This window comes from Dipodomys merriami, unplaced genomic scaffold (assembly GCF_024711535.1).
Source record: "Dipodomys merriami isolate MVZ:Mamm:240054 unplaced genomic scaffold, mDipMer1.0.p SCAF_3, whole genome shotgun sequence".
In the NCBI taxonomy this organism is placed as follows: Eukaryota; Metazoa; Chordata; class Mammalia; order Rodentia; family Heteromyidae; genus Dipodomys; species Dipodomys merriami.
In genome coordinates this window covers 51,665,778-52,819,210 of record NW_027204492.1, presented here as the reverse complement: position 1 = coordinate 52,819,210, position 1,153,433 = coordinate 51,665,778, and the positions used below count along the sequence as shown (strand labels likewise).

Here is a 1,153,433-nt window from a genome sequence, read left to right as displayed (position 1 = left end):
AACATGTGGCATGGTGCATCCTCGTGGGCCCTCACACTCAGTCCATCCTAGAAAAACAAGGAAAATTTAGAACAAACTCTGCATTCATAGCAAAGCAATCCCGGGCACCTGGTGTCTTTTAAGTGAGCCAGTTCCTTGTATGTGCCTTTAAGCGAGCACAGAGGTCCAGATGCCCTTTGAGCTTTACTGTCAGCTCCCAAAAGCTTCCAACATCTCACCCCCCATCTTTGTTTAAAGAAGTGACCTGCCTGTCTTATGTTGGGTGGATCACCTTGTCTGCCTTACCCGTCATCGGGAACTTCTTCAGAGCGAACCAGTCTTTGGTTGGTCAGACTGACACCCCCACTTACCCGTCTCTGGCTGCGATTCTTCTCAGGGGAAATTCATTCACTTGGAGCTTGATCTAATGTAACTGGCTGGCTAAGCTCATAAGAGTTTTGCAGTGCATGTAATGCAAGGAAGGCATAGAAAAACCATCAGCAAAAGCATTACCAGGCCAAGAAATGTCATTAGCAGTCCTTCAACATCAGTCAAAGATGGGGTACCAGTCTTTGCCACTTCAGAGTCCAGAGGTGGGGCTTGTTCTAATCCAGTTATTTGCCTGTAGGGTTGAAAAAGATCTAAACTGGAAGCATAACAAAAGGTGGTTGTTTAACAATAAGTATGGATTCAATAATGCCGCTATACAAGCAATTAGTAAAGGAAATAATTATTTTTCTTGCTGTTCCATTTGAAGATCAGCATTTCCTGGGCTGAAAGTTCAGTGTCTTACTTATACTTACTCATAGTAACAGAGCAGCTTCCATCAAGGTCTGCTATGCAATAAACATTCTACCTGCTTTCAATTTCCTACAGTCTTCACTTTGCCATTGAAGTATTCCAGCAAATATATAAATTCAAAAGATTCTCTTTAGTTACCTCATTTTCTTCTATGCACTAGCAGTCTCTCACTGTCTTCTGTATTTTTCAGGAAAATGTTTAGAATATCTTCAGAAAAACATTAGGAGTAAGTGCACATGGTGAGTCATTATTCTTTTTTGTTTGTGAGCTTACTAAAATTTAGGAAAGGCAGCAGGAAAGCAGAAAAGTATTTAGCAGTCACGAAATATGTATAATTCTGAAATATTTTCTAAGATTACAAACACAGTCTCTTGGAAGAAATTTCTACCAGAAAAATTGCCTTTTGTGAAATGTAAATCAACATTGAGTCTACACATCACTCCAGTTAGAATGGTCATTATTACAAAAAGAAACAAGCAATAAAAGATCCTGCCAAGGATGTTCCCAAATGCAAGCATTAATACACTCTTGGTGGGAATGTAACTAGAAAGAAAGATACTAGGGTAGAAGTAGGTAGATGACAGAAAGTTAACAGGGGATCAATAAACTTGTTCAATTCTTCTAGAGAGCAATGTGTAGGTTCCTTAAAAATTAAACACAACTCCCCTATGAATAATCAGTTCTACTCTTGGGCATTTACCAAAAAAATCATAAACCACTATACAGGAAAGAACCAAGTTTATTGCTGTACTAATCACAATAGCCAAGTCATGGAATCTGACCAAAAGCCCTCAATGGATGAATGTATCGGGACAATTATACAGAATGGAGTTTTAGGGTCCCACCAAGCTATCTGTTTCTAGAGAACCATGCCAAATAAGCTATAATTATACATATATTTACAGCAACTCAGAAACTTATAAGCAGCCTGCATAAGAAAGGCAGATTAAAGTGGTAGTGGCAGAAGTTGCCCAGGGTGCTGTGGCAAAATAATAAAAACTGCTTGGTACTGGCACAAGAATAGGACTGAGGATCAATGGAATAGGATGGAACACCCACAGACCCATAGCCAACTAATATTTGATAGTAGAGCCAAAATCACGAGATGGAAGAAGACAGATTCTTCAACAAGTGGTAACAACAGAATTGGCTATACTCGTACAGAAAACTGAACATAGGGGCAAAGGATCCATGTTTTTCCTTGAATGGAAGCTAGATGTAGGTTATAAACTTACAAGTAAATGCAGTGGTTGGTATAAAAGTGTATACAAATATATGAAATGAAATATGGTAGATTCCAGTGTGAAGTCAAATAGTGTAATTCCTTAGAAAATCAAAATCAAAGTTCAGCAAAATAAAACAACAGGAAGTAGGTATTTGAAAAGGGGTCCAGTGGGGTCCAGAAGTAGAAGAATGAAGAAGAGAGAGAGAATGCAGTCAAGAATTTATGGGGAGATGTGGGAATATGTGAGGTGGGGGAGTTGGAGATGGGAAGGGTCGGGAAGGGGAAACAAAGAGGAGGCAACAATGCCTGATAAGAAATGTACTCATTGCCTTGCCCATGTAATTATAACCCCTCTGAATGGTATTTTCACAATTAAAAATAAATAAATAAATAAATTTTTAAAAGAAAAATTAAAAAGAGTGAGAGAAAAGGTGGGTAAAGATCTGTGTGAGAATGTTGAAAATGATAACATTGATTAAAATATGTTGTATTCATAAAATGCTTTGCTAATGGCAACTCCTTTGTATAACTACATAAAAAGTAATAAAAAATGTTAAAAGGTATATCAACCTTTTGTTTCATTTTATGGATTTTTTTGTAATTTATTTTTAAATAATTTCAAATTTTGAAAAAATATTGGTAGGATTCTGTTTGCCCTTGGCTTAGATCTCCATGTGAGTACATTTGTTATATTTACTTTTTTCTCTTTTGCTTTATTCACAGATACAGACACACAGATATGCACACATTATTTCTGAACCACTGGACAGTAATTTGTAAGCATGTTGCTTCTGTGACCCTGACACATAGGCATTTGTTTCATAAGATGAAGAGATATTTCATATGAATATTATGATCCAGCAATTTTTTTAGACATTTCTAATTGTTTTAGCCTTATTACTTATGAAAAAAACTGAAGTAGTATCAGATCTACTAAACTTAGTTATATATTCCGGCAATACTTTTATCTGAGAGGAATATTAAAGCAGCAGGAGTTTATAATCTTTCTATTTTTTAATATTTCACCCTTCTTATATTGTAGAACTTTGCATTTAAATTCATTTGATGCTTCTTTTTGACTAGATTTGGGTTGTGCATTTTGGCAGTAATAAAAGATAAATTATCAGTTCTTTCCAATGTATGATACCAAAAGGCACATAAATTTTGTATTTCATAATACTGGAAACAGTTAAATTTGATCACTTTTTAAAGATATTCATTCCCTATCATGCTTTTCCCTCTATCCTAAAATTATACACCAGCTTAAAGTCAGTATTTTGGTCCAGCAGCCAAATAAAATTACACTCATATGTTTCTAATGTTGAAGTGCCAAAGTGAAAGAGACATGCTCTAAAGGCAATGGTGACTATCCAAGACATTCTAGAATTAAATAGTATGTTTAAACGATCTGGAATGACCACTGTTTTCTAATGAGACATAAATATAACATCTGATTAATTTTCTTCTCCCAATTTAGGAGAGTGAATGTTGAAACAAGAATACAAAGTATAAAGCTGATATGGTTCAACATCTCTTTCATAGTTCAAAGAATAAGCTGCAGTTTTACCAATAAGTGAATTCTACTGGCTAAATAAACAATGACCTATTACAATAGATCTATTTTCTCTTTCTTTCTTTCTTTCTTTCTTTCTTTCTTTCTTTCTTTCTTTCTTTCTTTCTTTCTTTCTTTCTTTCTTTCTTTTTTTTTCCCCGCCTGGGCGCTGTCCCTCAGCTCTTCAGCTCAGGGCAAGTCCTCTACCAACTGAGCCACAACAGCACTTCTGGTTTTCTGGTGGTTATTTGGAGATAAGGGTCTCATGGAGTTTCCTGCCTGGACTGGATCTCAGCCTCCTGAATAGTTAGGATTACAGGCATGAGCCACCGGCACCCAGAGATCTTTTTATTCTTTTTATTCATAACTATGTATTTTTAGGAGAAATGGAAGTATTAAATATTGCTTAATGTTAATTTACCTTATATATTTGTGGAGAAAAGTATGTAAATAATTCTCCTGAATTTAAGAAAAAATTTTTCATATGGCTATAAAATATAGAAAAATGGATTCATAAGTATTCATTTTATATCTATAAAATGTCAGGCATTCAGAATATATGGAATATTGAAACTTTTGCCAAAAATCATAATGAGATGATATATTAGTTACCTTGAAGCATAGCTACCATTTGATGATTTGCTCTGAGAGTAGGTATAAGTCCATTTTACATGTCTTTTTTTAATTAATTTTATTGTCAAGGTGATATACAGAAGGGTTGTAAATAATTTTGCAAGGTAGTGAGTACATTTCTTGTCAAATGTTTTACCCCCTCCCTCATTTTCATATTTCAATAAAAAATAACTCTTGATCAAGAATCAAAGTTTACCATTAGTTTGAAAAATTAAAATTATTTTATAGTTGTCCACACTTGCTCATTAACCAATAATTTCCTTATCCTTTAAATGGTTGGAATAGTAATAGAAGTACAAACATACCCTTTAAAGTTGCTATGATATTCATACTTTATTTATAAGATGCTGGGCATAAAACCAAAACTAACCACTTTTTAAACATGGATGAGAATTAATGGGCTGTATACTATGGAGATTAGCATGTGACCTATTCCTTTATGAACATTTCAGAGACTAACACAGTGATAGGCATATAATGGAACATGGCAGAGGAAGGCAGGAATTAATTTGTAATAATTTGTAATTTGTAATAAGCTGCAATAACCATTCATTAGTAGATATTCTGTGCCTGGAATCAGTACTTACTTCCCTTTCATTATATTATGTACTATTCACAACTGTCTTGAGAAGGTTGAAATAAAGATGAAAGTAACAGAGAATAAATCTGTTATTCATGAAATGAATTAACATATCTATAACTGCAACTTGCATCAAATATCTATATCTATGTGTTTGTGTGGGTTTTTTGTCACTCGTGGGACATGAACTCTGGATCTGGGTGCTGTCCCTCAGCTCTTCAGCTCAAGGAAAGTGGTCTACCACTTGAGCTACAGCACCACTTCTGGTTTTCTGGTGGTTTATTGGAGGTAAGAGTCACGGATTTTCCTGACTGGGTTGGCTTTGAACCACGATCTTCAGATCTCAGCCTCCTGAGTAGCTAGTATTACAGGCACGAGCCACCAGTGCCCATCTCAGATATATATTTGTTATTGTAAAGGTGGTGTACAGTTATATAAGTAGGATATAAGCACAATTCTGGTGGAACACTGTAGCGACCGTCTACTCGACCAGCGAGGAAAAACGACCACCACACCAGGAGTCTTCTCAGATCACGCTTTATTGGAGAGCCTTTTAGTTGTAGGAGAGCTTGGGCGCGAGAGAGCGTGCACCCGAAACATGGCCACTTATATAGGGAATTGGAACACCGGTCTTTCTATTGTTGGTCGCCTGCCTTTTACCGTCACCAGGTGTCATGGGATTGGTTGGGGACTCTACCTGGCTCACGCACGCGCACAGCCCAGGCGTCCCGCCAAGCACCGTCTGGGGTGGTTACCTCAAAGCTGCAAGGGAGTGGGCGGAGTCTCGCCTCGGCTCCCTACAGTTCCCCCTTCTTTGTTTTATGGCAACAGGTAAGAGTAGAGGTTGGGCCTCTGTCTAAAACATTAATGAGAGGACCTTGCACTGGTCTTCGCCTGAGGGGCGCGCCTTCCCCAGTGATGACCAGGCCCGTCCGATGCCTTTTTTGCAGAGGTGGGATCTTGGGCATCAACCCACTTGCAACCCAGCATGCTCTTCTTGAGGAGATGAGAACCATCTCCTCAAGTGCAGTGCACTTGCCTTGCACCCTGTCCCAAATTACAAGTTGCATACCTGTCCCGGTGCAATGGGATCCCCTGATCCCTCGGGGTGCTAAGGCTATGCAGAATGGTAAGGCTTAACTGCCTCTTAGGGCCGACAGCCAAATCTGGGGTGAGGATCCACTCTCCAAAGCGGCTAATGCTTGCGAGATAACAACCTTGTCCCTTCTGGTTTGGGCTCGAAGGCGACAGACCAACCATAGGCAGACCACGCATCCTCCCAAGCAGCAGGCTAAAAACATTCCGACTCCCACCCGCTCTTTGGAAAAGGACACCGCAGAGGCAATCCAGTCAGTAAATTGTAACAGCCCACAGCATCATTGGTTTAGCTATCACAGGGATTGCTATTAGCACTGTTGCTAACAGCAGGAAGATCAGCTGCATCTTCAATAGGGGGTTCTGTTGCAGTCTCCACCGGCCTGGTCAGTCTCGTTGGCACCCAGTGAGGTACTTCTTGACTCTGTGGAAAAACACAAACAGCTCCCCTGGATCTCGTTATTACCGGATCTGGTCCATACCATTTATTATTAATAACATCCTTCCACATAACCATGTCTCTAGTATCCATGGAGTCTCTTGTCATATGCCGATCTGTGGCAGACTGACCGTTGTCATTTAGAATTAAAAAATTAAGGGTAAAGAGCGCAAGAGAAAGTCTTTCCCTGGGGGACGCGGACTCAGCAATTCCCCCTTTTTGCTTTTGAAGCATTTCTTTTATGCTTCTATTAGCTCTTTCCACTATACCTTGTCCTTGAGGATTGTAGGGCAATCCGGTGGTGTGGGCAACCTGCATTTGTGCGCAAAAGGCGCGAAAACCATGGGAAGTATAAGCAGGGCCATTATCCGTCTTAAGTCTAAGGGGCTTTCCCCAAGCTGCCCAAGCTTCTAAGCAGTGTATTCTGACGTGAGACACCTTTTCTCCTGCCAGAGGTGTAGCATGAATGACACCAGAAAAGGTGTCCACAGACACATGTAAATATTTCAACTTACCAAATTCCATCAGATGAGTAACATCCATTTGCCATAGGGCGTTTGGTCTCAACCCCCTGGGGTTTACCCCCACATGGGGAGGATGAAGAAAGGTAACACAAGATTTACAGGCTTTAACAATATCTCTTGCCACATGCCTGGACAAATTATATCTTTTCCTAAGGGTATTAGCAGGTACATGATACAATCTATGAAAGTCTTTTGCCAATTCTACAGGATCAGCAGCGACCAGAGCCACAGCCCGAGTTGCCTGGTCCACCAAATCATTACACTTTGCCATCGGGCCCGGCAACATAGAGTGGGCACGAATATGTCCAATATAAAAAGGATGTTTTCTGTTTAAGATAAGGGATTGAATCTGTAACAAAACATTAGAAATTGTACTGGCCTGCTTAACTGAAGCAGCAACTTCAAGAGAAGCAACAGCATTTACAACATATAATGAATCAGAAAATAAGTTAAAAGGTTGATCAAATCTTTTAAAAACTTCAAGCACAATTAAACATTCAACAACCTGTGGGACATTCGGCCGAAAATTAAAGACTACCGGCTGTTTGTGTCCTTGAACAAAAAAGGCACCTTGTCCAGATTTTGATCCATCCGTAAAGATGGTTAGAGCATCAGCCAAGGGCTCCTTTGAAGTGACAACAGGAAAATACACTAAATTTTTGTTAACTATGGCAAGCAGAGGATGCTTAGGATAATGATTATCAATTACATTTGGAAATGAGCAAACAAGAATTACCCACATATCCACTGTGGCTGCTAAAATTTCAACTTGCTCACGGGTGTATGGAATAATTAATTTATCTGGAATTTTTGCAAAGTGCATTAAACAATACTTTATACCCAAAATTGCCTGTTTTTATTTTTATTTTTTCTCTTTTTTTTTTCAGACCAAAATTGCCTGTTTAGCCACTAATTTAGGAAAATATTGAACAGTTTTTGCTCCCACAGAATCATAGCATTAATAGTTAGCCTTTGAAGCAAGGCAGTGGTATAATTAGCCGTCACTCCATAAGTCCGGACTGCCTCAACTAAATCTTTTAACTGGGAGTAGGAAACCGGCTCAAAATTTCTTTCAGCAGTAATGGGATTCTCAAAGACTGGGAAAGCGGCTGCTAATCGCGACCAGGTGTTTTCTTTTATAAAGTGACTCTTCCCTGCCAGCGGGCACGGCGGGGGGGCCAACGGGTGAGGGGCAGCTCCGTTGTTGTGTCAGGGGGTCCTTCCACCTGACTTCCACTTGGGGCTTAGGGTTTAAAAACTTAAGGTTCCTGGCAGGGATCCAAATGGGAGCGGACTCCCCTATGGGGAAAACGCATCCAAATCCCCTGCCCATAGTAACTAGGGGGTCAGGTCCTCTCCATTGTTGTTTTAGACAGAGGCCCAACCTCTACTCTTACCTGTTGCCATAAAACAAAGAAGGGGGAACTGGTTCGATCCCGGTTTCGGCACCACTTGTAGCGACCGTCTACTAGACCAGCGAGGAAAAACAACCACCACACCAGGAGTCTTCTCAGATCACGCTTTATTGGAGAGCCTTTTAGTTGTAGGAGAGCTTGGGCACGAGAGAGCGTGCACCCGAAACATGTCTACTTATATAGGGAATTGGAACACGGGTCTTTCTATTGTTGGTCGCCTGCCTTTTACCGTCACCAGGTGTCATGGGATTGGTTGGGGACTCTACCTGGCTCGCGCACGCGCACAGCCCAGGCGTCCCGCCAAGCACCGTCTGGGGTGGTTACCTCAAAGCTGCAAGGGAGTGGGCGGAGTCTCGCCTTGGCTCCCTACAGAACACTGTAACCCTCTCCCTTGTTTTCTCCCACTTTCCTCCCTCCCAACATCCCTCAACCCAAAGTTATAAAGTTCATTTCCAATGTAGTGTCTTGTGAGTATCACTGTTCAAATGGTGAGACAAAGGAAAAAGGGTGAAACATTGCATCAGATATTATGTCATCATTATCAATGTGTCTTAATAGAAAAACAAAACAAAATCAAATTTCTGTGAAGGAAAGAAAACCACGTACTTGGCCCATTGGTTTCAATTTGACTTATGTATTAAAATATTATTATAGTTTTGGTGTATTTTACTAATAAGCTAATATTTGTGTATAGAAGATCAATTTCTGTAAAGTGAAAAGTACAAATTTAATAGAGCCATTGATCATTTCTTTTATTTAATTTCTGTTGTAAAGGTGATATACAGAGTAGTTACAGTTATGTAAATCAGATATTGAATGCATTTTTTAAAATAGGGTCACCCTTTGTCTCATTTTCTCGCATTTTTTTCCTCCAGAAGTCCCTCCCCCAAAGTTGTTTAGTTCATTTCCAACATACTGTCTAGTGACTATCAATGCTGAATTAGTTCACCCTTTGTCTCACCACTTTCTGCTTCCCCTTCCCCACTCCAAATCTAATGAACTTCCAAACAAGACAAAAGTTACAGAAATAAAAATTGAAAAGGGAAGTGGAGAAAAAAAGAACAACAAAAAGTAAAATTATATACCTGTTTTTTTGAAGTTCTTGCCATTTAGTAGAAAGCAACTTTTAACAAGGAGAAATTATAATATAAAAAAATCAGGTAATTTTTGTTCAGTTGGGATTTGTGCTTGCAATTTGTATACACTGCTTGTATGGTGCTACATAATGATACATTGCAAACACTATTCTATCAACAGTGTAGTGACAAAGAAGTAACAGTAGTCATTATACATCCATAATTTTCATGCTATTTTTCCAGAGAAGCAGAAAGTACTCTCCTCATTCTTCTACAATGTGTGTAACTTGCAGTTGATGTGCATGGAATGTCACAGAGCACTTTAGTCTCCTCCATCTTTGTAAATTCATTGAATATTTACTTTGAGGAATGACTCCAGTTCAAAAAGAAGTCTTATGTGCAGAAGAGGGTATGGTAAAATGCTCTCACAGAACTGTCTCACTGTGTCTGTCACAATTGTTCCCTTCAGTTACTTTATCCCTTACCCTAGTTGCCCAATGAATCCTAGTTTATACACTTAGATTATGCTTGAATTTTTATACCATAGTCTGCAAGTTGGTTTTGCCCAATCACTTTACAGTTACTTCTTGCATTATTACATTTTCTTTTCTATTCTAAAACTTACTCTTGAGGAGAGTCCAAGGTTCATATTATCTCATGCATAGTTTTCACTTCAGTCACTTTTAAATAAATGAGTGTCACTGGATGCCTTCCTGTAACAGTCATGATGTCAGTCTGTTTGGATGAGAAATTTTCATTTTATATAGTTGACCTTTTGAACCAAAAATTGTGAAGATAAGAGATAGTTTATAAAATAAGCATTTGAGTTCTTTTGAATTTTCTTGCTAGAGAGATGCAGAAAGAAGACAGCTCATGAATAAGTTTCTATCTATCCATGAGGTCTTTCAAACCTACTTTGCTTATCTGCACGTTCATCCAGATAGATGCTCAACAGCTTGCTGTCTCAATATCCAGACCTGGCCCTGGTCATTCTTTAATGACACTTTCTAAGCTCCCACAATGTATTTATTTAAAAAAATACCTCTTGCTTCTATTTCTTGGAGTTCATTTTGATAAGCATTTTATATGATGATATTCACATAGCTATTGAGCCCTTGTGATCCTTTTTCTAGTACTTTCTTTTCAGAAGAAGCTATTACTGAGCACAATATGTTCCTTGGAAAAATTATCCTGTGAGTTAAGAACATTCTGATAATATAGTTTTGATGCTACCAAAAGAATGGAATCCCTTTACACATGCCCTTCACATTTACAAACTCATCTTATTTATTTAATCATAGCTGTTATCAGTATCATTTTGCTTCTAAGCAAGTTTTGTTATCCCAGTAGGGAATATTATGTTTATCTACAATGCATGCACACAGAAATATAGTACTCATATTGAGACTCTGAGATTTGTTTCAAGCATGACAAATATTCTGTTCCTCAAAGATCTAAATAACATCATCTAATCTTAATGAAAGGAACATCTATTTTTTAAATCAGAATTTACTTATTTGTTAAGTCATTGGAATGTAGTGATAATAATTTCATAATGTATGATCAGGTAAAATTCTGTTTCATAATATGTGCAAATAAATGTATATTCTAAATTGATTTGTTTAAAAGATATTATAAACATTTCTACTTGTGTGTATGTGCTTGTGCATGTAATGGGGTTGAACTCAGGCTTATTAATTTCACTTGGCCTTTTCATTCAAGGCTGGCAGTCTACCAACTGAGTCACATAAGAATTTGATGGAAGTTGTGGAGGTGGGAGGGAAGGGATCGTAGGGGAAAAACAATGGAGGAGATAACAATGCTCAATAAGAAATGTACTCATTACCTTGCTCATGTAACTGTAACCCCTTTGTACAGTATTTCTACAATAAAAAAGTACCAAAAAATTTGATGGGTATTTTCTGCCCAGGTTATCTTTGAACTCCAGTCTTCAGATCCTAAGATTACAAGTTTGAGCCTATAGCATCTGGGCTTCCCATTGTTTTTATTTTTTTAATGAAGTTAAAATTTAACATAATTCTATTTAATGTCATTAGCTGTCTAGCAATAAAATTGAATTGGCATATATGTTATTTAAGTATAATTTTTTTTGTCAGTCATGGGGCCTGAACTCTAGGCCTGAACGCTGTCCCTCAGCTCTTCAGCTCAAGGCTAGCACTCTAGCGCTTGAGCCACTAAGGCATTTCTAGTTTTCTGAGAGGTTTATTGGAAGTAAGAGTCTCACAGCCTTTCCTGCCCGGGCTGGCTTTGAACCGTGATCCTGAAATCTCAGCCTCCTGAGTAGCTAAGATTACATGCATGAGCCACCAGCTCATGACTTTAAGTTTAATTCTTGAGTTACAACATAGAAACATAGATTTCAAAATCTGCTTTTTTTCATATATAATCATTAATTCCAGAATAGAATTTTACGGTTATATATGTAAATGAATGGAAGTACTTTAGTAGATTAATTTTGTACATTCTTAAAATTATATCTTAATATTGGACAAATCTATTTGATATCACACATGTAGCCTTACATTTAAAATTTAAACCACATTGACAAATAATCTTCATAATTTCTAAAGAACATATTTCATATAATTGAATGTATATGTAGAATTACTAAATTTGATTTTAAAATTTGTTTAAATGGCCATGTAACAGTGATGATTGTTAATAATGCCTTTAAAAATAGCATCACAATTTTTAAATTTAATTTAATTTTATTGTAAAAGTGATGTATAGAGGGGTTACAGTTACATAACTAAGGTAATGAGTATAAGTATATTTCTTGTTAAACACTGTCCCCCTCCTCCCTCATTTTTCTCCCATTTTCTCACCTCTTACTCTCCTCCCTACAAGTTGTAAAGTTTATTTATAGCATAGTGTCATGTGAGTATTGCTATTGCATTGGTTCACCATTTCCTTTGTCTCACCATTTTGTTATTCCCCTTTCTTTCCCCAAATCATATCAATGTAGATACAAGACACAGAGTACAAAAATCAAAAAGAGAGACAACAAGGGATAAACCAAAGGAAAAAGAAAAATGAAAGAAATAAGAAGTAACTTTACACAGTACAATGAAAACAAAAACAAAAAACAAAAAAAATAAAAACAAAATTACCCTCTGGTTTCTCTTCAAATCATGAAATCTTTTGCCTTTCACTAAACATTATTATCAATATAACATTTTCCATATTTGAGTCAACTTACACTAAAGTTTTAAGCTAAATAATATTTTGTTTTACATGTTAATATAGAATTTTTCTAATAAATGCTAAATTCATTCTAAATAAATTCATTCTGAAATTCTGAATAAATTCATTCTAAGTAAATTCTAAATAAATTCATTCTAAATATCTCATTTAGGATGTGTTATACTGTGTTATAATATTTAGAGATTCATTGATAATCTTATTTGCATTTTAAGAATAAGTAACAAATTAGGTAGTGGACTTATTTAAAAATGGTGCTAGAGTTTGAGCTCTGATTCCTGAGCTTTTGTAAACATTAACCATACCTCCAGCACTTTGTGGTTCTAGCTATTATTTCAGTTACAATCTCACATTTTTGCCTGGGTTGGTCTTGGACTGCTCTTGTTCTACTTGTATATCATACATATAGAAGGGAACGCAAGCACATTCCACTATGCCAAATTATTGGTTGACATGGGTGTTGTTAACACTTTTACCCTCATTGACCTCAAACCACACTTTTTTCTGATCTCTATTTCACATGTGGCGGAGGTTACAGGGATGAGCCACTACAGTCAGCCAATTTTTTTAAATTTAATGGTTTTTTTTTTGGTATTTTTGTTTATGAAATTTGATTTTAAGTATTGGTCTTTTAATATGTTGCCAAAAGTGTAAACAAGTCATTCATCAGTTCTGAATCTCTTGCCTAAATTGCAGCCTTTTATGCTATATTGTAGTAACCTGTGTTTGTTGCTGCTTTTTGTCCTACTAAAATGTAAACTCCATATGAGATTTTGGAGTATATTTATGTGTCATGATCCCTTTTTAACTTTTAAATTATCTTTTAAGTGATTATACAAAGGGCTTTTAATTTAACATGTCAGTTTATGAATGCAATGCATCTTAATTAGTGTCACCTATTTCATCATTCTCTTCCATTCTCCCAACCTCACATTTCCCCTCAATTCTAGTTTCATTTTTGTATATGTACATTGAATTTTATGACTGTATTCACCTAGCCATAAGAGTTTCAATTCAACATGTCAGTTTTAGAGTGCAATAAATCTTGATCAATATCCTCCCTTATATCAAACTAAGATTTTTTTGTTCATTGTTCCTTTGCCAGCATATAGAAAAGTGATTGGTAACCAAGTATTGCTTTTTCATTAATCCTTGTTATGTTATCAATATAGAACAATCAATGGCAACACAGTAACCACTCTAAAACCTTTTTTTAAATATTATATTTATTTTTTATTTTGAGAATACCGTACAGAGGAGTTACGATTACATGGGCAAGATAACGAGTATATTTCTTATCAAGCATTGTTTCCTCCTCTTTGTTTCTTCTTCCCATCCCTTCTCATTGTGAAAATACTGTACAGAGGGTTTACAGTTACATGAGCAAAGTAATGAGTACATTTCTTATCCAGCATTGTTGCCTCCTCCTTTGTTTTTCCCCTACCATCCCATCCCTCACACCTCCTCAACTACACCCCCCACCCCCACCTAAATGATAAAGTTCGTTTTTTGACAAAGCGTCTTGTACATCTCATTGTTGCAATGGGTCAATCTGTATCCCTATTTAAATATTTTGTTTTTTCCCTTCCCCTCCCCAAAATATACCAAAATCAAATACAGTGAAAACAAGGGTTATACCATGGAGGAAGGACATACAAAGCAACAAAAAAAATAACATGGTATTTTCTAAATACGTTAGAAACAATAGCAAGGAAGAAGAAACCACTTGTGTCCCTATCTTGGGGTTCATTTTGCTTAACATCATCTTATCTGAGCTTTTCTGCTTGACCCAGACATATTCTAGTTTCTAAAACCATTCTAAATTAGATTGTTTATGGAAAAACCTTAATTGTGATTTGATTAATACAATTTCATTTTCTATGGCTTTTCTTCTAGATTATTCTTTTTCACCTCTCTAGATTAAAGAAAGTACATTCCTTAGGGAGATCAAGCTTCCTATTTCCATTGCTCAGAAAACTCTTTTCTTATAGTCACATGACTTTCTTTCACACTTCACAAATGTTTACAGTAATGTCACCTCTCAGTAAGGAGCATGCTTACTACTTGTTGAAGCCACAATGCTCCATAGTCATATTACTCCATTTGGTATTTTTTTAAATTTAATTAATTTATTTTTTTTGTGTGAACATACTGTATAGAGGGGTTACAATTACATGGGCAAGATGATGAGTACATTTCTTATCAAGCATTGCAGCCTCCTCCTTTGTTTACCCTTCACATCCCTTCCCAGCGTTCCCCCGCCCCCCCACCCAATCTTCCCCCCACCACCAAAGTTGTAAAGTTCGTTTTCAACATGATAACTTGCACTTCTCATTGTTGCAACGAGTCCACCTGTATCCTTAAATGACTTGTTTTTCCCCATTTCCTCCACAAATTATACAGACATCAAATATAGTGAAAGCAGGGGTTATACTGTGGGGGCGGGATCCATCTGGTATTTTTGTCTATTTTCCTTGCTTCACTTTTCTTGTAGCATTCATACATGTTATAGCTATGTATCTTGAGTGATGAGATAAACAACCAAGTCTTTTTTTTTTCTCCTTCCTTAACCTCTGTATGTCTGGTATCCATAACAACACATGACCTGTTGTAGAATGTCAATAACAATCAATAAATATATGAGCACTTTACACATAAGACACTTTCTTAATTTTGTACAACCAATAGATTCATAACAATGATTGCCAAAATTAGATTTTTGGTTGGTATAAAGTTTGAAGTCACAGTTGGGCCAGTATAAATAGCAAATTTACATCATACCTGGGCACCAGTGTTTCACATCTGTAATCCTACCTTCTCATGAGCGTGAGATATGAGGATGATGGTTTGAAGTCAGCCTGGGCAGAAAAATCCATGAAACTCATCTACAACTAACTACTGAGAAAAAAGTCAGAAGTTACTGTGCCACAAGTGGTAAAGGGCTAGCCATGAATAAAAAGAAGCTAAACAACTGTCCAGGCACTGAATTTCAGCCACAGTACTGTTAAAAAAATCATTTCACAAAAATCCACACAATAAAAGAGAGACCTCACATACTCTCAAATTTACTTATCTACAAAGCATGGATAATGATAATAGGATCTACCTCAGAGGTTAACATGTGGTTACCATGTGTAAAATGCATAAAATGATTTTCATTTAACTTATCAACTATTCTTATCATTAAAAATTTTAACAAAAATTTCATATGTCAATGCAGGCCAAGTCTAACTCTGATTTCAATTGTTTTATTGTTCACCCTATATCAATTTAATTACTATCACTGTCATTGATGATGAATGGCAACCATGACTGTTTCTCTGTGATCAATAGCTCAAAGACCCAAATCTTTTATACTTTTATAGCTTGGATTCTGCCAGTAAAGTGGTCTTTCCTTTCACTGTTCCATAACTAAACCAATGCTGCAACTAACATGAAAGAGAATAAAATGGTCATCATACAGCCTTTTAAATGTACAAGTAAGATTTTATACCTAAATTAGAAAAATACCAAAAAACTAGATACAATCATTGCATAATACATATATACACATAACTAAAGCATATATTACCCATTAAGATATATATGTATTTAAGTTCTAAAAAATCTATTAAATTGTAATCTAAATTATTATTCTTGATTTTAATTTATGCTGCTGTAAAAGAAAAATTTTGACAGATATTTGTGTAGTTGGAATATGGCTCCTGTATAAATACTAACGAAATTCATACCACTTTCCCCCAAAGAATCTCATCATCAAAATATAGTCATAAATTTCATAATAGTTAAATATAAAATCATTTCTTACTTTTCTAAAAACGAAGAGAAATTCTAGTAATGATAACAAATAAAGATGACTACATTAGAAGTGATCTTCATGTTCACCTTGTTATAATATTAAATAACATTAAAGCAGAATATTTATTCACCTTCCCTTATTGCATTCTAGGAGACCAGTTAAGATCAGTTGCTTTTTTTGTCTCTGTTACCAGGAAAATGTAAGGAAGGGATTAACACAGTGCTTTGCTACTTCAAGATTCAGCAAAGTGGCATCATCCCACTGATACCATAGAGGGAGAGGGAGGTGAGTTTGATGAGCATAAACTCCTATTACATTACTAAAACTTCTAAGTCAAATTGAAAAAGGGACTAAGCTTCTCACTGAGCCTTATTATTTCCATGAGTGTAATAAATTTTATGTGAGATTTTTCTCAACTTGCATATTTGTCTTACTTCTTGTTTCTGGGTATCAGATTGAGCTCTCCACTGGAGAAGTGACATTAAAATGATGCATATAATACTTTTCCAAAATGAGATGAAAAATAAAACTCACTCAATGTGTAAAAATTTCAGAAAAAAACATTCTTTGATTTTTGTGAATAATTTTATTATCTTGAAGTAGTTATACAAATGCATTAACATTCATTGAATATGGTGCATCTTGATATATGTAACCCTTTTCAACATTCCCACCAAACTCTACCAAGCTACCCAAATTCCATTACTTACCTTAATTGTAAGTTATGAATTTATTTTTTGCCATTTAACAAAGCAGTTTGCATGTACAATGTATTTTTTTCTGCTTCTAACATTTTTTAATTTTTTGTACACTTTTTATTGTAAAAATACTGTACAGAGGGGTTACAGTTACATAAGCAAGGTAATGAGTACATTTCCTATCCAGCATTGTTTCCTCCCCTTTTGATTTTCCCTTACCATCCTTTCTCTCCACCTCCACAACTCCTCCTCCCCCTCTCCCACCGAAGTTGTAAAGTTCCTTTTCAATGTAGTGTCTTGTACATCTACTTGTTACAATGGGTCAACACCTGTATACCTATTTAAGCATTTTGTTTTTTTTTTCCTTTCCCCTCCCCAAATTGAAAATATAATGTATTGTTATTATGGAGGTGATACACAGAAGAGTTATATTTACATAAGCCAGGAAAGAAAAAACATTTCTTTTTGGATCATGTTACCCCTTCCCTTGCTCTCTCTCAGTTTTTTCCAATGCCTACCCATATGCTCAAGTTGTGTAGTTCATTTTCCACATAGTGTCTAGTGAGTTCCACTGCTGTATTTGTTCACCCTTTGTCCCACCTTTTCTGCCCCCACTTAACCTTCCCAAAAACGAATTGATGATCTTTGTCATCACTTCAGTATTTCCACCCCCTCTATCCCATCCTTTCCCTTATATCTCTCAGTTCTGTGGTATAAATAATAAATTTTTGCCTGAGTTTAAATTCTTGCCTGAGTTCTCTTCCTTTAACCCCTTTATTCTTCTATCCAGCTCCCCTTGGCCTCACCATTCTTTCTTGCACGGACTCATTTCTAGGTATTTATTTTCTTGGTCTTTGCCTTACCCTTTTAAAAGAATTATATGCTCCCCTGTCCATAAAGTCTATTGTACTTCAGTTAATTCATTTGTAACCTCTTTTTACCACCTTGGGTGTTTATGTGTAGATCTATAGTCACAGGCTAGCTACCAGAAATGAGTAAAATCATACAACCTATGTCTCTCTAGGTCTAGCTTACTTCACTTAATATAATTTTCCCCAAGTTCTTTTCATTTCCTTATGAATGACACAGTATAATTCTTTCTGAAGGAGGAATAGAATTTCATTTTGTATGTATACCACAATTTCTTCATCCATTCATCTGTTGAGGGTTCATCTGTGTTGATTCCTTATGTTCACTATGTTGAAATGAACGTAATTGTATTGGTAGTTTTAGTGCAGCCTTGTATATGTTCTGTTGGAGAAATGCATAGGATTAGAATGCTTTGTCATAGGCTTGTTCTGTGTTTAGGATTTTTTTTTGAGGAGCCTACATATTACTTTACAGACTGGTTGATCAAGCTTATATTCTCACAAACAGTGTAATAGAATTCCCTGTTGGACATCTGCACCAGAATCTGTTATTGTTATTTGTCTTACCGTTGGCCATTCTAACTGAATGAGGTGGAATCTCAGTGTCGTTTTGGTTTACATTTCCTTTATAGCCAGAAAGACTGGATAGGTGAGATTACACTAAACTTAAAAAGTTTCTTCATGGCAAGCGACATAGCTAACAAGCTAAATAAAAAGACCACAAAATGGTAGAAGATTTTTTTTAATGAACTACACATCAGACAAGGGCCTAATAACTAAAATACACTTTGTGCTCACATGATTGAACTCTCAAAAATAAACCCTGAAATATTAACTCAAATAATAAATGAGCTAATCAATTAGAGAGATCTCAGAAGAAGTAAAATGACCAACAGACACATGAAGAAACGTTCAACATCTCTGGACATGAAGGAAATGCAAATTCAAAAAGACACCCTTTTCCCTTTTTTATTATCTTTAACTGGTATTTGTACAAAGGAGTTGACATTTATTTTGATCAATGTAATCCTTTTCAACATTCTTACCCCCATCTCTTCCTTCACTGTTCTTAATTTTGTAAGATGTACATTGAATTTTTGACTGCATTCCCCCTTTCTTTTCCTCTTCATTTTTCTACCCCATTCCCTTTGACTCCTTCACACCCATTTTGAGAAACTGCTTCCTTGTGTTTATTTTGTTTTACTTTGACTTTACTCCTTTTTAAACACTTTTATTAGTATCAACTTGTTCTACAGGGGAGTTTCATTCTTCTTACATCACTCTCTTTCCTCATTCTTTCTTTACCAAACCAATTTCAAAAAATTCTTTGCTGCATATTTATATATGTACATGCTGTATTTTGACCAATTTGTTTTATTCACACTCTGCTTTCTCCTTTATACTCCCACTACTCTTCTCATCCCTGACAGGACTAGTTTTATATTCATATTGTTCATTTGTATAGTATATGCTAATAGTCAACATTATATTATTCAGCCATAAAGAAGACACAATTTACACAGTTTGAAAGAAAATGGATGGAATTGGAAAGCATCACTCAAAGAAAGCAAGCCAGAGTCAGAAGCTCAAAGGTCACATTTTTCACTTTTATAGAGATTCTATGCATAAAGGGTAAGCACATATAAAAGCATATACAGAAATATGTGTGTAGATAGAGATTGAGAAAATTTAGAATGCACATATATGTATATATAAAATGGTAATGATAATTGAGAGATACAAATTATCAAAATTGTCCTATCTTGAAAATAAAACCCAATGTTAAGTAAAACTATTTGCAATTGGAATACACTAGATAGCTAGCTCACTGAGTGGTAAATTTAATCAAATATTTAAGAAATTCATAATATCAACGTTATAAAACAGCAGATGGAGAGATAAGGGACCCTTCCCAAGCCATGTTTGAAGATAGCTTTATCATATTTCTAAAACCAAATGAAAGCATTGATAGAAAATTACAGGACCAATATCCCTTGTAAACATGAAATTAAAGCCACAACTAATTACCAATCCTCACTCAAAACAGAATGAAAGCTAAAATGTATCTAAACACTGAACAGTCAAAAGGAATTAAAAATGTGTTTTAGCATGCCATGTATCTCTATGAAGGAAAAATCAAAATATAAATATTAAAGCAAATTTATGATCTCAAAAATAGCATGCAAATGAAAGAAATGACATTGAAGTCTGCATACAGCAAAATTCCATTTAGACTCATGAGTCACTGAATTAAATGGATGCCTTATAAGAAATATGTATTTAAGAGATTTTGTCATTGTGGAAAAAAATCACAAATTATTCTTACACAAATCTAGTTGGTATAGGTCAGTCACTCAACATAGCCTCTTTAATGCAATGAAAATATATGATAAGTCTGATATACATGAAGTTCATACTAGCAAAACACTGAATATGTCCCCAATGGCAAAAATTTGTTCAGAAATAGAAGTATACTTGTAACGTAGAAATTTAAAAAGTATAGTACAGTAATTACATAAGCTAGTATCAGATATTTTAATATCATATATTATATATTCTGTAACTACAACATAGTGCAGTATAATAATGCCTTGAATTTTGTCTTTACTAAGTGGTAAAACTTTTCTCCAATTTTAGTATAAACTTATGAAGCCACTGCTTCATAATGCAAACTAGCATTGATTAAAATATAATTATGTAGGATGTCTACTCACAAATGATGAAAAAAGTAATAGTTACTATGAAAGAAATAAGATTCTGGTCAGCTTTAGGAGAAAAATATACTGTGTTGAATTCATTAATATATAAACTTACTGAAGCAAGAGGAACATTTGTATACTCAGAGTATAATAAAAATTGTCTGCTTAAATAAAATTAGAAAATTTAATAGATCCACATAAAATTAGTGAATTTTACTAATGTAAACAAGGCTTCCAAAATAGAGAAACATGACAAATAATTAACCAGTGATTAAAGAATTCATAGATTAAAGGAAAATAAAATCCAGAATGTTTATTTCTATTTATATAATAAATCTACTAAGTCATATTTCCTCTCAAATAGAATCATATTTTTGAAATTGTATTCCTTTTATGAAATCTTTGCACTACCTCTCTAAGAAAAACTGTTAATGAATCCCTGCCCACACAAATGCCCACACAGCCAGTCAGAGTTCTTTCACAATCTAAAATTGTCAAAATTAATTTGGATTTCAAATTAACAATATTAATATGACAATACATCTGCCACATAACTAAGAAAAATATTTGCAAGAATGTTCTTTCTCATGGACTTAATTTTAAGCAGTGTACCTTTAGCACATGTGTAAATAATAACTTATTAATAGGTATTTGTTAAAGCCAGAAATCCTAGGATATATCATAGGATGGAAAATTCCTAAAAGTCTGAGATCAATGGTTCACATTTGTATCGTAGTTATTCAGGAGACCAAAATCCATAGGATTTGAGTTTGAGGTCAATTGGAAAAGAAAAGTCTGAGATACTCCATCTGTTAAATGACCAACAAAATGCTGGACTGACAGTGTTGCTTAAGTGGTAGAGTGTAAGTAAGCTAGTCATGCAAGAACAAGGCCCCAGATTCAAACTCCCATACCATCAAAAGAAAAAAAAAAGAAAATAAAATACCTAGAGGAGATAGAAAAGATTATAATTCCTTATCATAGAGTCATCTTTGTAGATCTTTCCTCACAGACACAACAAACTGAAAAGCTATGCACATGCCTAGCTACCTACAAAAGAAGCAATGAAATCAGAAAGTCATAATCCTTATGTTTATTATGATAAATGAAAAAGGCATCTTGAATAAGAGAAGAAGAAAAGAGTTTCCTCTGATATACCTCTAGCCCAATTTCAAGCAGTCTAGCAAAGAGAGGCATATACTGCACTTAACATGCAAGACAGTCACATCATGGCAACTCCCCTGACCTCTTAGCAATAATATCATTGCTCAAAGGTCTGACTTCATTAACAGTGCCCCAATCATAGAAAAGTGAAGCGTAATTCTTACCACACACACTTGTAGTCCAGCTTGTGAACAGAACCTCTGGAATATCTCCAGTGTCAGTGTAACACACGTAAACTCAGTTATAAAAGTTGAATTAAAGCTGTTATAATCTCTGGCTATTTGCAGAAACAAATACAAATTAACAAAAATATAATAAATAATTGATATTTCAATGTCAAAGGGGTGTCACATAGTAACAAATTCAAACAGGTTTTAGGAAATCACATACTCATTTAGTAAGGAAAACAAGGTACTAAAACTGACCAGGCAGTATTCAATACAGAAAAAACTCAATGGGCAAACTTAAAACACCATTTTAAAGATATGTAATGCAATCAAATAATATAGAAAGAAATATTTTATTGTAATTTTTGTCAGTATTGAGGCTTGAACTCGGCCTGACCACTGTCCGTGAGCTTTATTTGCTCAGGGCTAGCACTCTACCAACTGAGCCACAGTACCACTTACACTTTATACTGTTTATGTGGTCCTGAGGAATCGAACCCAGGGATCCATGCATGCCAGGCATGCCTTCTACCCCTAAGCCACATTCACAGCCCTGATTTCATTATTTTGACACAGAAACTTAATAAACACAGGAAAGTAACTTTTTAAAAAGATGGAACAGAAATTCGAGTTGAAAACACATTCCTTGATATTACAAACCCAACTAAAGGCTATGATACCACGGTAGAACAACAACAAGAAAGAACCTGTAATTTGGAAAACAGCTTATTCAAAAATATGGAGTTGGGGTAGAAAAAAAAGTAAAAAGTGGGTGTCAAGCCAGGTGCTGGTGGCTCACGCCTGTAATCCTAGCTACTCAGGAAGCTGAGAGCTGAGGATCGCTGCTCAAAGCCAGCCTGAGAACTCTTATCTCCAAATAACCACCAGAAAACTGGAAGTGGCTTTGTGGCTCAGTGGTAGAGCTTTGAGCTGAAGAGATGAGGGACAGTGCCCAGGCTCAGAGTTGAATCCCCATGACCGACAAAAAAAAAATGTGGGTGTCAAAAACTGAAATATATGAAGCAGAATAGAAATAGAGAGTTTTCTTGAATGTTCTCATTGTTTAGCATATATTTCTGAGGCTTGGATATTTTGTTGTTTGTTTTGGTTTTGGTTTTGGTTTTGGTTTAGTCAGTCATTGGGCTTGAACTACTCAGGGCCTGGGCACTGTCACTGAGCTTTTTTGCTCAAGGCTAGCACTCTAGCAATTTGAGTCACATCACCACTTCTGCTTTCTAGATGTTAACTGCAAGTAAGAGTCTCACAAACTGTCATGCCCTGGCTGGCTTCAAACTATAATCCACAGATCTCAGCCTCTTGATAGCTGGACTTACAAGCATGAGCCACCAGTGCCTTGCTATACTTCGGTTCTTAAACTGTGACTGTGTTATCAATCTAAAGTAGCTTATTACATAAATAGTGGCAACTCCTTCATAAAATTGTTTAAATATAATAAAAGTAATTTAAATATTTGTGTAAATTTCATGAAAACCAAAAATCCTACATCTGTAAAAGACATACGAAAAACCAGTAAAGAATCAAAGGCACTACTACGGTTGTTTATTTTACCACCAGGGCAAGTTTAAGAGGCAGAGAAATAAAAAACTACAAAAATAGTAGACAGTAAGTTACATAATGACTGAACAACTTATTTAATAATAGTTACCTAAAAGTACATGAATTAAATTATCAAATAAAGGGTATAAAGTAACTTTATAGATGTAAAAATGAAATCAAGCATATATCCTAATAATGAATTCACATTCTAAGAACATTTAAACACTGAAAGTAAAAGACAAAATAAATTATTCCAAGAAAATGGAAGACCAAGAAAAAACAAGACTTTCTATACTCATGTATTCGAAAGTAGAAATTAAATCATAAGCAACAAAATAAGAAAAAGAAGATCAAGATTTAACAAATGATCACAAACAAGACCACACTAAAGCTACCAGCACAACTATGTTTATTGCAGCATTATTTACCATAGCTAAGATATGGAACCAACCCAGATTCCCCTCTGTAGATGAATGGATCAAGAAAATATGGTATATATACACAATGGAATTCTATGCCTCCATCAGAAAGAATGACATTGCCCCATTTCTTAGGAAATGGAAAAACTCGGAAAAAATTATATTAAGTGAAGTAAGCCAAGCCCAAAGAAACATAGGTCCCATGGTTTCCCTTATTTGCAATATCTAGTTTGTGTATGAGTCAAGTGGAAAAGGTCAGATAATGTGATGTTAGGAAAATGAACCCTTAGATATGTATTTTAATGTTTTTTTTTCTTTCATGCATTTGTTTCTAATACATTTATAAGATTATCTCTTTGTTGCTTTCTATGTCCCTCCCCCACAGTGTAACCCCTGCTTTCACTATATTTGTTGTCAGTATAACTTTTGGAGGAGTTGGGGAAAAACCAGTTGTTTAAGGATACAGGTGGACCTGTTGCAACAATGAGAAGTACAAGTTGTCATGTCGAAAACGAGCTTTACAATATTGTTGCGGGGGTGGGTGGAGGGGAGGGGGGAGGTTTGGGTGGGGGAGTGGGGGGGAGGCTGAGAAGGGATGTGACAGGTAAGCAAAGGAGGAGGCTGCAATACTTGATAAGAAATGTACGCATTATCCTCCCCATGTAATTGTAACTCCTCTGTACAGTGTGTTCACAAAAATAAAATAAAATAAAATAAAATTAAATTAAATTAAAAGAAAAGATGATGTTAAGCGAAATGAACCCCAAGATAGGGACACAAGTGGTTTTTATATTTCTTGCTATTGTTTTTAATATATTTATAATGTACCATGTGATTTTTTTTTGCTTCTTTGTATGTCCCACCCCTATGGTATAACCCCTGTTTTCACTGAATTTGATATCAGTGCCCTTCATCTTGTATATATACTTTACTAATTTGGAGGGAGGGGAATGGAAAAAACAGAATGCTTATATAGGGATACAGGTTGACCTATGGTAACAATGGGATGCATAAGTCACTACCTTGAAAAATGAACTTTACAATTTAGACAGTGGAGAGGAGTGTAGTAGTTGAGGTGGGAGGGAAGGGATGGTAGGGGATAAACAAAGGAAAAGTTAACAATGCTTGATAGGAAATGTACTCATTACTCTGCTCATGTAACTGTAACCCCTCTGTACAGTATTTTTACAATAAAATATAAATAAAGGGTATATTATATCATATACATACATGTACATGTCTAATTGCAAATCCCTATGCAACTAATGATGCTAATAAATAAATGGGAAAGAAAGAAACTTACTCAGTGAGAGTAGAGGGATTTATTAAATTATAAACCAAGCAACAGTACACAGTCATGAAAAGCAGACAGCAGAAACAACATTTCTGAGATATAGAAATATACACTGTTTTTAACATAACAGAACCATTAAGCTAAATTGCATACTGGCAGTGTAGGCAAGGAATGATCAAAGCATGAAACCAGAACAAACCAAATATTCATTGGCAAATGTTAAAAGGTATTGGATTTGGTGCCGCCAGGTCCTTTAAGTAGTGGAGGAAGTTCCCTGTAAAATAGGTAAATAGATTAATTAGATGAAGCAGAAATGTCCATGTTTTTATTCTCCATTTACCTTGCAACCTTTTCTCCTAAAAAATAAACAAACAAACAAAAAACTCAGTAGGACATTGTGATTTCGTTTGCTTACTTTCTTTGTTCTTTGTTTGTTATGTTTTGTTTTTTGGTTCAGTCGTGGGGCTTAAACTCTGAGCCTGAGTGCTATCCCTAAGCTCTTCATCTCAAGGTGAGTGCTCTACAACTTGAGCCACAGCACTACTTCCTGTAATTTCATTTTCTAACTAACAAGAGTAAAATACATTTTCTCAAATTGGAGAAAAAACTTCAAATAACAAAACACTGGAGATTTATACTAAAATCACAGGCAGAAACATACAGCATAAATTATATATGCTTCTTCTATCTTCCTTCATTCAATTCCTAGAAACTTGGCCTCTGGAATTATGCTATCCTTGTAGGAATTGTTCATAGTTTTCTCTAGGAACACTGATATTTTTAAGAGAAAAAATACAGAAAATACTGATAACATGAATGTTAAAAAGAAACAGTCTATCAAGATAATACTAATGTGAAAACAGCTATGAGCTATGAACAGATGTTGCTCATCTGAATATGATGTCCAAATTGATTTTTATTACTTATCTTTTAATAAGATGGCAACTACCTATCATCATATGTGTGTAAAGTGTTTAATTTAAACCCACTCAAAATGAAATGAAAAAATATATTTAGGACTCAAAGAATATGTAGGGAAAAAAGTAAACTATGAATAATATCCTAAAAGTACCAATGATATATTGCTTGTATTAGAGAAAAAAAATCCACAGTATAGTATTCAGAACAGAAACTATTTGTCTTAGTAATTCAGAAAACTTAGATTTGTATGGATCAAGTGGTGCACCAGCCTTTGTTGGTACCTGAGCACTACAGAAAGAGAGCCAGAGAGTGGGATAGAGAGAGAGAGAGAGAGAGAGAGAGAGAGAGAGAGAGAGAGAGAGAGAGAGAGAGAGAGAGAGAGAGAGAGAGAGAGAGAGAGAGAGAGAGAGAGAGAGAGACAGAGACAGAGAGAGACAGAGACAGAGACAGAGACAGAGACAGAGAGACAGAGAGACAGAGACAGACAGAGACAGAGACAGAGACAGAGACAGAGACAGAGACAGAGAGACAGAGAGACAGAGAGACAGAGAGACAGAGACAGAGAGAGAGACAGAGAGAGAGAGAGAGACAGAGACAGAGAGAGGGAGAGGGAGAGGGAGAGAGAGAGAGGGGGAGAGAGAGAGAAACAGAGAGAGAAACAGAGAGAGAGAAACAGAGAAAGAGAAACAGAGAGATAGAGAAACAGAGAGAGAGAGAGAGAAACAGAGACAGAGAGAAAAACAGAGACAGAGACAAAGACATAGGCAGAGAAAGACAGAGACAGAAGCTGAGAGGGAGAAGAAGGAAGGAATCATAATTTCTGGTCTGGAGGCATAGCTCAAGTGGAACTTACCAAGCCAGCATGAATCAATGAGTGTTAAACCTAGTACCACACAAAAGAATGGACACAAGAGGTTTTTCTTTGTTGTTGTGGTTTTAATGTACTATGGGATTTGTTGTTATTTTTCTATGTTCTTCCTCCTGCGGTATATCCCGTGTTGTCACTGCATTTTATTTGGGTATCCTGGTATTGTATATACCTTTATTTGAATTAAGGAAGGGAAGGGGAACAACAGAATGGTAAGACAAAGAACCAATGTAATATACACGAGATACATACAAGACGATATGTTGGAAATGATCTGTACAACATGGGGATGAAGAGGGTGGGGGAGGTAAAGTAGAAGAAAAATGAGGGAAATGGTAAAAAGGTTGACAAGAAATGAACTTGTTATCTTACTTAGGTAACTGTAACCCCTCTGTACATCAAAAAGAAAAAAAGAAAAAATTCACTAGGTAATTTAAAAGATTATATTTTTCACATATTAAAATGGAATAACATTGAGATAAAACTAGAATGTTAAGTTTTCAGAATACGTTTTCAGCAAACGAATTCAATTGTGCGTCTCTATACTGAGTAGCTATCTGAAAAATAATTTAGGAGAATAATCTGATTTAAGTAGTTTTTATAAAAATACCTAACTATAAACTCACCAGGGAGGAAAAATAACACTATAAGCCATTGATGAAAAAATAAAAAAACAAATAGGATACAAATAATTAGACATATAACTTTACACAGATTGGAAGAATTAATACAGTTAAAATGTTCATGCTACCCAATGCCATCTATAGTGTTAGTGTTAGTGTCCTAATTCAAATAAAAATGTCATACTTGAGAGAATTAACAAAAAAAGAAGAAGACCTAGGGTTTCTCCTATTCCATCCTGTAATGTTTTCCGGGTGTCTGGTTTGACTCCAAGGTCTTCGATCCATTTGGAGTTGATTCTGGTGCAGCGTTTTTTCTTTCTTGCTGTTTTTTCTAACAGGTTTATAATGTACCATGTGATTTTTTTGTTTCTTTGTATGTTCCTCCCCCATGGTGTAACCCATGTTTTCACTGTATTTTATGTCAGTATAATTTGGGGAGGGAAAAGGAAAAAACACAATCTGCAAATAGTAATACAGGTTGACCCATTGTAACAATGAGATGCACAAAACACTATGTTGAAAAACAAACTTTAAAATTTAGGCGGGGAGCAGGGAAGTGTAGTTGTGGAGGTAGGAGGGAAGGGGTGGTTGGGAAAAAACAAAGGAGAAGGAAACATTGCTTGATAAGAAATGTACTCATTACCTTGCTTATGTAACTGTAACCCTTCTGTACAGTATTTCCACAATAAAACAAAACATTAAAAAAGAGAAAAAGAATCTTATGTTTCTATAGAAGAAAAAAGGCACACAAAAAGCCAAAACAAGCTTTAGCATACTGAAAAGCTGGTGACATCACACTACTTGACTTCAAAGTATTTTTTGAAAAAATATACAAATCTTTTATAATATCATCCTAAAATTCATGTAAATCAAGCAAAAAGAAAAGAAAACACTGATTTTTAACAAACTGAGTTTTGATAATATGACAATAATACACTGTGACAAAGATCAATCTCTTCAATAAAATGGCCTAGGCAAGCTGTATATAGAAATAAATAAGTGTGAAATTAGACCTCTGCTCTCACAATGTGCAAATGCAATATTAAACTAGATTACCCACCTAAATGTAAAATTATAAACTATGAAATTCCTAGAATAAAAATTGCTGGAAATATTACAGGGAAATTGCCATTGCTAATATGATTTTTGGATATGATTACAACTACACAGACAAAACAAGCAAACATTTTCAACAGTATTTTATCCATCTAAAAAGTCTTCAAAGCAAAGGAAACAATTAGCAGAATGAAGAGATAATTCACAAAATTGATAATATTTCAAATTACATATCTATAAAGGGTTTATAATTCAAACAAATATGGAACACAAACAACTCAAAAGCCAAGAGCAAATAATCCAACTGAAATGGGCTATAACGAGAATATATATTATTTTAAAAGATACAGACAAACAGAAATATAAGGAATATTAAAATTGCTAGTCATCAAGAAAATTGCAAATAAAAAACACAGAGGTATTTTACCTACCCTCAGGTAGTATAGCTATTGTTAATATGATAAAAATAGAATAAGTGTTATTGAGAATGTGCAAAAATGGAAACATTATACACATTTTAGTATAGTTACTATAGAACAAAATATGAGGGTTCTTAAAACTTAAAAACAAAACTACTGAATAATCTACCAATTCCACTGTTGCTTAAATACCACCACTAAATGAACTTGCTCTACCCAAAAGGCATCAGAATACCCATATTTATTGCAGCAGTAATAGCAAGAGCAAAAAAAATGGAGGGAACCTAAATGTATATCAACTCATAAATAGATTAAAAAAAACAGTGGCACATCAAATGGAATATTTTTCTGACTTTGAAAAATGAAATTCGGACATCTAGAAGAAATAAAGATTCAAGTAAGTGAGGAGATACAGTGTTTCAAAATTATATTTAAAAATGTAATCTTGGAGATGCTTTCCTGTTATCCCACATAAGTGAAATTTTGAGGTAGGAAGAGAGTGATCTGGGGCTATACCGGGATACATGTGCAAATCTCAAAACTAAACTAGACCACAAAGGATTGGATATGTGGTTCAAGTTGTAGAGCACCTGCCTAGAAATCATAAGAGTCTGAGTTCAAACCCTAGTAATTTCCCCCTTAAAGAAATTCTGTCATGATGAGAACAGATATTCCTGAAAAATATTTTATTAGGTGATATAAGTCAAGCACACACAAACAAAAAAAATAAGAAAATGTTACAGGAGAGGGTTTAAACAGTGTCAAAGTTAACTAAGAGGAAATATTTTGTTTTTCAGGATAAATATGATTAAAAACAATGCATTGTATCTGAAAATAATTAGAAGATATCAGTTTTAATGCAATTACTATAAACAAATGGAAAATAAGACTCTCTTATCATAACTTCATATCTTCATACACATATTGCCGTTTACTTTTTAAATTTTGTTTCTGAAATTTCTCATTCACTATTCTGTGACTTTAGCTGACTGCAAGTAAAACTATGAAAAGCCAGCCCATGAATGAGCCTGGAAGGGAGGTATTATATACTTATTTTTAGCATTGGTTTTTATGCATACATCTTTATGGACTGCTGATTTAAAATATAAAAAAAAGAGCCTGGGAAGGTGGCTTAAATGATAGAGTGCTTGCCTTGCATGCATGTTGCTCTGGGTTCGATTCCTCAGAACCATATAACCAGAAAAAGCCAGAAGTGGTGCTGTGGCTAAAGTAGTAGAGCACTAGCCTTGAGCTGAAGAGCTGAGGGACAGTGCCCAGGGACACAGTTCAGGCCCCATGACCAACAAAAAAACAAACAAAAAGAAACAAACAACAAAAAAAAACTGATTAAAACACAAATAGCAAATCAAATTGACTTTTATGTAGATTGCACTTAAATATCATCAGAATTTCCGTGATGACATAACTGTTAGTGCTTTTGACATGAGTTTGTCAAGGTAATATAATCTGGTGATTTTGTATTTAAAAATATGTTGTAAATAAAATGTAAGTTGGATGCTATCAAAAATTAATTAATGAAGATGTTGGCTCTCTCACAGTTAGCCCTACTGTGGGTCTCTGACCAAAGGAAATCTAGTGGCACAGCCACACTTTACCTCAAGAGATCTACTCCAATCAAACTTTAAATACCTAAAGAGTTTTTCTACTACAAGAGAATTATCCTAGCAGGAAAATAAGGAAAGAGAAAAGAGAAACAGTGAACAGGACCCCTGTGGAGCAGCTTCACGCATCTCCATGCCATGCCATGCCATGCCATGCCAGGACCCTCTGCAGATTTTAAGCAGAGGAGCACGCAAAAACTGAAGTAAACTCTCAACACTAGACCCACGGAAAGTTAGAAGAGAATCTGCTGAAGTCATCCGAGTTGGCGAATGGCTCCCCCACCCCCCTGGTGGCTACAGCAACACCAATATTACAGTCACCAGAAATTGGCACCACCTGGTAAGCCCTCAATGTCAGCCTGTGAATGCAGCACTGGCTGGATCCCCATGGGCACCCTCCAACCCCTCACAAGGCTCCCAGGAAACCACAGCCACCACCAATCCATGCTCTACGGGCCAACCACCCTGCTGAATGGGCACTCTGCTGGGATCTATTCCATCCCTGCTGCCACCCCAGGCTCACTAAATAATGAAGCACTGAAATTTATTCAAGAAAACTACTTTCCCTTAAATCTCACACAGATCCAAAGACATTAATTATGGGAGACTTTAATACACCACTATCTCTTCTAGATAGATCAACCCTGCAAAAAGTTAACAGAGAAAACTCAGATCTTAAAATATGCATAGATCAACTAGACATAGCAGACATATACCGAATATTTCACCCAGTAGCAAAAGATTACACCTTCTTCTCAGCAGCACATGAAATATTCTCCAAAATAGACCACATTCTAGGCTACAAAGCAAATCTGTCCAAATTCAGGAACGTTGAAATTATAGCCTGCATCCTCTCAGTACACAAGGGAATAAAATTAGAATTCAACACCAAAAGCCACTAAAGGAAATCCTGTAACACATAGAGGCTGAAGAACACACTGTTGAACCACCAGTGGGTCATGGAAGAGATTAGAAAGGAAATTCAAATACGCATGATACTCAACAAAAATGATCACACAAATTACCTGCTCCTCTGGGACACAGCAAAGGTAGTACTCAGAGGCAAGTTCATAGCTCTGAGTTCCTACATCAACAAATTGGAAAGATCTGAAACCAACAATTTAATGAGACACCAGAACTTACTTGAAAATGAGCAGCAAGATAAACCCCATTCCAGTAGATGGAAAGAAAGCATTAAAATTAAATCAGAATTAAACAAATTAGGATCAAGAAAAACCATTGATATAATCAACAAAACAAAGAGTTGATTATTCAAAAAAATAAACAAAATTGACAGACCCTTAGCAAATCTTATCAGAAAAAGAAGAGAACACACCCAAATAAACTCAGAGATGAGAATGGAAACATCACCACAGAAACAACCAAGATTATGAACAATATAAGGGAATATTTCTCAAACCTTTATGCTAATAATTTTGAGAATTTGGCAGAAATGGACCTTTTCCTAGCAAATATCGACATGAGTTAAACCATCTTAACAGGCACATATCAAGCATTGCAATAGAAACAGCAATAAGAGACCTCCCATCTAAGAAAAGCCAAGGACCAGATGGTTTAACAGCGGAATTCTATAAGGCCTTCAATACAGAGTTCACACCCATACTCCTCCAACTCTTCAATGAAATTGAAAGAGAAAGTTCACTACCAAACTCATTCTATGAAGCCATCATAACCCTCACCCCAAAACCAGACAGGCACTCAACAAAAAAGAGAGCTATAGACCCATTTATTCATGAATATTGATGCAAAACTTCTCAATGAAATTTTGGCCAATCGACTTCAACAATTCATCCATAAACCACGATCAAACAGGATTCATTTCAGTGATGAAAGCTCATTCACTATACACAAATCAATTAATATAACTCAGCACATCAACAAAAGCGAGGACAAGAACCACATGGTTATCTCAATAGATGCAGAAAAAGCATTTGACAAGATCCAACACCCCTTTATGATGAAGGTCCTAGAAAAATTAGGAATCCATGGAACATTCCTCAATACAATAAAGGCTGTATATGACAAACCTACAACTAGCATTATACTTAATGTTGAAAAACTAAAGCCATTTCCTCTTAAACCAGGAATGGGACAAGGATGTCCACTCTCTCCACTTCTCTTCAATCTAGTATTAGAATGTGTAGCTATATAGATCCTTATATATCACCCTGCACCAGAATCAACTCCAAATGGATCAAAGACCTCGAAGTCAAAGCAGACACTCTGAAAACATTACAGGATGGAATAGGAGAAACCCTAGGTCTCCTTGGCGCAGGCCTAAATTTTCTTCATAGATACCCGGAAACACAGAAATCAAAGAAAGGTTAGACAAATGGGATTGCATGAAATTGCAGAGCTTCTGCATGGCAAAGCACATAGCTATCAAGATCAATAGAAAGCCCACGGATTGGGAGAAGATCTTCACTAGCCATACAACGGACAAGGGTATCTCATCTAAAATATACTTGGAACTCAAAAAATTAGATCCCCCAACAACAAATCCTCAAAGAAACAACTGCCCAATAAATAAGTGGGCTAAAGACTTAAAGAGAAACTTCTCTGAAGAAGAAAGAAGGATAGTCAATAGACACATGAAGAAATGCTCAACCTCCCTAGCCATAAAAGAAATGCAAATCAAAACAACATTGAGATACCACCTCACCCCAGTTAGAATGGCAAAAATCAAGAACTCTAACCACAACAGATGTTGGAGGAGATGTGGACAGAAGGGAACCTTAATTCATTGTTGGTGGGAGTGTAAACTTCTTAAACCACGTTGGAAAGTAGTATGGAGGTTCCACAAAAGACTTCACATAGAACTCCCCTATGACCCAGCAATCCCACTTTTGGGCATTTACCCAAATGTTTACAAACAAGACCACACTAAAGATACCAGCACACCTATGTTTATTGCAGCATTATTTACCATAGCTAAGATATGGAACCACACCAGATGCCCCTCAGTAGATGAACGGATCAAGAAAATACGGTATATATACACAATGGAATTCTAAACCTCCATCAGAAAGAATGATTTTGTCCCATTTTTTAGGAAATGGAAAGGCTTGCAAAAAATTATATTAAGTGAAGTAAGCCAAGCCCAAAGAAACATAGGTCTCATGGTTTCCCTTATTTGCAATATCTAGTATATGTATGAGTCAAGCAGAAAAGGTCAGATAATGTGATGTTAGGAAAATGAATTCTTAAATATGTGTTTAATTTTTTTTTCTTTCATGCATTTGTTTCTAACGCATTTATAATGTTATTTTTTTTTTTGCTTTGTATGTCCCTCCCCCACAGTATAACCCCTGCTTTCACTATATTTGATGTCGGTATAATTTGTGGAGGAGAAGGGGAAAAACAAGTCGTTTAAGGATACAGGTGGACAAATTGCAATTGTCATGTTGAAAACGAACATTACAACTTTGGTGGGGGGGAGGATTAGGTGGGGGAGCGGTTGGAGGCTGAGAAGGGATGTGAAGGGTAAACAAAGGAGGAGGCTGCAATGCTTGATAAGAAATGTACTCATTCTCTTACCCATGTAATTGTAACCCCTCTGTACAGTATGTTCACAAAAATAAATAAATAAAGAAAGAAAGAAAGAAAGAAAGAAAGAAAGAAAGAAAGAAAGAAAGAAAGAAAGAAAGAAAGAATGTCTAGCTATGGCAATAAGAAAAGAGGCAAACATAAAAGTGATCCAAATAGGGAAAGATGAAGTAAAACTCTCCCTCTTTGCAGATGACATGATCTTGTATTTAAAGAATCCCAGAAACTCCACTTCTAAATTACTTAAGCTGCTTCAAAACTTTGGCAAAGTAGCAGGGTACAAAATTAATGCTCAAAAATCAATGGCTTTTCTTTATGCCAACAATTAGAAAAGCTTGGCTCGAATCAAGAAAACAACTCCATTTGTAATAAGACCACAAAAATTAAATACCTATGAATTAACTTAACCACAGAAGTGAAGGACCTCTATTATGAAAACTTTAAAATCTGAAAAGGGAAATCAAAACAGAACTTAGAAAGTTGAAAAACCTCCCACGCTCCTGGATTGGAAGGATCAACATGGTGGTGAAAATGGCAATACTTCCCAAGGCTATCTACAAATTCAATTTGATACCTATCAATATTCCAACCTCATTCTTCAAGGCAATAGAAGAGTTAATCTAAAAATTCATATGGAACAATAAAAGATCCTGAATTGCAAAAATGATCCTTAACAGAAAGAGCAGTGTTGGAGAAATACCAATACGAAATTTCAAACTGTACTACAAAGCCATTTTATTCAAAACAGCTTGGTATTGGCACAAGAACAGACCTCAGGACCAATAGAATAGAATTGAAAACCCAGAAATGAACCCACAGACATATACACATTTAATTTTCAATAAGGGAGCTAAAAAAAATAGAATGGGAGAAAGACAGCAGTAAATGGTGCTGGCAAAATTGGTTAATCACTTGTAGAAAACTAAAGCTAGAACCTTATATATCTCCCTGCACCAGAATCAGCTCCAAATGCATCACAGACCTCGGAGTCAAAGCAGACATTCTGAAAACATTACAGGATGGAATAGGAGAAACCCCAGGTCTCCTTGGCACAGGTCAAAATTTTCTTAATAGAGACCCAGAAATACAACATATCAAAGAAAGGTTGGATAAATGGGATTCCATGAGATTGCAGAGCTTCTGCATGGCAAAGGACAAAGCTAGCAAGATCAATAGAAAACCCACGGATTGGGAGAAGATCTCCAATAGCCATACAATGGACAAGTGTCTCATATCTAAAATATACCTAGAACTCAAAAAATTAAGTTCCCCAACAACAAATCTTCAAATTAACAACTGCCAGATAAATAAGTGGGCTAATGACTTAACTAGAAACTTCTCTGAAGAGGAAAGAAGGATAGCCAATAGACACATGAAGAAATGCTCACCCTCTCTAGCCATAAAAGAAATGCAAATCAAAACAACATTGAGATACCACCTCACCCCAGTTAGAATGGCTATAATCAAGAACTCTAATCACAGCTGATGCTGGAGGGGATGTGGATAGAAGGGAACACTACTGCATTGTTGGTGGGAATGTAAACTTGTTCAACGACTTTGGAAAGTGGTATGGAGGTTCCTCAAAAGACTCCACATAGACCTTGCCTATGACCCAGCAATCCCATTTATGGGAATTTACCCAAATGATCACAAACAATGCCATACTAAAGCTACCAGCACATCTATGTTTATTGCAGCATTATTTATCATAGCTAAGACATGGAACCAACCCAAATGCCCCTCAGTAGATGAATGGATGAAGAAAATGTGGTATATATACACAATGGAATTCTATGTCTCCATCAGAACAAATGGCATTGCCCTATTTGTTAGGAAATGGAAAGTCTTGGAAAACGTTATATTAAGCCAGGCTTAAGGAAATATAGGTCCCATGGTTTTCCTTATTTGCAATAACTAGTATATGTCTGAGACAAGCAGAAAAGTTCAGATAAGTTGATGTTAGGTGAAATGTACCCCAAGATAAGTATTCAATTTTTTTTTCTTTTTTGCGAATGTTTCTAACATGTTTATAAGATGATTTCTTTGTTGCTTTGTATGTCCCTCCAGCACAGTATAACCCCTGCTTCATTGTATTTGATGTTGGTATAATTTGTGGAGGGTTAGGGAAAAGAAATCATTTAAATAGGGGTACAGATGGATCCATTGCAACAATGAGGTGTACAAGTCGTTATGTTGAAAAAGAAACTTTACAACTTTGGCCGGGGTGGGAGGGATGGGAAGGGATGGGAAGGGGGAACAAAGGAGGAGGCAACAATGCTTGATAAGAAATGTACTGATTACCTTGCCCATGTAATTTTAACCCCTGTGTTTGGTATTTTCACAATTTAAAAAAAGATTGCACAATTCGTTTAGTTTCTATTGACAAAGAATATCGGCACTGATTTTTCTGGACAGAGTCTTATCTCTCCAGTATTGGTTTAGGTGTGGTCTAAACATATAGTTCAGTTGACCTCTCAAGGTCACTTCCAGATTTATGAGCTTGTGAAATGCTTTAAAGCCATTTCTTTTCTGATTCTACTTGCCTTGACTGAGATGAAAAAGGTCTTTGTTCATGCTTGAAGGATAGAAGATAATTGAATACTATTTTTTAATGAAATTGAACAATTCAACATCCTTTTGATTAATGCAGAAGTGCTGAGAGCAGTCCTTTCAATGTGTTGCTATGCTATTCAACCCATGGCATATGCTACTGAAAAGTTCTTTTCTAAATGCTATAGGACAGGCTTAAACATGATAACCCCAGGTAATTCCTTCTAGAAAAATTAGGGTTCACAATGATTTTAAGAAACATAATTTTCTATTCTTATTCTGAATTATATTGGCCCAAAAGAGTAGTCTTATAAGTACAGCTCACAGACATAGACAAGTTTTCCTCTGCAAATATTTTGACAATGAGTGCTATGTCTCTGATGAATACATATATATTCTGATCAGAAAAATCAAGATCCTAGGTTTGTCATATATACCCTTCATTATATTGAGGAATGTTTCACAGCTTCCTAGCTTCTCAGAACTTTTAACATAAATGACTCTTAGATCTTCTCAAAAGGTTTGTCTGCATCTAATGAAATAATCATTTAGTTCTTGTCTTTGCTTCTGTTGAAATGTTGTGTTACATTTGTTGATATTGGTATTGATTTATTGTAATTTATATTTTTTGAGGTAGAACCAGCTTTACATCTATGGGGAGAATCCCGTTTGATCATAATGTATGATTTTTTATTACTTGTTTAATTCTGTTTGCCAGAATTTTATTGAGAAGTTTTACATCAATAATCATCAAAGAGATATGTCTACAGTTCTCTTTGATTGGTCTCTATCTGGTTTGGGGATGAGAATAACACTGGCTTTGTAGAATGAATTTAGTAGTGATCCTTTTCTTTCTATTTCACTGAAAGGTTTGAGGGGTACTGATGTAATTTCTTCTTTGAAGTCCTTATAGAATTTGGCTGTAAACCTGTTGGGCTGGGCACCTTTCTTTATGAGGATATAAATTCTGATTGATTTTTACAGTCTTTTCCTACAAGTGATATGGAATTTCATCTGAAAAAAATCATTTACCTGTTATTTATAATTAGCACTTATCTATCTCTAGAATATTTTTAATTTTAGGGAGATAAGTAGCATTATCGTAAATTACTTGAAATAAAATTGTTAATGTACTACCAATAATGAAGTTCAACATTCCATTGTTTAGGTAAAAATGTTTTTAAGGTATCTCCTTCATAAAAATATAAAATCATTGAAAGTAAAATACAACATTATGAAAATCTTTTTTGCATAATGTTTATGGCTTTAGTTTGTATCTTCTTGTCATGTGATAAGTCTTTATGGTATCAAGTGGTAATGCTTTGATACTGTAATGCAATAAATATAAACACAGGTTTGGAAGGCATACATCTTTATAGTAGTTGAACAAGCATATCTTTAAAAAGGTAATTAATTTTTAATTATTAAATATTTGTGTTTCAAAAATTATTTTTGAATTTATTTTCAAATAGTTCACTCACATAAAGAAGAACATACCTGAGTTTTTCCCCGAACAGTGTTCTCAGTTTTCCTAAAATATTTAACAACTTTGGTATCTGTTATGTAAGAGTCTATACAGTATTAGAGTATATGCTCAAATATTAATACAACAATCTGATATCTGAACTACTCAAAAATTGAAAACATCCTTATTATTAACTGTAATATAAAAATCTGATCCAAAATGCTACAAAATTCAAACTTTGACACCATCATGAGACTACAATTGGGAATTCTCATGTGATGAATTATAGTCAAAGAGCTGACACACTAGAGTTGCTATCAGGCAATGTGTATAAGGTGTATAAAATATAAATGCATTTCATTTTTGAGCTAGACTTAGATTCTATCCGCAAGTTTTATCATCAGGTATACGTATACATATCAAAATCCTAAATTACACTAAAATTCCAAACACAATTGGTCCAAAACATTTCCAGGGAACATATACCATGCATTATATTATTAATAATGTATAAATAAACAATAAAATACCATGTGTAATATATAACTAATAAAATATATATGTGTATATCAAATTTTCCATCTTTACTGCTTTTAAGTGCAGAATACAGTATCTTGGGGTTAAGTATTTTTTAATATACTTTTATGCAACCCATCTCTAAATTTCTTTCATCCTTCAAAATCAAGGCAATGTGTCACATTTTATCACTTGATTATTTTCCACTATATGAGGGAAAATCTTAACTTTTTGGTTGGTTTGTATTTTTTAAGAATTATGTTAATGATTTACATGATCTATAATTTGTAAATGTAGTATCCCCTGTAACATGACATGAGTTTACAATTTTTCCTGATTTAATCTGAAATGCCTTACTTACAAAGCGGTAGAGATTACTCCTTTTGGGGGGTTAGTCCACTGATAAAATATTTTGAGTCTATAAAATCAGTTAAACACTTTTTATGGTTCAAATAATTGTGGACATTAAAATACCTCTAGTCCTTCACATAATAGTAGATATAACCATACAGCTTATGTCACATTGCAAACAATCCATATTTTCCTATGGGTATAATTTCTCCTTGTTAACTTTGTAGCAGTCCATATTTTATCCATCAAATTCATTTTCCTTTTGCTTTAGAAACAATTAAAGTTAACAAAATAAACAACTTTTTGCTTCATCAACAATCATAGATTATTTATTATTTTGGATCCAAATTGGAATGTGTTAATATATGTTTGTACTGTCATGTTGACAGTATAATGAACAAATCATATGAATTTTTAGTTTTAGTTTTCTGAGGTAGACTAATTTCAATCTGTCTAAATCATCAATACTACTTGCTAAGGCAGTAATGAATTAAAAATGATTTAAGGTTTGTTAGGTGTTTATTGAGAAACCAAAGTGTATAGTAGAGTACATGACCCTGTCTCAGTATTATATAATATTGATTATGTAAACATACATTTAAAAATGTGTCTCAATACACAATTCCGTATACTGTAGAAGAAGCCTATATCACAAGTGCTAGACATTTAGAAACATAAAAGTTAAGAAGGACATTATATGAAAACAAAGTTCTGCACTTCATGGGCAAATATGAGAGATATATTTCTGAAAAATATATACCTTGGGGTTTATAAGAGTGATACATCATTTGACTTGAGAAAAATCTTTTACTCCTTATAATGAGGAATATGATAGATAGTTTAGTATAACCCAGAAATCTAAAAATTAAACTAAGGAATATGGTATTAATGCGATAATCCATAAAGTAAATGAGTATTTGAGACCAGCAGGGCTGATGTCATGACATCACAAAAACAGCATTTCTGTTCTCAAGGGAGCATGAAATTTTTGTATAAAATAGTTGTACTTTAATTGTTTAAATAGGGATACAGGTGGACCCATAGCAACAATGAGATGTACAAAAAGTTATGTTGAAAAAAATGAACTTTACAACTTTGGCAGTGGGGTGATGGGAGGGCAGGGATGGTAAGGGGAAACAAAGGAGGAGGCAACAATGCTTAATAAGAAATGTACACATTATATTGCCCATATAATTGTAACTCCTCTGTACAGTATTTTCACAATAAAAAAAGACACACACAAAAAAAATAAAAAATAAAAAAATGTACGCATTACCTTGCTCATGTAATTGTAACCCCTCTGTATGGTAATTTCACAATAAAAAAATTATTAACAAAAAAATAGTTGTACTTTCCTATCCAAGATATATCACAAATATTTTTTTTTTAATTCTGAGCCAGGCTCATGCCTGTATTCCTAGCTACTCAGGAGGCTGAGATCTGGGGATCACGGTTCAAAGCCAGCCCAGCAGGAAACTCTGTGAGAGTTCTCAATCAAGGTTGCTTGTGTGTTGAAAAGATGCCTACCACTTGAGGATATTCTGGCTTTATTTGGGGGGATAGTTTTACTGAAGATAAGACTCTCACAGACTTTCTTGTCCAGGCTTGCTTATATGCATGAGCCACTGGCTCTAGGTTAGAATTTTTAGACAGTCACTATGTTTAATCCTTAACAAATATTATGTAAGATGGCCCTTATAAGAACTCAATATAAGACATTGTCATTATTTTTAGCCAAAAAAGGTAAAAATAAAGGTACATGGGAATTTAGTTGAATATTTAAAGCTATAAATTCCATGGAAATTATATCTAAATCTGAAACTAAGACTACATTTTAGACCATGTGTTAAATAGTTTGTGTAATTATAATTCACATGCCATTCATTTTGTCCATCTAATTCATATAACTCAATAACTTTCAATACATTCACAGAGTGAAGGTAGTGGTAATTCAACACCACTATCCAATTTAATACTCTCACATCCTAGAAAAACTCATTTAATGATTAATATCTAAATGTTCTCTTCTCATACTTAGATCTATACAACTATTGACCAACTTGTAATCTCTATGTGTCTGTTCTAAGTATTTAAACAAATCTGACTGGTTCCTTTACTTAGTATAATGTCCTAAGGATAATCCATATGGTACTATATATAAATATTCTATTTTTTTTATCAAATGCTATTCCATTATATGCATATACCATGTTGTAGTCATCAACTGATTAGAATTAACAACATTTATTCATTTTGATTATCAATAATCCTGTTAAGAAAATTCAAGTATGAGCATTGGTGTAGATAATGTTTTAAATTATCTAGATGTATAAATATTAGTTTTTATGGAAACAACGTTTTATTCTTTGATGACCTGCCAGACTGTTGTCTATCTTTGTAGCCTCATTTTACATTCTCACCAGCAGTGTATTTAGGTTCTCAACTCTCAACACTCTTCTATACTTATTATTTTCTGTTTTTTTTATTCTAAGTATCTTAATATATTTGAATCCATATACCATTATGAGAAAAACTGTCTTTTCTATCAAAGCATACTGTTTAAAATTCCTGATTTGGCCTCTTGTTAAGGAAAAGAGGAACTGCTTTCGGATGAGAAAGGATCTGTAAAATGTAAGGGTTTGTCTCAAACTGATTTCAAAGTGGAATTGCAACACAACCTAGACTGTTCAAGAAAGAGCCGAAAGTGTGGGAATATTTTGAGATTATTTGAGAACCGCTAATCTTATTTCAAAACCACCTTATATAAATACATTTTACCTTATTCAAACAAGCCAATTGTGATGAGCAGATTGTGAACCTGAGCTCAACCAATCTGAGCAGAAGGACAGGGCCTGCTGCTTTAGGAATAAATACCAGAGCAGACTGCCTGCTCTGTGTGCCTGCTTTCCAGATTTTTTTTTTTTTTTTGGCTGATGGTGCACCCGTCTGTAGAAGTAAATTTTGTCTTGCTGAGACAATTCCTTATTTTCATGTTTATCGTTGTGACTCCAATGGTTCTTAGAATATTTATAGCAGCCATGGTTACACCTGGCCTGTAATGTTGAAAATGTTTGTCTACTTCTTATGTATTTGCATATATTATTTGCATCAGTGTGTATTCCAAGTTCTTCATAATTTTAAATAGTGGCTTAGGCTTATCCATTGTTGATATATTACAGATATCTCATATATTCTATATCCAATTCTATTTTCAAAAAATGGTTTGCAAAAATATCTTCAGGCTCTGAAGCACATTGTTTTTTGCACTTTTTTAATTTTTTTAACTTTTATTTTTTTTATTGTGAAAATACCCTACAGAGGGGTTACAATTACATGAGCGAAGTAATGAGTATATTCCTTATCAAGCATTGGTGCCTCTTCCTTTGTTTCTTCTTACCATTCCTTTCCATATCCACCCACCACCCATCTCTCCCCGAACCCTCCTACCCTCTCCCCTCCCACACCAAAATTGTAAAGTTTGTTTTTCGACATAACGTCTTGTATATCTCATTGTTGACATAAGTCCACCTGTATCCCTATTTAAACAATTTGTTTTTTCCCTACACCTCCACAAATTATACCAACATCAAATAAAGTGAAAACAGGGGTTATATTGTGGGGGAGGGACATACAAAGCAACAAAGAAATCATCTTATAAATATGTTAGAAACAATAGCAAGCAAGAAAAAAAAAACATTTGAGTCCTTATCTTGGGGTTCATTTTGCCTAACATCAACTTATCTGACCTTTTCTGCTTGTCTCAGACATATACTAGTTAGTGCAAATAAGGGAAAACATGGGATCTATGTTGCTTTGGGCCTGGCATACTTCACTTAATATAATTTTTTCCAAGACTTTCCATTTCCTAACAAATGGGGCATTGTCATTCTTTCTGATGGAGGCATAGAATTCCATTCTGTATATATACCACAGTTTCTTGATTCAATCATGTCCTGAGGGACATCTGGGTTGGTACCATATCTTAGCTATGGTAAATAATGCTGCAATGAATACAGTTGTGCTGGTAGCTTTAGTATGATTTTGTTTGTGATCATTTGGGTAAATGCCCAAAAGTGGGATTGCTGGGTCATACGGGAGCTCTATGTGGAGTCTTTTGAGGAACCTCCATACTACTTTCCAAAGTGGTGGAACAAGTTTACACTCCCACCAACAATGCAGTAGGGTTCCCTTCTGTCCACATCCCCTCCAGCATCTGCTGTTATTAGAGTTCTTGATTATAGCCATTCTAACTGAGGTGGGGTGGTATCTCAATGTTGTTTTGATTTGCATTTCTTTTATGGCTAGGGAGCTTGAGCACTTCTTCATGTGTCCATTGGCCATGCTACTTTCCTCTTCAGAGAAGTTTCTCTTTGAGTCTTTAGCCCACTTATTTATTGGGTAGTTGTTTCTTTGAGGATTTGTTGTTGGGGGATTTAAGTTTTTTAGTTCTAGGTATATTTTAGATATGAGACCCCTATCTGTTGTATGGCTAGTGAAGATCGTCTTCCAATCTGTGGGTTTTCTATTGATCTTGGTAACTATGACCTTTTCCATGCAGAAACTATGCAATTTCATGCAATCCCATTTGTCCAACCTTTCTTTGATTTCTTGTGTTTCTGGGTCTCTTTTAAGAAAATTGTGGCCTGTGCCAAGGAGACCTAGGGTTTCTCCTATTCTGTCCTGTAATGTTTTCAGAGTGTCTGCTTTGACTCCAAGGTCTTTGATCCATTTGGAGTTGATTCTGGTGCAGGGTGATTAGGATCTAGTTTTAGTTTTCTACAAGTGATTAACCAATTTTGCCAGCACCATTTACTGAAGAAGCTGTCTTTCTTCCATTCTATTTTTTTAGCTCCCTTATCAAATATTAGATGTTTATAATTCTGGGGGTTCATTTCTGGATTTTCAATTCTATCCCATGATAATGCACTTGTTTTAGTCTGTACTATGAGAATACAATAAGCCCTTAAGGTTTGTAAAGAAAGATATTTATTTTGCTCACAATTCTGAAAACGTGAAATAAGCATGACTATGATGAACTTTCCATCACTTCCTGGCTGTATTGCAGTATGGTGAATAGAGCACATGCATTGCCAAAGTAGCATCTATGCAGTAGAGAGCCTAAAACCATCTCCCTTGAGATGAACTAATCTCGTATAAGGATGGCTTCTCAGCCCAGGCTGGTAGCTCAAGCCTGTAATCCTAGCTACTCAAGGGGCTGAGATCTGTGGATCGCAGTTAAAAGCCAGCCCAGGCAGGAAAATGAGTGAGACTCTTAACTACAATAAACCACTCAGAAAACCAGAAGGGGCACTGTGGCTCAAGTGGTGGAATGCTAGCCTTGAGCCAAAGAGCTGAGGGACTTTGCCTAGGCCCAGAGTTCAAGCCCCACAACTGACCCCCTCCTCCTCAAAAAAAGATGGCATCTCTGTGAGCATATTACTTACAACTAGAATTTACCTTTTAAATGTGCATTTCTTAATATCATTAAAAACCATCTTTCTAACATATGAACCTTTGGGGAACAAAGTACACCTTATAATTTTTCTACTTTTACTTTGCTTGTTTCTGAATTCAGTTGTCATATTGAATAAATAATTTCCAAATCTAAGTTTATAAAAATATATCTTTATGTTTTTCTAAGCATATTTACATATTTTATTGACAAGTTATTTTTATGTATTAAATATCAGAATGTTTGCTTGTAAATTATTTCATCCCATTGCTTTGTCGCCACTTTATATATGATTAAGCTCCACACTAACGGCTGTAAACAACCATTTGTTTAGCAACTGTCATGGAACTACAATCTCCTTACCTAGAGCTTTAATAAAACATGTACTGAATGATATTTAGTAAGTGGTGTTAGTAATACTAAGTACTTAGTCTGCCCACAGACTCCTGATAATTAGCATTTTTTTTTCCTGTGGAGTTTCATGAATGACCCATTTTTCAAATACATAAATCTAAAATTAGAAAACCCAAGTAACTTGGGCATCAACATGCATCTAATAGTAAGTACCAGAACTAACATCTGGTACTCTCCTGATAATGTTATTCCATAAAAAGTATAGAAGTAGAGCTTTAGTCAGACAAATGTAAGTTCAGATAGAAAATCACAAGACACAATGTAGAAATAAACTTTATAACTTGAGAGGGATGGATGTTGGCAAGGAAGAAAAGTAGGATAAAACAAGATAGGGCATATCAAGCTTCACATTACCTTACTTTTGTAACTGTCACTCCTCATCACCCTTATAATAAATTTTTAAAAAAATGAAAATTACTGAAATTGCTATTTTCAACTTCCTCACTTCACCTTGTTCCAAAATACGTAATTTTATCCTATAAAATAGAATTTTTAAACAGGAAGGGAATTTATTATACATTTACTTACTATAATGTTTTAAGTGTTAAATGATTCTAATTTCATTTCCAATAGCTGTTATGAACTGCAATCTCATCATGAAAAGACTTGCACAAACATGGGAAAAGGAATCACAATAATTAATATTTAATGAGCTGTTATAGTATGCTTGACATTTTACTTAGTACTTTTCATTGACTATCTTAATTAAGATTCATGGAACTTTTCAAGATGTTATCAGTATTTATAATTTTATACAATAAAATGTATGTGAGTTTAAATGCAATGTTTATAAGAGTAAATGTATTACTAGAAGTAAATACAAAGAACAAAGAGACCATTTAAATAAAGCCTACTTGAATATAAAATAACATTAAAATTGAATTGTTTAATTATGATAAAAATCATTTCAAAATTTAAAAATCCAATATATTTGTACCATAATTTAAAGCAACTCCTTTATAACAATCTTATTCAATAATTATATAGTGCTGTAATTATTATCCCCACAAATGAGCAAATTGACCTTCATTCAGTTTGAGCATTTTGAAAGAGGTCAGATAACTTTAGTCCAAAGTTTGAATAGATCCTATGGTATATTTTAATAGTGTTATTATCTATTCTCCAGTATTATTTTCAACAACTTGCAATTATAGTTCAATATTTATAATCTACTTATCCCATGAATTACATGATGAATCTGATCACTTTTGCCTGTAGAATTCAACAGAATTTATCACTTGGAATATTACTGTTCAATTACCATTTCTAATCACTTACTTGATTGATAGGGCATCTTACCAAATAATTTGTGCCCTACAGGATAAGCCATATAAGCCAGAAACCACAGAATGAACATTTTATTGTTATTTTTATCTGTTCTTCCTCTGGGGTAAAAGCAATTACATATTATATACAACTCAATGATCTTCAACACATTCTGAAAGCTAAACACTAAAAGGATTAGTATTTATATTGATAACTGTTGAAATCTACATACTAAATGTAATCTTTTTTGGGGGAGAGGGTCTGGTTGTGGGGCCTGAACTCTGGGCCTGTCCTTCAGCTCTTCAGCTCAAGGCTAGCGCTCTTGCACTTGAGTCACAGAGTCACTTCCGGCTTTTTTTTGTTTTTGCTTATGTGGTGCTGAGGAATCAAACCCAGGGCCTCAGGCAAGCAAGGCAAGTGCTCTACCACTGAGCTACCTTCCCAGCCCCACTATATGTAATCTTTAAAAGTACGAAATAAAAGAGAATATTTTAAATGGGAAAATGAGATGTATCATATATGGAATAATGATAGAGATTTCTGGTATACTATTTTAATATGTTTTTAGCTGTTTTAAAGGTTTTAAATAGCTAATTTAACTGTTCCTGTGAGACAAACTAATGCCCTAACTATATTAGGATTTTTTAGCCTAATACTGACTCTTCTTCTTAATGTCAGGCCTCAATTTGCTAAATCAGTTCATTAAGCTTAAAAGAGATTTAATTAAAAAGGAGAAAAGTAACAATACTAATGGAAAAATCTTGCTGACTTACTGGTAAAGCATATTTAAACACATACACTCATACATTTAGACTTGAATAATATCCAAGTGAAATTTTATGAACCTAGAAAATAATAGCCACTAACTCTAAGGGTATTGTACTTACTAAATATATTCTTTAGATCAATGGTACCCTGTGTCTAGTAAATGGTCCTGACTGTTTAAATATTTGCTCATAATCTATATCATTTGTCAGTAGATCACAAAACTAATTTCCTCAGTAAAGATTTCTCAAAATAGAGTTAACTTATTTCCCACTTGGTTTAATATCTACAATGATTAAAAATCCTTAAGAGTATATAATACCATTGAAATGGAAAGCTTTAAGTGCTTCTTAGGCATCATTTCATTTATTTTCAGTTTCCAGAGAACAATGTGATTTGTGCTGAATTGAGGGTAGGAGTTTTTACATTTACTTGGTCTGCTCTTGTTTTTCAATCCTTTCGCTACACACTTGAGAGCAAGGACATGTGAACTTCATGACTACATTTTTTCATTTGTTAAATTATGATTGCATTCCTCAAATGCATATTCCATAGAAATATATGCAAGGAAACTGGATGTGGTGATGAGTGTATGCAATATCAACACTTGGAAAGTAGAGCTAGTGGGATCATGAGTTTGAATCCAGCCTGGGCCACACAATGTAATCTTGTCTGTAAAAAAAAAATGAAAAAAAGACAAGAAGGATGGAAAGAACGAAGGAAAGAAGGAAGGAAGGAAGGAAACAATTGCAACTAAGAGTGGTTGTATTCTAGATATACCAAGCACATGAATAAGAAAATATAAATGCTAATATATTGGAGGATATGTTAAGCCATAAATAAGAATTGAAACATGGAGAAACTGCAAAGTACAGCAAGAGACTTCACTTTTAACCTAGAATTTGCCAGTTGAAAAAGTATAAACTTGAGTAAGGTTTTAATCTTCACTTATTTATTCTCAATTTAAATTATGTATAAAAAGTATGAGTGTCTCTATAAACTAATTGTGAATATATCACCCAATCTTTGGCACAAGAGAGAGCATAATAAGTATACATTAGTGCAAGGAATGCATAGCATCTAGTAAATACAAACATGTTTTCAATGCATGTGTTTTGAAGCATAGTTAAGATTTTATAGCCCCTCTGTACAGTATGTTCTCAAATAAAATAAAATAATATTATAAAAAAACAATAAAAAAAAAGATTTTACCAGGTATATTTGAGAATAGTCTAGATAGGCAGTGAGGAATGTGAAATGATGTACTAGTACAAAGACAGAAGAGTTTCAGGAAACAGTTTCCCTTGAAAGAGCCTATGACTATGAATGTGAGACTAGATAAGCTGTGTTGAATAATCTGTTTGAGGTTAAATCATAGACCTTTGTTAGTTAGATGGAAATATTGAAGTTTTTGAATATAAGAATAGTGAGAACTGGGTTGGTAAAGAAGAGGGATTAAACAAGGCAGAAATGATTAGTAGGCTAATACAATATTTCAAACACAAATGATTAATGCTTTAAAGTTAACTCTGGAATATGAGAATAAAGAATGATCAAAACTAAAGATAACAATTTTGAGTCACTTCAGCCCATATTCATGGCTTATCTCATCATCATGGGAATAAAGCTAAATAAGTCCCAGCCTGCCTATCTCACCAGCTACCTTTCTTCCCCTCACTGTCTTTATTCAGGCTCCAGAAAAAAAGAAGAAAAAAAAATCTTCACTATAGCTTTGTAGATTTATAATGCTGTGCTCATCCACATCTTTTCTTCCCCTTCTGAATTCCTTTTCATTTCTTATCTAAGCCAAAATCCACATTCATTCATCCAATTTCCATTCAGTGATTAGCTTTTCTAAGTTATCCCTACTTGCCTTGAATAGTTTGTGCTTCTGTTTCATTTCTTAGTAGTTATATCTTCCCACATTCTGAATAATATTGCCTTCATAACTTCTTTTTTGATTCTTATTCTCCAGTGTCTAATGCAGTGGCTTTCACATTGTAAAACATTACTGCTATTTATGTCTTTATTTATTTTTACTTTTTATTTTTTATTGTTTAGATAATGTACAGAAGGGTTACAGTTACATAAGTAAGGTAATGAGTACATTTCTTTTTGAAGTATTTAAGACTGTTCAATACCAATAGATGAATGCCAACACATAGTCGTAAATAATTTACATACAGTGGCTTGCTTAATGTTATCTAAAACAACCCCTTTTCTAAACATTAATAATTGTCTGCATCTAAACTTTGATAAGTGATTATGAAAACTATACTCCCATTTCCTGCAAGGGAATGTTTCTTCCCTATCTCCCATTCCTCTAAAGATCTTCTAGAAATTTACCCCTAAATTATAAAATTTAATCAGAAAGCAAGTAATTAATTGTCTTACACATATAGAAATTACTTTGAGTCCTATATTCACTCTCAAGCTCTCTGAATCCAGAGTTTCTTACATAAAGTACCATGAAATCCTGTCGATCGTACATGAAATTATATAACATAGAGAAGATATGAAAGAAAAACTGGCCAAAGTCAGGCCTTGGTTAATAATTACTTTTAGAAAGCAGAAAAATAGACAATAAAGGAAAATAGATAATTACAATTTGTGGAAACATGTTTCAAAAAGAATGATCAGAGCTGGTCATGGGTGCCTCCCAACTGTAAACCTAATTACTCATGAGGATGATAACTGAGAATCATGGTTCAAAGCTCTTACAGGGATCAGGAAAGTCAATAAGATTCTTACCTTCAATTAATCTCCAAAAAGTTAGAAATGGATCTGTGGCTCAAATAACCAAATACCAAAACAGCAAAAACAAAATCAGGTTTTCAACCAGGCCCTAAGTTCAAGTTACAGTACTGGCACACAAACACACATGGTCATGGAATGATCATGATGCTCATGAGAAATAGATTTATACTGCAATAATATATTTGCTAATTTATAAAACAGACATGGAAAGAAATGGTAAAAGAGTAGGAGAGCACAAAATCCATTTTCTAAATGCAAAAGTCCTGTCATCTATCAGAAACATGGAAAAAACACTTTGATGGATAATTCATGATAATATTTTAGGAGAGTCATGCCAAAGTAACTCATGCACAAAGATATAATTGTTTCTGAAAAGTTGTAGGAATAGTTAACTGCAAAAGCAATAAACTGAACACTGCTCTATTGGGAATTTGAAGAAAATGAGTATTCAGAAAATCTCTATGGTGGAATTTTTAATGGGCATACATTTTATAATATATTGAAAGAATCATCAAAAATGTTTTAATATCCTAGTGGTAGAGAGTCTCTAAATGCTAAAGAAAGCCTAACTCAGCCAGGCACTGGTGGCTTATGCTTATAATACTAGCTACCCTGGAGACTAAATTCTGAGAAGTGATTTAAAGCTATCACCCAAAATACAAATCTACAACACTCTTATCTACAATTAACCACTAAAAAGCTGAACTTGGAACTGTGCCACACGTCTTCCTACGCTTCCTAGTTTGTCTCTTGTTTTTTAGGGTGTTTTTCCAGTACAATATAGAGAAATGAAAGAGTGAAGAAGAATGACAGTAAAAGAGAAAATAACATGAAATGAAAGAGTAATATGTCATAGTGAAGGACAAGACAATACAAAAAGTACAGAGCAGACCAAATCAATTGAAACAAATAGAAAACAGAGATTTTGAAGCTGTTTTGTTTTGCGCTTGGATTTATCCTGTTTCATTTTCCTTGCTTTTGGTAACAGTGAGATATTCAGTGACTTTCTTTCTGCAGTCGAAAGTATAGACCAGAAATAAATACTTCAAACAGTAAGCACCATCCCCATCCTTGCACATGCTTCTGTGACCTCAACTGATCAATATTTCTGCCAGTGTTTTCTGTTCTGGACACGACAAAATGCAATTTGAGAAATTGCCTTTAAACTTTTCCCTGCACCAGATCTCAAAGATCGCCAATCTGGATGACCTTCACATGTAACTATATCTGCTAATGTAAGCAAAGATGTGGAAAATGCCCAAAGACACTGACTGTGTTTGCATCAAGTGCTTCCAGGGTTCTGAATGTCTGGAAAACAGTCAGAAGAAAACAGTCTGCCTAAGAGCATTGAGTGATACTGGATGACCTGTCTGTAAAGAAGTAGGCGCTAAAAAGTGTGGCTGAAATTAGGAAAGCAACTCCATTTGTAATAGCCCCACAAAAAATAAAATACCTAGGAATTAACTTAACCAAAGAAGTGAAGGACCTCTATGATGAAAACTTTAAAATCTTGAAAAAAGAAATCAAAACAAAACTTAGAAAATGGGAAAACCTCACATGATCCTGGATTGGAAAGACTAACATCGTGAAAATGGCAAACTTCCCAAAGCTATCTACAAATTCAGTGCGATACCTATCAAAATTCCAAACTCATTCTTCAAGGAAATAGAAGAAGCAATCCAAAAATTCATATGGAACAATAAAAGACCCCGAATAGCAAAAACGCTCTTCAATGGAAAGAAAACTGCTGGTGGAATATCAATACCAAATTTCAAATTCTACTATAAAGCCATAGTAATCAAAACAGCTTGGTACTGGCACAAGAACAGACCTCAGGACCAATGGAATAGAATTCAAAACCCAGAAATGAACCTACAGACCTATAGCAATCTAATCTTCGATAAGGGAGCTAAAAAATTAGAATGGAAGAAAGACAGCCTCTTCAGTAAATGGTGCTGGCAAAATTGGTTAACTACATGTGGAAAACTAAAGCTAGATCCTTATATATCACCCTGCACCAGAATCAACTCCAAATGGATCAAAGACCTCGGAGTCAAAACAGACACTCTGAAAACATTACAGGATGGAATAGGAGAAACCCTAGGTCTCCTTGGCTCAGGCCGAAGTTTTCTTAATAGAGAACCGGAAACACAACAAATCAAAGAAAGTTTGGACAAATGGGATTGCATGAAGTTTCAGAGCTTATGCATGGCAAAGGACATAGCTAGCAAGATCAATAGAAAGCCCACAGATTGGGAGAAGATCTTCACTAGCCATACAATGGACAAGGGTCTCATATCTAAAATATACTTGGAACACAAAAAATTAAATCCCCCAACAACAAATTCTCAAAGAAACAACTGCCCAATAAATAAGTGGGCTAAAGACTTAAAGAGAAACTTCTCTGAAGAAGAAAGAAGGAAGGCCAGTAGACACATGAAGAAATGCTCAACCTCCCTAGCCATAAAAGAAATGCAAATCAAAACAACTGTGAGACACCACCTCACCCCAGTTAGAATGGCTATAATCAAGAACTCTAACAACAACGGAAGCTGGAGGGGATGTGGACAGAAGGGAACCTTACTTCATTGTTGGTGGGAATGTAAACTTGTTCAACCACTTTGGAAAGCAGTATGGTGGTTCCTAAAAAGACTTCACATAGAGCTCCCCTATGACCCAGCAATCCCACTTTTGGGCATTTACCCAAATGTTTACAAACAAAACCACACTAAAGCTACCAGCACAACTATGTTTATTGCAGCATTATGTACCATAGTTAAGATATGGAACAACCCAGATGCCCCACAGTAGATAAATGCATCAAGAAAATGTGGTATATATACACAATGGAATTCTATGTCTCCATCAGAAAGAATGACATTGCCCCATTTGTTAGGAAATGGAAAGGCTTGGAAAAAATTATATTAAGTTAAGTAAGCCAAGCCCAAAGAAACATAGGTCCCATGGTTTCCCTTATTTGCAATATCTAGTAAATGTATGAGTCAAGCAGAAAAGGTCAGATAATATGATGTTAAGGAAAATGAACCCTTAGGTATGTATTTAAATGTTTTTCTTTGTTTCATGCATTTGTTTCTAACTCATTTATAAGATTATTTCTTTGTTGCTTTGTATGTCCCTCCCCCACAGTATAACCCCCGCTTTCACTATATTTGATATCGGTATAATTTGTGGAGGAGATGGCGAAAACAATTCATTTAAGGATACAGGTGGACCCGTTGCAACTATAAGAAGTACAAGTTGTTATGTTGAAAACGAACTTAACAACTTTGGTCTGGGGGGGCAGGATTGGTGGGGGGGTGGCGGGGGGAGGCTGGGAAGGGATGTGAAGGGTAAACAAAGGAGGAGGCTGCAAATGCTTGATATGCAACGTACTCATTATGTTTCCCATGCAATTGTAACCCCTCTGTACAGTATGTTCACAAAAAATAAAAACTAAAATTAAAAATTAAAAAAAAGAAGAAGTAGGTGCTAGACTTTTGCCTTATATTCTTACAAGGCTCTCCTTCTTTCCCAGTGATTTATTGAATGGTCATGTTCTAGTTGAGGAGAGACATTGTGGGGATTCTAAATATAAAACAAAGAGGCTTCTGCTCTCCCTGGCTGGGGGACTTCACTACAAGTCCTTTCTGTAAAATGGTTCCCCAACAAAATAAGTATGAGAAGGTTAGGGATTGCAAGAGGCATTTCTCCTGTGTCTGCTTATTATACACATCACAGCTCACTCATTTTAAACTATAGTTTTTCATAGCAGAAGATCATACATCTACTTAGCTCACTGTCTTCCCTTCTCTCATTTGCTTATACTTCTGCTGTAGAGAATTCTCATTGTTCCATACTATTTTGCCTATCAGCTAATGTTAGGATATTTTTTGAACAAATACATATTTCTGTGTTTCTTCTTTTTTTTTTTAATTGTATTTTATTTGAGAACATACTGTACAGAGGGGCTACAATTACATTGCCAGGATAATGCATACATTTCTTACCAAGCATTGCAGCCTCCTCCTTTGTTTACCCTTCACTTCCCTTCCCCCCCTCCCCCCTCCCCCCACCCAATTTTACCCCCCTCCCCCCACCCAATTATGACCCCATCCCCCCCCACACCGACATTGTATAGCTGGTTTTGACATGATATTTTGTACTTCTCATTGTTGCAACAGGTCCACCTGAATCCTTAAACGACTTGTTTGTCCCCATCTCCTCCACATGTTATACTGACATCAAATATAGTGAAAGCGGGGGTTACACTGTGGGGGAGGGACATACAAAGCAACAAAGAAATAATCTTATAAATGCGTTAGAAACACATGCATGAAAGAAACGAAAACATTAAAATACATATTTAAGGGTTCATTTTCCTAACATCACATTATCTGACCTTTTCCGCTTGACTCATACCTATACTAGATATTGCAAATAAGGGAAACCATGGGACCTATGCTTCTTTGGGCCTGGCTTACTTCACTTAATATAATTTTTTCCAAACCTTTCCATTTCCTAACAAATGGGGAAATGTCATTCTTTCTGATGGAGGCATAGAATTCCATTGTGTATATATACCACATTTTCTTGATCCATTCATCTACTGAGGGGCATCTGGGTTGGTTCCATATCTTAGCTATGGTAAATAATGCTGCAATAAACATAGATGTGCTGGTAGCTTTAGTGTGGTCTTGTTTGTAAACATTTGGGTAAATGCCCAAAAGTGGGATTGCTGGATCATAGGGGAGATCTATGTGAAGTCTTTTGAGGAACCTCCATACTGCTTTCCAAAGTGGTTGAACAAGTTTACATTCCCACCAACAATGAAGTAAGGTTCCTTTCTGTCCACATCCCCTCCAGCATCTGTTGTTGTTAGAGTTCTTGATTTTTGCTGTTCTAACTGGAGTGAGGTGATATCTCAATGTTGTTTTGATTTGCATTTCTTTTATGGCTAGGGATGTTGAACATTTCTTCATGTGTCTATTGGCCATCCTTCTTTCTTCTTCAGAGAAGCTTCTCTTTAAGTCTTTCGCCCACTTATTTATTGGGCAGTTGTTTCTTTGAGGATTTGTTGTTGGGTGGTTTAATTTTTTGAGTTCCAAGTATATTTTAGATATGAGACCCTTGTCCGTTGTATGGCTAGTAAAGATCTTCTCCCAAACGGTGGGCTTTCTATTGATCTTGCCAGCTATGTCATTTGCCCTGCAGAAGCTCTGCAATCTTATGCAATCCCATTTGTCCAACCTTTCTTTGATTTGTTGTGTTTCCGGGTCTCTATTCAGAAAATTTCGACCTGAGCCAAGGAGACCTAGGGTTTCTCCTATTCCATCCTTTAATGTTTTCAGAGTGTCTGCTTTGACTTCAAGGTCTTTGATCTATTTGGAGTTGATTCTGGTGCAGGGTGATATATAAGGATCTAGCTTTAGTTTTCTACATGTAGTTAACCAATTTTGCCAGCACCATTTACTGAAGAGGCTGTCTTTCTTCCATTCTATTGTTTTAGCTCCCTTATCGAAGATTAGATGTCTATAGGTCTGTAGGTTCATTTCTGGGTTTTCAATTCTATTCCATTGGTCCTGAGGTCTGTTCTTATGCCAATACCAAGCTGTTTTGATTACTATGGCTTTATAGTAGAGTTTGAAATTTGGTATTGATATTCCTCCAGCAGTGTTCTTTCCGTTGAGGAGCGTTTTTGCTATTCGGGGTCTTTTATTGTTCCATATGAATTTTTGGATTGCTTCTTCTATTTCGTTGAAGAATGAGGTTGGGATTTTGATAGGTATTGCGTTGTATTTGTAGATAGCCTTGGGAAGTATTGCCATTTTCACGATGTTAATCTTGCCAATCCAGGAGCATGGGAGGTTTTGCCATTTTTTAAGTTCTGTGTTGATTTCCTTTTTCAAGATTTTAAAGTTTTCATCATAGAGGTCTTTCACTTCTTTGGTTAAGTTAATTCCTAGGTATTTTATTTTTTGTGGGGCTATTACAAATGGAGTTGCTTTCCTAATTTCAGCCACACTTTTCTCATTGTTGGCATATAGAAAAGCCATGGATTTTTGGGGGTTAATTTTATGACCTGCTATTTTGCGAAAGTTTTGAATCAGCTTGAGTAATTTGGGAGTGGAGTCTATGGGATTCTTTAAATACAAGATCATGTCATCTGCAAAGAGGGAAAGTTTTATTTCTTCTTTCCCTATTTGGATCCCCTTTATGTCTGCATCTTGCCTTATTGCTGTAGCTAGGCATTCTAATACTAGATTGAAGAGAAGTGGAGAGAGTGGGCATCCTTGTCTTGTTCCTGAGTTAAGAGGAAATGGCTTTAGTTTTTCACCATTGAGTATAATGCTGGCTGTAGGTTTGTCAAATACAGCCTTTATTGTATTGAGGAATGTTCCATGGATTCCTAATTTTTCCAGAACCTTCATCATAAAGGGGTGTTGGATCTTGTCAAATGCTTTTTCTGCATCTATTGAGATAACCATGTGGTTCTTATTCTTGCTCCTGTTGATGTGATGAATAATATTAATTGATTTGCGTATATTGAACCAGCTTTGCATCCCTGAAATGAATCCTGTTTGATCATGGTGTATGATTTTTTGGATGAATTGTTGAAGTCGATTGGCCAAAATTTTGTTGAGAAGTTTTGCATCAATGTTCATCAAAGAAATGGGTCTATAGTTCTCTTTCTTTGATGAGTCCCTGCCTGGTTTTGGGATGAGGGTTCTGATGGCTTCATAGAATGTGTTCGGTAGTGAGCTTTCTCTTTCAATTTCATTGAAGAGTTGGAGGAGTATTGGTGTGAGCTCTGCTTTGAAGGCCTTGTAAAATTCCGCTGTAAAACCATCTGGTCCTGGACTTTTCTTAGCTGGGAGGTCTCTTATTGCTGTTTCTATTTCAATGCTTGATATGGGCCTGTTAAGCTGGTTTAACTCATCTTGGTTTAGTTTTGGCATGTCAATATTTGCTAGGAAAAGGTCCATTTCTGTCAAGTTCTCAAACTTATTAGCATAAAGTTTTGAGAAGTATTCCCTTATAATGTTCTGAATCTTGGTTGTTTCCGTATTGATGTTTCTATTCTCATCTCTGAGTTTATTAATTTGGGTGTGTTCTCTCCTTTTTCTGATAAGGTTTGCTAAGGGTCTGTCAATTTTGTTAAGTTTTTCGAAGAACCAACTCTTTCTTTTGTTGATTCTTTCTATAGTTTTTTTGGATTCTAATTCATTTAATTCTGATTTAATTTTGATTATTTCTTTCCGTCTACTGGATTGGGGTTCATCTTGCTGCTCTTTTTCAAGGAGGTTTAGGTGTGTCATTAAATTGCTAGTTTCCGATCTCTCCAATTTGTTGATGTAGGAGCTCAGAGCTATAAACTTGCCTCTGAGTACTGCCTTTGCTGTGTCCCAGAAGAGCTGGTAATTTGTGTGTTCATTTTTGTTGAATAGCATGAACATTTGAATTTCCTTTCTAATCTCTTCTATGACCCACTCATGATTCAGCAGTGTGTTCTTCAGCCTCCATGTGATGTCGGACTTTCTTTGGTGGCTTTTGGTGTGGAGTTCTAATTTTATTCCCTTGTGGTCAGAGAGAATGCAAGGTATAACTTCAATGTTTCTGAATTTAGACAAGTTTGCTTTGTGGCCTAAAATGTGATCTATTTTAGAAAACGTTCCATGTGCTGCTGAGAAGAACGTGTATTCTGATGCTGCTGGGTGAAATGTTCGGTAAATGTCTGTTAAGTCTAGTTGATCTATGCAGCTGTTTAGATCTGCGGTTTCTCTGTTGAGTTTTTGCCGAGTTGATCTATCTAGTGGGGAGAGTGGTGTGTTAAAATCCCCAACAATTAATGTCTTTGGATCTATATGGGATTTGAGGGAAAGTAGTGTTTCTTTGATAAATTTGGGTGCTCCATTGTTTGGCGAATAGATATTTAGAATTGTAATATCCTCCTGTAGGAGAGATCCTTTAATTAGTATGTAGCGACCTTCTTTATCTCTTCTCACTAATTTTAATTTGAAGTCTATTTTATCTGATATTAGGATTGCAACTCCCGCCTGTTTATGGGGGCCGTTTGCTTGGTAGATTTTGTTCCAGCCTTTAACCTTGAAAATATGTTTGTTTTTACAGGCAAGATGTGACTCCTGCAGGCAGCAGATAGAAGGGTCTTGTTTTTTAATCCAATTAGACAGTCTATGTCGCTTAATTGGAGAGTTAAGTCCGTTAACATTAAGAGATAGGACTGAGAGGTATTTGGGAGTTCCTGCCATGTTATCCACCTTCTTGGGGGCTGTGAAAGCTGGGTTCTTCCTAAGGTTCTTGGATTCTCAGTTTGGGTGCAGTTTCTTGGCCTTTGTTGCGTTCTTGTTGGTTTTCTATGTGTAGGACATCTTTAAGAATCTTTTGTAGGGCTGGTTTGGTGGACATGTATTGTTTCAATTTTTCTTTGCTATGGAAGGTTTTTATTTGGCCTTCTGTTATGAAGGAGAGTTTAGCTGGGTACAGTATTCTTGGTTGATAGTTGTTTGATTTTAGGGCATGGCATACGTCATTCCAGGCTCTTCTTGCTTTGATTGTCTCTGCTGAGAAATCTGAGGTGATTCTAATTGGTTTCCCTTTATAGGTGATTAACCTTTTCTCCTTGACAGCTTTAAGGATCTTTTCCTTGGTCTGGGTTGATCCTTTTTGGATTATAATGTGACTGTGGGATGTCCTATTCTGGTCTGGTCTATTTGGGGTTCTAAAAGCTTCTTGTATCTGAATAGGCCTATCTTTTTGTATGTTTGTGAAGTTCTCTGCTAAGATCCTGTTAAACAAATTTCCTAGACCATTAACTTCTGTTTCTAGGTGCTCCTCTACACCCATTATCCTTAGATTGGGCCTTCTGATGGTGTCTTCCAGGTGTTGTATAGACCTGCCATATTTCTTGGACTTGTCTTGGATGGTTGTATGTTCTTTCTCTATAATATCTAGGCTGTCTTCAATCCCTGAGATTCGATCTTCTGCATGGTCTAACCTGCTGTCAAGACTCTCTACTTTGTTTTTTATCTCTTTTCCTTCTAATTGGTCAGCTTTGATGGCTTCAAGTTCTTTGTTGAAGCTCTGTTTTAGGTCTTGTATGAATTTCTTTACTTCCTTAATTTGGTGTTCAGTGTTTGTTCTCAAATTACTTAGTTGATTGGTTATGGTTTCTTTGGACTCCTATTCCTTCTGTTGGGTTCCATTCAGCATTCCCTTTGTGGTCTCCCTGACTTCCTTCAGCTCTTTGTTAATGGATTCCATGAATGCCTTTAGTGATCTTTGTGTATTCTCTACCTGGTCTCTTAATTCGTGAATTACTCTTTGATTAGTTTCCTCCCTTCTGTGGGATTCCTGCAGTTCTCTTTGAGTGTTCTCTGCCTGCTCACGCCATTCCTCCCTTTCTCTTTGAGTATTCTCAAGTTGTTCACGCAAATCCTGTATCAGTTTTTGAGAAGCTTCCTCACGCTTATGATATTCCTGTATAAACTTCTGGGATGCCTCCTCTCTCTCCCTATCACGCTCATACAGAGTCCTTTGTACATTGTCAAACTTCTCATTTATCATGTTTGCTATTAGTGTTTGTAGAGCTATTTGGGAACTCTCCTCTGGATTATTCTTTATCTGTTCTAATCCCTGATTATCAAGGTTGGGAATTGAGATACTCGAATTTGCCATTTTTCTTGTGTTTTTCCGGCTTACTCGGCCCATTTGAGATAAAGATTGCACCAGTTTTGTGCTAGAACACTATCTTAAGGCAACCATCAACCAAAGTTTGCATTTGTACCGTCAATAGACTACAGATACAATCTAATTCAACAGATACATCTAGTCAACATCAAACGACTATATGTTAAAGGACTTCGAACCGCAGAAAAGAATTTGGAAAACCAGAAATTATTAGGATTAGGGAGAGATGTGTGTAAAAAATAGGAATAGATTGGTGTGGGGAGGCACAGGGAGAGTTAACTATGTCCTAATCACAGTGCAGGAAATGGGTTGGGTAGGATGCAAGTAGAGAGAGAGAGAAAAAGAAGAGACGGAAAGGGGAATAAAGAGAGACCAGAAAAAGAATAGAAACGTAAAAATTAATGTTATTATAGAGGTTAAAAGACCGTCTATATAGAGAGGAATGTGTATATGTTCAGAGAAAGGGAGGGACATAGAGGAGATGTGAAAATCTTTAAGGATGGGAAAGGGAGAAGAAAAGATCAGAAGTTCAGTAGAGCTAGATAAAAAACAAAAAGATAATTAAGAAAGAAAGAAAAAGAGAAAGAAGACAAGAAAAGAAAGGAAAACTCTCATTCATGTATTCCTAAAATAAAAATTATAAGATGAGAAAAAAAAAGTTACTGGAAAACAATTATTTTTTCAGAAGAGGCAAAAATTAAAGATTAATAAAAGTTTTAGAAGGGAAAAAATTTTATATACATATATATATATATATATATATATATATATGGTAACAAAAAACAAAAAACAAGCAAAAAAAAAAAAGAAAAGAAGAAGAAGAAGAAGAAAAAAAAAAGAAAAAAAAGAAAAAAAAGTCTTTTGATTTTTTTTTTTTGGGGGGGAGGAGTGGGAAGAATCCTGTATCTCCCTTTTGTCTGCAACCAGTCTCTTGTTGGAGTCTCTGGTCAGCTTGAGGTCCTGTGGCTTGATTGGTTTCTTAAGTCGGATGGTTGGAAGAGGCAGAAAAATGCTGTGCTTTACCCAAGATTTTGAGATCCCCCTCCCAGGTTAGTTTTCTGGGAGGGTGGTCTGCTTTGAGAGTCACAAAAGAGGGGGATGTGGTGATGAGGCTAGGTTCTGGGTAGAGTTGAGGCCTTTCAACAAACAGTAGCTTTTCCCTGGGGCTATTTTGTGATAAGGCTCACAGCGCCCAGCCTGGAGCCACTCTCAGGGTTTCTGTTTTTCAATTGATTGTGGTGGCTGCTAGAGGGAGGGGCAGCCTCTGGCTCTGGTTACCCAGTGAGGCAAGGCACTCCGATGGCTGGCGCCTGAGCTGGGTGACTTTTCCCTGGATGGAGCTGAGTCTGGCAGGTCACTTCGCCGTTAAGTTCTTGTGACCTGCTAAATGACTCGTTTTATTCCAAGGCCTGAGCTGGAGCTAGCAGCTCCTCCGAGCTTTGTCGGTATCCAAGATGGAGATCACCGGTGCTGGGGGGGGAGGGGTGGCCTTCCCTCCTCTGCTCCCTGAGGAGTGAGGATGTCGGGCTTGGATCCTGGGTCGTCTCTGGTCTGCAAACAGCAGGATGAAGATGTTCGCTCCTTGTCGGTTCTTGTTGTTGTTGAGTAGAATCCGCTCGTCCGCTGCGTCTGGCTCCTTCGTCCCCGACTCTCTGTGTCTCAGGTATGACTCCGCGGCGGTGGTTGCCGCCGCGACCCCGCCGCTGGAGCGGCAGCTGATGCGTTTCCTTGGCTTCCCCTCTCTTGTCTAACTCTCTGTCCTGTGATGGCACACTTGGTATGATTCTCTGGCTTAGGACTGTTCACTGGAATTCTAAAACTACTTTCTATGCGAGAGCTTGTTCAGATTCCAGCTTCTCCTCCGCCATCTTCCCGGAACTCTCCTTCTGTGTTTCTTCTGGTCTTTACCCATCTACTATTTACTGTTACACTCTTGTCCATTCTTGGCCACCCATCATACCCTAGTGCTGAATATCACTAGCTGTCACCTCCTGATATCTCCTGACATTGCTTAATGCATAAAAATCTATTTTTTCTATTCAGTGTAATTAGAGTCTTGTCAATATTAGACATTCAGTCTCTGTTTTGGCTTTTAGTTTTTACAATTGTATTGACATCAAAATATTATATGGTCAGCATAAATCCATTGAGACACTTGCACCTAAAAACCCATAGATACAGAAGCTTAGGATCTATTCTACTATTAGGGTACTACAAAATAATATTCAGTAGTTATCCTTGGAATCCCATCAGTGTTTGCCGTTTACAGGGATATATTTCATTACTCCTTATACCAAAAGTCAAGATAGTAATTTCCTGCACAATGAAATAAATCTACTGACAAGTTTTCCATTAAATGTTTCCATTATTATAACTAAAATATTATTAGCACTTAATAATTTTCTTATGGATTAATTTCATAGATTGTGTACATGAACGAAATTGATTAATTTGGGCATAAAATTAGATTAAGGAATCAAATAATATTGTTGCTCTAAGTGTTTTATGTATAACTTACAGATAAAAAATATGCTAGTACACTAATTTTTCTACCATAAAAATAATAAAACATTTGGTATATACCTTAACTAAGAATGTTTTTGAATATTTTTATCTATTTCATAACGGCTGAACATTCAACTATATAATGAATCTAAACAAAGGGACAGAATAATACTCTATAACCATCACAATTAGTAAGAAAGCATAAGCTGCCAAGTTTATCTAAAAAGAATGGGATTATTTAGCCATATTCCAAACTATGTCCACTCTAAACAAACTTTAGCCAGATAAATTGGAATCCTCAAATTACTCTTCATAATAACTCTATCTCAAATGTCTTGTCCTAGATCCATTTGAGCAGAGAGACAGAATTGTTCAAGGCCTAAATAACTGTAATAACTAGTACATGTCTAGGACAAGTAGAAAAGGTCAAAAGCTATGTAATATGACCAGATAACATGAAGTTAAGTGAAATGAACCCCAAGTTAGGGACACAAGTGTTTTTTTTCTTGCTTGCTATTTTTCTAACGTATTTATGAGGTAACATGAGATATTTTTTTGTTGCTTTATACGCTCATTCCCCATGGTATAACCCGTTTTCACTGTATTTGATGTCGATGTAATTGGGGGAGGGGAAGGGAAAAAACAAAATGTTTAAATAGGGATACAGTTTGTCCCATCGTAACAATGAGATGTACAAGGCACTATGTTGAAAAACCAACTTTACAATTTAGGCCGGGGAAGGGGGCGGGGGTGTGTAGTTGTAGAGGTCGGAGGGAAGGGATGGTAGGGGAAAAACAAAGGAGGAAGCAAAAATGTTTCATAAGAAATGTACTCATTACTTTGCTCATGTAACTGTAACCCCTCTGTACAGTATTTTCACAATAAAATCTTATTAAAAATAAATAAAATACATTTTCAAGGGAGAGAAATATAGTCAAAGTACACTGCAACTATGAAAATTAAAGAAGAAAATTTGTTGAAATTGTTGAGATGGGGAAGAAGAGGAAAGGCAGAAGGTAATTGATAGGGGAATATGATTGTAATTATGTGAAGATTAAACAATGAAATCTCCCCTTGTATACCTACTGTATGCCAAAAATATTAACAATAAATGATTTAGGCTTAGGACTGAATTGTCATTGTGCTCAGACAAGGCCTTAACACAAATTTTTGATTGGTATGGTTTCTTACTAATTTACTTGAATGAAAGAATAAATGAGTAAATAAATAAAATTAATTTCATCACCTTGAGACATAGGAAAGAGATAGAGTTGTTAATGGAATAACAAATACCTTCAGAAGAAAACTTTTAAATAACTCTTCCATCATTATAAAAAATTAAAAGTTAGAGTAAAATCGGGTGCTGGTGGCTGATGCATGTAATCCTAGCTATTCAGGAGGCTGAGCCACCCGTGAGACTCTTATCTCCAGTAAGCCACCAGAAAACTGGAAGTGGTGCTATGGCTCAAGTGGTCATTGAGCTGAAGAGCTGAGGGACAGAGCCCAGGCCCAGAGTTCAAGCCCTTGACCACCAAAAAAAAAAAAAAAAAAAAAAAAAATAACATCTTTATTTGATTCCACCATTTTCGGACTTATAAAGTCAAATATCTCTTCTCATGTGTATCTTCCTATTAGTATTTCTTGTCCTATACGAAAATCAGATTTAATTACCTAATAAATTTGAAAAAAAAACTACAAGTGAGATTGTTCCATATATGGAATTAAATTGTGATTCTAGAAATTTCAGGAAAGCTCCATAATATTCCAGTTAAAGTTTTTGATGAATACAAACTTTCATTAGATTCATGGCCTTGTGAATGAATTTTTTTATCTCTAAATGCAATATTTAATTGAAGTTTATATTGAAACTTAATTCTGAATTAACTATGATAAATTTTAGCACCTCTCATACCTATATCTCCTGACTCTATCTGTATCTCCTATAATCCTTTTGTATGTAATTTTGAAAATCAATATATGAGATTCCTTTTAAAAGGTAAACAAGGTATGATATTGCTTTAGTAACATTAGCCATTGTAAAAGACAATGATTATTCTTTACAGACAAGAAAAATGATTATTAAATGTCCTTAAGTAATTAAATGCCAGCAATTACATTCAGCTTAAAACAGCAAATACACTAGCCAAAAAAACCCTCTAAAATGTTATTTTAACAGCAGGTTGCTTCTCCTGAAGAGGGGCAGGGTGGGGATGGGGGAAGGAGACAGTTGGCAGAAACTGCAGGTGGCCACTGAGGGGGAGGTATCACTTGGGAAACACATTAGGTAAACTAGTCTCCTGAGAAGGAGGTGATAGTTGGAGGTGGCAGCAGGTGTTCTCTATGAAAGAGAAGAACATCTCAAAAGTGTTATCAATGACTGCTTTTGAACACTTTCCAAGCAATAATCTAGTATTTGGCATTTTCAGTGACAGTACACCTAAAAATAATTATGAAGTCTAACTTTTCATAGGCTGAACAAATTACACAGGAATATTTTCGGCTAAAAATTGACAGTACATCTCACCAATTGATAAAATGTTTAACATATTTTTTAAAAACTACAAAGAACAATGTCTTCTATTTATAGTGGGAAGAAAAAAAATGTGAGTAAAATGATAGAAACTCCTGGTACTTTCCTTGGTGGTTAGTTCAGGCCCATTTTAGACATGCTCAAGTTCCTGCCAGGGAAGCCTGAACAAGCACCAACCATTCCTCTCCAAACAGGACTGGAGTCTTCTGTCAAAATCTTGTTCAAAAGGAGAAATGGCAATGCAATGCCAAATGCACACAGGGCACGATGTTCTCCTCAGTTTTCCTAGCTCATTCCTCCAAAATGTTCCAGAACCCCAGCCTTTCTAACTCTACAAGATCTGCACTTGGAAGTGAACTTCTTCATGTCAGCATCAAACTCTTCCTTCCATTCTCCTCTCCATGAATGTGTAACTATTCAGTGTGTGTTTTTCCTTAAGCAGTTCCTCCCTAGAACTGAAGGTTAGGCTCGGGATGACTCAGGTAAAGAAGTGGCATTATGCTAGCTAAACTTTGTTAACAATTCATGAATAATTGGGGAACTACAGACAAAAAAAGATTAAAAGAACTCAATAAAATTAGCATAAAATAACACTATTGCACGCATTTCATTTTCAAGTTGTAATGACTCACTATAGGATACTTGTAGAATAATCACAGATATTTCAGATGGCCAGAAGAAACTATTATCATTCTACTTATGTATGGCACATGTTCCTGGACAACTTTACTCTATTACAGCTGTATTCAGTTTTTCAGCTTTTGATCTACAAATAAAAGAAGCAATGACCAAACAGGAATTAGTTTAATAGCTGAAAATAACTTATCCATTACCTCTTCGCAAGCAGTATATTGCCAGCATTCAAAGATAGAGATTGAGCTTTGATGTTTTAAGTACTTATTTTATAACAACAAAATTATACCTAAGTAGCACTAAGTAGCACTTTATATAAGAATTTGTATCAAAACATGAAAATAATTATGAATTTATAGAAAATAAAAATAGTAATAAAAGGGAAAAGTGCTATGACAAAAGGAAAAGGGACAAGCAAGAAGTCAGATAATATGTTGAATATTTTTTGGTATTTCATTACTCATTATACACAAACAAACCATGGTTAAAGGAGTACTTTAATCAAAGTGAGTTTAAACAACCCTAAAACTTCAAATTATATGAAATAAAGTGCGCGTAACAAAGATGGCACTTGTTTGTAGCTATGAAGTGAATGGAAATACGATGCATTCTTGATTGTTAAAATAAGAAAGGAAAAAAAAGTATCTGTTATGAGTATAAAATTCCATTTTTCAAAAGATCTTTCAAACCTGTTTTTCTTGGAAAGAAGATGCTCACAATGAAATATGTAGACATTTCAATAGTTTTCTTTAAAAAATTAAAGATGAGTTGCAAGGAAACAAAATATATTTTTGAGTATTGCAACTGCTGGAGATTGCTTAAAGCAATAGAAAGAAATATTGTTCCTGGGTTCTATTCTCAGAAGATGAAAAGCTTTAAGTAATCTTTTCATTTGGTTTACTGCTTCTTCTCCTCAGTGTGATTAATGTTTCCACATGAGTAGAAATTCTCCTGGAAGAAGACTTTGATAAATAAGGTTTGTCAACTTATCATGTACAAACTTGAATATGTATTATATGACTTGAATTAAACATACTTATAAACATACCAATTTGCTTTCTCAATACCAAAACAAAATGCTATCTACACAAGTACAGTATATTACATTGTAAAGTAGAACTGGTAATAAAATGTGATATGTAAAAATATTTTCTAAATACAGAAATAACTCTTTCCAATTGTTGTATTTTTAGCTATCATTCTGTTATCATCCAAAGCAAATAAATTATTTGCAATGAAGTCAAGTTATTTCTCACATATTGTAATTTGCAAAGTGATTCATATTTGCCAATATGATAAACAGTTATAGGTCATCACTTTCTTGGAGTCAGTAGAAGTATAAGAGGATTGAGGATAAATAAAGTTGTTATCCTTTAAAACAAATACAATAATTTAAAAACACTGTGCTCCATATCTTACAGTGATTTTATAAATATTACCAGAGATTCACGTTTTGGAAATATGAAAGAATGAGATGCAGAGGTGTAGAATGAAAAAGGAGTTATTCCCCTTTCAAAAGTCACTTAATTTAAACTGCAAATATGGCTCTTATTTAAGATAATTATATACCATAACCTTTCCCCAAACTACTTTACCTATATATCATAACTGATTTTGTTGTGCTTAATTTTTTGCACCTCAAGTTACTTAACTGGTAAGCTGTGATAATATTAGAGTTGTCTATCATAAACTGTTGTTAGTTTTGAGTGAGATGATATGAAAAGTTTAGAGTCTATAAACAAGGCAATGTTTGATATATTTACTAATACTTTATACTGAGCAAGGTTATTGTTAAAGGTTCTATATGGGGAAAAATTGCATGCTTTCAAGTAAAATCATATTAAGTAATGGAATGATTTTGGGGTGATAAGTTGATATGCTAATATAAATGACTCTGCATTTGATTTCTAAGTAAGTGGAAATTTTGCTATAAAACAAAGTATTTGTAGGGACTGGGAAGGTGACTCAGTGGTAGAGTGCTTGTCTTGCATGCATGAGGCCCTGAGTTCAATTCCTCAGCACCACATTAGCAGAAAAAACCGGAAGTGGCAATGTGGCTTAAGTGGTAGAGCACTTGCTTTGAGCTGAATTACTGAGGGGCATCGCCCAGGCCTTGAGTTCAAGCCCCACAACTGACAAAAAACACAACAAAACAAAAAACTTAAAGTATTTGTTTTACCTATTTATTAACAAGTAATTTAATAGGAAATATTACTGCTTATTATATATGTAAATAAAATTGAATTGAAGTTAGACTTTTAGAGAGAAGACCATTAGATAAGCAACTAATTAATTTTGCTTATATATTTTACTCATTTTTACAATTTTGTTTCATTTTTTACATTGCTTAAAAACAGAGCCTTACTTGTTTTACCTCTTGAGTTATGAGCCCAAATTTTGAGATTAAGTTTCACTAATTTATCCTACATGACCTAGAACCTAAGAACCTTGAAAGTAGCTGAATATATAGGAACCCCCACTCCCTTCTGGGTGTTTAAATATTTTTGAGCTTTTACTAACAAGGTGTCTGTTCTGTAGAATATAAACTACAGAACAAAACATAATTCAATCTGAATCTGGAAACTGATTTCTTATTTCAAATCAGTGTGATTATCTATTTTAATACATGGAAGAACCAGTTGGGATCATTTTATAAACATTTTAAATCTTCAAAAATTAATTATAATCTTGAAAAGATTAAGAATAGGGAGCTATTAATCATATTTCCTTTAAAGGTTTGTGTCATATTTGAACAGAAATGTGAAATAGAGATGCTTTAAAATAGGATCACAATCTGTAGTAAGATTGAAGTCACTCTAACTAAAAGATATACTTGGTACTTACAAGCTTAGTGTTAGCATTACATCCTCAGTTAAGCAATGATGCCCAGATGTGTCTCAGTAAGAGCAAGCAAAACTGAGAAAACATGAGTTTCTTCTGATTTCTGGTCAGTTTTGACTATACTACTCCATTTCTCAATCCTATACTGCCAGGGAAGAATGTAAAAGCAGGATAACATTTCACATGTAAGCATACATTTTGAGGAAATATATATTGTGAATAATTATACTCTTAACTTTTTATATTTGCCTCAAGACATGAGATACTTATTTCCCTCATTAATGGGGATTTCCTTCCATCTGGTGATTCCCTGAATGCATAACTCAAAGAAAATTCATTCCTCTTTTCATTCAGTATTTAATTACCACAGAAAAATGCATATATGAGGAAGCTATGATTTATGAGATAAAATATTTATGACCCTCATGTAATATGTATTTAGTGTCATTCCAAATAAAGTAAAAGTGCATGACAAACTAATCTTCCCTTTATGTATACTGCCCTTATATTCCTTTCCCACTGTCTCATAAATGCTGTCTTTTAGACTGGAGAGAATAAGGAGTTACTCTACAGTTATTAAAGAAAGATGATATTGCTACAATGTAGTTTTACTTTGCCCTGTATTTGTTCTCCTTAAGGATATAAAACTTGCTATATAATATCATCAGTGAATCACATATATATTAAACAGAAAAACAATCAATCTAAGGGTATTAAGCCTTACCCATGCAGAACATCAAATATGGCTATAAAAACATATAAAATATAAAACATATTCTTCTTGGTCATTGTGTCACAGTAAGAATGTCTATGCTTATGTGGAATCAGCAGCTGTCACTCAATATAATTAGATGGATGTGAAGTTCTTTCTGTTGAATATATCTCTCATTCTAATCAGTCTGTGATAATATTTGAAATTCTTTTGCAATCGCATACAAATTGAAAAGCATTATTTCTAGAATGTATTATGTTTGTAAAATATAGATAGAAACAAGGAAGCAAGATTTCACCCTACTCATTTTTGTTGTTTAGTGATACATTGGTGGTATTTAACATGGAAAGCAGTTCTAAATGAGAGCCGAGGGTTGTGTATATTTCAATTTAGGTGAGGATAGAGAAAGAGAAATGCCCCAATTCCACAACTTGAATATGAACCAGAAAAAAAGGAGTTGGAGGATAAGGAATTTTAGATATATGTAGAAGAAAATCCAGAATCATTAATATCAGCATTCATTTCAATGTTTTCCAGATATTTTATTTCTCATCTAGTTAAACATTTTAAATAAAAATGTATGAATTTAGCAGCTACTTAACTTCTTCAGCCATTATATTTGTGAATATGATTTGGAAAATCTTAGAGTATTTTACCTCAAATTCCATTTAGGCAAGTTTCTGAGACAAGACTTTCAGCAGTAAAACAAGTTTCTTTTAATTTCTTGTAAAACAAACACACATACGCTCTCCACTGTCATATCTTAATACTCTCTTTTTATCAATAACACCTAAAGGTAACAGGCAAAAATCCTTAGAATAATATCATACTATGTAATGTTCATTTCCAACATAATGTCTCGTTGTTGCAGTGGGTCATCCTGTGTCCTTGTTTCAGTATTTTGTTATTTCCCTTCCCCTCCCCAAATTAGAAATGTATGTCAAGATGCAGGGTACCAAAATCAAATAGAATGACAAGAAGGGATGTACCATAGGGGGAAGAACATACAAAAGAAACAAAAAAAAAATCACATAGTACATTAAAAACAACAAGGACAAAGAAAAAACTCTTGTGTCCATATTTTGGGATTCAATTTGTTTAGCATCATCTTATATGGTCATATGTACATAACTTTTGAGCTATTCTGCTCATCTAATAAGATTATCCTAGAAGTATATTAATTATTGCAAATACTGGAAACCTTGGTCCCTATTTCTTTAGGTCTGGCTTATTTCACTTAATAGGATTTTTCCAAGTCTTTCCATTTCCCAACAAATAGGGCAGTGTCATTCTTTCTGATGGAAGCATAGAATTCCATTGTGTGTGGGGGGGGGGGGTGGGGGGGTGGGGGTGTGTATGTGTGTGTATCTCACACGTTTTCTTGATCCATTCATCTACTGAAGGGCATCTGGTGGGGATTGGTTCCATATCTTAACAATGGTGAATAAAAGGAGGGGGTAACAATGTTCAACAAGAAATACACACATTACCTTACTCATATAATTGTAATCCCTCTGTAAAGCATCTTTACAATAAAATAAAATGTGAAAAATATCATACTGTGTTTTCCTCCTTTATTTTCTCTACTATAGTTGATCTTATTCAGAAAAAAGTCTCATACAGAAATAAGTTTCCTGTGTCCATAGTTAATGTTCTACTGTATCATTTTTTGTAACTTCTCTTGATTTTGTCTTTATTTATATTGTATTACTCATATAAAGGTCACTGCTGAATAAGCAGTTCCTTAACCTATTTATTTGACGCTGCCTGGAATGTTTCAAAATATAATTATACTAAAGGTTATGTTTTACTAGGCACTAGTTCTATTGGAGACTGTTAATGTGTGTCCAAATACTATTACTTTAATTTTCATAATGGCATTGTGAGATAAAAATTACTCTCCTCATTTTATTTATAAAATTTGAGTGCTATAAATATGGAGTCAGAAAGTCTAGATTTGAATTCAAGATGATTGATTTCCGAACACTGCTCTTATCAACTATGTTATCATATTTCTTGGAACAGTATCTTTTCAACACCTGAATAAATTCAAGTACATGTCAAGTCTCTTCATGGCATTCCCTATATATCACTAGAAATGATCTAGCATTCATTGAGCACCAAGTCATTGTTAAGAAATGTATGTGAATTGTGTTTATATAAATTTTTCAGAAAACATGTATTACAAATGTCTTTGTGTTATCTAATTGAAACACATAATTTACACTTCACAAAAAATATGTTATGAGGTACAAGTTAATATTTGATAAATATATTATGTACATGCATTATGACATTTTCTTATGACCAAATAAAAACAATTGGAATACCCATCAGTTTATGTACTTATAAAACAAACTCTATTGTAGCTGTTTTGAAATACTAATATTGCTAACTTGTAGTCACAGCATTGTGCAATATAACCTTGCACATATTCCTCTATTTCACTAAATTTTTTAGTGTTAAACACCGTCTCATCATCCCCATTTCCTTGAATAATTCTCCAGTCACTGGTAATACTATTCTAGTTTCAACTAAGAGATCAATATTACTTTTAGATTGTATATACTGGTAAGGACATTCAGTATTTTTTTTAATTCAGTACCTGACATACATTACAACATGATGCACTCCGTGTTCACCCATGTTGTCTATAATGACAGGATTAAATGCTTTTAGGCTGGAATACTATTATGTATGTAGAAATGCCACATTTGTTTATCTGCTGTACATTTAAATCATTTTTACATGTTGGCTATTGCAATACTGTTGTAATAAACATGAGAATGTATTCTACATCTATTCTACCGGTTACCATTTTAGAAAGAGGGAGAGGTATGTGGCAATTCTTTTATTTGTTCTGTGCTAGAGGCTATCAATTAAGAGCTCTCATGCTATCAATTAAAGAGGTACAGATACTTTCTCTGTATTCTAAATACATTTGATTAATTCAAATATTAATTACTAAATTAATGTTAATTAAATATTTTAACAAAACCAGAAATAAATATGAGCATGTAGACATCTACTGATAAACTGATTTCATTTATTTTTACTATAAGTCCAGTGGTTGGATTGCAAGATGAAATGATCAGTTGTATTCTTAATTATTGTTTTCATTAAGCTCCACATTTTTCACCATGAATGTGTTATTTTATATCCCTACTTCCAGTGTGTAAATATAGTCTTTTCTCCATATCCACATCAGTACTTCTTTTTTTTTTTTTTGGTCTTTTTGAAAATCTTTCTAAGAAGAGAAATTGGGATTTCTTGTATTTTTATTGATGCTGATTATTAGCAATGTTGAATATTATAATGCCTTTTGTATGTCATCTTTGAAATATATATTCAAATATTTTGTTTATTTCTTGTCTGGGCTATTTGGCTCAATTCTTTGAATTATTTACTTGAGTTATTAAACCCTGGTGAGATTTAAAGTTTGAAAATATGTTCTCCCAATCGGAAGGTTGTATTTACACTCCTACTTTATTACCTTCAAAATTTATTACCAAAATATTTTTTAATTTCAGGTAATCTTACTGGTTTGTTTCCTATGGTTTTATATGATTTTGGGGTATTCAAAACATACCTTTTTATTCTAAAAATCTGAAATGATTCCTCTAAGTTTTCTGATTGTGGTTTTATAGTTTCAAGACTTATGTACAAATCTTTAATTCTTTATAGTGGATTATTTGTAAATATTAGGAAATACAGTTATTATTTCAGTCTTATGCATGTGAATATTAATTTTCCCACACAGCTTATTAATAAGTGAAACTTATTAAAAAGACTGTCATATCTCAATTATAGTTTCCTGGTACATTTGTTGAAAACCATTTGACTGTACGTGTGGAGATGTATTTTTTTAACTTATTGTAAAGGTGATGAATAAAGGGGTTACAATTACATATATAAGGTAATAAATACAGTTCTTTTTAAACGCTGTTACCCCTCCCTCATTTTTTTCTTGCTTACCACTCCCCACTACCCTCTTGGCCCAAATTATAAAGCTCATTTAAAACATAAGGTTTAGTGAGTATCATTGTTGCTTTAGTTCATCCTTTTTCCTACTTATTCTGTGAATCTCTTTCCCTTCTAAGGATCTGAGAAACTAATATATAAGACAAAGGGAACAGTAACCTAAAACAGAAAGAAAACAATAAATAACTGCATACAGGACATAATACAAACCTATTGTTTCCAATTTTGGAGTTCATTTTGATATGTTTCATTTTATATAATCCTATACACTTAGTGATTGGGCTATTGTGATTCTTGCTAAGAATATCATAGAAATATTCAAGTTATTAAAAATGAGGGAAGCCATGAAACCTCTATTTCTTTGGGACTGGCTTTCAATTAATATAATTTTTCCAAGTCTTTCCATTTCCTTACAAATGGAGCAATGCCATTCTTTCTAATGGAAGCATAGAACTCCATTATGTGCATATACCACATCTGCTTGATCCATTCATCTACTGATGGGCATCTTAGCTATGGTAAATAATGCTGCAATGAACATGGTTATGCTAATAGCTTAATAAGGCCTTGTCTGTGGACATTGGAGTAAATGCCAAGGAGTGGTATTGTTGGGACATAAGGGAGCTCTATGTTTAGCCTTTAAGGAACCTCCATACTGCTTTCCAGAGCTGTTGAACAAGTTTGCTTTCCTACCAACAGTGTAGTAGCAGTCCGTTTGGCCACATCTCCCCCAGTATCTGTTGTTATTAGATTTCTTGATAATGGCTATTCTTACTTGGGTAAGGTGGAAGCACAATGCTGTTTTGATTTGCATTTCTTTTATGGCTAGAGATGTTGAGCATTTCTTCATGTGGCTACTGGCCATTTTTATTTCCTCTTCAGAGAAGTATCTCTTTAAGTCTTTAGCCCACTTGTTAATGGGGTGGTTGTTTCTTTGAGGATTTGTTTTGGGGGGATATTTTTTGTGTGTATGTCGGTCATGGTGTTTGAGCTCTGGGCCTGGGTGCTTTCCCTCAGCTCTTCAGCTTAAGGCCAGCACTCTACCACTTGAGCCACAGTACCACTTCCAGTTTTCTGGTGGTTTATTGGATATAAGAGTCTCATGGACTTTCCTGCCACCGCTGGCTTTGAAGCATGATCCTCAGACCTCAGCCTCCTAAATAGCTAGTATTACAGGAGTGAGCCATCAGCACCTACCTAATTTTTTGAGCTCTAAGTATATTTCAGATATGAAGCCTTCATCTGTTGTTTGGCTATATTCTCCCAGTTTGTGGACTTTCTATTTATCCTGTTTGCTGTGTCCTTTCCCATGCAGAAATTCTGCAGTTTCATGCAATCCCATTTGTCCCACATTTGTTTGATTTGGTTCTATTTCTGGGTCTTTGTTAAAAAAGTTTCAACCCTTGCCAAGGAGCCCTAGTGCTTGTCCTATTTCTTCCTATAAAATTTTTCAGGGTATCTGCTTTTACCTCTAGATCTTTGATCCATTTGGAATCAATTCTGTTGAAGGGTGATATATACAGATCTAACTTCAGTTTTCTACATTTGTTTAGCTGATTCTGCCAGCACCATTTGTTGAAGTCTTTCTCTCTTTCATCCTGTTTTTTTGGGATCCCTATCAAAAAAGTTATTGTTCTTTCTCTATAAAATCTGTACTATCTTCAATTCCAAAGATTCTATCTTCTACATCATCTAATCTGCTGTTAAGAAATTCTTCTGGCTGGGCGCTGGTGGCTCACTCCTGTAATCCTAGCTACTCAGGAGGCTGAGATCTGAGGATAGCGGTTCAAAGCCAGCCAGGGCAGGAGAGACTGTGAGACTCCTATCTCCAATAAACCACTCAGAAAACCTGAAGTGGCGCTGTAGCTCAAGTTGTAGAGTGCTCGCCTTGAGCTGAAGAGCTGAAGGACAGTGCCCAGGCCCAGAGTTCAAGCCCAACGACCGACAAAAGAAAAAAAAAAGAAATTCTTCTGTTTCTTATTTACCTTCCTTCTAATTGATCAGTTTTTAAATATATATATATATATATATATGTAAAAATATTGTACAGAGGGGTTACAGTTACATGAGCAAGGTAATGAATCCATTTCCTATTGAGCATTGTTACCCCCTCCTTTGCTTTTCCCCTACCATCCCTTTCATCCCCACCTCCCCAGCTCCTCCCTCCTCCCATCCCTGCAAAGTTGTAAAGTTCATTATCAACCTAGAGATTTTATCTTTCTTATTGTTCTTTTTAAAGTACTTATAGTGTACTATGTGATTTTTTTTGTTTCTTTGCATGTTCTTCCCCTGTTGTCAGTGTATTTGATTCCTGTGTCCTACATCATTTATACACATCTTTCTAATTTGGGGTGGGGAAGGGAAATAACAAAATGCTGAAATAATGATACAGGATGACTCATTGTAACAATGAGATATGCAAGACACTAATTTATCATTTTTGATGGCTTCAATTTCTTTGTTGAAGCTTTGTTTTATAACTTGTATGGACTTCTTTACTCCCTTGATTTGATTTTCAGTGTTTTCTCAAATCCTTTAGCTAAGTGGTCGTTCTGTCATTGGACTCTTTCTTTCTCTTGGAATTCATTCAGCTTTCTGTTTTTGCATTACATGAATTTTTCTATTAATCTTTTGTTAGCCTCACCATGCTCATGCATAACCGTATGCAGGTTTTCAATTTATACATCCAGCATGTTTTTTATGTTTTTTTATTGTGAAAGTACTGTACAGAAGGGTAATGAGTACATTTCTTATCAAGCATTGTTTATCAGTAGTGTTTATAGAGCAGTTTGAGAACTATCCTCTAGAATTTTCATTGACTGCTCTATTGCCTGTTTATTTGGAGTGAGATTTAAGTTTTCTTGACTTCCCATTTTTCTGTTCTTTCTATGGCTTGTTCTGCCCATTTGGAAATCAAAGCAAATCCAATACCACAAGTTTCAGACAAGAACTACTTGAAGCCATATAGAATTAATAAGTTCACAATCAGTGATTGGTATTTTCACTCTCTCTCTCTCCTTTTTGGATATAAAAGCAGATCCAATACACCACATAACACAGTTTTAAGATATAAAGCAACTTTGGTGAGGGGAGGGGGAAATGAGGGGAAACAAAGGAGGAGGCAACAATGGTTGATAAGAAATGTACTCAGGAGTTCCGGGAAGATAGCAGAAGAGAAGCTGGAATCTGAACAAACTCTCACATAGAAAGCAGTTTTAGAGTTCCAGTGAACAGTCTTAAGCCAGAGAATCACACCAATTGTGCCATCACAGGACAGAGAGTTAGACAAGAGAGGGGAAGCCAAGGAAACACATCAGCTGCCACTGCGGCAGCAGGGTCGCGGCGGCAACCACCGCCGCGGTGTCATACCTGAGACACAGAGAGTCCGGGATGAAGGAGCCAGACGCAGCAGACGAGCGGATTCTACTCAACACCAACAAGAACCGACAAGGAGTGGACATCTTCATCCTGCTGTTTGCAGACCAGAGACGACCCAGGATCCAAGACTCGGCGTGAGTACAAGCCCGACGTCCTCACTCCTTCTCAGGGAGCAGAGGAGGGAAAGCCACCCCTCCCCCCCCCAGCACCGGTGATCTCCACCTTGGATACCGACAAAGCTCAGAGGAGCTGCTAGCTCCAGCTCAGGCCTTGGAATAAAACGAGTCATTTAGCAGGTCACAAGAACTTAACGGCGAAGTGACCTGCCAGACTCAGCTCCATCCAGGGAAAAGTCACCCAGCGCAGGCGCCAGCCATTGGAGTGCCTTGCCTCACAGGGTAACCAGAGCCAGAGGCTGCCCCTCCCTCTAGCAGCCACCACAATCACTTGAAAAACAGAAACCCTGAGAATGGCTCCAGACCGGGCGCTGTGAGCTTTATCACAAAATAGCACCAGGGAAAACCTACTGTTTGTTGAAAGGCCTCAACTCTACCCAGAACCTAGCCTCATCACCACATCCCCCTCTTTTGTGATTCTCAAAGCAGATCACCCTCTCAGAAAACTAACCTGGGAGGGGGATCTCAAAATCTTGGGTAAAGCAGAGCATTTTTCTGCCTCTTCCAACCAACCGACTTAAGAAACCAATCAAGCCACAGGACCTCAAGCTGACCAGAGACTCCAACAAGAGACTGGTTACAGACAAAAGGGAGATACAGGATTCTTCCCACTCCTCCCCCCCAAAAAAAATCACAAGACTTTTTTTTCTTTTTCTTTTTTTTTCTTCTTCTTCTTCTTTTCTTTTTTTTGCTTGTTTTTTGTTACCATATATATATATATATATATATATATATATATATATATACATATATATAAAATTTTTTCCCTTCTAAAACTTTTATTAATCTTTAATTTTTGCCTCTTCTGAAAAAATAATTGTTTTCCAGTAACTTTTTTTTTCTCATCTTATAATTTTTATTTTAGGAATATGTGAATAAGAGTTTTCCTTTATTTTCTTGTCTTCTTTCTCTTTTTCTTTCTTTTTTAATTATCTTTTTGTTTTTTGTCTAGCTCTACTGAACTTCTGATCTTTTCTTCTCCCTTTCCCATCCTTAAAGTTTTTCACATCTCCTCTATGTCCCTCCCCTTCTCTGAACATATTCACATTCCTCTCTAAATAGACGGTCTTTTAACCTCTATAATAACATTAATTTTTACGTTTCTATTTTTTTTATGGTCTCTCTTCATTACCCTTTCCATCTCTTCTTTTTCTATCTCTCTCTACTTGCATCCTATCCAACCCATTTCCTGCATTGTGATTAGGACATAGTTAACTCTCCCTGTGCCTCCCCACACCAATCTATTCCTATTTTTTACCCACATCTCTCCCTAATCCTAATAATTTCTGGTTTTCCAAATTCTTTTCTGCGGTTCAAAGTCTTTTAACATATAGTTGTTTGATGTTGAATAGATGTATCTGTTGAACTAGATTGTATCTGTAGACTATTGACTGTACAAATGCAAACTTTGATTGATGGTTGCCTTAAGATAGTGTTCTAGCACAAAACTGGTGCAATCTTCATCTCAAATGGGCCGAGTAAGCTGGAAAAACACAAGAAAAATGGCAAATTCGGGTAGCTCAAGTCCCAATCTTGATAATCAGGTGTCAGAACAGATAATGAATAATCCAGAGAGTTCCCAAATAGCTCTACAAACAGTGCTGGCAAACATGATAAATGAGAAGTTTGACAACTTAAAAAGATTCTGTATGAGTGTGAAAGGGAGAGAGAGGAGGCATCCCAAAAGCTTATACAGGAATATCATAAGCGTGAGGAAGCTATTCAAAATCTGATACAGGATTTGCATGAACAACTTGAGAATACTCAAAGAGAAAGGGAGGAATGGCGCGAGCAGGCTGAGAACACTCAAAGAGAACTGCAGGAATCGCACGAACGGGAGGAAAGAGAACTACAGGAATCCCACGAACGGGAGGAAGCGAATCAAAGAGTAATACAGGAATTGAGAGACCAGGTAGAAAATACACAAAGATCACTAAAGGCATTCATGGAATCCATTAACAAAGAGCTGAAGGAAGTCAGGGAGACCACAAAGGGAATGCTGAATGGAACCCAACAGAAGGAATGGGAGGCCAAAGAAACCATAACCAATCAACTAAGTGATTTGAGAACAAACACTGAACACCAAATTAAGGAAGTAAAGAAATTCATACAAGACCTAAAACAGAGCTTCAACAAAGAACTTGAAGCCATCAAAGCTGACCAATTAGAAGGAAAAGAGATAAAAAACAAAGTAGAGAGTCTTGACAGCAGGTTAGACCATGCAGAAGATCGAATCTCAGGGATTGAAGACAGCCTAGATATTATAGAGAAAGAACATACAACCATCAAAGACAAGTCCAAGAAATATGATAGATCTATCCAACACCTGGAAGACACCATCAGAAGGCCTAATCTAAGGATAATGGGTGTAGAGGAGCACCTAGAAACAGAAGTTAATGGTCTAGGAAATTTGTTTAACAGGATCCTAGCAGAGAACTACCCAAACATACAAAAGGATAGGCCTATTCAGATACAATAAGCTTTTAGAACCCGAAATAGACCAGACCAGAATAGGACATCCCACAGTCACATTATAATCCAAAAAGGATCAACTCAGACCAAGGAAAAGATCCTTAAAGCTGTCAAGGAGAAAAGGGTAATCACCTATAAAGGGAAACCAATTAGAATCACCTCAGATTTCTCAGCAGAGACAATCAAAGCAAGAAGAGCCTGGAATGATGTATGCCATGCCCTAAAAACAAACAACTATCAACCAAGAATACTGTACCCAGCTAAACTCTCCTTCATAACAGAAGGCCAAATAAAAACCTTCCATAGCAAAGAAAAATTGAAACAATACATCTCCACCAAACCAGCCCTACAAAAGATTCTTAAAGATGTCCTACACATAGAAAACCAACAAGACCGCAATAAAGGCCAAGAAACTGCACCCAAACTGAGAATCCAAGAACCATAGGAAGAACCCAGTTTTTGCAGCCCCCAAGAAGGTGGATAACATGGCAGGAACTCCCAAATACCTCTCAGTCCTATCTCTTAACGTTAATGGACTGAACTCTCCAATTAAGCGACATAGACTTCCTAGTTGGATTAAAAAACAAGACCCTTCTATCTGCTGCCTGCAGGTGTCACATCTTGCCCATAAAAACAAACACATTTTCAATGTTAAAGGCTGGAACAAAATCTACCAAGCAAACGGCCCCCATAAACAGGCGGGAGTTGCAATCCTAATATCAGATAAAGTAGACTTCAAATTAAAATTCGTGAGAAGAGATAGAGAAGGTCGCTACATACTAATTAAAGGGTCTGTCCTTCAGGAGGATATTACAGTTCTAAATATCTATTCGCCAAATAATAGAGCACCCAAATTTATCAAAGAAACACTACTTTCCCTCAAATCCCATATAGATCCAAAGACATTAATTGTTGGGGATTTTCTTTCCAATTTTAGTATATGTGCTGCCGAAGCGAACACTAATTGTTGGGGATTTTAACACACCTCTCTCCCCACTAGATAGATTAACTCGGCAAAAACTCAGTGAGAAACCTCAGATCAAAACAGCTGCATAGATCAACTAGACTTAACAGATATCTACCGAACATTTCACCCAGCAGCATCAGAATACACGTTTTTCTGAGTATTACATGGAACGTTTTCCAAAATAGATCACATTTTAGGCCACAAAGCAAACTTGTCTAAATTCAGAAACATTGAAGTTATACCTTGCATCCTTTCTGACCACAAGGGAATAAAACTAGAACTCAACACCAAAAGCCACCAAAAAAAGTCCGGCATCACATGGAGGCTGAACAACACACTGCTGAATAATGAGTGGGTCATGGAAGAGATTAGAAACGAAATTCAAATGTTCATGCTATTCAACAAAAATGAACACACAAATTACCAGCTCCTCTGGGACACGGCAAAGGCAGTACTCAGAGGCAAGTTTATAGCTCTGAGCTCCTACATCAACAAATTGGAGAGATCGGAAACTAACAATTTAATGACACATCTAAACCTCCTTGAAAAAGAGCAGCAAGATAAACCCCAATCCAGTAGACGGAAAGAAATAATCAAAATTAAATCAGAATTAAATGAATTAGTATCCAAAAAAACTATAGAAAGAATCAACAAAACAAACAGATGGTTCTTTGAAAAACTTAACAAAATTGACAGACCCTTAGCAAATCTTATCAGAAAAAGAAGAGAACACACCCAAATTAATAAACTCAGAGATGAAAATGGAAACATGACCATGGAAAGAACCAAGATTCAGAACATTATAAGGGAATACCTCTCAAAACTTTATGCTAATAAGTTTGAGAACTTGACAGAAATGGACCTTTTCCTAGCAAATATTGACATGCCAAAACTAAACCAAGATGAGTTAAACTATCATAACAGGCCCATATAAAGCACTGAAATAGAAAGAGACATAAGAGTCCTCCCAGCTAAGAAAAGTCCAGGACCAGATGGCTTTAAAGCTTAATTCTACAAGGCCTTCAAAGCAGAGCTCACACCAACAGTCCTCCAACTCTTCAATGAAATTGAAAGAGAAAGCTCACTACTGAACACATTCTATGAAGCCATCATAACCCTCATCCCAAAACCAGGCAGGGACTTATCAAAGAAAGAGAACTATACACCTATTTCTTTGATGAATATTGATGCAAAACTTCGCAACAAAATTTTGGCCAATCGACTTCAACAATTCATCCAAAAAATCATACACCACGATCAAACAGGATTCATTTCAGGGATGCAAAGCTGGTTCAATATATGCAAATCAATTAATATTATTCATCACATCAACAGGAGCAAGAATAAGAACCACATGGTTATCTCAATAGATGCAGAAAAAGCATTCGACAAGATCCAACACCCCTTCATGTTGAAGGTTTTGGAAAAATTAGGAATCCATAGAACATTCCTCAATACAATAAAGGCTGTATATGACAAACCTACAGCCAGCATTATACTCAATGGTGAAAAACTAAAGCCATTTCCTCTTAACTCAGGAATAAGGCAAGGATGCCCACTCTCTCCACTTCTCTTCAATCTAGTATTAGAATGTCTAGCTACAGCAATAAGAAAAGATGCAGACATAAAGGGGATCCAAATAGGGAAAGAAGAAATAAAAATCTGCCTCTTTGTAGATGACATGATCTTGTATTTAAAGAATCCCATAGACTCCACAACCAAATTACTCAAGCTGATTCAAAACTTTGGCAAAGTAGCAGGTTATAAAATTAACCCCCAAAAATCAATGGCTTTTCTGTATGCCAACAATGAGAAAAGTGTGGCTGAAATTAGGAAAGCAACTTCATTTGTAATAGCCCCACAAAAAATAAAATACCTAGGAATTAACTTAACTAAAGATGTGAAGGACCTCTATGATGAAAACTTTAAAATCTTGAAAAAGGAAATCAACACAGAACTAAAAAAATGGCAAAGCCTCCCATGCTCCTGGATTGGAAAGATTAACATCTTGAAAATGGCAATACTTCCCAAGGCTATCTACAAATTCAATGCAATACCTATCAAAATTCCAATCTCATTCTTAAAGAAAATAGAAGAGGCAATCCAAAAATTCATATGGAACAATAAAAAAACAAAAACGCTCCTCAACGGAAAGAACACTGCTGGAGGAATATCAATACCAAATTTCAAACTCTACTATAAAGCCATAGTAATCAAAACAGCTTGGTATTGGCATAAGAACAGACCTCAGGACCAATGGAATAGAATTCAAAACCCAGAAATGAACCTACAGAACTATTGCCATCTAATCTTCGATAAGGGAGCTAAAACAATAGAATGGAACAAAACAGCCTCTTCAGTAAATGGTGCTGGCAAAATTGGTTAACTACATGTAGAAAACTAAAGCTAGATCCTTATATATCACCCTGCACCAGAATCTACTCCAAATGGATCAAAGACCTTGAACTCAAAGCAGACACTCTGAAAACATTAAAGGATGGAATAGGAGAAACCCTAGGTCTCCTTGGCTCAGGCCAAAATTTTTTGAATAGAGACCCGGAAACACAACAAATCAAAGAAAGGTTGTAAAAATGGGATTGCATAAAGTTGCAGAGCTTTTGCAGGGCAAATGGCATAGCTCGCAAGATCAATAGAAAGCCCACGGATTGGGAGAAGATCTTTACTAGCCATACAACGGACAAGTGTCTCATATCTAAAATATACTTGGAACTCAAAAAATTAAACCCCCCAACAACAAATCCTCAAAGAAACAACTGCCCAATAAATAAGTGGGTGAAAGACTTAATGAGAAACTTCTCTAAAGAAGAAAGAAGGATGGTCAATTGACACATGAAGAAATGCTCAACCTCCCTAGCCATAAAAGAAATGCAAATCAAAACAACTTTGAGATATCAGCTCACCCCAGTTAGAACGGCAAAAATCAAGAACTCTAACAACAACAGATGCTGGAGGGGATGTGGACAGAAAGGACCCTTACTTCATTGTTGGTGGGAATGTAAACTTGTTCAACCACTTTGGAAAGCAGTATGGAGGTTCCTCAAAAGTCTTCACATAGAACTCCCCTATGACCCAGCAATCCCACTTTTGGGCATTTACCCAAATGTTTACAAACAATGCCACACTAAAGCTACCATCACACAATGTTTATTGTAGCATTATTTACCATAGCTAAGATATGGAACCAACCCAGATGCCCTCAGTAGATGAATGGATCAAGAAAATGTGGTATATATACACAATGGAATTCTATGCCTCCATCAGAAAGATTGACATTGCCCCATTTGTTAGAAAATGGAAAAACTTGGAAAAAATTATATTAAGTTAAGTAAGCCAGGCCCAAAGAAACATAGGTCCCATGGTTTCCCTTATTTGCAATATCTAGTATATGTATGAGTCAAGCGGAAAAGGTCAGATAATGTGATGTCAGGAAAATGAACCCTTAGATATGTATTTTAATGTTTTTTTTCTTTCATGCATGTGTTTCTAAAGCATTTATAAGATTATCTCTTTGTTGCTTTGTATGTCCCTCCCCCACAATATAACCCCTGTTTTCACTATATTTGATGTCAGTACAGCTTGTGGAGGAGATGGGGGAAAACCAGTTGTTTAAGGATACAGGTGGACCTGTTGCAACAATGAGAAGTACAAGTTGTCATGTCCAAAATGAGCTTTACAACGTTGGTGCGGGGGGGGGGGGTGGGTGGGGGAATGGGGGGAAGGAGAAGGATTGGGATTGGGGGGTAGGGGGGAGGCTGGGAAAGGATGTAAAGGGTAAACAAAAGGAGGAGGCTGCAATGCTTGGTAAGAAATGTACGCATTATCCTGCCCATGTAATTGTAACCCCTCTGTACAGTATGTTCACAAATAAAATTGAAAAAAAAAAGAAATGTCAAAGCAAATATAGCTGAGCTGAAGTGCAGTTCAGCCATTGGGTAGAACATAAATACTTTGAGCTATTCATCTTCATGTTGAGGATGGGATTATATTTGTTATATATATAGAATTATAAAGATTGTGGGGGAAGATTGGGTGGGGTGCCGGGGGAGAGGATGCAAGGGATGGGAAGGTGAAACAAAGGAGGAGGCTACAATGCTTGATAAGAAATGTACTCATTATCTTGCCCATGTAATTGTAACCCCTCTGTACATTATTTTCACAATAAAAAAACAAATAAAAATTTAAAAAAAGAGTCATGGTGGGGAAAATAAAAGTAATTCCATAGAAATGAAGCAGAAGGGCTTAAAACTTCATGGAGTCCATAGGTAGAGAGATTAAAAGAAGAAAAGCCCATCATTAGTGATTCCCCTAAAGTTAAGATAGGCATACTTATGTAAGCAGCTTATGAAATCTACAAAGACAGTCAAACTAAGAGACTACAGGATTCTGTAATTTCCCATACAAGCTTGACTTTGTATTGGTTTCAAGAAATAATTTGAAAAAGACTCTTAATTAGTGGTGGGATTTTATGCTGTTTTTTGCTTTGTTCTTTTTTTTTTTTTTTTTGGTGGTCCTAAAGTTTGAAGGTAAACTTGCCACATATGTGCTCTATGATTTAAGCAATGCTCCCAGTACTTTTTACTTTAGTGATCTTTAAAAATAGGTTCCTATATTCTTAACCAGGACTGTCCTTAGACCATAATCTAACATGCCTAACATGTTGAAGAAGATTTTCACCAACACATCACCAAGAATTGCTTTTAACCACTATCATGGTATAATCTCAGGATATCTGGGATTACAGATATGTGTTACATATTTTTTCATTGGAATTTCTTGTTTGATCAACATAGAAGCAGTTTGACATTTTATATTCATTTCCAGAATACTACAAGAAGGGACAGGGATACACTAGGGCTCCTTGACACAGGTCGAAACTTCCTAAATAAAGATCCAGTAACACAACAAATCAAAGAGAGGCTGGATAAATGGGATCACATTAAACTGCAGAGCTTCGGCATGGCACAGGACATGGCTAGCAATATAAATACAAAGTCCTTAGATTTGGAGAAGATATTTACTGGCTATACAACAGACAAGGGCCTTATATAAAATATATACATGGAGTTCAAAAATTAAACCCCTCAAAAACAAATGCTCCAAGAAACAAGCACCCCATTAATAAGTGGCCTAAAGAATGAAAAAGAGACATCTCTGAAGGGGAAATAATAATCAATAGACACATGAAGGAATGTTCAACATCATTGCTTCTTATAAAAGAAATGCAAATCAAAACCACTTTGAAATTCTACTTCATTCCAGTTAGAATAATTATTATCAAGAAATCTAATAACAACAAAGTGCTGACAGAGATGTGGCCAAAAGGGAATGCTACTACACTCTTGATGGTAATGTAAACTTATCCAACCATTCGGGAAACTAGTATGGAGGTTCCTCAAAAGATTAAACATAGAACTTGTCTATGATCCAACAATCCTATTCTGGGGCATTTACCAAAATGATCACTAAAGCTACCAGCACAACTACATTCATTGCAGTATTATTTACTATAGCTAAGATATGGAACCAACCCAGATGCCCCTCAGTAGATGAATGGATCAAGAAAATGTGGTATATATACGCAATGGAATTCTATGTTTCCATCAGAAAGAATGACATCACACCATTTGTAAGAAAATGGAAAGACTTGGAAAAATTCATGTTAAGTAAAGTAAGTCAGACCCAAAGAAACAAAGGCTCCAAAGTTTCCCTTCTTTGTAACAATTAATACATGTGTGGGACAGGCCTAGAAGAGAAACATAATAGCTCAATACTCTGTTCACATGACCATATAAAATGATGATAATTAAAATGAATTCCAAGATATGGAAACAATAGGTTTTTGTTGTTGTTTAATGTACTGTACGAAGCTCTTTCTTTTTCTCTTTTTCCCTTTGGTTTATCCCCTGTACTCACTTTGTTTGATTCTGGTACCCTGTGTCTTATATATACACTTACCTGATTTTGGGAAGGGAAAGTATAACAAAATGGTGGGAAAAAAAGGACAAAGGGTGAACCAATGCAACAGGGATACTCACAAAAGTTGGAAATGAACTCTACAACTGGGGAGGGGAATAGGAATAGGGGAATTGGGAGAAAAGTGAGGGAGGGGGTTACAAGGTTCAACAAGAAATGTACTCATTAATTTACTTATGTAACTGTAAACCCTATATACATCACTTTGCAACAAAATGAAATTAAATTGAAAAATTATATTCATTTGCAGGAAAGAAAAAAATATTTTCCTAATACTAATAGCAGAGAATAGCAGTTAGACAAAAAGCCAAGGAAACTTTTGTGTCATTTGTGCCCAAAAGCTCCCCTCATAAAACATACTAAAAATTAAGTAACACATTATGAAATATTTGTTATTTTATTGTCTCATATATAGCTTTAGGGAAAGGAACTTCAATACCAAACTAAGTTGTACAAAATGTTTAGTTTATATTTAGTTTTATTTACTTGTATGTTATTGCTGTATGAGATAAGTGACTATAGTTCTTCAGATACATTTAATTTTCAACAAGACAACATAATCATTTTTTATTTTTAGAAACCTGTTTTTGTAAGAAACAGACTGCAACATGGAATGTTATATAATTTCAAGGTTTTAGGTATTATTTTAAGATATTTGGTACATATTCAGTTGATTTGTGTATGGCATGAGCCATAAGGGCCTTGTGTGGGTCATTTGCATGTAGATAACCCGTTTTTCCCACACCATTTTTATAAAAAAGTTGTACTTTTCTGTTGTATGTTTTGTTGCCTTTGTTAAAAATCAGATGAATGTACTTGCTTGCTCTTATTTCTGAATCTTCTACACTATTTTATTGGTCTTTCTGTTGTACCAGTATAATTCTGTTTTTTTATGACCTACATTAGATCTGTAGTAAAATTTGAAGTCAGGTATTGTGATAACATTCACTTTGGTCTTTTTGGTTAGGCTTATTTAATTGTTTAGACTTCTCATTTCCTTATGAATTTAAAGATTTTTTTTCTATAAAAATGATACTGGAATTTTGATAAGTGTTTCATGAAATTTGTATGTCACCTTTGATTGTCTGGTCATTTTCACCATATTTATCCTGTCTTTTCATGAACATGAAAGGTCTGTCCATCTTCTACAGTTTCTTCAGTATTTTGTATTAGTCATTATAGCCATCTTAAATAGCTTTGCTTAAGCGTATATTTAAGTATTTCTTGTAGTTATTTTAAGTCTTAATGCATTCCTGACATCTTTTTTCAGTGATCCCCTAAACACTTCTTCAATGACTTTATTGCTAGTGTACAGGAAAGTTACTTTTTTGTGTTTTGATTGCTAAAAGCACATATTTGGTTGGAGAATTGAGTAGAGTTTGGGGGGTATTTTTTTAAACTATCATATTTTTAAACTGGTATATTTTTACTCATTCATTTCATATTCAACATCTCATAAAAGAGACTCTAATCAAAATATCAATATCTATCTCAACCTAGTTTGAATGCCTTTCATTAAGCTAGAAAACAGGAACAGATGCTGACAAGGATGTGGTAATGTAACCTATATTCCCAATGATCAGAGAGGTGGAGGTAAATAATACAGCTCTATGGAAATCAGCATGGGAGTTTCTCAAAAACTAAGAATATAACTAACATATGATCCAGCCATATAATTCCTGGAAATATATTTAAATGAATATTTTTTATCTACTACAAAACCTTGTACATCTGTGTTTATAGCAAGATAATTTACCATAGACAAGCTGTGTAATCATGTTAGGTAAATGAATTAAAAATGATATAAATTTATCATTATATATTATTTGTACATGTGTCTAATTATATCTTTCTATATCCTAATCTAATCTGCCTCCTATAAACTATATACAGTGGAGCATTATTCAGGTATAAAGAAGAGTAAATTTATATTATCTGTAGGAAAATTGATGGATCTGTAGAGCATTAAGTGAAATTAGCCAGGAGTCAGAAAGACAAATACTGTATGCTTTCTCTTTTTTTTGTTGAGAATTCCAGGGAAATTAAAGTCAGGAAAACAAAGAAGGTCTACTTAAAAAGGAGAAGAAATCTATGAAAAAGATAAGAAAGATAAAAAAGTTAAGTTGATGTACATTGTATGTGCACATGGAAATGGCATAATGAAATTCAGTATAATTAAGAAACAGTAGTATAATAAAAGAATATTTGAAGCAGGCAATGTCATTCGATGATCTGAGAGCTTGTCTACTTTATTAATTACCTTATTCATCACTGTAATAAATATCTGAAAACTCATGGGTACCCTGAATGCACATGATTGCCTAGGAAAGTTTTTTCATGGCATCAGCTGTAAAAGCACTGAAAAATTCATCCTAGAGGGATATGTGTCTGTTCAAATTGGTTGCAGATGGTAGCATTATCCCCAATACCATACAAAGTGCAAGTTATGAGTTTAAGGAGGCTTCTATAGCTCTCAAAAGAAAGACTTGGGGGTAGTCCCTGAAGTGGCTGTATGTGAAGCTATGAGAATCACATCAAAGCTGCAACGGAGAACCCACGATTCTAGAGATTACTGAAATGTAGAACATCTTTCACAGAAAGCCTTGGGCAACTAGTCTAGCCAGGACAGGAAAGATTCACACTGGCCTACAAAAGACATTATGTCCATGTTACAAAATAATAATCAATGTGGTAGAATGATGTTTAAAACAGTGTAGCATTAAGGCTACAGCATGATGATGTCTGGGTGCTTTTATCTATATGTATAGTGAGAATTGGGAGCAAATTTACACTACTCTTGCCAAGCATTTTATCACAGCAACAAAAATTAATTTGGTTTTATTGCCTTAAATAGCTGTGAAAAGGGGTTTCTACATGTAACTATATGTATGCAGTGTTTTTTGGTTAGTGTCTTCCTTTTACTCTATTATTTTATTTATTTATTTGTTGGTTGTGGGGCCTGAAGTCTGGCCCTGGGCCCTGTCCCTCGGCTCTTCTGCTCAAAGCTAGTGCTCTAGCACTTGAGCCACATTGCCACTTCCGGATTTTTCTGCTTATGTGGTGCTGAGGAATTGAACTAGGGACTCATGCATTGAAGGCAAGCACTCTACCACTAAGCCACCCTCCCAGCCCTAGTCTGTTATTTTAAAACTTAGCCTCACATAAAAGCCCAGGCTATACATAAACTATGGGCAAATTCTTTGATAGAATGTAACAAACAGAACCTCCAATGAATTTTTCAGCGAAGTCATTTTCACATGCAGTCTTTCCTCTCTACAATTCTTATCCACACTATAGTCTTCATACCTTCTACAACAATCCACGTTATCTCAGTTCAAGAATTATAAGCTAGTTCTAGCTTCCTTTCCTAAACTCCCAAATTCCTCCCACATACCAATTACATGGGCCTAACAATCGCAAGGTCAGGGGGGTCACAGCAATGACCTATTAATAATATCAATTTTATTATTTGTCGTTTGTTGTTGTTGTGAGAAAACTTTTCGAAATAGGCTTTACTGCTTCCAGATTTCAGTCTATAATAGTTAGCTCTGTTTATTGTGGACTCAAGGTGATGCTGAATACCACCATGGTGGAAACATGGAAGAGGAGGCTGTTCATCTCAAGACAGACAGGAAGCAGAAAGTGAGGAAAGACCAGTGGACCAGATATAACATCTAGGATTCAATGACCTATCTTCTCTCACTCCGCCTCATATCCTAAATTTTTAAAATAGGAACATCAGTTGGGGATGAAGCATTGAAAACTTGATCCAAGGCTGACATTTTATGTTAAAACATAATATACAGCATCTCTAAGGGCACAGATTTAATTTGTAAGACTACAAAAAATAGTTTACTATTTTTTAGTTCTTAAAGATTAGGTTATTAAGGCATCACATAAACCTTAACTTTTGCTTATGAATCTAAATAAGATGTTTCTAGTTACAAGAATATATTGTCAAAATACTGTCAACAATTGAAAAAAGCTTGATGGATTGCCAAAATCACATTTTGAAAGTTATTAAAAAGGTAGAAACCAGAATAAATATGTAAACTATAAATAAGAAAGAGGATTAGGTGGGGCTGGGAAGGTGGCTCAGTGGTAGAGCGCTTGCCTTGCATGCTCAAGGCCCTGGGTTCGATTCCTCAGCACCACGTAAGCAAAAAGAAAAAGCCGGAAGTGGCGCTGTGGCTCAAGTGGTAGAGCGCTAGCCTTGAGCTGAAGAGCTCAGGGACAGCGCCCAGGCCCAGAGTTCAAGGCCCACGACCGGACCCAAAAAAAAAAAAAAAAAAAAAGAAAGAGGATTAGGTTTCCTAGGCGACTTTTATCCAACACTTAACTTAGGGGTTAGGCATATTCTGTGTACTGGTAGTTGAAGAGATTTTTCTCAGATTGCACACTACCCCAGGCAGTGTGACTCTGCTGGAAGAAAAAAAATCAGTGAAACATTCAGTGGCTGTTTGTGGCTAGCTAATATGACACATTGAACAATAAAGAAAACTGGAAAACCTAGCCAGATCTCAACATAAGACATTTTCTTAAATCTAGTGCATTGCAGGCTGTTGGGAAACTAGGTAGAAAGTTTAAGGCAGGAAAACAGTTCCAATTACATATTCACTCTATTCAAGTTATTTGGTATGCACTGAAGCAATAAGAAGTAAAAGGCTATCTAAAATAAAGTACCTTAAGGGCAGGACTATAATGTCTTTTAGAGCCGAGAAAAATTCCTGTCAAGGTCCTAAATAGAAGCCTTTCTTAAAGACTGTTCCTATTTGGCAAGTGATAAAGAAGTGGTAGATTGAATTTTACAAACTCAACTAATGACAACAGTTTCAAATAGAAAATGGAAGAGCCTCTCTAATGCAAAATAAAATAAAATAAAATAAAATACAAATAAAATTCATAATATGGAGCATATATGTTTTTTTCAGGAATAATACCTGAAATACAGTAAAATCCTGAAAGAATATTCAGCCAAGAAAATATTACAGATAAGCAAGGACAAAGGAAAATAATATCAGAAGATACTGTATGTTAAAAATAAAATTAACCTATAAATGAGCAGTGATGTATCACTCGAAGAACAGCAAATATATGGGCATTAAATAACAGACCAAAGGAATCTACATATCAAGGAGAAATAAAATGAAAATTATAATTTGAAAAAAATCATAAATATACAACATATTCAAGTTAGTAAGAATCAGCTAAGGAAATGTTTGAGAAATCTTTTAAGATATTTAATGCTTAAAGTACATGTGTTAGAAAATAAAGATGACTGAACTTCAGTATTTGTTTCATCTAAAGAAATCAGGAAACCAAGGGCAAAAAAAATATCCTTAAAAAATCATGGGGGAGGGCTGGGAAGTTGTCTCAGTGGTAGAGCGCTTGCCTTGCATGCATGAAGCCCTGGGTTTGATTCCTCAGCGCCACATAAGCAAAAAGAAAAAAAAAGCCGGAAGTGGTGCTGTGGCTCAAGTGGTAGAGTGCTGGCCTTGAGCTGAAGAGCTGAGGGACAGCTCCCAGGCCCAGAGTTCAGGTCCCATGACCGGACCCCAAAAAGAAATCATGGGGGAAAAAAGCTCGGTGACAGTGGTCAATGCCTATAATCCTACCAACTCAAGAGGCAGGATCTGATGATTGTGCATCAAAGCTATCCTGGGCAGGAAAGTTGATATAACTTCATGAACTTCATAAAAGCTTGAAGTGGAACTGTGGCACAGTAATAGAGCACTAGCCTTGAGCAAAAAAGCTAAAAAAAAAATCAAGGTCAGAGCTCAAACCCTGAGTTCAAGCCCCAGAGCTAGCATACATTGAAATTAATAATAATAATAATAATAATAATAATAATAATAATAATAATAATAATAATGCACAGAAACACTGAAAATCAAATAATGAAGATTGGTACAAATGTCAATGAAACAGGAAGGAAAAGTGTAATAGAACAAATCTACTAATAATTATTTTACTAGGAAAGGATAAGAAAATCAATAACCTAGTGTGACAATACAAAATAAAAAAAAAACAGAATAACAAATGTTTTTCTTATTTGAAATGATAAAGCTGATAAAATCACAGACTCTTTGGATGTCATAAAAACAAGAAGTCATTTTAAACATTACCATAACAATTTGAATTAAATAAATTAATCAAATAGAGTAGTCCACTATCAAAGGAAGACATTTATTTATTTATCTTTAAAAATTATTTTTACTATCATTAGGTGCGTGTACAAAGGTTTTACCATTCATCAAAGCAGTTTATAAAAACAGTGCATATTAATCATGTCACTTTTTTCAACATTCACAACCATCCCTCGAAATCCACCCCTCCTCTAAAATTAAGATATCCAACTTTTAACAAAGTTCTTCTCTCAAAAAATATATCAAGCTCAGGTAACAATGTTGGTTAATTTTCTAAATGTTTAATGAATAATAATACAAACACAGCAAAACCCAGAACAGAACAGAAATGCATGATATCCTTCATAAAGCTTACTTAATGTGAGAATGAAAATCTCAAGATCAAATCCTCACTAGGACAGTTGTAAGCAAAAGTTCCAGAGCAATATGTATCCTATATATGCAAAAAGTCTTAGCAAATTTAATGCAATTATATATTATAAAAATAATGCATTACAGTCTAATAGAGTTATCACAAATAGTCAAGGTTGTTTTGGCAGTTAAAAATAATCACATGGTCAGCATCATATGATTGCCTCAGTTGAAACAAAAGGAAGTATAATAAAATCAACACATTAAAATATGAGCAAAATCAGTATCAATACATGAATACTTTTTTAAAAAATCTGGAGGTAAACAACTGAGCATGTTGGGGCATGAATATTATCCCAGTTACTCATGAAGCAGAGATAGGAGGATTAAGGTTTGAGACCAGCCTAGGTAAAAAATGAAAGTAACCAGACTATATCCCAATGAAAACAGGTATTTCAACATATAACTGTCAACCTACATAGTCAAGAAGTAGATATAGGAGGTAAAAACCTGAGACCCTGTCTAAAATTACTCTAAAAGCACTTGTTAAATCAGTATGAGACCCTGGGTTCAATCTCTAATAGCAATAAAAACAAACAAAAACTCTTTGAAAATATATAACTGAATGGCACTTAATTTCATAAAAATCAGAAAGAAATCTATTCAAAATATATACAATGAGGAAATTTGAAAACCTATGCTCTGAAATCAGGGACATAGCTCTGCCTGTGTTTATCCTGGATAATTAGAGATAAGCATCTCACTGACTCTCCTGCCCAGGCTGCCTTTGAAAGGAGACCATCAGATCTCAGACTCTTAAGAAGTTAGCATCACAAGCAAAAGCCACCGGCATTTGGCAATAATTCTTTCCTTCTTTCTTTTTTCTTTTTTCTTTTTTTCTTTTCCTTCCTTCCTTCCTTCCTTCCTTTCTCTCTCTCTCTTTCTTTCTCTCTTTCTTTCTTTCTTTCTTTCTTTCTTTCTTTCTTTCTTTCTTTCTTTCTTTCTTTCTTTTTCTTTCTTTCTTTCTTTCTTTCTTTCTTTCTTTCTTTCTTTCTTTCTTTCTTTCTTTCTTTCTTTCTTTCTTTCTCTTTCTTTCTGTCTTTCTTTCTTTCCTCCTTTCCTTCCTTCCTTCCTTCCTTCCTTCCTTCCTTCCTTCCTTCCTTCCTTCCTTCCTTTCTCCCTTCCTTCCTTTTTCTTTCCTTCTTTCTTTCCTTTTTCCCCTTTCTTTCCTTCTTTCTTTTTTTCTCTCTACCACTGCTGGAGCTTGAACTCAGGGCCTTGTGTTTTGTTTTTATTTTCTGTTTTGATTTTAATACTTTTTTATTGTAAAAATACTATACAGAGGGGCTACAGTTACATGAGCAATGTAATGAGTACATTTCCTATCAGCATTGTTGCCTCCTTTGTTTTTCCCCTACCATCCTATTTTCTTTTTATTTACTTATTTATTTTGTTAAAGGCTGGTACTCTTCCATTTGAGCCACATCTCAACTTTCAATATTTGTTTTTGGTGGTTAATGAAAGATAAATGTCTCACATATTTTCCTACATGGGCTGTCCTTGAATGGAGATCCTAAGATCTCAGCTTATTGAATAACTATGGATTTAAAGCATAAGCTATGACAAATACCTAGTTTGTAATTGATTCTAAATGCTTCACATAGTCATCTTGTTCTACACACAATGGCCTAAAGCAAATTTCTTTTTGTGTAGCTGAGAAATCTTTTAGAGATCTTCTTTGGCTCTCGGAGATATCTTAGGAGAAAGTACAAATGAGAAATAATCTGAGATTGTAAATGGAGTTTTCTCTAGCTGCTATTCTTGTTCCTAAAAATACCCAGTATTATCACATTTTCAGAAGACAGATACTGAATTCCTCAGTAACTACCTATGTGTGCTGGACAATCACTAACTCAAGCTGGTTGTGTAAATTGCAGCTATGTATGCCATTTCTGCAAATTCCTTCCTATATCCTAAGTAATAAAACAAATGCCTATGAATTTTGCATTAGCTTGTTACTAAAACATTTACCTTACTTTTTGGGAGCATGGGTACTGAATTAGAAAAGGTTACTGATTTCCTATTTAACATTGTGCATATAGTTGTTCAAAGATAAAATTGTCTCCCATGGAGCTGGGAAGGTGGCTCAGTGGTAGAGTGCTTGCCTTGCATGCATGAGGCCCTGGGTTTGATTCCCCAGCACCACATAAGCAAAAAGACAAAAGCCGGAAGTGGCGTTGTGGCTCAAGTGGTAGAGTGCTAGCCTTGAGCTGAAGAGCTGAGGAACAGCGCTCAGGCCCAGAGTTCAGGCCCCACAATCTGACCCCCCCAAAAAAATTGTCTCCCATATAAGATGAAAAAATAAGCCATACACTAGTTTGTTTGCAGTCAAATTATTGTTTCCTAATCATAATCATATGACTAAAGAAAGAAAACATGTTTCTGCATTGTTCAGTAGAAGGAACATTATGAAATTGGAGTTGTTTTGATAGAATGCAGCATCTCCATTTTCAATATTAATTCACGTTGAGAATTTTCATCCGTCAGTCTTCCAGTCAATTGATAGAATATCTGTTATCTAAAACAACAAACATTCTTCTATATACATTACAATGTTATTAAGTAGTTCAAACAGATAATAAGAACCAAAAGAAAACCTGAGTTTTTTCAAGCAGAAAAGGTCAGATAAGGTGATATTAGGGAAATAAACCCTAAGATATGTATTCAATTGTTTTTTTTTTCTTTCATGTGATTGTTTCTAACGCATTTATAAGATAATTTCTTTGTTGCTTTTTATGTCCCTCCCCCACAGTATAACCTGTGCTTTCACTGTATTTGATGTCTATATAATTTGTGGAGGGGAAGGGGAAAAACAAGTCGTTTAAATAGGGATACAGGTGGACCCATTACAACAATGAGAAGTACAAGTCGTTATGTCGAAAACAAACTTTACAACTTTGGTGGAGCGGGCGGAGAGGATTGGGTAGGGGGGCTGGGGCGGATGGGAAGGGATGGGAAGGGGAAACAAAGGAGGAGGTTACAATGCTTGATAAGAAATGCACTCATTATCTTGCCCATGTAATTGTAACCCCTCTGTACAGTATTTTCACAATAAAAAAATAAAAAATAAAAATAAAATAATAGACTAGGATCTGGGAAGGTGGCTCAGTGGTAGAGCGTTTGCCTTGCATGCATGAGGCCCTGGGTTCAATTCCCCAGCACCACATAAGCAAAAAGAAAAAAAAGATGGAAGTGGCGCTGTGCCTCAAGTGGAAGAGGGCTAGCCTTGAGCTGAAGAGCTTAGGGACAGCGCCCAGACACAGAGTTCAGGCCCCACGACCGGACCCAAAAAATATAAATAAATAAAATAATAAACTAAGAAACAAGTTTTATTTATCTATTTGCCATACTAGATTTGAATTCAAAGCTTCATGTTATCTTTGTAGTAGTTCTTGAGCTACGCATGCAGCACTGTTTTCACTGGTTAGCTTTTAGGTGGACTCTTATGTCCAGACTAATGTTGTGAATGAGCTATGATCTCTCTATTATAGGCTTTCCATCTTTTCTGAAATCATGGGAGCACCAATACATTCAGAGTCCCTCCATATAAATTGATTCTTGAGAACTTTTCTTTCCAGGCTGGTCTAGCACCGCAATCTTCCTAATGTCAGCATTTTCCATGAGGTGATGCTGAGAGACACTTATCACTGTACCCAGCTACATACTTAGAAGATATTCCAGATTTTTCTGGTCAAGCTGGCATCAAACTACCGTCCTACTGATCTTATATTCCCAAGTAGCTAACTGTGCAGATGTAGGTTACTGGTTCCTGGTTTTTCTAAACAATTTTAAAATATATTTTGTAATTCTATTTTTCTGTTATCATTCCAGGTCATAAATAATTTTGCGATTCAAAATAATAAAGGTTGAAATAGAACTCTTACAGTGACTCACTGTTGCCATCATTTGATCAATGCATAGAAAGTTCGATATGAATATTACAACTTGGGGGGGAGGGGAATAGAGAGTGGTAAGTGGGAGATAACGAGGGATGAGGTAACAATGATTAAAAACAATTGTTACTTATTTAACTGTAATTCCCCTGCTCATCACTTTTTCAATAAAATGGGAGGGAAAAAGGAAATAGTTGTCTTGTAAATCATTTTATTTACACTTATATTTTCATTAGCAACAAAATTTTTATGCAAATATGTATATAAATATTTTCCTGAATAAGTGTGTGGCTATGTGTGCAAATACATTTACCAAATTTGTGAAGAATCAGCCAATACAATTTTATTAATTTTATTAGTTTTATTTTTAATTTTCTTTAAGTAGTTGTACAAAAGAGTTGCCACTGGACAGAGCAGTTTATGAATTACAGTGCCTCTTGACCGATGTCACCATTTTTAACATTCTCACCCACACCTCCTATAACTCTTCCCTCTTTTTCTTTTTAGGTTATGTATTTTTTTGCAGTTTAAAAAAGCAATTTATGTATACAATGCATCTTGATTTGTGTCATCACTTCAATATCTTCAGCACCCTTCCACCCACCTTGCCCTCATTTTTCTCAGTTCTGTGTGATTATTGCCTGCATTTTACTTATTTCACCCATTCATTCTTCTATTCCTCTCCTCTTGATACCCTCTCTTCCCGAGAAGTCCCATTTCCTAGTACTAATTTTGTTGGACTTTGACTTAGTTTTACAAAAAATTACACTATATTCTCCATTCTCTATATTCTATTACTTCAGTTAATTAATTTTAAGCAGTTGAGTGCCACCCTGTGTGCTTAATTCTATATTTTTAAGTACATTCTAGTTCCCACTAATGAGGGAAAACATACAACCTGATTTTCTCTGGATCTGGCTTACTTCACTTAACATAATCTTCTCCAAGCCTTTTATCTCCTTATAAAAAGCTTCAATGTCATTCTTTCTGAAGGATGAATAGAATTCCATTATATATATATATATATATATATATATACATACATACATATACATACACATACATATATTGCTGTGGTGGTGGATTCAGTGTATCCTTGTTTGTGCTCTATTGCGCAGAATTTCTGGGTCTTTTGTTAGTTCTATGTTTAATATTTTGAGGCTCCTCCATACTGCTTTTCAAAATGGTTGAAAAAGGTTACAGTCCTCCAACAGTGTTATAGAGTTCCCTTTTGGCTATATCTACTCTAGAATCAGTTATTGTTCGTTTTTATTTGATAATGGCCATACATACATAATTGTAAAATGATCAAATCATGGAAATTTAAATAGTGTTAATATTCTAAGTACTAGTGGGTCATGCCTGAAATCCTAGCTATTCAGAAGGCTGATATCTAAGGATTGCAGTTCAAACCTAGCCAATGAAGGAAAGACTGTTAGACTCTTATCTCCAGTTAAACACAAAACTAAGAAATTGAGCTGTGGTTCAAGTGATAGTTGACCAGTCTTGAATGTAAATTCTGAAACATCTCCAAGGCTCTGAGTTCAAGCTTCAGTATTAGCATACCCCAAAAAACTTTTTATGATTTCTATTAATAAACATATTCAAAATATTTTCTTCTTGTTATTTTTAAATATGTAAAATATTTTGTTATTATTTACTATAATTTACCTATTTTGCATTAGAATAGTGGACTATATTCCTCCTAACTATAATTTATATCTATTGACAAATATCTCCAGATCCCCTTATTTCCACTCTACTGTCAGCAATTACTCACAATTATTTTACTCTATTCTTCTAGATCAATTGCTTCTAATTCTACAAATATGTGAGATCATTTACCATTCTGTTTCAACCATCTCAATTGATGACCATACCATGAACACAAATTGATGAAGTCTATCCAATAAATAATGTTAAGAAATTAAATGTCTACATGTAAAAGAATGTAACTAGAATATTATCTCTTCTATACACAGAAAAAATATAAAAGAGATCAAAGACTAGAACTTAAAACCACCAACTAAGAAATTACTTAAAGAATACATATAAGAAGACTTCCATGATATTGGTGTGTCCAAAGATTTTTGTGGATGAAATCTTAAAGCATAAGAAATAAACACAAATATAGAAAAATGAGACTATTTCAAACTTAAAAGCTTCTGGACAGAAAGAAAATGTGAATTAATGGTGCAAACTGACAGAATGCCAGAAAAGATTTTCAAACCATATGTGAAAAGAACAACTTTCTGTCAATGGGAAAATAAAAAAAAACAAACATCTTAATTGAAAGCTGCAAAAATTGGAATGTTAAAAAAAAGTTCATGAAAACATACTCACCATCAGTAATTATCAAGGAAATGCAAATCAAAATGACAATTAGCTATCACTTTTTAATATTAGAATAGTTATTATCAGAAAGATATGTAATAACTACTATGGATCATTGGAGAAAGGGATACTTTCATTGATAGGATTAAAACTCACTACACTCACTATGGAAAAGAGTGAAAATACCCTTCAAAAAATTGTAAAAATGGCGGCTGGGTGCCGGTGGCTCATGCTGTAATCTTAGCTACTCAGGAGGCTGAGATCTGAGGATCACGGTTCAAAGCCAGTGAGGCAGGAAAGTGCGTGAGACTCTTCTCTCCAATAATCCACTAGAAAACCAGAAGTGACACTGTGGCTCAAGAGGTAGAGCGCTTGCCTTGAGCTGAAAAGCACAGGGACAGCCCCCAAGCCCAGAGTTCAAGCCCACGACCAAAAAAAAAAAAAAAAAAAAAAAAAGGAAAAATGCAATAAACATACAACCCAGTGATTACACCATGTGTACGTATGTATAATTAGGTATGTACATATATATACATATATATATATATATCTAAAATAAAGGAAATGTCATTTGAAATGACATCTACACTGCCATCTACATTCTATCACCTATTTACAATGACCAAGATAAGAAATCAGCCTAAGAAATCAAACACATTCTATAGGCCAATAAATAGAAATTCTATAATCTGTGGCAATGTAGATGATTTTGAAATATAGTACATTAATTGAAATGTTAATGTTATTTTGACAATGAAGTGAGTCAATAATAATACAAATGACTATGCAAAGACAAAAATACAAATAAGTTATTTTGAGCCAAATCATGTCATTATGAATATAGATTAAATCCAAAGAGAAAGGAAGGACAGAATAATTTCAATCTGTATAATAATCTACTATCAATTATACTTCCAAGTACATGTTCTTCAATTTTTACATTGTTAATACTTTTAATTATTAGTCCACACTCTCAGCAATGGATTGTAGTGTAGATACATTCCTACTTACTCTATAATGTAAGGTTCCTAATTAGAAACAATTCAACTAGAAATTTTATAGTGAATGTGAAACCAAGACAGCCAAATGATTTTAATGATTAAACATGACTTTTAATATATTTTATTAACATGGAGATGTAATAATAGATAATAATCTATTGAACATTGCAAATAGGATTTGCTTCCTAATTATGCTAGTATAGAAGTATAAATACATACTAAAATCAGAATGGAATTTATTGTTAAGAATTGATTCTTTTTCTTTGTATAGTGATGAGTCAAATGAGATAATGCCTGTCAAGAAAAATCACTCTATCTGCTACAAAATTGTTCATCTCTGTTTGGATAATGACTATAAACACAAGGGTTCCTTGATAAAATCTTTTAAATTATTGAATTTTTCAATTTAAGATTAAAGAAACACCCTCAGAATTTAATACATAGGTCTAATTTTGAAGCCATGTAGTTAAAGGAAAATAGAACTGTCTTGGGAAAAAGTTTTAAATTCTGATTACAAATAGAACATTAAAGTTATTAATTTTGTTGTGTTTAGGGGATTTTTCCAAATCTCAGTTTTAAAGCTTTATAGGTTTAAAAACTTAAAAATTAATCAAAATTCTCACGAGGTAGATTTGCAACCTTTCACAAGTCAAATAATGGATATAGGGGATGAGAGGCAACAGGCTGTATTCTAAATTATTGATTTATCTTTTAATGCTTTCTATTTTGATTCACTGAGTTGTGGTTTAGATGATTTCATATTACTAGACATTTCTTCCCATTTAAGCCATGGAGAAACGGAATGTTATTGATTTTATATTGAATATAAATACTAAATGAATATAAATGAATACTAAATACTAAATGAAATACTCAGGAATGAAGTGGAAACAGTAATCTGAAAAAAATAAAAGCTTTAACAAGTTCCATATACCTACAAATGGTCAAAGTGGAAACAGCATTTCTCTTCCTAATAATACTCTCCTTGTAAAGGTGCATTACTAAGTTTTAAATCCCCAAGTCTATTTTCCCTAGTAGGAAAGAAAACTTGATTCAGAAAGTATTTTACAATTTTCAGGAAAAAACTCAGCCAACAATTTCAGAGGTACTCTTGATATTTAAATGCTACACAAATATAATTCTGACATTGTGCAAGTCTTGTGGGTTAAGTATACCAAAGAATTACGGTAACTTTAATATTTTGTGGCTGTAACAACTTCAACAGGAAAAAAGATATATCATATAACAGCATAATTTGAGAAAACCAACTTTGGGAAAAAATATGCATAATGTCCAATTGTTAACTACAAAGTTCTCCTGGTCTTTCATAAAGATAGTATTACAGTTAAATTTATTAAGAAAAAAATTGTACTGCATAAAAGTTGCAACCTAGCCTGAATATTTATTAGGATGAAATTTCTTGTAAATTGGAAGAATTTTTAACATGGATGATGAATCGTCAACCACAGAAATTACAGCAAATATTTTAACAGATATTACTTTGATTCTTACAGCTATCATATAAGAGAATTTGAGATTGTTCAGAGATAGTGTGTATTGGATACAGGTGGACCCATTGCAACAATGAGATGTACAAGTCGTTATGTCGAAAAGAGAACTTTATAACTTTGGTGGGGGGGGGGAGGTACGAGTGAGGGGGGAGGATCGGGTGGGAGGGTGGGGGGGATGGGAAGGGATGGGAGGGGGAAACAAAGGAGGAAGCAACAATGTTTGATAAGAAATGTACTCATTATCTTGCCCATGTAATTGTAACCCCTCTGTACGATATTTTCACAATAAAAAAAAATAATTTCAGTGGAAGCATCAGCTGAAACAATAATTTCTCGGCATATATTAAACCTAATTAAATAGATTGCCTTCTGAAACCTTAATTTCTCTCTGAATAATAGAAGAACGCATACCATTTATAAGGAAATTAGACAAATAACCACTCACAAATACTTCAGTTTCCTATAAAGAATAGGATTTTTGGTGCCAAAATTATTGCTACTTACTCCTTAAGAGTTACTATATTTATAAAAACAATAATTATTACTAAGATTATCAATAAAATGCTTTGTTTTAAACAATGCATTTTAAAATGTAATTAATAAGAAATTCAACTTTTAACAAATATAATTGTGTAATATTACATAGCTATTAATGCAATGATGTGTAGAAGAGCTCTAGAATTTACTGGACCTAAACTTTTATGACAAATATGTAATTTATGAGTTATTCAATAATAATACAATGTAGATCCTGTAATATCTTCATTTATACTTAAAATCTCAAATATACATAGATAAAGTTATACAACAAACAAGAACAGGAAGCAAATTAAACATCTTCATGAATTTGCCCTTTTATAAAAGCAACAGAAACGTTATCAAAACGTTCCAAAATTACATTTTTCCTATCATTGGAAAATAATCCAAAATTTGTAAAAACGTGAGAATATATTTAAAGAAAATTACTGAACATTGATAAGTTAAATAAGATTTGAAGGATTATAACTTAAGCAAAAAGAAGGAAAGCCAGCAAAATGGCACCAGTGAGTTGGAACAGGCAATGAACATATAACTACTTAGTGTGTCTTGCTGCTACTTGAATGGCATAGATTTCCTGAAGGGTTGTGTTGTATGACCTGGTTAGGAGTCTGCATACTAATACAACTTCTCTTCCAGATCATAAGTCAAAAGGAAAGAAATCAGTGGCCTAAAATATAATTGGAGCTAGATAAAAATATTAGCTTTCCCTTCATGGAGATGTAGAAAAGTTCTCACAAATTTCTGACTACCTAGAATTTTATTCACATATGCACAGCAGTTTATTGTCCAAAAATATTATCTTAATAGTCCTATATTTTTTCTTGAGGTTTACACTATAGGGAAATTAAAGGCAAAATAATAATCCTAAAAAGACCAGACACACATGTACATACACATACACACAGTGAGATAAAAAGAGGGAAAAAATAATTCTAAATAGAAGACGAACTCTTTGGTTTAAGGCATTTTAGAAAAACTATGTGCAAATCAATTGAACATTAAGCTAATCAAACAAAGACTTAAGTCTCACACATGTCATGGAAGCAGATCATATAGAATTAGTCTAGGAATGCCACTAAATCAACATTGACAACTACAGCACAGGAATAACACTTAAAAAGTACAAACAAAAAATCTTGAGAAGAAATGGCCATCAAATCTCATTTCAAGGTTTTCCAAACGACTTTTTAAATCTTCCAGGCAAATATAGGCAAAGCCACAGGAAAACAAGCAGCTAATAAAAACTGCTTCTGACATATTTTGGGAGAATTTCTGACCTAAACTTGCATAAAGGTAAAATACTGTGTGAAAAAATGTCTTCAGAATGATAAAGAAAAATCATGTACAAAAAATTCAACATATGGGAAATAAACTGTAATTCACCAACTAAATGTCAATTTAAGTATAGCGAATTTCAGTGAAGAAATTACAAAAAAGGGAAGGAAAGAAACTTTAATAGTGAAATGTATAGTAATGTAGTTAAAATATCAATAAAGGACTGAATAACAAACTTGTATTGACATAAGGATAGGAAAAGAGATTTCCTGACCCTGGAATTGAAGCAAATAAAGATTATGTGATCTGTAGATCATATGTCAAACATATGAACATGCATAAACAGAAGCTCCAGATAAATTTGAAAAAAGTAATGGACAAAAGTTTCCCAAATTTGGTGAATATATTATTGCACACATCCAAGAATCTAAAAAGGATGATGAGTTCTGATTTCCTAGATACAACAGAGAGATATCTAGACACATGAGATTTAAATGTTTAAATCTAAAAACATAGGTAAAAATATAAAAGTAAGAAAAATGGTACCATATAAAAGATATCCTAAATTAAGCTTAATGATTAACACAACACTAGAAACCATGAGATTAGAAAGTAATTAAGTGATTTATTTAGCATACTAAAAATTTGTCAATGAAGACAAATGTGCAGAGAAATCAGTGTATAAAAATTAAGCAGAAATGAAGACATCATGCAAGCAAAGACTGAAACAAATCATCACTAATAGATTTGTCAATGAACCATAAAGAGATTCCTTTATTCTAAAATAAAGAACTAGAGAATATCTCAACTCCACACAATGAAATGAAGAATAACTACAAATGTAAATATATAAGCCAAATAACATTTAGCATAAAACTTGACTCTCCTGATTTAACAAACAATTGCCAAGAGCAATATAGATAGTATTTGCTATATGTTATATGTAATTATATAATTATATATTTACATATATATAAGTACAATACATTTGACAAATACTATATATAACAAATACTACCATCTCTATTTAGTTATAGTATATATATTTGTTGCATATTGATACCTATATATATATAAAACAAATACTATATATATATATATATACAGAAATGCACACACACACAAAGTATATACTTTGTGTGGAAAAACATAGTACAAAGTAGGTAAAATGGAGTCAATACATGCTAGAGTAAAACAATACCATTGAAAGTAACTTATACTAAGCAATAAAAGACTAAGGAACCAATTATAGCAATAGTGTCAGCAAAAATGTGGACTAAAAAGACAGAAGCAGTAGGTCTGCTACAAAGAATTCAGAAGAAATGAAATAGCTATGATAATCTGTTGGAGCTCTGAAAAATAGTCAATTATGTATAACAACGTAAATGCCCAATTAAGAGAATACCATTATTCAAAGTGTTAGGAAATTTCATGGCATTTTAACTCACATTTGCCCCACCCTTTCACACACTTGGTGCATTTTTGGTATGGAGGAGTCAGCAGCCTAATTCTACTTTTCTCTGTGGAACCAGAAGAAATAGAGCAAACATTAGTTGATAAATTGTCTTAGGGCTGATGGGAAAATTAGTTTTTATTTTACTTTAATCAAACCTCAGGCAGGTAGACGAAGCAGACATTGTTCATTTAAGCTGTGAAGGGAGTAGAGACTCCCAGATGCCTGAAGTGAAAGATTTTAGGAGGAAGCACTTAATAAAAGAATTAAAGCCCTTAGGAGAAAGTGGAATAAGTTATTTTAGGGGGGAAATTAAGCCATTGAGTAGCAGGAAAGTATAGAATAGGAAAACTAAGACATGATCTCAGTCAAGAAGCATGCTTGGGAAGTTAATCATTAGGTTCAAATAATTTAGTGAAGATTATCCCAAGCACAGAGATAATTTGCAAAGGTTGAAAAATTTAACTGTGTTGTTAAATACCCAATTTTCAGCAGCATGTACATATACAGGTGTATATGTGTATATTACACAAGCATAAGTAAATGGGGAATAAGAATTGAATATTAGATACTGAGTAAAATCCTCACAGACACACCGAGTTGACAGTTATTCACAAGCTGAAGTACTTGCATAAGAGCTAAGAAAACTAAGTCAATATTCAATATTAATGGTGAAAAAGATATATTGAAGAAGGGAAATAGAGTTGCCTGCATTACCTCCCTCCTTCTAAGTTCACACAGACCAAAAATGAATGTTTACTGTCTACTTAGAAAAGAAAAAAGAAATTAATTGTACTTTTAGGCTTTAAGCCCATTATCAAGACTGCCACAGATAAATCAGTGCTGGGCAAAATCATGCAACTCCTATTGACAGCCCACAGACTTAGCTGCTGAAAGTCTGTTAAGCCAGGCAGGAAACAGATTGCATTTAACCTTTTATCCTCTACTATTACTGTGAACAATACATTTTTAGTTGTATTTAATCGAAGTGTCTCTTATCTTGGGCCAGCATTAATGAAACTGTGGCAGGCTAGTTTTTACCAGTTTACCAATAAGACTTACATAATCTGTTTTGCAAACAAGAACTTTATATGAAGAAAATAAAATTGTATTTGAAATAAACGGAGAAAGAAGATTATTATTTGGCCTTCTAAAAATGAAAAGACTTATTGAACCACAGATTAAAAAAAAAAGTAGCTGGAATTTTGGTTCAAGTGTTAAAGTGTCAGCCAAGTGAATAAACAACTTGAGCAAACAGGAGGCTATGAATTCAAACTTCTGCACTAGATAACAAAAAGTTGTATAATAAAGATGAAATGTTTGACCCATACATTCTGAAAAAACCTGACAATATATAGTACCAAAATAAATGCATAGAAATAATACTAAAGGGAATTCTTTGAAAGTCTCCTGAAAGAAATATGCAATTGTGGAAAGTAAGCTTGAACAAAAGAATTTCACACACACACACACATTAACACACACTGGCAGAATATTTGTACAAATAATAATAACAATGAGTTTTATATTTACAAATATATAGAAAGTTAAAAAGACTGACAATGGCAGCTCACTAGCTGGGAAGTGTAGTATATTGGTGAGCATTAAGGATGTAATATTGTTGAATAATGGTGAAAGCAAGGATTTCTACTTGACGACATTAAACCAAAACAGTACATTTTAATTTCAAAGAGAAGCACTGAAAAGTAATAAAAGAATAAATAGTGAACAAATTAATGCAGAAAAAGTTAAGGGACTAGTAGTAAGTAGCTCTGTGGCTCAAAATGGTAGAGAGATAGGCTTGAGCAAAAGAGCTCAGGCAGAGCACTCAGGCCTTGAGTTCAACCCCCATGATCCACAAATGAATAAGGCAGGATATTATTATGGTAAAGAATTATTATAACCTACTTAATACTCAATATTCCAGTAAAGACTAAGATTATTTTTTTTAATTTTTTTCTAATCAAAATGTCTCATCTTTGTTTGTCCAGTATCAATGAGACTATGGCGGGTAGTTTTTACCATTTTAACAAAGCAAAACAACAATTACACACATGCTTTCCATAAAATGTTTATCTTTAAGTATCAAAGACTAGATCAAAATAAAATAATAGAACTGACCAACAGGAAAACGTGTGCTATATCACAAAATGTATATTAAGATGTGACAATGTGAAGAAAACAAGGGTTTATTCCACTAGAATGATATCAAAGTCTAAAACTGAGTGCATCCAATCACGTGACCTCATAATATGTAAAACACTTATGTAACATAAATGTAAAGGACAAGTAAGAAAATCTACTATGTGAAGAGATACTAACAGTTATTTATTAGTGGTTGATAACATATATTATCAAAATACAACTAAGATTATAAAAATTATAAAGTTGCAATTTATAAGAATTTTTAGATAAATTATCTTCTACAAAGGGTTTTAATTCACTCTGAATTAATGAGTAAAAGGTATCTTGATAAATGTCACTTTTTCCATCATTTCCCCTCTCAACTATTTGTGTCAATGCTACTCATTCCCTCAAGTTACCTACTTTCATTTTCATATATTGAGATTTTATTTGTCCACCATTCCTCTTTCCATTCATCCACTGACGTCAGACACAACATATTTCAGCTTCCTAATATTCATTTGGATAAACTATCAATTACTTGTTAAAAGGAGTTACATACAGAATGGGAATCCACCTGTCATATATTCTTCAGCCAGTCTGATTAAACATACATATACTCATGAGTGCATTTGATCCTATATGTGTTTTTCTCTTTGTTTATAAAGATAAGGGTGTCTTTTTGAGAGATTAAAATACTGCCATAAAATAAAACACTGAATTCACTAGTACAATAATATACATGTGGGACATCCACCATTTAAAGAAAAATAGGTTTTATTCTAAGGTAAGTTTCAAAACTTTTACAATGAGAAGTACAAAATGTCATGTCAAAACCAACTTTACAATGTCGGTGTGGGGGGGGAGGGGGGTATAATTGGGTGGGGGGAGGGGGGAGGCTGGGAAGGGAGGTGAAGGGTAAACAAAGGAGGAGGCTGCAATGCTTGGTAAGAAATGTATACATTATCCTGCCCATGTAATTGTAGCCCCTCTGTACAGTATGTTCTCAAGTAAAATTAAAAAAAAACTTTTAAATACATTCAGTGATTCAGTGTAAGTTCTGATTGTAATAGAAATAACCTGTAGGTCTTTTAAAAAATGTACAAGACATTATGTTGAAAAAGAACTTTACAACTTCTGGGGGGAGGGGGAGGGAAAAGTAGAGGAGGAGGTGAGGGAAAGGATGGTAGGGGAAAAACAAAAGAGGAGGTAACAATGATCCATAGAAAATGTACTCATTACCTTACTCATGTAAGTGTAACCCTTCTGTACAGTATCTTTACAATAGAAATATATACAAAAATATTGTTAGAAAATACTTAAGAAGTTAGAAAGTAAGAAATAAAAGATTCCATTTTAAAAATAACCAGCAAAGGCTGGGCACCAGTGGCTCACGCCTGTAATCCATGCTACTCAGAAGGCTGAGATCTGAGGATTGCAGTTCAAAGCCAACCCAGGCAGGAAACTCTGTAAGATTCTTTTTTTCAAACAAACGTCTCAGTAAAAGCCAGAAATGGCATTGTGGGTTACATGGTAGAGTGTTAGCCTTGAACACAAAGAAGCTCAGGAAAAGTAGCCAGGACTGAGTTCAAGCCCAGGACTGACAATAACAATAATAATAATAACAATCAAAATATCAAACTGAAGCCATGCTTCATGTAGTAAATTACCAACAGTAAGCAAGAAAACCAAATTATCTTAAAGCTCTGATTTCAATCCTCAGTTACTTAGGGTAGGGGTTGGGGGAAGAAGAATTATTTTTTTAACAAAACAAAGGATGAAAGGTTATTAAACAAACCAAAAGAAAACATTTCAAATATTAAAACAAATAAAAATGGAAACAGAATATACTACAATTTGTAGGACACCACGAAAACAAAGAATTTTTATGGCCTACATGAAAAAATGCAAAAAACAATCTGGTGGTACATACTTGTTATCTCAGAAGAATATGTTGAAAAGACAATCTTTTCACCATTGTATTTTCTTTGCTTCCTTTTTAAAAATCAGCAGGCTGCCTTTGCATCCATATTCATTTGATTTCTAGTGTTTCTTTTTTATTTTACCAGTACCTGCATATACCTGTTCCTTAGTAAAAATTCAATAAACAATATGTTTATGATTTGTTTATTTTTCTGACTATATACTTACACTATTTAGAATTAATAAATAAATGAGAAAAATAAAAATGTCTGAACATATGTGCAGCAAATGTTATTGTACATTTTTTATCTAATATGAATTGATGGTAAAGACATTAATATTTCCATTGTTTTATTTCTATAACTTTGGCTTCCTTTATGAGCACCTGAAAATTTTCTTTAAATAAATGTTGGTTATGATAAATAATATTGTTGATATAAGACTGTTGATATAATTAATACTGTTGCTCCTTTTATGTGTTTACATTTTTCACAATATTCAAAAAATTACTTCTACATTGTCTCTTGTAAGTCATCTTAATTTGATATTTAATGACATATAGTAACAAATTCTAAATTATTATGATGATAATGTAATGACATGTGCATGCATGTACGTACACTAAATGAATAATTTACTCAAAAATGTTTTATAATGCTTAACATAGTTGGTGGCTATTATATTCATATTGTTTGGCAGATACGTGGAAGTTTTAGGACTGTTTCAATGCATGACATAATATTCTTTTGAAGTCAGAGTAAGCCATCAATTTAAGGAATGCTTATCAGCACAGTTTTAACCTAGAAATGTAGACTGGCAATAAAAATGAAGGCAAGGCTGCATTTATGCATATAGACAACAAAAGAGAATGTCTAATGTAAAATGCATTGGCTTGGGTTCTGATGGGATTTGGTATATCTAATCATTACACTGATTTTACATGTTTCAAACTCCTTTATCTTACAAGTTTTTGTTTTCTTCTTAAGATCTTTGCATACACTATAGGGAAAACAAAACCCACTAACAAAATTAAACAAAACATAGATAGAAATTAATGCAAGTTTTCTATTACTGTTTGCAGCAAGGGACCAGTAGATTCTATCAGAGCTTAAAAGAAATGCTCTAATCACAGTGCTACAACACTCAAAGAAAGATACTAAGTTGGACAGCCTAGCATGATTAGAATCTTTGGGGAACTATTTGTAATAGATTTGAAAGGTGAAGAATAATTGGAATAACGTAAGAAAGGACAAGGCATACATTATAGGAAAATTAAAATATTCTTAGAAAAACCAGTAGAGCATCTTGGAGGAAATAGAAATGTAATCTATCTTGAAGATGACAGACAGACAGACAGGTAGAGAGAGAGAGAGAGAGAGAGAGAGAGAGAGAGAGAGAGAGAGAGAGAGAGAGAGAGAGAGAGAGAGAGAGAGAGAGAGAGAGAGAGAGAAATAGGTAGGTAGGTAGATAGATAGATAGATAGATAGATAGATAGATAGATAGATAGATAGATAGATAGATAGATAGATAGATCGATCGATAGATAGATCAATCGATAGATAGATAGATATCTTGCATCTGGAATACTCCTGCCTCTAAAGTGATTGCACATTTACTGAAATATCTATCTAAACTTTACTATTGAGAATAAAATAAATAAGGTAACACTAAAAGCATTTTTTCTAAACTGACAAATGAAAAAGTTGTGTTTGTCTACTCTATGCGTTCTTATTTAATACAGTGCTTCAATTGTTAACCAGAGCAGCAAAGCCAAAAGTAAAGGATAAAAGGGATGCAAATAGGAAAGGAAGAAGTCAAATTGCTCAACTTTCAGATGGTATAATACTAAAATGTCAAAGACTCTAAAAGCTCCACCAGAAAATTCTTAGGTCACTTTCAGCAAAGTAGTAAGTTATAAACTCAAAATTAAAAAGCCACTAGTTTTCCTATATACCAATAATGAGCATGCTGAAAATTATATTGGGGAAACATTTTCATTTAAAAGAGTCAGAAAAAGAAAAAGAAAGAAAAGATACAAGTAAACCTAAGCAAGAAAGTAAGGGACCTCTACAAAGAAAACTATAAAAAATGAAAATATAATGAATGATGGAACCAGAAGATGGAAAGATACATAGATACATGTTCATGTATCAACAGATTTAAAAGTCATTTACAGATTCAGTATAATTTCCATCAAAATTCTGATGAGATTTTTCACAGAAATGGAATAATCAGTTCTAAAATATATATGATGTCATACAATACCCTAACTAGCTAAAACAATCCTGCACACAAAGAGAAATGATAGAGAAATCATAATGTTTAACTATTAATTACACTACAGAAACATAGTAACAAAAACATCATGGTATTTGTGTATAAGCATACATGTTTGTCAACAGAATAGAATGGAGGATTCTGAAATAGTAATAATTTCACATTTCTACATCGGTCTAATTCACTAAGTTGCCAAAAACAGATGTTGGAGAAAAGTTACCTTTTTTAGCAAGTAGTATTTGGAAAACTGGGTATCCTGTTGTAGAAGTCTAAAACTAGATCCCACTACTGTATCTTGTTCAAAAAAAAAAGATCAAAAATAAATTAAAGACCTGAATACAAGAATTAACATCTTGAAACTACTAGAGGAAATCATGTACTGTGAGAAGAGATACAGGTGTAAGAAACAATGTAATACTGTGAAGACTGACCTGGTAAATGAGATTTTTCTTTTTAATGTGAAGATAAAGTTTGTTCTTTAATAATAATCTAGGTTTTAAAACTGATTATATGACATCCAATACTAATGACAGTTTTTAAGGTTATTGGTTGCATATCATGGTTTTCTTAAACTATTAGAAACACTTTGAAAATTCTAATATTTATGAGAATTATTCATAACCTTTCCATCTTAAAGATTTTATTTTCTATGGTTCTAAACAAATCAACTTTTAGAAAAAGTTGAGCTGGATGGTGGCTCCAGTGTTACAGCAAGGAAAAAGCCCCCAAAAGTGTTACTAGTAGTATGTCCATATCTTCAAACTTCTAACATTTTCTGTTCTGTGAAACTTTAAACTCTTCTTTTCTAGTATTTTGAAAGGTAAGTTACGTTCTTTATAGCCTATAGTTACCATGATGCACCATAGAATACCAGAATTAATTCCTGACATCTATATATATTTTGGTACTTGCTGTCCAACTTCTCTATTTGACTTTTGTCTTCCCTTTCAGCATCTGGAAAACTCTGATCTAGAGATCAACTATTTTGATGTCCAAAAAATTAAGTGAAAACATACAAGATTTGTTTTTTCTGGTTTATTTGACTTACCATGATGTCTTCTTATCCTGTACCATCCACATGGCAACAAATGATGCGATTTTATTATTGTAATAGTTGAATAATATTACAATTTCTATATACATTGCACTACATGCATTCATTTAACTGTCAAAAGATTTGCCCTGCTTTCACTGTATTTGATGTCAGTATAATTTGTGGAGGGGAAGGGGAAAACCAAGTCGTTTAAATAAGGATACAGGTGGACCTGTTGCAACGATGAGAAGTACAAGTTGTCATGTCGAAAACGAACTTTACAACTTGCGGGGGGGGGGAGGTTTGGGGGGGGAGGTTTGGGTGGGGGGGCGGGGGGAGGATGGGAAGGAATGGGAAGGGTAAACAAAGAAGGACGCTACAATGCTTGATAAGAAATGTATTCACTGGGACTGGGAAGATGGCTCAGTGGTAGAGTGCTTGCCTTGCATACCTGAGGCCTTGGGTTCGATTCCTCAGCACCACATAAGCAAAAAGAAAAAAGCAGGAAGTGGCGCTGTGGCTCAAGTGGTAGAGCGCTAGCCTTGAGCTGAAGAGCTGAGGGACAGTGCCCAAACCCAGAGTTCAGGCCCCATGACCGGACCCCCCCCAAAAAAAAAGAAAGAAAGAAATGTACTCACTGTCTTGCCCATGTAATTGTAACCCCTCCTGTACAGTATTTTCACAATAACAAAAAAAGAAAAGCGAACTTTACAATTTTGGCGGGGGGTGGGGCAGGGAAGGAAGGTGGGAAGGGGGGAGGAGAGGGGAAGATGGGAAGGGATGATAAGGGGAATCAAAGGAGGAGGCAACAATGCTTGATAAAAAATGTACTCATTACCTTGCCCATGTAATTGTAACCTCTCTGTACAGTATCTTTACAATAAAAAAATATATATTTTAAAAAGTAAAAAAAAAAGATTTGGTTATTTAATTGAATTTTTATTTACCTATGTAACCTATCCTATCTCTGCCAATTTCATAGTTAAAGTTTTTACATTTAGGTCTTCGTTACATTGTACATCCACTTTTATATACAGTGTCATGTAAGGACAGAAATTTACTCTTCTGAAAACTTTTATTGTTTTGTCAACATGATTTCTTAAAGAGACTATCCTTTCTGCAATACTGTTTTTGGCACATTTTCTAGCTATCAACTGCAAAATCTATAGACTAATTTCTGTGGTCTTTATTAGGTTCCATTGGCAGCACTTAGTTATAAAATTTCTCTTATGATTTCATGTTGGGTAATACAAATTCAATTTTTCTGGATTTGCTCATAGTTGATTTGGCTGCGAAGGACCATTTTCTGTTTCAAATAAATTTTGAGATTGTTCTTCTCCTTTGAAAAACATCATTTGTATTTTGAAAGGATTTTTATTGAGTCTACAGGTTGCTTTAAGTAATATACAATATTGATGTATGTAGAATAATTTTTCTTTTATACTTCAACTTCTTTAATTAGTGTTATAATATTTTAATTGGAGATTTATTTCACTGTCTTGGTTTATTTCTATGTATCTTATTTTGCACTTTCTGTGAAAACATATTATAAAAATGCTCAATTTTTGCATGTTGACTTTGTATCCTGACATTTTTGTGAATTTTTCAGTTTAAAAAATTTTTGGAACCAACTTTAGGTTTTCACTTATAAAAATAAATAATCAAAATGTCATTTAAGCCAGAGCTGATGGCTTATGCCTGTAATCCTAGCTAATTAGGAGGCTGAGCTCTAAAGATCATGGTTCAAAACCAGTCCAAGAAGGAAACTCTGGGAGACTCCTATCTTTAATACACTACCTAAAATGCTGAAGTGGAACTGTGAGCTCCCAGGCGCTGAGTTTAAGCCCCAGGACTGGCAACAAAAAAATATTTACTTTGAGAAATTGAATAATATGGCTTTCTGTTTTGTAACTTGAATTCCTTTTTAAGAAATTTATTCTGGCCAAAGTTCCTGATGCTCTGTTGAGTAAAAGTAAAGAAAATGGGTCTTCTTATCCTCTTCTAGACCTTAGAAAAATGCTATTTTTTTCTTCAATGTGATATTGGTTATAATTTTCCCATATCTACCCTTTACATTGTAGCTGTGTGCTTATACTACATCACATATAATGATATGAAAAACAGGAAATATACAAATAAAATTATAGATAAAATGGTAACATCACATATGATTTCACAGAAATATAAAAAGTACAAACAATCAAATATTTATGAGCACTTGTATGTTAATTTGAAAATTTGAAAATTAATTTGAAAACTTTGAAACAATAAAGTCTTGGACTCATAAAACCTACAAAGCTTAAATTAAGAAAAACTCAAAAATTTAAACCTATCAAATAAGGAATAAAGAAATTGGAGAATTAAGTAAATTCTCTCATCAGACTAAAGACTAGGACATGATAACAATGCTGAAATATAAAAAGACTTTAAGAAGCTAAATCCAATTTTTCTATATTAAAACATGTGAAAATGAACTTGTTATACATTATTGCCCTGCAATTTTGTCAGGTTCTATTGTGAGTAGGAGAGAGGGGGAGTAAATAACGTGGGCAAAGGAGGGTGAATGTGATCAACATAATTTTTGTAGATTCATAAAAAAAATGAAGCCTGAAGAAAATGTTTTCAGAGGAGAAGATTGGGGGGGATAGAGACTAACTTAATCTGGGGTCATTGTATGAACACACAGAAATATAACAATGAAATGTCTCTATACAATCACTATATGCCAAAAATATTCAAAATTTGGAGAAATTATTCTGTAAAATTTATGATCATTATGACACACAGTTGAGGCTCCAGGAACCTTGACTATCAGGCGTACTTGAGATCAGCCCTGTCCTGGAAATACAGCTGCTTTAATTTATCTAGAGAATGTTGGTTCCATAGTGCATTGTAATATAACACAGGAAAACAAAATTATTACATTCCAAAACCACTCCAATAACTGATTAGAGAGTCATATAATAAAAGGAAGTACTAGCTGGGTGCCAGTGGCTCACCTCTCTAATCCTGGCTACTCATGAGGCTGAGGTTTGAGGATCACGATTCATAGCCAGCCTGGGCAGGAAGTCCATGAAACTCTTATCTCCAGTTAACTACCAAAAACCAGAATTGTTGCTGTGGCACTATCACTTGCCATGAGCTGAAGAACTGAGGGACAGAGCCAAGGCCCAGAGTTCAAGAGCTACAACTGACAAAAAAAAAAAAAAAGAAGTCCTGAATTTCCCCTCAAAATTTTATTTTCTAAGGGCACATAGCCCAATAAAACACGGAAAGAAGTACATATTGGTGAAGTTAATTCCTAGGTATTTTATTTTTTGTGGGGCTATAACGAATGGAGTTGTTTTCCTGATTTCAGCGACCCTTTACTCATTTTTGGCATACAGAAAAGCCACTGATTTTTGAGGGTTGATTTTATACCCTGCTACTTAGCTAAATATTTGAATCAGCTTGAATATTTTGGGAGTGGAGTACGTGGGATTCTTTAAATACAAAATCATTTCATCTGCAAAGAGGGAGAGTTTTACTTCATATTTCCCTATTTGGATCCCTGTTATGTTTGCATCTTGTCATATTGCTGTAGCTAGGTATTCTAATATTAGATTGAAGAGAAGTGGAGAAGTGAAGGACCTCTATGAAGAAAACTTTAAAAACCTGAAAAAGGAAATCAAAACAGAATTTAGAAAGTGAAAAACTGCCCATGCTCCTGGATTAGAAGGATCACCATCTTGAAAATTGCAACACTTCCCAAGGCTATCTACATATTCAATGCAATACCTATCAATATTCCTCATTCTTCAAGGAAAAAGAAGAGGCAATACAAAAATTCATATGGAACAATAAAGGATCCTAAATAGAAAAACGATCTTTAACAGAAAGAAAAGTGCTAGAGGAATATCAATACCAAATTTCAAACTCTACTACAAAGCCATAGTAATCAAAACAGCTTGGTATTGGCATCAGAACAGCCTCAGCACCAATGGAATAGAATTGAAAACCCAGAAACAAACTTACAGACAAATAGCCATATAATCTTCTATAAGGGAGCTAAAAAAATAGAATGTAAGAAAAGACAGCCTCTTCAGTACATGGTGCTGGCAAAATTGGTTAATCACTTGTAGAAAACTAAAGCTAGATCCTTATATATCACCCTGAACCAGAATCAACTCTAAATGGGTGAAAGACCTCCGAGTCAAAGCAGACACTCAGAGAACATTACAGTATGGAATAGGAGAAATCCTAGATCTCCTTGGCACATGCAGAAATTTTCTTAATAGAGACCCAGAAACACAACAAATCAAAGAAAGGTTGGACAAACGGGATTGCATGAAATTGCAGAGCTTCTGCATGGCAAAGGACATAGCTAGCAAGATCAATAGAAGGCCCATGGATTGGGCGAAGATCTTCTCTAGCCGTACAATGGACAAGGGTCTCATATTTAAACTATACCTGGAAATCAAAAAATTAAATCCCCCAACAACCAATCCTCAAAGAAACAACTGCCCAATAAATAAGTGGGCTAAAGACTGAAAGAGAAACTTCTCTGAAGGGGAAAGAAGGATGGCCAATAGACCCATGAAAACATGCTCAACCTCTCTAGCCATAAAAGAAATGCAAATCAAAACAACATTGAGATACCACTTCACCCCAGTTAGAATGGCTAGAATCAAGAACTCTAATAAAATAGATACTAGAGGGGATGTGGCCAGAAGGGAAGCTTACTTCATTGTTGGTGGGAGTGTAAACTTGTTCAACCACTTTGGAAAGTAGTATGGAGGTTCTTCAAAAGACTCCACATAGAGCTCCCCTATGACCCAGCAATCCCACATTTGGGCATTTACCCAAATGATCACAAACAAGACCATACTAAAGCTACCAGCACAACTATGTATATTGCAGCATTATTTACCAAAGCTAAGATATGGAACCAACCCAGATGATCCTCAGGAGATGAATGGATCAACAAAATGTATATATACACAATGGAATTCTATGCCTCCATCAGAAAGAAAGACATTGTCTCATTTGTTAGGAGATGGAAAGACTTGGAAAAAATTATATTAAGTGAAGCAAGCCATGCCCAAAGAAACATAGGTTCCATGGTTTCCCTTATTTGCAATAACTACTATATGTCTGAGACAAGCAGAAAAGGTCAAATACGTTGATGTTAGGTGAAATGAACCCCACGATAAGTACTCTAGTGTTTTTTCTTCCTTGTGGTTGTTTCTAAAATATTTATAAGATTATTTCTTTGTTGCTTTGTATGTCCCTCCCCCATGGTATAACCCCTGCTTTCATTGTATTTCATGTTGATATAATTTGTGGAGAAGGGAAAGAACAAATCATTTAAATAGGGATACAGGTGGACCCATTGCAACAATGAGATGTACAAATCATTATGTCGAAAAATGAACTTTACAACTTTGGCCGAGAGGAGAGGGGTGAGTGGGAGTTGGGAAGGGATGGGAAGGGGAAACAAAGGAGGAGGCAACAATGCTTGATAAGAAATGTACTTATTATAAGTACATATTGGCAGAGGTAATGATTATTCATTTTTATCTGCCAGTGTCACCACCATACCAGAAAAAATAAATATATGTTTATGTATATATATATATATATATATATGCACACATAACGTAATAATCATATATATAGAACTTGTAATTTGTGGTTATAAAATATATATGATATCCTTTTGTACTTTAAAATGTACATATATATATATATATATATATGTATGCACACATATATCAAATGTATGCACATGTATCTCATATATGTTTACTTTTTATATGTGTTTGGATTTTTAATTCTTTTTCTTCCTGTCCTAATTGTCAAATTTTCTTTCTTCTTTAAAAAATCAACTCCTTCGTTTTCTACCATTTTACTTGTTTGATGGAGATTTGTTTGTTTTCCTATCTTGTAACAGTCCCAGGATCCTACTTTCTCTGTATAAATGTATAGAAAACTATAGTGGAAAATACAATGCAAAATATATTTACGAGGAATCCAAATCCTAGGAAGAATGATCACTAAAAGTGTGTTTGCTGCAAGAAACACACCTACCCTCAAAGCACAGTGTTTGAAACTGAGTGAAGAGAAAAATCATATTTCCTGTTGATGGAATATGAAGCAAGTAGGAATGTATATACACTCATATCCCACAAACAGGCGTCAAGCCAAAATTAGTCAGATGAAAGAAAATATGTCCATCCATTTTTATACTGGGAATAATGCATCAAGAAGATAGAAGTTTTATAAATATGTATTCAGTGAATGTCAGTGCAGATAATTTCATAGAATCAGCGTTCTTGGACAAAAAGTTGGGATATGGACCTACATAAAATGTCAGTAGCTAGATTCAATGTTCCATTCGTGTAAGTAGGCATAACACTCAGACCAAAAAAAAACAAAAAACAAAAACTTGAACACATTCTAATTTGTTACAAGAGGAATATAAAAGAAGGAAATGGTTCAGAGTAACGAAAGATAATTTAGTTTGAATATCAAATTTAAACTTGTCTTTAGAACTCATTTAGCTATATTTATCATCCAATTTTTTCATTATTATTTTTTAAGTTTTTTTAAAAATTTTATTATTTTTTTTAATTGTGGAAATACCGTATAGAGGGGTTACAATTACATGGGCAAGGTATTTAGTGCATTTCTTATCAAGCATTGTTGCCTCCTCCTTTGTTTACCCTTCCCATCTCTCCCCCTCCCCTCCCTCCCCCCCAAAGTTATAAAGTTTGTTTTTTGACATAACGACTTGCATATCTCATTGTTGCAATGGATCTACCTATATCCCTATTTAAACAATTTGTTTTTCCCCTTCCCCTCCACAAATTATACCAACATCAAATACAGTGAAAGCAGGGGTTATACCGTGGGGGAGGGACATACAAAGCAACAAAGAAATCATCTTATAAATATGTTAGGAATCTCATGAGCATGAGGAATCTACTCAAAGATTGATACAAGAATTGCATGAGCAGGTTGAGAACACTCAAAGAGAAATAAAGGAATTGCTTGAGCAGGTTGAGAACAGTCACAGAGAACTACAGCAATTGTGTGAACGTGAGTAAGCTAATCAAAGGGTAATACAGGAATTGCAAGAGCAGGATGAGAATAGACAAAGATCAATAGAGGCATTCATGGAATCCATAAACAGACAGCTGAAACAATTCAGGGAGACTACAAAGGAATGCTGAATGGAACCTGACAGAAGGAATGGGAATCCAAGGAAACCATAACCAATCAACTAAGTGATTTGAGTATAATTTTTATTTTAAATATAGCTCTACTATTTTTCGTCTTTTATATATTGCTATTTGAGTTACATTTTATTATAAGAGAATAAATATATACATACATATTATACATGCATACATAATCCATGCTAAGATATAATATTCAGTATATACTGTCTTTATAATTTATTTCCCATTTAGTTCTATCATAGTTAATAAATACTGTCATAATAATCAGTTCAAAATTATCCATACCAAATCTAAAATATCCACACTAAAAAAAATGGTTCAAAAATTCCCTCTAAAAATTATGATAGTTTCTTTTGGAAGGCCCTTATACTTTTCAAGCAGACATTCTTAACACTTAGTTTTGCTTCAAGCCCATTCTTGCACACTATATTTTTGAGATTGAGTCTTGCTTTCCTGTCCAGGCATATATCTAGGCTTCAGTCTACTTGTTTTAGGTTTCATGTTGTGGCTAGGATTACAAGTGTGATCCACTGCCTCTAACTTTTCTATGAGAAGGGGGTCTCATGCCCAAGCTGCCTTCAAATCATTATACTTCCAAACTGAGTCTCCTTCATTAATTGACTTACAGGTGTGAACCACCAGTACCCAGCTCCAAAAGTCATTTATAAGTGCATTTGCTAATACTCCAACACCAGCTCAAATATTCTGTTTAGACTATAAAAGCCCAGATGTTTATGTGATGATTTGCAAATAAAATATCTATCAAAAAGGCTTTCTTGATCTGGGATATGGCTTAGTGGTAGAGTGCTTGCCTAGCATGTATGAAACCCTGGGTTCAATTCCTCAGTGCCATACAAATAAAAAAGCCAGAAGTGGCACTGCTCAAGTGGTATATTTCCAGCCTTGAGCAAAATAAGCTCAGGGTTGGTGCCCAGACCCTGTGTTAAAGCCCAAGGACTGGCAAAAAAAGGCTTACTTGTTGTAAGCATTATTCAGTGTAGAACTTTTAGGAAATTATTGGATCATAAAGATTCTTTTCTTATCAATGTAGTAATCCATTCACTAAGGGGAATTGTGCCATGGACCCTTCCTGTCTGAGGCTATCTACCATGCCTTTCAACCATAATATTCTCCATAAACACAGGTGTGGAAAAAATGTAGCCAACCAAAAATGAACCAAAATAATACTTCATCTCTTAAAAATTGTGACTTCTAAGTCACTGTATTGAAAAATCTATTTAACAGAAAATTGATATGAGTTATAGAATAATTTCTATGATTATCTAACCATATGGCTTAAAGGCATTGGAATTGAATTTGATAAGTTCAGAGATGCAGGTTAGAGAAATCTTAAGATACTGAAATCATAGCTTATTGAGCTTTTCTGGGCTGTGAGCTACTTGTTACCAATACATTGGAAGGAAGCATAGGCACTTCATATGTGGAAACAAAGACTATTGGGAAAAGGACTGCAAGTCATTTCTAAGATATTGTGCAAATAATTTCCCATTGTTTTGTTTGTGTCCTAAACATTGGTAAAATGCTAAATTAACATGTGAGAAACTAATTTGGCAGAGAAAATTTCAAAGTATTCCAACATTCATAGTTTTGGTTAGCTGTTCCTGGTGGTTTTATAGTGAGAATTGTTGATAAAGAAGATATACCTTCTGAATGAATTAGCACCAGTAAAAGTAAATCCACTCACTTCATATTCTGACAAGAAGAAAAATTCCTTAAGTACATTTGAAGAACTGGCCAGATGTTGCCCATCATAGTTTCAAGGGTGTAAAGGAATAAACTCATTCTTAAGACTTTCTTTGATGAGAGTTCTGGGGTACCTTCCTAACAGGGTATGTTCAGCTTTATTTAGAATGAGAATTGAGAATAAAAATCAGAAAAGGAATACTTAAACATTTCACAACTTGATGAGAAAATGAGAATGAATTGAGGTGGCCAAGGAGGACAGGAAAGTTAAGGCTTTTAAATAGAAGCCAATTTTTTCACTCTGAACAGGTAAAATGTCCTGAGGCTACTTCCAAAATCAGCAAGACTCTATTCATCACAAGATCAAAGCTATAAACTTGTACATATAGTTTAAGGAATTTCTAAGGCAGAGTTTATTGAGAAAAGAGGCCAGGGCAGCTTGCCCAGTTCAGAAGTGTCTTGGGTGTCATTTTCAGGAATTTATTGCAGACTTTATGGAACACAAAGGCCACTATAGACATTGTTCAAGCATATTTATCATATTAAAAGCAGATCTTGACAATTGCTCACAGGTTATGGTTTTTGTAGATATGCAGAATTCAAGTCCTTGGGATCTAATATTGATACTTTAAAATTATATCTTTATTATTTTAAGTAGTTGTAAAAGGGGTTACAATTCAACATGTCACTTTATGGGTACAATGCATCTTGATCTATATCACTCTTTTCATTATTATCTCCCATAGCTCCAACAAAATCCCTACCCTCAATTTTTCCAAGTTTATAGGATAAACATTGAACATTATTACTGTATTATTTCTCTTTTCATCTCTTCATTCAGTTACCCACCTGACTCTTCACATTGCAAATACCAGCTTCCTGGTGTTCATTTTGTTATTTGCTCAAAGGAGTTATTCCATTTGAATTCTCTGCTTACACCAAACTTCCACTGTGATTTTTAAATGAAAACCTGAGAGGCTAGACAATGTGTGGAAAATGCAAAGTCACTTCAAGACATCCGGAATAGGTGCTGCAAAGTAAAGCTATGAGAATAAAGGTAAACCTGCAATTGAGACCTCAGAAGTTAATGAAACAAAGAATATAGAATGTTGGCAGAGAGTACCTGTAGGCAGCCAAGGGAGACAACCATATGACTAGCCCTTTGAGTTGCATAGAGACCATAATTTGGGGGCTTCCTGGGTCACTGGAGGCTCATATTTTGCCACCATGTACCACAGAAGTTGATACTTAGGAGCTAATATTTGGCCTGCTAAGCTTTGGCTTTCTTTTTGCCTGATCATTCACTTGTATACTCGAAGTATACAAGGGAATGGACATTCAAGTTCAACTTCTCAACAATCTTGGGACAGTTAATATTTGGGCTGAATGGGTTTTATAATGGTCTTGTATGAATTTCTTTACTTCCTTAATTTGGTGTTCAGTGTTTGTTCTCAAATCACTTAGTTGATTGGTTATGGTTTCTTTGGACTCCCATTCCTTCTGTTGGGTTCCATTCAGCATTCCCTTTGTGGTCTCCCTGACTTCCTTCAGCTCTTTGTTAATGGATTCCATGGATGTCTTTAGTGATTTTTGTGTATTCTCTACCTGGTCTCTTAAGTCGTGAATTACTCTTTGATTAGTTTCCTCCCTTCTGTGGGATTCCTGCAGTTCTCTTTGAGTGTTCTCTGCCTGCTCACGCCATTCCTCCCTTTCTCTTTGAGTATTCTCAAGTTGTTCACGCAAATCCTGTATCAGTTTTTGAGAAGCTTCCTCACGCTTATGATATTCCTGTATAAACTTCTGGGATGCCTCCTCTCTCTCCCTATCACGCTCATACAGAGTCCTTTGTACATTGTCAAACTTCTCATTTATCATGTTTGCTATTAGTGTTTGTAGAGCTATTTGGGAACTCTCCTCTGGATTATTCTTTATCTGTTCTAATCCCTGATTATCAAGGTTGGGAATTGAGATACTTGAATTTGCCATTTTTCTTGTGTTTTTCCGGCTTACTCGGCCCATTTGAGATAAAGATTGCACCAGTTTTGTGCTAGAACACTATCTTAAGGCAACCATCAACCAAAGTTTGCATTTGTACAGTCAATAGTCTACAGATACAATCTAGTTCAACAGATACATCTATTCAACATCAAACGACTATATGTTAAAGGACTTCGAACCGCAGAAAAGAATTTGGAAAACCAGAAATTATTAGGATTAGTGAGAGATGTGGGTAAAAAATAGGAATAGATTGGTGTGGGGAGGCACAGGGAGAGTTAACTATGTCCTAATCACAGTGCAGGAAATGGGTTGGGTAGGATGCAAGTAGAGAGAGAGAGAAAAAGAAGAGACGGAAAGGGGAATAAAGAGAGACCAGAAAAAGAATAGAAACGTAAAAATTAATGTTATTATAGAGGTTAAAAGACCGTCTATTTAGAGAGGAATGTGAATATGTTCAGAGAAGGGGAGGGACATAGAGGAGATGTGAAAAGCTTTAAGGGAGAAGAAAAGATCAGAAGTTCAGTAGAGCTAGATAAAAAACTAAAAGATAATTAAGAAAGAAAGAAAAAGAGAAAGAAGACAAGAAAAGAAAGGAAAACTCTCATTCACGTAATTCTGAAATAAAAATTATAAGATGAGAAAAAAAAAGTTACTGGAAAACAATTATTTTTTCAGAAGAGGCAAAAATAAAAGATTAATAAAAGTTTTAGAAGGGAAAAAAATTTATATACATATATATATATATATATATATATATATATATATATATAAGGTAACAAAAAACAAGCAAAAAAAAAGAAAAGAAGAAGAAGAAGAAAAAAAAAAAAAGAAAAAAAAAGTCTTTTGATTTTTTTTTTTTGGGGGGGAGGAGTGGGAAGAATCCTGTATCTCCCTTTTGTCTGCAACCAGTCTCTTGTTGGAGTCTCTGGTCAGCTTGAGGTCCTGTGGCTTGATTGGTTTCTTAAGTCGGTTGGTTGGAAGAGGCAGAAAAATGCTCTGCTTTACCCAAGATTTTGAGATCCCCCTCCCAGGTTAGTTTTCTGGGAGGGTGGTCTGCTTTGAGAGTCACAAAAGAGGGGGATGTGGTGATGAGGCTAGGTTCTGGGTAGAGTTGAGGCCTTTCAACAAACAGTAGCTTTTCCCTGGGGCTATTTTGTGATAAAGCTCACAGCGCCCAGCCTGGAGCCATTCTCCGGGTTTCTGTTTTTCAATTGATTGTGGTGGCTGCTAGAGGGAGGGGCAGCCTCTGGCTCTGGTTACCCAGTGAGGCTAGGCTGGCGCCTGAGCTGGGTGACTTTTCCCTGGATGGAGCTGAGTCTGGCAGGTCACTTCGGCGTTAAGTTCTTGTGACCTGCTAAATGACTCATTTTATTCCAAGGCCTGAGCTGGAGCTAGCAGCAACTCCGAGCTTTGTCGGTATCCAAGATGGAGATCACCGGTGCTGGGGGGGGAGGGGTGGCCTTCCTTCCTCTGCTCCCTGAGGAGTGAGGATGTCGGGCTTGTACTCACGCCGAGTCTTGGGTCCTGGGTCGTCTCTGGTGCCGAGTCTTGGATCCTGGGTCGTTTCTGGTCTGCAAGCTGCAGGGTGAAGATGTCCGCTCTTTGTTGGTTCTTGCTGGTGTTGAGTAGAATCCGCTCGCCCGCTGCATCTGGCTCTTTCGTCCCGGACTCTCTGTGTGAGCGCTCAGGTATGGCCCCCGGCTGTGGTCTCTGCCGCTTGCGACCCTGCCGCCGCCGCCGCCGCCGTGGCGGCTGCTGGCGACCACTCGGGTGCTTCTTTTTGCCTTGGCTTCCCCTCTCTTGTCTAACTCTCTGTCCTGTGATGGCACACTTGGTGTGATTCTCTGGCTTAGGACTGTTCACTGGAACTCTAAAGCTGCTTTCTATGCGAGAGCTTGTTCAGATTCCAGCTTCTCCTCCGCCATCTTCCTGCTTTCTTCTAAGACAGCCTCTTCAGTAAATGGTGCTGGCAAAATTGGTTAACAACTTGTAGAAAACTAAAGCTAGATCCTTATATATCACCTTGCACCAGAATCAACTCCAAATGGATCAAAGACCTTGGAGTCAAAACAGACACTCTGGAAACATTAAAGGATTGAATAGGAGAAACCCTAAGTCTCCTTGCCGCAGGCCGAAATTTTCTTAATAGAAACCCAGAAACATAACAAATCAAAGAATGTTTGGACAAATGGGATTGCATGAAGTTGCAGAGCTTCTGCATGGCAAAGGACATAGCTAGAAAATGCAATTGAAATCCCACAGATTGGTAGAAGATCTTCACTAGCCATACAACGGACAAGGGTCTCGTATCTAAAATATATTTGGAACTCAAAAAATTAAATCCCCCAACAACAAATTCTCAAAGAAACAACTGTCCAATAAATAAGTGGGCAAAAGACTTAAAGAGAAACTTCTCTGAAGAGGAAAGAAGGATGACCAATACACACATGAAGAAATGCTCAACCGCCCGAGCCATAAAAGAAATGCAAATCAAAACAACATTAATATACCACCTCACCCCAGTTAGAATGGCAAAATTCAAGAACTCTAATAACAACAGATGCTGGAGGGGATGTGGACAGATGGGAACCTTACAGTATTGTTGGTGGGAATGTAAACTTGTTCAACCACTTTGGAAAGTAGTATGGAGGTCCTTCAAAAGACTCCACATAGAGCTCCCCTATGACCCAGCAATCCCACTTTGGGGCATTTACCCAAATGTTTACAAATAAGACCACACTAAAGCTACCAGCACAACCATGTTTATTGCAGCATTATTTACTATAGCTAAGATATAGAACCAGCCCAGATGCCCCTCAGTAGATGAATGCATCAAGAAAATGTAGTATATATACACAGTTTAATTCTATGCCTCCATCAGAAAGAATGACATTGACCAATTTGTTAGGAAATGGAAAGGCTTGGAAAAAATTATATTAAGTGAAGTAAGCCAAGCCCAAAGAAACATAAGTTCCATGGTTTCCCTTATTTGCAATATCTAAAATATGTCTGAATCAAGCAGAAAAGGTCAGAAAAGTTGATGTTAGGGAAATGAACCCTAAGATATGTCTTCAAATGTTTTTTTTAATGCGATTGTTTCTAATGTATTTATAAGATAATTTCTTTGTTGCTTTGTATGTCCCTCCCCCACAGTATAACCTGTGTTTTCACTGTATTTGATGTCAGTATAATTTGTGGAGGGGAAGGGGAAAAACAAGTCGTTTAAATAGGGATACAGGTGGACCCATTGCAACAATGAGAAATTCAAGTCTTTATGTCGAAAACAAACTTTACAACTTTGGTGGGGAAGGGTGGGTTGGATTGGATGAGGAGTCTGGGAGAGGATGGGAAGGGATGGCAAGGCGAAGCAAGGTAGGAGGCTACAATTCTTGATAAAAAAATATACTCATTATCTTTCCCATGTAATTGTAACCCCTCTGTACAGTATTTTCACAATAAAAAAAATAAAAATTAAAAAAGAAATAATATCAATTTGAGTAAATAATATGTTTTTTTGACAAATTGTATTATCCACAACTGGGAAAAATAATAGAAATACAGCGAAATTTTCTTTCATGAAAATAGAGAACTTCCAAATATTGGGTATTAACTTAGTCAACAAGCCTAAATTTTCAATATTTAAATGGAAATTATTATATTTTGAGAATTGGATAAATTCATTCATAGACATAAATGTTTAAGAAATTAGATAGATCTCTCAATATTCTTTTTATAATGAAGAAAAGAATATGTGATACAAGTGCATGGTGACCCACTAATGACACACATTATACCCTAAGTATTTACCTTCAATTATGAGTAGCCTGTGAGTTTTCACAAAGTAGAGATTTCAATCCCTTATTTGTATTAAATCTAAATGGTTATATAATAAATTTTACTAGATTAAATGAAACATTAATTTTTAGTTGTACAAAGGAGTTTCCATTGAACAAATCAGTTTTTGAATACATCACATTTTGGGGAATATCACCCCTTTCAACATTCTCACCCATCCCTCACAACCTACTCTTCCTTCACTGTTCTTACTTTTGTAGGATGTGTATTAAATATTTTCTGCCATTTAACAAAGTAGTTCATGAATGCAATATTTATCTGTGTCACCTTTTCAACATTTTCTCCCCGCTTTGACCTAGCTCTCTCCCCGTGGCCCCATGACCCTTCTTGCAAGTGAACATTTCCTATTGCTTATTTTGTTGCACTTTACCTTAGCCTTTCTAAAGATTATACTATGTGAGGACTTCATAGAGTCTATTATACTCCAGTTTACTTGTAAATTTATAGGAACATATCGGCTACCACACATAAAGGGAACAATGCAACTTTTCTCTCTCTGGGTCTGGCATATTTCACTTAACAAAATGTTTTTTATTTCAAGCCTTTACATTTCCTTGTAAAGGGTACAATACCTTTCTTTCAAAGGGATGAGCAAAATTCTAGTGTTTGTGTGTGTGTGTGTGTGTGTGTGTGTGTGTGTGTGTGTGTACCATATTTTCTTGATCCATTCATCTAGACTGATTCTATGTCTTGGCTATTGTAAATATTACTGCAATAAACATGATTGTACTGGTGACTTTGCTGTAGTCTTGTTTGTTGAATAAATTCCCAGAAGTAGAATTGGTGGATCATATGGTAATTCTGTAGAGTTGCCTATGTGTGTGTGTGTGTGTGTGTGTGTGTGTGTGTGTGTGTGTGTGTGTGTGTGTGTGTGTGTGTGTGTGTGTGTGTGTGTGTGTGTAGGTAACGCTAATTGGGGTGAAGTGGGATCTCATTGTTGCTTTTACTTGCATTTCCTTTATGGTCTGTCATCATGAGTCAATTGGCCATTATTACTTCTTGAGAAAAGTCAATCTTTAACTCATTAGCCCATTTATTACATTAATGTAATTCCTGGCAAGAGCAATAAAGCAAGAGGAAAATATAAAGGGTATGCAAATAGGGAAAGAAGAAGTAAAACTATCCCTTTTCACAGATGACATGATCCTGTACTTGAGGACTCCATAGACTCCTGAATGAAGCTTTAGAGCTGATCCAAAACATTGGCAAATTAGCAGAATGTAAAATGAACCCATGAAAAATAGTAGGTTTTTTTATGCCAACTGTTAACCCAGAAGCCTCTTCCCTCATAACTTAACATGCTGTTTATCTAGCAACACTAGGCCCATGTCATAAAGGCAGAAAATGATGAGCCCCTAACCCCTTTCCCTGAGAGCTCACCCTTTGGGATTGCTATGACCATATAAGGCAGCAAGATGCCCCAAATCCCAAAGGTCATAAAAGGTCACCTGAGACAATACCCAGCATTTCTTCTCACTTCCTCTCACCTGGTGAGAAGGGGTGTTGCTGGTCCCTTTACTGGCAATAAACCTTTCTTTTGTTCTTTGTACCTGGATGTCTGCATGATTTTCTGGCAGTTTATTTTACTCTAACATTGGTGCATGGTCAGGAACCAGGTTTATGTCAGTGAATTTGCTCATCTGAGCTTCCAGGGAGCCTGGTTCTCAATCGCCTGTGCTAGTGGCCCTCTCACCCTGAGAGTTGCGAACCCCCCGGGCCAGGATTTCTGCCACATTTACACAGCCACCATGTGGCCTCTCTCCTGCCACCCAGCACTCTCCCACATTCAATTCACAGGCCTTCATTCATCTGGATGGGAAGTGGACTTGGGTTTCCTAAGGTGACATTCTTTTCTTTTATTCAGACTCATAGTGCCAATTTTTCTTTAACCTACACCCAAAAAGCCCCAGTACTGGGCTGCTGGGAGGAGTCTCCAGCTGAAGGTTTATGGTCTGAGACAGAAGCCTAGGACCCAGAACTGATGCTCCAGGACACAGCGGTCAGGTGAGGACCCACCACTGTCTCCTGCCACATTCTCCCTAAGATTGAAACATTCCAAGGACACCTGGATTGTTTTGGCATTGGATCAAGTCACCAATGTGTAATTCTCAGTCTAATATCCCATCTGACTCCCCTCTGGGGTGCATATTGGCCAATATGCTCTCTCTCTCCACCTAGCTTCTGGCCTTAAGTGCTGGTACCTCATTGATCTGTACAACTGAGCATGGTTTGATTATGACCTAGGAAGCCAATCCAAATGGCCACTTAATGGCACTTTAACCCCATGATTATTAGGGATTTATGCAATTCTTGTGATTGCTCTGAAAACCTCGCACATCCAGGACTTCTCATTATTTCTTCTTCTTCTTCTTCTTCTTCTTCTTCTTCTTCTTCTTCTTCTTCTTCTTCTTCTTCTTCTTCTTCTTCTTCTTCTTCTTCTTCTTCTTCTTCTTCTTCCTCCTCCTCCTCCTCCTCCTCCTCCTCCTCCTCTCACTCTCATTCGCTCTCTAAATATCTCTAGCCAAAAAATCACTCTCTCCAAACTAAAATCATTTTAAATTCTCCCTCTCAAGGCCAAACTATCATCAAACTCTCTCCTGCCTGCCGTCCCTGCTGTTCCCATTGCCACTGCCACCATTGCCTCTAACTTCTCAAACCCTCCCCCTTCCAACTTCTTGGGGTCCCAGCTGGCACTGGTGCAGCTCCCTACTTCCACTCAAGCAGCTCACTCCTCTCACTCCAGCTCTTGTTCCTGCCCCTCTTCAGCAGCTCCTCCTATGGCTCCTCCCTTGGGTGGTCACTGTCCCAGCCTCTTCTCCCACTTCACTCCCTCCTATCTTCTAAGCAGTTCCTCCGCCCCATCAAGCTCTCAAGACCAAAGTCCTCCTCTCTCTAAAGGCTAACTCCCGATTGGCACCTCTCCTCATTCCAGGCCTCGACCACCCTTCCCCTTTCCAAACTCTCCTATACTCACTGTACTCCAACCCCCCACCCCCCACACACAAATGACCGACACTGCTCACTAAGACCCTCTCTGCTATAAATCTCCCAGCCAACTCCTCTAACTTTTCATGTTTGGTATCAGCTCTGTCTCTGTCTCTGCCTCTCTTTCTCAGTCTATGTCTTTCTGTCTCTCTCTGTCTTTGTGTCTGTCTTTGTGTCTGTCTGTCTTTGTGTCTGTCTTTGTGTCTGTCTGTCTGTCTGTCTTTGTGTCTGTCTTTGTGTCTGTCTTTGTGTCTGTCTTTGTGTCTGTCTTTGTGTCTGTCTTTGTGTCTGTCTTTGTGTCTGTCTGTCTGTCTGTCTCTCTCTCTTTCTCTCTCTCTCTCTCTCTCTCTCTCTCTCTCTCTCTCTCTCTCTCTCTCTCTCTCTCTCTCTCTCTCTCTCTCTCTCTCTCTCTCTCTCTCTCTCTCTCTCTCTCTCTCTCTCTCTCTCTCTCTCTCTCTCTCTCTCTCCACACTGGAGACTATTTCCTACTAAGTTGCTTCCACTCCCACTGACAGCCATTTGACTTGTGCCCTGAAAATGAGATGCAGACAGGTTCCCAGGGACCCTCCTCCCCTCTCTAGATTCCCTCTCAAGGGCTAGCCATCCTGGATCAGTGGTTCCTTTTGTATATTCTTCCTCTCTGTATCCAATTTGGAGTCTCTAAACTAAAACTGTTGGCCTATGACAAACTCCTGCTAATCTCCGTCCCTGCCTCCCTGCCTGCCTCTCTTGGGGCATAAATCTTACATTTCCCAACCTCCTTCTCTGGCTAACACCTTCTTCCCTTTTAGACCCTAAATAAATGGGCCTCTGCCCTATCTCTTTCATTAATCCATCACTGACAGTGGCTGACTGGCTAACACAATAAACCAGCTTCTCTCTTTTACTGCTTTTCCTTTAATTGCTCTCTTATTCTCACCCAAAAATCTCTCTAGAACTCAGACCATAATTCAATTATTTTCTCTTTCCTGAGTCCACCGACTTTAGTATCTGAATTCTTAATTTCTTCCTTAAACCAAACTCCTCTAGGAGCCTACAAAATAAATATCCCTCCCTCTCACCTCTTCCCTATCTAGATACCTCTATCCAATCAACTCCTCTCATTAAAAAGCTTCCCAGAAACCCCCTGCCCAAATGTCTTTACTGGCCTTGAAGACTGACACCTAGGAAGAGACAAAAGACATGATGGGTTTTCTACACCCTCCCCCACTCTTCCACCAATCTAAATCTTCTTCACTCATCTAGGTGTTATGAGTTCAATTTATATGCCTTGCTAACAGAATTACTGTGTCTCTTCACAGGCCAAGTAAACTGAAAGCTGACCATCTAATATATTTTGTTAGCAAAGATGCCTAAACTTATTCTATTGTCAAATTTCTAATTTTAAGTAACAGCCATCCTGGTACCTCTTGCTGGCAGGAAATTCTCCACCTAGTGCTCCGATTCTATATTAATTATCTTCCTGAATCGCCAGCCTCTAAATATACCCTATTTAGGCCTAAGACAGCTCAGGCATCAAGAAGACACCATGCCATATGTCTCCACTTTCACTTCCTGTGGCTTGTCTCCTGGCTTGCTCTTCTTGGTCACCATGGTGCCCCACTTCAGCTCTCCATTTGAGCTAAATTGGTTTGTTACTATTGTGTTTGTTCTTTCTACCCTCTCCAGCCTATTTCCTAACTGTATTAGGTGTATCAACAGGCTCCAAGAGTTGATCCATCAAAATATGGCTTCTCCTTTTTCCCACATTATTATAAAAGTTTCACCAAAATCCCGATGCCAAGCAGGCAACCAAGCCATACTGTATCTGTGAAAAACTCTGATCCCATCTATGGAGTTTTGTCATTGCAGAGTTCTGGTCAATTCTGGAAAGAGTACAGATAAGCTCTACTTGTTTCTATTATTTCCTTGTTGTTTTAATTGGAAATAATAAAGGATATTTTATGGCAAAGATTACAGTTCAAAACCAGCTGGGGCAGAAAAAGCCCTCTGAAACTCCATCTCCCAAATAACCAGCAAAGACTCAAGCTGGAAGCATGGTTCAAGAAATAACCATTCAAATGCTAAAAATGGCACTGTGACTCAAAGTGGCAGGGTGTTATCTGTGAGCAAAAAATACTTAGGAACAGTGCCCAGGCCTTCAGTTGATAGCCCATGAATGCCAACTGGTATGAGTTATCTGGCAAAGAGCAACCTCCAGGATGAGGCCAGTTCTGACAAAAAGGAACCGTGGACAAGAGTAAGAGGAGGTGATGTCACATCAACTACTTTGTGCCTGCCGTTTCAAAATTAACCAGAGCCTGGAAGTCAATGAAGTAAGTTAAGAAGCTTGTCCATCTAATGTCCATACCTGTCTACCATCTAATACTGAACAGAAATTTACAACTTGCCTTTGTTACCTGGTATTTGTATTTATAGTGAATTTTAGACTCAAGGCTGTTCATCTTGGCAGCTTCATGGGTCTCCCATACATACCCTATAATCCAGAAATCTACCAAACCTCCAGTCAAGTCCCTTAACAACCAAACCCCAGTTTCTGACTGCTGACCAGTCTAGCATGTTCTGCCTACCTACTCATCAGATGTCTGAAGTAGCTAGGGACATTCCCCACCAACTCCAGGGTTACCTGGAATGCAGGGGATAAGAACTAGCCAATCTGGCCAAGTCATCCAATCTTTAATTTCCAGCCCCAAACCCTTCATTTTGCTGTTTGTGTGCTCTATAATATTTTTATTATTGCCAAGCCCTTGCCTCATGAGATTTCTTCCAGACTTCATTCAAGGACTCACACCTACAACCAAGGGAGACCTGCTCCTAGCTGTCTTCTACCAGAGGGGACCACATCTCCGTATCTCTGCCTTTTACTCCTAATCTCAATGCCTCTTGCCAGCAGAAAGCTGTGTCCTCTTCCAAATCAAAGGGCTGGAGATGTTAAATCTACCTGGAAAGGGCCCTTCTGTAGAGGTCTGTCTGTACAGGCCTGTCTGTACAGGTCCAAGGCTGCCCTGGTACTGGGTTAATTTTGGCACATTGAGTGCCACCAGCCTAAACAACCTTCTCACTCCTGAGTCTGCCAGACTGGACAAGCCAACTTGGATCCATCCAGTTGCCCTCGTGTCACAGAAACACCACGTGCTAAGGATATCGAGGGCAGAAACAACATCATGAGCCATCCTATCTACCCCAAACAAGTAACATCTAACCCATTTCTTCTTAGGGTGGGTTTAAGAACAGCAGCCCTGACAGATTGGTCCCTGTCTCATCAGATATTGACAACCTAAAATACCAATATGGAGAATCCTTCTCCTCAGAGTCCTTGCAGGACCACATGCATTATAACATCCAGCTTTACCTGTCCCAAACTTTTGTCTGAGGCAGGAACTAGAGATGGGTCATGTACTCAGGTCCTGCCTGCTACTGGTGTGCAAACCTGCAGCAGATACAAATACTATAAATACTATCTATTCTGGCTTTTATAATTGGGGAAAACCTTCACAAGAAGGACCAGCAGATGCTCTGATGTTATGCACCCCCCAAGTTATAATGCCAGAAAATTACACCTGTGCCCAGGTTCAAAATTGCACCCTTGATTGTACAGAACTAAAGAGGGGCAATGCTGATTGTTCCAACTATGAATGGATCTTATGTACCAAGCACCACTTTCCAATGGCTGGTTTTGTTGGTGGTGGTGTTGGTGTTGGTGTTGTTGATTGTTTGTTTTAACCCATGAGAGTTATATGCAATTATTTCCCTGCCAATCTGCTTTATAACTCCCAATGCTGCCTAATCCAGCTAGCTCTTGTACCACACCACAAGGAACTCTTTCAGCCTCAACAAGTGATCTAGTGCTAAATGAGAATTCTATATTGACCTCACTTTTTCCTTGCTTGGGATGCCAGGGCTGGTGGTAGGAGCCTATAAGGGTGTTGTATATTTGTCAAGCATAGTGGCAAAAAGCATTAACTATACCTCATTTGCCATTGCACTGCTATCCTTGACAATCACTGCCTTGATTACTCTTACTTCATCACCAAGGGTGCGGGGAGAATAAAACATGTCCTGCTGTGACCTAACTGATAGCATCTATGCCATCAAGGAACAAGTCAAATATCTTAGAAAACTTTTGGAAAATATCCAACATAATGAAGGGGGATGGGATCTATTCTGATGGCTTGCTGCCTGGCTCATGCCTATATTGTGTCCCTTAATTGGAATTTTTGCCTCATACTAATTGTGCCTTGCCTATTCAGGTGAGTGAAGAACATCCTTACGGGCAAGATGAGACTTTTCACCAATCAGTCGGTCAATCAGATGCTCCTAAGAGGATACCTGGTCAAGTGTCCCCATTGACCACTTTGCCCCTTTCTCAGCAGAAGCAGCTCCAGAAGAAATGACCTTTGTCCCTGCTCTCTATCCAATGCCACTCTCATCTAGTTATTAAACCAAAGAGTGGGGGCTGTTAGCCTAGAGGCCTCCTCCCTTGTAGCTTAGCATGCTCTTTCCCTAGGCAACACTAGGCCCATGTAGTCATGGCAGCAAATGATTATCCCCTAACCACTTTCCCTGAAAGATCGCCCTTTGGGTTTGCTATGCCATATAAGGCAGCAAGATGCCCCAAAGGTTATAAAAGCTTACCTGAGACAATAGCCAGCACTTCCTTTCACTTCTTCTCACCTGGTGAGAAGGGGTGTTGCTAGCCAATTTATTGGCCATAAACCTTTCCTTTGTTCTTTATACCTGGAAGTCTGCATGTTTTTCTGGCAGAGTCTTCCCCATTTGTTATGGTCACAAAAAATTTTTTTAGGTCTTTAGAAATTAATTTAACCAAATATGTGAGGGACTTCTATAGTGAAAACTTTAAAAATTTGAAAAAGGACACTGAAAAAGGTTTAAGGAAATAGAAATACTCTTCAAGTTCCTGCATTGGAAAAATTAACATTGTGAACATGACAATAATGCCCAAAACTATTTACAGTTTCAATGCAAAATTCATCAAAATCTCAACAACATTGTTCAATTAGAGAAAGTAATTCCAAAATTCACATGGAATAACAAAAGATTCCCCAAAAGTAAAAACAGTCCTTGGCAGAAACAGCATTTTTGGAAGAATAGCAATACCAAACCTAAAACTATATTACCAAACCATAATAATGAAAACAGCTTAGTACTGGCACAAAAAATAGGCCTGAAGACCAAGGGAACAAAAAAGAACATCAAGAAATGAACCCATAGATCTATAGCCATCTAATAGTCAATAAGGGAACAAAAACATAGGCAGGAAGAAAGACAGCCTCTTCACCAAGTGGTGCTGACAAAACTGAATATTCACATGCAGAAAATTGAAACTAGGGGGCTGGGAAGGTGGCTCCGTGGTAGAGTGCTTGCCTTGCATGCCTGAGGCCCTGAGTTCGATTCCTCAGCACCACATAAGCAAAAAGAAAAAAGCTGGAAGTGGCACTGTGGCTCAAGTGGTAGAGGGCTAGCCTTGAGCTGAAGAGCTGAGGGACAGTGCCCAAGCCCAGAGTTCAGGCCGCACGACCGGACCAAAAAAAAAAAAAAAAAAAGGAAATTGAAACTAAATCTCATATTTCAACTTGTACCAGGGTCAACTCAAAAGGAGTCAAAAACAATGTAAGGCAGAAACTATGAAACAATTACAGGAAGTGGTAGGGGAAACAATATGCTTTGGGGCACAGGTCAAAACATTCTAGGTAAAGGTCCAGCAACACAACAAAGCAAAGTCTTTTGATAAATGAGATTTCATGGAACTTAAAAGTTTCTGTATAGAAAAGAACATAGTTAGCAAGCTACATAGAAAGCCCCCAGAATGGGAGAAGAATTTTACCAAGGTTATATCAAATAGTGGTCTAATATTCAAAAGCATTAAACCCTCAAATAAAAGCATTATTTCTGACCCTAAATGTATAGATAGCTTATCTAAAGGTAATGTGATATATATATAATTTTCAATTATAATTATATAAACTCTCAATAAGTCCTGATATTTTAAATTGTAATAGTTTCTAAACAATTCAAAGTATCAAAGACATCTTTTTAATATGCTGTGATTTTTGATAACATACAGTGTATGTTTCTAATATGTTTACACATATATATGTAATAACTGGGAAAAATTGTGAAGTTCATTTTTATAAACAAATACAATGTGAGCTGGAAAGAGTATTTTAAATTGTAGAAGGAAAACAACCACTACCTTAATTGCAAGTCACAATGGTAAGAAAACTTGGCAGAGCTTTATTGAGTAACTAAACAAGCAGGCCAGCAGAAAAACAAAAGGCAGACAAACACAAGGAAGGGCAGGGACACACTCTAAGAGAGTGTTGGTTGCTCTCATAGGGAGAGACACACAGCTCCTTGGACTGTTGCGACATTTATATGGTAAAGGCAGGGGGTCTGGCTTCAAAGTTATGTAAAGCTGGGTTCTTTGTCTTTTCTCTAACCACATTGGGTTTCCATATAAGAATGCATCCTGTCATAAAACAGATCCTTATCGTTGAGATAAGGAGGTGCCCTGCTGTCTGCAGATGAATTACATTTGGAAAAGCACTTTTCTCAGGAAGGCATACATAAATGCATCCCTCAGGAGTGAATGTATCCTGTTGTCTCTCTGGAGCAAATATATCATTTCTAAGTTTATAAGTTTGAATTGTCTTCAACAGGCCTCAGTTTCCTTAAGTTATCCTGTTTCATTTCCCCTAAAATGGCTTTTGTTCCCTTAATCTTAAGGGAAGTATATGAAGAATATCTCCTATATTTGCTGTAGTTGACCATTCCTCATTTTCTCTAGTCTATCTGGTTTCACTTTCCTAATATCCTTAGTGATAGAGAACCATAAGCTGTATCTTATAATCATTGTTATTTTACAAAAGTACAGTGCAATTAAATTCCTTTGTTAACCATGCACTAGTGGCTTTAAGGAAAACCTATACTGACTACTTTATTTGAAAGTTTAATTTTGAATTCTTTAGACCCCTCCCAGATAAATTTAAATAAAGATATAACAGGAAAAATAAGCTGGGCACCGGTGGCTCATGCCTCTAATCCTAGCTGCTCAGGAGGCTGAGATCTGAGAATTACCACCATTCAAAGCCAGCCTGGACAAGGTAAGTCTGTGAGACTCTTACCTCCAATAGACCACTAGAAAACCAGAAGTGGCACTGTGGCTCAAATGGTAGAGAGCTCGCCTTGAGCTGAAAAGCTGAGGGATAGCGACCAAGCCCAAAGTTCAAGCACCACGACTGACCAAAAAAACAAAAAAAAACAAAAACAAAAAAAATATACAAAGTTAAGATAGATTAATATTCAACTGATGCTGTCTATTTTATAACATCTATAAACATTTTAAACATTAATTTTTATTGTACATATAATTAATTCTTATAACCTTCCTGTACTACAATAAAGTCTCAATGAATGCTCTAAAATTTTCTCCAACATGTAAATTTTAATAGCTGTCTTTCCATTTTAAAAGAAACCTAGGGCACTGATTCAAATTAAGTAATCAATGGAAATCCAGAATCTAAAATTATAAAAATGCATTTATTAGCATATATTTTTTGTATAAGTCATTTCGGTATGACTTTTCCATACGTGTATACAATGTTACCAGATCAAACTCATCCCTTCATTCTTCCTTATTCCCTTTCTCTCCTTCTTAAAACAATTTTAACAGATTTCGTTGTCTGTTTCCATAGATGCTAATAATGTACTTCAACCATATTCAACTTCATGATCTTTTTCTGATAAGCATCCCTCTGCCTATTGACAGGATACTCATTGGGAGATAGAGGTAGTAAAAAGAGGGGCTGTCGAGGTCAAATCAGGAGGTCTCCAGGTCAAGGTGGAATGTAATTTAACAAGTAGGTCTCACCACATAAGGGGAGTGGGACAGGAAGGCATAACCAGGAAGGAATGAACAAAGGGCCGGTCATGGCTTAGGCATGTAAGAGGGTCCATTGATAGTGGCTGGGAGGAAAGGCTGTCAACTCCCATGACTGAGACCTGGGAAGGAAGGAAGGGGCCCAAGTAGGAAGGAAGGGCCCAATAGGTGGCCCCTGTATCAGCCAAAAAAGCAAATGACCTTACCTGCTACCGGGATTGTTACCCTAGGGGTGACAAGGGTGATTGGGGTCGGAGTATCCTCAGTCTTTAGTGGCCAGGCCCAGGACTGAAGACAGCAAGTCAGGGGAAGGAAGGAGTGTACCTCCATGGCTAGGCACAGAGGGGCAGTCAATCTTCCGGGGTCCCTTTTGATTGCACAACGGACATGGTTCCTGAGGAGGACGGGGTTTAGGGCATTTTCTTGCCCAGTGCCCGTCCAGACCCCACTTGAAGCAGGGTCCAGGTGGTTGGTACTTTTCTCCATAGCTGTGCATTGTAGATGGCCTTAGGAGCAGGGCTTCAGCTTGATAGGCCACCTTTTGGTGATAGCAGGCTTCCCTATCAGCCTTTTTCTGTTCCTCTCAGGCACAGAAAACTTTAAAGGCCATGTTCACCAGGTCACGGATAGGGGTTTGAGTGCCCTCCTCTAACTTTAAAGATTTTTCTTTATGTCTGGGGCTGACTGAGAAATAAAATGAGAGGCCAAAAAACTTGCCCCAGCCAGAGAGGTGGGGTCCAAGTGGGTGTGCTTAGTCAGGGCCTCAGTAAGTCTAGCTAGAAGGGCAACAGGGCTCTCATCCCAAAGTTGAGTAATTTCCTGCAGTTTGTCAAAGTTAACAACCTTATGGGGGCTGCCAAAAGGCACTGAATCATGTTATCTCTACCCAAGCAGCCATTGTGACATTCAGCTGTCTATCTGATATTGCCAATGAGGGTCCTGTCTTGGGATTGCCTCAGTTTCCACCAGCATGGTTGTATCTGTAAGGTGGATCTCATTCACATGAGCCTGGGCAGACTGATAGGCTTGCTCATGCTTCTCCATGGTAAGTACGGAGAAGAGTATAACATGGAGGTCATGCCATTGGAGTCAGATTGCAAGTAGGGCAGTGGATGTGCCACAGATGGGAAGGATAACTGAGAGTCAAGAGGGTCAGAAGAGGGAGAGAGAGGGGGAGAACTTTTTGGAAGGAGCTTGCTTCATGAGCAAGATTTGAAATAGGGGGGCAGGAGGGACAGAGGGAAGGATTGGAGCATAAGTAGAAGAATCCCTGGACATAAGGAATTTCAGCCGACTTTTACTGTATGCTCACAGAAATTGTGGAGATGGGTTAGAAATTGATAGTCCCATTTTTCAGGCCAGCATGACTGGTTATCTAGCTGGTACGTAGGCTATTCCCCATTACAGAGGAAGATTAAGGTCAGGTCTGAGGCCTAGAAGTTTGAGATTAAGCCAATAAGCAACCCAGATAAATATGTGGGTCCGGTTTGGAATTTTGGTTTCCCACGGTGCCCAGGCAGCCAGGGGTAAAACTAAGGCTAAGGAAGGCATCCCTGTCTTAGTCAAAGAGTTACCAAATTAAACGGGGGTCCCTTGGTTGTTCTCAGTACCTAGACCAAAGGCTGGAGGGACACTCAGACATGAGCTCCTGATTTTATGGAAACGGAATGAAGGAGCTGAGTTCCCGGAGAGCAATCCAGGACACCCTGGGAGGGTAGGTGGGGACTCACCCAAGCCAAATGTGGTGCATGTGTAGAAGGCTCGGCTGAGGTCCTGGTCTGATGGAGAGAGAGGCAGAAGTAGAGATAGAGGCCTCGGCTGGGTTTACACAGATAACCAATTATATCCAAACCCACTAGGTGGTCATCCATGGGATATGCACTGCTTAAGGAGGCAAAGGCCACGAGGTCATTTCAGGTGGCCGTTTAGCCCAAAGTAAGCTCAGAGGGCTCTGTGCTCACAATGGAGGAGGCCTCTGGAAGGGAGGAAGGGAGGAGAGAGGCTGAGAAGGGGCAATGCCCCTCAGTTACCCTAGAGCAAAGCGAAGCACTACCATTTTCCCGGCTCTCAGCACCAGATGTAAGGTTTTAGGTGAGGAAAGAACACACAGGAGGAGGTAAAGGTGAAGAAAGGAAAGTTTATTGGGGTACTCTCCTCGGCAAAGTCCCTAGTTGGGATCGGAGAGCTTGCAAAGGGTCTGGTTGTAGCAGGGTTTATATGGCTAGAGTCAGCAGGAACTTTTAGCAGGTAACTTGTTTTGCGAGTTTAAACAGATTTGGGCTAGTGAAGAATGATTGGGACAGGTGGTGTATATTTGGGACAGGTGGTATATAAGGAAATGGCTTTTCTCAGCTGCCTTTGACCTCCAGTGGCCAGTCACATATTATTTTATTTTCAAACTTCTCTGAGACATACTAATTGTAAAAAGTCCATTTGAATACACTTTCAATCTGTCAGAGACATCGATGCACAAGGCCCCATCTGAGCTCCTGTGTGTCAGGAGGGTACATGCTGGCATGCATTTCTCTGAGGGAAGAATGCAGGGCAAAGGTCCTTCACCTGGTGCCAGACTCAGGTCATAGTTTTCTGGAAGTGTCATTTGTGCCCCTCCTAGTTAATTGTGTAGAACTATGCCTAAAGATTCCTTTTTTTTTTAAATGGAGCCCCACCTTCACCTTTTTTCCTCTTTTATTACCTTGAACAACTCTCCCATCACCAATTACAGGTTGCTAATTATCCATATTCCCCAAGAATTGTTTAAGGTCAACTTTCTGTCTGTGATTGGTCCCTGACTACAGACTTACCTTCTATGCCCCTATGCCCTATATAAGTATATGATGTTTTAATACACTTTGTCTATTCTCGCATGGTGTGTTTCCTGGTCTCACTATCTGAACAGCAATACAATCTAGCATGTGGCCATATTGGCAACATGGTTAGATGGTAAGGTCTGACATCTTGTTCATGCTGGGGGAAGGAACTCCCCCCCATCACCTGCCTCCCCAGTAATGGGGGTTCCTGGACCCCTGGAGTCAGGGGCAGGCACTTGGCTGATAGGTAACTGAATCTGTCAGTGCCTTGGACTGGGAATTTCCTGAGCCCTGTGCAGACCTATTTAGGCCAGGACCAGCCTAGCCACCAGGACTCCATGCCATGTGTATCTCTGTGATGGTGTCCTGTGTCCTGTCTCCTGGCTCTTCTCCAGTCATCATGAGATTCCAATTCAGTTCTCCACTGGAATTGAATTGGCTTCTTGGTATTGTTTTTGTTATTTCTTTCCTCTTTAGCATGTTTCCTACTTGTGTTATGTGTATTTGCGTGCTGCAGGCCTTTGTAAAAATTGGCGGCCTGCAGCTTTTCTAACTATGGAATAAAGACTCCAATATTATATATTTTAAAATGTGGCTTCTGGGATGATTCACCTTACAACAACAGCAAATGGATAAGTATATTAGAGGCACCACATTTAATGTTTGACTCATGGTTCCCAAAGTAAGTAATCAACAATATGATATAATAGTTTTAAAAAATAGTTCTTTTTTATATGGCCATATCATTTCCCCCTCAGGTGCTATTCTAAGAAACTATAATGATTTATTATCTGGCACATAGAGACCCATTAACTATAATAATTTCTTGTTATATTTATCAACATACATTGTGTTTAAATCTGTTCTACATTTGTAAAATGTTTCTTTTCTTTTAGCACAATCTGCCTTAGTCTACATATTATTAACTGTTTTTTCAGCATGTAGTTTATTTTCCACCTTGATGTTTTCATAAAGTAGAAGTCATTTATCTTGCTACAATATTCCCTGCACAATGTAAGAGTGAGTGTGCATAGCCCAAAACATGTCTGTCTTGTTCAAAATTCTGTCATCTAAGCTCAAAATAAAGCCTTATACATAGAGAAACCTCAATAAATATATTTTATATAAGTAAAAGAATCAGGAATATATCTTAAAATGTACCTTGGTATTATATACCAAATAGCATGAAAACTGGATAAATTTTGAAACAATTATGTGAAAAAAATAAATATAAATAATAGAGAAGGGAGGAGTTGAAATAAACAAAAATTGTTGTAACCAAATTGAAACAGAATGCTCACCCAAATTGATATACAATGCATAAAAAGATTCTAAAGGTCATTTCTATATTATCACAGGTACAAATAGGCAAATAAATTAACCAAGAGAAATATTCCCTCATTACTAATGAATGATTTGTAATTCAATTATTGCATCAGTTTCAAAATTTTTTCAGCAACCAAGGTGTATTATTAAGACAAATGATTTATGAACAAAAAAATAAAGGTGTTAAAAAGTGGAACCATAATCAGAGTACTTTCGTAAACAACATCATCCCAGGACTGCTCATATCTTTTGAGTCTTTGTAATAGGTTTATCTCTTTGATTTAAATCGGAATCTAAAACAGAACTTTCAGGTGGAAATGTGTCAAGTTTAAGTACAACACCAAGGCAATGAATTATTTTATTTATAGTATAAATCAAATGGAAGCTTTACAGATTATTCTATATTGAGGAAAGTTAAAATAATAAGAATATATATTTCCATTCCAGGTCACATGTATATTTACTTTAAACCCGGGAGTTTCTGCACATTTTCACATTGTCAATTACCAGTGTTGTTATTTAGGCTCTCTGCTATTGCACAGAAATTGCTTTGAAGGAAAATAAAGAAGTAAGTGTATGCTTTTAATCAAATAGAAATATTCCTATCTTTATAAAGGTAAAGCACTTTTGTTTGACAATTCATGCTATTAACTATTGAAACTAAATCTAAAATGACAGAATCTAATCATTAACAACATAAAATAGAACCAATGGAAATCTACGTGGAAAATAAATTTATTTCATGTTGTAAATATAATGTCTATTCAATATAACCCCACAAATATTGAGGGGTTCCACAGCATGAAAGTTGCAGTAAATTTCAACACTAAATGACATGGAGAGGCAAGCAGGAGAAACTTTATGGTCCTTTAATGTCAGGGATTAAGCATTACTATATTGTTTTATATTTGTACTCTGGGGAAAAAAAAGGTTCTATCTCAATTGTCTCCTTAGTTCAGTATTTAGGTTTCATTATCTGTGGCTAGCTGTTCATCCTTTCTATTTCTGAACATACACAACATAAAGGAAAAAAAAACATTATTAAGATGTGATGATCAGTATCTGGATTACATTTTGCATTGTTTTGACATTTTTTTAAATTAGGTTTTTGTTGTGAAAGCACTGTACAGAGTGGTTACAGTTACATGAGCAAGTTAATGAGTAAAATTCTTATCAAGTATTGTTGCCTCCTCCTTTGTTTTTCCCCTACTATCCCTTCCCTCTCACCTCCTCAACTACACTCCCTCCCTCCCCACCTAAATTCTAAAGTTCGTTTTTCAACATAGCATCTTGTACATATCATTGTTGCAATGGGTCAACCTGTATCCCTATTTAAAAATTTTGTTTTTTCCCTTCCCCTCCCCAAATTATACCAATATCAAATACAGTGAAAACGGATTATACTGTGGGGGAGGAACATACAAAGCAACAGACATATGACATGGTACCTAATAAATACTTTAGAAACAATAGCAAGAAAGAAACAAAACCACTTGTGTCCCTATGTTGGAGTTCATTTCGCTTAACATTATCTTATCTGACCTTTTCTGCTTTGACATTTTTAAACCAGCAGTCTATCTTCAACTATGCATCCCTTCCAAATCCTTCCTAAGTGATTTTTTTTTTTTTTTTTTTTTTTTTTTTACTGTCGTGGGGCTTGAACTCTGGGCTTGGACGCTGTCTTTGGGCTCTTCAGCTCAAAGCAAGTGCTCTACTGCTTCAGCCACAACACCACTTCCGGTTTTCTAGTGGTTTATTGGAGATAAGAGTCTCACAGACTTTCCTGCCCCGGCTGGCTTTGAACCATGATTCTCAGATCTCAGCCTCCTGAGTAGTTAGGATTACAGGCATGAGCCACCAGCGCCCGGCCTTCCTATGTGATTCTTAATCTTGCTCTTGTAGTCTGCTTTTTCTGCTTTTTCCCACCACAACTATAAGCAGAACTAATTTAATCAGTATGTATCAAAGTAATACTAATAAATAGACTGTCCAATAACCTAAAAATTTAGCCTGGCTTGCAAAGCAAAACTGGGTGAGATTTCTCTCAGGGAAAATTTTATAAAAGGGATTCAAAGAGTTCTTCAAACTTTCAAATGCATTTTTATGGTTAGAATTTCATTGACTTTACATGGATTTTTTTTTTTTTTTGGTTCCAGTCATGGGGCCTGAACTCTGGGCCTGGGCGCTGTCCCTCAGCTCTTCAGCTCAAGGATAGTGCTTTACCACTTGAGCCACAGCACCACTTCCGGCTTTTTTTTCTTTTTGCTTATATGGTGCTGAGGAATCGAACCCAGGGCCTCAGGCATGCAAGGCAAACGCTCTACCACTGAGCCAACTTCCCAGCCCCTTACATGGATTTTTTAAAAGATTCAATAATAGTATTCAACTATAGTATCACCTGTGCATTATTTCAATAGCACAGGTACATTTATTCTGTAATTGATTCTGTGCCATGCTCTTGCACTTTTAACTTAATTTAGTAGTTCTTATTTTCTATATGTGAGTCATTTTGTGTAATATTTTATGTTTTGAAGTAGTTAAACATGCCTGGTATATACTATCACATATATGATATAACTGAAATTCACACTTCTGATAATCTTACAAATAGGAGTAGCCACATAAAGAACTTCATTGCCACACTTATGTCATGACAACAAAATCACTAAAGGCAGCATCAATAGAGAATATATTAATATATTAATAGAAATATTTGAATATTTTTGGAGTGAGGAAATATGAAAAGATTTCTAGATACAGAGATAATAGTGAAACAATTATGCGAAGATATAAAATATTACTGAAATATACATTGGTGCCAACACCCGGGAGAAGAAAGCACCAGTAGTAATTAGGTCCCCTCTGCCTACCTCCTGGCTACCTCTCACTGAGCCTGTTACCTTGTCTTTCTGAGGCCTTTCTCCATTGGGAGAACAGAGCCCTCGGAGCTTACTTTGTTCTAAACAGCCATCTGAAAGAGTTCATGGCCTTTGCTTATGCAATCAATACATGCCTCGTGGATGACCCTGGGACTCCAGGAGTCCCTCCCTTCCAGTCTGTGGGGACCCAGAGACTCCAGGAGTCTCTCTGGCAGCCTTTAATTAGGGCCTTTGGGGAATGCCCTCTCCTAATTATTGGGATCAGTCCATCCCCTACCCAAAGCACCAGGAATGACTGGAGCAGCAGGACAGACACCGTACGCAGTCCTACCAAAATTTTCCAAATTGTATCCCAGAGAAACCCCACCACCATGTGTGTGGTCTAATCTTTAAGACTCCAGGCTGACTAATTTAGTCAAAAAAACCCAAACAAACAAAAAACAAAAACAAAAAAACAACATGAATTGTTTGTCTACCAAAATTTGGCTTCACTACCATGGCCTAAATTCAGAACTTTCAGTTTTACTCTTACTGGTTTAAATAGTTCTCCAACCAAGTCTTTCCATTTCTTAACAAATGGGGCAATGTCATTAAGTGAAGTAAGCCAGGCCCAAAGAAACATAGATCCCATGGTTTCCCTTATTTTCAATAACTAGTATATGTCTGAGACGAACAGCAAAGGTCAAAAGCTACATACATATGACCAGATAAGATGATGTTAAATGAAATGAACCCCAAGATAGAAACACAAGTGGTTTTCTCTTTCTTGCTATTGTTCGAACATATTTATAATGTACCATGTGATTTTGTTGTTGCTTTGTATGTTCCTCCCCCAAGGTATAACCCCTGTTTTCACTGTATTTGATGTCAGTATAATTTGGGGAGGGGAAGGGAAAAAGCAAATAGGGATACAGGTTGACCATTGTAACAATATGATGTACAAGATACTATGTTGAAAAACGAACTTTTCAATTTAGGTGGGGGAGAGGGGTGTAGTTGTGGTGGTGGGAGTGAAGGCATGGTAGGGGAAAAACAACGGGGGAGGTAACGATTCTTGATTGGAAATGTACTCATTACTTTGCTCATGTAACTATAACCCCTCTGTACAGTATTGCATACTTTTCGAACATAGTCCTTGTAGTTTTATCATGTTGGGAAAAATTATATCACTTTACCACTGGAGTTCAAAAATATTATGGTTGATTTGCATTTTTTAAAAAGTCCTAAGTGCACCTTAAAGCTTTTGTTTCAATGTTTGTGTGTGTGTGTGTGTGTGTGTGTGTGTGTGTGTGTGTGTGTTTGAGAGAGACAGAAAGAGAGAGAGAGGAGAGAGAGAGAGAACATGTTACACATAATCACATTATAATACATAAAAACTGTTATCATGGTGTAAAAAGGTAAACTCTTCTATTTCTTGGCACTGATATTTCCTGAACTTTATGTCTGTTGACTGCAATTGTAAATTTTGTACTGAAGAAGTTAATTATCAAATGTGCTGTCTGTTTAAAGGGTAGTAGTGGGTCAGAGGAATATGGCGGAGAAGCTGGAGGCTAAACAAGCTCTCACATAGAAAACAGTTTTAGTGTTCCAGTGAACAGTCCTAGCCTAGAGAATCACACCAAGTGTACAAGTACAGAGAGTGTGGAGAGTGTGGCCAGAGAGGGAAAATCCAGGAAAGTAGACAGATCTGAGTACTTGCCAGTAGCCATAGCTGCAGAGGCCATAGCTGCCATACCTACAACAGAGAGAGTCTGGGAAAAAGGTGCCAGATGCAGCAGGTGAGTGAATTCTACTCAACCCCAGCAAGAACTGACAAGGAGCAGATATCTTCATCCTGCAGATCACAAACCAGAGACGACCCAGGAACCAAGACTCTGGTGTGAGTAGAACACTGACATCCTCACTCCTTCTCAGGGAGAAGAGGAGGGAAGGCTGCCCCTCCCCCACCACCAGAGATTTCCATCTTTGATACTGACAAAGGCTCAGCTGAGCAGCTAGCTCTAACTCAGGCCTTGGAAAAAAACAAGAGTCATTTAGCAGGTCACATAATCCTGACCTGGCCTGCCAGGCTCAGCTCCATCCAGGGAAAAGTCACCCAGCCCAGGCAGAGAAAACTCCGCCCCCAGAGGAGTGACTTTCTTCACTGGGTAAACAGAACCAGTGGCAGCCGCTCCCTACAGCAGCCTAGACAATCAATTGAAATTCAGTAAACATAAACCCTGAGAATGCCTCCAGCTGGGCTCTGTGAATGTCTCAGGACCTAGGCCCTCAGGGAAAAGCTACAGTTTGCTGAAAAGCCTCAACCCTACCCAGAACCTAGCCTCATCATAGCATCTCCAAAGTAGAGGAAACAGCCATCTCCCTCTTTTGTGATACTCAAAGCTGATCTCCCTTCCACTGAACTAGCCTGGGAGGAGGATCACAAAATCCTGGGTAAAGCAGAGCATTTTTCTGCCAGCTCAAACAAACTGACTTAAGAAAGCAATCAAGCCACAGGAAAACCAAACACCACAAGCAGACCAAAGGCTCTACCAAGAAACTGGTTACCAACACAGGGGAGGTACTGGATCTTCTCATTCTCCCCCCCAAAAAATCAAAAAACTCTTTTTGTACCATTTTTTTAATTTTTAAAAAAATGTTTCCTATTAATATTTTTTCCTCTCATAATTTTTATTTTAGGTGTATGTGTGTTTGTGTGTGTGTGTGCTTTTTCTTATCTCTTCTGCCCTTTTGGTCCTTTATTTTATTTTATTTTTATTCTTTTCATTTTCTTTCTCTTTTTTTCTTTTTGCCTGATTTAATTGCTGTTCTGCACATCCCCAGATAAATACCCATGGTCGATTATTAGACCATATCCCACATTGTGTACATACTTAATCCAGAAATGTATTACTTAATACACAAACTTTTAAGCTTACATTCTTTAAGAGCAGTATTATATCTTTGTAACTATAATTTATAAGTAACTAATTTTAAGAAATTTTAATTTTTAGTTTTTCATGTCTCCTTTCTATCCCTCTCCTCCTCTCAGCCTATCCTTTTCTTGTCTCAATATCACTTCTTTAAGGTTACAAAATTTTTAAGTGTTTCACTTTGCAAATTTAAAATTTTTGCTTTTCCACTTTTTCTTGTTTCTTTTTAATCTCTCTCCTAACATTCTGTCCAATCCATTTCCCTCTCTGAGATTAGGACTTGGTTAAATTCACTCTTCTTTTGCCTCTCCACATCACTCTAATCTTATTATTCCCGACATTTCTCCCTAAACCTAATAATTTCTGGTTTGCCAAATTGTTCTTTGCTTTCCTTAGCCCATTAATCCATAGTTGTTTGATGTTAAATAGATTGTATCTGTTGAACTAGATTGTATGTGCAGCCTTTTTGACTGTGCAACTACAGGGCTCTAGTTGATGCTTGCCTTAAAATAGTGTTCTAGTACAAAATTGGTGTTACTTTCATATCAAATGGGCAGAACAAGCCAGAAAAACACAAGAAAAATTGCAAATCCGGATATCTCAACTCCCACTCATGATAATCCTGTGACAGAACAGTTAATGAATAATCCAGAGGAGAGTTCCCAAAGACCTCTACAAACACTACTGGTAAACATGGTGAATGGAAAGATTGAAAACATGCAAGGAGTCAGCATAAGTGTGACAGGGAGAGAGAGGCAGTAAACCAAAAATTAGTAGAATCTCATGAGCATGAGGAAGCTACTCAGATTGATAGAGGACTTGTGTGAGCAGGACGAGAACAGTTAAAGAGAAATAAAGGAATTACATGAGCAAGCTGAGAACAGACAAAGAGAAAGACAGGTATTGCATGAGCAGACTGAAAACAGTCAAAGAGAATTACAGGAATTGTGAGAACGTGAGGAAGCTAATCAAAGAGTAATACAGGAATTGCGAGAGCAAGATGAGAATAGACAAAGATCAATAGAGGCATTCATGACATCCATAAACAGACAGCTTTAAGAATTCAGGGAGACCACAAAGGGAATGCTGGAGCCCAACAGAAGGAATGGAACCAATTAACTAAGAATAAGCACTGAATACCAAATTAAGGAAGTAAAGAAGATCATACAAGATCTGAAACAAAGCTCCAACATCAAAGCTGACCAAATAGAAGGAAAAGAAAGTAGAAAGTTTTGACAGTAGGTTAGACCATGCAGAAGATCAAATCTCAGGGATTGAAGACAGCCTAGATATTATAGAGAAAGAACATACAACTATCCAAGACAAATCCAAGAAATATGATATTTGGAAGACACCATCCGAAGACCTAATCTGAGGATAATGGGTGTAGAGGAGCACCCAGAGACAGAAAATTAATGATCTAGAAAATTTATTTACCAGGATCCTAGCAGAGACCTTCCCAAACATGCAAAAAGTTAGGCCTATTCATATACAAGAACCTTTTAGAACCCCAAATAGACCAGACCAGAACAGAACAGGACATCCCACCTTCACATTATAATCTGCACAGGATCAATTCAGACTTTTAAGGAAAGGATCCTTAAAGCTGTCAAAGAGAAAAGATTAATCACCTATAAAGGGAAACCAATTAGAATCACCTCAGATTTCTCAGCAGAGACAATTAAAGCAAGAAGACCCTGGAATGATGTATGCTATGCTTAAAGACAAACAATTTATCAACCAAGAATACTGTACCTAGCTAAATATTTCTTTATAACTGAAGGGCAAATAAAACTTACCATAGCAAAGAAAAACTGAAACAATGTATCTCCACCAAACCAGCCCTACAAAAGACACTTAAAGATGTCTTTCACATAGAGAACCAACAAGACCAAAATAAAGGCCAAGAAACCGTACCCAAACTGAGAATCCAAGAACCATAGGAAAAAAAAAACAAGTTGCCACAGCCCCCAATAAGGTGAATAACATGGGAGGAACTCTCAAACACCTCGCAGTCCTAACTCTCAACATCAATAGTTTTAACTCTCCAATTAAGCAACATAAACTGTCTAGTTGGATTAAAAACCAAGATCCTTCTATCTGCTGCCTTCAGGAGTCACACTTTGCCATAAAAACAAACACATTTTGAAAGTGAAATGCTGGAACAAAATCTACCAAGCAAATGGCCCCCATAAACAGGCGGGAGTTGCAATCCTAATATCAGATAAAATAGACTTCAAATTAAAATTAGTGAGAAGAAATAAAGAACGTCGCTACATACTCATTAACGGAAATTTCCTTCAGGAGGATTCTACAATTCTAAATATTTATTTGGCAAACAACACAGAGTACCCAAATTTGTCTAAGAAACACTACTTTCTCACAAATCTCACATAGATCCAAAGACAATTGTTGGGTATTTTAAAACACCATTTTCCACACTAGATAGATCAACTTGCCAAAAACTCAACAGAGAAAAAGCAGATCTAAACAACTGCATAGATCAACTAGATTTAACAGACATCTACCGAACATTTCACACAGCAGCATCAGAATACACGATTTTCTCAGCAGCACACAGAACATTTTCCAAAATAGACCGCATTTTAGGTCACAAAGGGAATGTCCAAATTCAGAAACATAGAAGTTATACCTTGCATTCTCCCAGACCACAAGGCAATAAAATTAGAACTCAGCACCAAAAGCCACCAAAGAAAGTCCTGTAACACATGGAGACTGTTGAATTTGAATCACCTGTGGGTCATGGAAGAGATTAGAAAGGAAATTCAAATGTTCATGATATTCAACAAAAATGATCACACAAAGTAACAGCTCCTCTGGGACCAACAAAGGCAGTACTGAGAGGCAAGTTTATAGCTCTGAGTTCCTACATCAACAAATTGGAGAGATCTGAAAACAACAAATTAATTAGACATCTGAGCCTCCTTGAAAAAGAGCAGCAAGCTGAACCCCAATCCAGTAGACGGAAAGATATAATTAAAATTAAATCAGAAGTAAATGAATTAGAAGCCAAAAAAAAACATAGAAAGAATCAACAAAACAAAGAGTTGGTTCTTCAAAAAAATTAACAAAATTGACAGACCCTTGGCAAATCTGATCAGAAAAGAAGAGAACACACCCAAATAAATAAACAGAGATGAGAATGGAAACATCACCACAGAAAAAAAATCAAGATTCAGAACATTATAAGGGAATACTTCTCAAACCTTTCTGTAATAAGTTTGAGAACTTGGCAGAAATGAATCTTTTCCTAGTAAATATCGACATGAGAACACTAAACCAAGATGAGTTAAACCATCTTAACAGGCCAATATCAACCATTGAAATAGAAACAGCAATAAAAGACTTCCCATCTAAGTAAAGCCCAGAACTGGATGGTTTTACAGCAGAATTCTACAAGGCCTTCAAAGCACAGCTCACACCAATACTCCTCCAAACCTTCAATGAAATTGAAAGAGAAAGTTCACTACCTAACACATTCTATGAAGCCATCATAATGCTCATCCCAAAACCAGGCAGGGACTCATCAAAGAAAGAGAACTATAGACCCATTTCTTTGATGAACATTGATGCAAACTTCTCAAAAAAATTTGGTCAATTGACTTCAACAATTCATCCAAAAAATCATGCACCATGATCAAACAGGTTTCATTTCAGGGATGCAAAGCTGATTCAATATATACAAATCAATTAATATAATTAATCATATCAACAAGAGCAAGGACAAGAACCACATGATTATCTCAATAGATGCAGAAAAAGCATTTGACAAGATCCAACACCACTTTATGACGAAGGTTTTGGAAAAATTAGGAATCCATGGAACATTCCTCAATAAAATAAAGGTTGCATATGACAAACCTACAGCCAGCATTATCCTTAATGGTGAAAAACTAAAGCCATTTCCACTTAACTCAGGAATGGGACAAGGATGTCCACTCTCTACACTTCTCTTCAGTCTAGTATTAGAATGCCTAGCTATAGCAATAAGACAAGATGCAAATATAAAAGGGATTCAAATAAGGATAGATGAAGTAAAACTCTCCCTCTTTGCAGATGATATGATCTTGTTTTGAAAGAATACCTCAGACTCCACTCCCAAATTACTCAAGCTGATTCAAAACTTTGGCAAAGTAGCAGGTCATAAAATTAACCCCCAAAAATCCATGGCTTTTCTATATGCCAACAATGAGAAAAGACTGGATGAAATCAGGAAAGCAACTCCATTCATAATAGCCCCACAAAAAAAAATACCTAGGAATTAACTTAAACAAAGAAGTGCAGGACCTCTATGATGAAAACTTTAAAAACCTGAAAAAAGGAAATCAAAACAGAACTTAAAAAGTGGCAAAAGCTCCTGGATTAGAATGATCAATATCATGAAAATGGCAATAGCTTCCAAGGCTATCTACAAATTCAATGTGATACCTATCAATATTCCAACCTCATTCGTCAAGGAAATAGAAGAGGCAATCCAAATATTCATATGGAACAACAAAAGACCCCGAATAGCAAAAATGATCCTTAACAGAAAGAACAGTGCTGGAGGAATATCAAAACCAAATTTCAAACTCTACTACAAAGCCATAGTAATCAAAACAGCTTGGTATTGACACAAGAACAGACCTCAGAATCAATGGAATAGAATAGAAACTGAGAAATGAACCTACAGATCTATATCCATCTAATCTTCAATAAAGGAGCTAAAAATTAGAATGGAAGAAAGACAACCTCTTCAGTAAACGGTGCTGGCAAAATTGGTTAACTACTTGTAGAAAACTAAAGCTAGATCCTTTTATATCACCTTGCACCAGAATCAACTTCAAATGGATCAAAGACCTCGGAGTCAAAGCACACACTCTGAAAACATTACAGGATGGAATAGGAGAAACCCTAGGTCTCCTTGGCACAGGTGGACATTTTCTTAATAGAGATCCAGAAACTCAACAAATCAAAGAAAGATTGGGCCGATGGGATTGCATGAAATTGTAGAGCTTCTGCATAGCAAAGGACATAGCTAGCAAGATCAATAGAAAGCCCACAGATTGGGAGAAGATCTTCACTAGCCATACAATGGACAAGGGTATCATATCTAAATTATACCTGAAAATCAAAAAATTAAATCCCCCAACAATAGATCTTCAAAGAAACAACTGCCCAATAAATAAGTGAGCTAAAGCCTTAAAGAGAAACTTCTCTGAAGAGGAAAGACGGATGACCAATAGACACATGAAGAAATGCTCAACCTCCCCAGCCATAAAAGGAATGCAAATCAAAACAACATTGAGATACCACCTCACCCCAGTTAGAATGGCTAGAATCAACAACTCTGATAATAACAGATGCTGGAGGGGAAATGGACAGAAGGGAACCTTACTGCATTATTGGTGGGAGTGTACACTTGTTCCACCACTTTGGAAAGTAGTATGGAGGTCCCTCAAATGACTCCACATAAGAGCTCCCCTATGATCCAGTAATCCCACATTTGGGCATTTACCCAAATGATCACAATCAAGACCATATTAAAGCTAGTAGCACAACTATGTTTATTGCAGCATTATTTACCATAGGTAAGATATGGAACCAACCCAGATGCCCCTCAGTAGATGAATGGATCAAGAAAATGTGTATATATACACAAAGGAATTGTATCCCTCTATCAGGAAGAATAACATTGCCACATTTGTTAGGAAATGGAAACATAGGTCCCATGGTTTCCCTTACTTGCAATAACTAGTATATGTCTGAGTCAAGCAGAAAAGTTCAGAGAAGTTGATGTTACGTGAAATGAACCCCAAGATAAGTATTTAAATATTTTTTCACGCAAATTTTTGTAACATAATCATAAGATTATTTCTTTGTTGCTCTGTATGTCCCTCCCCCATGTTATAAGTCCCACATTCACTGTATTTGATGTTGGTATAATTTGTGGAAGGGAAAGGGAAAAAATCGTTTAAATAGGAATACAGGTGGACCTATTGCAACAATGAGATACACAATTCATTATGTCCAAAAACGAACTTTTCAACATTGGCCGGTGGGGAGGGGGTAGGGTGTGGGTTTGGGGGTTGGGGATGGGATGGGATGGGAAAGGGAAACAAAAGAGGAGGCAACAATGCTTGATAAGGAATATGGTCATTATCTTTCTCATGTAATTGTAACCCCCTTGTAAGGTATTTTCACAATAAAATAAAAGAAAATGAGCTTATTGTTTTTCCATTGTTGTATAATTAAACTAGTGACACCAATTTTACACAAGGGTGAGAGACTTAATTTTGGGGGGATTGTGTGCCAGAACTCAATTCCTTCAGCTCAGGTGGCTGAGTTTTTTTGTTTAATGCCAGCTACCTAGTACTTCAGCTATATCTCTACCTTGAGGTTTTGGATGGTTAATTGGAGATGAGTCTGGCTTCTTGTGGTTATTTTGAGATAAGCATCTCATGGACTTTTTTTGCCCTGGCTGGCTTTAAACTGGTATTCTCAGATCATAGCCTGAGTAGGTAGCTAGGATTACTGGTATGAATCACCGGTACCCAGGTTAGATGTAGATTTTGATTCAAGCACGTATTCAAATGATTTCAGTAGCTGCTCATCTTCTCCAGATCAGAGGAATTTTAAAGAAGTATATAGCTTTCTAGATTACACTGAATATTTGAATAGTGAGATTATGTAATATGTACCAATGGCAATGACAATGTCACATCCACTTTTGTATTCTCAGAGAAAGCTATACATATATTATTGATTATACTGATAATTTAAGAATATATTCTACAATTACTAAATATGATTATCCATACAACTTCCAAATAACCAAAATATTTGTGACTATATAAAATGAACTCTGTAACAATTTCATGGTTCAATATGCTAAACGCAGTGACTAACTTATCTCAAGGTACAACCCAATTAATTCATTATCTGAATTTTCAACCATACACTGTATTCATTATTAAGAATCCTTGAACAAAAGAAAAAGATAAATGGCTGAGAGGGCAAGAATGTCTTTTTCTGATTGATGTTAAAAATAATATCTATTACATTAGTTATTTTTCAAAGAAAAGTCAAACTTGGAGACAGGCTTTCCAAAATCAAGGAAAAGAATGGGAAAAATAACTATGTTACATTAGCTGAATAGATTGTCCCCTATCACTAATGAAAACTTTGGAAGTTCAGAATTAGACATGTAAAGATAAAAAATAAAAACACTATACACTATTTTGTATAGCAACTAAATTTTCTTTACATGGATGAAAAAATTGAAAGTAGTCCCTTTAATTTATAGAAAATAACACTATTCACTTCAGTTCTTACCATTTTCTACATTGATTACAGAACTTACTTTATAAATAACTACAAATATCTGTGAGGATGACATATGTCTTCCTCATTTTAAATATCTCTACGTTATTTTCTATTTTAAAGGAATTATAAAAGTGCATGTTTCTTGTATGCTAGATAAAATATTATTATTTCAGTAATATTCTGTACTATTTTTCAATATACTTAATTTGATAATACTTTCAAATTAATTCTTTGTCTTGCAAATCTAAGTTGGTCAATATTATAGTTGTATAAAAGTCAAAATACAGATAGTTACCAGAAATTTTTCTTTCTTAAAATACTTACTATTTAAATTACATTAAACAGATGGCAGTTTTTATCCTCACTAAACATACAAAACATGTCAGCCAGAACACATCTAAATTTGTACATTTGTGCACAGACACATGTACACTGCCAAATAAACAGATCAGTATTTTGTGCAACTTTGCTGCTACCACTCACAAGATTTATCAAATTGAGATAGTTTAAACGAACTCACTTTTCCTGGAATACTAGAACAGGAATTACGTATCATCAGAATTCCCTTAAAAATGTTAAATCACTGTTAATTTAATAATAAGATTTTATTTTACATAACCTTTTCATATTTGTTTTTCTTTGAAATAAACTTAAATATTAGAGTTCAAGACAATTAGAATCCTTACTAGGATTCTAGTCCTTACTAGGACTGTTGTTACTTCATTTACCAAATGAATAGTAAGTATTTATGTACCCAGTTTGACTGCTTTCATGTTAGTACTGGATGCTTAAACTTGCTACCAGATAGCTTGGGGAAGCTATGCAACAACCCCAGGTAATTTCTGCTCAAGCAAAACTCTGGCTGGAGAAGGCACTATCCCAGCTACAGATATTCAAGACTTTCCATCATAAGTCATGTCAAACTTTAGATGACCCTGAAGTAAATTTTAAACAAACCAGAAGCGGTGCACTTTCCCTAATGACACAGAAAAAAAAAAATGCCCAAGAATGATGTAAACAAAGTCCTTTATTTGTAGCAAATTCCATCTTGATTGGCAAAAGTTCCCTTATTATACCCCTCTGTAACTGTATAAACATAGTGTGGTATTATCCTTTAACATTTTGTTTTTGCTTTTCATTGACATTTTAATCTTTTTTTCTCATTTATCATTTTTTATTGTGAAAATACTGTACAGAGGGGTTACAATCACATGGGCAAGATAATGAGTACATTTCTTATCAAGCATTGTAGCCTCCTCCTTTGTTTCCCCTTCCCAGCCCTTCCCAGTCTCCCCCACCCTTATCCTCCCACAATCCTCCCCCCCCATCAAAGTTGTGAAGTTCGTTTTCGCCATGACAACTTGTACTTCTCATTGTTGCTAAAGACAATAAAATGTGCTCTCTCAACCTTGATTTCAGACTTTCTAGTGAAGGATTAAAGTTTTGAGGCAGTGTCCACTTGTTGCTTGTTTCCCTAACACCTAGTTGGTTGTGTGCCTTTATAAGCCTTGCAAATCTTTAGCTTGGGGCTCTCCTAGGCTCTGCTGTGTCGGAGTGTGGGACAAGGCCCCAGCTGCAACCCGTCTAAATAAAACCTTAAAACAGCTGTAAAGTCTGACTCTCGGTGGTCTTCTTGGTGGGAATCCTGATACCTGGGTACAACACTAGCCTCTAGAACTTTCAACAGTAAATTTAATACATTATCCAACTGTATTATTTTATTATAATCAGTAAAACAATGTCTCTAGATAAGGTGTTGGAAAAGTAGCTTGCAGGTCAAATCTAGGCTCCAATATTACTTTTTTTTTATAGCCACAAAAGAAGTTTACAATTGAACACATTTGAAATCAATTTTATGATTGACAACCAACCTTGAACCCTACTTAAATAAAATACAAGCCCTCAAAGCAGAATTGCATTGCAGAACTTATTATTTTATTACCATTATGGTCATATTATGTTGAATTTTGGTAAATTTTAAATTTGTGGCATATGTGTATTTCTTGGTCAAATACTCTGACATATTTCCATTAGGTTGTTATAAAAATGTTCTTTGAACCGTCTTCTAGATGTTTATAAATGTTCAGAAAAATATCTCCAAGAGTTTTAAGAAAAATTTACACTTTACTCTTTACCATACCATCAACCTTGTTATAATGATTTTGATTCACTAAGTCAAAGCTGGACCAATGAAATCTCAATTTTCAAAAACATACCAAATATTGTTTTTGTACATTTTGGGTCAAATTTTGAGAAATATAGAATGCTGAATTAATTGAGTAGGTTTCAATACTGTCATTTACCTATATTCACAAACAGTCTAACAACAGGCTACATTCTTACACATGCATGATTATGATATTTTGTGGCTTTATGAACATCAAATAGTGAGTATCCATAAACTAAAACTGATCCCATTTCACTGATGGGGCCACTGTTGTAGACTCCATTGATCATTGCAGAAAGATTTTATGTTGTACTTGACTGTACATGAAAACAAGTGCTTTCCTATCAATGTAATAGTAATTTTTTGTAAATATCATCTCATTATGAAGATCTACCTGGAATACCAACACAAAGATCATATGGCTCTTTCCACTAGTCATCATTTCTCCAATCCTTAAAAGTAACATCTTTGATTTTGAATTGTGGCTATTTGAGCTCATATGATAAAAGATAAAATGTGCTTTCTGTGTTCCATAGGTTTGTTCTATTCCTTTTATATATTGTATTACACAGAATGCATGTATGAATATATTTTCTCATCAAATCATCTATTTGTCTATCTTCCCATGACATTTTCCTGAAAAACACATTTTCACTTTACCAGTAGCATGTAAATTTTGCATTTTAATGGCATCTACCTTTTGAGATAAATTCAATCATTGAATGTAGATATTTAGTGTGAATATTATTGTTAATTTAGTTACTTTATTAATGATACTTTATTAATGTTTCAAAAGGATGCCACAAGTTCATATTTTACAGACTTTGTTCACTCCATTCCCATTGTTTCTTCATTATCATTGTCCACTAGGCCTAAACTGGGGATATGCAAGATAAATATGGCTTTCCTTTCTGAATTTTCCTGAAGGATAGTTTTGATTTCTGCCATTTTGTACACAATCATCAGCTTTAAAAATTTTGTGAGAACTCTGACTCAGGGCATATTAGCTTTTTTGGTACTGATATATATTTTACATTTTCTCAACTGTAAAACATTCTTATATATATGAAAGTTGCCTGAAACTTTCTTTTCTCCTTCTAAATGATGGATTATTTTTGTTTTTGTTTTTTTAATTATCTTTAAGTAGTTGTACAAAGGGGTTGGAATTTAACAAAGCAGTTTATGAATGCAGTTTATATTGGTCAATGTGATCTCTTTCAACATCCTTACAATCCCTCCTCTACTCAATCCTTCTCTCACTCTTTAATTTTCTGGTAATACATTGGATTATTGTGTGCATTGACCCCTTCTTCTCTTAATTCATCTACCATTTCCCTTGATCCCACCCTTTTGGAGTACCCACTTCATGGTGTTTTATTTTATTGAAATTTGTCTTTTCCTTTCTGAAGAATTACACTGAGTTCTTCTTTGAATCTATTATATTTCAGTTAATGCAGTTTTGTACACTTGCATACTACCAAACTTATTTACTTATAAGTTTATAAGCTAAATTAGCTTCTACATATAAGGGAAAACTTGCATCCTTTTTCTCTTTGTGCTGACTTTTTTCACTTAATATAACTTTTCAAGGTCATTCCATTTATTTACAATTGGCAAAAAAATCATTCTTTCATGGATGAGTAAAATTACATTGTGTATATATGCCACATTTTCTTGATCTCTTAGTCCTTTGAGGGGTATTTGGGCAGATTCTATACATTGGTATGTAAAATAGTTCTGCAATAAACATAGTTGTGTTAGTGGCTTTACTGTATCCTGGTTTTTAATTGTTAAGTTCTTGATACTAATATGTCATTTAGTAAAGAGTTCTTATTTGCTCATCTTTGTAGTACATTTTCCATAATGTCTCAAATATTTACTCACATTTTCCGTTCATGTAGAAACTTGAAAGATAAATAGCCTTTGAGCCCTAAGTAAGATAAATACTTTCAGAAGACAAGGTTAGCAATATTCTAAAACTCTGTGATACAAGATCCATTAAAATAATTTGTAAAAACCCATTTCTGACCTTAGGTTAAAAAAATTAAAGAAGACAATTGCTTTTATCATAAACACAGCCTTATGTTCTTTATAATCAAAATTGCTTTAAAGTTATGATGCCCTTTTCCAGTTTTATATCACATTCAAATGAAATATATATATATGAATCATATTACATATATACATCATTCCCAACCTAAAAATAATAATAGTGAAAATACCTCAAAGTTCTTAGAAAATCATGCTGCCTAAAGTAAAATTGTGTATCCAAAAGTTCACACTTGGTATTTCTTCCTTCATGATTTGCTTCGGTTTTAACAAATGTGTCCAAAGAATGTAATTTTCCATACTTTTTTTAATTTTTTGCCTGAAAAGGTTCACATTTTGTGGTATTTATCCACAAAACAAATAGAATCTGAAAGTAGATAATTTCATTATCTACATTACTACTTCAGGAAATTTCTCTTAGCATCATATCCTCTTAGGTTAGAAATAGTCTTTCAGGTTAAACACATCATATCACATTTGTAATATTTGAAATTCTAGTTGTATTAAGTTCCAGTCTTTGTATTTATTATGAAACCACAATTCCAAACAGTTTTGTTGTTGCTCTAATTAGCATCATTGTGAAATATATATTCTTTAAGAATATCTTCATTTAAATACACTCATTCACATATAAACAATAAACAAGTTTATCTACTGTAGTTTAACATGCAAATCCTGGAACTTTGTGTTGCCAAATTTGCACATTATCACATGCATGCAAAGCTAATAGATACAAATGGATTTTTAGGTGATCTATAGCCATATCAAGTTTTGAGTATCTTCAATAATGAGGCTGAGGTTAGATGAATGGAGGTCAAAGATCAGAGAGGGGTAGATTAGCACCCGTGATTTTTTTTAAAGAAAGTTCACTTATAAAACAAATACTCTTGAGTTTTAATATCACTGTATTAGTCACATCAATGATAAGAATAACCATATAAATCAAATGTAAACTGGACATATTCTACATTAGATAAGAAAGTGGTAAGAAATTTAATTTCTTTACAGTATCCGTTTACTTTTCGAACACAAATTACTTTATACACTACAAATCTCACTGTTTTTGATTCTATAATGAGCAAGAAAAGAAACGTGTTTTTTTGTTTGTTTTAACAAGGTTTCTTGTTAGGAGCCCATTTCTTTATCTTGACTTGCATTGCTTTATTATGACCTGTCTAATGTAGTAAAGCTCTACTTTGCAAAAAGACTATAGTAAAGTATTTCATTAGTTTTGAGCATTAAATATAATAGATTGTATGATACATTAATAATTGGCAAGATCTTGGTTTTTGGAATCACTCTCCAGGAGGCAGTGGCTCGTGCATATAATGTTAGCTATTCAGACTGAGATCTGAGCATTGGGGTAAGAAGCCAAGCCTGGCAGGAAAGTCTGTGAGACTTTTATCTATAATTAACCACCAAAAAGCCAAAATTGGAGGCAAGGCTCAAGTGGTACAAGACTAACGAAGGGAGAGGATCAAGCCCTGAGTTCAATCCCTGGTAGTGGCATGCACTCACACACACACACACACACACACACACACACACACACACACACACACACACACACACACACACACACATACACACACACACACGTCAACTTTGAAGGCTCCTACTCTTGATAAATTTAACAAGAAGACTGAAATCTTCCTCCTCTCATCTAAGAACTATTAGAAACTTGATTATTACTTTTGAGAGTAAATTACTTGGTAGTAAATTTTATTACATGAGAATGATATCCCTACTACTAGTATTTTGATTAAGTAGAACCTGTGATTGTTGATAGCAAAGTTATTTCTAAAAATTGACCATGACACCCCAGAGAAAGTGGAATATATTCAGTACCTTAAGGCTCTAAGGAATCATTTGGTGGATTATATTTTATAGGTTGTAAACAACACCTTAAAATGTGTAGGAATTGAGTTCAGATGAACAAGTGCTCATATCTCAGGATTTACTATGATCATGTATTTCATTACAGGAGCAAAAGTTGGCAGAATAATATTGATCTTTAAGAAGTATGTCACTTAGCCGGGCGCTGGTGGCTCACGCCTGTAATCCTAGCTACTCAGGAGGCTGAGATCTGAGGATCGCAGTTCAAAGCCAGCCCGGGCAGGAGAGACCGCGAGACTCCTATCTCCAATAAACCACCAGAAAACCGGAAGTGGCGCTGTAGCTCAAGTGGTAGAGCGCTGGCCTTGAGCTGAAGAGCTGAGGGACAGCGCCCAGGCCCAGAGTTCAAGCCCCATGGCCGACAAAAAAAAAAAAAGAAGTATGTCACTTATACGAAGTGTTACTCTACACATACTTTTTGAAAGTTGCACCAATTATTAGAAGTTTTGTGGCATGTTGAACAATAATAAAAAATAATAATGAAAGAAAGACCATGAGAATAATAAAGACAATGTCACAACTTTCAACACCAAATAAGAATCTACGTGGTTAACAATTCATCAATTACTTAAAGTAGTTCTCACTTGTTTTTTTGTAGAATATTTAGTAAAAATAGCTTATTTTGTAATAATTTACTTATGTTGTTCAATGTTAAGAAAATAATCAGAAAGCAAACCAATGGAGAAAAATAGTTCACATAATAAAAATGCATTCACTTAACAAGTATGTGTGGATTTCTCACTATATATCTAGTATATATGTACTGGGAAGACTTGTATCATCTGTGTTCAGTCATTTTTTTGGAATATTTTAAAATATTGTCTAAAATTAAGACATTGGTTATCAAGGAAGATAATATTCTATTCATTTATAAATTTCTCATTAAAATATACTTTCTTTTTATATTTAAATATATCACTTATATAGATTTTTTTCCTTAATCATTGATACTATTAGACAGCAGTATGTGTGAAATTCCCTGTATATAGCTCGCTTCCTCAAATAACCTCAACTATAATTGTTTGCTTGTCATCACAAAGCAATATTGTAATTTTCTCTTTTCCACTGGCACATTTAAGGTTTGTAGACATAATTGCTTTAAGAATCTAAGAAAAATAAAGCAGCATTTCTATTTAGCTGTCCATTAGTAATGTGGCTAATAAAAACTCAATTTTGCTCAAGGCTAGTGCTCTACCACTTGAGCCACAGTGTCACTTCCAGATTTTTCTGTGACTAATGAGAGATAAAAGTTCTCGGACTTTCTTTCCTGGGATGGCTTCAAACAGAAAAAAAAAGTGAAAGTGGCACTGTGGTTCAAGTGGTAGAGTGCTAGCCTTGAGCTGAAGAGCTGAGGGACAGTGCCCAGGTCCAGAGTTCAAGCCCCACCACTGAAAATTAACAACAAAAAAGATCATTTCCAAAAGTTTAAATTTCAATTTGTTATTCCTCCTTGGAAGGCTCAGTTATTAGTAGTCAATAAAGTACACCTAAAAAAGACACATACAAGATTGAAAAGTACACACAGTTGTTTGTGTTAAAATATAGACCACCATTCATTTATGCATCCACCCTGATTTACAAGTGTTTTCAAGTCTTTATCAATGTCCTAAATATATATGTATTACATATACTTAGGCAAAATTCATTTCTCTTGTTCTTTCATGGCTGACTCAGCAAATAGTAATAATATAAATATAAGTGTCAGAAATGTGTATTTTATACTTGAGTTTTGATGTCTAGAATCTCCTTAGATTTATATTGAATAAAGGCATTTAAAAAATATACAGATTAACACACCAATAATTTAGGTTTATAAATGTAAATGAAAATGGTAATAAGTAAAAAGAAACAGAGTATATGCAGTGATTAACAATGTAAAATAATAAAAATTATTAAATTTATTTTGAAATTTTATAGCTTTCTTATCTTCTAATGATCACAATTTAATGGATATAGGTTTACAAAATATGAAATCATCTCTTGTGTTCAGATTTCCCTTTGTCAATATGATGCAAAATGTATAGATTTTCTGAAAATCTGGTATGTAAATACAATGTGCCTTATACTATTTTCTAGTAGATTTGAGCTTTTACATGCCATAGATATTTTTTCAAATTCAAAACTCACAAAGTTTTTGTTTTATTTTGTTTCATCAGTTATAGGGCTTGAACTCAGAGCCTGTGCACTGTCGCTGAGCTTTTGTGTTCAAGGCAAGTGCTGTATCACATAAGACACAGCTCCACTCCCAGCTTTTTTGGTTGTTTATTGGAGGTCAGAGTCTCATAGACTTTCTTGCCCAGGCTAGTTTCAAACCATGATACTCAGATCTCAGCTTCCCAAGCAGCTAAGATTACAGGCATGAGACATCAATGTCCAGCTTCACAATAGGTTTAAAAAAGTTATGTTTATCACAGTTTTGTTTAAAACATGTAAAAGATTCTGGACCCATATGAATTTTTTCAATAACAAGTGAGTTGGATAAGTTATAGTACATCTACACAATGGAATACTGTGCAGTCACTAAAATGGCATAGATATTTATTGGCATGAAAAGATGACCATGGTTCAGCTTAAAATTAAAAAATACAATACAGAACACAGAGCATATTTTTGGAAAAATGTCTGTGTATACATAGGGGAAAAAAAGGCATAGGTGAATATGCACACACCAAAATAAAATAGTAGTGGTTACCTTTTAAGTGGTTATCTTCTTTCTGCATTATGTACATTTTGTAATAAGCACGTAATATGTTTATAATCAACAAAACACTGATTTTCACTTTTGAATCTTTGATAACTAATAAACGTTAATAAATAATTAATAAATAATTATAGAGAAAAAGTCTATTTCTCATTTTATGGCTAATGAGCTAACAAAATTCTTAAAAGTTACATATTTATATTGTATTATATATGTAAATGAAGAGTTGCATATATGATAAGCAAAACCAACCGATAATAGAAAGAAAAATATTTCTTGTGATTAGACTGTAATATAGTAGATCATATATTTTCAAGGTATACAAATTTTATAATTAGATATTCCCTTTTTTATTTGGTCGGTCGTGGGGCCTGAACTCAGGGCCTGGGTGTTGTCCCTCAGCTCTTCAGCTCAATCCTAGCACTCTACCATTTGAGCCACAGCACCACTTCCAGCTTTTTCTGCTTATGTGGTGCTGAGGAATGGAACCCTGGGCCTCATGTATGCCAGGCAAGCACTCTACCACTGAGCCAACTTCCCAGCCCAAATTTGATATTTCTATACTTTCTAAATAGATTTTTTTGAGATAGCATACAGTTAAATAAATAAAATACCAAAATTAATTTTAAAATATATGTAATATGAATGGTAGACAGACAGTGTGGAATAATGTCCGGTCTTTGTCCATCCCATGAAAGACAGACTGGGTCCGAGGAAAGGTAAGTGCAGCCACTTGCCTGTTCCCCAGCCTCCTTTAGCCCCAGAGACAATCAGATGCAGCAGGGAGTCAAGTCAAGCAGGAAAACTCATTTATTAACACAGAGCAAGACCTTTTTAAAGCAAAAAAGAGCGGTGGCATGGCAGGGGAGGAAAAGGAGCCAATTACTGTAAAGGTCACACCCTATCATGCACCTAAGCTTCCAAGGGCTGGTTATGCACTGAACATAAAGCAAATTGGCCTCTGCCCACTCAAGTCCCTCTCAGCGCCATCTTTGCTGCCCATGTGCTCTACAGCAAATCGGGCTCTGCCCACTCAAGTCCCTCTCAGTGCCATCTTTGCTGCCCATGCACTCCACAGAATAAAGAAAATTGAAGGTGAAATGTGGAAATTTTTAACCAAAACTTGCAAGATACATTATATAGCTGCCATAGAAAACAGAACATATTTTCTGAATTTCCAAATTTCCAAGACCTAAACAGAACTACACTGAGATAATAGTTCTCATACAATGGAGGGTGTCACATGACTTAATCAAGAGACAACTTGTTCAGTAACTTTGAAACAGCTGTAAATGTTAGCATATGATGCCATTCAAGAAACTCCAAGAGCTAGTTAAATACAAGGTGATCTTTAAAGTAGCTTGTTTTTACCAATGATGTATAGATTATTTAATTTTTACATTGATGCTTAATAAAATTAAAAGGAAAATATTATTTATACGTAAAGTCAATTTAGTGCAATAATTCATCTTTCTTGTGTAACATAAACCAAGAAAATGTACTAAGAAGTTTAGGAAATTTGAGTGATAAGAGTGGAATGTCTTCAAACATTAAATATCTTAACAAAGATTTTCTGATACAAATCATAATATAAATAGTCACTGCTTAATGTGTTTACTAAAGTAACGATTGAGAGAACAATGTGTGAGGTTAATAACGACAACTCCACACATTCAATCACAACCACTACCAAATCTGTAGCGAACTCTCAATATACTAAAAGGGAAAAATACAAATAAATAAATAAAGGGAAGAGAAGACGCTTCATATATTTTAGAAGAACGTTCATTTGAAATAATGCAGACATGTTAACTGGATCATACACATTCCCCCCTGCCCTAGAGATCTCTCAAAATAAAAGTTGAGTTTTAACTACGAAAGATTCAGAATTAGGGACAATGTTAAGAACATTTTCACGGAAAAATAAGAAATAGCAATATTGAAATAAAGAGGTAAACATAATTGCTTCACCTTGGCTATTCAGGAAAAAAATGGGAAGGAATAAAATTTATTCTACAACATTCGTAAGGATATTATATAAAAAATAGTACAAAATGACAATTTTACACAGAAAATTACTTTTTCACTAAAATGAACAAGTTTTCTTTTAATTTCACTTTGTTTTCAAAAGAAAATATTCACTTAAAAAAGAGAAAAAAATACCTGTGACTTGGAATAAAATAATTTCTTATCACAAAGGAGCCAAAACTAAGTAGGCTCTCACTAAGGCTGAAACAATCTAAGCTTTCTGATTCTCACCACCTGCGCCTGACCTGGCCCAGAGTGACATACAGAGGCTTGGCGCCCACTACCCGGCCATTCATCTCATCCACTGCTTTGGTTGCCTCTTCAAATGAAGAGAAGCAGACGACCCCAAACCCTTTGCCTTGTCCCACTTCTACCATCACTTTGGCTCGGCTGATTGATCCAAATGAAGAAAATTCTTTCTTCAGTTTTTCATCATCTATGGTCTCATCCAGGTTCTTAATGTAGATTGGAACCCCTGGGGGCCGATTTTTTTCTTTTAACCTCAGCCTTTCAAATCTCCGCCTTAATTCAGCCAGTCGTTCAAGTTTCTTCTGTGCTCGCCCCACATAGAGGACTTTCCCATCCACTGACTTCCCATGAAGGTCCAGTACAGCCTTTTGGGCAGCCTCATGAGTCTCATATCTCACAAATCCAAACCCTTTAGATTTCCCATTGGTATCTCTTATCACCTTAACACTCTCAGTTGTTCCATATTCACTGAAAAGATCTTTCAGTTTTTCGTCATCCATGTCATCTCCAAAGTTTTTAATAAAAACGTTTGTGAAAGTTGCTTTATCTCTTGTTCTGACTTCAGCTGCTCGCTCTTCTGGGAATTTGAACCGGCCAACGTATACCTGGCGGTTGTTGAGCCGCACTCCATTCATATGCCAGATGGCCCTATTGGCAGCGGCCAGACTGTCGAAATGTACGTAGGCATAGCCCTTAGATCCATTGTCATCACATACTACTTTGCAGGAGAGAATGTTTCCAAAAGCAGAAAATAAATAAAACAGAGCTCTGTTATCTATGGATTTGTCCAGATTTTTGATGAATACATTTCCAACTCCAGACTTTCTTAAGCGGTCATCTGGCTGTGACCACATGAGACGAAATGGTTTGCCATTAATCAAGTCAAAATTCATGGTGTTCAGGGCCCATTCAGCATCTGCAGGAAAGCGGAAGTTAACATAGCCATAGCCCAGAGGACTACGGGTCACTGGGTCACGACAGATACGGGTGAACCTCAGAGGACCTGCAGGCCTGAACTTCTTATAGAGCATATCCTCAGTGACATCTGGGGCCAAGTCACCCACATAGAGGGCAGCCTTGAGGTACTTCTTTTTCTTCGCAGCAGGATTAGGCTCCCCACTCCCCATCTCTCTGAGCACAGAGAGGAGGCTCTCTTGAGATAGGGGGGAAAAAAGGCTGCTTTCTCTAATCTATAGCCCAAACAGCTGTTCACGAACAGAAAAAGCCAAGGCAGGCGAAGGGAAGCTAAAAGCAGACTCAGAATCACTGTTGAGGCTGAGGCTGAGAAAATGAAGTTCAGAAACAGCTGATCAGCAATTTCAGGACAAATGTATCAGACAAAAAAGGCACCCCAATTACAAATCTGAACTCCCTGAGGATACAATTTTTTTACCCATACAGATATAAAATTAGTTTCAAAGCCAGTAACAGAAACAAAATTTCTCTTTCCCCCATGATTTTAAGAAATCTCTAAGAAGCCTGGCTTCCCCCCTCCCCCTACCCAGCCCATCTGCCTTTGCCCATAGAGGCCTTGAGACCGGCTTTCAGCAAAAAAACAGGCCAGGAGCTCCGGTTGGTTTAAAATGGTATCAGCAAGTGCAGGAGCAGAGTGGTATTCCTCCGCCGGCTGCCTGGCCTGTTTCAGGGCGGCTCACAGCTCACTAAGGCCGCTCAGAACTCAACATCAGGGAAAAAGCACACCAGACAGTTGGTGCGCTGGGACCAGCAGACAGGCTTCAGGCAGCGGATCACACAGAGACACACAGACACACAGGCGCGCGCAGGGTACCGGAGACCGCCCAGATACCCAAGATGCCCACTGGGTACGGACCGAGTGAGGAGCGGTGATTTCAGCAGACTGAGGCTCCCGCAGGTCCGGAGGGACTGACTAGCAGAAGTGCAGTGGGTCAGCTCAAATGCGAGGCGGGTCCGGACAGATGCGGGGCGGAGTCAGCAGAAAAGGGCAGATGCTGCAGCGTGTGGGCCCAGCCAGGAAGGATGGACTGAGGTTGTTTTTGGCAGGACAGACTGACTGGGGGACCAAGAGCCTGTAGCTGTGGGAAGGAGGGGCGGGCGTGGCAAGAGGCAACCCAGAACCATGCTGAGTAACTTCCAGCTTGCTCTGTGCCAAGGAATTTTTTTATATTTAAATTATTTTTTATATTTAAAAATAGTGTCTTAGATTGCTCATTCCAAGATGACTGAAGGAGTCCATGACCAAGACGGAATGAGTACATACATAAGGTTTTTTAAAAAATAAGAATTTCTTAAGTCATTTTGCTTAGGAAAGAGGACATATGTAGCACACTTCTCTGAGTGCATTGTAAAATCAAAAGTTGAGAACTGCACCGAATTCCCGGTCCTGTGCAGAGTTAAATAGCACACAGGGTCATGCTGGTTTTGGCCTTTTACATTACTGAATTAATCTACAGCATAATAGTTGCATTATTAGCAAGTAGTTGGCAGAATCCTTCACTTTGCTCCAGCAAACTTAAGGTTTTAATAGCTATAGAGATATAAAATGTCTTTTGATGTATTTACTGCTACTAAACATTGAAGATTTTGACCTTCCTTCAGAGTCACAGTTACAAAAAACTCAAAGGTGAAAGCTACAGAATCTATTCAAAAATATAATTAATATTCACAGATGAAATAAACATGTTAAGATGAGCTCCAAACTTTAAGTCATAAGATTCAGAGATTCCTGTCTTTACAGGTATTTTGTTTTGTTTTTATTTTTAAAACTTTTATATTTCCAATTCACAGTAGACAAAGTAAATAAAGTGGCAATATTTTCGGACAAGTGGTTACTTCATGATTTTAAAATTTTTATAGACATTTTTTCCCTGGCTGAGAGTTTAGCTCAATGGTAGAGTGCTTGCTTAACATGTGGGAAGCCATAGGTTTTATCTCTCCATCCCACAAAATAAAATATAACCAAATACAAATAAATAAAAAGTATTCATTGTATTATATATGTAATAATTGAAATATGTTAAATCTGTGGTAAATTTTTCCCATTTAAAATATTTTACTGAAACATGGTATACTAAGGTAACAACATAAAGCCAAACAAAAATTTCCAGTCTCCTCACTAACAAAAATCAATATGTTCATTTGTCCATGTAACCATGTAAAAGATGTCCCAATTCAATTTTATTAGTCTATATTTTCTCCAAGATTATGCGCGCGCACACACACACACACATACACACACACACACACACACACACACACACACACACACACACACACACACACACACACACACACACATTCAAACATCTTCTATCTAGCCTTACCAGAAAAATTTGAAGTCATTGCTGTATAGGCAGCAGAAGGTATCGTGAAAAAGTAGGATCGATCCGGCTGGGCTGGGAAGGTGTTTCAGTGGTAGAGTGCTTGTCTTGCATGCATGAGGCCTTGGGTTCGATTTTTCAGCACCACATAAGCATACAAAGCTGGAAGTGGCACTGTGGCTCAAGTGGTAGAGCACTAGTCTTGGGCTGAAGAGCTGAGGGACAGCACCCAGGCCCAGAGTTCAGGCCCCACAACACACAAAAAACATAGGATCAAAGATCAGAATACTTGAAGTACTTTGCAGTAAATTAATACTATTAGAATTGTTTCAGTGGAACAGAAGTTTAACAAAGAAAAGAAAAACAATCACCCATAATTTGTTTAATAATTTTAATATTTAAATTGATACATCTCTGAAATTGAAAAAATCAGAAACAGAGTATCTGTCCTGTGATTTTACCTAAAAACAAGTTTACAAACGTAATTCTGATTTACATACTGAAATCCATGAAATACCTGAGAACTTTTTGCATGAAAAAATCATGAACAACTGACATTGTGAGTTCATTCCATCACATATTAATATATATAATTAATAATAAAGTGTCCAAATGGGAGCAGGAAGAAGGACTTGGACCCTTACATTTTCTTTTCACTATAAGACATTCAATATTTCTAGCTTGAAACATGGCTGACTGGTGCTTTATTTTAAACCTAAACTTGATATTTTCTGAAATGAAGACTGGAATACTTGAGAAAAACTGCATAAGATAAAAATATTATTATCTGGAACTCATATTTTTAGAAAAAAAGGGAAAACAATGTCTATACTTCTATCAAATAGTCACACTATATTGCTTTAATGTGTACAACTATTTCATACCCATCACAAAGCTAAAAAAGAACAAAATCTCTCTTTTTTTCTTTTGCATCATGAATTCAATACTTAGTAAATTTAAAAATCAACTATTCCCCATTTTATGATGAAAAATCTCAACAATCTAGGGATAGGTTAAAGTGCCTCAGCATAGCAAATACTATATTTGCAAATGCCACAAATAATATATTGCATAAGAAAAATTATGATTTTCCTCTAAAATAAGTATAAAACAATGATGTCCACTCTTGCTACTTCCATTCAATATAATTCTGAAAGCTCTAGCCAGAATAATTAGGCAAGGAAATATAATAAGGGCAACCACATCAAAAAAAATGAGAAATGAAACTGTTTTTGCAGATGAAAATATCGTATCTGTAGATAATGTCTACACACTCATTTGTTAGAATTAATGTATGCAGTAAATTTGCAGTATGCAAAATAACACAAAAATGGTTGTACACTAATAATGATGTAGCAAAAAAGGCAAATTAGAAAAAAATCTCATTAACAGTAGCAAGAAGTTAAAAGTTATAGGTAAGAAGTTTAAAATGATTCAGAAAAGACATAAAAAGAGACAAATAAAAGAAAGGTACCATGTTTATGGTCATGAATTACAAAAACTATATTTAAATGTTCATATAATCTATAAAGGTCTACATATTTAATGAAACCCTTAGCTTTATTGGGACTTCAATGGCATTGAAAGAAATACAAAATTCATATAGCGCCTCAAGAGAGTCTGAATACTCAATATAGTCTTGATGAAAGAAATTACTGGAAGCTTTAATCTTCCTAATTTCACAATATGTTACAATGATCATGATTACAATAGTGGCCTAAAAACAGACATTCTAGCAGAATGGAGAATCTAGAAATAAGCTGCACATATACTGATGTTAGAGACAGGTGCCAAGAACGGGAAATGTTGAAAGGATTCTCTTCATTTAAAATAAGTTGCACAAAGAACACAATACATGCTTGTTTAGCAAACAAGTATAATCAAACAGTATTTGAAAAAGTACCTTAATCGTCACTGAAGTGAAAATCAAAGCCACCTTTTAATCATGTCACAAGTATTTTTATTGTTATGATAATATGCCAAAAGGTAACATGTGTAAAGATAAAGATATCTTGGAAATCATGTACACTCTTGATGAGAATGTGGTGTTGCTACTGATATGTAAACCAGAATGGATATTCTTCAGTAATTAAAAGTATAATTACTGTATGACCTGCTAATCCCACTTTTGCTTCACATCCAAAAGAAGTAAACTCAGTACCTTCAATAAATACTTGCATTTGCATATTAATTTCATCATTATACACAATATCCAAGATAAGGAAACAACATAGATTTCCACCGATGAATTATTGCATAAAGAATAGTTAGATATAAATACAGAGGTATTCTATTTAGCTTCCAAATCTGGAAATCCTGCTACATGTGACAACCTGGATGAAGTTAGAGAACATGATAATTAGCTACTCAGACCAATCACAGGAGAAATAGTTTATGATTCTGTTTAAATGAACTATTTGTAATAGTCAGCTTATTAGAAGAGCATGGTGATGGCTGTCAGTCACTAGAGGAGGGATGAATGGGTTAATGGGACAAGTATGTATTTTGATTCCAGAGGATAAAAAAAGGTTCTATTGATCTCTTGTACAATCTTGTGCCTATAGTTAAAAAAAATATTGTGGTTATATAAGCATGTTAAATATGAATCTTATGTTAAATGTTGTTACCAAAATAAACATAACCATGCATTAACTGCAAAGAAATCTGAGTATTAAAAAATAGCAGAAATAATAAAACAGCTTTAGATACATGTCTATGTCATTAAAGTTATTTTCTATTTTAAAATATTTTACAATCAAAGACTGTATAAAGCCAGACAGAGTAGCACATATGTGTAACCCCAGCACTTAGAGGGTTAAAACAGGAGGGTTATGAATGTTAAGCCATCATGGTCTACATAGCACAACACTATCTTAAAAATAAAAACAAAGCTTGGATGTTGGTGATTCACAACTGTAATTCTAGCTACTCAGGAGGCTGATATCTGAGGATCATGATTCAAAGCCTTCCAAGGTAGGAAAGTATGTGTGACTTTTATCACCAATTTACGACCAGAAAACCAAAAGTGGCCCTATGGCTGAAAGTGGTGGAATAGTAGCCTTGAGCAAAAGAACTCAGAGACACCAGCCAGGCCCTGAATCCAAGACTCACGACCAAAAACAAAAACAACAACAAAAACAACAAAAAATCCCCCAAAAAACAACAAAAAATCCAAAATACCCAAAATATATTTTGTGGTGATTATCAGAATCATAAGAAGCATATCTTAGAATACCTTATAACAATTAAATCTATTCATTTAAATTTTTAAAAAATATGAGAATTGGAGTAATTGCTATACATTCACTATCCGGACTCTTTGGAGCCTTATATAGAATATATGATTCTGAATTAGATGTTTTCTAGTATGTATTAAAATAGGGATATCAGACTGTGAATGTGGCTCAGTGTTAGAATGCTTGCTTAGCATGCATGAAGCCTTGGTTAGATTCCTCATTACCACATAAGCATAAATACCTGGAATTGGCACTGTGACTCAAGTGGTAGAATGCTAGCCTTGAAGTGTAGAGCTTAGGGACAGCACCCAGGCTGAGTTTAAGACCCATGGCCTGCAATTAATTAATTAAGAATATTGACAATTGGGCAGATAATCTCAAACTTACTACTCTTGGGTAAGGACTACTAAATGATAACATTTCACTTGGTAAAAATACATATGTATATATATGCACATATATTAAACAAATTATCTGTACAAAAATCTTGACATTTATTTTACTTGACTTTGTAGAAGAAATTTAATTTCTAGAAGTATTAATTTTTATTTTTTAATTGTGGTAAAATGTACTTAACATAAAATTTTGGGGGCTTGGAATGTGTCTCAGTTGTAGAGTGCTTGTCTTGCATGCATGAGGCCCTGGGTTCGATTCCTCAGCACCAAATAAACAGAAAAAACAAAAGTGGCTCTGTGGCTCAAGTGGTAGAACACTAGCCTTGAGCAGAAGAGCTAAGGAATGGACAGTGCCCAGGCCCAGAGTTCAGGACCCACAACTGACCCACCCCCCAAAAAAAAATTCCTATCATAATAATTGAGAAATGTGGCCCGGTGCCAGTTGTTCATGTCTATAATCTTAGCTATTCAGGAGGCTGAGATCTTAGGATTGTGGTTCATAGCCAAGCCAGGAAGGTAAAGTCCCTGAGACTCTTATCTCCAATAAACCACTCAGAAAACCGGAAGTGGTTCTGTGTTTCAAATAGTAAAGTGCTAGCTGAAGAACTAAGGGACAGCATCCAGGGCCAGAGTTCAAGCCCCATGACTAACAAAAACAAACAAAAAATGCATGTTAGGAAATACATGTTGGGAAAATGGAGAACAGAAAAGGAATAGGCCGAACTCGATCATCCACAGATGATGACTATTTATTGAGAACTGCGAGGAGCACTGGCCTTCCTGCAAGTTTGGAGGTTGTGCCAGAGAGTTGGGACAGGAGCTGGGTTGTTATATGAAGTCTGAGCAAGGAGGCAGAAGTTAATGATAAATACACTAGGTCAAGGGTGGTGGGGGCTTTCACATGGACCCACAATGGGATGTTTACAGATGGGCTTAAGTGGTTTGCCCTGCCAGCATATCAAACAAGTTTGCACATACCTTGGATTTTGCCTGGCATCTGTATGTACCTGGACAATAGGGTGGGGGTGAATTTTTCATATTCCATTTTTAGATATATAAAATGATTGGGCCGAGAGGAGAGGCAAGTCCTTCATATAGGATCTTTGGATACATATAAAGAATTAGGCTGAGACATGAATAACATGGAGTTATGAGAACAAAGCAGATTTCCGTCGTTTGGAACCCTGAAGGAGTATAAAAAGTTGACAGATGTTGTGGTCTTTTCTAGCTACTTCCTGCTGGCATGGGGGTATCGAGGAGTCACTGGGCTGGGGTCTTTATGGTCCAGGTCTATGCTGGGTAGGGCAGTGTAGTGTAAGGAAAGCCTCTCAATGCCTTTGGTAATAGGATGACCTTCATGTGCTCCCAGGTGGTATCCTGAGTGAGGGCTGTTATCCTGATATAGAGAAACTTGAAAAAGGTGAGATTAGGCAAAAGGCTGACAAGGTGGCAGGACTAGTGCATATGAATGACAAAGGAAAACACACCCTGGGCACATGCTAAATAAGTTTCATTTGGTGCATAATCCCAGTTGTGGCCTATTACAGAGGAGGAATTTCCATATAACTGGACTATAGATGTCTGGACTATATGTTATGGATGGGAAATATAAATAGGTAACAAAGGCAAGAACGTAAGTTCTTGTCCAGGAAGAAGGTAGACCAGTATAGACATTGGATAAGACTGCTTATGAACTGTTTTCTCTTGATCTCTCAGCTTTGGTTAATTTTGAAAGGGCAGGCACAAAGTGGCTGATGTGACATCATCTCCTCTTACTCCTCTCAACTTCATTCTGGGGTCTGAGTGTTTGTTGCTGGGATAACTTGTTCCAGTTGGCATTTAAAAGCTTTGAACTCAAGCCCTGCTGCTCAAGGCTAGTGCCATAGTCACAGTGCCACTTTTAGCATTTGGATGGTTGTTTCTTGAGCCATGCTTCCAGCCTAGGTGTTTGCTGGTTGTTTGGGAGATGGAGTCTCAGAGGAATTTTTCTGCCCAGGCTGGCTTTGAACTGTAATCTTTGCCATAAAACCCTATATTATTTCCAATTAAAGCAACAATGAGATTAATGGAAACAAGTAGAGCTTATCTTCACTCTTTCCAGAATTGAACAACAAATACTTGCCAGAACTCTGAAATAACAAAACTCAATAGATGGGATGAGAGTTTTAGCATAGATATAGTATAGTGTAGCTACCTGGAAAACCTGATAACCAAAGTTCCTAAGGACTTTCCTGGCCTACACCTGTTTCAACAGCATATCAACATAGCCAGCTTTTTTGGTCAGGCTGGGTAAGGTATACAGAGAGTATCCCACAAGATTCTTAGTTTGTGTAAATCTAGTCTTTCACCAGGAATCAGCTGCATGTGGTGGAGTCAGGCAGGAGTCCAGTCCACTTTTACCATGGTGGAGGTAGTCAGGATGGTCCAAGCAGTATCTGGGCTAGACTCCATCCCTTGGGTGGATTGTCACATTTCCTACCTGGTTGCTTACGATTTATACATAGACTGGTTAAAGATACTTGACTTTAGATGGGCAAAAAGGATGACATGCTGGTGTAACATCAATATTTAAAACATAGCTAGCTTGAATACATACCATTTTTAATAAGCTTTATCTTATAAGAATGTATGGCATACTCATACCGTCTACCACCCACCTAATAGAATCTTCTGGGGTTTGTCTTAATTTCTACCTTTTCTCAAACAAACATTTAAGACAATTCTTAGTTTCCAAATATTTTCTTGTCCAAAGGTGTTTGCTCAGTTTTCCTTTCCAAGGAAGACCTTCTTTACTAGTTTTCTCCTTTGTTTATATTTCCTTATCTCCTTACTGATATTCTTCCCCACAGCTGACTAGGATCCCAGCTAGGTCTCAATCATTTTATTACTAACCTTTTTTAAAATTGTGAAAATACAGTATGGAGGGTACAATTACATGGGCAAGGTAATGAGTATATTTCTTATCAAGCATTGTTACCTCCTCTTTTGTTTCCCCTTCCCATACCTTCCCATCTCCCCTCCCCCTCCCCATCTCCCCCCTCTCGCCAAAGTTGTAAAGTTCATTTTTCCATATAACGTCCTCTTGTACATCTCATTGTTGCAATGGGTCCACCTGTATCCTTATTTAAACACTTTGCTTTTTCCCTTCCCCTCCACAAATTATACCAACATCAAATACAGTGAAAACAGGGGTTACACCATGGAGGAGGGACATACAAAACAACAATGAAATCATCTTATAAACATGTTAGAAACAATCACAGGAAAGAAAAAAAGTATTTGAATCCTTATCTTGGGGATTATTTTGCCTAACATCAACTTACATGACCTTTTCTGCTTGTCTCAGACATATACTAGTTACTTCAAATAAGGGAAACCATGGGACCTAAGTTTCTTTAGGCCTGGCTTACTTCACTTAATATATTTTTTTTCCAAGTCTTTCCATTTCCTAACAAATGGGGCAATGCCATTCTTTCTGATGGAGGCATAGAATTCCATTGTTTATATATACCACATTTTCTTGATCCATTCATCTACTGAGGGGCATCTGGGTTGGTTCCATATATTAGTTATGGTAAATAGTGCTGCAATAAACATAGTTGTGCTGGTAGCTTTAGTATGGTCTTGTTTGTGATCATTTGAGTAAATGCCCAAAAGTGGGATTACTGGGTCATAGGGGAGCTCTATGTGGAGTCTTTTGAGGGACCTCCATACTACTTCCCAAAGTGGTGGAACAAGTTTACACTCTAAAACCAACAATGCAGTAAGGTTCCCTTCTGTCCATATACCCTCCAGCATCTGTTATTATTAAAGTTCTTGATTATAGGCATTCTAACTGGGGTGAGATGGTATCTCGATGTTGTTTTGATTTACATTTCTTTTATGGCTAGGGAGGCTGAACAATTATTTCTTCATGTGTCTATTGGCCATTATAATTTCTTCTTCCGAGACATGTTTAGCTCACTTATTGATTGGGCAGTTGTTTCTTTGAGGATTGGTTGTTGGGGGATTTAATTTTTTGATTTCCATGTATAATTTAGATATGAGACCCTTGTCCATTGTATGGCTAGTGAACATCTTCTCCCAATCTGGGGGCTTTCTATTGATCTTGCCACCTACGTCCTTTGCCATGCAGAAGCTCTGCAATTTCATGCAATCCCATTTGTCCGACCTTTCTTTGATTTGTTGTGTTTCTGGGTCTCTATTAAGAAAATTTCGACCTGTGCCAGGGAGGCCTAGGGTTTCTCCTATTCTGTCCTGTAATATTTTCAGGGTGTCTGCTTTGACTCCAAGGTCTTTGATCCATTTGGAGTTGATTCTGGTACAGGGTGATATATAAGGATCTAGCTTTAGTTTTCTACATGTAGTTAACCAATTTTGCCAGCACCATTTACTGAAGAGGCTGTCTTTCTTCCATTCTATTTTTTTTAACTCCCTTATCGAAGATTAGGTGGCTATAGGTTTCTGGGTTTTCAATTCTCTTCCATTGGTCCTGAGTGTCGCTACCGCCTCGACCAGCAAGGAGACGCGACACCGGACTCTTCTCTCTGCCGTTTATTCAGGACCTTTTTGTAATCTTGTGACCCCAACCTGGGGGAGAATTCCCCACAGCCTTAAGTACCCGCTGGGTAGCCAACCCTGATACGCCACGTGGGAACCGCCAATAGGTTCAGGTGCGCGGAAGCAAGCCAGATTCTTTGCCTTAGCCATGTCAGGAGTTGTTTACCACGAGAGCACTCGCCATCGGGAAGGCGGAGGGCGGAAGCCGGCACCATCTTCCAGGTGCGGCCTCTCGCAGCTCTCTACACCTGAGGTCTGTTCTTGTGCCCATACCAAGCTGTTTTGATTACTATGGTTTTGTAGTAGAGTTTGAAATTTGGTATTGTTCTTCCTATTAAGGATTGTTTTTGCTCTTTAAGGTCTTTTATTATTCCATATGAATTTTTGGATTGCTTCTTCCATTTCTTTAAGGAATGAGGTTGGAATATTGATAGGTATCTCATTGAAATTGTAGATAGCCTTGGGAACAATTGCAATTTTTAAGATGTTGTTCCTTCCAATCCAGGAGTATGGGAGGTTTGTCCTCTTTCTAATTTCTGTTTTGATTTCTGTTTTCAAGTTTTTAAAGTTTTCATCATAGAGTTCCTTCACTTCTTTGGTTAAGTTAATTCCTAGGTATTTAATTTTTTGTGGGGTTATTATGAATATAGTCGCTTTCCTGATTTCAACGACGGTCTTCTCATTGTTGGCATATAGAAAACCTGTTGATTTTTGAGGGTTAATTTTATACCCTTCTACTTTGCCAAAGTTTTGAATGATGTCGAGTAATTTAGGAATGGAGTCCGTGGGAATTTTTAAATACAAGATCATGTCATCTGCAAAGAGGGAGAGTTTTACTTCAGCTTTCCCTATTTGGATCCCATTTATGTTTGCATATTGTCTTATTGCTGTAGCTAGGCATTCTAATACTAAATTGAAGAGAAGTGGAGAGAGTGGACATCCTTGTCTCTTTCCTTTATTTTTTCTTCTTGGGACCCTTTTTCAGAATGAATACTGTAACTCAAACTGTCTGACAGAGTGCTGTTCAGAGAACAAAAACAAATGCAAGGAATGAATCTGACAATCTGATGAGAAATATGTAAATCAGCAAGTCCAAAGTCTTTGGAAAGCCACAGAATTTCACAAGCCAGGATTTAAACTCGATATTCTCACAGTCTATATTTGTTTCATTATGTCAGACATTTAGGACTTGATTAAGAATAATTTCACCAAACACAAGTTTATTCATTAAAAAACTATTTATGGAAAAGGCATGTATATTAGATTATAAAACCATCTCATTACTATTATAGTGCAGTATTGGAAACTGTCACAAATATTAAGCAAGGGAAATTTACTGATAATACATGCATATCTTCATTTTACTTTAAAAATCTATATCTAAGTCTAACTACTCTGTATGGCAAAATGAATAAAATATATTAATTAAGAATTTCCTATTTTATTACCTCAATAAGTATTTTGATATGTAAAGTGTCCATTATAAGATTATAACATTCAAGGAGCTGGGAAGGTGGCTTAGTGGTAGAATGCTTACCTTGCGTGCCTGAGGCCCTTGGTTCGATTCCTCAGCACCACATAAGCAAAAAGAAAAAGCCAGAAGTGGTGCAGTGGCTCAAGTGGTAGAGCGCTAGCTAGCCTTGAGCTGAAATGCTGAGGGACAGTGCCCAGGCCCAGAGTTCAGGCCCCATGACCAGACCCAAAAAACAAAAACAACAACAACAGAAAGACATTCAAAATTTTAAATTGAAGAAATGTTGTATTCCTTATTAGTATTGATTCACTTTCTGAAATATTACACTTGATGATTATTTTAAGAATGTTAAGGGTACTACTTATTGCAGTTCTTCCAGATTCTCCAATTTGTTAGCCTAAAGGTTTGCAAAGTATTACCTTACACTGTTCTGGATCTGGGCTTGTTTCTGTCATGATATTCCCATTTTTGTCTTTAATTTTATTGATTTGGGTGTGTTCTCTTCTATCTTTGGTTAGACTTGTTAAGGGTTTGTCAATTATATGAATTTTAATATTATTAATATTATAGAGACCAGGTTCAGACATCAAAGCAAGGATGTAAAAACTGTACAATGAAACAACCTACCACACCTACTTTTAGATGGTAAATATATGCTAAATTATCAATTAGGTAGAGACAAAAATGAGCTATCTTCATCTTGCTTATGTTTTGAGATATAACTAAGCTGTGAACCTTATAGTAAATGAAGAGTCACAATCGGAAAGCATGTCCAATGAAGGTAAAACCTAAAATCATTTCTTGTTGCACATTATGGATAGGCCTTAATAACACCTCCCTATAAAGCCTGTAAAATCAATTGGTACATGATGGTATGCAAACAAGTATGCTTCTCCTTCCCACATCCTGTCTAACTTTGTTGGTTATTTTGTAAAACTTGCAAATGATGTTATAAATATATTCACCTAATTAGGCCAAATTCTGGAACATAAATGCACCCCAAAATTTCCTTGAAAAGAAAGGTTGCACAATGTCTATTCTTAGAACAATAGAATTGAACTAGAAATTAATAACATATATATAGCCGAAAAATGCTAGTTATTTGTTGTTCACAAAGTTTACTTCTAATTAACACATAGGGAGAAAAGTAGCACATCCTTGAAAGAAAAAAAAAATTATGAACGTAACCAAATATGTACAAGGTTAATATGAGGAAAACTATAATTATGTTGAATGATAAGAGCTAAATAAATGCAGAAATATTCCACATAAATGAATAAAAATCTCAATATCTTAGGAACTTACTACATTCCAAATTGTGCTGTGGATCTATTATCTCAATCAGAATTTTGACAGATAATTTCATGTTGACAGAATCAACCTAAGCTTCTATAGAGAAATAAAATATCCATAAAATATTGAAGATCACAGGACTACAACATCAGGACTTACTGTAAATCTATATAAAGGCAATGTGGTATTTTTTGTGAATTTTACTTTTTTGAGACAGATTTTTCACTATGTAGAATTTGATCATTGCCCAGCTCATATGAATCAAATAGGTCCTTCTGTAGATGAATTGAAAAATAAATATTTGTACATAGAGTCAAATGAATATCATTTCATTGTATTATTAAATTTAAATTATTAAATATAAAATGATTATCAGAGAGTAGGAAGGAGAAAGGATATAAATTGAGAGCAGAGAAATTATTTTAGACTAGTGAAATTATTCTGCATGATGTTACAACAATAAAAATTGTTACCTAGAATAAATAACAGTGCCAGAAATGAGAACTAATTACCAAGGACTTAGAGTCATAATCATATGTAATTGCTGGTTCATCAGTTATAACAAAGGAACACAATGGAAAGAGATATTGGTTGTTGGGATGGATGTGTGTTTGTTTGGGAACAGAGAGTGTAAGACAGATAGAACTTTCAGCACAATCATATTGTCAACTTAAAACTGTTCCAAAAATTAAGTTTATGGAATGGCATATTTTTAAAACTCTTCAGATACTTTTAAAGTTATTTATAGTCCTGAAAATATTTCCATGGATATTACAATATTTTACACATTATTATAGTGGTTGAGAACACATTTCCTGGAACCTGAATACTTGACATGTATTCTAGTTCTATTATTTATTATCTGAATAAGTTACTAGTAATTATCCTTTTGGTGCCATGAAAATTTTAATATGTAAAATAATGATAATAACAGTCCCTTGCTTTATATATTTGTTGGGAAAATTGAATCACTCCATTTAAAATTCATAGAATAGGACCTGGTTTAAACATGAAAATAGGTGCTATTATTTTATAGATTTAATTCAAAATTTCTTTCATAAAATAAAAAATATGATGTTTGCAAAGTTTGAGGAAATTCTTACACAAATATTGTCAAACTCTTTACTGCATATCAAGTTCTGTAGCAATCTTTCTGAATAAGATATAAATTCATAATGTAATTATTATCAAATATTTTAACGTAACTTCTGTTTACCACTAATTTCCCATATATCTTAATCTGCTGTGGTAAAACTCATTGTTTGTAAAACTTGTATCTTTTTCTCTTATTAGATTAGATATATTTTGCAATTATTTTGTGGGCAATTTTTTGTTATTCTTTATAGCTCTTCATTTTTAAAACTAGAATTTACAAAGAAAAGAGGAAGCACTTACACTTTCAGGAAGTTTAAGAGCATACATATATATATATATGACATATTCATATTAAAATTTAAGAGGTACTGGTTAGGACATGGAATATGCAATTAACATATAAATGCTCTCTCTCAATTAAGTTATAAATGCTAATCTCTCTCTCTCTCTCTATATATATAAGCTATGTAAATCAGAAGAGGAGAAAATAAAAATCAGAAGAAAATGCTTTTACAGAATAGGCATATCAACATGCATATATTTTACAAATATTTGAATAAATGTTTAATGGAAAACCTATTTATATATATATATATATATATATATATATATGAATGAATAAAGATATTTATCTATCGCCTATGTGGAAAAGAAATAAAACATGAACAACAAAACTATGCATTTATAAGTGATATGTGCACAAAAGATGGAATCTTGAAAATCTCAAAATGGACATCGTTGTTCACACCTAAGGCAAAAATATCAAAGGCAAACATGAAGTTGTAGTACTTTATTTATAGAGTGTATTTGATTAGAGAGTTAACAAACATACAGCTTTTCAACTTTGAGTAAACAAGCTACTTATTTTACCAGTTTCTAATTTCAAGATATCCATCTGGTCACAATGTTTTTTCTTTTCCCTTCCCAGCATTTCACTTAAATTTGAGTACAATTTGATTGAGCATGCACAAAGTGCTTGGCATGACACTCAGCAAGAAATGGTTATTTTTACAGATCACAGAGATAGCATGCTTACTGCTCAGGAGTCTAACTATGCCAGAAATAATTTCCTTGTCCAGATATCAGCTTGTGTGAAAATGGTTCAAATAATATGGGTTATCATTTGGGACACCGGGGACCCTGATCTTTTAAATAATAGATAAATTAAATTCTAATTCGTCACTCAAGAATTTTTTTTTTATTCCTAGAAAACATTTCCCTATTTAACATAAAAATAATATTCCAATTCTACAAATTGTGAGAAACATATAGAACCTTGAAAATGAGAAAAAATAAATTAATCATTAATTGATATTTAGGAAGAAGGAACAAACAACAGAGAGACAAAGCAATAAAGACCATTAAATTTTTTGTTGTTTATTTTTGTCTATGATGTGAACATAATGAGAAAAATCTCTGATTTCTAATTTATACATTCACATTTATTCAAGGGTCACCTTTCCTCTACTTTGAAATGTGCTTTAAATTTTGCTTTTCAAGCCGGTGTCTGTGGCTTATGCCTATAACCCAACCTACTCAGGATGCTGAGATCTGAGATCACGGTTCAAAGCCAGCCTGGGCAGGAAAGTCCATGAGACTCTTATCTCCAATAAATTACCAGAAAACCAGAAGTGGCACTGTGGCTCAAGTGGTAGACTGCCTGCCTTGAGCTGAAGGACTGAGGGACAGTGCCCAGGTCCAGAGTTCAAGCCTCATGACTGACAATCAACAAAAAATGCATTTCATTATTCCACAAAACTTGAAGTAATATACTATAATAACCATTATTTGTCCTGCTAGCAAATGTTTGGAAATATAAATCCTATACTACTTTTGTACTGCTCTTTTATATTAATTACAATGATCATCTCACCACCTAACTTCAGTAATTTTTATAATTTTTGAATTGTTTAAAAAAGTTTTTTATTGTGAAAATACTGTACAGAGGGGTTACAATCACATGAGCAAGGTAATGAGTACATTTGTTATCAAGCATTGTTGTCTCCTCCTTTGTTTTTCCCCTACTATCCCTTCCCTCCCATCTCCACAACTACATTCCCCCTCACCCCAGCCTAAATTGTAAAGTTCGTTTTTCGAAATAGCATCTTCTACATCTCATTGTCTGTCATATTGTATATGCTTGAAGCAAAATAGAAATTTGTATTTTTAGCCAGATTTGTGTCACATCATATGTCCTCCAATAAAGGCCATATTAAGATGACTCTTCATCTTATTTTATAGTAACTAGTGTTTTGTATTAATATGTGCTTTGCAATATACATTGCTAATATTTTATTGTCCTATCACCTAAACTGCTTGTTTTAATAGCTACAGTTATGCATTCTGGTTTTTTTTTGTATTACATGTCTTCATAATTTATTATCTGTCCAATTAGATAGCTCACATACTCATTTTTTAGTATTATTCATGTAATATCCAAAAATACACTATGCTGCACATTTGCCTCACAATTGAAAAACATTCACAAGCAGTATATAACATCTACATATTCAACCATATTCCCTGAATGAGTCTTTCAACTTCATTTATAAGAGGAACTATCATTACACAATATACCAATGCATAAGAATATAAAACCCAGAATTAAAACATGCAACTTATTTCAAATCATTTTTTGCAAAAACACACACTGGAGAAAGGACCGTCTGTTCCACGAATAATACAATAATTATAGATTGGAGTTTATTGACCTTCTAGAAGAAAATGTAAAGGAAATACTTCAGGGTATAGAGATGGGCAAAGGTTTAAGGAGATAAACCACAAAACACAGGAAATACACCATATGAAATTATAAAAAGTCAGATGTATTTCCAGAGCAAAGTAAATGATCAACAAAGTGAATAGACACCCAACTCAGGAAATGAGACAAATCTATGAATGTAGCCGTAGACTAATATCCAAAATGTATGAAGAAATAAAGTCAACAACAAATAATCTAATATAAAAAGAATCCAATGATGGGAATAGACATTTCCTCAAAATAGCCAGTAAGTGTTACCATGCCCTCCATCTTGGGTCCTCAGCCTCTCCCTCAAAACCAGTTGATTTGGCCAGGCCTAAGTGCAACTGGCCTTTAAGCCCTGGCTATTCCTCCCACTTCACTTCTCAGAGGTGTGTTTTACCCTTATCCCCAGCTGTATCAGGGAATACTGCCTAGCTGTTACTAGCAATTAGAAAACCCCACCCCAGCTATGTGCCATCTTTAGCATTCAGCTGCGCAGAGGACTTCCCTTACTTTCTGCCTCTAACCCTTGACTATATATTTGACCCTGAAAAAAGGATGGGCAGCATTTCTTAGTCTCCTGTTGTAGAAATGGCTTTGTCGGCCTCACCTGACAAACTCCTTTTCTTATACGTGACTGGGTCCAAGTGGTCTTCTAGGATGGGTGCTAACACTAAGTGTATGAAAACCTGCTTATTATTACTGACAATAAAGGAAATGCAAATCACAACCACAATAAGATATCATCTCATTCTAATTAAAATGTCAATTATAAAAAAATATGACAGGTAACAAGTTTTGGGTCCACCTTCCTGCTCTCATGAATTCTTTCTCACAATGTAATTCTTTCTTCTAAGCTAGGCCATATAAACATCACTCATAAAATGTTGACAAGGTGATACTGGATGTCCTAATCCAGAATTTTGAGAAATAAATTTATATTATTTATAACATTCTCAGTAAGACTATTGTGTTTCAGAAATCAGGCTAAGAGAAAACGTTTGCCAGTTGTAATTTTCAATGGCTAATAAATTTTTCAATCAGTCTTCAAATTATGAAATATTTTCCAGGGTGAAAGGCAAGAGGTTCTGTATTCTTAAAAAATGCCAGTTTGACCGTGAGTTCAAAATCTTAATTATCATCATCAATCAATTTTATCTTCAGAGGAAGTAATATTTCAAGAGACCAATGGGTGTCTTTTCAGTTCCAATTATTCCCACGTTTAATATCATGTCATTGGACAGCTTCCTTAATCTTTCTGCACTACAAAACACATTCATAGAATGAGATTCTCACCAATATTGCTTGTTTGACTGGATGTGTGTCTTTTGCAAATTATATGTATAATAATGGTGATTTATGCCATAAAAACAGTTATGCAAATAAAATATGTCATTAGTTCCACAAATTAGTCAGGGTCCTCCAGAGAAACAGAAGGAAAAGGAGACCTACAAATATATTTATTATATTTATTATAAGGAATTGGCCAATTCTATTATAGAACAATTCTATTATAGGACAAGTCAAATTCCATGACCTACCATTTGAAGACAGAAAAGTTGATAATGTAAATTCCAGTCTAAATCCAAATACGTTAGGCCCAGAAGAATGCATGTTGCAAATTCAAGTTGAAGGGACAGAGAAAATGGGTGTTTTAATAAATTTAGTCAGAAAAAGAGAATTCAAACTCCTCCCATCTTTCCATACTTTGGCCCCCAAATGGGTAATGTGATGCCCACCTATACTGGAAAATTCAATCTTGTGCAAAATGTTTTTCACACTCAAACTAACTAAAAAATGCCCAGCTGTCTGGGCATCCTGTATCCCAATCAACAATGACATATCACTTACTTGGAGGATAAATATTTGATATAGGAAAACTCTAGGAAGTAGCAGCCCAAATCAAAATGAAATTAGAAATAGTATACTATTGTTTGGTAGAAAAAAATCCAACTTAACTTTTGGATCCAATTTCAATTTATGTTGCATCTGAGTTCATAAAAAAAAAAAATCAAAAGTCAATCTGAAATAAGGATCTTCCCACTATACCAACCTGCATAATTTTATAATTTTTAAATGAAAATGTAGGGCAGGGAAGGTGGCTCGGTGGTAGAGCGCTTGCCTTGCATGCATGAGGCCCTGGGTTCAATTCCTCAGCACCACATAAGCAAAAAGAAAAAAGCCAGAAGTGGTGCTGTGGCTCAAGTGGTAGAGCGCTGGTCTTGAGCTGAAGAGCTAAGGGACAGCGCCCAGGCCCAGAGTTTAGGCCCCACGATCGGACCCCCCCCAAAAAAAAAAGATAAAGAAAATGTACTGGTACAGTACTCTGTTAGAGTAAATGGGGACAGCAATGATGCCTGATGTATGTATTTTATGTTCATGAATCCTGTGTTTTACTATTGCTTCCTATTCTAATACTTTACATGGATGCCATATAATCCCACTGATTACAGAAATTATCTAGAAGTTAGTTTTTCCATGAGGATGTTGCAACCACTTAGGTAATTTAATAAACCTATGGAAGAAACTCAAAAGTAACTTTTATTCTACCATTACTCTTTTGATAATTTAGACTGCACTGTTCAATATGCATGTCACACGTCATGAACAACACACACACCATCCTCTTCTCATTGCTAATTTTAGAGGAAATGATTTTAACTTTTTACCATTAAGTTTAATGCTGGCTGTAGGTTTGTCATGTACATCCTTTATTATATTGAGGAATGTTCCATGGATTCATAATTTCTCCAGAGCTTTTATCATAAAGGAGTATTGGATCTTGTCAATGGTTTTTCTGCATCTATTGAGATGATCATGTGGTTCTTGTCCTTGATCTTATTGATGTGTTGTAATACATTAATTGATTTGCATATGTTGAACCTGCTTTGCATTCCTGGGATGAATCCTGTTTGGTCATAGTATTTGATTTTTTTTATTAGATGTTGAAGCCAGTTGGCCAGAATTTTATTGTGAAGTTTTGCATCGATGTTCACAGAAATGGTTCTATAGTACTCTTTCTTTGATGTGTCCTCATCTGGTTTTGGGATGAAGGTTATGCTGGCCTCATAGAATGAGTTTGGTTGTAATGTTTCACTTTCAATTTCATTGAAGAGTTTGAGGAGTATTGGAGTTCTCCTTGGAAATCTGTACAGAATTAAGCTGTGAATCCATAGGATCCTGGGCTTTTATTGGGTGGGAGGTCTTTTATTGCCATTTATATTTCAATATTTTATATTTGTCTATTTACTTGGTTTATATCTTCTTGGTTTAGTTTGGGTATATCAATACTTGCTAGAAATTCTTCCATTTCTTCTGGATTCTCAAATATGTTAGCATAAAGTTTTGTAAAGTATTCCCTTATAATGTTCTGACTTGGTTCTTTTTGCCATGGTGTTCCCATTCTCATCTCTGATTTTATTTATTTATTTGGGTGTGTTGTTTCTTTTTTTTTCTTGGTCAGATATGCTAAGGGTCTGTCAATTTTGTCAAAGAACCAAGTGTTGGTTTTGTTGATTCTTCCTCTAATTCACTTAATTCTGATTTGATTTCAATTACTTGTTTCCATCTACTGGATTAGGATTTGGCTTATTGCTGACTTTCAAAGAGTTTCAGGTGCCTCATTAAATTGTTGGTTTCAGATCTCTCTAATTTGTTGATGTAGTAACTCAGAGCTAAATTTTTTCCTCTGAATACTGCCTTTGCTTTGTCCCAGAGGAGCAGGTGGTTTGTGTGTTCATTTTTGTTAAGTATCATGAACATTTGAATTTTCTTTCTAATCTAATCTATGACCCAATGGTGACTCAACAATGTGTCTCCATTAGTTACATAATTTTCTATGGTGGCTTTTGGAGTTGAGCTCTAATTTTATTCAATTGTGGTCTGAGAATTCAGGGAATGATTTCAATATTTCTGAATTTGTAAAGATTTGCTTTTTGTCCTAAAATGTGGCCTATTTTGGAGAATGTTCCATGTGCTGCTGACGAGAACGTACATTGTGATGCTTCTGGGTGATATATTCTGTAAATGTTAAGTCTAGTAGGTCTATGCAATTGTTTAGTTCTGAGATTTGTTCTGGTGTGGAATTGGATATAGTTTTATTGCCAAAAAAGGAGAGCGAGAGTGAAAATACCTATCTTGGATTGTTAACCTCCAAATTTGTGAAAATGCTGGGCTCTGAGTTGGTGCTTGTCTTAAAATAATGTTCTGGTGTGGAATTGGAATCTCTCACAGCACCGAAAAATTGAAACAATATAGGCCCACCAAACCAGCATTACAAAAGATACTTAAAGATGTCTTCCACATAGAAACCCAGCAAGAACATGATTAAGGCAGAGAAATGGCCCTTGAACACAGAATCAGGTAATCAGAGTAAAAATTGATGAGGCACAGTCGGTAAGAATGTGGATAACATGTCAGGAACTACCAAATGCCTCTCAATTCTAACTCTCAATATTAATTGTCTTAACTCTCCAATTAAATAAGATAGATTGGCTACTTGTATAAAAAAGCAAGAACCATCTATCTCCTTTCTTCAAGAGACCTATCTTCCCCACAAAAACAAACATATTCTCGAAGTGAAAAGCTTTAATAAAATCTGCCAAGCAAATGGCCCCCATTAACAGGCTGGAGTTGCAATACTAATAATAGACAAAATAGAAATCTAAGTAAAATTAGTGAGAAGAGATAAAGAAGGGCATTACATACTAACAAAGGGATCTCGCCTACAGGAGGATATAACCATTCTAAATATCTATATACCAAATACTGGAGCATCCAAATTTATCAAACAAACACAACTTACCCTAAAATCACACATAGACTTTTGGTGAATTTAATACACCACTCTTACCACTGGATAGATCAACCAACATAGTTTTAAAAATAACCCATTTTTAGTGTCCTTTAAATTGTAACACATTGCATTTCCATAGTAAAAGGAAACCAAAAAACCAGCAATCTCTGCTCTGATCTCATAAATGTGTGATTAAGAGATAAAATTTAGGAATAAAAATAAATATAAATTCAAGGTTTTCTCAGATTACTCAGTTAATTATTATTTGGTGAACAAATCTTTTGACTAATGTCACATATAACAGCTTGTCATTTGATATTTGTGCATGTTATAAATATCTTGATAAGACTAGTAAATACACTTGGACACTTCTTACAGTAATTAACTCATCATGCATTTATGAATAATAGTTATTGGCTTTATGATGAGATAAGAACTAGAGGTGGGGATGAGAATATATTTTCCCTCAAAGTCATTGAATATTTTATATTAAAAGGGGATAATTTCCATATAAATATTCCATGCCCTACACACTTGAAATATTTTGTTGTTCTTTGATAGTGTCATATTCATTCTTTTTTTTTGGGGGGGGTCTGGTCGTGGGGCCTGTACTCTTGGCCTGGGCACTGACCCTCAGCTCTTCAGCTCAAGGCTAGTGCTCTACCACTTGAGCCACAGTGCCACTTCTGGCTTTTTTTTTCTTTTTACTTATGTGGTGCTGGGGAATCGAACCCAGGGCCTCAGGCATGCAAGGCAAGAACTCTACCACTGAGCCACCTTCCAAGCCCCTAATATTCATCCTTTGTATCAAGCACTCAGATAGACTACAGCAGAAAGTTTAGTGTAAAGAAGTTCTAAAAAATTTCTCTTTCAGTAAAAACTTCATACTTACAAAAATAGATATATGATCTCATGCATACATATCTGCAAATGGTGAGAGTGTCTCTAATACAGTTCTATCACAAATCCCAGAGTTAAGGCTTTAAAAAGGTCTGGGTACATGTCCTTTTATCCTTAGAAATGAGACAGTTTAGAGTTTAATTTGCTTTAAAAAATCAGTTGACACTTTAAAGCAGAGAAAATACAGAATAAATGAATTAATGATTAATTTTATTCTCCACACATATTGGTAAAACAAGATTAGTGAAAGACATTAATAGGAAGTGAAGAGGAAGCATAGAAAGGGCGAAAGATGACAAGGTGGGCAGTTGAAGTGAAAAGGAAGAAGACATGGATTCGTTTTGCCCTTGTATTATTAAACGTTTCCTCAAAATTTTATTTAAAAAATAGTGAAAAAAAGAGTGATAAATCCCAAGTATTTCCAAAAGAAGTACTTCTCATTTTCTCAAGTATAATATAGATATGTGTGTGTATGTGTAATGCTAATTGTATGTATGTGTATACATATAATGCATATTGTATAACTTGTTATATTATATATAATACTTTTACAAAAAATTCACACAGGAATACAAAAAATTTCAAAATACACATTGAATTAAATGTAAATGCAGACATTACATTTTAAACTGCCTTTTATCATCATTCACTTCTCTGTTTTGACTAGCTACCTCTCTTTGCTAGCAGAAAAAAAGAATTAGAAATTGTAAGGGACTTTAGTGGTCAGGCATATAGTAATTTTTCCAAGTGTCTCCATTAAGTGGTTTTCCAATTTTTGCTTAATAATTCCAGGCATCATGAAAAAAAGTTAGTAAGAATACAAGCAGGTTTTTTGTTCATATGAATTATTTCACAAAAGTTACACATGTTGTGAAAACAATAAAAAATTGTCCTTTGTGATTGTGCCTTTGGCAATTTTAAAAGGAAAAAAATATATATTAATACTTGCAGCCTATCTTTATAAAAATGAAAATAACTTCGAAAGATAGTCTTTCTAATCCTGATTTGCATGGCTTAATACAACTAATTCTGGACAGTTACCATTTTTGTTTGTGCTGAAAATCTATTCACTAATTGAATTTTAAGTTTACTGTAAAAAACATAGTATGACCTCATCTAAATCAATAGTTTAGTGTTTTGTGCTATATCTGTAATAACAGCTATGTGGGAAGCCATAGGTAGGAGGGTTGTTTTCTGTTGCTGGTAAGTGATGAAAATAAGGTTTTCTATTTCTAAGACTAAAGCAAAAGAGGGCTTGGATTTGTGGCTCATGTAATGATGTGCTTGTTTAACAAGTTTAATGCTCTGAATTCAAACCCCAATACTGCAACAATGTGATATTTTCATTTTATTAGTGTCATTTAGGTGTGCAATGTACCTTGATCAGGCTTATCCCCTCCTTCAAATTCCTTCAGCCCTCCTTACTCTTTCCAAAGTATTTTCAACAAGACCCATTATTCTATTTTTTCTCATATGTGAGTAATTTTTTTTATAATATTCACTCCTCTATTCATGCTTTCTCTTTCCACTAGCATTCAAGGCAAAATGGCATGTTTTATATTCCCATAACTCATGTTTTTAAGTTGCATGCTAATTGCTTCTCATATGAGTGGTTCATATTTTATTCAAAATGACCCTCTCATTTTCTTTCACTTTCCCACTTCCACCATCTACATTTTCCCACTTCCACCATCTACATTTTCCTCCTATTTCTTCTAAAAAAGTATTTTAGTATATTCATATTTCAAATTTATTTCCATGAAATTATAGGCAAGAGAGTGTAGGAAATTACACTAATTTTATTCATACTGCTAAATTATATGGACTTGTTTCATTTCTTTCTATTTCTATCAAGGAAGAAATAGTGCAGCATCAGCAAGATAATAATTCAAGAAAATGCTGTCCTATATGAAACAATTAATAAAAGATGAACATGTAAAATGAAGAGCATAATTAAACATTTGGAAGCTAGAACATTTTCAATGAAACATAACTGTGGCTCTATGTGTTAATCCATCACTGACCACTGCAATATATATATATATATATATATATATATATATATATATATGAGACAAAAATGAAACATGTACTTGCTATATATAAAGTGGAAAATAACTTTAATTCTCAATATAATGCTTTGAGATTTTTGTCCCATTGTTGATGTTATTCTCAGATTATCAGTTTCTCTCTCTATTCTGACAGCCCTCTATACATAAGAAAGATCTCTAATATAATTATAGTTGAAGTGTCCTATTGGATGAAGCACTACTCTCATTTCGTTACTTAAACTCATAATTGGAATGGAATGACAAATACAATGTGGCTGCTAATAGAGTAGTGTTCTCCAACACACTTCGTATTTTATAATAGAGAATGCTATATATGAACATGAAGTAAATTTGTGCCCTAAAAGTGAGAACCAAGAAGTGCTGAGATTTTTATATCATGCCTTCAGCTTTTCAAAGATATCTTTGTAAGACATCATTAAGAAGTGCATTTTCTATTATATCACTTGCTCTTATTTCTTGTCCTGACTAGGTTTAAAAAATGTTGAGGGCATTGATTCCATTAGCTCACATACAATAAAGAGTTATAAGAAAGCTCACAAGGATAGGCTACACTTTGATTGCTCACCTAACCAGAGCTGTATTCCTTCCTTCATTTCTACATTGAAGCAGGTAGATATAATTATGCAAGTTAGAAATATTTTTACACAGCTTCTATTTGACATCGACAATTGTAATTTGTGGATCATTTTATTCATTTCAACAGATATTTATGAAATGTCCATGGTGTATGAAGTCTTTGATTTCACCAGGGGTAAGAAAAGGTAAGCGATATATGTCTTCAAGGTGTGTAAAATCTAGTAAAATCATCAAATTTGATAAGGCTGCAAAATAAAACTAAGCAAATTTTAATAAAATTAAGATGAACTCAAAATATTGTAGAAACATAAATGACATATGATACTACTTGTCTCTGGAGATCTTCAGAAAAGTAGCTATGCTGCGAAGAATGGGTCACATTTTGTTAAGGATAAATAATTCTAACCAAATAAGTTGAATAAAGGCATAGGACTAGAAAGATCATAGTCTAGTTTGACTGGAACATGAGGGAGATGCCAAAGTAGTGGGAGTAAAATCCAGAATGAAAATTTTAAATTTGATTATGCCAATTTAATCATTTTATTATTCTTGCATCATTCTTTTTATGCCATATCTAAAAATACTTAAACTAAGGCTAATTTACTGACTATTCCTTTTTTTTATCATATATTTCATAACCTTTCCCTTTTGGGTATGTGATTCTTTTCCTATATAGTGTAAGGATTGTCTAGGTAAAAATGTTTCAACTTTCTTTGTTTATGTTTGGCTGTTAAACTCTTCCAGCACCATTTATTGAAAAGATCATGCTATTCTACTGTTTTCTACATCTTTGTAAACAATTAGTAAACTATATATGAATTGAATATATTTGGAATCCTTTTTTCATTGGACAGATATGTTAATTTATCTTTTTTTCCTAATATAACACAGGCTTCATTTTGTAAGTTTCATATTGTCTTTAAATCAAATAGTTATAGGTCCTTTAGTTTTTTTCATTATTTAGGTTGCCCTAAACCTTGTGGTCATGTGTTTATTCTCTCTCTCTCTCTCTCTCTCTCTCTCTCTCTCTCTCTCTCTCTCTCTCTCTCTCTCTCTCTCTCTCTCTCTCTCTCTCTCTCTCTCTCTCTCTCTCTTTCTATTTCTCTCTCTTTTTCTTTCTCTCTCTCAGCAAATATCCCATGACACAATCTGTAAAGACAAGCCTTTCTGAATTTCCATAAGCCACAGACTTAAGCAAATTTTTGTAGAATCCTTGGATTCAAAAGAAAATATCAATAGGATTATTATCAATAAACATTCTTCAGTGATGCTTGTTACAGAAAAGAATGATTCAATGATGAAAATATGATTAATTAATTATATGGACTTTGTAAGAAGTATTATGAAATATCATACATTTGAGGTATATGGTTATGGTCTGAATAAAAAAGCCTAATAGTCATTATACACCTTAATAACAATAAGGTTTATAGAGAAAGGAGATTCAAGATGGTGGCACTCTCTCACAGATAGTCCTACTACGTGTCTCTGACCAAACTAAGATTTAGAGTCACAGCAAACATTTTACCTGAAGAGACCCACTCCAATCAACTCTATTTAAAGACCTTTCCTACTACAAAATAAATATCTCAATATCCAAATAAGAAAGGCTAAAAGTAAAACAGTGAACAGGACCCCTGCTGAGTGGCAGTACCACACAACTCCACATTGCGCCAAGACTTTCTGCAGATTTTAAGCAGAGAAGCATCCAAAAAGTGAAGAAAGTGCTCAACACCAGACCTGCGGAAAGTTAGGGGGGAATATGGTGAAGATCCCAGAGTAGGCAAGCGGAGCCCAGCTCCAACCCACCCACTTGGCCGCTATGGAGGAGTGGACTCAACAAACATTGCCATTACAACTGCCAGAGATTGGCACCATGGGGTAAGGGCCTGAAAGACTCAGCTGGAGCTAACATAAGGTCCCGTGCCAACACCAGTGAGATGCCCACCCCCCGACACATGGCCAACATTACTCCACAGCCACAGCCAACCCCTTGCCCCTCAGGCCGACTGGGCACTCTGCTGGTACCCACTCCCTCCTTGCTCTCACTGCGCGCCAACCCCAGGATACCACAGTCACCGCAGTATCACTCCATGGACTCTGTTGATCCTGCACAAGCCAGACCTATGCCTTCACCACCTCTGCCAACAGTCCAGAGCTACTGTGGATAGCAACACCCACTGAACTAAGTGGTCTTGCCTTGCTACCGCTGACAGACCCAACAGCTACAGGTAACTGCCCCACCCACCACTACTGTTGCAGCCCAGAACTACCACTGCCCACAGCAGCCAACTGTCCCAAGCTCCACCTGGTCAGTGCCTGGATTCTGAAACCCGCAGAGCAAGACACTTCAGCTGCTGCAGACACCAACACTAACACCTGGTCCAGCCAATGGCCAGACCCTCCCACTGAGAACCAACCAATACCATCCTGGCCACAACAACACATGCTTTTTGGTCGAGCACACCACCAGATACAGATCTTTTGAGTAACCGAATTGGGTCACCTCCGTGGGGGTGGCAATTCTCTGACCCAAGCCCCCACCAAAAAGGGAGGGATCACATCAGAAGTGAACACAGATCTAAGCTCTGTTCCTAAACCTCCTGTGGCTACCTGGGAAAGACTGGGGACAGCTCCATGCCTGGGATAGCAGATTACAAATCCCACACCCCAACTCCCCACCATCAGGCCTGAGAGTGGGATTCTAGGTAGCAGTTCCTTGTCAAAAGGCCATCTGGATCCAATCAAGCCACAATGAAAGAAAACAATTGCAAGTCCAAATATTTCACCAGCAACATCAGAATACACGTTCTTCTAGGAAGCACATGGAATATTCTCCAAAATAGACCAAATTCTAGGTCACAAGGCAAATTTGTCCAAATTCAGAAACATTGAAATTATGCCCTGCATTATCTCAGACAACAAGGGAATAAAATTAGGATTCAACACCAAAAGCCAATGAAGAAAGTCCTTAACACATGGAGGCTGAACAACACTGTTCAACCACCAGTGGGTCATGGAAGAGATTAGAAAGGAAATTCAAATGTTCATGAAATTCAACAAAAATGAACACACAAATGGTTCTTCTTGGACAGAGCAAAGGCAGTACTCAGGAGCAAGTTTTTAGCTCTGAGTTCCTACATCAACAAATTGGAGAGATCTGAAACCAACAATTTAACGAGGCACCTGAAGCTCCTTGAAAAAGACCAACAAGCTAAACCCCAATCCAGCAGAAGGAAAAAATAATTAAAATTAAATTAGAATTAAATGATTTAGAGTACAAAAAAAAAAACAAGAAAGAATCAACAAAACAAAGAGTTGGTTGTTTGAAAAAATTAAAAAATTTATGGACCCTTAACAAATCTTATCAGAAAAAAAGAGAACACACTCAAACACACCAAGAGATGAGAATAGAAACATCACCATAGAAACAACCAAGATTGAGAACATAATAAGGTGGCCCTTCTTAAAATTTTATGCCAATGAAGTTGAGAATCTGGAAGATAAGGATGAATTTCTAGCAAATTTTGACATGCCCAAATTAAACCAAGATGATTTAAATCAATTTAACGAACCCATATCAAACATTGAAGTAGAAGCAATTAGAACCCTCCCAACCAAAATAAGCCCAGTATTCGATAAATTTACAACTGAATTTTATAAGGCCTTCAAAGCAGAACTCACAAACATACTCCTCCAACTCTTCAAAGAAACAGAAAGTGAAAGTTCAGTACCAAACTCTTTCTATGAAACTATTGTAGCCCTCATCCCAGAAACAGGCAGAAAGGGAACTATAGACCCATTTCTTTGATGAATATTGAAGCAAACCTTCTCAATAAAATTTTGACCAATCAATTTCAACAACTCATCAAAGTCATACATTATGATCAAACAGGATTTTTCTCAGGGATGTAAAGCTGGTTCAATATACACAAATCAATTAATATAATTCATCACATCAAAAAGAGCAAGGATAAGAACTACATGCAGAATGCATGCAGGGAAAAGCATTTCACAAACTCCAACACTCCATTATGATGGAAGCTCTGGAAAAACTAGAAATCCATGGAACCTTCCACAATATAATAAAGGCAGTGTATGACAAATACACAGCCAGCATTATACTTAATGGCAAAAAGCTAAAGCCGTTTCCCTAAGTTCAGGAACTACACAAGGATATCCACTCTCTACTTCACTTTAATTTACTATTAGAATGCCTAGCTAGAGCAATAAGACAAGATGTAAACATAAGCAGATGCAAATAGATAAAAATGAAGTAAAACTCTCCCTCTTTGCACATGACATGATCTTGTATTTAAAGCAACCTGCGGACTCCATTCCCAAGTTACTTCAGCTGATTCAAAACTTTGGCAAAGTAGCAGGGTATAAAATTAACCCTCAAAAATCAATGGCTTCCCTGTATGCCAATGACGAGAAGAGCACAGTTGAAATCAGGAAAACAACTCCTTTTGTAATAACCCCACAAAAAATAACATACCTAGGAGTTAACTTAAGTAATGAAGGACCACTATGATGAAAACTTCAAAAACCTGAAAAAGGAAATTAAAGCTGAATTAAACTAGTGGAAAAACAGCCCACGCTCCTGGATTGGGAGAATTAACATCGTTAAAATGGCAATATTCACAAAAGCTATCCACAAATTCAATGCAATACCTATCAATATCCCAACTTCATTCTTTAATAAAAAAGAAGAAGCAATTCAAATATTCCTATGAAATAAGAAAAGACCCCAAATAGCAAAAACAATCCTTAGCAGAAAGAACCGTGCTGGAGGAATATCAATACCAAATTTCAAACTCTACTACAAAGCCATATCAATTAAAACAGCTTCTTACTATCACAAGGATAGACCTGAAGACCAATGGAATAGAACGGAAGACCCAGAAATGAACCCACAGACCTATAGCCTCCTAATCTTCAAAAAGGGAGCTAAAAAATAGAATGGAAGAATGACAGGCTCGTCAGTAAATGGTGCTGGCAAAATTGGTTTAACACCTGCAGAAAACTAAAACTAGATCCTTATCTATCACTCTGCACCAGAATCCAATCCAAATAAATCAAAAGACCTTGAAGTCAAAGCAGACACTCTGAAAACATTACAGGAAGGAATAGGAGAAACTATATGGCTTCTTGGCACAGGCCAAAATTTTCTTAATAGAGACCCAGAAACGCAAAAAATCAAAGGAAGTTTGGACTAATGGGATTGCATGAAACTGCAGAGCCTCTGCATGGGAAAGGATATAGCTAGCAAGATCAATAGAAATCCCACAGATTGGGAGAAGATCTTCACTAGCCATTCAACAGACAAGAGCCTCATATCTAAAATATAGTTAGAACTTAAAAAAATTAAATCTTCCAACAACAAATTCTCAAAAAGAAACAACTGCCCAAATAATATGTGGGCTAAAGTCTTAAAGAGAGACTTCTCTGAAGAGGAAATAAGAATGGTCAATACACATATGAAGAAATGCCCAACCTCTCTAGCCATAAAAGAAATGCAAATCAAAACAACATTGAGATTCCACCTCACCCCAGTTAGAATGGCTATAATCAAGAATTCTAATAGCAACAGATGCTGGTATGGGTGTGGCCAGAAGGGAACCCTATTGCATTCTTGGTGGGAGTGTAAACTTGTCCAACCACTTTAGAAAGTAGTATGGAGGTTGCTCAAAAGACTTCACATAGAACTCCCCTATGACTCAGCAATCCTACTTTTGGGCACTTAACCAAATATTCACAAACAAGACTATACTAAAGCTACCAGCAGAACTATGTTTATTGCAGCATTATTTGCCATAGCTAAGATATGGAACCAACCCAGATGTCCCTCTATATATGAATGGATCAAGAAAATGTGGTATATATACACAATGGAATTCTATGCCTCCATCAGAAAGAATGGCATTGCCCCATTTGTTAGGAAATGGAAAGACTTGGAAAAAATATATTAAGTGAAGTAAGCCAGGCGCAAAGAAACATAGGTCCCATGGTTTCCCTTATTTGCAATAATTAGTATATGTCTAGGGTAATCTTAGCAGACACTTAGAAAAGGTCAATGGCTATGCAAATATAACTGTATAAGATTGTGCTAAGTGAAATGAACCCCAACATGGTGACACAAGAGGTTTTACCTTTGTTGCTGTTGTTCTTAATGTACTTATAATATGTGTGATTTCTTTTGTTTCTTTTGTATGTTCTTCACCAATTGTATAACCCCTATTTTCACTGTATTTTATTCCAGTACCCTGAATCTTGTATGTACATTTTTCTAATTTGGGGAGGGGAAGGGAAATAACAAAATGCCGAAACACGGATACAGGTTGACCCATTGGAACAATGAGATGTACAAGAGACTATGTTCAAAATGATCTTTATAACTTGGGGTGGGGGGGGGAAGTGAGGAGTGGGGTGGAGCAAGGGAAGAGATGGCCAGGGAAAAACAAAGGATTGGGTAACAATGCTCAAGAGGAAATGTACTTATTACCTTACTCATGTAAGTGTTAAAACTCTGTACAGTATCTTTATAATAAACAATATAATAAAAATGTATCAGGTATACTTTCCCTATAGATTTTTTTTTTATAGCAAGTATTTCCAAGTTTGTGCTTTTTGTTGTTCTTTATGGATTTTTTTAATGATATGTCAAAATCACAAGCAATGTGGCAAAATCATATGTAAATCTTAATTGTTTCAACATTAGTTTTTTTTTTTTAAATAGTGAAAATACCATACAGACAGGTTACAATTACATCGGTAAGGTAATGAGTACATTTCTTATCAAGCATTGTTGCCTCCTCCTTTGTTTCCCCCTTATCATTCCTTCCCATCCCCCCTTCTGCCCCCCACTGAGCCAAAGTTGTAAAGTTCGACAAATTTTTTTGAAATTGAAAAGAATTTTAAAACAAAGTTTAAATAAAACATATAATTATTAACTCAACAAATTGGCAAATGTCAATTTCCTTAATGTATACAAAACTCTTACAAGTCTTAAGTTAACATATTGATGATAAAAATTGGCAAATCAGATTTGTTATTAGAACCCAGAAAAAAATATACCAATTACACTTAAACACAAAATTCTGAGCATGTGAATTTTGTTGTAGAGTGTTTGCCTGCCATATGCAAAGACCTCGGTTCTATCCCTTAAATCACATAATAAAAATATATACAATGGAATTTTATACCTCCATCAGAAAGAATGACATTGCCCCATTTGTTAGGAAATGGAAAGACTTGGAAAAAATTATATTTAGTGAAGTAAGCCAGGTCCAAAAAATATAGTTCCCATGGTTTCCCTTATTTTCAATAACTAGTATATGTCTGAGACGAACAGAAAATGTCACAAGTTGATGTTGGGCAAAATGAACCCCAAGATAAGGATTATAATGTTTTTTTTTTCTTTCTTGCAATTGTTTCAAAAAATTTATAAGATGATTTATTTGTTGCTTTGTATGTACCTCCCCCAGGATATAAGCCCTGCTTTCACTGTATTTGATGTTGATGTAATTTGTGGAGGGGAAGGGAAAAAACAAAGTGTTTAAATAGGGTTACAGTTGGGCCCATTACAACAATGAGATGTACAAGACGTTATGTCCAAAAATGAACTTTACAACTTTGACGGGATGGAGGGTAGTGGGTGGTAAGGGAGTGTGGAGGTGGGGGGGTGGAGAGGGGAAGGGATAGTATGGGGAAACAAAGAAGGAGGCAACAATGCTTGATGAGAAATGTACTCACTATCTTGCCCATGTAATTGTAACCCCTCTGTAAGGTATTTTCACAATAATAAAAAAAATTGCTCAAAATTCCTTGTAAAGTACTTAAAATTTAAAGTTAGTGGGACTTTTTCACCTATTAAATTAACAAGTATCTAAAACTTTGATGAAACAAAGCCTGCAAGGGAAGGACAAGTTCAAACAATTATACTCATATGAAAAATGAATTATGTTTCTGAAAAACATTGTTGTGAGATTTAATTGGAAAAACAACTGCAGCAAATTTCTGTAGATTGAATACTAGTTAACAGCATCCTTATTCGTGCAAGAATAACACTTTTTTTATGTTCATAAAGGGTACAGACACATACATTAAAGCTGGTTACATTGATAACTTCCTGAAAAAAGGAAAGTAAATGCATTTCACTGTACATTTGTTCCTCCATATCTACTGATTCTGTATCCCAATACTCAACCAAACAATAATCAAAAATACTTTATAAAGTTGTGTCTGTACTAACTATCCAAACTTGCACTAAAGTATAAGTATTTATATAGCTTTAAAATATTTTATTGGATGTTATAAATAATCTAGAGATGATTTAAAGTGTATTCATAATATGCACAGGTCATGTGTGAATATTACATCATTTTATATAAGGACCCGTTCTTTCAAAATTTGGTATCTATAGGTAATCCTATACTCTTGTTACTGAGAAATGACTATATATTTTTATTCTGCATATTTTCCAAAAACACAAATTTAAAATATTCATTTCCAAAGCAATTTATCATTTTGTTTTCCTCTCCATACTTTTTTTATTGTCAGTTGTGGGGCTTGAACTCTGGGCTTGGGTGCTACCCCTGCACTCTTCAGCTCAAGGCTAGCACTCTACCACTTGAGCCACGGCACCACTTCTGATTTTCTAGTGGTTAATTGGAGATAAGAGTCTCACGGACTTTTCTGGCTCGGGCTGGCTTTGAACCATGATCCTCAGATCTCAGCCTCCTCAATAGCTAGGATTACAGGCATGAGCTACAGTTGCCCGGCTCTCCATCCATTTTATTTTCATAAAGTTGGCCCTAAAGGTAAGTACCTAGCATGAAAATGGTACCAATAAAGTTTTGTAGGTGATGGTGTAGAGAATTTGGTGGTCTAAATTAGGATGTCAGAGCACAGGCAAACATAGCCACAGGAGGGTTTCATTAACATATTTGAAGTACTATCCAGTGAGATAATAAAAGCATCTGTGCACAGAGTTGTGTTGCTTAGTCTTGTGTATAATCAAAAATGGATTTGAGAGGGGAGACCAAGATGGCGACGGGGCAGTAGGGAAATGCCACAGCTCTCCCCAACCAAAAAGAGATTTCGAGTTCCAACGCTTAATCTCCCCAAGAGACCAACAACAACAAAAAGAGGAGCATTCAAAGAAAAACAGGAGGTGGAAAATAACAAAAAAATAAAGAGAGGAAAAGAAGAATTTCAGAACAGAGAAGAGCAAAGACGTCTCCCTCAATCTTCACTGGCCACGCGGCAATGCACCAAGCCGTGGCCAGCAGGCCCCGGCAGGGGCTGCCAGAGCCCCAGAGTCACAGGGGCTGCCTGCAGATCACCCACGCAGAAGCCGCCTGAGGTACCGGTTTGAAGACCAGCTGATCTCCATGAACAGAGAAACCTACCAGCCGGGAGTCTCCACGAAGATCCCACCCCCACCCTTCACTCTCCACCCAAGCAGAGAGGCTCCATCCCACCAAAGCTGCCCGGCACCGGCAGTGCGACAAAGGGAGCTGTCTGCAGACTACCTTCTCAGAAGCCACCTGAGGCACCAGACCCACCGATCGCTATGACGCTTTGGGGACCGCCCAGGTCCCCGAGGCACAGGGAGCTGCCTGCAGACCACCCGAGCAGAAGCCACCTGAGGCACCAGACCTACCCAATCACGACGACCCTGCGGGGGCCGCCACAATCCCAGTGGCACAGGGGGCTGCCTGCAGACCACCCGTGCAGAAGCCAACTGAGGCACCAGACCCACTGATCACTACGACCTGGCGGGGACCACCCGGGTCCCAGAAGCACAGGGGGCTGCCTGCAGATCACCCATGCAGAAGCTGCCTGAGCATGGACACTGTGGACCCGACAGCTTCGATAGAGGCAGAGATAGAAAAGAATCACACAGAGCCACCACCGCACAGCCCAGCCCGCAACCACCCCAACTGAACTCGGATTGCAACAGCAACTGACGACCTACACCACACAGAATCAACTAACTCCAGCGTGAGTACCCCACAGGGGACAGTGTATCCCTCAAGGGAGACCAGAGCTGGAGGGAATCCCCAGACCCTGACCCAGACTCCCTACCCCAACCTCCGGACCACAGGACCCACTAAAACTGGGAACTGTTCAAGAGCTCCACCAGCCCATGGAGCACACTCCGCTGGCCAGGCTAGAGCAAGAGTGCCCCTGGAAGGGAGCATAAATGCCCAAGCCAGGAACAGCACCCCTGGGTCAAGACAACCAACAGTAGAAAAATTTTGAACTGTGTACCCCAGGCTGCATAACCTAGGTGGTATACACAGCAGCACAGGCCCAACCGGCGTGCTCCAGGCAGGGGGCCAGAACCAGGCTTGGGGATCCGGTGCCTGAACAACACAAACAACTCCTCCCAACTGAAGTCAAAAGGTGAGCATATGCCTCAGCAGAGGGGAGAAGATCAGGGAATAGCACCCCTGGGAAGCACACCTGTGACAACAAAAGACCTGGAAGCCCAGGACAAGAGAAGCCCAAACCCCACCAAAACCCCACCCATATACTCTAGGCTGGGAATTGGGCCGCCAGCACCTGATAATAAGCAGGAGCTCAGGCTGATAAGGCGGCTCAGCAGTAGAGTGATAGTCTTGGATGTATGAGGCCCTGGATCTGATTCCTCAGCATCACAAAAGCAAAAAGGGTCAGAAGTGGTGCTGTGGCTCAAATGGTAGGGTGCCAGCCTTGAGCTGAAGAGCTGAGGGACAGCCCCCAAACCTAGAGTTCAAGCCCACAACCAGCCCAAAACAAACAAACAAACAAAAACACATCAGGAGCCCATAGCAGACTCTAGCATGTGGGAGAGTGCATCCAGAGCATCTGATCTTCCCAAGAGCACCCGTAGGAGCAAACACACGCAGTCTAGGCTGCTCAACCCTTCCAAAGGCGGGAATTGCCAGCGATCTACAGCAGAGAGCCGAGAATCCTAAGTAGGTCAGACCAGCAGCTGGAAATAGGCTCCCAACAGAACCCAGATCAGGCACAGACTCTCTTTACCAATACAGAATCAGCAACCAAGCAAAGACAGACACACCAAAACAAAATTGCAGATTAGTCTCCTGAACCCCCATGCGAAAATCACAGAGAAAAATTACAAGGTTTACCACCACCCAGGACAGCAAGCTATACTCAGTAGACAGCAGCCACACAGGGCAGAGCCCCAGTGGGAGCAAAGCAGGAATGGAAGACAAAAGCTACATCCAAGGGTTGCTGGAGGCAATGACTCAAGAAATAAAGCTAGAAATAGACCAGAAATTGAAAGAGCACAAGGACGAACTATCAAAAGAGATACACAATATCAAACAAGAGATGAATGCAAAAATAGAAGCTGCACAAACCTCAGTAAGAAGTGAGATAAACGCCAAATTAGAGGTAATGCATGAGAATCAACATCGAATACATAAAGGAATCCATTTCCTCCATGCAAACCACAATAGAAGCCATGGTCAACAGAGTGAATGAAATGGAAGGTAGAGTGTCAGATACAGAAGACAGAATACACCAACTGGACCAAAAAGTGACAGATATGGAAAAATCACTCAAATTAAACCAAAGGGAAATTCAAGAGCAAGCAGATAATGCCAAGAAATTTAACCTTTGTATAATTGGAGTGGATGAAGGTGAGGAATTTCAAAGCAAGGGAATGCAAGACCTATGCAACAAGATAATCGGTGAAAAATTTCCCCACCTTAAAAAGGAGCATCTTACCTACATAACAGAATTGTATAGAACACCCAACAAGCAAGAGCCCAGGAGAAACACTTCCAGACACATAATAGTAAAAATGATAGATCTGAATAATAAGGAAACAATCTTGCATGCAGCAAAAATGAAGAAGCTATACTACAATGGGAAAAAAAATTAGAATCACTGCAGATCTCTCCACACAAACAATGAACAACCAGGAACTGGGACCTGCCCCAGACAGGCATTACTCAAAGTCTAACTGAGCAAGCACAGGAGGAAAGGAAAGAAGAAAAACTTAGGAAAACGGAATGACAGAGACAACAATGCATCTCTCTATGCTTTCTCTTAATATTAATGGGCTTAATTCACCAATTAAAAGAAAACGAACTGAGGACTGGATCAGAAAACAAGGCCCATCCATCTGTTGCCTTCAGGAGACTCACCTCTCAGCCAAACATACAAACAAACTCAGAGTGAAGGGTTGGAAAAGGATCTACCAATCAAATGCCCCCAGTAAGAAAGCAAGTGTAGCTATCCTGATATCTGACAAAATAAACTTTTCATTAAAATCAGTACAGAAAGACAAGGATGGACACTACATATTAATACAGGGAACAATCCAAGAGGAGGATATTACCATCATCAACTTATATGCCCCAAATATTGGTGCACCCAGATATGTTAAACAAATCCTCTCAAACTCACAGAATAAAATAGATCCCAATACAATAATACTAGGAGACTTTAACACACCACTCTCACCAAAGGACTGGTCTACCAACCAGAGGATTGGCAAAGAAGCTACTGAATTAAGTGAGGCCATACTTCAAGCGGAATTAAGTGACATCTAACAAGTATTTCACCCTAAAACAACACAGTACACATTCTTATCAGCAGCTCATGGAACTTTCTCCAAAATAGACCATATCACAGTTCATGCAAGGAACTTAAACAAATACAAAGGGATCGACATAATCCCCTGTATCCTATCTGACCACAGTGGAATCAAGCTAGTTCTCAATAACAAAGCATACCTCAGAAATTTCTCTAATACATGGAAATTGAACAGCACACTCTTTAGCAATGCCTGGGTAACGGAAGAGATCAGAGAAGAAATAAAACATTCCCTACAACCCAATGAAAATGAAAACACCTCTCAAAGAAACTTGTGGGACACAGCAAAAGCAGTCCTGAGGGGCAAATTTATTGCCCTCAGTGCCGACATCAAGAAAATGGAGAAAGACCAAGTAAATAATATCATGTTGCAAGTAAAACAGCTAGAAAAACAAGAAAAAATGGAACCTAAAGTTACTAGACGAAGCCAGATAACCAAATTAAGAACAGAGATTAACCAATTAGAAAATCAGAAAATTATAACCAAAATAAACCAAACAAAAAGCTGGTTCTTTGAAAAAATAAACAAAATTGATGGCCCTTTGGCAAGATTAATTAAAAAAAGAATAGAGGAAACCCATATTAACAGGATTAGGGATGCCACGGGAAAAATCACAACACGTACCCAAGATATCCAAACAATTCTAACGGACTACTTTCAAAAATTATACTATACGCTCTAAAGGAAGAAAATCTGGCAGAAATGGATGCATTTTTAGAGAAATACAAGTTGCCCAAACTGAGCAAAGAAGAACTAAACCAATTAAATAAGCCAATATCCTACAATGAGATACAGGAAGCTATCAAAAGTCTTCCAACAAAACAAAGCCCAGGACCAGATGGATTCACAGCAGAATTCTATAAGATCTTTAAAGAAGAACGAATACCCATACTACTCAAGTTCTTCAGAGAAATAGAGAAGGAGAGAGCTATCCCAAACTCATTCTACGAAGCCAATATCACACTCATCCCCAAACCAGGCACAGACCCAACCAAAAAGGAGAATTACAGGCCAATTTCCTTGATGAACACAGATGCAAAGATCCTTAACAAGATTCTAGCTAACAGAATCCAGAAACACATAAAAATTTACACACTATGACCAGGTAGGCTTCATCCCAGAGACACAAGAATGGTTTAACATATGTAAGTCAATAAAGGTAATCCAACAGATCAACAGAGCCAAGGTCAAGAATCACATGATTATCGCCACAGATGCAGAAAAGGCCTTTGATAAAATTCAACATTTATTCATGCTAAAAGCTCTGGAGAAAATAGGAATAGAAGGAACATTTCTAAAAACAATAAAAGCCATTTAAGACAGACCAATAGCCTATATTATACTTAATGGGGAAAAGCTACAACCAATTCTCCTAAAATCAGGAACAAGGCAAGGATGCCCACTGTCTCCACTCCTCTTCAATATAGACCTGGAACCCTTAGCCAAGGCAATAAGGCAAGAAAAAGACATTAAAGGGATCTGCATAGGAAAGAAGAAGTTAAACTATCCCTTTTTGCAGATGACATGACACTATACCTTCACGATCCCAAAAACTCCATCCCCAAAACTCTTTGAAATCATAAATCACTTCGGCAAAATAGCAGGATACAAAATAAACCCACAAAAATCAGTTGCCTTCCTGTACACTGACAATGTACAAGAAGAGAGGGAAATAAAGAGAGCAACCCCATTCACAATAACCTCCCAAAAAATAAAATATTTAGGAATTAACCTAAGCAAAGATGTAAAAGAACTATTTAATGAAAACTATAAAAAGTTAAAGAAAGAAATTGCAGAAGACACTAGGAAATGGAAAGACCTCCCATGCTCTTGGATAGGCCGTCTTAATATAGTAAAGGTGGTAATACTTCCAAAACTAATATACAAATTCAATGCAATTCCTATTACAATCCCAATGACTTACATCTCTGAAATACAGAAAACAGTCCAAAAATTCATATGGAACAACAAAAGACCTAGAATAGCCAAAACAATTCTAGGGGATAAAGACAATATGGGAGGGCTATCCATGCCGAACTTCAAACTCTACTACAGAGCTATAATAACAAAGACAGCATGGTACTGGCACAAAAACAGACCCGAAGACCAATGGAACAGAATAGAAGATCCAGAAATAAATCCACAGGCCTACAGTCAGCTGATATTTGACAAAGGAGCCAAAGACATACAATGGAAGAAACACAGCTTCTTCAACCACTGGTGCTGGGAAAACTGGGCGGCCACATGCAGAAAACTAAAAGTGGAACCCAGCCTATCACTATGCACCAACATCAACTCAAAATGGATTAAAGACCTTAACATTAAACCTGAATCTCTGAAACTACTGCAGGACAGAGTAGGAGAGACACTTGAACTAATAGGCACAGGAAGGAACTTCCTGAACAGAGTCCCAGGGTCACAACAAGTTGGAGAGAGACTCGACAAATGGGACTACCTTAAAGTAAAAAGCTTCTGCACAGCTAAATCTATCGCAACTAAGCTAGAAAGACAACCAACTAATTGGGAAAAAATATTTACCAGCAATATATCAGACAAGGGGCAAACATCCTGTATATACAGGGAACTCAAGAAACTAATCCCTCCCAAACCTAGCAAACCAATTACTAAATGGGCTAGGGAACTAAAGAGGGACTTCTCAAAAGAAGAAATAAAAATGACAAAGAAACACATGAGGAAATGTTCATCATCCCTGGTGGTGAAGGAAATGCAAATAAAGACAACCCTGAGATACCACCTTAAGCCAAGTCAGAATGTCCCACATCCACAAATCAGCCAATGACAAATGCTGGAGGGGATGTGGAGAAAGAGGAACCCTATTACACTGCTGGTGGGAATGTACTCTTATACAACCACTTTGGAAAGCATTCTGGAGGGTCATTATAAAGCTAAAGATTGACCTCCCTTACGACCCAGTCATACCACTTCTAGCCATCTACCCTGAACAACAGGAACCAATATACAAGGACACATGCACCTCCATGTTTATTGCAGCACAGTTCACAATAGCTAGGATATGGAAACAACCTAGATGCCCTACCACAGATGAATGTATCCAAAAATTGTGGTATCTATACACAATGGAATATTATGCAGCCATTAGAAATGACAAAATAATGGCATTTGCAGGGAAATGGATGGAGCTAGAAGGAATCATGTTGAGCGAGATAAGCCAAGAGCAAAGAGACAAATGGTACATGGTCTCCCTGATAAGTGGATGCTAAATCCAAAATGTTAGGTGATACGACAAAACTAACAGGACTTAAGAAACAAAGAACTCCCACTCATCTGGTCGAACCACTACTAAATATCCCCATGCTGCTGATCACATGTACGGTGTATAACATGTGAACACCGTTATATGTTATAGACTGTGATAGACAATTTGCTCCAGGAAAGTTAGAATGAACTTGTGACTTTAAATGAGCATCATTATTCCACAATACTGTGAAATTCGGGAAATTATGTAATCACTTAATCATAATCAAAAAAAAAAAAAAAGAACCTCGGGGAAGGTAGGGAGGGAAGGGATGTCAGGGGCAAAACAATGGAGGGGGTAACAATGTTCAATAGGAAGAGTACTCATTACCTCACTCATGTAAATGTAACTCTCTGTAAGGTATCTTTACAATAAAAAATGGATTTGACTGAGAATATCTTTTTTTAAGTATTTAATTTTATTGTCAAGTTAATGTACCGAATGGTTACAGTTACATACATAAGGTAGTGAGTACGTTTCTTGTTGAACATTGTTTACCCCTCCCTCATTTTCTCCCACTTTTCCTCTCCACCAATGCCCCCCCCAAGTTGTAAAGACCATTTCTAACTTATTGCCTTGTGCATATCACTGTTGAATTGATTTACCCTATGTCCTTTGACTGAGAATATCTTTTGAGAGGTTGCCTAGCACAACAGAAGCAGAGCAGAAGCAAAACAAAAAGGGTGTTGATTGTGGAATAATTGCCTTTCTTGGGTTGGGAGAGGGTGTATGTTAAAGATACACCCTGTATGCTGTATGACAAGAATGCCCAGGGCTGAGAAGGTGGCTCAGTGGCACAGTGCTTGCCTTGCATACATGAGGCCCTGGGTTTGATTCTTCAGCATCACATAAGCAGAAAAAGCCAGAAGCGGCACCGTGGCTCAAGTGGCAGAGTGCTAGCCTGAAGCTGAAAAATGGAGGGACAGAACCCAGGCCCAGAATTCAGGCCCTGCAACTACCACCACCAACAACAACAACAAAGAATGTCCATTTGGAGAGAAGGGCCACTATACAGTGCCAGACTTAAACAGAACAAGGAGATAACAATTTGTGTAGGAGAATGGGGAAGAGTAAAATTAGGAAATCACATGTAAAAGGATTTATCCAATAAGACAATATATTAGTCGTAGCATGATCTGTTTTTGTTTTTGGTTTTGGTTTCACTTTTTTTTTTAACTTACCAGATGAAAAGAAATGGAAATCAGGCAGTGGTGGCTCAAGCCTGTTTATCTACTCAGGAGGTGAGATCTTAGAATCACAGTTCAAAGCCAACCCTGGCAGTAAAGTCCCCGTGAGACTCTTACCTACAATTAACCATTCAAAAACAGAAGTGGTTCTGTGGCTCAAGTGGTAGAATACTAGTCATGAGCACAAATAGGCTAGGGACAGCTCCCAGACCTTGAGTTCAAGCCCCATAATCACAAAACACAAAGAGGTAAAACTAGAAAAAAGTGATATAGATTGAAATTAGAAATATAAAATAAGCTCATGCTTTAAAAATATATATATATATAGATTTAAGAGGGAAGGCCTGGGAGTAGCCATTTGTTAGTTTTGTATATGCCATATGCAGTTGAATAAACTCTCATCAGGGGCTGTATTTCCAAATTTTATATATATATATATATATATATATATATATATATATATATAATTGTTATTGTAAAAGTGATGAACAGAAGGGTTATAGTTACATAAGTCAGATAATGAGTACATTTCTATTTGAAAAGTGTAACCTCTTCCCTCCTTTTCTCCCAGTTTTGCCTCTGGCCTGCACCCACAATTTGTATAGACTATTTTAAACATAGTGTCTAGTGAGTTTACTGCTGCATTTGTTCATCCTTCTTTAAAGTCACCAAAGTGGTGCTTATGCAGAGGATTGGTTAATGAGTTGGGAATGCTCCACTGTGCTGGCATAAAATGATGCAAGGGCATGAATGATTTCTTTCTAATGAATACAGAACAAACTTCATGAGATTGCACATACACACAAACACACACACACACACACACACACACACACACACACACACACACACAATATTCAGAGTCTTAAACATAATCAGAAGTGGTGAGTCCAGTCAAGCAGCCCTGCTAGTTTTGAAGGTAATTATTTTTTTTTCTATTACAATAATCCAGTAAGCTTTGTTAAAAGTTCCCATGATTTTCAAATGCTTACATTTGTTTTAGATGACTTTGAATATGATAGAAATGTTTCCTATGCAAAAAATAAAGATTAAAGCATTAGCTGGTTAAGAATGTTTGGATATTTACACAAGAAACAAATTGGTTAATTTCTGTAGTTGGCATACACTGACAAAACTAATTAACATTTTGTTGCTGCTATTAAATAACACCTGTGAGCTTCCTTGCATTTTGGAACAAAGCATTGTCACTCTCTCACTTGTACTAGAAACAGGTATTCTAAAGACTGTTTAAACAACTAACATATTCTATTATTTATTTTTTGAAAACTTTTAATTAAAATACTTTTAAGTATTTTTCAAACCCAGAATCAGTGGCTCTTACATGTTATCCTAATTGCTTAGGAGGCTGAGGTTTGAGGATTGCACTTCAAAGCCAGCCCTGGCGGGAAAGCCTGTGAGACTCTTATCTCCAATAAAGCACTCAGAAAACCAGAAGTGGCACTATGGCTTAAGTGGTAGAGCACTAGCCTTGAGTTGAAGAGCTGAGGGACAGTGCCAATGCTCAGAGTTCAAGCCCCACAACCACAAAAAAATGTTTGTTTTTTTTCAGAAATTATTGGATTTTTAAGAGAAAATATTAGTTATATTTAAATACAGTAGCCCAAAATGAATGAATTTGTATCGTTAGGACAGGCTCTATCAGTAGACATGACAAAGGGAAGAAAAAAATTTAAATTGAAAAATAACATTGATACCAGATATGATGGTACTCACATGTAATCCTAACACTTGAGATCTTGAATCAAGTGGACTGGGAGGATAAGGCCACTGTGGGCTTCACAGTGATATCAAAGTCACCTTAGTTTCTATACAGAAAATGTTTGACAAACAAGCTATAAAAAAATGATAAAATCATTATTAGAAACATGTTTTTGTCAGATTTTAGCAACAAAGTTAAAATTTGCTTTCAGAAGCTTCATTGTTTCTTTGATTTTTTTTTTTTTTTTGTCGGTCGTGGGGCTTGAACTCTGGGCCTGGTCGCTGTCCCTCAGCTCTTCAGCTCAAGGCAAGCGCTCTACCACTTGAGCTACAGCGCCACTTCCGGTTTTCTGGTGGTTTATTGGAGATAGGAGTCTCACTGTCTCTCCTTGCCCGGGCTGGCGGCTGGCTTTGAACCGCGATCCTCAGATCTCAGCCTCCTGAGTAGCTAGGATTACAGGCGTGAGCCACCAGCGCCCGGCTTGATTTATTTTTAAATTATATTTTCATTGTCGTTAAGTAGTTGTACAAAGGAATTACCATTCAAAAATTCAGTTTGTAAGTACAATACATCTTGATCAGTGGCATTCCTTTTTATCATTGTACCCCATCCCCCACAAACTACCTCGCCTCAGTTTTCTTACTTTCATAAACTATGTATTGAATATGACTGTATTATCCTCTCTCCTTCTCTTCATTTGTCTAGCCCTCTTCCTCTGACCTTTTTCACAGTATTCAAATGCCAGTTTCTTCGTATTCACTTTTTGGACAATATTTTTTTCCTAAGAAATTACACCACTTAATTTCTTCTCTGAAAATATCATACTTTGTTTAAGAGTTGTGTATATTTATAAATTAGCTCTAGATTCCACATATGTGAGAAAACATGGGTCCTTTGTCTCACTGAGCCTGACTCTTTTCACTTAACATATTTTCTAGGTCCATCCAAGTATTTGCAAATGATATAATATTCTTTCTTACAGATGAATAAAATGTGGTATATACATATATCCATATAATGGAAATTTATTCAGCTATTCATCCATTGTTGGGCATCTTGGATGTCTCTGTACCTTGGCTATGGTGAATAGTGCTGCAATAAACACAGTTGGGCAAATGGTTTTTGCTGCATCCTGATTTGAGATCTTTTGTATAAATTCCCAAGCGTGATATGGCTGGATCATAGGGCAGTTCTTTGATTAGTTTTTTTTTTTTTTGAGGAATCTCCAACTGTTTTCCAGAGTGGTTCAAAATTTGTATACTACCATCTGTGTATTTTGGTGTCTTTCATTAAGCAAAATAGAAAATCTGTTCATTTCAAAAAGGCACTTTGACTGATAGTTCATTTAGACCCAAACTTCCTGACTATGTTCAAATGGTTTCCCTATTCATCAAGAACACACAAACCTACTGTTGAAACAGTTGCACAATTGAGAATTTTAAATGCTATCATGAGGTTCATTCTCTTGCTCCCTATCCACTGGCACTATACAGACATACCTTAGGGAAATAAATTTAGAGGTTTGCACTAATAAGTCAAGCCCTACATTTGAAACATTCTGTACAATATCAGATTTTATCTTCACAGCAACCATATAAGAGAGGAATTACTTTTTCCATATGGCATATGTATAAAAGAGAGGTTTAATAACTTATAACCTTACATTAAAGCAGATCTCTAAGACTGACAAGTTGTGAAGATTATACAGATGGACTAAGATAGCAGATGGACTCATTACCTTGCTCATGTAACTGTAACCCCTCTGTACAGTATCTTTACTATATATATAAAGATACCACATACAGATGTAATGCAATTTCAGTGAATGACATTTGGTTCTAATGAAGTGCTATGCAACAGTGACTGAGAACAACTCCTAGTTTCTAGAAGTTATGAAATGTAATTTTTTGTCAAAATACATATAAAAGGTTAAGTGATTGTGTAATTGTATTTGATGAAAATAATAGATGTGGTCTACACATCTCTTTGGCAAAAGAAAACTTTCCAACTCCTTGTCCACTATATTTGGTACAGAAATCACTTGGTACCTACTCTTTCTTCACTGGGTAGCCAAACCCTAACAAAATTGTGTTTTCTTTATTTTTCGTTTGATTTCCTAGAGTTTGAATTCAGAATGTAAAACAAAATATGGTTAATAGAATGTATTCATTTATGAATTAGAGTCCTCTAAATATTCTGAGTCTTATCTTTCTGAGACATATTTAGTCAGATTTTCTTCTGAAGTTCTGACCCACCTAACAACCTTCTAGTAAAGACCTTATTTACTCAACTAAAGCAGTATCGGTGCCTATTTTCCCAGACTCTAAGCTTCCTATAACTTATTTCCAGTAATATTTTTAGAAGACATTTTTTTTCTTTTTTCTTTTTTTTTTTTTTTGGTCCGGTCGTGGGGCCTGGAATCTGGGCCTGGGCGCTGTCCCTCAGCTCTTCAGGTCAAGGCTAGTTCTCTACCACTTGAGCCACAACGCCACTTCCAGCTTTTTCTGCTTATGTGGTGCTGAGGAATCGAACCCAGGGCCTCATGCATGCAAGGCAAGCGCTCTACCACAGAGCCACCTTCCCAGCCCTAGAAGATATAATGACTTTCATTAAACCTTTAAAGGTACCATTGATAAACATGGGTCGCATGACAAATAACATTCATTGGTTGTTCTATTTGTCCACGATTAGAATACTATTTCATTGCTCAAATTAGTCTACCCTTTTTAGACATGTGTTAATTATTGTACAACTTTTATAGATGCAGAAATCATGTTGAAAGAATGATTATAAAGTGTAATAGCTAAGTAATTTATGAAAGTTTGATTTTAGACCTCATGGTCACTGGCAGGATACAGTATTTCTTGATCTGGAGCCACTTTAGGTCTAAGAAGTATATGCAAAGATCAATGGAGCTATTGAAAACACAATTATATTTCTAGAACTGATCATCTCAGATCCTTTTTTTATCACCCATGTAAAGGGAAACATGTAGCATATATTATTACATCTTAATATAACACAAATCTTAAATAATAATGACATAGGGTGAAACATTTTAAGGAACATTGCACCCCAAACAGGGCTCAATAAATATTCAATTTCTTCTACTTCATATATACTTTGAGGCATTCAATTGAATGATTGAGGGCAGGACATCATGATCTACATATTTTTTTCAATATTATAATATTATTTATGCAGCAAACTTTCTTGTCCTGTAATATTTGACTTGTCTAGTGTAAGGGAAATATATTGGTTTCTGAGCAAATGCATATCATACAATTTTATTTACTTAATGTAATATAGTGTCATGACTATAGTGGTGTCAGCCTGATAGTTCAGCTCTCATTTAGTTCACTTTGGGAAGAGACTAAAATATTACACCGTTTCATTTATTGAGATATTGGTAACAGATGAAAACTTTGTCTCCAAAGAGGAAGAGTTTATAGTCATAAATGTATTATCTTTAGTGCTATATTATAACTAAAATAACAAACTTGAGAAAATTAAAACTTTTAAGAAATATTGTGTTCTTTTGATAAATACCCTTTCTCAAACTTTATAACCCTTAAAAATAGAGATTCACATTCTTGGTAAAGGAAAACAATAAATAATTATAATGATCATATATAGTCCTTATTTTAAAATAATAGCAAAAATTATAAGTAATATCAACATATACTGTATTAAATTATGATTTAGATGGAAGAGCCAAATGATTAGTTAAATTAGTTAAATGTGATCATTTTAATTTCCAAAATAGCAATGCAGCTCTTAATATTATATATCAGCATACTTTCTTCCTAGTTTTATCTATGTCAATATTTGAATTCTAATTTTTAAGAGAAAGGTTCGTCTTAGTAATTAAACCCCAATACAGTATAGAACTATCATTTCCAAGGCTCTCATTAAACCCAAACTTCCATTTTCCAAAGTTACTTTCTTCTGTAATTAATACTATGAAAAATGCTAAACAATATTTTACTTATGTAAGCCAAACCTCATTTTTCATTCCATAAAATATTTCTGTGCTCTATAGGAATAGACCTGAGGACCAATGGAATAGGACTGAAAACCAAGAAATGAAGCCACAAACTTATAATCAATTAAACTTTGACAAGGGAGCTAAAGAAATAGAATGGAAGATAACCAGCCTGTTCAGTAAATGTTGCTGGCAAAATTAAACACTTGTAGAAAACTAAAGCTAGATCCATATATATCACACTGCACCAGAATCAACTCTAAATGGATCAAAGACTTCTAAATAAAAGCAGACTCTATGAAAACATTATACAAAGGAATAGGAGAAACTCTAGGGCTCCTTGTCATAGGCTAAAATTTCCTTAATAGAGACCCAGAAACACAAGAAATAAAAAAAGGATGGACAAATGGGATTGCATGAAACTGCAGAGCTTCTGCAAGGCAAAGCCCACCGACTGGAAGAAGATCTTCAGTAGCCATACAATGGACAAGCGTCTCATATCTAAAATAATAAAATCCCCCAACGCAAATCCTCAAAGAAACAACTGCCAGATAAATAAAAGGGCTAAAGACTTAAAGAGAGACTTCTCTGAAGAGGAAATAAGAATGGCCAACAGACACATGAAGAAATGCTCAACTTCTCTAGCCATAAAAGAAATACAAATCAAGACAAGGCTGAGATTCCACCTCACCCCACTTAGAATAGCTATAATCAAGAAATCTAGTAACAACAGATGCTGGAGGGGATGTGAGCAAAAGGGAACCCTACTGCATTGTTGATGAGAGTGTAAACTTTTTCAACCACTCTGGAAAGCAATATGGAGGTTCCTCAAAAGCTCCACATAGAGATCCCTTATGACCCAGCAATCCCACTTTTGGACATTTACCCCAAGGATCACAAACAAGGTCATACCAAAACTACCAGCACAACATTGTTTATCGCAGCATTATTTACCATAGCTAAGATATGGAACCAACCCAGATGCTCCTCAGTCGATGAATGGATCAAGAAATGTGGTATATACATCATCAAAAAGAATGACATTGCCTCATTTGTTAGGAAATGGAAACACTTGGAAAAATAGATTAAATGAAGTAAGCCAAGCCCAAAGAAACAAAGGTCCTATGGTTTCCCTTATTTGCAATAACTAGTATATGTCTGGGACAAGCAGAAAAGATCAAAAGCTATGTACATATGACCAGATAAGATGATGTTAAGTGAAATGAACCCCAGGATAGGGACACGAGTGTTTTTATTTTCTTTCTTGCTATTGTTCCTAACGTATTTATAGTGTACTATGTGATTTTTAAAATTTTTTTTTAATGTTCCTCCCCCATGGTACAACCACTGTTTTCACTGTATTTGATGTCGGGGCCCTACATCTAGTATATGCACTTCTATAACTTGGGGAAAGAAAGGGAAAAAACAAAATGCTTAAATAGGGATACAGGTTGACCCATTGTAACAATGAGATGTATAAGATACTATGTTGAAAGACGAAATTTACAATTTAGGCATGGGGGGGTGGGGAGGGGAGAGTGTAGTTGTGGTGGTAGGATGGAAGGGATGGTAGGGGAAAAATAAAGGAGGTATCAATGCTTGATAGGAAATGTACTCATTACCTTGCCCATGTAACTGTAACACCTCTGTACAGTATTTTTACAATAAAAATGTATTTTAAAAAAAGAAAAGAAAAAAAAAGATTGTGTGCTCTGAACTGTGATATTAATTCATAAAACAAAAGAAATCATAATCATTGGAATGAAGGATTTTTGAAAAGGTATAAGATATTCTCAAGAGTAAATTTTTTAACAATTACTGATGTGTTTTTAATATAACTTCATAAATTATATCATGCCTTTTTCCTGTAAATGAGGTGTTATTACCATGTTCTTGTATATGTGTGTACTTGTTGACCCACATCCAATGAGGACATGCAATGGAGTATTTTGGATTGAATTATAGAAAAGAACATTTATAGGAATGCAAGTAATAAATCTTAATAAAATCTGCGTTATGATTGTTAGTAATATGTTAATGTCAACTTATTACTTTGTAAAATACCTCATGGTCAGTGTAGATGTTGTCATTCTGGAGGTGTATCATGAGAACTTTATCATTATCAGAACTCTTCTACATAATTTATTGTTGAAAGACCAGAATGAAGAGGCAATAAACAAAAAATATCTCTCAATTTTCATTCTATACCATCAATAAATGGAAAAGAATTATGTAGAACACACTAAGATTTGTATCAAATCTTTCTGCAGTCTAGATAGCAAGCATAATATTAGGAAATAGTATAATGATCACTATGTTAGTATAAAATTTTCATTTAAAACAATCTTTTTTATACCCATATCTTTCATGAGATAGCAAAGAGTATGTCAGAAATTTATTTTGCAAGGTGCCATATCTATCTATCTATCTATCTATCTATCTATCTATCTATCTATCTATCTATCTATCTATCTATCTATCTATCTATCTATCTATCTATCTATATCAGCAGGTTTGCCATTATCATCTGCTTGGTGCCCAATACTTTCTACATTGTATTCTTTCAAAGGTTTAGAGGCAAAAGTTCCTCATTCAAATAAGTTTAGGAAAATTTTTCTTGAAATGTTAAGTTGGTTTCCTTACAGCAAGATTTCTTAAAGGCTATAATATACCAGTTATAGAGCAGGTATCCTATGAAGATATTCAATTCTTTTGACTATAGGTATTGGCATATAACACCTCATAAAGGATGTGTAGAAAACAATAAATTAGTTCTTCACTTAAATATCTTATATATACTTTTATTGGTTTATAATCATTCTTGTTGCTATTTTAAGTTTTAATATGTACTAGTGTAGATATTTGATATAGTTGAATCTTCAAAACAACACTATTAAACAAAGAGAATTTATTTGTTTAAATTAAGTTAAAATACTGTTAAAGGGCTGTCATAATAATATTATATTGACCAACCTGACTACAAAGCACACACTTTTCAGAATATGTTGAACTAATAAAATAATATTAAGTTATGGACAAAAAAACTTATTTTCAAGTGTGAATAGTTCCATATTCTATCATTTCCTAAATTTCTCTTTGGTAGAACCATCTGGAAACATTATTTTAACTCTTTTAAAACTCTAGGCTCTTCTCTAGAATACATAACCCAAGACAATAAAACTTACCGTAGAAATAATACTTATGCATTTGTTTATCTGAAATCAGTAGAACAGTTGGCCAAACAGAAGGTTGTTATTTGAAATTCCCATGCATTATTAAAGTTTCATTCCATAAAACTTCAAACATTCAGAGGTTGGAGGCATGGCTCAGTTAGCAAAAGCATCATGTACCAAGTTTGAGTCCCAGTCTTAGAGCAATGAATAAATAAATAAGTAAATTTTTCTGAAGCAAGCACACACATTCTCACATCAGAATATCAATGCATTGTAATGGATTGAAAGCTACCAGAATTCAACAAGAATTGAAGTAAAAAAAATTGTTCAGGGTGTGAAAACCCAACCTTTCTAACAGTATGTTTAATATCAAGTTCTCAATACTAATGAATTAGTAAATGATTGATAGAAGATATGTGAGTAAATGTTAATGAATTAAACTTTAAAGTCAAATTAAAAATTTCAATCTTAAATTTCTCAAAAACATACATTCAAAGTATGTAATTCTTAGATATTTTATTTGTTTGGAATGAGTGAAGAATATAAAAATGTTTGTTGTTCTAAATTAGAATTGTAGAATTGAAAGGAATCTTGAAGACGATTTTTTAATTATCTTATCACAAAAACATATTACCAAGTGACATTCTGAAGATTACTCAGAATCATTATTTCTCTTAACAACCATACTTTATGTCCTCTTATCCTGTACCCTCAAATCGGAACTAAACACCTGTCCCTTATTGTCACTATTTCTCAACACTTATTTCCAACTATTATCTTTTACAAAAATTTGTTTAATATTGGCTTTATTTACTTTATTCAAACTCTGAGAAGATGGATCACTTTGCATATTAACATATACTTATGCTTCAAAATTTCAATACATATTAATTACCTGAAAAAAATTATTGAATGGAAAAATAGGCACTAAATCTAGGTATCAATGACTATAGCTCCGACTACAACATATCCTACTACTTCTCAAAACTTTTCATAATTTATTGAAAATAAATCATTAAATTTGTGGAAAATTTCTATTGAGGTAGCAAAGTTCCCCAATATTTTACAAGAGATATGAAAAGTTATTTGAAGAATGTGTTTTTAAAATCCCAAAGACAAAGGAAGAATATTAAATTTCCAAAATATGAATATCTAATGAAAATATTAATTCTCTAGAGCTTAGGAAGGGGGGTCTAGAACATGATTATTAGTAAGTCTCTTTAAGAGCTGATCAAAGAACGTCTACAGTCAGATTATAATTGTTTCACAACTCAGTATACATACACTTTAACAAGCAAACTCGGGTATTAGAATTATATCTAAATAAAAATTTAAAAAATCCAAGTAAGGAAAAAAGGTCCAAATATAAGGAAATAGGTTAACTTAGTCAAATGACTTGAAGTCTCATGATTTAATATCAATTCATAATAAGCTTTTAAAAAGTTACATTATTCAAAATGAACAAAGAAAAGAAAGAAATTCTCTTGGAATATACCCAGTCACATGAAGGTACTGATTTAACTTTCTTGCTGTCTTATTAAGTTAGTTACCCAACTCAAAAAATATATTTTGTGTGTGTGGGGATAATAACAGTGGCCAAGTTTTGCAGCAAGCATTAAAAGAAAAATTGTATATTAAGTGATTAATGCCTCTTTTTATCCTTTTTTATGTAATAGAACTTCTGACTACATAATCTAGTGTCTCCACTCACATGATCATATTTGCTCTTCTTTGCATCATGCACAAAATGTGTATATACCATGTCCAGTCTCACAATTATTCTCAAATTTGTTCCTCTTCTCATTACTGAAGAAGGTTCTACGTGTCTTCTTTATTCTGCTTCATCTTGGGTAGATTAACAATATAAGTTCTCCAAATAAACTGACTACATTTGAATCTTTTTTTCTTTTTTCTTTTTCTTTTTTTTTTTTTTTTGTCGGTCATGGGGCTTGAACTCTGGGCCTGGGCATTGTCCCTCAACTATTCAGCTAAAGGCTAGCGCTCTACCACTTGAGCCACAACACTCCTTCCAGTTTTTTGATGGTTTATTGGAGATAAGACTCTTACGGTCTTTCTTGCCTGGGTTGGCTTTCAACTGCAATCCTCAGATCTCAGCCTCCTGTAGCTAAGATTACTGGCCTGAGCCACCACCAGCAGCCGCTTACATTTGAAAATTAATCATTGGAGCCTTGGTGTAATGAACTACTCTGGCCATAGTTTCTTTATCTGTAAAAAAGAATAATATAATTATTACTATCATATATACTAACTGGTAAATAGGAAGTTCAAAATATCATGCATTACAAAATACTGTTACACCATTCCTTTTAAATCTTCAACTTGTTTGTCCATAAGTCTGTTGTAGTTTTCACTAAAGTTTCGGTATCTTCCAGTATTATAAATATAAACTTTAATGAAAAAAAACCCTCCACAATGTGCCACAAAGATCATAAAATATTAGAGTGAATAGGTGAAGAAAGTTATTTCATTAAGGAAACAAAAGCAGAATTTCTTTTCTAATTTCAACACATGATTAAATATATGCCACATCTGTAATACTTCTTCCAATTTCTATGTGCTGTAGCAATAATGAGATCCAAAGACAATGATATTTCTAAATATTAGGCCAGTGCTTTAAATGAAAATACCACACCAACTTTTCATGCTATGTTCATAAAATATCACATAGTTTGCTCAACATATGCTCACTCTTTTCACCAATCTATTCTACTCTTTTATCCTACACTTCATCCTTATATTATTCCATGGCACCCTTTGTTCCTTCTGTATTTGTTTATGATAACTTAGTCCACCTGGCCTCTACAAAATCATATTCTATTCATTTACTATTCAATCATGAAATATCAGAAAGCTATCTCTGAGGTCATTACTGTTTATGTGCATTACATTAGTTCATACAGTTACTTATTAAGTTTTCAGGACAGAAAATTGGAGTAATCATAGAATAAAGAGAGATAACTACTGAGAGAAACATAGCAGAGGTGGGGAGAGTTATATGAGTAATGTGATTTCTAGAACATTTAAATATACTTGATTTTCAACAAAATCTAATTCAGAAACATTTCCTTTGACATGAGCCTCCTAAAGGATTAATAACTGATTTTTAAAAAGCAAAAGTCTCTTCCTTTTCTTTGGAAAATAAAAGAGGTATTCTCAGAAAGTGTTTATATAAAGTTCTGAACTCTAGTCAGATTAAGGGAATATTTTGGTTACATAGACTAAATGAAAACTGTTTGGAGAAACACAATTGCTAATTTTTTTCTGTTACTGGCAGTCATAGTAATGCCATGGGAAAACTTTAGAGGCTCAGCAGCATTACTGGTTATAATAAAGCAACATTTCCATTACATTAATGTGGCCCTTTTTCCCAACAAGTTGAATGTTTTGAAGCAGAATTAGTTTATTATGTAGATTCTTTAAAATTCATGGCTTGGATATACAGATTAAACAGTAAATTAGTGTTTGCCTTTGGAAAGTATGAATATTATATTAAGGTCCTACAGGTTTCTCTTTTTCTTCTTCATCTCAGTAGACCTTTGTTTTAAGTAGCCTAGTAGGAATCAATGTCAGGTTTACATTAGTGGTGCTATCATGAGCATTTGTGCTAATTTACTATATATATGTGAAAGTTATTCTGAACTGAGTATTAAACCTCATAAAGTGAGCTAACTGTGTAGAATTTTTCAGTGTATACCTCAATGAGTCTTAGATGCTATTGTCTCCTCAGTGCATTGATTAACTAAAAAAAGAGTGGAATATTTTATTTTACATAATATGTAGTGTTGCTGTTCACACAGTGAGACTTGGGAACTTGGTGTCTGGTAGGCAGAAAGGGACCATACCACGCGGGCATAGACAAAGTTTATTGAAACATCTCTCTCTCTCTCTCTCTCTCTCTCTCTCTCTCACACACACACACACACACACACACACACACACACACACATAGTGCATAGGGGGCACATAATGTAAAGCTATAGTCAGGGGCCAACCCCAGGATAAGAAGGTAAACAGCTCTTGGGGGATATGGGGGACTAGCAACTTTTAATCTGTGATCAAAAAGAATCATTGAGGGTAACAAGAGAGGAAGCAAGGTGAAGGTGGGGATCTATTTAGAAAAACACAAAAGGAATCTTGATGCACAGTTCTACACAATTAACTAGGAGGAGCACAAATGGCATATCCTGAAAAATATCAGCTGAGCCTGGCATTGTGTGCAGGACCTTTGCCCTACACGGAGGGGAGGAAGGGGCATCCCCCTGCCCCCTCCTGAGGAATGCATGACAGCATACACCCTCAGGGCACACAGGAACTCAGATGGGGTCTTGCAAGTCAATGTATCCAACGAGCTAGATATGTGTCTGTACAGTCAACATTAAAAATTTTAATTATAATGGATACTATTTTCCCTAGGCAGTAAATTCTATAGTATAAAATTTCCAGGTCCCATTTGATATCCAGATTTCCCAAATAGACATAAATATATGTTATACAAATTTCGATAGATATAAAACTTGCAAATATCAAATATTTCTTTCATAAAATTAGAGTTACTAAAATTTTGGAAAGCAGTAAATATATATAGAAACACAATTATGTATGTGAGTTTATAATCATCTTTTTATGTTTTTCATTCCTTCAATTTGTGTTGTGTAAATTTCTGGGAAGTTTCACAAGTAAAAAATAATCAAATCTTCTCTTATACTTTGTATATTATTTCCATTTATACATAATTGGTGCATTTTTATGCAAATTTGTCTTTGTCTAATTGGAATGTATATGAACAATAAGTGTATCTAAGAAGTCTCCACATATTTCATTCCCATTCAAACGTACAAAGATGATTTGCATTCTGATTAACAGTAAATTCTAAAAGGGCTAGGAGCATTGGGTCAAACATCATAAGTCAGCCTGGGAATAAACGAAAACTCTAACCTGAAAATGACTGATGCGAAACAGAGTTGGATATGTGGCTCAATTGATAGAGTACGTGAATGAAAATACTGAGGCCCTAAGTGTAAACCCCAGTGCTGAGGAACAAACCCACATGAACACAATGGAGTCAAATACTGGAGAATCCATAAGACTTGTATAATTATCTGTCTTTCTGATACTAATTTATAGAAATTTGTTCTCAAGTATTTTAGTCTATAACAACATTTCATGTTCCACTGCTAAATTGCATGAAAGAGATAACTGACCATAATTCACAAGGAAAATAGTGGGTCATAATTCTAGTTCAATAGGAAAAGCAGAAACATTATTCTATATTTATTTTCTTGTAGACTTTGTAACATATCAATTTTTAAGTAAGTCCCTAACCTGTGATCAAAACCAGTACCATCTTTATTTTTAATAACCATCAAGTGTCAGTGTGGTTTATATTCGTAAGGTAGGAAAATACAAATTAATTTTCTTTATTTTTTTATTTTAAAGATACTGTACAGAAGGTTTACAATTACTTAAGTAAGGAAATGAGTACATCTCCTATCAATCCTTGTTACCTCCTCCTTTGTTTTTCCGTTACTATCCCTTCTCTCCCCACCTTCCCAAATCTCCCTCCCTCCTCCCCCTGAAATTGTAAAGTTCCTTTGCAATATAGTGTCTTGTAAGTCTCATTGTTACAGTGGGTCAACCTGTAGCCTTGTTTCAGCATTTTGTTATTTCCCTTCCTCTCCCCAAATTAGAGAAACCTATATACAGGATTCAGGGCTCTGGAACAAATACAGTGAAAACAGGGGTAATACCATGGTTGGAAGAACATACAAAAGAAACAAAAAATTCACACAGTGCATTAAAAACAACAGCGACAAAGATAAAACCACTTGTGTCCCTACCTTGGGGTTCATTTTGCTTAGCATCAACTTATATGCTCATACATACATAGCTTTTGATGTTTTCTGCTTGTCTGGTAAGATAATCCTAGACATATAGTAGTTAGTGCAAATAAGGGAAAGCATGGGATCTATGTTTCTGTGGGTCTCACTTAATTTTCCTAATATATTTTTTCCAATTTTTTCATTTCCTAACAAGTGGGTGGTGTCATTTCTTTCTTATGAAAGCATGGAATTACATTTTATATATACATATATATACATAAATATACATATATATACATATATATATATCACATTTTCTTGATCCATTCATTTACTGAGAGGCATGTAGATTGGTCCATATCTTAGCTATGGTGAATAATGCTGCAATACATATAGTTGTGCTGGTAGCCTTAGTGTGGCCTTGTTTGAGATCTTTTGGTTAAATGTGCAAAAGTGGGATTGCTGGGTCATAGAGGAGCTCTATGTGCAGTCTTTTGAGGAATGCCCATACTGCTGTCCAGTGGTTGAACAAATTTACATTCCAATCAACAATATAGTAGGGTTCCCTTTTGGCCACGAACCTCCAGCATCTCTTATTAGATTTCTTTTTTTCCTCATATATTTTTATTGTAAAAATACTGTACAGAGAGGTTACAGTTACATGAGTAGGGTAATGAGTACATTTTTATCGAGCATTATTACCTCTTCCTTTGTTTGTCCCCACCATCACTGGATTCTAGCCATTCTAACTGGCATGAGGTGGAATCTCCATGTTGTTTGATTTACATTTCTTTTATGGCTAGAGTGATATGGTGGAGGACATTAAGATGGAATATGATATTTGACTTGGATTGTGTAAAATGGATAATGAATGATTTTAAGATATAAATGTAAGTGTGCTGTGGATAAGACTTCCCTGGTAACTCATTACTTTAGCTAGTAACTGTAATTGTAACTCTGTAACTCTGTAACTCTGCTTCGACTGTTTTCTGAGCAATGGGAGCCCTAACCTAGTGGACCATCACCAACCTTTGTTCCATTCCCCTGCTTCCCACAAGCAAAACCTTGGCGGGAAATTTAAACTTAAGGTGTGCATTTCTTGTAACAATCATTGGCTAAAACCAACACCCAGGCTTCCCCTTTCCCACCCTAGTCCAAAATGCTTAAAAGCCCATATGGGTTGGAATCCCAACTCCAGGTGCAATCCTGGCACGTCAGCATTTTTTTGGGGGGGGGGGTCCGGTCGTGGGGCCTGAAATCTGGGCTTGGGCGCTGTCCCTCTGCTCTTCAGCTCAAGGCTAACACTCTACCACTTGAGCCACAGCACTACTTCCAGCTTTTTTCTTTTTGCTTATATGTTACTGAGGAATCGAATCCAGGGCCTCAAGCATGCAAAGGCAAGCACTCTACCTCTGAGCCACTTTCCCAGCTTCCACGTCAGCATTTTTTGCTCAATAAAATCTTTTACATTTTCACTGGGGACTGAGTGGCCTCACTGCCCCTCCCCACTACAAGAGAAGGTGAGCATTTCTACATGTGCCTATTAGACATTCTTATTTCCTCTTCAGAGAAGTCTCTCTTTAAGTCTTTAGCCCACTTATTAATCAGGTGGTTGTTTCTTTGAGAATTTGTTGTTTGGGGATTTAGTTTTTTGAGTTCTAAGTATATTTTATATATGAGGCCCTTGTCTGTGGTACAGCTAGTGAAGATTTATTCCCAATCTATGGGCTTTCTATTGATCTTGCAAGCTATGTACTTTGCCATGCAAGAGCTCGGCAGTGTCATGCAATCCCATGTGTTCAACCTTTCTTTGATTTGTTGTGTTTCTGGATCTTTATTCAGAAAATTTTGGCCTGTGCAAAGGAGCCGTACAGTTTCTCCTATTCCTTCCTGTAATGTTTTCAGGTTGTCTGCTTTTACTTCGAGGTCTTTGATCCATTTCGAGTTGATTCTGTTGCAAGATGATATATAAGGATCTAGCTTTAGTTTTTTACAGGTGTTTAACCAATTTTGCCAACACCATTTACTGAAGAGCCTGTCTTTCTTCCATTCTATTTCTTTAGCTCCTTTATCAAAGATTAGATGGCTACAGGTCTGTGGGTTCATTTCTGGTTCTTCAGTTCTATTACATTGCTCCTCAGGTCTGTTCATGGGCTATTAAGAAGGTATTTTGATTACTATGACTTTGTATTAGAGTTTGAAATTTGGTGGTGTTATTCTTCCAGCACTGTTCTTTCTGCTAAGTATTGTTTTTGCTATTCGAGGTCTTTTTGCTATTCGAGGTCTTTTTGAATTGCTTCCTCTATTTCATTAAAGAATGTGGTTGGGATATTGATAGGTATCATATTAAATTAGTAGATAGCCTTTTTTAGTATTGCCATTTTGATGATGTTAATCCTCCCAATCCCGGAGCATGGGAGATTTTTCCACTTCCTAAGTTCTGCTTTAATTTCCTTTTACAGGTTTTTAAAGTTTTCATCACAAAGGTCCTTCACTTCTTTAGTTAACTCCTAGGTATTTGATTTTTTGTGGGGCTCTTACAAACGGAGTTGCTTTCCTGCTTTCAACCGTGCTCCTATCATTATTGGCATACAGGAAAGCCATTGATTTTTGAGGGTTAATTTTACATCCTGCTACTTTGGCAAAGTTTCAGTTCAGATCTAGTAATTTGGCAGTGTAGTCCCTGGGGTTCTTTAAATAAAAGATTATCTGCAAAGAGGGTAAGTTTTACTTCATCTTTCCCTGTTTGGATCTCCTTTATGTTTGCATTATGTCTCATTGCTCTAGCTAGGCATTCTAATACTAAATTGAAGAGGAGTGGAAAGAGTGGATATCCTTGTCTTGTTCTTGAATTTAGAGGAAATGGATTTAGATTTTTGCCATTAAGTATAATGTTGGCTATATATTTGTCATACACAACCTTGATTATATTGAGGAATGTTCCATAGATTCATAATTACTCTAGATATAAGATGACACTAAGTGAAATAAACTCCAAGATTTGGACACAATAGGTCTTTCCTTTTTGCTATTTTAAATGTACTATGTGATTTGTGTGTGTGTGTGTGTGTGTCCTTTGTATGTTCTTGGCTGCAGCTACAATCTAGTTCAACAGATACAATCTATTCAACATCAAACATATATGGCTAAGAACAGCAAGAAATCATATGGCAAACCAGAAATTATTAGGTTTAGGGAGAAATGTAGGGGAAAATAGGATTAGAGGGATGTGTGGAAGTAAAAGGAGAGTGAATTTAACCAGTTCCTAATATCAGAGAGTGAAATGGATTGGACAGAATAATATGAGACAGACAAACAAATGGAAAAACAAAAATTTAAATTTAAAAAGTGAAATATTTAAAAATTATGTAAGTGTAAAGAAATGATATTGAGAGAAGAAAAGGATAGGATGAGAGGAGGGGAGGGATAGAAAGAGACATGAACAACTAAAAAATAAAAATTCTTAAAATTAGCTACATGAAAATTATACAGGTATAAAGAGATAATTCTGTTATTAAAGAAGTTAAGCCTAAGAGGTTGTAAATTGAGTAATACGTTTCTGAGTTAATTATGTACACAATGGGAGATAAGGTCTAATAATAGATGATGGGTATATATCTGGGGATGAGCAGAACAGCAATTATGTCACACAAAAAAGAAAGAAAGAGAAAAAAATGAAAAGAATAATAATTTAAAAAGACCGAAAGGCCAAAAGAGATTAAAGAAAAAAAGTACACACACATATATAACCTAAAATAAAAATTATGATAGGAAAAAAAGATTGATAGAAAACAATTAAAATAAATATTAAAAGTAAAGTACAAAAAAGAGTTCTTTGATTTTTTTTTTGTTTGTTTAGGCGGGGGGAATGGGAAGATCCTGTATCTCCTCTGTGTCTGTAACCAGTCTCTTGGTGGAGTCTCTGGTCTACTCGTAATATTTTGTTTTCCTGTGGCTTGATTGGTTTCTTAAGACAGTTTGTTTGTGCAGGCAGAAAAATGCTCTGCATTACCCAGGATTTTGTGATCCTCCTCCCAGGTTAGTTCAGTGGGAGGGAGATCTGCTTTGAGTATCACCAAAGAGGGAGATGGCTGTTTCCTCTAGTTTGGAGATGATGTGGTGAGGCTAGGTTCTGGGTAGGGTTGAGGGCTTTCAGCAAACAGTAGGTTTTCCCTGAGGGGCTAGCTCCTGAGATACTCACGGTTCTGTGAGCCATTCTCAGGGTTTAAGTTTATTGAATTTCAATTGTTTGTCTAGACTCTGGCTCTTTTTATCCAGTGAAAAATGTCTCTCCTCCAGGGGTGGAGCTCTCCCTGCCTAGTCTGGTGAATTTCCCCTGGGTGGAGCTGAGCCTGGCAGCTCAAGTCAGGATCCTGTGACCTTGTCAATGACTTTTATTTTCTTCCATGCCTGAGTTGGAGCTAGCTGCTCAGCTGGGCCTTTGTCAGTATCAAAGATTGAAATCCCCGGTGGTGGGGGAGGGGCAGCCTCTCTCTTCTGCTCCCTGAGAAGGAGTGAGGATGTCAGGGTTCTACTCTCTCCGGGTCTTCTACTCACTCCTGTGCCATCTCTGGTCTGCAGTTTTCAGGATGAAGATATCTACTCCTTGTCAGTTCATGCTGGTGTTGAATAGAATCTGCTTGCCCACTGAGTCTGGCAACTTTGTCCTGGACTCTCTCTGTAGGTAGGAATCTCTCAGCCACCACAGCCGGGGCTAATGGCAAATGCTCAGATTTGTCTCTTTGCCTGGATTTTCCCTCTCTGGCCAAATTCTCTGTACTGTGATGGCACACTTGGTGTGATTCTCTAGCCTAGGACAGTTCACTGGAACACTAAAACTGCTTTCTATGTGAGAGATTGTTTAACCTCCAGCTTCTCCTCTGCCATCTTCCTCCAAACTCTTTCCACACTTTTTTTTGTAGTCTGTTACCTTTAAGAAATTAGCTGTTTTGTTTTTTTTTACTTAATGTACTAGCACTGTAGCATCTCTTTTTTGTTTTTTTTTAAGAAATACATCCAATGGTAATATAGCATAGAAGTCAACTTATATCCTTTGCTCATACACTTCTTATGTTCTAACTTGTGGGGATTAACATTTATAGAATCAAATATCTGACATGGCTGGTTTTACCCCAAATTAGTATGTTTTTGGTCATGTGTGATGGAGCAAGTCCAGCAATGTCTAGGCAAGGCTGTCGCATCTCCAAGCATGTATGGACTTTCACACTTCCCGTTGGTTACCTGCAAAATTCTATATATATTGGTTAAAGACCTGGGTTACACTGGATTTTGTAGTCTGTGCCACTGGTTTAGGCAGTTGTGACCACTTTATTTTGTTTTCTGGGCATCTCACATTCACAGGTCACATTGCATCTTGAGTTTCTCTGGTCCTTTGATCTTAAGGGAGTTGATTGGCAAACAGGGGAGGACACAGAGAATTAAAATGTTAGCCTTGGGCTGGGAAAGTGGTTTAGTGGTAGAGCACTTGCCTTGCATACCTGAGGCCTTGGGTTCGATTCCTAGCACCACATAAGCAAAAAGATAAAAAGCCAAAAGTGGCACTATGGCTCAAGTGGTAGAGGTGAAGAGCTGAAGAGCTGAGGGACAGCTCCCAGGCCCAGAGTTCAAGCCGCACGACCAGACCCCCCCCCCCAAAAAAAAATAAAAACCTTAGCCTTAGGTTACTAGCCATGGTCAGAAGTACAATATTTAACTCTTAGCACAGATGGACATAGGATTGACATAAATCACAGCCAACTTAATTACTAATTCCATTTACTTTGCAAAGGAAACCATCTTTTTTTTTTTTAACACCTCTCCCAAGGCCTTTGAAAACTCCATGTTTTTTCTTTGGCTTACAGTCAGATCATAAAGTTTTAAAGCAATTTAGATTAAATCACAGCTTTCATTGACAAAGACATTTTAGTACCCAGAATAGTTGTTAACCTTGAAACCATAACCATTTATATATAGACAAATAAACAGACATGTTTGTGCACATATTATAGAGTGTGATTAGATTTTGAAATCAACCATTTAAAGTTTTGGAATTTTAGAGGTATTACTTTGCCTAATTATGATGGAACCACATGGTTAGTTGAAAATATAAAACTTTTCCAACAACAAGAAACTTTTAGTAAACAGGAAACAAGACATGAACAGACACTTAGCATAATGGCACCGCTGGTCAGGCCAAAGGAGGGGTAGAGTCACAGAATCAAGTTGAGTTGGTGCAAAACAGCAGCTGAATTACCACGATGCCAAGATGGTGTATCCACCACATGCCAATACTAGAGAGAACATTTAATTTCTATGTTTAACAAGAACCGAAAATCATTTTATGTAAAGTTTTTGTTTAAAACAATATATATTTTTCTATACTTTCCAAACTTGTCAACCTTTTATTTTGGGGGAGCAGGAGTTTAAATTTAAACTCAAACTCATCCATCCTTTTATCTCAATGAGCTAAAAGCTATTGCTGTCTACATACTTCCAGGACTTCACCAAAGCAGTTAGCATATTAAATACTCGTGAGGTTGTCAGAAGCTAATTTTGGGATAGCAAGAGGCAAAGTTTAAGAGGGGGGAGAGAAGAGAGAGAGAGAGAGAGAGAGAGAGAGAGAGAGAGAGAGAGAGAGAGAGAGAGAGAGAGATTGGGGGGAGTTTTAACTACTCAAGCACTCACAGAAGTGGAGTTTTAAATTTAGGACCAAATTTGACTCTGATGGGGGCTCAGCAGCCCTCCAAGGCCCTGGTGGCCTTAATGTAAAGAAATTTAGTGTCCTGCCCTTGGTATAGTGACCAAGAGCCAAGCGCTTTCCACAAAGCATCCCTTGTAGTGCTATTTGGCTCTTAATAGTGGAGGAGAGGGGGTCCGCCAGTGAGAAACATTATCACATTTTCTCCATGGAGTCCCTTGGCCATGATAGGCCTTAGTGGTGAGATCTGGGCATTTGGCCAAGATTTCAGTCAGGCAGCAGGGATGGGGCTCAGTTTACCCATGAAGAACCTGGTGGCCTTACAGAAAGAAATACAGAAATCAGAAACTCAGAAGAACTATAGTACTGACCACTAACCTGTAGATAGGACTTAATTAGTGGTGTTGGAAGGACAGCAGGTAGAGTGGTCGGGAGAAAGTTACCTGGGTAGTCCTCTGGCAACCTGAATGTAGGATCTCAGGATAGGTACTGGGGCAGCTGGTCAGACTCCCTTCCGAAGTGGAGGGAGGGGCAAATCCACCAGGGAGCCTATCTTTGTACAGGCCATCATTATTGAAGGTTCCCACACATTCATCCCAAGGGACCATGCAGAGGCAGACAGGCACAGGAGAAAGATTATTATAAGGTTTATTAGAGGAGCCATATTTCCCCCGAGAGAACACATTGCACCTGTCCCTATCCAGGTAGCAGGAGGGTCTGAGGGCTAGAAGTGAGGGGAGCCCAGGTGTATCTGGATGGAGAAAGGGAGAGGCCAGCTGAATGCTGGGAACTCCAGGGAGGGGAGGGGCTCAGGTCTGGTTGGAGTTGAGGACCAAAGATAAGCATATTAGTAACACATACTACTCACCTCCTGATTCCAGAGAATCCAAGGTATCTTGTGGAACAGCTTTGTGTGAATGAGAATAAATTCTTGAATAAATTTCTCACAAAATCCATGTTAAAGTAATCCTCCAAAGACTCCCAATGCTCACATATGTCTTTTACATAATCTATACAATGATAGACTGAATTCATGAGACTCCACACACTTTAGTAATTGTGTCACTGGGGAATTTGCCTATTGTTTAAGAAGAAATGTATCAACCAAATGGCCCCCACAAACAGGCAGGAGTTGCAATCTTAATATCAGATAAAATAGACTTCAAATTAAAATCAATGAGAACTGATAAATACGGTCACTACATACTAATTAAGGGATCTCTCCTTCAGGAGGATATTACTATTCTAAATACCTACTTACCAAATAACGGAGCACCAAATTTATCCAAGAAACACTACTCTACCTCAAATCTCACATAGATCCAAAGACATTAATTGTTGGGGACTTTACACACCACTATCCCCACTAGATAAATCAACCCAGGAAAAACTCAACAGAGAAAACTCAGATTGCAAAATCTGCATAGATCAGCTAGAGGTAACAGACATTTACCAAATATTTCACCCAGCAGCATCAGATTACACCTTCTTCTCAGCAGCATATGAAACATTCTCCAAAATAGACCACATTCTAGGCCACAAAGCAAATCTGTCCAAATTTAGAAATATTGCTGGGCACTGGTGGCTCACGCCTGTAATCCTAGCTACTCAGGAGGCTGAGATCAGAGGATCAAAGCCAGCCCGAGCAGGAGAGACCGTGAGACTCCTATCTCCAATAAACCACCAGAAAACCGGAAGTGGCACTGTAGCTCAAGTGGTAGAGAGCTTGCCTTGAGCTGAAGAGCTGAGGGACAGTGCCCAGGCCCAGAGTTCAAGCCCCACGACCGACCAAAAAAAAAAAATTTAGAAATATTGAAATTATGCCCTGCATTCTCTCAGACCACAAGGGAATAAAATTGGAATTCAACATCAAAAGCCACCAAAGGAAATACTGTATAACAAATGGAGGCTGAACAACACACTGTTGAAACACCAGTGGGTCATGGAAGAAATTAGAAAGGAAATTGAAATGTTCATTCTATTCAACAAAAATAAACACACAAACTATCATCTCCTCTGGGACACAGCAAAGGCAGTACTAAGAGGCAAGTTTATAGCTCTGAGCTTCTACATTAACAAATTGGAAAGATCTGTAACTAACAATTTAATCAGGCACCTAAAGCTCCTTGTAAAGGAACAACAAGCTAAACCCCAATCCAGGAGATGGAAACAAATAATTAAAATTAAATGAATTTGAGTCCAAAAAAATTGAAAGGATCAACAAAACAAAGAGATGGTTCTTTAAAAAAATTAATAAAATTGACAGACTCTTAGCAAATCTTATGAGAAAAAAAGAGAATACACCCAAATAAACAAACTCAGAGATGAGAATAGAAACATCACTACAGAAAAAGCCAAGATTCAGAATATAATAAGGGGATACATCTCAAACCTTTAATAAGTTTGAAAATCTGAAAGATATGGACAAATTTCTAGCAAATATTTACATGCCCAAACTAAACCAAGATGATTTAAACCAACTTAATAGACCCATATCAAACATCAAAATAGAAGCAGGAATGAAAGACCTCCCACCCAAGAAAAGTCCAGGACCAGATGGATTTACAGTGGAATTCTACAAGGCCTTCAAAGCAGAGATCACACCAATACTCCTCCAACTCTTCAATGAAATTGAAAGAGAAAGTTCACTACCAAATTCATTCTATGAAGCCATCATAACCCTCATCCCAAAACCAGGCAGAAACTCATCAAAAAAGAGAACTATAGACCCATTTCTTTGATGAATATTGATGCAAAACTTCTCAAAAAAATCTTGGCCAATCTACTTCAACAACTAATCAAAAAAATCATACACCATGATCAAACAAGATTCATTTCAGGGATTCAAAGCTGGTTCAATATACCCAAAACAATTAATATAATTCATACATCAACACGAGCAAAGATAAGAACGACATGATTATCTCAATAGATGCAGAAAAAAGCATTTGACAAGATCCAACAGCCTTTAAGATAAAAGCTCTGGAAAAACTAGGAATCAATGGAACATTCCTCAATATAATAAAGGCTGTATATGACAAACCTACAGCCAGCATTATACTTAATGGTGAAAATCGAAAGCCATTTCATCTAAATTCAGGAATGAGACAAGGATATCCACTCTCTCCACTCCTTTTCAACCTAGTATTAGAATGCTTAGCTGGGGCAATAAGACAAGATGCAGACATAAAAGGGATCCACATAGGGAAAGATGAAGTAAAACTCTCTCTTTTTGCAGATGACATGATCTTGTATATAAAGAACCTCAGGGACTCCACTCCCAAGTTACTTGAGCTAATCGGAAACTTTGGCAAAGTAGGAGGGTATAAAATTAACCCTCAGAAATCAATGGCTTTACTCTTTGCCAATAATGAAAAGAGCACCACTGAAACTAGGAAAGCAACCCCTTTTGTAATAGCCCCAGAAACAATAAAATACCTAGGAGTTAACTTAATAAAAGTGCGGAAGGACCTGTATGACAAAAACATTAAAAACCTGAAAAAAGAAATTTAAAGAGGACTAAGCACTCGGAAAAACCTACCCTGCTCCTGGATTGGGAGGACTAACATCGTGAAAATGGCAATACTGCCGAAGACTATACAAATTCAATACGATATCATTTAATATCGCAACCTCATTTTTCAATGAAATAGAAGAAGCCATCCAAAAATTCATATGGAACAATACAAGACCCCAAATAGCAAAAACAATCATTAATAGAAAGAACAGCGCTGGAGGAATATCACTTCCAAATTTCAAACTCTACTACAACACCATAGTAATCAAAACAGCTTGGTACTGGCACAAGAACATACCTGAAGACCAATGGAATATGACTGAAGACCCAGAAATGAACCCTACAGACCTATAGCCACCTAAGCTTTGACAAGGGAACTAAAGAAATAGAATGGAAGAAAATCAGCCTTTTCAGTAAATGGTGCTGGCAAAATTGGTTAACTACCTGTAGAAAACTAAAGCTAGATCCTTATATATCACTCTGCACCAGAGTCAACACCAAATGGATCAAAGACCTCGAAACATAAGCATACTCTGTGAAAACATTGGAGGAAGGAATAAGAGAAACTCTGGGGCCCTTGGCACAGGCCAAATTTTTCTTAGTATTGACCCAGTAGCACAACAAGCAATCTTCAATTATAGGAATCTCTTTTACTATGTTAGAATTAAATAATAGCTTTCCCTAGTAGGATTTATATTTCATACATCTACTTTATCTAGAAGTCTCAAAAAAGAATGCTTGAATGTCCTCTCATATTTTAATGTCCACAAGAAGTAAAGTGATACTCTCAGTTCCTTTTACTACACAGGTGAAAATGTATGCTTCTTACTTGTGGTTATATTATGTTAATTTTTTGTCCTTTAAAGTATTTATATTATGAAGAACTATTCATTTGAAAAAACGGCAAGCCTTAAAGAAAAATATTTTTGTAGGAAGGATATAGTTATTGCTACTCTATAAAGCTTTACATAAAGAATTATCAGTTGTTTAGCAATCTAGACTTCTTTATTTTTATTTTTTTAAAGTTGTTTCAGTTCTCCTAATATATAGTTCAATAGACTCTACAGTATCTGTTCTTAAAGCATTCAGCTAGAATTATTTTACATTTGAAAATAAGAAAATAAGGTATGGCCTATAACCAATTTGTAATAAGACATTCTTGAAGAATTTAAAGGAATATTTATCAGTTGTAGGAGGGATTGAACTCAGGGCCTCATTGTTTTTGTTTTTTTATTGTGAAAATACCGTGCAGAGGGGTTACAATTACATGGGCAAGGTAATGAGTACATTTCTTATCAAGCATTGTTGCCTCCTCCTTTGTTTGCCCTTCCATCTCTTCCCATCTGCTCCCCCCACCCCCACCCCGGCCAAAGTTGTAAAGTTCGTTTTTCGACATAAATTCTTGTATATCTCATTGTTGCAATGGGTCCACCTGTATCCCTATTTAAACGATTTGTTTTTTCCCTTCTCCTCCACAAATTATACCAACATCAAATACAGTGAAAACAGGGTTTATACCGTGTGGGAGGGACATAAAGAAGCAACAAAGAAATCATCTTATAAATATGAAATCATCTTATGAATATTTTAGAAACCATCGCAAGAAAGAAAAACAAAAACACTTATTTTGTGGTTCATTTTGCCTAACATCAACTTATCTGACCGTTTTTGCAGATGCCCCTCAGTAGATGAATGGATCAAGAAAATGTGGTATATGTACACAATGGGATTCTATGTCTTCATCAGAAAGAATGACATTGTCCTATTTGTTAGGAAATGGAAAGACTTGGAAAAAATTATATTAAGTGAAGTAAGCCAGGCCCAAAGAAACATAGGTCCCATGGTTTACCTTATTTGCAATTACTAGGGCCTCGTTTTTGATAATTGGGGCTGGAGCTCCACCACTAAGGCATGCTGCAAGCCCTGGTTGTTGTTGATTGAGATAAGAGTCTTGTGGACTTTTCTTCCTGATTGGCCTGAAAGTATGATCTTCCAGGTTTCTGCTTTCTGCATAGTAGTTTTGGAGGTATGAACCACCAATACTTAGCTTACCTTTTATTTTTACATGATTAATGAGATATCTAAGAGAGAAACAATTTATTTGTAACTACTAAAGATTAAAAATCTTAGTATATTTAGAAAACAGAAATAACAGCACTATTGTGGAAATCAGGCTATTCCTTGCTCTAAGATACTTTGTACTGTACAGAACATTATCAGACCATGACTTGCTCTGAGTGATTCCATTCTATAAAATAGCTGTTCCTTCCACTTTGAGTGCAAATGCTGAGGCACAATGACTCCATAGCTTGTGGGTGCAAATAACCATTCATCATCTGTTCAGCATAAAACATGATGTATGGAGTGATACATTCCTAACACAAAGAAACTATTACCACCTACGGACATGTGGTATATAAAAATCATATTTGGAAAGCAAGAATATGATTTTTGAATCCACTAGAGCATCAAATAATATAACTATCACTTTTATATAAAAAAGTATAAATAGTTAAGATTTGAATAAAAGAACCTGTAAGTGCAGTGACCTGGTCTATTAAATAAAATTAATAGTTAGTGGGAAATTAATGTAGCTTTCAAATTTATTGTTACTCAACAAATTATGGAATTGTGCAAAGACATATTAGCCTATGTTTCTCATCACACTATAATCCATTACAAAGGTAAAAATGTATATAATAAAAGTGAATCTAGACATCCAGTTTCTGCATGAAATATACTGACATTGAACACCCTTATTCCTATCTTTAAATCAAGAAAATGACAAATAGTTGGGTAGGTTGTGGCACTCCTATAATCCAAGCATTTTGGCAGCAGACAAAAGGATTATATGTTCATGTACAGCCTAGGTTACATAGAGGAACCAAACCCAAAGACTAGAGGTGTAGCTCAGTGATAAATACTTGACTATCATTTACAAGGCCCTGGAATTTGTCAGTACCCCAGTAAAGGGGAAAAAATTCACTTGCCACACAGAAAATCCAAATTTCTTGGATTCATTAAAAAACTGAAACCACAAGGCATATTGCTCTCTTTCACCTTGAAATAAGAGGGAGAAATGGCATATTCAGATAGATAAAATATTCAAGTATTTAGTCTCCTGAACTAAGAAAGCTGCTAGAGGCCATAAATTATAGAAATACTTATTTGATTAATAACATTGTGAGGAACTGCCAAAGGCTGAGGCTCCAGCCTAGGGAAAAATTTTAAAGAATGGTTTTAGCTGAGGGCCTGTAAGTTTCATACCATCAGTAATTTTAGCTAGTGAAAACTTTGTAAGTCTAAGACTTTCTGCATTCCTACCACACAACAACCCTTTAGGAAACCCTTGAAATTACTCTTCCAGATAACCAACTTAACTATTTTTAAGTGGCTCACTTCATACTGTCAATTATTTTCTAAATCCATGATTGTTTATTTTCCTATTCCACAATTCAACATTTCATCCCTCTCACTCTTTTTTTAATTTAATTTTAATTTTAATTTTTTGTGAACATACTGTACAGAGGGGTTACAATTACATGGGCAAGATAATGAGTACATTTCTTTTTTTAATTTTATTTGTGAACATATTGTACGGAGGGGTTACAATTACATGGGCAGGATAATGCATACATTTCTTACCAAGCATTGCAGCCTCCTCCTTTGTTTACCCTTCACATCCCTTCCCAGAGTCCCCCCTCCCCCCCACAATCCTTCCCCCTCCCCCACCTCCTCACCTCTCGCATCCGATGTTGTAAAGCTCGTTTTCGACATGACAACTTGTACTTCTCATTGTAGCAACAGTTAATGTGATGTTAGGAAAATGAACCCTTAGATATGTATTTTAATGTTTTATTTTCTTTCATGCATGTGTTTCTAACTCATTTATAAGATTATTTCTTTGTTGCTTTCTATGTCCCTCCCCCACAGTATAACCCCTGCTTTCACTATATTTGATGTCAGTATAACTTGTGGAGGAGATGGGGAAAAACAAGTCATCCCTCTCACACTTGTTGACCAAAGAAATTTAACACACAGTGATACATTACTTATATATGTCAACTGTACCTTGAATTCTTTAATTGTTTGCCTTCTCAAAGATAAGTTATTCTCTCTGATTGTCTTCATCTTCATTCTTTGTTTCGAAAATCCTACCTAATTTTCAAGGCACATCAAATTCCAACTTTATGTCTTTCCTGAACTATGAGAATTCCGTTCATCTTTCTCACAAAATTTTGCATAATTTCTTGCTATGGTACTCATATTAATCTTAGACTTATAGTGATTAGAGTCTCTCTAACAGAATTGCAAATTCCTGTTTACTTTTTTTTAAACAATCCCCAAGGAATACAGTAGTGCATTTTAATAAATCTGTTTTTGTTTGTTTGTTTGTTTGTTGGTCATGGGGCTTTACCTGTGGGCCTGAGCCCTGTCCCTAAGCTCTTCAGCTCAAGGCTAGTGCTCCACCACTTAAACCACAAAACCACTTCCAGTTTTCTGGTGGTTAATTAAAGAGTCTCGCAGACATTCCTGCCCGGGCTGGCTTTGAACCACAATCCTCAGATCTCAGTCTCCTGAGTAGCTAGTATTACAGACATGAGCCACTGGAACCCGGCTAATAAATCTGTTTTTTTATAACATAAACATAAGGCTGCGTGAGGAAATAAATTACATATCAACTAGTTTAAAAAAAAGAGACTATAATTTCTTGATGAAACACTTTAAATCCTCAGGTTATTATATTTACAATCAAAGAAATATTTCATTCTGTTAATTAGTAACTCAAAAGTATATCATTTTTATGTCTTAGGAGGCTGGATTTGTTAATAAGCCTCTTTCATGTTTTCATTTTGAAAAGGATGTAGGTAGTACCTATTACTTTCAGGGTTATACTTAAAAATAATTAGTATAGGGCTGGGAAGGTGACTCAGTGGTAGAGCGCTTGCCTTGCATGCATGAGGCCCTGGGTTCAATTCCTCAGCACCACATAAGCAAAAAGAAAAAAGCCAGAAGTGGGGCAGTGGCTCAAGTGGTAGAGCGCTAGCCTTGAGCTGAAGAGCTGAGGGACAGTGCCCCACGCCCAGAATTCAGGCCCCATGACCGGAGCCCCCCCCAAAAAATAATTAGTATAGCCTCCCTCCTGCTTAAATGCATTTCTTCTTAAAATTTTCAATGAGTTGTCTACTTACACTACTTGATCATAAATATTATAAATTAATCAAAATTGTGTAAATAAAACTAGTTAAGTCCTGTAAAGCAGGAATCAAAGTTTATAGATTTAAATGAATTAAGAGTGACAATTTCACAATTAGCTAATGATATTTCATAATGGGTAACTTTGGTATGTGCATTGGGCAGATTTCTATCACTGATCTAATTAGTAATGTTTCAGATAATTGATGTCATCCCTGAGGATGCTGCCCAGGGAGGCACATCTCTCTTTCTTGCTATACATATATGTGTATAGAAAACTTTCTTTGAGGGACATATAGTGAAGCAGAGTGAGTGAGAACTTTCATATTTGGCTTGTATTTGGTGTTGGGGAATGAAAGGACTCACAGCAGAGAGGTTTGAGTAACATCTACATTTCTTCCTTCCATGTTGTATTGGGATTTGGAATTTGAATTGTTGACCTTGGTAGGCAGGCACTCTAACACTTGAGTGAAAATCCTGGCTCATTTTGTTTTGTCATTTTTCCAATAGGGCTCATATTTAGTCTGACCACAATCTTCCTATTTACAAATCATGTATAACTGCACTGTGGTAGGAATGTGCTTTGATGATCAGTTCCTTCTGTGCAGTGTCGTATCAAAAATATTTCCTTTGGCTGGATGCAAACTGCAACCCTACTACCAAAAAACTGGGATCATAGGCATGAGCTATCACTTAGTGCAGTATATAACTTTATCTATAGATGCTGATAATTTCCTATTTCAAGTGAATTATGAAATAATCATTTCCATTTAAGTTTCTACTCCACTCTTGAATATTATTGGCTTAATATGCTTAATAAAATTCATGGGAACCTATGTGTCTGTTAGTGTATGTCTATTGTCTCTATTAAACAAGAGGTTGAGGTCGAAGAAACACTTCAAACCCAGGACCAGGAGATCAGATTTGGAAACAGTAAGATCTTATCTCAAAAACAAACAGCTATCTCTCTTTTTTTCTCTCCCTCCTCACTTTCTGTGTGTGTGTGTGTAAGTACACATATATACATATATATGTCTGAGTCTATGTGTATATAAAAGGGTTATAGATAGTATATAAAAATAATAGTGCATATATAAAAGGACTACATATAATGTACATACACTAAATAGTATATAAATAGTCAATGTGTAATATAGTACATTTATATATCTGCATTTCTTTCCATTATTATATTATTCATTTTTATTTCTTTTGCTTTATGATTATTACTTTCATTGCTTCTTATTACACTTCATTTAGCCTTGAAGAATAGTTATGCTAGAGATAAAACCTTTCGTTTCTTCCATATGCTATAGTAATTCACTTTTTATTTCTCTTGTAGAGTTGAAATACAGAGGATTATACTTACAGGAATCAGATAATGAGTAATTAGTACAATTTGTTGTATACTGTATACTCTTCTGTCACTCTCCATCGGTTTTTCTCTCCTATTGACACCCATAAGATATGCAGTTCATTTTCTGCATAGAGTCTAGTGAATATCACTGTTGTATTTGTTTACCCTTGTTCCACCTTTTATGTGTCTTCCCTTACCCCTCAAATACAAACAAGCAAGGCAAAAGGAATAGAAAACAATAACTGAAACAATGGCAACTAAAATGTCTCTTGTTTCCTTTTCTTATAATTCATTTCATAAAATACTAGTTTTTATGATCATCTGCATGTAGCTATTGAACCTTTGTACACCAATCCTATATATATCCTCCTTTGGCCTCTGTATGTAACTAAGGTTCTTATATAATTTATCATGTCCCTGTGTGTGTGCATGTATACATACATACTTATATTCGTACATTCTTTATTTATTTTTAATCATTCAGTATATTTACTTTTAGATTTATACACACATTCTAGTTACCACAAATAGGGAACCATGCAGCCTTAATGTAATTTTTCCAAGTCTTTCCATTTCCTTATGGATGGAGCAATAGCATGCTTTCTGATGGATGTGTAGAATTCCATTATGTATATCTTCCACATTTTCTTGATCCATTCATCCATTGAGGGACATCTACGCTGATTCCATCTCTTGACTATAGTAAACACTATGACAATTAACATGGTTGTGCTGGTGGCTTTAGTGTGGGCCTGGTTTGTGGTCTATTGGATAAATGCTATGTAGTAGGATTGCTGGGTCAGAGGGAAGCTCTCTGTTTAATCTTTTGAGGAACCTGTACACTGCTTTCATTTAGTATAGTGTTCGTGGGAATGTAACTCACTTGTTGACTCAACTAAAAATATTTGCAACTTTCCTCAATATAATAAAGGCTGTATAGGACAACCAAGAGTCAGCATTATACTTAATGGTAAAAAGTCAAAACTGCTACCTCAAAAATCAGGAATAAGGCAAGGATGTCCACTCTCTCCACTCCTTTTCAATATATTACTGGTATTCCTAGCAAGAGCAATAAAGCAAGAGGGGATCCAAAGAGGGAAAGAAGTAAAACTATCACTGTTTGCAGATGACATGCTCCTGTCATAGATTCCTCTCCCAAGTTACTTGAGCTGATCCAAAACTTTGGTAAAGTATTGGAGTGTAAAATCCACCTACAAAATCAGATTTTCTGCATGCCAACAATGAGAAAACTGACACTAAAATCAGGAAAGCAACTCCATTTGAAATTGCCTCATACCTAGGAATTAACTAAAGATGTGAAAGACTTTAATGATGAAAACATTAACAATCTGTAAAAGAAAATTAAAGCAGATATAAGTAAATGAAAAAAAATTCCATGTTCTTGGATTGGAAGGATTAACATCGTGAAAATGATACTGCCCAAATTTATCTACAAATTCAGTGCAATACCCATCAAAATCCCAACGACATTTTTCAACAATATAGAAGAAGCTATCCAAAAATTCATATGGAATAATAGAAGACTCAGAATAGCAAGAATAATCCTTGGCAGGAAGTAAAGTGCTGGAGGAATACCAATGCAAAGTTCAAACTCTATAATAAAGCTGCAGTAATAAAAACAGCTTGGTACTGGCATAAGAATAGGCCTGAAGGTCAATGGAATAGAATAAAAGATCCAGAAATGAACTCACAGATATATAGCCACCTAATAGTTCATACGGGAGCCATCTTCGACAGAAGATGGAAGAAAGACAGCTTCTTCTACAAATGGTAATGGCAGAATTGGCTCTACTCCTGAAGAAAATGGAAGCTAGATCTTTTTTTTTTTTTTTTTTTTTTGATCAGTCATGGGGCTTGAACTCTGGGCTTGGGCGCTGTCCCTCAGCTCTTCAGCTCAAGGCGGGCGCTCTACCACTTGAGCTACAGCGCCACTTCCGGTTTTCTGGTGGTTTATTGGAGATAGGAGTCTCACGGTCTCTCTTGCCCGGGCTGGCTTTGAACCGCGATCCTCAGATCTCAGCCTCCTGAGTAGCTAGGATTACAGGCGTGAGCCACCAGCACCCGGCATGGAAGCTAGATCTTTATATCACCCTGCACCAGAATCATCTCCAAATGGATCAAAGTCCTCATTGTAAGACCAGATACCCTGAAAATATTGCAGGAAGGGATAGGGGAACACTAGGACTTCTTGGCACAGGTCGAAATTTCCTAAAATCAAGAAGCACAACAAATCAAAGACTGGATAAATGGGATTTCATAAAACTGAAGAACTTCTTTATGGCAAAGGACATAGCTAGTAAGATAAATAGAAAGCTCACTGAAAGGGAGATCTTTACTAGTATGCATTAGACAAGGGCCTCATATCTAAAATATAGTTAAAACTAAAAAAAAAAAATTACTCCTTAAGAAACAACTCCTCATAGAAACAACAACACAATTAATAAATGGGCTGAAAACTTAGAGACTTCTGAAGTTGGGCGCCGGGGGCTCACACCTGAAACCCTAGCTCTTCAGGAGGCTGAGATCTTAGAATCACGGTTCAAAGCAGCCCGGGGAGGAAAGTCCATGAGACTCTTATCTCCAGTAAACCACTAGAAAACCAGAAGTGGAGCTGTGGCTCAAGCGATAGAGCACTCGCCTTGAGCTGAAGAGTGCAGGAGTAGCTCCCAAGCTCACAGTTCAACCCCCATGACCAACCAAAAAAAAAAGAAGACTTCTCAGTGGAAGAAGAATGAACAATAGAGATGCTCAACATCTCTGGCCATAAAAGAAATGCAAATCAAAAAAACATTGAGAGTCCAACTCACCCCTGTTAGAATAGCCATTATCAAGTAAACTAACAATAACAGATGCTGGCAGGGATGGGGCTAAGTGGGAATGCTACCACACTGTTGATGGGAGTGTAAAAATGTTCAACCAATCTGGAAAGAATTATGGAGGTTCCTCAAAAGACTAAACAGAGCTCCTCTATGATCCAGAAATCCTGCTCCTAGGCATTTATCCAATTGATCACAAACCTGGCCCCACTAAAGCCACCCGAACTACTATTTTATTGTAGCACTGTTTACCATAGCTAGGAAATAGTATCAAACCAGATGCCCCTCAACGGATGAATGGATCAAGAAAATATGGTATATATACACAATGAAATTTTATGCTTCCATCAGAAAGAATGGCATTTTCCCAATTTGTAGGAAAATAAAAGACTTGGAAAAAATTATATTAAGCAAAGTAAGTCAGAGCCAAATAAATATAGGTTGCATGATTTTTCTCATTTGTAGTAATTAAAATGTGCCTATAACTCTGTAAGTAAACCCAATGGATGGTAAAGGACAAAAAAATTACACTTGGACATCATCAATTAAATAGGACTCTAAACATTCACACATTGAGACCAAAGGAGGATATTATTTTTTCCCCTGCCACCCCAAAGAAGAATACTCTTAGGAGGAGATCACAATAGCTATGTGCATATATTCATATGAAATGTTGCTCATCAAAATTAACTCCAAGAATTGGCAACTAGTTTTTTAATTTTACTTTTTTTTGTATTTTTTCTGTTTCTTTCCATTTTGTTACTATTTTTGCACCTTTTGTCTTGTGTGTAAGTTTATCTCATTTGGGGAGGGATAGGGCAAAGCAGAGAAAATGTGAGACAAAGAGTGAGCTAATTCAGTAGTGATACTAACTGGACACTATGTTGTAAATGAGTTATACAACTTAGGCTGGGGGGAAAGAAGCTTGGAGAAACTGAAGGAGGAGGTGACTCTGTTCAAAAAGAAATGTACTCAATACCTGACTTAATGTAATTGTTATCCCTCTGTACAACCCCTTTTACAATAAAAATAAAAAATTAAAATTAAAAAACCACAAGATTCATAGATCTTTTCTGTTAGAAATTCTAGATTGTTCCAACACTGCTCTTCTTAGCTCCATGATCTAAGATGGAAAAATCTATAGATTTAGTTTTCTTTTCTCTTTACAGAAATGACTCTTTTCTCTATGTAGCTTTTAAGCAGCTTTTTTGTTTCTAGGTTTTAAGTTTCTATAAGTTTAATTAGGATATGTGGTTATTTTCTGCTTATATTATTGTGGTATATTCATCTTTATGAATTTCCTAATTACTATTTCAATCAAGTTTGGGATGCTTAAGCCATTAGTTTACTCTGCAGTCAAGTAGCTCTTCTTTCTCTTTTCCTTTCAGAAGTAGAGTGACTCAGATGATTGAAATTTTAAAATACTGCTCAGAGGACAGTTAAACATCTTTAATTTTTAAGTGTTTTGTTTGGCAGTTGAGAATATTGAGTGATACTAATCCTCTCTCACAGTCCATCTAGCTATATTTTATGTTATTGTATGTTTGTACAACTAACATTTGGGTTTTTTAAATTTTATTTTATTGTAAAGATGATGTACAGACGGGTTACAGTTACATGAGTAAGGCAATGCAACATTTGGTTTTTAAATGTAATGTCTTTTTTTCATTCATTTCAGAAGAGTTTGTATGGATTCCTGAAACATTTACATAATATTTGCTTTTTAAAATCTTTGTTAGAAAATTCGTTTTGTTTTCTCTTCACAAAGAAAAACTCAAGTCCATTTTTTTAAATCCAAGACTGAGACTCGAACTCTGTATCTGCTGCTTTCACTCCTTGGATAGCACTCTACCAACTGAGCCATGCCAACCGCTCTTTCATTTTTTAAGGAAAAACTCCTGACTTTACAGAACTATGGTCAAATGCATTAACATTCTGCTTTTACTTTCTCCAGGACAAGTAAAAATTCACAAGCCAAAATAAAAGTAGCAATTTATTAAATTAAATAATGATCTCAGAATTAACATCTGAAGAAAATTGGAATGAAAACCTTTAAATTAAAATTTATCAAGTGGTTAAAAATTTGTTTAGAAACTGAAAATTTAGAAACTATTAGAAACCTTGACTGTCAGACTGTTCAGAAACTACAGAGATGGATCACTCATAGTGGTAGTAATCAGCTAAAAGGTCTTAAGAATTTGGATTCTTATAGCTACTCCATATTCCATCATCTCTGAGCAAAGTCTGCCATTGATTAGATATAGAGCTAGGCTAATGCTGGCAGCAGATCAAGTAATAACAACCTGTTTACCAGTAGATCCTTCCACTGGTTTCACAATTTTGATTTTGAAATCAAAGTCTAATTGATTTTGGTGCCTGGACATATGACTATACAGCCAAATCATTTGGAATGATGGGTTTATGAGAAGTTGTATGAGTAGATGCCTAACCCATCTAATAAACTTTCTCCTCTGGAGAGGTGACTTCAGTGCCATTGAATACAGTATTGATATGTATGGAGATAATGAGACTATTGGATTGATTGTCCATCGGTGTAGCTCAGTTAAATCTAGCTGTAGAATGCTGTTCCATCCTTGAATAGTATAGGCCTCTAAAGATGATTTCTTCAGGTCAATAGAGGCACATGGGTGGATTATTGTAGGGAAAGCTTACACACCATTACTTTTGCTGGATCATCTTTAACACTTGAAAAGATAACTAGAGAACTTAACTGCTTTGTAAGACATGCTCATGCTCTTGTGGTAGGGAGGACTAGGAGAGAGTCTCCAATATAACCATGAAGATCTATTTCATACATTCACTGATGGATTGTGGAATGCCAGCAATAGTAATGGTGTACAGTTGCCTTGGTGAGCATGCATCTGCCATCTGGACCTGAGCCATTGTATTCTCTCATATTAGCTTAATTTGTAACATCTTTTCCAGTGAAAGAGCCGTGCTAACAAGCATGGACCACCTGACTTAGGATGACTAGAAATCTATTGGCATCTGTCCTTTTGGTCCTATAGTTTGTGATATCTTCTACAAGTTTGGCACTGATTATAGCAAAGGCTTTGAGATGGAATCCATGATGTTAGCTGAAGTGATTATTCTTTTAGGACAATTACCTTCTGAAATGCACATGAATGACTCTAGCCTCTCATCTTGATTCTAGTTTCTTTAGATGTTACTTACTACTTCCTTTCTATGCATAAGTAGTCAGATGGTAAGAATGATAGTAATCTATCTTCAATCACACTAGTATCCATATTGAGCAGTGTCACAGGAAGCTAGACGTTGAGTGGTCAAGTTCTTGGTCAATGGTTGGAGGTAAAACTTGAAAACTGCAGGTACAAGGCAACTGAAGGGAAATGAGAAGGGGACCATGTAGGTGAGAAAGGAAGAAAAGAAACATGCAAGAGGAGAAGGAAAGAGATGCAAGGGCTAGTGAAGGGCAACAGAGTGTAGATAGGCATAACAGGGCACAGGCTGGCACTGTTTTAGGTGCAGCCTCTGCTAGTCTGGGCATTGTCAGAAAATTTAATAATTAATAATATCTGAGGCATCAGTTGATTAATTTTTCTTATACATGTTTTAATATTCTTCATGGCTAGCAATACAACTAATTTTTCATTATATCCTAAGTATTTCTTCTGTTAACCTGCTCTGGGCACATTTTAATCTTTAATATTATCAAGACATTATTGCATTTATATTTAACATGTAGGTCCTAGCCAACTTTTTTTTTTGTCAGTCGTGGGGTTGAACTCTGGGCCTGAGCGCTGTCCCTGAGCTCTTCATCTCAAAGCAAGTGCTCTATGCTTGAGCCACAGGGCCACTTCCTGTTTTCTGGTGGTTAACTGGAGATAAAAGTCTCACAGTTTTAGTTTTCTACACGTGATAAACCAGCACCATTTACTGAAGAGGCTGTCTTTCTTCCATTCTATTTTTTTTAGTTTCCTTATCAAAGATTAGACAGCTATAGGTCTGTGGGTTCATTTCTGGGTTTTCAATTCTATTCCATTGGTCCTGAGGTCTGTTCATGTGCCAGTACCAAGCTGTTTTGATTACTATGGCTTTGTAGTAGAGTTTGAAATTTGGTATTGATATTCCTCCAGCACTGTTCATTCTGTTAAGGATCATTTTTGCTATTAGGAGAACCAACCCCGATGCCCCTCAGTAGATGAATTGATCAAGAAAATGTGGTATATCTACACAATGGAATTTTATGCCTCCATCATAAAGAATGGCATTGCCCCATTTGTTAGGAAATGGAAAGACTTGGAAAAAATTATATTAAGTGAAGTAAACCAAGCCCAAAGAAATATAGGTCCCATGCTTTCCTTTATCTGCAATAACTAGTATATGTCTGAAACAAGCAGAACAGGTTAGATAAGTTGATGTTAGATGAAATGAACCCCAAGATAAGGACTCAGATGGTTTTTCTTTCTTGCTATTGTTTCTAACATATTTATAAGGTGATTTTTTTTGTTGCTTTGTATGTCCCTCCCCCACAGTATAACCCTTGTTTTCACTGTATTTGATGTTGGTATAATTTGGGGAGGGGAAGAAAACAAATTGTTTCAATAGGGATACAGGTGGACACATTGCAGCAATGAAATGTACAAGATTCTGTGTGGAAAAATGAACTTTACAACTTTGACAGAGGGTGGGAAGTGTACTGGTGGAGACGGGAAGGCAGGGATCGTATGGGAAAAACAAAGGAGGAGGCAACAATGCTTGATAAGAAATGTACTCATTACCTTGCTCATGTAATTGTAATCCCTCTGTATAGTATTTTCACAATAAAAACTTATTAATAAAAAAGAAAAAAATAAAACAAAACAAAATTTAAAAAAAGAGCCACAGATTTTTCTGCCTGGGCTGGCTTGAACTGTGATCCTCAGATCCCAGCCTCCCGACTAGCTAGGATTACTGGCGTGAGTCACTGGCACCAGGCATGGCCAACTTTTTGAAGCGTGGTTCCAATAACATTAATATTCAGTGTGGTTAATACAAGCTTTACTATCTATCTGATGCTACAATTATGTACAAATAGTGTAGTTTTTCTGTCCTTGTTTAGCTAGAGAAGCAACAACATCAAAAAAATGTCTTCTTGAAGGTACAAATTTTTTTTCTGTGGATGACTACCCACTATGGCTAGGTTATTTTCTCCCTCCCTCCCTCTCTCTCCCTCTCCCTCTCCCTCTCCCTCTCTCTCTCTCTCTCTCTCTCTCTCTCTCTCTCTCTCTCTCTCTCTCTCTCTCTCTCTCTCTCTCTCTCTCTGTCTCTGTCTCTGTCTCTCTCTGTATATGTATATATGTACATATATATATAATTGTAAAGGTAATGTACAGAGGGGTTATGATTACAGTTACATGAGCAAGGTAATGAGTCCATTTCCTATGGAGCATTTTTACCCCCTCCTTTGTTTTTCCCCTGCCATCCCTTTCCTCCCCACCTCCCCAGTTCCTCCCTCCCCCTCAAGTTGTAAAGTTCATTTTCAACATAGTGTCTTGTACATCTCATTGTTACAATGTGTCATCTTGTATCCTTATTTCAGCATTTTGGTATTTCCCTTCTCCTCCTCAAATTAGAAAAATGTATATACAAGATTCAGGACACCAGAATCAAATACAGTGAAAACAGGGGTTATACCATGGGGGAAGAACATACAAAAGAAACAAAAAAGTCACCTAGTACATTATAAGTACAATAAAAACAAGAAAGATAAAATCTTTTGTGTCCCTTTCTTGGTGTTCATCTCAGCTAAGCTATTCTTGTACACTGTCTGCCCCACACTTTGTCTCCTAGCAAGAGAAAGAACTATAAGTCCTTTGGCTGGGTGGTTCTTTTGGCAAGATATGCTTTGCCTGTGGGGGGATAGAGACAGTTTCCTGTTGATGTGGTCTTTCTATATACATCCCATCATATGAAATAGTTCAAATAGTTACACTCAAAAGATCAGAGTGTAGAATGGTAGATACCAGTAGTTAGAGCCCATAGAAACTAGAGAATTAGTCTTTAATACTAACAGTTTCATCTATGGAAGATGAGTAAGTTCTAAAGACCTCCTATATTACATGGGGTCTGTAAGTTAAAATACACTATTATGCCTTTACAATTACTGAGAGCATAGTCTCATGTCAAGTGTTTTTACCACACAAAGAAGGAGATAGTTTGCTGTCATCCATCTAATTTTGAACTCAAGGCCTTGTATCATTTCTTTTTGATGTGGGGAAAGCTGGATTTCCAAATATGAAAGATTGAAACTGGAGCCCTATCTCTTATATTGTACAGAAATCACTAAAGTGGATCAAAAGCCTTAATATAAGACTGGAAACTTTGAAAGTGCTAGAGGAATTCATAGGAGAAACACGTGAAGATACGCATAGGCAAGGAAAAAGAAATATATTGCATGTTTTTTTCTTATTTGTGGAAGTCATGAAGAAACAAAACAAAGATACAAGGCCATGAGTATAAAGGGGACACTAATAGGGAGTGAAGAAGGCGGAGGGAAAAGGAAAAAGGGAAGGGCAAGCAAGAATAGGAAACAACAGTAGAAGGGAAACATAATCCAAGTATACTGTCTGCAAGTATACAATAGTATATGAAATGCCTTGTATTGTACCATTTAATAAATACTAATAAAATAAATTTATAGCAATTGTCATTTCCTTTTAATAGAAAGACATCATATTAGGTTCTCTTAACATTTCTCTTCCTTAGCAAGCCCTGAAAAGATAAGCAAGCAATTTTCAAGATCTGTTTGTCAAGTCCAAATTAAAAGCAATTCAGAGAAGAGCCACATGTCTGAGGAACTGGCAAACAAAACAAGAAAGTTTGCTAATGCACAATTGATTATTCAGCCTTGATAATAAAAAGAGAAGTAGCATCATATTGGTCATCATGAGCAAATTAATAATAATCACAAGTAGAAAATGGTAAATTATTTTAACTACAATTAATATAGAAAGAAAGGTAAAGCTAGAATTATAGTATAAAGGTAAACTTCTTAGCAATCTTTCTGAAATGGACATATTTCAAGCAGTGGGGTAGTGGGGGAGGCTAAATAAGTTTTCATGAAAAGTCAATTTATGTATGTGCACACATGTGTGCATATGAGTGTATGTGTAGAAGAAAGATTTCATAAGCTAGAAGATTGTCAAAACCAACAGAGGTTGAGAGAGAGGGAGTTTTCATACATTAGATACATTGTAAAAAGCTATTGAAGAAGTTATGTTTTCTCTTTTTAGGTCAGATACAAAACCTGGTTTTATTACTTTAGGAATGGCTTTTACCTAAGACCTCACCAGAGTAATTCCTCTGTCTGATTTCAGGAAATACAATTTGACAGATGTGGATAATTGTATAATTTTAAGTCTATCCAGAGTCCATAAGCAAACTTGATTAAAGTGGAAAAAATAGGCTCACTGATTATACTTCAAATCTGTCGAAGACAAAGGAGACAAAATTATTCTGAACACTCCTGCTTAACAAGTTGCTTTACTTGTTTACAGCTATGAAATAGTTTCATTTTAAGCTTAGAAATAGAACATTTGAAATAGTTTCCCTAGTGAAAATTATTATACTCTCTAAAACATATTAATAATCCTAATATTTCCACTAAGCAGAATGAACCATGTGGTCTTTGGTGCAAGTTGAATTATGCCCTTTTTGAGGTTCTGCTCCTGGTTTGAGATACTTGAGCAAGGAGTAATCCTGAAAATAAAAAAAAAATCTGATTACTAGACTTCTTATTTAAGTAATGTCTGGTATTTTTTAATCATTTTTATGGAAATAGCCAAGAAAGAGAAAGTCATTGTAATTTTAGAAAATTAGACTTTGGGCTAAATACAGTACAGAACATTTTTGTTTATTTAAAAATGTAAGTAGATTAAAATACAAAAATGCCTAAGAATTTTAAAAAATAAAAGATTTCTTTTTGGCAGATGTTACTTAGAGCCTGGCACTTAGTCTCTGCCACTTGAACCAAGCCTTCAGTCATTTTATTTAGCTAATTTTCAGATTATATCTTGGGTTTTTGCATGGAATCAGACTCAGACTGTATTCTTCATACCTCTATCTCACATGCAGCTGAAGTTGCAGATGTGCACTATGTACAGCTGTACAGATGTGATGGTCTTAGTTATGTTTTCCCTGGGGTATCCTTGGTTCTCCTAATCTCTACCTCCCAAGTAGCTTAGATTACAGGCATGAGTTATTGCTTCCAGCCATATTATATGTTACTAATTGCCAATTTTTTATTATAAAAAGCAGTGTAAACTACAGAAATAGTACATTAAAAGGCACAACTTTTCCTTTCTAAAGTAGGAAAAATTTTTTTTTAAAAATGAAGAAATTCTTTTGCTAGAGAAATTGGCTTCAGCTCACATCTTGGAATTAATATTGAACGTTGGGCCTGTCTAAACCAAGCCAGATGTTCATATATTAACTAGTCCTTTAGAAATGTCAACCCTAGAACATAACTGGCATAGCACTGGGAAATGTGTTTGTAGGCTGAATAATTTTCCTAATCTTAAATCTCCTCTTGAAATATCAACAGACTGAACATTTCTTGACTTTTTAAATGCTTAATAAAAAGAAAAATCACTAAATAAATCCATCACTGGATCTGAGATACTTTTTCACACCAAGCTCAGAGAAACTACATTTAAGTTCACAATACATTTCAGCACCTATCACTCTGTAAAATATTATTACATGGAAGTCAGTGATAGCATTAGTTCTACAAGGAGGATTTCTGTGCTATTTTTGCATATTTCTTAATAGTAAGAAAAATTGTTGTGATGTATATTTTTGACATTTTGACAGTTTCACTGTTCAGATTTGACATTTGACATTCAAAAGCCAAGTAATTGAAGCTACAATTACCTTAACAAACAGAGTTCATGAGTGACTGTTTTGGATTTTATAGATGTTAGAGAGATGGCATTTTCATAAACTTCAGTCTCAGTCTGCTTGAAATAGTAAGACAAATTATACACTTGCTCTATCTCATAATGAATGAATTACAATACTTTCTTTAAATGTTTATAGCATAAAGTAATGTCCTGCTTGTGCCATAAATACCTACTCTTTCTTCATCAACCTTATTATAATCTCATTAAAATTTAATATCGGAATAGAATGTTCTATTTATACTTTACTACCTTAGTTTCCATCCTGTAAAATTTGTATCAAATGTATCTGTATATTTTAAAAATAAGTTTACATGAATGAATCCAATATATATATGTACATATATAATCAAATTTTCTGCTCACATATTTTGCTTAGTACCTAAGTATGCATTTGAAAAACATGATTTGGCTAACTTTGCCACATTGTTTCATTGTAGATGACATATTGTTATACAGATGTATCCTAGACACTTGAATCAGAGGCTCAAGGAATAATCTCAGAGGCCTCTATGTACCCCAAAATATTTGTTCTTTGATTCAGTAACAAATGGGAAATTTGTTCTTGCAGAAAGAATAGTGCTTAATACTCTGAATCAATCTCATTTCCCTGGATCTGTTTCCTCACAATATAATGAAAAATTAGAAATGTCATTCAATAATGTGGCATAAAGTTATTTAGACAATCTTTTAAATGTTATCAAGATTCTATGCCACAGAACATAGACAAATAAATTTCTTCTTCCTCCTCCCCCTCCCTCCTCCCATTCCCCCTCCTCCTCTTCCTTATCGTTGTCATGGGGCTTGAATTTTGAGCCTGGGTGCTGTCCCTGAGCTCTTCAGCTCAAGGTGAACACTCTACCACTTGAGCCACAACACCTCTTACGGTTTTCTGGTAGCTAATTGAAGATAAGTGTCTCACAGATGTTCCTACACAGGCTGGCTTTGAACCATCATCCTCAGAACTCAGCTTCCTGAGTAGCTAGGATTACAGGCATGAGTGACCAGCCCTCAGCAACAAATAAACTTCTAATGCGCTCCCTCCTTCACCAAGTTCTCAAATCCAGCTTGCCATTTATTTTTTTAGTTTTTTTGGAAAATGACTCATTGTTGGTGCATTTACTGTCATATTATTGCTGCAACTGCTTATCTTTTTTTCAATGCTACCAAAAATCTTTTTTTTTTTTGTCAGTCATGGGGCTTGGGCACTGTCCCTACGCTTTTCAGCTCAAGACCAGCACTCAACCACTTGAGCCCCAGCGCCACTTTTGGCTTTCTAATGGTTTATTGGAGATAAGAGTCTCATGGACTTTCCTGCCCCAGCTGGCTTTGAACTGTGATTCTCAGATCTCAGCCTCCTGAGTAACTAGGATTACAGGCATGAGCCACTGGCACCCAGCTCCAATCTCATTTTATTACCAATTAGTACAATAAAATGTATTTCTTATAGTAATATTCAAAGTTTGTATTAATTTTTGTACATAAAGTCTTTGAGACATCTTTTTAAGAAAAAATTAGTTTTATGTAAATACATATTACTACAAATTTATTTCTAAGGAAAACAACTTCAGTGTATGTCTCATGACATTAGGCAAACTGAAGGGATTTGTTTGAGAGGGATGAAGGAGAATGATGAAAGGTATGGCACCAATCAAGATACAAAGTATTTATAAACTTATTTGTTGAATGGTAAGTCCTTTGTACCACAGCTTAAAGATAATAAAAATGTAAGCAAAATAATCTGATAGGGTATGAAATGAGAGAGCACACTTCTTCACTGACTATCAATTACTATGTCCCTTTCCAATTTTATCTTTAATACTATCTATCCTTTAATTAAAGACTTTGGAAATACTGTGTAAAATGTGCATTGCAATCAGTTCTTTCTTCTCACAACAGAACTCATATAATGTTGGTGTGGTTTAAGTAGCAAAGTATTTGCCCGAGAAGAAAAAGTGCCTGCATTCAAGCCTCAGAACTCCAAAGCAAAGGGGAAAAAATATCTTAGTAGAAATTATGTAGAATTTACTCATCATATCTTTAAATCTAAACGACAATTTCAATTCATTTTTTTGTATCTGAAAGGTTATTTCCAGGTCAAGTTGAGAAAGATTTTCATACCTTTCATTTAAATTATATGGGTTCTTTTTTGCATTTATTATAGTATTATGTGTCAGAAATAATCAACTCCTTTTAAAACTTGCTTAAATACACAATTTGCTGATCTATGCACAACTCAAAATTACTTTTTTATGAAATCACCTTCTAAAATTTGTTCTTATCATTTAACTACAGCTCTTCTATGCTTATTTTCAATTGAAAAATTCTTTCTGGAAGTTTTCTAAGCTACACAGTGACATTGTTTTTGTTGGACATATTTCTGATGACCAAGATCTGTTACCATCCTGCTAATCATTTAAGGTAATATGACTATACTTTAGATTAAAGTAAATTAGAGAAAATTGTTAGCAAAAACAATATCTCTTTCAGTCAACCTGAAGTCTGACTCTTCCAGGAGTTACCACCATATATTTCCTTATTAAGTGCAGCTTTTGTGGGTTTACTTAACAAACTAGCTTCCTTTCTGCATGTTAGTTGTTTGGAATAAGTTAGCATGACCACTTACATACTTCTCTCCCTTTTTCTCTCTGTCTATCTTTCATTCATTCTCTCTCTCTCTCAAAGTACAATATAAGCATTACTTATTACTTTCCATAACATTTCAATTGCAGCACTAATATAGAAGTACTTGGGTTTTGAAAAGGCCGACTTGTGCATGTCTGTCATCTCTGTTTCTGGGGAATCAAAATTTGAGGGACCCTTGAGCCTGAAAGTTTGAGGACAGGCTGCTCGACAGTAAGATTCATTCATGGGGAGAATAAAGAAAAGAAACAATTAGATTTGAGTCTTTTGGTTTCACTTAAAAAAATTGAACACCAAAATATGATAAACTTCAAACTGCTGTCATTACACTGCAGAGAAAGGAGGAGAGGGAAATGGAAAGAGACAAAAAGAAAGCACACACCATATTTTTTTCTAAAGGTGATTCCTTAGTCTATTGTTCCAAATGTACAAGTTAAATAGAATTGGGATTTTTATTTTTCACAGAGGATACAAAAAATATTTATAGAATTGAATTTTAATTAAAAATATTTCCTGGCTATTGATTGCAGCATAGACCTTACAAAGACTTTAGGGATAAAGAAATTATGAATATATAATGTCAAGTAATAAAAATATCATATTGCCATTAGAACTATAATTATAATGTTCTATATTTTAAAACATAATATTGCTTTTTTTGGGGGGGTCCGGTTGTGGGGCCTGAATTCTGGGCCTGGGTGCTGTCCCTCAGCTCTTCAGCTCAAGGCTAGCACTCTACCACTTGAGCCTCAGCGCCACTTCCAGCTTTTTCTGCTTATGTGGTGCTGAGGAATCAAGCCCAGGGCCTCATGCATGCAAAGCAAGAACTCTACCACTGAGCCACCTTCCCAACCCCATTGCTTTATTTTTATATTTCAAAGTTTATTCAAAATCCTCAACTCTGAGCAAATACTAAGTTATATACTTAGCCACCTGACTTCTATCTGATTATAGAGTTAGTACACCTCTTTTGTGAATCATTAAAACAGTTTAAAACATGATACATGTCACTTTAGATAGGTTATTATAGGAAACATTCTATGATATAGATTAAAAATCTGGAGAACTGATAATAAAGTGACATTTATGTTTTTAGTTACGTAAACATATATCTATGTAAATATTTTCATATGTACACTCATGTATAACTTTTTATCTTTAACTTATACACAGGAACGAATACTTGCTTTATGTTGCAATACTAAAAATGCCCAATTTTGTATGTTTGTGTAATTTTTATTTAAACTATTAGAATATTTTCCATTTTTATTAATTTCCTTACTTTCTAGATTTATCAATTTATGGTTCTAAAGGAAAAGTATAAGTCAGTGACAATTCATTCCACTTATGTATAAAATGTATTTTTATCTAAATTTCATTCCCTCAGTTGCCTTGAATTTAACCGTAAAATTACCATTATAATAATGTCACTCTGAGCCAGGTGCCAGTGGCTTATGCTTGTAATACTAGCTATTCAGGAGGCTGAGAACTGAGGATGGCAGTTCCAAGCCAGCCCAGGCAGGTAAGTCTGTGAAATTCTTAGCTCCAGTAAACTAATCAGTAAAAGCTGGAAGTGGTGTTGTGGCTCAAGTGGTAGAGTGCTAGCCTTGAGCACAAAGAGGCTCTGGAACAGCACACCGTTCCAGAGTTCAAGCCTCAGGAACAGCAAAAGAATAAAATAAAAAAAAATTAATAATGTTATGGTATTTATGCCTCATTTTCTTCAATGAAGTAGAAAATATCAACACTGAAGATTCATCCAGGAAGCGAGGTGCTGGTGCAACATACTTGTAATCCTAGCTACTCAGGAGGCTGAGATCTGAGGATCTTGGTTCAAAGCGAGCCTTGAGACTCTTATCTCCAATTAACCACCAGAAAACTGGAAGTGGTGTTATGCCTCAAGTTTTAGAGTGCTGAAGAGCTGGGGACAGTGCCAAGGCCCAGAATTCAAGACCCATGACTGACAAAAAAGACTCAACCAAGAAAGTTATTACATTTTTTAATCCCAATTCCTAAGAAGGCAGGGACAGGAGCATCAAAGATTGAAGCCAACCTGGAAACTTAGCCAATCAGTGTCCTTACAAAAGGCAGATAATGCTGAGATGGGAATTTCTGGCTCACTACTATAATCCTACCTACTCAGGAGGTTAAACATTTAGGATCATGCTTCAAATCCAAAGTGGGCAAGAAAGTCACTGAAACTCTTATCTCTAATCAACAATCAAAAAAGTCAGAAGTAGAGATCTCATGTAAGTACTAGTGTGCCAGCCTCAAAGTAAAGAAGCTCAAACAAGAGAGAGTAAAACCAGGAGTTCAAGGTCTAGTACTGGTATGTTCATGTGCATGTGCACACATACACATGCACACACACTCACACACACACACCTCTGAAAGAGATCATTCACCTAATTAGCCATGTGAAGATACAACATTCAAGGGTGTGAACCCTCAACTGACAGTGAATCTCCTGATATCTTGATCTTGGAATTATATTCCAGAACATGATCAATAAAATTTTATTGTTCGTTTGATAAGCATACAAGCCAAAGAACTGTGGTTGTATTTTGAGCCATAGAGTATTTTTCTAGCATGTGGGAGGTCTTAAGTTCAAGCCTCATCACTGAAAACAAACAAAAAAAATTCCAGAATTACTCCTTTTACTGGCTATAACTGTTCTCTCAACTCAACATTTAAAAAATATTCTACTGTGACTAATGGGAATTAAAGAAATAGATCTTTGCGTCACAGAAAGCCAAAATTCAGGAGAAGACAGATTTCTTACAGCACTTTACAATCCTGTGTTCCCACATTCCTAACTTCTAAGGTTCCTGACCTAGTAGCCTGAATTAGCCTTGTTTTGGCATAGAATAGGTACAGGGAAGCCAAACAAGTTTTGAGATTTGTTCCAAAAATCTTTCAGAGCAAGCTTTCTGGCGGGAAGTTTCATTCCACTATGTAATTTAGTGTGAACAAGCTGGTAGTCTCAATCCTGTGGCTTTCAAGTGCACAAAGTACCTGAATGCTATCTAACAATATCCAAGAGGACATGAATTTTACATTTCTTAAAGAAGAAATAAGTTCTGTAACTATTTTCTTGTCATTTTGAAATGGTTCCTTTACTTTTGAAGATACATAAATATTTTTGATACTAGAAATGGGAAGAACCGGGCACTGGTAGCTCATGCCTGTAATCCTAGCTACTCAGGAGGCAGAGATCTGAGGATCGTGGTTCAAAGCTAGCCCAGGCAGGAAAGTCTGTGAGACTCTTATCTCCAATAAACCACCAGAAAACCGGAAGTGGCACTGTGGCTCATGTGGTAAAGCTCTAGCCTTGAGCTGAAGAGCTGAGGGACAGAGCCACGGCCCAGAATTCAAGCTCCATGACTGACAAAAAAAAAACAAAAACAAGAAATGGGAAGAAAAGATATCTAACGAAGCTTTTAGAAAATGTATGTTTGTTGTTGAGCATACTGACTACTGAATAAAATGCATAATTATTCTTCTACACTGCACATTCCATTGTTAATGTATGTAACACTTAATTGCCATGACTTCTAATAAGGAAAATGAAATAAAAATCACTTTTTTTGCAAGTATTCAGGCTTGTCAAAAAGAAGTATATTATACTTCAAGAGAAGAAAAGATGAGCATATCAAATAAGTAAACAGCCCCACTCATGAAAACATTATGAGCAAAACTAATGTTTAGACATTTAAGTTTTTATTAAAGCTTCAATATAATGACTGCATTTCAGAAAGCCAGACATAATGAGAACCAGGCACAGATCACTCTTGTTTGTATTCCTAACTACTTAGGAGGCTGACATCTGAAGACTATGATTTTGAAGCCAGCCCAAGCAGGAAAGTCCATGAGAGTATTATTTCAAAATAACCAGCAAAAAGTCACAGAGTGCCAGGGGCTCACTACAGTAATCCTAGCTACTGAGGATGCTTAGATTTGAGGATTGGGTTTCAATCCAGCCTGGACAGGAAAGTCTGTGAGACTAATCTCCAATTAACCACCAGAAAAGTGGAAGTGGTGCTGTGACTCAAAGTGGTAGAGCTCTAGCCTTGAGTGAAAAACGTCAGAGACAGCACCTAAGCCTTAAGTTCAAGCTCCAAGAATGCCAAAAAGAAAAAGAAAAAAAAAAGCTGAAAGTGGAGCAGTAGCTCAAATGGTAATGCACTAGCCTTGAACAAAAGAACTCAGTGACAACATCCTAGCCTTCAGTTTCAAGTCCCAAAACCTGTGCCCATGTGCAAGAGCATGCACATGTACACACACACCACACCACCACACCACACCACACAAAAAAATAGTGAGTATAATGAAGGTTTTGAAGAAGAGTAGCAATATTAATTTTGATAGTTTATCCATGTTCATTATATGTTCAACCTAAAACAGTAATTTAATAGGTACCATTATTGTATAAGAAGTCATTAATCAGGTCAAATTAACATGACCGTGCAACTCGAGAAAAAAGAAATAAGAGAAAAGATTGCTCTGGCTATCCTACAGGAAAACCTTTTATATGCCACAAAATAACTTGATTATTGATACAGTATTTCATGAAAATCCATCATCTTTTCCGTGTGTGTGTGTGTGTGTGTGTGTGTGTGTGTGTGTGTGTGTGTGTGTGTGTGTGTCTGTGTGTCTGTGTCTGTGTCTGTGTCTGTGTCTGTGTCTGTGTGTGTGAGACTCCTGGGGCTTGATTTCTGGTTCTGGGAGCTGTCCCTGAGCTCCTTTTACTCAAGATTAGCATTCTACCACTTGAGCATAGCTTTTTCTGTGATTAATTTAGACTTTTCATGCCTGGGATAGCTTCTAACAACAATCCTCAGATCTCAGCTTCCTCGGTAAAGAGGATTACAGGCATGAGCCACCTGTGCCTGACTTCATTTTTCTATTTTCTATTGTTTTTATGTAAATGATAAAAAGCTAGTTCATTGTAACATTTCTACACATGTAAAAAAGTACGGCTATCAAACTCACCCTAATTTCTTCTATAATTAATTTCATCAGAATTTGTTGTTATATTTCCATATACTACCATCTCTTGTAAGTAGAAAAACTGAAACAAAAAAGATTCCAAATAGTACAAATGAAATTTCAGTTTAAAGCTTCTAACTCCATTACTAAATTGGAAACTAGAAACTATTTTAGATATTAACTATCTGATTTTATCCAGAGAAGTTATATTTTATATCCTCCTTAGTTTCACAGATAGGAAAATGAGGCTTTATGTGTTTAAATTCCTGTCCCAGTGTGAAAATATGAATGAGAAAGAAAAAATAAGAATTAAACACAGGACTACTTACTTCTAGCCCTTGTCTTGGGCAGTGTATAAGAAAATTTAATTCAGGTACTTAGCAGCCTTGTTAATCTTTGTGTAATTTATTTCACTTTTCTGAGTCTTAATCCTAAAGATGGGATTAAGCTAGTTTAAGAGTCATGAATTCAGTCAACAAATATTAATTGAGCATCTATCATATACATATATATGTGTGTGTATATGTATATACACACATATGAAAATTTTGAGCATTGAAGTTTAGTTTTGAATGAGAATTGTATAAAATTTCATGGATTTTAAAGTGCATCAAGAAAAGACCAACAGATAAATAGATAAATAAAAAGGAAGGGGGCAAAAATTTGGTCATGGACAAATAGAAGCTAGTAGATAACAAAAATATATACTAAGGTATTTAATGGGTAGCTCTTCTAGACTGAGAAATGAAGGATGGTCTCTCTCAGGAAGTGACATTTAAAATGGAATACACATACACACATACATATATGCATACTTACAATATACAAGCACACACAGACACACTGACACACACACACACACATGAACACAAATACTCTTTGTGTCCTCAAAATAACTTCTTGTGGAATCTATGATCTCTAAAATTTCATACTTAAGGAAACAGTAACATTGAACTATCAGGACAGTTTTGAATTAAAGCAGTATAGCTCCCAAGTGTATGTTGCTTTTGATAATACCAAGATACATGACAAGAACTATCCAGCCATTCAAAAGCATAACAAAGTATATTCATGTAGAGAAAATACTCTATTTAAAACCATGTGGCAGAAATGAACTCCATGTATTTCAAGTCTAGGTTAGTCCTAGCAGAGGATCACAATAGTTCAATAGCTATGTACAGATGACCATATAAAATCATGCTAATTGAAATTAACTCCAAGATATGGAAGCAAATGATTTTGTTTGCTTTTTGTGTTTTAGTGCACTGTTTGCAGTGATTTCTTTTGTCTTTCATTCTATTCCTTTGGTTTATGCCCTGCTGTCACTGCTATTGATTTCTGTAGCCCTGATCTTGTATATAAGTTTATATGATTTGCAAAAGGGAAGGGGAATCACAGAAATGGTAAAACAAAGGACAAAGGGTGAACCAACTCATCAGTAATACAAGACACTATGTTGGAAATGAACTTTACAACTTAGAAGGGAGGAGTGTAGGGGGAAGGGAAAGCATGGGGGAAAGGGAAGGGATAACACTGTTCAGCAAGATATGTACTCATTACTTATGTAAATGTAACCCCTCTGTACATCACCCATACTATAAAAAAATTTAAAAAAAGAAAAAAGAAAACAAGGAAAGTCAATAACAAAGAAGGAAAGTTAGTAAGGAGAAAAAGAGGACATGATTGTAAAAATAACTGGTGTCAGACAGAACTTTACTGCATTGTTGGTGGGAGTGTAAACTTGTTCAACCACTCTGGAAAGTAGTATGGGGGTTCCTCAAAAGACTCCACATAGAGCTCCCCTATGACCCAGCAATCCCACTTTTGGACATTTACTCAAATGATCACAAACAAGATCATGCTAAAGCCACCAGCACAACTATGTTTATTACAGCATTATTTACCATAGCTAAGATATGGAAACAACCCAGATGCCTCTGAGTAGATGAATCGATCAAGAAAATGTGATATATATATATATATATATATATATATATATATATATATATATATATATATACACATACATATACACACTTAATGGAATTCTATTCCTCCATCAGAAAGAATGACATAGCCACATTTGTTAGGAAATGGAAAAACTTGCAAAAATTATATTAAGTGAAGTAAGCCAGGCCCAGAGAAACATAGGTACCATTGTTTACCTTATTTGCAATAACTAGTATATGTCTGGGACAAGCAGAAAAGGTTAAAAGCTATGTACATATGACCAGATAAGATGAAGTTAAGTGAAATGAACCCCCAAAGAGTGAGACAAGTGTTTTTTTTTCTTTCTTGCTATTGTTTCTAATGTATTTATAAGGTACCATGTGATTTTTTTTGTTGTTTTGTATGTTCCTCCCCCACGGTATAACCCCTGTTGTCACTGTATATGATGTTGGTATAATTTGGGGAGGGGAAGGGAAAAAAAACCAACATGTTTAAGTAGGGATACAGGTTGACCCATTGTAACAATGAGATGCAAAAGACACTATGATGAAAATTGAACTTTACAATTTAGGTGGGGGGTGGGGGGTAGGGGGAGTATAGTTGTGGAGGTGGGAGGGAAGGGATGGTAAGTGAAAAACAAAGGAGGAGGCAACAATGCTTGATAAAAAATGTACTCATTACCTTGCTCATGTAAATTATAACCCCTCTACATAGTATTTTCACAATAAAAAAAACTTAATAAAAAATAAGTGGTGTCAGAACATTTTGACTTGACATCTCAAATTGATTTATAACTGCTTAAAATCATATTTGAATTGGTTGCTTCATGAGATCTCTACATGATGTTTCTAAGTGGGTATTATCTCTTCAGTAACACCTTGAGATTAGGAAATACATGTTGTGTGCAGTGCAATGATTCATACCAGGCCACAAAACCAGCAGTGAAAGAGGTGAGGATCAAATCTATGTCTTCCTGATCTGGCATTTATAAACATAATGTACTTTATAAGATTATATTATGTACATGCAAAAGCCCCTTTTTCTGACTTAATTTTTATGGTAATTATTGAAGAAATAACTAATGTTAGATTTTAAAAAGAAATGGTAGTTGAACTCAGGTATAATTCTAGGAAAATTAACTCCAGTGTAATTGTCAGTATACACAATTCTGCTGAAACAACTGTTTTGATTTTCCTCTTAAAACTGAATAAATTCAACACAGATACTCAGTAGACACTATGTTGGAAATGAAGTTTACAACTTGGAGAGAAGAGAACCAGGAGGGGAAAAAGTGGGTGAAAATGAAGAAAAGGGTAATACTGTTAAAAAAGGAATATACTGTATATACATTTATCTGAATTCAGGAAGGGAAGGGGAACACAAACATGGTGGGACAAAGGACAAAGGGGGAACCAAAGCAACAGCCACACTCACAAGAAATATGTTGGAAATGATCTGTACAACTGGGGTGGGGGGGGTTGAGGGAGGGAAAGTGGGAGAAAAATTAGAGAAGTGGTAATAAATTCAACAAGAAATGTACTCACTATCTTACTTCTGCAAGTGCAATCCCTCTGTACATTACCTTGACAAAAAATCTAAAATTAAAAAATAAAATAATGAAAAATTAAACAAAAACATTCTGAACTTGTTTACTTCCTTTACCTCTCCCAAACTAATAAAGTAATATAGGAAGAAATTGGAACAACTCCATGATTAAAGTCAATGACAGGACATATTACATGTTTGAAAGATGCTGAATTGTCTTAAATATAAGCATAAGTTAATTCCAATAAGATAATCAAACCAGTTCCTGTTATGAGAGGGCAATGTAGAAACTTTAATTTAAAGCCAGATAATCCCTTTCAACTCTGAATTCTTATTGTTTCAGTTCATAACAGCCTACCTGAAAGATGACTAAAACTAAACACTGTAAGAAAACACAAGTATACATTTTGTGATATACAAATCAACAAATTGCAACTATTATAGTTTATGCAAAACTAATTTTATTTTGGGGAGAAGAAAAGTATAGGGATAGATAAAGATATACTGTCTAAAATTGCCTAAATGTTAGTTTTTAGATATCTGTTGCTTACAAATGAACCTAGCACCAGTGAAACAGTACATTTGAAGGGGAAAAATACCAGTCTTGGAATCAGAAAATTTGAATAATTCTCTTTAAAAGTGTTAGAAGAGCTTGGATAACCTAGCAGAAAGCACACACACACACAAAATAAGCAGTTCTCAGGCCACTGGCAGAGAAAACCGAGCGAAGCTTGGAGAGTCCACCAAAAAACCACCATGCACTCTAGCAGCATCATTTGTATGTTTCTAAGACACACTGTGTTTTCTGAACTTTGCCACTGTTACATTTTCATGTTTTTCCTTCAGTGTTGTTTTGAAAGTTTGATGTGAAATATCTAATAGCCCTTAACATAATTGATATTTAAGATGCTGCTTTACTTTTAATAAGAAAATCAAGGATGAGACTCATATTTTTATTAGAAATTTTAAGTAGCTTTTCTATTAAGCAAAGACCTGTGGATAAGCATAAATTTCAACAATGTCAGGTGACGAAGGCAAGAATATAAATTCCTGTTCAGTTAATAGGTAGACAGGTATAGACACTGGATGGGCAGGCTTCTTACTTCTACTGACCTCCTGGCTCTGGTTAATTTTGAAAGGGCAGGCACAAAGTAGCTGATGTGACATCATCTCCTCCTACTCCTGTCCATGTTCCCTTGTTCCCCAGACTGGCTGAATCTAGGTGCTCATTGCTGGGATGGCTTGTCCCAGTTGGCATTCAAGGAGGTTTGAACTCAAGGCCTGGGCACTGTCCCTGAGCACTTCTGCTCAAGGCTAGTTCTCTACCACGTTGAGTTACAATAGCACTTCCAGTGTTTGGCTGGTTAGAGATAGGAGTCTTGAGCCATGCTTCCAGCCTGGCTCTTTGCAGGTTAGTTGGGAGATGGCTCTTTCCTCTCTCTTTCCTCTCTCTTTCCCAGCTCTCTGTCTTTCCCAGGCCTTTCCTAGCCACATGGAGTGCCAACCTTGCCTGGTTCCAGCAGGTCTACTGAATAAACCTACCCCTTACCTGAATACCATGTGGGTGGTGCAGTTATTACTCGGCTACCTCTTTTTAAAAACCTAATATAAATGGTGCCGTGACTCAGATAAAGGGCTTAAAGTCAGGATAGCTGGGATTCCTCTCTTTTTTTTCCTCTTTTTTCTTTTTCTGTTTGTTTTTCCCTTTTTGCTCTGAGGAATACCCACAGCTCTGATAGCCTTTTGTGAAACCATCTGTCTGCTCCAGACACAGCACATTGATACCATTGCTGGCCTTCACATCCTCGTCCACACCACTTCTCTACTCTGGTGAGTGAAACTACTCTCTACGGCTCTGTTGCTCAGTCTCTATCCAGACGTGGTGCCACGACAGAGATCTCCTATGGCCTTTAGCTGAAAGGCCGTCACCTCTGAAGTCGAGGACATTTGCTTTTGGGGGCTTGGTCATTTCTCTCTAGAGGGCTCTGGGGCAAGTCGGGACGCTGCTTCTGCCTGGTCAGCTCTCCTTCACTCACCAGACTGATTCTCCTACTCATTTAATGGGGTGCTGCAAATCACACCTGAGCTGTAAAACCCCTTTGAAATGCCTCCTATGCTCCCTGGAAAGCCAGGGCACTTCATTTTTATGCCATTCTCAAATGTACACAGTTTTTGCTACTGCAATGGTAAATGGTCAGAAGTGTGTTTAATTTCAGGCTCTCTTTGCTCGCTCACTCTGCCATTCATGTCCAACTTTCTACCCTTTTTTTCTACAACTTTTTGGCTTGTGCCTTGAAGAGTGAGATGGAGGCTGGGTCCTGGGGACCCCCCTCTAGGTTCTCTCTCAAAGGCTAACTAATGTAGGCTTCATCTATTTGTTAAAGGTTTCTTTGCATTTTTTCAGAAATTCGCCATCTTGAGTTAGCCATTTTGGGCACATGGTGGGTTAAGGGTTTGGCCCCATCTGACCCTTAACCTTCCACCAAGCTTACTACTCCATCCATCTATTCTAAGGTGCCTTGCTAACAAGTTGCTCTTTTCACAGGCCCTGGTAACTGAGGTCCAACCATGTGATGTGCTTTGTTAGCAAAGACGTCTAAACATTGTTGTCAAAATTTTAGGTTTTGAGTTTTGCCTTTTTTGTTTTGTGTTGTATATTCTACTGACCACATGGTTCTAAAATACTGGGCATATCTGTGCTAAAATTCTCATCACATCTAATGAGTTTTGTCATTTCAGAATATTTTTGTTTTGTGTTGTATATTCTACTGACTACATGGTTCTAAAATACTGGGCATATCTGTGCTAAAATTCTCATCACATCTAATGAGTTTTGTCATTTCAGAATATTTGTTAGCAATTCTTGATAAGGACCAGGTAAGCTCTACTTATTCTATTTGATCTACTTGTTGCTTTAATTGGAAATAATAAAGGGCTTTTGTGGCAAAGATTTCAGTTCAAAGGCAACCCAGGCTGAAAAATCCCTAAGGATGAATTTATTACACAACTTGAAAGTACTCATTGTCAATTTAGCAGACATGTGACTGTAGTATGCTAGTACATTTCCAGGAAGTATGGAGACTATGTGGAGAGGAGTTGTGAAAAAGTTAAATAATTTAGATATCATGTAGGCTGGATGTGAGGAAGAGTAAAATCTCATGACTAGTAGAAATTTTGTTAATTTTCATTTATTTGTTTAATTGACTTTCATCTCAGGGCCTCCTGTCTGATAGGCACATGTTGTATTACTTGAGCAATGTCACAAGCCTATTTTAACTTTACTCATTTTTTCAAATATTGTATTACGTTTTTCCCCTTGGCCACCATGGACAATAATCCTTCTATATATTCCTCCAACATAGTTGGACTGCATCTGTGAATCACCATAGCAGATGATTGCTTAAAATAGGATCTCTCTAACTTTATGCCTGAACTCAAAATGTAATTCTTCAATCTCCACTTCCTGATCAGATGGGGAAATAAGATTACAAGAATGAGTACTATACCTGGCCACTTTCCTAATTTTATTTCTCAGTTACTAAAAGACTCCTGTACTTACATAAAATCCTACTGAAAAGTTTACGTAGAAAATAAAAATTATGCGCATTTTTCTATTTTAGTCACTAACAGAAAATCCAATACTACAAAATTCAGTAAGAAGCTAAAATATCAAACATATATATATATATATATATTTTTAATTTTATTTTATTTTATTTGAGAACATACTGTACAGAGGGGTTACAATTACATGGGCAGGATAATGCATACATTTCTTACCAAGCATTGCAGCCTCCTACTTTGTTTACGCTTCACCTCCCTTCCCAGCCTCCCCCCTCCCCCCCACCCAATCATACACTCTCCCCCCCACACCGACATTGTAAAGCTGGTTTTGACATGACATTTTGTACTTCTCATTGTTGCAACAGGTCCACCTGAATCCTTAAACGACTTGTTTGTCCCCATCTCCTCCACATGTTATACTGACATCAAATATAGTGAAAGCGGGGGTTACACTGTGGGGGAGGGACATACAAAGCAACAAAGAAATAATCTTATAAATGCGTTAGAAACACATGCATGAAAGAAATGAAAACATTAAAATACATATTAAAGGGTTCATTTTCCTAACATCACATTAACAGACCTTTTCCGCTTGACTCATACCTATACTAGATATTGCAAATAAGGGAAACCATGGGACCTATGCTTCTTTGGGCCTGGCTTACTTCACTTAATATAATTTTTTCCAAACCTTTCCATTTCCTAACAAATGGGGAAATGTCATTCTTTCTGATGGAGGGATAGAATTCCATTGTGTATATAGGCCACATTTTCTTGATCCATTCATCTACTGAGGGGCATCTGGGCTGGTTCCATATCTTAGCTATGGTAAATAATGCTGCAATAAACATAGTTGTGCTGGTAGCTTTAGTGTGGTCTTGTTTGTAAACATTTGGGTAAATGCCCAAAAGTGGGATTGCTGGGTCATAGGGGAGATCTATGTGAAGTCTTTTGAGGAACCTCCATACTGCTTTCCAAAGTGGTTGAACAAGTTTACATTCCCACCAACAATGAAGTAAGGTTCCTTTCTGTCCACATCCCCTCCAGCATCTGTTGTTGTTAGAGTTGTTGATTTTTGCTGTTCTAACTGGAGTGAGGTGATATCTCAATGTTGTTTTGATTTGCATTTCTTTTATGGCTAGGGATGTTGAACATTTCTTCATGTGTCTATTGGCCATCCTTCTTTCTTCTTCAGAGAAGCTTCTCTTTAAGTCTTTCGCCCACTTATTTATTGGGCAGTTGTTTCTTTGAGGATTTGTTGTTGGGTGTTTTAATTTTTTGAGTTCCAAATATATTTTAGATATGAGACCCTTGTCCGTTGTATGGCTAGTAAACATCTTCTCCCAATCCATGGGCTTTCTATTGATCTTGCTAGCTATGTCATTTGCCCTGCAGAAGCTCTGCAACCTTATGCAATCCCATTTGTCCAACCTTACTTTGATATGTTCTGCTTCCAGGTCTCTATTCAGAAAATTTTGGCCTGAGCCAAGCAGACCTAGAGTTTCTCCTATTCCATCCTGTAATGTTTTCAGAGTGTCTGCTTTGACTTCAAGATCTTTGATCCATTTGGAGTTGATTCTGGTGCAGCGTGATATATAAGGATCTAGCTTAAGTTTTCTACAAGTAGTTAACCAATTTTGGCAGCACCATTTACTGAAGAGGCTGTCTTTCTTCCATTCTATTGTTCTAGCTCCCTTATCGAAGAGTAGATGGCTATAGGTCTGTAGGTTCATTTCTGGGTTTTCAATTCTATTCCATTGGTCCTGAGGTCTGTTCTTATGCCAATACCAAGCTGTTTTGATTACTATGGCTTTATAGTATAGTTTGAAATTTGGTATTGATATTCCCCCAGCAGTGTTCTTTCCTTTGAGGAGTGTTTTTGCTATTCGGGGTCTTTTATTGTTCCATATGAATTTTTGGATTGCCTTTTCTATTTCCTTGAAGAATGAGGGTGGAATTTTGATAGGTATTGCGTTGAATTTGTAGATAGCCTTGGGAAGTATTGCCATTTTCACGATGTTAATCTTGCCAATCCAGGAGCATGGGAGGTTTTGCCATTTTTTAAGTTCTGTGTTGATTTCCTTTTTCAAGATTTTAAAGTTTTCATCATAGAGGTCCTTCACTTCTTTGGTTAAGTTAATTCCTAGGTATTTTATTTTTTGTGGGGCTATTACAAATGGAGTTGCTTTCCTAATTTCAGCCACACTTTTCTCATTGTTGGCATATAGAAAAGCCATTGATTTTTTTTTTTTTGACACTCAAGGTCTTTAATTGATTTAACTGTAACAGCAACCGTTGGTGAGAATTTATTTTTTTCCCTAATTCTCAAACACCTGCTGGTTTGGAAGAACAGTTAAAACAAAAACTGGTCATGGAATCACACACCAGGACTGCCTCAAGGTGCCCTCTGCCATCATGAGTGGGAGGGAGGGCTGAGGGGACAACACATGGAGAGAAGAGTAGGACCAAAGGTGCTGGCAGTTCTGCCTTCCCATTCCGTGTGACTGAAAAGGGAAGGGCTCCTTATACAAAACATTTATAAAGATGCTTAAAATGGGATCCTGAACCTGAGTGTCCCTGGGGTCCGGTCCTTCAGGTTTAGGGTGGGAGAGGGAGCCTTCCCAGTGGAGCTGGCTCTGCAGGTAAAGGAAAGGCACTGGCACAAGTATTCCTCCCCTGCTCTCCTGGGTTCCAGTAACAAGTCCTCTTGGCCTGAGCTTGGGTTTGGTTTGTTTGGATACACTGAGGCAAGAATAGATATTCTGTGCTGGATTCATGGAATTCTCTAAGTTTGAAGTGTCCAGGAATTTTGGCTTTGAGCACCAGGCAAGAGCTCCTTTTGGAAATTTCAACATGGCCAAGTGATTATCAAGCTATCAAGTATCACAGCATTTCTCTGCCAGCTTCCCAGCTTAGAAAGGTGGCAGAATAACAGAGTAAAAGTTTAAATACCCTGGGAAATGTGTTTCAGTTTGGTAATGTTTTCTACTGGGCACTCATGACATATAGTATGTTCTACCAGGTCTGCAGGCAGAAGTTAGCAGGCAAAGAGAAACCACAGGCCATCTGAACAGAAATCCAAAAGGCTTCTAATTATAAGCTTTGCTTCCAGGACTAGCCTAGAGAAAACAGTTAAAATTCCAGAGGGTGAGAAAGGTGTCATGAATGGCCAATTAGACCAATGAGTATGGATCAATCATTCTTAGTTTTCAGTTAGACATTTCTATGAGCTAGCTTCAAGGAACCACCACTACTAGGATGCAGAGTCTTGGTTACAACAGGAAATGCCCCTGGAGCAGAAGCTTTCTAAGGAACACTGACCTGCCTGCATCAAGATCTGATTTCATCTTGTAAAAAGCAGTGAGGCAGCTATGCCCCTTCAAGGTTCAGACAGAAACTGCCCTCCCAGATAGTAAGGGTAGGCAAATGATTGGGTTACGCAAATTAATAAATAGCTGCCCAGACACATGCAGTTTAGAAAGCATGCAGAGAAGGGCAATGCTGGCTGGGCAGTGTATCGCTTTCTTTCTAGAGGATGGTAAAAGGCAGAAGAGCTCAGCTTCAAGCAGCTGGCATCCAAGATTAGGGAAGGGAAGGAGATTCCTCCCTGGAACGTAATGGCCAATTTGTTAAGCCCTTTACTTGGTGCCTGTTGTGGAGGGTTAATTTTATAATGTGCTACTTTGCCAAAGCTTTGAATCAGTTTCAGTAATTTGGGAGTGGAGTCTATGGGAAACTTTAAATACAAGATCATGTCATCTACAAAGAGGGAGAGTTTTATTTCTTCTTTCCCTATTTGGATCCCCTTTATGTCTGTATCTTGTCTTATTTTGTAGCTAGGCATTTTAATATTAGATTGAAGAGAAGTGGAGAGAGTGGGCATCCTTGTCTTGTTCCTGAGTTAAGAGGAAATGGCTTTAGTTTTTCACCATTGAGTATAATGCTGGCTGTAGGTTTGTCATATACAGCCTTTATTGTATTGAGGAATGTTCCATGGATTCCTAAGTTTTTCCAAAACCTTCATCATAAAGGGGTGTTGGATCTTGTCGAATGCTTTTTCTGCATCTATTGAGATAACCATGTGCTTCTTATTCTTGCTCCTGTTGATGTGGTGAATAATATTAATTGATTTGCGTATATTGAACCAGCTTTGCATCCCTGAAATGAATCCTGTTTGATCATGGTGTATGATTTTTTGGATGAATTGTTGAAGTCGATTGGCCAAAATTTTGTTGAGAAGTTTTGCATCAATGTTCACCAAAGAAATGGGTCTATAGTTCTCTTTCTTTGATGAGTCCCTGCCTGGTTTTGGGATGAGGGTTATGATGGCTTCATAGAATGTGTTCAGTAGTGAGCTTTCTCTTTCAATTTCATTGAAGAGTTGGAGGAGTATTGGTGTGAGCTCTGCTTTGAAGGCCTTGTAAAATTTCGCTGTAAAACCATCTGGTCCTGGACTTTTCTTAGCTGGGAGGTCTCTTATTGCTGTTTCTATTTCAATGCTTGATATGGGCCTGTTAAGCTGGTTTAACTCATATTGGTTTACTTTTGGCATGTCAATATTTGATAGCAAAAGGTCCATTTCTGTCAAGTTCTCAAACTTATTAGCATAAAGTTTTGAGAAGTATTCCCTTATAATGTTCTGAATCTTGGTTGTTTCCATGATGATGTTTCCGTTCTCATCTCTGAGTTTATTAATTTTGGTGTGTTCTCTCCTTTTTCTGATAAGGTTTGCTAAGGGTCTGTCAATTTTGTTAAGTTTTTTGAAAAACCAACTCTTTGTTTTGTTGATTCTTTCTATAGTTTTTTTGGATTCTAATTCATTTAATTCTGATTTAATTTTGATTATTTCTTTCCGTCTACTGGATTGGGGTTTATCTTGCTGCTCTTTTTCAAGGAGGTTTAGATGTGTCATTAAATTGTTAGTTTCCGATCTCTCCAATTTGTTGATGTAGGAGCTCAGAGCTATAAACTTGCCTCTGAGTACTGCCTTTGCCGTGTCCCAGAGGAGCTGGTAATTTGTGTGTTCATTTTTGTTGAATAGCATGAACATTTTGATTTCTTTTCTAATCTGTTCCATGACCCACTCATGATTCAACAGTGTGTTGTTCAACCTCCATGTGATGACGGACTTTTTTTGGTGGCTTTTGGTGTTGAGTTCTAGTTTTATTCCCTTGTGGTCAGAAAGGATGCAAGGTATAACTTCAATGTTTCTGAATTTAGACAAGTTTGCTTTGTGGCCTAAAATGTGTTCTATTTTAGAAAACGTTCCATGTGCTGCTGAGAAGAACGTGTATTATGATGTTGCTGTGTGAAATGTTCGGTAAATGTCTGTTAAGTCTAGTTGAGCTATGCAGCTGTTTAGATCTGCGGTTTCTCTGTTGAGTTTTTGCCGAGTTGATCTATCTAGTGGGGAGAGTGGTGTGTCAAAATCCCCAACAATTAATGTCTTTGGATCTATATGGGATTTGAGGGAAAGTAGTGTTTCTTTGATATATTTGGGTGCTCCATTGTTTGGCGAATAGATATTTAGAATTGTAATATCCTCCTGAAGGAGAGATCCTTTAATTAGTATGTAGCGACCTTCTTTATCTCTTCTCACGAATTTTAATTTGAAATCTATTTTATCTGATATTAGGATTGCAACTCCCGCCTGTTTATGAGGGCCGTTTGCTTGGTAGATTTTCTTCCAGCCTTTAACCTTGAAAATGTGTTTGTTTTTACGGGCAAGATGTGAATCCTGCAGGCAGCAGATAGAAGGATCTTGTTTTTTAATCCAACTAGACAGTCTATGTAGCTTAAGTGGAGAGTTCAGTCCATTAACGTTAAGAGATAGGACTGAGAGGTATTTGGGAGTTCCTGCCATGTTATCCACCTTCTTGGGGGCTGCAAAAACTGGGTTCTTCCTATGGTTCTTGGATTCTCAGTTTGGGTGCAGTTTCTTGGCCTTTGTTGTGTTCTTGTTGGTTTTCTATGTGTAGGACATCTTTAAGAATCTTTTGTACTGCTGGTTTGGTGGAGATGTATTGTTTCAATTTTTCTTTGCTATGGAAGGTTTTTATTTGGCCTTCAGTTATGAAGGAGAGTTTAGCTGGGTACAGTATTCTTGGTTGATAGTTGTTTGTTTTTAGGGCATGGCATATGTCATTCCAGGCTCTTCTTGCTTTGATTGTCTCTGCTGAGAAATCTGAGGTAATTCTAATTGGTTTCCCTTTATAGGTGATTAACCTTTTCTCCTTGACAGCTTTAAGGATCTTTTCCTTGGTCTGGGTTGATCTTGTGTGGATTATAATGTGACTGTGGGATATCCTATTCTTGTCTGGTCTATTTGGGGTTCTAAAAGCTTCTTGTATCTGAATAGGCCTATCTTTTTGTATGTTTGGGAAGTTCTCTGCTAGGATCCTGTTAAACAAATTTCCTAGACCATTAACTTCTGTTTCTAGGTGCTCCTCTACACCCACTATCCTTAGATTGGGCCTTCTGATGGTGTCTTCCAGGTGTTGGATAGACCTATCATATTTCTTGGACTTGTCTTGGATGGTTGTATGTTCTTTCTCTATAATATCTAGGCTGTCTTCAATCCCTGAGATTCGATCTTCTGCATGGTCTAACCTGCTGTCAAGACTCTCTACTTTGTTTTTTTATCTCTTTTCCTTCTAATTGGTCAGCTTTGATGGCTTCAAGTTCTTTGTTGAAGCTTTGTTTTAGGGCTTGTATAAATTTCTTTACTTCCTTAATTTGGTGTTCAGTGTTTGTTCTCAAATCACTTAGTTGTTTGGTTATGGTTTCTTTGGACTCCCATTCCTTCTGTTGGGTTCCATTCAGCATTCCCTTTGTGGTCTCCCTGACTTCCTTCAGCATTTTGTTAATGGATTCCATGAATGCCTTTAGTGATCTTTGTGTATTCTCTACCTGGTCTCTCAATTCCTGAATTACTCTTTGATTAGCTTCCTCCCGTCTGTGGGATTCCTGCAGTTCTCTTTCTTCCCGATCGTGGGATTCCTGCAGTTCTCTTTGAGGGTTCTCAGCCTGCTCACGCCATTCCTCCCTTTCTCTTTCAGTATTCTCAAGTTGTTGGCGCAAATCCTGTATCAGTTTTTGAGTAGCTTCCTCATGCTTATGATATTCCTGTATAAGCTTTTGGGATGCCTCCTCTCTCTCCCTATCACGCTCATCCAGAGTTTTTTGTACATTGTCAAACTTCTCATTTATCATATTTGCTAGTAGTGATTGTAGAGCTATTTGGGAACTCTCCTCTGGATTATTCTTTATCTGTTCTAATCCCTGATTATCAAGATTGGGAATTGAGATACCCGAATTTGCCATTTTTCTTGTGTTTTTCCGGCTTACTCTGCCCATTTGAGATGAAGATAGCACCAGTTTTCTGCTAGAACACTATCTTAAGGCAACCATCAACCAAAGTTTGCGTTTGTACAGTCAATAGTCTACAGATACAATCTAGTTCAACAGATACATCTATTCAACATCAAACAACTATATGTTAAAGGACATCAAACCGCAGAAAAGAATTTGGAAAACCAGAAATTATTAGGATTAGGGAGAGATGTGTGTAAAAAATAGGAATAGATTGGTGTGGGGAGGCACAGGGAGTGTTAACTATGTCCTAATCAAAATGCAGGAAATGGGTTGGGTAGGATGCAAGTAGAGAGAGAGAGAAAAAGAAGAGACAGAAAGGGGAATGAAAAGAGACCAGAAAAAAATAGAAACGTAAAAGGTAATGTTAATATAGAGATTACAAGACCGTCTATTTAGAGAGGAATGTGAATATGTTGAGAGAAAGGGAGGGATATAGAGGAGATGTGAAAAACTTTAAGGATGGGAAAGGGAGAAGAAAAGATCAAAAGTTCAGTAGAGCTAGACAAAAAACAAAAAGATAATTAAGAAAGAAAGAAAAAGAGAAAGAAGACAAGAAAAGAAAGGAAAACGCTCATTCACATATTCCTAAAATAAAAATTATAAGAGGAGAAAAAAAAAGTTACTGGAAAACAATTATTTTTTCAGAAGAGGCAAAAATTAAAGATTAATAAAAGTTTTAGAAGAGAAAAAAATTTATATATATATATATATATATATATATATATATATATATATATATATATAAGTTAACAAAAAACCAAAAACAAACAAAAAAAGAAAAGAAGAAAAAGAAAAAAAAAAAGAAAAAAAAGTCTTTTGATTTTTTTTGGGGGGAGGGGTGGGAAGAATCCTGTATCTCCCTTTTGTCTGTAACCAGTCTCTTGTTGGAGTCTCTGGTCAGCTTGAGGTCCTGTGGCTTGATTGGTTTCTTAAGTCGGTTTGTTGGAAGAGGCAGAAAAAAGCTCTGCTTTACCCAAGATTTTGAGATCTCCCTCCCAGGTTAGTTTTCTGGGAGGGTGATCTGCTTTGAGAATCACAAAAGAGGGGGATGCGGTGATGAGGCTAGGTTCTGGGTAGAGTTGAGGCCTTTCAACAAACAATAGCTTTTCCCTGTGGCAATTTTGTGATAAAGCTCACAGCGCCCAGCCTAGAGCCATTCTCCGGGTTTCTGTTTTTCAATTGATTGTGGTGGCTGCTAGAGGGTGGGGCAGCCTCTGGCTCTGGTTACCCAGTGAGGCAAGCCACTCCAATGGCTGGCGCCTGAGCTGGGTGACTTTTCCCTGGATGGAGCTGAGTCTGGCAGGTCACTATGCCTTTAAGTTCTTGTGACCTGCTAAATGACTCGTTTTATTCCAAGGCCTGAGCTGGAGCTAGCAGCTACTCCGAGCTTTGTTGATATCCAAGATGGAGATCACGGGTGCTGGGGGGGGAGGTGTGGCCTTCCCTCCTCTGCTCCCTGAGAAGGAGTGAGGACGTCGGGCTTGTACTCACGCCGAGTCTTGGATCCTGGGTCGTCTCTGGTCTGCAAACTGCAGGATGAAGATGTCCGCTCCTTGTCGGTTCTTGTTGGTGTTGAGTAGAATCCGCTCGTCCGCTGCGTCTGGCTCCTTTGTCCCGGACTCTCTGTGTCTCAGGTATGACCCAGTGGAGGTGGTCGCCGCCGTGACCCTGCCGCCACAGCGGCAGCTGCTGGCAGGCGCTCAGATGTGTCTCCTTGGCTTCCCCTCTCTTGACTAACTCTCTGTCCTGTGATGGCACACTTGGTGTGATTCTTTGGCTTAGGACTGTTCACTGGAACTCTAAAAGTGCTTTCTATGCGAGAGCTTGTTCAGATTCCAGCTTCTCCTCCGCCATCTTCCCGGAACTCCACACATATATTTTTAAAAAATGGAATATACTGCAGAGCCAGGAGCTCCATGGGAAAACTATGCGTATTCTGTTATATCCAAAATGTATGGTTGTCCAATTAAACAGGGACATAAACATAACTAGTTGTAGCTCTGTTACACTCTTCAATTTTGGCAATCCTGATGATTAAACATTTATTTCTGAACTAATAAAATTACTAGGGCTAATATTGTAGTAAAATAACTGAGGGGATAACTGCAGTAATAGATTGTTGGTTGTCTGGGAAAAGAGCACATTAAAATGGAATAAATGTTCTGTGAGTCAGTGAAAAAGACAGATATGGAAAATAAAACAATACTTTGTTAACTGCACACAATTATAATTTTGGTTTCCTGTAGAAACATATTAAGCAACCACATGCAATTTAATTGAATTTTGTATTGCGTGCCTCCTTTAATCTTTAGTGGATAATTTACTAATTGCTTTCATTGCAGCACCCAAAGAAATGTTTGAATTTTAAATTAAAATGTTGCAAAGATCCTTACAAGATCCTAACAAGGTAAGAGTATATAACAAGAAAATTATCCAGTATTAGAAAAAGTACAATTAACTCTGCATAATTTGGTTAGTAAAGTACAAAGTAATTTCATTTTGCATTTACTAAATATCACTGCAGTCAGTGATATTACATTCTACTATTGAATGTAATACTCTATTATCACTAAGTTATAGGATACCACAATTATCACTTCCTATCTAACTGTTTCATTTAAGAAGTTATACTTCTCACAAATTTCTTTTAGCTAATCACATGTGTTGCATAAAATTAAAATGCTCTCTTTGGAAAGTATCTTCTTGTCTCTCCATTTTCTGACAGATCACTACAGTTTCCAACTCTGTTCTACTTTGAAACTTCTATTTTGGCTGGGATGGTGAGATTCAGGATTATAGTATGTTTAATAATCAAAATAAGAAAGTTTGAGAAAAGTTACAGCTATTTGAATCAACATTTTAAGTTTATGAAAGTAAACACATTAACACTCTTTTAGGGGGTAATTACTGGATTTAAAAGAAGCCAAACAACTAGAATTCATAAAACTTGTACAATAATTGGATGACATAAAATTTGTTTATAAAATAAGACCCCAAAGAACACTAGATTTATACTTAGTTTCCAAACAGTATTTTGAAAAAATATGCTATTAAATGTAAATCTATAAAATGTTTCCAACTATTTATAATGTAAAAGCAGGTGAATTCACTATTTGAAGTATCTGTATAATAGCAATTCAATATACTTTATTTTGGTTCCCGTAGCATCTTTGTAATATGAGCTAAATAGTTGCATATAATTTATTTTAAAGAAAAATTTCTAGTAAAATCATAATCAATGACTTCCTAAATAAATGACTTCCATAATCAATGACTTCCTAAACATTTGGGCATTTACCCAAATGTTTACAAACAAGACCACACTAAAGCTACCAGCACAACTATGTTTATTGCAGCATTATTTACCATAGCTAAGATATGGAACCAGCCCAGATGCCCCTCAGTAGATGAATGGATCAAGAAAATGTGGCCTATATACACAATGGAATTCTATGCCTCCATCAGAAAGAATGGCATTGCCCCATTTGTTAGGAAATGGAAAAACTTGGAAAAAATTATATTAAGTGAAGTAAGCCAGGCCCAAAGAAACATAGGTCTCATGGTTTCCCTTATTTGCAATATCTAGTATATGTATGAGTCAAGCGGAAAAGGTCAGATAATGTGATGTTAGGAAAATGAACCCTTAGATATGTATTTTAATTCTTTTTCCTTTCATGCATTTGTTTCTAATGCACTTACAAGATTATCTCTTTGTAGCTTTGTATGTCCCTCCCCCACAATATAACCCCTGATTTCACTATATTTAATGTCAGTATAACTTGTACCGGAGATGAGGAAAAACAAGTCGTTTAAGGATTCAGGTGGACCTGTTGCAACAATGAGAAGTACAAGTTGTCATGTCGAAAACGGGCATTACAATGTTGGTGCGGGGGGGGGGGGGGGGGGGGGAAGGCGGGGAGGATTGGGTGGGGGGGGAAGCTGGGAAGGGATGTGAAGGGTAAACAAAGGAGGAGGCTGCAATGCTTGATAAGAAATGTACGCATTAACCTGCCCATGTAATTGCAACCCCTCTGTACAGTGTGTTCACAAAAAATAAAAAGAAAAATAAAAAAAGAAAAATTAAAAAAAGAAAAATTTGTAGTAAAATCATAATCAATGACTTCCTAAATCATCAACTGGTATTTTCAAATGTCTCTCTTCAAAACAGATTGAGATTTATCAAAGAAGCTGAGTAGAGTTATTAAAGTGTCACATCATTTTGCTAATAGAAAAGAATCAATGCCAGTTTCTTAGTTTTGACAAATGCACCAGGGTAACACACACAAAAAGTACTGATAGAGAAAAGTGATTGATGTATTTAAACTTTTCCCCAAATTAGGAATTATTAAAATGTACTCTTATTCAAGAAAATTCTCATTTTCAAAAATCAGGAGCCCCTCTTTGCAAATTTGTAACAGTGAATTAGATAAAAATTCTATGGAAAATCATTATTATCAGAAAATTGTCTAAGTTGACTGTTGGAAAAAAATGCAAAATGGAAAGAAATAGTCACATCCATAAAAAATGCACTGAAAATATATGAAACTCACACAAATCATATATATTTGTTTTTAGAGGAGCAGTCCATAGCAGTGCAACTCACTGGGAGTTTTTAATAAAAATTCAAAGAAGGGCTGGGAAGGTGGCTCAGTGGTAGAGTGCTTGCCTCACATGCATAAGGCCCTGGGTTCAATTCCTCAGCACCACATAAGCAGAAAAAGCTGGAAGTGGCGCTGTGGTTCAAGTTGTAGAGTGCTAGCCTTGAGATGAAGACCTGAGAAACAGTGCCCAGGCATAGAGTTCAGGCTCCACAACTGCAAAAAAAAAAATCTAAGAATAAAACTTTCCTTACACTCATTAATCTATTTAAGAAACCATACCAAGGTGGTGGTTTAGGTAGCATTACATTAAGTTTGTACCTTCAACAGCTTTTGTAGGTACATAAAAGAAACAGTCTGTTATGTTTCAGTGCTAAACAACAACTTAAGGTTACTGTAGAGTTGGGTGTGTGTCTGTGTGTCTGTGGGTTCCAGTCCTGGGACTTGAACTCAGGACCTGTACATTATCCCCGAACTGTTTTTTTTTTTCATGGCTAGTGCACTACAACTTGAGCTACAGCTCCACTTCCAGCTTTTTTGGTTCTTAATTGGAGATAAGAGACTCACAGACTTTTCTGTCCAGGTTGTCTTCATACCATGATCCTCTGATCTCAGCCTCCCTAGTAGCAAGTGATACATGTGTGACCCACCTGTGTTCAACTTAACACTATAGTTTTTGAAATGGCCCTATATACTTACCTATAGAACATTGAGTCCTGTTTGTTAGATACATTTAACACAAAATTTCTTCCACTAACTCTTCACCATAAATTATCAAAGTCATAGGGTTTGCATGTTGGGAAAATTTATTTCCCTTTACTCCACAACTCATCTAATTGTGTGATTTGAAGTCTTTCTGTCTACCATTATAATTAATATTAATTCTCAGTCTTAATACATATATTTTTAGTTCATTCATAGTCAGTTGCATATAGCAAGTTACACTCTTCAAGGTAGCTACTTACTGTTTCAATTTGGTTTTTAAAAACTGGAAGAAAAATAAAATTCCCAATTATACTCAGATGAGTAAAATTTGGTTGAAAAATACATTGATATCCTAGAGATCTATCTTGATCAAGGTCAGAAATAGTCTCTGTCTCTAACGTTTTGCAACGGGCTGCCTGAAAATTTACTCAAGAAAAAGAAAAAAAATATAGGATTGCATTTTTATAAAGACTGGGTAAGGTTGAACAAGTTTACATACCTGCCAATAATCTTGTACTGTTCCCTTTTGGCCACATCCCCGCCAGTATCTATTATTGCTCATTTTCTTGATAATGGCCGTTCTAAATGGGATGAGGTAGAATCTTAGTGTTGTTTTGCTTTTCATTACTTTTATGACCAGAAATATTGAACCTCTCATCAAGTGTCTATTGTTAATTCTTACTTATTCTTCAGAGAAATCTCTCATTAAATCTTTGGCCCATTTATTAATTGGATTGTTGCGTTTTTTTTGAGGATTTGGTTTTGTGGGATTTAATTTTTTGAATTCTAAGTATATTTGACATGTGAAGCCATTTTCTGATGCATAGCTTGTAAAGATATTCTCCCATTCTGTGAGCTTTCTATTTACCTTGCTAGCTATGTACTTTACCATGCAGAAGCTCCTCAGCTTGATGGAATCACAGTTACCCAAGATTTTGGGGGTTTTTTGTTTGTTTATTTTGTGTTGTTTTGTTTTTTAGTCAGTCATGGGGCTTGAACTCTAGGCATGAGCAGTAGCTCAAGGCTAGCACTCTACCACTATAGCCACAGGATCACTTCTGGTTTTCTGGAGGTTTATATCTTTCCATTACTTGGGTTTGAAACATAAGTGTTACCCATGATTTCTTTCATGTTTCACAAAAAAAGTGTTTTCAAGCCCTGTTGGTTGTAGTATTGATACTTCTTTGCCATTCTAAATGCAAATTTTCTATGTTAGAGAAGTTTCTCATTGGATATGCTCTGGATCATTGCTTCCTACTGAATTAAACTGTGTAACATGGAAAGCATTTGGAGGAACATGAAAATTTCTACTAGGAATAAATAAAAGTGACTGGCTTTGAAGGCAACTTTTAAATACTTGAAAGACTATCAAGAGGAAATTATTTAGAATTATCCTGTGTAGTCTTTAAGAAATCCCAACCTCCACTAAGATAAAAATATCTACAGGCCCTTTGGGCATCATAATTAAGAAGCCTTTTCTAACTTTATTATTCTTTACCCATCCTGGGGCTTGAACTAATGGTCTGGGCACTGTCCCTATGCTTCCATTCTCAAGGCTAGTGTTCTACCATTTGATCTTCAGCTTCACTTACAGCTCAATTATAGTTTACTGGCAATAAGAATCTCACTAAATTTCCTGTCCAGGCTGGCTTTGAAAATTGATCCTCAGATCTCAGCCTCTTGAATAGCTACAATTATAAGCATAAGCCACCAGTGCCTCACACGTTTTCTAACATATGCCCCAGAATATAAACTCTCTGCACTTCATATGTTTGAGCTCATACTGGAATATAGATAATACCAGTTACAAAAAAGGATATATAACTGCATAGTTAATTTTTCTTCTAAGAATCTATATATTTATAAGATAATCACATTTAGAAAGCCAAACTGCTGGTAAAGATCTGTTGGTAATATGTGTGGGTGGAAAGAAGTATGTAAGAGCTTTTGTTGAAAATAAGAAATACATCCTACTGTTGAGAATAATATTTAATTTTGTTCAATACAATTCAAACTTCAGTGAATGTGGAGGCCATGAATCAATTTCTTTGAAGATACAATTGTTTGGTACCTCCTCTAAAGAAGCAATAATAAAATGATAATTCAATCTCTAGGGTCAAAATTGACCCAAAAAAGGAATAAAAACAATTTTAAGTGATTTACATTTTTCAAAGTATTTGTTGGCATGATTTCATTTGATAATCAGAGTAACATTAAAGAGAATAGGACAGATACTACTTTTGTAAGTAGAAAAAATTAAATTCCACAGCATTGTTATTATTAATATGATCTTATTAGCTAATCACAGATACTACTGAAGCCAGTTTATTTTTCTGCTAACTAATCTATATGCTTTTCAGCTATGGACATTTCTACCATGATAAGTAACAAGAAATTTGCAATATATACTAAGTGATTACAGTTCAGAAAGAACTTTCATTGCACAAGTGAGTGTCCATAGTACCTAATGAGATTTATTTCATGCATTTTTGTTTAATATCATCAGTTTACATAACTCAAGTAAAATTGGTCACATAAATATATATCATTATGCATACTTTATTAGAAGCATTTTCCTGAATCAAATTATTTCTCTGTTTCAGGAAAGTCCTCATTAAAGAGTGGCTAGTTTGGGGTCAAATAGTTGTGGTTATCTTAGAAGTTTATCTACTTAATCAATTCAGGATCAAGTAGTTCTTATTTAGTAGGAAAACAAATTCCTTCACAAATTCTTCTCTTGACAGTACATTTAGACAAAAAAAGTCAAATTTGATAATATCCTAGAAGAATAGAATTGATGTTATTAATAAACACAAAACTTAATAGAGATAACTACATTATGATTTTCAAATGTTATAAAATAACATTTGATTACTGTTTTTCCTTCATATTTCCTGGTATGCATTATTTCTGTGATTCTTATATCTTAAAAGTATGATATCCACAGTATGTTGCACATTTCAAGACTAATTATCAGGTCAAGTATTCTGTTAACATAATTAGACACAACAGTCCAACAGTTGTCCAGCTGTTAACACTGTACAGAATACTTAGTGGTCCAATGAGCCAACACCAAAATGGCAAAAGCAGTTGAGACAGCTGTAGTCATAATGCAATGGGCAGTAAAAAGGCAGCCATTTTAGCTATCATCTTTCTTAGTATCAATACAAAGGGTGCCCAGTAGTCTATGTGACAAATTAGCCTATCCTGAAAGTTTACGGTAGAATGCTTGCTGTTTTCTTCATTAAGTTTTTCACACATTTATAATCATACTCAGTTGACTTAATATGTTGTAACTTACTGGCTAAAATTTCTTTTTTGCTAACACAAATAAAATCTTGACAACTTTAATAATTCTCCTGTAACAGAACCAAAACAAATCCTGCTTATGTAAGTCTATCTTACTGTCAGAACTTTTCTTCTGTTAAAATCTTAGTGATTCATAAGCACTTGTTTACAACTGGGTATCATATATGAGAGTTTACTGAGCATTTGAGATTTATTTTTAAATGTTTTACTTTCTTTGAAAAGGTCCTTTACTTCCTTGGTCAGGTTTGTGCCTAGCTGCTCTATATATTATGCCATTAAAAACAGAAGCGTTTTCCTGATTTTTTATTTCTTCCTTATTTAGATTCCCTCTATGTGTTTTTCTTGCCTTACTCCTCTCAAGAATAATTTCAGTACTATATTGAAAAGAAGTGGAAATAGTGGACATTGTTTTTTCTGATTTTAGAGGAAATAGCTTTAGTATTTTACCATTTAGCGTGACATTAGCTGTTTGAATCATTGGCATTAGGTGATAAAAATTAAACTCTGCCCAGTATGAAAAAGAAGTTAATTTAACTGGGTTTACTTTCTATTTTCACAAAGAGTTTATTCAGAGTTTATTAGATAATCCTATACATAAGCATGTTAACTGTAAGGGAAAATTCATGAGCATAGATTATATGTAAAGTTAATATTATGATTCTCTTTTAAAATATATATTTTGTTGTAAAGAAACTGTACAAAGGGGTTACAGTATATGAGTAAGGTAATAAGTACATTTCCTATTGAGCATGGTTATCCCCTCCTTTGTTTTCCCCCTGCCAACCCTTCCCCCCTCACGTCTCCAACTCCTCTCTACCCCAAAGCTGTAAAGTTCGTTTTCAACATAGTGTCTTGTACATGTCATTGTTACAATGGGTCAATCTGTATTCTTATTTCAGCATTTTGTTATTTCCCTTCCCTCCACCAAATTGGAAAAAAATGTATTTACAAGATGCAGGGCACTGGAATAAAATACAGTGACAAAAGAGGTTATGCCATGGGGGAAGAAAAAGAAACAAAAAAAGAAAGGAAAAAAACACACAATACATTATAAGTACATTAAAAACTACACCAACAAAGATAAAACCTGTTTCCTTATCTTGGGGTTGATTTTCCTTCACATCATCTTACATGATCATATGTACATAGATCTTGAACATATACTAGACATATACTAGTTATTGCAAATAAGGGAAACCATGGGACCAATGTTTCTTTGGGACTGGCTAATTTCACTTAATGCGATTTTTTTCCATCTTTCCATTTCCTAACAAATTGGTCAGTGTCATTCTTTATGATTGAGGCATAGAATTCCATTATATATATATATATATATATATATATATATATATATATATATATATATATATATATATATATCCTATTTTCTTGATCCATTCATCTACTGAGGGGCATCTGGGTTGGTTACATATCTTAGCTATGGTGAATAATGTTGCAATGAACATAGTTGTGCTGGTAGCTTTAGTATGGCCTTGCTTGTGATCATTTGGTTAAATGCCCAAAAGTGGGATTGCTGGGTCATAGGAGAGCTCTGTGTGTAATCTTTTGAGAAACCTCCATACTGCTTTCCAAAGTGGTTGAAGAAGCTTATACTCCAACAAACAATGCAGTAGGGTTCCCTTTTGTCCAGCATCTGTTGTTATTAGATTTCTTGATTCTAGACATTCTAACTGAGGTGAGGTGGAAGCTCAATGTTGTTTTGATTTGTATTTCTTTTATGGCTAGAGAAGTTCAGCATTTCTTCATGTGTCTATTGGCCATTCTTATTTCCTCTTCTGAGAAGATTCTCTTTAAGTCTTTAGCCCACTTATTTCTTGGGCAGTTGTTTCTTTGAGGATTTGTTGTTGAGGGATTTAATTTTTTGAGTTCTAAGTATATTTTAGATATGAGACCCTTATCCGTTGTATGGCTAGTGAAGATCTTCTCCCAATCTGTGGCTTTGCTTTCTATTCATCTTGCTAGCTATGTCCTTTGCCATGCAGAAGCTCTGCAATCTTTCTTTGATTTGTTTTTTCTGCCTCTCTACTAAGAAAACTTCGGCCTGTGCCAAAGAACCCTTGAGTTTCTCCTATTCTTTCCTGTAATGTTTTCAGGGGTTCTGCTTTTACCTCAAGGTCATTGATCTATTTGGTGCAGGGTGATATATGGGGATTTAGCTTTAATTTTCTACAGGTATTTAGCCAATCTTTCCAGCACCATTTACTGAAGAGGCTGTCTTTTTCCATTCTATTTTTTTCAGCTCCTATATAGAAGATTGGGTAGCTATAGGCCTGTGGGCTTATTTCTAGTTCTTCAGTTCTATTCCATTGGTCCTCAGGTCTGTCTTGTGCTTTTAAGAAGGTGTTTTGATTATTATGGCTTTGTATTAGAGTGTGAAATTTGGTATTGATATTCCTCCAGCACTGTTCTTTATGCTAAGGATTGTTTTTGATGTTCCCAGTCTTTTATTGTTCCATATAAATTTTTGGATTGCTTCCTCTAGTTCATTAAAGAATGAGGTTGGGATATTTATAGGTATCATATTGAATTAGTAGATAGCCTTTGTCAGTATTGCCATTTTGACTATGTTAATCCTCCCAATCCAGGAGCATTGGAGGTTTTTCAACTTCCTAAATTCTGCTTTAATTTCCTTTTTCAAGTTTTTAAAGTTTTCATCATAAAAGTCCTTCACTTCTTTAGTTAACTCCTAGGTATATTATTTTTTGTGGGGCTATTTTTTTTTTTTTTTTGGTCTTGGCACTTGAGCTCTGGGCCTGGGCTCTGTCCTCAGCTCTTCAGCTCAAGGATAGCACTCTACCACTTGAGCCACAGCACACCTACAGCTTTTTCTGTTTATGTGGTGCTGAGGAATTGAACGCAGGGTTCCATGCATGCAAGGCAAGCGCTCTACCACTGAGCCACCTTCCCAGTCCCTTGTGGGGCTATTACAAAAGGAGTCCCTTCCCTGATTTTAGCCGCACTCCTCTCTTTATTGGCATATAGAAAAGCTGTTGATTTTTGAGGGATACTTTTGTACCCTGCTACTTCGCCAAAGTTTCAAATCAGTTCAAGTAACTTGGGAGTGTTATCCAATGCTTCTTTAAATACAAGATCATGTCATCTGCAAAAAGCGAGTTTTATTCATCTTTCTCTATTTGGATTCCCTTCATGTTGCATCTTGTTTTATTGCTCCAGCTAGACATTCTAATACTAAATTGAAGAGAAATGGAGAGATCAGACATCTTTGTCTCATTTCTGAGTTTAGAGGTAATGACTTTTGCTTTTCACCATTAAGTATAATGCTGGTTGTAGGTTTGTCATACACAGCCTTTAGTATATTGAGGAATGTTCCAGGGATTCCTAGTTTTTCCAAAGCTTTCATCATAAAGGGGTGTTGGTTCTTGTCAAATGCTTTTTCTGAATCTACTAAGATAATAATGTGGTTCTTACCCTTGCTCTTTTTGATGCAATGAATTATATTGTTTAATTTGTGTATATTGAATCAGCTTTGCATCCTTGAAATAAATCCTGTTTGATCAAGGTGAATGATTTTTTTGATGAGTTTTTGAAGTCCATTGGCCAAGATTTTAAGAAGTTTTGCAACAATGTTCATCCAAAAATTCAGTCTATATTTCTCTTTTATTTATGAGTCCCTGCCTGGTTTTGGGATGATGCTCTTGATGGCTTCATAGAATGAGTTTGGTAGTTATTTGATATTTACTAGAAATTTGTGCATTTCTTCCAGATTCTCAAACTTACTAGCGTAGAGTTTTAAGAAGTATTTTCTTATAATGTCTGAATCTTGGTTCTTTCTGTGGTTATGTTTCCATTCTTATCAGTATGTTTATTTGCGTGTGTTCTCTTCTTTTTCTGATTAGATTTGCTAAGGGTCTGTCAATTTTGTTAATTTTTTCGAAGAACAAACTCTGTTATGTTGAATGTTTCTATGTTTTTTTACTCTAATTCATTTAATTCTGACTTAATTTTAATTATTTGTTTCCTTCTATTGGATTGGGCTTTAGCTCTTTTTCAAGAAGTTTCAAGTGCCTCGTAAAATTGTTGGTTTCAGATCTCTCCAATTTATTAATGTAGGAACTCAGAGCTATAAACTTACCTCTTAGTACTGTCTTAGCAGTGTCCCACAGGAGCTGTTAATTTGTGTGTTCATTTTTGTTAAATATCATTAACATTTGTATTTCCTTTGTAATCTCCTCCATGACCCACTGGTGGATCAACAATTTGTTGTTCAGCCTCCATGGATTACAGGATTTTCTTTGGTGACTTTTGGTGTTGTATTCTAATTTTATTCCCTTTTGTTCTGAGACAATGCAGGGCATAATTTCAATGTTTCTGAATTTGTACAAATTTGCTTTGTAAACTAAAATCTGGTCTATTTGGAGAATGTTCCATGTGCTGCTGAGAAGAGCGTATATTCTGATGCTGCTCAGTGAAATATTCAGTAGATGTCTGTTAAGTCTTGTTGATCTATGCAGTTGTTTAGATCTGAGGTGTCTCTGTTGAGTTTTTGCTGGGTTGGTCTATCCAAAGGGGATAATGATGTGTTAAAGTCCCCAACAATTAATGTCTTTGTATCTATATGAGATTTGAGGGAAAATAGTGTTTCTTGGATAAATTTGTGTGCTCCATTGTTTGCTGAATCGACATCTAGAATTGCAATATCCTCCTGAAGGAGTGATCCCTTAATTAGTATATACTGACCTTTATCTCTTCTCATTAATTTTAATTTGAAGTCTATTTTTTCTGATATTAGGATTGTAACTCCTGTCTGTTTTGGGGGGCCGTTTACTTGGTAGATTTTATTCCAGCCATTCATTTTCAGAATATGTCCCCCCACAACCCCGTGGGCAAGGTGTGGTTCTTGAAGGCAGCAGATAGAAGGAAAAATGTGATTCTTAGGGAAAGCATTGGGTGAGGGAAGCTTTGCTGAAATGACAGGAATTTGGGTTTAAAGAATCCATATAATTTTATCAAGCAAGCAGATATAAAACTATCAGATGAGAAAAACTGAGGGTATAATATTGTAAAAGTTTCAGATTTCTAACTAAATTTAAGAAACAGTGGTCAACCAGTTTAATTAGAGTGAGTGGCATTGGATTCGCATAAAACATTTTAATAAAAGATAGGGGGCTGGGAAGGTGGCTCAGTGTTAGAGCGCTTGCCTTGCATGCCTGAGGCCCTGGGTTCAATTCCTCAGCACCACATAAGCAAAAAGAAAAAAGCCGGAAGTGGTGCTGTGGCTCAAGTGGCACAGTTCTAGCCTTGAGCTGAAGAACTGAGGGACAGCGCTCAGGCCCAGAGTTCAGGCCCCACGACCGGACCCAAAAATAAAACAACAATATAAAAGATAGGGATAAATTCTATAAACCAGCTAATATGATATTTATTCTTTTACAGTGAACCATTTGATTTTTCTAACAGCTGAAAGCCCTAGTTCAACCAGTACATTGTATGATGTGCTAACAGCAAATGTGTTGAAAATGTTGATTACTAGACTCATAAAATAATATACAATATTTAAAATGTATTCTACTCCATTTATATGAAGGAATGGGTTAATAATTAAAACATTGGTAAGGATTTGACAATTGATACTCAGGATAGAGATCATAGCTGGAAATAAAATAAGGGACTATCTATAGTCATCTAAGAGAATGGAATAAACAGTAGAATATAAATTTTAGATATTAAATTTAGTGGTATTATCTGCATGCAAGAAAAAAATAGGGAAAGTAATGATAATTAAAAAACAATTAAAGCAAGAAAAGTGGATGAATAGCAGTTATGGAAATGATTGCAATACTAATATAAACCATTAGATATACAACTTACTGGATATTAATAATGGACTACATATCATAATGGAAATTATAATTGCATGAATATTTCCTTTGTTTCAAATTCATGAGTTAGAAACTATTGGTACATTATTTTAGAAAGACATAACTGAAACCTACAGAGAAGAAGTAAGAATTGATTTCTAGAAGAACTTTGTTTTTAATCTAGGTGCTGTCATTCTGTTTTCCTACAAAGGATTTTAAGGCAATAAGTCATATGCACATCAGGCAGCATATAAAAGAGTTACATTTAGGAAAAGGCTAAAGAAAGTTAAAGAAAATGATGTAGAAAGTAAATAATAGATATTTGATTTAGAAATATGTGTAGTACTTTTTCTAAACCAAGAATAAATTAAATATTATGAAAAATCAAAATTATGATGATTAAGAGACAAGCCACCTATTATCTCTATAATACCAGACATAAATAATACATTGTAATTAAAAAAGGAAAATGTAGCATAACAGGAAAGAGGAATAAATTGGGAATGTATCTTCTAGTGTCATTCCTAATTCCTCCAAAAATAACCTCAAGGACACCTTTAATTAATGCAAGATATGTAATGGATAGATGCAACTTCATGAAGTTGCTTTATTCAGTAACAATCTATGCTTTGCAAGCACTGAGACGGAATAACTGTAGGAGTGATTCAGTCAGTCTAGGGTATTGGAAGAGAAGGCAATGAAATATTCAGTAAGCACAAATTAAAGGGTATTAAGTCACCATGAGTAGAGATTCAAATGGATAAAATATAATAGGGCTTTCTCTGATATGGATAAGTTGGCATTATCTGATTTTTCTATATTCTTCCCTGTTAAATGCAAGTATAGGAGAAGATAAGCAAAAATACTTAGAAAAGTATAACAAGAAGATGGTAACCATTGTAGGCAGAATAATTCTCCACAATGGTTTTTACACCAAAATCCTAAAGATAAAGAATGTTGTCTTATATTCCTTTTCAGATGTGATTAAATCAAAATCCCAAAGATAAAGAATGGGTATTGTATCTACTAGGCCAAAAATACCCTTAAAGGGAACAGAATCATACATAGAAGATTATATGACCATGGAAGCATGATATAGAACAATACATAATGGAATGTGGAACATTTTAGAGAATGCAAAAGGCAAGGAAATAGATTCTCTCTTAAAACCTCCATTTATGCACCATGGTAATAGAAATCTTCATTTTTGCCCAATAAACCCATTTTGTGCTTGGGATATATTTCATAGAGCTTATTCTAAGTCCTCAACAATAAAACTATTTGGTAATATTTTATAATTGCAACTTCTAAAATGATAAAAAATAAGCTTCTGTTGTAAGCTGATAAGATTTTGATTATTCGTGATAAAAGCTTAGGAAACAATAGAGTAATCTGCTAGTTTTCATCGTTGCCTATCCTAGTTACAAAAGACAACCTTGTCAGACTAATTATTTCACTTAACTAAGAATCCTGACCAAATCAGGTGTCCAGATTATGATGCTCTAACAGAAGGACACATTCTGGGTAATTAATATTGAACAAACATGTACTGAATCACAGTCTGGAGGTTGTGAAGTTCAAGGCTGAGGTGGTGACATTTGGTGACTAACTTCTTGCTGTGCTACCCATGGCAAAATGTAAGAGCAAAACACCTACTGCTATCTCATACATTCTCAAAGCAATAAGAATATAAAACAATTGGCTTAAATGAAGTAACAATCTTGCCAATTTTAACAAGAATTACACACACAATTATATAAATAAATATATATAGCTACTTGATACCACTTTTAAGTAATTTTATTCACTTATGCTCACAAACTTTGAATATTTACTCTGCATGATATACAGTATATAACAGACCGAAAACAATACTTTCCCTCATACTACTTACATTATAGAGCAGGACGTTTTATTTACAGAGGTCTAAATGATGACACAAAATGTCTCAGAACCAATGGAGGAGAAGTTGTTTATGTAATATGTTACATAAAAGAGCCTTTTTTTTAAGTTTTGGCTTTGAAGCTAACAGGTAACTGGGTTGGTTCCATATCTTATCTATGGTAAATAATGCTGCAATAAACATAGTTGTGCTGGTAGCTTTAGTATGGTCTTGTTTTTGATCATTTGGGAAAATGCCCAAAAGTGGGATTTCTGGGTCATAGGGGAGCTCTATGTAGAGTCTTTTGAGGAACCTTCATATTACTTTCTAAAGAGGTTGAACAAGTTTAAACTCCCACCAACAATGCAGTAAGGTTCCCTTCTGTCCACTTCCCCTCCAGCATCTGTTGTTATTAGTGTTCTTGATTCTAGACATTCTAACTGGGGTGAGGTGGTAACTCAATGTTGTTTTGATTTTCATTTATTTTATGGCTAGGAAGGTTGAGCATTTCTGCATGTGTCTTCTTTCCTCTTCAGAGAAGTTTCTCTTTAAGTCTTCAGCCCACTTATTTATTGGGCAGTTGTTTCTTTGAGGATTTGTTGGGGGATTTAATTTTGGAATTCTATACCTCCATTAGAAAGAATGACATTGCCCCATTTGTTAGGAAATGGAAAGACTTGGAAAACATTATACTAAATGAAGTAAGCCAGGCCCAAAGAAACTTGGGTCCCATGGTTTCCCTTATTTGCAATAACTAGTATATGTCTGAGACAAGCAGAAGTGGTCAGATAAGTTGATGTTAGGCGAAATGAACCCCAAGATAAGGATTCAAATGATTTATCTTTCTTACTATTATTTCTAACATATTTATAAGATTATTTCTTTGTTGCTTTGTATGTCCCTCTCCCACAGGTATAACCCCTGTTTTCACTGTATTTTATGTTGGTATAATTTGTGGAGGGGAAGGGAAAAAAACAAATTGTTTAAATAGGGATACAGGTGGACCCATTGCAACAATGAGATGTACAAGACATTATGTCGAAAAACGAACTTTACATCTTTTGTGTGGTGGGGGGGAAGGGGAGAGATAGGAAGGGATGGGAAGGGAAAACAAAGGGGGAGGAAACAATGCTTGATAAGAAATGTACTCATTACTTTGCCCAGGTAATTGTAACCACTCTGTACGTTATTTTCACAATTAAAAAAAAAAAAAGCTAACAGGTAAGACTTTGCAACATGTGAGAATTCTATGGCTGTGCAAATAAAGAGTACTATATCTAGTTTCTGGCTGAAAGTTTTAGTTTAGCCATTGAAAACAAGGCATGGTAATGTAGACTCTTAATCTTAGCACTGATATTGGAGTAATAATACTAGGACCTAAACTACATAGAGAGGCCTTGTCATGAAAATGCCATTAAAATGTGTTTCTAAGGTATTTATAAGATTATTTCTTTGTTGCTTTATATGTCTCTCCCCCACAGTATAACCCCCGCTTTCACTATATTTGATGTCAGTATAACTTGTGGAGGTGATGGGGAAAAACAAGTCGTTTAAGGATACAGGTGGACCTGTTGTAACAATGAGAAGTACAAGTTGTCATGTCGAAAACGAGCTTTACAATGTTGGTGCAGGGTGGGGGGAGAGGATTGGGGGGGAGTGGGGAGGTTGGGAAGGGATGTGAAGGGTAAACAAAGGAGGAGGCTGCAATGCTTGGTAAGAAATGTATGCATTATCCTGCCCATGTAATTGTAACCCCTCTGTACAATATGTTCACAAATAAAATAAAATAATAATAATAAAAAAGAAAAAAAAAAGAAAATACCATTAAATTCAGAAATGATTCACTTCAATTTCCAATACAATGTCTAGAAAAACAATGCTTAGTATTAAGAGATGTGGGACACATGGGCAGCAAAGATGGCACTGAGAGGAAGTTGAGTGGGCAGAGACTGAGTTGTTTACCTTAAAATCTGATTGGATAAAGCTTAGGCGCATGACAGGGTGTGACCTTTACAGTGATTGGTTGGTTCCTTTCTCTCCCCTTCCATGCTGCTAGGTTTTTCAATTTAAAAGGTGCTTCCTGTGTGGTAGCAAAGCAGTTCTTGCTTGAGTTGACTCCCCGCTGAGACTGATTGTCTCCAGGGAAGGGAGGCTGGGGAATGGGTGAGCAGCGCACTTACCTTTCCTTGGACCCTGTCTGTCTTCCTTGGGGAGGACGAAGACCCAACATCTGGCTCCTAACGTGGAGCTCGAAAGTATATCAGCCAAGGCTAAGTGGTTCTCAGGGTAAGTGAAACCCTTAGTATGGGTAATGCTATCTCGCAGAAGGAGGACTTGGGAAGTGAAAAGGAAAATGAATGGGTCAAATTTGATCGAGAACGCAATGATCAGACAGAAGCATGCACAGTGGAAGTCAAAATGAGGGTGAAGGTTACCCCCTGTGACTCAGGTGCCCCTGACGATCCGAGGCCCCCACCCTATTCTCTGGATTGGGGGGGGGAGGTACGGCACCCTATGCAGCCCTACAGAGGGACCTGCAAGACCTGGATCCCTATAACCGACCTTCCATGGAGGGACTAAGGGCTGGGAAAGTAACCTATGTGGAGGTCAACCCTGTAAATGAAGGACCACCCAGGAGCCTGGACCCTGGGCCACAGGATTCTCTTCCCCAAGTGTATCTTGTCAATCTAGTACCAGAAGCTAACAGACCCTTGGAATGATATCCATGGGAAGCTAAGGATCTTAAAGAGCTCCGCAAGGTGATGGCAGAGGATGGCCCAAACTCTTCTTAGGCCCAGACCCTATTAAAGGACATTAAGTATCACGCGTGTGTCCCTAAGGACTGGCTGGATGTGGCCAATGCCATCCTCACCAGTTCTCAGTTCATTAAATGGTGTGCCTTCTTTAAGGAGGAATGCAGAGTGTGGGTAGAAAATAACCGGCGGGCTCAACCTGCCATACCTATTACTTATGCCATGTTAACTGGGACAGGGGAAGAGTACTCCACTGGTGTCCAACAGGCCACAATACCTGGCCCATACTGTGACCAGGTGAGGCAGGCAGGACTTGCTGCGTGGTACAAACTATATGAAGGGCCCACTGAGTCCTCCATATCAGGAGTGAGACAAAAACCGCTTCTGGTTTGGGAAGGGATGAATGAAGACCACCACACGGCCTATGCAGGATTGAGGGATAGTTCCCTGAGCAGATGTGTGGTGGCCTCGCAGGATGTGGGAACGCAATAGCACCAGTCCCAATCACTAGTTTTAGCTTTACAGGTTCAGACATCTGCAATAACTGAGGCTATTACCCAGGCGCTGGCAGCCCAGGGCCAAGGAACCCCAAGGCCACCAGGAAAAGGGACTTGTTTTAAATGTCAGCAGGAGGGGCACTTTAAGAAGGACTGTTCACAACAATCCCCTGCCAACCGGCCTGGGGGGTCCAAAGCCCACCCTATACCTTGCCCCAGGTTCAGGAAGGTGTACCATTGGAAAAAGGATTGTCAATCCAAATTTGATTTAGATGGGAAGCCTTTGAACTAGGGGAGGGGCGTCCTCCAGCCCTGTTAACTCAAGGAGGAACATTCTCTGCTGTAAGGCCCAGGTAGCCTCATGGCAGGACAACTGTCCCCTGGTGGAAGGACTCCACCCTAAAGTGAGTATTTTCATAGGCAGGAAGTGGTTTCACAGTTTAATTGACATGGCGGCAGCTCAAATTGTACTCAGGGAGGGGGAAGTGCCCTTGGACTGGAAGCTTGCACCCAGGCCCCAGATATTGGGGGTAGGGGCAAAACAGTCCAAAGAGATGGTCACTCTTATGAAATGGACTAGCCCAGATGGAGAGCAGGGGAAGATACACCCTCTAGTGGCAAAAAAATCTCACCACCAATTTACTAGAGCAAGACATGCTAAGACAAATGGATGCCGTGGTCACTATGGATCATCGAGCATTCTATGATGATATCCTTGATGGAAAAGAAACACAAAGGCTTAAATGGGATCTAGAGGGAGTTAAGAAAAAGGATTTTTTTAACTTTCATAATTACAGAGAGGAACGTAAGGGACCCACTCAGGTGCATCCCCAATCCTAAAGGCCACTCCCCCCCTCCAGTACCTCCCATTAGGTGGAAACTGGGAAGCCCTATTTGGGTGGAACAGTGGCCATTGACCAAACCTAAACTTGTAGCCCTCCACCTTCTGTTGGAAGAACAGATAAACCTTGCACACATACCCCCATGTGCCCTTGGAACACACCCGTATTTGTTATCCATAAAGCATCCAATCATGGCACATGCTCCAAGATCTATGTAAGGTAAATGAAAGGGTAGAACTAGTAGGAATGCCCGTAAGAGGTATGCCCTGGACTCCCTCTATACCTTCAGAATATACCTTGTTTGTAATTGATATTAAAGATTGCTGTTTTTCTATTCCCCCTGCATCCAGATGACTGTGAGAAGTTTGCCTTCTCCTTCCCTTCTCTTAATTTTCCCCAGCCTGATCAGAGGTTTGGATGGATGATGCTGCCACTGGGAATTACCAATAGCCTGGCCTTTTGCCAACAATACTTGGCCACACTTGTAAGACCTGTGCTGGGTTCAGATACCTCCCTTGCCTATGCCTACATAGATATAATTGTGTGGCACAAAGACCTGGGCTGCCTGGAGAGCCTTCTGGCCCAGGCTCTCGCCATATTAAAAAGGGGGGTTTTACCATAGCCCTCAATAAAATTCAAAAGATACCTCCTTTTAAGGTGCTCGGGACCCACCTTACCTTGACTCAGGCCAGAACCCTTAAGCCTTTGCTGGATATTCCCACCTCTCTGACCCTAACCCAACTTCAAAGTCTTTTAGGGGAAATCAATTGGCTGTTGCCATGGGTTCCTGTCCCTAAAGATAGTCTTGTATCCTTATTTGCCCTACTAAAAGACAGGATGCCCCAAGAAGTTATTACAATTACAGACAACCATCGGGCAATATTTTTCCAGTTCCAAAAAGTACTGGATGACGTTTCTCTGAAGAGGTATTCTATTTTTGAGCCCATTTCCCTCTGGCTTTTTGTGGGTATCACATTGATTTCTGCAGTTTTAACTCAAAGGGGGGAGCCATTAGAGAGGTTTCACACTCCCCTGGGAGACACACCTCGGGTGTACTCTTAGGCAGACCAACTTGCTGATGCTATCGTCAAGGGAAGGACCCAAGCTCAAAGGCATTATGGCCTCGATCCTCACTCCATTGTTTTTTTCCTTTTCAGATGGCAGATGTTGAGTGGCTCACTAGAGCCAATGCTCGTCTTGTTCTCTCTCTGGAGGGGTTTCTAGGCCAAATTGACTGTTATTACAGGCCATCCAAATGGACCATCATGTTACGGAGACTTCCCCCAAAAAAGCCTTCTCTATTTTTTCCTACACCTATTCCTAGCACCCTCCATGTTTTTACTGATGGATGTAAAGCAGACTCTGTGTATGCAGCCTTTGAGGAGAAGCAAAAGACCTCAAGCCAACAAAGATTTCAACCTTGTCAAGGGTCAGGACAATACGAAGAAATGCTCGCTGTAATTATGGCCCTTCAGGACATTCAAAATCCCTTTAGTTTGTATTCTGATAGCCTATATATGATTAACTTGCTCCCTCATATTCCCCAGGCACATATTAAGCTGGATGGAAACCCTATTTCCCCCCTTATGGTTACCCTTAAAGGCTATTAGAAGGGTAGGGAGCCCCTATTCATATTCAACATTTGATAGGGCATTCAAACCTTCCTGGGTTTTTATCCATTGGAAATAATTGGGCAGACCAGTTAGCTACTGGCCCACAAGCATTAAACGTTACAAGAGGCCAACTGATTGCATGATTTAAGCCACATTAATTGGAGAGGTCTACAACATAGATTTCCTGAGATTCCTGTAAGGGACCTCAAAAGGATAGTACATACCCATAAAATGTGCCAGCCCTTCTTAAAACTACCCCCATTACAACCACCAGGGGTAAATCCCAGAGGCCTTAAACCTAATGCCCTCTAGGAAACTGATGTTACTCATTTCCCATGCTTTGGTAAGCTTAAATATATCTTTGTCTCTATAGATATCTACTCAGGAGCATGCTGGGCAACCGCACAAAAAGGAGAAAGAACTAAACGTTCACAAGCACATTTTCTTCAATGTTTTGCCACCTTGGGTCTACCAGCACAATTTAAAATTGATAATGGACCCTGTTTTGTTAGTAAAGCAATGTCAGAGTTTTTTGACAAATGGCATATTAACCGTACTACAGGAATTCCCTATAATCCTCAAGGCCAAGCAATTATAGAAAGAAATCACCAATGTCTTAAGGAACAATTATGAAAATAAAAAGGGGGAGTTAGCCACCTTATACAGTTACATATAGTTTTATTTACCATTAACATTTTAAATATTTCAAAAGGGGCAACTGAATCCAGATTTCAGAAGCACTGGGGACAATTAAACCCTAAGCCTCAAGTGAAAGTCAGGTGGAAGGACCCTTTGACACAACAATGGAGAGGACCTGACTCCCTAGTTACCATGGGCAAGAGATTTGGATGCGTTTTTCCCATACGGGAGACAGCCCCCATTTGGATCCAAGCCAGGAACCTTAAGTTTTTACCCATTTCCTCTATACTGGAGGATGCCCAAGGATAAACTAACCAATAAGGAATGAAAATGGCCATGGTGGTCAAGGCTTGTGTTTAAAAGAGGGAAAGCTAAAAAGATAACTACTAACCATCTCCAAGGGCAACCAGCCCTTGAGGAGCTCTTGTTTTCTCTAACAATTGCAGATGGTGATACTCTAGCTGTTGGCTTTCCTGACCCTCCCAGTTCCTGCAATGACCCTACGGAATCTACATCAACCTCAATGGGTAACCTGGGCAGTGATCAGCACTGGCAATGGAAAAATCATCAATAGCACTACAAGAGAAACTGTCCGTCCCTTCAACCTGGTGACCCCCTTCACCAAAGACAGTCTGAGTGTGGGGGCCCACGAGGATGCACAAGGATGTGCCTCATGTTTGGAACCCCCAATACCCAGGCTGCTCCCATGTTCTGAAAGGACAACCTTACAAGATACTGACTTTTAGGTATGCCCCATAAGTCATCGAACTGCTTTGGACATTTCTAACTGTGGTGTGGCTGACATTTATTACTGTGCCATGTGGGGATGTGAGGTTACTGGAATGGGCTCTTGAATCTTTCCCCCCCAGACTTGCCTCAAACTCCCTGTGTGGCTGATACTTTTCTTACCGATGTAATCCTGTTAAAATAACTTTTACAGAGGAGGAAAACGGATAACTAACTGGGAGGTGGGCAGGATGTGGGGGTTGCAGTTATATCAAAAAAGATAGAGCCCAAGAGATCTAACTCATGGCTTTCCTCATTCATTATGATAGGCTCAGTGCTGATGATTACCCCTTACCTTAGGCAAACCTCAGATAGAGGAGGTGCCAATTGGGTGAACCTCATAAGAGGTGCCCTGACCTGAACATCAGCAAAGAGGTGGGTCTGCCATTAAAACAAAAAACGAGGAATCTGTAGGGCACATGGGCAGCAAAGATGGCACTTAGAGGAAGTTGAGTGGGCAGAGCCCTGTTGTTTTCCTTAAAATCTGATTGGATAAATCTTAGGCCCTTGATAAGTTGTGGCCTTTACAGTGATTAGTTGGTTTCTTAACCTCCCCTTCCATGTTCCACGGTTTTTCGCTTTAAAATGTGCTTCCTGTGTGGTAGTAAAGGAGTTCCTGCTTGACTTGACTCCCCACTGCGTCTGACTGTCTCTGAGGCTAAGGGAGTCTGGGAAACGGGCAAGTGGTTCACTAACCTTCCCTCGGACCCAGTCCAGCTTCCGCAGGATGGACGAAGACCCAAAAAAGAGATAAAAATGTTACCTCTATTATTCTTCTTGTTTATAAAGTGAACTCCTAGTTCACATTTGCTCATTGTCTTCCTGAATCAGATCAATTCTACCAATCTAAGCTAAAATGTCATGTTACAGAACAAAATTTAAACCTCTGAGTCTTCCTTTGTTATTTCTGTTGTCTGGAATATCTTAACTCAGATTCCAGATCATCTTTCTCCCATTCCCAGTTTCATTCAAGTATATAGATAAAATACTTGTTACTTCATGATCTTTATATTTTTTGTGAAAGAATTCTTATATTTGACTCTACCTTACTAGTCAGGCTTCAGGAACATAAAAATATCTGGCACCACAGCTATCTGTGGAGTAAGAATGGAACCATAATCCAAACCCTCTTTTCATAAAGACAATGAACTCTCACTTGAGATTTATCATTTCTCTACCTGGTGTTTTCCCTCTAGCCATTATTTTGTGACTCTCAATTTGATCAACTTTTAAATTCAAGAATATGGGGAATTTAATTTTGAGTAGTGTTGGGTCACTAAATAGAACAGAAATTGAACCCTTCACCAGAAACATAAACTGATAGAATGATATCTTCTGAATACACTAAAAGAATCAGGAATTTAGAAACACTTTGTGTGTATTCTCTTTTTTGATTTCTTACATTATTGATCAATACCTACTCAAATTTTCATAACAGCGATCTAGAAGAGCTGGTACTAAATTCCCTCAAAAGTCAGTAACAGTTTGTAAGGACATACTTACCAAGGCAAAAATTTCTAATAAAGAGAATTATCAAAACTCCACATAGGCCAAAATGGCAAGTTTTCTTAATGAGATTCCTGCTGATGCTTACCTGCAACATTATCCTATAAGATATTAATAAATTAAGGTCTTCTATGCTAAACAGTTCATATTTCTTCCCTTTGTATTCCATCTTGACTCATTGATTTTTTTCTGTAAGTAAATAAGAAAAATCCCAAATTCATCTACATAGATTTTAATACTCCTGCTATAAATGCATGCATATAGTTTATACTATGGAGATTTAAAAACACTTGGAATGTTGAACATATTGATATACATGAATTAAAACATCTTTTGAAATAACTTCTAACTAAAAAAAATTATTGCTTTATTTAGACATGTTAGTAGTGGTATAGAGGAAAACTTCATTAGAAGGTGCAGATTTATCCAATTCAGGTTACATTTTTCCTGCCAAGTGCGGTACAGCACTTATAAATGATAAATGTGTGTCCTCGTGTCTGGAAATATTAGGTTTCATTTCAACTAAATACTCTGGAAATATTGAGTTTAATTTTAGCCAATTACTCTTTCAGGGATTTAAGTTCTAATTACTGAACTCCTTGTTCTGTAAAACAAGAAATATATTTATCTACAGTCAATAGTCAGTACACAATTCATGTACACAATTTGTGTTCATCATTGTTGCAACAGATAGAAGAAATATGATGCCAAAATTTTCCTTTTATTTCTTATGTACATAATCATTTCCTGGCCTTTGGCTCCTTCTCATCTTTGTATACGTTTGATCAAAAAGCCAAAAGATCTATTTGATTAACCATGAAAAAAACTCATTTAAGACATTGTAACTTAGAAATAAAAATAACAAAAACATAAGAATTTCTTACGTAAGAATGTAAAATTTTAAAATCAATTAATGCAAATTCACATAGAGAAAGCAAAACGTACTAAACTGGAAAAAAAGTGGGTAAGACTTGAATCTTGGACTTTATTCTTGGAATCAATTAGAATTTTTGTAGGTTTGACTTAAAAGACCAACTAGATACTTTTAGAACATGGCTGCGGTTTTCTCTTTTTGTTTCTTTTTTTTTTGGGGGGGGGGGTCCGGTCGTGGGGCTTGAACTCTAGGCCTGGGCTCTGTCCCTCAATTCTAGGTTAGTGCTCTACCACTTGAGCTACAGCGCCACTTCCGGCTTTTATCTTTTTGCTTATGTGGTGCTGAGGAATCAAACCCAGGGCCTCAGGCATGCAAGGCAAGCGCTCTACCACTGAGCCACCTTCCCAACCCCTAATATTCATTCTCAGCCCTCTTTTTGTTTCTTTTTGTTTCTTTTTGTTTCTTTTGATAGCCCAGATAAATGTTCATGAAGTAAAGGGTTCTACTTAGCAATAGGTCATAGAAACACTGATTAGAGTACAGAAAATAAGAAAAGATACAGTATATGACTGCATATTTATTTACTCAAGATAAATGAGAACTTAATTATGAGAATGTGGGGAAAGTGATATCATTTTAGGCTTTACAATTATCTTTTGATTTAATTTTGTGTGAGTCACTGTATTTTATTTTTGACAGATAATAACTCAATCACATCTCTTTTATTACCCAGGGAGGCTACTTGATTTGGAATATTAAAAATAGGTAAAGTAGAAAAATAGTCTGGTTAGCAGATATAACCCCCTAATGGTTTAGCTTCACTTTCCTCTTTTTCCTGTCTGAGACACCAAGATACAACTGTGCTGTATAATAAAAAAAATTAAATAAAAAATTAAAACATCAAGGAATCTGAATGTCTGCTCCCAGTGATACAACACTTAGTCAATATCATTTTGTTTTTCATAAAGAACATAGGTTTTGCTGCACTTTGTAATCCTCTCTCTGTTAAATTATATTTGAAATAGAGACCATATGAAGCAAACACTTGATAAAAATGATTTGTGTCTTGACACCTCTTTATCAAGCTCTATTGAATCAGATAATAAATTAAATATACACTATGCATCTTTAATCTTTAACATTCACTTCCACCTCTACATACAATTAACACTATACCATAATTTTTCAGGAAATAGAGATGTTATTATTAATAAAGGCACACAAGTTTTCAGTTACATAAAATAACATTGATGAAAAAATTTAAATGAATCTTAAATAGAATTTGTAATTTTTCCATGAGACGAAATAAAGTAACAATATTAAGATAAAACATGAATAAGAACTTTTAGACCAAAGAATGCTTGAGTGAAATTTAGATATAATGAAACTAAAGACAATCTCCAGTTACACTGTGATGGTTCATTAAACAACAAGCTAAACCTCCAAAAGAAAAGAGATACTGCTGAACATTTGGAAAAGATTAGCTTTCATCTATCTGTCTTACCTACATAACTGATTCACATTTATAAAAATGACTACAAAAATAATTTGTACCTAAAATCAACGTTTATCTATAGGAGAAAGTTTTTCTCAAAATAGCAGACATGATTTCCACTTTTAATTTCAGGATTTTTTTTTTTGGTCGGTTGTGGGGCTTGAACTCTGGGCTTGGGCACTGTCACTCAGCTCTTCAGCTCAAGGCAAGTGCTCTACCGCTTGAGCCACAGCACCACTTCCAGTTTTCTAGTGGTTTATTGGAGATAAGAGTTTCACAGACTTTCCTGCCCGGGCTGGCTTTGAGCCGAGATCCTCAGATCTCAGCCTCCTGTGTAGCTAGGTTTACAGGTGTGAGCCTCCGGTGGCTGGCTTAATTTCAGGATCTTTAGCTAGCATGTACTCACATATTTTAAGAACATCTGAAACGCTCCACAATCACTAAAATTAAGTGAAGATATAAAGCTTTACTTTTTTCTTTAGGAAGTCAATTTATCAGTCCTATTGATTAACATTGATTATTCCAATATAGCATTGTAATCATTAATAATATGTCATTATAACTGCTAGTCTCTAAAATTAAACTTGACCAGTGATACCTAATCAATTGAACTTCAAATGATGGAGAAGCATTATTTTGACATTTTCATCCTTTTTCTTTCATGTCTTAATTCTCCTTCTTTCCTTAGTTTCTTCTTTCCTCTTTTCCTCCTTCCTTTCTTCCTTACCTACTAACTACCCCCTTGAGGAGGCATTTTGAGAGAGGAAAAAGAAACAATAAAGAGCAACAGAGTATGTTTCCTATGGTTGACCTATTAGGGTAAATACAAGTAATAAAATTAAAACATCAATAATTGTAAGATTAGAAGTGTGAAAATTATTGTGAATGAAAAAAACACAGTAATATCATAGCATATAATTAGAGTGTAACCTGGCCAAGAAAATTTTCACAAGGAAATTTCATTTTAGTTCTGAACTATAAAGAGGGATTTAATTATTTGAGTTCTAAGAATATTTTAAATATGAGGCCCTTTTCTGTTGTATGGCTAGTAAAGATCTTCTTCCAATCTGTGGGCTTTCTTTTTTTTTATTGTGAAAATACTGTACAGAGGGGTTACAATTACATGGGCAAGATAATGAGTACATTTCTTATCAAGCATTGTAGCTTCCTCCTTTGTTTCCCCTTCCCATCCCTTCCCATCCTCCCCCTGCACCCCTATCCAATCCTCCCTGCTCCCTCTCTTCCCCCACCAAAGTTTTAAAGTTCCTTTTCGACATAACGACTTGTACATCTCATTGTTGCAATGGGTCCACCTGTATCCCTATTTAAACAATTTGTTTTTCCCCTTCCCCTCTACAAATTATACCGACATCAAATACAATGGAAGCAGGGGTTATACTGTGGGGGAGGGACATACAATCTTATAAATGTGTTAGAAACAATCGCATGAAAGAAAAAAAAACATTTGAATACATATCTTAGGGTTCATTTCCCTAACATCATCTTATCTGACTTTTTCTGCTTGACTCAGACATATACTATATATTGCAAATAAGGGAAAATCTGTGGGCTTTCTATTGAGCTTACTAGCTATGTCCTTTGCCATGCAGAAGCTCTACAGTTTCCTGCATTCCCATTTGTCCTAACTTTCTTTGATTGGTTGTGTTTCTGGGTCTTTATTAAGAAAATTTCAGCCTGTGCCAAGGAGCCCTAGAGTTCCTCCTATTCTTTCCTGTAATGTTTTCTTCTTTTACTTCAATGTCTTTGGATTCAATTTGAGTTGATTCTGAAACAGGGTGTTATATGAAGATCTAGCTACAGGTGTTTAACCAATTTTGCCAGCAACATTTACTGAAAAGGCTGCCTTTCTTTCATTCTATGTTTTCTAGCTCCCTTATCGAACATTAGATGGCTATAGTACATATGACTATATAATATGATACTAAACAAAATGAACCCCAAGATAGGGACACAAGATGTTTTATTTATTTTTTTTAATATTATTTTATTTTATTTGAGAACATACTGTACAGAGGGGCTACAATTACATGGGGAGGATAATGCATACATTTCTTACCAAGCATTGCAGCCTCCTCCTTTGTTTACCCTTCACCTCCCTTCCCAGCCTCCCCCCTCCCCCCACCCAATTATACCCCCCTCCCCCCCCACCGACTTTGTAAAGCTGGTTTTGACATGACATTTTGTACTTCTCATTGTTGCAACAGGTCCACCTGAATCCTTAAACGACTTGTTTGCCCCCATCTCCTCCACATGTTATACTGATATCAAATATAGTGAAAGCGGGGGTTACACTGTGGGGGAGGGACATACAAAGCAACAAAGAAATAATCTTATAAATGCATTAGAAACATATGCATGAAAGAAACGAAAACATTAAAATACATATTTAAGGGTTCATTTTCCTAACATCACATTATCTGACCTTTTCTGCTTGACTCATACCTATACTAGATATTGCAAATAAGGGAAACCATGGGACCTATGCTTCTTTGGGCCTGGCTTACTTCACTTAATATAATTTTTTCCAAGCCTTTCCATTTCCTAACAAATGGGGAAATGTCATTCTTTCTGATACTAAAGCTACCAGCACAACTATGTTTATTGCAGCATTATTTACCATAGCTAAGATATGGAACCAACCCAGATGCCCCTCAGTAGATGAACGGATCAAGAAAATGTGGTATATATACACAAGAGGTTTTATTTTTGTTGCTGTTGGTTTTAATGTACTATGTGATTTTTTGGTTATTTTGTATATTCTTCCCCCATGGTATAACTGCTGTTTTCACTGTATTTAATTCCAGTGTCCTGAATCTTGTATATATATTTTTTTCTAGTTCGGGGAGGGGAAGGGAAATAATAAAACGCTGAAACCAAGATAGAGGTTGACCCATTGTAATAATGAGATGTACAAGACACTATGTTGAGAATGAATTTTAGAACTTCATGGGGGGGGGAGGGAGGAGTTGAGGAAGTGGGGACAGAAGGGATGGTGGGGGAAAAACAAAGGAGGGTTAACAATGCTCAATAGGAAATATACTCATTACCTTACTCATGTAAATGTAAACCCTCTGTACAGTATCTTTACAATAAAAACATATATTAAAATGGTCTTATCTAATTTACTCTTGTACACAAATGCTATTGTTAGTCACTAATAAATATGAAAATTCAACTCCACATATTTCAACCTTGTAAAGCAATAATTGTATGTTGTTATTTATTATGAGACAAACTGTCAATACTTGTCAAGTAAACTTTATATTGTTTTTGTGTGTGAGTTTATTGGTACTATGACTTGACCTCAGTTCCTGCGCATTTTCCCTTAGCTTTTTCACTGAAGGCTGGCATACTGTCACTTCAGGCACACTTCCACTTCCAGATTTTTGAGATCAGAGTCAGACTGTCCTGTTCCAGTTAGCTTAAAATTCTGATCCTTAGATTTCAGCCTCCTGAATAGCTAAGGTTGCAGGCATGAATCAGTACTTTTTATTTTGCTTTCTCAAAAACATAGATAGACCAATAATTATTTATATATTTTTATTGAAATATTAATTTTATAACATCTTTGAAGAAAATAATTGTCAATATTCCTTTTTCAGTATCTTCTTAATGCAAAATAAGATTGTTTTATGATATTTGATGCTATTATCTATTTTTGTGCCAGGTTTCCCTAATAATGCATTGTATTAGGTTTATTTCTTAAACTTTTACATTTATGAGTATTTCTTTGGATATGAAAAGGAATCTGAGAGTTTCTCTATTTTCCTTGTGACTACCAATAAAGAATTAGTGATAATTATATAATAGGCTTCTAAACTTGGATTCTCTCTTTTTCTTTCTTTCTCTCCCTCTCTCTGACTTACCCAATGCTATTCCAAGAAACATATTTACTGTAACATTAATATAAAAGATTATGCAGTAACACTTTCATATCCAGGTCAGGTGATTCCTCTAGTATAAAAGTCTTATGGCCCAAATAAGCAAAGCTTAGAAGCTATTCTCTGATACAGCCAGTAAACTCAAAATTATCTCCATAATTTCATTTAGAATAATATATTCTCAGTATAGGGTATGTTTTTCATACAAATCCTCAAAGAACATGAGATTATTGAAGGTATAACTATATTTTGGATTACAATATATATTTAACTGAGTGTTTGTTGAATGGTTAAGAGAGTAATCATTCTTCCTTCTCAGTGACAGCATTATTTCTAAAGGTATGTTTTAAGTATAATTATTACAGTCTATCTCAAACCCCACTCTCATATACAATGACTACTTAGGTTAGTGAGGAAGAGGGTTACAGTTTTTAAAAGAAATGTACTCATAGGCTGGGAAATTGTCTCTGGTAGAGTGCTTGCCTTGCATGAGTGAGGTCTTGGGTTCGATTCCTCAGCAGTATAAGCAGAAAAAGCCAGAAGTGGCACTGTGGCTCAAGTGATAGAGTGCTAGCCTTGAGCTGAAGAGCTGAGAGACAGTACCTAGGCCCAGAGTTCAGGCCTCATGATTGAAAAATAAATAAATAAATAGAAGTGTACTCATTACCTTACTTAGGTAACTGCAACCCCTCTGTTGATCACTTTTAAAATAAAAAAAAAAAACATTAAAAAGAAAAAGGAAAAGGAAATTTTAAAATGTGCCAGGTAAAACCAGAAAGGAAGTGAAACTTTACAGACATCATTGATTCATAGTTAAAATCATATGTTTTAAATTCTTGATTTAAAGAAATCTACTATTTGTTATAATCTCATTTTGCACATTTTATTTAAAGTTACAGGCAATTTACTATTAAATATTCTACTGGTAAAGCTATTAAAACATAAAACCCAAAAAATCAATGATTAAGTATTTGAAATCAACTTATAATTGGAAGAATTTTTTAGGAAATTTCGCACTGTGATTTGTTCTTTTTTGTCACATGAGTAAATGTGCAAACAGAAGTTTTCCAGGCTCAAGAATATGGAGCAAGTTTGATACACACTCTGCAGCCTGTCCATATGTTGTCACTTGGTATAGAGACTGAATACAAGCTGCTCATTTCATAAAATGAAGCAGTTTTTATTGATGGATGACATAAAATTTTATCACAAATAAATTTAATTCAAATTACACTATTTTAATAATATTTGAATGTACTAATTCATATTGTTCAAATGTTCTATCCTTTCTCACAAATATATTATGCAATATTTTTAAGCAATATGACTAATACAAGGTGAAGTTTCAGAGATAAATCAAGAAGCCATTTATTTAAAATCTAGATGATGCTATTTTTCCAAAATCATATTAGTATTTTACAGGTTGTCAATGATACTTGTTAGTTTATGCTGAAGGATTTTATAAGAGCTTAGTGATTATAAAGCTTGCTTCTGTTTAAAGTGCTTATAAATTAATTTTACTGTACTTACCACTTACCAGTACCTTTCAGCTTAAGATATATTGCTAAATAAATATTGCATATAAAGTCAACAGTTGAAGTTAAAATAATAAAAATCATCGATCCAGGATCAGATCTCACAGACCTCTTTTGTTTTATAGGAGAACACTCTATTTTGTCTCCTCAACGCCAAACATACCAATAACTTCCTGGAAACTCCATTTACAATTTGAATAATCTTCAAATTTCAAACTTATGAGAGAATGTATTCTTGGGGTTGTGTTATATGTAGGAAAGGAAATGCTTCTATACACTGACATTGAGTTTCCTGTTATATTGTGCCCTACCAAAGAGCATTGAAATGCTATTGATATTTTGGATTTCAACCACACATTTGCTTATAATCTTTTCTTTCCCTTTGCAAAATTTCAGTTTGAGCTGCCATGGAAAATGCAAATCAAGTGCTTGAAGATATACATCACATTATATTTTTGGAGGGTAAAAAATAAATGAAAAGAAATGGTAGCATATATTAATTTTATTTAAACATATTACATATATTTAGCTAAGAGCAAATGAAGTTCATACAGTATCAGTGGAACAAGGTTATTTTCCTAAATGTTTATTATCCATCCTCACTCGTTTATATAACAGGCTACTTATGATTCCTTACTACAGACCTCATATTTTTATATGTACTAGACAAATACCAGTCCAGAAAGAGAAAAAATCTACGTTCAAATAGCTTGGCTGTATGTGGTGAAAAAAGTATATAAGAAAAAAGAATAAGTGAATGCTATAGTGTATTAGACAGTAATTAAGTGTCAAGAACAAAGTGAAACAACAAAGAGAAATTACGGGTGTAATTTTGTATTGTCTGATCAGTGAAAAGTTTCCTGAGGTTTTGACATCTGAACAATGATCTGGACACAATGGAGTAAAGTACATGAATAATTGGGGAAAGAGGACTTCAACTCCAAGTGAAAGTAAATACTACTGCTTGAAAGTTGCCTTGGAAAATGAGTAAAGAAGACAATATTGAGGGATTGGAGCTATCCAACAAGCTTGAGAATTGGAATTCAAGGAAGTATAAAGCCCTGCTTTGACTATTAATCTGATTGAGATGGGAATTACTGGGGGTATTTTGAGCAGATGAATAACATGATTTGACATGATACAAATAGTAGGAGTGAGATATAAAGATCTTGTTACTTAGAACCTATTTCTTTTGTTTCCCAGTCTCAGTGGGAACTTTACTTTCTTATAGTAAAATTAGCATTTCTGTTTATATCTCTGTAGGAATTGCAACTATATTTTTTGTCCTACTGCTTTTCTGTAATTATATTTTGTTTATTACCTGTGTAGACAAACAACACAAATGCATAATAATACATGATTAAAATTGTGAATTCAAGCTTTGTAATGAAGAGTAAAAGGCTCATATTACTACGAAGTTCATTAGTGTGTGGCCACAGGTTTTTAGAGAATATAACTATGTGTAGAATGGAATTCAATTTCTCTTCAAACTTTATCATAACCAATGTGGATAAGTGATACTATGAGGCATAAGGAACCATTATATTCCTGTTAAAAAGGCTAAAAGAGAAAAAAAATGCCTGACTGTTTGGAGTTCTTATGTACATGAAATAGTTTCTTATATGCTTAGGCTATACTATCACAAAAACTATTAAACAAGAAAAATACTTCCACACACCTATAATCCTAGCTAGTCAGGAAGTTGAAATCTGAGGATGGAGGTTCAAAACCAGTTCAGGCAGGAAAGTTCCTGAGACATTTGTCTCAAATTAATAACCAAAAAGACAGAAATGGAGCTGTGGGTCAAGTGATAGAACTCTAACATGGAGCAAAAAAGCATGGGGACATCACCCAGATCCGGAGTTCAAGCCCTAAGATCTGTACCAAATTAAAATAAAAGAAGGAAAGAAAGAAAAAAAGAAAGAAAGTAAAAAAAGGAGAGAAAAAATATTATTTGTAAAATATGCTTAAAATAATTATAAGGAAATATTAGAGTAAAAAAATTACTAAAAATTTTAGTTTTTACCTATTTTCCTTATTAAGGTTAATGTTTAAAGTATTCAGACTTTGATTTTCTTATAGGAATTTGACTTTTGCCATTTCTGAGATCAGAAGCAACTGGAATATTTCAAGCAAAAAATATTGAGAATTTACATTAAATTTATGTTGCACAATTGAATTTATATATGTAAAGAAAAAGAAAGCAAGACAATATCTAGGCATTATTTTACATCCGTGTGGGGGAGAAATAGCAAAATTACAATTGTAGATGGAAAGAAATATGAAGGTGTCATATTTAAACATGAATGTGGGTCTATTCCAGGAGAAAATTCTAAAAGAAAATAATTTAAAAACTAGAGACCAATTTAGTGCTAGACATAAATATTTTAGGCATATTTGATTAGGGTGCCAATGGATATTTTTGTTTAAATATCACATGCTTTTGACTCTACTTAAAATCTTAAAACAGGAAATATCCATATGCATATTAACAGAGGTTTCAATTATAAACTCAACTCTCAATGATCACTTAGTTTGGCACTCCATAATGGATAGATAGAAGTGGATGGTCAGCTAAGTCAATAAACTCAGTAGCTCCTTTAAACCAGCCTACAATCTTCCTTCAAGTGCATTTTTAATTTATTTTTAATTTTCTGTAAGTAGTTGTACAAAAGGATTACCATTCAACATGTCAGTTTATAAATACAATGCATCTTGATTGATATCATCCCTTTAATCATTGTTCCCTTTCCCTCCCAAACTTATACACACTTTCAAGTTCCCTACTTTCATAGTCCATGCATAGACTATTATTACTGCTGAATTCTCCTCCCACTTTTCTCTCTTCATTTGTTTCTTTAGAAATTTCTCCCATTTGGAGATGATTCTGGTGCAGGGTGATATATAAGGATCTAGTGAAGTAAGCCAGGCCCAAAGAAACATAGGTCCCATGGTTTCCCTTATTTGCAATAACTAGTATATGTCTGAGTCAAGCAGAAAAGGTCAGATAAGTTGATGTTAGGGAAATGAACCCTAAGATATGTATTCAGTTTTGTTTCTTTCATGCGACTGTTTAGAACACATTTACAAGCTTATTTCTTTGCTGCTTTGTGTGTCCCTCCCCCATGGTATAACCCCTTTTCACTGTATTTGATGTTGGTATAATTTGTGGAGGGGAAAGGAAAAAACAAATCATTTAAATAGGGATACAGGTGGACCCATAGCAACAATGAGATGTACAGGTCGTTATATTGAAAACGAACTTTACAACTTTGGTGAGGAGGGGTAGGATGGGGGTGGTGGGGGGAGGATGAGAAGAGATGGGAAGGGGAAACAAAGGAGGAGGCTACAATGCTTGATAAGAAATGTACTCATTATCATGCCCATGTAATTGTAACCCCTCTGTACAGTATTTTCACAATAAAAAAAGAAAAAAAAATGTCCCATACACTTTTATAGTTTTACAGTACATGTCTGACAACTAATAACATGTCTTCATTGAATGACTAGTATTCTGGAATTAATATTTTAATATGAATTTTGTGACAACCTTTAAAATGTATAAAAGATTATGTAATTTCAGAAAATTTGACAAACTATGAAGGTAATCCTGTGGAATCAGAAAGTCCCTAACTGTGCATTCAAATTCAGATCCACCCAACACAGTATGAATAATCTTAGGTGATTATGCTTTAGAGTCAAACAAATGTCAACTGGAATAGAGACTAGCAATTACTTGATGACTTTGGTCCTTTGAGTTAAACTATAATTTCATTCAACAGTATAAAAGAGGTAAAATAGTATTTATAGATTTAAAATAGTTATTATTAATGATTTTTTATTTAAAAAGTTTTGAATCTATAGGCTTGCTAAATTACATATTGTTGGGGTTTTTTTGTGTGTGTGAAAATGCCATACACAGGGGTTACAATTACATGGGCAAGGTAATGAGTACATTTCTTATCAAGCATTGTTGCCTCCTCCTTTGTTTCCCCTTCCCATCCCTTATCATCTTTCCCCCCACCTCCACTCCCCCCTTTCCCTCACTCCCGCCAAAACTGTAAAGTTATTTTTTCAACCTAATGTTTTGTACATCTCATTGTTGTAATGGGTCCACCTGTATCTGCATTTAAACAATTTGTTTTTTTCCCTTCCCCTACACAAATTATATCAACATCAAATACAGTGAAAACAGGGGTTATACCGTGTGGGGGGACATACAAAGCAACAAAAAATCATCTTATAAATATGTTAGAAACAATCACAAGAAAGAAAAAAAAACATTTGAGTACATATTTTAGGGTTCATTTTGCCTAACATCAACTTTTCTGATCATTTCTGCTTGTCTCAGACATATACTAGTAATTGCAAATAAGGGAAACCATGGGTCCTATGGTTCTTTGGGCCTCACTACCTCACTTAATATAATTTTTTCCAAGTCTTTCCATTTCCTAACAATTCGGGCAATGTCATTTTTTTCTGATGGAGACTTAGAATTCCATTGTGTATATATACCACATTTTCTTGATCCATTCATCTACTGAGGGGCATCTGGGTTGGTTCCATATCTTACCTATGGTAAATAATGCTGCAATAAACATAGTTCTGCTGGTAGCTTTAGTGTGGTCTTGTTTGTGAACATTTGGGTAAATGCCCAATAGTGGGATTGCTGGGTCATAGGGGAGCTCTATGTGGAGTCTTTTGAGGAACCTCCATAATACTTTCCAAAGTGGTTGAACAAGTTTACACTCCCACCAACAATGAAGTAAGGTTCTCTTTTGTCTGCATCCCCTCCAGCATTTGTTGTTATTAGAGTTCTTTGATTTTTGCCATTCTAACTGGGGTGAGGTAGTATCTCAATGTTGTTTTTGATTTGCATTTCTTTTATGGCTAGGGAGGTTGAGCATTTCTGCATGTGTCTATTGGCCATCCTTCTTTCCTCTTCAGAGAAGTTTCTCTTTAAGTCGTTAGCCCACTTATTTATTGGGCAGTTTTTTCTTTGAGAATTTGTTGTTGGGGGATTTAATTTTTTGAGTTCCAGGTATATTTTAGATATGAGACCTTTGTCCATTTTATGGCTAGCAAAGATCTTCTCCCAATCCATGGAGCTATGTCCTTTGTCATGCAGAAGCTCTGTAATTTCATGCAATCCCATTTGTCCAACCTTTCTTTGATTTGTTGTGTTTCTGGGTCTCTATTGGCACAGGCAGAAAATTTCTTAATAGAGACCCAGAAAAACAACATATTGGGTTCTATTCAGAGTCTATGCAATAAAGTTTTTTATAATGTTGAAATATTTCAAAAATACCTAGAACATTTTAAGTGCTACCTATAATTTAAGTGTCTGCTGGCAAGTAAGTTAAATAAAATGTCTTAGAAAGGACATATTTTGAGTTTTGAGACAATCATTAGAGAAGTCTTTTTCTTCTGTCATTACTAGATTACATCCACCTTTCGCAGTCATTGGGAGGTCTCTAGAAGATAGAGATTTGGCTTTTTGCACCTACCTTTCTTCTAAGTCTACATCTTTACCTACATCAAATCCAAATTGTTTGATTCCATATCTCTACTGCTAATACTTTCAGGATTCCTGGCATCGTAGAAAGAAATAGTATGTTTAGAAACTGAGCCATGTGAGAACTGTGAGCATTTATTTGTCTTCTCCTTTATGCCTGGAGCTGGACATCCCTTGAGAAATAACCAAAAATATGAATAAGTCAATAAAGAAGAAAATTTTCAATATTTAATAGAGAAGTGTACCTGTAGAAAAATTAATGGGTAATGGGACATTATTCAAGTGAAATTTTACATGATATACAATTCAAAAAAGTGTCATTCTGTTCCTCATTTTTCCTTTTGAAGGCACATAGAACAATGATAATATAAAACTTATTTCCTAAATAACAATACATTATCTTCTTTTGAATATTGAGATGTAATTATGAAATATGCTAATAATTATTCTAAGAAATATGCCCAATCTTCTCTTCACAGTGGCACTACTCAAGATATAAAGACAATTTGTATTTCATCAGTTACCTAGGATATATCAGTCTGTGAAACTTTCTTCTAGATTATAAAAACCTGAAGTGTGAGGGTATATCTACTTTTATTTATATTCCCAGTGTCCAGCAGAGTCCCTACCACATTTTGTTCCTCAAAAATATTTACTGAATCTACAAATTATGGCTCCTGTCAATAGTCCTAGCTACTCAGAAGGCTGACACTTGGAGAATCGCAGTTCACATGTAGTTTAGACAAAAGAGATTTTAGATATCAACTCAAAATAGCCAGACTGGAGGCAAAGGTCAAGTTGCAGAGTGTTATCCATGAACAGTAAAGCTTAGTGAGAGACCAAATCTCTGGGTTTATGTCCCAGTACTTCCAGAAAAAAAAAATATATATACATACATATTTTTACTGAATAAAAAAGAATATATAGTTTCACTAAAATATAAATCGGGATAAAAATTTTTGTAAGATTACCCAATACAATGCTAATATTGGTTAAATTATTTTCTTCTTAATAATACCATGTAAATATCTCATTTAAGATGTGTAATTAAAATATTAGCATATTTGCTTGTCATTTTTAGAACTGAAAATGAAAGCACATTTTCCATTTTCTCAGAGGTAAATAAGTATTCTCCCTTTTAACACTGTTTTCAGTTAAATGTTCATTCTTAACATTTTTGTCACTCTGTGTTTCTCTGCAACAAGTTATAAATAGTAAATATTTCATTATTTCCCCTAATAAATGAGAAATATTCCAAATTTAGGTAATTTTTTCAATCTTCAGTAGATCTTTCTAATTAACAGTTTACAAATTACCTTTAAAACACTTAAAAACCATTCAAACAAGGTTTTCCTTCTGAATATAAATCACTGGAGAGCACAATCTTATGATCTCATTTATTATACCATGGCTTTTTATGCCAAATATTTCATCAATTTTGTAAGTCAGCATTTCAAATGGGCTACTTTTTTGAGGGGAGGTGGGTCGGTCATGGGGCTTGAACTCTGGGCCTGAGCGTTGTCCCTGAGCTCCTCAGGTCAAAGCTAACACTCTACCACTTGAACCACAGTGCAGCTTCCGGTTTTCTGGTGGTTTATTGGACATAAGAGTCTCAACGGAATTTCCTGCCTGGGCTGGCTTCAAAAGGCGATCCTCAGATCTCAGCCTCCTGAGTAGCTAGGATTACAGGCATGAGCCAATGGCACCTGGCAAGTGGTCTACTTTTATGTGTTTCTGTTTCTCTTTCTTTCCTTCTTTCCTTCTTTCTCTTTCTTTCTTTCTTTCTTTCTTTCTTTCTTTCTTTCTTTCTTTCTTTCTTTCTTTCTTTCTTTCTTACTTTCTTTCTTTCTTTCTTTCTTACTTTCTTTCTTTCTTTATTTCTTTTTCTTTTTTTGGTCTTTTGTGGGGCTTGAACTTTTGGCCTGGGCACTGTCCCTGAGCTCTTCAGCTCAAGGCGAGTGCTCTACCACTTGAGATACATTTTTCTCGGGGTTAATTGTAGATAAGAGTCTCATGGACTTTCTTTCCCCAGGTGGCTTTGAACCACCATCCTGAGTTCTCAGCCTCCTGAGTAGCTAAGATTACAGGCATGAGCCACTGGTGCCAGTCTTTGTCTTCATTTTTTAATGGAAGATTCTGTCTTTATACTGTAAAATGTTCTAAGTAGTGGTTTTTATCTGATTTTAAAGTACTTTTCTACTATAGTAGAGTCAAAATTTGCAGTTCCACACCCTAAGCGTGGCTGACTTATTTCAAATGCTCGGCTACTCAGAATGCGTTTACATTTAAGTTTAATGCTCCCTACTGGAAATGACAAGTAAGGCTAATGTCCAAATCAGTCACTCAGGCTTTCACATATCTCTTACTGATGTTCATTTTGCTTGATAAAGTATACAATGATAAAGTATAAAATGCCAGAAAGCAAAAGCCCTTCTCAAAATATTTTTCTTGTATAGATTAGTTAATACAGCATACTACTACCATAATATTGCGCTTTCATCCACAATAATTACTTGTACAATGATTTTCATATAGAGAATCTTAGAGCTAAATTGCACTTAGTTCATTATTGGTCATTTCTTATGGTGATATGCTAATTCAAAAAAATGTTCAACAGAGCATGGTACTAGTCACTCATCTATTAGAAAGAATGATATTGTATCAATATGAAGACGTGGAAGGACCTGGAAAAATTATGTTAAGTAAAATAAGTGAGGTCCAGAGAGACAAAGGTTCCATGTTTTCTCATATGTAAAAGCTAGAATTAGTATATATGCACATATATATATGTATATATGTGTGGGTGTACATATTTACATGCATATATAAGTCAATAGTTTGGGATGTACATAAATATACACAAATGTATTAACAGCAATAAGGTAGATTCAAGGGAAAATTCAACATTGTAATTCCATAGAAAGGCTAAATCAAAGGTTAACCAAACAAACATTAGAAAATGGATACTTGAAATAAATGGATTGGGTTCACAGGGAAGGGTCTAGAGGACTAAAGAAAGGAGAAAAGGAAAAATGCAATCAACGATTCAATGCATATCTGCAAAACAAGTGTGACAAGAAATGTACTTATGACCTTACTTATGTAACTGTAACCCCTCTGTACATTACCTTGACAATAGAAAGAAAGAAAGAAAGAAGGAAGGAAAGAAAGGAAGAAGAAGGGAAAGAAAGAAAGAAAGAAAGAAAGAAAGAAAGAAAGAAAGAAAGAAAGAAAGAAAGAAAGAAAGAAAGAAAGAAAGAAAGAAAGAAAGTGAGGGGCTGGGAAGGTGGCTCAGTGGTAGAGTGCTTGCCTTGCATGCATGAGGCTCTGGGTTCGATTCCCCAGCACCACATAAGCAAAAAGAAAAAAACAGAAACGGCGCTGTGGCTCAAGTGGTAGAGCGCTAGCCTTGAGCTGAAAAGCTGAAGGACAGCGCCCAGGCCCAGAGTTCAGGCCCCACGACCGGACCCCCAAAAAAAAAAAGAAAGAAAGAAAGTAAGTTTGGACAAACCCTGTTGGGAAGGAGGGGTGAGAATGTGCAAAGGGTGAGATTGATCAAGATGCTTGTATTCCTATACTGTTGAATGGCACTTTCTATACACAACTCCATATAGATAATAAAAGAATATTTGAAGATGTTCAAATTTATTAACCGCATGCAGACTCAAATATTTGTTGATTGATATACTATGTAATGACTTATTCTCTAGAGTTTATTAGATATTTATAAGTATCAACTAATTTATTTGAGAAAATATCATACACCATATCAAAATTTAAAATATGTGAAGGACAACATAAGTATCACTAGTCAGTGTCTGGTAGTTTATTTGGCTGAAGGTTTATCCTATAGTTAATATCATAGAAAATAAATAATCAGGGTGCCAGCTAGTACTGAGTTCTCAGTTAAGGCCTTTGCCATATCATATAAAAATGGGATAGAAAAAAATACACTAGTTACTTAAAATGGAAGATAAACTTGAATATGATCTCTCAAGTAATGGGAAAAATCAGTTAAATATATTCGTAATTTAGGTAGTAATTTCTGAAAAATATACTGCGCATCCATTCTTCAAAATGCAGTCAGTTCTAGTATAAGATTTGTTGAAGACACTGCTTTTCTCTAATATTGCCAATATATTAGGGGAAAATTTAAACCTAAAAAGAATTTCATATTGATTATGCAGTGAAAATTTCTAGGTCAACCTGTAAAACTGTACCCAGCTCAGAAATATAAAAACTACATAAACACATGCACCTTGAAAATCTGTCAGAAACTTCAGTTTACCATGCTCGTTAATATACAAGATTGTTTTCTCATTCTTTTTTATTCTCAAATACTTTTATAGTAAAATAATGTCATCCTCTACAACATGTATAAATATTTTGGAATAAGCACATCAGAAAGTTTTAGGGCTTAAATCACTTAGTAATGCACCTGTCTAGCAGGCTGGATGTTTTAATACAAATTTTCAGAAACAAAAAAAAAAGAAAGGAAGAAAGGGAGAAGAAAGGAAATAAAAATGGATGGAAGGAAGGACAGAAGGAAAGGAAGAAGTATCAATCTATATGACATTTCAACTATTCTCTGCGAATTACCAAAATACTTGAATTAGTAATATGTTAAGAAAGACTGGTATAAATATATAAATGTAACCCTATTCTTAGCAATCAAAAAATATGCTTTGCAAAACTCATACAGAACTTTTGCTTAAGAGGCAAATGAAAAAATATTAAAATGTCATCATTATTTAGACTACAACTGTTGGTAATAATTTGAGTAGAAAATGACTCATGAGTTTCAAGTATTAGAATGTCCATTACCTCTTAAATAGTCCATTAACAGAAGACTTAATTATAAATAATAATCCCTCCCTGTTTCAGCATTTCATTATGTGTAAAATATACTGTTACAACTATGCAGTCTTAATTGAAAAGAGAAAAAAGTAATACTAATGTAAGAATTTGAAGAAAGGATAGCTGAGAAAAATCCAATGAAAGTAAACTGAAGAAAATGAAATAGCCTGGTTTTTATAGGTATTTGAATGTTAGGTACTTAATCCTATTGCCACCATGAGTTATATAGGATTTTGTACAATTTTTAAAAGTGCACATTTTGGGGTTTTGGGATAGTTTTTGGTATTGTAGGTCATGTCATAGCCAAACTGACCATACCTTAGAATCTTTCTATAGAGGAAGCTAATCAGAGAATTGTTGATAAGGCCAACACATTTTGCTTTCTCAAATAATTGTTTTCCATATATTCATCTTGGAGACAATGTGCTTAACCTACAGGGAAGAACATTGTCAGAAACTGTCCTGTGACATTTGTCATTTTACTTACTGTGAGGCTATTGTTGGCTATGGTATTCCCTACATCACACAGCATTCTCTTTGTGAAGACTTACAAAAGAAATTTCACTATAGCCTCAGTTCAAGACTTTTACAAAAGTATTTTCATGGAACTCAGTTAATACTTTTAAATGATTTTAAAATTGTTTTTCTCTTTCCACTTTTGCTATTAAAATACTGAGTTAAATTTGTGAACCTCTTACAAGGGATTAGAACACATGTACAGCACATATTTTGCTTATTTCATCTTACATTTATATGCTTATAGCTCATTCTTCTAGACTTCTTGTAGTAGTATATATGAACTTTATTTTGTCTAATATATAGATTTCTTCCAGTTAAACTCTCCTAGAAATTATCCAGTGAATAAATAAAATAAAATTATAATAGTAATGATGGGATAAGTCATGAATCTGATTTCTGAAAAAAGAATGGGAAAATTTCTATTTAAACTTTCAAAAGAAATGATAACCCTATTAATAAGTGGGCTAATGATTTAAAGAGAAACTTCTAAGAAAAAAAAAGTAAGAATGGACAATAAAAACATGGAAAAATGTTCAACATCTCTGGCCATAAATGAAACATAAGTCAAAACAACACTGCAATTACACCTCATCCCAACTGAATGGCCAATATTAAGAAAATTAACAATAGCATTTGCTATTGGTGGGGATGTGGCCAATAGGGAATTTTATTACACTGTGGGAATGCAAGCATGTTCCCACACTTTAAAAAGCAGTATTGTAGTCCCTCTAAAACTAAACATAAAGCTACCCTATGACCCAGAAATTCCACTCCTGGATATTTATTCAATAAAGCACAAGTAAGGACACTCTAAAGCTACCAGCACAACCATACACATTGCAGCATTATTATCATAGTCAAGATATGGAATCAACCCAGATGACCCTTAATGGATGAAAGGATCAAGAAAATGTGGACTTCCACTCATTCACTAGGAAGAGTGATGTTGTACCATTCATAAGAAAATGGACAGACTTAGAAAAATTATATTCAGTGAAGTAAGCCAGACCCAGGGAAACACAGGACTAACAGTTTCCCTCATTAGTCAGAACTGGGATGTGCCTATATATCTAGAATTAAGCACATTGAGTGGCACAAAACTGATTATAAATGAATTAACTGAAGTATAATAGATCTAAGGAGAATGAAGCCCAACTTCCTATGATATTTCCTAAAATGCTCATCTCACACTACAACAGGGTAGTTCACAGGAAGAAAATTATTGCTTTGCACTTATGCTTAATACAAGAAAGAACATTAAAATATTCTGAGCCCAGCTCAGAATAATTCCTTTTAACATATATTTGATCTACACCTGATCACTAGCTTAAAACTTATTTGAAAATTTGTGTAATATCTGACAGTCTAAATAAATATGACAATAACCAGCAAGTTATAAGTCTATTTAGAATTCCTATTTTCACAGATTCTTCCAGTACAGTAGAAGTCAGCTAGAGAAGATCACAGCAGCCTTCTTGAGGTATTTCTGATTTCATATTTTATTGGATTAGAGTTGCACAGATTGTGCCAAATTGACTAGGACTAAGTTATGAGAGATAGTAATTTATTTAATTCTTAATTTATCTTTTAGACCAAAGTATATAGGCTTTCAGATTATAAATGTAACAGTCATTAAAGTTACTGTCTCTATCTCCATTTTCCAACAAAATATGTGAAAAAAGCACAAATCACAGGATTTTGAAGCAAATAATTTGTTTTAATATAAAAGATGCGAGAAAACAAAGGATAATGTGGCAGTGATTTGTCTGCAAACATTAATAATAGCCTTTCTTGAATAATATCCATGACCATCAGTTTCAATACTCCAAAGATATATTCTAATATTTTGGCCACTTTCATAGATAAAAGTTCCACACTGTATTATATGGAATGTTTTACTTTGTGTACTTAGAAACTAGGTAAGATTTACTAAACTGATTTTCTCTGTGACCTTTATTGCTTTTGATTGAAAACTATTTAGTCCATTTTTAAGTCATTTGAGTCTTCAGCCTGGCCTTACTCATGACCTTTGAAATTGATAGACAACAGATAAAAGAAGATTCAATTGAAGTCATTTAAAAGAAAGAGAAAAGCAAGTCTCTCTTCCTCTTGAAAAAAAGTTGAATACTTTTATATACTTTTTAACTATTCAAAAAAACTATTTTGCTCTGTGAGATAAGAAAACCCCAGACCAAAGCCGGGCGCAGCTTGGCGCTGGTGGCTCATGCCTGTAATCCTAGCTACTCAAGAGGCTGAGATCTGAGGATCGCCGTTCAAAACCAGCCCCGGCAGGAAAGTCCGGGAGAGTCTTATCTCCAATAAACCACTAAAAAACCGGAAGTGACGATGTAGCTCAAGTGGTAGAGCGCTCGCCTTGAGCTGAAGAGCTCAAAGGCTTGGGATAGCGCCCAAGCCCAGAGTTCAAGCCCCACGACCGACAAAAAAAGAAAAAGAAAAGAAAAAAGAAAACCCCAGACCAAGTAACTGAATGAAGTATTAACAAAAGTTTCTGAAATACACTTTGGATAATTGTGGCCAAAAGGATAGTGCAATGAATTAATTGAAAATACATATAGCAACAAAAGGCTAAAGATTAATTCGTATGCTATTAGAAATATTTGTGTTCACTAAAGATGAGTATTACTAATAATGAGCATGATTCATTTGTAACTTGTAAGTCAATTGTCAAGAACAACTGAAGCTTGAAAGTATTAATGTCTTAAAGTAAACTTCCTAACCTTATGTCAATTCTATCAGAATATGGACATTGAAATAGGTTATGTAAATTGACTATATAGTAAATCAGTAGAATTTTATCAGCTATAAAATACTTAATAAGCTGTCATAGGCAGATGTTCACATTGTAATCCCTATAATCTGTATATATGTTTTGCTAAATAGAAGTGATTGCATTATGATTTCTAAGATGGGCACACTATCTTAGAAGGAAGGGGCTCAATATAATCATAATTATCTGTAAGAGTCCAACTTTAGAGACAAGAAAGCACATGTGGAAGCAAATGTGAAAGTGATATGAGACCACCAGCCAGAAAATGCATATAGCCAGTAAAGACTGGAAAGTCAAAGAAATAGATTCACCTCTAAAACCTTCAGAAGGAATGCAGTTTTACTAGTGCTTTGATTTTAGCGTAGTGAATGTTATTAAGCATTTATTCCCACTAGAACTTAACATAACAAATTTGTATTATTTAAGTTGGTAAGGTTGAAATAATTGGCTATAGCAGCAATAGAATCTAATACTCAAGCATATATATTTACCTCAAAATATTTTTGCTGTTTAAATTCCAATGTCATAGAACAGCAATTTATGGGGAAAAAATAAAGCTTAACAGCAATAATTACATGCCGCAGATCTGTGTTGAACAAGAATTCACTTAATATCATTAGAAAAAAATAACACTAAGATTTTAATGATGACACATACATATGTATGTTTATATGGATAACAGTTTTATATATGTATCTATAGATAGTATATCTATGCACACATCTCATTATATAAAGTAAGAGACAATACTGACAGAAAAGTGGATGGGAAAGAGATATGTTAGTTATATTAATCAAAAATATTAATAGTAGTCAGTACTAGTCAGTACTAGTACTAGTCAGTAATAGTAATCCTCAGGAATCTGAGATCTGAAGATCATGGCTCAAAGCCAGCCTGAACAGAAAAGTCTGTGCGTATTCTCTAATTAACCACCAAAACATGGATATGGAGCTTTGGCTCAAGTGGTATAGCGTTAAATTTGAGGAAAATAAGCTAAGGGACACTGCCCAGGACCCCAGACCACTAGCTAACAACCACAACAACAACAACAATAATAATAATAATAATACAATGATCAAATTTTGGACTTTTTTTCTATGTTGAAATCTATATTACATTATACTATTTAGTTGGTACTAGGTATTGAACTCAAAATTTTCATGTTTATTCCCTTTGCTCAATTAATTAAGCCACATCTCCAAATCAATCTCTTGCTGGTTATTATGGTGATAAAGTTTTAGGGACTTTTATGCCCATACCGCTAGATCTCAGCATCCAGAATAGCTAAAATTGTAGGCATGAGCCATGCACCCAACTCCTATGTATCTTCAATGAAGTATTAGATATTAATTTCCTCAAATATTGTTAACACCATAACATGGCAAATAATGTACCATAATTTAGTATACCTCATTCCATTTACCTCTCTCCTCATCCAGAAAACATTAGCAACAGATTTTTAAACCTATCTTTAAAAATGAGAAAAAAGTATATCAAAACAGCCGAGTTAATAAAGTTAATACTGATGTGCATGAATAATTTAAGTCAATAATTTACTACAGTGTTTTATACAAATATGACATGGGTGATAAATCATAAGACTCTTATAGGATGTCAGATTTTTTTCATATAATGGTAATGACTAGTAGTGATTAAATTGTACTTTAGGCACAAAATGCAATATTTTATTTCATAAAGATACAATTGTTACATTTTAATGACAAGGAATCCAAGAACCATTTGATAAGAACAAGATAGTGGACTCTAGATCAAATATATTTCATACCCAAGATTTTTTGTTTCTTTGTCAGTATCAGAGATTGAACTCACAACTTTATATTTTCTCAATTTGCTTGTGGTACTGGTGTTCCACCTCTTGAGACATATCTCTAGTCGAGATTTTTACTGTGGTTATTTTGCAGATGGAGTCTTGTGAACATTTCTGTTCCGGCAGGCCTCCATCCATCACCCTTTGTATTTCAGCCTCCTCAATAGCTTGGATTACAGGCATGAACCATCAGTGCCTTGGTCCAATTTTATTTTTAACTTCAGTCTTTCTTTCACAAAGAACGTTTTCACAGTTGCTAGTAACATAGAATAGTAATTTCCTTAACTATAGAGTTATACTGAAGATTTGCAATGCAACCAAAAGTACTTTTAAGTAGTTTGAAGTTTTATTCTAAATAAGAAAACTTGAAAAATGATTTTTGATATCTGTACTAATAAAAAGCCATAATTTTGAGGATGACCTTCTGAAAATGAATATTATTCAATTATGACTTTACTCTGTTAAAGGCTAGGTAAAATACGATTAGTAATAATCAATGTGGAACATTTTATGATTTAACAACTCAATTTCTTTAATCAAGACTAAACCAATTATTTTAATTAACATTCTGAATGTTACATATTTGTTGTTATCTCTCAGGATTTTCCTGATTGAATGTTGGTAAAACGGAATAAAAGTCAGAAGCTTTTACTGTGGCATTTTGGATAATTACATAAAATGTTCATCTAGTCATATGAAGAAAATAAATTAATTAATGCATTATTTATATTTACCTGAAATGCCATAATAAAATTATTAATATTGTATTTAATGCTGCTAGTATTAATATTTAAGAGTCATTGTATGCTTACTAAATTCTTGGTTGTAATGCAGTATATTCTTTATAAATTTCTTATATGTTATAGTACACTATATTGAGTGGGATATTTGCTATTGTTCTCTGGATTAGATGTATTACTTTACAAGAGTGAACATAACAACATTCATGTTATTTGTAGTACACATGTTGCATTACAATGAATGTTGTTTGCCCATTTTCTCAAGAAGAAAAAAAAAACACTGCTTCATTCTAAGACCACTGTAGAGGTATTTCTGACCTCACCATTTCAATTAAACTGCTTTCACTAATATCATCTATAAAAATCTAATTGCTAAATAAATGAATAATTCCATTTTCATTTTTCTTTTCACATAATGTCACGATAGTATATGGTACCCTAACCATCTTCTCATTCTATAATTATCTACTTCTTTAACTTCTGAGACATCACTCTATGTGTTTTCTGTATTATCTTCCTTTTCTTTTAAGTATAATTTCTAAACTTATTTGATCATACTTCCTCAAACTGATTTCCATGTAGACATAGAGATTAATGGTAGACCTTCAAAGACTATTTCTCTTCTCCACTAACTATAAGAAATCTTAAAGAAAATACTAATTGTTCTTATAAAATAATGTCATATGCTTGCATATGCTTGCATATGTTCTTATTTTGTTTTATCTTTGCTAGTTATTGAACCAGGGCCTCTTGCATGCTAGGAAAGGACTCTACCAGTGAGGCAAATCTCCAGCTTTCAAATTTTCATTCTAGGATTTAACACAATATCTGTAACAGAGTAGGTACTAAACTAGCATTTATTGAACTTATAAATAGTGAAGCACAGATATTAGGCTTTGGTAATCCATTATTAATTTGAATTCTCTACAATCTTACCTCTGATTTTAGATGACAAAATACGAAGTCAAGGACACAAATGTAAGGGTTGCTGAAAGAAGACTGCCACATGGTTCAGGCAGAAAGGAGTTTATTTGGGAGAGCTAAACTGCTGAGCCACACTTGAGAGTAGGTTGTAATGTGTAGCAACTCAACTAATGGTGGAGAGAGATTATATCCAAAAAGGTGAGGAAGAGATGTAGCCACAGCAGATGAAGAAGTGACTTCAGAGCCTTGGGTCTTTTTGCTGGCTCATAGTAAGATGAATAACAGCCAAGTGATTAGCAGTTACAGGTGATTACAGGTTTTAGGCAGATGATTTCTGGTAAGGCTGTGAGCTGTCCTTCACGAAGGGGTAGGATTGGGGGAAGGGTGCTGTTTTCCCAGGCAGACCTAACAACAACTAAAACTGTACATGAAGAACTTTTACAGTAGGAGTATATAAAACACAAATACTTCACTTAGGAAATATCAGTAACTTTTTATATGTAATTTTTTTATGATTGTGGTTGCATTTAGAGTACAAAAATTCAAATATATTCCTAAGAAGTTTGTAATATAGCTGCAGATGAACCTAATCTGATCAGTAATAAGAAATAACATAAAACTGGATAGTCACCTATGTGGTATGGACAGAAAATACTCTCAAAAGGTTTTATTTTTTATTTTATTTTATTTATTTTTGCTGGCCTTGGGACTTGAACTCAGGGCCTGGGATCTGTCTTTGGGCTTCTTTTTGCTCAAAGCTAGTGCTCTACCACTTGAGACACAGTGCCACTTCCAGATTTTTCTGAATAGTTTATTAGAGATAAGAGTCTCACAGACTGTTCTGCCTGTGCTGGCTTCAAAATGGAATCCTCAGATCTCAGTCTTCTGAGTAGCTAGGATTACAGGCATAAGCCACAGGCACCTGGCTTCTCAGAAGGTTTTAAAAAGAAAGCTACTTAAATATTTATATAGTCAAGGAATTCTCCCACAAAAATGTAAAATGTAGTTTAAGGTATGCTTTAAAGTTCAAAAATAAAGAACAATTTTTTCCTTCTTTTTTAAAATGAATTTTTAAATAGCATTTACTAGTTATACAGAGAGGGTATTGTGCTATTTCCATACATGCATGCAAAATATCTTAATCAAACACACATCATCTATGTTATTCTTCCCATCCCTTGCACCTCTCCTTAAAAAATATGTCTGTAGGTCTTCTTATATGGTGAGAAATAGAGAAACAATAGTTTGAGAGGACAAATTGGGAGTAGTAAATTGGGACCAGTAAATGCAGGCAAACTCTTGTCTCAAAGACCCGGAGTCTTGCAAATACACTTAACACTGTCAGAAAACTGAGCTTTGAGAGCAGGACAGGAAAGAAAAGCAGAAAAACAATACCAAAAAAAAAACAAATCAATTTCAATGGAAAGCTGAAGTGGACGCCGTGGTGACCAGAGAAGAACAAGGAGACAGGAGAGGAGACATGAACATAGAGGCATGTGGCATGGCATAATGGCACCTGAGCTGGTCTGCGCCTAGATAGCGTCTGGCCAGGGGGCAGGGTCACAGGGATCTTAAGAGTTCACGACCCAAGACTGGCAGGTCCAGTCACCGATTATCCAAGTCCTCACCACTGCAACTAGGAATTCAGGCACATCCATGACCTGGAAGGTGTGATTCCCTGCCTCAACCATGAAAATACTATGGCCTCACTTAAACCCAATACTCTATCATCAACCATGAGCGCAAAATGGTGCAGGTTAGATTCAGCATCCCTACTTCAGTCTCATTGTTCTAATAACATGCATGCATAAAAGTACCTAGACCACAATCGCCCTCATTCACCTTTAGGTTGTCCCACTAGCTCCTGCTGTTTGCTGTCTCCCAAACTCAGAATGTCTTTTGTTTCTGTCATTTGTTTATCTATCATTTTCATTTATATTAATTTTACAATGGTGTTTCACCAGGGTATTTCATAAAATCATAAATTATACTTTAGTCAAATTGACCAATTCTATTGCTTTCACTTTCTCCATCTTCTAAACCATTTTCATTGACATTCCTTATGATATCTAAATATATACACACATTTCTACCCTGATTATAAATTTAGCAGCTGTTATTTGTAAAACAATTTAGGGAATTTACTTTGGAGACATTTAATTGATGCCATTTATGGTAAATCCATTATTGGACAATCATTGATTCAATTAATAATACTTTTGATAATATTTCTCAATTAGTAATACTTGTCATTTTTTCAATGCCTTGAACTGTAGTTTTGATTTTGTTTGGTGCCAGTCCTAATGCCTGAACTCAGGACGTGGGTGATGTCCCTTAGCTAAGGCCCTACAACTTTGAAACAGAACCCCATTTCTGGCTTTTGTAGTAGTTAGTTGGCAATAAATCTCTTGTGAGCTCTCTTGCTGCTGCTGGCTTTGAATCACAATTCTCTGATCTCAGCTGCCTAAGTAGCTAGGATTACTGGCATGAGCCACCAGTGCCTGGATCTGAATCTGAATTGCATTTTGACTTGAAATTTATTCCATCTGGAAGGAAAACTGTTCACATGACTTAGTAATTCTAACTCAAAAGGAATTTACATCAATTATTGATTGATATTTCTAATTTTGTAGTGATATTATAATTTTTATCATTCAATTTACAAATGAGACTGAAGAAAGATATTTCTTTACTTTAAATGGGAAGAATTCACAGAACTACCTTATGGATCAATTCAATGAATTATTTATTAAGACTCTAATTAGAACTGGGCATTTGTGACTCAAAGGAGTTATGTTTATTCCTTAAAGTATAAATAAGGATTTATTTACTGATGGCACAGGTAATTTCTCAATTTTAATTTGTAAGTTTATACTATTTCATTTAATTTTAATAATATAATATTAAATATTAAATATATAATCAATTGGGAATGGCTCTGGGGAACTAAAATATTGTAACTTCATTTTCTTCTCTTTGCTTCTAATTTAACTCTGCTGGAACTTCCAAAACAATCTTTGGAAATAGGTCAGTTTTATATTCTCCTAGCATCCTGTGAAGGTTTCATGATACATTTGGAGAACTAAATAGTAGAACTAAGCACTACTTTCAGAAATTTATGCATACTTTTTAAGGGAAGGAAAAGAAGAATCAAATCAATGGAGAATCAAGAAGTCAGTGTTTGGGACTACTTAGTTAAAATCAGACTAAAAATGCAATGCACAATAAATACCATGGTAGATTTTATAGCAACTAAGCTATTGGAAACAAGTCAAACTAACACATTTTCTTCATTTGAAAACCTTTTACTGCAATGTATGCATTCCCACATGTATGTTCCCTAAACATCATATATATTCTTTTTTTTTTGTGGGGGGTGTCTGGTCGTGGGGCCTGAACTCTGGGCCGGGGCGCTGTCCCTCAGCTCTTCAGCTCAAGGCTAGCACTCTACCAAGTGAGACACAGCGCCACTTCTGGATTTTTCTTTTTGCTTATGTGGTGCTGAGGAATCAAACCCAGGGCCTCATGCATGCAAGGCAAGCATTCTACCACTGAGCCACCTTCCCAGACCACATCATATACATTCTTAAAACCATTATTATGACTTTATTTATAGATCAACCTCAAATTTTTGCCATTAACCACTTATTCTATTATAAAATCCTTGAACACAACACTAACAAAGCCACATTAAAGCTACCAGCACACTCATGTTCATTATAGCATTGTTTTCCATAGTTAAGATATGGAATAAACCCAAATACTCATCAAAGAATGAATGAATCAGGAAAATGTGTTATATTTACATATACCATGGAATTCTACTCATCCATCAGAAGGGAAATTGAAAGTCTTGGAAAAATTTATATTAAGTGAAATAAGCCAGACCAAAAGTAACATAGATTGCAAGGGTTCCCTTATTTGTGGTAACTAGAAGATGCTTATAAATCTACAAGTAAGCACACTGGATAGTATTTTTTTAAAGTAAATATATTGTGCCATAATAAATTATGCAAGTTTCTGGGCATTCACACAGAGTGAGACTAAAGGAGAATTTTCTCAGGAGAGGATCACAAAGGCTTAATATTTATATACATAAATATTATAAATATTATAAATAAATATTATAAAAGAATATAAATTATAAGAAATGGAACACGAGGGTTTATTTTTCTTTGTTGCTGTTTTTATTTTTTTCTTTTTGTCTTGTTTGTTAGTTTATCTGCTTTTGGGAATATAGGGAAGGCACAGATTGGTTGGAAAAAAAAAACAAATGCAGCAGTGATACTCACTATCTCACTATACACTATGTTGAAAATGAGGTATAAAATTTGTGGGTGAAAAACAGGGAGAGAGAGACACAGAGACAGAGACAGAGAGAGAGAGAGAGAGAGAGAGAGAGAGAATGGAAGGGATGAAAGTGTTCAAAAAGAAATGTACTTTTCATCTGACCTAAGTAACTGTAGCTCTCTACAATAACAAATAAATATGTAAACAATAAAAACCTTCAAAATATATTCAGCTAATTAACATATTATAAATTTTTGTCGGTGCTTCCAATGTTTATGAAAACAATTAAGACTGAATATTGAAATAGATGTTTCAGAAAATAATACAAGAAATTATAATATTGGATGCATGCTACAATCTTTAAACACTGGGCAGTGCTTAGGGAATTTCATTCCACTTTTTTCATTCAGGTAAATTAAGACAAGATTTCATAAACATTCTACTTTCAACCACAATTCTTATTATATTATTGTCACCAGCCTCAAGTTCTTCTTTAAAATATAGACACTAAATTCTAATTGCCATAGAGTCCTTATGAGGATCTGATAAAGCAATGAAATGTTATGCGTATTCTTTTAGAACACTATATTATTTAAATGCTAGTTATATCTACTAACTAACAACTCTAATTGTCCAGGCAGTATGATTAATGTAGCCGTAATCTCTCAAATTAAATTTAAAATGCAAAATTTATGCTTAGCTGCAACACATTGATCAGTAATATCATGTTGTATGGAAAAAATATCCATAGAAAACTAAATACAACTTATATAAAGAAAATGCTATGGAACACACTAGATTAAGGCTCATCGCTTGTCAGGGTAATTGAGAAGTAAAGAGATGTGAATTTTTATTTTGCATCTTTTTTTTTGGGGGGGGGGGGGTCCGTCGTGAAGCCTGAACTCTGGGCCTGGGCGCTGTCTCTCAGCTCTTCAGCTCAAGGCTAGCGCTCTACCACTTGAGCAACAGCGCCACTTCTGGCTTTTTTCTTTTTGCTTACGTGGGGCTGAGGAAACGAACCCAGGGCCTCCAGCATTGCAAGGCAAGCGCTCTACCACTGAGCCACCTTCCCAGCCCCTTATTTTGCATCTTTACCTGTATCTCTGACATTGAGTCTGAGTCAAGCCAGCCATAGAAACTTTCCTGAAATCTCTTTTTTAACTCTCATAGATTATCCTTTTTTTTTTTTTTTTGTTCCGTTGTGGGTCTTGAAGTCTGGGCCTGAGCACTGTCCCTCAGCTCTTAAGCACAAGGCTAGCACTCTACCACTTGAGCAACAGTGCCACTTCCGGTTTTCTGGTGGTTTATTGGAAATAAGAGTTTCAAGGACTTTCCTTCCTGGGCTGGCTTTGAACCGTGATCCTCAGATCTCAGCCTCCTGAGTAGCTAGGATTACTGGCGTGAGTCACAGGTGTCTGGCTAGATTATCATTTTTTGCACCTTCAATACTGAAAAAATCTTAAGGCTGCAATTTATTGTAAAAATAAGATCAAAGCCAATCTATTTAAACATTTTTTGCATCAATAAATTTAAAAATGTACTACATTCCAACCAAATGAGAACATGCTCTTCCCTTTGTAGTTTTTTTTGTACCAGTAGCTTAAAGTAATCATGTTATATAACATTTCACAAAGTCCTTACTTAACCAACAAAAAATTATTTCATCTTAAATTATTTATACTGTACACAAAATCATTAGTAAAAATTGAAAAATAGTAAAAACTGATTTTGATGACACATAACATTTTAGACGTTTTATAAAATCAAAAAAGTGAGAAAAATGAAAACAAAATGTTATAAGTAGCGGTGATCATGATCTCTCCAGCATCTAGGGGAAAAGTTTGTGGCTGAGCAATATCATCTGTCATCTCTCATTGTAGATACACCTTATTTAATAATTATTCTGACACCATACTTCCTGTAGAACTACTGAGGGAATTGTAGTTGTAGAAGAGTAGATTTGACTCCATCAGTATCCTGTGAGCTTGTACCTGAGCTCAGATCTGCAGATGACTCAGGAGACTCTGACATTGATAGTGACAGATATATGTGAGAGAAGCTGCAAGTAGTGGAGACTTCTGGTCTAGCTAGGCCAAGGTTATAGTTGAAACTGAAGAGGTCCAGAACTTCATCACAGACATATCCATGTAACAAAGGAAAGGATTCTGAGGAAGAAGATAGCTCTGTAACCACAGCTCCATCTAGAAAATCAGGGTTCCTGATTCTAAGCATAACCAGAATTAAAACACAGCACAATAATCTTTAGAAACCAAAGGGAGCCTATAAAGAGAACAAAATTGTGATTTGGCAAATTAGGAGATGAAGTATGATTTACTTAAGTGGCAGAAGTGGGAAATATAGTCTTGGGAGCTCTGCCCAGTCAGAAATCTGTCGAGCTTCTTGAAGTGGGGAACCAGCCTAGGAGTCAGAGCACCTAACATCTGACTGAGCTGTCTCCAAATTGTTACCATAAATAGAAAAACCAATTTAGAAAAATTTAAAGTTATCTTTGAAAGCAAAGAAGAAAACGGCAACTGCTTTGTTTTCTTTTTCCTTTTTCTTTACTTCTGTATGATTTGGGGGTATTTCTCATCTATTTCATTTCATTTTCTCATTACTATCACTTCCACCCCTTCTAGACTTATAAAACTATGTACCTTGTACTATTTACTGGCATTATCACTGGTAACTTCTCTCATTACTACTTTTATTAACTAAAAGACTTCCTAGAACAAAAAATATAATATTTGCTCTGTTATTTTTCTAAAAAGAGTTGTCTAGTGTAGTGATTGTTCCTTATTAAGTAATATGGGGCTTACAAGGCAGATGTCTTCAACTGTGGTTTGCTCTGCAGTTAAGCTTCTTTTCCCTGGGTGAAACATGGGACTTGACCCAATTTCCTGAGCACTGTGGGCAAATATTTGACCACTAAAACACAGCAGTTAGGTTTAGTGACAAGAAAATACACCAGAATCCACCCATGTCCAAGACTTACCTAAATATTTTTAATATTTCAACTGAAAGGACTTAGATTAAAACTTTCTACCACAATATTGGTGTCACATGCATACACATCAAAATAGAAACACTAGTAATATGAAAAAAATCTCCTTCAGAAGTCAACAACACTATAACACAGGGTTTGAGGTTTATTTAACTGGATGAAATTGCAATGAACTCAAAAGAAAAATAGTAGGATGAAGAAAAATAAAGAGAAAAGGCTACAGCACCATACAGCAGCAGAGTTCCAAAAGAAAGGACATGAGTTCAAATCCAAAATGCTATTAAATATATAAATGAATGACTTAGAATTGAAGGCATAGCTCACTTGATAGAGTGCTACCCAATGATTAAAAGTGTCAGGTACCGAGTTCAAGTTCCAGTCTCAGACCTAAAAAAAAAAAGAAAAAGAAAAGAAAGAAAGGAAGGAAGGAAGGAAAAAAGAAAGGAAAAAAGAAAGAAAGGAAAAAGAAAGAAGAAAAAGAATGGAAGGAAGAGAGAGGAAGGAAGGAAGGAAGGAACAGAAAGAAAGGAAAAAAGAAAGAAAGAAAGAAAGAAAGAAAGAAAGAAAGAAAGAAAGAAAGAAAGAAAGAAAGAAAGATGTTCATTTAAACCTACCAGGTGTCAGTGGTTTATATTTGAAAGCCTAGCTACTAAGCAATCTGAAACATGGAAAATTAAAGTTCAAATCCATCTGGGCAGAAAGGACTGATAAACTTAGTCTTCAATAGCTATCAAATTGCTTGAGTGAGAATTTGGATAAAATGTTAAAGCAACCAAGCTGAGTAAATTTGAGGCCTTGAGTTTAAATTACTATATAGGAACTAAAAAATAAATGGTACATGTATAAGCATCTGAATTCAAACAGATTCAAATAAACAGCTCAATCAACTCAGAATTCCAATAAACAGGAAAATGAAATCAAAAGGACAATGTAAGATACAATGAATGCAATTAACATATAGAAACTTTAAAAAGTCAAATTAAAATCCAATTACTTGCTGGGCTCATGCCTATAATCCTAGCTACTCAGGAGGCTGAGGTCTGCAGATGGTGTATCAAAGACAGCCTGGGCACAAAAGTCCACGAGACTCTTATCTCCAGTAAACCACCAGAAAACTGAAAGTGGCGCAGTGGCTCAAGTGGTAGAGCACTAGCCTTGAACTGAAGAGCTTAGTTACAGCGCCCAGGCCCAGAGTTCAAGGCCCACGACCCACAAAAAATAAACTAAACTAAAATAAAATGAAATAAATCCTATGACTCAAATTGAAAACTCAGTTGAAAGCCTTGGTAATAAAGCAGAATAAGGTGAAAAAGAGTTTTAGGAATTAAAGATAAAGTAGAGAAATAGATTAATCAGACACATATAAAAATACTAATAAAGTATGGATTGGGCATGAAAGACAATATACAAAGAGCTCAGAATTTTAAACACCAAATGAATACACAGTATAAATACTAAGTAAGGAAATAAAAATGCCATTAATTTGTGGAGGGGAAGGGGAAAAACAAATCGTTTAAATAGGGATACAGGTGGACCCATTGCAACAATGAGATATACAAATCCTTATGTTGAAAACGAACTTTACAACTTTAGTGGGGGGGGGGGAGAGGATTGGGTGAGGGGGCGGGGTGAGGATGAGAAGGGATGGGAAGGGGAAACAAAGGAGGAGGCTACAATGCTTGATAAGAAATGTATTCATTATCTTGCCCATGTAATTTTAACCCCTCTGTTGAGTATTTTCACAATAAAAAAATGCCATTCTCAGAGGTACAAATGGCTAATAGATATATGAAAGAATAATTATCTTAAAATAAATATTAAACCATATAAAGGAAATAAAATTAGATCACACTAAGATTTCCTCTCACACAAGTGAGAATGGCAATCATGAAAATAAACCAATATTTACATGTCAGTGGCTCATGTCTGTAATTCTAGCTACTGGGAAGGCTAAGAAAGACCTGAGGATGGTGGTTGTAAGCCAGCCCAAGCAGAAAGGTCTGTGAGATTCTTATCCCCAAATAACCAGCAAAAGGCTGAAAATGGAGCTGTGGATCAACTGGCAGAGTACCAATCTTGAGTAAAAAAGGCACCTCACATTGTCACCAGACCCTGAATTCATGTCCCAGTATCAAGCAAGCAAACAAAATCAACAAATTATGGGTATGAGGAAAAGAAATAATCCTTCTAATATTGTTAAAGGAGATATAATGTAGTATAGAAATCAATATGGCAGTTTAAGAAAAAATCTAAATAGATCTAATATAAGAATGTACGTCACACCAGTCTTAGGCATACTCTGAGTGAAAAATCAGCATATAATAAAGTTGGCATAATAATGGTTATTATAGCTCTGCTCACTATAGCTATGTGTTCAACAATCAGTGGATAAAGACTATATGTATATATGTATAATATATATACATACAAACGTTCATATGGATATGTATGATTATTATTCATCCATAAAGAGGAATGAAATTATGTCATTTGCAGAGAAAACAATGGAATTGAGGATCAACATGATGAGCAAAATAAGCTAAGTCCAAAAAGAAACATAATGAAACCCATCAAATAGTATTTGAAAAGGGGAAAGAACTTGGGAGATGTTAAAAAATAATAGCAGAAAGGGGATGAAGTGTTCACAGCAAAGCATATGCAAATACAGAATTATTGTAATGAAATTCTTTTCCTATTAATATATGCTAATAAAAATACACTGTTAATTATTGAGATTGCAAATAATTCTGATCAACTGAAATAAGAATAAAACTTCCATATTTGATGAAGAAAAATACTATAAAAATATCAGTGTCCTTGTGAGTTTTAAAATAAAATCTTGAACTAGTATTTTAGTATAAGCAAGCCTTATATATAATATTGTATGTTACATATTATATAAACATATTCATATGTATATCCATTACAAATATATACAATACATAATATATAAATAAACATATATTGGAGTCCTGGGAAGATGGCGGTGGAGAAGCTGGAGGCTAAGCAAGCTCTCGCATAGTAAGCAGTTTTAGTGTTCCAGTGAACAGTCCTAGCCTACAGAATCACACCAAGTGTACCATCACAGTACAGAATTTGGCCAGAGAAGTAAAATACAGGAAAGGAAGCATATCTGAGCACTTTCTGGCAGCTGCCGCTGGGGCTGGGGCAACAGCGGTGGCAGTAGCTGCCATAACTACAACACAGAGAGTCTGGGTCAAAGGCGCCAGACGCAGTTGGCAAGTGGATTCTACTCAACAGCAGCAAGAACTGACAATGAAAAGATATCTTCATCCTGCAGATCACAGACCAGAGACGACCCAGGAACCAAGACTCCTGTATGAGTAGAACCCTGACATCCTCACTCCTTCTCAAGGAGCAGAGGAGAGAAGGCCACCCATCCTCTCCCACTACCGGAGATCTCCATCTTTGATACTGACAAAGCTCGGCTGAGCAGCTAGCTCCAACTCAGGCCTTGGAAGAAAACAAAAGAGTCATTTAGCAGGTCAAATTAACCTAACTTGACCTGCCAGGCTCAGCTCCATCCAGGGAAAAGTCACCCAGCCACAGCCAAGTGAGCTCGACCAGCGCCACGAGTGGCATTCTTCACTGGGTAAACAGAGCCAGAGGCTGCCCCTCCCTACAGCAGCCTAGACAATCAATTGAAATTCAGTAAACATAAACCCTGAGAATGCCTCCAGGCCGGGCTCTGTGACTGTCTCAGAAGCTAGCCCCTCAGAGAAAAGCTATTGTTTGCTGAAAGGCCTCAACTCTACCCAGAACCTATTCTCATCACAGCATCTCCAAACTAGAGGAAACAGCCATCTCCCTCTTTTGTGATACTCAAAGCAGATCGCCCTCCCACTGAACTAGCCTGGGAGGAGGATCACACTAGCCTGGGAGGAGGATCACAAAATCCTGGGTAAACCAGACCATTTTTTCTGCCTGCTCAAACAAACTGACTTAAGAAACCAATCAAGCCACAGGAAAACCAAACACCAAAAGCAGACCAGAGACTCCACCAAGAGCCCGGTTAGGACACAAGGGAGATACAGGATCTTCCCATCCAACACCACCCTCCCCCCAAAAATTAAAGAACTCTTTTTGGAAGTTATTTTTAATTTTTAATTTTTTAATTTTTTAATTTTTTTAAAATTGTTTTCTATTAATCTTTTTTTTCCCTTGCATAACTTTTATTTTTGGTGCATATGTGTGTGTTTTTGAGTGTGCTTTTTTTATCTCATGAGTTTTTGGTCGTTTTATTTCCTTTCTTTTTTCTTTTTCTCCTCTTTTTTCTTTTTCATTCTTTTTATTTTTTATTCTCTTTCTTTTTTTTGCGTGACTTAATAGCTGTTCTGCTCATCCTCAGATATATACCTGTCATCAATTATTAGACCTTATCACCCATTGTGTACATACTTAAACCAGAAATGTATTACTTAATTCAAAACCTCTTAGGCTTAAAGTCTTTAATAGAAGTATTATCTCTTTATAAATATATAATTTGTTAAGAACTTTTATTTTTTTTTATTTTTTCAAGTCTCCTTTCTATCTCTCCCTTACCATCATCCTATCCTTCTCTCGATATTACTTCTTTAAAGTTGCATAATTTTTAAGTGTTTTATATTTTAAATTTTTGTTTTTCCATTTTTTCTTGTTTTGGTTTTAATCTCTCTCCTATCATTCTGTCCAATCCATTGCCCTCCTTGAGATTAAGACATGATTAAATTCATTCCCCTTATACCTCTCCACATCCCTCCAATCCGATTTTTCCCCACATTTCTCCCTAAACCTAATAATTTCTGGTTTGCCAAATTCTTTATTGCTATTCTTAGCCCATTAATCCATAGTTGTTTGATGATGAATAGAGTGTATCTGTTGCACTATTTTATATCTGCAGCCTTTTGACTGTGCAACTACAGGACTTTGGTTGCCTTAAAATAGTGTTCTAGAACAAAATTGATGTTATTTTCATACCACATGGGCAGAACAAGCCAGAAAAACAGAAGAAAAATGGCAAGTCTGGGTATCTCAACTCCCATTGATGATAATCATTCATGGTATCTGTCATTCCCCTTTCAATATGGTTAGTTGTCCTTTACATAGGCATTAGTGTTTATTTTTTCCCATGGCTTAGCAAGATTCCTCAGATAGCCCCTATTTCCTTTAATGTTGCACTTAATTCTAGCTTCAATCTCTCATATAACTAGAATTTTAAACTATAAGTCATTTGATAACCTGCTTATATATTTAAGTTTAAGGACATTGGAGGGGTAAGCTTAGAGTTCAAAATTATTACATAAACTGATATGAATGCAAAACTTGATTAGTTCAAAGATATGAGGTATTTATTCATTTTTTCATGAATATCTTTTTTCTTTTTATAGTTTGGTTAACATATCCAAGTATGAAGGAACTTACAGCAATCAATGTCATATATATAATAAGAAAAGTAAATTGGATTAGATAAATTTAGTAACATAATTGTTTTATTTTGCAAAATATACCTAATTTCCTAGTACAATGACTAGCATCTGCTATTACAACATGCAAATGATTCAAAATAAAAATAGCCTTGAAGCATATTATTTAAAGCAAAAAGTCTACAAACAAAAATATTTAGTATGTGTTGTCAATTCATTGCAACAAAAATTATTCAAAGATTAGTATCTGGCACTCTATTAGACCTTGTGGACAGCAAGCTAAATAATATATTTCTCTTGTGCTTCAAGAAGTAAGAAATCAAATTATCTCTTTGGTTGATGGAATAATTTTCTTTACAATAATCCATTAAATTACTGAGTTTTTATATTAGTATAAAATTGCACCAGAAGAGAGGGCCTTAACTTTCTGTATACAACCTTGGATGTAACTTCGTTTTGTTCACTGTGGTTTTTGTCTTGTATTTTATTCTTTCTGGGAAGATACAGTGTATGTTAATACAGGGACACATTTTGAGCTTTTGTTAACAAAGCCTATTAAGAAATGATAGGCTTATTATTATCCCAAATATTAAGGAGTGTCCACAGTCACAAAGAAAGCAAGTTTCAGAATTAATCTCCATTATCTCTTCACCTTGTTAGATTTTCATGTGCATTCTCGAATGTAATTTTGAAATTTGTTAAAGCCCAAAGGTTTTTTTTTTTTACTTGAAGCTAACAGAAAGTTTCCCCACCAGAAATATTCTATTCACATTGGTTTATGTTGGGAAATGATTACCTATTAAGTACACAAATAGTTATTTAGTAATGTAAGTATGATGAATTGGTGTCTGAAAATAGAGACAAATTAATAATTTTAAGTTACATACATTTAAAATAAATTATTTAATAACTCATGGACTTGTTAGCATGTTAGTCACAATTGTATTTAGAAAGAAGTGTTTGTATGCCAGAATTGGTGCTGCAATGTCTATTTCAGAATCATTTTATTTTTCCTCCTACCAGATGAATCCCACTGTTCTTGTTTGAATCTGGTACAGTTAAAAAGCCTATCTCCCCTTTCTATCTGACTGAGATCTTTCCAGGAGAGAACACAAATCTGTATCAAAACAGTAAGGAATCATATCATTCTGAGATAGGGTGAACAAACAAGCATTTAGGAAGAAACTAATCCAAGAAAGTTATTATGGATCTTTAAATGCAAGAAGAAGAGTTCATTCCCTTATAATATGCAAAATATGTGGAAGAAATTTCCATATCTTTTGAAATGCCTTATATATGCTACTATACTAGTAGTTATATACTTCTAAATACAATAACTTATTATATATATTTTTGCCCTCCTTAAGAAAAAAGCTCACAAAGATATATAAAATTGGGAAAATGAAGGTGGGAATTAAAATATCTGACTAAATTGATTATTCACTGATAATCAAGTAGTATTTAAGTGGACTAGAGTATTATAATTTCTTTTTTTGAAATGGCTAATTAAAAATTGTTTATTTCTATTGTTATTATTATAAAGGTGATGCACAAAGAGATTACAGTTGCATAAGTCAGGTAATGAATATATTTCTTTTTGAATGGTGTCACCTCTTGCCCTGTTTCCTCCCACTTTTCCCCTCTCCCCCCCACAAGTTGTATAGCTCATTTTCAACAAAGTGTGTAACGAGTATCACTACTGCATTTCTTTACCCTTTGTCCACCACTTTTGTACTCCCCCTTACCTTCCCCAAACAGATAAACTTACATGCAAGACAAAATGTACAGAATAAAAAAAAAAGTTACAAAAGAGAAACAACAACAACAAAAACAAGAAGCAACAGAAAACCTCTCATTTCCATTTCTTGGAGTTCATTTCAATAAACATCATTTTTAAATAAGTTTTTTATTGTGAAAATACTATACAGATGGGTTACCGTTACATGAGAAAGGTAATGAGTACATTTCTTATCCAGCTTGTTGCCTCCTCCTTTGATTTTCCCCTACTATCCCGTCCCTCCCACCTCCGCAACTACACCTCCCACTCCCCTCCCCCGCCTAAATTTTAAAGTTCGTTTTTTGACATAGCGTTTTGTACATCTCATTGTTGCAATGGGTCAATCTGTATCCCTACAGAACAACTACATTTATTGCAGCATTATTTACCATAACTAAGATATGGAACCAACCCAGATGCCCCTAAGTAGATGAATGGATCAAGAAAATGTGGTATATATACACAATGGAATTCTATGCCTCCATCAGAAAGAATGACATCACCCCATTTGTTAGGAAATGGAAAGACTTGGAGAAAATTATATTAAGTGAAGCAAGCTAGGCCCAAAGAAACATATGTTCCATAGTTTCCCTTATTTGCAATAAGTAGTATATGTCTGGGACAAGCAGAAAAGATCAGATAAGATGATGGAAAGCGAAATGAACCCCAAGATAGGGACACAAGTAGCTTTTTTCTTCCTTGTTATTGTTTCTAACATATTTGTAAGGTACTTTGTAATTTTTTTGTTGTTTTGTATGACTCTCCCCCATGGTTTGACCCCTGTTTCCACTGTATTTGATGTTGGTATAATTTGTGGAGGGGAAGAGTACTATAATTTCTGCTTCTCTCACCTTCCTTGAGTTGATGGTGAAAATGTCCTTGTATAAAGGCTTAAGTATATAAACCTTCATTTTTGTGAGTGATGTACTAGTTATCTAGGTTACAAAGAAACATCTTTGCCAAATTATAAAAAATATGATGTTCACAATTTTTCAAATGAATATATTATTGTGGCTCACAAGTATTTTTTTGCCAGTTGCTGTCTTACTGAAGTTCAATATTCTAACTGGATCTTGAATAATTGAAATTACAATAGAAAACTAAAAAAGGATCACTTACTTTTAGACTTCTTTGCTTGATTTGGCTAGCATTACACTCGGTGAGAGTTAAACTGTTTCATTGGTTTAATTTGCACCTATGATGACAGACACAGAAAGAAATACAGAGAGGGGGAGAGGTTAGGAGGGGACAGAAGGGGAGAGAAGAGAGAGGAGAGAGAAATGATTGCATAATAAACTACAAAATAACAAGGAACAATCTCTGTCTGCTGCCCTTATATTATTTTGCAGTGTGCTTCATTTTAAATCCTAATTATATGAATGATATGTGTTCTAAATTTGGCATTTGTTGCCAAATGACTAGAAATTTGCTCATTAAGTGTCAGGTAGAAGAAAACACTTTCTCATGTGCAGGAAGTAGAAATGCTGTGCAGTCAGTGGAGAGAAACATTCTAACCATTATACATCCTACTGCTCAAAGTCATATTAAAACAATATGTAAACTAATGCAATAGTAACGCAATAGTTCATAAATGGCAAATGAATTGGATGAACAGCTAATCTTCTAAGTTAAAAAATACTGTGTCTTTGCTTTGTTCCATGGCAGATAAAAAGCCACATCTGTTTTATTCATAACATGCATAACCAGTGTTTTGTATATGAATAACATGTTCTGTATAAACGCATAATAATATCTCATATTATATCTATCAGAAATATCTGCAAAAATTATAATGGGAAAGACTTGAGCACATTTAACACTTTTGTTTTTGTGACATTCAGATATCTGTATGTGGCCACAAACCAGACATATGAAGTTGAAAGCTATTAAAAAACTTTTAGCTCTGACTTTAAACTTCCATTACAAAACTTAAGTCTATGCCTGAAGCCTCCTTATTACTCAATATGTGCTATGTAGAGTAACAGCCCTTTAATAAACTGAGACCTTCACAGAATTGAATACCAGGTCCAATCCTTGATGAATAGAAAATGTCTGTGTTTTAACAATATCCCAGATAAGTTTGTGCCTAAAATTGATGTAGTTTAAAGAACAATAAACAGGTTGTAAGCACTCTGAGTTTTCTAAGCTTCTGTTACCTCACTTTTAAGTAGTAAGAATAATTCTCACATGTTTATTTTAGAGTTATCACATGTATGAAATTATATGAGTATGAAATGAGATATTAAGATAACGAAGTGATAGCATAGTTGACTTAGACAAAGATCCAAGAGTGGAGGAGTAAAGCAGAGAGAAAACAGTTGAGAAGGTGAGTAATGATATGAGTGCTTACAAAAAGTTAATAAATAAGAGTAAATAAAGAAAGCAATTATGTCAATAAAGAATGTTTAAGATCACAAAATGTGTACTTTTCAAGCAAATGGCACTTCCTTTTCCACTAAAAATGATAATGATTATGATAATATGTGCTAGAAACACTAAATTATTTGATGTACAATGTACAACATAAAGAACTCTAAGGGCTTCAAGCTCAGAAGGCATTGGTAAGGGAATATCAGTCAGAGTATTCTTGAACAGGTCTATCTAAAGGCTGTTGGTAGATGCGTCTCCACCTGTGGTTCCATCTGTATGCTCATCTGAAGTTTGGTAGAATCTAGGCCAAAGGAAACAAAATTTTCAAGAATAATAATCAGACAAGGGCAGAGCATGAGTATTATAATGAAGGAGAGATAAGCAGTAAAGAATCCAATCCATATATTGGAAACTGGAGGTGATAAATCAACTAGGACTAGAAACTATTTGCATTTGTAGATCAATAAGTTTACATTTTTTTAGTATTTATATATCATTCATAACAGGGATTTGACAGGGTGTCTATAAGAACCTTCAACCAGAGAGAAACATCAGTAACCTAAAACAAAATGAGATGTAAAACTATTGCATAAATAACCATTGTGGGAGTTCAGAGAAGATGGCAGAAAGATAACCGCTCTCTGAAGAAGCAAAGTCATAGGGACTCAATAGTCTTTCTACATCTAAATAGTAACACCAAGTAATCTATAATTATACAGAGATTTATACCAAAGAAGAAAATTATAAACTGCCTGCATGAGAAGACAGAAGTAAGTGTCTATCAACGCCAGCAACAGCAGTTGAGACAGTGGTTGAGACAATGTTGGTGTGCGAGCCATCAGGCTTTCCACATACCTCCAGAGTGAATTTAAAGATCAAGAACAGGAGCCACACTTGGACACGGTGACAACTTGTTAGGTCACAGATGGTCCAAACCCCAAGAGAAAGCATGAGTATCCCACAAAAGACATTCTCCCTCCTTACCAGAGAACAGAATCTGGAAGAAAACCCTTCTTTCTACCCAAGTAGAATGTCATTTTTGTAAGTGGCAAAAAGCCTGCCAGGGCACCTGGTCAGAAACACTTGACGGAGAGGTGGAGCCACTTTTGAAAAGAGAAAGGAACATGGTACCCTTGTACCAACCCTTTATGATAGAAAACACAAGGCTAGTCCAACGGAAGGCAGTCCTGCCTAGGAGGAGATAGCCCTACCCGCCAGCAGCCAGTAAGATCAAGCTCAACAAGTGCAGCTCCACTCAGGGTCAGCCAAGCACCTTGGACTTATAAAACTGAAAGTCTATAAAATCTTACTGGGAAAAAAATACTGGACAGTTCTTAAAAGCTGAGAGTGATTTCAGGCTGGGCTAAGAGGAAGGACACAGGAGCTAGCCCCTCAAGGAAAAGCCAGTGATTCCAGATAAGCCACAGTACTGCCCAAATCCAATTGTACTGCAGAGATTCTAGGTGGCAGATATCAGCCACATCATTTCTGTTCTAGCATACAAAGCATTTCCCCTTTACCACTAGGTTAGGCTGGGAGGAGGCCAGCAAAGGCTTGAAGATTGTATGGCAGAACTTTATTCTAGCCATTTAAACAAACTGATTTGAGAATTTGCCTGTTCATATTGAGTTATTCATAAGATTCAGACAGGCCTGAGGTAACAGCCACATTCCCATATCAAGAAGGCCTGTGAATCCAACTACCCCACAAGGAAATCTGCTAAACCCAAGAAAACCAAAGACTCCACTAGGAGACTGAATAGTGGACATTGGGAGACACAAGGCCCCCCAAACAAATTGGAGAACCTTTTTTAAAAATCTTCTTAGGTCTCTTTTATTCATTGATGTTCTGTTTAGTCTTAAATACACAGCTTATGGTGATTACATATTTAATTCTGGTTATATTTTTGTTCAATTTTCTATTTATTTTTCTTAGTATCTTTATTTTATTTTATATTATATATGTAGATAGATAGATAAATAGATTTTGGGTCTTAGTTTTCTTTCTTGTGTTCTTATCATTTTCTTTATTCCAATACTCATTTGCTCCTCCCTCTATTTTTTATTATATCTCCTAATATTTCTTTTAGTTTTACTTTAAGTTCTTTAATTTTTTCTCTGGTCCTTCTGCATTGATCCCTAATTGTTTGTCTGTGACTTAGAGGGTATTTGTTTCCATTTTGACTCTGTCTGATGTCTCATATGTTTGGTTTATATTGTTTTATCACTACACTTATTTGCTCACTGGCTACCACTATATAAAATCTCCTTTCCTGAACCACAATACCCCTCCCCAAACAAAGAAAAGGAGAGTTAGATAGGGGAATACTTCTCTATGATTTTGAATATCTAAAGTTTGTGCAATTACAAGGTTCTGAGTTGGCTTTCCATTTTAAATGGTGTTCTATTGTAGTTTTGGATTTGCTTTTGTTTCCAAATGGATAGAACAAACCATAGAAACACAAGGAAAATGGCAAGTCCAAGGAACCTCAACTCCCACACAAAATAATCATGAAATAGAGCATTCAATGAAAGATTTAGAAGATAGTTCTCAAAATGCTTTAAAAACACTTTGGATAAATATGTTGAATGAGCATAGAAAGCCTGCACAAGGCTAGGCATTAGCATAATGGGACTAACCAAAGATTATTAGAGAAATTCACAGAACCTTCAAAAAGAAAGCTAAATGAATTTCAAGAGAAGGAAAAGGAGTCCAACAAAAAAAATTAGTCACACAGCTAAAGGATATGAGAGAAGATATGAAAATCAAATAAAGGAAGAAGTTCATGCAAGACTTAAAGGAAAGCTTCAATACAGAGATTAAACCCATCAAAAATAATCAGCTAGATATTAAAGACAAATAATTACACCTGCACATGACTAATTAAGCAGAAGTCTAAACATTCACACAGTGAGAACAAAAGAGGATATTCTTTGGAGAAGATCCCAAGGGCTCAATAGCTATGCACATAAGATCATATAAAAAGATACTTACTGAAGTGAACTCCAAGAAATGAAAGTATGAGGATTTTTATTATTGCAGGGTTTTTTAAATTAAAAAAATATTTTCTTCTATTCCTTTTTTGGCTTATTCTTTTCTGTCATCTATTTTTATTTTCTTTCTTTTTTCTTTGTCAATCGTGGGGCTTGAACTCTGGGTGTGGGCACTGTCCCTCAGCTCTTCAGCTCAAGGCTAATGTTCTACCACTTGAGCCACAGTGCCACTTCTGGTTTTCTGAGTGGTTTATTGGAGATAAGAGTCTCATGGACTTTGCTGCCTGGGCTGGCTTTGAACTGTGAACCTCAGATCTCAGCTTCCTGCGTAGCTAGGAATAGAGGTGTGAGCCACCAGCACCCAGCTTTGTTTTTTTTTCTGTACCCTTTGTCTTGTATATAAGTTTATCTGATTTGGAGAGGGGAAGGGGAAAAATGGTGGGACAAAGGGTGAACCAATTCAGCAGTGAAACCTACTAGACATTACGTTCAAATTTAATGATACTTTGGGGATACTTAATGATACTTTGGGGATTTAATGATACTTTGGGGAGAAGGAAGTTGGGAAGGGAAAAACTGGGAGAAAAATGAGGGAGGGGTGACACTATTCCAAAGAAAATGTGCTCATTACCTGACTCATGTAACTGTAGCCCTCTGTACATCGCCTTTATAATATTTTTAAGATAACCATTGTGGTACTTAGTAAAGAATTTCCAAATCAGAAGATATTTTATTATTAATTACTGATGGAGTTGATCAGTACTGATGACTGATACCTCAGAGGGGAGGTAAATGAAGACAAAAGTTAATTGATTTCCATGTGAAATTTAATAGAGGATCCATTAGCCATTATATATTGTCTCTCATTGCAGGTGGCAGAATGAGCATACAGAAGTAGTAAACCATACACAGAGTCTTTTGCTTGCTTGCTCTTTCTCTTTCCTCCATATACCCACTTACCTTTATTAGTTTCTAAGCATTCTACTAAGGGCTATTCAAGTTCAGCAACTTGAGCACTAGTGAATATAGAAGAGGCCAACATTCCATTGTTACATCTAGAGTGACTATGATGTACCTGGCATTTAGACCCCATGTTTCATAAAGGAGCTCAAATCCTTAAAGACAATCAAACCAGGGTCCTCCAAAAGTGTTTTTTAAAATAATTTCTTGTTGTCTCACTCTGCATTACCACCTTTTTACAATTGTGCTCTATTTCCATTTTTCTCAGGGACAAAGGTAGAAGGGATCAGAGGTGGGCAAGTTTTTAATTAGATGGCTAGCCCTTCTAATACCAATGCCTGTTACTTAAGGAGATAGTTTTCTGAGAGCTATAGGCTTCCTGGAAAAGTAGTCCTTCAACATTGTGGGAAATACATCTTTAAATCCTTCACTAAATTTAAATGGGAATTATGAATGCCATAGATCCCAGAGCTTGCAAGTATATTGGGCAAACTTTTGTTACTCTACCCAATTTTTTTCAACTATCCCACAAGTTGCTGGACTATTTGTCTTGAGTTTGAATTTCTAGTGTTGCTCCTTTTCTTGGACAAATATAGAAAAAAAAAATTGCCCATCTGACAAGCCCAAGCTGGAGCATGGAGGATACATGTGTGAGGTGGGTAAATGTCTATCTGATTTCAGGGTCTCAGTCCATAAAATGAGTTCCTGATGTTTCAGTGTTTCTGGCCTGTAGGGATAATGTTTCTGGCGAGAGAAAGAATTAGGTCTTTAAGATGCGTCTGAACAGAAGTGGCTCCTAACTGCTCAACCTACCTTGCCCTGTATGATCCAAATCTCTTGATTAATATTAATCTTCATTAAGGGTAAGCAAGGAGTTTGCTCTGGTGCCATGAAGACAGTGGTTCTCTTAGCCAGTCAGAGTGTCCCTTCTTAAAATTGGAGAAAGCCTTTCTGGCATAATGAAAAAGGCATGAGGGGGAAAGCAATAATAACAGCTAGAGCTAAGTTGTTAAGGAAAACATTGGGCTGTGTGTTTTTCAGAAAAAACATTGGGTTGTGTGTTTTTCCCAGAAATCCCTTACAATCATGCTGTATGAAGATGTGGGTTGGAAAGGAGTGAAAAGGTGGTTCCATTGTAAAGAAGGAAGTATATTTTCTTTCTTTTCCTTTGGCAGTCAGGGTCAATTGGTTTTCTTGAATAAAAATGACAGCTTGGGCAAGCAGAGCCTGGTCTGGATGGAGAGACTTGATACCCATCAGTCTTCTTGTACCATCTCTAGGAGGCAGCTTTGGGTTCCTCCACCCTTGAAGACAGTTCACACTGCATAAATATACTTCACAGTTAGGACAAAATCAGAATGGCCTCTACTGTCTGTTTAAAATGTTATAGCCAGCTACAATTATAGCAAGCCATCATTGGGCGAGGGCACCAGGGATGCTGGCCTTTAAGATTAACCACTTGGAAGGTCAAACCTAAAGCAAAAGGCCAATTCTAAGGCCCTCATTTTGTCCCACCTCTTGCTGTTCAGAGCCTCTTCTGGATCTATATTATAAAATGACTAAGTGGTAACTACCTATGTCTAGCAGACTATGGGTAAAACGCAATCTCAGAGTTGGCAGATCACACTAGCGTGTGGCCTTTGCCAGAGATCTAGTGATATTACTGAGACTTTTTCTATCATCAAATGTATTTCCAAGAAAAATATGTAAAAGTGTAAGCAGACTTGAGCATAGAACTAAGCCCTGAATTCCTAAGATTACACTAGAGAGTGGTATCAGTTAGAAATCCAAAGGTATCTCCAGATTCATCGTACAGTAAAATATTGCCATGAAAAGAAATCGAATCAGAGCCATTCTCACATTCCCTCCACTAGGGGCAAAGGAGTATTAATAGCAATCAAACCAGCAAGCCCATCTCCCATGACTTAAGACCAGATGCTTCACTAGTAACTTTAACTGGTAAGCAGATTCCTAATGTTCTTACAGATTTAGCCCTAAGCAGAGTGATAAGCTTAAAGAAGGAGGAAAAGCAAAGATTGTCGGTTTACTCACCTTTCTGCATATCCTAGACAGGATAGTTTCTTGTCCTTATTTTATTTGACCTATCGCTATAGCACATAAAATTACTATTATCTACCTCTTAAGTAAAGATCTTTGTGTTCTATTAGATCACTGAATTATGCTCCTTTCTCATTTCTTCCTCAACTTTGCAGCTCTTTTTGCTGGGATTTTCTGACTTATCATGTCTTTCAGGGTCCTCATCTACTATAAATTTGGAGTAAACAGACTCCAAATAACTTACATATACTACTTAGAAGGTTGTCATGTGAATGTTGCAAATTTCCATTTCAATGACAGTTTAGAGTCTAAATAAAAATTAATATTATATATGGAAAACAATCGTGAACAATACCTGTAATTTTATCACCAATAAGAATCAAATAATCTCATATCACATTTCCAAATATCATTTAGCATCCTCATTATATTGAAATTAAACATACAAAGCTTTATTTAATGTTATTGTAAAAGAAAATATAAGGGCTGGGAAGGTGGCTCAGTGGTAGAGTGCTTGCCTTGCATGCCTGAGGCCCTGGGTTCGATTCCTCAGCACCACATAAGCAAAAAAGAAAAAAGCCGGAAATGGCACTGTGGCGCAAGTGGTAGAGCACTAGCCTTGAGCTGAAGAGCCTAGGGACAGCGCCCAGGCCCAGAGTTCAGGCCCCACGACCGGACCCAAAAAATAAATAAATAAAAGAAAAAGAAAATATACTTATTATAACAGATGTTTTAAATGCTGTGATAATTGCATTAACTTATTTTTAATTTTTTACTACTATATAATTGTATACAAAGTAATTATACAAAATGATGTGTGAATTTAGTTTTAACAGTTTTCTTTTTTTTGTCAGTTGTAGGGCCTGAACTCTGGGCCTGGGTGCTGTCCCTCAGCTCTTCAGCTCAAAGCTCTACTACTTGATCCACAACACCACTCCTGGCACTTTCCTGAAGATTGAACCCTGGGCCTTATGCATGCACAGCAAGCACTCTACCACTGAGCCACCTTCCCAGCCCATTTTTTCCAAATTTAAGTAATATTTCATTTGCAGTAACATACATATAAAATTTTAAGTTCCAATCAGTATTGATGATTCATGTCTTTATGTATCACAGTATTTTATTACTGAACTTTTACATAGTATTTTATAAATCAACTCCCATTTCATCATTTCCACTGTTCATTAATCTGTTATCAGTATATCATATAAATACATGAGATCATTTCAATAAAATATTTTTCATTGATAATTTTTATTGATATTAAAGATTTTAAGATTTTATCAGAAATAATTTAGGTTTGTTTTATCACCTTTCTGGGATAATCTTATTGTACATATCAACTTATAAGTTTTTATAGCTTCATTGGATAGTTATGGTGTTGTAGTTTTCTTTGAAGTTGTCATTTTCCTATCTCTTCCCACTGTGGTTTTGTTATCTATACTCACGTGTCTTGTTATTAACTTTTTCAAATATGAAAAAAAGGTTTTCTTGATTTACAATGTTTGAACAATTTTTACAGCTTCATCTGAGTTAGCATTTTGACATTGCTATACAGAGAGTGTAGAAATATGTACAAAGTATGTTTTAAATATGACATCTAAAAACGATTTCATTCATTCAGGTGGTTAATTGTAACTATAGTCTTTTATTTCCACTCTTACTTTTTCCTTTCTTGTTACTTCCATTCCTTCCATACATCAACAACAACTTGTGCAGGCCCATCATTTCTTATCTTTTGCTCCAGGTATGGTGGGAAAAGCCCTGGGAGGAGGACCACTCATGGTGATAGAGGGCCTAGGGGGAGTCTATTCAAGAGTCTGATAGGATGTATTCCCATTCCATAGCAGGGGCTGAGTGGCTAATCTTCATCCTATGCCTTTTCCTTACAGATGGACACTAGAAAACTGATAATAAAAATTGGTGTTTTCTCCGGGTGCCTATGGCTCACACCTGTAATTAGAGCTATGCAGGAGGCTGAGATCTGAGGATCGTGGTTCAAAGCCACCTCAGGCAGAAAAGTCCATGAGACTCTGATCTCCAATAAACCACCAGAAAAATAGAAGTGGCGCTGTGGCTCAAGTGGTAGAGCACTAGCCTTGAGCTGAAGAGCTCAGCGAGAGCGTCCAGGGTCAGAATTCAAGCCCCATGACCGACAAAAAAAAAAAAAAATGGTGTTGTGATTGGCAGTTCTAAAACTGTCTCTTAGGATGTATTAAATTGAAAAAAAAACATTTTAATGGAGAGTTTAAAAGTTTATCTGTATGATGTGATTTGATTTCTATGATATTTTCGGTTGGATGTGTTTTTAAAAAGGCATAAAGTTGCTAGTCTGGATTCTTCTTGTCACAGTGATAATATTTGTAATTTTTGCATTAAGGAAAAACTGCTGTTTGACTTCAAAGTTACCTACAGGTAACTCAGACTAGAGAAAAAAATGGCCAGTTTAAACAGTGGTCTAGATGCTCTGCCTCAAGATTTCAAAGTGTCCTTCAAGTGCAAATAAAAACTGAAGTTTAAAGTGTTAAAACAGAAGTTAGTAAAGGACTAAAAATTTTTTTTAAAATGGATTCCTGGATATAAAAATGTAAAAGTAGCCAGGCGCTGGTGGCTCACACCTGTAATCCAAGCTACACAGGAGGCTGAGATCTGAGGATCATGGTTCAAAGCCAGCCCAGGCAGGAAAGTCCCTGAGACTCTTATTTCCAATAAACCACTAGAAAACCAAAAGTGTCGCTGTAGCTCAAGCAGTTAGAGGACAGCACCCAAGCACAGACTTCAAGCCCCACGACTGACAAAAATAAATAAATAAAGTTAAAGTAAAATTGTCCTAAATGTTTGTTTCAAAGTGCAAAAGAGAAACAATTTGGAATATCAAAATAATTGTTTAATGCCTTTTCAGGGTATAGGTTTTTTTTGTAACGGTTTCCAGGAGGTTCACAGAAAAGGACAGAGGAGTCTTACAAGTTTGTCAGATGTAACTTTGGCCCTTAATAAGTTCAAAGTAAGACCATGCTTATAAAACTATTTCTAATATCCATCTTTGTTGCTTTTAATTGGAGTAAAGCGGATTTTGTAAAGACAGTTGATCAGAGAACTGTGGTCCAAAACTAGCCCCAACAGAGAAAGGTCCCTGTGAGACTGTCATCTGTAATCAGCCAGTAGAGTGCTAAAAAGCAGAGTTGTGGCTCACAGTGGTAGAGTGTTATCCTTGAGCTGGAGCACTGAGGAACAGAACTCAGGCCCTGAGTTCAAATCCAGTGACCAACCAAGGGAAATGCCAAAGGTGTATCATCTCAGCATGGAAAAAGGCACTCCAAGGACCCTGGCAATGATGGAACATCCAGAGTTACAAGCAACTGATCGGATAGAAGATGTGGTGTCCGTCCCTGTAATTACTTGTGCTTGGTCATAGAGGAATGGTTTTAAGTATGTCTTTCTAATGCCTATGTCTGTCTACTTCAGTAACTGGGCAGGAACTTGTCAGTCATCTGTGAGAGTGAATAGTAAAAAGATAAGGTTGTTAAATGTGGAGGATAGTTTAAAATCTCCCTCTCCCCCCCGCCCAGTATCTGCTCAAAGCTCTAATTGGCAGTGACTTTTAGGCTAGCACCAGCCACATAAATTCACCAGTTCAGGAAAGAATTCTGTGGACCTGAGATTGTGTCCCTATTGAGATTTTCTAAAAGCCTGAACAGGTAACTTAGGCATTGATAGGATCACTAGAGTTCAGGTTCCTCAATCATTCAGAAAAGTGCTTTTGAAAACCAGAGTGCTAAACAGGCTACACTGCCATAGCACAAGAAAAGATCTGTACAGTTGTTAAATATTAAATGTTGTATATAATTTCCAGTTTGAAGTAACATATTGTTCCTAATGACATCTAATCCTGGCAACCCCTTGGTAAAATAGTCTAAAATTATAGGTTCCTGGCTAAGTAGGTTCCATGCCCCTGAGTCAGCTTAAAGAAATTACAGAAGATGGATCTTCACCCAAAATTACATTAAGATCAAGGGACAAGAATCATTTTTAAAAATGAGGCAGAATAAAATAAAGGTAGAGGCATGGGAAACGTGTGCAAGTGTGGAGACTACACTTGTGAGAGATGGTTAAAGCCCAAGCTTTCTCTGTCTGTTTAGGAAATTCTAGTCTTATTTAAAATATCTGCTCACCAAAAAAGTTGTCACCCTGGTAAATTTATCCAGGGGCCAATGCCTAAAACTTCCTTAAACCAGTGGGACACCAACCTGAAAAAAACAGTGTACAAACAAGAAAATATTGGGAGAGTTCACTAATGTCAGGCCTTAGGTAAAGCTTCTTTAATCAGTCTATGTAGAATTTACAGAAAACCCAACAGAAGTTGTGACAATCTAGTGGAGCCACTGGGAGATGTTGCTGCTGCTGCTGCATATCCCATTTGCTTGAAGTTCCAGGACAGCCTGAGAGTCATCTGGAGGGAAATCTATATCATCATCCTGACCACCTCCACTGTGGTGAAAGTGGACTGGGCTCTTGCCTTCTCCATCACATGCAACTGATTCCTGGTGAAAGACTGCTTTGGACCTACTGCAACTAAGACTTTGGTGGTAGAACATTCTTTCTGTGGGACTTAGATTTGTAAACTTTACCCTGCATGACCAGGGGAAAGAAATTTCAAAGTCCCCTGACTATACGGTTACCAACCATATGGAGCCATCTTCAACTTCCAGAGTCCTTAAAGTACAGGAGGAAACAGCCCAGGCAAAAATTCAGCCTTCAGAGAAATAAATTATTTTATTTCATGTACACAAGAAGAAAAGGGGGGAATACAGTAAGGTGCCTGAGCCTAAATAATTTGCAGCCATTCTGGTGCCTAGGAAGGAGATGGTGGCTATCCATCCAGCTCCAAGGCCTGGAGATGAAACAAGCCATCCTTTGAAATGCAGATGCTTAGCTCAAGGCAGGCTAGGGGGGCTCTGCTTCAGAGAAATGCAGATGTTGTCTTGTTTCCTTGGTGGGGGAGGCTGATGCCCTCCAACCCCCTCTGGTGATAGGCATACCTGAATCTTTGGAGACAGGGGTGGGCACTTGGCTGTTAAGTTATTGAACTTGTCAGTCCAGAGCCTGGGACTGGAAGTGTCCTGTGACCCTGCCCCTGCCCAGACCCTATTTAGGCGTGGAACAGCATAGGCACTGGGACACTATGCCTTGTGTGTCTCTGTGATTGTGTCTTGTGTCCTGTCCCTGGCTCATCTCTAGTCATCATGGCATCCTAATTCAGCTCTCCATTGGAGCTGAATTTGTTTGTTGGTACTGGTTTTGTTCTTTCTTTCCTCTCTGGCCTGTTTCCTAACCATGTTACATGTACTTGGGGTCTTCAGGCCTTTGTAACAATGGGCTGCTCACAGACTGCTGTGTAATAAAGATTCCAATATTCTATCTTCCAAAATTAGGCATCCCTGTTAAGTTACCTTACAACAAAATGAATATTGTTATACACACAAGTGAACAAATTCACAAAATATGTTTTCCTTATGAAAGTACATTGTGTGACAAAGACATCTTTGGACATTTTATTTTTCTCTTAATAAAGTTTTGGGGAAATCCCACTAAAATAAGTATTTCTGCACATGTAATTTATTCACCAATTTCTTAATTATTAACCACTAACGCTAATATTTTATCCCTATAAAAATTTGCTTTGAAGAAAATGGCACTTTGAATATTTAGAAAATGCAAATCAGATGGACAAAATAAAATAATCAAATTGAGCTGTTGGTTATTAATTGTTCAACTGGAAGCAGAGTCCCTGAGTTTAAAAAAGCTTAAACAAATAGAAAGTCCTGTGCCTAACATTCTTTTGATATTACTCATCTGATATCACAAAAAATGTTTACCAATCCTTAGCAGGAAGAACAATGCTGGAATGATTTCAATATCAAACCTCAAACTCTATTACAAAACCATAGTACTCAAAACAATTTGGTCCTGGCACAAGAACAGGCTTGAGGACCAATGGAATAGATTCAGAGACTCAGAAATGAATCCTCAGACCTATGGCCACCTAATCTTTAACAAGGGAGCAAAAAAATAGCATAGAAGAAAGACAGCCTCTTCAATAAATGGTCCTGGCAGAACTGGCTAAACATGTAGAAAACCGAAGTTAGATCCTTATGTATCATCCTGCACCAGGATCAACTCCAAATGGATCAAAGACCTCAAGGTAAAAACAGATACCTTTAAAATATTACAAGAAGAAATAGGAGAAACACTAGTGCTCCTTGGCACAGGTCGAAACTTTCTTAATAAAGATCCAGAAACACAAGTCAAAGAAAGTCTGTATAAATGGGATTTCATTAAACTTCAGAGCTTCTGCACAGCAAAGGACATAGCTTGCAAAATATATTGAAACCCCACAGACTGGGAAAAGAGCTTCACCACCCATACAACAGACAAGGTGCTCATATCTAAAATACACCAACAGCTCAAGAAATTAAATTCCCCCAATACAAATCCCCAAAGAAACAACCACCCCATTAGAAAGTGGGCTAGAGACCTGTCTGAAGAGGAAATGCAAATGGCAAAGACACATATGAAGAATTCCTCAACAAGTCTAGCTATAAAAGAAATGCAAATCAAAACAACATTGAGATTCCCTCTTACATCAGTTAGAATGTCCATAATCAAGAAATCTAACAACAGATGCTAGAGGGGAAGCAACCAATGGGGAACACTACACATTGTTGGTGGGAGTAAAAACTTGTTCAACCACTCTGGAAAGCAGTGTGGATTTTCCTCAAGAAACTACACATAGAGCTCCCCTATGACCCAGCAATCCCTTTTCTGGGAATCTACCCAAATGTCCACAAACAAGGCCACACTAAACCTACCAGTAAGACAATGTTCATCGTAGCATTCATTATTTACCATAGCCAAGACATGGAACCAACCCAAATGCTCCTCAGTGGATAAATGGATCAAGAAAATGTGGTACAAATACACATTGGAATTCTATGGTTCCATCAGAAAGAATAACATTGTTCCATTCATAAGGAAATGGAAAGATTGGAAAAAAATATATAAAGTGAAGTAAGCCAGACCCAAAGAAAAGCAGGTCACATGATCTCCTTCATTTGTAAGAACTAGAATATGTAGAAGATACTCTTAGCAGGGGATCTCAAGAACCCAAATGCTTAATGAAAAGGACTACATAAAATGAAGCATATTAATATGAACTTCAATTAATGGAATCAAGAGGCTCTCATTAGATAGACTGTATAAAATTCATTCTTTTTCTTTATTTTTTTTCTTTCTTCATTTCTCTTAGCTTTTTGTACCTCATGGTTCTCATAATAAATAATGCAATATGTGGAAGAGAAAGGGAATCACAGAAATAGCAGAACATTGATACTTGACACTGTGTGATATGAATATTACAACTTGGGGGATAGGGAGGAGCAAATAGAAGATAAAGAGGGATGGGGTAATGATGATTAAAAACTAATGTACTTATTGTTTTACCTAGGTAACTGTAACCACAACGCATCATCTTTCAATTAAAAAATAAAATAAAATAAATAGTTTTATTTTGCTAAAGACTAACACAATGAAACTATTGCTTGAGTCCGTAGAAGAGACCAGCATGTATTTCCATCTTTGTTCCATAATCTCTGCACATTTTTCTTGGTGATTCTCCTTTGCATACTATCAATTTCAACTATAACACTAACAACTGAAAATAGATTCTAGAAACCCTAACTGAATCAATTTCTAGGCATAAGCATCAGGCACCTGTTACTATTAACCCTTAAGTAAATATATCAACATATCACCCAAGATTTTCTTAGGAAAAAACAAATTTAAGAAGACAGAAGAGGAACTAGAGCCCACAGGTCGATTAGAACCACCTAAAGATTGCTACGCATACCACAAATTACTTTGGAACTACAAAAAAATTAACTGATACCTGAAATGAGAAATGATGTTTATTGAATATTCTACTGAAGCCCAAGGAGCTATCCTACATCTCCCTTGTAGTTCAACCATATGTTATTTTGAACTGGGCTTTGTGGTCAGTGCCTGTTAAAAGCATTTTCTTTGGATAACAGATTCACCAAACTCTTTGAACTCCAAGGAAGTGACCCACATCTTCTTAAAAGCATTCATAGAAGTCACAACTGAAGCACCAATCCATGTAGAGAAACTTCTATCAGGAGTAGCTATGATCTTAATAAGGGTTCCCAGGGGAGTCCGCTGTTGTATGTCCTTCATGAGCCTTTCTGTTAGTCCAGGGAATAAAGTGCTGCCTCCTGAAAGCTTAATCTCCCCAAAGAGGTTCTTCTGGATGTCAGTTTGGCATTTTGTGATACTGTTGTAGAGCATTTGGGAGAGTCCTGGATTGGAGTCACCAATGAGGTTAGGTGAGAAAAGTATCTCAGGCAATTTGCACAGTTTTTCTCCCACGTGGATGACATTCCCATCTGGAAGTCTGTATTGTTTCAGGATCTCTTCCTGCTGTTTCTTACATATTTCCTTCTCTGGCTCCAAAGGGACAAAGCACATTTTCTCTTTCAAATTATCTGTAATGGCCTTATTGAGTATACATGGGAAGTTACAGTCTCTAGTTACCAGAAGGTGAGTGAGATGTTCGGTGATATCCCTCCCTGCCACACAGAGCCTGCTGACTGCATGAGGCAGGTAGTAACCCTCATAGACAGGAACTGTGCTAGTAATTCCATCTCCAATATCGATCACCAGGCCTGTGACACACGCAGAGGCATAGAGAGCTCCCACCGCATGGTTCAGCAGATACAATGCTGGCACAGAAAATTTCTCAAACATGATTTCCGCAATCTTCTGGCGAGTGCTTCTTGGATTTAAGGAAGGCTCAGTCATTAGTACAGGATGTTCGCTGGATTTTATACTTAATTCCCATTCAAACACATGATTCCAGAGGTTCTCCGCATCATCCCATCTTGCCACCTGCCCACGCTCAATGGGATAATGCAAAAATAGCCTATCATACTTGCGCCGGGCTTGTTCTCCTATGAAAAACCTCTTCTGATGGATTCTTAACGAAGACATGTTAAGTTTTGGGTACCCCACAACAGAGTCGATGACACAACAGGGTCCGATCTCTCCTGACAGACCTACTTTGCAGAACCCAGAGCCACAATCAAAAATCAAAGCTGGAATATCCAATGAGTGTCGACTAAACATGTTTGCCTCGATCTTCTGTACTTCACCAAAATAAAGATATTCTTGGGCCACGTTATAGAATATGGGGTAATTCCAATAGTGTCAAAGCCACAATATTCCAAAGTTCGTAACTTGTCTCCTAGGTGAAGTTGGTAAGATGTCCTTAATCCACCAGAAAACACTTATACCAACCCCATAAGTGATGACTTTCTGGTGGCCCAGTGCCTGCTGATAGTATTTCAGAGGAAGTACCCAGGTATGTAGTAATGCAGCCATGGCAACAGTGGTCCTTATTGAATCACAGATGGGTCGGGCCTCAGAACAGCCATTACCCCTTCATGGTGAGACAAGCAGCAGGTGAAGGCAAAACATATGACAGGTTAGAGTAAACAGAACCTAAAGCAGAGGCCTAGTTTAAAATAAAATCTCATTAAGGAATATATAAAAGAACCATACCTATTTTAAATACAAAATTGGTGAATATCTATATTTATATCTATATATCAGAAAACATTTCTTAATTGATATTAGAAAGAAGACTGCAGCACACATACTGAGAATTGTGAGAACTGAAATAAAATATATTCTATGGGAGAGGGACAAGTGGAGGAGGTAGGGGAGGGAAGGATAGTAGGAGAAAAACAAAGGAGAGGGTAACAATGCTCGACAATAAAGGTACTCATTACCTTACTCATGTAACTGTAACCCCTCTGTACAGCATCATTACAATAAAATAAAAAATTTAAAAATAAAATGCCACTAGAAAATTAGCAAGTATATATATATAGAAGTATGGGTGTGTGTGTGTGTGTGTGTGTGTGTGTGTGTGTGTGTGTGTGTAAAACAATCTCAATCAATAACTGGGTAGGTTAAATAGAAATGTTATGTGACTATTAGTTTATTACATATTTATGATAACTTTAATTAGTCTGAGAACACTTTTAGAGGCCTTGATTTAGAATTGAAGCTGTTAAGTAACAAGTTTGTCCCAGGTTAATGTTCTCTGTACTTGTTAAGCTGCTCTGTAATGTGAGATGGCAAAAAATACTCTTGTCTTTGTTAAGAAGAGGAGGGAATAAGCATCAGCTAGAACTTCCAGTTTAGTCGAGATATCTATATTCTATTCAAGTCACCTCTTTAAAATATATCCATTGAAATCTGTTTTCTTATTTTGAACAGTTCACTGAGGTAACTTTCAAATAATAGACACACAATTTAAAGTACCCTTTGTTTTAGCATACTTATATCCCCATAATAAAATCAATTTGAGACAATTTCTTCTAATAAAGAATACAGTATATTTTATCTATTACTGCTGACTAGACTATCCTCTTAAGTATTAGGCCGCAGGAAACTATTTTCTGTCTGTAAATTGTAATTTTTCTGCATTTTTCACATAAATGAAATCATATATTACGTAGCCTTCGATTCTGAAATCATTCAGGCCTTATATTGCCTTTTAAATTCAAACATTGCCTCGATAAAATGTTCTTTTATCATCTGAGAGACATTTAGAGTTTTAAACTCTGTTATTATGAGATACAGTTCTAGAAACAATCTCATAGTTTTTTTGTGTGGAATTAGGTTTTCATTTCCATATGGCATATATCTGAAAAGAATTGTAGGTCTCTCTCGTATCCTATGGAAATGTGGGAGAAGTTAGACAGTTTTACAGCATTGTAAAATATTATTAAGCATTGCCTAGCCAGGCACCAGTGGCTCTTATCTGTAACCCTAGGTATTGAGGAAGCTGAAACCTAAGTGTTGTAATTTGAAACCAGCCCGGGCAGGAAAATCCATGAAACTCTTTATATCTAATACTACCAAAAAGCCAAACGTATGGTACAAATAGTAGAATGGAGCAAAAAGCAGTTCAAGAACAGCACCCAGGTCATGAATCCAAAACTCAGGATCAGGATCAGTGCGTGTACATGCACACACACACACACACACACACACACACACACACACACACACACACACACACACACACACACACACACACACACACACCTGCTTATATTCATTATAACTCTTATAGCAAGCATTAGTTTTAATATGATTTTTTCCCTTCCTGATTCTCAAACCCTTCCTGTGGCCCTAACTATATTGATTAAAGGATTAGCAGTTCAAGTAACCAGGTGGATAGTGTTCACAGGAGTATAGGCTGCTTTGAAAATTTCACAGACATCCTGAGAAAGTTGCACAATGAAGCATAATTCTGTCTTCTGGAGATAATAGCCCAGCAAATAACTTGTACAGAAATTTCTGCTATTAGAAATCCTAGAGAACTTGGGGCTGGGAAGTTTGCTAAGTGGTAGAGTGCTTGCCTTGCATGCATGAGGCCCTGTGGTCGATTCCTCAGTTCCACATAAGCAGAAAAACCTGTGAGTGGCGCTGTGGCTCTAGTGGTAGAGCACTAACCATGAGCTGAAGAGCTGAAGGACAGTGCCCAGACCCAGAGTTCAATCTCCACGACTGCCATAAAAAGGGGAAAAAAAAGAAATCTTGGAGAACTCTAGATGATGCTTAATGCATTTCCACCAAGGCAATGGCCCTACAGAAGATCTATGACTTGCATAAACATGGTGTTCATGTGAACACATATTAACAATATTACTTTCCAGTTTTATTTTACTTTGTGAATATCAGAGTGTCAAACATAATATCACAACAGGTTACCATGGTAGCAACTTCTTATGATAAGCAGAACACGTATTTCAGTGGGTTTTATTATTAATAATAAGGTTTTTTATTGTGAAAATATCATACAGAGGGATTACAATTACATGAGCATGGTAATGAGTACATTTCTAATCAAGCATTGCTGCCTCATCCTTTGTTTCCCCTTACCATTCCTGCCCTCCCATCTCTCCGCCTCCCCACCAAAGTTGTAAAGTTTGTTTTTCAACATAACTTCTTGTATATATCATTGTTGCAATGGGTCCACCTATTTAAACAATAGGTCCACCTAGTTAAACAATTTGTTTTTTCCCTTCCACTCCCCAAATTATACCAACATCAAATACGGTGAAAACAGGACTTATACCCTGGGGGAGGACATACAAAGTAACAAAGAAATCATCTCATAAATATGTTAGAAACAATAGCAAGAAAGAAAAAACATTTGAGTCCTTATCTTGGGGTTCATTTCGCCTAACATCAAATTATCTGACCGTTTCTGCTTGTCTCAGGCATGTACTAGTTACTGCAAATAAGGGAAATCTTAGGACCTATGTTTCTTTGGGCCTGGCTTACTTCACTTAATATAATGTTTTCCAAGACTTTCCATTTCCCAACAAATTGGGCAATGACATTCTTTCTGATGGAGGCAGGCTAGACAAACAATTGAATAGAATTCAGTGGGTTTTGATGTCACAAATGTCTCATGACCCATTCATTATAGCCCAGAAATCTGAGATGATAAAACTTCAGAGCATCATGGTATATAAAAGTCCTGATTAGGAGTGTCAACAGAGCTGCTTCTAACTCTATCTGCAGGGCTTGGTGTTTCTAACTGCAAGCTTTAACTTTATTTTTTTTCTTTTAATTTTTTAATTTTAATTTTATTGTCATGGTGATGTACAGAGGAGTTACAGCTACATAAGTAAAGTATTGAGTACATTTCTTGTCAAATTGCTACTCCCTTCACCATTTTTCTCCATCTTTCCCTCCCTCCCACCACCCTAAGTTGTACAGATAATTTCCAACATAGTGTCTTGTAAGTATTGCTGTTACATTGGTTCCCCCTTTGTCCTTCATCTCACTATTTTTTGTTCCTCTTCCATTCCCTAATTCAAATAAATATATATACAATACTCAGGGTACCAAAATCAAATATAGTGACATCAGGGGATAAACCATACGGGAAAAACACAAAAGAAAAAAGAAATCACATAGTACATTAAAAACAACAACAACAAAGGAAAACGTCTTATGTCAGTATCTTGCTGTTCATTTCGCTTAGCATCATCCTATATGGTCGTGTGTAAAAAGCTATTGAACTATTCTGTTCATCTACTAAGATTGTCATACATATTACAGATAAGGGAATTATTTGTAATTATTACAAATAAGGGAAACCATTTACCTATGTTTCTTTGGAACTGGCTTACTTCACTTGAATATGATTTTTTCCAAGTCCTTCCATTTCCTTACAAACGGGGCAGTGTCATTCTTTCTGATGGAAGCATAGAATTCCTATTTCTATATCTATATATTCCATGAGACACACACACACACACACACACACACACACACACATATATATATATGTACCACAAAAAATTCTTGAACCTCAGTATTCATATCTGTGAAAGTTTAAATGGGTAAAGATACAATGTGAGCTCTTTCCAAATCTGAATATGCCTGATTATGAAAAGCCACTATCTATTCACAAAATCCAGTTTATTTTCTAATATGTCTTCCAGGCAGCTTAAAAGATACTTTTAGAATTAATTTATAAATATATAAGTAAACACTTTAGTTGGTATGAGTATATACAACTGTACTGAGGGAAATACAATAGATTCAGGGGAAAACTCAAATGGTATAATTCCTTGGGAAGGCTAGCTCACAGTCCAATAAAATAAACACCAGGAAACTGGTACTCCAAAAGGGGATGAAGTTAAGGAGAAAAGATAAATGAACAAAGAGAGGAAGAGAAACATAGTCATAATATTTAAATCATACCCTACAAAATTATGATAATTTTGCCAGGCGCTGGTGTCTCACAACTGTAATCCTCGCTACTTAGGAGGCTGATATCTGAGGATCGTGGTTCAAAGCCAGCCTGGACAAGAAAGTTGGTGAGACCCTCATCTCCAATTAACCACTCGAATACCAGAAGTGGCAATGTTAGTCAGGTGGCAGAGTGCTAGTCTTGAGATGAAGAGCTCAGGGACAGCGCCCAGACCCAGAGTTCAAGTCCCATAACTGACAAATAAATAAATAAATAAATAAATAAATAAATAAATAAATAAATAAATAAATAAATAAATAATGATAATCAAGGGATGGGAGAGCTAGGTAAGAATGATGAGGGCTGGGAAGGTGGTTCAATGGTAGAGCACTTGCCTTGCATGCTTGAGGCCCTGAGTTTGATTCCTCAGCAGCACATAAGCAGAAAAAAAAAGCCGGAAGTGACGCTGTGGCTCAAGTGGTAGAGTGCTAGCCTTGAGTTGAAGAGCTGAGGGACAGCGCCCAGGCCCAGAGTTCAGGCCCCATGACCGGACCCAAAGAAAAAAAAGACTGATGAAAGAGGTGATCCAGATGCATTGAATTAATAAACTGCTTTTTTGAATGAGAAGTTTTTTGTGTAGCAACTTAAATATAATAAAAATATTAAAAATAAATAATAAAGAAGGAAAACAAATGGCTGTAAAACATGATGTTTTTGTTCTCTGCTGGTGAGATATATATCATTGAATCATGGAAATAATTTACCCTATGTTACTAATCTGACTACTTAAGATTTTGTCTCCAAAGATCATGACAGTGGATGGAAACTCCTTTGAGAATATCTATATTATATCATGTGTGAGAAGAAAATTATCTCTGAAACACAAGCAAATATAGTACTGATTAGGAAGCATTACTAATTAATAATACATGACAGTTTTTAAAGACGTATTTTCCGCTGTTTATATGCTCAGCAGCCAGTCACTAATTAGGTATTGTAGTATAGAACCTAGGTTTAGAAAATCATAAGAATTTGTGCAGGGGTATATTATGGCTATCAGCAAAAAAAAAAATGCATGGTCTAAAGAAAGTGTGAGCTGAAGGTCATAATGCGCCTGCTGGCTGAAAAAGCTATTGGAGCAGTTATAAACCACACATCCAGTAAGCTGTTTTTTGGATGTTGGGTGAAAGGCTAAAGAGGATAGAATAAAAACTCCATGGAAAGACAGCCTATAAGATTTGAAAATTCCTCTTCAGGCAATATGCAAAATGATATTAAATGTCAAATTTCAACAGAATTGCAAAACAAGTTAAAGAGTAGCTTGACTACCTCCTGAGTGAAGAAGACAATAAAAAAATTAAAGGGATACAAAATTTCTTTTAGAGCTTATAGCCTTTTAATGAACATTAAGTACAAAGAAGTCAGATATGCCATAAACTCAGGAAGCATCACATTTACTAAAGATTTATTTTTAGCTCTATGAAGACTGAAGTAAATGCACTAAGATATTATCATGACAAAATATGAAGCTAAAAATGATATCATAGTTACATGCTTTATTTTTAACAAAAGACAGTTCCATTAACATTGACTAATAATGTTGCCTGGAAATATAAAATATCAGTTTCCTCTTAGTTAAAGGTGTTTTAACCAGCAGGGATATCGCCTTGAAAATTTTTTTTTTCTGTAATGCTATTAGGGAACTTGTACCTTCTAGGATGTGTTGGGGGTTAAATCCTTAATAAGAGTTCCATGGTAACTTGTAAAATTATTACCTTATTATCTTGTGATTTTCAAAATGTATTTCAAAAATATATTCTGAAAAGTTCAGGAGGTATTTCAACAATGTATTTTTAAAAATCCCAAATACATTTCAATAACATATTCTGAAATATTTTAATTTCATTATTACATTATTTGTATATTTTATGATCTCAATAGTTACAAAACTCATTCACACACACAACAAAATTCTAGTCATTAAGATGCTGCCAGAGAGCATTTCTGGATAAAGGAAAATAAAATCAAATAAAATACAGACTAGACTGGATGTTAAATCCAGCCCTTCTGGGAATGAAAAGGCCCTTAGAGATATTCAGTCACTCCTGGAACTTTTTTGAAAGGAACAGTTTTGCTTCTCTCTGAAGTCTGCTCTCTAACTTATTCCAGCTGTCCAGTTAGGAAAACCTCTGCAATCATGCAGGACACAGTAGAACAAGATGCACAATAAAAGAAGAAAATCACTGGTGAGAATACATTTCTGGAAGGAAATTCAAAATTTTCAATATGAAAATATGAATGTGATAAAGGTACTGATGAAATAGTCTTTCTGTTTTGTCCAAAACAGGACGAAGACATTGAGGATTTACAAAAACAGGCAAACCATGATTTTTCTGCAGGATTATTTATTACAATGTTAGGAAAGCTATACTTCTGAGCCATTGAATGGAAATATACTATATACTGAATAGGAATATACAATTTTAAAATGGATAAGCCAGCTAATGTAAAGGAGGACATTTATTTGATTAAGTGTCTTTCTTGTGAATTTATGACACCCACAGCGAAAACCATAGATCAAGGAATCTCCAAAACTAGGCATGTTTGACAATGTACATTTAATATTTATGTTTAATTTACGTTTAATTCTAGTCCTAGACTTTCACTCTTCTCTGTGAGACTTCTGTCTCATATTTCTACCATTTTTCATATTGCTTTTGCTCTCATTTATTAGGGTACAAATGACTGCAGGAAAAATAAAAATACATAAAATAGAAAATACCTGCTGTATTGATTGTTTTGTATCCAATACTATGGTACTTTCCTCCCCAAATGGTACCTCTTCCCCTGCTACACACATGCACAGATCAACCAAGAATTATCTTCAAGACAGAACATCCTAGAAGGCAGATATATTTCTGGGTTTTCTGCTTTGTTTTGTTTCATTTTAATTATGTGTGACATTTACTACAGGCTTATGTCTTCCATTCACAAAAAAAAAGAAGAAATGAATGTGAAAAAATATAAAACAGGTACAGTCTAAGATAGGATTACTAGTGTGATGAGAGAGAGAAATGGAAAAGGTGAAAGAGAGTTAATATGATCAATATACTTTTTATATAAATGTATGCAAATGGAAATTTAAGCATGAAATCGGTTTTAGAAATGGAGAGAGGGTGAGAGTACATTTTGTGCATATATAGACATGTCAAAATGAAACACACTTGTAAAAATAATATATGCTTATTAAAATGTGAAAAATTATAAATGACAGTATTCTAAAACAACAAATTTAATCCTTTTAATGCAATAAAAAGGAGGGCTACAGATCATAAGACTTATGAACATATCCTGGAAAATGTATATGTAAAGCATGCCTGCTGTGATCCAAAGATACTCACAAATGTTCAGATATAAAGATTAAGAAAAATAATTATCAAGTATATTTCCTTTGCAATATACATATGACACACACTGATGTTGACAAGATCTGCAAATATACATCTTAAACCAGATTTGCTTTACAATGAAGAAAAGAAACTTTTAGTGGTATTGGTATTACTAAATTACACAGATCATATCTGCAGTTTGATTAGCAAATACAATTTGTAATGCATAGCAAACTACATTTTAGTGTGTCTAGCATCTTAACCAAGTTTGGGGGGGGGGCAGGGGATGGTGGAGTACCTGCAAAAAAGGGTATAGTTGTTCTAAAGAATGATACTGAAGTCTTTCCTTTAGGAACTGAAAATCTGTTGCAATTCTGAAATGATGACATTCTCAAAAGGCAAATGAGAATGGACAAAAATGTATTTGTGTAAAATAAATTGAGTGTACATGGAGTGTGTAGAGTCAATTTCCTGTTATCCATATCAGAAAATGAGATCAATCATACAAATTCGTAATGGAGGTCGGTAATAAAATATATTTATATTTGTCTGGAGCTACACTTGGAAACAAATAAAATTTAGCATAAATTTTTAAATCTCCTTTAAAGAATCTGAATTAACACTTTTAGTGGTAATCAAGATTGGATAAGCACTTGGATTTAAATTCTGCTTTTTTTCCTTTACAGCCCATAAGGGAAATTATTACTCAGATTGATAGAGCTTAGTTTTGGAAAGCTTGCTATCGAAATTTAATTTATTTGTCAACTTTCTTACAAAAAAATTGTTTATTCTAAAAGCACTTTCTTCGAAGTTTTTCAATCTGACCAGAGAGGAAAAAATAAGTTCATAATTTGTTATGGTAAAAAAGAAAAATTGTGAAAAAAAATTCTGACTCCAAAACAACTGAAAATGCCATATATATAAATATATTCACTAATATATTTTGTTTTTTATATATAACAAAATATATTAGTGAAAAATCAGAGGAACAGTTTGTGTGATTTAAAAATATAGTTTTATAGAACTATACACATCAATTTATGGACAAATAAATTGAACGAAGAAACAAACAACTTACTACTCCAAATTTAGTCTGTGTGTCAACAGTACAAGCATCAGTTAAGATTTCTAGAAATAAAGAATTTTAAGTTTCACATAAGACACAGAAAGTCAAATTCTGCACTATAATGATATCTCTAAATTGAATGAATTCTGTGCACACTGTTTTTGAGAAGCATTTGTCAAAAATATTTCTGTAACTTACTATCATCCATTTGCTATAGACTTATTACCCAAAGGCAATAGATTTAAACAAACATATCAAGAAACTTGTTTACTTTGTATTTTGGAGAGTGATTCGCATTAAATAAGCTATTGTCCTGATCTAATTAAGTTATCTATTGAATTCTGCATTACTTTTCAGATTTTTCATATTAAATTTAGTACTGTGGTAGTACAAACAGGCATTGCCAGGGAATAATTTTTGATATTGGAAGAATCTTCTTTATTTCACAATAAAATTTAAAAGTCCTTTTCATTCACACTCAGAAGTAATTCCAATTTCATAGCTTCTTCTATTTAATTTTTACTCCAAAGAAATGATAGATTGTCAATGAGTATCTATTAAATTATTGAATGTTAAGAAATAATACAGAAGAATAATTGCCTACCAGGCAGTTACTTTATTAGATGAAAATATCTTTAAAATTAGCCAGAGGAGATAAAGAAGGCCACTACATACTAATTAAGGGATCTCTCCTTTAGTAGGATACTACAATGCTTAATATCTATTCAACAAACAACCGAGCACACAAATTTATCTAAGAAACACTGCTTTCCCTCAAACCTCACATAAATCTAAAGACATTAATTGTTGGGTACTTTAACACACCACTATCCCCTTTGGATAGATCAACCCAGCAAAAACTCAAGAGACAAACCTGATATCTAAACAACTGCATAGATCAACTAGACTTAACAGACATCTGAATATTTCACTTAGCAGCATCAGAATACACATTCTTCTCAGGAGCACATGGAACACTCTCCAAAATAGACCACATTTGAGTTCACAAAGCAAAATTGTCCAAATTCAGAGACATTGAAATTGTGCCCTGCATACTCTCAGACCATAAGGCAATAAAAGTATAACTCAACACCAAAAGCCACCAAAGAAAGTCTTGTAACACATAGAGGCTAAAGAGCACCCTGGAAGGGATTAGAAAGGAAATTCAACTGTTCATGATATTCAACAAAAATGAACACGCAAATAACCAGCAAAGGCAGTACTCAGAGTCAAGTTCATAGCTCTGAGTTCCTATATGAAAAAATTGGAGAGATCTCAAACCAGCAATTTAATGAGACATCTGAAGCTCCTTGTAAATGAGCAGCAAGGTAAACCTCAATCCAATAGACAGCAACAAATTATTAAAATTAAATCAGAATTAAACGAATTATAATACAAAAAAAACCTAGAAAGAATCAACAAAAGAAAGTGTTGGTTCTTCGAAAAAATTAACAAAACTGACAGACCCTTAGAAAATCTTATCAGAAAAAGAGAACACACCCAAATAAACAAACTCAGACATGAAAATGGAAACATCACCACAGAAACAAGCAAGATTCAGAACATTATAAGGGAAAGTTTTTCAAATCTTTATGCTAATAATTTGAGAATGTGGAAGAAATGGATGATTTTCTTGCAAATATCGACAAGGCCAAACTAAACCAAGATGATTTAATTCAACTTAACAGACCCATCTCAAGCATTGAAATAGAAACAGCAATAAGAGACCTCCCACCCAAGAAAATCCTAGGAACAGATGGATATACAGCTGAATTCTACAAGGCTTTTAAAGCAGAACTCACACCAATACTCCTTGAACTCTTCAATGAAATTGAAAGTGAAAGTTCGCTACTACACTCTATCTAGGAAGCCATCATAAAACTCATCCCCAAACCAGGCAGGGACTCATCGAAGAAAGAGAAGTATAGACCCATTTCTTTGATGAACATTGATGCAAAACTTCTCAACAAAATTTTGGCCTATAAACTTTAACAACTCATAAAAAAAAATCATAGACCACGATCAAACTTGATTCATTTCAGGGATGCAAAGCTAGTTCAATATATGCAAATCAATTAATACAATTCATCACATCAACAAGAGCAAGGATAAGAACCACATGATTATCTCAATAGATGCATGAAAAGCATTTCACAAGATCCAACACCTCTTTATGATGAAAACTGGTAAACCTAGTAATCCCTGGAACATTCTTCAATATAATAAAAGCTGTGTATAACAAACCTACAAACAACATTATACTTAATGGTGAAAAGCTAAAGCCATTTCCTCTAAACTCAGGAATGAGACAAGATGTCCATTTTCTTCACTTCTCTTCAATTTAGTACTAGAATGCATAGCTACAGGAATAAGACAAGATGCAAACAGAAAGGGGATGCAAATAGGGAAAGATGAATTATAACTCTCCATCTTTGCAGTTGGCATGATCTTGTATTTAAAGACTCCCATGGACTCCACTCCCAAATTACTCAAACTAATTCGAAACTTTGGCAAAGTCGCAGGGTATAAAATTAACCCTCAAAAATCAATGGCTTTGCCAGGAGCAAGTGGCTCACTCCTGTAATCATAGCTAACTCAGAAGTCTGAGATCTGAAGATTGTGTTTCAAAGCCAGCCTGGGCAGTAAAAGCCATGAAAATCTTATCTCCAATTAACCACAAGAAACCTGGAAGCGGCACTATGGCTCATGTAGTAGAACTCTAGCCTTGAGCTGAAAAGCTGAGGGACAGCACTCAGGCCCAGAATTCAAGCCCCACAACCAACCAAAAAAAAAACAAAAAACAAGAATCAAAAAATCAATTGCTTTTCTGTATGCCACCAATGAGAAGAGCACAGTTGAAATCAGGAAAGGAATCCTTTTGTAATAGCCCAACAAAAATGAAAATACCTCGGAGTTAACTAAAGAAGTGAAGGACATCTAAGATGAAAACTTTAAAAACCTAAAGAAGGAAATTAAAGCAGAATTAAAGAAGTGGGAAAATCTCCCATGTTCCTGGATTGGGAGGATTAACATCATGAAAATGGCAATACTGACAAAGGCTATCTACAAATTAAATGTGATACCTATCAATATCCCAACCTCATTCTTTAATGAAATTATGGAAGAAATCCAAAAATTCATATGGAGCAATAAAAGATCACAAATAGCAAAAACAATCCTCAGCAGAAAGAACAGTGCTGGAGGAATATCAATACTAAATTTCAAACTCTATATCAAAGCTATAGTAATTGAAGCAGTTTGGTATTGGCCCAAGAACAGACCTGAGGACCAATGGAATAGAGCTGAAATAAACCCACCTATTTATAGCCACATAATCTTTGATAAGGGAGCTAAGAAATAGAATGGAAGAAAAACAGCCTCTTCAGCAAACTGTGCTGGCAAAATTGGATAATCACCTGTAGAAAACAAAGCTAGATCCCCATATATCACCCTGCACCAGAATCAACTCCAAATGGATCAAAGACCTCGGAGTCAAAGAAGACACTCTGAAAACATTACAAGATGGAATTGGAGAGACCCTAGGTCTCTGTGGCACAGGCTGGAATTTTCTTAATAGAGGCCCAGCAACACAAGAAATCAAAGAAATGTTGGACAAATGCGATTGCATGAAACTGCACAGTTTCTGCATGGCAAAGGACATCGCTAGCAATTTCAGTAGAAATCCCATGGATTGGGAGAAGATCTTCACTAGCCATACAATGGACAAGGATCTCATATCTAAAATATACATAGAACTCAAAAAACTAAGTCGCCCAACAAAAAAATCCTCAAAGAAACAACTGCCTGATAAATAAGTGGACTAAAGTCTTAGAAAGAAACTTCTGAAGTGAAGGACCTCTATGATGAAAACTTTAAAAACTTTAAAAAGGAAATCAAAACAGAACTTAGAAAATGGGAAAAACTCCCATGCTCCTGGATTGGAAAGATTAACATCGTGAAAATGGCAACCCTTCCCAAGGCTATCTACAAATTCAATGCGATACCTATCAAAATTCTAACATCATTCTTCAAGGAAATAGAAGAGACAATAGGAATATTCATATGGAACAATAAAAGACCCCGAATAGCAAAAACGCTCCTCAACGGAAAGAACACTGCTGGTGGAATATCAATACCAAATTTCAAACTCTACTATGAATCCATAGTAATCAAAACAGCTTGGTACTGGCACAAGAACAGACCTCAGGACCAATGGAATAGAATTGAAAACAAAGAAATGAACCTACAGACCTATAGCCAACTAATCTTTGATAAGGGAGCTAAAAAAATAGAATGGAAGAAAGCCTCTTCAGTAAATGGTGCTAGCAAAATTGGTTAACGACTTGTAGAAAACTAAAGCTAGATCCTTATATATCACCCTGCACCAGAATCAACTCCAAGTGGACCAAAGACCTCGGAGTCAAAGCAGACACTCTGAAAACATTACAGGATGGAATAGGAGAAACCCTAAGTCTTGTTGGCAGAGGTCGAAATTTTCTTAATAGAGACCCGGAAACACAACAAACCAAGAAAGGTTGGACAAATGGGATTGCATGAAGTTGCACAGCTTCTGAATGGCAAAGGGCATAGTTAGCAAGATCAATAGAAAGCCCACGGATTGGGAGAAGATCTTCACTAGCCATACAACGGACAAGGGTCTCATATCTAAAATATACTTGGAACTCAAAAAATTAAATCCCCCAACAACAAATCCTCAAAGAAACAACTGCCCAATAAACAAGTGGGATAATGACTTAAAGAGAAACTCCTCTGAAGAAGAAAGAAGGATGGCCAATAGACACATGCAGAAATGCTCAACCTCCCTAGCCATAAAAGAAATGCAAATCAAAACAACATTGAGATACCACCTCACCCCAGTTAGAATGGCAAAAATAAAAGAACTCTAACAACAACAGATGCTGGAGGGGATGCAGACAAAAGGGAACCTTACTTCATTGTTGGTGGGAGTGTAAACTTGTTCAACCACTTTGCAAAGCAGTATGGAGGTTCCTCAAAAGACTCCACATAGAGCTCCCCTATGACCCAGCAATCCCACTTTGGGGCATTTACCCAAATGTTTACAAACAAGACCACACTAAAGCTACCAGCACAACTATGTGTATTGCAGCATTATTTACCATAGCTAAGATATGGAACCAACCCAGATGCCCCTCAGTAGATGAATGGATCAAGAAAATGTGGTATATATACACAATGGAATTCTATTCCTCCATCAGAAAGAATGACATTTCCCCTTTGTTAGGAAATGGAAAGATTTGGAAAAAAATATATTAAGTGAAGTAAGCCAAGCCCAAAGAAATATAGGTCCCATGGTTTCCCTTATTTGCAATATCTAGTATATGTATGAGTCAAGCAGAAAAAGTCAGATAAGGTGATGTTAGGAAAATGAACCCCAAGATATGCATTTAAATGTGTTTTTTTCTTTTGTGCATTTGTTTCTAATGCAATTATAAGATTATTTCTTTGTTGCTTTGTATGTCCCTCCCCCACCGTATAACCCCTGCTTTCAATGTATTTGATGTCAGTATAATTTGTGGAGGGGAAGGGGAAAACACGTCGTTTAAATAAGGGTACAGGTGGACCTGTTGCAACAATGAGAAATACAAGTTGTCATGGGGAAAACGAACTTTAAAACTTTGGTGGGGGGTTGGAGGCTTGGGGGGGGAGGAGGGAATCTGGGAAGGGATGGGAAGGGTAAACAAAGGAGGAGGCTATAATGCTTGATAAGAAATGTCCTCACTATCTTGCCCATGTAAATGTAACCCCTCTGTACAGTATTTTCACAATAAAAAAAGAAACTTCTCTGAAGAGGAAATAAGAATGGCCAACAGACATGAAGAAATGCTCAACTTCTCTAGCCATAAAAGACATATAAATCAAAACAACATTGAGATTCCACCTCACCCCACTTAGAGTGGCTAGAATTAAGAAATCTAATAATAACAGATGCTGGAGTGGATGTGGCCAAAAGAGATCCCTACTCTATTGTTTGTGGGAGTGTAACCTTATTCAACCACTTTGGAAAGCAGTAGGGAGGTTCCTCAAAAGACTACACATACAGCTCCCCTATGACCCAGCAATCTTACTTTTGGGTATTTACCCAAATGATCACAAACAAGGCTATTCTGAAGCTACCAGCACAACTATGTTTATAGCAGCATTATATACAATAGCTAATATATGGAACCAACCAGATTCCCTTCAATAGATGAGTGGATCAAGAAAATGTGGCTTATATATACAATGGAATTCTATGCCTCCATCAGAAAGAATGATATTGGACTATTTGTTAGGAAATTGAAAGACTTGGAAAAAATTATATTAAGTGAAGTCAGCCAGGCCCAAAGAAACATAGTTTCCATCATTTCCCTTATTTGTAATAACTAATATATATCTAGGACAAGAAGAAAAGGTCCAAAGGTGTGTATATATGACCATATAAGATGATGTTAAGCAAAATGAACCTCAAGACATGGACACAAGTGATTTTTTCTTTCTTGATATTGTTTTTTAACTTATTTCTAATGTACTATGTGATTTTTTTGTTTCTTTTATATGTTTTCCCCCATGGTATAACTTCTGTTTTCACTGTATTTGATTCTGTTGACCTACATCTTGCATATAAATTTTTCTAATATGGGGAGGGAAAGGGAAATAACAAAATGCTTCATTAAGGACACAGGTTGACCTATTGTAACAATGAGATGTACAAGACACTATGTTGAAAATGATTGTTACAACTTTAAGGTGGGGGAGGGAGGAGCTGGGGAGGTGGGGAGGGAAGGGATGATAGAGAGAAACGAAGAGGGTGTAACAACACTCCATAGGAAATGTATTCATTACCTTACTCATGTAACTGTACAGTATATTTTAGAATAAAAAAACATATATAGAAAAAGAAAAAAATATCTTGAGGTTAGGTTTGGGAATTGGATTACTTTAGATAATAAATGAGAAAGAATTCTGATAGATTAAAACTTGGTAAATAAGCTGATTTGGGGATTCGTCAAAAAACTAAACATAAACCTTATATATCCATTTTACTCTTGGATATCTATCCAGAGCATTACAACTCAAGATATGGTAAAGACCTTGCACATCCATGCATTGCTGCACTATTCACAATAACCAAGTTATGGAAATAGCCCAGCTGGCCTCTAACAGATGAATGGATCAAAAAATGTGGTATGTTGACACAATGGAATTTTACACATTCATTAGCTAGAATATTGTTGTCATTTGCAGGGAAATTATTAGACCTAGAACAAATCATGTCTAATGAACTAAGTCAGACTCAGACAAATAGTGTATATCTTTTTTGCCTCATATATGGAATCCAAATCTCAAATACAACATTGCAGTATTATTTAACATAGGTAAGATATGGAATCAGTTCAGATGTCCCTCAATGTACAAATGGATCAAGAAAATATAGTATGTATATACAATGCAATTCTACTCATCTATCAGAAAGAATGATGTTGTATAATTAGAAATAAAATGGAAATAATTGGGAAAAAGTACATTAAATGAATTAAGCTAGACCCAGTGAAACAAATTCCATGTTTTCCCTCATTTGTGGTAGCTAGAATATGTGTGTAAGTAAACACACTATTAGTTATGCAATTAGTTACAAATAAATTAGGTGGAATATAATATACTCTATGGAGAGCTCAAATAATATAATTCTTTAGAAAGTTTAAGTCAAAGCCCAACAAAATAAGTACAAGAAAATGGGTTCTTACAAAGGGGAGGGGTTGGGACTAATGGGAGAGGGGTAGAAATATGAAGGGAAGAAAAGGAGGAGAATCCGTCAAGAATCTGTTGTTTTTACCACAAAATTAAGAAAAGTAAAGGAAGTAGTAGATAAAAGAAGGAGGGTGAAAATGTTGAAGGGATTAAACAGATCAACATGAATTGTGTACCTAAACTTTTGGTAAATTGCAAAAAATTCAAAATATATCCTAAAAAAATAATAAAAGTGAAGGAAGGGGTGAGTTGGGAGGGGCTGATGAGAATGTTGAAATGGATGACATTAATCAAGACAAATTGTAGTCATAAACTTCTTTGTTTAATGGCAACTCTTTTGCACAACTAAAGCATAATGCAAACATTAAAAATATGACTAACTGAGAGTGTAGTTAGGGAATAAATCCAAAGGTATACCTCCTCTGAATAACTAACATAGTTATTTCCTCTGAATAACTAATATAGTTTATCAAAATGAATATTAGAAAGTGGAAACATGTTTTGAGGGAGGGACAAAGGGGGAGGACACAAGAGTTGAGGGAGGAAGGGTGACCAAACACAATCATTGAATTCAATGTATACTATGTAAAATGAACTATATAGGGGCTGGGAAGGTGGCTCAGTGGTAGAGCGCTTGCCTTGCATGCATGAGGCCCTGGGTTCGATTCCTCAGCACCACATAAGCAAAAAAGAAAAAAGCCGGAAGTGATGCTGTGGCTCAAGTGGTAGAGTGCTAGCCTTGAGCTGAAGAGCTGAGGGACAGCACCCAGGCCCAGAGTTCAGGCCCCACGACCGGACCCCCCCCCAAAAAAAAATGAACTATATAACTTGTGTGTAGGGATAAGAGGGGGGAAATGGAGGAGAATGAAGTAAGGAGTGACATTGTTCAAGAAGCTTTATACTTATAAGATGACTTATGGGGTTGCAACCTGTTTCTACAACTACTTAATAGTAACAATTAAAAAATCCTAAGTAAATGAAATGTGTAGTTATTGATATCGTGAAGACATGCTGTTTGGCATCTTTAGATATTAGAGCATTAAAAATAATATAACCCATTGCTATTTTTGTTATTATTAATCGTATGTCAGTTAAAATGGCATCAACTTTTCTACATACTGACTATTAAATTTAGACTTCATATTTGCAACTATGGTTTCTGTTTTATTGTCGGTTACTCATTTATCCTGTTTCATAAAAAATATTGACTCAATCATTAATATTGGCTCCTTATTGTTACTATTAGTACATCAATTTTATTGTTACTATTAATACTTCATTAATTCAAACTAAATAAACAAATATTAGCCAGTAAAATGTTTAAAGTAGGAACAATATTAAATGTTTTCCTTTTTCTATTAGCCAATAAACTTTTGGTAAACAAACACTTCCTAGCATTATCAAAGTATTTCAGATGAAATTTTCTTTTCTTTTCTTTTTTTGTCAGTCATGAGGCCTGAACTATGGGCCTGGGCACTGTCCCTCAGCTATTCAGCTGTAGACTAGTGCTCTACCACTTGAACCTCAGCCACACTTCCGGCTTTTTCTGCTTATGTGATGTTGAGGAATCAAACTGAGGGCCTCATGCATGCAAGGCAGGCACTCTACCACTGAATCACCTTCCCAGCCCCTAAATGAAGAAAAATGACTTTTTCTTCTTGTCCTTGTATCCTCACAAATTCTGAGAAGCTGCAACATCTTAATTTCCTGCCATTTTGACCAGGTCTTCCTTGACTGTTCTTCAACCTCACCTTCTTCCATAAACATTTACAGATTTTATTTCCATACTAAACAGTTCTTCTGTCCTTCCTATTTTTATAATTGCTGTCATAAAGCTCATCTTCACAGGAAGATGAAATCTTGGACAAATTACTTAACACCACTTTACCTTACCTTCTTCATATGCAGAATAGATAAAAAATATTTACTTCCTACAGTTATTAAAAAGCTAAAATAGTTACTATGCATGCCAGGCACATAGAAATTATATGAATATTTTCCAAATCTTCCAGGATTTTTTTTTTGTTGTTGTTGTTGTTCTTCCTGGGACTTGAACTCTGGGCATAGATGATGTTCCTGAGCTATACCACTTAAGCCACAATGCCACTTCTGGTTTTCTAGTCATTAATTGGTGAAAAGAGTCCATGGACTTTCCTGCCTGGGCTGGCTTTAAACTGTGATCCTCAGTCTCAGCCTCCTATGTGAGCCTCCTATGCCCAGTTCCAGGTTTTCTTAGGATTCTTCCAAAGAACAAACCCTTGTATCTTTTTTTTGTTAACTGAACACAACCCCATAAATTTTCCTGCTTTCTTGTTATACTCCATTGAGAGAAATCAGTATTTAACTCTCAAAAATCAAAGAATTGTTGAGTTGAAATAAAAGAGAAGTAGATTCAAAAAAGCTTTCTCTTCTGTTTGTCTAAAAGCAGGATTTAGAGTTAGGAAGTTCAAGGTAATCCAGCCCTTAGACTGCTCTAATGGAAAAGTGTTAGACAATTCAAACTAACAAAGAAAAGTACCTTTTTGTTGTTACTTCTCAAAATTTTTCCTGTTCTTGTGGAAAATTACATATAAGGTAGAACTGAAAGTTATCTCTTTAAAAACAGCTATTTCCTTGGGTGTGTTGCACAAGTATATGAAGTATTCATGTTGATAAACCTCATAATTTTTTCTCTTATCAATCTGTCCCTTTAAAATGATTCCTATTCCAAATAAAATCTGATGAGGGTATTACATTTCCCTACATTAACATAGCAGTCTTTCCTTGCAATCCTACCATCATTCCCCAACTTTTTCACTCCTGTTAATTTTAAAATCACTAACTATATCCTCCAACTAATTTTTATTAAACTTCGATTATTTATACCCTCCTATATTTGATCACTTCTTCCTAATTAACTCTTTCAGTATCCACTGTTACTATACTAATGTAGAACTTTTTCTTCTCAATGTTGAAAAGCTACAAAAATCTTCAAGGCATTCTATTTCAGTTGCTCCCACTCTGCTCTGAATATATGATGCTAATCACTACTAAATTAATCTACTAAAAAGAACTTTCATCAAATAATTCTTATACTCACATTGTTCAATAAATACAAGATTTTTCAAAAATATGTCCTGTTTCTCCTGTTCTAATTTCAAATTTGGCCTATGAAATACCATCTTGATAAGTAACACTTTATATTCACATTGTGAATTTAATGTCATTATTTCAAACTCATTTGATCATACCTCAACTGCCCATATAGAATTTTGAATTTTTGTGGATAATTATACAATAGGGTAATTTATTTTTTTAATTTAATTTTATTTTATTTGTGAACATACTGTACAGAGGGGTTACAATTACATGAGCAGGATAATGCATACATTTCTTACCAAGCATTGCAGCCTCCTCCTTTGTTTACCCTTCACATCCCTTCCCAGCCTCCTCCCTCCCCCCCAATCCCAATCCTTCTCCTTCTCCCCCTTCCCCCCACCTCCGCGCACCGACGTTGTAAAGCTCGTTTTGGACATGACAACTTGTACTTCTCATTGTTGCAACAGGTCCACCTGTATCCTTAAACAACTGGTTTTTCCCCATCTCCTCCACAAGTTATACTGACATCAAATATAGTGAAAGCAGGGGTTATACTGTGGGGGAGGGACATACAAAGCAACAAAGAGATAATCTTATAAATGCGTTAGAAACACATGCATAAAAGAAAAAAAACATTAAAATACATATCAAAGGGTTCATTTTCCTGACATCACATTATCTGACCTTTTCCGCTTGACTCATACATATACTAGATATTGCAAATAAGGGAAACCATGGGACCTATGTTTCTTTGGGCCTGGCTTACTTCACTTAATATAATTTTTTCAAAGTTTTTCCATTTCCTAACAAATGGGGCAATGTCATTCTTTCTGATGGAGGAATAGAATTCCATTGTGTATATATATCACATTCTCTTGATCCATTCATCTACTGAGGGCATCTGGGTTGGTTCCATATCTTAGCTATGGTAAATAATGCTGCAATAAACATAGTTGTGCTGGTAGATTTAGTGTGGTCTTGTTTGTAAACATTTGGGTAAATGCCCAAAAGTGGGATTGCTGGGTCATAGGGGAGTTCTATGTGAAGTCTTTTGAGGAACCTCCATACTGCTTTTCAAAGTGGTTGAACAAGTTTACATTCCCACCAACAATGAAGTAAGGTTCCTTTCTGTCCACATCCCCTCCAGCATCTGTTGTTGTTAGAGTTCTTGATTTTTGCCGTTCTAACTGGAGTGAGGTGATATCTCAATGTTGTTTTGATTTGCATTTCTTTTATGGCTAGGGATGTTGAACATTTCTTCATGTGTCTATTGGCCATCCTTCTTTCTTCTTCAGAGAAGTTTCTCTTTAAGTCTTTTGCCCAAAAATGTATAAAAAAGGAAAGTTTGGGGAAATAAGTTAAAAAGGCATTCAGTCTCTATTGATTTCATATGAAATGCAACAACAAACTTGGAAGCTAGAAACATTTATCTCACAGTTTTAAAAGTCATAAGTCCATGTGGACTCTACTTGACTGCTCAGGGTGTCAAAGGCTGAAATAAAGGTTTTAGCTAGTTTGATTTCCTTTATTGTACATTTTAGAGATAAATCAACTTTCAAGCTCATTAAAGTGTTAGCAGAATCCAGTTCCACATAGCTATAGGATTGAGGGGAGTGGATGTCAACTTGGGGCTGATTCAGTTCCTAATCACTATTTGCATTCTTCTCAACAGCTTTCCCCATCTTCAAAACTAGAAAATGAATGTTTGATCCTTTTTACTCTTCTGATCCCTCAAATTCCTGTCTGTGAGCAGCATGAGATGTTTCTCTACAATTAAAGGGGTCAAGTGATTGTGTCAGATAATCACCTGTACTTTACTATTAGCTGACTGAACATTAATTACATTGAAAAAATCTTTCCATGGTACTGTCTATATATCAATATTGGCTTGAATATCCAGAGCATAGAAATCTTGGGTAGGGTTCAAGGTTAAGAGAGCATATCTTTAAAAATGTGTTTGCCACAACAATTCCTCTAAAAGAAAAATATTCCAATTTGCATGGGTTGGATTTAAACACCCACTAGTTAATTTCTGGTGCCATGTACAATTGTACAACTATATACAACAGTTGTGATCTGTAGCTTCTAGAGGTAAACAGGCCCTGCCCATATGGTTTGGCCTCTTTCTGTCCTTAGAACATTGCATGTCCTGCTCAACCCTATTTACTATCTTTGTAAGACACCTCACATTCTCTAAATTCTAATATTCATTATTTTGTGCTTGACATTTTAATGTGTTGTGAATAATTTGTATGCAAATGTTGTGCCACAAATCTGTGCCTCGTTTATTTCGGCCAATTACGATGTGTTTTCCTCCAATGAAGTATGCCATTCAAATAGATTGCATTCAAGTGAAGAATACATACTTGTATTGTTAGAGTTATTGAAGTATATTAAATAACATAATTTATTTGTGATTATTTTTTGTGATTAAGGTTCTATAGTGAGAAGACAATTGACTAGAATGAAGCTGTCGAAGAGAACCAACTATAAAGATGATTTTAATAAATCTAGCATAAATTTAAGAAAATAATTAGAACTAAAAAAGAACTTTAAAGATGTCTTCAAAAAAGACCTTTGAAACTATTAAACCTATAAGTTAACTCAACTTTATCTAGAAAATATGGGAACTAAATCTCTTCTGAATAGAAAGGTGTACAGAATCTAGCTTTATTTATACACCCTCATAGTAATTGGTGAAGTAAACTGTAATTTCCATGCAAATGTTACATGACTGTGATCATTGCTCACACAATGAACATTCCATTCTTCTTTTGGAACATTGCAATTCATAAAAAAATTATCACACCCTTCTCAGAGGATTTGTTAATTCTACTGTTACAAAGTTTTTGGCATTCTGAGACAGAAACCAGATGATTAAAACATGAGGAAAGAACTCTGGCAAGAATATGTGTTTTCACTTCTGAGCATATGTTATAAATTAAGATACAGTGATATTTAGTAGGAAAAACACAAATTGAATTTAGGATATATGAATTTTACTTCAAGCTGTGCTGCTCAATATAGCTCTTTTATTGATATATTTATTCATTCATTCTTGAACTTACTTGAATTGAGCATCAGTTTCTTAATTAGGAATATGGGAACATAGGCCCAGATGTTTTAAAGGTCTGCTAGTTATGATTTCTATAGTGAGAGCATCATGGAATTTGGGCAATTATTTTGACAAATGAATATGACACATACGTACAGGCTGCCACACGTATAGGCTGCCACTTTCTAGGCATATTATTGATAGCATAAACAGTGATTTAGGATAAACCTCTGTAGAATCAAAAGAAAAGAGTTGTTTATCCTTATTCTACCAGTAATATGGTATAATGTTGGTGGCTTTATCTGTTTCAACATTACATCTAATTTCTAAAATAGGGCCAAGACTTTTTATAACCACTTTAAAATTCTGTTTTCTAAGGATCAAATCAAGTAACAGACAAGAAACTTCTTTGAAAAGTTCAAAATCATGTTTAAATATAAAGAATAAATAATATATGTTGACAAGTTCTTTGATGAACAATTTATTCTCCTATTCAGTAAATGGGTAAGTTTTTGAATAAGTTTTTTAAATCCACTCAGTCTCAGTTTTCTTCACTGTAAAATGAAGATGATAGCCAAGACCAGCAATTTTTAAGGTGCATTATTTTTTAGTGGCAGATCTAGGATTTCATAAAAATATTAACTGACATCTGATAAGTGTATCATCCCCAACAGCAATTGCAACTGGAGGTAGCCCAGAACTCTGCCTACCCAGGTTCCTTCTTGTTTTATATAATATCTTATGTCCTAACTCACCTCTATGAAACCACAGAGGACTGAAGGATACAGTGTGAAAAATTTGGATGTGATGATTTTGTTTCAAATGTCTATATGACAATGGAAAAGAGTAAGTGGTTTTTATTGATTGAAAAGTAAATTCACTGCTTCTCTAGCAATTTTTATTTTCTTTTTTTCAGTTTTTTGTGCTTGGCCTTTATACTTTAAAAGGCTGTAAAGTCTTCCCAATATGAAAGGAACCTTGGCAAAAATATATTTAATATTTCTACGTCAATGATTAGAAATTAAGGCAGAAAAATCAATTTGCCATTTAAAATATCTTACAAAACAACTACTTAGAGTGTTTTCATCACAGGTTACTACTAGCTCTGAAAAAGACTGTGAAATTTGGATAGCATTACTGATGAGCTCTACAATAAAAAGCTACCAAGTCAAACCAATGCAGTCCTGATTGTGGTTGAAAGTCCCAGACCCAATTATGCTTCGCCAAGTGAGATAAGGTATTTGTTTTAAAGATGATCAAAACTAAATTTGTGGCTATGCACTTACATAGTTTTGTGGAACTCTCCTAAAAAGGGTATTGCAACTAGTTTATCATAAGTGACTTAAATGCAAATATTATTTGAAAAATATGTAATGAATCAATGAGAATTCTTGGATGCTCAGCACCCCATGAGTTTCAAATCTTTTTTTTTTCTTTTTTTTTAAATTTTTTTTTAATTGTGAAAATACCGTAGAGAGGGGTTACAATTACATGGGCAAGGTAATGAGTACATTTCTTATCAAGCATTGTTGCCTCCTCTTTTGTTTCCCTTTAAGATCCCTTCCCATTTTCCCTCCCACCAACCCCCCCCACCCCAGTGCCAAAGTTGTAAAGTCCTTTTTTTTTTTTTTGACATAACGTGTTGTATATCTCATTGTTGCAATGGGTCCACCTGTATCCCTATTTAAACAATTTGTTTTTTTTTCCTTTCCCTCCACAAATTATACCAACATCAAATAGAGTGAAAACAGGGGTTATAGTGTGGGGGAGGTAGAAATAAATCATCATCTTATAAATATGTTAGAAACAATAGCAAGAAATAAAAACCATTTGAGTCCTTATCTTGGGGTTCATTTCGCCTAACATCAACCATCAGAAGAATGACATTGCCCCATTTGTTAGGAAATGGAAAGACTTGGAAAAAAATTATATTAAGTGAAGTAAGCCAGGCCCAAAGAAACATAAGTCCCATAGTTTCCCTTATTTGCAATAACTAGTATATGCATGCGTTTCAAATTCTGATGCAAGAATTGTAATTGCCTTAAAATTATGACAAAATTTACATCAGGAACCACAATGTACAGTTCCAAGGGAATATTTTGCTATCAAATTAGAAACATAAATTTATCAAGTAACAGAAAGACTTAAGCCAGGTTAATTTTAGAAAAGAATTTTCCTAATAGACTTAAACGACTGCAAATAGAAATGGCAAATTTATTTCTATCAATTCCTTCATTATTTTTCAAAAATTGCTTCAGTTAACAGAATGAAAGTATGAATGTCATTGATCTATTAAGTATATTACTTCCTGTGGAAAGTATAAAAAAGCTAAAAATAAGCATTTACTTTAAATATCTCCTGTGTTGAAAATGATTATCAATTTGGGCTCAAATAAACTGGCTTAACTATGTTAAACTGGTTTAAATACTTTGATTGTTGACAGCTAAGTTGATATTCCTTAGCATCATTATTCAGCATGCCAATAATCATTTTAGTGAAATAAATATATATCACTAACTTCATTTGTAGAACTAAATATATAGGAATATAATTTCATTCTCTTTCATGTCTGCAAATCATAATCTCTTAAAGAAATACAAAAACATTTATTATAAGCAAGTAAGATGATTTTCACTTACACTATGGCATGTGAAGAGGAGCAGAATATGCTACCCCAAAATATGTCACAAAAATTATTTTGAGTTGGAAACTATTACAAAACAAAAGACACAAAAAGTACTCTCTGTCTTCCTTCTGACAAGAAGCAGGATGCAAATTTCACTGTATTCAAGTAAATTTTTACTTGTAAAGGAAAGATCCATTTATAAAGGAACTTTTTTAATGTCACAGAAAGGGGTCTTATTATTGGAGATAGCACAACCAATATGAATCTGCTAAAAACTCCATGTAGTATTATTTCTCTCCATAGATACTCATTTTTCCAAAATCTACTCCCCTGAAAACCCATATCCACATTTTTTGTCCAGTCACTTCTCTCCAAGAAATCACAATTTTCAAAAAGGCATATAATCCCCATCATCTAACCACTTCTTTGAGTTTTCAAATTTTTTTCTTGTGAAACCTAAGTGCATATAAAACCATTAACATTAACAAAAGTTATATGCCATTCCTGTTCCAATCTGTCTTTCATCTGTTTAATTTGTAGGGTCAGTCACCTTGATACTAAGAAAATAAAGGAAAAGATTTTCTTCTACTTCAAAGTCATCTCGGTAGTACAGCTTAGCAACTAACTAACATAAAACAATACAGAAGTTAAGGGTGAGAGTGTGGTGCTGGTGGCTCAGGCCTGTAATCCTAGCTAGTTAGGAGGCTGAGATCTGAGGATCATGGTCCAAAGCCAGCCCAAGAAGGAAAGTCCACGAGACTCTTATCTCCAATAAAACACCAGAAAAACAGAAGTGGCATGGTGGCTCAAGTGGTAGAATGCTGGCCTTGAGCTGAAGAGCTCAGGGACAGCACCGAGGCTGAGAGTCAAGCCCCATGACCAAGCAAAAAAAGAAAAGTAGTTTAGGATGAGAAGCAAGGAAAATATAGCACATAATGAATAGTATAACAGAATTTTAATTAGAACAATTACAATTTACCAGAAATTGGACAGTGACCAAGATACTGATATTACTTTCCTTACATTCATTCATGATTGAAAACCTACTTGAGAAACTGTAGACCAAATGCCCAGAATTTTAAAAATAGCCTCACAAGTCTATTATTTTGATTTTTCATCATTTAAAGTATGTTGTATAATAGTAGTCTTTAAAATATAAAATGTAAAGTTTATGTAAGTGCAGAAACAATTTTAAACATAAAGAGGCCTCTATTTCTCTCTTGTTCTAGTTCTGCAAGGGAGAAGCAATTTTTGTTTATCTTTTTTCATATGTTTGTTCAGTAGAACTTAGAAGTATATTTTAAGTAAGAGTGGATTCAAAAATACAATCATAGTTGCTCCTGATAAGAAGAAAATAAGGAAGACTCCTCAGGCAATTAATTTTAGAAAATAGTTCATTAGAAAAGGTTACACATATTTATCTAATATATATCACAGTCTTCAAAACTAATATTAATTACAAATCCAATGAATGTGTTTCAGAAAACATCATATTCAATCAATGCATCACTTAGGTAATACATACTTGGCAAGGGTTTTAGGGTTGTTGAATTTATAAGGCAACTCACAAAACCAAAGTAATTGATCTGTTTCTCTCTTCTTGCAGAATTATAATCACCCAAAGATCAGTACCCCAACAATTTAAGTTTGCTGATCTCTTAATACTACATTTATTGGTCCTATATCTACTTTGATTCTGCTTCAATATCAAATGTTTCAAAACAGAAATTTTATATTTCTTTTTCTTTTCGTCAGTTGTGGGCCTGAACTCTGGGTCTAGGCACTGTCCCTCAGTTCTTCAGCTCATGGTGAGAGTTCCATCTCCTGAGTCACAGCGCCACTTCCAGCTTTTTCTGCGTATGTAGAGCTGAGGAATTGAACCCAGGGCTTCATACATGCAAGGCAAGCACTCTACCACTGAGCCACCTTGCCAGCCAGAAAATTTATATTTCTGAAATTTTCAGCTGTGTGTGTGTGTGTGTGTGTGTGTGTGTGTGTGTGTGCAAACACACATAATATTATGGCAATATTCAAAATTTCTGGTCTCCATCATCCTTATATTTTTAATTATTCCTGTGGTCTTTTACAGCTATTATTACTATCTATACTTGTCCACTACATTATAGAATGCCCATTTATGACACTATCTGCATTTATAAACAAAGTACTAGGGCAAAAAATGATCATTCTATTTTCCTATTGTCTGTGTGATTGCAGAAAGTGTTAGTAGTTTGGGCACCTTGGCTTAATAGTTTTCACCAGTCAGGCCAAGTTAAAGAAGAATCATATTTTCAAACTTAGGACTTGTCACTATTTTGAGATTCATTAGTATAATTGTCAGAGTATTGTGCTAATGAGTCCAAGGCCATGGATTTGAGTCACACACACAATCCCCTTAATTCTGTACTGAAAAAATGTTTCCACCTACACTCGGACCTTCGCCATTAACTAAGCCCCTAACAAATGTTTTCTGTTCATATATATATGTATATATATACATATACATATGAATAAAACATATCATTGCGGCTGCAAACAAGAGAAAAACACAAGAAGAGTGAGCAAGATGGAACATATGGCGCTGTGTGAATATACTTGTTCATCATTGTTAGCAATAGAGCTTTAAGCCTTATCTCTAAACACATGCTATACTTAAGGAACGATTCCTTAAGGACAAAGCCTTAAAATTTGTCCACCATTTATCTAAGACTCCACTTTTACTACTAAATTTCAAGTTCCTCGTTCTCTTAAACAATTTTTCTTTTGGGGGTCCGGTCGTGGGGCCTGAATTCTGGGCCTGAGCGCTGTCCCTCAGCTGTTCAGCTCAAGGCTAGTGCTCTACCACTTGAGCCACAGTGCCACTTCCCGGTTTTTTCTTTTTGCTTATGTGGTGCAAAGGAATCGAACCCAGGGCCTCAGGCATGCAAGGCAAGAGCTCTACCACTGAGCCCACTTCCCAGCCCCTCTCTTAAACAAGTATAAACATTTTTATTATAAAATACTATGCACACTATTATTACAAATTTTGAAATCAAGAATTTATAATTATGATTTTCTAGGATCTATTACTGTATTTTGATAAAAGAACCCCATTTATTTTAATTTAGCCTGTAAATTGATTACATTTTGTTCTCAAGACAGATTGTAAATAAAAGCACTTCAAATGAAATATGAAAAAAATTATAATTTCTCTTATCCCTTATTTAAAATAACAAAAACTGATAACTGATGTGAAGAAAATGTTTAAAATTTGACTAGTTCTCTTGTGTGAAATTAAATGTACTTCTCTATTTCAAGTGGGATAAACCAATTATCCAAAACGATTCTCCCCACAGAACTCAAAAGATTGATTATATATACATATATTATATATATTATATTATATATAACATGATATATAATATGTAATATATTATATATTATAATATATATAATATATATTTTCTTGGTCAGTCTTGGGGCTTGAACTCTGGTCTTGGGCACTGTCCCTGAACACTTCAGCTCAATGAGAGCATTCTACAGCTTGAGCCACAGCACCACTTCCGGTTTTCTGATGGTTTATTGGAGATAAGAGTCTCATGGACTTTCCTGCCTAGGCTGGCTTTGAACCGTGATCCTCAGATTTCAGCCTCCTGAGTAGTTAGGATTACAGGTGTGAGTCACTGGCACCTGGCTTGATATAATATATATTTTTTATGTTTAATACAAAATTCCATTTCAGTTGATTTCTCAGAAATTTTATAGGTCCTTTAAAGATGATGGATGACTAGTTGAGCGGGAAACTGTCTTATGACAGAAAGTCCAAAACTTGGACACATCTTCTAATTTCCACTTTGAAAAATTCCAGTTATTCTCCCTTACAGAATTCCATATGGTAACATATTGTATAATTTTGGTGCTTTAATTACAGAAATAAAAACTCTTCCACAAATATACAGAGGTGTTGTTTTAAATGCTCCCTTTATTGTTTGCTATGGCAAAGAGTAATCATGATTCATCAGACCACAGAAGCTTTTGGAATTCTTTTAGATTTAAAAGTCAAAGTTCATATCGTATGACAAAATTAATCCACTCCATAAAGAGCCCCCCAATAAAGTAAGATTGATTTTTAAAGACACTTTTTATATCCTCAGGAAAAATAAAAGTTTTATGGCATAGTTCAACAGGATTAAAAACCTGCATTTGAAACTTGATTTTTTAAATGCAACATAAAATTAATATACAAAATTTGATATAGTATTATATCTATTTACTAAGAAATCACAGCAAATCACAAGCATAAACATTAGCAAATAAATACCACAAACATTACAAACCCTAAGAAAGTATAATAGTTCATTATAAAAATTGATGAATGACATAGACTTTTCAGAATACAATAAAACAGTACATTCTTAATAGTTTGGTAATAGCTTTCTTAACATATTTGTCTGCCTATCATCTTATCTGAGGTCAATGCAAGCTTAAACTCCATTAGCTTCATATGGAATCTACATCTGTCAGTTTTCATTTAATATGTGGCTATCCAGAAGATAGGTACTATATGTAGTTTCAATATCTGCATGCCTATACATGTCTGTACTTGAACTCTGGGCCTGGGCACTATCCCTCAGCTCTTCAGCTCAAGGTGAGTGCTTTACTACTTGAGTCACAGTGCCACTTCCAGTTTTCTGAATGGTTTATTGGAGATAAGAGTCTCACAGACTTTTCTGTTCGGGATTGGCTTTGAACTACGATCCTCAAGTCTCAGCCTCCTGAATGGCTAGGATTATAGGCATGAGCCACCAATGCCCTGCACACTCATCTATTTTTGAAGAACAATTTATAATTGATAGTAGTGGAAATGTGGGTGTTAAGAGATTTAGTTGTCCTTTTCAAGAATAATAAAGATCTTTAAATAACATACTATTACTTATTGTAATGAATTGTAAGAGTTATCAATATAGCTTATCTACTTCAGAACCTTCCACAGAATAGTCTACATAAAACAGAAAATATGCCTAAATAAATTCTTTTGATATTTGCAAGATATTGCTAAGAAAGTTGTCCGAACAGGAATATAATTCTTAGGCAAGCAGGTAGTGATTCACTGACATCAAGTCTAGGGTACCCATGAAATGGAGTGATAGATTGCAGAGTACCAATGCAAAGACTCAGCAATGGTACTAGCAGTAGGTAGGTACTAGGGCATCCTTAAATTATTGAAATAAAATGGCTTATTGTAAAGAGACAATCATGTTTGGAATTAAGAGCAAAATTGAGAATTGTTTTGATTCAATACAGGAACATTGAACACTGAGTCTAAGAAGAGATTGAATACTAAAAACTAATACCAGTTCTAAGTAAATTTTAGATATGAGACCCTTGTCCATTGTATGTCTAGTGAAGACCTTCTCCCAGTCTGTGGGCTTTCTATTGATCTCCCTTGCTATGTCCTTTGCTGTGCAGAAATTCTGCAATTTCATGCAGTCCTATTTGTCCAACCTTTCTTTGATTTGTTGTGTTTCCAGGTCTTTATGAAGAAAATTTTGGCCTGCTCCAAGGAGCCCTAGAGTTTCTCCTATTCCTTCCTGTAATGTTTTCAGAGTGTCTGCTTTTATTTCCAGGTCTTTGATCCATTTGGAATTGATTCTGGTGCAGGGTGATATATCGGGATCTAGCTTTAGTTTTCTACAGGTGTTTAGCCAATTTTGCCAGCACCATTTACAGAAGAGGCTGTCTTTCTGCCCTTCTATTTTTTTTAGCTCCTTTGTTGAAGATTAGGTGGCTATAGGTCTGGTTCTTCAGTTCTATTCCATTGTCCTCAGGTCTGCTCTTGTGCCAGTAGATGAATGGATCAAGAAAATGTGGTTTATATATGTACAGTGGAATTTTATGCTTCCAACAGAAAGAATGACACTGCCCCATTTGTTAATAAATGGAAAGACTTGGAAAAAATTAACTCACCATGCAACATCTGTGTATTTCAAGCCAAAGCCTGTACTAAGGAAAGAAAGATAGAAACTATTAATAGAATTCTGATCTTTCTATTCTATAAAAGACACAATAATTTTTTCTGTTCTTGAGCTGCCATCAGAATATGAGCAAGTAATTCAAAGATGCAAAGCCTCATCTGATATAATTTGTGGCTACTCACTTGTACAAAATGGGAAATTAGTAGGACAAATGAGTTTCTTTTATAGAAAGCGGTGACCTTAAAGACATGACCACATATCACTACTCATTTAGGGAATTAATCACTATTTAGTGCATCTGAAATATTCAGCTATAATCATATGGATGTAATTCCAAGATTCTTATGAAAGTTAGTCAGCTGCAGCTTTTGTCCACTTCAAGAATCAATCTGTTTAAGCCTATAGGGGAAACATCTAATTTAATGTGATTACCAAACAATTGTCTACTACCACGTAATTAAAGAAGGTATTGGAGTAGTTAGGAATTCTTATGGAACTATTTCTTCATTTAGCAGTTTTTCCTGGATTGTATTTCTTAAACTTCTTAAATGCTACTTGAGCATTGGTAATTTTTTTCTCAGAGCAAGAATGTATTTCTTCTTTCTTTCTTTTTATCTTTTTTTTTACTCCCCCCACCTTCAATTATTTGTCCAAGCATTATAGCAAACTGCTAATATTTTATTATTTTGGTAATGTTGTAAAGCTAATCACAAGACAAAAAAAAAGCTCACAAGTCATGTCCAGGAGGAAATGGAGAACTGTTTGCTTCATTTCACAGGTATGCCCTGTCCAAATTCTTATACTCTACAGTGATGGAGAGGGGGAAGGGTTTTGGAAGAATGTATTCGAGCTTCTAAGCTTTCATTAACAGCACCCTCTTGTGTTTTCAGTTGAGCTATGCATTTAATCATCAGATACAGAAAACTGCAGTGAAACTACTGATAATATAGGGCTTTTTAATTATCAGACTCACTTCCATTTCTACATCCTTAAGATGTTAAAAATTCATTTGCATTTAGAGTACTTGTAGAAATTTAAGACATATTTTCATTTGTCTCTTAAATGCCTCAGTACTAGAAGTACCTAATAATTAATGAAAAAGTCGTCCAAATGATGGCAATAAAAATGCTTAGAATTAAAAAAAAACCTACTTTTTACTTTTCAAAGAACTTGCATAAACTTTATCATTTTTTCATATTACAATATTTTATCTTCTAACACTACCACAATATAAGTTTATTGCTGCTTTTACTGAGAGAAATAAAATGATTTCACCTGGGATAAACAGAATGAATTCTTTTTTTTTTTTTGGTCAGTCGTGGGGCTTGAACTCTGGGCTTGGGCGCTGTCCCTCAGCTCTTCAGCTCAAGGCGAGCTCTCTACTACTTGAGCTACAGCGCCACTTCCGGTTTTCTGGTGGTTTATTGGAGATAGGAGTCTCATGGTCTCTCCTGCCAGGGCTTGCTTTGAACCGCGATCCTCAGATCTCAGCCTCCTGAGTAGCTAGGATTACAGGCGTGAGCCACCAGCGCCCGGCTAAGAGAATGAATGCTTATCTAATGATTTCCCTTTAGGAAGGTTCCATCCCAGTAAGCTTTATTTTTTCTTTTTATTTTGCATAACATCTTTATTTAAAAAGTCTTAGAAACTGATAACTCTTTAACTTAACCTCAGGCACTGTACTAACAATGTAAAGTGTTTTATTTAAACATCACTAGGTTATTATCCTCATTTTTAGAGGAAAAAACTGAAGCTTTGTAAGAGGACAGATCTTCCCTCAAATTGTATAAAGCAATCCTCACTAGCTTCAAATTTTCTTGGAGCCACAATATAATAATTCTATTTAACACATAGAGTTAATGTGAATGGTACATTAATGTAACAAATTACCTAGAATATTATCATTTCAATGTATAATCTATACATAATAAAATGTTTTTTACCATATGCATGTTCATTTGTGAAATCTTCAGAATAGGAAGTTACACTTTCAGCACTTCCAATGTAGCTCAACTCAGACCACAATTCATGTGCTTAATAACCACAAGTGGCTAGTGGATAGCTTATTGTGCAACACTGGTATGGTGGTTAATTTGTTTATAGCTATCAACATAGTTAGAAAGTGGCAGAGCTGGAAACCCAATTTGGTCTAAAAGTAAAACCCTTGCTTTAATATTGAGCCTCACTGCTTCCTACTCATTGCAATTGTTGCCAGTGCTTTAATATTAGACCTCAACAAAAGAATGTATCTTATCAAGTTTTACCTAGTTGTCCTGTATTGATTATAACATGTATGGACTAAGCACAGCTCTAATTGTTATGTACAACACACACACAATCAGAATTTGGTATAAAACAAGTGTCAGATGACAAAAGAAACAGTTTATTGTCATGTATTTGTAGGGCCATGAATCTGTCACTTCACAGAGATTTCATGGGAAGGCAAAGCATAGTCAGATGGTAGATTTTTTTTTTATAAGAGATGTTTTACACACTTAATCTTAACCAAAAGGAGAAGAGATTAAGAGGTGTTTCAATATATGAACACTTTAACAAACTATTTGATTGGATACATCAATCTCATAATCAGAGGCAGTTTTCCAGATAGAAGAAAATGTGCATGGATAGTTATTGTCCATACTTTCCTTTTTATGTCTGTCTTTAGTGGAACACCATAGTAAATAATCTTCAATTAACCCCAAACTAGTTTTAATCAATTCTTACATGCTTTAAAAACATCCTTACTCCCAGAACGTGTGCAGAATTTCTCTTTGGTTGTTTATAATCATAGTAGATATATTTTCATGTTTTTAGCATGATTTTACTTTTATTATCATAGCAAAATCCTGATTGTTTTCCTAATTGGAACACAGAAAAAAATAAATAAAAATTGCAGTTCCTGTATGTTATTCTCTTGAAAAAACAAAATCCCCCAGTACCCTTTGTACTTTTTAGAGCTTTTGTTAATTATAAGAATTTTACATAAAATTCACATTCTGAAAACTTGTAAACACAGAATCAAAGGACTGTATGCCAAGGGACAGCACAATGAATCAGAAATAACATGGATTTGAATTTTCCAAGTTTATAATATTAGAAATATACCTTAAGCATATTATCTTTTTCTTCATTTGTTAAAAACAAATTGAAGGGAGTAAAGTCTACCTCACAGAGTGGGTTTTCAAGATTAATAGAACAATTTAAATACTGCAGTTTATATACATATGCATTTAGCAAAGGACAGTTCCTTCTATAGTCATAGCAGAACTTTCATCATTTCTTTTTTTAATAAGTTTTTTATTGTGAAAATACGGTACAGAAGGGTTACAGTTACATGAGCAAGGTAATGAGTACATTCCTTATCAAGTATTTTGCAGTTAAATTTCCCAGAGCCTTAGCCAGGTGCCCTGCCTTCTGGGTATTCCATTGCTCATTGGTGCCACCATCAGTCAGAACACAGAAGAAAAGAAACAGGGATTTTTTTTCATTATTTATAGATGTGTATTTCTGTCACTCTTTTCAACAAACTGAATTTCTCAAATGATTTTCTGGGTTACTTAGTTCAGATAATAGAGTCTCTTGGTCTCCAAGTAATGTTTCTTCTCCATAAAGATCATTTTTATTGGGCTGCACACATAACACTGTGCTCTATACTATAGAAAAATCCAGATGAACTGTAAGACATCTATGCAGTTGAACTGATAAGGTGTAAACTCTGAAAAGAAATCCAGAGTCTATTGTTTAGCTCGATGACCTTTTGAAAATAACATGCCAAAACTTCAGTTTTCAGATTAATAAAACAGATATAACAATATTAATCTCATAAATTTGCCATGATTATAGCTTTAAATATTTCAGAGCAGTCAAGACATAGTTCTATCCCTTTGACTCAAATTGAGATGGAAATCTTAAGAAATCAATTAATTGGTGTCTAATGTGGATTCTATGAATAATTATTAGTGCTCAGAAAGTACCCCTGTGGCATAGCTTTGCCACACTGTCCTAGATCAATCAGTGATTTTATTTTCATTGAGTTCCTGCCATACCCTATGACAGAGTGTCATCCAGCAGTGCAAACCCCACAAGTCAGAGCAGTAACCATTTGACAGCTTCTGATTTTATCTCCCAGACATTGCCTTGCTCCCAAGAGAAGGACTGTGAATGTAGTGATACTAGGAATAATGAAGATAGGAATAAAACGTAATGGTAAAGTGTCTCCTAGACTTGTGTCAATAAACACTGCTTTGTGTTTTCTTTCATGTGTAGTGCACAGAGCAGCTGCAGGTACTAATGTTCCTCCCAATCATGGCTTTGGGTGTAAAAATAAATGTATTTTTAACGAGGTCACTAATATTTGAGATGATGTTTTACTGCTTTAAAGTATCAGGAATTAGAAAGGAGGCCATTAAAAAGATGCAGAGATACAGTGGAGAATGAATTCATAAAGATTTGCCTGTCAATTGAAAAATAAACAAACTTTCACTATAGGAAAAGAGACCTAACAATAATTGCAAGATCTTTTCTTCTTGAGATTCACCATCTATGGCAGATGCTCTCTCCCTTCCATGTTTTATTCTGTAGTAAAAATAATAATGTGTACAGTGTTCTTAGTATCTGAAAACAGTACTTCGCCTCGTTTTAATTCAGGAAAGACTTTCCTCCTCTCAAACACAAAGCCCAGTGAAAGAAACAAGGTATACTACAGGTTAAGCAAAGAACATAGTTTATACTTTCCCAATTTTACATTTCTTTTTTGGAGAGAGACAGCAATTTAAAGAATTCACCTGGCTCTTCCTCCAGCCATCAAGTAACAGAGACCAACTAGGGATGCTGTTGATGCCGTTGTTACTTTTATTTAATCCAAAACCAGGGATGGGGGAATAATCTTCCTAATTGTCATGATGCATCTGAATAAGCAAGCTACACCATCCTTACACACAAAACTCCACAGCAGGGAGTCACTGAAGTAGGCAGCTGAGTACACTAGCAAACACTAGCCTTGGAGCTCTAAGGCTGATTCTTCCTCTTGCTGGCTTTCCTACCTTGGAAACATGCTGTCCAAGCTTGCGATGTTGTCTGGTCCCCAACAGCGATTCAGCCTGATCCCCATTAAAGCAGTCCGCAAGCACTTGCCTGCTTAATCTCATTCTCATGTGCTCTCCGAGGTAGCCAAATGCTGACCCTTTCACTTCCACACACGCACTCACACAGCCCCCTATTACCACAAGCGATGAATCTCGAAATGCAAGTGAAGAGTGATCCCACTCACAGTTGAGTAAGACCTAAGCTGATTCAGTCTCTTGGCTTAAACTGCTGCTTTGTGGGTTTCCTGGCCCTACTTCCACTAGTCTGCCCTCAGTATCCTTTGTATGAGAAAATGGTGCTGCTGGGTGCGAGTTCTCTAGCTGGAGTCAGGGCCGTCAGTGGGATCTGCAGAAAAACACAGAGAACAAGAAAATCAAACTTCTCTAAGAAAATGTAAAGGAGTAAACCTTAAAGCGACCGAGGAAAGCAATGCATACCCCTGGTGTGTGTGTGTGTGTGTGTGTGTGTGTGTGTGTGTGTGTGTGTGTGTGTGTGTGTGTGTGTGTGTGTTAAGCTGTAAACTTCTCTAAGAAAATGTAAAGGAGTAAACCTTAAAGCGACCGAGGAAAGCAATGCATACCCCTGGTGTGTGTGTGTGTGTGTGTGTGTGTGTGTGTGTGTGTGTGTGTGTGTGTGTGTGTGTGTGTTAAGCTGGGGAAAGCGGACCGCCCCAAAGCAGCGAGTTTTCCCAGCCGCAGGTCCAGTACACGAGTGTGCAGCCTGCATGCATTCTGCTGCTTTCTCCCAGCTGCAAGCAGAAACTTCCTGAGCTTACCTCTATCTCGCCCCCGCCAGTCTCCCCAGGTTCTCCGGTCAGCACGGGAGGGGCCCTCTCTGGAGCCTTGTGGTGTGTGTGAGGAGCAGCAAGTGGGGGCAAGAGGGGGGTACCCTGCAGTTGGTGCTGTGCCATCCCCTCCCTGTAGGCGGCTGGGGCATTGGTTCACTTCTCTCCTTCCTCCCACCCCCCACATTCCTTCCTCTAGCTCACCCGCCTTCCTTCCCCCTTCTTCCCCTCTAGTCCCTCCCCCTCGCCATTGAAAAGGACTGGCTCCGGACTGGCTGTTGCAGTGGGCGAACTGTCAGAGCGGGAGGAGCCGCGAGCCAGAGCAGCAAGCCGCTGCTGGCGCGGCAAAGCATAAGGCAAACCGAGCCGAGTGAACAAAGTGGCCGAGGCGACCTAGGCGGTACTGGGTGCACAGGCGACACCAGAGGCACAAGCGGCGCAGACGCACAGGAGGCAAAGAAGGCACAGGAAGCCCAGGCAACCGGGGCGGCCTTAACAGCCTTACAAACAGCCTCCACCAACACCAGCTGCTCCACGGACTGCGAGCTGTGGCGGCAGAGCCCGCTACAGCTATCGCAGTCTTCCTGGAGCGGGCGGAAGCCTTTTCTCCTTTTCATTCTCTTCATCATTCTACTCTAGAGGAGTCATTCACTAGGTAAGTATCCTGTTCGGGTGCGTAAACGGAATGCGGCTGGGGAAGCACGACTTGTCCCGGACTGAGTGCGCAGAGTGCTTGCTGACTGCGCCTGGGCTATTGACCGCAGGGTGGTTTTAGAGATGCTTCTATCTCTCCCCTTCCCCCCCCCCCCCACCCTTCTCTTCCTCAGAGATAAGAGGAAGAGCAAAATCTTGGAGGTAAGCACAGAGGGAATTATCTTTTGGGCATTATCACCGCCTGGTTTGGTTACTTTATGAAAACTCTGACTTTTGTCAAAAAATAAAAAGTGTCTGCACATGAATTTCCCTGACATTGGCTGTGCAAAGGAAAGAAAGAAAGGGAGAGAGAAAGGGAGAGAGAAAGAAAGAAAAAGAAAGAGAGAGAGAAAGAAAGAAAGAGAGAAGGAAAGAAAGAGAGAAAGAAAGAAAGAAAGAAAGAAAGAAAGAAAGAAAGAAAGTAAGAAAGAAAGAAAGAAAGAAAAAAGGTTTTTTTCTCTTTAACAGAAGCGGCCAGCTTCAGCAAGGCTGAATAAAACTCTTGATTGGGGAAGAGTGCAGGTGTGGGGAAGAAGATCCAACTCCAGACTCCTGGAGGAGCCTGGAGGAGCAACTGGACCAACTGGGAGGTCATTGCCAGGAGTCCAGGAATTTTTCTCTGACTTCCCGCAGCTGGTCCTACTCTGCTCTTCTCCAGAATCTTGGGTTGCAATCCTTGATGGGGAAGGATATACTTGGGGGTCCTACACAGGTTGCTGAGCAAAGGAAGTCACATACTTGCTACTGGGCTCCAACCCCAGGTGTTGTTTTTTTTTTTTTTTTTCTGGCTCTTATCTCCCTCTCCCTTCCTTCCGCCTTACTTACAGGGCTGTCAGTGCTCAGCCACCACCACATCCTGGATGTAGAATGGTAGGTTTGTAATATTCGCTCTTTCTCACTTTAAAGCAACTTCTTTCTCATAGCTGAAAGAAACAACATGTGTGTGTGTGTGGGGGGGGGGGGAATCCACGACTATTCCTAAGAGTGTAGACGAACGTGAAGGGTTCTTCTTTCTTTAAAGAAATGATTTATAATCTCTTATCTAGGAAAAATAAAAATAAAAAATCACTTATCCCATAAAAGGGACCCTAAAGACAGTGCATCGCTACAATAAACGAGGCATTCTCCTAAAAGGTATAGACATAAAACGGCTTTCTTTTGTGAAAACAAGTGCCTCTTATTAGGGGTGTCATCAGAAAAAGAGACTTTTGAAAAGCAAGTAGCTGCACATGAATTCATTTAACGAATAGAGTTACTGTTTGACCTGGGTTGGAGACACCACTTATTCACAAACTGGGTGGGGGTGGGTGTCACTATCCAAGGGTGTATACTAGGAGATGCTTTCCTGACAACCTCAAGGAAAGAATTTTCAGAGTCCAACTTGAAGATGGCACCTTGGTTTTTATCAATGATTTAGTAAGGGCTCCACCGCTTTGGCCGCTTTTGCGGATCAGGGCTCAGGGCGCTAGGGTGCGCTTGTGAAGCGCGTGTGAACAAGCGCCTGCAGACAGGCACTCGCTTCCAAGGCGGGGACCCTTCCATAATGTCTCCGGGGTGGGAATCGAAACTTGCGCCACTGCGGCACACACTTACAAAGCAAAGCCGAGAGAAGAGGGGCAGAGACGAAAGAAAAAATAAATAAATAAAATAATCCCCCAAGCAACAAACAAACGAAACCACCGTGTCTCTTCCTAACTTTCCCAAGATGGATTTATTCCAGTTTAGGAATTGTTTCCATACAAAGGATATTGTATGGGGGGGAAACATGGATGAGAATCTAGGCCAATAGGAAGGGAATCAAAAGATATAGAATGGGGAGTGATGGTGTTAAAGGAGTCGCGAGTAACCAAAGTGCAGCAACGAGGGAGGAAACAACCTGAGGCGCTTTCGGAGGACAATTCTGAATCCTGAGCTGAACACCAAGGAAGGCACTTTGTGACTTAAAGCGATCATCTTACTCGTCCATAAAGAGGGAAAAGTAAAATAGACGTGGGGGGGAGGAGAGAGAGAGAGAGAGAGAGAGAGAGAGAGAGAGAGAGAGAGAGAGAGAGAGAGAGAGAGAGAGAGAAAGGGGGAGGATACATGCAGACTCCTCCAGAACTTGGTTAAAGATTATGTGAATTTTCACTTTTAATCCAGTTTGTAACCAATTGTCACAACACACCCAGAATAGCCTTAACTATCCGTGTGTGTTGAGGGGCGGGGTATTTGAACGCAAGTAGAAGTAATAGTACATATGTATGTTGTTTCCCCTTTGTCTTTGTCTGGTTCATTGGAGTCAGGGCGGACTATGTGCAGACGGTTTTGAAGAACCAGGAGATGGACGCGCTAAGGTCTAAAGATAGCTTTCTCCCTCGGCTAAAATAAGAAATGGCTCGCCCACCTCTGCAATCTTAGTCCCAGCTGCACCTCTACAGAGCTGAGTTTGCCTTCAAGCAGCCAGAGAGAAGCCCCAACGAGAAAGGCCTGGGAAACCTATTCCCTAGTCTTCTTCGTTCGGGCAGCCCCTCCTTCTGGCTATGATGTCAGCGGCACTGAGCCTCAGCGGGCAGAGGAGGGTGAGTGGCCCTGCCCGGTTCGCTCCCAGTGCGCTCAGCCACCTTGCTTTCTTTGCAGTCCCTGACTGCGCTCTTGCTCACCCCACTCTTTCCTGCTCCCCAACTCCTCAACGTGCGCAGTTATTAGGCTGGAGACCCGCTACTGCTGGTCTTAACCGTGACTGATTTTGAACCTGGGGAATCAAACCTAGATTTAGGGTATTTCTTGCCTCTTTATTTTTTATCTCCTTGCTTCTTTACTCTTTTCACAGTGCACTTTCACAGTTCAGGGTGAATTTACTTAGTGCCGTTTTAGAGATTGGGTGAGTTTTTCCAGATGCGATAATATCTGTTATGAGTATTGAATTCTTGCTGTTTTCTACCCATGCCCCGCCCCAAAGTGTGATAAGGAAGGTGAACTGATTGCGGCTTCATTAAAATCCGCTGGCAGTCTCTCACGAATTCCACATAGCTCTCTAGACAGAGGGGAGGGATCTCCTTCCCAAAGAAATGGTGTGATGGGGGAGGGGCAAAGACTAAGCTGCTGGGTGTGGAGTCTTCTTATCTGACAAAAGGGGCTGGGAATTTGGGGGAAAAAGGTTACACCTTCAGCTGTAGCAGAGAGGCCACTGTGCTCTTCATTGTAAGGTTGCACCATCAAATCCAGAGCTAGACCTGCTAAATTGGGAAGATTCCTGAATAAGTTTTCCCAAGATAGAAGCCCGCAGTGCTTTCCCTGATGAGGTTTTCCTGGTCGCTTTACAAAGCAACCCAACACTTCCCTTAATTTGAGGCTAATTCATTTCCGCAAATACAGAAAATTCATTCTTCAGCTTTGAAACAATGGCTGCAGCACTCCATTGGAGAAGATTGCACCTAGTGAAGGGGAGTGGGGAGAGTCAGGGCCTGTGGAGGCAACTGGAGTCTGGAGCTGAGTTACCTTAAGAAAATTTAAATCCATGAGAATTGCCATGAACAACTTCACTATTGCATTCTGTGGTAGAGTCAGAAAAGAGATGTTGGGAGAAAAGGGAACACAAGCATAGAAGTTTTCCGTCCTATAAATGTAAGGGTCCTCGCTCCCCCCACCCCTTCTCTTTTTCTTTCCTTTGATAGAAAGCTTCTCTGATACAATGCTGACAACGAACTGGAACTCCATAATTCCCTAAGGTTGAAAGGACGCCCCCTCCCCCGCCTTTGTTGTTCTTATCACCTGAATGCTATTCTGATAGATGCCCAAGTAATGTAGGGTTTCCACAGCTGGAAGCCCAGGCAATAGGGATTGGAAGTTGCACATTCATTGTTCCTCTTGCTTTTCAAAACTTTGTTTTTTTTTGTTTGTTTTTTGTTTTTTTTTTTTTTTTTTTTTTTTTTTTTGCGAGATAGAAACTCCAGATAGCTTCCAGACTCCTGGTGGCAGAAAGAAATCTGGTAAGGGATTTAGAAAGCAGAATTTTCTCCTTTTCTCTATGCAAGCACACCACAAACAGCCTTCAGCCAGAATTTATAAGATCCTTAGGGGAGCAAGAAGAGGCACGAAAACAAGAAGAGTTTATATAAACCACTGGCTTTGAGCTACATTTTCTATTAGTTTGAAAGGAAATTATTCAGAAAATGAAAATTTGAATGGTAATTTTTCCCAATAATTATTCTTAACATATTTTAAATGAGATGTCATCTATTCTGGAAAGAATCCACAAACACTAGTCACCCACTGTGTCAGGCTAGGGCTCAAGGAATGTACAAAGTATGAAAAACGTGCCATAGGCCTCTTTGAGCCTGGAGACTGTGATAAATGCGCTAATCCAGCATTCATATGGGAGAAATTAATTTTCCTTAGAGGTCAGGAAGAGGTTTGTTAAAAAAAATTAAACTGTTTCTGACTTTGAAAATTATGCATTCCTAGCTAGTGGTACCCATGAAGTAACCTTGAAGGTTATACAGATGCAAACTAAGGGAAGGGGATGGTTTGGTGTGGTGGTAAGAAGAGATTGATGGCTTCCTGTATAGTTAAAAGGTGTATGTTTTGTACATATAGTCGATCTTTGAATATTTTTCAAGCGTATGTGTTAGACCAAGAACCATAAAATAGGGTAGTAATATTCTGTAGATAGGTAGCGCATAGTAGAAAGGTTTTTGTCTTTAAACAAATAATTGAACAAAGTGAAGCATTGGAATAGAGTGAAGGTTAATAAGTTAAAAAGATGCTGTAACAGTGAGAAAGCAGAACCAATGAAAAGGGCCTTAAGTAAACCAGTAGAACTATCAGAGGACTAAAAAGAATACTAACTTGGAAAAGAAAATCTACATTTAATTATCATCATCTGTCTATGTTTTTCATTTTACTCATCATACCTTCCTAACCCAATCTTCCAAAGTCCTTGTCTTCTACCCAAACAATAACCTCTTTTTTTTTGGAGGGGGGGTCCGGTCATGGGGCCTGAACTCTGGGCTTGGGCGCTGTCCCTCAGCTCTTCAGCTCAAGGCTAGCACTCTACCACTTGAGCCACAGCACCACTTCCGGCTTTTTTCTTTTTGCTTATGTGGTGCTGAGGAATCGAACCCAGGGCCTCCAGCATGCAAGGCAAGTGCTCACTGAGCCACCTTCCCAGCCCTAACCTCTTTTTGTCTTGCATATATTTATCCTTTCAAGCACTTGCCAACACAAGTATCCCCACCCTACTCCATTTTCCCTTGCCCTTACATTCAGCCACCTCAGGTTTAGAGCCAATTTATCTTGTCCCCCCACCCCAAGCACTATTAACTAGCTGTATTTTGCTTCTTTTTCCAGTCTGTCTTCCATCTTTCCTCACCCCTTGTTGCCTACATTAAATAGCTCCCTGATTTCTCCACATCAATTTGCTTTTCATATTCTCCTCCCTAGTAGCCACCTTGGACTCTTTTCTAGTGATGCAAAGAGCTTCAACCAAACCATATAAACAACCTGTATGTCAGACTTTCTTACAGATTCACCTAATTTTGTTTAGCCAAGATTTCCTGCTTTATCTTTTATTTAGGTCCTTTTGAATTTCAAATAGGATTTTTACTGCAATTAGTCTGATTTATTTTACATTTATTACAGATGCAAATATATTTATTTCCTTAAATCTGAGAATTCAAATGTTGGACTTTTCTGAGTTTCTCACTGCACATTCCTGACCCTGTTTCTGTGCATGCATTTGGTATATCCTCTTCCTTTAATTTATTCCTTTTAACTTTTCATTAGGGATGGTTTATTATTTTCATTCTATTTCCCTTGTTGCTTGTTGGAATTGTCACAATGATATGTTTAAGAAGTTATTTTGAGAAAATGTACCCTCATGACCCCTCAACATCCCCACACAGGATTTCAGGCCTTTGTCAATATGTTTTTATGTCAGTGTACACAGTTACCAAGTCATCTCAGACAACAGAACACTTTTCCCAACTTTTATACTTCATTGTCAGATACTATGTGTGTATGGAAAAAGTTGAAATATTTTATTGTTCTTTTAATTTTTTTCATTTAGTGAGGTTGACTCAATATCAGTGGGAAATGAGGAGTGTAGAAAGTGTGCCATAAAATCAGACAATATATTTGTTTCCCATTAAATACATATGGGAAAAATTTAAATACATTTAATTAGACTGATTTTATACTATAATATTCCAAATTATGTCATTGTCTGAGCAGAGTTCTAGTATTTGAAGACTTTATTGATCACTGAGTATCTAGAAGGAAGAAAACTGGATAAGATACCTTGATATTGTAGACTGGCTTGTATGTTTAATATAATTGTATTTTTACATGGTGTTATTTTTCAGTGGAATTGTATCACAAAAGCATGTTTCCAACACTGTGTTCATCTAAATATATGATCTACATGCTATGTCTTTCAAGATATGTGTCTTATTCGACATCAGTTTTAAAGCATAGAATTCTCCATAGAGGAAGTTATTTATGGGTTAAACTGTCTTTTGAGGTTCAATTCATCTTTGGAAAGATTTCATTCTCACTATCAAGTAATTTAAAAAGAGGAAAAAGTCTTTTCTTCAATTATGGTTTTGAATTAGAAATATGACTTTCCAGAAATCATACATGCTTCTATCATCTTTTGCACTCAAAAAATCCTCAATTGTTTAAGGATTAGGACAGTCCTTTCAGTTGTCTCTAATAGGTCAAGCAGTGGCTCAGTATAAATAATTTTGAATCTATGGATAGCAATAGCTATAACTGGCACTTTCAGCCCAAATCTGAAAGAATGATTTCCTATACCTAATCTACTCATCTTCAATGCTCATATTTATATAAACAAATGGAGCAAAGAAAAAGAAAAATAAACCTTGAGAGAGCATTTTCTCTGTTCCACAAAATTTGTTTCAATAATATAGCATTTTTGACAATAATAAAATTAGTTTCCTGTTTGATTTTAATTTTAAAAAGGAATTCACTCATATTTTTATAATTTTAAATGAATAGAATGCAAATTGAGAGTTGAACTGATCTTACAAATCAGTTTCTATTATATGAAATAAAAATCAAATAATGCTTTCTGCTATCTTTTGATTGATTCTGCTGGTCAAGATCTTCAGTATGTTCAGTATTCTATATTTTTATATTGTTTAGAAAACAGTTATGCCATTCATAGAAATTAGGAATACAAAGAAGATATAATTGAGCCTCTTTTATCAAGTACAGAAAATGAAGATCAGAAGGGTAAAATTTAAGTTACCTAGTTATTAAGAGGGGAAAGCCTTAGTAGAACTTCTTATCTCCAGTCTCCAAGCCAAGACTTTTCCCAACATTCTATCTTGCCTTTCTTTAGTATATTTTATTAAAATAATGAAAATATAAAGGAAAATAAAATGTCTTGGATTTAAAAGTAAAAATCAAAAAGATGAGTTTATACTTATATAATGCAATAACATTGTCAATTGACTAGTTGCATTCTATTTTCCTTCTATTTGGTATTGGTGAACCAATTGTGTAAAAATTATATCATAAAATAGTAGGACAAATTGATCTGTTAAAAGTATACTTTTTAACCAAAGGTCATGTATTCCTTCTTTTCATTTACAAGGAAATCTACAAATTATGACTTTTTTCCCATTTTTTGCAATGTCATTATTTATTTTTTTATTTTATTTTATTTGTGAACATACTGTACAGAGGGGTTACAATTACATGGGCAGGATAACGCATACATTTCTTACCAAGCATTGCAGCCTCCTCCTTTGATTACCCTTCACATCCCTTCCCAGCCTCCACCCTCCCTCACCCCAATCCCAATCCTTCTCCTCCCCCCCCACCGACATTATAAAGCTCTTTTTCCACATGACAACTTGTACTTCTCAATGTTACAACAGGTCCACCTGTATCCTTAAACGACTTGTTTTTCCCCATCTCCTCCACAAGTTATACTGACATCAAATATAGTGAAAGCAGGGGTTATACTGTAGGGGAGGGACATACAAAGCAACAAAGAAATAATCTTATAAATGCGTTAGAAACACATGAATGAAAGAAAAAAAACATTAAAATACATATCTAAGGGTTCATTTTCCTAACATCACATTATCTGACCTTTTCCGCTTGACTCATATATATACTAGATATTGCAAATAAGGGAAACCATGGGACCTATGTTTCTTTGGGCCTGGCTTACTTCACTTAATATAATTTTTTCCAAGTTTTTCCATTTCCTAACAAATGGGGCAATGTCATTCTTTCTGATGGAGGCATAGAATTCCATTGTGTATATATACCACATTTTCTTGATCCATTCATCTACTGAGGGGCATCTGGGCTGGTTCCATATCTTAGCTATGGTAAATAATGCTGCAATAAACATAGTTGTGCTGGTAGCTTTAGTGTGGTCTTGTTTGTAAACATTTGGGTAAATGCCCAAAAGTGGGATTGCTGGGTCATAGGGGAGTTCTTTTTTTTTTTTTTTTTTTTTTTTTTGCTTATGTGGTGCTGAGGAATGAAACCCAGGGCCTCATGCATGCAAGGCAAGCACTCTACCACTGAGCCACCTTTCCAGCCCCTATAGGGGAGTTCTATGCGAAGACTTTTTAGGAACCTCCATACTGCTTTGCAAAGTGGTTGAACAAGTTTACACTCCCACCAACAATGAAGTAAGGTTCCCTTCTGTCCACGTCCCCTCCAGCATCTGTTGTTGTTAGAGTTCTTGATTTTTGCCATTCTAACTGGAGTGAGGTGGTATCTCAATGTTGTTTTGATTTGCATTTCCTTTTTAGCTAGGGATGTTGAGCATTTCTTCTTGTGTCAATTAGCCATCCTTCTTTCTTCTTCATAGAAGTTTCTCTTTAATTCTTTCACCCACTTATTTATTGGGCAGTTGTTTCTTTGAGGATTTGTTGTTGGGGGATTTAATTTTTTGAGTTCCAAGCATATTTTAGATATGAGACCCTTGTCTGTTGTATAGCTAGTGAAGATCTTCTCCCAATCCGTGGGCTTTCTATTGATCTTGCTAGCTATGTCCTTTGCCATGCAGAAGCTCTGCAACTTCATGCAATCCCATTTGTCCAACCTTTCTTTGATTTGTTGTGTTTCTGGGTCTCTATTCAGAAAATTTCGGCCTGAGCCAAGGAGACCTAGGGTTTCTCCTATTCCATCCTTTAATGTTTTCAGAGTGTCTGCTTTTACTTCAAGGTCTTTGATCCATTTGGAGTTGATTCTAGTGCAGGGTGATATAGAAGTATCTAGTTTTAGTTTTCTACAAGTAGTTAACCAATTTTGCCAGCACCATTTATTGAAGAGGCTGTCTTTCTTCCATTCTATTGTTTTATCTCCGTTATCGAAGATTAGATGGGTATAGGTCTGTAGGTTCATTTCTGGGTTTTCAATTCTATTCCATTGGTCCTGAGGTCTATTCTTATGTCAATACCAAGCTGTTTTGATTACTATGGCTTTATAGTAGAGTTTGAAATTTGGTATTGATATTCCTCCAGCAGTGTTCTTTCTGTTGAGGAGCATTTTTGCTATTCGGGGTCTTTTATTGTTCCATATGAATTTTTGGATTGCCTCTTCTATTTCCTTGAAGAATGAGGTTGGAATTTTGATAGGTATCGCACTGAATTTGTAGATAGCTTTGGGAAGTATTGCTATTTTCATGATCTGTTAAAAGTATACTTTTTAACCAAAGGTCATGTATTTCTTCTTTTCATTTACAAGGAAATCTACAAATTATGACTTTTTAAAATATCAGTCCATACAGTTTGGTTTTACTTAAGGTGGCAAACATTCAGTAATTTATCTCGTTTTGTCATATTGCTTTTTGGACATTTATATTTTTGCAGTGATTTTCATTAGAAGATATTTGTCAGTGAGTTTTAAAGAGTTTTTCTTCAAACATATCATCTTTGAAGCAGTGTGACTTTGAAGATCAATTGCATGTAGGTTTGTATTGTAAAGACCAAAAGGTTACTAAGATTCCCAATATGAAAATGCATTATAAATTCCTCCTTCTTATGGTTTTAGGCATATTTAGTGAGAGCAGGTTGTTTTTTTTAATTGTAGGAGCATAAGGTATTTTATGATTTATATTTTATTAGTATATACATTATATATACTAACATATAGAGCAAGTAACTTTACTTCTTGGTAACTTCCTTAAAAGTACAATTAAGGATTTTAAAATAAAGTTTAGATTTTCATTGAGATAAGTATATTGTAATGACTTTAAAAAGATAGTGTACAAGGTAGTTTTTCCTTATCCTTTGTCAGTGCAGTGTTACTTGCTTCACTCCATTGATTCCTAAATGACTGATAACTGAAAACCGGTGGCTTACCCAACATTGATATATGTTAGATGTGGGGGCTTAAATTATGATAGAAAAGGAATAATTAAGAACCACAACATATGCATATATATGCATATACACACATATATACTGTTCATTTAATAAAATCTGAAAGTGAAAAGAAGCTGAAATATTTAGTACATACTATTCAGTTTTACAAAGAAGAAAACTAGTCCTCAGAGATGTGAAATGCATGCTCTAGGAGTTCACATAAGAGAATGGGTAATGGAAAATTAATTTACTTAACATATGCATACCAGCTTCCTATTTTCCAAGACATTTAGAATTCTAAAACATCATCATAGGTGGCTTTTTAATTACCTTTGTTCAAATAAAATAGTAGTTTTGTATTTCATCAAATAACTATGTATATCCATCATTACTAAACTAGAATTTACCTACTCTAGACTTAGATATAGAAAATTCTGTTTCACAAATTGTTTTGAATTGAAATTATTAAAAGCTCATGCATTATGAATATTAGATTAGGTTTAATACAATATATTTTATTATATTGTATTATATTATATTTATAAATATTTATACAGTATTTTAATTTTCTAAACATGTTTGCCATATTATCTCATTCCCTATATCAAGAGGGTCATGTATATGTGCTATTGAGAAGAGGTGAGCATAAAGGGAGGCAGAGAAAATATGCCAAAGAAAGCTATACTTTCCTTCCTGAATAGCTCTTAACTTGGCTTTATTTTACTGTGAAGGAGAAGGGAAGCCAGCAGAGATGAGGAAGTCAAATGGAGAAGAAAGAGAACAGCCAGAGTGTTAGGTGATATGTCCTGGATTTCAGTTTAGTGTGAAATATGCAACCTTTTTGAAACTGCCTAGACTGGCTTCTCTCTCAGACACACTTGTAATATTGCATATTTAGAATAGCTTAAGTGTTATTTGATGGCTGCTTGCTAGTTTTCTAGAATCAGAAGTCTTTTGAAACATGCATTTTATAAAAATAGAAGCTTAAGTAATAGTCACAGACACAAACATATTTAAAAAGTCAAAACTTTGACTTGAGATCTGGCTCTTTAATCATTGGGAAAGATTTGCATTGTCTTTCTCTTTAGTTCAAATAATGATATTCTTACTTTAATGCTGGATTTTGCTTTCACTGAGATGCCCACAGTTCTTACAACTCTCTTTGAAAAATTTCTAAATTTATGAACTCAGTGTTAACATTCAGGAGACAAAGTAACTATTAAAAATGCAGAATATTTTATAATGAAAATGAATATGATAAAAGGGTGGAACTGTATACATATTTAGAGTATATAAAAGTGAGTATCACAAGAGTAAACAAACATGGGAATATAAGCCCATGCTTAAAAAGATAGCTGTGTAGATATAACAGAATCAAAATTCTTAAGAAATAGAGTCAATACATAATTTCTAATCAATCACTGTCACTGCTAATGATTAGTTATTTTAAACTCCAGTTTCTAGGAAGTTATGTTCTATTCTTGGGCTTCTCAAAATTTAATGCAGACTGATTATTTGAAAATCCTGTTTAAATGCAGATTCTGATTCAGTAGCTTTTAGGTCTGGCCTGAAACTTTTACATTTCTAAGCAGCACCTTTAAATTAAACTGCATTTCTAAAGACCACTTTGGGGACATAGGGATACCAAGACATTGATCACACTTGGCAGGAGCTAAATCCTCTTTTGACCAAGTAGAATGACAAAAGCAAAGTAATTCAATTTGTATTTGTATAGGATTACATTTTAGAAAAATTACAATGATACATAGGTATTTGTATTTGAATATTAAAACTAATTTTAACCTTTGATGTAACTATATCAGTTAAATTTGTAGTTCAAAGTAAAATTACTGTGTTACTCATTTTACAGTTAATTCTTTTTCATCTACTATATGTATTACTTACCAGGTTGAGAAAATGAAAACCATTGTCCACAAGATATGAATAGTTTACCAACAGTTTTGAAAAGATGTCAAAGAAATCTAAAAGCTCTTAACATTTTTAACATTGTATAGACAACTTGGATCAAATTCAAACAAACAGTCTTGATAGCAGCTAATGAAATAATTCAAAGACAAATGTTTAAACTATGTTAAAACTTTTCTTAACTATGCTTTTTTAAGGAAGCACCATGTGGTTCTGTCAGGGTTTAATAAAATAATTGAAAAAAATCACTTCAGATGTGAAGTTCTTGTAATCAGTGTGGCATTGGCATTCAGAAGCCACAGCCTTCCCAATGAAACTAACAGTTTTCCAAGCTCTGATATTTTAATAGCAACAGCAGTGTTGTTAGGTGGCAACTGGAGATCCCAATGCACTACAGAACCAATTGGATTAACAATTTTTTTTTTTGTAAATGCTAAATGAACTTGAGTGTCTGCCAAAACGGACTTGGATTTCATTAATCTTAACATTGCTTAAAAATCCTAAACATAGACTGTTTCCATGTGCCTAAAAAGGAGTGTATAACAGCCCAAATCCCATATACACACACATATCCCAGAGAGGGGAATTTCAGGGCCTACACAAAAGAAGAGAAATAAGAAAAATAAACATAAATAATACAATATTTTAAACTATTTTCAAAGACTAGTAAAGCAAATAGATTGTATTTAAAATATAATTAGCATTTCTTTAAACAAATGCTCTTCATGTTTTTGATGAGAAACATCTGTGCTAATTTACAATGGTATTAAAACTTTAAAATAATATAAAATGGTATTCTATATAAACATTGTACTTTCTCATGGTATAACTAGAAAGATATAGAATAATTAGTAGTAATAATCTAAAATTATTAGAAATGCTGAGTACATTAAACAAATGTTATAGCAGAGCCTAGTCAAATTCAGTTACAGAAGATTTGAATTAACCCTCCTTTTTCCTGCTGCATAATCAATATGAGTATATTGTAATGGCATGAGATTTTTTCAATTATGAAAATATATTGTGAAGTTTTAAGAAACTGAATTTATTATACTCATTAAGAAAAGTAAGATAATTCAAATTTAAAATTACATTTCAAGTTAATGACTGATTGCTCAAGTAAACGAAGATTTAAAGAAAAGACACTCTGGAATTATATCATCAATAGTACATAACTTCTTAAGCACTTCACTAGTTATAACAGCTAGATCAACCAACAAAAATCTATGGCAAAAGCTCACACTACCAACTTTAAAAGAAATAAAATGAAAATAGGAAGCATATTTGCTATGAAACTTGCCATTAGATTTAAAGAAATTAAAAGTGACTGTTCTGCTTAAGGATATAGGAAAACACAGAGCTAGAACCCAACACAATATAGAGACATGTTCTACTATTTTCTCTATAAATGTGTGTATGAAAAATTGATTTATGAATTAGGCACAGTAAGTGATTAATATCAATAAGAAAAAATACCCAGCATGTGGTCTCACATCTGTAATTGTGGCTACTCAGAAGGCTAACATAACTAAGCCAGTCCCTATAGGAAAGTTTTTGAGATTCTTCCAGTGATAGAGTACTAGCCTTGAGCAAAAAACAAACAAACAAAACAAAACTCAGAAACAGCACCTAGGTCTTGATGTCTATCTAGTCCCAGAAATGGAACACACTCATGCATACACACACCAATTATAAAAATGTATTATAATGAAACTAGTTAAAATACAACTCATGAGTTGTTTTTTTTTCTCAAATTTTATTTAATATTCTTGGATTTTGCTGACCAAAGATAACTTGGAATAGCACTTCATAGTAAAAAGGGAAAAATAGTACCACCAGCTGGCTTTAACTATTTTCATGATTACATTATCATTTTAAATTGTTTTCCTTACTATGATATTACTATTTTATTCTTTCTGAATCTCAAAACAATTCTGTGAAATAGATTACATGTTTTTTTCTCTTTTGATGCAAGAGGAAACAAGTGTTTTTCATAGAAGGCCACATATACATTCTTAAATTTCTATTTTAGTATTATTTTAGAATTAGCATGAATTAAAAACGCAAAGTTTTATTGTGATAACTTCATGGTTGTATACAATTTCTTCTAGCAAGTTCACACCTCCATTATATTTCTATTCTACATTCCCCCTTCCAAGTTTTCCAAAGAGTTATTGGTAGATTGCATATGCCGTTCAATCTATCATTCATAGATGTAGCTAGATAGATAGAGCATATCAGAAGTAGGCTCCTAAGAATTTTCTAATCTGTTATTGATAAAAATATTTGAGAGAGCTGGGTGCAGGTGGCTCATGCCTGTAATCCTAGCTACTAAGGAGGCTGAGATCTGAGGATCATGGTTCAAAGCCAGCCCAGGCAGGAAAGTCCATGAGACTCTTACCTGCAATAAACCACCAGAAAACAGAAAGTGGCTTGGTGGCTCAAATGGTAGAGTGCTAGCCTTGAGCTGAAGAGCTGAGGGACAGAGCCCAGGCCCAGAGTTCAAGCCCCACGACCAAATATATATATATATATATATATATATATATATATTTCTTTTTTGAGAGAATAGGTCAGGAGAGAGAGTATTTGGGAGAAAAAAAGAAATTCTCCTACAGTTATCAATTGCTTTATAGGCAAATAAAAAATTAAGATGTACTTACCGTGTTAAGTCTTGGCAATGTTGGAAACAATCTAGAACTTTGGGGTTTCAAATTTTTCATGTTATTTGAATCATATTCCATCATTTCCACAGGATAGGTTTTGTGTTTTTTTGTTTTTTTTTATAGTTGGCCTTATGGGCTGAATAGTTCTGCCCAGTGGGAGATCATACTTTGTTTTCCCTTGGAAGAACTAGATTATTAGAAGGTATTACAAAAATACCCTTTGTTGTCAGAGAAGCAAACCCTGTTTAGTTTCTTTAATGAATCTCATGAGATAATTAGTAGATTTTAAAAATACAAATAATTACAAATTCTGCCTAAAGGTCTACAAAAAAAATACCAAAAAAAAATACTAAAGAGGGCTGGGAAGGTGGCTCAGTGGTAGAGCGCTTGCCTTGCATGCCTGAGACCTGGGTTCGATTCCTCAGCACCACATAAGCAAAAAGAAAAAAAAAAGCGGGAAGTGGCGCTGTGGCTGGAGTGGTAGAGCGCTAGCCTTGAGCTGAAGAGCTGAGAGACAGCGTCCAGGCCCAGCGTTCAGGCCCCATGACCGGACCCCAAAATATATATATATAATAAAAAGACATAGATTAGCGTTATTCTAAAGCTTCCTTATGACTACAGCACTTCATAGTACACAGATATTAATTTTGTGATTTTTTTTTTTTTTTTTTTTTTTTTGTCGATTGTAGGTCTTAAACTCTGGACCTGGGCACTGTCCCTCCCCTCTTCAGCTCAAGGTTTAGTGCTCTTCCACTTGAACCACAGCGCCACTTCCGGTTTTCTGGTGGTTAATTGTAGATAAGAATCTCATGGAGGGCTGGGAAGGTGGCTCAGTGGTAGAGTGCTTGCCTTGCATGCCTGAGGCCCTGGGTTCGATTCCTCAGCACCACATAAGCAAAAAGAAAAAAGCCGGAAGTGGCGCTGTGGCTCAAGTGGTAGAGCGCTAGCCTTGAGCTGAAGAGCTGAGGGACCAGGCCCAGAGTTCAGGCCCCACGACCGGACCCCCCCCCCCCAAAAAAAAAAAAGAATCTCATGGACTTTCCTGCCTGTCTGGCTTTGAACCGAGTTCCTCAGATCTCAGCCTTCTGAGTAACTATGAACTATGATTATAGGCATGAGCCACCAGCGCCCAGCTAATTCTGTGACTTTTGTTTTTAACACTTGACAAAACTAAGTGAGACATTTTTTTTTTCCGGACTTCCTTCTGTACTTTTCAATTTCTTCTTCCTCCTCCTCCTCCTCCTCCTCCTCCCCCTCCCCCTCCCCCTCCTCCCCCTCCTCCTCCCCCTCCTCCTCCTCCTCCTCCTCCTCCTTCTCCTTCTTCTTCTTCTTCTTTCTTCTTTCTTCTTCTTCTTCTTCCTGAATCAAAAGCCTGGTTTACATTGCCTAAATGACTTACACAGGATTCCGAAGTTACTTAGAAATTTCAGATTTGTGGAGCTTTTCAGTCTCAATATAGATGGGGTTACTATTTGTAGATAATATCCTGGGTATTATTTAGTGCTGTAAAATTATTTTAAAATGAAGAAAAACTAAGGAGATAGCTTTTAAATATAGAATTTAAGTTAGGGTTAATATTTGTCTGCAAAATAAATCTTACAAATTGTGTAGAGAAACTCAAGCTTATCTGAAATTCTTAGTATGCTGGTGATTCTTAATTTGCAGTGTTTCCATAAAAATCCTTAATATATTGAAGTGTAACATTCCATGAAAATTCTTATTCATTCAAATTATGGACTTGCCTTTTGCCTGTTTAGAGAAAATTACATATTTTCCTCTGTATTTTAAAGGTGTTTGCTGTCTTGCTAAAAATGTCTAACATGTAGGTTTTTAATAAATTAATGAAACAGAGTTGCAAACTTTGTCTCAGCAAATACACCTGCAAAAGTTGTGTTGCTTTTCAAATATGAATTAACAATTTTTAATTATATGAACAACTTAGCAATCTCATTAAAACATTTACTACTTGTTTTTGTCACAAAAACTTATTTTACATAGCTGACCTGAAGGCTAGTTTTTACCAAAAATGTCCAATAAGGTTTCCATGTCAGTTGATCAAAATTAACTAAAATTTCCTCTCTCCTTTACTTGTTTATATCTTAGTTGTCTACAGCTGTGCCTCTGTGAGTAGGAGATGTTGTAATTATTCTCATGTTATAAATATGGAAATTGGATATTTCTAAAATTAAAAAGATAGCAAATAATCATATCAAGAATCAAATTATGAATATTTTACTTCATAGTGAAGTTTATAGCCAGAATGAAAAATACTAATTTTTGTATCTACAAATTTAAACTGTACATTAATTATATTAATGATTGTGGATTAGATTAAAAAATTCTTTTTAGATAAATATTTTCTATACATCAGCCTTGTTAAACTACACTAAGGTTGAAGAACTTAGTGCTTGAGGCAATGAAAAATCACAATGGGTAAACTGAATATTAAGGATTTATTTTCTTCCTGGACATTTTAATTGCAGGAAAGAGATCCTATATATATATATATATATATATATATATATATATATATGTAATTACCTGTAAGTAGGAGAAAAACAAAGGAGGGTGTAACAATGTTCGACAGGAAATGTACTCATTACCTTACTCATGAAACTGTAACCCCTCTCTACATCATCTTTACAATAAGGTAAAATTTAAAAAACAAACGATCAAATTACACACATTTTAAAGGTCTAAATTAAAGGCTAATTCTCTTGTGATAATTTTTGTTGTAGTTTAGGCAGATTAAAATTATATGTGCTGTGCCATCTTTCTCATCAAAGATTATGATATTTTTATTTCATTTTCATTAGAAATCTGACATTTCATCTATCTACAGGATTGACTTTTAATTTATTTAAACAATTTCAAATTAAAATACTAGCTTTCATTTTTTTTTGTTCATAAATCCGGATACATAATGTTGAGAAACATACTGTCTCTAATAACATTAAATAAGAAAATAACATTTTCTTGAACCACAAAGGCAAAATTGAACTTATTTACAACCATTTGCACCCTGCTTTCACTGTATTTGATGGTATAATTTGTGGAAGGGAATGGGAAAAACAAATCACTTAAATAGGGATACAGGTGGACCCATTGCAACAATGAGATGTACAAGTCGTTATGTCGAAAAATGAACTTTACAACTTTGGTGGGGGTGTGGGGGGAGGATGGGAAGGGATGGGAAGGGGAAACAAAGGATGAGGCTATAATGCTTGATAAGAAATGTACTCATTATCTTGCCCATGTAATTGTAACCCCTCTGTACAATATTTTCACAATAAAAAAACTAACAAAATAATAAAACCATGAAAAAATAGTACATCTAGTTGAACAAATCAGTTATTTTAACTGATTTTCTTTTAAAGTAACTGTTTTATGTGGACATTAGACTGATTGTCAGAATCATAAGATATATTTCCCATTAAAACAACTCAAATGTGGAAATTCCTTATTCCTTAATCATATCCTGAGGGCTTATCAGGCCTGATAGAAAAATTGGAAGTCATACATATTGATCAAATAGCAGCCAAAATTTAAATGTCTTCTGTTGGCTTCATTTTCTTAATAATTAACCTTTTTTTAGTGGAAATAATAATGCAAATGAAGAAAAATGTAAACTGTAGGTGAACACAGATGCCTTATCATAATAAATGTAAGCAAGGAACAACAGGGTAAAATTTTACCCAACAAAAACACTCCTTCTAGTAAGTAAACACTGCATTTTTTATTTTTTTATTTTTTATTTTTTATTTTTTTAGGTCTGGTCGTGGGGCCTGAACTCTGGGCCTGGGCGCTGTCCCTCAGCTCTTCAGCTCAAGGCTAGCACTCTACCACTTGAGCCACAGCGCCACTTCCGGCTTTTCTTTCTTTTTGCTTATGTGGTGCTGAGGAATCGAACCCAGGGCCTCATGCATGCAAGACAACACTCTACCACTGGGCTACCTTCCCAGCCCCAACACTGCATATTTTAAAAACATGAAATCACTAGAATCACTTTTTGAAATTACCAGTATTTAAAATTTTTGTGATATATAATAACTTTCAAATGATGAGGTCAATTAAATGATGAGGTATTATTAATACTCAATGCTACATTGTTACTTAAAATTTCTAGTTTTCACTGAAAATTCTTTACTGTTGTAGGAATTATATTAGTTCTTGCATTACCACCAGATTACAATGATGTAAAAACTCAGTTGCTGGAAGTCATTTAACTGACAATGGATTTTATTTCTTCTTTAATACACAATATAGAAGTTTAAATTTATACAATTTACCACAAAATGTATATATTTAAAGAAGATTTTTTGAAAATAATCAGGCCTTATTTGTTGTATTTCCTTTATAACAGATCACCAATAAGTAGTTGATCTAATCCTACTTGTCTTTGCCAGTGTCCTTGGTTAATGTTTTTATTTAGCTTTCATCTGGGCTTCAACTAAGGGATTTGCACTCTCCCTATGCCTTTTCCCTCATGGCTAATGCTGTACTACTTGAGCCATGCATTCACTTTTGGCCTTTTGTTGGTTAGTTGGACATGGAGTTTCCAGACTTTTCTTTCCAGGCTGGATTCAAACCACTATTCTCCGATTTCAGCTTTCTGACATACTAGGATTAATGATGTGAGCCACTACTATCTGACTTCATTAACTTATCTTTTATTTGATACCTGTGATAGATTTTCCTAAATTTTCTTTCACAAAAGATTTTTATATCCCTTTACATTTAAATCTGAAATGTTAGAAGAATCTTTCCCAGTATTCTATAGATTTAGTCTAAATTAATAAATATTTAAAGCACGATTCATTGACATATAAAAGTTATGACCACAATAAAATTTATATTATACCTTTACTAATACAAATTATACACATATACACTATATATATACATCTCCATATGTATTGTATATTATATATATATATATATATATATACACATATATATGGAACTAAGTAAAAGATCTGATTTCCTATTTCTCTTGAGATACTGTGCTAGCCTCATAGCCAGCCTCATAAGAATGATTTTGTGAAATGATTATAAAAATACTTTCCTGAGGAGTCAAAAATAAAAATAATAATAATAATTTTGGTGTAGTGTGGTGAATGGTGTAATTGAGCCTGATAAGTTTGTTTAAAGAATCACATGAGAAGGGAAACTTCTGATCTTTTACTTAATTTATCATGAAATTTCTGTATAGTTACTTCAAGTCTACTAGCTGTGAATTGAAAATAGCAACCATTCAATTATATTTCTGAGAGTCTGTTAAATATAAGTGATGAGACAAAAATGTGTTACTCAAAATTGTAGAACTCAAAGATGAATTTTTAAATGTTATATGTTCATATTTATAAATTATAAATAATACTAGATAATATATCAGATTTTAAAATTTAAATGTGATATATAACCTATTATAAAGTCAGATGAGAGGGTACATGTTATATATTTTCCTGGAACGTTTTGCAAGTGCATTTGTAGAGCTGTAAGTATATTATACATTAGTATTTATGAGACGACATATGTACTTAAATATGCCCAGATCGTCTTAGACAAATGGCAATATGATTACACACATGTTCCTAAATAAAATCTGTAATTATCATATATACTAATCGACAAAAAAAACAACTAAATCATTTAAATTCTCATCTATATAATCCATTCACAGTATTTTTATTGCCTCAACACTAGTAGCATTTTAACCAGTGAAAATTAAGCTCTGCCATATTCCAAACCAAGGGACTGAAGACCTGAGACAATTGCCAATTTTACATATTAGGGAGATTGACTTGATATTTCACTGATGTTTTTTCATGACACCTTTCATACTTTCACTATCCTTTTCTCCTCTCCATTGAACATTTATTTTTTCTTAATGCACTGAAGTTTTTGTTTTTGTTTTTAATTGTCAAGGTGATGTACAGAGGGGTTACAGTTAGATAGGTAAGGTAATAAGTAAATTTCTTGACAAACTTGTTACCCCTTCCCTCCTTTTTCACCTACTTTTCCTCCCCCCACCTCAAGTTGTACAGATAATTTCCAACATATTGCCTTGTGTATATTGCTGTTGCATCAGTTTCCTCTTTGTCCTTTGTCTCACCATTCTGTTGTTCCCCTTCCCTTAACGTAAGTCAAATAAACGTATACATCTAGGATAATCTTAGCAGATGAGTAGAATAGCTCAACAGCTATGTACATATGACCATATAAGATGATGCTAAATGAAATGAACTCCAAGACACGGACATGAGGATTTTCGTTGTTGTTGTCGTTTCTAATTTACTATGTGATTTTTTTTTGTTTCTTTTGTATGTTCTTCCCCCCCTATGGTATATACCTTGTTGTCACTGTATTTGATTTTGGTACCCTGGTATTGCCCTGAAATTTTATTCTATAAGTGTTACTCGATCAAATACTTTACTACAAGTAACTTTGTTTTCTACATGCATTTTACATAAGTGCATTTATGCCAAGATAATCAGCTATAAAACCCCTGTTTATTATCCTATTTTTAGAAGTGTAAATTTTTCTAAAAGTAAAATAAAAATGTATGTGCTTGGGATTTTTGGATTAACTACTGGCCCCACACTTAGAATGTACCCCTTTGCTTTTTCCTGTAGATGCACAGTAAAAGGATATTTGGCCAGAAGCATAAGAATTCGAGATATATCTCAAATATATCTGATAAGTGAATAGATATACGGATAGGTTTTTTACTACAACATTGAACAAAAGTGATACTCTAAATGATTCATGATGTGTAACTTTACCATTTTTTGCTAGCATGAATCAGTAACTGCTTTATTTGAAAACAGATGTTTTGTTGCTATTACTGACTTGACAGAAGACTTAGCCTAAAACAAACTATTCTTCTAATAAATATATTTCATTTAAGGCGATCAGTAGCTTATATGTAATTTTCAATTTATTCAACTTGTATTAAAAAATTTATTGATCTTTTAATTGAACTCATTTTTAAAATACAGTAAGACTTATTTATTCAATTCAGAAGAAATGAATAGAAATAAAATATACATAGTTTTACATCATTTCCTACCATTGCTATTCAATTAAAAAGAATCACAAATTCTCCCCAGGCTTGTCTTTGTAGTATCTTTGTGATCTTTCCCTTAATTCCTCACACTAGTAAAGTATGTTAGAGTTCAGAGCAATTAAATCTGTTGACTTAAGCACATCTTTTTTATTGCCTTTTATTTTCAGCTTCTTATCACCACACCCATTTTGTATGCTTCTTTAACAGCTTTCCAATAAGTAGTAAGTATCCTACTGCTTACCCCATATGAAAGTAAGAATATCAGAAAGTTCATGTTTTGATAATGTACATTTTTATTAAATTCCATCTTTATCAAACAAGTTCTGCACACCTAGTTTGCATATTTTTCTTGCAGAGTAAACCTAATTTATATAATGATGATTTATATGGAGAAATGAATCTTTGTGGAAAGTCTGCATAAGTATATAATGTTGGATCATGTATTATTACCTTATTTTCTTTCTTTCTTTCTTTCTTTCTTTCTTTCTTTCTTTCTTTCTTTCTTTCTTTCTTTCTTTCCTTCCTTCCTTCCTTCCTTCCTTCCTTCCTTCCTTCCTTCCTTTCCTTCTTTCCTTCTTTCCTTCTTTCTTTCTTTCTTTCTTTCTTTCTTTCTTTCTTTCTTTCTTTCTTTCTTTCCTTTCTTTCCTTTCTTTCTTTCTTTCTTTCTTTCTTTCCTTTCTTTCTTTCTTTCTTTCTTTCTTTCTTTCTTTCTTTCTTTCTTTCTTTCTTTCTTTCTTTCTTTCTTTCTTTCTTTCTTTCTTTCTTTCTTTCTTTCTTTCTTTCTTTCTGTTGTTGTGTGGGTCATGGGGTTGGAACTCTGGGCTTGGGTGCTGTCCCTGAGCTCTTCAGCTCGAGGCAAGCTACCACTTGGATCATAGTACCACTTCCAGATTTTGGTGGTTAATTGGAGTTAAAAGTCTCATGGACTTTCCTGCCTGGGCTAGCTTTGAACCATGATCCTCAGATCTTAGTCTCCTCAGTAGCTAGGATTACAGGCCTGAGCCACTGGTGCCCGGATAAAAATTACTTTCATGAATTTTTCTCACATGTGCATATTTGTCAAGGCCATTTCCACAAGTCTTAAGTGAAAATTAGTGAGTTCCTTATGAATAATACATAGTTCTGAAGAAAGTGAGATTTGTAAACTGGATACTTCTGATATAATCTTAACTTCAGTTCTAGAAAATATGCAACATAGTTGTATTAAATGTCTTTAGTATGAATTTTTCATGTTTGGTCCATCAATTACAGTGAGCCGTACCATCATATGAATTTTTTTCCAATGCGTTTGCTAATTGAATAATGCATTTCTGATTAAAGATAGCATTTGGATAAAAAATAGCACTATTCTGCAATTTACTGAAATCAATAGAAACACATGGAATAAAAGTTCTATGTAATTATTTATATCAATATCAGAAAATTTATAAAATTTGCTTTTTGAGAAAAAATAAAACTATTTGCTATTTTTCCTAAACTTACATTTTCATACAAACACATCTTTACAAGGCATTGTTTTGATAGTTTCAATATAGATTTTTATCCCAAAATATTTCTTTGTTTTGTTTGCTTTTGGTGTAAGTGAACCCACTATCTGATTCAAAGTCTATGGAAGAATAAATAACTCATACTTTGGAGTCATATTTCCTTTCAAATTCTGCCTGCATTACCTACGAGACCATGACCTGAAACAAGTTACTTTAAACTCTTATGCATTTAGTGCCTTAGTTTTTTCATATGTATATGGATATTTATTTTTCTATTTGCTATTTTATAAAGCAATAATATCATGTATTTATTAAGTTCTCTGAGGGAATTCCATTTTAAAATGAATGCTATTTCATTACCTCTCAAATGATGACTCAGTGAATATGTCTACTTTTGGTTTTCATCTTTTTATGTTAGCATTATCAACGAAGACAGACTTTCAGTTGTGTGCTGATGGTTTATACACATAATCCTACTACTCAGTAAACTGAGATCTGGATGATTACCATTCAAAGCCTGCCCATGCAGAAAACAACCAGTAAAATACTGAGCTGGAAGAGTGGCTCAAGTAATAATGCTCCAGCTAGATCAAAATTATCTATGTCACTCTGTTATTCACTTTTGTGAATGCAAATCATAGTAGATTCATAATGTTTTCAACCATATCTATTTGAATTTAATTTACCTAATTATAATTTACTATTAAAATTTACATGAAGTATTTTTATAATTTTATTCCCATTAGAAAGATCCATAGATTGATAAAATAAGTTTGTATGTATGTTTAAGTACTGGGGTTTGAACTCACAGAGGTGGCACTCTATCACCTGAGCTCTACTTCTAGATTTTGCTAGTTAATTGGAGACAAAGGTCTCATGGATTTGTGTGCCTGGGGTGGCCTTTGAATCACCATCCAAGATTTCATCTTCTTGAGTTTCTAGTAATATGGATCCTGAGCCACAGGTGCCTGGCAAGAAAGGCAGACATGCTTGCCTTCACCTACTGAGTTGTTGGGATTATAGGAGTATACTATTATACTCTGGTAGAAGAGATGAATTTTTGGGAATTGAACTATTTCTCCCTAAAATGTACTTCCTCATCAGATACAAAGGCATTTCTAAAACTAATCCATAGACTTTCTTGATGTAGACATTATACATCACAAATAGTGTATATATATATATGTGTGTGTGTGTGTGTGTGTGTGTGTGTGTGTGTGTGTGTATGTTTATGTGCCCATATACATATATACTTGTATAGATGTGTGTATGTGTATATGTATACCTATACATGTATATACATATATATATATATGTATAGCATACACATGTATTTGTATGTATTTAAAAACCAATATTTGTAGTAAGACATCACAAAGGAGTTTCTATTAAGAGTTTAATAATAGAATAGGGACATTGTATTCACCAAAATAACTTTCATTGCTTACTTATGTTCAGATCAGCTTCACACTAAAATCTGGCACAGCTCAAATAAGACAGTTCATAATAAGACAGGTAAATTAAAAGGAATATTTAATCCCCCAAATAAACACAAACTATATTTTTAAAAGAATTTTATTAGTTGTAAGAGGGAGTTTCAACAAATCAGAGAATGTGAATACAATTAATCTTGATCAATCTTTAAAATGTGGTTTTGGCTAGGTAAAATACCTAGCACTTTCTTATTGAATAATTGAGCATATTGTGTGTGAATAATTAAGGAATTCCAAAGTGGGGAGATCAGCAGGACTGTCAAAATGAAAGAAGAAAAAAATATTTGCTATTTATTCAAGTTTGATATAAGTTGTTTTTGTAATGACTTGTGGTTGAACTTTTTGATTTACATATAAGGAGTTTTCTAAAGATTTACTAATTTTGTGAGGAAGTACTGACTTGGTTTTCTCATTTTGAGATATACTAAGAATGAAACTTTTTACAAGAATAAAGATAATGAAAGTGATGGAATGTCTGTTGTGTCAATTGGATGGTTTGATTTCCAGTACTAAAGATTTTAAAAAGAGAGAATGGGCAGTTGATGTTTCTCATGTTTTATGAGAAATATATCTCAAATTCTATAAGTGAATATTTTTCATAATCTCCACAATACACCTATTCAAAAATAGTGCCCAGATAATATTGAAACTATGAAAGCAATGTCTCAACAAGATAAGTAACAAGAAGTATAAATTTCAATTACCTTGTCCCTGGGAATTTTCCTAATTCTTTTCAGATAATAAGGGAACTATTTTACAGGAATTTTAATCTCACTGTAAAATGAATTATCTTATGTAAACTAAATATGCAAGTACAACTTAAGTTTAAGCTTCTTCCTAAATTGATGAGGAATGATTGGTAATGTACAATTCGGTGCTTGACCATACTTGCTAAGTGAAAAATAAGCAATATCACCAAAATATTGACTAATTTCTCTTTTTTTTTTGAGAGGATGCCAGATAAGGCAATTAAACCCAGAGCCTTGTCATGATACACAAGCACTCTACTATTGAGTCATTTTACCAACAAGAGATTTCTTTTTTTTTCCAGTCACACACCATTTAGTTTTTATTTGTTGTTGAATAAGATACCTTTTTTTTTTTCTGAGGTGACTGTAAACTCATTGTCCATCCTGAGTGCCTGAGACTGTCAATGTGTCCTGAATTTTTGTACTGGTTTAAATTCATTTTTTTTATTATTGTGAAAATACTGTACAGAGGGGTTAAAATTACATGGGCAAGATAATGGGTACATTTCTTATCAAGCATTGTAGCCTCCTCCTTTGTTTCCCCTTCCCATCCCTTCCCATCCTCTCCCTTCCCCCCACCCATTTCTCCTCCCTCCCACCAAAGTTGTAAAGTTTATTTTCAACATAACAACTTGTACATCTCATTGTTGCAATGGGTCCATCTGTATCCCTATTTAAACGATTTGTTTTTCCAACAGGATATTTCTTTACTGATGATAGAGGCCAGTGTCTATATATCTTATGGTTCACACAGTTATCTGTATCCATACTATCACACTACAAAATGTGTATAAGAATAGATGTTTAGTGTATATCTTTTGCATTATATAAATAAAAATGATTTTTTTTCTGTCCATTATGTCAAGGATGTGGTCTGATAGAACTGTTCACCTATACATTTCAAGGATCAGAGAGAAGCAATGTCTTAAGTACTTTGAAATGGAAAAAGTTGAAAAAAATTCAGCTTTTGTAGGAACATCTCAATGAACCTTATTGATATAAATTCAACAGAAAGGTCAATAATTAAGGAAGCCAATGACTGGAATTGGTAATTTCATAAAATGGAATCAACCAATGAAAATGGTTGTCTATAGAGATTGTTGAAAAAAGAATGCATTTCCATTAACTTATGTTAGTTTCTCTTCCCCGTAGTCATTTTTTCCTGTTTTTTTTTCCTGCCTATACAGATGGCAAAATCTTAAACATTTCAAACTCTTATTTGTGTAGTATGTTTGACTCTCAGTTAACGTTAATATTGTTAGAAGTACTTTTCCTTACACATGGAAATCTCTATGAATAACTTAGTCTTATTTTTTAAGGGAAGGAGAATCACAGAAATGGTGGGACAAAGGGTGATACTCACTGGACACTTTGTTGGAAATGAACTTTACAACTTGAGGGAAAGGGGGTGGGGGAGGGGGATAAAATGAGGGAGAAGGTAACACTGTTAAAAAAGAAATGCCTCAGTCTTATAACTTGTAATGTCTCAATGTTCTTACTCTCATGAATACATATTATGGAATTTTGTTATCCACATTGGTAAAAATATATTTGCCAATTAGAAGATCATATAAAAGCCAGGAGCCAGGGGCTCAGGCCTATAATCTTAGCTACTCAGAAGGCTGGGATCTGATCTCTGTTGGAGCCAGCCTGGGCAAGAAAGTCCATGAGACTTATCTCCAATTAACCAAAAAAGCCATAAGTGGAGCTGTGGCTCAAGTGTTAGAGCACCATCCTTGAGCAGCCAAATCTAAGTGACAGTGCCTAGGCTTTGAGTTCAAGCCCCAGAACTGTCACACACACACACTCACTCACAAACACACACACTCTCTCACACACACACACACACACACACACACACATTAGACTAATATTACTTTTGTGTTTGTGTTAAATTTTCAAACATCCCTTTTTAATAATGCTGTCTATTTTTTCATATACCTGACAACTTGCACTGTTACTTGCTATCTTCTATCAAATTCATATTATAGTTAATATACTAGATCAATAATTGGCATGAAATTTGTTGAAATAACCATAGGTTATGTGATTTATCAAACATCAAATGTTTCCACCACAAACATTCATAATCAAGTAATTTTAGCTTCACTTTGCAGTTGTACAAAGTACTAGTAATTATCCAGTTAACTGGGTTAAAAATGAAAGAGCTTGATGCATTAAATACTTATCAATCCAGTTTATTTAACAGGATGTATCAATAAGAAATCTATTTACTGAGATAAGGTCAAAGGTAGTTAGCTGAGTTTTGTCTGCTATTCAGATCACATGCCCTACTACTTCATCTTGAATTTCAGAAGAAATATTAAAAGACACCGATCTTAAATGTGCCATTGAATCAGCTACTAATCATTACCTTCAACATTTAGTTTGGAGTGAATTAGTCACACTGACATGTTACATTATGAAGAAGTATCAGTAACAAAAAAGGCAAAATAAATAACTAGAATATGTCTGGGACAAGCAAAAAAGCTCAGATAAGATGATGTTAAGCAAAGTATCAACCACTCCTGACCACTTCACCAAACTAAATATAAAAGTCTATAGCTTTTCACTTAAAACTTATTATAAATATTAATGGAAAACATATTTATGAATACATCAGAAAGTCATAATTGTCTTAAAAGAAATTGTACTCATCAAGCATTTCTTCTTTGAATCCAAAGGTAATGGTTTAACAAGGAAATAGCTTCAGCCTTTTATACAGCTAGGTTTTAGGAAAGACAAAGATAAAATATCAACTATTTCCCACACTTTAATGTATATTCAGACTGACGATGCATTTTCCGTAATATCTTATTTATTGTTTCAACTCTCATTTACTCAGTAATGGAAAACTGAAGTTTTCCCTGTTTGCCAGGAAATCAAAATGATTCCCTGGTCTAAGCAGCATTAATTCCTGGAGACAAAAATTGAAAAATCCTTGCAGACAATATTTTCATCAAAATTTTATAAATTAATAAACTTTAGAAAGCAATGTATGCTTGATTGAGGCTTTCACTGATTCATGACAAAAAATCTATATTATGGCACTTGACTAGGTATTTTCTCACATTGTAATTATCTCTATACCTCCTCCAAGTGTTTTGATCCTTGCTTGCAGATCCTTGTAATGGTGAAGTATTTGAAATGCTCTCTTGGGGTTATGGAATAGAGATTAAACATTATCTGATCCATGCAATTATAATTATACACAACAGTTAAGATAAAATTCACATTGCTTTGTGATTAATTATAATTTCCGATGCCATCCTAGTTTGTAATATTTTTAAAATTTATTTCTGTTCCAACCCTGCTTTCTAAAACTTGCAGCCATTTATCAAAGACACATAATGATCTACTTCTTCAATGACCCTCTTTCCAATTTCATTAACACAAATATTCTTTTTTTTAATTTAATTTAATTTTTTTGTGAACATACTGTACAGAGGGGTTACAATTACATGGGCAGGATAATGCATACATTTCTTATCAAGCATTGCAGCCTCCTCCTTTGTTTACCCTTCACATCCCTTCCCAGCCTCCACCCCCCCACACCAATGTTGTAAAGCTCGTTTTCGACATGACAACTTGTACTTCTCATTGTTGCAACAGGTCCACCTTTATCCTTAAACGACTTTCATTAACACAAATATTCTGTCTGTGGTATATTTGCATCACTTTGCTTGCCTTTGTTTCATAGCCTGTACATAACCATGACTATCTTATCAGAATTATATCTTTGTGTTTAGTCAAGACTAGTCTCATAGTAGTTTAAAGTCATTTTCCTAAATGAAGTTTCATTTTGTAATTCATGGAGATATTAAATCATCAAAATTAATACATATAATAGATATGATCCAAAATTTTTTGAATCAATTTTGGATTCACAAAGTTGATGAACATTACTTATTTTTATCTACACATAAAAAATTAATGGTTTTGTCCATTATCTTTAGAAAATCTTGTCTTATCTCTCACACAACATGTACAAAGGCCATTAGAAAGTACAGATAAACTAAATGGATAGATGCATATATGGATGTATATATGGATGGATTGGCAAGTGTTTATGTGGAAGAGGATGAAGTATCCTAGCAAAATAGTTTTTAAGTAAAATCATACATACCTCAAGACAAACACAAATTGTGAAATTTCTCTAAACTATACTGTCCAATTTGGTATACGCTAACTACATGTGTGTGTGTTTTTTATGTATTTAATAAACATTTAAGAAGTAAAATTTACTTGCTCACATGCACTAACTATATTTCCAGTACTTAAAAAGTATATATGCCTATCATATTGGCCTGTGCAGGTATAAAATATTTCTGTCATTTTTTGGATACCAATGCTCTAAATACTTTAATGCAAATTATGGAAAGACACTTCTATATAACTCTCATAATCATAAGCATAGGATAATATGATATAGGATCTAATATCTTTTATTAAAAAGTGTAATTTCTCCTTACAATATAAGACATTATCTCTCAAGAGGACCATTTATACTAGTATCATTCATGTCACTTTTTCATTTATACTGAAATATTTTACAATATTAACAATTTAACAATATAACACACATCATATTTAAACATGTAGAAATTCACAATATTTTAATGTAAGTATACTTTTAATGTTAATATACTAAATATACATTAGATGTTTTAAATTTTAGATTAGTTAGAATTAATACTACAACAGCACAGTTTTCAAAATTATAAATTTTTCTTTGCTGTTAAATCCTAGAAATAACTTTCCAATGTATCCCACCTCCAAAAGTATTATGGACTTTTGTTTTTTTTTTATATGATAGGTCCATAATATCATATTGAAAACAGAACCCTGTTTCCCGTTCTCCTTTTTAGTCTGAATTTGTGTAAAAATGTTTTTTTTTTTTAATTTGTGGAAATCACAATAAATTGGGAGACCCTGCCATAAAGGACCTCCATCATGTTTTTTTTTTGTTTTTTTTTTTTTTACTTATTGATTTTAGATTTGTGATTTCTTGAAATCCAACTCACTGTTTGAACTACCACAGGAAAATCCTTTTGTGAGTAAGAAGGATCCCACAGATCACATGCCAGAGAGGTCTTGCCTCAAGCAGCTCTCAACTTTCTAATCTTGTAAAGAAGCTGACAAGCTTGGGTGAGACAACATTTTATTATCCTTCTTACAAATTGAAAATTCCCTTCCATGCTAGCATGAACTCACATCAAGAACATTGTAGTATAACTTCATAATATAGATAATTTTCCTAACTGAAGAAATTTGCTGTTGATATATAGGTAATTAATAATTATTAGTGATATAATATGTGACTACTTTCCAGGAAGATATAACCTTTTCCTTAGGAAAAAGAAAATCAATATTATAGTTTTTAATGTCAGAAAATAAGTATTATTACCCAATGGGGCTAGTATTATACCTACTCTAGATATTTAGAAACTTCAATCCATGATTTCCACTGTTTGATAAACGTACTGCAAATTCTCAAATTCTATGTGTTAGATTTGTGTAACTATTATAATGATCCAGGGGATAAAATCCAATTAGTTGAAATGACATTTTCATTTAAGCATTCCTTAGCAGAGTAATAAGAATAGCAGAGACTTCAGTTTAAATTCATGCAGGAACCTGGATGATTTGCTGCTAAAGGCACTTTATCCATTAGGGATTACAGAATAATTGCATTCCTAAAACTAAAGAAATCTTAGAGGTCCCACCAAGGAAATCCCATATAGTGTCACATTTGAATTTTAACAACTTTATTTTTCATTTCATCTTTTATACTTATATTTCAAATGGTTACATTGTATTGGAGACAAAGACCTTTCTCTTCCTCTCCCTCTTTTTACTTCCACTCCACAGCTGTTTGCAGAGCAATATGAGGACTGTACGAAAATGGGTTTTAATTCAGATATTTCAAGGTGAGTTTTAAGTCTCACTTCCTTTTCGTGTTTCAGAAGTATTAACTTTATCTGTATTCTCAACTTTTATATTTGAACTTCTCTCTTTCTTATAATATTATGTTCAAGCTTAACATAGTAATAGAATAAATAAGAGAAAAGGACATTTGTGTTCCAATGTCCTGACTGATATCATAAAACAATAGCAAAAATTCCACACTGGCATGGATGACCACATATTTCATCAAATGATGGTCAATACCTAAGTAATTATGAGAAAAGATATAACACTAAACGATTGCACATGCTAAGCCATTACATTGTCAAGGCCCTTCTGAGTCATGTAGAGATGTCATTGGGACCATTAGTTATCCGTGATAAAATTGAGAAATGATTATTTTGAGAAAAAAATCATTGAATTATAAGCACTGTGAGTAGAGGGTTTCTTCTTATGGTTATATCAACAATTATACACCAAACTAACAAATGAGAGTATTCTTTTTTTTTTTTTTTTTTTTTTTTGGTCAGTCGTGGGGCTTGAACTCTGGGCCTGGGCGCTGTCCCTCAGCTCTTCAGCTCAAGGCGAGCGCTCTACCACTTGAGCTACAGCACCACTTCCAAATGAGAGTATTCTAATAGGAAATGATGTAGGAATTTCTTGTACTGACAAGAGCATGATAAAATAAAGTTAGTGCATTCCCTGAATCTTTATGTAAATGAATGAAATCAGTTCAGGATTTAGTTTTTTGCTTTATTTATTTACAATTATTTTTTTGGTTTTATTCTGTTTCTGATTTTTGTTTTGTTTTGTTTTAATAGTGTCTTCCTAGGTCACTAGGCTGGCCTCAAAAGCCACAATCCTACTACTGAGCATCTTGTTTGCTGGGATTATAGGGCATTTCAAGTAAAGCTAGGACTCTAATTAAACCAAATTTGAAAATTAGATTCCTATGATGAGGCATTTTTATACTTTCATAGTCATTTAAGTTTGCAGTTAGTCCTTAAATATGACATGTCAACCATGGCACAGTTTTCCTGATATAAGAGTACCATACATTTTAAAATAATATATTTTTTATCACAAATACCTATTCTTGTTTTGCTTTATCCTTGCAGTGCAAGAGTTATGTGCATGCTCCCTTAGTTTACTCAAAAACACATCCTTTAAAGATTGTAGCTGAACACTGTTGTTTCAAACCTGTAATCCTAGCTCAGATCTCATGAAGCTGAGATCTGAGGATTGAGGTTCAAAGAAACTCAGGCAGAAATATCTGTGAGTCTCTTATCTCTAGTTAAGCACACAAAAAAGTTGGAAATGGAGCTGTAATTAAAGTAGTAGAGTGCCAACCTTGAGAAAAACAAAAAAAAAATATTCATCAAGAACAAAGCCTTTGGGCCTGTGTTCAAGCCCCAGGATTGGTACAAAAATATTCTAATCAATGCTAAATTTCGTAGGCACCTCAAGCTTTACTTAGAAGCAAAAAGTTTTAAATACCCTTTTAACTTTAGCATCATCTATGCCATTATTCCCTATATTACTCATATCACTTACACCATTCTATATAAGTACTCAAACTCACACACTCAATGGAGGGTAGAGCCTGCCAGATCCAGCAAATCTCCCTACCCCTTCCTGTTCTTTTAAAACTTTCATATCTTCAATTCATGCCAAACTTTCTAAGTTCTGTTTCACCAAATGTTTTCTTTTTTTCTACTTTGAGTGTGCATAATTGCTGGAGTGTTAACTAATCCTTCTGCTTTATCTGTCATCCCAATTTTTCTAATTTAAATTTCAATTCTAGTTTGGGCTGCTGGAGATTATATGAAAATATTTTACTTCTTTATTTCCTCCCAATCTTCAGAACTATTATTTGCCTCTAATCAACCCTTGCTTTCTCTTAGTACTCAATTCTGTCCAAATTTCCTTCATAGTCCCTTCCACCCCCTATGCTCCTCCCATTTTCCCCTAGTATATCATGGTCCTTCCTATGCTTCTTACAAAAATTTATAACAGCATGTATTATGAAATTATTACATTTAGAAACTGCTTGAGTTTACCCACTGCAATTGTGAAACAGTTTTTTATAAAAGTCATTTAGGTCCAAATGATACTCTGTGCAATTTAAGGGATAAAGGAGAAATTATAGATGAATAAAAATGTACTACTTGGATACACATTATATAGGAGATATTAATAAAATCTTGTTTCTAAATGAAAGTTACAAAAATTGCATTGCTCCAAGACTTTGCTGACAGCCTTCACATCGTTGTCATATTTTAACTACAAGTCCCTTATGCACTCACATTTGTCATTACTTATACTCTTATACTTACTTTTATATTCTACATGTGATGTTAATTTAAGAAATTTTCTTAGAGGAAATACGCTTTGAATTGCTTAGAATAGGATGCTGACCATAGATGGACATAAATTTGGAAACAAATTACATGACAAGGGAATAGGTATTGACTTGATAGAAAAGGAAAGGTCATGCATTATACACTAAAGGGAATGACCTCATAGTTTAAATTCTTTGGATTTGAATAGGGAACAAACATTGCTTTCATTTTTATTTTTATTTTTTGTTTTTGATATTGTACATAATGTTTTACAAAATAATTGATATATATCTTCAAATATCAAAAACCACAATACTAGTTGGATAAATAACATATTTGGAAATGTTTTTTTTATGCTTTACGATTTCACTTTCTTTTTTCTTTTTTTTTTATTGTGAACATACTGTACAGAGGGGTTACAATTACATGGGCAAGATAATGAGTACATTTCTTATCAAGCATTGCAGCCTCCTCCTTTGTTTACCTTTCACATCCCTTCCCAGCCTCACCCCGCCCCCCCACCCAATCATATTTGGAAATGTTTTATTTAAAATAAACTTTTCTTCTGAATAAAAAAAAGAGGTTAAGAAGCTGTCCTTAGGTAAAATCTGACTCACTTTAACAGTTCCTTTCAAAAATTAGCAGCTGTAATTAGTGGAAAAATTTAACAGTACACTGTTGTAGTTGTCAGCTATAACAGGTTTTAATTATCTTTTTACTTTAAGGTGATCAATTTAGAGAAGTTGAATATTTATTATTTTTAGTACAAAATCATGATGATTTACATCACATATTTTAATTGTGAATACTGCCTCATAAATCACCTGATTTTTTAGATGTTTTCTTTATTATTATCAATACAGTGCTAGATTAAATAGATTCAAAAAGTATTTCAATCATCGAATTAACATAGTCATTCAGTTTCTTAAAAAATTCAACTATAAGTTAAAAATCAGTAAATGAGTCATTATAAGTTTCTTATTTCATCAAAAAAATATAAGCACTTGGAAACCAATTACAAAGATATTTAAACATAAATAACATTGGCATATGTCTTCCTTACAAATGTTATCAGAAGTTATAAAATTTTGAGGGGAAAGATCATTGCTAAAATATTATCAAAATTCTTTCAAAATGGAAAAAAATAATGAGTTCTTAAACAAGCTTTGCATTCCAAATTGCATTATAAAGTATTTGTTTGGATAAACAAAACATTTTGTTAGAAATAACAACAAAATCACTACCAAACACAAAGAACCTTGTTTTTAAACTTTTATTCTAATTTTTTGTTGTTGTTGTTGGTGATCTGGGGCTTGAACTTAAGGCCAGGGAGCTTTCCCTGAGATTTTTCATTCAAGGAAAGCACTCTACCACTTTGAGCAACAACTCCACTTGTTTTCTGGTGGTTAATTGGAGATGAATTTCATGGATTTTCGTGCCCAGGCTGGGTTTGAAGCACAATCTATAGAGCTCAGATTCCTGATTAGCTAGAATTGCAGGCATTAGAAAATATACAGTTGATGACAAGATATTTTTCCTTTTCATATGAAATTGTGATGAAAACCTTTTAAATTTGCAACCTTGCTTTCAATTGAAATCCATTATGAAAATGAATACACATTTATGATTAAAGTTTATTTCAATCATAAAATGCTAGAACAAGAACACATCTAGGGAACCCCCAACAAGACTACTATCCAAAGTCAGAACTATTTAAAAATATAATTAGATCTAGAATTCAAATGCAGTTATTTTCCTTCCAAAGGATTAGAATTGTCTTTGTAGGCAACATACACAAACACTTTAATTTTATTTTAAGCTGAGTAACAACAATAATTATAAGAGCTGCATACATTCCAGAAACCTTTCTAAATACTAATTTATATATGTGCTATATATTCCATATGTATATATTCCATATATGTAATGCAGCAATATATTATACATATATGGAATATATATAATATATACAATTATATATATATATATGTTACCTCATTTAGTCTTCATAGTGGCATGCAGTAGATATTAATAGCATCCTCATTTTTCACTACGAAAATTTAAATAAGTTGCATTAAATCATAGAGACATTGTGTATGGGATTAAAAACAAGGCTTAGTTCTAAAGCCTATACTAGCATAGTGTCTTTCCAGACAGCTTATTTTTAACTATGATAACATTTTATGACTTTTATTTTCAGTGCTGGAAATTAGTAATGGTCTTAAAATCTAGATCTAACACTAAAAGCAAAAGCATATCCTTACTCCAATGTATGTGAAACTCTGAAGAAAGGATTTGTATGAAGTTATCAATATAGGTCAGCATGACCATCAGCGAAATGCATCTTGATGAGGTCCTTTACTCTAAATGTGGAGAAGTTTATTTTTTAAAATAGATTTTTCAAACCAGAAGAATATTCAAATAATGCCTCTGATTAACTATCAACTGTCATCTATTTGGTAATGACTATATATGCAAAAGTAATTTAAAATTTCTGGTAACATAGCACACAATTAAAAAAGAAAAAGCTCTATGTTCTCATCTTGTTTTACCATGTTAACTGTTAGTTTTAAAGTAATTGAGATGTGATTGTACCCTGTAAAATACTATTTTGACATGTTGATATGTTAACTTATAATATGTCATCAGGAAAAGGATAAGTAATTACAAAAAAGGCCAAAAAGAACCCAAATGGCAAACGTCCATATAAATTACTTCTATGTGTAATTACGTAATTTCTTCTGAAAATAAAAACTTCAAATATTAAATTATTTGGCTATTAAACATTATATTTATTGCCTCTAATTGGTAATAACATTTCAAATAACTAAAAGAAAAATTAGAATGGAGAATAGCCATCTATCTAGAAATAGATCAACTTTTTAAAAATTTTAATTGTATTTTTAAGATAAATAGGTTAAAAGAACTGGATATTTAACATGAAAATGGAATTATTCTATTTCAATTTCAGTGCTTAATAGCTGTTAATAGTGGCTTGACTAATTTTGTCTATGTTCTTTAAATGCTTATAAACTTTGTGTTCATTGAATATTATATCCTGTCAATCATAAATTCAAACTATAGAATAATAAATTACTACCGTTCATTTAAATATATTTTATTAGTGTATATCGTAGTAAACTGAAGTTAAATAATGACAATCCAATAGAATCTTAAATGTATCTTGATTATACTTATCTTCTTCATACTCCTTTATCTTCAATACTTTCTTCAAATAATTTCAACAGGTTTTGCTTTTCAAATTTCATACAAGAATGTGAAGTACTTAATACCAGTATTCTTTTTTTCTATTTATTTATAATTTATTTCCATTTATTTTTTATTGTAAAGATGATTTACAGAGAGGTTTAATTTACCTAAGTCAGGTGTCTGGTACATTTTTATTGAACAGTGCCATACCTTCCCTCATTTTCTGCCAGTTATGTTCCCTCCCTCCCTCTTCCCCCAAATTGTATAGTTCATTTCCAGTGAATATCACTGCTGAATTAGTTCACCCTTTGGCCCAACGTTTCTTTTTTTTTTTTTTAATTTTATTTTATTTTATTTGAGAACATACTGTACAGAGGGGCTACAATTACATTGGCAGGATAATGCATACATTTCTTACCAAGCATTGCAGCCTCCTCCTTTGTTTACCCTTCACCTCCCTTCCCAGCCTCCCCCCTCCCCCCACCCAATTATACCCCCCTCCCCCCCACACACCGACATTGTAAAGTTGGTTTTGACATGACATTTTGTACTTCTCATTGTTGCAACAGGTCCACCTGAATCCTTAAATGACTTGTTTGTCCCCATCTCCTCCACATGTTATACTGACATCAAATATAGTGAAAGCGGGGGTTACACTGTGGGGGAGGGACATACAAAGCAACAAAGAAATAATCTTATAAATGCGTTAGAAACACATGCATGAAAGAAACGAAAACATTAAAATACATATTTAAGGGTTCATTTTCCTAACATCACATTATCTGACCTTTTCCGCTTGACTCATACCTATACTAGATATTGCAAATAAGGGAAACCATGGGACCTATGCTTCTTTGGGCCTGGCTTACTTCACTTAATATAATTTTTTCCAAACCTTTCCATTTCCTAACAAATGGGGAAATGTCATTCTTTCTGATGGAGGCATAGAATTCCATTGTGTATATATACCACATTTTCTTGATCCATTCATCTACTGAGGGGCATCTGGGTTGGTTCCATATCTTAGCTATGGTAAATAATGCTGCAATAAACATAGTTGTGCTGGTAGCTTTAGTGTGGTCTTGTTTGTAAACATTTGGGTAAATGCCCAAAAGTGGGATTGCTGGATCATAGGGGAGATCTATGTGAAGTCTTTTGAGGAACCTCCATACTGCTTTCCAAAGTGGTTGAACAAGTTTACATTCCCACCAACAATTTGACAAGATCCAACACCCCTTTATGATGAAGGTTCTGGAAAAATTAGGAATCCATGGATCATTCCTCAATACAATAAAGGCTGTATATGACAAACCTACAGCCAGCATTATACTCAATGGTGAAAAACTAAAGCCATTTCCTCTTAACTCAGGAACAAGACAAGGATGCCCACTCTCTCCACTTCAATCTAGTATTAGAATGCCTAGCTACAGCAATAAGACAAGATGCAGACATAAAGGGGATCCAAATAGGGAAAGAAGAAATAAAACTCTCCCTCTTTGCAGATGACATGATCTTGTATTTAAAGAATCCCATAGACTCCACTCCCAAATTACTCAAGCTGATTCAAAACTTTGGCAAAGTAGCAGGTTATAAAATTAACCCCCAAAAATCAATGGCTTTTCTATATGCCAACAATGAGAAAAGTGTGGCTGAAATTAGGAAAGCAACTCCCCACAAAAAATAAAATACCAGTATTCTTTTAGAAGTTAGTCAGCATTATGGAGAACTTGAAAGCTAAGATTGTTTCTTAACTGAGGAAATTTATAAATTTATAAATTTTAACTGCCAATGTCCATTAGTTCTCTGCCAGCAATCAAAGGAGAAAGTGGCAATATGTCCTGGGGAATATAGAGAAAAGATGAAATGAAACATGAAAAAGAAAAAAGTAGCCCGCATTGCATGTCAGTATATCATAGGTACTTACATATATATAGGATGTATTTCTGCTATTGTGTAGACAAGAGTAAAAGCCTAATAAATTACATTATCTATTAGAATATTTGCACTTCATTTTTGGTCTGAAGTTATTAAAGAATTAATGATCCTATTATGAATTATGTTCCTAATATTATTCATATGTGGATTTTGATGGTAGTGAATGAGAAAAAATTAGTGAGTATTCTCCATTGCTATCAACCCTACCCAATATACTAAAAACTATCAAGTAAGTAGTTAGTTCTACTAGCATATAACACCCTTATAATTCTAATGTTTCTGATATAGTACATTTATTTACATAGAATTTCTCAAAAGATTTACTAGGATCACATAATATTTTATGAAAGTAATTATAGTTTTATATATACCTTTCAAACATTTTTGTCAAAGGATATCAAAAAACATACTTTATAATATAAAATTACTTGCTTATTGAAATTTTATTACCAATCTTTTAAAAATACTAGTAATGTCATGGTTTAATATAATAAAATATTTGTTAAATGATCCAATTTCATTTTATACTCTTTTTTCCCTGCCAATGAAGTGATTTCAGCACAGTGGGTGTATGTATAGCTAAAGGTTACTGACCTCTTGACTTAGATCAGCACTATCCAAGAGAATTTTGTCTGTTGGACAAGAAAGGTAGCCCTTAGTCATATTTGATTATTGAACATTGTGTAATGTTTGTTCTTCAGAAAAAGGAAATTAATCCTTTAATTTAATTTTGATAGTTACACATGATAAAGGATAGTGTTTGGGATGCACAGTCTACTTCTAAATATGACTACAGAATGGATAATGTCCTTTATTTGTAGGGCAAATTCACTTTTGCTTCTTAGTTTTCATGCTGTGTCATCAGTGATATCTCTTGAACATGCAAGGAAACTTTATCATGACCAACACTGGGATTTGTCATTTTTCTGGCAGGAAGAATTAGTGCAGGACATAATTTTAGTTTCATAGAGTAAGTGCAAATTATATCAATTGTAAGATAGTTGTGCTTGTTATAATGTGTTCTTTTAGTATTTCTAATAAGAAAAATTGGGGATATATATATATATATATATATATATTTGTCAGTTACATAGAAATTAAAATTTAACTAAAATTACATCATTCCATCTTCATTTATTTGTTTATGCTGTTTTAAATTGATATTATTTCAGTTGGAAGTTGTATTTTTAAAAACAAGAAATACTTTGATTAACATAGTCTTACAAGTAATTTGGACCTCCAGTATCTTAAAAGAAGAATGACAGGTTTTCCTTTCCTTAGTGATTTTTCAAAGCTAATGTGAAATCAATTATGGAAGTTTAATTTAAGGATTTTTTCAAGTACTTACCAATGAGAAAAAGTCAAACTATTTTTTATATGCAGTACAATACCAAAGGTATGACATAGTAATGTAAATAATTAAATGAAAATATCTTTGAGCCTGTATATATTACTTGCTTGAAAATGTGTTGAACACATACTGCCTTTAGGAATAGGCTTATTATAGGAAGAACCTTGTCTAAACCACTTGCATTTTGACTATAATATGACAGTATTTCATTAACAATTTGTCAATTGTTTGTGAAGTGATAAGTCTGTGTATGTACACATATACATCCATAGGGTATACATTTACTATAAAATGCAAACTTATTTAAGGCTATAAAAAAAAAAGATCGCTTGAATAGATCACAATTAAGATATGGCTAGTGTTCCCCAAGTCAAATGATAGTACTATCTTTAGCTCTGTATAGGGAGAATTTGTATATTCTTGAGTTCCATTTAACATACAGTCAATTTGATGTTTATGTATTGTTTTATTTTTAAAAATACTAAATATCTCTTCTTTCTATATGCTAATATATTATTACATAGAAAGAAGACTTTTAATTTGTAATGAGCAATCTTGGAGTATAAGCTTTATAATTTTTAGCAAAAATATGTTTTTAAATGAATAGTGTTTGTAATTTGTCTAAAGTGAAAAACATGACAAGAAAAAATTAAATGAATCTATAATTATTATGAAAAAGTGTAACATTTTGAAACTATGATATTTACTGATAATTGGGAAATTTTCTCCTAGGAGCAGAAGGTGATATTAGTGCATAAAGGATAATCATCTGAAATATTTTATATCTTTGGGTATTCATAAACAGTGAATTCTCCAGTAGTTATAAATCATTTTTTGATTCTTGGTATCTCTTCATTGTTGTAGTAATATACACTTGGAGATAAAAAAGTAATTCAAATCAAAAGAATTGGAACCCCAAAACCCCAGCAAACATTTCTTAGTGATTGTGCCTTTGGCATAATGTTTATCTAACTCTAAATTTAATATAGTTTTGCTAGTTTTAAATTTAAATTTTCAGTTTTCTTCACAGTGAAGAATTATGTTATAAAATATGGACCAATGAAGTTGTTTCAATTTTACAAAGATTTACGGAGAGTGAATTTTATATTCAAATTACTACTTTTGAAGAAGCATAACTTTCAGATTATATTTATCTTTAGTATTTATTGACAAGATAAATACAAATTGACATATATACTCAATATCAAGATGTTAAACTGATAGCCAGACTAAAAATGTATACAAAATCTTTTACAAGTTTTTTTCAGTTTTTTTTTATAACGATCCTTTGTGGTAATAATCACTTATTTCCTATCATTCACATAACAACAGGAGAGATGTCACGGATAGCATGTAAACCTCAGTGCCCAAAGAGGACAAGAGGCAACAGCAGAACAATATGCTGAGAATAGACTCTTAAGAGCAATACAATGAAACCCAAAAACCTCACTACAAAATTGTAGCGGAGTGACAATTTGGCAAAGTTTTTTTTTTCTTTTGCTCTTTGGTCCGATGAGAAGACAGTCAGGTTTAAATGTGTAAAGTAGGGTAGGAAAAGATGAGTGTTCAGTTCATAAACAGGCTAACCTTAAGTTTGGCTGTCATTCTTTTCTTTTGGTGTCTAAGCCAAGATGACACTTCCACTCTATAACCAATTTCATCATGTGCAAAAATGAATCAATAACTCAGCTTTTGCTGTGGAGTTCTTGATTAAGTGATGAAGAAATGTTTTGTTGTGGCTTCAACCAACATGCTGTAAAACATCCTTCTCCATACTTAACACAAGACCCAAGTCTTTCTCTTCATACAACTGGCCTATACATAGTCATAAAAGGAGAGAGTAGACACACATTTTTAACAAACTTATTTTCTCTCTATTTCCTTTGCAATGTGAAGTTCATATTTAAAACTTTAGAAACACTAAAATGAAGTCTCCCCCACTTAGAAGATCATTCTGATTCTCTACCACTGTATCAGTTCATTATTATAGTACCATCCTTTGTTCAAAACATACTCGCAGAGAGGCCAAAAAATAATAAACTTATAGTTCAACAGAATATTTTCTAGACTTTGAGGAGGCAAAACTCAGCTAAAAGATGTTAACAATTGCAACACTTACACATTTGAGTAAGTATCAAATTCAATTAAATCATAGTAGGACCATTTGGGCTATGCTATTTCCCACCATCTGAAGGGTTGCATAAATGACTTAAAATTCTCCCAAACAAGATAATAAAAGTTGTATTATAAGATTGTCTAGTTTCTTTTCCCAGCATAAATATCAAGTAACTCAATGAAAGAAAAAATATTTTCTTAAAAAAATCATTCAGTTCTCAAAACAAGCCTGTATTTTGAAATTCAAACTACTAGGAAAAATGGGGCCTCTTAAATGAACTTTGCCACAAAGCAAAGTATTATGGACTTTATGGAGAGTGAATTTTATTATAAAATTGCTACTTTTTAAGGAGTAAATCTTCAGATGTCATGTAGATTCTTATATATGATAAAGAGAGTTCCCTTGATGAAACTTTTACAGTTTATTTTTGTACACGTTCAAATATGCTGGTAATAGTGAAGCAGGACCCAACATGCTTTCTCTAAAATTAAGCTTTGTCAAATTTATCAAGGTGTTTTTCAATTCCAAAATTGAAGTTTGATTAATAGTTAATTACATTTATGTATGGAATTTAAATATATTAAGAAAAAATTGAGGTAATAACTCAAATTTGAAGGATGTTATTAAATTAACAAACCATTTTCTGAAATATTAACATAGAAGACAGAGAAAGGAAAGATAAGAATGTTAACATTTATAACTTCTTTTTATGAACAAATTGTAAATTCATTAGAATTCTGTTATAAATCCTGTTTCTTCATGTAAAGCAGACTGAACCCTGTATATGTGAAGTACCCCGTTTTCAGATGCCCCTTCACAGACCACCAGAGACCACGATCAATGCCAGCAGCAAAGAGTCATTTATTGCAAGCTCGAGCTTGGTCCTCCTCGCACTTGGTAACCGGTGATGCTAAGCGGCCCTGAGCATAGAATCAGCACAGTTTTTATAGTATTGAACAAACAATTTTAAGGAACTTTTACATAAAAAATTACATGATTGGTTAACATTTAAAGCAAGCTAAACTGAGCTTTATAATCGCTTTATCCCATGACTTGACCACAAATGGTTATGAATCACACTGGGGTCAATAGTTCACAGGAGGTGTTTTGCTCTGGGTTCTAAGGAACCAGTTGGTTGGAACGTTAAGTGTTTTTCTCGAAACCAAAATGCTTGGCCCTAGGCCACTTGGTGACCAACACCTGTTTCTGACTGATGATGTTCTCGAAACCGAAACTCTTGGCCCTAGATCACTCAGGGGCCAGCACCTGTTTTTGACCAATGGCAGCCTTCTGACTCCTTACCTCTTTCATATGAACTTATTGCAGAAATAAAGATAGGCAAAAAATAATATTGTGGGCTGTGAATGCAGCTTAGTGGTAGAATGCTTGCCTAGCATGCATGAAATCCTTGGTTCAATTTCTCAGCACCATACAGAAAAAATTGGAAGTGGCATTGTGACTCAAGTGGTAGAGTGCTAGCCTTGAATAAAAGAAGCACAAGGACAATGGCCCAATCCCTGAGTCCAAGCCCTAAGACTGACAAAACAAAAGTAATGTTGTATTCTAAATGCTAAATAAATTTTTAAGGAAAAAAGAACTTTGCATCATTTTTCTTCCAAAAATTAAGTATAGCATAATTAGATGCAAATTGTCTTGCATTTTGTAACATTCATGATTGAATACTTTTTCTACTCACTTAGTATTGTTACCATTTTAAGTTTGTCATCTATTTTGTTTTGATTTTCATGAGAGATAAAACAAACTATAAAATAATATTAAAATATATAAATTAATGAGAGCTAATAAAAGGAAAAAGATTTTGCTGAACCTGTAGTCGAACACCCATTATCAAATAGTTTGTAACCAAGAAGGAACATTGATTTCTAAATTATTTCAATGTCATTTCACATAATGGTTTATAATTTGTTGCTCTCACCAATGACTATATCATCAAAAGTCATTTTATCAGGAAGATCTTCACTAATTATTGAAGTGAATACAACTATTAAATATCAAATTTTCCCTGTTGCTTAGAACAATATTTTGCTTTAATTCTATTTTGGATAACTAATATGGTATCTTAATTTGTTTTTCAGGCTATCTACTGTGATTTTTGTTTTTAAACTACATGTCCGGTCTGGGAATGTGGTTTAGTGGTAGAGTGCTTGCCTAGCATGCATGAAGCCCTGGGTTCAGTTCCTCAGTATCACATACATCAAAAAGGCCAGAAGTGACGCTGTTCCTCAAGTGGTAGAGTGCTAGTTTTGAGCAAATGAGGCTCAGAAACAGTGCTCAGGCCCTGAGGAATTCAAGCCTCAGGACTAGCCTAAACAACAACAACAAAACCCTACACATCCAAGGTTCTGGTGGCATATCTCATTTAATCTTGAGTATTGATTTGATTTCATAAGGATTTTTTTGATCAATTAGTAGCTGTCACGAATAAAAAAATATGACATACATAAGCATGCATGTTATACTTATCCTATAAAAGGCTCTGAAGAGATAATATGGTTATTAAATAGGTTTAGGGATTAAAGCGATAAATAAAAACAATATTTTGTATTTCTGTATGGATAATTTAAACATTAAAGTAACAAGTATATTACCATGTTGAGCGCTGTCCCTCAGCTCTTCAGCTAAAGGTGAGCATTCTACCACTTGAACCAGAGCACCACTTCCAGTTTCCTGGTGGTTAATAGAGGATAAGAGTCTCAAGGGCTTTTCCTGTCCAGGCTGGCTTTGAAACATGATCCTCAAATCTCACCCTCCTGATTAGCTAGGATTACAGGCGTGAGCCACTGGCCCAGCTTTGCCATCTATTTTACTGTTTTAATATTCATGGGAACCAGAATTAAATGAAAGTTATTACTCAACTTTGCATAGTTATATTCATAATGAGCTCTTCAACAAATCTCAGTGAAACCATATATTTACCCCAGAAATATATATTCTAAGGAACTATATTATGTTATCAAATAACCTCAAAGGTTATGACTGAACCTCCCATTATTAAGTAATATCTTTCTCTACTGATGATTTCTCTGGTTTTGTGGTACCTTCATCTCACATCTTAGTAATAGATGTGAAATCATTCTTGGCTTTCTGTTTCTCTGTATCACTTTTCATTTGCAAGTTATTTCATTTCACACTTGAGGGACCAGTGTATAGGGAACTCCTAAATTCTTAAGATATGGTTATCTTGAAGATATATAAATTGTGAAATTTTATAGATTTTTAGACTATTATTATATTTAATATAAAATTACTGCATATGGATATATAAGTATATGTTTATATGTACACTATGTAGTTAACATGGAGTTAAAACAACTTATTTGAAATAACTTAGGGCACTTAAAGTGCTACACCAAATACAAATTATCTTTTGAATGTGATGAATTTAGGATTATTGGTTTATTTTGAAAGTCTTGTATTTATTTACCAAGTATATAAATTATTTATTAAATATTAAAAACATCATAGATTAACCCTAATTCTACCAAAATGTATGGTAATTAATGAGTGTTATATTTTGTCATAGGAATTATATCTCATGGGGTTTTTTTGTTTGTTTGTTTTTTGTTTTTTTTTTTTTTTTGATCCTGGGACCTGAACTCTAGGCCTCGGCACTGTCCCTCAGCTTTATAAGGATAGTGCCCTATGACTTGAATGACAGTGCCACTTCTGGCTTTTTTCTGCTTATGTAGTTTTGAGGAATTGAACCCAGTGCCGCATGCATGCATAGCAAACAGTCTACAATTGAGCCAACTTCCAAGTCCCAATATATCTCATTTTTAATCTGGAAAATAATTTTTCTAATGCTTCTCAAATAATATATCAACAATATAGAAAAGTTAATACAGAAAAAAAAAATCTTTGTAATTTGTCCTGCCTAAGCATTGATTATTATTTAGGAGCAATTGTGAAGTATCAGATTAAAGAGGTAAGTGATAAACATTTTAGAAAGGTAACTAGCATTGATGGAATCCACTTCACAGGACAGTATAATGTATATGAACTTGACAACTTCAGTTGGGGGAGCGTGGGATGGGAAGGAGTGTGGGAGGTGGGAAGAGGGAAGGAATAGTCAGACAACAACAAGGGAAGGGGTAACAATGTTTGACAAGTAATGTACCCATTGCCTTACTCATGTAACTATAACCCCTTTGTACAGCATCTTTACAATAAAATAAAATTAAGAGGTAAAGAAAAAACAAAGCAATGTACATTATATCAAACTATCAAGCTTTAAATAGACAATATTTTTGTTTGTCAATTGTACAATTGATCTGGGGAAAAAAGGAAAACCAGAATAAAATCAGCAAAGACCAATAGAGGGAGGAAGTAATAATATTCAGTGTACACTCTAGGAAAATAGGAAAATTGAGGGAGAGGTTGGGTTGGATGGGATAGGGGAAAATGATGAAAGGAGTGAGATAGATCAAGATGCATTGTACTTATCAATGAATATGTTCAATGTCAACCCCTTTGTACAACTACTTAAAGATAATAAAAATATAATTTCAGAAGTAAACATGTAAGTCAAGACAATAGAATGTTGATAATGGCCAGGCACAGGTGGCTCACATCTGTAATCCTAGCTACTTAACAGGCTGAGATCTGAGGATTATTGTGATTCAAATCCAACCCACCCAGGAAAGTCCATGAGAGTCTCTGTCCAATTAACTGCCTGAAAACTGGAAGTGACTCTGTGGTTCAAGTGGTGGAGCTCTCACCTTGAGCTGAAGAGCTGAGGCCCAGAGTTCAAGCCTCTTAACTGACAAAAAAAAAAAAAGGTGATTATGTTCACCTACCTGACAAAAGAAATTTTTACAGCCAAATAGGGAATCAGAGCTATATCTATCAATTAGAGTCAAATAAATGAGCCCTGGAGAATTTTTACCTAAATCACGTGCAACAATATATAATAACGTATATTTAATTATAACTAGTTATTTAGTAAATATATTATTTAATATAAAATTTTATCCTATTTGTACACATTTTAATTGTACATATCATTTTATAGAATTTATAGTCATACTAATAGGGGCATTCGATGTTTCTGCCCTATCCTGCTGTAGACAGTTCCTTTGAAGTTACTGGTTACTCCTCTCATTGTCATTAATTTTTTAGAAAAATCTCAGTGTTTCATGTCAAACTTGTGAATTATTTTTGGTTACCCAAATTATGTGAAAATATTATCCTTTGCAAGAGAACAAAATAAAGATTACAACAAGGATTATGGATGTTGTTTGGTATTCTTAGAATTATATGAGCCAAGGGAGTTAGGATAATTCAGAATATATTGATATGTCTTAGTTTCATGTGATGCCTAAAATTATACCACCAAATTATCGTTTTATTATTGAAGGTAAACCACTTGTTCACATAAAATTCATTTAAACACACTACAAATTAAACCAGCTACATAATTAAGGAAATTGTAGCAAGAACATCAAAGATAATCATGCATTGAAATTATTCCGACAAACCATTTGAATATCTGAATGTGTTTCTGGATATGTTCAGTCCTTTTCACTTTTGACAGGAGTCTACTTATGAGTTTTAACTGAGCCCAGAAATTTAAGGCCAGTATAGACTAAGACCAAGACCTTGTTCTAAAAAAAATCGATTCTTCTTGTCTCAGACATATATTATTTATTGCAAATAAGGGAAACCCTGGGACCTATATTTCTTTGGGCTTGGCTTACTTCACTTAATATAATTTTTTCCAAGTCTTTCCATTTCCTAACAAATGGGGCAATGTCATTCTTTCTGATGGAGGCATAGAATTCTGTTTTGTATATATACCACATTTTCTTGATCCATTCATCTACTGAGGGACATCTGGATTGGTTGCATATCTTATCTATGGTAAATAATGCTGCAATAAACATAGTTGTGCTGGTAGCTTTATATGGTCTTGTTTGTGATCATTTCAGTAAATGCCCAAAAGTGGGATTGCTGGGTCATAGGGAGCTCTATGTTGAGCCTTGTGAGGAACCTCACATACTACTTTCCAAAGTGATTGAACAAGTTTACACACCCACTAACAATGCAGTAAGGTTCCATTCTGTCCACATTCCCTCCAGCATCTGTTGTTATTGTAGCCATTCTAACTGGAGTGAGGTGGTATCTCAATGTTGTTCTGATTTGCATTTCTTTTATGGCTAAAGAGTTTGAGCATTTCTTCATGTGTCTATTGCCTGAGACAAGCAGAAATGTTCAGATAAGTTGATGTTAGGCAAAATGAACCCCAACATAAGGACTCAAATGGTTTTTCTTTCTTGCTATTTTTTCTAGCATATTTATAAGATATTTCTTTGTTGCTTTGCATTTCCCTCCCCCACGGTATAACCTCTGTTTCCACTGTATTTGATGTTGGTATAATTTGTGGAGGGGAAGGGAAAAAAACAAATTATTTAAATAGGAATACAGGTGGACCATTGCAACAATGAGATGTACAAGAAGTTACGTTGAAAAACGAAATTTACAACTTTGGTGTGGGGAGGAGGGGGGAGGTAGGAGATGGGAAGGGATGGGAAGGGGAAACAAAGGAGAAGGCAACAATGCTTGATAAGAAATATACTCATTACGTTGCCCATGTAATTGTAACCCTTCTATATGGTATTTTTACAATAAAAAAAGTCGAAACGAAAGAATAGCCATTTGATGGGGCTGGGAAAGTGACTCAGTGGTAGAGCGCTTGCCTTGCATGCCTGAGGCCCTGGGTTCGAATCCTCAGCACCACATAGGCAAAAAGAAAAAAGCCAGAAGTGGCGCTGTGGCTCAAGTGGTAGAGCGCTAGCTTTGAGCTGAAGAGCTGAGGGACAGCGCCCAGGCCCAGAATTCAGGCCCCAGGACCGGAACCTCCTCCCCCCAAAAAAGAATAGCCATTTGAACATCACTTTGGTGATTCAAATGTTGTAGAATTGCATTTATTCAAATCCTATCTCAGATTCCTTACCACTTTCAAAGGAATTCCCCAGAAACTATAAAATCTGCTTTGTATTTCTTTCAAACTTTCGGGTGCATATTTTACTTTCAAATTTGCTCTCTCTGCCAAGATTTCATCTAAGTACAACTACTGTCTCTGCAACAACGATGTATTGTGGAAAAGTTGCAACACATAAATAGCACAGGTCCCACTGGAACTTGTCGAAATACTCAATTCTATATATTTTCTCTTGCATATCATATCAACGTCTAACCTAGTTTTAGTGTACCGTAGGAATGGTCTGTGAGGGAAAGGAAGGAGAAAGGAATCTAAAGTCCTTTCTTTTCAATATATCATTTCTCAGAGAGAAAAATTGTAGGCATAGTTTCCCTATATATCTCAGTTAAGGTATCCTACTCCCATAAAACTGAGCCATACCAGGTGCTGGTGGCTCACGTCTGTAATCCTAGCTACTCAAGAGGCTGAGATCTGAGGATTGTGGTTCAAAGACAGCCTGGGCAAGAAAGTCCCTGAAACACTTATCTCCAATAAACCACCAGAAAACCGGAAGTGGTTCTGTATCTTAATTGGTAGAGTGCTAGCTGAAGAGCTGAGGGACAGTGCCCAGGCCCAGAATTCAAGCCCCACGACTGACAAAATAAAACAAACAAACAAACAAACAAAAAATGAGCCATGATTGCTGATATCCACATTTAGTAGCTACATTTCTGAACTGGTCTTTAAGGTAGTAAGCTCAGAGTTTTCAGGAAATTCCTTTGAATGTTAAACATACATTTTCAAATAAGAAATTTAAGACTTGGGATCAAACTCTGGAAATTAAGGTTATTTAAATGAGAAGTTTTGCATCTTGATAGAGGTAAATTTGTTTTCATTATACAGTTATTGGGCACTGAATTTGAAACATGTAAGAATAGTTGTATTGTCAAATGCATGCTCTAGGAAGGCAATAATTTTGTCTTTTTGTTTACTAATTGGCACTCAGTAACCAGAGCAGTAATAGGCATTAAAAATGCCTATTAAATAATTTTGAATAAGAGCCTGAGCCCTCTTCCATTCATTTGAAATTAGTCACTACTGATAGGGTAAATATCTTTTTCAGGTTGACAGTATATATATATATATATATATATATATATATATATATGCACTTAAGTGGTAAGAATTACTATATTTTTCAATACAGTTTAGTAGTTCCACTTTTTAAAGCCTCTGAAAGACTTTCACACTGTTTTATTTGGTGATTGTATTAAAGGTAGAGTAATAGACATTTAGAATGAATTGGGAGGAGATGTAGAATTAGATCACTGATTTCTTTTCTTGTACGGACATATTGCAACATATGTGCAATGTTTTTAAAAATAAGTTATATTTTTCTGCCAGTTGAAATAATGTGTAATATCTAAGGGTAAGATAAAAATAGACTGGTAGTTTAATTCCAATTGTCATTGTCCCATTTTAGTTTATGTTTGCATTATATTTATAAAATCATACACATGGATACTCATTAAAAATTGATTCTTTGTGGACATGTGTACATATTATCTCATCTATCTATTGAGTACTTTTAATCTTACCCTAATTAAGTGAAGTAAGCCAGGCCCAAAGAAACATAGGCCCCATGGTTTCCTGTATTTGCAATATCTAGTATATGTGTGAGTCAAGCAGAAAAGATCAGATAAGGTGATGTTAGGGAAATGAACCCTAAGATATGTATTCAATTTTTTTTCTTTCATGTGATTGTTTCTAATACATTTATAAGATTATTTCTTTGTTGCTTTGTATGTCCCTCCCCCACGGTATAATCCCTGCTTTCACTGTATTTGATGTCGGTATAATTTGTGGAGGGGAAGGGGAAATACAAATCATTTAAATAGGGATACAGGTGGACCCATTGCAACAATGAGATATACAAGTCGTTATGTCGAAAACGAAGTTTACAACTTTGGTTGGGTTGGGGAGGATTGGGTGGGGGGGTATGGGGGGAGAATGGAAGGGGAAACAAAGGAGGAGGCTACAATGCTTGATAAGAAATGTATTCATTATCTTGCCCATGTAATTGTAATCCCTCTGTACAGTATTTTCACAATAAAAAATCTAAACTATAAAAAAAAGCTGGTAAGTCACAAGAGACCAAATCTTGAATGTTTCTCTATAATGTAATCCCAAAGCTCATCATTGAGCACATGATGCTAAAAATATAAAATAATATAGGCAAGAGACTATTTCTGATTTTTACTAGGACAGAGAATCTCTTCCCTCAATATTTCTCACTATTATGTCTCTCTGTATAAAGGGAATGATCTGTTCAACATAGGAATTGTAGTTGGACCATAAATTGAGTATAGAAAATGATAATAATGAAATGTAATTAAATTATATTAGAAGGGAACCAAAATTTTCTATTTTTATCAGAAGAATTAGAGTACTAAGATTACTTGGAATACATTAAAAACATATAAGGAGGGAAAAGGGAGTAGAGATGATTTTGACTTATTGTATCTCAACACAATATTTTTAAAAAATCTCATTCTGTTCTAAATTTGTTTTACTAATTGCCAAATGATTGTGTGTATTTAAAGGGTACAGTTATGAAGTTTTTTTAAAACAGTGTATTCTTGTAAAAAGATTTGATCAAGTTAAATAGCATGTTCATTGATAAGCTTATTAATTTGGGGCATGAATGTAGAAAATATATCCTTTTAGGAGTTTTCAACTATACAAAAATAAATTTCTTATGTTTACATTTTAGTCAAACTGTTTTTTGCAGTTGGGTAATTCCTATGTCAGTTTGTAGATGTGAAATCTCATTTTCATATGGGTTTCTTCTGACATGTATAAACATATATTCTCAGATTTGGAATGACTTGTGGTCCAAATCTTCCACTTAATACTTATATATGCTCTACTAAATCTGAAGATATAAATACAATGTGAATCTCTAAATTAATGTACCAGTTTCTATGTCTTATCAACATATGCAAAAGTCTGTGATTCACTATCCCCTGAAAGACATAATATTTACAGTATGATTGAATGTTGGTGTTGATCTGAAAGTTGCCTTCCCATAACTTACAACCATCTTGTTGATCTTATCCAAAGAAAAAAATTCAGATCTCCTCTCCACATAATAATTTTCCCTGTTTAGGCATTTGTCATATTAACCATTTTCTCAATCAGAGTAGTTCTTGTCTTTAAATCCAAATATCCAGAGTTATTTAATGTAAAAAAAATTTTTCACCTTTTTCTTCCAGATAAGATTTTACACTTTCCTGCATAGGTATGAATATATGGGATATTGTATTAAATATTCTTTGATTATAAAATAATTGCATCTGAAACCCATATTTTAACAAAGTATACTGATTTTCTAAGACTGGAAACCAATTCTTTTATTTTTCCTTAACTATTGAAAGCTATATATTAATGACTTGCATTACCTTTATCTCAGTATATTTAATTTTGTATAGTGTTTGTATAGTGTTTCTGTTGTAGATACCATTATAAATTCCCTATATCACTTTATGATCTGTATGAACAAACTTCTTTCTTTCTTTTTTGTTGGTGGTGGGGCTTGAACTCTGGGTTTGGTTGCCCGCCTTCAGCTCTTCAACTCATGGCAAGTGCTCTACCGCTTGAGCCACAGTGCCGTTTCCCCCTATATCACTTTAAATAACTATAGGTAACTTGCACCCTTTACCTTCTTTCTGTAGGAAATGCCTAATATTTGATTACAGATAAATTGTTATTGGTTTGTCAAATGATTTAATATTTTATATAATGATTTGAACTAAAAACTGAGCACTTAATTAAAATGTATGTTTGTGATTGGTTATCTAATAATTTCTTCTTTTTTTTCCTTCTTCCGTTTCATGTCTTCTCCCCCCCCTCCTCTTCCTTCTCCTCCCCTTCTCTCCTCTTTCTTTCCCTTCTCTCTGTTAGTGTTCTGTGGGTTGATACAGAGCACCATTACAATCGTGCCTGGTATGGACTTGTTGTCCGGGACGTATATATTTGCGGTCCTGTTAGCATGCGTCGTGTTTCAGTCTGGCGCCCAGGAGAAGAACTACACCATCCGAGAAGAAATGCCAGAAAACGTCCTAATAGGCGACTTGTTGAAAGACCTCAACTTGTCATTTATTCCAGACAAGTCCTTAACATCTCCTATGCAATTCAAGCTTGTGTACAAGACCGGCGATGTGCCACTGATTCGGATTGAAGAGGGTACTGGTGAGATCTTCACTACTGGTGCTCGCATTGATCGTGAGAAATTATGTGCTGGTATCATGTTGGATGCTCGTTGCTTTTACGAAGTGGAGGTTGCCGTTTTGCCAGATGAAATATTTAGACTGGTTAAGATACGCTTTCTGATAGAAGACATAAATGATAATGCACCATTATTCCCGGCAACAGTTATCAACATATCAATTCCAGAAAACTCAGCTATAAACTCTCGATATGCCCTCCCAGCAGCCATTGATCCTGACACAGGAATAAATGGGGTACAAAACTACCACCTAATTAAGGTGAGTTTTTACAGACATCTAAATGATTTTTTTTGCATTTTAAAAGATAAATAGATGAAACTTATGGTACATAAAATCTAAGATGTATGTAACAGCATTTTTTTCAGTTTATGCAAAGCACACAATACAATTCATTAATGTAGAATGACATAGAGGATATGAACTTTCAAAGAATTGTATTCATTTTCCCATATTTGTATTTCCTTTAATGATTATTGAGTTTAGTCGGGAGTCAGTGGTTTACAACTGTAATCTTAACTACTCAGGAGGCTGAGATCTGAAGATTGCCGTTCAAAGCCAGCCTGGACAGGACATTCTAAGAAAGTCTTATCTCCAATTAACCACCAAAAAGCCAGATATGGTGCTATGGCTCAAAGTATAGACACTAGCCTAGGACACAAAAGTTCAGAAACAGCATGCCAGGACCTGAGTTCATGCCCAAGGACTAGTGTCCATCAAGTCACACAAAGCACACCCCCCCCACACACACACAGAGTTTAAACTCTGCTTATTACAAGTCAATATCTTCCTCAATATTGTACCTTTAAAATGTTTCATCATGACTGTCACAAACTTGATACAAACAATCAAATGTAAGTATTCGTAATGAAATCATGCCTATTAATTTCTCTTCATGATTCTTTTAGACAGAAAGCTTTATTTTCCTATTTGCAACAATGGCAAATGCATTTATCAGAGGGATTAATAGTAAGTTTTAACATGACATTTCTGTACTAATATAGATTAATGGTAACAAGAAATTTTGTGATGAATTCAAGTTAAGGTCTTTAAGATCCTTTCAATTATTAAAGTAGGTTTAAGTTTTAGCCATTATGCTCAAAATGCTAAAAATTTTAATTTGTTACTATTCTTTGGAAACACAATATTCATCTGCTTTAAAAGCTAAGGTAAAAAAACATCCTACATAAGAAGATCTTTTTAAAGGAATAAGCCTCTTTTGACTTGATTCAGGTGTGACAAAATACAAACTAGGACTACAATTAACTATGTGAATGAGCAATTTTATAGCTACTTATAAGCTTTAAAAAATTGTAGAAAACTCAAAATTGCCTACAGGAAATAACAAATACACCTTAATGATCAGATAAGTTATATATAAAATAACAAATATACGGATTTCATTTTGATATAACCAAGGGGGTGGTATTGACATTATAACGAATATAAAATGTACTAAGAGAACACATAAATATCACATTCTGGTATATTTTATAAAAGATATGTGCTAAGAAGATGTATAGTTTTGGAAAACTATATTTGTTTATAAAGAAATTTGTTTATAAAGAAATTCAAGAGTACATATCTCTTGAATGAATGTAAGTGGGAAAATACACATGTGTTTGAGTATGTGAAGTAACATAGAAAGTAAACTGTTAGAATATATAAAAATGGAAAAGGTAGGATATATAAAAATAGAAAAGTAGATGATTCCTGATAAGCATTTTATGTGAAGTTCCTACTCCTTAGCTCATGGATTGGAAAAAAAACAACAACAACTATGCAACAGGTAGAAATTTACAGGTCAGAACTTTGTGCCAAATTTCTTGTATTAGCTTCTTGTATTAATTTTTGTATTTTAAGTTATTTGTTTGTGTTATGTGGATGATGATCTAATTATTCCAGGGGCAAAATTGGGAAGAATATAAATGAAGTATTGAGAAAATACATCTGTATGAAGTGTCTTTGGACATGTATGAAGCCTGTCACTTTAAATTATAAATTGTATTCCAGGGTAGATGCTTCTTCAAAGCAAGACTATCTAACATAACCTGTCATGGTGCAGATTGCTTATAATGGTAGCCTCTAGACACATGTGGCGATTGAGTACTCGAGATATAATCAGTTCTACTATGGGAAAGAATTCTTAATGCTAATTTTAATAGCCACAAGTATTTTACTTATATTAGTCATTTTGGGCTAAAATTCACTACTATGTAAAATGAAATTGGACTTTTTCATTAAGTTACATATATAGAATACAATCACTTATTAGGAATAGAGTCTTTGTACAACATTCTGAAAATACGTTATTTTTAAATGAAGTGTGTTTTTAAAGAAGCAATTTTTTGTCGGTCTTGGGGCTTGAACTCTGGGCCTGGGTACTGTCCCTCAGCTCTTCTGCTCAAGGTTAGTGCTCTACCACTTGTGTCGCAGTGCCACTTCTGGTTTTCTGGTAGTTTATTGGAGATAAGAGTCTCGGGGTCTTTCCTGCCTGGGCTGGCTTTTAACTGTGATCTTCAGCCTACTGAGTAGCTAGGATTACAGGCTTGAGCCACTGGATCCCTGCCAATAAAAAAAAATAATTCTGTAACTTCTCCCAAAAGGAAAGCTTAATGAACTTCAAAGAAATTTCTGATTTGCTTTGAAATGCATAATAACTTCAAATAAAACATATCTTCTGGAATAATATCAGCATTGCTAAAATGTGTTTTCATTTGATTTTTCCTTGAAAGATTGTCATTAAATGACAAAAAGCTCACTAGAGTATTTTAATTAAGTTTAAAATACAAGTGCTCTGAAATGTCTTTCAGATTTCGAATGTGTGATAATCCTAATGCAACTATATGTTGTATCTAAAGTACTGGGGTATTTGTGTGACCTCATGGACAAAGTGTTCTGAGTGCCTATTAAAAATAATGAGAATGGAATACCAAGATTATCCCTAGGTATGCAGAGGGCCATGACATGGGTGACATTAACAAAGTGCACTTTGACTTTCAGAAAGGTTCTGTCATGAATGTGGCATGTATGCTGTGTGAAAAGATAGGTAATAGAAAAAGAAAGCACAGAAACAGGCTCTGATTCATCCAAAAACTTTAGTAAATTTTAAAATTTGAAAGTAAGTAGGCGAACCATAATAATTTCTTTTAAAGTACCCTATCTTGCAGACTAGGGTGAGAATTTAATTAATATTAATTTGCTCTACTTTTGTTGAATAGACAAGAATAGCAAAATCACAGTTTATTCTAACTAGGGTAAGTATGAAATGTATATCAAAAGTTTAAATAGCAAAGGGAAAGAAGGGAGAAAAATATAGAGAATTGTTCTTGGGAAAATTAGGTCAGTTGTGAATGAATATGTTCTGCTATTATATCAGCTATCCAAAATAGCTATCCGAAATTAAATTCAATGTTGGAAAAATGTATCAATATGAAAGATCATATGTAATATGAATATGTAATATGAAAGATCATATAACATAAAGTATACTAGGTTTTAAAATTTTGATTAAGACATATAAATTTATACTTATAATTATTTTGTGATTTTAGGTATGATTTGGCAAAACAAAAATTATTATTATTCTATATTTAAAATATTTGGAAAATGAATTTCAGAGATGGTCATATGGCTAGCAAATTATATGGTTTGAAACTAGATATCAGTTTGTGATTCTTAGAATTGATTAACAGATTGACAGAAAGATAGAAGTAGAGCCTTGAGTGAAGAGGTCAGAGAAAGTTCATATGATATCAGAAGAAGAGTGAGAGGAGAAGAGAGAAGAAGAAAAGGTGCAATGAGAGAATGAGGTTCTTACTAAGTACTTTTGCTCTGTAAAATATCTACGTGAACTTAAGGTTAATTTTCAGCTTTAAAAAAGACATTATGTTCCAAAAAATGAGAGAAGGGGTCACAATGTTCAACAAGAAATGCAATCATTACCTTACATATGTAACTGTAATCCCTCTGTACATAACTTTGAAAATAAAATTAAACTAAAAAAGATATTATGATGCCTTATACTGAAGATAAATCTATAAGAGTTCTTGAAAAAATCAGGACAGGAAATATTTTATCTACTTCAGATAAAGTCATCCAAGGAATATCCTCCATCATATTTGGATATAATTTCCCCTAAATTTGGACTAGTCCAAATGCAAGACACTGTCTCAAAATTAACTTAAAAAGGGGCTGGAAGCATGATTCAAGTGCCAGTTCCTGACTTCAAATCCCATTTACCTTTTCACTTTTATGAGTACTTGATTTTATATAATTTAAAGTCCATCATGTACAGATTAACATTTTTGATCTGTGCTTAAAAACAAGAAAGAGGAAAATTAAATGCTAATGACTATTAGGTCCCTGAAAGCTAAGATTATTACAAAAGAGCACCACTAGTGGGGGGAAAATGACAACATAACATACATTGTCTTCATAAATAGATCCTTATTAATTCTGTCAAGACTAATTAGAATGAAAATGTGATACTAATAGGATTAAGTTACTTTTGGCTTCATTACAATGATCAAGAGTGCTAGTTAGTATTCACAGTCCAATAATGCCTTATGTTAAATGTACCTGTTATTAACGGTCCCACATGGAACAATAGTTGTTCAGCATTTTATATGGCTCTATTGTAGAATTTATAAACTGATACTTAGAAAAACAAATGTCTAGTCGGATGCCGGTGGCTAACTCCTTTAATCCTAGCTACTCAGGAGGCTGAGATCTGAGGATCGGGGTTCAAAGCCAGCCTGGGCAGGAAAGACCTTGAAACTCCTATCTCCAATAAACCACTAGAAAACTAGAAGAGGCACTGTAGCTCAAGCAGTAGAGCATTCGCCTTGAGCTGAAGAGCTAAGGGCAGTGTCCAATCCCAGAGTTCAAGCCCCACAACCAACAAAAGAAAAAAGAAAAACAAATGTCTTTCCAGATATGATTAGTTTATTTACATCATACCCCTATTAGTTACCAACTAATTTTTAGGTACAGATTTAGACTATTATTCTATTGCTTACCATATCTAAGTATCAGTTTGATGCTTGATTTGATGCCTGTTAAAGAAACATTTAAATACTGATAAAATATATTGGGGACATATTTGATATAAAACTGCAATTAGAACATAGAGTTGAAGCTGGGCATTGGTGACGCAGGCAGAAAAGTCCTTGAGACTCTTATCTCCAATAAACCACTAGAAAACCAGAAGTGGCACTGTGGCTCAAGCGGTAGAGTGCTTGCCTTCACCTGAAGAGCTCAGGGACAGCACAGAAGCCCAGAATTCAAGCCCCCATGACTGACCGAAAAAATAAAAAAAGAACATGGAGTTGACTTGTTCAGATTAGCTTGATTTTCTCTACTTTTTTTCTCTCTTTCTTTCTCTTTCTCTCTCTCTCTCTCTCTCTCTCTCTCTCTCTCTCTCTCTCTCTCTCTCTCTCTCTCTCTCTCACACACACACACACACACACACACACACACACACACACACACACACACTTTTTTTGTTCTGGGAGTAAGGCTTGAGTTCAGGTCCTTGAAAAGTTGCTTCACACTTTTCCTAAAGTCTGGAACTCTACCTAGCACTTGAGCCACATATCTTTTCAACTTTTTGGTGATTAATTCGCGATTAAGAGTCTCATGGACTTTTGTTGCTGGGCTTGTTCAAAATATGGTTCTCTGATCACAGCCTCCTGAGTAGCTAGGATTAATGGTCTGAGCCACCAGCCTTGAGCTCTGCTTTGTTTTTGTTTTTTTTTAAATTCTGATTGATGTTATTAATCAAGGGTACTACATGATCCAATACTGGTCATTTGCTTGTGTAAGTTGCTCCTTCTGTCTATACCACATTTGTTTTACTAACAATATACTGTACTGCAGAGACACTGTCTCACTGAACTAATTTTCAATACAGATAAAAATTTAATAGGTAAAATTTTCATATCAAAATGGTAAAATATGTTAGAAGAGTTTTCAAGTGAAAACATAAAATTCACATGAATAATAGTTTCTACTTAAATACAAACCACTAAAGAAAGGAAAATTCTCCTTTTGCATTTATTAGTTTACAGTCAACTTCCTAAATCAATTGAGAAATTCTGAATAATTAAATAATAGAGTTGAAAAGTAGAACATGTAAATTGCTTTCACTGTAATTTGAAGTTCATTATATCTTTGTCAAAAGGTCTTTAGTTCCCACCAACAGGTAGATATTACCAGAGAAAGGCAAACCAGGAGTTAAATTCAATTGAAGAACACTGAGATTAATTTTCTTAATTATTTTAAATAGTCTCCATTCATTGACCATTTACTCACAGAAATCATATCTTCACAAATCTTACTCTATAAAACATATTTAAAAGCATTTTATCCAGAATATTTTAATTATTCATTACTGGACAACTAAGGACATTAAAATCGAAAGCATAGAAACACACATTTTAGCCATTAAAATATTATAAATATAGATGTTCATATGCTATTTATTTTCTATGAAATGTAAGCAGCGAGTCTAGATGATGAATTATAAGAATTTTATTGCTTATTTTGAATAAATTGCAAAAATATTTTTGGTATCATATGTTGTTATTTGTGAACATCTCTGCATTTATAAAGAGGAAACTAATATGAGTTTATAGAATAGGAAAAGACACTAGAACTAAAGTGAACTTTAAATATGACATTTTACATTGGGTGTTATAAAGTGTTTTGTATTATCCAAGTTAATTTGCCTTATCTTTGAGAACTCACTTAATGTGAGATTTTATGCATGTTCAAAAAATTTTCTCATCCTTCTTATTTTATATTCAGAAGCCCATTATTTTAACCTTTCTAATAGAATGAAGTAAAGTAAAAATAGAAAGCTGTTCTATTTTGTTTTAAAGATAGCACTAAAAACTAGTATCTTAATCTAATTCCAAACATCTAAATTTAACACATTTATTTAGCATGAATTTAATGAGTGACCAATGTATACTGTCTTGAGGGACAAATATACTTTTGAATCTTTTCAAAATGTCCCCAAGATAGCTTAATAATAGGCATTATAGTTAGTGGGTATGTGCTTTTTTTTTTTTTTTTTTTTTTTTTTTTTGGGGTCCAGTCATGGGGCCTGAACTCTGGGCCTGGGTGCTATCCCTCAGCTCTTCAGCTCAAGGCTAGTGCTCTACCACTTGAGCCACAGTGCCACTTCCGGCTTTTTTCTTTTTGCTTATGTGATGCTGAGGAATCGAACCCAGGGCCTCAGGCCTGCAAGGCAAGTGCTCTACCACTGAACCACCTTCCCAGCCCATAGTATGGTTTTTAAAGTCATGATAACATAGAAGAAAAATATGATATGTCTTCAATTGGTCATGCTGCCTTTAAGAACATAATTATTTAATTCCTTACAGTCACAGGAAGGTTAAAATGCCTGGATCTAGCTTTTGAAGATTTTTACCAAGAACCTTCAGCAATTTATAATATTTTAATTTCTCACTAGATTTGTATTTTTATTTTTTTGGTCCCGTCATGGGGCCTGAACTCTGGGCCTGGGCTCTGTCCCTCAGCTCTTCAGCTCAAGGCTAGTGCTCTACCACTTGAGCCACAGCGCCACTTCCGGCTTTTTTTCTTTTTGCTTATGTGGTGCTGAGGAATCGAACCCAGGGCCTCAGGCATGCAAGGCAAGTGCTCTACCACTGAGCCACCTTCCCAACCCCTAGATTTGTATTTATGTCAGTGATATTTGTGACAAATTTTATCTGTAAAATTGTTTTGAAATAAGAAATAATTAAATTTTGATGACAAAGGTAGTTGTCATCAATACTAATAATGGTAATTATATGTCTCTATTGTCTGTTTTATTATGCTAATTCTCTGTTAATATTTCTGTCTCTAATTTCTGCCCTACATATTTAAGAAAATTCTAATCATCTTTAGGAAACAGGAATATTATAAGAATTAATGAAGTATGGAAAAATCAAAAAATCAATTGAGTGCTTGAGTTTTTCTGTAAATAATTTTACGCTCTATATTTTAAGGTTTTAGTCATCCCCAATTTTTCTAAACTATAATGCTTTTCACTCCTTAAAAAGTTTTTTATAACCTAAGCTTAGTTTTTCATACATATTTTATGTATATGTACAGGGAAAAATATGACAGCATCATTTCTTTCCCTCAATCAATGCCACTGGCTCCACATTTACTTCTGGAACTAGTTCAAGTTTTTAAGCCTTCTATTTGCTTTCTTTAGCTTATATCTTGAATCAAATTTTTCTTTTTCTTCATTTGTCTTTGTCTTTCCTGGCCTTCCATATGACTGTGATGCTGCTAATATGACTAGTTTCTCATATACTGCCTTTGCCATCTGGAATTGCTTTATTTACATCTCATTCTTATGCCATTTAAAAATCATATTTTCTCTCTTGTCTTTTCTTTTTTTATACTGAAAATGTTTGTCTGATCCCTTTTCTAATGAGTAACTCAGAATTTTCTTCCCCTAGTCTTTTGTAGGAGAAATGTGGAAAAATATATTTGGTTATCTGTAATCATTGTAAATTTATAGATTCTAGATTTTTTTCAAGGAAAAGCTTGCTACAACAACAAGTATTTCATTTTTAATAGCATGACTTTTTGTTTTTATGAGAAGCTCAAGATATGCTCTGAGGAGAAGTGTTTGTTTAGAAGCATCCCTTTTAAATAGCCTGGGGAAACATAACACAATCAATAACCTAAATACTAAAGACAATGGAAGGAAGAAGGAAGAATTGATGTCAGTAATGAAAATAATAAAAATAAATGGTTAGCAGAGGAACAAGTGAAGTACTAAATAATCCAAGCATGTATTAATTTTAGATAAAACAATTTAGTAGTTTATTAATAAATTGAAAAGTATAGATTACTTTTAGTTGAACCTAATATTTTTCCTTTGTTGAATAATGACAAGAATATAAGAATGTATATAGAGGGCTAGAAATATGGTTTAGTGGTAGAATGCTTGCCTAGTATTCTTGAAGCCCTGGATTCGATTCCTCTGTACCACATAAACAGAAAAAGCAGGAAGTGGTACTGTGGCTCAAGTGGTAGTATGATATCCTTGAGCAAAAGAAGCTCAGGGACAGTGCCCAGGCCATGAGTTCAAGCCCCAGGATTGGCAAAGAGAAAAGAAAAAATGTATATAGAGATCACAAACTGAAAAGCAAAATCTTGTGTAGTTAAAACCTAACAAATATTCTATTCCCAGAAATTCATCTTATTTCAATAAACATATACATAAAAGATAGCTATGATAGTTGAATACAGAATAAAATTATAAATTTCTTATGCTGATTGTTTCATTTTCTTAGTGATCTCAGACATCCATTTTTCCTGAAGACATAAGTAATATGTTTTGTGTACTTGAAGTAAACATTTAAATCTTTTAATGTTGCCACGAGGAAAGTTATTTCCAAGTAACCCATCTACAAAGAGCCATATCACCCCATCGAACAAATTATTCCTCTAAATGGAAAACCTATGAAGTTCTCAAATTGAGGGAGAAATAATGTTATCAATTCTCCCCCTTTGTTAGCTATTGTACAGACAATCTTAGGCATGGAAAAGTGAAAACACCCTTATCACATAAGATATATGGTACTATGTTGGAACATTGTTGGCTGGTTTTCATTTGAATTTAAAAAAAGTTTTTCTGCAGATTTTTAGAAATAGAATACATTTCATTTCATTTTAATTTTGAATTTTTTTAGTCTACATTAATTGTGCAAAAGAGTTATATTGTGATATTTCCATACATGTATATAATGTACCTTTTTCATATCCATTACCTTTATTACTTTATTACTGTTCTTTCTTTCTGGTACTAGGATTTACACTCAGGCCCTTCCACTTGCTTGGTTTGCTTGTTAATAACATTATTATCCATGCTATTTGAAGCTTCAGATTTTCATCCATTATATAAACATTGTTTTTAATGTTATTTGAAAAAAAAACTTAAAAAATGTTGTTAGACCTTAAATGTGTTATTGAGTTTGTCCTCTACACACGCATTGTTAAATAACCATTTATCAGTAGTAGATCAGTTTAGTGTGAGCCTAAAGGAAGGATGAGATACAAAGATGCTTAAGCATCATTCCAAATTTAGAATTGTGTAATAGATTCAAGAGCTTTGAGTAGTTTCTGTAACAGAGGTACAGTGACTTAATCTTCATAAGAATATTTTTCAAAAATCTTTTATAGAAATTTTCATTTCTCTAAGCTGAGTTTGAAAATGATTTGCTACTGTTGTGTCATCAAATTTCTGTACAATTTGTATTCTTTGTTTTCCTACTATATCAACATCACAGATGTGATATTTTATGACATAATTATTCTACAAAATATGTTTTTGTTTTCATCACGAATTTTCCTGGAATTTTGCTCAAGAATTTCACTATCATATGTACATATTAGCCTTTCACATGTTCATCTTATTCTATTAGAAGTAATCACTCTTCTAGATAGAGTTCCGGGAAGATGGCGGAGGAGAAGCTGGAATCTGAACAAGCTCTCGCATAGAAAGGAGTTTTAGAGTTCCAGTGAACAGTCCTAAGCCAGAGAATCACACCAAGTGTGTCATCACAGGACAGAGAGTTAGACAAGAGAGGGGAAGCCAAGGAAACGCAGCAGCTGCCGCTACGGCGGCGGGGCCGCGGCGGCTGCGACCACCTCCGCGGAGACATACCTGAGACACAGAGAGTTGGGGAAGAAGGAGCCAGATGCAGCGGACGAGCGGATTCTACTCAACACCAACAAGAACCGACAAGGAGCGAACATCTTCATCCTGCTGTTTGCAGACCAAAGACGACCCAGGATCCAAGACTCGGCGTGAGTACAAGCCCGACATCCTCACTCCTCAGGGAGGAGAGGAGGGAAGGCCACCCCTCCCCCCCCCAGCACCGGTGATCTCCATCTTGGATACCGACAAAGTTCGGAGGAGCTGCTAGCTCCAGCTCAGGCCTTGGAATAAAATGAGTCATTTAGCAGGTCACAAGAACTTAACGGCGAAGTGACCTGCCAGACTCAGCTCCATCCAGGGAAAAGCCACCCAGCTCAGGCGCCAGCCATCGGAGTGCCTTATTTCACTGGGTAACCAGAGCCAGAGGCTGCCCCTCCCTCTAGCAGCCTCGACAATCAATTGAAAAACAGAAACCCTGAGAATGGCTCCAGGCTGGGCGCTGTGAGCTTTATCACAAAATAGCCCCAGGGAAAAGCTACTGTTTATTGAAAGGCCTCAACTCTACCCAGAACCTAGCCTCATCACCACATCCCCCTCTTTTGTGACTCTCAAAGCAGACCACCCTCCCAGAAAACTAACCTGGGAGGGGGATCTCAAAATCTTGGGTAAAGCAGAGCATTTTTCTGCCTCTTCCAACCAACCGACTTAAGAAACCAATCAAGCCACAGGACCTCAAGCTGACCAGAGACTCCAACAAGAGACTGGTTGCAGACAAATGGGAGATACAGGATTCTTCCCACTCCTCCCCCCGCAAAAAAAAAAAATCAAAAGACTTTTTTTTCTTTTTTTCTTTTTTTTTTTTTCTTTTTCTTTTTTTTTCTTTTTTTCTTCTTCTTCTTTTCTTTTTTTTTTGCTTGTTTTTTGTTTTTTGTTACCTTATATATATATATATATATAAATTTTTTTCCCTTCTAAAACTTTTATTAATCTTTAATTTTTGCCTCTTCTGAAAAAATAATTGTTTTCCAGTAACCTTTTTTTTTCTCATCTTATAATTTTTATTTTAGGAATACGTGAATAAGAGTTTTCCTTTTTTTTCTTGTCTTCTTTCTCTTTTTCTTTCTTTCTTAATTATCTTTTTGTTTTTTATCTAGCTCTACTGAACTTCTGATCTTTTCTTCTCCCTTTCCCATCCTTAAAGCTTTTCACATCTCCTCTATGTCCCTCCCCTTCTCTGAACATATTCACATTCCACTCTAAATAGACGGTCTTTTAACCTCTATAATAACATTAATTTTTACGTTTCTATTCTTTTTCTGGTCTCTCTTTATTCCCCTTTCCGTCTCTTCTTTTTCTCTCTCTCTCTACATGCATCCTACCCAACTCATTTCCTGCACTGTGATTAGGACATAGTTAACTCTCCCTGTGCCTCCCCACACCAATCTACTCCTATTTTTTACCCACATCTCTCCCTAATCCTAATAATTTCTGGTTTTCCAAATTCTTTTCTGCGGTTCGAAGTCCTTTAACATATAGTCGTTTGATGTTGAATAGATGTATCTGTTGAACTAGATTGTATCTGTAGTCTATTGACTGTACAAATGCAAACTTTGGTTGATGGTTGCCTTAAGATAGTGTTCTAGCACAAAACTGGTGCAATCTTTATCTCAAATGGGCCGAGTAAGCCGGAAAAACACAAGAAAAATGGCAAATTCGGGTATCTCAATTCCCAACCTTGATAATCAGGGATTAGAACAGATAAAGAATAATCCAGAGGAGAGTTCCCAAATAGCTCTACAAACACTAATAGCAAACATGATAAATGAGAAGTTTGACAATGTACAAAGGACTCTGTATGAGCGTGATAGGGAGAGAGAGGAGGCATCCCAAAAGCTTATACAGGAATATCATAAGCGTGAGGAAGCTTCTCAAAAACTGATACAGGATTTGCGTGAACAACTTGAGAATACTCAAAGAGAAAGGGAGGAATGGCGTGAGCAGGCAGAGAACACTCAAAGAGAACTGCAGGAATCCCACAGAAGGGAGGAAACTAATCAAAGAGTAATTCACGAATTAAGAGACCAGGTAGAGAATACACAAAGATCACTAAAGACATTCATGGAATCCATTAACAAAGAGCTGAAGGAAGTCAGGGAGACCACAAAGGGAATGCTGAATGGAACCCAACAGAAGGAATGGGAGTCCAAAGAAACCATAACCAATCAACTAAGTGATTTGAGAACAAACACTGAACACCAAATTAAGGAAGTAAAGAAAATCATACAAGACCTAAAACAGAGCTTCAACAAAGAACTTGAAACCATCAAAGCTGACCAATTAGAAGGAAAAGAGATAAAAAACAAAGTAGAGAGTCTTGACAGCAGGTTAGACCATGCAGAAGATCGAATCTCAGGGATTGAAGACAGCCTAGATATTATAGAGAAAGAACATACAACCATCCAAGACAAGTCCAAGAAATATGATAGGTCTATCCAACACCTGGAAGACACCATCAGAAGGCCCAATCTAAGGATAATGGGTGTAGAGGAGCACCTAGAAACAGAAGTTAATGGTCTAGGAAATTTGTTTAACAGGATCCTAGCAGAGAACTTCCCAAACATACAAAAAGATAGGCCTATTCAGATACAAGAAGCTTTTAGAACCCCAAATAGACCAGACCAGAATAGGACATCCCACTGTCACATTATAATCCACACAGGATCAACCCAGACTAAGGAAAAGATCCTTAAAGCTGTCAAGGAGAAAAGGTTAATCACCTATAAAGGGAAACCAATTAGAATTACCTCAGATTTCTCAGCAGAGACAATCAAAGCAAGAAGAGCCTGGAATGATGTATGCCATGCCCTAAAAACAAACAACTATCAACCAAGAATACTGTACCCAGCTAAACTCTCCTTCATAACTGAAGGCCAAATAAAAACCTTCCATAGCAAAGAAAAATTGAAACAATACATCTCCACCAAACCAGACCTGCAAAAGATTCTTAAAGATGTCCTACACATAGAAAACCAACAAGAACACAACAAAGGCCAAGAAACTGCACCCAAACTGAGAATCCAAGAACCTTAGGAAGAACCCAGTTTTCACAGCCCCCAAGAAGGTGGATAACATGGCAGGAACCCCCAAATACCTCTCAGTCCTATCTCTTAACGTTAACGGACTGAACTCTCCAATTAAGCGACATAGACTGTCTAGTTGGATTAAAAAACAAGACCCCTCTATCTGCTGCCTGCAGGAGTCACATCTTGCCCATAAAAACAAACATATTTTCAAAGTTAAAGGCTGGAACAAAATCTACCAAGCAAATGGCCCTCATAAACAGGCGGGAGTTGCAATCCTAATATCAGATAAAATAGACTTCAAACTAAAATTCGTGAGAAGAGATAAAGAAGGTCGCTACATACTAATTAAAGGATCTCTCCTTCAGGAGGATATTACAATTCTAAATATCTATTCGCCAAACAATGGAGCACCCAAATTTATCAAAGAAACACTACTTTACCTCAAATCCCATATAGATCCAAAGACATTAATTGTTGGGGATTTTAACACACCACTCTCCCCACTAGATAGATCAACTCGGCAAAAACTCAACAGAGAAACCGCAGATCTAAACAGCTGCATAGATCAACTAGACTTAACAGACATTTACCGAACATTTCACCCAGCAGCAACAGAATACACGTTCTTCTCAGCAGCACATGGAACGTTTTATAAAATAGACCACATTTTAGGCCACAAAGCAAACTTGTCTAAATTCAGAAACATTGAAGTTATACCTTGCATTCTCTCTGACCACAAGGGAATAAAATTAGATCTCAACACCAAAAGCCACCAAAGAAAGTCCGGTATCACATGGAGGCTGAACAACACACTGCTGAATCATGAGTGGGTCATGGAAGAGATTAGAAAGGAAATTCAAATGTTCATGCTATTCAACAAAAATGAACACACAAATTACCAGCTCCTCTGGGACACAGCAAAGGCAGTACTCAGAGGAATGTTTATAGCTCTGAGCTCCTACATCAACAAATTGGAGAGATCGGAAACTAACAATTTAATGACACATCTAAACCTCCTTGAAAAAGAGCAGCAAGATAAACCCCAATCCAGTAGACGGAAAGAAATAATCAAAATTAAATCAGAATTAAATGAATTAGAATCCAAAAAAACTATAGAAAGAATCAACAAAACAAAGAGTTGGTTCTTCGAAAAAATTAACAAAATTGACAGACCCTTAGCAAACCTTATCAGAAAAAGGAGAGAACACACCCAAATTAATAAACTCAGAGATGAGAATGGAAACATCACCACGGAAACAACCAAGATTCAGAACATTATTAGGGGATACTTCTCAAAACTATATGCCAATAAGTTTGAGAACTTGACAGAAATGGACCTTTTCCTAGCAAATATTGACATGCCAAAACTAAACCAAGATGAGTTAAACCAGCTTAACAGGCCCATATCAAGCATTGAAATAGAAACAGCAATAAGAGACCTGAATAGATGCAGAAAAAGCATTTGACAAGATCCAACACCCCTTTATGATGAAGGTTCTGGAAAAATTAGGAATCCATGGAACATTCCTCAATACAATAAAGGCTGTATATGACAAACCTACAGCCAGCATTATACTCAATGGTGAAAAACTAAAGCCATTTCCTCTTAACTCAGGAACAAGACAAGGATGCCCACTCTCTCCACTTCTCTTCAATCTAGTATTAGAATGCCTAGCTACAGCAATAAGACAAGATGCAGACATAAAGGGGATCCAAATAGGGAAAGAAGAAATAAAACTCTCCCTCTTTGCAGATGACATGATCTTGTATTTAAAGAATCCCATAGACTCCACTCCCAAATTACTCAAGCTGATTCAAAACTTTGGCAAAGTAGCAGGTTATAAAATTAACACCCAAAAATCAATGGCTTTTCTATATGCCAACAATGAGAAAAGTGTGGCTGAAATTAGGAAAGCAACTCCATTTGTAATAGCCCCACAAAAACTAAAATACCTAGGAATTAACTTAACCAAAGAAGTGAAGGACCTCTATGATGAAAACTTTAAAATATTGAAAAAGGAAATCAACACAGAACTTAAAAAATGGCAAAACCTCCCATGCTCCTGGATTGGCAAGATTAACATCGTGAAAATGGCAATACTTCCCAAGGCTATCTACAAATTCAACGCGATACCTATCAAAATTCCACCCTCATTCTTCAAGGAAATAGAGGAGGCAATCCAAAAATTCATATGGAACAATAAAAGACCCCGAATAGCAAAAACGCTCCTCAACGGAAAGAACACTGCTGGAGGAATATCAATACCAAATTTCAAACTCTATTATAAAGCCATAGTAATCAAAACAGCTTGGTATTGGCATAAGAACAGACCTCAGGACCAATGGAATAGAATTGAAAACCCAGAAATGAACCTACAGACCTATAGCCATCTAATCTTCGATAAGGAAGCTAAAACAATAGAATGGAAGAAAGACAGCCTCTTCAGTAAATGGTGCTGGCAAAATTGGTTAACTACATGTAGAAAACTAAAGCTAGATCCTTATATATCACCCTGTACCAGAATCAACTCCAAATGGATCAAAGACCTTGAACTCAAAGCAGACACTCTGAAAACATTACAGGATGGAATAGGAGAAACCCTAGGTCTCCTTGGCTCAGGTCGAAATTTTCTGAATAGAGACCCGGAAGCACAACAAATCAAAGAAAGGTTGGACAAATGGGATTGCATAAGATTGCAGAGCTTCTGCAGGGCAAATGACATAGCTGGCAAGATCAATAGAAAGCCCACTGATTGGGAGAAGATCTTTACTAGCCATACAACGGACAAGGGTCTCATATCTAAAATATACTTGGAACTCAAAAAATTAAACCACCCAACAACAAATCCTCAAAGAATCAACTGCCCAATAAATAAGTGGGCGAAAGACTTAAAGAGAAGCTTCTCTGAAGAAGAAAGAAGGATGGCCAATAGACACATGAAGAAATGTTCAACATCCCTAGCCATAAAAGAAATGCAAATCAAAACAACATTGAGATATCACCTCACCCCAGTTAGAACAGCAAAAATCAAGAACTCTAACAACAACAGATGCGGGAGGGGATGTGGACAGAAAGGAACCTTACTTCATTGTTGGTGGGAATGTAAACTTGTTCAACCACTTTGGAAAGCGGTATGGAGGTTCCTCAGAAGACTTCACATAGATCTCCCCTATGATCCAGCAATCCCACTTTTGGGCATTTACCCAAATGTTTACAAACAAGACCACACTAAAGCTACCAGCACAACTATGTTTATTGCAGCATTATTTACCATAGCTGAGATATGGAACCAACCCAGATGCCCCTCAGTAGATGAATGGATCAAGAAAATGTGGTATATATACACAATGGAATTCTATGCCTCCATCAGAAGAATGACATTTCCCCATTTGTTAGGAAATGGAAAGGTTTGGAAAAAATTATATTAAGTGAAGTAAGCCAGGCCCAAAGAAGCATAGGTCCCATGGTTTCCCTTATTTGCAATATCTAGTATAGGTATGAGTCAAGCGGAAAAGGTCAGATAATGTGATGTTAGGAAAATGAACCCTTAAATATGTATTTTAATGTTTTCGTTTCTTTCATGCATGTGTTTCTAACGCATTTATAAGATTATTTCTTTGTTGCTTTGTATGTCCCTCCCCCACAGTGTAACCCCCGCTTTCACTATATTTGATGTCAGTATAACATGTGGAGGAGATGGGGACAAACAAGTCGTTTAAGGATTCAGGTGGACCTGTTGCAACAATGAGAAGTACAAAATGTCATGTCAAAACCAGCTTTACAATGTCGGTGTGGGGGGGGGGAGGGGGGTATAATTGGGTGGGGGGAGGGGGGTAAAATTGGGTGGGGGGAGGGGGGAGGCGGGGAAGGGAAGTGAAGGGTAAACAAAGGAGGAGGCTGCAATGCTTGGTAAGAAATGTATGCATTATCCTGCCCATGTAATTGTAGCCCCCCTGTACAGTATGTTCTCAAATAAAATTTAAATAAAAAAAAAAAAAGAAGTAATCACTCTTCTAAATATCAGATCAAACATCATCCAAAAATTCTGCATGCACAGTCATTGAATCAGGCATGTTGCAAACTTTTATTTTATTCTTTAACTATATTGACAGTATCTTTTATGTTTTTAAACTACATTACTTATGAGAATAAGTGATTAAATGAATTAGTAAATATTAGGTTTACTCTCAAACTTGCCTTTAATTAATTGAAATACCTTGAGGATTTAGGCTAGTCACTAATAAAAAATAAGTGAATTTGCTTCAAGAAACTAGTTAATAGATTTCAATGTAATTGCTGCAGACATAAATAATTCTGAACATAAAAGTAAAATTAAACACAAAATGTGCAAAGTTTTGTTAGCTTGATTAACAATTGAGTAGTATACATTACATTTTAGAGTAATTTTGTTATTTATAAAAGGCCATTTGCTTATTAGTAGGTTTTAAACTTTAGATTGTTCTTCAACCACCTCTTGGCAGTTAGCCAAATCCAAAACTAGATTTTGATAGAAAAATGTTTTTACCAAAAATAAAAATTGGTTTTTACTAAATGTTTGCCAGACTATCATTAATAACGCCTACCATGTTATACAGTATGTACAGTAGGGTCAATTTTTTTGATAAAGTATCATTTCACTGAATTAGATCTTAGTAATCAAAAGAAACCTTGATCTCAGCCACCTGAATATTGCTTTTTGCATATAAATATTTGGTGCATGAAAGTAATTTGGCATATTTCCACATACTCATTTATTCAAAGCCAGTTAATATTTTCTTATGAATCAAAGTTGAGTGAATCATATCCCTTCCCATTGCATGTTATTTTCCTTTAAGTCGCACTAAAAATATTTCCTAGAAATTCTCTACTTCAGGGGCTGGCAAGGTGGCTCAGTAGTAGAGTGCTTGCCTTGCATGCATGAGGCCCTGGGTTCAATTCCTCAGCACCACATAAGCAAAAAAGAAAAAAAAAAAAAAAAAAAAAAAACAGAAGTGGCGCTGTGGCTCAAGTGGTAGAGTGCAAGCCTTGAGCTGAAGAACTGAGGGACATCGTCCAGGCCCAGAGTTCAGGCCCCATGACCGGACCAAAAAGAAAAAAAAAAAGAAATTCTCTACTTCAGGAAATTTATGTCACAATTTCCCAAATGCAGATTTATTCATAGAAGTCATGGATAAACTCAAATATTCATTAGAATTGCTTTCCAAATCATTAATATTCTACCTATTTAGAAAGCCTAATGTGGGCTGGGAAGGTGGCTCAGTGGTAGAGTGCTAGCCTTGCATGCATGAGGCCCTTGGTTCGATTCCTCAGCACCACATAAGCAAAAAGAAAAAAGCCGGAAGTGGCGCTGTGGCTCAAGTGGTAGAGCACTAGCCTTGAGCTGAAGAACTGAGGGACAGCGCCCAGGCCCAGAGTTCAGGCCCCATGACCCGACCCCCCCCCAAAAAAAAGAAAACCTAATGTTATTACAGATTTTTTTTTATCCTGATTGACATTACATGTGAATTATTTTTCTTTCAAAGCATAGCATTTTCTGTTTTCTAACAGTGAAGACAAAGCAAATAGGTGTTTAGTTAAAATTTCAGGAATTTTTAAAGAGATTTTGGAATTACACTTGTTGCTATCATGAACTTTCATGTAATATACATTGAAAAAAGATGCCGTGTATCAACTACATAGTCTTTGAAATTTGCTGTGCAATCTTTCACATATTTTTGAAAACACTATTTTTTACAAATCTTGGTTACTTATTCAGGCTATAGTAACATATAGACTCTGTAGATATCTTCAGATTTAACTTGTGTTATAATTGCCAGAAGATAAATATTGTTTAAAGATATTTTATCACATTCCCCAATTGTTTAATTTTTATTATAGTTATTTATTTATACTAAAAAACATTTCATAGATATTATGCTTTAGAATATCATCTTGTGGAAATGTAATTAAAAATATTATGAAGACACTTTAATTTGCTAATGTAACACATTTTTTCTGTTATAACTAAACTTATCTTTATTTTCATCCTTTTAAACTAAGATTTTTGGCTGTACATACATTGAAATTGTAGTTGCCTATTTATGGCATTGTCAGTAATCTTTCCTCAGATCATAAAAGACACCCTTCAGAATGGAGACCTGATTCAATGTAGTTAACTAAGTTATTTTTTTTTTGCAAGCTTATTCCATTAAAGCATTTATTTTATAACCCTTGGCTGTCTAGACTTGTCAAATCTTTGACATTTACAACAGGTATTTAGTAAAATAAGGGAATGGCACTGCTATAACTGGTAAGAATGAACTAGATACACTTTCTGGTGGATTCCAAATTAGTGCTAATGTCATGTTCTTATATTGCTTGCATTGTCCACTATATTCTCTAATACTTATAAAAAATTAGGATGTATAATGAGATGTAGGACATTTTCTATATTTTGTCACATTTTCTAAATTTTGAGTACATATGCTTCAGTAAATTACTAAGTAATACATGATACTCTAAATTTATATTACAATAATATGAACATTACCTGTAAATCCAGTAATTATCAAAATATTTTCCTAGATATTTCTTTCACCTAATAAGTATTAACACTAACAGAATTTACCTTATCAAATAAGTAGTTATGTATTTATTTATATCAAACAATTAGAATAAGATTTTTTATATATGTTGAGACAGTGTCTCACTATATAGACCAAACTGGTATGGAATTGGTGATTTTCCTGTATCACACTGCCATGTGTTACAATAAAGTTGTCTGCTACCATGCCCATAATATTTTCACTTGTTTACTGTCATCTTGCTTTTAGTTTTGATTGAACATGTCTTGGAATTGGAAGCAAAGTTTGATTTAAATAATTTAGAAGAAAACCAAAGGTCAGTAGATGCAATATATATTTCTCCATTCTGAAGTGATCAATGTGTTAAGAGAACTAAGTGAGAGAAACACAAGTATCATGTATTTTCTCCCAGATGCTGAACGCAGCATAGAAAAATTAAGATGCGAAAGTAAAAGTAGGATGACTTGGAGGACGGGATTCAGAAGAAGAAGAAAGTAGCACAAGAGAGGATGATACAGTGGAAAAGGAGTAAATTATATAAAATGAAACTAAAATTTTTCACAATAAAACTCATGTATGATTAATAGATAAAAGTAAAATTGAAAAATATATATCTATATATAAACACAAAATAAGTAAAATGATTAATTGAATATTTTTAAATGTACAAAATAGTACATAGGATATAGTCTTAGATAAATTTCACCTATTATTTTTCCATTAAAATGATTTCTTTAGCTCTGTATCATTTTATTAGCTATACTGACAAAGTTTCAAGTGGTATGTTTTACATTTGAGTAGACTTTCACCACATCAGAAGTTACAATATAGATTAAAAGCTTGGAGCTTTTTTTTTTTTTTTTTTTTTTTTGCTTGTCCTGAGGCTTGAACTCAGGGCCGGTGCTCTGTCCCAGAGCCTCTTTGTGCTGGAGACAAGGACTCTATCACTTGAGCCACAGCACCATGTCTGGCTTTTTCTGTGTAGGTGATACTGAGGAATTGAACCTAGGGCTTCATGAATGCTAGGCAAGCACTCTACCACTAAACTACATTCCCAATCCAGCTTGGAGGTAATAAATAAAAACAGATTTGTTTCTATTCTGCCCTAGCATACACATAATCTAGGTCAAAAGCTTCTCTTACAAATACTTAAATAACTTAAATTTTCATAAAAGTATTACTTATTGGTGACTTCAAGTGTATACAATATTTTACTAACCACCAATTAAGAAAGTCTAAGTAAATTACATTTAATTGTAATGTGCATATTGCTCTAAACAGTTGATTTTACTGCCATTGCTTTTTATTGGTTTCACTCCATCTTTGATAATATATTAGAATGTACATTTATAGTTGTAGTTATACAGGATTAAGAATAAAATTTGTATTTCAATATTATTTATTTAGTGTTTTCCTTCTAAGTTTACAATTCTCATTTTGTTTCTCCAATGTGCCTCAACGTTGACATTATTGACATTTGGGCACGAATAACTTTCTTGTGAAATAGCATGAGCTGTCTCGTGCATTGTAGGAAGTTCACTAGTACCTCTAGCCTCACTAACTACATGCCAGAAATTTTAATTTCTGCAAACCTAACTGATTGTTTATTAACATCATATGGATAAAACTTAAGATTCTTCTGGCATGAAATTTCAGAGAAAATTTCATGTAATTAAAGTAAATCCTTACATAAACAACTTCTTAGGATTGGGAAAATAATGTTACAAAAGCTAAGGACCCACACCTGAAAACATTTTTTAAATAAAATTAAGGACAGAAAATAGATCATTGAATAATTTAAAAAACTGAAAATAATGAGTTACTGACTGAAAGTGTCACCATATTAACTGAACTGCATAATACACTCATGGGAATCTAAATTTTTGATTTTGGAAATTCTTTCTATTTTTTTTTCTTTGTCTATTCTTTACAGTACCTGGAGTTGAACTTTGAACTTCACAATTGCTAGGTAGTCATGCTACCACTTGAGCTACACTCTATTTTTTGCTTTAGTTACTATGTATATGGTCTTGCATTTTTGTCCAGGCTAACCTCAGCATATAATCCTGTACTTATGACCTCTCATGTAACTAGGGCCATAGGAACATGCTTCCACACTCAATCTGGTTTTTGAGATCTCATTAATACTTGCCCAGGCTTGCCAAGAATTGCAAAAAAAAGAAAGTAGTTTCAAGAATTGCATGCAAGATTACAAAAGAAATTCAGGTCATATAGTTGTACCAATGTATGTGGTATATGGGGCAATCTTTTTCAATGTGTATTAGATGTAGGTTCATGATAGCAACAAGTCCAGTTTCAAATTTCCTAGACTTAAGATTATCTAGGAAATGGAAAGGGATATTATAAAAAGAGCTGATTATCAGCAATTAGAAATGGTATTTCATTTGTTTAGTTTGTTTTTCAATTAAAAGAATGATTAAAATATATGCTGGAAAATATTTTCTTTAAGGGAAATACTTTTAAATAAAAATTGAAACATTAAATTTCTGGTTCAAGTCCAATTTATATATTATACATTTAAGTAGTATTGAAAATTTTTTGTCTGCCTAAACTTTGCCAGTTTTGGGAAACTGAAAAGACAGAGGAGATAAAAACAAAAGTAATACAATTGAACAAATAAGAAAGAAAGTGTAATGTTATTTATAATATTAAAAATGAAGGTTTTTCTGCACATGGGATTTGTTGAATGGATAAAACTACATCTTTTATTTTCTATATGTCATATTCCCTCAGTTTAATATTTTTCTTTTTTTGAAAGTCTCTTCTCTGTTTAAAAAACTAAGTGAAGAATCGATCCTTTAAAAAATGAAACATCATGAATGAATGTTGCAATTATTAGTCAATTCTTCTAGATATGACAACCTTGCTATCATTAATTATTTTAGCATTTAGAATTACATATTTGTAAACACTTCGAAATTGTAACTTTGATTCTATATTTTAAATAAAATAATCAAGTAGTTTGTTTATTCTCCCAGATGGAGTAAACCAAGTAATGACAGTAACATATCGCTGCCAAAAGGAATAATATTTAGTAAAAATTAATATATATATATATATATATATTTTAAATGGTGCTAGTGGATCTTGCTTGTAAGCCTACCTTCACAGGAGGATCTAAGCCAGCATGAGACTCATCTCCAATTATCCTACCAAAAGCTGGAAGTGGAGCTATGACTCAAGTCCTAGAGCATGAGCTTTAAGCAAAAAACAAACAATACTAAACTAAACAACAACAAAAATTAAGGGTAGTGCTCAGGTCCTGTCTGAGACAAGCAGAAATGGTCAGATAAGTTGATATTAGGTGAAATGAACCCCAAGGTTCATTTCAAATGTTTTTTCTTTCTTGTATTGTTTCTAATATATTTATAAGATATTACTTTGTTACTTTGTATGTCGCTACCCCATGGTATAACTCCTGTTTTCACTGTATTTGATGTTGGTATAATTTGTGAAGGGGAAAGGAAAAAACAAATTGTTTAAATGGGGATACAGGTGGACTCATTGCAACAATGAGATGTACAAGACTTTACATCAAAAAATGAACTTTACAACATTGGCGGGGGTGGGGGTGGGGGGAGGTGGGGAAGAGATGGGGGAGTGACAGAGGGGTGGAGAGGACAGTCGGGGGAGGGGTGGATGGGAAGGGGAAACAAAGGAGGAGACAATGCTTGAAAAGAAATGTACTCATTACTATGCCCATGTAGTTGTAACCCCTCTTATTGGTATTTTCACAATAATAAAAGAACAACAAATTAGAACAGAAAGAAAATATAAAGTAAGAAAATATACATAAAGAGCGCTTAGTAGAAAAACAAATTTTAAGAACCTCTCTGAAAACCTACAGTTTAGTCACAAAGGAAAACCACATTTTCTTAGTCTGAAATCTGATAAAATAGAAGAAAGAAGAATAAAAGGAATTTCTTTTATTTGTATTCACATTTGAACTAGAAGGCAAAACATATTCTGTGGATGGCATTGTTCTAATAAGTAGGATTTACTAAATCAATGAATAAATACAAAACTTTTGTGATATCTTAAACTCTGTTTATAAAAATTAACATCATGCTTATTAATATTTTAGCACCAATTCATTTCTTCCAAAGAGTTGATACTTTGTTAAACATTACTCTTCTTCTTCTAATACACTTTTTTTTTGTGCTCATGGGGCCTGAACTTTGGGCCTAGGTGCTGTCCCTCAGCTCTTCAGCTCAAGGCTAGTGCTCTACCACTTGAGCAACAACACCACTTCCAGCTTTTTCTGCTTATATGGTGCTGTGGAATTGAACCTAGCACCTCATGCATGCAAGGCAAGCACTCTACCACTGAGCCACCTTCCCAGCCCATCTTCTTCTTCTGATATACTTTTAATGTAGGGAGGGACTTGCAGACTTTAGGACTGTAGGCAAGTAAGTGACTAACAACTCAACTCAAGCCATCTTGCTTATAGTCCATTTTCCTTTTTTTTTCTTTTTCTTTTTCTTTTTTCTTTGTTGGTCATTGGGCTTGAACTCTGGGCTTGGGCACTGTCTGTGCGCTCTTCGCTCTTCAGCTCAAGGCGAGCGCTGTACCGCTTGAGCCATAGCACCACTTCTAGTTTTCAAGCCAGGCTGGCTTTGAACCGTGATCGTCAGATCTCAGCCTCCTGAGTACCACCGGAGCCCGGTTTTATAGTCCATTTTCTATTGCAATTCCCTTGACGATACTACAGACGTATGTTGAAGGAAATGTTCCAGAAATAGTGGATAAAATCTAAGTAGTATCACACTGTTGAATATATGAATAGCAGTATTTATTCTCTCTAGTAATTTTAGGCACTCTATAGCAATCCAAATTTTTTTTACTATAATGAAATTAAATTTACCATAGTGCTCATTATATTTGAATTGAGAATATTAAATATATTTCCATACTGTGTTTTGAAACAGCCATATCATTGTGGCTTTTTCCATTTCTTCCTATGTTTTGTGTCTCAAATATTCATCAGGACAAGTAAGAAAAAAATTTAAACTTAAAAATCAAATTTCTTTATGGTAAGCAGTAGCAAAAGTTCAGAAATTTTTTTTTTAGTCTTTCTCCAGAATTTCTTGATACATAGAGTAAGCAGCTTTCATTTAATCAGTTTAAAATCCAATCTCTTTGGAACTATTTTTAGTGCTTACTGGCACTCTGTATGGATTCTGGGCAACTGTACTAGATTTATAACTCTGAAAGTGCTATGTTATTTATTACCTTCCAATAGGCAATGAAGTGGTATCTTGCAGCTGCGTATGTCAAAAATGATCATGTTTACTAGTGGTTCCATTAATTACTTCCCAAAACAATAGGCAAAAAATATGGGCTTTTATATGTCACCCTTATTTAAGTTTTTTCAAAAGAAAAAGAAAAAAACAAGTAGAAAATATAAAACTTCCCTTGGGAATTTCATATCCAGCATCAATTTTCTGTTCTTTGGCTTTGCCAGCTCCCAGAAAGAATTAAGTCTCAGACAGGCTTAATATTTTGCTTATTTCAGCAGTTTGTTCCTGAATTTGCAACTCCAAAGTTCATTTTTGAATTTAGAAAGACATATTAATCAAAAGCAAAATAAATTCCTCTCCATTACATCAGATTATTAGAAAGTCTATGATTCTTTCTTGACCTGAACCTGAAATGGCACTTTTGTGTAACTGTGATCAATGCCATTTATGACAAGAGAATCAAAATCAGCATTCTTTATGTAAATGATTCTTATATTTAGCTCATGTAATATAATTTTTGTTTCTAAATTTTTGTTTCTCCATTTTTTGCGGATATATGTATTTGACAGATGCATGATTTTATGTCATAAGTTATATCCTGTTGAGATAACTAAACTCGGATTTGTCATAATTTATTATGAAAATAAAAGTTTACAACTAGATTGTAAAATTTTGCTAGCTATTAACACTTTAGTTTTTATTGCATCTTTAACAAGAAAAGTTGTTTCAGAAAATAATTTTTAAGCTGTGCTCTGTAATTTAAGGTAAAATGAAAAGATTAAGTCAGCAAGTACTGAATATCCAATGTTTACATAGAGTATAATATAAAAATAAGGATAATCAAGTGTTTCAAGTTTTATATTTTGAGAACTGGAATTAACGATTTAATTTTATTCATGTAACAAATGATACTGTTAATCAGGTGCTGCATTCTTAGATTTTAAATGCATTTTATATGTAACAATTCAAGGAATATTACCTTGTACTGACATTCTTTTTGTTGTTGTTGTTGTTGTTGGTTGTGGGGCCTGAACTCTGGGCCTGGGCACTGTCCCTCGGCTATTTAGCTCAAAGCTAGTGGTCTACCACTTGAGACACAGAGCCACTTCCGGCTTTTTCTGCTTATGTGATGCTGAGGAATCGAACCCAGGGCCTCATGCATGTGAGGCAAGCACTCTACCACTGAGCCACCTTCCCAACCCCCTGACATTCATTTTTATAAGGCCTAAGGGAATTGCATCTACATTTTGAGTCATATGTATTGTGTCAACAGAGGATTAACATATCAATGAGATATCTGGATATCTCATTCTTTTCTCAAGTAAAGTATGTCCCTATAAACATCGTTAAAAAGCATAAGTAGATTTGGAATTCTGGGTTGTACAGATCAACCTTTACAGATTTCTTTGTGCATTTTGTGAAAAAAACACATTTATGATAAAGTTAATAAGATGATTAAAACTCAAACCCCTTTTTCTTTTTACATTTTTCTCTCTAAACTTGTCATTGTCATACATAAAGCAGACAACTTCACTGTTGTTTTAATTTATCAGTTGGTTGTGTATATCAGTTGAGTCAGCTACCATGGTAGAAGCATATTATTGTGTCTATGTGTTAGTCATCCATTATTCTTCAAAGAGATGATACAGAAAATAGGCTTGCAATGGTCATTCCATGATAAAGAGCTCATATTGGCACCATATTTTGTCAAACAAATTAGAAATCTCTCCCATAGTTTGTTGAAAATTATTTGTGTTTGACATGTGGGCAACTCTTGTTCAAGTGCCATAAACAATATGAAGTTTAAGTATATGTTAGTAAGTCATTTGTAAAGATCTAAATATTTGTGGAAGGAAGCATTTTTCATACAAGCTTCTCATAGAGCACATTTTTGTTTATTGTGTGAAAGAACATATATATATATATATATATATATATATATATATATATATATACAATTTAACATTAATTGTATGTTAGAACAATGTTGCTATTGTAACCTTGTACAATAATGGAATGTGCTATGTCTTGTTCAACAGAATACCCATCTGTAGCTAAGGAGAGATTTAATTTAATAAGTGGATATTGTGTCTAAGGACTATTTCTTCAACCTTACCTAATTTTAAGAATTAAAATATTATTTTGTAAATAATTATTCAGATTGAACTAATCTGTCATAAAATGGAAAAGAGCAATTCAAACTTTATCCATTAGATGATATTGAGATTTCATTATCACCTTGAGAATTAGAAAAATCTTTTAAGATTCATTTCTTTATGATTTTACTATTTTAAGATTTATTTTGTGATTATTATTTTTTATTCTTCATGCATTTTTATTGTTTTTATAAAAAGTGATGGACAGAGGTTATATAGAAGTGTGATGCAAGCAGTGACACCGATTAAGCTGTATCATTTACTTATATTGACATGTTGAGTTGAAACCCCTCTGCATAGATTTTTAAAAATGATTTTTAAAATACTGCTATTATTTTACATAAAATAAATAAAATTTAGAGAACAAAGTTCAAACTCCATGACCAAAAAAAAGTTGAAAAAGTAAAACGTTGTAAATTTTCAAAATAGGCTTCCTTTTTCCTTCCTTCCTTCTTCCTTCCTTCCTTCCTTCCTTCCCTCCCTCTCTCTGTCTCTCTCTCCCTCTCTCCCTTCCTCCTTCCCTCCCTCTTTTTCTCTCTCTTTCTCTCTCTCTCTCTTCCTTCCTTCCTTCCTTCCTTTCTTTCTTTCTTTCTTTCTTTCTTTCTTTCTTTCTTTCTTTCTTTCTTTCTTTCTTTCTTTCTTTCTTTCTTTCTTTCTTTCTTTCCTTCCTTCTTTTTCTCACCTCCTTTTCCTTTGCATCGTTATTTTTATACCAGCTAGGAAAGTACTCTAAAACTGAGGTACCTATATCTCTAGTACTTGATAATTTTTTTGTATGCTTCTATAAGAAACAGTTATTCTGTGCATTTTATACAAATTCATATTTGGACCACAGTTATTCATCTGTCAAAATTATCAACTTAATTCAATAGATGTGATTTATTGTCATGTATGGATATTATGTATTGTTATGTTTGGTGGTGAAAAGTGTCTTAGTCAACTAAACTCAGCAGTGCATTTCTAAATTTGTTTATAATTATTATGAGCAACTCACCTATATCTTTATCTACCATGTGAAATCTAGTGACAATTACTTTTTAAAAATCTACATACTTATTCCTTTTGAGCACTCATATAAATGAGTATCATTTATTACCACATGATAATATGAATTAAACCTATCCCAAAGCATCTTTCAGCTAAACTCTCAAATTTTATAGATATCAAGAAAGATTAATCAACTTGATTATGATTACAATATTAAAAAAAGTTTAAACCAAAGATTTGTGATATCCTTTCATGACCTTATCATATTGTCATATGCCATTATGAATTTTGAAATAATTTTCATTCTTAGGTTAACTAAATAACTGATATCTCATAATTTATATTTACATTTATGGTTATATTATTTTGTATTGTTTATATTTCACTTTATATCTTCCAGGGACAAAACATTTTTGACCTTGATATCATTGAAACACCAGAAGGAGACAAAATGCCACAGCTGATTGTTCAAAAGGAATTGGATAGAGAAGAAAAAGATACCTATGTGATGAAAGTAAAGGTAGAAGATGGTGGCTTTCCTCAAAGATCTAGTACCGCTATTTTGCAAGTAAGTGTTGGTGATACAAATGATAACCGTCCAATCTTCAAGGAACAGGAAATTGAAGTCAGTATTCCAGAAAATGCTCCTGTTGGTTCTTCAGTAACACAGCTTCATGCCACAGATGCCGATATTGGTGAAAATGCCAGGATTCATTTTTATTTTAGCAATCTAGTCTCTAACCTTGCCAAGAGACTATTTCACCTTAACACCACTACGGGACTTATCACAGTCAAAGAACCACTGGATAGGGAAGAATCACAAAGCCACAAGTTACTGGTTTTGGCGAGTGATGGTGGATCAACACCAGCAAGTGCAATGGTGCTGATAAATGTTACCGATATCAATGATAATGTCCCTTCAATCGACATCAGATACATTGTCAATCCAACCAATGGCACTGTGATGCTTTCTGAAAATGCTCCGCTCAATACTAAAATTGCTCTTATAACTGTGACAGACAAGGATGCTGACCACAATGGTAGAGTGACGTGCTTCACAGATCATGAAGTTCCTTTCAGATTGAGACCAGTATTCAGTAATCAGTTCCTGTTGGAGACTGCAGCATATCTTGACTATGAGTCCACCAGAGAGTATGCCATTAAATTATTGGCTGCAGATGCTGGCAAACCTCCTTTGAATCAGTCATCCATGCTGCTCATCAAAGTGAAAGATGAAAATGACAATGCTCCGGTTTTCACACAGCCTTTCATAAGTCTTTCTATTCCTGAAAATAACTCACCTGACACACAGTTGACAAAAATAAGCGCATCAGATGCAGACAGTGGACGTAATGCTGAGATCACTTACCTGCTGGGCTCTGATGCTCCACCTGAATTCAACCTGGACCGTCATACAGGCATCCTGACTGCAGTGAAGAAACTAGACAGAGAAAAGCAGGAAAAATACTATTTCACAGTTCTGGCTATTGATAATGGTATACCACCATTAATGACCAATGCCACAGTGTTTGTGACTGTTCTTGATCAGAATGATAACAATCCAATTTTCACTCACAATGAGTACAACTTCTACGTCCCAGAAAACCTTCCAAAACATGGCACGGTTGGACTAATCACTGTAACTGATCCTGATTATGGAGAGAATTCTGCAGTTAATCTCTCTATTTTAGATGTGAATGATGAATTTACTATTGATCCACAGACTGGTGTCATCAGGCCAAATATTTCATTTGATAGAGAAAGACAAGAATCTTACATTTTCTATGTCAAGGCTGAGGATGGTGGGAGGGTATCACGCTCTTCTACTGCTAAAGTGACCATAAATGTAGTTGATGTCAATGACAATAAACCAGTTTTTGTCATTCCTCCTTCCAATTACTCCTTTGAATTGGTTCTACCTTCTACTAGTCCAGGCACAGTAGTCTTCAATGCCCTTGCAATTGACAATGACACTGGCATGAATGCAGAACTTGTTTATAGCATTACTGGGGGAAACACAAAAGGACTGTTTGTAATTGACCAAGTATCAGGCAACATCACCCTGAAGGAGAAATGTGCTGTTGCAGACCTTGGCTTACATAGACTGATAGTTAGAGCTATGGACTTGGGACAACCCGATTCACTTTTTAGTTTTATAGTTGTTAATCTGTTTGTGAATGAGACAGTGACCAATGCTACCCTCGTTCGTGAATTGGTGCGCAAAGGCTTTGAAACACCTGTGACTCAAAACATTGAAACAACTGATGCATCCTCACCAACCAGTGACTATGTCAAGATCATGGTTGCCATTGTTGCTGGCACCATAACTGTCATCCTGGTGATTTTCATCACTGCAGTAGTAAGGTGTCACCAATCACCACATCTTAAGGCTTCTCAGAAAAACAAGCAAAATTCTGAATGGGTTACTCCAAACCCAGAAAATCGGCAGATGATAATGATGAAGAAAAAGAAGAAGAAGAAGAAGAAGAAGCATGCCCCCAAAAACTTGCTGCTCAACTTCGTCACTATTGAAGAAGCAAAGGCAGATAATGCTGATAATGATGGAAACAGTGTCACACTAGACCTTCCCATTGAACTGGAAGAGCAAACCATGGGCAAATACAACTGGGGCACTACACCCACTACCTTCAAGCCTGAAAGCCCTGATTTGGCTCTGCACTACAAATCTGCCTCTCCACAGCCAGCCTTCCAGATCCAGCCTGAAACTCCTCTGAATTCAAAGCACCACATCATCCAGGAACTGCCTCTAGATAACACCTTTGTGGGCTGTGATTCCATCTCCAAGTGCTCTTCCAGCAGTTCTGATCCCTACAGTGTTTCTGAATGCAGCTATCAAGTGACAACTTTCAAGACCCCAGTGTCTGTCCATGCCAGACCGGTAGGTAACCAACTTAAGAATTCTAATTTTAGCTACATTTTGGTTATTTTCAGTTGATTGAGGTTTTACATTATTAAGGGGCTTTGAAGAAGAACTAAAGCAATATTGTATAGCATTAAAATAGACATATGAATTTATTTAAATATATAAATGTATATATACATATATTGATAGATAGATATAGATACATTTTGGGTAGAAAATCATAAGGAAACAACTGCTAAGTCTAAGAAAATTGGGAATAAAATGATGAAGTGAAAATACAATAAGAGCAATTTTGTCTGTTGAGAGTGATATGATGCTCCTTTTGTGAGAATATACTGAAAAACTACCTAGTAAGGATAATAGCTATACTCTCAGTACCTTTGTGTACATGAGCTTCAGAAACATCTGGCTATATACCTTGCAGTAAAGCTTCGTAGATTCTGACAGTCCTAATATTAATGCTTCTGAGATTCCCAGATCCACTCAGGAAAATCTGTGATTTCCCAAGTAATTAAATACCACCATTTCCCCCTCAGTACTCCACCATGCTTCCAGTTCCACAAAGAGTATCATTTTCATTCTAGTAACATACAATTACTGAATTTATCAAGTCTTTTTATTCACACAATATAGTAAGAATGGAATTACAAAAGTTAGTAGAAGTTCACTGTCATCCTCAAGCTAGACAACTAAATACATGAGAGATCTCTATTTTATATCACCAATTAAATATTTGCATATTTATGCAAGTTATTCAGAGCCCTTCAGAAGAAATTCTTAAAGATAATGACTTTTTGAAAATTAAGTATGTTTGCTTTCTCTAATGGGCACAAAGAGAACTAAGAGCATATTAAAACTCAAGAAATGTATGCACAGCAATTTAAAACCCAATACATTTATGAAAATGAGCTTTTACAGTATGTTTTTTCTTCATCTGTATTCCATGGAGAAATGAGCACAAATAATCTTGAAATTCATACCTAAGGTAAGTGATTTAAATTTGGTTATTTCTTTAATAAAGTGATAGATTTATCTGTTTTTTCTCTTAACATCATGCCACATGTTCACTTTATTATTTTGTCTTTTTCACTCTAAAAAGTATTTTCACTTTCAGTTTCAGTGACTAAAAGCTATGAAAATGTGCTCAGGCTTAATAAAATTACAAGTATGAGATCTATGATTTTCTACATTGGTGAATCTTGGGTAACAAACATACTAGATACTTAAAATCTCCTCAGGACATATTTTTCTTTAAATTTAATCATTCAAAACACACTAATTTTCTCCATCTATCATTGTTTTTCTTGAGGACATTTCTGAAGAGAAAATTGTTTAGGTCACTATATGAATGATGTACAGCATTTTTGCAATAAAAAAGTTACTAAAAACTTATTGTTGCTTAAAGAAATTAGGACAGAAAATAAATTAAATTTTTTACCGGATGACAAATATTTCAATTTATATCAAGCAAAGCAAGAAACACATTTTCAAAAGTTGGTTTAGGGTGATTCTTGCACATAGTACTTCATTACTCCTCTAATTAGAAAGATATACATGAAGAAATAAAACTAGACTAAACTACAAGGAAACATATCAGAAAATTTTCATTATGTCACAAGAAGCAAAAGGAATGAAATACTTTTTTGTGCCAGTCCTGGGGCTTTAATTCAGGGCCTGGATGTTATTCTCTAGTTTTATTGTTCAAGGCTAGTACTTTACCACTTGAGGCACTCCTCCACTTATGGTTTTTTGCTGGCAAATTGGAGATAAATGTCTTAAGTATAGACTTTTCCTCCCAGGCTGGCTTTAAATCCCTATCCTTAGATCTCATTCTTCTGAATAGATAGTATAAGAGGCATGTACCACTGACACCCAGCTTTAAATACTTTTTACAGGTTTCAGCAAGCAGATAACATTTGGTCCCTAATACTTTAGAAAATAGTAAGCATAAATATCTATTTAATATCAATTTTGTTACTTTTGATACTTTCGGTTTAGAAAAAGTGTTTTATGAGAAATATAAATTAATGTAGACCCCCTCATCTGAATATTCAAAGCAATATATTTGAAAATCAAAGAGCAAGATAAAAGTTAAGCCATCATTTTATGAAGATATGTATGTGCTATTCATTGTCTTACATATACATATGAAGTACTTAATTCCCTGTTTCAAAAAAATTGTAACAAATTCTTTCAATTTGAGTTCTGAAGTTGAACTGGTCTTTCAACTTCTGAAATGGGATGAAAAGAATCTTGAGAGGGTTATATGGTTATCATTTATGGATGAAATCATATTTTAAATGATACATTTGTACAAATGATAAACATTGTGTTAGCTTGGAATTGATAGATATTCACTATTATTAAATTCAGCAATTTTGATTCTGTGCATCAATATGGTAGTAGGTAAATTTCAGTTATGTAGCAAGCTTGGGAAATTAAGACTCCTAGAACACAGCCATCTGATTTTGATAATATGTTATTTTTATTGTCCTAGACTGATTTCAGGACATCAACTATTGAAATCACAGTGAGATATAACTTATTAGTAATAACATAATTCTGTTCCTTTCCTAGACATATTTCAGTGTTTTTGTGATTTCTAAATTTGGCCGACATCATTACTTATGTGATTTCAATTTTCTACTATAAATGCAAGCAAGGTAAAGCCCCTCCCTCTAAAAGTGATGATCCTCAATGATCCTTTTGCTCTCTTTAGCTGTAATCTAGCAATTAAAAATTCAAATTTATGGAAGTAACAGTGCATTATTATAACACAGTGCTATCATACTGTCTCTACTTACTCTTGAGTGTCAACAACTGTGATGAAATACAATGTTCTTTGTGTACACACTGATGATTAACATATCAGTTTTCAAACATAGAAGCATATGTGGTGTCTGATTGCTGAAGAGTTTAAACATCATCTCGTGGAATTTTGAAGTGAAGTTGAACTACATGGAAGTTATTCTCTGGAAAGTATCCAGGGAATGAAAATGTTTTCAAGACTACTTAGCCAATAATTAAAAAATCAAATCCATGTAGTCCAATATTTGGAAAACATTTATTACCAACATGTCAACTACAATTACCTACTAAAACAAAATTTTGTTGAGCGAAAATAAAAATTGGAACATTTTATGTTGATTGTAACGTTTTGACTAATTTAGAAATCAAATTTTTATAATTTTTATACATATAATTTTTTTCAAAAATAACCTTTGTTCATATTTTATCTACAAAAAGGGGAAGTAAAGTTCTTTATATTCCCTATTAAAGATGGCTTGGTATTGTTTATATTATGAAACATGACTGCAGTCATATGGGTCCTAAAAACAAAATCAAGGGGCTTGGAAGGTGGCTCAGTGGTATAGCGCTTGCCTTGGATCCATGAGGCCCTGGGTTCGATTCCTCAGCACCATATAAGCAAAAAGAGAAAAAGCCAGAAGTGGCTCTGTGGCTCAAGTGGTAGAGCGCTAGCTTTAAGCTGAAAAGCTGAGGAGCAACACCAAGGCCCAGGGTTCAGGCCCCACGACCAGACCTCCCCCCCCCAAAAAAAAAAACAAAAAACAAGATCAAAAGAGGGTATGACACATCTTAGAAAAATATATTCCTTTTTAGAGCTTCTTTCTAAATGGAGAGTCTCACTTTTTTCAAGGCTTTCCTTACCATTCTTTCAGTTATAAATGAATTTACTCTGCTTACCTTTAAAAAAAGAAAGAAAGAAATTACTAGGAAAATGTAAGGAACTTGAGTAACTTTTTAATAATGATATTCTTACTTTCCTGGCATCAAATTATTGAATATATTATATTTGTTAACATGTCTTTTATAGTTTACTCATTTTCAGTGTTTTACTTAATTCATTTCCTACACAAAAATGCCACATATTGGGCACACACTGTATTTTATGGAAGAGTGATATTTTCCAATTTATACTGTGTTCTTAAGCATCTGTGATTTGCTATCTCTACTAACAGAATTACAAAATAATAACACTAATAATGTCTTAGGACAAAAAGGGAGTATAAAGGATCCTTGTGGTTATGATATACATATGCTTCTTGAATCATTCATGCTTTGTATCATTTCACCTTGAGAAGTGTGAATGTTTTGTTCTGTTACATATGTACATTAAAATTTGTAATTATTGTAATTGTTCTTTGACATTAGTATATTTAGAATAGATCTATATCCTCTTCAGCATTTCAAATTAGCATGACTCTAAAATATACAATATTTACATATGGACTGAACAAGTTTCTATTAAAATATATGTTCTTATTGTCACAATACTGAAGCCTTTACACCTTCAATGATGTTACACTCCAAAAATAAATGTGCTTTCTGGCTGTCTAAACATGGTATAGTTGATTATAATAAATGAATGTTACTGCTTTAACGGGTAATGAGAACTACCTTATAAGCTACAAACCAGCATTGAAAAATACATACAGGTAAATCTTTTGTAAAAATTATTCACTTAGAGTAACTTTATTTGTTCTTGATACATATTTTAGTTTAATTCAAGTAATTCAAAAGAATGTAAAAATTAAGCTGAATTTGTACAGTCTGAAATCAATGTCCTATCAATACCAAGGGCATTCCAAAATCTATAGTCTCAATTTAATTGTAAATAAAATGATGAAGCATAAGAAATTGAAATACTGTAGTACAGTATTGTGGCTTCATGGCCTTTGTTTATGTAAATACTATAAAATATATTTGCTGATATGAGTCAATGATGATTCAGATTATATAGTATTTTAAATGGGCTATAAGCTAAAATAGATCATTTCTATTAGTTACCTTTGATCTTTTTGGAGAAGAATATATTTACAATTGATAACATAGAAAACATGAAAAGCTACAAAAGAAAAAGCACAACAATAAGTGTGCATCTGCTTATTTCTTTGTAGTTGAAAATGTGATAGTATCTTTGTCAGGTGACTTCCTGCATTTTGTGTTAGTGTTAATGGACTCCATGACTAGCTTCTATGAAATGTCTTTGATATCCAGTATGGTTCTCATTCTAATTACTGAATAGGGAAAGGTGGACAGAAATATAACAAATCTAAAGACTAACTATAAAATAGGAAATTTTATAAACATACTCTACTGAATCATAAGTAGACTGTCTCCACTGCCAGAATTCTCAGAAATATTTACTTTTGATTACACAAGTTGAAAACATAATACTGAAGTATGTTCTCTCATTTTTTTCAAGTATAAACTTTAATTTTTAAATGTAAGATAGTAAAGCAATTTTATTCTTGAAATTATCTTTCTTTTACATAAATATAAAATGTATGAAACAATTTTAAACCATTAAATAATCATTTCTTTATGTCTTCTCTCTACTCTGCTCACTACTACGTTGATATTATAAATAAAATATATACATTTTTAGAGCAATTATGAGCATTTCAATTTAGGTCAATAAACTACTATTTTGTATAATATTTACCATTCAACATGAAATGATACAGCCTCATTTTATTCTTCAGTCTCCTATATGCCTTGCTATTTCGTTAGATGCTTCACTTATGTGTCTAGCTGGGTGTATTGTGAAGCAATACAGGATGAGTATACCTTCAGAAATCTTACACACATTTCAGTCACATCTTGTAAATGCTTTCTCTAAGTGCTCTTGTGTAATAATTTTCTTAGATGTTTTTAAGCTTGGTTATTTTGGTTTATTTTATGTATTTCAATTTATATTTTCTCAGAAAAAGGTGTTGCAATAAGTTATCTGTTCTTTCATATTTAGCATGCTCTTTTAAGAAACAAGTAGGATACATTTTTTTCCATGAATTTTATACATGACATCTGTGGTTTAATTTGATACTTAAAATTAAGACCAGGGATTTTCTCACTTATCCATATGATTTTTTTAACCTGGCTGGCTTCAAATTATGATACCCATATCTCAGCCTCCTGAGTAGATAGGATTAAAGTCATCAGCCACCAGCACCTGGCTACCAGTAAGTTTTTTTTAATTATAATTTATTCAGTTTGAAAGTGCTATAACTTTTGGAAGTAGTCATTTTAAACTTAGAGAATTTTTTTATTTTATATGATAAATATATGAACTATTTTACACATATCGAAGACTGACTTCATTATACATATTGTTTATACATCTATATTTGAAGATATTCATGCACTACTATAGATTGACTAGTTGATAGTGGAATATGCTTGCATGCTATTTATATCCAATATGAGATTAAACTACCTTCAGTGAAAATAGCAAACGTTGACGAGAATTCTTTTGTGGTTAAGAAAAATGTTATCTAGGGCTGGGAAGGTGGCTCAGTGGTAGAGCGCTTGCCTTGCATGCCTAAGGCCCTGGGTTCCATTCCTCAGCACCACATAAGCAAAAATTAAAAAAAAAAACTAGAAGTGGCGCTGTGGCTCAAGTGGTAGAGCGCTAGTCTTGAGCTGAAGAGCTGAGGGACAGCGCCCAGGGCCAGAGTTCAGGCCCCACGACCGGACCAAAAAAGAAAAAAAAATGTTATCTACTTTATGCCAAAAGATAACTCAGCATGAAAAATCAAACTCCTAATATTTTTCATGAGTTCTTACAACCAACTTTTACACTTTCCAAATTCTACATATTGTGAACTGAAATTGTTTTAGTTATCCTTATAAACATATTGCATTATATTAAATTAACTACATTTACAGGTACCATGTAATTAGAATAAAACTTACTTTGTCAAATACAATAAAATCACATTTCATTAATTTTCATGTAGAGAAATTTTTATAAAATGAAAATGAAACATCTCTGGTTTATTCTGAAAATATTTACACTTTCCGTCCTTATTGTGGAGGCCTATATTTGTTAAACAAATATTTTGTTTTGTCCTTGAATGAGTTTACTGCAAATACAGTATCATTCCTTTTGTCTTGATATTGATAAAAGCAATATATAATGAAATATTATTTTGAGTAGATACACAGAGCAAAGTTTCATACTAATTTTATTCCCCTCAGTGGTAGTTAAAGCAAATACACACACAATTCTAATAAATGTTAAGAAAAAACACAAAAATGTTTTTAAAACGTGTTTTTTTTGGGGGGGGATCCGGTTGTGGGGCTTGAACTCAGGGCCTGGGCGCTGTCCCTCAGCTCTTCAGCTCAAGGCTAATGCTTTACCAATTGAGCCACAGCGCCACTTCCGGCTTTTTTCTCATGTGGTGCTGAGGAATGGAACCCAGGGCCTCAGGCATGCAAGGCAAGCGCTCTACCACTAAGCCACCTTCCCAGCCCTGAAACGTAATTTTTACTGCATATTATATCTTAGTTTCCCTAATCAATTCAAATTATCATTGCAAAAATACATTACAACAAAAGTGTATTCATAAACTCTGTCACCTTATACAAACTAGTTCTCATAATTCCCACATGAAGCTCAGAAATTGTTTGGTGTCACACTTTTATATGGTTATAAAATAAATTAACTTTTTGTCAAACAAACATAAAAATAGTCTTATATGCAGTGGAGGAATAAATCCACAAAAAGAAAATCACAAGCATCCTGATAAACTGGTTTAAATGTTTCTAAATTAGACTATATATATATATATATATATATAAATTTTTTTAATTGTGAGAATACCATACAGAGAAGTTACAATTACATGGTCAAGATAACGAGTAGATTTCTTTTTTTTTTTTTTTTTTTGGTTCCAGTCATGGGGCCTGAACTCTGGGTCTGGGCACTGTCCCTCAGCTCTTCAGCTCAAGGCTCGTGCTCTACCACTTGAGCCACAGCGCCACTTCCGGCTTTTTTTCTTATGTGGTGCTAGGGAATCGAACCAAGGGCCTCAGGCATGGAAGGCAAGCGCTCTACCACTGAGCCACCTTCCCAGCCCCAACGAGTATATTTCTTATCAAGAACTGTTGCCTCCCCTTTGTTTGCCCTTCCCATCCCTTGCCATTCTCCGCACCTCCTCCCACCCAATCCACCCCCACCCCCCACCCAAGTTGTTAAGTTCGTTTTTCAACATAACCATTTGTACATCTCACTGTCGCAATGGGTCCACCTGTATCCCTAGTAAAACGATTTGTTTTTTTTCCTTTCCCCTCCACAAATTGTAACAAGATCAAATAAAGTGAAAGTATGGGTTATACTGTGGGGGAGGGTCATACAAAGCAACATAGAAATCATCTTATGAATATGATAGAAACAATTCCATGAAAGGAAAACAAAAACAAAAAAAAACATTTGAATACTTATCTTGGGGTTCATCACCTAACGTCAACTTATCTGACCTTTCCTGCTTGACTCAGACATATACTAGTTATTGCAAATAAGGGAAACCATGGGACCTATGTTTCTTTGGGTCGGGCTTACTTCATATAATATATTTTTTTTCCAAGTCTTTCCATTTCCTAACAAATGGGGCAATGTTATTCTTTCTGATGGAGGCATAGAAGTCCATTGTGTATATATACCATATTTTCTTGATCAATGCATCTACTGAGGGGCATCTGGGTTGGTTCCTTATCTTGGATATGGTAAATAAGCTGCAATAAAAATAGTTGTGCTGATAGATTTAGTATGGTCTTGTTTATGATGATTTGGGTAAATGCCCAAAAGTGGGATTGCTGGGTCATAGGGGCGTTCTGTGTGGAGTCTTTTGAGGAACCTCCATACTGCTTGCCAAAATGGTTGGACAAGTTTACACTCCCACCAACAAGGCTGTAGGATTCCCTTCTGGCCAGTTCCCCTCCAGCATCTGTTGTTATTAGAGTTCTTGATTATATCCATTCTAACTGGGGTGAGGTGATATCTCACTGTTCTATTGATTTTCATTTCTTTTATGGCTAGAGAGGTTGAGCATTTCTTCATGTGTCTATTGGCCATCTTTCTTTCTTCTTCAGAGAAGTTTCTCTTCAATCTTTAGCCCACTTCTTTATTAGGCAGTTGTTTCTTGGAAGATTTGTTTTTCGGCTATTTAATTTTTTAAATTCCATGTATATTTTAGATATTAGACCCTTGTCCGTTGTATGGCTAGTGAAGATCTTCTCCCAATCCGTGGGCTTTCTATTGATCTTGCTAGCTATGTCATTTGCCCTGCAGAAGCTCTGCAACCTTATGCAATCCCATTTGTCCAAACTTTCTTTGGTTTGTTGTGTTTCCGGGTCTCTATTCAAAAAATTTCGGCCTGAGGCAAGGAGACCTAGGGTTTCTCCTATTCCATCCTGTAATGTTTTCAGAGTGTCTGCTTTGAGTTCAAGGTCTTTGATCCATTTGGAGTTGATTCTGGTGCAGCGTGATATATAAGGATCTAGCTTTAGTTTTCTACATGTAGTTAACCAATTTTGCCAGCACCATTTACTGAAGAGGCTGTCTTTATTCCATTCTATTGTTTTAGCTCCCTTATTGAAGATTAGATGGCTATAGGTCTGTAGGTTCATTTCTGGGTTTTCAATTCTATTCCATTGGTCCTGAGGTCTGTTCTTGTGCCAGTACCAAGCTGTTTTGATTACTATGGCTTTGTAGTACAGTTTGAAATTTGGTATTGATATTCCTCTAGCACTGTACTTTCTGTTAAGGATCGTTTTTGCTATTCAAGGTCTTTTATTGTTCCATATGAATTTTTGAATTTTTGGATTGCCTCTTCTATTTCCTTGAAGAATGAGGTTGAAATATTGATAGGTATCACATTGATTTTGTTGATATCCTTGGGAAATATTGCCATTTTCAAGATGTTCATCTTTCCAATCCAGGAGCATGGGAGTTTTTGCCATTTTCTAAGTTCTGTTTTCATTTCCTTTTTCAGGTTTTTAAAGTTTTCATCATAGAGGTCTTTCACTTCTTTGGTTAATTTCTAGGTATTTTATTTTTTGTGTGGCTATTACGAATGGAGTTGCTTTCCTGATTTCAGCCACACTTTTCTCATTGTTGGCATATAGAAAAGCCATTGATTTTTGAGGGTTAATTTTATACCCTGCTACTTTGCCAAAGTTTTGAATCACTTGAGTAATTTGGGAGCAGATTCCATGGGATTCTTTAATACAAGTTCATGTCATCTGCATAGAGGAAGAGTTTTACTTCTTCTTTCCCTATTTGGATCCCCTTTATTTTTGCATCTTGTCTTATTGCTGTTGCTAGGCATTCTAATACTAGATTGAAGAGCAATGGAGAGAGTGGACATCCTTGTCTCTTTCCTGAGTTTAGAGGAAATGGCTTTAGTTTTTCATCATTGAGTATAATACTGGCTGTAGTTTTGTCATATACAGCGTTTATTGTATTGAGGAAGGTTCCATGGATTCCTAATTTTTCCAGAACCTTCATCATAAAGGGGTGTTGGATCTTGTCAAATGCTTTTTCTGCATCTATTCAGAGAACCATGTAGTTCTTATCCTTGCTCTTGTTGATGTGTTGAATTATGTTAATTGACTTGCATATATTGAACCAGCTTTGCATCCCTGAAATGAATTCTGTTTGATCATGGTGTATGATTTTTTGATGAATTTTGAAGTTGATTGGCCAAAATTTTGTTGAGAAGTTTTGCATCAATGTTCATCAAAGATATGGGTCTATAGTTCTTTCTTTGATGAGTCCCTGCCTGGTTTTGGGATGAGGGTAATTATAGCTTCATAGAATGAATTTGGTAGTGAAATTTCTCTTTCAATTTCATTGAAGAGTTGGAGGAGTATTGGTGTGAGCTCTGCTTTGAAGGCCTTGTAGAATTCCACAGTAAAACCATCTGGTCCTGGGCTTTTCTTAAATGGCACGTCTCTTATTGCTGTTTCTATTTCGATGCTTGATATGGACCTGTTAAGATGGGTTAACTCATCTTGGTTTGGTTTCAGCATGTCGACATTTGCTAAGAAAAGGTACATTTCAGCCAAGTTCTCAAACTTATTATCATAAAGGTTTGTGAAGTTTTCCCCTATAATGTTCTGAATCTTGGTTGTTTCTGTGGTGATGTTTCCATTCTCATCTCTGAGTTTAATTATTTGGGCGTGTTCTCTTCTTTTTCTGATAAGATTTGCTAAGGATATGTCAATTGTGTTAATTTTTTGGAAGAACGAACTCTTTGTTTTATTGATTCTTTCTATGTTTTTTTTTTCGATTCTAATTCATTTAATTCTGATTTAATTTTAATCATTTCTTTCCATCTACTAGATTGGGGTTTATCTTACTGCTCTTTTTCAAAGAGGCTCACCTGTCTCATTAAATTGTTGGTTTCAGATCTCTCCAATTTATAGATGTAGGAACTCAGAGGTATAAATTTGCCTCTGAGTACTGCCTTTGCTCTGTCCCAGAGGAGCTAGTCTTTGTGTGCTCATTTTTGTTGAATTACGTGAACACTTGATTTTCTTTTCTAATCTCCTCCATGACCCACTGGTGCTTCAACTGTTTGTTGTTCAGCCTCCATGTGTTACAGGACGTTCTTTGGTGGCTTTTGGTGTTGAGTTCTAATTTGATTCCCTTGTGGTCTGAAGGAATGCAAGGTTAACTTCAATGTTTCTGAATTTGGACAAGTTTGCTTTGTGACCTAAAATGTGGTCTATTTTAGTTCCATGTACTGCTGAGAATGTATTCTGATGCTTCTCGGTGAAATATTCGGTAGGTGTCTGTTAAATCTAGTTGATCTATGCAGTTGTTTAGGTCTGTAGTTTCTCTGTTGAGTTTTTGCAGTTGATATCTAGTGGGGATAGTGGTATGTTAAATTCCCCAACAATTAATGTCTTTGGATCTATATGAGATTTGAGAGAAAGTAGTGTTTCTTGGATAAATTTGGGTGCTCCGTTGTTTGGCAAACAGAGATTTAGAATTGTAATCTCCTGAAGGAGAGATCCCTTAATTAGTACGTAGCAACCTTCTTTATCTCTTCTAAATAATTTTTATTTGAAATCTATTTTATCTGATATTAGGATTGCAACTCCTGCCTGTTTAAGGAGTCGTTTGCTTGGTAGATTTTGTTCCAGCCTTTCACATTCAAAATGTGTTCGTTTTTATGGGCAAGTTGTGACTCCTGAAGGCAACAGATAGAAGGATCTTGCTTTTTAATCCAACTAGACAGTCTAGGTCGCTTAATTAGAGAGTTAAGCCTGTTAATGATAAGGGATAGGACTGAGAGGTATTTGGGAGTTCCTGCCATTTTATCCACCTTCTTGGGGGCTGTGGCAACTGAGTTCTTCCTATGGTCCTTGGATTGTCAGTTTGGGTGTGGTTTCTTATCCTTTATTGTGGTCTTGTTAGTTATCTATGTGTAGAACATCTTTAACTATCTTTTGTAGGGCTGTTTGGTGGAGATATATTGTTTCAGTTTCTCTTTGCTATGGAAGGTTTTTATTTGACCTTCGGTTATGAAGGAGACTTTAGCTGGGTACAGCATTCTTGGTTGATAGTTGTTTGTCTTTAGGGCATGGCATAGATCATTCCAGGCTCTTCTTCCTTTAATTGTCTCTGCTGAGAAATCTGAGGTGATTCTAATTAGTTTCCCTATATAGGTGATTGATCTTTTCTTCTTGACAGCTTTAAAGATTTTTTCCCTGGTCTGAATTGATCCTGTTTGGATTATAATGTGACAGTGTGATGTCCTGTTCTGGTCTGGTCTATTTGGAGTTCTAAAAGCATCTTGTTTCTGAATAGGCCTATCTTTTTGCTTGTTTGGGAAGTTCTCTGCTAGGATCCTGTTAAACAAATTTCTTAGACCATTAACTTCTGTCTCCAGGTGTTCCTATATACACTTTATCCTCAGATTACACCTTCTGATGGTGTCTTCCAAATGTTGAATAGATCTATCATATTTCTTGGATTTGTCTTGGATCATTGTATGTTCTTTTTCTATAATATTTAGGCTGTCTTCAATCCCCGAGATTCGATCTTCTGCATGGTCTAACCTACTGTCAAGACTCTATACTTTGTTTTTTTAATTTCTTTTCATTCTAATTGGTCGGCTTAGATGGCTTCAAATTCATTGTTGGAACTTTGTTCTAGATTTTGTATGATCTTTTTTACTTCCTTAATTTGCTGTTCAGTGTTTCTTCTCAAATCACTTAGTTGATTGGTTGTGGTTTCCTTGGTCTCCCATTTCTTCTATTGGGCTCCACTAAGCGTTCCCTTTGCGGTCTCCCTGATTTCTTTCAGCTCTCTATTTATGAACTCCATGAATGCCTTCATTGATCTTTGTCTATTTTCATCCCAATCTTTCACTTCTTGTATTTTTCTTTGATTAGCATACGCACGTTCATGCATTTCTTGTAGTTCTCTTTGAGTGTTCTCAGCCTGTTCATGCCTTTCCTGACTTTCTCTTTGTCTGTTCTCAGCCAGCTCACACAATTCCTGTCTATCTCTTTGAGTGTTCTCAATCTGCACACGAAATTCCTGTATCAATCTTTGAGTAGATTTTTCATGATCATGAGACTCCTGGATTGATCTTTGGTTTGCCTCTTCTCTCTCACTATCATGCTCACACTGAGACCTTTGCAGGTTTTCACTCTTTTCATTTACCCTGTTTACCTGTAGTGTTTTTAGAGCTTTTTGGGAACTCTCATCTGGATTATTCATTATCTGTTCTGTCCCCTGATTGTCATGAGTGGGAGTTGAGATCCCCAGGCTTGCCATTTTTTTGGTGTGTTTTTCTGGCTTGTTCTGCCCATTTGGTATGAGAATAACACCAGTTTTGTTCTAGAACACTATTTTAATGTAAGCATCAACCACAGTCCGTAGTTGCATAGTCAAAAGTCTGCAGATACAATCTGGTTCAAGAGATACAATCTATTGAACATTAAACAACTATGTCTTAATGACCTAAGAACAGTAAAGGAGAATTTGGCAACCAGAATTTATTATGTTTAGGGAAAATGTGGGGAAAAACAGGATTAGAGGGATGTGGAAATGTGGAGGAGAGTGGAATTAACCATGTCCTAATCTCAAAGAGGGAAATGGATTGGATAGAATGATAGCAGAGAGAGAGAAAAAAAAGAAAAATTAAAAAAGAGAATAAGAAAAAAGAAGAAAAAGGAAAAAGATACAAGAAAAAATGGAAAAAACAAAAATTTAAATTTAAAAGTGAAACCCTTAAAAACTGCAAGTTTGAAGAAGTAGTATTCAGAGAAGAATGGGTATGGGATGCGAGGAGGGGAGGGATAGAAAGGAGACATAGAAAAATAAAAATGTTTTAAAATATTATATGGGTATAAAGAGGTAATACTGCTATTAAGGTATTTAAGTCTAAGAGGTTTTGAATTGAGTAATAAATTTCTGGATTAAGTGTGTACACAATGGAGGATAAGATCTAATATTTGATGATGGGTATATTTGAGGGTGAGCAGAACAGCAATTAAGTCACGCAGAAAAGAATGAAAGAAGAAGTGAAAAGAAGCAAAAAGAAAGGAAAAAAAAAAGGATCAAAAGGTCAGTAGAGATAAAAAAAAAGCTCACACACATATATACCTAAAATGAATATTATATGAGGAAGAAAAGAAAAAAAATATTAGAAAACAAAAATTTTAAAAATTAAAAATTAAAAACATTAAAAATAAGGTACCAAAAAATAGAAAGTTCTTTGATTTTTTTGGGGGGTGGGGGGGAATGGGAAGATTCTGTATCTCCCTTGTGTCTGTAACCAGTCTCTTGGTGGAGTCTCTGGTCTGATTGTGGTGTTTGGTTTTCCTGTGGCTTGATTGGTTACTTAAGTCAGTTTGTTTGGGAAGTAGAAAAATGCTCTTCTTTACCCAGAATTTTGTGATCCTCCTCCCAGGCTAGTTCAGTGGGAGAGAGATCTGTTTTGAGTATCACAAAAGAGGGAGATGGCTGTTTCCTCCAGTTTGTAGATGATGAGCTGAGGCTATGTTCTGGGTAGGTTGAGGCCTTTCAGCAAACAGTAGCTTTTCCCTGAGGGGCTAGGTTCTGAGACACTCACAGAGCCCAGCCTGCAGCCTTTCTCAGGGTTTATGTTTACTGAATTTCAATTGATTGTCTAAGCTGCTGTAGGGAGGGGCAGCCTCTAGCTCTGTTTACCCAGTGAAGAAAGTCACTCCTGGGGGGCAGATTTCCTCTGCCTAGGCTGGGTGACTTTATCTTGGGTGGAGTTGAGCCTGGCAAGTCTGGGCAAGTTCCTGTGACCTGCTAAATGACCTTGTTTTCTCCCAAGGGCTGAGTTGGAGCTGGCAGCTCAGCTGGGCCTTTATCGGTATCAAAGATGGAGATCTTCGGTAGTGGGGTGGGGGATGGGTGCCTTCCCTCCTCTGCTCCCTGAGAAGGAGTGAGGATGTCAGTCTTCTACTCATGCCACCCAAGTCTTGGTTCCTGGGTCATCTCTGGTCTGCAGGGTGAAGATATCTGCTCCTTGTCAGTTCTTGCTGGTGTTAAGTAGAATCTGCTTGCCTGCTGCATCTGCCCCCTTTGTCCCAGACTGTCTGTGTTGCAGGTATGGCGGCTATGGCTGCCGCTGCTGCTGCTTCCACTGTGGCTGCCGGCAAGTGCTCAGATCTGTCTCTTTGTCTGGATTTTCCCTCTCTGGCCAATCTTCCTGTACCGGATGGCATACTTGGTGTAATTCTCTGGCCTAGGATTGTTCACTGGAACACTAAAACTGCTTTCTATGCGAGAGCTTGTTTAGCCTCCAGTTTCTCCTCTGCCATCCTCCAAAATCTTCCTAAGATAATATATATAAAATATTCATATTACATTATTATTTTATATTCTTTGGTTACTTTATTGTTAAAAATCATATAGTGAGTTTATATTGCACAAAATTGTAAAATTTGTGTATTCAACTTAAATTTTTATATTTCTTACACATAAATTCCTTTACTGAAGAGAAGGCATTTAGCCCTTTTTTTTCTGGTGTGTAGGTATCTTAATTGTACCTACTTGATATTAAAACATCGGGAAGCAAATTTCACTCACTAGATCTGGAGATATTTTTGGAAACCTGAAAAAATAATTTGATTTTATTAGAGCATAAATTTTAACACTACAAAACTATTTTGGTATAGTATAATTTACGAACTGAAAAGAATTTTACATGCTAAACAGAGTTATTACTATCTGAATCTAAATTCATCAATAATATTTAACAATCTAATTAGACACCATATTACAATTCTACTTTACATATATAAGTTTTGATTGTTGATCAAATTTAGCATTCATTTATTTCAAAATGCACACAAATTATAGAAGTTACAAGGTATATACAATTAAGCAATTCTAGGTTTTAGAAATGAAAGATAAACATATCAAAATCACTTTTAGATAATAATATAATGATGTTCCCAGTAGAAACTTTATTTTAATTTGATATTTACAAAACCTCGTTTGAGGAAATTACACAAGTTTTCAAATGTTTCTTATCTTTTTTTTTTTTTTGTCAAAGTTCTAACAGATGATAACCTTTAATCTAAAGACAGCTTGTTTGTAGAGTACCCATTTAAACTCACAATTTTAGTGTATCTTTTTAGGTGGTTATGGCTCACTTCCAAACTACAATCAAATTATATAACTTACATTGTATTACATACTATTGTTCATTTAGTGAAAATTCCTCTCATATTCAATGTATTTAGAATAAGTGTACATGCATGGTTTTGTTAATTTATTTGTTTTTAGTGTACTTGAAGTAGTTCTCTTCATAAACTTTCCTGAGTCTCTGAATGTTAAAAAATCTGATGATATTAGAGTACCTATGATGATATTAAGTTGTTCTTTTTTTATCTAAGTTCTAGTATTCAGATTGTACTTCTTTTGCAAAAAAAAAAAAAAAGACAAAGAATCATTTGCCTTTATCAACATCCATCTTCTGCTCACATAGTATGTTTTAAATTTACTGATCTAAAAATTATATTAACACAAAAACATTAGAGTATACTAAACTATTACTTAATTTTAATAATAATGAAAACAAAATATTGCAAATTTACAGTTTATTTGTTAATTTAGGCTTTGACCAAGAAGTTATGATATGTATGTACCATCATGAACTCATTCATTTTTGTAACTATCTCTGTGCAGAGTGTGGATCAACATGCATAATAGAAATGTATATGAGGATAGCTCTAGTTTTCAGATTGGGTAATGTAGATAACTTCTACCATTTCTGTTTTTGAGTAAAGTTAGTACTAAGAACTATAAGTCTAACATTGTTAAAATTAAAAAAAATAAGAACTTCTAACTATTGCTTCTAGATTTTTATTTTTGCTTTATATTTTGTAGCTATAATCAAAAAAATGAATAAACAGCCTTTGTGAGAAGAATTAGAATGGATCATTTTTAAAGTGAAACACAGTAGATGCTAACACCTGGTTGTATTTTAATGTAATTTCAGTTCATAGTGTATGTTTAATCTGTACTAAGTGACACATCTATGAATAAAATTGCTTCTGCATTGTACTAACGTATCATCTGACACTTTTTGAAATATTTGTTGTCAAGAGGGTCTAACAAGTTCATTAACGTCACTAAGAATATAAAATATATTAATCTAAATAAGTCATCATATTTTTTGGCATAAAATTAACAAGAACTTTATAAGTTGTCATTTTTGTTTACAATTATTAGATAACCAATCTAAGTCCTGTATAATAACCTAGATTGTAGCAAATTTCATTTAATACAGTTTTAGTTTTACACCTTTTATTGTACTCAAATTTTTTAAACACGGGTGAAAATCACTTATTTGACATTAAAACATGCCAGATAATGGCATTTACAATGAGTTTCAATAATAGTAGTTAAGTATTTCTCACATTTTTACTGTCAGCAAACTCATATAAAAAAAGCTGTGTAGCATAGTGAAGGACATAGTAAGAGGTTTAGGTTTTTGGAACAATTGAGGTTCTGTGCTAGTTACTACTAGTTTTAAAAGCTCCTTACCAAGCCTAAGTAGTTTACTGTAAGATTTTGCATTTTTTATTTTCAGTTTTCAGTGCAAAAAAATCGTTTTCATTGTAGGCAAAACTATCACATAAAAGTGACAAAATCCATGTGGACCCATTGCAACAATGAGATGTACAAGTCATTATATCAAAGCAACTTTAGCGGGGTGGGGGGGGAGGTTTAGTGGGGGGAGGTGAGGGGAGTATTGGAAGGGATGAGAAGGGGAGAGAAAGAGGAGGCAATAATATTTGATAAGAAATGTAACTCCTCTGTACGGTATTCTCACAATAAAAAAAAGTGACAAAATCCAAAATTCTAGTTTACCACAGTCATTAGGTGTGTGTGTGTGTGACCTTGCATACATCTGTTACATCCTAGGAGGGTTATACATAATTCCATTCGGGAAACTTCCTAAAGTCTGCAGCACTCTCCTATACTCAGTCACTTCCAAACAACGATCATATCCTATAAGTCTTATCTTTAAAATATTTCCCACATTTGCCCCTTCCCCACTTTTTTTTTCAGGTATTTGTCATGAGTTAGCAGTTCCACAACTGATAGTGCCTTCCTTCCTACGTTCAAATATCAATTTGATTTTGTACTGTTCGTGCAGAATGCACCTTCTAGAAAACAGATCTGATAAATGAAGACTATGACAAAAAGTTTTTTAATGTTCTCCTCTATGGCATTATAGAAAGAAGAGTCAATTAATTTGTTTTTCATAATTTTACCCATACATAGTTGCTCATCCTACTTTACCATTCCATATATCCCATATTTTTCACATCTTGACCTTTGCTCCTCTGACCATCTCATTCAGCTTGATACTTCCATATATTTAGATACCTTATTACTATACTGAGCCCTTGAATTGCTTAGGACATTGATGTATGAACAGCCAAATTAACTAAATCATGAATAGTGAAGTAGAAATATAATTCTGGGGTTTAAAACAAGAATGAAAATAACTTTAACACCAGAAAAAAAGGTATGTATGTATGGAAGTCTGCTACCTGTAAGATTATGAAAAATAATAGCAGCCTAAATGTTATCATTTTCATCACATTTTTCTAGTTTCTTAAATTCAATGCTATATTTCTTGTAAGGTGAAAATACCTCAAAAATGAGAAGATGATATTACCTTTAAATATTTTCTAGAAACTGTACTGAGTAAATTTGTATGCCAATATTTCTTTATTCTAGAAATATTTTAAACATATAATTTATTCTGATTCTTCTTGCACTTCCTATTTATGAGTTGCACTCATAAAGCTTCACAGAAAAATAACCTCAACCCATTTGTTGATCTGGATATAGTCCATATCTAAAGGGATATGAGAACCACATGCTGTATTTAAGCATTTTATCAAAAGAAGCATCTCAGTGTGTGATTTCTTCAAAGAAAAATATTTTGAGTATACTGAAAGAAAAAGTTGTTCTTGTCCTCGATAAAGGTATATTTTCTATCATGTATCATCACAAATAACTATTGACATCTCTGGTTAGAACGTACTTACATCTACATAAATCATACCATTGAATACAGAGATGGAATGGTTACTCCAAATAGAAATCATTTATCACATCTCCTCTGTGATGAAAATCAAAGTAATCAGTTTTCTGAAAAGAAGAATAGAGAAAACCATGAGATATCATCAGTAGGTAATTTTAACTGTAACACAGTAGAATTATCTAGATAATTTTAAAGTGATGTGTATTTCTCCTCCAGATTAAGAAAATGTAGACATATAATTTAAGCAATATACTTCTTCACAGGCATGTTAAAAGCAGATAAATCTTATGTCCAATTAACTGGCAAAAAGCCAGAAATGAAGGCTTGTCTGACAATGGTACAGCTCTCTCTCTCTTTGTCTATCCCTCTCTCTCTCTCTCTCTCTCTCTCTCTCTCTCACACACACACACACACACACACACACACACACACACAAATATCAGATACATATCTGTTTTCTAGACATAGAGGAGATGAAGTTAAACAACCTCATTGAAAATTAAATTTTTTTATAAATAATCATTTTTATCATTACTTTACAATTAGATATGCTTTTGAAACTGCTCCACAATTACTGCACACATAAGGCAGTGAAAATTCTGAGTACTTGATTACAAAATATCTTATCAGTATTTCATATAAGTATTTAAAATGGCCAACCTATAATTACATAGGCAAGAATGAAAGACTTCTGTGTTCCTAAAAAACCTTCTAATTCATGAACTAAATTTATATGAAGTAATTTTTAGAATTGCTCATAAGTATTTGGAACCAAATTTCTAAAAATCATAGCTTTTGTGTGGCACTTAATTAAGGAAGCTGAGACAATTTTCCATTGCAAGTAAGGACTATTTTGGAATTAATAAAGTGACACTTCTGAAACAGAAGAGTCTGCAGGCAGCTTATGGACATGACAATAATGGTTTATGGATTACAATAATGACTGTGGACTTTAGCTGCATAAAGCTATTAAGATTACTGAGCCTTACAAGAGTCAACTGTTAAATGTCCAAAATAATGTACATTCACAGGACTATTGGTAAATTAAAGTGAGATGACTATATAACATCTATGGACTAAATCATATGACCTGTAAATGTTATTGCTACAGAAGTAGGTTTTTATTCATTCTCTCTTATTATCTCAATAAACTCACCCAACTTCACTTAGTAGGGAAGTAATATTAGTACATTCCTGTATCACAAACTAAACTGAGAAACTTAGTTTCATGGATTCAAAGATACCTTGAAAGTGAACCTGTCAGTAGTCTACCTAGAGTTTTATGAGAATTAGTCTATCAATTCTGAGTTATTTCTTGTTTTATATTCTGACATTTTTTCCTGTTTACTACTTTCCAATTTTTACATGCTCAAAATTCAAATTACTTTTTGACACTAAGTACAGGCTTTTGCTTGGTCATATTTTATTTCTAAAAGTAGGGAGAGATGATATGAATAGGATTCTAGTTTCTGAAATACTAATAAATCACAGTAGGGATAGCTTCTGTAATATAAATCAAGAATCTAGCTTAGTGTGTATTTTCTTAAAACAAGGTCTCATTGTGAAGCTCAAGTTGGCCTTGAATTCATGATCCTCCTGACCTAGCCTCCAAAGTACTTGGATTTCTGATATGTCTAGCCATGCCCAGCTAAAATTTTGTTTTAATGTTTGACACTTTACTGTATTATTATTGAAATTTAAAAGTTTATTTCATTTATGGTGGCTGCTATCTTACAAATGATACTACTAATTAAAATAAATGTCCCCACATTAACATTTTGAAATAAAATTAACTTCAGACATGGCATTGTTTAGATGCTTCAGTAATAATCAACTCTGTTTTTGTTGTTGTTGTTGTTTTTTGTTTTGTTTCTGTCATGGGGCTTGAAGTCTGGGACTGCGCACTGCGCCTCAACTCTTCAGCTCAAGGCTAGCACTCTACCCCTTGAGCAAGAGTGCCACTTCTGGTTTTCTGATAGTTTTATTGGAAATTAGAGTCTCACAGACTTTCCTGCCTGGACTGGCTTTGAACCTTGATCCTCAGATCTCAGCCTCCTAAGTTGCTAGGATTACAGGCATAAGCTACCAGAGCCCGGTTTCAACTCTAATTTTACTGATTCCATTTATACTTGGAAAATTTAATAGCCTCTCTACATTTATTCATTTGTTTGAAGTCCAAAATATGCATAATCAGCTAGATGCTGGTGGCTCATGCCTGTAATCCTAGCTAGGCAGGAGGCTGAGATCTGAGGATCATGGTTCAAAGCCAGCCTGGGCAGGAAAGCCTAAGAAACTCTTATTCTAATTAACTACCACAAAACCAAGGTCCATGACTTGAGCTTAATCAAGACTGGTTATGAAGTATATATGTATCTCAATAAAAATAGTGTTAGTTTGGATTTCATATGCTGTGGGAATAAAAGTGTAGGCATTATAATATCAGTTATCATAAGGAATCTATTATTTTTTTAATTTTTTTATTGTAAAGATACTATACAGAGGGTTACAGTTACATGAGTGAGGCAATGAGTACACTTCCACTTCCTCTTGAACATTGTTACCCCCTCCATTGTTTTCCCCCTACCATCCCCTCCCTCCCTGCCTTCCCCAAGGTTCTTTTTTTTTTTTTTTTTGATTGTGATTAAGTGATTACTTAATTTCTGGAAATTCACAGTATTGTGGAATAATGATGCTCATTTAAAGTCACAAGTTCATTCTAACTTTCCTGGAGCAAATTGTCTATCACAGTCTAATATATAACGGTGCTCATATGTTATATACCATATATGTGATCAGCAGCATGGGGATATTTAGTAGTGGTTCAACCAGATGAGTGGGAGTTCTTTGTTTCTTAAGTCCTGTTAGTTTTGTCATATCACCTAACATTTTGGATTCATCATCCACTTATCAGGGAGACCATGTACTGTTTGTCTCTTCGTTCTTGGCTTACCTCGCTCAACATGATTCCTTCTAGCTCCATCCATTTCCCTGCAAATGCCATTATTTTGTCATTTCTAATGGCTGCATAGTATTCCATTGTGTATAGATACCACAATTTTTGGATCCATTCATCTGTGGTGGGGCATCTAGGTTGTTTCCATATCCTAGCTATTGTGAACAGTGCTGCAATAAACATGGAGGTGCACGTGTCCTTGTATATTGGTCCCTCTTGTTCAGGGTAGATGCCTAGAAGTGGTATGACTGGGTCGTAAGGGAGGTCAATCTTTAGCTTTCTAAGGACCCTCCAGACTGCTTTCCAAAGTGGTTGTATGAGTGTACATTCCCACCAGCAGTGTAATAGCGTTGCTCGTTCTCCACATCCCCTCCAGCATTTGTCGTTGGCTGATTTGTGGATGTGGGACATTCTGACTGGGGTAAGGTGGTATCTCAGGGTTGTCTTTATTTGCATTTCCTTCACCACCAGGGATGATGAACATTTCCTCATGTGTTTCTTTGCCATTTTTATTTCTTCATTTGAGAAGTCCCTCTTTAGTTCCCTTGCCCATTTAGTAATTGGTTTGTTGGGTTTGGGAGGGATTAGTTTCTTGAGTTCCCTGTATATACAGGATGTTAACCCCTTGTCTGATATATTGCTGGTAAATATTTTTTCCCAATTAGTTGGTTGTCTTTCTAGCTTGGTTGCGATAGCTTTATCTGAGCAGAAGCTTTTTATTTTAAGGTAGTCCCATTTGTCGAGTCTCTCTCCAATTTGTTGTGACCCTGGGACTCTGTTCAGGAAGTTCCTTCCTGTGCCTATTAGTTCAAGTGTCTCTCCTACTCTGTCCTGCAGGAGTTTCAGAGATTCAGGTTTAATGTTAAGGTCTTTAATCCATTTTGAGTTGATGTTGGTGCATGGTGATAGGCTGGGGTCCACTTTTAGTTTTCTGCATGTGGCTGCCCAGTTTTCCCAGCACCAGCAGTTGAAGAGGCTGTGTTTCTTCCATTGTAGGTCTTTGGCTCCTTTGTCGAATATCAGCTGGCTGTAGGCCTGTGGATTTATTTCTGGATCTTCTATTCTGTTCCATTGGTCTTCGGGTCTGTTTTTGTGCCAGTACCATGCTGTCTTTGTTATTATAGCTCTGTAGTAGAGTTTGAAGTTCGGCATGGATAGCCCTCCCATATTGTCTTTATCCCCTAGAATTGTTTTGGCTATTCTAGGTCTTTTGTTGTTCCATATGAATTTTTGGACTGTTTTCTGTATTTCAGAGATGTACATCATTGGGATTTTAATAGGAATTGCGTTGAATTTGTATATTAGTTTTGGAAGTATTACCATCTTTACTATATTAAGTTGGCCTATCCAGGAGCATGGGAGGTCTTTCCATTTCCTAGTGTCTTCTGCAATTTCTTTCTTTAACTTTTTATAGTTCTCATTAAATAGTTCTTTTACATCTTTGGTTAGGTTAATTCCTAAATATTTTATTTTTCGGGAGGTTATTGTGAATGGGGTTGCTCCCTTTATTTCCCTCTCTTCCTGTACATTATCAGTGTACAGGAAGGCAACTGATTTTTGTGGGTTTATTTTGTATCCTGCTATTTTGCCGAAGTGATTTATGATTTCTAAGAGTTTGGGGATGGAGTTTTTGGGATCGTGGAGGTATAGTATCATGTCGTCTGCAAAAAGGGATAGTTTAACTTCTTCTTTCCCTATGCGGATCACTTTAATGCCTTTTTCTTGCCTTATTGCCCTGGCTAAGGGTTCTAGGACTATATTGAAGAGGAGTGGAGACAGTGGGCATCCTTGCCTAGTTCCTGATTTTAGGAGAATTGGTTGTAGCTTTTCCCCATTGAGTATAATATTGGCTATTGGTCTGTCATAAATGGCTTTTATTGTTTTTAGAAATGTTCCTTCTATTCCTATTTTCTCCAGAGCTTTTAGCATGAATGAATGTTGAATTTTGTCAAAGGCCTTGTCTGCATCTGTAGCGATAATCATGTGATTCTTGACCTTGGCTCTGTTGATATGTTGGATTGCATTTATTGACTTATGTATGTTAAACCATCCCTGTGTCTCTGGGATGAAGCCTACCTGGTCATAGTGAATTATTTTTTTTATGTGTTTCTGGATTCTGTTAGCTAGAATCTTGTTAAGGATCTTTGCATCTGTGTTCATCAAGGAGATTGGCCTGTAATTCTCCTTTTTGGTTGGGTCTTTGCCTGCATTGGGGATGAGTGTGATATTGGCTTCGTAGAATGAGTTTGGGATAGCTCCTTCCTTCTCTGTTTCTCTGATGAGCTTGAGGAGTATGGGTATTAGTTCTTGTTTAAAGGTCTTATAGAATTCTGCTGTGAATCCATCTGGTCCTGGGCTTTTCTTTGTTGGAAGACTTTTGATAGCTTCCTGTATCTCATTATAGGATATTGGCTTATTTAATTGGTTAACTTCTTCTTTGCTCAGTTTGGGCAATTTGTATTTCTCTAAAAATGCATCCATTTCTGCCCGATTTTCTTCCTTTAGAGAGTATAACTTTTGAAAGTAGTCTGTTAGAATTGTTTGGATATCTTGGGTACGTGTGGTGATGTTTCCCGTGGCATCCCTAATCCTATTAATATGGGTTTCCTCTCTTCTTTTTTTAATTAATCTAGCCAATGGGCCATCAATTTTGTTTATTTTTTCAAAGAACCAGCTTTTTGTTTGGTTTATTTTGGTTATGGTTTTCTGATTTTCTAATTGGTTAATCTCTGCTTTTAATTTGGTTATCTGGCTTCTTCTAGCAGCTTTAGGTCCCATTTTTTCCTGTTTTTCTAGCTGTTTTAATTGCAACATGAGATTATTTACTTGGTCTGTCTCCATTCTCTTGATATGGGCACTGAGGGCAATAAATTTGTCCCTCAGGACTGCTTTTGCTGTGTCCCACAAGTTTCTTTGTGAGGTGTTTTCATTTTCATTGAGTTGTAGGAAATGCTTTATTTCTTCTCTGATCTCTTCTGTTATCCAGGCATTGTTAAGGAGTGTGCTGTTCAATTTCCATGTATTGGAGAAATTTCTGCGGTATGCTTTGTTATTGAGAGCTAGCTTGATTCCACTGTGGTCAGATAGGATACAGGGGATTATGTCGATCCCTTTGTATTTGCTTAAGTTCCTTGCATGAACTATGATATGGTCTGTTTTGGAGAAAGTTCCATGAGCTGCTGAGAAGAATGTGTACTGTGCTGTTTTAGGGTGAAATACTCGGTAGATGTCAGTTAATTCTGCTTGACGTATGGCCTCTCTTAATTCGGTAGCTTCTTTGCCAATCCTCTGGTTCGTAGACCTGTCCTTTGGTGAGAGTGGTGTGTTAAAGTCTCCTAGTATTATCGTATTGGGATCTATTTTATTCTGTGAGTTTGAGAGCATTTGTTTGACATATCTGGGTGCACCAATATTTGGGGCATATAAGTTGATGATGGTTATATCCTCCTCTTGGATTGTTCCCTTTATTAATATGTAGTGTCTGTCCTTGTCTTTCTGTACTGATTTTAATGAAAAGTTTATTTTGTCAGATATCAGGATACCTACACCTGCTTTCTTACTGGGGGCGTTTGATTGGTAGATCCTTTTCCACCCCTTCACTCTGAGTTTGTTTGTATGTTTGGCTGAGAGGTGGGTCTCCTGAAGGCAACAGATGGATGGGTCTTGTTTTCTTATCCAGTCCTCAGTTTGTTTTCTTTTAATTGGCGAATTCAGCCCATTTATATTAAGAGAAAGTATAGAGAGATGCATTGTTGTCCCTGCCATTCCGTTTTCCTAAGTTTTTCTTTTTTCCTTTCCTCCTGTGCTTGCTCAGTTAGACTTTGAGTAACGCCTGTTTGGGGTAGGCCCCAGTTCCTGGCTGCTTTCTTCAGGTTGTGTCCCCCCTCTTAGAATTCTTTGTAATGCTGGCTTAATGTTTATGTATTCATTTAGTTTTTCTTTGCTATTAAAAGTTTTCAGTTCTCCATCAAATGTGAATGCTAGCTTTGCCGGGTAGATCAGTCTGGGTTGGCAGTTATTGGCTCTCAGGGCTCGTATGGTGCTTTCCCAGGCTTTTCTTGCATTCATTGTTTGTGTGGAGAGATCTGCAGTAATTCTTATTTTTTTCCCATTGTAGTATAGCTCCTTCTTCATTTTTGCTGCATGCAGGATTGTTTCCTTATTATTCAGATCTATCATTTTTACTATAATGTGTCTAGGAGTGTTTCTCCTGGGGTCTTGCTTGTTGGGTGTTCGATAAGCTTTTGTGATGTAGTTAAGATGGTCATTTTTGAGGTGGGGAAAATTTTCATTGATTATATTGTTAAGTAGGTGTTGCATTCCCTTGCTCTGGAATTCCTCACCTTCGTCCACTCCAATTATGCGAAGGTTAAATTTTTTAGCATTATCTGCTTGCTCTTGAATATCCCTTTGGTTTAATTTGAGTGATTTTTCCATATCTGTCACTTTTTGGTCCAGTTGGTGTGTTCTGTCTTCTGTATCTGACACTCTACCTTCCATTTCATTCACTCTGTTGACAGTGGCTTCTATTGTGGTTTGCATGGAGGAAATGGATCCCTTTATGGATTCAATGTTGGTTCTCAGAGTACTGATCTCACCTCTCAATGAGGTATGCATTACCTCTAATTTGGCGTTTATCTCACTTCTTACTGAGGTTTGTGCAGCTTCTATTTTTGCATGCATCTCTTGTTTGATACCCTGTATCTCTTTGGATAGTTCATCCTTGTGCTCTTTCAATTTCTGATCAATTTCTCGCTTTATTTCTTGAGTCATTGCCTCCAGCAACCCTTGGAAGTAGCCTTTGTCTTCCATTCCTGCTTTGCTCCCACTGGGGCTCTCCCCTGTGTGGCTGCTGGCTTTTGAGGTGAGCTTGCTGTCCTGGGTGGTAGTAAACCTTGTGATTTTTCTCTGTGATTTTCGCATGGAGGTTCAGGAGACTGCTCTTCAATTTTGTTTTGGTGTGTCTGTCTTTGCTTGGTTGCTGATTCTGTATTCGTGGAGAGAGTCTGTGCCTGATCTGGGTTCTGTTGGGAGCCTATTTCCAGCTGCTATTCTGACTTACTTAGGATTCTCAGCTCTCTGCTGTAGATTGCTGGCAGTTCCCGCCTTTGGAAGGGTTGAGCAGCCTAGACTGCTTGTGTTTGCTCCTACGGGTGCTCTTGTGAAGAACAGATGCTCTGGATGCACTTTCCCAAATGCTGGAGTCTGCTATGGGCTCCTGATGTGTTTTTGTTTATTTGTTTTGGGCTGGTTGTGGGCTTGAACTCTAGGTTTGGGTGCTGTCCCTCAGCTTTTCAGCTCAAGGCTGGCACCCTACCGTTTGAGCCACAGCACCACTTCTGACCCTTTTTGCTTTTGTGATGCTGAGGAATCAGATCCAGGGCCTCATACATCCAAGACTATCACTCTATTGCTGAGCCGCCTTAACAGTCTGAGCTCCTGCTTACTATCAGGTGCTGGCAGCCTGTGTTGCCCAATTCCCAGTCTAGGGTATATGGGTGGAGTTTTGGTGGGGTTTGGGCTTCTCTTGTCCTGGGCCTCCAGGTCTTTTGTTGTCACAGGCATGCTTCCCGGAGGAGTGTTGTTTCCTGGTCTTCTCCCCTCTGTTGAGGCGTATGCTCAGCTTTTTACTTCAATTGGGAGGAGTTGGTTGTGTTGTTCAGGCGCCGGATCCCCGGGCCTGGTTTCGGCCCCAGCCTGGAGCGCGCTTGTTAGGCCTGTGCTGATGTGTATACCACCTAGGTTATGAAGCCTGGAGCGCACTCGTTAGGCCTGTGCTGATGTGTATACCACCTAGGTTATACAGCCTGGGGGACACAGTTCAAATTTCTTCTACTGTTGGTAGTCTTGACCCAGGGGCGCTGTTCCTGGCTTGGGCATTTAATCTCCCTTCCAGGTGTGCTCTTGCTCTAGCCTGGCCAGCTGAGTGTGCTCCACGGGCCGGTGGAGCTCTCAAACAGTTCCCAGTTTTAGTGGGTCCTATGGTCCGGGTGCTGGGGTAGGGAGTCTAGGTCAGGGTCTGGGGATTCCCTCCAGCTCTGGTCTCCCTTGAATGATACACTTCCCCTGTGGGGTACTCACCCTGGAGCTGGTTGTTTCTGTGTGGTGTAGGTTGTCAGTTGTTGTTGCAATCCGGGCTGGGTTGGGCGGTGGTGGCTCTGTGTGATTCTTTTCTGTCTCTGCCTCTGTCGAAGCTGTCGGGTCAAGAGTGTCCACACTCAGGCAGCTTCTTCTCGGTACCTCTGGGGCCCGAGTGACCCCGCCGGGTCGTTGCGATCGTGATCGGGCGGGCAGGTGGTCTGCAGACAGGACCCTTTGCCAGCGCTGCTGGCACCGAGCGGCTTTGGCGGGATGGAACCTCTCTGCTCGGGTGGAGAGTGCTGGATCGTTGCGATCGCGATCAGGCAGGCCGGGTGGTCTGCCAACAGGTCCTTTTGTCACTCTGCTGATGCCGAGTGGGTGGAGAGTGAGGGGTGGGGGTGGGATCCTCGTGGAGACTCCCGGCTGGTAGGTTTCTCTGTTCCTGGCGATCTGCTGTTCTGCAAACCAGTACCTGATGTTCTGAAAGCGGCCCCCTGTGTCTCTGCTGTGTCTGTTGGGGCTCCCACAGCCCCCGCCGGGCCGGCTGGCCGGCGGCTTGGCGCACTGCCGCGGCTTGGCGCACTGCCGCGCGGCCAGTAAAGGTTGGGGGAGGGGTCTTCGCTTTTCTCTGTTTTGAAATTCTTCTTTTCCTCTCTTTCTTTTTTTGTTATTCTCCGCCTCTAGTTTTTCTCTGAGTGTTCGTCTTTTTGTTGTTGTCGGTCTCTTGGGGAGATTAAGCGTTGGAACTCGAACTCTCTTTTTGGTTGGAGAGAGCTGTGGCGTTTCCCTACTGCCCCGTCGCCATCTTGGTCCCCCCCTCCAGGAATCTATTATTAAATAAATTTTCAATTAAAGGCTTGAATTTTCACCTGAATTATTTTATCAAATTTCTGTATTTGTTTAAAACATCTATCACATCTGTAAGCTATTCATGTAATAGTTATAGTAAATAATATATAATTATAATATATAATATGTATAATTATATATTATATAATTATATAATATATAATTATATAATATATTATATAACATACATAATATAACTTATAATATATAATAAACTATTATATGAATAGTTTACAGATTCAATTAAGGATTTAAAATAATTTGTCTATTATACTTAATATTTCCTCTCATAAAAGTTCATTTCAGAAAATTAAATATACAATAATGGAGATAGAAATTATTTTATAATCATGCCACTTAATACTCTTTAACATTTTGAAATATATATTCTAAGTGTTTTTAAAATGTAAGTTTATATATGTGAATTTGCATATTGTCTTAAAATGTTAAAATGGCCATACTGTAATTCTATATACTATGTGTAAACTTTACATCTAAAATTAGTTAATTCAAGCGCTCATTTCAAAATTGAAACATTATTTTAATTAAACATGTTCTGGTCCTCAATGTAGGACTTGGGAAAGTAAACAAGAAAATAAAATCCACATGGGAATAATTAAATAAACTAAAATAAATATGTATTTCAAATAGTGTTTTCAGCTGCCATTGAGATAAATTTAGGTCAGATTAGAATCATATTATTCATAATTTTATGGAATCAAATAAATAACAAGCTAAAGTAGTCCTCATACTTCTTCGTGTAAAATTTTCTTATATACCCTACTTAGAACGAAAATTTACATTGACCACTTAACACTTCCTAATTTTTCATTTTGCCTTAAATCATTACATTCTAGTCTCTTTCTTGTCTTTCAACTACTCATATACTCACATTTCTCATGGGATTAGCAGAGGATTCCTACTTACTAAACACACTTTATATTGTCATACTTTTCTTTTTCACTTGACATTTCCACTAATTCACATTGAATTTCCATTTTTATAAGTGCCAAATGAAATTTCTTAGCTTCCAAATGAAATTATTTGATGGTATTTTTCACATATTCCATGAAAGTTAGGTATCAGATGAAAATCTTAGTTTCAATCTTTCCACTGCTCTACTTGACCTACTGCATTTGAATTTCATTAGTGTCAGAATAAACGCCTTTTTTTCCCTATACAAAGTTCTACATCATATGGTTTGTTTATATTTTTAGCTTTATTCTGAGTTGTCCCTGAGTTACTGTTTACGCTTCAGGAATAGCAAACTGATTGTGATGGTTTCAGTTTCTAAAATTTCATTATTTTCCTATTGGCTGCTTATGCTTTTACATTCTATTTACATAAGTTATTTCCATCAAATATTTGTGACTGGGCTGAGGACTCTTTCCCCCACCTCCTGCTTTGTGTGTGTGTGTGTGTGTGTGTGTGTGTGTGTGTGTGTGTATCAGACAGAGAGCGAGAGGGAGACAGAGACAGAGAGAGAGAGATAGAGAAGAGAGAGAGAGAATAAGGAATAGGTCTGACAAATGAAATGGAGGGAAGTTCAAAAAGAATAGAATTTCTACCAAGATTCCCAAATTTAATTTTAACCTGGCTAATAACTAATATAATTAGAAATGTAAATTCTATAGAGAAGTGGAAGTTTAGAAAATGAGCAACATATGTATTTTCTATGTAAACATGGAGAAATAAAGTCCTTTTTACCTTAAACAAGGAGAGAAAATTGTTGTGGGGATTAAATACAGAAAAATGTTAAATTTTAAGTGCATGTATGTTTAACACAAGTTTACATATGACAGGTATTCATTCAAAATTTGTCAACAGTACAAATATATAATTGTATTGTTTTCTTTAACCTTTAGTGAAGAGTCCAAGATTGGACATTTAATTTAGACAGTTTCTTTAAAATAATGTATTTTTATTCATCTTTTTAAATTTCTAGTAAAATTCATTTTTATAAAATTACAAAAATTGTAATAGACAAAATTGAAAAGAACAAAACAAAAATTGCCTACAGTCTTATCAATTTAATTTTATTAAGTGCTACTTTAGTATATACTCTTCAACAATTTTGCTAATATGTACTTATAAAAATTGCTTCCTGTGTTTTTAGCTTTTTATAGAATGCTTTTGATTAAATTATATTAAATATTGTTTTAAAAGACAATTTTGATAAAAATGCAGTGTTATAGTTAATGAATATATTATATATATATATTATATATATTTATTCCTTGTATATTGCTAAATGATTTTTAACTTTTTTATAAGTATTGATATAATGAATTTTTTAAACATAAATCTCTGCATTGAATCAACAGACAACATTGTATTTACAGAAAAGCATTGGAGGTGATTCTATTAAAGTCAGTAATAAACTAAGGTAATGATTCATTAAGATTGTTTTAGATAGTACATTCAAACCAATAGCACATGTGAATAATAAACATTGAAAAGGAAAATACAGAGCTATTAATACTTGTTGTTTCTATTGAACTTCTATTAAAAAAAAAACTCCACAAAAATCTTTTGTAGTATGAAAAGGCATATCTTTAAAATTAAGTTGTCATGACATATAAAAATAACCACTATTTTTTCTGTGCAGATAAATTAGAAAAAATTATAAGTGACTGTGATTTAATATACCTTTATCATTCCATTCTATTCTCAGTTGTTCTAAGAGAACACATATCAGCATTGGTCTTCTCAATTTTATATAGTATGTACAAAAGGAATTTTTACAGAGAAACTCAGTTACAAAGATTATGACTATAGATTATTTGAAATTAAATTTTATATCTATATTACAAGTTGTAACTAAATTGCTTTTTAAGACATTAATTTTCTTTTTGTATTATTTGTTCTCTATTCTAATTTTTTACCCAATGGAATAAAATAACCTACCAGTAATTTTCTCAAGGTCTGAAATTATGTTTCTAAAACAAAAACTTAATTATGCTTTTTCCCCATTTGTTTAACTGTACCCTGACACTCAATAAAGAAACCTCTCCCATTAAAGGTGCTTCTACTTTGTAATTTGTGTAAATCAAATATGTTTACAATTATTACTTTTTAGATATATGACTAGTTACCATTTACTTATATGCTTAAAAACTACTGATTTGGAAACTTCATATTAAAGTATGATGCAGAAAGTAGTTTTCCATGTATACAAAATATCTTTCAAGTTATTGGAGCATAAACATTATAGTAAAATATTTATTTTATGTACTAGGCATAGGTAGTTAAACTATCTCCAACTTCATGTTGGAGTCACTTCAACATCCTCCCATTTTGGTTTTACTGAGAGCTGACTTTACATTTTCTTATGAATTGAATAATGTAAGAAACAGAAACATCAGTGGCCCATTATACTAGGCACTTTAAAAAAAAGTGACCTTTCATTTGATCACTTTCTAGAAAAGTGATTCACAATACTGGATATGGATTAAAATTGTATACAGGGGCCAGAATATATAATGAGCAATTCTAAGAATGTATGTTTGATCCCAGTTATATTTAATTTTTTCAGCTTGACATGTGATGAGGCTGTGCAAGCAGGGAAGATAAGCACAGAACACAAACATACATGTGTTAGTTAATTCTTCATCCACATATTTAAACCATTGTTCATTAATAAGCTTATATTCAGTAAGATAAACATTCCAAAGGCACAGCAGTTTCTCTGTAAGCATTATACTCTTAGTAACCACCTTAGTCCTTGACATGTAGTTCCTCCTAATCACTGAGTGATTATGATCATTAGCAGTTATTATCTCAATGAAAATCAATTGGTTAGATTTACAGAGGGGAACAATGTAGTTGTGATATTATTATTTAAATATCAAACAATATAGCTTTTGGAAAAATTGTTAACTTTTACATTTTTTATAAGAAGAGTAAATCCCTTGAGGAAATGCAAAAATAATATTGTTAGAAAAGCATTTTCATGAATAAGGTGCTAATGGACAGTGTGTTCCTTGCATGAGGTTTAAACTTCAGTTAACTTTTCTACCTCAATGATACATTGGGTACTGTATAATTCTAGTTTTAAAATAAACTCAAAATTTATGGCCTGACCAGTGGAGGCTCAAAATCATGCAACATTGTGTTATTTTCCCTGCAGAGGTCTAAAACATGGGCATATATTACACTGATTTTAGTAGCTTTGTAAGTTCCTAATGTTTACATAGAGGTAAAGCAAACTTTATATTTAGTTTTGATTTATCTGTGGTTTTATAATTTCTGTTACAAAGAAAATCATTGGTACACACATCACTTCAACATACAAACACACAAAATTTTATTCATTTTTTGTAATAATTATAACACATTCAAGTTTCAATGTTCTTAAAAGCACTGATGCTTATTAGATTTTAATTTTAAAAATCAAATGTACTTTTCAATGTAAAGGAGAGCTGTATTCTCTTTATAGTTAACTCATCATTTTTTTAGTACTTTGACAAACAAGCTCACATCATTTCACAATCTAAAAGATGCTTTAAGACAGTCAGATAAAGTAGAAAATAGGACATTTGAGAGCTATTTCATTCCTTTGAGAAGAAAAAGTTTTACAGAGCTTATTAAAAACGAGGTATTCTAAATGGTTAGTTTCAAAATTCCAGTCCAAATTGAATTAGTAAAAATTTGATTGCCCTTGGCTAAAAGAGTTTACTGAGGGTTGGGAAACAAGTTTGAAATGGAAGATTTGAAAAATATTGTATTTTGAAGTTCATTTTGGACATAACATCTTGGGGGGGGCACGAAGGGGAGGGAGATGGGAAGAGATGGTAAGGGGAAACAAAGGAGGAGGCAACAATGCTTGATAAGAAATGCACTCATTACCTCGCCCATGTACGGTATTTTCACAATAAAAAAATTTAACAATAGGGGGCTGGGGAGGTGCCTCAGTGATAGAGCACTTGCTTTGCATGCCTGAGGCCCTGGGTTCTATTCCCCAGCACCACATAAGCAAAAAGAAAAAAAGCTGCAATTGGCGCTATGGCTCAAGTGGTAGAGTGCTAGCCTTGAGCTGAACAGCTGAGGGACAGCGCCCAGGCCCAGAGTTCAGGCCCCATGACCGGACCCCCCCAAAAAAATAACAATAAATAAATAAATAAATAAATAAATAAATAAATAAATAAATAAATAAATATATGTAAAAGCTATATCTTTTGATAATGGTGAGATAAATATAGCTGTGCTGGAAGCTCTAGTATGGCCTTGTTTGTGATCGTTTGGGTAAATGCACAAAAGTGCGATTGCTGGGTCATAGGGGAGTTCTATGTGTATGGAACCAACCCAGACGCCCCTCAGTAGATGAATGGATCAAGAAAATTATATATATTCATACATTATATAATACATATGTAAGACCCATTGTATCAATGATATATACAAGACACTATGTTGAAAACGAAGTTTAGAACTTCGGGTGGGGTGGGCGGGGAGAAAGGAGTTGGGGAGGTGGGGAGGGAAGGGATGGTAGGGGAAAAACAAAGGAGGTAACAATGCTAGGTAGGAAATGTATTCATTACCTTAGTCATATATGTGCAACCCCTCTGTACAGTATATTTACAATAAAAATATATACAAAACAAAAAAGAAAAACAGAAAAAAATGTGAAAATATTCCCCTGAAATACTATCAGGTTAGAAAACCTCCTTTCATTGGCTACTGCTACAACAAATGCACATTCTAATAAGCAGATCTCAGTGTGAGTTAAAGGCTGGTTATTCGAAGGCAACAAATTAAAATAGCCATCATAAAATAGGCAAGTTAATTTATTTATTTTATTTTATTTTTTGTGAACATACTGTCCAGAGGGGTTACAATTATATGGGCAAGATAATGAGTACATTTCTTATCAAGCATTGCAGCTTCCTCTTTTGTTTACCCTTCACATCCCTTCCCAGCCTCCCCCCGCCCCCCCACCCAATCCTCCCCCCACCCCACCAAAGTTGTAAAGTTCCTTTTCGACATGACAACTTGTACTTCTCATTGTTGCAATGGTCCACCTGTATCCTTAAACGACTTGTTTTTCCCCTTCTCCTCCACAAATTATAGGCAAGTTAATTTTTTGAAGATTTACTGAACAAGATAGATATAGCAAATATTAGTATATTATGCACTTGAAATTTACTAAGATATCTTTAAATCATAATACCACCACAACAACCAAGATGTGATAAATGCTCATTATTTCAATTGCTGTAATTATTGTGAAATTTTTGCATTTATCAAAGCATCATTTTGTATATCCTGCATGGAGGGATTTTCCTTTTTCCATTATACATGGAAAGTAGAAATTATACATAGTACATTGAGAGTAGAAAATCTAAGCATAGAGAATAGAAACCTGATGAAACATATCAATTCCCAAGTCTGTCTTGAACTAAGATTTATTATTCAAATATTTATTAGGAACTAATAGATGAAATATAAATTTAGAGAGGTATTAAAAATGAATGCATCAAGAAAATGCTATATATATGTATACACAATGAAATTTTATTCATATTATAGAAAGGATGATATGCTATATATATATGTGTGTGTATACACAATGAAATTTTGTTCATATGATAGGATAATATTGTATCATTTGAAAAGAAATGGAAGGATGAGGGAAAAAGTGAATTTAGACCCAGAGAGAAAAATATTGCTTGTTTTCTCTTATATATGGAAGCTTCAATTTGTTTATAAATATATACGAAAATTCTTTGGGTGGTATGAAAGTACTTGCAAATATATGTACTGAAATACAGTAGATTCTGGGAAATTTCATACAGTATAATTTCTTAGACAAGGAAAATCACAGTTCAACAAAACAAACAATCAGAAATGAGTAATTTACAAGGGTGGGATGAGGTTAAGGGTAGAGGGGTGGACGAATGAAAAGAAGAAGAGGGTAGAGTGCAGCCAAAATTCAATTTATATCCTGAAAAATTAAGAAAAATGAGGGAAGGAGTGGCTTGAGTGGTTCGGTGAGAATGTTCAAAGGGGTGACATCAATCAAGATGCAATGTTCATAATTCTGTGGTATACACAATACATTTTTTGCCTGCATTCTATGCAACAGCAATACTCAGAAGCCAATATTTTTGTATATATTTTTTATTGTAACGATAAGTCAAATTTGGCATTTTTTGATGCTTCACAGTATCTAGATTTTTTGTAGCATAGAAACATGAAATAAAGTTTGCATCTGTTTTGTATTATTGCCAATCACGTACTTTGTAAAACATCTTAGGTTACCTGAATATATACAAACATGTGTTACTCTGGTAACATTACTTTATAAAATTACATAAAACTAAATTGGATTAACAGATCTTCTTATAGATTTTTGAATACCATTTTTAGTAACTGAAACTGTAGTGTTGTATTTTCACTTTTAAAAAGTCTGCTATTATTAACTCATTTCTAATCCACTGCTATCTCAATTTTCAATGCTTCTTTCTAATTCATACTGTCATCTTGGATAATTTTATTGTATTTAAGTATTACATACAACAAGCACAAATAAATTAGAATTGTTTACAGACCTGGATCTTCCTACCACTGCCTCTCCCATAGCTGAGAATATGTGCATGTTTCACTATATCCAGCTTATTGTTCAAGTAGGGTATCACTAACAATTTTGTGATTTAGAACTGAACTCTTCCAGTCTCCACTTCTCATGAAGCTGGAATTACAGACATACCCCAACATTCTTGAGCCTAAAATGTTTTGGGACTTTCATTAAACCATTCATGATGCTAATTATGTTGAACATTTACCTAGAAGAGATTTTTAGCAAAGGAGACAGCAGAGACATAGGAGTTTAGATATTTTTTAATTTTATTCCAGGATTATAACTTTTAACTTATACTCAAATTATTAAGGAAGTATATAAACTCTGTAGTGAAATAACAACTATAGGGAATGATTTATTCAATAATAGCATTCTGTATTCATTAAACTGTGGTACTCTATACGAGGAGCTAAATCTTATGATTTAGATCAATGTGACCTTCTTTATGACATGTGTTTTATACTTTAACACATATTGTAACATATTTCTATAAGAAATTTTATTAATATGTAATCTGGAAAGGTAGCAAAAAGGTTTTGAAATAATATTCAGAAATATACATTATTTTTCCTAGAATGCCCTAAATTACTACATTTTCATCAGTAAATATACAAATTTTTGTTAGCTTACAACTGTGTTTTCTTAGCTTACAGCTGTGTTTCATATACAGAGTTAAAAACATATCGATTCTTTTTAAATAGTGTATTATAGAATTCAAGCATATAGTTTGTCCTGATGTCTTACTTTTGCTGTTACATTTCATTACCTTTAATATATTTTCAAATACATTAACATAATGAATCAAATACAATATTTGTTTCTAAACTTACTTTGTAGAAAGGAAAAGATATCTTTCAGTAATATTGAGCATAATGCCTAGGCCCAGAAACCTAGCCTTATAATAATGTCTAGATGCCTGGGCAGATAGAATGTATCTTGAGATATTTGATTAGTGACAATTATTTGACAAAGTTAAAGCTAATTTTCTTGATGTATTTTTACTGATTTGTACTTAAATACCTTTGTTAATATTTTCTTTTACTATATACTTTCACTTACCTTCTATTCTATTGTGCCATTTAGTTACTATTTCAATTATCAGCTATTTTGTCTTTTCAAGAAAATTATTACTTAGTAAATAGTCAATCTTAGTTTGTTTTAGTGTGTGTGTGTGTGTGTGTGTGTGTGTGTGTGTGTGTGTGTGTGTGTGTGTATTCAACTGTATGCACACATCTGAGATTTGAGGAGAAACGTTGAGATAAGTAATAGTTATTTTTATAATAATTACTGTATTCATTTTTGTCACTACAACAAAATACTTGAGATAACTAACTTACATAGAAAAAGTTGTATTTAGTTCAGAGTTCACGAGGTTGTAGTTCAACTAGTGGCAGAACGATTGCTTGGAGCCTCTCCTGGAGGTAAACAGTGACTAAGTGTATAGTTGTGCAAACTGATTATTTTATGGTGAAGAAGTAAAAAGAGGTAAAGGAATGGCTAAGGTCCCACAACTCCCTTCAAAGCCCGTATACATGCTACTCATACTACAACAATTTCTTTTGCTTAAAATCTCAATGTACATGGGCATCTAACTTTCCTTACATTGGATGACTGTACACAAATTAAAACAGTGAATTAACAATATTTTAAGAGTGGTTTTAGTTTTAATTCTGCTAGTTATAATAGCATTGGGAATTTAATCAAATATTTTAATCTCCTGGGTTGAGTTTCCTTTCTTTTGAAGAAAAGGGTTTTGAGTATTTCCCATAGCGTCACATTATTGTTTTAATGAGAAGAATTCAACTATACATTGTTTTGAACTTACTGAGCAATTGTCTATGTGGAATACTAACATTTAATATATATGCCCAGCTTCCAGGAAAACACTTGAGTTTATCTGGCTCCTAAATACTGTAAGACAAAAGCAGGATGACAACTAGAAAGTTATAAATAACTATCAGTTATGTGTACATCATGATGTAGTTGAGCAAGGGAAATATTAATTATTCAGAAATTTGTTTGGGAACTTTTGCCACCAAGATATATGTTCCAAAATGATTTTTCTTGTTTTGAAAACATTTTTTCTAATAGTAGATTTGCCACTTTCAATTTAAGAATATTCTCAATTACTTCAAAGAATTTTAATTTTATTAAATTCCCTGAATCAGACCTATTTCTATGGATTCATGTATGAAATTTTCTTTTAAAATTTAACATGAGCATATGGTAAATCCTTTACTCACACAGCCACAGTGACTCATTCTTTCTTTATTCTCAGACACTATAAAGAATTCTAAATCAGAATAGCATGTAGGACAATACAGACAGGAGTCTATATTGCACACAGGAAGTAATGCCAATCTGTGGCTAGGCTGAAAATAAAACTGTACAATTAAGGAATACAAAAAATGAATTACTTTTCAATTTGTCTGTAATTCTATGATGCTCAGGTGCAGGTGAAAACTACTCAGGTCACAATCAAGTTACTTCCAGTAAGAAAGGTCTATAAATAATAAGCTGCATTCTGGTGAGTCATTCACTATCAATTGCTTGTTTACAATATCAGAGCTGTCAAGGTCAGGTGGTGTTCAGATGCTTGCAGCACTGACCTTGTGTCACTTACATATAGTCTATAAATTAAATTTCAAGTCTCTAAAAAGGATTATCTTTGTTTCTACAAAGAATATTTAAATCAATATTTTGGACAAGGCAGAGATGGGTTGATATGGATTGATTCCAACTTGCCAAGTAGAAATAATTGTCCATTAAAGCATTTACATCAACACATGAATGTGGTTAGAAATCAATATCAAGGTAGAGTCAGATATTTGTAATTTTTTTCCCTTTCTCATGAAATCCTCTTTGAAGCTTTTGGAAATTGTTCGATTTTTGTAGGAAACAAAGTTATGTTTATTTTTTACACAGTTACACAATTAAATAAATAAAAACATTTAAGATTTAACCTTAGGTTCAAAAATACTCAAACACTGACCTGAGCAAACATAAACTTAAGGATGTATATTTCTAAGATTAGCCTTAGAAAGCTAATGTCTAGAAATCTTAATAGTTTAATCTATTGGGATACAAATGCTTTATCCAATGTAAATCACTATCAAATTTGCTTTAATTCATTTTTCACTTTACTGTTCAGACATCAAGAGCAGGATATTGAGAACAAGAGAACCCATGAGGAAGAGAAACAGGCATTAGAAAAAATATATAATGGAGTTTTGGCTTGATTAAAAAATTACTCTTACCTGTTGCAACAATGAGAAGTACAAGTTGTCATGTCGAAAATAAACTTTACATCTTTGGGGGGGAGGGGGGAGAACTGGGTGGGGGGGTGAGGCTGGGAAGGGATGTGAAGGGTAAACAAAGGAGGAGGCTGCAATGCTGGATAAGAAATGCACTCATTATCTTGCCCATGTAATTGTAAACCCTCTGTACAGTATGTTCACAAAAAATAAAAATAAATAAAAAATATTCTTCTATTAAGCACTTAAGGACCAAAATATATATCCTCTGAAAGAACTTGATTGTCTACTCCTTGTAACGTCTCCTAAATTAGCATTCAGGTATTTTTAAAATAGATAACTGATGGGAATTCAGCTTGTTGAAAATTTGCTTAGTTATACATTCAATGAGCAAGATGGATCATTTTGAATGTCTTCACTCTTTATAGAGCAAGTGAAAACTAATACTAATTAAAAGCTTTCCTAATGAATAAGCCATGTGCATCACCTTCCAAAATTTAGCTTCAAGGGCCCATATTAACAAAAACACATTTTATTCCCTTCACTTAATTTCATTAGTGGAGTTTTCTTTGACTTTGTGGAAACATTTAGATTTTCTCCAGAGCATGTTAGAGCACAGAACTATTAGCAGAGCATTTGAAGTAACCACAGCTCAGGTACAATGGGAATGAGCCCTATAGCACTGTGGAACCATTTATAGATGTTCTGCATAATGTTGGATAAAAATGTATTGCACTATATTGTATCAGAGGCATTTTCTTTAGAGGCTTCAATAAGTGTCTTTTATACTAAATAATTCAAACAAATATTTTGCATTCAGGAAACAATTGAAAACAAAAGTGATGAAGTTTTACAAAGGAGTTTTGCTCAACGAGTACGGTTCCTACCATTTATAAAACAAGGTGAATATGTAAAATGATTCCAAATTGCCTATTGAATTGCTAGAAAGAAAGAGTAGAAGCAGAGGAATCTGACACTCTATAAAAACATCAAATTACTTTTGTCTTTGTTACTATAATTTCCTTTGTGATGCTTCATTGACAACTGATAGTTTTTTTTATTTTATTTTATTTTATTTGTGAACATAGGGTACAGAGGGGTTACAATTACATGGGCAGGATAATGCGTATATTTCTTACCAAGCATTGCAGCCTCCTCCTTCTGTTTACCCTTCACGTCCATTCCCAGCCTCCCCCCTCCCCCCCAATCCCAATCCTTCTCCTTCCACCCCCCCCCCCCGCACCGACGTTGTAAAGCTCGTTTTGGACATGACAACTTGTACTTCTCATTGTTGCAACAGGTCCACCTGTATCCTTAAACAACTGGGTTTTCCCCATCTCCTCCACAAGTTATACTGACATCAAATATAGTGAAAGCAGGGGTTATACTGTGGGGGAGGGACATAAAGAAGCAACAAAGAGATAATCTTATAAATGCGTTAGAAACACAGGCATGAAAGAAAAAAAAAACATTAAAATACATATCTAAGGGTTCATTTTCCTGACATCACATTATCTGACATTTTCCGCTTGACTCATGCATATACTAGATATTGCAAATAAGGGAAACCACGGGACCTATGTTACTTTGGGCCTGGCTTACTTCACTTAATATAATTTTTTCCAAGTTTTTCCATTTCCAAACAAATGGGGCAATGTCATTCTTTCTGATGGAGGCATAGAATTCCATTGTGTATATATACCACATTTTCTTGATCCATTCATCTACTGAGGGGTATCTGGGTTGGTTCCATATCTTAGCTATGGTAAATAATGCTGCAATAAACATAGTTGTGCTGGTAGCTTTAGTGTGGTCTAGTTTGTAAACATTTGGGTAAATGCCCAAAAGTGGGATTGCTGGGTCATAGGGGAGTTCTATGTGAAGTCTTTTGAGGAACCTCCATACTGCTTTCCAAAGTGGTTGAACAAGTTTACATTCCCACCAACAATGAAGTAAGGTTCCTTTCTGTCCACATCCCCTCCAGCATCTGTTGTTGTTAGAGTTCTTGATTTTTGCCATTCTAACTGGGGTGAGGTGATATCTCAATGTTGTTTTGATTTGCATTTCTTTTATGGCTAGGGATGTTGAACATTTCTTCATGTGTCTATTGGCCATCCTTCTTTCTTCTTCAGAGAAGTTTCTCTTTAAGTCTTTAGCCCACTTATTTATTGGGCAGTTGTTTCTTTGAGGATTTGTTGTTGGGGGGTTTAATTTTTTGAGTTCCAAGTATATTTTAGATATGAGACCCTTGTCCGTTGTATGGCTAGTAAAGATCTTCTCCCAATCCGTGGGCTTTCTATTGATCTTGCTAGCTATGTCATTTGCCCTGCAGAAGCTCTGCAACCTTATGCAATCCCATTTGTCCAAACTTTCTTTGGTTTGTTGTGTTTCCGGGTCTCTATTCAAAAAATTTCGGCCTGAGGCAAGGAGACCTAGGGTTTCTCCTATTCCATCCTGTAATGTTTTCAGATTGTCTGCTTTGAGTTCAAGGTCTTTGATCCATTTGGAGTTGATTCTGGTGCAGGGTGATATATAAGGATCTAGCTTTAGTTTTCTACATGTAGTTAACCAATTTTGCCAGCACCATTTACTGAAGAGGCTGTCTTTCTTCCATTCTATTGTTTTAGCTCCCTTATTGAAGATTAGATGGCTGTAGGTCTGTAGGTTCATTTCTGGGTTTTCAATTCTATTCCATTGGTCCTGAGGTCTGTTCTTATGCCAATACCAAGCTGTTTTGATTACTATGGCTTTATAGTAGAGTTTGAAATTTGGTATTGATATTCCTCCAGCAGTGTTCTTTCAATTGAGGAGCGTTTTTGGTATTCAGGGTCTTTTATTGTTCCATATGAATTTTTGGATTGCCTCTTCTATTTCCTTGAAGTATGAGGTTGGAATTTTGATAGGTATTGCGTTGAATTTGTAGATAGCCTTGGGGAGTATTGCCATTTTCACGATGTTAATCTTTCCAATCGAGGAGCAAGGGAGGCTTTGCCATTTTTTAAGTTCTGTGTTGATTTCCTTTTTCAAGATTTTAAAGTTTTCATCATAGAGGTCCTTCACTTCTTTAGTTAAGTTAATTCGTAGGGATCTTATTTTTGTGGGGCTATTACAAATGGAGTTGCTTTCCTAATTTCAGCCACACTTTTCTCATTGTTGGCATACAGAAAAGCCATTGATTTTTGGGGGTTAATTTTATAACCTGCTACTTTGCCAAAGTTTTGAATCAGCTTGAGTAATTTGGGAGTGTAGTCTATGGGATTCTTTAAGTAAAAGATCATGTCATCTGCAAAGAGGGAGAGTTTTATTTCTTCTTTCCCTATTTGGATCCCCTTTATATCTGCATCTTGTCTTATTGCGGTAGCTAGGCATTCTAATACTAGATTGAGGAGAAGTGGAGAGAGTTGACATCCTTGTCTTGTTCCTGAGTTAAGAGGAAATGGCTTTAGTTTTTCACCATTGAGTATATACTGGCTGTAGGTTTGTCATATACAGCCTTTATTGTATTGAGGAATGTTCCATGGATTCCCAATTTTTCCAAAACCTTCATCATGAAGGGGTGTTGGATCTTGTCGAATGCTTTTTCTGCATCTATTGAGATAAGTACATGGTTCTAATTCTTGCTCCAGTTGATGTGATGAATAATATTAATTGATTTGCGTATATTGAACCAGCTTTGCATCCCTGAAATGAATCCTGTTTGATCATGGTGTATGATTTTTTGGATGAATTGTTGAACTCGATTGGCCAAAATTTTGTTGAGAAGTTTTGCATCAATGTTCATCAAAGAAATGGGTCTATAGTTTTCTTTCTTTGATGAGTCCCTGCCTGGTTTTGGGATGAGGGTTATGATGGCTTCATAGAATGTGTTGGGTAGTGAGCTTTCTCTTTTAATTTCATTGAAGAGGTGGAGTGGTGTGAGCTCTGCTTTGAAGGCCTTGTAAAATTCTGCTGTAAAACCATCTGGTCCTGGACTTTTCTTAGCTGGGAGGTCTCTTATTGCTGTTTCTATTTCAGTGGTTAATATGGGCCTGTTAAGATAGTTTAACTCATCTTGGTTTAGTTTTGGCATGTCAATATTTGCTAGGAAGAGGTCAATTTCTGTCAAGTTCTCAAACTTATTAGCATAAAGTTTGGAGAAGTATTCCCTTATAATGTTCTGAATTTTGGTTGTTTCTGTGGTGATGTTTCCATTCTCATCTCTGAGTTTATTAATTTGGGTGTTTTCTCTTCTTTTTCTGATAAGATTTGCTAAGGGTCTGTCAATTTTGTTAAGTTTTTCCAAGAACCAACTCTTTGTTTTGTTGATTCTTTCTATAGTTTTTTTGGATTCTAATTCTGATTTAATTTTGATTGTTTCTGTCTACTGGATTGGGGTTTATCTTGCTGCTCTTTTTCAAGGAGGTTTAGATGTGTCATTAAATTGCTAGTTTCAGATCTCTCCAATTTGTTGATGTAGGAGCTCAGAGCTATAAACTTTCTTCAGAATACTGCCTTTGCTGTGTCCCAGAGGAGCTGGCAATTTGTGTGTTTATTTTTGTTGAATAGCATGAACATTTGAATTTCCTTTCTAATCTCTTCCATGACCTACTCTTGGTTCAGCAGTGTGTTGTTCAGCCTCCATGTGATACCGGACTTTCTTTGGTGGCTTTTGGTGTTGAGTTCTAATTTTATTCCCTTGTGGTCAGAGAGAATGCAAGGTATAACTTCAATGTTTCTGAGTTTAGACACGTTTGCTTTGTTGCCTAAAATGTGGTCTATTTTATAAAACGTTCCATGTGCTGCTGAGAAAAACGTGTATTCTGATGCTGCTGGGTGAAATGTTCAGTAGATGTCTGTTAAGTCTAGCTGATCTATGCAGTTGTTTAGATCTGCAGTTTCTCTGTTGAGTTTTTGCCGAGTTGATCTATCTAGTGGGGAGAGTGGTGTGTTAAAATCCCCAACAATTACTGTCTTTGGATCTATATGGGATTTGAGGGAAGGTAGTGTTTCTTTGATAAATTTGGGTGCTCCATTGTTTGGCGAATTGATATTTGAATTGTAATATCCTCCTGAAGGAGAGATCCTTTAATTAGTATGTAGCGACCTTCTTTATCTCTTCTCACGAATTTTAATTTGAAGTCTATTTTATCTGATATTAGGATTGCAACTCCGGCCTGTTTATGGGGGCCGTTTGCTTGGTAGATTTTGTTCCAGCCTTTAACCTTGAAAATGTGTTTGTTTTTACGGGCAAGATGTGACTCCTGCAGGCAGCAGATAGAAGGGTCTTGTTGTTTAAACCAACTAGACAGTCTATGTCGCTTAATTGGTGAGTTCAGTCCGTTAACATTAAGAGATAGGACTGAGAGGTATTTGGGAGTTCCTGCCATGTTATCCACCTTCTTGGGGACTGCAAAAAATTCGTTCTTCCTATGGTTCTTGGATTCTCAGTTTGCGTGCAGTTTCTTGGCCTTTGTTGCGGTCTTGTTGGTTTTCTATGTGTAGGACATCTTTAAGAATCTTTTGTAGGGCTGGTTTGTTGGAGATGTATTGTTTCAATTTTTCTTTGCTATTGAAGGTTTTTATTTGGCCTTCAGTTATGAAGGAGAGTTTAGCTGGGTACAGTATTCTTGGTTGATAGTTGTTTGATTTTAGGGCATGGCATACATCATTCCAGGCTCTTCTTGCTTTGATTGTCTCTGCTGAGAAATCTGAGGTGATTCTAATTGGTTTCCCTTTATTTGTGATTACCCTTTTCTCCTTGACAGCTTTAAGGATCTTTTCCTTGGTCTGAGTTTTTCCTGTGTGGCTTATAATGTGACAGTGGGATGTCCTATTCTGGTCTGGTCTATTTGGGGTTCTAAAAGCTTCTTGTATCTGAATAGGCCTATCTTTTTGTATGTTTGGGAAGTTCTCTGCTAGGATCCTGTTAAACAAATTTCCTAGACCATTAACTTCTGTTTCTAGGTGATCCTCTACACCCATTATCCTTAAATTAGGCCTTCTGATGGTGTCTTCCAGGTGTTGGATAGATCTATCATATTTCTTGGACTTGTCTTGGATGGTTGTATGTTCTTTCTCTATAATATCTAGGCTGTCTTCAATCCCTGAGATTCGATCTTCTGCATGGTCTAACCTGCTGTCAAGGCTCTCTACTTTGTTTTTTATCTCTTTTCCTTCTAGTTGGTCAGCTTTGTTGGCTTCAAGTTCTTTGTTGAAGCTCTGTTTTAGGTCTTGTATGAATTTCTTTACTTCCTTTATTTGGTGTTCAGTGTTTGTTCTCAAATCACTTAGTTGATTGGTTATGGTTTCTTTGGACTCCCATTCCTTCAGTTGGGTTCCATTCAGCATTCCCTTTGTGGTCTCCCTAACTTCCTTCAGCTCTTTGTTAATGGATTCCATGAATGCCTTTAGTGATCTTTGTGTATTCTCTACCTGGTCTCTCAATTCCTGTATTACTCTTTGATTAGCTTCTTCCCGTTCATGTGATTCCTGCAGTTCTCTTTGAGTGTTCTCAGCGTGCTCATGCCATTCCTCCCTTTCTCTTTGAGTATTCTCAAGTTGTTCACACAAATCCTATATCAATTTTTGTGTAGCTTCCTCACGCTTATGATATTCCTGTATAAGCTTTTGGGATGCCTCCTCTCTCTCCTATCACGCTCATACAGAGTCCTTTGTAAGTTGTCAAACTTCTCATTTATCATGTTTGCCAGCAGTGTTTGTAGAGCTATTTGGGAACTCTCCTCTGGATTATTCATTATCTGTTCTGACCCCTGATTATCAAGATTGGGACTTGAGATATCCGGATTTGCCATTTTTCTAGTGTTTTTTCTGCTTACTCTGCCCATTTGAGATGAAAATAGCACCAGTTTTGTGCTAGAACACTATCTTAAGGCAACCATCAATCAAAGTTTGCATTTGTACCCCATTAATATATAGTTGTTTGATGTTGAATAGATGTATCTGTTGAACTAGATTGTATCTGAAGACTATTGACTGTACAAATGCAAACTTTGATTGATGGTTGCCTTAAGATAGTGTTCTAGCACAAAACTGGTGCTATTTTCATCTCAAATGGGCAGAGTAAGCAGAAAAAAACACTAGAAAAATGGCAAATCCGGATATCTCAAGTCCCAATCTTGATAATCAGGGGTCAGAACAGATAATGAATAATCCAGAGGAGAGTTCCCAAATAGCTCTACAAACACTGCTGGCAGCTCCTCCGAGCTTTGTCGGTATCCAAAATGGAGATCACCGGTGCTGGGGGGGGGAGTGGTGGCCTTCCCTCCTCTGCTCCCTGAGAAGGAGTGAGGACCTCGGGCTTCTACTCACGTCGAGTCTTGGGTCCTGGGTCGTCTCTGGTCTGTGAACTGCAGGATGAAGATGTCCGCTCCTTGTCGGTTCTTGCTGGTGTTGAGTAGAATCCACTCGCCCGCTGCGTCTGGCTCCTTCATCCCAGACTGTCTGTGTGAGCGCTCAGTTATGGCCCAGGCTGCGGACTCCACAGCGATCCTGCCGCCGCCGTGGCGGCAGCTGCTGGCAGGTGCTCAGATGTGTCTTTTTGCCTTGGCTTCCCCTCTCTTGTCTAACTCTCTGTCCTGTGATGGCACACTTGGTGTGATTCTCTGGCTTAGGACTGTTCACTGGAACTCTAAAACTGCTTTCTATGCGAGAGCTTGTTCAGATTCCAGCTTCTCCTCCGCCATCTTCCCGGAACTCCTGAGATGGTTTTATACTGTATTATTTACACCATAATTGAACAATAAGGTGAAGCAAAATATATTTGTTTAGTAAGGTCTATGAAATTAACTTGCTTTTATATTACTTTTTCCCCACTAATTCTACTGTCATATTCATAATGTGAAAAAATTCTAAGTCTTGGATAACCATATGGATTTCCTTACCTGCACTTTAGCAGACTTTTATTTTAAGTAAATCTCAGTTGTGACCTAGATTACCAGTTTTTGTAAGTAGTCTATAAATTCATAACCAGAGGGTAAGCAGAAAGTACACACAAAGAATATTATAAACCTTCAAGTGCTATTGAATCTATGGATTTGTAGGAATGATCAAAATGTCATCAAAAGAGGTAATAAAGTTTGCCCAAAATCCTATAGTGATGATCTATGGATGAATTCCTCATTTATACCAAAAGCATGCTTAGAAATACTTGATATTTCTTTCATTTTAAGTCAATTTCATTTTTAGAACACATTGAGACTTATAGCCAAATGAATGGAAGGTACAGTGATGTACCACATAGCTCCATGCATAGCCTCTCCCATATTATCAACACCCACCTGAAATATACCATAAACATACATACACACACACACACACACACACACACACACACACACATTTGTTAAAAACTTATGAACTTACATTGACACATAAGTATAACCTGAAGTACATGGTTTACTTCAGTGTTAAATCTTGGTATAAACTTTATGGGTTTGGCAAAATTATAATGTCTTTATTCATTACAGAATAGTTTTACTCTACTGTATGTCCTCTGTGTTCCACCACCTCTCCTCCAACTCTAATTTCAGAAAGATCTAGGTATTGTTTCCATAGTTTTGCCTCTATAGTACAACATAGAGTTGGAATCATACAGTTTATAACTTTATAGATGACTTCCTTCAGGTAATAATGCACATTTAATGTTCTCCAGTGCCTTTTCATGGCTAGACAACATCATTTTTACTACTAAAGGAAAAGTTCTGTGTGGATCTATTCATTATTTGTCCAGCCACCAAGTCTATTTTGGATACTTGTGAGTTTTGGAAATTCTGAATAAAGCTGATGTAAACAGCTGTGTACAAATTCATCAATGGCTGAATCCTATGGTGAATCGTGCTTTGAAACGAAAAAAAAAAGGTTACTTTTGAAATTGGTAATAGATAACTATGTAGCTATAGGAGATGTTCACACATAATTTCTCAGTCATTTTACACATCAATATTTTCTATCATAAAGGAATGCATATTAGTTAACATTCATCATTATATGTAGATACCACTAGCTTCCATATTAAAATGCATCTTTGTTAAAAATAATAATAGTCGTAAACTCAGTGAAAAATCTTACTGTTAATATTACCAATGCAATTTCATAAAATTAGACAGTTTATATGAATAGTTTCAAAATTTAGTGTAACTCTGTAGTAGTAACCAACATGTATATAACACTTAGTGTCAGGTACTCTTCTCTGAAAGGACTATCTCATTTAGGTGATATTTTGAATTCTTTATTACATGTTAAGAAACTCAAGTTGTTAAGTGATTTATTGAAGAGAACACAATTAGTACATAGTAAAAAACATACCATTTACCGTGTCCATGTTCTTATTTTTCAGACTGTAGTGTTGATTTGTTTATAAATTAAGTTTTATTACAACAGAAATACACATTGCTTTGCATATTGCTTGGATGCCTTCTCTGCAACAATAGAGTTGAATATTGTCAATAGAGACTACATAGTCTACAAAGATGTAATAATTATTATCTAGCCTCTTCCAGAGAAGTGTTGTTAACAAAGTACTAAAAATGAGCTAGAGGGTAAGGTGAATCAAGTCAGACATTTACTCAAGGGTTATATTTTAAATAGAAAATTTCCCTATTACTCCATTTCTGTCCATATGAACAGAGGCACATATACATTTATTGCCAGCTTTATTGCCTTCATTAAAGACAGTGATGATCAGTGATCATTTCAACAAGGCATGGACTGAGTTTTGGGATATCTACTTTTCTATTCTTTTATTTTCCTCTGAGTTTTTAAATTGTCATTATAAAGGTAATGTACGGAGGAATTACACTTACATAAATCAGGTAATGAGTACATTCATTTTGGACAATGTCACCCCTTCCTTCTCACTCTCTTAGTTAGATTTTTTCTTTCATCCCCACCCACAAGTCACCCACATAATATCTAGTGAGTTCTACTGGTACATTTGTTCACGTTTTGTCCCCCAATTCTGTGCCCAATTTCCCTGCCAAAGACATAAACATAAAAACAAGACAACAAGAAAAGAAAACAAAAACAGCAACAAGGAAAAACCCTCCTGTTTCCATTTCCTGAAATTCATTTCCTTAAATAATATTTTATATGATCAGATGCAGACCATGTATCTTTATGTTAGGATCCTAAGAATATCATCCTTTGGTCTCACTCTGTGTGTCTATTGCCCTGTGTAATGAATCATGTTGCAGTGTATAGTGGCCTAGTTTCCCCATATGAAAGAAAATGTGCTGTTTTTAATCCCTGAGCTTGTTACATGAGTTGTTCTAGGTCCATCCATTCCCTGCAAATGACATATTATTCTTTGTAGTGGCTATGTAAAATTCCATTGTACAGAAGTGCCACATTTTTTGAATCTACTCATCTACTGTAGGACATCTGTGCTATTTCCATAATTTGGCTATTGTGAATAATGCAGCAACAAACATGAATGTGCAAGTGTATTTATGGTATCCTGGCTTGTTATGTTCTGGATAGATGCTCAGTAGTGGCATGTAGTGTTCATTCTTAAGACAGTTTGGATGACAAAATTTTAAATGTCTTGTAATTGTCTTTGAGAACTTACAATCACTTTCATATCATATCATATATATATATATATATATATATATATATATATAGTAAAAAGCAAGTGATGTAAGGTATTGCTAGCTCACAAAGTTGCACAGGATTATAAATACACATATATTCCAATAGCAAAGAATAATTTCTAAAGACTTAAGTAAAAGTTATGTAAGTTAAATTTTATTTTTAACTTGTTTAATTAAAAATAAAAAGCAAGGAATGCAAATACATATATTTGTGTATTTTGTGTCTTAATATAAAAAGTAAATAAGTATTGTCCTACAAAGAGTAATGGCCTCCCGAAATGTTTATGCCTATATTTCTGGACGTTGTGAATGTGTTGCTTTAGATGAGAAATAAAACATAAAGATGACATTGGGATCAGAAGCCTAAAGATAGGTATGTTATCTGGAAATATCAAGAGGATGCCAACTTAGTCATGAGGTTACTTAAATTTGACTGAGGAAGACTAAGAAATCATAATAACTGGAGGTTGGCATGACTATTTATTTTTGAAGAAAGAGAGAAACTGCCTAAATGAAAGAAATATGAGTGTTCTCCAGAAAATGGAAGGAAAGTCTTTCTTAGAGCCTCTAGAAAGAAATACATACTGATACCTTGATTTTAATTCAATGAGATTCATTTCGGTGTTCTTTTTCAAGGAGGGAAATATAGATTTCTTACTGTGTTAAGCTACCAATTGTAGTAGTTCTTAATGATGTGACAAGCAACTAATTCATACACAGTTTTTGTCTCAGTTGGAAACCATATCTTAATTAATTTGAGGCATATTTGTAAGTTCTCCAATTTTCAATTTTTAATCCACTCAAACACTTTGATTCTTGCATCTATGTAGAACATACTGCTATCTTTAAAAAATATTGTAAAGGTGATGAACAGGGAAGTTACAGTTACAAATGTAAGGTAATGAATACATTTGTCTTTAAATACTGTTGCCCCCTCCCTTATTTTCTTCCACTCACCACTCCTCACCCCTCTCCCCCCCAGGTTGTAAAATTCATTTCCAACATAGTGTCTAGTGAGTATCATTGTTGCATTAGTTCATCTTCTGTCCTGTTGTATTCTGAAATTCCCTTTCTCTTCCACTGAAAAGAAACCTTATAAGCAAGACAAAGGGTACAGAAAATTAAAACAACAACAAAAAAAAGAAAATAGAAAACTGCATACAGGACATTTAGAAGAACTGCTTGTTTCTAAGCCTTCAAATTCATTTTGATACGTTTCATTATATTTAGTCCCATGCACTTAGCCATTGTGCCAGTGTGATACCCTGCTAAGAATATCATAGAAATAAACTTATTAGTTATGAGTCTAATTCTTCTGATTGCAGGGAATTAAAATGCAAATCATTTATTGCTTAGCTTATTTAAGCACTGTACTTTCTCTAAAATTTACCACTGTCTGTAAGTATGTGGTAGCCTCAGAAAACATTATACATACTACAAACATGAAGGAGCTTGTATTAGCTATAGTTTTTGAAATATTAATTTATACTCAGATATTTTTGTTTATTTCTTGACAAAATCAGGCTTTTACTTATCACCAAATGCACTGTCATTTAGTATCCTTGTTGTGTATTCTGTTTAGAGCACCACTTTTCAAAGAAAACGCAAGAAGAAAGTTGAGGAAGGTTAAAAGGCAAATAAGCACTTTTTAAGTTCTTAATGAATTTTATCCTCAGATAAGATTGGTAAGCTTCCAGAAGAGTTCATTTACAATTAATATGTTTTCTTTTAGGGAGAGAGACTCATTGGAAAAATAAAATATAACCAATGGTAGAGTGAAACTGTTCCATGTAATACAGGTGCTTGAAGATTTAAATTTAGTCTGTAAGATATCATATCCTTAATAACTTTTTCTTTAATTCAAAATATGTTGTTAGCTGGGATTACTTTCTATGATATAAAAGACAAATTCCTTCAGAGATAAGTTCCTAGTGTCTTTCATGTTGTCTTAGGTGAGAACTCTAAAAGCCTGGAGGGGAATTATATATGGATTATTCAGGATTATCCAGAGAATTGGAATCAACACAATGTTTGTATACATGCATAGAAAGATTTATTATAAGAAATTGATACAGTCTCATATGTCTGCAGCCTGAATATGGGAGAGAATTGATGATTCTGACAGTATAAATTAGTCTGCTAGAAAATGTTTCTGTCTCAGAAAAGATGGATCTTCAATTGATTGTAAAAAATCCACCCAGATTAAAGTAGTCATCTCTCTATTCCACTCCACATTCACTATTTAGACTTAAATTTTATCCAAAAATATAACTTCCAAATTGTCAAACTAACCATCACACTATACTATAGAAAATATCATATACCAACTATCGACTTATCTTTTCCCTAGTTGTTCCCTACAATATCATTGCTTTCTTTGTCCAAATTTTTTGTCCTAATTTTTAACTTTTTAAAATTTTCAAAACCTGTTTTTACATAGACTTCCCATATGATAGCAATTAAATAGAGTAACTCTCATGAATGAAGGAAAGAACTGTGTTGGCAAAACTTAGAACAGCTTAAGTACACATCTAGATAACATAGATAATGTGCTACTTAATTCACATGTATCTTCCCTATATGACCTTCCTCATTATAACAGAATATTTTTGTAAAACTCTGAGCAGAATGGTGGAATTTGTAGTAAGTATGATGTCAAGTGTCAGTCATTAGAAGTTATAGAACCCAGCAGACTAACCTTCTAAATATTAAACATGAAGTGCTCTATGTACATTCATTTAATGATCACAATTACTATGTAAAATAGTTTACAGTATCTTCCTTACTTTATAAATGATAAAAATTATGATGAAAGAGATCTGCAGGATGGCAGATCTTATGATAAAAGATCCAGGTTTTTTGCTTGCAGTATATTCTTAACCATTAACCTGTACTATACTTGAAGGAAAATAGTTATAAAAATATTCTTCTTATGTGACTGATGCTAAAGATTAATGTAAATGGTAGAAAGACTCACAAAGCTAGAAGAGCCTTCTTGTCCAATTCTTTCACATTGTGAATGATGAACCTGGGAAAATGAGATATATAAATGACTTATTTAAGTTCATGTAATAAAACTTTGTACCTTTTGAAACCTTTCTCAGATGTTCTCCCACTGCAGAATGCGGATGGCAGATAGAAAAGCAGGAAAAGTATACATACTAAAAGAAGTAAGGTAACAATGACATATTTTTCCAGGTTCTGATCTGTTAGATATTGGCTTAGACATGAGCAGGCTCAAAAATTAACATGGGATTGAAAGAGGAAAGATTGTACTATGGTCAATAGGCTACCAATAAAATATTAACAATATGTTCAGTATTAAAATCTAGACTTTACAACTTCGGCGGGGGGGGGGGGGGGGGGGGGACAGGGATGGGAGGTAGATGTAGAGGTAGGAGGGAAGGGATGGTAGGGGGAAAACAAAGGAAGAGGCAATAATGCTCAATAGGAAATTTACTCATTACCTTGCTCATGTAACTGTAACCCATCTGTACAACATTTTTATAATGAAAAACATACAAAAAATAAAATAAAAGCCGGGCACTGGTGGCTCAGGCCTGTAATCCTAGCTATTCAGGAGGCTGAGATCTGAGGATAGCGGTTCAAAGCCAGCTCGGGCAGGAAAGTCTGTGAGACTCTTATCTCCAATAAACCACTAGAAAACTGAAAGTGGCACTGTGGCTCAAGCAGTATAGTTCTCACCTTGCCTCATGACCGACAAAAAAATAAATAAAATAAAATCTAGACTTAGCCAGGCATCGGTGCCTTGTCTGTAATCCTAGCTACTCAGGAGGCTAGGAAAGATTTTACTCTGGCCCATAGGTTACCAGTAAAATATTAACAATCTGTTTAGTATTAAAATCTAGGCTCAGCCATGCCTCGGTGCCTGATGCCTGAAATCCAAGCTACTCAGGAAGCTGACATTTGAGGATCACACGTCAAAACCAGCCCAGGCAGAAAAGTCTCCTTGACACTTACCTCAAATAATCCACTCGAAAACCAGAAGTGGCGCTGTGGCTCAAGAGGTAAAATGTTACCTTTGAGCACAAAGAGGCTCAGGGACCGCTCCTGGGCCTTGAGTTCAAGCCCCACAACTGAGAAAGTAAATAAATAAATAAACAAATACAATACACTCTTAGTCTAAATTATAGTACAAATAACTTCCATATGACATTATATTCATTTCTCTGTACATACTTACCTATTCATAAAAGATGAGACCAAGAGTTACTTAGGTTAGCATTTAAGTCCCCAGGATTATTTTTGTCATTTCTCTTATTTGTACTCCACTGACAATAAACTGTGAATGTTTTTTCAGTGCTGTACTGAGTAATGCTTTTCTTGTTCTGTATGTAAAAAATATTTAACTTAGAAATTTTATAAAATGAACAATCTAATCAAACTTGGATTTTGTGATTCTCATTCCTTACAGGCACCCATAAAATATGGATATTGATATAGATATATAAAGATATATCTACATATATATGAAGCTCTATTTATCTATCTGTATGTATATATAAAGCTGTACATAATCCAGAGAAGCATCATTTATTCATATATATTATTTAAATTAGAGTTGATTTGAATGTTGAAGATAGCAAACACCTCTGATTATATTTATCTCACATGATAAAATATCTAAATATTTGGTGTAAATAAAGAAATAAACTTGCCTAAATAAACCACAAATATTATTGTAGGAATAAGGAAATGTTTTGTTTTATTTATTGAATTTAAATTTAACAAGCATTTGTCAACATAAAAAGTTCAGATATACTCAAATTTCCATTCAATGATTAGTTTTCTGATATGTGTGCTAATGTTTACAGAAGGAAAAATGGCTGGCATATCAGAGCTGTGTTGTAAATGTCACTGATAAGAGTACTTAGCTAATCATACATATGTGTCTTGAGAAAAGACACAATAGATATTTATTTGTTTTGTAGTGTTGTTATCAGATAGGATATCCTTTTAATTCACATTAGTTACCTAATTCATATTAGGTACATATTTTTGGTATATACAACTCATTGCTCTGGAATATCTTTTAATTAATACAATGGTATGCATAGAATAAAGGGAACAAATGTGTCACACAAGTGTACAAATAAAAGTGAAATAAGAGAGATGAATAAAAGCCCTAGATTTATGTACTTACATAATCTCTGGTTTTTTTTAGGGAATCCTCTCTACATAAATGCTTGGGGCTTTTTTGAAAACATTTCATGGGTTAAACTTCTTAGAAGCTATAAACTGACTCTGATTAAATGATGCCTAGCATACATGGTAATGATCACTCAGCTTCCCATATATTTAGGAAATTTGAATTTTAAAACAAAGCTATAAATAGCAATAAATTAACATTTGAATGAAATCAATCCTATTTATATTTTTCTTTCTGAAATGTGAAATTATTTTCTTCCTGTATTTAGCAAAACAAATTAAATCAGTTTAATATTGTGAATTATTTGGAGTATATTCAGCTCTGCCAAATAGATTTCATCTACAATCTTCACATATATAAAAAATCTTATGAGTTTGAAAATAAGAAATGCTTATTGCGGTTTTACTCTGTATAAATTACTAGTCCTAGCAATTGACTGTGAAAAGTGCAAGAGTTATAAAATATATTTCTTGACATAATTGGCCAGGTAAATAAATTAGAGTCAAGAAATGCTTAGAAAATTGTCCAAGCTCACCAAACTAGTGAGAAATGGATTCAAGTCCTGGCTGTCTGGCTCCAGGACTCCCATTTTAACTATTTTTATTGATTAATTTGAACATTTTGGTCAGCAAAACAGATATCATTCTTTTTTTTTTTTTTTTTTTTTTTTTTGGGTCCGGTCGTGGGCGCTGTCCCTCAGCTCTTCAGCTCAAGGCTAGAGCTCTACCTCTTGAGTCACAGCACCATTTCTGGCTTTTTTCTTTTTTCTTATGTGGTGCTGAGGAATCGAACCCAGGGCCTCAGGCATGCAAGGCAAGCACTCTACCACTGAGCCACCTTCCCAGCCCACAGATATCATTCTTACATGTACACTTATAAAAGATTTAGACATGCTATTAAAAGCAACAATTAGGGAGAAATAATGAATGTAAATTCATATCAGGAAAAATGCAGAAAAGTAACATGGAAATCATTGCAATTTATGACTTCATTGTGAAATAAATTCCAAGTCTGTATCCAACGACAAATGGTGATGATTTAATCAATTCCTGGGAAGTTGGTTACTTTTCAGCATTAATTTTCTGTAATTGTTGTGAAACATACAATATGTTTGTCATTGTGTGTTCTACTGATATTTTAGAATACCCTTTTAGAATTGCAGAAAAGTCTGGGTTGTAGTTCAGTGGCAGTTATCTGTCTAGCAAGTACAATATCCTGGATTCAACTTCCAGTACCAAAAGAAAAGATTAAACAAATATACTTTAAAAAACAAACAAACAAGAACAGCAGAATGTTTTTGTTAAAGAGAATGTCAGAAAGGACAAGAAATAGGCTGAAATCCACAAAGTAATAATATGTTGATTAATAATATATTCCCATTCATTCATAATGTCTCAGAGTAAATCCTGCAGTGTGGAAAAACAATGGAAGAAAATAAGCACTGAAGAGATTTCCTTTAACCCTCTCCACTAAAAAAGGAAACACTCTCTAATAGAGTTAAGCCCAATTGTCTTTAGAGAGATTTGAAATAGATACTGATGTGTAGAGTAAAATAATAGAACTCTTACAGAAATCTATTTTAAATGTAAAAATTTGTGGTAAATTATACAGTATATGTCTATATGTGTGTGTACATATGCAGTGTTAGTAATAGAATAAAGAAAAATCAACTCTGAAGAAACTATATAGATATAGATATTTGTGTCTACACACACACACACACACACACACACACACACAATCAACAAACAATTTCGTAGACTAACAGAGCATCTTCGAAGTAATGAGAAAAGGGAAACTTTAAGAGAAGATTGTGGTTTCTGAAAGATAGAAGTAGGGTCAGGAAGGTTTAGCTATGAAATAGAAAATGCTCTTACCTGTACCACAAAATCAAACTTATAATTTAGCTTTCTATATAAATCTCAATTCAATGAAAATTATTTCTGTTGATTGATGTAGATTTGATGACTTTATATAACCCTGGATACTGGAGCCCGAATCCAAGCAGGATAAGCTTTAAAAATCCCCTAGTGACTTATATGTTGTGGCCAATACTTTAAAAATTTCATAGTAGATATGGTGAATAGACTTGAATTCTAAGTGTAAATATGGACTTAGATAGGGATGTTTTATATGGAAACTGTTATAGTGAGCTTTAATGTATTAAAGTCTTATATAGCATTTTAAAATACAACAAATATTAGAAAGAATATTTACAAACAGTATTCAAGAAAGAAGCATACATGAATTCAGTCTTTGCAAGTTCACCATAGGTAAAGTTTTTCAACAAACATTAGTATATATGTATATATAATCATTAATTTTGTATTGTTTCAATATAAATCAACATAAAAGAAAACCTGTTAGAATATGCCCAACTTGTTCCAATTAACTTTTATATAAAAACAATTTGTATATTTTGGGTTGACAGAAAAATTATGAAGATGAATTAATTATGTTGAAAATAGTATGCTAATGTACTAGGAGTAATTAATGGTAACTTTTAAATACTATTCATAGATTTTATTTCATTAGAAGACAGGCTTTTAAAGTAAAATGTAACAAATTCTCTATTACAATAGTAAAAATTTGAACAGAAATTTCAAAAATTGTAAGTGGTCACTTATAGAAGATTTTGTTAGTTTTATATGACACTAGTACTTTATGAATTTCAAATCCAGTTGTCTATACATCTTTGTTGTTTTAGACATTTCTGGTTACAAGAGAAGCATAGCATTTCCAGTGTGGATTTTATCATTTCCTGTCAAAAAGTGGGTTCAAGTAAGCCAAACAAATATTGCAGCTATAAAGATTATATACACTGCCAGAACCTGATGGCTTATTCCTGAAAGCCAAGCTATTCAGGCAGCTGAGAACTGAGGATCAGGATTTGAAGCTAACCCCAGGCTGAAAAGTTCCTGAGATTCTTGCCCCTTCAATAAATCTGCAAAAAGCCAGAAGTGGAGCTCTGGCTCAAGTGGTAGAGTGCCAGCCATGAGTGAAAAATCTAAGGAACAGGACTGACATCTTGAGTTCAAGTCCAAGAACTGGCCCACATCCAAAAAAATTATATATGTATATAAAAATAAAGAAATGATAAAGGTTATATGAGTCTTTGTGATGTTTGTACCAAGAAATGGAAAGCAAGAGAAAAAGGAAAAGAAGGTAAGCATTAAAACAAAAGGAAATGTGTTGAAACATCAACAATATTGATGAAACCCAATTTCACCAATTAATTTAGATTAGATTTCACGTAATATACCAAAAGGATGAAAATGAAAGCCCCTCAGTAGGTGAATGGATCAAGAATATGTGGTATATTCACAATGGAATTCTATGCCTCCATCAGAAAGAATGACATTGCCCCATTTGTTAGGAAATGGAAAGACTAGGAAAAAATTATATTAAGTGAAGTAAGCAAGACCCAGAGAAATATAGTTCCCATGGTTTCCCTTATTTGCAATAAATAGTATATGTCTGAATCAAGCACAAAAGGTCAGATAGGTTGATGTTAGGTGAAATGAACCCCAAGATAAGGATTCAAATTTTTTTTTTCCCTGTGATTGTTTCTAACATGTTTATAAGATGATTTCTTTTTTGCTTTGTATGTCCCTCTCCCATGGTATAACCCCTGCTTTCACTGTATTTGATGTTGGTATAATTTGTGGAGGGGAAGGGAAAAAACAAATCGTTTAACTAGGGATACAGATGGACCCATTGCAACAATGAGATATACAAGTCGTTATGTCAAAAAATAAACTTTACAACTTTGGCCGGAGGTGGGGGGATGAGGGGGTGGTGGTGGGACTGGGGGTTGAGGGGGTAGGAGATGGGAAGGGATGGGAAGGGAGAAAAAAAGAGGGGGCAACAATGCTTGATAAGAAATGTACTCATCTTGCCCATGTAATTGTAACCCCTTTGTATGGTATTTTCACAATACAAATTAAAAAAGAAAGTACAATAGAGATGAAGTGGACTCAGTGAGAAGAGGGAAAAAGTTAGAGACAGGGAAAATTAAAAAGAGATACAAGACACTATGTTGTAAATGAGCTTTACAACTGGGGGAGGGGGAGGGGAGGGTGGGAGAAAATGAAGGCATGTGTAAGAATGTTCGACAAGACATGTACTCATTACCTTACTTATGTGATTCTAAGCCCTCTGCACAGCACCTTTACAATAAAATTTAAAAATTAAAGATAGTAAAAAGAAGAGGGAAAATACAGGGGTCATAGAAATAGAGAATCAGGTGCAAGAGAGAATGAGGAAAGACAGAACTGAGAGGATAGGGTTAAAGAGGAAGAATAGACTGAAAGAAAACTGGTGTAAAGAAATGTATTAGTGTATGTGTTTGTGAGTGGTGTGTGTGTGAGAGACAGAGAGACAGAGAGAATTCGTAGTTACGCATTGTGTGTAATACCTACTTAATCATGCAAAAAAAATCCTTGTTAATATCCTGTAATTGCTCTATGCTCATTTTATTGTTTCATTACAAATAAGAACTAGAGTGGACATCAGTTCATCAACTTTTCTATTTTTAAAATCTCCTGTACCTGATAAAATTAGGCCTATGACATGTAAAGCTGTTGTTGCTGTTTTTGTTGTTGCTACTTCTGGTTAAAGTTAATTAAAGGACATCAGTAATTGTTAAGACAGACTTCATTCACAAAAAACAAATCGAATGAGAGAAAATTACTATCTCCTCCTCTACTTGTATTTGCTATGGGAGGAGACTAGATTACACCCTGACCTGTTCATCTTCAAGAAAGAGACTTGAGCCACTTTAGTATGTATCAGATGCTGTTTTCATGTATATAATATTGCTTCATGCCAACAGTTCTAATATCTACAAGGTACTATTTCAACCTTCAAACATAATTTAGCGTAGTTATCTATGAAAATGTCTGATATGTTCACCCTTGAAGAATTTTAGAGGAAATGTCTTTTTACTAAGAAGAAAGAAGCTAGGTTATATAGGAAAGACAACATTAATATCTACTCACCTTGAAATATTCAAATGTATTTTATGAATATATACTCTTGTTTTTACGTTGATGATAAAATGAGTGCATATTTATCAACTTAGGTAGTAAGAAATTATTTATAAATTTGTCAGTAAATAAGAATTGCTGAATGGGATACTTGGTGTGAATAAGCGTTTATTTTAGGTGTCAGACATGCCTAAGCAAATCTTATTTTACTTGAAATCAGCATTACATTCTCCCTCTCAACAACTTTCAACAGAAAATATAACAATCATAAAGTGAACAAGTAACACAAATCAAACATACACTAAATTCAGCTCTCCAAGTAGACTCTTAATGGTCCTTTTTGTTTAATGTGTTTTAGAGAGCATAATTAAAGATGCCTGTCAACTGCTGTTATGTTTCTAAGTCTTAACTCTTGTAAAAGATAATCTACTCTTTTTGAGAGAATGAGATTTTTTTTCAGTGATGGGTACCTTTTGTTTCTTGAGAAAGTTGTAAATTCTTGGTATAATACTCCACTGTTAACTAGTTGGTTCTTTTTTCTCATTGGTGAGGTTTATAGATGACTGTCCTACAATCCCTTCTTTGTGTTTCTCTAAGGTACTTAACTGACTAGAAAGAATTTATCCATTATTCAAATTTGTATGAACACTATTTAAATTAGGTTTTTAAAAACATTTGGTTTAAAATTTTTATTTTAAAATACATGCACTTAATTGACCCTATCCCCAAAGTGTTGGTAAATTTGGTATTCCGTCAAATGTTTGATCTTCAAAAACTTAATATGTCAGCAGTTTTTACCTGGCCATTTTATTTTTTTATTCAATTAAAATGTGTTGTTATCATTTTTTATCAAATTAAAAAAGTCTAAGATTTTATTTTCCTAATTAACAATATTAGAGGAATAGTAGAAATTAGGTTGGAATCCTACTGTATATTTGGAATTTTTGGTGGTTGTTGTTGATTGTGGAGATTGAAATCAGGGCCTGGACATTGTCCTTGAGGTGGTTTTGTTTTGTTTTGCTTTGCTTGTTTTCCTTCTTTCTTTTTTCTTTCTTTTTAATTGTGAAAATAATGTACAGAGGGGTTACAATTACATCGGCAAGGTAATGAGTACATTTTTTATCAAACATTGTTGCCTCCTGCTTTGTTTCCCCTTCCCATCCCTTCCCATCTCTCCCCCACCTCTACTCTCCTCCCATGCCCCCTGGCAAAGTTGTAAAGTTTGTTATTCGACATAACGACTTGTACATCTCATTTTTGCAACGAGTCCACCTGTATCCCTATTTAAACAATTTGTTTTTTCCCTTCTCCTCCACTAATTATACCAACATCAAATACAGTGAAAACAGGGGTTATACTGTGGGGGAGGGACATACAAAACAACAAAGAAATCATCTTATAAATATGTTAAAAACAATCGCAAGAAAGAAAAAAAATTGAATCCTTATCTCAGGATTCATTTCTTTCTTATGGTCAAAGGCATACCTTTATCACTTTGAGCCACAGCACCACTTCCAATTTTCTGCTAGTTAATTGGAGATAAGAATTTCAAGGTGAACTTTACTGCCCAGGCTGGTTTCAAGTGATCCTCAGACTTAAGCCTCCTGAGTAGCTAGTTTTACAGGCATGAGTCACCAGTGCCTCGCTGTGGAATTCTTAAACTAAAATAAAGTAAATTAAATGTTTAAAATAAATCGCCAGAAGCTGAGGAATAAAGATTTGCCAGTTCTTTGGAAGTTAGAAGAAAAGAATATGCAACTCATTTCAAAATAACAGGATACTGAAACATGTGTTGTAGAAGTGGAGGGGAGGTGTGGGGGGGCAGATGAACGTATACGAGTAATTGAATGAATAACCAATTTACATAATGATTAAAATGGGAAAAAGTTAAATTGAGAGCATGGTTGGTGTTGGGAGAGATGGGAAAGGATGATGAAAGGGAGGGCATTAATCAAGATACACTGTATTCACAAATGACATGTTGGACTGAAGCTCCTGTGTACATCTACTTAAAGATAATAAAAAGAGAGAAAGAAAAAAAAAGATGCAACTCAGCAATCAGAAAGCTGTGTGATTTAATAGATTTTGAAGGTCAGAAATTTTAAAGAAAAACAAGAATCTTTCAATGTATACTAATTGAAGTAGAAAAGATCTCAGCAAATTTTAACATTTCAATTATCTATCAACACTAAGAAATTTGTATTTAAAAAAAGCCATTGTGTAGCTGGGCACCAGTGGTTCACACCTGTAATTGTAGCTACTCAGTAGGCTGACATGTGAGGATCACTATTCAAAGCCAACTCAAGCAGAGAAGTCCCCATGAGACACTTATTAACCACTCAAAAACTGGAAGTGTTACTGTGGCTGAAGTTGTAGAGCACTAACTTTGAGCACAGAAAAGTTCAGGGACAATGTCCAGGCCCTGAGTTCAAGTCCTGCAACCCACAAAAAAGCCATTGTTTAAAAAGGTGAAATATACAAGTGAGAAAGAATATTGGAACTTGGGTTCCTTTTGTCATGACTACTGGGATAAGAATTACATTTTACTACTGAAAATCTGATATAAATTGCTTAAGTTATCAGTATAGAATTATTTCCAAAGGAATAAATCAAATAAACATCATGAAAAGGAGTGATTGAAGAAAACTTTTCAGATGTAATAAACCTCAAGTAAGCAGTTTCCATGGATAGGTGGATTTTTTTCTCTTTTATTTTTATCTTTTATTTATAATTTTTCACTAAAATTTTGTGCAATGAAATTTTTTTCTCCTAAAAATAAACTATTCTTTTTCAGGACATTAATTATTAGATTTTCATTCTATATTGTCACTGATCTTCAGTTAACTGAATCAAATATTCTTTAATAAGAATCAAATACAGAATCAAATATTCTTTAATAAGCCAATGCTGAAAATATATACCAGGCCTCCTCATGTTTTTGTCACTACAGATTTTTTGTAAAACAAAATTTTGTCATTTCTGAATTTATATGTTCTTTAAAAGTTATATATAATGCAAGACAAAATGGAATGTTAGGGCATATTGAGATCTACTAGGGCAATATACCACGTATTAGTCAACAAAGTTCCATAAGAATTAGAAACTACTAATGATAGAGTTAAACTGTAATTGTCATTCTCCTGAGAAGAAAATTTAATTCACATGAGTACTGTTAACCTTAACATTTAGTTGATGTACACACAGATAGACACATATTTGACACCTTATAATTATCTCAAGCTTGCAAATTGTGCTTGCATTTTGATTTCAGTCTTTCTCTTCTCTGAAACATATAGTTTTGAAACCAAAACAATAACCTGCTGCTTATATATCAGTTTGAGTGACATTTGGAATCATTTCTTGCATAAAATAATTTTTGTCATTTGCCAAAACTTTGAAAGTAATGAGTAAGAGCACTTATTTTTGTTTCTTTAACATTTTAATTCGTGATTTAGTTCACCTGTGGTCTAAAATTTTTGTATAATAGCATCCTTCTTTACATGACTAGCAGTGCTTTCTACTCAAAGGGCAAAGTAAAATCTAGGTGGGGGGCTGAGGCAGGACCATCTTGAGTTTGAGGCTATCCTGGGAAATTTATCATGGCCCCTACTTATGTAAAATACAAAAAGGTTCTGGGGTTATAGGTCACCAAGTGCTTCCCTAGCCTGCATCAGACCCTGAGTTTAACCTCCACCATGGAAAAAAGATAAAATTGAAATAAAAAATAAAATAAAAATAAAAAATAAGAGAAATAAAAGTGAAATAAAAGTGAAATAAAAGTGAAAATGATCATAGTTAAATTGGCTTAATATTCTACCTTTCCTGAGTTTTAGAATATTCAGTGTGGATGCCTACTTCAGATTTTAGATCTAGTGTTAATGTTTATATAATTTTAAATTCACTATGTACTACTGTCATTCTTTAGAAGACCGTAATGAAGTTTACTTCAAAGTTACAACTACCAAAAAAAACCCAATTTTTAAAAGTTACAGTAACCTCTAAGGGTTTCGCTTGAAATGTTACAAAACTAATGATGATGATTGCTTGTTAAGATATTCTGCGTTTCTACAACTCTATACAGATCTTTGAATGGTCAGTAGTTTAGAGTTTTTGACTTTTTTTCGGGGGGGGGGGTCCAGTCATGGGGTCTGAACTCTGGGCCTGGGCACTGTCCCTCAGCTCTTCAGCTCAAAGCTAACCATCTATCACTTGAGACACAGCGCCACTTCTGGCTTTTTTCTTTTTGCTGAGGAATCGAATCCAGGGCCTCATGCATGCAAGGCAAGCACTCTACCACTGAGCCACCTTCCCAGCCCCGAGTTTTTGAAATTTTTTTTTACCTAACTGTTTATAGAATAGAATAAAGGCAATGGAATAGGTTTTTTGTTGTTGTTGTTTTTTTAACTTAGTATGTATTTTGTCTTTAAGAAACAATACATAACAGTATTGTGCTGCTTATATGAGTTTAAATTCATGTTCTTTACTGTTGCAAACAGTTGTTTTGTGCTGGGTTCTGGTAGCTCAGGCCTGTAATCCTAGCTAATAAGGAAGCTGAGATCTGAGGATTGTGGTTCAAAACCAGCCCAAATAGGAAAATCTGTTAGTCTTTTATCTCCAATTAACCACCAGAAATCCAGAAGTGGTGCTGTGGCTGTGTTAAGATGGTAACCTTGAGCAAAAAAGACCCTTGGTTCAAGCCCCAGAAATGAAAAAATATTGTTTTGCATTTTAAGAGTTCGAATTTTAAAATGACTTTTGAAACTAAAGTTGTGGCTAAAACTCTGAAACTTTAGTGTCTTAGCTATAATGAATAAATGCTAAGTATCCAAACTTATTAGGAAAAGGTGAAATACCATGTAGCTCAAATTAATACAAAATGAGAAGTTATGTCTACTGTTAGTTAAATGACGAGAAATTAAAAGAATTACTTTCATACAAATTGTTGTAAACCTAAAAAATCTAATATGAGAAAATACATTGAATAATCATATTGATCTCAATAATACTGAATTATCTAAATTCTAGTTATGATTCTGGTACGTGTTACTTTTACTGTACATATAGAACAGTGATTTATTAACTATGCCTCCTTGCCTAAGCAACTTTATGCTTTTGCTCTTTGTCTTTAGTAACTCAATATTTTATTTATGTATATTTTAATTTTAATGCATATACTTTCTGTCATTTTTCTCTTTAATTTTTTTTGAATTAAACTCAATTTTCTCATGTAGATATGTCTTTTATCTCTTAAGCAATTGAATTAAATTTTAGTTGGACCAATAAAGTCAGCATTGATTATTTGACCACTTGATGTTAACTTTTTAAATAAAAAAAATAGCTTTAAAAATTGACATAATGAACCTAGCACCATTGTCTTACATAAGTAATCCTATCTACTCAGGAGGCTGAGATCTGAAGATCACATTTCAAATACAGGTTGGGCAGGAAAGCCTGTGAAATTATCTCCAATTAAGCACCAAAAAAAAAAAAAACTAAAACATAAAAGCTAGACATAGGCCTGTGTCTCAAGTGGTAGAGTGCTAGTCTTGAACAAAGATCTGTAGGACAGCATCCCGAGTTCAAGACCCAGGACTAGCACACTCAAAAAAAATTTTGACATAATGAAAGTATGCTTTTGCTTCTTATATTTAAAAAATATATAAACTTCTATTTTGTGTACATTTTATACCAAATTCTAAAAACATGAATATAGTATTTTATCTAAAGTTGTTTCAAGTACTAATTTTCCTTTCATATATTGTAGGAGTGAAAGTAATCCCAAACTTCCAAATTGGAACTTTAATGTTTTTACAAGATACACACTTGGAAGAATACCAACAGATTTAAAAAATACATGAAAATGTGTAATTCCGTACAAGATGGAATAACAGGGACCAGATTTTTAACCTACTTCCTAAAAAAGAGGGAGAATAGAAAGAGACAGCCGGAGGTAGAGACCAAGAGACAGAGACTGGGAGAAAATACATAGAATAACATTTTCAAGATGTAAATCACAGAAAATGGAGGACAGTGATCACTGAGAAACAAGAAACAAAAGAGAAAACTTTCCATTTATTTTGCTCATCCCTACCCCTTTTAAATACCTTTAAATAGGTTTCATTATTCTATTTTCAAGCATGTGTAAGTAACACTCAAATCCTATTGATCCCTACTTCAACTTCTTTCCTCCTCCCTCCAGTTATGATGTTTTATTGTGGTTACTCTTCTCCACTACTTCAGAAAACAATGGTATTGCACTTTTTCTACACAATTAGATTTCCTCAATCATATCAAAGTAAAAGTAGGATTAAGTAATTCTCAAACAAAAGAAATTATTACTAATATACAAAATTAGTAGAAGTAATTGAATTTAATAAGTTATACAAAAAAAAAAAAAAAAAAAACAAGTGACCTAGTTTGAAATTCTAAAGACAGGTTGGGTACTATGAGAATTCAGGAACTCACATGGGGTCTTGCAAGTGGATGCCTCCGACACAAATATTACTTAAAGTGCTAGTCTCTCACTTCAAACAGTAGAAATATTCAGAAAATTATATGTAAATTTTTGTTTTAAAAATAAGACATATATTGCCAGGCACCAGCCTGTAATCCTAGCTCCTCAGGAGACTGAGATCTGAGGATCATGGTTCAAAGCCAGCCTAGGCAGGAAAGTTCATGAGACTCTTATCTCCAATAAACCATAAGAAAACTGGAAGTGGAGCTATAGCTCAAGTGGTAGAGTGCTAGCGTTGAGCTGAAGAGCTCAGGGACAGTTCCAGGCCCAGAGTTCAAGACTCACCCACAACCGACAACAACAAAAAAAGACAAATAATATTTGAGGAAAGTATTTGTTTGGATTAATCATATGATGCACTATAATTATAAAATAATCCTTTCATATTTTCTCCTTTTTCATATATTTATATGCTGGCTTAATCTGTAAAAATCAGTTGGAAAGGCAATATTCATATAGGATATAAATTAAAACAGTTCATTTGATTTTTATCCCTCAATTATATATAGTTTATATATAGGTTTGTTTTCTAAAAGAACTTACACTTGAATGAAACCATGTAATGTGAACTACAATGTTTATCATTTATTATAATGTTATCATTATTTCACAGAAAATAATCCTTTTATGGAATTATTTTTAAGAAATTTCATACAGTTAAAATAGCCTTCAAAACACAAAGCAAACACATCAATCCATTAAGTATGAACAAAATAATTAGGTCAAACCTACACATGAAGCATAGAACTATAAAATTACGCCTTAAATCCTTCTGTGAAAGTTTTTTTTATAATAGCTGTTTACAAGAGCAACTGTCTCATTTATGCTTTAACTTAAGTATTGTTGAGCATAATGGATATCTTTGCAAATGTCAGATTAATGACATTGTTTTAACATTTTAGAAATAATGTCTTAAAACGTTGCTTAAAATGTTGCTCCAATAGAAAATTCATCACTAAGGAAAATACTTTTCAAGTATAACATAAAAGCTGTGTGCAGTACCTAGTTTTATTTCCACTTTAGAGTCCATCAAGACCAATCTTTAAGGTCTGACCTTATTAGAATGCTTTATGTTAATTATTATTGCTAATTTTGATCACAGTCAGAACTGAAACACTATGATTTTATAGTGACAAGAATAAATATATACAACTATTAAATTAGTCAAACATAACTGTAAATAGTATTAAAATTGAAGAATATGTTTAGTTCAAAACACAAAATCAGTTTTGTTGCATATGTATAATTAAGTGCAAATTATTTATTGTATTAAGCTTGAAAGAAGGCAATTATTGTAATATATTTCAATTCATTATCAAATATCTATTGTAGAAAATCTTTGAGATATAAGAATATGTTTTTAATGTCTAAAAATGGAGTCAACATGGAATATTATAAAATTAAAAATTCATATGTCTACAATAATAGGAAATTTGGGGCTAAGAGTACTATCACTGACAATGAAAAATAAGGAAACTGTTTCTGTCACTTATCTTTGATGTATGTATTGTAACTCTGGCATTTAGATTGAAATTTTATTTTATTTATTTATTTTTTTTTAATTTAATTTTATTTTATTTGAGAACATACTGTACAGAGGGGCTACAATTACATGGGCAGGATAATGCATACATTTCTTACCAAGCATTGCAGCCTCCTCCTTTGTTTACCCTTCACCTCCCTTCCCAGCCTCCCCCCTCCCCCCATCCAATTATACCCCCCTCCCCCCCACACACCGACATTGTAAAGCTGGTTTTGACATGACATTTTGTACTTCTCATTGTTGCAACAGGTCCACCTGAATCCTTAAACGACTTGTTTGTCCCCATCTCCTCCACATGTTATACTGACATCAAATATAGTGAAAGCCAGGGTTACACTGTGGGGGAGGGACATACAAAGCTACAAAGAAATAATCTTATAAATGCGTTACAAACACATACATGAAAGAAACGAAAACATTAAAATACATATTTAAGGGTTCATTTTCCTAACATCACATTATCTGGCCTTTTCCGCTTGACTCATACCTATACTAGATATTGCAAATAAGGGAAACCATGGGACCTATGCTTCTTTGGGCCTGGCTTACTTCACTTAATATAATTTTTTCCAAACCTTTCCATTTCCTAACAAATGGGGAAATGTCATTCTTTCTGTTGGAGGCATAGAATTCCATTGTGTATATATACCACATTTTCTTGATCCATTCATCTACTGAGGGGCATCTGGGTTGGTTCCATATCTTAGCTATAGTAAATAATGCTTTAGGTTTGGGTGATTGTGGATTCAAACATGTTTCTTTGTTTTAATTTTACAGTTTACAATATTAAACTAAAAAGAGGCTTATGACTTTTTAAAATGAAATATAGTTTGAAACAAGATGCATTCTTAAAAATTAGTAATAATTTGCATTTTATTAATTCTAATTTTTGTTCTCTTATTTCATCTCAATTTAGATTTTTTATTTTAAATTTATTCACTGTGGCTATTCAAGATTCCACTGCATTTATGAAGATGATACATTAAGTTGTAGTTATTGGTGTTTAAATGAAAGCAGATCAGATCACAGTTCCTGAAGATAAACCTCAATAAATGTTTTATTTAGTATATATATATATATATATATATATATATATATATTTCCTTCCTGAAAACATATGCAGTTATTAATGTAAAGAGCCTATGATTTAATTCTGCAATGTACAGGTATCCCTAGAGAATGATATACTCCAAAGAGTATTTTACACAAAGATAATTCTGTTATGGTCAAAATAGGGTGCAGTTTCCATAAAAAGAGTTCTATCAAAGATTTCCCCAGGAAGTCCTATACTCCTCTTAGCAGTTAGTACAAATCTTTACCTTGTGTCAAGTGTACTTGGACTTTAGTGTGTGAACTATAGAATGTTTTGTATGTGGAAAGTTTATCGAGTCTAAAATATCTCCATAACTAATTCCTTGAGATGCTTGTTTTGACCCACATACACATTTGATGTAAATATGATATAAGGAACTGTAGATAAGGAGCAGTCTAATAATAGGAAGTACAGACATCATCCATTTCTCTGGATTTGCATTTAGGGACCATAAATACACTTTCATGGTATTTTTTCAGTAAGCACAACACATAGAATGTCATTATTTTTAAGGATATGCTTAGTAGGTATAGGGGATTTTATGTTTGACATTCTTATATTATATATAATTTAGACATAACTGACAATTTCATAACAAGTTTGATACATTTTTGCAACTTGAGATTTTAAAGTTAAGAAATCTTAGTGAGGAGGAGATTTTTATGATGTTTTTATTTTCCTTAAATTTTAATAAGTGTACTGCAGGGTGGCACTTACTGTTACCATGTCCTTTCTCAACGAATCTCCTGGAAACATCAATGATTTTGCTTACTTCACTTAATATATATTTTTCCAAGTTTCTTTTATGTTATTTTTTGCCCTATGGTTTATCCCATTATCATTGTATTTGATTTTGGTACTCTGAGTATTGTATATAGGTTTATCTGAAGTAGGGAAGGGAAGGGGAACATCAAAATGGTAAAATAAAAAACAAATTGGGGAACCAATTCAACAGCAATACTCACACGACAATATGTTGAAAATGATCTGTACAATTTTGTGGTGGGGGGGATTGGAGGAGAGAAAGAGGGAGAAAAGTGAGAGAGAGGGTAACAAGTTAAACAAGAAATGTAATCACTGCCTTACTTATGTAACTGTAACCCCTCTGTATATCATCTTGACAATAAAATTAAAATTAATAAAAGAGTGATTTTGCACTAAGCCTTGGTATAGGAAATGAACATTTGCTATAGTCATTTCCAATTTGCTGACTGGCATATTGGATTTGGCTGCCTTAAACCAAACTCTCTCTAGGCATATATTTCTAGTAACTCAGGAGGAATTCTAGTTTCCCTTTGATTGCCCAAACTTCCAGGAATAAGAAGTTAATCTTGTTTTATATGAAAACCAGACCCCATCACTAAGGATGAAAATGCCTTCTACACATTCTGTTATGACTCATTCCACTCACCCATGTTACCTTTCTAATATCTAGACACTACAACCTCAGAATCATATTAAATTTTGCTAAATAGAATCATTTGTTTGGATGTCTGGCATATCTATATCTATCTATCTATCTATCTATCTATTTATCTATCTATCTATCTATCTATCTATATAAAACACAGATCGAAGAGATATTAAGAAGATATATCCATTGGAGTTTATCTGAAGGAAGATTATTACTAAAATGATGGAAATAGAAGCTTAACAAGCACAAGAACATATAAAACAGCCAACTTATATTAAATTAGGAAAACTTTCCAAGCACTTCATTTTAGCAAGGAGAACTAGACATTTCTGTAGCTTTTTAGCTAAAAGCATTTTATGATTACATCTTAAATATTAATGATTTACTGATCTCAAGTCTTCAGGTAAAAATGGTAGGAAACCATCCATGGTATATTATACTTCTCTCAGGACATAGTGTTGAATGTGTGTGACTACATTGTGAAACAACATCTGCCACTAAAATTTGAAAGTCAGCATACTACAACTACTCTTTTTAGGCAACATTGTACAACAGTACGACTGAAATAAGTTACAACAACAGGACAAGAGTTCTAATGGTTCTAATACCAGAGTTTTTGTGGTATCATTCTGCTGGCTTAGAGAATTGTATTTCTAGTCTTCCATATGATTTTCAAGTCACAATTAAAATATAAAACGATTCATAATAGATACAGAAAGAATTTGCATAGCATCATCCTGACCAAGAGAGAGGCACATTTTCTTGGGACATAGATTAGTATCACAACAGGTTGTTCAATTTGGCCATTCTGTGTAACTCATTTCCTTTTCAAAGACTTGTTACTGGTTTTGAATCTTTCTTCCCCCAACTAATGGATCAAATATTCCACTTATCTGAAATTAATTTCAGCAAAATATAATTTTCAGTGAAATTGATGTGGCTTCTGACAACATTGTATTTTTCATAACTGTCCTCATGAAACCATCACATAATAAACACTAAATCAATTTTCATAGCCTTCCTCATTGAATTAGTAAAGTCATGGAGTATTACATTTTGCCATGATTTGCAACTAAAGATTTGATAATGTCTTACGCTTCTTTTATTACCAATGAGGAAAAGTTCTCAACTGTGGTAGAAAAGAATGCTACCAGTTCATCTGTCAGGGGTATTTGACTTTTTGTAACTACTTAAATTAAAGACTAAGCAATTATTTTTCCTTTTCTTACAGTAACTTTTAAGAGTTTTCATTGTCACCGAAATTACCATCTGTGAACTTTGAAATCTATAAAACTGCCAAAGAAGAAATAAAACTAGTATATGATTCTTTTAATATATTGTTTGTATAACCATATTGAAACAGGAAAAAAAAATGTTTGCTTTGGGCAGTAGAGAATACAATTCCAATCAAAGTGAGGCTATACATAAGGATCTTGAAAAACTATCAGACTGATATTCTAACCAAAGTAAAATGAACTGGCAGATATAGGAAGGTTATTTTATTGTTAAGCCTGAGTTGTTTCTTTCCTTTGTATTTCAAGTTGTCACAGAAGTAAAAAAAATCAGATGTACAGCATTTACTGGAATTTTTTGGATAATGTTAATTCTCATAAATGTTCTAACCACAGATTACTTTTGAAATTTAAATATTGTTTCTCCATTTGTTTTAGCTATAGTACTCATTTTTCTTTATGTCTCAAGACTCATGCATCTAGATCATTGTATATTGCTTTACTATTTTCTATAGGTTAGAACCATAGGGGTAAAAGAAAAAAAATGTCACAATTTTACTACTTGAGAATTCTGTCTAGATGTCTGGTTGCTTCTTCTGAAGTTCCAATATGTTGCTTTCATATAAAATGAGCTACATTGATTTGAGTCTGGCTTGCTTCACTTAATTTGATTTTTTTCCCAAGTCTTTCCTTTTCCTTATGATTGGGGCGATGCCATTCTTTCTAATTGAAGCATAGAATTCCATTGTGTATATATAGCATATCTTCTTGATCCATTCATATATAGAGGGGCATCTGGGTTGGTTCCATATCTTAGCTATGGTAAATAATGCTGCAATAAACATAGTTGGGCTGGTAGCTTTAGAATGGCCTTGTTTGTGGTCAATTGGTAAATGCCCCAAATTGGAATTGCTGGGTCATAGAGGACCCTTATATTTAGTCTTTTGAGGAATGTCCACACTGCTCACCAGAGTGGTTGAACAAGTTTTATACTCCCACCAACAGAGAAGTAGTGTTCCTTTTCGTCCACAACCCCTCTAACATGTATTGTCAAAAGATGTCTTGATAATTGATAAGGTGAAATCTCAATATCCCTTGGTTTTCCTCATTTGTAATAATTACTATATGTTTAGAATAGTCCCTGCAGATGAGCAGAATAGCTTGTAGTTATTTACATATGACTATATAGGATGATGCTAAGCGAAATGAACTCCAATACATGGAAACAGAGAGTTTATTTTTTGTCGGTCATGGGGACTAAACTCTGGGTCTAGGCACTGTCTCTCAGCTCTTCAGCTCAAGGCTAACATCCTACCACTTGAGCCACAGCACCACTTCCAGCTTTTGCATGCTTATGTGGTGCTGAGGAATCAAACCCAGGGCCTCATGCACGTGAGGCAAGCAGCCCCTTTGTTGTTGTTTTTTAATGTACTATGTGATTTCTTTGTGTGTGTGTGTGTGTGTGCATTTTTTTCTTATGGTTTATCCTGTGTTGTCACTGTACTTCATCTTGGTATCCGGGGTATTGTATATATGTTTATCTGGATTAGGGAAAGGAATGGGAACAAAAAATGGTGATACAAAGGACTAAGGCTGAACCAATGCTACAGTGACACTCACCAGACACTATATTGGAAATGATCTATACAACATGTGAGGGTGATGGGGGGAGGGAGAGAGGAAGAAAAATGAGAGAAATGGTAACAATTGCTACAAGAAATATACTTACTATGTTACTTTTGTAACTGTAACCCCAGTGTACATCACCTTAACAAATTAAAAATTTAAAAAGTCACAAAAGAACTTAGAGTGATATGTAACTCTCACCCCTCTGTACATCAACTTGATAATAAAATTAAATTTACAAAAAACAAAAAAAATGAGCCATGTTGGTATTTTCAGGAGCATAATATAACAGTTGTTATATTCATGAATGACAGCATTACAGTGAAACTGACAGTGTTAGAAACATCCTTTTACCTCTCAATCTGAGCAAATATTTTGGACAGAAATTCTAGCAAGATCGACCTCAGTAGAAGTTGACACTGTTCCAAGTAAACAGATCATATATTTTTACCAGCCGTTGATACCATCTATAGCTATATCATCTAATAGATATGTGACTCCTGAATTGTGTCTGTCTAAAATATTTTAGAGAAATTCAACATAGTTTTTAGTGAAAATATAAGCTCTTCACAAGATTTGGCTGGTTATGGTCTTCTTTTTTAAGGTATACTAGACATATTTGTGTATATTTCAAGTATATAACCATGCACATCTAAGTACTTATGCTCAGTCCTTAATTTAAATCAGATACAACAGGCAGCTCTTGAGAACAGAGGAATTTCAAGATCTGGGCTAAAAAATCTGCTTAAATTTAGTTAAAATAGTGGCAAATCTTGCTATCATTTGTGAGTCACTGTGTTTTTTTTTTTCTTTTACAGATATTTTACGTAACTATCAGACACTGTTTGTAATAGCTATGTTTTTAAAAATCTACAAAAAAGTAAAATGCTGTATTTACATTTATTTTCAATACATTAAAATGCATTCAAGTATTTAATAAACAGGATGGAATCCTCAAAGGAACAATAGCTCAATTAATAAATGGCTAATGACTTAAAGAGAGACTTCTTAGAAGAAATAAAAATGACCAATTGGCACATGAAAATACGTTCAATACCTCTGGCCATGAAAGAAATGAGAATCAAAATAGCATTGATATTCCACCTCACCCCAGTTAGAATGGCCAATATCAAAAAAAGTAACAATAACAAATTATGGTGGAGATGTGGCCAAAAGGGAACCCTATTGCATTGTACCTATATTGCATTGTACCTATATTGCATTATACCTATAATGATAGGTATAAATCCTACCTTTTATCTTATTGGTTGTTTTCTTTTATTGTGACTTATTTGACTATGCATGACTTATTCTCCATATACAAAAGTTGAGATATTATTATACTTCATTGAGACGTAATATGGTGTATGTACATAGCATAGTGTTTGATCTAAAAAGCTTCAAATAACTGTCAGTTTCTTTGAGATTTTTAATGGATTGTTAATTCCATGTGCAAAGGAAGATGGGAATCATTGTTAATTGTCCTGATGCAAAAATTCTGCAAGGATCTTTTATGTAATAACACACTGTTTTCAAAGCACTATACAGAAAACGAACAAAGTCTTGTTTGAGTACTAATTTTACAGTGCAATCTGGTACCAGGAAAAGTGCTTCACATGAGGATACATTCACAAATGTTACCCTTGGGCTTACAAAATATTTCTTTCCAGAGTCAACAAATGTTCATTCAATTAAGCTCCATTTTCTGAGGTGACCACATTTTAAGTAACTTTTTATACCAAGTATATTCATTTCTTTGGGAAATAATGAGAGATCAAAAATTATACAATCATGCTTATAGTATTTTAATTAAAATATGTATCACTGAATACATAAACATTCTGTAACTCCCAGGATCTACAATCATTATGCAAATACAAAGTCAACACAGAAAAAAGCATACAACTTTTCCTGTTATATTTCACTTAGAATGTTAAAATTAATTGCTGAAACTGGAGATTTCACATTTTCTAACAGACAAAATGCTAAGGCAGGCCATATTTTAGTTATAAGCTGCACCAAAATGTACGAACATTTCTCAGTACATTCAATATTGTTTTAGAATGAGGGAAGGTTAGAATAATTACATATTCCATGATATATCTTTTAATTCAATGTGAAGCAACATGAGAATAAATTCTGTCTCAGAACAAGTCATTTTTTATTTCTCATATAAATTTAATTTGAAATTTCTCCATCGTTTTTAGTAGGTTAAATATTGACTTGTATATATGTGGATAATGAAATAAAGTTTTTACAAATTCATAATGCTTACCACAGTTTAAGGGGCTCTGCCTCTTTTCCAATTTACCAGTTCTTTCTGAAAGCAAAGAGCTTACTACAAAGTATGAATCCATTTATTTCCTACATAGAATACTCACATCTTTCCAATAACAATACATAGGTATCTGAGAATGTGTAAGAATAAGAAGAAAAATACCAAGGCAAAAGTTTCCCAAGCAAAGGGAATAAAAGGGAATAAAATTAGGCTCTGGTTGGGCACTAGTGGCTCCCACTTCTCAAAAGTCTGAGATGTAAGGATCACTGAAAGGATCCATCACATCCATCCCAGGGATCCATGGGAAGTCAGGCAGACACAGGAGAAAAATTATCACAAGGTTTATTAGAGGAGCCATGATTGCTTCAGAGAGAGAGCGCATGGCAACCTCTACTATCTAGGTAGCAGCAGGTCTGGCCTTCTGGGCAGAGAGAGGGAGGGGCCAACTGTATGGGGAACTCTAGGGCAGGGAGAAGCTTAGGTATGGGTCGAGCTGAAGACCAAAGGTGGGCATAATGCTCATAATAACAGTTCAAAGCCAGCAAGGGAAGGAAAGCTCATGATAGTATTATCTCCAATTTACCAACAAAAAGTACAAAGTAGAATTGTGGCTCGAGTGTCAGAGTTCTAGCCTTGAGCAGAAAACCTCAGACAGTATCCCTCATTCAAGTCCTTGTATGGAAACCACTCAAGTGCATTCAAGGAATGTTTAGGAGGCCTGCTTGGTTAAAGCAACTTCAACTCAGAAGGGGAAGAGGTGAAGGGAGTACAAAAGAAAAGGTGATGTGGGTGTTATCTGGAAGGAACTTAAAAGAATTCATTGTTAAGAAAACTAGAGTGATATTTTCAAAGAACAAGATGTCAAATATGCAAAAGAATAGAAATGTCAGGATGACACAAATTCCTTTGGCTGTGGTAACTGGACAATGTTACTATCAACCTAGATTGGAAACAAAGAAGGTGAGGCTCATTTATAAAGGAGATCAGAAGCTGCATTTTAAACATTTTGTTTCTGAGTGGGCAATTGAATATAGAAGACTGAAATTGGGAATAGAGGCCTGAATATCCTAAGTGTTTAGATAGACACCACAGAGTATCCCAACTTTTGGAGATCTGGGAGAAGATAAAGAACTAGCCAGAGACTGAAAAATGGTTACAAAGTAAAGAGGAAACCGGCATACCATTGCAAACCAGAGGAAGTAAGGTGTCAAGGAGGAAGGAGTGATCAACTGAGTTAACAGCTGTGATAATACCAAGTAAGATGAGAAAAAACTGGTCATTGCTAAGTTTACTGATTGTGGAACGCAGCATGAATACAAATGAAAAAAGTCATTGTTAATAGATGAGTTAGGAATCATGGTTCATAATTCTATGGCCTACTGCTCACATCTGGGCAAACATGGGCTTTAAGAAGCTTCATTTAGAAAGAAATGCAAATATAAATTCTAAGGTGAGGTTAGCAGTCTACTATTCACCTCGGATCCCAACATGTCATATTTTATATTGACTATTGTCTGGTCCTTGAGGAGCTTGATGTTGGTTCCCCATCTTAATGTTAGGACCCAGTGAGCCTACATGGCTCAACCCTGGTTAAACATATATCATGTTCTTTAAAAGTTCAGGAAAAATGTGGATTGCAAGTCTCTGATAACAGAGCCTAAAGGCCAAGTGGACACATCCAATCAGTAACCACCACATATGTAACACCCTCCGCCCCCTCTCCAAGGAATGCAACCCCACACACCAAACCCGCATGCCAAAACTGACCAAAGTGGTAGGCTAGTTTAAACAACTGCTTATGTATAAGTTGTAACCTCATTGGTCACCTGTGTGTGGCCCGACATAACTGCAATTTTGTGCAAGTGTTGCAATGCTATTGGCCAGCTGCGTGTGGACAGCCTAACTCAAGGCCTGTTCCCTATAAAAGTTAGCCCATGCAGCTGCACGGGGTTCACCATCTGCCGAGGTGGCCCTGACCCTTCAGTCTGTTTCTAGATGCTTGGTGTGAAATATAGCTTTGTCTGACTTTCACTTTGTTTCAGTCTTGTTCCTTTGATCACAGACCCCAATTATTGGGGGGCACCCCAATACTTGACAGCTGTGCTTGTAGTTGCTAAGTACTAAATATATTGTTGTTTTGCGATAGGGAATATAACCAGATGCAATTTTTAAGACATAATTGTTTCCATTATTACAGATATGAAAATCTTTGATTTTCTTTGGAATAATTAAATTTTCCATCAAAACTCATGTATCTCTTCAAAGTAAGTTATATTTTTTTTCTCTTGTTATAAAGAGATTGAATGCTAGACTTTTAGTTAAGAATTCTTTGTTTGAAATTTGGCCTAGTCTGATATGTTTCATAAGGTTAAAGTATACATTTAAAGTCACACAGCAAATGAACAGCTCTGACAATATCAAGATTCTAAATTCTCAAACTGGCTACCAGTGGCTGGAATGCTAAGTACTAGCTACTCAGAAGGATGAGACTTGAGGATTCACAAAATATCAGAGGCATGGCTCAAGTGGTAGAGTATCAGTCCTGTACAAGAAAGCTGATCAAGTATTGGGTGCCCTGATTTTAAATTCTGGATGTGTATGTGTGTGTGTGTTTGCATACATACATACACACATATATACAAACACACAAAGTTTCTAAATTTTTAGGCCTTAAATTTTTAATGCACATTAATACTGGTTTTGTTACATAACAATTACTGTTCTTTCTATTATGCTATTTAATCATTTGTACAATTAACCTGTTTGTTATCACCTGGGATATAGGATATAGGATGAGCAGTATGTTTATGCAACTGGCACCTGTAAATTACAGCCACTTTTGAAACCAATAAATGGCATCAAATGATGTGCATAAATGTATGAAATTGTGTATGGTGCATTTTTATTACATGTAGGAATTTTAAAGTCATATTTATCTATATTACTTCAGGAATAATTTAAGATCAGGTTAGGGTAAGTGAAGAAAAGGCATACTAATGTTTGACTTTGGTTTTGAAATAACCACATGTATTCAATCCATTGTTATTGTTATCAAATAGAATTCCTTTTTGCCCCCAAAATATTCAAGTTTTTGTTTTTTTTTTTTTTTTTGGAATTTCTTTTTTTTTTTTTTTTTTTTTAATTGTATTTTATTTTATTTGAGAACATACTGTACAGAGGGGCAACAATTACATGGGCAGGATAATGCATACATTTCTTACCAAGCATTGCAGCCTCCTCCTTTGTTTACCCTTCACTTCCCTTCCCCGTCTCCCCCCTCCCCCCACCCAATTTTACCCCCCTCCCCCCACCCAATTATACCCCCCTCCCCCCCCACACCGAAATTGTAAAGCTGGTTTTGACATGACATTTTGTACTTCTCATTGTTGCAACAGGTCCACCTGAATCCTTAAACGACTTGTTTGTCCCCATCTCCTCCACATGTTATACTAACATCAAATATAGTGAAAGCGGGGGTTACACTGTGGGGGAGGGACATACAAAGCAACAAAGAAATAATCTTATAAATGCATTAGAAACACATGCATGAAAGAAACGAAAACATTAAAATACATATTTAAGGGTTGATTTTCCTAACATCACATTATCTGGCCTTTTCCGCTTGACTCATACCTATACTAGATATTGCAAATAAGGGAAACCATGGGACCTATGCTTCTTTGGGCCTGGCTTACTTCACTTAATATAATTTTTTCCAAACCTTTCCATTTCCTAACAAATGGGGAAATGTCATTCTTTCTGATGGAGGCATAGAATTCCATTGTGTATATATACCACATTTTCTTGATCCATTCATCTACTGAGGGGCATCTGGGTTGGTTCCATATCTTAGCTATGGTAAATAATGCTGCAATAAACATAGTTGTGCTGGTAGCTTTAGTGTGGTCTTGTTTGTAAACATTTGGGTAAATGCCCAAAAGTGGGATTGCTGGATCATAGGGGAGATCTATGTGAAGTCTTTTGAGGAACCTCCATACTGCTTTCCAAAGTGGTTGAACAAGTTTACATTCCCACCAACAATGAAGTAAGGTTCCTTTCTGTCCACATCCCCTCCAGCATCTGTTGTTGTTAGAGTTCTTGATTTTTGCTGTTCTAACTGGAGTGAGGTGATATCTCAATGTTGTTTTGATTTGCATTTCTTTTATGGCTAGGGATGTTGAACATTTCTTCATGTGTCTATTGGCCATCCTTCTTTCTTCTTCAGAGAAGCTTCTCTTTAAGTCTTTTGCCCACTTATTTATTGGGCAGTTGTTTCTTTGAGGATTTGTTGTTGGGTGGTTTAATTTTTTGAGTTCCAAGTATATTTTAGATATGAGACCCTTGTCCGTTGTATGGCTAGTAAAGATCTTCTCCCAATCGGTGGGCTTTCTATTGATCTTGCCAGCTATGTCATTTGCCCTGCAGAAGCTCTGCAACCTTATGCAATCCCATTTGTCCAACCTTTCTTTGATTTGTTGTGCTTCCGGGTCTCTATTCAGAAAATTTCGACCTGAGCCAAGGAGACCTAGGGTTTCTCCTATTCCATCCTGTAAGGTTTTCAGAGTGTCTGCTTTGAGTTCAAGGTCTTTGATCCATTTGGAGTTGATTCTGGTGCAGGGTGATATATAAGGATCTAGCTTTAGTTTTCTACATGTAGTTAACCAATTTTGCCAGCACCATTTACTGAAGAGGCTGTCTTTCTTCCATTCTATTGTTTTAGCTTCCTTATCGAAGATTAGATGGCTATAGGTCTGTAGGTTCATTTCTGGGTTTTCAATTCTATTCCATTGGTCCTGAGGTCTGTTCTTATGTTTTTGAAGCAAGTCTCTGTACTGACTCACTTATCTTTTCCTCTCTCTAACTCTAAGTAGACAATATGTCTGCAACTTTTCCTGCCATACCATGTTTACAGATAATACATCCATTTAGATTGAGCTTTCAAGAGCAAGAGGATCAATTACATAAAGTTGACAGGTAGGTTGGATATCACTTTTAATTCCATTGTCATTTTATCCTTTTACTGCTATATGTATGGTTTTGCTTACTTATTTTGCCCAGGTGTTTAATCCTTCAGCCATTTGTTTTATAAAGAACAGGAAGTTTGTAGAAAATACCAGCTCCTGACAAAGAGATATTTTTCATTATTGCTAGTGCAAAAGTGTAGTTTCATACCTCATCACCATACCTCATCCCTTTAGACTTACTGTGCTTTCCAGTCCCTTTCTTTTACTTGTGATTTTCTTTTCCTATATTCCCTTTCAATTCTTCCACCATCTGAAAAATTCCCCTCTCTTCCGAGTCTCAACTCATCTATAGAATTTCCTTTGTGAGGAGCCTTCTAAATCTCCTGGACAGGTAATTCTCTTTCAGGACTATCAATTATATTTGTAACATTTGTCACACAGTTTTTAAAAATTCATTCATCTGTTTCACTTTGCTATACAGGGAACCCTGTGATAATCAACGTTGGATCTAATTCATTTTTATATCACAAGCACCCAGCAGTATCTGGCTCATGATAGGTTCACAAGAATTTGTTCTCAAATAGATAAAAGAGTGATCTCCTTATTTGCACTTAGGTTCTTTTCTGTGAGCAACTTTTGTTCCCCAGCTGATGTCTGATCATCCATTTTTTTCTCCTGTCCTCTCTCAGATTTCTTTGTAATCCCACAGCCTCAGATGGTTGAGATGGTGATAAAGCCAGGCCAGGACTCTGTGATGGATTATGTGTGCATATTGTAGTTTGGTTTGGCACTAGGATCAGTGACAGAAGCATCATTTTTCAGGATTTCTTCCAATATCTTGGGCATGGTATAATTCTAGAGCTATATCTGATTAATTGAAGTTTATGGCATGTGTAATTCACTACTTTATACCTGTATTTATATCGGCCCTTCAATAAAGACATTTTTGTCTATTTAAGATTTAACAACAAAAGAAACACATTTAATTTTCTGTTTATATGGATGCATTGTTTTCTATCTTAATATATTCTCAGGTAAAACTTAGAAAATCTATACCAATGATAACTCTTTTATATATTTTTCCAGTTATGGTCTACTTTCTTAAACTATTTTATTATTCTTAAAAGTGTATCACTTGCTAATAAAATTAGGGAAACACTAACTTTACTATGGAGATTGTGAGTATAAGATATATTTTTCTTGATCCATTCATCTACTGAGGGGCTTCTGGGTTGGTTCCATATCTTAGCTATGGTAAATAATGCTGCAATAAACATAGTTGTGCTGGTAGCTGTAGTGTGGTCTTGTTTGTATACATTTGGGTAAATGCCCAAAAGTGCGATTGCTGGATCATAGGGGAGATCTATGTGAAGTCATTTGAGGAACCTCCATACTGCTTTCCAAAGTGGTTGAACAAGTTTACATTCCCACCAACAATGAAGTAAGGTTCCTTTCTGTCCACATCCCCTCCAGCATCTGTTGTTGTTAGAGTTGTTGATTTTTGCTGTTCTAACTGGAGTGAGGTGATATCTCAATGTTGTTTTGATTTGCATTTCTTTTATGGCTAGGGATGTTGAACATTTCTTCATGTGTCTAATGGCCATCCTTCTTTCTTCTTCAGAGAAGCTTCTCTTTAAGTCTTTCGCCCACTTATTTATTGGGCAGTTGTTTCTTTGAGGATTTGTTGTTGGGTGGTTTAATTTTTTGAGTTCCAAGTATATTTTAGATATGAGACCCTTGTCCGTTGTATGGCTAGTAAAGATCTTCTCCCAATCGGTGGGCTTTCTATTGATCTTGCTAGCTATGTCATTTGCCCTGCAGAAGCTCTGCAACCTTATGCAATCCCATTTGTCCAACCTTTCTTTGATTTGTTGTGTTTCCGGGTCTCTATTCAGAAAATTTCGGCCTGAGCCAAGGAGACCTAGGGTTTCTCCTATTCCATCCTGTAAGGTTTTCAGAGTGTCTGCTTTGAGTTCAAGGTCTTTGATCCATTTGGAGTTGATTCTGGTGCAGGGTGATATATAAGGATCTAGCTTTAGTTTTCTACATGTAGTTAACCAATTTTGCCAGCACCATTTACTGAAGAGGCTGTCTTTCTTCCATTCTATTGTTTTAGCATCCTTATCGAAGATTAGATGGCTATAGGTCTGTAGGTTCATTTCTGGGTTTTCAATTCTATTCCATTGGTCCTGAGGTCTGTTCTTATGCCAATACCAAGCTGTTTTGATTACTATGGCTTTATAGTAGAGTTTAAAATTTGGTATTGATATTCCTCCAGCAGTGTTCTTTCCGTTGAGAAGTGTTTTTGCTATTCGGGGTCTTTTATTGTTCCATATGAATTTTTGGATTGCCTCTTCTATTTCCTTGAAGAATGAGGGTGGAATTTTGATTAGTATTGCGTTGAATTTGTAGATAGCCTTGGGAAGTATTGCCATTTTCACGATGTTAATCTTGCCAATCCAGGAGCATGGGAGGTTTTGCCATTTTTAAAGTTCTGTGTTGATTTCCTTTTTCAAGATTTTAAAGTTTTCATCACAGAGGTCCTTCACTTCTTTAGTTAAGTTAATTCCTAGGTATTTTATTTTTTGTGGGGCTATTACAAATGGAGTTGCTTTCCTAATTTCAGCCACACTTTTCTCATTGTTGGCATACAGAAAAGCCATTGATTTTGGGGGGTTAATTTTATAACCTGCTACTTTGCCAAAGTTTTGAATCAGCTTGAGTAATTTGGGAGTGGAGTCTATGGGATTCTTTAAATACAAGATCATGTCATCTGCAAAGAGGGAGAGTTTTATTTCTTCTTTCCCTATTTGGATCCCCTTTATGTCTGCATCTTGTCTTATTGCTGTAGCTAGGCATTCTTGGAATTCTATGCCTCCATCAGAAGAATGACATTTCCCCATTTGTTAGGAAATGGAAAGGCTTGGAAAAAATTATATTAAGTGAAGTAAGCCAGGCCCAAAGAAACATAGGTCCCATGGTTTCCCTTATTTGCAATATCTAGTATAGGTATGAGTCAAGCGGAAAAGATCAGATAATGTGATGTTAGGAAAACGAACCCTTAAATATGTATTTTAATGCTTTCGTTTCTTTCATGCATGTGTTTCTAACGCATTTATAAGATTATTTCTTTGTTGCTTTGTATGTCCCTCCCCCACAGTGTAACCACGCTTTCACTTTATTTGATGTCAGTATAACATGTGGAGGAGAGGGGGACAAACAAGTCGTTTAAGGATTCAGGTGGACCTGTTGTAACAAGGAGAATTACAAAATGTCATGTCAAAGCAAGCTTTACAATGTCGGAGTGGGGGGGGAGGGGGGTATGATTGGGTGGGGGGGAGGGGGGAGGCTGGGAAGGGAGGTGAAGGGTAAACAAATGAGGAGGCTGCAATGCTTGGTATAAAATGTATGCATTATCCTACCAATGTAATTGTAACCCCTCTGTACAGTATGTTCTCAATTAAAATAAAATTTAAAAAAAAAGATATATTTTTGTTGTTCTGGGACTTAGGTTTGAACTCAAGGCCTCATGTTCCAATTATTGTTTTTAGAACAAGGCTGATACTCTACCATGTAAATCATGCTTCCATTTCTGGCTTTTTTCTTATTGGTAGGAGATAAGCATCTCATGGAATTTTTTCAAGGGCTGACTTTAAACTGGAATCTTCAAATCTCAGGCTTCTGAGTAGCTACCATTGCCTAGCTGAGATTAAACACATTTTCAAAAGGCAAATATCCTATTTGGTGAGCTGTAGAATATAAAACTGGTGCCAGGTACAGTGGCTATCCTGCTATCCACTTGAAATATGGCCATGAGGTTAGTAATTCAAGACTTACCTGGATTAAAATATTATTGACCCCCCATAACCAACAAGCGAGGTGTGATGAGTGCATGTCATCTTAGGTACAAGGGAGACATAGTAGGTGGATTATGGTCCAGGCTGGCTCTTCACAGAATTCCAGACCATTTTATATTGAGAAGGGTGACATTACTCCAGATATATTCAAAAATGGATTTGTTAAATGAAAACTCCTTGTTCAACTTCTCAAAGATACTTTAAAAATGAAAAATAAAATTAAAAAATACCTAAAGTAAAATAATTTGGAAGAGTGATTCAAGTGCTGGTCTTCCTACCTACCAAGAATGAAACCCTAAATTCAAACCCCAGTGGCATGGCTTTAATAAAACAAAAACAGAAAAAGATTTTAAAAGTATCAAAGTTAGACTTCTGAAATTTGAATTAACATGAAATGACTTGTTTAACAGTATTAACGACAATTTAATTATTTTTCTAAAGTTTAAGCACAAAACAAGAAAATGTGTTAGGGTGTTATTATTAAAAGTCTTTAATATATGTTGTTTATTTTTTCCTACCAATAAGATTTCATGTTATGTTCTCCTTACCCTAAGCAAAGGGCATAAATATTGAAAAAGATGGGTAATAAGTAACCAAGCTGTGACTAAATTTTGCTCCCAAAGGAACTTAACCTTACCTTATACTACTTCTCTTCATTAGAATTTTTTTCCTCAGGGTTATGAGTTGTATTATTGCAATCAAAAGAGGCTGTTTCTTTATAAAGTGATTACCAGTTGTGTAGAACTGTGGTCATCATAGTTTTTTCTACAAATGATTGAAATGAAAAACATTGAAAATGCCTTACATTCACTGCCAATGGATGTATAAACAAATGGTATTTGCCAAATAACAGCCATAGAAACTAATCTAATTCTCCTAAATTGTACCAATAGGCATTTTACAAGCAATAAGTAATATAATTTTCTAAATTCTGACTCAAACACACACAAAAATGTCAATAATCAATGGTGTGAGAATTACATTAGAAACAGGGGAGACACTGATGATTTTACCAAATAGTTTATCTTTGCCTTAATTGTCCTTGCTTAAAGTTAGGTAGAATATCCTCACTCTCTAATTTCTGAGAAGTAAAGACAAGCTGTGGCTGTTTACCCTATGTTTAGCACAAAGTTGAACTAAATGAAAGAAAGAAATGGATAAGAGATTTTAGCATATTGAAATGGCAGTTCTAACCTGAATCAGAATATTTATATTCTTAAAATAATTCTGAAAATTTAGCTCAGGGCATTTCTTCATTCTTGAGTTGTATTGATTTCTTTCTTTTCAAAGCAAAGTTAAGATTCAAAGGAGAAATATTTCCTTAGCCAATGATTTTGGTCCACCTTTGTGATTATGTATTTTGATGGATCTTTTAGGTAAATACATTAAATAAACAACAATTAGATCCTTTGCTGTTGTTTTAAGATATGTGCTAAAATTATAAAATGCATTAATATGTATTTTTTATTAAAGTAACAATTAAATTAGATTAATTTGTTAATTCAGTAAATACCTTTGAATATCAAATATTTTTGAGGCTCTGTACAAGAGTTTGGGTATATATGATGAAAAATATTGTTCACTGGCTTCAAAAGATTATACAATAGTAATAGTCTTATATTTATTAAATGTCTGACAATTAACTTTATAGTGCCATGACTGACAAGTTATTCATTTTAATTATTTTACATTAGCACACATTAGTTGCAAAAGGGAATTTTGATGTTTCATTTTTTTTGGGAGGGGGGTTCCAGTCGTGGGGCCTGAACTCTGGGCCTGGGCGCTGGTCCCTCAGCTCTTCAGCTCAAGGCTTGCACTCTACCACTTGAGCCACAGCGCTACTTCTGGCTTTTTGCTTATGTGGTGCTGAGGAATCGAACCCAGGGCCTCATGCATGCAAGGCAAGCACTCCACCACTGAGCCACCTTCCCAGCCCCTTGTTGTTTCATTTTAATATATGCATACAGTATATTTTAATCATCTCACTCCCTCAATTTTTCTTACCTCCTTTTTTAAAACAATTTACAATTTCAAAAGTTTCATTGTTAGATTTTTTGTATGCAGATAAACTACTTTGACCAGATCAAATTCATGCTAACTCACCATCACTTACCACTCATTTTTATTTTATTTTTTTATTGTGAAAATACTGTACAGAGGGGTTGCAATTACATGAGCAAGATAATGTGTACATTTCTTATCAAGAATTATTGCCTCCTCATTTGTTTCGCATTATCATCCCTTCCCACTCCCTAATCCCCCTACCCCACCCCAATCTCCCATTAAAGTTGTATAGTTCATTTTTTCACATAACCACTTGTACATCTCATTGTTGCAATGGGTCCACCTCTATCCCTATTTAAACGATTTGTTTTTTTTTCCTCCCCCCCCCAAAAAAATTATAAAAACATCAAATATAGTGAAAGCAGGGGTTATATCATGGGGGAGGGAAATACAATACAACAAAGAAATCATCTTATAAATATGTTAGAAAAATTCACATGAAAGAAAAAATATTTGAATCCTTGTCTTGGGGTTCATTTCACCTAACATCAAATTATCTGACCTTTTCTGCTTGTCTCAGACATATACTAGTTACTGGAAATAAGGGACACCATGGGACCTATGTTTTTTGGGCCTGGCATATTTCACTTAAACATAGTTGTGCTGGTAGCTTTAGTATGGTATTGTTTTTGATGATTTGGGTAAATGCCCAAAAGTGGGATTGCTGGGTCATAGGGGAGTTCTGTGTGGAGTCTTTTGAAGAACCTCCATACTGCTTCCCAAAGTGGTTGGACAAGTTTACACTCCCACCAACAATGCAGTAGTGTTCCCTTATGGCAAGATCCCCTCCAGCATCTGTTGTTATTAGAGTTCTTGATTATAGCCATTCTAACTGGGGTGAGGTGTCTCAATGTTATTTTGATTTGCATTTCTTTTATGGCTAGAGAGGTTGAGCATTTCTTCATGTGTCTATTGGCCATCCTTCTTTCCTCTTCAGAGAAGTTTCTCTTTAAGTCTTTAGCACACTTATTTACTGGGCATTGTTTCTTTGACGATTTCTTGCGGGATTTAATTTTTTAAGTTCCAGGTATATTTTAGATATAAGACCCTTGTCTATTGTATGGCTAGTGAAGATCTTCTCCCAATCCGTGGGTTTTCTATTGATCTTGCTAGCTATGTCCTTTGCCATGCAGAAGCTGTTCAATTTCATGCAATCCCATTTGTCCAACCTTTCTTTAATTTGTTGTTTTTCTGGGTCTCTATTAAGAAAATTTCAGTCTGGGCCAACAAGACCTAGGATTTCTCCTATTCCATGCTGTAATGTTTTCAGAGTGTCTGCTTTGACTCTGAGGTCTTTGATCCATTTGGAGTTGATTCTGGTGCAGGGTGATATATAAGGGCTAGCTTTAGTTTTCTAAAAGTAGTTAATCAATTTTGCCAGCCGCATTTACTGAAGAAGCTGTCTTTCTTCCATTTTATTTTTTTTAGCTCCCTCATCAAAAATTAGATGGCTATAAGTCTGTAGGTTCATTTCTGGGTTTTCAATTGTATTCCATTGGTCCTGAGGTCTGTTCTTATGCCAGTACCAAGCTGTTTTGATTACTATGGCTTTGTAGTACAGTTTGAAATTTGGTATTGATATTCCTCCAGCACTGTTTTTTCTGTTAAGGATCTTTTTTTGTATTCAGTGTCTTTTATTGTTCCATATGAATTTTTGGATTGCCTCTTCTATTTCCTTGAAGAATGAGGTTGGAATATAGCCTTGGGAAGTATTGTCATTTTCACAGTATTCATCCTTCTAATCCAAAAGCGTGGGAGATTTCACCAAAATCTAAGTTCTGTTTTGATTTCCCTTTTTGGGATTTTAAACTTTTCATCGTAGAGGTCCTTAACTTCTTTGGTTCAGATAATTCCTAGGTATATTATTTTTGTGGGGCTATTACGAAAGGAGTTTCTTTCCTGATTTAGCCACTCTTTTCTCATTGTTGGCATACAAAAAAGCTACTGATTTTTGAGGGTTAATTTTATAACCTGCTACTTTGCCAAAGTTTTGAATCACCTTGAGTAATTTGAGAATGGAGTCGGTGGGATTCTTTAAATACAAAATCATGTCATCTGCAAAGAGGGAGAGTTTAACTTTATCTTTCTCTATTTGGATACCTTTTAGGTTTGAATCTTGTCTTATTGCTGTAACTAGGCATTCTAAAACTAGATTGAAGAGAAGTGGAAAGAGTGGACATCCTTGTCTCATTCCTGATTTAAGAGGAAATGCCTTTAGTTTTTCACCATTAAGTATAATGCTGGCTGTAGGTTTGTCATATAAAGCCTTTATTGTATTGAGGAAGGTTCCATGGATTCCTAGTTTTTCCAGAACCTTCATCATAAAGGGGTTTTGGATCTTGTCAAATGCCTTTTCTGCATCTATTGAGATAACCATGTGGTTCTTGTGCTCACTTTTGTTGATGTGATAAATTATATTAATTGATTTGCATATATTGAACCAGCTTTCACCCGTGAAATGAATCCTGTTTGATCGTGGTGTATGGATGAATTGTTGAAGTCGATTGGCCAAAATTTTGTTGAGAAGTTTTGCATCAATGTTCATGAATAAATGGGTCTATAGCTCTCTTTCTTTGTTGAGTGCCTGCCTGGTTTTGGGAAGAGGCTTCAAAGAATGAGTTTGGTAGTGAACTTTCTCTTTCAATTTCATTGAAGAGTTGGAGGAGTATTGGAGTGAGCTCTGCATTGAAGGCCTTATAGAATTCTGCTGTAAAACCATCTGGTCCTGGGCTTTTCTTACATGGGAGGTCTCTTATTTCTCTTTCTATTTCAATGCTTGATATGGGCCTGTTAAGATGGTTTAACTCAAGTTGGTTTAGTTTCAGCATGTTGATATTTGCTGGGAAAAGATACAATTCTGCCAAGTTCTCAAATTTATTAGCATAAAGATTTGAGAAGTATTCCCTTATAATGTTCTGAATCTTGGTTGTTTCTGTGGTTGTTTTTCCATTCTCATCTCTGAGTTTATTTATTTGGGTGTGTTCTCTTCTTTTTCTGATAAGATTTGCTAAGAGTCTGTCAATTTTGTTAATTTTTTCGAAGCACCAGCTCTTAGTCCTGTTGATTCCTTCTATGTTTTTTTTTTGGATTCTAATTAATTTAATTCTGATTTAATTGTAATTATTTCTTTCCCTATACTGGATTGGGGTTTCTCTTTCTGCTCTTTTTCAAGGAGGCTTTTATGTCTCATTAAATTGTTTCAGATCTCCCCAATATGTTGATGTAGGAACTCAGAGGTATAAACTTGCCTCTGAGTATTGCCTTTGCTGTGTCCCAAATGAGCTGGTAATTTGTGTGTTCATTTTTTTTGAATATCATGAACATTTGAATTTTGTTTCTAATCTCTTCCAGGACCCTCTTTTGATTCAACAGTCTCCATGTTTGACAGCGCTTTCTTTGGTGCCTTTTGGTGTTAAGTTCTAATTTTATTCCCTTGTTGTTGAAGAGAATGCTGGGAATAACTTCAATGTTTCTGAATTTGAACGTTTGCTTTGTGACCTAAAATGTGGTCTGTTTTGGAAAATGTTCGATGTGCTGCTGAAAAAAAGGTGTATTCTGATGCTGCTGGGTGAAATATTCGGTAGAGGTCTTTTAAATCTAGTAGATCTATGCAATTCTTGAGATCTGAGGTTTCTCTGTTGAGTTTTTGCCAAGCTGGTCTAGAGGGGATAGTGATGTGTTAAAGTCCCCAACAGTGAATGTCTTTGGATCTATGTGAGACTTCAGGGAAGGTAGTGTTGCTTGGATAAATTTGGGTGCTATGTTATTTGGCAAATAAATATGTAGAATTGTAATACCCTCCTGAAGAAAAGATACCTTAATTAGTATGTAGTGACCTTCATTGTTTTGTTTTGTTTTTTTATTGTGAGAATACCATACAGAGGAGTTAAAATAACATGGGCAAGATAACGAGTACATTTCTTTCTTTTTTAATTTATTTTTTACTTTCTTTAAATTTACTTTTTATTTTTTAAATTATTTTAAAGTTTTAAAATTTATTTTTTATTGTGAATATACTGTACAGAGGGGTTACAATTACATGGGCAAGATAATGACTACATTTCTTATCAAGCATTGTTGCCTCCTCTTTGTTAACGCTTCCCATCCCTTCTCATAATCCCCCCTTCCCCCCATCTGATCCCTCCCACCAAAGTTATAAAGTTCGTTTTTCAACATAATGACTTGTACATCTCATTGTTGCAATGGGTCCACCTGTGTCCCTAGTTAAACGATTTGTTTTTTCTGTTCCCATCCACAAATTATAACAACATCAAATACAGGGAAAGCATGGGGTATATATACCATGAGGGAGGGACATACAAAGCAACATAGAAATCATCTTATAAATACGTAAGAAACAATTGCATGAAACAAACAAACAAACAAAAAAAACATTTGAATACTTATCTTGGCGTTCATTCCCCTAAAATCAACTTATCTAACCTTTTGTGTTTGACAAAGACATATGCTAGTTATTGCAAATAAGGGAAACAATGGGCCTATCTTTATTTTTTTTTCCAATTTTTTATTGGGAAAATACTGTACAGAGGGCTTACAATTACATGGGCAAGATAATGAGTACATTTCTTATCAAGCATTGTTGCCTCCTCTTTGTTAACCCATCCCATCCCTTCTCATACTCCTCCCTCCCCCACACACGATCCTCCCCCACCAAACTTATAAAGTTCGTTTTTCGACATAACGACTTGTATATCTCATTGTTGCAATGGGTCCACCTGTATCCATATTTAAACAGTTTGTTTTTCACCTTCCTCTCCAAAAATTATACCGACAGTGAAAGCAGGGGTTATACTGTGGGGGAGCGACATACAAAGCAACAAAGAAATAATCTTATAAATGTGTTAGAAACAATTGCATGAAAGAAAAAGAAAACATTTGAATTCATATCTTAGGGTTCATTTCCCTAACTTCACCTTATCTGAACTTTTCTGCTTGACTCAGACATATACTAGATATTGCAAATAAGGGAAACCATGGGACCTATGTTTCTGTGGGCCTGGCATACTTCACTTAATATAATTCTTTTCCAAGCCTTTCCATTTCCTAACAAATGGGGAAATGTCATTCTTTCTGATGGAGGCATAGAATTCCATTGTGCATATATACCACATTTTCTTGATCCATTCATCTATTGAGGGGCATCTGGGTTGGTTCCAGATCTTAGCTATAGTAAATAATGCTGCGATAAGCATAGTCGTGCTGGTAGCTTTAGTGTGGTCTTGTTTGTAAACATTTGGGTAAATGCCCAAAAGTGGGATTCCTGGGTCATAAGGGAGCTCTATGTGAAGTCTTTTCAGGAACCTCCATACTGCTTTCCAAAGTGGTTGAACAAGTTTACACTCCCACCAACAATGCAGTAAGGATCCCTTCTGTCCACATACCCTCCAGGATCTGTTGTTATTTGAGTTCTTGATTTTAGATATTATAACTGGGGTGAGGTGGTATCTCAGTGTTGTTTTGATTTGCATTTCTTTTATGGCTAGAGAGGTTGAGCATTTCTTCATGTGTCTATTGGCCATCCTTCTTTCCTCTTCAGAGAAGTTTCTCTTTATGTCTTTAGCCCACTTGTTTGTTATGCAGTTGTTTCTTTGAATATTTGTTGTTGGGGGATTTAATTTTTTGAGTTCAAGGTATATTTTAGATATGAGACCCTTGTCTACTGTATGGCTAGTGAAGATCTTCTCCCAATCCGTGGGTTTTCTATTGATCTTGCTAGCTATGTCCTGTGCCATGCAGAAGCTGTTCAATTTCATGCAATCCTATTTGTCCAACCTTTCTTTAATTTGTTGTGTTTCTGGGTCTCTATTAAGAAAATTTCAGTCTGGGCCAACAAGACCTAGGATTTCTCCTATTCCATGCTGTAATGTTTTCAGAGTGTCTGCTTTGACTCTGAGGTCTTTGATCCATTTGGAGTTGATTCTGGTGCAGGGTGACATATAAGGGCTAGCTTTAGTTTTCTAAAAGTAGTTAATCAATTTTGCCAGCCGCATTTACTGAAGAAGCTGTCTTTCTTCCATTTTATTTTTTTAGCTCCCTTATCAAAAATTAGATGTCTATAAGTCTGTAGGTTCATTTCTGGGTTTTCAATTGTATTCCATTGGTCCTGAGGTCTGTTCTTATGCCAGTACCAAGCTGTTTTGATTACTATGGCTTTGTAGTACAGTTTGAAATTTGGTATTGTTATTCCTCCAGCATTGTTCTTTCTTTTAAGGATGGTTTTTGCTATTCAAAGTCTTTTATTTTTCCATATGAAGTTTTGGACTGCCTCTTGTATTTCTTTGAAGAATGAGCTTGGAATATTGATAGGTATCTCATTGAATTTGTAGATAGCCTTGGAAAGTACTGCCATTTTCCCGATGCTGATCTTTCCAATCCAGGAGCATGGGAGTTTTTGCCACTTTCTAAGTTCTGTTTTGATTTCCTTTTTCAGGTTTTTAAAGTTTTCATCATAGAGTTCCTTCACTTCTTTTGTTAAGTTATTTCCTAGGTATTTTATTTTTTGTGTGGCTATTACGATTGGAGTTTCTTTCCTAATTTCAGCCACGCTATTCTCATTGTTGGCATACAGAAATGCCATTGACTTTTGAAGGCTAATTTTGTACCCTGCTCTTTTGCCAAATTTTTGAATTACCTTGAGTAATTTTGGAGCGGAGTACATGTGATTCGTTAAATACATGATCATGTCATCCGCAAAGAGGGAGAGTTTTATTTCTTCTTTCCCTATTTGGATCACCTTTATATTTGCTTCTTGTTTTATAGCTGTAACTAGGCATTCTAATACTGGATTGAAGAGCATTCGAGAGTTGGGCATCCTTGTCTCATTCATAAGTTAAGAAGAAATGGCTTTAGCTTTTCACCATTGAGTATAATGCTGGCTGTAGGTTTGTCATATACAGCCTTTATTGTACTGAGGAAGGTTCCATGGATTCCTACTTTTTCCAGAACCTTCATCATAAAGCCGTGTTAGATCTTGTCAAATGCTTTTTCTGCATCTATTGAGATAACAATGTGTTTCTTATCCTTGCTCCTTTTGATGTGATGAATTATGTTTATTGATTTCTGTATATTGAACCAGCTTTGCATCCCTGAAATGAATCCTGTTTGATAGTGGTGTATGATTTTTTGAATGAGTTGTTGAAGTTGATTGGCCAAAATTTTGTTGAGAAGTTTTGCATCAATTTTCATCAAATAAATGGGTCTATAGTTCTCTTTCTTTGATGAGTCCCTGCCTGGTTTTGGGATGAGGGTGATTATGGCTTCATAGAATGAGTTTGGTAGTGAACTTTCTTTCAATTTCATTGAAGAGTTGAAGGAGTGAGTTCTGCTGTAAATCCATCTGGTCCAGGGCTTTTCTTAGATGGGAGGTCTCTTATTGCTGTTTCTATTTCAATGCTTGATATAAGCCTGTTAAGATAGTTAAACTCATCTTGGTTTAGTTTTGACATGTCAATATTTGATAGGAAAAGGTCCATTTCTGGCAAGTTCTCAAACTTATCAGTATAAAGGTTTACAAGTATTCCCTTGTAATGTTCGGAATCTTGGTTTTTTTCTGTGGTGATGTTTCCATTCTCATCTCTGAGTTTATTTATTTGGGTGTGTTCTATTCTTTTTCTGATAAGATTTGCTAAGGGTCTGTCAATTATGTTAATTTTTTCGAAGAACCAACTCTTTGTTTTGAGGATTCTTTCTATGTTTTTTTTTTTTTTTTTGGATTCTAGTTCATTTAATTTTGATTTAATTTTAATTATTTCTTTCCATGGACTGGATTGGGGTTTATCTTGCTGCTATTTTTCAAATAGGTTCAGCTGTCTCATTTAATTGTTGGTTTCAGATCCCTCGAATTTGTTGATGTAGAAACTCAGAGGTATAAACTTGTCTCTGAGTACTGCCTTTGCTGTGTTCCAGAGGAGCTGGTAGTTTGTGTGTTCATTTTTGTTGAATATCATGATCACTTGATTTTCGTTTCTAATCTCTTCCATGACCCATTGGTGGCTCAACATTGTGTTGTTTAGCCTCCATGTGTTTCAGGATTTTCTTTGGTGGCTTTTGGTGTTGAGTTCTTATTTTATACCCTTCTGGTCTGAGAGGATGCAAGGATAACTTGAATGTTTCTGAATTTGGACAAGTTTGCTTTGTGACCTAAAATGCGGTCTATTTTGGAAAATGTTCCATGTGCTGCTGAGAAAAATGTGTATTCTGTTGCTGCTGGGTATAAATTTCGGTAGATGTCTGTTAAATCTAGTTGATCTATGCAGTTGTTTAGATCTGCAATTTCTCTGTTGAGTTTTTGCCCAGTTGATTTGTCTAGTGACAATAGTGGTGTGTTAAAGTCCCCAACAATTAATGTCATTTGGTCTATGTGAGATTTGAGAGAAAGTAGTGTTGGATAAATTTGGGTGCTCCATTGTTTGGCGAATAGAGATTTAGATTTGTAATATCCTCCTGCAGGAGAGATCCCTTAATTAGTATGTAGGAACCTTCATTATCTCTTCTAACTAATTTTAATTTGAAGTATATTTTAACTGATATTAGGATTGCAACTCCTGCCTGTTTATGGGGTCGTTTGCTTGGTATATTTTGTTCCAGCCTTTCACATTCAAAATGTATTTGTTTTTATGTGCAAGGTGTGACTCCTGAAGGCAGCAGATAGAAGGATCTTGCTTTTTAATCCAACTAGACTGTCTTGGTCACTTACTTGGAGAGTTAAGCCTGTTAATGTTAAGAGATAGGACTGGGAGGTATTTGGGAGTTCTTTCCATTTTATCCACCTTCTTGAGGGCTGCAGCAACTGGGTTCTCCCTAAGGTTCTTGCATTCTCAGTTTGGGTGTGGTTTCTTGGCTTTATTTTGGTCTTGTTGGTTATCTATGTGTAAGGAATCTTTATCTTTTGTAGGACTGGTTTGGTGGTGATAAATTGTTTCAGTTTCTCTTTGCTATTGAAGGTTTTTATTTGACCTTTGGTTATGAAGGAGCATTTAGTTGGGTACAGTATTCTTGGTAGATAGTTGTTTGTCTTTAGGGCATGGCATAAATCATTACAGGCTCTTCTTGCTTTAATTGTCTCTGCTGAGAAATCTGAGGTGATTCTAATTGGTTTCCCTTTATAGTTGATTGATATTTTCTCCTTGACAGCTTTGATGATCTTTTCCTTGGTCTGAATTGATCCTTGCAGATTATAGTGTGATGGTGGGATGTCCTGTTCTGGTCTGGTCTATTTGGGGTTCTAAAAGCTTCTTGTATTTGAATAGGCCTATCTTTTTCATGTTGGGGAAGTTCTCTACTAGGATCCTGTTAAACAAATTTCCTAGACCATTAACTTCTGCCTCTAGGTGCTCTTCTGCCCATTATCCTCAGATTAGGAATTTTGGTGATATTTTACAAGTGTTGAATAGATCTATCATATTTCTTGGATTTTTCTTCCATAGTTGTACGTTTTTACTCTATAATATCTAGGCTGTCTTCACTCCCAGAGATTCGATCTTCTGCATGATATAACCTACTGTGAAGACTTTCTACTTTGTTTTTTATTTCTTTTCCTTCTAGTTGGTTAGCTTTGATGGCTTCAAATTCATTGTTGGAACTTTGTTTATAGATCTTGTATAAACTTCTTTATTTCCTTAATTTGGTGTTCAGTGTTTATTCTCAAATCGTTTATTTGATTGGTTATGGTTTCCTTGTTTCCCAGTCCTTCTGAGGGCTCCATTCAGCATTCCCATTGTAGTCTCCCTGAATTCTTTCAGCTATCTGTTTATGGATTCCATGAATGCCTCTATTGATCTTTGTCTCTTCTCAACTCTCTCTAGCAATTCCTGTATTACTCTTTGATTAGCTTCCTCATGTTCATGCAATTCCTGTAGTTCTCTTTGACTGTTCTCAGCCAGCTCACTATTCCTCACTTTCTCTTTGTTCTCAGCCTGCTCACACAATTCCTGTGGATCTCTTTGACTGTACTCAGTCTGGTCATACAATTCCTTTATTTCTTTTTGACTCTTCTCATCCTGCCTACACCATTCCTGTATCAACCTTTGAGTAGCTTCCTCACACTCATGAGATTCCTCTATTGATTTTTTGATTTGCCTCCTCTCTCTCCCTATCATACTCACACTGAGTCCTTTGCAGGTTTTCAATCTTTCATTCACCATGTTTACCACGAGTGTTTGTAGAGCTTTTTGGGAACTCTCCTCTGGATTATTCATTATCTGTTGGGTCACCTGATTATCAAGAGTGGGAGTTGAGTACCCATACTTGCCATTTTTCTTGTGTTTTTCTGGTTTATTCTGCCCATTTGGTATGAAAGTAACACCAATTTTGTGCTAGAACACTATTTTAAGGAAAGCATCAACGAAAGTCCTGTAGTTACACAGTAGAAAGGCTACAGATACAATCTAGTTCAACAGATACAAACTATTCAAAGTTAAGCAACTATGTATCAGTGGGCTAAGAACAGCAAAGAAGAATTTGGCAAACCAGAAATGATTAGGTTTAGGGAGAAATGTGGGGGAAAATAGGATTAGAGGGCTGTGGAAAGGTAAAAGGAGGGAAATGGATTGGATAGGTTGATAGAGAGAGAAAAAAAGACAAGATAAAATGGAAAAACAAAAATTTAAATTTAAAAATTATCTAATTTTAAAGGTGAAATTGAGAGAAGAATGGGGATAGGATGAGAAGAGGGGAGAGACAGAAAGGAAACATGAAAAACTAAAAAATAAAAATTATTAAAAAATTATATATGTATAAAGAGATAGTGCTATTAAGAAATTTAAGCCTAAGAGGTTTTGAATTGAGTAATAAATTCTGGATTAAGTGTGTACACAATGGGGGATAAGGTGAAATAATCGATGACAGGTATATCTGAGGATGAGCAGAACAGCAATTAAGTCAAGCAAAAAAGAATGAAAAAGAAGAAAAAATGAAAAGAATGATATAAAAAAGGACCAAAAGGTCAGTAGATATTAAAAAACAACACACACACATAAACACCTAAAATAAAAATTACAAGAGGAAAAACATATTAGTAAAAAACAATTTTTAAATAAATTAAAATTTTTTTAAAAGTACAAAAAATTTTCTTCGATATTTTTTCTTTTTTTTTGGTGGGGGGAGTGGATGGGAAGATCCTGTATCTTACTTGTGTCCATAACCAGTCTCTTGGTGGAGTCTCTGGTCTGCTTGTGGTGTTTGGTTTTCTTGTGACTCCATTGGTTTCTTAAGTCAGTTTGTTTGAGTAGGCAGAAAAATGCTCTGCTTTACCCAGGATTTTGTGATCCTCCTCCCAGGCTAGTTCAGTGGGAGGGAAATCTGCTTTGAGTTTCACAAAAGAGGCAGATGGCTGTTTCCTCTAGTTTGGAGATCCTGTGATGAGACTAGGTTCTGGGTAGGTAGAGTTGAGGCCTTTCAGCAAACAGTAGCTTTTCCCTGAGGGGCTAGCTTCTGAGACACTGACAGAGCCCAGCCTGGAGCCATTCTCAAGGTTTATGTTTACTGAATTTCAATTGATTGTCAAGGCTGCTAAAGGGAGGGGCAGCCTCTGGCTCTGTTTACCCAGTGAAGAAAGCCACTACTCTGGGGGCGGAGTTTTCTCTGACTGGACTGGGTGACTTTCCCCCCTGGATAGAGCTGAGCCTGGCAGGTCAGGTCAGGTTCCTGTGAGCTGCTAAATGACTCTTGTTTTCTTCCATGGCCTGAGTTGGTGCTAATTGCTCAGCCAGGCCTTTGTGTCAAAGATGGGGAGGGCAGGCGGGGGAGGGGAAATGGGTGGCCTTCTCTTCTCTGCTCCCTGAGCAGGAGTGAGGATGTCAGGGTTGTACTCATACAGGAGTCTTGGTTCCAGGGTCGTCTTTGGTCTGCGATCTGCAGGATGAAGATATCTGGTCCTTGTCAGTTCTTGCTGGTGTTGAGTAGAATCCACTCACCCACTGTGTCTGGCGCCTTTGTCCCAGACTTTCTGTGTTGTAGGTATGGCAGCCATGGCCGCTGCTGCAGCCGCGGCTACTGGCAAGTGCTCAGATCTGTCTCCTTGCCTGTATTTTCCCTCTCTGGCCAAACTCTCTGAACTATGATGGCACACTTGGTGTAATTCTCTGGCCTAGGAGTGTTCACTGGAACGTTAAAACTGCTTTCTACGTGAGAGCTTGTTTAGCCTCCCAATTACCACTCTTTCTCTTCCTAAAACCTTCCTCTCCCTAAAACCTCTCTCTCCACTATACCTTGCTTTATTTTCTTGTCATTTATTTCTTATTGTATATTAATTGTACCAATGGGTTTCACCCAGTATATCACATTTTTATATATATTTTATTCAGAATAAAATTCTCCATTGCTTTCTTGTTCCTTGTCCTCCAAATAAGAAAAAAAATACATTATTTGGTTTTGTGAAGTTGGCTTTTGTCATTCAACATGAAGATTTATATTTCCATCCACTTTCATTGAAATGTTAAGATTTCATTTATCACTGTTCAATAGTCAATGGGATATATGTATTATATTTTCATTATTCAGGGAATACCTTCCTCACAAGTTAACTACTGAATGGGGAATGAAATAAGAGAAAATGGAAAGAGACGTTGGCTCCATAAGATGAGTTATAATCTTAGTTAATGTCTCATTATTTAAGAAAAACTTACTGCATGTGGAAATCAAATATTCCGTTGGGGTTTAAAAGTTGTGGTTTAAGTGGTATGGCAGTTTATAACGATGCAAGATTAAAGAAAAGAGGTTGAGTGCTTACCTGACATTTTATCTGCTTGCTGTTGTTGCAAAAATTATAAAAATAACTAAGAGCCAGAAATCATAGGTTATATTTCTGAACTTATCACATAAATTTTTATAACATTAATAAAGTCATTTTAGTAAATAGTGTACATGCATGTGGAAGAGATACCATACATATTATAAACTATAGATAAAATGTCATATAAAATTGCTCATAATATTCATATGTTAAATATCCTATTCATAAATTAAATTCTCTTAGGAGTTTTAGCATTTAAAGTTATATTTGAGGACTTTGGGTTGTTTAGGAAATCATCCCTCTTTGAGACCTTATAAGGTAATGACTTTCTTAAATCTTGGGATTATTATAGTATTACTATAAATCAGAGAAAAGTTTAAAATAAGGTGAAATTAATGTAGCATGATTGCCCTAATTTCTACTGTAATATTTTATTATATATATATTAAAATTCTAAAAATAATCTTGTGCCCTTGTGTCCAATAAAATCATATTACTTTGAAGATTTTTTTCTTTTTGAGTAAATATTATGCTATACTTTAATTTCAATATTTATATATTTATGCTTATTATTGTTGCTTTTGTTGTTCTTGTTTTTTTTTTTTTTTTTCTCTTGGTGGTGGGACATGAACTCAGAGCCTGGGCTCTGTCCCTGAGATTGTTTTGCTCAAGGCTAACACTCTACCACTTGGAGCCACAGGGCTACTTCTTGTTTTCAGATGGTTAATTGGAGATAAGAGTCTCATAGACTTACCTTCCTGAGCTGGCATGGAAGTATTATCTTTAGATCTCAGCCTCCTGGGTAACTATGATTACAGGCTTGAGCCACAGGCTCCTGGCTGCTTTTATTACTTTTGATTTCTTATGACTTGACTTTTGTGGTTATGTCCATCCTATTTTTTTTAAGGAGCAGATTGTTGATCTCTTTATTTTTATTTTGGTGAACTTGCTAGAGATCTTTTTCTTTTTTTTGGGTCTGGTCGTGGGGCCTGGAATCTGGGCCTGGGCGCTGTCCCTCAGTTCTTCAGTTCAAGGCTAGTGCTCTACCACTTGAGCCACAACGCCACTTCCAGCTTTTGTTCTTTTTGCTTATGTGGTGCTGAGGAATCGAACCCAGGGCCTCATGCATACAAGGCAAGTGCTCTACCACTGAGCCACCTTCCCAGCCCAGATCTTTTTTTAAATAAGTTTTTTATTGTGAAAATACTGTACAGAGGGGTTACGATTACATGAGCAAGGTAATGAGTACATTTCTTATCAAACATACTTGCCTCCTCCTTTGTTTTTCCCCTACCATCCCTTCTCTCACATCTCCACAACTACACTAACTACACTCCCCTCACCCCCAGCCTAAATTGCGTGAGCAGGCTGAGAACAGTCAAATTGTTTAAATAGGGACACATGTTGACTCACTGCAACAACCAGATGTACAAGACGCCATGTTTTAAAAAATTATTTTGTTATTGCTTATTTAATCATTAAAAATATTCCTTTTAGTAACCTTATAATACTTCTGAGGTAACACCAATGCAATTTACTGTGGCTGTTAATCCTTTTTTATTGAGTATTTTTACCTCTGAGGTAATCTTTGGCAATATTTTTCTGTAAGACTGGTGTTCTGATGAGACTGAATGTTCATTCTTCTAGACAAGTTTTGAATTAACCACTGATAGGCAATTTAGTAGTATTGTAGTCTGGGGGTCATTTTTATTATATCTTTTTGTTTTGAATATTTGTGGTCCATATGAGCTGCATAAATTCAGATCACAATCTATGTGTAAGGTATATTAAATAGGTAGGTTTCATTAGGTAGCCGAGGAAGAGAACACGACGTGTTATTCAGGCAGGAAAAGAAGTTTATTTACCAAACTGCTGCCCCCACCATACATGGTGGAGAGGTATGGCTGAAAAAGGAAGGGGTGACCCATCCTTGGACCAAGACTTATCTAGGTCAGGGACAGGAAGAGGTGTGTCCAGGTGGGGGAAAGGTGTGGCCACACTGGATCTGGATGTGACCTCAGGGTCTGGGGACCCTCGTAAGTTCAGATGGGAGGCATGTGACCAGAGGTGACCCCAGATGTAACCTAGCAGGAGGGGCAGGTGACTGTTTCCAGTGTGCCAGTTACCCATGTAACATACTGGCAGGAAAATTAGCCAAGAGGTAGGGAGGTGTCACTGTGCAGACCTTACACGATTAAAATGCAAATTAGTATTTATAATTTGAAGGAAACACTTTGTTACTCAGAGATTTTTTTTTATTATTATTATTGTGAAGATACCATACAGAGTGGTTACAATTACATGGAGAAGGTAATGAGTACATTTCTTATCAAGCATTGTTGCCTCCTCCTTTGTTTCCCCTTCCCAACTCCCCCCCCCAAAGTTGTAAACTTGTAAAGTTCCATTTCCTCTTAGCTGGGTGCCAGTGGCTCAAGCTTGTAAACCTAGCTACTTAGAAGGTTGAGATCTGAGGATCACAGTTTGAAGCCAATCCAGAGACTCTAATCTCCAAGTTAACACCAGAAAAACAGAAGCGGTGCTGTGAGTCAAATGGTAGAGCAGTAGCCTTGAATGACAAAGCTCAGGGATAGCCCTCAGGCCCTGAGTTCAAACTCCATGTCCGACAAGACAAATTAGTTGTATAACAATTCTTTAAAATTGGCTTTATTCAAGGATTTATTTTTTTTTATCTTCTCACCTTAAGTGAACCTAAGACTTAGTCTTATGCCTCTTTCTTTCAACTAAACCACAAGACACTTAGTTTTGAAAATCTGTAATATCTCTTCCTAAACCAGCACAGTGTTTATGTCAGATCTGTCTTTATTTATTTATTTTTCATTTGAAAGTTACTTTTATTTTCTTCTGATGTTAGTAACATGCTTGCAGGAAGGATATTTATGTTCTCTCTCTAACATTTCTGAGTTTAATATCAATAGTTTTCTTTCATATTACCAGAAATTAAATTTTACTAGGTTTTTATACTCCCCAAAGTTTCATTAGTGTTATGCATGGAAAACATATGAAAAAACACTTTCCTCTGGAATATTTGTAGTATTCACAGAATACTACCATTTTCCAAGAGAAATTTATGGATTTCTATGGGACTTTGGCCTGAACTCTGGGCCTGGGTGCTGTCCCTGAGCTCTTCAGCTCAAGGCTAGCACTCTACCACTTGAGTCACACTGCCACTTCTGGCTTTTTCTGCTTATGTGGTGCTGAGGAATCGAACCCAGGTCCTCATGCATGCAAGGCAAGCAATCTATCACTGAGCCACCTTCCCAGCCCTGGGACTTTTGTTTTACATATATCTAGATCTCACTTTAAAAATGTATTATTTTGTCGGGTGCTGGTGGCTCATTCCTGTAATCCTACTTATTCAGGAGGCTGAGATCTGAGGATTGTGGTTCAAAGCCAGTCCAGGCAGGAAAGACCATGAGACTCCTATCTCCAATAAACCACCAGAAAACCAAAAGTGGTGCTGTTGCTCAAGTGGTAGAGTGCTCACCTTAAGCTGAAGAGCTGAGGGACAGTGCCCAGTCCCATTGTTCAAGCCCCATGACCAAAAAAAAAAGTATACTTTTTGTCTTCTATCTTGTGTTCCAAGTTCACATGGTTAACATGTCAAAAGGAAAGAGAATGTTTTATGAACCTAGAAAAATCTACATTTTGCTTGAAATCTACTTTATCAGAAAATTTAAATTAATTCAGAATAAAAATAAGGTAAATGCTAAGTTAAATACTAGTATGGAAAATTATCTTTTTAAAATGCATCTTTTTGAGACCCTGAAATGTCTGGTGAGGAAGCATAATTCTTTCATGCAAGAGTTTTATGAATCACAGATGTTTTGCAGCCTCCTTCAGGGATATATACCATTGCACTGAGGACAGCAGATGCCTTTTCTCCCACTTTTGTATCTGGCTTCATTCCTTAGGAATCTATTTCTTTCTGTGATTAGTGCAAGTAAACTTATTTCAGCACAGTTATCCTCAGTCTCTTCTTAAAAATAGATCTTAGGGTGTGAGGTAAGAAAAAAATAGAGCAACTCATCTCAAAATTCTGGCAGTTAGAACTGACAGTTTTTCTTTGGTTATCATTTTATATGACATCTGCCAAAAAGTAAATACTTCACAATTCAAAGTATTTTATCCCAATCAAGGTAATATAAATTTAAATTACTTGAATTGTAAATGTACCAAGTTAAATTATATATGAATTAATCCTTTTTTTTGTTTTTTGGTTTTTTTTCGGGGGGTCCGGTCGTGGGGCCTGGGTCCTGTCCCTCAGCTCTTCAGCTCAAGGCTAGCACTCTACCACTTGAGCCACTGCACCACTTCCGGGTTTTTTATGCTTATGTGGTGCTGAGGAATCGAACCCATGGCCTCAAGCATGCAAGGCAAGCACGCTACCACTGAGCCACCTTCCCAGCCCTTAATTAACCATTTTAAGCTCATCTTCATATATATATAATATATTATATATATATATTATATATATAATATACATATATTATATATTATATATATATAATTACCATTGATATAATTATGTAATATAGAAACTGAATCATATGTGTATATGTATTAATATTCTGTTGCCATTGTAATAGGTCATCACAAATATAGTGTTTGTAATAACAAAAGTCTATTTAGTTTCAGATCTGAAAGGTAGGCATCCAACACAGTTCTCCTGGCCAAAATTATATCCCTTCTTCAATATTTAGTCTTTCCTGCTTCTAAAGGCTACCCACTCCCTTTCCCTTAAGATCAGTTTTCCATCTTCAAAGCAACATATTGCATTTCTCTTTCCTACTTCATGTCATATTTCATTTTGACTAACTTGTACATAAAATGTTTTTCTTTATAATCAACAAAGAAAAAGCTTATCAAAGAATTAAAAGAATTTAAATGTAATTTTGTCTGCACCGTCGCATAGTTACTAAAATTGGAACATTGACAGTTTAGAGAAGGGTATGCAATTGGAATCTTGCTCTTATCTGTCTAATTTCCTGTGAAAAAGACATGCAAATATTGTGATCCCATCCAGCCACTAATATCATAGTGATTAAAATTGAACTGAAATATTTCATTTAGAACCTGACTCAAAATGGAAATTCCCACAAAATGAAGGTTTTCATTAGTCTAGATTTGTAATGTATTAGACACAATGGATCCTAATAAAATAATATTAAGCTTTAGACATTTTAATATGTATGTACTGCTTATCTCTACATTACAGTAAGCAAATACCATTATGTACTTACTAATCATTTATGGAAAAATCCATGACCCTTTCAATTTGGCATATTTTCATAGCTTTATGTTCTATATAGTTTTATACATATTTAAAGTTTATATTGGTAAATTTATTTGATAAATTACCTATACCATTAAGAAAAAAATCACATTCTGTTGTAAATGAGGAAAAACTTCATAATTTGCTTGTACAATATATTACAAATTTTATTGTAAAGCACATTTACTTTTTAAGAAATAAAATACTAAGAGATATGTTAGAAAAAAACAGAAATTATTTCAAATGCACAAAATGATTCCCTTTTGCATGTCAAAAATGCATAGAATTTGTTGTAGTGGCAGTTTTATATTCTAATCTAGTAAATCATTCTATGTTCTTAATTGGAAATCAGAGGCTGAAAAAATGGTGTAGTTCTCAGTAGTTCACATGTTTTTTCATTTATATGAATTTTCATCAGCTTAGTAAGCCATGTAAAATTTACTAACTTGTATTTCAATAATTTTAAGAACGGAAGCAACTTTAAGTAATCTACGATCTATAGAAATACATTTGCACAATGAAAGAGTTAATTTCCTTTGAGAAAATCCATTTTTTCATCTTAGAAACCATCATGGTTCCTGAAGTTCATTTCGATAAATACTATTTTATATGATCAGATGCACATAGGTAGTGCATCTTTATTTTCCTCTCCTAAGAATATCCTCCTTTGGTTTCACTGTGTGTGAATGTATAGAGACCTGTATAATTGATTGTTTCCCAGTAGTTTTTTAACCAACCAGTGTTTTTACTTGTAGATTTATAGATAATATGAATATCAGGAAGTGAACATCAGGAAATGAAAGCAAGTGTTTTGTTGCTGTTTTTGTTTTCTTAAATTTTTGTCTTGTTTGTTCATTTGTCTGGGAGCATAAGGGAGGCACAGAAATGGATGTAAAAAGGTAAAAAATGAATGAGACAAAATTTAATAAAGAAACTGTTATGGTTGTGATGATGACTTTATTTAATTTGTGAGTTGTGAACATATCAAACCCAATTCTTTAGAAATTGAAACTTTAGAAGACAGAATAATATTGGGATAAAATTCTGCAATTAGCATATTTCTTTTGAATAATGATGATAAACAAGGCCATATTAAAGCTACCAGCACAAATATGTTTATCACAGAATCATTCACCATAGTAAGATATGGAGCCAAGCCCTAGAGGCCTCTAAGTAGATGAATAGATCAAGAAAATGTGATGTGTGTGTGTGTGTGTGTGTGAGTGTGTGTGTGTGTGTGTGTGTGTGTGTGTGTGTGTGTGTGTGTGTGTGTGTGTGTGTGTGTGTGTGTATAATGGAATTCTATGCTTCATCAGAAAGAATGACACGGCCCTATTTGTTAGGAAATGAAAAGAATTGGAAAAATCATATTAAGTGAGGTAAGCCAGATCCAAAGAAATATAAGTCCCATAGTTTCCCTCATTTGCAATAATTAGTATAGGTCTAGGATAATTTTATTAGATGAGCAGAGAAGTTCAAAAGCTATGTATATATGACCATATAAGGTGATGTTAAGTGAAATGAAACCCAAGATATGGATGCAAGAGGTCTTTCTTTGTTGTTGTTGTTTTTAATATACTATGTGATTTTTTTTGTTTCCTTTGTATGTTCTTCCCCCTATGGTATATTCCTGTTGTCACTGTACTTGATTTTGGTACCCTCCAACTTGTATATACATTTATCTAATTTGGGGAGGGGAAGGGGAATAACAAAATGCTGAAACAAGGACATAGGATGACTCACTGCAAAATGATACCCACAAAGCACTATATTGGAAATAAAATTTACAATTTTGGGCGGGGAGGAGTGAGGGTTGTGGGGGTGGGGAGGTATAGTGGGAGAACAACAAAGAAGAGGGAAACAATACTCTAAACAAATGTACTTATTACCTTACTCATATAACTGTAACCCTTCTGTACAGCATCTTTACAATAAAATAAAAAAGAAACAGTGCTATCATTATCATATTTTATTAATACTCCTTGTGAAGACTACTATTTATTTTCACTTTTCGTTGTTCTTCCAATCTTTTTTCCTCCCTTTTACTGTCCTCTCTTTTGATTCTCTTTGCATCTAATGTTTTCTCTTTTCCACATCTAACCTTCCCTCTTCTTATAACAAAGTCCTTCAAGATCTGCAAGTGTAACTTGCTCAGTTAATAAAACTTAAAATATATGTAATTTCAGCCTACAATGTCAATTTGTTTTCAGATTAGGTGGTTCATGAGAGATGTTTTATTCTTTTATTTCTGTAAAAATTTGCAATTCTCTCGAACAAAAAAATAAACTATTCAATGTATAGACAGTAATAACATTGGCTGTATCACCTGGAATTGAGTTTTTGTTTTAATAGGAATGATCAATAACTCTCAAATGGGCAAAAGTGTGAGCTGATTATAGGCTTAAGTGATCAGAGATTAGACAGCATTTCATTAAGGAACTGCTTAGATTTTGCAATTACTTTTGATCTGCAAATTAGAAGGTGCTTACAATAAATCTAACTTAGAATATAATATTTGTGTTTTTTTTAGTTCTTTTGTTGTAACAGTTTGGAAACTCACCCAATTCATATGATTGCATATATCTTCTACTGCCATTATTTTCAATATGAAAGTATAAATGTATAATATTTATTTAAATATTAATTGTCTAAGAGCATTTTTACATAAATAAAGTCAATATAACTTATTTTTAAACTATTTTTTTCTTTTTCAAATTAAGCAGCTATCCCTGGTGATTTTTTTGTTACTTTTTATGTAACAAGGGCATAATTTTACCATAATTTTACCAGTGATATACTATTGAAATAAGATGAGTCAAGTGTTAACTGATGTCAACTTTGATCTCAACAAAGTTTCTGAGAACTTTTAAAGGAAAATAAGGGTGCAGCAAACAAACCAAGTGGATACTCAGTAGAAATTGTTTCATATTTATAAACAATTATAATATGGGAGGATTACTATTAAAGTCATAAAGATTATAATTAGAACACTGAATTTGTTAGCATATTGGATTAAAGAAATATTCATGTGTTTGCTGTTGATGGTAGCATAATACATTAGAGTAACTGGCAGTTAAAAAATCTGGAAAATGCTTTGGGATTTAATCTTAACTTGAACATGCAGAAATATATCTAAGAATGAGTATGATATTTATTTTCTGTATTTGATATGTTCTATTGTTTTGATTTTTTCAGTGAGTACTTTATTTTGGTGACATTATTTCAATACTTGAGAGTTCATATTAAATTATTACACCTATTTTCAAGTTATTTTGTGCTAGTTGAAAATTCATTTTTCTTTAGATATCTAAAATGTTTATTTTTCTAGAGATGGTAATGTGCTTATTTTGTTAAATTTTATGAAAACTTATACAAGAATTATATCAATAATATTCTACTATTCATTCATCTATCTAATTAGATTTACAAGCGCATTTTGTTAGATCATATTAATTGTACTGGGGTATATTTTAGTATTACATCTTCATATAGGTTTACACTGTATTACAATCAATCTATTTCAGTCCCTACACAAGCTCAGCTCTTCTCTGCTACATTTGTTGTTGTTGGTGGTGGTGGTCATGGGGCTTGAACTCTGGGCCTAAGTGCTGTCCTTTAGCTCTTCAGCTCAAGGGGAGCTCTCTACCGCTTGAACCACAGTGCCACTTCCGGTTGTCTAGTGGTTTATTGGAGATAAGTGTCTCACGGAGTTTCCTGCCAGGGCTGGCTTTGAACTGCAATCCTCAAATCTCAGCCTCCTGAGTAGCTTGGATTACAGGCATGAGCCACTGGTGCCCAGCTTTCTCTCTGTTACATTATCTGGACCATATCTTCCTTTACAAAAATGTATTTATTTTTTAACAATCAAGGTGATGTAAAGAGGGGTTACAGTTACATAAGTAAGGTATTAAGTACATTTCTTGTTGAACTTGTTACCCCTTCCCTCATTTTTTTCCTACATTCCCATGCCCAACACCCCCCCACACAAGCTGTACAGATCATTTCCAACATATCATCTTGTGTATATCACTGTTGCATTGGTTCTTCCCTTGTCCTTCGTCTCACCATACTCTTATTCCCATTCCTTCGCTAATTCAAATAAATGTATATCTAATACTGGAGTACCAAAATCAAATACAGTGACAATAGGGGACATACCATAGGGGGAAGAACATAGAAAAGAAGAAATCACATAGTACGTGAAGAATAACCACAAAGATAAATCTTTTGTATCCATGTCTAGAAGTTCATTTCACTTACCATCTTCTCATGTGGTCATATGTACGTAGCTGTTGAGCTATTTTGCTCATCTGCTAAGATTATCCTATACATATACTAATTACTGCAAATAAGGGAAACCATGGGACCTATGCTTCTTTGGGACTGGCTTACTTCACTTAATATAATTTTTCTAAGTGTTCACTTTTTTTAATTATTGTAACTACACGGTAATCTCGAAACTAACACCACCATCTTCTTCCCAGACTGATCTTTAATTTCAATTACTCTATACTCAATAGATAGCTTCACATAGGTCATCTTGTTTAGGACTCACAACTTCCCTATGGGTTTAAAATATCTATATTTTAGATAAGATAGCAAAGGTGAAGTATAGGTAATGCAGATATTACCTGGTGAACATTACTTGGGTGTGTTAACATTAAGCTAAAGGCCTCTAACTATTATAGTTACTGCTCAATTACATGTTTAAATTAGTATTTTTTGAGGTTCAACTTCAAAGTAATAAAATGATTTTTCTTCATAAATGTATCCTTACATCAAAAAGTTAATAAACACTTAAAATAGGCAAGGTACAGATCTTATCCCTGAAAATTCAATAGTGAAAAAATAATGATGGATCTCTTATTATCAAGGATCAATCCAAATTAGATTTCATTGAATACATAGTTTATGCAAATGCTAATTTCAAACGTTTTGCAATCAGCTTAGACATGCTCACACTGATAAACATACTGATCAAAGAAAGCAGAATTTGTTGAAATTTAGATCTTTTCAGAATAATAACTTTGCCAAGTCTATGTTCCTTTTAATTACTTTCACGCTGCTATGTGTTAACAATAGGCTGGCTTGGATTCTATGAAAAGTAATTTTGAATACATATTACCTTCTTTTAACTCAAAAAGCAGAAAGTAGAATAGAATCTATTAGCTTTGTCTTTACCTATAAAAGCTATGATTTATTTCAAAGATTAGAGAAAAGTAACTATGACTATCACTGTTTTGAATTATCCTTTTGAAGACAGTGAGGCTGCCAGTTAAGTGAATATCATATAATTTTTATCAAGTCTTTAAACTATAAATTATCCTAAAATTGAAGTTGGAAGTTTGGGTTTCTTTCCTTTTCTAGAGAAGAAGCAGTTGAAGAATATAGTAAGGATACCATTATATGGAAGGTGGACCTCTGTGAAATTATAAATGTAGAGTTGATTAAAAATAGGCAAAACTAATTTCATCAAGATATGGATATATCCTGGAAGCTTGACAACACTCCTTGGCCAGGATGCTTCCAGGGAAATATAAGGAAATTGTTCTGTTAAGACTTCTTCCATTTTCCTTGACTGAATAAGTAATGCTCCTTTCTGGTAATTGTCCTGACTTCATTTATATTTATGTTCATTATTAATGTCCAGAATATTATTTTCTCCTGCTGTGCTTGTTCAGTATAAGTTCACCTTTTCCAAGAATTTGCCAATTATTGTACAGTGTTTCTCTTTTATTGCTTCTTGGTGAAGTGGGAAGAAAATTGAAAATTGTTACATCTCTAAATCCCTCTTTTGTTTTATTTCTTTTATCGAGTATGAATAAAAATCCCTACAAGATATACAAAGTGGTATTTTGATATGCATATACAAGTATGAAATGGTTACACAATTAAACTAATTGACATAGCAGACATCATTAATTATATCCGTTTTCTGTTTGTTAGAAAAACCGAAATCATCACTCTGAACCAACTGCAGGTGTTAATTACATTATGAGTAACTATTATCACCCATGTAATACTGGATCTCCAGCATTTATTTAATTTATAACTGAATGTTTAAAAACTGTAATCAACATCTGTGAACTATGTCTAGCCACATAAGACCAGGTAAATTATTATTGTGTAATCTGATTATGTGTTAAAAATTTTAAATTCCACATTAAGAGAGGACTTATTTTATTTTTCTTTGTATAGCTAGATTTTAAAGGAATAGTTTTCAAATGTCACAAATGTCGATATCCTACTTTTACGAGTTGAATGATAATTTATCACTTCTTTATGTATGCATATATGTTTATACACTCAAATGCTGTATTTTTGTGTAACCATTCATCCACACATGATTGACTACACAATTTAGCTTTGTGAATGCTATCAAATATTGGAGTGTAAATCATTGTTTGACAAACTGATCTATCTTTTTGCATATATACTGAAGAGAAGATTGTTAAATTTTAAGGTAGTTTTAATTTTAATTTTTACAAATCTTCCATAGTAATTTAAAGATAGATGAACTAGTTTACATTTTGACCAATAGTAGGTATGAGTTTCATTTTTCTCCCCATTTTTATTAGCATTTACTGTCCTATTTTTATTTTTGAAAATCAATAGATCTAAAATGGTATGTCACCAAATTTCAAACTCTACTATAAAGCCATAGTAATCAAAACAGCTTGGTACTGGCATAAGAACAGACCTCAAGACCAATGGAATAGAATTGAAAACCCAGAAATGAACCTACAGACCTATAGCCAACTAATCTTCGATAAGGGAGCTAAAAAAATAGAATGGAAGAAAGACAGCCTCTGCAGTAAATGGTGCTGGCAAAATTGGTTGACTACTTGTAGAAAACTAAAACTAGATACTTCTATATCACCCTGCACCAGAATCAACTCCAAATGGATCAAAGACCTCGGAGTCAAAGCAGACACTCTGAAGACATGGCGGGATGGAATGGGAGAGACCCTAGGCCTCCATGTTTCAGGCCGAAATTTTCTGAATAGAGACCCGGAAACACAACAAATCAAAGAAAGATTGGACAAATGGGATTGCATAAAGTTGCAGAGCTTCTGCAGGGCAAATGACATAGCTAACAAGATCAATAGAAAGCCCATGGATTGGGAGAAGATCTTCACTAGCCATACAATAGACAAGGGTCTCATATCTAAACTATACCTTGAACTCAAAAAATTAAATTCCCCAACAACAAATATTCAAAGAAACAACTGCATAACAAACAAGTGGGCTAAAGACATAAAGAGAAACTTCTCTGAAGAAGAAAGAAGGAAGGCCAATAGACACATGAAGAAATGCTCAACCTCCCTAGCCATAAAAGAAATGCAAATCAAAACAACATTGAGATACCACCGCACCCTAGTTAGAATGGCTATAATCAAGAACTCTAACAACAACAGATGCTGGAGGGGATGTGGACAGAAGGGAACCTTAATTCATTGTTGGTGAGAGTGTAAACTTGTTCAACCACTTTGGAAAGCAGTATGGAGGTTCCTGAAAAGACTTCACATAGAGCTCCCCTATGACCCAGCAATCCCACTTTTGGGCATTTACCCAAATGTTTACAAACAAGACCACAGTAAAGCTACCAGCACAACTATGTTTATTGCAGCATTATTTGCCATAACTAAGATATGGAACCAACCCAGTTGCCCCTCAGTAGATGAATGGATCAAGAAAATGTGGTATATATACACAATGGAATTCTATGCCTCCATCAGAAAGAATGACATTTCCCCATTTGTTAGGAAATGGAAAGGCTTGGAAAAAATTATATTAAGTGAAGTAAGCCAAGGCCAAAGAAACAAAGGTCCCATGGTTTCCCTTATTTGCAATAGCTAGTATATGTATGAGTCAAGCAGGAAAGGTCAGATAATGTGATGTTAGGAAAATGAACACTTAGATAAATATTTAATTTTTTTTCATGCATTTGTTTCCAACTCATTTATAAGAGTATTTCTTTGTAGCTTTGTATGTCCCTCCCCCACAGTATAACCCCTGCTTTCACTATATTTGATGTCGGTATAATTTGTGGAGGAGATGGGGAAAACAAGTCGTTTAAGGATACAGGTGGACCCGATGCAACTAGGAGAAGTACAAGTTGTCATGTCAAAAATGAACTTTACAACTTTGGTGCGGGGGGGGGGGGGGGGTGAGGGATGGGAGGAGGGGCGGGGAGAGGCTGGGAAGGGACGTGAAGGGTAAACAAAGGAGGAGGCTGCAATGCTTGATAAGAAATGTACTCATTCTCTTGCCCATGTAATTGTAACCCCTCTGTACAGTATGTTCACAAAAAACAAAAATTAAAATTAAAAAAATTAAATAAAATGGTATGTCATTCTTCCTTCACCAGTCATCCCAAATAGGAATTGTAATGCTTTTCCAGATGTATTCTTTATTCACTCCATATTTTCTTGTCATTCTTGGTTTTTTGTGGTTTTCAAGTCTGTGTGTGTTTGTTCTAAAGATTATATGCCTTCTTTTGAACTTACAAAACAGATATCACTGAGACTTTCTGTTACTTATTCTCAGGAAAATGCCCTGAAATGTTTTAATTTTTATGTCTTCTACCAATTGCAGTCATCAATTTGATTAATTTCCCACCTTACCATATTTCCAATCCTACTCTTCTCCTCCCCTCTTGACAAACAGGATTTTGTGGGTGCTACTTTAGGCTGTACATACACACACACACACACATTCACACACACATACACAAGCACAAACACACACACGCACAAACACTTAGATCCCCACCTCATTTCTTGTTCATTGGTTTCTCATTGGTTGTTGGAAACTCCATCTTTTTCCATATTTTCACTATTGTGAACACATATAGTAGATATAATTTCCCATTTCCTTACTCTCCTAGATAAATTAGATAGATTACTTGATGCACAAATAGGTAGAAACATAGTTTTTCCAGTTGATAAAAGCAAGAACAATACCACTCAGCTTTCAAATCAACACTAGAAAGGACCCTAAAAATAATTTAAGGGAATCTATAGTCTTACAGAGGAGACTACTGAAATTGATTGATTGGTGACTTGTCTATATTAGAAATACTTGTCATCTGTAAACCAGACTTACAATCTCAGCTTACTTCCCTACATAGTAGTTCTAAGGAATGCTTACATGTTCTGAGGGAATCTAATATCTGACATTAAATTGTTGCTATTTTTGTCAATAGCATAAAACCTGTAGATCTTGACATATGTGGCAATTACAATAATCTAATTGGTAAGTCTAGTATATATCCTGTGTACTCAAACTTTTAGAGCAATTTTAGTCTTTGCTTTATATAAAAATAATGGTAGTATATACATAAAACAGCTGTGTGTTTCTAAAGTCCATGTGTTATTTTTGTTTCTTGTAATATATAGTGCAGCTGAGTAGCTTGTCTTTGGGATATAGTAAAATGGCAACTGGTTTTTACCTTAAAAGACCTCTTATTAGGGACTCTTACTAGATAAACTCCAGCTGTGAATATAAGATACTTCCTTAAACTGGAAAAGATAAGTTATTTTATATGCAACATTTTTTCTCTACAACTGTGCTGCTTTAAGAAGCATGTTCTCTTTGTAATTGGCTTCTGTAAGAAGATTTTATTCCCTTGAATGTAATATGTAGTAATCTTAATATGTATGATTTTGAAATAATCACAAGACTTTTTAAAAGATCTATTTTATTTGTAGTTTTCTTTAAAGTATAAAGTTATAACAGAATTTGATTACAAATACATGAAATCTGTGTTGACATATACCTTATATTTAAAATTATTTGTGAATTACTAAAGGTAGATCTGTTACAAGTCCATAATACCACTGAAGAAAAGCATTTTATATTTAGTAACAATGCTTTATTGCTACTCATTGATAAAAGAGTAGATATGCATATTTTCTCAGACTTAAAATATACAAATACCATCATCATAACAAGCAGTTTAAAGTTACAATGAAGCCATTAAGTGTCTTAGTACCTAATTTGAATCTATTTATTTTGCCATAACCTTTAGTAAGTTAAAGGGCCTCATCACAGAACTGACTAAAAGGGGATATCTGAATATATGATATATTTGTTGAATCTCAAAACCAATTGATAGTAACACTTGTTCATCAATATTGTTCATAATCTAATAAAAGCTTGTGAATCTGTTTTAAGAATAATATTAATTTAATAAGAAACTTGTATGGAAATACAAATCAATGCTAAAGACTGAATAACCAAAAATTGAATTATAATTAATATTCATCACTAACTAGAGCATTATTCTATCACATTACCAAATTTAAAAGAAATCTACCAGAGTCAAAACTATTGTTTCTTTTATAATAATTGTAAATGATGAATTGGTTACAATTTTAAATCACACATTCAGGGAATTGTCCTAGTATTTATAACCTCCATAATGAGTAACAGATAGAGACAGAAAGAGAGAGAGAGAGACAGAGAGAGAGAGAGAGAAAGAGAGAGAGATGTAGGTAATACATAGAATTGAATGGCCTTTGTTTAAAAGTGAATGTTTAAATACTTTCTTAAAATTGGTTTTATGACTGTATAATCATGCTATGTACATTTATATTTGTGTTAGCCAAATTTTTGTTTCTATAACTAATATTTTAGATAAGCAATTTATAAAAAAGAAATATTTATCTTGGTTCACAGTTAAGGGTTTAACTATATGATCTTTGATCCATTTACTATGGAGTCTATTGCAAGGCAGCAATCCTTCCAGGAACTGTGTAATGATGCAAAGCTGCTCACGTCTTGGCTGGAAAGTGAAAAAGAGGAACAAGAAGATGTACTATCTATCTTTTTGAACAAGGTATTCCAAATGAGCAAAATATTTTCACTGAACCCTGTTGACTAAAGTTTAGGCCACCACCTGACAGCAATCTGGAGGATAAGCTGGCAATTCATTGGTGGTTTGAGGCTTTACAGATTCAAAATATAGAAGTATCTAATTATGCTGTTTGTTCAATTGGCAACCATACATACATATAATCTTTTTGAATGAGAAGGAAATCTTATTGTCTATTTTTTCTATGTACCTTTATTCATAATATTAAATAGGTGAACCTTATTGTAGACCATATACATTGGACAAACTTTGAGCTTAACAGATATATTTCTCCAGTGTTTAGGGAACACCAGTTATGCAGTTGTGAGAAAATATATGGACTAAAATGTAACATGAAAGATGTAGCCCAGTTTATCCACAGATTACCCTTCAAAATTTGGAGGAAAAATGTTTTTCCAACTTTATACAGTAAACCCTTGTCAGCATAGGTTTCTACATACTATGGTTTTTAGCTCAAACACTACACAGGATGAAACAGGTAGAAAAAAAAAAAAGTTAAGTTCTGATTTTGTATCTCCATTCCTCACACAGGAACATAGCTACAATTCCTGAAATATGAGGAGGGTAATACCTGACAGTCCTACACTAAGAATAAATGGTATATGTAAAGTCAAAATTGGCTACTCTGAAGAGAAAAAAAGTACTTGATGCTCACATAGGACAATTAATTCTGTTAGAATTTAGCTTATTTTCATTTGCCCTTGTTTTCCCCAGAAATATGTCTATGATGAGTTTTGGATCTATTCTATTACTATGGGTATATACCACTTGGTAGTCACAATTTAGTAATTTTCTGAGGAAAACATTTATTTTTAAATATATGTTTTTATTGTAAAGATATGGAACAGAGGCATTACAGTTACTTGAATAAAGTAATGCGAACATTTTCCCCTATCATCTATTCCCTATTCCCATCTCACCACCTCAAACGCTGGCCTGGCATAGTTAAAAAGTTCGTTTTCAACATAGTGTCTTGTACATCTCATTGTTACAATGGTTCAACTTGTATTCTTAGTTCAGCATTTTCTAATATCCCTTTCCCTCCTCAAATTAGAAAAATGTATATACAAGATGCAGTGAACTGGAATCAAATACAGTGAAAATGGGGGTATCATCATGGGAGAAGAACATACAAAAGAAACAAAAAACCCACCACATAGTACATTAAAAACAACAGCGACAAAGATGAAGCTTCTTGTGTCCCTATCTTGGGGTTCATTTTGCTTAGCATCATCTTATATGGTCATATGTACGAAGTTTTGAACTATTTTACTTGTTCTAGACATAGACTTATTATTGCAAATAAGTGAAACCATGAGAATTATGTTTCTTTGGGCCTGGCTGACTTCACCTAATATAATTTTTTCCAATTCTTTCCATTTCCTAACAAGGCAGTGTCATTCTTTCTGATGGAGGCATATTCCATTGTAAATATATACCACATTTTCTTGATCCATTCATCTACTGAGGGGAATCTGAATTTTTTCCATATCTTACCTATGGTGAATAATGCTATGATAAACATAGTTGTGCTGGTAGCTTTAGTGTGGGCTTGTTTGTGATCATTTGGGTAAATGCCCAAAAGTGGGATTGCTGGGTCATAGGGGAGCTCTATGTGTAGACTTTTGAGGAACCTCCATACTGCTTTCCAAAGTGGTTGAACAAATTTACACTTCCACCAACAGTGCAGTAGGGTTTCTTATTGGCCACATCCCCTCCAGCAACTGTTGTTATTAGATCTCTTGCTGATAGCCATTCTAACTGGAATGAGGTGGTATCTCAATGTTGTTTAGATTTCCATTTCTTTTATAGCTAGAGAAGTTCAGCATTTCTTTATTTCGATTGGCCATTCTTATTTCCTCTTCAGAGAAGTCTCTCTTGAAGTCTTTAGGCTACTTCTTAATCAGGCAGTTGTTCCTTTCAGGATCTGTTGTTGGGGGATTTATTTTTTTTTGACTTCTAAGTATATTTCAGATAAGAGGCCCTTGTCTATTGTATGGTTAGTGAAGATCTCCCAATCCATGGGCTCTCTATTGATCCTGGTAGCGATGCCTTTTGCAATGCAGAAGCTCTGCAGTTTATGCAATCCCATTTGTCCAAACTTTCTCTGATATATTGTGTTTCTGTGTCTTCATTAAGAAAATTTCAGCCTGTGCCAAGGAGCCCTAGAGTTTCTCCTATTCCTTCCTGTAATACTTTCAGGGTGTCTGTTTGACTTCGAGGTCTTTGATCTATTTACAGTTGGTTCTGGTGCAGGGTGATATATAAGGAGCTAGCTTTAGCTTTCTACAGGTGATTATTCAATTTTGCCAGCACCATTTACTGAAGATGCTCTATTTTTTAGCTCCCTTATAGAAGATTAGGTGATAATAGGTCTGTAGGTTCATTTCTGGGTCTTCAATTCTGTTCCATTGGTCCTGAGGTCTGTTCTTGTACCAGTACCAAGATGTTTTGATTACTATGGTTTTGTATTAGAGTTTGAAGTTTGGTATTGATATTCTACCAGCACTATTCTTTCTGCTAAGGATTGTTTTTGCTATTCAGGGTCTTTTATTGGTCTATATAAATTTTTGGATTGCTTCTTCTATTTCATTGAAGAATGAGGTTGGGATATAGATATGTATCACATTAAAGTTGTTGATAGCTTTTGGCAGTATTGTCAGTTTCACAATGTTAAACCTCCCAATCCAGGAGCATGGGAGATTTTTCCACTTCTTTAGTTCTGCTTTAATTTCCTTTTTTAGGGTTTTAAAGTTTTCATCATAGAGGTCCTTAACTTCTTTAGTTAACTCCTAGATATTTTATTTTTTGTGGGTCTATTACAGAAAGAGTTTCTTTCCTGATATCAGCCACACTCTTGTCTTTATTGACATACAGGAAAGCCATTGATTATTGAGGGCTAATTTTATACTCTGCTACTTTTCCAAGTTTTCAGATCAGCTCCAGTAACATGGGAGTGGAGACCATGAGGTTCTTTAAATGCAATATCATGTCATCTTCAAAGAGGTAGAGTTTTACTTCATCTTTCCTTATTTGGATCCCGTTTAAGGTTACATCTTGTCTTATTGCTCTAGCTAGGCATTCTTATACTAAATTGAATTGGAGAGAGTGGGCATCCTTGTCTCATTTTTTGGTGGCTTTTGGTGTTGAATTCTAATTTTATTTCCTTGTGGTCTGAGAGAATGTAAGGCATAATTAAAATGATTCTAAATTTTGCCAAATTTGCTTTGTGAACTAAAATGTGGTCTATTTTCAAGAATGTTCTGTGTGCTTCTGAGAAACATGTATTATGATGGTGCTGGGTGACATTTTCTGTAGATGTCTGTTAAGTCTAGTTGATCTATGTATTTGTTTAGATCCGTGGTTACTCTGTTGAGTTTTTGCCAGGTTGATCTATCCAGTGGGGATAGTGGTATGTTAAAGTCCCCAACAATTAATGTCTTTGTTTCTATGAGAGATTTGAGGGAAAATAGTGTTTCTTGGATAAATTTGTTTCCTCCGTTAATGGGTGAATAGATATTTAGAATTGTAATATCCTCCTGAAGGAGATCCCTTAATTAGTATGTATTGACCTTCTTTATGTATTCTTACTTATTTTAATTTGAAGTTTATTTTATCAGATATTAGGATTGCAACTCTCACCTGTTTATGGGGGGGTTGCTTGGTAGATTTTATTCCACCCTTTCACTTTCAGAATGTTTGTTGTTGTTGTCTTGTGTCTCTTGAAGGCAGAAGATTGAAAGATCTTGCTTTTTGATCCAACTATACAATCTATGTTGCTTAATTGGAGACTTAAGCCCATTAATTTTGATAGTTAGGACTGAGAAGTGTTTGGTAGTTCCTGCCATGTTATCCATCTTCTTGGGATCTGTGCCAACTTGGTTATTTCTATGATTCTTGGATTTTCTGTTTGGGGGCTGTTTCTTGGCTTTATTGAGTTCTTGTTGGTTTTCTATTTGTAGGATATCTTTAAGTATCTTTTTAAAAAAGGGATGGTTTGGTGGAAATGTATTGTTTCAAATTTTCTTTGCTGTGGAAGGTTTTCATTTGTACTTCTGCTATAAAGGAGAGGTTAGCTGGGTACAGTACTCGTGGTTGATAGTTTTTTGTCTTTAGGGCATGGCATACATCATTTCAGGGTTTTGTTGCTTTCATTGTCTCTGCAGAGAAATATGATGACATTCTGATTGGTTTCCCTTTATAGGTGATTGATCTTTTCTCCCTGACAGTTTAAGGGTCCTTTCCTTGGTCCTTATCGATCTTATACAGATTATAATGTGATGGTGGGATGTCCTGTTCTAGTCTGATCTATTTGGGGTCCTCTAGCTGGGAGTTGTGATTGGGCTATGTTGTGGGTAGGGTTGATTCCTGTCAGCAATCAGTACCTTTTCTCTGAGGGGCTAGCTAAGGGACACTCACCAAGCCCAGCCTGGTACCATTCTCAAGATTTATGTGTATTGAGATTCTGATTGGTTTTCTTTTACTCTCCTGCAGCTAGAATTCCTGTCTGTGCTGCCATGGGTTAGAGCAGCCTCTGTTCTGTTTACCTCATGAAGAAAGTCACTCCTCCATGGGCGGAATTTCCTCTGCTAGGAAGGGCAACACTCCCTGGGGTTGAGCTGAACCTAGCAGGTCATGTTCTTTTGACCTCTTGAATGGGTCCTATTGTCTTCTTCCAATGCCAGAGTTATGGCCTAGCTGATTTGGCCCAGGTCTTTTATTTTAATTTTAAAATATCTTTTATTAAAGGATGATCAACATATAATACACATGGATAAATTTCACAGATTGATAAGTTGTAGCAGAAGTAAACACCAATGAAAGCATTACAATCAAAGCAATGAGCACATCCAATGTCTTTGTGCAATCCTTACTTCCCACCATCCCATCCCCAGGAAACCACTCGTCTGCCTTTGTCACTATGGATTAGTTGTATATAAACCGAATCAAATGGTATTATTTGTTTGTTTGTGTGTGTGTGTGTGCGTATCCATCTTTCTGTCTCTCTCTCCTGTGTTTTTAAAGAATAGCAAGCAATCATCATTGAATAGTGTATTTGTCAGTATCAAAGATGGAGTTCTTTTCTGGTGGTGGTGGAGGGGCTATCTTCCCACCGCTGCTCTGTGAGAATGAGTGAGGATATCTTTTGGGGTACTCACACTTTTCCCTTTGTTTCCGGGCCACCCAATGTCTGCGACTCTCTGTGGTCACAGGATGAAGATTTCCACTTCTTTTCAGCTTGCAGGCCATGAGTTGAATCAGCTTGCAAACAGCTTCTGACACCTTTGTCCTGGGGACTCTCTCTGTTGATATGGTGGCCATGGCAGCAGCAGATGCTGACACTTCTGGGGACACAGTTGAGTGCTTGAATCTGTCTCCTTAACCAAGATGTTTAAATTTTTTCCTCTCTGGACAAACTCTCTGTACTATGATGGCACACTTGTTGTGACTCTCTAGACTTGGACCTTTCACTTGAACAATAAAACTTGTTTCTACTTGAGAGCTTCTTTAGCCCCAGCTTCTCCTCTGCACTCTTCCTCCAGCTTATCAAATACATTTCTTTATAATAAAGTCTTTAGGTTTTCTGAATATATACACATACAATAGATATTCAGTGCTTGTCTTCACCTAATGTGTGATAATTGTATATAGTGTTTTGCATGATTAGGGCTCAGTGATAGTCATGGCAGCAAGACAATCATTTATCAACTAATAAAATTTAGTTTTCATATTTCATTGGAGTATAATTAACATGAGGCTTGTTAATCTATATATGAAAACTCCTAAATGACACCTAAACATCCTCACACTAGGAAAGTTTTATCTTTTACCTGTACTGATGATTCCTGCCCTCCATGCCCCCCAACAAAAACCCTGAAAACCCTTAAAGCATTGAAGTCCAAAGCAATTTTCAGCAATTGCTTCTTAGATGAAGTATAGGAAATATTCAGAATAAGTTCAATAGTCCAAGGGCCATGTGTATTATGGACAAGAAAGCCAGAAATGTGACTCATAAATTAGGTTTATTGGATCTTCTATGTGGTACAGCAAGAGAAGCATGAAAGTGAGATCACATAGCTATCATTTCATTCATCTATGAATATTGAATTTGTCGATTACGCTTAGTGGTTAGTCCATGCATGAAAGAGGCATTATAAATGCACATAATTCTACAATATAGCTGAAAAAATAGTTACGTATCTGACACTCACATATCTCAACCAAACTATAATTGAGAACAATGATTTAATATTTGATATTTCAGGTAGGATATGAGATCTAAGATTCTCCTATAAATGTTTATAACAATTTTGATGTCACTGAATTGCCAATATGTTGGTGTTCTGGGGCTTGGATTCACTGCTCTTACTTGATTTTCTTGCTCTTGGATGATGCTACACCATTTATCCCTGCTGCCATCCCTACGTTTGGCTAGTTATTTAAAGATGGAGTCTCAGGGACTTTTCTGCCCAAGCTGGCTTTACATAGTGGTCCTTTTATTTATCAGTCTTCTAGATGGTTAGGATTATAAGTATGAGTCATTGTTATTTCTCTATATAATTTTTAAACAATCTGACACATATATTTAATATTCCATATTACCTTGTAAAAAATCTATATTTTCCTTGACTAATTTTTTTCTTACAATTTGTCGAACATGTGTCCCAATTGTGTCTTTTTGCTTTAAATTCCTTAATAGTTGTACCATCTCTCCCAACATCTGATCTTTGTGCATCAATCCAAGTTCCAAGTTTTCTAAACTTTTTAATTTAATTAATTGACAGTATTTTGCATGCTCCCTTTGCTGGGGTGCAACCAAAGTTTATCACCTAATTAAGAGAAACAAATTGTTAAAGATTACACAGTGTGAAAAGACTCTGCAAATACCTGAAATATCCAGAGCATATGTGTATGAAACATTGCATATAGTTATCCTGTGAGACAGTAGCAATAATGATTAAGACAGGTCTGAAAATTTGATGTTTGTTTTTAAACATTTTTTGCTAAATTGAATTCAGACCTAAAGTGTACAAACAAGTAATTTATAATTATGTTCACTGTTTTATCCTGTACACATACACCATTATTTCTCACCTGAACTGTTGTAATAGTTTCTGTATCTGCTTTATTTCCTAAACTTTATTCTGTATATAGTTGACATAGAAATTCTATTTAAAGGAAACTAGCTAAATCCTCTGTTCAAACCTCTACTATATTTCCACATTTATCACAAAACCCAACATCCTTACAATAGTATATAAGGCTCTATAACACCTTCTCCATGTTATACAAGTGTGAACAAGAACACACTTTTATTTTATCTTGTCTCCTAGTACTGCTTCACTTAAACTAGTCTCTTTGCTATTGATGATCTGTCAGTTATGATTGTTATACATTTCTTTTTACAAATACTGTGAAGCTGAAATATTCATGAACTACTTTATACTTGGTTACAATCTAAATACATTGGTAAAAAGGGAGGCCAAAATACATATGTAAAATCACAACAGCAATAGCTGTCTTTGTTCTCCAGAGTTTTATTTTCCTTAAACTACAAATTATGCCAGGTTGGAATAAAGAATCAATGAACCATTTTGAGCAACCTGCACACACTGTTGATTTTGACATTTTTTTGTGTGTTTTTGGCAGGCCAGAAGGGTACCATTAGAAATTACTGCTTTAGTGCTTGAAAGAGTTAATGTAGCTTCCAGAAATGCTTATTACACTCCCTGGGAGTAGCTTATGCACTTGGAGAACCTGGCTCAGTTAGCTGGCAAAACGTACATCTCTTACAGGACAGAAGAGGGACAACTGCTGATTAAAGGAAACTTCAATGGCTTGCCTCCTTAGGAGAACACTATCAGAGCAAGGTTACTGATTACAAAGTGCTAAAAGATTATACTCAAATCCAATGTGTCTTTTATCACCCCTCTCACAGATCATTAAGTGAATACAATTTACATTACTTTCTATGTCTTAATTCTTCCTTCATTACTCTTAGCTGTCTTTCCATCCCATTTCACTATACTAGCACCAGTCTCCATTGTCTCCACTTTGCTTCCTAGGAGTTAAGTGAAGATGAAAATTTTAAGACTTTCTAGTCAAAATCTAAAATTCCTGACATCATCAGAAGGTCTGGGACGAAATGAATCACTTAAAATAATATTAGTAGGTGAAGAATCATTCAGAATTTGTTCAAAAACCACTATATACATGATAAATTGCTATAGTTGTTACAATTTGATTACCACTACTGATACAGATAATGTATTCTTTATTATTGTACCATGTAACACTTTGCAATTTTTTTGGCAAAAGAATGGGGAAGAAGTATCAGTGTTAGAATAAAATTAGCCTATAAATCTATAAGTATAGACTTTGTGTGTTTCCAAGTGGTTACAAAATTATTAAATGAAATATGGTAGCTTCATAGTACATTTGGAAAGGCAAAGTTAAAGCCCAACAAAAGAAACACCAGGCAAGGGTAACTGCAAGACGTGTGGTTGGGCCAGAGGGAATGGGGTAGACAAATGAAGAAAAAGGGGGGAGAATACAATCAAGAATTCAAAGTATATATAAAAATTTTGAAAAAGTAAGGGAAGGGGTAGGTGGAGTGATGGGTGAGATTGTTGAAAGGGGTGACACTGAAAAAGATGCTTTCTATGTATAAACTAATTTTTCAAATGATAATTCCTTTGCACAACTACTTAAAAATAATAACTATTCCTAATGATTAGAACTTTGCAAGTTTTAGAAAATACTGTTTGAAATATTTGGTATTCTTAAAATCTTTAATAAATCTGTACATGTTAAAGGACAAATGATGCATCTTAGACCTAGTTTGGCATTATCTCTATTTGTGCTTTTATGCAATTGATAATTTGAAAAGTGAGTCAATCTGCATAATGACTTACAAATACTCAATTCTAATTAAAATTGTTTTCTTAAGTAGTCATCAAATTGTTATTTTTTGGAACGATTCCATAATAAATATTTCTGTTGTTGGGCTTATATTGTGTGTTGTAATAACAAAGTACAAACCATTACAACATGGGAGAGAATGATGTAAGTTAACACATGAATCAAAATGCATTGTACTTATAAATTAATATCTTGAAAGTACTACCTACAACTATGTAAATATAATTTAATAATTAAAAACCAAATTGATCATATAAACATTCAATATTTTGAAACCATAACTAAGGATAAATGCTTCTCCCTCAATTTTAACAGTAAAACATAGCAATGCCTATTCAAATGTCTTGGCATATCAAATAATTTTAAGTTCTATTCCTTTAAATCTTCTTAATTTTTGTTCATCACTTGTAAACTTCAAGATTGCAAAAGAATACATGAGTATCACAAATCAGTACTACAGTTTGAAAAAATGTCTACAATACTTTTGATCCCACAGTGAGATATGTGATTAGCAGTAAAGAAATGTTTGAGATAAAATAAACACTAAAGCAAATAAAGTATCATAATATAATTTATGTTTTTAATTCAAATATTATCTGATAAAATACCAGTGCATATATTTCCTATGCAATCTATTAAAATTTGATGGTCAAAATTAAACATCATTATCTGTAAATAGCCTATAAAATATTGCATTAGTACATTAAAATACACAGTGGAAGAAATGTGGAATTGTTTATAGACTGATCTAAAGACTGTCCTGAATGAATTAACCAACTAAATACATTTACATTTATTAAATAAATGAATACATTTTAGTGGCAAATTAATCTTTTAGAACTGTATTCTTAAGGATTCTGTAAATCAAATAACATGTGACTCAAATTTAAAAGACATAGCAGAACCTATAATTTCTGAGTATTAGAAATTAGAACTTTTGAAAAACTGTGTATATTTTAAAAAGCACCTAAAAGAAGTTTTTATAGTAATATACGTAAGATAATTTTTCCTCAATGATCCACATTTTCCTATTACCTGGACATTTCCAAATATACACAAACGGATATTTGAAGGAAGATTATAGCTCAGGAAAGTGTAGTTATGCTTTAGAATACATTTTCGTATACAATTTCAAATAATCCACAAATAAATATTGTTTCCCTATACATATTTTATATTATTGAAAAAAATTAAACCCATTTTCTTTTTGAAACAGTTGTGTGTGTATGTGCGTCTATGTATGTGTGTGTTGTGTATATGTGTGTGTTCTGTATGGCAAGGAGACATTTTTTCACAAATTAGGCACTATCTTTGTTGGTATAGATGTGAAAATATAAGCACTTATAAACACAAACATTTTCTTTAGTATGTTTAACTGCGCTCCACTTCTTTTCAGTTAAGTTACATCGCAGTTTCCGCAATTAGTGGTTATTGCTCATTTTCCCCCTATGTTTTTGTAGAAATTTATAGTAAGATAAAATGTAGAGGACTGAAATACAAATTACTACATCTATGTAGAGTTAGTGCTTAAAAATCTCAAGTTTGGAAGGGTCGTTGTCCCATAAGGCTTATAATTGCTAAAATATTTTCAAAGTGTTTTAGAGTAAACATTGTTGCAAAATAGATACACCAAATATTTCTTAATCTTCTATTATGGAATTAGATGATCACTGTGTTTGACACTTTTCATGGCCTATTATTCCATAGTAATGGAGTTAATACCTAGAGTTAGAAAAAAAGAAAATGAATATATACAGAAAGATAATCTCTTGACTGCTATAATTTTAACTATGAGATCACTTTATAAAAACACATCACAGAAATAGTAAGTTGTCAATTCATCAATTAAAATGACATGCAATCCTCACAGAAGTTCATTCATACAAATCCTAATATAAAATTCTAATTTGTCTTTCAATGATGTGAACTTCATTGACCAACATCAATATGGACACAATTTTTATGAGATTTAAAATAGAACCATCATTTTATGAAATATAATTTTTCATGTACAGATAAATGACAGAGTTAATGAGAAAAACCCTAATTTATTTATAATCTTGAAATGCTGAAATACTTAGAAAATTATTCGTTAAAGTTGTCAATTTAAGTAGGCTGTTTAAATTACTGAGGATATAGTCTAGTTGCCTAGTGAAATTCATTTAAAGTTCAATGAACTGGAGAAGCATGTAATTTATTTTAATCCTACATTTTATTAAGTGACTTTAATTTTAATTTTTAAGATATATTTATTTCCATTTAATGAAATAATCTTAAAAGAATTAGCAAAATCTCAGTAGTATTGTGATACACTAATTCTGGAAACTATGATGTCTATTAAAGTTTTCACGGATAGGAATCAAACTCTGAGTTTACTGTTTTTTTTTTGCGTTTTTTAAAGTTTTTTATTATGAAAATACCGTACAAAGGAGTTACACTTGCATGGGCAAGATAATGAGTACATTTCTTCTCAAGCATTGTTGCTTCCTCCTTTTTTTTCCTTTCCTATCCCTTTCCATATCCCGCCGCCCCAACCATATCTCCCCCTTCCCCCTCTTCCCCCCTCCCCCCCCCCCCCCCGCCAAAGTTGTAAAGTTCATTTTTTGACACAACGACTTTTGATACTCTTATTCAGTGGATTTGTTTGCATTTTGTTTGCCAGAAAAATACAACTTCAGAAACACGTTCCTCTCCTGATACAAAATAAGAGCATTTGTCTGCATATTGATTGGAATAATGAAGCACATGTAGAAAGTTTACAAAAGAGCTCATTTATTTCTTCATCAATAAATAAGATATGTAATAGAAGACTTAATGCTTTAAGTAATTAAATACATTGTGTGTGTGTGTGTGTGTTTGTGTGTGTGTGTGTGTGTGTGTGTGTTTGTGTGTGTGTGTGTGTGTACTGGGGCTTGAATTCTGAATCTGGGCCACTGTCCTTTACTGTTTGCATTTATGTCTGTTGCTCTGCCACTTTAGCTACAGCTCCACTTCTGGCTTTTGGCTGGTTAATTGGAGATATGTTTTATGGCCTTTCCTAATTTGGTTGGCTTTGAAACTTGATCTTCAGGTCTCAGCCTCCTGAATAGCTAGGATTACAGATGTGAATCATTGGCACCCCTCTAAACACAGATTTTTTAAAACAAAAGTACTAAGCATTGTAGAAGATGGATACATTTAGCATCTGACTTGTGGCTTTTTTCATCTACCCCATACATTTGAATTTTACAGGCTGCATTTTCATTGTCTGTAGTTACCCACCAACTCACACATTTTAATTTATGTATTCTGAGGTTTCAAACCTTAAAATCATCTTTAGCAAGATATGGTCAAGACAAAGTTCAAGAATTTTTTTATTGTGAAAATAGCATGCAGAGGGGTTACAATTGCATGGGAAAGGTAATAAGTACATTTCTTATCAAGCATTGGTGCTTCCTCCTTTATTTCCCCTTCCCATCCCTTCCCATCTTCCTCCACCTCCCTCTCTCCCCCCGGGGCCAAAGTTGTAAAGTTCGTTTTTCAAGATAACATCTTGTCCATCTCATTGTTGCAATGGGTCCACCTGTATCCCTATTTAAACAAATTGTTTTTTTCTCTTCCCCTTCCCAAATTATACCAACATCAAATACAGTGAAAACAGGGATTATACCGTGGGGGAAGGACACACAAAGCAACAAATAAATCATCTTATAAATATATTAGAAACAATCGCAAGAAAGGAAAAACATTTGGGTCCTTATCTTGGGGTTCATTTCGCCTAACATCAGCTTATCTGACCGTTTTTGCTTGTCTCATACATATACTAGTAATTGCAAATAAGGGAAACCATGGGACCTATGTTTCTTTGAGCCTGGCTTACATAATTTTTTTCCAAGTCTTTCCATTTCCTAACAAATAGGCAGAGTCATTCTTTCTGATGGAGGCATAGAATTCCATTGTTTATATATACCACATTTTCTTGATCCATTCATCTACTAAGGGGCACCTGGGTTGGTTCCATATCTTAGCTATGGTAAATAATACTGCAATAAACATAGTTGTGCTGGTAGCTTTAGGATGGTCTTGTTTTTGATCATTTGGGTAAATGCCCAAAAGTGGGATTGCTGGGTATAGGGGAGCTCTATGTGGAGACTTTTGAGGAACCTCCATACTATTTTCCAAAGTGGTTGAAGAAGTTTACACTCCCACTAACAATGCAGTAGGGTTCCCTTCTGTCCACATCCCCTCCAGCATCTGTTGTTATTAGAGTTCTTGATTATAGTCATTCTAATTGGAATGAGGTGGTACCTCCATGTTGTTTTGCTTTCCATTTCTTTTATGACTAGGGAGGTTGAGAATTTCTTCATGTCTATTGGCCATCCTTCTTTCCTCTTCAGAGTAGTTTCTCTTTAAGTCTTTAGCCCACTTATTTATTGGGCGGTTGTTTCTTTGAGAATTTGTTTTTGGGGGTTTAATTTTTTGAGTTCCAGGTAAATTTTATATATGAGACCCTTGTCCATTGTATGGCTAGTGAAGATCTTCTCCCAATCTGTGGGCTTTCTATTGATCTTGCTAGTTATGTCCTTTGCCATGCAGAAGCTGTGCAATTTCATTCAATCCCATTTGTCCAAACTTTCTTTGATTTGTTGTGTTTCTGGGTCTCTATTAAGAAAGTTTTGGCCTGTGCCAAGGAGACCTAAGGTTTCTCCTATTCCATCCTGTAATGTTTTCAGAGTGTCTGCTTTGACTCTGAGGTCTTTGATCCATTTGGAGTTGATTCTGGTGCAGGGTGATATATAAGGATCTAGCTTTAGTTTTCTACAAGTGATTAACCAATTTTTCCAGCACCATTTGCTGAAGAGGCTGTTTTTCTTCCACTCTGTTTTTTAGCTCCCTCATCGAAGATTAGGTGGCTGTAGGTCTGTGAGTTCATTTCTGGGATTTCAATTCTGTTCCATTGGTCCTGAAGTCTCTTCTTATTCAGAGAATATCCCTTAATTTTAGAGTGGTTTCTACTACATAGTTTTCTGATTAATGTATATATAGAGGAGCTAAAGTTCAAAAATAAGAATAAAATGCATTGTATGAGGAATACTTTATTCACATTTAATAATTTGCATGATACTTTATCACAATTATAAGGTTATACATACTCTGCACTCATATCCATTATTTCTTTCACTGGATTACAAAAGCAATTCCCAGGGAGAAAGCTACACTATTTCTGAATTTGTAATTACCAATTACCAGAAAAGATAAACTTTAAATTAAGCTCAATAAAATGGATAATATTCTTTCTAAGATGAACACATGAGCATATTTCTTTATAGTATTGTTCTAATAAATGAATTAGGCATAAATGTACATTTCAAGAAATTCTCAGTGCCCCCATGTCTCTATGGGGTTAAAAAAATGAATTACACCTTTTGCCTTCCCTGAGGTAATGCATAGCTAAATTAAGAGAAATAGGAACTGCAGGATAATGCTTATAAGTACCTAGGGAAATTGATTTATTCTTCTAAAGTCATACAGAGTCTGAGCATTGGGAAACCAAAGGAAGATGAGATTTATATATGGAGAAATATTTCTTAGTGCAGGGTCAAGTTTAAGTATGTGAGTACTTACAATAAAGGTGTTATAGAACAGAACTATTGGAGGCCTGAACAGAGCTAATCTCTGTTGTACAATGGTGCACATATAGACCAGATCAGTTGATTAAATATATGAAGCAGGGGTGCTGGGAAAATTGGAAAGCTAGGTGTGGATCTTATATGCCAGGTGAAAGAGCTCAATGAACATCCACAGTTTGGTGACTGAGAGTTAGAACAACATATTGGAAAGTTTATTTTGGCAGGGGGCCCTGTATAGAATCTGCTTGCAATATGTTTCACTGTATTACCAACCATTGGTACTAAATATACATGACAGTGGTGTGCTGGAGCTGAATAGTGATAGCTTGTGAGAGCCAACTGAATATAACTCCTGCCAACTGCATCCAGTGAAACCATGTTGATAGCTTTAAATAGACAATAGTGGGTAAATTCATACCACAGAAACTAACAAGGGTTAAAATGGGGTAATTTTCTGCATTTTCTGAGTTCTGATAGATTAATTTTGGACATTATACTACTAGATGGATTCAACATCTCTATATTAGTATCTATTAATTATATTTAAATATGCAAGCCTTAATTCTCATTGTAACTAACAAATAGATAAGCTTCTTAAAGAAAATGGTATTATTATCATTGTTTCTTTATTATAAAAGGGAAAGGCTAATCTACCACACACCAGTTTATAGTTTCATACCATAAGGAAGGAAATCCCTTGAGAAATTTAAACTTTAAACACCATCAATTCCTTTGAGAAAATTAGCTAAAAATACTTTGTTGTTTGTTTTACATTGCTAGTTGTAACTTTGCAGAGACTTTTTAATATGTTGCTCCAGATATTCTGTATGAGTTGATTCACACATAATAAGTATGACAGGGCCGTCAAGGGCAATAGGGATTTTTTTTTTTCTGAGAGGATCTAACAAGCAACATAAGTGTCTTGAACATTATTAAAAAGATAATGAAAATATTGAGTCAAACTATTTTAACATAACATTATATATATTAAAGATAAATCTTATAGTCAGTTTTATCACACATAATTACTGTTAGGAATACAGATTTTTTTTAAGTCTTGATCTGAGGCTCTCAACTATAGTTACCACCAATCAATTTTTGCATGGGATTCAGTGGTGTTAGCCTTGCATTTAAAATTAAGATAGCTTTTCTTTGGAGCTAGAAAAATTAAGATAGAAAAATCTCACATGGAAAATTATAAATATTCATGTGTAAATATACAATTATAAATGCAAAAATGAAATGCAAAACAGAAAACATCAAGAGTATGATTTATTTATATTTATTCTTTAGGGTATATCTTGAAGATAGTAAGTTATGTTCATAGTAATATACATTTTTGGTTTTAAAATACACTGTCTTGTTTGCATTTCTCTATTATCATGCCAACTATAAAAATATGGAAAATACTATAAAATGGTTATAGTTAAAATGCTTTGCAATCTTTGTTTGGAAATCTTTTAAATTATATTTTTATGTATTTTCTTATATTCCCTTGAAACAAAAGATTTCGTCCTCTGTCATTTCTGTGCATACCCTGTAAAAATCAACATTAGGCCCTAGTCATTTTCTTTATAGCTCATTTGATCTTATTTTGCAGATAAGACTTAAATTGCTTCCAGGGAATGATATAGACTCCAGATATTTTTGTAAATAAGTACACTTAAGATGACTATTCTTTATGCAGTTTTACTTGGCTTTGGTTTAATATTATTTTCTCTTTGGGATGTAATTCTATTGTAAGATTGTGTGTGTGTGTGTGTGTGTGTGCCAAAATGAAACCTAAACAGGCTCTGTAGAAATTATTGTACAGTTTTCTTATGCTTATTTGTTTAGTTTCTAAAACCTCAGAATAAATATTTGTCCCACATCTTGTCATCTCTCAAGCAGAAATTCAAAATCTATTGTGGTAGGAATAACACAGAGATAGGTTTTTGGAAGTCTAATTTAGGAAAATGGAACATAGTGTATTTTCAAGCAGTGAGAAGAGGTTTTAACATTCCACACACACACACACACACAAAACAAGGTAATATAAGCATGGAAGTTTTTTCCACTTCATTAGTTCTGCTTTAATTTCCTTTTTCAGGTTTTTAAAGTTTTCATCATAGAGATCCTTCACTTCTTTAGTTAACTCCTAAGTATTTTATTGCTTGTTTGGGTATTATACAAGGAGTTGTTTTCCTGATTTCATCTGTGCTCTTCTCGTTATTGGCATAGAGAAAGCCATTGACTTTGTTTAATAAGTTTTTTATTGTGAAAATACTGTACAGATGGGTTACAGTTACATGAGCAAGGTAATGAGTATATTTCTTCTCACACATTGTTGCTCCTCTTTTGTTTTTCCCCTACCATTCCTTCCCTCCCACCTCCTCAACTACACTCCCCCCTCCCCCCATACCCCCACACAACCTATATTGTAAAGTTCGTTTTTCAACACAGCGTCTTGTACATCTCATTGTTTCAATGAGTCAACCTGTTTCCCTATTTAAACAATTTGTTTTTCCCTTCCCCACTTCAAATTATACCAACTCAAATACAGTGAAGACAGGGGTTATACCGTGGAGGAGGGACATACAAAGCAACAAAAAATCACATGGTACCTTATATATAAGTTAGAAACAGTAGCAAGAAAGAAAAAAAACCACTTGTGTCCCTATCTTGGAGTTCATTTTGCTTAACATCTTCTTATCTGACCTTTTCTGCTTGTCCCAGACATATACCCGTTATTGCAAATAAGGGAAACCATGGGACCTACGTTCCTTTGGGCCTGGCTTACTTCATTTAATATAATTTTTTTCCCAAATCTTTCCATTTCATAACAAATTGGGTGATGTCATTCTTCATCCTGATACTTTGCCAAAGTTTCAGATCAGCTCGAGTAACTTGGGAGTGGAGTACATGGGGTTCTTGAAATACAAGATCATGTCATCTGCAAAGAAGGAGAGTTTTACTTCATCTTTCTCTATTTGAATCCCCTTTATGTTTGCATCATGCCTTATTGCTCTAGCTAGGCATTCTAATACTAAATTGAAGAGAAGTGGAGAGAGTGGACATGCTTATCTCATTCCTGAATTTAGAGGAAATGGCTTTAACTTTTCCCCCTTAAGTATAATGCTGGATGTAGGTTTGTCATACACAGCCTTTATTATATTGAGGAATGTTCCATGGATTCCTAGTTTTTCAAGAGCTTTCATCATAAAGGGGTGTTGGATTTTGTCAAATGCTTTTTCTGCATCTATTGAGATAATAAATATCCTTGCTCTTGTTGATGTGATGAATTATATTAATTGATTTGCATGTTTGAACCAGCTTTGCATCCCTGAAATGAATCCTGTTTAATCATGGTGTATGATTTTTTTTTATGAGTTGTTGAAGTCGATTGGCCAAAATTTTTTTGAGAACTTTTGCATCGATGTTCATCAAAGAAATGGGTTCTATACTTCGTTTTGATGAGTCCCGCCTGGTTTTGGGATGAGAGTTATGATGGCTGCATAGAAAAAGTTTGGTAGTCAACTTTTACTTTCAATTTCACTGAAGAGATGGAGGAATATTGGTGTGAATTCTGCTTTGAAGGCTTTGTAGAATTCAGCAGTAAATCTGGCCCTGGGCTTTTCTTGGGTTGGAATGATCACAAACAAGGCCATACTAAAGATATCAGCATAACTAAGAATATCTATCTTAATACCCCTTAGTAGATGAATGGATCAAGAAAATGTGATTCATATATATATATATATATATATATATATGTATATATATATATATATATATATATGAATTCTGTACTCCATCAGAAAGATTGACACTGCCCAATTTGTCAGGAAATGGAAAGACTTGGAAAAAATTATATTAAGTGAAGTAAGCGAGACCCAAAGAAACATAGGTCCCATGATTTCCCTTATCTGTAATAACTAGTATATGTCTAGGACAAGAAGAAACGTTCGAAAGCTATGTTCATATGACCATATAACCTGATGCTAAGAGAAATGAACGCCAAGATAGGGAAACAAGAGGTTTTATCTTTCTTGTTGTTCTTTGTAATATACTTATAATGTATACACTTATAATGCTGTGTTTCCTCCATATACATATCTACTTTTAAAAACAATAAATGTATTAGGGTATGTTTTAGGCTAGATTTGCTGGTATACTTGAGTTATGTGATTCTCAATACCTGCTGATTTATGTTATTTGAAAAATAGTATTTATTCATCTATTGACCATTAAGTTGAGTTTATCAAAAAGCATAATTCCTTCTGTGGAGCTGAAATCTAAATATAAATCAAGCATAGAAACAATTTGCTAAGTCATTTATTCTCTTCTTGTAGTCAGTATTTTTTCATAATGTACTTTGTAATTCTTTTCCTACCTAGTAATCAATTTCACAAGTAATGAATCATCTATTCATTTGGAAGAGCATTAAATTAAGATCAAATTATATATTTTGTATTCATATACATTTCTTTATTCATTCTTGTTTTTTTCTGAAGATTATTTTTTCACCAATAAAATAATGGGTAAATAACATGGTAGTTTTAATATTATTGTGTATTTAATTTTTCTTATCAGAAATTAAAATGTAATATATGACATTGAATGAACCCAGTGTAGCAGCTGTCCTCAATTATGTTGCTTTAAAGCATCTACTCAAAGGTTATAGGGCATATAGATAAAATTTTATATAAAAAATGAAGTGAAACCAGGTCACACAGTATATGTACTTGGAATCCTTCTGTTCTTTATAGTCATTACCAGAGAGGTGATATTCCCCTTTCTGAAATTCCAAACCTCAGATTTAAACAATTCAATTGTATAAAAAACTAAGAAAGCATTTATTTAGGTTGATAGTTTTCAAGTATTTAATATTCATTAAAATCATTGGAAACTTTGAACACATGTTGATTTAAATGTTTAACATACTCAAACAGTACTTTGCTATGTCAAAAGTGAAGTTCAGAAAATTGTATGGTCATCAAGTAATCAAGCATGTTTGGAACAGGTGACTATTGGAATTGCCTTTAGAAGCACAGATTTTGATTATGCCTATATTGAGAAATTCCTTGGTGTAGGAATTTTACTTGAAAAGCAAGATATATTTACTTCTCTGGCATATTGAAACCTAAGGTGAATGATCAGTATGTTTAATTGAAACAAAGGAATGATAAAATTTCATAAATTGACCAAGAATGGATAGATAGTAATGTTCTTCTTAGAATTTTCCTTGAAAAATATTCATTTTGATTAAAGGTGTTTTTGTTTCTTTGTTTTTTGTTTTAAAGTTCAGAGTCATTCAGTTTCTTCAAAAACTCTGCTTTGTCAGTGTGGTTCATGTCTGTAATTCTGTCTACTCATGAGGTTGAGGTCTGAGGATCACAGTTTGAAGCCAGATCTGACAGGAAAGTCATGAGAAGCTTATCTACAATTAACTACCCCAAAGCCAAAAGTGTATCTGTGACTCAAGTGGTGCTAATGCTAGTCTTGAGTAAGAAAGCTCAGGAAGAGGGCCCAGACGCTAGCATTAAGTTCAAGAAACAGCACACGTGTGTGCGAGCGCGCGTGCGCACACACACACATACACACACACACACACACACACACACACACACACACACACACACACACACACACACACACACACACACACCACTATAGCCACAACAACAAAACCTTTGTGCATACATGAAGTGGACTTGTAAGAGCTAAGTAACTTTCAGGCTTATTTTTAGCATAAAAATTTAATGAGAGTTACTATGTTTCTTATTTCACAAATATATTGCTTTATTATAAGTTTCCCCATAATGTGTATTTAGTAAAGACAAACAATTATACAAATACATCCACTTTAAACTATGACTCCCTTTCTATTTTACTAGGCCTCAGTGTAAAAAAACATGAAGGATAATAATTACTGCCTATAGAAAGAAGAGCATGATTTCTCCATAGAATAAGATGTATTATTATGAAAATGAGAGAATATTAATCCTTCAGTAAAGTTAATCAGTTGAAGCTATACTTGTACCATTTATTTTGATACCAACTTTTTGAAGAAGCAAAATAAATGTTAACAAGAAACAGTGGTTTTTTTTTTGTTGTTGTTGTTTTTTTTTTTTTTTTTGGGTCCGGTCGTGGGGCCTGAACTCTGGGCCTGGGCGCTGTCCCTCAGCTCTTCAGCTCAAGGCTAGCGCTCTACCACTTGAGCCATAGCGCCACTTCCGGCTTTTTTCTTTTTGCTTATGTGGTGCTGAGGAATCGAACCCAGGGCCTCAGGCATGCAAGGCAATCGCTCTACCACTGAGCCATCTTCCCAGCCCAAGAAACAGTGGTAAAATGATGGAGAGAAAGAATCTGTTTAAGGAAATATGTTAGCCTCTAGCCCAAACATTGTTCCAATGACAGCAGGTTTATAGTTTCTAAAAAAGTTCATGCATCATTTTACTTGAAGTTCCTTGCTAACATTTTGTCTGTCTCTGAGAGAAAATCAATGAAGAACACAGAAATTGTTAGTAATTGTCCTGATCAAATGAAAATGAGCCAAACTTAGAGATCATTTCTAAGGAAGTGAAGTGAGAAGCCAATGTTTATTACCCAGAAAAGGAAAGACAATACTTAGTTACAATTTGTTGAGGAATGTTTCTAGTAAGGCCTGTGATAAGTTAAGTGGTTTTTCTATTGGTTTTTATGGAGATCAAACATTGGTGTTCACAATGTGGAACAAATTTGTTAAAAGAGTTGGAAAAAAATCAGGATCATGAATGCAGAATTATTCCAAAGGGACCATAATTGAAATGTCATATCCTCTGTGGATCTGAAAATTCTCTCATTAAATAAATAAAACCCTCAAGTTACATTATTTCAGCAAAGCCCAAATTGAGTCATTTGTTTTCAATGGCATTTTTCGATTTTCTGCCAGCTATCACATTATTCTGAGTGGAGTATATAAATACATTAAAATTGACATCTGCCCATCTCGATTTACTCAAAGTTTCTACATTCTGTTTTTAGTTCCTTATAGAAAACATCCAGAAATCTTAGTTTGTACTTTCACATTATCTTCAGATGTTAGGCCAAATCTAGTGAACTAGAAGTATAGGTGAAAATTGGGTTGAGAATAATGCACTATTAGATAAGTAAATAATTTAATAATTGAAAATAATTTCATTAAGTTACTCTGCATCCAAAATGTTCAGGTTCAATGAAATAGGGTTACAGTCTTTAACTTCTCACCCGAATATATCTATCCCCAATTATTTTTCAATAAAACTTTAGTATCTAAAATGGGGCAATTTATTTATTTATTTATATATTTTTGTCAGTCGTGGGGCTTGAACTCTGAGCTTGGATGCTATCCCTCAGCTCTTCGGCACAAGGCAAGTGCTCTACTGCTTGAGCCACAGCTCCACTTCCGATTTTCTAGTGGTTTATTGGAGATAAGAGTCTCACACAGTTTCCTGCCAGGGCTGGCTTTGAACCGTGATCCTCAGATCTCAGCCTCCTGAGTAGCTAGGATTATAGGCGTGAGCCACAGGCACCCAGCTTAAAATGGGGCAAATTTTATACAAAGGAATAATAGTAAGCAAGCTAAAGTGTTGTTACTCCTAATCAAGTACCTAAACTACATAGACAGCTTTTCAGAGATGTCTAGGCGTTTAAACTTTCTCTTATTTTTTTTACTGTTACTTCAACAATAAAATCTGAATCCGTCTTGTGCATATATAACTGAGCACTATAGTTAGTCCTGTTTCTACAAAACTCTGATCCAACCAGGCAAATATGGTTTCACTCTAGGCAAAGCTGACCTTCCTGAACTGCCAATCTTAAGTTACCTGTTTCTTGGACAATAATTGGGCCTTTCTTCAAGTGTTTCTTTTAAAAACATGTTTTAATATAGCACAATTATTTTTTATAAATCCTGCATTGAATTTTTAGCACATCTTTTCTATGTTCTAACAGCTAAGGAGTGTTGATTAATGTGATTTTGGATTATTCAAGTAGTATTAAAATTCATATTTCATATAAGCATTCATAAACACAAATAAATGCACTTCTCAATCCTTTAAAAATTATGCATATCTTAATTTATCAGTAAATCTTTCATGCATTTGCAGTTAAGTTCTTTTTATAATGATTCTAAATCATCACCTAGGACCTTTGATGACAAAGGTATGAAGCATTCTCAAACTCATAGTTAACTTTGTAAATAATCTGCACATTTGCTGTAGCTGTCATTTGATACCTAAAATGTCATATACACAACCATTTTATACTTGCTATGTGAACAGATGTTAACACAGTGAAGTCAAAGAAACACTGAAGCAGATATGTGAAATAAGAATTCTAATTTTTAACTCTACAGTTGAATCACCACATGGAATATACAACAATTATTTCACTACATGGTCTTTAGATACCTTAATATTAAAATCAGAGTAGTTGAACTCAGGAAATATATATCCAAGTCCATCAATTTATAATCATAAGATATTAATTATACCATTTCAGAATGCATTAATGAAGGAATTTTTATTGGTCCCACATCAGGCCTTATTCTTAACAACTTATAGTAATTCCCTCAAAAAGCAAAATGAAATTAGAGGATGCTTCTTGGTAATAGAGTACTTTCCTAACATTCACAATACCCTGCTTCTATCCCCAGCACTGGAAAAGTGAAAAGAAAGGAAAGGAAAAAATAGGAAATGTCAAATGAAAACACATTCAACACCTCAGGTTAGTGAATAGGGCACAAATTCTTAAAAAGTAAGAAACATAAGAAAGTATTTACTTTGCTATTTTATTTAGATAATTTAGTCTACAGCTTTGGATCTAACTATTACCACCTTGGCAAATTCAGGAATAGCTTTATTTTTGTTAGGACTTAAGGGAATACTTTCACAATTTATCTATTATGGTAATAAAGTAGGTTGAGTTGTTATTTATTATCACATTTACATTGTCATATCTTGAGTGTCAGAAGGAAAAATGAATGCTTTGTGAATATTGTTATTATTGTTACCATTAATACTGTGATTGTTCTTGCAAACAATACACAGTATGTTTTACCGTGACTGCAAGAGATTATTAAAACATTTTTGCTCTTACCTGTATTCCTTTTGAAATGTAATATTTTCACCTAATACTTGAGCAAAAATACATAAATTACTGCATTTTCACTTGAATTTCTCTGTTTTGAAATAATTATAGTCAATTTTAAACAAATCTGTATCTTTATTTACAGAAAATCAAACTTCAGGGTATTATTCCCATTAAAAAAGATACTGAGAAACTTGGCATCTTTACAATTTTTCAGTTAAAGCATTTCAAAGAATCGGCTCACATTGCAAAATATTTACAAAATGTTTTATCTAATATAATTAAATCCCAATTGCACAGAAAACTAAGATCTTTCATTTTGTCTTTATTTTTATGTGTGCATATTATACACATCTTTTGTCGCTTTTACACTATTTCCTCTTAATTTTCAGTATTAAGTGTGTAAATATAAGTGCTGTTGATTTAGGTAAGTTTTCTTGATGCATGCAATATTTGCATGGGAAACAATCTCCAAGTTATTTAAATGTGCTAATAAGTGATTCTCAGGATTTTTGGCAGAATTAGTGGTTATAAAATGGAATAACAACAATGTGTAGCATGATACCACTCTCTAACAGTACTTTACATTAAAACTTTTGTTCAGCTGAGCAGTTGACTATGCTAATTCTTCAGAATTGTGCTAAAATTTACTCATTTTATCTAATTCTACTTGCTAGGAACAACAAGAGAAAATGAAAATTACGGGGGTCAATTTAATGAGACCACATGGTTACTTCATTTTTCCTATGAGATAATATATTCTTCAATGTTTATTTGTCAGGAGATTTAGCCTAACAGAAGCTCTTTCACAATGATGTAAACACATAAAGAATTACCATGAATATCATTTTATTAAAATATTTGTTTCATATTTGATTCCACAAATTTAAAAAACCAATGAATCTATTTCTCCAAAATATTGAACAGGGCAGGAATTTTAGAAATAGAGATGGCCTTCATTATTTGAAGATTCTCTATTGGCAAATGTTTATTTCAAAATTACTGTTCTTGGCATTTTCACAGCTACTAACAACGTGAATAGAACAGTAAAAATCTGAGAAGGGTCACTAAGAATTCCCACTGTGCAGTTGTTTCAGCTCTAATGAAGACATCACCCAAAGATAAAAAATAGGTAATGAAGTGTTGTTCAAGACATTCAAACAGAGCTTTGTGAGTAGGGCTTGAATCTCAGCTTTGTCTTATTAATGAAAAATTATCAAACCCATTTTTTGCAAGTAAATTATTATTTACTAGGCACAGTTGTTCATAAACTTTATGATGAGTATTTATAAGAGAGGTATATCTATATTGTATGGACATATCTTCTTAACACTAGTTTAGTATAGACTAATTGATTATTCATACCTACTATATAGAAAATAACATTTGAAAACAAAAATAACTAATTGCTTGATGAATAAAGGAAACAATCACTTACCCAGAGCTAATTAATATTATTCATTGAATGAACATTTTACATTAAAGGATGCCAGATATTTCTCTATGATATCCACAAATATTTTGTTGTTGGCAGAATAAAAGCCCTCTTAAGGATGGCTACATTTTATTTCTAGAAACTGAATATATAAGATTACATGAATAATAAGGATCACACTTGCAGATAAAATTGTAGGTGCATTTCATATGACCTTAATTTGGGGAGATAATTTTGGATTATTCAAACAAAAAGTCTCCTTAAATAGATAAGGGAGAAGCAGAGACATTTTGTCCAATATTTCTGGCTGTGTAGATGAAAAGATCATGATTGAGGTAAGAGGGTAACCTCTGTAAGGCATGGAATTGATAATCTTCCAGAGATTCTAGAAAGAAAGGCAGTCTTGCTGACACTGATCTTGCTCCCTTAAGATTCATTTCAGATTTCTGAATTGTAAATTTATGTTGTTTTAGATCACTAAGCTTGCCAAGATGTATTATCATACTAATAAGAAACAAGTACAGATGTCTTCAAACCATTCAGTTGTGTTTTTTTGTTGTTGTTGCTGTAGATGTTGGTTCAATCAAAATGTTAAAAAATTTTAATCTTGAACTAAGAAAGCAATGAAATTAGATCAGCATTTTAACTGAAAAAAACTTTAAAATCATTTGTAAAAATGTGGCAAAAAAGCTAGAGATGATGATACAAATTGCAAATGCTAACAGAATCAACTATTGGATACAGAAAAGAAATGATTTTGACTCTCTAATGGTGGTAAAATTATTCTACTATGCTCATAGGCCTTTCGGCTGGGCCTGCAAACTAAACCGATGTAGGATTATACAAAGGAGAAAAATACACAAATTTGGTCAATGTAAGCTTTACGTGGAACATAACCCTTCATAAGAAATTTAAGCTCTAAAGGTACAGTTGGAGTTGAATACTGACTTCTTTAATGCGCAAAAGGCTATTAAGATTTGAAAGTAGGGGTTAGCTGAGTGCAGAAACAGTTCCAAAGAAACAAAATTTGTTTGTACAGTTTTCCTTCTGACTCAAATTCTCACCTTTGATGATTGATAAGAGTATGTTACACGGGGGCTGGGAAGGTGGCTCAGTGGTAGAGTGTTTGCCTTGGGTTCGATTACTCAGCACCACATAAGCAAAAAGAAAAAAGCCAGAAGTGGCACTGTGGCTCAAGTGGTAGAGCACTAGCCTTGAGCTGAAGAGCTGAGGGACAGAGCCCAGGCCCAGAGTTCAGGCCCCATGACTGGAACCCCCCCCCCCCCGAAAAAAAGAGTATATTACACGGAAATTTCATCAGCATTTAGCAATAATACAAGGGTCAATGTGATTTGTATATGTGTTTCTTAAGTGCCTATATGTCAAAGTAAATTTTTTGCAAAAATGATATATTTGAATTTGTATGTTCTCAAATCCTTCATTTCTAATAACGAATATAATTTATTTGAATCCTTTAAGAGATTTCATATGTCTATTGAAATATTTGATTTTTAATTGCAAAATAATATTATTAAAATAGTAATTCTAAGATACTAGGAAATTCCCTAATAATATATAATTTTTAAGGCCTAAAAAATCTAAATTCATTCTTTTTTTTTTTTTTTTTGGTCAGTCGTGGAGCCTGAACTCTGGGCCTCAGTGCTGTCTCTCAGCTCTTCAGCTCAAGGCTAGCGCCCTACTACTTGAGCTACAGTGCCACTTGCAGTTTTCTCTGCTTATAGTGGTTCTGAGGAATCAAACACAGGACCTCATGCATGCAAGACAAGAACTTTACCACTGAGCCAACTTCCCAGCCCTAAATTCATTCTTGGTTGATTATATTATTGGAAAGTTTGACAAGTGAGAAGAAGAGAGAATGGGGAAGGAGAGAGACAGAGAGACAGAAAAACAGAGAGAAAAATAATAGATGATATACAGAAATATTAGCAAAATGAAACACCTGTATTGCCTGTGCAACTACAGATTTTTCTCTGAAAGATATTTCTTTTGAAGAAAGCTTATGACAATGAAGAGGGACAGAGTGAGAAGTGGAATCAAATACATAATCCATCCAGTGTTGATCACTTAAGCACTTTTTTATATGGCTAATCATTTTGGGCTATAGGAGAGAGCTATGATTCATAACAATTTCACTAATAACTTGCCGAATAATTGCACACACATTTGGTGTGATTCCCAAGCCTAGGACTATTCACTGCAACACTAAAACTACTTTCTATGTTTATTGTGATTCCCAAGCCTAGGACTATTCACTGCAACACTAAAACTATTTCTATGTTTATTGCAGCATTATTTACCATAGCTAAGATATGAAACCAACCCAAATGTAGCTCAGTAGATGAATGGATCAAGAAAATGTGATATATATATATGTATATATATATATATATATATATTATGGAATATATATAATGGAATTCTATGCCTCCATCAGAAAGAATGACATTGCTCCTTTTTTTAGGAAATGGAAAGATTGCAAAAAATTATATTAAGTGAAATAAGCCAGGCCCAAAGAAACATCGATCCTATGGTTTCCCTTATATGCAATAACTAGTATATTTCTGGGACAAGCAGAAAAGATCAAAAGCTATATACATATGACCAAATAAGGTGATCTTAAGTGAAATAAATCCCAAGATAGGGAAACGAATTTTTTTTCTTGCTTGCTATTGTTCCTAATGTATTTATAATGTACCACGTGATTTTTTTTGTTTCTTTGTATGTTCCTCCCCAGCGGTATAACCCCTGTTTTCACTGTATTTGATGTTGGTGCCCTGCATATTGTATATACACTTCTCTAGCTTGGGGAGTGGAAGGGAAAAAACAAAATGCTTAAATAGATATATAGTTGATCCATTGTAACAATGAGATGTACAAGACACAATGTAGAAAAACAAACTTTACAATTTAGGTCGGGAGGAGAGAGGGGGGAGTGTAGTTGTGGAGGTGGGAGGGAAGGGAGTGTAGGGAAAAAACAAAGAAGAAGATAACGATGCTTGATAGGAAATATACTCATTACCTTGCTCATGTAACTGTAACCCTTCTGTACAGTATTTTTACAAAAAAAGTATTTAAGAAATAAAATAAAACAAAATAGCACACAAGAGTCATCATCATTAGTATGATGTAATATATAATTAAGTACTAATAATCAAGGAGCTACAATTAGAGAATATCATAATAAGGTGCAACTTTAGCTGTGCTGTTATCACCTCCCCCTTCCCTCCCACATACACATACAAACTGAACTGAATATTGGTCTCATAGAAAAAGTAAGACCTGTATTTGGTCTCAAAGCATGGCTAATACTTAGTGGATTAAATTTTCATCCATGGTTCAAATAATGACATAATAGATGGGAAAAAAGGCTTTCTTATAAATACTAACTGGAATGGTAATTTGGGGACTATTTTTTGTCAATCTTGAACTTAGTGCCTGGCACTGAGCTCTTTTCCTCAAAGCTAAAGTTCTACCTTTTAAGCTACATCTCTATTGCTTGCTTTTGATGATTAATTGGAGATAAGATTCTCATGGACTTTTTCCTGTCCTATCTCATTTGTAACCACAATCTTCAGATCTCAGCCTCCTAACTAGCTAGAATTATAGGTGTGAGCCTCCAGCACACTGGGACAAATTGTGTTGTTGAATACCAAGTAAAGGAAATCAATTGTGTGATAGCATTTTTTACTACAACAGGGATAAAAGAATTTTCAAATATGTGAAATGAAATAGTATTAAATTGCATACTTCATAAAGCATAATACAAGGTTAGTGAGTTTGCTTCTGCTAATGAAGCAAAGAATTGTGACTCAGTGTTTATACTACCAATCTCAGGTTGAAAATAAGTAGAAGAATATACCTTGATTACAACAAGTTTCTGTTTGCTTTCCAATTTGATTTCATTTACCTTACACAAAGGAAATATTTGTTTCACAAATATTCAGATTTTAGTAACACACATGACATAACGCAAAGAAAATACACTAGGATTTTATTCAAAATTTATAACTGTGCATATGTAAAGTGTGATGAGTGATGAAATTGAACTTGCTAAATAGGTAAAGCAAGGAATTATATTGGATAATCAAAACTTTATCCATCTCTGAGAACACTACTGTTAATTTGTAAGTGAACAAACACACTGTCAATTTTTGTATGTATTTCCATACAATTGAGACTTGCTTACTTTGGAAAAAAAATATGTTCTGACAGGAATCTTGTTTGTTTACATTTGAATACATATCTTATGGTTCATTTCCCTAATATCACCTTATCTGACCTTTTCTGCTTGACTCAAACATATACTAGATATTGCAAATAAGGGAAACCATGGGACTTATGTTTCTTTGGGCTTGGATTAATGTGTTGTTTTTTTCATTCATGCGATTGTTTCTAACGCATTTATAAGATTATTTCTTTGTTGCTTTGTATGTCCCTCCCCCACAGTATAACCCCTGCTTTCACTGTATTTGATGTCGGTATAAGTTGTGGAGGGGAAGGGGAAAAACAAGTCGTTTAAATAAGGATACAGGTGGACCTGTTGCAACAATGAGAAGTTCAAGTCGTTATGTCGAAAAAGAACTTTACAACTTTGGTGTGGGGGGTGGGGGTGGGGAGGATTGGGTGGGCGGACAGAGGGAGGATGGGAAGGGATGGGAAGGGGAAACAAAGGAGGAGGCTACAATGCTTGATAAGAAATGTACTCATTATCTTGCCCATGTAATTGTAACCCCTCTGTACAATATTTTCACAATAAAAAAATAAATAAAAATTAAAGAACAAAAAACAAAAAACAAAAAAACAAAAAAAACAAAAAAGCCAAACCACTTAAAAAAAGTTATCTTGTTTGTTTTAAATAAATATATTTAAAATCAAAACTAAGTAAATAAGTAGACTAAAGTGGTTGATTAAATGCTTATTTAATGGATTTTTTCCCCTCTAAAATTCCAAGGTCTTCTACTTTATTTACATTGTCTGATATCATGTTATTGTACATTCTAAGAATACTAAAAACTACACTTGTATTTAAAAAGTTAAAGGGATACATGTATTATTAATCAGACACTTTTTTCAGATATTTACTGTACATAGAAATAAAGAAGCTAGGGGCTGGGAATGTGGCTCAGTGGTAGAGTGCTTGCCTAGCATGCATGAAGCCCTGGGGTCAATTCCTCAGTACCACATAAACAGAAAAGGCAGAAGTGGCGCTGTGGCTCAAGGGGTAGAGTCCTTCCTAGCCTTGAGCAAAAGAAACTCAGGGACAGTGCCCAGGCCCTGAGTTCAAGTCCCAGGACTGGCCACAAAAAAGAAAGAAAGAAAGAAGCTAGGAGAAATGAATGAGAGAATATTTAAATTATTTACTCCTCAAATACTATGTAGAATGATAACACTTTGTATTAATAATTTTAGAGAAATTTATATTTAAAATGTTTGTCATGTCATACCCACTGCAATGCTTAAATGACATGTCCCCATTTGGATGAAAGCCTACAATATAGTAACCCTGTGGGTGATTACTTAAAACTGTAATATTGTATGATTAGAAGTAACTATGTTGTCAGGAATAATGTATTTGTCTAGGTAATACATGGTTGAATGAAACTGTGTGAGAGTAGACAAGAGTCATTAGAGATTTGTGTACAGGATGCAATACTTTGCATTTATTTATTTCTGAATTTTATTAAATGATGATAAGATATCTCATGAAATGTGCAGCGTAAAAGTTTCTTAGCTAACTCTATTGATTATCAGAAATTTATTTCCACCGAAAATACTGTACCCCAAATTGAAATTGTATGCCCATTTTAAAACAGTGCAGAATAAACCCGAGAAATGAAGTAAATGTACTTGCAACTTGAAGACCCTCCTGGACTTAGAAAGGAGGCTAAGTAGCACATTTTTCTGCATCTTTTAGACTTCAGAAAAAATTGCATTGTTTTGTCCATTTTATATATGAGAAGGAATTTCAAGTATGCAGACATTTAAACTTTATACTAGAATAAATGCACAAATTCTAAATATATAAGCCTATAAAAATCCTCCTAGATAACATTAAAAAATTCAACTCTTTATTTACTATGGAAAATCGTGTGGTTTGTTTGATGTGAAATATGGATAGGTGTAAATATGACTGATTGATGATACGATTGACTGCAAGTCATGGTACATATTTTTTAAAAAGATGGGTGATAATGGCTCATGCATTTATTCTTAGCTACTCCTGATTCTGAGATCTGAGGATCACAGTTAAAATTCAACATAGAAAAGACCATGAGACTTGTATCTTCAATTAGCTACCCAAAAATACAGAAACGGATCTGGATTGTAGCTCTAGAGGCAGAGTGCTAGCTTTGCACAAAAATACTCAAGGACAATGTCTAGTCCCTGATTTCAAGCCCCAGAACCAGAACATGCCAAAAAAAAATTAAAAGTAATTTTTACTTTCAATGGTTGCACTGGGAAGTTATGGTTTAACATGTGAATTTATGTGTAGAATATCCTTTGTTCAGTCATTTCCTACCTTACACCACTCCCATTTACCTTTTCCCCCACCAGTCACACAAAGTTTCCCACTTACTTTTTCATGAACACACATTTAGTACTATTACTATTTTCATCTCATGTTCCTTTTCATTCATTCAATCCTTTCCCATGGGCCCCTTCTATTTAAATTATGTAAGCTTCCTGATATTTATTCAATTGTCTGTTAATTGTATAAAGGATGTTCATGGTGTTTTGCTTCTACATATACTATATTTTAGTCAGCTCAATCATGTATATACAAATATAATCCTATGTATATTTACATAGAATATAGTACTTTGGGCCTAAAATCCACATATGAGAGAAATTATACCCCCTTTGTCTTGTGACCCTGGTTTAGTTTATTCTATATTATTTTTTACAGGTCCATCAATTTCCCTGCAAATGCCATAATTTCATTTTTCCTGATGGCTGGATAAAATTCCATTATATTCATATCTACATCTACATCTGTACCTGTAGCTATATCAATATGTGTGTAAAACATATCACATTTTGAATGAGTTGTTAATTGTATGTCCTCTGTGCTTTTCAATAACTTGGTTATTGTGTTAAATAGTATCACTGTTTCTGACATGTTCATTAACAAACTAGAAGTCCTGTTGGTTTGTCTAAGCATTATTTCAGGTTGGTTAGACACTACATCATTTTAAAACTCACCATGCTTCTTTCTCAAAACACCAATTAAATTTTATTATACTTTAATGAATAATTTTAAAATCTAGCTATGTAATAATTATTTTATAAAAGACATTTTCAATGGATTGAATCATTTGTTTGGAAAGCTACCACTGGCATTACTTATTTATATAATTTAGTGGATCATTTTGACATGCTTTCCTTCTTTGATTGTAGTATTCTAGTTTTTGGAAAATTGAGAGCAGTTCAGTTAATAGAGATAAAATTAATTTGAGAAAATCTCATAGTTTTGAAATATAGTCTAATATTAGGTAATACTTTCAAGAGATAAAGAGTTTGTATTTAAATAATTGGCATACAACATTGAAAGATATTTTGTTATAGTCATAAGAAAGCTCAAGAAGTGTAGATAACATGTATTAATTACACCTCTGGAGGATCAGAACACTTGCTTGCACTACTAGATTTAGACTGTCTCCTCACCTTAGAGGGATCTTAGAAGAATGAATAGCATGCAATGTTACTTAAGCAAATATGGTTATATAATTGAGTTACAGAAATGCTCATAATTACTTAATTAATAATGCTTAGTAGAGGTTTTATTTTGATTTGCTCAATACTGGATATATAGTGATGTAGATATGATTATGTTTTCAATTTTTTTAATAGAAATAGTTATTCTTTTAAGATAATTTGCCAAAATATTTACAAAATATATTGCTCAAAATTATATGCACTTAATATTATTAATTCTATTAAATATTTCCAACTCATTATTTAACTACCAGTTCTGTACTGCTCATTATTTCCTTATTTCTACTGAATATAATAATGATAGTTTCAAATGTTCAAAAAGTCCTTAGGCTACTTTAACAGCCAATTCTTTTTTTAACCTCAGTTTCTTTATTGATATAAGATTAATATGATTTGCTACACATATCTATTATTGGTAAGAGTTATACATGTTAAAAAAAGAAACTTCAGATGTAGAGTTTATTTGAACAAAGAAGGGTTCATGAAGTAAGAATTACTCAGAACAAGAAGAGATGTTTGATACAGTATTAGCATCAAGCCTATTTGTGTAAGCTCAAACAGAAGCAAATTAGACAAGTAGCCTGAATGGCTAGAACTAGTGTTTTGTATTTTTTTAAGTATGGCCCAATCAGTTGGTTATTGTGATTGTGATTTGGGCTGGGTTTTTTTTGTAGTTGTTGCTTTTTCAAAATATTCACCTCCTTTATTCTTCTGTTTGTTCATATACAAAGTTAGATTGTGCATTTTTACATAGCAATTCAAAATAGGGAAATCTTCAGCACGTAATCAATTCTTAACTAATTTAAAATAACCAAACTTCCACTGTGCCTTGAATGTTCTGTTTAAGTCTTCCTCCCAGGCTGACTTCTCTTGTGCTTGCAATTCATTCTGGAAATGTTTGCTTAACTTGATTTTTTAAAAAAGAAAAAGTCACCCACATGCTATGAGTGTCTATGTTCTCTTACCCTGGAATTCTACCATTACTTCACAGTATGTGCTCAACTATGTTAAATTACAACTCCACCCCACACACATAGTAGAAGCAGAAAATCACAAGAAATTCTACCATCTGTCATATTGAGACTTTGAAAAGTAAAAACAGAATATTAAGTTATGGTCAAAACATTGTGTTCTTTTTCTCTATCTATGGCAAGAAAGAATATATATATATATAAACATTGCTGAGATTTTACTTGTTTAAGTCATTTTAAATCCACCTTAAGTAAAATAACCTAGTAGATATATTCTATTATTGTACTATTTAGTAGAGAGCTAAGAACCAAAGATAGTTAATGAGTATCTGAGATATGACTAGTCTGAATTCTGATGTATTGTGTGTCAAATACATACTTTTTACCATTTACTTTGAGTAAAATTTTGTGAAATTCCTCAATTTCATATTATTTCAAATTCAAATGAGAGCATTTCAGACATAATTGGTTGAAAAATATGTTATTAAAATTATAATTTTCATATATTTACATTTTTAGTGTGGCTATCAGTAATTACAGAAGTAACCCATCTTACGTTTTAGTTGAAGGCTTTTTTTCCATACCAAAATTGTAAGGAAGATTTTTCTGTGAAGTGTTCATGCTACAAACACATTTGAGTCTCTGGTTTCTTGGAGGAAATTGCATACTAAAATTTAATATGAAATTGCTCTTATAGATCACATATATGCACATATTAACTATGCTTTACAATCCAGGAAACCTAAAAGTTAAGTTGATACTATACTATTCTTCCAACTATCTTCATTGAGTTACAGAAATGCTCATAATTACTTAATTAATAATGCTTAGTAGAGGTTTTATTTTGATTATTTAAATACTATTTGAACCACAAAGGAGCAAATTAAACTAGATAAAATATGTATTTAAAAGCTCTAATAGTAACTAAAAGTCCAAAAACATCAATAGTTTTTATTTAAAGAATTGACAAATACAAAATTTAAAGGGTATTTAAATTCCAGGAACTATAAGATTATTTTTTACAGTAAATGGTACACTCATGTTATGCAGTTTTATATATTTCAAATTCAGAAGTACTTAGAGGAAAAGTATATAAGTCATTCAACTGCACACATTGTTTTATTGTGTTATGTTAACGTATTTTCTGAAATGTTTGCACTTGGTCATATTCAGTCTAATCATGATAATTATTTTAAAATGTCTGATGAACTTTATTACTTAATTTTTGAAATATGACTAAACCAACTCTCAAAAATAATTTTGCACTATATCTAACATATCATCTTACCCTCCAAATATATTCTGGAAATGGTAAATCTTTATGTTAGATGATCAATGGGTATTAAGGAATAATAATTTTTTATCACCTAATTTGAACAATTTTTAGTTGTTTAATAAGCAATTTAACTACAAAAATAAAGTCTTCATCACTTGGGCTAAGGTCCCAACGATTTGACTGTGAAAATTGTACTTTGTATTTTTGAAAATTTGAAACTATCATTATTATATTCAGTAGAAATAAGGAAATAATGAGCAGTACAGAACTGGTAGTTAAATAATGAGTTGGAAATATTTAATAGAATTAATAATATTAAGTGCATATAATTTTGAGCAATATATTTTGTAAATATTTTGGCAAATTATCTTAAAAGAATAACTATTTCTATTTAAAAAATTGAAAACATAATCATATCTACATCACTATATATCCAGTATTGAGCATTTCTCTTTTAAAGAGTTTTTTTTCAATACTTTAATTCATATCCTGGAAAATTATTAGGAACTGTCCGCATATCTTCCTTTAGTTAGTCCTTGAATTATCTATCAATTCTCATTTTAAATGTGTGAGAAATGGGTTTAAAGACAAGAAATTACTTTTGCTTGTTAGAGTTCACAAAAATATATGTGCAAAATCTAAGATACTTTCAATTTATTAGCTCATGTATGACTGGACAAGCCAATATACACCTGGGAAATATGTATTCAAATCATAATGCCAAAGTAGAGTGAAAGTAACTGTGAATTTCCCTAGTGTATTTCCTTATATAAGATAACTTGGAAATAGTCCAGCAAATTTTTGTATTATTTAATTTCTCCAATTTTATCAGAATCAGGTTTACTTTCCCTTTTTGCTTTAAGGCAATTTAATTTTTGGGCATGCCCACAAATTTTTAAGATTTTTTAAAAATATCCAACATAGTATTAACATCTTATAGTTAACAACACATTTATGTATAGTATGCTCATATTTTATCATTGTTATATTGAAGAATGAGAAAGGAAGAAATTACAAAACAAAACAAACCTGAGACAAATTGCTTTGCTGAAGTCAAGGGAAGAATGGAAAATGTAATAGCCCTTTAGGTGAAGAAATACCTGAAGATTTCTCCTATTTTGTAGGTAACAATGCTTTCAGCTCATGAGAATCATAAACATATTATTTTTTAAAAAATTACACCATGCCGTGATATAAATTCCTACATATTTTAATATGAGATAATAATATGCTTCCACGGAAAGACAATTAAGATATTCATTCCTTAAGACTGAGAATACTCAATATTTTTCAATAATTCAATAACTCAAATATTATAAAATAACTTGGCTTCTGAACAGCTTCATCTGGACAGTTGTTTAATCATTATTTCACACATAGACATACACAATCATATATTATTAGTGTTTTTAAGTTTTAAATCAATGTTTAATGGTCTCTTCAAATTAGTTTCAGGAAGATATCTGAAATAAAAGACCACATTCTACATTCATTGGATGAAATTTGTCCATAACTACCTTAAATAGATAGTTCTAAGTCTTTCCTCCTTGTTAGGGAGTGATCCTTGTTACAGCATTTGATTTAAGATGTGATTGCTGAACTGACAGACTACTAAGAGGCTGATTGAGCATTAATGTGATTGCAATAAATCTTTGAAATTTGCTCCTATTTTCTCCTCAAGATCAGAGTCTATAGTTTAATGTTAACAGCTTGACTTGACTACTTAAATAAATTACATACAGTCTCTGTTCATGAGAAAATGTTACTAAAAGACATTATTAACAGTCATAGATATTCGGAGTATCAGGATACACTACTACATGTGTAAAGAGTTGAATAGAATTAAATACTTTTAATTATGCATTCTATATACTGCCATGATAAGTTTAATAATAATATTTTTTCCTGGAAGTATTGAATAATGGTAGGGTTTTCAATAGCAATGGTAGCATGATAAAAATAGACTTAAAGTCCTAAATGTTCTTAGGGTAATCGATCCCTTAAATTTCATTTTTTTTTTCTTTTTGTAACACTGAAGATTGAAGTCTGTTCCTTGAAGTATGCTCGGAAAATGCCAAATCAGTTATAACTCCAATCCTTCCGGTTTATATTTTTTGTGGCCATCCTGGGGCTTGAACTCACAGCCTGGGAGATGTCCTTGAACTTTTGTGTTCAAAGTTAGGCCTCTACCACTTGAGCCAACTTTCTGATGTTCAATTTTTGGTAAGAGTCACACAGATTTTCTTGCCTGGCCTGTTTTTGAACCACAATTCTCAAATTTCAGTTCTTGTGGAGCTAGGATGATAGGCTTGAACCACTGGTTGGTGCCCAGCTACGTTTTGTTTTTGAGATAAGGTCTCATTATCCTTGTCTAGGAAGGGCTTGAAGTTATAATCTTCCTCCCTTTGCCTGCTAAATCTTTTGGACTACAGGTACTTAATATCATGTCTGCAATTCCTTACATTTCCAGCCTAATTAATATTGTAGATAACTTTCTACTCTTTAAAAATTCTGGGAAAAAATGTTAGATTTTATTTACCAGATTTTCATCAGCTTTATATAAAATTGAATTTGATTTTAAAATGATAAACATTCTGATATGCATTTTGTTAAAGTGATAATTGGAGAGTTACATGAATGACACAGGAAAGTAGATAGCTGGCCTCCACTTAAGGTTTATAAAAGTGGCTCAAGTGGTAAGAGCCCTCACCTTGAGCTCGAGAGCGCAGGGACAGCGCGCAAGCCCAGAGTTCAAGCCCCACAACTGACCAAAAATAAAAAATAAAAGTAAGCTTTACAGAGAAATGGAGACAGACTTGAGACAGACTTGTAAGCCTTGAAGCAGGAAATACATAACAAGTCATTTTAATTGTTAATGCGTTTGTATTAACAGGGCAATTTATGACAATTGTGCAATCAATAATTTCTGAGATATTGTTAAGAAACAGACAAAGCAACAACAGATGATATTGCCAGACAAATGAAGGTCCGGTAATTGTCTCCATGTATAATGGCTTTTGAAAGTTGAGGTTTATGAGAGTAGTTCATTATGTATTTCAAACAAAGCTCTGTTTTGCTATTGTTCTTCCATTGATGGGAGTTCTAAGCACTGCAGCAGAAATTTTGCCCAAGGGAACTCATGTCTACCAGTTGGTTAACCTTGTGACATTCCATTACAAAGCGCCAGGTTCTTTTTTCTTTTGAATACATAATTCATGAAGTTTTCTGATTGTTCAGCATTGATCAGCACTTGAAGAAATTGAGTTGTTCTCAAAAAATCATAAGTAGAATGTTTTAGTGAGGTTTTTCTTTATTTTCTATTCTGTTCTACAATTGTTGAAAAAGTTGTCCAGGGATTTCTAGTTAATTACATAGTTGAGAAGATTCAGTTATGAATACAACACTTGTAAGAGAAGGCTGTGGTGAGCATCTTACATCTGTTTGCATATTCCGTTTAAATTCCCCGATTAGGCTGCCAAGATATATTGGTTCTCAGAATTCTTGTCTTCCATGCTGTCAGATATGTCTATCTTTGCATTTTTAAAGTCCACACATAATTCTTCTTAAATATAGGAAGGTTGATGCGGTTTTGTAATTGCCCAATATGTCAGCAGGCAACAAAATGTAATTTATACCTTCTAGGGCCTGACTAGGTAATTCACTGATTACACAAGTGGATATAATAGTGATCATTTGTATATGGAGAAATATGGAGAAATTAGAACATGTTGTGGCAAGAAGGTAGATGTTCAACATCATATACTAAAAAGTGAAAAGAGAAATACAATTATTAACATTCTGATACATAGATATCATTTAACTGATTTTTAAAAATAATTTGAACACTTTAAAAAAAAATCTTATCAAGACAGAAGCATAATCCAGAGAGAAAGAGAGAGAGAGAGAGAGAGAGAGAGAGAGAGAGAGAGAGAGAGAGAGAGAGAGAGAGAGAGAGAGAGAGAGAGAGAGAGAGAGAGAGAGAGAAGCTTTATTCACATTAAGATAAATTTATTGTGATTTGAAATATGGAAGAACTTTACTGCTGGGGTGAATTATTTCATAGTTGTGATAAGAATTCCACAGGTGAATTGTTATTGTTTGGACCAACTTCCCCCGGGTAAGATGTGAATTAGCACAAATATAGTTTCATATCTAATTGCACCTCTCTCTAGAGATTCATCCAGGAACATTCAGTCCTTTCATTGACAATTCTTCCAGAATATAGATGCATGAAAATAAGTAGCCTTGGAAAATTAGCTGCACATTTGCAAACAATAATCGAAAATGTCTAGTGGTGCAGAAATAAGGCATTAGACATCCACATATTCATCAAAGAAAGTGATTTACTTTCTTGTGTTTCAGAATTTGTGGGACAAGTACTAGGAATATATAAGAAAATGAGGCTCTAAAAAGTTTTCAAAGTCATTTTGGTCCAATATGTAAAAATTCCTACATTTCTCATTTAGTTAATTACTTATCATATATAATTAAGTATACATTTACTTAAACACATGGTTCCATTTTTGTCTTGAATCAACCAGTTTTGATTAAATATAAACAATATTAATATTTTACTCATGAATATTCTTTTATTTCTACTGATTTATGTTTTTTTATATTCAAAACATGTAGCATGGATATTTGGTTAACATCCTACACATAATTTAAGTAACAGGAAAGTAGAAATATTTCCTATGAACAACATTTAGATTTTAAAATGAAGTAGGCAGATATGAATTATCAATATTAAACTTGTTTCTAATAAATATTAGAAATTAAAATGGTTTTGAATCATTATTTCTGTTAAAATCACTTTATGCCCTAAGATATACAAGTATTATTCAGATTTAATGGCTTATGTTTATCTTGGAGAGTGTAGAGTAAGAAATGACCACAATACCAGTTATTTATCTATTCCTAAAGTTACAAACAAAGAAGCAGAATGTGAAAAATTTATTATTTATCTCTTGTAACATAGGCCAATTTGAGACTCCGTTTATACTTCCATCTGCTTTATCATCTCCGTCACTAGGCTGTTTGGCAAGTGGATAATCACCCTTTCCCATTACTCTAGTTAGTAATTTAGTATTTAGAACAGTTTGATTTTTCAAATTATCCATCAGGACAATATGCTGTGCTATCATGGATATATGGCTTTTGAAGAAAAAGTATTGATTGTCTTTTATTTGTTTGAAAACCGTTTTAAAATAAATAATATATCTAGACATTAAAACAATTGAAATAGTGTTTTGATTCAATTAGGATTTATACAATGTCTCCTTTCTAACACTTTTTTTTTCTTTTTTTTTGTCAGTCGTGGGGCTTGTACTCTGGGCCTGGGCACTGTCCCTCAGCTCTTCAGCTCAAGGCTAGAGATCTACCACATGAGTCATAGCACCACTTTCCATTCTCACATTTTTTTGGGGGGTCCAGTCGTGGGCCTGAACTCTGGGCCTGGGCACTGTCCCTTATTCTCACATTTTTATGAGCAGTTAATTTACTTTATAGATTCTCAGAACAACAATATCCTTTCATTGAACTGTATGTGGTAGAGCTTTCATTCTTGCCTAATGAGCATATAGAGCATCTCATACAATGAGCAAAATTTCATCTAGTGAAAATATCTAACCTTTCACTTTATTCTCCCATTTCCTACCACAGTAACTTTTCCCCACATCTATGTTGTCATTAGCTTTTCAGTAAAAAAGAAATATATTAGAATATTCATCCTCTCACTAATTCTGACTCTCTGTATTTCATATTGTCTTTGATACTTTTCTTATTTTGTTTTTCTTCTCTGATTACTTTCATGAAAGATTTTTCTGCTTAACTTCAGCATTGTAATCCTAAGTGCAGTTATAGTCTCCATATTTCTTTTTTCTTTTTAGAATGTGGATTTTAAGAAGTACCGACTCCTGAATAAGTTATGCTTTTGAACATACAATTAATAAATTAGAAATATTTAATTTGGAAATTATTAAGGCACATTCCAGAAAGTCAAATTTGCATTTTACTCTTACTGGCTTTTTGTGGGATTTTTTTCCCCAAAAGTAAACATTGTTGGTGTTTCCATTGCTGTTTTCCTAAAGTATGTTTGTTTCCCAGATTCAAACAATGAAAAGTTTTTTTTTTAATCTGGTGATTATTTTTCAGATCCTTACATGGAAATTTGAGATAATTTGATCTATAATATCAATAATATATCATTTATAATTCCTTTCCTGTACACCAATGGTAGTGGTTTTTGCTTTCAAATAATTAAATTTGTATCCATAAGATAATTAACTGCTTATTGATATTAGCAAGACAGAAAACTTCACATTAGAAAACCTTTTAGTTTCTAGAAAAAATGTTATTTTTTTGTTTCTTTTGTATGTTCTTCTACCATGGTCTAACATCTGTTGTCACTGTATTTGATTCGGGTGCCTGCATCTTGTATATACATTTTTCTAATTTGGGGAGCGGAAGGGAAATAACAAAATGCTCAAATAAGGATACATGTTGACCCATTGTAATAATGAAATGTACAAGACACTACGTTGAAATGAACTTTACAACTTCGGGGGTGGGGGAGGGAGGAGTTGGGGAATTGGGGAGGGAGGGGAGGGAAGGGATGGTAGGGGAAAAACAAAGGAGGGGGTGACAATACTAAATAGTAAATGTATTCATTACCTTACTCGTGTAACTTTAACCCCTCTGTACAGTATCTTTACAATAAAAATATTTTAAAAAATATTTTGAACAGATAAAATAATTGACTTAGATTTATTTTGTGATATTCAATTTCTTGGACAAAAGGACCATTCCACACAACTAAGCAGTGCAACTTATTTCCAGAAAAAATGAAAAATGCAGTTTTTATATCTTTTAACAAGCTCTTGAACCCAGTATTACAATTAAAATGTGTATTAAATTTCCACCACTTTCATTAGTTATTTACATTCCTATTACAGAAGATATCAAGAGCAAAGTAATTTCCTTACATATTTTTAAAAGAAAAATTATATAAAAATGCTGTTTAATATTTTCTTTAATGTAAGTAATTTGCTAGAATATTAACCTTCATTAAAATTTAAGACAAGTAAGAATCATTCACCAATTCACAGATTGAAGAACTAGAAATCCATTTTGAAAAATAAATATAATGACAGCTGTTCACTTTTGTTAGACCATTGTAATACATAGGACATTCACTTTCTCTCATGGAGATTATATGAGAGGGCACATTGAGCAGCTCAGCTTACAGACAGTTTAAAAGGCCCTGAGGAAATGTGTGTCTGTTCACATGTATGGGTATATACGAGCCTATTCATTATATATAATAGTAGATACTACTTATGTATATGTATATTATTTATATTACTTGAAATTATGTACAGATTATTTGGGCATGTCTGTTTAACATATATGGAAACAACTGGACTTACTGTGGAAATGAATGCAATAGATCTGCCAAACACATATCTGTCTCTATTAAGCACGGATGTTTATCTTCATTTGATATCAGTGTAATTTTATTTACATCTCTCTTTCATTTTGATATTTTGTTCTCTCAGATTAAAAACTAAAACTGGAGAAATGAATTATGCTTTCATTTTATACTATACTCAAGATCTATACATTATCTTTTATGAAAAAATCCTTTGTAAACATCAACACCAACAACAATGTTGTATACTCAGGAAGAAAATTCATTATTGGGAAGAATTAATAGACGAAGATAAAGCCATAAATTATAATTTAGTAGCTAATCATTTTTATGTATTTTATATATGTGTGTTTCCATAGGCAATTACATATTGTCAGTTAAGTCAGCCTTAAAATACAGGTGTTTTAAAAAATGTAGTCAATAATCACTTCTTTAACTTAAAGAATTTTATTTTCTTTTTATTCATTAGGCATTATTTCCTAACATATAGTAACAAAAGTAATCAAAATTACATTTTATGTTGGGAGGGTATTTGATCAGAAACCAATAACATGAACAAAAAAAGTGGTTGTAATTTTTTAATCCAGTGATATATAAGTACTAAATAAATATGTTTCTAGGGTAAGGCACATAGAACTGAAGAAAATTATTGAGATACCATGTTCTTTTATTTATACTTTGAATACAATAAATATTACAGTTTCTTATTTGAAAAAAATGTGTAGCTGTCCATATACACTAGAAGGCTCAACTGAAACATCATAGTTGAGTTTACTCATTATTTTTTTCTTCCCCTAGTATGCTAACTAGACTTTTATTTGTGGTTAAAGAAGAAGCATGATTCTTGAAATATTCTTAACATTGCCAGAATCTCACTGTGCTGGCTGTACTTGTCCAACAAATCTCCAAATGCTTTCTTTAGTTTAATCATTTCAAATACATATGGAACTATGTGTCACTAAAATCATAGTGGTATACCATGTTGAACACATCATGTTTACAAAGTTCAGACTTGTAATTTAAGTCTATTTCACAAAAGCCATCTCTAAAACTGCTCTCTATCTTAGTAATTTTTTGGTTTTGGCTTTCTTTTTCATCTTAGAATTCTTCATTCAGAACTTGGCTTAAGGAATAAATATTCCTTATGTGCTTATTAATTCCATGTGTAAAGTTGTTTAGAAACTTTTTGTAACAAGTCTGTATTTGTTTGGAAATGAATCCAATTAAAAAATATAAATGTCATTTCTTTCCAACTTGGCAGAAACTTTGAGGAAGAAATTTATTTCCAAAAATTTATTGCTGTGTCTTTTCAGAATGCTTCTTTCAAACTGTGTGGCAATAAATGCTGAGGAACCTCATGTATCAAATTTATTGCAAGCTGTGAGCCAGGTGTCTTCAATTGCAGGTCATATGATGAGCTGCGTTAATCATTTTAATGTTTTGAATAAAATGATTCCAAATTAAGTAACCTTAACTTCAGTGAATCCACTTGTTAGCAACAAGTCGTGTGTGTGTGTGTGTGTGTGTGTGTGTGTGTTTAATTTCCTTTCCTCCTGCACTCTCTTAAATCTGATACTTGGAATAACAATAGGAATAGAATGGGATCTAGTTTGAGTATCTTAGAAATTAGGTAACACATTAAATAAATTTAGTGCTAGCTCCTGGAAAACAAGGTGATAGCCCAGTTCTACACCAAATCTGTTCATTAGTGTACATTCTGCTATTATTCAGCAAAATATCTCTATATTTACCTGTTAAAGAATCTGTAATGGGCTGGGAAGGTGCCTCAGTGGTAGAGTGCTTGCCTTGAATGCATGAGGCCCTGGGTTGTATTCCTGAGCACCACATAAGCAGAAAAAGCCGGAAGTGGTGCTGTGGCTCAAGTGGTAGAGTGCTAGCCTTGAGCTGAAGAGCTGAGGGACAGCACCCAGGCCCAGAGTTGAGGGCCCATGACCGACCAAAAAAAAAAAAAAAAGGATCTGTATTTACATGCTAAAACCTGTACTGTTGCTATTATCAAAACAAATTTAAAAATGTATTGTGATATGAATAAGTGGACAAAAATGGTTTTATCTTCATTTCTCTAAAAATCAACTCTAAACTTCAAACAGCCAACAAAGAATAATGGATAGCTTTAGATTAATTCTAATTATGGTTACAAAATGGGATTTAAAATTTCCATTATAATGTCACACTATAGCTTAGTTAGCATTATGTATAATGTATATCCTTTCCCTAAAATATTTATTCTTTTATGTGTAATATTTTTAATTCATATGCTGTGGTTTTGAATAGATGTTTTCAAAAGGCTTGAAAACAAAAATCATTTAAGAAGTGACACATGGAAACTCTTCAGTACTCTGCTTGTCTTCTTTATCCTTCTCTCCATATGGAATTGGTTCTTAAGCTTCTCATATTTCCAGCATTTGTTTGTGTACACTTTACCAAAGCTTGTAGTATGTGCCATAGACAAACTCAGTAGTTCAGCAGAGTCACTGGGAGCTATTTTCTTTTTTTATTAGTAAACATTAATTTATAATGCAGGGATCATTGCAGCATTTCTACGCATGCATATAATGTATCACATCAATCTCACTCCTTTATAATTCTCCCTTACTCTTATCCATTCTTAAAATAATTTTAAGAGATTTCATTGTAACACCTCATACGTGCAAATAAACTACTTTGACCAAATTCTTCCTTATTTACACTGTCCCTTCCACTTATGCTAAACCCTCAAACAGAGCCTGTTTTAATATCCTTGACACTAATTAAAAAATAGTGTGTATCAATTGTACTAAGTGTTTTCCTTTGTATTTCACACATAAATAGATTATTTTTAGTCTGCATAACACTCTGCAAGTAATAATTATTTCCATTTTAAAATTCACACTAGTAAGGTAATTAAAAACTTGAATATTTCATTTATGTATATTTCTAGAACTTATGAGTTTTAATTAAATATAGAGCAACAGGTAGCATATAGTATATTTTTATTAGATTTATGATAATCCAAATACTTTGAGATAATATATAATATACAATTATTTATTTTGTGAGGTTTAATAAATTGAGCTCTCCACTGGACATAAATATCTGTTGATTTCATTTTTACTATTTTAAGATATCTAATTAAGGAAAATAAGAGTCTTTTTTTTTTCTTTGAGTGATTTTTCTCCTTAATGTAAATTCAAATACTGAATTAGCTCCATAGTTAAGAAGATATCACTTATACTTTCTAAGCTGTTCTTGGGATTTAGCTGTGTGACACCCTTTGATCTTAATGGAATCCATTGGCTAAATCTCCATGAGCAGCTTGGAAATTTAATAAGTCTCTGAGGCAAAAATGTCACAGTTGGTGTATTTTTCAGTTTTCATTTTTCTTCAATTCACACATGCACAGAGAATGAGAGAGACAGAGACAGAGAGATAGAGAGAGAGAGAGAAATCTTAGTCATTGTTGTTTTTAAAAATTTACATCTTTAAAGTACCTTTCAAATGCTAACTCATGAAATCAGTTGTATTTTCATGCAGGTTAATTTTGGCCTTATTTTAACTAAATGCCCTTAAAATATGTTGGTTAATTAACCTACAACATTAAAAGAAAAAGGGCTATTCTTTTTCTGCACTTGTATTCATTATAAGCAGACAGCTAGTCAGAAGCTAAACGTTTAGGCAATAAAGTAGTGCAAGAATCTTGCAATAAGTTCCTACAATAACCCTGAATTATCACTTTATTTTATTTTCCCTTACTCTTATAGAACAACTCATACCCATTCTCATTTGAGAAAATACTACAAAATTTAGACTTTAAAGAGTGTATTTTCCATGTAATCAATACTATAACATGAGCCAGACCCAAAGAAACATAGGTCCTATGGTTTCCCTTAATTACAATAACTAGTATACATCTAGGATAATCTTACCAAACAAGCAGAAAAGTTCTAAAGCTATGTCCATATGTCCATATAAGATGATGCTAAGTGATATGAACCCCAAAATATGGATGCAAGGGTTTTTTCTTTGTTGCTGTTGTTTTTAATTTACTATGTAATCTTTTTGTTTCTTCTGTATGTTCTTCCCACTATGGTATAACCCCTGTTGTCGCTGTATTTGATTCTAGTGCCCTGCATCTAATTTTAGGAGGGGAAGGAAAATAGCAAAAATAACAAAATAACAACATGTTGACCTATTGAACTATGTTGAAAACGAACTTTACAATTTAGGGCAGGGAGGGAGGAGTTGGGGAGGTGGGGAGGGATAGTAGGGGAAAAAACGAAGGCAGGGGTAACAATGCTCAATATAGAAATGTACTCATTACCTTACTCATGTAACTGTAACGCCTCTGCATCTTTATAATAAAAAAGACAAAGAATGTAATCTAAATTTAGTAGTTATCATCACAGTCAAAAATGACTGCAAGGATATTATTTGGAATGTAAAAATAGTGTTAGAAGGTTTGGTAGAGAAATTGTTAAGTTATAAGCCAAATTCAATTTTTATATAGAACAAATCATGTCTTAATGTTTTAGTAAATAAATTGATAGATACATATGTAGATAGAATTGTATATTGCTAGATTCAAGGAGAATAACTTGTTGGAAATAGTAACTAGTGTCATATACGTAGAAAATTAAGAACCAGTTCATAAGTGCTACTTGATAGTTCTGAAAATATCTGTTAAAAGAAATAATGAAAACCTGGTACTATGAAGCAGAGATTTTAGCTAGCCCAAAGTGTAAATTATTTAATAATAAAACAATCTTGGATGTTATTTAGTTTATAAGCCTTGTGTTATTCAAGATGACAATATACTGGGCAAAAACACATATTTCTTCCAAATGTCTGCAGTGATAACTAAGAAAGTATACAAGTGATTGCATTGGCTGAATCCTCCTTAGTCATTAAAGTGCTTTAATGGCAATGAAGTGGCAAGTGTTGTCAGTCACCTTGGACTTCTATGTACTTGCAAGATGAACTATCTTGGAAAGACAATGTATTTAAAATCAGTGTTCTTTAAAATTTGGATAACAAGTAGAGTAATAAACAAAAAAATAATAAAAATGAAAAATCATAAAAGAAAACCTATCCTTTTGAAGTTAGTTTTTCTTCTGCATTGAGTTTATCCTTCTATATTTAATATGAATAAAAGAAAATGTACACTTAATCTAATAATTTAGATTGATGTCTATTTTGATACATATATATACACACATATGATATATACACACATATATATGTGTGTATATACATATATATGTATATATAGCAGTTTTGTTTGTCATTGTGATCTCTACCTCAGTTTTTCACAAAAGGAACCTAACATTTTGGTGTTTTTACTTTAATTACTGTAAGTAATTCCTGTGTCCAAATACACAGAAATAGTATAAAATAATAGAATAATCAGAAAAAAAAACCTTTCTGCAATATAATTTCACCTTTTACATTCTACTTTAGTAAGTTGTTTTTGTAAAAAAATTTCATGAAAATATAATTGGCTCCTCTATTAGAAACTCTATCTTAATGTAATGTCTACTAGTCTCAAAATAAATATTTAATGTAAATTAATGGAAATGCATTTTCACAAGTCACTATCAAATTCTATATATTTCTGTAATTATAAGGTAACATGTAAAAGAAACTATGCACAGGAAAAACAATAGCACACATTTAGCTGGTTTCCAGCAGTCATATATTCACTGAGTTGAAAGATTTTAGAATATGTATTCCAATGCCATCATTTTGGGAAAGGAAAATCTGAAATTCTGAAAGGTAAAGTAATTTTTCTAATTTTTATTCATACTGTTATATATTCAGTGACATTGTCAGGTCTAACATCCAGTCCTGCTCTGATATTCACTTTACTAAGCTTCACTATAGTTTGCCTGGTTAGGGGGAATGGCACCCCTATTCGAAGAGAAAATATGTAAGGTATAATCCACCCAGTAGGAAAGCTTACAATTTATAAAGACAGATAAGTACAAAATAATGTCTGCTAATAATTAGGGATGTAAAGTAAGTACCCTTGTCCAGAACAGAATTAAGTTGTGTATGATGTCTAGACTAGACTTGGAATGGGCTTAGTAAAAGGTAGTATCAATGGTAGAGTGTGGTTGTGGTAGAATGTAATACTGGTTTAGAATTTTGAAATAATTTCCAAAGGATTCATAAAAAATGAAAAGTTTAGATGAATTAAAATCTTAATTATTTTCCATAACTGTGACTATGTGAATAATGTAAATAAATATAATTTTGATAGTTAAAGATTTTCATTATGGTGTTTCCATTAGACATGTTGATATCATCATGGCATTTACTCTTAATATTTAAAAATAATCACTTCTGCCTTTTATTCCACTATGATTTGCCATCTGTGGTTTAATTATTACTAGGCTCCCAATAATGAGTTTATAATTAAGACATGTTGTTTTTAATTTGTTCCACTGTTTTTCAACTATTTTCTTGATGACATTTGAATCCTAATTATAATTGTTAAGGTTGATCATTTGGAAATTCCTTAAAGAATTACTCAAGTTGTTTTAGAGTAAAATAATTCACTAGAAATAAGACAATGATTTATATTTTGGATACTTGATGTATGAAATTAATACTAGTAATAGATTATTTTTTCTATAGTACTTATTTTTTTCCAATTTCTTTCCATAAGAATTTCTAATGACACCTTTTAGCTTGAGCCAATACATTAAAACAATTTGTAGATCTGAAATATATAAGAAAGTTCAGTGAGTGCATGTAGGTTAAGTATAGAGTATAGCATAGTATTCCTACTTCAACCACAAATGTTATATTTTACCTGTTTTCTACATTGTGGTTGTAGTTCTCTTAAATTTCCATTAGAAAAGGTGAGGATGTCTGCTACACAGTTTAAAATCTCAAAAATTTCAAAACATTTGCTGAAGGATAGAATAATGATTCAGATTGCTCTGTATCCTTATTATATTTCCCAATTTTTGTTCATTTATGCAAGTACCTTGTCTCATCTAGGCTAATATCTTGGACATTGTCTAGATTTAACTTGTACTATTGATCGTTGTTTTTGGATAGGCTTGCAGTTTTTATCTTGGGAAACTTGTTTCCTATTCTTGGCTCCCAAACCCATCTACATGTTTCCAGTTTTTTGTTTTGTTTTGTTTGTTTTCTCATAGAATCTTCTAAATTTTCTCATGAAGAAACAATCTATTAATTTTAATACTAATTATTCACTCATTCTAATGACTAATTCATATTGCACTTATGTGTGAATATGTTAAATTTTCTTTTTTTAATCTCTCAATACATGTGAAATGAAAAAAGAAATGCTGGCTTCTTGAATAATATACTTTGTAAAAGGAATAAAATGTTCTAATTGAGATTTCTTTTATGAGTTTAATTTTATTGTCAAGGTGATGTACAGAAGAGTTACAGTTTACATACTGTAGTGATTACATTACATGTTGAACTTGTTACACCCACCATTTTCCTCCCACTTTCCTTCCTCTCACCCCCCCACCACAAGTTGTATAGTTCATCTCCAACATTGTCTTATGATTATCTTTGTTGCAATGGTTTGCCCTCCCTACTTTATCTCACAATTTTGTTGTTCTCATTCCCTTCCCTAATGCAGATAAATGTATATTAGTTTAAACACAAATGACGCAATAAAAATTATATATTGAAGACAGAGATGTTTCTACTAAATACCAGTAACAATTGTGGGAGTGATTTCATAAACTCAAAGTCACAGTTTCTTTGAATGATAGTTGCCTCCTATTTATTTTACTTTATTGATTTATTTTTTTGGGTCCGGTCTTGGGGCGTGAACTCTGGGCCTGGGCGCTGTCCCTCAGCTCTTCAGTTCAAGGCTAGCACTCTACCACTTGAGCCACAACGCCACTCCCGGCATTTTTCTTTTTGCTTATACGTGGTGCTGAGGAATCGAACCCAGGGCCTCATGCACGCAAGGCAAATGCTCTACCACTGAGCCAACTTCCCAGCCCTAGTTGCTTGTAATTTAAAATTTTAAAACATATGAACAATAGTTTTATTGCCTACAATTATAATTATAGATAAAGGTGTGCTTAAGTTATCACTTAAGTCATTGGATTATTGACACCCAAAATGGTATTTTAATATATTTTAATACATCTTGAGGCTTTAATCAGAATTGCAATTAGTCCATTGAGATATAGGACTGGATTCACATATCTCCAAACTTTATTTTCCTTATTGTTTGTATCATTTGGTTTATTTCAAAATAATTTTAAATTTTAAAATTGAGTCATTATTGCATCTTGATTCAATAATTTAACTCAACACATCCTCAAAAAAACAAGACAATTTTTAAAATTTTTTTAGATTACTGGATTTAATCATTACAATTATAGCAGTGGAGACCAAACCAAATTGGTGTGTTAGCATCCATTATGAATAGATATAGGAAGCTATAAGAAAAGTAAATACTCAAGGGAAGATGGTGGAGGAGAAGCTGGAATCTGAACAAGCTCTCATATAGAAAACAGTTTTAGAGTTCCAGTGAACAGTCCTAAGCCAGAGAATCACACCAAGTGTGCCATCACAGGACAGAGAGTTAGACAAGAGAGGGGAAGCCAAGGCAAAAAGACACATCTGAGCGCCTGCCAGCAGCCGCTGCAGCAGCGGCAGCAGGGTCGCGGCAGAGAACGCAGCCAGGGCTATAACTGAGCGCTCACACAGAGAGTCAAGAATGAAGGAGCCAGATGCAGCGGGCGAGCACATTCTACTCAACACCAGCAAGAACCGACAAGGAGCAGACATCTTCATCCTGCTGTGTGCAGACCAGAGACGACCCAGGAACCAAGACTCAAGGTGAGTAGAAGCCCGACGTCCTCATTCCTTCTCAGGGAGCAGAGGAGGGAAGGCCCCCCCTCCCTCCCCCCCAGCACCGCTGATGTCCATCTTGGATACCGACAAAGCTCGGCGGAGCTGCGAGCCCCAGCTCAGGCCTTGGAATAAAATGAGTCATTTAGCAGGTCACAAGAACTTAACGGCGGCGTGACCTGCCAGCCTCAGCTCCATCCAGGGAAAAGTCACACAGCTCGGGCAACAGCCATAGGAGTGGCTCTCCAAATACCTCTGAGTCCTTTCTCTTAACGTTAATAGACTGAACTCTCCAATTAAGCGACATAGACTGTCTAGTTGGATTAAAAAACAAGACCCTTATATCTGTTGCCTGCAGGAGTCACATCTTGCCCATAAAAACAAACACATTTTCAATGTTAAAGGCTGGAACAAAATCTACCAAGCAAACGGCCCCCATAAACAGGCGGGAATTGCAATCCTAATATCAGATAAAATAGACTTTAAATTAAAATTCGTGAGAAGAGATAAAGAAGGTCGCTACATACTAATTAAAGGATCTCTCCTTCAGGAGGATATTACAATTCTAAATATCTATTCGCCAAACAATGGAGCACCCAAATTTATCAAAGAAACACTACTTTCCCTCAAATCCCATATAGATCCAAAGACATTAATTTTTGGGGATTTTAACACACCACTCTCCACACTACATAGATCAACTCGGCAAAAACTCAACAGAAAACCCGCAGATCTAAACAGCTGCATAGATCAACTAGACTTAACAGATATCTACCAAACATTTCACCCAGCAGCATCAGAATACATGTTTTTCTAAGCAGCACCTGGAACGTTTTCTAAAATAGACCACATTTTAAGCCACAAAGCAAACTTGTCTAAATTCAGAAACATTGAAGTTATACCTTGCATTCTCTCTGACCACAAGGGAATAAAATTAGAACTCAACACCAAAAGCCACCAAAGAAAGTCTGGTATCACATGGAGGCTGAACAACACACTGCTGAATCATGAGTGGGTCATGGAAGAGATTAGAAAGGAAATTCAAATGTTCATGCTATTTAACAAAAATGAACACACAAATTACCAGCTCCTCTGGGACACAGAAAAGGCAGTACTCAGAGGCAAGTTTATAGCTCTGAGCTCCTACATCAACAAATTGGAGAGATCTGAAACTAGCAATTTAATGACACATCTAAACCTCCTTAAAAAAGAGCAGCAAGATAAACCCCGATCCAGTAGATGGAAAGAAATAATCAAAATTAAATCAGATTTAAATGAATTAGAATCCAAAAAAACTATAGAAAGAATCAACAAAACAAAGAGTTGGTTCTTTGAAAAAATTAACAAAATTGACAGACCCTTAGCAAATCTTATCAGAAAAAGAAGAGAACACACCCAAATTAATAAATTCAGAGATGAGAATGGAAACATCACCATGGAAACAACCAAGGTTCAGAACATTATAAGGGAATACTTCTCAAAACTTTATGCTAATAAGTTTGAGAACTTGACAGAAATGGACCTTTTCCTAGCAAATATTGACATGCCAAAACTAAACCAAGATGAGTTAAACAAGCTTAACAGGCCCATATCAAGCATTGAAATAGAAAGAGCAATAGGAGACCTCCCAGCTAAGAAAAGTCCAGGACCAGATGGTTTTACAGCGGAATTTTACAACGCCTTCAAAGAAGAGCTCACACCAATACTCCTCCAACTCTTCAATGAAATTGAAAGAGAAAGCTCACTACCAATCACATTCTATGACGTCATCATAACCCTCATCCCAAAACCAGGCAGGGACTCATCAAAGAAAGAGAAGTAGAGACCCATTTCTTTGATGAACATTGATGCAAAACTTCTCAACAAAATTTTGGCCAATCGACTTCAACAATTCATCCAAAAAATCATATACCAGGATCAAACAGGATTCATTTCAGGGATGCAAAGCTGGTTCAATATATGCATCAATTAATATTATTCATCACATCAACTGGAGCAAGAATTAGAACCGCGTACTTATTTCAATAGATGCAGAAAAAGCATTTGACAAGATCCAACACCCCTTTATGATGAAGGTTTTGGAAAAATTAGGAATCCATGGAACATTCCTCAATACAATAAAGGCTGTATATGACAAACCTACAGCCAGTATTATACTCAATAGTGAAAAACTAAAGCCATTTCCTCTTAACTCAGGAACAAGACAAGGATGCCCACTCTCTCCACTTCTCTTCAATCTAGTATTAGAATGACTAGCTACAGCAATAAGACTAGATGCAGACATAAAGGGGATCCAGATAGGGAAAGAAGAAATAAAACTCTCCCTCTTTGCAGATGACATGATCTTGTATTTAAAGAATCCCATAGACTCCACTCCCAAATTACTCAAGCTGATTCAAAACTTTGGCAAAGTAGCAGGTTATAAAATTAACCCCCCAAAATCAATGGCTTTTCTGTATGCCAACAATGAGAAAAGTGTGGCTGAAATTAGGAAAGCCACTCCATTTGTAATAGCCCCACAAAAACTAAAATACCTAGGAATTAACTTAACCAAAGAAGTGAAGGACCTCTATGATGAAAACTTTAAAATCTTAAAAAAGGAAATCAACACAGAACTTTAAAAATGGCAAAACCTCCCATGCTCCTGGATTGGAAAGATTAACATCGTGAAAATGGCAATTCTTCCCAAGGCTATCTACAAATTCAACGCAATACCTATCAAAATTCCAACCTCATTCTTCAAGGAAATAGAAGAGGCAATCCAAAAATTCATATGGAACAATAAAAGACCCCGAATACCAAAAACGCTCCTCAATGGAAAGAACACTGCTGGAGGAATATCAATACCAAACTTCAAACTCTACTATAAAGCCATAGTAATCAAAACAGCTTGGTATTGGCATAAGAACAGACCTCAGGACCAATGGAATAGAATTGAAAACCCAGAAATGAACCTACAGACCTATCGCCATCTAATCTTCTTTAAGGGAGCTAAAACAATAGAATGGAAGAAAGACAACCTCTTCAGTAAATGGTGCTGGCAAAATTGGTTAACTACTTGTAGAAAACTTAAGCTAGATCCTTATATATCACGCTGCACCAGAATCAACTCCAAATGGATCAAAGACCTTGAACTCAAAGCAGACACTCTGAAAATATTACAGGATGGATTAGGAGAAACCCTAGGTCTCCTTGGCTCAGGCCGAAATTTTCTGAATAGAGACCGGAAACACAACAAATCAAAGAAAGGTTGGACAAATGGGATTGCCTAAAGTTGCTGAGCTTCTGCAGGGCAAATGACATAGCTAGCAAGATCAATAGAAAACCCAGGGATTGGGAGAAGAACTTTACTAGCCATACAACGGACAAGGGTCTCATATCTAAAATATACTTGGAACTCAAAAACTTAAATCTCCCAACAACAAATCCTCAAAGAAACAACTGCCCAATAAATAAGTGGGCGAAAGACTTAAAGAGAAACTTCTCTGAAGAAGAAAGAAGGATGGCAAATAGACACATGAAGAAATGCTCAACATCCCTAGCCAAAAAGGAAATGCAAATCAAAACAACATTGAGATATCACCTCACTCCAGTTAGAACAGCAAAAATCAAGAACTCTAACAACAACAGATGCTGGAGGGGATGTGGACAGAAAGGAACTTTACTTCATTGTTGGTGGGAATGTAAACTTGTTCAACCACTTTGGAAAGCAGTATGGAGGTTCCTCAAAAGACTTCACATAGAACTCCCCTATGACCCAGCAATCCCACTTTTGGGCATTTACCCAAATATTTACAAACAAGACCACACTAAAGCTACCAGCACAACTATGTTTATTGCAGCATTATTTACCATAGCTAAGATATGGAACCAACCCAGATGCCCCTCAGTAGATGAATGGATAAAGAAAATGTGGTATATATACACAATGGAATTCTATCCCTCCATCAGAAAGAATGACATTGCCCCATTTATTAGGAAATGGAAAAACTTGGAAAAAATTATATTAAGTGAAGTAAGCCAGGCCCAAAGAAACATAGGTCCCATGGTTTCCCTTATTTGTAATATCTAGTATATGTATGAGTCAAGCGGAAAAGGTCAGATAATGTGATGTCAGGAAAATGAACCCTTAGATGTGTATTTTAATGTTTTTTTCTTTCATGCATGAGTTTCTAACGCATTTATAAGATTATCTCTTTGTTCCTTTTTATGTCCCTCCCCCACAGTATAACCCCTGCTTTCACTATATTTGATGTCAGTATAACTTGTGGAGGACATGGGGAAAAACCAGTTGTTTAAGGATACAGGTGGACCTGTTGCAACAATGAGAAGTACAAGTTGTTATGTCCAAAACGAGCTTTACATCGTTGGTGGGGGGGGGGGGGCTGGGGGAATGGGGGGAAGGAGAAGGATTGGGATGGAGGAGAGGGCGGAGGCTGGGAAGGGATGTGAAGGGTCAACAAAGGAGGAGGCTGCAATGCTTGGTAAGAAATGTACGCATTATCCTGCCCATGTAATTGTAACTCCTCTGTACAGTATGTTCACAAATAAAATTAAATTAAATTAAAAAAAAGAAAAGTAAATACTCATTATACATTGTATAGTGTACTATTTTGAGGATTACAAATGTAGAGTGGGAATTGGCTGCAAATAAGACTTTAAATTTTACATACACTTGAATTTCTCTATAAAGTCAAAGCATGGAACTTGGTGATTTCTAAAATTTCCTTCTGTTCAACCATCTCATGTATTTTTCTTAACACATAATGTCTGTACATCTTTATGGAGCACCTTATTGTAATTTAAGACATGTAGATTCATGGAAGATAGAAAGCTACTCAGAAAGCTGAGATCTGAGGAATGCAGTACAAAGCTAGCCTGTGCAGAAAAGTCCATGAGACTCTTCTCTCCAATAAACTTCCAGAAGTGGAGCTGTGGTTGCTCAAGTGGTAGAACTGTATCCTTGAGAAAAACAAGATAACAAGACAAAAGGAAAAACAGCTCAAGAACAGTGCTCAGTGCATCACTTCATGCCACAAGACCGCATACATACAAGACCTCCACAGTATTATGCATATAAATATGTGCTACAGAATCTCAATTAAGACAAAAATCTGCGTATGCTAATGGAAATATTTCTTTGAAATTCACTTTTATTTCTTAACACAATACATAGAAAATGTGATAGATTAACTTTTTGCCAAACGAAGAAAATGAAAATAAGTCTAAATCTACAGGTCTATTTCAGTGACAATTGTTATCTTCCCATGTATTAGACAGATGAAAAAAAATCAGAAACGTGAATTTTAAGGCACTAAAAACAATTTTACAGGAAAGATTCAACATACCTTGCAACTCTTGTGTCCCCTCAATATAGTGCTCTAATTTATACATTGAAGTGAGAAGAAGCTTTCTAAACCATAAGCCTGAGGAATAAACTCAATGTTTCTATTGAAATGTAATTCAGCAGTTACACAGTCCATGAAATACTCATTAACAAACTCAGATGATATGCGCCAAGTATACATGTTTACTTTTGCATATTAATGAGTAATGTATAATGGCATTTATGGTTCTTGCTGTTCCACATGCAGAGAATATTGAGATTAGAGCTGGGCTATATATATGTCAAATGGATTTATGAGCATTCATACTGCTGTTTTTAAAACACTGGTCTCTTAACAGCCACAAATGTCCCATTTATATGCAGGTAGTTGGCACCTACCTTATTTCTTGAGCCAGAGATTACTTTTGCTATAGCTTTTGAGCCTAGAGCACAGAAATACCACCAACAGTTTTATGAAGCCATATGCCTTGCAGAAATAATGCAATTTTAGATTTCCTCCTATAATAATGTGCATTATTCTACTGTTTCATAAAAATGTTTCATTTAAATGTTGTAAACTAACATGACAGAAGAAATCCAGCTAACATGTAACTAAACAAGATTCTAAGCACCATGTGTCTGTGGCTCATGCCTGTAATTCTAGATACACAGGAAGCTGAGATCTAAGGATCCCGGTTCAAAGTCAGCCCGAGCAGGAAACTCCGTGAGATTCTTCATCTTTTTTTTTTGGGGGGGGGGTCGGTCGTGGGGCTTGAACTCTGGGCCTGGGCACTGTCCCTCAGCTCTTCAGCTCAAGGCAAGCGCCCTACCACTTGAGCTACAGCGCCACTTCCTCCGTGAGACTCTTAATCTCCAATAAATCACTCAGAAAACCGGAAGTGGTTACTGTGGCTCAAGTGGTAGACTGCTCACCTTGAGCTGAATAGCTCACGTCCAGAGTTCAAGCCCCAGGACAGACCAAAAAAAAAAAAAAAAGACTCTCGGTCCTGAATCAAAAATGTTTTTCTGCTTTACTAGCAGTATGAGATGTCAACAATTAGAGAAGAAAATGAGATATACACTTTCATTAATTTCAAAGCATCCCTAAAGGTGTTAAAGCCTTAAGAAAGTATGAATATATCAGATATTTCCCCACTTCCTTGCAAATATTTTATGACCAGCATATCCTAGCACCTTTGCTTCAGAATATGAATTATTCATCTATCTTTCCAAATTAATAGTTCTATGAAATTTTAAATATGACACATTCAAAAATTCAATGCACTTTTATATGCAAATCATGTATTCATATTTATTGTATCTGTTGTAATGCATCCTTGAGATAATCTGATGAATTATTTAAAAAGTGAATGTGATTTGGAATAGGAAGGTCTTATCAACAGTAAACTACCATTGTTCATAAATTATTGGAGTATAATATTGGGTGTAGCTATTTCACAATACAAAAAGAGTACTTGGCTGAAGTAGAAAATTCAGAAAATGGAAGTGGAATTGCATTAGGCCCTATGAAATCCAAGAATTTATGAAAGCAAAATTAACATATTAGTAGGAAAGTCTGTTTTCCATTATTATTTCCATTATTTTATTATTTTTATTACTTCCAAAGAAATGTATTTACACAATATACATTTTGGATGCAAAATGAATAGTTAACACATTGTTAGGGTGGTAGTGTGTGCTTTTAAATTTATTTAATAGCTGATATGTTTGTGCATTTTCCATTTTAATTTTAGAGGCCTGTTTTTTTTTTTTTTTGGGGGGGGGTGCAGTCCTGGGCCTGAACTCTGGGCCTGAGCGCTGTCCCTCAACTCTTCAGCTCAAGGCTAACACTCTACCACTTGAGCCACAGCACCACTTCCGGCTTTTTTTTTCTGCTTATGTGTGCTGAGGAATTGAACCCAGGGCCTCATGCATGCAAGGCAAGTGCTCTACCACTGAGCCACTTTCCCAGCCCTACAGGCCTATTTTTTAATTGTGTAAGATAATATTTCTAAGGTTTTGTAAAATTAAACAGGCCTTTTTTTTGGTGTGAGTCTTGGGCCTTGAACACAGGGCCTAGTTATTCTTCCTGAGCTTTTGTGCTCAAGGCTAGCACTCTATCACATTGAGCCACAGTGCCATTTCTGGCTTTTTGGTAGTTAAGAGACTCAGGGGCTTTCCTGCCCCTGATGAATTTGAACTGTGATACTCAGATAATTTCCTATGCTATAACCTTGATACAATTCAGTGGTTATATACTAAAGTGTTATTAATCCAAAGCAGATTTTAAAAGGGACCATCTGTAGTGTGTAACCAGGATTGCAAATCACGTGAATAAAAACTGGAAATATTATTTACCCTCAGGCCATTTGCAAGCAGGAATTTTGGAAATATTCCAAGATTTTCGGCACAAAAGAATTGGAAATTCATGAAAATATCTCGTATTTTCCTTGTAATGAAGCAGTGTTCTTAAGATGCTGTGTAGACCATACAAAACATATTCACTGGACATACCTGGATCTAGACCATTATTTTGACTTCTGTTTCATTTATGCATTTGTTTCTGTTTGTTTCCTGTCTTACATACCAGGTGTGAGCTCCTTGATGGTCTGAGAACATGTCTGTGCTTTTTATTATGCATCTACATGCCCTAATATGTATCTGGCACATAGTATGAACCCAACAAATATTTATTGCATTATGGGAGAGTTGATATAGTTTTATGTGCAAAAGGTTTAATTGTGCTTTCTGAGTGAATAAAATGGAAATTAAATTACTCAAAATCACTGCAATAGGGGTCAGGAACCTTTAGTTTTATGGCATATTATGGAAAATCCAATAAAATATGCAAATATAATGATATAATAATGTTTATAAATGTGATTTTCAACAGAAACTGCATTTTTTTCCTTTAAATTTAACCAATGGAGGAAGTAAATTCACAATAGTAATATGCATACAAAAAAGCTATTTGTATTGGATTTATGTGTTTTACATGTCTGTGTAAGTCTGAAAAAATTGACATTGCCACAGGCATCCTGTTCTTTACCAGAACACAGAACAAGAGGTCTGTTTTTCATAACCGTAAAACTTAAATAAATGTATTGAGACTACCTTTGATGGACTTTTTGAAACCCATCTCATTGTTTCACATAAGAGTAGACAGAAATGAGTATGTTGGCATGGAGGTTTTTGGAAATGAAATATTATTAATTTAAAATCAAATACTTGCACCTTACAAATAATTCTACAATTAACTAATGTTTATAGGACATTTACCACTTATTTCATGTAAGCTTAGTTATAAGTTGAACTTTCTGGTTAAATCAATAAGAAACCAAACTAATTTGTAACAATTCAAGAAAAATATAGTTTTCTAGGAAAACATTTTATTCTTGAATTTATTTAAAATTATATTTTATTGAATTCAACATGGTACCACAGTTATTTAATTAGACATTGAAAATGCAAATATTCACTTGTTTTGAATTGAAATAGAATATTTATCAATTTGAAGCTACATGTATTTGTATACATATATGTATGTGCATGTGCTTGTGACATGCCAGTTGGATAATTTAAAAGGGAGACATTGAAAGTACAGTTAATCTTACAAAAAATATTTTAAAATATATTAGAGAAGGAATATTCATATTTTTATTGGAATATATTTTAAAATTGTATATTTAATGATGTATGTCAAGAAAGAAAGTTGAGCCGTCAAGTAACACATGTTAATTAAACATATCTTTAGGTGTCAGTGTAATCTAAGATCTTTTCTCTTTTAATTTTAATCTTCTTGGATGGGAATCATTCATGCTGAATTGTAATAAATATTTAAAATCTAATCCTATGGAAAAATTGCAAATATTTTGAAGATGGTGTGAAATAGTGTGATAATGTAGCATAATTATGACTACTAATAAACATGTTATTTCTAGTGTATGAATTACCAAGGCTACATATATATTGTTAAAAGGCTCATATTTTAATATGAAAACCAATGATGTTGCTTTACAAGATAGCTTTGTACCATAACAATATGATCTGTTAATTGAAAATAATTTATTTGTGCATATATATACACAGACATGTACATACAGAAAATTTTAAAATTGAATTTTCAAAAGTATCATTTTAGTCTATATTTTTCTAGTTAATACATAATAAATTATAAATACTATCATAAAATTTATTCTTGTTTCTATTTTTGAAATATAGAAATTGATGCTGAATGACATATATTGGATGTGAAAATTTGAATTTCTTAATTTTAGTTTCTATTTGTTTATTTTTGTTGTCATATTAGATGAAATATCATTATAATATTTGATTAAACCTATTCTGAAATGGTATCTTGCCAATGGAAAAACTTGGTCTTAAATCTTTTTTTCACATAATGTAGGATATAAAATACTTTTTCAAATATTACCTAAACAATAGCCTGATTAAAGTCTTAATTCTTTTCTGAAACTCATGTAACTACCCAAATATAAAATGTCAAGTGAAAACAGAGCTGTTTGGTGATGTTACTGTAACGATTATGAAATAAGTCAGACTTAGAATTAAATGTAGAGACCATTATTAGAAAAGGGAAAATAGCAGGCGCAGTGAAGTATACCTGTATGCCCAGCTATTCCTAACCAAGCAAGATGATTTGAACTATAGCATAAAAAACTAAGGCTAGGTAATATTGCTGGGACCATATCAGAGAAAAGAGCCAAATGGAAATAGTGGAAAGATTAATTTTGTCTTAGACATGGTTAGAACAAGTTGATTATTTCATTGTGAAAATTTGTGGTACTAAAATAATCCCCACTCTACTAGGTCAATTGTTATAATTATGATGAATGTAGGAGCAATTTAAGATACAATTAAATGCCATAGAAATGTGAAACATTATTCTAGTGGGAGTATGAGCTAAGTAGTATCTACTGAAATAAAAAAGAAATAATTGATTTGACATCTCTGAATTCATTCTCCTGGGGCTTCAGTCATTCATTAACAGATGAAGAAATAGGTTCTGGGACTTGTGGGGACAGAGAAAGAAACTACAGTTAAATAAAAATAAGGCCTTTAACTACAATCTCTCATTATTTGATTTATATCTTGATTATTAGTTAATCAGAAACTATTTTTCACAAATTAGATGAAAAGTTAAATAGAAGGAAGTTTATGTACCAAATTAATTCATTTATATTTCTATTATAATCATTTATCATTAATTGAACAAATTTTGCAGATGATATAACTATTATTAAAAGAGCCCAGTGTTACAATCCCACTGTTGCAACCTATGTGTTCCGTATATGCCTAGAAACTAAGTAAATAAAATAACGAGCGAGATTTTTTTTTTACATTTGTATTAGCACGTGTTAACTGTACATAAGGGATGTGGTATTTTCATACATGTATACAATGTACTTTATAAAACCTGTCCACTATCACCTTTATTTTTGCTACAACGATACTCTACCAATTGTGCCATATTTCCAACCCTGAGTTTTGCAGATTGTTTTCAATATAGAGTTTCACAAAATTTTCTGTCTGAGTTGGTTGAGAAAGTATCCAAAGTAGATAATAATATTTTTGAATCACTCACACCCAGCTCCTACTTACTTCTTAAAACAATTTAAACGGGTATCATTTGTCTATTTTGATACATGCATATCATGTATATCCATCATATTCATTCTCATTAACCTTCTCTATTCATTGTCCCATTTCTGGCTGACAACCTCTCCCAAACAAAATCTGTTTTGTATTCTTACCATTCATTTTACGTACTGTGACATCCAATTCCATCAGACTTCCTCCAAAAGAAATGACAGTCTTCTGCTTTGCGGCTGAATAACCTTACCTTGAGTGTGTACTATATTGATTTTAATCCATTCATTGGTTGGTTGTGTACTTAAGCTGATTTTATATTTTGATTGCTGTGAATAGTGCAACTGTTATGAAATTAATAAAATATAAAAACACTTAAGAGCTGGGGCATTGGTGACTCACACTGGTAATCCTAGCTGCTCAGGAGGTTGAGATATAAGAATTGTGGTTCAAAGCTGGCTGGGGCAGAAAAGTCCCCATGAAACTATTATGTCCAATTCGACATAAAAAACTGGGAGTGGTACTGTGGCTCAACTGGTAGAGCCCTAGCATGGAGCATAAAGAGGCTCAAGACAGCCCACAGGCTCTGAGTTCAAACCACACAGCCAACACACACACACACACACATGCGTTCATGTATACATGTATATAAATGCGTGTGTATGTGAAAGTTATAAAATTATCTTAAAAGTTGACCTTTATAGTTCCTAAATCAATTTTAATAAAATATTTTTATTTTATTTTTTTAATTTAATTTTTTTGTGAATACACTGTACAGAGAGGTTAAAATTACATGGGCAGGATAATGTGTACATTTCTTATCAAGCATTGCAGCCTCCTCCTTTGTTTACCCTTCACATCCCTTCCCAGCCTCCCCCCCACCCCTCCACCTGATCCTCCCTTTCCCACCAACGTTGTAAAGCTCGTTTTCGACATGACAACTTGTACTTCTCATTGTTGCAACATGTCCACCAGTATCCTTAAATGACTTGTTTTTCCCCATCTCCTCCACAAGTTATACTGACATCAAATATAGTGAAAGCAGGGGTTATACTGTGGGGGAGGGACATACAAAGCAACAAAGAGATCATCTTATAAATGCGCTAGAAACAAATGCATGAAAGAAGAAAACATTAAAATACATATCTAAGGGTTCATTTTCCTAACATCACATTACCTGACCTTTTCTGCTTGACTCATACATATACTAGATATTGCAAATAAGGGAAACCATGGGACCTATGTTTCTTTGGGCCTGGCTTACTTCACTTAATAAATTTTTTCCAAGTTTTTCCATTTCCTAACAAATGGGGCAATGTCATTCTTTCTGATGGAGGGATAGAATTCCATTGTGTATATATACCACATTTTCTTTATCCATTCTTCTACTGAGGGGCATCTGGGTTGGTTCCATATCTTAGCTATGGTAAACAGTGCTGCAATAAACATAGTTGTACTGGTAGCTTTAGTGTGGTCTTATTTGTAAACATTTGGGTAAATGCCCCAAAGTGGGATTGCTGGGTCATAGGGGAGCTCTATGTGAATTCTTTTCAGGAACCTCCATACTGCTTTCCAAAGTGGTTGAACAAGTTTACATTCCCACCAACAATAAATGTATACATTTCCAATTATTGAATCAATTCTAATATTATTAAAGAAAACTGCCTTAAAATATTTTGCAATTTTTAGTTTCATACCTGCCTCATATAGAATGTCCAGAAAATAGCTATCAGTATTTTTGCCTGTTTGTTTCTGTTTTGTACTTTGTAATTTTGAACTCAGGGTCTCATGTTTGCTTGTCTTGTTTTCTGAGCTTGTGCTTTACCATCTGAGTCCTATCTCCAGGGTGGCTTTTTCCTTGCTATTTTGGATTTATGGTTTTACAAGGCTTTTCTGTCCAGACTAGCTTTGAGATTGGATCAAATTCACCCCATCCATATTGCTGATGAACTCATTCTGTCCTATAAAATGTAAATAAATAAACTTTGTTACTTTACAAGAAATCTATTATGATAGCAAGTATGCCTACTTTGTTCACTCCTAAATTTGTAAATACATTCAGAGTTCCTCGTACCCAATACTCATTTCCTAAAGATTTCTTGCATAAAAGACTGTAGTGTTTCTATGGTCATATGGTAAAATAAGTCTTGGTTTAAAAAGCATAGAATGATGCATATGTTAAACTAGAAGCAGGTTTTGCACAAGGTAAACTAAATTTTAAATTTATTTTACAGCAAAATCAATCATAATAAATTATTGAAGTAGCAAGTTTAAATATTTTTTATACATTTGTGAAATTTTTGTATGTTGTTTATTGTAAAATGCTGTACAAAGTGATTACAGTTACATGAGCAAGGTAATGAGCACGTTTCCTATCGAGTATTAAATTTTGAAGAAATTTCCGTTATGGTACAACTTAAAGGAATATACTCATAGAAGAGAATAAAAAGTATAATCATAATATATACTTGAATTAAATTTACTGAAATATTGGTAGGATAAGAGTATTTTCTAATGTTTTAAGTCACACTATTCCAAAATGAATACCTTTATACTATTATGCATATTTATGATTAATATTTATTAAAAATAAAGAAAAATATAGTGCTAATTTTACTTTTCCATATCTTAAGATCAAGCAAAAATTCAATGTGTTTGAATATTAAATCTAGAATAAAAAGCAAATTTATAGGTTAAATGAGATCTATGAAAAACAGTAATTGTTATAAATCTCCTTTTCATCTGGTAAGTGAAAGACAAACAGTATGATATGGAATATTTGTTATTTAATTTCCATCTTCCTTTATAAATGGCTCTAGAGAATTAGTGGTAGAAAACCAAATTCCTTTGCATTATCAATAACATATTACTTAATATTTCTTTTTTTTTTTTTTTTTTGGGTCCGGTCATGGGGCCTGAACTCTCGGCCTGGGTGCTGTCCCTCAGCTCTTCAGCTCAAGGCTAGCACTCTACCAATAGAGCCACAGCGCCACTTCCAGCTTTTTTCTTTTTGCTTATGTGGTGCTGAGGAATCGAACCCAGGGCCTCAGGCATGCAAGGCAAGCACTCTACCACTGAGCCACCTTCCCAGCCCCTACTTAATAATTCTTAAATCGAACTGTGTGTGTGTGTGTGTGTGTGTGTGTGTGTGTGTGTGTGTGTGTGTGTGTGTGTGTGTGTGTGTGTGTGTGCTAATCCTGGGCTTGAACTCAGGGCCTGCATACTGTCCCTAAGCTGTTTCACTTTATCTCTTTTCTCAAGGCTAGTACTATACAACTTTAGTCACAACTCCATTTCCATATTATTTGGTGGTTAATTAGAATTAAGAATCTTAGAGACTGTATTTTCATGCTCACTTCCAACTGCCATTCTCAGATCTCAGTCTGCTGCATAGATAGTATTACAGGTATGAGTCTGTAATTCAGGTATATTAGCAAAATTATTTCGTTAATAAATGCAGAAATCAGACATCTTAAAATACAAGAAATGATGAACCATACTGATACACAGATTGTTTTAAAAGAAATTAGATTACACATTTTGAAAATGCCTGACAATTTTTAGAATGAAACTACTGTTCTTATAATGATTTTTTTAATATTATTTTATTTTATTTGAGAACATACTGTACAGAGGGGCTACAATTAAATGGGCAGGATAATGCATACATTTCTTTTTTTTAATATTATTTTATTATATTTGAGAACATACTGTACAGAGGGGCTACAATTACATGGGCAGGATAATGCATACATTTCTTACCAAGCATTGCAGCCTCCTCCTTTATTTACCCTTCACCTCCCTTCCCAGCCTCCCCCCTCCCCCCACCCAATTATACCCCCCCCCCACCGACATTGTAAAGCTGGTTTTGACATGACATTTTGTACTTCTCATTGTTGCAACAGGTCCACCTGAATCCATAAACGACTTGTTTGCCCCCATCTCCTCCACATATTATACTGACATCAAATATAGTGAAAGTGGGGGTTACACTGTGGGGGAGGGACATACAAAGCAACAAAGAAATAATCTTATAAATGCGTTAGAAACATATGCATGAAAGAAACGAAAACATTAAAATACATACTTAAGGGTTCATTTTCCTAACATCACATTATCTGACCTTTTCTGCTTGACTCATACCTATACTAGATATTGCAAATAAGGGAAACCATGGGACCTATGCTTCTTTGGGCCTGGCTTACTTCACTTAATATAATTTTTTCCAAGCCTTTCCATTTCCTAACAAACGGGGAAATGTCATTCTTTCTGATGGAGGCATAGAATTCATTGTGTATATATACCACATTTTCTTGATCCATTCATTTACTGAGGGGCATCTGGGTTGGTTCCATATCTTAGCTATGGTAAATAATGCTGCAATAAACATAGTTGTGCTGGTAGCTTTAGTGTGGTCTTGTTTGTAAACATTTGGGTAAATGCCCAAAAGTGGGATTGCTGGATCATAGGGGAGATCTATGTGAAGTCTTTTGAGGAACCTCCATACTGCTTTCCAAAGTGGTTGAACAAGTTTACATTCCCACCAACAATGAAGTAAGGTTCCTTTCTGTCCACATCCCCTCCAGCATTTGTTGTTGTTAGAGTTCTTGATTTTTTTTGTTCTAACTGGAGTGAGGTGATATCTCAATGTTGTTTTGATCTGCATTTCTTTTATGGCTAGAGATGTTGAACATTTCTTCATGTGTCTATTAGCCATCCTTCTTTCTTCTTCAGAGAAGCTTCTCTTTAAGTCTTTCGCCCACTTATTTATTGGGCAGTTGTTTCTTTGAGGATTTGTTGTTGGGTGGTTTAATTTTTTGAGTTCCAAGTATATTTTAGATATGAGACCCTTGTCCGTTGTATGGCTAGTAAAGATCTTCTCCCAATCGGTGGGCTTTCTATTGATCTTGCTAGCTATGTCATTTGCCCTGCAGAAGCTCTGCAACCTTATGCAATCCCATTTGTCCAATTTTTCTTTGATTTGTTGTGCTTCCGGGTCTCTATTCAGAAAATTTCGGCCTGAGCCAAGGAGACCTAAGGTTTCTCCTATTCCATCCTGTAATGTTTTCAGATTGTCTGCTTTGAGTTCAAGGTCTTTGATCCATTTGGAGTTGATTCTGGTGCAGGGTGATATATAAGGATCTAGCTTTAGTTTTCTACATGTAATTAACCAATTTTGCCAGCACAATTTACTGAAGAGGCTGTCTTTCTTCCATTCTATTGTTTTAGCTTCCTTATCGAAGATTAGATGGCTATAGGTCTGTAGGTTCATTTCTGGGTTTTCAATTCTATTCCATTGGTCCTGAGGTCTGTTCTTATGCCAATACCAAGCTATTTTGATTACTATGGCTTTATAGTAGAGTTTGAAATTTGGTATTGATATTCCTCCAGCAGTGTTCTTTCCGTTGAGGAGCGTTTTTGCTATTCGGGGTCTTTTATTGTTCCATATGAATTTTTGGATTGCCTCTTCTATTTCCTTGAAGAATGAGGGTGGAATTTTGATAGGTATCGCGTTGAATTTGTAGATAACCTTGGGAAGTATTTCCATTTTCACGATGTTAATCTTGCCAATCCAGGAGCATGGGAGGTTTTGCCATTTTTTATGTTCTGTGTTGATTTCCTTTTTCAAGATTTTAAAGTTTTCATCATAGAGGTCCTTCACTTCTTTGGTTAAGTTAATTCCTAGGTATTTTAGTTTTTGTGGGGCTATTACAAATGTAGTTGCTTTTCTAATTTCAGCCACACTTTTCTCATTGTTGGCATATAGAAAAGCCATTGATTTTCGGGGGTTAATTTTATAACCTGCTACTTTGCCAAAGTTTTGGATCAGCTTGTGTAATTTGGGAGTGGAGTCCATGGGATTCTTTAAATACAAGATCATATCATCTGCAAAGAGGGAGAGTTTTATTTCTTCTTTCCCTATCTGGATCCCCTTTATGTCTGCATCTTGTCTTATTGCTGTAGCTAGGCATTCTAATACTAGATTGAAGAGAAGTGGGGAGAGTGGGCATCCTTGTCTCGTTCCTGAGTTAAGAGGAAATGGCTTTAGTTTTTCACCATTGAGTATAATGCTGGCTGTAGGTTTGTCATATACAGCCTTTATTGTATTGAGGAATGTTCCATGGATTCCTAATTTTTCCAGAACCTTCATCATAAAGGGGTGTTGGATCTTGTCAAATGCTTTTTCTGCATCTATTGAGATAACCATGTGGTTCTTATTCTTGCTCCTGTTGATGTGATGAATAATATTAATTGATTTGCATATATTGACCCAGCTTTGCATCCCTGAAATGAATCCTGTTTGATCATGGTGTATGGATTTTGGATGAATTGTTGAAGTCGATTGGCGAAAATTTTGTTGAGAAGTTTTGCATCAATGCTCATCAAAGAATTGGGTCTGTAGTTCTCTTCCTTTTATGAGTCTTTGCCTGGTTTTGGGATGAGGGTTTTGATGGCTTCATAGAATGTGTTCGGTAGTGAGCTTTCTCTTTCAATTTCATTGAAGAGTTGGAGGAGTATTGGTGTGAGCTCTGCTTTGAAGGCCTTGTAAAATTCCGCTGTAAAACCATTTGGTCCTGGACTTTTCTTACCTGGGAGGTCTCTTATTGCTGTTTCTATTTCAATGCTTGATATGGGCCTGTTAAGCTTGTTTAACTCATCTTGGTTTAGTTTTGGCATGTCAATATTTGCTAGGAAAAGGTCCATTTCTGTCAAGTTCTCAAACTTATTAGCATAAAGTTTTGAGAAGTATTCCCTTATAATGTTCTGAATCTTGGGTTGTTTCCGTAGTGATGTTTCCATTCTCATCTCTGAGTTTATTATTTTGGGTGTGTTCTCTCCTTTTTCTGATAAGGTTTGCTAAGGGTCTGTCAATTTTGTTAAATTTTTCGAAGAACCAACTCTTTGTTTTGTTGATTCTTTCTATAGTTTTTTGGGATTCTAATTCATTTAATTCTGATTTAATTTTGATTATTTCTTTCCGTCTACTGGATTGGGGTTTATCTTGCTGCTCTTTTTCAAGGAGGTTTAGATGTGTAATTAAATTGTTAGTTTCCGATCTCTCCAATTTGTTGATGTAGGAGCTCAGAGCTATAAACTTGCCTCTGAGTACTGCCTTTGCTGTGTCCCAGAGGAGCTGGTAATTTGTGTGTTCATTTTTGTTGAATAGCATGAACATTTGAATTTCCTTTCTAATCTCTTCCATGACCCACTCATGATTCAGCAGTGTGTTGTTCAGCCTCCATGTGATACCAGACTTTCTTTGGTTGCTTTTGGTGTTGAGTTCTAATTTTATTCCCTTGTGGTCAGAGAGAATGCAAGGTATAACTTCAATGTTTCTGAATTTAGACAAGTTTGCTTTGTGGCCTAAAATGTGGTCTTTTTTAGAAAACGTTCCATGTGCTGCTGAAAAGAACGTGTATTCTGATGCTGCTGGGTGAAATGTTCAGTAAATGTCTGTTAAGTCTAGTTGATCTATGCAGCTGTTTAGGTCTGCGGTTTCTCTGTTGAGTTTTTGCCGAGTTGATCTATGTAGTGTGGAGAGTGGTGTGTTAAAATCCCCAACAATTAATGTCTTTGGATCTATATGGGATTTGAGGGAAAGTAGTGTTTCTTTGATAAATTTGGGTGCTCCATTGTTTGGCGAATAGATATTTAGAATTGTAATATCCTCCTGAAGGAGAGATCCTTTAATTAGTATGTAGCGACCTTCTTTATCTCTTCTCACGAATTTTAGTTTGAAGTCTATTTTATCTGATATTAGGATTGCAACTCCCGCCTGTTTATGAGGGCCGTTTGCTTGGTAGATTTTGTTCCAGCCTTTAACTTTGAAAATGTGTTTGTTTTTACGGGCAAGATATGACTCCTGCAGGCAGCAGATAGAAGGGTCTTGCTTTTTAATCCAACTAGACAGTCTATGTCGCTTAATTGGAGAGTTCAGTCCGTTAATGTTAAGAGATAGTACTGAGAGGTATTTGGGAGTTCCTGCCATGTTATCCACCTTCTTGGTGGCTGCAAAAACTGGGTTCTTCCTAAGGTTCTTGGATTCTCAGTTTGTGTGCAGTTTCTTGGCCTTTGTTGCGTTCTTGTTGGTTTTCTATGTGTAGGACATCTTTAAGAATATTTTGTAGGGCTGGTTTGGTGGAGATGTATTGTTTCAATTTTTCTTTGCTATGGAAGGTTTTTATTTGGCTTTCAGTTATGAAGGAGAGTTTAGCTGGGTACAGTATTCTTGGTTGATAATTATTTGTTTTTCGGGCATGGCATACGTCATTCCAGGCTCTTCTTGCTTTGATTGTCTCTGCTGAGAAATCTGAGGTAATTCTAATTGGTTTCCCTTTGTAGGTGATTACCCTTTTCTCCCTGACAGCTTTAAGGATCTTTTCCTTGGTCTGGGTTGATCCTGTGTGGATTATAATGTGACAGTGGGATGTCCTATTCTGGTCTGGTCTATTTGGGGTTCTAAAAGCTTCTTGTATCTGAATAGGCCTATCTTTTTGTATGTTTGGGAAGTTCTCTGCTAGGATCCTGTTAAACAAATTTCCTAGACCATTAACTTCTGTTTCTAGGTGCTCCTCTACACCCATTATCCTTAGATTGGGCCTTCTGATGGTGTCTTCCAGGTGTTGGATAGACCTATCATATTTCTTGGACTTGTCTTGGATGGTTGTATGTTCTTTCTCTATAATATCTAGGCTGTCTTCAATCCCTGAGATTCGATCTTCTGCATGGTCTAACCTGCTGCCAAGACTCTCTACTTTGTTTTTTATCTCTTGTCCTTCTAATTGGTCAGCTTTGATGGCTTCACGTTCTTTGTTGAAGCTTTGTTTTAGGTCTTGTATGAATTTCTTTACTTCCTTAATTTGGTGTTCAGTGTTTGTTCTCAAATCACTTAGTTGATTGGTTATGGTTTCTTTGGACTCCCATTCCTTCTGTTGGGTTCCATTCAGCATTCCCTTTGTGGTCTCCCTGACTTCCTTCAGCTCTTTGTTAATGGATTCCATGAATGCCTTTAGTGATCTTTGTGTATTCTCTACCTGGTCTCTCAATTCCTGAATTACTCTTTGATTAGCTTCTTCCCGTCTGTGGGATTCCTGCAGTTCCCTTTCTTCCTGTTCGTGGGAATCCTGCAGTTCTCTTTGAGTGTTCTCTGCCTGCTCATGCCATTCCTCCCTTTCTCTTTGAGCATTCTCAAGTTGTTCGCGCAAATCCTGTATCAGTTTTTGAGTAGCTTCCTCACGCTTATGATATTCCTGTATAAACTTCTGGGATGCCTCCTCTCTCTCCCTATCACGCTCATACAGAGTCCTTTGTACATTGTCAAACTTCTCATTTATCATGTTTGCTATTATTGTTTGGAGAGCTATTTGGGAACTCTCCTCTGGATTATTCTTTATCTGTTCTAATCCCTGATTATCAAGATTGGGAATTGAGATACCCAAATTTGCCATTTTTCTTGTGTTTTTCCAGCTTACTCGGCCCATTTGAGATGAAGATTGCACCAGTTTTATGCTAGAACACCATCTTAAGGCAACCATCAACCAAAGTTTGCGTTTGTACAGTCAATAGTCTACAGATACAATCTAGTTCAACAGATACATCTATTCAACATCAAACAACTATATGTTAAAGTACTTCAAACCGCAGAAAAGAATTTGGAAAACCAGAAATTATTAGTATTAGGGAGAGATGTGGGTAAAAAATAGGAATAGATTGGTGTGGGGAGGCACAGGGAGAGTTAACTATGTCCTAATCACAATGCAGAAAATGGGTTCGGTAGGATGCAAGTAGAGAGAGAGAGAGACCAGAAAAAAAGTAGAAACGTAAAAATTAATGTTATTATAGAAGTTAAAAGACCGTCTATTTAGAGAGGAATGTGAATATGTTCCTAGAAGGGGAAGGACATAGAGGAGATGTGAAAAGCTTTAAGGATGGGAAAGGGAGAAGAAAAGATCAGAAGTTCAGTAGAGCTAGACAAAAAACAAAAAGATAATTAAGAAAGAAAGAAAAAGAGAAAGAAGACAAGAAAAGAAAGGAAAACGCTCATTCACATATTCCTAAAATAAAAATTATAAGATGAGAAAAAAAAGTTACTGGAAAACACTTATTTTTTCAGAAGAGGCAAAAATTAAAGATTAATAAAAGTTTTAGAAGGAAAAAAATATATATATAAGGTAACAAAAAAACAAAAAACAAGCAAAAAAAGAAAAGAAGAAGAAGAAAAAAAAAAAGAAAAAAAAGTCTTTTGATTTTTTTTTGGGGGGGGGAGGAGTGGGAAGAATCCTGTATCTCCCTTTTGTCTGTAACCAGTCTCTTGTTGGAGTCTCTGGTCAGCTTGAGGTCCTGTGGCTTGATTGGTTTCTTAAGTCGGTTGGTTGGAAGAGGCAGAAAAATGCTCTGCTTTACCCAAGATTTTGAGATCCCCCTCCCAGGTTAGTTTTCTGGGAGGGTGATCTGCTTTGAGAATCACAAAATAGGGGGATGTGGTGATGGGGCTAGGTTCTGGGTAGAGTTGAGGCCTTTCAAGAAACAGTAGCTTTTCCCTGGGGCTATTTTGTGATAAAGCTCACAGCGCCCAGCCTGGAGCCATTCTCAGGGTTTCTGTTTTTCAATTGATTGTGGTGGCTGCTAGAGGGAGGGGCAGCCTCTGGCTCTGGTTACCCAGTGAGGCAAGGCACTCCAATGGCTGGCGCCTGAGCTGGGTGACTTTTCCCTGGATGGTGCTGAGTCTGGCAGGTCACTTCGCCGTTAAGTTCTTGTGACCTGCTAAATGACTCGTTTTATTCCAAGGCCTGAGTTGGAGCTAGCAGCTCCTCCGAGCTTTGTCAGTATCCAAGATGGAGATCACAGGTGCTGGGGGGGGGAGGGGTAGCCTTCCCTCCTCTGCTTCCTGAGAAGGAGTGAGGATGTCGGGCTTGTACTCACGCCGAGTCTTGGATCCTGGGTTGTCTCTGGTCTGCAAACAGCAGGATGAAGATTTCCGCTCCTTGTCGGTTCTTGTTGGTGTTGAGTAGAATCCGCTCGTCCGCTGCGTCTGGGTCCTTCGTCCCGGACTCTCTGTGTCTCAGGTATGACCCCGCGGCGGTGGTCGCCCCCGCGACCCTGCCGCCGTAGCGGCAGCTGATGTGTTTCCTTGGTTTCCCCTCTCTTGTCTAACTCTCTGTCCTGTGATGGCACACTTGGTGTGATTCTCTGGCTTAGGACTGTTCACTAGAACTCTAAAATTGCTTTCTTTGCGATAGCTTGTTCAGATTCCAGCTTCTCCTCCGCCATCTTCCCGGAACTCCTCTCTTATAATGTTTTACTAAATATGAAAATAAAAAAAATGTTCTACTAGTAGAAGGTGATATTTCTAGATATTTAAAAGGAACCAGTACCTCGAAATAAAATTATTATCTTGTAGTCCTTATGTTTATTAAATATGGCAGTCTGTGTGGATTTTAGATCATAATTTTACTCTGAACTAAAATGTATTGCATTTTCAAATAGAATTGTGTTATTGGTCTTCCTTGAGACAGTTTATCTTCTGTCCTTATCTTCATTGTATCTTACCTCAAAAATAATCACCTCATTTATTGTCTTATCAAATCCATCACAATGATAACTTAAGTCTATTATTTGTATATAATGAATATCATAGCAAAGAATGAATAACTTCTTCAAGTACAGTAAACATGCTTTCTTAAACGCTACAATGGTTTTGTTCAGATAAAGGTTTTCATACAAGAGTTGATTTTTTTATTGTAAAGATACTATACAGAGGGTTACAGTTACATGAGTGAGGTAATGAGTACACTTCCTCTTGAACATTGTTACCCCCTCCATTGTTTTCCCCCTACCATCCCCTCCCTCCCTCCCTTCCCCGAGGTTCTTTTTTCTTTAATTGTGATTAAGTGATTACATAATTTCCGGAATTTCAAAGTATTGTGGAATAATGGTGCTCATTTAAAGTCACAGGTTCATTCTAACTTTCCTGGAGCAAATTGTCTATCACAGCTAAATCTATCCCAACTAAGCTAGAAAGACAACCAACTAATTGGGAAAAAAATATTTACTAGCAATATATCAGACAAGGGGTTAACATCCTGTATATACAGGGAACTCAAGAAACTAATTCCTCCCAATCCTAACAAACCCATTACTAAATGGGCAAGGGAACTAAAGAGGAGCTTCTCAAATGAAGAAATAAAAATGGCAAAGAAACACATGAGGAAATGTTCATCATCCCTGGTGGTGAAGGAAATGCAAATAAAGACAACCCTGAGATACCACCTTACCCCAGTCAGAATGTCCCACATCCACAAATCAGCTAACGACAAATGCTGGAGGGGATGTGGAGAAAGAGGAACCCTTTTACACTGCTGGTGGGAATGTACACTTATACAACACTTTGGAAAGCAGTCTGGAGGGTCCTTATAAAGCTAAAGATTGACCTCCCTTACGACCCAGTCATACCACTTCTAGGCATCTACTCTGAACAACAGGAACTAATATACAAGGACACGTGCACCTCCATGTTTATTGCAGCACTGTTCACAATAGCTAGGATATGGAAACAACCCAGATGCCCCACCACAGATGAATGGATCCAAAAATTGTGGTATCTATACACAATGGAATATTATGCAGCCATTAGAAGTGACAAAATAATGGCATTTGCAGGGAAATGGATGGAGCTAGAAGGAATCATGTTGAGCGAGGTAAGCCAAGAATGAAGAGACAAAAGGTACATGGTCTTCCTGATAAGTGGATGCTAAATCCAAAATGTTAGGTGATATGACAAAACTAACAGGACTTAAGAAACAAAGAACTCCCACTCATCTGGTCGAACCACTACTAAATATCCCCATGCTGCTGATCACATATATGGTATATAACAAGAGTTGCTTTTTAAAGGAAAATTCTACATTCATTCATATTTTCATTCCAAATATATAATTCAAGTACTAATGCAAGACTAAAGCTTACATTTTAATATAAAGGTTATTTTGAACATTATTCAGGAAATTATCTCATGTCCTCTTGAAAAGAATAGTACTTTAACAAGGTGTATATTACTCCATTCCTTAGATTAAGTCTATAACTATTATGTACGTAGACATATATATGTGTGTATGGTGGAATATATGAAGTCATTTGGAGAAATGGCCTTTTGTGTGTAAAAATTGGAATGAAATTTATAATGTTAGTGAAGTAATTCTGGGCTGTCAATCTCTGGTAATGAGAAAGTAATAATATAGCTGAGAGCACACATACTGTAATTTGAAGATGGCATATGCCAAAAGTGTCACTAGCTCTAAACAGAAATATTTGGGAGAATGTGATAAATTGTGCACTTGTAAATATTCAGTCAATAATTGGATTTCATTTGCAAAGTACAGGCACATGGCAAGGAAGTATTTTTTATATGTTCAAATAAAGATTCAGGGCTAATTAGTCCCACATTAGCTGTTAAGCGCTGTTCATTAGATAAGCAAAGAAATAAAAGCTAAACATCTTGTTGTAGATATTGTTAGGGATTTTGGAAAAAAAGTATTGGAATTAAATGAGGTAGTAAATCATGAGATTATTTGGTATAAATCTTTTCCAATCAGAAGTAATAATATTAATTTGTAAAGTAGACACCAAGAGAACCAATAACATTGGGACATTCTGATCAAGGAGTAATTGAAACAGGAGCAAGCTGCTTGGATAGGGAAAGCATGAGCATATTTGTTCTTTATATATATATATATATATATATATATATATATATATATATTATTTTTTGGGTCCGGTCGTAGGGCCTGAACTCTGGGCCTGGGCGCTGTCCCTCAGCTCTTCAGCTCAAGGCTAGCGCTCTAACACTTGAGCCACAGTGCCACTTCCAGCTTTTTTCTTTTTGCTTATGTGGGGCTGAGGATTGGAACCCAGGGCCTCATGCGTGCAAGGCAAGCACTCTACCACTGAGCCACTTTCCCAGCCCCATATTTGTTCATTTTTATGTGGTTACAAAAAGACCAAAAAGAAATCGTATTATTTTACATGAGAAGTCTTAAGAAATTAAAATTTCATGTCCATAAATAAAGGTTTATTGGAATACAACCATACTCATTCTTTTTTGTCCTGCCTATGAGGATTTCACCTCAAAAAGGCAGAAATGATCATTTTCACAGACACAGTAGCGCAAGCCAGAAATACTTACTCTGTTTTTATTACAATAACTACTTTTCTGCTCAGAGACCACTCAGGAAAAATTTTGCGGATAATATTTTTTATTGTGAAAATACTGTACAGAGGGGTTAAAATTACATGGGCATAATAATGAGTACATTTTTTATCAAGCATTGTAGCCTCCTTCTTTGTTTCCCCTTCCCATCCCTTCCTGTCCTCCCCCCGCCCCCCATCCAATCCTCCCTGACAACCCGCCCCCACCCTCCCGCACCAAAGTTGTAAAGTTCTTTTTTGACAAAATGACTTGTACATCTCATTGTTGCAATGGGTCCACCTGTATCCCTATTTAAACGATTTTTTCCCCTTCCCCTCCACAAATTATACTGATATCAAATACAGTGAAAGCAGAGGTTATACTGTGGGGGAAGGACATACAAAGCAATAAAAAAATGAGCTTAAAAATGTGTTAGAAACAATCGCATGAAAGAAAAATAATTGAATAATTACCCTAACATCATCTTATCTGACCTTTTCTGTTTGACTCAGACATATACTAGATATTGCAAATAAGGGAAACTATGGGAACTATGTTTCTTTGGGCCTGGCTTACTTCACTTAATATAATTTTTTCCAAGCCTTTCCATTTCCTAACAAATGGGGCAATGCCATTCTTTCTGATGGAGGCATAGAATTCCATTGTGTATATATACCACATTTTCTTGATCCATCCATCTACTGAGGGGTGTCTGGGTTGGTTCCGTATCTTAGCTATGGTAAATAATGCTGCAATAAACATAGTTGTGCTGGTAGCTTTAGTGTGGTCTTGCTTGTAAACATTTGGGTAAATGCCTAAAAGTGGGATTCCTGGGTCATAGGGGAGCTCTATGTGGAGTCTTTTGCGGAACCTCCATACTACTTTCCAAAGTGGTTGAACAAGTTTTCACTCCCACCAACAATGCAGTAAGGTTCCCTTCTGTCCACATCCCCTCCAGCATCTGTTGTTTATTAGAGTTCTAGATTTTAGACATTCTAACTGGATTGAGGTGGTATGTCAATGTTGTTTTGATTTGCATTTCTTTTGTGGCTAGGGAGGTTGAACATTTCTTCATGTGTCTATTTGCCATCCTTCTTTCCACTTCAGAGAAGTTTCTCTTTAAGTCTTTAGCCCAGTTATTTATTGGGCAGTTGTTTCTTTGAGGATTTGTTGTTGGGGGATTTAATTTTTTGAGTTCCAAGAATGGAAGAAAGACAGCCTCTTCAGTAAATGGTGCTGGCAAAATTGGTTAACTACTTTTAGAAAACTAAAGCTAGATCCTTATATATCACCCTGCACCAGAATCAACTCCAAATGGATCAAAGACCTCGGAGTCAAAGGAGACACCCTGACAACATTACAGGTTTGCATAGGAGAAACCCTAGGTCTTCTTGGCGCAGGCCAAAATTTTCTTAATAGAGACACAGAAACACAACAAATCAAAGAAGGGTTGAACAAATGGGATTGCATGAAGTTGCAGAGCTTCTGCATAGCAAAGGATATAGCTAGTAAGATCAGTAGAAAGCCTACAGATTGGGAGAAGATCTTCACTAGCCATAAAATGGACAAGGGTCTCATATCTAAAATGTACTTGTGGATGATTTTTAAAACAAATATTTAATCAGAATAAAATGAGAGATCTCATTAATGCATGTTGAGCAAATACTCTAACATTATTTTTTAAAACATGGTTGTTTTACTGCATGAATTTTAGACAATACAGCATTTCATTCTTTTTATTAACAGACAAATGTTTATAGGGGTTTATTTAGGACATTTCTATGAATGCATACATGTACTTTTAACAAATGTATGCCCTTTTAAAAAAATGATCATTTTGTTCCATGGTATGCTGATAGTGTATTTGAGTAGAAACTAAATAATTTAAAGGAATCTAAAAAGGAATTCCTTTATCTTCTGCTTTTCAACATATACCACAAGCAAATACACACATAAAATTATCAATAATGTTCATATTTGCCAATTTACTATGACTATAAAATAATAAAGTTGAGTATTTTTAAATCTTGCAATAATAGCAATAATTTATTCTGTATCCTTGAAGGAAGCCATCTTGGAGATATCCTGATATAAGTTTAAGAATGTCTGAGTTAATAAAATTTAATTTGTAGTTTGAATGGCTTTGAACATGCATATTCTCCTTAGTTTTACTAGATAAGTATCTAGGCTTCCCATACAATGCCACTAAAGTAAGGAAATGTTTCTTCAAACAACTTAACCAACTGACAATATATGAAGTTCTGATTTTTGGCAACAAATCGATCTATCTATCTATCTATCTATCTATCTATCTATCTATCTATCTATCTATCTATCTATCTATCTATCTGTCTGTCTGTCTGTCTGTCTGTCTGTCTGTCTGTCTGTCTGTCTGTCTGTCTGTCTGTCTGTCTGTCTGTCTATACATATCAGATACCATACAACTCAACTCACTAAAATGTACAGTTCAGTTCAGGGTTTAGTAATTTAAAGTTATTCACCCACTACCATAGTCAAGATAAAAGGTCAAAAAATGCCTGTTCAAAAGCATACCCTCATCCTTCCATATTATCTCCATTCTCTTAGATGCAGGCAACCACTAATCTTCATTCTATCTCTATGAACCTTCCTGGTCTGTCATTTCATTTAAATGGAATCATATAATGTGTCTGTTATGCTTCTTTCATTTAGTATAAACAATTTTCCCCCGAAATTAACATTACTCCAGTAACAAACTATATTTTCATTTCCATAAATTATTGAAGAATGTAGAGAAATGCTTAACATTCTAAAATTAAAAACATGCTAAATTATTTTAATATTTAAATTTAAAAATTAAAACTAAAAAAAATAAATATTAGCTCCTTCAAGTATGCATTACTATGTGCTTAGGTAACATAGTATCAAAAATAATGTATCATATATTTAATTAATTTTAAAATTGCTAAGTGTGCTATTTTTATAGTAATCTGGAATTAAGGTGGTTTTCAATGTATTTCAGCTCTGAAACTAAATGAACATTGAATGCAATTATAACATGCAAAGGACAACGATGTGTATGTAGTATTGTACTCAGATCCAAATGTTTAATTTCTTAAGAGATTATACTTAATTTCGTTTATAATTATATAGGTCATTGATAGCATTTATATGCAAAATACTTATTTCAGTATTTTTATTTTATAATATATTTAGGATAGTGTGCAAAATGAAGTCTTAGAGTGAGGCCTAGTATCATTACTTTCTTTGCCAACAACGTTCCTTAGCTTCTTAGATATGCCCAGCACATTTGAATTTTATTGGACAGAGGAGAATGTTCAATCTGGATGCAAATGTTTTGGATAATTGTTAATGGCAGTAGCATGGTATATGTCCTTGAAAATGCATTTACATACAGATTATTTTAACCTCTTTGATTGGTAATGTAGATGTAGCAAATGAACATTTTGATTTTTTTAAAATAAAAGCTGTTATTTTTTCTCTTGAAAATACTTAATATTAAGATTATCTGCTTATATTATTCAGCACTTTTAGAAAAGAAGTAAAATATGAGTAACTCTACATATGTATACTTCACTTGCTCAAATAACAACAATGAATTTTCACTATGTATTGCTAATCCATAGAAAAAAATAAAACAATATCAGAAAGACAACATAATATTATAGTCATTTTTAAAGAAAAATTGATAACTCATGAGAGTTAATGATTAAATAAATATATAAATAAGTGCCTATGTGATGTGACTTAATAAATGAGGTAACATATAAAATTTATTTTTCAAATTATTTTCAGGAATTATTCAATCAATAAACTAGAGGCATTGGCCTCCACTTGATTACTCATATTTTTAAACTAATATATTTATACAAATCACTTTTTAGAATTATAGTAATCAAAGGATTACTATGAAAAATCAATTTATAATAACAATGCATCTTGATCTGTTAGTCCTTTTATCATTTTGCCCTACTCTCCAACCTAATTAATTCGTCACCCCCCAATTTTACTAGTTTCTTTGGATATGCACTCAAAATTATAATCTCATCCTTTCTCCATTTCCTTTCTTCATTCGTCTATCTCCTATAGCATCACTTTTAAGAAATGTTCAAAATATGGTTGGTTCCCATTTGGCCACATCCCCTCCAGCATGTTATTATATTTCTTGATTATAACCATTCTAACTGGAGTGAGGTGGAAACTCAATGTTGTTTGTTTTGCATTTCTCTTATGGCTAGAGAAGTTAAGCATTTCTTCACGTGTCTATTGGCCATTCTTAGTTCCTCTTCAGAGAAGTTTTTCTTTAAATATTTAGCTCATTTATTAATCAGGCAGTTCTTTCTTTGAGGATTTGTTGTTGGGGGATTTAATTTTTTGAGTTCTAAGTATATTTTAGCTATGAGACCCTTGTCCATTGTATGGCTAGCGAAGATCTACTCCCAGTCTGTGGGCTTTCCATTGATCTCATTAGCTATATCTTTTGCCATGCAGAAGCTCTGCAATTGCATGCAATCTCATTTGTCCAACTTGTCTTTAATTTGTTGTGTTTTTGGGTCATTATTAAGAAAATTTCAGCCTGTGCCAAAGAGCTCTAGATTTTCTCCTATTCCTTCCTGCAATGTTTACAGGATATCTGCTTTTATTTCGAGGTCTTTGATCCATTTGGAGTTGATTCTGGAGCAGGGTGATATATAAGGATCTAGCTTTAGTTTTCTACAGGTGTTTAAACAATTTTGCCAGCACTATTTACTGAAGAGCTGTGCTTCTTTCGTTCTATTCTGTTAGATCTCTTATCAAAGATTAGGTGGCTATAGATCTGTGGGTTCATTTCTGGGCCTTCAGTTCTATTCCATTGGTCCTCAGGCCTGTTCTTGTCCCAGTACCAAGCTGTTTTGATTACTATGGCTTTGTAGTAGAGTTTGAAATTTGGTATTGACATTCTTCCAGCACTGTTTGTCTTATAAGGATTGTTTATGCTATTGTTTTCTCTCTGCCCCTTTTTCCTCTCATATTTGTTTAAATTCTCAGATAAAATATGTGAAAGGAAGTAAAAGTAAGAATAGATATCATCCTGAAAATAATTTTTAAACATAGAAGTAAATGTACATTCTTTGAAAGTTTTTAGATATTAACAAAAAGTATGATTTGAAGTGTGTAACATAAAGGTTTACATATACATAGCCAACAATGGGAGTACATAGAGATATGTTTATACTATATAGACATATAAATATGTATTAGCATAATTTGTATATATGTATTAAATTTGAGTAAGTCCTTATTAATTCAATAATTACTCTAACAGACATCTTAACAATTGATTTTAGATTACTGTCAAAGTAAACTTTCTTTTCTTCTTGAACTTGGAAAAGCAAAGTTTATTTCCGTAGAAAGGTACACTATCAATCAAAAATCTGGCAAGCAATCACACCTCAAGGTGTGATTTTATTTTTTTATAATTATTTTTTATAATTTTATCTCTAGTTAAAATAATATTTAAATATTTCCTATGTTGTAATATTAGCATAAGGGTTATTTTAATAAATATTGTTTGCATAAGATGGTAGCAGCTATAGATTTTAGTTTGGTAAAAACACTGTAAAAGAAACATTTCTGGAGCTCTTGTATAATTTCAGGATTAGAAATGAAATAAAACATTAATTGACAGCATCCTTATGGTTGAAATATTTGCTGTCATATTGTTCTTAGTCTTTAAAAAGGTACTTTCAACTATTTTTTATATTAAAAACTATATGAAAATGCATGGGAATCAGAAAACTAGAAAAAAGTTCATTTTCCTCAAAGTGTCTAGTAAGTACCACTGTTGTATTTATTCACCCTTGTCTTGTTTCACTTTTCTGTGGTCCCACTTACCCTCCCAAATACAAACAAACAAACAAGACAAAAGGAAAATAAAACAAAAACAGCAACTATGGCAACTAAAATGATTTCTTCTTTCCTTTTCTTGGAGTTTATTTGAAAACCTATTATTTCATATGATCATACGTACACCTTGTGGGTGGGAATGGGAGGGGAAATCTGAGAGAGAGAGAGAGAGAGAGAGAGAGAGAGAGAGAGAGAGAGAGAGAGAGAGAGAGAGAGAGAGAGAGAGAGAGAGAGAGAGAGAGAGAGAGAAAGGCAGACATGATTCATGTAACTGTAACCCTTCCGTGTATCAACTCTACAATAAGGATAAGTAAAACAATAAAAAAGAAAACTTGAACAAGAATTCCATATAGTTTGGCTTGTTTTCAAGATAATTTTTTGTTACTTTCTACTCACCAACTCATCTATGTATAAGGTTTAGAAAAGTATCAAAGTCTAGGGTGTAAAGGCTGGTTGCCCCCAAAATGTTTATTTGATATTAGGATTCATAAAGCTTTGATTCATTCTTGTGCTTACTATTCGGTTTCAGAGGTAGAGAATTTATGTGAACTTAAGATGTGCTAGTAAATATGTATGTTAAATTCACAGTTACAGAAAAAATTATGAGTACATACTAATGCTAAAGGAATTTTTTGCCTGGATGATATGGTAACTTTTTCATTATGCTTTATCATTAGATTTTCATGGACGGGTGACAAATCTCACAATGTTTCACTTATAACTATTTACACTGTCACCCTGTATACGATTCCAATTGATATTATTTTTTTAAGTACATGTAGCTGAAGCATAGAATCAAGTGTTGACTTGATTTAACATAGTCCTTTCTAAAAAAAATGCCTTTCATAGAAATTTATAATAGAAATTTATAAAACTAAAATGCGGGATTTTATAGACGGTCAATAATATTCAATGCTACATGTTTCTTTCTTTCAACACTTCATTTACATGATGAGTCCATACCTTGCAATGCATCCAATCAATTCTATGGAGAGTGTATTATATTATCAATACTTCTGGTTTGCTTGAGAATAGACACTGTTTGCAGTTTCTTTCTTTTATTTTTATATTGTGAAAATACCGTACAGAGGGGTTACAATTACATGGGCAAGGTATTGAGTATATTTCTTATCAAGCATTGTTGCCTCCTCCTTTGTTTCCCCTTCCTATCCCATTCTCTCCCCACCTCCCCACCCTTGTCACCCCTTCCCATCTCCCCTTGCCCCCCATTCCCACCACCACCACCACCCCGCCAAATTTGTGAAATTTGTTTTTCTATTTCTTTTTTTTTTTTTTAGGTAAGGGGTAGGTTTCTTCATTGTTCAGGCTGGCACCAGACCATCTTGGTCCTCCACATGGTGGGGAAAGGCCTGGGAAAGGGAGAGCTGGGAAAGAGAGAGAAAGAGAGAGAGTTGGAGAAAAGAGCTAAGAGAGAACTAGAAAAGAGAGAAAATAGCTAGAAAAGAGAATAGCTAGAGAAGAGCTAGAAAAGAGCAGAGAGAGAGAGAGCAGAGAGAGAGCAGAGAGAGCAGAGAGAGCAGAGAGAGCTAGAAAAGAGCAGAGAGAGCAGAGAGAGAGAAGGGAGAGCAGAGAGAGAGAGCGTCTGGGCCTGGGCTAGGCCTTATCTAGGGTATGGGCAGAGAAAGGTGAGGCCAAATCAAATTCAGATGTGAATTCAGTGGATGCAGATGTTACCTCTTCCAGGTGTCCTAGTTGCCTAGGTAATGCTGGTGCTGGGTGTATACTTTGCTGCAAGGAGGGTGGAGTCTGCTAGCCATCCAGGAGCGGACCTTACATTCCAGCCTTTTAATAATCATGAAATAGGGCGAGGATTCTCTCTGGCTACTTCCTGCTGACCAGGGGCATCAACAATAGGGGTAAAAGGCTGGAATTTGGTCCCCTCCCAGAGAAGGCAGTGAGCAGCAGCAGTTCCTTGGTGGCATGAGTCCTTAGATGAAGTATGGAGAAGTCTCATTAGCATTGAGGAGCTGGAAAAAAAATAGAGCAAATAAATGGCAAGAGGAAGGACTTGGGGCTGAAAATAATGGTAGAAATGTCCCTAGCTACTTCTGACATCTGGCAAATAGGTAGAGAAGTCAAGTGACAAAGGCAAGAATATAAATTCCTGTTCAGTTAACTCCTCTCCATGTTTCCTTGTTCCCCAGACTGGCTGAGTCTAGGTGCTCATTGCTGGGATGGCTTGTCCTAGTCGGTATTCAAGGAGGATTTAACTCAAGGCCTGGGCATTGTCCCTGAGCACTTCTGCTCAAGGCTAGTGCTCTACCATGTTGAGTTACAATAGCACTTCCAGTGTTTGGCTGCTTAGAGATAAGAGTCTTGAGCCATGCTTCCAGTCTGGCTCTTTGCAGGTTAGTTGGGAGATGGAGTCTTAGGGATTTTTCAGCCCGGGCTGGCTTTGGAATGAAACCTTTGCCACAAAAGCCCTTTATTATTTCCAATTAAAGCAACAAGGAGATCAAATAGAATAAGTAGAGCTTACCTGGTCCTTATCAAGAATTGCCAACAAATATTCTGAAATGACAAAACTCATTAGATGTGATGAGAATTTTAGCACAGATATTCCCAGTATTTTAGAACCATCTAGTTAGTAGTAGAATACACAACACAAAACAAAAAAGGCAAAACTCAAAACCTAAAATTTCGACAATGTTTAGACATCTTTGATAACAAAGCACATCACATGGTTGGGCCTCAGTTACTAGGGCCTGTGAAAAGATCAACTTGTTAGCAAGGCACCTTAGAATAAATGGATGGAGTTGTAAGCTTGGTGGAAGGTTAAGGGTCAGATGGGGCCAAACCCTTAACCCACCATGTGGCCAAGATGGTGAACTCAAGATGGCGAATTTCTGAAAAAAATGCAAAGAAACCCTGAACAAATAGATCAAGCCTACATTGGCTAATCTTTGAGAGGGAACCTAGAGGGGGTTCCCCGGGACCCAGCCTGCATTGCACTCTTGAGGGCACAAGCCAAAATGTAGAAAAGAGAAAGGGAGAGATAGGGAAAGTTGGACATGACTGGCAGAGAGAGAGCAAAGAGAACCTGAAAGTAAACCAACTTCTGACCATTTACCATTGCAGTGGCAAAAACTGTCTACATCTGAGAATGGCATAAAATTAGGCACTCTGGCTTTCCAGGGAGCATAGGAGGCATTTCAAAGGGGCTTCACAGCTCAGGTGTGCTTCACAGCACCCCATTAAATGAGTAGTACAGTCAGTCTGGTGAGTCAAGGAGAGCTGAACAGGCAGAAGCGGCATCCTGACTTCCCCCAGAGCCCTCTAGAGAGAAATGGCCAAGCCCCCAAAACCAAGTGATCTCTGCTTCAGAGATGACCGGCCTTTCAGCTAAAGGCCATAGGAGCTCTCTGATGTGGTGCAACGTCTGGGCAGAGACTGAGCAACAGAAAACCATAGAGAGTAGTTTTACTCACCAGAGTAGAGAAGCGGTATGGACATGGATGTGAAGGCCAGCAATGGTATTGATGCGCTGTGTCAGCAGCAGACAGATGGGTTTGCAAAAGACCGTCGGAACTGTGGGTATTCCTCAGAGCAAAAAGGGAAGAACAAACAAAAAAAAAGAGGGAAAAAAAACAGAGAGGAATCCCATCTATCCTGACTTTAAGCCCTTTATCCGAGTCACTGCACCATTTATGTTAGGTTTTTAAAAAGACGTAGCCGAGTAAGAACAGCACCACGCACGTGGTATTCAGGTAAGGGGTAGGTTTATTCAGTAGACCTGCTGGAACCAGGCAAAGTTGGTACTCCATGCAGCTGGCAAAAGAGACTGAAATTCGTTTTGTGACATAACAATTTGTACATCTCATTGTTACAATGGGTCCAACTGTATCCCTATTTAAAGTATTTGTTTTTTCCCTTCCCCTCCATGAATTATACCAACATAAAATACAGTGAAAGCAGCGGTTATACCGTGGGGGAGAGACGTACAAAGCAACAAAGAAATCATCGTATAAATATGTTAGAAACAATTGCATGAAAGAAAAAAACATATTTGAATACTTATCTTGGGGCTCATTTCACCTAACATCAACTTTTCTGACCTTTTCTGCTTGTCTCAGACATATACTAGTTATTGCAAATAAAGGAAACCATGAGACCTATGTTTCTTTGGGTCTGGCTTACTTCATGTAATATAAATTTTTTCCAAGTCTTTCCATTTCCTAACAAATGGGGCAATGTCATTCTTTCTCACAAACAAGATCATACTAAAGCTACCAGCAAAACTATGTTTATTGCAGCATTATTTACCATAGCTAAGATATGCAACCAACCCAGATGCCCCTCAGTAGATGAATGGATCAAGAACAAATGGAACAAATCATTTAAATAGGGATACAGGTGGACCCATTGCAACAATGTGATGTACAAGTCATTATTTCGAAAATGAACTTTACTACTTTGGTGGGTGGGGGAGGAGGATTGGGTGGGAGGGCAGGGGGAGGATGGGAAAGGATGGGAAGGGGAAACAAAAGAGGAGGCTACAATGCTTGATAAGAAATGTACTCATGGGGCTGGGCAGGTGGCTCAGTGGTAGAGCGCTTGCCTTGCATGCGTGAGGCCCTGTGTTCGATTCTTCAGCACCACATAAGCAAAAAGAAAAAAAGCCGGAAGTGGCGCTGTGGCCCAAGGGGTAGAGTGCTAGCCTTTAGCTGAAGAGCTGAGAGACAGTGCTCACACCTAGAGTAAAGACCCACGACCGGAACCCCCCAAAAAGAAAAAGAAATGTACTCATTATCTTGCCCATGTAATTGTAATCCCTCTGTATAGTATTTTCACAATAAGAAAAAAAGAAAGAAAATGTGGTATGCCTCCATCAGAAGGCATGACTTTTTGCAGTTTTATAGTGTAATTGAGGACAGAAATCTATTTGGAGAGGGTTCAGGACAGAATAGATCAAGAATCTAGATAAAATGAGGAAAGCAAAATTGGGCAAAAGGAAGGATGTGCTTCCATTTTTCACATCTGTGCATTGAATATAATGTCTTGGCTTTTCTTGAAACACACCAGACTCAATTCCACCTCAGAGCCCTTGCTCTTCACTGCCTAGAATCTTTGGCCTGCCTAACCTGCTACATGTCTAACGTGTTATTTTTGTTTATCCAGTATTACTTTTTATTTTGCTTTAAAAAGATTCCACTTTATTAAGATACCATTTACCAATGCCTTAATACTGCAGATTAATATCTCATGCTAGTATGGAACCACACTTTGACTGACTGCAAGTGGAAAGAGCACCAAGATGAATTATATAATTTCTTTTCAAAGAGTGAAAACAAAACGGGGTAATATCATGGCTAGATATTAACTTTTTTATTTAATCAAAGCAAACACTGCACTTGAATTTAAAAAAAAATTGAAAGTACACAATATGTTAGAATGAAACTTTCCTTTTCTTTTAAATTCCATTATGTTTGTAAGATGCTGGTGCATAAAATCATTCAAATCTAAAATTGGTTTACAAATACCACATTCAGCACTATAGACATAGTACTATGTTTATAATATGGTTCTGTACTCAGCACTATAGTCATAATACTATGTTTATAATATGGTTCTGTACTTTTGTTTATCCAATTAAGTGATTATTTTGTAATAATTTCAATTAACAGTTCTTTTCCAATATATCCATTAAGTATAGTAGCCATAGCTGCTGACTTAAAGAACAGAAATACTTAATTTTGCTTGTAATTTACTGTATTTATCCCAATATTGTGTTTTCAATGGGAAAATTCATTCTATAAAGTTCTACATTATTTTAAAATATTGTTTTGTACCTGTCGTTGAGCCAATGAATTTTATTGGACAAAAGAGAAGCATTTTATAAAATCAGAAGGAAATTCAAGCAGAAACTCTCAAATTCACCAGATATTAATTCACAATTTTCTATGATGAATATGCTTCAAAAACCCATGTGCTCATTTCTTTGTAGGTTGAACGTAAATATAGGGATTGGTGGTTGCAACCATTTTTTAAGTGTGGCTGTGGTGATAGCAATTAAACTCAGGACTTTATATATGCTAAGCATCCTCTCTTCCCCTGATCTACACTTCCATCAAGTTCAAATCTTTACCACAAATATTTTATTATTCCTATGGTGATAAGTAACAAAGTAACTAAATAGAAGAAAAATATTTTTTTGACAAAAATGGGCTTCAATTATCAGAATAGAATGTATAGCTTAAAATAATTATGGATTACATTTTAAATGTATATGTGTTACTGGTTTCTGGTAGCTTACCATCAATAAACTTAATTTACATAGTCTAAAACACTAATACAAAATAACCCATCAAATGTTCCAAGTATTAAAATAATGACTGTGGACAAAGAAGAAAATCTAGTAAGCACCAGTATAGAAACAAACATAAATCAAAATATGACTGTGTGATTAAGTCACAATGCGCTCAAGTTACAAATTACATATTGATAATGAAAACATTGTCTATGAATATTCCTATGAAGTTTGTAAGCTTTTCTTCAGGTCCCAGTATTTTAATAGTGATAGTGGTGGATTCACATATCACACCCCACAAAGGTAATTTCTTTTGCCAAACATATTTATTTTCTGTTGTAGGAAAGAAAATCCAATTTCCTAGAACTTTCATTCTTTTTCCAAAGCAAATAGAATCTACTTCATAAAAAGATCTTCTTCTGAATAGAATTTTGAGCATTATTTTGATATAATAAACCAGAAAGACATATTACCATTCTCTCTTTAAATTATGTCAGAAATATAATAATACTTTGCTTATATAAATTTCTTCAATGAATTTGCTAATACCATCTGTAAACGTATGCATTTTTGTTGCACAGAAAATAGCAAATAATCTTTAGAAAATGTACAGGAAATTGATATCAAGATTCAAGCTTTCATAATCAGTCTCAGATGTGGATATAGTAGTTTTATATTGTTTATCAATATTTGCAGCAATCTAAATACTTGTATTATGTGGAATGTTCATGTTAGTGGGAATATAAAGAACTTTATTATTTTGCATTTCACATTAATAAGCATTTTAATGATAATTATTGTAACAAATTAACTTTTAAATTTTTGTGTCAAAAGGAAAAGTCAATATCTAAAAATTCTTATGAAGTATAATCACCCAAAGATGTCAAAAGAAATAAAGGACTTATTAAAAGTCATTGCTCAACTCTGCTATGACATGGTTTACAGGGTTCAATCACTATTGACAAATACTTTCCAAAATACATTGAAGCATAATAATGTCTAACAGTACTCAATTTTAAAGCAGTATATTAACAAAATCATAAAGTCTCAGATATAAGATGAACTAAGTCATCCAGTGTCTAATCTCCATTGATATATAAAACTGTTCTTCATTGCAGCTATATTCTCAAATGCCCACACAAATGTTGATTTTTTTTCATCTGTGCTAATAAGGAAGTACTTAATGACATTCTCAAAAAGTTAAAATTAGCATTGAAGCAGAAATTCTTTTCTAGTTTTTGAAATCCAAGTTATTAAAGTCAACTTTATTCAGCTAATTAGTGATAGAGTAACTTGAAGTCAAAATACAAAAAAAGCCACTTAATGAAAGAATATAGCTAATATATCTAATGCAGGACTTGTTTCAAGAACAGTTATTGCTCTATTAGCTCTAAATATGAAGATGCCATTTTTCAAATACCACTAAAATTTATAATTATTTTTGACTACTATGTTTTTTATCATAACATACATAAATTCCATATACAAAGCTAATGACACTGACATTGTATTAAATGTAAATATCTCAGGGAGCTGCCAAGTACTGCTGCAATTTTACTCAACGTTTATTTATCTAAGTACTATTAATCCCTCTGTTTTGATTACTATTTAAGCACTGCAAAATTACTGTAGTGTCATAGTGGACTAGCATTCAAATGAGCATAACCTATAGACAGTGAGATGATTGTGCAAAGTAAATGTTAATTTTATTTAACTCAAATATGTATAAAATGGCTTCAGTTCTGTACTCCTTATATATAAACAAAGGGGAACAGAAAAATGTGAGGACTGGAGTACAAAGGATTAAGTAAGGAGTTGTAACTTTTAGAGAAAGTGTTGCCATAGTCACTTGATGAATATTTATCAACTGACTAATCTACAGCTGTTATTTTATTATATTTTATATTTTGTGAACAGGAAGCAATATGACATAATTTGCCTTCAATGGAATTATCTGACAGTAAATACAAAAGCAAACTTCTCCAGAGACTCTAAATATTAGTAAAGATTCTTGTATCTAAGATACCATTATATAGTCATGAAGAAGACACATTATCATACTTTAAAGAATTGTGTCAAGAAAATATATATTTTAATTAATGATGTCAGATTGAAGCTTCTTTTTTATATTATCACTTATAACACTACTAAAATATTTACTGCCTTTCAGTGTCTGACACATTCAGCCATTCACAATTTGTACATAAATAGGTAAATGAACTGGCTCAATTCAACTAAAATATACTAATTTCCTTGTCAAATAGAAACTGGGAAGTCAGAAATAATTTCATAATATCAGAATTTCTCCACCCACTTAGACTTCAGAGTACACTTCAGAATGGATGCCTTTATAATGTTTTATTGCAGCAGTTGCTTCTGAAAGATGTTTCAGTTCCACATGCTTAGAAACTATATTTCAAATAAAAAGGTCAAGCGGTCCCAAATTTTTCATGTATAATATGTCCATTTGGAAAGTGAAAAAACATTAAATTGTTGCACTGCCTCTGGTCTAATGTTTTGCAAATATGCTTTGTGCATGAGAGACAGCTACTGGATATCTATCTATCTATCTATCTATCTATCTATCTATCTATCTATCTATCTATCTCTTTATCTATATGTAAATCAAAATAAGACTGAGAAAACATTCCATAGAATTTCCATGAATATTATTTTGTTAACATTACTTTTATAAGTTTTAGCATACTTTTATTTTTTCTCTATTACAAAGAATAGTTCAATTAAATATAAGTTATTATTTTCATATTTAATTTTGAGAGCTGAGAATCCCCAAAGACATTCTATTCAGGTATAAGGAAGGTCAAAGCAAACATGAGAAACTCACAAAATGAATAAACAGAAATGAGTTGGCACACTGACAATTTCATTGAAAGAACAAAACATTCATTCAAACAAACAACTTGGCCAAAAGATTATTTTGGAAATAAATTAAAATATAATTAAATATAATAAAACAAGAAATAACCATGGAAAATATAATAATTTTATAAACCCGATTTTATGAATTACATACAAAAATGAATGATAGCAAAGTAAAACAGGTTTTGGTGTGGATGGGAACGTTTAGGTAGTGGTGAGAACAAATGGAGAAAGTTAAAGAGGGTAAATGTGGTTAAAATGCTCTATAAACATGTGTGAAAATCAAACAATGAAACTTCTTGAGACTGGTTGGACAGGGGGCCAGAGGGAGAATGTCAGAGGGCATAAGTCTGATTAAAGTCCAGTACTTACTGCACATGTATGAGCATGTCAAGGTGAAATTCCTTGCACAACTAATTGCTAATAAAATTGGAGGAAAAGAAAAAAACTAAAAACGTGAAAAGATCTGAAGCACTATTCAGATCACTATTCAAAGACTAAATAGCTACTGCAAGGCCAAATATGGGTTGAAAATATAATGGAATTTGTAATAAATAATTTGCACTTGATGTTTTAAAGGGTATCTCTACTTTTCTTCCACCATTTGTACACTGAATAACTGAAGTTTATAGTTATATCTTCTTTTTAACTTAGAGAAGAGAGTCAGACATTTGCTTAGGAACTTTACTTATTTCTCTTGATTATAGGCCAAATATATTAGCACAAAATGTGACTATAGACAGCAGTCAATTTTATTAAAAGAAACATTTAGATGTCATCTAACCTAATTTTTTAAAACTTTCTTTAAAGGGTACATGTCCTTCTTGCATAAATAATATTTTCTTTTATTCTTATTATGTATTTGCTTTACTCATTTAATTAATATTGATTAATAAAAATTCTTCTTAGAATTCTATGATAGAATACATTAGAACTTCCCAGTAGCACAGCCAGTATATGAGCATAAATTAAGAAATTATTATTTTATTTCAAATTGAGGATTTAAGCTAGTTAAATTTTTGATTTTTATAATATTATCTGAAAATAGTATCAGGAATTTTACTTAAAATACATATATATATAAAACATCTATATACGTATATATGTATGTATACACACACATATATATGCACATACATATATGTGTGTATATATTATAGAGAGAGAGAGAGAGAGAGAAATTTTTTTAAATTTTATTTTATTTTATTTGAGAACATACTGTACAGAGGGGCTACAATTACATGGGCAGGATAATGCATACATTTCTTATCAAGCATTGCAGCCTCCTCCTTTGTTTACCCTTCACCTCTCTTCCCAGCCTCCCCCCTTCCCCCACCCAATTATACCCCCCTCCCCTCCCCACACCGACATTGTAAAATTTTGAAGTGAATATTCTGAAGCCTATAAAATTACCACCACATCTGGCTTTGTACATATAACATACTCTAATTGTTATAAAATTTAATGTTAGGAATTTGAGAAATAATTTGGAAATACAAAACTTAAAATCTGAGTGGAGTATAGATGGTTTTGCTCACAGCATATTTCGTATGGTTTATAGATTTTGCTGTTGTTGAGAGTATGAGTTAATATAAAATGTATCATTTCAATGAAGAAAATCCATACACATTATATTATCCATTCTCATCTTCCAAACCAGAATTGAAATATATATTTCAAAACTGTAGAGATAAGCAAAGCAGTTTCCCTCCTGCAATTCCTAATTATGTCTATGGGTAACTGAGTTGAATAGCTCTATAGTGCTCTATTGCAGTCCTGAAGGCTGAACCTGGCAAAACAACTGAATTACCTTTAAGGTGCTAGTGTCCTTTTTCTGTTAAGATGTACAGACTATTTGTGCATATTTAGATCAAGTTACTTTGTTAATATACCAGAAAATGATTAAAGAAGTATGAATTGTGCATTTTTCAAAACATTTAGAAATTCCGTTTTGTGATGATATAGGTTGTGATGAGAAATCCTTGGAGTTTCTAAATAAAACATCATCTGAGAATATTTTAACTGGGGCTTGAATGCAAGGATTCATTCTTGTTCAGTATTTGCACTCACTTCTGGTGTTCTATTACTTGAGTCATGACTTTGGTCCAACATTTTGTTGGTAAATTGGAGATGTAGTTTCACTCACATTTCTGCTTGGAATTAGCTTCAAATTACCATCTTCCAGGTCTCAACTTTCAGAGTAGTTAGTATTACTAGTGTAAATTACCAGTACCTAGTCTAGAATATTTTAAGAAAACTTTGTCTATTGATTGAAGTAGACAAATTTGATATACACAGATTTATAATTGATGATTTAGAATTTTATCCGTTTTCACATTGAAAACATCACAAAGTCAACATAATTAAAATTCTAATTTATTGGTTATCCATGTTGTCTACATATCATTATTTTTACTGCTCATTGAACTTTCATTATATGAAGAAAACATTTTGTTTTCTATTCAGTAATAGATATTTTTGTTTTTCCATTGTCTATCATGAATAATTCATGAATGAATATTCATGTAAATATTTTTGTTTGAATGTATCTTTCCTTAGGGAAACATATAAGGAAAGAATGAATGTCTGCAGCAGCATGTATGATTTTTCTCCTGCTTTATTCTAATTTTCATTCCTCTAAGAGAAGTACTGGTTGAAAAAAATGTAATAAGTATTAGTATACTAGCCATTTTTAAGATGGAAGAATTTGCCTGTTATGCATATTTTACTAAGAATTTTCTTTTTCGTTTGTTTGTTTTTGAGAGTATGTCTCTGTGTAACAGGTTACCCTCAGGCTAGTGATTGTCCTAATTCAGCCTCCAAATGAGAGTAGTATAAAACCACAAAAAATTGAACATAAGTTTTCTAATATAAGGGATGCTAAATTTATTAAAATGTGCCTGCTTTTGAATCTTAATGTTGTTGCTATTTTGTTAATATATTGTATATAGTTATTTGATTTTGAAACTAAAGTTTTCTATTTATGTAAGATATATTTTAGTGTTTTATTCTCTCTCAGAAAAAAAAGACAAGTAAACCACAAAATTACCTCAATTTAGCATATAGTTTTCCTCATCATAATTGTAGACTTGAATATAGGTAAATAAATTTTAACCATTACGTGGAAATCCTAGTATTCACTTTTGTATTAAAATCAATTTATGTTATAAATCCATTATATTTCTCAATAACTCTTCTTTTTGTAGATTTGAAATTAGGTATAGCTTAGATGTTTATGTATCTGAAATGTTAGTAGATGAATTTCAAGATATTAAAGGAAAAGATATTATCCTGGAATTACAAGAAGAAATGATTACAGGTAAAAAATAAGAGACCATATTTAAGTTCTAAAATCACACCTATATTAGGCACCTGCATCTTTTGACTCCAGCATTCCAGTTTGGGGTTGGCATTCTGCCATACTAGCAGATGTGTTGATTGTGTAGATCTGCCAAGGAAGCAGAATGTATATTAAAACCACAAGGATTGGTGCTAATGATTAAGAGGACTGCGCTGTAGTATGGAAATGTCTTGACAAATGTCAAGATGTATACATTTATATTTGAATAGTTCTATCCAACACTAAATTAGAAACACAAAATGATTTTATTACAGTTACTGATTAAAATGTCATCTGCTTAGAGGTGTTCTTTTTATAACATTCACATAGTTCAATCAAAATAATTTTATGTTCTAGCCAATTCTAGTTCAAATAGACTGTTTTCTCTAAAGATTTTTTGGATATTAAAACAGTTTATTGTTGTCTTGCTTTGCTTCAGTTATGTTTCACAAATTCTTTTATTTGGGGTGGGGGAAGGTAGGTCATGGGGATTGAACTCTGGGCCTGGGCACTGTCCCTGTGCTCTTCAGCACAAGGCAAGCGCTCTACAGCTTGAGCCACAGCGTTACTTCTGGTTTTCTAGTGATTTATTGGAGATAAGAATCTCACGGACTTTCCTGCTAGGGCTGCTTTTGAACCACGATCCTCAGATCTCAGCCTCCTGAGTAGCTAGGATTACAGGCGTGAGCCACCAGCCCTCGGCTTCACAAATTCTTATAACTATTTGAAACACCAAAACATTTCAAAAGGTGGAAGGAAACTTTTGAATATAGTATGCATTAGAGTTGTATTACAAACATTTTCCCAAGGGTTTTTCTTATAATACTTTTGTGTGTTTCTATACACCCAATACTGAAGATAATATATTTTGTGATATGTATTTATTTATTTAACTATTTATTTATCCACATATATTTTAATTGTAAAAATACTGTACAGAGGGGTTATAGTTACATGAGTAGGGTAATGAGTACATTTCCTACCAAGTATTGTTAATTCCTCCTTTGTTTCTACTCTGCCATGCCTTGACTCCCCACCTCCCCAACTCCCCGCCCCGAAGTCGTAAAGTTCGTTTTCAATACAGTGTTTTGTACATTTCATTGTTACAATGGGTCAACCTGTATCTTTATTTAAGCATTTCATTATATCCCTTCCTTTCTCCAAATTATAAAAATGTATATACAATATGCAGGACACCAGACTCAGATATAGTGAAAACAAGGGTTATACCATGGGGGGAAGAATATACACAAAAAAAACAAGAAAATCACATAGTGCATTATAAGTACGTTAAAAAACAATAGCAAGAAAGAAAAAAAAACACTTTTGTCCCTGTCTAGGGGTTTATTTGGCTTAACATCATCTTATATGGTCATATGTACATAGCTTTTTGATCTTTTTTGCTTGTCCTAGACATGTATTAGTTATTGTAAAAAAAGGAAACCATGGATAATCTTTATGAAAACTATCTCAGAATAGCAAAAATTTCTTGAAGACTAATGGCGCACCCCTTAATTACAGTACTCTGGAAGCTGAGGTAGGAGGACTGTGAACTTGAGGCCAGCCTGAGTTATATTGGAAACCCTTCCTTACCCAGGTCTACACAAAATAAACAAATAAAAATGTTGGGCCCAGAGGAAAAAAGGCTGCACATTTTCTCTTACATATAGAAACTAGATTTAGCTTCTAATTTACAAGTAAATACAGTGGGTGATACTCGAGTGAATAAAAGTGTATTGACTGAAATATGGCAGATTCAGTGGAGAACCCATATAGAGTAATTCCCTAGAAAGACAAAGCCAAAGTTCAACAAAATAAACACCAGGAAGTGGGTACTTGAAAAGGGCAAGACAGGGTCAAGAGGAAAGACATAAAAGAATAAAGAGGACAAGATGAGGAGAATGAAGGAAATAATTCAATGCTTATTTTACAAAAATTAAGAAGAGGGAAGAGATACGTAGAGGAGGATGGGTGAGAATGTTGAAGGTATGGCATTAATCATGTGAATTATTTTCATAACCTGCTTATTAAATCTCAAAACCTTCTTTACAGCTACTTAAAGATAAGAAAAACAGAAAAAAGCAGATATTTAAAAACTTTATTCACAGCCAAAACAATAAACATCAAAACATTAATGAATATTAAACACTAAATAAAACAAATTTTTACATCTTAATATTAGCAGTAATGTTAATAGCAATTGATGACATTTTATGAAATTGTCTTCATAAACAAGATTTTTCCTCAGAAAATGTACTTTCAACTATACTGTAAGCTAGATCAGAAAATATGACACTTAACTATAGAGAGGATATAGCTCCTTTTGTGGAATTTTAACTTTATTTGCCTAAACCAAACCTAATTGGCATAAAATTCCATGCCATCTTGGACAATATATAAACGACCACCTGATGCAAATACACAACACAGCGGTTAATACTATAAAACATTGTGGGGCTGGGAAGGTGGCTCAGTGGTAGAGTGCTTGCTTTGCATGCCTGAAATCCTGGGCTCAATTCCTCTGCAACACATAAGCAGAAAAAGCCGGAAGTGGTGCTGTGGTTCAAGTGTTGGAGCTCTAGCTAGCCTTGTGCTGAGAGCTGAAGGACAGTACCCAAGCCCAGAGTTCAGGCATCACGAACAACACCAAAAATACAAAAACCAACCCCCCCCCAAAAAAACCCAAAATCAATATTGCATGTTTTATCATATAAATGTAATACTACTATGTAGAGCCTGAAAAAAATAATTGTCAGTCATTTATTATAGTTTATTTTGTATTCAACTGACTAGGGAATACAGAGAAATTTTAAGTACAGGTCAGGTGTGCTACATTCCCAAACAATTCTCATGTGAATATTTATCCTACCTAATGGATAAGAACACTTTTCATGCTATCTATGTATTTACTTATATTTCAAGTTGTACATTTTCATTATTTAAAATATTTCAAAAATTCACTTCAAATGAATGGTATAAGTGGGCAGATGATGAGTATGAGAGCATCAACAAGAATTCTACTCCTTTTTTTTTTTTTTTGGTAGGCCATAGGGCCTGAACTCTGCGCCTGGGTGCTGTCCATGAGTTCTTCAGCTCAAGGGAGCATTCTGCCACTTGAGCCACAGTGCCCACTTCTGGTTTTTCTGTATATATGGTGCTGAGGAATCGAACCCAGGGCCTCATGCATGCAAGGCAAGCAATCTATCACTGAGCCACCTTCCCAGCCCTACATTAAATAAAATTGTGATTTTATATATGTATATATTTGAATAACAATAGTATCTTTTATGAAACAAAAGCCACTGTACACATTTCACCTGAAATAGTGCATTTCTATAAAGTTGTCTTATTATAAATTTATTCATTCTTTTATAATGGAAAAATAAAGAAGAAAAAAGTATCATTAAAAATAATAAAGATGTTTGTCATACTGGGAGAAATATACAAAAATTAATGGCAATGTAAATGAAATAAAGCAGAACATTTATTAACAGTCTAAATTTGAATACATTACCAAAATAATTTGGAGAAATTACATAGAAGCTCTGATCTAAATTTGTTATTCAATTTTGATTAATGGATTTTTTGTTACTGATTGTGCAGTTGTTATATTTGTAACATTGTATATTGCTACATTTTGAAATCTGTCTACCTAGATTTTGACTGAAGCAAATTGACCAACAGCTTTACAGGTTTCATCTCATTAATCCTCAAGTCTAATATGTAAAGATGTTAAACACTTTCAATAGTTTAATGTATTTGAGGATATTTTATTTAAGTCATTCTCATATAGAATTACCCTTATGTCATTCGGAAAACTTAAGTTCAGTACATAACACCTGAACATAAAATTTCAAGTAATTACTCATTACCTTAATCTATTTTTTTCAATATTCCTGGGACACCTGTTTTATGATTGCTGTCATTATTAATCCTGCAGTCATCCTGAAGCGTGCATGCGTTGAGTGATGGATCATGTGATAGCCATATCTATTATTTTCTCATTTAAAAATTAATGTTTGGGAAAACCCAAAGATCTCGTCACAAAATGGCTTATCTCCAGGTTAAATTAAAATGAAATTAGTAAATTTCTATTCCAAAATAGGCTATTATAATAAATGGCCTTCTTTGTTTTTATTGTGAAAATGTGTACAGAGGGGTTACAATTACATGGGCCAAGGTAGTGAGTACATTTCTTATCAAACATTGTTGCCTCCTCCTTTGTTTCCCCTTCCCATCCTTTCCCATCTCTACCCCCACCTGCATCCCCCCGCCCTCCACTCCCCTCTACCCCCCCCCAAAGTTGTAAAGTTCGTTTCTTAACACAACATCTTGTACATCTCATTGTTGCAATGGGTCCACCTGTTTCCCTATTTAAACAAGTTGTTTTTTCCCTTCCCCTCCACAAATTATACCAACATCAAATACAGTGAAAACAGGGTTTATACCGTGGCAGAGGGACATACAAAGCAACAAAGTATATTACTATTTCAAAAGAGAAAAGAGAGTATTATAATAAATGGCCTTCTTAATTTCATCAAATATCAACACTGAATAATTCACAGCCAAATCTTTGCAGTTGTCCTATTTTTCCTTTTTTTTTTTTAAATCAATTCCCCATTCAATCATGAATATAGGGCCCAGGCTATTCTACCACTTGAGCCACACCTACATCTCCACCTCCACCTCCAGCTTTTTGGTAGTTAATTGAAGAAAATATTCTCAAGGATTTTCCTGACCCATTTGGCTTTGAACTACAATCCTCAGATTTCAACTTCCTGAGCAGCTAGGATTACAGATATAAACCACCATAGCCTCATTTTCCTTCATTTTTATAACTTGTCCTTCGACCACTGGGCTCCAAGCTTTCAGATGGTTTCTCTGCTTCCACTGCTGTGTGCTCCATAGCAACACTCAGCACTGCAACCAGACTAAGTCTATTAATTCATTCCTATGATCACATCACTTTTAGCGTTGTTCTTCTCATACAGGATATAACATAAAACACTTAAGAGAGCCTCATGATGAAGGGCCTACTCAATCTGCATTCTCTCCAGTTACCTATCAGATTTCATCTCTTATTCCTGTTTCTTGCTCACATAGATCCATTCACCCTCACATCTTTATTGTTTCTCGAAGGTGCTGGTATTATCCTGACATTGAATCTTTATACTGATATATTCTTTTGTATAAAATTATATCCATAAGAGATCTGTATAAATTATCTCTTGCTCCTTCAAACTTTGCTTAAATATTTACATTTTCAGTATGGTTTTCCCTTACCTTCCCCATGGAAAAATGAAAATCTTATTCTTCTAATGCAAGAACTTGCTTGGACTCACACACACGAGCACAATATACATCCATGGTGTTAGCTATTATATATTGATTCTTTTCATAGAATTACTATAATCTAAGGTAGTATGTAATTGTAATATGATTTTATAAGTTTATATATGATATTTGTGTGTTTTAATATTGTGTATTAATAGATACATGCATTTAATTTTATCACTTATTCTTCCAACTAAAATGATTTTGAGGGCAGATATCCATAGGACCAGCACCTAAGTATTTATAAAAACTGCTTATATGAAGAAATATCATTGATACTATAGCACTTTAGAATTGTTAGTGAATTCCTATAGGAACTTTCATTTCTCACATAGATTAAAAGGGCATATTATTCATTTAAGAACTCATTACATTTTGGATAATACAGAGATTTAAATTGGTAGATAACATACAAACTGGGAATCCTGAAGGCATGCCTGAATTTACAGAACTCAGGATAATAACGATTTCAAAATCAAGGGAAGCCTAGGCTTCATAGCAAGTTGTTGGATAAACAGCAAGAAAACAAACAAAATGCCAAGATCATGTGCAATCAGTGCCCATTCATGACAAAGAAAAGAATTCAAACATGCATAAGAAGTAAAAATACAGAAATAACATTTTTTTTGTTTGTTTTGTCAGTCTTGGGGCTTGAATTCTGGGCTTGGGCACTGTCCCTGAACTCTTCAGCTCAAGGCTAGCGCTCTACCGCTTGAGTCACAGTGCCACTTCGGGTTTTCTAGTGGTTTATTGGACATAAGTGTCTCAGTACTTTCCTGCCCCATCTGGCTTTGAACCACGATCCTCAGATCTCAGCCTCCTGAGTAGCTAGGATTACAGGCGTGAGCCATCAGCGCCTGGCTAGAAATAATGTTTAGTTTAACTTCTTCCTGGATGAGTATAAAATGACTTCCATAATAGAAACTTGAACAAAGGGGCTGGGAAGGTGGCTCAGTGGTAGAGCGCTTGCCTTGCATGCATGAGGCCCTGGGTTCGATTCCTCAGTACCACATAAGCAGAAAAATAAAGCCAGAAGTGGCACTGTGGCTCAAGTGGTAGAGCGCTGGCCTTGAGCTGAAAAGCTGAAGGACATCGCGTCCAGGCCCAGAGTTCAGGTCCCACAACCGGACATCTCCCCCCCCCCCCAAATAAGAAACTTGAATAATCCCTAAGGCAAGTGCCTTATTTAACATTTTCATTACCATTTCCAATATTCTGTCCTTGATTAGAAAATCCAATGTTTGTAGTATTTTTTTAGTATATAATGTTTATTGTAAAGATAGTGTACAGAGGGGTTACAGTAACATGAGTAAGGTAATGAGTACATTTCCCTGTGTTTTTCCCCCACCATTCCTTCCCTTCCCACCTCCCCAATTCTTCCCTCCCCGACAAGTTGTAAAGTTCATTTTCAACATAGTGTCTTGTACATCTCATTGTTACAAGTGGTCAACCTGTATCCTTATTTCAGCATTTTATTATTTCGTTTCCCTTCCCCAAAGTAGAAAAATGTATGAACCAGAGGCAGGGCAACAGAATCAAATACAGTGAAATCAGGGGTTTTACCATGGGGGAAGAACAAACATAAGAAACAACAATAACAACAACAGTGCCTGGATTTATTTATTTAGAAGATGGTTACAGAACCCTTCTAAATGAAATTTTTGATGAGGATGTCTGTTCAATATCCCTTAGCTTTAACATCCTTATAATAATTTATCTTCCATATATGTAGAGTTGTGGTTTTTATGACTATCTATGATAAAGCAGTGTTCTATTAATGAGATAAATCCTGTCATCTTTTACCTTAAACTTATTAATTATTTTTTCTTCTACTCTTCCTATGAGCATCATGGCAGATACAGGTTATGTTGTACTATCAATGATTTACAAATAATTTATAATTTTTTTCTATTGAGAATGAATTTCTTTGGTCTTAAATTGTTAGGGAAAGATCAAAGTGAAAATTAATCTATTGGAAAAACTATAGAGCCATAAACAAATGAAACAAAATGAGTATAAGAGATTGATGACATTGAAATTATGCCCTTCATTCTCTCAGACCACAAGGGAATAAAATTAGAATTCAACATCAAAAGCCACCAAAGGAAATCCTGTAACACATGGAGGTTGAACAACACACATTGTTGAAACACCAGTGGGTAATGGAAGAGATTAGAAAGGAAATTCAAATGTTCATAAAGTTGAACAAAATGAACACACAAACTATCAGCTCCTCTGGGACACAGCAGAGGCAGTACTCAGAGGCATGTTTATAGTTCTGAGTTCCTACATTAACAAATTAAAGAGATCTGAAACCAACAACATAATGAGACACCTAAAGCTCCTTGAAAAAAAAGCAACAAGCTAAACCCCAATCCAGTAGATGGAAACAAATAATTAAAATTAAATCAGAATTAAATAAAATAGAATAAAAAAAACCATAGAAAGAATCAACAAAACAAAGACCCTTAGCAAATCTTATTAGAAAAAAAAGGGAACACAGCCAAACAAACAAATAAACTCATAGGTGAGAAAGGAAACATCATCACAGAAACAATCAGGTTTCAAAACATAATAAGGGAATAAGTCTTAAACCTTTATGCTAACAAGTTTGAGAATATGAAAGATATAGAAGAATTGCTAGCAAATATTGACATGCCCAAACTAAACAAAGATGATTTAAACCAAATTAACAGACTCATATCAAGCATCAAAATACAAACAGCAATAAGAGACCTCCCACCCAAGAAAAGCCCATGGCAGGATGGATTTACAGGTGAATTCCACAAGGCCTTCAAAGCAGACCTCCCACCAATACTCCTCCTACTCTTCAATAACATTTAAAGTGAAAGTTTGCTAAAAAAAACTCTTTCTATGAAGCCATCATGGCCCTCATCCCAAAACTAGGCAAGGACTCATCAAACAAAAAGAACTATGGACCCATTTCTTTGGTGAACATTGATGCAAAACTTCTCAACAAAATTCTGGCCAATTGACTTCAACAACTCATTAAAAAAATCATACACCCAATCAAACTGGAGTCATTTCAGGGATGCAAAGCTGGTTCAATATTCACAAATCAATATATTTCATCACATCTACAAGAGCAAGGATAAGAACTACATAATTATGCAGAAAAAGCATTTGACAAGATCTAACATCCCTTTATGATGACAGCTCTGGGGAAACTAGGAATCCATTGAACAGTCCTCATATAATAAAGACTGTATATGACAAACATACAGCCAGCATTATACTTAATGGGGAAAAGCTAAAGCCAATTCCTCTTAATTCAAGAATGAGGCAAGGATGTCAGTTCTCTCCATTCTGCTTCAATGTAGTATCAGAATGCCTAGCTATGGCAATAAGACAAGATGCAAACATAAACGGGATCCAAATAGGGAAAGATGAAGTAAAACTCTGCCTCTTTGCAGATGACATGATCTTGTATTTAATGAACTCCATGGACTCCACCCTCAAGTTACTCAAGCTGATCTGAAACTTTGGCAAAGTAGCAGGGTATATAATTAGCCATCAGATATCAATGACTCTCCTGTATGCCAATAACAAGTAGAGTGTGGCTGAAATTAGGAAAGCAACCACTTTTGTAATAGCTCCACAAAAAATAAAATATCTAGGAGTTAACTAAAGAAGTGAAGGACCTCTATGATGAAAACTTTAAAAACCGAAAAAGGAAATAAAATAAAATCCTAGAAAGTAGAAAAACCTCCCATGCTCCTGGATTTGGGAGTATTAATATCATAAAAATGGCAATATTGCCAAAGACTATACAAATTCAATGTGATACCTATTTTTATCCCAACCTCATTCTTCAATGAAATAGAAGAAGCAATCCAAAAATTCTTATAGAACAGTAAAAGACCCCGAATAGCAAAAACAATTTTAACAGAAAGAATAGCTCTGGAGGAATATCAATTCCAAATTTCAAACTCTACTACAAAGCCATAGTAATCAAAACAGCTTGGTACTGGCACAAGAACAGACTCGAGGATCAACTGAATACGTCTGAAGGCCCAGAAAGGAACCCATCGACCTATAGCCCCCTAATCTTTGATAAGGGAGCTAAAAAAAATAGAATGGAAGAAAGACAGCCTCTTCAGTAAATGGTAATGGCAAAATTGGTTAGCTACTTGTAGAAAACTAAAGCTAGATCCGTATATATCACCCTGAACCAGAATCAACTCCAAATGGATCAAAGACTTCCAAATAAAAGAAGACAGCCCAAATACTTTACAGGAAGGAATCAGAGAAACTCTAGAGTTCCTTGGCAGAGGAGAAAATTTTCTTAATTGAGACCCAGAAACACAAGAAATCAAAAAAGTTAGACAAAGGAGATTGCATGAAACTGCAGAGCTTCTGCAAGGCAAATGAGATAGCTAACAAAATCAATCCATAGCCCTCTGACTGGGAAAAGATCTTCACTAGCCATAAAACAGACTAAAGGCCTCATACCTAAATTATTCATAAAACGCAAAAAGTTAAATCCCCCAACAACAAATCCTTAAAGAAACAACTGCCCAATTAATAAGTGGGCTAAATAAACTTCTTTGAAGAGGAAATAAGAATGGCCAATAGACACATGAAGAAATGCTCAACTTCTCTAGCCATAAAAGAAATGCAAATAGAGACAACATTGAGATTCCACCTCGCCCCAGTTAGAATGGCTATAATCAAGAAATCTTGTAACAACAGATGCTGGATGGGATGTGGCCAAAAGGGAACCCTACTTCATTGTTGGTGGGAGTGTAAACTTGTTCTGCCAATTTGGAAAGCAGTATGGAAGTTCTTCAAAAGACCCCACATAGAGTCCCCTATGACCCAGAAATCCTACATTTGGACATTTACTAAAACGATCACATACAAGGTTATACCAAAGCTATCAAGACAACTATATTTATTGCAGCATTCTTCACCATAGCTAAGATATGGAAACAAGCCAGATGCCCCTCTGTATATGAATGGATCAAAAAATGTGATATATATAAATATATATAGATATATATCTATATATAGATATATATAGAGATAAATAGATAGATAGATATAGATATAGATATATAGATACATATCTACATATATAGATATAGCTATATATGTAGATATGTATCTATATATCTATATCTATATCTATCTATCTATTTATCTCTCTCTATATATATATGATTGAATTCTGTGCCTCCATCAGAAAGAATGGAAATGGAAAGACTTGGGAAAAAATTATATTAAAGGAAGTAAGCTAGTCCCAAAGAAACATTGTTCCCAAGGTTCCCAGTATTTGGGATATTTTTTTGGGGGGGTCCGGTCGTGGGGCCTGAACTCTGGGCCTGGGTACTGTCCCTCAGATCTTCAGCTCAAGGCTAGCACTCTACCACTTGAGCCACAGCGCCACTTCCAGCTTTATTTTTCTGATTATGTGGTGCTGACGAATCGAACCCAGGGCCTCAAGCATGCAAGGCAAGTGCTCTATCACTGAGCCACCTTCCCAGCCCTCCCCATATGTCTAGGATAAGCAGAAAAGCTCAAACACTATGTACATATGAATATATAAGATGTTAATTGAAATGTACCCCAAGATAGGATCACAGTGATTTTATCCTGTTGTTTTTAATATATTCATAACTTACCATGTGACTTTTTTTTGTTTCTTTCATATGTTCTTCCCCATGCTATAACCCGTTTTCACTGTATTTGATTCCTGTTCCATGCATGTGGTATATACATTTTTCTAATTTGGGGATGAGAAGGCAAATAACAAAGTTCTGAAATAAGGATAAAGGTTGACACATTGTAACAATGAGATGTACAAGACACTGTTGAAAACGAACTTTACAACTTCGGGGGCTGGGGAGTTGGGTAGGTAGGGAGGGAAGGGATAGTAGGAGATAACAATGCTCGGTAGGAAATGTACTCATTACCCTACTCATGTAACTGAAACCTCTCTGTTCAATATTTATGCAATAGAAATATATATGGAAAAAAGAAAGGAAAAAAGATAGTTGAGGCAATGCATCCTAAATTGCTATAATAAATCTGTATAAAGCACATGAACATATTTAAATTGGAGTGGTTTTATATGGTCAGGATGTAGTGGAGTAGTAGATTGCATCTTTCAAATACATATCATGCCTGGAGTTTAATAAGCCATCCAAATAATATAGAAATCAATAAAAATCCAAAACAATGTTGTTTGGCCATAATTTAGTTATATATTTGCATTAGTAATAAATTATTTTATTTAGATATTTACTTTTGTTTTATTTTTCATCTTGTATCAACATTTAAGTTCAATGTGAACTTAAATATTAAAAGTTTACCTTTTTATCATTTAGATCCTTTTTGAAAGGTTCATTTTATGAAATATTTTATGGTATAAATAATAATCCTAAATCATGTTCATATTGCATGGAAAGTGATGCTGTTGGTTGAAAGCCACTCTATCAAAAACATTCTGATTTTAAATAAGAAATAGCAAATATAAATTTTTATAATGTATTATTTCTAATACTAATGTATTTTATGTTTATGACAGTGTAGTTCAGTGGTAGATCATTTGCTTATCCTGTGCAACAAAAAGGGTTCAACCTACAACACTGCAAAGAAAAAGTAAAAGAAAATATAGCCATACATTATTCACTTTGGTTACCTTTGTTATCATTAACTTGCACTATATTTTTTAATTTGCTATAGGATCTTTCCAGTTGGTTGCTAATAGCCTCTTGTTTCTGTATTAAAACCAAACTACTTTGTCTAGGGATTCACCTACTTCCTTAAAATTTCATTTCTTTTTTCTTTCTTTCTTTTTTTTTTTTTTTTTTGGTCAGTCATGGGGCTTGAACTCTGGGCGTGCATGCTGTCCCTTCAGCATAAAGCGAGTGCTCTACTGCTTGAGCCACAGCGCCACTTCCACTTTTCTCATAGTTTATTGAAGATAAGAGTCTCATGGACTTTCCTGACTGGGCTGACTTTGAACCGTGATCCTCAGATCTCAGCCTCATGAGTAGCAAGGATTATAGGTGTGAGCCACCGGCACCTTGCAAAATTTCATTTCTTTTTATGTCACTTAACATAAGTACCTTCATTTTTAGGTTGGTTGTATGATGCTTATTATAGGAATCAGACCAAAAGTATGTTTTCTAATATACTTTATTTTTACAGAAGACTGGTAATAGTGTTCTACAATCTCAAATTCATAAAAAATGAATTATTTTCAATTTTTCAATAATTTTAAATCATCATCTAAACAGCGTGCACTTCCAAAATATGTGAACTGTAAGTGCCCAAAGAGAAAAAATGTATTAAATTAATAGAGTCTCATGTTTTCAAATCTTCCAAAAATTAAAACTAGTAAATAGTGTTTTCTATATTTTTATTTCATTTTATTTTATATATTTCCAATTTTATTAGCATATATTTGTTTTACAGAGAAGTTTCATTGTGGCCTCTGCAAGACTATATGGTAGGACTGAGAAGGTGACTTAGTGGTAGAGCCCTTGCCTTGCATGCATGAAGCCCTGGGTTCGATTCCTCAGCACCACATAAGCAAAAAGAAAAAAGCCGGAAGTGGCGCTGTGGCTCAAGTGGTAGGTGCTAGCCTTGAGCTGAAGAGCTGAGGGACAGCGCCCAGGCCCAGAATTCAGGCTCCACGACTAGATCCCACTCCCCACCCCCCCTCCGCAAAAAAGAATACATGGTATATCCTGATCTAAACTTAACTCAAAAATGTTATGGCAAAATTACTTTTGATTAGAATTATCATCTCTTTTCCGCATGTACACAAAATAACAAAGTTCCCATTATGCTCAAAGATAGAGGTTGTGTGCATAATCTTTCTTCTCTTCATATATACATATATATATATATATACATATAAACGATGAATTTATTTTGTTATTGTTGTTATTTGTTTTGCTTTGTTTGGGCTTAATAAACAGGAACTTCACTGTACAGACAGAAGTATAGAAAAACAAATTTTAACTTATGTAAAGAGGGAAAAATTTAAAAGTAATCAGGGAGAAATATATCAGTATCTGAAAACCTGATGTGAAGGCTCTAAGATAACTAATGCTTATTGGTTTGTATTTCCTTTTTTGGGGGGGGATACGGTCCTGGGGCCTGAACTCTGGCCATGGGCAATGTCCCTCAGCTCTTCAGCTCAAGACTAGCCCTCTACTACTTGAGCCACAGCACCACTTCTGGCTTTTTTCTTTTTGCTTATGTGGTGCTGAAGAATCGAACCCAGGGCCTCATGCATGCAAGGCAAGAGCTCTACCACTGAGACACCTTCCCAGCCCCCCATTGGTTTGTATTTCTAATTAGAATTACATCATGATTTATGCTACTTTATTAGAAATTGTCTGAGAATGATGGCCCATGCCTGTAATCCTAAGAACTCAGGAGGCTGAGATCTGAGGATCCTGGTTAGAAGCCAGCTCAGAAAGGAAAATCTGTAGGACACTTATCTCCAGTTAACTACTCAAAGAAAAGGCAGAAATGGAGCTGAGACTCAACTGCTAGAGTGCTACTTTTGAGCGCAAAAGCTCAGAAATGCTGTCTCTGCCCAAAGTTCAAGCCTCAGGACTGGCAAAAAATTAAAATAAAAACAAAAAAAGAAATTATCTAATATATGCTGGGATGACATGTACTTTCAAATGGAATTGAATACAAGGTTTGAAAAGAAGGACTATACAAAAGAAAAACTATGGAAATGAAAGAGAATTGGACACAAATGCAAATACTTAATAAATACCAACTCAAACCTTTTTTCCACAGAGAATCCTTGAGTTAAATTAAAAACTAGCATTTTTGTAACTTATATTCACTATTCTGTACATAATACACTGCAAGAGATACCATGTTTTTATGTTATTAAAGTATTAACCATGGCTCCTTAAAAATGAAATAACAATTTAAAGATATGAAAACAAGATATACTATAATACAATGATTTGGGGCATATATTCAAAACCAAAATGTCCTTAATTGCAAATTAATGGTTAAATCTTTGTAACTTTAAGATATTAAAATTATTACAAATTTCTATGTGTTCCTGGAAGATGAAAATGAGTTCAAATTATGATGTGGTTTGTTTTTTGATTGATATTGATAGCAATTAGTACAAGCCTCACAAATAAAACAGTCTCTGAAATATTCATGATGTATGACAAACCATCTTGCCCTTGGTATTTGGATGTCTACATGGACATTTGTCAATACAAAACTTATCATTTTTTCTTGTTCCATAATGCCCCACTTAAACAAAATTGGGTGGCACTATTGAAAGAGACTTAGTTCAACAGGCTATTGGTTTTGTTGCAAAGTGGCAGAGATGTACCATAATTATATACAACCCTACTTTGCTTCTGATGTTTGATAATTATTACCAGTGATATATACTACTGAATTCAATGCAATTTAAACAGGGTCCATGTTCATATTTGAATAGCTATGTGCATTTTCATTGCTTTGGTAATGTGTCTGTGCTGTATTTAAATGCTTTGGGATGGTTTTCCAGCTAATGAAAAATCATTGTTTTCACTTTTGCAATTCTAGTACTTCCTGTTATAATTGCATCTGCTATAACAGGAACTAATTGTTATGAAATTCATTGTATGATCCTATGACTATACACAGGATTTAAATGAGAGTTTAAAAAACAAAAATATCTAAAGACTTACTAATTAAAACCTAGAAAAAGTTTCCTGAGTTTTTAATTTTGATTAAATAAATATGTATACAAGTACTTTCATCAAGCTTAATATGTAAAATAAAAGACTACTTGAATGACACTATATCTGAAAAAAATACAGAGATAAAATCTGAGTATATTAAAATCATTTTGAGAGTTTAAAGACAGTAGAAAAAGTGACAGGACCAGGGCAGTAATCTCTCTTCCTTATCTTAATCTGTTCTGTATGTCTCTCTCTTCTAAGTTAGTAACATTCATTTCCAGTGTAAGCCTAAACTTGGTCCAATGCCTTGGAGCACTATGGGAATTTGATGCCAGACACCTCACTTGAGCTTTATTTCACATCTTTATTAATTAAGGAAAATGCAGTCTCTATTTTTCCAGAACTTTTGAAAAAGGTTTTTCACACAAATTATCAAAGAAAGAAAAAAGAAGGAAAGAAATACTAGTAGGAATTACAATGAATGAATATTAGAGGTTTCCTTACACTATTTCTTAATTAAAAAATTAAGTAGTTATACAAAATATTTTCAATGCAGCAAGTTAGATTATGTGTACAGTGCCTCTTGATCAATGTCACCCCTTGCATTGGGAGACAAAATAATTGAAAATTTGTGAGGGAATAAGTGATCAGTTTGGGTTGAGGTTTTAATGAAATTGGTCATTATTATTCCTACTCTCTACGTCCATACGTTTTCTTTTAAATCTGGATTGTTTTATTTGATTTTTTTTAAATGTAAAGGTGATGTACAGAGGGGTTATAGTTACATGATTCAGTTACATGATTTCCTTTTGAACAGTGTCACCCCTTCCTCTTTCTCCCCTAGTTTTTCCCCTTCCGACTTCCCTCCCTCCAAAGTTTTATAGTTCATTTCCAACATAGTTTCTAGTGGGATTCACTGCTGAATTGGTTCACCCTCTGTCCCACTGTTTCTGTGCTTCCCCAAATCAGATGAACCCAATGCACACTCAAGGACAAATAATTACACCTGGACATGATTATTGAAATGGAAATCTAAACATTCACACAGTAAGAACAAAGGAGGATATTCTTAGGAGAGCATTGCAAGGGCTCAATATAAGATCAAATAAAATCATGCTTCTCAAAATGAACTCCAAGAAAGGGAAAAAAGCAGGGGTTTTATTTATTATGCTGTTAGCAGTTCTTTTTTTAAATCTTCTTTCCGTTTTTTTTTTTTTTTTTTTTTTTTGCTAATTCCCTTCTCTTGCTGTTTTTGATTTCTGTAACCAATTTTTTTAGAATCATTTAACAATTCTATACCATCAGCTTATCCAATTTCATAAATAAAGGGATAGATGATTTGTAGTGCAAACTCTGCCCCAATTTGTGGTGCTCAAATACTTATAAGTATTTGTTATAAACCAGAAACTTGAGTTCATTTAGTTCTCACCATCTAGTTCTATACATGTGCATAGAAAATACTCAGAATTTTATGAACGTGATACAGTGATTTGATTCTTACCTTTAAGAACTTCACATTCCACATTCTTTTTTGGAAGACAATATATTTCTATGTAACTAATAATTCAAGTATCCATGTTTAATGTACTGTTTATAAACAAAAGACTAGGGAGAAGCAACAATAGTCTCAACCAACTTATGTTAGAGAATTACTTATAATGTAATAATAGTTTAATTAATCTATGACTATCATCTCATAACAGCATATGTATAAAGAAAAAAAATGAAACACTTCTTTGTATCTTTCATCATTATTAACTGACTAGCTACTACAATTTCTGACTGAAAGCTGTACTCATAATTTTCTCTAGGTGCTCATAGCTAGATGAGTTTCTCTCACTTAGTAATAAACCCATGATAAAGTATTAGTTAAATTATGAATGAATATTTTATGATTCATCTATGCTTTTCTAGCCAAATGGCATTATATACTAAAAGCATATGTATATGAATATGAACCTAATCAAGTGTAGGTATGGTGTTGAAGAATAGAAGTCATATTACAAAAGTATAGCTCAAGGGGAGTTCCGGGAAGATGGCGGAGGAGAAGCTGGAAGCTGAACAAGCTCTCGCATAGAAAGCAATTTTAGAGTTCTAGTGAACAGTCCTAAGCCAGAGAATCACACCAAGTGTGCCATCACAGGACAGAGAGTTAGACAAGAGAGGGGAAGCCAAGGAAACATACCAGCTGCCGCTACGGCGGCAGGGTCGCGGGGGCGACCACCGCGGGGTCATACCTGAGACACAGAGAGTCCGGGACGAAGGAGCCAGAAGCAGTGGACGAGCGGATTCTACTCAACACCAACAAGAACCGACAAGGAGCGGAAATCTTCATCCTGCTGTTTGCAGACCAGAGACAACCCAGGATCCAAGACTCGGCGTGCATACAAGCCCGACATCCTCACTCCTTCTCAGGAAGCAGAGGAGGGAAGGCTACCCCTACCCCCCAGCACCTGTGATCTCCATCTTGGATACCGACAAAGCTCGGAGGAGCTGCTAGCTCCAACTCAGGCCTTGGAATAAAACGAGTCATTTAGCAGGTCACAAGAACTTAACGGCGAAGTGACCTGCCAGACTCAGCACCATCCAGGGAAAAATCACCCAGCTCAGGCGCCAGCCATCTGAGTGGCTTGCCTCACTGGGTAACCAGAGTCAGAGGCTGCCCCTCCCTCTAGCAGCCACCACAATCAATTGAAAAACAGAAACCCTGAGAATGGCTCCAGGCTGGGCGCTGTGAGCTTTATCACAAAATAGCCCCAGGGAAAAGCTACTGTTTCTTGAAAGGCCTCAACTCTACCCAGAACCTAGCCCCATCACCACATCCCCCTATTTTGTGACTCTCAAAGCAGATCACCCTCCCAGAAAACTAACCTGGGAGGGGGATCTCAAAATCTTGGGTAAAGCAGAGCATTTTTCTGCCTCTTCCAACCAACTGACTTAAGAAACCAATCAAGCCACAGGACCTCAAGCTGACCAGAGACTCCAACAAGAGACTGGTTACAGACAAAAGGGAGATACAGGATTCTTCCCACTCCTCCCCCCCCCAAAAAAAATCAAAAGACTGTTTTTTTTTTCTTTTTTTTCTCTTCTTCTTCTTTTCTTTTTTTGCTTGTTTTTTGTTTTTTGCTACTTTATATATATATATTTTTTTCCCTTCTAAAACTTTTATTAATCTTTAATTTTTGCCTCTTCTGAAAAAATAAGTGTTTTCCAGTAACTTTTTTTTTTCTCATCTTATAATTTTTATTTTAGGAATATGTGAATGAGCGTTTTCCTTTCTTTTCTTGTCTTCTTTCTCTTTCTCTTTCTTTCTTAATTATCTTTTTGCTTTTTGTCTAGCTCTACTGAACTTCTGATCTTTTCTTCTCCCTTTCCCATCCTTAAAGCTTTTCACATCTCCTCTATGTCCCTCCCCTTCTCGGAACATATTCACATTACTCTCTAAATAGACGGTCTTTTAACTTCTATAATAACATTAATTTTTACGTTTCTATTTTTTTTCTGGTCTCCCTCTCTCTCTACTTGCATCCTACCCAACCCATTTCCTGCATTGTGATTAGGACATAGTTAACCCTCCCTGTGCCCCCCCACACCAATCTATTCCTATTTTTTACCCACATCTCTCCCTAATCCTAATAATTTCTGGTTTTCCAAATTCTTTTCTGCGGTTTGAAGTACTTTAACATATAGTTGTTTGATGTTGAATAGATGTATCTGTTGAACTAGATTGTATCTGTAGACTATTGACTGTACAAACGCAAACTTTGGTTGATGGTTGCCTTAAGATAGTGTTCTACCATAAAACTGGTGCAATCTTCATCTCAAATGGGCCGAGTAAGCCGGAAAAACACAAGAAAAATGGCAAATTCGGGTATCTCAATTCCCAATCTTGATAATCAGGGATTAGAACAGATAAAGAATAATCCAGAGGAGAGTTCCCAAATAGCTCTACAAACACTAATAGCAAACATGATAAATGAGAAGTTTGACAATGTACAAAGGACTCTGTATGAGCGTGATAGGGAGAGAGAGGAGGCATCCCAGAAGTTTATACAGGAATATCATAAGCGTGAGGAAGCTACTCAAAAACTGATACAGGATTTGCGCGAACAACTTGAGAATGCTCAAAGAGAAAGGGAGGAATGGCGTGAGCAGGCAGAGAACACTCAAAGAGAACTGCAGGATTCCCACGAACGGGAAGAAAGAGAACTGCAGGAATCCTACAGACGGGAAGAAGCTAATCAAAGAGTAATTCAGGAATTGAGAGACCAGGTAGAGAATACACAAAGATCACTAAAGGCATTCATGGAATCCATTAATAAAGAGCTGAAGGAAGTCAGGGAGACCACAAAGGGAATGCTGAATGGAACCCAACAGAAGGAATGGGAGTCCAAAGAAACCATAACCAATCAACTAAGTGATTTGAGAACAAACACTGAACACCAAATTAAGGAAGTAAAGAAATTCATACAAGACCTAAAACAGAGCTTCAACAAAGAACTTGAAGCCATCAAAGCTGGCCAATTAGAAGGAAAAGAGATAAAAAACAAAGTAGAGAGTCTTGACAGCAGGTTAGACCATGCAGAAGATCGAATCTCAGGGACTGAAGACAGCCTAGATATTATAGAGAAAGAACATACAACCATCCAAGACAAGTCCAAGAAATATGATAGGTCTATCCAACACCTGGAAGACACCATCAGAAGGCCCAATCTAAGGATAATGGGTGTAGAGGAGCACCTAGAAATAGAAGTTAATGGTCTAGGAAATTTGTTTAACAGGATCCTAGCAGAGAACTTCCCAAACATACAAAAAGATAGGCCTATTCAGACACAAGAAGCTTTTAGAACCCCAAATAGACCAGACCAGAATAGGACATCCCACTGTCACATTATAATCCACACAGGATCAACCCAGACCAAGGAAAAGATCCTTAAAGCTGTCAGGGAGAAAAGGGTAATCACCTACAAAGGGAAAACAATTAGAATTACCTCAGATTTCTCAGCAGAGACAATCAAAGCAAGAAGAGCCTGGAATGACATATGCCATGCCCTAAAAACAAATAATTATCAACCAAGAATACTGTACCCAGCTAAACTCTCCTTCATAACTGAAGGCCAAATAAAAACCTTCCATAGCAAAGAAAAATTGAAACAATACATCTCCACCAAACCAGCCCTACAAAATATTCTTAAAGATGTCCTACACATAGAAAACCAACAAGACCGCAACAAAGGCCAAGAAACTGCACCCAAACTGAGAATCCAAGAACCTTAGGAAGAACCCAGTTTCTGCAGCCCCCAAGAAGGTGAATAACATGGGAGGAACTCCCAAATACCTCTCAGTACTATCTCTTAACGTTAACGGACTGAACTCTCCAATTAAGCGACATATACTGTCTAGTTGGATTAAAAAACAAGACCCTTCTATCTGCTGCCTGCAGGAGTCACATCTTGCCCGTAAAAACAAACACATCTTCAATGTTAAAGGCTGGAACAAAATCTACCAAGCAAACGGCCCTCATAAACAGGCGGGAGTTGCAATCCTAATATCAGATAAAATAGACTTCAAACTAAAATTCGTGAGAAGAGATAAAGAAGGTCGCTACATACTAATTAAAGGATCTCTCCTTCAGGAGGATATTACAATTCTAAATATCTATTCGCCAAACAATGGAGCACCCAAATTTATCAAAGAAACACTACTTTCCCTCAAATCCCATATAGATCCAAAGACATTAATTGTTGGGATTTTAACACACCACTCTCCCCACTAGTTAGATCAACTCGGCAAAAACTCAACAGAGAAACCGCAGATCTAAACAGCAGCATAGATCAACTAGACTTAACAGACATTTACCGAACATTTCACCCAGCAGCATCAGAATACAGGTTCTTCTCAGCAGCACATGGAACGTTTTCTAAAATAGACCACATTTTAGGCCACGAAAGAAACTTGTCTAAATTCAGAAACATTGAAGTTATACCTTGCATTCTCTCTGACCACAAGGGAATAAAATTAGAACTCAACAACAAAAGCCACCAAAGAAAGTCCGGTATCACATGGAGGCTGAACAACACACTGCTGAATCATGAGTGGGTCATGGAAGAGATTAGAAAGGAAATTCAAATGTTCATGCTATTCAACAAAAATGAACACACAAATTACCAGCTCCTCTGGGACACAGCAAAGGCAGTACTCAGAGGCAAGTTTATAGCTCTGAGCTCCTACATCAACAAATTGGAGAGATCGGAAACTAACAATTTAATGACACATCTAAACCTCCTTGAAAAAGAGCAGCAAGATAAACCCCAATCCAGTAGACGGAAAGAAATAATCAAAATTAAATCAGAATTAAATGAATTAGAATCCAAAAAAACTATAGAAAGAATCAACAAAACAAAGAGTTGGTTCTTCGAAAAACTTAACAAAATTGACTGACCTTTAGCAAATCTAATCAGAAAAAGGAGAGAACACACCCAAATTAATAAACTCAGAGATGAGAATGGAAACATCACCACAGAAACAACCAAGATTCAGAAAATTATAAGGGAATATTTCTCAAAACTTTATGCTAATAAGTTTGAGAACTTGACAGAAATGGATCTTTTCCTAGCAAATATTGACATTCCAAAACTAAACCAAGATGAGTTAAACCAACTTAACAGGCCCATATCAAGCATTGAAATAGAAACAGCAATAAGAGACCTCCCAGCTTAGAAAAGTCCAGGACCAGATGGTTTTACAGCGGAATTTTACAAGGCCTTCAAAGCAGAGCTCACACCAATACTCCTCCAACTCTTCAACGAAATTGAAAGAGAAAGCTCACTACCGAACACATTCTATGAAGCCATCATAACCCTCATCCCAAAACCAGGCAAGGACTCATCAAAAAAGAGAACTATAGACCCATTTCTTTGATGAACATGGATGCAAAACTTCTCAACAAAATTTTGGCCAATCGACTTCAACAATTCATCCAAAAAATCATACACCATGATCAAACAAGATTCATTTCAGGGATGCAAAGCTGGTTCAATATACGCAAATCAATTAATATTATTCATCACATCAACAGGAGCAAGAATAAGAACCACACGGTTATCTCAATAGATGCAGAAAAAGCATTTGACAAGATCCAACACCCCTTTATGATGAAGGTTCTGGAAAAATTAGGAATCCATGGAACATTCCTCAATACAATAAAGGCTGTATATGACAAACCTACAGCCAGCATTATACTCAATGGTGAAAAAATAAAGCCATTTCCTCTTAACTCAGGAACGAGACAAGGATGCCCACTCTCTCCACTTCTCTTCAATCTAGTATTAGAATGCCTAGCTACAGCAATAAGACAAGATGCAGACATAAAGGGGATCCAAATAGGGAAAGAAGAAATAAAACTCTCCCTCTTTGCAGATGACATGATCTTGTATTTAAAGAATCCCATGGACTCCACTCCCAAATTACTCAAGCTGATTCAAAACTTTGGCAAAGTAGCAGGTTATGAAATTAACCCCCCAAAATCAATGGCTTTTCTGAATGCCAACAATGAGAAAAGTGTGGCTGAAATTAGGAAAGCAACTCCATTTGTAATAGCCCCACAAAAACTAAAATACCTAGGAATTAACTTAACCAAAGAAGTGAAGGACCTCTATGATGAAAACTTTAAAATCTTGAAAGAGGAAATCAACACAGAACTTAAAAAATGGCAAAACCTCCCATGCTCCTGGATTGGCAAGATTAACATCGTGAAAATGGCAATACTTCCCAAGGCTATCTACAAATTCAACGCGATACCTATCAAAATTCCACCCTCATTCTTCAAGGAAATAGAGGAGGCAATCCAAAAATTCATATGGAACAATAAAAGACCCCGAATAGCAAAAACGCGCCTCAACGGAAAGAACACTGCTGGAGGAATATCAATACCAAATTTCAAACTCTACTATAAAGCCATAGTAATCAAAACAGCTTGGTATTGGCATAAGAACAGACCTCAGGACCAATGGAATAGAATTGAAAACCCAGAAATGAACCTACAGACCTATAGCCATCTAATCTTCGATAAGGAAGCTAAAACAGTAGAATGGAAGAAAGACAGCCTCTTCAGTAAATGGTGCTCGCAAAATTGGTTAACTACATGTAGAAAACTAAAGCTAGATCCTTATATATCACCCTGCACCAGAATCAACTCCAAATGGATCAAAGACCTTGAACTCAAAGCAGACAATCTGAAAACATTACAGGATGGAATAGGAGAAACCTTAGGTCTCCTTGGCTCAGGCCGAAATTTTCTGAATAGAGACCCGGAAGCACAACAAATCAAAGAAAGGTTGGACAAATGGGATTGCATACGGTTGCAGAGCTTCTGCAGGGCAAATGGCATAGCTAGCAAGATCAAGAGAAAGCCCACTGATTGGGAGAAGATCTTTACTAGCCATACAACGGACAAGGGTCTCATATCTAAAATACACTTGGAACTCAAAAAATTAAATCCCCCAACAACAAATCCTCAAAGAAACAACTGCCCAATAAATAAGTGGCGAAAGACTTAAAGAGAACCTTCTCTGAAGAAGAAAGAAGGATGGCCAATAGACACATGAAGAAATGTTCAACATCCCTAGCCATAAAAGAAATGCAAATCAAAACAACATTGAGATATCACCTCACTCCAGTTAGAACAGCAAAAATCGAGAACTCTAACAACAACAGATGCTGGAGGGGATGTGGACAGAAAGGAACCTTACTTCATTGTTGGTGGGAATGTAAACTTGTTCAACCACTTTGGAAAGCAGTATGGAGGTTCCTCAAAAGACTTCACATAGATCTCCCCTATGATCCAGCAATCCCACTTTTGGGCATTTACCCAAATGTTTACAAACAAGACCACACTAAAGCTACCAGCACAACTATGTTTATTGCAGCATTATTTACCATAGCTAAGATATGGAACCAACCCAGATGCCCCTCAGTAGATGAATGGATCAAGAAAATGTGGTATATATACACAATGGAATTCTATGCCTCCATCAGAAAGAATGACATTTCCCCATTTGTTAGGAAATGGAAAGGCTTGGAAAAAATTATATTAAGTGAAGTAAGCCAGGCCCAAAGAAGCATAGGTCCCATGGTTTCCCTTATTTGCAATATCTAGTATAGTTATGAGTCAAGCAGAAAATGTCAGATAATGTGATGTTAGGAAAATGAACCCTTAAATATGTATTTTAATGTTTTCGTTTCTTTCATGCATATGTTTCTAACGCATTTATAAGATTATTTCTTTGTTGCTTTGTATGTCCCTCCCCCACAGTGTAACCCCCGCTTTCACTATATTTGATGTCAGTATAACATGTGGAGGAGATGGGGGCAAACAAGTAGTTTAAGGATTCAGGTGGACCTGTTGCAACAATGAGAAGTACAAAATGTCATGTCAAAACCAACTTTACCATGTCGGTGTGGTGGGGGAGGGGGGTATAATTGGGTGGGGGGAGGGGGGAGGCTGGGAAGGGAGGTGAAGGGTAAACAAAGGAGGAGGCTGCAATGCTTGGTAAGAAATGTATGCATTATCCTGCCCATGTAATTGTAGCCCCTCTGTACAGTATGTTCTCAAATAAAATAAAATAATATTAAAAAAAAAAGTATAGCTCAAATAAAATTGGAACCAAAAAAGGAAATATAGTAGGTCCTGTGATAGATCAGATGAATTCTGAAACCATGTGGCAGATATAAGAGAGTAAGAATTTTCAAATATACAATGCTGAAGAATTTAATAATAATCAAATATGCACCCATTTTGCTAGTTTATCACTAAAACAGTTACTTTTAAATGCAATATGAGGGAAGATGGTGCTTTTATGTTATAATAATTCTTTCTTATACAACTATTTCTTTGTAATAAAGTCAAAGTGATTTTATGCTTCTTTGCAAATGTGAAAATTAAGACAGAACTATTTCATAGTCAACTGCTCGCCACAGTTATATATAGTAACAGTAATTCTGAACTTTGAGAGAATATTATTTTCCCTAAAGTATTAAAGAATAAATACTTTGTTTCTTCTTTGGGAAACTATAACATTTTGAGTTCTCACTCTTTACATTTTGGCCTTATTTTATTAAATTTGTTTCTATGCATACTATACTTTGAAATGCAACATCATGGAATTAAAAAAATCATTATTAGATTGTCAATTTCTATTTTATTGAAATTTAAATAGGATTTTTCCATATAGAACATTCTATCATTTCCTAATATAGATTAATTATTCTTTTCCGGTAATGATGTTATGCTTTTCATCGCCTAATAGCACTAGCCAGATCCTCCAAAACAATGCTAAAGTGCCTTTATCATATTCCTGATCTTAGTAAGGATATAGTGCATACATATGAAAACATGAGGCTAGCTATTGTAATTACATAGGTTTCCTTTATGAAATCAAGGAAAAGTTTTTTTTTTAATATTCTAGTCCTTCATTGTTTATATCACCAGGGTGTTGTTTTTACATTGTTTTAGGTAAATGACACTGGCAATGCATTACTAGTGAATCTCTATGTCACATTGCTGAGAATTCTGTAGAAGTCTATAGAAGAAATAACCAAACAAAACAAAATGTCTTATGAGAAAAACTCTTAATTCATTTTCTGTAGGACACAGGTCTTAGTAAAGTGGAGACTGTTAGCATGGGCTATTGATAGGCTACAAAGGAACTTAATTGCTAAGAAAAATATAACCTTTTAAATTTCATGTTGAATGATTTGGAAATTCTTGTCTCATGAACAGATTGAAATATGCAACAAGAAATTCAGCTGCAGAAAACAATACTTTGTTTCTCATTTACAAGATTGTACAACAGAGGTTACAATTTAAAATGATCATCTAAATGTCCAGTGCTTCCTGTTCATATTTTCCCACTCTGTCTGCTCCCTCCTCCACCAGGTTCATTTTCCATTTTCATCTTCGTTTATTACATAGGTGCACTGCTTATTTCTTCTGCCACATATTTCCATAGTATGTGAAAATCAGAATCTGAAAACTATGAGCATGAAATGCTAAATAAATAAATAAACCATTAATGGAACTACAGTATTCAGGGAAGACATGATAATTTTGATTATGAAAGAAAAGAGATCTTATTTTCTAGGAAGAGCAACTTAATATCCATACTTACTGCCCCAAATAAATTTTAAGGTGTAGATACTAAATGATTTTTACAAAGTATGCAAAAATATAATTTCATAGCTTTTTATGTGAGTTAGGAAAAATATAGTTTTTCAGCAGCAATTAAATGTGGTTAACCACAACAGAATAATCTGAAGGAACAGTTCCAGTGTAAAAGGATATAAAATATACAGAACTTTTAAAATGTCATTTAGTCAGTCAAAAGGGAAGGTAGATATTTTATATTTGTTGCTTTCCTGAACTACTAATACAATCTACTATGAAGTTCGGCTTTCAGAAAAATTGTGTGATTTCCCCAAAAGACTATAAAATATAAGCTGTAATTTTGGTTAAGTAAGTAAATGACCTACTTTGAATAAAATGGTAAAGTGTTGGTTAAAATTCTGGACAACTTGGAACACACACACACAGACACAGACACATTTATACACAGACATGCATAAACATGATTTATTCCCTAGGTGTTCAATCATTGTTATGATGATGTAAAATTTCTCAAATAATAAATTTAAAATGTATAATTCTATGAAGTCAAGTTATTGGTTTCCTTGTCTTATAAAGTATTTTAATTTTTACATGTAACAAAATAAGCACAGAAGATGTTAGTGAAAAAATAAAACTAGATCCCTGATTTTTTTATGTCATCTTTTCACAAACACACACTTCTACATTATGAGCTTAGGAAAATGAAGCAAAGTGAACAAAACAGTGACATATTGGTTCATCATTGGATGCCACTTGGTATTCCAAAATTTAAGTTGTACCAAGGAAATGACTTCTAAGATTGAGTCCAGACAGCAAGTACTAAATTCAGAGATACTTTTGAATTCTTATTATTCATTGTAATGGATTTGACTAGGGTTTTAAGATTGTAACTGAAAATGGCACAGGAATTTAGTGGATTAGTTAAATCTCAGTTTTGTAGATATTTTCAGGAAATGTGCTGAGTTGCTTGAAAAGAAAAGCTTTCTTAATCTTCCACATTTAACTTTCTTCTGTTCAACACCTGCCAATGCATACATTCTTTTAGTGTGTAATATAGTAGGGAATATTGTCTCAGGGATGAGATCCAAATTCAACATGCAGAACATTTGAAGTTCTATAATTTAAGTTCTACAATAATTAACTAGATATAAAATATCCTATGCTTTCTTGAACACAGCTATCTGGGCACAGATTAAAAATGCAATAAATTATGTACTTATCTACCACATATAAGATTAAGCTTACCTAGTTGGTGAAAAAGTAAATGTTGGCTTAAAATTGTATGCATGGTCATATTACAATAGCCCTGTTTGTGTTATCGCCTTCGCAAGGTGCTTTAATGTTCTTTAGGCTGTGCACTACCTATGCTTAGAGGTGGTTTCTGCAATTTTCTTTCAATTGGGGGTAAAGATCTTGCTATAACTAGCAGTTATTTTAAACTTTAAGCCACATGACCATGATCCTTAATGCAAACATAATTGGGGGCATGGTGCCCTAGGTTTAAATTCCTCTGGACATGTTCCTGTATCAGAAATGAGCATAGCCATTTTAGAACTGAGGTTAAAAGCTCAGTAAATAGAGGCACATCCTTACTGTATCATAAAAAGTTCTTTTGAGTGAGAATCAGAAATTGGAAAGGTTAATCACACTATCATTCCAGTAAGTCTTATTTCCTAATAAGCAATACAGCTTATAAAAATCAGTGGAATTACAAAGACAATTTTTAAATTTGTCATATTTCCCATTTTAGGTCAGCCCATATATATTGTTTAAAACATTTCCATGTGTTTAAGTACTGAAATGTGTAATTCCAATTTTTTCTGAGTTAAATTCGTAAATTTTAGTAAAACATTCAAACCAAATCTAGAATAATTTATTTGAACTAATTTTTGTTGCATATTTTTAGATAGTAAGGTTTATATGATATTATAATTGTCTCATTCTTATTTATGAACATACATATAATTTAGGAAATATACAATTGTTCATAATATATGTCATTTAAATGCATATTTAAATGATATATATTCTACATGTAATTTAAATATAGAACTATATGTAAAACAAAAATAATATTTATTCTTAATATTATACTTATGTGTATAGTACCAATTGGAAAGAATACATTTGGTAGGACTGAAGTATTATTTTTGTTTTTTATTCAATAGCTACAACCCATACCATTTACTTTTTATTTTATTATTTAATAATTTTTTGAAAAAGTTACAATGCTATGTCAAATTATGAATATAATGCTTCATGATAAGTTTTACCCCTTTCATCCATTGTTCTCCCTCATTATCCCATTATCCCCTTTCTCATCCCTAAACTCAAATTACATAGTTTGATATTTACATAATGAGCCTTGAATATAATGACTGTTTGTGTACTCATTTTCCATACAACATGTGTTCAGTCTTTGTTGCATAAAAATTGTTGGAACCTTTGAATCTACTTTTTCTCATATGTGGAATCCACCTAAAAAATGACGTGAATGTAAAATAAGGATTATTTTACAGAAGAGAGAGAATAACATAAAAAATGCCAGGGTGAATTTGATTGAACACCTTATATTCATATATGAAAATATCACCAAGACATGCCATTGTACAATCAATGCATGCTAATGATAAATGAAGTCTTGAGTAACTGAATGGTTTGAGATATTTAGTTTGATAACTTTCTCCTATATTTTAAAGATTAAAAATGAGCAAGTAGGAAACCTAAGGCATTTTTAACAGAAGTAATATGAAATCTGTTTCATGAAATATAGCTAGAATAAAAGTACTTTCATTCCTTATGTCATCCATTCAAATAACAATAATTGAGGAATCATACCTGGATTTTGCTGCTTAATGTTGACAGAGAGCAGTGAGGATTATTCAAAAACTAGGATGGCTGCAGTTGTTCTATTCTTGTTAATTATTTGAAATTATTCTCTCCTACTTCCTTACACTCTTTTGAGTGCAACTATACTATTGAATTTAGTTGTAATCATGTGTCAAGAAAAGAAACCAAATTTATTTTGTATTCATATTCTTGTAATGTTATTCAAGTTTATTTAGAGGATCTACCTAACTTGTCATACCTTAAAAGTTTTGAAAGTAGCAAAATTACAGTGAATTCAGATAATTTGGAAAATGTATATTTTGGAACCTAATATCTCTATGGGGACTATTTCTACTAGTGAAAATGCATCAGATAATCATGCTGCTTTTGTTTTCCTATTTTCTATATTACAAATTTTTAGCTTGCAAAATTTATTCAATAATTCACATATTGTTGACTTTTTTATGTACCAGAGGTATAAGAATGCTTTCTTTTAACACACATGTATTTTCCAATTAAAGATGATTTCATTTAATAATTCAAGTAATACATTGTCACTTAAATTAATGAAACTAAATTCATTATAATTAAAAGTAAAGACCAAAAAGAAATATATCTCTTTCAAATATAATTTAAAGTTTATTCCAAGATACATTGAAGCATGTAGATAGAAAATAAGCAAAGTAATTTTTCACTGCTATCATTAGTAATAACTAATATAAGATCTTTTCATGAAATGTTTTCAAGTAAGGACTCTGGTTTCTTTTCCAGTAGATTTTTCCCACCATGTAGGTTAATCTACAGGTGTGTGAGGTTAATTCTTTCAAACTATTAGATTTTAAATCAATAATAACTCTTATTATCATACAGCACACAATGAATAAAACAATTGCATACTTCAAGCCTAAAAATCACATCCCCTAAAATTTGTAACCAAGACAAAAAGAGCTTCTTGTCTTAAGTTATCTAAATTATCACTTGGATTTACAGTTGACTTTTTACATGAAAAAAAGTCAATATGAACAATGTGAAGAAATAAACATTATTATTATATGATATTTATAAAAATTATAAAAACATAAGACAGATTAAAATTTCCAGGAGGTAGTATACTTAAATTTTTCCTCTTTGCAGAAGCAAGTTTGCTTTCCATTAAAGTTATTTTATTATTTACTCATAATAAATAATAAACAATTTATAAATTAACCCACCTAAATTTCAAAGAATAAGGACAAAACCATGTTATCTCTGACCACATGATCATGTATACAATAAACCTATATGCTTAAAATACTTCATAAAATATTGGAGAAAGAAAAATGCATAGCGTGAAATAAATATTCAAAGTTTTATTGAAAAAGTGTTAGTACTAGAATGTCAAGCTTCTCATATATATATGTATTTTATGGAATCGGCAATATTAAAATTATTTCATGCTTCTATTATGTTGTCCTGTTTGTCTTATTCAAAAAGAAATTTCAGGCAATACACTTGTAAGTATCTGAAAAAAAATGCATAGGGATCCTCACAGAAGAGCATTGTATAATCTAAGAATGTTCCCCACCACTCTACTGAAGCAGCACCATTCTTAAAGGTCAATACTGCATTTCTATGCAATAATCAATTCTAGGATTTGAGTCTCTTTCAACTTTTTGCAGCATTTCTGTTGGTATGTTGCTCCTACATAGATTACTTATTTTTTTCAGATGGCTTTGTGGACCTCACACTGTCTTGATTCTTTAACCTCAAAGTTTCAGTCTCATCTTCATCTTGCTACTTGTAAACATAATTGTGCACAAGGAGTCGGTACTCATTCCCTTTTGTATTTACTCTAATGCGTTTTGTATATTCATGCAATCTCATGGTTTTATATTTTTTTATATGCTGATGAGTCCCAAATTAATTTCCCTAGTTTATGCCTTCATTAAACTTCTGGCAACACCTGCATGTCTTACAGATATTTCTAACTTAAAATTCCCAAGAATTTACACTTTGTTATCTTCCTAGACTTAAGATTTAATTTCAGATTCTCTTTCTTGTATTTTTAATCTTTATTGAAAACATGTTGACCAGGGGATTACAGTCACATGAAACAAGGTAAATATAATTATTTATATTTATTTTTAAACCCTGTTAACCTATCACTTATTTTCTCCTGCTTACCCCTCCCTAATCCCTTCTCCTGCCCGTTGTAATTTCCAATAGTTTATCCTTCGTCCTGGTGTTTCTGTAATCCCTTTTCTTTTCCACAGATTGAATAAGCTTATATACAAGACATAAGGTACAAAAAACTAAGAGAAAAAAGATGAAGAAAAAGCTAAATACATACAGGACATACTAATAACCTATAGTTTCCAATTCTTGGAGTTGCTGTTGATACACTTCATTATATATTGTGCTGTGTACTTAGCAATTGGGTTATTGAGACCCCGGTTAAGAACATCATAGATATATGCTAGTTATTACTAATGAGGGAAACATGCAACCTACTTTTCTTTGGGTCTGGCTTACTTCATTCAATTTTTTTTTCTTTATGACTAAGGCAATGACATTTTTTCTGATGGAAGCACAGAAATCCATTGTGTATGCATACCACATCTTCTTTTTTTTAGGGGAAGGGTGGTCGTGGGCCTGAACTCTGGGCCTGGGCGCTGTCCCTCAGCTCTTCAGCTCAAGGCTAGCACTCTACCACTTGAGCCACAGAGCCATGTCCATTTTTTTTCTTTTTGCTTATGTGGTGCTGAAGAATCGAACCCAGGGCCTCATGCATGCAAGGCAAGCTCTCTACCACTGAGCCACCTTCCCAGCCCATGCCACATCTTCTTGATCCATTTATCTATTGATGAGAATCTGAGCTGGTCCCATATCTTAACTATGGTGAATAAGGTTGCAATGAACATGGTTGTGCTGGTAGCTTTAGCATGGGCTTCTTTGTGGTCTTTTGGTAAGTGCCCAGGAGTGGGATTTCTGTGTCATAGGGTAGCCCTATATTTAGTCATTTGAGGAACTTCCATACTGCTTTCCAGAGTGGCTAAAAATGTTTGTACACCCACCAACATTATAGTAGCATGCCCTTTTTGCCATATCCTTCCCAGCATCTGTTGTTATATTTCTTGATAATGGCCATTCTAACTGGGGTAAAGTAGAATCTCAATGTTGTTTTGATTTATATTTCTTTTATGTTAAGCATTTCTTCATGTATCTACTGGCTATTATTATTTACTTTTCAGAGAAATCCCTCTTTAAGGCTTTAGCCCACTTGGGCAATTTAATTTTTTGAGCTCTGAATATATTTTTGATTTGAAGTCCTTGTCTGTTGCATGGCTAGTGAAGATCTTCTCCCAGTCTGTGGGCTTACTATTTATCTTGCAGTCCCATTAATTCAACCTCTATTTGATTTTTTGTGATTCTGGGTCTTTATTAAGGAAGTTTTGACCTGTGCCAAGGACCCATAAATTTTGAATTATTCCTTCTTGTAATATTTTCAGGGTATTCATATTCCCTTTCTATTCTGCTCTTCCATCTCAGTGTCTCCTGAAAAATATTTTGAGATTATTCTTGGTTTATGTTTCTCTGCCCCTTGCACAAGTCTGGTGGACTTTACCAGCTGATATCAACTAATTTCTCAGCTACAAATCCTGCTAAATCATCATCATTTCTCTTTTCTCCTATAGTATTAAAAGAGTTTCCTAACAGATGCTCCCACAATTGCCATTCATCTTCCAATATATTGGACATAGTGTTTACAGGAGCCTTTTAAAATACAAGTCTAGAAATGTTACATCTCTGTTCAAATTTCAGTGTGAATGTTAAATTAATGATTATGATAAAAAAGATCCTCTATAACTTATCACGATTTGTGCATTTTCCCTGATCTTGTAAATATCTATCATCCTGGATCATTCTGCTGTATTATCCTTGGCCTGCTTGATAGTCAGAAGTCACCCCAGGAGAACCAAACCTTGCCATATTTCAGAAACTTTGTTTGTGTTCTTCTATCTGCATTCAATTGTATTTCCTAAGAATTTCATATGGCTTGATTTTTGCCACTTTTATTCCTGCTAAATATCAGATCCACAATTTATTCTTCCTTTGTTACTATGTAAAGCCATAACATCATTCCCACATATATCTATTCCCTCTGTTAATGTCTTTTTTCCTTCATCATTGATCACTATATAATTGACTACACAGTTTCAATTATTTTCTTTTGTGCTTCCTATAGAATATAGTGTATCTGCGGGCAGAAATCCAGTGGGTTTCTCATAACTTTGTCACCAGAAATTGGGTTCTTGTGTAACACATTACAGACGGTCAGTCAATGTTTGAAGTGCATGTGAAATCATGTGAAGTACATGTGTCTTTTGGATTCCACACAGTTCACAGATAATATCCTTTCATGCCAGTCTAGTGAATTTATACTTGAGGTTTTGTAATGATGTAGATACTGCAAAAGACACTGTTTCTTCCTTGATCTTGGCATGCCTTCATTCATCATTAGCCAGTAATTTCAAGATGGAGCTTGTCATTTAGAATTTTTGTGTATGTTTGATCTATTCACTTATATGTTTAACCTGGCCCATTTATGTTTTAGAGAGATAACATTCTCTACTTAGTAAGTATTTTTGTTAATTTTTTAAATTTAATTTTATTGTAAGGGTGATGTACACAGGATTTACAGTTACATAAGTAAGGAAATGAGTACAATTCTTTTCAAACATTATTTGTATCTGTACTTATTTGGATTTTTCTATATCACATATTTGATTATTTGTTCATAGTAATTGAAGTTGATTATGGGCCAATTCAGGTCAAATATTTTCTTGGAATATCACTTGAGATTTCCAGAAGGATTACTTGAGGAATCAGAAACAGATTCCTAATATGAACTCTTGGGAATTAAAAATGTCATTAATACATGAAATACTTCTATGTAATCATTAGACATATTTTTCAAGGTTTTATAAATGTTAAAATATCAAGGCCTTAGTAGTGGTTCTGTGGCTCAAGGGGTAGAGTCCTAGCTTTGAGCTGAAGAGCTCAGGGACAACACCCAGGCCCAGAGTTCAAGCCTCATGACTGTCAAAAAGTAATATCAAGGACTTATTTACTATGCATTCTATCTGTAGAGATCATCTTATTGATGATTGGCTCATTGATTTCAAATAAGAAATTTCAGTTACTTATATTTAGAAAGTACTATTAATGACTTAAAATGCAATAGCAAGATTCATTGTGTGCTTGCAATAATTTTAATCAATAACAATGTTCTACATTGATTTCATTTTTTAATATTGAATTTATACTTACAATCTCAAGTTCTCATAGCAACAGTGGGTATCTCTTATTGGTCATTCTTATATTGTCAATATAAAAAGCATCTTTGAATAACCCAGATGAGTTTAAAAAGAGAAACTTCCCAACAGAATGTTCTTTTGAACAAGAAATCTATTGAGATTTTTTGTTTCCTATGATGCGAGTCTTGACAAGAGAGAGAAATGCTAGAGAAATGTTCATTTATCTTCCTTTCCCATATAGTCATCAAATATTTAAAATGGAGAAGAAGAATGTTTTGTGCCATATAAGAATCTTGATGTAAATCAGAGAATCTGTAATGAAACAGAACTAGACCATGTTCACGACTCACATACATTGTTTAGGTAACAAAAAGGTACATAATTCTTTAACACTTGACTTATAAATCAATTCTTTAGAACAGAACTAACAGTTTTTACAGCAACCTGTTCCTTGAAAAATATTTTGCTCATATTTTGCGAGCTAGTGATATCGTTGCCCCCAATATCCACTGTGGGAGTAGAGAGGGTTACTGGATATCACAAAAAAATGTCCCACAAGATGATCTTAGTTTTAGAAGCTTTCAACCAGGAAGCAGTCTCAGGTGATGGAAACAGGCCGTTCAGTCTACTTTTACCACTGTGGAGGTGGTCAGGACAACGATGTAGATTTCATCCAGGTGACTGTCAGGCTGTAGCAGAAGCAGCAGCAGGGTCTCTCAGTGGCTCCAAGGGACTGTCACACTTCCTGCTGGGTTTAAATTCCTACACAGACTGGTTAAGGATACATTACATAGGCTTGGCAGGCTGTATCCCCATTGGATTTTATATTTTTGAAAACAGACACATATGGCTTAGCCTTGTAACCATCTCTGACAGATGCAGTCTATTTTGCCTCATTTTTTTCAAAACTGACTCTGGACTCTTGATCTTAAAAGGGGGTTGATGGGTGAAGGTCCAAAGCTGACTTCAGGGGTGTTGATCATACCTAACCAGGAACCTATAACTCTAGCCTATTTTACAAAGAGGTTACCAGGGTTAGCTGTCATTAAGAACAATATTTTCACTTTTGAAAAATGCACAGAACTTTTCTCTGGTTACAGCAGTGTAACTTGTTTAGCACTCTGGTTTGTAAAAGCTTAGGAATGTGATCTCTAATGACTCTAAAAACGCTTAAGTTTCCTGTGCAGGCCTTCAGACAGATGTCAATAGAAACACACTGAGCAGATGAATTTCATGTGGCTGGTGTAAGCTCAAAAGTTACTGTTAATTAGGGCTTTTGGCACATACAGGTGTTGAGATTTAAACTATCCCCCATATTTTATAACCTTAGATTTTTACTACTATCACAGAGGATGGCAAGTGCCTGCGCCTCACAAAGTAGATAGTCATGGATATTTGTCAAGCTTACAAAATATCTTTCCCTGACCTCCAGGCTCTGACCAATTTTTGAAGGGCCATGCACAAATGACTCTAGGATCTGACATTATTTCTCGAATCCAAGCAGTGGCTTACTGCCTCTAAATGCTTTTCCATTGCTTTTGTCCCAGGAGTGTCGTCTCCACACTGGGAATAATGCCTCATTGGCATGTCCCTTAGTTGGCCACTGGAGTTGAACTAGGGGCCCGAGTGTTATCGCACAGCTCTCCAGCTCAAGGCTAGCACTCTGCCACTTTGAGTCAAAAAGCAACTCTGCTTGCTCTTTTAGCCTTCTGCTGGCTGAGTAGAGGTGACAGTCACACAGGGATCTTTTTCTGCCTGGACTGGCTTTGAACCAGTTTGCAGATCAATGAGTCTCATAAAAGGCCACTTTACTCCAATTAAAAGCAAAAAGGTGGTCAACATAGAAGTAGCTTTTATGCATGGTCTTATCTGGAACTTATTAAGAGCCAGAGTTACATCTGACAAACTTGTAAGAATCCTTTGTGCTTTGCTCTGGGCTTGCTGGAGGCTGTTAAAAAATTGTAAGAGCAAACTGGAATAGCAATTATTTTGGTAATCCTAATTTTTCCTTGCTCACTTTGAGGCAAATGTTAAGAACAATTTTATTTTTAAACTTTATATCCAAAAATCCATTCATAATTTTAAGCCTTTTATTAATCTTTTAGTATTTTATACTTCAGTTTTCATTTGAATTTTGAAAAGATCCCTTGAAATCATTGCCTCTTTGATGCTTGTTTCAAAACAGATACACATTAAAACTTTTAAATTCAAATGATAATTTTTCCTTAATGCAAGAATTACAATCACCATCACTGTACCAAGAAGCTACATTTAACACCTTTGTGACTTTTAAAAACATATCCTACTTGCAGAATATCATTGAAAGCAAGTCACATTATACAAATAAATTTTTAACCCCCTTTTTAAGGCCTTTTTAATTTTAATTTTAACACATAAAAGGGACAGTTTTAGCCATACTAATCATGTCATTACATCACTCATTTTAACCATCATGTTTCCAGTGTCTATCTGCAGGTTTTCCTTGTAGAAGAAAGATGGGCCACTTGGCTTCTCCTGTGGAATGGGCACGCACCCAATCCGACTCTTCAGAGTTAGATGAACTGCGTTTGTGCCTCTTTTACCATGTGTGGACTACTCCCAGGGCCTGTCCCAACATTTGTGGACTCCCCCAGGGCGTGTCCCACCAGGCCTGTCCCAACATGCATGACCAGCTGAACTGCACATCTGCCTGTTCCCCCCCACCCCTAAAGATAGATCTTCTGTTGGCTTCTGTTTTTCCCCTTTCTTTTCTCTTGGTTCTTGAATGAAATACACAGTTTTAGACAGATAGAACAGGTAATGTCTTTGACAGTGTTAAACTAACCATTATATTTAAATTTCTAATATTTTTCCCCAAATTTTAGTCAAGGGAAATAATTCCCAAACAGCCAATGCATTTCTGTTAAGCCAGATAACTTGATTACAGTGTAAACAAGCCTTATGCATTTTAAAATACCAGATTTTCTAAAGTTTAAGTTAAAGAATCCTTAAAAAGCCATTTAAAACAATATGGAAATTCTTTAAAAATTTTGGTAATGTACAAACTGCATAACATTTTGAATTTAAAACTTAAACTCATCCAATTGTTACAGCATGCTGACAATTCATATCTTGAACATGTTTACATGCACATAAAACACAGACAGACCCTAAAGCACACAAAAATTAAAATCAGTTGTACGTATATTTTCTAAAGTTTTCAAACAAAAAATTAAGACAATATTTCCTTTAAACTAAGTGCTTATGTTAGCGTCATTTTCCCAGGGCTTGCTTGTTTAGCAAGGCATTTCACCAATCAGTCTTTTGAATCCCTTCTGTTGGAGGAATGCTGGTGGGGGGGGGCACCTGAAACTAAACTGGCCTGATTTTTACCCAATTTTGACAAGAGCTTTTTACAAATTGTTAAGCTGTCTGGAGGAGCTGAAAGTCCAGACCAGCCTCACTTCTTTTTTTTTAATGTATTTTTTATTGTGAAAATACTGTATAGAGGGGTTACAATTACATGGGCAAGGTAATGAGTATATTTTTTAACAAGCATCATAACCTCCTCGTTTGTTTCCCCTTCCCATCCTTCCCATCCTACCACTGCCAGCCCAACCAATCCTCCAGGCACCACCACCCCACACCAAAGTTGTAAACTTCCTTTTCAACACAACGACTTGTACATCTTATTGTTGCAATGGTCCACTTGTATCCCTATTTAAATGATTTGTTTTTGCCCTTCTCCTCCAAAAATTATACCAACATCAAATACACTGAAAGCAGGGGTTATACCGTGGGGGAGAGATATACAAAGCAATAAAAAATAATCTTGTATATGTGTTAGAAACAATCGCATGAAAGAAAAAAATTGAATACATATCTTGGGGTCCATTTCCCTAACATCAACTTATCTGACCTTTTCTACTTGACTCAGACATATACTATATATTGCAAATAAGGGAAACTATGGGACCTATGTTTCTTTGGGCATGGCTTAATTCACTTAATATAATTTTTTTCCAAGCCTTTCCATTTCCTAACAAATAGGGCAATGTCATTCTTTCTGATGGAGGCATAGAATTCCATTGTGTATATACACCACATTTTCTTGATCCATTCATCAACTGAGGGGCATCTGGGTTGGTTCCATATATCAGCTATAGTAAATAATGCTGCAATAAACATAGTCATGTTGGTAGCTTTAGTGTGGTCTTCTTTGTAAATATTTGGGTAAATGCCCAAAATTGGGATTGCAGGTCATAGGGGAGCTCTATGTGGAGTATTTGAGGAACCTCCATACTGTTTTCCAAAGTGGTCGAACAAGTTTACACTACCACCAACAATACAGTAAGGTTTCCTTCTGTCCATATCCCCTCCAGCATCTGTTGTTATTAGAGTTCTTGATTTTTGCTATTCTAACTGGGGTGAGGTGGTATCTTAATGTTGTTTTGATTGGCATTTCTTTTAGGGCTAGGGAGGTTGAACATTTCTTTATGTGTCTATTGGCCATCCTTCTTTCCAATTCAGAGAAGTTTCTCTTTAAGTCTTTAGCCCACTTATTTATTGGGCAGTTGTTTATTTGAAGATTTGTTGTTGGGGGATTTAATTTTTTGAGTTCCAAGTATATTTTAGATATGAGACCCTTGTCCCTTGTATGGCTAGTGAAGATCTTCTCCCAATCTGTGGACTTTCTATTGATCTTTCTAGCTATGTACTTTGCCATGCAGAAGCAATGCAATTTCATGTAATCCCAGTTGTCCAACCTGTCTATGATTTGTTGTGTTTCTGGGTCTCTATTAAGAAAATTTTGGCCTGTGCCTAGGAGACCTAGGGTTTCTCCTATTCCATCCTGTAATGTTTTCAGAGTGTCTGCTTTGACTCCGAGGTCGTTGATCCATTTGGAGATGATTCTGGTGCAGGGTGATATATAAGGATCTAGCTTTAGTTTTCTACAAGTAACTCACCAATTTGGCCAGCACCATTTACTGAAGAGGATGTCTTTTTTCTGTTCTATTTTTTTAAGCTCCCTAATCGAAGATTAGATGCCTATAGGTCTGTAGGTTCATTTCTGGGTTTTCAATTTTATTCCATTGGTCCTAAGGTCTGTTCTTGTGCCAGTACCAAGCTATTTTGATTACTATGGCTTTATAGTAGAGTTTGAAATTTGGTATTGATATTCCTCCAGCAGTGTTCATTCTGTTGAGGATTGTTTTTGCTATTCGGGGTCTTTAATTGTTCCATATGAATTTTTGGATTGCCTCTTCTATTTCCTTGAAGAATGTGGCTGGAGTTTTGATAGATATCGCACTGAATTTGTAGACAGCCTTGGGAAGTATTGCCATTTTCATGACGTTGATCTTTCTAATCCAGGAGCATGGGAGTCTTTGCGACTTTCTAAGTTCTGTTTTGATTTCCTTTTTCAAGTTTTTCAAGTTTTCATCATAGAGGTCCTTCACTTCTTTGGTTAAGTTAATTCCTAGGTATTCTATTTTTTGTGGGGCTATTACAAATGGAGTTGCTTTCCTAATTTCAGCCACATTTTTCTCATGTTGGCATACAGAAAAGCCATTGATTTTAGAGGGTTAATTTTATTCCTTGCAACTTTGTCAAAGTTTTGAATCAGCTTGACTAATTTGGGAGTGGAGTCTATGGGATTCTTTAAATACAAGATCATGTCATCTGCAAAGAGGGAGAATTTTACTTCTTTCCCTATTTGGATCCCCTTTATGTTTGCATCTTGTCTTATTGCTGTAGCTAGGCATTCTAATACTGGATTGAAGAGAAGTGGAGAGTGGACATCCCTGTCTCATTCCTGAGTTAAGAGGAAATGGCTTTAGTTTTTCACCATTAAGTATAATGCTGGCTGTATGTTTGTCATATACAGCCTTTATTGTATTGAGGAAGGTTCCATGGATTCCTAATTTTTCCAGAACCTTCATCATAAAGGGGTGTTGGATCTTGTCAAATGCTTTTTCTGCATTTATTGAGATAACAATGTTGTTCTTATCCTTGCTCCTTTTGATTTAATTTAATTATATTAATTGATTTGCGTATATTGAACCAGCTTTGCATCCCTGAAATGAATCTTGTTTGATCGTGGTGTATGAATTTTTGGATGAATTGTTGAAGTCAATTGGCCATAATTTTGTTAAGATGTTTTACATCAATTTTCATCAAAGAAATGGGTCTTATAGTTCTGTTTCTTTGATGAGACCCTGCTTCGTTTGGGGATGAGGGTTATGATGGCTTCATAGAATGTGTTCGGTAATGAACTTTCTCTTTCTATTTCATTGAAGAGTTGGAGGAGTATTGGTGTGAGCTCTGCTTTGAAGGCCTTGTAGAAATCGGCTGTAAAACCATCTGGTCCTGGACTTTTCATAGATGGGCGGTCTCTTATTGCTGTTTCTATTTCAATGCTTGATCTGGGCCTGTTAAGATGGTTTAACTCATCTTGGTTTAGTTTTGGCATGTCAATATTTGCTAAGAAAAGGTCCACTTCTGCCAAGTTCTCAAACTTATTAGCATAAAGTTTTGAGAAGTATTCCTTCATAATGTTCTGAATCTTGGTTGTTTCTGTGGTGATGTTTCCATTCTCATCTCTGAGCTTATTTATTTGGGTGTGTTCTCTTCTTTTTCTGATAAGATTTGCTAAGGTTCTGTCAATTTTGTTAATTTTTTCAAAGAACCAACTCTTTGTTTTGTTGATACTTTCTATAGTTTTTTTTTTTTTGGATTCTAATTCATTTAATTCTGATTTTATTTTAATTATTTCTTTCCGTCTACTGGATTGGGCGTTACCTTGCTGCTCTTTTTCAAGGAGGTTCAGATGTCTCATTAAAGTGTTGGTTTCGGATCTCTCCAATTTGTTGGTGTAGGAAGTCAGAGCTATAAACTTCCCCCTGAGTACTGTCTTTCCTGTGTCCCAGAGGAGATGGTAATTTCTGTGCTCATTTTTGTTGAATATAATGAACTTCTGAATTTCCCTTCTAATCTCTTCCATGACCCACTCATGATTCAGCAGTGTGTTGTTCATCCTCCATATGTTACAGGATTTCTTTGGTGGCTTTTGCTGTTGAGTTCTAATTTTATTCCCTTGTGGTCTGAGAGAATGAAGGTATAACTTAAATGTTTCTGAATTTGGGTAAGTTTCCTTTGTGGACTAAAATGTGGACTATTTTAGAAAATGTTCCATATGCTGCTGAGAAAAATGTGTATTCTGATGTTGCTGAGTGAAATATTCAGTAAATGTCTGTTAAATCTAGTTGATCTATGCAGCTGTTTAGATCTGCGTTTTCTCTGTTGAGTTTTTGCCGAGTTGATCTATCTAGTGGGGAGAGTGGTGTGTTAAAATCCCCAACAATGAATGTATTTGTATGTATGTGGGGTTTGAGGGAAAGTAGTGTTTCTTGGATAAATTTGGGTGCTGTAATGTTTGGTGAATAAAAGAACTGTAATATCCTCCTAAAGGAGAGATCCCTTAATTAGTATGTAGCGACCTTCTTTATCTCTTCTCACGAATTTTAATTTGAAGTCTATTTTATCTGATATTAGGATTGCACCTCTTGCCTGTTTACGGGGGGCTATTTGCTTGGTAGATTTTTGTTCCAGCCTTTTACATTGAAAATGTGTTCTTTTTTATGGGCAAGATGTGACTCATGAAGGCAGCAAATAGAAGGATCTTGCTTTTTAATCCAACTAGACAGTCTATGTCCCTGAATTGGAGAGATAATTCTGTTGATGTTGAGAGATAGGACTGAGAGGTACTTGGGAGTTCCTACCATTTTATTCACCTTCTTGGGGGCTGCAAAAACTGGGTTCTTCCTATGGTTCTTGGATTCTCAGTTTGGGTGCAGTTTCTTGGCCTTTATTGTGGTCTTGTAGGTTTTCTATGTGTAGGATATCTTTAAGAATATTTTGTAGGGCTGGTTTGGTGGAGATGTATTGTTTCAATTTTTCTTTGCTATGGAAGGTTTTTATTTGGCCTTCAGTTATGAAGGAGAGTTTAGCTGGGTACAGTATTCTTGGTTGATAATTATTTGTTTTTAGGGCATGGCATACGTCATTCCAGGCTCTTCTTGCTTTGATTGTCTCTGCTGAGAAATCTGAGGTAATTCTAATTGGTTTCCCTTTGTAGGTGATTACCCTTTTCTCCCTGACAGCTTTAAGGATCTTTTCCTTGGTCTGGGTTGATCCTGTGTGGATTAGAGTGTGACGGTCATATGTCCTATTCTAGTCTTGTCTATTTAGAGTTCTTAAAGTTTATTGTATCTGAATAGGCCTACCTTTTTGCATGTTTGTTAAGTTCTCTGATAAGATCCTGTTAAACAATTTTCCTAGATCATTAACTTCTCTTTCTAGGTGCTCCTCTACACCCATTATCCTCAGATTAGGCTTTCTGATGGTGTCTTCCAAATGTTGAATAGATCTATCATAATTCTTGGACTTGTCTTGGGTAGTTGTATGTTCTTTCTCTATAATATCTAAGCTGCCTTCAATCCCCGAGATTTGATCTTCTGCATGGTCTAACCTGCTGTCAAGACTTTCTACTTTGTTTTTTTTTGTTTCTTTTCCTTCTAATTGGTCAGCTTTGATGGCTTCAAATTCTTTGTTGAAGGTTTGTTTTAGCTCTTGTATTAACTTCTTTACTTCCTTATTTTGGTTTTCATTGTTTATTCTCAATCACTTAGTTGATTGGTTATGGTTTCCTTGGACTCCCATTCCTTTTGTTGGGTTCCATTCAGCATTCCCTTTGTGGTCTCCCTGACTTCCTTGAGCTCTTTTTTTATATATTCCATGAATGCCTTTAATGATCTTTGTGTATTCTCATCCTACTCTCTCAATTCCTGTATTACTCTTTGCTTAGCTTCCTCCCGTTTGTGGGATTCCTGTAGTTCTCTTTGAGTGTTCTCAGCCTGCTCATGCCATTCCTGCCTTTCTCTTTGAGTATTCTCAAACTGCTCATGCAAATCCTGTAGCAGTTTTTGAGTAGCTTCCTCACGCTCATTATATTCCTGTATTAACCTTTGTTTGCCTCCAGTCTCTCTCCCTATCATGCTCATACAGAGTCCTTTGTAGGTTTTCAATCTTTTCCTGTATTAACCTTTGGTTTGCCTACTCTGTCTCCCTATCACGACCCTACAGAGTCCTTGTAGGTTTTTAAGTTTTTCATTTACTATGCTTACGAGCAGTGTTTGTATAGCTATTTGGGAACTCTCCTCTGGATTATTCATTATCTGTTCTGTCCCCTGATTATCATGAGTGGGGGTTGAGATACACAGACTTGCCATTTTTCTTGTGTTTTTGCGGCTTACTCTGCCCATTTGGGATGAAAGTAACACCTGTTTTGTGGTAGAACACTATTTTAAGGCAAGCATCAACCAAAGTCTGTAGTTGCACAGTCAAAACTCTGCAGATACAATCTGGTTCAACAGATATATCTATTCAACATCAAAACACTATATATGGGCTACAAATCGTAAGAAGAATTTGGCAAACCAGAAATTATTAGGTTGGGGAGACATGTGGGTAAAAATAGGAATAGAGGGATGTGGGAAGGCACAGAGAGAGTTAACTAAGTCCTAATCTCAAACGGGAAATAGGTTGGATAAAATGAAAATAGAGACAGAGAAAAAAAGAAGAAAGAGAAAGAGAAAAAAAGAGACAAGAAAAAATAGAAAAGCAAAAATTAAAAATAAAAAGTGCAATGCTTAAAAATTATGGAAATTTGAAAATGAAATATTCAGTGAAGAACGTGGATATAATGAGAGAAGGGGAGGGATATAAAGGAGACTTGAAAAAATTAAAAATAAAAATACGTAAAATATCATATAGGTATAAAGAGGTAGTACTGCTATTAAGGAATTTACGTCTAAGAGGTTTTGAAGTGAGTAATAAATTTCTGAGTTAAGTGTGTACACAATGGAGGATAAGATCTAATAATAGACTATGAGCATATCTGAGAATGTGCAGAACAGCAATTAAGTCACACAAAGAAGAACGAAAGAGAAGTAAAGGTGCAAAGAATGATAAATAAAGAAAAAAAGATCAAAAGTTCAGTAGAGCAAAACAAAAACAAAAAAATAAATTTTTTTAAAGAAAAAAAAAAGAAAACTGCACACACACATATACCCCTAAAATAAAAATTATAAGAGGAAGAAAAAAAGTTACTAGAAAACAATTTTTTTAAAAAGGTAAAAATTAAAAATTAAAAAGTTTTAGAAAAAAATTTTTATAAAAGGTACAAAAAAAAGTTCTTTGATTTTTTTGGGGGGAAGAGTTGGGAAGATCCTTTACCTCCCTTGTGTCTGTCACCAGCCTCTTTTTGGAGTCTCTGGTCTGCTTGTGGTGTTTGATTTTCCTGTGGCTTGGTTGGTTTCGGAAGTCAGTTTGTTTGAGCAGGCAGAAAAATGCTTTGCTTTACCCAGGATTTTGTGATCCTTCTCCAAGGCTAGTTCAATGGGAGGGAGATCTGCTTTGATTTTCACAAAAGAGGGAGATAGCTGTTTCCTCAAGTTTGGAGACCTGTGATGATGCTAGGTTCTGGGTAGAGTTGAGGCCTTCCAGCAAACAGTAGGTTGTCCCTGAGGGACTAGCTTGTGAGAAACTCACAGAGCCCAGCCTGGAGCCATTCTCAGGGTTTATGTTTACTCAGTTTCTATTGATTGTTAGGCTGCTAAAGGGAGGGGCAGCCTCTGGCTCTGTTTCATCAGTGAATAAAGCCACTCCTGAGGCTGGTGGCCTGAGCTGGGTGACTTTTCCCTGGGTGGAGCTGAGTCTGGCATATCAGAGTAAGTTCTTGTGACTTGACTTGTCATATGCAAAGAGAGAGAATATTACTTCATCTTTCCCTATTTGGATTCTCTTTATGTTTTCATCTTGTCTTATTGCTGTAGCTAGGCATTTTAAGGTCACATAATATAATGTTAAGGGAAATGAACCCCATGATAGGGACACAAGTGTTTTTTTTTTTTTTTTTTTTCTTGCTTGCTATTGTTTCTAACATATTTATTGGTACCATGTGATTTTTCCTGTTGCTTTGGATGTCCCTCCCCCACGGTATAACCCCTCTTTTCACTGTATTTGATGTTGGTATAATTTGGGGAGGAGAAGGGAAAAAACAGTGTGTTTAAATAGGGATACCGATTGACTCATGCAACAATGAGATGTACAAGATGCTTTCTTTCTTTCTTTTTTTTCAGTCATGGGGCTTGAACTCTGGCCTGTGTTGCTGTCTCTGAGCTCTTCAGCTCAAGGCTAGTGCTCTACCACCTTGAGCCACCAGAGCATTTCCGGTTTTCATGTGGTTAATTGGAGAAATGAGTCTCATGGACTTACCTGCCTGGGGTGACTTTGAGCTGCAATCCTCAGAACTCAGCCTCCTGTGTCGCTAGGATTAAAGACATGAGCCACTGGCAGCCAGCTTATAAAATATCTATAAAATATTTGTAAAAATTTATAAAGTATAATTAAAAATAGTAATTTAAATTATAAGCTAAAGACTATTAAAGACATTATTAACTGCTTAAAAATTAGAAAGCATTCAACAGATTAACATAGCATCATTTTACATATTTTTAAAACTTCTGGTTACAAGAATGTTCATATAGTCACATTTAAAGTAAATATTAAGTAATGCATTTTGTGTTTATGTGTTTCTGCTTATTCATCATTATCTGGATTTAGATCTTAATGTGCAAATAGTTGTTATTAATTTAAAATATGTGGTCAATTTGAAGAACTTGATCCATTCTCAGAGAATTGCAAGTAAGAAATATAATAAATTAGCAAATTAAATATTCTTTTAATCCATGGAACATAGTTTTCCTGACATTTTAATAAGGAAAGTCCAAATGATCTGATATTAAATACACCATTGGAATTCAGTCATCTACTCTCAAATCAATATTTGTCTATTGAACAATTGAAGCCCATGAACAATTCAGATTCATTTTTATGGTAGATATTTTAATTGGTCTTCAACGTACTGAAATATGAAAAAAAATAGAATTATAGGTTTATTTAATACTTTGTCATTCATTCCTATTACAATAAGTCATTTTAAAATTTAGTACAATAATACTATGTTGAAAATATGGAGTGAAGACTTTTTGAAATGAAAGTGACAACCTGGGAGTAATATAAATCACCTGAGATATCAACTTTTTTTTAAGTAAAGTCTGTGAAAGCTGTGCTCTCTGGATACCCCAGGCAGGCTACCATGTAGTTTAACATGGACCATTGTGTCTTGCTATCTAGATTTGGATGCTTGTCAGGATCGCAATGCTTCACCGAGACATGCAGAAAGAACATTCACTATGCGAACATTTCAATATGTCGTAGTAATCTGTGTGAAAAGCATTGCTATTCTATGTTTCTGTGGATGACCTCTTTGCACAGAGTGATAGCTTTATCCTTTTTCACATCATTATGTTTCCTGCGGGAAAAATCCTGCTCCGCTACATCATAATAACGTGTAATCTTCTTGCTCAGTTTAGCTGAGATTTAAGGAGACTATTCATAGAAGCTGTTCTTGAAAGCCTGATCTATAATTTTTCAGAATCACCCTAGCAGAAGAGCAGGGGTCTTTATAAGAAGGATACAAGGATTAAAACTCTTAAATGAAGATTAGTTTCAAGTTTTACAATCTGATGCCAAACCATCTGGCAAATCTCATGTCAGGTTTTGTTAAACCTCTGAGCTTTCTAAGTGTTAGTTCATCTTCCTTCTCTAATATCTCCACTTCTCAAAATGCACACACACAATCACACACACACACATTCAATCACACATATACACAACACACACTTGAATTGATTATTAAGATAACAGATCTAATTAAATGCTTCAACCTTGTTGAATTTTCCTCATGCTTGTTACCCTAAAGACAATTTCAAAATAGCTGTTTGCTTTTTGGCAGAATCCCTGGAAACTGTATGGGTAAACTACGATATCCTTCCCAAATTACTCTTCACTCTTTTCCATTTTTCCCTTGTGTCTAACTACATTCAGAAGAAATATCTCCTTTTTCTTGGAATGCTAAACCAGTTCAGAGAGCCTCAGACAAGGCTAAAAATTCATCCTTAAATATTTTAAAGACATCATTGCAGTTTTGATAATGGCAGTTATCCAAGAAAAAATAATCTACAATAAATTTTACTTTACATTAACCTAGTGTTAAATCATTTGACACATTTTATCCATGAATATGAAATTTAGAAATTTATTATTCTTAATAGAAATTTGCAAGGAGGAAACAAAACACAACCATAAAAGAATAAAAAAGAATTAATACTAGTTCATAGATACTCTGGATTCACAATGTTTTGGAGCATTCTGAATATTATGCCATAATATTAGTAAATAAAAATTGTCATGCCCCCCTAGTTCTGACCAATGTGTGTCAGTTAAACCTCGAAATGAAATATCAATAAATACATTTTCTGGTGTTTTGTCATCTCCAAAACTATGGTAAAACACAGTTTGTAAATTTGTTTGGAAACATGTTAATCTTTGTAGCTCAACCTAAAAGAAAAAATAATACTTCAAGGATGTAATATTTATTCACATGAAGAATACTCGAATATTTAAGCCAAACACTTATAATCAAACTACATCTCTAAACCTAATCAATGCAGCCTCTCTGTTGTCTCACCCCAAACCTTCACTGATTTTTATACAAATTTAGCTGTGTTCCTTAGCATTTTAACTAACTAGTTCATTGTAACTTTTCAATATTCACTTTATATTTAGATCTACCTTTACTTATCTTTGAACAGTCATAATATTACTCATATTGACTCTCACATTTTGAGGTTTGAGGCAACATCAAGTTTATAGCTAATCTTTTTACTTGAACCATTATCTAAATTTAAAACTACAATCATTTTAACTGAGAATGATATATTGTAAGATAGAAAACAATCTTGAATGATATAAATACAAAAAAAAACACTGGATACCAAAAATGTACTATTATCTTGGTTTGATCAATATAAAATGCATACATGTTTTGAAACATCATTCGTATTAAACAAACTAAGAGTCATCAGATTTGTTAAGTAGGTGCTCTAATATTTGTCACAAATTTTGCTCCTAGTTTGCGTTGGCTATATTCTTTTTCTAAATAATTTTTATTGTAAAAAATACTGTACAGAGGGGTTACAGTTACATGAGTAAGGTAATGAGTACATTTCCTACTGACAATTGTTACCTCCTCCTTTGTTTTTCCCCTACCATCCCTTCCCTCTCCACCTCCCCAACTCCTCCCTAACCCCCAAGTTGTAAAGTTCGTTTTCAACATAGTGTCTTGTATACCTCATTGTTACAATGGGTCAACCTTTTCACACGGTATAACCCCTGTTTCACTGTATTGGATGTTGGTGCCCTGCATCTTGTATATACATTTTTCTAATTTGGGGAGGGAAAGGGACATAACAAAATGCTGAAATAAGGACACAGCTTGTTTTGGCTATTTTCAAAGTATGATCTTGATTGATGTATAGGCTCTATGTTGCTGGATTTAGAGGACTGCACTACTGCCAAGCCATTGTGCCTCCCACATAGCTGGGATAGTAGTACATGACACTCTATCCAACCACAGGTTGAGAAGGAATCTCAAATCTTTTATAACCTAACTGGTTTTCTACTGTAATCTGTTAATCTCTGCACATATACCTAGGATTATAGAATTGAGTCATATTGTAGAGCAGAAGAAAAAGTTAAAAATATTTGTAATCAAAAGTCTTTTTCTGTAATTAGAGGTCATTTAATGATAGCAAGTCATCACTATAAGCATCAGTATTTAATATCATTAAACATATATCATTTTCTTAGATACTATGTAAGAGTCTCCAGAAAACGAATTATATGCTAGTTGAAAGAAGATTTTTTTCAATAACCTGTCAATATGTCCAATATATGGCAATTGAATAAAAAAAATAGATAAGCTTGCTAAAATTTTGATAACTAAAGAAATGATTGTAACACCGTTAATTGTACTATTTTTGTAAATCCTGACATTCCTGGGGTATGTATGATTACCTAGAAAATGTAAACACACCCACATTTCTGTTGGACAATTTGCCATATGTGAGAAAGAAATATGTTGAATATGTTGAAGCTACTCTGTGTTCTGCCTTTGCTAGAATTTTGAAACATTAATGTATTGTTGAGACTGTAATCAATAGTAGTAGCATGATTTATATTATGAGGATGATTTTCTTTCCATTAGGTTTGAATGGCAACAAAAATTCCAAGAAGTTAAAATAAAGTGACATACCTCATTTCTCTTTAAAATAAATCAGTCAGAGTATACCATTTGCTTTGGTATTAGTCAGGTTGAGTAATGCATTTAATAAGAGGAGTCTAAAGCTCAGATTCTCTTAGCCATTAGGAAAACAATTGAGAAGAGCAAGAAGGACTTGACAGATTTAAGGTTTTAATCAGATTATCTTACTGCTTGAGCCTTTTTGTTCAAGACAGTTATATTTTAGGAAATCTGTTTATTCTTAAGTTACCTGTAACAGTTATTATTTTTCTGAAAGACCAAATTCTTTAGAAGTTGTCAACATACTTAATTCTCACAAAAGAGACCTAATTGAGTGTATTATGAGCTACAATTCACATGTCTGTGAATGGAAATTTTGCTTAAATTTTTCATACTTCATGCTTCAGGAGAAAATTGAGGGATATTTAATTGAATTTGTGGCATTTATTTTGAATTCCTATAATTAAATATCAAGAATCTAGCTATTTCTTACTCTTAAGTTTCAAAATTCTAAATAATATCATATAAATCAGCACATTATCTTTTTCTTATGCCCTTTTCTTTAGTACAAGAGAACATTGTTAGAAAAGTAATATAGCATTGCTTGAAAAAAGCTGTGATTTTTATATAGCATTACATTTTCTTTTAGTGAGTGAATTATGACCTAAATATCCCTAATTCTGGCATATTCACACCCAATATTTATACATATTTTCTTTGAGTTATAATTTTTGTTATTATCAATAAGACAGTGACACTTTTCAAAATTGTTTAAGATCATTGGCAAGAGTTTCTTCTCACATTTTAGCACTGAGCACTGTCTTAAAATGATCTAGATTAAAAAATGAGACTTAAACCTACAAAGACTGTGATTACTTTAAAGCACTTGGCTCTTTTCTTGACAGCGTGACAGTTAATACCATAAAAGGAAAGATAGCATAATACATTCAGTATATGGTACATATAAAACAGAAATGCAAATCTGAACTTTATATCTCAGGTATCAATGAACAACCATATTTAATTTTCTTAAAACCGTCGAGTTTGAATATATTTAAACACTGAAATTGCCTAACATTTCAATTTATCTCACCTGCATTATAGAGTTTCTGTATAGTAGTACTATTTTATTAGAAAATTCTTAATTCTTTTTTTGTTGTTGTTGGTCATGGGGCTTTAGCTTTAACTGTGGGCTTGTGCGCTATCCCTCAGCTCTTCAGCTCAAGGCAAACACTACCACTTAAGCCACAGTGCCACTTCTGGTTTTCTGGTGGTTTTTGGAGATAAGACTCTCACTGAATTCCTGCTGGGCTGGCTTTGAACCATGATCTTCAGATCTCAGCCTCCTTAGTAGCTAGGATTACAGGCATAAGCCACTGGAGTGGGCTCCTAATTCTTAAATTTATGTCTGGGGCTTTGATGTGCAAGTGAATAGAATCAGGAAGAATAGAGACAGAGAAAAGGAACATTTTGTTTAAGGCTTTTTGTCTTTGTATTACAAAATAAAATCTTCCAATATTTTGATAAGTAAGCCTGCTATATAATAAATATGGTTAGTTGCCAAATTTTAAACGGCCAACCTATTTTCACGTAGTTTAAAACTTTTAGCCACTTTAAATAGATCTCTAATTAATTCAGTAGGCATCTGAATACATCACTGTGTATTTGTCAGAAGAAATCTTAGACAGACATCTAACAGCTTAGAGTTGAAGAGAATATTTATATCAGATGATGAAAATGTGCAACAACAGAAGTAAAAGAGACTTTTTAAAAGTTAAATGTAACATCTAAGCATACATCTAAGGCACATTTTCTATCATTCACACCTTTTTACAGGCATATTTGAGGGTTTCTACTTCGCTTCTAATACAAATGTAAACTCACCACCAAATTTTACAGTTACATCAAGCTTATATGTTTATTTCTTTACTCATAAGTTTATCTTATCATCTTGTTATATTTCTTTGGACTTTTAGCCATCTGGAACAAATTTCTCATGTACCTTCCTTGACTAAAACTCTTCTAAAAAACCTCCCTCCTCATCCTGTCATGCAATTTTACTAATTTCAAACAATAGTACACTGATAATAATTAACCATCTTCCTTTCCCTCCTTGTTCAAGATTGGCAAACATTTCTTTTAAAGTGTCTCATGTTTATTTTTAAAAATGAGAAACAAATTCACAATTTTTTTCGGGGGGGGGGTCCGGTCGTGGGGCCTGAATTCTGGGCCCGGGTGCTGTCCCTCAGCTCTTCAGCTCAAGGCTAGCGCTCTACCACTTGAGCCATAGCACCACTTCTGGCTTTTTTCTTTTTGCTTATGTGGTGCTGAGGAATCAAAACGAAGGCCTCAGGCATGCAAGGCAAGTGCTGTACCACTGAGCCACCTTCCCAGCCCAAATTCACAAAATTTTTAAGAATGGAAAGCAACTAAATATAGCAGAGTGTAATGTTGAGGTAATGCAACATTATTAAGATTAATGGTTTGTGTGTTTCATCAATGAAAATGTCTTCTTTGGATGCACATGGGCCCTCCCAAATTTTCATATCAATCCATGACTATGCTATGTTAGTTCAGTACATAATAAATATATATAGCTATATATATATATATATATCAGTATATATACACATGCACATAAACATATATTTATATATACTAGCTTGTTTTCTTGAGTTTGCCCCTTATATCATTTTACAGAACATGAATCATTTTCAACTAAAGTGTAGAAAAAATATTTTAGTCACATATTTGTCACAACTCATTCCATCTTTTGATTGTGTATGGGACAAAGATTTTGCTTCTTGTTTTAATTTTTGACTGGAGTACATAAAGCAATTCAACATAACTTGTTCTTTGAAAGAAATTTTCAGTTGTTATATGAATTCATTATAATATATCTTTCATATATGAGCAGTTTCACTTCTTGCTTGGTTTTTGATTTATTAAGAGGCTTCAAGTTTTCAGCAAAATATAATCTCCACAGGATTGTGTAATAGTAGCCAAGATTAATGTCAGTAAATAAAATTTTCAATCTTATCTTGAGCTCAAAAAAATTCTGCAATACTTCATAAGCCATCCCTCTGATTATTTGGTAGGATATGTTAAGATATGCAATATGTTCAAAACTTTGCAAAGTGAAAATGATTCAGTTCATAAAAGTAAATAAAGTTCCACATTGACATTAGTAATTCAATAACAGAAGATTAAGCTATTTTGCAGAATCTTTTGATAAGTAACATTGTAAATAGCCTTAAGCATTGAAAACTTCATGTTTTATAAGCTTGGTTTTGTTAAATTGAATTTCTTTCCATCACATATATTGTTTACCATCCATCAATAATGATCATTAGCAGATTTCATATCACATATCATGTTTAGTTAATCAGGGTTTTTTTGGTTACTTTGAAAATATTCTTGCTTGTTTGTTACATGAGAACTATTTATAGAGGCTAATCATGTAGTTGTTTTGAAAATATTCTTTCATGTTTGTTACATGAGAACTATTTATAGAGGCTAATCATGTAGTTGTTTCAAACTGGACATTACTTCTTCACATAAAGAACAAGTCTTCATTGTTGATTCCATCTGTTAACTCATGAAAAGACAAGGAAACCCATTCTAAATAATCTCTTTCTTTGTGTATTCACTTTTGTAGTTGTTTTCAATGTTCTCAACTTTTTTGAGTAAGTGTATTTGCCAAAAGGTTAATCTTAAGTTTATTTTTTTTCTGGACACATTTCTTCATTTGCTGTAAGCAAACATGTTTTCATTCGCTCACCATCATTAAATAGCTTTCTTTGGCTGGCTAACAAGTAAGCCTTTCAAGAACTTGCTTGAATTACAACCTATTATTTATGATATTTCTCATGAATAAACTCTGCTATGATGATGTTCTCTTTTAACCTTCTATTTCTTTTAGTTGTTAATTTCTTATAAATCAGAATATTATGTTGGTGATTGATTTTGGTAATATTAATAAACATTGTTCATATTGTTTTATTTGTTTAAAAACTTTACTACTTAATTACCTTTAATCTCAAACTTTTCTTCTTTTCTCATGTTGACTAATGACCATACATTAGAATAAAAATAAAAAAGGAGAAATGGGGGCTAATGCAAACAAGAATTCAATGTATATAATACAAAATTAAAAAGAATGAGGTAAGGGATAAGTAGAGGAGTGATGTGTGAGAATGTTGAAAGGGGTGACATTGATCCACTGCATTGTATTAATAAATTTCTTTGTTAAATAGCAATAATTTGCACATCTACATAATTTTTAAAAAGAACAAAAAATAAACTCTCATGGTGACATGGCACCTAAAAACTGTCACATAGTAATGATGACACTTGATTTTGTATTACACTAAGCAACAGCATAAAGTGCGAAAAATGTGACATGGATACTGTGATACAACTACTCACCTCTGCTATAAGAATCCAATAGTCACTTAATTGGATTTGGATTTTCTCTACTACATAACAACACCTCTTTTCAAGCATCAAATGATGGTTTAACCAAACATTTACTACACATCCTGATAGCAACTATAAAGAAATGCGCATCATATATCTACAATATTTTAAAAACAAAGAATATATACTTTGTTTTTAGATAAATTTATTCAATTGCAGATATCATATTTCATTATTATGGGTTGGTAGGTGAGCACTTGCATACTTGTTTATATTATATTTTATTTGTTAAATATGGAAATAATTTATACAGAATATAGTAAATTTGAGTGTACAACACATAGAAGATAGGTTTAGATTTGTAACCATGATACAAACATAGTGTTTAAAATATTGCACTGTAATTCTTTTCAGCTTCATTGAATTAAATATTTTACATTGTCCTTCACAATTTGACCATATGTTTAATAGAATAAATAAATATAATATTATATGCTAGTTTCATAAAAAAGTAATCTCTTTTTCTACTTTCTTTTAAATATTCCATGCAAGATGCCTCAACACTTAATACTCTGTGTAGAATATTTCAACACTCAATATGCTATTTGCTAAATAATATATTGTCTTGAAAGGGATTATTTTTAGAGAATTTTATCTATAGACAATGCTTTTTCTGACATTTACTGTGGATTTAATTACAACAAATGGCATATGAATATTTATTGTTTTTTCCTTTTTCTAAAGCAAAAGAAGGAGGTGGTAAGATCTCGCACTCCCATGAAAGAATCAATGACTGTGGAGATTTGGACGCATCCTCAACCACAGGTACAAATAAGAAATCCTTTTGTACTTTTCCTCCCTATTTTTTTTTGTTGGGGAAGTTTAAATTTGCCCTGTTCAATATCTGAATCTGCTGAGATAAAAACATAACAGAAAAAACCAACAGAAAATAAATAATACAGATTTAGTAATGTGCACATCTACCTGAGAACTATACAAATATTGAAAACTCAAAGATTAAAGAGGTGCTTGCAGTTTAATTACCCTCTTCACATCAAGAGAAAAATAGAGAAAGTATAAGTAATTTTAGAATGATAGTAATGATATAAGTAATTTTTCAAAGAAGAAGGAGAAGAAGAAGAAGAGGAAGAAGAAGAAGAAGAAGAAGAAGAAGAAGAAGAAGAAGAAGAAGAAGAAGAAGAAGAAGAAGAAGAAGAAGAAGAAGAAGAAGAGAGAAGGAGAAGGAGAAGGAGAAGGAGAAGGAGAAGGAGAAGGAGAAGGAGAAGGAGAAGGAGAAGGAGAAGGAGAAGGAGAAGGAGGAGAAGGAGAAGGAGAAGGAGAAGGAGGAGAAGGAGGAGAAGGAGAAGGAGAAGGAGAAGGAGAAGGAGAAGGAGAAGGAGAAGAAGAAGAAGAAGAAGAAGAAGAAGAAGAAGAAGAAGAAGAAGAAGAAGAAGAAGAAGAAGAAGAGGAGGAGGAAGAGGAGGAGGAAGAGGAAAAGGAAGAAGAGGAGGAGGAGGAGGAGGAGGAGAAGGAGGAGGAGGAGGAGGAGGAGGAGGAGGAGGAGGAGGAGGAGGAGGAGGAGGAGGAAGAAGAAGAAGAAGAAGAAGAAGAAGAAGAAGAAGAAGAAGAAGAAGAAGAAGAAGAAGAAGAAGAAGAAGAGAGGAAGAAGAAGAAGAAGAAGAGAAGAAGAAAGAAAGAAAGAAAGAAAGAAAGAAAGAAAGAAAGAAAGAAAGAAAGAAAGAAAGAAAGAAAGGAAGGAAGGAAGGAAGGAAGGAAGGAAGGAAGGAAGGAAGGAAAGAAGGAAGGAAGGAAGGAAGGAAGGAAGGAAAGAAGGAAGGAAGGAAAGAAGGAAGGAAGGAAGGAAGGAAGGAAGGAAAGAAGGAAGGAAGGAAGGAAGGAAGGAAGGAAAGAAGGAAGGAAGGAAGGACAAAAAAGAAAGACAAAAAGACAAAAAAAGAAGAAAAAGAAAGAAGAATTGATCCCAAAAACGAAATTTCAGTAAGCCTTTGGGAAGTGATCAAGGTACAGGAAAGTGCGGAGAATAGCACAGCCCTACAGTCAAAGGTTGTCATATTATGCAGTTAGTCTTTAAAATCCTCAGAATGGTTAGCATATTTTGTGTAAATGAGTAGAGAAATTCCGGTCTTCTCTCCTTTTGTGTGTGGGTGTGTGTGCCAATACTAAGGATGAACACAGGGCCTTATGCCTTAGCTTGGCATTTTTTGCTCAAATTTAACATTCTACTACTTGATCCATACCTGTACTTACAGCATTTTTTTTGCTGGTTAATTGGACATAAAAGACTTATGGACATTTCTGCTCCAGCTAGCTTTTAACTGTGATCAGATTTCAGTCTCTAGAGTAGCTAACAGCGTAGGTGTGAGCTATCAGCACCTGTCTTCAATTTCCGTTTCTGAGTTTTAATCTTCCCTGGTTAATGAAGTTTTATAAAGGAATCCAAGATAATTGCAATTTTTGGAAGAACTTCTTTAAAAAGTTAACAGAACTGCAGAGAGTCACTTCTTAAACAGAGACAAACATGTGAAATGAGAAACCTTGATCTAATGCCTTCCAATTTCCTTGTAACTCCTGGTATTAGTTCAAACATCTTTTTGGATAATATTTTGCAGAACCTCAAAATGTTTAAATTATTATTAACATATAAAAATATTTAGTATTTTCCCATGTGTGTTCCATGAAGTTTTCTTTTTCTTTTTTTTCTTTTTTGCAGTCATGATATTTGAACTCTGGGACTAAACACTGTCCCTCAGCTCTTCAGCTCATGGCTAGGGCTCTGCCACTTGAGCCACAGCACCATTTTCGGTTTTCTGGTGGTTTATTGGAGATAAGAGTTTCATGTATGTTCCTGCCCGGGCTGGCTTTGAACTGTGATCCTCAGATCTCAGCCTCCTGAGTGGATAGGATTCCAGGTTAAGACACCGGTGCCCAACTTCTTTGGGTATTTTAATGTTGGACTCTAGTACTGAAAATATAACAGTAAACATTTGCTTATTTCTACTGTTTACTAATAATGGAGTTAGTTTAGTTGTAGGATCAGGGGCATTCATTTATCTAAAAGTATTGTGTAAACAATTGCCGATTCCCTGAAATTTTAAATGTATTTCCAGGATTAAAGATTTTAAAAATTGAGATGTGTTATTTTGTAATATGACTTAAATTTAAGGTTTAGATGTATATAGTGTGATTTCATGCTAATTAAACAAGTTTTTGTAACACCATGAAAACTAGTTCATAAGAAATCCAGTTTGAATATGTTTTTTTCAAAATTAAGCAATGAAGTATTTTTAAAGAAACTATTTTTATGCATTTCAATCAGAACAGACAAAAATGTGGTGAACAATCCCTACAAATTTGTTTTCCCAGTACAGAATCTAAGGGCACTTTAAAAAAGATTGAGGTCTACAGTATTTTCACAATAAAAAAAATAAAATTAAAAAAAAAAAGATTGAGGTCTAGGAAGGTGGCTCAGTGGTAGAGTGTTTGCCTTGTATGCATGAGGCCTTGGTTTTGATTCCTCAGCACCACATAAGCAGAAAAAGCCTGAAGTAGTGCTGTGGCTCAAGTGGTAGAGCGCTAGCCTTGGGCTGAAGAGTTGAGGGACAGCATTCAGACACTACAACCAACAAAAATTTAAAAAAATAAATAAAAATAAAAAAGATCGAGGAGACAGATTGTGTAAATATTTCCATGATATTTGATATTGTATGTCTAATTAATTTACTACTTAACAAAGTAAATGTCTCTTATCTCATAACTTAGGTGCCAATTATTTTAAAATGTCTTCTATCTAGTTATTTTAAAATATCTTTTAGTTTTTACAAAGGAAATAATTTCAGAAAATGTAGATGCATGAAAGGACATTCACAGTTTTAGGTTAAAAAACAATAGAAAAGGAGAATCACATTTGATTATTTATTTATTATTCATGTATTTTTCTAGAAATTATGAAAACTATGTATTTTGCAATAATAAACTATAACTTTATGACAAAAAGAGAATAACTAGAAAGAAGAAATTAATGTTATAAAGGTGAATTACAACCTGGAACCTGTGCAAGTAGTTATAAGTTTTAAATTATTCCAATACAAATTAGTTTCTTCAACAAATTTCAATTTTGACTTTCATGTCTCATATTTCTGATTCAGTCTCATGCAACTTATTGGTACAGAAGTTGAATTGGAGATGAACATAATATGACTTTTAGTATTTATATTTAAAGGGCATTGCATAATTTTACTGTTTATTAACTCCTTGATTGAGAAATTATCACAGCAGTCAAAGAAATATTTTTTAAATATACACACAATTATTTGTTTTCCTTATTTATTTGTACTGAGAACTCATGTATGCTAAGCAGACACTACATCACATATTTACACTTGTAGCCCAACACAATTTAAAATATATGCCTCAAGACTTATATATACGGCCTATAATTATGGCATAAGATATGGCTGAGATAAACAGATGTAGGATGGTACTAGACATAGTTATGTGATATTTTATTGATTGAATTTATTTAACAAGACATAAAAATATTATATACTAAGAAGTCCCCCAAGGGACTAAAAAATAACCTCTTGTTTTTAGATTTGTGAAATTTTATTGTAAAATTGAGAGGTTATAGTTCTTTAAGTTAGGTAATGAGTATATTTCCTTTTGAATAGTGTCACTCTCTCCATCATGCACTCCCAGTTTTACCCTCCCGACTTGCCTCCCCTCTGAAATTATATAGTTCATTAAAATATAAACTCATTTAATTCTCATTTCAAGCCTATACCTATTTTAAGTTTATTAGTATTTCCCTATTTTGTAGATATGAAAATAGGAGCACAAAACAATTACAGTAAATACTAAAGAAACAATGCAAACTGTTTGAGTCTGTCTCCAAACCTCATCTTCATAAAGACATTGCAATAATTTCTCATCAAGAATGAATGGCAAGGGGGCTGGGAAGGTGGCTCAGTGGTAGAGTGCTTGCCTTGCATGCATGAGGCCCTGGGTTCGATTCCTCAGCACCACATAAGCTAAAAGAAAAAAGCCGGAAGTGGTACTGTGGCTCAAGTGGTAGAGCACTAGCCTTGAGCTGAAGAGCTGAGGGACAGCGCCCAGGCCCAGAATTCAGGCACACGACCGGACCCCACCCCCCCACCCAGAAAAAGGATGAATGGCAAGAAACACAGGTGGTCCTGAAACAAGCAATATTTTTTAATTTTTATTTTTATTGTGAAAATACCATACAGAGGGGTTACAATTACATGGGAAAGGTAATGAGTACCTTTCTTATCAAGCATTGTAGCCTCCTCCTTTGTTTGGTTTCCCCTTACCATCCCTTCCCATCGCCCCCCCCCCACCCACATGCCTAACATCTTGTACATCTCATTGGTGCAATGGGTCCACCTGTATCCCTATTTAACAATTTGTTTTTTCCCCTCCCCTCCACAAATTATACAATATCAAATACAGTGAAAACAGGGGTTCCTCAAAAGACTCCACATAGAACTCCCCTATGACCCAGCAATCCTACTTTTGGGCATTTGCCCAAATGATCACAAACAAGACCATACGAAAGCTACCAGGAAAACTAGGTTTATTGAAGCATTATTTACCATAGCTAAGATATGGAACCATCCCAGATGCCCTTCAGTAGATGAATGGGTCGAGAAAATATGGTATATATACACAATGGAATTCTATGCCTCCATCAGAAAGAATGACATTGCCCCATTTCTTAGGCAATGGAAAGACTTGGAAAAAGTTATATTAAGTGAAGTAAGCCAGGCAAAGAAACATAAGTCCCATGGTTTCCCTTATTTGCAATAACTAGAATATGTCTGAGACAAGCAGAAATGGTCACATAAGTTGATGTTAAGCGAAATGAACCCCAAGTTAAGGACAAGAAATATTTTAAAAGGACTTTCCAGGTGTTATACTAATATGATTTTCTGTTCAGCCAGAAATATACCTGCATATATTTGCATATGATAAAGTAAGATGACCCTTTTATGATGTTCAAGTGAAAAGAACATACAGACCCAGAAGAATATTATCTGTTTAAATAATCCTCTCAACTGCAGTTTTTAGAAATGTTAAATTTACTATAATAGTCCTTAATGAAAAAATTTTCAAGACAAGGAAGGCTAATTAAAAATGATAGAATGTGAGAGTTTCCACAGTTTTAAAGCAATACGTTCTAATCTTGGAATTGTTACTAACAGGATCACTAATTCAATATGCTAACAGAAAATTCATTGAGAAAGGAATTACTACATTAATCACATATTTTATTACAGTATGATTTAAGAAATCCACAGGAGTTTGGGTAATCAGTTTTTATAAAATTAAACCAACAATATAATTTTTGCATATTCTAAATGATCTTCAGTTGCTTACACAAAACTGAACTGATACGATTTATGGGATTTTATTTTTGGTTTGTTTACAAATAGAAAATTGCCAATAGAAGAATAGAAGTTTAGATGCTTAGGTTCAAGTTCAATACTATTGTCTACTTTTTTGTTTTGATTGGAAAATAAACAAAATTAATAAAATATTTGTCTGGGCTAGCACAATTGATTCATCAAATTGAGATAACTAATGGGCAACATTTTATGTTGATTTCAAAATGTACCTACTTTGTAATAAATTGTAATAGTTTTTCATTAATATTTGAATTATCTTGAAAAATACACTGAGAATGTGAAATCACGTATTTTTTAATATGCACATACCATGAACCTTTTTACTTACCAGTCACAACTTCAAATCACATACTATAATACTTTTAAGATGATAATAACCTCTTGTTTTTGTTTCTGGTGGTCATGTGTGTAATCTCAGGTTCTGGGTTCTGTCTTTAGGTTTTTATCACTCATGACTAGCACTCAGTCACTTTGAACCACAACTCCATTTCTGGTTTGGGGGTATTTAATTGGAGATAATAGATTCATAGTCTTCCTTACCCAGCTGGCTTCTACTCACTTTCTTCAGTAGATACTTTTTTAAATTTAATTTTATATTTTTTTGTGAACATACTGTACAGAGGGGCTACAATTACATGGGCAGGATAATGCGTACATTTGTCATCAAGCATTGCAGCCTCCTCCTTTGTTTACCCTTCACATCCCTTCCCAGCCTCCCCCCCTCACCCTCCACCCAATCCTCCCCCCCCACCGCACCAACATTGTAAAGCTCGTTTTGGACATGACAACTTGTACTTCTCATTGTTGCAACAGGTCCACCTGTATCCTTAAATGACTTGTTTTTCCCCATCTCCTCCACAAGTTATACTGACATCAAATATAGTGAAAGCAGGGGTTATACTGTGGGGGAGGGACATACAAAGCAACAAAGAGATAATCTTATAAATGCGTTAGAAACACATGCATGAAAGAAAAAACATTAAAATACATATGGAAGCGTTCATTTTCCTAACATCACATTATCTTACCATAGGAAGAACCCAGTTTTCAGTGGATACTTTTTAAGAACTGTTTTTTGAACCACATATTAAATAATGTATGTTTTCTTCCATGCCCAAGTATTATTTATCATTCAGATAGAAATGTTGTGAGAAAATACAGTCTATAGACATGTAAGTTAATTTATTACTAAGAAGGGATTTGGTAGGTTTTTCCAAAGCTGTTTAATGGGATTTTTGAGAATTATTTTCATCTTTGGAGATATGTTGTGAAAATCTTTAAGTGTCAACTAAGGTTAGATATATATCTGTTTACCTAATGAGGAGCCTATTGTAAAAAGAAAATCAACAAACAAATATGACAATATTAGTTGTAAGTGAAGAATTTTATTTTTTAGACTTTGTAAGAAACAAAAACAAGAGGTTATTATCTATCTTAAAAGTATTATAGTATGTGATTTGAAGTTGTAACTGGTAAGTAAAAAGGTTCATGGTATGTGCATATTAAAAAATACGTGATTTCACGTTCCCTGCTTACAAGACCAGGGTCTTAAGATTTTGCCACAGTCCATGACCTTTAGGAATGGGTGCAATTTACTATTTATCATCAATAACTTTTATTTTAAGTGATTGTCAAAGTTATAATGGTAAGTACTTGCAAGTATTTCTTTTTATTTTGATTTATAACAGTTTTTTTGATGTTTAGAAGCTATTAATATCCTTTTCCCTTTGTTGAGTAAACTCGACTCAGAAAGACTGTTACCTAAAGTTGCATGATTCAGAAGACATATAATAAAATTCACATGTTGATGTGAATACCCATATTATTTGACAACTACAGTCTCCCATTCTGTAAGGGAATTCCAGTAATCATGTACTCCAGGGAATTGCTCCTTAATAAATATTTATCCAAGATATGACCTGATATCCCATGATATCTATGGCATGTTAAGGAATATCATGAACATAGGAGATGGTTGCCATATCCAAAGATAAAAGGCTTTATGAACACCCGCACAGTGGAAGGTAGATAGGAACTATTTGCTAGAGACCATGGAACACAAAATATTGGAAATCAACTATGAAAATAATTTGCTGTGGTGTTCATATCCACTGATAGGCTATAAAAAAGTATAAATACCATTCAACATGAAAAATATTCAAATGAATAATATGTAGGTTCTCAGTTTCTGAATCTATGAAAGAAATCCAGGATATGATATCTATATCACAAATCAATTGTTCAAGTAGTTTTGGATTATAACTGATCAGCTTGTGTATGAGTTGTCTAATAATACCTAAAACCCAAGCAAAACAATTTATGCTTGTGTTCACTGATGGAACCTTGTTATTTGCACTAAAATGAAAGTAATAAAAGTTTACTTCTTGGTTTAAGTGTGAAAATTATATGACATAAGCACTGAGAGTAAAATGGTTACCACTTGAAAATGGAATGAACACTAGGAATAGAGTTTAGGGACATAATCAGATTGAAGTATGGGCCTTAATGATCAGTAGCCAGCCATGCTAAATGAGAAAGAGCAGAAATTAAGTTATCCTGCAGAAGCTGAAGATTCTGATAGAGATGGTTGGGTGGATTCTGTAGAAAAAAATATGTAGGCAATGATGAAACTCCTCTTCTGTATTATCTCCTTCTCATTATTGTGAGATTCCAACCACTTGATATTCTGTTAACAATAGATGAAGTCAGACTACCAAAAATCATTTGATACCTCTGTAACTTGTGTGAGATATTTATATATTTTTCATAGACTACTATATGAGATAATGCAATTGAGAAAAACTGGGTATATAGTAGATGCTCAACAAGAAGCTATCCAATCACATTTTTTCTCTAAAATTCCTTGTAAAAACTGAAAGACATAACGGGAAGCAGGAAATTTAGGAATACAAGCTGGAAAACGAAATTGCCTTAGAAAACATGGATGCTCAGAATAGGTATTGGGAAGTACTGCTATGTTGTTACAGATAGTAGAACAAGGTAGAGTTGAATAGGTTGAGAACCTTTGGTAATATCTATAAAGGAAAACTAGACAAATGCCAGAGACATCATATGTCCTTGCTTTACATTGATTTTGGTAGGTGCTATCTTTTTTTTGTTGTTTGTTTTGGTCCGTGATGGGGCTTGAACTCTGAGCTTGGGTACTGTCCCTTCGCACTTCAGCTCAAGGCGAAGGCTCTACCGCTTGAGCCACAGTGCCACTTCTGGTTTTTTTCTAGTGGTTTATTGGAGATAAGAGTCTCACGGACTTTCCTGCCCGAGCTGATTTGAACCGTGATCCTCATATTTCAGCCTCCTGAGTAGCTAGGATTACCGGCGTGAGCCACTGGCACCCGGCTGGCAGATGTTATCTTAAAGTAAAAAGTACAGTTTATTAACTTAGTATATCCAATTCTCTGATGGACATGAATTTATACATGGAAAAGAATTTATTTTGGATCATTATATTTTGGCTGTTAGTTTATAAACAAATTAAAATTATTTTCTTGGGGAACACACTGCTCAGTTCCTCAGATTTGTGGAAACAAATGCATAGGTGTCTAGTTACTTTGACACACTTGCTAAAGTAATCTAAACCTATATAACAAATAATAAAAATAAAATGGAACCTTTCTATAATAATTAGATTATTTGTTGAATTTCAACACAATCAAAAAGCATGATCTCATTCATAAAATAGTTTTAAGAAATTTACAATGGCAAGAGATTCTTGTTGTGCTACGGAATTCTTTTAAACATGATTTTGGCAGATAATCTGAATAATAAATCTGTAGTTCAGGGATTTGTTCAGAATGCATACTGAGTAATATGTAATTGTTGTACTTAATTTTAGTGCTCAAATATCATAGAAACAATATTAGAAAATTTACCAAGTTGCATTCCTTGGAAACTTTAAAGATTTGCTTGTTTTGTTTTGTGGTCTGTTTACTTTGACTTTGTAGTAGATAGACCTTCTCTCCTGCTATTTCCTGCTGATAATTCCTATTAATAAACATAGCAAAGCATCCTGATCTCTCTGCAGTTGTCATACCTTCTCTGTGATATAGAACTCTTTTTGTTCATTTGGTTTATTGAAAATACGGTAAGATGAGTGAAGACTTTTTTTTTTTTTTTTACCAACAGTGGTACTCTCACTAGGTTTCTGCCTAGATCTTCAGTCAGGTTTGATTTACTTTAGAAGAGTCCAAGAGTGAGTTCCTAAAGGTATTTTATCTGCATTTTTTTTTACTTCAAGGCTACAAAACTCATACCTTGACTGGAGTAAAATTTCATTTTTTCCTCACTCCTAGACTTATCAATCCATGCTCAAATAGTTACTAGATTTTACAGTCTAAATTTCAATATTGATTATAGATACCTTGACATCCAATATATGTTTCACATGTTGGTTTGGGGTTTGAACTTGGGGTATTGTGTGAACCATACCACCAGCCCCTTTTTTTGTTTATTTTTAGAGATAAAGTCTCATTTTTTTTAATCCAGGCCAGTATGGGATTCAATCTCTTACTTGTGCTTTTCAAACAGCTGGGATGATAGGCCTCCCCATCATGCCCAGTTTTTTGTTGTTGTTGTTGTTGTTGCTGTTGTCTCTGAGACAGAAATCTCTAACTTGGCTCACTCTGGCCTTGAACCTCTATCCTTCTGATCTTACCCAACCAAAAGTATCTAGGAGTATATGTGTAAGTCGACACACCAGTCCTCCCATTGGGTACTGAATTAATTTTAGTCACATTCATAACTCCGTTTTGGCTTACACTCCTCTTAGTCCTTGTTACTGGCTTATTTTTAATGTATCAAAGCATTTAAGTCATATTGAACTCTTTGATTTTCTCCATTTTTCTTTATGTATTCTTACTTATTTGTATATATTTATTCTCTGTCATTCAATTTTCTTCCCATCTCTGTCCCTGTCCTTTTTTTTTTTAATTTAATTTTATTTTATTTGTGAACATCCTGTACAGAGGAGTTACAAGTACATGGGCAGGGGGCAGGATAACGCGAACATTTCTTACCAAGCATTGCAGCCTCCTCCTTTGTTTACCCTTCACATCCCTTCCCAGCCTCCCCCCTCCCCCCAATCCCAATCCCAATCCTTCTCCTTCCCCCCCCTTACCCCCCCCCCCCCCCGCAGTGACGTTGTAAAGCTCGTTTTGGACATGACAACTTGTACTTCTCATTGTTGCAACAGGTCCACCTGTATCCTTAAACAACTGGTTTTTCCCCATCTCCTCCACAAGTTATACTAACATCAAATATAGTGAAAGCAGGGGTTATACTGTGGGGGAGGGACATACAAAGCAACAAAGAGATAATCTTAAAAATGCATTAGAAACACATGCATAAAAGAAAAAACATTAAAATACATATCAAAGGGTTCATTTTCCTGACATCACATTATCTGACCTTTTCCACTTGACTCATACATCTATTAGATATTAAAAAGGGAAACCATGGGACCTATGTTTCTTTGGGCCTGGCTTACTTCACTTAATATAATTTTTTCCAAACCTTTCCATTTCCTAACAAATGGGGAAATGTCATTCTTTCTGATGGAGGCATAGAATTCCATTGTGTATATATACCACATTTTCTTGATCCATTCATCTACTGAGGGGTATCTGGGTTGGTTCCATATCTTAGCTATGGTAAATAATGCTGCAATAAACATAGTTGTGCTGGTAGCTTTAGTGTGGTCTTGTTTGTAAACATTTGGGTAAATGCCCAAAAGTGGGATTGCTGGGTCATAGGGGAGTTCTATGTGAAGTCTTTTGAGGAACCTCCATACTGCTTTCGAAAGTGGTTGAACAAGTTTACATTCCCACCAACAATGAAAAGGTTCCTTTCTGTCCACATCCCCTCCAGCATCTGTTGTTGTTAGAGTTCTTGATTTTTGCTGTTCTAACTGGAGTGAGGTGATATCTCAATGTTGTTTTGATTTGCATTTCTTTTATGGCTAGGGATGTTGAACATTTCTTCATGTGTCTATTGGCCATCCTTCTTTCTTCTTCAGAGAAGTTTCTCTTTAAGTCTTTCGCCCACTTATTTATTGGGCAGTTGTTTCTTTGAGGATTTGTTGTTGGGGGGTTTAATTTTTTGAGTTCCAAGTATATTTTAGATATGAGACCCTTGTCCGTTGTATGGCTAGTAAAGATCTTCTCCCAATCCGTGGGCTTTCTATTGATCTTGCTAGCTATGTCCTTTGCCCTGAAGAAGCTCTGCAACTTTATGCAATCCCATTTGTCCAAACTTTCTTTGATTTGTTGTGTTTCTGGGTCTCTATTCAGAAAATTTCGGCCTGAGCCAAGGAGACCTAGGGTTTCTCCTATTCCATCCTGTAATGTTTTCAGAGTGTCTGCTTTGACTTCAAGGTCTTTGATCCATTTGGAGTTGATTCTGGTGCAGGGTGATATATAAGGATCTAGCTTAAGTTTTCTACATGTAGTTAACCAATTTTGCCAGCACCATTTACTGAAGAGGTTGTCTTTCTTCCATTCTATTGTTTTAGCTTCCTTATCGAAGATTAGATGGCTATAGGTCTGTAGGTTCATTTCTGGGTTTTCAATTCTATTCCATTGGTCCTGAGGTCTGTTCTTATGCCAATACCAAGCTGTTTTGATTACTATGGCTTTATAGTAGAGTTTGAAGTTTGGTATTGATATTCCTCCAGCAGTGTTCTTTCCATTGAGGAGCCTTTTTGCTATTCAGGGTCTTTTATTGTTCCATATGAATTTTTGGATTGCCTCTTCTCTTTCCTTGAAGAATGAGGTTGGAATTTTGATAGGTATTGCGTTGAATTTGTAGATTAGTCCCTGTCCTTAACCAAAGGCATATTCAGATTTGAAGGTATCCAGTTTTCCGTCAGGTCTCCATTCTTTGAGATCCTCTAAATCTACAGGGATTATTGGAAGGAAGACTATATTGCAAGTATCTATACTTATGACTCATTTTCCCACCAAAAAGTGAGTCCTTAGGAGCAGTGATGACTTGTATCACATGCCTCCTTTACATACCATTGTTTCTTGCACCAGTAGATATTCTTCAAATTCCAGGTACAGCATTCTTTTAGCATCCAAGCATACATATATACCCACATATTTTTTTAAAGAGAAAATATATCATGCTGTTGAGCCTAAGTTTGAGAATCAGTTAATTCATGGTTTCAACTCCAACACTAACACAAGCTATTTGATTTTCGCAGGATCATTTAATGACTCAGTTTCCTTTTCCTTATCTATCCTAACTATAATAATTAGACCTCGATCACCAGAAATGGATGTGTGTGATATTTTATAACCTATATAATTCACTTAGTACAATGTATGGCTCATAAGTGTTTAACTTTTTGATCTCTAGGTAATAAATAAACATTATATAATTTAATACAGCTTTATTCATTTCTTTAGTCATTCATTCTAAAAAGAGTTCATGCTTCCCTCTTTTAAACATTATCACACATAGGTTTTTTTCTCTTTATTACAATGTCTCCAAATAGGAATATTACTTAGCCTCCAAAAACATTATAGCTATGATGCTATTATTTCTTGTGGTCAGAATTTTTTTAAATTCTTCTAACTTTTTAATATAAAGTCACCTGACTGTGGAACTGAACCTCAAAGCATCAGAACTTCAAACTCCCATCTAACTACCTTAGTACACCACCTTAAATGAACTTTCCTATATCTCTCTACCTGTCCTTACTCACCTAGTTCTCACCCTGTCCTCTAGTAGCAACCATTTTATTATCAGCTTTTGTGATCACATATCTGTGAGATTATATATGAAACTAGATATTATATATCTCACATATTAATGAGATTATAAATATATTTGTCCTTTTATGTATGCCATATTTAAATTAATAATCTCCAATTCTATCTATGTTGTCCAAAATATGACATTAGTTCATTCTTTTCAATGCATAAATAGCAATTCATTAGTCATTTTATGTATGGCACATTTTCTTTGTACATTAATTGAAATACACTTATTGTTTCATTTTCGGCTTTTGTTGGTAGAACTGAAAGAAACATGGGAATGAACTGTTTCTTTGAGATATTTAATCTAGGGATGCACAATAGTAGAAAATGTGAATTATAATTCATGTCTATGTTTTCAATTTTTACTAGGCATGTATATCATTTTCTATAATGCTTTTTATACTAGCTTACATTCCTATTGACAATATGCCAAGATTCAACTTTTTTCCCTCACCTCCTTGTAAGCATTTGCTCTCTTTAGTATTTTTGGTATTACTCATTCTTCCTGGGATTAGATAATCTATCTTTGTGATTTTGACTTTAATTTCCCTGATGACTAGTGATGTTAAGCATGTCTTATCTCTTGCCCTTTGTATATGTTCTTTGAAATGTCCACTAAGATATATTGCCTATTTTAAATTGGATAATTTACCTTTTGTTTTGAGTAGAGAGCAGTATTCAAATTTGAAATCAAGTCTTAGCACTTGCCAGGCAATCACTCTTAACACTTGAACCACCATCCTACACATTACCTTGGGTTTTCCTTGCCATTAAATTTTGTAGTTCATGATGTATTGTGTATATTAACTTCTTTTCTCTTGTGTAATTTTTAAGTATTTTCTCCCAGGCTGTAGATTGTGTTTTCACTAGTGTTTGTTTTCTGTGATGAGCAGAAACTTTTCATTAGATATAATCCATTTGTCCAATTTGGATTTTGTTTCTTGTGCTTTGGGGATCATCTCTAAAACCTTCTTGCTCATTGCAGTGTTCTGAAGTGTTTACTGATTATGGAAACATTGATAGACTAAAGATCAAAACCTATGTTTGATTACCAGGTAATGAAACACAAAAATGCATGAAGTAATCTTTGTAGAATATTGAAGCTCATAATTTACATTCCTTGTAATGTTCAAGTAAGCATGAAATTTCAAAGATAAAGAACTCAAAGCAGATAAACTCTCAAATGGCTTTCTAAATAATTAATTCTTAGAAAAATGGAAGCAGTTAAGGAATACTCCCAGTTAATCTGTATTTTGAATGTAATTTCAGGACACATTCAGTTTTAATAATGAATAGATGAAGTATATTCTCTGATCATCAGCAAGTTTGCAAGTAATTGTGCACATCATTGTCTTGTCACTCACACCACTCACCCACTCATAATATAGCCTTAGACTACTTATAACTTCAGCATCTAAGTTTTATTCCTTGGCTTTCTACCAAATTCTTTTTACACTTCTTTTGCTTCATTCCCAAATGCAACAACTGACACCTGAATTGATCTTGTGAACTATGCTAATTATTAATCTCTTATTCTGTTGAATTTTTTCCTAGCATGGTTTAATTTGTCAAGATATATAAACTGGATGGAAATTTCAATAAATTTCAGTCATTTGTATACATACTGTACAGTAATGTGTCAACACTGTTGGTTATGACTAATAATCCTAAAGCTATTGAAATCCCTGGCATATGTTTTTTTTATTTAATTTTCACTTTCAAGAGACAAACCTGTGGTTTTTTTCATATAAATAAAACCCCTTTATGATCAGTTTGGTTACCATTCAAACTTAAATGCCATTTTTGTGCTTCTTTTAAAAATGAAATCTATAATTGAAAATGTTATATTTCTGTATTTCTGGTTTCCTTAGGGAGAGAAACTGATTTGTAATACTGTAGAGAGATTTAATGGTTCAATCCCTAGGAGCTTTGCATTCATTTTTATACTTTAATACAAAATATAATGTAGACACCAGAAAATTTTGCAGACTCTTACAAGTTACAACACTAAGCAATCACATCAATTTAATAATGAATTGAAAAAGATTATTCTAAAGGATGAAAAATAGATATCTATAGTTTTTTTCAAAATACTGTGTCCCTCAAAGTGAAACATTTAACAAGCCACTATATAAGCACTATTAGGTTATACTAAAATAAAATGAGAACGAAATTGATTGAAAAGAGAGGAAAACCTAACATATCAGTTCTTGCAAGATCAGCAGTTCATTTATCTTTTCATGTTATATTCACAATGTTTAAGTCTTAGCAACACAAAGCCAAATTATTCTGATAAACTTCTTTATTTCTGAAGTTTGTTAATCAGTTGAACAATGAAGCTTGTGTTTAAAAAGTCAACAGCTTGGATTCCATTGCCTGCAATGCTCAAACAAATAATGAAGGTTGAATAAATAATTTGTATAATTATCTTTAATAATTTACATTTTCAAGTACACCTATGTACATTTAGGAGTACTTTAAGTCCTAATCAGACAGAAAATTGGTGTGCACATTACAGAGGTTTGGAAGATGAAGAAGAACTACTTTTGTGATTTCATTTACATTAAATTTAGCAGGAAGAATTCTGAATTTCTTTTTGGCATCCACTGAACACAATTTTACTTGATGGAGGAACTACTAATGAAATTTTCTGAGGAGTTGGATTTAAGAGTCTTTCAGACTATCCTATTCTGGCTGGCTTTCAAACTGTGATCCTCACATCTCAGTCTCCAGACTATGATGACAGGAGTGAGCCACCAGTGCCCAGCTTCCTTGAAGGTTTTGATTTAAGAAAGGATGTTTTTGATGCTGCTTCCCCACTTATTATCAAAAATTAGCAATATATTTTTCCCAACAAATAGCAATGAACTACATCTCTATGAGTTATCATTCCTTATAGTTTTTCAGTTGAAACAATAATTCTATTTTCAGGTGTGTGTCATCTAGAGTAAAGGATATATATACATACCAGGAATACTTTTTTCAGACAAAATTGTGTGCTGGTTGAAGAGTAAATTCCATATTAAAATTACACATCTCCTTTAAATGCTAAATTGTATGTTTCAGGCTTTAGGAATGTAGGAGTCAAAGCTTAGTGAGACTGATATGAGCAATAGTACTCAGTAAACACTCATTAGAAAAGGTGAGATTTGAGTTGGGCCTCTGGGGAGGAGTGAGATTTAGATGAGAGGAAACAAATAAGAAGAATATTCTATTGGGTTGTGAAGAAATTATCAATAGCTTGAGAAAATGTGAAGCAGAAAGAAGCAAGAATGGATTAAGGAGGCAAGAAGAATCACATGTTAAGGACAACACACACTAGCTGCAGGTTAATCCCTCTTTTCACCAAGGTCTTGTTTTGTTTCTCAGACAATTCTCAAAGAGGACTAAGTAGTGGGATTGCTTGGCACAGAGAATTTAAATTTATTTTCTTCCCTGCTAAGTGATTCTGAAATACAAATGCTAACACCTAGAGAGTTGAGCTTTTCAGCTCACTGAGTGATTCCATAGGGAGCCATTAATAATGTCAGAATACATTAACAGCCTAGAAAGGAGAGAAACTCTAGACTTAAAACTTTCACGACAGCACCTAAAATAAATTATGAGCTAATATCAGAGGAGTGGTAAAATTGACATGAGATTTTTTCAAAGTATAATTATATCATAAGTTTTTGTCAATTTGATAATAAGTCATTATCTATTCAGGCCATTGGCACATCTAAAATAAGATTTTAATGTTTATTCTACACAAATTGAAAATTAAATAATAGACACTTGCTAGAAACGTTGCTTATTTTTAAAGTACAACTTACCCGATGTTGCATGCTTTGCCATGATATTGTCAGTGAAAGAAATTGTGATCTAAGACTATAATATCACATTAATGAAAATGGTTTTCTGGCTTCTATAAGAAAAGGCAGATAGCCAGGTGCCAGTGGCTCAAGCCTGTAATCTAGCTACTCAGGAGGCTGAGATCTGAGGACCTATGTTCAAAGCCAGCCCCTGCAGGAAAGTCCTTAAGACTTCAAAAAACTCCCAGAAAATGGGAAGTGGCACTGTGGCTTGAGTGTTAGAGCACTTGCCTTGAGGTGAAGAGCTGAGGGACAGACCTCAGGCCCAGAGTTCAAGCCCCATGACCACCACCAACAACAAAAAAGACTCCTAAAAGAAATTAAATGCTTATAATATCTTATAAAAATGAGTTAAAATCCATCACAAATTTAGAAACTTAGTAATGCCAATAACATTACTTTGAACTAGTGTATTGTGAATTACAATCAATGGAGAGCAGTTGCTAGAAATCTTAAGATAATATTCCACCTTTATAAGGCAAAATTCCCTATCATAGAACTATATGCCAAAATATTTTTTTAAAATTAACTGTACAAGATTTACTTTAGGAAAATGTCAATGTAAAGGAAACTCAGCTGTTTTTTCATGTAAATTGTATAACAGATTAAATAGAAACCTAATTTTCAGACATTTTGATCACACATACTTACATAATCCCTTAGATGCCAATTATTTTCTAAGGATTTTTGTTTTAAATATTTCCATTTTTGTTAATAGTTTTCAATCTGTGAATATGAGCATACATATGTCTCTCAAATGGGAAAGCAAGAACTTTTCACTGCCCAGAACTTTTCTTGCTATGGTGAATACAGACACTACTAATATGACCAAAGCAGTTGCTATCCAAGAAGTTGGCTTCTTAATTTTTAATGATGGAAACGTAAGAGGAAGAAGTTGTTGTACAACTTTCCACAGAGTTGTGGTTAAATGTTCTGGTACTATGAGCAAGTATTCCAGAAAATCCATATACTGCAGGGAAGTTCCAGTTTGATTTTTTTTCATTGTTGGCCATACCACAAGAAAGTCTGGTAGTGCAGAAAGGCCATGGAGCACATTAGTCACTGGTCCAGCATCTTCTTACTTTTGACCTACTAGATCCAAAATATGTAATTTGGAGTGCAGAACATAGCAACAGAATTCACAGTAAAATCAATGCAATTCTTCTCTAACACATATAAGTATGGAAAGCATTAAACAGTTTTCATTTTTAATTTCGTATTATTATAGAGCATTTGTCAATTCAATCAAGTTGACAGACATGACTCTCCATAACATCCTGGTGATATAAATCTCATAAGAACAAGATGGGCAAAATATAGAGTACATCTTAAGACTTTAGAGAACAGAGAAGATATTTCAACCCATCATCTTAGGCCAATGTTTGTATATTTTAAAACTGTTACAGGGTAAAGGTTAATATAATGTTCCAAATGTTTTTCAATTTTGAAGTAATCTAAACAGTTATATTCATATATTGTGAGACTCATCCATTCTTTGACCATAACCTGCATTTCAGTCATTATTATCGCATTATTTGGTTATTATTTCCTTGATAGAAAATTCCTCTAGTTCGCTATGAGTAATAGGATACTACAGAGTTAAGGTAGTGTGTGTAATAAAAGCCACATTCATTGGTTATTTTCCCCAGAAGAGTGTACTTGAGTAATCAGTAAAGATTGTGAAGAGAAGACATTATACTACTATGAATGAAAATTATAAAGTATGAACTTTGTGCAGTTTTAAGTTGCCCAGAATATGTACTATACTCAACCACTAGATGGTGCACTCTGCAACTTTCTTGATTTCATATTTTCCCTTATTTTGAAAAATACCCTGAGTACCATATGTATAAAAGGTATTTAATGCTCTTTCTGAAAGTTTTTAGAAATGTGGGATAAGTTACAAGTAACTTTCTAAATTCACTGCATGCGTCTTTACTCTTCAATTAATATGATTATATTGCCTCTGGAAGAATTACACTTGCATATACAACCATAAACTCACTTTTGTAGATATAGATATAGGCACTAAATCAAAAAGTGAAGATGTGCTATACAGCTTCACTGGGGAAAAAGCTGCTATTTGGAAACATCAGTGATGACCTAAAGACTATTCAGTAATAAAAACTGATTTCACATCAACTCTTCATCTACCCTTAACTATTGCTTCTAGTTATTTCCTCCATCCCAAACTCCATCCTTTTCCTCCCAGAAGCTCACTCAATACTGTTCTCTTAAGTGATAATTCTCATTATAGATCACTCCCTTTTATTGGTAATATTACACTGTAGCAATAATTCATAATCTTTTTATATGTTTATTTCCTCTTATTACCATACTTAACACATAAACTTCTTTCCCTTTTACATGGAAAAATATTTAATATGAAACTTCATAAATTGCAGGAATAACATGACATATATGGTGATTTAGATGGTTTTCCTTGTGCTTTATCATGCAAAGTCAGAACTAAGTTCATTATGTAACTATAAAATTAAATTATTGGAATTATAGATTTTTGTATGTAAGTTTGCTGATACTTCAATTGACTTTGGATTCGGTGCCTTTTGCTTTTGTTTGGCTTTCTTGCACATGACTAGTGCTCTATCACTTGAGGCACAACCTCAGCATGTTAATTGGAGATGCAATGTCACAGACCATTTTAAGCCAGGGCTGGCTTCATACTTTGATACTGGAGGTCTCAGGCTCCTAAGTAACTAGGATTACAAGTGTGACTGCCAATGACTTGCTGATTTAGGATGTCATTTCTTAGATTAGTTTGTCATTTTATTTTTTTATTATGCATTATAGTAGAAAATTACTTAATTTTCTTGCAGCTAAAAAGAATGTGTGTCTTACAGTTCACACATTTTTATACGAATATTCACTCAGAATAAACATAACACATATTAAACACATTAAACTATGGGTATTTGTGAATGCATAACACACTATCCTCAAAAATTTAAGAATTTTGGAAATGTAAGTAGAAAAGGCCACTGTGGGGATCATTGATTCATGAGCAGTCAAGTTTCAACTCTACCTTTATTACACATTTTATAGTATAATTCATTCTCATTGTCACATTCACATACTTTTTTTAAAATTTTTTGTCGGTCGTAGTATTTGAAATCTGGGTCTGAGCTCTATCCCTCAGCTCTTCAGCTCAAGGCAAGCACTCTACTGCTTGAGCTACAGTGCCACTTCCGATTTTCTGGTGGTTTATTGGAGATAAGAGTTTCACAGACTTTCTTGTCTGGGCTGGCTTTGAACTGCGATCCTCAGCTCTCAGCCTCCTGAGTAGCTAGAATTACAGGCGTGAGCCACCAGCACCTGGCACATTCACATACTTTTCAAAAAGCTGTTCTCCCTTGGTCTGGGAAGGTGGCTCAGTGGTAGAGTGCTTGCCTTGCATGCATGAGGCCCTGGGTTTGATTCCTCAGCATCACATAAACGAAAGAGAAAAAAACCAGAAGTGACACTGTGGCTCAAGTGGTAGAGCACTAGCCTTGAGCTGAAGAGCTGAAGGACAGTGCCCAGGCCCAGAGTTGAGGCCCCACGACCGGAGCAAAAAACAAAAAAAAAAGCTGTTCTCCCAAATGAAGTAACTACAAATTTATGACTTTATGAAGACTTAACAATTACAATGTCCTAGCATGGTTTTAGCATCTTCAGTTACATCAAATAATGCAATATCTCTAGAAGAATATTCCAACATGCCTTCAAAGGAGTCAAGATACTAAATTCCATAGTAATGTTATGGTTAGCAACTAAAATGGAAGAAGCACTTGTCAGAATTTTAGAAAATTTTTCTTTTAAGTGCATCTTTAAAAATTAATATAAACTATACAACATTGAATACAATAATCTTTATCTTTGCTTATGCATGGCTTGTCAACAGTGATAAAAAAGGTACCAAGAAGGAGATGGTCATATCTATTCAAAGTTTGCAAGTAAACTGATATAAACTATAGTGGTGGCTTCAACAGTAAGATCAGAGGCTACTTCATCTCTTTTATTTATTAGAAAGAGTAATGACTAAAAGAGATCTAACAGTACTAACAAAGGGGACTAGGGGCACTATTCCTAGACAGACTTGTGCATTTTGAAGTTGTCTATGACTGAATCTATTCACTTCAGAAAAGAAAAAGATATCAAATCTAATTTGATGTTTATCATACATTTTGATATTGAAAATATCAGAGCTTTTAGATTTTAGAATTCCTTTCACACACACACACACACACACACACACACACACACACACACACACACACACAAACAAGCACAGTGGTTTAATCTGTAACACTATATGAAAAACCTCACAAGGCCAGGAGCTGGTGGCTCATGCCTATAATCTTAGCTATTCAGGAGGCTGAGATGTGAGGATCCCCATTCACACCCTGCTGGGACAGGAAAATCCTTGAGACTTTTACCTCAAATTAACCACTAGAATACTTTGAGCTGTGGCTCAAAGTGATGAAGCACTAGCCTTGAGCTGAAAAAGCTCAGGATCAGCGAGCAGGCCCTGAGGTCAAAACCCACAACAACAACAAAAAAATGCTCCCAAAATTCAGAGAATATCATCATCATCACAATATCATATTCGTCAATTTAGATGCATGAATAATACAACTAATTACTGTACTCATAACTTCAAAGTAATTCTACTTTCCATCTACTGAGTCATATTAAAGTAGTGTTCAATGCATTTATTTAAAAAAATAAAATTTTGTTCTTTCACAAGTCATTTTAAATGTAAAAACAACACTTTTGAAAAACATATATAACTATATAGCAATCCACTGACATATTCACAGAGCTTACTGATAATGGTAGATTCTCCATTAACTATACACTTAGTAAACCTGAGACTCCCAGAAGCATTGTATAATTGGATTGCATTGAATTCTAGATGTCAGATCTCTGTTATTATTTCAATTATGACATTGTTATCAATAAGGTAATAGTTTTGGCATACATGGCTCCTCAGACTTAATTCAAGTAATTTCTGATTGAAGTGATCTAATACAATAGCAACAAAAAAGTAAACACAGACACTATATACACAGAAACACTTTATTACTTCATTTGATGAGATATCTCAAAATTTCTTTCAGATAAACTGTACTTGTTATTATGATTGCTACATTACTGCAGGCAATTGCAATTCTAGAGCTTTGATAAGTTCTTCAGAACAATACTGTGCATTTCAATGGTCTCTTGATATTTCCTCTTTAATAAGGAGGGAGAAAAGGAGCAAAGGACCAGTTTTCTATTTGGAAGGGTATTGAGTGGGATAATTTGAAAATTCAGCTCTATATTTGCTTAAACTGTAAGTCAAATCAGATGCTGTTGATTAATGTCTTGCATTGCATGGCAGAATGGCCTGTCATCATGCACAGGATACTGGATTGACATGTGTAAAACTTGTCAATTTATGATCAGATTGATGTTTCATTAAGAAATACAGATAATATCAGAAATACCTTCCACTGCAGAGCTACATGCCTATATTTTAATGTGCTCATGTAATTGTAACAAATATTTCTCCTTTTTTAGATATTAAGAAGTAACACATCTGAAGTATAGCACAATGGTAGACACTTAGCTTTCTTTTGTTCAAGGTCAATTGATGCTCTACAACTTGACCCACACCTTCATTTAATCTTTCTTCTGGTTAATTGAAAAGTGAGAGTATCACATATTTTTTGATCCATGTAGGTTACCCATGAGAATCCTCAGACCTTCATTTAATCTTTCCTCTGGTTAATTGAAAAGTGAGAGTATCACATATTTTTTGATCCATGTAGGTTACCCATGAGAATCCTCAGATCTCAGCATCCTGAGTAGTTAGGATACCACATATGAACTAGTGGCACTTAGCTCAATCCTTTAAGTTATAAAAGAAAGACATCCATCATACATAGCTGCTACCCAGGGTGTTTATGGACAGCTAACTGTTCCTTTTCATCTAATTCTGAAAATCTGGATTTTATATGCAATAATCAAGGGTATACTCAACTCTTCCTTTTCATTTGTATCAGTGATAAGTTTGTAACATTTAGAAATAATATATTATTTTATTTTGTTTAACATGGATGATAAATCTACTGAAAATGATCAGACTGAATCTAGAGAAGAGAGTTCTTTTATGGACGATCATACATTTTATTAGACATTTTATGCTGTCTCTTATTTAAACAGTTGCATTATTTAACTCTCACTATTTTAAAAAGTCTACTTAATAATGAAGAATCTTGAAGAATATTGTCCTTAAAACTTATATACTAGTTTGGTGGCACTGATCTCTAGCTCCAATATTAGCAAAGCTGTGAGAAAGGAGGGTCACTAATTAAAGGGCAAATAGCATGATTATGGATGAAAAAATTAAAATGACAGTTTTCATTTTGATCTTGTACAAATTCAAATATGGTATTTGTGGGTTTTGATTTGCTTTTTTGTATTTTTTGTGCTGGTCCTGGGGATTAAACTCAGGGTCTGGGGGCTGTTGCTGAGCTTTTGTGCTCGAGATCAGCATTCTACCACTTGATCCACAGCTTCACCTCTGAATTTTTTTGATGGTTAACTGGAAATAAGAGTCTCAAAATCTCCCTGCCCATGCTGTCTTCAAACAGAAATCCTGAGATATCAGACTCTTAAGTAGTTGTGATTACAGGTGTGAGCCACTGGTGCCATGTAAGAAACACATTGTTGTTTAAAAGTGTTTTGAACATTTTCTTCATGGAGAAAAATAGCCTTTGTTTAATTAAAGTTACAATTTGAGGAGATAAAATGAGAACCACATGGATCCATAATTTTATTAATTACTTTAACATTATCAGTACAGTCCACTTTGGAATTAGATGGATTTGCATTAGAATTCTAACTCTACAGACTTTAGTCCTATCACAATAAGTTATTTATCCTCTTTTTGACTTTTAGTCATTTAAATTCAACATAGTTCAATGAACTCACATGTAACATGGGATAGTAACCTTTCCAAACACAAAGGTATGTTTGAAGATATAATAAGATAGTTCACATGAGGCTTTAGCATAATGCCTTTTAAAAGTAAAGACTCAAGGGAAATAAGAATTGTTAATGAAGATGTTGCTTTTCATTGTTGCTATAGTTCAACTGTCATCATTATAAGAAAATCGATTCCAAAGAAGTCATAAATACCCTTCAGGAGATTATAAATACTGAATAGCTACAAAAATACTGTTTATTTTCTAAAAGTTCCATAGAAGTGACCCTGTTTATTTATTCCTAACTTCTAGTTTTGTTTATGTTTTTTCTCTGGGGTCTACACTCATACTTAATTTCAAACAGTGTTAGAAGGACTGTCTTGTATAACACTGTTTATGACAGCACATAGCTAAGGCAAGTCAGTATGGGCAGAATAACACAATAGACAATGAATAACATTTTCAAAGCAGTGATGAGTTTATCACTTTATGGCATTGATTTGTGGTAGAGTGTTCTAACAACATGCTTTCATATTCTTATTTATTATGAATAAAAGCATGCTAATCTTAATATTTTATATGCAGAAAGCTCACAGGCTTTGAAAAATGCTTTTGTATGAAAGTTTTTCAAATTTTTGAATTAAATGGAATGCTCCAAAATTTTATATTTGTGAGAATCATAATAATATTTCAAAAATTATTAGCTTTTTTAATACTTTTTATTATAAAAATTCTGTACAGAGGGGTTACAGTTACATGAGCAAGGTAATGAGTACATTTCCTATCAAGCATTGTTACCTCATCCTTTGTTTTTCCCATACCATTCCCTCCTTCCCACCTCCACAATTATACTCACCCCCCCTCCACACTTAAATTATAAAGTTTATTTTTCAACATAGTATTATGTTGAAGATACTGTGTTAGCCTTTTTTGTGTTCACTGTGGAACTTGAACTGAAGGTCTGTGTCCTATCGCTGACTTTCTTTGCTCAAAGTTAATGCTCTATCACTTTGAGCCACAGTGCCACTTCCAGTTTTCTGTTTTTAATTGGAGAGAAGAGTCACAAGGACATTCCTGCCCAGCTGAGGTTCCAAATGTGATCTTCAGATCTGAGCCTCCTGAGTAGTTAGGATGACAGGCATGAGGCAATTGCACTTGGCTAATTTTAGACATTTTTTGAGTTATTCTAGACATTGGATTAAGGGCTTCACTGTTGTATGTGCATGCTAGACAAGTACTCTAGTACTGAGCTATACTCCCAGGTTCAGGTGTTTTTGAAAATTATAAGCTTAATTCATATTTTCACCTTGAAAACTATATTTTTGAGGGGTGAAGATTAAAATTCAACAATTTTAAGTATATTATGTATATGTGATGAATATTCTACAAACACATCTAATAATCTAAGATCATTTTATATAGAATTCTCACTGAAAGATAGGTTGCATCATATTCAACAGGTGGATTGTCCATTATACAGGATGTCTAACAGAAATCAAGCACATTATTAGATGTGTTCACAAAATATGCCATATGTAAATTAAGAAAGTAAACATCAATCACCCTTATCAATGTTTAAGTAATATCTTTGAATTATTTTCTTTGTTTTTCTTTTGAAAGTAACTTCAGCCTTAAAATAAATTTCAGCTTAAAAATAAAATAAAAAAAAGAAATCAAGCACATGTACTTTTAAGTCATACTTTTGTCATTTGGAAGGCAACTAAATGGAGTAAGTTATATTACATCTTGAATAGCACGTTACTCATCTTTATAGTAAGAATTTAAAAAATCTATTTTATTCAACTACTGAAAAGATTGAACAAAATAATACAGATAATACAAAATCTTGTAACAATATCTCTAAACTCACATAAATTTTTGCTAGATCAGTTATTTATAATTTGTATTGTTTTTGTTTAATCTACAGAATCGGGTAGTATGTAGCTATTTAAACTGGGAAAATTTCAGTGTGCAGCTTATATAATTAAATGAATGAGTCATACAAAATACATTTAATGTGACAAGTTCTAAAAAACAGAAAGTGATTAATGACCTGCATCTTAAAACTTTGAATGTTGCAAATTATTTATACATTAATAGATGATTGTTAGTAATGATTTAGATGTCCAATTTGTGGATGGTTATTACATATTACATGCATATTATAAGACATTTCAACCATTATTCTAGAAAAATATATTACTAAATTTTTCCTGACATTTGACTGATTCTTTTTGTTTTATATTCTTGCAGCATTTATGGTATTGAAGGCAATTTGGCATTGATATACTAAAATAAATTCAAAACCAACTCTTTAGAGTGTTAAACTCATTTTCAAATTAAAAACATGTGTGCTTTTTAATATCTATGGTAATTCTGAATGTACCAATTTTAATGTGCCTTTCCTTGAAATGTAAGGTCAATGTAAATGTAGAGGAACAGAAATTAAAAACATAATTGTCCACATGACATTTTAAAATATCTTTGCTGAATCCTGAAACTCTTTATTACTGACAATGCACATTACTCTCTTACAAAACAACTGAGGAAATTGATTTGCTGACCTCAAGTTCATACATTAACCCAAGTTCATACATTAACTGAGAGTTTGCTGTTTCTACTCCATCACACACTATATATATAGTGTGTGTGTGTGTGTGTGTGTGTGTGTGTGTGTGTCTGTGTGTCTGTGTGTGTGTGCATGCTTGAGTGCACACCAGTTTTAGTTCTTGAACTCAGAGCCAGGACAGTGTTCCTGAGGGTTTTTTTTTAAGTCAAGGATAGTTATCAGTTGAGCCACAGCTTCACTTTTAGCTTTTTGCTGCTTAATTGCAGATAATAGTCTCATGCAATTTCTTGCTAGGGCTGGCTTTGAACCATGATCCTCAGATCTCAGCCTCCTGAGTAGTTAGGATGACAGACCAGACATGAGCCACTGATGCCTGGCTATCATGCTCTATACATTACATATTTTATGTTCCTTTATGTTCAGATAAATTGATCCTAAATTCGTAAATAGAACACTCTCTTTTCCTCTGAGACCAAAGCTTATTACTGTGAAGATTAACATGCCTCTTCTCTGCTATTGATCACTCTTTTGGATATTTTGATTTCAAGGTTTATTTGAAAGAATTTTCAAAAACAGCAAATTCATCATGAATTTACAGTAAATATTAGTATACTCACATATCACTTTGACATAGTTACTTAGTCATTTAAAAATACATTTCCACACTGTATAATTTGTCTAGATAGAAAATTCATACACAGCATGAGTGCATTCTAAGGATGAGGTTCTCATCTGAGACCACAGTTATTTTCCAAGTATACTGATTGTTTTCTAAGTATATTTCCTTGCCTTTTGTGGCTGACTTTGCAATTTTAACTAGCTGTTGACTAGAAACAAGACTAGAAACAAGTCGGCTACTGGAAGACAATCTTGTTTCCTTAGTACTTGGCCTTCAATGGTAGCTGTTCCCAACACTGGTGCTTACTTTCTCTTGTATTACCATTTTTTGCATGTGACATCCATTGCTTTGTCAAGCAGGACAGCAACTATCTGGTTTCAAAAGGCAATCTTATTTATATCATAAGATATTACACAAAAATGGATATAATATCTTATCATATTCTTAGTTTGTAGCCACATCCAAATCGCTGGGAGGTTGTTATACACTAATGGGAGTAATGGAGGGTTGACTTAGAATTCTGCCTATCACCAAATTTTCTTTCTATATTCTGTCCTATTTAAAAGCTCCACTAGAATATGTTTAGACATATAATAAGATCCACTCAATACTTCTGAAATTTCAAACCTGACTTGTTGAAATTAATTTTAAATGTAAAAATAATTTGGTTGTTTTTCCAACCATAATATTGGTATAATGGTCAAATATGTACGTGTCAGTGAATAATTATAAAAGTCTGACTATAGAAATTTCTGTAAATCTAACAGCAACTTTGTTTAGGGGAGGTAACTTTTTTCTATCACTTAAAATTTTATGATGTCTGTTAGTTTGTTGCCATTAGAGAAGATCACTGGATACCGAACTTCATTTATTTTTAATCTCAGCAAAAATTTTGAAATTATAAATATGATAGTTTGTATATGTATTTAGTTTGTATATGTATTTTTAATGCAGGTTACTCTGACTTAGAAGAATGTTACTTAGGATATATTCATGTAATAATACACATGGGCTGATGTTGAAACAGTAATGATAAAATTCCATTGATTTTATGAGTGTGCATTTGAATATAAATGGGACATAAATCTAAATAAATTTCATCGTATTTCAAAAATTATTATAAATCATGATCACCTCACAAGGAGTAATAATGGAAACATTTTAGCTTTCATGTTTATTGAGGATAAATGAGTATAGCTCTAAAAATGTAGAGATAAACATCATATGATATTTTTCTTAAGCAAAGTTAAAATTAGATGAATAGAATGAACAGAAAATTGTGTGCAATGGCTTACGAAAAACAATATGCTCTTCCCCATATATCTAGCCTTTTCACTAATAACATACGTGAAGGCATTCTGCAATGGAGTACAAATCATTCTCCCCATAAGAACATTCTGGTTTATTGGTTAGACCTTATTCTTTTGCTTTTCTCCCCTTTGGTTGTTATTTGTTGTCACTTTTAATAAGTTTTTTTTTTAATTAAGAAAATACCATACAGAGAGGTTACAATTACATGAGCAAGGTAATGAGTACATTTCTTATCAAGCATTGTTGCCTCCTTCTTTGTTTCCCCTTACCATCCCTGCCCTCCCACCCCCTTACCTACCATCCCTTACCTCCCCACACCCACCCCACCAAAGTTGTAAAGTTCATTTTCGACTTAACGTCTTGTACATCTCATTGTTGCAATGGGTCCACCTGTATCCTTATTTAAACAATTTATTTTTTTCCTTCCCCTCCACAAATTATACCGACATCAAATACAGTGAAACCAGGGATTATATTGCGGGGGAGGTACATACAAAGCAACAAAGAAATACCTTATAAACACATTAGAAACAATAGCGAGAAAGAAAAATTATTTGTGTCCTTATCTTGGGGTTCATTTCACTTAATGTCAACTTAATGACGGTTTCTGCTTGTCTCAGACATATACTAGTTATTGCAAACAAGGGAAACCATGGCACCTATGTGTCAGGAAAACCAAACACCACAAGCAGACCAGAGACTCCACCAAAGACTGATTATGGACACAGGGGAGATACAGGATCTTCCCATTCCCCCTCCCCCCCCAAAAAAAATCCAAGAACTCTTTTTTTCTGCTTTTTTAATTTTTATTTTTAAAAATTGTTTTTTATTAATCTTTATTTTCTCTCATAATTTTTATTTTAGATGTATATATGTGTGTGCTTTTAAAAAAATCTCTTTTGACCTTCTGTAATTTCTTTTAAACCAGTAATCATTAAAAGTGTAGTTTCTAAGTGTTAAATATTTGTTAAAATTTATGTAAGTGGACAGACCTCTCAGTGGACATCTGCTGTACCACAAAGAATATTTGTATATATTCTCATAGACATTGTAAATTACTGATTCTGGAAAAAAAAATTTTTTTTGTTTTGAATGGTTAATGTCTTTTGAAGTAAATGTTTTTAATTATAATTTTGGCAAATAATTACAAGGGTTTGTTAATGGTAGAGACAACTTCCTTATAGCATCTACCTATGTTATAAAACCATAATACAATATTGTAGCCAGGATTTTTACATTGAGAGAATTCAATAATGATATTTCAGTTATGTTAACAGTCATTTATGGGAATGTATTCATGTAACTGCATAATTTTGCCACCTGTTTATTTTCATGTATTTGGCACTACAGTAAAATTGTTAATATTTCCATCACCATTAAGATGTTTGCTCCTATTATTATTTTATAACCATGTTCAACTCCTGCCAAGTCTCTTTTTTGTGTTTAATCTCTGGGAAACCATCCATGTATCTTTCTTTGGTTTCTATAATATTAAATTTTAGGAATGAAATCATACAATGCAATTTGTTTGGGGATTTTTTTTGCTTCTCAGGGTGATTCTTTTGTAGTTCATCCACATTGCAGTGTAAATCAATTGTTCCTATCAACAAATCAATATTCGAGATATAGGTAGATCACAAATCTATTCATCTGTGGAAGGGTATCTTGACCTCTTTCAAATTTTCACTATTATGGAAAAAACTATGAATACCACTTTAAAAATGTTCTTGCAATATAAATTCTTTTAGAAATATATATTCAAAATTGTAATTGCTGAGTTCTGGGAAGATGGCGGAGGAGAAGCTGGAATCTGAACAAGCTCTCGCATAGAAAGCAGGTTTAGAGTTCCAGTGAACAATCCTAAGCCAGAGAATCACACCAAGTGTGCCATCACAGGACAGAGAGTTAGTCAAGAGAGGGGAAGCCAAGGAGACACATCTGAGCGCCTGCCAGCAGCTGCCGCTGCGGCGGCCACCCCCGCGGGGTCATACCTGAGACACAGAGAGTCCGGGACGAAGGAGCCAGACTCAGCACATGAGCGGATTCTACTCAACACCAACAAGAACCGACAAGGAGCGGACATCTTCATCCTGCAGTTTTCAGACCAGAGACGACCCAGGATCCAAGACTCGGCTTGAGTACAAGCCCAACGTCCTCACTCCTTCTCAGGGAGCAGAGGAGGGAAGGCCACCCCTCCCCCCCAGCACCGGTGATCTCCATCTTGGATACCGACAAAGCTCGGAGGAGCTGCTAGCTCCAACTCAGGCCTTGGAATAAAAACGAGTCATTTAGCAGGTCACAAGAACTTAACGGCGAAGTGACCTGCCAGACTCAGCTCCATCCAGGGAAAAGTCACCCAGCTCAGGCGCCAGTCATTAGAGTGGCTTGCCTCACTGGGTAACCAGAGCCAGTGGCTGCCCCACCCCCTAGCAGCCACCACAATCAATTGAAAAACAGAAACCCTGAGAATGGCTCCAGGCTGGGCGCTGTGAGCTTTATCACAAAATAGCCCCAGGGAAAAGCTATTGTTTCTTGAAAGGCCTCAACTCTACCCAGAACCTAGTCTCATCACCGCATCCCCCTCTTTTGTGATTCTCAAAGCAGATCACCCTCCCAGAAAACTAACCTGGGAGGGGGAATCTCAAAATCTTGGGTAAAGCAGAGCATTTTTCTGCTTCTTCCAACAAACCGACTTAAGAAACCAATCAAGCCACAGGACCTCAAGCTGACCAGAGACTCCAACAAGAGACTGGTTACAGACAAAAGGGAGATACAGGATTCTTCCCACCCCTCCCCCCCAAAAAAAATCAAAAGACTTTTTTTTCTTTTTTTTTTTCTTCTTCTTCTTTTCTTTTTTTGTTTGTTTTTTGTTTTTTGTTACCATATATATATATATATATATATATATATAAATTTTTTTCTCTTCTAAAACTTTTATTAATCTTTAATTTTTGCCTCTTCTGAAAAAAATAATTGTTTTCCAGTAATTTTTTTTTTCTCCTCTTATAATTTTTATTTTAGGAATATGTGAATGAGCGTTTTCCTTTCTTTTCTTGTCTTCTTTCTCTTTTTCTTTCTTTCTAAATTATCTTTTTGTTTTTTGTCTAGCTCTACTGAACTTCTGATCTTTTCTTCTCCCTTTCCCATCCTTAAAGTTTTTCACATCTCCTCTATGTCCCTCCCTTTCTCTCAACATATTCACATTCCTCTCTAAATAGACGGTATTTTAATCTCTATAATAACATTAACTTTTACTTTTCTATTTTTTTTTTCTGGTCTCTTTTCATTCCCCTTTCTGTCTCTTCTTTTTCTATCTCTCTCTACTTGCATCCTACCCAACCCATTTCCTGCATTGTGATTAGGACATAGTTAACTCTCCCTGTGACTCCCCACACCAATCTATTCCTATTTTTTACCCACATCTCTCCCTAATCCTAATAATTTCTGGTTTTCCAAATTCTTTTCTGCGGTTCGAAGTCCTTTAACATATAGTTGTTTGATGTTGAATAGATGTATCTGTTGAACTAGATTGTATCTGTAGACTATTGACTGTATAAATGCAAACATTGGTTGATGGTTGCTCTAAGATAATGTTCTAGCACATAACTGGTGCTACCTACATCTTAAAGGGGCAGAGTAAGCCGGAAAAACAAAAGAAAAATGGCAAATTCGGGTATCTCAATTCCCAATCTTGATAATCAGGGATTAGAACAGATAAAGAATAATCCAGAGGAGAGTTCCCAAATAGCTCTACAATCACTACTAGCAAACATGATAAATGAGAAGTTTGACAATGTACAAAGGACCCTGGATGAGCATGATAGGGAGAGAGAGGAGGCATCTCAGAAGTTTATACAGGAATATCATAAGCGTGAGGAAGCTACTCAAAAACTGATACAGGATTTGCTTGAACAACTTGAGAATACTCAAAGAGAAAGGGAGGAATGGCGTGAGCAGGCTGAGAACACTCAAAGAGAACTGCAGGAATCCCACGAACGGGAAGAAGGAGAACTGCAGGAATCCCACAAACAGGAGGAAGCTAATCAAAGAGTAATTCAGGAATTGAGAGACCAGGTAGAGAATACACAAAGATCACTAAAGGCATTCATAGAATCAATTAACAAAGAGCTGAAGGAAGTCAGGGAGACCACAAAGGGAATGCTGAATGGAACCCAACAGAAGGAATGGGAGTCCAAAGAAACCATAACCAATCAACTAAGTGATTTGAGGACAAACACTGAACACCAAATTAAGGGAGAAAAGAAATTCATACAAGACCTAAAACAAAGCTTCAACAAAGAACGTGAAGCCATCAAAGCTGACCAATTAGAAGGAAAAGAGATAAAAAACAAAGTAGAGAGTCTTGACAGCAGGTTAGACCATGCAGAAGATCGAATCTCAGGGATTGAAGACAGCCTAGATATTATAGAGAAAGAACATACAACCATCCAAGACAAGTCCAAGAAATATGATAGGTCTATCCAACACCTGGAAGACACCATCAGAAGGCCCAATCTAAGGATAATGGGTGTAGAGGAGCACCTAGAAACAGAAGTTAATGGTCTAGGAAATTTGTTTAACAGGATCCTAGCAGAGAACTTCCCAAACATACAAAAAGATAGGCCTATTCAGATACAAGAAGCTTTTAGAACCCCAAATAGACCAGACCAGAATAGGACATACCACTGTCACATTGTAATGCACACAGGATCAACCCAGACCAAGGAAAAGATCCTTAAAGCTGTCAAGGAGAAAAGGGTAATCACCTATAAAGGGAAACCAATTAGAATCACCTCAGATTTCTCAGCAGAGATAATCAAAGCAAGAAGAGCCTGGAATGATGTATGCCATGCCCTAAAAACAAACAACTATCAACCAAGAATACTGTACCCAGCTAAACTTTCCTTAATCACTCTCCTTCATAACGCCAAATAAAAACCTTCCATAGCAAAGAAAAATTGAAACAATACATCTCCACCAAACCAGCCCTACAAAATATTCTTAAAGATGTCCTACACATAGAAAACCAACAAGAACGCAACAAAGGCCAAGAAACTGCACACAAACTGAGAATCCAAGAACCTTAGGAAGAACCCAGTTTTCACAGCCACCAAGAAGGTGGATAACATGGCAGGAACTCCCAAACACCTCTCAGTCCTATCTCTTAACGTTAACGGACTGAACTCTCCAATTAAGCGACATAGACTGTCTAGTTGGATTAAAAAACAAGACCCTTCTATCTGTTGCCTGCAGGAGTCACATCGTGCCCATAAAAAGAAACACATTTTCAATGTTAAAGGCTGGAACAAAATCTACCAAGCAAACGGCCCTCATAAACATGCAGAAGTTGCAATCCTAATATCAGATAAAATAGACTTCAAATTAAAATTCGTGAGAAGAGATAAAGAAGGTCGCTACATACTAATTAAAGGATCTCTCCTTCAGGAGGATATTACAATTCGAAATACCTCTTCGCCAAACAATGGAGCACCCAAATTTATCAAAGAAACACTTCTTTCCCTCAAATCCCATATATATCCAAAGACATTAATTGTTAGGGATTTTAACACACCACTCTCCACACTAGATAGATCAACTCGGCAAAAACTCAACAGAGAAACCGCAGATCTAAACAGCTGCATATATCAACTAGACTTAACAGACATTTACCGAACATTTCACCCAGCAGCATCAGAATACACGTTCTTCTCAGCAGCACATGGAACGTTTTCTAAAATAGACCACATTTTAGGCCACAAAGCAAACTTGTCTCAATTCAGAAACATTGAAGTTATACCTTGCATTCTCTCTGACCATAAGGGAATAGAATTAGAACTCAACACCAAAAGCCACCAAAGAAAATCTGGTATCACATGGAGGCTGAACAACACACTGCTGAATCATGAGTGGGTCATGGAAGAGATTAGAAAGGAAATTCAAATGTTCATGCTATTCAACAAAAATGATCACACAAATTACCAGCTCCTCTGGGACACAGCAAAGGCAGTACTCAGAGGCAAGTTTATAGCTCTGAGCTCCTACATCAACAAATTGGAGAGATCTGAAACTAACAATTTAATGACACATCTAAACCTCCTTGAAAAAGAGCAGCAAGATAAACCTCAATCCAGTAGACAGAAAGAAATAATCAAAATTAAATCAGAATTAAATGAATTAGAATCCAAAAAAACTATAGAAAGAATCAACAAAACAAAGAGTTGGTTCTTCGAAAAACTTAACAAAATTGACAGACCCTTATCAAACCTTATCAGAAAAAGGAGAGAACACACCCAAATTAATAAACTCAGAGATGAGAACAGAAACATCACCAGGGAAACAACCAAGATTCAGAAAATTATAAGGGAATATTTCTCAAAACTTTATGCTAATAAGTTTGAAAACTTGACAGAAATGGATCTTTTCCTAGCAAATATTGACATTCCAAAACTAAACCAAGATGAGTTAAACCAACTTAACAGGCCCATATCAAGCATTGAAATAGAAACAGCAATAAGAGACCTACCAGCTAAGAAAAGTCCAGGACCAGATGGTTTTACAGCGGAATTTTACAAGGCCTTCAAAGCAGAGCTCAAACCAATACTCCTCCAACTCTTCAATGAATATGAAAGAGAAAGCTCACTACCGAACACATTCTATGAAGCCATCATAACCCTCATCCCAAAACCAGGCAGGGACTCATCAAAGAAAGAGAACTATAGACCCATTTCTTTGATGAGCATTGATGCAAAACTTCTCAACAAAATTTTGGCCAATCGAGTTCAACAATTCATCCAAAAAATCATACACCATGATCAAACAGGATTCATTTCAGGGATGCAAAGCTGGTTCAATATACGCAAATCAATTAATATTATTCATCACATCAACAGGAGCAAGAATAAGAACCACACGGTTATCACAATAGATGCAGAAAAAGCATTCGACAAGATCCAACACCCCTTTATGATAAAGGTTTTGGAAAAATTAGGAATGCATGGAACATTCCTCAATACAATAAAGGCTGTATATGACAAACCTACAGCCAGCATTATACTCAATGGTGAAAAACTAAAGCCATTTCCTCTTAACTCAGGAACAAAACAAGGATGCCCACTCTCTCCACTTCTCGTCAATCTAGTATTAGAATGCCTAGCTACAGCAATAAGACAAGATGCAGACATAAAGGGGATCCAAATAGGGAAAGAAGAAATAAAACTCTCCCTCTTTGCAGATGACATGATCTTGTATTTAAAGAATCCCATGGACTCCACTCCCAAATTACTCAAGCTGATTCAAAACTTTGGCAAAGTAGCAGGTTATAAAATTAACCCCCCAAAATCAATGGCTTTTCTGAATGCCAACAATGAGAAAAGTGTTGCTGAAATTAGGAAAGCAACTCCATTTGTAATAGCCCCACAAAAACTAAAATACCTAGGAATTAACTTAACTAAAGAAGTGAAGGACCTCTACGATGAAAACTTTAAAATGTTGAAAAAGGAAATCAACACAGAACTTAAAAAATGGCCAAACCTCCCATGCTCCTGGATTGGCAAGATTAACATCGTGAAAATGGCAATACTTCCCAAGGCTATCTACAAATTCAACGCAATACCTATCAAAATCCCACCCTCATTCTTCAAGGAAATAGAAGAGGCAATCCAAAAATTCATATGGAACAATAAAAGACCCCGAATAGCAAAAACGCTCCTCAACGGAAAGAACACTGCTGGAGGAATATCAATACCAAATTTCAAACTCTACTATAAAGCCATAGTAATCAAAACAGCTTGGTATTGGCATAAGAACAGACCTCAGGACCAATGGAATAGAATTGAAAACCCAGAAATGAACCTACAGACCTATAGCCATCTAATCTTCGATAAGGAAGCTAAAACAATAGAATGGAAGAAAGACAGCCTCTTCAATAAATGGTGCTGGCAAAATTGGTTAACTACATGTAGAAAACTAAAGCTAGATCCTTATATATCACCCTGCACCAGAATCAACTCCAAATGGATCATAGACCTTGAACTCAAAGCAGACACTCTGAAAACATTACAGGATAGAATAGGATAAACCCTAGGTCTCCTTGGCTCAGGCCAAAATTTTCTGAATAGAGACCCGGAAGCACAACAAATCAAAGAAAGGTTGGACAAATGGGATTGCATACGGTTGCAGAGCTTCTGCAGGGCAAATGACATAGCTAGCAAGATCAATAGAAAACCCACCGATTGGGAGAAGATCTTTACTAGTCATACAACGGACAAGGGTCTCATATCTAAAATGTACTTGGAACTCATAAAATTAAACCACCCAACAACAAATCCTCAAAGAAACAACTGCCCAATAAATAAGTGGGCGAAAGACTTAAAGAGAAGCTTCTCTGAAGAAGAAAGAAGGATGGCCAATAGTCACATGAAGAAATATTGAACATCCCTAGCCATAAAAGAAATGCAAATCAAAACAACATTGAGATATCACCTCACTCCAGTTAGAACAGCAAAAATCAAGAACTCTAACAACAGATGCTGGAGGGGATGTGGACAGAAAGGAACCTTACTTCATTGTTGGTGGGAATGTAAACTTGTTCAACCACTTTGGAAAGCAGTATGGAGGTTCCTCAAAAGACTTCACATAAATCTCCGCTATGATCCAGCAATCCCACGTTTGGGCATTTACCCAAATATTTACAAACAAGACCACACTAAAGCTACCAGCACAACTATGTTTATTGCAGCATTATTTACCATAGCTAAGATATGGAACCAACCCAGATGCCCCTCTGTAGATGAATGGATCAAGAAAATGTGGTATATATACACAATGGAATTATATGCCTCCATCAGAAAGAATGACATTTCCCCATTTGTTAAGAAATGGAAAGGTTTGGAAAAAATTATATTAAGTGAAGTAATCCAGGCCCAAAGAAACATAGGTCCCATGATTTCCCTTATTTGTAATACCTAGTATAGGTATGAGTCAAGCGGAAATGGTCAGTTAATGTGATGTTAGGAAAATGAACCCTTAAATATGTATTTTAATGTTTTCGTTTCTTTCATGCATGTGTTTCTAACGCATTTATAAGATTATTTCTTTGTTGCTTTGTATGTCCCTCCCCCACAATGTAACCCCCGCTTTCACTATATTTGATGTCAGTATAACATGTGGAGGAGATGGGGACAAACAAGTCGTTTAAGGATTCAAGTGGACCTGTTGCAACAATGAGAAGTACAAAATGTCATGTCAAAACCAGCTTTACAATGTTGGTGGGGGGGGAGGGGGGTATGATTGGATGGGGGGAGAGGGGAGGCTGGGAAGGGATGTGAAGGTAAACAAAGGAGGAGGCTGCAATGCTTGGTAAGAAATGTATGCATTATCCCGCCCATGTAATTGTAACCCCTCTGTACAGTATGTACTCAAATAAAATAAAAATAAAATTAAAAAATTTAATTGTTAAGTTACGTTTTCCAAAGTATCTGTACCATATTTATTCTCATTATCTGTATACGATTAATTTTCTCTGCAATATTTCTAGCATTTTGGTTTCTTATTTTTTGAAATCTTAGCATTTTTAACATAAATTTGCATTTTACCTCCTTGCATATTAAATGTTAATTACCTTGATGACTAATAAATTCATATGATGTGGTATTGGATATCAAAAACAAAACCCAACCTGTTAACCATGCATTTTTACCACTGAGCTATACCACCACTTTAACATCAAATTGTCAATACATTGTATATGAATAATTCAATAGTAGTTTTATGTTCACTTGAATATTTGTTATAATACTCCTAAAGTAGAGAATAAATTCTCTTATTGTTTTTGTAATATTTTTTTGTAAAAATTGGTACCATCTCTTTAAATGTTTGGCAGAATTATACTAGGCCTAAAGATGATTCTTTTGTTGATATAGAAAGATAAATTCAATATTTTTGTTAATGGTTTTAGAGCTATTTGCATGATTTATTCTTCCTTGATTAGTTTAGCTAATTTGTAGATTCTGAAAACTTGGCCAATTTCTACAATGTTGTCAAATTTATGCGTTTCATTTTTTCCTATTATGACCTTATTAACTTTTTGTTTGCATCTGTGGCTTTTGTTATTATATGTTTGCTTAGACTTGTTGGCTTTGAACTTTTCCTCTATTTCTCTTTTCTTCCCTTCTTGTGTATTATTTGAACTTTTATGAGGGCTCATCCTGGCTGAATTATTTATATAATTTTAATATACAATTTATAGATAGAAAAACAGTAAAATGAAACACACAGCTAAGGACTGACTGGGTGTCATCTGGAAAATTACACTTGACAAGAGTTAAATTCAAGTCCTTCTTACATAGATGTAGTTTACTCAGAAAAGCCTTAGTAATAGGTTAACTCCTTAAGACCAGCAACATTAAGGGCATCCCCAGGGATAGAGGGTAATAGAGCGAATTGAAACCCTTAGATAAAGGACTATCAATCCTGGAATAACCTGTGAAGCTGAATCTTAAGAAGTAAATATCATGGCTTCTCTTTCCTCCCTCACCCTTGGAAGGTTTTACATTTTTAGTTTGAAAAAGTGGATTATTTATTATTTAATGAAAAGAAATATAACACAAACTCCAGCCAGAAGAGCTCTCTGTCATTTGACTCTTAATTTTCAATTATCCCATCATAATGTATGTGTGTAATGCTTTGCTTAGTTAGTTCATGACCTTATTTCAAAAGACTGACATGTTTTATTGTTAAAATTTCTATTACTTAAGAGCATTTCTTTATAATGAACAAAAGCTTCAGTGATATCTCACCTATAAATCACACAGATCTTATGTGAATGAATATTTTGGAGATTATAAGCTGAATCTGACTGAGATTCATTTCCTGCCCTTTCTTGGGATAAGGGAAAACAACTAAGATTGCCATATTAATGGAATATATAGGGGGGAAAAGGTCTTTCAGACCTCATGGGTAAGTTTGACCTTGATCTAAATTAAACTAGATTTTTGTTAGGGCTTCTATAATGTTCTTTCTGATTTATTATATCAAAGGTTGTTCCTGAACCATATAAGTATGGCAAACTCTATTCTAGTGAATCTAAAATATTTTGTTTTCAGCAGTTCTTTGTAATGATTACTTTTTATTCTGGCTATGAGTATGAATAAAAGGTGACAGTCACAATTTCTTTAATCAATTAATAATTTGAGTCTGTGGCTCAATGGAGACATTAGACATATCCAAAGGAATTATACTAATTTTTTCTAGTAATCACTGAATCCTTAGTGCTGACTATGCTTCTTTCTAACAATAGATCTAATCATTTCAAGATGAGCTATAATTAGAATGAATATAATAAAGAGCTCATCATCTTGGCCAGGATTCTGATCTCTTGAGCCTAAGACAGTAAACTATGTTTCACTACTGATTTAACATTAAGGGCCATGCATTAAATAATATGGCTCTAGAGATTTATACATCTTTAAATCCCTTATAAACTTTACTTTTTATATTTGGAGCAAAGTCACTAGCTGAATAATATATTCAATTTTTTAAAAATGTATTTTATGTGCTCCAGGTAAACTAGATCAGTATTATCCAATGTTTAATAATTCATTTTCAGAAGGTAGTGGTTCATTTGGGACTCCCAAGCAAAACTTTTCTACTCTCAATCATTTACTTCCATTCAAGTTACTTTCATATATATCAGCAATTAGTTGGTCATTTCTAAGTATTTTTCAATTTGATGACTTGGTCTGTGTATTGTCAGATACATTCTTCTAAAATCTATATTTTCAAGGTTTCATACTATGGCACACAACTAAAAATTGATGATGATGATGATGATGATGATGATGACAATGACAATGATGATAGCCATTATTTTAAGTACTTATTCAAGATTATGTTAACTACTTTGATGTGTTAACTCAATTAGACCACTCAGCTGGCTTGTCATGAAGTCAACAACTATTACTGGTGTTTCATAGATGAGCAGATGCAAGCACAGTGTTTCTGAGGTTAGCCAATTTATACAAGGTCATAGAGTTAATAGTGATAAGCCAGTGATTCTACTTCCCTGTTCTCAGATCTTAAGTACTACAGCTACTACAAAGTCAATACCCAACAAAACATCATGATCAATAAAATTCCATAATACAAGCTCTCAAAGAATTACAACTCTTTCATTCTTCCAAAAATATCAATAACAAAAATAAAACTGTCCTAAATACATACCTCTGTTGAGAATAAATTCATCCAGAGAGATAAGCTGTCTTTCATTGCAATGAAATCTAGAAATAACTTCAATATGGTAAATTGGTTAAATAAAAAGAAATATTTTATGATACCTTCACAAGCAGTAAAAATGTATAAGCTAAAATATTTTAGAAACTTTAAGTGCTAAATACTAGGAAGATGCCTGAGGCATATCATCCACTAGGGGGATGAAATACCTTTTTAAATAAAGTCCAGACCCTATCCTATGCAATTTTAATGCAAAACTTAGATAATTCAAGACTTCATGGATCACTCTGGAGAAATGCTTTTATTTCTCTTATGGAAATGTAGTAGGAGCATAGATACTGAAGTTGGGTTACAGTACTTTTAAGTAATGCTTATATTTTTCTATCACTCTAACTAAGTAATTAGAAATTATTCTCTGAGAGATATGATTATACAACTAGACATCTCTTAATAAAGAAAAAAATCTTAAACTCTTTTGATACCAAAAATATTGAAATTATTTGTACCTTTTTCTTTCATCACTTATACAGACTATTCTGTAGTCAAACCTGACCATGCCAATCATGAAAATCACTTACTAGGGAGCCGGGTGCTGGTGGTTCATACCTGTAATCCTAGCTACTCAGGAGGCTAAGAATTGAGGATCACAGATCAAAGCCAGCCCAGGCAGGAAAGTTCATGGACTCTTATCTATTAACCACCAGAAAACCAGAAGTAGAGCTATGGATCAGAGTGGCAGAGCACTAGTTTTGAGCACAGAAGCTCAGAGGGACAGCACCCAGGCCCTGAGTTCAAGCCCAACAAACGACAAAAACAAAAAGGAAATAACCCAAACAAACAACAAAAAAGAAAAACAAAAAACCCAAAACTTACTATGTATCTTGCTGTATAAATAAATGAATAAGTAGACTAATTAATTTATTGAAGGATACATGGATGGATTGTAAATGATTTGTAACATAAAACTCATTCACGACAGTTGATTTCTCAGCTTTGCTACATTAGTTTTTTTTCTAATGACAGAAGCCAGAGACTGTTTAAAGCTGGTGTTTTCTTCATAATTTATATATAATATGTCTGTAACTAAGTGGAGAACTGAAACAAGTAAATTGGAAACATTCAGTGAGCTGTTTGTCATACATTATAGAAATTTAAACTAGCTGGGTACGGTGGATCACACATATAATGCTAGTTACTCAGGAACTTGAGTTATGAGAACCTTTTTTACAATTAAGCAGCAAAAAGCTGGAAATGAAGATATGTCTTAAGTTGTAATACATCAGCTATGAGCAAAACAATCAAGTGATGGGATAAGGCCCAGAGTTCAAACCCAGAATTGCATACATAAACACACACATTAAGAAATTTTTCAATCGTTAACATAAGAAGAATATTTGAAATGAAGTTGGAAAATCCATGGAAAATTAACTGAAAGTATGATTTAAGCATGGAATTGTTAGTGGGTTTGGACTAATCACACCGAACTAAGTAGTCAATAAAACTAAGTGACAATTCCAGAAGATGTTTTTAAACACTAAAGTGATGTGGGACCAGAATTTTGGCACTAGTGATCTGGTAATCCTGAAAGGTTCTAGGTCTTAACAAGCTAAGAAATATTGCCTTGAACTAAAATCTTCCACTTTTAAATAAAATAACTATAATCTAGGTTAAAGTCACTATCAGAATGTTGTATATTTTTAGTATTCATGTAGGAGATGAGACCCATTTGAGATTTGTGCTAAGGAACAAATTTTCATCTTTTTTAGAGTTTTGATAGTTTGCTATTTCTTTCAATTGGTGTTAATTATGCCCATAGCAGTGCTTGAACTCAAGGCCTTGCACACACTCAGATTTCTTTTTTTTTGGGGGGGGGTCCAGTCGTGGGGCCATAACTCTGGGCCTTGGCACTGTCCCTCAGCTCTTCAGCTCAAGGCTAGCGCTCTACCACTTGAGCCACAGTGCCACTTCCAGCTTTTTTCTTTTTGCGTATGTGGTGCTGAGGAATGGAACCCAGGGCCTCATGCATGCAAGGCAAGTACTCTACCACTGAAACACCTTCCCAGTCCTACACTCAGATTTCTTGCCCACAGCTGGAATTCTATCACTTGATTCATGTCTTCAATCTGATATTTTGCTGCTGATTTGGAAAGGGAGTCTCACAATCTTTTCTGCCTAGGCTGGCTTTACATTACAATCTTCCACTTCTCAGCCATCTTGAACATCTGAACTTACAGGCATGAGCCAATGGCAACTAATTTGATAGTTGGCTTTTTATTTTTTTATTTTTAATTACACACAGAGCTTACTATCCTTATCTATAATACAAAAACTAGAAAATCATAGAAATAAGCAATCTAATACTTATCATATTTTTAAATGCAGTATTCTTATAGTAAATTAGAAAGATCATTTGTATTTTGTTGTTCATTCTCATCACTTCTTCATGCTTTGCTGTTCATTTTGAAAATATCTATAAGCTTTAATAGACACAAGCAATATCTTCAGACTTTCACATTTCACAAGTGACATGCTAAAATGATGTGAAATTTAAACTGATAATGGAGCCAAGAAAATCCATTGTGATAGCAAACACACATAGGTAGCTTTATGTAAAATTAAAACTACAACATTGTTTCAACTGATATGTATTGAAAAGCAGATATGTCAGTCACACATTTTTTGTTACTACTGTCAGAGTAAAAAGAGTATTAGTTAGCAAAAAATAAAATGTCTGTGTAGAGAAAAAGGCACAGTTGGATTCTAACTTAAAACCAAGGCTCCTGGGATGAAGATGGGAGCTCCATATAGTCCATGATATTCTGCTCATATGTATTTTTGTTGTTTGGTTATTCTATCATCCATGTTGAAAAATGTATTGCTTCTTCCCTTTGATTTTATTCTGTTCTCATATTTTATCTATTCTTTAGATGATTTCCTTCAAAGACAGATTATTTATAAAAAATAAATTGTATGTGAACATTATAAAATCTATTGTCTTTGGCCAGCAACTACAAACTCACTTCAATGATCATTTCTTCTGCTAATTTGTTTGAAGTTTTTTTTAAAGTGATATATATTAGTTTGAATTATAATAAGCAATGATTCAATAACTATTTCATATCCCTTTTGCTGAAACAAAGAAATGTATTTTAAATATTTATTTTGTTTTACATTTTAAATGCCAAATGTTTATTATTTTTAACAAATTATAATTTAGTTCAGTTTTAGGTTTATAGAAAAATTTCAGTGATGATACAACTTAACTATATCATAATTCCCATTCCCATTACATATTTACATGGCCCTTTATAAAATGTATGTTTTAAATGATGTTCAATTTCAAATCAAAAAATAAGTAACTTTGTGGTCTTTTAAAGAATGAGTTTAACAACTTATTGATTGGTACCTTAGTACCATGGAATAGTTCACTAAGCTTGTATAGTAGAAGAGTCATATTATATAACTTCATTATAATAACTAATCTAAGTTTGAATGGATAGATAGGCATATAGATAGATAAAGTGATTCATATATTTGTTCATGAATAATCTTTGTTTACATTGTTAATATGTTAAGAGTAAATTACAATATTGATGAGAATGTAGACCCACTATTACAATCAAATATTATTGGAAGGAATGTGAACGGTGTAATTGCTTTGGAGAATATTCAGGAAGTTCTTCAATCACTTAATCAAAGAATTATTATATTATGTAGCCATTTCACTTCTAAGTATATATTCACAATAAATAAAAATATATTTCCATATAAATCTTACACACTAGGGGCTGGGAAGGTGGCTCATTGTTAGAGTGCTTGCCTTGCATGCATGAGGCCCTGGGTTCAGTTCTTCAGCATCATGTAAGTAGAAAAAAAAGCCAGAAGTGGTGCTGTGTTTCAAGTGGTAGAGCACTAGCCTTGAGCTGAAGAGCTGAGGGATAGCACCCAGGCCCAGAGTTCAGGCCCCAAGACAAACAAACAAACAAACAAAAAAAACTTACACATTAATGCTCAATGAAGCTTATACATCACAGTCAAAATACAAGGAAAGACCAAATGACTATCAATAAAAGTCTAAAGAAAATGTATGAAACCTTACAAATGGATTTTTTGACAATGAAAAAATACTAAACTACTGAAACATGTTACTACATTATGAAGGAACCTTAAAAATCATTGTACTAAGTGAAAGAATAGAGTATCCCAGACCAAATAGTATATGATTTCATTAACATATCCAGAACAGGGTAATGTATGACAAATAGAATATAGATTAGTCCTTATTTAAACCTATGTAGGGAAATAAAATCATGGGGTGGAGATTATTAAAGAAAATGAAGATTTATTTAGAGTGATGAACATATTTTACAATTGACTATAATGAAATATTAAAAGCAGCAGCAACATATACTTAAACTACTGAGTTAACACTTCAAGTGAGTTGTGTATATGTTCTCTTGTACTTTGTTTAATTAAGTAATTAATTATTGATGGAATGTAGGCCTCATTCATATTATGAAAACACTCTGTCGGTACAGGTAGCTTACAGAAATAAAAATATAAAATTTTGTTCTCAAAATGTTTTCCTAAACATTAAATCATTAACTTTTTAATAGTTCACTAAAGGTAGGCAAGATCAACACTTATCTGAATTCACTTCGCTAAATCTCTAAATGATTTTGAATTTCTCACTGATAATCATTAAACATCTAAATAAAACTTACTCCCTTGTTAAAAGTAACTTTTAGTAAAACTAACAATTCACCACAATTCTACTTAATAGAAAATTAAATCTTAGGGCTGGGAAGGTGGCTCAGTGGTAGAGCGCTTGCCTTGCATGCCTGAGGCCCTGGATTCGATTCCTCAGCACCACATAAGCTAAAAGAAAAAAGCCAGAAGTGGCGCTGTGGCTCAAGTGGCATAGCACTAGCCTTGAGCTTAAGAGCTGAGGGACATCGCCCAGGCCCAGAGTTCAGGCCCTAGGACCCGACCCCCCCCAAAAAAAGAAAGAAAATTAAATATTAATGTTATTTTTAAATATGATTAAACGTTGATGATGTTTTTGTAATTTTCTTACAAAAATTTAGAAATTTTAAGGTTACTCAAGCATTATTTTTATAATAACAAGAGATATGAACACTGATAATTTAAACACAGAATCCCAAGATGCTGTCTTAGAATAAATTATTGTGGCATACCTATACTGACTAATTTATTTTTAACACTGAGTGCCTGATGGTTGAATTTGATCAGTGCAGAAAAATAGGCAGTATGAATATCTTAAATGTACATCTAATTGAAAGTTGAACTATAAAGTATCTGTGTCCAGATACTTTCTCACTTCCACTTTTAGAAACATGAATTTTATTTAAATGGCAGAATATTGTACCTTTTTGTTCTAGTAATGTCTCGTTAAATATGTAGGGTCAAGGGGAAAAGGGGAGAAGAGAAGAAAATTCAAAAACCCAATGTGTACCTTAAAAATTAAGAACAGTGAAGGAAGGGTAAATAGTGGGGGGATGGGTGAGAATAATTGAATAATTGACATTAATAAGGTATTTTGTATTCATGAACGGATTTGTTCAATGTCAGCTCCTTTGTACAACTACTTAAAGATAATTACATGAAAAAAAATACAGCAATGTTTACTTCTTAGGTTAGTAATAATATTAATCTTTATTTCAGAATAAACTCCATGCCGATTACGATTATCAGTGATTTATTTTACTTTAGAAGGCTCACTAAGGAATTTTTGTTTTACTGTAGGAAAAAGAAACAAAACAAGGAAATGTGACAAAAATTAAGGAGAAAGGTCTTTAGTGAGCATCACTGTTCACAGATAAATATATGTCCCACTTATATAATATTTTATTGCTCTACAGAAAAGAATGTCTCTAAATATAAATGCAATAAATATTTCTTGAGACTTATAAATTAGCCTCTCTCTCTCTCTCTCTCTCTCTCTCTCTCTCTCTCTCTCTCTCTCTCTCTCTCTCTCTCTCTCTCTCTCTCTCTCTCTCTCTCTCTCTCTCTCTCTCTCTCTCTCTCTCTCTCTCTCTCTTTTATTTTGCCCATTGTGGGGCCTGAACTCTGGGCCTGGACGCTGCCCCTCAGCTCTTCAGCTCAAGGCTAGTGCTCTACCATTTGAGCCACAGGACCACTTCTGGCTTTTTCTGCTTATGTGGTGCTGAGGAATCGAACCCAGGGCCTCATGCATGCAAAGCAAGCACTCTACCACTGAGCCACCTTCCCAGCCCCTTGCCTGTCTCTTGAGGGTTGGGGGGGTGGAGTCTTCAACAAAAGAAACAAATAACTTTATGATATCAGACAAAAGATATCTGAACACAGTCAAATTAAGATTCCCCAAAGACATGCCAAAATTATAGATTTACTCTTCAGATTATACTCTAATGCTCTATAGAGATTCCTATAGCATTTCTTATTTTATAAACTTTCAGCCTTCCTCGTTGTTGATGATATAACTAAAAAGGTGTTCATGCTCAAAATTAAAGTACATTCATTTAAACACAAATGGAAATTAAATGATATGACAGTACCTCATTGAGAATACCATTTCTTGGCTAATGACTATGCAAGCTAAGGGTTTAACTTAATTATGCCAATCAAAACTTTTTTAAACTTTATGCTGTTGAATGAAATTTGAAATTGTGTTATATTTTATTAATGAAATATTTGCAGCATGTAAGAAATGAAAGTAGTTACAACAGAAAAAAACCTATGTACCAGTACACTGGGAATATTGACATGCTTTAAAAAAATGGATTTACCAAACTGGAGCTGATTTCTGTTTTTGTTTTTGTTTTGTTTTTCCTTTTCCTCCCTTGCCTCCATTTTATCCTAAAGCAGCAGAAATCTGAGGGGAAAAAAGCAGGAAAGGTAAGATTGTAAATTTCAAAAAGAATTGATTTCAATATATGTTGCACAATTTTTTTTAATTCCAGAATTCAGTAGTTACATCATGAAGTTAAAACTGTATTTAAGATGACATATATTATAATTTTGTCATAAAATAAATTTGAGCTGAGCAGTCTCCACATTTTGTGTCACATAATCCTGAAAGCAACTTTCAAATTTTATTTTATTTGTCACTAATCTTTTCTTTTCCCATTGTGCCAAAAAACATACTATTGACAGTATCATCTTGTGATTAGTCTGTTAAAAGTTATCTATGGTAATTTTAGCAATAAACAGGAACAATTTTGGTGTCATTTCACATTTTAGTAGTTACAGCAAAAACTTAGTGAATTTGCCATAAAGATGTTTGGTAGGATCATAGGAAAAGTAAAAGTAAACTAAGGTACAATAAGCAAAATGATATTCTTCAAAAAATGAGTTTTTAGTCTGTCATTTTTCAATGTGAAAACTTAAGTTCTTAAATATATAGAAAATGTTACTTTTCTAATGCTAGAAATAAACCATTTTGCACATATTATTATTAAACTCGAATAAATCAGACTACCATTACAATTAAGCCGTTTTCATTGTCACGGTTTTTTTTTAGGCCTAGTATTTACATCTTGGTTTCCTCTTCAGAGTTTGAATTGGAAAGAAATGTGTTTCCCTTCAAATGATGACTCAGATTTTGGAAATTAACTTCAGTAAGCTTAAAAAATGCATATTGGCTTCAAAATGTTGCTGTTGATGATAGTTTAAATGCATAAAAATTTCAATATGAATTATCTCAATCTTGTATGAAGAGCCATATTTGTTAGTTGATAAAGAACTTTCCAGAGGGAGTATACAGTATGCCAGAAAGTAACATGTTATTTGTTTTGTATGTTTTTAAAAAGTGTGAAAACTATCTGAAAATGGAGAATGAGATTAGTGATAAAATGCTTTTACATTAATGTTTGAGCTATAAGCTAAACTAACAGCATCGAGGTTTTAAATCAATATACTTTCCTGAATGTTTTCAAATGCCTCTCCAAACTGTTTTCAGAAACATTCTGACTTTGTAATGGTGGATATTTTTAAAGTTAATACTTTTAAGAAGGCAGAAGTTCAAAGAAGAATTTTCCAATTAATAGAAAGAAAGCGAGGATAATAAATGTCACTGTAGCTATTGTGCACAGAGCATAATATATAAATATATGGAGGGAGTTAAAGTTTCAAATGTTTTTAACAATCTACCAATGGAAGTGGACTATTCATTCATTATGTAAGTGTTGGACTTTTTTTGGGGGGGGGTCCGGTCTTGGGGTCTGAACTCTGGGCCTGGGCGCTGTCCCTCAGCTCTTCAGCTCAAGGCTAGCGCTTTACTACTTGAGCCACAGCGCCACTCCCGGCTTTTTTCTTTTTGCTTATGTGGTGCTGAGGAATCCAACCGATGGCCTCAGGCATACAAGGCAAGCGCTCTACCACTGAGCCACCTTCCCAGCCCAGTGTTGGACTTTTGAAGAGTAGAAATATTAAATTTCTTCTAGTGTATTGACTAAATAAGACAATGCAGTATTTGTTTTTTCTTTTGAGGGTAAGATATTATAATGATGGCTCAGGCCTATTATCCCAGTGCTTGGGAGGAAAATTGTGAGTTCAAACTCAGTGGGGATGTACATAGGGATATTTTCCCCCCAAAATAGCACCAGGAAAGTTTATATAACATCTATCACAATAAGTTTAGCTTATAACATCCTGATACTTCAATATAGAACACTTAAAATTCAGATTATAAAATTACAGTATAATCATAATGTATGGGCACATAGACAAATGGCATTCACCAGGAAGGAATTTGTCAAGTAAATCTGGAACTTATGCCAGGCAACGGTGGCTCACGCCTGTCATCCTAGCTACTAAGGAGGCTGAGATCTGAGGATCATGGTTCAAAGCCATCCCAGGAAGGAAAGTCCCTGAGACTCTTATGTAAACAAACAAACAAAACCTCAGAAAACCAGAAGTCGCACTGCAAGTGGTAGAGCTCCGGCCTTTAGCTGAATGGCTGAGGGACAGCACCCAGGTCTGCCCACGCCTACCCAGGCCCAGAGTTCAAGCCCCAAGACCACAAAAAAAGTGGTGGCGCCTGGGAAGATGGCTTAGTGGTAGAGTGCTTACCTCCCATGCATGCTCGCATGCATGAGGCCCTGGGTTCAATTCCTCAGCACCACATAAGCAGAAAAAAGCCTGAAGTGGCTCTGTGGCTCAAGTGGTATAGAGGGCTTGCGTTGAGCTGAAGAGCTGAGGGACAGCGCCAAGGCCCAGAGTTCAAGTCCCACGACCAGAAAAACAAAAAAAGCAAACATACAAAAAAATAATAAAACCACAAAAAACTGGAACTTAGATATGGAAAACCTTTATTTGTAAGACTATTATAAAAGGATGGAAGTTCTTTTCTTTTTGTCAGTTGTGGGGCTTGAATTCTGGGCTTGGGTGCTATCCCTACGCTCTTTAGCTCAAGACAAGCACTCTACCGCTTGAGCCACAGCGCCATTTCCGGTTTTCTAGTGGTTAATTGGAGATAAGAGTCTCATGGACTTTCCTGCACGGGCTGGCTTTGAATCTTGATCCTCAGATCTCACCCTCCTCAGTAGCTAGGATTACAGGCATGAGCCACTGGTGCCTGGCTTGAAAGTTCTAATCTAAGAAATGTACAAGACATTAGCTTTTAATGAAGAAAGACTGCATTTTTTGTTGTTTCTTTTTTTTGGTTGGTCGTGGGGCTTGAAAGCTGGGCTTGGGCATTGTCCTTGAACTCTTCAGCTCAAGGCAAGCACTCTACCAGTTGAGGCACAGTGTCACTTCTGGTTTTCTACGGGTTTATTGGAGATAAGAGTCTCACGGACTTTCCTGCCTGGGCTCGCATTGAACTTCAATCCTCAGATCTCAGCCTCCTGAGTAGCTAGGATTACAGGCGTGAGCCACCGGCACCCGGCTAGACTTTGCATTTTAATAAGGTTAGGAGGGCAAAGGGAGTTGAATACAGTCTTTGCTAGACTTCTAGACAAGCAAGACAAAGGCTCATTTGGGTCCAGCATAAGAAGTGTATTGCTCTAGATAACTGTTTCCCAGGAGAAGCAGATGAAATAGACACATTCCACTATCTAGTACTTGTTAAAGCATGGGTTCAAGGCAAGTATAGGGGTCAGTATGGCAGAAAATAAATCTTATTAAAAATTGATAAAAACAAAACATTTTAAAATGAACAATTATTAACATCTGGCCAATATTTTTCTTCTCAATTTCTATAACAAATTAAGCATAATAAAAATAACCTACTAATTCAATTCCAAGCACGCTTATTGGAATATATATATATATATATATATATATATATATATATATATATATATCTGTTTAGTTAAATGTAGTCTACATATACATACACAGGAGTATTCTTATATAAAAATTAATCTTCATAATATACATAAAAACTCCTTTACAGGAGAGAAAAAAGTAGTACAGGAAGCATAAGCATTTAGATTGTGCTATGGGATCACAAGTAGAACAAAATCTGAACTCAAGTACTTTGACTATAGAATTTGTTTTTTAAAAAAAATGATAAATCTTGAATTAGTAAAGATAAATATTTTTATTTTATTCATTTTTAATACCTTTAAGTACTAGTACAAAATTGTTAACATTCAGCGTGTCAGATTATGAGTAAAATGCTTCTTGAACATTGTCATCCCTTTCATCCTTTTCCCCATCCCTCCAACGCCCAACCATTCCCTCAATTTTCTAGTTTCATAGGATATGCACTGAATATTAAAACTGCATTCTTCACCTTACTTCCTCTCTTCTGTATTCTCAAAATAACTGATATCTTATTTTAGTATCATTTAACAGAGATAATATATTACAGGGTGCTGAAGATCTTTCTGGAAAAAAAATTTAAAATATTTCTTTCAACTATCATAATACAAATTCACCATCAAGTCATTTGTTTACTAGTATATTATACATATTCTGTAAACTGCTTGATATTATATAGGTAGCATATACCTTAGAAATTAAGTCTGTCTTTGATGACCTTAAATTTGCTTCACTGCATTTATATATACCCTTTGAAGGGTGTTTTTGAAATTCAAAAATCTATAAACCTTAAGTATATTAAGTGTCAGAATAGTCATTAACTTGGGATTTATTGCAAACATTTCCATAAAAAGTCAAATTAATCTATTGAACCTCTGAACCTAACCTATTTAGTTTTTTAATGAATTATGAAATATGGCTTTTATGTTGTTTAATTCAGGTCTTACATTTGTAGAAATGAAAGGCAATAAATTCTCTAAGCTAATAATGTAATATATACGTGAATGGTTTATTATCTTTTAGATCCTGAAAACATCTAAGGACAGGAGAATTTCTCAATGACTTCCCTGTGTTTAAATTTAAATTACTTCAGAGACCTCACTAAACAGAACTTATTTTTACACTCCTAAGTCAAATGTTTGAGTTAGAATAGAAACATTTTCTACTCAGTCTTCTGATATTATATTTCACAGAAAATCTATTAGCATTCAAACAACATATTAAAAGCAAAGGCCAAACTCTACATTGCAGTCATTCTTTAAATGATTGATATTCATCCTGCTACTATCTAATTAAAAGGAAAACACATTTCAAAACACAGCCACCTGTGTCTGAGTAAATAATATACCCACTATTTATTTTCAACAAAAAGAAAAGCACCTTTTTGAACCCAGGTAAAACATTAATGCAATTCTTTATAAAAACAGAATTTGGTTTGCATACTTCATCTATGTGCTTTCTATCAGTTAGCAGTCACCAGAATGAAAAGTTTTTGTGTAGACAATTTTCTTCAAGTTCCCATCCTTGTTTGGCTAAGTTTAAGTCTAAATTGCCCTCAGGGTTTGCATAAATGGCCAGGCCTGGTAAGGAGTATCTTCACCCAAGTGCTAAACTGGAGATGGCAGAAACAGGACTGATTGAGATTCTCAAAGGAGTATGTTTCTGATTACTTATATCTGCCTGAGGTGAATTTACAAAGTAGCTTCTTTTTGAATAACATAATAGATAAAAGAAAGAAGCTATAGTCCTAATGTAAGTAAAAACTATTCCTTCCAAACTCTTAACTTGTGTGGAGTCATTTGTTCCACGGTTATATGAAGATAAGAAATCTGGGCAATGATAATGTTACAGCAAACAAGTTTTATCATAATCATTTTGCTGGTTTCTCCAAGATAATTTTTCATTTCCTTCTTTGTTCAGCAATCCAGATATATCTGGAAAAATAATTTTTTAAAACGTTCCTAAAATCATAATTTAGGATTTTGAATATGGACTGGCATATTGAAATGTTTTTGAAAGGATATCTCAAAATGAAACAAATTCTAATCATATGCTTAATGAATTATTTTCATATGTAACTTTTTGGAGCATTATTATCCTCCCAATATTTGAAGTCAAATTCATAATTTCTGAAGCAATTGTGAATGTCATTTCCCTCATTTATATTTACTAGTTTTCTTTAATAAAAATTAAATTCAGTGTTACTAGTGCTATGAAAAAATTAAATCACACTAAGGGCTCTAAGCATTACAACCTAAGGAAGCCCATTTAATTTCATTTCATATATGATATATACCATACGGATATGCTCTACTAGGTTCATGAACATTGTTTTGCAGGTATATTGTGAGGCTTTTAACACACGCTTAGACTTTGACTGTATTTAACTCAATGCATAATTCGGTTAAAAATTTGGCAAGTGGCACAAAGTAGCAGACAATTTGAAGAAAACATGGATCCTATGCTATTTACTTTTTATGCTTATTCACGATTCATGCAAGATTGATGGTTGTTGCACTTGGTAGTTAGTGTTACAATTGTGAATATGGTTATCATAATGGATAAAGATCCATTTGTATTACATACTCACTTTCTGTTTCATTGATTCTGTAGTCCTTACATGTATGTATGTGTCTTCCTTGGAACCAATTTTCATTTACTTTTAAGGGTTTCATGATTTGAATCAGAGTTCTCCCATTTTATAGACACAAATTTGTTACCTAACATATATTACACTGTCTGATTAACTTGAGCTTTCCTTTTTGTAGGTACCCGAATTACTATTTGCCTCCATTATCAATTACTTTATGAAATTGTTTATTGGTTATAGCTATATCCCTATATCATTGTTATCATTCTTGTCTTCTTACATTGTTTACATACAATGACCAATTCAATGTGCAAACTATCCTGACATACTGTCTATTCACATTCCATTGAGTACTGTTTTGGAGAAAACCCCCACAGAACTTTACTGAAGAGTTAGCTGACTGGACATCAGTGGTATTAATTTTCCATTAAGTTCTAGGTATTATTCCAAAGTCATTATAATATCCTCTCATTAACTTTTTATACTATGACCTGAAAACTGCACAAATAATTTTCAATTATTAATATATTCTTTTTATATTTATAGTACTCAAATTTCAGATTATTACTTTAAATACTACTGTCCTAAAATAGAAGTCATTTTTCTAAGCACAAATGCTTCTGAGTTCCTTAGTTGTTTTTCATTTCCTTCAATCTTTAAGTATTTAACCTTTTAGTCCCTTTCACTATTCCATAGCTTCCTTTCCTTTAACATATGTGGATATCATTTGTCAAGAAAAACTGAATATATTATGAATATCCCTCCTCCCTTGACTAGATACATCTCCTCACCACATATTCCTTACTATAATTTATATTTTTTTTCTTTTAACTAAAACTGAATCTTTAAACTGTTTTTATAAGATTTAGTTCTTATTATTACTTTCAGAACTTTCTGTACATTTAATATTTTTAATTGTAAGTGCATGCTTGATCTTTTCAGGAGTGTACCTTCCATAAAGTTTTCTGTGAATAGTATTTACATTGTGTTTTGTAAGTATATATTTATTTTTCTATTTCCTTAATTCCCAGAAGAATATAATTTTTCACATTTTTGTAAAATGGTGTCTTGATTTATTTTTAGTTTCCAAATTTTGAGACAAGTTGAGCAGAACTACCTCAACTAAAAGGACACTGACTTCTATTTTTCCCAATGAATGTTTTTAGTACTCTACCAACATAATAGCAAATGTGTATTACATAGGAATTGAAAACTGTTCCTTTCAGGGTCCAATAGTTTCATATGGTACATATATATTCTATATCTGTATAATGAATGATGGAGTTGTCCTAAGCTGTATTTCCCTCAGTTTTCACTCTGTTTTGGAATGTATAAAATTATCCTGATACTGTGTATACTTTTTCAGGTAGTTACTACAAGTTCTCAATTGGATGAATTGTTCAGTTTAACTTGTTTCTTTCAAAATTCTACATTGATCTATAGGAAAGAGTGGTTTGGACTACATGATCACATCACATCTATGTTCCCAACCTTCACTAAAATCTCTAAACCTTACACTATAATGTTCTAATCCTACACATCTACCATTGTCTCAATTTGCAGTCTCAAATAAAATATCTGTGAGAAACATGTTTTCACTCTGTGTGTGGGATAGTACAGATGATATATAGAAATAAAATCATCTACATTCATCTTAACTCTTTGCCTTATTCTGAATGTACAAGAAACAATAAGCATGGGACCTTATGTAAAAAAGCTTTGAAACTCCATTTTTTTCAATGCCATAGAAAAGAAGAAAACATTGAAAAGTTTATTTGCATAATAGTTTAATATGCATTAAATGCACTATTCCAAGGTCCTCAGCTTTACAATAGTGCTAAGTGTAGGTACAAATTCAGCAAATTGGCTAGTGTTTCATTCCTATTTATTTCCTAGCCATTGTTGGAATTCATTGCTTCTCTTCAACTAATGCCAACCAAGCCTGAATCAATATATAGTGTAGAAGCTTTATCTAGTGATGTATATAACTAACTCAACAACTGTTTCACTGAAATTTATTTTCCAATCTATATATCTTTGATTAGAATTCATGTGTCCAACCTCAACAAAATCATTAAAACAATCATAATTCTATTCTAAACTTTAAACTGATTACAGAAATGTCAAGCACTCATTGCCCAGAGCACATAGAAGCATCTGCTATGGTATTGATTGTAGCAAGAAAGTTTATTGTGTAGTCAACCATCGAGGAGGTTATAACCCCCAAAGAAGCACAGATGTGCCTTCCTGTCAGTTAGTAAGAAGGGAGAATGGATAAGTTGCTTGTTGATTGCATGGTAAGATATTTAAGATTCTGTGAAAAGATATAAACAATTTTTCATACCTCTTAACAGTTTTTATGCTTCTATTTGGGATATTATGAGGTAAGCAGAAGTTTTTGTTTTGTGATATCAAAAGGTCATTAGAAAGGATGAGTTTTCCTGTACGTGTACTTTCTTGAAAAGTTGACTCCAAAGCAAAGTATAATAAATTATCCAGCCGGGCGCTGGTGGCTCACGCCTGTAATCCTAGCTACTCAGGAGGCTGAGATCTGAGGATCGTGGTTCAAAGCCAGCCCGGGCAGGAGAAACCGTGAGACTCCTATCTCCAATAAACCACCAGAAAACCGGAAGTGGCGCTGTAGCTCAAGTGGTAGAGAGCTCGCCTTGAGCTGAAGAGCTGAGGGACAGCGCCCAGGCCCAGAGTTCAAGCCCCACGACCGACAAAAAAAAATAAATAAATAAATTATCCAGGCTATTTCTGAATGATAACTTGAGATTTTTACTTAAGGAATTTATATTCAAATGTGTTCAGAAATTAGTCAGGTTTAGAAATGATTATTTCAATGTCCTAACTTCTAAAACTAAGTATGTATTTGAAATATAACATTTGCTAATTTTGGAAGATAAATCATTTTGATCTCACTTCCTTAATTCCTGCCTGTATTAAAGCTTTCTTGGAGTCAGGCACTATTGGCTCAAGCTTGTAATTCAAATTGCTCAGTTACTTATAGTTCAAAGTCATGCTGAGAACGAAAGTCAATGCGATTATATCCAATAAACAGACAAATAGTGCGCCAGAAAGGACAGGTAAATGCCTAATGTCCTTTATTTAAATGTTAAAGTGAATATTTTAGATTTGTTGAAAACAGCATGTCTTTGTTGGAGATTGAAAAGTTTTATGGGAAAAACAAATCAAGAATTAGCAAAACAGCAATGAGCCATATGCATACTGAGTATTTACAGAGTATAACCATATTCCCACAGATATCAAGAGTCTACTATACCATGATCTTCTGCAACAAAGAAAGAAGGGTATGAATAAAGGCTTGGTTAAGATTAGAATGTCAGGGACAATATAAAATAGAAACTATTTTGCCACATTTATGCACATCAATATTTTCTCCATAAACTCTCTACTAATTTATTTTATTTCAGAGGCAGTGAAGAGTTCCTTTATAGAGGTAATATTCTATCCTCAAAGGATAACTATTCAGAATTTTTTCAGCTTTTGTGATTTCTCAAAAAGTAGCTCAAAATAATGGTTATGCCAAGAAGTCATGTTTGATGGCACATATTGTCATCTTTTACAGTCATATTTTATTATGGCATGAATGGAACTTCATTACCATGTCCTATTGCAGTGATGCAAGCTGTTCACAGAATTCTTACGTTCCTAGAGTTTTTTTAAAAATATTTATAGTAATAGCATGCAAGAACCTCCAGTGTGTCTTTCAAATATAAAAACTTTTATTATCTTGAAGATGATTTATTACACATTTGTCCCTTTAGCATTGTGATTTAAACTCTAGAGCAAGCATGCATTACTGCTCAGAGAAAGTATAAGTAAATTAGAACTATGGAGGTGATAAAGTTTGGCAATATATGACAGTGCATATTCATATATCTTAACTATCCCCATAACAATGTATCAGGATGTAAAATACTATAAGTGGATTGGTTTTTAGGAGTAACTTGAAGACCTCACTTTTCTAAGAAAAGAAGTGCATTTATTACAAAGTTAAGCGTCTTTCATTCTGTTTCCTATAGAGTTCATAGAAGTTTCTGGATAAGAATTATGATTTAAAATTTTTATACTCTTTGGCATATCTTTTTATATTCTGTACTTATCACATATTTATCCTTTAGAATACATTCTATTTTTAAAATATTCAAACATTTATCTCACATGAAATTCTCCAGGGAAGTTCCTGGTGATTATCAGTTTGTATTTTAGTAACCAATTATAAATATACTACTTAATTTCCTACCTCATGTTTGGTCATTATGAAAGTATTCTTTCTTATTTATATTAGTCATTTTGCTATTGTTTAAATTTCTAACATTAATTTTTATGCTTAGATACACTACAGGGGAAAAATATAAGCCAAATATTGGAATATGGAAAATTAATAATTGAAGATGTCTTATAAATTCCTCTAGCCTATGCCTAACAAAACATTTGGAAACTGTTAAATATTTAATGAATATTTGTTGTTTATTTAACAAATATACATAGATGATGCAGTGTTTCAGAGCACTTAGTGTTGAAACTTTCTGAAGGAAGAGAATAAACTTTTTGTTCTCAAGAACATGGTTGTCACATTAAAAAAATATGTTAACCAAACTTTCAATATTCATTTATTAAAATGACCAAGTATGAAAAATTATTAATAAAACAAAATGTCACTTATATAGGCTCAGGTTCTCAGGTTTATTCAAGGGGAAAGGGCTATACATTTCACTAATCTTCGTTTAAAATATATTACCTTCTAATTTACACCTCATGAAGTACATTGCATTTTTATTTCACTCAAATGCCATCCTCTTTCCCATTATACTTGACTCCTCTTGACCTAAAGTATTTATCCAATACCCTTTAACAGCTTGTTTTATTATTTATGAATGAGAACTATTGTTATTCAAATATACTTTAAACATTGACTTAAGAATTGTGTGTTCTCCTTGAAGTGCTTAATACTTCAGTGTACTAATTTACAAGCATGACAGATTTCACTGCTTATTTTTTGAAAACAAGATGTGCTAGTGAGCAAATCTCAACTACTAAGCTTCAATATTTTTCATGGTAAACAATTGTTAATGTGATGCTGTAAATCTCTAGCATTGAAGTAACTGTCCCTGTGATCTGTTTCAAATTTTGTTGTAAAGATGATTGTTGAGAATTGTTTGTTGAATAAAAGTAGAGCTTGTTGTATATCATTTCTACTGATGATAAAGATATCATCTACATAATGCCTATATAAATTTGTCTAGTTGTTAAATTGATTTAAAAGATTTTATGCCTTGAGATTAGTTATAAAAATTACAGTGGCTCCTGCAAAACAGGAAATCCCATTTGAAATCTGAACATCACAACTACTTGAAAGTGGAAAATTCAAGTGCATGGGAGAGACCAATACTATTGAACTTAACAAACAAAATCACCCAGTGGGAATTTTGTTTTGTTTTGTTTGCTTTTGTTGTTTTATTGAAACAAGTAGATAAGCAATAATCAACAATTGTTTACTTACAGTTTTTGGTTATTATTGTTTGCATTGTAACATTTCAAATGTACAGAGAGAGTTTTAGTAATGGTCTCATCTAGATAAATATGAGAATCAGCTAGGGACATTTGAAACCTTGATGCTGAGTTTGAATCCCAAAGTAGTTGCATCGGAATATGTAAAGTAATAGACAGGCATTTGTGGATTTCCTGGATGATAAGATAATTCTATGTTTAATTTTTCAAGGAACCTGCACAAAGCTTTCCAGAGTGATTGAACAAGTTTCATTTCCATCAATTATGTATTAGGGTAGTAGCATTCTCATTTGGTTGCATCTTTGCCAGCATCTGTTATTATTTGTTTTTGCGATAATGGCCATTTTAACGGGATGGGGGTGGAGCTGGAATATCAAGTGTTGTTTTGATTTCCATTTCCTTTATGCCCAGAGATGTTGAGTGTTTCTTCCTATGTCTATTGTTCGTATTAACTTCTTCTGAGAACAGTCTCTTTAATTCATTAGCCCATTTATTTACTCAGTTTTTGATTGGTTAGTTAGCCAAAAAAGTACAAACCAGGATACAGTAAAGCCACCAGCAAAACCATGTTTATTGCAGCACTATTCACCATAGCCAAGGTATAGAATCATCCCAGACGCTCATGCTCATCAACGGGTGAATAGATCAAGACAATTATACAAACGAATCACACACACACACACACACACACACACACACACACACACACACACACACACACACCACATATATTATATATGTACAAAATATACATCACATATATATCACATATATCACATGCATATACATATATATAGTGGAATTTTACACATCCACTGGATTGAATGACACTGTGCCATTTGAAATGAAGATACCTGAAAAAAATTATGCTAAATAAGGCCAAGAGAGACAAAGTAGGCATGTTTTCCCATGTGTGTGGAATGTAGATTTAGCTTGAAATCTTATAAATAAATACCTTGAGTGGTACGCAAGTATATAAAAATGTTTTAACTGAGATATGGGAAATTCAAGGAAGAAATCAAATAGTTCAATTCCTTAGGAAGGCAAAAATCAAATTTCTGCATATCAAAACACCAAGAAGCATGTATGTACTCCAAAGTGGCAAGGTGGGGTCAAATTGTTTCTAAATTAAATGGGCTTTCTGTTTTAAATCATTTTATTTATTTATTTTTTGCTTTTTTTTTTTTGCCAGGCATGAGGCCTGAACTCTGGGCCTGGGCACTGTCCCTGAGCTATTCAGCTCAAGGCTAGCACTTTACCACTTGAGCTACAGTGCCACTTCCAGCTTTTTCTGCTTATGTGGTACCGAAGAATCAAACCCAGGGCCTCATGAATGCAAGGCAAGCACTCTACCACTGAGCCACCTTCCCAGCCCTTAAATCATTTTAAATTAAAAAAGGTGATGTTAGGGAAATGAACCCTAAGATATGTATTCAAATGCTTTTTTTTCTTTCATGTGATTATTTCTAACACATAAGATTATTTCTTTGTTGCTTTGTATGTCCCTCTCCCACAGTATAACCCCTGCTTTCACTGTATTTGATATCGGTGTAATTTGTGGAGGGGAAGGGGAAAAACAAGTCGTTTAAATAGGGATACAGGTGGGCCTATTGCAACAATGAGAAGTACAAGTCGTTATGTCGAAAACAAACTGTACAACTTTGGGGGGGGCAGGGAGGATTGTGTAAGGGGGCTGCGCGAGTATGGGAAGGGATGGGAAGGGGAAACAAAGGAGGAGGCTACAATGCTTGATAAGAAATGTACTCATTATCTTCCCATGTTATTGTAACTCCTCTGTACAGTATTTTCAAAATAAAAAATAAAATAAAAAAAATAAAAATTAAAAAAGGTCACCACATTATCTTATTAGTTTTAAGCCTGAAGTTTTTCAACTGGAGAATTTAGCTTAAAATTTTAGACTAATAATTTAATAAGAACAAAGTAGCATACATGTATGTAGTAGTTTGAAATTATAATCTGCAGATATAGGTTAACCTCAAACAATCTCTCATCCACAAACATAAAATTATTTCAAATGATCTAATGAGATTTTCTTGTTTGGAAAAATGGTATAATAATTATGTGTATCTCACTTGGTTATTGCAAACTTTAAGTAAATGTATTTTAAAGAAATTCATATAGGGAAAATAACTTTACCATTATCTAGTAATTGTCAATTGTTTTTATTGTGCTAGAGATTGAACTTGGAGCTCTACAATTTAAGCACTCACTCTACCAACGAGATATATTATCAGCTTGCTTATATTATCATTATTAATTGTGGTTATGCATGATTCAATACATTGCATTTACAGGACTTTAAAATACTAGTGAAAAACTGTTCACTTATTGGTGGAATTGACTGCCAATAAAAAATAGAATGTTAACATTGTACTTTATTGCCCTAGCTAGGCATTCTAAAACTAAGTTGAAGAGAAGTGGAGGGAGTGGACATCCTTTTCCAGTTCGTGAATTTAGAGGAAATAGCTTGAGTTTGCACCATTAAGTATAATGATAGCTGTAGGTTTGTCATACACAGCCTTTATTATATTGAGGAATGTTCCATGGATTTTTAGTTTCTCCAGAGGTTTCATCATAAAGGGGTGTTAGATCTTATCAAATGCTTTGTTCTGCATCTATTGAGATGATGGTGTGGTTCTTATCCTTGCTCTTGTTGATGTGATGAGTTACATTAATTGACTTGCGAATATTGAACCCGCTTTGCATCAGTGAAATAAATCCTGTTTGATCATAGTGTATGATATTTTGATGTATAGTTGAAGTCTGTTGGTCAGAATTTTGTTGAGAATTATGCATATATATATATATAAATATATGATACTGTACAGAGGGGTTATAGTTACATGAATAAGGTAATGAGTACATTTCCTATGGAGCGTTGTTACTCCCTCCTTTGTTTCCCTTATCATCTCTTTCCTCCCCACCACCCCAACTCCTCCCTCCCTCCCAAGTTGTAAAGTTCATTTTCAACATAGTGGCTTATGCATCTCATTGTATATAATGGGTAACCTGTATCCTTGTTTCAGCATTTTATCATTTCCCTTCCCCTCCCTAAATTCAAAAAATGTATAAACAAGATGTAGGGCAACAGAATAAAATACAGTGACAACAGGGGTTATACCATGGGGGAAGAACATACAAAAGAAACAAAGAAAAAACACATAGCACATTAAAAACAACAGCAACAAAGATAAAATATCTTGTGTCTGTATCTTGGGGTTCAGTTCATTTTGCTTAGCATCATCTTATATGGTTATATGCATTTGGCTTTTGACCTTTTCTGCTTGTCTGGTAAGGTTATCCAAGATGTATACTAGTTATTACAAATAAGGGAAACCATGGGACCTATGTTTCTTTAGGTATGGCTTGCTTCACTTAATATAATTTTTGCATTGATGTTCATCAAAGAAATGGGTTTATAGTTCTGTTCCTTTAATCAGTCCCTGTCTGGTTTTGTGATGAGGGTTGTGCTGGCTTCATAGAAAGAGTTTGGCAATAAATTTTCACTTTCAATTTCATTGAAGAGTTGGAGCCATATTGGTGTGAGTTCTATTTTGAAGGCCTTGTAGAATTCAGCTGTGAATCCATCAGGTCCTGGGCTTTTCTTGGGCGGGGGTCTCTTATTGCTGTTTCTATTTTGATGCTTGATATGGGTCTGTTTAGTTGGCTCAAATCTTCTTGTTTTAGTTTGGACATATCAATATTTGCAGGAAATTCTTTTATTTCTCCAAATATTCATATTTGTTAGCATAAAGGTCTAGAAAGAAATATTCTTAATATGAACTCCAAGAATTGGAATCAAGAGGTTCTTATAATGTCCTGTATTCAGTTATTTCTATTTTTTTCTATTTATTTTTCTGTACACTTTGTCATGTATATAAGTTTATCTCATCCATGTAAGGGAAACTTAATCACAGAAACAGTGGGACAAAGGATGAACTAATGCAACAATGATACTCATTTGACACTACGTTATGCATTTAGCATCATAGTTGTCTCTTTTTACAAAGTTTTCTTTTTCACTGAATTTTGAAAAGCATCTGTCAACTTTCAATTTGAAAAAATTCTATCTGAATTTTAAATTCTCTTGTGAAAAGTAGTCACTCTTCATGTGTTCCTAATAAAACTTTAAAATATCAACAACCAAAATACTGAATATATTTTTCTTTATACTTGGCAAAATTTTAATAGTGAATTTTATAGTGATTTATTATTTAGTTTTGTTGTTTCAATTTTTGTTGCTATTCTTTACTCACTCTTCTGTTTACAAAAAACATTTGAGATTTAATACTGCATTCTCCTCTGCCATCTTCTTCCAAACCAGCATTTAATTAATATAATTAAATTAATTGGCTTGAGATAAGACTCGTTACTTTTTATTAGAAATAATTATAGTGATTTTCAAGTGATATGTTTAAAAAATCTCTTATGGAAACACAAATCTACTAATTCTAAATGAAAAAAATCCATCACCAGGTTAAATGTTTAATAGAATATTATTTTGGTATATACAAGGACTATAATGTTGTTTGTAGGGAAACATCAAATTAGATAACAATTAAATAACCCTATATTCGTGATTCAAATGATAGATCTATATATTTAAGTTTTCCAATATAAATAAGAACTTATGTGTTAATCAGTATGGATGATGATTTAAATACAAAAGGTAATTATTACTATCATACATGTTAGTGAATTAAAACCTGGATATCTATTGGGTTAGAACAAGAAAAAAAAAACATAAATTTTATGGAGAGGCACATACACATGTAAATATATATAGAGAGAAATAGTATATATTGTAACAGTATATATAATAGTATGCATTATATTAGTGAGGATAAAGGAATGTCTCATAGATAAAATCTATTTACACATACAATCATTTTTACTATAATTTCTGAAGGAATGTCCCTTAGGTAAACGTAATTATATATACAATCATTTTTAGATATTTTCTCTCTTTTTTTTTTTTTTTCCAGGGCTGAGGACCGAATCCAAGGCCTTGTGCATGCTGGGCAGGCGCCCTTCAGCTGGGCTAAACCCCCAGCCTCTCTTTTTTTTGTTGTTGGTCGTGGGGCTGAACTCTGGGCCTGAGTGCTGTCCCTCATCTATTCAGCTCAAGGCTTTACCACTTGAGCTACAGCACCACTTCCGTTTTTCTGGTGGTTTATTGGAAATAAGACTTTCACGGACTTTCCTGCCTGGGCTGGCTTTGAACCGTGATCCTCAGATCTCAGCCTTATGAGTAGCTAGGATTACAGGCATGAGCCATTGGTGCCTGGCTTCGATATTTCCTTTAAGTTATAGACAATAATATAAGGCATGAAATATTACAATAATTGATAAATCCAAAGCAAATATCATTTGCATATTTTCCTCAATGCTTCAGTTTCATATGGATACCAGTGATTGCATTGAATTATTATGAAGATCAACCATCTTTTCAGTGGCAAAAGACATTTTGATTAGTAGAGATTTGTTGTAGATATAATTGTACACAGCATTTAGCAAAATTTTCACCCAGAAGTATTGAAAACAATCTCTTCTTAGTTTCCATCATTACCATTTTGAAATCGGACTCCAGAGTAGTTAGTATTGTAGGGGGTAAGTCATCACTGCCTAACTTATAGGTTTTTAACAGCATTATTTATCTACTTGTGAGAAGACAATACATTTCAGGTTTTTTTTTTTTTTTTTTGCCAGTTGTGGGGCTTGAACTCAGGGCCTGGGCGCTGTTCCTGAGCTTCTTTTGTTCAAGGTAAGCACTCTACCCCTTTAGCCACAGTGCCATTTCCAGCTTTTTCTGTGTATGGGGCACTGAGGAATCGAACCCAGGGCTTCATTCATGCGAAGCGAGCACTCTACCACTGAGCCACCTTCTCAGCTCAAGACAATACATTTTAAAGACCAAAAAATGTGTTCTTCTGGGTACTGTGGCTCACACATGTAATCTTAGCTGCTCAGGAAACTGAAATTTGCAGATCACCACTCAAAGCCAGTCTGGACAGGAAATTCCATGAGACTTTTAACTCTAATTAACCACTAAAATAACCTGAAAAACAAAAACAAATAAAACTAGAAATGGAGCTATGGTTCAAGTTGTATACAGTTAAGGTTGAGCAAAAATGTTAAAGAGACAGTGGCCAGGAAATGAGTTCATAACAAGGATACATACAAAAATATTTCCTTATCTTGGGATTCATTTGGCCTAACATCATCTTATCTAGGCCTTTACTGCTTGCCCCAGACATATACTAGTTACTGCAAATAAGGGAAACCATGGGACCTATGTTTCTTTAGGCCTGGCTTACTTCACTTAATATACTGTTTTCCAAGTCTTTCCAATTCCTAACAAATGGGGCAATGTCATTCTTTCTGATGGAGGCATAGAATCCCATTGTGTATATATACCACATTTTCTTGATCCATTCATCTATCTGGGTTGGTTCCAAATTTTAGCTATCGTAAATAATGCTGCAATAAACATAGTTCTGCTGGTAGCTTTAGTATGGTCTTGTTTGGGATCATTCGGGTAAATGCCCAAAAGTGGGATTGCTGGGTCATAGGGGAGCTCCATGTGGAGTCTTTTGAGTAACCTCCATACTACTTTGCAAAGTGGTTGAACAAGTTTACACTCCCACCAAGAATTCATAAGGTTCCCTTCTGTCTACATCCCCTCCAGCATCTGTTTTAATTAGAGTTCTTGATCATAACCATTCTAACTGAGGTGAGGTGGAATCTCAATGTGGTTTTGATTGGCATTTGTTTTATGGATAGAGAGGTTGAGAATTTCTTAATGTGTCTATTAGCCATTCTTATTTCCTCTTCAGAGAAGTTTCTCTTTAAGTCTTTAGCCCACTTATTTATCGGGCAGTTTTTTCTTTTAAGATTTGTTGTTGGGGGATTTAATTTTTTGAGTTCCATGTATATTTTGGATATGAGACCCTTGTCCATTGTATGGCTAGTGAAGATCTTCTCCCAAACTGTGGGTTTTCTATTCATCTTGCTAGCTATATCCTTTGCCATGCAGAAGCTCTGTAATTTCATTCAATCCCATTTGTCCAACCTTTCTTTGATTTGTTGTGTTTCTGAGTCTCTTTTAAGAAAATTTTGGCTTGTGCCAAGGAGACCTAGAGTTTCTCCTATTCCATCCTTTAATGTTTCCAGAGTGTCAGTTTTAACTCTGAGGTCTTTGATCCATTTGGAGTTGATTTTGGTGCAGGGTGATATACAAGGATCTAGCTTAAGTTTTCTACAAGTAGTTAACCAATTTTGCCAGCACCATTTACTGAAGAGGCTGTCTTTCTTCCATCCTATTTTTTTAGCTCCCTTATCAAATATTAGATGGCTGTAGGACTGTGGGTTCATTTCTGGTTTTTCAATTCTATTCCATTGGTCCTGAGATCTGTTGTGCCAGTACCAAGCTGTTTTGATTTCTATAACTTTTTAGCAGAGTTTGAAATTTGGTATTGATATCTTCCAGCACTGTTGTTTCTATTAAGGATCATTTTTGCTATTCGGGGTCTTTTATTATTCCATATGAATTTTTGGATTGCCTCTTCTATTTCCTTGAAGAATGAGGTTGGAATATTGATAGCTATTGCATTGAGTTTGTAGATAGCCTTGGGAAGTATTACCATTTTCATGATGTTGATCCTTCCAATCCAGGAACATTGCCACTTTCTAAGTTCTGTTTTGATTTCCTTTTTCAGGTTTTTACATTTTCATCATAGAGGTCCTTCACTTCTTTGGTTAATTTAATTCCTAGGTATTTTGTTTTTGGTGGTGGCTCTTAAAAAAGGAATTGCTTTCTTAGTTTCAGGTTTGCTTTTCTCATTGTTGGCATACAAAAAAGCCATTAATTTCTAAGGACTAATTTTATACCCTGCTACTTTGCCAAAGTGGTGAATCAGCTTGAGTAATTTGGGAGTGGATTCCGTGGGATTCTTTAAATACAAGATCATGTCATCTGCAAAGAGCGAGAGTTTTACTTCATCTTTCCTTATTTGGAACCCCTTTATGTTTACATCTTGTCTTATTGCTGTAGCTAGGCATTCTAATACTAGATTGAAGAAAAGTGGAAAGAGTGGACACCCTTGACTCGTTGCTGAATTAAGAGGAAAGGGCTTTAGTTTTTCACAATTAAGTACAAGGTTGGCTGTAGGTTTCTCATATGCAGCCTTTATTGTATTGAGGAATGTTCCCTGGAGACCTAATTTTTCCAGAGCCTTCATCATAAAGAGGTGTTGGATCTTGTCAAATGCTTTTTCTGCATCTATTGAGATAACCATGTGGTTCTTATCCTTGCTCTTTTTGATGTGATGAATTATATTAATTGATTTGTGTATATTGAACCAGTTTGCGTCCCTGAAATGAATCCTATTTGATCATGGTGTATGAATTTTTGGATGAATTGTTGAAGTCGATTGACCAAAATTTTGTTGAGAAGTTTTGCATTGATTTTGCTCAAAGAAATGGGTCTATAGTTCTCTTTCTTTGATGAGTCCCTGCCTGGTTTGGGGATGAGGGTTACGATGGCTTAATAGAAAGAGTTTGGTAATGAACTTTCACTTTCAATTTCATTGAAGATTTGGATGAGTGTTGGGGTGAACTCTGCTTTGAAGGCCTTGTAGAATTCAGCTCTAAATCCATCTGTTCTTTGGGTTTTCTTAGATGGGTGGCCTTTTATTGCTGTTTCTATTTCAATGATTGATATGGACCAGTGAAGATGGGTTAACTCATCTTGGTTTGTTTTCGGCATGTCGACATTTGCTAGGAAAAGGTCCACTCTTGCCAAGTTCTCAAACTTATTAGTATAAAGGTTTGAGAAGTAATCCCTTATAATGTTCTGAATCTTAGTTGTTTCTGTGGTGATGTTTCCATTCTCATCTCTGAGTTTATTTATTTGGGTGTGTTCTCTTCTTTTTCTGATAAGATTTGCTAAGGGTCTGTCAATTTTGTTAATTTTTTCGAAGAACCAACTCTTTGTTTTGTTGATCCTTTCTATGGTTTTCTTTGATTCTCATTCATTTAATTCTGATTTAATTTTAATTATTTATTTCCATCTATTAGATTGGGGTTTAGCTTGCTGCTCTTTTTCAAGGAGGTTCAGATGTCTTATTAAATCGTTGTTTTCAGATCTCTCCAATCTGTTGATGTAAGAACTCAGAGCTCTAAACTTGCCTCTTAGTACTGCCTTAGCTGTGTCCCAGAGGAGCTGGTAATTTTGTGCTCATTTTTGTTGAATAACATGAACACTTGAATTTCCTTTCTAGTCTCTTCCATGACCCACTGGTGATTCAACAGTGTCTTATTCAGCCTACATATGTTACAGGACTTTCTTTGGTGGCTTTTGGTGTTGAGTTCTAATTTTATTCCCTTGTGGTCTGAGAGAATGCAAGGTAAAATTTCAATTTTTCTGAATTTGGACAAGTTTGCTTTGTGACCTCAAATGTGGTCCATTTTAGTAAATGTTCCATGTGCTGCTGAGAAAAAAGTATATTCTGATGCAGCTTGATGAAATATCTGGTAGATGTCTGTTAAATCTAGTTGATCTATGCAGTTATTTACATCTGCGGTTTCTCTGTTAATTTTTTGCCGAGTTGATCTATCTAGTGGGGAGGGTGGTGTATTAAAATCCCGAACATTTAATGACTATGTGAGATTTGAGAGAAAGTAGTGTTTCTTGTATAAATTTGTGTACTCCGTTGTTTGGCAAACAGATATTTGGAAGTGTAATATCCTCCTGAAGGAGAGATCCCTTAAATAGTATGTAGCAACCTTCTTTATCTCTTCTCACTAATTTTAATCTCAAGTCTATTTTATCTGACATTAGGATTGCAACTCCTGCCTGTTTATGTGGGACCTTTGCTTGGTAGATTTTGTTCCAGCCTTTCACTTTCAAAATGTGTTTGTTTTTATGGGCAAGGTGTGTCTCCTGATGGTAGCAGATAGAAGGATCTTGCTTTTTAATCCAACTAGGCAGTCTATGTCACTAAATTGGAGAGATATGTCCATTGTTATTGAGAGATAGGACTGAGAGGTATTTGGGAATTCCTGCCATTTTATCCACCTTCTTGGGGGTTGTGGCAATTGGTTTCTTCCAATGGTTCTTGGATTCTCAGTTTGGGTGTGGTTTCTTGGCCTTTTTGTGGTCTTGTTGATTTTCTATATGTAGGATATCTTTAAGTATCTTTTGTAGGGCTGGTTTGGTGGAGATATATTGTTTCACTTTTTCTTTGCTATGGAAGATTTTTATTTGACCTTTGGTTATGAAGGAGAGTTTAGCTGGGTACAGTATTCTTGGTTGATAGTTGTTTGTCTTTAGGGCATGGCATACATTATTCCAGGCTCTTCTTGCTTTAATTGTCACTGCTGAGGAATCTAAGGTGATTCTAATTGGTTTCCCTTTATAAGTGATTAATCTTTTCTCCTTGACAGCTTTAAGGATCTTTTCCTTGGTCTGAATTGATCCTGTGCAGATTATAATGTGACTGTGATGTCCTGTTCTGGTCTGGTATATTTGGGCTTCTAAAAGCTTCTTGTATCTGAGTAGGCTTATCTTTTTGCATGTTTGGGAAGTTCTCTGCTAAGATCCTGTTAAACAAATTGCCTCTAGGTGCTCCTCTACATCCATTATCCTCATATTAGGCCTTTTGATTGTGTCTTCCAAATGTTGAGTAGATATATCTTATTTCCTGGATTTGTCTTCGATAGTTATATGTTCTTTCTCTGCAATATCTAGGCTGTCTTTAATCCCCGAGATTCGATCTTCTGCATGGTCTAACCTACTATCAAGTCTTCCTACTTTGTTTTTTATTTCTTTTCCTTCTAATTGGTCGGCTTTGATGGTTTCAAATTCTTGGTTGGAGCTTTGTTTTAGATCTTGTATGAACTTCTTTACTTCCTTAATTTGTTATTTGAATCACTTATTTGATTGGTTATGATTTCCTTGGACTCCCATTCCTTCTGTTGGGCGCCATTCAGCATTCCCTTTGTGGTGTCCCTGACTTCTTTCAGCAGTCTGTTTGTGGATTCCACGAATGCCTCTATTGATTTTTTTCTATTCTCATCCCGCTCTCACAATTCCTTTATTACTCTTTGATTAGCTTCCTCAATTTCACGCAATTACTGTTTACATCTTTGACTGTTCTCAGCATAGTCATGCCATTCTTGCCTTTCTCTTTCAGTGTTCTCAAGCTGCTCACGCAATTCCTGTACCAATCTTTGAGGAGCTCCTCACGCTTATGATATTTCTGTATTAACCTTTGTTTTGCCTCCTCTCTCTCCCTATCATTCTCATACATAGTCCTTTGCAGGTTTTCAATCTTTTCATTTACCATGTTTACCAGTAGTGTTTGTAGAGCTTTTTGGGAGCGCTCCTCTGGATTATTCATTATCTATTCTGTCCCCTGATTATCATGAGTGGAAGTTGAGATACCCGGACATGCCATTTTTCTTATGTTTTTCTGGCTTGTTCTGCCCATTTGGGATGAAATTAACACCAATTTTGTGCTAGAACACTATCTTAAGGCAAGCATCAACCAAAGTCTGTAGTTGCACAGTCAAAAGTCTGCAGATATAATCTAGTTCAACAGGTATATCTAATCAACATCAAACAACTATGTATTAATGGGATATGAACAGCAAAGAATAATTTGGCAAACAAGAAATCATTAGGTTCATAGAGAGATGTGGGTAAAAATAGGAATAGATGTGGAAAGGTAAAGAGTTAAGTTAACTAAGTCCTAATCTCAGAGAGGGAAATAGATTGGATAGAATGATAGAGAAAGAGAAATAAAGAAGAAAAAGAAAGGGGGAAAAGACAAGAAAAAATAGAAAAACAAAAATTCAAAATCAAAATGAAACAGTTAAAAATTATGCAAATTAAAAACATAATATTCAGAGAAGACCGGCGGTGGGATGCGAGAAGGGGAGGGATAGAAAGGAGATGTGAAAAACTTAAAATTTAAGTCTAAGAGGTTTTGAATGGAGTAATAAATTTCTGTTTTAAGTGTGTACACAATGGGGGATAAGGTCTAATAATCGTCTACGGATATATCTGAGGATGAGCAGAACAGCAATTAAGTCACACACACACACACATAAAAAGAAGAGAAAGTGAAAAGAATGAGAAAGAAAGAAAAAGTGGATCAAAAAGAAGAAAAAGAAAATGCACACACACATATACCCCTAAAATAAAAATTGTAAGAGGGAGGAAAAAAAGGTTAATAGAAAACAATTTTTTAAGTTAAAAATTTAAAATTTAAAGTTAAAAATTAAAAAAGTTAATTTTTTAAAGGTACAAAAAAAAGAGTTCTTGATTTTTTTGGGGGGATGGGAAGATCCTGTATGTCCTTTGTGTCCATAACCAGTCTCTTGTTGGAGTCTCTGGTCTGCTTGTGGTGTTTGATTTTCTTGTGGCTTGAGAATTTAGTCAGTTTGTTTGAGCAGGCAAAAATATGCTCTTCTTTACCCAGGATTTTGTGATCCTCCTCCCAGGTTAGTTCAATGGGAGGGAGATCTGTTTTGAGAATCACAAAAGAGGGAGATGACTGTTTTCTCTAATTTGGAGATGCTGTGTTGAGGCTAGGTTCTGGGTAGAGTTGAGGCCTTTCAGTAAACAGTAGCTTTTCCCTGAAGGGCTAGCTTTTGAGACACTCAGAGAGCCCAGCCTGGAGCCATTCTCAGGGTTTATGCTTACTGAATTTCAACTGGTTGTCAAGGCTGCTGTAGGGAGCGGCAGCCTCTGGCTCTGTTTACCCAGTGAAGAAAGCCACTCCTGCTCTGCCTGGGCTGGGTGACTTTTCCCTGGATGGAGCTGAGTCTGGCATGTCAGATTAGGTTCCTGTGACCTGGTAAATGACTCTTGCTTTCTTCCAAGGCCGTAGTAGGAGCTAGCTGCTCAGCCAGACTTTTGTCAGTATCAAAGATGGAGATCTCCGGTAGTGGGAGGGGGGTGAGGGGTGGCCTTCCCTTCTCTCTTCCCTCAGGAGTAAGGATGTCAGGCTTCTACTCACACCGGGGTCTTGGTTCCTGGGTTGTCTCTGGTCTGCGATCTGCAGTATGAGGATGTCTGATCCTTGTCAGTTCTTGCTGGTGTTAAGTAGAATCCACTTGCCCACTGCATCAGAAGCCTTTGTCAAGGACTCTCTGTGTTGCAGGTATGGTGGCTATGGCCTTATCTGCTGCCAAGGCCGTGGCAGCCGCGGCTGCTGGCAAGTGCTCAGATCTTCTCCTTGTCTGGATTTTCCCTCTCTGTCCTAACTCTCTGTACTGTGATGGCACACTTGATGTGATTCTCTGGCTTCGGACTGTTCACTGGAGCACTAAAACTGCTTTCTATGCGAGAGGTTGTTTATCCTCCAGCTTCCCCTCCACCATCTTCCCGGAACTCCTAACATTATCTTATCTGGTCATATTACATAGCTTTTGACCTTTTCTGCTTGTCCCAGAAATATACTAGTTGTCTTTAGATTTTGTATTTGTTTCATTTACTAATTGCTAGTTTACTTTACTTTTAACTGGAATGACTTGAACAATTGCAGTCCATAGAAATCTCAGGAAAAAGAATTTAAGGAATGTAGTTGAATATTTTAATTTTGAAACTTTGTTCTTCACTTATTTCTGTATATTCTTAATCAAAACCAAATGTAGAATTGATAAAGTGAAAATGATTGTATAACAGGGGTAAGGGTAAATATATAGTCATTGGAAAGAATATCTTCATATTATTGTCCTCAAATTGCCCAGTATATCATTTTTGTGACATTTGGAAAAATACATATTGGCAGACAAAAATAGTTTTGTTTAGTAGGTCCTACTTCATCCTGTTAGTTTAAAATGTAAGTTCTCATATTCCTTCCTCAGATATCTTCATTCTACTGGTCTATTAAATCTTTGTCTCTTCTTCCCTCCTCTTTTCTTCTCCCTTTCTTTTCCCGCTCTGCCCTTCTCTCCCCATTCTACGTACAAATACACACAGAGAACTACATACAGGCCAATGATACATATTAAAACTCAAAGCAGCATCACAGAATTGGCAATAATTATCAAGAATATTTTCAGTATTCCATCTTATTAGTCCAACTTAATTACATTAACTATTTGTTAACTGGATTGATTGACTTGATTGATTAAATCAACAGCAAGTGGTTGAATCATTTAGAAGGTATTTCATACAAGATCAAAATCCATGCCAAATCTCAATATTTCCACTAGTTAATTTTTGTACTCCAGTAGAAAAAGTAAGTGAAGTGCAGTAGATATACTCACAGACTTAAAATTACAAAGCATTGAGTTTAAATACTGGATGTAGTTACTATCTGTTTGAAATTTTGAAAACTACAAAACTTCTCTACAATCTAATTTACCATCTAGAAATAAGAAAAATGGCATTTGTACCTGAAGGTTGCTCTTAGCAATAAATGCAGTAATAGATAAAAAATACATCAGTCTAGACTTCCTGTTAAATGTCTATACTCTTAATAAAATGAAAGTGTCATTAACAGTAACAGCACTAGAAAAATATGATATCTCTAAAAAGACAAGATTTTATTCACTTATTTTTGTCCTTTGGTAGCTTCTTTCATTTTGAAATGTGTAATACATTCTATGCTATTTGATCATAAGAAAAAAATAGTGCAATTCAATTTGTACTACAATTCACATAGATCAAAGTTACTTTGAATAAAATAATTCTGCCAACATTTACAATCCATGTGAAATATTTTTCTCATATTTTTATTGCCTATTTACAGTTTACATGTATTTGATTTTAGCCTTTGAATCAGGATTTTTCCACTTTCTGAAAATTCCTTGTTTGGCTCCTATATCATAATTTTTCCATGTTTTGCAAAATTGTCAATAAGGAAATCTTGCTTTTCTGATCCAGCAAATGAAAATAACATGCAAACACAAAAAAAGAGGGGAAAATGCATATAGTAGGTTCCAGTTTTGCTCATGAAAGTCTTCGCCATATGATTGCAGTCAAGCTAAAAGTGTGTCTTATAAGTAGAGTCTAGATAGTTAAGGTCTTTGATAAAGAAAATACCGTCCATAATTGCATAAACCATTTGTTTCTCTGCGAGATACTTTTTATTCTAATTATTAGTAGATCAGTATTTCAGATTTTCTTCATGAGTTTAGGGTGGCACCTTTGTTATTTGAAAGTAGTTTAGGAACATATTAGTTTAATATGCAATTACCACAAGTCACAGTAACTCTTTCAGGATCTCTCTAATTATAGAAAAATTGGCTCTTCTATACAAAAATTAAAAGAATGACATCCAATGGGAATACATCCAATTATGTAGTATTCACTGTTAGTGATCATCTTCAGGACAAGGAAACTGTCAACATCCTTAATGACTATAAAGGAAATAAACAGCCATTTAATGACTTCGAAGGCATGATTCTATTTTCCTCCAAACTAGTTATGATTGTGTTACATAGCAACCTTTCTTCACAGAACATTACTTTAAAAAAGAATGCAAATTATTTCCACAGGTACTATCCTTTTTTTAACATTTAGCAAGCAACTTCCTTTCCATGTGCACTCAGACCCAAAAGGATAACAAACAAGATTTCATTAACTATTGGAATATTTGGCAGCAATATTTATATAATTATGATAACCAACTAATATTTTCCAAAATGTATGTTTGCCGAACAGATTGTTGTTTTCACTTTTGATTATCATAATAAATAAATATCAGTGCATTAATATATTGAACTTTGTGTTTTAAAACATTCAGTCACAGAATAAAGTGTAGAATTATCTAATTTGGACTGAATTTGAAGATCTTGATCTTGGCCTTCTACTTAGTACATATGAGAACATGGATACAGAATTTAAACTTAAGTGCTTTAATTATTTTCTATGTTAAATACAGATCATTACACCTCATTCAGAACTATCAACAGGATAAAGTGAGATTTCCAGGTAACATTTTTAAGATAAGACTAGACATGATATGAGTATTCAATTACTGTGAGAGCTGCTATTGTTATCCTCATGCCATTAACATATGTAAATGTAAAACTAGACTGTTGAGTATAGTAATGCTGATGCTAGTGGATATAAAATATATTTGAGGGGATGGGAAGGTGGCTCAGTGGTAGAGCATTTGCCTTGCATGCATGAGGCCCTGGGTTTGATTCCTCAGCACCACATAAGCAAAAAGAAAAAAACCGGAAGTGGCACAGTGGTAAAAGTGGTAGAACACTAGCCTTGAGCTGAGGAGCTGAAGGATGGCGCCCAGGCCTTGAGTTCAGGCCCCATGACTGGACACCCTACCCACCAAAAAAAAAAAAAAAAAAAAAAAAAAAAAAAAATATATATATATATATATATATATATATATAGTATATATATGTGAAGTATTTCCTTCTATGCATAAAACTATTTTTAAGAAATTAAAACTTTCAATCATTTTGCTAAATGCTATAGTTTAAGTTTGTTCTATGTACACATATATTTAGTAAGTTCATTAAATTTCATTATAACATCACCATTTGTACCAAAGTTATTTAGGGCTGTTTAGAAAATTGTATATGTTATGACATTTTTATTTGTATTGAAACAGTTACAATCTATTATAATTTTTCTTCCACTACTTAGTTTTGTGGACAGTACATACAAACACAAAGAGTGTCTCCAGAATTGTACTGAAATTTACATTCCTTGCTATCCTTTCCTGTTATGAAACTTGTATTGTGAATTGTGAAGACCTGACAAATTGATAAAAACAAATATTTTCCCTTATACCATATGTGAGAGACACACATAAACATGCATGTATGCAATATACACACACACATAGAGATAAGTTTTATAAAGTAGTTATTATTATATATCACATAGAGTAATTTATAACAGCATATGAAAATAAGATAATGCTATGAAACAATGTTATTGTATCCATTATTCAAACATCACATCTAAAATTTTGTAATATAATTCTTTAGTGGTTAGTTTACTTTGTAACAAAATGTAGAAATTAAACCAGATTATGTACATATACACATATATATTAGAAACAAATATCTGGATATTCAGCCTGACCTTAAGCATAAGTAAATTGACATTAGATAATAGCTATTAAAATTTCCAAAATTATATAAAATATTTTGACAGGTGTCTTAATGAAATATGTACGAGGAAAAACACCAGAGTAACAACCAAAACAAAAATAGATATTATTTACTCTATTTTATGTACTTTTTTTATTTCACATATTAAAGAATAACCATAGAAAACGACTATTTCTTCAGCATTTCACTCATGATAAAACTAAGGTGGAAATATTTTAAGTGTAATGTAAGAAATAAGAATGAGATGAGCTATGTAATTCAAACTTTGTGTATTGTGTGTAGGTTTATGAAGTTTGTATCTTATTTAATATCATTTGATCAAATATCTCCTTATTCTAGTACAAACATCATGACACATCAAACAAACAGGTAACTAAAAATAGTAACAAAGAAAATAAATGACATGTATTGTTTTCAAGATAACAAGAATAAATCAATTACTACCAAAATACTACTACTCATAATGCAATTAATTAAACTGATATGTTTAGTGCAAAATAAATATTGTAATCTTAAGGAGAAAGACTAATAGACCCTATATCAATAACAAGAAGACCACGGCTGAAATCAGGTAACCAACTCCATCTGTGATAGCACCACAAAAAATAAAGTGCCTAGGATGTAACTAAAGACGTGAAGGACCTCAAGGAAGAAAACTTTAAAAACCTGAGAAAGAAATTAAAGCAGAACTAAGGAAGTGGAAAAACCTCCCATGTTCCTGTATTCGGAGGATTAACATCATGAAAATAGGATTGGGAGGATTAACATCAGGAAATTGGCAATACTGGCAAAGGCTATCTACAAAATCATGCGATACCTATCAATATCCCAACCTCATTCTTCAATGAAATAGAAGAATTCATCCAAAAATTCATATGAAACAATAAAAGACCTCAATAGCAAAAACAATCCTTAGCAGAAAGAACAGTGCTGGAGGAATATCAATACCAAATTTCAAACGCTACTACAAAGCCATAGTAATCAAAATAGCTTGGTACTAGCGCAAGAACAGACCTGAGGACCAATAGAATAGAATGGAAGACCAAGAAATGAATTCTACAGCCAACTAATCTTCCATAAGGGAGCTAAAATATAGAATGGAAGAAAGCCTCTGTAAATGGTGCTGGCAAAATTAAACACCTGTATAAAACTAAAGCTAGAACCTTCTATATCATTCTGCACCAGAATCAACTCCAAATGTCTCAAAGACCTCGAGGTAAAATCAGACACCCTGAAAACATTACAGGAAGGAATAAGAGAAATTCTAGGGATCTTTGGCACAGGCCGAAACTTTCTTAACAGAGACCCAGTAACACAATAAATCAAAGAAAGGTTGGACAAATGGGATTGTATGAAGCTGCAGAGTTTCTGCATGGCAAAGGTCATAGCTAGCAAAAGCAATAGAAAGCCCACAGATTAGGAGATTTTCACTAGCCATACAACAGACAAAATATCTAAAATATAGTTGAAACTCAAAAATTACATCCTACAACAACAAATCCTCAAAGAAACAATCACGCATTAATAAGTGTACTAACGACTTAAAGAGAGACTTCTCTGAAGAAGAAATAAGAATGGCCAATAGACACAATAGAAACACTCAACCTCTCTAGCCATAAAAGAAATGCAAATGAAGAAAACATTGAGATTCCATCTCATCCCAGTTAGAATGGCTATAATCAAGAAATCTAATACCAACAGATGTTGGAGGGGATGTGGCCAAAAGGGAACCCTACTGCATTGTTTGTGGAAATGTAAACTTGTTCAACGACTCTGGAAAACATTTTGGAGATTCCTCAAAAGACTCCTCATAGAGCTCCTTTATGACCCAGCAATCCCACTTTTGGACATTTACCCAAACGATCACAAATAAGGCCATACTAAAGTTACCAGCACAACTATGTTTATGGCAGCATTATTCACCATATCTATGATATAGAATCAACTCAGATGCTCCTCAGTAGATGAGTGGATCAAGAAAATGTGATACTCTCTCTCTCTCTCTCTCTCTCTCTCTCTCTCTCTCTCTCTCTCTCTCTCTCTCTCTCTCTCTCTCTCTCTCTCACACACACACACACACACACACACACACACACACACACAATGGAATTCTATGCCTCCTTCAGAAAGAATGACACCGCTCCATTCATTAAGAAATGGAAAGACCTGGAAAAAACTATATTAAGTGAAGTAAGCCAGACACAAACAACATAGGTCCCGTGGTTTCCCTTATTTGCAATAACTATTATACCTCTAGGGTAATCTTATCAAACAGGCAGAAAACGTCAAAAGCTATATACATATGACCATATAAGAAGATGCTAAGTGAAATGAACCCCAAGATAGGGATACAAGGGTTTTTATCTTTGTTGCTGTTGTTTTTAATGTACTTAGAATGTACTATGTGATTTTTTTTCTTTTGTTTGTTCTTCCACTATGGTATAACCCCTGTTTTCACTGTATTTGATTCTGGTGTCCTGCATGTTGTATATACAATTTTCTAATGTGGGGAGGGAAAGGGAAATAACAAAATGCTGAAATAAGGACACAGCTTGACCCATTGTAACAATAAGATGTACAAGACACTATGTTGAAAACGAACTTTACAACTTTAGTGGGGAGAGAGGAGTTGTGGAGGTGGGAAGAGAAGGGATGGTTGGGGGAAAACAAAGGAAGGGGTAATAATGCTTGATAGGAAATGTACTCATTCCCTTTCTCATGTAACTGTAACTCCTCTGTACAGTATCTTTACAATAAAAATATATATTAAAAATTTATATATTAAAATTTCAGTTTTGTCAATTCTATATTAATTACCAAATCGTCATGATGTATTAAGCACAGGATTCCTTCGGATTTCAAAACAACATTCAATATCAATGCAATTTTAAATAAATATTTTGTTTAAAAAAGACTAGTAGTCCCTAGGGAAATTACTTGAAATAAAAAAGTGGTTGCAGCTTTGAAATAATAAAGGGCATAGTCACTAGTACTCTTTTATTTTAATGAAAGTTTCAGCTCTCTTTAAGTAATGTTACATCCTCTGGATTTGTCAAATAGTATGTGCTTCTTCCAGGTTCTAGAGTTTCCACTCATCCACAACTACCTCATTTAGTTTTTGAGTAATGACATTACCTATTCTAGATGGTCTTCCTGCTTAGGGAAGAAAGTAACAAGAACGTACATTGAAATAACAAGAACACTTCATAAAGGTTTCATAGAGGGACTGTGCATTTCTTTTCATTTAATGCTGTCACTAGGCTTATGTGAATAGAAAATTTAAAAAAAATATTTCAAAATTGAATATCTTTTTGTATAATCAAAGATACCATACATTTTAAAAATGAATTGTTAAACCTAGCAGGCTGTTATTCTTTCCTTGATATTATACTACTTAAACTATTACAAGTTTAGATTGAAGATTCATTATGGGATTTAGTATTGATTTCTCATCACTTGATGAGTAAGGATGCAATAACTGCACAAGTCTGTCTTAAATCCTGGATCATATATATATATATATATATATATATATATATATACACATATATATATATGTATATATATGCATATATATATGTATATATATAAACATATATATATGTATATATACATATATATATTTATGTATATATGCATATATACAGATATATATTCAGTTTTGACCTAGTGTTCCCCTATTTAGGAGAATTATGTGTTTATCTTGGAGTATTCTTCATTTTAATTGCATTTCAGATGCTAGAATTTCACTATGAATATGGGCCTCTGTAGTAGGAAGTTAGTAATCTCTCCATAAGACTTTCACTGTAAGTATTTGTGATAGTTGACTTATATTCCTTAATGGAAATTTCATATCCTTATATTTTAAATACTTATATTTTTATTTCCTTAGTGAAATAAACTTATTTCTTGGTTTTGGTTTTCCTAGCCTTTATTTATTCTTTGTTAGCGTACAGTAATTTTGCCAAGGGTTTTCATTGTAATTTTTTACACATACATATAATATACTTTAATCAAATTTATTTTCTCTTATGCTCTTCTTACTCTTTCAAATAATTATCAATTTCATTACTTTGTTTTCAAATAATGATCAATTTCATTACTTTGTTTGTTTTCACTTATTGCCAATGCAGTAGAAATTATGTTAAAAAGAATATTTGATCAGTATTCCAGAGGGTAGTTTCAGGTCAAGATCTAAAACCTGCTCATATATTCTGTATTTATTTTTTAATTATCTTAAAAAGAGTAACTACTGTGTTTCTAGTCAGTTGGTTACAGTGAAATTGACATTGAGGGAATCTCCTTGCTTATAAACCATGGAGCTATTAAAATACCCTCATATATTTATTTTGATGAATATGAGTGTTATAGTTTTAGTATACATAAGGGTTTTGACAAGTTGCACTAAAATCACTATTTGCTCTGTCCTGACCAGAGTTCTGAGGTCATGCATGAGGTGACACTCCATTGTACAGTCTCCTGCAAAAACCTGACAACCTGTTGCTGGAAGGGACTAAGTTAAATTGCAAGTGCCTACACTAATTGTAAATCAACTTGGCAATCTTTTTCGGCTGTATCAATGAAGTGAACAATCTGACTTCATATATCAGATAAATTTGCCTTCATTTATACTGTTAGAGTTTCACAGCACACTGTAGAGTTACTGAAAGAAATAGGTGACATATTACTTTTCATTACATGTGTTCAGATAACACAAACATAGGCTAGCATGAGTGATGTATATATGAACATTAGGCAGTGTTAAGATCTTTATGTAGAGATGACGATAAAGTAGTACATAATAATAATATTTGGTATATATACACAATGGAATTCTATGCCTCCATCAGAAAGCATGGCATTGCCCCATTTGTTAGGAAATGGAAAGACTTGGAAAAAATTATATTAGTTGAAGTAAGCCAGGCCCAAAGAAACATAGGTCCCATGGTTTCCCTTATTCACAATTACTAGTATGTGTCTGAAACAAGTAGAAACGGTCAGATAAGTTGATATTAGGCAAAATGAACCCCAAGATAATGATTCAAATGGTATTTTTCTTTTTTGCGATTGTTTCTAACATATTTATGACATGATTTCTTTGTTGCTTTGTATATCCCTCCCCCATTTAATAACCATGTAGGGGAAGGGAAAAAACAAATTGTTTAAATAGGGATACAGGTGGACCCATTGCAACAATGAGATATATAAGATGTTATGTCGAGAAATGAAATTTACAACTTTAGCCGGGGGTGGGGAGGGTGAGGAGGGAGGAGCAGGCAGGGAGAGATTGGAAGGGATGGGAACGGGAAACAATGGAGGGGCAACAATGCTTGATAAGAAAGGTACTCATTACCTTGCCCATGTAATTGTAAGTCCTCTGTACAGCATTTTCACAATAAAATTAATAATAATAAAATATTATTATTTATCATTATCAATTTGCTATCGTTAAAGTACCACAATGATTTTAGAAAAAAGGGATATACATTTGTGAAGAACAAAAACCTAACAACTTATACCTTCAGAGATTATCTTGTATGCTTCCAAATTTGGAGACATTGTGTGGTTTTGGATCACCCTGCATTCTCTTACTTGAAACAAAATAAAGAAAACCATACAAATAGAATTCTTATTCATGCTTTTTCTTAGGCATGAGTTCTTCGTGTGGTTAAGTTCTAAATTGTGGTACTGTCATTAAATTTAAGGTATTATGAATTCTAAGCAAGCAGCTGTGTGTAGCCAGATCTCTAGTCTCAAAATTAAATAATTATATATATATATTTTTTTATGAAATAACTAATAGTCAAAGATACAACACATTATCAAGTAAACATCAGTAAATCCATTATCCCAACTTAAGTAGCAAATTTTAATTTAAATGATGGTTTCATCTAAATGAGAGGAAAATAATTATCATATTATTCCAGTATAGAAGCTTTAGTATCAAAAGACAAATTTTAACTATGCTTAAACTGTTCTTACCCCTGTGGAAAATACAGTGCAACCTTAACTAAGACTTTAACAATATCTTGATTCATAGCTAAAGTCACTCTGCCTCCAATGCATTATATATATGTCCATATACATATTTATTTGTAATATATGTATATAAAGACTGGATGATTGATGATATATAATCCTTAAGTTGCTGTACAAATAAGTTGTCATTCAACAAAGCAGTTTATGAACACAATACATCTTGATAAAATTCACTCCATTCAACGTTCTTAATCAGTCCTCCCAACCCAACACTTTCCCTCAATTTTCTTAATATTTGAAGGATATGCACTGAAGTTTTTACTGTATACTCCCCCCCCCACCTTCTTGTCTTCATGTGTCTATTTCCTTCCTCTTGACCCACCCCACCCCTTTCAAGTACCTATTTGCTTGTGCTTTTTGTTGTTGTTGTTGTCCAATGTATAAGATAATTTATCTCCAAATCCCATTTTATACACAGGTAAAACCATTTTATATTAGTTTCACTAATTGTTTTTAAAATTTTCTGAGGTCCATTTCCTATAAGCAAATATGCTAATAATACTGTAACTACTATGCTGCAATGTATTCCCTCAATAGTCAAGTGCTACTGAGAAAAAAGAATGCCATATTCTTAATGGCTGATGATACTATCCCATTGAGATTTCAATGTGATAAATCAAAACAATGTAAATGTGATTGTGTTTCTATGTAATATGTCACTAAATGGTTAATGAGTTAAAACAATATTTATTGGATTTTGTCACAGTTTCTTATTGGGTGAGGAGCATAGAGGACTTAGCTGAGCCCTCAGGTTTGCTACAACAGGAAGAGGAGGTGACTGAAACTATTAACTCTATGCCTAGGATTTTGGACTTCCTTGAAGCATGGAAGTCTCAGGAAAATCAAATTACCTACAGTGGGCTTAAAGGGTGCAAAGATGCAAAGGTAAACATTCCTAGCATTCGAAACTATGCACTATTTCAATGACTTGGCATTTCAATTCATGTCATATTATTTCTACAGTATTCTGCTAGAGGATGCACTCACAGGTAAATTGGTTACCTGGTTTGAAGTCATGGATTTACAGGCATGCCACAATTTAAACGATGCCTCCAGCTCATTTTTTACTGGTTATTTTGGAGATGGAATCTTATGGATTTTTGTTTTCTGGCTTCAAATATCTACAAATTCTAAACCTTTATCTCACTACTTGCAAATATAATGTAGTTAAGGAATATAAAGCATATTCCTCTCCAATTTCTCAGGTATTTTTAACAGTGTAAAAACTGCAGAAACTGAAGAATGAATATGCCATAATTTTCAACACAAAATTACACATTTTCAAAGATCAGAACTTCAAGAAATTAGTGTAATGTATTAATAAAATATTAATAGTAGAAAAAATTTAGAAAACCAAATTTAGAATATGAATAACATTAACCAAAGAATAATCTGATATTGGAAAAATTAACATCTTGAATGTAATAAATAACTTTGCAAGGATTCATTGTGAGGCATTGCAGACCACAATTACTGTCAAATGTTTTTTCAGTTGCAACTTGAACATCAGAAAGCTATTTTATCACATATTGAGCTATACTCTGATACTTTAAATGTGTTTACTAAAAATAATTCAAAAAAGGCTTTTCTTTAGATTACTTTCAATGCTTCCAGATGACTTTTCACATGACAGAAATTATACATTTTATGAGATAATTTTCTTTTTTTTTAAATTTTTTATTGAGATTAAGTGGTTACATAATTCCCACAATTCACAGTATTGTGGGATAGTGATGCTTAGTTAAAGTCATAAACACATTCTAACTTTCATGGGGCAAATTGTCTATCATGGTCTATAACATTTATGAGTTCTATGAGCTTTGAAATACAGTTATTTCTTCCACATTGGGTGATATGTGCATTTCTTTGGTTTTTCATAGCATCAGCTGTTCCTTTTTCCACTTGTTCCCTTCCTCCCATCACTGCCATTAGTTGCTTAGTTCATTTTGATGAATGTCCAGTGCAGCTGATGGGTCCCTCTGTTGTATGTTTTTCCCTGTTTCCCTCTAGTGCTGTGTCATCCTCCTGGTTTCTCTCAGTTTTGCACATATATGCCATATATGTGATCAGCAGCATGGAGTTATTTAGTGGTGCTTCGACCAGATGAGTGAAAGTTCTTTGTTTCTTAAGTTTTGTTAATTTTTTCATATCACCTTACATTTTGGATTTAACATCCACTTATCAGGGAGACTATGTACCCTTTGTCTCTTTGTTCTTGGCTTATCATGCTCAACATGATTTCTTCTAGCTCCATCCATTTCCCTGCAAATGCCATTGTTTTGTCCTTTCTAATGGCTGCACAATATTCCATTGTGTATAGATACCACAGTTTTTGGATCCATTCATCTGTGGTGGGACATCTGGGTTGTTTCCATATCCTGCATATTGTGAACAGTGCTGCAGTAAACATGGAGGTGCATGTGTCCTTGTATACTGGTTCCTGTTGTCCAGGATAGATGCCTAGAAGTGGTATGACTGGTCATAAGGGCGATCAATATTTAGCTTCCTAAGGACGCTCCAGACTGCTTTCCAAAGTGGTTGTATAAGTGTACATTCCCACCAGCAGTGTAATAGAGTTCCTTTTTCGCCACATTCCCTACAGTACTTGTCGTTAGCTGACTTTACGATGTGGGCCATTCTGAGTGGGGTGAGGTAGTAACTAAGGGTTGTCTTTATTTGCATTTCCTTCACAACCAAGGATGGTGAACATTTCCTCATGTGTTTCTTTGACATTTTTATCTCTTCTTCTGAGAAGTCTCCCTTTATTTCCCTTACCCATTTAGTAATTGGTCTGTTAGGTTTGGGAGGGATTAGTTTCTTGAGTTCCCTGTATATACTGGATATTAACCCCTTGTCTGATATATTTCTCGTAAATATTTTTTTCCCAATTAGTTGGTTGTCTTTCTAGCTTGGTTGTTATAGCTTTAGCTGTGCAGAAACTTTTTATTTTAAGGTAGTCCCATTTGTCAAGTCTCTCTCCAATTGGTTGTGATCCTGGGACTCTGTTCAGGAAGTTCCTGCCTGTGCCTGTAAGTTCAAGTGTCTCTCCTACTCTGTCCTGCTGTCGTTTCAGAGATTCAGGTTTAATGTTAAGGTCTTAAGGTCTTTAAACCATTTTGAGTTGATGTTGGTGCATGGTGACAGACTGGGGTCCACTTTTAGTTTTCTGGATGTGGCCTCCCAGTTTTCCCAGCACAAGTAGTTGAAGAGGCTGTGTTTCTTCCGCTGTATGTCTTTGGCTCCTTTGTCAAATATCAGCTGACTGTAGGCGTGTGGTTTTATTTCTGGATCTTCTATTCTATTCCATTGGTCTTCGGGTCTGTTTTTGTGCCAGTACCATGCTGTCTTTGTTATTATGGCTCTATAGTAGAGTTTGAAGTCAGCATCGACATCCCTCCCTTCTTGTCTTTTTTGCCTAGAATTGTTTTTGCCTAGGACTGTTTTCTGTATTTCAGAAAAGTACATCATTGGGATTTTAATAGGAATTGCATTGAATTTGTATATTAATTTTGGCAGTATTGCCATTTTCACTGCATTTATAAAGTCTGCCTGTCCAAGAGCATGGAATGTCTTTCCATTTCCTGATGTCTTCTGTAATTTCTTTCTTTAAGTTTTTTATAGTTTTCATTAAATAGTTCTTTTTCATCTTTGGTTAGGTTAATTTCTAAATATTTTATTTTTGGGGGGGAGTTATGGTGAATGGGGTTGCTTCCTTTATTTCCCTCTCTGCTTGTATATTGACAGTGTACAGGAAGGTGACTGATTTTTGTAGGTTGATTTTGTATCCTGCTACTTTGCCGAAGTGATTTATAATTTCTAAGAGTTTGGTGATGGAGTTTTTTGGATCATGAAGGTATAGTATCATGTCATCTGCAAAAAGGCATAGTTTAACTTCTTCCTTCCCTATGCAGATGCCCTTAATGTTTTTCTTGCCTTATTGCCCTGGCTAAGGATTCCAGGACTATATTGAAGAGTGGAGACAGTGGGCATCCTTGATTTGTTTCTGATTTTAGGAGAATTGGTTGTAGTTTTCCCCCATTAAGTATAATATTTTCTATTGGTCTGTTGTATATGGCTTTTTATTTTCTCCAGATATTTTAATATGAATGAATGTTGTATCTTATCAAAAGCCTTTTCTGCATCAGTGGAGATAATCATGTGGTTCTTGACCTTGGATCTGTTGGTGTGTTGAATTACATTTATTGATTTATGTGTGTTAAACCATCCCTGCATCTCTAGGATAAAGCCTACCTTGGTCTTAGTGTATGGTGTTTTTTTTTAATGTGTTTCTGGATTCTGTTAGCTAGAATTTTGTTAAGGATCTTTGCATGTGTGTTCATCAGGAAGATTGGTCTGCAGTTCTCTTTTTTTTTTTGTTGGGTCTTTGTGTGGTTTGGGAATGAGTATGATATTGGTATCGTAGAATGAGTTTGGGATAGCTCCCTCCTTTTCTACTTCTCTGAAGAGCTTGAGGAGTATGGGTATTAGTTCTTCTTTAAAGGTCTTATAGAATTCCATTGTGAATCCATCTGGTCCTGGGCTTTTCCTTGTTGGAAGACTTCTGATTGCTTCCTGTATCTTCTGATAAGACATTGGCTTATTTAATTGTTTACTTCTTTGCTCAGTTTGGGCAACTTGTATTTCTCTAAAAATGCATCCATTTCTGCTAGGTTTTCTTTTGTTGGAGAGTGCAACATTTGAAAATAGTTCTTTGTAATGGTTTGGATGTCTTGGGTATTCGTTATGATTTTTCCCATGGCATCCCTGATCTTGTTAATTTCGGTTTCCTCTCTTCTTTTCTTAATTAATCTTGCAAATATCTATCAATTTTATTTATTTTTCCAAAGAACCAGATTTTTGTTTTATAAATTTTATTCATAATTTTACTGTTATCTATTCCATTAATTTCTGCTCTAAATTTAATTATCTGGCTCCGTCTAGTAAATTTAGGTTCCATTTTTTTTCATGTTTTTCTAGCTTTTTTTAATTGCAACATGAGCTTATTTACTTGGTCTGTGTCTATTTTCTTGATGTGGCCACTGAGGGCGATAAATTTGCCCCTCAGAACTGCTTTTGCTCTGTCCTACAAGTTTCTTTGTAATGTGTCTTCATTTTCATTGAATTTTAGGAACTTTTTAATTTCTTCTCTAACTTCTTCTGTTACCAAGGTGATGCTTAGAAGTGTGCTGTTCAATTTCCATGTATTTGAGTAATTTTTATGGTATGTTTTGTTATTGAGAACTAGCTTGATTCCACTGTGGTCAGATAGGTTACAGGGAATTATGTCAACCCCCTTGTATTTGCTTAAGTTCCTTGCATGAACCATGATATGGTCTATTTTGGAATAAATTACATGATCTGTTGAGAAGAACATGTACTGTGTTGTTTTAGGGTGAAATACTGGGTAGATCTAAATTAGTTCTTCTTGAAGTATGGCCTCACTTAATTCGGTAGCTTCTTTGCCAATCCTCTGGTAGACCTGTTCTTTGGTGAGAGTGGGATATTAAAGTCTCCTAGTATTATTGTATTTGGACCTATTTCATTCTGTATGTTTGAGAGTATTTTCTTAACATATCTGGGTGCTCCAATGTCTGGGGAGTATAAGTTGATAATGGTAATATCCTCCTCTTGGATTATTCGCTTGGATTATTACTTGCCTTTTTGTATTGATTTTAATGAAAAGTTTATTTGTCAGATATCAAGATAGCTACTCCTGCTTTCTTACGGGGGGGCATTTGATTGGTCGATCCTTTTCCAACCCTTCACACTGTTTGTATGTTTGGCTGAGAGGTGGGTCTTCCCAAGGCAACAGATGGATGGGTCATGTTTTCTAATCCAATATGCAGTTCTTTTTCTTTTGATTGGTGAATTAAGTAAGTTAATATTTAAGGTTATTGTAGAGAGATGCATTGTGGTTCCTGTCATTCCCTGTTTTCCTAAGTTTTTCTTCTTTCTTTTCCTCCTGTGCTTACTAAGTTCGACTTGTATTAATACCTGACTGGTGAGGGTCCCTCTTCCTGGTTGTTTTCTAAAGGTTGTGTTCCCCCTCTTAGTATTCTATGTAATGCTGGCTTATTGTTTATGAATTCATTTAGTTTTTCTTTACAATTAAAATTTTTCATATCTCCATCGAATATGACTGATAGCTTTGCTGTGGGTATATCAGTCTGGGCTGGCAGTTATTGGTTCTCAGGGCTCTGATAGTACTTTCCCAGGCCTTTCTTGCATTCAGTGTTTGTGTGGAGAGATCTGTAGTGATTCTAATAATTTTTCCCATTGTAGTATATCTCCTTCTTCATTTTTGCTGTATGCAAGATTGTTTCCTTATTATTCAGATCTATCATTTTTACTATAATGTGTCTAGAACTGTTTCTCCTGGGATCTTGCTTGTTAGGTGTTCTATATGCTTCTTTTATATAGGTAAAATGATCTTTTATATGGGGAACTTTTCATTGATAATTTTGTTGAATAGGAGTTGCATTCCCTTGCTTTGATATTCCTCATTTTCATCCACTCCCATTATAAAAAGGTTAAATTTCTTGGCACTATCTGCTTGCTCTTGGATTTCCCTTTGGCATAATTTAAGTGACTTTTCCATATCTGTGAATTTTTGGTCCAGTTGGTGTATTCTGTCTTCTGTATCTGACACTCTAAATTCCATTTCATTCACTCTGTTAACTATGGCTTCCATTGTGGTTTGCATGGAGGTAATGGACTCATTTATGGATTCGATGTTGGTTCTAAAAGTACTAATCTCACCTGTTAGTGAGGTGTATACTGTCTCTATTTTTGTACTAATCTCTCCTCTTCATGAGGTATGTACTGCCGCTATTTTGCGTGACCTTTTATTTGAGACACTGCATGTCTTTTGATAGTTCATCCCTTTGTTCTTTAAATTTCTGGTCTAGTTCTTGCTTTAATTCTTGAGTCATTGCCTCAAGCGTTTCTTGGATGTATTTTTTGTCTTCCATTCCTGCTTTGGTCCCACTGGGGCTCTCCCCTGGGTGGCTGCTGGCTTTTGGGAGTAGCTTGCTATCCTGGGTTTTGATAAATCTTGTAATTTTTCTCTGTGATTTTCGCATAGGGATTCAGGGATTATTGGAGACTAGTCTGAAATTTTGTTTTGGTCAATAGGTGTCTGTCTTTGCTTGGTTGCTGTTTCTAGCCTGGCAGAGAGACTCTGTACCTGGTCTAGGTTCTGTTGGGGGCCAACCTTCAGCTGCTGGTCTGACCCACATCGGGCTCTCGGCTCTGTGCTATAGATCACTAGCAGGTCCCAACCTTAAGAAGGACTGAGTGGCCTAGACTGTGGCTGTTTACTCCTACAGGTGCTCTTGGTGAGATAGAATGTGCTGGATATCAAATATAGTGAAAGCAGGGGTTATACTGTGGGGGAGGGACATACAAAGCAAAAAGAAATAATCTTATAAATGCGTTAGAAAAACGTGCATGAAAGAAAAAAAAACGTTAAAATACATATCTAAGGGTTCATCAGTATAACTTGAGGAGATGGGGAAAAACAAGTCGTTTAAGGATACAGGTGGACCTGTTGCAACAATGAGAAGTACAAGTTGTCATGTTGAAAACGAGCTTTACAACGTCGGTGCGGGGGGGGGGGGGGAGGATTGGGATGGAGGGGGAGGAGGGAGGCTGGGAAGGGATGTGAAGGGTAAACAAAGGAGGAGGCTACAATGCTTGGTAAGAAATGTATGCATTATCCTGCCCATGTAATTGTAACCCCTCTGTACAATATGTTCTCAAATAAAATAAAAGAAATTAAAAAAAAAAAAAAAGAATGTGCTGGATATACTCTCCCAGTTGCTGGTGTCTGCTATGGGCTACTGATGGGTTTTTTATGTTGTTTTGTTTTTTGGGGCCAGTTGTGTGCCTAAACTCTGGGCCTGGACGCTGTCCCTCAGCTCTTCAACTCAAGGCTGGTGCCCTACCATTTGAGCCACAGCATTACTTCTGCCTCTTTATGCTTATATCATGTTGAGGAATCAAATGCAGGGCCTTATGCTCACAAGGCAAACACTCTACCGCTGAGCTACCTTACCAGCCTGATCTCCTGACCTATTATCAGGTGCCCGCAGACTGAATTGTCCAATTCCCAGCCTGGGATATATATGTTGGGTTCTGGTGGGATTTGGGCTTCTAGTTCTCTTGCCCTGGACACCCAGGTCTTTTGCTGTCACAGGCATGATTTCTAGGGGGTAGAGTTCCCTGTTTCCCCCCCTCTGCTGAGGCATATGCTCAGGTTCCGACTTCAATCAAAAGGAGTTGGTTGTGTTGTTCAGGCACCCGATCCCCAGCCCTGCTCATGGCTCCTGGTCCCTATCCTGGGGCATGCCAGTTGGACCTGTGCTGCTGTGTATCCCACCTGGATTACACAGCCTGGAGTACACAGTTCAAGTTTCTTCCAGTGTTGGCTGTTGTGACCCATGGGTACTGTTCCTTGCTTGGGTGTTTAAGCTCCCTTCCAGGGGTGCTGTTGATCTAGCCTGGCTGGATGTGCTCCACAGACTGGTGCAGCTCCCAAACAGTTCCCAGTTTCAGTGGGTCCTGTAGTCCAGGTATTAGGGTAGGGGTCTGGGTCAAGGTCTGGGGGTTCCCACCAGCTCTTATCTCCCTTGAAGTATACACTGTCCCCTGCGGGGTACTCACCCTAGAGCTAATTGTTGTTTCTGTGTGATGTAGGTCACTGATTTCCTCTGCAATCAGAGTTCAGTTGAGATGCTTGTGGTCTGGGCCAGGCGGTAGTGGCTCTATGTGTTTCTCCTCTGTCTCTGCCTCTGTTGATGCTGTTAGGTTCTGCACTGTGGGATGGGGCTCCAGCCAAGAGGTGAGGGAGGGGTCTCCATGCAGGTTCTGAGCTCTGGGGTTTGTTTCTGTTTGGCTCTCTGGATCAGCACCAGTACCTTGCAGGTCTTCTGCTCTGGTGTTCTGTGGGCGACCCGTGCAGTTCTGGGGTTCCCACCATGGGGCTGACTGGCTTTGGTGGGATGGAGCCCTTCTGCTCGGAGAGTGAGGGGTGGAGATGGAATCGTTGTGCAGGCTCCTGGCTAGGAGGTTTCTCTGTTTGTTGCGAGCAGCAGTTCTGACAATGGTACCTCAGGCATTTTCTGCAAGGATGATTTGCAGATGACCCCCTGTGTCTCTGGGGACTCCAGCAGCCCCGCTGGGCCAGGCTGGCTTTGTGAGTTGCCAAGCAGTCACTAAAGGTTGGGGGAAGGGTCTTCACATTTCTCTGTTCTGAAATTCTTCCTTTTTTTCTTTCTTTTTTGTTTTTTTCTGCTTCCTGTTTTTCTCTGGGTGTTCATCTTTTTTGTTGTTGTTGTTGTTGGTCTCTTGGGGAAATTAAGTGGAACTCAAACTCTCTTTTTGGTTGGTGAGAGCTGTGGCGTTTCCCTACTCTCCCATTGCCATTTTGGACCCCCTCTGAGATAATAGTTTTCATTCTAAAAAGAATTTATTTCATGATTTTCTTTTTTGCAGCTGGCAGTTTTGATTTTGTCATTTTGGAATTAAATTTTTGATGACATCTGAAATTGTCAATGTAGTATAAATCTGATATTAGTACACATGGTAATATTTCTATTCAATTTGGATATATCAAGATTTCAGAAAAAAGTTTTTTTTTGAGCAACTAATATATTGGTAATTAAGATCAAACCTCCTTCAGAAATATATAAATTTCAGATACATACTTAGATTCTTATTAATCACAGAATTGGTTAGAAAGAAAGGTAGTTAAGATAGTAATAACATTTCAATAAAAGCAAATAATAAAATCAAATCATTTTAAACTCTTACTAATACTAAATAACTGGAAGTGGATTCACCATCTGCCTAAAACAAGAAACCAAACAAATAATAGCTATTGTAAATAACATTATAAGTATTGGACGGATTAACACATGAAAATATAGTGATCCCTACTATTGCTTTACTTTATTGTTGAAGTTTCAGAACTGCAGCACTAAACAGAATGAAAGCAAAGCATTTTGTTGTTGTTTAAATATGGGAATGGAAGAAAGACCAGAATAACAGAATATCAAATTTATTTTAAAAGACAATGTTGAAAGATGATGTAAAATGCCTGATTTTAAGATATATTAATATTAATACTATCAGTGCAGTGTGGTTCCAAGAAGAAGGAGAGTTCAGGGACATTGGAAAAGAGTTCTAAAATAATTCGGTCTATTTCTCACTTTCTCCAGTTTTGTATTGCCTAAAATGTGATCATTTGCATGCTGACTGTTTATACTATTTCCAAAAGAGGAAAATGAAAGTATATTATTTTATGCCCACTTTTACTAAATTTTAGGTTTGAAAAATTTTACAAGGTGTCAACATGTTTGCCTCAGTACAGAATCCAAGCATTCCAGGATACAGAAGTAGAAAATCATGGATTCCAGGATAGCTTTACCTCCATAATGAGTTCAACACCCTGAGTTATATAGCAAAGCCTTCTCCCAAAAACCAAGAAGAAGAAGAAGGAGGAAGAAAAAAATGAGGAAGTGGTGAAGGAGGAGGAAATTAGATTATTAGTTATTTTATTAATATGGTGCTCTTATTAACACAACAATGTCTATTACAAATATATAGCTTTAAAACAAGTTTTAAATAAAAATTTTTCCTGATATATTTTCTGCATCTCAACATCAGGTTTTAATCAACAAACCCTCAGGGGGGTTGAGGTAGGTTTTATAAAGTTATTTTCTTTGTTACATAGTATTACAAATTAAAGCAATTTTGGTCTGAAGCATTATCCCTTTCCTTATTTCTTCTTTCTTAGTCCAGTGTTCTATGAGTAATAAGTATTTATGTAAATACTATTCTCTGGAACACATTAATTATAACACACGCCATAACTAGGGTTTCTATTCACAAGTTGAAATCTGTAATTACAGAATGGTTATAAATGTCATGTCAATATAGTTACAGTGAAGTCGCTACAATTTGTGAATTAACTGCTAAATATTTAAGAATTGAGGTCACTTAAATTATTTGAAGAAAATGACATTACTATTCAGTGTAATGAGACATATTAACCACAAAATTTAAGAACGCTGGTACATACTCTTAAAATCATTTTGTTACATTTGATAGAAGCATTTATTTGCAAAGTAAGGCTAATTCATTCTTAAGAACATTTCATTGGAACTTTTGTCTGATTTTCCTAAATGTGTGTGTGTTCATATTCATATGTGCCCTTGTATTTGGATTACAGATGTCATAAGATGTCTGGGTTATTGTGTACCAGTGTGCTTCTTAAAGTACGATGACATCACTCAAGATAGGTGTTGTCTTTCAATTAAGGAAAATCTGTAACTATCAGTAGCTAATTTTATTTCACATATATCATGATAAGGCCTGGGATTATATTCTATGAATTATACTTATAGATGGGCGCCAGGCGCTCACCCCTGTAATCCTAGGTACTCATGAGGCTGAGATCTGAGGATTGTGGTTCAAAACCTGCCCAGGAAGGAAAGTCCATGAGAATCTTATCTATGATAAACCCCCATCTCTAGTGGTAGAATCCAAGCCTTGAGCTGAAGATCAGAGGGACCGTGTCCAGGCCCAGAGCTCAAACTATGAATATATATATATATATATATATATATATATACATGTATATATATATATATATACATATATGTATATATATAGTATACATATATATAGTATACATATACATATATATACATATATAGTATATATATAGTATATATGTATATATACTATATATATAGTATATATATGCATATGTATATACTATATATATATATATGTATATAGTATGTATATACTATATATGTATACATACATATATGTATGTATATACTATATATATGTATATATATACATATATGCTATATAAATACTATATATATACTTATCATGAACTTCCACAAATTTCTGTGTTGATTATAGACAATGTACTCCATTAGAAGACTAATAGTACTCAAAGTTATGTTTCCCAGTACATCAGCAACTACATCTGATATCTGGTTGGAAGTGCACATTTTCAAGCCCTATTTTAGCTACTGAAACTAAACCCCAAAGGATTGGCCTAATGCTTGCCGTTTAACAAACTTTATACTTGAAGATAAGGTTGAGAGCTTAAAGTTGAATAAGTATTAAATTACTCATGTAAGTGTATGTCTGGGTGTTCAGAGTACTCTACCACTAGAACTTATTGTCACATTAACATCTAAAATATGAAACAATGACAGTAGGAACATCTGTGTAAGATGGACATGGAGCTAACATAAGACAATAGTTCAGTTTTACTAGAGTTCAGTACTCAGCACTATAAATTACTGAGACGAACTTAAACAAGCTAAGTAAAATCTCTGTGACTTAATTTTCATGTCTCTAAAATTGATATTGACACCTGACAAAAAGCACTGCCAGGAGGATTAACTGTTAGAGTTAATTACATATGAAAAAGTTAAATTGCAAGGGATTTTAATCCTAAAATCTTTCAGGAGAGCATATTTTAGTTTTGCTTTTTTGTGATGTTTTTCATGCAGCTGACAATCAATGTCTGTATAGTAATCTTGGAGTTATTAAATCACTCTTGCCTGTTTGAGAAATCATTTTGCACTGAAGAATTTTTTGATCAAATACTCATTTTCAAAAAGATTGCCTTGGAAATTCTTTTCACTTCTCAGAAATTTACTTGAAATGAATTTTTGGTTATACAGTTATTTGAAACAACATAAACAAATAAATTGGACTCACTTGGAGACTTTTCTTTAAGGTTAAATGGGTATAGAGTCAATTATGGAATCTGCACAGAGGTTATAGTCAGCCAACATACACTAGTTGTTTCATGTGATCATTTAACAGATTTGGTTTAAATAATTTCTGTTCCATTGAGATTTTGATAATAATTTCGACTTTATAAATTATTTTAATGGAATGAAAAGTAAAATTCAATTGAATATTTATTAGCATCCTTCATGACAGAAGGACCAATACCTGTTACATTTTACCTTCAGAAAAACTAGCAACTTGTTGTTGGTGTTGGTAGTTAGAGTTGGGATCTACTGCAACTTTGAAATTCAGCTGCCTTAGGAAATGTCCATGTGCATTTTAGATTTAGTAAATAGCATTGCTTTCAGAATATTTTGTTCTGTCTCTCAGAGACCTAGGACAAATCAATTACAGTAAGAAGAATAGACAATTGAATCATTTTATTCCTGTCATTCTGAAACTCCTATTATTTTCCAGTTTGAAAACTAAAAAAAAAATTTTCCCAACTTTAGATGTATGTAACCACCTTAATTATGTGTAAAATCATTTTTTCTCACCCAAGGCAATATATAATTACTTTTAACTCCAAATCAGTCTGTAATTATAGACCTCAGTTGACTTTTAACCCAACACAAGAGATTGCTTTTCTCTTTGCTTTACTTGTAAGTAGCTTCTTATGTTTAAATCATACTTGCATCCATAATCAGGAATCTAAATGCTATGTGCTCCAGGCTTTTATTCCTGAAAGTTGTCTGAAAATAAGTGAAAATCAGGGCATTTTAGGAAATCGAAATGTATTCATCTCAAACTAACTTTGAATGCATAGGCATGTTTTCCAATCCATTGTTGCACCAGAAGCAACTGAATGAGAACAAATTTTAAGAGTGAAAATGAGCTCCTCTCGAATCTGCACATATCAGATCAATAACACTCTATCTGTTAATGGAGCAGGCCAACACACTCTAGTTTTCCAGACTCTGTGAAAATGACACTTACAATGCATAACAGAAATTATCTAGTACAAACACTGTGCAAAAAAGTTTTTTAATGCAATCTGCGATGATGTTGTCACTTTAGTTCAATAAGGTCATTTAATCTTCTAAATGTTTACACATGTGTGTATGTAAACATGCTTATAAATAGATGAAGGTTTGGGCTTCTATTTCTTTAATATTTACAATGGTGATTATTACTTGACAGTTATAACATAACTTTTCATTCTCTTAATTGATCTCCCCTGGAAAACTCAGTGGCATATAAGACTAGAATCTTCCACTATCGAAGGTCTAAGTAGTGGTCCTATTAGCAAAACTTGTTTTCATTTAGAAATAACTACCAAATTTTATTTTAAGTTGGTATGAGTATCATCTACTATAAGACAACAACTATAGTAATTATCTTAGTGGTTTAGTTGATGGTAATTATATTATGGTGTCTTACAGTAAGAATTTGAGATTATTTGTTCACAGAAAAGTATTCAACAAAACTGACACAGGGTATAGAGATTCAGTTACTATTCATTGTCAACTCACATAAATAGACTTTCAGACTTTGTTTCTCAGAGTGACTTGTTTTATTTCTACTCAGGAAGGAATCACTAGGTTCCAAATAGTTGATGTCACAAAGTGATAATGGATATTTCCAAAAATAAATAGAGATGAGAAGGTATCTTTTAGTTTTTGCATGAATAATGAATTTGATCCTATTTAAACTACAACATACTTGATAATAAATAGTAGAACCATGTGTGATCTCTGTGTGTAAGTTGCTAAAGACAGCAATAATACTGACATTACTTATGTGATTACTGTGGTATCATTCATACATGCATTTGTGTGTGTGTGCACGCTAGTGTGTGTGTGTATGATCTGAGCACAAGAATTCAGGGCCTGAGCACTGTTCCTGAACTTTTTTTTTGAAGTTAGAGATCTACCACTTAAACCACAGCTTCAATTCCACCCTGTTGGTGGTTAGTAGGAAATAAGAATCTCAAATACTTTTCTGCCTGGGCTACCTTCTAACCATGATCCTCATATTTTAGCCTTCTGACTAACTAAGGTTGTAAGTGTGAGTCACTTGTTCCCAGCCATACATCAAATTTTAAGGTAGTAGATTTGCATTTGTTGAGTGGGTAGCTTTTAGGTACTTTCCAAATTCAAAAATCTTGCACTGTGTCGTACTGTGAATTCTTTCAGTATTCTGTGTAGCAACTAGTCCTATGCTTCATTTATAGTATTAAGTGAATTTAAGTTCACATTTCCATCCAAACGTTAGTTTTATGTGGTTTGGAGCATCTCATTCATATTTCAGATAAAGCACTAGATATTTTCATTAAACTCCTTGGGAATAAAATGTAGATATTCAGAAACATTCATCAACAAACATTTATTGATCACCTTATTGAATAATCTCAAAGCACTAAGACTTCAGCTCAATAATACTCAGCTGAATAAGACAAGTAGAAACTTTAGTGAAGTTTTTATTAAATCAATATAAATAGCATGACAAGTTAATTATGTAATACTATGTGAACAAGTTGTATTGTTATGTTATGTACTGATATGTGGGCCTAACACAAAAGAGATAAGAAAGCAAGTAAACATGTCTCAGTAATTCCATTTCTAGAGATGAATTGATATAAACAAGTCTTGATCCTAGATAAGATTAGTGTTTAAATTTCGATAATTTCATAAAAAGTGATGGGCAAAATAAATAACTATCCATCTCTATCCATCATTTATAAGAACTACACAAAGGAACATGGATGCAAATAAAAATATTAAAAATTAACAAAATACATTCACTTCTAGAATATGTATTTAAAGAAATATATACATATCCAAAGACACAAGGAAAATGCTCTCAAACTTACAAAACACATTCCTAACGTCATATTGTTTATTATGTTAACTTACACATTTTATTGACTCCATTTCAACATCCAACAACTCTAAGGAAATTTGTGTACTTTGCTTTAAAATGATTGAAAAATCAAAAACTTTTCATACGTACATAGTATAATGAAATTTTCTAAGGTTTCTACTAAAACTTAGATCACCTTTTAAATCAAACAATAAATAAGATTTACAACTTTTTTCTATAAAATGATCATATTCCAATAATTACTGTCAGTAAACTCTTAAATTCAGGTTCACCTATATTGATAATATCCATCCATGGTGATATAACAGCCTGGATCTGAAGAAGTGGAACACTGTCAAATTGTTCTCTCTTTATAGAATAAATTGAGCGTAGAGAAAGAAAGAATTCTATATAAAAACAAATACAAGTTTATAGAAAAAGTATGCAATCAAATTATATTTAAATAAAGTTAGGGCATTTTTTAGCAAAATTGGAACTGTTCTATCACCTAATACAGTTTTCTTTGGATCATTGTTAGACCTGATCATCTATTGATATTAATTAGAGAAAAATCATATTCTCTTACTAATTTTACATATTCTCTTACTAATTGTAATTTATACAACATTATTTTATTCTACAAGTTGAATAGAAATATGAAAGGCACAAGAAAGGAAACTTTATAAATAGGCAATAGCCAATCATATCAAGTTGTTAATGTGTATTGCTTCCAATTACTTAGCAATAGTTAGCAGAGCCTCGTTGATTGATGTTCTAAATCTTAAATAGCAAATGTTAATTTTTTATCTTAGGTAAACTAATATTTATTTTTAAAATAATTTTCATTGTGATTGAATGGTGACAGAAATTTCACTTTTCCAGTACTGCAAGATAGTGATAAAGTCACAAACACATTCTAAGCTTCATGAGGCAAATTGTCATTATGATGGTTGATAAAGCTTGTGAATTCTATGAGCTTTAACAATACACCTGTTTCTTCCTTTTGCTTAGTGTTAGCTGTTCCCTCTATCCCTCTCATTCCTTTCCTCCATTGCTTCCCTTAAGTTGCTTAGTTGGTTCTTTTCAATGTCCAGTGCAGTTGATAGGCCCCTCTTTTTTATCTCCTGTTTCCGTCTGATTCTGTGTCCTAGTTTCCTTCAGATGTTTGCATATATACCTTATATGTTGTAATATACCTTATATGTTGTAATAATACAACAAGATGAGTGGAGATCCTTTATTTCTTGAGTCCTGTTTACTTTGTCATATCACCTTGCATTTTGAATTTAACATTCACTTATCAGGAAGATCAGTGTGCCATTTGTGTCTTTGCTCTTTGCTATTATCATTCAAAATATTTTTCCTAGTTCCATCCATTTCCCTGAGAGTGCCATTATTTTGTCCTTTCTAATGGCTACATAGTATGCTATTATATATAGGTACCACAATTTTGGGATCCATTTATCTTTAGTGGAGCATCTGGGTTGTTTCCATATCTTGGTTCTTGTAAGCAGTGCTACAATGAACATGTTGATGCATGTGTCCTTGTATCTAGGTTCTTGTTGCTCAGGGTAGATGCTTAGGAGTGGTATGGCTGGGTCATAGGGGAGGTATATACTTGGCATTCTGAGGTACCTCCAGACTGCTTTCCAAAGTGGTTGTACATTCCCACCAGCAGTGTAATAGGGTTCTTTCTCCATATCCCCTCCAGCATTTGTTGTTGGCTCAATTTAGGATATGGGCCATTTTGACTGGGGTAAGGTGTCTCAAGGTTGTTTTTATTTGCATTTCTTTAAAGCCAGGGATGATGCATATTTCTTCATGTGTTTCTTTGCCATTTTTATCTCTTCTTCTGAGAAGTCTCTCTTTAGTTCCCTTGCCAATTTAGTAATTTTTTTGTTCTGTTTGGGAGGAATTAGTTTCTTGAGTTCCCTATATATAATAGATAGGAGACCCTTGTCTGACATATTGCTGATAAACATTGTTCCCAGTTAGTTTGCTGTCTTTCTAGTTTGGCTGCTATGTCTTTTGCTGTGCAGAAACTTTTTATTTTAATGTAGTCCCATTTATCGAGTCTCTCCAATTTGTTGTGACCCTGGAACTCTGTTCAAGAAGTTCCTACCTGTGCCTATAAGTTCACACGTCTCTCCTACTCTGCTCTGCAGTACTTTTAGAGTTTCAGGTTTGATGCTAAGGTCTTAAATCCATTTTGTTTTGATGTTAGTGCATGATGACAGGCTAGGGTCCACATTTAGTTTTCTGCATGTGGTTCCCCCAATATTTGAAAAGGCTATGCTTCTTCTAATGTATGCCTTTGGCTCCTTTGTCAAATATCAGCTGACTGTAAGTGTGTGATTTTATTTCTGGATCTTCTGTTCCATTGGTCTATGGGTCTGCTTTTTGTTTGGTTGTTTCTTTGCCGATTTTTGTTTTGTTTTGTTTTGTTTTTTGCCTAGTAGTTCTTTGTCTATTCTAGGTCTTTTGTTGTCCACATGAAATTTTGGTTTGTTTTCTCTATTTCAGTAAAGTATATAATTGGGATTTTAATGAAAATTGCACTGAATTTGTTTATCAATTTTGGCACTATGGCCATTTTCACTATATTAATTCTGACTATCCAAGAACATGAAGGTCTTTCCACTTCCTGGTGGCTTCTATGATTTCTTTCTTTAGGCTTTAATAGGTTTCATTGAATAGTTCTTTTACATCTTTGGTTAGGTTAATTCCTATTTATTTTGAGGTTATTGTGAATAGAATTGTTTCTTTGATTTCCCTTTCTGCTTGTACATTGTTGGTGTACAGAAAGGCAAATGAGTTTTGTGGTTTAATTTTGTATCCTGCTACTTTGCTGAAGTGGTTTATAAGTTCTAGGGGTTTGGGGGTGGAATTCTTGTGATGGTTGAAGTATAATATCATGTCATCTGCAAAAAGAGATAGTTTAACTTCTTCCTTCCCTATGCAGATCCCTTTAATGTCTTTTTCTTCTGTTATTGCTCTGGCTAAGGATTCCAGAACTATAATGATGAGGAGTGGATAGAGTGGGCATCCTTTCCTTGCTCCTGTTTTTAGGAGAACTGGTTGTAATTTTTCCCGTTAACTATAACATTGGCTATCGGTCTGTTGTATATGGCCTTTATTAAGGAATGTTCACTCTATTCCTATTTTCTCCAGAGCTTTTAACCTGAATGAATGCTGTATTTTTTCAAAAGCCATTTCCGAGTCAATGGTGATAATCATGTGGTTCTTGACCTTGGATCTGTTGATGTGATTGATTACATTTATTGATTTACGTATGGCAAACCATCCCTTAATCTCTGGGACAAAGCCTAGTTGACCATATGTACGATTTTTTTTTCATATGGCTCTGGATACTGTTGCCAAATTTTTATTGAGGGGGTTTGCATCTGTGTTCATCAAGGACATTGGGTGATATTGGCTTCATAGAATGAGTTTGGGATAGCTCCCACTGTTTCTATTAATAGGAAGAGTTTGAGGAGTGTGGGTATTAGTTCCTCTTTTAAGGTCTCATAGATATCCATCTGGTCCTGGGCTTTTCTATTTTGGAAAACTTCTGATTGTTTCCTCTATCTCATTGTAAGATATTAGGTGTTATTTATTTGATTCATTTCTTCTTGATTCAGTTTGAGCAATTCGTATTTCTCTAAAAATTCATCCATTTCTGCTAGGTTTTCCTTCCTTAGTGAATATAAATTATGGAAATAGTTCTTTATGATTGTTTGAATGTCTTGGGTATTTGTTGTAATTTTTCCAGTGTCATCTCTGATCTTATTGATTTGAGCTTCACCTTTTTTTTGTTTATCTTACCAGAGATCTGTCAATTTTATTGATTTTTTTCAAAAAAAACCCCAACTTTTTATTTTATTAATTTTATTAATAGTTTTCTTAGTCATTATCTCATTAATATAAGCTCTTATTTTTTAATCTCACTCCATCAATTAATTTGAGGTTTTATTTTTTCTTACTTTTCTAGCAGTTTTAGTTGCATTATGAGATTATTTACTTGGTCTTTATTTTTTGATGTGTGCACTGAAAGCAATAAATTTGCCCATCAAAACCGCTTTTGGCTTGTCCCACACGTTTCTTTGTGGTGTGTATTCATTTTTATTGAATTATAGGAACGTTTCAATTTATTCTTTAATTTCTTCTGTGACACTGGTGTTGTTCAGAAGTGTCCTGTTCAATTTTCATGTATTTGAGTAATTTCTACAGTGTGCTTCATTATTGAGAACTAACCTGATTGCACTGTGGTTGGATAGAATACAGGGGATTATGTCGATTCTCTTGTATTTGGCTATGATATGGTCTATTCTGGAGAAAATTACATGGGCTGCTGAAGAGAACCTGAACTTGATTGTTGTTGGGTAGAAAACCCAGTAGACTTCAATTAATTCTGCTTGAGATATGGAATCATTTAATTCAGAGGCTTCTTTGCCAATGCTTTATTTAGTAGACCTGTCCTTTGGTGGAAGTGGAGTATTAAAGTCTCCTACTATTATTATATTTGATCTACTTTATTCTGTAAGTCTGAGAGTATTTGCTTAACATATTTGGGTGCACCAACGTTTGGGGAGTATAAATTGATAAAGGTGATATCCTCTTCTTAGACTGATCCTTGTATTATTATGTAATGTCCTTCTTTTTCTTTTTGTATTGATTTTAAAGAAAAGTTTACTTTGTCAAATGTCAGGATGGCCACTCCTGCTTTCTTGTTGGGAGAATTTGTATGGTAGGTCATACTCCACTCCTTCACTCGGAGTTTGTTTTTATTTTAGGCAGTGAGATGGATCTGTTGAAGCAAACCAGTGGATAGATTTGTTTTCTGATCCAATCTGAAGGTCTTTTTCTTTTGATTGGTGAATTGAGCTCATTAATATTTATGTTTATTATAGAGAGATGCACTGTGTTTCCTGTCTTTTTCTTGCTTTCTTAAGTTTTTCTTCTCTCCTTTCCTCCCATGATTGATAAGTTGGACTTCTAGTGATATTTGTGTGATGTGGATCCCTGATCTTATTTTATTCAGATTGTATTCCTCCTCTTAATATTATTTGTAGTTATGGCTTATTGTTTGTATGTTCATTCAGTATTTCTTTACTACAAATATTCTAAATTTCTCCATTGAACGTGAATGCTAGCTTCTCTTATATAACTTGCTGGGTAGGCTGTTATTACTGCTCAGGGCTCGGATGGTAAATTCCCAGGCTTTCCTTGCATTCAGTGTCTGTGTAGAGAGATCTGCAGTGACTGTTTTTTCTGCATTAAAATATAGCTCATTCTTTTTGTGTACAAAATTTTTTATTCAGATCTATCATTTTTACTATAATGTGCCTAGAAGTGTTCTTTCTGGGATCCTGCTTGTTAGGTGTTCTGTATACTTCTGGTATGGAGGTAAGATTTTCTCTAAGACTGAGGAAATTCTCAATGATAATCTTATTGAAAAAGTGTTGCATTCCTTTATTCTGTTATTCCTCAACTTCATCCACCCCAATTACACGAAGGTGTAAGTTCTTGTGGCTGTCTGCTTGTTCTTGAACTTCCCTTTGGCATATGTTCAGCGGTTTTCAATTTCTGTAACTTTTTTTCCAGTTGCTGCATTTTTTCTTCAGTATCTGATATTCTGTCTTCCATTTTTTTACTCAACTAACAAGAGGATCCATTGTGGTTGCATGGAAGAAATATGCATCTCTTGTCTGAAATCGTGTTTCTGCTTTGATAATTCATTTCTTTATTCTTTGAATTTCTGATCAATTTCTCACTTTATTTCTTTTATTTTTATTGTGAAAATAACATACAGAGTGGTTACAATTACATGGGCAAGGTAATGAGTACATTTCTTATCAAGCATTGTTGCCTCCTCTTCTGTTTCCCCTTCTAATCCCTTCCCATCCCCGACCCGCCCGCCCCACCCCCCGCCAAAGTTGTAAAGTCCATTTTTCGAAATAACATCTTGTACATCTCATTGTTGCAATGGGTCCACCTGTATCCCTATTAAAACAATTTGTTTTTTCCCTTCCCCTCCACAAAGTATACCAACATCAAATAGAGTGAAAACAGGGATTATACTGTTCGGGTATGACATACAAAGGAACAAAGAAATCATCTTATAAATATGTTAGAAACAATAGCAAGAGAGAAAAACCATTTGAATCCTTATCTTGGAGTTCATTTCTGCTAACAACAATTTATCTGACTGTTTCTGCTTGACTCAGACATATACTAGTTATTGCAAATAAGGGAAACCATGGGATCTATGTTTGTTTGTATTGCTTACTTCACATAATATAAATTTTTCCAAGTGTTTACATTTCCTAACAAATGGGGCAATGTCATTCTTTCTGATGGAGGCATAGAATTCCATTGTGTATATATACCACATTTTCTTGATCTACTGAGGGGAATCTGGGTTGCTTCCATATCTTAGCTATGGTAAATAATGCTGCAATAAACATAGTTGTGTTGACAGCTTTAGTATGGTCTTGTTTTTGATCCTTTGGGTAAATACCCAAAAGTGGGATTGCTGGGTCATAGGGGAGCTCTATGTGGAGTCTTTTCAGGACCATTCATATTACTTTCCGAAGTGGTTGAACAAGTTTACACTCCCTCCAACAATGCAGTAGGGTTCCCTTCTGTCCACATCCCCTCCAGCATCTGTTGTTATTAGAGTTCTTGATTATAGTCATTCTAACTGGGGTGAGGTGATATCTTAATGTTGTTTTGATTTGCATTTCTTTTATGGCTAGGGAGGTTGAGCATTTCTTCATGTGCCTATTGGCCATCCTTCTTTCCTCTTCAGAGAAGTTTCTCTTTAAATCTTTAGCCCACTTATTTATTGGGCAGCTTTTTCTTTGAGGATTTGTTATTGGGGGACTTAATTTTTTGAGTTCCTGGTATATTTTAGATATGAGACCCTTGTCCATTTTGTGGCAAGTGAAGATCTTCTCCCAATCCATGGGCTTTCTATTGATCTTGCTATGTCATTTACCATTCAGAAGCTTTGCAATTACATGTAATCCCATTTGTACAATCTTTCTTTGATTTGTTGTGTTTCTGAATTTCTTTTAAGAAAATTTGGTCTGTGCCAAGGAGACTTAGGGTTTCTCCTATTCCATCCTGTAATGATTTCAGAGTGTCTGCTTTGACTCTGAGGTCTTTGATCCATTTGGAGATGATTCTGGTTCAGGGTGATATATAAAGATCTAGCTTTAGTTTTCTACAAGTGATTGCCAGTATCATTTCCTGTCTTTCTTCCATTTTATTTTTTTAGCTCCCTTATCGAAGATTATATGGCTGTAGGTCAGTGGGTTCTTTTCTGAGTTTTCAATTCTATTCCTTTGTCCTGAGGTCTCTTCTTGTGCCAGTACCAAGCTATTTTGAATATTATGGCTTTGTAGTAGAGTATTGCTATTCCTCCAGCATGGTTCTTTCAGTTACGGATAGTTTTTGTTCTTCGGGGTCTTTTATTATTCCACATGAATTTTTGGATAGACTTTTCCATTTCCTTTTAGAATGAGGTTGGAATATTGAGAGGTATCACATCGAATTTGTAGATAGCCTTGGGAAGTATTGCCATTTTCACCATGTTGATTCTTCCAATCCAGGAGCATGAAAGGTTTTGCCTCTTTCTAAGTTCTATTTTGAATTCCTTCTTCAGGTTTCTAAAGTGTTCATCATAGAGGTCCTTCATTTCTTTGGTTAAGTTAATTCCTAGGTATTTTATTTTTTGTGGGGCTATTACAAATAGAGTGGCTCTCTTGATTTCAACCATGCTTTTCTCATTGTTGGCATACAGAAAAGCCATTGATTTTTGAGGGTTAATTTTATACCCTTCTACTTTGCCAAAGTTTTGAATCAACTTGAGTAATTTGAGAATGGAGTACGTGGGATTTCTTAAATACAAGATCATGTCATCTGCAAAGAGGGAGTTTTACTTCATCTTTCCCTATTTGGATCCCTTTTATGTTTGCGTCTTGTCTTATTGCTGTATCTAGGCATTCTAATACTAAGTTGAACAGTAGTGGAGAGAGTGGACATCTTTGTCTTGTTCCTGAGGTAAGAGGAAATTGCTTTAGCTTTTCATCATTAAGTATGATGCTGGCGGTAGGTTTGTCATATACAGCGTTTATTGTATTGAGGAATGTTTCCTGGAGTCCTAATTTTTCGAAAATCTTCATCATAAAGTGGTTTTGGATCTTGTCAAATGCTTTTTCTGCATCTATTGTGATAACCATGTGGTTCTTATCCTTGCTCTTGTTGATGTGATGAATTATATTGATTTGTGTATATTGAACCCGCTTTGCATCCCTGAAATGAATCTTGTTTGATCATAGTGTATCACTTTATTTCTTGAGTCATTGCCTCTAACATCTCTTGGATATAGCATTTGTTTTACATTTCTCTTTCAATTTCACTGGAATTTTTCACTGAGTGGCCGCTGGTTTTTAGTGATGGTTTGCTAACTTGGCTATTGATGAATCTTTCAAATTTTTGCCTTGATTTTTGCATGGTATTTTTGGAGACCAGTCCCAAACTCTGACTGTTTTGGTCAATAGGTTTGCTGTCAATAGATTCGCTTGATTCTCGGTTGTTTCCTGGATCAATTGATAAACCTTGCTCTCAGCCCTGTGTTGGCTGAGATAGTCTTTACCTGGTCTCTGTTCTTTGGGGGAGAGGCTGACTTCCACCTACTAGTCTGACCCATGCAGTAGTCACTCTTTTTAGATTCTGGTGGGGAGATACACTCCACCCTCTGCTGTGACTTCAGTCAGGGTCATGTGTTTTAAACAGCTCAGACTCACACCTGGGACACAGGTGTCTGCTGGAGATCAGGGACAGTTCCCGCCTTCAACCAAGGACTGGCGTCTACTCATGCTCCCTCCCAGGGGTGCTCTGGGCAAAACCAGTTGGGCTAGCTGTATTCCCCTATTGCTGGAATGCGCTAGAAGTTCCTGACAATAATTAGTTGCTGGAGGCTTGAGCTGTTGGATCCCCAGCCTGGGACACACAGCTTAGGTTATGGTTGGATTTGGGCTTCTGCGTCTCCCACCCAGGACACACAGGTCTTTTGCCAGCACAAGCAGTTTCCAGCAGGTGCAGCTCCCTGTTTCAGCCATGGATGGGCCGCGGAGGGGACAACCTCCAGCTGCTACTCTGATCCATGTAGGTCTTGCTCTTGTTTAGATTCTGGTGGGCAGGTACATTCCACCCTCTCCTGAGGCATGCACTGAGCTCCTGACTACAATTGGTACATGTGGGTTACACAGCTTAGCACCTGGTCCCCAGGCCAGGCCTGGTTGGGCTCTGGTAGGACCTAGGCTGCCTGGTTTCCCACCCTGGGCAACAGCTAAGAATTTTTCCACCACTGGCTGCTGTGGCCCTTGGTGCTGTTCCCAGCTTGAGCGTTTAAACTCCTTCCCAGGGGTGCTCTTTGTCTAGACTGGGTGGGCTCCATGGGTTAGTGGGTTGCTTGCACAGTTCCAAGCTTCAGTGGGACCTGTAGTCCACGTGATAGCAGAAGGAGTCCTGGTCAAGCTTTGTGTGTTACCTTCAGCACTGGTCTCCCTTGGGGAAAGGAAACTGTCCCCTGTGGGTACTCACTTATCCTGGAACTGGTTGGGAACAGTTCAGCCGTGCTGCAGCAGATTGCTGTTTCTGTACACTGTAGGTCTCTGTTTGCCACTGTGATCTCTATTCCATTGAGATGAGTGTCAATTGTGCCAGGTGGCAGTGGTGGCTGTGAGTCTGTGTTTCACACTATCTCTGCCTCTGTTTATGCTGTCCAGGTCAGCTCTGCAGGCGTTTTTTTTTTTTTTTTTGTTGTTGTTGTTGTTGTTTTTGTGTGTGTGTGTGTGTGTTGGCCTCCTATGGACTGCTGTGGTTCTGGTGTACCGGGTGGCTTTGGTGGGATGGTGTGGGGCAGCTCTGCTGGTGATAGGTAGGAGAAGGTTCTTTGTGCAGGTTCTGATATCTGAGGTTTCTCTGTTTAAAATTACTGGGTCCAGCACTGGCACCTTGGAAGTCTTCTGCACTAGCATTCTCCAGACACCCCACTGCGGTTCTGGGTCTCCAGCAGCCCTGGGCCAGGATGTGCTGGGCCCAGGTTTGACTTGGAGCTTGACGGCCAGCAAGGGGTAAGGGAGTGTCTTTGTGCTTTTCTGTCTTTGTGTAGGTTCTGAAGATTTTTCTTTTTCTTTTTCTCACTTCTTGTTTTTCTCTGGGTGTTTACGTTTTTGCTGTCATTAGTCTCTTAGGAAAACTGAGGATCCGAACTCAAACTCTCTATTTGTTGGAGAGAGCTGTAGTCTTTCCACTGTTCCATCACCATCTTAGTTTCCTCTTCCTCAAATATGAATTTTTACGTGTATGGTTAGGCTCATAAGAGCTGCAAATCTATTCATCATGGTAAAAATTAACTTATATATTCTGTTTATCTTTTTGATAGATTATTAAATTATTTCTATATTTCATGCTTTTGAATGCTAATCTGAAACATTTTATAAATGAATAATGAATAACTGAACAAAAGAATAAATACTTCTAATCAAATTTAGGGGTGTGTATGTGTCTGTCTATCTGTCTGTTCTGGTCCTGCTTCTTGAACCTAGGAACTGGACACTATTCTTGAGCATTTTTTCTCAAGGTTAGTACTCTACCACTTGAGCCAGAGCGTTTTGATGGTTACTTAGAGATTAGAGTCTCATGAACTTTCCTGACCAGGCTTCCTTTGAACTTCAATCCTCAGATCTCAGCATCCTGAATATCTAGAATTACAGGATTGATTCAAAGACATCTGTCAAACTAAGTGTTTTACTTGATGGAAATCTTGAAGATTCTGCTGAAATTGGTTTGGGGTTGACTACCTTTATATGAAAAGCAAACACATATCTCATTTTGAATGAACATACATTCAGTTAAAGTCCATTTTCAAGATCAGTTCTCACTAAAAGTAAACGAAATTTAGACATAATATTTATTTATTTTATTTCTCTCATTATATAGGCATGCAAATTGTTTCTGACATCTGCTTATGTCCATCTTCAATTCAAAACAGTAAACATATTCATGATTTTACAGAATGTGTAAACACAGTGGACCTAGTATAGAGAGCTAATAAGTCACTTACGAGCATATGTTTTAAAGCAGTATTAAAATATTGGTATTTGAATTATTCTGATACAAATATGGGACTTTACTATATAAGTAGATAATATATCAAAAATACTTATAAATTATGAAACCAAAAGAGCAAATACATTAATTTTCCTTAAAAATGATACTGTTTTTAATTTCAAATGGTAGGTTTTGAATGTTTTAATTGATTTAATTTAAGCAGAATATATCAATGGATCCTTGCATATACATCAAAACTGTCTATACTGTATCTGTCAATTTATGACAGATTCAAGATTAAGTTCTTATACATTCCATGACATTTTGAAGTAGACCATTTTTATTGTGGAATACAGAAAGAAGAAAATGAAAGGTCATAGGATTCTATCAGTCAGTCATATTCCCTGTAAAATAGAAATGTCTGTATAATGTCAGTGAACAAACCATATGAGGATTCGTGGGTTATTTGATGAAACAAAGCATCTTTATCTCATTTTTGCATCTCAAGCTTTATATACTTTCAAAATATTTAATAATAGAATATTTATTTACTATATGATCCCCATTGAAAGTAACTTATTTTCCCTTTTCAATCTTCTGAATCTATAACATAAAGCCTGCAGAAATCCACCTGAATGAGCCATACAATCTGCTCAAATGTTTGGTTTCATATTAAAACATGACCAAAGACCAGAATTCAATGTTGAAATGAAAACATAGACATATAGATTACAAGCACATTAATATTAATATATTTCTTAGAAAATGATTATATTTTTACAAAATTAAAATTATAATGGGCAGTTAGACTTGATGTTTAGTAATTAATTTTAGTTAAAAATACATGCTTCAGTTTACTTTCATGATGGGAATAGATATTACTTTAAGTCACTGCAATATCACAGTTCAAAACATATTTTCAATACCTGTACATTTCTGCAAGTATTCCAAATTTAAGACGTCCTGTAGCATATTTTCCCTAGGAAACAGTGACATTCACTTAGATCTGATTCTTTCTAATTGGTTTCATATTAATTTGCTGCTAATTATAAAGAAATAGGCACTTTTATGTTTTAGTCAGATATCCATTGATTGAACATGTGAGAGAACTGGCACATAAAGAGAAAATATTTATTTTATTTTTTAAACATTAATTTGGTTTATTGTTTTGGAGGCTAGCCTGTGATCAAGTAGATGGTTTGCTTTCTGACTGGTAATAAGTCAGAAAATTAAGGTAAATGCCTACTTTGTGGTAGTTAAGAAGCAAAAAGAGAGAGAGGATGAGGCTTGGCATTTCATTATTCCTTTCAAGGACATGCTTCCAGTGGCTTGAAACCTCTCCTAGACTCAACCCTGGAAAGGTTCTATCACCACCCAATACCCTCACAGGCTGAGGACTAGGTCTTCAGTACACTAACCTTTGGTACTAGATCACAGCATTTTACGTTATCACTTTGAAAGTAGTTACTTGAATTATCATATGTCTTTTTTACTAAAATAATATTTTCTATATCTTTATAGATGCTGAAATTATCTTTTATATTCTTAATTATATATTGGATTATAGATGAACCTTACTTTATAAAATAGATTTTTATTATTTATTTTCTTTTTTATTGTGAAAATACTTGTACTGGGCAAAATAATGACTACATTTCTTATAAAATATTTTAGCCTCCTCCTTTGTTTCCCCTTCCCATCATAAAATAGATTTTTAAATTGTTTGAATATATGGACATACTTATGTTCTCCAAGCTTACTGACAAAACGTGTTACTATGAGGGATAAAATCCAATAATCACATAATATTTTTTTCATAGACAGGTAATCTATTAAGTAAGAAATTGTAGAAAATTAGATTTTATTATATACCAGCAATTTGTCATAATAAACATTTTTATGTTAAACGTGGCATTAATAGTTTAAAAAAAAAGACTTTTCTCCAGGAAAAAAAAATAGTCTACAGAAAACAAAGAGCACTTGAAGTCTGAGAAACTTCTAGATAAAAATGAATTCTTCAGTTATGCCTGCTTTTGAATCAAAACAAGTGATCTTCAAAGATACCCTAAATGATTTATACTAAGGTTTATGTCAACACTGTAAGTTGTAACACTTTGTCCTGAGAAACTTGTGTACTGAGAGAACAAACATTGTAATGTTCTTCTGGGTTTTCCATTTCATTACTGCAAATTTTGCACTTACATAGACTGATATGAAATTAAAGGGGATGAAAGAATTTGTGAGTTGATTTCATAATTCTGAGTAACTTCTCTTCAGCATGATTTTTATTGATCAAAGTGCAATTACTCCAGCAGACAATAATTTCTAATCAGGGCCATCTGTGTAAATAACTGAAATAGTTTCTGTTTTGTAGAGCTTACTTCCTTATGACCAGATATTTAACTGAATTTTACTCCTAGAAGGATCTTTTAGTTTGGTTATCAAACAAATGATTTCACAGTTCGTTGCCTTCAAAATGGTTTACCCAAGAATAACTCTGACTAGAAATGATAGAAACATGATCTAAATTTTAATAGTTTATAGATGAATAATATTCAAGTTTATTTGAAAATAGATTGTAATGTCTAACTTTGTAGAGCAAATGGTAAGTTTTCTTGGTATTACTATTTCTGTCTTTAAATTTAACCGTCATTTTCTACAATCTATTACCATGCTACATTATTTTATCATCATCACTAGCAATGTTATCTGTAAGGTAATAATAATTATACCACACATTTGAATAGAGTGTTCTGCAGTTGGGCCATTTGATTTTAGACAGTGATTAAAGATAGGTCTTTGTCTCAGACATATACTAATTATTGCAAATGAAGGAAACCATGGGACCTTCTTTGGGCCTGCCTTACTTCACTTAATATAATTTTTTTCCAAGTCTCAAATTCAAAACAAATGGGGCAATGCCATTCTCTCTGATGGAGCCATAGAATTCCATTGTGTATATATACCACATTTTCTCCATCCATTCATCTACTGAGGGGCACCTAGGTTGCTTCCATATCTTAGCTGTGGCAAATAATGCTAAAAGGTCAGATAAGTTGATGTTAGGTGAAATGAACCCCAAGATAAGCACTCAAGTCCTTTTTCTTTATTTCTATTGATTCTAACATATTCATAAGGTGATTTTTTTTGTTGCTTTGTATGTTCCTCCCCCATGGCATAACCCCTGTTTTGACTGTATTTGGTGTTAGTGTAATTTTGGGAGGGGAAAAGAAAAAACAAATTATTTAAATAGGGATACAGGTAGACCCATTGCAACAATTAAATGTACAAGATGCTATGTCAATAAACAAACTTTACAACTTTAGTGGGGGGGACCGGAGGGGAGGGAGGGTAAGGGAAACAAAGGAGGAGGCAACAATGCTTGATAAGAAATTTACTCATGGGCAGTCAGAGGAAGCTGGAGGAGGTGAAGCTGGAGGCTAAACTAGTTCTTGCATAGAAAGCAGTTTTATGTTCCAGTGAACAGTCCTAGGCTAGAGAATAATACCAAGTTTGCCATCACAGTACAGAGAGTTTGACCAGAGAGGGAAAATCCAGGCAAGGAGACAGATCTGAGCACTTGATGGTAGCCACGGCTGAGGCTGCTGTGCCAGCGACGGCCGCCATAGCCACTATACCTACAGAGAGAGTCCAGGACAAAGGCACCAGACACAGTGGGAGAGGGGATTCTACTCAACACCAGTAAGAATTGATAAAGAGCAGATATCATCATCCTGCAGATCACAGACAAGAGAAGGCTCAGGAACCAAGAGTCTGGTGTGAGTAGAACCCTGATATCCACTTTCCTTCTCAGGGAGAAGAGGAGGGAAGGCCGCCCTCTCTTACCACTGGAGATCTTCCTCTTTGATACTGTCAAAGGCCTGGCTGAGCGGCTAGCTCCAACTCAAAACAAAAGAGTCATTTAGCAGGTCACAGGAACCTGAATTGACCTCCCAGGCTCAGCTCCACCCAGGGGAAAATCACCCCACCCAGACAGTGGAGCTCAGCTCCTGGAGGAGTGACTTTCTTCACTGGGTAAACAGAGCCAGAGGCTGCTCCTCCCTACAGCAGCCTAGACAATCAAATGAAATTCCGGAAACATAGAATCTGAGAATGGCTCCAGGCTGGGCTCTGTGAGTGTCTCAGGAGCTAGCCCTTCAGGGAAAACCTACTGTCTGCTGAAAGGCCTCAACCCTACCCAGAACCTAACCTCATCACAGCATCTCCAAACTAGAGGAAACAGCCATCTCCTTCTTTTGAGATACTCAAAGCAGATCTCCCTCCCACTTAACTATACTTGGAAGAGTATCACAAAAACCAGGGTAACTCAAAGCAATTTTCTGCCTGCTCAAACAAACTGACTTAATTACCCAATCAAGCCACAGGAAAACCAAACACCACAAGCAGACCAAAGACTGCACCAAGGGACTGGTTAGGGACAGAAGGGAGATAAAGGATCTTCCCATCCCCCCCCAAAAAAAAACCCACAAACAACTCTTTTTTGTAGCTTTTTTTAGATTTTAATTTTTTAAAATTGTTTTCTATTATTTTTTTCCTGTTATAATGATTATTTTAGGTATATATGTGTGTGTGCACTTTTTAAAAATCTCTTCTGATCTTTTGGTCTTTTTTTAAATTCTTTTCTTTTTTCTCTCTTTCTTTCATTTTTGCGTGACTTAATTGCTCTTCTGCTCATCCCCAGAGATATGCCTGTCATTGCTCATTAGACCTTATATCCCATTGTGCACTTCTTTAAATTTTTGTTTTTCCATTTTTTTCATTTTTTTAAATCTCTCTCCTATCATTCTGTCTAATCCATTTCCCTCTCTGAGATGAGAACTTGGTTAAATTCACTCTCCTTTTGCCTCTCCACATCCCTCTAATCATATTTCTCCCCATATTTCTCCCTAAACTTAATATTTTCTGGTTTGCCAAATTCTTCTTTGCTGTTCTTAGCCCATCAATCCATAGTTGTTTGATTTTGAGTAGATTGTATCTGTTGAACTAGATTGTATCTGTAGCCATTTTGACTGTGCAACTACAGTACTTTGGATGATGCTTGCATTAAAATAGTGTTCTAGCACAAAATTTGTGTTACTTTAATACCAAATGGGCAGAACAAGCCAGAAAAACACAAACAAAAAAATGGCAAGTCCGGGTATCTCAACTCCCACTCATGAAAATCAGGTGACAGAACAGTTAATGAATAATCCACAGGAGAGTTCCCAAAAAGCTCTACAAACACTCGTGGTAAACATGGAGAATAAAAACATTGAAAACCTGCAAAGAACTCAGTGTGAGCATGATAGGGAGAGTGAGGAGGCAAACCATAGATTAATACATGAATTTCGTGAGCGTGAGGAAACTACTCAAAGATTGGTACAGGAATTGTGTAAGCAGGTTGATAACAGTCAAAGAGACATAAGGGAATTGTGTGAGCAGGCTAGTAACAGTCAAAGAGAAAGACAGACAGGCATTCTGTGAATGTGAGGAAGCTAATCAAAGAGTAAAACAGGAATTGGGAGAGCAGGGTGAGAATAGACAAAGATCAATAGAGGCATTCATGGAATCCATAAACAGACAGCTGAAAGAATTCAGGGAGACCACAAAGGGAATGCTGAATAGAGCCCTACAGAAGAAATGGGTTTTCAAGGAAACCACAACCAATCAACTAATTGATTTGAGAATAAACACCAAAACATCAAATTAAGGAAGTAAAGAAGTTCATACAAGATCTAAAACAAAGCTCCAACCAAGAATTTGAAGCCATCAAAGCCAACCAATTAGAAGGAAAATAAATAAAAAACAAAATAGAAAGGCTTGACAGTAGGTTAGACCATGCAAAGGATAGATTCTCGGGAATTGAAGACAACCTAGATATTATAGAGAAAGAACATACAACTATCCAAGACAAATCCAAGAAATATGATAAATTCAACATTTGGAAGACACCATCAAAAGGCCTAATCTGAGGACAATGGGTATAGAGGAACACCTAGAGACAGAAGTTGATGGTCTAGGAAATTTGTATAACAGGATCCTAGCAGAGAACTTCCCAAACATGCAAAAAGATAGGCCTATTCAGATACAAGAAACTTTTAGAACTCCAAATAGACCAGACCAGAACAGGATATCCTACTGTCACATTATAATCTGCACAGGATCAATTCAGACCAAGGAAAACATACTTAAAGCTGTCAAGGAGAAAAAATCAATCACCTATAAAGGGAAACCAATTAGAATCAACTCAGATTTATCATCAGAGAAAATTAAAACAAGAAGATCCTGGAATGATATGTCATGCCCTAAAGACAAAAAAAACTATCAACAATGTATCTCCACCAAACCAATCCTACAAAAGATACTTAAAGATGTCCTACACATAGAAAACCAACAAGACCACAATAAAGGCCAAGAAACTGCACCCAAACTGAGAATCCAAGAACCATAAGAAGAATTCAGTTGCTGCAAACCACAAGAATGTAGATAACATGGCAGGAATTAATGGACTTAACTTTCCAATTAAGCTACCTAGACTGGCTAGTTGGATTAAAAAGCAAGATCCTTCTATTTGTTGCCTTCAGGAGTCACACATTGCCCATAAAACAAACACATTTTGAAAGTGAAAGGCTGGAACAAAATCTACCAAGCAAATGGCCCCCATAAACAGGTGGGAGTTTCAATCTTAATATTAGATAAAATAGACTTCAAATTAAAATTCGTGAGAAGAGATAAAGAAAGTCGCTACATACTAATTAAGGGATCTCTCCTTTAGGAAGATATTATAATTCTAAATATCTATTTGCTAAAAACCTCAGTAAGCAAATTTATCCAAGAAACACTACTGTCCCTCAAAGGTCACATAGCTCCAAAGACATTAATTGTTGGGGACTTTAACACACCACAATCCCCACTAGATAAATCAACCTGGGAAAAACTCAACAGAGAAAACACAGATCTAAACAACTGCATAGATCAACAAGATTTAACAGATATTTACTGAATATTTCACCCAGCAGCATATGGAACACTTTCCAAAATAGACCTTTTTGGGCACAGAGCAATGTTGTCCAAATTTAGAAACGGTGAAGTTATACATTGCATTCTCTCAGACCACAATGGAATAAAATTAGAACTCAACACCAAAAGCCACCAAAGAAAGTCCTGTAATATAGGGAGGCTGAACAACACAGTTTAAACTCCAGTGGCTCATGGAAGAGTTTAGAAAGGAAATTGAAACATTCATTAAATTCAACAAAATAAGCACACAAATTACCAGCTGCTCTGGGACACAGAAAAGGCTGTACTCAGAGGTAAGTTTATAGCTGTGAGTTCCTACATCAACAAATTGGAGAATGCTGAAACCAACAATTTAATAAGACATCTGAACCTCCTTGAAAAAGAGCAGCAAGATAAACCCAATCTAGTGGACAGAAAGAATTAATTAAAATTAAATCAGAATTAAATGAATTAGAATAAAAAATCATAGAAAGAATCAACAAAACAAAAAGTTAGTTCATCCAAAAAATTAAGAAAATTGACAGACTTTAGCAAATCTTATCAGAAAAAGAAAACACACCCAAACAAATAAACTCAGAGATGAGAATGGAAACATCACCACAGAAACAACCAATACTCAGAACCTTATAAGGGGTTACTTCTCAAAACTCTATGCTACTAAGTTTGAGAACTTGGCAGAGATGGACCATTTCCTAGCAAATATCGACATGCCGAAACTAAACCAAGATGAGTTAAACCATCATAACAGACCCATATCAAGCATAAACGATCCTTAACACAAAGAACACTGCTGGAAGATATCAATACAATATTTCAAACTCTACTACAAAGCCATAGTAATCAGAACAGCTTGGTACTGGCACAAGAACAGACCTCAGGACCAATGGGAGAGAATTGAAAACTCAGAAATGAACCCACAGACCTATAGCCATCTAATCTTCGATAAGGAAGCTAAAAAAATAGAAACGAAGAAAGACAGTCTCTTCAGTACATGGTGCTGGCAAAACTGGTTAATCACTTGTAGAAAACTAAAGCTAGATCCTTATATATCACCCTGCACCAGAATCATCTGCAAATGGATCGAAGACCTCAGAATCAAAGCAGACACTCTGCAAACATTATAGGATCGAAAAGGAGAAACCCTAGGTCTCCTTGGGACAGGCTGAAATTTTCTTAAAAGAGACTCAGAAACACAACGAATCAAAAAAAGGTTGGACAAATAGGACTGCATGAAATTGCAGAGCTTCTGCCTGGCAAACGACATAGCTAGCAAGATCAACAAAAAGCCCATGGATTGGGAGAATATCTTCACTAGCGACACAATGGACAAGGGTCTCTTATCTAAAATATACCTGGAACTCAAAAAATTAAATCCCCCCAAAACGAATCCTCAAAGGAACAACTGCCCAATAAATAAGTGGGCTAGACTTACAGAGAAACTTATCTGAACAGGAAAGGAGTATGGCCAATAGACATTAAAAAATACTCAACCTCTCTAGCCATAAAAGAAATGCAAATCAAAACATCACTGAGATACCACCTTACCCCTGTTAGAATGGCTACAATCAAGAACTCTAATTACAACAGATGCTGGAAGGGATGTGGACAGAAGGGAACCCTACTGCATTGTTGGTGGGATTGTAAACTTGTTCAACCACTTTGGAAAATAGTATCGACGTTTCTCAAAAGACTCCACATAGAGCTCCCCTATGACCCAGCAATCCCACTTTTGGGTATTTACCCAAAGGATCACAAACAAGACCATACTAAAGCTACCAGCACAACTATATTTATTGCAGCATTATTTACCATAGCTAAGATATGGAAGCAACCCAGATTCCCCTCAGTAGATGAATGGGTCAAGAAAATGTAGTATATATCCACAATGGAATTCTATGCCTCCATCAGAAAGAAAGACATCACCCTATTTCTTAGGAAATGGAAAGACTTGGTAAAAATTATATTAAATGAATTAGGCCAGGCCCAAAGAAACATAGGTCCTATGGTTTCCCTTATTTTCAATAACTAGTATTTGTCTGAGACAAGTAGAAACGGTCAGATAAGTTGATGTTAGGCGAAATGAATCCCAAGTTTAGGATTCGAATGCTTTTTTCTTTCTTGCAATTGTTTGTTATATATTTATGAGATGGTTTCTTTGTTGCTTTGTATGTCCTTCCCCCTCGATGTAACCTTTGTTTTCACTTTATTTGATTTTGTTATACTTTGTGGAGGGGAAGGGAAAAAACAAATTTTTTAAATAGGGATGCAGGTGGACCCATTGAAACAATGAGATGTACAAAACATTATGTCGAAAATGAACTGAGATGGGAAGGGATGGGAAATGGAAACAAAGGAGGAGGCAAAAATGCTTGATAAGAAATGTAATTGTAACCCCTGTGTATCGTATTTTCACAATTAAAGAAAATAGAAATGTACTCATTACCTTGTTCATAAATTGTAACCCCTCTGTATGGTATTTTTCTTGTTGTTGTTGTAGTTGTTGTTGAACACTGGGCCTGGGTGCTGTCTCTGAACTCTTCATCTCAAGGCAATCACTCTACCACTTGAGCTACAGAGCCACTTTTGGCTTTCTGGTGGTTAATTGGAGATAACTGTCTCACTGACTTTCATGCCTGTGCTGGCTTTGAACCTTTATTCTCATATCTCAGCCTCCTGAGTAGCTAGGATTACAGGTGTGAGACATCGGCACCCATTGAACAATGTACTCTTTACATGACTTACGTAACTCTAATCCTTCTGTATATCATCTGTATAATAATAATTAAAATAGTGGAATTTTTTTCACTTTTCTCGTGTTGCATAGAAAATATCTTACAGACTATAAAGATTGTCTAAGATGTTTTTAAATGAAAATGTCTTTTATTTTACAGCAGTGGAAAATAGGAGGAACCAACTCAGTGGGAAGGATGGCAAACACCATCACCTGTAGACATATTTCTATTCAGTCTCCTTACAGCTGCTAGAGACATTTTCTCTATTATCACCATGGTTTTCTACTTCCTATCATATGAAACACCAACTTTACATATTTAAGATATTACTTTTTCAAACCATCTATTGACATTGCAGTATCAAAATTTGAGCTTTAGTGTTCACATATTATAAAAGCAGCCTTGCTATTTTAGACATGAAAGGAATATTACAAAGAATCAATATATTGAATATTTTCATTTTTACAGATAAAAATAATGTTGAGTGATTTTGAATTATTCAACTCTATATGAATTAAAAGTAGAACTGGAAATTAGGTATCTAGATTCACATCCTAGGACTCTTTCTCCTTTACTAAACTGTTTTTGTTATTAACTGTTTTACTATGAACAGTGCTATATTGAATTACGGTAGTCACAAAATAAAGTAGTTGAACTTAAGCAAAGTCATGCTAAATGTACCAAATAAAAAAAGTTCTCAAACTTTAATAGGTACTCAGTTAAAGAAACTAGTTCAGCAGGCAGATTCTTAAAGTCCTTGATACATGTGGGATCAACCAATAATATAATAACTTTGGTGTTTGTATGTGTGGGTTTAAAAAACACTAATGACCAATCTGAAAGAGAATCAGCAAAATGTTGTGAACAATATCATAAAAATTAAAATAATTAGTCCCCATTTGTCCTATTTTGTAATTAAAGTTCTAATTAATTAGTAATGCTATTGATTTCACTTTTTAAAAGGAATTACTATTCTGGTAATCTTTATCTTTTGAGACATTTTCATTTTGGTAAATCCCGAAAGAATTGATGCTGATATTTTTAAATTGTATATCTGGCTTTTAGATATTTTGTTTTGATCATAAGCATATTTTAGACCTTCAAACACACATTTTGTGTGGATATGGAGGTAGTAGTATTTATGCATAATCACAATATATTTTTACACATTGACATTTGATTATCATGATCTGAGAAATGTAATATTTTATCTTGAGACTTTGGAAATATACACTATTTCACAATCTGACTATGCAGACATTGTAAATTTAAAAAATAAAATTTAAGAGTTGCCTTAAACATACTCATGAGTTGCTGTTCCTCTTGCCTCATATTTCAGCTGACAAGCAGTGTGCATATAGAATGAAAGAATAGGTCCTGTTGTCTCTTTTGATTAGAGCACATGCATCTTTTTCTATATCAGTGCTCCTGGTAAATTCTTCAACTCTTACTCCCTAGAGGGATCTTTAAGAGACAATTTGGGGAGTAGAGCAAAAATTGTAACTTTTTTGTGCACTAAGAATTCATTTACTTTCTCCACTGACTGAGCTTGGCCTGTAAAGAAGATGTGAATTATATTTCTTTATAATAATAATCAATTAACAACATTAAAATGTTTCATGTCTCTAAGAATGGGATATGTAACTACCTAACACTAAATACTTTAAAGAATTAAAAGCATGCTAAATTTAGCTCTAATAAAATACCTGGTTTAAAGTTATATCACTTCTACTTTTTCTCCAAAGATTTGAAACAATTCCAAATGATTCACTTTTAAAATCTTTCCACTATAATAATAACATGCTAGTGAGTTGAATTGCTTTTTGATAATAAGATTTAGAAAATAATGTACAGTATTTGCTTCTTGAATCAATAAACAGTAGTAGAGGTAAGGATGTAATAGCAGGAGTAAAAGTAGAAAACAAGTTGAAGTGATATATATGGAAAAGTGCACTTTCTAAATTAAGCATTGGTATTTTATCATTTGTTTTTGTCTTCATAATCAATGAGTAAGAAAATGAAATTGTTCATAGTATATCTTTCAGCTCTAATAAAATAAACATAACTGAACTATCGAGGAATATGCCACAGAGTAGGTGACTAGGGGATCTCTATAATCTTAGGAGTAACATCACTGACTAGGTCAGTTCTCTTACTATTTACTTAACATGAATGTCTTTATATTCAGTTCCTGTAAATCAAAGATTGCCCATATGAAGACATCCATTCTAATTGATTCAAGGGCCACATTGGAGATTAGTATTGTGAAAGGTAACTGGAAATTATCCTCTCTGTAGGTGCATAGCCCTTATGCAACAGTGAAAATGCAGTAAGCACTAAATGAGAGAAGCAGGTGGCACAGGAAAAAGCAAACTTGGAAACACTTAAATTTACAGTGGGTAATATGGTTTGCCTTGTTTTGTTACATCTTTCATAAAAACATGCAAAGTTAGATTTATCTCAATATAGAAATGTAGAACACTACAATTCGTGTTTATGCCTTAGTTTAAAATAACAGTTGATTGGGGATATTGGTGGCTCATGCCTATAATCCTAGCTATGCAGAAGGCTGAGACCAGGGGAATACATTTCAAAGCAATCCTGGGAATAAAAAACTATGAGTCTTATCTCCAATTAACTATTAAAAATGCAAAAGTGGAGCTGTGACTCAAGTGGTAAATGGTCAACCTTGAATGCAAAGCTACTGAAAATTGCTGAGGCCTGAGTTCAAGCACGGTAGTGTCTCTAGCACACAAATGCAGTTGAATGTGGTTACCAAAATCGAGAATCAGGAGAAATTTCAAAATAATTCATATTGATGTCTCTTAATATGTTTACCATTAATTCTTCTTTTTAATTTAATTTTATTGTCAAGGTGATATACAGAGAGCTTATAGGTACATAATAAGGTAGTGAGTACATTTCTTTTCAAACATTGTTACCCCCTCCCTCATTTTTCTTCCACTTTCCCTCCCTCTAATTCCCCTGCCAAGTTGTACAGTTCAGTTCCAACATGTTGTCTTGTGAATATCACTGTTGCATTGGTTTGTCTTTTGTCATTTGTCTCACCATTTTGTTGTTCTCTTTCCTTTCTCTAATTCAGATAAACATATATACAATATACAGGGTACCAAAATCAAATAAAATGACAACAGGGGATAAAGCATAGAGAGAAAATTTTAAAAAAGAAAGAACTTCACATAAAACATTAAAAACAACAACAAAGTTTCTATCCATCTCTCCATTCATGTGTTCAACAAATGGCATATCGATGAAAAGAGAATAGTATTCATGTTATTGAAAAGACAAAGCTACATAAAAAGTAGTTCATAAGTGTAGAATCTATATTTCTGGCTATTTCCATATCCTTTCCTGCACTAGACTTACAATTTTCAGGATTTTGTGGATAAAATATTATAATACTCTGGTACTTCTGGTTTTGTTTGGTTTCTGCTTTAAGAGACTGTTCTATAACTAGATTGAATTAGGAATTATACTGTTTTGTATTGTTCCCAAATGCAATTCTGTAATTTTATTGTGACATAGAATTCAGTATTCCTACTACCTACAAAGTTACATATGACTCCAACCTAGAACTAGTCAATAATGAAAAAAAATTCTCTATTGTCCTCATAAAAAAGACAAAATTTATCCAGGACAACAAGGTTAACGTTTTCTTATACGTTTGTTATTTTTCTCATTATTTTCTTAGTATCTATACTCTTAAACCGGTAGGTATTTTTAAAATTACAAACTTGTTTATAAAGGACCTGTTAGTCATATATATATCTTAGTCATATTAATGCAAAAAACATTTATGATTTCAATTACCACTAACTTGCTGTCCTTCCACTTATATTCTGATTCATGTGAAAAGCTGTCATAGAAAACCATTAAGTATAGCATATATTTTCTGTCACATTGTTCATTTGTGGTGCCTTATAATAAGGCAGATATTCCTTTTTATTTCCTTTTCTCGTGTATTTGATTTCATGCTAATTGTAAATTGTTGTAGGTAGATTAGACAGACATATGTTAGAACAACGTGCATCTATGTGGTGTGTAGGGTGTGTATATGTATGGGAGAACTAGAGAGAGAGAGACAGACAAACAATGTTATTTCCATATTTAGGAATGGTCAAAAAGATCAGTACTTTGGTTATTTGTGAACACCAAAACTACTGTAAAATTTGGTCATTCATTATTTAAGCCCATTGATTAGAATGAAAAAAATATGCTGCGAGAATACCAGTAATTAAAAGTCAGGATATTACATTAACTTAAACAACTAAATCGATTTCTTACAACAATTAAGAATAAATGTATCCCCTGATACACAGACACAATGAACTTAATTTTTTGTTGTTGTTGTTGGTCATTGGGCTTGAATTCTGGGCCTGGATCTGTCCCTGAGCTCTTCAGCTCAAGGCTAGTGCTCTACTGCTTGAGGCACAGCTCCACTTCCGGTTTTCTGGTGGTTAATTGTAGATAAGAGTCTTAGGACTCTCTTGCCAAGGCTGGTTTTGAACTGAGATCCTAAGATCTCACTCAGACTCCTGAGTAGCTAGGATTGCAGACGTGAGCCACAGGTGCCAGGCTTGTACTCAGTTTCTTAAATGGTGCAGTAAAAGAAAGCTAATTAAATTTAAACTTACATATAAAGAAAAGTTCATGTTACTATAATGAAAATCTATGAATGGAAAACTATACCTTACAGTCTGAATATCAGATTCATTTCGCAACACAATAGGTTTGATTGGCTTTCAGGTTATAAAGAGAAAGCAAGTTAACTGAAGTATGGATAATTCAGTTGTTGCAAGGATCTGAGATCATTTTTTATCTTTTTTTTTTTTTTGGCTAAATGCGTGGTAACTAATTCATATAAGAACAAGGAAACAGGGGGCTGGGAAGGTGGCTCAGTGGTAGAGTGATTCCCTTGCATGCACGAGGCCCTGGGTTCGATTCCTCAGCACCACATAATCGGAAAAAGTTGGAAGTGGTACTGTGGCTCAAGTAGTACAGTGCTAGCCTTGAGTTGAAGAGCTGAGGGACAGTGCCCAGGCCCAAAGTTCAGGCCCCATGACCGACAAAAAAATAAAAAAATAAAAAAAGCAAATAGAACTATCACATGAACACCTCATGGAAACAGAATTTTCCTGTTATGAGTATAACCTGGTAAGTAGAATATTGTATCAGAGAATCATTTGGAATTTCTGTTATCTGTATAAATGTTTATTTTTAATTTTTATTTTTATCAGTAAGTGGTTATATAAAAGCATTGCCATTCAAAATAGCAGTACATGAATACAATGAATCTTCATCAAAATCACCCCTCTCTTATTTTTGTCAGGCACCAGTCATTCATACCTGTAATCTTAGCTACTCAGGAGGCTGTTATCTGAAGATTACTGTTTGAATCCTGATTAGAAAAGTCCGTGAGACTCTTAGTTAACGACCAACAAATTTGAAGTGATGTCCTTGGTCTGGCTGCACAATAAAGGGAAAAAGAAAGACATAATATTTCATTTAAAAGAAAACACCAACAAATATATTGTTGGCTTCCTCAGTGAACTCTCTGACTTGCACAGAGCTGCTACTTAATATGGTTCTGTAAATGAGTTACTAAGTAGTTGTCTGAGTGTATATTAATTCCTCTACCAAGTTTTGTTGCTAGAATCTTTGTCTAACCCTTGGGAAATCATTTTCTACAATTACTAGAATATAAAAATGTGAAATGTTTAATAAAACTTAAAATATAACTCATCTGAAAATTCTATTGACTGCAATTTTTTCCTCATTTTAGAAATGCTTGCACAGTACTTTTTAACCATTTGGGATACTGAAATGTAGCTTTATCTCTAGCTTTCTTTGATATTACTTTTCCCTTACACTGAAAGTCTATTTTAGATTGAACATATCATTTCTCTTTCTTCTTTCCACAATTTGTAATAGTGGAACATCTAATACAGAACATATTTTGAATTTGTAGAGTATATGGCCCATGACATGATAAATACAATAATTATTTCTAAGAATGACTTATCTAAATTTGACATCAATAAGTCAGGTAAGCTAATGTGCTATATAGGAATGATTTAAAAACACACTTTATGCCAGATACTGGTGGCTTACTCCTGGAATCATACTACAGGAAGCTGAGATCTGAGAATTGTGACTCCAAGCCATCCCAGACAGGAAAGTCCATGAGATTCCTATCTCCAATTAACCATCACCGAAAACCAAATCAAAACAAAACAATAAAAAAGGACTCCTGAAGTGCAGATGTTGCTCAAGTGACACAGCACTAGCGTTGAGCAAAAAAGCTTGTATATAATGCCCAGGCCAAGCCCCAGGACACACACACACACACACACACACACACACACACACACACACACACACACACACACACACACACACACACACACACACACACACACACACACACCATTTTAGGAAAGAGTAAGATCACCCAACTCAATATGATGTTTCAGTGTATCTATTATAGAAATTATTTTTTTTCTATGTTGTAATTTTTCAGTATCAGGTGTGGCTCAGTTGAAAGAGTGCCAGTCATGAGAGTTTTTCTCCACACTCATATCTTACTCCACACTCAAAAGTTCTGTTTTATAGAATCCATTTCAAGTAAGAATCAAACACATTTGTTTTATTCATATCCCTATAATTACACTCTCAACAGTTGTCCATAAGTCACACCCATAGAGCTCTCATGTGACACATTGCTCACCACATTTTTATTGGTGTTCAACTTTATATCTAAAATGTTTCACAATTCCCACACAATCAAGACATTGCTAGTCTTTCAGGCATCCCTGTGTCAAGACAGACGGCTGCAAACAAAATCTACATTTTATTTCCCTTCACAAAAGATAAACTGATATTACAATTTTTGTGATAACACTTGTCATTTCATTTTGATAGAGGACAACACTAGAACTATCAATTTGTAATATTTTAAATATTAACTGAACTAATAAATAGAAACACAAAAATACAATCCTCTGTTGCTTTAAACGTTGCTTCACTTAATAACAGTAGTACCAAAGAAAATGACTGCTTATAAAGCTCCTTTTTTGACATAATGACTTTTCTGTACAGTATTTTCACAATAAAAAATGTATGAAAAAAAAACAAGAAAATGACTGCTTAAAATTTATCTCATTTGTATAATAAATAACTCAGTTTTGTAATATTTTTCTTAATTAAAATCCTAAATGACATATGTTGGTTGTTAATATGGATTTGTTTGGGCTTTTTAGAGTATGTTCAATTTCTCAATTGACTAAATATTTGTTGTTTGAACCATGCAAGTTATATTATTTTAAAACATTTTTAATTTTTTCAGATTAATGACAGTGATTAAGATACTAACAGTGTTTATCCAGTCTCACATTGGAAGTCACTGATGCTTGTTAACTTCAAATAACTTAGAATAAATAGTCTGAAAAAAAACAGTTGGATTTTTGCCTTAATTCTTGAATTTAATTATCTTTGAAGTGATTTGTGACAGAGTTAGTCAAAAACTGTCATGTACACTTTAGAGATGCCATTACTAATAGCACACCTTGAAAGAGGTAATGAAATACAATGAAACCAGTGAAATTCAACACCTGCTAATACAAACAACCATCACAGACAGTAAAGATGACATCTAGTGAGCAAACATTTTCTCCCGGGATGGTTGAACATTACCAAAACAATCAGTTAATTTGAATTAAATTCAAGCAAGACATAATTTTAATTAGTGGTCTCAATGTGGTCCTTGAAATATTTTCATTTCTTGTAGGAAGGTAATGATAATTATATAAAAAATCTCATTAAATTTCAAATCTATGCCACACACCATGTACTGGGATCCAGAAGCTACTCTTGTCGATGTGAAGACAGTTTAGTTGGGGAAGATTTGTATATCTAAATATAGCTTCAATGAAGTATTATAAATGTAATAATAATTTTAATATTATATGTCCTATATTTTAATATTTAATGTTTTTATTAACTTTAAAATAACTTCTATTATGTATTTTTAGCCTAGCATCAATGGATCCTATATTTGGTATTATAAAAACTATGTAATAGAAGTTATTTTAAAGTTAATACAAACATTAAATATTAAAATATAGGACATATTTTCTATAATTGAGGCAATATAACTATAATATTATGATATTCATTCTAAAGAAACTATATTTCTACAATGTTAATCATGTTAATCAAGTGTATTTGGTGATGGATGGTCATCATTTTTTTTTGTATGATGTGCCAAGATGATCTAGAAAATGTATACGATGTAAGATTCTTTGGTATTATTTCCTACTTAAAATTTATGTATTAAACATGTACATTAAATGTATATGATGCTTTCAATTTTAGTATGTGTATGTATACACATATATAATTCTATTTAAAAATTACATTAGTCCATGCATTATTTGATTAATTTCAGCTAGGTAATCATGGGCCTGAACTCTGGGCATGAGCGCTGCGCTGTCCCTCAGCTCTTCAGCTCATGGCTAGTGCTCTACCACTTGAGCTACAGCACCACTTCTGGCTTTATTCTGCTTCTGTGGTGCTGAGGAATCGAATCCAGGGCCTCATACAAGGCAAGGCAAGCACTCTACCACTGAGCCACCCTCCCAGCCCAATATTTTTTTTTTCTTTTTTTTGGGTCCGGTTGTGGGGCCTGAACTCTGGGCCTGGGCACTGTCCCTCAGCTCTTCAGCTCAAGGTTAGCACTCTACCACTTGAGCCACAGCGCCACTTCCGGCTTTTTTCTTTTTGCTTATGTGGTGCTGAGGAATCGAACCCAGGGCCTCATGCATGCAAGGCAAGCGCTCTACCACTGAGCCACCTTCCCAGCCCCCAGCCCAATATATTTTAAATCATAAATATTTGTGTGCTGAAACAAGACTTTTCCCTGTGGTGTAGAAGCTAACTCTTGCACTTATTTATCACAAATTGGTGCCACTTATAATTAACAGGGTTGATATCATATTGATCCATTTAAAAAATTAAGAGAAATCACTGTTAAATATATGGAATATTGCTATAGTGCTTTTTTCCTTGCCTGTGTAAAATTACTATATATATTTCGTTTTTGTTTCTGCTGATGCATATATAACTTCATACTTGTGAAATCATAGCTTTCAAAGGGGCTAGATACTTTACGAGTTACATACCCTCAAGAGAATTTGTAGAATTTGTATTTGTAGAACAGACGAAACTTTAGGAATATCTACTTTTCCCATCTTGTTTGACCATGTTATATTATATGAAAATGTATTCTTAATACAGTAGAATTAATGTGAAATAATTACAAGAAAGAAATGGAGCAGCTCACTAATTTGAGGAAATAGAAAATATACTCTTTTGAAACTAATGCATAATGAAAAAAATCAAGGAAAATAAGAAAATATTTTGTAATTAATGAAATCTAAATATACCACAATATATAGAATGAAGCCTAGATAATAGATAATCTTCAGAGGGATATTTTAAATTACAGATGCTTGTAGTAAGAAAACATCTCAAGTGGTACAATATCATTCTTTCTAATGGATGAGTTAAATTCCATCTGACATATATATATGTATATATATATACATACATATATATATACATATATATATATATACACACAGTTTTTATTGATTCATCCATTGAGGGGCATCTGTACAGATTCTGTACCTTACTTATGGTGAACAGTACTGCAATGAATATGATTGTGCTGGTGGTTTTAGTGTATCCTGATTTGTAATCTTTTGGATAAATCAAGGAGTGGAATTCTTCACTCTTCTTCAACCTAGTACTAAAAATCCTAGCAAGAGCAATGAGGCAACAGCTTGACAAAATAGCTGGAAATGGACTTGTGACTTACTTGAGAGAGAGCTATTCCTGAACCAAAATAGTTCAGAGAGAGTGACCAGACTCTTAGTTCAAGTTCCAGGAGGACCAAAAAGAAAAGATGATGATATCATAGATGTCATAGTCATGCAATGAATGTATCAGAATAGAGCAGAAATATTTTCTGAGCACAATTGTTTGGACAATAGCTACTAACCAAAATTTATAGAAAAAGAATTGATAAAATTCATATAGGGGCTGGGAAGGTGGCTCAGTGGAAGAATACTTGTCTTGCATGCATGAGGACCTGGGTTCGATTCCTCAGCACCATACAAAAGCAGGAAGTGATGCTGTGGCCAAGCGGTAGAGTGCTAGCCATGAGCTGAAGAGCTGAGGGACAGTACCTAGTCCCAGAGTTCAGGCCCTGGGACCGACCAAGAAAAAAATCATATAGATATACCAGCATGAAAATTTGAAACTACAAATAAATTGAAGGATCATTAAAAACATTAAGAATACATATATCAGCCATTCTAACTGGGGTGAGGTGGATGCTAAGTGAAATGAACTACAAGACATGGACACAAGAGGATTTTATTTGCTGTTGTTCTCAATGTACTATATGGGTTCTTTTGTGTGCGTTTTCTTTCTCCCTATGCTTTATCTCCTATTGAAATCGTATTCAAATTTGGTACCCTGGGTATTGTATATGAATATATGTTTCTCTGAACTAGGGAAGGAAAGGGGAAAAATAAAACGCTGAGACAAAGGACGAGTGAGAACCTATGCAACAGCGATATTCACAGGACAGTATGTTGGAAATGATTTATACAACTTGGGGGCGTGGAGGGAAAGAGCGAGAAAAATGAGGGGGGGTAACAAGTTAGGCAAGAAATGTAATCGCTACCTTACTTATGTAACTTTAACCCCTCTGTATAACATCTTGACATTAAAATTAAAATAAAAGTAATTAAACAAAAAGAATATTTACATCTTTCAAAGTGATTCTCTCATAATCCTATAATTTTTAGTATTATAGAACGAAATTATTCAGTATATAATAACTTATAATTCTCTTTTGAGAGTTTTCATTTTGTAGTTTCATTTTAAGTTGTGATGGCTTATTGATCTCTTAATTTATGTCAAATTATCAGATCTGGGTTACCAAAATATGTGTCTAAAGGAGAATACTAACTTAAAATTATGAAGGACTGATTTGTTAAATCTCTTCTACTCAGCATACAGCCTGGAATTCGAAGATTTTTATTACTTTCGTGTAGGCAATTTACTTGAAGATGAAGAAAAATAGTCTATTACAAGCATTATTGAAAGCTTGTTTTGAAATCTTAATCAAAATGCCCTGTTTTCTCATAGATAGATAGACAGACAGACAGACAGACAGACAGACAGACAGACAGACAGACAGACAGACAGACAGACAGATAGATAGATAGATAGATAGATAGATAGATAGATAGATAGATAGATAGATAGATAGATTGATTGATTGATTGATAGATTGATAGATTGAGTGATTGATGAGACAGATTTTTTTTCTGGAATTATAGCCAAAGGCCATATTTTCATCTATCAAACTACAATAACAAAATAACACTATGAGTATTTTAGACAAACAGGAGGTTATTTCTCATAGTTCTTGAGGAACAGAATTTCTGTATCTACATGTTGCTCGATTCAGTAGCTAATGCTTCTAGGTTTATAGATAGACATCTTGTTACTTCACATGGCAGAATGGGTAACAGTTGTTTAGAATTTCTTTTATAGGGAAACTCACCACACCCTTGAGATTCTTCATGGATAGAACACCAAAAGTCCACCTCCAAATATGAACACAGTGGGACCTGGGATTCAATATGAAATTTGATATGACACACATATCTAATTTGCAGTAGAAAATATATCTGATTTTACCTAAGTCTTCACTCATATCTATTAAACCAAAGTATTTTCAAGTTGGAAACTAGGAGACTGTGTTATTACTTAGTGCTTTCTGTGCAGCCAAAGTTTGAACATCATTGGATAAGTACTGGTTTCAGTAGCTAGCTATTGATTTAATCAAAATTACATGACTTTTTCTAGTTTAGAAATGCAATGACAGCAAGAATAATATTACTAAATGTACAAGTAATATACTGGATTCATTTGAGGTTCATAGAACTGGAGAGTAAATTTTCCTACTTGTTTGTATTGCCATCCTCAGTTTAGAGATATTTAATAAGTTCATGCAAACCTTTGAAAGATGAATGTAAGAGGTAGCATTTCATTCTTGTAACTTAAGCATAATAATTTTTCTGAGTCTTAGCATCCTGATGACTTAGAAGTTCTTCCTAATATTGTGTGTATAAATGCAACTGTCTGTATGTATATTACACATGATGTAGTACACCATATATAGGAAGTTCTACTTTATATGCAAAATAGAGGGAGGTCTGATTTAAGGAAAATTCATCTGTAAATATGGAGCATTATACAAGTAGAAGATAATAGCAGCACTAATTGGTTGTAAGTTTTCCACTACCCTCAGTGGTCATTAATTATCACATTACTCTCTACTACTTCCCCTCATTCACTAATGTGTTTGCTGGAAATGTAGGTATTTAATTTACTCTTGATTACTTATGAGCATTATAGAACTTCAAATATGTATTTTTTTTAGTTTACAAAGAGTTCAAAGGAAATAATTGTCTTTTGTCTCATATTAATATCTAGGGAGTGACACATTTTACATGAGTAGTAGTTGTTTCTGATGTGTTCATGAACATCAGGTTGAAAAAAATAAAAGAAAAATATTTATTTGTACCAAAATGACTCTAAATCAAACCTCTGACCAAGATCCACAAATTCAAAATACTAGACATTGCTAGCCCCATGGCTAAAGTACATACATTTTTGGGGGGGGGGTCTGGTTGTGGGGCCTGAACTCTGGGCCTGGGCGCTGTCCCTCATCTCTATAGCTCAGGGCTAGTGCTCTACCACTTGAGCCACAGTGCCACTTCTGGCTTTTTTCTTTTTGCTTATGTGGTGCTGAGGAATTGAACCCAGGGCCTCATGCATGCAAGGCAAGCTCTCTACCACTGAGCCACCTTCTTTTGAATAATTTTAAGAAAAATTATTCATTTATATTTTAAAACTAATATCTGTTGATCATCATATGATTTTTGTTGTGATTTATTCTGTCATTAAACAAGAAAATATTTGATCCAATTATTCATGCAATTGATAATAATGCCAGGATTTACTCTGTCATTGTATACCCTATAATTTTTCCAATCAATTCAAGTTAGAACCATCTGTTGGTTAATGACATTTGGTTTGTTTAAATTACATCAATTATACAGATACATTGTGCAACTATGGCAATGGGAAAATTATTTGGCAAATATAAAAAAGTCACACAAGATACAAAACACCACTTGAAATAAAACCTATAGCTCCTTTCACAAAAATGTATTGACAAATAATTTAACAGAAAATCTCAACTTTTGACTATTATTCTTAAAAGTGATGTGTATTTGGATAGTATGTAACTGTAAAAGTAATAATTTTCCAAATTCATATCACAGCCAATAGATTGTACATATTTTAGATCTGACCTTGTTAATTATGCAAATAGATTACATATGGTTGGCATTGATCAAAACACATTGGATTTATAAACTGCTTTGCTGAATGGAAAATTATTTGTATAAATAAAGACAATAAAAATGTTTTTAAAATGTTAGTAAAATGATGATAGTTTTGGGAAACATGGAATTATGAGAAGCATTTCAACTTTAAATAAGATTTGTACAAAGACCACAAACTTTAAACACTAGAAATGTTATCATGTAAAAGAGTCATGTCGGTTTTACATAGGGATAGAATGCAGACCTGCAAATAATTGGTGGGAACTTCTATTAATTTTTTCATTTCTAACACTTACCAAACAATCTTTCAAATCCACTGTATGAACTGCAGAATCAAACTGTGATTAGCAAAGTTAAATATAAAGGAATAAAATAAATGCAGTTCTAAACACAAACACTGTGATAAATAGTTTTGTGTTCCTATTGTTTTACTTACCTCCAACACTTCTTCGTATATTGGCTGTTATTTTGATAGATGAATCTAAAACAGAAGTGTGTCGGTATAATCAGCACATAAGTTTTTATGTGAGTCATTAAATAAGGAGGTATCGAATAGGAAAAATGATGTTGCTATTGGTCTGGATTTTTTTTATTAACTGATACTTTGCTTGTTGAGTGTATAGTTTACTTTTAGTTTTAATATTAAGCTTTATCTTATTTAATATTATTTCAAATGTATATTAATTTTAAACATTTATATCCTGTCATTTTAAATGCTTGTAAATAAAATGTGTTTGTAAGCATTTACAATAATGATATTTCAGTGTCAAAGTTCATAAACTGTGATTTTCCAAATTTTACAATGTACTATCAACAACATTCCTGAACAATGAAGATTTAGCTTGTCTTTCTATAAATAATTTCTTTTCTAATTGAGATAAAATGGTTCATATTTAATTCTGTCATTTCGTGACACATAATCTTCTAGCACATGTTCACATGTACGTGTGCGGTGTCAGCACATATGCATGTGCACACACATGCACAGACAATGACAAAGTACTAAGAAAGGCCTGTTGGCAAAATATTGAAAAATAAGAAGACAGTAGATTTTATGATATATAAGCCCATATATACTGCCCATGACAATTATATATTAAGATTTCTAGATAAAGTCTTTTATGACAAAAATTTCAAGGATAAACTCTGAAAGAGAAAACTAAACAAAAGTTACTATTCAAATGTTCTGAAATGAAAAAGTGGGGAAAATGTAAAATCAGTTCCTTGAGTTGGAAATATAAGTTTGATGACTGCAAGTGACAGGGTCAAAGAGTAAAGACATGATGTTAAACAGAAATGCCTTCTATGTCATCTGGACTGTTTACACAAGCAATAATGACCTTCAAATTGGTTATATGAATCCATCATAAAATATTTTGAGGTGAGTCTTGAGTTAAGATACTTTGACACTTTAAGATGTATTAATTATAATTCTTTTGTTTAGAAACTGTATCTATATAAAATATGGAAATTTTTGACCTTCAGAAAAAACTATTTATTAGAGAAAACAAATGTTGAGAAGCTTAAAATATGCTTAATAAAGTTATATTCAGAATATTTTATGCATGAATGAAAAACAGGAATATAGCAAATCTTAAACCAAATAGGAAAACTACTTATGTGTACTTTTCTAATCAAGTAATTGATGATGATATTATGTTTAAAAAAGGCTGGGTCAAGGTTTATTAAAATTGAAGTTGAGGGACTATAAAGTTGCATTATAACTTTGGAAACTTTGACAAATAATTACAATGAATCTTTCATGACATGATGTTTATATACTACTTAATGAGAATCTCAGCCTAGCCTATCTGTATCACAGACTCTTTGTTGCCATATTAACCTTTCTAAAATGACAATTGCATCATGATATGAAAATGTAATGAGATTCACCAGATTTGTAGTAGAATTATGCCTCTCTAAGATATAGTGGACACCAAAAATGTTGAAGTATTTGTAATTGGCATGAAAATGATTTCTCTAAGTATTGCCAACACTATTTCTAGGCATCTATATGTTCCAAAGCTGGCATTGAGCTACTAATGTATGAAATGTAGAGAGAATCATCTCTTGTGTTTCCTCTCTGTTAAGAACAAAATGCAATAGGCATGAATGGAAAGCATTTATTCATAAAAATGAAGGATTTATTTCCACCCATAAAATAACCATAACTGTAAATAGATTAGTTTAATTTATATGCCATGGCTTCCTTGAAAGTTTATACACAGTTAAATTATGACTTAATTATTGGCATAATAGCCCTTTTATTTGGCACCAGTAAACCCTTTCAGGACATAAAAACAAATTTAATTTTCTATGTTTCTAAAGGTTAATTAATTTTCATAATATAGGTTTACATATATTAAATAAGAAAAAATAGCTCTGTAGTTTAAATATCCTAGTATTGTGAATCTGAGCAGAAGAATGACATTAGATGATGATGCGTAATCCATCAAAAATTGAAGGACATTGAGCTCAGTGGTGGAATATTGGCCTTGCCCCTCCAAATCCTTGGTTTAAACACAAGTATTATAAAAAATGATCAAGAGAGTTAAACCAAATTTTCAAAACTTATAACAAAAAATCTATAAGCTGCTGTAGTTTGTATACTTTCATATTCATTTCTATATAGAAGTATCACAAATTACAAAATGAATAATGTAGTTTAAAGAAATAATAGGTACCATTGCACTAATAATGGAGAAAAGATAAAAATGTCATTCATTACTCTATCAAAATTAAAATTTCAGAATCCTTTAAAATATTGCTTTTATACTGAGATGTAAGAAATCTACTTAAATTATTTTTTGTTCTTATCACATTATTATTGTAAATAAACTGTACAGAGGGGTTACAGTTATATGAGCAAGTTAATAAGTCCATTTCCTATAGAGCATTGTTACACCCTCCTTTACTTTCCCCAACCACCCCTTTCCTCCCCAACTCCTCAACTCCCCCACCCCACCTGCCAAGTTGTAAAGTTCGTTTTCAACATACTGTCTTGTACATTTCATTGTTAAAATAGGGCATCCTGTATCCTTATTTCAGCATTTTGTTCTTTCCCTTCCCCTCTCCAAATTAGAAATATATATATACATGATGCAGGACACCGGAATCAAATATAATGACAACATGGGTTGTACTATGGTGGAAGAACATATAAAAAAAAAACAAAAAAAATCACATAGTACATTATAAGCACATTAAAAAGAACAGCAAAAAAGTCTCTTTTTTCCCTATCTTGAGGTTCATTTTGCTTAGCATCAGGTTATATGGTCAGTCGTACATAGCTTTTGACCTCTTTTGCCTTTCCAAGGCATACTAGTTATTGCAGATAAGGGAAACCATGGGAACTATGTTTCTTTGAGTCTGGCTTACTTCAGTTAATATAATTTTGTCCAAGTCTTTCCATTTCATAAGAAATCGGACAGTGCCATTCTTTTGGATGGAGGCATAGAATTCCATTATGTATACACACACACACACACACACACACACACACACACACACACACACACACACACACACACACATCACATACATTTTCTTGATCCATTCATCTACTGAGGGCATCTGGCTGGTTCCATATCTTAGCTATGTTGGATAATGCTGCGATAAACATAGTTATGCTGGTAGCTTTATTATGATCTTCTTTATGTTCTTTTGTGTAAATGCCTAAAAGTGAGATTGCTGTGTCATAGGGGAGCTCTATGTGTAGTCTTCTGAGGAACCTCAAAATGCTATCAAAAGTGGTTGAACAAGTTTACATTTCCACCAACAATGCAATTTCCTTTTGGCCACATCCCCTCCAGTATCTCTTATTATTAGATTTCTTGATTCTAGTCATTCTCACTGGAATGAGGTGTAACCTCAATGCTCTTTTGATTTAGATTTCTTTTATGGTTAGAGAAGTTGAGCATTTCTTCATGTGTCTATTGGACATTCTTATTTCCTGCCAAGATAAGTCTCTAAGTCTTTAGCCTACTTATTAATCGAGCAGTTCCAAAGGCTATCTACAAATTTAATGCAATACCTATCAATATCCCCACCTCATTCTTCAAGGAAATAGAAGAAGCAACCCAAAAATTGATCTGGAACAATAAAAAACCCGGAATAGCAAAAACAATCCTTAGCAGAAAGAACATGGTTGGAGGAATATCAATACCAAACTCCAAACTCTACTACAAAACTATAGTAGTCAAAACAGCTTGGTACTGGCACAAGAACGGACCTGAGGACCAATGGAATAGAACTGAAATCCTCAAAATGAACCCACAGACCTATAGCCACCTAATCTTTGATAAGAGAGCTAAAAAAAGATAGAATGAAATACAGAATTTTCAGTAAATGGTGCTGGCAAATTGGTTCAACACCTGTAGAAAACTAAAGCTAGATCTCCATATATCACCCTGCATAAGGGTCAACACCAAATGGATCAAAGACCTTCAAGTCAAAGCAGGCACCCTGAAAACATTACAGGAAGGAATAGGAGAAACTCTAGGGCTCCTTGGCACCAGCCAAAATTTTCTTAACGAAGTCCCAGAAACACAACGAACCAATAAAGGTTCAACAAACGGGATTGCATGAAACTGCAGAGTTTCTGCATGGCAAAGAACATAGAAGCAAGATCAATAGACAGCCCACGGATTGGGAGAAGATCTTCACCTGCCATACAACGGTTCTCATATCTACATTATACTTAGTACTCAAAAAATTAAATCCCCCAACAACAAATCCTCAAAGAAACAGCTGCCCGATTACAATAATATTTTATAGTGATTTTCTAAAGCAATTAATCACATAAATATAAATGTAAAATTATTCTGCAAATTATTGAATAAAGAAATGCAGCATCATATTAAATTGGTGATATTTGTTAGCCTGCTTTCGTATATAGAAATATTATATTGTAAATTTTGAAAGTGGGAAATGATAAAGAAATCAAAGTCCAAAATATTGTTGAAAATTAGCCTGTTTGTGCATGAACCTTATTACTGAACAATGCATCATATATTATTACAGTTGGGACATTCTGATATTTGCTAAACCTAGACTAAACTAGATGGCTTATTAAGGCACCTGCTCTATATAAGCCTCCCAACACACACACACACACACACACACACACACACACACACACACACACACACACACACACACACACACACACACACACACACACACACACACACACACCTAAATGTCAAGTGGAACGAATTCATTTCAAGAAAGAATTAGAAGTATAATGTGACAATGTTTTTATGCACATTCAGAAATGGACCATAAAAATCAGTATTTTTTGCATTAAAAACGTTCTTATCCACCCATCCATTCTCTTACAAATAGCTAAGAAAATTCAGTTCATGTATTTCAAGAGAGTTCAAAGGGAGTGCATAGCCAGACTATACACATTCATTTTAATGTTATTCTTTTGCAATCACATTTAGTAACTTACTAGCACAGTTGTCTTAGTGAAATAATACCATTTTTACATAAATTACTTTGCCATTTTTTGTTTAATCAAGTGAATATAAAATTATATTTCTTTTACATTAAAAGTAAAACATGCTACCCACTTGCCTTGCATTCTATTCATTAATAATTTAACTTGTGTTAGGATTGAATAGTTTACTAGTAGGTGTTGAATGCCAGATTCATTTGATTTTCTCTGCAATATTTATTATTATATCCTAATATTTAAATGTAAAGTTTTCAGTGTCTTGAAAGAATATGTATAAATATATGAAGACAATATTTATTAAGATATACTCTATATTATATATTATTATGTATATTATTTTTACATATTTAAATATTTTCACATTATGATAAAATATATTTAAAAGATGATATTTGTACATATTTAGTACATATAATTTTTTTTTAATTTTTTTATTGTGAATATATTGTACAGAGGGGTTACAGTTACATGGGCAAGATAATGAGTACATTTCTTATCAAGCATTGTAGCCTCCTCCATTGTTTCCCTTTCCCATCCCTTCCCATCCTCCCTCCGCCCCCCCACCAACTATATATTATTGTGTACATTATTTTTACATATTTAAATAGTTTCACATTATGATAAGATATAGTTAAAAGATGATATTTATATATATTTAGTACATATAAATTTTATGTCTCCATAATATTTTATTTATTAACACAAAATTAAAATACCCCTTAGCATTCATTCATTATACTTAGCAATTACCCTTATTTGATTCTTGTTAACAATTTTTGAATTTAAGTTATATGAGATAGCTAATTATACATAAATACTACATTTTTCTATAATGGATATTAACATTTTATTTTTCATGACATTAAATTCATGAAAGGCTCACAAGTGTAAATATTTATATTGTGCCTGAAAGCACTTAAAATATATTAACCATACATAATTTGGGAAATTAAATGAAGTTTACTCTAAAATTAAACACGCTTGTAGCTTCTTAAGGACATACAGTCAAAACGTTAAGATGTTCTGAAATTTAGCCTTTCTATCAGGGCTTTGCAAGTATAGTAAAATGGTTAAAAAAAATACTCATACAAGCTGGATGCCAGTAGCTCATGCCTGTAACCTAGCTACTCAGGAGGCTGAGATCTGAATAACTCAGTTCAGAGCAAGTCTGGGCATGAAAGTCCATGATGGTCTTTTTTTTATTTGATAAGTTAATTTATTGTTCTTATTAAATTGATGTACAGAGGAATTACAATTGCATGAGTCAGGTAATGAGTTCATTTCCTTTTGCACAGTGTCTTCTGTTCCCTTACTCTCTCCCAGTCCCATCTTCACCCATAGGTTGTATAGTTCATTTTCATCAATGTCCAGTGAGATCCACTGCTATACTTTTTCACCCATTTTTCCTCAAGTTTGTACTCTGCATTCTTGAAGATGTACACATGAATATACCATACTTAAGGTAAAGAAGACAAATATCATCAAAAAAACTAAAAACTAAACAAAATATCATTTGTTTCCATATCCTGGAGTTCTAGGCATATTGCTTTATATAAACATGAAAAGTTTCTTTTTTTTAATTTCAATTTTCATTTTTTGTGAACATACTGTACAGAAGGGTTACAATTACATGGGCAAGATAATGAGTACATTTTTTTTTTTTTTTGTCGGTCGTGGGGCTTGAACTCTGGGCCTGGGCATTGTCCCTTAGCTCTTCAGCTCAAGGCGAGCGCTCTACCACTTGAGCTACAGCGCCACTTCCAATGAGTACATTTCTTATCAAGCATTGCAACCTCCTCCTTGGTTTACCCTTCACATCCCTTCTCAGCCTTCCCCCGGGCCGCCCACCCAAACCCCCCTTCCCCCGCACCAAAGTTGTAAAGTTCGTTTTCTACATGAAAACTTGTACTTCTCATAGTTGCAACAGGTCCACCTGTATTCTTAAACGACTTGTTTTTCTCCATCTCTTCCACAAATTATACCGACACCAAATATAGTGAAAGCAGGGGTTATACTGTGGGGGAGGGACATACAAAGCAACAAAGAAATAATCTTATAAATGAGTAAGAAACAAATGCAGGAAAGAAAAAAAAACATTTAAATACATATCTAAGGGATCATTTTCCTAACATCACATTATCTGACGTTTTTTGCTTGACTCATACATTTACTAGATATTGCAAATAAGGGAGGCCATGGAAGCTATGTTTCTTTGGGCCTGGCTTACTTCACTTAATATAATTTTTTCCAAGCCTTTCCATTTCCTAACAAATGGGGGAATTTCATTCTTTCTGATGGAGGCATAGAATTCCATTGTGTATATATACCACATTTTCTTGATCCATTATTCTACTGTGGGGCATCTGGGTTGGTTCCATATCTTAGCTATGGTAAATAATGCTGCAATAAACATAGTTGTGCTGATAGCTTTAGTGTGGTCTTGTTTGTAAACATTTGGGTAAATACCCCAAAGTGGGCTTGCTGGGTCACAGGGGAGATCTATGTGAAGTCTTTTGAGGAACCTCCATACTGCTTTCCAAAGTGGTTGAACAAGTATACACTCCCACCAACAATGAAATAAGGTTCCCTTCTGTCCACATCCCCTCCAGCATCTGTTGTTGTTAGAGTTCTTGATTATAGCCATTCTAACTGGGGTGAGGTGGTATCTCAATATTGTTTTCATTTGCATTTCTTTTATGGCTAGGGAGGTTGAGCATTTCTTCATGAGTCTATTGGCCTTCCTTCTTTCTTCTTCAGAGAAGTTTCTCTTCAAGTCTTTAGCCCACTTATTTATTGGGCAGTTGTTTCTTTGAGAATTTGTTGTTGGGGGATTTAATTTTTTGAGTTCCAAGTATATTTTAGATATGAGACCCTTGTCCATTGTATGGCTAGTGAAGATCTTCTCTCAATCTGTGGGCTTTCTATGATCTTGCTAGCTATATCCTTTGCCATGCAGAAGCTCTGCAACTTCATGCAATCCCATTTGTCCAATCTTTCTTTGATTTGTTGTGTTTCCTGGTCTCTATTTAGAAAATTTCGGCCTGAGCCAAGGAGACCTAGGGTTTCTCCTATTACATCCTGTAATGTTTTCAGTGTCTGCTTGACTCCGAGGTCTTTGATCCATTTGGAGTTGATTCTGGTGCAGGGTGATATATAAGGATCTAGCTTTAGTTTTCTAAAAGTAGTTAGGCAATTTTGCTAGCACCATTTACTGAAGAGGCTGTCGTTGTTCCATTCTATTATTTTAGCTCCCTTATCGAAGATTAGTTGGCTATAGGTCTGTAGGTTCATTTCTGGGTTTTTAATTCTATTGCATTGGTCCTGCGGTCTGTTCTTATGCCAATAGCAAGCTGTTTTGATTACTATGGCTTTATAGTAGAGTTTGAAATTTGGTATTGAAATTCCACCAGCAGTGTTCTTTCCTTTGAGGAGCCTTTTTGGTATTCGGGGTCTTTTATTTTGCCAAATGAATTTTTAGATTGCCTCTTCTATTTCCTTGAAGAATGAGCTTGTAATCTTGATAGGTATCACATTGAATTTGTAGATAGCTTTGGGAAGTATTGCCATTTTCACGATGTTAATCTTTCCAATGCAGGAGCATGGGATGTTTTGCCATTACCTAAGTTCTGTTTTGATTTCCTTTTTCAAGTTTTTAGAGTTTTTTTCATAGAAGTCCTTCATTTCATTGGTTAAGTTAATTCCTAGGTATTTTTTTTGAGGGGCTATTACAAATGGAGTTACTTTCCTAATTTCAACCACACTTTTCTCATTGTTGGCATACAGAAAAGCCATTGATTTGGGGGGGTTAATTTTATACCCTGCTACTTTGCCAAAGTTTTGAATCAGCTTGAGTAATTTGGGAGTGGAGTCTATGGGATTCTTTAAATACAAGATCATGTCATCCTCAAAGAGGGAGAGTTTTACTTCTTTCCCTATTTGGATCCCCTTTATGTTTGCATTTTGTCTTATTGCTGTAGCTAGGCATTCTAGTACTAGATTGAAGAGAAGTGGAGAGAGTGGACATCCTTGTCTTTTTCCTGAATTAAGAGGAAATGGCTCTTGTTTTTCACCATTAAGTATAATGCTGGCTGTAGGTTTGTCATATACAGCCTTTATTATATTGAGGAATGTTCCATGGATTCCTATATATTTCCAAAACCTTCATCATAAAGGGGTGTTTGATCTTTTTGAATGCTTTTTCTTCAGCTATTGAGATAACCATGTGGTTCTTATCCTTGCTCCTGTTTATGTGATGATTATGCTAATTGTTTTGCATATATTTAACCAGGTTTCCATCCATGAAATGAATCCTCTTTGATCGTGGTGTACGATTTTTTTGGATGAATTGTTGAAGTCGATTGGCCAAAATTTTGTTGAAAAGTTTTGCATCAATGTTCATCAAAGAAATGGGTCTATAGTTCTCTTTCTTTGATGAATCGCTGCCTGGTTGTGGGATGATGGTTATGATGGCTTCATAGAATGTGTTCGGTAGTGAACTTTCTCTTTCAATTTCATTGAAGAGTTGGAGGAGTATTGTCGTGAGCTCTGTTTGAAGGCCTTGTAGAAATTCGCTGTAAAACCATCTGGTCCTGGACTTTTCTTAGCTGGGAGGTCTCTTATTGCTGTTTCTATTCCAATGCTTGATATGGGCCTCTTAAGCTGGTTGAACTCATCCTGGTTAAGTTTTGGCATGTAAATATTTGCTAGGGAAAGGTCCATTTCTGTCAAGTTCTCAAACTTATTAGCATAAAGTTTTGAGACATATTCCCTTATAAAGTTCTGAATCTTGGTTGTTTCCATGGTCATGTTTCCATTTTCATCTCTGAGTTTATTTATTTGGGTGTGTTCTCTTCTTTTTCTGATAAGATTTGCTAAGGGTCTGTCAATTTTGTTATTTTTTTTCAAAGAATCAACTCTTTGTTTTGTTGATTCTTTCTATAGTTTTCTTGGATTCTAATTCATTTAATTCTGATTTAATTTTAACTATTTCTTTCCGTTTACTTGATTGGGGTTTATCTTGCTGCTCTTTTTCAAGGAGGTTTAGATGTGTCATTAAATTGTTGGTTTCAGATCTCTCCAATTTGTTGATGTAGGAGCTCAGAGCTATAAACTTGCCTGTGAGTACTGCCTTTGCTGTGTCCCAGAGGAGCTGGTAATTTGTGTGCTGATTTTTGTTGAATAGCATGAACATTTGAATTCCCTTTCTAATCTCTTCCATGACCCACTCGTGATTCAGCAGTGTGTTGTTCAGCCTCCATGTGTTACCGGACTTTCTTTGGGGGCTTTTGGTGTTGAGTTCTAATTTTATTCCCTTGTGGTCTGAGAGAATTCAAGGTATAACTTCAATGTTTCTGAATTTGGACAAGTTTGCTTTGTGGCCTAAATTGTGGTCTATTTTAGAAAATGTTCCATGTGCTGCTGAGAAAAACGTGTATTCTGATGCTGCTGGGAGAAATATTCAGTAGATGTCTGTTAAATCTAGTTGATCTATGCAGCTGTTTAGATCTGCGGTTTCTCTGTTGAGTTTTTGCCGAGGTGATCTATCTAGTGGGGAGAGTGGTGTGTTAAAATCCCCACCAATTAATGTCTTTGGATCTATGTGGGATTTGAGGGAAAGTAGTGTTTCTTTGATAAATTTGGGTGCTCCATTGTTTGGCGAATAGATATTTAGAATTGTAAGATCCTCCTGAAGGAGAGATCCCTTAATTAGTATGTAGGACCTTCTTTATCTCTTCTCATGAATTTTAATTTGAAGTCTATTTTATCTGATAATAGGATTGCAACTCCCGCCAGTTTATGGGGGCCGTTTCCTTGGTAGATTTTGCTCCAGCCTTTAACATTGAAAATGTATTCGTTTTTTCAGGCAAGATGTGAATCCTGAAGGCAGCTGATAGAAGGATCTTGTTTTTTAATCCAACTAAACTGTCTATGTGGCTTAATTGGAGAGTTGAGTCCGTTAATGTTAAGAGATAGGACTGAGAGGTATTTGGCAATTCCTGCCATGTTATCCACCATCTTGGGGGTTGTGAAAACTGGATTCTTCCTATGGTTTTTGGATTCTCACTTTGGGTGCAGTTTCTTGGCCTTTATTGTGGTCTTGTTGGTTTTCTATGTGTAGGATATCTTTAAGAATATTTTGTAGGGCTGGATTGGTGGAGATGTATTGTTTCAATTTTTCTTTGCTATGGAAGGTTTTTATTTGGCCTTCAGTTATGAAGGAGAGTTAGGCTGGGTACAGTATTCTTGGTTGATAGTTGTTTGATTTTAGGGCATGGCATACATCATTCCAGGCTCTTCTTGCTTTGATTGTCTCTGCTGAGAAATCTGAGGTGATTCTAATTGATTTCCCTTTATAGGTGATTAATCTTTTCTCCTTCACAGTTTTAAGGATCTTTTCCTTGGTCTGAGTTGATCCTGTGTGGATTATAATGTGATGGTGGGATGTCATATTCTGATCTGGTCTATTTGGAGTTATAAACGCTTCTTGTTTCTGAATAGGCCTATCTTTTTGCATGTTTGGGAAGTTCTCTGCTAGGATCCTGTTAAACAAATTTCCTAGAACATTAACTTCTGTTTCTAGGTGCTCCTCTACACCCATTATCCTTAGATTAGGCCTTCTGATGCTGTCTTCCTAGTGTTGGATAGATCTATCATATTTCTTTTACTTGTCTTGGATGGTTGTATGTTCTTTCTCTGTAATATCTAGGCTGTCTTCAATCCCCGAGATTCGATCTTTTGCATGGTCTAACCTGCTGTCAAGACTTTCTACTTTGTTTTTTTATTTTTTTTCCTTCTAATTGCTCAGCTTTAATGGCTTCAAATTCTTTGTTGAAGCTTTGTTTTAGATCTTGTAAGTACTTCTTTACTTCCTTAATTTGGTGTTCAGTGTTTATTCTCAAATCACTTAGTTGATTGGTTATGGTTTCCTTGGACTCCCATTCCTTCTGTTGGGTTCCATTCAGCAGTCCCTTTGTGGTTTCCCTGACTTCCTTCAGCTCTTTTTTAATGGGTTCCATGAATGCCTTTAGTGATCTTTGTGTATTCTCATCCTGCTCTCTCAATTCCTGTATTACTCTTTGCTTAGCTTCATCTCATTCATACCATTCCTGTAGTTCTCTTTGAGTGTTCTTAGCCTGCTCACACCATTCCTGCCTTTCTCTTTGATCCTTCTCAAGCTGCTCATGCAAATCCTGTATCAGTTTTTGAGTAGCTTCCTCATGCTCATGATATTCCTGTATAAACCTTTGCATTGCCTCCTCTCTATCCCTCTCACGCTCATACAGAGTCCTTTGTAGGTTTTCAATCTTCTCCTCCATTGACCTATTGTTTGCCTCCTCTCTCCCTATCACGCTCCTATAGAGTCTTTTGTAGGTTTTCAATCTTTTCATTTATCATGTTTGCCTGCAGTGTTTGAAGAGCTATTTGGGAACACTCCTCTGGATTATTCATTATCTGTTCTGTGCCCTGATTATCATGAGTAGAAGTGGAGATACTCAGACTTGCCATTTTTCTTGTGGTTTTCCAGCTTACTCTGCCCATTTGGGATGAAAATAACACCAGTTTTGTGGTAGAACAATATTTTAAGGCAAGCATCAACCAAAGTCTGAATTTGCACCATACAGACTAGCTTGTAGATACAATCTAGTTCAACAGATACCTCTATTCAACATCAAACAACTATATATTTATGGGCTATGAACCACAAAGAAGAATTTGGTAAACCAGAAATTATTAGGGTTAGGGGGAGATGTGGGTAAAAAAAAAAGGAATAGAGTGATGTGGGAAGGTACAGGGAGAGTTAACTTAAATAAGTCCTAGTCTCAAAGCAGGAAACAGGTTGGATAGCATGAAAGTAGAGAGAGAGAAAACAAGAAGAAAGAGAAAGGAGAAAAAAAGAGACCAGAAAAAATAGAAAAATAAAAATTAATAATATGTAGAATCGAGAAGAAACTATTCAAAGAATGTGACTATAATGAGAGAAGAGGAGGGATATAAAAGAGATGTGAAAATTTTAAAAATAAAAATACTTAAAATATTATATAGGTATAAAGAGGTAGTACTGTTATTAAGGAATTCAACTCTCAGACGTTTTGAATTGAGTAATAAATTTGTGGATTAAGTGTGTACACAATGGGGGATAGGGTCTAATAGTGAACTATGGGTTTATCTGAGGATGTGCAGAACAACAATTAATTCCCATAAAGAAGAACAAAAGAGAGGAAAAGGTGAGAAGGATAAGGAAGAGAGAAAAAAAAGAACAGAAGTTCAGTCGAGCTAAGCAAAAAACAAAAAGAAAATGTTTTATAAAAAAAAAAAAAGAAAAAAAAAGAAAGAGAAAAACGCAACATGCATGTATCCCTAAAATAAAGATTATAAGGGGAAAAAACTTACTACAAAACAATTTTTTTCAAAAATGGTGAAAATTTAAAATTAAAAATTTTTAGAAAAGAAACAAAAAAATTTTTGTAAAAGGTATAAAAAAAAGAAGAATAAGAAAAAAATTTCATTGATTTTTTTCCGAGGGTTGGGAAAAATCCTGTATCTACATTGTGTCTGTAATCAGCCTCTGGTTGGAGTCTCTGGTCTGCTTGTGGTTCTGTGGATTTGTTGGTTTCTTAATTCAGTTTGTTTGGACAGGCTGAAAAATGCTCTGCTTTACCCAGGATTTTGCATTCTTCCTCCCAAGTTAGTTCAATGGGAGGGGGTCTGCTTTGAGTATCACAAAAGAGGGACATGGCTTTTTCCTCAAGTTTGGAGATGCTGTGATGAGGCTAGGTTCTGGGTAGAGTTGATGCCTTTCAGCAAACAGTAGCTTTTCCCGGGGGCTACTTTGTGAGAAACTCACAGAGCCCAGCCTGGCACCATTCTCAGGGTTTCTGTTTACTGATGTTGAGGCTGCTAAAGGGAGGGACAGCCTCTGGCTATGATTACCCAGTGAAAAAAGCCACTCCTAGGGCTGGCGCCCGAACTGGGTGATTTTTCCCTGGCTGGAGCTGAGTCTGGCAGGTTACGCTGTTAAGTTCTTGTGACCTGCTAAATGACTCGTTTTATTCCAAGACCTGAGTTGGAGCTCGCAGCTCCGCGAGCTTTGTCGGTATCCAAGATGGAGATCTCTGGTACTGGGGGGAGAGGGGTGGCCTTCCCTCCATTGCTCCCTGCAAAGGAGTGAGGACGTCAGGTTTCTACTCATGCCGAATCTTGGTTCCTGGGTCATCTCTGGTCTGCGAACTTCAGTATGATGTTGAGTAGAATCCGTTCGCCCACTGCGTCTGGCTCTTTCATCCCGGACTCTCTCTGTTTCAGGTATGGTGGTATGGCCGCCGCTGCTGCCGCCACAGGGGCAGCTGCTGGCAAGTGTTCAGATCTGTCTCCTTGCCTGGATTTTCCCTCTCTGGCCTAACTCTCTGTCCTGTGATGGCACACTTGGTGTGATTGTCTGGCTTAGGACTGTTCACTGGAACTCTAAAACTGCTTTCTATGTGAGAGCTTGTTTACTCTCCAGCTTCTCCTCCGCCATCTTCCCGGAACCCCTCTCCATGATAGTCTTATCTCCAATAATCTACTCAGAAAAGGCCAGAAGTGGTACTGTGGATCAACTGGTAGAGAGCATGCCCTGAGCTCAAAGAGGCTCAGGGCAGTTCCCATGACTTGAGTTGGAGCCCTGGGACTGGCCAAACTGCAAACAAAACCACCACCACAACAAAAAACTCTCATACACTAACACTTTTTCTTTGTATTCTTCTACAAAATGATGAGTTTTGATTTACTTTTCTACAAAATAATAATATCCTTGAAATATACATGTGTGAAAATGCAGAAACTTCTTTTTTTAAGTAAGTTTTTTATTGTGAAAATACTGTACAGAGAGGGATTGCAGTTACATGAGCAAGCAGAAATTTCATACATGCACAATATGTGCTTCTAATGCATTCACTCGCTAAAACATTATTATTCCCAGAAGTCTCCCCTACAATAGTTCCACTCTATGTGTTTTCTTCTTTTCTTATTGTGAAAATACCGTACAGAGGGGATACAATTACATGGGCAAGGTAATGAGTACATTTCTTATCAAGCATTGTTCTCTCTTCCTTTGTTTTCCCTTCCTATCCCTTCGCATCTCCCACCCACTTTCCCCCCCACTTTTCCTCCCCCCCAGCCAAAGTTATAAAATTCATTTTTCGACATAACGACTTGTGCATATCATTGTTGCAATGGGTCCAACTCTATCCCTATTTAAACGATTTTTTTTTGCCCTTCCCCTCCAAAAATTATACCAACATCAAATACAATGAAAACAGGGGTTATACCATGGGGGAGGACATACAAAGCAACAAAGAAATCATCATATAAATATATTAAATACAATTGCATGAAAGAAAAACATTTGAACATTGAAACATTGAAATGAATCTTGGGATTCATTTCACCTAACATCAACTCTTCTGACCTTTTCTGCTTGTCTCAGACATATACTAGTTATTGCAAATAAGGAAAACTATGGGACCTATGTTTCTTTGTGCCTGGATTACTTCACTTAATATAATTTCTTCCAAGACTTTCCATTTACTAACAAATGGGGCAATGTCATTCTTTCTGATGGAGGCATAGAATTCCATTGTGTATATATACATTTTCTTGATCCATTCATCTACTGAGGGGCATCTGGTTTTTCTTTTGATGCTTTTTTATTGTCTAGAGTCCACATGCGAGAGGAAATAAGTAATATTTGTATTCCTGAGTATAGTATATTTTATGTAATATAGTAATATCATGTCCTCTTTTTTCTGCAGATGATATAACTTCATTCTTTTGAGTAATATTGCTGGGTATACAAAGCTTTGTTTATCCACTCATCAGCTGAGAACACGCAGATTAATTCCACTATTTGGGTACTGTGAAAAGTGCTGCAAAAAACATGGTTCTTCAAATTGTCTCCGTTTTTTTCTGAATTATGTTACCCAGATTTTATGGAAACTCTATTTTTAGTTTTTCAATGAACCTCCATGCTGATTTCCATATTGATTGATTGTTTTATTTTTTATTCTTAACAATGCATGAGGGGTTTATTTACCCCAAATACTTACCAGTCTTTTCACTGTTTATTTCTCTGATGATAGCCATTAGGATGGGAATGAGAGAGAATACCAGTGTAGAGGGTTTATTATTTATTTTTATTTTGTTTTATTTCAGTTCTGGGGCTTGAACTGAGTGTCTGAGCTATATCCTTGAACTCTTTTGTTCCAGGCTAGCACTTTACCACTTGAACCACAGCTTAGCTATATCCTTGAACTCTTTTGTTCCAGGCTAGCACTTTACCACTTGAACCGCAGCTTCACTTTCACCTTTTCTTTATTGGTGCCTAATTGGATACTAGTCTCAAGGACTTTCCTGCCTAAGCTGACTTGGAGCTGCTATCCTCAGCTCTCAGCCTCCTGATTAGCTAGCACCTAGTTTGTCAGTATACTTTTAACTAGTATTTCATTATTGATATGGACCTGGAACATTTTTTATGAATGTACTGGCCCTCTGTACTTTTTTTGAGAATTTGTTGTTCACTTGTCCATTTACTGATTAGATTATTATAGCATGCTATTCAGAAGCACATAACATTATTAAATTTTAAGTTTTATTATTTCTACATATAGTTTCATAGGAACACAGTTAAGCTTGCTGTTTTTTACTATCTTCAAAATATCTACTATTATCTTGTCTATTATTTTCAGATTTTATACTACGTTTAGCATCCAAGTCATATAGTTAAGACTAAGTTTAGGTTAAATGGCTCAGAAAGCCTAAATTTTTACTGTCCTTTACAACTAAGTCAATTATTGGTTGTTTGCTCTCAAAATTGTAGATACATTTTTTAGGTAGCTGAATTTTTCCAAACTTTTATGCAACATTCTGAAGAATAACAAGATTACTGCTTATTACAGTACCCCCTATTATACATCTTTAGTACTAGTGGAAAATAGAGTGACTGACAGGCAAAGAAATTTAAAGTGTTTGTGTGATTGATGAATATAAATATATGATTATAGAAAACTTGAAACTTCTCATTTACTATTTTTACCATAGATTCTAGATAAAAAGACTAATAAAGAAAGGAATAGTGAGCAAGCAAAACACTGAAAGATTTCAGTCATGTCATTTGCTTAAGCTATATTTTATATCCTAGAAAGTTAACTACAGTTTAATCATATAACAATGTCACTCTCTATAGCCTTCTAGGGGCATGCAAAATATATACTAAAAAACAAAATATAAGGCTTTCTTGTGACCTCTCAAATATTTCTGTGCTACAGTAAGATTTTCTTTAATTCAGCTCTTTTCCATTTTTAATGTTCAATAGACTTGGCAGGGAATGTGGCTCAGTGGTAGATTGCTTGCCTAGAATGCATTAAGCCCTGGGTTTTATTCCTCAGTATCACATACACAGAGAAAGCTAGAAGTGACGCTGTGACTCAAGTGGCAGAGCGCTAGCCTTGAGCAAAAGGAGCTCAGGGACAGTTCCCAGGCCCTGAGTTCAAGGCCCAGGACTGGCAAAAAAACAAATATATATATATATATATATATATATATATATATATATATATATATCAATAAACTTATCTGTCTAGTTTGAGCATATTTTCCACTTCGATTCTGCTAAGAAATTCCTTAGCTAACAACACCACCTACTCCCTTTAATAGACACAAAAGTATCTAGTATGGCTGAAAGCCTAGCATAAAGTACATCAGTAGACTTGTTCTTCTTAGGACAAATGCTTTTATGATTATAAATACATCCATAGACCATATTCTTATACATTATATATGCTAACCATTTGCTCATATTTTATTGAGAATTCCATATGTAAATGATGGTATTAAGCATTGTCTTCTTCTGTTTCCACATTATATTGTATTAGATGAAAGAATAATATTTAAATGCTGCTCTATCTCCAGTTGAATTAGATGACTACAGTGAATTTATAGATGCATTTGCTTTCTGACATGAAAATGTCTCACACATAAGTTCCAGTGATTTTTCGTGTAATAAATATCTTACTGGATCCTAATTTTTTGATGATGCCAGTAGCTTAGTGCTTTGATTTATTCTTGTATTGAAATCATCCGTATATTTGGAGACCTAAAACTACAGGTTCTTATTTGCTTTTTTATCAGGAATTCAGGTGGTGCGCAAGAAAGATGGCTATTTGTTCCACATTTACAGGTCCCTCAAATGAAGTGGTTCAAATATATAGATTGCAAAGTCGCTCCCATGAGTCATAACTGGTGTCTGATGTCATATCTGATACCCAAGTATCACATCTGTTGGTGACTCCTATGATCGAGTGCCTGGAATGGCTGGCTTTTCTGTACATTGTATTCACTTTTTATGCACTCTTTTCAAATATCTTAGGCTTTCTCACAACATGGCAATCTTTTGTACCTGCCCATTTTTCAATTTAGCTGGCTTTCCTTTGGATTAGTAGTTCAAGGCAGAAATAGTATGGTTTGATAACACAGTGTGTGCCTAAATTAGTAATAGTATGAACTATAGGAAAATCTGAATACCAAGAATGAAATCCATTAGCAAGCAATCTTTTAACAGTAACTACGATCTACAGTAATACTGCAGATAAAAATGTTGCAGCATTTGATGCCACCTTTCCTAGATGTCACAAAATTCTTATTTTAGAAACTAAAATCATATTTTCATCATATCATATACAATGATAACAATCTGTTTTTAAAATCATTATCAAATTATATCCATACTATGTACCTACTTTTGCTTTCATAGAGCAATATAAAATGAATTCCTGTTCAAACTTTGTACTATTATGCTAAATGCTAAAAATCATTGAATCATGCTAAAAATTATTGGAATTTTGAACTTTTACATCTACATTATTGAATAATTTGTGTTACTCTCTCAGCTCACCAGAATAATTATGTTTACTCATGTTTAGTATTTAAAAAAATAATCATTTTTATCTAATAAATAAATGTACATTCAAATGGTGATTAAAATTTCCAATGTGCTCAGAGGCAGGGATGGGACCACAGCCTCTTGCTTTTAAACAAGTTAACCTTGTTTAAAAGCATCTTGTTTAGAAATAAAATAGAAGCAAATCTACTGCCTGTTGCAGCAGGTTTTAACACAGATCTGATTATTCACTTAAGCTTGAAATTGTTCAAATTTCAAGATGTTAATATGACTTCACCAGATAATAATACAGCTGCCAAACTTGATGCATTAAACAATTATGTAGATTATTGCTGAAACTTCGTAATTTTCTTCCTTCCAGTCCCAGCGACGGGTTACATTTCACCTACCAGAGGGCTCTCAGGAAAGCAGCAGTGATGGAGGTCTGGCAGACCATGAGCCAGGAAGCCTTCCCAGCACCTCTCATGCTCTGCCTTTTGGCTATCCTCAAGAAGAGTATTTCGATCATGCTGCACCGATTAACCGCACTGAAGGAGATGGCAACTCTGATCCTGAATCTGGTAAGTGCCAACTTCTCAGTTTCCTCAAAATAAGTGGGCTTATTGAATTTTAATTGAAAATATTATAGCCATACGTGGGAAGATTATGCTACTACATAATTACCAGTGATATCAGTCCATAACAATCATGTAGGTATGACATTCCTAAAAGGTGAACATGCAGAATTAAGTGGATAATTTATATGAACCATTTGAAAGTATTTTCAATGAGTGACCAACGTTACTATAATTTTAATGAAATTTATTGTAGTCAGTTGTTGAGGCATCAGTAGAATTTTCTACATATGAATACATTTACACATGATAGATGTATCATCACTCATTCATGGATGAATCATTATTCCATAAATGACATTATAATCTTATGTGATTATTTAATCATGAATTTTATTTTTATTTCTTTGTATACATGTAAATTACATCTAATTATAGAAATCACTTTATATACCTCATGTTTAGCTTTAGTGCATGCTAGAACCATTTGCAGTTTTTTTTTTCTTTCTTGGGACATAGAGATTCTAATTCCAATGTGGGGAGGTTGGTTGATGGTTTTTTATAATATACAGCAATCATATGTCTGTGTAACAATGTATTTAGAATGATATTCACATTTGGAATCCAGACAAAATGCATAAAATTTATGGAACATAAACTCCAAAGAGCTTGGATTCTTAAAAATTCTAAATTGTAAGTTTATTTTCAGTTTATTTTCTTGAACATGTATTGAGCAGCCTTGTTTCCTTATAATTTTACAAACTGCAAAACTGGCTAAGGTGTATATAGATAGATAGATAGATAGATAGATAGATAGATAGATAGATAGATAGATAGATAGATAGATAGATAGATAGATAGATAGATAGATAGATAGAGAGATATACACACATATATACGTATATATATGTGTATATATATATATATGTATATATCTTGGTAGACTTTTAACATTCCAAGAAATAATAATTTGCTTTAGGTATGAATTAAAGTCACAAAATTTTGTGATAGGAAAGAATCATAATTTTAAAAACACAAATAATTAGTCTAAATAATTAGGTATCAACACATTATATAAATATAAATAAGAAAACTTGAAAATAATTTAAATATGGACATAGAATTTAAGTAAAACATATAGACTTTAACAATAGCTTTTTCATCTTACTTTAATTATCTTTTGCACTTGAAAAGTTAAGGAAAATTGAATGGATACTAAGATTTAAACTAAAATTAATCAGAATCAATGACATCATCTTCAGATGGGCAGTACTGGGGCTTGAATTTAGGGACATGTACTTGCCAGGAATATGCTATATGGGTAAGTTATGCTTACAGGCCTCAATTTATTTCTCTCTTCAAATGTGGATGTATATTGGATATTAAAGGTATTATCAGTAAGAAAAGATTGTATACTTTTAAAACAACAAACACAAAGTCCTAATCATGTTATCTCCATCTACACTAGTTATCCACACCACAACATTATGATTTCTAATAAAAATGCATAGGTAGTTGTGCTAATGTCAGAGATATTCTGAATGCAGTGATAGTGTCTAAGTACATAAAGCAATGTTGCCCTTCATACAGTATGTTTTAGGTGCAGGTACTTCATAAACTGTTAATGGATAAAAATAGAATAGTATAAGAACTTATCTTTTTACCTACAGAAAATTATTAATTCTGCATATGTTATATCTTAGTCACTATGGTCTATTCTGAATAAACACAATGTAGGGCTAACCTTCACATAAATATGAAGGTAAGTGAGATAAGAATATATTACGATTGATTAGAAAAATCAGTAGTCATTAGGAATCATAATACACTTAAAATTAAATACATATTGACTGTAATTACATCTTATAATAAGAGTTGTTTAAAAATCCATATATAGTTTTCTTTCCAGGAATTATATTTATTCATGTTAAAGATGTATTATCAGCAACAAGGCAATAGCTAATTCATACACATACGAAGCTTTATTTAAAAAGAAAAATAAAGCCTGGCGAGGGTGGCTCATGCCTATAATCCTAGCTACTCAGGAAGCTGAGATCTGAGGATCACGTTTCACAGCCAGCCCAGGCAGGAGTGTCCTTGAGACTCTTATGTGCAATAAACCACTAAAAAACCGGAAGTGGTGCTGTGGCTCAAGGGGTAGAGTGCTCGCTTTGAGATGAAGAGCTTAGGGATAGCACCCAAGCCCAGAGTTCAAGCCCCGCGACCGCCAAAAAAAAAATAAATAAATAACTTACTTTTACGAAGGACTAAATATCTTTCTCCTCTAAACCTACTGGAAATACTATTTTGAACAATATGTATTTTGTTCATATTTATTCTACGGATTGGAAAAAATGAAAATTCCATGTTAAAGATAAAATTTCCTAAATAAAAAAAAATATTGTGCTGGATTTAGGCTATAATATTACTAAAACAAAGGCTACATTTTGGATTTTTTATTAAAAAAACAAAGAATGTAAAAATAGTTCAAGTGTATTTTCCATTTCTACATGTTTAACAATATTATTGGATCAATGTTTGAAGATTATTTTACTATGAATACTATTAAAACACTGCTCTCCTACAACACCTAAAATTTTCTCTAAATATTATTTCAAGTTACATTTTTGTTAGGTGTGCCATTTTTGTATAATTGTATATTAAAACTTGCACAATTAAAAAATGCTTACCTCAGATTGGGAAGGTGGCTCAATGGTAGAGTGCTTGCCTTGCATGCCTGAGGCCCTGGGTTCTATTCCTCAGCACCACATAAGCAAAAACAAAAAAGCTGGAAGTGGCGCTGTGGCTTAGGTGGTAGAGCGCTAGCCTTGAGCTGAAGAGCTGAGGGACAGTGCCCAGGCCCAGAGGTGAGGCCCCACGACCGGACCCCCCCCCCCCAAAAAAAAATGCTTACCTCAAATGAAGTTTTATTACCTTCAGGCATTATAGTGAAATTTTTTAATACTGTATGTATGCATATGCATATTTTGCTTAAAAAGAACAACTTAGCTGGTGAAGAATTTATCCTAGCAACACAATTTCTTTAAGCTAATACTGATAAGTTGCTTTGATTCTTTCAAAAGAAACTATACAGCTCTGAAATTGTACACAATAAAGAGTTTTTTTTGGGGGGGAGGGCAGTCCTGTCGCGGGCCAGAACTCTGGGCCTGGGCACTTTCCCTCAGCTCTTCAGCTCAAGGCTAGAGCTCTACCTCTTGAGCCACAGTGCCACTTCCGACTTTTTTCTTTTTGTTTATGTGGTGCTGAGGAATCGAACCCAGGACCTCAGGCATGCAAGGCAAGCGCTCTACCACTGAGCTACCTTCCCAGCCCAATAATGAGTTTTATATGATGCAGATGTCAATAAACTGTGCGATGTTAGTGAATAACACCACAAAATGGAATGTAAATTGTTGGAGGAAGTAAATTTTGTCTTCAAGCAATGGAAAATTAAATTATGCAGTTCTCATCTCATATTTTCAAATATATTGCATTCTCAGTCTGATGTCTTTCCTGCTAATGAATTGTTAAAAATACTATATATTTCTTAAAATCCCTTTTACGATCATATAAACAGGCAAAAATACAACTTTAAAGAATGATTTTTCCCCTAAGTTTTCTAGAAGGATATACTAAAACTAATTTTAAAAAATAATTCCCTGGTTGGTAAAAAAAATCACTGACTATATGAAGAAAAATTGCAATCATTGTTCTTAAACATTTTGTCAAGAATATTAAATTTTCTTTTTAAGATTTAAAAATCAAGGAAACAAAACAACTATTTCATTCTTAGGTCATAAGTTTAGTCCAATAGTTTAGAGCTAGATGGCTTTGTGAATTTTTAAATTGCACAATTCTAATTTTCATACTGTAGCCTTTGGTACAAGGGTCCATTAATGTCATTTGATGCAGTTCTCTCTTCTTAGGAACGAATTCTACATTCCACACTTTTTCACTTGCCGTAGCCCCCAATTATGTTCATGGTTTCCAATGTGCCATGTTCTTTGATGTTAGCTAATGTATCAAAAATAAAATCAAGCACATGTTTAATACTATGTTCCATGAACCACTGGCTAGTCTTTATTTAGTAATAACTGAAAATCTGAAAGATGAATATAGTGACTCAAGCACGTAAACTAACTAGTCAGGTTATATGATCTAGCAAATAATGCAGTTTAAAACAAGCCCAGGCATAAAAGTTTTAGAGATTCTATCTCAGTCTACACTTAGCTCTGGTGATGCATGATCATTTTCTTACTTAAAGTACAAGTACAATGTCTGGGATCGTTGTTGTGCACCTGTCATCACAGTAACACAGGGAAATACAGGTAGCAGGACAGCAGCCTTACATTGAAAATAACCAATACAGAGAGGCTGACTCAAGCTGTAGCAGTGCCTGCGTAGAAAATATGAAAAGTTCGGAGTTCAATCAAAAGAAGCATAAATAAATAAGAAAATAACTAAATTTATAAGTGAATAAATAGCAAATGAAAAGAAATTACAAGAAAAACATCACTATTTACTTTTGGATTATTGTGCACACTATAAAAATGTCTGGATTCTCAAAGGATGCGCTGGACACATTCATGAAGATACTGTGTGGCTCTGGAAATGTTCATTCCCTGTATTACTGTAAGGGATTGTACATATCCAGTTATGGTATTTATATAGGGATTTGAGCATACTGTAATCCACATGAGACTACTATTGAACATATTATGTACCATTTTATGTTCATACCTACATATAATTTGTGAAAAGGGGTAACTTTTCGAAATTTCTCTTTGAAAAAAAATGTTCTGATATCATAGTTTAGACTGAGTTCAGAGACTCAATATTAGCAATTAATTGTTAGCCACATTAAACTTAAGAGACTTCTAAAGAGTACAGTATATGTGAGATTCAACTCCCCTGCCTCTTAAATAAATAATTCATAGCAATATATTTTATAGGTACATTGTAAGGAAAAAAGGTCAATTACTAACTTCCTACTGAAATAGTCGCATATGTGACTGATCACAGATGAGATCCATGTTTGTTTGGAAGTGAATTGGTAAAATATATGGAATTCTAAAGATCCACAGATAGGACTTCAATTTACTAGACATGAATTATTTCACTTTCAGTAAACCTTCTCCAATAATGATAACATAAAAGATATAGCTTAATCAGCATTTAAAGTTTCTTCAACAGAATTATGTCATGTGCACACAAAAATCTTCTTTGATGGGTATGATCATTTCACAAAGGAAATCATTTCATCTTTAAAATTATGTAGCTTGTCTGGTAACTAAGATATGGTCTTCAAAAATCAAAATAATTTTGTGTCAAAATGTATCCACTTTAAAGTTACTTTTGGTTCTTTTCTTTTCTTTTTTTTTTTTTACTAATAGTACACTTCATTCAGTGAAACAAATAACTAACATACATTTAGTCCTAATAATATTTAATTCTATATAAACATTAGAAAGATTAATATAGAGAGGTAGAAGAATGAATTGAGAAGGAGGGGAATGCAGGGAAGAATTCACTGTATGTACTATAGTGTTGAGAAACATAAGGGAAGGTGTAGTTCAAAGATGACGAAGATTTTAACATGATGACACAGAAGAAGATACATTGTGCATATAAACTGCATTGTTAAACTGCAAAAAATTCAATATATAACCTAAAATTAAGATAAGTGAAGGGGTGGGTTGGGGGTGGGTGAGAATATTGAAAGTGGTAACATTGATTGAGATGCACTGTATTCATGAACTGATTCAGTGAACAGAAACTGTTTTGGACAACTATTTAAAGACAATAAAAGTACTTAAAGAAAGTTAGGCCCAGCATTGTATTGAGATACCATGAAAAAGCATGAATATTAAGTTGACAGTAAGTAAGTCTAAAAGGATAAATCTGGTAACATATATCTCAGATGTCTTTTTGAAATTCATTATTCTTTCAATAGATCAAATATGCTTAACACTCAGAGACATTGCTAATTAATTCACAAAAAGGAAGTAATTAATCTTTCTCTGGCAACACTTTATTGATCCTCTACTGTAATCTAATTAATTTTTATAAAAAATAGGAGACCAAGCTGACTGAATAGATTACTACTCAGAATCCTGACAAATTTGTCTTGGTTGGCTAAGACTGTTGACATGAATATCACTAGGGTAATTATTAGTTGAATTTTTCATTATTTGAACATCTAATTCTAAATGGTGACATTTGATAAAATGAAAAAAAATAGCAGATCAAAGAATGAATCTTGCCGGGCACTGGTAGCTCATGCCTGTAATCCTAGCTACACAGGAGGCTGAGATCTGAGGATCATGGTTCAAAGCCAGATGGGGCAGGAAAGTCCATGAAACTCTGATCTCCAATAAACTGGAAGTGGCACTGTTGCTTAAGTGGTAGAGCACTAGCCTTGTGCTGAAGAGCTGAGGGACAGCTCCCAGGCCCAGAGTTCAAGCCCCACGGTGGACCAAAAAAAAAAAAAAAAAAAAAAAAAAAAAGAAGCTTTAAGAATAATTCATCATTAAAACCCAGCATTTCATAATTAAAAACATTAGGATTTAATTGTCTAAAAGCAAAATAAACCACCCAAATATTTTTTCAAGGAAACGTTTGATACATTAGTACTTGAGGGAAAAACGTAAGGTGTACAGATTGTACTAATTTTTTCTGATATAAAATTTCAATAAGAAAATTTAAATTCATTACTATAAATTAAAAATTATATATAAGGTAAAAGTAACAGTATTCCAGAGGAGAAATCTGACAACTTCTGAATTTGTAGTTCATAGTCTTATTCATATGTGTGTGTGTGTGTGTGTGTGTGTGTGTGTGTGTGTGTGTGTGTGTGTGTGTGTGTGTGTGTGTTAATTAGGTGGTTTGTTTCATTTAAATTCATTTTCTTTCTTTTGGTTTTTAAAACACAGTCTTCCCAAGACAGCCTTAAACTTATAATCTTCCTACTTTGGCCTCCTGAATGATTTCATTCCCAGTATGCTTCATCACACCAAGCTTCATTAGGTTCATTTTGTTAACTTAAATCCCAGGAAAATTTAACTACATATGCACCATTTTATTCCTTTGAAAGGCATTTTCCAAAGGAAGTCACACAGGAGTTAATGTATAACAATAAAAATAAAATGAATCCCATCAGCTTGTTACAAGAAACAAATAGAAAATATGTTCAATTTAAGGAAGTTATGCTTCTTTTCTTGAAGGAATACAAAGAAAATATAACACATGGAGCCATATTCAAACCACCTTTATATACTCAGGGAAGGGCAGAGACAATGAAGTTAAGAAGTGGACCATCAGATTCAGGAGTGGCCTTCTAATTTCCCATTTCCACCATGGCTTTTTGTGTTGATCACTCTTCAAAGGAGACAGAGGAGGTTGAATGAAATGAACCCATGGAGCAATCAGTATCAGTACCCTGTTGACACTCACTTGTGATGGACACAACTGTGGTGATTCCTATAAATTATAGCAACTGCTTATAATTCATCCTCTATAGAAATCCCTTGCTTTGGTGCAGATAAAGTTTAAGGTAGTCTCCAAAATTTATGTCTTGTAATCTTGATCCTGAGTATGCAAGCTATGTTCGTTTTGAAATTAATTTATCTAGCCAGACTAATTCTGTCTCTGCTGGCTAGATATAAAATAGTTCCTTACTTAAGATGACTGTACTTGTGAGTTTTTAATGGAACAATGACAATAAGTATTCAGAGAAACCATACTTTGAATTTTGAATTTTAATCTTTGGTGTACTGGAGATATTCTAGGCAATGTTTACTATAGTAGGAAGTACAGGTCACAGTTAGACATGCCATAAGGGTATACAACATGCACTCAATTGTATTGCTAAGTCATGAAATTCTGTAGGTAATGTGTTAAATGAACTTGTGACTTACAGTATTTTCTACTTAAGCTGGGATTATAGAGATATAACATTATCATAATCTGAGGAGCATTTGTATTTAAAACTTAATTATTAAAACTCAATTCTTAGTGTATGTAATAACACTAGTCCATGAAGGAAAAAAATAAAATGATGTACATTAGTTCTGCCAACCTGAAACACTATATTTTGAAAATCAAGTGAAGCTCAGGGACACAAAGGGTACATATTTTCTCTCATATGTGAAAATCAGATTTAAATTATAAACATATGCAACAGCAATATACACAATATAATATGTTGGAAATGATCTGTACAGCTTGCAGGGGTGAGGGTTTGGTGGGGAGAAAAAGCAGGAGAAAAATGAGGGAAAGTGTAACAAGTTTGACAAGAAATGTATGTCTTACCATAATTATGTAACTGTAACCCTTTTTTTTGTTTTTGTTTTTGTTTTTGTTTGTTTTTTGGTCCGGTCGTGGGCCTGAACGCTGGGCCTGGGCGCTGTCCCTCAGCTATTCAGCTCAAGGCGAGCACTCTACCACTTGAGCCACAGCACCATTTCCAGCTTTTTTTTTCTGCTTATGTGGTGATGAGGAATTGAACCCAGGGCCTCATGCATGTAAAGCAAGCGCTCTACCACTGAACACCTTCCAAGCCCTGTAACTATAACCCTTCTATAGAACACCTTGACAATAATAAAAAGTCATTTTGCAATACTATGAAGGAGGAAAATAAAGCCAGGCGCCGGTGGCTCACACCTGTAATCCTAGCTACTCAGGAGGCTGAGATCTGAGGATCATGGTTCAAAGGTAGCCCTGGACAGGAAAGTCCGTGAGACTCTTATCTCCAATAAACCACTAGAAAACTGGAAGTGGCGCTGTGGCTAAATTGGTAGAGCACTGGCCTTGAGCTGAAGAGTGCAGGGACAGCGCCTAAACCCAGAGTTCAAGCCCCATGACCAACAACAACAAAAAAAGTAGAAAAATAAAATTTAAACATATGCATATTAAACCATATACATATACACAAACTGATTAAAGTATGGTATACAAAAGAATAGTTTTCTATGATGTAACTACTTTTAACAATTAACTGATAACTTAATGAAATGACTTCCAGGAAGCTGGTATATATTTTGTCTGAAGAAGTAGGGGTGAAGGAGAGGGAGCATGGATGAAGGGAGAATCATCATACTCAATGTACATATGTGAAATTGGAACTAGGCAACTTTAGGGTATAGGTGAGATTAGAAAAGGGTGGGAAGAAAGAATGATGATAGAGGTAACACTGATCAAGATATACTCATAAACAGACATGTTGAATTGAAAACCCTCTGTACATTTCCTTAGTTAATAAAAATAATTTTAAAGATGCTATAGATTTTTAAAAAGAAATAATGGCCAGTACATCATTATTTCTGAGAAGTGATTATTACCATTATCAATAGTATTAATTATTTGGAGCAATGAGCTAGATTCAGTGACTCTCTGACTCTGGGTTGAGAAATGAAGGATAAATACTACATGTCATTGGTTTTGTGTTCCCAGGAAATAACAAAAATTTTCCTGCTGGGGGCTCACACCTGTAATCCTAGCAACTCAAGTGCAGTTCAAAGCCAGCATCCACAGGAAAACCTATGAGATTCTTATCTCCAATTAACTACCAGAAAACTAGAAGTGGTATTGTGGCTCTAAGTGGTAGAGCGCTAGCCTTGATCAAAAGAGAGCTCAGGGACAGCGCATAGGATCTGAGTTCAAGTCCCCAGACCAAGAGCAACAACAAAAAATCATATATAATAATATTTTAAGGTCACAATAATATGGAAATCATTCTTTGTTTCAAAGGAAATATGAATTTCGATCCTTTATACTGTTTGATTAGTAGTATCTTTGACATTCTGATATATCCCAAAGATAACAATGTTATAAACATATCTGCATATACATGTTAACCAAAAGGTTTGAACCAAGAGTTCAGATATTTCCCATGCCTTGATAGAGAGTAAGCATAATTGACAGTGATAAGTTTGTATAACAGATTTGCTTAGGCATATGTAAACAGAGATCAGGTGACAGATACTTTATTCTATGTATTTTTAACCACTTAAAGTGACATGCTTTTGAAAAGTCATTTTCTGTTAAAGCTTATTAAAATTTGAAAATATATCCTAATTGATTCTGTTGTCCTGTATCTTGTATATTCATTTTTCTAATTTGGGGAGGGGAAGGGAAACAACAAAATGCTGAAATAAGGGTACAGGATGACCCATTGTAAGAATGAGATATACAAGACACTATGTTGAAAACCAACTTTACAACTTTGGGGGGGTGGGGGTCGGGTCGGGCAGTGGGAGGAAGGGGTCAGGACGGAGGTGGGGAGGTGAGGAGGAAAGGGATGTTAGGGGAAAAACAAAGGAGGTGATAACAATGCTAGATAGGAAATGGACTCATTGCCTTGATCATGTAACTGTAACCTCTCTGTACAGTATCTTTGCAATAATATATTAAAAAATGGGTGAAACAAATCTTACCTTACTGTTTCATCACATCTTCCCTCTAAGAGAAATGCAATAACAATGTAGTCTAATTGAAAAATGGTTTCTAATGTGTAGTTTCTAGGCTTTATGAAGCCAACAAAGTGTTTATACTAGAGATAATCTTAAAAAATAACATAGCTCATGGATCAAAATGAGAAGAATATCTTTAAATTTGGAAGCTTGAGGACATATACAGCATTCCATTTGGGTGACAGGTTCTAAGATGAGCATTATCTGTAGTATCTTAAATCTAATATGGATTAGATAGAGGTTTATCACTCAAAAGCAGGATTCTGTAAGTAAAGCAGTCACTTATCTTGTCTTTCTCTTTGAAAATGACAAGCACTGGGAACCCGGCACAAGCTGGCAATTGAAAGCCAATGCCATAAGGTCTGCAATGTCAGTAAGCTTGAATAACCACCATCAGTGACAGAGAAGACGTGGCCTTCTCCTCACAATAAGCCTTATTTGCTTCTTAATTTTTATTAGGTAACCTGAACCATATAATAAAGTTCATTTGACATTTATGTTTCCATTATTTATGAGCCTCGAGGGAATTTGTTTTATGACCTTCTTCTGCCTTTCTTCTGTTTCTTCTATGTTATTCTTACTACTCACTTTTCTTTTCCCATAAGACAAGATTAATTGCCGTTTGTTTCTTTTTATAGTTTTTTGAAAATCAATGCAATCAATCATATAAGATGTAATTTTGGGGTGACTTGGAATATTTAGTACTGTTACACCATCAAGTCCTCAAAATTTAAGGCACAAGTTTTCACAAACTAAGATCATGGCAGCAATATATATTTAATTTTCATGGAATTCTAAAATTGAATATTAATGTGAAACTCCTATAATTTCTTCCACTTGGGCTGGGAAGGTGGCTCAGTGGTAGAGTACTTGCCTTGCATGCATGAGGCCCTGGGTTCGATTCCTCAACATCACATAAGCAAAAAAGAAAAAAGCCGGAAGTGGCACTGTGGCTCAAGTGGTAGAGCGCTAGCCTTGAGCTGAAGAGCTAAGGGAGACGGCCCAGGCCCAGAGTTCAGGCCCCATGATCAGACCCAAAACAAAAAACAAAACAAAAATAAATAAATAATTTCTTCCACTAACAAAACCTTCAACAATGAGTAAATATATAAAATAATTCATTAATTAATGAATAACTATGGAAAATCTGTCATTAGCATGATTTATGCAATTTGTTAATTTATATCTTCAATGAATGCTGAAGATTCCCAATCCAGACTAGAACCGACAGTAGTCATTGATCCAATTTACTCTCTGCTTTAACTGTTAATCTTAGCAATTGCTGTCCAGGAGCCTCTGAATCCATGATATTCATCTAAAGCTATGTTTTTTCAATCATTTTTCTAATACACACCTGCTTACATTTATTTTTCATTTACTTGTTTTTAAATTTTATTGTAAAGGGGATGTACAGACGCATTAAGTTAAATAAGGCTTATAGTGGAAAAATTGCAATTTACCAATAAATTTCATCAAAATAGCATATATGAAATTTTTTAATTTTTCCAAGAAAAAACTTTTCTTGTAATTAGAGTATACCTTCAAAACTGTGACAAAGATGTTGATTTTAAATATTATTTTGGTTCTATATTTAAAACATACTTTTACCACATAGCATAATAGATCACCATTTTATCTGGTTACTTTACATATTACAGGATTCCAATCTACTCATCACTATTAACCTTGGATCGATGTCTTAGCCTCACTGTGTCTTTTCCTTATCTATAAAATAAAAGGATCATATAGGGGCTGGGAAGGTGGCTCAGTGGTAGAGTGCTTGCCTTGCATGCCTGAGGCCCTGGGTTCGATTCCTCAGTACCACATAAGCAAAAAGAAAAAAGCCGGAAGTGGTGCTGTGGCTCAAGTGGTAGAGTGCTAGCCTTGAGCTGAAGAGCTGAGGGACAGCGTCCAGGCCCAGAGTTCAGGCCCCGACCGGACCAAAAAAAAAAAAAAAAAAAAAGAAATGCACTCATTACCTTGCCCATGTAGTTGTAACCCCTCTCTATGGTATTTTCACAATAAAAATAAATAAATAATAATAATTAAAAAAAATAAAAGGATCATATAGATTCATAATGCCCCTTCCAATGTCATAATGTTGTGACTACTTGAACCCCCAATCTATACCAGGTGCTTTCTTTTATACTGTGTTTGAATTTGAGAGTTCTAAGGGGTCTTGAACACCACCTACTCTCAGGCTATCATCATGCAAATGAGAGAACTGAGATTTAGACATTTTATGCAACAGTTTATCTCTCAAATCTAGATTTGATGTTTATCATATTCTAAAATAGAGAAGTCACTAATGTTTGCAAGTGGCTACCCTTTGCAATTTAAATGATGCAACCAACTCATTCAGAGTAGACTGGAATGAAATTTAAAGAGTTATCATTGCCAAAGGGACATGTAATTTATACAAATGGAAAACTTTTCATGTATGTGATGAGGCCATGTATTTCTATTCAGCATCTTAGGAAAATGAAAGGTCAATGGGAACAATGTAGACTGCTGATCTTTAAAAATGCTAGTAGAGATAATCATTAGATGTTTTTAAGAGGAAAAAAATAAAATCACCATTCCAGGTGATAATGATCCCTACATCAAAAAGTTAACTCATTTTCATTACTGTTAACACACTACTTAGGAGTGTGTGTGTGTGTGTGTGTGTGTGTGTGTGTGTACTAATAGCATCTTGGATTAAAAAGGAATTTTATAGGTAAATTTCCTGAGGATTTTGAAAATCACATAAAAAGTCTGGGAAGGTAGTTGAGTGGTAGGGTGCTTGCCTTGCATGCATGAATCCCTGGGTTCGATTCTTCAGCACCACATATGCAGAAAAAGCCAGAAGTGGAACTGTGGCTCAAGTGGTAGAGCAATAACCTTGAGCTGAAGAGCTGAGGGACAGTGCCCAGGCCCAGAGTTCAGGCCCTACAACTGACAAAAATAATAAAAAGAAAGAAAACTACATTAAAAACATCTCTAGGAGAAAAAAACTCTCAATGCATAAACGTATTTCTTATCCACTGTGCTCAAAACTTAATTTTTTTGGAGAGGTGTGCTAAAGGTCTGTCAATTTTTTTGAAGAACCAGCTACCAGCACAATGATGTTCATTGAAGCATTATTTACCATAGCTAAGATATGGAACCAACCCAAATACCCCTCAGTAGATAAATGGATCAAGAAAATGTGGTACATACCCAATGGAACTCTATGCTTCCATAAAAAAGAATAACATTGCTGCATTCTTAAGGAAATGGAAAAACTCAGAAAAAAATTATATTAAGTGAAGTAAGCCAGAAGCAAAGAAAAGTAGGTTGCATGATCTTCCTCATGGGTAAGAACTAGAATATGTATATGATATTCTTAACTTGGGATCTCAATAACCCAACTGCTAAGTACATATATAATGAAGCATATCAACATTAACTCCAATATATGGAAACAAGAGGTTCATGCTAGGCCCTGTATATATTTGTTCCTTTTTACTATTTGTATTTTTTTCTTCATTTCTCTTAGATTTTTTATATCTAATATTTTGTATATAAGATAATGCAATATGTGGAAGGGAAAGGGAATCACAGAAAAAGCAGGAAAACAGATGAACCAAAGAAACACTGATACTCACTTGACACTGTTGTACATGAACATTAAAATTTGGGGGGGGGCAGATAGGGAGGAGTAAAGTAAGTTGGAGACAATGAGTGATGTGGTAACAACTATTAAAAACAAATGTACTTATTGCCTTTCTTATATAACTGTAACCCCCCTCCTGCTTATCACATTTTCAATAATAAATAAATAAATATTTGTCAAATCAGAGAAAAACTGATTCCATCATGTTTAATTCTCATTTATTCTCAACAGTCAAGCTCCAAATGGAAATGAGACCATATTTTTAAAGGATCAAAACCTTGAGAAATAAATCTGATGCTGACTGGGGGAAAATAAAAAAAAAATTCTGTTTCTACTGAAAAAAACCTTAAACTTTTCTCTATTTAGAAAATCTTGTTAATTATTCTGTGCTACCTTCATTTTTTTAGAAAACTGATGAACTTAGTTACCATGGAATTAATTTTGATAGACTGAAGTGGACTGCATTAGTAATGTGCCATTTAATCAAAATGTTTGAAGTAAACATTGTTTTAATGATCTTTATGAAAAATGATTGCAACTGGAGGTGAAAGCAGGATAAACATGTGAGATTTAAAAAGAGCTACTCTTGTAAAATTAGATGAATTTTGTATTCCATATAAAGATTGGGAGCTTTTATTAATATTAGTTGACAATATCACAGGAGCAGAGGCTTTTGAGGTCTTGCATAAAAACAAATATTTTAAGTAAAATATGTACAAAACTTGAAAATAGCCTTACATTTTTGTACATATTTTTATTGTAAAAATACTGTACAGAGGGAATAGTTACATGAGTAACATAATGAGTACATTTCCTATCGATCATTGTTACCTCCTCCTTCCCTCTCCACCTGCCCAACTCCTCCCCGCCCCACTCCGAAGCTGTAAAGTTTGTTTTCAACATAGTGTCTTGTACATCTCATTATTACAATGGGACAATCTATATACTTATTTTAGAATTTTATTATTTCCCTTCCCCACTCCAAATTAGAAAAATGTATATACAAGATGCAGTGCAGCAGAATCAAATACAGTGAAAACACGGGTTATACCATGGGGGAAGATCATACAAAAGAAACAAGAAAACCATATGGTCATTATTAGTACATTAAAAACAACAGTAAGAAAGATAAAAATCTCTTGTGTCATTATCTTGGGGTTCATTTCACTTAACATTATCATATATGATCATATGTGCATAGCTTTTGAGCTTTTCTGCTTGTCTTAGAAATATACTCGTTATTACAAATAAAGGAAACCATGGGACCCATGTTTCTTTGGACCTGGCTTACTTCACTTAATATAATTTTTTCCAAGCTTTTCCACTTCCTAACAAATGGGGCAATATCATTCTTTCTGATGGAGGCATAGAATTCATCTCTCTCTCTCTCTCCTCTCTCTCTCTCTCTCTCTCTCTCTCTCTCTCTCTCTCTCTCTCTCACTCTCTCTCTCTCATATATAAATATATATATATATATGTGTGTATATATATATATATATATATATATATATATATATATATATCACATTTTCTTGATCCATTCATCTACTGAGGGGCATCTGGGTTGGTTCCATATCTCAGCTATTAGCCTTCTTTTACAGGACAAAGTTATCTTGGAAAAACCAGAGTTTTAATTCTTTTAGAAGTATCTCTTCCTACTCTCTGGCTGATCAGTAGTACATTTCAAGGCTCAGAGAAAGACTATAATTTTTTTTAAATAGTGTAGTTTTCCAGGGTAGGTCTTAGACTGTAATTTTCTTGGATTTATTAATATGGCTTAATCTAAAATTAAACAGCATAATTCTTTGCAAATTGATATTTCTACTTAAATATACATTGCCTAGGGTTAAGGAGTGTAAGGAGTGGCTCCAGCAGTAGTATACATATCAACAAACACAAAGTCTTCAGCTCAAACTCCAGTACCACCATCAAAAAAGTTAAATGTTTGTGTCTCATAATATATAAATTTCTCCTGGTATTGATTTGAGAGAGGAAACAATTTTTAGAGATGCATGTATGTTGGCTAAAGCCTTATAAAGAATGTAGCAAACAAATATAATTTTAAACAATAGTTAAATATTAACAAGGGATTCATGGAGTTTTTTCCTAATTCAGGCTGTCACTAAAAGGATGCAGTATTTATCAGAGACATATCTTTTTTGGGGGGGGAGGTTCCGGTCGTGGGGCCTGAACTCTGGGCCTGGGCGCTGTCCCTCAGCTCTTCAGCTCAAGGCTAGCACTCTACCACTTGAGCCACAGCACCACTTCTGGCTTTTTTCTTTTTGCTTATGTGGTGCTAAGGAATGGAACCCAGGGCCTAGGGCATGCAAGGCAAGCGCTCTACCACTGAGCCACCTTCCCAGCCCAGAGATATTTTTGAAATGTGAATATATCAAAGGGTTTCTCATTGGTTGGATAAATCTTCATATGTTTTAGTAAACTTTTGTATTTAATTTCCAACAGATAATCTAGCAAAATACTTTTAGTAGTTCTAATATTGTAAACACTGCAGTACTGTTAATGCTTTCTAAAGTTTGATTCTACTCACTGTGTTGTTTCTGAATTGAATTGGATAAGTAAACAGAAAATATTGGAAAATGTCAAAACATTATCTGTTTCAATTCAATTAGAAAATTGGGGTTTCAGGACTCAACCAAAATTACCTCCAAATATTGAAATTCCAATTAAAACTGACATCATATTGAACTATTAAGTCTCCTCTTCTGAAAGAATTAATCATTACATTACTGGAAATAGCTTAGCATCTAAAATATAATATCTGGATTCCCAACATTATGGGGGAAATAACTTAAACACACTGACCCCAATTCAATACTAATGTGCTCCTTGAAATATACCCTCCATGTTGCAAAGATTATGAAGAAAAACATACTTTTCATTAAGAAATACCCCATAATGCCCAATTGTCTGAAGTGAATGTCTGTAAATTTTCAATCAATATAAGGTAAAAGATAGCTACTTTCCAACAAACAATGAATACTATTGCATAGGTGAAATTAATCACACTTTAAATTGAATTTTTAGAGTTGCTTTAGAAATAATATTTTTGAAAAGGGTAAAATGTAACAAATTGAAACTAAAGCTGTAAAAAAAACTCTGTAAAACCTTGAAATTCTTTGTCTCCCTACTCTGAAAAGTTTTTTTTTTCTAAAAATGGAGAATTTGACACAGATAAATTTAAATGGATTAAGACCCAGGAATTGCAGATATGCTTTACTATCCCTTATTTTTGTTTTATTTTCTTGTGTTGTTTTTGTTTCTTTTGTTGGTATTTAGGTTAAACTCAGGGTCTTTCACTTTGTTCATATCGCTTGCTCACTGGTCCTCTACAACTTCAGGCACACTTTTCTTGGCTTTTTGGTGGCATGCTGAGGAATGAATTCAGGGTGTTGTACTTACTAGGCAGATATTCTACCACTTGAGCCATGCTTACAAGTCCTTTTTCATTTTTTTTAAATCAAGGCAAGGTCTCTAACATCCTAGTTGTTACTTTGGGGGATGAGAAGATTTCCTCATTGTTCCCAGCCATTCTGCTTGTCCTAGTCCTTGGGAAAACAAGCATGTGCAACCATACTCAGGCATTGGTGGAAACATAATCTTCTCTTTTTTTACCTCAGTCTGATTTTGAATGGTAATCCCCTATTTCTATCACCCAAACAGCCAAGGTTATAAATTTGAACCACAACACCTTGCCTCTTAGCTTCTATGAGAAAGAAAGAGACTAGTAGATGTTTTTATATGTGTTATTTAATCGTTTATTTTGAATAGAACTATCATAACCGAATAAGGCAGACTGTCAGCTTTGCTCCCTTACTGCTGGTTTAGTATTTGCTGAGTTAATTAGGGTATATGTATCTCACATGTCCTCATCCTTAAAGTAGTTATACTAACAGTAACTATCTCAAACAACTATTGTACGAAATAAATGCATTTACATCTATATATCTATGCATATATATGCTAATATAAAATACTTTCATTTTTTAATGCATATCTTTATGAGTTTTCTTTAGTTTTCCATGCACACAAATGTCTTACTCAACTTATTTAAATGCAAACTAAGCTGTTAGTGAAGGGATTTGGGTTTATGCAGCTTTAACAAGCCTCCAGGTAATGTAAATGAAGCTGGTCTGAGTACAATATTTTCGGAACAAAGTTCTAACAAATATGTTTATTGGAAGACTAAATGAAATGATAGGTTATAGTGAATTAAGCCATTAAAATAACTCTGGATGGCCTATGGAACTGCTTCCACAGAAGTTATTTCATATTTTCAAATGGCTCAATTTTTTTTTCATGCTACAGTTTATGCTATCCATACATAGCAATGTGTTACAGAAACTTTTAAAGTTTATGCATTTTTTTTCTGATTCTTCAACTAAAGTTTCTCTTTGCACCTATCAGGCATACAAACATATACATACACACATAAATTCTGAAGAAAAGATTCTTATTTTTCTCATAATTTTTATTTACAAAATAATGAATTCCAGTTTAATGTCATTCATAGCATCAAGGAAAAGTTAGAGTACTTTTATTGTGGTCTTCAACTATACACAGGACAGTTCATATCTAAGAAACTAATCAGAATAACAAAGTCCAGATACGACATTAGTGAAATTGAGTATCAGCTGCACTGTCAACCAATGGAGTCAGTAAATATCCTTTATGCATTGAAATCATTAACTTTCCATTGATCACAAGTTAACTAAGAATTCTTCTGAATCAATGCTAGTGTGCATGCATGATCTGTTTTCTCAGAAGTAATATGAGAAGGTGAATAAAGTACCCAATGAAGTTATTAATAGACGACCTGACTGATAAGTTTCCTACTAAGACTGGTCTGCAAGACTCTTTTATTTGACTATTTTTGCAAATCTCTAGAAGAATCTATTTAGTGTGTATGCTTACTGAGTAATAAAAAAAGAAATGTTCTGTTGGTAAAGTTCTAGAAGTTTTGGGAAGTATATTTGCTAAGAAATTCAATGTGTATGCATTCTTTTATAGGAACTTTAATTGGGTAACTGCTGATTATGTTTGAGCTTTATTTCTTTCTTTATATCATTCTTTACTGATATATGCTAGTTTAGTTTGAAAGAGTAAAGAATTATTGATAGATTAATTGTTCTCACATCTTGTTTATCATCATCATTCATTTTGTTTGCAATTTTCCATCCCCAGTATGTTTTAGAAGGTACTGTGCCTTGGGTCTAATGGATATAAAATGAAGGAAAGTTGGGTTTTTAGTAAGCATGATGTCTTCTGAGTATGGATACTTAGGAAAATTGTAGGCAGATGTGTTTCAATTTTTCACAGTATATAGCTTTTTCTATCCCATGGTAAAAATCAACAGCAGACAATTCTATTCAGCATTGTGGCTGATTTTTATAAAAATGGATATAGTTCTAAATTTATTATTTTATTTATTGAAAATTATTTTGGATTCCCAAATTAATTATCACAATATTACATAGGGTTGAATTATTCACCTTAACAATGGCATTATCAGTAATATAATCACATATTTAAAAGTACAATGTTCATATTTAAATTTACATATTCTTTTATTTCTAAGTGAGTAGACTAATTAGAAGTACTTGGCCATGTATTATTGTTAATTTGTAAATTAGGCTAACCTTAGATTGCACGAGCATAGTGAAAATACATGTTCTTCCTCAAAGTTAGGCTTGAATATATTGAAAGAGAAGCAAACTAACTCTCAGCAGGAAAGAATAATAAGACTACTTGACACTTTCATAACTTCCTCAGTTTTTATAGAAATAAGTTATTTTTAATATTACGGAGTATGTTTGGAAAAATAGTCGATAAACACCAGATTAGCCTCAAATTTACAAGTGCTAAGATTGCAAGCATCTGCCAACACACTAGGCACCATATTGTGTTTTTATTGTAAAGATAATTGGACATAGTAATCCAATGATTTTTCTCAAGCACAAGAGAATTTCACAGTAAATTTAAGGTATATTTCTGTAAGTCTCTTTACAATATCTATATTATATGGCACCACAGTAATTTCATTGTAATATTTTAAGTATTGCCAGTTAAACTGTGATGTCATTCATTTTCTAAACGTTATTATTTGTCCAGAACAAAAATTTACTTTTAATCCCAAAATTTAAAGTAATTTATCCTTAAGTTGGTAAAGATGGTACTATTCTCTAATGAAGATAAACTTAGGCATGCATGAGTGTTCATGAAGCAATGATTTAGAGTTTTGAAGAATTACTGTAGATCAAATGGTAATGCTTCATTTTTTAATATTTTTGCTTCTTTCTTGAATCTATATCTTTAATCAAATATAGAATTTATTTATTTATTTATTTATGTAGTCATGGGACTTGAACTTAGGTCCTGAGCCCTGTCACTGAATTCTTTTGCTCAGGGCTAGTGCTCTACCACTTGCACCACACTCCACTTCCAATTTTTTGGTGCTTAGTTGGAGATATAAAGGTCTCATAGATATTCCTGCCCTGGCTGGCTTTGAACTACAATCCTCAGATCTCAGCCTTCTGAGACACCGGTGCCTGGGCTATAGAAGTCATTTTAAGGAAAATAATTATTTGTGTAGAAAAATAAATAGTTCTATATGAATGACTTCTCCTACTCCTGTTTTTCTTCCTCCTTCTCTTTCTCTTCCTCCTCTTTTCTTCTTCCTTCTATTCCACCTCGTATTCATCCTCCTTTTGTAGTAGAGTATAAATACAGGGCACCCTGCTTGTTGTGTTGATGCTCTGTAACTTGATCCACATTTCCAGCCTAACTTTTCACTGGTTAGATTGGAGATGGAATTTAGCCAAAATTTCTACCTGGCTTGGCCTTAAACTTTTCTCTTTGAAATATCTTATGAACTAGGATACAGGCATGAGCCACTCCACACTCAGCTTTATTGTCTTTTTAGTTATTATTTGCTTTTGCTTAAGATTAGGTTTTATATTAAATTAACTTCTACATTGTACTTAATATTTATTGGAAAAACTGATTAAAAATAAGGAGAGTTAAGGTAGTATATAGATTCTGTCTACTTAATGGTTTGGGACATATCAATAATTTCTTTTAAGAATTTTTATATTCTTGCTAAAATACAGGCATGGAGTAGCTTAATTCTAGTTGTTGGATTCAATTTCCCACATATAACATATTAAGCTGCAATTTTGTTTCCTTACATTTTTTGCATTCCATTGTAGTAATTTGTTAATGTTGAACAAAAGTTATTATCATTATCTGTCATTCATTCCAAAGATTGAATCTTAATTATCCTTTTAAGCAATAAAATTATGGAGAGTGCTAAAAATACAACTTGCAGGTGAAAGTTCAAGCGTTAGAACATTTCAAAATCTCATCAGTTTAATACCTAGGGGAATATTATACAGATTAAACAAAAAGGATATTTTTAGAAGACAAATAGATATCATACAACTTCAAAACTGCTGGACAAAATAAAGGGTATATTTTAAATGATGACAAACATTAATAAAAATGTATGTAAAATATAATTTAAATACTATATTGTACATGTGGAAACAATATCAATATTCATAGGTAGTAAATGAATCAATCATTTATGTTTGGAGAATTAGTAGAAAAAATTAGTACACCGATAAAATAGAGTTATTGAAGTAAAATGTATTATCAAAGAAGAGATAAAAAATAATTTTTAATTTTAGTACTTTAAACATGGCTTTTGTGACCTAAAGAATTATGTACATTGGGCTGGGAAGGTGGCTCAGTGGTAGAGCGCTTGCCTTGTATGCTTGAGACTCTGGGTTTGATTCCTCAGGACCATATAAGAAAAAAGAAAAAGCTGGAAGTGGTGCTATGGCTCAAGTGGTAGAGCACTACCCTTGAGCTGAAGAGCTGAGAGACAGTACCCAGGCCCAGAGTTCAGGCCACAGGACCAGATTACCCCCCCCCCAAGAAAAAAAATTATATACATTTTAATTTTTTTTATTGTGAAAAAACCATACATTACAATTACATGAGCAAGGTAATAAGTATATTTCTTATCAAGCATTGTTGCTTCCTCCTTTGTTTCCCCTTACCATCCCTTCCCATCTCCCCCATTCCACTGGCCCCCTCCAACGCCAAAGTTGTAAAGTTCGGTCTTCTGCATAACGTCTTGTATATCTCATTGTTGCAATGGGTCCACCTGTATCCCTATTTAAACAATTTGTTTTTTCCCTTCCCCTCCACAAATTATACCAACATCAAATACAGTGAAAACAGGGGTTATACTGTGGGGGAGGGAATTCAAATCAACAAAGAAATATCTTATAAATATGTCAAAAACAAGAGCAAGAAAGAAAAAAAAACATTAGAGTCATATCTTGCAGTTCATTTCACCAAACTTCACCTTATCTGACCTTTTCTGCTTGTCTCAGACATATAGTAGCTATTGCAAATAAGGGAAACCATGGGACCTATGTTTTTTGGGCCTGGCTTACGTCACTTAATATAATTTTTTTCCACGTCTTTCCATTTCCTAACAAATGGGGCAATTTCTGATGGAGGCATAGAATTCCATTGTGTATATTTACCACATTTTCTTGATCCGTTCATGTCTTGAGGGCCATCTTGGTTGGTTCCATATCTTAGCTATGGTAAATAATGCTGCAATAAACATAGTTCTGCTGGCAGCTTTAGTATAGTCTTGTTTGTGATCATTTGGGTAAATGCCCAAAAGTGGGATTGCTGGGTGATAGGGGAGCTTTATGTGGAGTCTTTTGAAGAACCTCCATACTACTTTCCAAAGTGGTTGAACAAGTTTATACTCCCACCAACAATGCAAAAGGTTTATCTTGTGGCCACATCCCTTCCAGCATCTGTTGTTAGAGTTCTTGATTATAGCCATTCTAACTGGGGTGAGGTGGTATCTCAATGTTGTTTTGATTTGCATTTCTTTTGTGGCTAGGGAGGTTGATCATTTTTCATGTGTCTAACAGGCATGCTTCTTTCCTCTTCAGAGAAGTTTCTCTTTAAGTCTTTAGCCCACTTATTTATTGGGCAGTTTTTTCTTTGAGGATTTATTATTGGGGCATTAAATTTTTTGAGTTCCAGGTATATTTTAGATATGAGACACTTATCCGTTGTTTGGGTAGTGAAGATCTTCTCCCTGTCCGTGGGCTTTCTATTCATATTGCTAGCTATGTCCTTTGCTCTGCATAAGCTCTGCCATTTCATGCAATCCCATTTGTGCAACCTTTCTTTGATTTGTTGTATTTTTGGGTCTCTATTAAGAAAATTTCGGCCTGTCCCAAGAAGACCTAGGTTTTTTTCCCATTCAGCCCGTAATGTTTTCAGGGTGTCTGCTTTGACTCCCAGGTCTTTGATCCATTTGGAGTTGATTCTGGTGCAGGGTGATATATAAGGATCTAGCTTTAGTTTTCTACAAGTGATTAACCAATTTTGTCAGCACCATTTACTGAAGAGGCTGTCTTTATCCCATTCTATTTTTTAACTCCCTTATCAAAGATAGGATGGCTATACATCTGTGGGTTCATTTCTGGGTTTTCAATTCTCTTCCATTGGTCCTGAGGTCTCTTCTTGTGCCAGTACCATGCTGTCTTCATTATTATGGCTTTTTATTAGAGTTTGAAATTTGGTACTGATATTCCTCTAGCACTATTCTTTCTGTTAAGTTTCATTTTTGTTGTTTCATTTTTGGTTCTATATGAATTTTTGGTTTGCCTCTTCTATTTTCTTGAAGAAGGGGTTTGGAATATTGATATGTATCACATTGACTTTGTAGATAGCCTTAGGAAGTATTGCCATTTTCGTGATTTTGATCCTTTCAATCCAGGAGCATGGGCAGTTTTGCCACTTTCTAACATCTGTTTTGATTTCTGTTTTCTGTTTTTTAAAGTTTTCATCATAGATATCCTTTATTCTTTGGTTAAGTTAATTTCTAGGTATTTTTATTTTTTCTGGGGCTATAATGAATGGAGTGGCTTTCCTGATTTCAGCCACACTTTTTCATTGTTTTTTTTTTTTTTTTTTTTTTTTTTTTTTTAAATTGTATTTTATTTTATTTGAGAACATACTGTACAAAGGGGCTACAATTACATGGGCAGGATAATGGATACATTTCTTACCAAGCATTGCAGCCTCCTCCTTTGTTTACCCTTCACATCCCTTCCCCGCCTCCCCCCTCCCCCCACCCAATTTTACCCCCCTCCCCCCACCCAATTATACCCCCCTCCCCCCCCCCACACCGGCATTGTAAAGCTGGTTTTGACATGACATTTTGTACTTCTCATTGTTGCAACAGGTCCACCTGAATCCTTAAACGACTTGTTTGTCCCCATCTCCTCCACATGTTATACTGACATCAAATATAGTGAAAACGGGGGTTACACTGTGGGGGAGGGACATACAAAGCAACAAAGAAATAATCTTATAAATGCATTAGAAATACATGCATGAAAGAAACGAAAACATTAAAATACATATTTAAGGGTTCATTTTCCTAGCATCACATTATCTGACCTTTTCGGCTTGACTCATACCTATACTAGATATTGCAAATAAGGGAAACCATGGGACCTATGCTTCTTTGGGCCTGGCTTACTTCACTTAATATAATTTTTTCCAAACCTTTCCATTTCCTAACAAATGGGGAAATGTCATTCTTTCTGATGGAGGCATAGAATTCCATTGTGTATATATACCACATTTTCTTGATCCATTCATCTACTGAGGGGCATCTGGGTTGGTTCCATATCTTAGCTATGGTAAATAATGCTGCAATAAACATAGTTGTGCTGGTAGCTTTAGTGTGGTCTTGTTTGTAAACATTTGGGTAAATGCCCAAAAGTGGGATTGCTGGATCATAGGGGAGATCTATGTGAAGTCTTTTGAGGAACCTCCATACTGCTTTCCAAAGTGGTTGAACAAGTTTACATTCCCACCAACAATGAAGTAGGGTTCCTTTCTGTCCACATCCCCTCCAGCATCTGTTGTTATTGGAGTTCTTGATTTTTGCTGTTCTAACTGGAGTGAGGTGATATCTCAATGTTGTTTTGATTTGCATTTCTTTTATGGCTAGGGATGTTGAACATTTCTTCATGTGTCTATTGGCCATCCTTCTTTCTTCTTCAGAGAAGCTTCTCTTTAAGTCTTTCGCCCACTTATTTATTGGGCAGTTGTTTCTTTGAGGATTTGTTGTTGGGTGGTTTAATTTTTTGAGTTCCAAGTATATTTTAGATATGAGACCCTTGTCCGTTGTATGGCTAGTAAAGATCTTCTCCCAATCGGTGGGTTTTCTATTGATCTTGCCAGCTATGTCATTTGCCCTGCAGAAGCTCTGCAATCTTATGCAATCCCATTTGTCCAACCTTTCTTTGATTTGTTGTGCTTCCGGGTCTCTATTCAGAAAATTTCGACCTGAGCCAAGGAGACCTAGGGTTTCTCCTATTCCATCCTGTAATGTTTTCAGAGTGTCTGCTTTGAGTTCAAGGTCTTTGATCCATTTGGAGTTGATTCTGGTGCAGGGTGATATATAAGGATCTAGCTTTAGTTTTCTACATATAGTTAACCAATTTTGCCAGCACCATTTACTGAAGAGGCTGTCTTTCTTCCATTCTATTGTTTTAGCTTCCTTATCGAAGATTAGGTGGCTATAGGTCTGTAGGTTCATTTCTGGGTTTTCAATTCTATTCCATTGGTCCTGAGGTCTGTTCTTATGCCAATACCAAGCTGTTTTGATTACTATGGCTTTATAGTAGAGTTTGAAATTTGGTATTGATATTCCTCCAGCAGTGTTCTTTCCGTTGAGGAGCGTTTTTGCTATTCGGGGTCTTTTATTGTTCCATATGAATTTTTGGATTGCCTCCTCTATTTCCTTGAAGAATGAGGGTGGAATTTTGATAGGTATCGCGTTGAATTTGTAGATAGCCTTGGGAAGTATTGCCATTTTCACGATGTTACTCTTGCCAATCCAGGAGCATGGGAGGTTTTGCCATTTTTTAAGTTCTGTGTTGATTTCCTTTTTCAAGATTTTAAAGTTTTCATCATAGAGGTCCTTCACTTCTTTGGTTAAGTTAATTCCTAGGTATTTTATTTTTTGTGGGGCTATTACAAATGGAGTTGCTTTCCTAATTTCAGTCACACTTTTCTCATTGTTGGCATATAGAAAAGCCATTGATTTTTGGCGGTTAATTTTATAACCTGCTACTTTGCCAAAGTTTTGAATCAGCTTGAGTAATTTGGGAGTGGAGTCTATGGGATTCTTTAAATACAAGATCATGTCATCTGCAAAGAGGGAGAGTTTTATTTCTTCTTTCCCTATTTGGATCCCCTTTATGTCTGCATCTTGTCTTATTGCTGTAGCTAGGCATTCTAATACTAGATTGAAGAGAAGTGGAGAGAGTGGGCATCCTTGTCTTGTTCCTGAGTTAAGAGGAAATGGCTTTAGTTTTTCACCATTGAGTATAATGCTGGCTGTAGGTTTGTCATATACAGCCTTTATTATATTGAGGAATGTTCCATGGATTCCTAATTTTTCCAGAACCTTCATCATAAAGGGGTGTTGGATCTTGTCAAATGCTTTTTCTGCATCTATTGAGATAACCATGTGGTTCTTATTCTTGCTCCTGTTGATGTGATGAATAATATTAATTGATTTGCGTATATTGAACCAGCTTTGCATCCCTGAAATGAATCCTGTTTGATCATGGTGTATGATTTTTTGGATGAATTGTTGAAGTCGATTGGCCAAAATTTTGTTGAGAAGTTTTGCATCAATGTTCATCAAAGAAATGGGTCTATAGTTCTCTTTCTTTGATGAGTCCCTGCCTGGTTTTGGGATGAGGGTTATGATGGCTTCATAGAATGTGTTCGGTAGTGAGCTTTCTCTTTCAATTTCATTGAAGAGTTGGAGGAGTATTGGTGTGAGCTCTGCTTTGAAGGCCTTGTAAAATTCCGCTGTAAAACCATCTGGTCCTGGACTTTTCTTAGCTGGGAGGTCTCTTATTGCTGTTTCTATTTCAATGCTTGATATGGGCCTGTTAAGCTGGTTTAACTCATCTTGGTTTAGTTTTGGCATGTCAATATTTGCTAGGAAAAGGTCCATTTCTGTCAAGTTCTCAAACTTATTAGCATAAAGTTTTGAGAAGTATTCCCTTATAATGTTCTGAATCTTGGTTGTTTCCGTGGTGATGTTTCCATTCTCATCTCTGAGTTTATTAATTTGGGTGTGTTCTCTCCTTTTTCTGATAAGGTTTGCTAAGGGTCTGTCAATTTTGTTAAGTTTTTCGAAGAACCAACTCTTTGTTTTGTTGATTCTTTCTATAGTTTTTTTGGATTCTAATTCATTTAATTCGGATTTAATTTTGATTATTTCTTTCCGTCTACTGGATTGGGGTTTATCTTGCTGCTCTTTTTCAAGGAGGTTTAGATGTGTCATTAAATTATTAGTTTCCGATCTCTCCAATTTGTTGATGTAGGAGCTCAGAGCTATAAACTTGCCTCTGAGTACTGCCTTTGCTGTGTCCCAGAGGAGCTGGTAATTTGTGTGTTCATTTTTGTTGAATAGCATGAACATTTGAATTTCCTTTCTAATCTCTTCCATGACCCACTCATGATTCAGCAGTGTGTTGTTCAGCCTCCATGTGATTCCGGACTTTCTTTGGTGGCTTTTGGTGTTGAGTTCTAATTTTATTCCCTTGTGGTCAGAGAGAATGCAAGGTATAACTTCAATGTTTCTGAATTTAGACAAGTTTGCTTTGTGGCCTAAAATGTGGTCTATTTTAGAAAACGTCCCATGTGCTGCTGAGAAGAACGTGTATTCTGATGCTGCTGGGTGAAATGTTCGGTAAATGTCTGTTAAGTCTAGTTGATCTATGCAGCTGTTTAGATCTGCGGTTTCTCTGTTGAGTTTTTGCCGAGTTGATCTATCTAGTGGGGAGAGTGGTGTGTTAAAATCCCCAACGATTAATGTCTTTGGATCTATCTGGGATTTGAGGGAAAGTAGTGTTTCTTTGATAAATTTGGGTGCTCCAATGTTTGGCGAATAGATATTTAGAATTGTAATATCCTCCTGAAGGAGAGATCCTTTAATTAGTATGTAGCGACCTTCTTTATCTCTTCTCACGAATTTTAATTTGAAGTCTATTTTATCTGATATTAGGATTGCAACTCCCGCCTGTTTATGAGGGCCGTTTGCTTGGTAGATTTTGTTCCAGCCTTTAACCTTGAAAATATGTTTGTTTTTACGGGCAAGATGTGACTCCTGCAGGCAGCAGATAGAAGGGTCTTGTTTTTTAATCCAACTAGACAGTCTATGTCGCTTAATTGGAGAGTTCAGTCCGTTAACATTAAGAGATAGGACTGAGAGGTATTTGGGAGTTCCTGCCATGTTATCCACCTTCTTGGGGGCTGTGAAAACTGGGTTCTTCCTAAGGCTCTTGGATTCTCAGTTTGGGTGCAGTTTCTTGGCCTTTGTTGCGTTCTTGTTGGTTTTCTATGTGTAGGACATCTTTAAGATTCTTTTGCAGGGCTGGTTTGGTGGAGATGTATTGTTTCAATTTTTCTTTGCTATGGAAGGTTTTTATTTGGCCTTCAGTTATGAAGGAGAGTTTAGCTGGGTACAGTATTCTTGGTTGATAGTTGTTTGTTTTTAGGGCATGGCATACATCATTCCAGGCTCTTCTTGCTTTGATTGTCTCTGGTGAGAAATCTGAGGTAATTCTAATTGGTTTCCCTTTATAGGTGATTAACCTTTTCTCCTTGACAGCTTTAAGGATCTTTTCCTTGGTCTGGGTTGATCCTGTGTGGATTATAATGTGACGGTGGGATGTCCTATTCTGGTCTGGTCTATTTGGGGTTCTAAATGCTTCTTGTATCTGAATAGGCCTATCTTTTTGTATGTTTGGGAAGTTCTCTGCTAGGATCCTGTTAAACAAATTTCCTAGACCATTAACTTCTGTTTCTAGGTGCTCCTCTACACCCATTATCCTTAGATTGGGCCTTCTGATGGTGTCTTCCAGGTGTTGGATAGACCTATCATATTTCTTGGACTTGTCTTGGATGGTTGTATGTTCTTTCTCTATAATATCTAGGCTGTCTTCAATCCCTGAGATTCGATCTTCTGCATGGTCTAACCTGCTGTCAAGACTCTCTACTTTGTTTTTTATCTCTTTTCCTTCTAATTGGTCAGCTTTGATGGCTTCAAGTTCTTTGTTGAAGCTCTGTTTTAGGTCTTGTATGAATTTCTTTACTTCCTTAATTTGGTGTTCAGTGTTTGTTCTCAAATCACTTAGTTGATTGGTTATGGTTTCTTTGGACTCCCATTCCTTCTGTTGGGTTCCATTCAGCCTTCCCTTTGTGGTCTCCCTGACTTCCTTCAGCTCTTTGTTAATGGATTCCATGAATGTCTTTAGTGATCTTTGTGTATTCTCTACCTGGTCTCTTAATTCGTGAATTACTCTTTGATTAGTTTCCTCCCTTCTGTGGGATTCCTGCAGTTCTCTTTGAGTGTTCTCTGCCTGCTCACGCCATTCCTCCCTTTCTCTTTGAGTATTCTCAAGTTGTTCACGCAAATCCTGTATCAGTTTTTGAGAAGCTTCCTCACGCTTATGATGTTCCTGTATAAACTTCTGGGATGCCTCCTCTCTCTCCCTATCACGCTCATACAGAGTCCTTTGTACATTGTCAAACTTCTCATTTATCATGTTTGCTATTAGTGTTTGTAGAGCTATTTGGGAACTCTCCTCTGGATTATTCTTTATCTGTTCTAATCCCTGATTATCAAGGTTGGGAATTGAGATACCCGAATTTGCCATTTTTCTTGTGTTTTTCCGGCTTACTCGGCCCATTTGAGATACAGATTGCACCAGTTTTGTGCTAGAACACTATCTTAAGGCAACCATCAACCAAAGTTTGCATTTGTACAGTCAATAGTCTACAGATACAATCTAGTTCAACAGATACATCTATTCAACATCAAATGACTATATGTTAAAGGACTTCGAACCGCAGAAAAGAATTTGGAAAACCAGAAATTATTAGGATTAGGGAGAGATGTGGGTAAAAAATAGGAATAGATTGGTGTGGGGAGGCACAGGGAGAGTTAACTATGTCCTAATCACAGTGCAGGAAATGGGTTGGGTAGGATGCAAGTAGAGAGAGAGAGAAAAAGAAGAGACGGAAAGGGGAATAAAGAGAGACCAGAAAAAGAATAGAAACGTAAAAATTAATGTTATTATAGAGGTTAAAAGACCGTCTATTTAGAGAGGAATGTGAATATGTTCAGAGAAGGGGAGGGACATAGAGGAGATGTGGAAAGCTTTAAGGATGGGAAAGGGAGAAGAAAAGATCAGAAGTTCAGTAGAGCTAGATAAAAAACAAAAAGATAATTAAGAATGAAAGAAAAAGAGAAAGAAGACAAGAAAAGAAAGGAAAACTCTCATTCACGTATTCCTAAAATAAAAATTATAAGATGAGAAAAAAAAATTACTGGAAAACAATTATTTTTTCAGAAGAGGCAAAAATTAAAGATTAATAAAAGTTTTAGAAGGGAAAAAATTTATATATATATATATATATATATATATAAGGTAACAAAAAACAAAAAACAAGCAAAAAAAAGAAAAGAAGAAGAAAAAAAAAAAAAAAAAAAAAAAAGAAAAAAAGAAAAAAAAAGTCTTTTGATTTTTTTTTTTTTGGGGGGGGGAGGAGTGGGAGGAATCCTGTATCTCCCTTTTGTCTGCGACCAGTCTCTTGTTGTAGTCTCTGGTCAGCTTGAGGTCCTGTGGCTTGATTGGTTTCTTAAGTCGGTTGGTTGGAAGAGGCAGAAAAATGCTCTGCTTTACCCAAGATTTTGAGATCCCCCTCCCAGGTTAGTTTTCTGGGAGGGTGGTCTGCTTTGAGAGTCACAAAAGAGGGGGATGTGGTTATGAGGCTAGGTTCTGGGTAGGGTTGAGGCCTTTCAACAAACAGTAGCTTTTCCCTGGGGCTATTTTGTGATAGAGCTCACAGCGCCCAGCCTAGAGCCATTCTCAGGGTTTCTTTTTTTCAATTGATTGTGGTGGCTGCTAGAGGGAGGGGCAGCCTCTGGCTCTGGTTACCCAGTGACGCTAGGCACTCCGATGGCTGGCGCCTGAGCTGGGTGACTTTTCCCTGGATGGAGCTGAGTCTGGCAGGTCACTTCGGCGTTAAGTTCTTGTGACCTGCTAAATGACTCGTTTTATTCCAAGGCCTGAGCTGGAGCTAGCAGCAACTCCGAGCTTTGTCGGTATCCAAGATGGAGATCACCGGTGCTGGGGGGGGAGGGGTGGCCTTCCCTCCTCTGCTCCCTGAGGAGTGAGGATGTCGGGCTTGTACTCACGCCGAGTCTTGGATCCTGGGTCGTCTCTGGTCTGCAAACAGCAGGATGAAGATGTTTGCTCCTTGTCGGTTCTTGTTGGTGTTGAGTAGAATCCGCTCGTCCGCTGCGTCTGGCTCCTTCGTCCCCGACTCTCTGTGTCTCAGGTATGACTCCCGCGGCGGTGGTCGCCGCCGCGACCCCGCCGCCGGAGCGGCAGCTGGTGCGTTTCCTTGGCTTCCCCTCTCTTGTCTAACTCTCTGTCCTGTGATGGTACACTTGGTGTGATTCTCTGGCTTAGGACTGTTCACTGGAACTCTAAACCTACTTTCTATGCGAGAGCTTGTTCAGATTCCAGCTTCTCCTCCGCCATCTTCCCGGAACCTGCTCACTTTTTCATTGTTGACATACAGAAAAGGCACTAATTATTGAGGGTCAATTTTACACCCTGCAAGTAATTTCCGACTGGAGTCCGTGGGATTCTCACTAAAGCTACCAGCACAACTATGTTTATTGCAGCATTATTAACCATAGCTAAGATCTGTAACCAACCCAGATGCCCCTCAGTATATCAATGGATCAAGAAAATATGGTATATATACACAATGGAATTCTATGCCTCCATCAGAAAGAATGACATTGCCCCATTGTTAGGAAATGACATTGTTAGGAAATGGAAAGACTTGGAAAAAATTATATTAAGTGAAGTAAGCCCAGCCCAAAGAAACATAGGTCCCATGATTTCCCTTATTTGCAATATCTAGTATATGTATGAGTCAAGCAGAAAAGGTCAGATAAGGTGATGTTAGGAAAATGAACCCTAAGATATGTATTTTAAATGTTTTTTTCTTTCATGCATTTGTTTCTAACGCAATTATAAAATTATTTCTTTGTGCTTTGTATGTCCCTCCCCCACAGTATAACCCCTGCTTTCAATGTATTTGATGTCGGTATAATTTGTGGAGGGGAAGGGGAAAAACAAGTTGTTTAAATAAGGATACAGGTGGACCTGTTGCAACAATGAGAATTACAAGTTGTCATGTCAAAAATGAACTTTACAACTGGGGGGGGTGGATTGGATGGGGGAGAGGGAGGATGGGAAGGGATAGGAAGGGTAAACAAAGGAGTAGGCTACAATGCTTGATAAGATATGTACTCACTAGCTTGCCCATGTAATTGTAACCCCTCTGTACAGTATTTTCACAATAAAAAAAATCGTGTCATCTGCAAAGAGGGATAGTTTTATTTCAGCATTCCCTATTTGGATCCCTTTTAGGTTTGCATCATGTCTCATGGCTGTAGCTAGCCATTCTAATATTAAATTGAAGAGAAGTGGAGTGAGTGGATATTTTGGTCTCGTTCCTGAGTTATGAGGAAATGGCTTTAGTTTTTCACCATTAAGTATAAGGCTGGTTGCAGCTGTATCATATACAGCCTTTATTGTATTGAGAAATGTTCACTGGATTCCTAATTTTTCCAGAACCATCATCATAAATGGTTGTAGGATCTTGTCTGCTTCCATTGTGATAAACATGTTCTTATCCTTGCTCTTGTTGATGTGATGAATTATATTAATTGATTTGCGTATATTGAACCAGCTTTGCATCCCTGAAATGAATCCTGTTTGATCATGGTATATGATTTTTTGGATGAAATCGGTCAGCCAAAATTTGGTTAAGTTTTGCATCAATGTTCATCGAGGAAACGGGTCTATAGTTCTCTTTCTTTGAGGAGTCCCTGCCTGGTTTGAGGATGAGGGTTATGTTGGCTTCATACAATGAGTTCAGGAGTGAACTTTCTCTTTCAATTTTATTGAAGATTTGGAGGAGTATTGATGTGAGCTCTGCTTTGAAGGCCTTGTTGAATTGTATTATAAATCCATCTGATCCTGGGATTTTCTTAATTGGGAGGTCTCTTATTGCTGTTTCTATTTCAATGCTTGATATGAGCCTGTTAAGATGGTTTAACTCATCTTGGTTTAGTTTGGGCATGTTGGTATTTGCTAGATAAAGGTCCATTTCTGCCCAGTTCTCAAACTTATTAGCATAAAGGTTTGAGAAGTATTCCTTTTAATGTTCTGAATCTTGGTTGTTTCTGTGGTAATGTTTCCATTCTCATCTCTGAGTTTATTTATTTGGGTATGTTCTCTTCTTTTTCTGATAAGATTTGCTAAGGGTCTGTCAATTTTGTTATTTTTTTTTGAAGAATGAACTCTGTTTCATTGATTCTTTCTATTTTTTATTCAAATTTGTTTAATTCTGATTTAATTTTAATGATTTTTTTTGTCTATTGTATTGGGGTCTATCTTGCTACTCTTTTTCAACGAGGTTCAGATGTCTCAATAAATTGTTGGTTTCAACTCTCTCCAGTTTGTTGATGTAGGAACTCAGAGCTATAAACTTGCCTCTGAGTACTGCTTTACTCTGTCCCAGAGGAGCTGGTAATTTCTGTTTCAGTTTTGTTGAATTTCATGAACATTTGAATTTCCTTTCTAATCTCTTCCATGACCCCCTGGTGATTCAAAAGTGTGTTGTTCAGCCTCCATTTGTTACAGGACTTTCTTTGGTGGCTTTTGGTGTTAAGTTCCAATTTTATTCGCTTGTGGACTAAGAGAACGCAAGGTATAATTTCAACGTTTCTTAATTTGTACAAGTTTTCTTTGTGCCTTAAAATGTGGTCTATTTTGGAAAATGTTCTGTGTGCTGCTGAAAAAAACATGTATTCTGATGCTGCTGGGTGAAATATTCATTAGATATCTGATAAATCTAGTTGATCTATGCAGTTGTTTAGATCTGTGGTTTCTCTGTTGAATTTTTACCAGGTTGATCTCTTTAGTGAGGTTAGTGGTGTGCTAAAGTCACCAACAATTAATGTCTTTGGATCTATGTGAGATTTTAGGGAAAGAAGTGATAATTTGGGTTCTCCATTGTTTGGCAAATAGATATTTAAATTGTATTTTTTTCCTGAAGGAGAAATCCCTTAATTAGTATGTAGCGACCTTCTTTATCTCTTCTCACTAATTTTAATTTGAAGTCTATTTTATCTGATATTAAGATGGCAACTCCTTCCTGTTTATGGGGGCCATTTGCTTGGTAGATTTTGTTCCACCTTTTCACTTTCAAAATATTTTTGTTTCTATGGGCAAGGTGTGACTTCTGAAGGCAGCAGATAGAAGGATCTTTCTTTTTAATCCAACTAGACAGTCTATGTCGCTTAACTGGGAGTTAAGTGCATTGATGTTGAGAGTTAGAACTGAGAGGTGTTTGGTAGTTCTTTCCATTTTATCCACCTTGGGAGCCATGACAACTGGGTTCTTCCTATAGATCTTGGATTCTCCGTTTGGATGCGGTTTCTTGGCCTTTATTGTGGTCTTGTTAGTTTTCTATATGTAGGACATCTTTAAGTATCTTTTGTAGGTCTCATTTTGTGAAGATATAGTGTTTCAGTTTTTCTTTGGTTTGGAGGGTTTTTATTTGACCTTCAGTTATGAAGGAGAGTTTAGCTGGGTACAGTATTCTTGGTTGATAATTGTCTTTAGGGCATGGCATACATCATTCCAAGCTCTTGCTTTAATTGTCTCTGCTGAGAAATCTGAGATGATTTTAATTGGTTTCCCTTTATAGTTGATTGATCTTTTCTCCTTGACAGCTTTAAGGATCTTGTTCTGAATTGATCCTGTGTGGATTATAATGTTATGGTGGGATGTCCTGTCCTGGTCGGGTCTATTTTGGGTTCTAAAAGTTTCTTGTATCTGAATAGGCCTATATTTTTGCATGTTTGGGAAGTTCTCTGCTAGGATCCCTGATACAAGTTTTCTAGACCATTAACTTCTGTCTCTTGGTTCTCCTCTACACCCATTATCCTCAGATTCGGCCTTCTGATGGGGTCTTCCATGTGTTGAATAGATCTATTATATTTCTTGGATTTGTCTTGGATAGTTGTATGTTCTTTCTTCATAATATCTAGGCTGTCAATCCCCTAGAATCTATCTTCTGCATGGTCTAACCTACTGTCAAGACTTACTACTTTGTTTTTCATTTCTTTTCCTTCTAATTGTTCTATTTGAGTGCTTCAAATTCTTTGTTGGAGCTTTGTTTTTGGTCTTGTACAGACTTCTTTACTTCCTTTATTGGTGTTTAGTGTTTATTATCAAATCACTTAGTTGATTTTTTATGGTTTCCAGGACTCCCAATTCCTTCTGTCGGGCTCCTTTCAGCATTCCTTTTGTGGTCTTCCTGAATTCTTTCTGCTGTCTGTTTATGGATTCTATGAATGCCTCTATTGATCTTTGTCTATACTCATCCTGCTCTCAAAATTCCTATATTACTCTTTGATTAGCTTCCTCATGTTTATGCATTTCCTGTAGTTCTCTTTGACTGTTCTCAGCCTGCTCAGGCAATTCCTGACTTTCTCTTTGACTGTTCTCAGCCTGCTCAAGCAATTCCTTTGTTTCTCTTTGTCTGTTCTCAAGATGCTCACACAATTCCTGACTGTCTCTTTGACTGTTCTCAGCCTGCTCACACAATTTCTTTATTTCTCTTTGACTGTTCTCAACCTAGTCATTCAATTCCTGTATTAATCTTTGAGTAGATTCCGCACACTCACGAGATTTCTGTATTAATCTTTGGTTTGCCTCCTCTTGCTCCCTATTATGCTCACCCTGAGTCCTTTGCAGGTTTTCAATCTTTTCATTCACCATGTTTACTGGTAGTGTTTGTGGAGCTTTTTGGGAACTCTTCCTCTTGATTATTCATTAACTGTTCTGTCACCTGATTTTCATGAGTGGGAGTTGAGATACCTGGACTTTCCATTTTTCTTGTGTTTTTTTCTGGCTTGTTCTGCCCATTTGGTATGACTGTAACAGCAATTTTGTGCCAGAACACTATTTTAAGGCAAGCATCAACCAGAGTCCTGTAATTGCACAGTCAAAATGGCAGATACAATATAGTTCAACATATATAATCTATTCAACATCAAACAACTAAGGATTAATTGGCTAAGAACAGCCAAGAAGGATTTGGCAAACCAGAAATTATTAGTTTTAGGGAGAAATATGGGGAAAAATAGGAATAGAGGTATATGGAGAGGTAAAAGGGGAATGAATTCAACGAAGTCCTAATCTCAGAGAGGGAAATGGATTGGACAGAATGATAGGCGAGAGATTAAAAAAAAAAAAAGGAAAAATGGAAAAACAAAAATTTAAATTTAAAAAGTGAAACATTTAAAAATTATGTAAGTTACAAGAAATGATATTGAGAGAAGAAAAGGATTGGTTGAGAGGAGGAGAGAGATAAAAAGGAAAAAATAAGAATTAAGAAAAGGAATATTTAAAACTTATATAGGTATAAAGAAATAATACTACTATTAAAGAATTTAAGCCTAAGATGTTGTAAATTGAGTAATAAATTTCTGGTTTAAATTTGTACAAAATGAGGGATAAGGCCTAATAATCAACAACAGTTATATATCTGGGGATGAGCAGAACAGCAATTAAATCATGCAACAAAGAAAGCAAGAGAGAAAAAAAAAAGGACCAAAAGGTCAAAAGAGATTAAACACACACACACACACACACACACACACACACACACACACACACACCTAAAATAAAAATTATGAAAGAAACAAATACAATAGAAAACATTTTTTTAAAAAATTAAAAATATCTATAAAAAAGAATTCCCTGATTTTTCTTTTGGTGGGGGGGAAGATCTTCTATTTCCTCTATGTCTGTAACCAGTCTCTTGGTGGAGTCTCTGGTCTGCTTGTGGTGTTTGATTTTCCTGAGTTTTGATTGGTTTCTTAAGTCAGTATGTTTGAGTGGGCAGAAAAATGCTCTTCCTTACCCAGGTCTTTGTGATCCTCCAAGCTAGTTCATTGGGAGGGAGATCTGCTTTGAGTATCACAATAGAAGGAGATGGCTGTTTCATCTAGCTTGGAGTTGCTGTGATGTGGCTGGGTTCTGGGTAGGGCTGAGGCCTATCAGCAATCCCTAGCTTTGCCCTGAAGGGCTAGCTCCTGAGACACTCACAGAGCCCAGCCTAGAGCCCTTCTCCGGGTTTATGTTTACTGAGTTTCAATTGTTTGTCTAGGCTGCAGTGGGGAGGGGTAACCTCTGGCTCTGTTTTCCCAGTGAAGAATGTCCCTCCTCTGGGGGAAGAGCTTCCTCTGAAACTGGTGGGGTGACTTTCCCCTGGGTGGAGCTGAGCCTGGCCAGTCAGGTCAGGTTCCTGTGACCTGCTGAATGGCCCCTATTGTTTTCTTCCGAGGCCTGAGTTGGAGCTAGCTGCTCAGTGGGGCTTTTGTCAGTATCAAAGAAGGAGATCTTCTCCAGTGGTGGGAGAGGGGTTACCTTCCTTCCCCTGCTCCATGAGAAGGAGTGAGAATATCAGAGTTCTACTTATGCCAGACTCTTGGTTCCTGGGCTGTCCCTGGTCTTGATCAGTAAGATGATGATTTCTGCTCCTTGTCAGTTTTTGCTGGTGGTGTGTAGAATCCACTCACACACCATGTCTGGCGCCTTTGTCCGAGATTCTCTCTGTTGATATGCCAGGCATAGCACAGCTGCTGCCACCACCACCACAGCTGCAGCTACCAGCAAGTGCTCAGATCTGTCTCCTTGACCAAGCTGTCTGGATTTTCCCTCTGTCCAAAATCTCAGTACTTTGGTGGCACACTTGGTGTGATTCTCTAGCCCAGGACTGTTCAATGGAACAATAAAACTACTTTGTATGTGAGAGCTTGTGTAGCCTCCAGCTTCTCCTCTGCCTTCTTCCCTTGGACCTACAAGGCTTTTGATTTTATAGCAGTTTTCAAGTTACAGATTATAATGAAGAACTGAAATAATGCTTCATTGCTTAATCAAACTTTAATAAGTCTCTTGAACCTTCTCTTAGATCCATCTGTGTTCTTTTTTTAACACAATCTAGTTCTAACCACACTATACATAATATAGTTTGCCCTGAACTTTTTACTGCTGAAGTCTGAACTCTTCATTATATGCTCAGGTTTCTTGTCTTTTGCCTTTCCTGGGTGATAGCTGAGTATCCTGTTCTGTCTTCAGCAAGAACACTTTTTGTCAGTGAACCGACAACATTCCTTGCTCTTCATGCTATCCCTTAATTTTCTGGCCACTGACCACTAGTGGCTCATGCCTGTAATCCTATATACTCAGGAGGCTGAGATCTGAGGATCTTCGTTGGAAGCAAGCCCACACAAAAAAGTACCTAACAGTCTTATCTCCAATAAACTACCCAGACAAAAGGCTGCAAGTGGCAATATGATGCACTTGGTAGAGTGCTGTCTTTGAGCAAAAAACTCTGAAAGACAGTGTCCAGGCCCTGAGTTCTAGCCCAAAGACTGACTCAAAAAAACTATCTGGCCACTGATATCAAATTTAATCCTTGACTCTAACTTCCCACTTAATTTTATAATATTTACAACTGAACATAGTATCTATCCCCAACGGACTTTTTATCAAAAGATGGTCCATTCTTTATTCATATTTCAACTATATTTTTATCTCTTGTCCTTTTTGTTTTCCAAGATTTACTCATAGATATAGATGTATTGCAATTTTATAAAGTTATACTAGTTTATGGTATGGGAGAGTTTGCTGGTGGGAAAATGGAAAGGTTAAATTATCTCCTATTGCCTTCAATAATTTTAATAAAGAGCAGTCCTTGTGTCTACCTAAAATTTTATCTGCTAACAATATTTTCATTATTACTTTCTTATTGAAGATTATTATACTTAACATACAATAATATATATTGTCAGTTATGGATAATTATTCATATATTCTGATAGAATATTCATTTTAAACCATGAACTGTTTCTTTTTTATATAAAAAAACTAGTTTTATTTTTCTTGATTTAAATAGTATGTCCCCATATTAATTTATTTATGTTTCATAAAACATTTACAGAGATTAAGATAATCTGATTCTATTTTAATGCACAGTCTTAAACAGAGTAGATAACCTTTAGATCCATATATAGCTATATTTTTTCCAAGCATTTAACAAATTCTAATGGCCCTTGCCTCAGAGAGAATTTAAAGATTATTATATAATCCAAATATTATTAATGGGCCAAGTAAGCTTGACTTCTCTACTTGTAATCACTCAACATATTGTGATAGGTTGGATCAGTTAGCAATTATTTTGTAAAATTTGGAAAATATAATAAACTGAATATTATTTTTTTTTTTGGTCGGCCGTGGGGCTTGAACTCTGGGCCTGAGCGCTGTCCCTCAGCTCTTCAGCTCAAGGCGAGCGCTCTACCACTTGAGCTACAGCGCCACTTCCGGTTTTCTGGTGGTTTATTGGATATAGGAGTCTCACGGTCTCTCCTGCCCGGGCTGGCTTTGAACCGCAATCCTCAGATCTCAGCCTCCTGAGTAGCTAGGATTACAGGCGTGAGCCACCAGCGCCCAGCTAAACTGAATATTTATGTTTTACTGTTACTGATTTATAATATCAATACTTTATTAGGCATTTGATTGTGCTTAAAGCAGTAACATTTCTGCCTCAAAAATCAATATTTGAAATTTGAATAGTGGTGGTTATGTTTATAGTCTTAGCACTTGGAAGACTGTGAGACTGGAAGATTTTGAGACTGAGACCAACTCCAACCAAGGTCTACATAGTCAGAAGGTGTATTAGAAATAAAATAAGTATTCTTATTGTTGATGGTGTTGAGTACTTTTGCTTCTTTGTTTTGCTTTGTTTGCTCTTTTTTTTTAGTCTTTTTAATATATTTATTGTAAAGGTGATGATCAGGAGGTTACAGTTAGTTACATAAATAAATCAATGAGTACATTTCTTTTTGAACATTGTTACCCCTCCCTCATTTTCTCAGGTACAGTAATGGAGAAATGAAGGATGAACAAATTTTGAAATGGTATTCAGTAGATATTATGTGAAAAATGAACTATTCTACTTGTGGGCAAGGATTGGAGGGAGAAACTGAGGGAAAGAGAAGGAAGTGGTGACATTGTCCAAAAAGAAATGTACTCATTACCCTACTTATGAAAGATTAACCCATCTGCATACCTTAATGTTAACGATAATATTATATTTTAAAATCCAAAATGTAAAAAATAAAATAACAAAAATACCTAAAACTTTACTAAAGAGTATCTAAAGTTTATTAAACTGAGGTTTAACAATTGCCAAATTTACACCACATCATGGAAACCATTATAAATCTTCCTCTAATATCTGTCGTTAAGTATTACGTGACCCTGACAGAAATATTTTTGCCGAATTATCACACTAACACATATACATTCATCATAGTTATGGAAATAAAAATAACATTAAAAATCACTAAGAGAACTTATATTTCTAATTATAAAGTATTAGTGCTTTTTCTGCTAATTAACTATTTTAACAACTAATCACCTAAATCATCCCAAATCTTCACTCTTTTATTGCAGTTCTCATACAAAATTGACTAAAATCAGTCAGTATGTTTTAGCCTAAATAAAATCTGTTGGCATTGAAAGTTTTATCTATATACAGCAGTTATATTGTATTTTTAGTACTAACCATTGTTTTTTCACTTTGTATAATTTGAAAATTGCTTTAATAGGAGAATGAACAAGTCATAGTGGAAGATACTTGTAATCAAAGCAGTAACAAGGCTAAGATAGGAAGGCCTTGAGTTCCAGGCAGGCTTGTGCTACATAGTGAGACCTTGTCTCACTAAAAAAGAGATAATGAAGAGCCAATATTATTACTATTGTTATTATTATTATTATCCATAATACTATACTGAGCGCATATCTACAATGAAGCTTACCAACTGACTTAAAATTCAAAATACCTTTAATGTCTTAAAATTACTTCCAAAGCTTAGATTTGTGGGAGTGGTTGGCTTCGTGTATGTGTGCGTGCTTGTGTGTGTGTGTGTGTGTGTGTGTGTGTGTGTGTGGGTGTGGGTGTGGGTGTGTGTGCGCATGTGTGTGGATGTGCTTTGATTTTTCCTTAACTCTATCAATACTTATTGTACATATTCTTGTATACTTAATTACATGGTACACAAGAGAAGAAACATTGTTCTTTTCTGAAAATCAAGGCTGAATTGAAAATGAAAATTAGAAAGTGATTCTTTTTTTTTTTTTTTTTTTTTTTTTTTTTTTGGGTCCGGTCGTGGGGCCTTGAACTCTGGGCCTGGGCGCTGTCCCTGAGCTCTTCAGCTCAAGGCTAGCGCTCTACCACTTGAGCCACAGCTCCACTTCCGGCTTTTTCTTTTTGCTTACGTGGTGCTGAGGAATCGAACCCAGGGCCTTGAGCATGCAAGGCAAGCGCTCTACCACTGAGCCACCTTCCCAGCCCCAGAAAGTGATTCTTAAAAAAAAAAAACTGCATATAATGCCAGGTGCTAGTGGCTCATAATCTTAGCTTCTCAGAAGGCTAAGATCTCAGGATCACCAGTTTGAAACTATCCCAAGCAAGAAAGTCCATCGTACTCATATCTTCAATTACCTATCAGAAAACAGAAAGCGGAGCTGTGGCTCAAAGTGGTAGAATTCTAGTTTTGAGCAAAAGAGCTCAGGGACAGTGCCCAGGCCCTGAGTTCAAGCACCACAACTGACAAAGAAAATTTCATATAATTCCTAATAGTTTAAATAAATGAGGAATTACTATTAAAATGACTTTCCTTCTATAAAGTCTGACTGTTCCTAGCTGACAGACCCTATGAAATATGGAAGACATACAGTTGTTTATAAATAATCTTTGTTCATCATGTTTCAATGAATCTAAGACATAAGCATTGATATTTCATAATAAGGATGATGACAGTAGGGTGACTAGAATAGGCTTAACCAAAAATTGTTAAATGGGAATTTTTTCTCTTTGAGATATTAATTACAGTCTTCTATTTATTCTAGAACTAAATATATGTTATTTATAAAAATTTACATTTTTCAGTATACAGACTACTCTAGTGTCATCTATTTTCTTGTTTTTTCACATAATCTCATAATTACAGCCTAGGTATCTTGGATAAATACTTTATTCATTGCATATAAGTGTATCATTGATTTTAGCATTTAACAAAGGTAAGTGACTGTCAGTTTTTTTTTCACTTTTTGAACTACTGCAGTTTTTTGGAGTGATGGCGTAGTGTCCATTCAGCATTCAATAAATGTTGGCCATACTCAAATTAATCCCCTGCTAAAGAGAAGGAAAAATAAAATCCTAACATAATTTGGCATAGAATGTTATGTGGACTTTGATAAGCATGTAAATGTTAAGGTAATTTTTTATACTCTATATATGTAAATATTTCCAAGTGTCAATTATTTTATTTTATTTTCAGGATCATTTAAAAAATAGACTGCTACTGGATATTCAAGCATACAGGTTGCAAATTAGTTTTGTTTTTGTTTTTTGTCTCTGTAAACTCAGCATTAAAACAAAAAGTATGTGTTCTCCCTTGCTCATAGTTGGCTTAACTCCGAATGATATCAAACAATGAAATATGGCTCTTTTCCATTATTGTGAATATTACTGAAACAATATTTGTAATTTTTTTTAATTCACTTTCATGACTACTTTGAAAATCATACTGTAATATTCTCAGAGTCATAATTATATGTATACATTTTCTGGTCTTTCTTCATTGTGAATTTAAAGGCTGAAATGACTGGCCAAGGTGTCTATAAAACAGTTATAGTCTGTGAATATTGCAGAGGCTTAGCTGTTTGCCTACAGTGTTTAATTAGTATTGAACAACTGCCAAATCCTTTCGGCTAACATCCATGTTCAAACGTTTTTCTCCTTTTGTCTTTTTTCTTTTTCTTTTTCTTTCTTTCTTTTTTTTGTCAGTCGTGGGGCTAGTGCTCTACCACTTGAACCACAGCACCACATCTGGTTTTCTGAGTGGTTTATTCGAGATAAGAGTCTCATCTCGAGCCTCAGAACTCAGCCTTCTAAGTAGCTAGGATTACAGGTGTGAGCCACTGGCGCCTGACTTCCTTTTGTCTTTTCTTCCATTTTTTTTTCTTCTAGTTCTTTCTTCTCATATGAAAGAGTCGGTTCTTATTTTATATACACTAAAATGTAATGCCTTGAATATTCACTCCTGAGAAACTGATTTAGTTTATAATAACTACTTAGTTAGTTCAGCTTTTATGTTTTTGAGTTAGCATCCATTTGTAATACAAGAGATTTCATTGTGCTATTTCCATAAATGCATATATTTTTCATTTCTTTATTTGAATATATACCTTTGCATATAACTGGGTGAAGATTTTGTATTTCCATGTAATGTTTAATAACATTCAACTTACATTCCACTGAAATGTATTGGCATACACCTGAGTTACTCATTATCACCAAACTTCCAACAAGCTTCTGGTCTTCAAAACTCTTCCTGTATAACTGATTCTTCTATTAATAGTGACCATTAATAACTACTAGTAGTGGTTTCTACTAGTGTAGGAGTGCCAAGAATTAAAGTTTAATGCCTTCTGAAACAAAGCTATCAGAGTTCCTTCTTGATCATTTTATAACAACAGATAGTCTAACTACGAAAACTTATCTGCATTTTAAATGTGTTAAATGATATGTTCACTGGGGCAGAAAACAAACCCCCTCATAATTTTTTGATTTTTCCCATTGTAATATTTTACCATGGGAAGCCTAAGTTTTATTTTAATATCGAAAAGTTGCTAACTTATACTGTGGTTTTGACAATAACCATTAAATATCTTTGATCATTTGATAAACTTTCTCCAGATTATTCATTCAGAGAAAAAGAGTAAAGAAACTTTTTAGGAGCTTGTAAAGCACTTTACCCACACCAAAGGCCCTATAATAAGCTTTGTTTTTACCTTCTTGTTGACTCTTTTACAGCATAACAAAATTATTTCACTGTAAAAAGAAATAACTCTTTTGACATACAACTTGTATTCAAGTACTGACCAAATATGTGATCTGTGAATTTTTAAATATTACTTTGTCAAATAATGTAAATACAGCTATTTTTGAACTAGTCACTAAGATCAAAGGGTTCTTTAGATATCAGGCCAATAAAGCTTAGAAGGAAAAGAGAAAATAGTTCTTCACCTTGAATAACATGAGGAAAGTCCCCATGAGATTCTTCATAAATTATTCGTATGATTCACCTAGAATGGCATCAAATTACCTTGTGCTGTCTGCATAAGGGACTTAAACAGAAATGACAGCTATGTAAATTTCATTTTTAGTGCAATGTGACATACTTAGAATAGTGAGAAAATGACAGCAGCATACAAAATTTTATGATCTATTTAGCAGGGGGTTCATAGCATACCACTTGCTTTCCCAGTGCAGCTCCTCTATATTCCTGACATAACTCATTTAATAATTTATATACTGGAGGAAAAAATGACAGACAAATACCATTTAATGGATATAGGTTCCCAGAGCAAACAAGCCAGTGTCTAACCAGTGAAAACATCCAACTCTATACAAAGCCCAATACATTTAACATGGGTTGTGCTATTGTAGTGACATACTGAATAAAATTCAGTTTTAGAATACAGTTTTTAATTAAAATTCACCAACACAATACCATTTGGAGAGAAAAAATCAACAAACTATACTGCAAAGGTCAACAAGCTTATAGTTTCATAAAAAATTTTTTTGGTGAAATGTATTCTGAGAGTTTTGTTTAATATTTCAGAATTCATAAGGAAATATTTATTATTATAGATATTTATTATGGATATGCATCACTTCAGTCACTAAAGCATGTTAGACATAAGTGAACATTTCTCAATTTACTGAATTACAATAAGTATTAATCTTACAATAGCTTTCCACATAGCTGCTAAAGTTATATATGCATTTTTTTCAGTAGTGTTCAGAGTGTTCATAATATCTTGATTCTCTTGGAAAAGCATAAGACCAAGACATCTTCATTGTTGTTAAGGGTTTATCATTTACACAATCTGAGATTTTGAGGGAGTTCAGATTAGTCCTCTATCAAGTCCAGTCGCACAATAGGGAAGTACTAGTAATACTTAATTTCCTATTAATGTAGCTTAAGCATGGAGAGATGCTAGGAATGATATTCTATAGGCTCCAAAGTATTGTATTGGTTTACTGCTATGTAATACTTGATCACACAGCTGATTTAATAAACCACTACACTTTCCATGTGCATGCCTCATTTATTACTTTGCTCAAATAATTATAGTGACCTTTAACAATTCTACAAATACTATAAACTAGAATCAAATTGTCCATGTGAAAGCATCAGCTAACTAAAACTCTGATCATCTTGTCCAGAAATTTGATTTGCCAAGAGCAGGGATATCATCACCAATAAATATCATAATTGTTACATCCTGTGTAAATGCTTTGTTTTATTTTCTACAACATGAAATTTTATACCAATCAGATGTTGGTCTTACATTTTTTCTAGTATTTCACTGTTTTTAATTTAATTGATTTCTGTTCTTTTTGAAGTCATTCCCTTCTTTGATTTTGCTGACTTTGGATGTACTTTGCTGTACCAATTTCTTTTAAATTTTTCATCTAACTGATTTCACCAATTCTTACAATATTTTTATTGTTTTCTTGTTTTCAATTAACTCAAAATATTTCTAATTTGTATATGATTTACTTTTAAAACTGCATGTTAGAGATCTAGCACTTTGAGCCACAGTTCCCCTTCCAGTTTTGTGATGGGTAATTGGAGATTAAGAGTTTCATTGAGTTTCCTGCCTAAACTGGCTTTGCACTATGACCCTCAGATCTTAACCTCTTGAGAAGCAAGGATTAAGGGCCTGCACCACTGGAGCCAGGCTAAGAATACACAATTTCTATTCACCAATGCTGCATCTCGATCCAACTTTGCAACAGAATATCACGCGTTCAAAAACTACATTAAAAGCCCAGAGTCCAAGCCCCATGACCAAATAAAAGAGAGAGAGAGAAATATATGTGAGAGCTTCAGTGTTCAATATGTTGCTTCTCTTTTCTAATTTATCTCCAATATGTTTTCATTTTGGTTAAATTTAGTGTCATCTTATAGTTACTTTTTATAAGTAAAATAACTGGAAACTATAAGAAGCAAATACAAGAGTTTTTCTTTAAACTCATATACTTAAGAACACGTTGATATGTACTTCCTCTTCATTCAGTTCTCATTTTGTTAGAAATATTAGTCATACTGGTTTTACTACATTTCTAAAAAAATGGGAACTGTCTGAAGAGGAGTTTCATATCAACTGGAATTAAGTATGTGAGTTCAAAGGAAAACTCTGTGGGCTCTGAGATCCTCATAATTCTGAGAAACATATCTTGGTCAACTGGTATTAATGTCTATGAACGAGATATAGGAAAAAATGTCTAACTTCCAGTAACTGGGGAAGAACTTTCACTATCAGAATGATGATGCAAGGCAGGTTTGGATCTAATGGGGTTTGAGAACAGAAGTGGTAATGTCTAATTTATTTTTTTAAGGTGATGAGTTTGATTCCTATTTGGAAGATACAATGAAAAACCTAAATGAATATGAAGAGACCTACTGAAGTAATTTAGGTGAAATATAGTTCATACCAAAGTAGTAACAATATGAAGATACAGAAAACATGATTTTCTAATATGTTGCATTATGATTTAAAAACAATAGAGGACTCAAAGGTGACAAAAATTTTAATCTAAGAAAACAGTAATTTATATCTTTAAAGTCATAATAGTAAAGGCTAAAATGAAGCAAATTTTGGATTTAAAAATGAATTTGTGATACTTCTTTGTACAATGAGCCATATAATGTACATAATAAATATAAAGTTTGACTATGGGAAATATTTTGTCTTCTGAAAGAGTATTTAGATGAGATTTAAAACCAGAGAATCATGTATTTGTCTAGAAAATTATTATAGATGAAAAAGTCTGAGCACTGTTTAATACATTCTCACCATTAGAAGCAAAAAGAAAAGAATCAGCAAACAAGAATAATGAAAGTTAACAAAAAGTAAGTAAACATTAATCTATCTCAGTAGCACTGTAAGCTATGTGAAAAAATATGTCAAGAAAGATAAAACATAATAAGCCTTATCAAATGACAAATCAAATAATAAGCTCTTTCAAGTGAAATTCTATTTCAAATATATCTGATTTTAGCACCAGGGAGATTGTGACCTTTCTAAAATATTTTCTATATAACAGCAATAGTAAAATATGGATGAAAGGCTTCAAGATAGGAGAGGAGTATTATATACCCTGAATAGACAATTAAAAAAATAGTTCATTAAAAGGAGAGAGAAAAGTAGTTGTTAAAGGAGAGCAGAAAAAATGTGTGAGCTCTAGAAAGGATTTAAAAAAAAAACTAAATATGTAATATTTGTATTAATATGCCGGGTCTTCATCCATCCCACATAAGACGGACCGGGTCTGAAGAAAGGTAAGTGTGGCTGCTGGCTTGTTCTCCAGCCTCCCTTAGCCCAGGAGACAATCAGACACAATGGGGAGTCGAGTCAAGCAGGAAAACTCGTTTATTAACACACAGCAAGCACTTTTTAAAGCAAAAAAGACCGGGTGGAATGGAAGGAGAGGAGAAAGAACCAATCACTGTAAAGGTCACACCCTATCATGCACCTAAGCTTCCACAGGCTGGTTACCCAGGTAAAGCAAATCAGGCTCTCCTACTCAACTCCCTCTCAGCACCATCTTTGTTGCCCATGTGCTCCACATTAACATATTGCTTCTCTCATCCATTCTGTTTTTAAAATTTTAAGCTATGAGAATATCAATAGGTAAGTATTAACCTCAATAAATAATGGAACAGACCAAAATGTTCTGCATTTAATAAATGGAGCATAAATAGTATTCATGGATCTAGAAGGATACATCAAACATGCATGTACAGATGCCACTATAATTTATCATGCAAGTGTACGTGTGTGTGTGTGTGTGTGTGTGTGTGTGTGTGTGTGTGTGTGTGTGCGCGTGATAAAGGAAAATAAGTTTTCTCTTGGAACTCAGCACTTGTTAGTATGAACTCGATTGCCAACTTGTGGCTATATCTGGTTAAGTGAGGTGACAGTGGATTGCATTCTGTGTTTTCCCTTCTATATATCTGATATTGTTTTTAATCCAATGAATTGAGTGTATAGATTTCCTTTCCTGTCTTTACAACTTGCACATAATGACACTAGACAGGAGCATGTACAAGGTAAAACTAGTTGATACAGTTACCTTTTTCTGGTATCCCTCTTTATTTCTTTGTGTCTTTGATACTATAAACAACAATCTTTTGTAACACTTCATTGTGTGACCCCCTTAAACCTACTAATAAAAAAGTGGTCGAATGCCTAGTACAACATAATACACTAGATTTATCTATATTCACAAAACTCTCATTTCTTTGCTCTCAGTATCATGAACTTATACACTTCATTTTCTTTCAGTGACCATGCTGGTACTGTTGGGCCACCTGAAAATTTAGCCTTTTAACTTCTTCAATGGTATAATTAACATGTACTAAATAAATCCAGCTTGCACCACAGCTGTCAAAGCACCTGGGTATTTATAGCTTCACCCTCTATTTCTGGGGCAGGGAGTTTTTATATCATATATGGTAGGGTGAATCTGGAGCAGAAGGAGGCAGAAACCCAGGCATTCAACAAATCAAGAGGGATCAACACTGCATAAAATGCAAGTATCATTCTAAAATGAATGTATTCCTTATCAGGTGATGGCTGAGTGCAGTTAAATATATTGTAGCCTCTGAGCTAGGTGGTTTGGTCCTGTGGTTTTTTTAATGAAAGTAAAATTGATATTGTATAGGGGGAAATACAAAGTTCTTAGCAGTACTCGATAAATGGAATGACACAAAATGGACTATTGCATATATTTAGAAGAATTGCCAAAGACTGCATAGTGCCTTTTTCTGCTTGTCCACATGACACTACTTAACATGACCAAAGAGAAATAAAAAAAAAATCCTGGGTGTATAAGAGGAAAACTAAGACTGTATGTAGAGTACATATAGATAGATAGATAGATAGATAGATAGATAGATAGATAGATAGATAGATAGATAGATAGATAGATAGATAGATAGATTGTATTGATACTGTACAAAGTGGTTACAGTTACATGAGTAACCACCTCCTTTGTTTTTTTTTTCCCTACCATCCCTTCCCGCTTCACCTCCCCAACTTCTCATTCTCCACATCCAAGATGTAAAGTTCTTTTTCAACATAGTGTCTTGTACATGTCATTGCTATAATGGGTCAACCTGTATCCTTATTTGAGCATTTTGTTATTTCCCTTCTCCTCACCAAATCAGAAAAACGTATACACAAGATGCAGGGCACCGGAATCAAATACAGCGAAAACAGGGTTTATACCATGGGGGAAGAACATACAAAAGAAATAAAAATATCACACAGTACATTATAAGTACATTAAAAACAACTGCAACAAGGTTAAAACCTGTTGTGTCCCTTTCTTGGTGTTCATTTTGCTTAGCATAATTTTATATGGCCGTATGTACATAGCTTTTGACCTTTTCTGCTTGTCCTAGACATATATTAGTTATTGCGGATAAGTGAAACCATAAAACCTATGTTTCTTTGGGCCTGGCTTACTTCATTTAATATAATTGTTCTAAGTCTTTCCATTGCCTAACAAATGGGCAATGTCATGCTTTCTGATGCTATATATATTTTTTCTTGATCCATTCATCTACTGAGGGACATCCCATTTTCTTGACCCATTCATCTGCTGAGGGACATCCCATTTTCTTGATCCATTCATCTACTGAGGGACATCCCATTTTCTTGATCCATTCATCTGCTAAGGGGCATCTGGGTTGGTTTCTTATCTTAGCTATGGTAAATAATGCTGCGATAAACATAATAGTGCTGGTAGCTTTAATAGGGCCTTGTTTGTGAGATTTCTGGGTCATAAGGGAGCTCTATGTATAGTCTTTTGAGGAACCTCCATACTGCTTTTCAAAGTGGTTGAACAATTTTACATTCCACCAACAATGCAGTAGGGTTCCCTTTTGGCCACATCCCCTCCAGCACCTGTTATTATTAGAGTTCTTGATTATCGCCATTCTAACTGGGGTGAGGTGGAATCTAAATGTTGTTTTGATTTGCCTTTCTTTTATGGCTAGAGAAGTTGAACATTTCTTCATGTGTTTATTGGCCAGTCTTATTTTCTTTTCAGAGGAGTCTCTTTAAATCTTTAGCCAACTTATTAATTGGGAGGTTGTTTCTTTGAGGATTTGTTGTTTGGGGATTTATTTTTTGAGTTCTAAGTGTATTTTAGATATGAGACTCTTGTCTGTGTTTGGATAGTGAAGATCTTCTCCAAATTCGTGGGCTTTCTATTGATCTTACTAGCTATGTCCTTAGACATGCAGAAGCTCTGCAGTTTCATGCAATTCCATTAGTCCAGCCATTCTTTGATATGCTGTGTTTCTGGGTTTATTTTAAACTATTAACTAGAATATTAAACTAAACAACTCCACAAATCTGTCAACTCAAAGACAGAAATTCTTTTGACCACATAGCACATAATAAGTCACTAGTAGCTTGATTACTGAGGTCAGAGATAATAATTTCATTGTCCATTACACATCTCATAGGAATTAAGTAGGCTAGCACTGAATGCAAAAATCAGACAGTTAGCAAATAAAATATTATATAAATAATATAAACTTGGGAGTGGTAGTAATTCAAATATTTTGTATTACTCATCATATTCTTTCATATAATTGAAAAGATCAATTCACTTTAAGGAGAGTAATTTGGTAGAGGTACTCATTCTTATAGGGATATATATCCTGTTAACTCACTGACTCTTCTAAAATAGACCTCAGTAGACCCAGATGCTCTGAATCCTTAGTACTTTGGTACATATCCTTGTTTATAACCGCTGTCTGATATCTTAACTGACAGATGATAACACACTATACATTTTTGAGTAGAAAAATGGAATGACTCTTTTTCTACCACAACATTTTTTAATCTTTCAGCATGTTTTTAAAACAACAGAGAAAGACGCTGTTTTGTTTTAGAAGTCATTGTCTGTGTACATGAATCCTGCCATCTGCTTTGACTTTTGAGAATATTTATCAATGACTGTTTTCCAAAATTAAAATTAATAGATTTGAGACTATCGTATTTCAACCATTGTTGAGATTTTGTGCACTGTGAAAATACTAGCTACAGGACATTCTGCAAGCTTTAGGCATTCTTGTATATTTTTTGTGGAAGTTAATCTAATATGCACAATATTTCTATATTGATTCCATTTTGGAAATTCTATTTTGTCTTATTTTTAGCTGCGCAATGGAAACATTACTAAATGGAATTCAGAAAAAAACATTAATTATGAAAAATAGCAATTAAAAACTAATAATACACAATTTCACATGGCAATTTATTAGTCCTTTATCTAGAACTTTGGCACAGTAACAACTTTTTTTATTTACAATATCAATTGAAGAATTTATTCATTTTTTAGAGTGTTCATTTTCTTTTTATAATTTTGATTTCTTTTTATTTTTTATTGAAAAGTGATGAGCAGGGGAGTTACATAAGCAATGCATTAAATACATTTGTTTTTAATCATAGTTACCTCATCTCTCATTGTCTCCCACTTACTCTTCTGTATTCCCACCAAGTTGTAATGTTCATATCCAGCAAAGTGTCAAGCGAGTATCAACTTTGCTGTGGTTCATCTGTTGTCTTGCTGTTTCTGTAATTCCCTTTCCCTTCCACATATTGCATTATCTTATTCCCAAAACACTAGGTACAAAAGAAAACTAAGAGAAATGAAGAAACAACGACAACAACAAAAGAACAAAAAGAACAAACTCCAAACAGGGTCTAATAAGAAACTCTTGTTACCATAACTTGGTGTTCATGTTGATATGCTTAATTATATATAGACATATGCACTAAGTAGGTTATTGAGAATGCCTTAGGATATCATATACATACTCTACTTCTTACAAATGAGGTAGATCATGAAAATGTTCATTTTCTATGACAATGTCAAGGTTTCGTCAGTATGTTCAGAGCTAAGTAATGTAGATTGCCAAGGGAACAAGTTGATTTCAGGTAGTTTGGGCTTTTCAGTGAATATAAAGATTCTGACTATGTGGTAGAACATTGATTATGTCTCTGAAAGTAATTTTTAACCTCCACTGAGAGTATTCATTAACTGATTATGTTAGAAAAATACATATAAAAGAGAATTGAAGGAGCAATATTCTGTTATTTATGTTGTGAAAGATAGATTTAAAGTATTGTAGAAATACTGAAAAAATACAACATGTATTCATCTTGTGGTTTCTCATACATGGCTTATTGCCATTAAATAAAGAGGTAATAGCAGAAGTAATCTTTATATGTAATACATAAATCAAGGTAAGTCTTTTTATTTTTTACCACTCCTGGGGCTTGAACTCAGGACCTGGGTGCTGTGTTTGAGCTTTTCAGCACAAGGCTAGTGCCCTACCTCATGAACCACAGCTCCACTCTCAGCTTCTTTGGTAGTTTATCAGAAAGAAGAGTCTCACAGACTTTCCTGCCCAGCCTGGCTTTGAACACGATCCTCAGATCTCTGCCTCTTGAGTAGCCAGGAGTACAGATGTGAGCCACCGGCCATTTTTACAACACTATAACCATCTGTAATGCATGATAGTATATGTTTTATATTGCTGAGTTGTGATATAATATTTCTTTTTTATTTTCAAAACTTAATTTTGAAATCTAATCCTTGCTAGAAATTAATTCATTAATTACAATGTAAAATTACAAGGTAAAATATTTAGTCTTTCACTGAGTACTCATGCAGATTGACTTGCAGGTAGTCTTCTATTTTCTTTTTTTAAATGTAAACAGATATAACTAACAAAAACACATGGTAAGACACTGACTTTTTTTTTCCTGTCAGTCATGGAGCTTGAACTCAGGGCCTGGTGCTATCTTGAGCTTTCACTCAAGGCTAGTACTCTACCACTTTGAGGCCTCTACTACTTGGAGTCACAGCATGATTTATGGTTGTCTGTCTGGTGGTTAATTGGAGATAAGTCTCAAGGACCTTTCTGCATCAGCTGGCTTTGAACCATGATTCTCATGGCTCAGCCTCCTGAGTAGCTAGGATTATAGGTGTGAGGCACAGGGACCCACTGATGTTGGTTTTTCCAAGTAAAATTGAAGTGTGGCTTTTGAAACATTCTCATTTCATATATGATTGAATACTGAATTTTCTTTACAATTTTCATTACCTATATCTCTATGTCCCCATAATTGCGGAGAAATCTATTAGTAGTACTAATGCATTTGTAAATTTTATTCTTAGAACTTCCTATTTAAAGTGTCTGAAAGTGTCAATAATTTCTAGATGATAGTACTGATACTAAATTAGAGCTATAAAAAGAAAAAAAGAGAATGATTTAATTAGCTTTCTTTCAAGTTTAAAATATATAAGAGAAACTAACCTCTATTTTTGACAGTCAGACTAACACTCCTAAGTAGGGAAGAACCAAAAGGCAGTTATAAGCAATCTAAGTACTTGGAATAACACTGAACATAACAAACATAACCATACATATTTGAGAAGGAGAGAAGGACAAGCATGGGACATTATCATCAAGATATGATTGTCTATCATGCTTAAGATGTCTATTAATTCAACTTTAGCAATTTTAATTACATTGACTTCAGACAGTGTGGGAAACAAGCTGTCACCTTTTTACCGTACATCAACACCTTACTCTTCACAGTCAAGGAAAACATTTGGAAAGGTACATATTGAAGAAGAACTAATTCATCTCCCTGTGTAGCACCTAAATGGAAATTCATTAACTTCTGTCTGGAAGTCCATCTGTTTTAATTCCTTAGACAAATTTGATAATGTTAAAATATTAAAATTTTTAAAAAATTTATTTTAATGAAAATGTTAAAGAAAACACAACATCTAATTATATTTGCATTGACCTAATATTCTATTACAATTGTGCTATATTGTAATAGACTATTACATATTTACAATACATTATTTTTATTTATTATAAATAGGCTTGCATTAATATTAATCAGAAAATGTTTGCAATACATTCTATTAAGAATTTATTGACCCATAGATGTACCACTTATTAAAGTTATCTTTAAAATGATAATGACAAACAGCATTTTATTTTGAAATCTTTGAAATTTTGCATCAGGATTTTGCTATTATTTATTTCATCTTTTCAATCATTCATTTCAGGCTCTTTATATGTTATATTATTATTTTTAAATTGATTTCAAGAAATACAGCATTATCCTCTTGAAATTTTTATGACTAGTTTTGACTCTAAACAGCTGGGTATTTATATTCAGAGCTTTCAACAGAAATACCATTCATAATGGTTCAAAATATTTTATTAATTAGATTATACACATACAGTTCTACTTTAAACAAGATATTCAAAAGTAGTTTGCCCCTTTACAATTTTATCCCCCAGCATGTGATTTTACAAAACCATCTTTTAGAGACCTGTCTATCATTGTATCATCTCTTCATATTTTAAACATTCCTTCAGATTGTCTAATAAATGTAACAGGATTAAAACAACTTCCTTTTCTTTATTTTCTTTCTGTACTTCTTTGCATTCCCTTTGCAGGTAATTTAGTATTTGGTATCAAGCAGGAGGGTAATAAATATTTTAAAGTATTTATAAAAATAGTTTTAAAAGCATCCGTGCTTTGACTAATTGACAAACGTTAAAATTACACAAATGCAAAACAAGTGTGTGCACATGTAGTACATACAGCAAGGGCAAATAGAGAGGGTGAGGAAGAGGAGGAGAAAAGTAAATATGGTCAAAATATGTTATGTATATGTGTGAAAATGAAACACTGAACTTGTACTTCTCATTGTTGCAACAGGTCCACCTGTATCCCTAAACGACTTGTTTTTCCCCATCTCCTCCACAAGTTATACTGACATCAAATATAGTGAAAGCAGGGGTTATACTGTGGGGGAGGGACATACAAAGGAACAAAGAAATAATCTTATAAATGCGTTAGAAACACATGCATGAAAGAAAAAAACGTAAAAATACATATCTAAGGGTTCATTTTCCTAACATCACATTATCTGACCTTTTCTGCTTGACTCATACATATACTAGATATTGCAAATAAGGGAAACCATGGGACCTATGTTTCTTTGGGCCTGGCTTACTTCACTTAATGTAATTTGTTCCAAGTTTTTTCATTTCCTAACAAATGGGGCAATGTCATTCTTTCTGATGGAGGCATAGAATTCCATTGTGTATATATACCACATATTCTTGATCCATTCATCTACGGAGGGGCATCTGGGTTGGTTCCATATCTTAGCTATGGTAAATAATGCTGCAATAAACATAGTTGTGCTGGTAGCTTTAGTGTGGTCTTGTTTGTAAACATTTGGGTAAATGCCCAAAAGTGGGCATTATGACTGTGTTTGTCTGCTGTAGTGCTTAATACTGCTATTAGTTGTTTCCACAGAACCAATTTTAGAATGAAAAAAAGCATAAGATATAATTTTTTTCAAAATTTCATTTTAGTACATTTATTATTTCCTATTTATGAGTTTGAGCTATGTTTAGGTATTTTTAATAAATAAAAATAGAAAATTGTGAATTAATTATTAAGAAAGGCACCAAACATACATTCATTAAAACATAAAATCATAAATTAGTTAACCTGGTCAAAATTCTCAAGGCTTAACATTTTACTTTCCTTTTTATCATAAAATAATTTGTACTTGAGCTTGTCATCTGATATTTTATTTCAATAAGGAGAAAATAATCATCAAATTGCAAGAAGGGTATTTATTTTTCAGGTCCCTAATATAATTTATGATGTATGAGTATACTTAAATTTCTAAGTGTTTACCCATGAAATAGATCATAAACCAGTTTACAAGAAAGAGAAAGGTTTATTGAACATAATTAAGGACTTTTTTTATCAGTAAATATACTATCTGTGCTAAAATATTAGCCTTTAAATGATAGTTTTCAAAGATGAATATTTATAAATGGGCAAATATATCAGGTAAGTGTATGTTTTATATTATGGCCGAAGGTCAACATCAACAATAAGAAAAGATGGATAACAAAATGCTGAATAAGAATATTACAAGTCTAATTAACGATGATTTCACCGTAAGATGAAAATCATTATATATTTAGGGTGACTGAAATTTTGTAGTTTGAAAATTAGGCAATTACTATTAAAAGAATCAAAAGATTTGAAGGAGCCAAGCTCCGCTGGCTCACACCTGTAATCCTAGCTACTCAGGAGGCTGAGATCTGAGTATTGTGGTTCACAGCCATCCTGGGCAGGAAAGTCTGTGAGAGTCTTATGTCCAATTAACCGCCCAGAAAACCAGAAGTGGCCCTGTGGCGTAAGTGGTAGAGTGCTAGCCTTGAGCTGAAGAGCTCAGAGACAGCGTCCAGGCCCAGAGTTCAAGCCCCAGGACCAAAATGAATGAATGAATGAATGAATGAATGAATGAATAAATAAATAAATAAATAAATGATTTATATGTGAAAACTAAGTTGGAAAGTTAGATTCAGATAATTAATAATAATTTACTTACTTAAAATTAATACAGGCCTGGGAAGTTGGCTCAGTGGTAGAGTGCTTGCCACGCATGAATGAGGCCCCTGGGTTCGATTCCTGAGCACCACATAAGAAAAAAATAGCCAGAAGTGGAGTTGTGGCTCAAGTGTTAGGGCGCTATCCTTGAGCTGAAGGACAGCACCGGAGCTCAGAATTCATCCCCTACGAAGGACAAAAAGAAAATTAAATTTAAAAAATAAATAAATACATATTTGACCTTAATATTAGAGGTATAAATATGACTAATTTATTAATTGTCCATGTGCACCTTCCCTTAACTTTTTAAATTTAACTTCCGCTCATTAGTTTCACTGGCTTCTATATGACACTGTATTATTATTACCTTTTATACTATTAAAAAAAAACAGATTTCCCCCATTAAATAGTGCATGGTTTTCAGTGGGAATAGAAGTACTGAAATAGGCACAGCGTTTTTATGAGATGTTATGTAACTGATATTTCTATCTTTATATATTCCTGTAAGAGAGAAATTATAACTTCAAATTAGTCTGAAAGAAGTCAAAAGTGGGAAAGAAACACGTTAAAAACCTTAATTGAAATATAATTTTCAGAAAGGATAACAATTATTTCAAAAAATTACACACATACATAACGAGTTGGATTGTGGGAGGATTTAAGTGTATTGGAAACAGTAAGAGAACTACTGCTAAATTAAACAAAAAGATATGATTAAATAGAAACTACTATGTGCTCATATTACTGCCACAAATAGTGAGTTGAACTTAATAGCTATTAAGACCAACATTGCAGAAGATAGCTATGGACATTTGTTTGTGTAATAGCCCTTACTGGTAATATACCCCATCTTCATATTCAGTCAGACAGCCTAGTCTGATTTTCAAATGCACAGTCCTAATTTAATAACAAAACCTATCAAATGACAACCTGAAAATACTTTTTATTATCTTACTACTGCACACTCTTCTCATAAAAACACATTTCTTTCTTTTTTTATTTGCCATACCAAGTCTAGAACTTAAGTCCTAATGCTTTGAATGGCTCTTTTGTTTGAGGCTGGCACTCTAAAATTTGAATCACACATCCATACACATCACACAAACATACAGAGGAATAGAAATGACAGAATAGGTCATTGGATGTTAAGGGATTTGATTCTTTATTGTATTTAGTTTTTAAAAATAGGATGTGCATCAAACATTCATTGGGATTGATAAAGTTTACTATATAGTAATTCAAAATATAGTACTTTGGCCTTTTCAATATTTTAGATTCAAGGAATCTGAAAATATATAAGAAGACACTTTCTTCCCATTTCTCTCCCCCGACCACCAAAACAAGCCATAAAAGATAGGAAAGATTTTCTGACTGTTCCTTGTGGCTGACCATAAAACACTCTGTAGAAATATAACCCATCCCCCCTTTAATAGTTGTCATGCTATACAGACTTCTTAAATGTTAACAAAAGTAAACAAAATCCTGGCCGATCTATTATCAGAGGGAATGAAGGTGAGGTGTGGAGGTTTCCGCCGGGAGCCTAGTCCACTTCCTCCATGTGTGAGGTATCCTCGTGTCCTCCCAGGGGCGGCATCTCCTCCGCCACAGCCGCACTGGTGTTGTCTGCGGTGGGGTCATCCTCATCAATACCTAGACCGTGTTTACTCATCCTGTGGATGCGGTTCGCGTGGGTCTGTGGATCCTCCAGGCTGAAGCCAGAGGACAGGAGTGCCGTTTCATAGAGCAGGATGACCAGATCCTTCACAGACTTGTCGTTCTTGTCAGCTTCTGCCTTCTTCTTTCTACTTTTAAGTGAAACTGTGACACTATAGGCAAAGCAAATTAGTAATGCTTTTTTCTGATTTCACCTTGGTTTTGGACAGGTGAAGATGTTTGTTGTAAGCTGTAACATGACTGGTTTATGGTCTCAAGTGTTTAGCTGTTAAGCCATTAGCAGACCAAATCTTTTGTCATTGATGTGTTCTAGCACATTACCTTGATGTTTAAAGAAAATTTTTTGTTTAAATGGCTTGAGTTTCATCAGAGAAATTTTTTTGTTTAAATGGCTTGAGTTTCATCAGAGAGGGTCCAATTAATTTTCCATCCCTTTCAGTTAATGCTGCATGCACTAGTCCTCTAGAAATATGTGTTAGGCTGACACAACTTGATGGAACTCCACAGGGCTTGTTTTCCAAAGAAAAGTGTACCATTTAGAGAAATACAAATAAACTTCCCTAGATGTTGTGTTAAAAAATATTAAAGCCACTCAGCAGCAGAACTTGTGTGTGGAGATGTAGTGCGCTCACAGTGTGCTTTAAAAGGTAGCAAATACAGATGAGTTAAAACAAAACAAAAAGAAATGTAACCCATTATACACAGAGGAAAAGCATATCCGTATCTCTGTAAGTCACAGAAAAATCTATGAACAAATAGGCCTTCATTTCCTTCCATTTATTAACATCTGATCAAATATTCTTTGTCCAATCATGTTTCTCTCTAAAAATCTAAGCATAAAAATATATAACTACCTATTTCTCTAACTCCTTATTACCTTAAGAAAGTTCTCTGTCATCTACCAACTTATATTTAAAAATTTTAGCCTTTCCTAGTTTTAAAGACACATGCTATTTAAGTAATCATTCCTTGAAGGATTTAAAATATTTTGTGAAATTGTGGAAGAGTTTATATCGCTACAGAGGAATCAACCAAGAAATTTCAGGTCCTTGCCTTTCTGCCCCACCCTTCCTCCTTCTTGGCTTTGTATCTACTTGTGCATTAGAAATGTTTTAAGTAGGAAGTGGCGCTGTGACTCAAGGGGTAGAGTGCTTGCCTTGAGCTGAAGAGCGCAGGGACAACACCCAAGCCCAGAGTTCAAGCCCCACGTTCGACCAAAAAAAAAAACAAAACAAAAAAAAAAAAGAAATGTTTTAAGCAAAATGATTCCCAATAGAACATGGCAACCACAAACATTGGAAGACTAAAGATGTCATAAATTACAGAATATTACATAAGAAACTGGAGTGTGAAAGTTAACTTTCAGAACCATTTTTACTTCATAATTATACTTAATCATCATGCTGTGTTATTTAGAGAATTTTCAGCTTTAATTTAATTCTCCTTTATTATAGAAAACTAATGTGTTTTCTTTTGTATTCTTCAGTGAAAGTCTAGCTTGAATAATAAATGTTAAAGATTAACTTTTGTATAAACTATTCTAATATCTCATAATTTGCATCATATTTAAGTATCAAAAGTTGTTTGAAAAAATTAGTACAAAATCTGAACGTGAATTTCAATAAGTTGAATCAGTAATAATTCTGATGTTTCATTTTAAGTTTTATCAGTGAAAAAATACTTGCAAGCTAATTTATGAAATTAGGTAAGAAATATTTTAAAGGAATTTTTTAGGTCTATGTCTACTAGTTAATATTTCAGATATTCATTAGGATTACTCAAAATCATTATAATTTAAGATGATCTTAATATACTGGTACAGAAAATTAGACAATTGAAGAAAAAATTGATGTTAGATATGAGACAATAAAATTTTGCTTTTTAAGCACAGTAATAGAGACAATTCGGGTGATTTTATGATCTACTAATCATGTATAATAAATCTAATCTTATTTCACTAAACGGCAAATAATGCTTCAGGAAAATTGTTATTTTTATTTTTTAAATTTAATTTTATTGTCATGCTGATGTACAGAGGGGTTATAATTACATACATAAGGTAATGAGTACATTTCTTGTTCAACTTGTTACCCCTCCCTCATTTATTTTTAACAATTTTTGCGAACTGTGGAGCTTGAACACAGGGCCTGCACTCTGTCCTGGGCTTTTTTTTTTTTTTCACAAGCGCTCTACTTCCAGTTTGCTGGTGGTTTATTGGAGGTAAGAGTCTCACGGATTTTCCTTCCCTGTGCTGGCTTTATATTCTCAAATCTCAGGTTCCCAAGTAGCTGGGATTACAGGCATGAGTCACCAGCACTCATCTAGGAAACTTATTTAAATGTCATTAAATTATAGTACAGAGTTAAATGAAGATTCAATTTTAATTTGCATTAAAGAAGTAGGGTCATACTTTGGGTCAATTTAGAAACATATTAATCTTATAAATAAAAGGCTACAAGAGATGGGGGAACATTGAGATCTTTTATCACTACATGACTATTAAAAGTTTTAGTATCATAAATTATTAGAGTATTAAAAATCTGGTATTCAGGTTTGGTAGGCCAATATCTGAGGATCCTGCTTCTAAGCTAGCCCACACAGGAAAGCCCATGTGACTCATCTCAAATTAACTACCAAAAGTGCCAGATGTGGAGACATGTCTCAAGGGTTAGAGCCATGACTTTGAGCAAAATATCTCATGGACAGTGTCAAGACTGCAAGTTCAGGATACACACACACACACACACACACACACACACACACACACACACACACACACACACACACACACACACACACACACACACACACACACACAATACCTAGTATTCAGCAGAGAGCCAAACACAATTGGTATGACCAATAACCTAAAAAAATGTTTAAAGGAATAAAATGAAAAAAGAATGAAAAGTGTATTTAAAACAATGTTCAATATTGTAGTCATTTAAGAAAAATAGAGTATTTGAAGATCAAGTGTTCTTTATTTTCACAACTATAGAAGAGGAATTTGAATTACAGATTATGCAAAATCTAAAGAATTGCTTCATTGTAGTAAGGTAACCACTTGAAAAAAATGTGTCTAGCAGATCATGAAGTCATCTCTCTTGAATGTAACTTAAGAGTAGAACTTGAATCACTGTCACTAAAATTCAATCTCACAATGAATGAACAGACTGTTCTTGTTGAAATATCATTCCATACTTAACCTTTGATTTTGTTACAATTCTGAAATAGTAAAACATGGCAACAAATGCATTTAACTTGAGAGAAGTTCTTAATTTCAGTTCACATTATTGTTTTGGCAATAGCTGAATACTTTTGCTAAAGCCAATCCACAATTTGTTTTGCTTATTATAGATTACTAACACCTAGATATTAATTTTAAAAATCTATCTTTTGGAAAACATGAAAAATAATGAAGAAAGAACATGGAGCAATGTCTTTTTTCCTATCACCTATTATTTTTATTGTTTTTATTTTATATATTTAAGGTTTATAATGTAATGCTTTCACATGAATAGATAGATAGATAGATAGATAGATAGATAGATAGATAGATAGATAGATAGATAGATAGATAGATTACTACAAATAAGAAAATTAAAGTAGCTACCTTGTAGTATACTTACCCTTTTAATTGGCAAGAGCACAATTATTTTACTAGAAAATTTCATGTATATAAAGATATTATTAAATAAATGTCTCTTAGTACATATATTACTTAAAAAATTGCAGGTTCTTTCCTCTCTAGTTTTCAAATAATGTATTTCTTCTGTTTTGAAAAACTTCAGAATAAGCAAATGCAATATGGAATATTGTATAAATTTGTCCTGAATTTACCATATATATTTTCTTACAGCTTTTTAAAGGATCACAGATACCTGAATATATAGGACTAAAAGCATGTCTGTGTGTGTTTTTTTATTTACAATTTTTGAATATTGAAAAGTAAGTGTTATGTGGAGTAACTTAATACTCATTAGATTATTTTGTTTCCAGTAACTTCTTATGGAATAGATTCTATTATTCATTATTCTTAAAAAATATTGAGTCTATAAATATATAAGAGCAACAGATTTTCCTATGCATTTAGAATGATTTATGTAAGTAAATCTCTTCTTTTGCATATGGCTTTTCCATCCCTCAGATAAGCACCACTTAAATGTGATACAGTAAATAATGATTTTGTAAATTTCATAAAATATGTCATTACATTTAACCAAATTAGTAAAAAAAAAAGGACAGAAGATCAATGAGAATACTCTGAACTTTGTTTTTCTTGATGTATTGTGGATATAGCATTTTACTTTTACAGAAAACACTTACTAAATAATATAAACATTTTAAGTATTGTAGTATGTGCCATGTGAATATGAAATTGTAATATAATAAATAGAATTGCTACAGAGCATCTACTTAGAAAACACAACCTCTAAATTATTTCCTATAGTTTGGATTCAGTCTTTTGTTGACAGGTTATATTAAACTTTTAACTTGATTTGTTTTTACTCTGTATGGTTTCTGGTTTTGTATTTTTTTAATTTACAGTATATAAGCCTATCTGATTCGTGGAAGGGAAAGGGAATCAGAGAAATAGCAGGACAAAGTATGAACTAATGCAACAATAGTAGATACTATATTGGAAATGAACCTTACAACTACGGGGATGAGGAGGGGTAAGTAGGAGAAAATAAAGGAGGGGGTAGCAGTGTTTAAAAAGAAATGGACTCATTACCTTACTTATGTAATGGTAACCCTTCATCATTTTTACAATAAATTAAAAAAATAGTAGTCAGTGTACAAAGGGTTTGTATTTCAACATATCAATATATAAATACAGAACATCTTGATCCATTTCACTTATTCCATATTTCTTCCCCATTTCTGCCAATCCCACCCATCACCTCAAATTGCCCGTTCTATTTTCACATGTATAAATTGAATATTATTACTGCATTTGTCCATCCTTCCTTTTCCATTTGTCTACCTCTACTCCCCTTGGTCCACCCCCAACAACATGTTCCAGCTTCCTGATATTCATTTTACTAGATTGCAATTTAGTTATTCAAAGAAGGTACAAGATTAGAATCCTCTCCTGCATATGCCATACATTATAGCTAATATGATTGTGTATATGCATATGTCTTATTTATTTACAAATATACTTATAATTTAAATCTGTACACTTCTTGACTATTAATTTTCACCTGCAGTAGAAGACCATAAAAAAAATGAGAAATTAGATTTTTTCGCCAATCTGCTGCTTCAAAATTCAGTCTCTGGTATGAGAAAATAAATAACAACCTTTAAAAGCTAAAATGAACATATAAATTAATAAATACAAATGCCACATTTTACAGATGTAGCTATTAAGGAGTAAAGGATAGATGATTTATACTAGAAATTAATGTAAGTGCACAGATAAATCCATTGTCTCAATATTCTATTTTTCTTTATTTCTTTATATTTGTCAGTCTGGGGTCTGAAATCTGGGCCTGAGCACTCTCAGCTCTTCAGCTCAAGGCTAGCCACAGCTCCACTTCTGGATTTTTCTGCTTATTTGGTGCTGAGAAATCGAACCCAGGGCCTCATGTATGCAAGGCAAGCACTCTACCACTGAGCCACCTTTCCAGCACTCAAAGTTCTATTTGAGTTTAACAACAGATCTTAATTCATCTTATGCAGTTTATTCAGCCAAGGAACACTGTTGGGGAAACATACTATGGAAAGTCATAGTTAGGTAGTTAGTTAAGTCCACAAAGAATTTTCAGAAAGTTTCTGTTACATTTTCTTTCACCATGTTTGAATCTAAATTTCCTTTACCTGTCTATCAAGCATCAGAATAGCATTTTGACCGCAAGTTGTGAAAGTGATAAAACAAATGCATAAAATGACTTACACATATGATGTGTATTTTATTAAATAATTTCAAACACATACATTTTTATCTTAAATGCTAATAGAGTGTTAACTTTATTGAATAATTATAAGTATATACATTAACTTATAGCATTAAAAATGACAAAGATAAAACCCTTTTATATTGTATTCATCCCACTTTATTGGGAAAGTTTTATTCACAGGAAAATACACCTACAAAGAAACAACGACAACAAAACAACCAGAAATAAAGAGGTAAACAAATCTGTGGTTAGAAAGATATTGCGGTTTTATTTACAACTCTATGTCCCTATTAATTCTAATAGGAAGCTTCTTGACAGATACAGTGAGAATAGTACAATGATACACTTAAAAATTCAGATAATGAAACCATACAAATGCGTACCTGTAGATATATATATTAGATATACAAATACATAAATACTTGAAGTAAAATTTTGTGTATTTATCTTTCATTGTGAAAAATAAAGCCCACATATGAAACCATGCAAAATTTTCACTCTTTTGACTATGTCAATTGTCAATAAGCCTGTGATATTTAATCCAAGATTCCATGGGAATAAACACACACCTAAACACTATTGAACATCTTCCTTAGTATAGAATGTTTTCCAGTATGTTTCTTGAATCTTCTGTAGTTCTCTAGCTGAGACATAATTCTGTGGTGAGCACTTTGCCCTTTGTAAGTCTTTCTGAAAAATTTATTTTCATCTTTTTTGAAGCAACAGTTTATTTATATATTTTTTTGGTTCCCTTAAGATTGTATTTAAAGATGCTTAATGCTAAGTGCTGCAGGTCTGACATATCTATGAATACATACTTAACATTTTCTCAGCATAAAACTTACTTTTGTAACAGAAGTGAGGGGGTGCATTGTAAGACATTTATATTACTTGAGGAAACATAATCAGTATGTTGTATTCCCTGGAAAGTGAGGATCTTTGTTTAATTGAGTAAGTTGGTTAAGAAGAGTTAGGTCACAAAATTCAAATATAGAGGAAATTATTATATTGTAATAGAATACTTAATTGTGGAAGATTGAATTACTAAATAGCAAAATATTTACAAAACAAACTGATTTTTTGACCATTCAAAATCATGATATTGATTTGCAATATGTGCATGTTCTTCATTGTTCCCTGACTGCTACATGACAACACCACCAGACTGTAGTTATAGTTATCAAATTTTTAAATGAAAAGAAATATATGTACATACTTTTAAAAATAGCCAAAGCAGTGAAACTAAAATTTTTATGTACACATGCATCACTTCTAGGACCTTATGTAAGACTGAGACACAGTAAATTTTATTTTATATGCATTATACCAAAATTTTAAAATGATAACTACTATGTTGTCAATGCATTGTACAATATGTTCATTTACTATTAAAATGGAGAGTGAAAGTGGTAGAATGCTCACTTTGAGCTGAAGAGCTGAGAGAAAATGCCCAGGACCAGAGTTCAAGCCCCACAACTGACAACAAAAAGAAAGTGGAGCCTGAAAATTTGAAAATTCCATTTCAATAAAGATAATCAATTTTTCAAGAAAATGCAGTATGGGTGTGTATGTATGTATGTATGTATATAGATATAGATATAGATATAGATATATGCAATGGAATTCTATGCCTCCATCAGAAAGAATGGCATCACCCCATTTGTTAGGAATTGGAAAGACTTGGAAAAAATTATATTAAGTGAAGTAAGCCAGGCCAAAAGAAACATAGGTCCCATGTTTTCCCTTATTTGCAATAACTAGTATATGTCTGGAACAAGTTGAAAACGGTAAAAGTTATATACATATGACCAGATAAGATGAAGTTAAGCGAAATGAACATCAAGATAGGGACACAAGTTTTTTTTTTTTTCTTTCATGCTATTGTTCCTAACTTATTTATAAGATACCATGTGATTTTTTTTTTGCTTTGTATGTCCCTCCCCCACTGTGTAACCTCTGTTTTCACAGTATTTGATGTTGATATAATTTGGGGAGGGGAAGGGAAAAAACAAAAAGTTTAAATAGGGATATAGGTTGATCCATTGAAACAATGATATGTACAAGACACTATGTTGAAAAAGCAACTTTAAAATTTAGGTAGGGATGGGGGGGTGTAGGGTGTAGGTTGGGGAAGTGTAGTTGTGGAGGTGGGAGGGAAGGAATGGATGGTAGGGGAAAAACAAAGGAGGAGGCAACAATGCTTGATAAGAAATATACTCATTACTTTGTTCATGTAACTTTAATCACTCTATACAGTATTTTCACAACAAAAATTATTAAAAATTAAAAAAAATTAGAAACAACTAAGTCAAATGACAAATCTTTTTCACCATCTGACTTCAGAGAAATAGTGAAATGACGTTTTTATCTTTTAAGCAAAATGGGCTATATAAAAAGAAACAAAGTATATATGTTTATGTATGACACTCATTGTGTTGTTATTGTAAGTTACGTGTTCCTTTATTTTGTTTAAACTTTTTAATTTTGTTGTTCTCCTCTGCTTCTTTTTCAAAAAATGACTTGTGTACTTAATAAATGACCCATATGGAATTATATTGGTGCTATTTAATGGATATGTCAATATTTATAACATAGTTAAAATACCTAAAATCTTCAAGATAAATTTTACAAATATAACCAGTGATGCTAGAATTTATGCCGTATTAAATATTAATAGATTACAAAAATATAAATATTTTTGTCATGTGCATATATTCTTAATTTGTTATTATTATGATTTTATAAAATAAGAGTAAATTCCCATCTTCAAAGTTTGAAGCACAAACATTCCTATAGTTTAAAAAGTATATTGTTGGAGGTTACACCTGTTTTCACTGTATTTGTTTCCCATGCCCTGCATCTTGACCCATTGTAACAATGAGATGTTCAAGAAACTATGCTGAAAAGGAACTTAACAACTTCCAGGATTAGGGAGGGAGGAGTTGGGGAGGTGGGGAGAGAAGGGATCTTACAGGAAAATCAAAGGAGGGGGTAACAAGGCTGGATAGGAAATGTACTCATTACCTTAGTCATGTAACTTAAACCCTTCTATACATATTTTTACAATAAAAGATATATACAAAATAGATGGAGATTACATACCATGTAAACAAAGCAATGGGAGATATTTGAAAATTCTGCTAGTAATCTTTCTAATCAACTATTAAATTTAGTCATGTTAAACTTTTTAATCAAATTCAAAGGTCATATAATGAATAAATTCCAATTTTATGAGATTATTTTTCTATTTTATATTACTATATGTAGCACTATGTTTTTATTTTTTGCCAAATGTCTCATACGTTTTAATACGTTTTATTTTGTAAAAATACTGTACAGAGAGGTTGCAGTTACAAGAGCAAGGTAATGAGTACATTTCCTATCAAGCATTATAACCTCCTCCTTTGTTTTTCCCTACCATCCCTTCCCTCCCAACTCCACAAGTACATTCTCTCCCATTCCTCTCCCCCTTAAATTGTAAAGTTCCTTTTTCAACATAGTGTCCTGTACATCACATTGTTAAAATGGGGGAACATGTATACCCCCATTTAAGCATTTTGTTCTTTCCCTTCCCCTCCTCAAATTAGAAAAATGTAGATAAAAGATGCAGGGCACCGACATCAAACAGAATGAAAACAGGGGTTATAACTTTGGGAAGGAACATACAAAGAAACCAAAAATCACATATAAATATGTTAGAAATATTCGCAAGAAAGAAAAAAAAACAACTTGTGTCCTTACATTGGGGTTCATTTTGCTTAACATCATCTTATCTGGTGATATGGACATAGCTGTTGACTTTTTCTGCTTATCCCAGACATATACTAGTTATTGCAAATAAGGGAAACCATGTTCCTTTGGGCCTGGCTTATGTCACTTAATATAAGTTTTTACAAGTCTTTCCATTTTTTTAAATTTAATTTTATTTTATTTGAGAACATACTGTACAGAGGGGCTACAATTACATGGGCAGGATAATGCATACATTTCTTACCAAGCATTGCAGCCTCCTCCTTTGTTTACCCTTTACCTCCCTTCCCAGCCTCCCCCCTCCCCCCACCCAATTATACCCCCCTCCCCCCCCACACCGACATTGTAAAGTTGGTTTTGACATGACATTTTGTACTTCTCATTGTTGCAACAGGTCCACCTGAATCCTTAAACGACTTGTTTGTCCCCATCTCCTCCACATGTTATACTGACATCAAATATAGTGAAAACGGGGGTTACAATGTGGGGGAGGGACATACAAAGCAACAAAGAAATAATCTTATAAATGCGTTAGAAACACATGCATGAAAGAAACGAAAACATTAAAATACATATTTAAGGGTTCATTTTCCTAACATCACATTATCTGACCTTTTCCGCTTGACTCATACCTATACTAGATATTACAAATAAGGGAAACCATGGGACCTATGCTTCTTTGGGCCTGGCTTACTTCACTTAATATAATTTTTTCCAAACCTTTCCATTTCCTAACAAATGGGGAAATGTCATTCTTTCTGATGGAGGCATAGAATTCCATTGTGTATATATACCACATTTTCTTGATCCATTCATCTACTGAGGGGCATCTGGGTTGGTTCCATATCTTAGCTATGGTAAATAATGCTGCAATAAACATAGTTGTGCTGGTAGCTTTAGTGTGGTCTTGTTTGTAAACATTTGGGTAAATGCCCAAAAGTGGGATTGCTGGATCATAGGGGAGATCTATGTGAAGTCTTTTGAGGAACCTCCATACTGCTTTCCAAAGTGGTTGAACAAGTTTACATTCCCACCAACAATGAAGTAAGGTTCCTTTCTGTCCACATCCCCTCCAGCATCTGTTGTTGTTAGAGTTCTTGATTTTTGCTGTTCTAACTGGAGTCAGGTGATATCTCAATGTTGTTTTGATTTGCATTTCTTTTATGGCTAGGGATGGGATGTTGAACATTTCTTCATGTGTCTATTGGCCATCCTTCTTTCTTCTTCAGAGAAGCTTCTCTTTAAGTCTTTCGCCCACTTATTTATTGGGCAGTTGTTTCTTTGAGGATTTGTTGTTGGGTGGTTTAATTTTTTGAGTTCCAAGTATATTTTAGATATGAGACCCTTGCCCGTTGTATGGCTAGTAAAGATCTTCTCCCAATCGGTGGGCTTTCTATTGATCTTGCTAGCTATGTCATTTGCCCTGCAGAAGCTCTGCAACCTTATGCAATCCCATTTGTCCAACCTTTCTTTGATTTGTTGTGCTTCCGGGTCTCTATTCAGAAAATTTCGGCCTGAGCCAAGGAGACCTAGGGTTTCTCCTATTCCATCCTGTAATGTTTTCAGAGTGTCTGCTTTGAGTTCAAGGTCTTTGATCCATTTGGAGTTGATTCTGGTGCAGGGTGATATATAAGGATCTAGCTTTAGTTTTCTACATGTAGTTAACCAATTTTGCCAGCACCATTTACTGAAGAGGCTGTCTTTCTTCCATTCTATTGTTTTAGCTCCCTTATCGAAGATTAGATGGCTATAGGTCTGTAGGTTCATTTCTGGGTTTTCAATTCTATTCCATTTGTCCTGAGGTCTGTTCTTATGCCAATACCAAGCTGTTTTGATTACTATGGCTTTATAGTAGAGTTTGAAATTTGGTATTGATATTCCTCCAGCAGTGTTCTTTCCATTGAGGAGCGTTTTTGCTATTCGGGGTCTTTTATTGTTCCATATGAATTTTTGGATTGCCTCTTCTATTTCCTTGAAGAATGAGGGTGGAATTTTGATAGGTATCGCGTTGAATTTGTAGATAGCCTTGGGAAGTACTGCCATTTTCACGATGTTAATCTTGCCAATCCAGGAGCATGGGAGGTTTTGCCATTTTTTAAGTTCTGTGTTGATTTCCTTTTTCAAGATTTTAAAGTTTTCATCATAGAGGTCCTTTACTTCTTTGGTTAAGTTAATTCCTAGGTATTTTATTTTTTGTGGGGCTATTACGAATGGAGTTGCTTTCCATTTCTTAACAAATGGGGCGGTGTCATTCTTTCTGATGGAGGTAAAGAATTCCACTGTATGTATATATATAAACATATATATATATATATATATATATATATATATATATGCTACATTTTCTTGATTCATTCATCTACTGAGGTACATCTGACCTGGTTCTATACCTTAGCTATGCTAAATAATGCTGTAATAAACATAGTTGTACTGGTAGCTTTAGTATGGCCTTCTTTGTGCTTGAACGTAGGGGAGTGCTATGTGGACTCTTGAGAAACCTCCATACTGCTTTCCAAAGTGGTTGAACAAGTTTAAACTTCAACCAACAATGCAGTAGGGTTCCCTTCTGGCCACATCCCCTCCAGAATCTGTTGCTATTAGAGGTCTTGATTATAGCCATTCTAACTGGGGTGAGGTGATATCTCAATGTTGTTTTGATTTGCATTTCATTTATGGCTAGAGAAGTTGAGCATTTCTTCATGTGTCTATTTGCCGTACTTATTTCTTCTTCAGAGAAGTTTCTCTTTAAGTCTTTAGCCCACTTATTTATTGGGCAGTTGTTTCTTTGAGGATTTGATGTGGGGGATTGAATTTTTTGTTCCAAGTATATTTTAGGTACTAGACTTTGTCCGTTGAATGGCTAGTGAAGATCTTCTCCCAACCCATTTGCTTTCTATTGATCTTGCTAGCTATGTCCTTTGCCATGCAGAAGATCTGCAGCTTCATGCAATCCCATTTGATCTGTTGTGTTTCTGGGTCTCTATTGAGAAAATTTGGGCCTGTGCCTAGGAGACCTAGGGTTTCTCCTGTTCCATCCTGTAATGTTTTCAGGATGTCTCCTTTGTCTCCGAGGTCTTTGATCAATTTGGAGTTGATTCTGGTACAGGGTGATATATAAGGACCTAGCTTTAGTTTTCTACAAGTGATTCACCAATTTTGCCAACACCATATACTGAAGAGGCTGTCTTTCTTCTATTCTACTTTTTAGCTCCCTAATGGAAGATTAGGTCGCTGTAGTTCTGTGGGTTCATATCTGGGTTTTCAATTCTATTCCATTCATCCTTAGGGCTGTTCTTGTGCCAGTACCAAGCTGTTTTCATTACTGTGGCTATGTAATAGAGTTTGAGATTCAGTATTGATTCCTCCAGCACTATCCTTTCTCTTAGTGACTATTTTTTGCTATTTGGGGTCTTTTATTGTTCCATATGTATTTTTGGATTACTTTTTCTTTCTATTTCATTGAAGATTGAGGTTGGAATATTGATAGGTATCACATTGAAATTATAGATAGGCTTGGGAAGTATTACAATTTTCAAGATGTTAATCCTTCAAATCCAGGAGCATGGGAGGATTTTCCACTTCTTAAGTTTTGCTTTGATTTCCTTTTTCAGGTTTTTAAACTTATCATCATAGAGGTCCTTCACTTCTTTGGTTAAGTTAATTCCCAGGTATTTTATTTTTTGCAGGGCTATTAAAAAATAGTTTCCTGATTTCAGACATGCTCTCCTCATTGTTGGCATACAGAAAAGTCATTGATTTTTGAGGGTTAACTTTATACCCTGCTACTTTGCCAAAGCTTCATATAAGGTACAGTAATGTGGGAGTAGGGTCCATGAGATTCCTCAAATACAAGATCATGTCATCTGCAAAGAGGGAGAATTTTACTTCATTTTTCCCTACTTGTCTCACCTTTATGTTTGTTTCTAGTCTTATTTCTGTAGCTAGGCATTCTAACATTAAATTGAAGAGAAGTGAAGGGTGTGGACATCCTTGTCTGATTCCCAAGTTTAGAGGAAATGGCATTAGTTTTTTGCCATTAACTATAATGTTGGCTGTAGGTTTCTCATATACAGCCTTTATTGTACTGAGGAATGTTCCATGGATTCCCAGTTTTTCCAGAGCCTTCATCATAAAGGAGTGATGGATCTTGTCAAATGCTTTTTCTGCATCTATTGAGATAACCATGTGGTCCTTATCCTTGCTCTTGTTGATGTGATGAATTATATTATTTGATTTGCATATATTGAACCAGCCTTTCATCCCTGAGATGAATTCTGTTGGATCATAGTGTATGATTTTTTGGATGAATTGTTGAAGTCGACTGGCCAAAATTTTGTTGAGAAGTTTTGAATCAATGTTCATCAAAGAAATGGGTCTATAGTTCACTTTTTTGATGAGTCCCTGCCTGGTTTTGGGATGAGTTTTTTGATGGCTTTAAAGAATGAGTTCGGTAGTGAACTTCCTCTTTCAATTTCTGTGAAGAGATGGAGGAGTATCGGTGTGATTTCTGCTTTGAAGTCCTTGTAGGATTCCCTTGTAAATCGATCTAGTCCTGGGCTTTTCTTAGAGGGGAGATCTTTTATTGCTGTTTCTATTTCAATGCTTGATGTGGGTCTGTTAAGTTGGTTTAACTCATCTTGGTTCAATTTCAGCATGTCGATATTTGCTAGGAAATCGTCCATTTCTTCCAAATTCTCAAACTTTTTAACATAAAGTTTTGAGAAATATTCCATTATAATGTTCTGAATCTTGGTTATTTCTGTGGTGATGTTTCCATTTTCATCTCTGAGTTTGTTTATTTGGATGTGTTCTCTTCATTTTCTGATCAGATTTTCTAAGGGTCTGTCAAATTTGTTAATTTTTTTGAAGAACCAACTGTTTTGTTTATTCTTTCTATGGATTTTTTGGATTCAAATTCGCTTAATTCTGATTTAATTTTAAGTATTTCTTTCTGTGTATATATTGGGTTTATCTTGCTGTTCTTTTTCAAGGAGGTTCAGATGTCTCATTAAATTTTTCGTTTCAACTTTCTCCTAAACTTGCCTCTGAGTACTGCCTTCGCTGTGTCCCAGAGGAGCTGGTAATTTGTGTGTTCATTTTTGTTGAATATTATGAACATTTGAATTTCCTTTCTAATCTCTTCCACGACCCACTGGTGATTCAGCAGTGTGTTGTTCAGCCTCCATGTTACAGGACATTATTTGTTGGCTTTTGGTGTTTAGTTCTAATTTTATTCCCTTGTGGTCTGAGAGAATGCAGGGTAAAACTTCAATGTTTCTGAATTTGTACAAGTTTGCTTTGTGACCTAAAATGTGGTCTATTTTGGAAAATGTTCTGTGTGCTCTTGAGAAAAACGTGTAATCTCTTGCTGTTGGGTGAAGTATTCGGTCAACGTCTGTTAAACCTAGTTGATCTATGCAGTTGTTTAGTTCTGTGTTTTCTCTGTTGAGTTTCTACCGAGTTGATCTATCTAGTGGGGATAGTGGTTTGTTAAATTCCCCAACAATTAATGTCTGTGGAGGTGTGTGAGATTTGAGGGAAAGTAGCATTTCTTGGATGAATTTGGGTGCTTCTTTGTTTGGTGAATATATATTATGTAATATGGTCCTGAAGCACAGATCCCTTAATTAGTATGTATTAACTTTCTGTATCTTTCTCACTAATTTTAATTTGAAGTCTATTTTATCTGATATTAGGATTGCAACTCTTGCCTGTTTATGGGGACTGATTGCTTGGTAGAATTTATTCCAGCTTTTCACTTGTAAAATATGTTTGTTTTTATGGGCAAGGTGTGACTCTTGAAACCAGCAGATAGAAGTGTCTTGCTTTTTCATCCAGCTAAACATTCTTTGTAGCTGAATTGGAGAGTTAAGGCAATTGATATTGAGAGTTAGGACTGAGAGATGCTTGGTAGTTCCTGCCATCTTGTCCACCTTCTTGGGGGCTGTGACAACTGGGTTCATCCTATGGTTCTTTGATTCTCAGTTTGGGTGCAGTTTCTTGGCCTTTATGTGCTCTTGTTGATCTTCTATGTACTGAACATCTTTAAGTATCTTTTGTAGGCTTGATTTGGTGGTGCTACATTGTTTTAGTTTTTCTTTGCTATGGAAGCTCTTTATTTGGCCTTCCATTATGAAGGAGAATTTAGCTGGGTATAGTTTTCTTGCTTGAGAGTTGTTTGTCTTTAGGGCTTGGCATACACCATTTCAGGCTCTTCTTGCTTTAATTGTCTCCGCTGAGAAATCTGAGGATATTCTAACTGTTTTCCCTTTATTGGTGATTGATCCTTTCTCCTTGACAGCTTTTAGGATCCTTTCCTTGGTCTGCATTGATACTGTGTGAATTATAATGTGACCGTTGGATGTCCTGTTTAGGTTTGGTGTATTTGGGGTTTTAAAAGCTTCTTGTATCTGAATGGGCCTATTTCTTTGCATTTCCATTCAGCATTCCCTTTGTGGTCTCCCTGTATTCCTTCAGCTGTCTGTTTATGGATTCCATGAAAAACTCTATTGATCTTTGTCTATTTTCATCCTGCTGAGGCAATTCTTGTATTACTCTTTGATTTGCTTTTCACGCTCCTGCAATCACTGTATTAAACTTTGACTATTCTCAGCCTGCTCAAGCAATTCCTATATTAATCTTTGATTAGCTTTCCTTATGCACACCAGATTCTTGTTTTAATATTTTGTTAGCCTCATCATGCTCACAAAGTTTCCGTATTAATCTTTGGTTAGCCTAGTTTTGCTCCCTATCATGCTCATTCTGCAGGCTTTCAATCTTTTCATTAACCATGTTAGTGTTTGCAGTGTGTTTTGGGAACTTTCTTCTAGATTATTCATTAACTGTTCTCTCACCTGATTATTATGAGTGGGAGTTGAGATACCGGGACTTGCCATTTTTATTGTGGTTCTCTGCTTGTTATCCCAATTTGGTATGAAAATAACACCAATTTTGGATTAGAACACTATTAAAGGTAAGCATCAACCATAGTCCTGTATTTGCACAGTGAAAATGGCCACACATACAATCTAGTTCAACAGATACAATCTACTCAACATCATCTCTTGGTGGAGTCTCTGGTTTTCTTGTGTTTGGTTTTTTATAGCTTGATTGGTTTCCTAAGTCAATTTGTTTGAGCAGGCAGAAAACTGCTCTGCCTTACCCAGGACATTGTGATCTTCCTCCCAGTCTAGTTCAGTGGGAGGGAGATCTGCTTTGAGATGGCTGTTTCCTCTAGCTTGGTGTTGCTGTGATAAAGCTCGGTTCTGGGTAGGGTTGAGGCCTACAGGGGATATGACATAGGGTGAAGAACATACAAAGGAAATTAAAAAAAATTGCATAGTACATTTAAAACAACAACAACAAAGACTGACCTCTTGTGTCCATATCTTGGGCTTCATTTCACTTATCATCTTATATGGTCATATGTACATAGCTTTTGAGCTTTTCAGCTAATCTGATAAGATTGCCCTATACTTACAATAATCATTATTGCAAATGAGGACAACCATGGGACCTAAATTTCTTTGGGCCTGCCTTACTTCACTTAATATGATTATTTCCAAGTCTTTCAATATTCTAATAAATGGAGCCGTGTCATTTTTTTTTCTGATGGAAGCATAGAATTCCATATATATACCACATTTTCTTAATCCATTCATCTACTGAGGGGCATCTGACTTGGTTCCATATCTTAGCTATGGTGAATACTACTGCGATAATCATAGTTGTGCTGGGAGCTTCAGTATGGCCTTGTTTGTGATAGCTTGGGTAACTGCCTAAAAGTGGCTAGGTCATAGGGGAGCTCTATTTGGAGTCTTTTGAGGAATCTCCATACTGCTTTCCAGAGTGTTTGAACACGTTACACTCCCACCAACAATGCAGTAGGGTTCTCTATTGCCCACATCCCTTCCAGGATTTGTTGTTAGTACATTCTTGATTCTAGCTATTCCAACTGGGGTGAGTAGCATCTGAATGCTGTTTTGATTTGCATTTCTCTTATGGCTACAGAAGTTGGGCATTTCTTCATATGTCTACTGGCCATTATTATTTCCTCTTCAGAGAAGTTTCTCTTTAAGTCTTTAGCCCACTTATGGATGGGGCGGTTGTTTATTTGAGGATTTGATTTTGGAGGATTTCATTTTTGAGTTGTAAGCATATTTTAGATATGACACGCTTGTCTGTTGTATAGCTAGTGAAAATCTTCTCCCATTCCATGGGCTTTCATGAAATTCCGTTTGTCCAAACATTCTTTGATTTGTTGTGTTTCTGAGTCTAAAGAAAATTTTGGCCTGTGTCAAGGAGCCCTAGTTTCTCCTATTCCTTCCTGTATTGTTTTCAGGGTGTCTGCTTTGACCTCGAGGTCTTGGATATATTTGGGATTGATTCTGTTGCCTTTCTTCCATTCATTTTTTTTTTTTTGCTCTCTTACATAAGTTTAGGTTGCTATAGGTCTGTGGGTTTATTTCTGGGTCTTCAGTTCTATTTCATTGGCCTTCAGGTCTATTCTTGTGCCAGGACCAAGCTCTTTTGATTAGTATGTCCCTGTAGTAGTTTTAAGTCTGGTATTGGTATCCTTCCAGCACTTTAATTCTTGCTAAGTATTATTTTTGCTATGCGGCACCTTTTATTGTTCCATATGAATTTTTGGTTTGCTTCTCCTATTTCACTGAAGTATGAGGTTGGGATATTGAAGGGTATTGCATTGAGTCTGTAAATAGCCTTTGGGAGTATTGCCATTTTCTTGATGTTAATCCTCCCAATCCAGGAGCATCGGAGGATTTACCACGTCCTTATTTCTTCTTTAATTTCCTTTTTTTCAGGTTATTAAAGTTTTCATCATAGGGGTCCCTTACTCCTTTAGTTATGTTAATTCCTAGGTATTTTATTTGTTTGTGGGGCTATTACAAAAGGAGTTGCTTTTTGATTTCAACTGTGCTTCTTTCATTATTGACATACAGGAAAGCCATTGATTTTTGAGGGTGAGTTTTATAGCCTGCTACTTTGCCAAAGTTTCAGATCCGCTCAAGTAACTTGGGAGTGGAGTCCATGGGGTACTTTAAATACTATATAATGTCATCTGCAAAGAGGGAGAGTTTTACTTCATCTTTCCTATTTTGATCCCCTTTATGTTGCATCTCTTTTTATTGTTCTAACTAAGCATTCTAATACTCAATTCAAGAGGAGTGGTGGGAGTGGATATCCTTGTCTTGTTCCTGAGTTTAGAGGAAACAACTTTAGCTTTTCTTTTACTTAATGCTGGCTGTAGTTTTGTCATACACGGCCTTTAATGTATTGAGAAATGTTCCCTGGATTCCCAGCTTTTCCAAAGTTTTCAACAAAAATGGGTGTTGGATCTGGCCAATTGCTTTGTCTGCATCTATTGAGAAAATCATGCAGTTCTTATCCTTGCTTCTATTGAAGTGATGAATTATATTAATTGATTTGCATATGTTGAACCAGCTTTGCATCCCTGAATGAATCCTGTTTGATCATGGTGGGTGATTTTTTTTTATGAGTTGTCGAAGTCATGTGGCCAAGATTTTGTTGAGAAGTTTTACATCCATATTCATCAAAGAAATGGGTCTATAGTTCTCTTTCCTTGATGAGTCCCTGTCTGGTTTTGGGATGCGGGTTATGATGGCTTCATAGAAGTAGTTCAGTAGTGAACTTTCATTCTCAATTTCATTGAAGAGTTGGAGGAGTATTGGTGTGAATTCTGCTTAAAGGTCTTATAGAATTCAGCAGTGAAGCCATCTTGTCCTGGGCTTTTCTTGAATGGGAGGTCTCTTATTGCTGGTTCTACTTTGATGCCTTATATGGGTCTAACTCACCTTGGTTTGGTTTGGGTATATCAATATTTGCTAGAAATTCTTCCATTCATCCAGATTCTCAAACTTATTAGCATAAAGGTTTGAGAAATATTCCCTTATAATGTTCTGAATCTTGGTTGTTTCTGTGGTGATATTTCCATTTTCGTCTCTTAGATTGTTTATTTGTGTGTGTTCTCTTCCATTTTGGTAAGATTTTCAAAGAATCTATCAATTTTGTTAATTTTTTCCAAGAATAAATTTTTTATTTTGTTAATTCTTTCTATGTTTTTTGGGCTGTAATTAATTTAATTCTGATTTAATTTTAATTATTTCTTTCTGTCTACTGGATTAGGGTTTTGTTTATTGCTCTTTTTCAAGGATCTTCTGGTGCCTCATTAAATTTTTGGTTTGAAATCTCACCAATTTGTTAATATAATACCTCAAAACTATGAATTGTCTTCTGAGTACTGCCTTTGCTGTGTCCCAAAGTAGCTGGTAATTTGCATGTTCATTTCTGTCAAATATCATGAACTTTTTAATTTCCTTTCTAATCTCTTCCATTATCCACTTGTGGTTCAACATTTTGCTATTTAGCCTCCATGTCTTTCAGGATATTCTTTGGTGTTGAAATCTAATTTTATTCCCTTGTGGTCTGAGAGAACGTTGACCATGATTTCAATGTTTCTGTATTTGGACATTTGATTTGTGACATTAAATGTGGTCTATTTTGGAGAATGTTCCATGTGCTGCTGAGAAGAATATGTATTCTGTTGCTGATGGGTGAAATATTCTATAGCTGTTTCTCTGTTGAGTATTTGCTCAGTTGATCTATCCCCTGGTGTGTTAAAGTTGTGTGTTAAAGTCACTGACAATCTATGTCTTTCTATCTATGGGTGATTTTAAGGAAAGCAGGGTTTCTTGGGTGCTCCAGTATTTTGTGAATAGATATTTAGAATTATTGTATCCTTGTGTAGGAGAGATTCTTTTATTAGTATGTAGTGTCCTTCTTTTTCTCTTCTCACTAATTTTATTTTGAAATCTATTTTATCTGATATTAAGATTGTTATTCCAGACTGTTTGTGGGGGTCGTTTGTTTGGTAGATTTTATTCCAACCTTTCACTTTGAGAATATGTGTGTGTTTGTAGGGAAGTAGTATCTCTTGAAGACAGAGATAAAAGGATTCTGTTTTTTTGATCCAAGTAGAGTTTCTATATTATTTCATTGGAAGGTTAATTCCATTAATATTGAGAGTTAGGATTGAGAGATGCTTGGTAGTTCCTGCCATGTTATCCAAATTCTTAATGGCTGTATCCCCTAGGTTCTGCCTATGTTTATCTGATTCTTTGGGGACTATTTCTCAGCCTTCATAGTGCTCTAGTTAGTCCTCTATATGTAGGACATCTTTAAGTATTTTTGTTGGGTTGGATTGGTGGAGACGTATCATTTCAATTTTTCTCTCCATCGGAATGAATATGATTTCAGCTATATACACTATTTTTGGTTGATAATTGTTTGTCTTTAAGGCATGGCATACTTCATTCCCATCTCTTCTTGCTTTCATGGTTTCTGCTGAGAAATGTGTAGTTATCCTGGTAGGTTTTACTTCATAATGATTGATATTTTTTTACCTGACAGTTTTAAGAATCCTTTTCCTTTGTTTCTATTGATGCTTTGCATATGACAATGTGGTGGTGGGATGTCCAGTTCTGGTCTGGTCTATTTGGGGTTCTAAAGGCTTCTTGTATCTGAATGGGCTATCTTTTTGCATGTTTGGGGAATTTTCTGCTGGTCTTCTGTTACATAAATTTCCAGACCTTTGGCTTCTGTTTCTAGGCCCTCTGCTATAACCATTAGCCTTAAATTAGGTCTTCTGATGGTGTCTTCTATATGCTGAATAAATTTATCATAATTTTTGGATTTGTTTTTGAATACTTGTCTGTTCTTTCTCTATAATGTCTAGGCTGTCTTCTATCCCAGAGGTATGGTCTTCTGTAAGGTCTAGCCTACTGTCCAGATTTTGTCTTTTTTTTTTATTTGCCTCCTTCTAATTGTCCAGCTTTAATGGCTTCAATTTCTTTGTTGAGCCTTGCTTTAGATCTTGTATGGATTTCATTGAATTCTTGCCTTGAATTTCCGTGTGCATTCTCAAATCCCTTAGTTGAGTGTCTGTACTTTAACTGGACTCCCTTTCCTTTTTTGTAATTCATTCAATTTTCTGGTTGTAGATTCCCTGAATTCCTATGGCAATTTTTTGTTTGCCTCATTGGGCTCATGCATAGTCTTACGTAGGCTTTCATTCTTTTTTATTGAACATATTAACCAGTAGTGTTTTTAAAGTATTTTGAGAAGTATCCTCTGGATTTTTATTAAATGCTCTGTTGACTATTTGTCTGGGTTGGGAGTTGAAATTCCTTCACTTGCCATTTTTCTTATGTTTCTGTTGCTTGTTCTGACCATTTGGGAATGAAAGCAAATCCAATTCCTCACTAGAATACAAGTACCAACCCAAAGAACTGTGATTGCACAGATCCTAGAGGTTTACAATTAACAATGGGAGTTTTCTCTCTATCTCACCTTTTTTGGGAATGAGTGTACATCCAATTACATACCAGAACACAATTCTAAGACAAGCACTTACCCAGAGCCCTGTAGTTGCACAGACTTTGGGAGTTTACAATCAACAATGGGTATTTTCAGGCTAACTAACCTTTTGGGGAGTGATATTATATCCTATTACACAGCAGAACATACATCTAAGACTAACACTTACCCAGAGCACTGTAGTAGCAGACTTTTTTCTTCCTTCCTCATTGCTGTTCTGTTCACAACTGTATACACAGCCTTTGGTGACTACCAGACTTTCTCCTTAACTGTGTATACATTTCATTCAGAGTATAAATGGACTACCTAACTCCCTACTGCACAATATTTGTATTCTTAATTTCGGAATTATTACTTCATATGTACATAAATGTTCTATTTTTTATTTTTATGTATATTTTATCTTTATTTTTTATCTGTTTGTTTTGTTTGTTTTAATTTTTTTCTCTCTTTCTTACTTAGAAGTTAGGTCATAAGTATCCTCCCACTGTTCCTTTCCTTGGCTATATCCTTCTAATCTGATTTTTCTCTTCCTATATTTCATTGTATATCTTCATGTTTCCTCTAACTACACCTCAACATATTTACAATTATTTCTACTCCTTCATTCCCTCTTCAGTTCATTTCCTCTGTTGATCCCCAAGTGTGCAACATTGAGCTAGACTATATCTGTAGACAGTGAGATTGTGCCAAATTGGGTCTCAGTGTTATTCCTTTGATCCAAACCATTCTAAACCTCATTACATAGCTACTCAGTGATTACAATTGTTTATAATCCCTCTTCTGAAACAGTATACCCTTTCCCTGACAAAGATAAGCAGAGATAAATAAGGGAACACCTATCTATGATTGGGAGCCTCTAAAATCATCAGTGCAAAGATACAACCTGGGTGTAGATTTTGTCTTAAATCTGTGCTCAGTGTTGGTATTGGGCATACTTATATATCCAATAGAATAGAGATAGAGTGAAACACCTATTTTTATTGTGTTCCAAGGTCTGCACAACCTCAGGGCTCTGAGTTGGTGCTTCTCAGATTTTGAAATTAGTTTTTCAGAGGGGGTAACAATGCTCGAGAACAAATGAACTCATTACTTTACACGTATAACTGTAACCCCTCTGTACAGCACCTTTTCAATAAAATAAAATAAAATTTACAAAACAATATAATGGAAAGTTATAAAAGTATATTTACTATAGAAAGTAACTACTTTTCAAAAGACTTACAAGTTATGTTTCTCTATATAATTAAAATTCATCCTTTTTACTCTGTTCACAACTCAATAATGATTACTGACAATGTTCCATAACTCCTAAAATTGGATAAATGTAGTAAAGGAAAATCATATTTAATTTCTCATGGATAAGCCTAATAAAGTTAACTCACCTAACACTGGAAATTTTGCACAATATTACCTTAGAGGCATTTTGTCTTCATTAAATCACAAAGAAACAATTTATGAAAATCTATCTACAGATTCAAAGACCAAGTACACTACCAAGTCCCATTTTAAAATTGCTTAAATTAGAATCACCCACTTCAGAACAGATTGAGTATAAAAAGCTGTGAAATATTTGAGAACTGCAATTGTTTCAGGCATTTTGGGCAGCTTACTCTCAGATTTCAGAAATATTGACTTATTTATATTTTCCTTTCTAAGTTGAAAAACTGATCCATCCCTCAAATTTTTTTTCTTTTAGAAATGTTCAAGTTCATTAAAATCTATCATTTTAAGCACTTATTTGGAGCTTTCAGTTGAACAGCTTTCAGTTGTGAACAACTGTTTGGAAATAAGCATAATATTTTTTTTAATTCTCTATTTTCAAACTAACCCAGATAGATTAAATAATTAAACAGAATGATTTATGATATCAGATTGTTTGGAGAAAAGCAAATAACAAATAAATCATATAATTCCTTTTTCTGTAAGGTATTCTATTTTGTACAACTCAAAAATTTTCTTCTGTTAATAATAATTGGCAGAAAAAAATCTGATTGGCTTTATTGTCTACATAGAGCTGTGATCCATATAAAATAATAAGACTAGATTTTGAGGTTGAATTTTAGTGGGGAAGAATTTATTTTATTGTTGTTCAAGATGTAGCTAAATTACTAATCACTATTTTCAAATTAATATTACCATGTTTTTATTTGTTAGAATATTATTTTGTATTTTTCGTATTTTCAGCTTTTGTGGAGAAAGTATCTCACTCACTGTGTGGTCTAGGCAAGTTTGACACTCACTTTGTAACCTAGGCTGACCTTGAACTCATGATCTTCCTACCTTCCTACTTCTGGGTACAGATGAACCATCATTTCTGGTACCCAAACTAGTATTTAATTTTGGCATTTTAATATAGCCTTTTTTGGCTTATGAGTTGATGTGAAATTGAATTACATTAGTTTATTTTTATTTGTTTATTTGATTGTTTATTTTGTAATACTATGGTATTAACTCAGGACCTCCTGCTTGCTAGACATATAATCTGCTGAGGAACATCTTAAGCTACATTTAATATTCTTTAAGTTGAAATAACCTAAAATATTGCCTCAACATTAGAGAACCTTTAGATAATATATTTGATACATATGTTATTCACATATCTTGGCACTAACCAATCAGAAGTAGTATTTCAGAATATATGACATTTTTTGGTAGAGAAAGAATAAATTCAAATTGTACTTACTTCCTTAATAATGTGGATATTATACATCTGGTGTTGCTTTGTCTATTTCTTCACATATGAACATATCTAAATCAGATATGTTTTTAGGAGACTCAATCCTTGGCTTATGTGCTAAATTTATGCTACAAAACTTTTCAGGTATCTCTATGTTCTTTAAATATATGTAAGCTTTCAACATAAAATAGGACTTTATATTAACATCATTTAGTTGTACAAGACGATTCTTTTTGACACATCCACATAGGCTACAGTGTATTTGATCAGAATCATCAAGTAGTATCTGCTATAATGCTCTTAATGATTTCTCCTAGATAAATTAGTAGAAAATGCAGCTGATACATGATAGATTAGAAAGAGTCTTATAATGAATAGTGAAAAATGTGTTAATATCAAGAACCAGGGAAATTTAATTAGGTAATAAAGAAAGAGTAGGCATTTGATGTAACGTACCAAGTGTTCATTTAATCAAAATTGAGGTAATGTAGAAAATTATAATTGCTTACTGAAAATATTTTAATTTCTATTGTTATAGATATCTCTCTAATAAAGTAAGCATCACAATTTTCACTATTATCAATTCTGAAATAAAATTTTAAACTAATAGTTGCCTAACTTAGGGCAACTCAAGACACATAAGAGTATAATTGTCTCACCATTCTGTTGTTCCCCTTCCTTTCTGTAAATCAAATAAATGTATATAATATACCAGTGTACCAAAATCAAATACAGGGACAACAAGGAATATACCATAGGGGGAAGAACATACAAAAGAAATAAAAAGTCACATGGTACATTAATTTGGAGAGGGGGAGGGAAAAAACCAAATGTTTAAATAGGTATACAGATTGACCCATTGTAAAAGTGAGATGTGCAAGACACTATGTTGAAAATGAACTTTACAACTTTGGTGGTGGTTGGGGGTGGGGTAGTGGTGCAGGTGGGAGGGAAGAGATGGTAGGGGGAAACAAAGGAGGAGGCAACAATGCTCGATAGAAAATGTATTCATTGCTTGCTCATGTAACTGTACCCCTCTGTACAGTTATTTTTACAATAAAAAAGTACAAATAAACAGTAATAAAGAAAAAGTTCTTGTGCAAAGGACAAAGGGGCAAACAATGAAAGAGCAAAATACACAAGACAATATATTGGAAATGATCTGTACAACTTGGGATGGGGTATTAGGTGGAGCGAAGGTAGGAGAAAAATGAGGTAAGGGGTAGCAAGTTTGACAAGGATTGTACTTATTATATTTCTTATGTAATTGTAACCCCTCTGTACATCACCTTGACAATAAATTTTTAAATTAAAAATATAAAAACTTTTCCTAAATTAAAAAAGTGTAATTAATATTCTGGCTGAAATCTATATATTTAAATTTTTCTTTCACTAAAAACGAGATGTTTGTTTGATTAAGATGTTCTTGCAACATTGTTTTTGTAGCTTAACCTTTGACATGATTTACCAGAGAAATTGATTTGATTATCACTATTTTTCATTCAAAATCCATATATAGGTAAGGTAACACCAGAACTTACTATTTTTCAATCAAAAGCAGAAACACTGGTGTAATTCAAATACCACATCAAGAAGAACTGGATTGCTTTGATATGACTTTTAGAATGCTTTAATTTAGCAACACTCAAGGAAAAATAGACATAGTTTTATTAATTTGCCATTATAATCTTCGAGTACATACATTTAAAAAAAATACTGATTTCACTTCATTCTATTGATTTTCAGTACAAACTATTGAGTAGCTTGGCTTAAGAAAATAAATGAGGAACTTGTTCTAGGTTTCACATTCTGAATTCTGATTTATTTTATTTTTCTAGGTAGTAGTAAGTATAGTAAAATTGTACTGTCTTGAGTTAAAGAGCAACTATTCATGTGCAAAGTGATAAATAAAGTTTCATCTTTTAATAAATGAGTAGTGGCAAAGGTTTAATCATTTCTCAAAAATACATAAACTTTGTTTTCAGTGTGGTGGTGGTGGTTGTGTGTGTATGTGTGTCTGTTTGTGTATGTGTGAATTTGTCTGAGTGTGTATGGGTGTGTCTGTGTGTCTGTCTGTGTGTCTGAGTATATGGGTGTCTGTCAGTCCTATGGCTTGAACTCAAGACTTGGATGTTCTCTCTCAATTTTTATGCTCAAAGCTAGTATTTTACAACTTTTGCCACAAAGCCACAAAAGTCAATTTGGGGTATTTTGGTAGTTAGTTGGAAGTAATAGTCTCACAGACTTTCTTGCTCAGGCTGCTTCATACTGTGATCCTCAGATCTCAGCCTCCTGAATAGCTAATAATAGAGATGTGAGCAAACATCAACTAGTATTTAAATTTTAAATTCTTATTTACTGCAATAAGTTGTTTTTTGTTTTGAAAATGGTTAATTAAAATATCTTTGTGTGATTTAAATTACACATGAGAAAACAAATGTAAATAGGATTACTCTTTTGGTGCCTGGTAATCAACAAGCATCATGCCGACACTACCAATTTTATGGTGAGTTTTACTGACATTTTAACTATTCTATAGCATTATCTACTTACAGGCAATTCTCATTCACATCTACATAAATAATTCTAATGTATATTTTATATATTTGAGTTAAGATTATGAAACAGATGTTAAAACATGTTTATAGAACAATATAACCAAATTTATATCATGATAGTGAGTGATAATCTTTAGTAATATTTATATGAAGTGATTGAGTTATTATTTATACCTTATGTTATATTTTCCTTTGATTCTGAAGTACAGGAAGTCCAGTATTTCCATTGTTTCACTAATCAAATAAGGTAATTACATTTGTTATGAATTTATAAAATAATTTTTAGTAATAATGAGAAAGTCTAAAGAAACTGAAGGTACAGCTCAAGTGTAGAGATGTTGCTTAATATTCACAAGACATTTGATGTCATCACAGTATTGCAAATAAGAAAAAATAAAACCGTCAATTTTACTCAAATTAATCATTTATAAAATATAAAAATGTATATTATTACACTTGTATACAGTTGTGTTTGTATTATTAATTAATAATTTAATTATGAAATATGCAACATTAAACAATCTTCTTGTTAAGAAATTTAATTTGTTGGATTTATTATCAAAATTAATAAAATTATCTTAGATTGTACATAAATGATTTCATAGATTACCAATTATTCATAATACAATACTTTGATTGCATTTGTTAGTTAAAAATCATTAAAGCTATATCATTCACAGTGTAATATCTCAAATGTTAAAAATTAAACTTATCTTGATGCTACAAAATGCTTTAGCAGTATAGATTCCTTGAAAATCTTATTAGTAAACCTTTAAACTATAAATAAGAAGCACTGAATTTGTTAAATATATCTGAAAATGGACATCATGCAATGCAAAAATGTCAATAATCATGATGATTAATAATTAAGCTTATGAAATTCAATGTTATCATATGATAATAAATATACTACATCAAAGGGCTAAGCGACTGCTTTGGTTGATCATGTTTTATGTGCTTCTTCAGAGTAAATGTTGGAGATTTGTACAGAATCAGATTGATGTCCTAAGTTTTAAGAAAATATTTGGCTTTGGTGGTTTATAAACCATTTTTCACTTTTCAGCTTGTAAAGAAAGATCTTAGATTTTTAAATACAGTTGAATAATTTTAATTGTTGTCATATCATTTATTTTGCTTCTTTTTTAATAACTACATACTCTTAGAAATTAGTCCAGAATCTCCATATTTCCTTCTTTCTAGTCTTTTCAGTAAATGAAATACAATTTGGATTACTGAGGTATGGACCAAACTGAAAAAGTAGCCTTAAAAATGCAAACAAGTATTTTGCTAGTTATCTGACAAAATAATCCTCTCTTTTTACTCCAGTCTACTTGAAACTTGTTTAAATATCTCAACACTTATTACAACAGTAAAGGAAGTGTATGTATGGATGTGAGTCTGTGTGAGAGAGAATTTTCTTAGTGTACTGGAGGGCTAGGAAGCAGCTGACTTCCATTTGGAACATCAATGCTACCTCAAGAGTTTTGTGAAAACATTATTATCTTTTCTACTTCACATTATATTATCATTAAGTTATTGTGCTTCTAGTTGAAAAGTACTGTGATGGGAAAGAAATGTAAAGCATATAAATCAATATTGTTCAATATTGAACAATTTAATTTTATCAATGCCTATGATAACGCAGAAACACTATTTTCATTCTTTCACCTTAAAATTTCTGTTTCTGGTCTACTATTTCTCTCTTGCATTTTTTTTTTATTATTTCCTTCATAATAGATTGACTTCACTCAAATTGATTTTAATGAATTTTGAGCTATCTTTTGAGATTTAATTTGTATGTATTTATCATTAAATATGTCTTAAAACACAGAAGTGGTTAAAAATCATTTTTTACCATTAGACTTACAGTTTACAAAAAATAGACTTGAAAAACATCTATTCAGGTTGATTTTAACCCAAGTTTTCAATAGATAGATAGATAGATAGATAGGTAGATAGATAGATAGATGGATAGATAGAGATATGGTCTACATATAATTATTTTGTATATACATATTATTTGTTTTGTATTGGTAATTATATATACAATTATTTGTTTAAAATTTGACTTTCAATCTTATTGCATATCAAGACTTATGATGATTTTGAAAGAAGTTACCAATGCAATGCTTAAATTTGCCTAGAAAATAATTATTTCTAATAATATTTTACTTGCAATAAACAATTTAAAATTTTATTTAAAAGAGCAACTAAATTGCAGAAAATGTTTCATAAACTAGGATAACAACAATTCTATTGAGGCATTTCTCGTGCTACTATCTGTTGGTTTTGGTCACTACTATTACTATTTTCCACATCAGACTTTGGAGACAACACCCTAAGACAAAGGCAGTGTTTTTCCTTGCATTGTCTTACTAGTAGAAAATTTCATGCTAGAAACTGGACTGGACATTGCAGTCAAGTATAATAAAGCTAGAAAATGTACCGAGTTTATTCAAAACTTTGAATTCCTAAAAAATGTGCAAAGCAGATTGCATACAGGATGCCTGCAATCTTAGGTTCCCAGAAAGCTAATATATGAAGATCATGGTTCAAAGCCAAGATAGAGCAAGAAAATCTGTAAGACTCTTATCTGTAATTAACCACTAAAAAGCCAGAAATATAGCTGTGGCTAAAGTGGTAGAGCACTAGCCTTGAACAAATAAGTACAGGGACAGCCTTAGCTCCTGAGTTCAAGCCCAGCGTGCGCGCGCGCGCGCGCGCACACACACACACACACACACACACACACACACAAAAAAAAAAACTAGATTGCCTTTAAGGAAAAAGCAAATAATTGCTTCCAAAGAAGCCATCATATTGCATAATATTGTGCTGCTTTTAGACTCTATAAAACAGATTAAAACATACAAAATTCATTGACCCTCAATGATAATGTCCTCTGTAAAATGAGGTTGAGATTGAAATATAATGTGACTTTTTCGGTGACGTTTATATAATGTGTGTGGAATAAAAGAAAATATTTTATTTAACTTTATCAAAATTTCTTTTTAGCTGTCCTTCCTGGACTAAAGAAAGGTACAGTAGAAACCAACATAAACCATAACCATTCTGCATGTTTCATTTTAAAATAAGCTGCTGATTTGTTTATCTTTAAAAGTTTTAGTTTTCTTTCTTCTCAAAGCATAATTTCTTTTATTTTATTTATTATTAATTAGTTTTTTTATTGTGAAAATATGGTACAGAGGTGTTACAATTACATGAGCAAGGTAATGAGTACATTTCTTATCAAGCATTGTTGCCTCCTTCCTTGTTTCCCCTTACCATCCCGGCCCTCCCATCACCCCGTCCCCTTCCCGTCCCCACCCCCCCAACTCTGTTAAAGTTGTAAAGTTTATTTTTGGACATAACGTCTTTTACATCTCATTGTTGCAATGGGTCCACCTGTATCCCTATTTAAACAATTTGTTTTTTCCCTTTCCTTCCCCAAATTATACCAACATCAAATACAGTGAAAACGGGTTATACCATGGGGGAGGGACATACAAAGCAACAAAGAAATCATCTTATAAATGTTAGAAAAAATAGCAAGAAAGAAAAATCATTTGAGACCTTATCTTGGGGTTCATTTCTCCTACCAACAACTTATCTGATCGTTTCTGCTTGTCTCAGACATATTGCAAATAAGGGACACCATGGGACATATGTTACTTTGGGCCTGGCTTATTTCACTTAATATAATTTTTTCCATGTCTTTCCATTTCCTAACAAATGGGGCAATGCCATTTTTTTCTGATGGAGGCATAGAATTCCAAAGACCTCGCAGTCAAAGGAAACACCCTGAAAACATTACAGGATGGAATAGGAGAAACTCTAGGTCTTCTTGGCACAGGCCAAAATTTTCTTAATAGAGACCTAGAAACACAAGAAATCAAAGAAAGGTTGGACAAATGGCATTGAATGAACTTGCAGAGCTTCTGAATGGCAAAGGACATAGCTGGCAATATCAATTGAAAGCCCACGGTTTGGGAGAAGACGTTCATTAGCCATACAATGAACAATGGTCTCATAACTAAAATATACCTGGAACTCAAAAAATTAAATCCCCCAACAACAAATCCTCAAAGAAACAACTGCCAATAAATAAGTGGGCTAAAGACTTAAAGAGAAACTACTCTGAAGAGGAAAGAAGGATGGCCAATAGAAACATGACGAAATGCTCGACCTCTCTAGCCATAAAAGGAATGCAAATCAAAATAACATTGAAATAACTCCTCACCCCAGTTAGAATGGATATAATCAAGAACTCTAATAACAACAGATGCTGGAGGGGATGTGACCAGAAGGAACCCTACTGCATTGTTGGTGAGAGTGTAAACTTGTTCACCCACTCTGGAAAGTGGTATGGAGGTTCCTCAAAAGACTCTACATAGAGCTCCCCTATGACCCAGCAATCCCACTTTTGGGCATTTACCCAAATCATCACAAACAAGACCATGCTAAAGCTACCAGTACAACTATGTTTATTGCAGCGTTATTTACCATAGCTAAGTTATAGAACCAACCCAGATGCCCTTCAGTAGATGAATGATTCAAGAAAGTGTGATATATATACTCATAGAATATTTTAATTTGATTGTTTCATTGAAAGATATTATTCCTACATTTCATACAAGAAATATTTTGGAAGGATAAGATATTCAATAACTTGTATATCTTGCTTACCTGGATAATTTTTCCAATTGCATGTCATTATTTTTTTTTCTTGTAAAGAAGCTTTGATAGGGACATTATGATCTTTTGGTCACTTGATTTACAGTAGTTGCTTTCAAACAACCTTTGACTGTAAATATTCACTTTTTCTCTGACAGTATAAGCATATTCAGCATTTTGGCTAAGGTTTCATTAAAGGTGAAATTCTTTTCTTTCTTGATTTTTATTTTAATAATATATTTGAATGGTATAGGAATTATACATGCTTGACATAATGGTTGCATTCTTTTTAACTTGTAAATAATTCATAAAATACACTTGGATTGTCATATTTTAGTGTATAGCTTACATGTGAATACTAAGTTTGACAGAAAACACTTTAAAATAAAAAGCACATAGTTAAAATGCATATACTTTTGTGGCTGTGATTTTTTAAAAATTCTATAGGTTATTCTAACGATTCCATATATACTTGCACATAATGTGTGTATATGAAAAGTATATATATATATATATATATATATATATATATAATTATACTTGTCAAATAATCTTAGGAAAATCCCTTTCTTATATACTAGTGAGGCAAAATGTATTAATAATTATTGATAAAATAAACTCTTTCATTAAATGTTAATGTGTACCCTTTTGCAAATTTTAGCAAAGCAAGAATTTCACTTATATCCCTTTTCTTTGTGCTTTAAATAACACATTGTTTGTAAACAGTGCTTTGTTCACTGTTTTGTTTATAGTAATTTTTTGCTATCTATACTATTCTATCTGATTTCTTTTGTCAAATTATTAATGTATATTAGTAGAAAAGCTGACATGGCTCTCAGTTAACCTTCAAGGTCCTTCTTGAGCTGACTTTTCATAGTTGTTACTATTCAAAAGTAAGCTGTAAGTTAGGGATTCATTACATTAGACTTGAAATGTTGAACCTGAGTCAGGTCTAACTATTAAGAAATGTTTGAGAATAAAGTAAGTTACAGTGTAAGGATCTAGAAGAGACTATAGGAAAAATATTCTCTTTCAACCAAATTATTTGTATTTATATCTAATGAGTTAAGAATTTTAGACAGATATGGAGGATTAACATAAATTTTTATTGAAAAGGTGATATAATATGGATTACAGTTATATAAGTCAGGTAGTAAATACATTTTTTGGAATAGTATCAACCTTAGCTCATTTTTTCCTTGTTTTTACCCTCCTTCTCTTCTCCCCTGTCCAGTGGTACAGCTCATTTCCAAAACAGTTTCTAGTGAGTATCACTACTGAATTATTTCACCTTTGTCCCACCATTTCTATGTTTTCCCTTCCAGTCCTTAAATCAGATAAATTTACATACAAAACAAAAGGTACAGAAATAAAAGAAAATTGACAAAAAGGGGAAAACTTACAAGAACAATACACCAAAAGTAAAGTTAAAAACTATTTTTTTTCCATTCCTTGAGTTCATTTCAATAAGCATTGTTTCATATGATAATATGCACACAGATATTCAGCCCTTGTGCTCCTCTCCTAAGAATATCCTCCTTTGGTCTCAATGTGTGAATGTTTACAGTCCTGTTTGTCATGTCCAACTGTTATTTTTTGTCTTTTCCTAACCATTGGGTTTACTTGTACATTTCTTAGCACATTGTAATTATTACAAATTAAAGAAAACATAAAACCTATGTTTCTTTGGGTCTGGCTTACTTCGCTTAATATAATTTTTTCCAAGTCTTTACATTTCTTGACAAATGAGGCTTTTCATATATCAATTAGTGTGAAAAATAATGTCTTTTCATAGGGTGATTTAGTCACATCCAAGTGTTAGTGAAAATGCATGTGCGTAGTTTCCATGCAAAAATATTATACTAGTGTCACAATGTTATTCTCTTTGTGTTAATTTAATATTCCTTTGTATTCCCATACCAAAGGACATAGTGAGCATTCATTAGGTTTTGTTATTTTTGTTTAGATTACTAGTAGTGGACTAAAAAATGTCAAAAGTAAAATGAATTTATTACAAAATGTTAGCATTTTTGGTATTTTATTAACTAAAATTGCTTCTTTCAGATAACCTATGACATGTTAATTATTCCATACTTATTTTGTTATATATTGACACACATTAAAAATGTGCCTCGCAATAAAAGCATTCTTATAATGGTTTTCTATAACAAAGGAAAATGGATGCAATTTTGTTATAACTAATCATACAAAAGTAGACTAGAGGGAGAAAAAGTTTGATATTAAAGTAATTTAGAGTTATTTAAACAAAAAATAGTGCTACAATATTCATTCTGATAAAAAAGTCATTGCTTTGAAGTTATGAAAGGAAAATATTTTTCAAATTTCAAATGCTTATACTTTTATCATTTTAATTTAGATAGGTTAAATGAATCACATTACTAGTGGATCAGTGCTTATTAGAAAAATTTTAGTTGTTTTTAAAACATTGTGAAATTTACCAATACTTTTGCTATAGCTAATTGACATAATAATCCTCTTCCTCCGAATAGTTTCATATAATTACTTCTTCTCATGTGATCTTGAAATTGACTTATCTTATACAGCAAAACTGTAATATATCTCATGAGTTTTATTTTACTAGATACAAAAAAGCTAATACCTTTCATTATGAATATCAACAAAAACCATGTGATATATCTCACTATATCACCTGCATGAGAAAATATTAATGATACCAAAAGACATTGAAATAATTTTTATAACATATTGCCTCATAAAATCTGCTTAAATATTTACACCATATTAATAGTCTTATGTGAAAAATCTGTTAGTACTATGAGAATTTAGAACAATTTCGCAGAAAACCATTTTAATTTTTCAGATATAAACAAATGTCCTAAGTCTCTCTTTTCTCAAATATACAATAAAGCATATAATTTCAAAAATTCTGACTTACTTGTTAACCTTTCAATAGCTAAGTTCTTTCTTTGTTCCAAGTAATTATTAGTGTGGATTCTATATGTATAACTTGTTTTCCCCATCCTTATTGAAATTCTACAATTCTTCCATTGCCTCATCCAGAAAAGATTCTCTGATTACCCTGTTGAAGTTAAGCTCTACTTTGCTCTACATGTCAATTGTGTGTCAGATATTTTTCACATATTACTTGTATGACATTTATGACTATTTATCATGAATATATTCAAAATGGAAAGCAAGTAGAAAACAATTTTTAAGCTTGTGTTTTTCATAAGCATAATTATTCATTAAGTCAATAAAATTATTCCTAATAAGCCGGGCGCTGGTGGCTCACGCCTGTAATCCTAGCTACTCAGGAGGCTGAGACCTGAGGATCGCGGTTCAAAGCCAGCCCGGGCAGGAGAGACCGTGAGACTCCTATCTCCAATAAACCACCGGAAAACCGGAAGTGGCGCTGTAGCTCAAGTGGTAGAGCGCTCGCCTTGAGCTCAAGAGCTGAGGGACAGCGCCCAGGCCCAGAGTTCAAGCCCCACCACCGACAAAAAAAAAAAAAAAAAAAAAAAAATTATTCCTAATAATTAACTAGTGAACTGTGAGAGTGTAAATACTCATTGAAAATGACTTCGTTTGTGTACATATAATTCCACTTCATTATTGATGGTTTTATTGTTACATTATACAATATCAGAAAAAAGTGTAAATATTTAAAAATCTTCTGAATATCACCATGTGACAGTAGTGCATGCTTATAATTTTAGCTACTAAAGAGGTTGAGATTTAAGGATCACAGTTCAAAATATTGCCTGTGCAAAAAGTCCAAGAGATGCTTATCTCCAATTAGTAACCAGAAAGTTAGAAAATAGAACTGTGGCTTAGATGATAGAACATTAGCCTTGAACCCAAATCTCAAGGACAGTCCCAAGGCCCTGAGTGCAAGCCCAAGGATGGACTGAAATGTAAATGAAATTTAAATGTGTTTTGTGAAGATTTACAAAACTTGGCTCATATTTTTCATGACTTCCAAACTTTCTCAATTTCATTTATTTGTAATTTATGACTATGTAAAACATTATACATAAAAAATTCTTATGCTGAATTTTTTCCTAATGACATACGCTATTGACAGAAGACATTTCAGAATAGATATCCTTACCAATTATTGCAATTCATCATTCAAAATTTGGAGGAATATTTTTCTTTGAGATATTTAAACTTACAAAATTTGAAGCATTGTTTTTAGTTAATATATATCTTGCTATATATATTTACCCCTCCAAATGATTTTACCACATATGATTTTAGAGAATTACATCCACATATCATGTTGAAAAATTTGGTCCACAAAAAATTAAACATTAATGTCAAATAGAGTCACCGAACAAAGTAAATCTACAAAAAAAGTAATTATACTTTTGCTTGACTATATCTATGAAAATAAAATCTAGCAAGTTTCATCTATTATAAATAAGAATAGAAACCCACTTTCACCCTTCCTAAAGATCAAAATATTCATTGGCATTCATGGTAAAGTTGTACAAAAACTATTTATTTTGTTTTTTTAATATTATTTTTATTGTAAAGGTGATGTACAGAGAGTTTACAATCGCATAGTTCAGATGCTGAGTACATCTCTTTTTTTAACAATGTTCCCTTGTTTGCTCCCAGTTTTCCCTCCGGAAGCTCCTCCTCCATAAGTTGTACAGTTCATTTTCAACATAATGTCTTGTGAGTATCGTTGACACATTTGTTCACCCTTTGTCCTACTATTTCTCCCCCTTTCCCTCCCCAAAACAGATAAACTTACATACAAGATAAAAGATACAGAACTCAAAAACAGCAACAAAAGGGGAAAAACAAAGAACAAAAAAATCACAAAAAAGAAACTAGAAAGTGGCTAAGTCAATGCTTAACAACCAAGCAAATTTACCATCTTTTTTCATTTTAACCTCATTCAATGATTAGTATTATTTATCTTGCTTTAAAGTCGAATCTTGAATGATAATTCAGCTTTTTATCTGCTTTTATTAACAATCATAGAATTAGTAATGCCTAACCTGAATCTACTATGAAGCAAACATTTTAATTGGACTTGAAAAATTAGAATTTTGTTAAGATACCTACAAATATTGAATAAGAAATGTTCTCCTTAGCTAAATTGTCAACCAGATAGTACAGCTCAGAAATTCTGAATTTTACATTGATCTAGCATGTCAAATGAAATTGTTATCCACTGGCCAAGTTTTTAAAATATAAAGGATCTAACTATAATAAATTTAAAGTAAAATATTTTAGCACAATTCTTTCAGAATATTGCCATTTCCACATGTAATTAACTCAAAAATTATTTACATATATTTTTTTCTTCTTTCACACTCAACCTTGAAACCTGCTGTGTATTTTATACATATAATAAGCACATGAAATTCAAACTCTTCATGGTTTAGTGCTCAATTATGTGGGTAGAACACTACCCACATATTTAGCAATAAGGAAAAAGCCACAGGTTTAAACCTCAGTATCCCTGAGATAACTTAATATGATAAATGTTAATTTTCAGAATATGATCTTCAAAAAATAGTAAAGCCTGAAAGTTACATATATCTTAAATAATGATAAATGTCCTTATGTGATGTTCATGCTTACAAAACACATTTTGTATACTTGCTAACAATGATATTATACAGTGATAGGTTTCAAAGAAGCAAGTTATTTCTTCACTTATATTTACTTGCTGGTGATCCAAAATATCAAGAAATTAAAAACAGCATGTAGCTTGTAAAGTAATGGAATGCAACAATCAGTTAATAGAATAAGATTCTATTAAATTAATAAATAGTTTATATTTGGGGTACAATGAAATTTAATTATATCATTGCTTGTTTGGAAATATATGGAAGACTAGTTAGCTAATATTCAATGCAAGTGAGATGTAAGAAATATGTTTAAACAGTTTACAGCTTTGGAAAAAGCAGTTGTATGCTCTACACAGTTTGAATTTACACCAGATTAGCCAAGTTATATTTTCTATACAGTCAGTCTTTTACTGTGTTCCAAATGCAATACTTACCTAGAAGGGAGAGGGGAGAACATGAGGAACCTTATAGCAATCATATTAAACTTTTTTCTATTATAGCAGCTTTGATGTGTTAAGCTTTTTCTGATCTATGTAAAATGTTAAGACCAAAACACTGCTGAGTGTGTAGCACAATGTTACCGTATGTGGCTAACATGTGAGAGAGCCAGGATTCTATTCTCAGCATAGAATATAAAATAAGAATAGTTTGAAAAGTAACAAAAGGGAGATATTCTTATCAGTAATATCAGAATATATAGTTTAATAACAAAAACAAGATGATATATCTGTATAGGAACTGGTAGATTGAAGCTGAATGTAGGAGCTATGTTCTCAATTATTAATTAAAATATAGTCAAAACCAGAGATGAAATTATCAATTACTAAAGCAGTTGTGTATGGAAAATTGAAAAAATGTACTTGAAAAAATCATTTTAAAGAATAGATCCAAGAATATTATACTAAATGTAAGATGTTACTACAAACTTGAAACCTACATAAAGAAAATATATGTATCAACCAATAAAAAACTATCATTTTAGTGTTTCTCTTCAGTATTTGTACAATCAAGTCTAAAATAATTCTAGGATAGTCCTAATAAAGATGTTTAGTGTAATTGTATCACTGATATTAGTCCCATGCTTACACTAGAAATCACTGTTACATTTTAATTGATTCACAAAATGTTTGGATTGCAAAGTGATCCTAATATAATTAATTTAGATAAAAGTATTAAAAGAGGATGAGTATAAAAACAAAATATACTTGATGAAGCAATAGTTTAAAACTTTATTAATTTTTATTTTTGAAATAGTATCTTTCTATTTATCCCAGGCTGGCCTGGAATTTTTCTTCTGCCTCACCATCCAGTCCTGTGATTATAGACCTACAACACTATGTCTAGATTCCATTTTAATTTTTATAGATATGTAAGATTATAGTAATAATAATAAATTTTCAATGAACAGGTGTAAAACATGACTCATTTTCACATTGCAAAGCATTAACAAATGAATTTCACCAATTATAAACAGATTTATTTTTATATAGGAGGTTACATGATTTCTTTAAGTACTTTATCAGATTTACATTATTGTTCCCTTAATGTACCCTGAATATTGAAAGTTTCTAAAAATTTTACACAGTTTTATTTTTTGTCTCTTCCTCTCCTTAATACACAGCTTTGTTTTCATGGTATTGAATGATAAACTTTTTGACCACTCTTCTCCTTTGTGTTTCCTATCAAGTCACCAATGTTTGCTGAGTTCCAGGTCCATGGCAGTCAGTAGTCAAAGTTTCTTTCCTTCGTCCTGTAAGTTCTGCGAAAAGGACAAGTCCTGTCAAGGCAGTAATTCCATGTCATATATATAGTAGAACTAAAATAAAAGTAAAGTATAGGTACTTTTTCATAAATATCAAAATAAAATATTTAATATAACTGTTTCATAATATTTTGTGTATAAAGAGCTGATATATAATGACTTGATTCAGGATAACAAAATATATCATGGATGGAATTTCTAGCAAAAAGATTATTGAAAATACATACTGGTTTGTCTGCTAATGCAAATTCAGTTAAAAATATTGATAGTATATAAGGAATGTTATAATAATCCAATTTTCCTGAATAATTTATAAACACAAGTACTTTTCTCATTTTTTTACCCTCAACATATTTCCCCACATTTTGAAGACTTTAAAACTACCAAAAGGATTTCTTGATCCAGAAAATGGAAGTACTATACTCAAGCTGTTAATGCATTTGCTAAACTAGGAATTCATGTCCATTCCTTACCATCTATAACTCTTTGATTTTTACTTACTTTGGGAGATTAATGCCAACACTCTCCTAAGCTTGATATTTTTTAGAAAATGAGCCAAACAGGTAGCATGAAAAGGTAGTTATAAAAAATAGTAATAACTAGGTTTGTTTACTCAATTTTCGTCTCTTGGCTTCATGCACTAATTACACATTTCCATTTTATCTATGATAATAATATAACAACAACTCTTATTTATGATTTAACAATGTTTGAGTAAAGGTGATCAATGAAGCATTTGATTTTTTTAATATTGCTAATGTTAAATTTTATGTTTATACATTTTCATTTTTGTGTATGCTTAATGTGAAAATGCAATTCTTACTATAAATTACGCTTAATAATTTAAGGCCTGAATGAGATGCTTTCCAAAGTGATGCAATCATTTTACAATTTCTGCAGCATTATATGCAGGTTTTAATTTCTATAGCATTGGTTTTTGTCTTTTTAGCTGGGCTTTAGTGGCTCATGCCTACAATCATACCTATTCAGGAAGCCCAGATATGAAAATCTCAGTCAGCCTAGGCAGGAAAGCCCATGACTCATATCCAATTAACCAGCAAAAAGCTAGACATAGACTTGTGGTTCAAGTAGTAGAGCACCGGCCTTATGTGAAAAGTTAAGAGACAATACCTAGGCCCTGAGGTGAAGTATTTCTACTGGTACATGCATACACAATTTGAGCAATACTAGTAGGTGTAGAATGTGCCTTTGGTTTATGCTTCCGCACTTAAGTATGTTGTCCAATTTTACATGTAATTATGTACCATTTCTCATCTTTCAAAACTTTTCTACTTTGGGTAATTTAGCTTATTATTGAGTTGTATGCATTCTTTGGATGTTATACACATAGAACGTTATTATCTGATAATAATTTTACTTTCAATACATTGTCTTCATTTTCTCAGTACAGTTTGTTCTGGTTAATTGAGGTTTTAGTTTACTGGTTAGAGTTTCACTGACTTTTCTGTCTGCACTGATTTAAATCTGAATTTTCATATCTCAGATGGCCAAGAAGCTAAAATTAAAATTATGACTCACTGGTACCCAAGTAATTTATATATTTTGGATAGAATTCATTGAAAAACAAACTATTTTATTTTGATAAAATGGTATGATTCGTGTACTTTTAATTTATTTGTTATGTTTTAAAATAATGGTCTAATACAACATAATCGAGATGTACACTAATATAATATATGACTTTGGTAGGTTTTACCTTCTAAATTTAGGTCTTTGATAATATTTGGTTTGAGCTTATAGTCCACATGTAATCATACAATCTCCTAACAACAGAGTAACTGTTTTTATTGTTCCCAACTTAAGGACATTATGAATTGATTAGGTCTACTGAGGAAATAAAAATAATGTCCTTATTTTAGGATCACCTTGTTAGCAATCATATTTCAATCTACAATCTTAATTTCCCCTTGCCACATAGCAATATATGCAAAGATGCTGGGTATTAAAAACATTGACATTTTCAGACAAGCATTCTTCTGCTTAACTGCACCATTTTTAGACTACTCCTTACCAAGCATCTTGTAATGTAACTATGCTAAAGAAATGATTCAATATAGGTTAATTGAAGAATTTAACTAATTGTTATTGTTATTGTAAAGGTGATGTTCAGAGGGGTTGCAGTTATATAAGGCAGGTAATGAGTACACTTATTTTTGAACAGTCACCACTTCATTTTCTTCCAGTGTTTCCCTGTCAATCTCATCTTCCACAAGTTGTATAGTTCATTTCCACCATAATATCTAATGAGTATCTCTGTAGCATTTGTTCACTCTTTGATCCACCATTTCTATGCTCCCCTTATGCTCCTCAAAAAAGATAAATTTAGATACAATAAAAAGGTACAGAAAATTAAAAGAGCAACAAAGGAGAAAAAAAACAAAATAGCAAAAAAACAGAAAACCTCAGGCTTCCTTTTCCTGGAGTTCATTTTTGATAAACATCATTTTATATGATCATATTCATATAGCTATTGATCTTCTGTGATCCTTTCCTAAGAATATCCTCCTCTGGACAAAATCCTGTTTAGTATATCATTGTATATCTACTGTGGGCTTGAGGTCTGTCCCTCAGCTTTGCAGCTCAAGGCTAGTGCTCCACCAGGTGACTTACAATGCCCACTTCCAGCTTTTTCTGCTTATGTGGTGCTGAGGAATCGAAACCAGGGCCTCATGCATGCAAGGCAAGCACTCTACCACTGAGCTACCTTCCCAGACCTTTTTTTTTTAAGATTTAATTTTATTAACAAGGTGATGTACAGACAGTTACAATGTAAGATAGTGAGTACATTTCTTGTCAAACTTATTACCCCCTCCCTCACTTCGCTATCACTTTCCCTCCCTTCCCCTTCCCCCCAAAGTTGTATAGTTCATTTTCAACATATTTTCTTGTGAGTTGCACTGGTTCACCTTTTGTCCTTTCTTTCACCATTTTGTTGTTCCCCCTTCTCTTCTCTTATTTAGATAAATGTATATTCAATACCCATGGTTGACTTTTTGAAATAACAATCTTATTTAGATCCTATTCCAAGCCCAAATAAAACTGTCCTTTGTTTCCATTAACCTGTGAACTGTTTTACTACTTATTTTATAATTTTAGTCGAATATATAATCCTGTTATTTTATCATTATGTTTATTCAGTCATGCATATTTAATTTTCAGAAATAGGCTACATTCTTTTTTATGAGTTTACAAAGAAACTATAGTGAAATATCTTGGAATTTCTATTTTTATAAAGAAGTACAAGTTTTACCTTTATGCTCTCTACTCTGGTAATTTACTATCTAACAATGAAGATGATAATCAGTTTGCATATTTAAAAATCTAAGTCTTGATTGAAATGAACATATATATATACCACGTATATATAACATTTCATGGATATAGTATGTGTCTTGTTTGCAACAGTTTTATAAAAAATATTCTCTTAGTCTTCAAACTTCTTTGCACAAATCATTAAGAAATATCCTTTATCTGATTGTTAGTAATAAAGAATATCATCCTAGCCATGTACCAGTGGCTCATACCTGTACTCCTAACTACTCAGGTGTCTGAGATCTAAGAATCACAGTTTGAAGAGAGCCTAGGCAGAAAATTCCACCAAGAAACTAGAAGTGGCGCTGTGGCTCAAGTGGTAGAGTGCTAGCCTTGTGCACAAAGAGGCTTAGGGACAGTGCTCAGGCCCTGAGTTCTAGCCCCACAACTGACGTAACAAATATCATCTTAATCTATTAGCAATAAAGAAGAATATCATTTTAGCAGTCATACAAAAACATTTTTTTTTTATTTTTTGTGGTGCTGGAATTTGAACTCAAGTTCTTATGCTCACTTAGCTGGCTTACTAGCACTTCAGCCATGTTTCTCCATCCTTGGTTTTGGTAGTTGTGGATATGGAGTCCCATGTCTTTTGGGGCAATATTGACCTCAAACCATCAACCTCCAGGTCTAATCTATCTGAAATTCTAGAATTATAGGCATGGGCTACTGGTACCTGGCAAACATTTATGCCTTTACAATCATTTTGCCTGAAATATCTAAGATTAAATATTAAACATAGAATATTCCTTATTATTTCAATCTTCAATATATTTTAATGAACATATTGTTGCATGGAGAGATGTAAAAGGTAAATTAATTTGTATATTTTACCCTTTAATTATAATTAAGACATTTATTAACTTTCCAAAAGTCATACAAATATAGTTAAACTCAAACTAAGCAATCTGGTTTGTATAGAATGATGTTATAAAATCAAGATTCTGGATGACTGGGTGCTGGTGACTCATGACTGGAATCATAGCTCACTACTCAAGAAGCTAAGATAGGAAAATCAAGATTGGAATCCTTCTGTGTCAGACAAATGAGAGAATCTCATCTCCAATTAACCATTAAAAATATGGATCAGGTGGTAGAGTGCCAACCATAACCTTGGAAAAGGAAAATTTGCTTCAGACTTTCACCTTTGATGTATGTAGCCTTTTAGTGATCGTTTCACATATAAAATTATAAGAGTTTTAGCACCTAAAGTGAAATGAACCCCAAGATAAGGACACAAGAGGTTTTATCTTTTTTGCTGTTGTTTTTAATGTACATAAAATGTAGTATGTGATTTTTTGTTTCTTTTGTATGTTCTTCCCCCCTGTCATAACCCCTGTTTTCACTTTATTTGATTCTAGTGCCCTGAATCTTGTGTATACATTTTTCTAATTTGTTTAGGGGAAGGGAAATAACAAAATGCTGAAATAAGGATACAGGTTCACCCATTGTAACAATGAGATGTACAAGATACTATGTTGAAAATGAACTTTACACCTTCGGGGTTGGGGAGGGGAAGGAGGAGTTGAGGAAGTAGGGTGAGAAAGGAGGGTAGGGAAAAAACAAAGCAAGGGGTAACAATGCTAGGTAGGAAATGTACTCATTATTTTACTCATGTAACTATAACCTCTATGAATCTTTACAATAAAAATATATATTAAAAAATCAGGAACAAAAGCTATTTATGAAATCTTTAAAAGAAAGATATTGATCACCTAAAAGGAAAGTATCTGCGGAAGACCATTATTTGGACTTAGAATTGCAAATTAAATTATTTTCCCCTACAACATATCTTTTCTGTGCTAGGACTTCATATGGGATACCAAATTCCATTTAGCTATCATATCTCATTTGTCTTTGCTAAGCTATGACATTTTTTTATGAGACTTACAAACTTAACTTTAATGGTGACTAACTTAGAATTTATGATTAACTTGATATGTTTAAAGAAAACTGGTTAAGAATTTTATAAAAAGCCCTAGATATGGGTTTGTCTGATTTTTGTCCCATAAGGACACTATAGTTGTTAGTTTGGGGGAATAATAACAGAGAAGGGTTAAGCCATTTTGTCACATTATATTAGAAGAACCAAATATCCATATGGCATTAATGGTAATGAAGATTGTTTTTGATAAGTATCTCCAGTATAAAGCTGTCATTTTTTAATGCTCTTTCCTTTGGAAGCAAATTTCTAACTGTGGTAAATAAATAATGTTGTGTTGGTCATTTGTATATTTTTTAAAGCTATTTCTTCCCTTTGTTTACTTTGTTCTTTTCCCAATAGCAGAGCTTAAATGCAGGTCCTCAAATTTGTTATCTACTCGTTGATCCACACACCCATACCTGCTTTTTGCTGGTTAATTTGGAGATGCACATTGTTAAAGGTTTTTGATGGCTGTCTTTAAACTGAAATATTTTGCATCTAAGCTTTCTAAATATCTAGGATCACAGGTGTGAGCCATAGGCACCTAGCTCATTTGGTAACTTTTAAAACATCATTTATTTTTAATAGACTCATAATGTGAATATATTTACTTTAATTTCTAAGTTTTGAGTCATAAAAGTTCTCTATAAGTTATGAATATATTCTCTTGTCAACTATGTGATTTTAAAATATTTTTATAGACTATAGTTTATTTTTATAGTTCTAAATTGTAGAATTTAGAACAAAACACTTAAATTTTATGAAGTTCATTTTTCAACCTTTATATTTTGGCACTATATTTAAGAAACCATTGCCCACCAAAGATGAACAATTGGTTCCTATATTTTCTTTTTCTTTTGTATGTTTAGATGTTAAACAGTGATCTGTAATCTATTTTAATTCATTTTGGATATTGCATATGATTGAGGAAAATTTTCATTATTTTCACGTTTCTTTAGCTATTTCAGGAGAATTTGTTGCAAGGACTCTTCAATACATCAAGAATTATGCTGCCAGGACATTATACTTTTAAATAAATTTAATAATTAATTTATTAAAAATATCTCAAATTCAAACTCAATTTTTATTACATTTGTTTTTATAAGTATGAGACTTACAAACTTATCTTTAATGGTGACTAACTTAGAAAATGATATGAAAATGTGTACCTGAATATTGGTGACTTGTGGTTTTAAAACCTATTCAGAGTAAACAGTTATTCTATCTGCTATCCTGAGGCATTAAGCAGGGACAGTCAAAATGACTTTCAGGTAGTTATTTCTTTTTATCCTACAGGAACATTAGCCAAACTCAAAATTGAGTTTTTATTCTACTGTTTAATTTCTGACTTGAAAATATTTCTTTAAATATTCAAAATGTATATGTAATTATATACTACCTGATATTTGGCTATTTTTAATAACTCTGTTTTTGAGAAATCCATGTTCTGAAAATGTGGATAATAGAGTTTTAGAAACATGAGGTTTTAGGTCTTCAGTATAGGAAATGATGTATTATCTATTAACTTTTCTTTCTTTCTTTCTTTCTTTCTTTCTTTCTTTCTTTCTTTCTTTCTTTCTTTCTTTCTTTCTTTCTTTCTTTCTTTCTTTCTTTCTTTCTCTATTTATCTATTTATCTATTTGTTTGTTTGTTTTGTCGGTCGAGGGCCCTGAACTCTGGGCCTAGGCGCTGTCCCTCAGCTCTTCAGCTTAAGGCTAGCGCTCGACCACAGTGCCACTTCTATTTTTTTCTGTTTATGTGGTGTTGAGGAATCAAACCTATGGCCTCATGCATGCAAGGCAAGTACTCTACCTGAGCCACCTTCCCAGCCCTTAACTTTCTTTTAATATTCAATATTTGTTGACTGTAAAAACACAGAAATTATATGACTTAAAGAGAGGTTACTGGCAATGTTAATTGGTACAAAATGCCTTTCCCTTCCTTAAGAATGAATTGCCCAATAAGTCTGTTTATCCAGGGTTTTAGTTGTTGTAATTTAGGTTTATTTTCCTCAATACTGGCATTCCAACACATGACTTCATGCTTTCCTTTTTTTCTTTTTTTTTGGGGGGGGGGGTCCGGTCGTGGGGCTTGAACTCTGGGCCTGGGCACTGTCCCTCAGCTCTTCAGCTCAGGGCTAGTGCTCTACCATTTGAGCCACAGTGCCACTTCTGTTTTTTTTGTTGTTGTTGTTGCTTATGTGGTGCTGAGGAATCGAACCCAGGGCATCGTGCATGCAAGGCAAACGCTCTACCACTGAGCCACCTTCCCAGACCCTTCATGCTTTCTTATCTTGTGCAGCTGATACTTTACCACTTAAGCTATGCCTCCAGCTCTTTTTTGCTGGTGAATTGGAGATGAACTTTCTTGGAGATATTTGCACGGGCTGGCTTCAAATGCTGATCCTTGAGGTGTCAATCCACTCAGTAGCTAGTACTACAGGCATAAGTAAACAGCATCCAGCTGTATTTGGACTTTAAATTAGTATTTTATAGTTCTAACCTTTTCCAATATACTATACACTAAAAAAATCTATGACTAATACATAGAATTTGAATATTAAAATAATTTGTAAAATCATATCATTTTAATCATTTTCAAATTTGATATTATTGATTGTTTTATGTCATTCAGAATGAGATCCATCCTTGAATAAATAAATTTGTACACATGTAATTTTAAAATGTATTTGCACTCACTCTTTACCATTTCTTATAGCTACAGAAAAAAAGATGTAGTTATTTTTCTATTTGTAATTTATAATTTTCTCTAAAATAATGTTCCAAGTATATGTGGAAATTGTGAGACAGAAGAGTGGATTAGATAACTACACTATTGTGATGCTATAGCACAAGAGGGAGTGAACTTGGAATATGTTCTGTGCTTAAAGTAGCACCACAGTTCTGTGGACACCATGAGTTTCTGAAACAAGTTTCAGGAACTGCAATCAAATCTTTAAGTGGGTAGAGGGAAGAGGAGATGGAAAGACAAATAGGAGGAAATCTAATACATAATTCGAAATACTTCTGTGGTATCATGAACAGTTACCCTGATATCAACATGGAAGCATTATTAAAATTTTTACTTCATAGCTATGCTTTTTATTTTGTCATGATTTTTATATTTTATTTCCAATTTTATCAAGCACAATAACAAAGAAATCATTCATATAAATGAATGATTCATGTACTGATGCATAAATGTATACACTGAATAAGATTTGTGTGTGTGTGTGTGTGTGTGTGTGTGTGTGTGTGTGTGTGTGTGTGTCTGTCGTGTGTCTTGGTCCTGTAAACTTGTGGCCTGGGTGCTGTCCCTGAATATTTCACATTTTTGCTCAGGACCATTGATTGTTTGAGCCACAGCTCCACTTAAAGCTCTCTCTCTCTCTCTCTCTCTCTCTCCCTCTCTCTCTCTCTCTCTCTCTCTCTCTCTCTCTCTCTCTCTCTCTCTCTCTCTCTCTCTCTCTCTCTCTCTCTCTCTCTCTCTCTCTCTCTCTCTCTCTCTCTCTCTCTCTCTCTCTCTGATGTATGAAAATAAAATCTCACAGACTTCCCTACCTGGGATGGCGTTAAACATAATCTTCATATTTCAGCTACCTGAATACCTAGGATTACAGTAGTTAGCCACAGGTGCTGTTTTATATTAAATTAAACATTTTTGTCCTCTACCATTCATCAATTTTGTGTGATTTTTAATAACCTTTACTCTAGGCTTTTTAAAAAAACATAGCACATGGTTGTTTGCTCTAGCCGGCTTAACTATGTAATAGTATCCTAAATCTTCTTGTTGCCATTCATCTAGTAATAAAATGTTTGATTTTTATCTTCAACACTATGGTAGCTGTTGGCATACCATACATAGCCTTAATTAATCAGGTACATTCTTGAATACAAAATTTATTTGGCATCTTTATCATAAAAGTATGTAGGATTTTATCAAGTGGTTTTCCTGCGTCAACTAAGGTGACCACATTGTTTTTGAGCACCATTCTCTTGCTATAGCATACCATATTGATTGTTTTGTCATACATTGCATCCCTGGTATGAATCCTTTAAGGATAACTTACTTAGTCATGGTGAGAAATCTTTTGAATGTGCTATTCGCTATGATTTGCTGATATTCTGTTGAAGTTTGAATTTGTGTTCTTTAACAGTATTCGCTTGTAATTTGCTTTTTCTGTTGTTCTCTTAATTTGACTTATTTAAGTGCCCTAATAGATTCAAAATATATGTGGTAATGATTGATGAGAGCTTTACCTGTAGGTAATATACATCAACATTCTGAATTTCCATGATTCAAATACTATTTTATTTATAATAATACATTTAAAAAAAGAACTTATTTCAGACTAAGCATTCTATATCCCTTTAATCTGAACATGATTCATGTTATAGTTATAAACATATTTTATTCATTCTATTTTCTCTGAGACATGAACTTTAAATGAAAATATTTTTAAAATTTTGATTATATTGTGAACACAGGTTTTAGCCAAAGAAAGTTTATTCCATCTGATGCTAATTTAATGCAGTGTGAAAAAGCAGAGTTTATGCTATTCTTTTATTGGTATGCATTTGTTTTTTTTCAGAATACTGTGGAGAATCAGTATTTCAATCCACACAAATATGAATGAATTTAGCAAGTGATACGTTTTCTCATGAAAAGATTTCTGTTAAAAGATTTTGGATTCATCTATCTATAGATACGTTATATTTATATATAGTTAGAAGCTAAAAACATTTCTTTCTAAATATAATATGATGTGAGTAACTATCCACTTAAAACTTTTCCAAATTACTTTCAGATTAATCTAGGAAATTGTGTACCTAGTTTTTAATATTAATATTCACCATTTTGTCTAGCTCAAATAGTTGTTTGTTAAATGCTAATAAACAGCATAAGATCTAGAAAATACAGTGAGAAGGTTCAGCTTTTTGCAATATTCTTAACCTAATACCATATAATGTTAGTCAAGTTTAAGTCCCTGTCCTCAGTAAAAACTTATCATTTCTTTTATTCTTTCATTATATACAATATACAAAAATTAAATTTTTAAAAATACATATTTGGATTAATCATTTAAACAATATTTCACATTTGACATGTTTCCTATTCCTATGTGATCTTATTTTTTATTTTACATTATTTCTGCAATAGAATGCAAACTCTTACTACCATTATACCTTAAAGAAGAAACATGGTTCAATAGAAAGAATACTAAACGCCTGAGATGCCTAGATGTAAAATTTAAAACACATTTGGAATATCAAAGAATATTTCTTTTAGTCTGAGACCAGGCCTCAAACTCGGTATCTGACACTGCCTTTTGCCCATTGGCTGGCGTTCTATGATCTGAATCATGCTTCCAGCCCAACAGAGAATATTTTTATACTGATGAACATAGTGTATAAGTACAATGAATCATATAAAATTGCAGATAAATAATTTAGAAGATTTACCCATTTTTATACAAGTTTCTACTGTAGCCGAATACTCTATTTTCATGTCTATTCACTGTCATATAGGGTAGTAGCTAATTTTCCTTAAAAGAAGAAATAATGGAGTATTAGTAATAATAAGTTGTAGTCCTTGATTTTCATTAATTTACAGATTATCTGCTTGATGTGAAATCATTATTGCAAATCTAAATCTGGTATTATAAGCTGGTGTTAAGGTAATGAGTATTACTCTCAGCTTTCCTTACATATGTGCCATCATAGTCATAGATTAGATTACATATAATATATTATGATTACCATGCATATCAATAAGGTTTGAGTTTTATGACAGAATTTCTATGATTTTTGAAGATTAAATGTGCATTGTATTGATATTTATATAAAAGTTATGTGAAAAAATCACAAATTGTAACGTTATAAAAGATTAATTTGTATATTAGAGTATATATCTTATAAAGACAATATAGGTATACTTTAAGATTTTGTAGAAACAAGTTTCAATTCTACTAAAACTGCTTAAACTTTTTTCAGTGCTATGGGATCACTCAGGGTCTTTAATATAGTTGACTAGTGCTCTATCAGTTGAGTAAATCTGCAAAATATCTGCATAATTTTCATTAAATAACATTAAAATTTTTATCATATTTTAATACAGAATACATATTGACTTAAACATTTTGGTTCAGGTTATTAAATCCATTTTCTAAGTTATTTCATAATTACATGAATGAAAATGTTTAATAGTTGTTTATGATTATGAACAGCCATATTTACAATAGTCTTCTCTAGGTCATATGACAAATTATTAATAATATTTAAATATCTGGCAAAAATAAATAGCAGTACAATTATATCAGTATAATTAATGATTAATGATGATGGAAGAAGTAATGAAGAAGACTATCGAGTATGTAAAAATATACACATTTTCATATTTCTTAAGAAGACATTTATAATGAAGAATAATTTTGTCTTTTAGGAAAAAGAGAAGTATTAAGGTGATAAAAGTGACACAATTAGTTACACAATTGGAAGTCATATTTAATGACTAAATGAACAAAGATGGACCTGGGAAAATAGATTATTTTTAATAATAAATAGTGTGGTGATAAATGTAATACTATCAAATTCAAGAGTGCTGTAAGAATGAAGTGCACACATTGTAAAGATCAAATGCTAACTACATACCTATAGTTTTTGTGAATTGACAGGAATATAAAGTACTGTTATCGCTATCATTCAGTATAATGAATTACCTCCACCAAGGTATAAAAATATATGAATTATGAATTATAAATGCTAACTAGGTCATGGATATGCAAAGATTCATTGATCTAGGTATACAACTAACGACATATTTAACAGAGCAAACATGGCAAATTAATCACAATCTTGTTTAGGAACATGTACACTATAATTGAAAAAATAGGTTTTTATGAAAATTATTTTGTATAGAGATATTAAACAGCCAGTCACTAATGGTTCATACCTGTAATCTTAGCTACTCAGGAAAGCTGAGATCTGAGGGTTCAAAGTCAGCCATAGCAGAAAGCCCATGAGACTCTTATGTCCAATTAATCACAGAAAAATCCAGAAGTGGAGCTGTGGCTCAAGTGGTATAGTGCTAGTCTTGAGCAACAGGAGTTCAAGGACAGTGCCCAGACCCAGAGTTCAAACCCCAGTACTGGCAAAAAAAAAAAAAAAAAAGATATTAAATAATAAGCATGACGTTAATGGCTCTTCTACTTTACACTGGCCTTATTCATAAAAAATTGGAATAGGACCAACATCAAATACAGTGAAAACAGGGGAGGGGAAGGGAAAGAAAAAAAAAAATTTTTGGGGGGGTCCTGTCATGGGGCCTGAACTCTGGTCCTCGCCAGTGTCCCCCAGCTCTTCAGCTCAAGGCTAGCGCTCTACCACTTGAGCCACAGAGCCACTTCCGGCTTTTTTCTTTTTGCTTATGTGGTGCTGAAGAATCGAACTCAGGGTCTCAGGCATGCAAGGCAAGCGCTCTACCACTGAGCCACCTTCCCAGCCCAAGAACAAATTGTTTAAATAGGGATACAGGTGCACCCATTGCAACAATGAGATGTACAAGACGTTATGTTGAAAAATGAACTTTACAAATTTGCCCGGGGAGGGGGGGAGGAAGATGGGGGGGCAGGGAAGGTAGGGATGGTAAGGGGAATTAAAGAAGGAAGCAACAATGCTAGATAAGAAATGTACTCATTACCTTGCTCATGTAATTGTAACCCCTCTGTACCGTATTTTTACAATAAAAAAACTTATTAATAATAAAAAAATCAGGGAAAGCATGAATAAAAGAAAAAAATATAACAGAAAAAATTGGAATAATGATGTGTTAGAACTTTTATTTGTACAATATTTATACCATAGTTTGTCAGTTTTTCAGTGCAATTGATGTGGGATCAATAAAACTAAAGATAATGAAAACATAATACAGAGGTGTTAAAAAGTAGTGACTCTTATGACCCTCATAGGCCTCAAGTTAAACTAAAAAATCATTTTTATGATCTTTTTTTTCTTTTGGAAAGAAAATATTCTGATTTTTATTCCATGTGCCCCAGCCAAAATTCCATCAGAATTTACAGTTCATTTATTTTTTTGACTCTATGCTTTTTTCCTAAGGAAATTCTTTGCTTGTGTACATATATTGATAGAAGCAAATAGTCAAATCAAACATTGCTAACTTATCTCTTCTCACTCAATAAAGTATAAAAGTTGAGAATAACATGTTAGCATATTAGACTGAGGTAAAATCATCTTGTCAATGTAAGATTTTCATATATTCTCTTAGAGACACTGTACTTCAATTTTGCAACTCTCACTACCCTGTGTTAAATGTTAAGTTAAAATATTGCATTGCAAACCCCTGTTTTCACTATATTTGATGTTGGTATAATTTGGGGAGGGGAAGGGAAAGAACAAATTGTTTAAATAGGGATGCAGGTGGACCCATTGCAATAATGAAATGTACAAGATACTATGTCGAGAAATGAACTTTAAAACTTTGTCTGGGGGAGTGGGAGATGGGAGGGCAGGGATGGTACAGGGAAACAAAGGAGGAGGCAACAATGCTTGATAAGAAATGTAATCATTACCTTGTTCATACAATTCTAACCCCTCTCTACGGTATTTTCACAATAAAAAAACTTATTAATAAAAATTTTGCATTGCAAATCCCTAGAACATTATATGATTGTACATTAACTATTTCTCTTAGTAAAGCTTTAGCAGCAATACAAATATATAGGGTTTTTTGCCAGCCTGAAATATCTGGTATGTTTGCTTCTTGCTTGTTAAACTTCAATATACAAAAACAACACAAATAGAGTGTCCCAACTGGGTTAAACTTAAACTGTTAAATATTTGTGAGAAGATATAAGAAAGAATTACATAAATATTATTTTATGTGATGATTTCCCTTACAGACTTTAGACTCAGATTTTTGTTTTGATTATTGTCTCTGGATACCATAATTATGAATATATATTGAAATACATTGTTCTACATGAACAGTTCTGATTTACCTTCAATTTCTTTGGTACCAGTACAGAAACTTGAATCCAGGGCTTTATGCTTTAGCTTGGCTTTGCTTTCTAATAACTGATGCTATAGCACTTGACAATGTGTCTGTCCAGTATATTATTTTGGTCTGATTAATTGGAGATGGAATCTTGTAGACTTTCTATTAGGTTGAATTCCAAACTGGATCCTCCAGGACTCAACTCCCAAGTAGTTAGAATTGAAGGCATAAGACAACAGCATTACACAATTCCCAATTTCATCAGATTTTGAAAAACAAAAGCATTCTGAATATTTTCTAATTTTATACTATTTATCTAATAGTGCCCTAACGTTTCAAACATAATTTTAGTCACATAAAAGAGTAGTAAGTAGATACAAATCTTGCTGATGGACAATAGGATAATGATTTCTTTTTTTTTTTTCCTTAAGAGTGAGTCAGATTTTGACTGGCAATATAGTTCAGTGATAGAGTATTTATCTAGCATTCAAAAAGTTCTGTTCAAAAAATAATGTTAGATTCAATATTGAGGTCTGCCTGTTCTAAATGCTACCCGGTAGCCACATGTAGTTATTGATTTTCTTTTTTTTTTTTTGTCTGTCGTGGGGCTTGAACTCTGAGCTTGGGCACTGTCCCTCAGCCCTTCAGCTCAAGGCGAGCTCTCTACCACTTGAGCCACAGCACCACTTCCTGTTTTCTAGTGGTTTATTGGAGATAAGAGTCTCATGGACTTTCCTGCCGGGGGTGGCTTTGAACCATGATTTTCAGATCTCATCCTCCTGAGTAGCTAGGACTACAGGCGTGAGCCACAGGCTGTTTTAAACACAGCTAGTTTGAATTGATACGTTCTTTAAGTATAAGTGTACATATGGGAATTTAAAGATTGCATATTAAAGAGGAATGTAAAATGTCTTTTTTCCAATTTTATATTCATTTGCATGATGAAATGAATAATAGTTTGTACGCAAGTTGATATAGAAAGTCTACTAGTAAAATCAATTTTAATGGAATTTTAAATTGCACATATGATTTGTATTTCTCCTTTCATCATAATGCTATCAAAGAATGTGATTTCAGTATCATGAGGATTTACTGAGCAGAAGTAGATGACATCACAAAACACAGAACCAGAAGCTTACATCACTGAGCTCTTAGTCCTTCCTCTACAGGAGAAAAGTTGTTAGTCAACTTTATTTCCATATGTGTACCTCCTAAAATATATTGATTTTACCATAACTTAACAATTTTCTAAGATCTTACTAATTTTAATTTAGTGATAACATTGATGGTACTATTTAGCTATAGTCATAATATTGATAATCAAAACCTGGTTACTACAAACTATATCATTCCTAGCTTCCATATGATATTATCCTCCCCCTCATATCCAATTAGGACTAAAATGAGGACTAAAATCCTATGCAGTCATTACCACGTTGCCCCTTTAAGCAAAGGTGATTTCTCTTAAAATTACTGATGGGATGCCTTATTTGTCTTTTGTTAGAAGTAATATCACACAGTAGTTCAGTTTTATAATATTCAGTTATAAGTTTTAGTGTTTTACTGCTTTATTATGCCATTATTTCTGTACACAAAAATAGCAGGTAAAGGTAATATTTTCAAGTAGCTATTTATAAATGATATTTAATCTTTGTTATGAAAGGGAATATGCTCCTTGTAACAATTCTGTTCCCATGCTTGGTGACAAGTAATGAGGCAAGAGCTGGGGTTCAAAAACAAATACTGCAATCTCTGATCCAGAAACAATTTAAATCCATATATGGATAACGGCAATATAATGTAGCAAGTGAAAGTACAGGTATGAAAAATATTTTGTCTTCCATAGAAAAAAGATCATTTTAAATCGTAAGTAGCAATATTAACATTTTTCTCTGTGGACATATCAAAATGCCCCAGTAATGATATGTACACATCACTGACAAAACTTCACTTATTCCAGTGGACACCTTGAAGTAATAGGATAGAATTACCTTTCAATTCATCTCAAAACCTGACTAACAGCATTTGATCATTCCCTGGTATAAACTGTTTTTGAGGTTAGTGAGTTGAGTACCAGGAATGTGTAAAAAAATAGCAAGAGGCCTGAATTGGGAAAGAAGTTTGTAGTGTTCTGAGTATAGGCAAAGAAACTCCTTTATTTAGTTTTTTGGATGTTCATTATGATGAAAATTCCATGATTTTTTTCCTTTTTTTCTATTTATTTATTTATTTATTTATTTATTTATTTATTTATTTATTTATTTATTTATTTACTGATAAGGTGATGTACAGAGGGATTACAGTTACATAGGTAAGTTAATAGGTACATTTCTTCTCCAACTTGTTACCCCTTCCCTCATTTTTCTCCCACTTTTTCTCTGCCCTCATCCCACCAAGTTGTACAGATCATTTCCAACATATTGTGTTGTGAGAATCACTGTTGCATTGGTTTCCCCCTTGTCCTTTGCCTCACCATTTTGTTTTTTCCTTTCCCTTCCCTGATTCAGATAAATGTATATATGATACTCAGGGTACAAAATCAAATGCAGTTACAACAAAGAATAAACAATAGAGGGAAGAACACACAAAAGAAACAAGAAATCACAGTTCATTAAAAACAACAAAAAAGAAAAATCTCTTGAGTCCATGAATTGGAGTTCATTTCATTAAGCATTGTCTTATATGATTATATGTATGTAGCTATTCAGCTATTCTGCTTATCTGCTAAGGTTATCTTAGATGTATATTAATTATTGCAAATAAGGGAAACCATGGAGCTACTCCACTTAATATGATTTTTTCCAAGTCTTTCCATTTCCTTACAAATGGGACAGTGTCATTCTTTCTTATAGAAGCATAGAATTAATTAACAAAAAAGAACTTAAGAAAGCAAGCTATAGCAATTTTTAAGACAGAGATAAAGGCATAAAAGCTTCATTTGAAAAATGGCATGCAAACGTGCTTGCAGAAGAACCTTAGCAACAATGTACTGAGTGCATAAATTTCTACTGCTTGAAGTAAAGATGATATGAAGTAATATAATATGAAGACAAAACAAATAAAGCACTATGTATGTGTGAGAAAAAAAACTACATGATCGAGGTATTATTGTTAAGATGTACACTTACGTTTCCTAAGAGCTTATAACAGTACATCCCATGAAGAAAGTTATAAATATTCATTCAGTGAATTTCCATCCAATAATTAGCCTATTCTAAGCAGATTCCAAGTGTTTCAGGTATATTGCAACAATATACAAGAGCTGTGTGACAAAATCTAATTCATAATTCTGAGCTAATTTTTATACTACAAAATTAAAATATTCATATATTTTATTACGTTGCCATAATAAATTCTATATATGTATACATATATATATATATTGCCTTATTGCTAAGGAAAAGATAGACACCATGCAAATTCTGATCAACAATCAAATTCATTCATTTGCTTCAAAAGCCCTGATCTCTGGTTTTCTTGTGATTTTCTTATTATATGAAGAAGAAAAGAAATAACCAGCTTTCAAGATGGTGGTTTGAAACAACTAATTCCAGCTCAACTTTCCAGAAAGGGACACTTACTACTCTGTAGGAATTATTTCATACACAAGCTCATTTGTATCTCTTCCAAATGGCCAGATGCATTGAGATCATGAATGTAGATACATACCAACATTCATTATTTGAAAACATAATGACCAACAGTATAATTTTATATCTAATCTCGTTACTTAATTCCTTCTACTCAGGAATCTAACCTTGAAGTATCTTAACCATGTTAATTTTATATTACTTCAGTTTTTAGATGGGCATTTGTCTGTGTGTGTGTGTGTATGCCTGTGTTTGTGTGTGTGTATGTTTGTGTGAATAGATTCCAACGTTTATGTCAAAACTAGGTATTTTCAATTAACAAAATTTACAGAAATAAGCTCAATATAGTTTGAGATTATATACTTCTAGAAGTTTTATAGTCAATATCAATAATCATAAAAGCTCTACATGTTTGTAATGAACCGTCACCAAAGGAACTCAAACTATATAGTTAGAGACAAAGAGCATAAAGATAATAGTTCTGCATTGAAGACATAGAATGGAAATGTATGTGTAGTGTCACTGAACTTCTGTGCAATGTCCTAAAATCGATCATCACCCTGGAGACATTTCTCTAGAAAAGACCAAAGTTCAGTCTTCATTTAAACATTCAGTCTGTAACACAATTATCAATAGGACGATTCATAATGAAGTTAATGACAATTTTAATATTTGGTACATTTTAGGGGCTTCTAAGAAGAGATATTTGAGTGCCAATTAATTAAAATTATGACAAGTATACAAAATTAGAAAAAAAACAAGGAACACTCCAGGAGGAACAGAAAGAAAAAAATGCTTATGTGCATCTAATCATACAAAGTAATATTTATTGAAATGAACTCTAAGAAATGAAAACAAGTGGTTTTTTTTTGCGTTTTTGCTGTTTTTGCTCTTCTTGTTCTGTTTGTTCATTTATGTGTCTTTGGGAGTATAAGGGGAGGCACAGATCTGTGTGGACAAAGAATGAAAAGAAGCAACAGCAGTACTCACTGGACACTATGTTGAAAATGAATTATACAACTTGTGGGTGGGAATGAAAGGGAAACACTGGGAAAGTGTGAGGGAAGGGATTACATTTTCCTAAGAGAAATCACCTTTACAATAACTATGAATAAATTTAGAAAACCAACAAAAAGTAAGGTAAGGATTTTTAATATGCTTCTCATATCTATGAATTGGACAGTTTTTACATTCAAAAAATGTTGAAAAAGTTGTAAGTAAACATATTGATCTTTGACATATGTGACATATTATTTATTTCTAGCAGTTTAATTAAAACTTCAGTAAAATAATTTGAAAAAGAAATAGGAAGAAAAAGAAAGCAATAGATGAATGTTTGTGGCAAAATATCACACTTCAAAGAGTTTCAGGGTCCCTTCAGTAATAGTGTCACGTACTGAAATGTAGCTGGCCATTCCTGAGGTTTACACATATAATTCTAGCTATTCTAACAATTCTACTTTGAATAAATGTCTCCTGAATTCCTAGATCTGGACAACTGAGTTCTTTTGAAAGCAGTTAGTGAAGAAAAGTCTGTGGGAATACATCTCCTATTAACTATATAAAAGCAGAACCTGAGATATGGGATCACGTGTTATAGTATCAGCATTGGGAAGTAAAAGCACTAGAGGAGGGTAAGAGGAAAGGGGAGAGGAGAAGAGATAAAGGAGAGAAGAAGAGGTCTGAGGAAAGGGAAAGGGGCGGGGAAGAGACCAGTAGATTCTTTCAGGGTTTTGTTTCCAGGGCTATGGTATATTTCAAACAACTTAAACAAACTTGATTTAGTCTTTATTTAATATGCATATTTATTTAAGGAATATAACATGGGAGATGGTTTACCACAGCCAATCCAGTAATTTAATCTATGAAAAATATTCTAAAGAAATGTAAATCAATATACAAGAGATATCTGCATACTCATGTCTATTTGAGCTCTGGTCATAATACCAAAATGAGGAATCAGTCAAGGCTTACAAAATTTATTAATGAATAAAGAAAATATAGTACAGCATATGTATGTATGTATGTATATATATATATATATATGTATATATATAGCACAAATGATGTTCATTTGGAGTATAAAGATTAAAGATTAAGGCTGGGAGCCCATGGCTCACGCCTGTAATCCTAGCTACTCAGGAGGCTGAGATCGGAGGATCATGGTTCAAAGGCAGTCTGGGCATGAAAGGCCATGAGACTATTATCTCCAATTAATCACCAGAAAACCAGAAGTGGCACTGCGTTTCAAGTGGTAGGGCACTAGCCTTGAGTTGAATAGCTGGGGGACAGGGCTCAAGCCCAGAGTTCAAGCCCCACAACCAACCACAAAAATATTAAATATTAAAATCTACTATTAGAAAATTTTCAGAATATTAACTCTAGTCCTTATTCTGTACATGATATCGCTAGATTTGTTCATTCTACATAACTACAATTTTTACCATTTGACCTACATGTCCTGATATTCTCTCATTCCCAGTTCCTACTGCAATTTCTATGCATGTAACTTATGGAATATAAGTATTCCATTGAGTGAGATCACTCTAGAATTTGTGTTTCTGTCAATGGCTTAATTCATAGCATAATAGCCTTCAGGTTGGACCATGCTGTTGTAAAAATGTAATTTCATTCTTTAATGATAAGAAATATACAGATTATTAAAGTCCTAACTTTGTTTAAATACTTAGTTCTATTAATGAAGCTTGAATTTAGGACTTTGTACTACTGTTTAGGGGCTGGCACTGCACCATTTGAGACCCACCTCAACTTCTGGCTTATTCCTGGTTAATTGGAGATAAGAATCCAGGATATTTTTCTGGCTGCACCCATTTGAACCACGATCCGCATATTTCAAACTCCCGAGTAGACAGAACTACAGTGCCAGCCAAATTTCTAACTTTCAATAGCACATATAATCTAGTTTATGCTGGAAATACCTGTACCCAAATTTCTGGAAACTCCTTGGTTTTAAATTTAGTATAGTAAAATACATATTAAAGTAAAAATTACAGTCTATAGCAGTGACAAATCATGCTCCTTTCCAGTTTACATATTATTGTCAAACGTACATTATTTTAGTGCTTGTAAGAATTAACTGAACTGTGATTCATTAGCTTTTTGATTTGAAATTATAGGTAATTATTAAATTTTTGCTAATTGAGTCTGGCCTTGGTACAACTTGAAAGATTAATAACTACTTACTTGTATTTCTATACAAAAATATTAAGCCACTTAAATTTTAAGGTAGTGCACATCATATTAGGTGACAGTTGTTTTACACTGGAAGTCTACACAAATAAATTGCTATCATTCATTTAGTTTGAATTTGCATTTGCAAGCATAGAAACATTTACTGTGACATTGACTTCACAATAGCTAGGTACATAGTATTGCAAGGAATTTCTACGTTTGATTTATTTTTTTACTTAACATAATCACTATTATTTTTGCACTCAATTTGTCAGAGGAAAATATGCTTACTTTATAGAAGGCTACTTTTTCTATATATTGGTGGAGTGAATCCACCAATGCTGCTCCATTTATTAGAATATATATTGCAAAATTTTTCCCTATCTTGGCATGTAATTGAGGGAAAAGTGTGTTTCAGATCTGCTGTACATAGAAAGAAAATTTAAATATTTTGTTCAGATCATTAGTGATAACTACTTGAGATAACACCACTGGGTAAACAACATACCTTCCTCTAAATTCTTCTACATAAATTTTGACACAGAAAATAAGATAAGACCCAATCCATCTATTTCAATTTAACCACCAGCTTTATTCTTGCATAAAATCCATTCTACAGTCATGGTGAAAAAAGCAAATGTATTTTGATAAGTGACAGTAGCTATGTATTAAAGCCAATTATTTCTTTGGCAGCATCACATCAGCTTTTGACAAACATTAGTGTACCTTAGGTTGAGAACATAGAGATGTGTGGGTTCTAGCTCTTTTTGTATCATATCCTTTGCAAAAGTTTCTATATCATTAAAGTATATCTCTTCAAGTAGGAAGGAGTACTCTTTACCCTTGGTTGTGAGACTTGTATAGGAGATTCAAAACAAATGAAAATTGAAAGCATTATGTATGTCACTATGTGTGTCACATTAACTCCATCGTACAGATTCAGATGCTAACTGTTCATGTTTTTGAACTTTCAGTTTATATTACATGCTGGAACACAACAAGGGTACCGAACTCATTCATTAACATGAACATAGGAAATGATAACTAGATGATCAGATTCTTAGAATAGAGGTTTACCCTCTGCATTACAACCACATTGAGGCCTTCTGTAAGTATGAATAGTCTTCCAGAAGTTGTTTCCCTTGAGAGCCAGAATAGATAAAAAGGCTATGCAGAATGTTGAAATGTTTAAACCACAGGTGCTAGCTAATGTGTATGTGTGCCCCGATGTAAGGTCCATAACCTTCCTCGGTTTCATCTGGAAAATGAGCCTGTAAAATGTTAAGGCTCCTAAAATAACATTTTATATACAGAATATCACTGTGTAAAGATATAGCTGTGACTCCTACAAGATGCATTTACCAATTTATATGTAATTTGTTCAACAGTTTATGAGAAAATACATGAAGCACAGGTGTTAGTTACTAAATGAAACTTGTGAACCAGTGTTAGGGAAACTAAATTTTCATAATCAGAGTAAAATTTTCTAACTGTTCTTTTGCTATTTATTTTAATAATTTCTTTCTTCACTTTCCAGCAGGCTTTCTGCACATTTCTTTAAACTATCTACCCCATTCTGAGTGATAGATTAGAAAGGAAGAAAAGCTCTATAATATACAAAAATTCATAGAAAGTCCAATTGTTTCCCATTTTTTGGTAATGAATAGACTGCAATTTCTCCAAATGTAAGCAAATAATTGATTTATTTTTTTTCAAATTCAAAACCATGAGCTATGAAGAAAAAGAAACATTTATTTTCTAATTTTTTAAAGATATTTATGATGTAACTACATGGGTGTACATTGAATATATTGTCTGGTCAAAAACACAAATCATATTGTATTATACTACAGTAGAGTTCAATAGCATATTTTATTTTGATTGCAAGCTTAATATATTTTATGAGCTCTCTAAAGAATATTTTAATTGGTGAATAATATTGAAATATGTTAAATATGTAATTGAGCACAACAAAACTCAATGAAAGGTGTCATATAACAAGTAGTGGCAATAAGATAACATAGTATATACATGCATATGTGTAATAACATGGTGATGTCCCATTGAACTCACATAAAATTATGTGAAACAAGTTCTGGTGGGGTGAATGGGGACAGGGGAGTCTTTGGATTTTAAAAATCCTTACTACAAGATTATCGTTATTCCCTCACCAATTAATGATTATATAATTTTAGATTAGCTAATCAAGTTAAAATAATAACCATATAGGATGACCATATAAGATGATGCTGAGCGAAATGAACCCCAAGGTAGGGACAAAAGAGGTTTTCATTTTCTTGCTGTTGATGCTAATGCATTTATAATGTACTATGTGATATTTTTGTTTCTTTTTTATGTTCTTCCTCTATGGTATGGTACAATCCCTGTTTTCATTGTCTTTGATTCCGGTGCCCTTCATCTTGTATATACATTTTGCTAATTTGGGGAGGGGAAGAGAAATAACAAAATGCTGAAACAAGCATAAAGATTGACCTATTGTAACAATGAGATATACAAGACACTATTGGAAAACTAGTCGTTTAAGGATACAGGTGGACCTGTTGCAACAATGAGAAGTACAAGTTGTCATGTTGAAAACGAACTGTACAATGTTGGTGCGGTGGGAAGAGGATTGGGTGGGAGGGTGGCGGGGGAGGCTGGGAAGGGATGTGAAGGGTAAACAAAGGAGGAGGCTGCAGTGCTTGATAAGAAATGTACGCATTATCCTGCCCATGTTATTGTAACCCCTCTGTACAGTATGTTCACAAAAAAATGAAATTAAATTAAAAAAAAGAAAACTAACTTTATAACTTCTGGTGGGGAGGGAGGAGTTGTGGAGTTGGGCGGGAAGGGGAAAACTAATGAGGAGGTAACAATGCTCGATAGGAAATGTAATCATTACCTTACTCATATAACTGTAACCCCTCTGCACAGTATCTTTACAATAAAAAATATGTACTAAAATTGTCACATGATCTAGAATGCATTAAAAGGGAATAAAATATACTGTAGATAAAATGTAATACAAATGAAAATGTATAATCTCAGTAAGTACAACAAATCAAAATGGATAATTTGTAGAGATCTACTGTATATTATACTTACATAGTCAGCAGTATTGTATTGTACAATTAAAATATGGTTAAATGAGTGTATCTCAAGTTACGTGTTACATCAACAATAAAATATTTAAGGTGGTTTTAAGTAACAACACTACCTCCAAAGTAATAAATTGAATACCTCATAGAATTTTCATTGTCAGTCATAAAACTGAAAGCTACCAGACATCAATGGCTCACTCCTGTAATACTAGATACACAAGTGGTTGAGATCTGAGGATCCTGATTCAAAACCAGCCTGGGCAGGAAAGTTCATAGACTCTTATTTCCAATTAACCATCCAAGCACCAGAAGAGGAGCTGTACCTCAAGTGGTAGAGTGCTAACTTTGAGCACCAAATATCACAAAAATCAGGGACAGTGCCAGGGCCATGACTTCAAGCCCCAGGACCAGCACACACACACACACACACACACACACACACACACACACACACACACACACACACACACACACACACACACACACACACACACACACACACACACACACACACACACACACTGGAAGCCATTAGGGTAGCTGTTCTCATTTCCAGTCCATTTTGAGGTCACAAAATATTTGGAAAAGTTTGATTTAACACTGATTCTCTTTATCACAGTAACTCAGATAATTTAAATAATGAAATCTTGATTTTTAGAACAGTGTTATGTCAAATTTTTTTGGTAGTAGTACTAAGATTTGAACTCAGGGCCTTGCACTTGCTTAGGCAGGTGCCTACCACTTGAGTCACCACAGTAGTCCAGACCTACAGCTTTGCTATAAAGTTCATTTTCCTTTAAAATTGAAGTAATATAATGTAAAGCACAATAAGAAATGTCTACTGAAGAGCCAAGCCCACTCTTTCCAAAAAATCTATTTTCTTATTTTATATATTGTCTATTGTAAAGGGCATTGAGTCAGTCATATGATGAATTGATAAACAATTCAAAAATTCCTTTAAGAAAGATCATAATCGAAGTCCTGAGTATAAAGTAGTAAAGTGGTATAAATTGTTCATAACCTTATTATAAAAATAACCTGAAGATCATGCAAATATAGTCTTCCTAAGTTCTTTTCATATCATTTGTGATTCAAGGCATATATTTTGTCCTGACCTCTAAATAGGATATAAGTTCACTCTTTTCTTGAATTGCCCAGCAGTCTCATAGATCAGAACATCGAGCCCCATTAGGAGATTTAAATGTCACTGTCAGTTTAATCTATGAAAAATGAAGTATATGTTACTTGGGCTGTCGTGCCATATGTATATACAGTTCACCTTTCACTTTGTTTCAGGAGAGAGAAGATGATATTTGATTTTTTTATCTGCTTTGAGAATCACAAAAGAGGGAGATGGCTGTTTCCTCTAGATCTGAGTTACAGTGATGAGGCTAAGTTGTGGGTAGGGTTGAAACCTGACAGCAATCAGTAGCTTTTCTCTAAGGGGCTAGCTCCTCAAACACTCACAGAGCCCATCCTGGAGCCATTCTAAAGATTTTTGTTTACTGAGATTCAATTGTTCTTCTTTTACACCTCCTGCTGCTGACATTGAGTTTTGGGCGTTAATTTTATACTCTGCTACTTTGCCAAAGTTTTGAATCAGGTTGAGTAATTTGGGAGTGGAGTCTATGGGATTCTTTAAATACAAGATCATGCCATCTGCAAAGAGGGAGAGTTTTATTTCTTCTTTCCCTATTTGGATCCCCTTTATGTCTGCATCTTGTCTTATTGCTGTAGCTAGGCATTCTAATACTAGATTGAAGAGAAGTGGAGAGCGCGGACATCCTTGTTTTCTTCCTGAGTTAAGAGGAAATGGCTTTAGTTTTTCACCATTAAGTATAATGCTGGCTGTAGGTTTGTCATATACAGCCTTTATTGTATTGAGGAATGTTCCATGGATTCCTAATTTTTCCAAAACCTTTATCATAAAGGGGTGTTGGATCTTGTTGAATGAGTTTTCTGCATCTATTGAGATAACCATGTGGTTCTTATTCTTGCTCCTGTTGATGTGATGAATAATATTAATTGATCTGCGTATATTGAACCAGCTTTGCATCCCTGAAATGAATCCTGTTTGATCATGATGTATGATTTTTTGGATGAATTGTTGAAGTCGATTGACCAAAATTTTGTTGAGAAGTTTTGCATCAATGTTCATCAAAGAAATGGGTCTATAGTTCTCTTTCTTTGATGAGTCCCTGCCTGGTTTTGGGATGAGGGTATGATGGCTTCATAGAATTTGTTCAGTAGTGAACTTTCTCTTTCAATTTCATTGAAGAGTTGGAGGAGTATTGGTGTGAGCTCTGCTTTGAAGGCCTTGTAGAATTCCGCTGTAAAACCATCTGGTCCTGGACTTTTCTTAGCTGGGAGGTCTCTTATTGCTGCTTCTATTTCAATGCTTGATATGGGCCTGTTAAGATGGTTTAACTCATCTTGGTTTAGTTTTGGCATGTCAATATTTGCTAGGAAAAGGTCCATTTCTGTCAAGTTCTCAAACTTATTAGCATAAAGTTTTGAGAAGTATTCCCTTATAATGTTCTGAATCTTGGTTGTTTCCGTGGTGAGGTTTCCATTCTCATCTCTGAGTTTATGCATTTGAGCGTGTTCTCTTCTTTTTTTGATAAGATTTGTTAGGGTCTGTCAATTTTGTTAATTTTTTCGAAGAACCAACTCTTTGTTTTGTTGATCCTTTCTATAGTTTTTTTGGATTCTAATTCATTTAATTCTGATTTAATTTTAATTATTTCTGTCTACTGGATTGGGGTTTATCTTGCTGCTCTTTTTCAAGGAGGTTTAGATGTGTCATTAAATTGATGGTTTCAGATCTCTCCAATTTGTAGATGTAGGAACTCAGAGCTATAAACTTGCCTCTGAGTACTGCCTTTGCTGTGTCCCAGAGGAGCTGGTAATTTGTGTGTTCATTTTTGTTGAATAGCATGAACATTTGAATTCCCTTTCTAATCTCTTCCATGACCCACTCCTGATTCAGCAGTGTGTTGTTCAGCCTCCATGTGATACCAGACTTTCTTTGGTGGCTTTTGGTGTTGAGTTCTAATTTTATTCCCTTGTGGTCAGAGAGAATGCAAAGTACAATTTCAATGTTTCTGAATTTAGACAAGTTTGCTTTGTGGCCTAGAATGTGGTCTATTTTAGAAAATGTTCCATTTGCTGCTGAGAAAAACGTGTATTCTGATGTTGCTGGGTGAAATGTTCGGTAGATATCTGTTAAATCTAGTTGATCTATGCAGCTGTTTAGATCTGCAGTTTCTCTGTTGAGTTTTTGCGGAGTTGATCTATCTAGTGGGGAGAGTGGTGTGTTAAAATCCCCAGCAATTAATGTCTTTCGATGTATATGGGATTTGAGGGAAAGTAGTGTTTCTTGGATAAATTTGGGTGCTCCATTGTTTGGCAAGTACATATTTAGAATTGTAAGATCTTCCTGAAAGAGAGATCCCTTAATTAGTATGTAGCGAACTTCTTTATCTCTTCTCACAAATTTTAATTTGAAGTCTATTTTATCTTATATTAGGATTGCAACTCCCGCCTGTTTATGAGGGCCGTTTGCTTGGTAGATTTTGTTCCAGGCTTTCATATTGAAAATATGTTTGTTTTTACGGGCAAGATGTGACTCCTGAAGGCAACAGATAGAAGGGTCTTGTTTTTTAATCCAACTAGACAGTCCTTGTCGCTTAATTGGAGAGTTCAGTCCGTTAATGTTAAGAGAGAGGACTGAGAGGTATTTGGGAGTTCCTCCCATGTTGTCCACCTTTTTGGGGGCTGTGAAAACTGGGTTCTTCCTATGGTTCTTGGATTCGCAGTTTGGGTGCAGTTTCTTGGCCTTTATTGTGGTCTTGTTGGTTTTCTATGTGTAGGACATCTTTAAGGATCTTTTGTAGGGCTGGTTTGGTGGAGATGTATTGTTTCAATTTTTCTTTGCTCTGGAAGGTTTTTATTTGGCATTCAGTGATGAATGAAAATTTAGCTGGGTACAGTATTCTTGGTTGATAGTTGTTTGTTTTTAGGGCATGGCATACATCATTCCAGGCTCTTCTTGCTTTGATTGTCTCTGCTGAGAAATCTGAGGTAATTCTAATTGGTTTCCCTTTATAGGTGATTAGTCTTTTCTCCTTCACAGCTTCAAGGATCTTTTCCTTGGTCTAAGTTGATCCTGTGCGGATTATAATGTGACGGTGGGATGTCCTATTCTGGTTTGGTCTATTTGGAGTTCTAAAAGCTTCTTGTATCTGAATAGGCCTATCTTTTTGCATGTTTGGGAAGTTCTCTGCTAGGATCCTGTTAAACAAATTTCCTAGGCCATTAACTTCTGTTTCTAGGTGTTCCTCTACACCCATTATCCTTAGATTAGGCCTTCTGATGGTGTCTTCTAAGTGTTGGATAGATCTATCATATTTCTTGGACTTGTCTTGGATGGTTGTATGTTCTTTCTCTATAATATCTAGGCTGTCTTCAATCCCTGAGATTCGATCTTCTGCATGGTCTAACCTGCTGTCAAAACTTTCTACTTTGTTTTTTATCTCTTTTCCTTCTAATTGATCAGCTTTGATGGCTTCAAATTCTTTGTTGAACTTTGTTTTAGATCTTGTATGAACTTCTTTACTTCCTTAATTTGGTGTTCAGTGTTTATTCTCCAATGACTTAGTTGATTGGTTATGGTTTCCTTGCACTCCCATTCCTTCCCTTGGGTTCCATTCAGCATTCCCTTTGTGGTCCCCCTGACTTCCTTCAGCTCTTTTTTAATGGATTCCATGAACGCCTTTAGTGATCTTCATGTATTCTCATTCTGCTCTCTCAATTCCTGTATTACTCTTTGATTAGCTTCCTCCCGTTTGTGGGATTCCTGTAGTTCTCTTTGAGTGTTCTCAGCCTGCTCATGCCATTCCTGCCTTTCTCTTTGAGTATTCTCAAACTGCTCATGCAAATCCTGTAGCAGTTTTTGAGTAGCTTCCTCACGCTTATGATATTCCTGTGTAAACTTTTGGATTGCCTCCTCTCTCTCCCTATCAGGCTCATACAGAATCCTTTGTATGCTTTCATTCTTTTCATTTATCATGTTTGCCAGCAGTGTTTGTAGAGCTATTTGGGAATTCTCCTTTGGATTATTCATTATCTGTTCTGTCCCCTGATTATCAAGATTGGGAATTAAGATAACAGGATTTGCCATTTTCCTTGTGTTTTTCCGGCTTACTCTGCCCATTTGAGATGAAAATAGCCCCAGTTTTGTGCTAGAACACTCTCTTAAGGCAAGCATCAACCAAAGTCTGAATTTGCACAGTCAATAGTCTACAGATACAATCTAGTTCAACAGATACATCTATTCAACATCAAACAACTATATGTTAATGGGCTATGAACCGCAGAGATGAATTTGGAAGACCAGAAATTATTAGGGTTATGGAGAGATGTGGGTAAAAAATAGGAATAGATTGATGTGGGGAGGCTCAGGGAGAGTTAACTAAGTCCTAATCTCAAAGCAGGAAATAGGTTGGGTAGGATGAAAGTAGAGAGAGAGAAAAAAAGACGAACGGGAAAGGGAAAAGAAGAGACCAGAAAAAATAGAAAAGTAAAAATTAATAAAATTATGTAGAATCCATAACAATCTATTTACAGAAGAACGTGAATATATTGAAAGTAGGAGAGGGATATAAAGAGACGTGAAAAACTTAAAAATAAAAATGCTTAAAATATTATATAGGTATAAAGAGGTAGTACTGCTATTAAGTAATTTAAGTCTTAGAGGTTTTGAATTGAGTAATAAATTTGTGGTTTAAGTGTGTACACAATGGGGGATAGGGTCTAATAGTCAACTATGCGTTTATCTGAGAATGTGCAGGACAAGAATTAAGTTACATAAAGAAGAACGAAAGAGAGGTGAAGGTGAAATGGATAAGAAAGGAAGAAGAAAAAGATGAGAAGTTCAGTAGAACTAAACAAAAAACAAAAAGATAATTAAAAAAGAAAAAAATGAGAAAGAAAATAAAAAAGAAAGAAAAACGCACACTCACATATCCCTAAAATAAAAATTATAAGAGGAAAAAAAAGTTTCTGGAAAACATTTTTTTCAAAAAAAGGCAAAAATTAAAGATTAAAAAGTTTCAGAAAAGAAAAAAAATCATATAAGGTACCATAAAATAAAATAAAAGAAGAAGAAAAAAAAACTTCTTTGATTTTTTTGGGAGGGGTGGGAAAAATCCTGTATCTCCCTTGTGTCCGTAACCAGCCTCTTGTTGGAGTCTCTGGTCTGCTTGTGGTCCTGTGGCTTGGTTGGTTTCTTAAGTCAGTTTGTTTGAACAGGCAGAAAAATGCTCTGCTTTACCCAGGATTTGGCGATCTTCCTCCCAGGCTAGTTCATTGGGAGGCAGATCTTCTTTGAGTATCACAAAAGAGGGGGATGCAGTAATGAGGCTAGGTTCTGGGTAGAGTTGAGGCCTTTCAACAGACAGTAGCTTTTCCCAGGGGATAGTTCGTGAAAAACTCACAGAGCCCAGCCTGGAGCCATTCTCAGGGTTTCTGTTTACTGAATTTCAATTGATTGTCTAGGCTGCTAGAGGGAGGGGCAGCCTCTGGCTCTGATTACCCAGTGAAGAAATCCACTCCTAGGACTTACGCCCGAACTGGGTGACTTTTCCCTGGGTGGAGCTGAGTCTGGCAAGTCATGCCACGGTTAAGTTCTTGTGACTTGCTAAATGACTCATTTTATTCCAAGGCCTGAGTTGGAGCTAGCAGCTCCTCCGAGCTTTGTCGGTATCCAAGATGGAGATCTCCGGTGCTGGGGTGGGGGGAGCGGAGGCCTTCCCTCCTCTGCTCCCTGAGAAGGTGTGAGGACGTCAGGCTTCTACTCATGCTGAGTCTTGGTTCTTGGGTCATCTCTGGTCTGCGAACTGCGGGATGAAGATGTCCGCTCCTTGTCGGTTCTTGCTGGTGTTGAGTAGAATTCACTCACCCGCTGCGTCTGGCTCCTTCGTCCCGGACTCTCTTTGGCTCAGGTATGGCTCCTGTGCTTGCCCGCCGCTGCCACAGCTGCCGCCGCCACGGTGGCTGCTGGCAAGAGCTCAGAAGTGTCTCCTTGCCTGGGTTTCCCCTCTCTGGCCTAACTCTCTGTCCTGTGAAGGCACACTTGGTGTAATTCTCTGGCTTAAGACTGTTCACTGGAACTCTAAAACTGCTTTCTATGCGAGAGCCTGCTTAGACTCCAGCTTCTCCTCCGCCATCTTCCGGAACCTGACATTTGATTTTTTTAACTCAGACTTGTTTTCTCCAGTGTATATTGCAGGCGAGAACCACTGTAATCCATCGTTTCTCACTGACAATACTGAATTTCCATAATGCATTTGAGAAAGTGCATTGATCTCTATAGCTAGGTCCTCCTTCTGTATGTAATAAGGCCTCAGAGGGCAAACAGTGTCAGGAACTTTTTCTTTTAATGATTTAATGCATCAGTAAATGCAAAAGATTCATGAATGTCTCACCAATATTACCAGTACAACTGAACCTAACTGCTTTGCTTTGCTTTTTTTAGTTACCTACATAGTCTACGGAGTGCCCTTTGATTGTCGATGACCCTATACTACATCCAAAATATTATATTCTCCTAGAATTCCTGATAACTAAGTAATTTAACTTGTCAATATGTAAACAGTCTCAAAAGTAGTAAAATAAGTTACATATTGTCACATATGTATTAAATAGAATTATTTAAACCAAAATTTGTTGCACTCTATTCCATTTTAACTAAGCCATACTATTTATGCAAGCTTTTATCTAGTTACTATTCTCTTTTATTAACTAATGAAAATAGCTCAGCATTTTTCCATTTATCCTTTAATCTCAATGTATTAAACAATCCAAATAATTTAAAGTTGACTAATGATTCATGTAGCTCTCTTTCTTTGCTTCTACACTACTTAGTTTGAAAGTCTACTTTGAAGCCAAGTACTGATAGCTCATGCCTGTAATCCAAGTTATTCAGGAGGCTCAGACCTGAAGGGATGAGGTTGAAAGCCAGCGAAGCCCAAAAAGTGTGTGAGACTCCATGTCCAGTTAACTAGCAAAATGCCAAACTAGAGGTTTATGCTAGAGTGTTTGCCCTGAGCAAGAAAGCCCAGGCAATGTGAAGCCCTGAGTTTCAGCCCCAGTACCCACAAATACACAACGAAGCCAACTATGAAAACATTTCCCATCTGTCAGCACATATTTACAGACCATTTCTTGCAATGCTTAGCATTACTTCTTCCCCTGGTAGAATTCAGTATTCTACTTTTGTGGTGTCATTATGTCTGACATGGACTCTTTTCATAGCAGCTAATAAGTTTATAACATATTTTGACTCATTTGTTGAGAAATAATTTCAACATTAAAGCAGCTCATATATGAAATATATAAATAAATAAGTTCTGTAATATCAATATATGTGAAATAATTATCATAATAAAATAAGGAATATATTTATCATTACTTTTGTTAAATATAAGTTTCTCAGGTTTTCTCAAAGTTTTCCTGTGTTTCTTCCACATATCCATTGGCTAGTATCATAGGTTCTAGCAATTTGTCAGTAAATATGTGTGATTGGAATAACTTTCTCAGTAAATTTTTCTTTGTAATATATTTCATTGTTTAGTGTATATGTTAGATTGATTTAATGCCTAAAATTAGGAGAACTTTCATGAGAATTTCTAAGAATTGGAAACCAAATTATATTTTTTCTACAATTCAAAACACATAATTTTCTCTGGATTAGTTACTGTTACATCACTCACTAAAACTTCTAGTACTACTTTGTTTAAAAATATATCACAATAGTGAATGATCTTGTTTATACTAAAAGCATGGGAAAGATGACTAAGCAGATATCTCCAAGTCACTGGCCATTGTATTCATCTTAAAACTTGCCAGAATTTTGAAAAAAAAAATATCATAAAAATTGCTAAGCCCTTTCAGACTCAATTTAGATATTGATAATTACAGCATATGATCTACACAATGACAAAGAATCTGAGTAGTGGAGCATTGTGAAATATATCTGTAACCTCTAGACTCAAAAGACTGAGGTAGGAGATCTGTGAGGCAAGCCTGGGCTATTTAAACAGGATTATGAAAACAACAACAAACAATGCAGACCAAAGGAAGCTAAATATTATGTTTAGTGGGAGAAACGTCAAACACTGAGTTTGACTTTTTCAAACATTTTTTCATTGTTTTGTTAAAGGTACATTCATTGTTGTTTTAAATTATAAAATTAAAGAAGATTTTGGACAGAATGCAATAGTAATTCTACAATTTGGTCATTATCTTTGATATTTAAAAGTAAGTATATACTACAAGTTTTTATTTCAAGTTTGCTTTTATTTTTGTGGCACTGGGATTTGAGTTCTGGACATCATCTTTGTCAGGCAAGCTTTCTACTGCTTTAGGAATGCTCCTAATTCCTTCACTCTCTGATTATTTTGAGATATTGTCTTGCTTTTACTTTATCTTTGCTAGAACTTCAATCTTTCTATTTGTTTTCCACCATAACTGGGAAGAGAGATACATGTCCTGGTACTCCGCTATTGATTCAGATGGAGTTTTGTGAACATTTTGCCTTAAGTGTTCTCAAATTATGGTTTTGGTGATCTCTGCCATCAAGAAGATAAAAATAGAAGCATGAGTCACTAGTATTTGACCCCATTTTTTTGGTGATTTCGTTTTATTCATGTATGTCCTTTAAAAAGATATTTAACTTGTGTTAATTAGAAGAAAAATAGTCCACCTACAAAAGCAATGAAATTGCCAATTTTCTATAGTGGAAAAAAGCTATTCTACTGAGAAAACATGGCATCACATATGGCATGTCAAATTACTCCCTTCTTACAGACACATGTGGTTCACTAACAGAGTGTGCTTGATTATTACTAAATATACACACATTTGATACTTTAAATAAATCTGTTAAATTTTTGTAGTACAAGGTTTCTTCCCCACATATTCTGCTGTCCAATGTATTAAAATAATCATTTAAAAAGCACAGCCCAAGAATGATAATTCTAGCCTGAACATTGTTAGTCATATACTATTCCATATAACATACTGTTAAGTTAAAAAATACAGTAATAATATCACTGTTGTGAACTGTACTTTTATTTCCTTCCTGTGAACTATATAGCCCTTAAAACCCAAGTGTGTAAAAGTCTCACAACTATACTCAAAATGTAATTATTTTTTTAATATTTTTATTATAAAGATACTCTATGGAGTGGTTAGTAAGGTAATGAGTACATTTCCTATTGAGCATTGTTAACCTCTCCTTTGTTTTTCACCTACCAACCCATTCCTCCCCACCTCCCCAACTCCTCCCTGACCCCCACAAAGTTGCAAAGTTCATTTTCAACATAGTGTCTTGTACACATCATTGTTACAAAGAGTCTACCTATATCCTTGTTTCAACATTTTTTTTATTTCCCTTCCACTCTCCAAATTAGAAAAATGTATATACAAAATGCAGGGCATGGGAATCAAATGCAGTGACAACAGGGGTTATACACTGGGGGAAGAATATAAAAAAGAAACAAAAAAATCACACAGCACATCAAAAACATCAGTAACAAAGAAAAACCTTCTTGTGTCCATACCTTGGTGTGAATTTCATTTAACATCATCTTATATGGTAATTTGTACATAGCTTTTGACCTTTACTGCTTGTCTGGTAAGATTATCCTAGACATATAGTACTTATTGCAAATAAGGGACGTGTTTCTTTGGGTCTGGCTTTCCTCACTTAATATAAAATGGGGCTATGCCATTCTTTCTGATGGAGGCATATAATTCATATAAATATAAATATATATATATACACACAAACATACATACATACATACATAAATGCATGCATACATACATACATACCATATTTTCTTAATCCATTCATCTACTGAAGGGCATCTGGGTTGGTTTCATATCTTAGCTATGGTGAATAATGCTGTGATGATTATCACAGTTGTGCTGGTAGCTTTACTATGGCCTTGTTTGTGATCATTTGGGTAAATAACTAAAAGCGGGATTTCTGGGTCATAGGGGAGGAAATAAGATTGGCAAATGGATACATGAAGGAATGCTCAATTTTTCTAGTCATAAATGAAATGCAAATCCAAACAACATTGAGATTCCACCTCACCACAGTTAGAATGGCTATAATCAAGAAATCTAATAATAGCAGATGCTGGAGGGCATGTGTCCAAAAGGGAACCCTACTGCATTGTTGGTGGCAGTGTAAACTTGTTCAACCACTTTGGAAAGCAGTATGGATGTTCCTCAAAAGACTACACACAGTGCTCCCCTGTGACAAAATGTAATTCTTAAGCAAAAAAAGAAATCAAAAGAAAGAATGTAACATAATTTAGCTATTGCAAAATCAGAAAAACAAACTTTGCTCAGGACAAACACGCTAGCATTGAGCTATACCTCTAGTTTGGCATTTGGTAGTTAACTGGACATGGAGTCTCACACACTTTTCGGGCTTGGCTGGCTTTCAACCTCATCCCTTCAGGTCTGAGCCTCCTGAATAACTTGGATTACAGGCATGAGCTATCAGTACTTGGCTTCAAAGTAGACTTTCAAACTAAGCAGTGTAGAAGCAAAGAAAGAGAGCTACATGAATCATTAGTCAACTTTAAAAACAAAGTTCTCTTCCTTGGACTGTCAATCTAGCTTTTTTTTTTCTTTGCTAGTGTGGGGCTTCACTCTAGGTGCTTGGACTCTGTCCCCTCTGTCCTCTTTTACTTAAATCTACTACTCTACCACATTCAGCCACAGCTCCACTTCTGGTTTTCTGGTGGTTAATAGAACATACGAGTCTCAGGGACTTTCCTGAGTGGTCTGGCTTTGAACCACAACTATCAGATCTCAGTCTCCTCATTAGCTAGGATTATGAACATGTGCCATCAGAGGCCACTGTCATCTTCTTTTGTTTTCTTCTTTAGTTTTGTTGTTTTTCTTTCCTTTCATTTTCATTGCTTTTGGGGGGAGGGAAGAGTTTGCTTTGCTTTTACCTATTGTTTTTGTTTTCTTTTTCTTTACCCTTCCTTTCTTCTTTCCTTCATGTTTCCTTCTTCCCTTCCTATTTTCTTTTCTTTTCCCCTTATTATATTTTTTATTTTATTTTTTTGATCTGTTAGGCTCAGTGCTCACATAGACTATGCAACTTCTTTATCACTGAATTTTAACATATGTCGGCCTATATGTTTCTTTTATTTATACTGTCATCTGCAATCTATTAGATATTAGTGTCAAATGTGAAATATCTTAAATACTCTTAGATAATTTCAGGATGGTACAAATCACCATTCTTTTTCTAGTTGTTGCCTGGAAAAAACTCACAGACCCTTGCATTTATTCTCTGATGGAAATTCTTCCTTAATCTACTAATTTTCCCTAATAACTTCATTATATTTACTTTTTTTTGGTGGGTCATGAGGCTTGAAATAAGGGCCTGGGTACTTTCCTTGAACTCTTGTTCACTCAAGGCTACACTTCAGCCACATGACCACTTTTGACATTTTCTGTTTATGTGGTACTGAGGAAATGAACCCAGGGCTTCATGCATGCTAGGCAGGCACTCTACCATTAAGCCACATTCCTGCCCCATTATTATATTTACTTTTAAAACACAAGCCTTTTAATTAAAATGCAAATCACTTCAATGCACTAACATACACTTTTAAAACCTAGAGTATTAAAATTATATAAAATCTGTCACAGTATCTTAGCCATTTGCTAAGAGCAATGATTTACTCATTTTCAGTATGACATCTAAGTTAATTTAGATTTCTATTTACTTCAGACAAATATGATCAAGATCTTATTTTGTATTTATAACTTTTATAGTTTTGCCTATGCACTTGTATGTGAAAAAAGAAAAAAGATAACAAAAGGAAAAAGGAAGATAAAAGAAAGAAAGAAAGGGAGAAAGAGGGACAGAAAAAGAAAATCGAGAGAGAAAAATAAAGAAAAAAGAAGGAAGGAAGGAAAGAAGGAAGGAAGGAAGGAAGGAAGGAAGGAAAGAAGGAAGGAATGAAGGAAGGAAGGAAGGATGGAAGGAAGGAAGGAAGGAAGGAAGGAAGGAAGGAAGGAAGGAAGGAAAGAAGGAAGGAAGGAAGGAAGGTAGGCAGGCAGGCAGGCAGACAGACAGGAAAGTAAAGCAAGCCAGATGCCTGGTGCCCAGAGGGAGCAGGAGGGTCTTATGCCTGTAATCCTAGTTTTACAAGTGGCTGAGATCAGCCTGGTGGAGAAAGTACATGAGGATGTAATCTATTAACCACTAAAAAGCCAGAAGTAGACCTATGGCTCAACTGGTACAGGGAAGGATAGCCTTGAGCACAAAATCTCAGGGACAGCTAGGCCCTGAGTTCAAGTCCCAGTATCAGCACCAAAATAATAACTAATAAATACTTTCAACTAAATAGGAAAATAAATTCCAAAAGAAAGAAATATTAGTATTGAACCACATGACTCATCCTCACAAGCATGTATTGACCTTCTCAGAATTTATTAAGTGTACATTATATTCTAAATGGTACAAAACTAAGCCTCAAATAACTTCATTCTTATAAATTGATATAAAAATAAACTAACAAGAATGGTAGCAAAATTCTAAATAACTTCTGAGACAGGTATTTATTTATAATTCTAATGTGTACCTGAAAAACTAAGGTTGCATGTAAAAAGGTATTGAAACACAACATAGCTTAAAATGTCTGAAGAATATATAATTATATTATTAAATATTAGATCAATACAACTGAATTTTTTTCCTTTCTGAATAGATTATATATCATCTGAAAAATAATGCAGTTTGCTAAGTATGAGACATTGGCAATTTGCTCATATTGGCAAGATAAAATACATGTGTCTGGTGTTAGCTACTATTTTGCTACTATGATTATGTTAGTCAAAAATCGATGTACATATTGGAAAATATCCTTCACAGCCACTTATTTTTTAATCAGTTTCATATTTGTCTTGCAGGGAAACAAGACATACCAAATTAAAACAGCAGCCAGGAATCATTTATAAAGGTGAAGCTGAGGAAAGGGAAATTGATAGCAGTTATAAAATGTAGCAGTAGCTCTTGAAGTTAAGCTGTTGTGTCACATAGCATCAATTGGACTATTATCTGGTGCAGGAGAGCCATAATAAATTGTCAGATTTGATTCTTAGCTGAAATGATGGGATGGAAATTGTGCTGTGTGTTTGAGGTTTGGATGGGGTGTTACGGGAAGCATGGGTATATCATATTTGCCTATGTGTTAAGTTCTCCAGTGATTTGACACATAGGCAATTGAATGATGGATTCTTCAAATAAATTATGACTTGAGAGTCTACATATCTTCATTATTTAATGATAAAAGGATCACATAAAATATAGTACTATTAATAGAGATAAAAAATATTTATTTGGGCTGGGAAGTTGGCTCAGTGGTAGAGAGCTTGCCTTGCATGCCTGAGGCCCTGGGTTCGATTCCTCAGCACCACATAAGCAAAAAGAAAAAAGCTTGAAGTGGAGCTGTGGCTCAAAATGGTAGAGCTCTAGCCTTGAGCTGAAGAGCTGAAAGACAGCGCCCAAGCCCAGAGTTCAGGCCCCACGACCAGACCCAAAAAAAATAAAAAAAGAAATATTTATTTTTCTTTTTGACACATTTTTATTATAATTCCTCAATTTTTTGTTTTGGATTCAGATCTTCTTTGAGGTAACCATCATTTCAGAACAGTTTATGTTCTTATTAAGCACACTTTTTCTAGTTATTCTCTATTAGAGTTTCTATTGTCTGTAAAATGTCATTGTTTCTTCTGCATTCTGCAAAAGGCAACAATGGCTAGAGAAACATGCAGAGAAAAATCTGCAGTTAAAAGTTAAGAGGACTGATTTTCAGTTTTGATCTGTGAATACAGGAAATGCATAGTAACTTTTAGTTCCCATCCCCTCCAATGGGTAAGATCAAGTTCATATCAAGTTTCAAGAAACATACAGAGATCTTGATAGAAAAATGTTATTAGTTAGTGGGATATTTTGTTAATTTTCTTATGCACCATGTTCATTAAAACTCATCTCTCTGTTTTGAAATATGATTCAGTTTAAAATAAGCAGTGAGATATTGTCACAATATAGCTTTAAAATATAGGCTATTAATAGTTATAGCAATATGTTGTTCTTTCATACATTTTACTATGAAAAGCTATAACTGTTATAGGTGCACGAATATAAAGATACATTTACAATTTAAAGGTGAATGAAATTTAAAACTTCCTTGATACAGAACACACCTAAATCTTGATGAGATTGGGATTTCTAAATTTTTGGCCAAAACACTGGAATATTTAATTAACAGAAATTTTAGATAGAGTCAATTACCTCTTGTTTCCTAATAAGCCTTAAGTAAGCTGAGTAATTTATTTCATACTTTAGTGATAATAAGGCTATTTTCCCCGTTTCCTAACAAACAAATTAGCAATAATGTAAGCACCTGAGTTGTATCTACGCAGATGAAAAATAAATCATGGGGCAACAATCTTGCAAATGTCTGTCCCTAAAAAATGTTAAGCGATTATCAGCACAAATTTGGGAAAATATTTTTATTTTTGTTTGAATTTTCCTTATGTAATAATTGTCTTAATTCTCTACTCTGTTCAGTCTAAGTCCATTTGGTACATCACTTCTAATTTTCAAAATACTAAATTGTCCTGAAGAGGCCACAGGAAAGACATTATGCTGCCATGTGAAACCTAATATCTGTAATTCATTTATTGTGACTAATATGAAAGTATTCTTAAAAATGTCTCTCTGTATTAACAGACTGTATTTTGGAGAATGGCTCTAGATGCAGTTTCTCCCAATAGAATTCTCCTTTTTGTGCATTTTATTAAATTGTTAAGAAACTCAGCTTATGTTATCTTAACTCATCTCTCGCTTTTTAAAGTACAGCTTCCTCAATTGTATCAGATTAACTCAGCTTTTCAATTACTGTGAAAGGTATTCTTAAATTATGGAAATACATTATCAAGCTTTTCAATTATCTTAAGTGTTTATATCTAAGAAGTACACATTTAACAACACCTTTTAAAGTTACTGAATGTTCAGACCTCAGACAAAAACACTGAGAGTGGTTTGTGTGGGGGTGCTTTAGGCCAATTTCCTTAGATAAGATTTAGGCTAGAAAAGGATGGTTGTTTATAATTTTCCTTTCTCACTGCTTGTTGTATGTTTGCATGCAGCCAGTAGGAATTCCTGTGCAATCCTTCTGGGCAGATGAGTGTACCTGAAAATTACTATAATCTGTGATACAGATTTGACAGGCATTTATATGGCAGCTGAATGATCTTAGTATTCCCAGTAAAACACAATGAGCCCAGGAAAACACAGTTGCACAATGCCCTTAGAACATGTCAATGATAGTTGCTTACATATGATGGGACAACAGTGATTCTTAAACCTTACAGTAGAATTTGTATGAAAAAAAGAGGGAAACAAGCAATGATAATGTCACTGGAAGAGTGTCACTTTGGAAGAGTGAGTTTGAATAATATTTTCATTAGTTGTTAGCCTAATGTGTTGTAAGTGTAAAGTGGATATAATTCTTACAACCTTAATGAAATAATGTCTACTTAAACACTAAGTGCAATGCTTGTCACAGAGTGCTTTCCATATTTATTGCAACTATTGTTACTGCTGTGGTTAGCATTATCATTATGTAAATAGATAAAATGAGGAACAGATAATTTAACAGAGCTAATTGATTCTGAAATCTACTTTGAATTCAGTACATTTCTACTTGATGCATTCTAGTGACAGAATAAATCAGGATACTGGAACCAGATTTCCCTGTATTTTCTAAGACATCATTCAACATAGCAGAAAAAAAGACTTGAGATCTCACATTGCATTCTTTGCTTTCATGACATACATACAGTTATCAAAAGCTATCAAAACACTTCCACACTCCAGGAAGATGAAGAGCAGCCTAAGAATATGACAGTTCTAGTTTCTTCATAGCAAACAAAACAGAAATTCAATAAGGCCTTAATCTATGGAATCATATCATAATGACTCTTTCTTGTTGGTGTTTCTGCTTGAGGATATTCCTTGAAATGTGGATCATTACAAAATGATTCTGTGAGAAACCTCTTCCTGAATAGGTACTGTAAAATGGTGTTAAAACAATAGATTATAAAACAAAACCTTTAAGCAACCCATTATCCACAAAACTGAATTTACATACCATCTTTTCTGTGAAGGACATACTGACATGCTTGTCTATTTCTCTAAGGCATGATGACCTCCACACATGTACCTTTTACCTGTGCCTGAGAAAGCAAAATAATATTACTGTCATGCTTCACTGAATTGAATGCTTCCTCTTAAGATGAAAAGATAGACACATCACTGAGAAGTGTAACCACTTTTGATGAGTGCAGCGTTTCTCTGATTACAACCTAGTAACTCACTTATCAATTCCAGAAACTATTTAAGGGCTAGGTATAATTACATTAAATTCTTCAGAATGTTCTTCTTCATGTAAAGACATTTTTAGAGAGCCAACTAAAATGTCCTAAGGAACCAGGCTTTATGAAATATGGAATTGAGATGAGTTTCTCCTGAGAACTAAATTATTTAGCTAAGATGAAATAGCTAGAGGAATGTTTAAAGGATAATACATGAAAGAAAAATGTTTAATTAAAGCCATAGTTAGTGCCCTTGTATATATAGGCCATGAATCTGAGCCATTATTTTGTATACAAAGTGCTAAAGTTCAATGGGAAGGCTGAATTTTTACTACACTTGATCTTAGACAAGAAGTGATAAGGAATGTTGAATTTTTAGAAAATATATCAAATAGAAATATTGTGCATTATTTTTGCATGTATGCTTGAAGTTATATGCAAATTGAAAAGAAATATTATGAGATCCTTTTCCAGTGTGATGATTGGGTTCTCACTAGCTTGCATGACATGTGCCTCCCTCTAAACCTTGTTATGACGTGGGCACATTACCCTTCTGATGTGGAAAAAAAAGAAATATTATGAAATGGTTAAGATCATAGCTCTGCAGTCATACTTCTGAATTTTACTCTTGTATGTATAAGAAAAGTTTGCTGTGTGGTTATAAGAATGTTCATTAATTGCATTTCAGTTTTCTCATTTGTCAAATGGAGTAAATATTAGTATTTACCTCATGAGAATGCCTTGGAACTCAATGAGGGGTGATTTATCATTATACCATATTTACAAAAATGCTTGGCAAATATTAAGTTCCTTAGTGAGTATCAATTGTCTTTAATATGAATGTTATGAGGAGTGATTTAGATGAAATGATTGTACAGCACTAAAATACATACTTTTTATTATAACTTGGGTCACATATTTATATGTGTATACACATATATTGATATGTATTATATACATATATATATATATATATATATATACACACACACACATGGTATGGAAGCCATGTATTCTCATGATCACCATTGATAAAGTTCAAAGAAAAGTGGAAACTCAATGGTGAAAACATTTGAGTCTAGAAATGGACATATACACAAATTGAAACTTCAGGAAATTGATCTAGCTCGGTTTTGTTTTTTATTTATAGAACTATGATTGGAGTTCTATCTTCATTCTCTCTTGCTCATTTTTTATTAGAAATGAAACACACAGAGTCAAGAAGTGAGATCAATTTCTAGTACCAGCACAAAAACAAACACTTGGGAGAAATTATTATTGTACACAATGGCAAAAAGCAGTATTTTTTGCTAAGAAAATAATAACTTATGTTTTGAGAATACTATAAATATTGTAAAACACGAGAAATATTGGGATTTTATAAAGTTTATGCACTTAATCAAAACAATGCATAATGAGAAAACCCTTAATGCTTGCATTACACAGTATAAGAATATTGTACAGTTCAAAGCCACCCAGGCAGGAAAGTCATTGAGATGCTTATCTTTAATAAACCACTCAGAAAACCAGAAGTTGTGTTGTGGCTCAAGTATTAGAGAACTAGCCTTGAGCTGAAGAGCTGAGGGACAGTGTTCAGGCCCAGAGTTCAAGCCCCATGACCGAAATAAAAGAAAAAAGAAAAAAAGAAGAATATTCTAAATCTGTGGACTACCTAATGTAAAATTTCATAAGGATTTGTGTGTGTATCTGCTGGACGTGGAGCTTGAACTCAGAGCCTGGAAACAGTCCCTAAACTTTTTTGTTCAAGGTTAATGGTCTACCACTTGAGCCACATGTCCACTTCTGGCTTTTGCTAGTTAGTTGTAGATATTAGTCTCATAGACTTTTCTGTCCAGGTTGGCTTTGAACCAGTATCCTGACAGCCTCCTGAGTAACTAGGATTACAGGCATAAGTCACTGGTAGCCCCAGCTCATAAGAATTTTTATAGCTGGAAAAATTTAAATAAATTATTGAAAATAATATTAAGCACTGTTAAAATGAGAGGCTAGCTTCTGAAGAATTAGTTACCTAAATATCTTTAGCCAGTGGACCTGGCTCAAAATTCTTACCCTGTCTAGTCACAGGGAAGATATTGGGAGGATTACATTTCAAGGCCAGCCAGGGCAAAAGTTCTCAGAATGCCATTTCATCCAATAAAAGCTGGACATTTTAGTTCACACCTGTCATTCCAGCTACATAAGAAGCCTAATTAGGAGAATCATAGACTAGGATAAACTGGGCATAAACATGAAAGCCAACCTCCCAAGTACAATGTCTTGAATTAAAGAAAATCTTGTCTTGTTCCTGAGTTAAGAGGAAATGACTTTAGTTTTTCACCATTGAGTATAATGCTGGCTGATTTTAACTCTTTTCAGGGTCATTTTTTTTTGTCAGTCGTGGGGAATGATGGATTTTGTCCATTCATCAATCAATGAATATTTAAGTTTTTCTACTTTATATTATGTGTAAATATTCCAGTACAATTTCTTTTGTATAGAAACTTGCATATTTAATTTTCTTGGATGTATGTAACAGGGTTATATGGTAACACTATGGTTAGATTTTTTTTTTTACATATTTTCTTAACTTTAAGGTTTGCCATTCACCGAAGCAGTGTGTGTGACCAATGTCACACTTTTCAACATTCTCACCCACCCCTCCTAATCCACCCTTTCCCTTGGGTATTTTAATTTTAGGTCATGTATTGACTTTTTTATAATTTAACTAAGCACTGTATGTGTACTGTGTCTTGGTCTGTGTCACCACTTCAAAATCTTCACCCCTCTTTGTCCCACTCCTTCCCTAATATTTCTCAATTTTGTGGTATATATGGAAATTCTTGTCTGCATTCTCTCCCCCTTCCCCATGCTTTCTTTTACCCTTCTCCCCTTGGTTCCACCCTCCCCTCTTGCAAGTGCCCATTTCCTGGTACTTACTTTGTTGGGCTTTGACTTAGTCTTTAAAAAAAAAACTGTATACATTTTACACTATCCATAGACTCTAATAGGCTTCAGTCAATTCATCTGTAACCTATTGTTTACCAACTGGTATGTTTATATGGAAATTGATAGGCATATTCTAGCTACCACAGATGAGGGAAAAAATGCAACCTATGTTTCTCTGAGTCTAGCTTACCTTGCTTAATATATTATTTTCCAAGAATTTTGAGAAACTATCCAAAGCAGTTGTACTATTTTATATTTTCACAAGCATATTATGAGTAAAAGGATGAATAAATCAGATATGGTTAAGTTTAATCAAATTGGATTCCATTGCAATAATTTAAAAACATAAAGTTTATCGATCTGAAGATTAAAGTAATAACTATAAATCACCCCTGTTCTTCAAAACCGATTTTAACTCTTTTCAGGGTCAGTTTTTTGTTTTTTTTTTGGTCAGTCGTGGGGCTTGAACTCTCGGCTTGGGCGCTGTCCTTGTGCTCTTCAGCTCAAGGCGAGAGCTCTACCACTTGAGCCACAGCCCCAGTTCCAGTTTTCTAGCGGTTTATTGGAGATAAGAGTCTCACGAACTTTCCTGCCCAGGCTGGCTTTGAACCGCGATCCTCAGATCTCAGCCTCCTGAGTAGCTAGGATCACAGGCCTGTGGCACGGGTGCCTGGCTAGGGTCATAGTTTTATCTCATATGGAAAAATGAAACTTCAAAAGAAAATATCAAACCAATCTTTTCCAGCAATGGGAAAAATCAATGATTTATGGTAAATGTTTTAAGGGAATACATGACAAATATATTTTTATTCAGTCCTTTCATATTATTTCATAAAGAAAACATTTGCAAATATACTTAGTTAATAAGTCCACAGTTCAAGGCCCAAAATTTCCAAAGTAAATTCAGAGAGAATAGCTATAGTATAATCAAAGTCTCTTTATCTGAAGAAATCACCAATAATTTGAAAGGAATTTTTTTGGTATAAAAGCAACAGTGATTATCCCTAGCTTAATAAATATTACAAGTTTGTGCTATTAATACGATCTAGATTATGGAAGTCTAGTATTTTCCATTGGGAAAATTTCTCTCATTTAAAAATGTATATAGGAAGGCATCAGAGAAAATAAAACAGAAATTATTCTATTTTAGTGTTCTATAGTTCATTATTTAGTAAGTGTGGTAGCTTGATTCCTGTTTAAGTAAAAAGGAAAAACTTATAGACCTAAAATTTGATACCGATTTGTATTTTCCTGGGTGAATTATTAGGAATTCCATAAACCTTAGAAGACAATTAGAGAAGCAACTGATTATATATTTTCTCACCTGTGTGAAAATAATTCTGCCTATTGAATTGAGGGGTTGTTAATCCCTGGCAGTCATATTTGTGACAACTTGATTGCTGAACTCAAAATATTATTGGTCACAGGAGGTTGAAAATGCATGTAGGTTTTCTAATAGAAACAGGGAGAAGATGGAGATTCTGTATGAAAAAAGAAATAGAACTGAAGTGTTGATGTTGCCAAGTTTACAAAATACAAGATTCTATGAAGTGTACCTGGGCACCTGTGGGGAGATGAAGAAATAAAATTGGAATTTTTAGCTTGTTTAGAGTTTGATTTATGAGCTTTTTTGTTAAGAGAAATGGAACATGAGAAGAATAGTATTTGCCTTCTAAGGGAGAAAAATATTTTGAAAAATTCCTTCTGGTTCTAATCATTGAACCAAAAAAAAACTTTTCTAAGTGCACAATACTGAAAATGTTAAACAAAAATCTTTAGGGGGAAAACATTACTGAATCACATAAATATGTGGTATTTCAAATACAGGTTCATTAGAAATAGCTTAGAATTTCAAATTCTAGCTTTGTTTTCTTTTTTCCAAGATATATATTTGCATACTATTTATAAGAATTAGGCAATCTTATTTCCAAACTCTCTTTTTAGTTCTTTCCTGGGATTATACAACAAAGCACAGAACATCAAATAATGACAATAATTTATACTGCAAATACAACCATCTAAAAAGAAGTTTTGCTTCACAGAACGGTATAATATCCACTGCCTGTTATCCACATAACTGATGTAGAAATAGGGGGCTAAACTGCTAAGATAAATATAAGATCAGGGAGTCTATAGGTAAGGCATGGTTAGGTGTTTCCTGATGATGATTTACTGAATAATGAATGGTATGACATTCTGTGAAATGTGGTGAGAACCACTTCCAGGTTTCATTTATGCAAAATAATCTCCAAACTGAAAATAATTCATATTAATTAATGTCTAACAATAATTAACATTCTAATAACTATGTTTCTTACCAAGGGCAAATTGAAGTAGTGATAACTGTTCCTGTCTTACCTGTGTATTCCATAACTTTAATCTGCCTCTCATTTCAGTATATTGTATATTTCTTTAATAATGCATTTTAAAAAATTTTATTCTAGACCTGGAACTTGAAATAAGGGCCTGATCACTGTCATAGATTTATCACTCAAGGCTTTAGCTATACCATTTGAGCCACCACTCCATTCCCAACTTTCTTCACATTAATTGGATATAAGGTTCTCATGGACTTTCCTGCCAAGGAAAGACTTTGAACCATAATCTTCAGATCTCAGTCTTCTTGGTAGCTAACATTACAGGCATAAGGCACTCGTGCATAATTACCTTAAAAAACACTATTTTTAAAAGTGTGAATGCGGGGGGAAGGGAGAGGCTGGGAAGGGATGTGAAGGGTAAACAAAGGAGGAGGCTGCAATGCTTGGTAAGAAATGTATGCATTATCCTGCCCATGTAATTGTAACCCCTCTGTACAGTATGTTCAGAAATAAAATATAATAAATAAATAAATAAAAAAGTGTGAATGCATGTGTGTGAATGCCTGTGTGTATGTGTGAACATGCATGTGTGTGTGTGTACTATAGACACACACACACACACACACACACACACACACACACACACACACACACAAGACAAAGTAAATTTCAAAAGTAAATTGAAATAGTATCTGAAATCTTTGCTTAGACCATTTAAGGCTCTGAAGAAAACTGTGGACAATCATGATATAACAATGCAATATTACAATCTGTTTTCTATACGTTGTTTATTGTAAAAATGCTGTACTGAGGGGATACAGTTCCATGAGCAAGGTAATGAACACATTTCCTATTGAGCATTGCTGCCTCTTCCTATGTATTTCCTTTACCATCCCTTCCCCTCCCACTTCCACAACTACCCCGGTCCCCCTCCTCCGCCAAAGTTGTAAAGTGTGTTTTCAACGTAGTATCTTCTAAATCTCATTGTTACAGTGGGTCAACCTGTATCTCTATTTAAGTATTTTATATTTTTCCCTTCCCCTCTCCGAATTGGAAGTGTATATATAAGATTCCGGGCATCCACTTCAAATACAGTGAAAAAAAGGAGTTGTACAGTAGGGGAGGAACATACAAAGAAACAAAAATCACATGGTACATTATAAATATGTTAGAAACAATAGCAAGAAAAAAATATTTGTGTCCCTATCTTGGGGTTCGATTCGCTAAACATCATGTTTTATGGTCATGTGTAAATAGCTTCTGACCTTTTTTACTTGCCCTTCACATGTACTAGTTATTGCAAATAAGGGAATCCATGGGACCTATGTTCCTTTCGGCCTGGCTTACTTCATTTAATAAAATTTTTTCCAAGTCTTTCCATTTCCCAACAAATGGGGTGATGTCATTCTTGTTGATGGAGGCATAGACTTCCATTGTGTATGTATGTGTGTGTGTGGGGTGTATGTATATATATATATGTATACATATATATATACATATATATATATATATCACATTTTCTTGATCAATTTATGTACTGAGGGGCATCTGGGTTGCTTCCATATCTTAGCTATAATAAATAATGCTGCTATTTCTTTTTTTTTTGTCAGATGTGGGGCTTGAACTTTGGGCTTGGGTGCTGTCCTTGTGCTCTTCAACTCAAGGTGAGCACTCTACCTCTTGAGCCACAGCGCCACTTCTGGTTTTCTAGTGCTTTATTAGCAATAAGTCTCATGGACTGGCTTTGAACTGTGATACTCAGATCTCAGCCTCCTAAGTAGCTAGGATTACAGGTGTGAGCCACCGGCGCCCTTCTACTGCTGTTATTTCTTGATCAATTCATCTACTGAGGGGCATCTGGGTTGGTTCCATATCTTAGCTATAATAAGTAATGCTTATATAAACATAGTTGTGCTGCTAGACTTAGTATGGCCTTGTTTGTGATCATTTGGGTAAATGCCTAATAGTGGGATTGCTTTTGAGGAACTTCCATACTGCTTTCTAAAGTGTTTGAACAAGTTTACACCAACAACAACAACGCAGTAGGATTTCCTTCTGACCACATCCCCTCCAGCATATGTTGTTATTAGAGTTCTTGATTATAGCCATTCTAACTGCAGTGAGGTGGAATCTCAATGTTGTTTTGATTTGCATTTCTTTTATGACTAGAGGATTGTGCATTTTTTCATGTGTCTATTGGCCATTCTTATTTCCTATTCAGAGAAGTTTCTTTTTAAGTCTTTAGCACACTTATTTAACTGGGAGGTGTTTCATTGAGGATTTGTTGGGAGGTGTTTCATTGAGGATTTGTTGTTGGGGGATTTAATTTTTTGAGTACTAAGTATATTTTAGATATGAGACCTTTGTTTGTTGTATGGCTAGTGAAGATCTTCTCCCAATCCGGGGGCTTTCTATTGATCTGGCTAGCTATGTCCTTTGCCATGCAGAAGATCTGCAGCTTCATGCAATCCTATTTGTCCAACCATTCTTTGATTAGTTGTGATTCTGGGTCTCTATTGAGAAAAATTCGTCCTGTGCCTAGGAGACCTAAGGTTTCCCCTATTCCTTCCAGTAATGTTTTCAAGGTGTCTACTTTGACTCTAAGGTCTTTTATCTATTTGGAGTTGATTCTGGTGCAGGGTGATATATAAGGATCTAGCTTTAGTTTTCTAAAGGTGATTAACAAATTTTGCCAGCACCATTTGCTAAAGAGGCTTTAGTTTTTGCCATTAAGTATAATGCTGGCTATAGGTTTTTCATATACACCCTTTAATATATTGAGGGATGTTCCATGAATTCCTCGTTTTTCCAGAGCCTTCCTCATAAAATGGTGTTGGATCTTGTCAAATGCTTTTCTACATCTAGTGAGATAATCATGTGGATCTTTGCTCTTGTTGATGCGTTGAATTTTATTAATTGATTTACGTATGTTGAACCAACTTTGCATCCCTGAAATGAATCGTTAGATCCTGGTGTATGAATTTTTTTCATAAGTTGTTGAAGTTGATTGGCCAAAATTTTGTTGAGAAGTTTTGCATCGATGTTCAGCAAAGTCTATAGTTGTCTTCCTTTGATGAGTCCCTGCCTGATTTGGGATGAGGGTTATGATGGCTTCATAGAAAGAGTTCGGTAGTGATCTTTCTTTTTGATTTTCATTGAAGAGTTGGAGGAGAATTGGTGTGAGTCCTGCTTTGAATTCCTTGTAGAATTCTGCTATAAATCCCTCTGGTCATGCACTTTTCTTAGATGGGAGGTGTCTCATTGTTGTTTCTATTTTGATACTTGATATGAACCTGTTAAGTCGGTTTAACTAAACTTGGCTTAGTTTCAGCAATATATTTGATAGAATATCGTCGATTTCTTCTAGATTCTCAAACTTAGCATGAAAGATTGAGAAGTATTCATTTATAATGTTCTGAATCTTGGTTGTTTCTGTGGTGATGTTTCCATTCTTATCTCTGAGTTTGTTTATTTGAGTGTGTTCTCTTTTTTTCTGATAAAATTTGCTAAGGATCTCTCAATTTTGTTAAGTTTTTGAAGAACCAACTCTTTGTTTTGTTGATTCTTTCTATGATTTTTTTTGGATTCTAATTCATTTAATTCTGATTTAATTTTAATTATTTATTTCCATGTACTGGATTGGGGTTTAGCTTGCTGCTCTTTTTCAAGGAGGTTCAGATGTCTCATTAAATTGTTGGTTTCAGATCACTCCACTTTGTTGATGTAGGAACTGAGATCTATAAACTTGCCTCTGAGCATTGCCTTAACTGTGTCCCTGTGGGACTGGTAATTTGTGTGTTCATTTTTTGAGTATCATGAACATTTGTATTTCCTTTGTAATCTCTTCCATGTCCCATTGGTGTTTCAACAGTGTGTTGTCTAGTCTCAATGTGTTACAGGACTTTCTTTGGTGGCTCTTGGTGTTGAGTTCTAATTTTATTCCCTTGTAGTCTGAGAGAATGCAGGGTATATTTTCAATGTTTCTGAATTTTGATGTTTGCTTTGTGAAATAAATTGTGGTCCATTTTGGAAAATGTTCCATGTGCTGCTGAGAAAAAACATGTATTCTGATGCTGCTGTGTTAAATATTCGGTAGATGTCTGTTAAATCTAGTTGATCTATGCAGTTGTTTAGATCTGCGTTTTCTCTGTTGAGTTTTTGCCAAGTTGATCTAACAAGTATAGTGGTATGTAAAATTCCCCAACAGTTAATGAATTTGGATCTATGTGAGATTTGAGGGAAAGTAGTGTTTCTTGGATAAATTTGGGTGTTCCATTGTTTGGTGAATAGATATTTAGAATTGTAATATCCTCCTGAAAAAGAAATCCCTTAATTAGCATGCAGGGATCTTCTTTATCTCTTCTTGATAATTTTAACTTGAAGTTTATTTTATCTGGTATTAGGATTGCAACTCCATTAGCAGGGCACAAGTGGCTTACACCTGTAATCTTAGCTACTCAGGAGGCTGAGATCTGAGGATTGAGGTTCAAAGCCAACCCGGGCAAGGAATGTCCGTGAGATTCTTATCTCCAATAAACCACATGAAAAACGGAAGTGGCACTGTGGCTCAATCGGTAGAGCACTGGCCTTGAGCTGAAGAGCTGAGAGACAGAGCCCAAGCCCAGAGTTCAAGCCCCACCAATGACAAAAAAAAAAAAAAATTGCAACTCCTAACTCCTGCCTGTTTATGGGTGCCGTTTGTTTGGTATATTTTATTCAAGCTTTCAGAATATGCTTGTGTTTCTGGGCAAGTTGTGACTCTTGAGGGCACCAGATAGAAGGATCTTGCTTTTTAATCCAACTTGACATTATATCGTTTAATTGGATGGTTAAGTCCATTGAAATTGAGAGTTAGGACTGAGAGTTATTTGGGAGTTCCTGACGTGTTATGCATCTTCTTGGGGGCTGCGGAAACTGGGTTCTTCCTATGGTTCTTGGATTCTCAGTTTGGGTGCGGTTTCTTGGCCTTTATTGTGGTCTTGTTGGTTTTTCTGTGTGTAGAACATCTTAAGTATCTTTTGTAGGGTTTGTTTGGTGGAGATATATTTTTTTCAGATTTTCTTTGCTATGCATGGTTTTTATTTGAATTTCCGTTATGAAGGACAGTTTAGTTGGGTATAGTATTCTTGGTTGAGAGTTGTTTTTAATTAGGGTGTGGCATACATCATTCCAGACTCTTCTTGATTTAATTGTCTCTGCTGAGAAATCTGAGGTGATCTTTTCTTCTTGACAGCTATAAGGTTCCTTTCCTTGTTCTCAATTGATCCTGAGTGGGTTATAATGTGACTGTGGGATGTCCTGTTCTGGTCTGATCTATTTGGGGTTCTAAAAGCTTCTTTTATCTAAATAGGCTCATCTTGTTGCATGTTTGTAAAGTTCTGCGAGGATCCTGTTAAATAAATTTCCTAGACCATCAACTTCTGTTTCTAGGTACTCCTCTACATGCATTACCCTCGGATTAAGCCTTCTGATGATATCTTCAAAATGTTGAATAGATCTGTCATATTTCTTGGATTTGTCTTGGATAGTTGTATGTTCTTTCTCTATAATATCTAAACTGTCTTCAATCCCAGAGATTCGATCTTCTGCATGGTCTAACTTACTGTCAAGGCTTTCTACTTTGTTTGTTTGTTTGTTTTTCCTTTCCTTTGAATTGGTCCACTTTGATGGCTTCAAAATCTTTGTTGGAGCTTTGTTTTAGTTTTTTATTTACTTCTCTACTTAATTTGGTTTTTAATGTTTATTCTCAAATCCCTTAGTTGGTTGGTTATGGTTTCCTTGGACTCCCATTCCTTCTGATGGGCTCCATTCAGCATTCCCTTTGTTTACTCCCTGGATTCCTTCAGCTGTCTATTTATGGATTCTATGAATGCCCTTACTGATCTTTTTCTATTCTTATCCCACTCACGAAATTCCTGTATTACTCTTTGTTTACTTCCTCACACTCATGCCATTCCTGTATTACTCTCTGACTATTCTCAGCCTGCTCATACAATTCTTGTATTAATCTTTGATTAACTTCCTCACTTTCTTTTTTTTTTTTTTTTAATTGTATTTTATTTTATTTGAGAACATACTGTACAGGGGGGCTACAATTACATGGGCAGGATAATGCATACATTTCTTACCAAGCATTGCAGCCTCCTCCTTTGTTTACCCTTCACTTCCCTTCCCGGCCTCCCCCCTCCCCCCACCCAATTTTACCCCCCTCCCCCCACCCAATTATACCACCCTCCCCCCCCCACACCGACATTGTAAAGCTGGTTTTGACATGACATTTTGTTCTTCTCATTGTTGCAACAGGTCCACCTGAATCCTTAAACGACTTGTTTGTCCCCATCTCCTCCACATGTTATACTGACATCAAATATAGTGAAAGCGGGGGTTACACTGTGTGGGAGGGACATACAAAGCAACAAAGAAATACTCTTATAAATGCGTTAGAAACACATGCATGAAAGAAACGAAAACATTAAAATACATATTTAAGGGTTCATTTTCCTAACATCACATTATCTGACCTTTTCCGCTTGACTCATACCTATACTAGATATTGCAAATAAGGGAAACCATGGGACCTATGCTTCTTTGGGCCTGGCTTACTTCACTTAATATAATTTTTTCCAAACCTTTCCATTTCCTAACAAATGGGGAAATGTCATTCTTTCTGATGGAGGCATAGAATTCCATTGTGTATATATACCACATTTTCTTGATCCATTCATCTACTGAGGGGCATCTGGGTTGGTTCCATATCTTAGCTATGGTAAATAATGCTGCAATAAACATAGTTGTGCTGGTAGCTTTAGTGTGGTCTTGTTTGTAAACATTTGGGTAAATGCCCAAAAGTGGGATTGCTGGATCATAGGGGAGATCTATGTGAAGTCTTCTGAGGAACCTCCATACTGCTTTCCAAAGTGGTTGAACAAGTTTACATTCCCACCAACAATGAAGTAAGGTTCCTTTCTGTCCACATCCCCTCCAGCATCTGTTGTTGTTAGAGTTCTTGATTTTTGCTGTTCTAACTGGAGTCAGGTGATATCTCAATGTTGTTTTGATTTGCATTTCTTTTATGGCTAGGGATGTTGAACATTTCTTCATGTGTCTATTGGCCATCCTTGTTTCTTCTTCAGAGAAGCTTCTCTTTAAGTCTTTCGCCCACTTATTTATTGGGCAGTTGATTCTTTGAGGATTTGTTGTTGGGTGGTTTAATTTTTTGAGTTCCAAGTATATTTTAGATATGAGACCCTTGTCCGTTGTATGGCTAGTAAAGATCTTCTCCCAATCCGTGGGCTTTCTATTGATCTTGCCAGCTATGTCATTTGCCCTGCAGAAGCTCTGCAATCTTATGCAATCCCATTTGTCCAACCTTTCTTTGATTTGTTGTGCTTCCGGGTCTCTATTCAGAAAATTTCGACCTGAGCCAAGGAGACCTACGGTTTCTCCTATTCCATCCTGTAATGTTTTCAGAGTGTCTGCTTTGAGTTCAAGGTCTTTGATCCATTTGGAGTTGATTTTGGTACAGGGTGATATATAAGGATCTAGCTTTAGTTTTCTACATGTAGTTAACCAATTTTGCCAGCACCATTTACTGAAGAGGCTGTCCTTCTTCCATTCTGTTGTTTTAGCTTCCTTATCGAAGATTAGATGGCTATAGGTCTGTAGGTTCATTTCTGGGTTTTCAATTCTATTCCATTGGTCCTGAGGTCTGTTCTTATGCCAATACCAAGCTGTTTTGATTACTATGGCTTTATAGTAGAGTTTGAAGTTTGGTATTGATATTCCTCCAGCAGTGTTCTTTCCGTTGAGGAGCGTTTTTGCTATTCGGGGTCTTTTATTGTTCCATATGAATTTTTGGATTGCCTCCTCTATTTCCTTGAAGAATGAGGTTGGAATTTTGATAGGTATCGCATTGAATTTGTAGATAGCCTTGGGAAGTATTGCCATTTTCACGATGTTAATCTTGCCAATCCAGGAGCATGGGAGGTTTTGCCATTTTTTAAGTTCTGTGTTGATTTCCTTTTTCAAGATTTTAAAGTTTTCATCATAGAGGTCCTTCACTTCTTTGGTTAAGTTAATTCCTAGGTATTTTATTTTTTGTGGGGCTATTACAAATGGAGTTGCTTTCCTAATTTCAGCCACACTTTTCTCATTGTTGGCATACAGAAAGGCCATTGATTTTTGGGGGTTAATTTTATAACCTGCTACTTTGCCAAAGTTTTGAATCAGCTTGAGTAATTTGGGAGTGGAGTCTATGGGATTCTTTAAATACAAGATCATGTCATCTGCAAAGAGGGAGAGTTTTATTTCTTCTTTCCCTATTTGGATCCCCTTTATGTCTGCATCTTGTCTTATTGCTGTAGCTAGGCATTCTAATACTAGATTGAAGAGAAGTGGAGAGAGTGGGCATCCTTGTCTTGTTCCTGAGTTAAGAGGAAATGGCTTTAGTTTTTCACCATTGAGTATAATGCTGGCTGTAGGTTTGTCATATACAGCCTTTATTGTATTGAGGAATGTTCCATGGATTCCTAATTTTTCCAGAACCTTCATCATAAAGGGGTGTTGGATCTTGTCAAATGCTTTTTCTGCATCTATTGAGATAACCATGTGGTTCTTATTCTTGCTCCTGTTGATGTGGTGAATAATATTAATTGATTTGCGTATATTGAACCAGCTTTGCATCCCTGAAATGAATCCTGTTTGATCATGGTGTATGATTTTTTGGATGAATTGTTGAAGTCGATTGGCCAAAATTTTGTTGAGAAGTTTTGCATCAATGTTCATCAAAGAAATGGGTCTATAGTTCTCTTTCTTTGATGAGTCCCTGCCTGGTTTTGGGATGAGGGTTATGATGGCTTCACAGAATGTGTTCGGTAGTGAGCTTTCTCTTTCAATTTCATTGAAGAGTTGGAGGAGTATTGGTGTGAGCTCTGCTTTGAAGGCCTTGTAAAATTCCGCTGTAAAACCATCTGGTCCTGGACTTTTCTTAGCTGGGAGGTCTCTTATTGCTGTTTCTATTTCAATGCTTGATATGGGCCTGTTAAGCTGGTTTAACTCATCTTGGTTTAGTTTTGGCATGTCAATATTTGCTAGGAAAAGGTCCATTTCTGTCAAGTTCTCAAACTTATTAGCATAAAGTTTTGAGAAGTATCCCCTAATAATGTTCTGAATCTTGGTTGTTTCCGTGGTGATGTTTCCATTCTCATCTCAGAGTTTATTAATTTGGGTGTGTTCTCTCCTTTTTCTGATAAGGTTTGCTAAGGGTCTGTCAATTTTGTTAAGTTTTTCGAAGAACCAACTCTTTGTTTTGTTGATTCTTTGTATAGTTTTTTTGGATTCTAATTCATTTAATTCTGATTTAATTTTGATTATTTCTTTCCGTCTACTGGATTGGGGTTTATCTTGCTGCTCTTTTTCAAGGAGGTTTAGATGTGTCATTAAATTGTTAGTTTCCGATCTCTCCAATTTGTTGATGTAGGAGCTCAGAGCTATAAACTTGCCTCTGAGTACTGCCTTTGCTGTGTCCCAGAGGAGCTGGTAATTTGTGTGTTCATTTTTGTTGAATAGCATGAACATTTGAATTTCTTTTCTAATCTCTTCCATGACACACTCAGCAGTGTGTTGTTCAGCCTCCATGTGATACCGGACTTTCTTTGGTGGCTTTTGGTGTTGAGATCTAATTTTATTCCCTTGTGGTCAGAGAGTATGCAAGGTATAACTTCAATGTTTCTGAATTTAGACAAGTTTGCTTTGTGGCCTAAAATGTGGTCTATTTTAGAAAACGTTCCATGTGCTGCTGAGAAGAACGTGTATTCTGTTGCTGCTGGGTGAAATGTTCGGTAAATGTCTGTTAAGTCTAGTTGATCTATGCAGCTGTTTAGATCTGCGGTTTCTCTGTTGAGTTTTTGCCGAGTTGATCTATCTAGTGGGGAGAGTGGTGTGTTAAAATCCCCAACAATTAATGTCTTTGGATCTATATGGGATTTGAGGGAAAGTAGTGTTTCTTTGATAAATTTGGGTGCTCCATTGTTTGGCGAATAGATATTTAGAATTGTAATATCCTCCTGAAGGAGAGATCCTTTAATTAGTATGTAGCGACCTTCTTTATCTCTTCTCACGAATTTTAGTTTGAAGTCTATTTTATCTGATATTAGGATTGCAACTCCCGCCTGTTTATGAGGGCCGTTTGCTTGGTAGATTTTGTTCCAGCCTTTAACTTTGAAAATATGTTTGTTTTTACAGGCAAGATGTGACTCCTGCAGACAGCAGATAGAGGGGTCTTGTTTTTTAATCCAACTAGACAGTCTATGTCGCTTAATTGGAGAGTTCAGTCCGTTAACGTTAAGAGATAGGACTGAGAGGTATTTGGGGGTTCCTGCCATGTTATCTACCTTCTTGGGGGCTGTGAAAACTGGGTTCTTCCTAAGGTTCTTGGATTCTCAGTTTGGGTGCAGTTTCTTGGCCTTTGTTGCATTCTTGTTGGTTTTCTATGTGTAGGACATCTTTAAGAATCTTTTGCAGGGCTGGTTTGGTGGAGATGTATTGTTTCAATTTTTCTTTGCTATGGAAGGTTTTTATTTGGCCTTCAGTTATGAAGGAGAGTTTAGCTGGGTACAGTATTCTTGGTTGATAGTTGTTTGTTTTTAGGGCATGGCATACGTCATTCCAGGCTCTTCTTGCTTTGATTGTCTCTGCTGAGAAATCTGAGGTAATTCTAATTGGTTTCCCTTTATAAGTGATAGACCTTTTCTCCTTGACAGCTTTAAGGATCTTTTCCTTGGTCTGGGTTGATCCTGTGTGGATTATAATGTGACGGTGGGATGTCCTATTCTGGTCTGGTCTATTTGGGGTTCTAAAAGCTTCTTGTATCTGAATAGGCCTATCTTTTTGTATGTTTGGGAAGTTCTCTGCTAGGATCCTGTTAAACAAATTTCCTAGACCATTAACTTCTGATTCTAGGTGCTCCTCTACACCCATTATCCTTAGATTGGGCCTTCTGATGGTGTCTTCCAGGTGTTGGATAGACCTATCATATTTCTTGGACTTGTCTTGGATGGTTGTATGTTCTTTCTCTATAATATCTAGGCTGTCTTCAATCCCTGAGATTCGATCTTCTGCATGGTCTAACCTGCTGTCAAGACTCTCTACTTTGTTTTTTATCTCTTTTCCTTCTAATTGGTCAGCTTTGATGGTTTCAAGTTCTTTGTTGAAGCTCTGTTTTAGGTCTTGTATGATTTTCTTTACTTCCTTAATTTGGTGTTCAGTGTTTGTTGTCAAATCACTTAGTTGATTGGTTATGGTTTCTTTGGACTCCCATTCCTTCTGTTGGGTTCCATTCAGCATTCCCTTTGTGGTCTCCCTGACTTCCTTCAGCTCTTTGTTAATGGATTCCATGAATGTCTTTAGTGATCTTTGTGTATTCTCTACCTGGTCTCTTAATTCGTGAATTACTCTTTGATTAGTTTCCTCCCTTCTGTGGGATTCCTGCAGTTCTCTTTGAGTGTTTTCTGCCTGCTCACGCCATTCCTCCCTTTCTCTTTGAGTATTCTCAAGTTGTTCACGCAAATCCTGTATCAGTTTTTGAGAAGCTTCCTCACGCTTATGATATTCCTGTATAAATTTCTGGGATGCCTCCTCTCTCTCCCTATCACGCTCATACAGAGTCCTTTGTACATTGTCAAACTTCTCATTTATCATGTTTGCTATTAGTGTTTGTAGAGCTATTTGGGAACTCTCCTCTGGATTATTCTTTATCTGTTCTAATCCCTGATCATCAAGGTTGGGAATTGAGATACCCGAATTTGCCATTTTTCTTGTGTTTTTCCGGCTTACTCGGCCCATTTGAGATAAAGATTGCACCAGTTTTGTGCTAGAACCCTATCTTAAGGCAACCATCAACCAAAGTTTGCATTTGTACAGTCAATAGTCTACAGATACAATCTAGTTCAACAGATACATCTATTCAACATCAAACGACTATATGTTAAAGGCCTTCGAACCGCAGAAAAGAATTTGGAAAACCAGAAATTATTAGGATTAGGGAGAGATGTGGGTAAAAAATAGGAGTAGATTGGTGTGGGGAGGCACAGGGAGAGTTAACTATGTCCTAATCACAGTGCAGGAAATGAGTTGGGTAGGAAGCAAGTAGAGAGAGAGAGAAAAAGAAGAGACGGAAAGGGGAATAAAGAGAGACCAGAAAAAGAATAGAAACGTAAAAATTAATGTTATTATAGAGGTTAAAAGACCGTCTATTTAGAGTGGAATGTGAATATGTTCAGAGAAGGGGAGGGACATAGAGGAGATGTGAAAACCTTTAAGGATGGGAAAGGGAGAAGAAAAGATCAGAAGTTCAGTAGAGCTAGATAAAAAACAAAAAGATAATTAAGAAAGAAAGAAAAAGAGAAAGAAGACAAGAAAAGAAAGGAAAACTCTTATTCACGTATTCCTAAAATAAAAATTATAAGATGAGAAAAAAAAAAAGGTTACTGGAAAACAATTATTTTTTCAGAAGAGGCAAAAATTAAAGATTAATAAAAGTTTTAGAAGGGAAAAAAATTTATATATATATATATATAAGGTAACAAAAAAACAAAAAACAAGCAAAAAAAAAAGGAAAAGAAGAAGAAGAAAAAAAGAAAAAAAAAAGAAAAAGAGAAAAAAAAAAAGTCTTTTGATTTTTCTTTTTTGGGGGGGGGAGGAGTGGGAAGAATCCTGTATCTCCCTTTTGTCTGTAACCAGTCTCTTGTTGGAGTCTCTGGTCAGCTTGAGGTCCTGTGGCTTGATTGGTTTCTTAAGTCGGTTGGTTGGAAGAGGCAGAAAAATGCTCTGCTTTACCCAAGATTTTGAGATCCCCCTCCCAGGTTAGTTTTCTGGGAGGGTGGTCTGCTTTGAGAGTCACAAAAGAGGGGGATGTGGTGATGAGGCTAGGTTCTGGGTAGAGTTGAGGCCTTTCAATAAACAGTAGCTTTTCCCTGGGGCTATTTTGTGATAAAGCTCACAGCGCCCAGCCTGGAGCCATTCTCAGGGTTTCTGTTTTTCAATTGATTGTCGAGGCTGCTAGAGGGAGGGGCAGCCTCTGGCTCTGGTTACCCAGTGAAGTAAGGCACTCCGATGGCTGGCGCCTGAGCTGGGTGGCTTTTCCCTGGATGGAGCTGAGTCTGGCAGGTCACTTCGCCGTTAAGTTCTTGTGACCTGCTAAATGACTCATTTTATTCCAAGGCCTGAGCTGGAGCTAGCAGCTCCTCCGAACTTTGTCGGTATCCAAGATGGAGATCACCGGTGCTGGGGGGGGAGGGGTGGCCTTCCCTCCTCTGCTCCCTGAGGAGTGAGGATGTCGGGCTTGTACTCACGCCGAGTCTTGGATCCTGGGTCGTCTCTGGTCTGCAAACAGCAGGATGAAGATGTTCGCTCCTTGTCGGTTCTTGTTGGTGTTGAGTAGAATCCGCTCGTCCGCTGTGTCTGGCTCCTTCGTCCCCGACTCTCTGTGTCTCAGGTATGTCTCCGGGGCGGTGGTCGCCGCCGCCGCGGCCCCGCCGCCGGAGCGGCAGCTGCTGCGTTTCCTTGGCTTCCCCTCTCTTGTCTAACTCTCTGTCCTGTGATGACACACTTGGTGTGATTCTCTGGCTTAGGACTGTTCACTGGAACTCTAAAACTCCTTTCTATGCGAGAGCTTGTTCAGATTCCAGCTTCTCCTCCGCCATCTTCCCGGAACCTCAACTTCCTCACTTTCATTGGATTTCCATATTAATTTTTGTTTACCCTCATCATGCTCACAAAGTTCCTGTATTAATCTTTGGTTAGCCTCCTCTAGAACCCTATCAAGCTCACACTGAGTCCTTTGCAGACTTCCATTCTTGTCATTCAGCATGTTTGTAGAGGTTGTTGGGAACTCTCCCCGGGATTATTAATTAACTGTTCTTTCACCTGATTGTCATTGTTGTACAAGGACTCAGGACCCCTGAAAGACCACCAGAGATCACAACCAGTGCAAAAAGCCAGAGTCGTTTTATTTGCGAGCTCGAGCTTGGACCAACATGTACTATGTAATCGGTGACGCTAAGAGGCTCCGAGCACAAAATCAGCACAGTTTCTATAATTTATTTTTGTCGGTCATGGGACTTGAACTCTGAGCTTAGACGCTATCCTTCAGCTCTTCAGCTCAAGGCAAGCACTGTACTGCTTGAGCCACAGCACCACTTCCGGTTTTCTAGTGGGGTATTGGACATAAGAGTCTCATGGACTTTCCTGCCCTGGCTGGCTTTGAACCGCAATCCTCAGATCTCAGCCTCCTGAGTTGCCTGGATTATAGGCGTGAGCTACCTGTGCCCAGCACTTTTATAGTATTGAACAAACATCTTTAGGGAATTTCTACACAAGCAGTTACATGATTGGTTACATTTATAAAGATTGCATAGTCAATTTTTTACTGGGCCATGTACCGAGGTTTGAGTTCACCCTAACTGCACTGCCCTTTTTCTGAACGATTGGTCGACGTTTGATGGTTTGATGCTTGCAAAACCATTATGTTCTGTTCGTGGAACACTTGGGCAATTGTTCTGTTTCTTAAGGGTAGGCAGGGTGGCAATCTGCAGTTTTTCTGAGAATTGTTTTTCTCTCTCTCAGGGTTACTCTGAGGGCAGCCTAGTATGAGATGCTGGGGTTAATCTCAAAATGCATTTACTTTGGCTCTTCATTATGAGTGGGTGTTGAGATACCTGGATATTTTTCTTGTGTTTCTCCAGCTTGTTCTGAACATTTGGCATGAAAGTAACACCAATTTTGTGCTAGAACACTATTTTAAGGCAAGCATCAACCAGAGTCCTGTAATTTCACAGATTGTTTGACTCAGTCAAAATGGCTGCGGATACAATCTAGTTCAACAGATACAATCTAATTCAAGGTCTAACAACTATGGATTAATGGGCTAAGAATGTGAAAGAGAGATTCAGCAGACCAGAAATTAATAGGTTTAGGGAGAATTGTTGGGGGAAATAAGATTAAAGGAATGTGAGAGGTAAAAGGAAAGGGTGAATTTTACCAAGCCCTAATTTCAGAGATGAAACAATAGAACAAAATGAGGAAAGAGATAAAGATTTAAATTAAAAAATGAAACATTTAAAATTATGTAATTATAAAGAAATAATACTGATAGAAGAAAAGGATAGAATGAGAGGAGAAATAAAAAGGGAAAATGAAAAAGTAAAAAATTTACAAATGGAATACTTAAAAATTTTATAAGTATAAAGAAATAATAGTGTTATTAATAAAGTTAAGCCTAAGAGGTTGTGAATCGAGTAATCAATTTCTATATTAAGTATGTACACAATGAAGGATAATGTCAAATAATTGACGATGGGTATAAATCTGTGGATTAGCATAACAGCAATTAAGTCATGCAAAAAAAAGACCAAAGGTTAAAAGTGATTAAACACAAACACACACACACACACAAACACACACAAACACACACACACACACACCGAAAATAAAAATGAAAAATATTTTTTAATTAAAAAATTTAGAAAAATAGTTCTTTGACTTTTTTGAGGGGACAGGGGAGGATCTTGTATCTACTCTGTGTCCATATCCAGTCTTTTGGTGGAGTCTCTGGTTTGCTTGTGGTGTTTGGTTTTCTTGAAGCTTGATTTGTTTCTTAAGTCAGATTATTTGAGCAGGCAGGAAGAAGCTCTGCCTTACCCAGGACTTTGTGATCTTTCTCCCAGGCTAGTTCAGTGGGAGGGATATTGAGTTCACAAAAGAGGAAAATGGCTATTTCCTCTAGCTTGGAGTTGCTATGAAGAGGCTAGGTTCTGGGTAGGGTTGAGGCCTATCAGCAATCAGTAGCTTTTCCCAGAAGGGCTAGCTCCTGAGACACTCAGAAACCACCCTGGAGCCATTCTCAGGGTTTAGGTGTACTGAGTTTCAATTGTTTTTCTTTTATCCCTCCTGCTGCTTGGTCTGTTCCCTAGGCTGCAGTGGGGAGGGGCAGCCTCTGGCTCTGTTTACCCAGGGACAAAAGAGCTTCCTTTGCCTGGGTGGGGCAACTTTCCCTTAGGTGGAGCTGAGACAGACAGGTCAGTTTCCTGTGACCTGTTGAGTGAATCCTATTGTTTTCTTAAGAGGCCTGTGTTGGAGCTAGCTGCTCAGGCCCAGCCTTTGTCATTATCAAAGATGGAGATCTACTCCGGTGGTGGGGGATAGGCTACATTCTTTTCACTGCTCCGTGAGGACTGAGGATGTCTTGTGTGTACTCACTGCCAGTTTCTTGGTTTCCGGGCAATCAATGGTCTGCGATCAGCAGGATGAAGGTTTCTGGTCCTTGTCAGTTCTTTCTGGTGGTGAGTAGAATCCATTCACACTCCACATCTGGCGCCTTTGTCTCGGACCTTCTCTGTTGATATGGTCGCCAAGGCAGCAGCCGCTGCTGCTGTGGACACAAGTAAGTGCTCAGATCTGTCTCCTTAAGCAAGCTGCCTGGATTTTTCCTCTCTGTCCTGTGATGGCATACTTGGTATGATTCTCTAACCTAGAACTGTTCATTGAAACACTAAAACTGCTTTCTATGCAAGAGCTTGTTTAGCCTCCAGCTTCTCTGAAATCTTCCTACAATCTGTTTTATGACACTGGTAATGGTATACATTTTTGTTATCCTTTGTGATAATTCAAGCGTGAATTGCTTCATGCTCAATAAAAATTGTCTGGGAAAAGAAAATTAATAATGAGAACTAGCTTTCAAGGGAAATACACTATTTCAGAACAGTAGCTATAAACACATAACATTACGATTAGCCAGGTGCATAAAAAGAAGTGCTCATTTACATGGTATTTGTGTTTTTATTAAATTATATATTATGAAATTTTTATATTTATTGGGTCTATACACATGTATACATATATATCTATATATGCAGAAGCTAATAAAAATGAAACTTCTTAAAATATTCATTTAATTCAAATACATCTCTGAAAGTCTTCTCCATGTGCCTTCCCTTCTCACTTTGCTCTCAGTGAAAGTTAACAGCCATAAAACTTGGACTGATTCTTACTCTCAATCTCATTTACTCTTGAACAATGCTACATAATTAAATGTAGTTCTTTCTCTAGGCCTAAAAATTGCTAATCTCTCCATATATTGAGTACATTTTAATAGGATTCTAACATAGACCCATACCTCCATCCCTGGCTAGCTATTTTTAGGATAGACTCCTGCCAGAACATGCCTTTGGACTGCTGTCTGCCTACTTTAATCTTCCCATAGTTGCTGAGACCACAGCTATGAATCACTGAACCTAGTTTCCACATGGAGATAGCATTTCACAGCCTTTTTTGTACAAACAGACTATGAATGGTGATCATTCCAATTTCAGCCAATGATGTAGTATGTGATGACAGTCTGCTTTCCACTGCATGCATCTATAGGTTCAAAAGGAGTCTCTTAAATTTTTCTGCCTGGCATAGTGTTCAATTGTGGTCCTGGAACCACTAGAACAGGGTGTTTGATTTTTTTTAGCTGTATTACCATGCACCATCATTATTCATACTCACCGAGATTGAGGTCTTTTCTCATGATGAAAAGTATGCTAAAAAAGGTGATAATTCTATGCTTTTGTTCCCTGACTTGGTATATGTGTCTGCCTCTCTGTTTCTCTCTCTGTATATATTGGTTTGTCTTTCTGTCTTGATCTCTCTTTTCTCTCTTTCATCATTATTAATTGCTTTAAAAACTATTTGTAAAAGCCATGGCAATTATTTCAATATTTAAAAGAAAAAAAGCTAGATTTCTTTTCTCTTTGCCTATAGCATGATTGTTGTAAATGATTATCTGCTTTTCATTGGACTTTTAACTTTAAAATATCCAGAAAGTTACTCACATTGAGAACTAGATTGCTGCTAGATGTATTCCCATTTTAAAATATCTTTATAGCATGTGCATATTATTACAGTTTTCATAATAACAATAACACACTTCTCTATGTGCTAGCACATGTGAGTATAAAGTATATATAAACACTTCATTGAATCCTTCCAACAATGTCTGAGGGGTTGATTTGAATCAATTTAATTGAGTTAATTATCTCCATAACTATGAAAAAAGCTGGTATTTTATATTCTTCACATGATCTGGGCACCTACTTGACGTTTTTATATAAATGTATTTCTGAATCTCACAAAGGCTAGAATAATCAAGATCTTCAGAATTATATCCTAATTTGGCCTATAAGAGACCTGAAGTAAGCACATGAGAAAAAAACTGAATATTGCGAGATACAATTTCAGGAAATTTTCAGTATGACTTACTGATAAGAAATAAGAATATTTATTTTTATTTTTTTTTTTGGTCAGCCATGGGGCTTGAACTCTGGGCTTGGGCGCTATCCCTCAGCTCTTCAGCTCAAGGCAAGCGCTCTACCACTTGAGCCACAGTGCCACTTCCAAAAGAAATAAGATCTTAAAATTCCTGTTTGTGCTGATAAATGCCTGGCCTTGAACTTGTATAAAATAATGACTATAAAAGTAAGTAATTGATTTTTGTAATCATACATCACATTTATCAAGTGTTTCATATATTGAACAAATAAGTACCCTGAAACTGACTAGTTCAATGCCATTTTTATGGCTGTGGAGTATCAGGATTGAGGGTTAGCTCATTTAAAATTGAAACCAAATTTGGATTTACTATTCTGTTATAAGAATAATTTTACATTTAAACCCCATCAAAGTACATTAGAAATATTGACCTTGGGGCTAGAAAGGTGGCTCAGTGGTAGAGTGCTTGCCTTGAATGCATGAGGTTCAATTCCTCAGCACCACATAAGCAGAAAAAGCCAAAAGTGGCGCTGTGGCTCAAGTGGTAGAGTGCTAGCCTTGAGGCGAAGAACTGAGGGATAGGACCCTGGCCCAGATTTCAGACCCCACTACTGACAGAAAGAAGAACGAAAGAAAGGAAAGAAAGAAAGAAGGAAAGAAAGAAAGAAAGAAAGAAAGAAAAAGAAAGAAAGAAAGAAAGAGGAAGAAAGAAAGAGAGAAAGAAAGATAGAAAAGAAGGAATATTGACCTTTATATTTTCCCTTCATACCAGTTAGGTAAAATGTTTTTGTTTAGAATTTAGTTAGAATTAAAATAGAACTACTACTTATCTTGCAAGGTAGTGAAGTGTAATTATTAGCTTTCTTGGCTATTGATAAAAACATATCAATAAAGACTCTAGATTCATCTATCAAAAAGCAGAATTACCTATCAGTTCAAATTGCTTCAATTTATAATGGGGCTCTTGAGGCCAAGATGCCATAATCATATAGCATTTTTTGTTTATAAAGTTATTCCATGTTATACAACTATCATTACTTTTTCGTATTCCCAGATGGACTCAAATATTATGGTTTTCCTTTATTTGTCATTATAGTTCTATACTTTATCATTGTTTGGGTTTGGTTTAATGCTAGGGATTAAACCCATAAATTTGCACATACGAGGCAAACTCTCCGTTAAGCTATATTACCGTCCCAATACGTTTACTTTATCATATTTTCTATTCCTTTCTCCCTTCATAACACCCTGTTTAAGTACTTTTAACAGGGAATGCTTATACTTTACACAATTCTTTCAGTTTTTGAGGTTATATGACTAGAAATGATAATGTCATATGCTTTATAGATTTGAGTTTTATTATAATGTTTGACTATAATACTAACACATCTTGAATGTTTCTTCTGGTCTTTTAGGTAGAGTACAAGGAAATGTTAACTTCTAATTAAAAACAACAAAAAGATACAGTATGTGCTAATTGAATAAATGAGTCAGTACCATGAAAGTACTGAGACAAATGAAACTTTCAGAGATAAGAGATAAAAAAATAAGCATTAGCATTTCCTGATTTTAGGGTACATGCTTTTTCAAATTTTTATTCATGAGAGTACATGTGATTTTATTTATCAATCCCTATGTAAAGCAATTCCTCCATATTGTGTAATCATCCAAACTTTCTGACTGAGGTATAGAAATTACAAACTTACTATAGAACTTAAGAAATAGAAGGTAAGAAACTCTGAAATAATTGATTACTTTTCCTAGATCCACATTTATTTAGTTACAAAATCAATCCGAGGTATGTCTGTTACTAACATAAAACTTTTCATAGAACTTGTCACCAATTGGATAGACTGTACACAGGATTTATTCTCAACAATTAAAATTGGCCATTCAGAAAGTAAAGCTTTCTGACAAATCATACATATGCCATTTAGAAAATGAGCTAAATATATAGAAAAAGAAACATGAGGCTGGATCTTCTGCAGTACTTTAATAAACAGTAATTAAATGTTGTGTCTAAGGATAAAATTGCTGAAGGTAGCAATGTAAAATTTCTCACATTGTTTCATAAAACTATAAATTATTTGGAAATGATGGGCCTGGAGTATTATTCAGCTCAGTAGACATTTTGTAAATGTGCATATTTTTAAAGGGATCTTGTTTTAGAGTCTTTTGCCTGTGACTAATATCACAGCAACTGGCAATCCATTTTGTCATTTCCATCCAATATCATATCAATTTTTCTCAATGACACACAGTTTTTGTCCAAAATGATGATATTTGTTAGTTTGGATGAGCATCTCCTTTGCTTACTCTTCTTCCCATAGGCTTTTTTAAATGTTCTTTTCAAGATATACATGGAATTACAGTTGGTTTATCTCTAAAATTTGACATTATTAAATTGGTTCACAAATTTTTGTTTTTTTTGGGTCCAGTCGTGGGGCCTGAACTCTGGGCCTGGGCGCTGTCCCTCAGCTCTTCAGCTCAAGGTTAGCACTCTACCACTTGAGCCACAGCGCCACTTCCGGCTTTTTTCTTTTTGCTTATGTGGTACTGAGGAATCGAACCCAGGGCCTCTGGCATGCAAGGCAAGCGTTCTACCACTGTGCCACTTTCCCAGCCCCCACAAATGTTTTATCCACTGATCTCCCTCATTATTTTTCTTTCACAATGTGCTAGATAGCTGTGAACAGAATTTCTTTCTATAAATAGTAAGAATAATGTTATCCCTTTGTCACACCTTAGAGAAAAAGACATACTGAATGAAGATTGAAATTTGTTATTAACTAGTATTACCACACTCAACTTTGTGGCCATGTAAATTCACTTGCAGACTTAGTGACCAGGATCTTCTACATCTTTTTCCTTCTCTACTTTAGTTACATTGCCCCATTAAGTTCAAAAGGCCACTCTAATGGAATAGTCTTAAGCCCTAGTGAACACTTACCTTACTTTTTAAATTCTTCCTGGGAACAGAGAATTTGCAGCAGTGAATCAATGTGCTTTTCTAGTACTTAATAGCTCACGTCATTGTAAAATAAATTAACTCACTTTCCTTATTTCTAAATCCAAGTTTGTCATAGAAATAAAGAATGGGTTGGAAATGGAGAAAAACAGCTTTGCCACTCCATGGCAAAAAATCTGAAAATCATGATCAGATATCGTTTCTAGGACTTGGGTATGATGGTTTATGACATTGGCAATGAATGATAGAGTAAAATCTTATTCATTTCCAGGAAGTGAAATACAAATAAAGGAGGAAACCCACGGTACCACAAATTTCTTTGTGTGGGTATGACCCACAGATCTTCACTTCATAACATTTCTACCACCTCCCAATAGTCATTTGATAAACAAAGTTTTTAACACATAGGACTTTGGGAGAGACATAACCAACCCACAGTATTAAACTCTTGTTCCCTAAAAGTTTATGTTTAGCTCAAAATAAAACAGTCCCATCACAAAGAGTGCTCCAAATCTTAACTGTTTCAGCACTGTTCAAAATTATGCATCAAAAGGCTACCCTTTGAATCAAAGCAAAACTCTTAACTCATAGTCTCCCAAGATATAATGGTGTGACAGGCCAAAATTGTTATTAACAAAAGAATGAACAAAAACATCCAAGAGATCAGACCAAAGCAGTACTCAAACCCAAGAAGGCACACATTAAGTCAAAAATGTGTATGGACATTGTTTTAGGATATGTAGGGCTTAGGAAGCCCTGCACTTAAGGCTCCACAGACTCGGGCTTCACTTCTATAGCTTCACATATTTCCTTGTCAGTAACTGGCAACCCACTGTCTAGTTCATAGACTTGCCCTTCAAGTCTCAATGGAATCCAACATACTCCTATAACTCATATTCTTCATACCTACAGAATCAGCATTATGTGGATAACGTAAGGCTATGTAGACAGTATAAACTATACCAGGGCTTGCTTGAACCATGGCTTCAGTAACCTTTGAATGTCTTACCACCTGAACAGGAGTTTCTTCTCAATATGTGATGAATGTGATGACTTACAAATTCTTGTGATGTCTTCCAGGCATCTATTTTCTTGATGCAAAGTTTCTGAATTCTCTTTATTGATATTAATAATCATACTACTTTGTCCAAAACATTATATGTGTCCCTTTTCTGGCCAAGAGGAAATACGTTTAATCTTGCTACTCTTCTCCCTTTTAGTCTCAATTCTCATTGCAAACTGGCCTAAAGGTGGCCAGCAATATCTTTGTTGCAAACTGGCACTATGTATCAGACAAACTATCACGTTTAAATTCAACTCCCCAACAAAGTATCAACACAGAGACAAAACAGATTCAGATTTTCAGATTTTTTGCATGGAGTGACAAAGCTGTTTTCTCCATTTCCAACCCATTCTTTATTTCTATCTAAAACTTCATAAGCATGCACTTTCCTTTCGAAGTGTCTTTCTGAACAGCCACCAGAATCATCTACTGACATCCACTTACAGTGTTCTAGGTTCATTCTAGACTGCTTCTCTAAACTTTTACTACTTGCTCTTTTACAAAAATTCCAGATAGGGGTCGGTGGCTCCCACATTTAATCCTAGCTACCCAAGAGGCTGAGATCTGAGGATAATGGTTCAAAGCCAATTTGAGCCATAAACTTCATAAGATGTAATAAAGCTGAAGTGCAGCTATGGCTTAAGTAGTAAACTGCAAACCATGAGCACAGAAGCTCAAAGATAGTTTCCAGGTCCCGACTTCAAGGTTCAGGACCTGAGTTCAAGTCCCAGGCCCAGCACAAAACAAAACAAAACAAAAAGAAAATTTTAAAAAATCCCAAAGGCTTCTCAACATCTTCACATATATATTACATCAACAATCCTGCTATTGGTATCAGTTTTCTGTGTTAGATAAATAAAAATTTATTAAAAGTTATTTTGACTAAGAGTTTTAGAGGATAACACAGCATGACTGACAAGTAAAATAAAGCTAGAGGAGGGGACAAGGGTTTTACAGTCAGCTTCTAGTCATGCCTTCATTAATATGAAGGCCTTCAAATGGGTCACACTGCTTAAAGATGTGGAACAAACCTTTAACATACAGAATTTTGAGAACCACTTGTCCAAGCATAACAATAAATCAGTACTCAGATTATAGGTTTGTCTCTGTTGATATTAAAAATGTAAACCCTACATGATATAACCCCTGTTTTCACTGTATTTGATTCTGGTACTCTGCATTTTGTATATACATTTTTATATTTTGGGGAGGGGAAGGTAAATAACAAAATGCTGAAACCCCATTTTAACAATGAGATGTATGAGACACTATGTTAAAAACAATCTGTACAGCTTTGAGGGTGGGGAAGGGGGAAGTTGGGGAAGTGGGGAGGGAAGGGATGTCTGGGGAAAAACAAAGGAGGGGAAACAATGCTCAAGTTACTCAGGTAACTGTAAGCCCTATGTACAGTATCTTTACAATAAAACAATTAAAAATGTAAACCTTCGCCAGGCACTTGTGCCTTATGCATGTAATTGCAGGCACTCAGGAGCTCTAAATCTGAGGATCACGCTTCAAAGCCAACCCAGGCTAGAAAGTCTGTGAAACTTTTCTCCAAATTAAAAACAGCAAAAAGAAAAAAAAGAAGAAAAACAAGCATGGAAGTGGAGCTATGGCTTGAGTGGTAGAGCAGTAGATGAGCCCAAAACTTAGGGACAGTGCCCAGGTCTTTATTCAACCTCAAAAGTGGTATCCACACCAAAAAAATGTATACCCTACTATGATGCATTTTCTATCTTTTATCTTTTACTTTGGTATTGTTGTGAGGCAAGTTAGTATTATAAAGCAAATCCATAAAGGCAAAAATCTGTTAAGCTTAACAATTTGACTATTCTTTACAGAATTCTCAGGTTCAAATTGTCTTCTATATCCTTAAATCAAAATTTCAGTTGTTTACCTATTTACTTTCCAGAAGAAGCTCCCTTTATTGCACTTACTTTGGTAAAATTAAGGCAATATTCTTATTTATACAGTTTACCCTCTGACTTCTGTCATTTTTTTCCTTCGAAGTGGATATCAGTTCTCACCTGTCAGCTACCTCATTTTCTTTTTTGTGCTCTTACAAAAATACATTAGATTTTCCATTGAATCAGTAGTTTTATAGTCTTAAATATTTATTCAAATTGTTGTCTGGTTTTCTGTTTCTTTTTGTTTTGTTTTGTTTTGTTTTTTATCCTTGCAGCAGATATTTCTCAAGATACTATGTATCATGGTACTGCTTAAAACTAAGGAAAGTTAATTTAGTAGAATGACAGAGAACTCAGAAATGATCATCTTTACAAAGTGTATACATGGATTCCCAAAGTTTAACACATGGATTGTCTTCTTATCTCTGACCAGTATCTTGGATTTTTAGCTATGGCGAATTCCATGATTTCTGAGCATTGATTCTGAACCTTACCAAAAAACGTACTGATATATTTTTTTCCCTATTCAGTTAATATATAACAGTGCCATAAATGTCCTTAAGTAGAAACTGAGAATATTCATAAGCTATTACATGTTTGCAATAAACCCACAAAAAGGAACTTAAAGTTAGTATTTATGTGGTGTTATAATTAATATTAGCACATCATTATTATAAATTTTGAGTTCCTTTTTTAACTGCTAGCTTCCTTCCTGAATTATGTCTCCATTTGCAACTTGAAAAGAAGCTGCATGTTTTTATCATTTATAGCATGAGGCATGATGGTAAGTAAAAGTTAAAGATAATTCAAGGTACTGCATGAAATTACCAAAATAAAACTTTTTGGAACATAGAGGTGCTGATTATCTTTTCAGTTCTCAGTCAATAAGTTACAAAACTGCTTTATTTAAATGTCCATATATTCTTTATCAGCTTTGCCTTATAAACTTGAACTTACTTTGTTCAGTTTTTGATCATTAGTTAAAAGAAATATTTGAGTTATAATGTGATTTTAGTGAGAACATGGGCTTTATTCAATGAATCATTTCCCAGTTTTGTGCTCCGTCTTTTTAAAGGGAAGATACAGGTTTAGAAAGTGACCTAAGGATTACTTGGGACACAAGGCTGAGAAATCAAACTCAGTACTTGGGCTGCAAATTCTCTGCTATTCCCTGTAGCTAAATATTTCTCATCTCTCAAAATATAATAGGTCAGCATCTGAACTTTAAAGAAAGTACCTGTCCTTGAAATAAAAGTCATTTTTATCATCATAAGAGGTTTATGTCCTTGTAGATTTACTTTACATTTCCTTACTTTCTTTTTTTACTACTTGAGACATTTAATCTATGGTCCCAGTTCTATGATCATTAGCAGCTTTTGGAAGTGGTGGAAGACAAATAAGAAGAAGAAATCTGAAATTCTTTCATAAAGTTCAGACTTCAAGTGAATTGAGTTTTAATGAGCTTTGGTCTATTTTTTTTATAGTTCCAGTTTACATTGGTGAGTCATTGTTTTGATCTACTATTTTTTGTTCCAGTCTACAAAAGTATATTATGACACTTTGCAAAACACCTGTACTTCCTGAAGATTAAAGATTTTATGCTATGGAATTTATGAGAAAGAGAAAATCATTTTTCCTGAGAAATAGTGAAGCATAGGGCAAAAATTTAAATTGAATACATTTTATATAAATACACATGTATAATATTTAGAAAATATATCTTTTATTTGAATAATAATTTTTATTTTTCAGTTTTGGGTAGTTGTACATGTATAAGGTCTAAATATTTATAATATTAATAGTAAATCTTCATATACTTAACTAGAAAATATAATAGCTTACATAATGACTGATAGACATGAAATTTAGAAAGGAATTTTAATTAGTATTGATTAGACAGAATTGGAGATTCATGCATTCTGTCACAAATCAGAAAGCACAGAAAGACCTCTGACAAATGATATGCATAAATGAATATTTTGTTTAAAATTTTTGCAGAGGTCCTGTGTGGCTCACACCTGTGAGTGATCCTACCTATTCAGGAGGCTGAGATCTAAATATTTTAGTTCAAATGCAGTCAAGACACAAAGGACTGTGACATTCCTATGTCTATTAGGCAGCAAAAAGCTAGAAGTGGAGGCAAGGCTCACATAATAAAGAGCCAGCCCTGAGGGTAAAATGTTAAGTGGCACCACCCAGACCCTGAATTTAAGCTCTAGTACAAGCATATGCACAAACACACACACACACACACACACACACACACACACACACACACAGACACACACACACACACAAATTAACGTGATATATAAAAATGAAATCAGTTATCTACATTTAAAAGTCCTATGAGTAAAATTTCTCATGGATTATATTTGAAGCTTTTGGATAGATTTTTTCTTTTCTAATTACAGGTAGCATTACTTATTTTAATAAAGTTTATAAGATATTAAAGCTGCTGAGCACTTTCACAGGTTGACTACTATTATTTGACATAAGCTAGAAAATTATGTGTATTTACTTAACTTAAAAAATTTCCAGCCGGGTGGTGGTGGCTCATGCCTGTAATCCTAACTACTCAGGAGGCTGAGATCTGAGGATCATGGTTCAAAGCTAGCTCAGGCAGAAAAGTGCATGAGACTCTTATCTCCAATAAGCCACTCAGAAAACTGGAAGTAGAACTGTAGCTCAAGTGGTAGAGCACTAGCTTTGAGCTGAAGAACTGAGGGATAGCGCCAAAGCCCAGAGTTCAAGCCACATGACTGACCAAAAAAAATCTAGATACTAAATTGCAAAAGGAAGAACATTTTTAAAACTGCAGTATATAAAATATAATCACTATTCAAGAATACTACCCAGGAGAAGGTACATAATAAAATCAAATGTTCCCTGGGAGTAACAATCATTCATTATTTCGAGATCCAAATAAATTGTTTAAAAAAATTGTTTAAATAAATTGTTTAAAAACCCAAATACCTGAATTCTTCATTTATAGTCTGTAATATAAAACACACTAAAAGCAAATTGATTTACAATAAAGTAATGAAAAATTGTATTGAGTGAATGAAATGGGCCATGATCTAACAGAGTTACAGACAGGTCTTTAGTGTGGAAGGCATTTCCCATCCCCAGATGAATAGATAGAATTGAAAGTGATGTAGGTGTTAAAATTACATCTAAAAGGTCTCTTAGTGCTATATTTTTTCCCCCAAAGTAGAATGAGACTGATAACCATGAACCTAGTATTGATTGCAATCTATTTAGTTAACAAATTTAATTTCCCAAGATCAAGAACTCATACAATAGGTCTAGCAAATTAAAATAAGTTCTCTCTTAAGAAAATTAAAACCACACACACACACACACACACACACACACACACACACACACACACACACACACACACACACGCACGCGTGCGTTTGCGCCAAATATCTTTAATAAGACCTGGGCTGTGATAGAAATCCTCAGTAAAATACAGTTCAACTAATTAACGTATAACCCTGAGAGGACTATTTCTATGTTTCAGTAAGAATTTGAATTATTATACAAAATGTCTGAGAGAACATATATTTTAATAAATTTTCAGGGTTTAGGAAAGCACATTCAGTTGTCTTTATCCACATTCATGAATGTATACTTTAACTACTGTTAAAATAGGAGTGTCAGCACGCATACCTAGGGAGTGAGATCCAATTTAAAGTCATTGTGGCATATATTACATTACTAATTGATGCAAGATAAGTATAGGATTGAGAAGGTCACAGACAGAATCTGTGCAGAAGATAATCAGGTTCACTCTTTTAAGGAAAGGACATATGTTAGATATAGATTACTAGCTAGATATAGATTGCTAGGATAATAATTTTTAATACACCATTTTCCTGGAAGCATTATATTTCACATTGTGGAGAGCTGCCCTTTCTATAGCTTTAAAGGATGAATGGTTTTTAAAGAAATTGGGAGAAAAGAACACAGCAGGATTGATGTTTACAGAATAGGCAGTGATTATTGTGCAATCTGTGTCGATGTAACAAGTGAAACATCGTTGCCTTTTTCTGGGCAGGTTATTCATGGTACATGCATTAGTCAGGGTTTCCACTGTTAATTTATACGTATTCTATGGCTGTGAATGTTATTCTAATAGCAGAACACGACTGTGATACTTTTCAGAGAAATGCTAATCACAGTCCACTGAATCTGTATGCATTATTTAGTGGCATTACCACTCCCCAGGTTTTCAAGGTTTTCTGTTTGTTTTCATGAATCTCAGTAATGCACTGTAACCTTTATACTGTGATAATAAAGAACAAATGTAGAAACAATAATTATTATAGGCCATTGACAACAGCAGAATTAGATTATGGCTGAATGTGCAGACAATTGAGGAATTTAAAATGGTCAATAATTAGTTATAAGTAGTCAAGAATATATATCATATCTGTCTGTTCTCTATTATTGTCTGGCAAAAGAAGACAAATGAATTAGATTACTCAAAGCCCTGAAAGCTGAGAGTATGATTTCCTAAAATATGTTTTATGTGATGTTAATATGGATAATTTAAAAATTATAAATAAATGATTATGATTATTTTCTTGTCTGTTATAATTGAAAATTATAATAACAAGTTGAAATTGTATGTGGCTTTAATCAATATTGGGACCCAATATTGATAATTGCTTTTTTCAGCTCTGAGTAAATAGTTGAAAGTTACATTATAGAAAGAATTTATGAGAATATAGCCAAAGGTCTTCTTCTCAAAGTTACCTCACTATTATATTTTTATAAATATATTGACTCAATATTCATTTTACCTTAACTATATGAGTGAAAAACTGAGGAAGAGTAGATTCAACCTCCATCAAAAAGGTCTTGCAGCGTTGTTATAAGCCTTTTCCCAGTAATATATCAGGTTGTTCCTCTCACAAATAGGAACTAACAATGTTATCAACATACTTAGTGCTAGCATAATTTTCACAAAATGTCCTTGGCAAAGATCTTATGGCTAGCTGAGCACCAGAGATTCACAAAAGTAATCCAAGCTACGTAGAAGGCGAAGATCAGAGGATCATAGTTGAAGTCTATCTGGGCATGAAAATTAACCACCAAAAAGTTAAATGTGGAGCTGTGGCTAAGGTGGTAGAGCACTAGCCTTGAGAAGAAGAAAAAAAAATGCTCAAGGACAGGCTTTGTGTTCATTACTTTATTACTGCAAATAATAATAATAATAATAATAAATGAATCCTATAACCTTTTCATAGGTAAGTTCCAATAATTGTACACAACCATTCTGCATTTTAAGAATAAGATTATAGAACTTCCCAGTTTTCTGAGTGGTTTATTGGAGACAAAAGTCTCACGGACTTACTGCCTGGGCTGACTTTGAACCACGATCCTCAGATCTCAGCCTCCTGAGTAGCTAGAATTACAGGTGTCAGCCACCGGTGCCTGGCTTACAGGTCTTTTTAAAGTTATAAATGGTATGTCTTTGTCAAAAGTATCCCAAAGATAGAATATGATATTGTTTGGGTGAGGAATATATGAATCAACACTTTAGCACAAGCTATCGTTTATCTTTCTTAAAATTGATTATCATAGAAACAGTTATGCTAGCCATGGAGTAATCTGACTTAATCATAGGTTGTTCACAAAATTCCAAGCATTTGAAGTTTTCCCAGGATAGCAACAGTATGGTTGTAGACCATCTCAGTCTGTTTTTCTGCTTTTAAACTATACTGGTCACAAATTTTACACACACACACACACACACACACACACACACACACACACACACACACACACACACACACACACACACACACACAGTGTGTTTAAAATTTCAAGTTAATACATTATCCCCTAGATTATTTTCTATTGGAAAAAACAGTTTTATGGTACTCCTAAATATGAGATAAACACTAGAAATTGAAAGACTACCTTGAGCTGAGCAAAAATTAATTTAGTAGGAGTAAGCACAGATTTGAAAGTGCATTTAAAACTGCATGCACACACAGTTTATCAATTCCTTTGAGATTTCTTCTAAGGATTTAGTACTAAATACAATGTCTTAAATTAAAATCAGTGCTGTAAATAAAATTCTATCCTCAATATAGCAAGATAAAAAGAATAAGTCATCTATAGCTAAGATCAAAATGACCAAATTTCCACTTTTAGCAGAATGTCAGAATTCCAATAAAAAATTAGATGCAAAAGTTATTTTCCCCTAAATTAATATAACTTCCTCTAAGAAGAATCACTGACTGAAGTTTGATATTTTCTGTAGAAGATCAGAACTTTGTGTATATATTCTTAGTTCATTTACTTGTTTAATTTCTAAATGTATACCTCCGTATTATTAACTGAACCCATTTTATTTGCTATTAACATATTTTAAAGCATGCTCTGAAAATTTCCTCAACCAAATTTTATGAAAAACTAACATAGGAGAGTTTTTATAGATGTATGAAATAAGAGTCAGGTGCCGGTGGCTCACGCCTGTAATCCTCGCTACTCAGGAGGCTGAGATCTGAGGATTGCGGGTAAAAGCCAGCAGGGGCAGGAAAGGCCGTGAGACTCCTATCTCCAATAAACATAAGAACAATTTTAGCATTATCAAAGTTGTTTGGTACTATAGAAAAATAGTGAAGAGGTAGAGTGATTGACTATTTAAATTTTATTTTAAAATAAGCACACTTTTACTAATCATCTATATTAAAAAGAATACATGATTTTGTGTGTAATACATTTGTGTGATTGACTGGCTGTTGATTATTATTGTGATTATACTTACCAAAAGTAAAGTTATTTGAAAACATAAAATCTTCAGCTTTCTTTTATAGAGGTTTTCAAAACTGTATTTTTACCAAAGGCCTAATTTTAAACAGGTTACTTTTTACTATGAGAAAACTATAAAAAAAGTACATTTAGACATAGTTTGATAGGTAGTCAGTTTACACTTAAATTTTTTGTACAATTTTTCTTTAGTTTACCATCACACTGCATAATTATGATGAAAAATACATGTTGTTGAATTCAACTTAAAAATTTTAAATAAAAAAGTGACATTCTACAATGTAAATCTATCCAATAGTTCTGTTTTCATAAGTCTTTTAATATACAGGATAAGTTATCCCTTTGAAGACAACCATTAGATTTTAAACTGCTTTCATATCAACATTAAGATCTCATAGCATATAGTTGCTCATTATTATGAAAGCTCTGTGACTTGCTTTGATGTTCAGCATGCCAATATGAATCTTAGTTCCATTAATTCCCAAAGTTTTAGATGACTTTGAAAGTTTTCTCTATTAGTATACTCTATATTTCATTGATGGAATTATAAGAATATGAATACCTAATGCCTTAGAATGTTCTATTCAGGTTCCTAGACTCACACAGTGAGACCAAAGAGGCATATTCATAGGAGCTGATCACAAAGGCTCAATAACTATGTGCATATGATCATATAAAATAATATTTTCAAAATAAACTCCACGAAATGGAATCAAGGGATTTTTGTTGTCGCTATTTGTGTTTTTTTTTTTCCTTTTATATTGTTTGTTGGTTTATTTGTCTTTGGGAGTGTAGTGGGGACCCAGAAAAGGTGGGACAAAGGATGAACAGATATAATCAATGGTACTCACTAAATACTATGTAAAAATGAACTATACAGGGGCTTGGAAGGTTGCTCAGTGGTAGAGTGCTTGCCCTGCATGCATGAGGCCCTGGGTTCGATTCCTCAGCACCATATAAGCAGAAAAAGCTGGAAGTGGCACTGTGGCTTAAGTGGTAGAGCACTAGCATTGAGATGAAGAGCTGAGGGACCCCATCCAGGCCCAAACTTCAGGCCCCATGACTGACAAAAAAAATGAACTATACAATTTGTGGTAGGGACAGGAGGGAAAAACTGGGGGAGAGAGAAGTAAGGTGTTGACATGGTTCAAAGAAACTGTAGATTACCTGACTTATATAACTATAACCCTCTGTGCATCAATTCTAAAATAAAAACAAAATATATTTTACAAAGTTTACCTAAATTACAATGAATTCAGAATAATCATACTTTTCCTTTAAAATTATAAAAAAAAATCCCATGAGGCGGTGTATCTTCAATGTATGTTTCTTAAAAATTATGTAAGAGAAAATGATTGTAAGTCATCTTGTATGTAAGATATATAATGTTCTCCTTGTAGATGAAAGAATGAACGATTATTTTCTGTGGCAGAAGACAGAATAACTCTTAGTAATGAAACATTTTTAAAATTACATAAAGTTTGTGATTTTCTGGTGACTGGAACTCTCAGAAAAACTTGCGTCTTCTTTTGTGGGAAAATTCTACAAGTTTCTTGTGATTGTGATAAAATGAAGGCATGGAATTTTTTAAACTGTGATAATAAAATATTTTATTAATCTGAGATCCATCTTTTTAGATATTTCATATTACAGAAGAAACATCAAGTGCTTCAACCAATTCCATTATTAATGATCCTGAAAAGGCTTATCGTACAATGTCAAAATTCCTATGCATATGATTTTATCTTTCAAAAATGTGTCCCATAAAACTGGATTATAAAACAACTTTTACATTTTCATATATAATATAAGAAACTAAAGAAATTATCTGATTTCTAGAATATTTAAAAGTACCCCATTTTTTTTATTTTAAGACAATTCTAAAGTCACTGTTCATTGATTCTTCTGAATATCAGATCACCTCAGTCCTTGTTCATACAATAATGTATACTCTTAAAAAAAAGTTCTCCTTTTATGGTGCTGATTCTAGGGCTTGAATTCGGGGCCTGGGCACTTTCCCTGATTTGGTATTGCTCTTAACTAGCTCTCTGCCACTTGCACCACAGTTCCACTTCTGGCTTTTTGTTGTTTTAGAGCTAAGAATTTCCCAGCCTTTCCTGCCTGGGACAGCTTTGAAATGCTGCCTCTGATCTCAGCTAGGATTACAAGCATGAGACATTGGCAGTCAGCTTAAAACATTATTTCTAAGATTTTTCAGAACTCTATTTTTACATATTTTATGTTTCTATAGATACATACAAGTTCTCCAAATTTTAAAAGCAACTATTATATAAAATTAGCTTGAATGATATCAAGATAATTTACATTTATTAATACAAACAATATTGTTACTCAAGCCAAGTTCTGAATAGTTTTCCCCACTACAATTCTGAATATATAGACACATACAGACATGTAAAAATACACATTTTAAGAAACATGCTATTAATCAGAAACTAGAATGAAATCTCTAGCTAACTCACTTGGATTTTTTAACTAAGTTTTTTATTATGAAACTACCGTACAGAGAAGTTGCAGTTACATGAGCAAGGTAATGAGTACATTTTTTGTCAAGCATTGTTGCCTCCTCCTTTGTTTCACTTGAAAATTTTTAAAAAGGATAGAAATTAACATTTGCACTCATAATATAATGATTAATATTAAAAAACAATATTTTATTATCCTGCATAGTTTAAAAGAATAGGAAGATTTACAGTATTTCTTGATGGTTCATAAGCAATCTTATTTCATCTTGAACATTAAGTGGATTTTTATTCTCATTCGGTTTGCCCTCTACTCTGTTCCAGCTGAAATTGTCTAAACAGTGCTTATGTTGCCCTTCAACCCACTTTCTTGAAATGATAGATAAAATTAAATATTGTGCCAGGCGCCAGTGGCTCATGCCTATAATCCTAGCTACTCAGGAGGCTGAGATCTGAAGATTGTGGTTCAAAGCCAGCCCAGGCAAGAACAACCATGAGACTCATACCTCCAATTAACAGCCAGAAAACCAGAAGTGGCACTGTGCGTCAAATCGTAAGCACTGACCTTGAGCTGAAGAGCTCAGGTACAGCCCACAAGCCCTGAGTTCAAGCCCCATGACTATGAAAAAAATTACATATTGTACAAAATCAAAAATTTTATATTTTTATATCTGATTTCATATTCCATGAGTTCTTATGTAAAATTCTTTAGAAACATATTTCTCAACCTTTTATCCTATTCAATATGGAAAATATGAATGTCTTACAGAAGTGAAAAAACTGAGAAATATTAACTTTAAGTTTACTATATAACTCTGCACTTACAGGAAAGGATTCTTCCTTAATCTTAAAACAATTTTATTCCAGTAAGAAGTGCAAAGATTTTCACAGTTAAAAAATTAAGAAAGAAGTTCACAATCACAGAACACTCAATTATACATGTAAAATATTACAGAAATATTAGCTACCTTAATTCCCAACATTTTGCAGAAAATTGTACTCTTCATCAAAAGAGAAGGATGCAGATATATTCTGTGTACCGGGCACTTTCCCAAACATGACGTTTTTCAGGTTATTATGCTTTCATTGTTGAAAATCAAGCATGTTCTGAATTTTACTTTCCAATATTCAATGGACATAAAAAAGTGTGTGCAAATTTTATGCCATATTTTTGCAGGCCATTTGTAAGGAAATTTCATTACAATAGGAAAAGGAAATTTGAGTATAATAAAAAAGAGTTCTTATTTACATGTAGCCATTCAAATGTACTCTGGTTTTTAAGGCCAGATAGGTTATAGACTACCTTTTTGTTTAATGCCTTATAACCTTTTACAATGAAAAGGGGCTGTATCAATTGCATAGTTAAAACATGCATATTCAGTTATCACCCCCCCCAAATAAACCTCCTTTTCACATAAAATATTTTCCCCTCAAGCACGTCACAGTTTTATAATCATTGGTAGTTTTTCAAGTTGATATCATTTATCTAGTCTTAATTTTTTATTAATTCTTTCTTTTTCTTTCTTTCATATTGTATTTTGTTTTATTTTATTGCTCATCCTGGGGCTTGAACTCTGGGCATAGACACTGTCCCTGAGCCTCTCTGTGCTCAAGGCTCATACTCTACTACTTGAGCCACAGCAACACTTCCATCTTTTTCTGAGTGGTTTATTGAAGATAAGAGTCTCATGGACTTTTCTTCCCTTGGCTGGCTTCTAACTATGATCCTAAGATTTCAGCCTCCTGAGTTATTATTATAAGCATGAGCCACTCACTGGTACCTGTTTTTTATTTTATTATTAATTATTTAATGTGTGAAAGAAATAATTGCAATAATTTCATGTGTTTTATAATGTGCCTTTAGTTCTATGGCTTTCACCCTTTTTCAGTTTCTTGTACTTACAGAGATGATTATTCTCCATCAATTTTAAGTGAACAATGGGCTATAATGTCTGTCATAATTAATGTCTAGAAAATAAAAAAAAAGCTGGCATTGCCAGGAGCAAGTGGCTCATGCCTGTAATCCTAGATACCGAGGAGGCTGAGATCTGAGGATCACGGTTCAAAGCCAGCCCAGTCACGAAAGTCCATGAGACTCTTAATCTCCAATAAACCACCAGAAGACCGGAAGTGGGGCTGTGGCTCAAGAGGTAGAGCACTGGCCTTGAGCTGAAGAGCTGATGGATAACACCCAAACTGAGTTCAAACCCCAACCTATTAAAAGAAAAAAGTTTCAAACTTATTGAAGAAGAAGAGGTTCTTTAATTCAAGTCTAAAAGATCGGAAAAGTATTTGACCTTCAGAATCTATTTTAAGTGTTTATGTAGGATCTATCATGGTGATGTCTAAACATTCAGATATAAGTATTAAGTTGATAATTGTGAGATCATGAGATATTAACTAAATTTATTTTTCACATGACTGGAAATATTGAAAGTAAAATGTCAAATATTTTTTGAATATGATAGTATTCAGGTATAACCAAAGTGCATATGAATCATACAGAAGACAGACTTGAATGGAATATCTTAAGTTTCTTCCTAATTAGTGTATGCAGTCTGAAAAAGGGAGAAGGTCTTAAGAAAAATTTTCAGGACTTCAAATAATTAGCAGTGTTGTATTTCTGAAGATATAATTAACCTTATGAAACTATTTCTTGCTTGTTTAAATAACTTGTGCATTACCATAACTTTTATTCAGTATTAGTGAGATTTTTATTATTCCACAAAATTGAAATTTCTTGGAAAAATGTGATATATATTCACTTAATAGCTGAGTTTCACTCATTCCTAAAGAGCAATAAAATTATGTAATTATGGCATTTATAGAAATATGAATAAAACTGAAATCATCATTTTATACAAAGAAACCCAGGTTCAGAAGAGCAAAGGTTGCTTATCTTATATGTGGAAGGAGAGAGGGAATGAGAGAAGAAAGGAGGAAAGAAGGAAGGTAGGAACAGAGAAAGATAGAATATAATTGTAACTGTGACTATTTTGGGAGGCTAAGCAGAGGGGGAGAGGTTAAACGAATGCTAGAATATGAATGCTTTTAAAATTTATGCAATAAGATAGTATAAATAAACTCATTCAAAGCTATTGAATAATGCATTGCCCATGGGGATCAGAAAGAGAAAGCAATAGAAGTAGGTAAACTAATTTAAGTGTAATATATGCATGTGTTAAATACCATGGTGTATCCCCTTTGTATATATTATAGCATAAAACTGGTTCTAAAGGAGGGTGGGTACCACAGGATTACGGAAAATGAACTAGGCAGATGTATGAAGGTGAATATGGTCTTTTTATTTTTGTATGTATGAGACTATAACAATGAAATTGTTTTAAGAAATAGGAAGAATGAGTAATACAGAAGATGAATTTGATCAGATGTCCATTGTATGCATATGTGGAAATATTGCAATATATATTCTTATGCAATGATATATGTTAATAAATGAAATAAAATAAAAAGATTAATTACTTATAAAATATCACAAATGATGGTAAACTCTTATAAGAAGAATGCCCTTTCAAGGTGTATATAGTAAAGCTAGAGACCAATTTCAGATGATTAACTTCTCAAAATATTTTTTTTCATGATATAGAGCTATGTTTTGTTTGTATTTGTTTTATTTATATAAGTATTAATGATAGTTTTGGAAAATTTGTTGATACCTCAACTTTGTTAAAGGTTCTTAATCATTATACATATTCGTTGTTAATTTCTATGATAGAAACAGTCATTGATTGGTAGTAAATTTATTTCTAGCTCTAAATTTTTAAAAATTATGAGTCATATAATTAAATTTTATTTATGATACATACTACACGTTCATATTTTAAACTTCAGGTCACAAGTAAAATCCAAATTGTACAATTTTTGCCAAATTTTCCACTGTTCATAAAGTTTATTTCACATGTCATTGATTCAAATGAAGAGTAGCCACTTAGGAGATGTATATGAGAACATTTGGGTGTTTTGGAAAGAATTAAAAGGCTTTTCATGAAAGTTTGCCAAAAGTGTTTGAAAATACATTCGTGTTTAAGAATGTGTTGATAAATGTATGAAAGGAAAAAAAATTGAAATGATATAACAATTATCTGTTATTGTATATTAATAAAATATTGCTACTTATTAAAATGCCACCTATACATACAAACAAGGTGCTTCATTCATGTTAACCAAGAACAAGTCTACATGTCAAATGCTACAGATCTTTGAAAATGTTAAGCGAATTAATATGACTTTGTATTCAACGTCTGTTATGGCTTGGATATGGTACAACCTCCGCACATGTAAAATGGCTTTTCCTTGGGTGTTAAAGACACACTCCCTAGATGATAGTCCTATTGAGAGGAGATTGGATCATACGGTTGTTAATCCCATCAACAGGTGGGTTCATAGCTGAATAAGCTATTTGGAGATGGAAGATGGCACTAGCCTAGGAGCTTGTTTCTAGAAGATACACCTTGTCCTCCGACCCTTCCTCTCTCTGTCTGCTTCTTAGTTCCCTGATATGAGCAGCTTCCTCTGCTACAGGATTCCTAGGCCTTTTGTTCGACTCCACCTCAGGTCTGTAGCAATGCAGCCACTTGTCTAAACCTGTGAGCCAAAATCTTTTTGCTTTATGGTTTATATTTTCTCATTTCATATACTTTGACACAGAACAGAGTTGACTGACATACAATCTATATCTAAATAATGCCAGTAAAATCCCCAAGGAAATGTTAAATCCAGATATTTTGAAATAAACATACTAAATATAAATTAACACACCAATCAAATCAAAGTGACATTTTATTATAACTCTACTAATTACAGTAAAGTAAAATTTAGAGTTATTGATTATAATTTGATATCAGTAGGCACAATATATGAAGGAAGAGAAAATGAGAATTTACAAGGCAAAATATCAGTGTAGAAGCAGGACAGATAAACTCATTTTATTGATAAACAAGTGATTTAACTGGACCCATTTTAGAAATTTAATTAATATGAGAAGCAAAACAAAGTATAACTAAAAATAAATCTTTGGCTCTTTAAGAAATTATATACAAACACATGTCTTGTAATATGTATTGATAAATTGAACATACATGTCAAAATATATATTTTAGGAGAAATGTGCATGACTGTTATTCTACATTTTAAGCATACATTGTAAAGAAGTAAAAAGATTTTAAAATATATTATATGTATACGTTACCCAGAATAATGTTGGAAATCTGATGTTTTCATAATAATTTAATTATTATATCTACATTTCAAACACACATCAAAATTTGAATCAGCTAATTTTACTTTATTATTGCATATTGGGAGTTAATGTTTTAAAGTAAATACACTTAGACATTATCAAACTTAAAAAAAAAAAAACTCCTTTCAACTATTTCTTGAGTTGTTAAAAGTTACTGATATTGGATTTCCTAATTTTTCTCAAGATGCCAGGAAAAACTTTGCCTTTTGAGTGATAATTTGTCAAGTTGGTTACTACTGTATTTAATATCTGCAATGTTTATATGATTCTGTCATTATTTTATTATGTGTTGTAGAATTATCACTCAAATGAAGGTACCATAAGCGTAACACATGATTTATAATAGAATAAACTACAAAGCCATCAGAAAGATGAAGAAAGCTATAGAAAAGGCTATTTTACATCTTTTATATATGTTATTGTCTTGCTAGCATTTCAAAATATGAATCTGAAAAAACTTAAACCTTAGAAAATATATCTCATGTAAGATGACTATTAAAATATAAATTGTATTCAATTATGAGTGATTTGTTTAGACTCCATTTCAGACAGTTCACTAGTGAAAATACTTCTTATAAGATCTTTATTAATCTTTAATTTTGAAGAAAAGAAATTTTGTAATCTCACATAGCCCCATGATAATTCATTTAGCAATCACTGAGATAGAAATATGTAAAATGGAAAAAGACAAGAATTTGAATCATGGGCAATAAGAAATTATAACTCTATCACTTAGTTTTTTGGCCTTGTAAACTTATTATGCTCTGATTTTCAGTTTCCTTATCTAGTATGCTGAAAAAAATGCTTTTTCTCCCACAGGATTATTATAATTATTGAATAAAATATTACATGAGATGTACCAGACACTGTGTTTGACATTTAGTTGGTTTTTAATAAATATTATTAATCTTTTATTGAGGGCCAACTACATGTTGAATATTGTGCCACAACTCAACATCCATTATGGTTATTTAATTTTAATTTACTTTGTTCATGATTTATTTTGCTTATTGTTAAAATTGTCAAAATCTCCAAGCATGTTGATAACTTTTTAAATGAAAATCATATTTTGGTATGAAGTACTGATTTATTCCAACTTTGATATTATATGATTGTTTTTTGCTTTGTAATGTTCCAGCCATTAATTTGATATTTTCACTTCAAACTGTTTCATGCTGTGATTTTTCCAGTGTCATAAGCTAATATTAAAAATCATGACTTAAAAGCTCTCTTACACTGTGGGTCTTCCACTAAATTTTTTTTAAAATTTTTTCTGGGGCCCATTAGTGGGGCCTGAACTCTGGGCCTGGGTGCTGTCCCTCAGCTCTACAGCTCAAAGCTAGCGCTCTACCACTTGAACCACAGTGACACTTCCAGCTTTTTTCTTTTTTCTTATGTGGTGCTGAGGAATCGAACCCAGGGCCTCATGCATGCAAGGCAAGCGCTCTACCACTGAGCCACCTTCCCAGCCCCCTTCCACTAAATTTTTATATCTTTTAAACTAGCAATTAAATTTTTACATTTATCAATGTATTTTTCAGTATATTGTGTTTTTGAAATATGTTCCACATCAGTTTTATAATTGGCAATCATTTAAGTTTTTAAAGAGCTAGAGTATATCAGTGAATATATATTACTGTTTTCCTGATTTTAAATTATGGAATTTAACTTTCATGATATGCAATAAAACAGCTTTGGTTATACAAACATAATATTTTTTTTTCACTTATGGGGCTTGAACTCTGGGCCTGGGTGCTGTCCCTGAGCTCTTCAGCTCCAGGTGAGTGCTCTACAATTTAAGCCCCAGAGCCACTTCTGGTTTTCTGGTGGTTAATTGGAGATAGAAGTCTCATGCACTTTCCTGCCTGGGCTGGGTTTGAACCACTATCCTTAGATATCAGCCTCCTGATTAGCTAGGATTACAGGTGTAAGCCACCAGCACCCAGCTACTTGCATAATCTTATATGCATACCTTCCAAGAGAATTTAGCTAATCTCTGTAATATATATTTCTAGACATATGTTAAAGCATAGTCTAAGAAATACAACTATAAATGGTATATAAGTAGAAAAGAGGCCTACTACGAATTATTTCAATGTGTTAGTCTGTTCATTAATAGCTTGCAACTCCATGTGAATCAATGGTAGTTTTTTTATTGTTGTTGTTTTTGTTGTTTTTTTTTTGGTCCGGTCATGGAGCTTGAACTCTGGACTTGGGTGCTGTCCCTCAGCTCTTCAGCTCAAGGCTAGCACTCTACCACTTGAGCCACAGCGCCACTTCCGGCTTTTTTCTTTTTGCTTATGTGGTGCTGAGGAATCGAACCCAGGGCCTCATGCATGCAAGGCAAGCGCTCTACCACTGAGCCACCTTCCCAGCCCCCAATGGTAGTTTTGAACAGCTAAATGACTCACTGTCGAACTTCTTGACTGAATGCAAAATTAAATCACGAACTTAATGAACATTGTATCATCACATTAAGAAAGAGGAATGAAGAACATTTTAAAGAGCATCCAAATTTCAACTTGCAAACTTTCACTTCATTGTTTTTGCATTTGAGGGGAGTACAAAGTGACTTTTGTATTTATAATTTAATGTAATTGTAAAGGTGATTGTATAGAGAGGTTGCAGTTACATACATAAGATAATGAGAGTATTTCTTATCGAACATTGTTATCCCTCCCTCATTTTTCTCCCATTTTCCCTGCATCACAAATCACTCCCTAAAGTTGTAAAGTTCATTTCCAACATGTCTTCTGAGTGTCACTGTTTCATTGGTTCACCCTTTGTCCTTTGTCTCACCATTTTGTTGTTCCCCTACCATTCCCCAAATCAGATAAATGTACATATAATATCAGGGTACCAAAATCTAATACAGTGACAACAGTGGATAAACGAAAGGGAAAATGAAAGAAAAAAGAAATATATCCACACAGTACATTAAAAACCACAACAACAAGGAAAAAACTATTGTTCTCATATCTTGGAAGCATCATCTTATATGGTCATATGTACATAGCTATTGAGCCATTGCGATCTGTGATCCTCTGGATAGGACTATCCCAGGCATATACTAGATGATTGGATGAAGAAAATGTTACACACACACACACGCACACACACACACACACACACACACACACACACACACACACACACACACACACACACACACAATGGCATTCTATGCTTCCATTAGAAACAATAATATCGCCCCATTTGTAGGGAAATGGAAAGACTTGGGAAAAATTGTATTAAGTGAAGTAAGCCAGATCCAAAGAAACATAGGCTCCATGGTTTCTGCATTTTTAATGGTTCCTACCTTCTGAAACATGCTTGTTTTTTAGCTCTCAATTTTCAAATAGCCGAGTTGATGGGAAACTTATCCATAATCATACGAAATTATTTCTTGTCAGAATCTAAACCTAAATCTACATATTTTGTATGTATGAATATATTTTGCTAACATGTGTTTTAGTAAAAACATTGGGATACAGGGAATCAGCTAAATTCAGAGAAATGGTATTTTGGAACTGAAGGCTTACTACTGTAATCCTAGCTACTCATGAGTTTGAGAACCAGAGGATACAAGTTCTATGCTAGCATGGGCAGAAAAGTTCACAAAAATCCATCTCTATATAACCAGTAAAACACCTGGCAGTAGGCATGACTCAAATAACAGAATGTCAACAATGAGCAAAAAGCGAAGTTATTCAACTGAGAGGCCCTGAGTTCAAACCCCAGTACCACTGTTCCATAGTAAATAGTTTAGAAATGAACTAAAATTTGAGTAAATATAAGCTGAGGAGAATTGATAAATAGAAGTAGATGGTATATTTTTTTAATTATTTTATTTATTACCAGTACTGGGGCTTTAACTCAGGCCCTGGGAACTGTCCCTGAGCTTCTTTTGCTCAAGGCTAACACTCTACCACGTCAGCCACAGCACCACTTCTGGCTTGCTCTGCTTATGTGGTAATGAGGAATCAAACCCAGGGCTTCATGTATGCTGTGCAACTACTCTACCACTAAGCACCATTCCCAGCCCATATTTTCTAAATCCTGTGGTACATACAATTCATTATTGGTGCATTCTACTCCATTCCTTCTTTATGATTCATTCATCTACCCTCTCTTCCCTTGCCTACTTACTTTGCAGGTACCCATTTCCTGGTAATTTTGTTGTTGGGCGTTGACTTAGTCTTGCTTAAGAATTATATTATTTGTGCTCTTCACAGTCTATTACAATTTAGATAATCCATTTATAACTGCTTGCATACCACCCAGTGTGTTTACTTGTAGATTTATAGGTACATTCTACATATCACAAATGAGTGAAACCATGAAAACTCTGTTTCTCTGGATCTGGCTTACTTCATTTAATATATTTTGCTCCAAGTGTTTCCATTTCCTTATGAATGGCCCAATACCATTATTTATGATGGATTAATAGAACTCCATTTTCTTTTTTTTTATTCTCAGTTACAGAAAATCCAGAAGCATGAGCTTAAAAAGAATAATACAGTACATCATGTCCCAGCTTGCTGGAAGTACTTCAAAGTTTTATTTTATTTTATTTTATTTTATTTATTGTGAAAATACCATATAGCGGGATTACAATTACATGGGCAAGGTAATGAGTGCATTTCTTATGAAGCATTGTTGCCTCCTCCTTTGTTTACCCTTGTCATTCCTTCCCATCTCCCATCTCCCCCAGTCCTCCATGCCCCCACCCCCGTACCCACCCTCCGGCCAAAGTTGTAAAGTTCGTTTTTCCACATATCGACTTGTACATCTCATTGTTGCAATGGGTCCACATGCATCCCTTTTTAAACGGTTTGTTTTGTCCTTTCCCCTCCGCAAATTATACCAACATAAAAGATAGTGAAAGCAGGGGTAATAACATGGGAGAGGGACATACAAAACAACAAAGAAATCATCTTATAAATATATTACAATCACATGAAAGAAAAAAAACATTTGAATACTTATCTTGAGGCACATTTAACCTAAAATCAACTTATCTGAACTTTTCTGCTTATCTCAGACATATAGTAGTTATTGCAAATAAGGGAAACCATGGCACCTACGTTTCTTAGGGCCTGGCTTACTTCACTTAATATAATTTTTTCCAAGTCTTTCCATTTCCTAACAAATGAGGCAATGTAATTCTTTCTGATGGAGGCATAGAATGCCATTGTGTATATTTACCACATTTTCTTGATCCTTTCAGCTACTGCGAGGCATCTGGATTGGTTCCATATCTTAGCTATGGTAAATGATACTGCAAAAAACATAGTTGTTCTGGTAGCTTTAGTATGGTCTTGTTTGTGATCATTTGGGTAAATGCCCCAAAGTGGGATTGCTGGGTCATAGGGGAACTCTATGTGGAGTCTTTGGAGGAACCTCCATAATACTTTCCAAGTGGTTGAACAAATTTACACTCCCACCAATAATGCTGTAAGGTTCCCTTCTGGCCAGATCCCCTCCAGCATCTGTTCTTATTAGAGTTCTTGATTATAGCCATTCCATGTGGGGTGAGGTGGTATCTCAATGTTGTTTTGATTTCCATTTCTTTTATGGCTAGAGAGGTTGATCATTTCTTCATGTGTCTATTGGTCATCCTTCTTTCCTCTTCAGAGAAGTTTCTCTTCAAGTCTTTAGCCCACTTATTTACTTAGCAGTTGTTTCTTTGAGGATTTGTTGTAGGGAGATTTAATTTTTTGAGTTCCAGGTATACTTTAGATATGAGACCCTTGTCTGTTGTCTGCCTAGTGAAATTATTTTCCCAATTTGTGGGCTTTCTAATTTTCTAGCTAGCTTTGTCCTTTGCCATGCAGAAGTTCTGCAATTTCATGCAATAGCATTTGTCCAACCTTTCTTTGATTTGTTGTGTTTCTGGGTCTCTATTAAGAAAATTTCGGCATGTGCCAAGGAGACCTAGGGTTTCTTCTCTTCCATCATGTAATGTTTTCACAGTGTCTGCTTTGAATCCAAGGTCTTTGATCCATTTGGAGTTGATTCTGGTGCAGGGTGACATATAAGGATGGAGCTTCAGTTTTCTACAAGTAGTTAACCAGTTTTTCCAGGACCATTTACTAAAGAGGCTGTCTTTCTTCCATTCTATTTTTTTAATTTAATTTAATTTTATTTGTGAACATACTGTACAGAGGAGTTACAATTACATGGGCAAGATAGTGCGTACATTTCTTACCAAGCATTGAAGCCTCCTCCTTTGTTTACCCTTCACAGCCCTTCCCAGCCTCCCCCCTCCCCCCCAATCCCAATCTTTCTCCTCCCCCCCACCGTCCCCCCCCTCCCGCCCGCACCGACGTTGTAAAGCTCGTTTTGGACATGACAACTTGTACTTCTCATTGTTACAACAGGTCCACCTGTATCCTTAAAAAACTGGTTTATCCCCATATCCTCCACAAGTTATACTGACATCAAATATAGTGAACGCAGGGGTTATACTGTGGGGGAGGGACATACAAAGCAACAAAGAGATAATCTTGTAAATGCGTTAGAAACACATGCATGAAAGAAAAAAAACATTAAAATAAATATCTAAGGGTTCATTTTCCTGACATCACATTATCTGAACTTTTCCGCTTGACTCATACATCTACTAGATATTACAAATAAGGGAAACCATGGTACCTATGTTTCTTTGGGCCTGGCTTACTTCACTAAATATAATTTTTTCCAAGTTTTTCCATTTCCTAACAAATGGGGCAATGTCATTCTTTCTGATGGAGGCATAGAATTCCATTGTGTATATATACCACATTTTCTTGATCCATTCATCTACTGAGGGGCATCTGGGTTGGTTCCATATCTTAGCTATGGTAAATAATGCTGCAATAAACATAGTTGTGCTGGTAGCTTTAGTGTGGTCTTGTTTATAAACATTTGGGTAAATGCCCAAAAGTGGGATTGCTGGGTCATAGGGGAGATCTATGTGAAGTCTTTTGAGGAACCTCCATATTGCTTTCCAAAGTGGTTGAACAAGTTTACATTCCCACCAACAATGAAGTAAGGTTCCTTTCTGTCCACAGCCCCTCCAGCATCTGTTGTTGTTAGAGTTCTTGATTTTTGCTGTTCTAACTGGAGTCAGGTGATATCTCAATGTTGTTTTGATTTGCATTTCTTTTATGGCTAGGAATGTTGAACATTTCTTCATGTGTCTATTGGCCATCCTTCTTTCTTTTTCGGAGAAGTTTCTGTTTAAGTCTTTCACCCACTTATTTATTGGGCAGTTGTTTCTTTGAGGATTTGTTGTTGGGTGATTTAATTTTTGAGGTCAAAGTATATTTTAGATATGAGACCCTTGTCCGTTGTATGGCTAGTAAAGATCTTCTCCCAATCCGTGGGCTTTCTATTGATCTTGCTAGCTATGTCATTTGCCCTGCAGAAGCTCTGCAACTTTATGCAATCCCATTTGTCCAACCATTCTTTGATTTGTTGTGTTTCCGGATCTCTATTCAGAAAGCTTCGGCCTGAGCCAAGGAGACCTAGGGTTTCTCCTATTCCATCCTGTAATGTTTTCAGAGTGTCTGCTTTGAGTTCAAGGTCTTTGATCCACTTGGATTTGATTCTGGTGCAGGGTGATATATAAGGATCTAGCTTTAGTTTTCTACATGTAGTTAACCCATTTTGCCAGCACCATTTACTGAAGAGGTTGTCTTTCTTCCATTCTATTGTTTTAGCTCCCTTATCGAAGATTAGATGGCTATAGGTCTGTAGGTTCATTTCTGGGTTTTCAATTCTATTCCATTGGTCCTGAGGTCTGTTCTTATGCCAATACCAAGCTGTTTTGATTACTATGGCTTTATAGTAGAGTTTGAAATTTGGTATTGATATTCCTCCAGCAGTGTTCTTTCCATTGAGGAGCGTTTTTGCTATTCGGGGTCTTTTATTGTTCCATATGAATTTTTGGATTGCCTCTTCTATTTCCTTGAAGAATGAGGTTGGAATTTTGATAGGTATCGCGTTGAATTTGTAGATAGCCTTGGGACTTATTGCCATTTTCACGATGTTAATCTTTCCAATCCAGGAGCATGTGAGGTTTTACCATTTTTTAAGTTCTGTGTTGATTTCCTTTTTTAAGATTTTCAAGTTTTCATCATAGAAGTCCTTCACTTCTTTAGTTAAGTTAATTCCTAGGTATTTTATTTTTTGTGGGGCTATTACGAATGGACTTTCTTTCCTAATTTCAGCCACACTTTTCTCATTGTTGGCATACAGAAAAGCCATTGATTTTTGGGGGTTAATTTTATAACCTGCTACTTTGCCAAAGTTTTGAATCAGCTTGAGTAATTTGGGAGTGGGGTCTCTGGGATTCTTTAAATACAAGATCATGTCATCTGCAAAGAGGGAGAGTTTACTTCATCTTTCCCTATTTGGATCCCATTTATGTTTGCATCTTGTCTTATTGCTGTAGCTAGGCATTCTAATACTAAATTGAAAAGAAGTGGAGTAAATGGACATCCTTGTTTCATTCCTGATTTAATCGGAAATATCTTTAGTTTTTCACCATTAAGTATTAGGCTGGCTGTAGGTTTGTCATATACAGCCTTTATTGTATTGTGGAATGTTCCATGGATTCCTAATTTTTCCATAACCTTCATCATAAAGGTGTGTTGGAGATTGTCACATGCTTTTTCTGCATCTATTGAGATAACTATATGGTTCTTATGCTTGTTCTTGTTGATGTGATGAATCATATTAATTGATGTGCATATGTAGAACCAGCTTGCATTCCTGAAATGAATCCTGTTTGATCGTGATGTATGACTTTTTGGATGAATTGTTGAAGTTGATTGGCCAAAATTTTGTTGAGCAGTTTTCCATCAATGCTCATCAAAGAAATGGTTCTATAATTCTCTTTCTTTGAGGAGTCCCTTTCTGGTTTTGGGATAAGGGTTATGATGGTTTCATATAATGAGTTTGATAGTGAATTTCTCTTTCAATGTCATTGAACATTTAGAAGAGTATTGGGGTGAGCTCTGCTTTGAAGGCCTTATAGAATTCCTTTGTAAATCCATCTCGTCCTGGGCTTTTCTTAGATGGGAGGTCTCTTATTGTTGTTTCTGTTTCAATGCTTGATATGGGCCTGTTAAGATGGTTTAATTCATCTTGTTTTAGTTTCGGCATGTCGAGATTTGCTAGGAAAATGTCCATTTCTGCTAAGTTTCAAACTTATTAGCATAAAGGTTTGAGAAGTATTCCCTTATAATGTTCTGAATCTTGGTTCTTTCTGAGGTGATGTTTCCATTCCATTTGGGTGTGTTCTCTTCTTTTTCTGATCAGATTTGCTAAGTGTCTGTCAATTTTGTTAATTTTCTTGAAGAACCAACTCTTTGTTTTGTTGATTCTTTCTATAGATTTTTTGGATTCTAATTCATTTAATTCTGATTTAATTTTAATTATTTCTTTCGTCAACTGGATTGGGGTTTATCTTGCTGCACTTTTTCAAGGAGGTTTAGATGTCTCATTAAATTGTTGGTTTCAGCTCTCCAATTTGTTGATGTAGGAACTCAGAGCTATAAACTTACATCTGAATACTGCTTTTGCTGTGTCCCAGAAGAGCTGGTAATTTGTGTTCATTTTTGTTGAATTTCATGAACATTTGTATTTCCATTCTAATGTCTTCCATACTCCACTGGTGATTCAAGAATGAGTTGTTCCGCCTCCATGTGTTACAGGACTTCTTTGGTTGCTTGTGGTGTTGAGTTCTAATTTTATTTCCTTGTGGTCTGAGAGAATGCAAGGCATAACTTCAATGTTTCTGAGTTTGGACAAGTTTGCATTGTGATCTAAAATGTGTTCTATTTTGTTAAAAATTCCATGTGCTGCTGAGAAAAACAAGTATTCTGATGCTGCTGGGTGAAGTATTCAGTAGATGTCTGTTAAATCTAGTTGATCAGTTGTTTAGATCTGCGGTTTCTCTGTTGAGTTTCTACTGAGTTGATCTATTTTGTGGGGATAGTGGTGTGTCAAAGTCTCCAACAATTAATGTTTTTGGATCTATTTGAGATTTGAGGGAAAGTAGTGTTTCTTGGGTAAATTTGGGTGCTCTGTTTTTTGGCAAATACAAATTTAGAATTGTAATATCATCCTGAAGGAGAGATCCCTTAATTAGTATGTAGCAAACTTCTTTATCTCTTCTAACTAATTTTAATTTATAATCTATTTTATCTGGTATTAGGATTGCAACTCCCACCTGTTTATGGGGGCCATTTGCTTGGTAGAATTTGTTTCAGCCTTTCACGTTCAAAATGTGTTTGATTTTATGGGCAAGGTGTGACTCCTGTAGGCATCAGATCGATGGATCATTCCTTCAAATCCAACTAGATAGTCTATGTCACTTAATTGTAAAGTCCATTAATGTTAGAACTGAGAGGTATTTGGGAGTTCCTGCCATATTATCCACCTTCTTTAGGACTATAATATCTGGGTTCTTCCAGTGCTTCTTGGATTCTCAGTTTGGATGCAGTTTCTTGGCCTTTATTGTGGTCTTAATGGTTTTCTATGTGTAGGGCTTGTTTGGTGGAGATACATTGTTTCAGTTTTTCTTTGGTATGGAACATTTTTATTTGACCTTCAGTTATGAATGAGAGTTTAGCTGGGTATAATATTCTTGGTTGATAATTGTTTGTCTTTAGGTCATGACATATATCATTCCAGGCTCTTCTTGCTTTAATTGTCTCTGATGAGAAATCTGAGTTGATTCTAATTGGTGTCCCTTTATAGGTGATTGATCGTTTCTCCTTGACACCTTTAAGCATCTTTTCCTTGGTCTGAATTGATCTTGTTTAGATTATATTGTGACGGTGGGATGTCGACTTCTGGCTTGGTCTATTTGGGGGTTTAAAAGCTGCTTGTATCTGAATTGGCCTATCTTTTTGCATGTTTGGGAAGTTCTCTGCTAGGATCCTGTTAAACAAATTTGCTAGACCATTAACTTCTGTCTCTAGGTGCTCCTTTACACCCATTATCCTCAGATTAGGCCTTCTGATGGCGTCTTCCAAATGTTGAATAGATCTATTATATTTCTTGGATTTTTCTTGGATAGTTGTATGTTCTTTATAATATCTAGGCTTTCTTCAATCTCTGAGATTCGATCTTCTCCATGGTCTAACCTACCATCAAGACTTTCTACTTTTTTTTTTTTATTTCTTTTTCTTCTAATTTTTCTGCTTTGATGACTTCAAATTCTTTGTTGGAGCTTTGCTTTAGATCTTGCATAAACTTCTTTACTTCCTTAATTTGGTGTTCAGTGTTTATTCTCAAATCACTGAGTTGATTGGTTATGGTTTCCTTGTACTCCTCTTCCTTCTGAAGGGCTCCATTCAGCATTCCTTTTGTTGTCTCCCTGAATTCTTTCAGATGTCTTTTTTTGGATTCCATGAATGCTTCTATTAATCTTTGTCTATTTTCACCCTGCTCTCACAATTCTTGTATTACTCTTTGATTAACTTCCTCATGTTCATGCATTTCCTGTAGTTCTCTTTGACTGTTCTCAGCCTGCTCACACAATTCCTGACTTTGTCTTTGACTGTTCTCAACCTGCTCACATGATTCCATTATTACTCTTTTAGCAGTTTCCTCACACAAGTTTCCTCACAGTTTCCTGAATTAATCTTTGGTTTTCTTCCTCTTTTTCCCTATCATTCTCAAACTGAGTCTTTTGCAGTTTTTCAATCTTTTTCATTCACCATGTTTATCAGTAATGTTTGTAGAGCTTTTTTGGAACTCTCCTCTGGATTATTTATTAACTGTTCTGTCACCTGATTATCATGAATGGGAGTTGAGATTCCCGGGCTTGCAATTTTTCTTGTGTTTTTCTGGCTTGTTTTGCCCAGTTTAGTAACACTAATTTTGTGCTAGAACACTATTTTAAAGTGAACATCAACCAGAGTCCTGTAGTCGCACAGTCAAACTTGCTTCAGCTACAATCTAGTTCAACAATTACACTCTATTCAACATCAAACAACTATGGATTAATGGGCTAAGAACAACAAAGAATTTGTCAAACCAGAAATTATTACGTTTGGGGAGAAATGTGGGGAAAAGTAGGATTAGAGGGATGTGGAGAGTTAAGAGTGAATTTAACCAAGTCCTAATCTCAGAGAGGGAAATGTATTGGACAGAATGATAGGAGAGAGATTTTAAAAAAAACAAGAAAAAATGGAAAAGAAAAATTTAAAATTTAAAAGTTAAACATTTTGATATCTCAGAATATATTGTTTAATTCATGGGACAATCAGTGAAATGCATGTATTTAAATAAAACAAAAATATAGTAAATTAGAATATAAAAAGTTAATTAATCCAGGGGAACACATGGGAAAAGATTGAAAAAATAAGTAAATTAAATCATATCACAAATCACATTACATGTAGAAGTAAACACTAAATAAAAACAGAAAGCAATATTCAATTTATACTAAAAGCAATGTACTTTACTTATGAAAATACAGTTTCAAAATAATTGAATGCAAAAAGATATATCATGAAAGCAGTAAATATAAGGAAAGCCAGAGTACTTGCATTAATATAATTACATAGCTAGACTTCATGAGATTCATACCGAAAATAAAGAAAAATATTCCAAAATGATAAACATAAGTATAAATCAAAGTGTACCTAAATGCTTTAAAATACATGAAATAAGACTAGAAATATATGAGTCAAGACAGGAGCTGGTGGCTCACACTGGTAAACTTCACTATTTGAAGGTTAAGAATGGGAAGGTTACAGTTCATATTAAAGAAAAAAGAAGAAAGTCAGGAAGGAAGGAAGGAAAGATGGATGGAATGAAGGAGGGAAGGAAGGAAGGAGAGAGGGAGAGTAAGAGGGAAGGAAGAAGGAAATAAAGGAAAAAAATAAAAGAAAGGAAAGAAGGAAGGAAGGAAGGAAGGAATGAATGAAGGAAGAAAGGAAAGAAGGGAAGAAGAGAGGGAGGAAGGGATGGAGTATGGATACTAGTATCTCATGCCTATAATCCTAACTACACAGGAGGCTGCAATTTTAGGATTTGTTTTGATGAAGCAAGCTTTGGCAGAAAAATCTTTGAGATGATTTTCTCCAAATTGCCACCAAAAGACTGAAGAAGAGATGTGGGTCAAATGGTAGAGCACTAACTTTGAGCAAGGAGATTTGAAGGAGAAGGAGAAGAAGAGATGCAGAAGGAAAAGGAAAAAGAGGAGGAAGAGAAGAAGAAAGAAGAAGAAGAAGAACAAGAAGAAGAAGAAGAAGAAGAAGAAGAAGAAGAAGAAGAAGAAGAAGAAGAAGAAGAAGAAGAAGAAGAAGAAGAAGAACAAGAAGAAGAACAAGAACAAGAACAAGAACAAGAACAAGAACAAGAACTAGAACAAGAACAAGAACAAGAACAAGAAGAACAAGAAGAACAAGAAGAACAAGAAGAACAAGAAGAATTAAAGTAAGAAATAGACCACATCATAATCATAAGAAGCAGGAATTTTAAAACATTCTCTTTGCAAATATGTCTTTTTAAATCATTGAGAAAGGACTCAAATAATATAATCATCTGCTTGGATCTAATTTGCTACTTTTATATAGAATTCTACATCCCCAAATTTCAGTGTTTGTTTTTTTCCTATTGTACACAATACCTTCATCAATTAAACCATTAGGGGACATAAAAACAATATTTTTCCACTCAAAGATAGTGCTCTATCACTTGAGCCATATCCCTGATTCCAGAATGGATTTGTGTGTGTGTGTGTGTGTGTGTGTGTGTGTGTGTGTGTGTGTGTGTGTGTGTGTGTGTGTGTGTGTATGCACGAGCACGCACGCGAGTGCGTGCATGCAAATACCTAGACAAACTCAGAGCCTTGTACTCTTGCTCATTTTTTTCATTCAAGGCCGATGCTCTGCCACTTATACTACACCGCTACTAAAATAGTTGAGGTACTGTGTGTGTGTGTGTATGTGTGTGTGTGTGTGTGTGTGTGTGTGTGTGTGTGTGTGTGTGTATGTGTGTGTGTGTTTGTCTGTACTGATATTGGGACTTTATTCTCTCTTCAACTTTCTTTTTCCATCCTGGTGCTTTTTACTAGTTGCTTCATGCCTTCAATCTACAAAACGATTCTTAATGAATAAGCAGATTTAAAGCACATAGAACATGTTCTTTGACTTCAATGAAACTATGTGATAAATCACAATAAATTATCTAGGGTAAGTCACAATGTTTGAAAATTAAACAGCATACTTATATGTTGGTATAATTTGTGGAGAGGAAGGGGAAAATCAAATCGTTTAAATAGGGATACAGGTGAACTAATTACAACAATGAGATGTACAAGTTGTTATGTCAGAAACGAACTTTACAACTTTGGTGTGGGGTGGGGGGTCGGAGAGGAATGGGTGGGGACGGGCGGAGAATGGGAAAGGATGGGAAGGGGAAACAAAAGGGAGGCTACAATGCTTGATAAGAAATGTACTCATTATCTTGCCCATGTAATTGTAACTCCTCTGTACGGTATTCTCACAATAAAAAATAAAATAAAGAATTAAATTTTAAAAAAAGAGATTAAAAAATCACATGGAAAAGGTAATGAGAATAATTCTGAATAGGTTTTACTACCAAATTACACAATCAAATAGATATAAATAAATTCCTTGAAGATACCACTAAAAAATCTCACTAAAGAAATAAATCCATAATCTAAATACATGAATGTCTAATAAGGAAATGTACTTTGTTGTTAACAATCTTCACCCGAAGAAAGTTCCAGGCTCAGAGAACATTGAAGATAAATTTGAGCAAATAATTCAGAAAGAAGATGAAAACATTCAGGAAGCTCATCAGAAAACTACAAGGTGTAGAATATTTTAACTCATTGTAGAATGAGCATTAACTTGACATAAATTCAGGTAAAAGTTATGAAGGAAGTAAAGAAAAAGAAGTTATAAATATTAATATTGTCTCGTGAATATAGACCGAACTAAACAAATCATTTAAAAATTAAGTAATTTAAATCCTGGAAAATAAAAAGAAATATGATAAGATAAGAAACTTAACTCAGGAATTCATGGTTTGTTTATCATTCAAAAATAAGCCTTAGGAACTCCTAATAGAATACAAAGTGTACTAATGCATTTTGGTAAAAATGAAATCAGTATCATGAACTTGGCTCCTTCATACTAATTTAAAAGTATGAAGAAACAAAACTTGAGTTTTAAAACAAAAGTTTTAATCATGTGTGTTGACATACATCTGTAAGCCCCAACTGTGTCAAAACAACAAAGCAAATGAAGAGCCAAAAGCTTTGGTGCGGTAGTATGTAAGAGGAAATGTATCCTAGTAGACTCTGTCAACTAAGTCACTAAGAATAAGTTACTAATAGAATAAAATATGAGATTAGTTACAAGTCTGGACTTTGGTCCATTTTTTTAGTAAAGAGAGAACAACCATTTGCACTTATTTGCACTGAACTTGAAAATATATGTTATATATAATAAAATACAGTTGATAGGATGAATTTAAATAATGAGGAAAGATAATTTCAAGAAAAGAAAATTTCCTGAAAAATGTAGCCTGTTTAATTCAAGGACTGACTTCCTTATATTCTATTTTAATCTGCCAGCTTGTAATTCACATATTTCATCTATTTCTGTGCCCATTTATTATAGAATATTTTTGGTTGCTTTTCCTCAACTGAGAAAGAAGACAATCTCTGAGATTTTTTTTCTTCACTTAAGGTCCAAATTATCTCTCTGTAAGCTATTCAAATGAGCTTTTCCTAGTACACTGCCAATCTCCCTATAATTACTTCTCACCATTTCTTCCTTTATTTCCTTTATCAGCAGTCTGTGGAGGACATTGAATGCTCCACTGTCCACAAAGTCACCAATTTTCAATTGTCTCTTCAGTAAAATACAATATGTCCACCCTCTACTTTTATTAAAAACCACCAATAACTTACTCAAAATCTGACTCCGATGTTGATTAGATTCTGTTATTTATAATTATCTAAAATCATTGTCTCAAACCAATTTTAAGAAATATTTTTCTTAGTCACTCCTATTTTTCATTTATATATAATTATTTTAAGTTGAATTTAATTATCTTGATAATCAAAATTTTAATTTGCTGTGAAGAAAATTGTGTTTTAATAGAGACTATATTCAATAGTACTCTACATTTTTATAGTTGTTTTATTTGTCTTTCCCTCCTTGCCTAAGACGATTCAACTAATAATCTATTCAATACAAACATCAAGTTAAGGGTCATTCATCTAAACTAAATTCATTTTTTTCATCTCATATCTTTACAAATACTATAATGACTCTTTGCCAAAATATTCAAAGATTATATTAAATATATAATATGGATTATACACTTGGAACATTTGGTATGTTTGAAATAATATTTATAGTACTAGTATAAATTAAAGTGAAATGTTTCAATGAATTTCCTCTAAAAATATGTGTAAACAAATACACATACAATTAAGGAAACTAGTACCTGACCGCCTTCCTAAAACAAAAAAAACATTTTCTCTTTCCTACTCAAAACATGTTTAAATATATTTTTATTTAAAGGTACTGTACGGAAGGGTTACAGTAACATGAGCAATGTAATGAGTCCATTTCCTATCAAGCATTGTTACCCACTCCTTTGTTTTTCGACACAAATTTGCGTGCCATGCTAATCTTCTCTGCATCATTCCAATTTAAATATGTGTGCTGCCGAAGATAGCACCTCAAAACATTTTAAAACTGGGAACATAATTAGCTGGAGTACCTAAAGAATTGCCTAGCGATGTCTTACACCTGTAATCTTAGCCACTCAGGAGGATAACGGTTCAAAGCCAACCTTTGCAGGAAAGTCCATGAAACTTTTATCTCCAATTAACCACCAAAAATCCGGAAGTGGCCAATTGGTAGAACTCTCACCTTGAACTGAAGAGTTTGGGAACGGTGCCCAGGCCCAGAGTTCAAGCCCCACGACTGACCAAAATAATAATAATAATAATAATAATAATAATAATAATAATAATAATAATAATAATGACATAAAAATAATGAATAAGTACAAATATTTGTATGTTAAATGCTCATTTATAAAATACATAGGTATTTACATATATAAATGTCCATACATTTATGAAAGCTACCTAAGATAAATCAGAATTGACTATTCCTTTGCATATTATACAATACATAAACATGAGAAACTTTACATCTACAGAAAATAGTTCATAAATACTTCACTGGGAAGAATTGGAAAAATTTCCATGACTTCTTTTAAATTAGACCTTTTCTTTGGGGGTGGAGGGGTCCGGTCGTGGGGCCTGAACTCTGGGCCTGGGCACTGTCCCTCAGCTCTTAAGCTCAAGGCTAGCACGCTACCACTTGAGCCATAGCACCACTTCCGGCTTTTTTTTTCCTGCTTATGTGGTACTGAGGAATCGAACCCAGGGCCTCAAGCATGCAAGACAAGTGCTCTGCCACTGAGCCACCTTCTCAGCCCCAATTAGACCATTATTTATTATTTATTTATTTATTTATTTATTTATTTTGGGTCCCGTCGTGGGTCTGAACAATGAGCCTGGGCGCTGCCCCTCAGCTCTTCAGCTCAAGGCTAGCGCTCTACCACTTGAGCCACAGCGCCACTTCCAGCTTTTTTTTTTTGCTTATGAGTGCTGAGGAATTGAACCCAGGGCCTCAAGCATGCAAGGCAAGCACTTTACCACTGAGCCACCTTCCCAGCCCAGACCATTTTTTAAAATATATTTTAAATATATTTGTGTTGTTGCCACTCAACAAAACAGTTTATGAAAACAGTTCATATCAATGTCACCCCTTTCATCATTCTCCCAAATCCCTCCCATGGACCATTTTTGTTTTGTTATTTTGAATGTTTTCACTATTGATGTATTTAATACTCCATCACTTTTAAAGTCTGTCTTAGAACAACCTAGAGTTGATAGCAGGAGCAAACACACCTGGTCCTCCTATTATTTGCCTTTATTTTTGGTGTGCTAGTCCTGGAGCTTGAACTCAGGGCCTGGGCAACGGCCCTGAACTTCTTTTGCTCAAGGTTAGCACTCTAGCACTTGAGTCACAGCGCCACTTCCAATATTTTCTCTTTATGTGGTACTAAGAAATCAAACCCCACTAAGCCACATTCCCAGCGTCACCTTTATTTTTCTAGTTCTCTATTAAGGAAACATCTTTATAGGAAGACATTTTTCCCTTCAGTTCCTAAGGATATAGCAATGATAAAAATGGTAAATAGCATATTATCTGATATAAGCATTGTATATAATTTAGCATGAAATTAATTGTACATGAACTATTTAAATGTATTGCTCACATAATTTAAATATCTGATTCTTACATACATCCTTTTCACCCTATTTATATGATAGATTGAATATTTAAGTTTATTTTAAAATTAACATTAATGCAATATTTTACTAATCTTTAAATATAATTTTTTTCTTTTACTGCTTGTTCTTTTTTATTTCTTAATTTTTATTGTAAAGGCGTTGTACAGAGGGGTTACAGTTAGATAAGTAAGGTAATGAGTATGTTTCTTTTCGAACAGTGTTACCCCCTCCCTTGTTTTCTCCCATTTTCTTTTCCCCCAAATCCCCCTTCCCAAGTTGTAAAGTTCATTTCCAACATAGTGTCTAGTGAGTATTGTTGCTTTGTTTCACCCTTTGTCCCACCATTTCTGTGATTTCCCCATCCTGTCTTCAAATCAGATAAATATATACAAGATAAAGGGTACCCAAATCAAAAACAGTTACCACAAGCAATAAACCAGAGGAGAAAAACAAAACAAAACAAAACATGAAAGACCAAAGAAATAACTGCAAACAGTTCACTAAAAGAGAAAAAGAGAAAAAAGAAAAGCAAAGCAGCCTCCCCCTAAAACAACAACGACAACAACAAAAAAACGCTCTTGTTTCCATATCGTGGAGATGATTTCAATTAGCATTATGTTATGTGGTCACATATACTTAACTCTGGCTATCATGAACCTCTGCTATGACTATCCTAAGCATATTCTAGATCAAGAAAATGTGCTCTATATACACAATGGAATTCTATGCTTCCATAAAAAAGAATGGCTTGTCTCATTCCCAAGAAAATGGAAAAACTTGGATAAAATCATATTAAGTGAAGTAAGCCAGACTCAAAAAAACATAGGCTGCATGGTTTCCATCATTTGGAATAATTACTGCTTATTCTTTATCACAAAGTTAGGTATCCATACTAGTTGAAAGGCATATTTTTGTGTGAGTACTGAGGTTTGAATGCAGAGCCATTGTGATGTCAGTTAGCTTTTTTGCTCAAGGTTGATGCTCCTTCACTGTATGGACAACTTTACTTCTGGCTTTTCGGTGGTTAATAAGAGATATGAGTCTCACAGACTTTCATGCCTGGGCTAGTTCCAAACCACAATCCTCAGATCTTAGCTTCCTGGGTAGTTATGATTGCAAATCTATGCCACTAGGATTCAGCAATTAAAGACAAAATTGAATTGGATAGGTCTGTTTATTTATTAACATTAATTTGTGCTTTTGCCAAATTCAGATCTTGATTAAAAACTGGTAATAAACTTTGTGTCATTGACTCATTTTCCAAAAAGAACCACAAACTATGTTATGATTTATGGCAATAATATATTTCAATCCATTTATCTAGAAAATTTGTTTTAAAAAGATAAACAACACATTTATTATTAATGATGGAAGGAGCTAAAACATCTCATTATTTGAAGAACCTAATATATTTTCAAGAAAGTTCAATAATTTATAGAAAAGGTATGTATGGAGAAAACAGTTTCGATTTCTCATAAAGTATATTCAAAGAGAATGGCTTAAAATTGAAGAGTGGAAAGCTGCCAAATTATTTCATGCAGAAAGCAACCATGTCCTAGTTTCCCCAGTCCAAACAGACAAAAAATTTTACCTAACTTACTTCATTAATACAAATAGATCAGAATTATTGCATGAAGGAAACTATAATTAATTGTCTTAATAATTCTGTACACTTTATATTGTTGATTGCCATAGACCAAAAGACTTTTATCTACCTCCCAAATAAATTCTTGAATCTGATAAATTTACAAAACTCAAAAGTATTGAGAGGCATACCAAAGGATGATGGACTTGTTCCGACTGGGGCTTCAGTATGTCATAGATGCCAGCTATAATTTAAACTTCTCAATGATATTAAAATTCCCAAACATCAGCAATAGAAAACATTTCCTTTCCATTCTCACAAGCCAAATACAAACAATACTTTGTAGATAGTACCAAATCTCAATAACCTTAATATTGTAGTCTTCTGTATCAAATTATCATTGCCTCTTCATCAGAGTTGTCTGCACCATTTTTTCCATACCTCTATGTTGAAATGATAAAGAAAATTTAAAAAAAAACACATACATTCCATTTTAATTTTGGATAGATTCCTATGTTTTACAATACTTTATATTTGAGGAAGTGGTGGCTCATACTTGTAATCCAAACAACTAAGGAGGATGAGAGTTATGGATGGAACTTTGAAAACAGCCCAGGAAGAAAAGTCCATTAGATTACTATTTCTAATCAAAAAAACAAACGTGGAACTGTGGTATAGCACCAGGCAGCCTGGAACAAAAAATAAGAATGAGAGCTTAAGGCACTAAATTTAAGTCACAATACTGGCAAAAAAATTATATTCTCATGATTGATATATAATAGTACTCATGGCATTATTTTGAATTGCAGAAGTAATTCAGTGGCTGGTTTCTCCTCTATCAAGCATAACATATTTTCATCAAACTTAACTTTTGTTTATTTTTATTTATTATTTTAGATAGGGTCTTGCTATGAACCTCAGACTTATCTAAAATTCATGATTTCTTGCCTCAAACTCCCAGCATGCCCACTCAAAAAACTGTTTTAATTTAAAGAAAATAACAATTCTCATATTGGCTATTGTTACCAGAATCATGGTAATCTAGATTACATGTGTTCATTTTCTTAGATCTCAAAAGCTTGATAGTATAGAAAGTATTGTATTTATTGGTGAACTACAAATGCTAAACAAAGGAATTAATTTTCTTATTGACAGTTATTATTCAAAAGTATATATTCAAGTATGTATTTCAATTGGCAACTCTGGCTATTTTATTTACATAACTAAGCAAAATAATCAACTTACATTAATAGAACTTCAAATAAAAGGCTAAAAATTAAAGGTTAAATGTTTTTCGGTATTTAAAATTATTCTTTTACACATTTAGACCAATTTTAGTGTATCAACATAGTAAATGAGTCATATATGTCTGTTATTGTCCTGAGAGAACCAAGTGATGAACTTTTCAGGTGAGAAAGTTGTTTGATTTTTGATGGAATGAACATTCTGGTTATAATCTGATATACTTTTAAAAGATAACATTGAGAACATTCACTAAAGCACTTTGAAAACTTCTGAAAGAGAAGGAGATAAAAGAGATCAAAAGCAAGTTTGCAGCAATTTCTCATTCATTTTCATGAGAGTTCATCTTTGAACATTAATCAAATGATCTTTGTAAGACCTCTGTCATGTGAAATTTGCTATCACAGATTAAAAGAAACATTAAATTGAACAGTTTGATTGGAAATATTTGTATAATGAACATTAAATTCTACTTTGAGATTGCATTAATAATAGTGTCTATAAAATATGTATTTGTCTTCAAATTAATGAAACTTAGAGAATTATAGGGTATATCACAAAAGCACATTTAATCAGATCTATGAACTTAATATCAGAATTTTGAAAGACTAAGATTGGCTCCACTATGTCTTGAAACACATAATATATACCAGCCAATTAAATAAACATGAGTTAATAGATAGTTCTGAAAAGCAATTTAAACTTCACACAATAATTATAAGCATTCACAATAAAGGAAGAGTTTTGTCGAAATGTATTTATCATAAGAGCACATTTGGTCTCTGAGCCAAAGCAAATGAGTTCTATTCTGACAGTAATTCTCATTTCATTGTGCTAAAAATATATTTCAATCTACTGTCATTTTCATCCTTCTTTCTGAATGACTACATATGGTAACAGTTGGCTTGCAGATGGTTTCCTAGGAGGATATTATGGTAGACTTCTCTATGATATATTATTTGTTGATAGCTATTTTTATTACCCTGCTATATGTTTCATCTTCTCAGTGTACTCCACTGATTTTTATGTTGGGACAATTTTGGCTATCATTTAAATCATGATTTTAGTTGGACTTTTAAACATAATGAAATGATCATCTGTTTAATTTAATGGCATTTGTAACAGAAAAAACATTGTGATATACACTGACTATTTTAGTGATATATGAGGATATATATTTCCCTAGGATTAATATTCATTTGATCAATTCTAAATGTTATTAATGTGTTATAGAAACCCACAGAAAATGTTGTCTCACATATTAATTTGAACCCCACTAATTTATAAAATATATTATTTTGAATTTTTACCAAGTTAATTGCTCTTTGGAAAGTAACATGTTAAACTCATTAACAGAAAGAGACTGTAGAGTTTACTAAATAAAATGTTTAAAGAGTATTTTTATAGTATTTACTCACATTTGAAATTCTTACAATGGTAATGATTCTTCTTTTTATATGATTTGTTTAAAATTGGGTTAGTATTTGGTGCATTTTAATAGACATATAAGACGTGATTTATAATAAAACGTATCTCAGTTTAAACCAGAAATTTTCACTCAGCTATTCTGCAATTGAGATTAAACTTATTAGCTGAAGATTATTATTTATAAATTATAGGCATATATTGTATTCAATCTCTCCATCAATCTGTATATAATGATTGCATTTGGTAGCTCTCAATATATGGTTTCACTGCTTTTAATTGTGAGAAGTATTATTTTAATCACAATTGTTTTCAGTATGACAATACCCTATCATTTGGTGGGAAAAGATTTTAAGACAAAATATACCAATAAGCTCTAGATTATTATCAAAATGTGATACTAAATTGGCATATGTTATAAATCATTAGTATGAAGAGATTTTTAATAAATTATATTTATGTAATAAAATGTAAGATAAGTTTTCAATTATTGTGAAGGTGAATTTTTGAAAGAAGTTTTATAAAAGAATGATATATTTTACATTTTGTAAGCACCTTACATGTAGTGTCATATGATTATCTACAATACTATGTCAAAACTTATTTTTATCATAAACAAAAAATTGTCAAATTATGAAAACTATTACAATGTTTTATAACATTTATAGTAATGCTACTTATCATTTCTAAGTCTTTTTTTTTGGGGGGGGTCCGGTTGTGGGGCTTGAACTCTGGGCCTGGGGGCTGTCCCTCAGCTCTTCAGCTCAAGGCTAGCGCTCTACCACTTGTGCCACAGCACCACTTCCGGCTTTTTTCTTTTTGCTTATGTGGAGCTGAGGAATCAAACCCAGGGTCTCAGGCATGCAAGGCAAGAGCTCTACCACTAAACCACCTTCCCAGCCCATAAATCTTATATTTTAATATAATAATCAGAATAGTTTTATAGAAAATCCTGAATGGGGCATAGAAGGTAATAGATGATCTATAAAACATATACCGTTTTTTTTTTTTTTTTTTTTTTTTTTTTGTCTACACATGGTTTCATATGACTATTTCCAGCTTTTGGGAGGTAGAAATAGGATTGCCATTCAACAATAATCCCAAGACACTATCTGATAAAGAAACTAAACAAAGCAAAATTAGCTGTGTGTGTGGCTCAATTAGTAGCACATTTGCCTAGCAAACATAAGGTTCTGAGTTCAATTCTCTGAGTTTCTGAAATATATATGTGTTTTCTCAATACTTGGAAAATACTCATGGCTACTTTTTATATTTCCATACAGTAAAATTCACTTATGTTCTACTAATTTTGGCAAATATATTATGTATTCACCATCATTACATGCTAGAGGATAATGTCACCCTAAAATTTTCATCTGCTGCTATTCAAATCTTCTTCCATTCTAACCATTGGCAATTAATGTGTTTACAAGTTTCTCTTTACATGTTATGTAAATTACCTTTACATTATATAAGCTCTTACTTCTCGCTTCTTTCAGTTAAAATTCATTTGTGTTTCCTTCATATTGTTCTGGCGTTCATTACTGTGTTTCCTTCCATTGATAAACAGTATTTCATTATAAGAGTGCAACACAATATCTTTTTAACAGTGGAAGACAGAGTTGTTTCCATTGTTTGGTGGTTATTGATAAAGCTGTTTAACCTGCACGAACATGTTTTTATAGTGTCATGAGTTTAACATTGGTAGGGAAAACATACAAAACTGGAAATACTGGGGTTCTTTTTTGGCAATGTGTTTTTATATTTATAAAATATTGACCAGATGTCATCTAATCCTCCTGTGCCCTTTAGTATTATCACCCACATTCTTCAAATGTTTCAGTTGCTCCAAATACTTGTCAGCAATTAGTATTGTTAGAAATCTGTGTTTCTCTTTGTAGATTTGATTTGTATTCCATTATTGTTCAGTAGTGATGAGTCTTTTCTCATAGTTGATGGAACATACTTACATCTTCCTTAATGAAGTGTCCATATCTTTTGCACAAGTGTTAACTGGGTCTTTGATTTTTTTGCTTAATATTAGGTTTTCTTGTCTTATACAAATTCTTCACAAATATTTTCACCTTGACTGTGCCTAGCCTTTCTATTATATTCCACTGCCTTTTACAAATTAAAAAAAATCCTATCCTCCATTCCTACTTTTTGTTTCTCACAGAATTCTTTCCTGAGAAATCAAGAACCAACTGTGAAACTTTTGGCAGTCTCTGATGTACTGAATCAAAATGTTAACTTTTGCTGTAACAATATGATTTGTTTTAAGTAGGTAGCAAAATATGCATTTGGAATATAAATTTTATCTCTTGTTTCTCCCACCTCAACAGCTGCAGAAATAACAGTTCAACCAACTGTGGAAGAAGCCTCTGACAACTGCACTCAAGAATGTCTTGTCTTGGGCCACTCTGATGCCTGCTGGATGCCAGCTTCTCTAATTCATTCCAGCCCGTCACAGATGCAGGCCTCTTCTCTGTGCCACAGCCCACCCTTGACACGGTCATCACTTCGCCGCCAAAGCCCTCCAGTGACACAGACCATTGCTCTCTGCCACAGCCCTTCAGTGACACATACTATGGTACTGTGCCACAGCCCTCCACCAATACAGGCTTCTGTTCTCCAGCATAGTGCATCTCTAGCACAAGCTACTGTGCTATGCCACAGCCCACCACCAACACAGGCCTCAGCCCTCAGCTATAGCCCACCCCTTGCACAGGGTGCTGCAACCCATCACAGCTCTCCCCTGCCACAGGCTGCTACCTTCCATCACAACCAGGCGCAGCCACCAATGGGCTCACAACAAGGTTGGGTGCAAGGTGCTGGGGCTGATGGACTGCATTTCCTTGATCAGGGAGGGAAAGGTAGTACAAGAGCTCAGTTTTACACCATGTCTGAAAAACTTCACAAAAGTGATGACTCAATTAAAGTAATTCCCTTGACCACCTTCACTTCAGGTCAGCAGGCCAGACCCTCTAGAAGTGATTCCCCCATTATGGAAGAACATCCCTTGTAAAGCTGAAATGGGTATTTACCATTTTCCGACACATGTGTGTGTGTATGTCTGTATATATACATATATATACATATATATGTATATATACACACACATATTGTGTGAAATATGTATCCATATATACACATATAGATACATATATATTAAAGGTTTATCGACTTTATGCACTTTCAGTGAATATTCAAAATTGTTGTTTGTAAATATTTCTGTAAATAGAAACAGATACCAGGATAAATCCAGAGCTAGATCCTTAGTCAAAAGTTTAAAAATATATTTACAATTAGCTTAATTCAAGATGTGAACAAAACAAAGGATCTAGTTAATATCCCTCTGTAAAAAAAATCTTCTCATGACAGATATTAATATTTACTATATATTATTTCTGATATACTGTCATTTTCTTAAAATTTTTAACACCGTGTGCAATATTACTGATTTTATCCATTAAAATTTTTATAGACCAGTACATAGCAAATGGAAAGCTAGTAGATATCTAATTTTCTAAGTTTACCTTTAGTTTATCTCAAGTTTTTTTTTTCAGGTAACATTAGAAGGTATAAGTACTTTAACATATTTTTGTCCATTTGATTAAGATTTGCTTAATGTCATTAGTTTCTGTGTGTTCATGTTTCTAACTTCTGAAACTCACAATAGGGATTACAAATACTTCTTACTGATTCTATCTCTATCCCTGTTTTTTATGTTTTCTACCACTAATTCAAGAATATATTGGTACTGATTGTATATACTTTTTCTTGAATGAACATATATAAACTGTACAGATGTAAGGCTAAACCTATTTCTCTACTCTTTAGTAGAGTTCGAGACACTGAAGTGCAATATCTGTGCCCACATTAGGCAACTGTTTACCAAAAGGGCCTGCTTTAAAATGTATATACATGTAAATATGTATATAATATATGTACGTACCTTTTGTAGTGTAGTGTAAAATACATTAGAGATGATATTATATCTGTCATGGCAAGCCTAAATTCCATTACTAATTGGGAATTTATCTTCTGGAATTTGTATATAATAATCAAAAGCAAGGTGGATGCATCAATGCCTAATTTACAAATTACCATAAACTCCTATTTTAACACCTGGAAAGATTTAAATGTCTATGTGACAGCTCAATAGGCTGTTACTGAGAGATACTGAATAAAAAGAATAAATGAAACTGTAGATAACCCCTATACCAAGTGCATAAGACTAAGGGATTTTTGTCATTCTAGCTCAATTCACTGAAGAAAACCACCGAAAACAAGATGAAAGGAAGGAACGATTTAAAAACCAAAATTATAAATCTACACTAAGTATATTACAATAGAAAATTTCAAGATTTGCCGAGGGAGAAATAAGGTTCATGACTGCTTCATTGGGGTGAATAGGAAACATCCCTATAACACACAAAACTAAGACCAATGAAATCTTACATATGAAACAAAATAAGTCCTAAGCAAAGAATACTGAAGTATTCCTAGGAAATATTAGTTTCCTTTTGGTATCTGTTCTTTATATTCTGTTTTGATCTGATTAACTGGTCATTATCTTCTATGTGCATATTTCGTGAATTTCTGGAAAACCTCCAACTTAATTTTCTTTCATAGGGAAAAAAAATCAAGAAAGTGTCTAGTTTCAGTATAACACTAAAACCAAGAAATAATTGATGTTTTTGGGGGGAGGGGAGACTGAATATTTCTTTTTGATTAAACTAGATATAGAGTTTGTAATGTGTAACCTGAAGATATATAATTTATGATTAAATTGTGTATAAATGTTGTAATATAAGCTGTGGTAAACATATAGTTCCATTGGTGAAGGTTTCCACTGAATCTTGAGAAAGCTTCTCTTCATGTACCCGGCAGGTTAAGTAGCGTCTTGAAAGTATAACATTCCCATTGTGAAACTCTTGAGCTTGCATTTGATTTGGTATGTAGAATAACTTCTTAACTTTTAACAATTTGAGTTTAATTTGTGAAATTTAAAATTAAATGAATTGTGTTTACTTCTCCTTTGTGTTTGTTAGTTTCCCAAGGGATTACCAGAACTCTGGTTTTCCAGGTGCACATGAATCCTAAAGGACTAATGATGTTCAAAACTTTATTGAAAAAAATCATGTCTGTGTATTGATATTGTTGTTGGTAATGTTATTGTTGATGAAAATTCAAAAGCTGGGGAAGATAAAGTAACCCAGAATGACAAAATCAGTGCTTCCAGTAGATTTTAGAATGTTTTTCTCCCAAAATCACCCTGCAAATATAATGTGCGTGAGATTTCTTTCTTCTTAGTTATTTTTACATTCCTTTCTCTCCACACATTTAGTTTAGTAACAATCTACCCACACATAAATTTAAAAAGAGATGAAGAGAGATGACTAATTATTAAATAATTTTTCAGTAATCTGAGTCATTAAAAATTTTGATAATGGAAATCAGAATAGGAATCAAAATTCAATATTTGGCATTTTTTTGTTCTGATGGAGAGAAAAATTGAATTACCGGAAAGGCTCTTAAATCCTCATGTTTAAAAATTGGTAAAGTTTCGTTACCTTTCCTAGATATATAGGAATGAACAAGCATGCTTCTGTTGCCCTTTCTAACTCTGATTTTTATAATCAGATTTAGATTGTGTTTAGAATATTAACGACTGGGCACCCTCTTCTGTTTTCGTACCAGAGGGGAATTGAATAGAAGCAGGTTAGATGTAGCCAAAGAGGCAAGGGGTGTGAGCCCAGTAATTCTCCCCTATGCATTCTCTTTCTAAGCTTCTGCTAGGTGTGGCCTTGGAAGTATATAACTTCCATGGCTTCTGATTTGATGAGATCTTTCTCATCATCCTTCAAATTCTTTCAATGGATGGATAGAGCTATAGGTGCACAAAGCTCACAGGTGGCTCTTCTGATATGCGAAGTACATAGTTTTGGAATTGCAACAAGTCTTAATTTCCATAATCCAAAATGTTTCCAAGGAAATATTTGATTTGGTTTGAAATTAGAACTTCAAATGGAATTATTTGATATTTTAATATTATGCTCACCCAACCTGGTTTTTTTGGTTTTGTGGTCATATTCAGTTAAATTGTAATTGTTAATTTTAATATACCACATGTGTAAGTATGTATTCACACATTGTATCTCATATGCTAAATACATACATTTTTCATTTCTTGAACTTTATCTTCCAGTTTTAACTAATACTGTGTCAGTGTACGAAAAGTATCTTTTATTTATGATGCCAATAATATAATCATTTAGAGAGTACATTTTGTGTAATCTCATTTAGTAACTTAACATCTTATTTTAATTATATATACTTGGTTAGAAAAAATGAATGTAAATCATTAGTGCTATTTTGTAATGGTGACAGTTATGAAGAACGTCTGCCTTCCCAAACAAGTATTTGTCACACACTTTCCTTAAAGGGAAAAATGTAAATTAAAAAAATTACAAATTGGGCAGTCCTTAAATATAAACATGACAAATGTGAAAAATTCCTTTTGGTCTTGGGAAAAATAAGTGGATTTTACTCACAGGCATATTTCAACATTATTTTTTTATTATTTGTGTTAAGGCTGGATGTTCATATAACTTCTAATATGCTTATTTGGGCTTTTCTTTATTTATATTTTTCTCATTTATATTTTCTACCATGGTTATTTATTTCTTCTTTCACTTTTTTTGAAAGCCAAATTAAAATTATATTTAGGAAAATCTTCATTTACAGTCATTGGACACTATTTTGGTAATTCCAACTTGTCCAAATGGCCTGGAAAACATGGGAACAAGAGAAGCTGAACTATATTTGGACAGGAAACTTTATATTATGTGCCAATTACCACACCAGATGTTACATAGAGGCCTTAAAATATTTATTCATAGTAGCTTTCTTATATCAACCATCCATGTGCTTTCCATGAATATACTTTTTTAAGCAGTGCAAGTTTGACAACAGCAGGAGTGGAAATGAAAAGGCTGCTCATAAGAATGTGTGTGTACAAATGAAAAAAATGAAGGCAATTGTTTAGTGATTGTATGTAATATTATTTATTTTTAGAAATAACATTTGTGAAATATATGCTGTCCCTAGTTAAAATATTTGAAATTTTTATGAAATATGTATTTATGTTTGTATTTTGGAAAGAATCGTTCTCTGTGACATCATACAGCTTTTGAAAGTGAACCGTATCCCACGGTAGTTCTAGCAAGTGAAAAGGTTGGATATTATCTGGCCCTGTAGGGCAGTATGTAGTCCAGTGGCAAATGTGTATTAATTGTTCTATTTCAAGTTCTGTATTGCATGTTTTCTTATGCATTAATATAGATATTAATAAACTACTTATGCAGCAAAATTATGTATTTTATTGTGTTTTGTTCATTTAAAAGACCAAAATTCAGCACTAGAATGTTTATTTAGCATGAGAGAGCCCCAATGTTAAAATCCAGCACTACATTAACCTTAAAAAAAATTATCTTTTTTTTTCTTTTTTTTTCATTGTGAAATACTGTACAGAGGGGTTACAATTACATGGGCAAGATAGTGAGTACATTTCTTATCAAGCATTGTAGCTTCCTCCTTTGTTTACCCTTCCATCCCTTCCCATCCTCCCAAACCCTCCACCAAAACCTCCCCCCCCCAAATTGTAAAGTTCATGTTTGACATGACAACTTATACTTCTCATTGTTGCAACAGGTCCACCTTTATCCTTATTTAAACGACTTGTTTTTTTCCCCTTCCCCTCCACAAATTATACCGACATCAAATACAGTGAAAGCAGGGGTTATACTGTGGGGGAGGGACATACAAAGCAACAAAGAAATAATCTTATAATTGCGTTAGAAACAAATGCATGAAAGAAAAAAAAACATTTAAAATACATATCTTAGGGTTCATTTTCCTAACATCACCTTATCTGACCTTTTCTGCTTGACTCATACATATACTAGATATTGCAAATAAGGGAAATCATGGGACCTATGTTTCTTTGGGCTTGGCTTACTTCATTTAATATAATTTTTTCCAAGTCTTTCCATTTCCTAACAAATGGGGCAATGTCATTCTTTCTGATGGAGGCATAGAATTCCATTGTGTATATATACAACATTTTCTTGATCCATTCATCAACTGAGGGGCATCTGGTTTGGTTCCAGATCTTAGCTATATTAAAAAAAAATGCTGCAATAAACATAGTTGTGCTGGTAGCTTTAGTGTGGTCTTGTTTGTAAACATTTGGGTAAATGCCCAATAGTGGGACTGCTGGATCATAGGGGAGTTCTATGTGGAGTCTTTTCAGGAACATCCATATTACTTTCCAAAGGCGTTGAACAAGTTTACACTTCCACCAACAATGCAGTAAGGTTGCCTTCTGGCCACATCCCCTCCAGCATCTGTTGTTATTAGAGTTCTTGATTATAGCCATTCTAACTGGGGTGAGGTGGTATCTCAGTATTGTTTTGATTTGCATTTCTTTTATGGCTAGAGAGGTTGATCATTTCTTCATGTGTCTATTGGCCATCCTTCTTTCCTGTTCAGAGAAGTTTCTCTTTAAGTCTTTAGCCCACTTATTTATTGGGCAGTTGTTTCTTTGAGGATTTGTTGTTGAGGGATTTAATTTTTTGAGTTCCAGGTATATTTTAGATATGAGACCCTTTTCTGTTGTATGGCTAGTGAAGATCTTCTCCCAATCCGTGGTCTTTCTATTTATTGATCTTGCTAGTCATGTCCTTTGCCATGCAGAAGCTCTGCAATTTCATGCAATCCCATTTGTCCTACCTTTCTTTTATTTGTTGTGTTTTTGGGTCTCTATTAAGAAAGTTTCGGCCTGTGTCAAGGAGACTTAGGGTTTCTCCAGTTCTGTCCTGTAATGCTTTTCAGGGTTTCTGCTTTGACTCCGAAGTCTTTGATCCATTTGGAGTTGATTCTGGCACAAGGTGATATATAAGGTTCTGTATTAAAGCTACCAGCACAATTATGTTTATTGCAGCATTATTTACCACAGCTAGGATATGGAACCAACCCAGATGCTCCTCAGTAGATGAATGGATGAAAAAAACGTGGTATATATGCACAATGGAATTCTATGCCTCCATCAGAAAGAATGATATTGCCCCATTTATTAAGAAATGGCAAGACTTCAAAAAAATTATATTAAGTGAAGTAAGTCAGATCCAAAGAAACATAGGTCCCATGGTTTCCCTTATTTGCAATAACTAGTATATGTCTGAGACAAGAAGAATCGGTCAGATAAGTTGATGTTAGGCGAAATGAACTCCAAGATAAGGACTCAAATGGGTTTCTGGGGAATGTTGCTAATATATTCATAAAGTGATCTTTTTTCCTTTTTATGTCCCTCCCCCACAGTATAACCCCTATTTGATGTTGGTATAATTTGGGGAGAGGAAGGGAAAAAACAAATTGTTTAAATAGGGATACAGGTGGACCCATTGCAACAATGAGATGTACAAGATGTTATTTCGAAAAACAAAGTTTACAACTTTGTTGTGGGGGCGGGGGGAGATCGGAAGGGATGGGAAGGGGAAACAAAGGAGGAGGCAACAATGCTTCATAAGAAATGTACTCATTACCTTTCTCATGTAATTGTAACTCCTCTGTATGGTATTTTCACAATACAAAAACTTATTTATAATAAAAATATGAGAAATCACTATTTTATTTAGCATTATTTCCTGAGGTAAGAGAGATTCAAACATGGTACACCCAGGTGTTGACTGTTTCTGTGCAATTTCATCACTTTTTTAATGTTTGTTTGACTCAGCCTAAATAAGATGTTTCTTCCAGTTTCATTGTCACATCTAGACACAGAATCATTCATCTACAACAGAGTTCAGATGTTGTCCTGGAGATTTTTTTTTTTTTTTTGCTGAAAGCTAGTGCTCTCTCAATTGATCCACGTTTTATATCTGACTTTTTGGTGGCTAGTTGGAGATAAGATTCGCACAGACTTCCTTCCCTGCTCAAAATGACTTTAAACATTTTTTCTTCAGACTTCAGCCTCCTGGGTAGGTAGGATAATAGACATACGCCACCGGCCTGGCTAGAAATATAACTTTTTAAGGACAAGAAAAATCTTTCTTAGTAGCTTGCCTGGCATTTGTTTTATTTTTAAAAAAATAAGATTACATGATTGGCCTATCAAAACCTATCTCTGCTGCAGTGAAGAGTTTGTCATGAGTACATTAAACTATATGAAATAAATTTGCTATAGTCAAATGCCACAACAACTTTATATCTTCCTAAGAAGATATTTGAGGTAAAATGTCAATGATTCAGAAAGAAAACAATGTGGTGACTTGAGAAGGATAAGGGAATAATATATACTGAATAAACAACTTTTCTAGAAACCAAAAAACTAAAAAATACTAACAAAATGGAGAGACACATCATGTTCACTCTTTGGAATACCCAATGTTATTGTGATATCTACGCTCCCCAAATTGATTTATAAACAATATAATCTCATCAAAATTCTACACAAAACTTTAGATGTAATCTCAACAAAAATGTTTATGGCTATTTTTTGCTGGATATTAATAAGATGAATCTATAATGTATATGTAAAGGCAAATTAGAACAAGTAAATACTTTGAAGAAGGAAAACAACTTGAAATGACATCTACATTCAGATTTTAAGATTTACACTAAAGCTTGATGCCAATGGCTCCCATCTGTAACCGTAGGTATTCTGGAAGCTGAGATCTGTGGATCACAGTTTAAAGGCAGCCCAAGCAGAAAAATCTGAGACTCTTATCAACCCACAAAAACCCAGAAGTAGAACTGTGTCTCAAGTGGCAGAGTGCTAGACTTGAACATGCAAATTCAGGGACATTGTGCAGGCCCAGAATTCAAGCCCCATGATGTCACACACTCAAAACAAATACTCTAAATTAGCACCAATCAAGATGCAATGATATTTTTTTAAGATGGTGGCTTTTCATTGAATTGTGATTTCAACACAGAAAATATACTTTTCAAAAGATGATGTGCTATGCCTAGGCTAGAGTCTGTTTTTCTTATTTATGCTTCCTGTATAACTGGGATAGCAGGTAGTTGTTAACATACTCTGCTTTTATTGATCAAGATAAGATTTCATATACATTCCATCCTAGGGTGGTCTTGAGCCCTCATCCTCCCTATTTGTTCTTTCAGATTAGTTGGGATTACAGGCATGAGTTTCCATATCTAACTTAAAATATGTTTTGTTGTTGTTGTTTTAATATTGGTTTAGTGGGCTTATGTTTGCTTCTAAGCAATGTAACATCACAAAAATAATGGAATGTGCTTACAAAATTAAGTGATATTTGATTGTTACTGTGAGTGTGGAGCTGGAAGCTTATGCCACCGGAAGACTGAGATCTGCGGATTGCAATTCAAAGCCAGACCAGTCAGTAAAGAGATTCTTATCTCCAATAAACCACTCAGAAAAAAAAAGAAGTGGCACTGTGGCTCAAGTAATAGAGCACTAGCCATGAGCAAAACAAGCTTAGGGAAAGCAACCAGACCATGAGGTCAAGCCCTAGGACTCATGTGAGGGAACTAAGGATGTTCTCTGATAGCTAGTTCAAACTTAGGCTCCCCCTCTGAGAAATTTTAAGCAATAAAGTGATAGCAACCAGCATATTAGATTATACACTTCATCAGTTGAAAATTGAGGCAAGAAAAGTCCTGGAAAGTCTGTATTCTTCCAAACTCAAGGCCTTGCACTGACAGTGCATGGCTTGCTAGGCTGCTGAAACACTACTATTACTAATATTACTTGTGTCATGCCTCCAGTCTGGTTTTTATTGTTTATTTTATGGACAGATCACTTGAATTTCTGCCTGTACCAGCTTGAAACCAACTCTCTGGATCACAGCCTCCTGAGCAACTGTAATTACACATATGAACCACTGATAGCTGACTTGTTAAACACTTCTATCACACTAATGACATGAACCTTTAACTACATAAACTAACATGACAAATTTGTATTCTTTGAAGGTATTAAGTACAGACTATAGTATATAACTCTTATACAGGTGTGTTCATTCTCATGATATTTGAGCCTCATAGGTTTATCCCAGCCTATGCACAACAGACAATCATTTCTGTTTGTCCTCAAGTTTCTCTATAGATTTCAGTGAAAGGAAATTCATATAAAGAAAGAATCTTGAAATAATCCATCTCCAATTAACTAACAGAATCTGGAACAAAGGCACGGCTTCAGTAATAGAGCACCAACTGTGAGCAAGAATGTTGAGTTACAGTTCAAGGCCCTGAGCTCAAGCCCTTCTATTTGCACAAAAGTAATTTTATACTGAATCCATTACTTATTTACTTGTTAAAAGCAGACTTTTATCTAATAGTGGTTAACATCCATTGTTCCATGATTACTAACTTAATGGAACTAATTTCATAGGTTAAACTTGCACTATCCAATGCAGCAGTCACTAAACACTTAAATAAGATTGTCTAATTAAATAAAAAATTTCAGCTCCATTCACACTAGCCACATTTCTAGTGCTCAGTACACACGTGTTTAGAAGTTACCTTGCATCTAACACTGGGAAGACTGAGAAGCATCTAAATATGGTATTAAAATCCAAGATCCAATCAGTGATCAAATATTGCATTTGTTTGTAGTATTTATAAAATTTATTTTAATCAACAATGATTTCTCTATATCTAGTTCTTTCTTTTAGTGACTTATATATCTCTTAACTGTAAGGTATATTAAATAGGTAGGTTTCATTAGGTAGCCAATGAAGAGAACACCACGCAGTATTCAGGCAGGACAAGAACTTTATTTACCAAAATGCTGCCCCAGCCAGCGTGCCTGGTGGAGACGCATGGCTGAAAGGGAGACCCACCCCCAGGCCAGTACTTATCTAGGGCAGGGACAGGAAGAGGTGTGGCCAGGGGGGAATGGTGTGGACACATTGTATCAGGATGTGATCTCAGAGGCTCGGACGTCCTATGGTCAGCTAGGAGGCATGAAAAGAGGCAGCCCAGGATGTAACCTAGCAGAATGAGGAGGTGACTGCTTCCAGGTGTGCCAGTTTCCTATGTAATACAGATACTGGGCATACAATTAGGCAAGAGGTAGGGAGGTGTCTGCACAGAGCTTTCATTACCCAGGGCAGACATTACACTCACCATGGGACACTGAATTATGCCGCCAAGCTAAATTAGTCTGTGAGTACAGATTTGTGCTCAGTCAAAACAAGCCCCACAAGCCAGTACTACTCTATCTTTTGACAATCCTGGGGCTTGAACTCAGGGTCTGGACACTATCCTTGAGTTTCTTTGGCTCATGGCTAGCACTTGAGCCACAGCACCACTTTTGGCTTTTCCTGTGTATGTGTTACTGAAGAATCAAACACCGAGCTTTATGCATGCTAGGCAAGCACTCTATCACTAAGCCACCTTCCCAGCCCCAGTTCTACTCTAAATGGCACATCTGAGGCACTGAACAGAGGAAGCAGACAGATGTGAGGGCTTTATTTTTCTGTTACAAGGTCAGTGCATTATTCAGCTATTTTCTCTATTTTTCTGAGATTTCCAATTCAATTTTACTTCCACAAAATATGTATTACCCAGTGGAGATCTCTGTAGAAAATCTGAAAGACCAGCATAAGCCTCCTGTCATGTCTTCTGAAATCCTTTTCCTTCTTTTGAAATCTTTATTATTATTGTTATTATTATTTATTTTTTTAATTTTTTGTTGTGAGAATACTGTACAGAGGGGTTACAATTACATGGGCAAGATAGTGAGTACATTTCTTATCAAGCATTGTAGCCTCCTCCTTTGTTTACCCTTCCCATCCCTTCCCAGCCTTCCTCCACCCCCCTCACCCAATCCTCCCCCCACCAAAGTTGTAAAGTTCGTTTTTGACATGACAAGTTGTCATGTCCATCATCACTATTGCGTTTTTCAAAGCCAACTACAGCTGCAGCCATTGAGCACTTCACTGGCAATCCAGAATATTCAGCTGACCTTGGCCAAACAGAATATGTAGGGCTCTTTTCTGAAACATTCTGCTTTGCAAGATTATATCCTTGAGGTTCCGGGAAGATGGCGGAGGAGAAGCTGGAATCTGAACAAGCTCTCCCATAGAAAGCAGTTATAGAGTTCCAGTGAACAGTCCTAAGCCAAAGAATCACACCAAGTGTGCCATCACAGGACAGAGAGTTAGACAAGAGAGGGGAAGCCAAGGCAAAAAGACACATCTGAGCACCTGCCAGCAGCTGCCGCTGCGGCGGCAGGATCGCGGCGGCGACCACTGCCGCGGGGTCATACCTGAGACACAGAGAGTCGGGGACGAAGGAGCCAGACGCAGCGGATGAGTGGATTCTACTCAACACCAACAAGAATCGACAAAGAGTGAACATCTTCATCCTGCTGTTTGCAGACCAGAGAAGACTCAGGATCCAAGACTCGGCGTGAGTACAAGCCCGACGTCCTCACTCCTCAGGGAGCAGAGGAGGGAAGGCCACCCCTCCTCCCCCAGCACCGGTGATCTCCATCTTGGATACCGACAAAGCTCGGAGGAGCTGCTAGCTCCAGCTCAGGCCTTGGAATAAAATGAGTCATTTAGCAGGTCACAAGAACTTAACGGCGAAGTGACCTGCCAGACTCAGCTCCATCCAGGGAAAAGTCACCCAGCTCAGGTGCCAGCCATTGGAGTGCCTTGCCTCACTGGGTAACCAGAGCTAGAGGCTGCCCCTCCCTCTAGCAGCCACCACAATCAATTGAAAAACAGAAACCCTGAGAATGGCTCCAGGCTGGGCGCTGTGAGCTTTATCACAAAATAGCACCAGGGAAAAGGTACTGTTTGTTGAAAGGCCTCAACTCTACCCAGAACCTAGCCTCACCACCACATCCCCCTTTTTTGTGATTCTCAAAGCAGATCACCCTCCCAGAAAACTAACGTGGGAGGGGGATCTCAAAATCTTGGGTAAAGCAGAGCATTTTTCTGCCTCTTCCAACCAACCGACTTAAGAAACCAATCAAGCCACAGGACCTCAAGCTGACCAGAGACTCCAACAAGAGACTGGTTACAGACAAAAGGGAGATACAGGATTCTTCCCACTCCTCCCCCCCCCAAAAAAAAATCAAAAGACTTTTTTTTCTTTTTTTTTCTTCGTCTTCTTCTACTTTTCTTTTTTTTTGCTTGTTTTTTGTTTTTTGTTACCTCATATATATATATATATGTATATATATATATATATATATATAAATTTTTTCCCTTCTAAAACTTTTATTAATCTTTAATTTTTGCCTCTTCTGAAAAAATAATCGTTTTCCAGTAACTTATTTTTTTTTCCTCATCTTATAATTTTTATTTTAGGAATACGTGAATGAGCGTTTTCCTTTCTTTTCTTGTCTTCTTTCTCTTTTTCTTTCTTTCTTAATTATCTTTTTGTTTTTTATCTAGCTCTACTGAACTTCTGATCTTTTCTTCTCCCTTTCCCATCCTTAAAGTTTTTCACATCTCCTCTATGTCCCTCCCCTTCTCTGAACAAATTCACATTCCTCTCTAAATAGACGGTCTTTTAACCTCTATAATAACATTAATTTTTACGTTTCTATTTTTTTCTGGTCTCTCTTTATTCCCCTTTCCGTCTCTTCTTTTTCTCTCTCTCTCTACTTGCATCCTACCCAACCCATTTCCTGCATTGTGATTAGGACATAGTTAACTCTCCCTGTGCCTCCCCACACCAATCTATTCCTATTTTTTACCCACATCTCTCCCTAATCCTAATAATTTCTGGTTTTCCAAATTCTTTTCTGCGGTTCGAAGTCCTTTAACATATAGTTGTTTGATGTTGAATAGATGTATCTGTTGAACTAGATTGTATCTGTAGACTATTGACTGCACAAATGCAAACTTTGGTTGATGGTTGCCTTAAGATAGTGTTCTAGCACAAAACTGGTGCAATCTTCATCTCAAATGGGCCGAGTAAGCCGGAAAAACACAAGAAAAATGGCAAATTCGGGTATCTCAATTCCCAATCTTGATAATCAGGGATTAGAACAGATAAAGAATAATCCAGAGGAGAGTTCCCAAATAGCTCTACAAACACTAATAGCAAACATGATAAATGAGAAGTTTGACAATGTACAAAGGACTCTGTATGAGCGTGATAGGGAGAGAGAGGAGGCATCCTAGAAGTTTATACAGGAATATCATAAGCGTGAGGAAGCTACTCAAAAACTGATACAGGATTTGCGTGAACAACTTGAGAATACTCAAAGAGAAAGGGAGGAATGGCATGAGCAGGCTGAGAACACTCAAAGAGAACTGCAGGAATCCCACGAACGGGAAGAAAGAGAACTGCAGGAATCCCACAGACGGGAGGAAGCTAATCAAAGAGTAATTCAGGAATTGAGAGACCAGGTAGAGAATACACAAAGATCACTAAAGGCATTCATGGAATCCATTAACAAAGAGCTGAAGGAAGTCAGGGAGACCACAAAGGGAATGCTGAATGGAACCCAACAGAAGGAATGGGAGTCCAAAGAAACCATAACCAATCAACTAAGTGATTTGAGAACAAACAGTGAACACCAAATTAAGGAAGTAAAGAAATTCATACAAGACCTAAAACAGAGCTTCAACAAAGAACTTGAAGCCATCAAAGCTGACCAATTAGAAGGAAAAGAGATAAAAAACAAAGTAGAGAGTCTTGACAGCAGGTTAGACCATGCAGAAGATCGAATCTCAGGGATTGAAGACAGCCTAGATATTATAGAGAAAGAACATACAAACATCCAAGACAAGTCCAAGAAATATGATAGGTCTATCCAACACCTGGAAGACACCATCAGAAGGCCCAATATAAGGATAATGGGTGTAGAGGAGCACCTAGAAACAGAAGTTAATGGTCTAGGAAATTTGTTTAACAGGATCCTAGCAGAGAACTTCCCAAACATACAAAAAGATAGGCCTATTCAGATACAAGAAGCTTTTAGAACCCCAAATAGACCAGACCAGAATAGGACATCCCACCATCACATTATAATCCACACAGGAATAACCCAGACCAAGGAAAAGATCCTTAAAGCTGTCAAGGAGAAAAGGTTAATCACCTATAAAGGGAAACCAATTAGAATTACCTCAGATTTCTCAGCAGAGACAATCAAAGCAAGAAGAGTCTGGAATGACGTATGCCATGCCCTAAAAACAAACAACTATCAACCAAGAATACCCAGCTAAACTCTCCTTCATAACTGAAGGCCAAATAAAAACCTTCCATAGCAAAGAAAAATTGAAACAATACATCTCCAAGAAACCAGCCCTGCAAAAGATTCTTAAAGATGTCCTACACATAGAAAACCAACAAGAACGCAACTAAGGCCAAGAAACTGCACACAAACTGAGAATCCAAGAACCTTAGGAAGAACCCAGTTTTCACAGCCCCCAAGAAGGTGGATAACATGGCAGGAACTCCCAAACACCTCTCAGTCCTATCTCTTAACCTTAACTGACTGAACTCTCTAATTAAGCGACATAGACGGTCTAGTTGGATTAAAAAACAAGACCCTTCTATCTGCTGCCTGCAGGAGTCACATCTTGCCCGTAAAAACAAACACATTTTCAAGGTTAAAGGCTGGAACAAAATCTACCAAGCAAACGGCCCTCATAAACAGGCGGGAGTTGGAATCCTAATATCAGATAAAATAGACTTCAAATTAAAATTCGTGAGAAGAGATAAAGAAGGTCGCTACATACTAATTAAAGGATTTCTCCTTCAGGAGGATATTACAATTCTAAATATCTATTTGCCAAACAATGGAGCACCCAAATTTATCAAAGAAACACTTCTTTCCCTCAAATCCCATATAGATCCAAAGACATTAATTGTTAGGGATTTTAACACACCACTCTCCACACTAGATAGATCAACTCGGCAAAAACTCAACAGAGAAACCGCAGATCTAAACAGCTGCGTAGATCAACTAGACTTAACAGACATTTACCGAACATTTCACCCAGCAGCATCAGAATACATGTTCTTCTCAGCAGCACATGGAACGTTTTCTAAAATAGACCACATTTTAGGCCACAAAGCAAACTTGTCTAAATTCAGAAACATTGAAGTTATACCTTGCATTCTCTCTGACCACAAGGGAACAAAATTAGAACTCAACACCAAAAGCCACCAAAGAAAGTCCGGTATCACATGGAGGCTGAACAACACACTGCTGAATCATGAGTGGGTCATGGAAGAGATTAGAAAATAAATTAAAAGGTTCATGCTATTCAACAAAAATGAACACGCAAATTACCAGCTCCTCTGGGGCAGAGCAAAAGCAGTACTCAGAGGCAAGTTTATAGCTCTGAGCTCCTACATCAACAAATTGGAGAGATCTGAAACTAACAATTTAATGACACATCTAAACCTCCTTGAAAAAGAGCAGCAAGATAAACCCCAATCCAATAGACGGAAAGAAATAATCAAAATTAAATCAGAATTAAATGAATTAGAATCCAAAAAAACTATAGAAAGAATCAACAAAAGAAAGAGTTGGTTCTTCGAAAAACTTAACAAAATTGACAGACCCTTAGCAAACCTTATCAGAAAAAGGAGAGAACACACCCAAATTAATAAAGTCAGAGATGAGAATGGAAACATCACTACGGAAACAACCAAGATTCAGAACATTATAAGGGAATACTTCTCAAAACTTTATGCTAAAAAGTTTGAGAACTTGACAGACATGGACCTTTTCCTAGCAAATATTGACATGCCAAAACTAAACCAAGATGAGGTAAACCAGCTTAATAGGCCCATATCAAGCATTGAAATAGAAACAGCAATAAGAGACGTCCCAGCTAAGAAAAGTCCAGGACCAGATGGTTTTACAGCGGAATTCTACAAGGCCTTCAAAGCAGAGCTCACACCAATACTCCTCCAACTCTTCAATGAAATTGAAAGAGAAAGCTCAGTACCGAACACATTCAATGAAGCCATCATAACCCTCATCCCAAAACCAGGCAGGGACTCATCAAAGAAAGAGAAGTATAGACCCATTTCTTTGATGAACATTGATGCAAAACTTCTCAACAAAATTTTGGCCAATCGACTTCAACAATTCATCCAAAAAATCATACACCATGATCAAACAGGATTCATTTCAGGGATGCAAAGCTGGTTCAATATATGCAAATCAATTAATATTATTCATCACATCAACAGAAGCAAGAATAAGAACCACATGCTTATCTCAATAGATGCAGAAAAAGCATTTGACAAGATCCAACACCCCTTTATGATGAAGGTTCTGGAAAAATTAGGAATCCATGGAACATTCCTCAATACAATAAAGGCTGTATATGACAAACCTACAGCCAGCATTATACTCAATGTTGAAAAACTAAAGCCATTTCCTCTTAACTCAGGAACAAGACAAGGATGCCCACTCTCTCCACTTCTCTTCAATCTAGTATTAGAATGCCTAGCTACAGCAATAAGACAAGATGCAGACATAAAGGGGATCCAAATAGGGAAAGAAGAAATAAAACTCTCCCTCTTTGCAGATGACATGATCTTGTATTTAAAGAATCCCATAGCCTCCACTCCCAAATTACTCAAGCTGATTCAAAATTTGGCAAAGTAGCAGGTTATAAAATTAATCCCCAAAAATCAATGGCTTTTCTATATGCCAACAATGAGAAAAGTGTGGCTGAATTAGGAAAGCAACTCCATTTGTAATAGCCCCACAAAAAATAAAATACCTAGGAATTAACTTAACCAAAGAAGTGAAGGACCTCTATGATGAAAACTTTAAAATCTTGAAAAAGGAAATCAACACAGAACTTAAAAAATGGCAAAACCTCCCATGCTCCTGGATTGGCAAGATTAACATCATGAAAATGGCAATACTTCCCAAGGCTATCTACAAATTCAACGCGATACCTATCAAAATTCCACCCTCATTCTTCAAGGAAATAGAAGAGGCAATCCAAAAATTCATATGGAACAATAAAAGACCTCGAATATCAAAAACGCTCCTCAAAGGAAAGAACACTGCTGGAGGAATATCAATACTAAATTTCAAACTCTACTATAAAGCCATAGTAATCAAAACAGCTTGGTATTGGCATAAGAACAGACCTCAGGACCAATGGAATAGAATTGAAAACCCAGAAATGAACCTACAGACCTATAGCCACCTAATCTTCGATAAGGAAGCTAAAACAATAGAATGGAAGAAAGACAGCCTCTTCAGTAAATGGTGCTGGCAAAATTGGTTAACTACATGTAGAAAACTAAAGCTAGATCCTTATATATCACCCTGCACCAGAATCAACTCCAAATGGATCAAAGACCTTGAAGTCAAAGCAGACACTCTGAAAACATTACAGGATGGAATAGGAGAAACACTAGGTCTCCTTGGCTCAGGCCGAAATTTTCTGAATAGAGACCCGGAAGCACAACAAATCAAAGAAAGGTTGGACAAATGGGATTGCATAAGATTGCAGAGCTTCTGCAGGGCAAATGACATAGCTGGCAAGATCAATAGAAAGCCCACCGATTGGGAGTAGATCTTTACTAGCCATACTATGGACAAGGGTCACATATCTAAAATATACTTGGAACTCAAAAAATTAAACCACCCAACAACAAATCCTCAAAGAAACAACTGCCCAATAAATAAGTGGGCGAAAGACTTAAAGAGAAGCTTCTCTGAAGAAGAAAGAAGGATGGCCAATAGACACATGAAGAAATGTTCAACATCCCTAGCCATAAAAGAAATGCAAATCAAAACAACATTGAGATATCACCTGACTCCAGTTAGAACAGCAAAAATCAAGAACTCTAACAACAACAGATGCTGGAGGGGATGTGGACAGAAAGGAACCTTACTTCATTGTTGGTGGGAATGTAAACTTGTTCAACCACTTTGGAAAGCAGTATGGAGGTTCCTCAAAAGACTTCACATAGATCTCCCCTATGATCCAGCAATCCCACTTTTGGGCATTTACCCAAATGTATACAAACAAGACCACACTAAAGCTACCAGCACAACTATGTTTATTGCAGCGTTATTTACCATAGCTAAGATATGGAACCAACCCTGATGCCCCTCAGTAGATGAATGGATCAAGAAAATGTGGTATATATACACAATGGAATTCTATGCCTCCATCAGAAAGAATGACATTTCCCCATTTGTTAGGAAATGGAAAGGTTTGGAAAAAATTATATTAAGTGAAGTAAGCCAGGCCCAAAGAAGCATAGGTCCCATGGTTTCCCTTATTTGCAATATATAGTATAGGTATGAGTCAAGCGGAAAAGGTCAGATAATGTGATGTTAGGAAAATGAACCCTTAAATATGTATTTTAATGTTTTCGTTTCTTTCATGCATGTGTTTCTAACGCATTTATAAGATTATTTCTTTGTTGCTTTGTATGTCCCTACCCCACAGTGTAACCCCTGCTTTCACTATATTTGATGTCAGTATAACATGTGGAGGAGATGGGGACAAACAAGTCGTTTAAGGATTCATGTGGACCTGTTGCAGCAATGAGAAGTACAAAATGTCATGTCAAAACCAGCTTTACAATGTCGGTGTGGGGGGGGAGGGGGGTATAATTGGGTGGGGGGAGGGGGGAGGCGGGGAAGGGAGGTGAAGGGTAAACAAAGGAGGAGGCTGCAATGCTTGGTAAGAAATGTATGCATTATGCTGCCCATGTAATTGTAGCCCCTCTGTACAGTATGTTCTCAAATAAAATAAAATTAAATTAAAAAAAAAAGATTATATCCTTGAAGCATCTTTCCTACTTTTGATGTAAGGCACTTTGTTTTTGTTTTTTTTTAATATTTTATTGTAAATGTGATACACAGAGGGATTACAGTTACATAAGTCAGGAAATGAATGGATTTTTTAAGACTGTAACCCTCATTCTCTCCCACTTCTTCCCTCCCAACTTCGATACCCCTTCAAGTTGTATAGTTCATTTCCAACATAATGTCCAGTTAGTATCATTGTTGAATCGCTTCACCCTTTGTTCCATCATTTCTGTGTTTCCCCTTCTCATTCCTAAATCAGATAAACTCATAAACAGGATGAAGTGTACAGAAATAGAAAATAGGGACAAAATGGAATAAACTAAAGTAGAGAAATAAACGAATCACAAAGGGTACAATAATAAAAAGGAAGAAAGGGGCTGGGAAGGTGGCTCAGTGGTAGAGCGCTTTCCTTGCATGCCTGAGGCCCTGGGTTCGATTCCTCAGCACCACATAAGCAAAATGAAAAAAGCCGGAAGTGGCGCTATGGCTCAAGTGGTAGAACGCTAGCCTTGAGCTGAAGAGCTGAGGGACAGCGCCCAGGCCCAGAGTTCAGGCCCCACGACCGGACCCCAAAAAAAAAAAATAAAAAAAAATAAAAAGGAAGAAAAACTCTTGTTTCCATGTCTTGAAATTCATTTCTATAAGCATCAGTTTATATGATTGTATGCATGTAACTATTAAGCCTTTATGAGCCTCTCCTTATAATGTCCTCCTTTGTTCTTTGTCCTTTGTGTGAATGTTTTCCACCTCACCCCAGTCACAGTGGCCATTATCAAGAAAAATGACAATAACATGCTAATGAGGATGTGGCTAAAAGGATGTGGCTACTACACTGTTGCTGGGAATGTAAGTTTGTTCAACCACTCTGAAAAAAGTATGGAGGTTCTTTAAAAGACTAAACATAGAGCTTCTCTATGAACCAGCAATGCCACTCTTGGGCATTTACCCAAATGACAACAAAGCAGACTGCACTAAAGCCAGCAGCACAACTATGTTCATTGCAGCTTTGTTTACCATAACTAAGATATTGAATCAACCCAGATGCTCCTCAGTGGATGAATGGATAAAGAAAATGTGACATACAAACACATGCATGCACGCATGTGTGCGCGCGTGCGCGCGCACACACACACACACACACACACACATACACATTGGAATTCTATGCTTCAATCAGAAAGAATGCCATTTCCCTATTTGTAAGGAAATGGAAATACTTGGAACAAAATTATAATAAAATAAGCCAGATGCAAAGAAACATAGGCTGCATGGGTTTGTTAATTTATTCTATTTGCAATGTGCCAATAAATCTACAAGTTAACCCAATGGATAGTAAAAGACATATAATTATACTTGGACATGAGTAATTAAACAGACTTTGTTCCTTTTTTATTTCTGCTAATCATTTTAACAAGAAACCAATGTGTTATACCCTACTTGTGTGCACCGTCACAGGATTTTTCACTATTTTATAAAGTGAATTTTTCTAATATTCCTATTCTTCTTCATTTACCTCTTTATTTTCAGTGTAAAACTGGCAAGAAATGGGATGAAAATGTGGCTCAGTGGTAGAATGCATGCCTAGCATGCACTGAGTTTGATTCCTCAGTACCATAAGAACTGAAAAAGCCAGAAGTGGCACATTGGCTCAAGTGGTAGAATGTGACCTTTAGCAACAGAAGTGCAGGAACAGCATCCAGACCCTGAGTTCAAGCCCCTGCACTGGCAAAGGGGAAAATATACTGTCCTATAATGTCCAGAGATTTACTAATCCTTTACATATATATTTCATCCCTATACATAGCAAGAGAAACATTTAGGCAACAAACCAAACATAGAAACATAGTGAAAGTGATAATGAAGTTTATTAGAAAAAAAAACACACTTTTAGTGCCCTTGCTGGAACTTGAATCCAGGGACTCTTGTTCTGGTGTTTAGTTTTTTGTTTAGTTTAGTTTAGTTTTTATCTTCATTTTAAATTTTTTCACTTTTATTCCTCTTTTTTATTTTTTAAGTTTTTTATTGGAAAGATACTGTACAGAGGGAGTAGAGTTACATTTCCTATCGAACATTGTTAACCCCTCCTTAGTTTCTGCCCTACTATCACTTCCCTCTCCACCTCCCAAATTCTTCTCTCCCCACTCCGAAATCATAAAATTAATTTTCAATATAGTGTCTTTATGTTTCATTGTTACAATGGGTCAACCTGTATCCTTGTTTCAGAATTTTGTTATTTCCCTTCCCCTTCCCAAATTAGAAAAATGTATATACAATATGCATAACACCAGAATCAAATACAGTCACAACAGGAATTATACCGTGGGGGAAGAACACACAAAACAAAACAAAAACAATCATATAGTAGATTAAAAACAACTGTGACAAAGAAAAAAAAACCCTGTTGTGTCCATAACTTAGGGTTCATTATTCTTAGCATCATTTTATATGTTCAAATGTACATAGCTTTTGACCTTTTTTGCTTATCTGGTGAGAGTACCCTAGATGTATACTAGATATTACAAATAAGGGAAACCATGAGACATATGTTTTTTGAGACTGGCTTATTTCACTTAATATGCTTTCTCCAAGTCTTTCCATTTCCTAACAAATGGGGTGGTGTTCTTCTTTCTGATGGAGGTATAGGGTTCCATTGTGTGTGTGTGTGTGTGTGTGTGTGTGTGTGTGTGTGTGTGTGTATACATATTTATATGTACTGAGGGACATCTACTTTAGTTCCATATCTTGTCTGTGGTAAACAGTGCTGCAATAAACATAGTTGTGCTGGTAGCTTTAGAATGGCCTTGTTTGTGTAAATGCCCAAAAGTGGGATTCCTGGGTGATAGAGGAGCTCTATTTGTCGTCTGTAGAGGAATATCTATACTGCTTTCCAAAGCAGTTGAAAAACTTTACACTCCCACCAACAATGCAGTAGAGGTTCCCTTTTGGACGCATGCCTCCAGCATCTGTTGTTATTAGATTTCTTGATTATTGTCATTTTAACTGGGGTGAGGTGGAATTTCAATGTTGTTTTGATTTGCATTTTTTTATGGCCAGAGAAGTTGAGCATTTTTTCATGTGTCTATTGGCCATTCTTATTTCTTCTTCAGAGAAGTCTCTCTTTAAGTCTTTAGCCCACTTATTAATCAGTTGGTTGTTTCTTTGAAGATTTGTTGTTGGGGGATTTAAGTTTTTGAGTTCTAAGTATATTCTAGATATGAGGCCCTTGTCTATTGTGTGACTAGTGAAGATCTTTTCCCAATCCATGGGCTTTCTATTGATATTGCTTTCTAGGCCCTTTGCCCATGCAGAAGTTTTTCAGTTTCATGCAATCCCTTTTTTCCATCCTTTCTTTGATTTTTGTCTTTCTAGGTCTTTGTTAGGAAAGTTTTGGCCCTGTCCAAGGAGCCTGAGAGTTTCACCTATCCCTTCCTGTAATGTTTTCTGCTTTGACTTTGAGATTTTTTATCCATTTGGAGTTGATTCTGGTTCAGGGTGAAAGAAAATGTTCAAGCTTTAGTTTTCTACAAGGATTTAACCAATTTTGCCAGTACCATTTACTGCAGAGGCTTCCTTATTGAAGATTAGGTAGGTATAGGTCTGTGGGTTCAATTCTGGGTCTTCAGTTCTATTCCATTGGTCCTAAGGTCTGTTGTGCAGTACAAGCTGTTTTGACTACTATGATTTTGTAGTAGAGTTTGAAATTCGGTATTGATAATCCTCCAGCATTGTTATTTCTGCTAAGGATAATTTTTGCTATTGGGGTCTTTTATTGTTCCATATGAATTTTTGGATTGCTTCTTCTATTTCATTGAAGAATGAAGTTGGAATGTTGATAGGTAACAAATTGAATTTGTAGATAGCTTTTGAATGTATTGCCATTTTCATGATTTTAATCCTCCCAATCCAAGTTCATGGAAGGTTTTTCCACTTCCTTAATTCTGTTTTAATTTCCTTTTTCAGATTTTTAAAGTTATCATCATAGAGGTCCTTCACTTCTTTAGTTAAGTTAACTCCTAGGTATTTTATTTTTTGTGTGCCTATTACAGAAGGAGTTGTTTTCCTGATTTCAGTCATGATCTTCTCATTATTGGTATATAGAAAGGCCATTGGTTTTTAAGGGTCAATTTTATACCCAGATACATTGCCAAAGTTTCAGATCAGCTCAGGTAACTTGGGAGTGGAATCCATTGAGTTCTTTAAATACAAAATCATATCATCTGCAATGAGGGAGAGTTTTACTTCTTCTTTCCCTATTTGGATCCCCTTTATGTTTGAATCTTGTCTTATTGCTGTAGCGAGGCATTCTAGTACTACATTGAAGAGAAGTAGAGAGAGTGGACATCCTTTTCTTGTTCCTGAGTTAAGAGGAAATGGTTTTAGATTTATGCCATTTCGTATAATGTTGGCTGTAGGTTTGTCATACACAACCTTTATTATATTGAAGTATATTCCATAGATTCCTAATTTTTCCAGAACTTTCATCATAAATGTGTACTGGATCTTGTCAAATGTTTTTTCTGCATCGATTGAGATAATCATGTGGTTCTTATCCTTGTTCTTGTGGTTGTGATGAATTATATTGGTTTGTGTGCATTGAACCTGATTTGCATCCCTGAAATGAATCCTGTTTGATCATGGTTTATGATTTTTTTTGATGAGTTGTTGAAGTTGACTGGCCAAGATTTTGTTGATAAGTTTTGCATTGATGTTTATCAAAGAAATGGGCATCCCTGACTGGTTTTGGGATGAGGGTTAGGATGGCTTCATAGAAAGAAATAATTTGGTCCTGAACTTTCACTTTTAATTTCATTGAAGAGTTGGAAGAGAATTGGTTTGAGTTCTGCTTTGAAGGCCTTGTTCAAATCAGCTGTGATCCCATTCAATCCTGGGCTTTTCTTGGGTGGGAGATCTCGTATTGCTGTTTCTATTTCAATGATTGATATAGGTCTGTTAAGTTGGCTTAAGTCATTTTGGTTTAGTTTGGACATGTCAATATTCTTTAGAAATTCATTCATTTCTTCCAGATTCTCAAACTTACTAGTATAACGGTTTTAGAAGTATTTCCTTAAAATGTTCTAAATCTTGGTTGTTTCTGTGATGATGTTTCCATTATCATCTCTGAGTTTATTTGGGTATGTTCTCTTCTTTTTCTGATAAGATTTGCTAAGGGTCTGTCAATTTCATTAATTTTTTCAAAGAATCAACTTCTGATTTAATTTTAATTATGTTTGCCATCTACTGGATTGGGGTTTGGGTTGTTGATCTTTTTCAAGGAGCTTCAGGTGCCTTGTTAAATTGTCAGTTTCTATGCAGAAGTTTAGAACCAAGGTTTCTCTGTTGAGTTTTTGCCAGATTGATATATCCATTAGGGATATTAGTGTGTTGAAACCCCCAACAATAAATGTCTTTGCATGCATGTAGATTTTAGAGAAAGTAGTGTTTCTTGAATAAATTTGGGTGCTCTGTTATTTGGTGAATTTATATTTAGAATTGCAATATCCTCCTGAATGAGACATCTTCTTATTAGTATGTAATGACTTTATCTCTTTCCTCCTGAATGAGACATCTTCTTATTAGTATGTAATGACTTTATCTTTTCTCACTAATTTTATCTGATACTAGGATTGCAACTTCCACCTGTTTATGGGGGCTGTTTGCTGGGTAGATTTTTATTCCAGCCTTTCATTTTCAGGATATGTTTGTTTTTGTCCGCAAGATGTGTCTCTTGAAAGCAGCAGATATAAGGATCTTGCTTTTTGATCTAACTAGACAATCTATGTCTCTTACTTGCAGAGTTAAATCCATTAACCTTTCATTCAGCATGTTTATAAGTAGTGTTTGTAGAGCATTTTGGGAGCTCTCAACTGGATTATTCATTAAGAGCTCTGTTGCCTCATTATCATGAGCAGGATTTGAGATATCTGGACTTGCCATTTTCCTTATGTTTCTCTCGCTTTTTCTGACCACTTGGATATGAAAGCAAGACAAATTCCACACTAGAACACAGAACCCTTTGGTTGCAATAATTGTTTGATGCAGTCAAAATGTATACAGATACAATCTAGTTCAAGAACAAACAACTTGGAATCAATGGATTAAGAAAATCAAAGGAATCATTAGACCATAAATAAATACATTTAGGGAGAATTGCGAGGAGAAAATAAGAGGAACGTGGGGAAGGAAAGGTAAAGAGGGAAGATATCTAGGACCTAAATTCAGAGAGAGGGAAAAAGAAGGAAAGGAGAAGAGAGACAAAGGAAAAGAAAAAAAAGAAAAATAAATAACTTAAAAATGAAACACTTAAAAATTATATACTTATAAAGAAATATACCACAATTAAAGGAGTTAAGTCTGAGAGTTTGTGAACAGAGTAATTGATATCTGAATTAAGTATGCACACAAAGAAGTATAAGGTCTAATAAACGAAGAGAGCTACGTATCTCAGGATGAACAGAATTGCCATTAATTAAAATCAAAACAAAACAAAAGGACCAAAAAGGAAAAGATTAAAAGCAATTTTTTAAAAAGCCAAAATAAAAATGATGAAAAAAATACAAAAAAAATTAGGAAAAAAAAAAAAGAATACTGCAATATTTTCTGGGGGGAGGGCAATCTTGTGTCTCTCCTGTGACTGTAACTAGTATTTTGGTAGAGTCTCTGGTTTGATTGTGGTGTTTGGTTTCCCTGGGGCTTGACTGGTTTCTTAAATCTGCTTGTTTGATCAGGCAGAACAAAGCTAATCCTTACCAGGGATCTTATATCCCTCCTTCCAAGCTAGCTCAATGGGAGGGTGATCTTCTTTGAATGTCACAAAAGAAGGAAATGGTTGTTTACTCTAGCTTGGAGTTGCTGTGAGGGAGCTAGGTTGCAGCTAGGGTTGAGTTTTGTCAGGAATCAGTAGCTTTTCCATGAGAGGCTAGCTCCTGAGACACACAAGCAGCCCAGCCTGGAGCCATTCTCAGGAATTATGTGTACAGAAATTCCAGTTGTTTTTCTTTTACTCTCCTGCAATACTACTGAGGGGTAGGGCAGCCTCTGGCACTTTTTACCAAGTTAAGAAAATCACCCTGTATAAAATTAACCCTCAAAAATCAATGGCTTTTCTGCATGCCAACAATGAGAAAAGCCTGGCTGAAATCAGGAAAACAACTCAATTCGTAATAGCCCCACAAAAAAATGAAATACCTAGGAATTAACTTAACCAAAGAAGTGAAGGACCTCTATAATGAAAGCTTTAAAAAACCTGTAAAAGGAAATCCAAACAGAACTTAGAAAGTGGAAAAAAACTCCACTTCCTGGATTGGAAGGATCAACATCGTGAAAATGGCAATACTTCCCAAAGCTATCTACAAATTCAATTTGATACCTATCAATATTCCAACCTCATCCTTCAAGGAAATAGAAGAGGCAATCCAAAAATTCATATGGAACAATAAAAGACTCCAAAGAGCAAAAAAAGCTCCTTAACAGAAAGAACAGTGATGGAAGAATATCAATATCAAATTTCAAACTCTACTACAAAGACATAGTAATCAAAACAGCTTGGTACTGGCACAAGAACAGATCTCAGGACTAATGGAAGGGAATTAAAAACCCAGAAATGAACCCAAAGACGAATAGCCATCTTTTCTTTGATAAGGGAGATAAACAATTATAATGGAAGAAAGACAGCCTCTTCAGTAAGTGGTGCTGGCAAAATTGGTTAATCACCTGGACAAAACTAATGCTAGATCCTGATATATCACCCTGTACCAGAATCAACTCCAAATGGATCAAAAACCTTGGAGTCAAAGCAGACACTCTGAAAATATTACAGGATGGAATAAGAGAAACCCTAGGTCTCCTTGCACAGGCTGAAATTTTCTTAATAGAGACCCAGAAACAAACAAAAAAAATCAAAGAAAGGTTGGACAAATGGTATTGCATGAAATTGCAGAACTTCCGCTTGGCAAAAGACATAACTAGCAAGATCAATAGAAAGCCCACGGATTGGGAGAATATCTTCACTAGCCATGCATTTCTAAAATATACCTGGAACTCAAAAAATTAAATCCCTCAACAACAAATCCTTAAAGAAACAGCTGCCCAATAAATAAGAGGGCTAAAGACTTAAAGAGAAACTTCTTTGAAGAGGAAAGAAGGATGGCCAATAGACACATGAAGAAATGCTCAACCTCCCTAGCCATAAAAGAAATGGAAATCAAAACACCATTGAGATACCACCTCACCCCAGTTAGAATGACTATACTCAAGAACTCTAATAACAACAGTTGCTGAAGGGGATGTGAGCAGAAGGGAGCCTTACTGCATTTTTGTGGGAGTGTAAACTTGTTCACCACTTTGGAAAGCAGTATGGAAGTTCCTCCGAAGACTCCACTAGAGCTCCCCTATGACCCAGCAATCACACTTTTGAGCATTTACCCAAAGGATCACAAACAAGACCATACTAAAGCTACATCACAATTATGTTTCTTGCAGCATTATTTAGCATAGCTAAGATATGGTACCAACCCAGATACCCTTCAGTAGATCAAGAAAATGTGGTATATACACACAATGGAATTCTATGCCTCCATCAGAAAGAATGATATTGCCCCATTTGTTAGGAAATGGAAAGACTTGGAAAAAATTATACTAAGTGAAGTAAGCCAGGCCCTAAGAAACATAGGTCTCATGGTTTCCCTTATTTGCAATAACTAGTATATGTCTGAGACAAGCAGAAATGGTCACGTAAGTTATGTTAGGCGAAATGAACCCCAAGATAAGGATTCAAATGATTATTTTTCTCGTGATTGTTTCTAACATATTTATAAGATGATTTCTTTGATGCTTCGTATGTCCCTCCCCCACGGTATAACCCTTGTTTTCACTGTATTTGATGTTGGTATAATTTGTGGATGGGAAGGGAAAATACAAATTAAATAGGGATACAGGTGTTCCCATTGCAACAATGAGATATACAACATGTTATGTTGAAAAACGAACTTTACAACTTTGGTAAAGGGCAGGGGTGAGAGGGAATGCAGTGGGGGAGGGAGATGAGAAGGGATGAGAAGGGGAAACAAAGGAGGAGGCAACAATTCTTGATAATAACTGTACTCATTTCCTTCCCCATGTAATTGTAACCCCTCTGTACGGTATTTTCACTATATATATATATATATATGTATGCATGTATATATAGGGCAACTTTTCCTAGGGGTGAGCTGAGACCCACAGGTCAGGTTCCTTTGACCTGTTTAACGGCTTCCATTGTCTTCTTCATGGCCTGAGTTATGTGCTAGCTGCTCTGGCCCAGTCTTTGTCATAATCAAATTTTGAATTCTTCTCCAGTGGTTGGGGAGGAGCTACCTTCCCACCTCTGCTCTGTGAGAAGGAGTGAGGATGTCCTGGGATATTCACACCTTTCCCTTCGTTTCTGGGCCATTCAAGATCTGGGACTGCCTGTGATCAGCAGGATGAAGATTTCCACTCCTTGTCAGTTCTTGCTGGCAGTGAGTAGAATCAGCTCACACACCATCTCTGGTGACTTTGTCCTGGGCTCTTTCTGTTAATGTGGCAGCTGTAGCAGCAGCTGCCACCACAACTGAGGACACCCACAAATGCTCAAATCTGTCTCCTTAACCAAGGTGCCTGAATTTTTCCTCTCTGGCCAAACTCTCTGTATTATGATGGCACACTGGGTGTGACTCTCTAGACTTAAAGTTTTCACTGGAACAGTAATACTGGCTTCTAGTTTCTATAATAGAACTTGTTTAGCCCCCGGCTTTACTCCACCATCTTCCTCCAGACTCCTTTTTTGTTCTTAAGGCTTGTACTCTATCATTTGAGCCACATCTTTACTTCCAGCTTGTTGCTGGTTAATTGGAGATATGAGTATTACAGATTTGTCTACCCTCACTGGCTTTGAACCCAATCCTAAAATTTCACCCTTCTCAGTTGCTAGGATTATAGGTATGAGCCAAAATTGCTCCATTTAATAATATACTTTTAATAGATTAATCTTTAGGCTGAGAATGAAGGTTATTTTGGGCACTGCTTTTATTGATATATCTGGGGTTTATATGAAGTTTCTGTCCAGAACCCGCCTGAAAGGCGGAATGACAGTCTGGTGGAGGTTGAGGAATTTTTTTTGTTTGTTTGTTTTGATTTGTTTTGTTTTGTTTTTTGTGGGTCATGGGGCTTGAACTCTGGGCCTGGATACTGTCCCTGATCTCTTCAGCTTGAGGCCGGTGCTCTACCACTTGCACTGCAGCACCACTTCTGGTTTTCTGGTGGTTAATTGGAGGTATGAGTCTCATGGACTTTGCTGCTGGGGCTGGCTTTTGAATGGCAATCCTCAGATCTCAGCCTCCTGAGTAGCTAGGATTACAGATCTAAGACACCAGTGTTGGGTTTCAGGAAGTTTACTTAATCACATGTGAAAGCTAGATTGTGGTTTACAGTCTTAGATAAACTAATGACCAATTTTTTTTTTTCAGAATTTACTCTAGGTCATTTTCCACCAATCATTAGGTAGATGAGAGCTCAAAACTACCTGTGATATTTCCTGACCACAGCAGGTTACATAAAGGCTAGTCACCATTAAGTTGGAAAATCTAATCCCAATATGTTTTATTCTCAGAGATCACAATTTAAAGTTTCTTTTGCATTCCTCTTCTCTCATGAATAACTGCTACTTATCACTAATACCCATGCTATATCCTGAATGTTTAGTTGCTTTGAAATATTCTCTGCCACCTAAACTAATTCATCACAACTAGTTTTGACTTTTCTTAAAGTCTTTGGACTCAGACAATATTTATATATTCTTTGTCATCATGTACAAGAGTGGTATTTTCCCAAGTTCCTGAGACAATCTATTTTTACCTGAGATTTCATCAGTGTGGCCTTTATTTATCATGTAAGTGTCAGCTTTGTGATCTTCTGAGTCTTCACCAGAATCACCTGTGATATTACATTTGCAACATTCTAGGCAAGTTACAATTTTTTTTTTTAAATTTTGGGGTTTTAATTCAGGGCCTGAGTGTTGTCCCTGAGCCTCTTTTTGCTCAAGGCTAGTGTTTGAGCCACAGTGCTACTTCTCATTTTTTAGTGGTTAATTGGAGATAAGAGTCTGATGTGACTTGTCCACACTGGTTAGCTTTGATCTGTGATCCTTCGATCTCAACTTCCAGTATGCTGGGATTACATTTTTTTAATGGCTGCTCTTCTGGTAGTGATGTTCTTTATTTTTCAGGATTTGTGACTTTAGCAAAATACTTGGCAGAGAGCATGTATATAAAAACATTGACTTATTTAGCACATGGTTTTGGAAGATTTAAGTCCAAATTCATGCTCTTTGGTAGGGCTGACAGTTGGTTGCATCAACCCATTGTGCAAATGGCAATGATAGAAACTTATATGGGCCAAACAAATTATTACATTTTAATCATATCTGAGAGAGAAAGAGTGGAAGAAAACTGGTAGAGAGAGAAATAGAGGGAGAGGATGAAGGAGAGAAAGAGATAAAGAGAACCTATATGAAACTAACCTCATTGGAAGAACTACCAAGGAGATCTATAGAAGCAAAATAGATAAATGGAAAGGAATTACATTATTTGTAACATAGCTAGAAAGCCAAACTCAAAGATTAAAATGATGCCTAACAAAATGAACACCAAGATATGAACACAAGAGGTTTTTATTTGCTGTTATTAATGTACTATGTAATTTTTGCTGTCTCTTTTGTGTGTTCTTCATTCTATGGTATATCCTTTTTTTCACTGTATTTGATTTTGGTACCTTGCATCTTGTATATACATTTATCTAATTTGGGGAGGAGAAAGGTATTAACAAAATGCTGAAACAAGGACACAGAATGACCCATTGCAACAATGATACTCAAGAGACACTATGTTTGAAATGAACTTTACAATTTGGGGTGGTGAGTGCAGGAGGTGGGGGAGGGAAGGGATACTAGGAGAAAAACAAAGGTGGGACTAACAATGCTCAACCAGAAATGTACTCTTTACCTAACTGATGTAACTGTAACTTCTCTGTACTGCATCTTTTAAGAAAATAAAATTTAAAAATTAATATCAGAAAGTAAACTGAAAAGAGCAATTAAGATCCCAACTCCTCAAATTTCCTTTCTGAAGTTAACAAAAGGCTGTGATCACTTTCCTATAGGTAAAGAGAAAAATGATAGAAGTAATAAAAGCCATGTCTGAAAAAAGAAAGTCGTGATGTTTACCTTCATTTTGGTAGATATCACTCACCAAAAAACTTCATCAAGGGCTGGAAAGGTGGCTCAGTGGTAGAGTGCTTGCCTTGCATGCATGAGGCCCTGGGTTCCATTCCTTAGCACCACATAAGCAGGAAAAGCTGGAAGTGGCACTGTGGCTCAAGTGGTAGAGGACTAGCCTTGAGCTGAAGAACTGAGGGACAGTGCCCATGCCCAGAGTTCAGGCCCCATGACTGACTAAAACAAACAAACAAACAAACAAAACACAAAAACAGCAAAATGAAAACCAACTTCTTCAAAGAATAAGAGTTACTAGAGGACTTGAACACTGCCACATTTATCTATTCACTTCAGGTTCAGGAAGCAAAAAGGCTATAGATAGAAATTGACATTTTCTGACTAGAACATGAGAAATGTTCACTATTCTCCCTTTTCCCCCACTTTATACTGTTATCCTAAAAATAAATCCTTGCTAAAATATTCACCTTGTGAGACTTCCCTTTTTGTGAGATACCTTGAAGTTCTCTTCATGCATGGTTCACAAGAACCTGTCCTTTTGCCTGGAAATCATGATGCTGAGGGAAACCCTCCCTAATTAACTATCCAGTAATGATATGAGAGTCATCTTCCAATGCTGCCTTCAATGATCTAACAACCAATCACCCAATAGCTACCACACCTTAAAGGCTCCTTTACACCTAATATTGTCACCCTGAAAACCAAGCCTTATTCAATCACAGTGAACCCTTGGAGAATATTCAAATCATACTTGTAAGGTCCACCTGGGGAGGCAGGGCAGACTCCTCTCTAAATCTTGATTAAGTCTCCACCCAGTACCTGTGTCTCCTAGGTAACTGTCACACCTGGAGTTCACAGCCTGGGCAGCCCCCTCCCCACAACCTCCCATTGGACCTAGCGAGGGTCCCAGGCCCTGAGGTCACATCTGCCTCTGAGGAGACCACACCTTCCCTCACTTGGCCACACCTCTTCTTCACCCATTTCCTACTTAAACCAAGGCTGCAACTAAGCCCCTCCCTATCAACCATGTTGTCTCCACCATGAATGGCAGGGGGAACAGTTCAATAAAATAAACTTTTTGCCCTGCATGAATATTGCATGGCGTTGCCTTCATCAGCTATCTAATTAAACCTAGCACATTTAATTTACCTTACATATGGTACTTTAAGGCTTCATCCAATGAGCCTTATAAAAAGTATTTGCTGGGCTGGGAAGGTGGCTTAGTAGTAGAGTGCTTGACTTGCATGTATTAGGCCATGGGTTTGATTCCGCAGCACCACATAAGTAGAAAAAGTTGGAAATGGTGCTGTGGTTCTAGTGGTAGAGTGCTAGCCTTGAGCTGAAGAGCTGAGGAGCAGGGCCCAGGCCCAGAGTTCAGCCTCCATGACCGACCAAAAAAAACAGAAAGGTATTTGCTAAAGCTGGGCACCAGTGGCTCATGCATGTCATCTTGTCTATTCAGGTGGCTGAGATATGAGGATTGCTATTTGAAGCTATCCTGGGCAAGAAAGTCCAGTAGACTCTCATCTCTAATAAACTACTCAGAAAAAGCCAGAAGTCACGCTATGACTCAAGTGATAGAGCACTATCCTTGAGCACAAAGATGCTCAGGGACATCTCCCAAGCCTGGAGTTCAAGCCCCAAGTCCAGTAGAAAACAACAACTATTTGCTAAATGAAAGATTTTATTGACATTTACTGGTTAGATTCAGAAGAATTAATTAGCAATTATACAGTGGGTGCATATGTTTGCTAAGCAGATCCAGTTAAGGATTATGGAGAAGTATTCATCTTGAAAACATCAATGTTATATAGTAAATTACATAGTCTATGAATTTAACTTAAACATATTCAGAAATGTAAAGAAATTTTAGGTATATGAAATTTTATCTAAATGCATATTCTAAAGTTTGTTATAGGACGAAATACTGAAAATTTCACATTTTTCCTGGTGCACATAAAAATGATGCATATAATATACTGGCATTTCATAATTAATATAAGACACAGTTAAGATAAAAATAATAATACAAGTATGTAATTGTTAATAGTGGTTAATGGTCACTCGAGGATGGATGAAGGCTTAATTCTGCTTGCCAGTTTTCTCGAAAACGTCTCCAGTCCTTGAAACTCACTCATGAGAATAATTTCAGAGTATCCCACAAAAATGCAAGTCTCATAGTTGAAAACTTTAGCAAGGATTTATTTTAGAAAAACAGAATTAAAAGAGGGTATTTTTTTTTTTAAAAAAGAACAATTTCTCTTCTCCAAACAGGTAGTAGGAGTTAAAAATTCAAATTGGCAGCTGTTACATGCTGTGTACTTTCTTTCTGAAATGGGAATATAGGTGATGTAGTTTAGCAACCCAATAGTTCTGGGTGAGTAAGATGGGTGAAGCCTATCCAAAACACAAGTAATATACATGAATTTCTTTTACTAGAAATGCCTTCCATTCTTTCTCTTTTGATGTCTATGAAGAGTTCCTAGATTTTTACCATTTCAAAAAAACAGGCAGATTTAAGCTTTTCAGAATCTCCTAACAATGTTAAAAAGAAATTGTTTTATAAATCTGTTCTGCAATCTCCATTGAAATCACAATGACAGACACGAAAATAAAGAATTGTTTCAGCAATGTAAAATTTACTTCTACAAAAAGGAGCACCATCAGCTAAATATCTGGAAAGCAAGCACACAGACCAGGCAGTCTGCTTTGGTATTTATTCCTAATGCTGAAGGCCATGTCCTTCTGCTCAGATTTGTTGAGCTCAGGTTAACAATCTGCTCAAGATTGGCTAGTTTGGATAAAAATCAATGTGTTTACACAGGTGATTTTGAAATAAAATTAATAGTTCACAAGTAATATCAAAATAACCCATACCCTCTGCTATTTCTTGAACCATCTGGGTTGTGTCCTAATTCCCTCTTGACCAAAAAACAAAACAAAAACAAAAACAAACAGTTTAAGACAAGACTTCATATTTTACAAATCCCTTCTTATCCCATAGCAGATCCACATTTCTTTAACAAGGACCAAGCCACTAGGCCAAAGTAGGAACTTTAAAGACTTGTTTTCTCTCTTTGTAGGAGGAGAGCTTATTTGACTTTTCATTTTACTTCCTGGTTTTAAACTTCTGAGTCTATTCCTCCACACAAACTCAGATTTGATATCCAGACCTTTTAATTGGTTGGCTGGCACTATACTACTTGAGCCACACTTCCTTCCTGGGTCTTTCTAATATGTTCATATTAATAGAATTTCCCTGTCTCCTCTACCTTGCTTCAATATCTATTTCAGGATTAAAACTGGAATTTTTTCCCATCTGTTAACTTCTCATTTCCCTGCATAATGTTGAGAAAGAGCTTAGTTCCCCTAATTTCTACATAGTCTGGAAAGCACAATTTCTCTAACAATGTCTGTATCCATGTCAGTTGCTGCAGTCCACTATTAGAAACTCAATAATTCATAATGAACATAAATGTACCTGGCTCACACTTTTGGAGATTGAAAGATAGAGTCAGCATGTGATAAAGGCTGTCTTGCTGCATTATAACATAGAAAAAGACATAATTTGAGTATGTATGAAAAAACAGGGCTCCCACTTAGTAACATTAGTTCATTTGAAAATGGCTTTAATTTCTATTCCCATCCTTTGCTTTTATCTTTTCCTAATTGTTTTTTTAATAAGCAGATGTTTTTTCTTTAGGTCTCAGTTAAGTAGCTGTAGGAAGTAGAAGTCCATTGTGATATTCCTGTCTGCACCTGATCATATCTCATCATGTCAACACTTTCATTCCCCAAATCCCCAGCATTATGTCCTCACTCAGCAAGTATCTAGAACAGAAAATGTTCTATGTCTCATGGAAATGAAATAAAAGATTGGCAATGGGGAATGTATAAGCAAAATATAGGGAAAGGTTCAGAACAACTGCTTAAACTGATTATTTTAGAGAAAGGGACCCAGGATGTGTGGTGATAAATTGAGGGTTTTGATTTTTTCTTTGCTTTTATTTTTCTTCCTGATCTTTTACTTACTTTTGTGTCTGCATTCCATTCTTTTCACTACAATCTAGCTGTTTCATAGCTGCTCAAGATTTCCTGGGTGGTGTTTTGCTGAAACCCCTGTGCTTCAGAAAATCTTTCATTCTTGTTGAGCCCTCAAAGATCATTAACAAATTCTTAGTTTACCAGGAATCTGTTCAGTGTTTTCTGAGGGCTTGTTCCGTCTGTCTGTGTCTTCACATAGTGAAAGGTGAATGATGGTTGGCATATTTACAATGAGAATTGAGAATGTTTTAGAAGGACACTAATCAGTCAGGTGGAATTTTTGTCCCTACTCATGTCCCCGTAGTATCCAGACCCCAATACCATAGTTACTCATATCTGCATTCCATATGTATGATACTTTACTGGAAATCTGGGTAACAGAAGGTAGAAGAATGAAGCAAGTATATTCAATTTTAACTCTAAAGGAGACAGAGGATATTATGCATCTCAAATCTCCAAGTCATATTCAGTGAATACAAGAACTTTGGGTGGTTAAAGTGAGAAAGTAGGTAGGAAATTCCAGGGCTGGATGGTACCTTCCTCCTACTTCTAGACAACTGATAGGATTTTTTTTTCTTGTGGGACCATTATATGAATTTTCTTTTAAGAGAAATATTTTACTATTCTGTAAGTTAATTCACAGTGGAGGGGGATACTGTAGAAAGTATATATGAAAAGGAAGGACCATTCAAAGATTAGGAAAAAAACTGGAAGATGAGGAAATCACTAGTCCAACTACTTATATCTAATTCTCCTTCAAAATAAAAAATTTGATGTTTGTTCACTCTCCCTAGCACAAATATGATGTTTTACATTGCTGCCAATATTTTAATTCTGTTTCTTTGGGATCTCAGCAATATCTTTTGTCTTCTCTATGCTGCGTTGGGGAGGATCAGGAGTTTTAAGAATGGAAGTCCTTGGGCTGGGAAGGTGGCTCAGTGGTAGAGTGCTTGCCTTGCATGCCTGAGGCCCTGGGTTCGATTCCTCAGCACCACATAAGCAAAAAGAAAAAAGCTGGAAGTGGCTCTGTGGCTCAAGTGGTAGAGCGCTAGCCTTGAGCTGAAGAGCTGAGGGACAGCGCCCAGGCCCAGAGTTCAGGTCCCACGACCGGACCCAAAAAAAAAAAAAAAAAGAATGGAAGTCCTTGACATGATGAAATATGTGCAGGTCAATGTAAGATGTGAATATGGGCCAGAAATTACTTCCTTTTGGTGGGAACATTACAATAGACATTTGAAAAAGAAGATTAATTAAGACCCATGCATTTTTGCCTAATAGGCGAAATCACAAGCAAAACTGACATTGTTTGGAACATATTGCTTCTGCTCCTGCTTAGCCCCTTCTAATTTCCCATAACCCTGTGGGGAATGTTTGTAGACAGGGCTTTATTAAGAATTAACAACCAATCATAACATTGTTTGGCCTGACCAATAAAATATTACATTCCAAAATACTTAGTTATAATTAGGGCAATCAACCAGGGCACAGTCTAGGGTACAAGAACTCCTAGACTAAGAGCCACAATAGAAAATGACAAAGACATAAGCACAACCTGAAAAATGAAAGAATGTGGCAGTAATCTTTGAGCTAGACACACTCTTATGAATAAAGTTTTTCCACACATTTTCTTGAACTAAGCAGATGTTGCCTGCTACAGGGTTGCAACCCTAAGGGTCTTTAAAAATTGTGTAACCAAAAGCACTGTGCCATAGAGACTAATGGTGGAAAATTCTCTATCACATTGACTTCCTACAGCTAGTTAACTAAAAACTAAGGAAGGGCTTCTTTTTCAGTAAAAAAGGATTAGGATGTAGCTGGAGGCAAAATAAGTGAGGATCCACTAACAAGTACAGTATGTGTGACAGGACACAAGGAATATTTACCTCATAAAACCTGGGTCAGGAGCCTGTGAGCCCTTTTCTCAACTAGTAAAGCTTTTCCTTGATTGTCTAAGTTCTGGTTTCAGAAAAATCATTTGTTATTGCATCTTGTTTTACCAAGAATTATGCCGAGCTGATTTTTGAAATATTCTCTTGAAAATACTCTTTTCACAAGTGTTAATGTTGTTGCTTTAATTAGGGGAAATATGAGCAAGAAAGAGAAAAAAAGGATATTTTTAGAGTCACTATTTTTGTGTGTGCCAATACTGGAGTATAGATTTTCAGTCAAAGCTAGTGCTGTACTACCTGAGCCACAACTTCTGCTCTTTTTATTCTTTGGCCGTTAATTGAAGATAAGAGTCCCATGGACTTTCCTGCCTGGCATGGCTTAGAATCACAATCTTCAGGTCTCACCTCGCTAAAGAACTATGATTACAGGCATAATCTGTTGGGAAAATGGAGGAGAATGGAAAGAAAATAGGATGGACTCGGTCCTCAACAGGAGACTACTGTTGATTGAGGAACAGCGAGGGGCACAGACCTTTCCCTGGTGTTGGAGGTTGTGCAAGGGGCTAAATTCTGGGGTGGGCTTATATAGGGCTTAACAAGGAAACAGAGAATAAAAAATGGGCTATGGTCTCCATGGGATCAAGGGCTATGTTCTTGGCCAGGCCCACATTGGAAGCTGGGTGTGGGGCCTATTGTTTCCTGGGGGCCAAGACCTGCCATACATGAGCTCAAAGGAGCTTATTTGGCAGAGTATAAGGATTGTTTGTTGTTTTTTTTTTTCTATTTGGTGTCTTTTATTGTTCCATATGATTTTTGGGCTCCTTTCTTCTATTTCCTTAAAGAATGATGTTGGAATATTGATAGGTATCACATTGAATTTGTAGATAGCCTTTGGCAGTATTGCCATTTTCATGATGTTAATCCTCTCAATCCAGTAGTATGGGAAGTTTTTCCACTTCCTTAAATCTGCTTTAATTTCCTTTTTCAGGTTTTGGAATTTTTTTATCATAGAGGTCCTTCATTTCTTTAGTTAAGTTAACTCCTAGGTATTTTATTTTCTCTGGGGTTATTTGAGGAAAATATCCAACAGAATGAAGTGGGATGGGAACTATGCCGGTGGCTTACTCCCTGGCTTATGCCTATCTTCAGTCCCTTAACTACAATTTTTTGCCTTGTACTAATTGTGCCTTGCCTATTCAGGTACATGAAGAACATCCTTATGGAAAAGATGAGACTTTTCACCCATCAGTCGGTCAATCAGATGCTCCTAGAAGGTAACCAGTGTATTGTTTTCTGTTGACCACTTTGCCCCTTTCTCAACAGGAAGCAACTCCAGAAGAAATTCCCTTCGACCATGCTCCAAAACTATAGAGTGGGGGATATTAGCCCAGAAGACTCCTCCCTCATGGCTTAACATGCTCTTGCCCTAGGCAACACTAGGCCCATGTAGTAAAGACTTCAAATGATCAGACCCTCCCTCCGTTTCCATGAGAGAACACCCTGTTGGGATAGCTATGATCATATAAAGTTGCGATAACCCCCAAATCATGGAGGCTGTAAAAGGTCACCTGAGACAATAGCTGGCACTTCTCACGTCCTCTCACCTGGTGAAATGAGGTCTGCTGGTCCCTGTACTGGCAAAAAACCTTTCCTTTGTTCTTCCAAACTCAATGTCCACATGGTTTTATATATATACATATATATGTATATATATACATATATGTATATATATACATATATATGTATATATACATATATGTATATAAAACAGATACTGTACACAAGGGTTACAGCTACATGACTAAGGTAATGAGTACATTTCGTACAAGCATTGTTACCTTCTCCTTTGATTTTCCCACATTATCACTTCCCTCCCCACCTCCCCAACTCCTTTCCCTCCCCCACTGTAAATTTCGTTTTCAGCATAGTGTCCTGTATATTTCATTGTCACAATGGGTCAATCTGTACCCCATTTAAACATTCTGCTAGCCGGGCGCTGGTGGCTCACGCCTGTAATCCTACCTTCTCAGGAGGCTGAGATCTGAGGATCGCGGTTCAAAGCCAGCCGGGGCAGGAAAGACCCTGAGACTCCTATCTCCAATAAACCACGAGAAAACCGGAAGTGGTGCTGTAGCTCAAGTGGTAGAGCGCTGGCCTTGAGCTGAAGAGCTGAGGGACAGCGCCCAGGCCCAGAGTTCAAGCCCCATGACCAACCAAAAAAAAAAAAAAAAAAAAAACCATTCTGCTATACCCCTTCCCCTCCCCAAATTACAAAACTGCATATAAAAGATGTAGAACACTGTAATCAAATACAGTGAAAACAGGGGTTGTACCGTGGGGAAATAACTTACAAAAGAATCACATACTACATTATAAATACATTAAAAACAATAGCAAGAAAGAAAAAAAACCTAGTGTCCCTGTCTTGGGGTACATTTTGGTTAACATCATCTTATATGGTCATATATACATACCTTTTGATCTTCTCTGCTTGTTGTAGACATGTATTTGTCATTGCAAACAAAGGAAATCAAGAGATCTATATTTCTTTGAGCCTGGCTTACTTCACTTAGTAAAAGTTTTTCCAAGTCTTTCCATTTCCTAACAAAAGGGACAATGTCATTCTTTCTGATGGAGGCATAGATTTCCATTGTGTACGTATTCCACATTTTTTTATCCATTCATCTACTGAGGGGCATCGGGGTTGGTTCCATATCTTAGCCATGGTGAATAATGCTGCGATGAACATGTTTATGCTGGTAGCCTTGGAAGATCAATAGAAAGCCCACGGACTAGGAGAAAATCTTCACTAGTCACACAAGGGACAAGGGTCTCATATCTAAAATATACCTAGAACACAAAAAATTAATTTCCCCAACAACAAATCCACAAAGAAACAACTGCCCAATAAATAAGTGGACTAAAGACTTAAAGAGATACTTATCTGAAAAGGAAATGAGAATGGCCAATAAACACCTGAAGAAATGCTCCGCTTCTCTAGCCATAAAATAAATGCAAATCAAAACAACATGACCTTGTATTCAAAGAATCCAGCAGACTCAGCTGGGCACTGGTGGCTCACACCTGTAATCCTAGCTACTCAGGAGGCTGAGATCTGAGGATTGCGGCTCAAAGCCAGCCCAGGCAGGGAAGTTAGACTCTTATCTCCAATAAACCACTAGAAAACCCGAAGTGGTGCTGTGGCTCAAGTGGTAGAGCACTCGCCTTGAGCTGAAGAGCACAAGGACAGCGCCCAGCCCAGAGTTCAAGCCCCATGACCGACAAAAAAAAAAAAAAAAAAAGAATCCCACGGACTCTACTCCCAAATTACTCAAGTTGATTGAAACGTTGGCAAAATACCAGGGTACAAAATAGCAGAGTACAAAAATCAATGGCTTTTCTGTATGCCAACATTGAGAAAAGCATGGCTGAAATCAGGAAAGCAACTTCATTCATAATAGCCCCACAAAAAATAAAATAAGGATGTAGCTTTAGTTTTCTACAAGTAGTTAACCAATTTTGCCAGCACCATTTACTGAAGAGGCTGTCTTTCTTCCATTCTATTGTTTTAGCTCCCTTATCGAAGATTAGATGGTTATAGGTCTGGAGGTTCATTTCTGGGTTTTCAATTCTATTCCATTGGTCCTGAGGTCTGTTCTTGTGAAAGTACCAAGCTGTTTTGATTACTATGGCTTTATAGTAGAGTTTGAAATTTGGTATTGATATTCCTCCAGCAGTGTTCTTTCTGTTGAGGATCGTTTTGCTATTCAGGGTCTTTTATTGTTCCATATGAATTTTTGGATTGCCTCTTCTATTTCCTTGAAGAATGGGGTTGGAATTTTGATAGGTATCACATTGAATTTGTAGATAGCCTTGGGAAGTGTTGCCATTCTCACGATGTTGATCTTTCCAATCCAGGAGCATGGGAGTTTTTGCCACTTTTGAAATTCTGTTTTGAATTCTTTTTTCAAGTTTTTAAAGTTTTCCAAATGGATTAAAGACCTCGGAGTCAAAGCAGACACTCTGAAAACATTACAGGATGGAATAGGAGAAACCCTAGGTCTCCTTGGCACAGACCGAAATTTTCTTAATAGAGACTCAGAAACAAAACAAACCATAGAAATGTTGGACAAATGGGATTGCATGAAGTTGCACAGCTTCAGCATGGCAAAGGACATAGCTAGCAAGATCAATAGAAAGCCTACGGATTGGGAGAAGATTTTCAATAGCCATACAATGGACAAGGGTTTCTTATCTAAAATATACTGGGAACTCAAAAAATTAAATCCCCCAACAACAAATCTTCAAAGAAACAACTGCCCAATAATTAAGTGGGCTAAAGACTTAAAGAGAATCTTCTCTGACGAGGAAAGAAGGATGTCCAATAGACACATGAAAAATTGCTCAACCTCCTTAGCCATAAAAAAAATGCAAATCAAAACAATATTGAGATACCACCTCACTCCAGTTAGAATGGCTAAAATCAAGAACTCTAATAGCAACAGATGCTGGAGGGGATGTGGACAGATGGGAACCTTACTGCATTGTTGGTGGGAGTGTAAATTTGTTCAACCACTTTGGAAAGTAGTATGGAGGTTCCTCAAAAGACTCCACATAGAACTCCTGTATGAGGGCTGGGAAGGTGGTCAGTGGTAGAGCACTTGCCTTGCATGCTCGAGGCCCTGGGTTCCATTCCTCAGCACCACATAAGCAAAAAGAAAAAAGCCGGATGTGGCGCTGTGGCTCAAGTGGTAGAGCGCTAGCCTTGAGCTGAAGAGCTGAGGGACAGTGCCCAGTCCCAGAGTTCAGGCCCCATGACCGGAACCCCCCCCCCCCCAAAAAAAAAGAGCTCTCCTATGACCCAGCAATCCCACTTTTGGGCATTTACTCAAATGTTTACAAACAAGACCACACTAAAACTAGCAGCACGACTATGTTTACTGCAGCATTATTTACTATAGGTAAGATATGGAACCAAACCTAGATGTCCCTCAGTAAATGAATGGATAAAAAAAATGTGGTATATATACACAATGGAATTCTATGCCTCCATCAGAAAGAATGACATTGCCCCATTTGTTAGGAAATGGAAAGGCTTGGAAAAAATTATATTAAGTGAAGTATGCCAGGCCCAAAGAAACATAGGTCCCATGGTTTCCCTTATTTACAATATCTAGTATATGTCTGAGTCAAGCACAAAAGGTCAGATAAGGTGATGTTAGGGAAATGAACCCTAAGATATGTATTCAAATGCTTTTTTTTTTCTTTCATGTGATTGTCTCTAACACATTTATGAGATTATTTCTTTGTTGCTGTGTATGTCCCTCCCCCACAGTATAACCCCTGTTTTCACTGTATTTGATGTCGGTATAATTTGTGGAGGGGAAGGGGAAAAACAAATCATTTAAATAGGCATACAGGTAGACCCACTGCAACAATGACATGTACAAGTCAATATGTCAAAAACGAACTTTACAACTTTCGGTGGGGGGGGGTAGGATTGTTTGGGAGGGCGGGGGTGGGTGAAGATGGGAAGGGATGGGAAGGGGTAACATAGGAGCAGGCTACAATACTTGATAAGAAATGTACTCATTACCTTTCCCATGTAATTGTAACTCCTCTGTACTGTATTTTCACCATAAAAAAAGAAAAAGAAAAGAAAAGAAAAAAAAAAAGAAAAAGAAAAAGCCAGCCACAAGTGGCACCGAGATTGAAGTGGTAGGGTAGTAACCTTGAGCTCAGAGACAGTGTCCAGGCCCAGAGTTCAAGCCCTAGGTCAAACCAATAAAAAAAAAGGAAACAAAAATTGGGGGGGAAAGGTGGTTCAGTGGTAGAGTGCTTGCCTTGCATGCATGAGGCCCTGGGTTCGATTCCTCAGCAACAAATAATCAAAAAGAAAAAAAGCCGGAAGTGGCGCTGTGGCTCAAGTGGTAGAGTGCTAGCCTTGAGCTGGAGAGCTAAGGGACCGCGCCAAGGCCCAGACTTCAGGCTTCACGACCGGACCCCCCCAAAAAAAATAATAAAATAAAAATGAACCCAAACCCCTAGCATTTTCTCATTGTACATAGAGGCACGTAATTAAGGAAATTGCTTCCTGTGTAACATATAGTTAGAAGAAAGAAGATGTCACATAATTATTCTCTTCATACCATGTTATACCAAACCCTCAAAAAATGCTTTTCTAAATTTATAAATTAAAATCATCCATTTGTTGGCAAAAATAGTAAAATAAAATAAAATAAAATACCTAGGAATTAACCAAAGAAGTGAAGGACCACTTCACTTCTAAGTTCAAAACAGAACTTAGAAAGTAGAAAAAACAACTCCCATGCTCCTGAATTGGAAGGATCAACATTGTGAAAATGACAATACTTCCCAAGGCTATCTACAAATTCAATTTGATACCTATCAATATTCCAACCTCATTCTTCAAGGAAATAGAAGAGGCAATCCAAAAATATATGTGGAACAATAAAAGACCCCGAATAGCAAAAATGATCTGTAAGAGAAAGAACCATGATGGAAGAATATCAATATCAAATTTCAAAAGCTACTACAAAGCCATAGTGATCAAAACAGCTTGGTACTGGCACAAGAACAGACCTCAGGACCAATGGAATAGAATTGAAACCCCAGAAATGAACCCACAGACCTATAGCCATCTAATCTTGATTAGGGAGCTAAAAAAATAGAATGGAAGAAAGACAGCCTCTTCAGTAAATGGTGCTGGCAAAATTGGTTAAGCACCTGTAGAAAACTAAAGCTAGATCCTTAGATTTCACACTGTACCAAAATCAACTCCAAATGGATCAAAGACTTGGGAGCTAAAACAGACACTCTGAAACATTACAGGATGGAATAGGAGAAACCCTAGGTCTCCTTGGCACAGGCCAAATTTTGTTAATAGAGACACAGAAACACAACAAATCAAAGAAAGGTTGGATAAATGAGATTGCATTGCATGAAATTGCAGAACTTCTGCATGGCAAAGGACATAGCTTGCAAGATCAATAGAAAGTCCACGGATTGGGAGAAGATCTTCATTAGCCATACAACAGAGAAGGGTCTCATATCTAAAATATACCTGGAACTCAAAAAATTAAATCCCCCACCAACAAATCCTCAAAGAAACAACTGCCCAATAAATAAGGGAGCTGAATACTTAAAGATAAACTTATCTGAAAAAAATGAAGGTTTGCCAATAGACACATGAAGAAATGCTGAACCTCCCTAGCCATAAAAGAAATGCAAATCAAAAACAATATTGAGATACCACCTCACCCCAGTTAGGATGTTTAATATCAAGAAATCTAATAACAACAGATGCTGGAGGGGATGTGGAGAGAAGGGAACCTTACTGCATTGTTGTTGAGAGTGTAAACTTGTTCAACCACTTTGGAAAGTAGTATGGAGTTTCCTCAAAAGATTCCACATAGAGTTCCCCTATGACCCAGCAATCCCACTTTTGGGCATTTATCCAAAGGATCACAAACAAGACCATACTAAAGCTACCAGCACAACTATGTTTATTGCAGCATTATTTACCATAGCTAAGATAGGGAACCAACCCAGATGCCCTTCAGTAGATGAATAGATCAAGAAAATGTGGTATGCCTCCATCAGATATAATGACATTGCTGCATTTGTTAGGAAATGGAAAGACTTGGAAAAAATTAAATTAAGTGAAGTAAGCCAGGCCCTAAGAAACATAGGTGCCGGGCTGGGAAGGTGACTCAGTGGAAGAGCACTTGCTTTGCAAGCATGAGGCCCTGGGTTCGATTCCTCAGCACCACATAAGCAGAAAAAAAATGCCAGAAGTGGTGCTGTGGCTCAAGTATTAGAGTGCTAGCCTTGAGCTGAAGAGCTGAGGGACAGCACCCAGGCCCAGAGTTCAGGCCCCATGACTGGACCCAAAAGAAACATAGGTGCCATGGTTTCCCTTATTTGCAATAACTGATATATGTCTGTGACAAGCAAAAATGTTCAGATAAGTTGATGTTAGGCGAAATGAACCCCAAGATAAGGACTCAAATGTTTTTTTTTTTCTTTCTTGCTATTGTTTCTAACATATTTATAAGATGATTTCTTTGTTGCTTTTTATGTCCATCCCCCACGGTATAACTCCTGTGTTCACTCTATTTGATATGTGTATAATTTGGGGAAGGGAAGGAAAAAAAACAATAGTTGAAATAAAGGTACAGGTGGACCCATTGCAACAATGAGATTCATAAGATGTTATGTTAAAAAATAAAATTTACAACTTTGGGTCAGTGATGGGGGGGTGGGGCGGTTGGTGGGGTTGGGGGAAAGTTGAAAGGGATAATTAGGGGAAACAAAGGAGGCACCAATGCTTGATAAGAAATCGACTCATTACCTCGCTCATGTAATTGCAACCCCTCCCTACGGTATTGTCACAATAAACAAACAAACAAACAAAAACAACTTTGAGATTCTACCTCACCCCAGTCAGAATGGCTAGAATCAAGAGTTCTAGTAACAACAAATGCTGTAGGGGATATGGCCAAAAGGGAACCCTACTGCATTGTTGGTGGGAGAATAAATTTGTCCAACCACTCTGGAAAGC

At 35.0% G+C, this 1,153,433-nt stretch overlaps 3 protein-coding genes, 1 non-coding gene and 1 pseudogene across 9 annotated transcripts; 2 read left to right on the top strand and 3 right to left on the bottom strand.

Annotated features, from left to right (window-relative positions):
- Positions 1–165,572: 165,572 nt before the first annotated feature.
- On the bottom strand, positions 165,573–166,918 carry Pabpc5 (poly(A) binding protein cytoplasmic 5). Its single transcript, XM_070039048.1, has one exon. It carries the CDS (start codon positions 166,767–166,769, stop codon positions 165,621–165,623), a length of 1,149 nt encoding a protein of 382 aa, XP_069895149.1. The 5' UTR covers positions 166,770–166,918; the 3' UTR covers positions 165,573–165,620.
- A 188,431-nt stretch (positions 166,919–355,349) lies between these two features.
- Positions 355,350–356,651, bottom strand: LOC138839470 (actin-related protein T1-like). The gene has a single exon (XM_070039047.1). It carries the CDS (start codon positions 356,489–356,491, stop codon positions 355,355–355,357), a length of 1,137 nt encoding a protein of 378 aa, XP_069895148.1. The 5' UTR covers positions 356,492–356,651; the 3' UTR covers positions 355,350–355,354.
- A 37,607-nt stretch (positions 356,652–394,258) lies between these two features.
- Positions 394,259–1,108,017, top strand: LOC138839469 (protocadherin-11 X-linked). Of its 6 annotated transcripts, XM_070039045.1 has the most exons (8): positions 394,259–394,613; positions 448,140–448,723; positions 477,604–480,102; positions 745,966–746,046; positions 793,859–793,888; positions 898,321–898,519; positions 987,558–987,581; positions 1,107,192–1,108,017. In XM_070039045.1, the coding sequence occupies exons 2-8, from the start codon at positions 448,184–448,186 to the stop codon at positions 1,107,872–1,107,874; spliced, it is 4,056 nt and encodes a 1,351-aa protein (XP_069895146.1). In that variant the 5' UTR covers positions 394,259–394,613; positions 448,140–448,183; the 3' UTR covers positions 1,107,875–1,108,017. The 6 variants fall into 6 exon arrangements, with proteins under 6 accessions (XP_069895146.1, XP_069895141.1, XP_069895144.1 ...); XM_070039040.1 differs by lacking the exon at positions 394,259–394,613 and having other exon boundaries at positions 448,062–448,723; XM_070039043.1 differs by lacking the exons at positions 394,259–394,613; positions 793,859–793,888 and having other exon boundaries at positions 448,062–448,723.
- On the top strand, positions 1,038,653–1,038,749 carry LOC138840596 (small nucleolar RNA U13; annotated as a pseudogene).
- On the bottom strand, positions 1,098,861–1,098,964 carry LOC138840540 (U6 spliceosomal RNA). Its single transcript, XR_011376109.1, has one exon. It is a non-coding gene; the product is annotated as a U6 spliceosomal RNA (small nuclear RNA).
- Positions 1,108,018–1,153,433: the final 45,416 nt, after the last annotated feature.

What these genes read in the sequence shown, in the direction of transcription:
- LOC138839469 (XM_070039040.1), top strand. Translation starts at nt 448,070, where the DNA reads ATGTCTTCTCCCCCCCCTCCTCTTCCTTCTCCTCCCCTTCTCTCCTCT. An exon ending in TGTCTGTCCATGCCAGACCG is followed by an intron (nt 480,103 to 745,965) that starts GTAGGTAACCAA and finishes CTTTTTCTAAAG; the next exon opens with CAAAAGAAGGAGGTGGTAAG. An exon ending in GGACGCATCCTCAACCACAG is followed by an intron (nt 746,047 to 793,858) that starts GTACAAATAAGA and finishes ATCCTAAAGCAG; the next exon opens with CAGAAATCTGAGGGGAAAAA.
- Pabpc5 (XM_070039048.1), bottom strand. Translation starts at nt 166,769, where the DNA reads ATGGGGAGTGGGGAGCCTAATCCTGCTGCGAAGAAAAAGAAGTACCTC.
- LOC138839470 (XM_070039047.1), bottom strand. Translation starts at nt 356,491, where the DNA reads ATGTTTAGTCGACACTCATTGGATATTCCAGCTTTGATTTTTGATTGT.